Source organism: Accipiter gentilis, chromosome 10, assembly GCF_929443795.1.
Source record: "Accipiter gentilis chromosome 10, bAccGen1.1, whole genome shotgun sequence".
Taxonomy (NCBI): domain Eukaryota; kingdom Metazoa; phylum Chordata; class Aves; order Accipitriformes; family Accipitridae; genus Astur; species Astur gentilis.
This window is the reverse complement of record NC_064889.1, coordinates 36157448-37310880: the sequence shown is the minus strand read 5'-3', so window position 1 is coordinate 37310880 and position 1153433 is coordinate 36157448. Positions and strand designations below refer to the sequence as shown.

The 1153433-nt window shown below is 40.7% G+C and overlaps 30 protein-coding genes, 3 long non-coding RNA genes and 2 other non-coding genes across 116 annotated transcripts in view; 19 read left to right on the top strand and 16 right to left on the bottom strand.

Annotated features, from left to right (window-relative positions):
• The window catches only part of CACNG5 (calcium voltage-gated channel auxiliary subunit gamma 5), a 24344-nt gene extending 3142 nt beyond the window's left edge, over positions 1-21202 (top strand). Inside the window, exons 1-8 of one of the 5 annotated variants that reach the window (XM_049811670.1) lie at positions 1168-1178; positions 2330-2477; positions 7589-7896; positions 14482-14719; positions 15479-15565; positions 16330-16470; positions 17112-17257; positions 17675-21202. In XM_049811670.1, the coding sequence (XP_049667627.1) occupies positions 14512-14719; positions 15479-15565; positions 16330-16470; positions 17112-17257; positions 17675-17932 (840 nt within the window). In that variant the 5' untranslated portion in view covers positions 1168-1178; positions 2330-2477; positions 7589-7896; positions 14482-14511 and the 3' untranslated portion in view covers positions 17933-21202. Of the gene's footprint in view, positions 1-1167; positions 1179-2172; positions 2500-7588; positions 7897-14481; positions 14720-15478; positions 15566-16329; positions 16471-17111; positions 17258-17674 lie in introns of those variants that run through there. The other 4 variants (XM_049811672.1, XM_049811671.1, XM_049811669.1 and 1 more) reach the window with 4 other exon arrangements.
• A 31655-nt stretch (positions 21203-52857) lies between these two features.
• CACNG4 (calcium voltage-gated channel auxiliary subunit gamma 4) lies at positions 52858-97117 on the top strand. Its single transcript, XM_049811666.1, has 4 exons — positions 52858-53191; positions 86551-86634; positions 91802-91942; positions 92782-97117. The coding sequence occupies exons 1-4, from the start codon at positions 52969-52971 to the stop codon at positions 93318-93320; spliced, it is 987 nt and encodes a 328-aa protein (XP_049667623.1). The 5' UTR covers positions 52858-52968; the 3' UTR covers positions 93321-97117.
• Positions 97118-101595: 4478 nt separating this feature from the next.
• Positions 101596-111568, top strand: CACNG1 (calcium voltage-gated channel auxiliary subunit gamma 1). The gene is made up of 4 exons (XM_049811674.1): positions 101596-102036; positions 108080-108154; positions 110311-110448; positions 111200-111568. Exons 1-4 carry the CDS (start codon positions 101796-101798, stop codon positions 111424-111426), a joined length of 681 nt encoding a protein of 226 aa, XP_049667631.1. The 5' UTR covers positions 101596-101795; the 3' UTR covers positions 111427-111568.
• Positions 111569-118752: 7184 nt separating this feature from the next.
• On the bottom strand, positions 118753-210468 carry HELZ (helicase with zinc finger). 5 transcript variants are annotated; one of them, XM_049811601.1, is made up of 31 exons: positions 210426-210468; positions 193071-193297; positions 191234-191270; positions 187801-187925; positions 185220-185276; positions 184319-184367; positions 183856-183931; positions 180682-180880; positions 179481-179588; positions 178854-179151; positions 175227-175494; positions 170098-170431; positions 164683-164813; positions 162000-162179; positions 161363-161467; positions 154199-154377; positions 152500-152618; positions 150564-150709; positions 147887-148034; positions 144960-145143; positions 143770-143998; positions 139361-139565; positions 135246-135297; positions 134229-134422; positions 131571-131781; positions 131017-131093; positions 130291-130858; positions 129682-129922; positions 128003-128516; positions 124867-125119; positions 118753-121606 (listed from the first exon to the last, which is right to left on the bottom strand). In XM_049811601.1, exons 2-31 carry the CDS (start codon positions 193278-193280, stop codon positions 121275-121277), a joined length of 5829 nt encoding a protein of 1942 aa, XP_049667558.1. In that variant the 5' UTR covers positions 193281-193297; positions 210426-210468; the 3' UTR covers positions 118753-121274. The 5 variants fall into 5 exon arrangements, with proteins under 5 accessions (XP_049667558.1, XP_049667561.1, XP_049667559.1 ...); XM_049811604.1 differs by lacking the exon at positions 210426-210468 and adding an exon at positions 194720-194739; XM_049811602.1 differs by lacking the exon at positions 210426-210468 and adding an exon at positions 193456-193476.
• Positions 210469-217708: 7240 nt separating this feature from the next.
• On the bottom strand, positions 217709-227244 carry PSMD12 (proteasome 26S subunit, non-ATPase 12). 4 transcript variants are annotated; one of them, XR_007507416.1, is made up of 12 exons: positions 227057-227244; positions 225194-225253; positions 224816-224944; positions 223296-223403; positions 222227-222331; positions 221632-221781; positions 221328-221462; positions 220652-220764; positions 220089-220263; positions 219494-219571; positions 218616-218715; positions 218064-218153 (listed from the first exon to the last, which is right to left on the bottom strand). XR_007507416.1 is itself a non-coding variant. In XM_049811656.1 (11 exons), the coding sequence occupies exons 1-11, from the start codon at positions 227162-227164 to the stop codon at positions 217944-217946; spliced, it is 1371 nt and encodes a 456-aa protein (XP_049667613.1). In that variant the 5' UTR covers positions 227165-227244; the 3' UTR covers positions 217709-217943. The 4 variants fall into 4 exon arrangements, 3 of the variants coding, with proteins under 3 accessions (XP_049667613.1, XP_049667614.1, XP_049667615.1); XM_049811656.1 differs by lacking the exon at positions 218616-218715 and having other exon boundaries at positions 217709-218153; XM_049811657.1 differs by lacking the exon at positions 218064-218153 and having other exon boundaries at positions 218369-218715.
• A 544-nt stretch (positions 227245-227788) lies between these two features.
• PITPNC1 (phosphatidylinositol transfer protein cytoplasmic 1) lies at positions 227789-316868 on the top strand. Its single transcript, XM_049811677.1, has 11 exons — positions 227789-227899; positions 229053-229120; positions 270941-271089; positions 274737-274825; positions 275258-275265; positions 287055-287126; positions 299320-299415; positions 308601-308756; positions 309490-309553; positions 313665-313783; positions 316754-316868. Exons 2-11 carry the CDS (start codon positions 229067-229069, stop codon positions 316757-316759), a joined length of 813 nt encoding a protein of 270 aa, XP_049667634.1. The 5' UTR covers positions 227789-227899; positions 229053-229066; the 3' UTR covers positions 316760-316868.
• A 6068-nt stretch (positions 316869-322936) lies between these two features.
• Positions 322937-335871, top strand: NOL11 (nucleolar protein 11). 2 transcript variants are annotated; one of them, XM_049811639.1, is made up of 18 exons: positions 322937-323121; positions 324510-324623; positions 325505-325561; positions 326171-326316; positions 326582-326639; positions 327186-327324; positions 327724-327921; positions 328650-328726; positions 329450-329573; positions 330244-330347; positions 330615-330692; positions 331368-331552; positions 331811-331936; positions 332906-333127; positions 333634-333712; positions 334769-334861; positions 335171-335278; positions 335576-335871. In XM_049811639.1, exons 1-18 carry the CDS (start codon positions 322972-322974, stop codon positions 335687-335689), a joined length of 2172 nt encoding a protein of 723 aa, XP_049667596.1. In that variant the 5' UTR covers positions 322937-322971; the 3' UTR covers positions 335690-335871. The 2 variants fall into 2 exon arrangements, with proteins under 2 accessions (XP_049667596.1, XP_049667597.1); XM_049811640.1 differs by lacking the exon at positions 322937-323121 and adding an exon at positions 323390-323762.
• Positions 335872-340845: 4974 nt separating this feature from the next.
• BPTF (bromodomain PHD finger transcription factor) lies at positions 340846-398079 on the top strand. 15 transcript variants are annotated; one of them, XM_049811589.1, is made up of 32 exons: positions 340846-341804; positions 354147-354969; positions 362047-362270; positions 362994-363194; positions 363797-363910; positions 366634-366807; positions 366941-367146; positions 368363-368718; positions 369009-369140; positions 369682-369811; positions 370607-370742; positions 371964-372185; positions 372507-374907; positions 375139-375263; positions 375505-375633; positions 375924-376074; positions 376490-376613; positions 377993-378245; positions 378677-378838; positions 379829-379977; positions 380326-380449; positions 380977-381200; positions 382448-382670; positions 382904-383790; positions 384579-384661; positions 386375-386600; positions 387033-387391; positions 390755-390928; positions 391832-392024; positions 393038-393122; positions 395001-395187; positions 397174-398079. In XM_049811589.1, exons 1-32 carry the CDS (start codon positions 341165-341167, stop codon positions 397208-397210), a joined length of 9654 nt encoding a protein of 3217 aa, XP_049667546.1. In that variant the 5' UTR covers positions 340846-341164; the 3' UTR covers positions 397211-398079. The 15 variants fall into 15 exon arrangements, with proteins under 15 accessions (XP_049667546.1, XP_049667547.1, XP_049667555.1 ...); XM_049811590.1 differs by having other exon boundaries at positions 363722-363910; positions 376490-376532; XM_049811598.1 differs by having other exon boundaries at positions 363722-363910; positions 382904-383274.
• A 673-nt stretch (positions 398080-398752) lies between these two features.
• C10H17orf58 (chromosome 10 C17orf58 homolog) lies at positions 398753-409980 on the bottom strand. Of its 4 annotated transcripts, none has more exons than XM_049811663.1 (5): positions 409873-409980; positions 404994-405620; positions 404792-404872; positions 402985-403176; positions 398753-402391 (listed from the first exon to the last, which is right to left on the bottom strand). In XM_049811663.1, exons 2-5 carry the CDS (start codon positions 405196-405198, stop codon positions 402204-402206), a joined length of 666 nt encoding a protein of 221 aa, XP_049667620.1. In that variant the 5' UTR covers positions 405199-405620; positions 409873-409980; the 3' UTR covers positions 398753-402203. The 4 variants fall into 4 exon arrangements, with proteins under 4 accessions (XP_049667620.1, XP_049667617.1, XP_049667618.1 ...); XM_049811660.1 differs by lacking the exon at positions 409873-409980 and adding an exon at positions 407530-407766; XM_049811661.1 differs by lacking the exon at positions 409873-409980 and adding an exon at positions 407530-407766 and having other exon boundaries at positions 402985-403173.
• On the bottom strand, positions 409931-410003 carry TRNAR-CCG (transfer RNA arginine (anticodon CCG)). The gene has a single exon. It is a non-coding gene; the product is annotated as a tRNA-Arg (tRNA).
• A 324-nt stretch (positions 410004-410327) lies between these two features.
• KPNA2 (karyopherin subunit alpha 2) lies at positions 410328-418501 on the top strand. 2 transcript variants are annotated; one of them, XM_049811645.1, is made up of 11 exons: positions 410328-410897; positions 412886-413001; positions 413099-413236; positions 413650-413738; positions 414573-414841; positions 416056-416150; positions 416239-416502; positions 417130-417363; positions 417448-417630; positions 417738-417887; positions 418009-418501. In XM_049811645.1, the coding sequence occupies exons 1-11, from the start codon at positions 410846-410848 to the stop codon at positions 418099-418101; spliced, it is 1683 nt and encodes a 560-aa protein (XP_049667602.1). In that variant the 5' UTR covers positions 410328-410845; the 3' UTR covers positions 418102-418501. The 2 variants fall into 2 exon arrangements, with proteins under 2 accessions (XP_049667602.1, XP_049667603.1); XM_049811646.1 differs by lacking the exon at positions 410328-410897 and adding an exon at positions 412004-412078.
• A 15245-nt stretch (positions 418502-433746) lies between these two features.
• Positions 433747-500569, top strand: SMURF2 (SMAD specific E3 ubiquitin protein ligase 2). 2 transcript variants are annotated; one of them, XM_049811637.1, is made up of 19 exons: positions 433747-434260; positions 462831-462869; positions 464527-464635; positions 473050-473183; positions 474371-474436; positions 478270-478354; positions 479665-479748; positions 481114-481316; positions 481490-481574; positions 484324-484482; positions 488803-489013; positions 490553-490656; positions 492162-492276; positions 492735-492913; positions 493390-493527; positions 493762-493882; positions 495320-495521; positions 497379-497454; positions 497752-500569. In XM_049811637.1, the coding sequence occupies exons 1-19, from the start codon at positions 434209-434211 to the stop codon at positions 497849-497851; spliced, it is 2262 nt and encodes a 753-aa protein (XP_049667594.1). In that variant the 5' UTR covers positions 433747-434208; the 3' UTR covers positions 497852-500569. The 2 variants fall into 2 exon arrangements, with proteins under 2 accessions (XP_049667594.1, XP_049667595.1); XM_049811638.1 differs by lacking the exons at positions 433747-434260; positions 462831-462869; positions 464527-464635; positions 473050-473183 and adding an exon at positions 476782-476896 and having other exon boundaries at positions 474373-474436.
• Positions 500570-501548: 979 nt separating this feature from the next.
• CEP95 (centrosomal protein 95) lies at positions 501549-520911 on the bottom strand. The gene is made up of 22 exons (XM_049811623.1): positions 520776-520911; positions 519143-519271; positions 518060-518167; positions 517042-517152; positions 515644-515752; positions 515060-515169; positions 514183-514311; positions 513709-513923; positions 513224-513293; positions 512516-512562; positions 511189-511310; positions 510737-510866; positions 510442-510556; positions 509435-509613; positions 509056-509148; positions 508019-508169; positions 506706-506866; positions 506147-506221; positions 505478-505630; positions 504244-504390; positions 504074-504145; positions 501549-504002 (listed from the first exon to the last, which is right to left on the bottom strand). Exons 1-22 carry the CDS (start codon positions 520795-520797, stop codon positions 503826-503828), a joined length of 2625 nt encoding a protein of 874 aa, XP_049667580.1. The 5' UTR covers positions 520798-520911; the 3' UTR covers positions 501549-503825.
• Positions 520912-524535: 3624 nt separating this feature from the next.
• On the top strand, positions 524536-531698 carry DDX5 (DEAD-box helicase 5). Of its 2 annotated transcripts, none has more exons than XM_049811644.1 (13): positions 524536-524658; positions 526239-526404; positions 526552-526648; positions 526729-526862; positions 526985-527050; positions 527499-527640; positions 527719-527879; positions 528052-528224; positions 528424-528534; positions 528782-528843; positions 528923-528982; positions 530234-530458; positions 531025-531698. In XM_049811644.1, exons 1-13 carry the CDS (start codon positions 524651-524653, stop codon positions 531405-531407), a joined length of 1788 nt encoding a protein of 595 aa, XP_049667601.1. In that variant the 5' UTR covers positions 524536-524650; the 3' UTR covers positions 531408-531698. The 2 variants fall into 2 exon arrangements, with proteins under 2 accessions (XP_049667601.1, XP_049667600.1); XM_049811643.1 differs by having other exon boundaries at positions 524536-524682.
• A 248-nt stretch (positions 531699-531946) lies between these two features.
• On the top strand, positions 531947-543519 carry POLG2 (DNA polymerase gamma 2, accessory subunit). 2 transcript variants are annotated; one of them, XM_049811654.1, is made up of 9 exons: positions 531947-534987; positions 535428-535554; positions 535703-535808; positions 536196-536369; positions 537441-537581; positions 538441-538521; positions 539124-539224; positions 540146-540283; positions 542505-543519. In XM_049811654.1, the coding sequence occupies exons 1-9, from the start codon at positions 534438-534440 to the stop codon at positions 542542-542544; spliced, it is 1458 nt and encodes a 485-aa protein (XP_049667611.1). In that variant the 5' UTR covers positions 531947-534437; the 3' UTR covers positions 542545-543519. The 2 variants fall into 2 exon arrangements, with proteins under 2 accessions (XP_049667611.1, XP_049667612.1); XM_049811655.1 differs by lacking the exon at positions 542505-543519 and having other exon boundaries at positions 540146-540347.
• MILR1 (mast cell immunoglobulin like receptor 1) lies at positions 537594-546751 on the bottom strand. 2 transcript variants are annotated; one of them, XM_049811668.1, is made up of 9 exons: positions 546630-546751; positions 546496-546540; positions 545368-545655; positions 544749-545033; positions 544121-544234; positions 543576-543665; positions 542445-542507; positions 542027-542086; positions 537594-537975 (listed from the first exon to the last, which is right to left on the bottom strand). In XM_049811668.1, exons 1-8 carry the CDS (start codon positions 546661-546663, stop codon positions 542034-542036), a joined length of 972 nt encoding a protein of 323 aa, XP_049667625.1. In that variant the 5' UTR covers positions 546664-546751; the 3' UTR covers positions 537594-537975; positions 542027-542033. The 2 variants fall into 2 exon arrangements, with proteins under 2 accessions (XP_049667625.1, XP_049667624.1); XM_049811667.1 differs by lacking the exon at positions 537594-537975 and adding an exon at positions 540129-540215.
• A 1084-nt stretch (positions 546752-547835) lies between these two features.
• PECAM1 (platelet and endothelial cell adhesion molecule 1) lies at positions 547836-591639 on the top strand. Of its 13 annotated transcripts, none has more exons than XM_049811636.1 (17): positions 552763-554987; positions 556044-556178; positions 556763-556789; positions 558631-558924; positions 559883-560182; positions 560269-560568; positions 560954-561214; positions 562223-562507; positions 566087-566368; positions 566783-566890; positions 567767-567794; positions 568259-568329; positions 569616-569672; positions 572048-572116; positions 577789-577846; positions 585137-585159; positions 590082-591639. In XM_049811636.1, exons 4-15 carry the CDS (start codon positions 558696-558698, stop codon positions 577839-577841), a joined length of 2043 nt encoding a protein of 680 aa, XP_049667593.1. In that variant the 5' UTR covers positions 552763-554987; positions 556044-556178; positions 556763-556789; positions 558631-558695; the 3' UTR covers positions 577842-577846; positions 585137-585159; positions 590082-591639. The 13 variants fall into 13 exon arrangements, with proteins under 13 accessions (XP_049667581.1, XP_049667586.1, XP_049667582.1 ...); XM_049811635.1 differs by having other exon boundaries at positions 556023-556178; XM_049811624.1 differs by lacking the exons at positions 552763-554987; positions 556044-556178 and adding an exon at positions 547836-548094.
• Positions 591640-592530: 891 nt separating this feature from the next.
• Positions 592531-662174, top strand: TEX2 (testis expressed 2). Of its 15 annotated transcripts, XM_049811615.1 has the most exons (16): positions 606181-611759; positions 612099-613077; positions 613606-613867; positions 614430-614538; positions 615655-615810; positions 630510-632164; positions 639490-639690; positions 641260-641596; positions 642740-642987; positions 645473-645622; positions 647020-647119; positions 651867-651999; positions 656500-656622; positions 658669-658878; positions 659113-659233; positions 660099-662174. In XM_049811615.1, exons 6-16 carry the CDS (start codon positions 630536-630538, stop codon positions 660219-660221), a joined length of 3375 nt encoding a protein of 1124 aa, XP_049667572.1. In that variant the 5' UTR covers positions 606181-611759; positions 612099-613077; positions 613606-613867; positions 614430-614538; positions 615655-615810; positions 630510-630535; the 3' UTR covers positions 660222-662174. The 15 variants fall into 15 exon arrangements, 12 of the variants coding, with proteins under 12 accessions (XP_049667565.1, XP_049667576.1, XP_049667571.1 ...); XM_049811612.1 differs by lacking the exons at positions 614430-614538; positions 615655-615810 and adding an exon at positions 605844-605920 and having other exon boundaries at positions 610820-611759; XM_049811611.1 differs by lacking the exons at positions 614430-614538; positions 615655-615810 and having other exon boundaries at positions 606180-611759.
• LOC126043378 (uncharacterized) lies at positions 604695-605708 on the bottom strand. Its single transcript, XR_007507424.1, has 2 exons — positions 605358-605708; positions 604695-605204 (listed from the first exon to the last, which is right to left on the bottom strand). It is a non-coding gene; the product is annotated as an uncharacterized LOC126043378 (long non-coding RNA).
• Positions 662175-663272: 1098 nt separating the features above from the next.
• Positions 663273-663410, bottom strand: LOC126044163 (small nucleolar RNA SNORA50). The gene has a single exon (XR_007507598.1). It is a non-coding gene; the product is annotated as a small nucleolar RNA SNORA50 (small nucleolar RNA).
• A 973-nt stretch (positions 663411-664383) lies between these two features.
• Positions 664384-704191, top strand: ERN1 (endoplasmic reticulum to nucleus signaling 1). Of its 3 annotated transcripts, none has more exons than XM_049811620.1 (22): positions 664384-665998; positions 677337-677448; positions 688352-688385; positions 689398-689470; positions 690945-691017; positions 692128-692250; positions 693094-693195; positions 693740-694001; positions 694617-694695; positions 695471-695633; positions 696996-697114; positions 697456-697647; positions 698257-698512; positions 699290-699380; positions 699745-699934; positions 700486-700585; positions 701040-701239; positions 701488-701635; positions 702101-702228; positions 702832-702955; positions 703202-703269; positions 703494-704191. In XM_049811620.1, the coding sequence occupies exons 1-22, from the start codon at positions 665927-665929 to the stop codon at positions 703698-703700; spliced, it is 2916 nt and encodes a 971-aa protein (XP_049667577.1). In that variant the 5' UTR covers positions 664384-665926; the 3' UTR covers positions 703701-704191. The 3 variants fall into 3 exon arrangements, with proteins under 3 accessions (XP_049667577.1, XP_049667579.1, XP_049667578.1); XM_049811621.1 differs by lacking the exon at positions 664384-665998 and adding an exon at positions 676862-677151; XM_049811622.1 differs by lacking the exon at positions 702832-702955 and having other exon boundaries at positions 703494-703623.
• Positions 698531-723975, bottom strand: LOC126043376 (uncharacterized). Of its 7 annotated transcripts, none has more exons than XR_007507417.1 (6): positions 714714-723975; positions 707246-707452; positions 705445-706418; positions 700417-700637; positions 699619-699867; positions 698531-698561 (listed from the first exon to the last, which is right to left on the bottom strand). It is a non-coding gene; the product is annotated as an uncharacterized LOC126043376 (long non-coding RNA). The 7 variants fall into 7 exon arrangements; XR_007507420.1 differs by lacking the exon at positions 698531-698561 and having other exon boundaries at positions 699777-699867; positions 705445-705604; positions 706310-706418; XR_007507422.1 differs by lacking the exon at positions 698531-698561 and having other exon boundaries at positions 699777-699867; positions 714714-720422; positions 720964-723975.
• LOC126043354 (sterile alpha motif domain-containing protein 9-like) lies at positions 708230-714585 on the top strand. The gene is made up of 2 exons (XM_049811607.1): positions 708230-708274; positions 708831-714585. The coding sequence occupies exons 1-2, from the start codon at positions 708271-708273 to the stop codon at positions 713555-713557; spliced, it is 4731 nt and encodes a 1576-aa protein (XP_049667564.1). The 5' UTR covers positions 708230-708270; the 3' UTR covers positions 713558-714585.
• An 8-nt stretch (positions 723976-723983) lies between the features above and the next one.
• Positions 723984-740272, bottom strand: ZNF207 (zinc finger protein 207). Of its 8 annotated transcripts, XR_007507415.1 has the most exons (14): positions 740096-740272; positions 738377-738503; positions 737802-737940; positions 737041-737211; positions 736268-736343; positions 735729-735776; positions 733416-733486; positions 732137-732297; positions 731223-731315; positions 729778-730020; positions 728883-729045; positions 728507-728690; positions 728206-728285; positions 723984-724036 (listed from the first exon to the last, which is right to left on the bottom strand). XR_007507415.1 is itself a non-coding variant. In XM_049811647.1 (13 exons), the coding sequence occupies exons 1-12, from the start codon at positions 740134-740136 to the stop codon at positions 728530-728532; spliced, it is 1494 nt and encodes a 497-aa protein (XP_049667604.1). In that variant the 5' UTR covers positions 740137-740272; the 3' UTR covers positions 727941-728285; positions 728507-728529. The 8 variants fall into 8 exon arrangements, 7 of the variants coding, with proteins under 7 accessions (XP_049667604.1, XP_049667605.1, XP_049667607.1 ...); XM_049811647.1 differs by lacking the exon at positions 723984-724036 and having other exon boundaries at positions 727941-728285; XM_049811648.1 differs by lacking the exon at positions 723984-724036 and having other exon boundaries at positions 727941-728285; positions 737041-737208.
• A 122-nt stretch (positions 740273-740394) lies between these two features.
• Positions 740395-747846, top strand: C10H17orf75 (chromosome 10 C17orf75 homolog). The gene is made up of 10 exons (XM_049811659.1): positions 740395-741340; positions 741632-741712; positions 742357-742482; positions 742876-743019; positions 743220-743277; positions 743958-744077; positions 744742-744806; positions 744929-745065; positions 745614-745717; positions 746326-747846. The coding sequence occupies exons 1-10, from the start codon at positions 741207-741209 to the stop codon at positions 746533-746535; spliced, it is 1179 nt and encodes a 392-aa protein (XP_049667616.1). The 5' UTR covers positions 740395-741206; the 3' UTR covers positions 746536-747846.
• Positions 747847-751012: 3166 nt separating this feature from the next.
• Positions 751013-821149, bottom strand: RHBDL3 (rhomboid like 3). 2 transcript variants are annotated; one of them, XM_049811675.1, is made up of 10 exons: positions 821030-821149; positions 817432-817455; positions 797431-797514; positions 782679-782837; positions 768161-768385; positions 767288-767436; positions 762739-762851; positions 759938-760038; positions 756781-756841; positions 751013-756072 (listed from the first exon to the last, which is right to left on the bottom strand). In XM_049811675.1, exons 1-10 carry the CDS (start codon positions 821147-821149, stop codon positions 755801-755803), a joined length of 1308 nt encoding a protein of 435 aa, XP_049667632.1. In that variant the 3' UTR covers positions 751013-755800. The 2 variants fall into 2 exon arrangements, with proteins under 2 accessions (XP_049667632.1, XP_049667633.1); XM_049811676.1 differs by lacking the exon at positions 797431-797514.
• Positions 821150-828347: 7198 nt separating this feature from the next.
• On the bottom strand, positions 828348-856534 carry RHOT1 (ras homolog family member T1). Of its 5 annotated transcripts, XM_049812168.1 has the most exons (21): positions 856367-856534; positions 851945-852003; positions 849615-849696; positions 848345-848388; positions 847488-847541; positions 847071-847123; positions 846416-846524; positions 845751-845852; positions 844185-844283; positions 843648-843756; positions 842612-842732; positions 841795-841879; positions 841261-841406; positions 840564-840664; positions 840186-840316; positions 839752-839835; positions 838861-838980; positions 838319-838521; positions 836819-836941; positions 830975-831118; positions 828348-829491 (listed from the first exon to the last, which is right to left on the bottom strand). In XM_049812168.1, the coding sequence occupies exons 1-21, from the start codon at positions 856401-856403 to the stop codon at positions 829374-829376; spliced, it is 2124 nt and encodes a 707-aa protein (XP_049668125.1). In that variant the 5' UTR covers positions 856404-856534; the 3' UTR covers positions 828348-829373. The 5 variants fall into 5 exon arrangements, with proteins under 5 accessions (XP_049668125.1, XP_049668122.1, XP_049668121.1 ...); XM_049812165.1 differs by lacking the exon at positions 830975-831118 and having other exon boundaries at positions 838319-838518; positions 856367-856533; XM_049812164.1 differs by lacking the exon at positions 830975-831118 and having other exon boundaries at positions 856367-856532.
• A 1531-nt stretch (positions 856535-858065) lies between these two features.
• RNF135 (ring finger protein 135) lies at positions 858066-865805 on the bottom strand. The gene is made up of 6 exons (XM_049812580.1): positions 864209-865805; positions 863260-863346; positions 862520-862711; positions 861091-861250; positions 859677-859778; positions 858066-858809 (listed from the first exon to the last, which is right to left on the bottom strand). Exons 1-6 carry the CDS (start codon positions 864551-864553, stop codon positions 858274-858276), a joined length of 1422 nt encoding a protein of 473 aa, XP_049668537.1. The 5' UTR covers positions 864554-865805; the 3' UTR covers positions 858066-858273.
• A 59-nt stretch (positions 865806-865864) lies between these two features.
• On the bottom strand, positions 865865-874295 carry ADAP2 (ArfGAP with dual PH domains 2). The gene is made up of 10 exons (XM_049812581.1): positions 874041-874295; positions 872677-872807; positions 871899-871990; positions 871680-871765; positions 871222-871331; positions 870399-870545; positions 869587-869670; positions 869131-869193; positions 867776-867853; positions 865865-867174 (listed from the first exon to the last, which is right to left on the bottom strand). Exons 1-10 carry the CDS (start codon positions 874132-874134, stop codon positions 866956-866958), a joined length of 1104 nt encoding a protein of 367 aa, XP_049668538.1. The 5' UTR covers positions 874135-874295; the 3' UTR covers positions 865865-866955.
• Positions 874296-874335: 40 nt separating this feature from the next.
• On the top strand, positions 874336-891632 carry LOC126043854 (uncharacterized). Of its 2 annotated transcripts, XR_007507530.1 has the most exons (5): positions 874336-874935; positions 875968-876081; positions 876994-877062; positions 881420-881572; positions 891592-891632. It is a non-coding gene; the product is annotated as an uncharacterized LOC126043854 (long non-coding RNA). The 2 variants fall into 2 exon arrangements; XR_007507529.1 differs by lacking the exons at positions 881420-881572; positions 891592-891632 and having other exon boundaries at positions 876994-877078.
• On the bottom strand, positions 877336-895751 carry ATAD5 (ATPase family AAA domain containing 5). The gene is made up of 23 exons (XM_049812753.1): positions 895509-895751; positions 892751-894552; positions 892322-892409; positions 891563-891727; positions 890894-891032; positions 890328-890412; positions 889674-889855; positions 888689-888846; positions 888225-888378; positions 887688-887981; positions 887418-887514; positions 886475-886557; positions 886211-886356; positions 885939-886089; positions 885318-885488; positions 884185-884303; positions 883191-883284; positions 882893-882957; positions 881789-881969; positions 880856-881043; positions 879695-880560; positions 878385-878549; positions 877336-878197 (listed from the first exon to the last, which is right to left on the bottom strand). The coding sequence occupies exons 1-23, from the start codon at positions 895572-895574 to the stop codon at positions 878119-878121; spliced, it is 5538 nt and encodes a 1845-aa protein (XP_049668710.1). The 5' UTR covers positions 895575-895751; the 3' UTR covers positions 877336-878118.
• Positions 895752-896264: 513 nt separating this feature from the next.
• Positions 896265-912031, top strand: CRLF3 (cytokine receptor like factor 3). Its single transcript, XM_049811796.1, has 8 exons — positions 896265-896468; positions 899006-899213; positions 901077-901164; positions 901628-901805; positions 903305-903527; positions 904217-904349; positions 908464-908576; positions 908908-912031. The coding sequence occupies exons 1-8, from the start codon at positions 896340-896342 to the stop codon at positions 909159-909161; spliced, it is 1326 nt and encodes a 441-aa protein (XP_049667753.1). The 5' UTR covers positions 896265-896339; the 3' UTR covers positions 909162-912031.
• Positions 912032-913770: 1739 nt separating this feature from the next.
• On the bottom strand, positions 913771-947844 carry SUZ12 (SUZ12 polycomb repressive complex 2 subunit). Its single transcript, XM_049811769.1, has 16 exons — positions 947335-947844; positions 944377-944423; positions 944221-944285; positions 939400-939468; positions 936553-936602; positions 933647-933732; positions 931990-932221; positions 931090-931192; positions 928303-928408; positions 924140-924317; positions 919386-919477; positions 918791-918934; positions 917972-918129; positions 917310-917508; positions 916702-916781; positions 913771-916363 (listed from the first exon to the last, which is right to left on the bottom strand). Exons 1-16 carry the CDS (start codon positions 947687-947689, stop codon positions 916018-916020), a joined length of 2310 nt encoding a protein of 769 aa, XP_049667726.1. The 5' UTR covers positions 947690-947844; the 3' UTR covers positions 913771-916017.
• A 20072-nt stretch (positions 947845-967916) lies between these two features.
• On the top strand, positions 967917-980250 carry UTP6 (UTP6 small subunit processome component). Its single transcript, XM_049811790.1, has 19 exons — positions 967917-968059; positions 968172-968256; positions 968857-968898; positions 968989-969081; positions 969731-969778; positions 971561-971624; positions 972177-972295; positions 972892-972969; positions 973392-973473; positions 973711-973792; positions 974452-974633; positions 975479-975558; positions 976262-976339; positions 976511-976690; positions 977452-977532; positions 978331-978440; positions 978527-978593; positions 978879-978951; positions 980042-980250. Exons 1-19 carry the CDS (start codon positions 967968-967970, stop codon positions 980197-980199), a joined length of 1794 nt encoding a protein of 597 aa, XP_049667747.1. The 5' UTR covers positions 967917-967967; the 3' UTR covers positions 980200-980250.
• Positions 980251-981870: 1620 nt separating this feature from the next.
• Positions 981871-987547, top strand: COPRS (coordinator of PRMT5 and differentiation stimulator). The gene is made up of 4 exons (XM_049812627.1): positions 981871-982233; positions 983099-983186; positions 983762-984019; positions 986189-987547. Exons 1-4 carry the CDS (start codon positions 981871-981873, stop codon positions 986356-986358), a joined length of 879 nt encoding a protein of 292 aa, XP_049668584.1. The 3' UTR covers positions 986359-987547.
• Positions 987548-1153433: the final 165886 nt, after the last annotated feature.

Genomic DNA, 1153433 nt, shown 5'->3' with positions numbered 1-1153433 from the left:
AGGGAAAGGGTGAAAGGAGAGGGAGGAACAGGGAGAAGGGAAAGGAGAGGACCAGGGAAAAAGAGGGGGGAATAGAGGGGGAAAAGGGAAAGGGTGAAAGGAGAGGGAGGAACAGGGAGAAGGGAAAGGAGAGGACCGGGGGGAATAGAGGGGGAAAAGGGAAAGGGTGAAAGGAGAGGGAGGAACAGGGAGAAGGGAAAGGAGAGGACCAGGGAAAAAGAGGGGGGAATAGAGGGGGAAAAGGGAAAGGGTGAAAGGAGAGGGAGGAATGGGGAGAAGGGAAAGGAGAGGACCGGGGGGAATAGAGGGGGAAAAGGGAAAGGGTGAAAGGAGAGGGAGGAACAGGGAGAAGGGAAAGGAGAGGACCGGGGGGAATAGAGGGGGAAAAGGGAAAGGGTGAAAGGAGAGGGAGGAACAGGGAGAAGGGAAAGGAGAGGACCAGGGAAAAAGAGGGGGGAATAGAGGGGGGAAAAGGGAAAGGGTGAACGGAGAGGGAGGAACAGGGAGAAGGGAAAGGAGAGGACCGGGGAAAAAGAGGGGGGAATAGAGGGGGAAAAGGGAAAGGGTGAACGGAGAGGGAGGAACAGGGAGAAGGGAAAGGAGAGGACCAGGGAAAAAGAGGGGGGAATAGAGGGGAAAAAAGGGAAACGGTGAACGGAGAGGGAGGAACGGGGAGAAGGGAAAGGAGAGGACCAGGGAAAAAGAGGGGGGAATAGAGGGGGAAAAGGGAAAGGGTGAAAGGAGAGGGAGGAACAGGGAGAAGGGAAAGGAGAGGACCGGGGGGAATAGAGGGGGAAAAGGGAAAGGGTGAAAGGAGAGGGAGGAACAGGGAGAAGGGAAAGGAGAGGACCAGGGAAAAAGAGGGGGAAATAGAGGGAAAGCGAAGGAATAAAGGCAAAGGGTGAAAGGAGAGGGAGGAAGGGGACAGAGGGAAGGGGGGGAGGAAGGAGAGGTGGATGGAGGAAGAGGGAGGGAGGGAAGGGGGAGGGAAGAAGGCAAGGCTGCTTGAAGGGAGGGCTGGTTGAAGGGAGGGAGGCAAAGGGGGCACGGAGGGAGGGCGAGGTGGGCTGTCCCCGCCGGCGCCATGTGATGCCCCCTCCTCCCCGGGCTCTCCCGGCCCTCCCCGCAGCGGAGCGGAGCGGAGCGGAGCATCCCCGAGGCCGCCGGCTGCGGTGCCGGTGAGTACCGGGGGGGGGGGGGGGGGGGTAGTTTGGGAGGTGGGGTGGGGGGGGGGGTCCCCTTCCATGTCCGAGCCAGGTTGCCCCGGGGAGGGGGGAACGTAGTGGTGGAAGTGGTTTCGGGGGAGGAGGAGGGGGTGTCCCGAATTGGGTGTAAAAACCTGAAAGTTTAAATGGGGGGGGGGGGGGGGGGTGCGGAGCTTGAGGGCGTATATTTCTATATTTTTCTATATTTCCTTTGGAGTCAGAGCCGGCTGTGCCCTCGGTAGCTTCTCCCGGGGTGGGGGGGGGGGGGGGGGGGGGGCAGCGGGGGACGGACGGGCACCGGGGGGGGGGGACGGGGACAGAGACACCGGGAGGGGGACACGGGCACCGGGAGGGACACGGGCACCCTTGGGGGGACACACCGGCACCGGGGGGGGGGGGGGGGGGGGGAACCATCCCGGGAAGCAGCCGCCGCCCGGCCCCGGTAACGGAGCCCGGGTCCGCCGTGCCGAAGCGATTTTGTCCGGTCGCACCGTCCCTGCTCCACCGGGAACTGGGTTTTTTTTTTGGGGGGGGAACCCCGAGTGAAAGGCTCAGGTTGAGACTTTGCAGGTGGGGGAGCCGGTAAAACATCCCGGGGTTTGTTGTTCCCCCCAGGCTGCTGGGATACAGAGGGGATCTCTCGGGCACTGGGAGCATCCCTCTGTGCACCGGGGGTTTTGGGAAGGTTGGGTGGGAAAAGGCATTTTCGCAGGGAATAGAAAGTCCGCTGGAAGTCAGGGGCTGCTGATGTTTTTCAGGGTGTTTTTCACCCCTCGGAGAAGGGAGTGTGAATTCAAGTGAGGCTATGTGAGAAAAACCTGACGCGGTTGATAAGTGAAGGAAAGTAGAGCGGAAAAAAACCCCACCCAACAACAAAAAAAACCCACCCAAAAACTGGATCATGTGTTACCATATGAACAGGCGAATGGGGACATGGAGCCTGTCTTCACTTCTCCACACTCTACTTATTCATATCCTTTGAAAGGTGGTGAAACGTGAAATGTGGTATTTCAGCCGCCACGGCAGCGAGCAGAGAGGGTTTCTGACACACCGTTCCGCTGTTGATTAATTGCTTGGCATTTTGTAAAACTTCATCAGCCCCTGACGCGTGATGATTTTTGCAGCTTTTAGGGCTGGGTCTTCCAGACACGAAGCAGCTGAGGTTCCTCGGTGGTGTCCGGAGAGTGGGTCTGACCTGCAGCATCGCTGTCCCCGCCGTGTCCCAAACTTTCGCGGGGGGTGAAGACAACAGAGGAGGCCTCGCCGGAGGTGGTAGGTGGCCAACGTGGTGGAGGTGAGGCTTTGGGAAGGGCAGCGAGGGCAATTACGTTCGCTGAAAGAGGCACTACTTCAGCAGGAATGCTGAAAAGGAGTATTTCAGCTGAAAAAGAGTGTTTCAGCCAAGTTTCGTACAGTAGCAGCGGGTGCCGGTGGCGTGAGCCGGGCAGGCAGCTTTGCTGGAGGAGCCTTCCCACGTTTCCACCACTTTTGCCCTTTGGTTTCACAAGTGCCGTGCATTTGGGCTTCCTTCGGAGGCTCATCTGCTGCTGGATTTTTCAGGGCACTGGTTCAGTCTGTCGCATCGTGACCCACGGAAAAAGCCAAAGGGCAGGAACCTGGCTCTCAGCGCTCGTCCCGCTGCCATCGTGCCTTCCCCTTGGCCGCCCTGCGGCTGCTCCACGTGGCATCCAGGGGACAGAAATGCTTCTGTGCATATATTTCCCCAGTCCCTTGCTGTATTATTGTAGCTGTTGAATATATTCATTGAGCTGAATGAATCCCCACCTGGCAGCATCCGTACCGCAGCATTTGCAGCTTCGGCTTCATTTTATGGAGAGGGAAGGGAATATAAAATACAAAAGGGAAATAATGCACAAGCCTGCAGAGGCTTCAACGGTATCGGCAAGCTGTGAGCTGTGCAAGTGTATGGCTGGAGAGAGCGCCGGGAGCTTTTCATAAGTCAGCTGGGAAGATTTAAAGCCCTGGTTTTAAGGTGGCATTTTTAAACTAACTAGATGGTGGAGTCTAGGTCAAAAGTTATCTGGGAATCTTAATCTCACGGAAATTAAAGGGAACTGGGGTTCTAGGTGTGCTCTAGAAAGAGGATTTGGAATCAAATTCATACCAATTTTATCGCTGTATAGCCACAAACTTCTGACATTTATAGTAAAGTATTTACTGGGAAAATGGAATTTGTCAGAGGACGACACTGATGCATCATCAAACTTGGAAAACGGGCTGTTACAGAGGAGTGGGCTTTGTGTCTGGTCCCTTTGGAAGACGGGACTTGCAGCTTTTCCCTTATTATGAGGGAGGTATCGCTGCTCATCAGTGAAAAACGTCATTAGAGCGGTGCTCATGGCTGCCCTGAGAGGGGGATTATTTGAGCACCACAGCAGATGGCATCCACTGACCCAAGACAACTTGCGGCTAATTCATTTTCCCACTGGGTGCCCATCCAGCGCTGGTGGGTGACGTCCCCAGGGAGCAGAGGCTCAGGTCTACCGGGGCAGGACCTTGCTCACCCTTGAAGCCCTACAAGTGGGCAGCCCCACGGCCCCGGCTTCTTCTCAGGGGACATTAAACACTTGGTTACAATCGATGTGCCTTGTCTCTGCGGCAGCTCTGGCTGGGAATACCTCTGCTTGCTCGGAGAGGTGCGGTGGGTTATGTTTGGTAGATATGACCCAAGTGTGGGATTGCAGTGGGGTCCTGGGTGGGCGTCCATGTCCCCCCACCTTCTTCCAGCCCCCAGGACATCAGGGAGAGCAGAGCTGGGAGCGTGGTGGGTAGAAACCTCCCCTTTTGTGGCAGTCAGAAAGTCGGGTGTAGATGGGAAGAGAGTGTCTGTATGGGTTTGGTTACTAAAAATTCAGCAACGGAGGTTGATAACCTAACGTTAAGCCCAGGTGAGACTCACACAGGTATGTGATGGATTAGGAGGAGTTGAAGCTTCACCCAGTAGAGAATTAGTAAAACTGGGGGGTGGGAAGCCCAGAAACAGCAGCCATTGCTTAGACACATGCAGATAGGAGGAGTTTTCCAGTCTTCCCTTTCCCAGGGCAAAGTCACTCCCTGGGTGCCACATCCCAGGCAAAAGCTGAGCCATCTGTAAGAATTAGCACTTCAGGGACTGGGATACAACATATCACAGAAGAAAAATGTTTTAACTATTTGGGAAATACTTAACCGAGGTGATGCTCAAGTCAGACACTGCAGACTGTACCGAAGCCAGGTGAGAAGCACTGATGTGGGGACCCATGGCAGGTCCTGGCACAAGGTGGGACGGGAAATCCTGGAGCATCCTCCACCGGCTCTCACGGAGGGACGGACCACGAACATCCCGCCTGTCTCACAGCTGAAAGCGTGACTCGAAGCCCGTTGTCCGAGAGCCCTTCCCAGGACCACGGCAGGGTCTAGGTGAAGCCGTGGTGGGACTGGTGGCTTTCCCTTCGTCTTCTGCCGCCGTGCCTTTTACCCAAGTGAGGGTGGATTTTCTACAGGAACAGCTTTGCCTTTGGCATTGCCAAAACACCTGACCCAAGCTGGGGCTCTGCTTTCATTTCTTGCCATCCCCAGCTTCCCTCATGTCAGATTTCCCCTGGTTCCTGCTGCCATGGCAGCTCAGTGGTGGTGGCTTTTGCAGGGATGCTCAGAGCTGCACTGACTTTATATTCAATAGAAAACGGTCCTCTCCTGGGTGCTGCTGGGAGATCCTGGAAGCTGCAGACAGCCCGAAGCAACACAGCAAACCCAACCTAGAAAACTGAGTGATTTGGAAAGTGTTAAATCCTTCTGATGCTGGAGTTGCTGCTTGGGAAGCAGCACATCTCTCCTGAGGCCCAGAAAAGGTGAGCTACAGGCAGGAAAGAAATTGGGACAAAACTGCCCTTTTCTGTACAACGACTTAAGGAGGGTGGGGATGGCTGAAGAAGAAAGCAATGTCAGCATCATGTGTGTCAACTGTTCTACAGTTCTTACTGTAAAATAGCCTACAGACTGCATGGAGAAGAAAACATCAGGTCATTCTATGGGTGGTAGGAGAGGTGCTGCTGGGTGGGTGCCGCATGGTGATACAAAGGGACGATGTGAATAAGGAGAGGGGTGTAGGTAAAGACCAGCTGCACGCAGTCAGACCGAGTTTCACCTGGTAATGGGTGCTGGTCTGGGGGAAGGATGGAGAAAGAATGAGACCGAGCCTATTCCCTGCCCGTTCCCGCAGACTTTCCCAGGACATGGCTGCACTTCTCCGTGCTGAGCAGGGCAGGCAGCCGACGTCCTTCCGAGGCCACGCTGGGCTTGGTACCGACCTGCAGTCCTCTGACCGGGCCATGCTCCCTGTGCCTGTGTTCAGGCTGCTTCGTGCCCTGCATGGTTTTTCCTACCCTGCCCGCTAGGACATTTACAGTTAAATCCTGGAAATGGCAATAAATCTTGCTAAAATCAGGCCAGTAAAGGGTTTACTATCTCCAATGATGTGTAAATGCTGATTATGTACTTTAAGATCACATAACCTGACTATTAAACCCAACAAGCTACACAAAGCAAAGACTTTTCCCATGTGAAGATGGGACCAAACTTCTGCAGCTGCTCAGCGTCAGACCTGGAGAGCTTTTGCCCCAAGACCCCACCACCGGCATCTGAGGAGTTGTGTCCCAAACTGCTTGAGCAAAGCTGGATGGAGCAGCCCTTGTGTTTGGCAACTGGGTTTAATGGCAGCCACGAATGGCACTTGGGTTATTAAGATGTTTGCTTGAGGCGTGGACGATACAGCCCTTCTCCTCTTTCTTTATGCCATCGTTTCAGTACTCGGAAGTTTTGCTGTAAAGCTGCTTTCTAAGTGGGGAAAGGGGAATGCAATCTCCCGGCCAACAAGGCATCTGCTTCATGCTAGCAATCATGTTTAATCACGTCGAGGGGACAGGGGTCTCGGTGGTGGTGGCCGGCACATGCAGCCTGCCCAACGTGCCGCTTGGCTGTGGCCTTCAGAGACGCCAACGGCGCTCGGGGGATTTCTTCCTTTCTCTCATTTATCACACTGCAAGTGTTCCTAAAACCACTCCAGCTGCCAGCGCTGGCGAGAACAGCTGCAGCGGCAAGGAGCAGAGCTGCGGTGGGCACGGGTACCCAGGGCTTGCCTCTCTCCGCCACCGACACAGGGGAGGTGGAAGAGTTTTAATTAGCTCTTGATGCTATTTTTTACCTCCCAGCACTGCTTAATTTAGCTCAAGCTGTCATACACTGATCGTTAAGGGGAAAAAAAGGAAACGGGGGTGTTAGCCCCTCTCTGCTGAGCAGCCACATCTCCTGAAACCTGGGCTGCTAGCTGGGGCTTTTCTTAGACCTTCTGTAGCCATAAAAGTTTATTGCCCGGAGAAATTTCATGCGCTGGCATTCATAATACATGGCTCCTGCAGGGCTTGCGCTGCATTTGTAGGTTCTGTTCACACCCACTTCAGTTTAAACAACATAAATATCTTATGGAAAAGGCGCCTGAAATCTTCAATCATGCTGTGACCTGCCTTGCCGCTGGAAGGACACCGAGACCTTGAAAAGCTGTCATTATGCAAGGAAGAGGTTTATTCTCCTCTTTGTAATACACAAGGCCATTGCAGGACTTTGTGCCATCTTAAATGACATGGGGAAGTGAACAAGAACCAACTGTTAAAGATTTAATATTCCCTTAGACCAGCCCTGCCTTGGTCATGGTGTGAAGCGGATGCGGGCAGCTGAGCCAGCCGCTCTCCTCCAGCCATCGCATACACCTTGAGATTACGTTGCCTTCGCTTATCCCTGCTGCTGGGTCTGCTCAGGCTCCTTCTGCTCCAGCCAAGGTGAGCAGAGGGAAGGACTATGCCGAAGCCAGAAGAGGGTCACTGGATCGTCAGGTTACTGGAGTTTCTGTATTTAGGATATAAGGTACAGCCTGTAATGTACGGCACACAGAGGTTAATAGGCAAGCACCGCTCCGCGCAGCACACAGCAACGAGATTTCTGCAGATCTTATAGCAAAGTCGCCAGCTGGTTTGCTTTTCAGCACTAGATATTGCCCCTTTTATTCTGCTTTTGTAGCTCTTTGTAGGGTATTGAAACCAGCAGTTTGACTCGTGTCCCTGACTGCGAGCACTCTCGACGTGATGCAGGTAGGTGAATATTGTATGTCAGCTTTGATAGGCAGAGGGTGAGAGGACAGTGGGAAGGGCTCTGCGAAGGAAAGGGCTCAGCTATTGTTATTGTGATGGAAACTTTGTGTGTGTATATGTATAGTTTAGACCGGGAGAACTGGACTTGGGTGCATGGGCGATATTGCACGCTCAGAGCTTTAGCTCCTATTTCCCTCTTGAGAAATGCACTTCGTGTAACACTTTCCTACAAAACCACAGGGTAGGAGCTGCCGGCGAGTGGATGCGGAGCCGTGCCTGCCATCCGCCTGTCCCTGCGTCCCAGCCTCGTGCATCCCTCGTGTGAGTCGGTCGGAGGCGGAGAGCCGAGGCTGCGTCCTCTCCTACGGTCCAGGAGCTCTCCCAGCTCCTCCCAGAGCCGCCCAGCAGCCGAAGCATCCATCGAGGACCCTCCTCGCTGTGACACTTGCCTCGCGGTCGGTCTGCCAGAACGTGAGCTTCCCACCTTCACGGCCAACGTCGCAGGTTTTCCACTTCCCAAAGCGTTGCTTCAGCTGGGATTGAAAGAGGTAAGAGCCCTAAACACCAAGGAGAAAGGAGGCACACAGGCGGGATGTGCTCTAGAAGAGGTTGCGGGGGGGGAGGGATATTTGTGGATCCAGAAAGTCCATGTGAATGAGCACTAGCTGTACGCACGTGGGCTGTGCCAGAAGCCTGTGAGCCGGTACCAGGGAGGCTGTTCGGTCAATGATTTTATTTGTTGAAAGTTGCTGGCATCATCCAAAGCCATTAGTGTGAATGAGCTGGAGCGGAGCCATTGCCCCGGCGAGCACGGCGGCGCGGGCACGGCAGAGGCTGCCCGTTCGGGAAAGTGTCCGGTTAGAGGGCTGGGGAAATAAATCTCAGTTGCTGCTCCTTTGACCTTGTGTATATCATTTGATCTCCTTGTATTTGGTGCTGGAGCTGAAGGTGGGCTCAGTTAATCAGTGACAACCATCCTTGCAAACCTGACCCAGGCAAAAAGGGCAGGTTTTGAGCAGACCACAGCAAAAAGGCTGCTGTATGGTCATGAAGGAGAGGGAAGAGCAGCCGTGGGTCAGCCTTGGGGGTTCACTAAGCAGGCTGTGGGTTCAGCAGAAAAATACGGTACTTTCTATATAGCATTTCCTTCACTGTTGCACTGCCATGTAAGGATTTTTGATCAAGCTTGAAAAAATAACTTGGACAAGAAAGAAACACGGGAAGTGCTAGGGAAAAGGGGAATTTCTCAGAAAAATTATGGAAGTCGAGTTTACGAGAAAAAGCCCAACTCATAAAGTTAGTGGAAAGCATTACAGTCTGCGGCAGCCACACGTCATTTCTTCCGATTGTATTTCAGGTGTTCCTTGTGTCCGATGACAAACAAAAAATTAACAGGTTTATGATTGCTGTGGCTCAATCTAGGTTTAAATAACTCATAACCAGCCTTTTTTTTTTTTTTTTTCTTTTAAAAAACCCTCTCTGGAGAGCCTGTGAGCCCAGTGCACTCGATTGATTCAATGCTCCTGTTTCTATCCGGCTGTAATGGCAGTGCTGTGTGCGGGGCTGGGTGCGCAGCACCGCTGTTCGCAGCCGAGGGGAAGCTTTCAAGTCCAGTATTGATCCTTTTGAAGTTTATGGCTGCTTGTAGTCGCAGTTACTAGTGTTTGTTCAAACTGCCATGGGATGGACTGTTTCATTTCTTAATATCAGGCTAAAACTCCTCCACATCAACAAGATTTATTCCTGTACTTAATTTTTCCGATACATAATTTCTCCCTCAGAAATCGAGCTGACATTTCTATATGACACTAACGCAGCTCTGTAAAGCCGCCTTATATATTTCTGTCTTCCCATGTACCATGTGAGGTGGTGGGTGCCGGCAGCCCAGGACGGGTCTCCGGGGAGCCCTACGGACCAGCTCCGACACGCGTCCCCTTCGGCCATTTCCCTCTCAGCGTACCAGCCCAGGAGATAACTGCTTTTCTCTGCAGCCATCCCTGCTCTCCTTTAGCCATTGTATGGAAGCAGAGCAGTTTTGTGTTTCTCTCCTACCTGCAGCACACCTTTTCCAAGCTTCAGGAGGGGCTGTTGCTTCCCAAGCGGTAATTCCAAAACCAAAATTATATTTGCCAATCGCCCAGTTTTCCAGGTCAGGTTTGTGGAGCTGCTTCTCCTGGGTCCCCAGACGGAGCAGCGGGCACTGCCCGCACCACCTCCTCCTCTTCCTCTCCTCTGCTGAGCTGCTATGCCATTTTGTGACCGCCTTTCCCTTCCGTTGTGGTTATTAATGATCAAATCAGGCTTTTCTGGATTTGCCCACCAGGGAGACAGGGTGACGTTGTGCTGTCTGAAGGAGGGTGACGACGCGGCGGTGGCCTCATCCAGCTCCCTGGCAGGGTCCTGCCTGCCCAAGCACTGCTGGCTCTGAAAAGTTCAGTTCTGAAAGAGCCACTCTCCTTGACCTATTTATTTTTGCCCACGTCCGTGGCCTGCGTTGTGTCCTGAGGAAGAGATCGTGCTGTTTGAAGGCCCTTTATTTTTAGGCAGCCCGATTTTCTTGTCGTAGCTTAGTGGGAGCTGGTCCTTTCAGTTCAGCTCCATCACAGCTCACGCTCTGTGTTCGCCGGCTCTTACCCAGGTCCCCGATGTTCTTTGTACATCGATCGTTCGCTCAGTGGTTTCCTAACCCACCCACCCCCCCCCCTTCCACCGGGCTTCGTTCCTTCTCTTTTATGTTCTGCTCAGCCTCTCCCACTGCTCCAGGTCCATGGCTTAACCTCTGATTTCCCTCTGCCCTTGGCTTGCAGCCGGGACCAGGCTTTCACAACCGCAGAGGCAGGTCGCCAGGCTTGTCCTGGATCCCAGCACCCCTCCACAAACCAAACCTTCCCTCCCGTCTGCTCCAATAACCTTGGCAGTGCTTCCCCTCCTCACAAATGTCAGGAAATTGGAAATGATGCTCTAGCCACATAAAAAATCAATAGCTGCCTCCTTGGCCTGGCTTGGCCCTGTTCTTTCTACCTTTACTCAGGGCAGGAGGGAGCGTTGTTTTCCACTGAACTCGGAGCAGTGATTTATTGACAGGACCCACCCTGTGCGGGCAGTTGACCGGCAATATATTTATTTATCTCAGCCCATCCACGTAGCCCAGAGCAGTGGCTTGGGCTCGGTGTTAGGTCACGGAGGGGTGGGCTCAGAAATCTGGACCGGGGTAACATTTTCTTTTTGTGACCGTGGAGTAATAGGTAAGGACTTCAACTCACTCCTAGATGTGGGTGAACTGCATTAGGAACAATGCCAATATTCATTTCATTTTCCGAAGGGGTCAGTCCCGGCGAGGGCCATGTGCAATTCCCATCAGAAGCTATGGCTCCAAGACAAAAAGAAATTCATTATGAGGACTGCAGATTACATTGCAGACTGCCTTTATTATTCCCTGGCCTACTACCAGAAGGCACAGTGTGACTGAAGGAGCAGGAACAGTTCTAAGGTCCTATTTCTTGGAAATCTTTGGGGCTATATTCATTTAATCTAAAATACAGCTACTTTTGGAAACCAAACAGCATCACCTTTTCAGCTGTAGGAAGCATAACACAGTTGGTAAAGGTTACTGGGGACTAAATCCTTGCTAAAAATCAAGCCAGCTCCTGTTCATGTCCTTGAAAAATCTTTCTCTTGGGAGCCCTGCTAATTCTCCAGGCGCTGGACATAAGGGAAGGTTTGTTCCGAGCGGCTGCTCTGCACTATCACTGCCTCCTGTCCCCACCGCATTGGGCTCGATTTGATGTGCCAGCAAGGCAGCAATAGGGATCACTCTCTAATGCATCTGTGATTACATGGAAATTGAAGTGTGAGCGAGAAAAGAAATGAGGCAATTGAGAGGCGTGACTCTGATGCCCGACCCCTCTCCCTGCTGCCAGTGTCACCCCAATGACCAATATAAATGATGCCAAATGGGTATATTTTTCAGTGCCTGGAGTTGATAGGCAGCAAATCACAGGAAATACTTAGCTATTTCCCTCTGAATGGCTTTATCTGCACCTTCACATACTCCCTACTTTGATTTTTGGCTCCTTATTAACGAAAACCATGCAGGAAGGATGGCTGCTGATGATACACAAGCCAAGAATAGACTCCAGCTCCTTTTACCATTTTGGCACCAAAATGTCAAGAGGGATGAGACACCTTGTAGTAAACGCTGTTCATTTTGAGGCAGCCACTAGAAACTATGGCTCTGATTGAGTTAGGGAGAACTGATGAGCCAGAGGATCTGTGCTTTGCCTGGTCATATTGCTGGCTCAAATGGGATCTCTGAAGAGATGGGAAATGGCATACCCCCATCCAGTGAAGGGGTGAAGTGGTGTCCTAATCTCTACAGCTCTGCCAGTCTCTCCCCTTGACGGTAAGGTTGTCCTCAGGGTATCAAGGTGCAGGGTTACCTTTGCAGGACGTGCTTCTCTGCCCCGTAGCTACCAGTTTCTTCTTTAGCCGCTGCCTCCTAATTTCTCAGGAAAAAACAAATCTGAGCATCTCCTCCACGCATCCCGTTCCTCGCACCCCTGGCAGGGAGGTGTCCCTCCTGGTAACGCATCCTGCTTTTCCTGAGCTGAGGGAAACACTAAATAAGAACATTAGAAATGAGGCTTCTTAGCAAAGCCAAAGGTGGAAAGCTTGCAGCAGCGTGAGCTGGAGCATTTGCTTGGGCTGTCTGTAAGCGACAGCACTCCCCTTCCCGTAGGTCGGTACCTTCTGGGAAACGGCTCAGTGTGAACGTAGGAAGAGCCAAATCCTTAATTTCATATGGGAGAGAATTGTCAGAGCTGTTGCAGCGCTTGAGGGTGCAAGTACATCTGCTTCCTACCAAGATGTACTTGTCTGCTTTGGACTCGGGGTGGGATGCGATAATAAAAGTCTCTCTCTCCCTTTCTCTCTTTTGCTCAAGAATTTGCAACTCTTTCAGCAGCATTCCCTACTTTTCTCTCGTACTGCTGCCCAGAGCAGCAAGCTAAAGCTACAGACAGGCCTTGGGTGTTGCACCCATTCAGTAAATGCAGTTATTTGGACTCCACAGTAACTACAACTTTCCTTCACATGGATCTTGTATGAAACTCACTGCAAGATCAGCCCAGGACTGGGGATCTTGGTGCTTTGCATTTGTGCTATAGATGTGCCAGGGACGGGCCCTGCAAGAGCACAGAGCTCCTCGAGAGAGCCCGGCTCACAGCCGGTTCAGCGGCAAGAAATAGCTATCAGCATCGTCTGCTTGTATTAATCATGAGGGAGCTATGGCAGAACGTTATCTTTGGAGGCTTTCAAGTGTAAAAGTGCAAGCTATGAGGGCTTTTGGCATCTCTGAGAGTCACTGTAAGCGAGTAAGTATTAATATATTCTCATCAGAGGTGCAAGAAAAAAAGCCCTCTTCCAGTCCACTCGCCGGCCAGACATGTCAGAACAGCAACCCGTCATCTCCCGGCCCGGGCAGGAGCCGATTTAATCACTAAATCCCACCACCTTTGCCACAGTGATAACAGCAACAAGATTTCTCTTCCCCAAAGCCCGTTCCCCAACACGTGCCGTGATAGCAGACACCGGCTGTGAGCACGGGCACGATGGAGTTATTCCTGCATAGGTTCAAAAGCTGACGCCTGGGGAGATGTACGACATTCGTGCCCCTGGCTCTATTGTTTATCCGTCGTTATTTGGGGAATTGGTGTTTCAAATGAAATGTGTGCTGAGGAGGGCTCTGCCCTCCTTCCCAGGCGGTGGGACGTGGCGGGGGAACGCGGTGCTCTGCCCCCAGCCCTCTCCCGTTTGTTGTCCCTTGAAACTTCACGCGGCACGAACAAGCCTCGTGCGATTTTTAAGGGAGCCCAAGGAAGATGCATCCCGCTGCTACTGTGTTAAATTCGGTAGCTTTTGTTGTCTAGCTGGATTTACATTATTTTTTTTTCCTTATTGTTTGCAGTGCCGAACGACGCAAAATGTGCCTTAGAAAATGACATGACAGGGCACTTCTCTGTGATTCATACTGCCTTTATAAAAGCAGTCAATAGCGCTATCTGCCTCATTCCCACTCCCCAGAAGACCATCTCTCCTCCGTATCTTTTCCTTCTTGCTCTTATTCCTCTAATCTTTCATTTCAGTGGCCCTCCCCCCCCCCCCCCCCCATATTAATTGCACTTTTTCTCTGCTGCACCAAGAGCTCTGATTTCTGGTGATGTTTTATCAGTCTGCAGGGCACTGTGAGAACTGCTAAATTCCACAAATTAGCAAAAATAAAAGAAAAATAAATAAAAAAAAGAGTCCATCTATAAGCAGCATGGGGATGAGGGAAGTTTTTTTCGCCTCCTCCTTTAATGTTTGCCCAGGGCCTGACTGCAGCTCTTTGGCCCCATTTCCCTGCCTCCCCTGAAGCACAAGCTGAGTTTGGACCGGTTCAGTGTGTGCGTTCAGCCGACACCAGCACTGGCAGCTCCGATCCAGCAAGTGCAATAAAAAGCAAAAAAAAAAGGCAAGCTATTGCGTCGCGCTGCTCTGCTTCGAGGCATTTGATGGTGTCAGCGTGCGTAAACGTAGCATGGTTTTTGCAAAGTCGGGATCTTGATCCCCCAATGGGCAAATCTACCTTGGAAGAGGAAAAATGGCAATACTGGGGGGAGCGAGGTGGTGACTGGAGCTGCTCTGGGGCGGGTTTTGTTTCAGCAGCTGAAAGTATCTTTGACGATCCCTTAACACGGTGTCCGTGGAGCGTCAGGTAAGGCTCTGAGGATGGCAGACGCTGCGGTTCGGCTACATCCTCGGGGAGACGCGTGCCAGCTTTGGCTGGTCAGCAGGAATTCACCTGCAGCAAATAAAACGGGAGCCGATGAGCTGCTCCCGGCCAGCCCATCCCGCGCCGATCCCACCCCGGCCCCCGGCACATCCACGAGCCCCAGGCTGGCGCGGGGCAGCAGTCGGGTGGGATTTGGTTCAAAGTCTCCATCTGTCAGGGCCCGCTGTGATTGTTTTAATGGCTTGCTTATTTCAGCTCGACCTATATAAGCAATTAAGGGCAGAGGGCAAAGCTTTGACACATCCGTTCCCCCAAAAAGCTGTAGACGGCTCCGTGCTGACGGCTGCATCCCTTCTCCCAGCAGCCGTCCCCGTTCCAGCCTCGGTCCTTTATGCATTTGGGAATGAGCACCTGCGGCAGGAAGGCGCTGACCCTGCTCAGCAGCGTGTTCGCCGTCTGCGGCCTCGGCCTCTTGGGCATCTCCGTCAGCACCGACTACTGGCTCTACCTGGAGGAGGGCATCGTCCAGCCCCAAAACCAGACGGCGGAAATCAAACTGTCGCTGCATTCGGGGCTCTGGAGGGTCTGCTTTCTGGCAGGTACGGCCTCCCTCCCAAAAAAACGTCCCCCGCTAAGGTGACGTTTGCCGCGTGGCGGTGTCGGACCGTGGGAAAGGGCCAGGGAAAATAGGATTTTTAGATGCTCTGACTATCTTTGCTTCCAAACTTAGGCACAACCCGAGTAACGCCGTCACTCCGTGCCCAGCTTTAATAGTCAGATGGATAAATGTGCCTTTGCACGCAGACTTTGGGTGAGTTTGCTGCTGCTGTGCCAGTCCCTGCTGCTCCCCGTCCCGCTCCATCCCGGCACTGCGGCCACAGCGCCTTGGGCAGCAGCTCAAAACTTTCCTTTTTGTCTCTGCAACATTTAGATTCAGGTCAGCTGGACCGTTCCCTCCATCCGCGCCAAGTTTGATGAAGCAACTTGGCTGCAGGGACGGAGTTGAACAAAACCCAAGGGAATGGGAATCTCAAAGTGACCGATCTGAAATGTCACAAGGTTTAAACTTCCTTTCCAAAAAAATCAGGGGAGTGAGGAGCTCTGATACCACCCTGGGGTGACCTTAAACCCTCTGGCTTCAGGGTTCACGTTTTTGTGTACAAGGGAATTCTTTTGCACAAGGGAGATGGTAGTTAAGAGATGTCTTTCTTCAGCCCCAAACACTGACACCTAAGATGCAAGCAGCACTAAAAAGCAAGACTGGTTTTTATGCATGCACTGAAATAAATTTTAAAGCCACTCTCTCCCCCACCAGAAATAAACAAATATAGGTGTGATTTGGTCTCTGTTTGCTGCAGGTGAAGAGCGTGGCCGGTGCTTCACCATCGAATACGTCATGCCCATGAACATCCAGCTGACATCCGAATCCACAGTCAACGTCCTGAGTAAGTGATCCGGTGGGGTCTTACCCTTTGCTTCCTGCAAAGCACCAAAGGGTCACTAGGGATCCCCCAAGAAATCCTCCCTGTGTCCTTGCCGAAGAAGATCCTAGTTCGTCGACAGTGCTACCATGCAAGGATGCAACTACATGTTTACTCTGTGGATTACCCAATGTGGTCCTAAGTTTTTGGGGACATCCCTTTCTGATGGCAGGATGCTCACAGAGGCTCCACGCCATACAATTTCCTGTCACTGGCTATTCAGCGCTGATGCTTATGGAAGTATTTGGCTTTATAGCCTCCTCTCTGTAATTTGCAGCTGTATTCATGCTGTAGCAGTCAATTTTACACATTACATAGTGGGATGAATTAAGGATGGAGTGTCACAGCTCTCACGGTGAATACTGCAGTCATTTCTGATTTAATAAATTGAAGTGTCCAGCAAACAGTTTTGCAGCAAAGCTAAAGAAAAACACAGGTTCCGATGGTTTTTTCCTGTGTAAGACTTCACACAGAAGCCCTCAGAAATGCAAACATTAGTAGACGTTTCCACAGCCAGCCAGAGTCACCTCTTTACTCAGCTCATTAGCAAAGAGGGGAAGCCCTGCCAGGGGCTGGGGTGGGTTAACCACATTAACCAGGAGCTAGGAAGGGCACAACGTGGTCAGAGAGCAGCGGGGTTGGAGCCATCTCACCCAGCCGAGCCCATTTCTCACGCTGTGTGGGGAGGATTGACCTGTTCTCGCTTTCCTCTGCTCCTCTCCCACCAGAGATGATCCGCTCTGCCACCCCCTTCCCTCTGGTCAGCCTCTTCTTCATGTTCATCGGCTTCATCCTGAGCAACATCGGCCACATTCGGCCTCACAGGACCATCCTCGCCTTCGTCTCGGGGATATTCTTCATCCTGTCAGGTGAGTTTTCCTAGCCAGCTTTTCTCCTGAAAATCCTTGAGCCTGGAACACGTTTGCTTTCGTAGCTGCTGGCGCTCTCCTAACCCGCTGTGGTGGCTCCTCGTTGGAGTCATCACCCGCGGGGGCTCCTGGCTCGGCCCCGCAGCCTGCTCGGGCTTTGCAGGATGGAAAATCACCCGGTGCAAAACTTGTTTGTGGCAGTGGCAGGGAGATGCGGGGGAAAGCACCCACAACCCTTGCAGGAGCAGCTGCTGAGGGAGAGGATGCCACTCATGGCACATGGGTCACAGGAGAGATCCGAAACTTCAGACCGCTCGGTGGGGATGTTTCTACGTGAGACAAGTGAATGTTTTATTCATGGTGTTGTGCTAGTGTTAAACAAATAGCTGTGACAACTGAGCTTTGAAGCCAGCTCCTACCCTGTGCACATGGACTTGCTTGAGCAGGTAACGGTTTGACTGAAATGAGAGGAGTGCCCTGGGTTAGCTCTGAAGGAAAACTGCCTCTTTCCCCAATTATTTCAAGCACACTTCCACAGTTTTACGCTTTCACCCGCAAGTAAGGTCCTAAAGGAAGGCAGTTTTTCAGCAACTTCATCCCCGAAGCGTTTCCCACCATCTTTCTCCTTGGTTTCTCCCCAGGTCTGTCCCTGGTGGTGGGGCTGGTGCTCTACATATCCAGCATTAATGATGAGATGCTGAACAGGACCAAGGACTCGGAAACGTTCTTCAATTACAAATACGGATGGTCGTTTGCCTTCTCTGCCATCTCGTTCCTTCTCACGGAGGTACCCGGGAGCTCTCCCATCCCTGTAATGAGTGTATCCTGTTCTCGGGGCGGGTATCGAGGCTGTGAGCAAAAAGAGGACTCCGATGGGGTTTAAGGGTAGGCTATGAGGGCAGATGGGTAATATAAAGTATGGTGGGAGACATATACAGCAGGGACAGTCCCCGGGCCTGGAGCACTGATGGGGCATTTGATCGCCATTTGATGCCAAGCATGGATGCGGAGGAGGAGGAGATGCCACCTTATTTCCTGCAGGGACCCGGGGCACAGGGCAGTGAAATGACTGTCCTCGAGAGCCCTTGTGCATCGTCAGTAGAGCAAAAAAAAAAGGGATTTATACTTTTGTTCTGTTTCCTTGGTGGTGGATAAGGCAGCCATCAGCAGGGTGAGCGTCAGGCCGTGTCTCTCTCCCCTGCAGAGCGCCGGGGTGATGTCCGTTTACCTCTTCATGAAGCGATACACGGCCGAGGACATCTACCGACCTCACCCCGGCTTCTACCGGCCCCGTCTCAGCAACTGCTCCGACTACTCGGGGCAGTTCTTGCACCCGGACGTGTGGGCGCGGGGACGCAGCCCTTCGGATATCTCTAGTGAGGCGTCCCTGCAGATGAACAGTAACTACCCGGCTCTGCTGAAATGTCCCGACTACGACCAGATGTCCTCGTCCCCGTGCTGAGCCCCGCCGCCCCTGCGCCCGCTCCCGCCCAAGCGCCGACAGTCGCCGCGTCCTGGCTCCGTTTGTCTTTTTTTTTTTTTTTTTAGGCCACTCTTTCAGGGCAATTCTCTATTTATAGGAGCGTAAATATAACTGGGGAGATTGGTTATATAACCAATAATGTAACCTAGAGAATTGGGATATTTTCCTTTCTTTGGGTTTTTGGTTGGTTTTTTTATTATTATTATTCTTCCCTGCATAACTAGAAATCTCTCCAAAGTCCTCTTCTTTCGGCTCATCCCGCTGAGCAAACAGCAGTTCTGCCTGGGGGATAAATCCAGGGCTGGACTTGAGAGCAGAAAAAAGAAAATAGAGTAGAACTAAGGAAAAAAAAAAAAAAAGTGGGGCTTTTTTTGGTTTAGGTAGGCTGCAAAAGTTTGTGCATTTGCCTGTATCATTTAATTATAAATTTACTGGCCTAAGTGCCTGCAGGCATAAGGGATTTGTGTAAATTTCCAAGAAATAGCCATTATTAGAAAAATATAAATTTTGTCTTGATTCAATATTTACTGATCGATACATCTCATTGCTGGATATCACTTTTAACCAGGCTGTAACGGGAAATAGCCATCTTTCTCCTCTATACCTCAGCAGGCTTAGACACGAGCGGGTGGTTGTTTCTTTATGGCCACTTGCAAACTGTTGCTTAAATATTCCGCGTTAGACTGGAGGCATTAGAGCCCTGGGGTGTCTGGGCTGTTGGGGTGGCTCAGGCACCCGCCTTTCCTTGGCCATCCCATAGACTGGAAGTCTGAAGAGTGACTGGGAGAATTTCAGTGCAGAGTTGAGTGGGAAACTACCTAAAATCTTCCCATAGGAAACATTAGGGGCAGGACTTAGGGGAAACTATGGCCAGAAGTGCAAGTTACTTTGGTGAAAGGCAAGATCCCAAATCGGTGTAAAGTGATGTAGCTGAAATTAATGGCACTAGTCCACTGTAGCAAAGTAGTCGGTTTATATTTCATTTTGGCAAGAAAATGGTATTTTAGCTGCTTTTTGTGTGTGTGCATGAACCTTATTTGGAGGTTTTCAGTTTTAAAATTTCATATGATGCTTTGGCATTTTGGACTTAGAAGACTTGACAGCTGCCAGGGTGAGAGCATCACTCTGATTGAAAACGAAGGGCAGGGAGGAAAAAGCCGTGCTCCCTCGTGCACTCCTGTGCAAGCCGTGAGCTTGCCCCCTTGCAGGAGAAAGAGCTTTGTCCAAACTTCATTTCTTTTCTTGTTATTTTAAACCTCTCTGAAAATTTCCTTTCTGTAAAGCAAAACCTTCCAGGGATTCTTGGTATATTTGAGCTTGTTTTGTCTTACTGTAGTTGAAAGAAATAGAATATACGCACTTTTAACCTCATTTGTAGCATACCATGTAATGCAAGTTACACCTCTTTTTAATTATTTATTATTTATTTATCATGTATTATTTATAAACTACTCCAAAATAGGGTCCAAGTCCTGGTGCACCACTACTTGCGTCAGCTCTGATGCCCATCCTGTGGGCCCCCACTACAAGTGTGTACATCCAGCCAACTCTCAAACAGGATTATTTCCTCTCCAGTCTCTTCAGATAAGCAAGTAATGTATATCTAGTGTCACTGATTCCTAATTTGCTAAGTTTTAAAACCAGGGCATCTTTTTGTAGACACAGTAGTGTTTACCCTTAGTTTTTGTATTACCCTCAAGCGCCTATTTTCTCATTTTAAAACCCAGTTTGTAAGTGCTGTGTGACAGGTTCACTGCTGGGAAGGTTTAAGCATTAAAGCATAAACCAGCCCCACCATCCAGCGATAAAGCTTGCTGGCCTTTATCTGTTCACCCCAGCCAGATAAACCATCAGTTTTCTGCTGGGATCTCTATGTTCAGTGAGAATTACGCTCCAAGAAAACACTGGAGTTCACATATGATGATCTTGCATTTGCAGAGCCCAATCTAGTTTGCTGGGTTTGATGTTAGCGGTTTCTGGGGGCTCAGACACAATTGCCTTTGCATCCTCCCCTTGATGGGTCCTTTATAATTCTCAGCCCTTCTTGGAAGAGGAAACCTTCAGGATCACCAAAATCGCTGATGCTCAGAGGCGCGAGGGCTGTCCCACACAGCTACGTTCTCCCACGCTGGGGAGTCATTTAGTGCAGTTAATCCTGCGCAGCATCGTGAGACGTCCCTGTCCCCGAGTGGAATATTCCTTTGTACTGATTAAATACAGAATAATTCATTTTATAAATTAAAATGTCTGCCTGCATAAGCAGAAGAAATGGGGAATTAAAAAAAAAAATTCATACCTTCCTCAAGGCCCCAGAAGGTTTAGCAGAATCTAGGGGCAAATTAGGAAAGTAATTATTTCAATTCGTTAGAGAGATTCTCATCATGTGGCTGTATTTGTGAGCCCAGGAGTTCACACATTCACCCAGTCAGCACAAGCCCTTTGTAAGTAAGCGCAGAACTGCCGAAAGAAATCTGTCAAAATAAGTGTTTGCTGTCGGTTCAGTAAAAGCTGGTTTGGGGCAGGAAAATGTGGTGCTTGGTAAAACACGGGCAACAGTGGTTGTGCCGCTGGGTGGTGTTGCTGTCCCTCTAACAGTGCCCGGTGTGGCAGCAGCTCTCGGCATGGATGACTGTGGGCCTCTAAATGTAAATATCACACTTTCCTTGACTGGGGAGAAACTTCTCCAGAGTCTCTGAGGCACAGAAACATGAGCGTGGTGTGGGCGAGGTGGTGGGGTGAGCTGCGGAGCCACCCTGCGAGGTCCTTCTCCCCCCAAGCATCATCCTGCGGTTGACGTTCTCCACAGCGATAAATGCTCAGTAAATAAATGTAGTACCCTCTTAGGACACCTATTCATCGTTTAAACACCTCTCCTAGTCATCTGGCATGGTTTCCCCCCACCTTAGTCTCTGTTACACCACATCCCTCCCTCCTTGAGTAACACCGCCCAGTTGCCTCCTTTGGGCTCTCTCCCACCCCTGTCTCAGTGTTGGCGTCCCGCTGTGTTTTTTCTGTGTCTGTTGCTTGGACTGCAATAAATAAAAAGTGGAGCTTGAGGATAAACTAGCAATTAAATTAGAGGTTTAACCCCTATGAGGCTGAAGTCCCTAAATTTGCCCGATGGGATGAGTCAAGCTGCTCACAGGCCCGTAGGAAGCTAATTGCTCGTCTGATGCTTGGCAGAAAATTGTTTGCACTTAGAAGAAAAAAAAAAATAATCTCTTGTTTTGCATGAATGACTAATTGGTGTCAGACCCTTTATGCATGTGGCTGTGTCTGCTTGAACTATAGCGTTAGAGCAAATTACTGGGATTAAGGGTTAAATAAAAACCCGGCGCTGCCTGATCCGCGCACGGTTCGCCGCTCCCTGGTGCTGCTCAGGACTGCGGCGGGCTGAAGCTTTTTCTTTCCCTGCCATCAGCCTCCCACACGGCACATCCACCCATCCCACAGCCTGGGTGCCATATGGAGTTCACGGCACTGGGAGGAATGGATGGTAACTGAAGAAACTGCACGTGGGAGGCGAGTGAGCCCCCAGCCCGCTGGTTGGGAAGACGGATGCTCTGAGACTTTCGCAGGGAATTCCTTGGAGACACCCTCCCACTGTGTGTTTGGGGTTTTTTGAATTAAACAGCCCTTTTGTAAGCCCAGAGAGGTTTTTTCTTGCCTGTATGTCCTGGGACATGAAAGCATCTCCCCTCCCACCCCCAGGACATGCTGTCCTTGTTGCACCCTTACACCAAATCATTCCCATGGCCCCAGGTGTGATGGGGCCCTGGTGGTAACAGGTTCCATTTGCCTGTTAGTTAGAAATGTCCTGAAAACCCTTACTGAATCATGAGGTACAGATGCAAGAGGTTCATTAGAGACCAATCACGAGCAGTAATTAAGTAGCCAGGAATAATAAGGCTGTGCTGGGTCATGTCCTCCCTCAGTTGCTGCTGGAGCAGCCTGTGGCTTCAGAGCCGTTTCTTGCACAGTGGAAAAAAAAAAAATCTCTCTAGATATAAACCTACGTATAGGTATAGCTGAAATGCCCTGCAGTGCTGCTCACCTTGCATCTACGTTGCTAGTGGACACGAGGAGCCGCCGGGAAGGTTAAGGTGAGGCAGGAGCTCCCTCTGGGCAGTGACCCCCATCCCTCGTGGGATGCAGACCAAGAGCATGGCTGAGCTGGTTTGGCTGTTGGTGAAGCTGCTGCTGTGGCGAGGTAAGGTTTGGACAGGTGTTTTGGGGCAACCTGGTCCTGCTCTTGCGCAGGAGGATGGCATGGAGCTGCTGCTTGGTTGGGAGGGGGAAGAGTAAATCCCTACAGCTGGGGAAGCCTCAGATGAACCTTGCTGTTGCCTTCTCTGGACACAGGACTGAAGACCTGTGCCCCTTCATCAGGTTTGAGCAGACAAGACCCACAGGTATTTTATTAGGGTGGGTTTCAGCTACGTATCACTGTGGCAGGGTAAAGAGCTGACTCGGGCACGGTGTACGCAGTTTGGGGGTTTCTAGTACACGGTGCTCTGTTCGCAAGTCCTTGTGTTGCATTATTAATGCTATTTGTCAGGGTTGTGTATTCATTTTCCCAAATGTGAGTTAGCCCCATGGGCTATTCAAGGTGTGCTAAGAAATTAAATAGTCTTATTCTTCCCTGCTGATAGCTTGTTAGCTGTGCAGAACCAGCATGACTGTGGTGGGGATGCTGTGTGAACAGGAAAAATATTCACCCAAGTAAATACTCCTCCACTAATGAGAAGTAGCTGAGAGATATTTATTTTCTTCTTCTCCTTCCTTCTTTATAAGACTTATTTATTCACATCCAATTTTTTTCCCCGCTGCAAAAGATTGACATTCAAACCTAACGAGAAAAAACAGCCTTTTTCCCTCCTCGCTTTCCTCGTCCAGTCGTAGGGCTAACTGGTGGGGTCCCCTTCACCCTGCTGCAGCATCCCTTGCTGCAGGGGCCGGCTTGCTCCGCCAGCATTCCCTCCCCGAGAACCACATCGGCTCTTTTAATTTTTCTTTCTGCAAATTGGCTGCACCTCAGCTGTCCCGTACACATTAAAGCTGTGACTCCTGGGGCAGGGAGCTGGGTGTCCCCAGCACCCCGGCTGCTCAGTGGGTGCCACCCCACATGCCCCACCACGGCCGGGGTGCTCCGCTGACCTTTTCTCCTGCACCGCAGGGTTTCTGTCTGTCGCCATTGTGTAGATATCAAATCTCAACCTGTTCCCATGGATACAGTAGATTATAGAGAGGGAAGAGCTGCCTCTTTGCTTTATCTTCATGTAAGGTCTTCTATATCTTAGATTTTGGATTACGGTGACCTCGGCGGGCAGTGGTTATAATGGGTAGGCGATGGCTGCAGCGATTACCATGTGTATCCTTAATTGCAAACCAGCCCCCCAGATGTAACCCTTGAAAGGAAAGGAGAAGTGGCTCTGGGTGGCGTAGGACTGCCCGTTGCCTGGCCCTCCCTGCGGCTGCAAAACGTGTGATTAGCAAAATATGTGCCCAGGTCACATTGATTTCAGTGACAGGCACTGCAGGGCTGAGTGCACTCATAAGTTGTGCCCCCGTGTCCCCGTGGGTGATGCACGGAAGGGCCTTTAGCCAGTTACTCACGCTGGCTTGTGCCACGAATTATTCCAGTGAAAATAGAGATGGATGAAGAAGAGATGACGCTGTCAGCATTGCTGTCCTGTAGCCTGGTGCCCATCGCTGCAGCAGCTGCGGTCGGTGTGTAGCGTCACGGTGCCAACATCCTTCTTGTTTTCACACTATTTCGCCTTGGAGTCGCTGGCCAATTCAGTCTTCTAGTAAACTTTGTAGGGAAAACATTCTTTTTTATATATATTATTACAATTTGCAACACAGGAAAGCAGAATTTCAACCGCAAGATTAGCACCACTCTGCTGTGTTGCCAGACTCCTACCCCAAGGGCTGTATTTGAGGAATACATTGGCCCTAACTGGATGTTTTCAAGCCCTGAGCAGTTTGTACCGCGGTGTTCTGCAGGCTCTGTCCGGCATTCTTCATGAAAACATCTCGGAAATCCCCGAGCCTCACCCGTCTCTCCGTTTCCAGCGAAAGGAGAAGTATTCACACACAAACTGTGATTAATGCGCCTTGAAAATACGCAGCGCCAGCATTCAAGGTTATTCCCCAATAAGCCATCATTTTTGTCATCAGCTCCAGATAAATCTTCTGGCTGCGATGAGATGCAGCTGCTTTTAATCTTTAATGTTAGGGCAGTGTGAATTCATTTTTCTAAGGGGCAAACCACGTGTGACTGGGGTGCGGAGAAGGTGTTTGATGATTTGGGCCCATTCAGCTTCGCAGCTGCTAAAACTGAGGCTGATGCAGCTCCAAGGGCTGCGTGAGCCAGCGCGGTCGGGTTCTGTTTAAACTGCTCATTTTGGAGCAAAGTCCCTATTACCCCAACGAGTCCCAGCTACCATCCAGCACCTGTAAATCTGCATGTAGGCAAATCCCCAGACCTGAGCCTCAGCTCTCCGTTGCTAATCAACGAAGTGCGTAGGCACGTGTTGAAATCCCTTGGACTCCAGCAGGATCCATTCTCAGAGCCAAAATTAAGCCCGAGCGAAGCTCTGCTGAGCGAGAGCTGTCCTCGTGGGCATGTTTAAAAGCACCTGGTAGTTGGCTTCTGTGCTAGAGGAGCCGGAAGGCACAAAAGAGGAGATAGTAAAGAGACATGACCATAAATTCATTTTCCCTTAGTGATAACATCTTTAATGAGGTGCGTGTTCACGAAAATAGAACCCTGAGGTTCTTGCATCTGCCTGGCGTCTTGACACACGCCGGCTTCCCGCTGCAACTTCAGGGGGAAAATCTGCCGAGAAAGCTGAAAGGTGTTATTTAATTAATAACAGCTAATTTGAATAAGTACCGAAATGTCACTCAGCTCCTCTGGAGGTGAGCTCGGTGATTTCACCTCCATGGGAAAATGGGAGGTTTCTGAAGCCAGGGACACGACCAGTGTCACGCACACGAGCAAGGAGCAGCAGTGCCGTAAGTCTCAGCGTGCTGTCGTGTCAGCGCAGGTCAGATCCTGCTCGTTTCTTTACATTTAATAAGTAAATCTACGGTCTTTAGATTTCGCACAACTGTGTGGGCCTTAATGCTGGTTTAATCTGTCTCCAGCTCAGCTCATCAAAGGCTGCTGTAAGTGAGGGGATAAATGAGGCATCCCGTGGCACTTGCCAAGGCTGCATCATGCCCAGCCAACATCTTACATGGAAATAATACGGCTTTTAAAGCTGCCTTGCTTCAATACTAGACAAGTTCAAATATCTGAGTGAAAGCTCTTATTTACCCTTGAAAAGCAAATTGTGTTTTATTTTAGCAGGAATTACAGGGTCTGTTCCTTGAGAGAGCATCTCCAGTTCTTGCTGCGCTTAACGAACTTTGGAATGACCTGTGTTTGTCCAGGACAATAGGATTATATATTATTTAGTGTTGTTATTTATAATTTAGATAAACAGAGAAGGTCTCTCTAGCCATGGAGAACGCGTACATATAAAATCCCCTTCAAATTATTTATTTCCATATAAATTATGTACTGTCAAAACTGCTCCACTGATCTGAAGGTTAAAGGCTTCATCACAGAAATGTAGCAGCTCCCCGTCATTTCAATCAGAATGTGATTATTTACAGAAAAAAGCATCCTGGTGTTGTGGATTTCCTACTGATCTGCTTCAGCAGCTCTGCCTGACTTTGAACAGTTGAAATAAACGAAATAAATAAAAATACAAACCTATGATTGTTTTGTCTTCCCATGAAAAGTAGGTCATATCCCCAACTGAGCTGTATTTTATTCATGTAAATACATTTTTGCAATTAAAAATGCAACAAAAACTAGATTCATGTCAACAGAGCTGAGCCTAGTGAAACTGGGTTAGGGCTGATGCCTGGGCTTCCTTGGGCAAAGCCCTGCTGCCAGGCAGGCAGGTCCCTCGCTCCTCTGCCGTGGACCTGGGGCCCCAAACCACCAGTTTTGGAGCAGGAAAGTCAAGCAAATCAGGGGAGGAGTGAAATTGCTTAAAACTCTCCAGATTGAGCTCCGTATAGGAATAATTATGGCTGCTATTTTAAGAAGTTGTTTAATAATGATGACAGCCTGAGATTATAACACTGCCACCTCCGCACTCCTGGGGGCTTTTTCTTTTCTCCTCCCCTCCCCCCCCCCCCCCCCCCCAGCCCCCTATCAGCTCTGGTATATTTGTATTTTTCCAAGCCTGTGTTACTGATTATCATTCTCAAAAGGCTCCGGAGCAAGCTGGGAATCACTTTGCACGAGAGGAGAAGACGAGGCATTGAAGTGCAAGAACCGTTAGCCCCTCTCCTGGTATGTACCTAGAGGGGCTCTATGAGCGTGTTCAGGAGCAACATCCACATTTTCATTTGGTCCAGGAAAATATTTGGGAGCAAATCAGAGCTGCTTCCGATGGGACTGAGAGGTTGCCCTACAGGTACCATCCCATGCAGTGACCCACAGCGTGCGTGGGGCTGCAGCCTGTGGGAGAACACACCTCTGCAGTAAACTGTGGTTTGGCTGTCTCAGCTTCCCTATTTATAAAACAGAAATTGTATTATTGATTGACATGTTGGTACTTTGGGAAGTTTGGATGCAACATGTTGCCCTTAGTATGCATGCAGATAATTAATAATCCTTTTTCTGGAGGTTTAATGTTTCGTTTGCGCTGCATGGTGATTAGCACTGAGCTCCTCTTGGCAGGATGCTCCCTCCCCACTGCAGGGCTGTGTCTTACCACTGCAACAGAAATTGGAGCTGCTTATGGAAAGTACCATAAGAGGGATACCAGGGCTGTCTTGGGGACCTGCACCACCAGAAAAATGAGGAGCCTGAAACAGAGACAGAAGGCCAAAATGAGCTAGAAAGAATGGGGCTTTCTACCACATTTTCCTCTTTTTCTGGTGCTTCATTTGTAATAAGAGAAAAAAAGAAAAAATAGGGTTAGGTCCAGCTGGCCTTGTTTGAGAAGGAAAGTGGGAAGGTGATGCCCTGAAGCTCGAGAAGAGGGGTGTGCGAGGAGGGTTTCACAGCACCAAACTCAGCACCAAGGCTGGGCTCTGGCCAGCACCTCCTCTGCAGGTGTCAGCGGGTCATTAATGGAGGGGAAGGAACTATTCCTCTCTTTGACCAAGTCTGTTCTTGTTCTAGGTGATGCCATTGAGCTTTGTATATTGGGGTTTGTCTTGTTTGGTTATTTCTCTTTGATGTCGTGGGGATAGAATCATCCTTTCCACGCACAACGCCCTTTTGCAGCCAGCAAGGGACGGCCGTCTCTCCTGCTCCATGCTGGAGCTGTACGGGAAGCAGCAGGTTGGGAGGATTAAAATGCAATTTAAAGTACAGTAAAAACAGCTCTGTCAACCTGTCCCATTTGCTTGAGGGTCTTTGGTTTTTGTTTGGTTGGGTTTTTTTAAGATGTCAGGAAAGATGCTTGAAAATAAATTAGGTTTCATTTAGCTCAGAGTAACAATTAAAACTTGGAATGGTCAGTGCTTGTTTAGGTAAATCAATTAAAAGATTGGCACATAAATGATGTGTACCTTTGTCTTTCACCGTCCTAATCAGACCGGGAGACCTTCAGACTGGGATGCTCAAAGGTGAGGCCACTAATCCAACACGTGTTTCCACTGGCCAACCCTACAGCTGTCCTTCATGACCTTCTGGCTGGTCTCTAACCTGCGGTATTATGGGCTTCTCCCTGAGGAGGTTTTCTCCATCACCACCTCTTCCAGTCTATTTCATTTAAAGCAATTTCATTCTGCATCTCCAAATTCATCCCCAGGAGTTTGAAGGAGCAGGCACGTCTCTCTGCCCGCTGGTAGCGCTTGAAGGCATCTGCACGCCCCACCCCAGGGGCGATGGCTTTCCATCAGTGAGGTATCCCATGGGAAGGGTGCGAGCCTAATTCCGGGGAAGTAGAGGGGATTGAGAAACTTTTAGGAAGTACGGTCCCTATTTCATACTCCCTCAGTGATGGAGGTAACTTTTTTCACAATTTACAATGAAACTGGGACAAGGCACCAGCTATTTGAAACATCAGAAAGAAGATGGGGAGAACACGGGTCACAGCACAGAAGACATTGGACACAAGAGGACCCTTCAGTCCAGCAGGTGAAGACAGCGCTGGGCCAGAAGAAGCTGGAATAGGACAAAATCCAACCCCAAATTACAACTGTTAAAAAGAAGCTCCTTGTCTTGGCTTCAGCCCTGCTTCAGTGCCGGTGTTAAGGCTCCCGGGCTGCTCACCGTGTCGTGGGCACGCAGCGAGATGTTCGGCAGCAGACACGGGAAGAGCAGCAGCTTCTGCGGCATCCCAGCTGCAGCGCTCATCGCATCAAATATTCATGATCCAAATGGATGCAGAGAGCTCCCCCAGCCCTCGACCGCCTTGCCGGCAGGTCGCGCTCCTGACAGCCAGCATCACATCTGCACCGGCTGCTCATCGGGAAGGACTTGAGGGACCTTCACTCACAAGGCTGAGGGAAGCCCCACCGACTGAAATATTTAAGAGTAGGCAAGACAGTTCCCTAGTAACTACCCCAAAGAGACCAGTCCTGCCCTTGGCAGCTCTGTGTGGGCTTGCATCCGTAGCTGCAAGAGAGGAGCCTCCTAAAAGCAGCTCAACAGCTCCAAATGGCGATGGACAACGCCTGCTGAACCATTTCCAGTGCAGGTATGGGACAGGGCCGTGTGACAGCACCCAGCATCACGAAACTGCTACCGCCGGCGCCTCCCTCCCCTGACATCCTTAGGGATTTCTCGCTCCGGAGAGGTTCTGTGCAAGGAGCTGCAGTGAAAGCTGGGATAAAACCTGCTTCTCCTCCCGTTTCAGGGCCCAGGAGGGGATGGATAATTAAATAACAGCCACAAGAGAATCCCCAGCCCTTCTTTCTTCATGAAAGACACAAAGTTCATCATTCATTCCAAAGACAGAAAAGCTGAAAACCAGAAGATGTAAAACGTGGTTTTATGAACATTTTCTTTTTTTTTTTTTTTTTTTTCTTGTGAGTTAAAAATTTTGCAGAATAAACGCGTGGAGCAGTTTCCACCCTGAGCTCGTCATGGAGATGCTGAAATGCTCTGTTAGAGAGACTTTTTAACCTTCCCACACACATCCCCTTAGGAGAAAAGGGCTTTTGGGGGGCTCGGGGGGGCCAGTCCCCGTAGTAGCATCTCAGCCTCAGCCGCTTGTTTCGCAGCTCCCTCTCCTGCTCCTACGGCAGAACAGCAGGGCGAGAAGGTGGGGAGTCTATCCCAGAAATTGCTTTTTCCACCTCCAGTGATCCTGTAAATCCTCCTCAGAGACACTGAGCCCCACTGTTAATTTCTGGGAGCACAGGGTGTTGAAAAAGCAGCTGAAACTCCTTCTGGAGAGGTAGCGGTAGTGTTGTCCTCTAGAAATTATGCTTCTCCTGCAGAAAGTATTTTTTTTAAACAGTAAAAACAGAGTTCAGAGTCCTCCCTTGGATATAAATCCCATAGACTATGGGGATTTTGCCAGAGCAAAAATATTTTTAAAAAAAAAACCCAAAGACTGAGGTAAGCTTAGCTAAAAAATATATGTATGTAATACTGTTTAAGAGCAGAGAGGAATTAATACAACCCATTCGACACCAGGGAAACGTGCTGCCGCAGCGGCACATGAGTGTGCGGCTGGAGCAATTAATACAGGCAAAGAAGCGTAAAGTCACTCGGCCGGTGACACAAAGTGTTGCTCTGGGACCAAGCAGTGATGAAGAGGAACTAACACCATCACCATCTCCTTGCAGCGCACCCACTTTGATCCTGCGCTCTCACAGGCACGCTGCAATTTTTCACGGATGCTCTCGCTCTGATGTAAACCAGCCATGCTGCTGAATCAGCAGAAAACTGGGGCTGCTAGAGGGATGTGAAAAGATTTGGTAGGGAAACATGCTTTCACAAGCAGTGAAACAACCAGAGCCTGGTTTCTGATGGCCACGTGGGTGGATTTTCGGATGCCTGGTGGAGATGCATTCCCACAGCAATCCAGGAAGGGGCATTAGCATCCTCATCTTCTTTCATCCAGCTATTTGCAGTGACTATGTAGCATTCTGATGTTGTCCCAGTTTGCATCCTACATCAAACTGAAACAGCTCAAAGGTTCAAAAGGGATGGAGAGAGACTGACAGGTTAATAGCCATGCAAAGTTACGGATACGCAAACATGCACAGAGCCCGCATTGCGGACTGACCGCACAAACCACATTTTCTTAGGAAGGAACGGTTCAAAAAAAAAAAAAAAAAGCTGAAAGTTTTATGAACTCTTAGCAGACAGGGAAAATGCTGTGAATGGGAATACAATAAGAAAGAGCTTTATGGCCGAATTAAGGACCTCTAAAGTGCAGCTTGAGTAGTACCATGTTTGAGCAGACAAAGCCAAACAAGAGTGTGGAAAGAGTTTCGGAAAAAGGAAACAGAAAGCACAGAAGCAAAGGAGCCACTTAAACCAGCATGGAGAAGGTGGAGGGAATGGGGGCAGCACCCAGTCCTGTGCTGGCGGTGGCAGAAAAGAGGAATCGGGAACTTTCTGGAAAACAGAGGCAAAAACATAGCAGCAAATAACGAGGTAAAAGCTTTCCCGCAAGCCTGAGAACGCACCGCATGGGTGGTCTCAGAAATTCCAGCACGTCTTCCCCCCTCTCCTGCCCCACACACCACGGAGGGCATCTTGGAGCCGAATAATTGATTTTGTTCCGTATTTTCCACTCCGAGTACCGGGTCTGGCAGGAAACCCTGGATGACATGCTGACTGCAGGTGTCCGGCTCCAGTTGCCAGATGCTGTCACACGCGATTACTGAAGACTTCAGCGTACCTGGACTTTCTGTGCTGTAGAAATGCTGCTTTTATGACATTCAAGAAAAAGGTATCTCACTCTTACCTTTGCTTAGACATTGGGGATACTCAGTGTTTACACCGTTGGGTATGGGAAAGCAGAATAGGAGCAAATGTCCCAAAGGAGAAAGAAAGAGCCTGCCACAGGGAATATCCTGCCCTTCTCAGGGTCCATAGCTCCAGGACAGGAACTTTATCATATAGTAATGGAGCAGTTTTTATTCTGGCAAAAGAGATGTGTCGATAAACACCTCTTTGGTGCGATTTCTGGCAGCTGAACTTTGATTTGCGTGGCCTCTGCAACTACCTCGGGGATACAGCTACACGTAACACATGGATTTTTGCTGGTAAGAATTGAATGCTTCAGTATGGACAGAATTGACCCCTTAGTAAATGCTGCCCTAATAAAAGCTGCCTTGCCATCAGCCAGGCTGAACACTGGGCAGCTGAAGATGGGCTGCTCCTGCTTAAACGTGGACAGCCTGGGACAGGGGAGTGAAGGGAAACAACCCGACCAAGTTATCTGACAAAGGCTGGAGGAGGGGAGATGGGACAGAAAATGTCCATCGTGTACAAGAGCTGGGCGAGTGTATCCTCCCACATCCCACAGCGGCTCGCTGAGGAACAGTGTGGCAGGAGGAGGCAGCTCAAAAAATTCCTTATAAACTAAGGATGTGCCAGGACCAAGAATCCCTCCGAGTTTTCCTGTTATTATTTTGAAAAGAAAACAAATGAAAATGTTTTTTTATTATTAAGAGAGCCTATCGCAGGAAGCTGAAGACCTCCTCAATATCTGCTTGCATTATTAAAGGGAATGAATCATTAAATGCACCTTGAGATGCAGTCGCAGGTATCAGGACAAATCAATCCCCAGGAAAGAGAAGCATCAGCTGAGGGTTTTATTTGCAGCTCCTCTTCAGAGCAATTTCAAGGTATGCAGGCCCCTGCTGCAGGAGGGCACGTGGTTCCCTTAATATTAATAACCCCCACGCAGCGCTTGGCAGCACACAGATCTCGGGCGATGGGGAAAGCTGCTGTTTTCTGTACAGAAACCATCATCCACGGAGGAGACCAGGGCTGGGTTTGAGAGAAATGTAGCACACTCTCTTTGTAGTGGTGCTAAAGGAAAAAAAAAGAAAGAAAGAAAAAAAAAAAGCACCAACTCTCAGCAATAAGACACATTAGCATGACAGATGGCTTGCAGAAAAAGAAAAACTAGGGGTTTGAGATTTGTGCTGACTGCTCCACAGAAAGGAACTATTCCAATTAGCATTTGTACAGAGTAATTGAGGAGCACTGAGAGTATCAACCCAATTTGCCGCCATTGTCGAGCAGTCATTGTTCTTGATTATTTTTCTCAATTATCCCTTCAGTCACAAGTATGGGACAGAGAAAATGCCACTTTGGGTTTTGCCTTCGTGTGCCTGTATCCATTCTTCCCGCTCCCTTCCCGGGAGGACACACGAGCCGTGCCGAGCAGCGTTCTGGGCTGCGGCTCGCATCCCATCGGCAAAGGTAACGCAGCTTTCCTGGGTACCCCAGATTATTCCTGCCTGGTTAAGCAAGTCCATCACGAAGCAAACATTGTGATTCATCAATATGGCTAAAGGCAACCGAGTTTTTAGCCATGCGGCCATGTGCAGCTGTCATTTTGCATTGCTGTAACGCAGAACCAGCCTGGGCTTTCTCCGGAAGGAATTTCCTATCGCCATCAAACGTACCTGGGGGAAATGCCTCTCAGCACACGTGCTGGAAGCCACGGCCCTGGCAGCCATCATTTATCTGTCTCCTTCTGTTTGTAAATTAGCCCTGAAATGCAAATGCTTTTTCTGCTTACCATATTTACGTGCTGTGGCTGCACCCCAGGCTCGGGCACAAGGCATGCGGGAGCCAGAAACCAGCCCCTAACTGCAAAAATCCCTCCCGCTGATCCCTACCTACCAGACCTGCCCAAAGAAAAATGGGAAAATACTCTTCTATGGAATATTTCCATGGAAGTTATATCCTTTCAGGAACAGAAGGTGGCACACGAGTTTGCTTTGAGTGCCTGGCAGCGGTAGCTGTGATATTACTCAAAAGTTAAAAAGCATTTAATTTCTCGGTGCAGAGCGTGGTGGCGATGCCCACAGCCCGAGCCCAAGGCAGCAGCCCCGCAGCGAGTGAGGAGCTCTCGGGTTTACGGGCGCTTGGCACAGGGTCTCTATGGCAATGCTGGAAAGACGGCACCTTTCCCATGGATGTGCTAACCTTGAAAACAGGCCTGTTTGTTAAAGTCTGTGAATTTCTACGGTAAAAAAAAAAAAAAAAAAAAAGGTATTTGCTATTTGTTAGCTTTTAGTGTCCAAGCTACAGGCATAGCAAAGAACTGGGCAAATCAGGACATAATAAAACCTTTCAAGTTAAGGCATTTTTTTTCAGCGAGTGCTTTTTTTGTAAGGTGTTCATGTAGACAGCACCTACTGCACATCTGACAACAGATGATGGAACTCATCCTGACACGCTCCATGCAAGAGGCAGCACTCCAATGCAGGCAGAAGGAAAACACCTTTTTTCTTTTTTTTTCCCCAATGCATCTGCACAGGACAGTAATTTTTCCCAGTGCGGAAAAAGAGAAGACACCAAGATACCACTTCCCCGCAGACAGCTTTGCCCCACGGGCCGCTGCAGACTCTGCTGAAGCTGCAGCACCCACAGCGGCTGGTCTCATTCGCGAGAAAGGGCAAAGCGAAGGCAGCACCCGTGGGTGCTCAGCCTGCCGCGTCCTCCCGGCCCCGTTCAAAGCTCTGAGCTGGTCCGCGCTCGGGGCTGGCAGCCTCACCTCGCGTGGTCCCCTGAGTTCTTGCTTGCTGTAGGCAGCCGGGATTGCTTGCAGGCTCCGGTGGGATTTGGCCCCTTTAATTTGTGCTGAAGAGGTGAGAAGCCGTGGGGTTATAAAAGGTCTGCAGTGATTAGAGGGGTTTGTGCTCTGCCTGGGCAGAGCTGCTGCAGTCCTGCCTTGCTGGGTAGAGGAGGGCAATAGCTCAGGTAAGAGTCCTCCTCTTTGCTCTAGTGTTGCTCTTTTTCAACTGGAATTGCTCTCGTCTCCCTTTATCCTAAAATCTGATTTTTCTCAGGAGCCTCTGCAGGCATCCGCAGAGGTCTCCTGCTGTGCCCAGTGGTGCTGGAGAACCTGCTGGGGTTGCAGGCTGAGCCCTCCGCAGGAGAGCTTCTTGCTTAGGAAAAAAGAAAAAAAAAAAGTTAAACTGCGGTAGCAAACCCCATGTCTCGTGGTCTCAGCTGCTGTGAGGTCTGGGTTGTTTGGGCAGCTTTCTGTGCTGGACTGTGTCATGGGCCCAACGGGAGGGAAGAGGGTTTGTTGATGTGAAGGGCTTCAAGTGAAATGAAAGCTGCTGTTTGTTAGCTTTAAAAGCCATATTTTTGTGTTCCCGTCTTCACAAAAAAAGAAAAGCTCTCTGTATATGTATGTATGTATAGACCACGGGTGGTTGAAAATGAGAGATGTTGTCCCCTAAGCAGGAGCAGGGTGGGGGAGATGGGCCAGAGAAAATAATTATGGTTCTGGTGAGGAATACTTTGATTAAAAATATTAATGAGTTCCTCCAACTGTCAACCAGAGAATACTGTAATCGGGTGGTAAACTCCTGAGTGGACAAACCACACCGCTAATTCCTCCATCCATCTTCCACTGCAGCAAAGCTTCTGTTACAGTTGGGATTTTCAGCTTTCACCTAATCATCAGGCTGCAGCTTGACATTGCTTATCACCCATTAATACTAGCTTTAACAAGAAAAGATGGTAAAAAATTGATGTCCCAAGAAACTAATTCTCTAGCTTCAGAAAAGTCTCTTTATACTTTACATGTGGAGGGAGCTGCTGCTTTACCTCTGCTCTGTGGCAGGGCTAAACTGTCAGTCGTTCACCGAGAAATCAAATCTGGGGGCAAATCCAATTTCCAGGAATGTTTGGCTCCAGCTGCTGTCTCCCAGAACAGGGAATTTTGTGCTTCCAGGTAACGACGGAAAACTCTGGTTGTGCTTTCTCTCCATAGCAGGATACTTCTTTTCATTTGTTTATCTATGGCTTTTTCCAAATTCAGATGAAAGCCTTGAGCCTAGCATAGAGCTGGATCCTTTGAGATACCTGGTGGAGGTTTTTTGACCAAACCCCTTATTTCCTCAATGCCTGATCTTAATAACGAGCACTGACATTATGAACAAATAAAGATAAGTAACAAGCCTTCCATACCCAAGTTAGACTAATTATTGGTAGTTCAAAACTTTAAAATGAAAGATAACTGTATGTTTGGAAAATTGGTAGGCCATGCTCCATCTAGAGACAAAAAAGACAGCAGTAGGGGTGTATCTTCTACTTGGTTCCCCGCTAATATCCAATTTATAAGGAATATCTTTAGCTGGGAATTGTTTTCAACTGAGGTGCATGGGTACTGGCAAAATGAGCTGTATTGCATTAATGTTCTCTTAAAGATTCAAAAATGTTATGCAACAAAAAATTTGCCACTTCACACCACTTTATTAAAAGACTTTCTAATGTATACTTTAAAAAATAAAAAAAAGCCTGGATTGTGGAGTTTTCTTCTCGAGCTGTCTAGGCTTGCTATCAGGAACAGCTTCAAAGCCATTTTTCTTTTCATATGCTTGTCTGGTGTGTCTAACCGAGCATGATTACTTTTTCCTAAATGAATAGGTAATTTTGCCTTATAAATAAGCAGAACACCAGGATTTTTTGTCTTTGACGCTATTGGGCTGAATCTCAGGATGGCTTAGTGTAGTGTGTGCTCATTATTTAATGAAATTTGTTTTGTGGGTTTTTTTTCTTCTACCTGAATTTTTCTGGGTAATATATTTTTGCCATAACGCATTCGAACACATTGAAATATTAATGAGGCAAGCAATGGCCCATTTCGATTGAAGTTTGCCATAATATGCAAGTAATCCTTCACAGGTCTCTTTTAGTAACAATGATGATGGAAACATCTAATTTTCTCCCCAGCCAAGTATTCTGGTTGGGTTTCAGTGTGTGACAGTTGTTAGCTACACAGTGGCTGAACTCATTACAACAACTGCTGGGAAAAGGGCTCTTGCTGGCGCATGAGTTCTTGATGCAAAACTGCTTTTTTGGGCCACGTACTCGCTTTTGGCCAAATTTCCAAGGCCCTCATTAAATAGATTAGCTGCTAGAAAAACTAGACTGACTCATAAGATGGTGAAATGCTTTTATGGCCGTAATGATTTCTGGTCCAAAGCTTGAAGTTTTGCCACCCCAGCTTGGGCAGGTGTCTGAGCTTGTCCTGGGACCAGCAGGGAGCCGGGGGTTGGAAGGAAGATGAGATTTTGTCTTGACGTGCCGAAGGGGTGCTGGGGGGATGTGCTGACCCCCCTCATCTCACTATGCGTTGCCTGGTCCAGCTGCTGCCAGCTTGACGTTATTACTAGAAGGTCCTTGAAATGAAGTTGCCTTTGAGGAACTTGCCTTAAAGGGTCAAGATGGAAAAAATAGAGCTCAAAAGCTGCCCGTGGAGTTCGCCGTCACTGGTGGGATGGCTCCTCGCTGCAGTCGCCAGCTCAGAACCGAGGGCAAGTGTCTGAAAGGAGGATGACTGCGCTATGCAGAGCTCAGTCTCCTGGTTTTACAAGCGGTCGTGGCAGGACCTTTGCCAATGTCATGGCTTTCCTGGAGTCTCAAACCTGTCAAAGCTGCCTTCTAGGAAATGCAGCCTCCTTTGTGACCCCAGAGGAGAAAATAGGTTTTGAAGACATTAAGAGGCTCAGCGGCTTCAGAGCAAAGCTGTGAGAGCTTTGCATCACCTACAAACCCATTTTCCTTAGATCACTGACTTCTTTCAGGACTGTCAGGCTGTTTTGTGCTTAAGCTTTATTCAGACCTTGCAAGGAGAGATCCCTGGGCCTGGGTGTGTTGCTGTGAACTTGGAGCAAAAGCTGTTTGGGTTGGGATGGCGATGCACACGCGAAGCCCTTTTCTGAAGCCCGTGGGTTTGGTCTGCCAAGGGCTACGGTGAGGGGTGTCCCAGCCAGCGCTGGGTTATCCATTGGCACAATTGAATGAGAAGTAAATAAGATTGACTGTAGGCTGCGAATAAAGGTGCCAACAGCCTGAGCTGTTTGGGCTGCTTGAATGATATATCAGGCCAGAGTCCTTCTGCATTTTGTGCATGTTTTGGGAAGGCAGCAACCCCTCCAGGATCAAGGTGTGTGGCTGGGAGCGCTGCTCTTCTCTATGTAACCCCCAAGTCCTTTCCCCTGCTCTGTGCAGGGATGGAAAGCAAAAGGGAAGAAAAGCAAGGTATGGATATCCCTACTCCATCAGGGAAAAATGGTTCTGAAAATAAACAGCTTCCCCAGGAGACAGGAATACGTCCGAATCCTGGAAATATGTACGTCACTGTAGCAAGTGTAAGCCCTGTTGGGGAGAGCCAGGGACCTCTTCTAACTCCCAGCTCCGCTGCCGATTTGCCATGAAAACCTGAGCCTCAAGAAGGTACCCGGAGAGGCACGTTTACGGGAGAAATCCCAGAGCTGAGGGGTCTGCAGGAGGACTTGGAAACCTTATACTCTTAAACCAGAGATTAGCCGCCACCCGTTCTTCTTCCCAGAGCCACCAGTCTCTGGGTCAAGTGAGCTGCCATATTTCTTGCTTTTAATCTCTTTTGTTTTCCTTTTGTCACTGCTGGCTGGCTATTATGGAAGTTATCGTGGTCCTGCGGATGCGTGGGTTTGCAGAATTACCACAGGGATGAGCTGGCGAGTCACTAGCCTGTTTGAGCTGGTAGTTTGGCTCCAAACTTGTTGTCATTTCTTAAGCTGCTGTACGAGAGAGGGTCTCAATGTACTCATGGCAGAGATGGAAACATTCCACCTCCTTTCTCAGAATACCCGACACATGGACCTGGTTAAGGGATTTTTCTCTATTTTCTTGTACGAAGCCAGCTTTGTTTTTCTGCTGCTGGGCATGGGTCTTATTCTGGTCTCGTTTACACTGCTGTCAAGTGGAAGTAACCCCTCTGAAACCAGAATATAAAATGAAGCTCCTTGCCACGTTTACATATTCTACTCCTTACAGCATAATTTGTCCTAGTTTAAGTACTGAATGCCTTCGTAGGAATTTCATTATAAAGCGCAAGTTTTGTCAAGTGCATTCTGCTAGTTTTGCTGGAGGTTGCTAAGCATAGTCTATTTTTTCTGAATCCTTTGTACTGATAAGTATATTTGCCCATGCCACGCACACATAAAAAAAATACACCATGCGAGAAAATACAGCTTTGTGTCACGTTCCTGGAAAAAAAGACAGGTTGTTCGTGCAGGGGGAGAGCTTTCTGTACCAGGAAAACTATCTCCAGTGGATCTTTGGGATGCAAATATGGACAATGTGAGGGTAATTTGGAGGATCTCAGACTTCTTGCCCAATAGCACAGCAGTCAGTGCTGATAATTGATTTCAACCCACCTGTGAGATGAACACCTGCTGTGCAATATGGCCCTGCTAGGATTATTTCTCCCTGCATAGCTGGAGTAAAATCTCCATTGTTGACCACAAGATTGGGGGAATATTTGATAAAATCTGAACGACATCCTAGTGCAGTGTTAACAGTTCTGTTGCAATATGTTTTAAATACTTGCCTTGACACTTATGCATTTTTTGTGGATTTTAATGGGCTTCTTTCTTTCTAAGCAAATTTAATTCCACTACTAAATAATTCATTTGGCCTCCAACCTGACTTGTGCTAATTACTCATGTGCTGAATGGGTTTTAAATCTTGTTTGGAAACCCTATAGAGTTTATTGTCTTATTAAAAGTACCTAATGTTAGCATTTTTTTTTTATTATTATTATTTTTATTTCTTTTTTTCTTTTCTTTTTTTTTTTTTTTTTAAGACTGCAATTGGTCTCTGGTGAAACCAAACAGATAATGCAATAATTTTTCACTAAACTAATTATCAGAGCGGAAGATGCTAATGTGTTTTGCCAACTGTGTCTCGTGTCTCCTTGGTTAACGTGCAGCATGGTCACGGCTGTTCAGCAAGACTTTACATCTCTGGAAGCAGAAAACAGAGGCTGAATTAAGCTCACCCCTTGCTCGCACTCTTTTGCAGCCACGTTAACATGTTCAAGCTCTCGCCTCTGCCTGCACTTACAGTGTTAATCAAATGGTTTTTTTCTTCCACAGAGAACTTGCAGGGACATAATTTACCTGGATTCCTAAGGGTATTGGATTTCTGGGTTTCCTGCTTGCAAAGGTCCCAAGTACCCAATCTTCAAAAATTACACTTCTTCATCTGTGTTGGAAATTGAGGTACCCAAAGTCAATGACCACTTTTGAAAAAATTCATGAAATGTTTCTTCAAACATTGAAATAGGTCTCTGTGCACAAATACGTGTAATCCCAACCACATATATGTGCTGGGGCTGACACATATTACCAAGAATGACTTCTCATTTTCAATTAACTGCAGCATGCAACAAGAGTGGGCTTTAAAAAGTGACAAAACAAATTAAGAGTCTGCAGAAATCCTGCCCCTAGATGTGCAAAGCCTGCAAAAAGCCCTGAGTGCTGAGAAAAATGGCCTTTTTTTGGAAGAAAAAAAATTAAGAGTGAAAGAAGAAAAGTGAGGTTTCACCTTGAGCAAATGCAGCGTGTGCTTCTCTAGCTTTCCTCAGAGCAGGCTACATTTGAAAACAGAATTGCAGCTTTGGTAAGGACTGGGATTTGCCTGTCTGATTGCTGTTACTCCTCAAAACAAATAAACAAAACACAATTATTTTTGAATGTTACCCAGGCTAATGTGTAGAGCTGGCACTGGGGAGTAAAGAGTGGAGGACACCAGGCTAAAATCATTAATTGGTAATGGAGTTTGTATATTTGTCAACAAGACACTCAGCTTGGAGAGGTGAACAAAAAGAAAGCAAGCTGCAGAAAAACAAATGCATACCAAGCCCTGTCACCGATATTTATTTAGCAGCCTGTCACAAGCAGAAAATGTGGATCAAAGGTAGGAAAGTCAAGGAAGGAGCAGTTTCAGTCCAAGGCATCCGTTCTGCATTGCATCAGGGTTCACTTCTGGATCAGGGTACGTTCTGCCACATCGTGTTACATCAAGCGAGTTGTGAAATGATGGAGCCTAATGCAGAGTGAGTGTTGGGAATGGGAAGTAAAACAACAACCCGTTGTTTTCTTATTCATTACTCACCATGGGTTTGGGGGTTATCCAGGAACAGAGAAGCTGTTTTAAGCGAGGCGGGGAGTTAAGATTGCCAGACTGTGCTTGGTAAGAGAGCACTGCAAATTGCTTATGGGATTTGATGTTGTCCTATCCTGCCTCCAGAACAAATCACGCTGGTAGGGGTTTGGGGTTTTCCTTTTTTAATTGTTGGAAAAACCTTCACAAAAGAACCCTTCACTTGAAATTAAAAAAAAAAAAAAAGTAATTGTCTTTTTTTCTTCTTTCTACTTTCTCTTTCTTAGACTCAGATCATTTTACTGGGCTGCACCTTACCCTTACTCAGCTACAAATGTTGGTCCTGCCCTCGACCGTGAACACACAGGGTAAGGCTCATCGATTTTTGGTGATGGAGGTTGTGGTGTATCACTTCTCCGCTGGGGATGCTGCTGGAGAGCTGTACGTTTCCCCTTTGGCCGCCTGAGCAGAGGTGACTGCTGGCCCCAAAGGACCTGCAGAGGTAACTGCCCTCCGAGGCGTTTTCTGCCAAGCAATCTGAACGTGAAGCTTAACCAGATAGGGGGAAGAGATGGAAAAAGACGGTGGTGGGAACAACTGAGGGTGCAGAAAGAGACAAAATGCCAGTTGAGAAATAAGCATTGTTCAGCTATCAAAGAACAAAATGAACATGCAATTCAACTCATAATTTTCATGTCTTTGCATCAGAAAATAATTTGGGAGGGGAATTGTATTAAATTATTGGAGTTCCTTTCAAAAGTTTTAATGGCAAACGCTCCTCTTCCTTCTTAGCCAACCCCGTGCTAAGAAGATGAATGCTCAGTTAGAGAAATTGCAGCAAATAACGGAAACAACTGATTTATGATTTTTCTTTTTGTACTCTGTCAAACAAAACCAGTTTGTGTACTGAGCAGCTTAACTGAGCATTGTTCCTTAAATTTGGCTCATCTGCATCCACTGAAGATGACTGTGCAGGTCTGTGTCTGGCAGCAACGAGCTGGCTTGGTGACTTTCCGCTTCCATTTGCGGCGCTGATGGAAGCACCGGCCACCTCAGCCGCGGAAGCTGCGGTTATTAATCACGTCCTGCAGCTGCAGAGCGTGCCCCTCCTGGCCACGCTCGCATGCAGGAGACATCACCTCCAGGATTAATTGGTATTGATGAACTTGCTTAGCAACCCCACGCCAACAGGCACTGAGAGCTGGGGATGCACAGCCTCCCCTGTCCTTGGCCAAAAAAAACAACCCTGGGGCAGAGTAATCCCAAGGGACGAGAGGCAAATGAGGATGGGCTAGTGCGAGCTCCTCTGTGGCTACCGCTGTATGGCGATGGCAATGCAGCCTGCCTGGGTGTGCAGCAGTGGTGCCGTGTTTTAAGTTTGAACCCTCTTTACCCTCTGTCTAAGCCTCGACTGGCAGCTCTAATATCCAGCTGTTGGCTAAGCGGAGCCAACCCCTTTGGTTTCAAAAATGTTTCCTGCGTTTCATTAAACGGATGGCTTTGGATAGGAGTTGCCGCAGTAGTGTGATCTACATGCCGACAGTGCCCCTGGAGACTCAGGCTGGGGATAATCACATCCTTTTTATACTGCTAATAATTAACTATTAAAACAATTTACTAATGGATGTAGCGGCTTCTTTAAATTATGAGATACGGGCTTGATGCAAACATTAGCGAGTGCAAAGCCAGCCTGCATTATAGCCTGTTGAGGTCAGAATCTATTAGCCGTAATTCCTCTTAGCCTAAATTCTCTTCATGTATGGAGTTTTTCCTACAGAAATTATTCAAAAACCTTCAAAAGCAGAGCTGCATGTGCTGTATGTATGTGGCATATAGCAATGTATGGTCTTATTCACCAAATGGAGAAGATGGGGGTTTATATAAACTCTACCCAAAAATATAGTAGTATTACCAAACATAGTAAGTTTATCAGATATTTTAGCTAGAAACGGATGAACTTTGTATGCATGAATACACAAAATTATATTTACTGGCATGAATTGAATGGGTCTAATCAGAGCAATAGCTGTTGAATGGGTGTAACATCTATTAATCGAATATGGAAACTAGTGTTACCTGATTCTTTATTTTAATAGCTTTCCAGTATTTACACAACATAGCTGTCATAGAAAGTTTAATTAGATATCTGAGATCTCCTAGATCTTGTCAAATTAATTCCTGAACTCCTGAGGTTTCTGCAACAGTACTGTCCTAATTCTTCTTGTAGCATTTTCTTAAGAAGACTCTAATAACTAACAGTCATGTTTGACAAACTAAAGATAAGCTGATATTTCTCTTGAAGAGATGACAGTTCCATTTTTCAAAAGAGAAGGGAGGGTTGCTCATTGTTTTACTTCCTGCAGCAGCAAAATTTTCAGATGTGGAACTGGCAAAACAAAGAGTTACTTGCTGTAGGTAAAGGGTTTTTTCTTTGCATCCAGCCATTGCGCTTGGATGGAAAGGTCAGGTGTGTCAGAGACAGTTAAGGCTTTGAAGAAGACAGATGTGTGTACGCAGAAAGAACATAAAGGGGATAAGCAGAATAAGCAAAACTGGAAAGATCTGAGCTTTAAACTTCATTCTGCTATTGAAGTAATTTTTAGTGCTCTCCCCCACCGAGGAAAAAAAATCTTGGGGGGGGAACCTGAAAAAATGAAATATTAAATATATTTTTTGGGCTATCTCAGCTGCTGGAATTACAATAGTGAAAATTACTCCAAGCTTTTAGCAACTTCCCCTTTCTTTCTTTCTTCTTCAACCTCGTTTCTTCTCCAGCTCTGGGTTGGGATCGTGGGAACAATTGCTGGCTGTGCAACAAAAGTGGAGGGGGGGAAACGTACCCTGCAGGCTACAAGCCCAGAGAAGGGGGTGCGGGGATGCAGCCTGGACCTGGCTGTTCTCTTAGTCTCAGCAAGGCAGATTTCTATAGAATAACTGAGCTGGGTTTGCTTAGATGTTTAGTAATGAAAACCTGGGTTTAGCCTCCTGCCCATCCGAAGAGGGAGGGAGCCTCTACCATGCCCCTATACCATGTGGCACCAGGATCCTTTTGCAGGATGGCAAAAGCCTGGCATCCCCAGCCCTCTGTGTGCCCGGTATTTTCGTCTTATTTTAAAATATCGTTTGGGGACGATGGTGTTGGACCACTTGCTCTAGCCTATTACCGAAACCCACGAGGTCTATACGAGGTCTTGCTCCATTTAAGACCCTCTAATCAGGTGGGCATTACCTAGTGCTCTCCGGCATCTCGCGGCACCGTGGCTGCCATCCGGGAAACCCACGCACCTTCTCCCATCTCCATGAGGCTGTGAGTGTGCAAAGAACCGTAAATAAAACAGTATGGTTCGTCCAAACAAGGAGAAAATCCCCAACATATAATTAGTTTATTGCAAACGGGAATGGCTTCTGGCACTTTCTTTCACAAGGCTGCGGTCTGGGGTGTGTGTGGGTGTCTCGCATCAGCCGATACTCATTAAATAATCCTTTCCGCCCATGCTGCCCCGTTTGGTTTGTCTGCCTCGATGATGTTCCATGAGGGACTGATTTTGGAGATTGAAAAGCTTCTGCATCTTCTCATTACCCCTGCAATGTCCCCTCTGAGAGGGGATTTGAATTTCTGGTCCCTCACATGTAATCTTCGGTGTGCCATATTCACCACTTCTATTTATTTTCCATTTTAATGCTTGTAAGACTGGAATGGTCCTTTTTATAGAGGCATTACAGTTATGGGTAAAAAGTCAACATCTGCCAGCATTTTCAGTAGAGATGCTGTGGGGTGGTTTTTTTCCTTGCTACCTAGAAACCGTTGTATTAATAGAGACCTTATTGGAATGCTTTCCTGTGAAAAATGTAAAAAGGCAAAAACATTTTTGCTAGAATCGTTCCCTAATTATGCAAAAAAAAAAAAAAAAAAAAAAAAAAGGAACCTGAGGTGGGATAGGGTGGGGAAGGATCAGACATTCATATTTTGGATTTCCAAGTTCCATGTAAGAACACGTACAAATTTCAAGATAAGTAGGCATTTAATAAAATAAAATAAAAAAAAATAATAAACAAAAAAACCAACACTAAATCTCAGTTGAAAGCACGGTTTTCTTTCAAAAGAAAAAAAAATTCAACAGGACAGTTTTAATGAGCCTAATCATGAAGTTTGACAGTAGATGTTGACCTTTTAATGGGTCTCTGCTATGAGAAAAGGGGTTATTTACAACTAGAATAGCTGTTGTTATTCTTCATTCTACTAAGTAAATTGTAGTAGAATTACTCACATTATACCATTGTTGTGTGGAGCTCAGTGGAAAGTTAATTCCTTTCAGGTTTTTGAAACCTTATCCTCATTCTTTAACAGTTTCCTCATAGAGAGATTAAAAGAAAATAAAATCTAGTTGCATCAACGTACATGTGATGAACCTAAAACTTTCCTAGCCCTATATTTACTGGATACAGCACAAAATAACACATTACTTATTTGTTAATTGAATTGAATAATTTTTCAACTGAGTCTCATGAGAGGAAAATTTTTTCTCCATTAGCAGAGCTAAAAGCACATGGAAAACCTATAGGTGTGTTCCAGCCCTTCTTTGCGTAGATCACTCAGAAAATAGTGTCTTTTTAATAGCAGTGGCAGTAACTATCTAATAACCTGAATTAGGATGGCTCTAGCAATCGGCAAACGTTGTCTTTTTCTCCATGTTAAATATTTTGTCGAGGCTTTTCACAACTCTGGCTGCTGTAATTTCTCGTCTTTCTTTTTTTCAGAAAAAAAAAAGGTTCCGTTTTTCTTTTGAACTGATGAGACGCTCTCTTGGGCAAAACCTCCTGTCTCCTGACTGCTCTTCCACAGCCCTCGAGAACGGCGTTGGGCCAGCACAGCACCGACCCGGTACCGTGAGTGAGCTTTGGTGGGTACAGCCTGGCGTTGCCCTTGCACGTACCTGGGAAGGGAAAACTGAAACAGGAGCTCGGGGGCTCCAAGCCCGTGATTTTGCCCACTCCACCATGGGGATGGGTCTCTGCTGCTCCTCTGGTAACTCTCAGCTACTCTTGCGCTTCCCAAACTGATGACAAGTCGTCAGCCCTTGGGATAAGGGAAGCGTTTGGCACAGCCTCGGCACACCCCATCCATCACGGCAGGGATGCTGGTGGCACCGGTGCTGCCACCTTGGCATGAGAACCACTGAAGGACTGCAAAGTCCCAGCAGACTATCCAGAATTTTGCTAATCTCTTGCATATTCTTCTAATCGTCCTTCTGAGAAGAGTTTCTTGGTGGGTGAAAAGAGGAGGTTGTGTTGGCTTGTGATCTTATTCTTTCAAGGTGTTTCTGAATTCTTTTTTGACAAGTTCAAGTATAAGGGGGGGGGGGTTCTTTTGTATTGCTTTTGATTTGCAATAGATTGGCTGCTCTAGCAAAAGCCTTCCTACAAAATTTTCTGCATTTGCAGTTTACTGCTAAATGCCTATTTTAGCGCTATTTGCCCCCAAAAAATCCACACCACCATGGGAGAAGCATTTAAACATAACCTGCAGATGTTACCGGCTAGACGTACTTAATCACTGTGTTGAGTGTAGAAACTTCAGCTTAAATAGTACCAAGTTCAAACAATTTTATACACGGCATTAATAGGCTGTAAAGCATTACAGGTCCTACCAGCTTTTCCTCCAGAGCTTTCTGTTACATTGGCATCACCGTTGGGACTCTTTGGAAAAAGAAGGGGAGGAGAGGAAACCCTTGGGACCTTACACTGATTAAAGATACTATCTTTGTCCCAAGGAGTTTGTGGTTCGGCCATGGAGTAGGTGTTTGCTAAATAAGTAAGTGTGCTGTGACCTGGCCTTGAGCAGACAGGCAGCATTTGAGGTGTGAAGAGAGATAAAAATCAATAAATAGACCACTTACCATTTACTCAGCCCAAACAAAATACTTCATCGAGACGCTGGTGTAGCTTTAAAAAGTCATAGCACAAATTACGGTTCCAGTGCAATGTGTATGGCAAGGTTTTATGGCATTCTCCTGGCCATATTTACAGCTCATGTAAAACACTATGTCAGGGTGTTTTGTTATTACTGCTACTGCTTTTCTTCCTCTCCTTCTCACTGATGCTATCGCATAATAGCCTGTGGAAAGGGGTTCCTGCCAATCCATGTGCAGCTGCTAAATGAGGAAGAGGTGCACGGTCTCTTCTGGCATTTATTCCACCTCAATCAGCTTGTGAATCGGGAGTGGGTTTAAAGTTCTGCTCTTCTTCTTGGCAAGACTCCCCCTTTGGGTTCCCCTGTTTCTCACCTGCCATCTCCCCTCACTTGCTGGTCTCTCTATCTGAGAAACTAATTGCATTCAATGGGGAGAAGAGCAATGAAATGAGAAATCCTTGACAGAGACAGGCTTAAAACCTCTCGGTTTAGATAATCTCAGTCCAGTGGAGATAGGAGTCTCACAGTAAAGCTTTGATTATATCGAATATCCATCTCCCAAGCCTGAGTCTATGGAAAAAGAGCTCTTCAGACCCATAAGTGCTACAAACATCTGATCAAGAGCATGTTTTCGGTAACTTGTGCTCAGCACCAGAGACTGCAGTTCTAGCTATCGCAGCAAGCTGATCCAAAAGGATTTCCTGGTCTCTTCTGTAGGAAAAAAAAAAAGAACTGGAGCACCAGGAAGACCAGATAAGCCTCATTCTTCTGGATGCTTGTTCAATCACTGACCTCTCGGAAGTAATGTCTAGCTTTAATTTTACCTTCCAATTTCCTTTCTTAGTACACCGAGTATTTATAAAACTTTTTCAAGGGAGCTGCTGGGGTGTGCTCCTGGAAGACCATCTCTCTGGTGAATAATCGGCTGAAATTCTAATGAGAAAATCCTTTCACTGGGCAACAGCCTTCCTACTCAAATGCTGCATTATCAGCTCAAAATTATTCAGGCAGATCTGAGGAATTTACTTTAGGCAGCTTAGGAGATAAATTCAGTGCAGCAAGTTATTGTGATTGATTTAAGTATTTAAGACTTACCCTAAAAACCTGTTTCACTCAATCCACCTCCTAACACGTTCCCATTGAAGCCCTTCTTTTCAGGTTAAAATGCAATCTGAGTGCAGCAAGCAATTTCCCTCTCACTGGCCAGGGGTAATTCTCCTCCATCCTCTGGGTTGCGCGGGTGATGCAGTGTTTCAGAGGCAATAACCTCCCCGATAGATTGCTTCATTTTACACTTCATGTGACTTCAGCGAGCTTCGCCGTGCCTCTCTGCTTATGGCACCTTCTCCCTTAGGTGTGAGAAGGAACATTTGTTTGAAAGAGGATTTATAATTTTTTATTATTTTTTTTTTTAAAAAAAGGACATTAAAGAGCCTAATGTAGCTTTGTTTGTGGAGCGATTAGGAACCGGTGCTCCGGAGTCCTGGCAGTGATCAGCAGGATGCGCACACAAACCCGTGGGCTTGGAGAGAGCCCTCAGAAGTGCAATCCATCACGGTGACACCTGACTCCCTGTTTCATCTTTTCGTCTGTCTGAAGTTCGCGTATGGTTGTGTGGGGTAGCTGCGTGTGTGTTTGTGTGTATAGCATAAATAGCCTGTTGCTGGGCTGTTTACAGGTGCATAATTCTTTCTTAAAACTGCCTGGTAATGGGTGGAATGAGAAAACCTCACAGGCATTTTTATTCCCTTTCCCCGCCCCCTTCATAGTACCATATTCCCAAGGAGAATTTGTATTTCCTTCTGGACGCTGCTCCAAGAACAAATGCAGCTCACTGCGGTAGTGCCTTGGCTGGATGAACCCTCAGTCAGCACACCCATTTCTCCACCGTCAAAAAGATAGTGAGCTTTTTCACTGCACTCCTAGCAGGTCTCTTGTGCTAGAAAATTCCCATACTGTCTCATCAGGATACTCTCTAAATCCTTTGAAACGTGATGCAAAGTCAAGGTTCTAGTCCTATTAACCCCTTGTTCTTTCTCCTGCTCCCTTTCACACTTTAAACTCATGAGTAACCCCCACTCACAGTTTTAACTCATACTCCAGATAATCTTTCACGTGGCCTTTCCAGCTGCAACGAATTTCCCAGCTCTTAGGACATGGACAAGAGGTAGGACTTGAGAGATGAAATTGCATGACAGGTAACGGGCACAGTGAACTTTAGATCTGTGAGATGTGTGCAATATTAGTTCATTCTGTAGCTGAATGTGAACGCTATTGATATTTAATATCTTACCAGGAGGGATGAGTATTTGAAGGACAAGCATTCATAATTTGCTTTGACATTTGACATGATCAAGCAAGTAAAGGAATAATATTCCGTTTCTCCATTGTCAAAAAGATAATGAGTTTCATAACCATTGGTATTATGGGAAAAATACAGCCAATGTAGTGTAAAATGTGTGAGAGCTGCTATATATTCTTCTATAAATTGTGTATATCGCGTTCTTTTGATGGGCCTATTCAAACACAGCATGCCTACCTTTTTAATTTTCTGGTTTGCTGTGCAAGTCTCTAGCAAAAGAGACTTTTTTTTTTAAATGAAAAAAGTTTTCTTCAAATTATTTATAGAAAGAGCACTGCTGTCATCGAGTCTGTCTCATCATATCATTCTTAGGTATCAATTTCTAGGCTCAGATGACAAACCATAGCAGCTACTTTTCCAATAGCAGCATCTGGCTTCCTGGCAAACTTGAAATGCAGTTATCTGGAAAGCTTCAGAGTTGTTTCTGAGCACATTTTATTTATTAGAAAGCAGTTGTGTTGCTTTGCTTCCCATGACTAAGCCAAAGAATATTTAATATATTAAAAGGAATAATAGAATCGAGGCCAACCCGTTGTCCCTCAAGTGGCAAGAGAATGACAATATTTTTCCTTTAAGATGACCGTTTCTCAGCTCTGAAGGACAACCTGAAACTATTCATGCTGACCTCAGATGATCCTTTATAGGACTAAAAGAGAAACTCAGCCTTATAACTCCTCAAACAAAATTCAACTTCACCTTTTTCTAGACCCAACTCTCCGAAATGTGATGGTGACTCCTCTGCCAACCTTCTCTTGCTGGAGGAAGCAGACCCTCCACACAGAGTGGGGTCCTCGGAGGTGGAAGACGCTATGTCCTTGCAATATATGATGAATGATAATAGAAGGAATAGGTGAGGTGCTGTACCAGCCCTCAGAAGAAGTGAATTCAGCCTTTGTTTTGCCACAGAATTTATGATCTTGGCAAGTCATTTGGATCCAGCTCGGCAAAGGTCTCCTGATGCAGTTTGGTAGGTATCAAGCTAATCTGCAAGAGTTGATCTAAGGTATATGAAAAATATAGTTCAATGAACTACTTTAATATTACTCCTTCTTAAACATACCTGTGATGTGATACCTTCTGCCACGTCCCGTACTCTTGCAAGGTTCTTTGCTCAGGCTGGAGATCTTTGCACTTGTGAAGCTCTGCTGCTAATCTGGTGAGTGGAATCGAATCCCACCACTGCCCTGTGTATAAAAGGAGATTATCTGACACCGTACAAAATGTATGAAACATTTCTTCAGTTCTTCATATATAGCATAATCTGAAGGAAATAATTAAGGATTATTTTTTCCTAATATCAGCATTGAATTAGATAGGAAAGATATCAAGACCCACAGGAGATGACAACAGTCAATTATATAGATGTCCTTATAGCTTTAGGACGTTCCTAGATGCTAAAATTCATTCTCACATGCATAGAGCTAAAAGCTGAGAAAGTACAAGGGAGGATGAAATATCTGTTCCAGGCTTTGATGATGGTTAGACTGTATCTATGTTTAATTGAAGTGATTATTTTCATTCTGAGAAGGAGCTCTCTTGAGTTTTTCTTGAGCAATTTCCAAAAGTTTCTTTTAGTGAAATTCTAGTGTTATTTTTCTAGATGATAGATTTAAAAAAAAAAAAAAAAAAGCCTAATCTATTAAAGTCAATGTGTTTGACACTTAGCAGCAGAAGCGGTAATGTTAAATGGTGACATCTTGCAGTTTTCTTCTGATACCAGTGGTGCCTCTGGGGCAGGATTTTATTAGTGACAGCTCTCACTGAATTCAGTTAAAGCCAAAGTTTCATCTCCAAAGTAACTGTTACTCAGTTCAGAAATGAAATGATCAGGCACGGGATTTCATTTGAAGCTTTGAACAGCAACATCAAGGAATCAAAACAATTCTGTTTCGGGTTTCTGCTTCTCCAGTGTAAAAAATATTTCTGGGTTTGGACACTCGCCCTTGCACGGTGTTGTCTGGGGTGGGGGGCTAAATTACAGGCAGAAGCTGTGGGGCTTTCTCTTCTCCTTGCCGTGAGCTTCTGTCTCGGGTCTGAGCTTGGAACAATTGGGTCTTAATTCTGATTGAGGACAGAGGATGCTACTGCAGTGCAAAACACCCTGCCAAGGCTGCTTTACTGCTACATTCAATGGCAGTATTATAAGGCTGTATCATAAGCAAAGTCTGCAAATCAAAGGTTACGCGATGGGCAACCTTTACTACATACAGTGGGTCAGATAGCTTTCGCATTTAAGAAAAGACTACATGCCTTTTTGCTATTGAAGAGCGTAAGCACTTTTGCCTTCCTTCCGCCACAAATGGAGATTATTCAATGGTTGGATTTAATGAATTCAAAATCCTTAGAAAATCACTAGAGCCAGACATCAATGTAAAATACTCCACCAGCTTTCAGTAGTGGAATATAATATTAGCTCTCCCACAATCTACTTCATGCATTTCAAAAGAATAGAGAACATTTTTAAACTAAAGAAGATAGCTTGGGCAGAAAATGATTGTCTGCCTTGGATGCTTCTCTGTAACCCTTTAGGAGCCTGAGTTATTTCTTACAGGGCAGTAGAAACGGACACAGACGTTTTCTTTGCAAAAATGCGGGGGGGGGGGAGAAAGAGGAGCAAGAGATTTTTATTAATAAATACTGTTAATGTACTGTTACCTTGCACAAGCAAGAGGGCTACATGGGAGGGTTGCCCCAGGGCTGGTGGCTCTGAGCCCATGGAAGACCCTGCAGTTGGGTGTCCCCCTTTCTGCTGGCGAAGGCTGCTGAGAACCCACCAGACCAACCGCCATTCATCCCATTTCTTGTTGCACGTCTGGACTGGGAGCGCTTGAGGAGGATAATTCTCTGCCGAGTGGGAGCCCTGCCCCAGTTACGGCCCACCCAGCCCTTCCCCTGCTCCTCGCTGTGGAGAGCCAGCCATGAGCAGCTCTCTTAGGCAATACAGTAATACAAATAAATAATATTAATTAAGGCTCAGTAGGTTTAAAAAGCTATGGAAATAGCTTTTCTCCTGCTGTTTCAGTATCTCATTTTCCCACTCTGTCCAAACCCCCAAAGCCCAGAGGTACAAACATATATTTTAAATGAGAAGTTTGTTGAACCTCATTAAACTTAAATGCTCGATCCAGTTTTGCTGAACGAGGCTTGGCTTTGCTTTTGAGTTTACCTGACTTCATTCTTCCATCCCTAATGGAGACAGTCATTTAGAAGGTGATTTTGCAAAGGCACTGATAGACCTACAAACTACCGCTGAAAAGAAAAGCATAATTTACATGCTTAAACCCAGTATCTAACTTTGGAGCTCTTCTCTACTCGTAGGCTTCACGTCTGAGCAATTTGCCGAGGTCTCTGTGAAATAAAGACCAGCTTTTAATTTGTATTTGCTTTTTGCTTTCCCAGTTTTTATGAAAAGATACGAGCAGCTGAAAAGCATCTCTGCGTTGGTATGCTGAGCAGTGGAGTCACACAAGCACCTGCAGCCATCCACGCACTGCTCGGGAAGAGCGCTGTATTTCTCGAGGTTTGTAGCTCTTGTCCTCCCACTCCCTAATTCATATACATAAAACTGGTGTGCTGCCACGTTCCCTCCACACAAACGCATTAGCTGATCAGGAAGGCTTCCCATTCATCTGGCTTGTCACTTGGGTGAGGTGGAGGCAGGACCCACTTGTCAACTCGCGGCGATGAGAGTCAGGGCTGGAAGGCAGGATAACACGATAAAAAAAAAAACGGCGTAGCTATTTCTCCCCTTGGTTTTCCAAAGGAAAATATTTGCGGGTGCTGGATTCTCTCCATCCCCTTCCAAACGGGAGCAAACCAGCAACCCAAATACTTGCCTACAACCTCCTTGCGTAACTGGTGGCGGAGGGAGGCTGCAGGAGGACACCATGGCCAAACCCCCGCTTTTGCAGTAGCTCCCTGACGATGTGGGCACCCTCGTTGGGACCGCGACGCTTCGTCGCCACCGCGTTTGACACCGTCCCCACCGCGTTTGACACCGTTTCTCCCGCGATCCCCAGGGCGGCACAAAGGGCCGCGTGCGCGACCCAACCCCAAGCAACGAAGGCGACGGAGCTTCGCACCTGAGGGGCGGCCAACGCCTCCCCGAGCTCCAGGTGGATTTTAACCGGCCTTTGTCCATCTGCGACCTCCAAGGCCGCACTCCCACCCACCCCCTCACCCCTTCACCCCACACCCCACGAACAAACCGATGCTCCAGCCCCACGGGGAGGGGGACACGCTGTGGGCCGGGGGCTTTCACCCGGAGGACGGGCAGCACCACGTCGGGGGGGGGGGGGGAGCCCTGTGTGTGTGTGTGTCCCCTCCCTCCCCATCGCAGAACATGGCGGGGGGGGTCCGCGGCCGTCCAGCCCCTCCCTCCCCGGTGCGGCGGGGGCGCGGCTGGCGGTGGAGCCCGGCCCCGCGGTGGCGGCGGCGGCGAACGGCTCGCCCGCCCCCCCCCCCCCCCCCCCACCTTCCCGCCGCCGCCCCTTCCCCGTTCCCGCCGCCGCCTCCGCCCCCCCCTCCCCCCCTCTCCGTGACTGGGCTCCCTCCCGCGGGCGGCGGCGGCGGCGGCTGCCGGGCGGTGTCGTGCGGCCCCCCGCTCCCGTTGCGGGGGACTATGAAGCACCATGGTGTGGTGTGACCGTGGCGTCCAAATGCTTCTGACTACGGTAGGGGCTTTCGCCGCCTTCAGCCTCATGGCCATCGCCATCGGGACCGACTACTGGCTTTACTCCAGCGCTCACATCTGCAACGGGACCAACATCACGGCGGACGAAACGCAGGGGCCGCCGAGGAAGGCGAGGGGAGATCTCACCCATTCGGGGCTTTGGAGGATTTGCTGCCTCGAAGGTACCGGGAAGGGGGACGCCGAGAAGCGGAGGGGGAAGCAACTTCCCCCGGGGGGGACGGGGACGGGGACACACCGGGCTGCGCTCCCGGAGCCACCGGGTAGAGCCCGGGAGGGACCGGAGCCGCTGCCTCGGACACGGCCCGAGGAGGAGGAGGAGGAGGAGGAGGAGGATGGCGTTACCGTGGCAACCGGCATCTCCGAGATTGCCATGGGAACGGGGCGGTGGGATGCGGGGAGCTCGGCCCCGGGGGAGTTCTGCCCGAGGGGGTGACCTCGCTCCGTGGACACCCCCCTTCACCGCCCTCTTCCCCCAGGGCTTCAGGGTTTTGGGGAGGGTCCTGGCGGGGTTTGGGGCTGTTTTTGGGGGTGCATTTGAGCGCTGCAGGGCTTCGGGGCTGGGGATACCCACCCCACTCCCGGGGGGCTTTGGGGCTCAGCCACAGCTCTGGGGCAGGAGGGTGGAAACCCAAGTTATTCCCCGTCTACCCTCAGACAGAGCCACCGGGAACCCGGTTGAAGGTGGTGTCGGTAGCGTTCGAGTGCTTCAGCGTGGACTCGGGGTTACTTAATACAGCCCAAGGGTCGGGCTGAATGATATTAGCTGATCAAAACAGACGTGGTTTCGTGGCTGAGATGGGTAGCAGGACACCCCCGCTCCCCGCAGAGGCCAAACATGTGGTTCCCTCTCCGAAAATGGAGTTGTAGAGAAGGCGCGGCGGGTAACTGCCGGGACAAAGAAGCACATGGGTGTTTAGAGGATTTGGCACAGCAGATTGGAAAGCCCAGATGGGAAACAACATCTGTCAGCCGAGCGCACCGAGCTCCGACCGTGGGAAACCAGTACGTCCCCAGGAAAGGGCCACGCGCCGCGGGCAGGCGCTGGCAGCGGGGGCCGCGGTGGCTCTGAGCCCCCTCACCTGCTGGGTCCTTTCCCTCCAGCACGAACAGCTAAGAGAGCCTCCGTGATGCTGGATGGAAGGGAGAGCGGAGAGGGAAGCCGTTGACTTTTGCTGAGCTTCTTCGTGGCTCTTAGGGAGGGTGGGGGTACGCTGGAGTCTCTTCTTCCCACGGTAATGCACTTGGCATATCGGCTGCAGTGCACCTAGTTCCATCAGCACAACTTAGCACATGCGAACTTTACAAACCTGGTTTCCTGGTTTATTCTAACTGACAGACAGCTCAGCCCAGACGAGCCCAGCTCTAGTTCAGAGCCCAGCAGCTGTATTCGGAGGTTTTTTTCCTCCTCAGAAAAGGCTGTAGCATGGTAGAAGCACCTCATCCTCACGTCTGTTCTCACGTTCTCCTTTTGCTAACAATTTGACGCTACGGTGTAACATCATTTTTCTCTTAAAATACCAGACTTGCTACCGAGTAGTAGTATGCATACATAGAATAGCTGTAGGACAAGAAAATGGTTTTAGACAATAAAGAGAGAAAGAATTACCGAAATGTGAAGGTTTACAGGTAATAATAGTGCTTGGCTTTATGACTCCTAAAGGAAATCTAACTCTCGGTATGGGCTTTTATGACACCTGGCAAATGAGGGCTTGCATCTGAGAGCTCCTGAGTTTGCTTGAGAGAGGCTGAGCATCTCCCACTTGAACCGAATCTTGTGATCTTCGCCGAGCTTATTCTAGTGTCTTCAGTCCCCGTTTTCTGTGGAAAATAAGTTTGTTTGCATCTTGCGGAAGTTGCTGAGCTTGATCTGCTAGACGGGGCCTGTCGTCTCCGGGAGAAATCCCCGAGTTTCCCAAAGTCAGGATTTCGGTATGGTCTTCCAGGAATCTCATTCGTAGAAATGAAGTGCAGCTTTGATTGAAACTGGTGGAATTTTTGCCTTGATTTCAACTGGGCTTAAGTCAGAACTTATTAAAAAAAAAGAAAGTCGTCAGTGAAGTCATGAGAAATGGGCAGCATCGCAAACAGTGCCCGGTAATGCTGGCTGATCTCCGGTCTCATTGCATCACTGGGGCAGCGCCTTCCTGAGCACATTTTATTTGCGAGGCTATCTGTGGGAAAATTGCACCCAGCACTTGCGTGCAAGTGAACCTTGAGTCCTCATCAATTTAGGAGACAAAAAAGCATTTCATGGGACCCATCTATCCAACGGCAACTGAGCTGTTCTGCTCAAAATTCAAATGCTCGTAATCAAATTACAAAGTTAGAAATTTTAAAGTTGTCAAATATGTGCTAAGAATGGACAATTTGAGAGAGCTGTCATCTGTTCACAGATATGAGGAACAGAGACTACATTCTCTCCTACATTTTCAGTACGTTCTGTCTTTGTAAGATAAAATCTATAGATACATTAAAATATTCATGTTTTAAACCATATCATGGGACTTTGATTTCGACATGGAAAGGTTCCTTTGTTTCATAAAATAATAAAACTGTTTCTAGAAGCTGATTTAAAGCAACACCCCCTTGATTGTTTCAGAGCATCACTCCTTTGGAGTGGATGGGTCTTTTAGTAAAATCAACAAAACAGTTGCAACTCTGAGGAGACACACAGCAAGAAAATAATTTCAGTTCTAGATTTTTGTATGTGATTAAATAGTCTGGCTTCAAACCTATTTTTAAAACTCTTTTAGTGTTTTGGAGTAATACTTACAAAAACCTACTTAATTTATTTTAGTGGTCTTAAGCACCATTTCACTCTTACCTCAAAAAGACAAATCTAAGACACAAATGTGCAAAAGCTGAAAATACCTTAAACGGCCTCTCAAATTGCTTTTGACGTGAATAAAGCATTTCACGGAGTAAATTTCAGGTCAATTGAAATTTTCCATTAAAATGTTTCTCAGCTAGATCCATAAAGCACCCTGTATGCTGGATTTTAAACAATCACCTGTTCAGTGTCCCCAGTTCCAAGATTTCAAACAAAATTGTTGAAACAGAATGGAAAAGGATAACCTTCTAACCAAATTATTAGGTGTTCCTCAATGTTCTCCTGTTTTTCTTCTTTAAGACAACATTTTACAACAAATCAGCTTTGTAATGATAACGGGAGCCATACGGTTTAGGGATCCAGCATATTATCTTTGTTTGGAGCTGCAGTTTTCTTGGGGATGAAATCATGTTTCAGTACTAGGAGTCGATACTACTATGGAGCTTAGTCACTCAAGAAGTAGCATTAATGATACATCAGTCAAACTCCTGCCTGTATTAATCCCAATTTTGTTCTTTTAGCATGTTTGTCAAAGGTGGAGGTAGGAGGCTCATTGAGTGGATTTTAAATAATAGCAGTATTTCTGCGTGGATTTTTAAAACTTATATCCAAGGTAATTGCATTGGGTAGGAAACTGTTTAAAATAATTCTTGGTATGAACGTGCATGTAGCAGAAGTGGATGTGATTCGGCTGAGCCTCTGCAGTAAAATGGCCCAGGGGCTCCCTGGCAACGCTGGTTTTTGGTTTTCTGGGACCACAGCATCCACGGTAACTGCAGTTTTGTCAGCTAAAGGTAAATTGTCACTGGAGTAAGAAGTTTCTGATGAAGCCCCTGTGCAGCCGTCCACACCTGAGATCTGTACCCCAACCCACAAATTAATAATAAGAGCAAACCAGCCCCATGCCAAGTGGCTGCTCTTATGTCCCGTGTCCACACTCGAGCTCTGGTAGTTGTCACAAGCTCTGGGTGTCTGTCAAGATGGTGCAGAGCAGAGTCTTGCAAACACAGCAAATGCTGTGTGTCTTATGAATAATCATTTCGTGGTCAAGCCAACCTGAGACAGAGAGATTAAACCACCATCATTTTCCAGCAGCCCCCATTCCTGTGGTAAATGTGCAGCACAACTATGTAAACCTTGCACAGTTTTATTCTCAAGGAGGATCTGCTGTTAAAATATTTGCCTAGGAAGAAAAAAAAAAAGGGATTTTAAAAACACCACTTTATCCACTGAAACTGCTTATCTTGGTGAACAATCGTGCCGAACTTAATAGGACAGCTCACAATAGAGAGCTCTGCAGGCTCTGTGACATCAAGATGTGAAATCAAGTAATGTACTTGTAATTTAAATTTATTCAAGAGTATTTTATTAAACACTTCAGCATATGAATCTCTTAGAACCCATTGTGTCTACTGCTTTTAGTATTATTCCCTGTTTGCCATTTACTTTTCAAGTGGTGCAATTGGTTATTTAGTTCATGTGGAACCACGCGTCCTTCTTGACTGGGTGGTTGGAACATTTATAACTGGGAGGAAGGATCGAGTAAATCATTTATGACTTGAAATCTTGCACAAACGCACATTTGCACAATTATTTGCGAGTCTTCTGGCCTGGATGAATGCACACAAACATGGGAGCTGCAGCACGCGCATGCGCTGCTTCCATGGATACTCTTGAAAACAAAATAAAAATGCTTATACAAATGTTTGAGGCAAGCAAATAAAGGAAGGCTGCTATCCATCAATACTGCAAATTCACAGCTCATCCAAAAAGAATGAATATTCTTTAGTATTCTCAAAGCAAAGCTGTGAAGTCCTAGCACCACCAATGTTTGTAATAAACTAAATACAATGCAGACTTTCTATTCGAAAGCTGTTACCGAAGTTTTATTTGTCAAAGAGCAAATGTATCACTTTAATATCAGACATGACCTGCCTTGGAGGTTATATCCACAGGCATGTTAAGAGGTGGCTGATTTTCTCAGTCTTTACAGACATGTGAGCCTTTATTCCCACTGTGAAAGAAAGTAGCTGCAAATGGAGAATACACAAATGGGTGTTTCTGCCCTGAAAAGCTTATTCAGTGTATACTGTAGCCTGCTTCTAGGACAATTCATACATAGTTTGTACATGCATTATAGGTCCCGAAGAGTGAACTTTCATCCATGAATATTTCAAAACAAACGTAAACACATTAGAGAAGGACTTTGCTGTGATTCACCCCATGTTTTCATCCTTTCTTTCCATACATCCTACTCATACCATCTCCGTTTCCTTGGTAAAACACGTGCTGTTGAAAAAGTATCTGTGCTGCACTCATTACTTTTAAAAGCAGTTCTTAGAGCTCCAACGTCATTTTTGCAACAGTGTTTGAAGCAGTGCAGTTTTGCCAGCAATTGATGGAGTGATTTTTGACAGCCTTTTAATGTTAATTTTTTTCAAGAGCATTCCATTTGCTAGAGAGAGTTTCTGAATTTGGAACAATCTTTAGGGATGCAGAGTTTAATCTCTTTGAAATATTGTCCATAGTATAACATATTTTAAAGTACTGAGAAATTTTGTGCTGGAGGAACTGTCACCAGAAGATGGGTTAAGGCATTATCTATTCTCTTCCCAAATAAAAAAAGCACAGATCTCCTAAATGCACCTCTTTGAACATTTGTAACAGAGGGTCTCAAATGACCGTATTGATGTAACAAAACATCCATTCTTCCTGAGACGCTCTATGAAACAGGGATCTGAAGCTAATTGACTGAATATATGTCGCTTTAATGAATTAATTTGCTTTCTTGAACTCAATCTACTATATAGCCAGTAGGGAGCTATCAGGCTACAGGAAGGTTTTGGTTTTTTCTCTGTGGCTCTCAGCATGTCAGATATCCCAATGCAAAACTTAGAACCCAAAGACTTTCTGTGCATTAGCGATACTCCCCGAAGGCTGTAAACCAATGAAAGCACATTTGTAGTCCAGCTGTAAAGCTTCTTCATCTGTGCAAGATGTAGTGTGGATAATATTAGTCTTACTAGGTTTCAGAAATGTTATGTGAAGAGTCGAGGAGGCATTGGGCTATACAAATAGGATACCTGTGGCTGTGTTGCGCTGTAGTTACTTTTCTATTCTGCTTATAATTATACTGCACATTGTAGGTGGTTGACAGATGGCATTTGTGGTAGTATCTGTCAGAGCCATAGTAAGCCATTTTGGGGTTCGTGGGGAGACCTTTGCAATGTAATGTAATGTAGTCTTCGGGCTTCTTCCACCAGCCGGTATCTTTAACTGACGTGCAACCTTCCAGGCCAGGTTGGATGGGGCTTGGAGCAACCTGGTGTAGTGGAAGGTGTCCCTGCCCATGGCAGGGGGGTTGGAACGAGATGATCTTTCAGGTCCCTTCCAACCCAAACCATTCTATGATTCTCTGATTCTGCCATGGGCTTTTATTACTCTTTTACCTATTGGCAGGAACTTGTAGCTGTTGCACCTCATCAGGGCTTGCCCTGCCTTCTGGCCCCTCTACTAACCGTTACCGGTGTAAACTGGTAAAAGAGGCAAATATGACAATGTAGTTTTTTGTTCCTGTACAATTTCAAGACAGTAATTATTTCTCTGGTCTCTCCTGTCCCATCCGCTGGGTCACTCTGTGTTACTTCTGCCCAGGTGGTGCTGTCCTACCTGTAGCTTTGGTCAGAGTCTTGCCAGGCACAAAACACATGAACCTTCTTAAAAAGCTGGGGAAAAAGGAGAGTATATCTGACATCTCCATTTTGTAGCCTTGTGTATCTTTACAGAACCAGAGAAGAAAAGAAAAAATATTGGGAGGGGAGGCTAGTGCTTTCATCTCATTTTTAATTCTTTTGAGGAGGTAGGAGTACGTAGGTACTGAGTGCAGTTTGAAGTCTGTTATTAATACCTCTCAGCACCCAGATATTTACTTGGTGTCTGTGTGGTTTGAGTGCCAGAGCTGAGCAGTGATTTCTGCATCCCCAAACTGGAAATGGAGAGGGAAGAGGAGGATGGACGGGCTTGTGGGTCTGGGCTTTGCTAGGTTTCATGCCTGATTTGCGGCCAGTTACTTTACCTTCCTGCCCCTGACTAGGAGGGATAACTGTTCTCCCTTCCCACCCACTTTCCTCTCATACTAACAATAAAGGGAAAAAGAAGATGTGGAGAAACTGGGACACGGCGATAGGGCTGCCCAGCTCAGAGAAAGTGCATGAACACTACTTTAACTGGGTTTGAAGCATTTTGCTTGCAACTTATGTTTTATACATGCAGTATTTTGTGTTTAAGCATGTCTTCCTTGAGGGACAGGATTACGTCTGATTCTCCACCTACGTAAATTTAACTGCTTTCTAGGAAGGCGGTGGAATTATGCCAATATGAAGCCAATATAAGAGAAGGGATCATAGATCTGTCCCTTCAACTGGACCTTTTCCTGCTGGTCCTTCTTTTCCGAGCCAAGACTCATCTCGGGAAATAAATCTTACGATGGAACTGAAAAACTGGTCCTGCTTCCAAACATTACTTTGTGCTTATCTTCATTTTAGATTTCTGTTTACTGGTATTTATTATGTCGCAGACTTATGGTTCGGCATCCAAATTCTTACCAACAGATGGCAAGGCAGGATGCACAGGAGTAGTAAAATAAACAGGATAAATGCACAACTGCCCATATGTCTTGAGAGGCTGATACACATTTATGACTTCAGAACAAAAGGATGTTTTCAATAGACAGCTCCAGTGCTGTGCAGGGCTTCTCGCTATTTTCTGCCTTGTCCTGAAGTCTCTCACTTCTTCAGCATATTTTGATCAGTTAAATTACAATATATTTCATCCTCTCTCTTCTATTCCCAGATAGTTGTTTTCTTTGGTTATTTGTCTCCACTCCCGAAGTACATCAGTTCATTTTGCCTTCAAAATTTTACAGTGGGAGGTAGCTCTTTCCTGGTCTTTGGCTCATGTTTTTTCTTTCAGAGTGGTTGTTTTGGCTATTTTGAGGGACACACAGAGGTGCTGGGGACCACAGCAACATTTGAGATGGTGACTTTCGCTATATAGGGATTTATTATAATATTAATGGTAAGTGGCCTCTCTAATATCTCAAAATAGCAAGCCTCAGGGCGAGCTGCCTGCAGGATGGATAGCCCAGCCTAGACAGACTTTAGCTAGATTTCCCTTCAAATCTGGGGGCATTTTTGCCAGTTGTTGCATGTGTGTGTCAAATGCAGTGAAAGCATTGAAGCAGTTCTTGATTTAGCCTGGCAGATAGTCCAGCCCCTCTTTCTCCTCCTTCTTGTGGCATCCTGTTGTCTTAACATCTTTGTTCTCTTTCTTTTTTTGCCTTTCCTTGCTGAAATGTTATAACTTTCCTTCTGCTAAAAAGGTACCTTCTAAATTAGCTTTTCAATGACGGTGAGAGAGTCTTTCTTTAGGAAACTGGTAGATACTGCCCCCGGTAGAAATTTAGGATTTTTGATTTCTCTTCTCAACTCTCGAGCATCCCTGTGCCATCCTGCCAATGAAAAATGTATCATCATGTACTTGTCAAAAGGTATGAGGTTTGGGTTCTCTTTTCTCTACCTGTTTTACTTTGTTTCCCATGTGTTTATCCAGGCTCCTGCTTACTTTACAAACAGCACTGCAAGTTCTTCTTCAATAGAACTGAGTCATTTTTTTGTCAAATGTTGTATGTGAAGGAATGCCAGATTGTAAACATGCGGTCATGATATTGAGAGACAGATGAAGGAAGAGCGCATTATGGAATTACAGTATTTCCTGTGCAGATTGCCAGGCCCTGACGATACAAATTAACCTCTTTTATTGTTCTTTTTCAAGCATTCCACCTTTTAATTGCTGTTTTGGAATTGTGCCACTTAGTTACGCCCTTTGAATCCTTCCCACTTAGCCAGTCCTGCTAGCTCGATAATGCCAAATATTTCAAAGATACTCAGAAGCAACAAGCATCCCCTGTTCGAGTGGGAGAGGTACCCAGTTCAGTGAGGAATTACCACCCTTGTTTAGCTGCCAGGTTTTTTTTCAGATTTAGTTAATAACCATTTTTAAGTCACTGCCAATTCTCTACTGGAGGTTTTAGATCAGTTTTCTCCCATTTATTCATTTTAAATAATGCAATTTTGTGTAGAATATGGATGACTGAATTTTTTCTCCTGTCCAAATATATAGCATTCAATAATGTTAGGATTGTTATTGTGTCTTACTTGCATCCCAGAGGCACAGTTTATCTATTGTTGCTGCAAGGCATTAAAAAGGAACCATGACATGTTGCAATTATGACTTGAAATAGGATCTTGCCAGAGGTACGTTGCCTAAATATAATCAAATCTAAAATACAACTTATTGCTTATACCTATCTTAGAGCTGTGCATACCTATCTCATGGCTCACTGAGTATCAGTGACGGCTATTAGTGAGACACTGGATAATTTTGTTGTAAGAATTGCCATGCTGTTGGGGTTTTTTTAAAGCTCAGCCCCCAGCATTCAGCTGCCCGCAAGCAAATGAAATAGGAAACTCTTAACGCTGGAAGACCTTGAGACTATTTAGACTGAGTTTTCAAAGGTAGCTATATACGAAAGTTAGTAATATTCCTTTGTATATGACTCACTAATGGCAATAGTGGGCTTTAATCATCTTTGTCCAGCGGATCTTCTGAACTCAGGTAAACATAAGCAATGCTCCTTTACATACTTGCATACATTTTAATGCAAAATTGGCTAGAGTTGGTTTCTTTGTTTGTTTTTAGCAGGCTGATGAAACAGCAAGTTGCATTATGTCACATCACGTTTTTATCCACATGGATCATGAACAGGGTGGAAGCCTGAACTCTGAACTCTGTTACTTGAGCCAGTGGAGTAAATAGCCCAAAACAGATTGTTATTCTCTAGATATGCCTCTGCTGATGGTGGGTAGGTTCTTTGTTGGCAATTGTGAACCACCAAAACTTGAGGAACTTGGTTTCCAGTGCAGATTGCAGTGGGGAGAGCCCCAGACTCTTCATCTATTTCCTCCCAAATTTAACACCCCCTTGTTCCACTCCGCCACCTGACATACACCAGGCTGACAGCGGTTTATTCCGTATAGTTCAAGCTCGGCAACAATATTAACAATTTCAATTGGGTTTTATTAGGGGAATTACCGGAAAACATCAGTACCAAGCAGAGCTATCCTAGACATGATAAAATATCAATTAATAAATCAGGGAGCTAAGTAACAGTTTGGAAATAGCTTCTTAAAGCTAGAATTGCTAACCCCAAGCAGTTGGGTGCTTATCTTTATCCTCCTGCCGGCAGGCAACAGAGCATCAGTTATTTGCCATTACAGCAATTTTGGGTTCACCAGCGTGCTCTTTGCAGACAGACCAACCTCTTCCAGACAGACCGGTAGGATGCAGACGGCCCCAGTCCAAAAGCCCCTCTTACATTTATGCATGCACTGAACCCAAGCCAATAAACCTGGCAAGAGGCTGAGTTTCTTGGCTCAGGCTTCGCGCTGCTTGGATCTGCCCACGCTGCGTTTGGATCAGAGCTGGTCCACGTCCCCCCAGCTCTGCCCACTGCGAAAACACATTTTTGTCTGTCGACAAAAGATGCTCCGGGATGATGAGTAGTCTTTTCAAAGACCGTAGCTTACGAACTGTAACCGTATTTCCAGTGAAGCTTTGCCTTTGAAGCTTACATTGCATTGGGAGTCAGTTTTTTCAATTTCATTTTTTAAGTTACGTAGGTGTTTCCAAAAATATTTATCCAAGACTATGCCACTATCTGCTAATCATGAGATTAAACGTCCTGTGGTTCTCCTCAGTAGACTGAAGGTTTGCTTCAGACGTCGGTAGGCGTTTCTCCTTTGCCCTGCATGTTTTGCTGTACTCTTGTCCTTACCTTTAGCAGTGGCAAATGCAGATGGTTTTGGAGATGCTTTGGGATCCTTAAAGACGCAAGACCTGAAATAAAACACGTAGTATTTAGGAATAATGCTAGGGCTGTATTCACAGTATCACTATATTCATAATCACTAATTATAGCCGTTCGAACAATTCATTTGCAATGTCCCACTATGGTAGTACTTATTAAAATAGAATCCTCTTTATAGTTTGGTAGCAAATTAAGAAAGAAGGAAAATAGCTATCCCATTCCATCAGATGTGTTTGAAAGAGGTTTACCCTCATAACTTGCTTTCTAGGGATATTCTCCTTGTTTTTACTTGGACTCCCGGTCTGATTTTCAATGACTGACTTTTTGTATCTCTTGGTAGCCAATTCCCAGTGACCTTTTTCCTCTATTTTTTTTAATTTCTCTACATAAATGGCAGCGTTCTAGCTGGAGACAGCCTTTGGGCACAGCAGCAAAACCCCATAGAGAAGGAAAAAACAGGCCAGATATTTTCCACCTGAATTCTAAGTCTTATCCAGGGCTTTGGCCAAGCAAAGAGCCAACACGCTCGACTCTGCAGGATCAGAGGAGCGCTCACACGCAGAAGCTGGACGAAGGGCAAGTGGTTCAGGATCAGGGCCAGAGCCGGGCAGCCAGGACCTCGCCGTTGGCATCTCCAGGCGTCAGAGCTGGGTGCAGCTACTCCCACAGGTTATCCCTTTTCCTGGCGTGACTGGCTGCAAGTGGTTGCAGCTGGCCAGAATATGGGTACACAGTTCTTAATGCTGATTTGATAGCATTAATGTGCACCTGTTTTGGTGGCCAACTGGCACCGTGTTCAGCCTAAAATGTCTGTGTAAGCCCCGTATTAAAAGAGGCATAAGAATTAGCACGTATCAAACATGTCATTAGACACGTGCTTGGTAGACATAATGTAGGATAATGAATATGATCACAAGAATAAATTAATAACTGAAAATATTTCTTATATGTATGCACACTTAAAACAGGATAAGAACTAAGTGACACTTGTGTCACCAGTTTATAATTAAAATGCAGTGCTTGAATGAAAATGTAAGCTTCAATTAGCCAGCACGACCCTGCTTCCGGCTTTACTTCCCACTGAAAAGCAACGATAACAAGCTCACATTTATTATCAGAGTTTTTCCTGGAGCTGTGCGCTGAAACATGCTCACATCTGAGCCCTTTCACTGAAGACATTTTTTCGCTTCAGCAGTTTGGCATGCCATACAAAGGCTCTCTGATTTTTAGTGATGTTCACCTCCTCTTACATAAAAATGTTTTCTGTGCATATTATTTGGTTTTAGTTAAAGTCCAGGTGCACGGGTTGCTGAAGAACCAAAAGGATGGCTCATCACATAGCACAATGGGTAATTATTGCTGAGCTTCACTGTATTGCACAGACAAATCCTTTCTTGGAGCTCAGCATTGTAGCTGTGAGAGAGAGAAAATACCTACAATCCAGCCCAAAGTCCTATAAGGGTGAGAATAGATCCTCTGGTACAGGCTTTGCCCATTTAATTTTTAACTATCTCAAGGGACAGAGCTTCACAATTTTGTTTAGAGACGCTATTTTGCATTTTAATTTCACCAGTGGGAAGTTAATACATCTATAAATTATAAGGTCTCATGTGTTCCCATTTTCATCCCAGGAGTCTCGCTAGTTCGGCTTTTTGTAAAATGGTTAAATAATTCTCTGGGTTTGGCCCCCATTTAAGCCAAGATTTATCTTGACTTATGCATGATCCAGACAAAGTTTGGTGCTGCATTGCCTCAGAATTGAGCTTCTGCTTTCTGGAAGACAGGGCAGGGTCCTTGGCTAGGCAGCCGAGCTCCCTTTGTAGGCAGGCAGGAAGAAAATCCACTTCAAGTGCCTTGAAAGAGCCATTCTGGAAATGTGTGTGCTGGGTGGGCACCTGCTTGTGTCAACTTGCAGCAGGGTTAATGCTCCGCTACATCTTGCCTCCTGCCCATCTATGCAATTTGGGTACCTGGCTCAGTGCTCCACGAAAGGGGCAATGCCATCCACCTGAGATCCAGATCCTTGAGGTGCCTCTTGAGAGCTGCTGACAGCAATGGTGCCTTTCCCAGACACTAATCTTGCCAATGCCAGAAAAAAATAGGAACCTTTTAGTCTAGGACTTATTCAGCCTGCAGCGGTCTGTCATGAGGACATGCAGTAGATGCTCAGCTGGACATTTTTGCACCCTTCAAATTGGTCTATGTGCAGACAAGGCTACAGGAATGAGAGTCCAAAATAAGGTGGCTAGGGAATGCTCTTCTCAACCAGGGCTTAGGACAGCTGGTGAAAGGGATACGAACCCTAACCAGCCCCAAAATGTCAACATCGAGCAGTTGAGCCTCTGAAAGTGTAATTAAGGAATCTGTCCTCTCTGACGGAGAAGGAACCAAATGTCCACATGGATATCTTTTGCAATGCCCCCTCCAATATTTTAAGCAATTTCTACAGGCAGAATTCTTGTAACGTAGGCGTGGATGTCAAGCCAGGATATCTCAACTCAGAATAGATGTATGCTCTTAGCTTTGGGTCAGGCAGTGATGTGTGGTGTGGTTACAGCCCCCAGGGACTCTTCAAGTTGTAAAAACTACAAACCTTCTGGTTTTTCACTGGTGCTATTCACGTGGGACAGAGTGACCTCTCCAGAAAGCCTTTCCAACAGCAGCAGCAATCTCTCTCAACAGCGTTTAATAACTACCCATGGAGAAAATTACACTCTATTTAAAAGGCCAGAAAAATCATCTTCAGTTTAACTCTGCTGACTTTGGTAGAATTACACCAAAAATGAGTTTTGTCTGATATCCTTTCCCATACTAATGTTCAGTAGCTGGGCTGAAGAAGCCTTTCGAAGGCAGATTAAACAAGTCCGAATGGTGAAATATTCTTTTAATTTTCCTTTGCACACGTTATTTTAGGTGTAGCTTGGAACGCTGCCCTTACGAGAGGCATCCCTTTAAATATTTATACAGCATCAGTATGTAGCCACCTTCATACGTTTTTAATGATATGTTCCTTTTTAAATTAACCATTGGGTAACCCTGTTGTATAGCATTCCATATTTTGCACTGCTTTTATGCTACCCTTGGATTTTTATTTATTTATTTCGCTGTGGAACAATGAAGATGTCAAGGCAAGGCCCAGGGGCACTGTGGAAATCAAATTCTTGGAGCACCACTGCTGTTGCCATGGTGGACACGCACTCAATAGCACACTGTGCTGCTCTGCAAGCCAAGGGGATTAAAACCCCGGCTCCGCTGCTGGGCCATGTCAGTTCACTGCTGTTACAATGGAAGCTCTTCGTTTCTGTAATCGTAGTTCCCAGGATCGGGGGGGGGGGGGGCGGAAATATTGAAGCAAACCCGAGCAAAGAGGGGAAGGTGCTGTGAAGGGCCAGGAAAGGATATCTCCTTTCTGAGGTTCTCCCTGGGAACCACAGTTGTGTCTGGCAGGTTTCTGGCTTTTCCAGAGGCTTTTCTCTTTCGCCATCTCACTTTGTGTTAGTAAGATGCTACGGTACGCTGAGGTGAATAGGACAAAGCCTGACGCTGTTGACTGAGTCAAAGTTCTTTACTATTTCCTCAGCCCTGATTCAGGCTGGTGAGTAAAAGTGTTGGCACAAGCCATGGGTTTTTATAACGGTGGGATTTATGAGTCTTGTTTAATTATACCACATTATCATCGCAAAATGATTTCTGCAGAAGCTGCTCATGGCTTGTTTCCATTCTGGTTTCCCTCTCTCCAAGGGGACCGTAGGAGATGGCTGCACCATGAGATCACGGCCACATAACCAAAAGCTTAGCGAAGCCTCGGCAGATTGACACACAGCACATGCATCCCGGGTTTGGTAGGGAGACTGTTCCCCTGACAAAAAACAGAGACATCAGAGCTTGTCCTATGCCCTGTTATACTGAAAGCAAGAGCGAAATATTCCTGCACGCTGCTTTGCAAAGAAGAGTTGCACCCTTTAGAGCTGAAATCCAGCGTCTCCTTCTCTCGCCTGCTGAAGGAGCCGTATCCTGTACTTGTTTTGTAAGTAAGAGCTTCAGTTAAGTCAGTAGAGATTTTGTCTGAGGATAATGGGCTCGACAAAATACTGAAATGCCATTTCCCTGAGTTGCAGTGTATTGAGGAAAGAGATTGAGTCACAAGCAATCCCCTTCCAGCGACGGAGCTCAGTTCCTGCTGTACACATTGCTGAATCAGTCCGAGTAAGGATGTCACCCTGTCTTCTGCTGGCATATAAGATACTTCATAAAAAGCACAGGGGTATTTTCGTATCTTCCCTCTTATGAACTGAATCTGGTACGATTTGGCTCCAGCAGTGACTTGGTTTGCTTGGTTTTTAAATGTACTGGTAAAGGGACATTGTTTGCTCCAAACAAAAGCTGTCTGGGCTTGGCATTCCCGACGTGTGCCTCAGTAAAAGAAGCCAGGCAGCAGCCGAAGTACAATGAACTGCTCTCTTTCACCAAGGGAAAGGCAAGGTATGGCCAAGCTTAAATCGTGCCGTTATTTGAGGTTCTTCTTTGGGTTGCAGAGGCAATTTTTTCTTAGTGTTTGCTGCAAATATGTTTAAATTTGCTCTGTTTTGGAGGCAAGTAGTCAATGCATCTGAAGTGCATATGTTGACATATGTTTCTTTTCACATGCTGTCCTCCATTCGTTTCATGTAGCAGATGCTCAGTTTACCACTTTAAATGTATTCTTATTTACTAGAAATTATTTTAGAAAATAGCTGTTTGGAACTAAACATTTGCAACCCTTCTTCTGGGAGCTGCTTTTTGCAGCTGTCCTGTGTGGCTGCATGCAGATGTTGACAGGTTAATTTGCATTTGAAGAGCTGGATGCAGTGAGCTTAGCAAGGGTTTTTCTTCCCTGTCTCTGAAGGCAGTCACTTAAACGCTCCCTGCCAAATTTAGCCCTGATGCTACTCTTCTTAATTAACCAGAGCAACATCCAAGCTGAGTTTGGCCCATTGTTAGCTGCCCATTTATTCCAGGGTTGAATTAAGCCCCCTGACCGTGTAAAAGAAAGGCTCTTATTCTGAAAAATGATTGTACAAGAGTGAAATGCAAGGACAGTCCTAATCACAGCAAGGCAGTATGTACAAGCTTGTTTATCTGATTTCCACTATATCGTCCCATTGCCAGAAACTGCACATCCAAACCTTCCAGCTGAGGTTTCTGGTTTACCTGGCTGCTGCATACTACTGGAGTCAGAAATGTTTTAGTAAGAAGGAAATCCTGCTATCAAGAAAAATGTTCAGCTTGCACTGCTTGATCCCCCTTCCTGGAGAGTACTCTTTGTTGTTGTTGTTGTGTGGGGTTTTTTCCCCTTAAAATAAGATTGCATAAAGACTTTCAGCACAAAGACCCAAATTTAGACTTCAGTCCTCCCATTGATAAAGAAAAAGGCAGAAGTCTTGATCCACAACCATGCCGTCAGCCTCTAGAAACTATTGCTTCTGGTCTTTCATGTACATGATCCATCCACATTGCCTCAAAGCACGATTTAGCAGAGACCAAAAACTTTCATGCTGTAGCAGGGAGAAAAGCTAACATTCAAAGATCTGTAGCCCTGTCATGATCAAGGCCTGTGCACTTTGCTTCCTCTTCATTTTCTTTTCTTTCCTTTGGATGTTAAAAACTGTCAAGAGAAGCTACCTCCAGCAGGTATTAGAGCACCGTACTGAACCTGCAGAAACATAGGAAGGTGTAATTAAAGTTATCTCTTTTTTTTTTTTCCCCACCTTCATTTCACCACACTTCTGTGCTTCCCAGCCATGTCCCTGCTGTGACCTGCTGTAGGCTGGTGCTGGTCTCGCTTCTCTCCCATAATCTGGATTTCAGCAATTTTCCAGTTTCCTTGTGCTGGTCTAACACAAGTTACAGCTGCAGCTGAGTTTGCTGCACATCCCCCTGGTCAAGGCTGCCATGGGGACAGTTACCCACCTGAACTTTGGCAGTTTCGATGTCTACACGTAGGCATTATAATGACCACTAATAACACGTTGGACTCAGTCTGTGTTTTGGAGCATTCGTGGCAAAATTCTTACTGGTCACAGTCCAGTACAAACTAATTCATCACCCCAGCTGTGCATGGGCACGGTATGAAAGACCGCTGGCACAGTGCGCTTTCTTAAAGCGTTTCCTCCGGTCCATCATTTGCATCATGCATGAAGATTTTCTTGTAGATATCTTTTTTTCTATGTAAGAACTTAAGGGGAGGGGATAGGAATAGAGAACGTTGCTGTTACACAGGCATGATTCAGGTACCCATGGCGACATGAGATCACTCTGCATTGTCACCAACACAAGATTACCTTACACAAGAATAACTAAGAACTGAATTTTTGACCTTCAAGATTTTCTTATCTGTAAACATTGTAGCTGTATAGCAATGCAACCCACTTGTCAACAACAAGAAATAAAAGAAAAATAAAACTAATTTAAAACCCCACAGTGACAGTAGAATAAATTCATACATTTATCATTTCAGAGGTTCCCATCGCTCCTGCCTCTTTTCCTGGAAGGTTTAAATTATTAGATTTTTTTTTTTTTTTTACATCATGTTTACTCTCCTAAGAACAGAATACAATTTACAGAAGCTCATATGGATGAAAAAGCATTTTCCTTTTGCGCTGCTGCTCACACAGTAAACACCCACAAACCTGCACCTTCCAGCTTTCCAAAACCTTGGTTCATACTGTCAAATAAATTAATTCAATACTCAGAAATTTATTTTGAAATCCTTAAAAGAAAAAGGTTCAATACTTGAACTTTCACTAAAGAAATATCATGCGTCTCAGTGTTTGGTGCAAGACTTTATCTAGTCCAATTAAAGGGGCAGATTCTTCACAACACTTCCATGTGCAGCTGGTCCTGCCAGCACTAGAATGGGAGATATTTGCATGAGAAAAGAGCCTTAAAGTGAAGAAATGCAGGATGAGGACCTAAGCTTACCATAACAGCTGGAAACAACCTGGTAAAATGAAATTTGATAGCTGCTGCCGTAGATCCCCCAGGTTTTAAGCTTCTGAGGCAGAGGGTGATTTTTAAGCAGAATTTTAACTTGCAGGTACATGAATTATTTCTAGTGACTTGCTCAAAAATAGCAACTTGAGCCTGACTCGCCATGTACTTACACAGGGCTGGAGTGGGACCAGGCAGCCTGCCCATGCCTGGGAACACAAAACTTTCAGGTTTCACACCTGAACCAAATACCCGGCTTGGGTCTGGCGCTGCGGGCTGGGGACAACGCTCGTGGTGTCAGCGGGGAACAGCCAGAGTTTGGGGTCCAGACATCTCACTAAGGTCTGAGCCAACGAGGCAGAGCCGTAGTTTGTTGCCGACAGAGGCTAAAGGCAAAGTGCTGTCCCCCGAGAGCAGGGGAGCATCGTGCTGCGTGACTCAGAGGCACAGCTGAGTCACAGCCTCCCCTGGCTTCTCCTGTGATGGGAACGGGTTAGACACCGTATTCAAGATTGTGCTCAAAGTCACGATCCAAATCATTGTGTTCAGGCTCCTCATTTGCTTCACGGGGAGAAAGTACGCTGCACTTCTCGGAGAAGAAAAAGGAGTCCGTGGTGCGAGAAAAGCGGCTCCTGGGTTCCCACTCATGAGAGCCCTGTTAGAAAACAAAACAAAAAAATCCAACAAAAAACACCTTTAAAGCACATGGGGATGGCAATATCTCTGCTGGAGCCCCTCAGAAGCCAATGAAGGCACACCTGGCATAGCGAGTATTCGCTGGTTAGCAGGACACATCAGCTAAGATCACCTGAGGCATGTGGAGCTGCTGCAGAAAAGCACTGACATCTCATGAGGGTACGGCTCTCCTACTCGAGAGCAGTAGGAGCAGATCTGCAGAGGGGTTTAGGTGTTGTCATGCCTAAAAAGTAGAACCTCAGCCTACAAACCCCAGCACCCTGGATAAGGAATGACACCAAAGAGCGGAGCTCAGGAGTTGGACCCTAACAGTGAGCGGGCTGGCATCAGGCCTCAGCTTTACAAACCCATAGGGCTGGTGTTTCGGGCTGCGCTCATCCTGAGGATGGACATCACATTTATGAGTCCTCTGGCCAGAGTGACAGCAGAGCAGGCACGCATGGGTGCATCCCCCTCAGACGCTGGCGCTTCCCTTGCAGCACCGTTAGAGTTAAATGACAGAGCAGATCCTCACTCTCCAGTAGGTATTTGCTGGCACATAACCCGGTGAATCCAGTCTATGGAGCGTGAGTGATCTATAGTCACTAGGCAAACTTTCTCAAGAGCTTATTTAGGAGAGAAAGCCCTGATGCATCGGCAGCGCTGTGTGCAGGAGAGCTGCTGGAGCCAGTTGATATCTCGACACGACTGAGTATTTTTAGAGCCATCCTATGGTGCAGGATTTTTAACTTCCATTTCACAGCCCTTGAAGCCTGGCAAACTTTCATTAACATTTGATGCCTTGAAGTCATGCGAGGTCTGGGGGAAAAGGGAGGGGAAGGAGGAAAAAGAAATACACCTTTCTGGAGCATGGAGTTTGAAAAGTTGCTGTGAAGCTTAGAAAAAGCCTCCAATCCCTCCTTGTTGTACCAGGTGCTTTTAAAGTACCCAAACCATTCAGAGAGCATAGCTAGAATCCCAAACTATGGCTGTGTGGGAGACTCTTGCTTAATTAAAAGATAACTTAAGTTAACATGTTAAATACCTGGAGTCTCTCTGGCCCTTGGGGAGATGGAAGCACTTTTTAAACAGAGAGCTCCCCACCTTAGAAGGATTATGCCTCTCTTCGTCATCCATTATTACATCCATTATTAGGCAATTTTGCTAATATAGGGCTCTTTGATGCATAAATCCCCAAATTATTTGTAAGTCATCATGCTTCCATCCTAGAGAGGAGAACCTGGGACACGGAGCAGTTAAAGGATTTGCTCCCAATTCCCACTGCATGCACTGGCATTTCTGCACAGCACAAGGTAAGGCTTTTCTACCCAAATTCATACACGGTGAAAACACTGCTTCCCTGGCTACAAGGCAGACTTTCAACTGGAAAATAAACTGATAGAAACCTTATTCCCTCCCCCCCCCCCCCCCCCCCCCCCCCCCCCAAATACACACACACACAGAGTCTCTTTGCACACAACTGAGATTTTTCATAGGCTGAGGGAGTAGGAAGAAGAAACATATTTTTGTCTCTTTGGCAAAAATATATTGGCAGCATATCACTGAGTTGTAAAGATTGAGTAAGTACCAGAGCGTGGCCCCGTTATGAGAAGCTGGTTTTGGAAAGCTGCCCTTCGACTGCCTGCACCCGTCTGCCAGGAGCATTGCAGGGATGCTGCCCTGGGAGAGGGGCTCAGCATGTGGGACCCCAAACAGCCCGTACAGGCTTCTGTGGAGGAAGAGGAGTTTGTAATACCTGGAATTGAGGAGCTGTCAGCTCTGCATCACACCAGATGAAGTGTCTGAAGGGGAGAGGAGCTGTAAATCTCCCCCTGTGCATGGCACCGTTCCCGGGCAGTCGGAGCCGCTGCCTGCCTCCTGAGCTGCAGGCTTCTCGGGAGGTCTCGCCAAGGTGCTGACAAACTGGTCCTCTCCTGCTTTCAAAACTTGGGAGGAAATACAGTCCCCGAGATGCTGTTATACAAGGGCAGAGAGAAAGGTGGAGGACTGGCGAGGGAGGGCTGTGAGGGAGTCGATGGCACAAGGGCCGGTGCAGCCAGGCATGGGGGCACCTGCCTTTTGTCCAGTCTTGCCAGCAAAAGGAAATTTTCAGCTGTAAACCTTCCCAGATGCTTCCATGCTATCCTAGGACAGCAAAAAGCAATATGCATTTCTGGTTACAGTGGAAGATGTGCCTGATGCTGATAAGGGCTGGGATTATCAGATACATTATTTAAATCTAATTCTGACTTCCCAGATTGGATTGCCCAAAGCTACCACCACCATTATCCTTCCCCAGTGCAGGTAGAGACATTTCATAGTAAAATGCAATTCTGAAATACTGAAAGTAAACTCGGAAATCTCGACAATAAAATATTTATGCATCTGTGCTTTAGTGCATTGTAGTTTTGCATGATATGCTTTGCTTTTCAAGACTGACTAGATTAAGGCACTTCTGATTCATTAAACACATTTTCCCAAATGCTCTTTCTACAAATATTGTTGGGCCATTGTGCTTAGTTGTATTTATTAGCTGGTGTAACAAGGAAGTTACATCTTCCATAAACCTGAGAGGAACCCGCTTAAATATGTTGCTCTGAATCTCAGCAGAGAAGAAAACAGTTCTAATGAATTATTAAAGCTTAAAGAGGTCATGCTGCTTTTGCAGTCTCATTTTTATTTGTCGCTGCTTAGTTTGCATTAGGAAACAGAAAGTTTCAGGTGCGGGAGCCAAATGAAATCTCTACTGCATGTGTTCATTTAAACAGATCTGTTTGGTAGCTGTCTCCATTTTTATACATTAGGTCATTTGTTAACTGTAATAATTTAAATCAGTCCTGGGAATTAAAAGTTTCAGGCTCTTCATTTTCATCAGGCAGTGGCTTTGTGCATCCCCTCGCCTTCTGTCAGCAGTACGAGCACCGACTCTTCGGCCGGGCAGGGCTGTGGATGCAGGCAGAGCTGCTCGGGGAGGACCCAGGCCGCCATCTGGTCCCCGTCTCCACAGGCACCACCAATCTGCCAAGCTCCTGCTCTCCTCCTAGGCCCCCTCCTTGCCTCCGGCCACCCACCGCCCACCCTTCTCATCTTCTCCTCCTCCTCCTCAGCTCTCTCTCCCTCCCACTTTCTTCCAAGCCTCCTTTCCTCCTCCCCTGCCAACCACCTCCCGTTCCTCCCTGCTCTGCCCCAAATCGCTCCTTTTCCTCCTCCTTTTTTTTTTGTGCTGCTTTCTGCCTTCCTCCCCTGGACCCTTACTCTCCCAGAGCTGCTCATCATTTTCCTTCCCTTCTCAACGCTCCCCAGTGAGACCAGTCTGCCCGATCCCCTACACGAGGCTGGACACACCGTCCTGGCTGCCAAGGCACCCTCTGCCACCAAATGCCAGAGACACCCGACTCTGCCAGCACGTACCCTCCGTGAGGATACGGCACCTTGCGGGTTGCACATACTGTTGGGAATCAGGAATAACCAAGTCAGTAATAATTCTAATTCAAGCTAAAGTCCTTCATATTTCCTTTATATTTTCTTTCAGGATATATTACAGTTGCAAAATATTTTTGTTCCTTTCATTTTTTCACACCGAAACCTATTCTTTCTAACTAGCAGCTCTGTTGTTTGTTCCCAAGGTTAGACATTAGCCCTGAGTATTCAACTAGGCAACACGGTCTCTTGGATGCACCGCACTAATCTCTGCTAGTGGAGTGTCTTTTCCACTAATACATCATGCAGATGATTTGTGAAACCTTTGCCTTGCACATCCCAAATCCAGCCATTAGCAGGGTTTGGCAGTTACGCCCCTTTCTCCTAACCTTTAGATTCCCCGTTTTCATCTGCCTTGTTTCAGTCCCGCGTCACTGATTGTGCATGATCGATCTCTAGAGGTTTAGCTTCTATGTATAACTCAACAAGCTGGCATAGAAATGAGGAAGACATGCTCCACAATGAATGCAGATCCAACTCAAGGTCAATGCATTATGAAGACAGACATATTGCACGCATTCCCTTCAATTAAGATGATTTATGGAGTGAAATTTCCCTATTGCTTCTTCAATATCCAACTTTTTTTCTAAGTGTCATCATCTTATGATGAATCACCATGGACTGAAGAGACATGGAATCATTACAAGATTCCAGGAGTGTCCAAATATCCTGCATATTCCTAATCAGTTAACTAGTGAGCAGCTGTATCACTACTTTGCAGTCTCACTGTTTTTTCATTAAAAAAAAACTTTGTGGTGCATGAATAGGCCAAAAGAAGATTTGTAAAGAAAGAATTCAGTTCTAGATGTCAGGTTAGAGATGTTTCCTGGTATTAGAGCAGACAATGGTTCATTTTATGCAGAGAGGTAATTACGTGATGCCTTGTAAGCTTCTGCTACATCAAGAGATCTCACAAGGAGTATCAATAATATGAACCATTTTTCTATGGACTAGATCTGGAGGGTTTTTCCATTATGGAAGAAGACACCGGGTGCATCCTGTGCATGTTACCCCAAACATCCCCAAGGATTACCCAGGTCCTCATTCTGGAGAGTTGTTTCTTGGGCTTTAGACTGCTGGATGACAACTGCAAACCTTGCCTGTTATGAAATGCAGATGTTTTGGAAACCTGAAAAAATGGCATTTTAAGAAGGCCTAAAAGTAGAAATTAAGAATGAGAAGGCAATAGCTCAAGGCTGCACATGTATGAAAGTTGAAGTGGCAGAAGATACAGGAAACAAAACATCGCTCATTAAACTGGGTATGTTTCATCTAGTTCAAGAACAGTATTCATTCCCCAGATGTGACCATGACTATGCCTCAAATTGTAAACTCAGTAGGGAATTTGAAGAGACATGAATGTCCATTTCCTTAAATTTGCTCCCCAGGTAGTGACGAGCCATGATACAGGCTTTATAGACATGCTGTGATCGTAAGAGGTGAAACCATCAAGCCCTGGTTGATCACTATGTTAATGAGGGAGAACTGATGACTTACTGAAGTAAGGAAAACCAGATGGATAAAAACCAAACTATCCCTTAAGGGAAACTTGATTCCAATTGTGCCAACACAGGAAAAAAAGCACAGTTTGACAATGTGAAAATAAACACAATTTGTCATTTTGCAGCATATGAACACTTCATCAGACAAAATGACTCTCTGTTCTCAAAATTGCATCCGGTACAATTTGGCTTTTCAGCCCTCTCATAACAACTGATGGACTGGCAGCAATCTGCCTGAATGAGCAGTCTTTGTACCAGTGAATGTATGCCAGGGTCAAGAATATTGGGGAAAGAAAAGTGGATTTTGGTCCAAATCAAGATATACCTGAATCCTGGCTAGCATATAGGCCACCACAGCTTATTCCCACTGCTCTCTGAGGTGTTGGAGCGATGACGGCCACTGTGTAGTTACACAGGTTGTGAATAACAAGTTAGTCTCTGACCCATTATGCCACAAGCACTGCTGGTTACTAAAGTACCTCTTTAAATTAAGGCATTTTGGACCAGAACGTAAGTAAGTTCTGGAAACTCATTGGAGTACGACTTTCAGTTCAAAGCTCTGATGGGTGAAGATGCTCACCTAAGAAGCCAACACCAGCTCCTCAAGTGTTAGACCAATTTTAGCTAAGGTAGAAAAGCCAACTGCAGAACTCTAATGGAGGTTTCTATCCAAGCTCCAAATTCATTTAAAAAGGACGAGGATGATTGTATCAGCCACCCAGAAACAGCTTTGGCAAAATGGCAGCAGAGCAAAGTATGGAAATGAGTGGTGAGACAAACTTCTGGGCTGCCGGGATAAAGGACTGCGGCATGAGATGCAGGACGAGACGAGGTGTGAAGGCAGAACACAGCAAGTGTGGGCTGTGGTGGTAGATAGAAAAGCAGACACAGAAAAGTGAGTTAACAACCCCATGACAACTAGAAATGTTGACAGTCTCTTGGGACTGAGCCAGGCATGGGAACGCTTGCCGTGGCAGGGCTAACTTAGCTCTGACTTGAAAATGTTCCTCAAGCAGCATCGCCAACAGTGCCCCAAAAAAATCATGTCATACCCAGGTTGAGGAATTGCCCCTATTTCCCTGTGCAGACAATTTACAAGAAAACAAACTGAACATCAGGGCTGGAAGCATGTCAGTGTTTCTTCCTAGAAAACAGTCATTCCCTCAATAAGCTCCATAAAAAGGAGCAACAAAGAAGACTAAAACAAGCCACAGAAGCCCCCTGAAATTTCCCCCCACTTTGCCATCCAAGCAGCAGCACAAGAGGACACGGTTAATAAGGAGCAAACTGCAAATGGTAGTAAAAAGATCATCAGCAACGCACAGAGGGGCTACTGGGGATGCCTGAACAGTGGTGGTAGAATAACACAGCACGCTCTTTTATCTGCTGCTTGGCTAAGGAAAGGCAGCTGGAAAAGGGAGAGGAGCATTGCTGAATAACTTCAATCATGACTTCTGTGGCCAAAATGCTGATTTATGAGAGGAACACTCGAAGAAAATGGAAATTAAGTAGCTCAAAACAACATGTAACATACAATCAACTCTCTTACCTACTTTGCTACTGTCCTACATTTCCCTGATACTATTGGTATTCACTGTGGTAGCGCAAGGACACTTAGTACTTTTGGCAGCAGCTTTGTAATGACAGAAGAGAATTCAAAGGACAGCAGCCAGACACTGTGATGTGTTTTATTAGCTCCCAGATGTGCAGGTGAGGTGAATCTTCGGGAAATTAGTTTCGCTGCCATGGATTTTCTAACATCACTCAAGGTCTCAAATAGAATCTTATAATGGAACAAAAGGCTGTCATAGAATTTTTAAGTCATCTTTGGCAAAGCGTCTTTTCTTCATCTGTTCATTTCGTACACAGAAGTACAAATGCACAACATCTTTGATGATATTTGCCCAGCTGAAAACAGAAAGTTGGCTGCTGAGGCTGTATATACCCACGTGAATTATAACTGACTAAGCCTCTGTAGGCATTTCCCCGGATGCCTTTCTGGTGTAGGTGATGCAGAAGCTGGAGATGCTTTACCAGGCTGTACAAATTAGCATTCAGGTGTTACGCCCTGGATTGCCGCACGCCAAAATAATATTGCTCAAAGAGTAAAATTGTTCAAGCCAGAACTAGAAGTCACCACCCAACAGCAGATTTCTTCACCACCTAAGCAAGCTATGTCTTCTCCTGTGTGGCTAACTTCTTTGGGCAATGGTGAGCATCCACTGGTATCTGGAGGAGATCAGCTAAGCCACCACATCTGGGCCATGGGAAACTCAAGAGTGTTAGAAAAGAACAAGGTGGGTCATGACATGAAGGCCAAAATCCCCAAGCGGGAACCTCGCCGGTTGCTATTTGTGGCTGTGAAATTGGCACTCAGGACAGTGAAGATGGCTCTTCTGCAACGCGGAGCATGAGCTTCACTACAGTTTGAGACCACTGTAGAAAAAAGCAGTGCAAGGCACAGAGCAACACAACCTTCGTTCTGCAGGGATATGGTGAAAGGAGACGCTGTGATCCGCCTCCACTTCCAACAGAGAGGGCTTTGTAGAGGAGCACCAAGGAGAGGCTGCAGACAGCATAAGGCAATCAGGTCAGACACTGCCACAGTGCAGGCAAGTTGGGGAAAGCAAATTATAATATCCTAGAGTAAATACTTGAGAGTGGTGGTATAAAACAGTCTTTTCTCTCATAGAAAGTCTATGATAAATACAGGAGGGACCATTAACAGCTGTATGAAGGTAAGAGAAGAAGTGGAGTGAGGTTAATGGTGGGACTGACCATGTCAAATGACAAGATAAACTGAGACCTGTTCCTAGAGAAAACACGCTTTTACCAGACTTGAGGGGAACGGCGAGTGCTAAGAATAAAGGCCGGGGTGAGAGCGGAGCGCGATCCCCTGCCAACACCAGCTCATTTGCAAGTGCGTGGGCAGAAGCAGCTGCGAGCTGCTCCGGCGTGCATCTCCTCCCGCGCCGCTGCCGCCGGGGCGGTCTGAGCCCTCATGAGGTGTTAAACACACCAGGAAGGTGTTTTGCGTTTAAAAACGTTAAAGACGGAGCGAGACGGAGCGGGCAGCAAAAGCGACCGGTAGTTACGCACGTGGCGTTGAGGGGACTGATGAAAAGCTCTGAGCAGCGGAGGGTCTGTAGGCAGCGGAGGGGGACGACTGGAAAAGGGGGAAATTCATGTCACAGCAGAAGATAAGAAAATAAGAGACTTGAGAAGGAGTTTTGCTTTGCCCACCAGACAATTGAAAATAGATCAAAAGAAGAACCCAAAGGGTTTGTTAGAGCTGACAGCTCCTAAGGAAGAAAGTGGGGCAAATTTCATACATTTCAACATTTTAAAATAATTTTCTTTTTGCCCGGGAAGTAGAGGGGGAGCAAACAAAGGGAGAAGACCAGATTCTGATATCACTGTTACCGGATAAGACAGATTTGAGTCCACTGCACTGAAATCAGAATCTGGCCCTTAAGTAGGCAGCTCAGCTCCCCGCAATGAGAAACAAGTAAATTGAGTTACAGGATGAAAGAGAAAGAAGGAAAGGCCTTTTATCAGGAAAAATAAAAGATTATTGTTTCACTGTCTCAACACCTGTAGAGAAACACAGTTAAGATTCAGGATAAATTCCTTTTAAAGACTCAGCTGAGCTGAATTTTCTTTAGCCCAACTGTGACACATGCGGACAGCTAGTGCCGGTCAGCTGGTTTATGGTACCGTGCTAGCCCACAGTTGTGGGAATGGACTTCTAATCTTTTTAGGTCCTAAGCATCTTCCGAAAACAAGACCTACCCTGGCGAAAGTATGACAATAACCCCAGGTACTAGCAGTGCTCTTCATCAAATTCATCTTCAGGATGAAACAAAAATACAAACTGTCATATGGACAAATATTTCCCAGACTGGCAGGACTCAGGGGGTGTCAGACAGCATCTGTCTCAAAAACAACCTATGCTTTGAAGTTCCCAGCTTCACGAGGCTGTCACAACAGCCAAACTTTTCTCAAAGGCAGACACCCAATAAACGTGTATTTAACCTCCCGAGGCTTCTTTCTCTGCTGGCTCCACCTTCCATGGCGATGAAGGCAGCACTCCAGCAGCAATGTGGGGTAGCAAATTCACTTGGGGTGTGTTTTGCACATGACCTGCGTCAATATTTCATGATTTCTTTTATAATGGCAGCATTAAACATCCTCTGGCAGAGGCTCACAGGATCTGTGCTCATTCAAGTAGCTTAAGGACAGGCTTGTGAAACTCTCAGCAAACAGCTGGAGACAAATAATCGAACTCGGGACAATTTAACATAGAAAGTGCCAAGTTACAGGAAAATATCTAATGCTCTTCCTTGTGGCCTGAGTGGAGAGCTCAGGACCGTAATAGTCCGTGTTTGACCATCAGCACACCACAAAGTAAACAAAACCACAAAGCAGGTTTTGAAAGTAAAAGGAGGTGCGCCACCCATTCCTCTTTTCAAGGGTTATTTTAGGAGGAGAGGAATGAAGAGAAAAGAAAGTTAACTCGGCAGCTGCATGCACTGTTGTGTGTCAATCCAGTGAGACAGGGGAGTTGTACTGGTGGAAAATCAAAGAAATGAACGCAGTGCACAGATAGACTCTGTGCTATAAATCTTGCGGAGAGGAACATTTTTTGGCATGTCTGATCTCGTTTGCTCACTATTGCTCAAATCACGCAGCAAAGATTTTCAGAACTTGTCAGCAGAGAAATCTTCCTAAGGAAAAAAATATACAACTCTTTCTCTTCTCCCCTGGCAAAGTCCAGCGCTGACACACTCTCACTCACTATAAATAGAGACTGTCCACTGTTGTCCGAGGGAAGTGTAAAGCCATGCCATTAAGGAAACCCAGTCCCACACAGCATGCTCAAATGGACACTGTGTTCAGGCAACTTCTGTTACAACAGCCCCACTCTGCATGTCATGCTCTTCTTGTTGTCTGTGATGTTATCTGTCAGTCAGCCTTCTCTGTGCTGATATATTCAGAAAACTTGTCATTTAAACATTCAGATATTCAAGCGTTGCAGTAAATCAGGCTAACAGTTGGCTCCGGAACTGAAGCAGAGCATTTCGTCAGAGAGTAGATGCAACAAGCAGAACCATTGGGCCAAATTTCCCATGGTTCCTTACTAACTGCCTTATTTTTAATACATGGCCAGGTCCTTGCAACTTGTATTCCCTGTATCTGCAAGCACTTGCCTTCAAATGATCTTGAAAATCATTTCCTTCCACATCTTCAAGCCATCCCACAAGACCCACATTTACCCGAAAGAAATCAGCTGGTTAGTGGGATTTTCGGCTGGACAATTATGGGGGGTCTTTACCTGCCCGCAGGTAATTGCTGTAGCCACGCAACCACTTCTGCAGCTGACATTCATAGCACTCATTCCATCAGTATAACCCCCCTCAGGAGAAAACCCTGCTTAACTCTATTAATAGCGTGCACGTGTGCACACTAAGTATGTGTAGCTGCTCAAGAGCTACAAGAATGTGGCGTGTTGGCAGGGGAGAGTTTGATCCAAGGAGGTCACAATGTCTGGCGTCCCATGAGAAAACAAGAAAGACTTCTCAATCAAGTCCCAAAACCGATGTTTTACTGCAGTCTCCCCAACAAGGGCAGGCAAGAGGGCTGGAAGATGAAATAGTTAATTGAGCAATAGCTCTGCAGAAGCTGTTGATGGAGAAGGAGGCAGCAGCTTGACCCATCTATCCTCATGTGTCTCCCACTGCTATCAGATATCGCCTCCCGTAAGCTCGTGCTCAGAGCAAGGAGACGAAAATTGCTATTGACAGAAGTACCCCGCAGACAAGGTCCTCTGCTGCAAAGCTGCTAGCGTCTTGCATGGTGGAAACCTATTTTAAATGACAACAGAACACTAATGTTATGGAAAGATCTTGTTGTATATAGTTTTCAGGATTAGGGGAGGGAGAAAAGAAAAGTACAGCCTGCCTTGACAAATATTGTCAGACATTTAAGTGCTCTGTCTTCCAGTGCTGATTTGTGCAAACACTTCCAGGGCATCGGGGAATGTTGTCATTGATAAATACCAACCACAGCAAATGGTTGTTTCAAAGACATGGCTGATGGTATGGCCAACAGCAACGTGATCATGTAATACATGGCCACAAACAAAGTTAATAAGCAATTACATCCTATAGCATTAACTATCGCTCTCAGTCATCAAAAAAATAAAACCCTAGTGAACAATTCTGCAATGGGACAGGCAGGATTATTAAAGGATTATTTGAGAAAGAGCAAGGAGAAGGTAGTATGTCATCAGAATTTGGGATCACTACTTTGATTTACTGTTGAAAACTCTATGTACTTGGAGATCCGAAACCCCAAAACAAAGCTTAATCTTCATTTAGGCACTACAATTCCCTCCCTTATCACATTATCCGAGTACATCACACTCTAATTATAGTTATCTGAACAACACTTCGTGAGATTGGGAAGTACAACCTTGTCGGAGAAGCCCTTGAATACAAAGTAAAACCAAGTCAGAAACAATTTTTAGTTTTTAAATGCCAGCTAAGTACGCTGCAACCAGTGGAAAGAAAATGTTCTTACATCATCAGCAACACTTTAGAAAATTTGTCCTCTTCATTGTCATTAACCCAGTTCCTGAAGTCCTGGCTCAAAATTCAGAACAAAGTTATTATTATGAGGAAAATATATGCATTATAATATTTGTATTTCTAAAAGCATCATTTAAAACATATTGGTAATCATTCAAAGAAAGGATTAATACTTACAGCATCTCAGTGGGATACTATATCTTACTCTCAAGAGGTATCCAGAAGTGGTTCTCAATATTTTAGTATCTGTTAGGCAGTGATTGCAGTTTATTTATCCCTCTCTAGTGGGTACAGAAGTAGAAGTTAAATATTCCATCTTCCTCTCCAAAGTATATAAGGGACTGTATCCTCATGCTCAAGCAAAGAAAAAAAATGTCTCTTCCACATCGCATCCTGGTGTGGAAAACAGCCCATGTGTGCCTTACTGAGCGTGGACCAGTGGTGACATTTGTCTACACGTTTCTTCAAGGCAGTCTCTGTGAAGCCTTTGAGAAGAGCTTCAAGGAGTTCGGGTCCTGTGCAGATGCTGTAGAATAGTTGTTATCAAATTTAACTGAGGTGTTTCCTTTTCTGTCCCCTCTTCTGTTCCGTGGCTTTTATTCTTTTGCATTACTTTACATGCTAGGGCATGGAGCTGGGTATTTCACCAAATCTCAGGTTTGTTTTGTTTTTATTTTTTGTTTAAGTACAAGTCAGACTCTGCTGTTGTGCTTTGAAGGCTGACCACTGCTTCAGTAGCTTCGACCCAGCTAGTTTTCTTTTTTCCCAAATCTGAGTTTCTAAGTAAGGCCATCATTATGAAAAAAAGGTGTTGTTGCATTTCCTAGCAAGACTTTGTTTCTGACACTTTGTGGATTAAAAGAGCCCTCAATACCCTGTAGATAACCAGAGTTCTTGATAGCAACTTCAAGCCTCACTGAGAGTTTAATAAGCTGCTGCTGAGTTATATGACACCTGTTAAGTTTATGGAAAAAATTTATCCAGTCTGCTGCTGTTATTAGCTATCAAATACCATAGACACCAGAGAGGACCCTGAACCAATATCTATGACCTGAACTACAGCAAAAATATGGGGAAGAATATTTCAGGTTCCCAGGCTTTGCTACAGGTCCAAATTTCACAGTCACTGCTATTCTATAAAAAGTTAGCCACAATGACCAATCTCAGTATTACTAAAAACTGGAAGTAGAAAGGAACTCTCAGGCTCGTTCAGAATTTTCTGTTTGGGGCTAATTATGCTCTTTTTTCAGCTCTGCTAGACTTGCTAATACCCTTTCATGTGAAAGACTACAGATATAAGCACCAGGAACTGAAGGTCTCCAACTATAAAAGAGGAAAAGTCCAAACACTGCTAATACCAACCCACCCTGTCCTGCTGATGCATTTCAGTCCTGCGGTGGAAGGGATGGCTTCACGGCCTCCATGTAAGAGAAAGTTCTGCTGAGGGGCTCATTTCATTGAGAAGCTTAATAACATAAGGCCCGCGGCCAAAACCTTCCATCAATCCATCAGTGCTGCAAACACCAGAGGCTTAGGGAACATTTCAGTCTTGCAGACTTCTTGTCTTTTAACTGAGTTTCTGGAAGTGGGATATTTATTTGGGCTGTTGCCCACGTCCATGCTCTGTGAACATTCAAGTTCACAAAGCAGCCTTCGGTGGACAGAGCTGTCTCCTTCATGCATCTACATGTTTGCACAGAAGTTGTGGGAACTCAGTTACCTGTGATATTTCTACTTGTGTATCAGCTCTGGATAAATCCAACCAACTACCTTAAAAGTTATTGGAGAAGTACAGACAGACTGAGAGATGGCCCTACCTATACACACACAAGCACAGAGTCATTGAAAAGCCTCTTTCCATAGGAAATTAGGGTGAGAAGATTATTTAGACTTTTTCCTTAATGAATAGGAGACGATAAAAATCATACTCTGAATGTATTTCCTCTAAATTGGCACACCATAATGAAGAGACTTAAAGCAATGACCAGGCAGTCTCAGAGGCCCTGTTATGCTGGGAGTGATTTAGTTTCATTGCGTGAACTGCCATAAAAATAAGCACTGGGATCTTTAAAAATCTGAATTTTGGATTGCCTTGCTGGAGAGCCATCAGGAGCAACAAACCAGCTGATGGCAAACAGAGGGATGCACGGGCAAAGATGCTTGGCAGGAGCAGCCCCAGCTGACGTGCTCTCCTCCACCTGGCAGACAGGACAGGTGTGTCACTTCCAGATGTGACGTGAGCCACTTACTTCTTGTTCACAGCCTTTGAAGTGCTGTGCAGAGAAAGCCTGAGTCGTTACCGCAATTAGAGTAGATACATCATTTACTGGAAGAATTTAAATGCACTGTAGTAGCAAACCTGCAGTTGACACTCACAGGGTGCAATTGAAATCCTCCAGATTAGTAATTCTTTTGAGATCTTTGTAATCATCGGTAATAAGTAGTGAAATAAATCCACATTTATATCCTACAAACCGCAGCTGTGCTTCTGTTAAAGTAGTATTAACTGACGGTTTTTAAATCCTTCTGCCAGCTCGAGCTGTGAGCATCGAAACTCCTGTGCAGAGGATAACTCATCCTGGGTGATGTATGTTCCTGAGCTCGAAAGCGCTGGTTAATGAATAATGAAAGCACCAAGGCAGAATCACACCTCGGGGCTTTGCTCCTGCAGGAAGGTCTCTGGGGAGAGGTCCCTGTGCAACAGCGGTCTTGGCTACCCAACTGCGGCTAAGGCTGGATGTGGCTGTGGATAACCGCAATAGAAAATAATACAAAATACTAACGTAAAGCTTTACCCAGATGGACAAAGTGCTGAACCTCACCTTGTTCAGTCGAGCGAGCGGTTCATATGGCCAGCTCTGGCGTTGTTCTGTCAGGTATCAGGAGTGCACCCTCGCGTCCTGACTTACTGCGCAGGCTCCCGGTTAACTAAACAAATATGCCATTAAAAGCTGAGCCAACCTTGAGGGGGACATATGGGTTTAAATTACAGCAGGTAGAGATTTATGGACTTGTTTTCTGAGCCTAGAGAGTAACTGAAGAGACCTCAGACAGTTCGACATTTACCATCTCCAATAAGGGAAGCCAGCACTTCACTGGGGACGAGACAGGAGGGGTGATGGGCACTAGGCTGGCACTTGGTTTTGCTGTGAAGCCCCAGCCATGGAGCAGGGACCCAGAGTGACAGTCACTCTAGGAACAAAAAGAAGCTTTGCAAATTTGGTATGCTTGTAAGGTAAGCACGGCACTGATAAAGTAAAGCACAGAGAGATTAAAAAACTCAAGAGAATGATATGACTGGCAGACTGAAGAAAAGAGCCTGGGTATCCTGGCTCTCCCTTCCCTCAGCTAGGCTTCAGCCCAATCTGACCAAAATTCATGACCGTAGAGATGGTTTCCTAATGGCATAAAAAAAATCAGTGACCAACCCTACAGGAGATTAATGTACTTATGCAGCCTGGGAGGAAAAGGAAATAAAGCATAGCTGCAGAAGCGCGTTTACCTGGTTCTATTCCTTATGTGTTATGTTTGCTTTGTTTTCGTGTAGGAATCTACAAAGGACATTGCTTCCGAATCAACCACTTCCCTGAAGACAATGACTATGACCATGACAGCTCAGAATACCTTCTCCGTAAGTGAAAAGTAATACCTAATACACAGGATTAACAGACATAGCCAGAGAGACTTTCCTGGGTTTCTCTTCTGTAGAGTGCAGCCCAAGTCTTATCCATTGCAAAAGACTGGCCCAAACTGGTTGGCAGAGAGCACTGGTGACATATGTCCAGTTCATGCTGCAGCTGACACAACCATGACCCTTGGGGACCCCCATTTCAAGGGTTTCCTTCAGCCAGGGCAACACTCATGATTGCGGTAGTCATTCTCTAAACATTATATGGAACATTTTCAAATGAAAACTACAGCTATCATTCCCAGGTTGATGAGGATATTTTACAGAGGGAGTCTTTATCTGATTAGTGTATCAAACCAGGTTTAAGGAGTGGGTTCCAGCCCATTAGGAAGCTTTTCCTAATGCTTAAACCCAACCCTTGTGCAAGCCTCATCCTTTGCAGCTGCTGAGCCACCTCCCCCTGCAGTGAAATTACTGCATTGTAGAAAGGAAGCTGAAATTTCTGCAGCTAACAGCAAAATCTCAGCGTGAACATGGGCTGTGGCTTCCCTGCACGGACAGACAGCCATTGCTGCTCCGTGCTGGTGTGTAATCTGCCACAGAAGGAATTTCATCCACCAGCCTGGTGCTTGAAATAAGGCCAATCGTTTCATCTCCTCCGGATGACCATTCGCTCCACTGATAGGAAGTCTTGGAACCCGAGTGTGAAACTCCATGAATTCTGCAAAGTTTGAGTGAGATTTCCCCTTCCCCTGAGGACGTCTTGCCTAGTTAGTCCTTTTGAACAAAAGAGCTGACCAGCCAAGCTGAAAGCAGTGCCCTTTACCAGAGAAAGAAACTGCAGTTCACAAGGTGTTGGGAAAGCTTCAGGGAGCAATGAACGACACTGCTGGCTGATACACCCAGCAAGACAAAACACTCCTCCGTTACACTGCTATTAATTACCTGAAACACCACTTAGAGAACCACTCTGCCCTTCTGCTCACTTCTGGGAAACAACCTCTAGTTGCTAAGACAAGAAGAAAGAAAAAAAAAATCTCTGAAAAGTACGCTTTACCAGAAAACCCAGATTTTTTTTCATCTTTACTCTTGTCAATTCAGATCAGTCATAGCGCTTGGGTGACGTGATTTCAGCGCTCAGGCAAAGGCAGGCTAGCAGAGTGTGAGCACAGCTGCATTTATCTCTCATACAAAGCCTTGGAACTAATGTTAAATTAATGCCAAGTCAGCTTTAGGAAAGAAACATCATTAGTAAAAGGACTGTAAAGGGAAGAGGAATTAAGTAGCATCTTGATAAAAGCGTATTATGCCGCCTTTATTTGGAGAAAAGGGAGAACTGAGAAAAACAGTCTACAGCTCCGCAGTGAGACATGAGATGGTAAATTGTTTGTAAGTGTACTTGTGACGGGTGTTCCTAAAAGCTGTTTTCAACAGTGACTAAGTACAGACCTTAAAAACAAGTTGGTCCAACCCTTTACGTCTTCTGCAAAATCAGTCTTCGGCTGCTCCCCCCACAGAGGCGAGCTCATCCTCGCGTAGTCTGCACAGATAACAGGGCTCCTCTGCTTTAACTTTTATAAGAAAAACTGCAGCTCCACTTAAAATGCATACGGTTGATTTAGAGATTGCTGAAAGGTTATGTACCTAAATCCAGAAGAGATGAGCTCATACGTATATGTAATAGGGACCAAATCATTGTCTAAGACAGGAGGATATTTGCATCCTGTTTCAAAGGAGACACGAGACCTTCTGTCCCATTTTTGCCCTCTGTGCGACACCTTTGCAACCTGCTGTCTCCGTATCATTCACCAGGCTTTTTAGCCGTTTCTTGGCACAAGGTTCTCGGAGGGTCATTTTGGGGGTAACCCTTATTTTTCCTGCCTGGCTTAGACAAAGGCACCAACGCTGCGTGCATCTCGTGCTCCTGAAAGAGCAGCGTGAGGGGTCTCAGCCTGCTCCACAGTGACCAATCTATTATAGGCTTCAGATAAATGTAAACATTTTGGTGCTAGCAGAATCGAGCCCTCGTTCAAAACCCTATTGAAGTCAGTGAAAAAATGACTGACTCTAGGAGACTTTGGTCCAGGGTGTGGGCAGGGGCAGGAGTTTGGATTTTGCCCTTCGGCTTTCAGGCTTCTCCCTACAAAACCAAGCGAACGACCGCCACAGTGACAACTAACACGTGCAAAGGAGCGCAAACAAGACCCCTCCTATTGAACCTTCCCTGTGACAACACACGCCAATCTATCCGTCTCAATAAAATCCCCGTCACACGTCTCTGTAGAGCCCCTGCAAGCGGCAGAGGTATCGCTGTCGTGCACAGAAAGCCCATGCCGTCCCCAAGGCTGCCGCCCGCATCGCCCACGTGTGCTCCAGCTTTCCTCCCCTCCTGCATTTCTGCAGGCAGGCAGAAACGAAGCTTCTCCGATCCAGCATTTCACGAAGCGCGTGCACCTCTCCCTTTGCAGAAGAAGGGGGATTTCAGCCGTACTCATCCTCACCGCGCACGTGAGGCTCTGCTCTGCTGTGCCGCAAAAGCGCAGCCCTGAGGAGGGGGATTGGGGACCCCAGTTCAGAGGCATGTCTATACTTTCGTGCGCTTCTTCCCTGCATACTGTAGCATCTCCTTTTTAAAGCCGTGTGCTTGGCTCCTGCCTTTCGGAGGAGAATAAAAGCACGAGCGGAGCGCCGGGGCTCGCAGCCCCGTGGGGAGGAGGAGGACGGCGTGCTGCGGCGCTTCACCGAAGGAGGTGTCACAACGCATAGCGGTGCAGAACAGCCGATGCAAACAGACAGGACGGTAAACAAGAAAAAAAAAGAAAAAAAAAGCGGGGGAGAGAGCAAAAACCAGATTGCCTTAATGTTTTTTGATGTGCTGTCATTTTATTACCAGTATCAGGAGACATATGTAAATTCTACATGGTACCTGTGAGCTTCCTTTTAAATTTCAGAGCTAAAAGTACACATTGTAGGAAAAAATATACTGTAGAGTTTTACAGGAAGATAACACTGTGTGTTTTGTTTCTCTTCACATTGATTACCTACTATAGAAAAATTATCTCTGGAGATTATTGCTACAAGTAGAAAAACCCACCCCCCCTATATTTGGTGTTTCTGGCAAGTTCCTTCTGATGATATCACTGAAGCATTTTAGGATCGTTCTTTGATTTAACAGAAATCACAGTAAACAGCATGACCATAAAATAGAGGACACAACAACCTGAAAGGATGGGCCACAGTAGATTTTAAGTCCGTGTTGCCTTTTCCCAGGGCACTAACAGACAGACAGTGATTTGGGGTGCCCTCATGTCCAGCAGCACAGAGACTGACACGTTGCATCTTTTTCTAATAATTGACTAATAATTTTCTAAAAACTGACCCAAAAGTCGAAGCACTGTTACTTCATACCACACCCGTGGGGATACACCCAGGGCAACAGAACAGGCTCTCAGCACTCAGCCGGCTTTGATCAGAGACCTTACACCCTCGTGACTTGGATTTGCCAATTATTGCAAGACACTGTCTGAATAGTAATGCATCCGACTGAATTCGGTTTAGATCTGGTTAGAAAATGCCCCGTCTGTAAAGGACACGTGCAGCGACGTTGCCAGTTTTGGGAGAAGACGGACTTTTCTCGCCGTTGCAGATCAATACGGGCATAAGCTTCCCAGGCAGGGACTGTCTTTTTTGGTTTATGTTTGCACCATCCTAACGAGGGCTGGGCCCGTAGCTGGGGCTCCCGGGGGCTTTGCGGCGCACACAAAAGCAACGCCGTTATTAAATGCCCAGCCCCGTCCCTCTTGCAGTCAGCGGGAGTTTTGCCACCAGTTACCAGGGGAATCGTTAGGAAGCGATTCGCTAAATTGAGAACGCCACGGCCATCGAAAGTAAAATGAGAAAGCATCAGCTGTAACATCTGGCCGTTTCTCCTCGGGAAACGGGTGCCGCTCGCTGTGCGTGTCAGCCAGGAAGATGGCACCCGGGAGAGACCGCATCGCTAATGGCACCGCATCAGCAGATCGGGCCAGATGGTGGTTTTTTCTCCTCTCCTACTCAGCCCTGGGGGTGCCCGTGTCCTCCCAGTGTGCCGTGGGGTTTCCACCCCTCCGTGACAGCAGCCGCTGACCCCCACCCGCCTCGGGCATCCCCACGCCCCGGCACCCGCTCACCCTGCCGGGACTCCCCTCCGCGCCTTTGCCTTTCCGTGGTCCCCAGCTTTGGGGACCATTTGCTGTTTTCCACAGCAGTATTCAGCGCTTTGTCTCCCCTTCTTCTTCAAAAAAAAAATCCTCTCTGTATAACAGTAGACCTCGGATCCTCGCTCTGCCTTTCAGGAACGCCTACCAGCTTTTACCCCTTCGGTTTTTACAATACAGACATCTCTCTTCTTGTGCTTGTTTATTTTTTCTCAGCACTTTTGGTCCCTCACTGCTGCTTCCCTTTTGATTGCTGCTTAGTCTCGTAGTGACCCAACTTTGAAAGCTGGCTTGAAGTGGTGTTTTAATTTTTTTTTTCCCCAGGGATTTTATAGCCCACGCTGGTGAATGGACTGAAGTATACAGAATTTTAAATTACTCTACTTAGCTGTCAGGAAACTAAACACAAACATCTGAGAAACACTTGTTAAAATTTCTTCCTTAGAAATCTGAAGTGTTTCAATGACCTTAATATTCAGCAAAAGAAAAAGGGGGTATTAGCTCTGCTCGCTGGCAACGTGAATGCTGCAGACTTCAAGAGCTGTAATTTGCTCACCTTGCACATGTACCATGGAACAGATCCGTCTGCTCAAGCCATCCCTAAATGTTGTAGGGTTCACAGCCAGCTCATGAATTTTTCACTGCCGCTCCCTGCATGATGCTGGGTCTTACTGCCACTTACCTCATCCCTTGCCAGAAATGTTCTGTACGCGGTGGCATCAGCTAATGGCGATAACGCTGGACTTCCTAGGAGAAAGCTCAAAAGATTTAAGCTACTCAGTTGAGAGGGTCTGTGCCACGTTGGCCACCTACCCGTGGCCTTAGCTCCCAAAAACACACCCAGAAATGCAGAATCACTCATAATTCCAGCAAAAGCCAGGGGTTTTGAGACTTTGCGATCTCCACACTTGCACCCGAGGAGGCATCTGAAATCATTACTGTCTGTCTTGGTTTTCTACCTGTCTCCCCTCCAGGCATTGTCCGTGCCTCCAGTGTGTTCCCCATCCTAAGCACAATATTGCTGTTGCTGGGAGGACTCTGTGTTGGAGCAGGAAGGATTTACAACAGCAAAAACAATATTATTCTCAGCGCTGGGATTCTCTTTGTTGCGGCAGGTATGTTTTCCTTAAATTGAGTCCTTAAGAAGTGCTGCCTTTTTAAACTGAAGAGGACTGTGGAAAAGCTTGCTGGCAGTTCTCTCCCTGTACCCCTTTCGTGGATTGAGGGCACCAGCAACATCACACTAGGCAAATTTCTTAAGACAAAAATACGTTTTTGAAGCTCTACAATAAGTATATTCTAGAAAAGCTTTTAGTTTTCCTGAAAAAGGAAGCTAAAGTCAGTAACAAGCAGCTTTTACACTATTTAAAATGTATTAAATGTTAGATGAAGCAGGTGTCTCTTACATCGAGGGCCTTTTTCTTTTCTTTTATATGATGGCAGAAAAGATTCACCTATGATAGGTGAGCCCATTTTTCACACTAGAAACTTCTGAGAGAGTCAGCCACATTGTTAATAGCTTTCCCTGAAGCTTGGATTAAGCATGCTGCATTTAGATGAAAATTCAGCAAGGTGGAAGAGAACTTATCTTGATCAAGGTGAACAGACATAGCCCTGAGCTCAAAATGTATTTTTATTATTATTCTGAATGTTAGAGTCCCACTAACAATATTAGCGAGCTCCCATATGCTACTTCTTTCCCACCATGGCAATGAAGAAATGGCAACAAATCCTGCTGAATATTTTGGGATCCACGCGAGCATATGTGACCCAGATGTGGATCTATTCTTTGTTTTTCAAGAATAAATGAAATCTTGAGATAAATGAAAGGGTACATAAATGTAATAAAATTTCCCAGTTATAAACTTTGAACCACTCAGGTCCAGAAAGTAACGTGGCTTGAATTTTGTCTTCCCAGTCACATAACCACTGATTTATGTTTTTCTCTCTCTAGGACTAAGTAATATCATAGGGATCATTGTCTACATATCAAGCAATGCAGGTGACCCAAGTGACAAGCGAGATGAGGACAAAAAAAATCATTACAACTATGGTTGGTCCTTTTATTTTGGAGCCTTGTCTTTTATTGTGGCCGAAACCATAGGCGTTCTGGCTGTGAACATTTATATTGAGAAGAACAAAGAGCTGAGGTTTAAGACCAAGAGGGAATTCCTTAAGACTTCTTCCAGTTCTCCTTATGCCAGGATGCCAAGTTATAGGTACAGGAGGCGGAGGTCCAGATCCAGTTCTCGATCTACAGAGCCTTCTCCATCTAGAGACATTTCTCCAGTTGGCATGAAGATAGCAAGCACCATTCCCATGAACGAAATTTCCATGTACACTCTTTCCAGAGAGCCTTTGAAGGTTACGACGGCTGCCAGCTACAACGCAGACCAAGAAGCCAGTTTTCTGCAGGTTCACAACTTCCTTCAGAAGGAATTTAAGGAAGGACTCCATGTCAACATGGTCAACAGGAGAACAACGCCCGTTTGAAGTACCTTCCCTCCTCGCAATTTTTTGAAGAAATACTGAAACAGAATGGATATGTCATGAAAGAGAAGGAGTGATGTTAAAATACCCTCTCACCTCTTTAATTGTGACATGTGTTGAGATAGCAAGTGGAGATCCTCTGGACCAACCTAAAGATGATATTACATGCTCGTAGCTTTTTTTGAAGCTATTTGGAGTTTGTTTCTTTCAGTTCTTGGTGTCACAAGATGAAGGCAGTTCATGTTCCTGCACTTCTGTAGTGTGTACAAAGTCTTGGAGAAACTGCAAAGGACTTGCCACCAGTGTGTTTTACAGGATTACAGAAAAATTGTTGTACGACTTTTTTTTTTTTCTAATATTGACATCCCTTAATACAAACTTGCAAATATAATTTATAACCAAGCCCAAGGATGGATACGAACTACTCATCAAGTGAGCCACTTTCCTTTGACACAGCATAAGCTTTGCCTCTTTCAAAAAAAAAAAAAAAAAAAAAAGAAAAAAGAAAAAAAAAGAAAATATTTTTGAAGGCAACACTTTCTAAAACTGACCTGTGCTACTGAAACCGTAGAGCACCCACGTACTGAGCATTACAGACTCCCTGATGGGGTGGTAAGGGGGTGTCCCGTTTCTGAGTATAAGGCGTCCCTCGGGGCAATGCAGGTGGGGGAGAAGAGGGTGGGTGCATCTTGAAACACCTAGAAAGGGAAGAATTAAAGTAGGTGGGACTTGAGCATATTTGCGAATATCATTTCTTGCCTAACATTTAGAAAACTTGAATTCTCATTTTGACAAGCCCTAGTGCCTGATCCGGCAAGGTGCTGAGTGCTGTCTGTCAGGAGCCCCTATAGACTACTTAGAGCAAGAGCGAGAAGCAGAGCCGAGCCGGGGTGGCCCGCGCAGGCGAAGCCGCCGGTTCCCTGCGACTGCATTCCTGTTTTCCTTACTGCTTCACAAGTGCAACACTAACGCTACTGGAAACTAAGATATCTAAGCAATGTGCGTAAGAAAATGAGAAGCTAATACGTTTGGACTAGCAAAACTTCCTGCAGCGATGGGAACGGAGTGTTAACAGAGTGGATGACAACTTTGTATTTTTTAAAACAGAACAAAAATAATCACCATTTATGAGATATTTATTAAACTCTTTTTATTATGAATAAGTGCCGCATGGTGCAAGGTATAGTTGCTTTTAGATGGAAATGATGGTTTGACCTAATTTAATTTATTTTGTAATGATGAATCTACTTACGTGCAGAGAGCCCACAGAAAACTCTATGCATCACCTAAGGGGGGGAACTAATTTGTACCCTTTGCTTCTGTATGTTTCTAAAAAAGTCTGCTTTTTTTTTTTTTCCTTTTAAATTCCTGCTTTCATTTTTTACACTTAGGCTTGGAATCTCAAAGCTCGAGGGCCTGACTCAAAGGTAATTTAATTGAATAGTATTCATGTTGATTTTAGTGACCACTCGACCAAGCCATATGAGAATGCAGTACCCGATTCCCCCTGGATGAATTAGTTGCAGTGAGAGAGGAGCATCTAATTCCTGTAGATTCCTTTGAATATGTCTGTTGTCTTTGCCCATAAAATCTTGGCTACCAGAAGACTAGAGAAGTGGTGACAAGAAAAAAATCATGATTTAGAAAGCTTGGCTCACTGATGGTGGGAGATCTCAGCCAAATTGTTAAAACCACTTTAGTCTTAATTTATCCTGCGATGGCCGCAGCATCAGTGACTCTGCAATGTTTTGGATACGAGGCTTTCAGCTAGAGGAACCAAGTCCTCCAGGGAAATCCCGGAGGAACCGCCTTAACATCCCAAAAAGCAAGTGGAACCCCCTCTGCCCCCCCAGGTAAACCTTGCTTAAGCCTCTCTCCTTGCAAGAACCAAGACACAATTCTCAATTTTAAATGAAAGTCTTCCCCTAGTCGCTGTCAAGCTCTGCCTAGCCCTCAGCCTGGCAGAGCGACATCATTATTTTGGCAGAGGTGGGTTGGAGCCTTCATCCCTGCTTATTAAGAGTTTCCATTCAGGTTAAAACTCTGCTGGGATCCTTTTTCAAACCTCTGAACTCTGAGAGCTAAAGCAAATGGAGCAATGGGAACGATTTAAAAGTAGAAAATGTTGTGCTACTTTCTGTATCAACACACTATGGAGAAAAATGTTACACACGCTTTTTAAAAAAATTCAAACAGAGGCAGACAAGAAAACTTTTTTACCTACTTTTCGGCTAGGACAACAAAATAAGAGTTCTAAAATTATTAAAGTTCTTGATGAAAGGTTTTTTTTACAAGAATCTTTATGCTTTCAAACAATAAATTATTTCCTACTTTTTGAGACTTCGTAATATTAAAATACTTTGATTAGCTATGATAGAAGTAGAAGTTTGCAATGAAAAAAAAACCTTCTGTCTCATTAGTGTGTCATACTAAGTGCTAATTAATTTACATCTAATTATAGTCAATGTATTTTTCAAGTGCAATTTCCCAGAACTATTTGTTTCCCACTGTGTTAATAAACTAATAGTTAGAAATAAGTCCTCATCCGTGTTTACTGTAATTAAGAATAAAACCATTCCCGTTAAAACCAGGAGTTAGATATAGGCTGTTTTTCTAAACTCATGTCCATTGAGCTGGAAGCCGACAGTGTGAGGTTTGCTTCGTGCATTGGTTTTGTTCTTTTAATCCTCATTCTCCAGTCAAGGTGTTTAAAACCAACCATCTGATTCCAGCCAAAGCCCAAGGCTTTTCTACAGCCAGGGTCACACCTGCAGAGGCACGTGCAGTATTTTTACACCACGTCGGCAAAAAACATCTTGCCGAGCATTTCGGGATGCTTCTCTTTGCCAGAGCCTCCTCCCGCCGGAGCAGGGCTGGTTTCAGCAGCTCTGCGAGCACGATGCCCTGCTTCGGTTCGAGACGGAGCATCTGCTCTTTTTTTCCAGTAGGTACCTTTGAAAAATGGAGCTGGAGTACTCATGGGATGCTCATGGGACACAGGGTCTGGACAGGGAACAAAGGCACGGGGAGATAAGAGGGACCAGAGCTTTGACCTGTGGGAGAACGGGGGCTGCGATTTAGAACTCATGGTCTACGTCAAATCGCAGCGCAGTAATTTGTTCAACCAAAGCAAAAAAATGTTGTTTCATTTGACAATTCCAGTAAAAAACAAACCCCCAAAAATCAGTCTTTTCCTGTGGAAAACTTTGATTCTGGCAAAGCTGAAAAATTTGCAGCATTCCTACCCATGAACAGTGTCTTGCTCCATGGCTGATCTATCTTAACAGAATTAGATTGTGCCTGGACTTTGAAACCACTCACGATATTAAAAATAAATAAATAAATAAATAAATCTGTTCTTTCACATCTCTCTGGCTTCCCTGGACAGCATGAAACACAATCTAGCCTCCCATTTCTCAACAAGGCCTGCAGATATCATCATATCATTAACAATAATCAGTCTTTTGGTATTACCCTATAACATACTGTAACAGCAGGCCTAAAAAGAAATTGCTATTGGATCAGATTGAATTTTCCAAAAACCAAAGTTTCAGGTATATCATCAGCTCTCTCTTCCTAGTTTCTATACACAATAGGAGTAATAGGAGAAATCACTTCATATGCCCGTACATCTAACAATAACCTATTTTTATATTTCCTTTTCTTTCTGTATGGATCACATATCCACAAGGGCTAATATATCATGTCCCTTGAGGTTACAGTTCTGTCTGCAGTTCTAAAGTGTTATTTCCACTGTGCTTCAGTTCTACTGGTATAACCACAACCATGTATAATGTACTTAATCCTTACTTTTTAAATAAACCATTTTAAATGTATTCATTTTTGTGTGGAGAAAGGTATATAGATTTTTAACTTCCAAATTCTCAGAGCTGAGATTTCAGTGTTTATTTTTTTACATTTCTGCCTATTTTGATTGCAGCTGGGAATGTTACTGGAAGCCAATATAGCAGAGGAGAAAAAACTATTCTTGTGGTCTCACAGACCACAAAATCTCCAAGATAAGATATCTTCACAATATTTCCAGTCATTTGGGTTAAAAACTAAGAAAAACCTTCTGTTTTCCAGCTTAAACTTGGCCCTTATGAGACACACTGCTTTCAGTGCCTGGTTTAAGACTGGTATGGTGGCTAGAGGCACCACCATCACGAAAAATAAGCCAGTGTCTTCTGAAGTGCTAGCCCCGAGCATCTGCTTTGCCTCCACCTTCTGAGGTTTCACATGAATTCACTTCCGAGCATCCTCCTCTCCCTGATCCTGTCCATTTTGCCCGAAGAAAGCTCGACCCTGCGTGCTGAAGCTCCACGAAAGCCTTGTTCTGATCACCACCGTAAAATCCCGATGGCACGAGCGGTGCCGAACACAGGTTGGCAGCTCAGCAGCCTCTCGCCGCTCCCAGACACCCCGAACCACCTCTGTATCAGAGACAGTATTTTGTCTTCAAATACGTCTAACTTCACCTTCCCAGTTCCCAAGCCTCCAGATTGTCTTTAAAGATGAAGACTGCCTGTGTATCTCTATCTGCCTGCCTCTCCCCGTACGTACGATCAATTGGCATGTCTGGAGGGAGGCAGGGAATTCATCTTTTCAAATGCCTCCAACACCCAGTAGTGAAGCCATTTAAAGCTCAAGCCCAAAGCTGGTTGCCTTGAACTAAAATAAATAAGAGGCCCTTCGCCCATTGCCGAGCAAGTCTGCGGGTAACTAGTGACCCCACGAGCTGCGCCTGCCCCGCTGCCGACAGGGAGGTATTAAAAAGAGATGTTGTTTGAGGGGGAAGCAAAGACAGAGTCCTTAAGGCTTTGGAAAGTGGGAAAAGAGTCCAGTGAGGAGGATGTGGCATTTCCTTGGAATGAGAAAACTAACGAAACGGGAGGTGCCGAAAATAAAAGGGAATGAAGAGTGCTCTGCACCTGTCTGCAAAACGGCTCATCTTACAGCCGCCGCCTTCCTTCACCAGAGCTGAAGGGATCGCTTACCGAAACGGCACACCCGGCACGGCCGTCGGGTATTTTAAGAGAACGAAGCTGTGGCTCAGACGTGCGGGCAGCGGCGGGGATGGCCAGCCCTGCCTGCGCTCCATGGGGCTGCTGCCGTGAAAAAGCTGGGCTGTATCCAGCGGCGCGGTATCGCATCTCTTCCTTCATGCCCATGAGATTCTATGAAAAAAAATTTTTTAAAAAACAACCAAAACACGCACGCACGTTTTGCTCTTGCATTCAGTGATGGCAGGATTTCAGCCCCAGAATTAGGGAGCTTTTGGAGGGTACCATTGGCAGTACTCCCAGGTATCAGCTATGCAGAGCTGACCACAACCACAGTGGTCTTACCACACTGGGGGAATGCGGGCTCAGGAGATTGAATATTGCTCAGGAGCTCGAATATTGCTCAGGATCTCTCATTTGAAGAAAGCTGTTTGCTGAAGATGCATTTGAGCTGCGAGGAGACCAGGCGCAATCTCCTCTGCTCTGGGTTATTCTCACCTGGGAAGGGTCTTCTACAGAACATCGTTCTGCAAGAAGGGAACCACAGAACTTGGTTAATCTGGTTGTGGTAAATACTGAGGCTGGTCTGGAAGAAATACAGAAAAGTGCAAGTGCTGGGGAGCAGAGCCAAGCCAATGCCTCTGCTAGGGAAAAAATAATGCAATAGTTGGTCTTGAGACACCTCCTTCAGCATTTTCTCCAGTAGAGAAACATAATTGTGTCTCTTACTCACTGCTGCTAAAGCGCAACTAATTACAACCCTCCCTGCTTCCCAACAGGTCCTCATTAATAGTCTGTTTATATTTCATGTGATATCGATTTTTAAATATGAATACTTGCCAGCTGACACAGGGAGACTGCAGGAACCATTCCTAGAGGATTAGGTATCGTGGTCTTCTGGATGTGCGGAAATCTTTTGGGGTTTCCCTTAGTCCTTTGCTCCTCCAGAAACCAGTTTTGCTTTTGTCGTTTGGGTGCAGCTCATCGATGCCCACCAGCCCCCCCAGGGAGGGCAACTTCGCCTCCGCACTGAGACAGAAGTTCCCCGTTTGGGGACAGAGGCTCAGCCCATGGGCAGAGGAGCCTTTTGGCTCTTGCCACGGTGGTTGCAGGGGAAGCGGTGATCACCAAATACCTGCCGGCAGGCCCCAAAAACACACCGAGCCTGCTCTGGGAGGAGGAGGAGGCAGGAGCATCCTTGCGATGCGGCTACATCAGCTCATGTAGCAAAGCCACAGAGCCCATGGGGAGCAATAACCCCACAAAATAGTTTCTTTTCCCTTGGGATGGTGGCTCTAGGTCACTTTTTGGGGACTGGGGACAATGTTTCACCTCAGCTGCAGTAATTTGAGTTTTCAGTCTCCTGGCAAGCCGCTGCCGCGCACATTGAAGCTCATCGAAGCTCGTTCACGCTCCCAGCTCCGCTCTGCAGGGGAAGGGAGGGAAGGAAGAATTTTTCCCTTCTGATTTCACCTTAGTTGTTTCCTAGATGTTATTAGGAAACTCAAAACAAAACAAAACCCTGAGGAACTTAGCCAGATCAGAGGACCTAAATGAGAACAAAAAGCATGATTCTTGCCAGCCCTGGAAGAGACACAAACACCAACAAAAATACTAAGGGCTTCCCACCCCTGCGGTCCTCGTAGGTTGTAATTAGTCTAAAGCATGATCATTAGCCCTTGCTTCCTCAGCATGCAGAACCTTGCTTTGTGCCCGCATTTGCAAAGTCACATTCCCTTTCCTCCGCCCAACTTGCGGAGGACCTGTGGAGTTTGTAGCATCAAGGAAGCAAAGTCAGGATGCAGCTCCCAAGATCGACTGACATCTAGAGAAATTTAACAAGAGACTAGTTCAAAAGAAAAGGCATTACATCTTTAATGCATTCCTTTTCTGGTTTAAAGTCTGTTCCCTCCAGGTTTTTCCACTTTCACGAGAACTCTCGGTTCTGGTTTAAATGCAAATATTTCTCCCAGCCCCAACAGGGCACATCGCAGTCCTACACAAGGCTGCGAGCAGCTTCCTTCGGATGTGACCGTGGCCTCCGGTCCCTGCCTTGCCCCATTTCCCCAGTGCTCTTCCCAGTCGCCTTCCCCTCTCATTTTGTACCACGTACCTTCGCTCTTTCCCAGCGCTCCCACCTCCCCAGCAGGACCGGGGCTCCAGCTGCTGTACCAGGTTCAGATGTGTCACCCTGCTCCCCAGGGGTGTCTAAGCCAGCCCTGTCACACATCAGGCAGAGTAATGTTAACCCCTTTAAGTCATATTTCAATTACAGATATTTCGGATCAATATTTTTTAACTTATTCTTTATTTTCTCTCCCTTTCCCACACTCCCCTATCACCTTAACTCCTTGCTTCAGATTGTCCTCATTAATTTGAGCTGACACCTCTGCACCTTTATTTTGACATCAAATTGGGGTGTTCATAAAACAGGACTGGAGTAGCTTTGACATTATCTTGACGTGATAACATGATATTTGCAGCTTTCCACTGGCATTTTTTTAACCATTCTTTTGACATTCAGGTACTGTCATCCTCCTCAGTTTGACATCGCAATTGTAATGTCATCTCCATAGTGGCCTCTGCATTGACATTATCATCAAATTAGCTTTACGATCAGCTGAAATATCAAAGGGAAGGAGAGAGGCTGGCCCCAGCCCCAGCAATCTGGGTTCAGGGTGACAAAAGTCACTTCTGAAAGAAGGAAAGGATGTGCCGAGCGGGTGCTGGAGTTACTGTACGCATCGAGGCAAGCCTGGATGGTGGGAAAGCAAACGAGCACTCGAGAGGTTTTGCATTAGAAAAAACAGGCACGAGGCCAAAAAAAACCCAAAAACCAAAAAACCGCCCAACCCAAACCCCGACTACTCCGAATACTTCAGGTTAGTTGAAATAATTATATTAAAAATAAACAATAAAATAATTAAGCTTGCTCGTTTTACCACGGCGCTCAGTTCTGGAGGGACGTCCAGCTCTGCGCTCCTCGCAGAGGCTGCCGTAAGCTGAAGGCGTAGGCGTGCAGTTTGCGGGCTCCGGGGCTATTAAACTATTTAGGATCAGACTGAGCTCAGGCCCGGCGCTATTATAAACACAGATGTTTTTATAACCTCGCTGAAAAGTTAATCACCCTATTAATGCCTATTTCTGGGCATGCCGCGAGTCAAGAGATTACAGCCTTTGAACGGCGGCTGGAGCGACTCTGGGCGAGCGCCCGCTCGCTCGGCTCGTGGGAATCCAGAACAAACCGGGTGGGATGGGGCAGAAAGCTGAGCTCTGCCGGGCTCCGCTCTCGTTACGTGCATTAATAGCCTCCTCGCTACGCTACGGCTGACACAGCCCAGCAGCTGTCTGCGGCCGCCCCGCTCTCCCCGGGCGGCGCGGAGCTGACATTTGCCGACGTTCAGATGCGCCAGGATTTCGAGAGACCTCGCGAATCACCCGCCGCGCTCCGCCGGGAGCGCCGGTCTGGAGCGGGATGGATGAGAACAAACCCCTGAAGGTCCGGCTGACGTTCTCCGTGATCCTGGTTGGCGTCTCGCTCCTGTTTGCAGCCGTAGTGACTGACCACTGGGCCGTGCTGAGCCCCAAAGTGGAGGAATATAACGCCACCTGCGAAGCGGCTCATTTCGGGCTATGGCGACTCTGTACAAAGCGGATTTTTATGCGGGAGCAAGGTCCCAAAGAGAAGGGCTGTGGGCCGATAAGCCTGCCAGGAGGTAGGTGACCACCCACCGATGCACGGGAGAAAGCACCAGGGGGTCACGCCAGGCTTTGCTTAGGAGGTTGCAGGACGTGGCAGAAGGAAAAACAGGGTCCGCGCTCCCGTGGCACTTAATTTGGCGCGGGGCTGCATGGGGCTGTTTTCATGCTGGTCTGCAAACACGCCTCGTTGTCACCTCTCTTGCTGTAAGCGCGCGCTGTGCTGCCTTGCACGTCTGTTTGTGACCATATTGGAGTCTCCCGTGCAACAACGACGGTGGCAGGGAGAAGGGGAGGAGGATCGGACACGGTGGCAATCGCAGAGGGAAATTGGGATGGAGGAGGTTTGGCTGGCATCAGCCAAGGGTCCCCTCAGCACAGGGGCACGCTGACGGCAGCGGGCAAGAAAGAGGATTTATGGGTCCAGAATACATAGCTGGATCTGGAAATCCTAAAGATCCAGCTAGCTATGAAGGAACAGCCTGTTCACGGCTGGCATTAGGTTATCTCCAAGCTATTTCAGTAACAACCGTTTCTCAGGGCAGGGAGGAACAGGGACCTGCAGTATGCTTTGCCAACTTCCAAAAAAAAAAAAAAAAAAGTCATAAACTGAGTTTGAAGCAATTTCTCAACAACTTACTGAGCCTTCTCACCTCTCGGCAGAGGCTGCCTGGTCCCACACGCGTCTCCACCACGGTCTCCTCCGGTGCAATCGATAGGGAGGGCAACGGGGGAGCGGGCACGGCTGCTTTCCGGGAAGACCGTTACATTCCCATGGTAAAAGGAGCTCATTATGTTTTTGCTGATCGCAAAGTCAGCAACATTCGCGCCATATGCACTAATACACTCCCTCCGTGACTGAGCTCCGCTGCTTTTTTAGAAGGCTCATAGGGTACTGGATGCTTTCCAGAACAGAAATAACAGGATTGCCTTCACGTTAGGCTCGCTGCTTGAAATGAAATATATATGTTAACACATATTTGAAAATTTCCTGTGAAAAATCTTACTGCCTGGGCTTAGTGTATATTCCCTGTATTACCGCAATTCTTTATCGCTTTGGCCAAATTACATGTTCTGAAGAGAGGAGCTCAGCCTCAGCGTTTGGATCTGCCTCTAACCAAATTTGGGAGTGTGTCATCTGTACACTTAATGTCTCTCATGAAGGTACTTACGAGCCTAGAAATATATTCCTCGCTGTACGCTTTTCCTGGCACGCAGAGGAAAACTCCCACAAAATGAAAAACAATAGAAATTGGTGGATAAACACCCAAAATTGCACAACCGTGGGGTAAATATAAAACTCATAAATATCCAGCTGTCTGCAAAAAGCAGATTCGCAGGCGGGGCAGCATGAAAGCAGCTACTATCTTTGACAGACATCAGCATGTGCTTGCACAGGCATTGAATCACGTCCCAGCGTTGCTGTTCTGGCGGGGACAGCAAATAACTGGGTGGTGATGGAGGGGCTGAGCCATCCGCCCCTCCCCGGAGGTGGTTTTCCAGTTTTTAAAGATATTTGGGAATTTGGATGACATCCTGTGTCGGAACCAGCATCCGAGGTTTCAAAGGGTGAAATTTGCACCTGGGTTATAATATAAATATTTTAATCCCTATCTTACTGATGTGGGGAACACAGCGTGGGTTGCGGGGGGGAGAGCGCGGTCCCCACGGATCCGGGCTGCTGAACGATGCTGCGTCCACACGGCTCGCGTTAGATTGATTTCACACTTCTGGTAAGAGATGTCGGCAGGGAAACACCAGGGTTGTGAAACCTGCAGCAAGTCGAGAAAACGTGAATGAACAAACATGCAGTAAAAGAGCAGATGTGGGCTACTGGTTTTCCTGAAAATCATGAGACATAACCAGACATTACTGCCAGGACTGGAAAAGAAACGTAAGAATTTATCACTGCATTAATAACCATTTACCAGTCACTCCCTGAGGAGGAAATGGATGGCATGATTAACATTATTTATTAGGTTTTGAGCTCAGCACAGTGCAAAATGGGGAGGATGATTTGGCTCGCAGTCCACAAAGCAGGACTGTGATTTAGGCAGAGCTTTAAAATTTTACAGCGCTCTTCCGAGGATGTTGACAAATTGGAAAGGGCTCAGCATCCTGCTGTAAGAAATAAAAAGATCAGGGAAATGGCTGTTAAAACCAGGCAAATTCAGATTAATACTGAGATGTTTGTAGCTGTGGTCAGTGGGCACCGGGGCAGTTTACTACCGGCTGTAAACTGAATTCGCCTTCGCTGCCAGTAACTCCAGCGTAGGTGCTGCCCTACAAAGTGTGCTCTTGTGTGCCGGCACGCTGGGCAGCAGCAGCGGGGATGCTCTACAGCCTGCGCGTGCTGCCAGCGGGTTAAAGAGGTCCTTGTAAATATGGGAACCCGAGTTCAGGCCACCGGAGAGGAAAAGCACTCGAGCAAACGGGTTATCAGCAGGGCTGTCTCGTACAAGAGACTCACTCTGCAAGACCGGTATGAAATTAAATTGTTTGGAGACACCAAACATGGAGTTTTTGCCATCTCCAAAACTCCATGTGTGTGTCAAAGGTTCTTCCCTGGCTCACCGGCCAGCTCGGAGCCCAAGGTCTGGCCCCCTCCACCGCTCAGCCCTCACCTGCACGCCCCCTCTAATCTCAGCAGCAAGTCCTGCCTCCCAAACTTAACTCAAGCAGAATCCAGGGTTTTTTTCTAACCATCCAGCCTGCCACAAAACCCCACACGCTAGATTCAAGAGCAAGGTGGGCTCCAGCCCCTTCCCAGCCTGTCACCCCAATGCTCACGGGTGACAGCTGCCACCTCAAAACTCTGCAGGGCCCGAACCTCTCGTGCCCTTTCTTCTTCCCCCACGAGGTCTCCACCTTGCAGACCCCCAAGGTTCAACCGTAGTCCGATGGGATTGCGCTTCCGACGGGATCCAGCCCTGTGGCAGCGAGCGGCAGGAGAGGTTGGCTCTGCACGGATAGAGGAAAGATGAATTGGCCCGTTTGCCCCCGCAGAGCCGTCACCCAGGAATGGTGGGTTTGAAGGAAAGGGACCAGGAGGGCTGTAAGGATGGGTGACCTGGAAGGGGGAGGACACCGCGTGATAAACCACATTACATCCCTGAAGTTCACGCGAGCCGTAACGCACAAAGCCCCTGGACCGTTCCCATCAGCGCACTGAGGTGACCTCGTGGCAGAGAGATAATGCAATCAGGGGTGGAGAGAAACAAAGATTACCACACAGTTTTCATCCATTATAAAACCCATTTTAAATCCTATCCATTATGTAAATGTGGTGTGACACAAATGAGCTTTTCTCTTATTCATAATGGCACGAGAGAGGTATTGAAGTGCCTCAGTTCTCTTGAATAACAGGGACCCTTGTTGAAACAGATATTCCCAGCTCAGCAGAGCACTGAAGCATCTTTAAAACAATATATCATTTCACCAAAACCAATCTAGTTATATTTTTCAGCAATAAATGCATTTGCCAAAAACATCTCCCCTAGAGCTAACCCACTTCTGTGATAACCCCATTCATCATACCTTGGCAGAGCTTTGCTATAAGCCACAAGACACAGAGGCAGCACTTTTCCTGCAGACAAGTCCATCTCCAAAAGAAGATTTTGTGCGTTCCCCTTGTGATGAGCCTTCACGGACCGGAGGGTGGACCGAGCTGGTCTGGGTCACCTGCAATGGACACGAAGCTGTGCCGTGTCCCCCATCACACCACGTCCAGATGGCTTCACCTTGGGCTTTGTACAGTCAACATGCCTGGGGGACTGCTTTGAGTTCAGGCTTTTCAGAGAATTAATTAAAAGCCAAACCAAACAATCCAAAAGAAAGTGTCCCAGTTTCATCCCGTCTCCCTCCCCTTTAGCACAGGAGCCAAAGGATCTCCAAACTGGGATCACCAGACACGACGCTCAGCCTCGGCCACCACTCGCTTGCTGGCAGAGGCACACAACCTCCGATCTGGGGTTCAAAATCTGTTATTTCAGTCATAGAGGTCTGAGTTCAAATGTTTCCTCCAGTCGTTTGCAAGGATAATACAGAACAGGTCAGGAGATGCCAGAGCTGAACATTAGCCTAGTCTCCAGCAAGGAGAAGCTGCAGATGAAATAAAAGTCAGCTTATAAAATTAAGTAGATAAGATGGTCTCAAAGGAATCTTCGACTAACAGGCCCAAAAACGCTGCTTTACAATTGCCTATCTCCTGGGAGACGGGAAATAAATCCTCCTCAAATCAGTAACTCCAACATCTGCCATTTACATAACAGGAAAAAACCCCACAAGAACCAACAGGTAACACACAGTACGCCGGTCCCGTTTTGCCACTAGAAATTAATGCTGTAAATAACCACCGAAATGCACGATGTGCAGAAACCTGCAGTGCAGCCTGCATGGTCCTGCACCCAGGACCTGGCTCGGGCTTTTCCCCCGGGACCTGCGCTGGGGCAGCTTGTCCCAGCCTGGATGCTGGAGACGACCACAAAGTCCTCCCAGACTTTTCTCCCAGCATCTCCTGCAAACTGGTGCTAAAACTCCGTTACTTAATGGACGAGAGATGCTGGTGTTAACCACCGGCCCCTCGCTGCGGGCAGTGCCTGTATTTTGTGCAATCTTGGCGCGATTTCCCGGTCTGATGGGAGTCCAACCTGGGGTGCAGGAGGGGTGCTGGGCAGGCGCTGAGCGTGTCCTCTCCAGCCCGGTTCAGCAGAATAGCGCAATCAGAGCTGGCGCTGCTCGACGCGTCTCTGCGATTGCACCCTTCCAGCCAAATTCCTGGCGAGCAACTGTTCTCCCAGCTCCGCGCCCCTTCAAACCCTCAATTAAATCAGTTATAAATAGCGAGAACACCCTCCACCCTAACCCTGCTGCTGCCAAAGCTTCGAGTCAGCAGGTCCTCACCAGACCCTTCCCCATCCCGCTGAGATGCTGAGGCTGAAAGCCTCCTCTGGAGCTATTGAGAGCAACGACATCGTTTCGCTGGCTGACTCCCACTAGGCCGAGTACGAAACGATACCGTGGCCATCGAGAGACTCAGCTAAAACTTCCCTCCTCCCAGTATCCCCCTGCCCCACAATCTTGATCCCTGTTCACTTCATAGCCGCTCTATAAATACCCCACGTACCTGGCAGCGTGCTCACTTTAAGTCCAGATAGAGGAACTTCATAAAGTTCCTGCTATCTAGCTATGCTAGCTTATCAAATTAACTTAATCAACCGGTCTGATGGGAGTGAACTTCGGTAAAGCCAGGTTGTGTGAAAGCCTCTTTGCCCTTGATGCAAATGGCTTTGATCAGTCTTCCCTTCCCCGGACAACTGTTGGCGGCTTCTGATAGTTTTTGCCTTTTTTTTACCGACAGCCGAAAAAAAGGCCCTTAGCGTCCCTGTCGTAGTAAAACACCACGTGCTTTGCTCCGTTCCAGCAGCCTCATCTCTCGGACCCCCCCGTAGCGTGGTGACACCCCCTCCCCATGCAGCAAACATCCCCACGGCTGCTCCCCACCACCAGCCGCTGCCACACAGGGGTCTGCGAGCTGGGGGAGGGAAGAGCCAAGAGAAGGTGGATATGGACACTCCATCCTCCCTTTTTGGAGTCCAAGCTCGCCCCAGGAGCGGCGACCCTCCTACGGCCGATGCCGCTCCGGAGCGGGCTGGCGGTGGCGAGGGGAGGCGAGCCGAAATGCCAGCTCAGCCGCGGGCACGGTGGGTCTCGTCGCCAGGAGATAGAGCTACACGGAGAGGCAGAAACGTGTGATGGCCAAAGACAGAACGAGAGAAATGATCTGTAATTCGTATTTTTGGTAGATGAGCAATCAGCGCGCAAAGCTCTTGGAGGGAGCAGCCCGCAAAAGGTATCAGGGGGGCTTCAGCCTTGGCATGTTCGTGCCACTCGCCTGCTCCCGAATAAAACAGATCCAACTCCAATTTCTCGGTATTACCAAGGGTAAGGAACCTTAAAATCATTGCAAGTTTGATACATCAATAAAAAGCAAATTCAGTTTTACTACATTTTATCAGAAGTTTCCAAGCACACAAAATTAAATTTCCTTTTCTCTTTCAGAACACAACTGCTCCTACTTCAAGCACTTCACTCCAGGACAGAGCTCGGAGATATTTGAAGTAACCACCCAAAAAGGTAAGAATGATCCTGAAAAATATTTTCCTAACTGAGGCGCATACAAGATCTAAGGGAAAGGGGTTCCCAAAATGCGGGTTCAACCCTGATTCCACTTTAAGCAGTAGAGGCATTTCTATCGGATACAACCAGCTGGGAAAAATGTAAAAAAAAACCCCCATGCTCTGAACAAGGTCAAATGCCAACTTCCTGGGAAGAATAATTTTTATATACGATCACACTCATAAGTGTGATTTTACTTAAAGTTGTCCCACAAATATATAACAATGTCAATGCACATGAAAACTGCAAAAAGTCTTTTCAGCCTAAAAATTACTTTACAACATTGGCACTATCTGCGACACACTGAGCCTTTGCCATCAAAGGAAGAAGACATTAATAAAATCTAAATTAATAAATCCTACCCCAAGCAGAGTCTTGACCCTGAAAAGAAGTACAGAGACTCTGTGAAGACCATTAGGAATTTTACGCTTCATATTGATTTTATATGAAAGTCATGTAAAGAGCAGAATGATCAATGGAAGGAAGGAACAGAGATCCTACAAAGACACACACGGTCAGCGTTTACAAAGCATGGATTTTTGAAAACACTCTTTCACAGACAAATTCCATGTTTCTAAGAAGTCCCTGATAAAGCCAAATATTTTTAGCACTCATCTAATGTGCTCCCCTCTCTTTCTCATCCTCTTATTAAGGACAAATTCTTTTCTAGTTTGCCACACGACATATTTTGCTGTAGAGTAAGTGAACTGATGATTACATTACACATATTAAACAATCTGCTTTGCTTCCCGTGGAAATTATAATGGTGGAAAACCCTGCACACAAGTTTTCAAAAAGAGCAGTTTCCTAAGACAGAAAAGACTGGGAATTTTAAGTGGCTAGAAGAGCATATATCTGAACTACCTGCTTTTGCTCGTTTATACTATCAGATCCAGCCATCCGATCTTAAAAATGGACCCAATAATGCCTTAGCCATTTCAGAAAAAAAATCAGGAAGAATTTCTTTTCTTTGAAGCAAAAGAAAAAGCTTAAGCCCCAGCCAAAGACTTTACATTGAAACGAACTCTTTCAGGCAGTTCCAGCACATAGTAAAGGGAAACATTATTAAGGAAACATAATTAAGGAAATTATAATAAAACAGTGGTATGAAAAGCAATGAGAACAAAGACTGATCTGCTGTTCCCTTTCGCAGAAATAGCTACATTTTGATGGGAACTAATTAGTAACAGGCAAAAAAATTCTTCATGATTTTGCCTGGGAGATATTTTTTTTTAAATGGCTTGAAAGGCAAATATCATCAGGCACTATGATGTTCACGCATGGCTACATGTGTTAAATATTAAACTAATCTGAAAACGAATGCAATATGTAAATGAAGGCCTGAATTATTCAATTAGCAATTCTTCCCCTCCATTCAGGCACTGAAGTGTGCTTCAGCTGGGGGAAGTGTCCAGCACACATCTTAGCTGGCTTAGCAAAAACCAAGATATTTTATGGAGGGTTTAATCCTATGCCCTGAAGAAGCTGGGTTTTCACAGAGCTGGAAATCATTGTCTTAAACACAAAAAAAAAAAAAGAAAAAAAAGTACTATGCAAACACTTCACCTCTGGCCTCCTGCCTGCTTTGCCTGCTCAGATTTTGAGCCCTATGGAGCATACAGATGTCTTTCTGCATCGCTACAACATCGGCACCATGCACGGGGGCCTTGTCGGGGCTCTGCAACACAGACGTGGAATAAAAATAGCCTAGAGCGGTCCATTTACTCTGAGAGCTGAGTGTGGAGTGATGGAAGAAACGAGAGTGCGGAGCCCAGTAAGGCTTCAGCAATAACATCGATGCCGCAGAGCTAAAACCACTCCAGCCTAGAGCTTCATCCGACCAACAGAGGAGCCATTTGCTCTTTCTGTAAGCGTTCAGAAAGCGTTCCCTCCTCCTGCTCTGGTTTTATACCCTTCACGTTCAAAAGGTACACGGCCAATACTTGCTGCTGCTTTTATTTGAGGGAAATACTCAATTTACCAAAGCCACCTCTCCACAGCAGCGAGGAGGACACATATTTCTCGGGGTGACCTACTGCAAACTCACCTGACGGGAGCACGCTCAAAATTTGCATACGTTTGCATTTTTTTTGGTGTTTGTTTTGCTTTGGCAGAATACAGCATTTCAGCTGCAGCCATTGCCATCTTCAGCGTTGGCTTTGCAATCATCGGGACAATCTGCGTCCTCTTATCCTTCAGGAAGAAGATGGACTATCTGCTGAAGCCAGCGTCCATGTTCTACACCTTCGCAGGTAGGAGGCTCGGTGCTCACGTACTCGCACTCAATTCATGGGACAACGCAGAGAAATTTAGATAGAGCCTGGGAGGATGGAGACACTTCTAAAAATGCCCCGAAAGTGGAGTTTTCTTCCTAGCCACAGTCAGACTGCAAGTCCCTATGTGGCGCTCCAGCTGAAAATGTCCTGCTTAGCACGCATTACCCAGCAGCTTGTCTGTGTTTTCTCCAAATACCTTTAAAAGGGGCATTTCTACCATATTCCGTGCCAGCCCCAGTCTAAGCCAGGTATATACACTATTCTGTCTCATTTATTAAGACTCAAACCAAAGAAACAGCTGATCCATGCCCAAAACACACAGCTGTCTCCCAAAACCACGAAGACTGAATTTTTTACACGAGCTCGTAATACCTTGACATATCACAGTGACTGAAAGACAAGAGGTGCAAACTGTCACCTCAACAAAAAGCTTACTCAACCTTTGGAAAAGCTCCCTAGGGAATGCAATTATTCCTCCACCACTTTGAGTTTCCCATCCAAGCCTGCCTAAAAGATCACACTCAACAAGTCACCGGCTGACTTGGACGGTCTGCGGTACAGCAGAGCTCTAAGCAGCTGCGAGCGTTGGTTCCTTCACACCTCGAAGCCAGTGACTCACCTGTGAATCTCACTGCAATTCCTGTATGCAAAAAGACAGATGAGGTGGTTAATTAAGGATGAAAAACTGACAGGTGGTTATTCAACCCACTGCTCCTATCTCCTCCAGGTCTCTGCATCATCATTTCTGTTGAAGTCATGAGACAATCTGTGAAGAGGATGATTGACAGCAAGGAGACAGTCTGGATTGAGTACAGTTACTCCTGGTCCTTCGCCTGTGCCTGCGCCTCCTTCGTCCTGCTCTTCATCTGCGGCATCGCCCTCCTCCTGATCGCGCTGCCTCGCTTCCCCCAGAACCCCTGGGAGACCTGCATGGATGCAGAACCGGAGCACTGATGTTCCCAGCACCCATGAAAAAATCCAGAAAGCCTTCTGAAAAGATTTGTATTTTGTAAAATGTCTGGGTCTCACTATACAATGTGCACTCCATTAACAAAGTCATTACTGAACCGAGGCATGTTTAATTGTAATTATTGTTTTCTTCCCTCCCCCCCCCCCCCCCTTGTTGGTTTTTTTTAAGAAAGCAGAAAGAGCGTTCAGCACCAGCACGGGTCGTGGTTGAACGACACTGCTCTGTCGCAATTTGGGGATGCCCTGGGCTGATGTGTTTTCGGGAAAAATCTGCGTGTGAGACAGCTTGTGCCGCAAAGACAGCTCGCTTTAGGGAGATGATGTTGGGTGTAGATCCGCGAGGGGTATCGGGCTTTTACACCTCACTTGGTCAGAGAGAGACAGTGAGAAATTTTAGCTCTGTGGGAAGTCTGTTTCCCCATTCATGCCGTACTCCCCTTCCTCCCTAAGAAAGTTAGCTCACCACTCTGAACTAAGTTGGAGATCCTTATGCTATTCTATTAAACTGTTAAAATTTGGGGGGGTGGAAAGACCAATAAAAAAAAACCCCAATTTTGCCTAGCATCTGGATAAAAATTTCTCCTACAATTTTATACCGGGCAGTTCTATTCTTTTGAATTAAGCACGAAAAACCTGCAAGATATATTGTTTTTGTTCTGCTTAAACTTCGATGGCAAAGCCAAGAAGTACTGAACATTAAGAGCGATATTTTCCTTCAATAAAAAGCATAATCTTCCAGTACCATGATCTTCTGGAAAATTATTTTGATGGATGAATCACCTGGCCCATCAAATTCTGCTAGGTCCAGAATGAGAGTGTAATTCTGGATGGTATTTACTGTAGAGTTCTCATTTGTTCCTTGTGAATGGGCTTTTTAAGAATACCGCACTTTGCTCACTGCATACGTGTATATAAAACTACATTTCAGGAGAAAATCCTTCGTAGCTGCGAAGAAGAAAAGACAGACTAAAACACCCTGGAAAGTCAGCCCTGAAAATACTACAAAAGCACATCGCTGTTTATGCATGCTTGAAGAAATGTACACCCGAGGCATCGCCGATGGGGGATGCTGCGGAGGCTGGGCGCGTTGCAGAGTCCTCGCAGGGCTCTGCTGCGGCCGCCTGCAGCACTGGGGAGGGACTGGGGGTCCCCCAGTTCCATGGGCTCACCCAGTCCCTCCAGTCAAGCCCTTTGCACCATCACGGTCCCGCAGCACCAAGACATTAAGTGTCTTTTTTTTTTTTTTTTTTTTTTTTTTCTGTTCAGTTTGCAGATTCTGCTCAGCATTCCCCCCCCGCCCCCCCAAGTAGGAAAACGTATGTTTTACACTGCAGCTTTTTCACCCAATAATTTAAAAAGCAGGACAAAAGGAAACTGAAGTGTCCTTCCCTGCACGCTCAGCTGCCCACAATTCTAAAGAAAAACAGAATTTGGAATGGAAACTTTCTGATAAATTCGAAGAGGTCTGAAATATGACACGTTCAAGCATTTCAAGGAATTGCCCAGCAATTCTGTGCTGGTTCGAGGGGCTGCCCACGGCCCTGCTGTCAGCCAGACCCCGTCCGGGCACACCGAGCCCCAGCCGCCCCCAGTCAGACTCAGGCACGTCTTCATTTTCCCATCAGTAGAGCGGCAGTGAGAACAGAAGCCTTTTGTGAAGTTGCATTAATATTTTTTCAAGCTCTTTGAAGTTGAAAAGCACTACAAATAACACATATATTATGAAGTTTTGGGATAAAGCATTCATTGGTGCTCAGATCTGAGTATGAGCTTGGGAACTCTGCCTGTCTCTCATCGTGAGAGACAACTGCAAGTCTTCAAGTTGTCACTGAACCACTGTGAAATGCTAAATGGTTTCAAAATCTTATTTTTGGGTACAGAGCTGACATTCTTAATTTGCATTTTCATTGTTTGGGAAAACAGAGGCTAGTTTCTAGGGATCCTTTATAGGCGACAACAGAAAGGAAAGGAGCTGGTGTGACCCCTGCGGTGGCTGATCCCAGGTTGGAATATCCAAACATACGCAACGCAGATTAATCTAAGCAAAGCGGGCAGCAGGGACAAAGGCATTCCTAGCTCAGGCATCATCATCAAAATGACCTCACCTCGGACATGCAACGGGTTGAGGTAAGCGAGGTTTTGGGATGTGGGTCTAAGTTCATCACCCCACGCTTTTCTGAAGCACCATCCCTCTCTTGCAATGTTTCTTCTGGGACAAAGTAATTTCTAGGTGGCTTCTTATCCTGATGGGCCAATTTGTTGTTCAGCCAAGGAGCAGCTTACTCCCTTTCGCGATATTCAAGAGCAAAACGTACATATTTGAGATAAACAGATCCTGGAAGGTCTCACCCATCTCATGCGCGCTCCTGCTTGTGTCAGGGCTGAACGGCTTCGTCCAAGCCCCAGTGAGGGTGATGGAAAGATTCCCAGCGAGTGCAGGGGTTTGGCCTGGATCCAGAGGTTTTACAGCCTCTCTGGACTCACTTGACTCATGAGGCAGAGAAAACACAGAGCTCACAGCAGCGAGACCCTACATCCACAGACGGCAACTCGGGCAGCTGAGCTAGACGCCGCCTAAAGCTCTTAAAAGTCGCTGAGCTTTATTCTCTGTCTGCTCAAAGTTGAGGCTTTTTGATCATTCGCTACTTCATATGGTCCCTGGAAGACTGAGAAGCATGCGGATGACTTCATTTTCTTTTTCCAGGTATTAAGAAATGCTGATGAGGGACCCGTCCGTTAAATTGGTCATTGGTATTCACAGTGGGAAAGGCGCCGCTCCTACAGCAGGTTTGTTCTGCCATATCTAAATCTCTCTGCCAGGGAAGCGGCTAATGTTTTTTGAGAGAGTTAATGAAAGTAATTGGCCTCCATAAAGGAAAAGGAATATAATGTTGGGGCAGGGGGAAGCTGGAAGCAGTTTCAGTTTTCATTCTCTCAACTGAGCAAATAGCATGGAATGGCAACCAAAACTTCAGGAACGTAGCATGAAAATGTGAAAGAAATGTCCTCGCTGGCAGGGATTCACCAGAGAGAAACAGGGATGGGAACCCAGCTGCTACACAACCAACAGGAGCACACGCGGGTTTGGGACACGGCCAAGGAACCGAGTGGGAAACACGCACCAGAGAGAAGAAAAGGCAAATTAATTTGCAGAACAAGGAACTCCCACCAGCCACCATGAAATCCTGAGCGTTGGTCCTGCCACTGCCAGACCCATGGAGACCTTCGGTCAGGGATCCCTTGGGCCCATGACGTTTGGCACTCCACAAACCAACATCACTGCCCGTCCCCTCCTCACGGCACCCACACCGAGGTGCCCCGGGGCATTGGACATGAGAGGCTATTGCGAGATTTTGGTTGCTGAAGTCTGCCCACTGCACTGCAAAGCCCAAGTGTTAAATCACAGAGCCAATGCAACAGAAGACGCAAAGTTTTTTTTATGTTAAGCGTAAGATTTGCCGTTAGGCACAAGGCGCGGAGAGAATCTGCTTCCCTTATTTTTAAATGCTGTGTTGTGTGAATTTAATGTGCAGAAGAGGTGCCAGACTAACAACCCTGAAGAACAAAATGGCCTGTTTAGCAAGCAGCTAGCTGAGCTCTCCAAAGAGTTTATCTGCAAAGCGGTACCGCAGCAGTAACAACCCAGCCCCAGCCAGGCGGGGGACGAAGAGCTCGCCCCGAGCTCGCAGGTCAGCCGGGTTTACAGTACGCAAGGGAGCACAGACGGGCGCAGGCGGCGAGGGTTTCATTCAGAAATCTTGGTACAAACCCCTACTCTTCCCTTAGTCCATGCCTGACAAGGGCCAGCACGTTCACGATGCTCAGGTGTTTGACCACCTTGACATGTAGTTTACAAAGGCACAGGTATACTTAGTTCTTTTTTTATTTCCACTGATCCCTTTCCATTCTTGTCGCTTCCTTGTGGCCATCACCTCTTTTTTTCTCCTTGCTTTGACAGTTACGGAAATGATTTCCAGAAAGTCCCAAAGATCTGAGAATTTTTCTCCCCCTGCAGCGAGATCCTTGGCCCCGCTGCAGACGGGCACTTTCTCTCCTGGGCTCGATGGCTCTTGAGGAACATACCCGACACAAGAGGTCATCAACATCGAGAGGTGGCCGTTCGCAGCGCTACATCCCACCAGCCCCGGGGAGGACCTTGGAGATTAACACCGAGCCCTCGGGCTCCATCCAGTGTGCTAAAGTCAGACATTTGCATGCCAGGAACCTGACCGATGTGCAGAAACTGTTCATAGAATAAACCTCAGTTTAACCTTCATTTAAAATAAGCTTCCATTTTCCATAGCGGCACAATGCCCCTTTGAATGTTGTATTACTTTTAAATACTGGAGCATTAGGCTGCTCGGTACCATAAACTGCACACACAACAATAGGACCTGTTTTAAATGCACCCATTAAATTATTTCAATTATTTCCCCTTTCCATTATCACTAAGGGGCAGGAAAAGAGCATCACATCTTTGTTTTGACTGAAGTAGAAGAGGAGATCGTTCTTGCTTTGTCATACTTGATCGATGTTCTAGCTCCACTGAAGCTACTGAACATAAATTCAAGCCATACAGACATCACATACGCATCTAGACAGCGAGCTGCTTTTCTGCTTTCTACAAAGAAATGCTGAGAAGGGAATAAACTGATTTCTGGCCTACTTTCTTTTTAATAGAACCAGCAGCACAAGTCTGTTTTGGCAGGGCTGCACCCCAGGGCGCCGGTTCGGCTTTGTGCCGACTACCACTGGTCTCACGGAGAACACCGCAATGGCTTTACAGCTGGTCTCTCTCGCGAAAGTATTTGCCCTTCAGGAGGGAGCAAGTCTTACAGAAAATGGACTGACAACGTCTTCTAACTAGGCTTGGGTAATTCAGATCACAGAGCGTTTTCTGTAACTTATCAGAAGGATCTATTAAACCTTAATGAGGTAAAAACTTTTCAACATTTCTCAACTACAGCTGAAGTTGCCAAAACAACCCCCACGCTGAACTGACATTTCCATCGCATTTGCTGTAAATCCTTTTACTTGTTTTGAATGAAAGGAGAAAAAAAAATTAGAATTATTCAATTCTTGCTCCCTGACACAACTAACAAAAAGATACTGGCACAAGTATTGCTATGCCAACAGAAATAGCCCGTATTTCATGCCAAGGAATATGATGTGCGGATTTTTATAGGCATCATAGATCATCACCATCCATCTTGACAAGTTAATTGTCTGCAGTTTTTCTAGGAAAACAAAACTTAAAAAACTAACAAAACAAATTAAATTAGTTGAACGATGATATGGGTAGAGCATGAAGCATCAGGGGTTTGTTGCTCTGGAAATGTGTGGATTCCGATATGCTTGAGTTCACTCCAAAAAGAAAATTTAGAGTGGTCAAAGACACCGCTCTCAGTCCTGCTTATAGCAGCAATGTTACATACAAAGCAAAAGAACTGCTTACGGAGCATGATCTCTGCAAAAAAAAACCCAGCTGAACTTGACCAATCTGGGAACAAAACATTAATTAATCAAAGTAGGGAATAGTAGTACTCACAGGGTTTGTAAAGTCCATGGCAGTAATCACATACTGCTAAGGGTCAGTAATGCCATAGCTGAAGTCAACGGCGATATTCACGTACTGCTAAGGGTTGGTAATGCCATAGCCCATACAATTAAGTAAAACAGTACAAATGATACCAGTTGACGACTTCCAGAAGAAAATATGGATGCAAGGACTTTGGTTCTAACTAGCCAGCTTTTATGCATAAAAGCTATTTATTAGCTGTACTGTGGGAACACTTAAGGCTGCCATTTGAATAGCAGCTAAGCATTATAAAGTGTGAAGATTTATGCTACACAGAACGGAGAGGGGAACTGTCCCTACGACGTGCTCTTGGTTATGAGCAGCTTGACGCTGTGGACAGATCGGAGAACGCATCCCCAGGTGGATCCACCGCACTTAAGTGTCGTACCGAGAAGGGAGACCAGCACCCTTGCAGAAGAGCCTGTGGCAGCCGGAGAACTAACGAAGCGAGACGGGGACGGACCTCGAAAGCTCTGCCCGAGCCCCTGGTGCAGCGGAGCTCTTCTCTGAAACAGGGCGATGCCTGCAGGCAGGAAAGGCAGGAGCAAAGCCGGCACGCTGGGGACAAGCACGTTCATATCCCACGGCATAAAAAACTCTACCCAGGACACCAAAGGGAAGTACTACACCCTCAAAAGGTGTAAATGTTATTTAAGAATCCATCTCCAAGTTACCTCAGCACTCATGGAAGAGAGCGGCATCTCCTCCGGTGTCTTTTTCTGACTTAGTAAGGTCAAGTTTAAAGCTCGCAGTTTCCTAAGAATTCAGTCTTCAAATATTTATAAGGAGACCTACCGGCTGCATTCACTAAGAAACTTTTTAAAGGGTAGAAGGTCTATTTGAAATGCAAAAAAAAAGTTTAATTTTTTAGAGTCCAAATAATTTTTTAAAATCTTTCGCTCAATTCTTTATTAGTTCTTAACACCACACTGACAACCTCCCATGAGACATCCAGATTTTTCTCATGAAAAACTGGAATTAAAGAAAATAAAACCAGAACTTATTCTTAATATTCAATACAAGCTTCTAAATTTAGATCTGGATGACCTTGTCATTTAAATTTTCCACAAACAATGGTGGTTTATTCCTGGACAAGGAGCATGGGATTTGGCACCAATTGTATTTTTAAGTATAAAAAAGTCAAGGAGCCAAATACTCAATTGATGTATATGCCCAAGCCTCCGTTAGTTTCCTCTGAGTTGAGACACTTTATACAAACCAAACTCCTAATTTTGAATTTTCACTGTAACTGCAACAGCTCCACATTTACAAGGTGGCCCAAGCCAGTGCTGGAGCCATCTGTAAGGCATAATTTGATTTCAATAAGAGTTCGATTAAAGCCCTAGAAAAGTTTACAATACAGTTTGGGTTTCTGGTTTTTTTTAACATCTATGACTTCAATTAACATTGGATGATTTGCTCTAAAAACAAAAGATTCCGCTCAGGGCTATATAGAAGACATTCCAAAATAAATAATCTTTTGGAAAAAAATTAACTCTAAGAAATGTAACTGATTCATGCTGAACATTTCCAAAGCTGATAGTCAGCAGTTCTCTACCATACCATCCTCAGACTCCGGGGTGAGGGCACTTAGGAAAATTTATAACCAAAATCAGCGGGGATTTTCATAAAGTTACAGAAGCGAAATTGTAAGTCAGAGAGAAAATGCTCCTTTAACCATAATATTTTCAGTGTAAATAAAATGCCAGCGTAAAACAGAATAAATTGTGGTGAGATGTGACCATCTCCCCCTTAACTAATTGACAGATAGCAGTAAATTAACAAGTGATGTTTATTAGTTTAATATTCAAATATGGTGAACAGAATCAAAAGACTGCTCCATATAAATGAGTGATTTTGAAACCCCTGAAATTACAATGCCGACTCGGCGAAGTGAAGTGCATTTGAACCCTACCTCTCCTCTGTCATAGCCTCGCACATCTCATCAAGAACTCTTCACAGACTACAACATTCAGGCACACAGATTCTTCTTCTCTCAGAGCAGTGCCAGGCGCTCTGTGGAGGAGAACTGGCACAGTTCTGCTGAAATAAAAAGACTGAGGCTAACTTACACTGAGCACACGCCCGGCCCTTGCAAATGAATTTCCCATGGACCGATTTCTGCAGCCGTCCGCTCGGCAAAAAAACATTTAACAGTATTTTTGCTCGATTCAAGGTTGCAGAATTTGGCCTCTACTCATTTTTGGGTCCTCTTGATTTGATGCCATATGCTGAAGTGCTAAGCATAACTTGGCAGGGGCTTTCCCCTCCCCCAGCATCTTTTGTTTGGTATAGACATTAGGAAATAAATTAACGAGTTATGCATGCTTTTCTTTACAGCAAAAAGAAGGAAAAAGTTTTTCAGATAAGTTTCTGAATCATAAACCAGCAAAGATTTATAATAAAAAATTTATATGCAAACCTCTGCAGTGTACTGAGTTTAAATCAACCCCATTACATAAAGACCTCTGCCTTAAAACATGAAGTCAAATGCAAAAAAACCCTGATTGTAACCAGAGCAAAAATCTGATTGAATACAGCAGCAGCCACTGCTCATTAGTAAGGTGTCCCATGGACAGCTGTAAGAAGTCTGAAATCACCCCACACAGCTCTCAAATTTTAATTCTTGTATGTAATAAGCGGAAGAATACTGCGACTATACCCAGCTCAGTCCCTGTAAAATATTTAAAGTTATTTCAAGTGTAAAAGGAGGACTAGTTATCTGGAGGAACTACACAAACACCCTCTCTATCTCCCCAGCTGCAAAAGTATGAACAGTGTGCAAGACCAGAAACCTTTATGGACAAAGTTTATCTTCTGAGTTTTCATTCACACTTGTTTCTTTAATTTTTAAATAGCCCATAATTTCAAATTTTTTTTTTCCAGTTTGTATTCCTAAAGGGCCAGGTTTGTGGAGAACTTAGCAGAACTCATAGAGATAAATGACCTGGTAACCATCCTTATCCCCAAAAGATTTAGATTAATTTGGATACAGCTTTGACAAACATTAAATCTCTTCTTTAATGATGTTCCTCAAACAAAACAGTTAGCAAAATATCTGAATTTCCTTGTATAATGTCACATTTTAATGTAAACATCAAATAATGTACCAAAAGTTTTACCGGGGGGAAAAAAAAAAAAAATTAAAGCGGCACAATTCTTTATACCACTGGAGAAGGGGGGAGGAAAAAGCCAGATTACAAACATTTACACATGCATAGTGGAAAAAAAAATTAAACAAACAAACAAAAAAGTATTTTACTAAATTCACGCATTTTTTTTAAAATAGTTATTAAATCTACTAAGCACCAACATACCTAAAAATTTATTTTCAGCTTCATGATTCATTTAAAAAACCTATCAAATTAACTTTTCAAACAAGCTTATATTACTAGCTTGTCCAAAAATAAAATGTAGAGTTTTTTGTTTTTTTGTTTTTTGTGTTTTTTTGGGGGGTAGGGGAGGAGTTGTTTTTTTTGTTGTTTTGTTTTGTTTTTTTGGTTTTTTTTGTGGGTTTTTTAAATTGGTTTTTTTTTTTAAAGTATACCAATACTTTTTATCTGAATGTTTCCAAACAATGGCATAGGTGTCTGCAAAGAATGCCTTTACTTTACCCTACAGTGGATGGAAAATACAATACCACATCATACAGAATCTAAAACTATAAAAGTCTGAGAATGCAGCATCCCTTCACAAAAAAGCTGATAAAACTGAAAGTATTTAGAAGATGCTGCACCTTTATTAAAAAAAAAAAAAATTAAATGAATTTAAGCAGAAATAACATACATTTTTACATTAACTGGCCATTTCTGGTACAGAAACCCAGCATAGTATGCTAATGTTATTGAATAAATGTAAATGCTACTTACAATCTTCTTAAATACAATTTAGACAAACTTTTTTTTTTTCCTTTTTTTCTTTTTTCTTTTTTTTTTTTCCTTTTTTAAAGTTGTACAGGTAACCTCTCAGCTGCTAGTTTAATGCAACATATCATTAACATTACACAAATTAAAAAATAACATGTGTGTGTTTTCCTACAGAAAAGCTTCCAAAAAACCGACCCACATCAAAAAAATGCAAAATAATGGAATATAATTAAAAAAATTAGTTGCAAGTCTAGCAGCAAAGCAATTAAGTGAGGATATATTTACTAATATAAACAAAGGGAATATTTGCAACTACAGGTGAAGCCCCAACTATCTTAGATCTACTGACACAAATAAAAATTAAATTCTCTCTAAAAAAAATAATCTGATTATTTAAAATAGGAGTAAAAGCCATTGCTACCTGATGAACTACCTAGGCTAAGTTCCTGAAACAAAGACAAAGGGTCGCTATTCTTTTTTGTCTGCTCAGGAGGAGGTTTGGGCTTTGGCGGAGCCCGCAGAGCACTTGCGTAGGACATGACAGGCTTGCTCCCACCAGCGTTCTGCTGGCTGTTGCTGTTCGACTCGACGATCTGCTTGTTGGGCATGAGAGGTGGGAACTGGCCAAGATGTTGTAGCACGCTGTAGTTGAAGGAATTGGATAGCTGTATGTTCTCGGCCTTCAGGTGTTCCTCTGGGGGCTTGACCGTCTTCGGCGGAGCTGTGGAAGGAGTAACCAGAGTTTGTCTAAATGAACAGCTCTGACTTCGGAAATCTGTCTATAGTAACCTCACAGCAAGTCCTGAGGCGTACTGAAACTACTTCTCGTAACCTTCCCCCACCCAATTTTCTGTGTTTAGTCACTCTGGGTCCTAGGAAATTTCCTATTATTAAGTTATCTAGCTTCATTTCCAGCTACTGGATCTTGCATTATGCTTGTCAGCAATGCCAAGAACAGTGACGTTATTACACGCGTTCTCCGTGCGCGCATACCTACAGAGTTCGTAACACTGAACCTGCAATTCTGCACAGGCGGATTTAGCAGATGCACTGAAGGTAAGCTGCTTCAGAATGGGATATACTCTAATTTAAACACTTTATCCACTGAGACAGCACAAAGAGTATTTCATTCTTCTTGCTTTATAGCTTAATAGGCTAAAATTAAAATTTACAGCACCATATATAATTCATTCTCAAACAGCAATTCAGACTCTTGAATGCCAACCAACTAATCATTGATATTTTAGTCTGAATGCACTCCTGCTAATTGATATGTTCTTGCTCCACATTTAACAAGTCCTATAACTACCAGAAAAAAAGGTGCTTTAAACCATAGGTATAAAACCGCTTTCAAGTGAATTTCCTGAATCCTAAGGAGGTATCGTACTTTTGTCTGGAGAATTCTGCTGTTGTCTTACACAGCTAGAGAAACTCTACACCGAAATGCAGGTATAGGTTCCATCTGAAATAGGCGAGGAGTTAGGCAACAGATATATCCTGTAATTATTTCAATCTTTAAATGTATAATGTTATTTTTGAAGCGCACATACAAAAACGTACCATCAAATGAGTACAAAAGTAGAAAAACATAAAGTATAAAAACATAAAGTATATAGTTAAGTTTCTCACTGGAACGGTCACACACAGGCTTTTGGTTTTGATAAAGTACACTGGGGGCAGGGGTGGTGGTGGTGCAAAATCCAATTGGTAGAAGAATGAATATGGAAAGAACATAAGCAAAACAGTTTTGCTAGGGTTGTTACGATTGAAAAAAAAAAAAACCTAGAACACAAGCAAAAAAAGCCTCCCAAAAATAACTGTAGCATTCGAGAGAAGTAATGACAAGCAGGGCCAGAGGCGAAAGCAATGTGTGGTCGAGGTGTCTACCAGAAGAAAAAAATATGAAATAAACACCTTGAATAAGAACTTAAATAATTTTCCTTCTATCAACAGAAAAAGCAATGCAAATCAAGTCTTCGGATTGCAATTTTGGGAAGTGCCTGCGTATAACACCACCGAGCAATTCACAGCAGCTCTCCTTGCACTCCATAAATCCACGTTGATATAACCCAATACTTTGCCGCAGCCATTTCTGATGTACAGGAAATATAAGCCTTGAACGGTCTGGTGTCACGATTGCTCACTCTCAGGCAATGAATACAGGCACAGGACTAGTTCATAGCATCTCATTCTCATGGGTTTTTATTTCACGGATAAAAATCAATAGTAACCAGAAACACTGAAGATACTGGTCATTAACCCTTAGCACTATAAAACGCATTTGGGCTTTAAATATGATCATCATAGCCAGTGAGCTGTAAATGCAGAAAAGCACAGCAGCCATAAAAATGGAGATTTGTTTGCATGAACTATTAGATACAGGGCAATGTTGGGTATACATTTATTTACAAAACAGAAACCATGCTTAACTACAGTAAAAAATATTTCCATAGCAAATGCAGATACTAGTCTAAACTTGCCCCCTTCATTCACGATTTACTATTTGACAGCAAATGTATAGATATGGTCCTTTTTACATACATGCATTTCCTCTGAGGATTTTACTCACATGTTCTTAACCTCTGCATTAAAGAAATGTGGTATCAGCTGATCCCAACGTAATTTTGCCAGGGCTCCTGAGCTCCTATTAGATAACCACAGAGTCTAGAGAGCAACTTCAGAGATGAATGCCACTCTTGATGACACATAATATCATGCATTCAGCTCCTTGATTTTCAGTAAAAATATAAATAGATTGAAGGAGGTGCCCGGAACTTGAAGGTTTGAATTTAGCACAAAAGGTGCTGCCGTAAGTATGGTTTTGTAAAATAACATTTTCATGCTTTGTAAATGAAAATGCACATTAGGAACTTAACTCTTAAGTGCTGTCGGTGATATAAACTGCTTTGTTTCCATTCAGTCTACACTGCATGTTTCTACTTCACAATTACTATATATCAGGTTTATAAAATTTGTCCAAAAGCAATTAGATCTTTTAAGGGCAATAAAACCAGCTTATAAATATTTTTTCACATTATTAAATGTTTTTAATATTTGCACTGGAGGATTGTTCATATTTTTATTAATTTTTATTTTAATTATCCTTGGAGATCCTTAAAGCAAAATCATGGAGAAGAAACTGTACTATCCTGGTAATTTTGTTTTTCACAAACATTAAAATATGGAGAACAGAAGAATAGCTGTACTGCTCCAACACCCTACTTGCAGCTTTTTTTAATCACTGAAAAGTTAATTTAGTTTCTCTCTGCTAAATCAATCAGCAGAGAAATTGCTACTACCACCAGGGAAGCCAGGTTCCAGTGCGATTCTTCCACGGTGAGAGTTTAAACTTCATCATTACTTTGATGAAGTACCAGAATTTACTAGGAAATACACTGAGATTACTAATTCAGTTTATGTTGTTTCTCCCCCAGACAGTAATATCAACAAGAAATATCAAGGATTCTGAAAACAAATAATCTATCTTGCAAATAAACTCCACCAGTTACCTTAGCTCCTTTTAGCAAAAACTCAGTTGCACTTGAAACCACTGTAACAGAATATGTGGGTTTACTAGAACTTCTGTGAGAAGACTAAGCAGTGTTGCTTTTTGTAGACAAGGAATACTCAACAGTATTCTTCCTCGGACATCAGCAATGTAACCAAATGTTAACAAGGTAGCAAATGAAAACAGGATTATTCTAAGCAAACCTTTAACTACTAAAACAATGAATATTTCAAAAAAATCTTTGTTTAAATTAGTTTCAGGATTCAAAGAGACAGCAGAAAACATTTTGTGAAAATTAAAAAAAAAAAACAAAAAAACAAAACAAAACACCAAAACAAACAAGAAAACCAAAACAAACACAACCAACAACCAACCAACCCTTTCATTTAGACTTGCTCACTCCAGCCTAAATAGTCTACTTAACGGAGCAGACAGAGAAGCAGAGAAGAAGCAAACATCACGTTTGTACCCACCTAACAACTCCCGGGGTGGAACTGCTCTGTTGGCTCCATTGCATGGAATGTTTGGGTATGGGGCAGAGGAGGAGGAGTTTATCCACAACTCAGGTGATGAATAGTTGAAAGATGACTGGTTACTGTGGTCCTGAAGCTCTTTACACTGACCAAGACTGTCTTGAGGAGTGCTTAATTCTTCAGAACAAGCCTGGACTGAACTAGAGGAAATTCTTCTTTGGTACAACGGCCTGCCTGGTCCTCTTGGTTCATACTGTGGATAACAAAACAAAACAAAAAAGAGGCCTTTTGCTCCTTTTATTCAACTGCATGTATCAAATACCATTTTTCCATCCAATTTTTTTCCCCTGCAATGCCTTGCAAATAAAAAAAGAAGTCCCTTGCATTTAGAAAAAAAAAAATCTAATACATTTCAAATTATATGTTGTATATTGCAGTCACTGATAATGTATTTTAATCACACAAACCAGACGCAGAATTTTAAAGGAAGTGCAAGAAGTGTCAACTGAGATTCCTTAATTTTTCTCAACCTTTGCATCTCACACTCCTACGTGGGAGATGTATCACATAGTGAGGAGGAAGATACCCAGCACTTACAAATGAAGCAAAGGAAGCACAGAAACATACAAGAGCAAGAGAAAATGTTCAATTACAATGTAGAGAGGAAAAAAATGGCTTTCAGTTTCAAAGGACAAATAAGTGACTTGTATACCAGGATCTGGGGAAGCCTGATACGTTTGTATACTGGATTTTGTGTACATACACACAAAACAGGAGAAATAATGCAGAGAATTTTATCTGAAACCACAGAATTACTTGCTTCCAAAAACCCTGTATATCACGTACATGAAAATGGCAGGAGATCCACTAGTTAACCTGTTGGCTTGAAGAGTTCAGATTTAAGGACACTCTAAACTTTCTCAAGATTCAAAGTAAGTCTTTCATATTACAGTTTATTATTTTTTTTTTTAAATAAACACAGTGTTTGTTCTGTTCTGCACTGTATTAACAAGAGCACAAATAACAAAAAAGTCGTAGAAGTAAATCTATATCTGGTAAAGGGAAAAGTAAACATCCTAATGAAATGTCATAAAAAATTAGCTAAATGAACGTCAAAAAACTTGCTTGCAATGCCCCAATATTGTTATTATATCATCTACAAAATGTAGACAGAGGAAAAAAAGAGTGCATGAAAGAAAACTGTAATATCTCATTACAGCCACCACACTATTATAATATATCAATGGAACAGCACTTAGATATCCTGTCACTCTACTCTCTTGAGGATCTTCTTCAACAACAAAAACAACAAAATTCAGAAATTACTGCCTGAATCACAACCAAAAGTATATTTTTTATTGAGTTTAATGGGCAATTTTGGTAAGCAATCAGGAAGTTATCAAAGTAGTGGACACTTGCAAGTCGAGGACCAGACAGAATAACTTAAGCATTCCCTTTGATATGCAGTTCAAATCTGGTTTGACTAAACACATGCAAAAGCTTTCAAGTATCTAGTCAATGAACAGTTATAAATGGTGATTGAGAAAAAAGTTTAGTAAGGATACTAAAACTCATTACATCTCCCCTGATACCCACCTTATATGAGGGATCTCTGTTAAAAATACACCTAAAACTGCATATTTTTTTTTTGCATTCTTTGTGTATTCAGTCCTACCTACCAGCTGAATTAGCAGTCTTGGAAACTTTACAAGCAAGTCTCTGTCTTGTAACACTTTCACTGTATTTGGCACTTCTGTCACATATTTTGAAAGGAAGAAGAAATAAGAACTAAAATGAATTTCCACTAATTACATAAAGGCTCACTCTACTTGTCTTCAGATAGCTGGAGCTGTCACAAACTCTATAGGAATATTTATTAGTTTATTACTGCTGAAAAGCCATTGTTCCTATGTCCCGCTGCACTGACAGCATTAACTGTTGTCACAAAGTACTAGATTTTATACAAGGTGGTATGGCTTAATGGACCGAGACACAGAATTTCTAAATGTCTATAAAACCAAACCTTACTACAGCTCTAGCTGGGCCTGAGGACTCCATTAACCTCTCTGGATCCGTATAAGACAGAAACTTGTAAAATGCACTGGAATTCAATTTTAGTTATTTTGCTCAGGCACATAAACTAAATATTTTCCATTTTCAGAAGTCAAAAGACAATTAAATATGTATTATGTGGGATAGCGATGAGCAGGGATAGCCCCAAATCTTCTATAAAAACCTTGACAGAAATGTATCACAGAACAAGCCACTTAACTTTATGTACAAATATTGGATTACACACAGTCAGTGCAAGATTATCTGAGAATATTAATTCTGACATTCCTGGAATACAACCTGGCTCCAGCATACTCCATGTCTACATATCATACACTTCTTAGCAGTCCAGATTCCAACAGGGATTAAAAACTCCTGCTCAAAACATGACCTGTCCTAGCTATATGTTCTTGCATAGTCTGCATCCCATAACACAAACCCTTAAGAGTCCAGAATAAAAAAGATCGAGAGGGACAGAGCTGGCTCTGGTGTTGGCAGGGTTTGCGCTGGACCCAGATTCATGCAGCACAGCTGGATATCTCTGCACTGATTTCCAACAGTTTGAGCCCCAAAAAAACACAGCATGGCTTTACACAGAATCATCTCAGGCCAGCTGGGATTTATTAAATCAGGTTTTGTACCCTGTTGAAACAACTGTACTGCTCTGGTCTCAAGTTTGCACGAAAAGTAACTCAACCATATTCAGTTTAATACTGAGCCAACTGGCTGGCTTATTCAAGCTGACTTTCCAGAGAGTCATTTCATGAGTTTTCACCTGGGGTACGGTTAATTTGCACTCCAGATAAATGGCATACAGATAATAGAGCAATGATTGCAAGAAAACTCAGAGCAACATTCAAAAAGCCAAGACCTCCTGTTTAGTACAGAAAATGTTATACCTGCAGTGATGAGAACCATGAATACGCACAGGATGAACAGCGAAGATGTAGAGAAAATTTTTACCTCACAGAAATTCCCAGCGTGAGCTTTTAATACATGAGGTATTTTGCACTCATAACCACTTCAAAATAAAATTTGATATTAAAATGACATGACAGTTGCATATGCAGACAAAAATGCCTACCTCTTCTAAGCTGTGGAGCGAAGAAGCAGATACTGCTCGAGATGCGAGTGGATGAAATGGCTCCTGACCGACTGCATGCTGATGATTCTGTATTTGTATAAAAGGGTTTTGTTGCGACCTATGGGGCAATGGAGGTATACCATAATGAAAGCCCTGCCCCATAAGGTGATTCTGCTGTAGGTTAGCATAAGTCCACGATCCATCAGGTTGCAGGTATTTCAAGGGAGATGGGGTTATATGTTCAGATGGCATTGAGAAAGGGGGATTGTATATTTGGGGTAAATGCTGCTGAAATGCTGGGTTACTGGGTATTTCAATGTCTCTGTTGTTTTCAGTGAAGTTAGGGAAGTGACCGCTGTGGTTAGAGTTGCAGGAAGGAGAAGGGAGTGCTGGTGGGCTTCTGGGCTGAACTTGTCTGTATTGCAACAGTCTTGACTGAGGGGGTGGCATTTCAGCTAAGTCCCGACTTTCACTTTGATCACGGTGTGACAGTTCTCTGAGCAAATCCTGGAATCTGTATTGACAGAACAAATGTATCAAGAAAAAGAAAATATGTTTTGCTGAAATCCCACTCTTTCTGAGGTGGAGAAAGCTCAAAAGCACAAAACACTGAATTTAAATATACTCATCTTTGCGCTTACTGACCCTAACTTCAAAGGATATGACTGTGAGCAATCAGAAATTAGGCACAGGAGGATTAATTGGATGAAATACCTACCTGAATCATCTCAAAGTTTTAATAACTCTTGAGATTTCCTTTTCAGTCAGAAGAATAAATTTTTGTTATCTCTTAAGAGACAACTAAGGTAAGGATTTCCTGCTTTAGTATACAAAGTAAAAAACTTCACATAGTTAAAGAAAATTTTAACCCCTTAAAAGGCAAAAACCAGAACGATGGGAGATTCCCCTCACTTGCACAATATACTTCCAAATTTCTTCAAAAGGTCAAGAATATTCAATTCAGCACTTCACAGAGTCAGATAAGAGAGCATTTAGATGCTTTACCATGGCTATAACAAATCAGATGGAAAATAAAGCATAGTGGGAGATGACAGTAAACAGAGGCAATTTAAAAATCCAGCCTTTACAATATACATGATTAAAGCTGATGACCACTGGAACCATTTTTCTGTTTATGTTCAACAGCTTCCTTTCTTGCCCCCTAATGCTCCGTCTCAAATATAAGCTTTTTTTTTTTTTTTTTTTTTTTAATCTGCTTTTAAAAGCAAAGGCTTTTTGAAAAGGAAGAAAAATTTCGGTTTTATTGGGAGCAGTGTTTGGGGAGGGGTTGGTTTGTTTCTTTTCAAGCACATAAATCTGAGACTGCTAATTCAATTTGAAGAATTTACAACTTAAATAGGCCTTAACTACGCTCAGACACCTCTTTTATAAATACAAGGTTGTTACTCTCTACCCATTCCTTATTCCATAAATACAGCACTGAAAAGCTCCATAAAAGTATTTTTTCCACTACAGCTTTACTACCCAATATACTAACAGAATAAAGCATAACACATAATAAAAGCATAGTTGTAAGTCAGCCTGCTGACTATTTTAACCTTCATAGTAACAGCAGCAAAAAGCAATACCTTTAAGTGTCTTGCACTTGATCACAGTGTTACAGATAGGTGCCCACTGCTCAATTTTATACAAGCTCTGATGACTCAGTAAACAAATACCTTGAATATGTTGCCTCTGTTTCATCTTCTGTATTACTGGCAAGTTTCCAGTTTGCCCTAACTTGCTGCTGTTGATGCAATCCAATTGGTTGCTGAGGAAGATGTGGTAGATGAGGATGGTGATGGTGTTGATATGGAATAGTGCCTTGACTGAGATAGGCATTATGTTCATTCCATTGCTGTAACCTGGCTTGTTGTTGCTGCCTTATTGTTTCCAAAGCTACATTTCCATGCATACGATCTATAAAAATAGTTTTAAAAAAAAAATTTATCTAATGCCCCTTTTTAAAGATCTTTATGTCAGAAAAAAAAGAAAACTTTTTATACAGTATATTCCAGGGCCTATTAGATACTAACTGCATTGCAGTGTATAACCTGGTTATTTAAATCATATGGAAAATCATATAAACATGAATCTTCTAATAAAGTGCTGAATATTCAAACATGCCTCAAGCAGCAAATTATGCTCAATGACATTACTTATGGAAACTAACCCAACAATGACCCAGTTCAGAGCAATATGCCTGAAAAGGTAAATACCTCCTTCATTTTCACTTCAATGTAGTTATAATTGCACACTCTGAATTTAAATAAAGAAAAGTCACCTACCTAAAGTGTCCCCTAAGGGCATTCCTGATGGACTCTCTTCAATGAAGTTGTTCAAGTGGGTTGGCAGAACAGGGTTGTGCTGTGCAATAGGCCTCAAAGGATTACTGACTTCTTGTAACATAGGTGGGGGGTGTTGTTCTGAAATCACAGCATCTACAGCAGGAGAATGTGGTCGGTGGGGAATTGGATTATTAAAAAAAGATTGGCTGGGGCCTGCCTGGTAAGCAGGGGAAAGCTGCGAAGGTTGTGGAGGCTGCTGATTCAAGTGATTATGCTGCTGAACTACCTGGCTTTGCTGGGGTGGCATTTGGTTTTGTTGTTCAGGCAAATGATTTTGTTGTTGACTTAAAAGGTTTTGCTGCTGTTGCAGAGGATACGGCTGCCTTGGTATCTGTGACAGGTGCTGGAAGTGGCGATTGGGAACTGCATACTGTGAGTGGGGTGGGGTGAGATGTAGATTCAGCTGCCTGGGGTTAAGATTATCTTTGCGATGAAATTTAGCATTAGGATAGCCAACACCGGAACGTGACTCTGGGCTCCTATTCTGAGGATTTGCTTCTAACTCAACCTAGAAAAAGAGAATGAAAAACTTTGAAAATTCACATTAAAAAAAAACAAACAAAAAACATGTCAGTAATGAATAAATTCATTAAAAGAAAGAATATTAAAAAACAAACAAACAAGCAAGCAAAAACCACCCAAAAAACCCAAATATGACAAACCCACCTGCTTGGATTCCAGAGGTTTCTTCTCAGGTGTTCGAATTTTATTGATTTCAGGTCCAGCAGTGTTTTCACTTTTACCTAAAAACATTCAAGAAATTAATTAGTTTAAATGGAAAAAAAGATTATTTTGGTGTTGGTTTTTCTCCAGACAGAGGAAAATTTAGGCTTATTAGTATAGCATTTACAGCATCATAGCTGTTTAATATAATTTACCCAAATAACACTTTTCCTTTAATCTTTGCATGTTGTTCATTAATCATCACTAAGTAGTTCTTCCAACTTGCAAATAACATCAGCAGTAGCTACCAGTGGACTGCAGAACAGCAACAGACCAATTACACCCTCAACACCGCCCCCCCCCAGCTTTGAATCTCACACTATCTTAACTATTCTATTTGTAATGGCAAATCACAGGTTATTTCCCCAACTCTGTAGATCCTCAATGTCACTTAAAAGAGAGAAAGAAAGAAAAAAAAATCCTTTCCACAATACCCTATGTAAAGCACAAACTCCCTCAAAACAGCACTAACTTGCAATGTAATTTCAACAACTAACCATTTCGACTTTGTTCATGTTGCTCCTTCTCTTGATGCTGAAGCTGCTGCTGTTGTCCTACGCTAACTGGTGAATGATGTCCCAGGCCATAAGGTATAGGAGACCCACGCCCATGTGCCTGTAACAGGTTCATATTATATGCCATAGCTGCTTGATGAGTAATGATTCGAGGGTCAACTGCAAACCTACCCTGATACCCCGTCCATGGTACCTACATAATTTAAAGAAGAAAAAAAAAGAAAAAAAAAAAAAAGAAAAAAAAAGATGTAATCTGTTAAGGTAGATTGAAGGAAGTAAAGTAATGAGCACATTGATATTAGATCAGTAATAAGCAGTTTTCCATGCATCAGATGACCTGATAGACTAACACACAACTACAGGTGGTGCTGGAAAGGGAGACCAATAAGGGCTGGCCTAGCAGCGAGGGGAAACGAGCAAAGGTTTTGGAGGACTACCCTGGGCAAAAAATTTTGTATCAAAACCCATTCTTGTTTCAGTGGTTTCAAAATTCAGAGAGAAAAGACTGATGAACAAACTGTATTTTAATAAACTTGATATTAATCCCTTCTCTAAATAAACAGAAGTGGGTGAAGTTCAAGAAAATAAAAAGCCCTTTCTCCTGGTAGTTAAAAGAGACATTAGGCTATGTCTCAGGGGGGAAACAGAGAGAGAAGCCTCTAACCTGAGAAATTCTTTATGGTCCTCTCACCACCCAGTGTTGTAATCTTGTAACACAGAATGAGCGGGCATACCATACCTCTGCACCCACAAGACACTTAATGAAGTTAACAGGACTATTGGTAGAATCAAGGAACTATCCGTATGTTAAGAATGACAGGGCCACACCAAAGTGTCTATGCTATGTGACACGTGTATTGCAGATCATCTTCCTAAATATTTGAAGTAAAATCCACCTCCTGAAAGCATGTAAAAAAGTCAGGAATTTTTACAACATTTTAAATTTTATTCCTAAAAGGAATGCAAAGGAAGACAGCTCTGGATGAAATTAGTTCATTCTCACCCTGTAGGGAATTTATTAAAAGGAGGAACATGTATGAATAAGAGGAGAGTGCACGGAAAGTAATCATCAACACTCAGGCTGACAAAGCATCCTTTAGTGATGACAGCAGACAACCTCCTCATGTTTTTACCTTGGATACGGAAACTGCCTTAAACAAAGCAAAGACATCATTTTATCTTACATGAACATAAACACATTTTACTTCAGACCCTACTTGTTTAAAGTTTAACAACCTTCATGCAATTCTTTTTTTAAATTCTTATTTGCCCTTGAAACGTGCACTTTGAACTTTAGCTTTAGGCTACTACTGCATCTGTACAATCTCAGATCATCTCCAACAAGCTCCTTTTCAAAAGCAGCTGTCTCATTAGTACCTCACTCTTCCCACTTAATTATTTAAAAATCCATCCTCAGGGAAGGTGGGGTCAAAATACTTATTTTTAATATATTTCTTTTGATTGGAAATACAAAAAAATATATTAACCTTGGTACAATAAGACAGAACTTTTTAAATTACCTTGGTTTGATATTAATATAATGTGAGCGAGCATGACAAAGATAAAGCTGCTAGCCTTCCCATTGCATTTAATTTTTTCCATCAAATGCAGATTTCTAGTAAACTAGGAAAAAGGAAAATTCCTTGACCTAGCAAAGAAAACCAACCTATAGCTGCCAGCTGATCCAAGACATACAACTGAAACTAGAGTTCCTACAGCAAGTCCCCTATACAGCATCCATAATCTAAATTACCCTAGAGGACTCATAATTATGAAAAAACAATTAACTGTATGCCAACATTTAGCATTATGAATGGAATTAAACACATGTGCATGTACGGGTTCCATGTCCTTCCTACAGTCTTCAGAGGCTGCGTACAACTCATCAATATTACTCCACAACATCGCTTCTGCAGCCTTTGTTCTTTCCTCCCCATTTTCCTCCCAGAATATGTGACTGTGAAGGTTAGAAATAAAGCAGAGACTGCTTCTTTAATTTGCATAAGTTTTGGTGGGATAGATTTATTTGTAATGCAGAATTCCATACATAAATGTAGCCTAAAAGACCTGATTAGGGTTCTTCATTGTGTTTTCAAATGCCATTAAGGAAAGGGATTGGAGAGGCAACTGGTTCACTGTGAGGTTCTGGAAGGGGAAAACATCCCATTATGCTTATTTTTCTTATCACTTCACTTCAGACACCTTGCACTGCAGACATTGGAAGCTGGTAATTTAAACTGTATCAAGCTGATAAACAGAAACAAGCTTCATCTGAATCGCCTATGTCTCTCCAATGATTAAGAACTGAACTAGGCAACTAATTCAGATGCAGGTATCTCAAGTCAGATGAGATGGATTCCACTGGTATGCCTAAACCTAGAGCTGAGAAGAAAATACACCAAATTACGCAAACATGAAATTGCTTTTAGGCTGCCTGGAGTTATTTGTGGGAGCAATGCTTTTAAGTCCTCATTTTCTGGTGATGCTCTGCACGGCCACTCCTAAAGCCAGCTAAGCCCACATATTTGAAGTAAAGTGCCGAAAAAGCTTGCAAAATATTCACTAACTGATTTTCCCATTCATTCTTGTACACACAATAATTGGGGGCGGGGGAAGGGGGAACAGAAAATGAATTCTTACAGGCAAAGGCACAGACATGACCATATTTCCTCCATAGACAGCAGGTACATATAGAATACTTGTCCCAGTGTGTGGATCTATCCTTTGAACAGGACTTGGAGATTTCCCCAGATTGGGGTGAGGTCCCAGAGGAGGAGGGGGAGGAGTATATGCTCGGATAGGATTTCCGATTAGAACAGAAGGATTGGGCTGAACTGAAAAGAAAAAAAAAAAATACATACAAAAAAAGAAGATACATCCACAAAAAGAATATGAGGAAGACTATTTCTTTCTTTTTTCATCCTAATAGCGTCTATCTTTATAAAGCATGTGTGCAACTCTCTAATACCATAGGTCTGATACACCAAGAGAAAGCATTAATCAAATTCCTGTATCCCATTTCAAAAATCTGAAGAGGCAGAAAATACGAGTTGAGATACAGAAGAACAGGTAGCTTGTAACTGCATTAATGAAAGAATGTCCCAAACCAATTAAATATGCTGACAGTCAGAGTAGCTGTTAAACACTGCATCAAAAACTAGAATCATCCTCCTTTCTTTAGCAGGGAAGACAAGCTTTAAATTAATGCTTTTCAAATTAATAACAAAATTAAGCTATTGCATGCTACCTTGCAAAAGTATAATCAGTAATATCTGGATATATGACAGCACAATTTAAGTTCAAAGTACATCATAAAGCACGGGATGCAACATAATATCCTAACTCTCTTAGTGCAAATACACTGGTACAGTATTTTACATTATGACTTTCAAACACAGTCACTTTTAAGAGGCCAACAACTATGCTGCGTTAAGGCTCTAAAGTCAGTGCACAACACCTAAAAAGGGATAGTCTCGGAAATACCTTATGTCCACTTAACAGTCTACAATCCGTTTCCCAAATGCACACAAGTAGTAAATGGCTTTCAAATAGAGGAGAAATCAGATACTCAATTTATGTCAAATGACTATCAACTTCACTGAAGTCAAATCAGCGTGAGCTCAGAGGAATTCCTTCAGCAACAGCAGAGATACTTACCAATTCCATCAGGTGGGAAATGGTCATTCTGGCTGTGATGATGGACCTTGCCCTTTAAAGGGAAAAACAGTAATAGTAATGCTTTGCATTCTTACATAAACCAAAGCTTTTTATTTCGAGTGAACATTGTAATTAAATACAAAATAGAGCTGGAAAGAAGTTAGCCCAACATTTTGTTCTTACACATTCAACTGTCCAGTTCAACCACCTGACTATGAATTCATGAAGTTGGACATTAAACACCACTAATTCAATTAGCCAATGGGTCATTACCAGTCCCTCTGGGGATACTCTCTCCCAAGGCCTGTTTTCAGATGCAAGGAGAGTTAACAGCAAGCTACTTTTTTCTCACCATTTTATTTCCCACTGTCTCACTTCTTTTAGAAGCAGCACCCAGTACTAACGTAACCCTCAGTATTCGTCTTCCGTGGCAGCTCTTAGTGAAAGCATGATCCATTTTCTTCTCCAGGTTTCAGCTCAAGAACCCTGGAGACAAAGTAGCTGCCACCAGTTTTACTCAGCTGCTCACCCAGACTCATTAGACATTGCCTCCCTACCCCATCTCATGTATCTGCTTCTGGACTTTGACCCCTTAGTGACGGCTCCTCCAGAACTACAACACAGTAGAGTCAAGAACAAGAGTACTCTGGGGAAACTCTTTTTCCTTGGTGAATTGTACATTAGAAAAGAGGTTAACAGTACTGAGTTATCCCTCCTACATGCTCATGAGTTTACAGCATCAACCAATTAATTATTATTCATAAACTGCGAGCACATATTCAAATGCTGGTATGCTCTTAAATCTTTTGCAGGATAGGCATACCTTACTTAATCTGGCGGTAAGTACATTCACAAATTTAAAATAAATCTAAAAACCTTTTGATGCTGCAAAACTTTTCTTGCCCAGGAGATAAGTCTAGGCAGTTTTCCAGCAGCCTGAGCAAATTAGTCAGGGTACAAAGACAGGTTGTTTGACAATGCTGACCCATGCATAAACCACGTTGAAGAACTGGTCTCTGAATTTTCCTCTCATTTTAAAAATGAATTATTGAAAAATGAAATAATAATTGCTTTTCATTGCAGTACTTAAAAGAAATCTGAAGAAACCTGTTTATTCACTGAAGAGATCAAGATTCAATCTAAAAATGTAGAGTAGCTACACGCCTTAATCACTCATGGTTAGTACAAGGCATTTCTGTATCTGTTATGCTGTCAGTTAGCATCAAGCTGTATGTGCAGAAGTCTAACAAATCTCTGTTTTACCTAACATACTTGTATTTTATAGGTGCTATACTTTTTGAACTGAAATAGCAAATAATTACATAAATTCCTAAGAAGAGCTGTCCCGTTGAACAGGAGCTTCAGCACAAACAGTATTAGATTGGTAAATATAACTCACCTGGGGCCATTTGTAACTTGGGGAAGAGAGGTGCTGGCTTTGTCTTTTTCTTTTAATAGTTTTGATGGCTTAATGACTTTATAATAGTCTATCATTAACTTAACCATTATCATTTTTCAAAGATATCCACATCAAGGTTCATTTCCCTACCCATCTACAAAATACCTACCCATCTACACTTTAACTGATGGCAATTGAGGGCGCTGGAGCACAGATACACTGTGTCCTCTAAAAACTTGCTCCACCTTCAGACTATAAAAATCCACATTACATAAAGGCACTTAGAGGAAACTCAGACCAAGATTTGGGTGACTTCAGGCAGTTAACAGCCTTGTCACTCCTAGGATCCCCCTTTAGTTAACGGAGAGAAGGGAGTAGTCTCCAGAGACATATTCAGACCTGTGGCCCTCACTGACTGTATAAAATGTCTAGCACAACGATGCACCTCGATTAAGTGCCTGAATCCAGGCCGAAAAGCCGCAGCACAGGCAGCGAGCAGGAGGTAGGCAGTGTAAAAACTCAAAGCCTAATTTACTGTACGCTAACTACCCTGCGGGAAGGTCCAAGTTCTGAAAACTTTCCATTTCCACATCATCACCTTTAATAAAGGCTGTGCGCGTTCAACTCCGCTGCTCCTTCCGCGCTTCCACCATCCCCAGCCAAGCCACACAAAGGCAGGTGAAGGCAGATGCCCTCAGACAGGGCTGCCATGAAGCACAGCAGCCCACAGCCAGCCAGTTCCGTATTAGCTGTTTGCTTCTCAGAGAGACAGGACTGAAACTTTTTTTCTTCTTTGAAAAGTAAACAGCAAACAGGTTTTTAACGTCCTTACATAAATCCAAGGCAATTTTGCTGAGCAAGAAAGTGCCATTTTTAGAAAATCACTTTTCACCACATGTGAAAAACAAGCCCTGAATTGCATGGATCTCCACAAACTCACCACAAAACCCCGTATCAGAGGCTGTTCTCATTTTTCCACGACAAAATACACCAGCACTAGGTTTTTAATCTTTCATCTTTTTATGTTAAATATTGTACTCAGGAGTCTAAAATAAGCAAAACTAACCATCTGCTTTTAAAACTTGAGCAAAAGGAAATGTATCACTTATCACAGCCATTTTCTGTGTGTGTTTGAGAGTATTACCTGCTCGCTTTACTTCTGTTACTGCATATGCTAGCTGTCAATTGTATTCAGAGAGAAGAGATTTTATTATAATTATGATATAGGTGGTTAAAACACTTAAGATCTTAAGCTGAAAATACAGTGCTGGCAGTTTGAAAGTGTCTCTTCTGATTTCTACAGCATGAGTGCTCAGTTTACTAACAAACTGGAAGAAAAATAAACAGACTATTCACAAGAATCTCACCCCCCCCACAAATCCCCCTTCCTTTTTTTTTTAAAATGTACTATACCTGCATTTTCAAATACTTTTATTTCATTTTAGGAAACAAAAAATATTAATAGTGATGTTCTACTATTAAAGAAAACACATTCAAGGCTGAAGCACTCATGAAAAATAGAGTGCAGCAATGACTTTAAAGACAATAATTTCTTAATTTATGGGTTTCTGTAAGCCTAGTGTTTTGACACATGACTAGATGCTTTAGAAATCTGGTGTTTGTTTCAGAAAGTAATGCATCTTGAGGAAGAAACCAAATGTTCTCACTTACAAACTCTTTTTGGGAAGGACTGCCAAAGGGAAGGCTTTCCTTTTTGTAAAGTTAAATGAAATTTTTATGACAGGTTTTTTAAGTGATACACCCTGCAATAAAAATGCAAAGCTACGGAAAATACATACGTTTCTTCCTTCTTGTACAACAGAATTCATCACAAAGCTGACAACCTGCATTTTAGTTGCATCTCTAAACACAATTTAATTAAATTATAACTCAAATGATTTTGAAATAAACTACAGAGAACTATTAAAACAGAATTAGTTACTAATATTTCACCCCCCAAAAAAGCTCCAAAATTTAGTGTTAGTCTTTATCATCCTAAGGAAGCTATGTATTTTCATCACTTCTTTACCTGCTTTTATAAAAACAGCTGACAAAATTACCACTGAGTGGTAATTTCATCTCTCTGCCCTTTCGAGGCTAATGAAATCTGGTCTTCTGAAGGACATTTTCAGTGATCTAATCTAGGCAATATACTGTTCTACAACATATTTTTAATTAAATCAAACAATTATCTTACATAAGTCCCTGAATTTTAAATGTGATTTTTAGATCAAACCAAATCACTTTTGGCTATTATTTTGTTGTTTCCTTATACTCCTTGCCACTGTCTATATCAGCCTGTTGTTTCTCAGGGTACAGCCAGAGCACAAGCTGCTTGGGATAGGGATTGCCTCTTGTTCAGATGGTTTAATCTGGCTTATCTAAATACTGAGACCAAGATCCATGGTTGAAGTTCATCTAGCATCATTGCAACACAGTCAATGAACATGCCAGAGTGACCTAAGGAATACTTCGCAAGGAAACAAGGCTTGGACAACCCCAAGCTTTACTGCTAAATACTGTATTATAATACAAGTCTAGAGCTTTCACTTGAAAACGCTGAGGATCCTTCTGAAATTTGCATTCATATCTGATTGCATTGATGCAATTTTAAAACAAACAGCTTGTGCCATAAACCTTTTATATCATTTCTCAAAAGGCATTTCTACATTCACTTCCACTTTCTGGCAAAAATTCATCATCAGTAAAACATTACCTTTGGTGGTGACTGCTGTTGTTTGGTGGTATTCGCTGAATGTTGATGCCGAAGAGCTCGGGGGATAAATTCAGGAGCCAATGGGTTCAACACATAAGTTTTCTTTAACTCCAAAGCTTCCAACTGAGCTTTGATCTGTTCAAATGTGATACCGTGGAGACTTTCATTCTCATGACACAGGGCAATAAACCTTTCCCAAAATTTCCTACGGAAACAATTTTTAGAAACAATGAAAAGGAGTAAGACTCGATGGCTGTTGTTAAAATTAAAACAGATTTAATATAACTCTGTGGCATTTTTATTTTTTGTGTATGCTCATTTTACACACCAAGCCATCCACCCTGCAACCTGATCCACGCATCTGAACCCCACAGCATAATGCAAAGCTCCCCAGTCATTTAAAATGGCCGTATGGGTCTGTCCATGTATATCAGATCACAGCACTGGGTGTATATCACATATAGTATTAATATCATGGACAGGTCTAATTTGGAACTTTTTCCTAGAAAAACAAACATAGTGAACACAATGCTTAAAATTCTGGAAAGCATGTGATTTATGGCATTTATTAAAGCTCAAAGTGTCACAGGGATTATATAGATTCTCAGTCCCAGAAGATGCCAAACAGATTCTATGAATTTAGGCAGATCATTCAATTCCAGTGTCACAAATACCAAAGTTGAGATATATCCTCCAAACTACTGTTGTGAAACACTTTAGAGTCACATGAAGATTAACATGTCAGGAGTATGTAGAGGGCCTTTGAGAGCCTCTGGTGGAAGACAACACTATAAATTTTATTGAGTGTTAGGTACTTCTGTAACATATTGAAGAAATTTCAAGCCAGAAAGACAATTGTCAGATGACACATGACTTTCTCTATGAAAATTCAGTATCCAACTTTTTGGAGGGTGGAGAGGTTATTTAAGCCATGTAATAAACATTCTTACCTGTCTTCTGCCTTCTCAAGACATGTCTTTCTATTGCTTATAAAAAAAAAGCCTTTACATTTTTAATATCCACAGCGGGATCTATACAAAAATTTTACACTTATAATGATTATAGTTTTAACCTCAAAAAACCCCTCACTTTTTGGGCGAAGTTACTCAAGCTTAAAAGATATTTAAATAATGTCTGAAGGTGTCACTTTAAAAAGAAAAATCTGATTGAGCTATTCTCTTTCAAAAAAAAAAAATCAAAAGTAATGGAAGTTATTGAAAAAGAGTATTAAAAAGACAATGATCTTAAAGGTGTGCTTGACTATAACTCATTCTAGTTCACCCTTCAGTAATAAGGTCTGGCCTATAAGCAAGCATTGTTATTTCCCCAAAAGCTGTAAAAGGAGAGATTGCTGCACACTCATTTTAACAGCAGTGTCACCTTTTGCTGAGTAGCTGGCTTTGTGGAAAAGAATAAATGTCTTTCTTGCAAGAATACCGTAATGTTACCGATGTATTTAAGAATTCAAAATAGTTTTCCCTAAAAGCCCATATTTATAGAGGCAAGAAATGCTCTTTTAAAATTCAGGATGCAAGATGGCCCTTTTCCTGCATTTTGCTGTAAGCCAAATATATCTTGCAAGGTTTTAAGTGAGGATTAAAAAACCAAAACGAAATACTTCACTGGGATGCTTTAATGATGGAACTCCCTCTGATTAATCAATTCAGTCACCAAACCTACTGCCAAGTACCATAAATCCACTGAGACCCATCCACTTTTGCTTAAAATGCCCCAAGGAGTGTCTCTACACATGGAACACTTGTACTGGGGTGTAAGAACAGAGAATAAAATACTGCTGTCTCTGTCTCTTACAGTGTGCTGTGGAGTTTAAAGGGAGTGTCTGCCAAAACAGCCCTGTCTAGTCCGGTTGTAACACACAGAAATGTAATGATTACCCTGGGCATACTTCACAAAGCTCTCTACAACTATCATTACAGAGTCTTGACTCATTTTGACAGGTATTAGAATATTTATAAAATTCAAGTACTCTCTAAACTTTTTTGAGGTCTGTTTTTTCCTAACGAAATGTCACTTCTTTCAGACTTCTATACTCCTGTTGTACTAAAAAAGAACCATCTTTCTAGCAGCATGCCTGAGCCCCTCCAGCACTATTTTCAAAGAATGAATGTTCAATTATTCAGTGAAACAAGACAATGGTGTATTAAAGGGAAAGCTTGAGATAAATCTTAATAAAGCTCCAGTGCTCCTTGTTTCTTAATTATCTTTTTGTTTTATAAGTTTGAACAGCTATGCATATATAAACAGCTGCTAGTCTTCAAAAGGCAAACTCGATCCCTAACTGCCAAGACTGTAACTTATGTACCATGCTGATAGCCTATACTTTTATTTTAGTAAGGCTTTGCATGCCCTATTTCAGATATTTTGAAGGAGCTATACTTGGAGAAACTGCTGAGCCCCCACATTTGAAAACTGGGTCCCCTATAGGTATCTAATTTAAAACCTCAGCACGCAAGCTTAATGTGAAAATTCAAGATATTATCTTCTTCACCGGGATTTAGAGAGAATATGACACATGGTCATTCTGCAACAAAAGCTGTATTTATAGACACATGGTTAAAGAACCAGCAATGGTCCTAGGTGCTAACTAGCCTAACTAGGGATTAACTAACTCTCTGACTTAGGTAGCACTGCCCATCCTGAACCCCAACGTAGGGAAGAGAAACAAAATCTATCAACTAAGTGTAACTTCTGAACAAGCAGTTAAGAGGAATCTCAGTCAGCACAGCATGGCAACCTCTACAGCGAAGTCATATATCTCTGCAGCCCAAGCTGATGAACTAGAGACTGCACCAGCAGACTGTAACAGACACTCATCATTTGTGGATGGAGTGCTTGGGAGGCACAGAGCTCTTTCTCATCAGTTAGTTACATAAACAAGGTCATGTCTAAAAAAACCAAGCAGGTAATGGGAGAAGTAAAATAAAACCACAACCGTTATTTCTCTTTTAGTAAGATATTATTAGCAGTTTAAAGCAGATCACTGTATTAACGTACGGATACTACTGACGTGTCCCCAGCAGATAAGTGGTTAAATTCAGGTTATATTTCATAAATGCAGTAAACAAAGGTTTGGCTTCCATTTGGGTTGTTCAATTCTAATCTGTTAAAATCACATCCATTTTCAATACAGTAGAAGAATACTTCTCAGGAAAGTAGAATACAACATAGATATAACAACTGACTAATACATATTTTTAGCTTTATTTTAATAATGTAGTCGGTGCAGTGTTTCCTCTCTTCGAGAAATAAGCCTCAGGGTTTATCTCTTATCTCAACATTTCAGCTTTTCCATCGAAAAAGAACCTTTGAAGAACAAGAACTTGGTATCCTTAACATCAGTGTTTACATCTCTCGGCATTTTTCACATTTCTTCATTTAGGTCTATAAAAAGTAAATTCACTCAAATCTTAGCAAGATTTTTCCTAGTGTCATGAAGACATACAAAAACATAAATAATCATTTTCAAGTCTTCTACCTTCATATGACTGCCATAATATTCAACTTTAAAATACTACATTACATCACAATTTTTAACTCCAAATTATATATTACTTTTACTTATACATCAAATTGTAACAGGTATATAAAAAAAACAACTAGAAAATAAAATGAAGCATCTTAATTGTTACTGTCAAGTAAAAATTAGAGTAACTATAAATACATTAAAGGAAAGTTTATCAAAGACCCGATGGTAGATACCTCATGCTTCTTCTCTGTAGGCTGTTTTACATGGTGACACCATGACTTTGGATAAGAGGGTAAAACCAGAACAAAACAAAACAAGAAAAACAAACAAAAACCCCACCAAAACATAACAAACAAACAAAAAAAAAAACAACAAAAAAAGCCAGACTTGTCCACCTGTAAAGGATATTAGAATGCTCTGCCTCTCATCTGTAGTGGTTTTCTTTGCTATCATGGGGGGGGGGCGGGGGGAGAAGTCGCCACTCTTCCCTGTCAGCAAGACTTATTAATCGGGGAACAGAGCAGCCCTTGCACAACTGCATGCTTCCAGCTCCAGAGAAGACTTGGTAGTTGGCATCGCAGGTATCGCTGCGGCACAGACCGCGACTGCTCAGTCTACGGAGGGCTACAACTGCCTGCTCTGCCCGAGGGGTGAGCTTCAGCAGCACACTTTGGACAAGCCTGCAGGTTCAAGCCTCTGCAAGAGTTGGGAACACAACTGATGCTTTACCATCTTGCTGGTATTTCCATGGATATAACCGTGAAGAACTTCAATTTCATTATACAGTTATTTTAAGGGTTTTACTATATTGTGTCTTACTTGGCACCTAAAAGAACATCCATCATTTTACTAAATCCATTAGTTATAGATAAACACGTTTTCTAGTATCCTTAGCCCTGATGAAGGAACAAATATGAAGTACCTGCATCTTCCAATGGAACATAAAGCAATAGGATCGCCCACCACAGCTACCAGGGATTGTGCTCTTGTAATGGCAGTGTTGAGAAGTTTGTAATTAGACAGAAAACCGTAATCCAAGTCTTCTGTTGAATCCTCCAGTAACTGCTCTTTCCTTTTTATTGGTGTTTGCTTATGTTTGCACGTATGCCGTGTTCGTACTGTGCTGAGAAACAAAACTCTAAACTGTTTTCCTAAAATGAAACAAAAAACAAATATCTGAGATAATTGTAGCTATTTCTGCTCATTAACACAATCAGACCGCTGCACTTGCCAGCCAGATTTCACACCTCGATATTCTGAAGAACTGATAGCCACCTTTAACATGAAGAGCTTTATGCAAGAATAATAAGATTTAAAAATTTTAAAAGATGCACTATAAATAGCATATTCTATTACAAGAATATTTCCTCTTTAAAAAACTTATTTTTCATCTTGATATTAATCACTCCAGAACTTTCTGAAATGCTTATTACCTTTACAACGTTGCCAATCAGCTAATAACAAATCTTAGACTTATTTATTCTACCTTAAAAAAAAAGTTCTGGACATTCTTGTTTCATAATTTAAAATTTCTCAAATATACGAATATCTACCATGAAAAAACAGAACACACCACTCACTGTCACTCAGTTACTTTATTATCTTCCTTTGTTTGTTACTGACTAAAAGTGCAGCCTAGCAACAGGCTACACCTACACAAAGTTCTTGTTATCAGTGTGATTCCAGGAACAAATACCTAAATTTGTGGACCCCTTTTACAGTCTATTCCACAAATACAAAAATCAGTAAACATTTTGAGACTAAAGCCTTGTTACATTTTTAGTTAGAACTCTGTTTTTCCCCTTATGATAAAAATCCATCAGTTTTCACATTTTTCTCAATCAATCTATTTTTTAAGTAACCTTGAACTTAATTTTGAAAAAAAGATAAGTCTCACATCCATGAGTTTATTGCTTTTGTATTCAATGTTGGAATAACATCTCATCAGCATATTTGCCAGTTTCATTTTGATACATTGGTTTTTATGGGCTGTATCACAGTTCTCCTTTTGTTCTGATCGTTTTAAGATTATTTTTGTAAGTCTTACTTAACTTCACCAGTCACATTTTTCTCTTCCTTAGCATATCTTTGAGACGTATCACTATTACTTACCCTGAACATTTAGCACTCTTTCTACGCTGACATCAGACAGTCTTTTTTTCCGAAGTTCAGCCCGAATTCTGAACACTTGATCAGCATAAGGTGTTACAACACCTATACTGCCATCATCCAATTTGCCCCAGGCAACAGGCCATTTTCTTCTTAATTCTTCAACACGTTCTACTACTTCAAACACCTTAAAAGAAAGTCAGAATTCTTAAAAGCATGTTCCACTGAAGATCATTCTTTTGATATGGAAAGAAAATTTGAATTTTAAAACTCACAGTATTACGTAGCCTTACTGAACAAGCAGTAATACTACTGCATTCTATGGTGCTACTCTAAAATATCATGTATTAAAACAATATATTTACTATACAGTACCTTTTTTTAATCTTGAAATAAAAGTTTGCCCACAATAATGTCACCTTTAAAGTACAAGCTGGGAAATTATACTAATAGCTTTGATTTTCATGCTTACGTTCTTATGAAAATGTCAAGTGCAGTGGGACCTTTCTTATCATACTTTATCTAATTTCCATAAGTAAATACACTGCCTAAACATGGATTATTTCCTTTTTTATTCTGGATTTTATATATGTCATATTACAGTTTGATAACTCTAGAAAGAGAATATATATATCAGAGGACAATCACTTCCCATTCCAAAGACTACCATCAGGAGTTTCAGATTATTCATCAACTGCTAGTTCATCTGTATGAAATACTATTAAGTGTGCTACCTGAGAAGACTAATGAGTAATAAAAACTGAAAACCTCCTCCTGTGAGGAGACAGGCTCAAGGTAACCTTCTGCCAAAAAGCACGAGGCATAGCAGCTTCTGTTTCAACACACTGAATAGAGATACTGCACTATAGAAGGTATTTCTGAATAACTTTATGGAAGGTTTGTGGCTTTTTTTTTTTTTTTTTTTTTAAACATTTACATTCAATATGTCATTCAAGAAATGTCAATATGTTATTCAATAAATATTTATCCAGCTATTGAAGGCATGATAGTTGATGAATGCAGTTTTCCTATGGCATCACAAATGCAAGCTCAGCCTGTTAATGGAAGCTAGGCAGATAGTCTTTCCTACAAAAACCTCAGATATTCTTAATTTTCTTCCCTTCCCTGTTCATCCAGTTATCTTTTGCTGTGGGAAGGGGTGGTAAAAATAAATTCAATGGTCTTAGCTTTTATATTATCTCTTCTTCAAATTGGTAAGTGGGAATTCTAGGGACTTTTATGGACATTTCAGGAACACAAAAAGTGATATAAATCACAATGGGTATGTACAGTAGTATAAAGCATAGCAGTTCCCAGTTGCTAAAAATGTTGCTTCATGTTGACTTCTTACGATCTAAGATCTGATTAAATGACACACATTCTCATTTAAGGATGTATTTTTTAAAAGTGAATCTAAACTGGAACAGTTTATTGAAAAACTCAGGAAAGAAGCTTGTTCTACTGACAAAGGACATTAGAAGAAACTTTGATATCTATAAAAACTGTAGCACAACTATAATCATCCTTTGCAGGTATTGTGGCAAGCTTCTCTGAAAGCATATAGCTTCTGGATACGTATTTAGAATTAACACCAGGGAAATATTAGAATTAAGACCAAAAGGGGAGAGTGTATTTTCCAGATTAATACTTAATATAAACACCAATGAACTATAAGATGCCCCAATGCAAATGTCCATTAAGGGTCAAACAACAAAAGTCTCCCTCATCTGAATTTCAGTTTTTTGTGTTGGTGTTTAAGCAGCTGTTGTCCTTCATTTCTGCCTGTAGCTATTAATGACTCACAATTTTCAGACAGTTACTTGGCTACTGAAGATATTTTTAGGTTTTTTACAACTTTTTTTAAATGGCAAAGCAATCCAAGTAGATTAATGAAAGTAGTCAGGTGCCTTCAGTTTTTTGCAGTGATGTGTCCAGAAGTCATTGGAGCTTCTTATTTAAGTAGATATTCTAATACAACAAAGAATGCATAACACATGCAGCATAATAATAACAAAAAGGTTAAAAATTGTGCATCAGATGAACTGCTCCATGATCAGAAGGGGAAACATAGACAGGTCTGCAATGCTTCATAATAAACACTGCTGCTAAATTGCAACCTAACTTCAGTTAAAGTTACTCATAAGTTTAAAAAAATTAGTGATATTTCTTTGTTTTTCTTTAAATGTCGAGGACATTTCTTAAGACATCTTTTTGGTGGTGGGAAAAAAAAAAAAAAAGGGAGTTGGGTCAACCCTCCTCTAACTGGGAAAAGGTATGGTCCACTATGAAAACTATTATCAAGTCGGGGTGGGGTGGGGGTGTGAGTTTGTTTTTTATTTCGTTTTGTGGGTTTTGATATTTTTTTTTTTTTAACTCAAGGGAAGGAATGAGAATGAAAGTAGCTTTTGAAGAATACAAATAAATCTATGTGAAACAAACATATTGACAATAAGTTCTCTCCAAAAAAAAAAAAAAAAAAAAAAAATCTCATCTGCACATCATCAGTTAAGACACTGATCCTAAACATATTAAAGCAAACATGAAATGTTACTCCAGAGGACTCTTATCTGAGTGGGAACATTTCTACAACAGGCTAAGAAATCTAAGTTTTACTTCAAATTGCAGTTACTCTCCGTTGCTAAGATACATCCATCAGAATGTCACAAAAAATTATCAGGAAAGACATCCTAAAGAATGAGCCTGAGAGAACTATATGAAGCTTACAATTTGCAAAGAAAAAAAGAAGATAAATTAGTGGAAATGTTTACTACAATTGCAATGTTCACTACTTCATATTTAGCAAACTCCATGTTCCCCTCTCCTAGTAGAGGACAATTGATGTCTTCCACCTACACTGAACATAAACCAATAAATTTGGGGACAATGGAGCTTTAAGAAAACAATCAAGAATAAAGCCAAAGAAGAGTTACCTCTGCATTATTGTAAAAAGCTGTACTATTTTTTTCTTGCACATCTTCTCCACGTGCTGTGAAGAAAGTCAAAGGGTAGAAATCTTTGTGTGCTGGCTGCTTTCCACTTGCCATCAATTTGCCTTCATAGAAAAGTTCAGATGTATAACTGTAACAAGGCAAAACAGAATAAAATGTGGAGTCTACATATGAGCTCACTGATAAAATATGGAATCACAAAATAATTCATAAGGAAAACAGAACCATTGATTACTCTTGGGCATCTTCAAGTGATGTCTCTGAACTGATACTTCCATACTACAGATGGAGCAGAAGGCACTAAAAATATACTTTTTCAACACTTCTTCTACAAAGGCAGTATTTTCTTCTAATCTAAAGCTCGACAAAGTTACAAACATTCTCACTAATGTTTCACGCAGAAGTTCTGGTGGCTTGAAATTGGGCAAAAGGAATACTTTCTGTCTGGCATCGGTTATTCCCCGGGCTGGCTGGACAATGAGCCTGCTTACATGAGTTAAGAGCTGTTGAACTTGGAAGACAAATTTACTAAAGTTTTCATGCGTACTGAACATAATGCAGGCCAAGCGTTCAGCTTTCAAGCAAGCTTTTCCGCTGTGACTTCTACTCCAGACTAAGCTATGTTACTAGTCATCAGAAACACAACCAGAACATACTTCCTCTGCTGGCAGCAGCCATTATAGCAGCTAGCTGACTGAAAAAGAAATGAGGCAAGAACTACTTTCATGGTGAAAATAGGAGGGAAAAAGGCAAACTGAACGGAACAAGACCAAAAGCCAGCAAGATGAGACTGCAGATTACTATAAGTAGTACTGTAAGCACTGTATACTAGTGCATGGACAATAGAGCTAAACTAATGTACTGGCTTTCGTTAATTAGTGAATTCTGGTATAACGTAACTTTTGAATGCTCGGCCTCCAACCGTAATGTTCTTTGCATATAGCTCTGTGGATACAGTAACGTGAATGCAGCCTGACAAGAAGACAACAAAAGCAGGAGACTGAAGTCAGTGGGCCCACCAAGTTCTTCCAGGCTTCCAACTATTGTAGCTTAACATGTAAATAACTGGTCATGGAAAAGCTAAAGAAATTAGTCTTCTACCAAATCATCATCACACAACTGCAGCCCACTACTAACCAGAACTGGCTTACACTATACAATCCTGAAGAATATGGAACTCTTCTGTGGATTGAGTTACAGCAGTCCACTGCTATCAATAAGAAAATTAATTTCTTTTAATAATTAATTTCTTCTGCAAATTTATTCTTAGTAACAAGTTCTCATTAAACAATAAACCACCCTTTCTACAGGGACTGTTTTTTCCAATTACAGCTCCAAAGTCGGGCTGAACTAATGGCTTGTTCTTTCCTTAACTTCTTTTGGTCTCTTTGCTTCAGTGAGGTACGTATGATTAATGAGCCCACCATGAACCATCTTCCTACGCTTACTCTTGTCTTAAGTGCCATGGTCCCATTTGTCAGGGGAAATTCACGTTATAAAAAAAAAAAGTAGACCTGAGAGTCTCCTAAATGGACCACCGTCAGAGTATTTAGCAGGTTTCACTTCACACAGCAATAGGTTCTAGTGGAATTAGGCACACTGGACTGTCACTAGACAGCCGACTAGCCCCAGTGGTATTTCTGCAATCCTTACTTGTGTGTTCAACACAGTGGATCTTTCTAGGAACTCACTGTCTGAACTCCAACTGCTGAAGTGAATTTTCATGGTCTTTGAGACAAATTTCATGGAAGTGATCTCTAACCAAAAGCTGAAACGATCCCTTCCTTTTCAGATTCTCTCTCATTTCAAACTTATAATTTCAAGAAATGTGTAAGAAATTTAACATCACTCAGTCTATAATTACAAAGTTCATAAAATGAAGACAGATCAAGCTGTGTAACAAAGTATGTTACATTCTCACTTCAGATTCCCCAGAGCACTTAAATACTTCTGCTTTTGCTTTGAACACAGTGATAACCTAATTAGTATGACTGGATACCAACATAATATTCCTCAGTACATATTTGAGCCAGGATTTAAACTTTAGCATTTTTCCCCATGATTGCACTTATTCTTTCTAGCACAGCTCATGGATTAGCTCATTACACTAGCAGCCATTAGTTTATCATAGCATAAAAATGCAAACCCACTGATTAATGTGTCTTGAAAGAAGTAATAAAAGAAGACAACAGGAAAGAAACATGCCCAAAATTCGACCTATTTTTTTTCTGTTCATAGTTGTATATCCGTACATTCCTTACATCGCACATAGCTTACCTTTCCAAGATAATCCACCCCAGTAATTCTAAAATTCTGACAGACTTCAAAGAAACACAGATCCTATATAATATACTGCATAACTGTTAAAAAGGAAAAGGAAGCTCTTCTTTGGCTTAGTGTGCAAGTCTTGCAGCCAAAGCATCCCCACCTGAATGATGGGTCTGTAATACAACTAACTGAATCCCTGGCGTCTGCTCTAGGAGACGGAATTTCAACCTGGTAACAAAGAATGACTCTACTAATTAACTTTGAAACAACTAAGATTTCATTACAGAAACATGTAATGCTTCTCTCTTCATTCAGCTGTGCTTGGCTCAAGAGTTGTTTTGTTCACTCACACCAAAGAAACGCATGATACAGTGAAAAAGTTCACACCTACTTGATGATAGCTTCATGGGAGCGATAGTTCTCACACAGCAAGATCCTGCATGGAAATTCTGCAGGGTAGTGCTCATAGAGCCGATCAAGCAATGAAACATGAAGGTTTCTTTCCCTGGCAAATTCACTGTAGACAAAAGGACTGAGCTGTAATAGACACACACATACAAAGAAAATGTAACTAAATATGTGGACTTGAAATATCATGCTCCCAACATAGGTAATTTGCATCAAAACAAAAATGAAACCTCACTTTTACTGTACATTCATAGTTAGGAGACATATACCATGGCTATTCCACAGAAATGCCCATTCCTACTATAAAAGTGACAAAAGACCAGCATGCCCCTAAAGGAACAATAAAACATTCAATAACTATGTAAGGAGGAGAGAAGAACCCTTATATCTAAGTTTTTTCGTTGTGGCTTGCACAGATGAATAACTCAAAGCAGAGAGCTGTTTGACACACACACACAAAAAAAAAAAGTGTTTTCAATGACATTACACCATTACTCTGACAATCCCTTTACAGTTAAGTTACTACCACAAATAGTACAGATTAGAAAATATAGACATTTGTAACACAATTTTAAGAAGTTAAATAGAACGTCACTGGAAAAACTAAAACCCAAGCGGCCTAGTTACTGTTTTACTGTTACACTAAACTACTCATGGGCTTGTTTAACAATAAAAACACCATCTATTACAGCAAGAAAAACAGAACCAAAGATGATAAAAAAAGATTTTTGAAATAAAATTTTAGAATGTAGAAATTAAGTCAATCTGTTTTGTCATTCTGAATACATATGATTCAGATTCTGAGTTTCACTTCAGATAACTATTAGTTTTAGAAATTTAAATACTGGATACCTCATAGAGTTGCTTCTGTAAGAACCCGAGCTATAGAACAGCTCTTTACACACGTAGCCTGAGACACACAGGCCAAGTCAAGACTCTGGCCATCCAGCTGGGCTGATGCAATCTCGCCTGAAGTGGTAAGAATTCCAACCTCTTAAGAAGCACTTTTGAGATCTGTATTTAAAAAGCACTATCCCAGTCCTCGGGATTACTATTATTGTGACTCGAAATGGTATAGTAGTATTAAATCATAGGTGGCAACACCTATGTAATTACTACCTAAGTAACAGTTTATTACTATAAGCAATACTCTATTGATATTGTGAAATGTCAAGAGAATTAAAGGCAAATCTATAAAAACAAATGTATCTGGCCTAAATCAACAAAGCAAGTAAAGTTACTTTTCCAAGCATGCTTTCTCATGCCTACAGGTTACAAAATGACATGCACAATCAGCATTTTAAACTCTTCTAAACTCTTTAAAACAAGCAATTCCTAGGCACATAACATAAAGGCACTGGTTAGTTCCTGTTTCCTACTTCTAGCTTGTTCAAATCCTTACCAGACTGTGATGCTTCTAATTAAAAAAGTTGTCTAAATCATAATACACGTTCTCCGTATTCTTCAATTCTTTCAAAAATCAACAAGGAATACCAGTCATAAAAAGTAGGAGAAACTCCTACCCCGACTGTAGTAACTATCCCTATATCTTATGCAAATAACATCCCTTGAATTTTCCTTGGCTTCCCCATCTGTTGTATGACCAGTAAAATTTATGCATCTCCCTCTTTAAAATGAAATTTTACTTGCATATAGTTCAGTGGTTGAGCGGGCCCAAGTACGTTCTATCACACATTTCCTATGTAACCTTGAACAACTGACATGCTTTTTGCCTCAATTTCCTTATTGTAAAATGGAGACAACAGCACATTCTCACTTAGCAGAAATACTGTGAGTCTATGTTAGAGATTATGAGGTATTCACATACCACAGAAATTTGGAGCAGATAAATAACTTAAGTATATAAATACAAATATTACATATATGCATTTTACATTCAAAAATTTTATAGCTCTTACCTGCATATGGTCTCCAGCCAAGACAATTCTTGTGTTTTTATTAGCTAATGCTAGAGGCATAATAGTTTCGCACTCCATAGCTTGCGCAGCTTCATCTAACAGAATGTGTGTAAAAAACCCTGTAAAACAGAGATATCAGCAAATAAATGAAACTTGAAATATGATAAAATACACAGTGATAACAATGCAAGATATTGTACTGGAAGTTCTTTATTTTGATAGTAACCAAAACTAGAAAAAATTCAGTATGGCTTATACAAATTGACTTCTAGAATCTACTTAAAAATGAAACAATTTTCAAACCCATCAGATGACCAACAGCAGTCAACTGACTGCTAGTGACAATAGCAGCAGCCTACAGATCCACCTCCTCCTCCTGATACATACGAAGTTAAACAAGTGTTTTATCTGAGCTCTCCTTATACCAAGAGGAAATGTCTCTTGGCAGATCTCCCTCAGTAGGTTTCTCAAATTTGAAAATCTTTTCATCACCATGAGGCTTGAAGAGCTTTGAACAATGACAATGAGAAGGACTTCCTCATGTGCTTGAGTCCTATTAATTATTTTATATACTAAATTTCCCATTAAAATTGCACACATACCTGAGCACTTTGCTGGTTATGGGCTTTAAGGAATGTCGGGGAGAAAAAAGGAACAGAAGTTGAAGGAAAATTTAAATTCAATCTTATAACAATATTGGACCAAAAGGTTTGATGGGTGGGTGGGAATCTATGCACTGGATAACATGCACTTGAAAAAAAATGGGCCACAGTAGACTTTTATTTTATGAAATGTAAATTCAGGATAGGCATAGAAAAGAAGTGGTTTTATACGTTGATATATATTAAGGTTTAAAACAAAGTATTAGGGGACTTAGTCTAACATCCAATTAAGATTATACACATAAAAATGTAGCAATTTTATTTGGAAAACATGAATTTCATACAGCTGCACACACATTATTATGGCATGACTGTACGCAGCTCATTGCCAAACAAAGCAGTTACTTCCATCTAAAGACCTGAAAATATTTACCATAAATTCCATTTCACTATTGCAGTTTTCTCTATTGCAACAAATGCCTAAACATAGCCATAAAAAACCATAACAACTTCTGTAAAGAAATTCCACATTCTCCAAAAAGCAGGTGGATTTCATTAGGAGATCAAGAAAACAATAAACCCTAAGCAGCCTCTGCCCCCAAAAAATCAGTCTAATATATTTCAGTTTAGAAAACAACCCTAGAATTATCACGTTAACATAGCATGGGCTTGTATGTGTGGGAGTTGTTTGCAAAGCTAAATAATTCACAAAACAAGAAAAAAAGCTCTCTGTCTGTATTTATGCTTACATGCTCCACTGAATAATGACCTTAATGAGCATAAGATTCAAAGTCAGAATCTCAAACAGAATCTTCCCTCTTGGATCTCAGAAACACCAGATCATAGATAGTACTGCTTCTTTATTTATTTTTTTTTAAGTAATGAAAAAACAGAATAAGCAAAAGGTTAGTTTGAATGCCAGCAGTTCATAGCTTTGTAAGAAACATTTATTCATAAAAAAAGATAAGACCATTTTAAGATGATGATTGTTTACTATTTTATTTTTTAACAATTCAAAGAACTGGATAAGGAACTGACACTGGTAAGAGGAAGATAATTCTCAAGCATGGACACTTCTTGTTTAGAATCTGTCCTACCTGGTTCAAGATCCAGTTGACATAGATACTGTGATGTATTTAAAGTAACAACTACTACTCGTTGCTTAAGAATGTCTTCTTTCTGTGGCATCTGAAAGGTGGAATGTGTGCTTGAAATCAAACAGTACTGATGCACAACTGGGTGGACAGTCTTTACCCAGCGATTTCGGAAATATACCCTAGAAAAGAAAAAGGGGGCTTATTTTCTATACAGTTTGTACACAGTGAAAGCCTAATATTTCAAATGCTAATATCCTGTTTTCTGGTAAATAAATGTAATTTTCAGGAAGCAAAACATCACAACTATGCAGAATTACATGCCAAAATACGCTAAAATGTCTTGGATTTACCTTCCATTATTTGCTGCAGTGCAATACTACAGACGTGAACAGTTACCAAGGATTAATTCACATATGGAAATCTGCAAATTCTTCATATGTTTAAGTACTGCGACCTTCACATCAATGTCTAAGCCATTTTAAACTATCAGTAAAGTCATTTTAAAGAAATAGTTCCTCAGCTGAAATATAAATATAGCCCATAGTCTTGGAACTGATGGAGCTGCAGTGGTCTGCACATTTCTTCAACTGCAGCCATAGGATCTTTAAAAAAAAATTTTCAAAAGACATTAATAAAATCCTGTACTTCCTTTTACACATACTATGTGTCTTCTGAGTTCTAAGATCAGACAGGAAGTATATTCATCTTTTTATCATGCAGGGCCATAATTATGATACTGAATAAAAGAATTAGAAAACAGTGCCAAAAAGGATGGCTACAGTCTAAAAATATCAGGACGTTGTCAGCAAAGTACTGGACTTCAAATATCTTCCCATGACACGTAAGATAATTTTAATCACCATATCATGAGATCAGTGATGAATTTTTCTTAAAAAGTGACGAATTGTTACGGCCAGTCTAGCTAAATGGAAGAGGAACAGGGAAGACACAAAGACTATGCCCCCGAAAACAGTATAAATAACTCCACAGAGGTATATAGAAATATAACAAAGCACACCCGCTGAGGATCTGGATAAAGATGTCAAAGGGCTTCTCTATGGGGTGTTCCTCAAAAAATATAATCCATACCAAGTAAGAACTGTGAATCTGAAGTGGAACCTTTAAACTACAGGAAACTATTGTACAGATATTAATATTTAAAGTTATTTTCACTTATTTCCAAAGCAAATTAAGATGAAATGATTTAAACTAATTTCAGCTCTAAATATGGGACTTAATGCTGTGTGATTTAACTATTCATTATTTATTTTCTTCTGCACCCATGTTACAAATCCCAAACCATTAATAAAGCATTTGGAAGAGTGTAATTATGTACCTAAGTGCAAAACAAGATTGCACTGGCTGGACTTCGGATAGCACATGTCCACCCACATTTGAAAATTACAGCTCAGTTCCATATAACGTGAGAGAAACAATTATTAGGATTACAATAAATTTGGTTTGTGAAAATACAACGTCCATTTTGGACAATAAGCACAAAATGAAATGCAGAGAGGTGCAAAGGCACTGCAGTATTCCAAGTGGCTTTTAAATTTCACAACACAACCAACCAAAATTGACACTGTGACCACAGGTTACACCAGTTAAGACTGGGTTCAGTGCAGGAGCAAGCAACGTGCTCCTGAGTCATTCTCAGAACAAGAACCTTCTAATGTTACCCCAATATATTTATTTCTTATCAGCCATCAAACTGATAAGCTTTATTTGATAAACTGTTATTACATCAACGTAACAACACAAAGTCACGGCCTAATAGCTAGAACAAGGTAGTAGGAGCAAGATAATCCCTGCTCTATTTATCCCAGCCATTCAGTCAGATTTCATACGATTCAGTTTCTCAATCTTAACTGAGGGTAATACTTACCTACCATCTCACAGGAGTACTGTGAGGATTAATGAGTTTATTGTGAGTTTATGTTTGTAAAGCACTTTGAGATTCTTAGATGAAAGGTGCTATTGAAATGCAAAATATTATGGTTATTAGTCATTATTATACCATGCACTGTCTTCTATTACAAAAATTCAACTATGTGTGACTCACAGATTGGCTGACAGCATTTCAAACTGCATTGCTGCTTACCCATTAATTTCTTTTATTTTGATGTGAGATCAAAACGGTATCCCAGAGCTATTATTCACCACTGGCATAAAAGCACCTGACAGATGTGACTACTTCGAAAGGGTCGTGATATAAGTAAGCCACACTGAAGGAGGGACATCTTTCTCAGGTGCAATTTGGGCTAATAAAATCTCCTGTAATTTCATTATTAGGTTGAGGGTTTTTTTCTTAAAGTTGGAGGAACCCACGACAAAAATGGGTTTTACCAGCTTAACACAAATCATAACGTTTCACCCTGCAGCATACCCTTAACTTCTGATTAAACAAGCGACTAACCTTCTAATCTTAATACCTGCATAAGCAAAGTACCTGAATGCCAGCACAGTTGGGCAGTTACTAATCAAAATGTTCATCAGTACCTGCAACACATTCTGTTAGTGTGCAGCGACAGGTACAAAGATGAGCAAATCTGCACCTACAAAACCAAAACCAGCCATAGCTCACATGAAAGTGTATTTTCTCACATCATGTGCCTCACATCAAGACTTTAATTCTGGAGAAATTAAAACGTTGAAGACTAAGATCTACCCAAACCACAGGCAGTGAAATTACTAGCAAATACATAGAGAAGCACAACATTGAAATGGAAATCCCAGAAGATTATGGATTAGGGACTCTTATCTTCTGCAAACAAAAGCACCAAATATATCCACTGTACTTACTAATGCTGAGCTAACATGTACAGAATCTGCATTTTGCGTGAAAATTCATGCCACCTTTATTTCTAAATGTGGCATCTGGCTATCTACAACAAAAGCCTTCATTTCTGTGGACCTCTAGCCAATAAGCCAAAGAATGGAACTGTCAGCTAACCTATGTTTCCATCAATTTTCCAGCCATTCCGTCAAAAAAGAAATTTGCCTAAATATTTCTATTAAATGTTAGTCAAACTGTGTATTTCCTAATCTTTCATGTTTTGCTGCCATTGATAAAGTTCCATCAAAGTATCCATTTGTACAATAGGCTATTTGCAAAAGTAGTAAATTTCTATCTGTAATTAAGATTCACAATCATTTTCTTGCTCATGTTTCAGGCTGGGATAGCTCCTAAATCACTTAAAATACACTTTCTAAAAGTTAATAAAAGGGGACTCTAGAGCCAGAACCTCTGAGGGAGGCTAAACAGAGTTTCATTTGCACTCCTGTCCTACAAAAGTGACTTGTGCTCCTCATGACTCCTTACAACAGAGTGAATGGGGACTAAATTTAAGTTCTTCAAAACTTCTTTTCCCTGTTCTGAACTGGAAAACACTAACTCCTCCCAGTTTTTGATAAAAAGGCCAGGATTCTCCCTTGAGGCTGCGCTCCAAAGAACTCTTGGATAAACTCCAATCCCAGCTCCTCAGATTTTGTGCAGTTATTTCTCACCTGAAACCCCTCAAGCAAAAAGAACACAGAAGCTTAGAGGAAAAAGAATCCATCAGTCCTATTTCATGCCTCTGTTAAAAGACCATAAAAAAAACCCCAAACCCAAAACTAAGTAGTCCCGAGAAGCCTAAAGAAAACCTTAAAAGCACCTGATTTCCCTCTTCCATTTCTTCTGATCCACCTCCAAAGAAAGGCTCATTCTCACAAACAGGCATGTTCTTTGCGATGCAGAAAGCATGCGAAGAATCTTTCTTACAGCCTGAAAGTTAGCTTTTTTAATCAATCTTCCTTTGAGGATGGCATAAGATAGAAGCTAGAGTTTAAAAAAAAAAGGGGGGGGGGGAGGCGGGGGTTGGCTAAAGAGGCATTTATTTTACAAACTAACATTGGATAATATAAATTAATAACATTTTCAGTACAAGAACTTTACTCCAGGCAATTTGGAAAAAAGGGCAATGGTCCTTTAAAACCTGTCAGACTTTTGGTTTGGGTTGTTGTATGGTTTTCTTAATTCAAACTCTAGTTTGCTCTCAGTGATTGAATTTTTATAGTCTGGGTATCTCCTGAAACTAGCAGCCACATACTAACGCTATCTGGTTTCAGGCCACATGCAGTACTTACACATGTATGTTACAATCAAAATATTTTTTAAATGAACTGGAGAGGTTTCAGCTGAGATATATTAAGCAGAATCAACATATTTTCTGACATTGCTGAACTGATAGTCAGCAATAACATGTTTAGGAATAAATTTAAGATAAAAATATTAAAAATACAGATAAAAGCAGTAACAACCTCCTTCCTTTTCCCCTAGTATTACATACAAACCCAGCGTACGGATACAGCTAAATTTGAAAAATGCAAGTAAAATAATAGTAACAAACAGTAGATAACTCAACCACTGCATGCCCAGAAACATACACAGAAACTGCTGCTATCTGCTTCCTAGGTCTTGACTGGAGTTTTTAGGGGACGGTGATAATCTGAAGTATACAGCTACAGTGCCTGCACCTCAGCAGCCTACCTCCTGAATACTCGAGCAGTTGATGGAGAGAGACAAGCACATCCACGGAGTAAAAGGGTATACAAATTAGGAGCCAGTTACTACCTCTCACCGGCTAAAGGTGCCTGCTTCTCCGCACTTAAAACCAAGTGTCCTAGCACCTAACAGAAGCACCTAATCGAAGGCTCTTTCCTCCTAACTGTAGGTTAGGATTGGGGTTTTTTTTTCAGAAACACTTCTGCATTAGTTTACGTAAGTACAACAAAATTGTTTCAGTGTCGAGTTTCTTCGGTAAGAGTCAGGTTTTGGAATGTGCCTCTAATACAGCTGAATCATCTAATCAAACCCAGGGGCATTTTTTTTTCCTCAGTACAAATTTGTTTATGGGCATCAGGACTGTGAGAATTTGGCCTTCAGGCTTCATTGGTTATTTTATTTAGGTGCAGAACTTAGACTCAACATAAATTCTCAGTGTTCATTCTGACTTTGCATTTTCCAAAGGGCATAGAAAGTTATTTTGTTAGGAAAAAATATGAATTTATAACACGATATTTAAACAAAAAAACTCAAACTCTAGGCTTCAAACATTTATGTTGCATCATGGACAGGATAATTTATTTAGTGTACATTTTACCCACAGAAATTTACAGAAATGTTTACACAGTTCTCAGTACTCAATCAATGTTAAATAGTTAAGCTTTCCTTCTTTAAAAACAACATAAATATTATGGTGCTCCCCACTAAGCGATGGAAACATTTTTAGCAAGGATACTATTCAGCCAACTCCTCACTTGTAGAGTAAATAAGGAAAAAAAAATCTAAAGCAAACTCTTCAGCCATTTAGAAACACATCAAACTCTGCAAGTAGCACATCCAGCTTTGATAATTAACTGCTTCTACTCCACTTGATGTTTCCTTTAAACTATTGCAAGAGGCTCAGAGCGCACTGTTTAAACTAACACCAATGATTTTAATTTGGAAATATATCTTGACAAGAGTCAGTAAGAAAGGTAACAGGTCCATAACTAATTTTATGCTAGGACTCTCACATAGCTCTAGCTTTCGACTCAGATAAATTGACCCTTTAACGCCTGCCAGATCAGGTCAACACGTAGTTGGCTTTCAAACAACATATGCTTCTCAATTATATGTAATATATTTTTATTTGAAAACGTATATACTTGTGGATCCATAACTATATATACACAATTCCAGAGGTGCCTCCATTTTCTAAAACTTTTACTTTTTATAGCGCTATTGTGACTATTTCAACAATATCATACAATCTACAGCAGCACTTTCTGAAGGCTTCATAACAAATACTATGACAATTATACTTAAATTCAAACATTCAGTGACTTTTAAATTATGTGCTGTAATTTTCTCGGCAAATATGTATATATATTTTAACCGTAAGAAAAATACCACTTTTGTTTATGTATGTTTTTCATAAGTATTTCTGAGACTGGACTATATAGTTGAATGCAGCATGTGAAAGAAGGTAGCAAAAGCCCGGCAACCACAATAAAACTGTATTTAACTCCTTGCTCTGTTAAATCACACTTCAGTATTCCTGAAAGTGTCAATTACACAGATTTTTTCCCACTACATAATTAAGACACTATAATGTTTTTCATCACAAAGTGCTTTACAAATCACCTTAATACAATCTGTGTTAAAATACAACCAGATCAAAGGTAACTTTTCAAAAATAAGCTGCCTTCTTTTCCTTGGCCAGATCCTCAGTGTCTGTAAAATGTCACATGGCAACTAACGCCAGCAAACCTAAGAGAATTTACACCTGTTGTGAATCTACCCCTTTCACATAACTTCATTGGCTTTACTGACATTGTATAAAATAAAAGTCCAGAATGGCTTTTAATAACTAGCAAGTAAACATACAGAGTCATTTTCTTAATAATATAATAAGAACTCACACATTGGCATTCAGAAAATGATGCCCATAATTTAAAACATATATACCAAGCTAGCAGTATACAGTATATATTGTGATTATTGTGCAAAATATTCCCAGGAGCAGGTGTCTGCCCACGAATAAATCCTCCTTAACTACTTCTATGCAAGTTTACCCTCCTTGCTCAAAGTTTCCACCTCCTCTTCATTTTGTTCCTTAACTAATTTCCCCAAAATATCACGGTAAGTAGATTTAACCACATATACAATGACTTTAAACTGGCTTATCAGAAGAGGCCAAACTACTTTCACATTATTCTCTACATACGTAGCTCCTATGACATCAAAATTTTACTTCAAAAAGCCAGGTGGGTAGCCCCAGTTTCCAAATTATCATTGTAAGTGTGAGTAAAAAATTTCTGGAATTAAAATACAATTAAAGTCCATTTTATTTTATCATAGTAGCTTTTAGAGGAGCATATCAAAAGTTTGCTCATTAGGAAAGACACATTTATCAATAGAATAATAAAAGCTTAAAAAAGGATGTCTTTATTTTTATTTAACAAATGACCCAAAATTATGTTGACAAAGTTTCATGTTCCTTTTAGTCTATGTTTTTAAAAGCACTGCTGGTAACGCCAATATGCTTTTATGTTTTAAAAGTTCTTTAACCTTTTTTTATAGACACCTTTTCTTAAGAATAGTATTTTATAGATACATAATAAGCCTTAAAAAAATACCTGAGAGGTCTTGCCTGGGGATTGCCTGCTTCTACATATGGATGTAAATAATCCTTTATGTAGAGATCAGCAGCACTATTAGAATGGGTGCAAATGAGAATCCTGCTGGAATAAATGGTGCAAATAAAAAAGCAATGAAGAAACAGAAAACAATTCAAAGCAGTAGAATACAAAAAAAAGGAAACAGTGGCCATCTTCCTGCACATTTGTCTTAATGAAACTAGTCACTAACCTACCGTAGCTTGTATGATTCAGCCCTTTAACTCAAATCCTTCAGTTATGAAAAGATTTAAAGTTCAAACAGTTTTTCAATAATTATTTTGTGATTATTAATCTAGACTTGATTTTAAGTAAGGAACAGCTTTTATTATCTAGCATACTGCAAAATTTTCCAAGTCGAGCACATCACAGTCATTCTACATATTGTCAATTTTAATTAGTTTTGTTCTAAATGGAAAATACAGGCTAAGACTATAAAATTACTTTATCATTCAAAACAGTGACGGATGGCTTGGGTTTTGTTTGTTTTTAAGCTGGATGGAAATTCTATATTTCTACCTTTCACTTGAATTCAAGTAAAAAAATTACATCTTCTCTGCTATTCAAGTATTGCTCTATATTTAGTGCCCCATCTCACCTAGTATCCTGTTGTTGGAGTATGTGCTTGACTGCCTGAGCCAGAGTGAACGTTTTTCCTGTCCCATAGGGACCGATGATAAGAACAGGAGGCAGTTGTATTGAAAGTGGAGTAGTGATAGCCAGAACAGCCTCTTTCTGCTTAGCATTTAGTCGAGGGTCCAACTGCTCATCCCATTGTCTGTACAAAAGGAGGCAACAGAGTTTAAAAACAGAAGCTGTGACAATCCACTGTCAGTCAGAAATGAAATGAGCTAAGATTTCAAAAACTTTAAAGAAATTAAAGAGCCTATATGATACTGTATTGCTTGTATCATTCTGACGCACACTGAAACAAATCAACAAATCTAGCAAAACAATCACATGCTTTAAATCTCAAAAAAACTGTATTTGCAATAAATCAGTTGGTTTGGATTTTGTTGTGTTTTTGTTTTTTTTTTTTTCAAAAGGAATCTAACTATCTCTCAATTACATTATCTCACCTAACAATCGTTAACCTGCATAGTACACATTTTTGAAAAAGTATATGCTGCACCATCATCTGATAACAAAAGCAAGTAGACAATGATTTTCTACTATTACTATGCAAAATGTAACACTGGTTATGTTTCTTCCCTGCTGTATTTACATTGTCAACTTCAAAAGTCAACAGTTACAAAACCCCAAGGTTTGGTAAAAGTTATCTACTAAGAAATTAAAAAAAAATTAAAAAACTAATGGCTACCGATTAACTACAAACTCCCCCCCCCCCCTTTTTTTTGGTTTATTTTTTGTTTTTTTTTGTTTTGAGATCATTAAGGCACATACCTCTAATGGGAAAGCAGTCAAAAAAAAAAAAAAAAGGATTTTTGCTGTAACCAACTAGTGATACCAGCATTACGAGGAAGATGCTTTCAGAAAATTCCAATGAGCACAGGTTTTTTTTTAATATTCCCACTGACAGATTTAAAAGTAGACATGCACAGTAAAAAACACCTGTCACTGCTGCACATATGGCCATACTTTAGTAATGTGATCTGCTTTGGTACAAGCACTATGCTGCTTACAGACTGGGAAAGTTTCTATTCAGTAGTAGCTAGCAACAGGGAGTAACATCAAGAGGGAATTGACTGAATTCCTAACTTCTAAGGCAGCTATGAACAACAAGCTGGCAGGAGACTAAGAAATACTGGAAAGTAATAGGGACATAAAACAAAAATAGAAGAAAAACAGAGACTAAGACAGTTTTGAGTCAGTCAGAAGTACTGATTCTCAAGGCAGGGCAAACCAAGCCACCAGATGGAAAAAACATGCTTATTACACTGACTTAATCTGAACTACAACCATTATATATATATAATTTATGTATATAAAAAATAGAAAACATTATACAAATAAAATGTTATCAACTACAACCGATGTGTAAATTTCTGTAAATATAAATTTCTTGACAGAAAACAGAGAAGATGAATTTCTAGTTTACTTGACTTACCTTCTTTTTATTGAAATCACTGCTTACTTCCAAACTATTCTTAAACACTATTTCCTTGTAAGATTCACTCAAAACTTAACTAAGTCAGTGAACAGATTGTCCTTGACCTTCATCAGCTTTGTAGTATAACTCTATGCAAGACCTGTTCCCTCCTTTCTGGCCGTACTGTCAAAGCTTTGATGCACGCAGCAATCATCCTCGCCCAGAACACTGCTCCCACCCTTCTATCATTTCTGTTCTTCTGACACTTCCAAAGACAAGCTAAAATTTTTCCAGTAATCTTTGTCTTACATTATCTTGCTGTCTCAGCTTTCTGGCCAGATCACTTTCCTTTTAATCCTTGAGCTATCTGCTGATTTGTACTGCATCAAAATCGCACTCTTAATTCTCACCTTCAAGACACCACACATGCTGTACAGGCTATCAGTTCCACATACCTCTCATTTCCCTGGTTTCTAAGTACAGAAACCTCATGCCTCTTTTATCCTTCCCTATGCAGCAAGAATACTGACCATATTCCCTGAGCAACACAGCCCCCCATTTCTCTTCCGTAAGTTTCCTCTTCGAGACAAACTATTTTCACTGCATCACTGCATCAGCCTTAAGTTTCTTTAAAAGTATTTCTATGACATAGGGGCTTGTAATTTCATAAAGGAAACTCTAAGATATGTATACAAAGAATCTCAGGACTGCTTGCAAGTGCAATGCTGGTCCTTCCAAGACTCATTCCCACGCCTTTCTTAGTCATCCCCCTCAGTGATATGTCCAAACTTGGGCTCACTGCATCAAACTCAAAGAGTACTAATGGATCAATTCTTGCAAATAGGAGTCTGCATGCTTGAGATCCTGCACAGCAAAGTCCTTGTAACTGGTATTTACATTCCTATAAAGTATCATGCATGTTTTCAGTGAAGAACAGCAGAACAGGAAATAACAATAGCAGATTTGTTTTCTACAGCTACAATACAACTGCAATGCCTACAAAACTACAGCTCAACCGCAGGGAAAACCAATCAACAGATTCCAGTCCTCAGAGGATCACTTTTCTCGTTTTATTTAGAACAGTTTCACTCCCATCTCTGAACCATCTTCACCATTAATGAAGAGCAAGGCATGCTTCCTGTTCTAGGGCAGATTTCAGCCATCTGTTATGAGAAATTCAGTACTGCATTACCACACAATCTTTGATATTAAAGTGTTTGTATTTTTGTACCTGTTGGGACTCCAGGGTATGGTGGGAGTCATGCTGACATCTGGAAACAAAATACTGTTGTCCTTAATCCTGTCCAAGGCATAATGCATTTCACAGAGGGGTAAGCGATTTAACTGAAACTGAAGTTCAACCTGCAGTACAAAATGAATGAATAAACAAAGAGGTTAAACAAAAATGATTAATTTAGAAAACACTTCATAGGCTTTGCTCTATATGATACTTTTTTATCTTCCTGCAAACTACTGACTCTCAGAAGAAAGCAAACATCATTCAATCAAAAGATTTGCAATAAAATTCACTTGCTCCTTTTTTTTTGTTTTGTTTTGTTTTGAAGCAAAGACAAATACAGCATTTTCTCTAAGGTAATTTTTTTGTTTGACTTTTAAGATTAGATTCCACTGTAGTTTCAGAAAAAATTAAAGGGAAAATATTATTGGAATTATTTTTTAATACAAAAAATACTCCTGGAAAATATTATTGTCCTAATACATTGTTTTTACAAATATAAGCTTCCATCCCTTATTGTAAGGGCAACCTCAAAAAAGTGACAGGCGAGAAATTTTTACAGATCAACAGATGACATAAATCATATGTGTGACCAGCAGAGATAAACCCCAAACATAATTTATTTCCAGTCAAACATTCAGGAATAGTATAACTTGTCATTTATGTTCAATAATTAGGACTCTCCAAAAGTTAATTTCTAACTATTAGTTGCTTATCAATACATTAATTTTTTTGTTCTCTCAATTACTTATGTTTTAATGCTAGTAAATAAAAGATAATGCCAACAAAATTCTGGTACAAAGCCAGAAACAACATGCAGAGCACGTTAACATCCCTGATTTAGAACTGAACAATGGATAGTGAAATTAGTTTATACGTACATATACTAAAAGAGCAAAGAGAAAAATACATTCTGAATTTGAACACAGAATAAAAGCAGCTCCTGGGGAAACAATTCATAAAAACAGTTCACTCAGATTATCATTTACAAGTATTTAAATTTGAAAATATTAATCTCTCCAAAAACAAATTAATCTGATCAGAGCATTGTGCCAAAGAACTACATGTTAACAACTAACACAGCAGCCTTCATACAAAATTTGACACAGATTTGCACTAATATAGAACAGCATAAAACACCCAAAGCTGCTGAAGAACTCCAAGTGCCCAGCATACATTTTTAGTTTTTTTTCCAAAGCATTGCTATCTATCTCTAAATATTTATGTAATTACTGTGCTACAACTCTAATGAGCATTTGTGATTAAGTAAGAGTAAATAAGTGCCTTTCTGAGATTTACCATGAACTGTGAGCATGCTTACAAACAGCCAGCTAAATTACTGCAATCTGTCTAGAAAAGTACCCTTCATTTACCTGGAAAGCATACCAGAAATATTTAAAATTTCTATGATCATCTTTACTGATAGCTGTCACAACCACCTTACAGAAGCTGGTTCTGTACTACCAATTAACAGATGAGAAAGACAGAGAGTAAAGACGAGCTGAAGCTGGTACGTCAGCCCCATCACACCACTGAAGAGTCAGGGCAAACCTGCGGTCAAGCACCCCACGTCATCCCAGAGAAACACCACGGAGGAGACGGTCATTCTAAATCTACGCCCATGCCCAAAGCAAAAATCTCAGATCTATTAATCTTCTTCTCTAGCACTCATTGATTGTCTATTAGTCAGTCCGTTATTACTTAATCGCTAATCTCATGATAATTATTGCTACCAACCAGAAAGCTCAACAAACGCAAAGCAATAGAAGAATATATTTTTGTAATTATCTTTTCTGACAACTTATATAAAGACTTTAAAAAGTCCCTGTCAGCTAAAATAAGTTTTCCTTATATACTACAAACAAAACCCAATTTGTTGTATTAAAGATTCCTGTGGTTATCAAAATAAGACAGCAAACTTGGGGGGAAAAAAAGGGGGAAAAAAAAAGAGTAGAAAGCAGACAATCACTTCTCTAAACACAACAGGCCTCATTCAAAGCCATACAAACTTCTCTCATGAACCTTCTCCTATAACAGAGAATTCCTCCTGTGGAGGAATAATTCAGCCTTCTAGATTTAACTCCTTGTTGGACCTGACACTCCTTTATCTGCCTACGAAGTCACTTCCTACCACAGGGATCACACCTGTAAAAACTGTCTTGTGCACCAGTAATGTTTACTACTTGAAGATCATCTCCTTCAAAAGGATTTGCAAAACACAGCTCTTAGCATTTCCTTTCCTTTAGTATATTTAAATATTAAACTGTTCATATTATTATGTAGCATGTAAAATCAACACTAGCTCTGCTGTAAATAAACAATGTTTGCTTGTATCGGTGCAGAACGCAGCCATTAACTTCCAGTCTCTGGCAGATATAAAGACATTAAATATTCATCTTGACTATCACAATTTACAGCAAGATGTATAATCATAACTGAAGAAAAGGGCAGTTACAAATCTGTACAACGTTAAGCACGGAGTTCACTAAAGTGACTGTAACTGCTAGGAATTCTTTTTTTAAATAGGACACACGAACGTTTCAGAATTGGTTTTCCCCACTGTTCCGCCGTGTAGTTGATGCCTATCCATCACCTTAGTAAATACATCGGTCTTCAAAGCAGTGGTTTAGCACCTGTCAAGAATGACGGCACCGGCTCATCCTGCCCCAGGGAAACCTCAAGCTTCCTCCCAAAATTCTGTCCTACCCGTCTCTATCCAGTGCCGATTTGTCCGCCCAACCACATCCCGCAGATGTTTGGAAACAGACTTCTGCACAAATGGCAGTGGTCCCAACCTCACAGTTTGATCTATACAGGAAAAATATCTTTGCTCAGACAGACCCAAAGCTAACAAAAGACCACCCAATATAACAATGGTAATTCAGATGTAGAAAAACTGTGATGCTCATCTGAGTGACACTTTAATAGCCCCTTCTGGGAGTCCAAGCAATTAAATACCTCTTACCATCTACCTGCATTCACCACTTTCTTTAACAGCTTGTGATTTGTTTTGGTTTTAATTGCAGAGTACTGAATGAGGCCATCTGTGAAGGAGAGGCATGTAACCCGCTTTAATATCTATTCCACAATAAGAAAACAGTGGGAAAGGAAGTTAATCCATTGCCAGTTGCACAGAAGAGGACACAGAACAGAGTAACCACTCCAAAAATAAAACAGTCACATATTAGTTTGGTCACCAAAAAGAGCAGCGGCCAAGAGGGTTTAAAGCACCAGTTCACTCCATCCCCCCTTCATGAGTGGTGCACTTGATAAAAGCAGAACTGTGTATTTATTATAGTTTAGCCAGGACAACAGGCAAACAAGTGATGGGGAAGTTTGAGATGAATTATTAGAAGAGGAAAGGAAGCAAGCCACCTAACTTATCCAAAACCTACAGAAATAAAAGCAATTTTGTTAATGTTTAAGAATCACTTAGGGAATACTAACTCCACTGCAGACAACAGCAAAATTTCCAGCATCTTTAACAAAAATGCTATACATCCAAGTTATAATATACTCAGTTCTAACCTGAGGATCCCTTTCCAAATTTTCAGTCAATACTTAATCAGAAAAAATTTCATCACAATTAAAACTCATTAAAATATAGGTAACACTTTAAGGATTTGACCACCAGTTCACTGATATATGTATGAAGTACTGAATGATTTTAGAAATAACTTTAGGACCCAATTTTTAATGCAGAATAGATTTTCTGCCTCAGGCAAAGTTTTGTTAAGACACTCAAAGAAAAGTAAGCTAGTTACTGTAGACCCAGCTCATTTTGCATTCCAGTGGAGTTTCTGATAGAATCAATTAGTGAGTTTAATTATTGTTTTAAGAAAACAAACACAAAGCCAGGAGCCCAGAACAACATAAGTCTTCCCAGACCAATTATCCATGTTAAATTAAGACATTAGGATTCTTGCATATGTTTCCCCAAAACAAAATGAATGGGAGGAGATAATCGTTTGGTGAAAATGCATTCATTTCAAGCAATTCCAGTGACCTTAATTTGAGGTTATTTCTGTTTGGTAACAAGATCAATCACAAGGTCTACAGCAGACACACTGGGGATGGGTGAGGAGTTTAAGTATTTAACTTAGAGCTTTGTCTTCCCTTACATGCATTTACATCTAATGCACTATCTTGTTTGCAAACTACACAACATTAAAAAAAAAAAAGTATCCTCACCCATTTCACATTAACTGCAAGGGGTAAACAAAAGCTTGATCTTACTGCAAACTAAATTTTCTCTAGCAAAAGTGTTATAACTCCTCACTTTGTGACTGAATGCAGTGTCAGCAGAGTGAGAGTCATGGAGGCAAGTATTATCATTCTGAAACAGAGGATATATACAATAAAAAGTATTTATTCACCTTCCTCATGCCTCCATCTACCAACCCTCATCATCTTCATCAAGGAAATACTGTAAGTTGAAGACTTTTCCACTGAAGGACAATATTCCTTTTGTTCTGAAATGGGCACAGAAAGAGTACAAGGCCCATTCATAACCTCTACAGACCTTATTAAAAATTAATCGCACCTCAGGCCTTCGAACAAACAGTGGAATCCACAATGACACAAACAATGAGAAGATACAAAAATAATGAGAAGATACAAAATAAAGAGTCCAAGGTGCAAGTTATCAAAGACTGAGTTCTAGCTGGCTATGTCAAGAGCAGCAGAGATTTTTTATTTTATTTATTTTCTTAAGAGAAAAAACACAGGAATAGAAAACTCCCTACTTTTGACTTCATTAAGAAAAAGGTTCCCGAACTCTCTGTTGACAAACACCTATGATGCACAGAACAATGAAAGCCACATCAGAGAGACTAAGCCAGAGAAAAGTCCAGGCAGCAGCAGTAAGCAATATATTCAGTGATTTTAGAATGAGAGGAGAGGGTGAGTAGGTCTGGTGGAAGAAAGCCCATGAACTACCCACAAACACCTACCTGCAGGAAAATAAAAATAAGACAAAGCTTTCCTTTACAAGTCCATACAGAGAGAACTTTGTATTTAAACCAGAGACATAAAAACAACGTCCAAGACAACTTACAAATCACACTCTCAAAAGCGTAAGATATACCAGTAAAAATCTGCAAGTAATGCCTAATCATCTCAGAAGAATTTTGCCAGAAATGGAATTCATTAAATGTATTTTTACTCTGTAAATGTTCTAAAATATTATTTTCCAAATAATAAGACTTACATATACATACACACACACACACACACGAATATTTATGTATAAAAAGACTTCACCTATCCGAAATTCTCATCTGTGTTCTACTTTGTGTTTGATGACTAATAAAATTCCTTTTCATATCTTCAAGCAATTGTTTTGGGTGGAGCCAAAACAGACACAATCCAAACAGTTCCCATACCAAAACCACTTCCACTCTGACTTACCTGCATTTCACAATCTGCCCGAAGATTAAGTTCTTCGCAGCATTCCCTGGATACCCTCAAGAAGATATAATCCTTTGTTTTCTCCTCAATAGCTGCTTCATAAACCTTCTCTTTGGTTCCTTGGGTCTGTACTGACTTCTCTTTAGTGACAGGCAATAAATAAACAGCATTGACTTTGGTCATCACCAGCCGTCCAGCCAAAGTGTCTTCCGAAAGCGTTTCAGTGAGCTTAAAGCGGCCAAAAAGTTGTCCATTTTGGGCATACTTTGCACCTCCAGAAACACCAGTGAGCATGAAGCTTGCTACAATCTGCAATTGCACTTTTATGTTGAACCTAAGTAAGAAAGCATCAAGTCAGTGTAGAAAAATGCTCTCAGAGGCAGAAATTTCATGCAGACTGAAGATTCACTGCCTTACATTTTGAATTTATAACTTTTAAACATAAACAAGTATAGCCAAACTGGCCCTTCCTAAGTATGTAGATGTCAAATGGTTACACATTTTCTGTTTGATTATAGCCTATAAAACATATATTCAAAAGAATCAACATCTATGAAGCTTAAAAAAGAACCTGCACAAGAGAGAATCAAATACCAAGAGGGAATCAAATACTAGATTTTGTGAGACCAGAATAAATTTAGGGTGAACTAGAGTTGCTTTGCATGTCCCAAAGCAGTAAAAATTTCTATTTAAATAGTTTGTAAGCTTATATTAGGTATTCAAGGAGAGACGTGCAGGCAAAGAGCAGAGTAAGATTCCTATTTATTTCATGTATCTCTTCCAGGCTGGCTGCACACCAAGGATGGTAATCTATACCTTAAAAGGTAAATGGTATTATACCTACAATTCAGAGGGATTGATTAAAATGCCTCCAAAAAAAACAGAATGTAGGCATTAAAATAAGATAATTTTATTTGAAATGAAGGAATGGCATCACAGGCTCAGCCATTTAAACCATCTATCCACAGAATTCCTATTAGCAGCAAGTTCCTCCTGTAATCAGACTTAACAAATTCATTCTTCGTAGTTAGCATTTTCTACAAGTCACATGCATAACCTATTAGAGTGACTTATTAGCACACTTCATTGACCTCTCACCAATACATACTAATCTCCTCCTAGAGCATTTGGGGGTTTGTTTGGTTGGGTTTTTTTACCAGATTGCTTCAACCTGGTTTTAAAAAGAACAAAAGGGGAAAAAAGTTTGTCACACTAACAATATTCAGTTCTCATCAGCAACTTTTTCCTGAATTTGCAACAAATTACAGGAAAAAAAGTACAAACCAAAGGTATTCACAAATGAAATAAAATCTCTTGGAAAAAACCTCATTTTCTTACAATACTTTTTGTAGTCATACTGTTTTTATTTGATCTGTTCTTGTAATTTCTGTTTTATCCTAATGAACTGGTAATTTATCGTTTAAGCCCTGTAGTGTCAATAATCATAAACCCACAAGAATAAAATCCAACATTTTAGCTCACTTGGTAATTAAACCTCTACCAGACCAATAAAAAAATTTTTTTTCGTATCTGGCAAATCATGAGTCTTGCACAAAAACTACAAGTTTGCCCCCTTGTGGTAATAGTTTCTTCTTTACATAATATGGGTATTAAGTCAGATCCAAATTTCACACTCCTCCAGTCTCAAAAAGCAAGAGATGTCTTCTTACTGAATATGGATTTGTTCGGTTCATGGGTAACCACAAAGGTTACTGCACAAGCTACAATTAAAGCAATGACTCAAAAGCATGTACTTCAGGGAGCACACTAGAATTAAGTGTAATCCTTCCACACGTGCTAAAAACAAACAAATAAACAAAAAACCAAACCACAAAAAAAAAAAACCAACCAAGCTTTCTTCTATACAAGTGCTGCACTATTCCAAAGCACCTATCAGCAAGTTAGCAACTTCTAAAACAGCTCATATCTCGTTCAGATGATTGTTAAAATACTACATAAAACATTTAACACAGTAACCAAGAGCTCAACATTATTACTAAGATGCAGTCACTTGCTATTGTGAATTTATTTTCTTAAAACTTTCCTAAAGTTGAATCTCTATACTGCTGAACATGCATTAACTCATTCTCAAATTTGGATTTGTAAAAACAGGCTGGAAAACAGTATTATTGCCATTCTGAGACAAGGCACAAGTTGGTGTGTTTGTAAATGACTAAACTGAATCTGTTGAGCTGAAGGCAATCTGAAGTTTAGAGATTATCAAGCAATTTCCATTGAGTAAGCTGACACCTTCTGGCAAACTGTTAAACTACAAAATCCTCTGAGGATTAGATTTTAAAAAAATCAGAAGCTGCTTCTTTCATCCATTCCTCACCCCTGCTTTGCAGGTTTATACAAAATAAGCTTTTCAGTCAGGCTTATACAAATTGAACCAACAAAAACTTGCATCTCCTCCTAAGCACTGCAAAACCCCAGCCTAACTGCAGTGTTAATGAAACTAGTAAAAAAAAAAAAAAAATTCCTGTTCTTCATATTTAAAAACACAGAAATTAAAGAAAGACTTCATAAATCATTAATCCATCCAGTGCCAATGTAAACAATAAACTCCCAAAAAGCAAATAAACCTATTCTGAACAAAGCCCCATGTAACAATTTCTTAAAGGTATGTTCAGCACATTTCCTCTTAGATTTATACATGCAGAGTTCAGACAGGGTGTGCAGAGTGTGACACCTACCTATGAATTGATAAATGTAAGACACAGTAATGACAAACGCAGATTTATTTTCCATCAGAGCCAGTATGTTAAGTTTTCACAGCCTTGAGGATAAATCTGCTCTATAATTCTAGTAGCAGACAGTGTACTGCATGGAAGGAGCTATATGTCACCTCACACACTTTAATGTTCGTACAAGAAGACACACAGTAAGTTCTAGCCACTCTAACAATTGTATGCTAGTTTTCTTTTGAATGTCCAAGAGAGAAAGGAAGAGTTTAAAAACCATCAATGGATGTATGTAAGGCAAAACTTTACAAAACCAAACTAGCACATAGATCAGAACATTGTTTTGCTTTTACTTCTAGAATATGTTTGCATTTGGAAATTAGACAGCAGTGGCTCCTTTATTCTAATCTTTATTACTCTATTTTGTGATGTACTCATGTGGAGTCTTTTTTATAAATGCCTCTTGAAATATTAGAAAAACCATGACTTTTAAAAGTAAAGCTCTCTGAGACTATCTAGAATGAACTGCCTTATAACCAAGTTCAAGACTTTTTAAAGCCACTGCAATCTTCATCCAATACTTTTCAGTAGTTCCTCTCAGGTGATCCCACATGAAGTCTGAAACAGCGTTTTCTGAGAAAGTGAAAAATCATCAACATTCTTAAAACCCAACAACTGACTCCAATCTGAACTACAGACATGTTATTCCAGTCTTGTCATAAGAGACCATGTTGACAACCCTACTACTTTTACAATATACGTACACAAACCCATTAGAGAGCAGCAGCTCATCAACATTTCCACTCACAGCACCACTTCAGAGGTATTATAACCCACTTGCATTTGTATTTCTGGGCCCATTTCTAGGCTTGCAACCCTGAGACTTCACTAGAGAATACGAAGTGTGTGATCTTAGCCACAGAGGATCAGAAAAGTGTGCTAGTTCGAGCCTTGTTGCAATAAAGTGGGTCAGCTACAAGATCAAACGAATATTTCCGTCATCAACACTGTCAAAACAGGAGATTTCCAGAACATTACTAAATCTTACTTTTATTAAGCTACTAGATAGGAAAAGACAAGCAATAACTTATCGCTGCACCAAACTGTCCAAAGGGGAAGTGTTACACACAGGATACACTTACTATTCTTTCATTTCTACAGGCATGCTGCTCTTTGGTTTCCTGGGAGGCATGAGTGTAATTCTCAAGGTGAAAATTCACTCAGTAAAAATATTGTTTACTTATATATCATATTTCATAATGTTTACTTTAAGCCCACTTTTGTTTTAAAAAGTCTTCGAAAAGTCAGCCTGATTATAAATATGCATGATGGAGAGTATTTCTGTATGCTGAAAAGTGTTCAAGCATGATTCCTCCGTGTGTTAGATTCCAGCTCAAGAGCAGAGCACAGCAGTGATGAAAGATATGAAGAAAAACAGTTCAAATATACTGCCCTTCATTGAGAGACAAAAAAGAAATGAAACCATTTTTCTGCTTTAAAAGCATTAGAAATACCACTACTCAATAGCATTTTCTTCCTAAATTCTAGAGAGCTGATTCAGCTGAACTTCTGTAGCTCCAGGAGTGGTTAGTCTTATAAAGGCATTTCTGATTTGGAACTTAAGTAATTGATAGAACTAAACTTGCTACCAAATCAGGTTACGGGGAAGTTATACCTTTTTGACTTTCCATTCTGAGTAGTGCAACACTTTAAAACTCTTTCGTACCACACGAGTGCAGGCAAAATTTTTAACCACAAATACCAAACTACAGAAAAAAGGCCCCGTGAGAGTCTGTACATGGGAAGCTCACATCTTTTTCGTAACTCGGTATTTGTTCATGCAGCTAATCCAGTTTGGTAATATATACATAATACCTAAAGATAGAACAAAACAAACAATGTATACTATATGCCTTTTATTAGGAACTTTTATTCAGAAGCTGGGTTTCAGCCTATTTAGAGAATAAATATAGTAAAGTCAGCTGCCACATCATCATAAGACCAGAGTTTGATCCACCCACAAGTCAGTGTTTTATACAAAGATTTCATATATTACTTTGCTATAATCTACTTTCACCAAGGAACAAAAATGATCCTATTATTAATATCTTTTTGTATGGAGAGCCAAAAAACTATAAACAAAAATAATTATTATCCAGACATTAACAAAACATCGTACAACAACTGTTTAGTGCCTCCAACTGTAAGCAGAGACTGATACATACTATGTGTTTTAAATGAGTTATCAGTAAATTATATTTGTTAAGTGATAGTGACCTTTATCAAAAGTTACTATTTCCAGACTCATATTCAAATTCATTTCAAAGAAACAGGAAAACTTAGTATCTTAGACAAGCATGTAGGTTTAATAAAAAAGTTGCCATCCTTATTTTAATAGGACAGCAAGAAATACCTAAGAAATATTTTTACAAAGGTATCACTTACTTGCTAACTTCCTTATACTGTGCTATTTCCTCAATATAAAGGAGGTCATGTAGCCGTGACTGATAGTTGGTCTTGGTCAATGATTTGTCCAGGACAGATTGTGTAAATAGCTGGTCAGCAGACAGAGGGATTTGGTATCTGGTAAGAAGGCTCTTCTCCAATTCAGTAGTTTCATTAGGCTCAAATTCTACAATAGTCTTAGAAGTAGAATCCCAACGCTTAGCTGTGGTTAGTAGCTGTTGCCGTGCATGCATCAGGTATTCAAGATCTGGATGTAGATAAATTATAGGGAAAGGAAGTAAGTTCAAACTCCATACATGTTTGGTTTTATTAACAAACAAAAAAACAACAAAAAAACCAAACCCAAAACAAGACACGCAACACTCAACCCCCCCAAAATACAAAAAACCACCACCACTACTAAAAATAAACCCATTAGAGATAATGAACTACATGTAGGTAAGAGTGTCTTCTGCAGATGACAGCTTTAGTAAGTTCATTTCTAGTACTTACCATCCCTACTTTTCAGGCATACACAGAGAGCAAGCAGGCCCTCAAACAATATCAGAAAATAAAATATTCTATAGATAGCAAACAGAATTAATACAGACAAACAAGGAAAGCACTTATATTTTTATAATCACAAGTAACTTTGAAGGACCTGACATCGCAATATGCTTTCAAAGCCTAACTGCAACAACACCTCATTTCAAAAACATGAAGTAGTGAAGAATCTTACCGTATACACTATAAAACGTAGAACGTAATAAAAACAAATTCTTAAACTAGCTGGTAAGAAACCATTAAATATGCAACACCATGAAAGGCTTTAAAAAAAATTCTGCAGTACCGTAACAGGTGTATTCTGTAGACAGTTGCATTATATAGCTAAAGTTAGTTCAATAGGCAAAACTTTGGAAGTGTAACCTAACACTATATAAAGTTAGAAAATGAAAAAGAAATTAATTTTTCAGTATACCCTGATTTCAGGGACCACATAGCTTAAATGAGAAACAGAAGACCAAGCACTGTCTACAGCCATCCATTAACACCAGAAAACCACTATGACAACAGTGCATCAGTGAACAGAATTGCAGTTAACTGCAGTGCTGAAAGTATTTGGCATTTATAGTGAAGCTCTGGTATCTTAATGTATTATCTCCAAGTAAGATTTAAGAAGGGTATCCAGGGTATCACACCAACGCTGAAAAATGTGCAAAAAAGACATTTTCAAACTCACATTAAATACTTAATTAACATCATCTTCACTGTCTTTATTCTAAATAGAAGGAAAACAGCTTTTTCCTCCAGCAAAAGAAATGGCACAGGAACACAGCTTATCTTACTTGCTAATCTCATGTGTTCACTAAGAAGCCACATTTAAGTAGCTACCTCGAGCCGGAACCGTATTAGTAGCTACAGCTGCATGGCAAGAAAAAGTCCATGTTTGTGTGGTTTCTGGGTTTTAAATCATGTCGCCATAAATGAAGCTTTCTCTGGTACTAACCATACCACAGATCACAAAAGCTCAGTAATTATGCTGGGCTTGAGTCCTTGTTTGCTAGAAAGACAGCCATTTAATTCCCAGCACTGGAGAGGCTTCCACTGGAAGCCTGACATAAACGGTTCCCGGCACAGATTGCGCACATGGTGACCCTTTCTTAAAGAGCATTTTGTACATCCTCAGCGCGCAGAAAACTCTTCGTTCTCTTTTTCCATAGCAAATAATGATTTCAAAATGCATAATGGAAGCTCCTCCATTAAAATATTTTAATGTTGACCTTTCTTTCCTGCCTTAGATACCTAGACAGGACCCTGAATTACATGCAAATACCTCAAGCATCTTTCCGTTTGAAAAGCACTTCCATGAGATCCCAATTCATTTATACCAAAAGTAAAAGAAACAACAGGATTGGACACACATCCAACATAGTTATCCTCTTCACTTGCCTGCTTACACGCTTCTTGGATTACCTTAGCAAAAAGCCCCGGATATTGTACTTACATTTATCTGTAAAGCACCTAGCACTCTCTTAATTTGAAATAAGCATTAGTAACAACCTGCTTGAAGACTTCAGCATCCCTCCACACACAGACAAGCAATGTGTGAAAAGGAAGTATCAGTAACTAATGCTAGAGAGTACCATCTCAACTTCATCCATCACTTTCACGTGGACTTGAACTGGCTCTTCCTTGTATCGCTTTGGTTAGTAGTTAGTTTAAGCCAACAAGGACCCAAGACCACAGATCGATTTGACAGTAACTCTGACTTTGCCAACAAGTTATGGCTTGGTTCTCTTGATCTTAAACAGGTTTACAGTAAAAGGACACCTGTTCTCCACAAACTCAATGTCTTAAGAAGCCTGTCAGCTGTAATTATCCACATTGTTACATGGAGATCATATAATAGTTCCTGAAAAGACCATAGCCTTGCTTCTAAGCATAGTTTCTCGTTCACAATGCAATACTCTCTGCTTCAAGAGACATTACAACTTGTACAGTCTTCCTGCTCTTGGCTACAAGTACTTGGGTCATCTGGAAAGTTCACGATCTTTGGTATTTGCTATTTATGGTTTCTTTTTGTTAATGTTGCAAATGTTAACCTGTTATATGAAAATAAAGGCCAGGAACAGAAAACTGCTGTTTTCTTAGTTTCATCTTTTTTCCTTCTTTTTCCTTTTTCTTCCTCCTGCTGACAACCCAGTGCTACAATTCTGCTTCTTTGCTGTTTGTATCTCTCAAATTTTCCATAAAAAATTATTATACCCTATCCCACCCCCTTGCTTGCTGCGAAGTGAGTGACCTATATTTAGCTCTCTCAATCTTTTAATGAAAAATCAAAGAGCTTCCTTCTTTTCTGCACCTCTTCGAACATCTTTCAATTTGTTGACATCTTTCTGATAATGAGTTATATTTCAGGTTTGAACTGAGAGGCACAGACCAGATTCATAAACAGAATACAACCCTTACAGTAACATGTAGTTAATTTTTTTTTTTACTTGAACATGCACAAAAATAGTTACACTTTCTTTACATTTTCAAAATTAATGTCAACAGCAATGCATTGAGTTACAAGCCTATACTTTGCCTCTTGCCTTTGACAACCCTCCTCAGTTATTTCAAGGGGAGAAGAGAAAAAAATAACAAAAGAAACCCCACAAAACAGACAAACAAACCAACCACAAAAACAACCAACTTCTCAGATAGTCTGCTTTAATCAATGTATGAATTACCAGGTGTATTCTTAAACAGAAACACTTCACCTCTCTACTGACCTTTTCTATGTGCTTAACATTTTCATCAATACAAGAACTATTATAAAAACATAAAGATACTTTAACTTCCGGTGCTGCCTTCAGACACATCCCAAACTAGAAACTCACAACATTTTGGCAAGATTTAGGAGCCATATCCCAACACCAAGTAATAGTCGTACTCTAGTTATCTGCCTTCAGACCCTCTGAAGCTTTTGTCCCCTATTTATATTCATATATATGATGAACATAACATACAGTAAAAGACATTCATTAGCTGTAAATATAGATGCTGTTCTACCCAAAAATGTGAAAAGGAAAAGAGATGGCATAAAAGATTTCCACTATTAAAAAAAAATAATTAATACATTACCTTCAGTTGAAGCAGCATCAATCATTACTCGTTGCATGAGGACTGGTTCTAATCCAAAGTCAAACACAACAGTTTGGCGAAAAGTTCCAAAGATTTCTGTGTTAAAGGCTATACTGACTTTGTATATATAATGATCTATTCCGTTCTGGACCATCTTTCCTCCTATCCATTCCTGACAGTTTTCTGGAACTTCTTGTGATACCTGGGTAGTGCTGTCTCCAGCAGATATTGCAACTATACTAAAATGTGGACGATGGGCATCATAAAGCAATGCCACTCGATACAGCATTCTTGCAGGCTATAAAAAAAAAAAAAAAAAAAAACGCAAAGGTTGAAATGAGAGTATGTTGGAGAACTGAAATTATTTCAGAAATATCTTCATTTGCAATCAGATAATAAGAACTTATAAGAACTCTCAACTTCTCAGAGCAGGCACAAGTCCTGCCTACTTTCCAGAAATCTGGATACATAATTGCCAGAGCTGCTGGGAAAAGAGAGAGAGGAGGGATGGTGCTAGGAAGTTTCTCTATTTTAAGAACAATTATGCAATTGAAATCTTAATCGTAAAAGTTTATGGGCTGCATTCTAGTTATTACTGACTCACTTTCGAAAGATAAGTAGTCCTACCTTACAAGTGAGAGCAAATGTCCATGTCTGATGAGACTTTTTGGTGGTGACAGTTACCGATAGTTCAGGATTATGTTCTACTCTCACTCCTTCTACACATTCACTAAGCTAGATTAAAAGAAAAAGAAGGTAACATTAAACTTCTACAGGCAGTATCAAAATAAAAACATTCAGGAAAAGGTAGTATTTTTTAACAGAAAGTGGAAACAATGGTTTCCTAGATTGTGCACGATTGATGCAAGTCCTGCGCAGGAATTAATGAAAATATGTGCTAATTCAGAGAGACAAGCAAGCCAAATCTACTAGATCATACTGTGTAAGTGAAGAATATAACCATTTAAGGACGATTAACCACAGGACTTGATTTTCAAAAACCAATTTAATTGTAAATGTTTCAAGTAGAACATGACTTCATTTGGAAAGAAGGATCTGATACAACGAGGCCCAAAGACTGCGTTTCCAGAAGACCCCAGATCTCACTGACATCAATAAGACTACTAGAGACACCAGGAAACTAGAATCAGGCTTTCTGCTCATTAATGCGTTTTGCAGAAAGTCCACTCTTCCCAGATTTTAATCAACAATAGATGGACCGAAAACTCCTTAGGGTCAGTGGTAAGTCGAGCTGGTCGAATGCCGCAAAAACATTCTTTGGAATTCCAAAAAACAGCTGCTAAGTTTGATCATATCCATATCCCACACTTCAGTATTCAAACTTTTTTTGAACATTTGGGGGATTGGCTGTTCTTCATACAAGTGCCTGCAGCTGCAGGCAAAGAAAAGGAGCCATGCACAAACAAGAGTATTCTCCACTAAGTTGTGAAAGCTTCGCCATTTATTGTTCTCCAGTTTAAAAGTTCTGCCACCTAGTCAAGGAACAGGAACAATACCATGAGACCTGGCTGACCCATCCTGGACTGGGTATAGTAAATATGCAAAATTAACAAGCTGTGATTAACCCACAAGCTGTAATTCACAGACTCTACAGAACTCCTGAAAAGAACAAGTACATTTGCAGAAATCAGTCTACATCTCTGGTATCTTTGCAAGAAGACATAGGGCAGGATGGAAAGGGAAGCAAATTGGTTGGACAATTTCCTGGTAAGGAGTAATTCGACCAGCTCTGATAGTAAGGGCCAAAAACAGGCTCATCTGTTAGTTTTAAATATAAGCACATAGGAAAGTAGTATATTTTCCTTACCACTTTCTCAGGAGATAACGAATTCATCCATTTCTCAATCAAGGTTTCCATATAACTGCCCGAACATTGTTTGTTTTCCTTCTGCTGTTTTAATCTGATCAAGCGGGAAGCGTATCGTTTTTGCCATTCTGTTAGCTCTTCCTGGGAATGTGCTGAAGTACACTGTGCACCGTACCTGCAGATCCCTTGCTCTAAAAATCTACATAAAATAGGAAAAATTATTATGCCTTGAACTTTTTGCTCTCCAATTAAAAAAAGAAATTTATCAAAATTTTACTTTTAAAGCCAGAAGGACATTCTTTAAGTCTCTCTCACAGAACTAAAGGAGTTTAGTCCATGTGAACCGATTTGGAAATATATACACCTACACAGCATTTTATAAGAGAGGCAGCAGCCTCTCTTACTGCAAAGTCCAGAAAAGTATATCAAATTTCTTTGAAAACTAGGGGGACAGAAGTCTTCTTAAGAAATTTCCAGCTTCAAAAGAATCAAGTGTTTGTACAGCAACAACATAATGAGATCATGGATCACCCCTGAAATAACTATGCACTGTATTAATACGAATAAAACACTGTTAATCATAGGCAAAGGGAAGATACAGCATAATTTCCTCCAATAGTTACGTTATTAGCTGATAAATACTCATTCAGCAGTTTTTTCTGGAGCAACACTGACATCACATGGTCCTTTCTGCTAAATACACCTACACAGAAATCATCTCTCGAGGAAAAGGTTTAATCCTCCTCTTTGTAAATGGTGGTCCATCTAAAAGGATCTATTTTTGCAGAGGTTAAGGATTTGTTGAAGTAGGACATTTTTCATTTAATGGCATGTGCTGATGAATCAAAATTAATGATATTCCAAATGCGTGTACACAATTTAAGCTTTCTAGTTCTTAGAATTTACTGCAAGCCTGGGTAAATGCCTGTATAACTTGGGAACTATTTTTATAATTAAACTTTGTATTAACCTTATAAAACACAAGGCAGTAGCTGCACCTGCATCATTTTTCAAAACTGAAGCACTTAAAAAATAGATGACAAAATCAAGAATAAAATGGGGGGTGGGTAAGTTCTGAAGGTACTGAGAAAGTACTGGATACACAGAATAAACATCAGGACAGGAGGCTGGGTTTTTTGTTTGTTTTGCATAAGAATACTATAAAGAGTTGATGTAAGCATCACATTTACTATAAATAAAGCCAGACAGGCTGATCTCCGTCAGGATATTAAGTTTATAGAAACTCTGTAAACATAACTATATTTTAATTTCATGTGGATATCTATGTATATACTTATATTAAGAATCTCTTCCTACAGTGATGAGTTACTGTGAAAAAAAAAAAGGATGCACCAAGACTAAATTAATACAGCAAGTCAGGACTCCACATCATTGATGAACACAGCAGAAGGGGATCAGTGACTGAATAACCTTTCCATAGTAAATGTATTACGTAATGTAATGTGAATTAGAATGTGAACCTTGAGCTATGTGACAAAAACAAGTAACACCTGACTATGACATGAAAACCTCATAGCAAAAGTACCTGGATATCTAGACCACACTTGTATCAGCAGTTGTAATTTGATTTAGCATACACTTTTACTTTAAGAAAAGTTTAAGTATTTAAAGGTTTGAGTGCCCAAACTGTAAATAAAATAAGCATGATATATATCACAATGTTATTAAAGGCCTTCTCAAGCTATATTCCTTAATATAATTTAAACGAAAATATTTTTCTTGGCAGTCAATTTCAGTATTTTTATTGTAAATTTTCCAATTCACCATTGTATTAGAATGCTAAAGTACAATTAGGATTTTCATGGCACAAAGTAGATGGAGTGCAAGCATAAAAAATTGTTGACCTGTTCTTATTAGCTACATAGCAGATTTAAAATCAAGTGGTTTGCCTTTCCATTATTTAATAGGAAAGCATATTACTTTAAAATTTGTCATCATTATGCAAGTTTTCCAACTTCTCATTGTTCATACTTTTAACAGACAGTTTCTTTCTCATTTTTAGTTTAATACCTCCTGCAATTCCATAGCTTCATTATCTAGAATAAATATGCTGTACTCCTACTGCTTTATGGCATACAGGGGAAAAATAAACCACAGCTTCAAAAATTTGTATTCAGTACCTGTAACTGCCTCCTCATAAGGAACTAAAAATCTTTATTCCATGGTCAGAATGATACTGTTCATATGGATTTGCTGAGTAAGGCACATCCTTCTCATCGTAAGGGTTAACAGTGTGCATAAAGCTAATTACAGCTTTAGTGGAAAAATGTTTCAGAGCAATGGCTGGAAACATAGCATAGATGTTACTCAACAGAAAATCATCGTGAGCTAAAAACTGTAAATATCTGCTTTTTAAAAATTGCTGAATATGCACCAGATATGATAAAAGTCAACAAGAGTTGCCAAGATTTAGCATCTCTAGAAAATCATGCCAAAAGTAGCTCAAATTCCGCTATTAAGTCATGTCATTAAAAAAGCAGGTCAGATTCCTGCTCATGTTTTTTAAATAATTTATTTGCATCAGTTACATATATGGCAGAATGAAGTGCATAATGATGGTTCCTCCCCATATATATTAGTACAGGCAATATTGAGTAGACAACTGAAAAAGACAAGGAGGAGAAACTCCAATACAAGCCATTGGATCTTCAGCAAGGCAGTCCACCTCTGTGTATTTGAGCTTATGCAAAATGGAAATAATGAAATCCAGAGGGAAATTTTACAAATTTTTTTTATCCAAAGACAAAGCCCATCTATCAACAAAGCCCATTATATCTGAAGGCATGCACCCTTATCTGCTGTCAAAGCACACCTCACTGTGCTTCAGTTTGCTAACACTGTTGTCTGTGGGAACTTTTCACATTTCTGAAATTATACAAACTAGAAAACGTAAGGGAAAAAGACAGATGTTAACTTGTTGCTAGAAAAATGGTCCTCAAACCACTTTCTTACAATATGGAATCACTAGCTCCATTTTCATAAACTGAAGTGCTTCTGGATAAACTGGCCCTTCCAAAAATCTGTGAACAAATCAACTCCTGTTCTAAAAAGTACCTTAATTTTCCTGACCTCTTAATCATTCTATCAGCAGCTAAATAAAAGAGGAAACATTATGATCCCTTGGAGGATGTTGATATAAAGCAATGACTTTACCTTTTACATAGCGTATATTCTTCACTGCTTGTGACTCCCCTGGGTGGTGGGCGGAACTGCCAGCCATCCCGGGACCCTGCAGAGTAGTCAAAACTTAGGTCATGTTTCTAATTGCCAAGTATTTCTGAGTCAGATAGTAACTGTCCAGGGAACCATATCTCTAAACATCAACCCAAAGTGTATTTATACACAAGCAAAAATATCCACCAAAAATTTATTTAGAACAAAGGCCAGTTTCAAACAGTTTGTAGAATGGAGCAGGCTCTGATACAGCTCTTTGACCAATAAATAGAAACTTCTGTCTCCAAATTCAATGATGAGATAATTCTACTTCAGTCCCTGGGGCTCATCATAATAGCCAAGCCCCTTTTTTGCTTTTTGACTACTATGCAGTCCTGAGCATCCAGCAGAATCCAAGTCTTCTTGCTACAAAATGAAGTAGCTTTAGAATTGAGTTACATACCTTCTTCTAAATCTTCTACATGATATCCTGATGTTACTTTACCAGCTGCCTACAGTTATAAAAAAAACAAAAACAAAAACACAATTATAAAGGAACACAAAACAATTTCATCAACAAGAACTGCTTTGGCTTCTTTGCTGTCAAGACATGTTTTAGAGAAACCAATACAAAAATATTAATCAGAAGTCTGAAACCACTTCTAATGACAAACATGAACTTCACATTAACCTAACAACTGGACTGCAGCCGTTGATAAATGGAATTGACAGGAACAGTGAGTCCACTCATAGTTAGAAGAAAATTTTAGAGATTTTTACAAGACCAAATTCCACCCTATGATCATTTTATTGTAGACTGCAGTGAAGTTTTTAAAAGGCCAAAAGTCTAAACTCTTATCAAGATGTCTTTCAGCTTTAAAATCTACATGAAAAATAATGCCCAAATCAATGACAAACCATAAGGAAAATTAAAACAAAACAAACAAAAAAAGTGGCAATTTAATCAACAGATATGACAGATTAACCTCTAATACAAAAAAAGTGACTGAGAAGGCCTTATATTTGTTAACCAATTTCTTAAGTCATGTTTATTACTTCAGAATGATTTCCAACAGAGAAAAATACAGTAAATAAATAAATAAAACAGGTCTAAATGCTCTGAATTCTTTCTACTTGCTACTTCAGGAGAGTAGCATCTTTCTCTATTTTCTCATACGTCATGCAAGGTTGTGAACAAAGGCTCCTGAATAGGTAGGTGGTAAAGACTGAAAGACCAGTGGAAACAATAATGTTTGAACCAGTGTGTTCCTAGTGAGCCTGGATCTCCTGGGACACATGAAAACAAGCCTTTCAGCTGTTTCAGGTACTGCTTATTATTTTCCCAATAATACGTTCGTTATTACCTCTGTTTCAGCAAGAAGTGTTTTCAGTCGTGTCAGATCTTTAGTTACCATCCCGTTCTGGGGGGAGAAAGAATATTAATACATCAAACACATAAACCTTCACATGCATTAAACCACAGCAACTAAATTCATTTCCCCCCGCACCACCACCAAGGTGAAGGGCAAGAAGGAAAAATGACTTTGACTTATAATGCACAATTTAAAATGACATACTACATAACACTGAGCAAACATTACAGTGAAAAAGGGAATTCTACACCGGCCAAAACCAGCACTAGATTTACAGCAAGTATCAATACAGGACAATACACAAGAGCAGCATGTGCAGAGAACAACTTGGGGAAAAAAAATATATGAAGTTTAGCTGCTACTCAAGACAAATATCACCAGCTACAATACTTATTGATTGCTATCCTCCAGAACAGTACTCTACGTGCACAGTAGTCATGGGGACACTATAGCCCAATGGACAAGGACTCAGGAGATCTATGCTCTATTATCAGCTTGCCTACTGGCATGCTGGGTGACCTTAGGCAAGTCACTTCACCTCTCCATGCCTCAGCTTCCCATGTGCAAAATGGGGACAGTCATACCGACCGTCTTCACAGAGCACTTTGTGAGCTACTGATGAAAAGCACTATACAGGAGCCATATGCTATGGTTACTGAAACACTTCGGCTCTAAAGGAATTAATGTAATAAACTTTCATTGCTGTTGCAGTCATGGATTCATTTTTTCTTAAGGATCTAATTTACAGATTACTAATTTCTAGTGTCATAACTTTCTGCTCTGATGTAGACAATGTACTTTTTGGAGTTTTCACTAAAAAAAATATTAGCCATGCAACTAAAAATAACTGTATATTCAAGTACAACTGAAGTAAAAATCTTTCAAAATTGAACTTATCTGAAATATACAGCTAAGTATAACAATTTCACACTCATGTAAGTTGAAACTTTGGTTAAAGGAACCCAGACCTGTGGGTTTTATTTCAATAATCTCTTGCAGAAATTTAATTAAGTGCTACTACATTTGTTAGATTTCTCCACATTTTGACTACGCTACTGAGCAGCAGCAATTACTCTCTTTGCTGAAAACTTAACACACTCAAGAATTCTCACACTTAGGTTTTTTTCAAAATTATTTTTCACTTCAGAAGGCTGCAAATTGAACCTGTTGAGCTTAAACATATTAAGAGCGTAAAAATGTTACCAAGATTCATTTTCTTAAGTCACTGGGGAAGAAACTGGATGGATTCCAATTCTTCAATAAATTCATTCCAAAACTGTGTTTCATTTCTTCTCTCAGACAACAGCGTAAGTCAGTAAATCAGCCAATTTTAATATTTCTACCGAAAACAACTGTGTCTAACAACCTAAGGCTTGTATAAACCTCTCAAACTCTACTTTGAGACAACACTCCGGAATTATATATGAAGCTACCTTTATTTGCAAAACAATAGCTCAAAACAAGCGCACTCTATATTTCCTGCGATAAGGAGCTTTTGGCTATTTTACTAATTTTTCCTGAAGGCAAGCTTCCTTCAGCCTCAGCAGGAATTTTTCAATGAAACATTTTTTCATTAGAAAACACCAGCTAAACAAAGAAAAAAACCTCCTCTTTATGTAAAAATAGCCAATGGCAGGGCGGAAGGGAATTCAGGATATACACCAGACAGACAAACAGAACTCCCTCTTGAAAACAACCTACTGATTAAGTTAAGCACCAAGATATAGGAGACATGATCCAATTTCAAGGTAACAGATTCTCCTACAACAGTTTCTGATGTCACTTACACATTCCTCATGGTCTGACCAGAGCTGCTCTTGTCTGTGCTATGACCACATTTCTGGATTTAGCATCACCATCAGTTCATGGTGATGAACTGCATGCTATTTAATCTCAATTACAGAAATAAAAAGGACACTATGCTTTGCAGAGTTATATATGTCTCTCATTTTCCCCATATGAGTAGTCCCGTAAGACTCAGAAGTTACTTACATGTATGGGGTTAAAAGCATCTTTGCAAGTTTTGACAGTTCAAGGGTAAAATAGAAGCTTTGAACTCAAACCTTTATCTTTGCCTTGAAATGCAAAGCTTTTTTTTTTTTTTTTTTTTTTTTTTCCTGAAAAGCTTTTCATGCTGTCTTACAACTTATCATGGGCCAGTTATTTAGAAGTCCTATCAGTTATTTTTCTGCTTTAATGGCTAAACTTCCTGAAGTACATACAAAATGGTGTCAGGTACAACTTAAAAAAAGTAAGCAAAAGTTTGAGATTTACATTCTTCTAGTCAATGGCACAAATATGCAAATTCTTTTGCATTCCCTGAGGATTCAGAGCCAACAACAAAAAAAACTTTTCAAAATTGTAACAACTCTGAAACACTGGTAATGCAACAACCTAGGTATCCTGATGACATGCGTGCCCGTACACTTATCTTTTGTCTTTTTCATGCAAATCATTTTGGTTGCAACCTGCCAGTCAAACATATGGTCAAAAGTTTATTATTAAACACATTTTTTAAAAAGGAAATAGAAAAGTGCTTTTAAATTATGTAGATTGCAGCAAACCCACTTACCAGTGATTCACCCATCAGTGATTTGGAAAGAACATTAGACACAATTTGCAGCTTCCCTTTAAGATGCATGCAGCAAAGCACTGCACGGAAAGATCCATCTCCCTTGGCCAGCCCCTCTCCCAGCACTGCAACACAAATCAGCAATTATTGGCTTCATCACAGTATGCATTTAAATAAACTATATACAGTTTTCCTTCACCTTTAATGTGAAAATAAAGTCTGAAACTTGGGTTGAATCCATGGCTTCTTGGAAAGACAAGTCTTGGATGTAAAGGAAAAATTACTTGCTCCTGTCCAATATTAACTTGAAACTTGTCTCCCACCAGCTAAGAAATGCTGTACACGAGCTCAAAAAAGGTTGAAATGTTTACATGCTAAAATAGACAAAAATTAAATATAGGAAGGGTAAATTCAAATATCTGACACAGACACAAAGGACCTCCTCTTCACAGTAAGGGTAAGGGAAAAAAAAGCAACCAACAACCTCTCAGTAACACAAACATGCTCAGGAAGATCCATTCATGCTCACAAAAAGCATGCCCTGTCGTTTCCAAATATAGCTAACCTCCTCGTGGTCAATTCCTGCTACTTTAAAAGGGCTTTTATTCACTTATGCTGTAAAGTGCAGGGGTACAGGAACGATTGTTTGAGTACAGAAATTTACAGGCTCCATGTAACAGAAAACTTTCCTAATGCTTTCTAGCACTGGATCAGATAGCTAGCCACACAGACACTTTCATTGACACTTCCAATAGTGAAAGGATTTATTTCACGATATATACGTGCTTCAGACAAGCAGGAACAACACTTAATCATATAAATATTACCTGTCCAATAAACGAAATGCCAGAGACTAAAAAGCTAGTAAGCTTAGCATGTGAGTTGAAAAGAAGGCTGGACAGTTGTTTAAAATTACAGAATATAACATATATTACTGTTAGTGCAGGCAACATCAACATCTGTGTTGATACTGCTACTCATGCAGATGCAAACAGCTCCTGTTAGTGCTACAGGAATTTTACATTCACCACAGCTTCAGGATTACATTTTCGAATAATAAATCAAAAGTCCTCACTCAATAGACGTTCACATGGTTAACAGAAATTGCATGAAAGACTAAAGAAAAAAATACTCCCACAAAACATTTACATAAAAAACCCTAGACATTTCTTCATAATGAAATGGTAACTAAATCCTGCTTATAAAGTGCCTCAAGATTAGTCTGAATTCACTACTCTGATGATACTGACCACATTTCCAAAAATAGAGCTTACTTCCCAAATCAGAAGCAGCAGTGCCAGAAATAGCTTTAACATGTGTGACAGTTTGCTATTTTAACCTCAAAGATTAGATGTCCAATTATGATATTTCATATCATTAACTGCACAGTGTCACCAAGCTAAAACATACAGTTGCACGTAAAAAGTTACACCACATTAACTACTAACTTTTGGTAAAGATTTGTGGAATAATTTAACAGACTGTAAGTTATCATCATTCCTTGTAACAGCGTAAGCAGCGTACTACAAAGAACATGTATTACTCTAGCTATTCCAAACTGCACTTATCATTCAGGTTAAAATAAAACACTGTCACAGGTATGCAACATGTCAAGTCTTGTAAAAGGCAGAACAGCAGCTTGAATAAAACTTTGTCTATTAAATTGTGAGTATCAAGGAAGTGTGAGTATCAGGTAGTCCATACCACGGTTGTTTCTTCCCAAGGATATTTCAAACAAAACTAAAACTAAGACCTTTCAGGATCATAAATGCAGATACTCTAAACGGTCAGATACTGGGCTACAATTGATAACAGCACATCATGAGGAACCACAAACAAATACTTCATTCATATAGTCATAAAAATACAAGGGGTGTATACAAACATATATAGACACACACAAAATATTTTTATATACATACATAAATATGGCATCAATAAGTTCAAAAATGTCCTTAGTTTTAGATCTGGAGGAAATATTTGCAGAACATGCTGGCATGAATTAAGGAAATTAATATTAAACTGGACACTATTTCTTTGTTATTAATATACATTTGAAACCTGTTTTCTCTACTAAAAAAAAAAAAAAAAAAAGGTAGAGATCAGCGCTCCTATTCCACCCACTCCTATGCCCGTCCAGTGAGAGAAGAAAAATAGTTAACATGACAGTTCCTTTGAGATACTGGTAACTGACACATAAGCCAATACAAAGTTTCACAAATGAATGTCACCCATCTACGCCTATGACAAACCCATCAAATCTCATCAATGAGAACGATATTCATTAAACAGCATTCTCCCTCCTACCTCCTTTAACCATCATTCAGCTTTCCATATGTGTGTCTCTCGCTTTTATTTGCCATCATGAAAGACAACTGTGAGGTTAGTCAGAATATTACACCCTTCGCATATACCAACATTTAAAAGAAGCAGCTTTAAAAAAACATCCAGATTATTTAAGAATGTTCAGCCTTTTTAAAATTTGTTAAACTTTCATTTTACACCTACAGAAAGCAAGTTTACTTTTCTTAGTTATGTTTTGTGGACCTTTGCAAGCAGGCTGCAGAGCCCCACAAATTCCCCAGACTATGACTGGAGTATCTATGAAGACAAACACATGTAAAGAAAAAAACCAAAAAACACACAGAACCAGAAAGGAATGATTTAAAGATTATCATTGCTAGCACAGGAACGTCAGAATAGTTTATCACACAGTCTGTGTAAGAAAACTGTGGTTTGAAGAAACTTCCTTTAAAATTCAAGAGTAGTTAAGCAACTAAAAACCTGAAAGGTGGGATCTACCCACCTTTTCTTTCCAAATCTAACTGATAAGCTCTGTTCCAACGCTTAGCAAACTCAGTGAAGAGTTCTCAGTGAGTGCGCTCTACATGAATAACAGAACACTAGGAAGGATTGTTAATTCCTTTAAAAATACCCCGACTGAACAAGGCAGTGAAACATGAAAGGCTCAACTTCAATGTGACACATGCACATTTGGAAGCTTTATCAAATAGGAATAAATGTAAGTACATCATCTTGATTTTCTCTGAATCAAGTCCCAAAATGCAAACCAAAATATCCACCATATCCCTAGGAAGAAAGACGGAACAATCAGCTGTCTTTATCTTCACAAGAATCCTAACACTATCGATTCAACCTATACTTGTATACCAAAATATCTATTAGCCAAATAGCACCACTGTGCCAAAGATATGCATTTGAGTTCTGGTACTTGAATACAAGTTACAAAATAGTGAGATCTCTCAGGGGGGAGAAAAAAAAAAAAGTGGAAAAAGTATTATATAGCAGATACATTAATTTTAACTAGGAAAAAAAATGTTAGCAAACTAACAAATCTGGGCATCAGTTTTAAAAATTCAGACAACTGACTGCAATTTATAACACTATGTAATAAAAAAAGAAATAAGCATACCATGCCTACAGTCTTCATCTGCTTGCCCATACTTTTTCTGAAAGGTAAAACATGAAAAGTTTAAAAATAGCATTATTCCAGTTAGCATAAACAACTACATGCTTGAATTACGAGTTTCTTAAAGCTTTTTAGAATCCATTACCTCGTCTTTTCCTGGGTGGAACATGTAAAGAACATCAGTCACATGTCTAATATAATATAATTAATTCTTAGAATGCTGACTTTTTCTCAAATTCTCAGCAAATGAACATTTTAAAAGAGGAACATGAATGGGGAAAGGTATATGTTTTATATGTGTTTGTAGGTGGCTCACACCTAGGAAAAAATACAAAACCTCTAATATTTTTTTTTTTAAACTTGCACTAATATGGTGCTGTTGAAATCTGTGGTATGTATTTTATACTCTGTCTTACCAGTGCTGATTTTAAAAATTACTTGGTTTAGTAAAACAAGAAGGAAAATCTGGATTATTTTTTTTTACTTATAAGCCTTCAAGTATGTATATAATTGAAGTCTTTAATAGGAAGGTTTTGATTACAAGTATTTTTCCAAATCCCCTGAAGACTTACTGCAATAATTTCTCTATGATGAACATCCAGATAGGTGCCTCACAGGATTTTCAAAGGCATCCAGGTCAGAAACGTATTAAGTACTGCTAAGTGTCTATCTGCATATTGGCCTATGTAAATAATTTTGAGAAGTCAAGTCTGTAGTAACACAACTTCCATTAAACAAAAAAAAAAATCTTACTCTTCCCTGAGGAGCCATAAGATAGGTCACATCTTAATTTAAGAAGTTTCCCAATCCTTGTTTTGCACACTGAATGGTCCAATTCAGCTATCTGTTTAAAGAATGCTTAAAAATGCTCCATAATCAGATGGGCAAGATTTATCTTAAAGCTGCCGAGCAAAGTCTTACAACTTGGCCAAACTTTTTCCACATGGGATGAAACTGTTCATATCCAATACATTAAGATTTGAGATGGACAAGGCCCCTGTAAATCTGTAATAACATTTCTAAAACAGAAAGGTAAGGAAAATGGTAGGTGCATTAAGCAGATTGTAGATTTATTCTTAAGCACTGTAATGTCCATTCCTTTAAGAAACTGTAGGGCTCTGATGCTTTAAAGGAAGGACATGAATTTGGCAATGGGATCACCTATAATTTAGGGTTTTGCCTCTGTAAAGGTTTGTAAATGCAAGGCAAAAGACCCCAGTTTTCACATTTCCATTAAAAATTTGCCAGAGCCTAAAAGTTACATCTTTCACCAGATATGCTCTAGCCTAGCCATGGAAAACTAGTATATTATCAAGTATTAAAAGACTAATGTGAGGTCTATGCAAATGGAGCTAAATTAGGTAGGAACTGGCTAGCTGAATTCTGGCATTTCTTAACTTTGAGTGTTTAGATTTGCAACCTTAAATTTCATACTCTTTAAGGATAAGGTAATTTGGTATGTAATTCAGCATAACTAGTCAAGCATAACACCCTAAAACCTGATTTTTTGCCTTCCTAAAATATATTTTAACAAAAACCAATACACAAAAACCCACAAACGTTTTGGTTTGTTGTTTGGGGTTATTTTAAGTATTTTTCTTCATTCTTTTAGAGAACTGTGATTCAGACCCAGACTACTTAGAGGTCCCAATCCTGAAAAATAAACAGATCAGGGAAACCTGCAAGACAGAAGCCTCATATATGCTTTAGCAAGAGGGATTCTGTGGCAAACCAACATGCCAATCACAGCAAAACTCTCAATTTTATTTAAATCTTGAGGGTACAAGATATTTGATTGTTCTTTCCAGTTCACTAGATACTATTAAAGAGTCACACTCACAAGTTGTAAAAAGGAAGCAATTCTATACAGAAGAGTCTCGATTTTGATGCGGTCGATTTCTGCCTGGCATGCCTCCGGGAGGTGAGCTGGGGGGTACTGGCTGAGGGAAAGGAGAGCCTCTGTGCAATGCTTCACTGCCACTTCATAATCCTGCTGCTTAAGAGATTCACATGCTTGTTCACATGACTTCTCTGGTCTTCTGTCTGCCATGACTCAGGGACAGAATCCTAGAGTGGGGGCAGAGGGGATGATAAAATGTTGGTTAGCTGTATAATGGCAGGACAATTTGCCAACCAACTTCCATTCCCACCTCAAGGTGCTGTATCACATCCCCTCCGTTTTATGCCATTCGCATTTCCTATCCCAAGCTTTCTCACTAACCTACCTCTTCCCAGTCTTTTCTCCATCGCTCCCAGCTCTCGGTTTTGATCCTAATTCAAGAAAGTATTTAAGCCCATGACTGATTTTAAGAATAGAAGTAGTGGTTTCAAAATTTAAAGTCAGCATGGATTTAAGCACTTTGCTACATAGAGGCTTTTGGGTCTTCACTGGCAATGTGATCTTTGCTTTGGAAGCAATACAACTCATCCGCCAACTGCTCTTTCTCTGAGCCTGCAGCCGTTTACTCCAAGACACCTTCCTCTTCAAAGCACTTCTCACCTACGCTCAGGGGAAGGAGCCGCTCTCTCTGGCTGGCTGAAGCACAACAGGGATGCTCAAGGATGAATGAGAAAGAACAGGAGGTCAACAGGAAACCACTTGTCTCTTCCTTCAGTTGATTTATTTCCATTTAAGCCTGAGAAAGTCTAGATACCCCTGCCACACCAACACCTTTATGCAGAACTTGGGGGGGGGGGAGGTGTTGAAACAGTTTTTATCTGTATACAAGACAGACAACATTAACTGCCAATAAACTGAGACAAATGGTTATCCACAATCTAAAGCACCAATAGAAAAGCAAAGCACTTCTATAGTCCATGTCTACATTCTCCCTTCTTTGACATAATATTTAAATAGATGATACACATCCCTACAGATGTACTTTAAAGCTCACTTCACAAAGATGTGTTCTGGTAACTGAAAGAGGAAAAACCTGAGTTCTCATTTTCATTTTTAGCAAGCAGCATACTATCAGTATTTGTGATTATATATCGACTATTGTGATCGTCTCAACTATCTTTAGCCCACTTTCACTGCTAAAAACTTCCTTTGTACTTGGTATTTTTAAGTGTTTAAACAAACTAAGGTAAAGTAACTTCAAGAAGTTAATCAGAAGGTCTAATAAATGCATTTCCTTATATGAAAAATAATTCACTATCCCACTTTTCTCATAAACATATGTCTAAGCCAATATACAGTAGAAATGTAAACAAGACTTTTCATATATTATGTGACAGTGTTCTATCTCTTCCCTTCCATTCTTAAAATTTTATTTTCAGTATCAATACAGAAATATAAAGAAATATAGATTTTTCAAGACAATTTTGACTTAAACCACCTTTCCTTTTACACCATTTATATAAAAATTTCTTGTACAACAATGTATCTTCCCAAAAATGAAGGGACACAAGCATGGATATTTTGCAGTTATCCTGATACAAATCTGTGGCATATGCCTCTTTCTTAATAATGACCTTGCAAAATATTACCTCATTCATCCAGGTATTTCTTTTTCTGCTAGAAATGAGTTCTCATTTTCAATCAGAATAGGAACAAGCACGTAGGTTTTGCATTTCCATACCTAAGAGTAAATTCATTCATGAAGTAATTTTATTAACATTAAAGACACTCAGCTGGCTCACTTAAGCACATATTTTCAATTAGATAAGTGTTATGTATTCTTACGCTGTTCATGCACGGATCTCTTCTTGATACAACTAAAAATTACATTGATTTCCATTTCACTGACATTTTAGGCCACTGCGAATTTTACAAATCTAGGATGTGGTTCAATAGTAATACAATAGTTGATGTTTTTCTCACGTACATTCTGTTTTCCTCCTAAGGGACTGAAAGAGAGGATTTCATGAACTCTGCTGTACTTTTGATTTCCTCACTTCCTGGCTGACATGTAACCAAAATTCCTTTGACCAAAAGTCTGAGCAGAGCTTCTGTGTGTTTATTCCCGAAGAACTGATTATACACAGATCCCAGCATAACTGACCTGGCCACCATAACTGACAGGCATTTGAAAGCTATGTTATCCAGCCCTTCTCCAACATGGCACCATGTAAAAGAAAAACATGTTACTTATCAATTGTCTTATGCTGGCTGTTGTGAGAAATATTTAACTAGTCTGTTGGAGGAGAAGCTGTATTTTGGATGCCCAGACCTACTGTACTGCAAAGGCCACACAATTTCTCTGGTCAACTTAAAGACTTAGAGAGCACTTCAGAGGACATAACTGACCCTAAGCAAAAACCTGTGGATTAAGTTAAGTGGAGCCAAGAGAAGTCCAGACCAGGCTGTTTGGATAACTGGGCTAAACTGAGACACACTATCGGTATTTCAGAGTGTAATTAAAAAAACCTCTGAAGTCACAGTATATGGGGCACAGTGATAGATACAGAGCTGTGGCAGTGTAATTTAAAAAAAAAATAAAAATAGAAATCAAATCCTAACAAAGAAAAACAGTATATGGAAAATGATACACTCCGGCTCTCAGATTTCATTTCAATTCCATTTATATCTATGCATGCAGACACAAACATGCACATTTACTGGATATTTGCACCATCTACTTCAGACTCCAATCCAGGTGCTCTAAACTGTTCCTTGGAGACTCTTCCTGCTGACTCTTGAAAAACCCATGCTCCTAGTTGCAGTCCCCTCGGCTGTGCTTAAATTAGCAACTGAGACTAGATTATGTGAATGCGAATTACAACCATGTTTTCCTAAAATCTAGACTATTGTAGTACCTGACCTACCCATGTTTAAAATTATTTCAGAACAGTTAAAATATTAACAGCCAAGAAATGGAGACACTTGTCAAAGGAAATTTGAGTTTTATAAATGTTTATTTTCAAAAATTTCAAATGTAAAACTGGAATTTCTACATTCACTCCAAGAGTAGAAATTATTACAGATCAACACTGAAAGCTAAAGTGTCACAAGGTCTGTGACACTGGTCTATACTCCCAACTCTCTGCATAACTGAGCAAATTACTTATGTACTTCACTTATTCCAGCTGTAAAACTGAGATTAAAATACTAAGCATGAAACAGAACAAATGTCAGGATTATTCATTTTCTCAAACTGGCCTGGAAAACCACATGCCAGAAGAGTTCTAAATTCAAATCTGAGTAACAATTTATTTGAACAGCAAAGTTTAATTCAACTTCAAAATTTTGAAAAAACAGTAAACAGGCACATTCTCACTATCTAAAGTTAAACATTTAAAATAGGTGGACCTACCTTAGAAATACAGGCACAATGCCTTATCAACAGAGCCTTTATTATCAGTGGTCAATTCAAAGCACTTCTTAGCTTTGAATCATCTCACAACAGCACCGCTGCCTACAGAAAGGCTCCCAATTTATGCACTCAAGTAAAATATTTAAACCCAGCGCCTGTGAATTCCACTTGGTATGACAGTAAGCATCATGTTGACTAGAGCGCATACAGAAGTTTACACAACTCTTCTTCACTGGCTAATCCAGAAATCTAACCCTGGCATTATACTTTGTAACACCAAAAAACTCCTGCCTTTAAGCAAAAGAAAACTTACTGATCTTACATTTCTTTGAAGGCCAAAGAAATGTTGTTGTGCTCAGCTTAGTTTCCACAAAATATCATTTTAAAGATCTGGTTAGTTCCAACTAGTGTAACTTAAACCTTGGTGGTTTTTTCAACGAACTGTGAGGGATTTATTTTTTTTTTCCTCTACAACTAATGATTTTCAGGCTCAATATTCCTAACGAGTATTTCGCCTTCTTCCCAAAGGGATTTTGTAAACAAACATGAAAAGAGTAACTAAAATCTAACCTCCAAATAGTACTGTACATTTCCCCTCCAGAAGTGCAGAGGGGGCTGGGAAAGGCAGAAGGGACAGCTTGAGGAGGAAGAGCAATAAACAATGTGATGTACACAGTCATTTATTTTCAAGTAAACACTATGCCTGCTTGGTGCACAGGAGGCTTTTGAAGCCACAGTCTGATGAGTCCAACTTCAAACTAAAAATCAGCGTAGGAGGAGAGAACATCGTGAACTAAAAATTTAGTGTTTCACAGTGGTTTAACTCATGACTGTGCACTTTCATGCTTCACAGCTTACCGATGTATTTTATGGAATCAAAGAGTCCATACATTAAGATAATAATAAGTTAAAGCATGTGACAGTTTCTAAAAAATTTCAAACAGATGCTTTTTCAATTCACTGTAAAGCATCTAGCCAGATAACTCTCGCTGTACTTCATAAACAAACAGATTAGAGGGCACAATGCTGTTCCTATTAATGTTATTGGCAAAATTCCCAATGTCTGCCAAGACAGAAGGATCAGATCCAAGGTCTCGCATGCCAAGCTGACAAACAGTAGACAAGTCAGTAAATATTTGCATATTTTAACCAGACATTAACATCTCTTGTAAAGATTTATGCTAAAGCAATGATGTTCAACTTGCAGTCCTACAGTGAGACTGGTAGGAATTTACTGTCAATTGAATATACTTCAAGAGCCACATCCTGGGATTCACAAACTGAAGCAAATGAATGAGACCCATTGCCATGGGGAACATGCAGGGGAAGAGCCTCTCCAGCTGCCTCCCATTACAATCCATAACCCTTCAAACAGTTCTGCTGTGAGAAATAGGCACCCAAATATTCCTTGCCAAAGCTATTCAGCTGTGTCCTCCTGTTAACAGCCTACTGTATTGCAGGAAAGGAGAGAAGAAGGGTTTGCCATTGCATTGCCTATTGCGGTCAAGCTGGCACAGGCTCAGAGAAAGCAGGGCAGGAATTCAACTCATCCTGCCCCTCTCTAAGGAAAAGTGTGCGGTGACCACACTGTCTTTCCTAACCCTTTGTGATTTTTCAGGGCTTCTCACAAATTGGAAAAGCTGGCCACCAAACTGGACAGAAGTTTTAAACGTAATAAATTCAGGTAATACATCAAGAAAAGACAGCTGTTTTAGCATAACTTCCCAGCAATTTCTTTTAAGAGGCAAGAAGAGACCTACTAGATCTATTTTTGAGGCTGGTTGCTCTGCTGTCCTTCCCCAGTAACTTTTGAACTTCAAGTCAATTGGAACTGAATTTCACAGAAGTCTAAAGGGTCTTGAAGATGCTGCAAGTTTTATGAAAAATATGTAACAAGACAGATAACAGAATCAGACTTTTCAGGTCCACCCAGGGAAAGGATGTTATAATTCAGCCTCTTATTGATACCAAGACATCAGTTACCCATCAATTACTGCCATGTGCTGCCATTTACCCAAGAAGAGAGAGCGCTGTACCAAAATATCACTCACCAGTAGAAGAAAAACCTTATTTATCTTTCTTGCCCATAATGATAGAAGCCATAAACTGCATTCATTAACTGAACTGCTCAGGGATCCATCCGGTAGTTTCCAGGTTTCACTAAAGCAGTTTCCAAACTTCTCAAGACTATAGACATTATCAGTACACATCGCACAGCTTTTTGAAATTTGTTACTGAAAACTGAGATGTAAGCAATACATATATGAAGGCCTCAAAAATTTGTTGTTTCCATAATACAGAAGAGTAATATTTGGGAAGTTAGAAAGTTGCTACAGACACAATCCCTGTGACTGAAGAGTCCTCTAGTTCCCTCTCACTCAAAATTATCAGGAAAAGACTGACAAGATACTTTAATTTACATGGGTATGGAAAGATCTGGGCTCATTATTAATAATCTGTCTTAATTATAATACATTGAGTAAACTACACAATACAAATTTTAGCTACTATGAACATGCCAACATTATAGTTAAAAATGATGGGTCACTGAAATTCAACTATCAAGACTCTGCAAACAAACCACATTTGTCAGTCCGCATACTAAAATAGGGAATTAAAATACATTTTTCCACTGTTACATCATATTATACAGTTGCTCTGGCATCTGTAGTGATCCTATCCTGAGGCATGCTTGCATCTATAGATGTTATGTAATTGTTGTTGTAGTACTCCAAAATACCACTCAAGTACTTTTAGATTACTAAATTAAGATTAAACACCTATTTATTTTCCTTACCTATAGTGACAGAATAAACTTATCTTTGCCTTAAGACAAAAAAAGCATTTTATTCAAGCCTCCAGGAAGGAATAAAACACAGCTGCACTAAACACAGAAGCCACTTAGACACAGAAAAAAATGCACTTTCCTAGTGTCATGACATATATCATAAACAATCCCACACTCAGAAATCATTTAATAAAGTGAGAATAGATAATGATAGTGCACTATACCAATGTGAAAGACTTAACAGAACAGAGAGAAAAACTATGGTGCATCTTTCCTGTGCAAGGTGCAGAAAAGAATAATATAAAAGGTGCTTTGCGCTTTTTTATTTTAAGGAAAATATAACAGCAGAGATCTTATGCATTCATTTACTGCAATTATGGCTGAAGTCAGTAATATTAGTTATACACGGTGCTCAGAAATGTACTGCACACCTTACAGAACAAATACAAAAGTCTCCACCCTTGAGAGAGGACAATCTAATCAGTTTTCTGAAATAACTGAATTACTCTGGTTAATGTTGTACAACTCCAGGCAAAATGACCCTACTTTAAATTCCAAAAATGATGTTAAATCTGAAATGGAGCATACAGAATAAGGAAAGCTTATTTCAAGGTTTTATTATATAGCATAATAGCAGCAAGAACTTCTGCTACATGGCCTCTATGGAACATGATTTCATTGCTTGATTTCAGTCAGGAAGGGCAAAAACCAGGAATTAAAAGGTTCACGATGCCCCCTACCATTAGATACTTAGATTATCCTTCCATGTTGACAAACCAAAGACAGCACCATAAATTGGGAGGACAAGTGATCTCTGGCCACATAAATGGAGCCTTGAGTCTGATCCTGTAAACTTGATGTATAGAATAAACACATCCACATTTACTGAAAAAGGAACAAGTGCCTGTGGGTGGTTTACCATTCACAGAACAGTAGTAAGAAAAATATAGCAGCAATTGAAATTAAGAGCAAATGCCTTCCGCATCTGGACCCTCTGTTCTTTAAATCACTTTACATACATCACAGATAGTAACAAGTTAGATTTCATTGCATGTCAGTTATGATTTTAGTACAGACACTTTATTAAGCGATTATTAACACTTTATTACCTTTACTAATCCCTTATTTTCATTTTGGAAATAGCAGCAGAAAGAACAACCTATACAGCCAGCAGCAGCAACATTTACACATGCACAAACTGGCTATCCTTGGCTCAAAATCTGAAAATAACTCATGGCCTCAGCACTTGTAATGACCCCATCCACCACATAAGTATCCCTAGTATCTTCATTTCTTGACTTTAAAATGATCCTTTTTCCACACAGCTGTCTGAAAACATTACCTATCTTGATGAAACTAAGCAAAATACATGGCAAGTGAAAGCACAACATCTACTTGGCATGTACTCCCTTTGTCTGAAAGCCATCCGTAACTGACAGACACAAGATTCCTAGTTACACAAAGCAAATATATATACATACTGCATTCATTAAAATTACAGTACAAATACTACCACTTTGATACTCAAAGGTTGTGTAATGACAAAAGTATCTGTACAAGCTTATGTTGGCTCTCCTGTGCGTCTGCATTATGATATAGCCTTAACTGTATTAGTCACATACTACATTTTCCAAGGGCTACCTGGCAGAATGAGCAGGCACAAAGAGAGGCTGCCTGTTTAATGGACATCTAGTTAAATACTTCAGCATAGAGCCTAAGGCCTTATTTACTGCATGCTACTCAAATCGCATTCTCAGGACTGCATTTTAATGTTTTCATTAACTTTCAATAATGCTTACAAATACTGTGACCAAGCACTTCACAAGTATTAAGAAAATATCTTCACCCTTCTGACATAATTCCCATTTTACAAAGAATTAAGACATTAAAACACATTAAAGCCAAAAGTTTCTATAAACTTCTTACATTCTGATTAAGACAACTAAAAGTGATTTTTCCCCATTATGCTCTGCCCTGTACTATATAGCCATTTATATGATCAAAGCAGAACACCCAGTGTCTGCAGAGTGACTTATGAGTATTCAGCATTCCTCTACATCACAACATGGGAGCGTTCATTAGAAATAGAGAAATGAAGTGTAGGAAAGACAGGGCTTAAGTATGATTTGCCTTTTTTTTTTCTATTCGCTACTCCATTTCTGAACCACTTTCTAATTTATGCAAATAGTGAAACTGTATTCCAACAAACAACTGTATTAGCATTATAAAATAAATTATCTGTACCCGCACATTATAGCCTCCCTTCTACTTCTTTCTTTCCAACACTAATATTTTTCAATCTCAATCTCCTCGTTCAGGCACATTTATTCTACATATCCTGCGAAAAACTGCATTTTGCACCTTCTGTTTAAATCCAGTCACTGCTTCCTCTGCTGCATGAAAGCAGAGCTGGTAGGAAAGAGGAACTGGCTATCGGGAGTACAGAAGGGGAATTCTCTGTGCTCTCATTTTTGTCCAGATCATACCAGGAAGGAATGTAGAAGCCCTAGCCTTCAAATTGGACAGAAATCCTATTTAGCTCAGGCTGAAGTATATTCACTGCAGGGATGATCTTTTAGATTTGTACTAAATGTTGATTTGACCAATGCTGAGCAGATTTTCACAGGGTTGATAACAAGTATATCCTTGGCAGAAATGTCGTACTATACCACATCTGAACTTTTTACAAAGCAGAACTATAGGTCACTAGAATTCTTTTCTATTTTGTTCTGGACATAAGAATATTTTTTTTGCTCAATTTTTAGTAAAGACTGAATCATGTTGGCAGAACCCTCCACTCCTTCCACAGAACCCAAAAAGTCAGACTGCGATAGACACCTACCATGGGAAATTTCAACCCAAATAATTAAAATTTGGCAAGTAATAACGAACTGAAATGAGGAGTATGTCATAGTAAGCATCAGGTAACATAATAATAGGTGGTGTTTCTGCCCCACCTAAAGTTCTTTTGGCTCCTTCATAGAAAATCTTCACGTAAACAATCTTTCATAATAACTGGTTAACAGCAGCAGTTTGTATTCCATATACCTATATATTCTTACTGCTTTTTGAGAGCAGAGTTTCTCACTCTTATCCAAGATGAGGGCATTTTAATTGAAATATTGTCCCATGGTTACCATTTTATCCCCATAACAACATCACCAATTACTTACTTTAAAAAAAATGTATTAGAAAAGTAATTTAATCTTTGCTTCTCTTAATGAAATTTGCCAGAGAAAAACAAAGGGAAAAATCAGCACTGCACGACCAGCCAGCTCTCCGTGGAGCAGCACCAACCTACAAGTCTCAAACTCAAACACACTTTGCAAAGAATACAGCATTCATATTCCAAAAGCTGTTTTAAACCTCATAATCCACAACTTTATAAACTACTTGTAGCAGAACCTCCCTTTTAAACACTTGAATAACAGAACATGGCCATGTTTCTGAGTGCACATTTCTCACTATAGTGTTTAGTAATAATTTTGACCAAAAAAAGTGAACACCATTAATCTTAAGGACTTGCACAGTTATGCAATTACCAATATTCTTCTCCGCTGAGTCATAAGAAATGCCAAAAGTCCTTTTTGAGAGATGTCTGCTGTATGACATAGGTACATCTGTGTATGTGTGACTAAACATCTGTCACCTAATTTTCAAAATGCCAAGCAAGTACAAAACTGTGCTCCCAAGAAATGCAAAGCGGAGTTAAGGAAGACTCCCAAGCATAATTTCAACACAAAACACATATCAGAATGTTTACAAATGTATTTCATAAGTTTAAATGCAACACATATCACAAAGTTTTCCACATGCTCATTGAATTTGCCACTAACACAGCACTGTCTTCAGAGAGCACTTGACCACAGTTCATTTGCCAAAGTTCACCAATTTTATCAGACAGAATCAAAACTAGCAGTTCCTAACCTTCAGTCTTGTGTTCAATTCACAGCTTCCTCTAATACAGCTGTATTTGGATTTCAGCAATAAAAGTATTTTTAAAATGAAGAAATTATTTCCTCACAGCATATCCCCTTTTGGAAAACCCTGTGCAAACTCCAAAGCTCAGTGGGTTCAATCCAAGTTTTCTCTTAACAGGGATATCATAGAGATGCTGAAACAGTCTCTCCTCAAATGTCAAACTTTCATTTTCATAGAAGACCTTTCTCCACTCTTGACATGTCCCAGTATTGCAAAGCAGCACACCCCTATGACTAGGAGACCTATCTGAAGAACACAGCTTTGATCACCAGTGCAAATGCAGATGCTACAGGTATATATCACAAAAAAGCCCTACGTTCATTTTGTTTGACATGCAAAATATGAATCACTCTCTAAATCCATTCAAGAGGCAAAAAAATGTAAAAGTCTTCATGCTGAATATCAGTTATATTGCAGAGTTATAGTGAACAGTTCACAAATCGAACACAGAAATAAGCCAGAAAGTTGTGTCACAAAACAGGAAAAATCTTCTTTCAATATACCTCAGTCTTCATTGCAGCATTATAATGAACTTAAATTTATTATAGTAGCGAATAATACTGTGACTGAGTTTTTTCTTAAGCATTTATACAGTGCTTAGCACAAAAGGGTCCTACCATAACAGATTTAATAACACAATCATGCCACCCACAGATACTCCAAACACATCTTTCCCAAAACCATACCTATTATGTAACTGCATATGATATTTTTGTGTGCTGTTTTGAAAGTTCAAAGCAATAACTAACCTCCACCACTAAAAATTGCTATCTTTCTTGGAAATAACCTTTGAAATTCGTTTTTACGTGACTGTGCTTCAAATGGTTTGGCATAATATAGCCAAGCCTGATTTGGGTAGTTGTCTTCTAACTCTGTATTTTAATGATATTAACCCTTCTGTATCCGGATAATGCTTTTGTAACGTCTCTGTTTCCTCTCCTCAAATGCACAAACATGACACTACCAATAGGTTCAATTTTTAGACCCCTCCTGGGAATAGAATATGGATTCCCAAGTTCTCCTCACACAGCAAACCCTATGGGCAACAACATAACTTGTATCCAACACACCACAAGTTCCCAATGGCATTCACCCTACTCATTCCTTTTGAGATGAACATTAGAGATTCAGTCACGTATTTTAAACCCCACTCAAAGAACAGACATCAGCAGGAATGAGTAACGATCCTACTGTGGTTAATGGCATAATTCTGACAAAACTTCGGAAGAAGAAAAGCGGTGTCTAGCCCAGCCAAACAAATATAAACAAAACTACAGCCAAGTAGTATCAGTCAGTTCAAACGACAAAACAAATGTCCTGCACCATTCCAAACATGTGAGTGTCTTAAGATATGGCCAGAGTAGTTACCTCAAAACCATCAGCACAAACAACTATAATCAAAAACATCACTTCAATAAAATACACACAGCACTCGGCTACAACACTGTGTTAGCACATATTCAGAAGTATGCTAAAAAAAAGCATTCCCCTTAATGACCTCCCTTTGTAGACAATGAGAAAAACCCAACAAATTCTGGCTCCTGAGATGGCAGGGAAGCAGATGCAAGGCATCTATCATGGCTGGTCAACAGTATTTGGGAATCCCAGATAGCTGATGGGGAATTTAGTTGAGAGCAGCAAAAGAACATTACTTGAGAACAAAAGCACGCTGCCTGTCCCTGTCTCCCCCAAATTATCCCAGGATAAAATGAAGTTTTCATTTACAAAAATACAGATTATCTTACATTAAGTCAGAAGCTATATAAGGAAGAAGCATTATTTTATATGCAGCCAAAACCACTATGCTTTTCATTTGTGGCATTCTCCATTTACTATATCCACAAAGATTTGCTACTTTCTTGGTCTGCTGATCCACTAAATATTTTCCAGCAAATTAAACACTCTTGCCGCATTACTAACAACCAAGATTCTCAAAAACAGCTCTTGTTGTGTTACGTATTTTGCTTTTGCCATGGGGTCTGAAGGGCTCTGAAAGATCTTCTAAACAGACATAAGCAGTGCAATTTTTAGTGGTTTGATGAATCCAGTATTTTTGCTATATACAACTATGAAAAAAAAAAAACCCAAACCTGGTGAAATTCACAGACTGAAAGATCATTTCTAAGTAACACTTACCCTAACTACCATAAAATCAGCTCAGACAAATCCACACACTGCTCACATTTTTCTATCCTCCAATTCCTGCCACTCCAACATTCAAAATTTTGTACCTAACATAATTCTACTATTCTTTTTCTTCCAGTGTTTAGTCATTACAGCTCTGAGAATCATTAGCCTTCCTTCTGCTTACAAAACAGGAGAGATCATGAAATTTATTTCCTTAAACCGCATATAAGCCAAAGATTAAAAACATCTACCTCAGTCACATCATTCTTCATGCAAGTGGTACTTCCTGAGACTAACAGAAACAAATCGCACAACAGTTTACAGTAACATCTCCAAAACATCTCTTCACATAAAATCACTTAGAAAAACTCTTGCTACCAACGCAGCAGCACTGTATACCTACTGCTTCTTGGAAAAGCTCTATGGTTCAGTGTTGTTAATTCTAAATTACCTTCTTGCTAAAATACCAGTCTTTTAACATCTGACAGACTCAACGCCACTTAGAAAATTTGATAGTTTGTACTCATTCAGAAGTAGGATGGGGCCATAGTAACCACTCAAACTTTTCAGTCATGAAATGGAACCTCCCAGTATAGTAAAACTACATTTAAGAAGGAAAAAGATTGAAATCCTTGATTTCTTATCTGGCTTTCCTGTCCAAAGTTTGCAATTTGGTATTTTGGAGGACTCTGAGAAAAGACTGGATAAATAACCAGCACATTTCTATTAAATTTATGACAATTAATTTGCATTAAAAATTGTAGAGAAATATTTGGATATTATGTTGTAGCCACATTAAGTATCCTTTAACTCCAACTAGCAGTGCAATAGAAATGCAACAGAAAAACAAATACTCACCTATGGGTAATTACAATCCTCCTGCTTAAATTCCTAAGCACTTCTTTTCCTATAGTAATATTCACTTTTCTGTGTGTCTCAGACACCAGCAATTGCTTCTGGTTGAAGCCTCATGTTGCAAACATTTGTGTGAAGAGAAGACGAAAGCTCAGTAAGCAAGACTGGTTTTGAATAAGGAACTCGAGTTACATATCAACGCCATCCTAATAAAATCACCAGAAGCTGGCCTGTTTCTGTGGAGTGGTCTGACCCTGCAGACTCCTTATTTCACTATCTATAAAGTTTAGTTATTTCCTTCCTCCTCCTCCACAATAAATACTAGGAGAAAACAAGTGTTTACTTTCCCAGTCAAAATCTCCAGAAGACCAAGCATTCCTTCTTTTTTTTTTAATTCCATACCAATGCCGTGTGCAAACTTCTAAAAAAGCAGTCTCTTTTTCCATATTCTCTCTCTTTTCTTCCTTGCTGAAAAAAGCATGACAATTGCAGAAGTCTACCAAAGGCAGTAAGAAATCAAACATATCAAGTATGATGTCTTTAAATGTATGTCATTGATACATATAAACACAAGCGCTGACTACTGCCAAAGGCCACAGAAGAAATAGCAAGACAAACAAGAACAAAAATAGGAAGGTCTTGTTTGTTCTGATAATCTAACCCATAATACTTCCATTTAAAGGGTAAAAATACATATACCATGTAGTTATAATGGGATCTTGCCGTAGGACCTCAACAAAAGAGGTGAGAAACGATTAAACAGTTATAATACGCAAGCAGGGGAAGATCGGGAATACAAAATTTGCTATTTTCTCCCCCACAATGACCCACTAGCAACCTTGCACAAAGAGGAACACTGAGGATCTGCTTCCAGGAACAAGCCTTTAACAACGCTAGGAAAAATGTAAGGACAGGATTCACGTTTACTAGGATTCTTGGCCTACTGATCCCCAAGGCAGGGGGAATGCCAGCTGTCCAACTACTCTATCCCTAAGCTAGATCAGAATGACACCATCCTTCCTTCTTGTTCTCCAAGCCAGCTCCCACGGCTTTCCCTAGTTATTCAGGCTGTACACAGGGGACAGGATTTAAATGATTACAAAAGACTTTTCTAATTTAGATTTCACTCCTGCTACCAGACCTTTTAGGTACCACCAACCTCAGAAGGGAATGCCAGTGAGGTGAAAGATTCAAGGGCTTTAAACTAATAATCTGAATTGCTCCAGCAATTGCTTCTGCCATTACTAAAATCAAAACACCTAGAATAAAGTGCAGGAGCAAATGTAAGATGGTAGTAAACAACGAATAAAAAGAAAAAAACCCACGCTAAGTCAGAAAGAATATCCAACTATAATTGCAAAGGGGATTTTAGTAACAAAAATAATTGCCAACGACGGAGAAAATATTTCATCAGACTACTAAATTAACAGAGTTGGAAAACATTAGTAGTAATATTGCCTAGCTCTTACATAGTCCCTTTCATCCAAAGGCATCAAGACTCCTTACAAGTTGGTAAGATTCACTATTCGTATTTGAAATTCCTTCAAAAGGAAGCATAAACAGGTGAAGCGATTTGCATCAGGCTGTCCACATCTCTCGAGCACTAGGCCCGTACCCTATCCACTTGAAAATATTACCTTTTCAAACCTTCCAGACACTGTTACTTAGATTTTTTGAGATAGGAATTTCTCCATGAATCTAACCTTCAAGCAGAAGCCCTCTCCAAGCTACAACCCTTCTCCTACTAATATAGATCCCAAAGCCCAGGGCAACTTCTCTGAAACCAATGAGATTTCACAAAGGGAAAGGATCTTCCATGACAGATCAAGAAGCAAAACTGGGACAAATTACAGATTAAGATGCTGTTTCCACATCTCCCTTTAATTTTTAGTCTGCTGGGGAGAGACTAAAACAAGCCACCTACCCCCCCAACCCCTCCCCCCTCAAAAAAACCAAAAACCCAACCAAAAAAACCCAACAAAACCAGCTATTACAACCTTTCAAGTCCTAGAGCCATCACTTTAATAAGCCTCTTTCATAGAAAAATTCATCTGGCTCACTTAAAAAGGCACGGTGTCCATGTGAATTAAAGGAGGGGAAATACACACTGTACGTTTCAAAAGTCAAAAAAATTCACAGAGGTGAGGAGTGATAATAGAAATGTGATTTCAGCTAGGAAAAAGAAAAGTAATTTCTGCTTTCATAACAAATTACAAAGAGAACTCAATTTTATCAGTAATAACACATAAAATGTTCCTTCACTTGCCAATAAAGAAAAACTGTTCTGCTAATTAAAGTTCAACAAAAAAAGCTTAACTCAGCTTTCACCACTCACAGTTTCTGTGCTGTAAAAGCTAAGCCTACCAAAGTCTGATTGACCTAAGAGCGAATCCCTCGGTTTGCATCCCGAGGAGGGGGAGGGAAGGTGGTGGTCACTTGTACACTTTCCCCTCATCTAAGTTCCAACTGCATGTTCAAAATCAGCTCCTTGCTGCAAAGGACCAGCAAGCTGCCCAGCGTCCCCAGGCTATTCCAATCAAACAAGCTTTGCTATTGGAAAAAAAACAAAAAACCCAAAAAAACCCAAAAAACAAAACGCAGAGTTTTCATTCACAATCTGCTATGACTCAAAAGTACTGAAAGAATTGAATTTAGAACACACTATTTTAAAACCTCCTTGTTCTACCAATCAGTCTTGGAAAATAATGCAAACTTGCCAAGTATCATTTAATTGGAGGGGGGGGGGGGGGGGGAAGGGGGGGGCGGAGGAGGTGTTCTTAATTTTACAAAGGAATATGTCTTTTCTTCATATAAATGAAGGGGGGGAATATTTTATCCTTTGCCTTGTTTAAATTATACTATTTATTAAGAACAACAACATTAGAAGACCCCAACAATTCAAACCATGCCAACAAGACTAGCCATGATGCACTCAATCTGTCAATGGGGATATTCATTTTTAGGACCCTTTTGTGTCTTACAGCTGCATTCTTTTAGTTCTTCAATGAAAAGCAAAATATATTATGTTATTTTAAAACTTCACCTCAAGCTCGCTGTACCTCTGATAATGCAAAAATCCTATTACCTTGTGACCTCTTACTCAATTTGTCATTGACTGGAAAGCAACTTTGCAACTGTTTCTCTGCAGTTATTTCTTAATTTCCATCAATGATATGTTTAATCATGTTACTACAATCAACCAACAGTTTGACTAACACTGCATTGAAGCCAAACAACTTCACTCATTTGGAAATTTTAATAAAAGGACATGACCCACTCCAGGAGGGGTAATGTATATCCTTCCCCTACATGGGGATTTTCCCTAAACATATATACATGTATATATAAACGTATCTATGTGGTCTCTGTTGGGAGGACTGTATCGCAACCAGCAGTATAAACTCTCCTATTTTCAGTTTCACAACAGTTGCATCGTATAAAAGGCGATCTCAGGATCTGCGTTAGACCTCCCAACTTCTAGCCACTCGGCCCTGACAAAGCCTCCTGCAGAAGACAAAAAATAGAAGCTTATCTGCCATCCTTCAATTGCTCCGAGGGTTAATTTTACAACAGCTGGTAAATTATTCCAATTTATTTTACCGTCCTTCGACAAACCCTACCTAAACCTTTTTTTTTTTTTTTTTTTTTTTTTTACTTCTGTTTTATGATTGTTATTTCCTGGCTGCCCCTAGCCGTTCCCTCCCCCCCCCCGCCCGGTACAAAAACAAAGCTGACTCCCACCCCTCTCCCGTGTGTCGTCGTCCCCGTCCCCCCCCCCACCTCCCTCCCTGACGGAGCACCCCCGGAGCCAGGGGAAGCCGGGGCTGTGCAAGGCATCTCAGCTCTCCAGGCTGGCCCCTCCGCCTGCTCCCGCTGTGCCGGGCTCAGGGCCGCCCCGGTCCGCCCGCCGGCGGCTGCGGGCCCCCGGGAGAGCGCGGCAGCCCCCGGGGCTCCGGCCGAGCCTGCCCGTAAACAGCCCCCGAGCGGCTGCCGCTGCAGGCCCCTCCGCAGACACAGGGCCCTCTCCAGCCGGCACCGCTCAGCCTCCGGCCGGGCCGGCAGCCCTCGTTCGACCGCCGGGCCGGCTGCGGGGCACCGAAGGTTCCCCGAGGCCTCCCCGGAGCTCTCACCAGCCGGGCCCGGCCGCCCCCGGCCCCCGCGGGGGGCGAATGGGGAAGTCCTGACTTACCTGTCATTACTTTCTACGCCATCTTGGATCCACTTGTCAACGTCCCCACAAAGCATTGTGGGAAAGCCCTCCCCCGCCCTCCTCCCGGCCCGGCGGCCAGCGGGGGAAGGCGGAGGGCGGCGGGCCGCTCGGGACGGGACCGGCGACCGGGAACGGGACCCTCGGCCCCGTCCGCGACACGGCGGGATAAGGCGGCGGCTGACGGAGGGCAGCCCCACGCTCCGGCCCGCAGCTCTCCCCTCACGCAGCGGCGCGAAGCGGCACCGCCGCGCCGCTTGGGCTGGAAACCGGCAACCTCGGGTTATTTTTTAGGCTCTTTCTTTTCTGTTGGGTTTGGGTTTTGGTTGGGGTTTTTTTTTGGTTTTTTTTTTCCGTCCCCCTACCCCTTTTCTTGGGAATCGTGTCACTGCCTCTACGCACACGCAGCAAGCGCCAAGCCCGCCGCGGAGAGACGCGCTGCGCGGCCGCGGAACCGGCGCCGACCCCGTTCTCCTCAGGCAGGGTATGAGGTGCGCACACGCGTAGGGAGGGTCCCGCCCGGTAAGCTGCGAGACGAAGTCCACCTGTGCTGAAAGTGGGGGTTTTTTCTCTTTTTCTCGCGGTTATTCTACCGTTGCGGGAGGTTTTTTGGTGGTTTGTTGGGTTTTGGGGTTTTTTTTGTTGTTTTGTTGTTAAAGTTACTGCCCTTAAACTTGCAGAAACCCGGGTCTGTGCGCGAAGGCTGAGGCCAGGTGATGGAACAGCTCGCGTTGTACATCGTGCTTTAAAAGCCCATCTGCTTTTGCTGAAGGACTGTTGGTAATGCGTTTCTGGCTGCGCATGAATCCCAGAAACTGCTTTGCATAACAGTTTTATTTTCACGGAGTAATCTTCCCTGTTAGCTGTGTTTTCAAAATGTTTGGCAATCAATTCTTAATACCTATGCTGTTTTGCAAACTGGCTTTTTCAAGGCGTTACTGGCTCAGCTGCCATGGATGGGTGCCCCTTGCTCTCCATAGGCCATCGTGCTTTAGGGCAAAGTGGCCGAGAAATTGGGGGAAAGCAGCTTACTTTGGGATCTTAATAAAGTTTATCAACAAAACAGGATTTCGGTGGTTTTTAAAAACTTTTCCTTCTACTTTAATTAAAGTGAGATCCAGATCATTTTAGTATTGGATTTTCCTAAATACATTTATATTTAAATTTACAGTTAACGCCTCCTAACTCTTTGAAGAATAACCACCAGCCAAGTCTCTGATGCATTGCCACTGCAAGAAGATACTTGTGCCCAAGAATATTTTCAATATTCATCAGCAATGCATTTATAAAGAGAGAGCTCCTTGCAAAAATGTAAATGCAGAAGGAAATAAAGAAATCCTTTGCATTTGCAGCCCCAGACTTAAATCAGTCCACTTTTTAACTCAACTTTATAAATACGGTTGGGAGTATAGTTAACTGCTTCAGTGCCCTCCCAGAGGCCGTGCCAGAGGGGAGTGTCGTTGGTGCCAGCCTCAACCCAGGAGACGCCATTTCGGGAGGACAAAAACCCTCCTGTGGAGCCTGCCAAAGGCCATCTCTGCTGGTCCGCGGCTGCCCGCCTCGGACACCATCCCCAGTGAGGCTAAAGGGCGTGCTGGGACTCTTTTTAAGTGTTCTCCATGGGCACTGTGCAAGGAATGGGGCAGCTTTGGTGGATCAGATAAAGGTGAAACCGTGTTAAGAATCTAACTAACTTTGTGTCTTATTCAGTCCAGATCGCTTAAGTAGAATTAGTCTTTTTGTTTTGGAGGTTGATTGTGTTCAGTTCCTAGTGGGGTTCTGTATTACTGATAAATCTTTCTGTTACAAGATGCAAGGAAGGTTTCCTTTAAAATAAATGATCATTTTAAAAAAGCAGTGGAAAATAGAATGAGTTTTATATGTGTGTATGTATCTAAAAATATGCATGTATCCTCTAGAGTTTAGTTTGGGGCAAGACAGAAATTTGCTGGGTTTATTTTTCACATAAGCTGTCGTTAACTTTGGCGTCCATTTGTTCTGACAGTATTTCTTTATACTGTGCTAGGAAAAAAATTGTGTGGCTAGTGACCAAGTTATACAGGGTAGGATTTGTTCAGTGACCGACACCATTTTTATTGCTATCGGTCTCTGTTGTTCTAAAGTTCCTAGATTGAAGTACTGAAAGGCAAAGACTGCTGTAAAAAGATGGCAACTCTGCACTGTAGAAACAGTCCAGAAAGGAGCTGGGGAAAGACTATGGCAGCAGGGGAATCCCCCATCTCAAAAAAAGTGCTGTGTATATAACACAACATGGAGACTGTGCCTTTACACCCACTGCTTTTTATGATCTTACTTAAATTAAACCTCTTAGCCCCCATATGAAGTAGGTTTTACTCTGTTTTGTAGACTGGCTAATTGTATTGCAGAAACCCTCAGTGGACATGCCAGAGGCTACAGAGGGAGCCAGCAGCTTTGAGATGGGGTTGGCTGCCAAGCACTATTTTGTTCCAAGTACTGCCCCTGAGCCTGCAAGACTGGAGTAACTGTATTATTTCTATGTCGTGCTCCCTCCAAGCTCTTTTATCATCTTTACCAGACAGAAAGATGAAGACTGTTGGTCCAAAACAAATCTGGGCTCCAGCCACTCATTAACCTTGGAAATTCTGCTCAAAGTGCAAACTGTGCAGCAACTGGCTTAGAGGATGAGATTCTTAATCCAAAGGGCCTTAATGTAACTAAACTTCAGTTTCAGAGCCACTTCTATGGTAACAGCACAGAAGGCAGAGTATGCCACCAGCAACCGGTTATACACTACATGGGAAGAAAGAGACTTCTTGTGGCTTTTATTGACATGTTTCAATACAGTATTAAAGGATAATTTAAGGAAATAACCTTATAATATTAGCTGCTACTGTGGGAGGGACTCCACAAGATGTCTCTTCTTGTCTCCCTGATGTGTATTGCCCCAGTGGAAGCTGCAATTTTGGCTTCCAATCTCTGCTGTCAAACACGTCATTCCCAACTCTACAGGCAGAGTTGACAAGCCCAGTCTTCACTCAGCATTGGGCTAGGCACAGAAACAGATGCGTTACGTGCTGACTACTGGCTTGCATTTCCAGAATTGTCCAGACTTCCCAAGCTCCTGGAATCCCCACGTGCTATGCTCACTAATGGGATTTCATGACAAGATGAGAGCTCACAGCACTAGGCTTCTGGTGAGGAATGTGGGGTTTTGCACTGGTTGCAGCATACTCTCTGTCTTTTGCCCAAGGAGACCAAAAGCAGCTGGTCACATGGAGTCTGGGAGCAGAAGAAAAGCAACAGTATATGTTGCAAATATAAGAAATGCCAAAGGCACAATGGGGAGGGCATGAGATAGGAAGAAAAACAATTAATGTCTGCTCAGCATTATGAGACTTCACGGGACTCAGATCCTCAAAAGCCTAACAGTGATAGTTCCAGGGACTTGTTATAATGGTAAGATTAAAACAAAAAATAAAACAAAAAAAACCCTCCAACGAATGCAGCAATACCAAATTCAATTCCACTTCTACATTTTTTTAAGATTTCAAAACCTTTCAGATCCGAAAATTGCAATTTCCTGCTGGAAATTTAGAAAGCCCCATCTCCCAGGGACCATTACTGCAAGGAAGCCCTGTACAGAAGGCACTAACACATCCAGCCTCCCTACCCTTAAGTCAGGATTCTGTAAATGATGACTGTTCACAGGACTTCTCCCTATTCTGTGAAGCTAGGAGCCATGCCCAGGTCCTTGGAGAATCTAGGCTTCTTGCCAAAAAAGAGGAGTTTGAAAACCTGGGGCCACTCAGGGCTGCTAGGCTCCCTGCCACGAAGCTAAGATCTGAGCAGAGCCCTGAAAGGTGTGGCACAGATTCTGGAAGAGTTGGGAACTCTGAAACCCTCACTTGCTTCAGGGCTAATGGAGAGCTGGTAGCCAAAAAACCCTAGAGTCCTGGCTCGCCCATGAGCTGCACAATTGGAATCACAGCTATAGCTTGGTTTCTACATTACCAAAACAAAACTATTTTAATTATTTCAAACTTACACTGCTGCTTTTTTTATTTCTCAGACTTTTGCTTTCACAGGAAATTCAGAAAATCAATTTCCATTCTGTGATAAAGTTCACTCCTGTTTCTGGGAACTGGCATTTCTTGAATTCCAATACAGAAAACACTATTTTCTATCAGCTCCACTCATGACGTCTAACTTCAGAATACAGGAAAAACCATTACAATTAACATGTACAAGTAACAAGCACATAATACATTCAGCACCAAATTGCCTCCCCGACCCTGTAGCCTAACGTCCCAGCAGGCATTTTGAGCAGTTTTCACCTCTGAGAAACAAAACAGGAGTCCTTTCTCAATAGAAGTTCCAGACTGATTGCAGTAATAGCAGCAATGTTTTTATTGTCTTAGCACACTGGACCTTTATAATTTTTTTTAACTCCCTCAGAAGCAGCAATCATGGGGAAACTAACAGAAGTGCTTTACCCTCTGCCACAAACAAGTCAGTGGTAGACTTTAGGTTAGATAGCAGCAGTAATTCTTAGTCTTACTAAACAATAAAGCAAACTGTTTCTAGGCAGCCATTAATGTCTGATTATTAGGGTGAAGAGTAGCAAGTTTTGATTTTCCAGCATGAAAATTCCCCTGGAATTCCTCCAGAGTCCTCTAATGAATAGATGATCTCAACTTTAATCTTACTTCATAATTATCCAAGGATAACATTTCTTCAATGTGGACTCTTTAAACACATACAATTTCTAGAACAAGTAATATTCAAACTAATTCATTTTTCCTTTGATCCACAAAATGAGTGTTGAGAAGCAAACAGCAATAAGGGGATGTTGAGGGTACATTTGAGGAGGTAGGAACTACAAAGTTCAGATTAATGCGATGGTTTGATCCCACATTGTCAAGATCAAAGATCTTCAATCTCAGTGCATTTTTCTAAGAAGCCAGCATGCCTTTATATTGACCTTTAAATTGCTCATGGAGTTATATCTGACATATATCTGCATTCTTGAGATGAACTAACACCAAAAGTTTACAGCTTTTTTCTTAGCAACCTGAATGTGGCAACCTTCTCCAGAGAGACTCAAGATATACTCCTTTCATTTCCATTAATAGTAGTCTGCCAACACACACACACAAAAAAAAACCAACAAAAAAAGAAAACCAAAACCAACCGAAAATACAAAACTCCAGGCTAAATGAATACATTCTTTTCCACTTTTCCACTCACTCACTCAGGCTTACCATACAGCCTAATAACGCTACAATTTTGTTTTAAAACTCCTCTTTTAACTTTGTGATGTGTGGGGAGGGAAACGCTGAGGGATTCTTACTTCTGGCACCAAATACTAGGTGCACAACAGGTGTATCTCACTCTGAGGAGAGAGTTAAGTAGGGAGTTTGCCTTGGGCAGTATGTTGTCAAACCAAGATGAAGGTGTTGGAAGTGAACAAACTCAGTGAGGACAAAAATCTGTTTCAGACCAAAAGGCAAAAAGCTTGATCATTGTGGATCTTTGGTATGAATACAGACCACGAAAGTGAACCTTCATAATCCCTCTGAACTAAGTTTTAAGGAGATACCTGGACTGTTGAAAGGTAGGAGTGCTTCCATGTCCTTTCTAATGCTGACAGCAAAAGGTAGTTGTGAGGGGAGAGAAACCACCTCCTCTTCCTCTCTCCAACAAACTCATGCTCTAAATGCAATCAAAGGCAACAGAGGAGGATATAGATAGGCCAGAGAGGGAACATGATCCACAAGAACACCAGAAAGTAGGGCCAGGGAACCAGTGAACCATTCCACTCTAGGGTAAAAAGGAAAAGAGGGCTGGCTGGGGAAACAGGTCCAATATCTCTCATTTGATAGAAGTGTCAGAGAGTCCATAAGCTTCAATGCTTGGGGTTAAAGATTCCAGACCAGATTTGCAAATGGAAGAAAAAGGTTTATGAAAAGAACGGGGAGAGAGAGGCAAGTTCCCACTTGCCCTGATGACCCGTGTTGTCCTTCCCGATACCTCTTGCCTCAGCTTCCAGAAGATCGATTTTTTTCAATTGACAAGGTCAAAACTGAAGTTACCTTGTTCGTCATCCTAGCAGCAGCCAGTTTTGCTCATGCTAGCTACTACGGCTAGCCTCGCAAAGACCAGTACATCCCATTCTCAGATACGGTTGTGACAAGATTTTACACAACTCGTACAATTGGGATTATAATGCAATTTAGTAAGTTACATGGTAAGCGTTCTACGGGTTCTGAAGTCTGCTCCTCTTTCTCCCTTCCCTCACTGATAGTTCAGCTGCTTTTTTGTTGCCTAAATGCAGTGAGCCAGATTGGTATGGCTTGATAAAGTTACAAGCGTCTGAAATGACATTCCCAAGCTATGTCCAAAGTCTACATTTCAAATGCAAATCACTGCTTAGAAGCTTCCATCTTTTCCTGTCCGTTCACAGACCTCACTCACTCAAAATCACTGTCTAAAGTTTCCTGACTTACTGTGTATTCATATGATAATTACCTGTGCTAAGAGTGTTAGTTTGAATGAAGTTCAGTATGCTGTTAAAGAGATAGGATTTATATACATCTCAATACATCATTTACAATGATAGTGTCTACCCCACAAATTAGGAACAGAATAGTTAGTTATGGCTATCATTAAAAATCATTAAAAACCAGAGTAAGTTCAATAATATTCCATTGATTCTTACTATACTATTTGTGCTACTAGTTTACTCTCTTAAAAAAAAACAGAACAGGGACATGGGTAAAAGTCTACAGCTTCCCTCCATTACAAGTAGGTTAAAGCAAGTAATAGGATGTTATCTTCTCTGTATATAACACATTCAATTATGAGAAGCAGCAGCTTTGTAGGACTATCTTAGCTAACTGCATAATTGCTACTGCAGCCATCACAAACTGTAACGACAAAACAGTAAAAATTAGTGATTTGCACCAAGCAGAAAGGATTCAGGCAGATTTCTCAGTTCAGAATTAATTAATAAAGTCTATCTGTAGTCCCAAATCACAATAAATAGCATTATTCTTAAGCATGAACATCCAGAATTTTGTTCAAATAGTATCTTGACATAACATTACAATATTATCATTATAAATTACCTGAATGCATGCTATTGTAAAACCCTAGGATTTTATTATTTACAGTATATCCTCTCAATCACAGCCTCAAAAATAGCCCTGTAATGAAATAACCACAGAAAGATGTGTTAGACAGATAAAAGTATACATGGAAAAGAAGAAATCACAAGACTACTATTATACAGACAATACAGTTTTATTATGTTCTTTCACCAATTGTAGCAAAAACATTTAACAACTGAATGAATCATCAAGGGAACTTAATTGCCAACAGGAATTTCAGAATTATGTTCTAAAATTTAGACCAGGAAGGCTTGACAGGGAGAAAACAAACCATATACACACCATAATAATAGTCTCTATTATGAAGATTTAATGCCTTCTTTAAAAGCACTGAGATTATTGAGGCACCTTACTGCAGGTTATGTATCATCTCCTCTTTGGCAATGAGATGTGTGGTTTTGTTAACTAGGGCCATTAGTGAGTTGAGCTTGTGAGACCAGTCATTGAGTATGTTGTTTGGGTCCTTAGGCCTCTGAAAATTGATAATTCCTGCCAGCCTGTCTACTTTAGCAAAGATGGTCTTATTAACTACTAGGTTAGACAGGAACTCCTCCGATTCCTGTAAAGACAAACAGCACCAAGTCAAGAAAACAGCATTTTTATCTACAAAAACACCAGAATTCCTCCCAAACAGCATTAAAGCACAAGGAACAAGATTTTCTTTATACTTAACAGAAATACAGCTGTAAAATATTGTACTTACAAAAAAACCACACAATAATATTACACATGTTGGCACTGCAAGGTATTGGCATAATCTTTTTTTTTTTTCCCCCATTTGACCTATATTTGATTATCTTTCATGAAATTAGAAGTTTCTAATGTACTACACCAACACACTTTTACACTTTGGAGTACTTGGCTACAGAGATATCGAAACAAGCCGTCTGACAAGCAAGGCATAGGAAAATACGTGTGAATTACTGACCACTGTCAAAGAAGGTTTATTCCAAGTTTGTGGGCAAGAGCAGATTTAATTAAAAGACAGTAGGGTAAAGCTTTTCATTTGCACTTGACATACCAATATGCCATGATGTACGAATCTTTTTGGAAAGCTCTTGAAAACACAAAGGGTGATGACAGCAAGACTACTCCACCCCGTGTTCCCAAAGTACAACCATCTATAAACAGGGACATTTAAAGGTGAGAAACCCTGTACCTTCAGTCAGTTTTAATCACCCATTGACAAGAACTTTTTAACACTGAAACACAAGACAAGAAGTTCCAGCTTTTAAATAAGACCTTGAATATAAATGAATTTTATGAGCAGCTTTTGCCTTACAGGCACATGCATCATGAAATTGAGTTCTGCCTGGATTAAAAAACAGTTTTCTAACTCCCATAAAGGCATGAAAATACACTCAGGTCTTCATATTGACTAGTAAAGTGACAAACATTCAAATTAATACTATTACTCCCAATAGACTTTTACACCACTTCTCATAAAAAGAACCCTACGAACTAAAGTTCAGTTAATGCTCCCTGTATATCACTATAGCACACTTTGTTCTTTCTGTAAGAGCTGAAAAGCACTGGTAACACAAACAGGGAAATTAGACTAAGGATGAAGCCAGGAGAGCCGCAAGGATAATACAAAGACAGATATATACAGATACAATGATAGATACTATATCCATGAACATTCATAAACACACAAGTGTAAACCCTGAGAATTTTGTACCAAGCAGCATATTTCTACAATGCTACTTCTTTCTGCATTGTCTGTAAAACAATGCAATGATGATCTATGGCATCACTTACAGACCTTTTTAAGCTAAAAAGAGAAGTCAAATTAAAAGAAAATGTTACTCTGCTGCATACTTACATTATTGCCACAAACACATGCACACATACACTTCCACATTCTTTATACAGAAGGATAAGCAAAGCAACACTTACATCAACGGAGAGATCCAGGAGCTGTGCCATTCTCTTCATTGTAATTCTGGTATAATATTTAGCCATTATTCTAATATTCTGGAATAAAAGTGTTCAGAGTAGAGGGTTATGTTCAAAAAATAATTGAAGCAGGCTGCAAAAATATAAAAGTCAATGTTAAAAGCAAATTAGGAGCTGTAGTGCTCTAATGGCAGTCCAGCATAAGGTACGTGAGGGAGCTGTGAACACACAGTTCTTTTGCTTGTAAAAGGTATAAAAGTCTCTACATGACAAATTATTAAGTAATGAAATCAACTAATTATGAATTTAATATAAAGCACAACTTTCAAGTTTCTGCTCTATTGAAATGGGAATGCTAAATCTCACACTTTGAGTGCAACTTTTTTCTGGCAACTGTGCCAAATACCTATCTATAATAAAGATACACAAGCAAATACAATGTTGAAAATATAACACAATGGAAAAGGCAACTTATCTGATGCTTTATACTACATACTTCTTCTGTTTCTCTTTGTAACTAAAATATGGCAAGCAAAAAGCATTTTTAGTTGAGGCACTGAATATATAGCTAATGCTTAAAGACAGCCATACTTACATGTTCCACAACTCTATTCTTTAAATCTTTCCATCTCTTTTCACCTTCCTCTGTACAGCCAAAAACATCTGTTGCAGGACTGTCGAGGGATCCTTCTCTCAATTCTTTCCCATATTCTTCAACTAGGGCAGTCCATCGCATCAATTCCATGGTGGTAAATAGTTTTAGGAGGTCTCTAAATGGTTTAGTAAAGTTGATTTACAATCCTGTATTAATAAGGCTCATTTCATACTTAAATAGATCAAAGAAATAATGTTAAATGTTTTAATTTACCACTAATATTCATTGTTCTTCATGAATATACTCTGTAATACTTCACGCTATCGGGGGCAGCTCAAGTCAGACTGTGTTTCTAATAAATATCTTTCTCTTATAAAGAGACACTTATTTTAATGTAGAACTTGCACAATCATGAAAATTTTGCAGTATTTTTCATACAGCATTAAATTCTGAGAAGCTTACAGCAGACTGAGCATAAAGAGACTTCACTTGCACAGTTGATTTGAGAGAGAGACTTTTTTTTTTTTTTTACCTAAGAATTGTTTATTAGAAAGCATACTTACTTATACTTCGGGATTTCTTCTAACTTTTTGTCACTACTGATTCTGTGCACCAAATCAGATTGTTCGTTGTCGTAAGGTGAAAGAATAACATAAAGAACAACGCTCTTCAGTGCCTGTTTAAGAGGAAAGAGTGTGGTTTTCTCCCATAATTAAACAGAGGAATTGAAAACACTGCTCACAATGCTTAGAGTTTCACATGTAAAAGGCTTAAGCCCAATGTATTAAGAAGTTAAGGTGAAATTGATGTCATCTTGCAGAAATGAACCTTCATTCAAAGTGAAACATTTAAATTGATTCAGGTCAACTAAAATTCTAGTATTTAAAATAAATACATGAAAAAGAATCTTTTGAAATACATAATATCTGTTGTGCATACACAACAGTATCAATTAGACCACACTTGCACAGCTGTTTCTCATTTCCACACTTGTACAAAACAGACAAGACATTCTCAAGATTTCAAAGACAATATAATGATGATGTTAGTTATAAATATTCATTTGAAATCAACCTTATTATATCAGGTTTTAACTAACCAATTTGTTTATATAGCCATTAAAAAAAATTAAGAACAACAGACCGATGAGCTATTTAATCTGCTGTGAATTGATCTGGTAATGAAATGGCTACTTGCCACATGAAAATACAGACATTTTCTATGTAACTTTTTTTTTACCTGCTGCCACTTTTCACTTTCAGCCTGGATACATGGAGTATCATAAATGGCTCTGTAGTGCTTACAAATGGAGAGGTAGGAGCCTTCATGTTGATCCAGCTGGATCATTAAGTTGTAGTATTTCAACTTTAGTTTCTGAAACAGTATCAAACAGCAAATTAATACAGCTCCATGAATCATGTAAATGAAATACAACTCAATCCCAGAAAACAGAGGGATTCAAATACACTTGGACCTGAAGAGAGGCATGTCAGATTAAAATTGGGATGGGGTGGGGAGAAAGAGAAATTCTCCAATGACTTACTTCTGTGTTTTCTTCTTGAAAAAATTTTGTATTAATTTTTTTGCTGATAATTTGAGTCCGTATATAGTCTTTTACAGCTAGACAGAGTCTCATCTGCTCCAAGATAAATTCTACACGTTCTTTCTTTTCCATTGAACCATAGGTTTCCACCTAAAATGAAAAGGTAACTATTTAACACTGTCAAAGTCAAACCAAGTGAAGTCGTAACTACGCAAGAAGAGTGGGAGATTGTCAGGGGAGGAAAACAAAACAAAACAAAACAGAAAAACCAGCTGTTCCAGAGCAAGGGAAAATGGAGAAAAGGTCATTCCATTTTAAATCAGAGCCCCCACTTAGACTGGAAGAATCTACTAACACTAAACTCAGTGCGCTGCCTAGAGAATTGAGATCTGTTTTCCAAATAGGAAAAATTCTATGTAACCTAACCACGAGACTAACAAAAGCAGTTAAAACTGAATTACACTTCCCTAATAACAGTTAATCTAATTCCAGGCATTTCTGCAGATGTACCTGATTAAGTTTCTAAACAATAATCTAAGAGCAGTCAGAATTAATTTTTATTGCTGACGCAATTTTGAGTCACAAGGCATGTTACCTGCAATTCTTGCAGAATAGAGGCAGCCTCTTTCACTTCCCCATTCTGTTCTTTTATTGTTGCAAGTGTCTTTGTCAGGCGAGCACGTTCAATTTCCACATATATCTGAAATCAGAAGTAGTAGTTTAAAAATTGGAATTTTCTAAAGAAGAGTGCAAACTCTAAGACCACAACCCCACTAAGACATATATTTGATGTCTTCATATAACCAATTAATTCCTTGTGTATCCATACACTCTACTGACACTATCCACAATATACACAGATAAAATATGACGGATAGTTGACGCAGCAGAAGTATTTGGACCAAATTAATCTAAAAAAAATAACGTCTAAATTCATCTGCCATTCTTTAAGCAAACATAAAAGGATGCGCACTGTGAATGAAGTATTAGGTATTTTGTCTGCTAAAATATACCGAAACAGATATGAAGTTAAGACTTTAATGGTTAATTTGTACTAAGTACTACCATTTGCATTATTTCACTAACTCCTAACCAGCCATAAATCAACAATACTTGATTACTAACAATTTAGATTAACTTTGAACAGACAAAAGCTGTAACATTAATACAGATTTGCCTTAATCCAGAATTGTTTATTTTCTTAAAGCAAAAGGAATATTATGTAAGTAATTAACTTGATGTAATGCTTTGATATCACCTGCTGGTTACCCTAACTGTACGTAACACCTTGTAAGTGCAGGAGAAATTAAACTAAACTTGCCCATTTCTCTAACAATTTCAAATATGTAACATTTTAAAAAGCAAAAAATAAACGGCGTTCCAGAACTCTGAAATGTATTATTAATTATATTAATAATATATCCAAATATCTGCATAATGGAAATATGACCAGTGTTTCAGCAAATTATTCAAATATAAAATCTGGAAAATATTTGCAGTCTTTTGGAAAGAAATACACTACTTGGCTTCTCAGGTTAATTTAAAAATTACTTTTGCTTTTATTTGAACAAGATTAAAAAATAATGTTAAGAAGCTATGCTTTTAAAGAAGGTGAACATTTTTATTCTACCTTTTAGACACTCAGTCTTAAAACAAAATCTTACTTTTCCTTCTGTAACCATACGCAACGTGTCAATTAAGCGCAGTTTGACTGGTAAGTCTGTGATGTCTTCAACGTAAGTGCAGCACTGCTGGACCATTTTAGCAACTGCCTAGTACAATAACAGAAAAGAACAACATACTGTGTTTTCAGATTTCACAAATGCATTCAAACTATAACACTCAGAGAGAAGTACTAGATAGTTTCATATCATACTAAAGAGACTCATTTCAACAAAAAGCATGCAAGATAGATCTCATTACTTTGGTTCCTAAAAACATGTAAAATGATGCTACCAACTGATGCTAGAAGACAAATGTGATGCTGTCCTGTCATTTCTTTCATCTCAATTTTTCCCATGATATTCAAAATAGTTCATCCTATGTGGTTCTCTCTTGAAAAGTAGTACTCCTCTTTTACCAAATCTACACAACTCCCACACGGACTGACAAAACTTGCCTGTTTGCCCTAAGACCTGCATGGCTAAAGGGAAGGTACATCTTCTCTTAAGTGTATGCACTAGCCATTCTCTTTAGGACACCTGTAGATTTTTCACAAAGGACGCCTGTAGATTTTTCACAAAGGGAAGGAAGAGGGGTACTTATTTCTGACTGATGTTTTTCCATCTCTGCATATTCCCAAACAGGCACTAATATGCTAGCATCCTTCAGTGGCAAGCACAGGTATTGGAATATGTTCTTGTGGTAACAACACTGACAAAGCTGTTACAATTATTATTAAAATACCTACTTCTGGGAAAGAAAAAAAACCAAAACAAACAAAATGAAACTTCTAGAAACTTCTTCCTCAAGAAGAAAATTCAGCTGAAATGACCCAAGTCTTCAACCACAGTTTGTTCAAGTTAGAGAACTAAACTGTACTCTACTTGTATACAAACTCCTAAAGTTTCTGCACATTAAAAGGTAGCTAACCTTTTTCTTCCTAAAGCAATGATGCTTTTAAAATTACCTGTTGCTGACTTCTAATTAAGTCAAACTAAACACACAGTACAATATATGTTGTACCTTCTTAAATGCAAGTGCTTTCAGCTATCCTGATAGCCGATTTCTCACGGAACTGCATTCGAGTACCACAGTTTCAAAAGCAAGTATGTAAAGCATACACTTTATTCAATCACAATAAATTATAATAACTCTGTTTAATGTACACCTCATGTGAACATAAAAATTAAGAATACGTTTACAATACAGACTGCAGAAGAGTGTAAAGATGAACTACCGTCTAAAAGCACTGGTATGCACGAAAGCAGAAAAGTCACAGCTGTGTTGCCAGGAATGGCAAGCTGGACCACACAGAGCTCAGGCACAAGGTGAAGACAAATTCCAGACCTCAGTTTCATTACTGGCTTTCATATGTCTAGCAAAAAATGTCAACAGAAGCTATTTACAATATATTCAGCCAGGTGCTACAAAGCCAGGAAAGTCCCTACCCACAAGGGGGAATTAGATATATAATACAGCTCAAAACATAACTTCATTTTTTGTTTCAAAGGATTAAATTCACCTGTTTTAACTGACTTCTTCTCTTTGATAGGAGAATAATATTTTCATTAAGAGCATCCCAGTCTTTAGCTTCGTAACACATTTTCACTATAGCAACTAAGATACGGGATGTGGAGACCATGTCAGATGCCTGTAACAAACAAACACCTTATTAGTGATGGGATAAACAATCTGCAGACCTCTATCACTTGCACTTCTGTTATAGCAAGGGGGGAAAAAAAAAAAAAGATTATAACTAGCCCGTTGATTTTCTTTTTAAAGAAAAGAACAACAACAGAGAAAGACTGACACTCCAATTCCTTTCAGGACTTTAAGGCACCGGAACAAGGGGGGGTGTAGGACAACCCAGCATAAATGTTGGACACCATACGCTACTTACCGTTCGTGTTTGTTTTTCCAAGGAGAGAAGGTTTTCAATTACTTCCTGCAATCTTCCTTCCTAATGTGATAGGCAAAGAGTTATCACCATGAGTGAAGAACACAATTCAGTTTAAATTGAGAGTAGCTCTAATTGTCATGCAAGTAAAAACCATAAATGAGCCTGTACACTCATCTTTAAGGGTTTTTTTTCCCTAAAAAAAGAAATATATAGCACTAACTTTAAATATATGGTCCTACACACAGATTAAACTGGAAAAGTACTAGTTCCATTTTTGCCCAATACATGCTATAAGTTGTCTGTCTAGTGCAAGAAACCTAGCAAGTTTCAGACAGGTTTGGTTAGCTGAAATTCACCGAGCTAGATGGAAGACTGATCTTCCTAGCCAAAACAACACTTTAAGTGAGAACAGATATGCAATTAGATACCTTGGCCAAAAAAAATTTACTATTACTTTCATCCACATTCATCATATCTTAATTACAGCATATTTTAGAAAGCATAAACTACATGCTTTACAGCCTAAGCATGGAATTATAATAGTCCTGCTTTTGGGGTTTTGAGAATGATATTTGCCTTTGTTTAGAGGAGTTAAAGATACCACAACGTACTTTTAGTCCTAAATTGTAATTTCTAGCAAATATCTTGTAAAAAAAAATGTTAATGTGGGAGAATTTTTAACAGCCCATGGCAACTGTGAGGCTGCAAAAAAAAGGTTAGAAACTAGAAAATTAGTAACAAAAAAGAGAAAAAGAAATTTGTTTCTAAAACATACCTACCCTACCGAAATCTTTTTAAACGATATATAATGGTTTGTAAAGGATGTGCTTTTACTGCCACAAAAATTTACATGTTACGCAGCAACGAAACACGGTCATGGTGTCCATACCTACGCCGAGCTGTGCCCATGGGATAAAACACCCGTGCCTACTCTCCATACAGTACAGTCTTAGTGTAGAGATGCAATTTACTTATCTTAAGGCTACTGCCTTCAGAATTCTAGAATATGCTATATCGTACAACATGCCTATCGCAACGAGACACGTGGATCAAGCGGGGCATTTGCAGCATGTAAAGAATCAGATGCCATCCTACTGGGACAGAACGTAACAGCAAATCCAATCTGTCTGTTCTGAGGTCCGAGGTGCGTAAGAATCTCTACGCTACCGAACAAGTTCATAAAAGAAATCTTAAGATACACCATACGCATGGTTACCTCCACGATCGATCCCATCAGCAAGACCGTCTGCGGTCGCCTACGCTCGAGTGCACATACACTTTTGCTCGGCAGATGCCAGGCGCCCTATCAGCCTGCCGTGGCTCTGACCCTCCACTCCAGTCTCTCGGGGCACACACATAACCGAGTTAGAAGGAGCCAAAGCGCTGCCTGTCTAACCTGGCAGAAGATCAATTACACGGAGGCAGCTCTGGCACACAGCAGTCCTAGGATGAACAAGCACCTACGTGTCTGCCCAGCCGCGCTACCCTCGGAAAGCAGCAGCGGGCAAAAGCCATGTCCCTTCTGGTGAACTCGGGCCTTCCTATCCCCTTACCGGCGAGGCTGCACCCTGACATCTCCTCTCGCCCCCCTCCTGCCCACCATCCTTCTGCCCCCCCCCCTCCCCGTACACCGCCCATGAAATGGTGGAGCAGTCCCTACTTCCCCCCTTCCCCAACCCGGCACGGCAGGGCCCGAGCCCCGGCCCCCTCAGCACCGGATCGGGTGACAAGAGGCAGCTGCCCGTCGCGCCTCACGTCCCCGTCCCCCCGCCGCCACCGGGCCGCCTCCCCGAGCGCGGCCTAGCGCGCCCCACGCCATGACTCAGCCCATCCGCACCGCCGGCCTTTCCCCCTCCCCCTCACCTGCGCCAGCCGCTCGCACTCGGGCAGCCGCTGGTCCACAGTCGCGCTGTAATCCACCTCCATTTTCACGATACGGCCATCGGCCCGCTCCGCGCCGCCCTCCGCCATCTCCCCGGCTCCGCTCCGTTCCGCGTCCCCCCTCGAACACACACCGGAAGCCAGCCGGGCCCTGCGCGCAGGCACGGCCGGGGCAGCCCCGCGGAAGGCCCCCCCCGCCCCCTTGCCCCGCACTGCGCCAAACAGGCGCTTGCCGAAGCCACCTCAGCCCGCCTCAGGACCCGGGGCGGGGCGGGGCGGGGCGGGAGGGGAGGTGCCAGCTCTGAGGGGAGCGGCGGCCGCCGGCGCTTCTCGGCCTGCGGGCGTTCCCGGAGGCAGCTCCCGCCGCTTTGCCCCGGCCTGGCTCTCTCGGAGCCGTGTCCTGGGCTGAGGGAACCCCCCCACCGGCACCTAGGAAAGGGGAGGAAGGTGGTAGATGCGGGGCGGTGGCTTTTCATGGAGTCCAGTCACAGCCCTCGGCTTGCCCTGTGGCCTGCTGCCTCAGCCGGGGCGTGGGTTCTCAGCACAGTTGCCGCAGGCACGGTGTTGGTGGTGGCTTGTGTGTCAAAGAGCTTGAAACCTTGCTAGGGCCCTAGGGTGGTGGTGGGGGTGAGTCGGGAGGACTTTGGGTTTATGCTGTTTCCCCACATTCTGAGAGAATCGTGCCACGTTGACATGGCAGGCTGCACCGTGGTATGGCCTCGCTGGAGGACTCGGTGTGTGGTAGCTGGTGACTTCACCGTGGTGATCTCAGTGTATCTCGGGTTCCACCCTTGAGTCATTTAATCACCTGGCATTGCTGGAGAGGTGAGGAAAAGATGGGAGGCACAATGGTTTTTAAGAGCACAGAGATCCTGATCATAGCCAGTGTTGCACCGTGAACGTGTTTGATAAGGTGCTGTGACGCATTGATGCAACACTTGCCATTGTGGATTGCCATCATTTCCCATTCCAACACAATTTCATATGCTAGAGAAGTTTTATTCACTGGAGAAATTCAGAGACTCAATCACGTTGCAGGCAAACAACTCAGAAGGAAATAATGATCAGTGAATGCCCTATGTCTTTGGATGTTAAATATTTAAGACTCCCAGAAAATTACTGTGAAATTACATTGTGTTGTGTTACTTTAGGACTGTACCGCATACGTAACAACATGTTAATGTGTCAAAGTGGTATTTGAGATAACTATTTTAAATCTTTCACTTACAGAATTAAGACCTGAGTTGCTACATCTGCTACCCTGTTGTAAATATAGATTAATTCAGTTAAGTGAATTCAGAGCTATAATACTGTATTTTGCAATTGTGTCCAATATATGCTTTCCAATTAGCACAGAATAGACCGTGGACTTTGAGTCACTTTATGTTTGAACTCAAACTTGATTTTAAAAGTCCAGTAACAATTTATCCATTATCCTTAATAGTTTTTTAGTTATTAATTGACCTAAGTGTTGAAAATACATGCATGTATCAGAGAGTGTATGAGTTGTTCTTTCCTAACTCTAGCCATTTACAAATTTTTACAGAGCTTTGATTATTTATTTTGAATTGTAGAATCTCATTCTTTTATAATCTTGTCGTAATATTACAAGTATAATTTTACAGCCAGTGGATACGGAGTGATGGCTTTCAGGGAAGCTAAAAGTTGGATTGAACATATGCCCATACACAGTAATTTTGGTTCAGACAGTGAGTGAAACAGGAAGAAAATTAATGCATACCGCAACTGTTATCTTCCTTTACCTGCGTGGCTATGCTGGGAGATGAGGAGGCAGCTTTTGCCTCCAATGTAGATTTCTTGAATGGCTAAAACCCCCCTAAATTCTCATTCAAAAGCCCTTACTAAAATACCTAAAGACTTTTGCTGTCTCTTATTATGAAGCAACATTTTACTGACGCAAGTCCATCTGGAGTTAATGTTCAGCATGATTTAACATATGGGCTTTTTTTCCCTCCAGGTCAAAAATGAAAGATGAGTGGAAAATGCCTTATTTTTACAACTGATCATAGAAAGCGTGTTGCAGAGGTAAGAGTAATAGTTTCTGACAACGCACAGAAAAACAAAGAACCAAAACTGAGGCAGGCATGCTTGGCAGAAACTTCCTGGCTAGCTGAAGCTAGAAGTTTTCTTTCTCAGCATGTCCCTTAGAAAGCATTTGGTGAGCATGCTTTGTAGAAAGTCCCAGGACAGTAGTCATAGTAGGGAGTTGTAAAGGATATTGGTAGGGTCACTATTTTTTTTCCCTGTGTGTGTGTGGAGGCAGCACAAGACTGAGCTGTGCCTGTGGCCATAAGTATGGGGTGACTGAAGAATGTTTTGCTGTAGGTATGGGAAATAATTTTGGTTTCCATTTTGAGTAGCTTCTGGATTTGACACACTACTTTCTGCAGATCTGTGTGCTTTGTTAGTTTAAAGAGCTATAAGGTTTGGTTTATGTTGAAAGTACGTAACAGGTGATAAACTAGTTTAGGTCTTTCTCCTGTTTTTATTGAAATTGGTGTCTTTGCCTGTAATTGGGTAGCATCAAGGCTCTATGCAAAGAAGTTCAGGGTTTTTACACTGCTTTTCAGCAGAAATCCAGAGGTACTGTTCCTAATGAACGACACTCCTAGCAAATCACTTAAAACAGAAGTAGGCGGTTTAGATCTGAACTTGGATTACCTCTCATCTATAGGTAATATCACAGGTATTGCCTTGTTTTGGCTATTTTGCATAGGTTTCAGGAAAATATACTACCAACATGATGAATTATAGCTACAGTTTGGGCATTTATAAATGGCTATTGTCCATTTGACCTAGATTTGAGATAGAAGACTGATTAACCACATTGTTCATACCTCAGTTGAAAATCCAGACTGTTACCAGAGCTCCCAGATTCTCTGTTTCTTTGTGTAGGTGTTTGCACTTCACTGGAAAGCCAGGGTATGTGAAATATCATGCCATTATTGCAAAGGAATGGAAAAGTTATGTTGTTACCTCCACGAGATGGCACTGTGTCCTCTCTGGGCTAAAAACGAGACGCACAGCTTGAAATGTACATTCAGAAGCAATGAAAGGCAGAGGGTTTTTTGCTCTTTCTTGTTATGAAACACACATTTCATTGTAGTCCTAAATTCATCTTTAACTGTCCCAGATATGAAATTTCATCCCTTCTATTTTTGCAAATATTTTCTATTTAAATGCAGATGTATATTTTGCCATTATCTGTGCAGTGCCTTGTATTTTTTATCACTGTCACAGTGCTTCTCTGCGATACGTGCTTTATAGATGTTTAGAAGACAGGAGGAACAGCAATGTGAGCGTCTTATGATTTACCTGAGGTTGTGTCACAGTTTGGGGTTCTCAGCTGGTTTCAGAATTGGGTTCCTGTGCATACAAGTTGTAACTTAATAATGGGTAAATTTCTCTGAAAAACACAAAACCCGAGTGTATTAAAAAACGATTTAACTACCAAATTGCCTACTAAGTCGGAAAAAAAAAAAAAAAAAAAGCCCTCCTAAAACGGTTCTGGCTTTATTGTTCAGCTAGGAAGGAGGCACTTTTTCCCTGAACTTTCAGCGTGGCATTTCCAAGTAAATAGCTGATAGGAAAAAAGAGTTTTATTTGTGTTGCAAAATCTGCCGGCTGATAACGAAGGGCTGACCGAAAGGGAAATGGGTGAGGCCTGCACATCCTGTGTTCTGTCCCCCCCTGCACGCTGTCCTTTCTTCTGCAAGGAGGGACGGGCGCGGAGACCTGGGGCTGGCTCCCCGGCGGTCTCACGGCGGCTCTCTTCTCTTACACCGCGTTGTAAATGCTTTGCAAGGTGCGTTGCCACACGTAGGGCAATAAACTTGTCGTCGTCGTCCCAAAAAAAAAAAAAAAAATCGAAAAACTCTTCGCGGCAGAATTAATTTAAACCGCGATTTCTCCCGGGGCCCCCCTTTCCCGGGAGGCACCGCCCCTTCCACCCCGGGGTCCCGGGGCCGCCCGCGGTCCCGGCCACGCCGTTCTCTTAAACCCGCCTCCCCCCCGGCTCCCCGCCGTCGTCCCCCCCCCCTCCTTCCTGCCGCCCCGCTGATGTCAGCCGCGCCCCCGCCGGGGCCGCCGCCGCCGCAGCCGCTCCGCGCCCGCGGCTACAACGCGCCCGCGGCTGCGCCGGGGAAGCCGCGGCCGGCCGGATCGCCGCGCTAGCCCGCCCCGCAAGCGAGCACAGGCGGGAGCCGCGGCGGCCGCAGCCGCGTTGCGGTGGGGAGGTGGGAGCCGCGTTCGGCAGCCGGGGAAGGAAACGTTATAAAAAAAGCCTTTGTCTTGGAAATCAGCATCTCATCTTTCCTGCCGCCCGACGTGCTGCCGGCGGTGGTGGAAAGCCGCGGGTTTTTTCGGCTCATTTGTTCTTTTCGCCGCCCCAGGCATGTCTTGACATAGCCGCGAGAGACTGCCGTTTTCGTACACTTCCGACGGATGTCTTTGGCTGTAGCGATAGCGTTCGGGGTTTGAGACTTGGTAGCGTCTATCGGTGCGAGCGTGTGTGAAATTCCCATGATCGCGGTCTGAAGGAGGAAGAACTGGAAGAAAGGAGCAGTTGTGTTGGGTTTTTTCTTCTTGCTGGGTCAGCCTTCCCGGATGGTTGCATTACTCCCTTGTGGACACATTGTCAAGCGCGTACAGAGAAGGAGGCTTGAGTATTTTCTCCCGTGACTGGGTTTCGTCCTGATCATCGTGCAGAAACAAACACTTTTCTCCCAGTTTGCTGGTCCGCACTGAGGCAGCAGGAATATGCTCATGAAGGAGTACCGGATCTGTATGCCTTTGACAGTTGAAGAGGTAAGCTCCGCCACTGTTCGCGGTTAGGCTGTTACTTACCCAGGGTTTTGTCTTTCAAGGCGAGTTGAGGTTGTATTTGTTTTACTGAATATTTTTTCTTCGTGTAAGGAACTTAGTCGGAGGTGATTGGTTAGAGAGGAATGTTTTTATTGGAAAATGAGGGAATCCTGCGGGAACGAAGGTAACTTAAGTGTATCAAAAGCATTGTGTCGTCAAAGGATGGGTTATAAAGATTTTCCAGCCAGACTTGTAAGAAGAATCTTAGGCATATTTGCAAGGGAATGCTTTGTGCTGAAATCCTCTCTCCGTTGAAGCGTTTGTCCAAAACCCAGATTCTAAATATATCTTCACCTTTGCTTAAAATACCCTTGCAGATGAACATGGCCTGAAACTCGAGCACAGGTAGCGTAGGTAGGCGGTAATTTCTTAGTAAAACTTTCTTGTCATTTAAGGAAAGACTGAAAGTCAAGCCACTCTGGCGATGTTCTAAACTCGGTGTTAGGAGCATTATGTTTTTATTTGTCTGCAAACACCCTACCTGCTCAATGTTGTAAGTAAGATAGTAACACTTACATGTAACACACGTGCTGTATAGTTACTTGTGCATATAAATAGTGCTCGTCTATAGGTGCAATAGGTACCTACAGGCCCGATGGCACATGCAAACGAGGTGGTGGTTTCTGGTTTACAGTGTCTCTCTCGCACGTATTTTAAAAAAAAAAAGGTCGGTGGTGTTTTCTGTAGCCATTTACGCTCTAGAAGCGGCCGTTGCAGAGGGGGAGCGAGCCTGCCCTGGAACGCAGGCGCGGCTGAACCCGCAACCGCGCATCTTGCGCCGGGCCGGGCTCCCAAGTTTCTCCTCTCCTGCGGGCGCCGCCGGGGGGAGGCGGCCGCCAGGGGGCGCCCCGCCCGCTGCCCCGCGGGGCGGCCCGGGGTGGGGGGGGGCAGAGGCTGCGGTCTGAGGGCGCGGGGCGGGGCGGGGGGCGGGGCTACAGCGCGCCCCGCCCCACCCCGGGGCCCCTTCTGCGGCCGTGACCCACGGCGGGCGGTGGTCGTGGGGCGGTCACGTTCAAGTGCAGAATGTTCCCCTTGCCGACCCCTCTCCCCCACGGTCGTAACCGAATACGTCTACTTCACGAGTTAATTTGCGCGTTTCTTGTTTCAGTAACGTCCAGGTGAGTGATTTGCCGCACGATTTGTGCTTTGCAGTATGGGTAGAGGAGTCCTCACGTGTATGATAGAGTAGTCGTTTCAATGGTCTTTTTGTCTGTATCGTCAGATTTGGCAAATTAACAGTATTGTAAAAGTGAGCGTTGAAACTGCCCAAATACTTCAGGCTGCTCAGGAAATTCCTTCTTCTGGGAGCAGGACCTAAAACCACCACATACGCGTAGGTAAATAGGCATAGGTTTAATTCTAGCATTTTTCCAACCAAGTTATATAGTATGCTGAGATATTGGATGACATTGTTCTTTTAATACATAATTTGATTTGTTTATTGTATTATCCTAATGTAGACAACATTTTATCCAAGCCAGTTCCTGATGTCCTCAGACTACCACACTTAGTTCATAACAGTCCATTATGTCATCAGAAGGGAGCAGATCTAATTTATTTTGAAAAATTATTGTTAAACAAGATTTCCAGATAGAGAAAAGTTCAAAAACCTCTCAAAACAGGAATGGCTGATGCGTAGCAAGGCAGAAGACGACGTTGGAAGTATTTTGTTCTCTAGAATGTTAACAGAATTAGTCAGGATACTCATGCATCTTGTAATTTCTCTTATGTTGAATGATCCATTATTTAATCCAAGAGCTGCAGCTGAGATGCCTTAATGAGAGACCTAGAACATGTCTGATATTTAGCATGAATTTCATTATTAATTATAAAATGAACGAGGACAAAATCGTGAAATTAGCAGGTATCTTATTTTTATTACGCTGTTTATATACTAACAATGTCCTGCACTGTATTTCTCATTGTGGTCCACCTTTGTGATGTTTCCTACGGTCTATGAATGTGTTATCTTGTTTTACCTGTAGTTGCACATTAACTACCAATAATACACGATCTTTTTGGCATCTGTGTAGAATTAAGAAGGTGATGCGTTATGCAGTCATTAGAAGAACATCATGGGGCAATGCTCACCCTTGAAAAACCAAGAGCATTTTGGCTCCGAGAGGCCCAAACTGCCTTCTGCAAGGTGCTAAGTCACTCTGAAGTTGTGGGCTTTGACGGAAATGCAATTTCTCACAGGACTGGGACGTTGGGCCCTGATTTACGATGGCACTTAGGTACCTAACTTGCATTGACATTACTGGAGTTAATAAGCACCTCAGTATTTTTGAGGTTGTAGGTTTCAACAGCTATGTGAAAAATGCAGTTCTTTCTTACGCAGCTGCATGGCTTCCTTTTTTGTGCTGTTTTCCTTACTTAGACATTACAATGCTCTTTTTTTCCACTGTTTGAAAGTTCTGGCTTTTGGCCTGTGCACTTCATATGTACGTTCAAAATAATTTCATTGAGCAGTTTTCTTTTTTAGCTCTCACTTGCCAGTTATCCATACATAGAAGTCTCACAACGTGAATGAGAGAGAATTCCATCTTTAGTCTTTGGTGTTGTGTTGCCACCAAAACCAGAGTGGCTTCCCATGTTATTCCTGTGAAAAGAATCAGGCACAGGAGGCAAAACAGAGTGTTAACTGTGTCAGCCAAGCACCTGTACCCAGTCTTCTGTAGTCAGATTTTGTGTGTAATGTGAAAAAATGTGCATTAAAATGTGGCATAATGTCCAGTCAAGTAACTAGAAGTCATTACTTTGCACATAAATAAATACGCACACAGCAGTATGGCAATTAGTACTACACTGGCTGACTATTATGACCTAAACTTATCTCTAGAGAAGAGTAAAAAACTGATAGATGTCCCCATAACAGCAACACTATCTCCAGGTTTGAAGAATTTCTGGCATTGTCGTGGATAGCAGATTCGGCATGGCTGGTCTTCATTAGCTACTGCAGATGGAGTTCTTGAGGCATTCTTGCATTGATTCGCTTATTAGATAAGATACCCAAATATTTATGGCACGTTTGTTTGTATACCTGTCAACTTGGAGGCCAAATGCTTTCTTGCAAATAAAACATTTCCTAAGAAATGTTGATTGCTACAGACTTAATTTGTTCTTGTGCATTTTGAGCTAGGATACAGGAGTCAGAGGTGCATCTTTTTTTCTTGTCCGTAAGCACCAGGAAAGATGGGTTGTTCCAAGAGTGCTTGCTGATGTGCTGTGGCACTACGCTACAGTTCTTATTCAAGGCTGAGGCAAACTCATCAAGCTGAATTTTTAGTGACAGTTATTTAGGACTGTTACATATATATTGTTGCAAGCTGCCTGACCAGCTTTAAAATAATCTGAGGAAGGAAACATTATGTCAACTTGTAAGCAAAATAATAACAACTGCTGTAAGAACTTTGCAAGTTAGGTCAGAATGTAGCTGTTGGGTTGATGAAGCCAATACAATTGCCAATTAGAAGTCATTCTTTAATTAATTTGTGGTACTTTAGGGAGGCATGCATGCAAATTCAATCCTTTTGTTAACACCGACACCTTATAAATTGAAAAAGCCATTTCTTTTCATTAATACATAAAACAAGTAAAATCTGTTGCAGTAATTGCTTAGGATATGTCACCAATCTTCATCCCAGCTGCAATTAATAAATGAGCCTGCCTCTTGGTTATTTTTCCCCTTGCATTTTCATGTGTTAGTTCATTCTTACAGATAGTTTGTTACGTTATATGAGAGAATATTATAATGGGCTGCATTGTGTTTTTTTAAATATCATCAGTTAAAAACCACATTCCTATGCATGTGAAAAGAACACCAGGCAATTGGAAAGAGCGGAGACGCTAAAAAATCCTCAGGCTTGGGTCTCATTGCAAATCATAATTCCACAATTCTTCACAGGAAGGATTACATGGTTCTGTGCTTTTGAGATGCCTTTATCTGAAAACATAAAACAAATCTGGTAGGTTAGCATGTTACTAACTTTTATTTTGGAAGAGGCAAAGTATAGTGAAGTTTACGATTTATGTGGAAAGTAATTAGGGGAATAGGTGGAAAGACATTTTTCCTGGATCCTCTTGAAAATGGAGTTGTTATTGCTGTAAAATGCTAATAAAGATGTGAAGCTAGGTTGTATATATTTAAAAGCTGAACATCAAATAAAATACAGTAGTCATCCTAGGGTTTTTTCCCTGGAAACAGGGATGACCATGACCATTTCTATCAGTTCTGAACTGTATGTGTATGGCTAGTATCTAAAGTCCTAATAGGTCTTTCTTTCCTTTGTTCTTTATTTCAACCAAGGTTATCTCTGCTGAAGTTGGTGGAACTGCTCCTGTTCTAGGCTTTAAAAAAAAAGCTAAGTTTGGTCTGTGGGGAGCACTGCCTGCATGAGGTGTGTAGGAGCAGCTGTATTACCATGAATACAAACAAGCAGAGACCTGCAAAATGTCCATAAATGTAGATCATGTTTTTTCAACAAAAAGTCCTTTCAGCATTAACAAATTCTGGTTTTAGAGGTGTTGTGCTTGCTCCTTTGTAAAAGATATCCATTGTTTAACTCTTGTTTCAAACATTATGAATTCTCTGAGTGTGGATTATTTACATAAGATTATTTCAAGAACATATGGGTAAACAGTATTTGTATTCTCTGAATCTCATGTACGTTTCTTCTTTAGAAGATTTCATAGTCTACTGTTTTGTGTACAAAGGGTACTTGTTATAACATGTTTTATTCAGACAGATTTAAAGCTCAATGAAAGCATTTGAGAGAGTTTTTATGCCCTGAGAGTTAGCAGGTGTTATGATATTTAGACATAACTATATGCATGTAGAATAGAAAAGCCTTTAGTAGGGTATAAGGTGTAAAATACATTTTCTCTGAACTACAGTTATCTACTGCAGGACAAACTGCGTATACTCATCCTGCAGGTAATATAGATAGGTTAAATAATGGTCAGTTATGTATGCTTTTTTAATTTTCCAGCTATAACCACAGAATGTATTTTCAGGAATATGTAAATGTATGGAACATTTGAAAAAGTAGTATGTTGGCTGTAAGCAAGAGGACTATAAGCAAACTTAAGGTGAAGTCAGCTTTTCAAATTTAATTCAATTTAATTACTTGTAAATAAAATAATAGTTGGACCGTGTCATGACCATGACCTCTGAAGAAACAGTTTATCTGGCAGTTTTGAGCTGAGGTTGTCCAGCAAAACTGGAGGCTTATTGTGCAATTTTAATTTAAACTATCAACAGCTATAATGCATCTGTAGTCTTATACTTAATCCTTTACAAGATAGTAAAATGCTATGAGAAGTAAAGGACTTTTTACTCTAGTTAATCATTCTTTCTGGATATGCCTAATGAGAACATCACCAGCCTTACCTTCTTTTTGCAATTAATACTGTGGCGGCACCAATAGATTTGTCTGAGGAGTATTCAGAGTTAATCATCAATCTAGAAAAGCTCTTTACACTGTTATGAATATCTTTTTACCCTTCAAAAGAAATCATTGTGTAAGACTTTTGTTAGCAAACAGACCTGATCTGGTCTTTTGTGGGCGGTCACGTCTACTCACATCACAAGCCCCTCGCTACATACAGTGTGACCTTAAACTGACCTTAAAGCTTATGGACTAGGAAGCATCATTATAATGTTATAACAGATAAAATAGGTGAGAGAACAAACCAGAAGTTAACTTTTAGAACCAAATAAGAACAGCTATTTAATTTTCTTTTGATGCACAGTCTAGCTGTAAGAATGAACAGATGAAAGTGAGAGCTGTGTTTTACTGTGGGAAGAAAATAAATACCTTGCTTTAGCTTGACCTTCCTGTACTAGTTGTTGTCACCTAGAGAGCTATAAAAGCAAAGCAATGCAGATGTCAGATCTTTATTGAACTCCACAGTAAATAGAAGACCAAAAATATCCAATTTTCTCCTTTACTCCTGTTAGCACATTTCAATACAACTCTGTGAAAGAAACAAGACAACCTTTGTTCTTGAAGTTTCAGTGTAAATCATTAAAATAATCTTTCAGTGGAAAGGATTAGATATTACCCAGGGAACTCCAGACTTTGACATACACCTCTCTCCTCTCTTGCTCTATCTCTTCCTGTCCCCACTTGTTTTCTCCAAAGAGTATATATATACACATTTGATTTGAAGGCTTTGTTGGCAAAATATAGGGCCTAGTTTTGCATTTCCCATAAAAGTATATGCAGCTTGTCAGTGTTTTAGGACATTTTCTAGCTAAAACGCTCTGCAGAGCTTTGATGCTATCAAGAACTGCGCCAAGTGTGTTTGTCTTTGAAGCATGATGTAGGTTGGGAAACAAAAGAACGGGGAGAAAAAGACACAGAATGTCAACACTGGCTTTTAAAACTTAGTGCTTTCTGGTTTTTTATTTTTGGGGATGAACTTCAAGTTGCTGAGTGCATGAAGTTCTTGTAAGAGTTGATGTGAATGCTAAATGATCAGTACTTTTGAAATTGTGGCCACTTTTCTTTATGTACCTAATAACAAATGGCTGTATTAGCACCTTGAAGTCTGATAACTCTGACATGTCAAATATGTCTTCCCTTAGTCCAGTCTGTTTAATTTCCTCATCTGTCTAATTGTAAGTTTAGAAATAATATAATTATACCAATTTTTATGTGCTTTTTTTCTGACTGGACATGTTAAAAAATATTAGGTGATTTTTAGCCTTTGAAGTATATAAAGCCCTCCAGATTATAGGAAGACAAAGATTTCTGTAATAACTAGGAAAGGTTAAAAATTATATTTTCCTTCATGAGTATTCAGTTTAGTCTCATAGGCATTTGTGTTGTTAAAATCTATTAGAGATCATGTTCTTTTGTACAAAAGACTGCCTAGTCAGGTAATGGAAAACCCATAGTATGTAACAATGGTTCGTTCATTCATGATATTCTTCTTTGTGACTAGTGAGCTGACAAATATGTTCCCCAGTCTGTCTTTATAGAACTGAGTCAGTTGTGGATGCTGAAATACATGCGTGCTTTCCATCTTGAATGTCTAACCTAACACACAAGAAACCATTAAATATTGTTAAGGATGGAGGTAGATAATACACATGTGCAAACCATTGAAATATATTCAATAATTGTGGACGAGGGATAATTCTTTGTATCCTTGCTCATGGAAAAATTACTTGTCATGTAAAATTAATTTTTTTAAATACTTACAATTTTCCTTATATTTTATCCTCGTCTTCTTTGGTTCATAGAGCATGTCATAAGCAGCAGTATATTTTGTAAGACTTGATACCAAAATAAAGCAAATAGTGACGTTTCATGCAGATTTGCTATGATAGCCCTCCAGTGCAGCCTGAAGAACTTTGTGTAGGAATATTGCGCGCATATTTAAGTGAAATTACCAGTGTCTGCATGTGTCTAGAAAGCAAGGAGAAAGGTACTCCCCAGTATTATTGACTAGGTTTAAAAAACGGTGAAGAAAAAGTAATTAAGATTTCAAGTTGGGTTAAGAGATGGGTTTACGGTCTGTACGTGGGGGAAACTAGATTTGAACTTTACCTGTGTTTGTATGTAACACTTTTAGTCTAGCCTTAGTCTTGTTTATCTCCTTCTCAGTTCCTCATTTCTTCCCAATTTTGGTTATAAGTGGTCAGCCAATTTTGAACCCTTGGATATGTATTAAAATACTATTTTTAGTTTTATAAAGTATAATGCAGGGTGCTAAATTGTAGGAATGACATTTTAATGGCTTTTCTTGGAAAAAAAGAAAATGTATCTTCCATCTTTTTCCTGTTTGTGGTCAGAAAATGCTGAAGCAGTTTTGGATTCTATTAGTTCTGTACTTTTACGGTTCTAAAGCTGGTTTTACAGTGCACATTCCTAGCTTTTGCATATACTTAACTTGTGCACATACTTAATTTAAAGCACATCTAGTCACATGTCCTGAGTTACATGCATAAATGTTTGCAGACTGGGTTTAGTAAAAGACTTGTTCATATGCTCTCCAGAAAAATCATGGTCTCTATTTAGGGGTTTTTACTTGTCTGTTCTAAGATTAGTCTTGCCTAAGTAATTTAGGAATACTTAGGCTCTGTGGGAATTGTTTTCTGTGAGCATGCTGAGTATGCCTTATTTTCCATTGCATCACACTAAATGTCATATTAGGTTTAATGTGTTGCTCGATTAATGACTATGTTTAATTTTTTTCAGCAAAAATATTATTGCAATGCATGACAAAATAATTATGTGATAATGACACTCCAGTATAACACATACTGTTGCTCAATTGCTTGATTAACAATCAGTCACTGATGACAGTCAGAAACACAACTAATTATTGAATATATTTTCAGCTTTTTGCTCTCATTTTATATAAAAGTTATTAAAAAATGTAAAAATCATCTTTTGTGCTAGCGTCACCACATTACTTGAAATGTTACAAAAATCCTTAAGTCAACTGTGAACCAAAAAATTGTATTTATCAGAAAAATGAAGACGATGATTCTATTGATAAGTGTGACATTCTTAACACATGCCAAACTTGTATTTCTCCTGGTCATGCCTAGATTTTTTTCTTTTAGTAGTTTCACTTGTCGGGCCCATTGAATACACTGTTCCTGGTAAGTATAATCTTATCTTCTGAAAGACGCTTGACAAATTTATCCAGCTATTTATCTGATTTTGTCAGGTTTTCTTTGAAAGTACAAATTAGCTGACCTTTAAGTAATACTTTCATTGAAAGTGATTTGAAATAAGCCAAATGAAACATATGAAATGTATACATGATTGCAGTCTTAAGTAACCTTTCTGTTTCTTTTATCATGTAGACTTGATATAAAATTTATTTAAATCTTATTTCAGTGGATCAGCCCTTGTTTTGCTTCATTCTGTGTGAAAGGAAAATAATTCAGTGGAATTTAGACCATGGTAATACCAATGAGTTCTTCTGCTGATATCGGAGAGGCTGAGATTTCACCAAATATGTATGACAAAACACAGCATATTTTTAGAATAGAGATGTTGGGAATTTAAATTGCATTTTAGTTGCATGGTGCAAATCTAAAATAACTCCATTGACCTCAGTAGATTCATTCCAGATTTCTATCAATCTAATCAAAAGTAGACCTTAACCAGTGGCTATAAACGAAAAGAAAATGTAAATTTCTCAAATCTGTTGTTCTTATCAAGAAAGAAACCAAGCTGACGTCTCTAAATCTTTAGCATTCTTGCCTAACCTAAAAGACGTTTTCACATGGTTAGATTAAGGCCCCAGATTTGTGTCAAACCTATGATAATGTCTTTGAGCCTACGTAGAATTAAATGATTGCAGTCTTCACACTGCAAAACTTGGCAGTAACCTCCTCGCTCTCAATTTTCAGTCCTAGCTTTGTAGAAACTCTGATTCTCTTGTCTTTCTCCCATTTTTGAGTCCTTGGTCATACTCCCAAATAAGGAAGCCTGGCCAACCACAGCAGGCATCTGGCCAGCTGGCAAAAATCTGCTGCTCAGAACAACAGCCTGCTGCTCTTGCTGTGCCTCAGTCTTGCAGAGAATAAGGAACTACACAGCAGACTAAAACAATTGATAATTCAACTCCCCTCCGAGTACTAAGCTCAGGCTTGAATCTTCGTATTCCCTCAGTTACCATGGATCTCTGCACCCAGACTGGAGCTAAAGAGCACTGAGTTCCAAAATCTCTCAAATGTTTTAGAGGGTTGCTAAGTTTATTTGCATTTCCAAACTGTTTGCTACTCAGTTAAGCCCAAGTTTTTTGGTTTGTTATGCTTTTTTCCCTCCAACACCACCCACCGGACCCCCCGCCCCAGTTAATTCAGTATAAAAACATGTTTCCATATATTAAGGGGACTCTTACATGTTTGGGATCAGTTGAGGGATTTTTTCCCAATTAATTTCAATGGAGAATAAAGCCTACTATAGGGATTTTTTTTGTTAATTTATTTTCCACTGTTCTGCTATAGCTTATTTTCTCCACTATCTCTGCTTTTTTCATGTCTGAACCTGAACTCGCTCAGAGTCAAGTGATGCTGAACTTTTAAATCTATTCTGAGTGGGTTTGAGATGAGGCAAACAACATTTTAGTGGAAATGTTATGTCATAGTAACAAATGCCTGTGGATTAGTTAGTTTATTTCCAGGACCTCATGGGCTATACATTGCTATTTATAATTTAACTTTCTCAAACAGCCATGACTGTGTTTATGTTACCATGGTGTTACTTGCCATACTTGAGGCTGGATAGTAAATGGTATAATTGAAAATAGATACTCCCACTGAAATAAGTGTAACAGGTGGTTATGTTTTTATTTAATCATGCTGCAAGCATAATACAGGTTAAATGTGGATACCTCTAACCTTGCCTTTTCACTAAGACATTTTCAGACATGCCAGTTTGTCTTTAGTGGCCAGAACTAGAGTAAACAACATGAGTGATTTGTCTTGTGACAGTCCAAGGAATGTCAGTGGCAATCAATGAGTATCCTTCACTTCAGACTTCAGAAAGCAAATGTTCTTATGCGGGAGACAAAGAGATACTCTGACATGGGGGGGGGGGTGTCTATATCTCATCCTTCTTCTGGGGACCACAGTCTGGATAAAGCTCTAATTTCTTAAGAGCATTTGAGGAACAGTGATTGCTGTTCCCTTGTGATTTCCTCATATTAGCCCTTTTACCTCATGTCATCTCTTAATTTCCTTCAGTCATCCACCATAAGGAATTGCATATCTGTTTTGAGGTCTGCCCTATCTTAATATTATGTGGCTTAGTTTGACTTTAGCTTACGCCCACCTTCCTGGTGTTGGCAACACACGTTCAAACCATCCCCCTCTCACAACCATAAGAATAGCTTTTGGTTAAACTTTGTCAACTTTCATAGAATAAGTTAAATGTTATCTATATAATGTATGCAAAATATGTAATACATAAATCATATAATATAAAAATATATTTTATATGAATACTTATATATTTTTTTCATCCTTCAGAGTAAAAGGGCAGAAACATATGGATATTATCCTAAATTCTCCTAAATATTTAGGCAGGAAAATAAAAGGACTGTAGATTTTTCTCTCAGAAATATTCTAAAATGTAAAAATTAAAAAATTAAAAATAGCAGTATTGTTTCACACTCTCTACTTTCTGCAAAAAGTCACATGCCCACGAATATTAAGTAACCAAGTACGAACACTTCAGTCAGAATGCTATGGTTATTATCAAAGGCATTTGTAAAATACATTTTAATAGAACCATATGAAAGATACCCAATTGGTGCAATTGTATGAACAGTAAAGTGCAGAGTAGAGATTCTTGCATGAGTTCTGCATAGCAGTTTCCTGTTGAGGATTTTTGTACCTTTTTTTAAAAGTAGCTGTCAGGCTTCCATATTTACTGTGTTTTGTATCAACCAAAAGCTAATTGGGTCCTCCAATTTTTTCATATAGCTGTAAGATATAAAATGAATTTTCATCAGCAGATGTTGTGTGCATACATAGATTTTCCTCTTGCACTCAGCTCAAGGTTGTTCCTCAGTTTTCCTTTTGCGTTTTGCCCAGTGAATCCAATTTGCCCAATGAAAGCAAAGCCAAAAAAACCACCAATGGATCAGAAGGCGGTATGATTTGTCATATTTTGGTTTTAAGCTGGTTTACATTGGCTTGAAATGTTAATGTTATTTAAACTGGTATCACTTCCTGTGTACGCAAGACAGAGAGTCAGAGTTTACATCTTAGAGCTTTGCAAGGAGGTCCTCATAGCCTTTTACAAGCTTCTAGTAATTGCATTCCTTTCCACAGGTTGTTATACTTAACATCTTTGTAGGCCTTTTCCACATGTAAGAATTTTGGAAGTTAGACTTGCAAATTAACTGAGCTACTTTAGCTTTCTAGGCTTACCTTATAGGTAGCAGTTGGTTGACTTTATTGTTACAGAAAAGCTGAGGACATTCCCTAGGGCCACTAACAAACTTCCATGTAACGGTAGGTATGCAGTAAAGCATTAGTCTTTGAAGTATTCATGCATATTTAATGGTAAGGAAAGAAGAAAGAGAAAACTCAGCCTTGTAGCCAATCCAAACCTTTGACAAGAACAGTGAGTTAAGAAAAAAAAGCACTGAGTTTGCAAGATATTTTTGGTCAGATGAAATAAAAAAATTCACTACTGAAAGTGATTAATACAGATTAGTATTAATTAGTATTAGAGCACGTCTGTTAGGAACTGTGTCATGCATCCATGAATCCAAATGGAGGTCCACTTTCAAGCTTGGGTTTTTAACTGTCTTGCTGACTTATCCCTATTCATCTGGCCCTTCGCCTGGTCTTTTTGTAGATGTAGGACCTCTGCTTTCTTTTGGTGCTGGTACTGAGTCTCAAAGTCACAGAATCCTTGCCTAAACCTGTGGTGCCCTGGAGTTTCCTAAATCTCATCTAAAGTAGACTGTTGACCTGGGAAATAACTAACCAGCATTTCTACACCAGTGTAGCCCATGTGGGTACAACAGTAAGAGTCTCGAGTCAGAGCCCTGTTTTAGCAAAGTCTTAATCAGTTACAGACCAGATTTTGTCTTGATGTTTATGAAAGATTTCCCATTATGCTCTACCAGGCTTCATGTTGTTGAGGATATATCTGATTATTCTGTGCTTTTCTTAAACAGTTATCTATTAATATTCATTCTTAACAGTCACAATTCTCTGTGTGAAATTGTAGCGTGAATTTCTAATTTTTGTGTTAGTGTTGATAGCTGTTTCCTGATATTGCCTCCCTCCCAACCCAAGTATTCAGTTCTCTGGTATCTTGCTTCTTAACTCCAGGTTAGAAGGTGCAGTGCAAATGTGCCATGATTCTTGGTCTAAAACAACATTTTAACCCATTTTGTCAGCTAAAGGAAAATAAGTGAAAAGTAAGGGAACAAGGATGTATACAAATGACATTTTTCAGGAAAGGAATTTAATAAGTAATAAGGTTGTATACCAATAGACAGAATTCACTTGCTCCATGAGGTGACAGTTAAAAGCATTTTTCATTTTTTTTGCAACTGGAAATATAAGAAAGCTATGTAGGAAAAGAAATAGGCTTGCTGATTAATGAAAGCTTTGCCATTCTTTAAATATTTTGTCATGTAATCACTGACATTAAAATAATTACAGAGCTGGTGGGGTACATTTTTGCCTTTCTTATTTTGCAAACCCCTATTTTTCTTTTGCACTTCTGACACCTTCCAGTCGAGTTTCAGAGAAAAAGGACTTTCAGTCCGTTTCATCTACATAACAGTTCACCACCCAACTGATACATCTGTGTGCAAATTATTTGCATATGTCAGATTTAAACATACACAGTTTTGGAGGCACATTAAACTTTGCAAGGTGACATATAAAGTTAGCCTCAGTAATTCAGCTGAAGATTTGGTCCTTTGTGTCCTTTCTGTAGTTAGTGCATTGTATCTGCTTATGATATTCTAGAAAACAGGGAAAGAAAAATGGTATTATCAAAGTTTAAAAGATGTGGAACATCAGCAAATTTTTTTTACTGTTTCCCATACCTGCATATTGATACTAGTTTAAAATTATTTTTCTTAGGCTTCAAATATCAAATATTTCTTCATACTTTCCATTTATACTGATGAGATGAAAGGTTCAAAACTGATTGATTAAAGAGTTACTGGGTTCGTTCCTGCTAAATCTAGCAATTTTTTATAAACTCCAAAAATACATAAATTCTTCTGTGAATCATTTCTTGATGAAAACCATCTTTTAGTTTTTCCATCCAATGAAGTTGCTGAGGAGGTTCATGTTGGGGAGTTGCTGTCATGAAGATGCGAAGACTTGTGGGTGACATAAAGCCATTCTAACATACTAAGCGTGGGATCCTTTTCAGGCAGACTCTAAACAACTTCACAAATTAATCATTACCTTAAGGTAGGATGGCACTGTGGTGTGTATTGCATTTTCATAAGAATGAGAAATAACTAGCCCAAGATTGAAGGCTCATGTACTGTATTCCTAAGGTACTATGCACTGCTAATATGGGAGGTCTTTTTTCCTCTCAGTTGACCTCTTGAGATGTTTCTCTGTAATTTCACACTGTGAAGTCTTGTGTCCCTAGTAGTACATTCATGTGTTTTCATAAGTAGAAGCAGTAACAGTAGCTGCATGATGTGGACGAACTAGTGTTAAACTGGGGGCTGTTTGGTTCCTCTGTCTGTAGAAGATCATGGTGAAGCCTGAATTTTCATCCCTGCATTCTTCCATCTGTTGTGCGCTGAGGTGACCCTGGGGTGAATTTGGGCTAAAGAATTTTAAGCTGGTGTTCCAGGTGTTCTTTGCCACTGGGGTCGAGGAGATAGAGTTACTCAGCTTTTCACCTAATCAAGAGTTGCTCTTTAAGTGTTGCAGGCTGCAAGTGATCACTGTAACTCTGTATCTCCTCTGCTCTTGTGTTCTCTCCTTTTTTTTTTCTTTGTTCTCTCTATAATATGCCTCCCACTCCCTCTTTTAAATCCTTTTTGTAGGAGGTTAATTACGAAAATGTAGCTTTCTATCCTTGTTGGGTTCAAGTTATCGTTTGTTCTCTTTATATATTGTTCATTGGGGATTTTTTTAATAAGTTATGGATGAGTATGCTACCATCGTTAATGAGTATGTTGAACACTTCAAGACGTAGTGCAAATTTCTCTGGGACTTCACTGGTGTCCTCTCTCCAGTGATAAAAATTACATGTCTATTTTACTTTTAAACAATGATCCATCCATGTAAGGATGTTTCTTCTTATTTCATGGCTAATTTGTTTCTTTTAGAACATCTGGGGAGTGACCTTGGCCAAATGAGCTTTTGATATTGAATTGGACCATATCAGCTAGGTCTGCTTTGTCTGCATACCTGTTGACCCCTTCAGAGACAGGTTAAGACATTACTTTTTTCCACTAAAGCATGTTAACTTTCCCCTCTATATTTATGCATTCAAGCTGTGCTATTCACACTTTTTTTTTTTTTGCTTGAGTAATAGGAATCACCCTTATACGCTCTTTCTCAGTTTTCTGTTCAACACGTTGAATTGATAGCAAATGAAAAGCAAATTAATACAACTCCTCTCCTACTTGGTAAAAGTATAGAATTTTAATTTAATGCCAACACAATATATTGAATTAATTGTAAGTGCAAAGAGACAAAATTCCAATTGGAGTACTAGCTGATATTTTTTTAGCATGGCTATCTGCTTTACTGCGTTTAAGCAGAAAACTTTGGTGGGGGATTTTTCATGACTTTTTTTTAATACCTATTCATTGAAATAATTGGCCATTTGGGAACTACTTCTTAAAGAGAAAGGTAGCAATAATGCTAACAATTAGGATTTCAGGGGGTTTATTGAAATTTTGGCAAGCAATATTTGTTAGTGGTGTGCAACAGTATTTCCATATTATATTATAAGTTGTTTTGCCAAGTGCTGGTTGGCAGTATGTCATGTTCCTTAGTTTCCATTTAGAGCTAAGTACTCTTCTGATGGTTTTATCTCTGAAAGGAATTAATATTTGCTTTATTTTAGATACTAGCTCTTTTAGGATGCATATCATTTAAACTAATGGGATACTCTGTTATGAGGCATTATTCTTTTGTTTATCTGGGCTTTGTCATTGCCAGTAGCAAACACTGTTCTGCTGTTGTTTCATCACCACAGTCCTAGTTCATGCCCAATGCACACAGAACTGGCAGTCTTGAAAACAGAGATAAATTTCCACATCCATGTTTAATTTTGATTTGTTCTTACACTTTTGCTATAACCTCCTCTCACTGACTGTAAATCAGTAAGTGAAAAGCACGCCATGTACACTGTCTGCAGCCAAGCATTTGATATGGTTGTAATTAATTGACAGCATTCCTATAGAATGCTGATAAGCAAGATTAGTGCCCTTTTCAGGTCCACTTCTACTCACAGTCAAGTCACTGGGACTTTCCCTTCTTTTGCCTTAAGAATGCAACAATATGATCCTAAGAGAAAATTTATTGAATGAAGAGCTGTGTATGAAATAGAAGACAAATTTGGTACTGAACTGCACTCTGTAGAACTCCATTGGCTTTAAGTAGAGTGGAAGAAAATGTAGTAATTTATCTATCAGTGGGAAATAAGGATATGTCTGCAGGCTTGTGAATTTTGAATTAAAGATTTAACTCAACTGTGGTGTCTTCGGATTGTAATAATAAGGATATGTCTGCAGGCTTGTGAATTTTGAATTAAAGATTTAACTCAACTGTGGTGTCTTCGGATTGTAATAATACATTAAATCAGTTTGCAATATAATCAATGGACCAAGTTGATACTATATTAAAAATTATAATTAAGACAGGTAGTTTTGTAGTAAGAAGGTACTAAATTGAAAATAAATTTTCTAAGATGAGATCTAATGTAAAAAAGGAAGTAGTATTTCTGTGGACTACCAGCTACTGTCATGTAAAATCTTGTGGCCTTGGAAGACCAGATACATCACTGAAAAACTTTCTATGACTTATTTCCATCTTTCACACTTAGATAGGAGGTATATCAGTTGAGTGTAATGGTCAGAAAGAAGCAGGATCAGGGGAAAAAAAGCGCATAATCAAATGCTGATGGCAACAAAATAGCTGACCAGCATTTGAACAGAGCATAAGGTTTGCATTAAGAAGATATACTTTTAGGTTGTACATACTTAACGTTTTGTTCCTGGAATGCTGAAGAAATCCCTGTTGCTATTTTGTATAACACAATGCCAGAAAAAAAATCACACCTGGTTTCATGATTCAAGCAAGTGCTCTTTGTCTTTCTCTCCCACAGAGCTCTACAAGTAATTTTTGCATGTGACAATCACATTTATGTGTTCTTTAACTCTGTTCTATCAGAGGACCAAATTACGTTAGAAAATTTGAACTGTTTTCTAGGGACTTCTGATAAAATTGTGGAACAGATGATTTAATAAATGATATACAATATGGACAAAATGGCACAAGATGAAGCAAATGCTTGTCTGGTGAGTAGATTTCTAGGACAGATGAGCCTGGCTTGGTAAGCACTAATACATTTTTCTTTTCTGGCACTTGTTGCTTTATTGCCTCTCAATACTTTGCTGCCTCATCTTCTTTAGCAAGTGAGTTAACAGTAAAAAAAATTCTTCATGTGGACCTCTGTTCTGGAACTTGGGCAATCTCATTGTCTTCTGTTGATAAAAATCTTAAAACCTGTCCTCTTCAGGAGAAAACCTATTTTTCCTCATAAGAAAATTAAAGCATCCCATGACGGCAAATGCAGGAATCCTAGCAGTCTCAGTTATGCTCCACATTCAAACAGGAATGACATCAATAGCTGTTGAGACCTTTTTGTTTTACTGATAGTGCTCTTCAGTAGTGGCTGTAGTCCTGAAACTGATGGCCCATGGAAGCCTTCACTGTCAGTAATGGGGAAAATATGCAAATATAATAATCTTCTGAATCATCTTTTATAAGGCATTACTGCAGTCTGAGACAGAATTACAATCCACCAGAACATGCAAATCACGTTTCTGTGAGTGACAGAGTGAGGGTGTCCCTGTGTTTAAATAGGGCATTACTCAAAATAGTACTATTCCAGCTTTCCATGGGAAAGTACTTTCTGTTCAGTGAGATGTTTTCTTTCTCTACCTAGTCATCAAAACCACCATCAATCCCCTTTCCAGTGAGGCAAGCTTCTGTGGAATGTGACGTTTGTTATTTCCCTTACCTGATAAGAGCTGTATACCTACATTTGTACAGAATGTTAACATGTACTTTTTTTTTTCTTTTTAATGCTTGAAAAGGGGCTTGTTCAGGAGAATGTAGCCCCAAAAAATTGATTGCCTAGCTAGATGCAGGAAAGGTAAATTCAGTCTTTCTACTGTTTTTCAAGCACCTTAATGCAGAGAAGGAAATAGGAATGAGTCTGTTGGAGTCATGGAATAGAGTATATGGTTGCAAATAATTCAGAGTTAACTTCCCGCTAGTACTTCTGCATCTGTTGAAAAAAAGAGAACATTATTGTGCACAACTCTCAGATGAGGTTTCAGAATTTACATATTACAGAAATAGAATATGCTGTGCATATTGTAATCATGCTACCAATTTATTGAATGTTTTTGGTGGGATTAACAATGTAAAATTAAAATCTGTATAGGCTATAAACATATTATTCAACCAGCTACCCTCCTGGATCTTCAGGCTTGATCTTCTTTTCTCTGCATGGATGGAATTTGTACAGGCATCAAGAATTTCATACTAATATATAGAATTGACTGTCAAACAAGATCCAGTCAACAGAGGTGATAAAACTTTTCCCCCCTCAGTATTCAAAAGTGCAGTTGCATCACAGATATATCATTGCATATTTGGATATAAAAAAGAAGGTTTAAAATATTACAGAACACAGGAACTAATGCGTCATTTGACATTACTTCACATGGCTTCAGTTTGTCATGTTAAATAAAATGTTCTTATTCTTACTTTTTTTTTTTCCACTTTCTACGAGCTTAAATATTTAGGGTGAACCACCAATTCGGTTTGAAGTTCTAAGGGGGATGTGTTCATTGCAAGTATTAGTACCAGTGTATATGTCCTTATGAACATCAAATTAATAGTTTGAGTCATGGAGGTTGAAAGGAATTTAAATGCTGCTTTAATGAGGACAGACACTAACATCTTTTGATACCTTGTATCGAATTTAAGTAGTATGCCTATCTGATATACTATTATAGTGGTGCCCGCTAGTGCTTCCATAATTATGGGCCTGTCAGCATTTCCATTACAAACCCCTATATTACAGCTGAAAATATCACTCCAGGATGAAGTTTTGTACAAAGGCTTTCAGCCTTGAACGAAGAAGCTTTCAAAATTAATTTCGCTGCTTCTCCAATCTAAAAAATGAAGTTTTGCTCTTGCTTACTCTACCCTGTATTAATGTCTTGTTTTCAGAAAAAAACCCCCACAGGGTCAAAATACTGATGTTTGTTTCCTGTAGCATCAATATAACACATCCAAAAGATAAGAATTGAAAGCTGAATGCTTTTATTTTAACCACAAAAAAAAAGGGGGGGGGAGGGGAGCAGCACAAGCAGGAAAAAGTACATCTGCAAGCTGCCACTCTAAGTTCATACCCGCTTCATTTGCAACCTGTCTACAAAGATTTCAGTAGCCTATATTCTTTTTCATAGATTCCAAAAGAGCAGTGAAATTATAATTCTGGTTTTTATCAAAAGAGACGGGTTCAAAAATCATTATTTAGGGGTTCAAGGACAAGCACTTAGAATTAGGAGGTGCCAAAATTAACATTGCCTATGTAGTTTTGGTTTGCCTGCTTTTTGAATGTATTTTCCATAAAACTGGCTCCTGGAAAGGCTGGGTGGTGCTCAAGTGACCACCATTTTTTCATTATGTAATTTTTTGTCTTCATTTCCAGTAACTTATTACCCATCTCTGAAGTTGGAACCACTTTCTATCATGGTTTGAATGATGCTTATCAATAAAGAGTCTGAATGTTTTACTGAACATTAATCAATTTATTTTCATTACACTTTTGTAAATGAAAAGGTTTTCTAATTTTGCAGATAGCAAACATCTGTATTGAGACACAATAGTTGAAAATATTCACTTACTTTGAATATTTAACACTTGGAACCTGATTTTTCAGAGTGCAATTATATAGCCCATTTAAAACACGGTTCTCGTTGACTTTAGCTACTTTAGCTATCTGGTAAATATTTAGCATTTCTTTGAATCAGATCTCTTGTGTCAAGTGGGGTACCTAGATGATGAGGAACAAGGAGACAGCAATTGCTTGTGAAGAATTTGGGTTTAAGCGATTTGCCTTGTGTTACCTAGATTTCTTAATTTCTGTGAGTTCTCATCCTTATGCATCACAACTGGGTACTGTTGCGCTGGTGATGCCTAGAGGATATGCGCTGATGTGGATTCTTCAATTCATATGACCTTGAGCTGGCACGGTTTTCTTTCCCAGTATGTTTTTCAGCTCTTCAGCAAATGGAGCAGAAGCCCTATGTAAAATCACCTACAATACTACGCAACTGCCTCAAATAGGGAGAAAAAGTGGTACGTGACTATTTAATTGTTCCATACTGTTTATGTACACAAGTGCATTAATATCCAATAAGCCATCCATCACTTTTTCATAACTCTTGAGTGCCTGGCCTTACAAGCTTGATAAGGTTTCCTTAAGCATAGCTTTTGTTTGTAATTATTTGGGGGGCTTTTAAAACGTGGTGAGGAAAAAAAGCTTGACTATATGGCCTCATGTGGGCCACTGTCTGTATTATCATCAGTGGTGGAACCTTGAGATGTGCTGCACAGACTTCTGCACTTGAGATAATGGAGGGTAATGGATAAAATAATGATATAAAATGTACATGATGACATATGATAGAAGAGAATAAGCAATAGAAAAAAAAGTGTGATAACGTACAAGGAAAACATCCTATATATAGTAGGATCTGTGAGAGGCTTGAGAGTGTGCAGTAAGAATATAATACTTCAATAATTCTTCTGGAAAGCTCTAAAAGATTCTGTTGAGAATATGGAACTGTATTTGCAAAGGCTTAAATTTAAAGTTTTATATTTAGCCAAGGGGCTAAACAGGAGTAGATTGTCACGTGAATAGCGTAAGTATTTATGCAAAGACTACACGTCTGTTGAACTTCAAGTCCCTTGTCTAGCTCACTCTAGGCATGAGAGCCTTCCAAAGGAGAAAAAATTACAACATTTATTTCCGATACAATGAATCTTTTTTATTTAATAATTACTATTATTCTTACCAGCAACTGAAACGTTCCTGAGCCATTTCGATTGCGGCTTTCTAAGCCTAAAGTAGACACAGTAAAACATACATGCGATTAAAATTTAGCAGAGTTGTTACCAACAAGAGAACAATCTCTTCCATTAGAAGTTGTCAGCAAGCTTAATGATAGGTGATAGGTAATCTGTTACTTTCTTGTACTTCAGATATGTATCTCTTCAATGTAAGTGGTTCATTTTCATATTACTGATGGCATAAATTTTAAATACGATTCTGTTAACAGAAAAATACTGCTACTTATTTACACAATATACTGCCTATGTCAATGTTAAAATAAATAGTTGATAGTAACATAAACTTGTGTTTTACTTAACTGGCAATGACCTGCTACAGTATCAACATCATTGCTAGTGATATAAACAGTACAGCTGGTAAATACACAACATATTCACTAAACTGGCTTCATTGGAATTATTGTCAGAACAATATTTTGTTAAGTGAAACTGCCAGCTGCTTATGGTATTTTAGGCCAGATTCGTCAAGACAGTGGCCATCTTCAAGTCAAATACAGATCAGTAGAAGACAAGAATGGTTATTTGGTTTCAGTTATAAGCTCCTTTATCTTTTGTTCCAAAAAATAATAATAAAATAAAAGTTAGCAGAAGTTAAGAAGGAGCTAAGAGTATATGTACACTTCTGAGTGCAATACTGCAGTCAGTTATCTGCACCTGGATTACCTGCAAATGTTAGCCCGGGTGTTGGAAACAATCTAGCCATGGTAGCACAGGGCAATTCAGCCAAACAAATTAGCCCATGCTGAGCTTGCACTGTAGTAAATGGCTGTATTATTTTCTATTATTTTCATGTTGTTTCATAGATGAATTATTTGCTAGCACTTGAATCTCAGCTTCTTTCAGTATCGTCGTCGTATAACCTTCTAAAAACACACCTAATCTTCTATTTCAAGAAAATTTGAGGTTGTTCCACTGCTTTGAGCTTCTCAGTTAATAGCTGTTCATACGGATCTTTAAGCTGATGGTGTTCTCTGAGGGGCTAAGACGAATTTCTTCCTATGTTCTAGTGTATTTCTGAAAGGACAAAATATTACACTTTTTTCACGGGTTTGTATTCTTGCAGGGGCAATTGCAATTTTAGGAATTTCTACAAGGTTGTTGTGACGTCTAGAAAATTATTTTGAAGCCAATATCTGATGGTAACCTGAGAATTCATTTAATGGCACTTTTTTCTTTCTGATGTCATTGGAAGGAGAAATGTCAGTCAGATGGCTTTAATGAAACATTTGATCTATGGATGAGTGGAGAGGCCAGCATGTCTCTGCAAGTTTCCCTTTGGGATTGCGTGCATTTCTAGACTTCAGAAAGTGCATATTGTGTTCTGTTGTTGCCCTGGATGCATGTCTTCACAAAGATGAAATAGTAATACCACAGCGACATCTTCCAGTTAATCACGTGGCAAACATACTATAATGTAGAAAACTGTTTCACATCATTCTGACTTTACAAACGCCTTAGCTGCAAAGGTAAAAGCATCCATTTTGTAAAGATTGATAGTTTTGTGATATTTATATCACCAATAGATAGAAAAGGAAAGAAAATAATCTAAAAATGGAATAGCAAACAACAGTATTTCAGCCCTGTGTGATTATCTTTTAATAGTAAGTGGAAAACCAATACTAGTTTTATCTTCCTGATGTAATGAAATTACTGAATTATCCTTTCATTTCCACAGGTCAAAAAAAAAAAAAAAAAAAAAAGGAAATTTGATCCTTCATAGGCATTTTGTTCATATGGATGAATCTTAAGTCATTCTGTATGTCTTTGCAAGAGGGAAGTCATTTTTTGAATAGTTGGGGCCGTCAGGGCTTTGTGGCAGAGTAAAGGACTTAGAATAACAGTATAAATAGCAAGCCTCAAATTCAAACCTTCTGGCTATAGAAGAATATGTAGTGTCTCTGACTTATAGGAAAAATGTAAGGTCTTTTTTAAGAAAACAGCCTTACCAAATTAAGGCAGCATACAGAAAGCTTGGTTCTCCAGTTTGTGCGAGCTCTGGCACAGAAAATGAAGTGACCTTCAGGGAGTCAGCTGCAGTTAGTGGATTATGAACCCAGTCCTATTGTTAGTGCAGCTCAAGAAGTCTACGAAATTTTTTTTCAGGCCACCAAGAGGCCATCGGATCTATAACGCTGTGTAGTCATCCTTTTTCTCGCTATCATATTTTGTACATAAAAAAGAAGTTGAGGAATGTGGAAGACTGATATGAGAGCTGGATCTGCTAGATTTGTACCAGTTGGAGTGAACTGTGACACACATTTGCTATATGTGGGATTCTCTGTGTTTAAGGTAGTATACCTGGGTAATATAGGAAAAAACTAGCAAAGATGAATCCAAGGCTGAAACTCTGACTTCATTTCCTCTCTGTCACACTTTATAATTCAGGTGCTATAATACAAATCTGTTCTTTGTTCTCAGTAACTCAGGAAAAACTAGGCAATGGGAATCTTCTGAGTTGTAAAAAAGAGCTCTGACCCTTCACTAAATTAAATTGGATTAAATACACTGTTTGCCCTTTTGGAAGGCTTATTTGGTTGTCAGATCTAAGCTTTTGTATTCTATGTTGATGGTCATTATGTGTTTGTGAGTTAGAAATTATTGGAAGAATAAGAAAATAAAGCAATAATCAGTCATGCTTCCCAGACTCTGTAGTTTTAATATCACTAAGTGCCATGGGAAAATGACATGAAAACACTGTATTGTCATCCAGCAGCCTTGAATGCAGTCTTGCATCTTTCCTTTCCCTAAATGAACTTTGTTTTGCAACACTAAGTTGTCTTCTGTGTTTAGGCCTCACTTTATAAACATCTTAAATATTTTGAATAGTATTTTCTAATTTTGCAATTTAAAGAAACAAGTTGCAATCAAAAGTTTGTTTAGATTTTTTTTCCCCCCTTTTTGGCATTAAATATTATTTTTGAGACCACTGCATTATCTGTTCTATTTTATTGTAATACCTGGGGTGCTTTTCCCTTATAAAGTAACTTCATTTATGTGTCTTAGTTGTTTATTTGGTGTGAGTTGTTTGGACATCCAGGTTATATCAGGTAGCTATTGAGCTATTCAGTATCATGATAAGAGAATGGGCATGTGACAGGTTTAATACAGTCAGCTAGAGTATACACTTTTAGCATATAAACCCATAACTGCTTGTACACAGGCATGCATCCCACTATGCTAGATTTCTTCCCACATATTGCCCTACTTGTCACCATTTGTGCTCACAGCAAGACAACCATTTGGCTCCAACAGAAGTAACACTGCAAGCTTCCCACAGAGCCAAATTGATAGCTGGATCTCGGTGACAGTTGTGACCTGTTAAGACAGCAATTTCTCATTATCATCCTTTCAATCAAAAAGTAGAATTTTATGCATTAATTTATTTGTTTTTAACTAATTGTATGCAGCCTGGGTAGAAGAAAAGATTTGAGAAGTACTGTTTAGCCTGGTTGTCTGCGGTGGCAGGGACTGGCATTGATAATCCAAGACTGGGGAGAAGCATATCATATCAGATCAAGGAATATGCAGCTGAAGAATATGCCTACTCTGCTGTGACACTGTGTAGCTTTAATTTGTCTGTCTGAGGTGCTGTATAGCAGTTCAACCATGGCAGTGAGGAATTCAGAGTGCACTGCCTGCCCAGATAGTTATCTACTTCTCAGGAGAATTGTGCAGTCCACACCGAGCACAAGGGAAAACAACAACAAAAAAGAGAAATAGAGAATTTAGGTTTTAAAGTTGGATAATTAACCATTGTCATTCTTTATATGTATTCATTCTATACAATGAACGTGAGAGAGGAAAGAATGCAATATTATAAAGATTAACAAGTGGCAGGAAAGTGACGGTGTGGATCCTGCAGTAACAGTTTGCCATGAGCTCCCATTAAACCTATTCCTGAACTACCTAGCTAAAATATTCCTAGACAAGCTCCAAGCCCCAGGCCCTGTTTAAAATAACTTATTCCAGAGTTTTCCCTGTTTTGGGAACACCTACTAGGTAGTGCGATATCTCCTCCCTCCCTTCCCTCCCCAAAAGTTTTGAAATGTGGAAGAGAGATTTACATTAGAGCAGATCTGAGAAACAGTGCGCTAGAGCACTTAAGTTTGTTAGATAGGAAATTCTTCAACATGCATTTGCCTAGCCTTTGAGCTGTAGAATAAAGCACTGAGTAGTCACATTAAAGTTTAGCATTATCTGGTTAACAAAACTGATAGTTCATAATGTTTTTAGAATAAAAAAATATTTCATAAAAATGTTTCACTGTCATGTGTCTGTAGAAATAGTAGAAACCAGTAGTGAGATGCATTCATGTTTTAATCTTTTTTTTCCATCTTTTTCCTTAATTATACCATTTTGTGTTTTCTGAGGAATAATTTACAGCCACATAGCATATGTCAAATAATTCTATAAACTTGTCTGAGTTCTTTATTTTTATGAAAAGTAGTTAAGTTTATCAAACAAGCAGATGATGACCTAGAGGAAGGTCAAGCTATGTCAGCACGCAACAAGTTTGTGTTCTTGCTGTCTGTTCTTTCTGCATGCTACAAAAATTAAAAAACATATTAAACAAAGAGCTTTCATTGGGTTGCCATTGCTACAAGCAACCATTTCCTCTCTGTAAGTTTGAACCAATGACTTGTTGGGAGTTTGTCGTTTGGGTAGTAGAAGGCCACGGAGTAGCAGGAAAGGAAGCAATGATACCTTTTTAGCTCTATTTTTAGACTGGGTGTGTGTGTGTGTGTGTGTTAGCTTTCGTGTGCGTGTGGTTTTGTTCAGTTTTGGTGGTTTGTTTTTTTTAATTATTGAGGTCTACAGCAGAATGCTGAAGATTAATTCTCTGACTTTTGTACAAAACCAGCTTTTTCTAATGTGTATGCATTTAGAGTCTTTGAGCTGTATGTTTTCCATTTTAAATGTGTGTCTTTGATAGCAGATTACAGCCCAGAGTACTTGCATAAACTGTAATCTCGTGACTATCACAGAGCACTGTGCTGTGGTCTGAAGGAAGAAAGCCAGGTTCTCTATAAAGAGATCTTATCTATTTATACAGTTTGTTCTTATGGTTTTCAGCTTTATTCCCTGGTGCTACTGTACACCACGAACTCTTATACCCAAAGGATACGTTCCAAATGACGCAGCTGGCTCTATCTAATGAGGAAGTGGTTAACTTTGGAGTAGAAAGTGCAGAAAAGCTGTTTGTTCACTTACGTACAAAGCTCTCTGGAGTCAACAGGAGAGTCTTTCCATTGAACTTAACAGGATCTGTTCCAGCTGAAGTGGCCTTTTGGAAACTTCTCTGTAGCAGAAGGTTTGAACACCAAAGAAAATTCTTTGTGATAGAAAGATAGATACTCCCACTTACAAATATTGAGGAATTGTTTTATCTGTTACTTGTGGTATACAAGCTACTTCAGAAGAGTGCATAGTCCAGCACAGAACCAGGAGCTACTCATTCTTCTGCTGTCGCTGGTGATCATTACTGCTGTTGCTGGTATGCAGCAGAAGTAGGGCAGGAATATCTGTCCTAGAAGAGTTTTTTAGTTTTCTGGTATGTGGTCAATGCTTCATTTGTAACATTGGATTCTCTAACATGCTGCATATATTCACTGATAAATTGCCCGCTATGACTTACAGCTCCTGCGTAACAAGACTGTAGGTATCTGCAGAACACAGAGGTATTTATTTGCTGTATAAGCTCGAGAAATTATATCCCATTTAACCCGAGCATTATCACTTTAACTCTCTTAGCATGTGTAACTTCCTTAGAGGAAGGTAATTACCATACCGTGTATATGCTTATAATGATGTATTTTGACCATGTGAAGTTTTGAGGGATTATGGTTGGACCCTTACAAATGTTTGAGTTTTTAATGAAATTGTTGGTTTGCAGTCCCTCAGTTTACTGGATTCATCAGAATAGTTATGTTGTATTATTTATAACACATTATGGCAGACAGTATGCATTACTTTGATATCAGCTTTAAAATTTTCACTGGCATTTTGCAGATATAATTAAAAGTACATGTGAAAGAATATTGCATTTGAGATTTCAGTAGCAGGATTCTTAAAATTCACGCACTATAAAGATAGAATATATTGTAAATGGTTTTATTTCCGTAATCTTCCTAAGTACGATGAAACTGTGTAATTCTTCTGTATTGGCCAATATCTGCAGTTTTGTTGTAGTTTTCTGTGCCTCCCTCTGTACTGTTTCCAGGTTCTGTTCCAGAGGAGCTGCTGGTTGTGTTTGTAATGTTCTAGACTTGCCTTACTGGATTTGTTTGGGATCTGACACTGGTCGGTAAAAACAGATAAGCACTGGTAGAATGCTTAATGCTCTGATGCCATCTGTCAAAAACATCTGGAGACCATATAGCTTCACAGTTCTGGATTATGATAAAATTTAATTAAGCCTATAGAGTCCCTTGGCGGTAATTCTTTGCCTTCATCTTCCTCTTATTCTATATGTGGTATTGAAATAATGTCTAATCTGGAAGTTTTGGAGTCTGTCAGTCAGGGATGTGGTCTTTCCTGGAAATTTTGCTTAAACTTATGTGAGAGCTTCCATTCTCTCTTGTGCTGGAAAGCAGCAATTCTACTCATCTCTATACTGTAAAAGTACTTGCACCTTCAAGGTGGAAAAGTTTTAAATGAAAGGTTCTGTATTCTGTAATTAGTCTAGACAAAGACATTAGATGGCAGGCACATGTTGTCTGGAGCATCCTCACTTCTCCAGCATGTGTACTTTACATGTCATGGTTGCATTGTGTTCTGCACCAAACTTCAGGTTTCTTGCCCAAGGGTTTATTTGGCTGCAGTTTTGATTTTCCATAAGTTAATAGCAAGCAAACAGATTTCTACCCTAACTGTATTTACTGCATTTATTAAAGACCTCATGCATGTAGAAAAGTTATCATTGCAAAAGTTGTAAGTTGCTACGGTAGTGACTTATTTCAACATGGGGGGGTGGGGGGTGTCACTTGCAGATTTATAGAGTAGGTACTTAATTTGCATATGTTTGTTCTAATGAACTAAAATGGAAAAATTGTATCTCCTTTTGGTATTAGTTTTGAGATTTCAGTGTATCTTATAGATCTGGGACTGGGGAGGAAAGTATGTCTTCATTTCCTTCTTATATAATTCAAGTCTTACTCTCATGTACTTCCTTTCATTACGTGACTTTAGATAACCTTAATATCTTCATCACCCTAATCTCTAGCTTAGATGCAGAGATGCAGGAGTGACCTCAACTATTTGCAGACACAGAATTGTATCTAACATTTTTATCTTCAGGATGCAGGCATAAAACAAGTACAGTTTAAAAATCAAATTGAAGTCCGTTTTATTTTAGAAGATCAAAAAGTAAGATGAAATGAAATAATCCGGACTGTGACCATATTTTTTTTTCACTGGGAGTAACAAACAAAATTTCACTTTCTTTTGAATAAGATATCAGAAAGCAGGTTGGATTAGTCTTGTTGAGCTTGTAAATAGTAAGTACTAAATTCTGATACTCAGGGTTTTTTCATTTTAGATTGTGTATCCTAAGAAAGTTGTTCTTTTTTTTCATATTTATAAGTAGAATTCTATTGCCTAAAATGCATCATAAGGGACTTGCTTGCAAAAAAATGTAACAGCAGAATTATTCCCCTCTGTGATTCTGACAAAGTTTATGGAATCCTTTGTAGTCTTTTTGGTGCTTCTAAACTCAAAGTTTACAGGCAAATTTTTGTTGTTGTTGTTGTTCTGAAAGCATCAAATTCTCTGTACTTGGAAGTTGATGTTTTGGTATGAGAGAGATTTTTATAAGTCGCAAAAATGAGTAATTAATGAAGAAGAGTAATTACAGAAAAGAAGCCTGAGGGGAAAGAAGTTCTACTTAAACTTTAAGCAAATACCATTAGCTATGTAAAAAGAGAAAAATAATTTCTAAAAGCATGAATAGATGCACATGTGTTTGGTCCATTTATAATAAAGATAAACCTAACTCCCAAGTCCATTTCTGCACTCTATTGAATTTTGAAAGGGTCAAAGGATGTATGCAACTCTGAATACTCCCAGCTTAAACTGAGCTGAATCTAAATAAATAAATTTTTTAAAATCCTGCACTTCAGAGAAGTTAACCTTTATGTTCAAACTCAGCTTTGTGGCTCAAGCCCTTTGATGCATTTCATTGTCTGGCTGTCCCCAGCACTTCCTTTCTCTAACCAACAAAAAAGTGTTTAATATGCATGGCACACAAGTTTAGTTTCTCCTCTTTTTTTTCCCCCAAATGTTGTTTATTTTAATGAAAAAACACATAAGAGTTTTTACTGTCTGGTTTAATAAGGCAAGCTTCTCAATCACCGTCACTAATCCGTAGAGAATGTTACTTTTCACTGTGAACGAAACAGATTCGTGTGTCACCCTGTGTGTATGGTTAGTGCACGCTGCTGAAAAGAGATCAGTGACAGTGATCAAGAAGGAAGCCTACATTTTTCCATTCTGACTTTTCTTGGAATATCTGAAAGGGAAATAGTATTTTCCTGGAATATCAGGAAGAGTTTGTGTTATTAAAAAAACTTTAGTAACCTCTAAAAAAATTATGTTGAAGTTTTACTTCATTTTACTGCATTCTAAGTTAAAATTTTAAGAGATATCCTAAACAGCTCCTTAAGCTTCAGCCTTCAAATTAACTACGATCTTGTGAATGAACTGTGGTTAACAAACAAAATATGCTCTTGTATTGACTTAGAAAAAACATCAATAGTGTTTGATAGCTATCAAACCAGTTTTGCACTGTAGGGCAGAGTGAATTGTGCCTGAAAAGCAATAAGCTGCAATTAAGGCATGGCATATTTGTGGCTCAGTCAGAGGCAGATACTCATAAATAGGGAACAGTAGATGTAAAGAGTGTTTCTGTATGCATTACTGGCAGACTGGTTATAAGTGGTCAAGCGACATAGTAAGTCCCTTGTAACTGTGCTTTCTGGTTTTGTGAACAGAGGACATTTTAGTCTCCTGAAAATTTATATGCATCCTTTGTAGGAAATATATGTATCTTCATAAATGTAAATAATATAATATTATCAGTATTGTTGTAAAAAATACATAGTGTAAACAGTTGAAAAATTTAACCAGCTGACTCATGTAAAATATTGTTAATAAAAACTGATTCTTAAAAATTGTATGAGTTTGTACACTCAGGATAAACAGCTGGCTTTTTTCAATAGCACAGCTGGTGTACAAACATAAAATTACTACCATTTGAACAGGAGATGAGCTATATTTGGCAAAACATTTGCATGAAAGCTGAAGATTTTGCAACTTAATTTTCATTTATTTTAATTTTCATTGTACACCAAGCTGGACTTGCTCCTATTGATTTCAGTATCACTCATTTAGGTTGTAAGCCATTATGTGCCAGGATACTGTAAATTTAGAGTAGGCTGTGTTTCTTTAGCTGAAAATACTAGAGGAGGATACTGTCTGTCTGAACATCCAATGCATTGTTGCTGAACTGTCATTCACAGGAATTCAAACAGATAAAGTATCTTAGGGATGTAGTTTATTCCTTGAAAAGGCAAAGCAAACATGAAAGCAGTAAGAATTGCACTTCACAGCATGCAAAAGTCAACTGTTTCTGCTGCAACTGCTTGTTGGGCTACAAAAGCGTGTTCCCATGAATTTGGGCAATACTAAAGAAGACTGCTGATTCAAGGCAGCAGATGTGTAGCACACTGTGAATCACAGATGCATGCAGGAATTAATTGAAAGAAAAATGCCAAGCTCGACTCAAAACTTTAACTAGTCTGATTTTTTATATATTACCAGGGTGAGTAACATTTATACCACTAAATGACTTGTACGATTTTCTAGGGCCTCAAATCGCAACAGTGCATCATATTTGCATTCAAATTCTAAAGCCTTCTATAGACCTTGTTCATCTGGTTGGTTTTTTAAATGAAATTGCTTTAAACCATTCGTTGTATGCTAGTTCAGAAAGTACTATTGCATTCCTGACAGCTCATTCTGTGTTTTCCTGTCTTAGCTTTAATTTAGTCTAAGGATTACTAGACAGGCAAATTACTACACAGGCAAGGTCTGTTCCCTCATTTGTATTGTGGTGAAGCAATGGACATCCTGTAACAGGGACAGTATTTTGGCAGAATTTTAATCTTTACTATTCAATGGGTGTAGAAAGTTTTACACAGATTACTGTCCTGAGCAGTAATGGCATTAATCACATAAAATCACCTGTAGACAAAATAATACTTTGAAATATTTAACATTAATTCTCTTGCATCTATTATTTCTCCCACTGATTGTTAGTGAATACCATCTTGATTTCTCATATGGCTTCTCTTTCTTCTGTGCACATTTTTTCTCATTGCTGGGCTTTTCTGTGTTGCCTTACTCAATTCAGATGCTTCCTACAACTGATTTTCAAGACAGACTACGCTTCTAATATGTTTAAACCTAAAGACAAAATGACACTTGGAACTATGGCACTCACTTATCTGTGGCACCGCACTATTAATCTGTAATTAGATAAGGTCAGTTGTGTACATTTTTGGTGTTATTCCTTCTTGTAACAAGTCAATCCTTCTGTTGTTTCAGAAGGTTGATTGACCTTTTCTACAGGTAAAAAGAGATTTGCTTTTTAAGACAATAATTTAGACAGCTACCATTGCTTCTGGAGCTACTTTCTCATATTTGTGCCTCAAGGACAGCCAGTTTAAAATAACAGTTCATAAAAACTTCTTTGTGCTTAGGATGTTTCTACATGGCAAGCGGAATGCAGTGCAAAGGTGCCTAGTTTGTTCTAAACTTCTTAGCTTAGAAACTGTAAGTCAAATAATGTATTTGTGTAGACTCCACACTGCATGCAGCCATGCTAAAGGCGGCTTAATATCAATTAGGTGGTAGTCTGGGTATCTCTGTAAGGCACTACACCGGGCTATAAGAACATACCCTTTCTGCATTCTCTGTTTACTCTTCATGCTTTCCTTGCAGATTTTCCCAGCAGTCAAAAACCCCAGTACTCTTTTCACATGACCCTAGCCCACAATGTGGTTATTTTACCAGGAAAATAACTATTTTAGAAATATAAACTGCTACCTTCACACTGGTAATTTATGCTGCATAAGAGAGACTTCAAGTTCAAATTATCAATTAGTTTATTTTCTTCCTGCACTTGGCTATCTAGGCAAAGAGAATTATTATTTCGGTGGCAAAAGGTTTTCCAACTCCTCAATGATTACAAGTCTGACTAATTTCCCTCCATAGGAATGTCCTGCCTTAAAACCTTGAGGTGGTGGTTAAGGAGATATTCACTTCTATTGCTTGCAAAGTAGTAGCTCTGAAAGCCTGAAGTCCAACTGAAACAAAACCAAAACAATCAAAAACCTAATTCAGAAAGCAGGCCAAGTAGGAGCCCATACAAATCCACCAGTACATGAAACATCAAATACCAGCACATTGTGCATTCCTTTATGCTAGTTAAAACCAATCTAGGAATGTTAATAACAAGGAAAAGAAATCACCCTGTCAGGACCTGGAGCTTGTGTCATGCAAAAGATTTTCTAAATTATTCTTAATAGCTATGAATCATCATCTACACAGGTATGGTGATCGGAAGGCACAATCTTGGTACTCTATCAGCCAGTGTTGTAATTGCACACGTGCGAGGACCCTGCTTTAACCTCCAGATGAGCACAAGGATGCATTAGGCTTCACCCATTTCAGAAGGCAGACGGAATGACGTCTAATAACAATAATAGCATGAAGGATTTATAGTCACTAAGTGAGATAAGAGAAACCACTTCTGTTCTAAGTAATTACTGTTTAGACTTTTTAAAAAAATTACAAATGTGTCTTGTGGTAAAAACACTGAGCTAGAAATCACTAGATTGAGGCTGAATTCCCTGTTCTATCACAGACATCTCTTTTTAAGGTTGAGATACTGTTTCAATTAATCAGATATAAGGCTAATGTTTTCTTTGCCTGTCTTCAATACCAAACTGTAAACTTTTCATATTTGTGGCAATGCGGGGCTTAGGTCTTGATCGAGACCTGAAAACAATGCTTTCTAACATAAAAACAAAACACACAATAGGAAACTTCAGTGTAACCTCCTAAACAATGATGTTTACTCAAGCAAGTACATTTTCAAACAAGTTATTCCAGACATAAAATATCTCTGTAAAATTGCTGTTAAGAGATTGCTTGGAGTGACAGGTTATGCATGTCTGGACAAGTTACTTACCTGAGGATCACTGTGCTTGTCTCATGGTGGTACTTTGAGGAGTAATCAGAACCTGTTTTAAATAATTCTAAACATGGAAATTATTATACAAGTGCTGAATAATATTCCTATTAATTATTTTAGTAAAAAACTTGCCTGAAATGAAGTCTTGGAACACATTCACCAAGGAGCACATAAAGAGTCTTCCAAAGACTATGACTTGAAAATAAATCAGAAACATATTAGTCAGTTTTAAGATTGTTTTCTGTTAATGAGACGGCATTCTATAAATCGGAATTCCTTGATCAAATTGCTACTATTTTGCTATAATCAATGTCCTTGGATTCAGTGTAGCTAGATGAGGTTGATTCATTATATTTTCTTGCTAGAAGTAAATCTTTATGAAATTGAGGTCAATGACAGAACACCTATTGCTATCAATGGAGGCAGGATTTTGCCCTTTGTATCTGCCTCTGCAAAGGACCATATTTGTGCATAAGTACAGATCTGTTTCAGTTTAGTTGTTGCTGGTTTTCTTTTTTCCCTGTTTTACCTTTGCAGTTTTCTGAGGACAAGACTAGAAACCACTGGCATGTTTTAGCATGAATCACTGTGTGAAAAATACTTTCCATTGTCAAAATGCAGCATGCTGAACAATCATTACCTTTAATAGGTATAAAAGACATTAGACATCTTCTGGACTCCGGCTTCTAACTGCAGGGAGGGATCTCACTACTGATTTAGAACAATAAATTGCATAAATTGAAATGGCAGCACCGTCCCTGATGGTTTAGTCTAGTTATAGAAAAGTAAATGTAGACGAAAGGGTTCAACAATTCTTTTGAATATGAGAATTGCCATATAAGATGAAGCCAATGATAAATCTGTTACATCTTCTGTGAGCGTTCAGATAAGAACTTCAAGGAATGGTATAAAAATTCCAGTTTATGGATAGCTTTGGCATAATTTCTTCTTCGAGAGAATGTTACTTTTTACATTTCACATGAAGTTTGAGAGGTTGTGCTCTAAGACTAGCATTAGATCAAAAACTGAGGAATAGTCAGTCAAGCTGAAAAAAATTCAGACCTGTTTGTACAAGAAGGAGCTTCTGCTGAAGACAATGGGAGTTCTACAAATGAAAGATGTGTAAGGGCGGACCTCTTTTTTTTTTTTTTTTTTTTCTTTTTTTTCCTTCCCCCTCCCCCACCACCCCCTTTTCTTTTCTTTTCCTTCTATCTCAAAAACACAAAAAAAGTGATTCTGGTCTCACTTGTAACTTTAAACAAAATCAGATTGACCGTCATGCTGTTGCTAACATAAACCTTGCTTCTTGTATGACTAAACTCCCAATAGGCAAACACCATCTGCGTGTTGAAGGAAAAGAGAAGTCACCACTGAGACAATGTCTAACTCATTAGGAGTTGAGAAACATCAAGTCTACTACAAAAGCTACGTAGCGATATCCTTAGAAATGTCTAACTCCACATTCAGTGCATTTGTTTATTGAAGCTTTTCCTTTGATTTTAAAGAATTTTTCCCCAATTAAACTGAAGAGTTTTCAAAGAAAGAGCTTTTCTCCAGAACCAAATTCAGATCAGGTGCCACTGCGTGAAATTTTACTGACTGTCTTCCTTGAAACAGTATAAGGTCTTGGAAAACTGTTTTACAGCTAAGAACATGGAAATTCAGATTGTGATAGAGCAACATAAATAATAGTGGCTCATCAGTTTACCCTTGCAGGAATAATGAATATTGTTTACTGCTGTAAAATGGTTCTTAAGTGATACTTCTCCACAATGTTGATAGGAACTTAGAAAAAGCTGTAACTTTTTTTCCAGGCATTTAAATTTCAGCAAGTTTTAAAAGACACATCTTTGCTTTGGATTTTATTAATGTAAATTTTATTCATGTAAATGTTATGGAAGCCCCATCCCTGGAAGTGTTCAAGGCCAAGTTGGATGGGGCTTTGAGCGACCTGGTCTAGTGGTAGGTGTCCCTGCCCATGGCAGGAGCATTGGAACTAGATGATCTTTAAGGTCCCTTCTAACACAAACCATTCTATGATTCTAAATATAAACTTACACTTTTAAAAAAGTTATTTTATCTGAAATAAGAGTTGTGTACTCTCTGGTTTAGTAAAGTGCTGTAATTCTGGAAGTTAACTCTTTTTTCATCCTGCTCTAGAATGGTACTAAAATTTTATAAACTAGATAAAAACAAATGAACAGTGCACAAAGGAGCTAAGTTACCTTCTTTAAAGTACATGTGAAAGTACGTTTCTTTTGCAGAATACAGCTGCTTTCTAGCAGGACTGCACAGTCATTTTGATAGTTATGAAAGGTGGCTATTTCCAGTTGACTGGTGTCAGATCCATAGGTATGGAAAGTCATCATCTGCTACATCATAGCAGTAGGATTCCTACGGAAGAGCTGTCCAGCACCAATTATGGTGCCTTCTGTTTTCTTCAGCATCTCCCAAGTGAGAAGCACCACACTGAGCTGCCTTAGATACCTTCTGTGAGATCTTGGGTATAATTGGAGTGTGGGTGATTTTGAGTCTCATTGGAGACGTAGAACCTTTCTTGAAGCGCTAACTGTGCAACATCTGTAAAGCAGTTTCTACTTGACAACACCGATCATCATCTGAAGAGTGCAATGGGTATGCAGCGTAGCCACTCTTAACCGTGTACACAGATTGATTTACAGTCTTTGTGATGTGATATTTTGTTAGCGTTTTATGGTAGTACGGGTCCATGAAAGAACAAGTCTCTGTTAAAAAAACGTGTGGCGTTGATATAGGTGGATATCTCTGATTCATGATGCTGGAGCAAATGAATGCTTTAGTACAACCCTATTGTTAGTTGTCAGTGTGAACATACGTTCATTTTGATGTTTCTGAGCCAATATTTCCAGCAGAAACTGAGATGTCTGTATTTGACCATTAAAACTGAGAGCAAAATTGCAAAGGAGTACATGAAAGTAGGAAATCAAAGCATGCAGTTATATGTGCAATTATGAAACACTTTTCAGAGATGTCAATGGCAACTAAAAGCCATAACTTTATGGGATAACAAAAATCTCAATAGACATCTCCATAGAAATATTGGCTTTATGGCAAATTGTAATTCCTCTCCCCTCTGCTCGCCTAACCTTTTCGTGTTCCACAGGCTATAAATTACTGATCTCTTTCTTTCCATTAGAAGATAAGCACCTTATCACCTTTCCTCCTTTCTAACATCCTTATCACTCCACAGCCAGTAAGCATCTTTACTCTCAGGTGGTCTAATTGATACATATCTAATTAAAAGCAAAGCATTTTTTCACAACTTGCATTCAGCTTTGAAGTATGTTGCTTTGATTTCAGACCTGAAGAACAGCTTCATGTGCCTGAAAGTTCTTCTTTTTCCAACTGTACTAGCTGATCAAATAAAATATACTACCTCTGTCCACAAACTTTACCTTGCTTGTGTACCATTGCTTTCATTTATTGTTAGTGAAAAAGAGAAGACAATTGTTCATTGAACTAGTTAAAAGATATGTGTGAGCACTGCAGCCCTTCAGAGCCTTGAAGATTAGGACAAAATGTTCAAATATGGTGAGACAGAGAAAAACAGGATTCAGTAGAGACTAAGGTAGATGATTAGCAAGAAAAATAATTTTAGGACTTATCACTTAAACAGGGACGTTTTGTGTGACAGAGGTACCAGAGATGAGAAAGCTGAATACATAGTCTGGAGATAGTGCCAGCATCAGATTGTTTAAATAGCATTATTCTACTCATCATTTTAGTGAATGTCTTAGGAATATTTCTAGGTAGTGAGAGAGCAGATTCTCCGAAGTTATATAGGATATAAAGAAGACAAAATGATCTTTCTAATTAAAAAAAAAAAGAAACAAAAAAAACCCCAAACAAACAACCATCAATCCTTTCTTAGTTATGAGTAGAAAGGAGAGGAAGAAATATGTGCGTAATGCTGAAATTTCCAGGCAGTTCTAATTTGCATAGCTGGCACTTATGTAGAGATTTAATATTTTTCAAATGTTACAAGGGTCACACAATTAATTGACCTGACTCACATGATATTTGCTGGTTTTATGATAACTAAATAACTGTTTGTTTTTGTTTTGGGGTTGGTTGGTTTTTTTCCCCTAGTCCTCTTCTTTACTAGTTCCAAAAAGTTTTAAAAGTGGGTTATGTTCTTCACTGTGAGGAGATGTTTGAAGAAAAGTAAGGGGGGGGGGGAAATCCACTGAAATTACCTAATTAGATAGAGGAAAAGAATATAGATCCAAGTACATGATCCTTCCCCTGGAGCACCCTTTTGCCCCTAAAGAACCTTTTTATAAACTTGAGGCATTTTTTAGTACTTTCAAATTATCAGCTGAAAGGTGCTTTTTTGATGTAAATCATTTGATTCGCTGTTGTAGTGTGTGGCTGGCAAGGAAGGAGGAGGTGTCCATTCAGTGCTAGGAGAAAGGAAATCCCTGTCCTCTAAGCAAATGATCCTGCAAGACGCAAGTTCTAAATTTCTCACCTTGTGGCCTGCCTGCTGCAGGGCAATGAAAAGGGGTTATTTGGAATATAAGAACTTCTGTAGGGAGCCCTTCATGATCCTATTCCTTATCATTTTGTTTATTAAGACTCTCTTGTTGGTAGCTGTTAATAAGGTTTGTGATGGTTTGGGTGTTTTTTTTTCCCCAGCTAATTGCTCTTTTGATTTGGGCTTTTGGGGCTTTTAAAAGTATGTGATAGGATTGCTGTTTATAATATGTAATAACCACAAGAATCTCGTAGAGTTTTCTGAGGTCAGACTGTCACTATGCTTTTGTTTGCGTATGCTGAGCTAGTACTTGGCAGCTTGTGTAGTAGTAGCTCAGCCATTCTCTAAATTAACAAGTTGTTCTTTGTATTTGAAGTGATTGATGTGACTGAAGTGATTAGCATGTATATGCCTAAATATACTCCCGGGGAGAGAGGGATCCAAATGGCGAAAACTGGATAGGTCCAAAGACAGTTTGTTGTAAGAACCGTAGTACGTTTAAGAATGTGGAAAGGATTTAAATGAGAATAAAATCTCAGACCAGAGAATGCATGGAAAAGTACAATTTTACTCTAAAATCTTTGCTAATGAAGGTTCACGGATATACTTTTTGTTATATTTCTCTGGAGACAAAAGCCCTGGTGTAGATGCAAACATGCAGAGGAAAAAAAAATCAATTGCCAATACAACAATTTATTTTTCTGTGATAGCAGTGTTGGGTCAACCCTCCTGAGTTTTGACTTCCGAAGTAACTCAAGAGCCTATAGAAAAAGGATAAATTAAGTGCTTAAATTAATTTTAATAATATTACCAGATAACTCATCTCAAACTTCTTTTCTGAAGGACTTAAGAGTCTACATAGCTTTTTTTCTTAATAGCCGGTACCCCTATTTCTGCAAATCAGCGGTAGCTATCCTGAATCTTTTTGCAGGGCTTTGTTATTTGGCACATGTTGGCATGACAGGGGAATCCTGTCTCCCACAGAACTTTTAGAGTTCACCTGCTGGTTATAATACCCTTGCACGCCAGCACATGGAAGCAGTGGATTAATTGTTTATTTATTATTAACTTAAATATTTACAAATATAGTAAAAAAAGTAAAGGACTGACCTGATTCTTTACAAATATATACACATGGGTTTTGTTATTTTTTTCTACAAGTGACACCCTGGACTTAATAAGATAGCAGGAGGACCCTGACTCATAGATCTAAATGAAACTGCAAAATACTGTTCTTGCCCTTGAACTACCTTTTATTTGTACATACTGCTGTATCATTGTATGACATTGGCTTTTGCATACAAGTGTATTACATAAAGCTAATACATTGTTCTTGATTTTGCTTTGCAGTACAGAATTGGACAGCTGTACATGATAAGCAAGCATAGCCATGAGCAAAGTGACCGAGGTGAAGGTGTGGAAGTGGTGCAGAATGAACCCTATGAAGATCCAAACCATGGCAATGGTCAGCTAACAGAAAAACGCGTCTATCTCAACAGGCAAGCGCATAAAACTGTTTCTCTCACTATGGGCTGCAATAAAATTTTGAAGGAATACCCCTTCTAGGCAATAGCCTTTCTGTTTCAAGTAGAATATGTTCCCATGAATACATGTTGCTTCCTTGTAGCCGCAGGAAGGAGGAGGGTGGGATAGATTAGTGGCTTGAAATAAAGAGATTAGTTGTCATTTCTTCTAGAATATCTTTTCCAAGAGAAAGAATTATAACTTTAAGTTAAGGATGTACTGAAAATCAGAACTTTTCTCTTTTACCCTTAACTGATTGTCATTTTGTTTTCCAAAATTGGGGGAGGGAAGCCAAAAACTAAAAACCAGAAACAACAGATACCCCACCCCCCAAAAAAACCCCAAAACTCACAGATCAGAGATGGGGGTTTTATATATATATATGTTTGTGTCCTATGAAATATATTGCTCAATCTGTTCCCACTTTTACTACTGCTGATCTAATTGAGTATTACTGCTTTTCTGAAGCTCTTCTGTTCCCCTGGGCCTGCTTCGTTTTATTAAACTTATGCTCTGCAGCATTTCATAGTGGGAATAGAAACACTATAGCTATTACTTCTACATTGCAAGTTACTCTGCTGCAAACCTGACATATCTAGCCTTAACTCAGGCTAAATTGAATCACCAGTAATGTTGCACATGTCCACACACACACAAGTCCACTAATGTATATGTTGCCAACATTTAATATTATTATGATTGTAACTCTGTTCTCTTGCAGGCTAGATACAGGACTTGGGAAAAATCAATAAATGTATAGAGCTCCCAGAAGTTGTGGGGTTTTTAATGTTTCTGGATATTTCTTTCCTTTACGTTAAAAAGAGATAAGGCTTTAAGCACTGAAAAGCATATTCAGAATTACCACTTTAGGGTAATTCAGAATAATCACAAGGACTGTGTCCTACAAGGCACGTACAAGACATACTTAGGAAGCATGTAGCTTCTGGTAGTGCAGGCAATGGAACAAAGGATCTCTTACCCGAAGACAGGTACGAACATTGATCAAGAAGATCTGTGTGCCTACAACTTGGGAAGTTTACGTAAAACTGGTGGATGTTTGAAGTCAGGCTCATTGAGTTTAATGATAATTATGAATACTCCTTGATAATCATCATCAGATTTGCTATTTGAATCTGGTTTTGGTGTCACAATACTACCAGATATTTCAGTACTATTAAAGCTTTGTGGAAAGGATCAGCAGGTTTTCAGGCAACTATGGATGTTGCTGAGAGGCCAGGGTCTCTCTGGAAGTCTTCGTTCAAGGAGACATGCTGCCATACAAGATGATCTGAAAACTTCTCCTCTGCCTGCCTGCCTTGATGAACAGGACTCCTTACATCAGTACAGTTCTTTCCCCCATCTTTTCTTCTTCCAGGGTCCACCACCCTAATAAACTTGCTAGCTTTGCTTCACTTTATTTTGCTCTGGACTGATCTCTCCTGAAGAAATTTGAGTTTATATATTTCAGTGATAGTTTCTTGGAAAGATTTGTGCATTATTTTCATTTATCTTTTCTTGCCTGCTAATACTTTAATTCTTGCAGAGGGTCTTCTTGCTTAGCAATGGTTGCAGCTGGACTGCCTTTAAGAAAAACTTCCTCCCTGTGTGCTGAAAGACTGAACTTCATCCAGGGAAGGAAGAAATTAAAAAAAAAAAAGTGATCCACAGACACCTGTGCTGCCAAAAGAGAAATGCTGTACTTTCTTTCTCTGAGTGGACCCTTGGAATAATTAATGTGTGTTTAAGACTGTGACTTGCTGGCAACTCTGAGTATAAAGTATGTTTTGCTCATAAAATTATTGGCTTTGGAGATGTGCTGTACCAACGAAGATAGGTAGACAGGCAAATACCCTAAAACCAACAATAATAGCAACACCAAAAAGTGCAAAATGAGCAGCTGTATGTTAACAAAGATATTACTAGTAAAATTTTCTAGTGTCATTGTAAGCTTTAGTTACGTTCAGAATTGTTTACTGCCTCTTCTCTCCTGCTGGAGCATTGTTTTCAGAAGCTGAAATCTCATCCTCTGGTATTTATCATTTAATAGGCATCAGAGTAAAGTTTAGCAGTGGTAAGGGAGGGAGCAGAGAGATAGTCATAAAAAGACACTGACAGAGGCTGACAAAAGTTCTGATACAGTGAAGTCTATTATGCAGTATGTAAAATGAGGCTTAAAAGACTGTACACAAAAAGGTTTATGTAAAGAAAAGAATCTGGGTTTGAGCAATGTCATCAAAGAGCAAAAGTCAACGCACTTGACTTTGAATCTTTAGATAATGTACTAACATCTGCATTTTGCCTCTGGACAAATACAATGTTTATGTGTAGCTAGATCATGGTTAAATAAGCCTTAGTGATCCAAACTGTATTTTCCTCAGAAATTTGCTAATATGGAAAGGTAATTTACTTTCTGCACACATTTATCTAAACATAACTGTTTCAAACATTTACACTTGGGAAACTGATGTTTGAAAGCATCTACTTTAGTTCAGTAAAGATTCAGTCTTAGGCTGGGTGATCTGCTCGACATATTGCCAGACTAACACAATTTTAACTGAGTGTCTGAAGTAGAGTGATATCTGTGATCTCTGAAGGTCTGCCTTCCTTTGAGTGACTAGTACTGCATCTTTGTTACTGGCAGCTTCAGTGATTACAATTGATGTCATTAAGAAAGGGTCGAAAGATGAATTTTCACGACCTTGCCTTCTTTTTAAAAATGTATGTTTGTTCATCACTTCTTTGGTACCCTGGGTGACCAGAGCTCTGGAAATGAGAGACACGAAATCCATGGTAAAGAAAATGCTCCTTCTCCTCCATAGTATTATTTAATTACCCTTTAATGATCTTTCCATGTGCTGTATCCACATCTTTCATCTCTTATTCTACTGCTGTTGTACCACCACATTGGTAAGTTCTCTTGTCAGATTGAGGTCTGAGCTATGACATCGGTTCCATTAATTCTCTTCACTTTTGTGATTTACTTTTCCCATCAGCAAAATGGGACTAATACCACCTACCAGCCTCACAGAAGTGTTTTGAGTGATTTGTTAATTTTAATATAAAAGCTTCCTACTCAAGAGTTGGTGTTGGTAGTGTGGGAAAAACTGCGCACTAGGTGACTTGAATATAAGGGTTTGTGTGCCAGCAGAGAACACGGAGAAAGAAGAAACAGTCTCTAAGAAGAAATAATGGAATCAGGATCAAAGTGGACTGAAATCACATATTTACTTATGACCTCTTGTTAGAGAGTGCCTCCCTGTGGTTAAAGATACTGTGCAACAGTTACACCTTGTATGGTCTAACCTGCCGAGTTCATCCAAGACCAAAGGTTTGAGGCCATAAATTCTTGAAATCTGCAACCTCAATTTAAATCTTATCAGAGGTTATTGCACTGGCACCATATTGCTCACTTTGAGAGGGGAACAAACAGACTTGGTTTCATATATGCGTGTGGAGAAAGCTGAGACAGAATGCACAGTCATGAGCTGAGATGTGAAGTATAGGTATTGCTGTATCCTGTGAAACACATGTCAAATTATGAGCACATTTGGAAGTATCTTCTTTTCTACAATACTTATGAGTCAGAACATACTCTAATTTTATATTTTCTTTTTATTTTCAGCAAACTGCCTAGCTGGGCTAGAGCAGTTGTTCCCAAAATATTTTATGTTACAGAGAAGGCTTGGAATTATTATCCTTATACAATCACAGGTAAGGAATAAAGTAGATATTATTATTGATGTGTACTTTTTGGATAGGTTAGCTTATCTTCAGAAGCTCCAAGTTAAATATTGAGCCACAGATACCAAGTTTCTTTAACAACTCTTGTTGAACTGCATATATTTTTCCATCTTATGTTGACTGATATAAAGAAATAGAGATTATAGACTATGTATAGGTAAAAACTGGAGTGTTGTATCTATGTAATTTCTTCCTTGCAAAGAAAACATCAGGTGCTTAGATTCTGTGCTGACGTGTACCCTTTATTGTCCCATAGACTTCAGTCAAATATAAATCAGCAAATTTTTTGATTGTTAATGTATGTATACTGTAAGGATCTTGCATCATTGTTTTATTTCACATTTCTTTTTTTTTCTTTTCTCTCATCATTCTTTTTTTTACAAATGGACAATTGGAAATCAGAATACACAGTAAGTTTTTCTTCCTCTTTTTATTCTAAAGATAGAATAATTATGTGAAATATGGTAGTGGAATCCAAACTGATTCCATCTTAATATAACTAATACATAATGCATTCAATAGCAGAACTTTATTTTAGCTATTTGTTTAAGAAATTTAAGGTTAAATTTGAAGTATTTCTGTGGGGATCCTATAAATTATTTACCTTATTTTTTTATCACTTCAAAATAATTTCATCTATTTTTAGCCACTGACTATAACAAAGAGAAGCTTCTATAAAACAGGGCAAGGCTTTTAAGGTTCCAGTTATTACGTGGAGACATGAGAACATATTTTATTTTATTTATTGTTTTATTAACTTATAAAATGCTCATCTCTGGTATAGTATCTGGGAAACTGTACAATTTGTAGACAAAATTAAACATAATCTGGGCACAGTGCCCAGAAAAATCAACTATTCCCTCTAGCAGAGCTAAGGCAAAATATAGCATATAAATCATGAGAAAAATAGTTTTAAATGTGCTGGCCTCAATAATATACAGTAAGTTTTCAGCAGCCTTTGGAAGATGAGGAAGAGATGGTGAGGGTGTTCCAGGTGAAGGGGCCTTTGAGAAATTCCTGCCTTGATTTAGTTTGAACTTCTGACTGCAGATAAAGCATAATCCACTTGTTTTTCTTAACTCTGCAGTGCTCAAAATGTTTTTGCAGGTTTTTTTAAAACCAGTAAAGTGTACAGAGGGGAAAACTATTTTAATGTGGTAAATGTGAAAGAGAAAAACTAAAGGGTTTTAAGGGCTCAGCTCTGAAAGCTGGAGACTTAGAGTTGAAACTGTGATAACTAAGTTTAAAAATCCAAAGTACCAAACTGTGCTTTTCAATATGTACTGAAGATACTTGTTACATATTCTGCTTTGTTTCATGTTAAAATTCATTTGATTGTCAGAGGAAACCCAAATGTCCCATAACGGACAGTAGTAATGAGGGGACAGATTCTTAGCTATTTTTGTAGAAAGATAGCTTCAGTAGGGCCTATCACAGTTTACATTAATTAAGGGTTTACCCTTCGATAACAGGTTTAATCTTAGGCTGGGAAGATGACATGCTATGTTGCATCAATGTCTGTTACTTACACTCTGTTGTATATTTTTTCTTTAACTGAAAATCAGTTTGGATTTTTTAATGCAATTTTTTTTTTCTTTAACCAAAAGAGACAAGTAGGAATGATTAAAGGGGTGGTAGCAGACAGAAATACATGTCTGAATTTGAAATGCAATATATTATCTAAAACCAAACAGCAATGCTGTACTTGTAGAATTTGAATCAGGAGGTGATCTTTATCTAATCTGATGAGACAACACCTGCAACACATTTTGGTGAAGGTCTGTAGAAGGTATACAGCTACAGAGTTGTTCAAGAGCATCAGCAAAAAAGATTGCAGGGTTGAAGAGACTTGTAAAGAAAAAAATAAATTGGTCTACAAACATAGAAGGTAGGCAAAACAGTCACTTAGTGACGGTATAACTGCCTGTGGGATCTGGGGACTAGTTACTCACCATGGTGCAAGAAAACAGAACTAGAAATTTTGTGATGAGATTAAGGAGACTGTACTTCAGACAAAAATCTAAAATATGTTTTAGTGGAGCTCATAGACTCTTGATATTATATTCAAGGGAAATAGAGAAAGTGCCTTTGCTTCAAACTGTTGAATCTAGAATAAAAATGTTGAATATACCTCTGAGAATAATTCCTATCCCTGTCTGGAATATTCCTCTAAATTTTGATCTTGTATATTCATTAGAGAATTCTAAAAGAAAGAATAAACCCACAGACATTGCCCAAAATATGCAAGATAGCTTGGAAACCCTGTTCTTAAAAATGGTAAATTTCCTCCAAAGGGTCTCTGGGACATCCTAAGAATTAAATTCAGCCTCATTTCAAGGAAAACTGTTTCTAAAGGTAGGCCAATCATTGGATAAATAAAGCGTAATCTTATGAAGTCAAGTACATACTGCTATGTAGTTTGTTCACGCCTTGCTTAACCTCGTAAGTTCCACTCTAAATAAAGAGCAAGGATGTTAAAGGCTCAGTAGTGCTATTTCAGTGTTTGTTAGTGATTTGGAAGAGGACGTGAACAACAGACTGAATCTTGCTGATAGTCTTAAGGTTTTTCAGTTGTAAAATATGAAGGCTGTTGAGAATTTACATTCAAGCATATACACTAGCATTCAGAGATTCAATGCAGAATAATTTCATCAGTCTGGTTTTCCTGTGCAGTATTATGGATTTCACAAATATGTCCTTCTTAAGGACCTGAAATTAGGACATCTTCTAAGAAAAAAAGCTTGGCAGGCATTGAAAATAATTTCTAGAATATTGTTCTCTGCAATGGTGGTATAAAAAGCCAAGTGTGATTGGATGCATGAAAACAGGAATGGAAATTAGAGTGTCATGATGTTAGTACTCTATAATCTGGGTCCAGTTATGATGGCATCTGCTTTAAGGAATGGTATTTGTTACACAGCAAACCCCTAAATTTGACAGCAAACAGCAGGTCTGCTACCAAGTCTTGACAACTGTATTAATAATGTGTAAAGCAAACGACACACTTAAGATAATGAGCTTAACAGAACTATTGCAAAAGTGATGCTTTTGTAGTGTATAATATGTGAAATATTGTAATGTCAGGAGAGCATTTTAAAATCTACACTATGCTGTTTGTGGAGGAGGGCCTCATTAAAACTTCAATACAAAAGACTTCCTATCAGGAAGATGAGACGTGGGTAATGTCCCAAGAAATGCCGTATCAAAGCTTGAGCTAATCTTTGCAAGCTTCCTGCTGACATTGAGAGGGAGGAAGAAGTAAAATACTTTCGAAGCTGAAGCCAAAGGAAGTCATCCAGATTTGGGGGTACTATTTAGAGAATAAGATACTCTATAAAGTTCAAACCCTTGTTTTAGTGGCTGGGGCATTACTTAAGAACTGTATGAGAGAAAGTCTCTTAAACTTAGAACAGGAGTTGCTTTGGTTTTGATCTTGTAATTAGAAACCTGACAAGATTTTGTGCTAAAATAAATGTTTAATTTTTATTCATAAGTTCATTTAATATTGTGATTGGGTTGATGTTAAGCTCATAAATTTGGGATACTTTATTTGGGAGACAGCTGAACGGGAGCCTTATAGAAGTAACTCCTAGGATTTCTGCTCTATGACTGATTACAGGACTTGGGTACTGGTGAGTGCCTCCTGTCAAGCTACACATGCTATTGGGGAGTGGGTGTTGCTAGCTGCTGACTTTTAGAAAGAATTCCTTTGCTAGTGACAGGCTGAAGTCTTTTTCGCTTGGAGGATGGAAGAAAGATGCCTTGCAGCTCTCCACAAACCCTTATGTGCCAGCTTGTAACAGCATTTGCAAATATGTATCTTTAGTGTAAAATATTTATGCTATTCTTAGATATGTGGACAAGAACGAACTTTCAGGAGGCTTTCTTATTTTCTTTCTGAGGTTGTCCAGCTAGATTAGAAATAATTAACTAGAAAGCAAACCTGTTTTTACTGCAAACCAAACAAAAAAGGATTGCACAGAAGTAAGTTTCTTTACCTGCATTTGGATATTGTTAGACAATAAGCAGCACAGAGCAAATATCCATTTGACCTGTTCAAGTGACAGTTGAGATTCTGGACAAGAAGAGAGGAGCCTCAAGCAAACAAATAATCAAATCAGAAATGTATGGAGATTAAACTATGGTACAAAAAATTCATATGAACGAAGTACACTGGCAGTGAGCCTAATGAAGTTTAGCTATCAAGTTGGAGTACAAATAGGTTAGGAGAAATACAAACAGAATTTAAGCAAACTCTTCTGAGATTGAAGGTGCAGTTCAGTTGTTTACCAGAGATAATTTCAAATAGTTTTGCTGTCTGATCTGAACAGCTTCAGTGTTGTTAACAATACTTCAATTCTGGGGCAGAAATTTAAAAACAGCTGGATACATATTTTTTTTTAATGCATAATTTATGGCCAATTGTTAGTTTCACTATTATAACTATATAAAGCAAAATAAACACTAAAAATGGCATGTTTTACTCTCTGCAAGGAGGAAGAGAATTATTTCAACCTGCCAATGTCTTAAATTAACTTAGGAGTAGGATATAAATTCAAAATATTTATGAAAAACAGTTATGGAACAGAAAGCAGGAGACAACGATTCCTTTGATGATGGATCACAATGACACTAATTCTTCTACAGCAAATGTCTGAGGCAAATAAAATTATTTCATCTGGTATGTGTCAAGGCCCCAGAGTGATAGTTGCTAAATGTTCCATTATTGACCTGCTGGTTTCTGATTACTTCTGAGAACAGGCATGTTTTGTCCTTCACTTAGTCAGCTGCCAGTTTATCCATAAAGTAAATTATGTGGAAGGAATGTTTCTGTAATTGTTATTTTTATAAGGAGATGACTTGAGAAGGAAAAAAGTTGTTTCAGGTAAACATTGCAAGGAATCTGTAGAGGTTTTTTCCTGTGTTCTCTTTATCTGATTACTAGTGCTTGAAATGTGGATGTAACCTATCACAAGGTGCACAAACTTTTCTCCAGCTTGAGTATATGAAGAGTCCGCATCAAAAATGCAACAGAATCGGTGTTGCAGGATTAGGGCCTAATACAAGGTTACTGCCAAAATTCTTCCTGTCTCACCCCCTAACTTAGAAGATGGGCTAACTGGTGACTTTACTCTAGTAAAACACATATTTGGTTCCTTTAGAGATTCTAGCAAAAGGAAGGACCTCTATAGTATTTATAAGAAACAAATAATATATTTTTAGAAAGCTGCAAACCTGTGTTGTCATTTAATAGCTTAATCTCATTGAAACAGAGTAAATCAAACTGCGTGGGAGAATTCCTTTTTTCTACCACTAGCTTATTATAAAACAACCCAAACCCCACTCTGATTCATGGGACTGTCATTTTTACTTGCGCACACGGCTTCTCACTTGTGATCTTCCTCAATAAACGGGTTACTGTTCCCATGTATCAAAGAAGGAGATCCTAAGGGAAGGCAGAAACAGAGATAAGTGCTGAGTTTCATAGTGGTTGGAGGCAACTTGTTAGTCAAATGTTTCATCTTCAAGTTATTGTGTGTAATACAAACAAACTGTAGGGTTTTTTCTGAGCTTGTTTATGAAAATTTAACTCCCTTGCATATTTTCAAGCCTTTTTTTTTTTTTCCATTGTTCTTACTCTTTCTGCTCAAAGGCAATTTTTCTGCTCTTTGCCACCTTCCTGTGCTTATCTTGCTTTCCAAATTCTCCTCCCTTTCATTGAGTCACATCTTCCAAATTCTGACGTCGCCCTGCTCAGCCCTTGCCATCTATTCTCTTCCAGCTTTGTCATCCCGATTGATGCTAGCTTGTGTAGTAAGTAACCTGTATCACATAGTAGCTCTGTGTGCTCCCATGCAGTGCTTTCCAGAGTATTCTGAAGGTAGTCAGTAACATGGTGGCCATTTTCCAAAGAATTTTGAATATTCAATTAAAGAAACTCTTTTCTTTCTGTAAATAGCCGAAGGAAATACTCTAATTTAAAACATGCTGTAGAGACATCACTATATTATCTTCACATATCTTGTTGCATATAAACTGTAGAGACATCTTCCTATCCATACCCATGTGTGATTTTGATTTTTCTCCCTCATACAGGTCTCTCTGGTCTGTACCTCACTATTGTCCAGAGGCATTGGCAATCTCCCATGTTACATCCCTCCTCCTATTCCATCCATCCTTCTTATTTATAAATGCCCCCTGTTGTTCTAGGGCTGGTGTGTATGTGTCTGCCTGTCTTCCCTCCTTGCCCCTTGCTGTGCTGGGCATTCCCTCCTGCCTCAGTAAGTCTGGGCACCTTCCACTACCCCATAGTCCCCACTTCTCCTTTGCCTATTAAGGAGAAGTAGGGACTCCATTTGTCTTTTCTGGGTTTTTGATCTTCAATAAAGAAATGCTGCTGTTACCCACCGACTACCAAAACAGTGCCCAAAAATTTTGAGTTACAAGGATGTGGTATCTAGAAGTTACCCCATTAAAATCTAATTTTGCTTGGCCAGTCTCATCTCATTGCAGTTACTGTGTTCTTTACCTCTAGGCTCCATGGAGATTGCTCTGTAAAGGATCCAGTTCCACCTGTGGTGCCAAAATAATGCATACGTGACCATATTTAAAAAAAAAAAAAATCATCAGTCTGAAAAGTGGTGGGAGATCAGAGAGAACATTTACATGCAATGTCTGCCTCTCCAGGCTTTAATGTTAAGATTTAGGGGGATATGCCTCTGCTGCTTAAAAAAATGGGATTAATTTTTACTGTACAAAAATAACTCCCAGGGATTGTGGATGAATGTTCACAAGGAGCAGAAGTGAAGTGCAATGATGAGGTCTCTAGCAGTTCTTCAAACGTTCTGCAGAAAGAAACCAAATGGAAAATGAAACTAGCTAAAACGGTATTGATGAAATAGCACTCAGTCATACGAAGCGGGTTACAGAGGGTAAAAAAACCTTTCTCAGTTACCCTCTCTCCACCCTATTTACTGGCAACTATAGTAATTCCTGCAGCCACCTCAGGCGTAATTACTGTGGGAAGGTTATTTTTACAGTCCTCCCCATAAAACGATTGTAAAACACCATATGTGTTTGACTGTCTCTTTAAGAGTTTGGCAAGTGTTTTGGCATACTTAGGTTCTACTCTGTTCTTGTAAGTGTTGCTTATTGCTATAGCAACACTAATCAATCATCATGCTAAAAATAGGCCCTTCGTTTTTCAAGAGGTTATCTGTAGTGAATTGAAAATGCAACTGTGGTCTGTGTTTTCCGTATGCTGCTTTCATTTCACTTTATTTTAATCTGGAAATACCCATGCTTATGTGTGGTGATTACTATTACAGACTCTAGCTATTTCACTGGTTACTGTCTTGAGCCTTACACCTCTCCTGGTTCTTCCAAAAGGAGTGCCAAATATAGAAAGTTTTAAGAAAACATGCAAACAAAAAATCCAGAATATTCTCCTTATTTGTTTTTAAGTGTCACAGGTGTACTGGATTATAACGAATTTTTAAGGAGTTTATAACACATCTGGAGGTGTTATAAAAAATCTGGAGGTGACAATAGAAAACATGCCTCCTTTGAGAGCTTTACACAAAGAAACCTTATAATTGAAGACAGTAGGACTCTGAAGATTATGTCCTATTATGTAGAATTTAAGTGTAATTTCAAGTTAAAGATTCAATTGGCCACTATTTTTTTTTCAAAGAGGAACCTTGCAAACTGTAGAGATAGTGAGATGGAAAACTGAAAACTGCCCTGTACATTCCTGCATGTGCTCAGTGTATCGATCGGCTGCCAGGTTTGTGCTGGAAGAACACACACCCCCGGGGGAGGCAGAGCAGAAAGGGAGTGGTGCTTTGGAGGAAAAAAAAAATTAAAAAAAATTACTAAACGGTTTATTACCTACCATTCACTCCCAAGTTTGATTCTGACTGTTGCATAACACTTTTAATCCCCAGCTAAGTAAATAAGCAGCCACTTAAGGAGGGGAGAAAAACCCAACAACTTCTTGCATGATGAATAATAGTCTTTTGAATGATGCATAAACAGTTTTCTGGTTCTGCCAGAGCCCTCTGCCAATTAGTCAGAGTGCAGCTGATGAATCATGAGACACATTCTGTGAAATGTTCAGAAATTTGGACCCTGCTAAGTGTTTCTGGAAGCCAGTGAGACCCCCCCCATAGCTGCTAAAACAGTGGTTGTCCGTCAGTTGAGTTTCTGAGAGATGTATTTGCAATGGAGTACTTTTTGGTGAATTTTAGTTTTCATTTGGGGTAAATTCGTGTCACCATGTATAATCTCCAATTAGATTGTTATAGTCCTTGCCTTTATACTAAATACACAGGGAGGTTGACTTTTGATAGCTTTGTGCAAAATAAGACTTTCTGCTCTCTAATGAGGTGGCTCGAGGTAAATGGCACTTACAATTCTTTTATAATACTTTGAAGATCCTTAGTCTTTTCATAATGTTTCTTTATTGCAATACAAGATTAGAAGATCTCTTTTCTTTTTTTAATTAGAGTTTAGATTCTGGGTCACAGGAAACAACTAGATTCAAGCAGTGGCTTGCTGAAGTGCTACAGGCAGCCTAATGTAGCCTTAAGTTCAGTATATGAAACGGCTGCATTTTCAAAGTATCATGATCTGACTCATTGCTGGTAAACTCTAGACAGTGATTGAAAATGGTGGCTATTTTTTAATAGCAAGGCAAAAAGGAAATCTGGCATTTGGCTTTATTCAAAATTTCCTCTGAAACTGTAGCCATGCTTCAAATCAACAGCACAAAAGTTTTTTGTATTTTGCATTTTTGTCCTCCACTGTACCTGAAACTGTGACCTAAAGGCAACTATTTTGATAAAGAAAAATGGTTTTGAGTACTGAAAAATGTACTCCATCCAACAACTCCTGAATTTCTATAGTTAGATCATAAGTAAAGATACTTTAATTGGAACCAGGGATGAGGAACTGCTTTGGTAAGGGTGTTAGCTGTAAACGTGGAAGATGCTATACTGAAGTTCCTTCTGTCAATGGAGTTTTCAAACCTGACAATGGGACCATGAGAGCAGCACCAAGTCTTGTGGTGGATCTTGCTACCACTTAAAAGAGCTGAGAGAACTGCACTGCCCAGAGCTGTTAAAGTTGGCACAGTCAGAGCAGTTTCCATAGCCACTGAGGTTTCCAACAAACCACTAGTCTCGGACTGTATAACTTAAAAGTTTGCAAACTCACAAAGCTCGGACCTAGATACTTGGTCTGCTCAAGCATTATAGCCTTGATGACCCTTCTACTAGTGATGGATCATTGATGTAATACTGTTTTCTGTTTTTATCAATTACTGGATGTTATTTAAGGAGTGTTGATTTTGTGTAATTGTGTAGCAAAGCAAATTAAATTTTGGTTTTCAGATCAAGAGGGCAGATACTTAACACACACTAACATGTAAGTAAATCATGGCCTAGAGCAGCAACCCTGAAATATGCAGACACGATGCTAGTAAACTGTGTTTTCCTAACAACTGTTCTAAACAATTAGTATATCGTAGGTGGTATGGCATACATCTCTACTATTTTCAGTGAAAATGTTTCTAAAAGCTGTTGCTCAGACCTAAGCATTGGGTCCTCAGTAGTGCAGTACCAGTTACTGCAATTCAGTAAGCAGTACTAGTAACTACTGATAAAATATTAAATGAAAGTCTCCTCTCATATTCTCAAGGATGCTCTCCCACAGGATGCCCATATGCAGAGCTCTAGGTTGTTGTCAGCAAGAGCTCTGTACACCTGGACGGTGACCCCTGTAGATAGACATTTTTTTAAAATACAAGGCTGCTATGCACTAAATTTCTGATCTCAATAACCCATGTTTTTAGCACCCTAGCACCTATGTAGTTATTTTCCAGATGCTCAAAAAACTGTGCAGTAGATGTCTGTCATTAGGTTACACACTTTTTTTTTTAAAATCTGCTTTTCATAATCCACCTCCAGTGGTAATTTACTTTTCAACCCTCCATGTTCTCCTGCAAACACAAAAAACAACTAGAATGTTGGTTTATGCCATTTGAATATGAATCCTCTGAGTGACATCAAACGTTATTTTAGGACATGGTGGTATCCCTGTGTCTCCTGGGTCATTCCCTATTTTTTTGTAACATCACATCTACAACTTTCCTTACTCCAGGAATATTTGACTGAAGAATTCTTTTAATCAAGCCCTTTTATTCATTTCTTCTTCCAGATAACATAAAGGTAGTTCAAGGATGTTCATTCCAACTTTTGGTTAATTTTTAAGGTAAAAATTAGAACCTTATGGCAAACCTTGGCTTTTTTTTCCCCTTCCCAAGTTCTCTCCCTGTAGTGCCTACTGTTTGCCAAGGCTTTTGCGTGCAGATGCCTTTGGGTGTCTGTCAGAATAGGGGGAACATACTGAGATACACAGTGAAACCTCAATTGAGAGAATATCTGGATTTTTTTGGTGTTAATCTGTGTTACAAGATCCCCAGTTCTGACAGACTGATTATAAATATCGCATGTTTTCAGCTGGCACTTCCTGAGATGTATATATAGGAAATGTTTAATTGCCCATGAAATATAGGTAATAGGAGCTCGTAGACCTGTCATTGAACTTGCTCCATCCTGCACTTCACGTATTGCTAATTTTTTTTAATTTTATTTTATTTTTCCTCCCACATATTCACTCAATGAACAAGTTGCATAGCTGAGAGCTAGTCACAGTTTAGGTTGGATTGAAACTCGTAAATGTGCTACTCCACAGAAATCTTTAATAAAATGCAAAACATTTGTAAGATCTGAAGAGAAGCCTGTGTGGTCTGGGCATCTGCAGGAGCAACATGTAACATGGGAGTATTTCATTATGTTAGTGGCAAGACAGTTTGACCAGAAGCCTTCCATGGCACCAGAATCTTATTTTGGCAAACCTTTCTCACTCATTTTTTCAACAAGAATTGATTCTAGATGTGCTTGTTGAATACTAGATATCCTATGACCAGAAGACGATGGAACAATGACTTGTTGGGTGATATCCAAGGAATCAGGAATATATTTTCTGCAGTCTCAAAGGACCTGGCTTCACATTTCAATTTTGTTGCACTACAGTTGGCCCTCTAAATCACCTCTTTTCTTAGTCATCAGCCCCTCCCTTAGAAGAACTCTGAATTTGATCAAGTCCAAACTTGGACCAACAGCAATGTGAACACTGAGGCATCATAATGTCCTCATTGTATAATCTGTATGTACAGCACATTAGTCATCGTCTTTACAAAGACACTTTGCCATAGGGTATTAGTGATGCATCATACAAGGAACTGGCACTTCAGTTTCACTGGCAGTTAATGCAAGAAAAGACTTGATGACTAGTAGTAAAGATGCTGATCTAGTATCCTTCAGAGTTTGTTAGCTACTCTGTCTGCCTATCTGAAAAGCTGGTTTCAAAGAAAAACTGTAAAATGCTAAAGAAAGATATTTGAAATATTTTTTCAACTGGAATTATGTTGCCTGGTATTATAAATTCTAGTCTTGATAAGCAAACTAAATTAAGCAATCGACAGAAAAATAAATTTATTCCCATGTAAAATACAGAAATATTATCTTAAATAGAAAAATATTTGTGCATTCTTAATTTTATTGCATTATTATCTAAAGATTGATTTGGGTTTAGTATAAAAGAATTTCCACAGCAGCTCATAATCCATCTTATTTTCATTAATGGGAAATTATGCTAAAATTCATTTCTTACTGAAAATTAGAAAAAACCCTCACGCATCAAAGCGTTGTTGTCCATTTGGTTAGCACCTGCAGCTAGTGAAGTGTCCTTGACTTATTTTATATGGGGGATAGACTAATCTATGATGAGCAATATCTGGTTGCTCTCGAGAACTTAGTGAAGTGAATTTATAGTAAGACATTCAGGACATTGGTACTCTTACAAATAGCAAGCATGAAAACTATTGTATCTACCTATTCCAGAGTACTTAGAGTAATTTATTTATATCTTCATTATAATATTCAACTTTTAGCTAGAATCTCAACATCCCTTCAGAATCATAAAAACCTTTGCTATTATGTTCAGTGTACATTTACTTTTTTTCCTTAAAGTAATCTGAAGAAAACTAAGAAAGCTGATAAAAACAGGATGTACTGAATGTCAGCTGATGAAGCAAGGCATGATTTTCATGTCAAACGTTTTTCTTTTGTTGCAGTGTTCATTTTTGCCTAAATTCTCCATTCATATAGAGACAAAATACGAGGACAACAAAGGAAGCAATGACAGTGTAAGTATGATGGCTTTTGCAAAATTTGATCTAATCCATTTAATTAATCATAGTCTATGTCTGGGGGTTGTGGGTCTTTCAGTCTGGGAAAAAGGCCTAATCAGGCTTGTATCGTTGCACCTATGTGGGTGTCCTGTTCGTTAAGCAGCTTGTCAGCTTGCAGAGTTGTTACCTCTAAAGCACCATGAAATTAAAGATTCGTGTACATAACTTCCCTTCTGCATCTCACATTCTACTTGTTACTTCTCTAAACACAACATAATTTACATATGTGAATTTAGTCCTGATGAATATTTATGGAGAGTAGAAAGATTACTTTTTTTTTCCTTTTTTTTTGTGTAATTGTATTCTACTTTATTTGTTTCACATTATTCTTTATGAGTAAAGGGGGTTGAATTCAAAGGAGCTGTTAGGAAGAGCAAACAGGAAACTAAACAATGGTCAGAGATGAGAGATCCTGGTAAACAACTTCAAGGGAACAATGGCTGGACTATTGAGGTGATGCTTTTGGCAGTCACCAGAAGTTAAAAAGTTCTCAGAGTTAAGAGCTTAGAGATGAAAAGGATAATAATTAGCTATGCAAAGTCCTCTGTAGAGGAAGGGTGGGAGTGAGTAGCCAAGCAGCTGCTGATCGCTGATCGGGAGATGCTCAGGAATAGGAGGCAGGAGGTCAGTAGGACTTTGTTGCCCTGACAGGGAGCAAAGCAGTCATACAACTTGCGAGAAAAGAATAACGTTCAATAAAGCCAGGCAATGTAAAGATTCAACCCTTGGATTAATACACAAATAGATTTCCCCATACAGGCCACCAAAAAAGGACTCTGGTGGGCTGACCCTGGCTGGATGCCAGGTGCCCACCAAAGCTGCTCTATCGCTCTCCTCCTCCACTGGACCCGCGAGAGAAAATATAACAAAAGGCTCGTGGGTCAAAATAAGGACAGGGAGAGATCACTCAGCAATTACTGTCACAGGCAAAACAGACTTGACTTGGGGAAGTAGTTTCATTTTTTACCAATCAAATCAGAGTAGGCTAACAAGAAATAAAACCAAATCTTAAAACACCTTCTCCCCACCCCTCCCTTCTTCTTGGGCACAGCTTCATTCCTGAATTCTCTACCTCTTTGCCCCCAGCAGCACAGGGGATGGGGAATGGGGGTTGGGGTCACTTCGTCACACGTTCTCTCTGCTGCTCCTTCCTCCTCAGGGGGAGAACTCCTCACTCTTCCCTGCTCCAGCGTGGGGTCCCTCTCATGGGGACAGTCCTCCATGACCTTCTCCAATGTGAGTCCTTCCCACAGGCTGTGGTTCCTCACAAACTGCTCCAGCGTGGGTCCCTTCCCTGGGCTGCAGTCCTTCAGGCACAGACTGCTCCAGCGTGGGTCCCCTGCAGGGTCACCAGTCCTGCCAGAAAACCTGCTCCAGCGTGCGCTCCTCTCCCCACGGGTCCACAGGTCCTGCTAGGAGCCTGCTTCAACACAGGCTTCCCACGGGGTCACAGCCTCCTTTGGGCATCCCCCTGCTCCAGTGTGGGGTCCTCCCTGGGCTGCAGGTGGAGATCTGCTCCCCCGTGGACCTCCCTGGGCTGCAGGGGGACAGCCTGCCTCACCAGGGTCTTCCCCACGGGCTTCAGGGGAATCTCTGCTCCGGCACCTGGAGCATCTCCTCCTCCTCCTTCTGCACTGACCTGGGGGTCTGCGGGGTTGTTGCTCTCACATATTCTCATTTCTCTCTCCAGCTGCAGTTGCTGTTATGCAGGGATTTCCCTCCCCCCCTTCTTAAACCTGTTATCCCAGAGGCGCTGCCACCGTTGTTGTTGGGCTCGGCCTTGGCCAGTGGCGGGTCCCTCTTGGAGCCGGCTGGCATTGGCTCTGTCGGACATGGGGGAAGCTTCTAGCAGCTTCTCACAGCAGCCACCCCTGTAACCCCCCTGCTACCTAAACCTTGCCACGCAAACCCAATACATATATGTTTCATTTTGGTACACTTTAAACAGTCATTTGCTGCAGACTTATGGGAAGAAGTTTCTTATAGGTGTGAAATACAGGTTAAAATGTCTGGAAACTTGATCTGTAATACAGAGACCTAATGAAGGAGTGTTTAAACTCATTCTTGAGAAAGAAGGCAGTAAAGCAGATTTTTAAGGGGTCTGAGACACAAAGCCTTTCAGTTTCCAGGGGTGTCCCTCTAGCAGCCTTGTTAAGGTTGAAGTGTTCTGTTCTCCAGATGGGAGGTACATTTCTCTAACTGCCTTGAGCCTGAGTGTTAATAAAGCTGACAGCTGTTGCGCTGCTTATGGCAGAATAATTACATGTAAAAGAACAAGGTATAATTTTGAATAGTGCTTTTGGCATACAGACACTTTCCCAATGGGAACATGACAGAGATCATCTATTAGCCACCAGATACCAATAACTTTCAGTCACTGCTAGTCTAAGCCAGATCAGTGAGAGAGGAAAACAAAGAAGTGTATTACAATACCAACTATATGAACATTATGTAATTTATGCACTCTTTAATGTTCACCTCTGCTTTTTGGCAGCACTTTAATTCAGAGCAAGCCCACACCTTTGGTTTAGGGAAGGTGCAGACTAGTCTTCTGGTACATTATAATGTCAGCAGTGAGAAGACACGTTCTGTACTGATGCCTAACAGAGGAAAAACTGAAGCTATTTAATCAGTGAATTTTCAGTTTTTTCCTGTGTGTCAGCTTTGTGGCTAAAATACTATGAATCAAGCCCTGAATAGTACCCAACCAGTGAATTTAAGGTGAAAGTAACATAGGTAGAATACTCAGATAATGTAAATCAAAGAATCTCTACTCTGCTTGAATCCAGCTCTTCAAAAGTAATTTTTATCAGAGTGCCAGTGGGGTAATATTATATTACCTTCATATTGTGGTACCTGAGTCACAGACTAGGCAAGTATTTACCAAGATTAACAGATTTAATTGACTCTTACTGGAACTGAGGAGGAGAAAGAGAAGCTGAATTAGAGGGCTGCACTCCAATCCTAATTTCCATTATTTTGTAATTCTGAGAGCTATGCTATTGACTAGTGTGAACACAATAAACCAGTGGAAGATCTACAGTTTTTGCTGTTGATCCAGTGACATTGATCTGGTGACACAGATGTGGCGGGTACAGCACTGAAATGCTGGAAGGTTAGTAAATATGGAGAGACGTGATTGAGCTGGTGGAGAGATTTCTGTTAAACCAAACAACTTGGAATTGGGACTAAGAGTTGATCTTGTTCCTCTCACTCAATAGGTAGGCTTAAACCCTACTTAAGAAAATGTGATGTGTATTTCTTCTTCATATCAGACAAGTTTAGATTAAATTTCACTATGTTTGCTCAGTCAGAAAACAGCAGGAAACATAGCATCTATTTCTATAGATTTCCATAGATACACTGTATTTTTCTTCATTGCGACTGTCAAACTTGACTGATGAAGAAATAATTAATCCAAAAAATACTTCTGTAAATTTTGCAGTTTTAATACAAGATATACTGAATGAATATTAATATTACAGTAATGAGGGTAATAATACATGTCTGATTTTTAACTCAACCATTTCTAAATACATTTTTTTGAAATCATACAGGTTTTTTGAAATCTTTGAACCCTGATCTGTTCTTCATTTCCATGCTATCTAATAAAGTAGATATTGATTGTGAAAAGCAATAATTAGATATGAGCGTACTAAAGCTAATTCTATTGATGAGCGGAAGAAAGCAATATAAATGTTCTGGGGTTCCTGTTGTCATTTAGCAGGCTAGTATGTTATTAGAATTATTTTATTTATCATGTTACATTGTCTGGTAAAAGTCTACCTAATTACTGCAATATATCTTGATGCAAAAGTCCTCATTTTTTCCTCCCAGTTGTCATGATAGAAGAAACTAGTGAGAGATAATTATACCTGCTTTGGAACTTGATTTTTCTATGTCTTAGACTTTGTCAACATTTTAACCTATTTTAAAAGTGCTTAAAGCACTGTTGTTCTGATTTGTTTAAGTTTGCACTTGATTTGCAGAAAAAATAGAAACGTTGCCAGAAAGTACAATGGACAATAAACCCCTTTATTTAGATAAAACTTTGCATAGATGATAGTATTGCAGTACCATAAATCCATCTAGCTGTGATTTGTAGTGCTAAAGCGCAGCTGATTTTGCTGTATTGCATCTAGACGTTCGCATGGCAACTCTCTCCTTAGAAAAACAGAATCAGTGTTGGATGAGCATGTTAGTACATCAAATATTGTCACTGCTACCTTGCAGCTTTGTAGCTTCATTAGTAGTGTTAGAAACTAGACCACTGAGTCAGGCCATTCAGTGTTTCCTTTTACGGGTCTTTTAAGAAGTAAACTTGTTAGTTTAATGAGAAATTTTATTTTTATTTTTAGAAATTCCATTTTGTAATTTAAAATAAAAATTAGAATGTTTTATAAAATGTAAATGACACTGTAGGTGGTATCTGTAGAGTATGTGAAAAAACTGCTTCCCTGTTGCATCTTTAGCTGCTTATATAAGTCAAGGTTGCAGTGGGAACTGCTGGGAAGAGGGAAGTACAGGTGCCTACACCAGAGAGCTTCAGTGAGCACAGACAAGCTATAAAAGTGCATATTAATCACTCAGTGCACACTTTTTTTCCCCTAAGAAAAATTAGCAGTTAGGGAATTTGAATATAGATCCACAAAGTCTATGTTTTGAGTATTAAAACCACAAGTTAAATACAAGAAAATTCTTAAGGTTATCTAATTAATGAAATGGTCGGAAATCACAGGCAGAAGTGGTATAACTTATCACTTGTTTGTGAATAAATGATTAGTCTGTGGTTTTCATAAGCAGACTTTGTTAACCTCTTTTTTTATTTGGACAGATACTTTCTTTTAACAGTCTATTGATTGGTCAGTATTTATCTCGCATAAGGCTAATTTTATTCTAAATGATGTATTGCTCTCACTTTTCTCCAATCTCTGTTCTTACTCTTTCAGTGTACAGTACAGACACACATTTTGGGTTTTTTTATTTTAGTGGGAAATGTACCAACTTAGGCTTTCTGTTGATTACAGAGGATCCACCACATGGCTTTAGTAGATATTGTAATCAATGCACAGTGATCTTATGCATTGCAGGTCCGTGTCTATTCTTGCATGCCACAGTCTGGTCCTGGTGAAAACTTCTAAAAAGCAGTCTGTAGCTTAAGGTAGAGGAAAGGTAGAGTGAAGGCACTGTTCAAGCAAATCACTGAATTACAGAGACATTTCAATTTTCCTATTTGTTGCAGAAGAATCATTATGTTTGACTGGGTTTTGTTGGTTTGCTTTGTTTTGTTTTTTAGTCACAAAATTAATTTCTGCTTATACTTGGGCAGTGAATTTTTGCTGTCTGATAGTGCCTGGGGAAAGTAAAAAAAGTACAGCTTGTAAAAATGATCCAATAGTTGTCAATAATGGAAATTCACTGTATATAACAGTGCCTTGCTCTTTGTAGCATAACATTTTGCTCTGGAAAACTCAATGGCTGGATCTTGATTATTAAAGAATAACATGCAAGATCTTAAAATAACTTATTCTTTCTTTTTGTTAAAGGGCCATGATATATATTAGCAAGAATAACATTATTGTCAAGGGTAATGAAGGTGTGGAGTCAAGATTTCGAGGCAGAGTTGTATTTCAAGATTGCAAAGTATGGGTATCATTGGGCAAGTTTTTGTGAGTGTATGGCTCAGTAATGCTGCTAAAGTCATAAGAGCTACAACATTAATTCTTTGGCAATCAAGAGAAAAATATATTACCAACGTGTTTCTTGCCTTTTAGAGATAATATAGTGTTGAAAATGCATGTCTCAGAATGACCATTTGCCAAATGAAAACAAGAGGTAGTTCCGTATTCCATATAGTTATAAATTAACACCAGTATCATTTGACACATTAATAGCTTGAGCACACTAAAACCAGCCAGCTAATAGCAGATATTATTTGATATGCTACCTAAGTAAATTGCAGTGCCATCATTTAAAGTTAGAAAGTTCTTTCTTGACGGTGAGTTCCAATTCTGCAGCCCTACAAGTGATGCTTCGTCATGCTTTATCCTTAGTGTGTATTTCTGAAGTGTTGGTTGTGAAACATTTGACTAAAGTAAAATAAATTTTAGGTATGGCCAGCTAAGAAGAAAAGCCATTTCTAGTTTTGCTGGGTTTAGGGTGGTTTTTTTCCCCTTATTTTTGTCTCCTATTTTAGTAACATAGAACTAGGTTGTAACAAACTTCAATATAGCATATGTAAATTAAATTTAAATTTGCTATTTAAGGAAACAACCATGAAACACTGATTTCAGCTGAAATGGATTCAGCTGTGCCCTGGCTTAGCCTTACTGCACTACAGGATATTATCCTGTAAATTGTTTTAAGGATTGCTAGGCATCACTGCAAAACATGTCAAAATCAAAGTTAGGGTCACTTTTAGGGATTATTTTATTTGCACCTGGACTTTTTCTGCATGATGGTCTTGAGTATCTTTTTGTGTCCTGTATAATTTGCAATGAAAAATCTTGATTTTGTGATGCTTTCCCCCTCTAATAAGTCTCAAAATATACAGGCAAACAAGTGGAGAGTTTAGCCTAAAATTCCTTCTGTGTGAAGAGCGCTCTTTTTGTTGAACATAACTACAAACAGTATGTCCCAAGCACATATGGCTATCACAGAACATAAGATAAGGTCCATACTGACAGAGAGTGTGAACAAGTATTGTGGTTGTGCCTCTACTTTTTGATTTTTCTAAATGAGCTGCTGAAGTTAATTAGTAAATCTAGCACTTGAAATATATGTGACTTGAAAAAAAACTAATCCCAGTAAATATTATTGATAGTCTAGTATGGTCTTGGAAGTATAGCTACTTTGACATAATTACATAAAAATACATTTCTCTGTTCAGAAAGTACAAATCTAAATGAGATATTTTATAAGAGATGGAATAATAGAGGAGTCGTGACATGGAGATAAAAGGAGCAGGGAGCAGCGCTGCTGATAAATATGTAACTGCCTCTTCCACTCGGCAGCAGACAGTGATATTCCCATGCCGTTCAGTGAGCCAAATTTACTGCTCTCAGGGAGAGATTCAATCTTTTTCCAGAAAAGAATTGCTCCCAATTATGTGTGTCCACATAAATAATTTTAGCCAGTGAACAGGTTTGAAATTGGTCAATTCCTGTAATCTTCCCCCAAGTAAATCTCAGAAGTAAATTAATGGACCTTGGGGGTAACTGAGGTTGGAACGTGAGTTACTGAAACGTTATACACTGAATAAAACTCCATACATCAAGTTCTAAGTAGGTGTTCTTTTATCTTAGACCAAATTTTCCTTCAGAAAAATGAAAGTTAAAGTGAACCAGATGACACAGCCTGCTAAAGGATGCTGTAATAATAAATTGGATACTAGCCAGTAGTTCTGATGATGGCAATCTAAGGAGATTAAAATTTCAAGGTGGAGAGTAGGTTTTGTGCCAGAGTTTACCCTTTTTTAATAGGAGGGGGGGGAAAAAAAGGATCATTCTTGAAGTCCTTACTGCAATTATACCTCTAACTTTCACATACTCTGAAATCTAGATTTAAACCATCCTACAAATGCTGGATACGTATGTATTCTGCTCACAGAAAGTGCTTGTCATCATGTGAATTGCTAAATACCTGCAGGTTGCATAGCTAGACTACATTTCAGGGATGGGAGAAAAATCAGAGAAAAACCCCAAAACTTCAGTGAAATATCAATATTTGAATTAAAAAAGAAGCATATATGTTGCATATATGCATTTAAACTTGGGAGCTCTTCTAGCTGCATACTGTATTTCTTCCATTTTCTTGAAGCTCGATGACAATGAGTGATCAATATAATAGTGAGAAAGGCAGAGTTAAATTTAATTTCATTTCAAATTCTAATGTTTAAAGATATTTTTGTCATACCATTCATGTCATAGCCTGCCTATTCCACTAAGATGTCATCTTGTGATATCCAGCTACTGCAAAGTTAAGATTTAAGTTCATAGGGATGCCTGTTGGCTTTGTTGGCAGAGCAGGGAATGGGGAGGCAGAGAGGGAAGAACAATGCTTTCAGGCATAGATGTTAACTTAAAGAAGGATTTAATGGAAGAGGAAATTTGATTTATAGGAGAAATTCTCATCTCAATAAATTACATTTACGCATTGAACAACGTAGTCATTTTGGATTCAGTCTGTAGGTAGGCACAGGTGTCTGATTACTTAGCGTATGGAATATAATCATGTTTGCTACCATATTACCCGCCTGTAATTAATTTAGGAGTGCTTTGCTTTTTTGGGGAAAAAAAAAAAAAAAAATCTTTTAGCTCTTATCTGTTTCATTTCTCTGCCTTAGCTGCATTTCTCAGCAATGGCTGACTATCTGGAATCTAACATATCAAGTAAGGAAAACATAGTGATCTTGTCTCACCCAAAGCCTTACAAGGGATGGAAAAAATGGCTTTCAGAAAAAAACACACCCATTTCCAAACTTGTTTGTTTATAGTGTTGAATTTTCTTTATAGGTTGCCTTATCACTTTCATCTCTAACAACTTGTCTTTATTTCTAAGTTGACCTGTTATTTAACTGTTTCCACAGAAAATTTTATGTCCTGTATGTATTAGTGTTTAAAATACAAATTAGCTGCCTTCTGACCACAAACTCCTTGTATCTAGGCTGGTAAAAAAAACCCCAACATTTTGTAGTAAAGACAGAGACGGACAACTTTCCAGCTGGTAATCCCTTGAATACCTTTGCTCTTGATAGAAAAAAAACATCACAAGAGAGAATCATATATTATGAAACAAAGCCAGGCCAAACAAGCACAGATTTGACCCTCAGAGTCTTAGTAGTACAGATGAGTGAGGAGTTTGCCAGTGTGAATGTACTTAATGGATTCAGCAGAGTCTGGCTTTATACTATTTACATCTAAACCAAGTTAGCTGTGGTGATTTTCCATAAAAGTTAAATTTTGGATTACATACCTCTGAATGAGGTTGAAGCCAGCAACTTAGCCTGAAGATAGAAGAAAAAGAAGAATGGGAAAAGAGCTTGTAGAAAAAAGATATTAAATTTGTTGTTGGCTTACCATCATCTCATAACCTGACTTTCTGTTCTGGCTTTGGCTACAAGGCAAAGAGAAGTCACTAGCAAAGTATGTGCTAGGACATGTCATTGTAGGTCACGAGGAAAATGAAGGAAAGATTTTTAAATATAGCTGCACTTATATTTCTGCAGTATCCTGTGTGGTCTTTCTTTCCTGAGGTACAAGAATCATCTGCCAGGGTTTTTTTTGAAAATTTTCCCAAAAGAAACTATTGACAATTGTAAAGATGACCCAATTAAAACCTTTCTTCCACTTTTTGTCATTCTGTGGGTGAATTAGTCTAAATAATGATGAGGTTTCATTCCTCTTAGAAAGTGGAAATGTATGAATGTTTGTCTGTTGTAAAAAAAGCTGTCACCACCACCCCCCTCCCCCAAAAAAATCACAGCAAAAAAGGATGCTTCAGCCTTGAATGTCTTTGTTTTCTATTTGATCATGTATTTCAATCTCAATTAATTACTTGGCTTCCAAATGTAAAGCCTGTCCATTTCTTTCCAATATAATATTTAATATTCTGCCTTTCTACATCATCTTCTTAAGGATACAGATTGTTCTCACCATTCATTTTCTGCACATTTGCAAATACAGTTGCACAGATTGGGAGCCTTATGCTTCTTTTCGTGGCCTTTAATCTCTTCCTTTAAAACTTTTAAATTTCTCTAGTCTTTTTGATCACAAATGCAATAAACCCATCCTCCCTACAGGTTTTAAGACAATCCCAGATTATGTGGCTAGGAGAGGCAATAAGAGAATTAAAGCTAAGAAAGAAATCAGTCTTGTTCTCTAATGACTTCCTATTTTCTACTGCTGATAGAATGAGAAGATTAAATCTCTATCTGCAAATCTTGTGAGGACAATCTAAGAAGGGGAGAAGCATATATGATTAGACAACGACTCCTGCCAGCAAAGGGAAGCGAGAATGTCATTCAACAAACTTTTGGAATGGAGGAAATGGTCAGAGATAGCCTAAGCAGCAAATAAGGCATAGTTGAAATGGTTGAAAAATTCCTCCTGGTTTTGACAGATTGGCAAAGGCATCTGTCATCCCCACTTCTATCAAAGCGTTTTAAAGAGAGAAGAAGAATTTAAAACTATATTACTTAGAGGCACAATATGTGGATCAAGCCTGTGACGGAGCAGGGCGCATTTCTTCACATCAGAATTTGGGTAACAGTCCCATTTTAGGTCCTTGCAAATGTGCAGAGATATGCATGTGCTTAAATTTATTAGGCTTGTATTTAAACCTTGTACTGATTCAGAGCCTCAGCTGACCTGATAATGTCCATTTAAGAGAAATCTCCATTATTTTATTTAAAGCTCAGAGATTATGGTGAAATGCATATTGTTCCAGAAATAGTTCAACTGATTTCATCGAGGCCCTGCTCTGTATATCTGAATTTGTTTAGGAAAAAAGCAAGCGAGGAAGCTTATAAAAAGTGACCTATATTATATATAGAAAACATAACAGTTGTTTAAAAAAATGTACCCCAATTTGAAGAAAGAGCACAACAGGAAAAGGACCTCTCAGCTCAAATATTTTCAAATAATCAACATAGTTTTTTTCAAAACAAGGATTGGAGAAGGAAAATAAGTACACAAATAAAAACAGACTGGAGTTTCCCTTTGTTCTGTTCTTCTGCAGTTGCAGACATGTTAACATTTTATATCCAGTTCAGTAAGCATTCAGTGTTGTCTGTTTTATTCCAGTACTGTTAACTACCAAGACAAGTTAAAACTGTAGAGTCAAACTTCAGCTTTTCATTTATTTGAATTATGATTTCCTGAGCAATGTTCTCCTTATCAGCTGGTATACTTCTTCATTGTAGTCCCTTGCTCACTTTGAATGCTTTAAATGGGCAGCCACATTTCTTTCAGAAATAATAAAGTAGCAGTCTTGCTACTGAAGAGTTGCTGGCATTTTGTATTTTTAAATGTTCCTCTAGAATGAAATGAAATTAACAGAGCATTCACTACATTTATTTAAAAAGAAAAAAGGAAAGAAAACAAAAATATTTATGCTTTCTGGAAACCTTAGCTATAGAACATTGTGCCCCGAAGGAAAAAACACATTGTTAGCTTGTTATTGATCTTGACAGTGTAGGCACAACTTCCCTGAATTTTGTGGCACTAATTCATGATAGCCTTTTAACTAGTCACTATTTCCAAGTCCCAGAATCATGAGTACAAATTTATTGCAGACATAGCATAAGCCACATGGGCCACTAAGATGCCTAAATAATTAAATTATGGACACAGAAGTATACTACGCTGCAGATGCAAATGACCTGCATTTTCAAAATATACCCATCATTTGCCTTGCATAGAACAAAAGACTTGCTATTCAAAACCAGGTCCTAAAGGATTAAAATGAAAATAAGCTCTATGTGTGCACAGATGGATAGTGGAAGTTTCCAGCTTCCACTGAGGGCAGTTCAACCAAAATTTTGATTCTTGGTATAACAGCAACTTAGCCTGACTAGTTCATACAAAACACCTGCATTTCATTATTATCCCTAGACTGAAAGGGCTGGAAACACCCAAAGTCCAGAAAGTCAGGTTTTTTACATAGTGATGGAATCTAGTTCAAAGATTAGAGAACACAATAAAACCAATCCTAGTTATTGACTTTACTGTTTGTGACTGAAGTCTCCATTACAAAAAGTGCAAGGAAGAACAGCGGTGTGAGCAGTTAGTACTGAAAATGATGTGTCGTATTTAACAATCCACTGTCTCTTCATCTGACATAGTGGATTGTTCCCCAAAAAAGTCTGTGGCATAATTCATTCAAACTGTTGTTAATCTTGCTTAGGAATACCTTGCTCATATATGATTTTGAGAACACCCATTTTCTTCCTTTTGATGTCTGCAGTAGGCTAGAGAATGTGACTGTGTCCCTGCAAAAACTTCAGTATCTTACATCAGAAGCTGTTCAGGCGCAAGCCTGAGATACATTATGTTGGACGAGTTATTGAAAACACTTGTAACCATTATTCCAGGTGGATTTTGTAATGGTGTTGTTCTGTTACAGTGTTGAATTTCTTTGACTCTTGCAGATTTTTGACAAAGAAGCTAAAGATTTGGAGCGAGAAGTCTGCTTTATTGATATTGCCAGCGATGAAATTCCTGAGCGCTATTACAAAGAATCAGAGGTAAGAGACAACTTGATTGTGAAATGGTGAAGAAGGGAATGTAAAAGGCCGCAGGAAAGCCTTGATAGGAATCAAAAAGATCTTATTTTGGTACGAAATCATGCTGGTCGGTAGTATTTAAAAAGCTTTCGATTAGAGGGGAAGCATATAGCAACTTCTCTGTCTAGATTGTCTGACACTTTCTTTTGCAGATGATTCCTCCAACCTTTTGAATGCTTTTATACCCTCATCAGAACATATCCTGTACCAGACCTTTGATATTCAGCTGAATTCGTTCAAAGTAGAAAAGGACTTTTCTTTGAATCATGAAGCTCAGTTAAGTGTTTCCAGGTCTGAGCAGTTTTAAACATTACTGTTGTCCTTATTTGCATCCCTCCCCGTTAATAAGTCATGCAAAGTGCCTAAGCCCAGGCGAAGGACAGATAAGCTGCAGCGAGAGTAGGGTTGATGCACAGTTGCTCAGGGGCGACCATGACACAAGACCAAGAGGGACTGAAGTACTCTACATGCTGCAGTAAATCTGCCAAAAAACATCAATGGCAGGAGACACATTCACTCTCTTAAAATTCCCTTGGAAATTGCTCCCATGTATATTTGATAGTGCACATCTCTGAAGAGCATGTTTCTTTTAGGTCAATGCAATTCACTGTTTGGAAATCAGCAGCCACCATGCAAATGAAGATGAGGTCTCAATGTTTTAACCTCAGACTTGAAAAATGATGGTTCATAACAAGTAGCTAAAGAGGAACGATCAAATCTATGCTTGCATTTAATTTTGGAGATATGGTTTGCCTCTGGAGCCAAGTATATATTCATAGCTGGCAATGAGTATGGCAGCTGTTTGACTATACAAAACGAGACTACATAATCATTTTTAGGATAGAAAATGAAGACTTGCCAATGAATATATTTCTGTACTATAGGAGACGTGATTTTCAGACTAAAAAAGTCAGGTACTTGTTATCTTCCATTTATAGATCCTATTTCACATGTTATGTACGGATCATAAAACAAAATTGGGTATATAGTAGAATGAAAGGTAATTTTATTAGTTTCTTTAGATAATGAAATCCATCTGTTTCATACCAAAAATTACATAACACCTCATGAAACAGCTTATTGGTCCCATCATCTTATCTGAATTCCATGGTCTTCTGGTTCCATTTAGGAATGACTGCTGCTATTGAACGGGTCAGCATTTGACTGTGTTTTACAGAAATCACGTAAGATTTTTCATCTCAGTTTGTGCACTTCCAGTAATTGTAAACATGAAGGTAACATCTAGCTTTTCAGCTTTCCATACCATTTTTAATAGGCAACTATTAAGCATAATTTCCATATGATTAATTGTATGATATAGAAAACCAGGCTCATGTTATGTGAGAAGATAATCTCAGGGTCTTTGTGTTGTTATTTCAAAGACAAATCTAGAGACCTGATTCCAAGCAAAATGGAATTTTATATGGGTTTAAACAACAAAAACAGCCCAGCATCTGTTGTTTTTTCTGTACTGATGGATGATTTGTATGTTGGCTACCAAATTCTGTTTCAGAATTCATACGAAATAGAACACCTTAGCATTTAACTGTGCACGTACTGTAATTGACATTGAATAAATAATAGTCGAATTCACTATCTTCCAAAGTTTACAAACTATTGGGGTTTTATGCTACCATATGAACATGAAGCCAAATTCCCATTTCTGATGAGGCCTCTTACATAATTTAGGGACTATAAAAAGAGTTTAAATGTTTGTAACTGTAATTTCTGTCTGTTTTCAGTCGAACAGCATAAAAAAGTAACTATGTAAATGAGAAACGGTCTGTGTTTTCCAAATAACAGTTTCAGAGATAACTGAAAACCATTTACTGTAAGCTTTAGATAGGTATTTTAGTTACACTAATAACAACAACTTGGCTGCTTTTAGATCATGTAATCTGAATTGATACTAAGTTTAAAGATTAAAAGTGAAGTACAATCCTCAGGATTTAAGAATTAGATCCCATGGGATAAGTGTTCTGACTCCCGTCCAGAAAGTCCAATAAGAGTGATTTTTAACTTCAGGCATGTTAGTAATCTCTTCATTTCAATGGATCTTTCACATGCTTAAAATTAAGCAGGTTCTGTATCAGGGTCAGCATACTTAGCAGCTTCTAGAAATGATCTTTAAATTTCTTTTATATCCGGACAAAAGTGCATCCCTCTTCAATTAAAAATATACTTCAGTTTTTAACAGCAAATTTCATTATTTAGTTGTATTACTGTATATTAGAGAGGTAACTTAAATAACGTAAACCTTTTACACACTACTTCAACTGCTTGCTCTTTGTCAGTGCTTATGAGCCTGCTTGTAGATGGACGATTTCTGATATGATCAGACAGCACTAATTCCACAGTTGCTACTAAGCTAGTATTTCTCTTCTCCATTATTTTTAGCTTTAAAGTGCTCAGTTATCCTTCATAAACTGTTTGGGTCAATATCGTAAGTTTTTCAGAGCCCTCAGTATGAAAAGACCCTTTCTGCAATATGACTGCAACCTTTCTTTGAGTTAGTGCATCAGATAACTCACTGATTATAACAGAATGAACCACAGCAGCTTTAGTGTTGTTTTTCTTATTTATATAAACAGAAGATATGGTTGTGTATGTATCACAACAGTATCACCAATAGAGGTAATAATATTACAGTTGCCACAGGAGGGTTCAGGAGATATCCAAGGGACAAACAAGTGAAGCAACCGTTCTCTGCTTCCTAGCACCTATGATCTAAAAAATTATTTTTCAGTTGCCCTGACATGAATCTTATAAACAGATCTATATTCTTCCTTCCATTGTAACTCTACATAATAATGATTCACACATAAAAAGACAAAATGTATAAAACATCTTCATATGTATAATATTTGAATTGCATAGCTCATTTTGACTTGTGCTGGTACTGATGAGAGAGGAAAAGCATTCCATGAAAATGTCATGACAGTTGAAGGGAAAGTGATTGAATTCAACTTTGTGTATATCTGCTTTTTCTGTCCTTCTTAATATCAACTAAAATTGAAAAGTAAAAAATACAGTTAGCTGGAGGCTTATGGATAGCGGTTGTTACATTGAGGAATATTTTAAAGGAACCTCTGCCAGTAATACTAAGTGGTCTCTTGACCAGAATCATCCAAGTGATTTGAATTCCCTTAAGAATAGAGGGCTTATCTGTCAGTGTATGCACAAAAGGACTTAAATCACGGAGTAAACAGTGAATCAGAAGACAGTTGTTAGCTATTACAAACACATACACAGAGTCCAATTCTGTCTTCCATGGAGGTATACTGATTTCTGCTGTCAAAAGATTTGCCCTTGTAGAAGACTGGAGGAGGTATAACTGCAGCAATTCTGGGTATACCAAAGCAGATGACTTAAAATTAACTTAATGACCATCTACAAACTTCATTATGAAGTAGCCACCAGAATACTTAGCAGTGCTGCCACATCTTATATAAAGGGGGTTTTTTTTGTGGGTTTTTTTTTTACAAGCATGGCCCTAAAAATCTTTAAACCTGTAAGAAGTTTAAATGTGAGGTTCCAAATTGAGAAAGCTTGAATCTAGATCCAAGCTAACAGGTTTGCCTGTTATTCTGTAAGGACTCACATATGTTTCCAAATCTGAATGTACATGGTACATTGAATACAAATTTTTTACTTCTGTATAAAGAATGTACAAGCCTACAGGTAAGAGTAGTTGTACGTTCTGTAAAGTAATTTCCTTGTGACTTTACCGTCAATGAATATGTATCACCAGCCATCACATATTCCCAATATAGACGTATATATTTATCTGGATTGTAGAAAAGAATAAAACTGAGCTATGCTGAAGAGGGAGGGCCTCATGTGAATCATTCACTGAAATGAAACATTTACTGTAGATGTGAGCTACTGAGCAAAATGTTCTTTGTGAACATATTCAACTTCTCAAAATTTAACAGTATTTCATTTCCTGTTTATAACAAAGCAGTTTAGAGTTGGACAAATGGAATAAACTTTTAAGTTACCTCCAAACAGAAAGATTTCGTGCAGCTGCTGCAGTTTTCTTCTTCAATTGCTGGCTTCTTTCACTTTAACACAGCTGCACTGTAATAGGTCCAGCTTACTACTGTCCAGGTGCTTTCAGAATAACAAAAACTCTATCACGTTACAGAGCCAGAAAATTATGGTAGTTGAAATAATACAGCTGGCTCAGCCCCCCCAGTGAATGTGTGCAACATGTCAGTACAGTAGTCCAGTACAGGGCATAGCAAAAACAGATGAAAATTTCCTTTTCCTTACTAACTTCACTTGTGAGCTTACATAAAGGCTGGCTGGTTTATCATATTTTAACACCTCGGAACTGTCCCAATATTTACAATTCTTGCGTATTTAGCTGGCTTTTCCAGAAAATACATTTTAATGGAAATTCAAAGGGACAAAAAAAGATGTATTTTAAAAAATTACTCCACATAAATGTCTATAGTAGCATCTTTACATCAACAAATCTTTCCAGAGCCCTAGCTATATAAGCTCAAATCCAAAAACCTAGCAACTACAGCTGATGGTTAAATGCCAGATCACATATATTAAAACCATGAAGGATTGGTTCTGAAATTTAAGATCAAGCAAAATGGTCTTCAGCTTAAAGGGGGAAAAAAAATTGACTGCACTTCAAAAGCATGGTGGTGGAATATATTGCAATAGGAGTCTGAAAAAATGAATCCATGCGTTAAAAGGAAGGAAGGAAGAATCTGTTTCTGGGACATCTGAGTACCTTCCAGTAAAAGAATAGGATGCATGGCATAAGCACAATGCACTTTCACCTCTGGAGAGCATATTCAGCTTGGGGATCTTTTTCCATGCTAAAATGGCCATACAAGCAGCAAGTAATTTTTGAGACAGATTGGTGACAAGGCTAACAAGATGTTCCATGCAGGCTTCCAGCATACAAACAAAGGAGGTGTTGCCAGCTGCAGAATAGTATGGCATCTTCAAATCATGCCTGATACCACAGCAAAGCTAAGGGAAAGCATGTCCATTCAGATTTGGAAGTTTTCTGTAAACAATGAATTGATTTCATTATTTAAGTAAAAAAATAACATTTCAGAATTAAATATGAAAAGGCATTGCAACAACCCAGTGCTATATTATCAAGACGTTGGTGCTTGCTTCCTGGAAAGGGGGTTATAATTCCACATCTGATGCCCGTGACGTCTGCAATCCATGAGGAAGGTTAAGTAAATAAATGCTAAATAATGGAATCTCCAACAATAAGCATGTTGACCCAGGACCCGCCAGACCTGGCGTAAATGAGTAACACTGGGAGAATGCTACGTTAGAAACCATATCCATCACACTGTGGCTTTTATTTTATTTTATTTTTTACATTTTATTATCAAATAAGCCCAGCTCATGGGTAATGATGTTTATGCTATGTTAGCAGAAGTGCTATTTTTAAATCACTCTGCACCTGGCAGTAATGTATTGCAAATACAGGGTACGTTTTGCTCTTCTGTAGCAAAAGGATTTGCCAGATGGGCTTTCCTAATAAATTGTGTCTGATAAAAGGACGAGAAGGTTATTTAAACAAAAAGATTTTAGATATGCCATTACATTTTAAACAGATTGAGGATTTTGCCAGTAGATAAATTAAGGGGAAAATAGTGAATAGACACAGTATTCTTTGGATTATGGCTTCTCTAGAAAGGAAGGCATGGGTGGCTAAAATCAAAAATAAGGCACACACAAAATTAATGGTCTAAATAATAACCTAAAAATGGGGTCAGACCAAAGATCAGCTTGCCCCGTTTCTAGTCACTGACAGAAGCGTTTCAAACACATGAGCCACAATTCCTGCCTAGAGCAAGCTTCTTGACTCTAGCCTGGTGCCTCTGGTATGTTTTGCAAATTGCCATACCTTTCACAGGAGGAGTAAGGAACAGCCATGATCGGTACAGGCAGGTGCTCAGTGCTTCCTCCTGGGACCTGGAGAGATGCGAGCATGGCACATGAGTCTAATTTGTTCTATCTGACTAACCTAATCAGTGAGCTACAGCATGAAAGCCAGGAGGAGCAGCAGTGCTGAGTACCAATATTATTTCTACTTGCATTTAATAGAAAATTATCATCCCTGCTTAATTTTTTTTTTATTTTTTATTTTTTTTTCCAGAAGGACCTTATATGCCTAATTGCAGAAAGGATTCCAGGCTGTGAATCTTAATCTGGCAATTTGAAGCCATGAGTTAGGCACATAAAATAATTCTAGGCTGTAGGTTTCATGTCAAATTTCTCATTAATTTCAGTGGGCTTTGGATCAGTGCTGGTCACACCAGAGGTCATTCTGGCGTGGTGTGCTCCCTGTGGCTGTGGCCAATAGCAGACCTACAAAAGGTGTAAATATATGCAAAATACAGAGATAAACATAGAGATTCTTCCCCTAAATACTTCCTCTTATGAACCATAGCACAAGCAATTGCTGAGCCAGAATTTGTGTCTTTCTAAAATAGTCTAAGACCTTTTTAAACACCTACTTTTTTAGCATCCGGGTAAAAAGCCCAGTGATGTTAGTTTTACTTACGATAACAACTCACCTCTGTAAAACACTCATGCCGTTTGAATTAATGGCCAGAGATTAAACTGTCAAGTTCACTTTGCTTAATGTTGCTGTGTATCTTATATCCCACTACTCAGTTTACAAGCAATCTTTGAATTTTAGCTCACTTGAGCAAGCACTCAGTAAAATCTTTAACATCTTGATCTTTCATACAGCAGTCTGGAAATCTATTCTTCTGAATTCTTTCTGTTTCCTGGCTTCCATTCATCGGTCTACAGTTGTATAGTATCAATATGTTAATGTTTCCAGAAAGGCAGGAATCTCCATAAAAGCTATTAGGTATATAAGTTGCCCATACTGTCCATCATTGCCTGGCTCTTTGCTTGAAACTGTCCAGCCAATTTGTGACTAAACATCATGTCCTTCAAGAAAGATGCCATCTCTGGGCACCGTTAGAGGAATTTGCAGCTAAAAGTGATGTCACAGATGAATTGCATTGCAGGAGGTGGATTATTTGTGGGCCACCAATTTAAGAATTATTTCCACTGTGAATCTCCTTGCCTGTTGTGTTAACTTCACAAAAACAAAACAAAGCAAAACACTGCTTTCACAGCATCCAGAGGGTGCTTGCAGTTTGAACAAGACACAAGTTTTATGCATGACTGAGCAGTCATGCAGGGTAGCAGTTCATTATTTAATTTTTATTTATCAATTCTGAATTCTTGATACTGACTCAAATTCATTACATTAAATCCCTTTGGACTGCATTGAAGTTATTCCATTATAGATCTGGTTATCGCTGCAGAGATATAAAGTATACTCTCGGTATTATTAAAGTGCGTATCTGAAATGCTTAATCAAGACAATGGCTCCGTCACACTAGCACCTTATGTGTATGTAAGAAACAGAAAACTATTTTCCTTTTTAGAAATACTTATTTTACACTGGAATATTTTGGTAGAATATTTGAAATAATATTTTCTGTAATTATTTCCTTATTCATGGAACCATCTACTAGAATTTTACATCTTTCTGAATATTATGTCTTCATTCTTCCCGTTGTTGTTGTTGTAGAATTTTATATCTTTCTGAATATTATGTCTTTGTTGTTGCTGGTGGTATTATTATTATATTGATTGCTTCAGGCAATAATCAGTTATAAAACAACTCTTTCAACCAGAAAATATCTAGATCAATCTGAGGTCAAGCTTTACTGAGTGAGAAGATTTGCAACAGCATGTGACTATGAGTTGTGATACACAGTGGTATGTCGCTCTGATATATGATGACGCCGAATTGTTTTTTATGGTGATTTAACATTGAAACCTTATTATACTGAGAGCTTGAAGTTTCTATTTAGAAAAGAATATGTCAGCAATAAAAGCAATGACTTTCACAGGGAAGAAAGACTATCACCTCATTAGAGCTTTGTAAAGAAGCTTTAATGACAGAGCTTCAGTTTATGGATAAAATCAGAAGCCAAGTCAGGAGATAACCAAATATTAGAAAAAAGGAAACTGAATGATATATAAGCTCATACTGAATGAAAGAAAATGAAGATCAGAGTGGTCTTATCCATTTTTTCTTAGTCTTTCTCCTGATTGTCTTCCATTTAGTGCATAACTTAAGCACATAGTTAAATACATGTTTAACTGCTTTTATAACAAAGGATGGATTTAAAAGATCTTCCCAGATCTCAGCTTTGGGAAAGGCAATGCAGGTGAGTTATTCTTAAAGACAGATTTTAGAAGATCCACTATGAATCTACTGAAACGACATTGTTTTCAAGTTTTGAAAAGCACTGCTTAACTGTAAATTATTTCTATTTACAAGATGTAATTGGCAGGATTGGACATAAAGTGAAATGAAATTATACCAATATAGAAAATAACTCCTTGATAGATAAAACTGTAACTTGTACAGATAAAAGTAAACTTTAAAGATGAACTAATGTCCTTACTGTTTTTTTGGTCTTGCTGTTGTAATTTCAACACCAATTTATTTGATTTTCCAGTTCGTAGAAGAGACAGCGTCGAAATTAGTGTTTTGCTCATAACTCAGTTGTAATCAGAAATGGCTAAATTGGAGGAGTTTCATACCTAGCTGGCCACCTCAATATACAAGTTCACTTAAAATTGAAAATGGCTTTGTCAGGGTCACATCAGTGTTGATGTGTCAAAGCTGAAAGTGGACATGATTTCAGGAAGACAGGCATGGGTAGAAATTACTAGTAAGTCACACTGAGAGAGTATTGGTAAAGCAAGCTCTGAAGAAGCAACATTTTTTTTCCAAAGGCCATAAATAACACTTGGAGTGCATTGTATTGTAATGACTTGCAATAACATATTTTCCTGTAGCAGAAAATGTCCTAGATGATATGATTGTCAAAGCATCTCCAAGAATATGCTGCCATCGATTCACTGGCTGTGTTGGATAAAAGGCAGGATTCGATTTTAGTATATCCTAGTGCCTATTTAAGTCAAATTCATATTACTTTTTCATAAATGTTTATTAGCATGTTTGCATATTTTATGTCCTAACAAAACATTTACTTTAGCAAACTGATGAACAGGACTTCCTCTCCTGCGTTTCCCAGTATGTTTTCTTTGCTTTGCAGGATCCTAAATATTTCAAGTCACAGAAGACTGGGAGAGGCCAATTAAAAGAAGGCTGGAGAGAGACACATCAGCCAATTATGTGTTCCTACAAACTTGTGACTGTGAAATTTGAAGTCTGGGGACTTCAAACCAGAGTAGAGCAATTTGTACACAAGGTCAGTGAAACAGGAGCTGGTTGTTATCCTTCACATAAGCAGAACTTGAGTACTACCCAGCACAGGAATGTAACTTTGGCTGTGAAAAAGCTAGGGAGCTCCGCCGAATCTGCTTTCAGACCTCGAGCAGAGCCAAAGAGTTCACCTCTGGGTATAAAATTGACAAAGCCTGGAGCTGCTCAGGTCTAAGGTTGAGAAAAACTATCAGTAACGTTTTCCATACTGTGATAAATATATGAGCTAAAGTATTTACAAGTATACGTGAGTACCGTACGTGTAGCAATGGTGGGCAGAATTTCTTACAAATGGGTAGTGGAAAAGTTTTCCAATCAGACTACAAAAAAATAATTAATTAACAGCATAATAACCAAATGGTAATATTTTTCAGAGTATTGACCTTCCACATGTTTAAAAAAACTAACAATGAAAAAGAAGAGTTCTGGAACGTCTAATTGCCCAAAGATTAATGGATTTTGTACACATTCCCAAATGGCTTCCCATGCTACTCAAAGCCATGCCGATGCGATCCAGTGTTGGCAATAGATCCACTGCAAATGGGAGATTGGACTACAAGACCTTCAGAGCCAGTATATCTGTCTCTCTAGGGCATGTTTTTTCAGACACAAAACTGTCAGAACATTTTTCACTTTAAATCACATTGAAAGACAACAGTGTTACTTTTCTAGAACATTTTGTTGCTGCAGAGGTATTTAACCTTTCCCTTGTTTTGCAGGTGGTCAGAGATATACTATTGATTGGTCACCGGCAAGCTTTTGCCTGGGTTGATGAGTGGTACGGTAAGTATTCTCGAAATTTAGCCCATTTAAAAGGGCTTGTCATGGTTTAACCCCAGCTGGCCATTAAGCACCACACAGCTGTTCACTCAATCCCCCCGCCCGCCCCCGGGGGATGGGGGAGAGAATCAGGGAAAACAAACATAGAACTTATGGGTTGAGGTAAAGAGTTTAATAGGACAGAAAGGGAAGGTAATATACTAATACTACTAATAATAAAATATACAAAACAAGTGATGCACAGTACAATTGCTCTCCACCTGCTGACTGATGCCCAGCCAATCCCTGAACTGTGGTGCCCCCAGTGAACTCCTCCCAGTTTATATACTGGGCATGATGTAATATGGTATGGAATACCTCTTTGGCTCATTTGGGTCAGCTGTCCTGGCTGTGTCCCATCCCAGTTCCTCATGCACACCCAGCTTCTGCTGGCAGGGAAGTATAAGAAGCTGAAAAGTCCTTGACTTAGTATAAATGCTGCTTAGCAACAACTAAAACATTGGTGTGTTGTCAACATTATTCTCATCCTAAATCCAAAACACAGCACTATATCAGCTACTAAGAAGAAAATTAACTTTATTCCAGCCAAAACCACAAGACGCCTGATGCAAAGCTTAAGACAATTAACAACAGATTTCCATTTGCTTTCATGGATCATCAGGCCCTACTTATGTAGTTCCTGAAAGAGATGGAACTACGTTCAGTTTCTCTGGAACATACGGAGCTCATTTACAGCAGGTTCTTTGTAACAAGAGTAGGCTGTATTTTAGGCAGCCAGTAGGCAGCATACAGGGATCCTTTACATCCCATGCATCTCCGTATATATGCATAGGCAGATAGAAGCTGCCCCTGCCAAGAGTCATCTATATGGAGAACCACATGCAGGTTTGAATAAAGCTTCTTATCAAGACTGCATTAACATGCAGTCATTTCCATACTGGAAACTCCTAAGGCCTCTAATCCAACACAATTTCAGCTTTTTAGGAAAGTTTTAAACTGCTAATGTGGATTGCAATAAAGGAAAGATGGAGCTCTAATGTCCTTTCTGAAAAATGGATATAAACATAAAGTCTACTGGGTCTGATTCAACAGCAGCTGCAAACAAAAAAGCTGTTCTGAATCCATGAACCAGCTGTAGGAATGGGCACTTTCAACAGTAGAGAGTAATCTGAATATCAAAACAGCCAATTACATTTTATAAAATAAGCTCACAGGGTTTGTGCTTTTTACATGTATTTTTGGCAAGATGTATCCATAATCATAGATACTTGTAGAACAGTTTCTAGGACATTCCTGTAACATATAATAGGAATTTGGGTATATCTTTAGAATGTTTATTTAGACCCTCCTTAAGCTTCAGGAAACACCATTTTGGGAATTTCATGGATAAGAATGACACCTGTCTTTCATCAAAACTCAGAAACATTCTGCATTGCTTAGAAATAGTCAACTAGCCCAGCTGGTGCAAACACACACATCTTCAGTGACTTCATAGACCTGCATAATTTTACAGTAGAATATAAGAACAAACTCATTGTGCTGATTTTTTGAAAATACAGAAAAAATTGCCTTTGAAATCACAATGTTCTTATAAATTTAATATCACATGAAAATCTTGCGCTGTAATGATCATAAAAATACTGACATCTACTAAACCTATCTTCTATTTTCAGATAGCCATAAACTAGTAAGAGAATTTTGTATCCAGTGAGAAAGAGCTCTTAAGAGATATTTTTTTTTTCCATTGTTTTTACCTGAAATAGAGTGATCCGTTATTTTCCCTGTACGAAAGAAGTCAGGGAAACTGTTGACTTCAAATAAAGAAGCCTGATTTCATGTAAAAATTGAGCCCACAAATTTTCCCACATCTACCCAAAATATCTATTGAAGCGCGACATAAAGAAATGTTACAGGGAAGCAGAGATTCATCTGCAGTTTAGGAGAGTTATTGATAATGATAACAAGTGAGTAGTCATGAAGTTAAACATACAGAATAGGTTTAGCCCCAAATCATTTAAGCACAGATTTTCCCATCTTAACTCTGAATGCACCCTGGCAAAAATACTCTTTCCACAAATTAAATACTGTGATACACAATTATCTTGTGGATTTTTACTGTCACGGTGAGTCTTTTTACTAAATAATATAGTGTACTTTTAGAACTTAACTGTCAGGCTAAGTACAAAACCTAAGAAATCTGGACTTAAAATAGATATGAATAAAGGCTAAGTATATAGCAAGATTTACAAAAAAAAAAAGCAAGTGCAGAAAGTTAGTTTAGGTAACTGTGTGCTGTTGTCTGCAGCCCTTATACCACTGCGTTGTTCTGAAGTTGGTAAGACTTGCCTACTAGAAACTGAGTATTTTATTACCCAAAATGAGTGAGTTCCAATTTGTATACATCCAGTTCAATTTAATACATATGGTCTGTAAAAGTCTTGTGGTACTGCTCTTGACATGTTTATGTGTGTAGGCAGAGTTTTTCAAAAATACAGTTTTTGAAGTGTTTGTGTGCCTTCAATGTGTCTATTACCATCTTTTAAAATAAAAGTTTGAGAAGGACTTGGAGCTGATGCTAGTCAGCTAAACTGAATCAAATAATCAGTGTAATAAAATCAATTATTAAATGACATGTTATGTTGCGAATATTACTGACTGATTACTGTTACTGATACTGTAAGTATGAATGTGTCTTGTTAAATTTACTAAACTGTATTTAGCTTTAGTATTAAGAAAATCTATTTTCACAGTGTTACTTACTAATTAAGAGCATGTTCTCTGCTTGGCAAAGTGCATCCTTAGCATGTTATTGACATGGCTTATGAGCTTGTTTTTCATTCCAGATAACAGTAAAAGGAAAAGACTAAAAGAGTATGAGTTAGTAGTATTCCATGTTTCCTTTTGATCAAAATTTTAGACTGCATTTCATTTTCACTGATGAAGTATTACATTGTGCTACTAATATAATAGCTAAAGTTATATCTTTCCTTAAAAGCTGCCTCGTAAAATGCAGCAAGAGCCTCACATCACATAACAAGCAGTGGTGTGATACAGGAATTTGCAAATCCAAGTGGCACATAATAAACTTGAGAAAAATTACAGCCTCAAGAACAAAAACACAGTGTATGTTACCAAAAGGGGTACATGTTTGCAAGTATACTGTGCTAATAAAATGCTATTTAAGTTCTATGAGTAAAAAGTTGATGGCTATTTTCATGAAGCTCTGAAGTTATTAAACCGTTGTGAAGAACAGACCAGAAATCTGACAGCCTTCATGTTCAGTTACACCTTACTCTCAAGTAGATTTATTGAAAGCATGGGAATACTCAGAAGAGTAAGGTCACATGTCATTTAATTGGATTCTTTATGTTTTTATTAGAAGTGTGGTTTATGACATATCTTTTTAAAATCTGTAATAATTGCTTAGAGTTACATAGCAAGCACCTAACAGATTATGCACTAGCTTGACAACATCAGGCATGCCTAGGCAATGAACAATGATCGTATTGGTAGAATCAGCCTGATTTGTAGAATATTTCTAATTCTTGTAATTCATTAAATTGCTTGAGGCTTACAAAACTGAACGTGTTCACTATTAATTCACTTTACCAGTATAATTAAGTGTTCGTTTCTGGAATCTAAGCTGATGTGTGCTCTAACAGTAAGAATGTTTGCTGGTTATGAGATATACTATGCAAATATAACATTAAATCTTTTTGAAAGTGCCTGGAAAGGTAAGTAAGTATTTATAATATTTCTGTACCTATCCTTTATTCCAAAGGATCTTCTAAAATCTTTTTAGAAGATCTTGGCCTTTGCCAAGGCCTGCACTTCAATACTTTTTGCCTACCTTATGTTACACGGATACTCCTAAACAATTTCCACTCCTTCCTGTTCTCTGACTCCCTTTGACTTAACCTTCTTACACCTTCCTTGGCTGATATAACTACCTTTATGAGTCGGTTTTCATAAAGCTAGTTGCTCCATGCTTTTTTTAAAATCTTTTTTTGGCTTCTGCTAAAAGACTATGTGTTTCTAGAACCTTCTCCTTAAAAAAAACATAAAGTTTGCACTGAATCAATGGAAAATGCCAACAATTTTGAACTTTTTACAGATATGACTATGGATGATGTTCGAGAATACGAGAAAAATATGCATGAAAAAACCAACATTAAAGTTTGCAACCAACATTCATCTACTGTGGATGAAATAGAGAGCCATGCCAAAGCAAGAGTATGTTGATTTTTAAAACATATTGCCCATCCTCAGCTTATAGGCCTACACAGATCAAAGAAGAGCAACCAACTGATCTTGCTGACCAGTCAGTGGAATTTGGGGGAAGTTTTGCTTCAGTAGGAACAAAATCTTTCTCCATGAAGTGCAATCCTGCCTTTTGTTTGCACTGTAAACTGCCACTGATGTAAGGAAGGGCGGGGTCAGGCTCATATACAGCTCCCTGTCTTCCAGGAAAACACAATTCTTAAATTTCAGTTGGATGCATAAAGAGGAAGTTGAATCGGAGTTTTACTTTCTATGATTTGAATAGTTTAAAAATGCAGAACTTTCAGAGTGCTTCAGTCAAAAAGTCAGGAACATGGGGAGTGGAAAATTTCTATGGGATCGATAAAATTGTTTGCTTCACCAAGAAAAAAAAAAAAAGCTAATGAATTATTCACTCTTTTCACTCTAATTTTAATGTTGTCATTGATTAGCTACCAACAAGGTGAGTATATACTTTGGAAGTATATAACAGCAGTTTATGGAGAAGGGCAGATTTCTGTGTAGGTTCTTTGATTCAGATTCTGGAAATTTCATAAAGTATTAAAGTTTCTAATTTGGGTACCTCAAGTAGAAGCCTAAAATTAGAAATTACTACTATCTGCAAGTAGAAAAGATGCAGTGATATTTGCTTTTGAAGTGTTGTTATTATTCCTTTATTTCTACTAACTGCACTGTAGAACTCAGTGATGGTTTTACTAATGTGATGAGTGTGGGCCAAGGCCTGAAGGGTTTGAAGTCTTTCCTTTGTTCTTATTCAGTAAAAATTGTCACCAGCTTGAGAAGACGTTGTCCAAGTAATAACCAGGAAGGTAGTTCTTGTGTTTGTAATGCTGCAGCTCCACTGACGTCAAGGTTACTCCTTAGCTGAGCAGTAACTTGAGAATCAGTCTTGACTTTGGCTCTACAGTTTGGGATTTGGCTTTGAAAGAAGTCTGCCATCCTTAGTTCCCATGTGGAAAAATTGCCATTGAGGTCAGAACACAATTTGACATTAGTAGAAAAAAAATAGTGTGAGCCTTCTTAGCTCAGGGTAAGGACTGGTTTTACTTGAGTGTATATCAGAACAGAAGGGAATTTAAAGTGAGTATAAGCTAAAAAGCAGAAGCCAACTGAAGGGACAGTAAGTATTTCATGTCTGAATTTAAAATTAACAGTCTTGGAGGCTACCACTTAGCAAGACTTCAATCAGTCTTAAGTGGCTAGTAAACTGAGGAATCTTCCTGTCCTCTTTCACTTTCATTTATCCAAGACAACTTTTATTTCATGTTGTACAGAAGTCCTCAATCAAAAATAGCTGAAATGAATGCATGGGTTCCCTTTGATGTCAGGGTGCTTTTAAACCCTTTGAGTTCAGAAGCACTACACACACTCTTATAGGGTGTGAAAATGTAAAACAGCAGAACAGGTTCAAATCTGTCTCCAGCACAAGTAGGTACAGTTCCTCTGAGACCATCTGTTTATTTCCACTGCTTATCGCAGATTTGAAAACAGCTTAGTCCTCATTCCTAATAACTGGCAATGCAGGCTGAAAAGGTCCCTGGAATGTCGTCTGCAGGGAAGAAAAAAGGCAGCTGGCAACATGCATGCTTTTGTTTATTTAATATGATGTTGTAATACAACATAAAGCTTCTTCTACATAACGTTTGCAGCCAATGCTACAGATGCATGCAGCTGGGTAATATTAAAAAGTATCCATGGACTGAAAGTACAGGATTTTATCATACATATGGTAAGCACCATTGCCAGTCCTGTGTCTGAGACCCAAATGCGCAAGAATTTTAAATTGATTAAAATGCTAGTGTTTTTATTTCTCATTTTTTTGAGCTTTCAGAGCTCAAAGAATCTATAAAATGGTTTAATGAAATACTTCACATTTACAAACTTTTAACATGATGTTTAGCGAAAACCATAAAATTTATTTCATTTGGCTCAGTGGACTTCTTGCAAGCAATGTAGACTTGAAGCAGCAGGTTTCAGAATTGTCTTGCTGATTTTTTTGCTCAAATTACCAGTTTGTAGCAGATGTCATTCGTTTGGGATTTTATCGAAAAAGTTTTGCCCAGCTCAGCTCAGAGCACATCTATGCTGGGATCGCTCTGCCCTCTTGTGGGTTTCTACAGCACTGTGAGACATTTGTCACCTGCATGAGAAGACTTCCACTGCTTTCTGTGGACCCAATTTTCCCTTGCAAAGTGGCTTTAACCTCTTATGTCATTTTGCCTCTATTTTGCAGGGAGTTAAGCAGTGAATTTGTCAGTTGGCCGTAAATGTTTAAGTGCAGATTCTGGATGGAAAACTTGGAAGCATGTTGTGGCTTTATCGAGAGAGGGAATTCTTTAGGCTTTATTAGTAGAAAAGCAAAACGGCCTCAGTTATGTGCATGCAGGTGCAACTAGAAGTCAGTAGAAGCTGTGCATGGCAGGAGAGAGAATTTTTCGTCCCTTGGTAATTACAGTAGATGGACAAACCGATGACAACCCTTTACTCATTCATGCTCATAATCTAAATGAAAGAAAAAAAAAAACAAAATCCTATCAGTTTTCTCTTTTTTGAAGTTCTGAAACATTCTACTTGCTGACTGTGTATCTAAATGTATTCTTTAATTGCCTGTGAAATAGCTTGGGTTTTCCAGCAATTACAGAGGTAGCAATCTTTATTCAGTTCAGACCCAGGTAGATGAAGAATCATTAGCATGTGATTAATGTACTTTACTTCGTTTCCTTTACATTGGCCGCTTATTGTACTCCAATCAATGCCTTACAATAGGAAGGTATTCATGTGGAGAAGCACTTAATGATATGCATGATAAGCAATCATTCCCTGATTTAGAATGTGGATGGAAGTAGTTTAACTGAGTTAATGAAATGATGATTTGAAATTATTGTAACTTGCCTTTATCTTTCTTTCCTTCTTGTTGTGAAGACATGACAATGGATGAAGTCCGAGAGTTTGAACGAGCAACTCAGGAAGCTACCAACAAGAAGATTGGGGTTTTCCCACCTGCAATATCTATCTCTAACATTTCCATGCCTTCTTCAACCCGCAGTGCTCCATCTAGTGCTCCATCAACTCCTCTCTCCACAGATGCTCCTGAATTCCTAACAGTTCCCAAAGACCGGCCTCGGAAAAAGTCTGCTCCAGAAACTCTCACTCTTCCAGATCCAGCGAAAAAAACCCTTTAAATTAACCCAGCATGTTTCCTCCTGATAAGCCATGTCTACCACAGCAAGAGTGACGTAACTCAATTTCTACAAAGGTCATGGTGGTGTGTTGGTTGTTTTTTTGTTTCAAATAATCTTACTGGTGTGGAAAGGTTACTTCTTTCCTCAGACTTGATCCTTAAAACCTTCAGAGAAATGCATGCAAGAGAACGTAGTTTATATATTCCTAAAGTAGTGTCTCAAGCCATATGGTGCATCTTACTGACATACAATGAAACAGTCTGAGGGGAACCCTATAAAAGAAAATAGATCTTTCTGTAGCAGTATTCTACCTACAAATCCTCATCTAGGTCATAGCATTTATAATTAGGAGTAGGTATTTAGTAAAGCTGCCAAGGACTTCTGAGGCAAATTAGTGCCAACTATAATGCAGGGTTAACAGAAAAAAAAACCCTCCCATTTTCTTCTTTTATAGCCAATTTTAAAATCCTTCCTACTCTCAGGCTTCTCCTGTGTATTCATAAACCTTTGACCTGTAACTCATTGTACTTGAACACCAACAGCAATCACTCAGATTCACATTTTGCTTAATATGACTCAGGATTTGGGGCTTAGCTAGCAAACAAAACTTTTCAAACTTAAAATTTCACTGTATTGAAGCCCCAATTGTAATTAATTATACTGACTTTGAGGCCACTGAATTATTTCTATCTTGCACAGGATTTGTAAAAGAAACCACCTATTTCTTGTAGATAATGTATTTTAATAGCTCTCCCCTGTCCTTTTGTGATCTCTTAAGTCCATCTTGGTGTTCATCAATGGTGTTCCATGTGTAAGATTGAAAAAAAAGCAGCTAAATTGAGCCAGCTGAGAAGCAAAGCCAATGAATTCTGTCTTTTCCTCACTGGAAGAAGAGTGGTAGTTACACTCTAAGACCTTGAATGTAAAAGAAAGAAAATACAGGACTCCTTTTTCTTTCCTGCCTCGCATCTTTCCTAAACAGCACAATCTCCGCTAACAGAAAGCTGGTTCCAGGCTTTACCATCATCTAGGGAAGGGGTGAACAAAATCAGTCACTTTAAAAAGCAAATGAATCATGGGGCTGCTCAGTCCCGTGTAGGGTGACGTCAAGGAAACAGAAGTGCTCTTCCTGGTCTGCGTGTGAAATCACTCTTCAATCTCAGGAATTAAAATGTTAGAAAAGGATGCTTCCCAGTAGGGAAGTGTAGATTGTGGAAGGAGGAGAAAAATAATTGGCAGAAGTGGTCTCTTCTTTCTTTCCATTTCAAAATGCAAGCTCAGTGAGAAACTTTTCCCCCTGCCCCCCATTTGGGGTACTTTGTTCTCTTTCATCCAAAATGCTACTTCATGAATGCTGTCAGTATCTATCTCTGTTGGTAACTGTTGTAGACTTTAAATAAGCCACTGTTCAATTCCCCGTGAATGATAGCTGTTACCTGAATCATATGATCGAAGTGGGTGATACTTTGTACCAATGGTGACATGGTACATGGATTAAAAAAAAAAAAAAAAAAAAAAAAAAAAGAGTCCTTCAGAGCTGAACTATCATTGAATAATGAACAATCAGTTCAGGGATGGCCTTTTACCTGGATGGGACATCTGTGCCATCTTCTCAGCACAATGCTATGATTTGACTGGCTTAAATGCACTGAACTTCTCAATGGCTGTAGATCCAGTAGAAGTTACATTGAATGTGTGATATTTATAGGGTAGTTTTAGGAGCAGGAGAAGTAATTCCACTGCCAACCTGCACCGAAAACAAGTGTGTATTTGTTTGATAGTTAAAATCCTGTAGCTAGCAAAATCCGGGAGCTCTCTGTAGGTTAGCTGTGGTCTGACTTCACGCACTCTCCCACTTGCTGTCCATGTTTTGCTTTGCTTTTCTTCTCAGAGCTAGTAATTCTGTGTGATTAGTAAACTAATGGGTGATGATTGTTTTGTTTAAAAAGGAGCCGCTGTAATGATGCAAACAAAACTTTCCTACATTAGTTTATGATTTCAGCTTAAAAAGTGTGCAGATTATATATTCATGAATATAACTGGCCTAATCTTTTTACTACTATTATTTATTTAGTAGCAAGATTGGAACATTGGCAGAGAAGGGAAACCTTTGAAAACATAACATATTGTTTGGTTGTTTTTTCATTTCCAGAATTTGACCTATATGGAAATGGTTTAGGTCTGCTCCACCTGGAAGTCTATTTTTCAATTATTTTTTTTCTTTGTCAAAGAAAAATTTGCTCAGCTCTAGTCATAATGTCCTTGTGCTTACATGTTACTGTTTCTATATACATTTTGGCATCTGGGTTTGACACAGATTAATAGACCAAAGCAGCCATACCTTCACTCATATGTAAGCGATTGATTTCCAGTCCCATGTGGATACATTAATTAAGTAGGTTTGAGGATAACGCATGTATGAAAGTTATTAACATACCTGGATAGGACACATCTTAATAGCTGCATGACGGAGGTGTAGGAGAAAGACACTGATTATGCCACAGAAAAAATGACAGGCTGTTCAATGCTGTGTCTCCATCTGCACGTGCTGCTCCTGTAGCCCTTCCACCGAGCAGCGCTGTTCTCGAGGAGTCCCTCATTTGTTGACCCAACAGCCTGAATTCACTGTTGGCCACAACAAGGATCACGATCAGCCGCATCGCCTCCATGTTGCTTCCTAATGAAGGCAAATAAAAAGATCTGTTATGTTTCGTTGCTTTGGATAAGAAATACCCCAGGCTTTTCATTCCCTGCATAAGTACCCTCTGCTGTGTTCTGCTTTGCTTTCCCCACCTGTTTGGTCAAGGTGATCTTCAAATATCTTCTTCTGCTTTGCCTGGTTGGTTGGTTTTAAGGTAGGGTAACTTTTTCTAGAATATTCCCAGCAAACACTCAAACCCCCACAAAACTAAATGAAAAGGAAGGTCTGAATACTTCAGTATAACATCTTGAGGCAAAGGGGTTGTTATCATTACAGATTTTTTTCACAGGGCTTTCTGCTGTGTTTTCAAACATGTTTGTCAGGAGAAAGAGAGCATTTTGCAGGTGTTCGTCCCTTCTTTTGCAAAAATAAATGGCGTGACTATTTAGTGAGCGCATCTTCTGAGTATGGTGCGACGCTGCGAAGGTGAATAGACACAGTAGCCGTGTTCCTATTTTCTGCCACAGTGACTGAAGTATTGCAGGATACAGCTCTGCTAGGGCTTGACAAGGAATTTTCCATCAAGGAGAATACAGTTTAGGGCAAATAATGTGATTAGTTTGTCTGGGTTTCTATTAAAACCTCCCCCCCAGCTTTGCTTTTACTTTTATGTGTTTCATGTAGAACAATCATTACAAAATAACTGGCAATTCATTGCAGTCTTTAGAAGGGTAGGTCTCCTAAAAAATTAAAAAAGGGGTGTATCCATAAAGACTATGAGGAGCAGCACATTCCTGAAACAGATACTTAATGGGATTTCTTATGAATGTAATGGTTAATTTTGTAAATGACTGGATAAATCCTACGGAAAGAAACTATTTGACCTTATTCTTTGGCTTTTTTGATTATTCTGGAAGGTGATTTTGTGACATCTAATAGCCAATTTGCATTAATTGCTGCTGTAGAGATTTTGAAATGAAAATATTTGTTCCTTGAATTTTAGTTTGTAACAAGGCCGCTATATTTTGTTAAAACTGCTTTGAAGCTTGCTGCACTATAACTTAAAAATAATGTGCTATCATTTGAAATAAGACAAATGTATATGCTTTTTTATGAATTAGTGAGTGCAGTAAGAGAAAATTCATGATCTTGTCAATAGGAGCTTTTCTGTTTCCATTGTTTGGACTTGGTTTTATATGTGTAAGTTAAAATGGCTAAGTAAGTCTAACAATGTTTTGCTTTAAATGAACAGCATGGTCATTGAATTACAATCTCCTGTAGTTTTGTGGTGTCACTAAAACAGGTTTCATTGTTTTATTTCATTTCTGTGATAATTCCACGTGACTCTGAGTGTCCAGTAATTCATTTCTTTTATTTAGAGCAATGGATGGCTATCAAAGAAGGACCAAGTTTTGAAATGGAAATGTGCATGTTAAAGAATGCAAGGCTCAGCAGGAGAATTTGATTGTCATATTTCTCATTCATATCACTTAGTTTCTGATTTTTCCAAGTTATTTATTATTTTTAATATTGTAATTTCCCTTCCATTTTGTTGTAAATAAACTACCAACAATTATTCTTTACAATTGTGGCTGTTTTCTTTTACTAGATCTCCTCTAGCAAGGAACATACCCATTAGCCTTTCTACCTCCAGCTCTACAAGTCACTTCCTCAAAATTAAATCGCACAAAGAATTGGCTTTGCAAGGAAAATTTAAACCACTTACAACAACATCTACAAGGTTTTGTTGTGCCTCAGCTTTTTACAGAGTTTATCAGGGCAGGCGCCCCATCAGTCTGGTGTTAGCCCATTCATTTGTAAATGACCATTTGGTTAAGAAGGAAGTGTTTCAGTAGGGAATGTAAGTCTCTGTGCAGGGTTTGGCAGCCCAGCGTTGTAGTAAATAATACTGGAAAAGAGACCACTCAAAACCTCTCAGACTTGTCTACAAGTCATTTCATTTTACTCAACAGAAATTTCACAGGTACGATGATTCTTTAAGTGTTTTAAGTAGAGGCTTACTCCATAGAAATAAAGCTTCCTCTGCACCAGAAAACTGGTAGTCGCATATTCAGTATAGAAATGCTTCAAAACCGCGTAGAACAGGACACAAGGAACAAACATAGACCTAGAAAATATTTAAGGCAGAAACCACACAGCCCTGCCCGGCCTCGGGTCTGCGGTAACCACTTCTGGGTGGCTTCGGTAAGAGCCCCTTGGGGTCAGCGTGCTGGGGCCGTGCCCTGCGGACAGCCGGACCCCGGCCGAGGCCTTGCCGCCAAAGTGGTCGTGACTGTCCTCCGGGAGCTGGAATGACGGCTGGATTGTCCAGCAGGCAGATACGCCACTGGCAAGACCCTGAAATTCCAGTCCTGACAACACGTGCTTCCCAACAGCGGTCAACAGCTAGCCCAGTAACACGTCCAACGGTCGGACCGGGCCTGACCTCATCTCTTGGTGGTTTGGTTTGACTCGATGTTTTGTTACAGTTTGAGCTGGTGTTGCTAGGGCTTCATTAAAATTTGCACACAAATAAAACACTAACTCATGAAAATGCATCATAAATGGGTTAAAAACCTGGACCTGACCGTACCGCTACTAAAATTGTTGGAGTTGCGCTGCGCTCTTGCACGGGGAAAAAGTTCCACCCTTTATTCTTTATGAAAATGAGGCATCCCATAGGGCAGAAATACATTTTTAAAACCAGCCATGTTTTATTGTGTAGATGCAAAACGAGAAGCCTTTTGCCTAATTGTCCCGGTGCTAACCTGCACATAAATGACACCTCTTCAGAACACTGGTTGAGGCAACGATCCAATTAATACCATGCACGAAATGCACTGGGAACACCTGAACAGGGGAAATCCTAAATGCCGTTGACGGTCCCGCTTTGTAACGGTGCTCCGAAAAATCGATGGCTCTTCTTGGATTTTGTAGGGTTTAAAACGTTCGGAACGCATCGGATTTTTACGTCCTTTGCGAGTGCCAGCTGGCAAAGCCTCCCTACTCCCCCAGGAGGAAGAGGCAGGGCTGGCACAGTCCCGACCCGGCGGAGCACGACCGCACGATAGCGCCGCACCAAGTCGCGACGCCAAGTTTCCCGCTCGTAGGCGCCGCTCCCGGAAACTCCCGAACGGCCTCGGCCGTTTCCGCCACCCCGGCCGCGCCCGGAAATTCCCGAACGGCCTCGGCCTTTTCCGCCACTCCCCCTCCGCCGGCCGTGGACGGCGGCGCATGCGCGATGTGCCGCCCCGGCTGAGCGGCAGCGCCGTCTCGGGGCCCGTGCCAAGTCTCGCGAGAGGCGGGGGCTCGCGAAAATGGCGGCGCTGTGCGAGAGCTTCACGCTGTGCGGTTTGGGTCCCAGCGGCGGCGTCGGCCTCGGCGGCGGCCTCCTGGCGCTGGAGCCGGGCCCCGACCCCGACCACGTCCTGCTCACCGACCGCGGCAGGACGGCCACGCTCTTTAAGGTAACGGCCCGGCCCAGCCCCGGCCGCTCCTCCTCGGGAGGAGGCGTCGCTGCTGCCGCCGGGCAGCCTCGGCCTGTGGGAGAGTCCCCGGGCAGGGCCTCGGCGGCGGCGGCGGCACCTCAGGGCCGGTCTCCCGGCGGCTGGGCCCACCTGTCACCGGGCGCCCCACCCCCACCCCCCCGCCTCGCCCCGTCTTGTCCCGCCCGGCCGCAGGCCGCCATCCCTCGGCTGGAGGCGGGGCCGCCGGCGGGGGGAGCGGTGCTGGCTTCGGGGAGTGGGGGCCCAGTCCAGTCCTGCCCGGCCCAGTCCAGTCCTGCCCAGTTCAGTCCAGTCCTGCCTGGCCCAGTCCAGTCCTGCCCAGTCCAGCCCTGCTCACCTGCATTCCTCCGCTGTCCCCCGGCCCGTCCGCCAGCGGAGCGGGTGTCGGCTTCGGAGGTTGCTTGCATATTTCTCCTCTAGCTGATTTTCTCTCTCCGTTCCCCATTCCAAGACACACTTCCATGCCGAGGCTGCAGGGTACGCGACGTTTCCTTACGGTAGCCAGGGTGATGTGCGTTTTGTCCGGTTGTCAGTTGTTTGTCAGCTGCCTCACTGTTGGCTGGAGGATGAAAGATTTTAGTTTGCAGCACTTGGAGCTAAAAGTATGTTCTGGTGTCTTTTAATGTATGTATCTATTTTAGTAGACCGTGGTAAGAAACTTTAGGAAAATATTTTGGGTTTCTGTCTTTAATTGGCTTTCACATTCATGGGGCTAGGGATTGTATCTTAATGGATTCACAATACAGCCTCCTTTGGGTTGTTTAGCCCCGCTGCTGAGGTCGTACAAGAGAACATAAATGTGTTGGTAAATAAATACACCCACTTGTAGCCCTAGGCCGAGGAGAGGGGGTTGAGTACCCTCAGAGCAACCAGATGCAAATCATACATAAACATGAGTTTAGACAGTAAAATTAATTGCTCTTGGTCTCAATAACTTACACTAAAATAGGAAGAGAAAAAGTGTGGTTCCGTGCATGACTGTATTAGTGAGTAAAAGCAACTTACACTAGTGATTGAAAGTAATGTGTTCACTTTGGAAAAGCCGTGAATTATACCTGTGCTTTGTGGCATCAACCTATCTGACTATTACAGGTCAAAGTTATTTCTCGTGTCAAAAGAAATAATTTCTAATTAATGTAGAGCTCTTTCATGTTACTCTAAAATTTTTGGTATCAAAGTGAGAAACAGGAATGCTCAAGCGGAAGTTCTGAGTATAGCGGTTTCCATATTTTAATATTCTCATTCAAATCGGATGTGGCTACCTTGCATTTGCATTCTGTCATGAGAAAAATCCCAAAAGTGTACCATGCTATATTTTAATTACAGTGCCTTTGTTCTGACTCTTCTAGGTTTCAGATCAGAAGCCACTAGGTTGTTGGTCAGTTAAACATGGGCAGATTATCACGTGTCCAGTTGTATGCAACTTTGAAACTCATGAATATATAGCTGTTCATGATGACAAGGTGAGATCCTTTATCTTTTCTTAACGGGAAAAAAGGATATAGTGAGTCTTTTAAGTGAGTGTCGATAGGGAAGAAATCAGTGGTGCTACGTTTTTGGTTAAATGTAAATGTATGGAGCTCTCGCCACCCTCTCGAAGTTTAGGTTATCTCTGTTCTTTGAGAGGGCAGGGATGTGCAGTTCTATGGCTGCACAGTGTGTTCTTTTGTTAGCGACGTGAAGATCATCTGTGCTGAGCACCAGTTCTGCAGTAGCCTTTTGAAAACAGAAGCGTTCTCCGTGAAGAATGCCTCATGTATCATTCTCTAAGGATAAATTATTTCTTTTGTTGCAGACTGGTTGACATTTAGAACTGCATGATTATGGTACTGAAGTGGTTAAAATAGTTCATACCTGCATCCTTGTTTTTCTGCTTATGTTTTACAGTTAAACATTTCCTGTTTGTGTACTTGTAGTGTTTGCTCAGCATGTGCTGAACCTTTGGCTTTTTTTAATTGTTGCTCATGAAATATCTTTCCTGACCTTTCATTGTTCTCCTTGAAACATTCTCTTCCAGATCAGGTCATCTGTATGTTAATCTGCCTCCATCACTTCGATCTACTTTCATTGAGAATTCCTGCTATATCTTTTTCCTTAACCTTTCTCTTTCCTATCCTCCCTTTCCAATTCAAGAATTCTGAGCTTGGTTTGTGTTTCTGTCATCCCTGCTTCAGTTTCTTCCTATGCAAACTTCCTTGGGTCAGTTTCTGCTAAGGTTGCTCTGAATACTTTCTGTATGTTTTCCTCCCGTGTTTCAGTGACACTCAATTGCTAGTGTTTTGCATGCTGAAAAGTCTATATATTCTTGTTTTACTCTGCTTAAAAAATGATGCTTCTCTTAAAGGTTTTAAGAATATGGAAGAACAAAGATGTTAACTTGGACAAAGTATTTAAAGCAACGGTAAGTCTCTTGCATATGTTCACTTTTTGTTAACATTTTGAATGGTGGAGGGAAGAGTTGCTAATTTTCATAGTACTAGTAATATTATATTTTAGCTGACCATTGTCTTAACTTGCACTTCATGATGTTCTGGAATATTGCCAGAAATCCACTTGGACTGGGAGACTTGATCATCAAAGTATTATTCTTAAAATTATTTGTATCCCAAGTCTGGAGTTTCAGAGGACTTTCTTTAAAGATGGTGAATTACATTCAAATGTAGATTTTTCTGTTCTGCTGGTGGATGTGTTAAACAGCGCTTTGTGTTGTGCTGCATAGCAGTTGTTAAACTCCTTACCCTCAATTATGTTTTTTCTGATATGATTCAGAAGTGTGATGCTCATTGGGACGCTTTCCTGGCTTTTTTGTTGGTAGTGATCTGCGACATTCATAGCGTTTCACAAAATTGGCATCTACTAGACCTATGTTATTAGGAATCTTACAGGTTCATCTTTCTTCTGTTACTCGTTTATTGAAAGAACTAAAAAAAAAAAAAAAATCACTGATGAAACACTTCGCGGCTTTCAAGGTAGTGTACTGAAGAACATACAAAATTTTTTTTCCATATAGCTTTCAGCTGATGTATACAGAATACATTCACTACCCAATGGAGGGCCAGTGGTACTATTCAAAGGAGGTGGTGTTCGAACTTTAGATGTCCTTTTGGAAGCCCCACAACAAGAAATTGAAAACATTATCTCGGACGAAGTCATCAAGTACGTGACACAACTTTATGAAGTTTGCTTCTTGCTCAGAAGAATTGATGATGATGAAAGTTGTTCCCTTTTTTCAGGGAGTAAGAGAGAAATCTGAAGACGAGGATCTTGGGGTTGGGTGGGTTTTTCCAACACGTTGTTTTTAAAATCTTAAAATTATTTATACAGATATCCTAAAAATTAGAGGCTGCCTAAGGAATAGTGATATGACTTTAGGTGTAAGTCCTAGAATTTAGAAGACATTCATACAACTTTCTGATTTTAGGTGGAGTGAAGCTTTTATGGAAGGTCAACAACCTGTCTTAATTTTTACTACTGAGAAAGTGAGTCGAATACTTTTTTAAAAAACTTTCATAGCAGCAAATCTAAATGCTTTTTCTAAAATCCATCACCTATTTCATTGGATTTTAAGAGCTTGTAGTGAAGTCATTATCCTAATTTAATCAATATCCAATATATGTATTGTTTCTGATACAACAGTTAAATTGAAGTTGTGTTGCTTTCAGGGCTGAGGAGCCTGACTAAGATTAAATACAGTCGATGATTGTGTGACTCTTCTTTGACCTCAAATACTTGCTCATTGTGAAGAACTTATTAAATAGGATTTATGTTTTTTAAAAAAGAGAGTTATACATGAATCTGTCTTTATTTAAATGCTTCTCCTTGTGAATCCAACTGTTTCATCAAATTAGAATTTTCTTTACATGCTTGAGTCTGCAGACTTTTCTGAATTAGGCTGTATGTCTTATAGAAAACACAAATTCCTAATTTTGCTTAACATTCCAAGTTAAGCAGTACCAATATCTGAATTTCTGTTATCTCTTCTTTGTGTAAATTAAAGCAAAACTTTATTTTCTTTTTTGTTTTAGGATGGGGATTTTTTTGTCTACGTACAGAAACTTAAGATGAATAGTCTACACAAATATAAGCTTGAACAACAGGAATTATCTAAACCACTGAGTTTCACGGCCTATATAAAAAATCAAATAATCACACTTCTGTGTTTGTGTAAGTTAATTTTCTAATGGGATGTGATAATAAAGCAAAGAATTGTATGGAAGGACATGAAATGTTGACATTTATTAATTACTGTTTAACATTTTTTAGCTCTTTAAGCTTTCATAAAACAGCTAGTGGTAGAAGTTGTAATTAAATCTTCCTGATATTTTAATGGCTGCAAGGGCAGACAGTTCCTAAATGTTAACGACTTGTACCTTGCAGATCTCGTGCTAGCTATACCTTCATTTTGCTGCTTTGCATCATAACGTGTCCCTTAAATATCCTGTATTATTTCTTCTTTCAGCACTCGCTGGATTTTGTTCTCTTTGGATGTCCTCTTGCCATATCATATCAAATATTTTTTCCACAATAATAGATGATAAAAGCATCATCACTTTTCTTTGACAGATTCCAACGACTCTATGTACAAGGTTCTGATACCTCTGCAGCAAAATACTGAAGAGGAAGAGCAAATTTTGTCCAAGTCACTACTACTAAACCTTTCAGTATCTGGAAGTGTTCTGAAAGGCACTTCTTTCGTTGTTCTTGATAAAGACCACGTTGCAGTATTAGGAAGTCTAGCTGCATCTGGTGAAGAATCCAAAGGTAACTTGAAAAATCAGATTAAGATGTTGTAAGGTCTAAAATTTCCTTAGGTAAAGCACTAAGCAGGAAATAGTGCAAATAAAATGTTAGTTGACTCTTGAAACTAGTACGTAGTTGAGCTGTGCTGTTCAGAGCACTAGCCAAAAGATAACCTTTACCAGTGAACCACATGGTGTGTTGCAGGACTATACTCACTGTTGTGTTTCAGTATCTGGTTGCATGCTGTTTGTGAAACAAAGTTGAGAATATGCAGCGAGAGAACTCATGGATGGAGGGGAATTATAAGGAGGACTTGGACACTTGTAAAAGGACCGATGTGGGGAAACAGACCTAATGTCCGCTAAGAAATCAGTGTCTAAAATAAGTAAAATAAACGCTTCAGTCTCGTGCCTAAACTTCCCAAGTGTGGGATCACCAAAATTTAAGCCATTGATCATGGCATTTTATGACAAAATGTTCTTCCTGACTGGAAGCCACACTGGCTGCTGTCCCTCTTGCCACACCTTCTTGTTTAAAGCTCTTCACTGGAAAACTAACTCATCTTTAAGTATTTTTCTTGAGATCTAACCGGAAGGACTTAGTTCCTAATGTTGAATACATTACTGACTGAGCTATTTTGAAACAGTTGTTTCTATTTCCTCAACTGTTTTTAACTGAAAGTAGCAAAGGCAAATGTAGCATTTCTGTTGCTTTTTGGGTTCCTAATATCTGTCTCTTATTTTCCTTAGAGTGCCTAACAATATGGAATACAAAATTTCAGACGTTGCAAACTTCAAAGGAACTGCCTTTGGGAACCAGTGGACAAGTAAGTTCAATCTTTAATTTGTGGTCCACAAGCTTTGTGCATTTGGCATGATAGCAGTGAAGAGACTGGTGAGCTTTAGAGTTCTGATTCTGTCTGGAAGAGCAGTGAATGCCAGCTTCTGCAAAAAAGCTAATAGTGACCCATTGATGAGCTATCTTTGTCAGAATATTTAGCAGGACAATGGTGGCCTATGGCAATTTCTTTGATAATTCAGTACCTTTTCACTTCTGACGGTCTTGATTATTTGATGAGAATGAAATAGCTAATTAAACAGAAAACCCAGCCAGTATCTATTCTGTTGAGATGATTTGCAATTGATGGTCTAAATGATCTCTGCATCTCCCTAAATAGCATTTCAAGATGTTCACGTGTCAAATGATAAGTAAACTGACACCTAAGTAATAAATGCGCTAGTGAAATAGAACAGCTGACTGGTTTTGTCTTAAAATTGCACAAGAGGGAATGTAAAAAATAAAATTATCAAGTGGATTTAATGGCTCGGAGCAGCCACTGTACTTTAAGACATCCCTGGAAAATACTCAACGGAACACTTCTTATTTCATATTGTATTTAAAATCAACAGTTAATGAAGGTCTGCTAACAAGTGTAAAACCTACCAACTTCTAGTTGAATTTTGTAGTAAAGGTGTTAAACATCAGCTTGTGCAGGAACACACTTTCTCTGCTCACCTCCTCATTAATGATATGTTTTAATATTTTTTAGTTGTGGTGTTATGAGGAAAAATTTTTTTTTACTCATGGGAAAGTGTTAACAGTGATTATGTACAAGTGTGAAACGTCATCTTTGGCAGCTGCTGTGGGAAAGCTCAAGGACAGTCAAACCCCTGGTAAGAATTTTTATAATTACAGTGAAAAGATCTTGTAAAAGGAAAACTTCTGAAATTGTGTAAGAATTACTTTACTACAGTCCTATAAAATCAATTGAATCTAAACAGCTTGAAGTAACCTAACACCATATTCTGTTCCTAGCTGTTTAAATTTACTGTTGCTGAGAACAGCGAAGCACACAAATGTCTGAATTTATTGTGGCTTCACTTAGCCTGGGTTGTCATTCAAATACTGGTATTACTGAAAGTACTGGAATGCTAGCTATGAATACTGAAGATAAAATGAAGTGCTATATCCTATAAATTATTTTCAAAGAGTTTGTGATTAGATTGGGCAAATTCAAACCTTAGTTTGTAAACTTTAGTTTAAAATTGTGCTGTCATAGTCTCTTTAATTTAGCATTTCACTGGTAAAATGTTATTGCAAGTAATGCTCACCATAAATTGTGTAATAACTTATTTCTCTTCCTCCCAGAGTCTAAATGGAAAAAGAGTATGCAAAAGGAGTCCTAAAAATACCTGCTGCTGAGATAAAACTGGAATCTTTCTTAGCATAAAATGACTTGGATTATACTTTAGAAAATAACTATAAGTAGTTGATATAATATCCATACTTTAATAAATGTGCTTTAAGTGTTACCTTCATGAAGTTTCATTTTTGTGTTCATAGATGTGTCTTCATTTGTGAACTGGAATACCCTTGGAGATGAAGACCTCGTGGTTTCCTTTCAGTCACAGCAGTCTGTAGCTCTAAAATCTGAGTCCAAGATGACTGTAAGTTAGCATTAGGAGCATGTAAGGTTTTTGTTTTGTTTCTCTTGCATCTTCCCCATGCTGCTACTTTTACTTTTAGGTGTTGTAGCAGAAGGAAATTCCACTTTGTATTTGTCACTCATTGTTTCTAACACTGTTTCTGGCATTGGACTACCCAGTTACTAATTGTAATCTGTGCAGCAAGTTGTCACGTGAAGTTCCTAGTTATCTTGACTGAAACCCTTCAGTATATACCAGCTGAATAATAACTTTTGTTTTTGTTTATAGTTAAGATCAAAAAGGAACATGGTTGCTAAAGTACAGCCAGATACCTTATCAGTTGGGCAGCTCTTGCTAAATCTAAAAGTAAGTAAAACAAATAACCTAACGTAGTGTTTTAGACACTCCCAGAATATTCTATTTGTCTCTTAAGCTATTCATCTTTCCATGTCCTCTTGTACATATCAAGTTGACAAAGCTGCCTTAAACAGGTGAGTTGGAGGATTTTGTTATTATTGTGCTAGAACAGTAAATAAGGTGGGAGGATATTTCACCTGAACTCTGCTTTTTTAAGCTTTTTTAGGTTCTTATTTTATGGCTTTAATTTTGTTGAAGACATTTTGGATCTAGAAAGTAGGAATGCTAGGAATTCCACTGCAAATATAGCAATAAGCTGTTTAGTTCCTTTCTAGAACTTGCTGCAAGTGTTATGATGTTTCCCTTCCTGTTGCATCCCTTCCCGTGTGAAGTTTATCTGTGGCTGGACATCTTGATAATGTTACTGAAGTAACAAGCGAATAATCCCTAAGCAATTATTGAAAAATACTGCTTACCTCAGTTCAGAGTGAGTAATTACCCTCAACTGGTGCTCTCATGCTTGAGAGAGACTACCAAAATGCAGAGTGGTGAGGGGGTTTTTTGTAAATTTTTTTAGCTTGAATTCCAAAAATACATCTGTTCCTACTTGGTCTAATTAGTAATAGTACAGTTCTCAAACCTATGCCTTGTACTTCTGAGTTGCACAGTATTTGTTGTTTTCAGGATGCTTCTACAACTGCATTTGAAGATGAATTGAGACAATTGATGTCAAAAGCACAGATGCCAGATTTCCAAGCTACCATTGGATGTGTAATAACTGCTCTTATAAACAGATGTAAAACAAATCCAAAGTACTACCCTCGAAATTTCCTGCTACAGATAGTCCAAACCCGAGACTTGTCTTACAGGTGATGATTCTGCATTTTTTTTAATTATAAGGAATAGTCTTTAAAAGTTAAAAAAAAAAAGTAGAAATCCAGTTCTTTATAAAGCATTCTTGAATTATCAGAATTTACTGTCAAAGGTGCTTATGCTTATTTTCTGATGAAGTTCACACTTCCCAGATGGATTTTTGTGTAAAACAAGATTAATACTTCTGCATTAGTTGTCAATGTAGTTTTCAATGGGTATGAACTATGCAGCCTATTCTTTTCATATCCTTGCAGTTTATGTCCAGATTTAATGGCTGTTGCTTTGGAGAAAAAAGATGTGCATCTTTTACAAATCTGCTTACAACGGTTTCCAGATATTCCTGAAGAGATTACTTATGCTTGCTTGAAAGTATTTTTAAGGCAAGTTAGAATCACTCTTTTTTTTCTTTTTTTTTTCCTTCTTCACCAAACCAAGCCCATTAATGAAAAGCTGTGTGTTGTCAAGAATGGCTTTAATTTTATAGATGAGCAATTAATACTGTGCATTAAATTCTTAATTCTGACTACAGTGTTTGTTGCAATCTTGCAGACTGACAAACTTTTTACAAGATGTCTGTTGCATATGTTAATTCTAAAAACTATGTAAATAGTAATTAAATGAACAGGCCTTTTGGTAACACTGCCAGCTTGAATGGCATTCGCATCCTTCTACATATATTGTTACAACTATCTGTTTACTGTGCAACAGACTTAATTGGGAACATGCCTGGGGTAAGAACGCCCCTCCCCCCCCCCGCCCCCCCCCAAAAAAATATTCTTTTAAGTTCACGAGAAAGATGTTTCTCGTATTCCAAAAAGGATGAAATTTTAGGTAGGCACTGTAATCAAAAGACAAGACTGTTGTAACTGTTCCTCTAGGCTTTCAGAGCAAAAAGGATTTATTTTTTTTATTGGAAACATCTGATCTATTTAGTTTCATACCTTAGAATTGTCAAATACTTTATAAAATACTATTTCTAAATATTAGGTAAATCATAACTGTCTTATGGGTTGAAGCAGTCCCACTAATTTCAGAATACAATAACAGTCTTGAATGGGGTGTAACCTTTAAATCAGCCTATGACTGAAAGCCTGTGAATGTCTAATAATACAGTAGCTTACATTGCTGGAATAAAAGCAGTACATGTATTGTTCACGGTTAATAATTACAAAATATTAACTGTTCTGTCATGTCCTTTATTCATTCTGCAAGACTTTATATTTTAGTGTATGTTTTCACTTTTATAGTAAGTTTCAAAGAGTTCATAGTATGTACTACTGTTGGGTTGATGGAATTGTTGATTTTAAAGCTAATAAAAAGTCTTAAATGTCTGAAATTTTCTTCTACAGCATTAGCGAAGCCTATCTTCAAAGAATAGATATAAATCTAGAATCTGTAATTTGTTACATTGATATTGAATTCAACAATAAAGAAGTTAAGACTGAAATTGTAGAAAATGGTTTCAATGCGGAGCTGGAACAAGACATCTGGGATACTAAAATCACAAAGGAAACCCATCTGACGTCTGGTGGTGAATTCTGCCCTGTTGGACCACAGAAGGCAGCATTATTGTATCCTCTGTATGTTTTAATGAAGGAAAGTCAGTGCATTATATGTGATGTGAATTTTTATATTTAGTATTACTAAAAGACATATCTTCTGTTACTGTTGAAAATTTCTGAGAAGTTCCAATAAGAGACGTTCCTACTCAGTAAAAAAATTGTTTAGAATATAAATAGAAACAATTGACTTTTAGAAAGCATCTACACAAATTTTATTATTACAATATTGCAAAAGTTTAATGAAGCTTTGTCTATTCAAGAGAAAATAGCATCGCTGATTTTGATGTTTGCCTGTTGAAACACACTACATACTTGCAGTAAACAGAACTGTTCAAGCTGTGTTGTGATATTTCAGTTGCTGTATACATTTCATGATAGAAATAAGGGAGATTCAAAAAGCTGAAATAGGACCTCTCTCAAAGAACCTAGAGAAATATTTTAACTAGAATTCAATTCAGTTTGTAGAAACTGGTATTTTTTTCCTGCCATTTTATTTCCTTAATAGTACTGCACAGAAATGCTGTTCTCCATTCAGCTTACAGTGAAGCATTTCTTTTGCCTCATCTGAAAAACCTTCCAGCTCAGCAAGCTGTTGTAAGTATGTTAAAATCAATTAGAGCTTAAAAATCCTTATTATTTTGCAGGGAGGGAAAGGGAAGAGTTTTTCAATTGTATATCAGAAACTTGCAGACTAATCCATGAAAATGAAGTTAGGATGCCTAATAAGATTTAATGTTACTGAATGTCACGGTTTTTCCACGTACATACGGGACTTTTATTAATTTTTGTAGTCCTTGCTTATTTTCGAAAATGTAAATAAGAACCCTGTTTGTGACCCAGCCTACTTGGAAAATGTTCATATTTTGTTAGCAAGTATAGTACCTTTTCTTGATTTGGATGCTTTTTAAGAAAGGAATGAGACATGCTAGTTTAGTCAGTTGCATCAGAAACAGAAGTTTAGAAAATATGAGAAACAAACTGTACACTGTGTAAAATGCTAAATGTAATACAAATCAAACTCGACTATTAAATCTCAGATCCTCTCAGTTAAAAGAAAAAACAAACACACACTCCTCTGTCCCTCAAAACCTTTAATGTAACTTCAAGAACTGCATGTACCATAGTACCTAAGCATGCATGTGCTTTTCCAGTGATTCAAAAGACCCCACACATCAGAACAAAGCTGATCTTAGCACTGACCCATCTCCTTGATTTCATTCTTTGGAGAGAGAAAGAATATTTGACTCAGAACAAGATGATGTTGACCTGATTCTGACCATTAGCAATTTAGTGTTAGCTACTGAAAGTGAAACTGGGAAAAAAATTGTTAATGTTGATACAGTTTTTAGCAAAGTTCCTAGAAAAAGTCTGTGATTGAATTAAATTGCACTGACAAAAGCACTGGAACAATGGTTACCCCTGAATATAACTTTACACTGAATATTGCTGAGAATCTTCAAACACCTAGCTATAGATGGTGTAGGAGAACCATAAAACTTAATTTTAACGTAAAGTGTACAGGCATCTATGTTGCTTTAAAAAATACATTTTAAAAAAAAACCAAAACCCTTACAAGTATTGCTGTGTGCAGGACAAAACTGTCTTTTAAATTTTTGTCCTTTAAAAATATTCTGACTTCTCTATTTTTAGCTATTTCTCAGGTATCTATACTACCTGTATGTGAAATGCAGTGAAAAAATTAATACCACTCTTCCTGGAATACGCTCTCCAACTATAAATCAGGTGAGAAGTTAGTTCTAAGAGTTGTACTTGTTCGGTTTCTGTGGTGTGTAACTTAGTGAGTACTTGTGAATATCAAGAATCAACTGACATCTACATTCATTCTACAAAGTATTGTCTATTAATATAACCTGTATGAAGTCAAACGTGACACGACATTTTTTACAATCGGAAAATAAATATACTGCATTAAAATATGAAACTACACATTTTGCAATAGAAGTTAATGTTTCAGAGTTCAGCTTTTAAAGCAAAATCTGTGTCATTTGTGTATCATAAAATATAAGTGTGCTTTTCTTTTTTTGTCTTCAGATTATGGATTGGATGTGCCTATTACTTGATGCTCAGTTCACAGTTATGGTGATGCTACCAGATGCAAAAGAGTTGCTTTCAAACCTGCATAAGTTTGTGAGAGCCCAAGTAAGTTGCATCTTCTGGGATAATTATTTCATTTTAGTATGGATTTAGAATATGGGTGTTAATAAGGGGTGGGCAGACAACAAGAAATTATATAGTAAATCAAATAATGTCTGTTCTCTGTGTGCTCCTTCCTGAGCGTGAAATGGCAGTTGCCCCTCTTTCTCATTTTGATTTTAAAAGCTACTGTATTTGTTTGGTTTAAATATCTGAAACTGTGCAGAGCCACAGGTAGTTCCACAGTATGATAATAATTAAAATTTATTTTACTGTAAATATCTTGTGTTTTTTTCTTTTCAGGTACGGCTCTACTCCGAACTCAACAAGATTGAAGGAAGTTTGCGAGAATTACAAAGACTTAACCACCAGAAAGACTCTCAGACATATTCTATTGAAGTGCTGGAACTTATTTGAATTTGAAATGAATTATTAACACATTTATTTTTTATTGATTCCTTTTATGATAAGGATGTATTAGCACTCCATATTGGGGATGTGAAAAGTTGTTTTCTACATAGGAGGAGCACGGTTACTCTTGTAGCTACATGGGAGTTGTAAGTTTGAAACTTGTGAATTAAAAACTCTTTCTGACTGGATGAGAAGCTGGATGCTTGCTTATATTTCCAAGTATAATTTTGATACGTAATCATAAGAACAGCCCAAAATACCACATGACTCTTAGCAAAGAATTAGCAGGATATTTGCAGTAAGGCTTCAACAGATGTTTCATCAAATGAATTGACATTTTTATTCTATTTGCTGCTTTTTTTACTTAATAGTTGAAGTCTGATGAGAGTCTTCAGAGTTCTCTTATCTCCAGTCAGGTTATGAACTATAGATGAACTCATTTGAGTTTGCTGCTTTGATTTTTATATTTTTATGTTGCTTTTACTTTGTCCAAAGATGCCTTTGACATTACAGACCTGGCTTAAACAGGGAAGGTAGCTTAAGCGTAGGTGTGGGGTTGTTACCTAACTCACTGCTTTCTCTCTCCTATGTGTCATGGTATTGCAACTTGTTAGTGTACTCTTTCATGCTTTCTTTTGCAGTCCAACCAGGTCATCCTATGCTGCTTTTTTTTAAAAAAAAAAAAAAAAGAAGAGAAGGGAGGGGGTTGTGTGGCAGTTAGTAGTTAAATTCTTGCATGACAATCATCTAAAGCTGTTTTGATGCATCTCATATCTGACAAGACCTCCTGCACCCAGAAGCTGCCTACAGCTAGGGAGAAGGAAGAGGTATACAGCAGGAACTAGACTTCTTCCTCAAATGAAGAAGCAAAGTGCAGTTATTTAATAGGATGTCTTGTTACAATCTTTATCTCAGTGGTTGCCATCAGCTGAAGATGACCGTTTTCTCAAGCAGAGAGACTGCTCCTCTAGAGCATGCTCTCCTGCACAGACTTGCAGAATCGAGTTAGTGGATTTCAGCATAATTGGCTGTACTTCAAGACTGCTGCCTTAGGAATTCTTGAAGCTTTCTGTTGTTGAAAGGTTGCATCCAAGATAGTTTCTTCTTTTTAAATACTCATCTTTTGAAATCTTGCCTGTATACATTTGAAGCTTTGGGGGAAGGGGAGAAGAGCATAAAAATAATATTCAGGTAAAATTTAATGCTGTGGACTTTGGAGTGAGTTTGACGTGTTTAAGCTGACCATGCAACTGGTAACTGCCAGCACAGCTCAGAGTGAGAATGGTATCTTGCCTGTTAGGTTGGAGCAAAGAACTAATGTAGCTGAAAATAACTTCTCTTTTTGGATAGTGATTTTTCTCTGATAGTGCTGACTTAAGCATATATGTCAGTGGACACAGAGGGGACATCCAGTTTGATTTGGAGCAGAATGTTGGAAATCATTGTTTGAATAAAAGGCTTCTTAATCTTTGTCAGGTTAAACTTGCCTGAGAATAAACAACAGTATTATCTTCCTTTCTCTGGCTAGAGCTAGAATGCAAGATTATTATGGCTGAAGTGCTACATGCATAACTTACTGGACTTTGGCTGTATAACTTTGAAACAGCTGCAAGCAGTTAAAAGCCTTAAGACTCTTTTGGAAGTTGACATGTTCTAGTTGTATACACTGTTATCGCAGGTCAGTACCAAATGTATGTAAAAGTAAAGTTTAAAAAACAGTACAGTGGGCAGCTGAAGAATCATGGAGAGGGGTACTTAGTGGCACTGGCAGTAGTTGCTTTTAATTTTCTGGACAGGAAAACTTACCTCCAATTTGAAATAAGAACCTTTGTGCCTCCATCAGTGTCTGTTTTCTCCAAGGACATTTTTAAAGAGTGAACACCTCAAGTTAACCTCATCTATGCTGCTTGTTCTAAACAGCTTGAATTTCAGCATTTCAAAGTGTATCTTAGCTCTAGGTTTGTTTTGACTGTCCCTTTACAAAAAAAAAATTGACAAACTGAAGTTTTATGAAAGCAACACTTGTTGAAGGTATTACAGGTAAAAGCATCTATTGAATTGTACTTCTGATTAGGTGTTCACTTAAAACTAACTTGTTATAAGCTATCTCTGGGACTGAATATTCACCTAAATGAAAGGTTATCTGGGATAGGGGAAAATGGGACAGATAAGCATAATGGTAGATTTCATGAGGTGTAGTATAAAATGGATGGTTAGGGCCAGAGGCCTTCAGAGAGGACAGACTTAATACACGTTCAGAATAGTAAATAAGATGTTAAAAACTTATTTTTACTAATAATGTGATTGAATATTAATATAATTCAGCATATCAATATGTTGATATGCTTTGGTTTTCATTATACTAAATAAAATGGTAACACTGAATTACACCAGCAAAAGGCATGTATGCCCTTGCTTCCCTGACTGACTTAATTTAGTCTACATCTAAGCTCTAGTCTAACATTATTCAGCAACATCTTGGTGTCTTATAAATGTACATGTAACTGATTCTAGAGCTGAATACTTGAATTTAATGCCTAATACATGTTATGAAATAATTTGGAGGGAAGGACTGGACAAAAGCAGCTCAATAATTTAAGCAAGAGTGTATGCTCGCTTGTTATTAATGCCATCCAGCTGTAGGTTCTTGATTTCTTTCCCTTACCCTTGGAGAAAGCAACCCATCCAGACAACAGCTTGGAACAACTAGGCTATTCATCTTCTCCAAAGTGCCTTTTGAAAGGAGTCTTTCTCTCAGTCTGTCTTGAGTATGGAGGCAGTGTAGGGCCTCCTACCTAAAATTCCTTTTCCTGCTGTATTCAGTTCACTTACAAATACGCTCATTTAACTATACCAGCAGACTCAAAATAGGAGCTTCAGCTTCTTAATGGAGATAGGTTTTGTTCTTAGGAGTGGACATGGGTAGGTGAGTAGGTTAAGGGGTTATGGTTGGTTTCTCTGTACTGAGCTAAGCTGTGTGTTGGAAAGGACTAATTTATAGTCCTCACTCCTGAAAGTTAACATCCCTTTCTATGCATCCCTTTCTCCACCTATAAAATTAAAATTCTTCGTCCTATTCAGTAAGCACTTCCACATCAACAACTGATAAATCTTAAATAAGAGATGGGATTAAGAGACAAGGTATTCTGGTTCATTGTATTAAAAAGCAAATGATTATTAGTACCTTTGATCTACTACAGGTACACAAAATCCACAGTAGAGATATTAACACTCTCATAATGCTACAGGCTCTGTAGGTATCAGTGCAGAAGATAGACTAGGTCTCTCTGCTGGATTCTCAATGAATGTATAGATGGCAGAATTCACAAGTGTTTTGTCCAAGATCACAGAGGGAGGTAGTGAAATAACCCACCTCAAAGCATGTATCCCTATATTCATGTATTTAAAGAGTTACCATAATCCTTTGCAAACTTGTAAGAGGTTGCAACAATTAGCCTGACCTAAGCAATCTAAAGGTAACTTTGCAAGATTCAGAACACAAATTGAGTATGAAGGTGTAAATGGGGTTAGGCAATGTTGTCTACTACTGTTGCTGTGTCTGAATCATACTGTGTCTAGAACATGGCTCTGAGCCTGTGCAGCTGCACCACTGAATATAAAAGAGTGCAACTGAATATAAAAGAGATGCAGATAAAAAGCTGGATGTAAGAGTGCAAATTGGGCTAAACCCTGCTGCCTGGTGCCATTGTGACATTGTTGCATGCTTGACACTGCCGCAGGTTTGTGGGTTTAATGAGGTTCTCAGCCTGAGCAACAAGTTCACAAACAAAAGGCACTTCAAAAATTACTACAGAAGAATGCAAATTACACATTGGACATGTAACTGGCATGCTTATGGCATGACCAGTATTTCATCGTACCTCACAGAGAAGCATAAGCAAGGGCCTGAGAGAAAATGAAAACGCGAACGCACTTATTTGCTAACAATAAGACTTCAGACTCTCAGGGATCCCGTAGCTGTGTAGATTTAGCCATGGAAAGAGGACTGGTTGTAAGAAGCGCAAGACGTTTGCATGCCTTCGGCTGGCTTTCAGTTTGTACTGCTTTTGTTCAGGAAACTGATACCCTGAATTCAAGGGCTGGCATTAGAAACCCAACCGTGCAATTGCTTTCTGTAGATTTTTATCCCTTTGGGGACTTTGCAAACGGGAGAATGAGAGGAAATATAAAATAGGTGAAGCCTATCTCCCTTTCGTAGCGAACTGCAGCCACAGCAATTCAGAGAAAGTAGATGGACAAAAATGCAAAGGGCGGGGCCCTATGTGATCTCCTCAGTCGATTTGCTTTATCACGACCCTGGCTAAGTAACGGTGAGCTGTAAGAGGGTCTTAATTTCCGCATCGTGCGTGAAGATTTAAACCATGGCAAGAGATTAACATGGCAGTGGTCAAGAGGGCCTGCTTGGAGCTGGCGGCGGGCCGGGCGGCCGCTGCCTCAGGGCGGTGAAGGAGGGAAACCTCTCCTGAGGGGGTAGACCTGGTGGCTCTAGTTTTGGCGGGCGCTGCGGCGGGAGGGGAGAGCCTCGTAATGAGCCCCTGCCCGGGGCGGAGGGGAGGGGAGGGCAGAGCCGAGCCCGTCGCCTACCTGCGCTCACAGCTGTCCCCTGCAGGGGTGCGCGGCCGGCTGAGGCAGCCGTGGGACTCGGAGCTGAGGGGCGGCAGCCCGAGGGGCTCTGGGAGAGAGGACCGGTAACGGGCGTCGCTCTTCAGGTGTAGGGAGACGGTGAGGCCGAGGGGGACCCGGGGGCGGGGAGGTAGGGGGGAGGTTGGTGGTTGTGGCGCAGCTTCAGCCGCCGTCGGGGGAGCGCGGCGGGGCGCCCCGGGAGCGCCCGGCGCCGGGGCTGAGGGAGAGCCTCGTGGTGGGCAGCGGTGGCCGGGCAGCGCCTCGTGGCAGGTGGCGGTAAGAGCTGGAGTGGGCGTGAGGGGGGCAGACTGCGTGCCGGTGGAGGGGAGAGCGGCCAAGGGAGCGCGGAGGAAAGCGGCGGTGGGGCGGGCAGGGGCCGGGCAGCGCGGCGGGGAGCAGCCGGGGAGGAGGAGGAGGAGGAGGAGGAGGAGGAGGCGGGAGGGGTGGGGGGGGAAGCGCGGAGCCGCCCCAGCGCGCCGGCTCCAACATGGCTCTCGCGGCTGGCGGTGGCGGCGCCCCCTGGCGGCGGCAGGCGGGCGCGGCCGGTCACGTGAGGCGCTCGGGGCCTGCTGCCGCCGCCGCTTCCCCCAGTCAGAGCGGAGCGAGCCGAGGCAGAGACGAAGAAACAAGATGGCGGCCGGTGGCGATCCGGAGCGGGACGCCGGCAATTCGGATTGAGCCCTCGGCCCTCACAGCTCGGCGGCCCCCCCCCTCCCCGGCCCGGATCCCTCGCAGGGGGGGGAGCTTCCCCGTAGCCGCCTGTCCGGACTCCGAGCGCCCTCCCGAGCCTTCCTTCCCCCTCCCTTCCCCCCCCCCCCCCTCGGCCAGCGCCCAGAGATGCGGGGCCGGCGAGGCAGGCCGCCCAAGCAGCAGCAGCCGGCGGCGGCCACCGCTCAGGCGAGCTCCCCGGCTCCGCCCGCCCCGGCGGGCCCCATCGGGGGGCTGAGGTCCCGGCAGCGGGGCAGCAGCCGCGGCAGGTGGGCGACCTCGGCCCAGGCGGAGACGGCGGGGCCCAAGCAGAAGGGAGCCGGGGCTGCCCAGGCCTCTTCCCCCGCCACCGCCTCCCCCAGGGGGGGCAGCAAGAGGAAGGGAGGCAGCGGCAGCAGCAGCACCCCTGGTGGGGGAGGCAGCAGCGGTAAGGGTAGGGGCAGGGCTGGGGCTGGAGGAGCAGGGGGAGGAGGCGGAGGAGGCAGCTGCAACAGCCAAGGCAGGGCTGCCTCGTCCAGGAGGAGCATCAGCAAAGTGGTGTACGATGATCATGAGAGTGAAGAGGAGGAGGAGAGCATGGTGTCCGAGGAGGAAGAGGAGGGAGACCCCGAGGATAACCAGGACTCCGAGGAGGAAGAGGAGGAGGAGATAATGGAGGAGGAGGACGACGACGACTCTGACTACCCCGAAGAGATGGAGGATGAAGACGATGCCAGTTATTGCACTGAGAGCAGCTTCAGGAGCCACAGCACCTACAGCAGCACCCCAGGTAGAGAGTCAGTGGGATGAACTAAAACAAGTCGAGGGCACCCCACATGCTCCCTCTAGGTTTGCAAATACAGTCCGCACGCATTCTTCCTCCCATGCGTGTGTGTAAGGGATGCCTGCAAGCACTCACAGGGAGAGAGGGGTATGCAAATTAACGACTGGCAACCCCACGGATGCAGGGAACGTTAGAGATGCTTACAAACACATGCACTGAGAGGAGGGAGGGAGGGAGGGCAGTACAGGCTGTAACAAGGGGATGCTTTGCAAATATGCATGGAGATTCTGGTGACTGCAGAAATGCGTGATACACCAGAACGTGTTGCAAACAATGTCAAAAGTGTACGGAGCGTTCACTTAATATTTAAAAACAAGGGAAACGGGATGCATGCCTTGCAAAGAGGTCCTTTCAAATATATACAGGAAAGGATGGCTTGTGCTTGCAAATGTAACTTGATGTTGAAAGGAAGCACATGCAACTTGAACTGGCCTAAAAAAAAAAAAAAAAAAAAAAAAACCCATAAACACTGAAAATTTTCAGGCTCTTGAAATCAGAGATATAACTTGATCCAGCATTTACTGGCTTTAAAGACAAAACTAGCTTTCCAAGGAGGGAAATGAGGTGCATTGTTCAAAATGGAGATTGCATTGTTATAGTTTGGGGAAAAGTGCACAGGGCCTCATTGCAAGGGTGTAAACCTAGTTTTAGTTAAACACAAAGATTAAAAGGTGGAGGTTGAGTCAGAAGTCTTGGGTTTAAATACTGCATTTATCTTAAGATATGACAACCTTTAAAACTCATAGTGGGGTTAAAACTCGTTAAACATAATTGTGATTTTTTTTTTTTAACCTCTAGTGGCAAATTTGGGCTCAAATTTTTAAGGCCTGCACTTCTGTTTGTCCTTAATTAGTTCATTAACCATGTGGGTTTCAAGCTTCAAAAATTCTTTTATCTAAACTTAAGCACTTTGGATTTATTTGAATGCATTCCAGAAAGGAGTTCAAGCTTAGGATATTTTTTTTATTATTATCATTATTATTATTATTATTTTTGAGGTGTCTGAACCAGGAGAGTAGTTAAACTCAGGGATAACCTAGGAGTGTTTCTGAATTGGGCTACAGGGTAACAGACACTGCTGTTGTACAAGTATTTGACCAATTTGGAAAGGGGGAGGAACAGGTTGTTGATGTAAATGCATTGCATCTTAATTAAAAAACGAGTGTAGTTCTGAGTAGTTATCTGATGACTTTTAAAAAGGGGGAAGTACTGCCTACTAAATGTCATTTGTTTTTATTTTAGTGAGTTAATGGTATCAGCTCATTATGTGACTTCATAATAGTCCTTTAAAAAACTCTGTATGTCTGTCTATATATTTTTTAATCTATATCCATATGCTCAGGAACCTAAATGAATCAAAATAAGTACGCACATTACTAAATGAGATACGTTTTTTTTAAGGTGTTAGTTTACCTGTTGCAGGGATGTCCTGCAATCAAATGGAAATTTTTGAATATTTATTACTTTAAAGATTGAGGTCTGGCTTCACAGAAGACAAAAACTCTGAAGTACTCCCTTGACTTTTAACTCTTCATTTTCTGCTTAGTTGTGGTAACTTTAATTTTTATTACTGGGGGGAGGGGAGGGTGGCTTTTGTCAGGGAAAGAATATTTTTATGATTTTAATTGGCTAGGTCAGGAAAATATTTTTTAACATGAGCATCCAGGTTTAAAATTAATTCTACAGAGTATGGGTGTATTCAATTTTTGAAATGTACTTCAGTGTTTTGGCAAATAACAAGATACCTCTGTGTGCATTGTTGTGCAAGTGTAGACAGGTTTTACATGGTATTTAGGTGTATCAGAAACCATTTTGATAATTTGCATGTTTATTTCTCACTTGGTCAGGGTAACTTCAGTTAACTTTTTGAAGATAAGTTTAAGTGTAAGCATTTTCATCCTTATGTGCCTTTCTTTTTTTTTTTTTAATACTGAGTATTTGATAGTTAAACATCTGTGTTGTTATTTTGGCAATTTACTGGCAGTTGTCATTAGTTCAGTATTTGCCTAAAGGTCTCCCTCCCTCCTTCCCTCTCTCCCAGATAGGCTGTTGCCCTTTTGCAAAGAAAGTACAAACTTTTCATTCAATCAGCTCTGTCTGTCTTATTTCTGCTGAACAAATATCTACGTTGTGAGCACTGCTATGCAGTGGTGGCACTAATTGAAATCTTAGTCTTATCATAATCCAGGAAGAAATACTTGACATTACAACTGCATTAATAGGCAAGGAAAAGATTCACCTAACCTCAGTATCTCTTTATCTGACAGTAGCCAGTGCAGAGAAGAGTGTTAAGAATAGGGCAAGCATAGAGGGATGTGTCTCCAGAGTTCCTTCGTGGGCTCCAGTGCTCTTTGACTCAGGTGCATGCTGAGCCAGAATTGGTCTTTAGCTATGTTTAGGTACGGTGTTTTTTCTTTCATATATTTGTCTTCAAACTGACAAGTTGTAATATACAGAGACAAAGTTCCTGTGATTAACTGGAAGGCTTGAAGGAGTGTCTCCTCTATTGTTTTAAACTAGCCCCTGACAGAATCGTGCAGTGCCCGCTGGGTTTTTTCTACTAGAAGAGATGATGAACGATGTTTCTCTACTCACCTTCCCTCAGTCACGTGTAGCCTGAATCACTGCCACTTTCAGGATGTAGTCTTGGGGGCTGAAGAGTTTATTTTTTTGAGAGCAGGGTATTGAAAAAATGCAATCCCAGTCAAACTCTCCTACCAACCAAGATTTTACACATAAATCACATCCCACTTAAATGGGTGACAGACTTTTTACAGTTTTTTCAAACTTGCATTGAAGAACGAATTAAAAGATCACAATGCTATGTCTCTAGCCAAGAAAGGCTCGATTTTGTGCTTAGCAGGGAAGTTTACGATATATCTTGAACTTGAATGTAGGAGTAGTTTTTTACTATATTATTATTCAAGTATTTAAAGAAGCAAAATCTTAGGAATGGTAAAATGCCTTTGATGTAATGCTTAAAAATGGTACAGTGAAAACATTGTGTGAATGCATATGACGTTTATCATTGCTTTTTCTTCTGCTGGACAGACTTTTGGTAGAGGGATTTTGTGTGTGTGAGTAATGTCCCTTCTCTCTTGTCTGTTTGTATCCCCAGAAGGTAGATGTACTTGTAGGATAGGTATCCTTTATAACTTGTATCACTAAACATTTTTGCCATTACCTGTCCACTCCAAGTTCTACTTTAGGCTTGTCACAATTGCATTATAGATACCAAGTATATTCCATACGTTGCAGAATTTTAAAAGAAGGATTTAATCAAGATGCCTAGAAGTCCTTCATTTTTTTATATTTCTTGGTTTTTGTGAAAAACTTAGAAAACTAGCTTTAGGACAAGTTATACATCTAGATTCTGGCTGAGATAATCGTCAGTCTGTCTAACAAGCAAATGCACAACAGTAGAGTTGTGAGCCGAAAGATTTGTCTTAAAAGTACATTAATAAGATTTTTAGATGATTTTGCTAGTCTGCAAGCATTTACAGTGATTGACCATCACTTCTGTTAACCAGTTACTTCACCAGTGTGCTTTTATTTTCGGAGTGAAAGAATTTAGCTGGAAACAAGGTGCTGCATTTTGTGTCTGTAGAAATTTTATATCTTAACACGTTTTCATGCTCTTGAAGAACTGTTTAAGTGGAGATATCGAGATACGACAGTAAGATATGCAACCTCTTTTGTCTGTCATGTGAGAAGATTTACCAGCCTCCCAAACATCTTACCTAGGGTACCCTGTTCTCTAAATTATATCTGGCATGCTTTTATTTTACCATTTAGTTATCTGAACTTTGATTTCTACTCTAGAGGAACTATCACAAGTTCATCATGCCAGTCATCAAAAATGTAGGAGAGTCCTAGCAAAGAAATTGTGTAGAAGGCCAAACGAGTAAATCTGTGGCTGATTCTGTTGTATTGACATGCAAATTTGCCGTTTTTCTGCAGAGAGCGGTTTGTCACTTTAGTCGTCTGAAAAGCTCTGTGCAGCAAATACTGTACCGTTATCAAAGTATGTATGTTGTAAAAGGTACAATAATTTGATGTATTGCAGATGAGTTGATTGTGCAAACTTTTTTTGTAGGTCTGCAGTAAAATTCCATAGCCGACTACTGTATTGCATAGAACTAATGTTAGGTGAATAAATGTGGATTTTAGATTGGGGCTGGCTTTCAGGGCTCATGAACTTCTGAAATTAGTTACAACTTAGCCTGAGTGTGCCCCAAGTAAGAAGTCTGTCAGGATGTTCCTGAAAATCATTATGTTAGTACTATTTTTCTTTGCCTTCGTTCTAGGCACAAAAGGGTTGTGCCTGAGTACTTCTGAGAATGACAATGTGGGATCTTATTTGCTACTTGTCTTGCACTAGTTATCCAGATGTTAACATGATGCCTTAGAATATAGGGGGGTTGTATTCCTGGCTTCTACTGAGAGTGTACTGATGGCCCTAATGTTGAGAAATTAAATTCTTAATGTAAAATCAGTAGAGAATATTAGTTTGATTTAGAAGTGTACTACTGGCAGGTGTACAAATTGAAAAAATAAAAAGCCAAAAGTTGTAAAGTTTTAAAACAGTTTTTCAAGAACATAAAGACCTAGTTTTGTGCAATGCAAGGCAGTAGTCACACTTAACTTAGGAGCATGTTGAGAATTTCTGTGATATGAGTGCTCTCAGGAAGGTGGTCTCAAGATCTAGTCTAGTAACCGGTTATTTTTTCATTTGTGCTTCAACTTCCAAAGCTTTTGTGGTGCTTGGAATGTCTCATTTTTAATGTTGGGTTAGATTTTAAGTTTAATCTGGTTTGTCGTTGTTGGGGTGGGTTTTTTTTTGTTTTTCCAGGCAAAATAAATAAATTTAGGTTAGGTACGATTGTTGCAGAGCAATATTCAAATTGCAGCTTCACTTACAAGTAGTTACAAATGCATCTTAGTCTTCAGAAAATTTTTCTGGAAGAGATTATTTGACCTGTGAATATTAGAAACATGACGATTGTCATGTTGGCATTTTTTAAGGGGAAAAAAAGTGTTTTGTAAGTCAAAGCCTTTAATTTTGGCCCATCCCAAGAAAAATATTTGGATTTTTCTATTTTGGTACTGCTTTTCATAATATATTCTTATTTTATGTTAAACTGATTCATTTTACTGCTTTCTCTTCTTTGGTGTAAGCTGAGCAAATGCTCTCTCAAGAGGTTGACTTTTAATTAAGGAACCAGTTTGGATATTGCTGTGACAAAACATGTAGCTACATTCAGTTTATGCAGTCTCCTGTGGAGTAAAAAAAAAAAAAGGAAAAAAGAAATGAAAAAAAAACCAAAAAATGTTCTCATGCATTTTCATCAATGTTTTCAGTTTTCTCAGTGATATCTAACAAGAACTTGTGTGTTGCTGTACATTCTCATTTGATACTTGCCTGGTGCAAAGCAGTAATGTGGGACAAGCAAATGTCTGATTCTTGTATGTTTATTAAAACCAAACAAAAATAGGACAGTCTTATTGAATTTAGGAGGGTAGTCAAAGGCCAAAATTTCCAGGAGGAAGGAAAACATAGGAGACAGCTTGTTCTCTAAGGAGTACTCATACTTTCAGGACATCATATAACTGCCAATTGGTCTTTATGTTGAGAAGTTTCTGTAGTGATTCATGATGTGGAAAACAAAGCCAACCCAGTTCTATTTTACTGAAGATGGACTTTTATGTAAGAGTACTGTAGTTTGACTTGACTTGTGGAACTTGAAGCCAGAAATTAATCTCTTATGGAGGCAAATTTGAAGTCTTGTCACTTGCTGGGGTAAATTTTGTGAAGTGCGCCTGTGGGGTGTGTGTTTTATATTCCACCCCCACCCCCCCAACAGATCACTGATGTATCTGAAACTCGTTGGTCTGTCTTTTCTTTCCCCTATACTCTATCAAGTTTGTCTCCACCGCAACTGTGAACAGGAACTCTAAGCTGGAGTCTTAGTGCCCAAATGCTGAGAAATTATGAGGAAGGGAAAGTTTAGAGAAGAGAAATGAGACCAGTTGCAAGCTTTCTAATCAAGAAATGCTGGAACCAGTGTTTATTTTTTAGGTCATACCAGTGCAGCTACCATTCTCGCCCTGTTTAAACAAGACAGTGGTTCTGGCAGAGTATTAGTTATGTAGGACCTCCATCCACCAGTCCATTACTTGAAATATGTTTGGCTGAAAGGCTGTGTTTACTAGTGCTGTACATCTGGAGTCAAGGGATATGTAATAAGTGAGACAAGGCAAAACCGGATTTTTTTCATTTTTGTTAGGCTACATGGGCATGGTAATTAGAATACAACTAAAGCACAAAGAGCATGAAAGACTTATTTAGTCATAGTAGAACCTTTCTGTATTCTGGACATTGGTGTAAGTAGTTCATTTAGATACTCTGTTTTAAAATTGTCTACATAAACCAGAAGATATGTTAAAGATGGTTAAAGTATTTTTAAGTTCCATATCCTCTTGTGGTTAAGGTATCAATGTGACTTTCCCTTTTCTTCTTCATTTCTGTGAATGAAAATGGAGACAAGCTTTTTGGTTTTTTATACTCCATTTCTAAATTTTGAAAGGGTCAGCATTTGAACCAAATAGGTTGAATAGATGGAAATTTAAAGGAAAAAAAAAAAAAGCAAGGGTTTGGTTTTCTTAAGTGCTTCAGTAAATTCTGGTTTTGGGTGCTCAGCCTGTTACTTCAGTTCAGTAACTTCATTTTATTTCAAGTATCATTAGTGTGTTTTGCTTAAATATTTGTAATATAAATTATTTTAATAGATTATGGTAAGTGTAGACTATAATTATCAATATCTATAATTAAATGTGCTATGTGAATAAAATTGTTTACTCTTTAATCTTAATTACAGGCAGCTCTTCAACTAGAGAATTCAAAATAGGGAGAGGCAACCATTGCAGACTCCTTCATCACATTTGGAGACAACTAGTGAAGGAATGTGATTTAAAAGAAGTGTATGCTAGATAGAAGTATAATGCTGAGATACTCAAGATGATCTGGATCCTGTAAATAGTCCAATCGTGGCAGCAGAAGGCTATTGGCAGATCAATTTATCCTTCCAAATAAAGCTATGGAATTGAATGGCATAGAAGTGGACATTTTATCTCTTTGTACTGGGTCAAACTTGAAGGTGGAATTTGATTCAGGGATTTGGTTAATATGCAGAAACGATCTTAGAAGTATACAATTTCTGTGTAATAAAACTTAAGTCCATTTTGGGAAACTTCAGTATGAGTAAATTGACTTTCTTTAATTGAGAGTAGATACATCTAGATTCAATTTAAAGTCCAGTCAGGTGGTGATGGTGCTTAAATGAGAAGTAACTCCTGCTGGTACACCTGCTCTGGAATCCTCTTGATGTTTTTTGTTTGATACAAAGTAGTACATATTGCATTTTCTACTTAAAAAAAAAAAAGTGCTGCTACGAGAAGAGATTTCCACAAATGGGAAATTATTCAAATTATAAAAATGATTTATCCAAAGTTATTTGAACTATACCAAGATAAATTGAAAAATATTAATGGGAGTAGGTGATGTAGTAATACAAAGTTAAGGAAAGAGAGCAACAGTGTAATTGTGTTGACTGCTCAATGTAGTCATTGCACTGAATTTGTTACACTATTTCACTTTGTATATTATTTGAAATACATATTAATGTAGTCCACATATGTAGTGTCCCAAATCAAAATAACTTTGTTATTGTGTAATCATCAATTGTATAATCTACACAAGCTTGCACTTCTCTCTTAAATATTTAAATTGAGGTCATTAAATTGATTATTTTTTAATCAATTTAATTAACTTTCAGTTAACACATCTTCTCACAGATAGTACTGAAAATTCCCTGTGGAGGGCAAAATCCATGTCGAATGACAACAAATTAAAAAAAAAAAACAAACAACAAAACACAAACCAACAAACAAGTTGTCAAATCCCAGAATCTCTAAAATAATTAAAAGTAAAATAAAATAATTTGAACATACAAATGTTTGAAGAGACCAAAGTTGTTTGGTTTTGGGGTTTGGGTTTTTTTGTCTGCCAGTGAATGTCAAATTGAAGCATTGGACAATTTGTCTTGTAGAAAAGAGATTTTCCTTGAAAGTGAAGAGCTTGGCAAGTTGGATACTTCTATTGTAGGAAAACTTTTTTCAAAATTTGAGGGATTTTTTTGTGTATATGAAGAACAGTTGGGTAAACATGAACTGTGATCTTCAAAAACCTTCACAGAAGTTGAAACTGCTTGTAAGTAGTGTGAGCTGTATGGGTTGTCAGCACATTGCAGATAATTAGCAATGAAGAAATTCTTATTATGAGAATCGCAAATGAGCCTGGAGTCAAAACTGCCTTTCTTCAGCTGTCTGAGCTAGTGACAAGGGAGGGGATTATCTACTCAACCAGTAGAATACAAAAATTTCAACTCAAAGCAGAGACTATAGTACTTTGACATCATTATGTCGTATTCAATTGGCCTACACTTTTAATTTAAGTCCAACAGTTGTTTAGAATGCTTCAAGATTTATGGGCACCTTGGCAGAGAATGTCCATCTTTTTCACTGGAGATTAGACTGCTTGGTTTGGTTGGTTTGGTTTGGGGGGTGGGGGGTGGGGGGTGGGGGTGGTGGTGTTCAAAGTTATTTGGAGTGTTTCTTGAGATTGCAGTTGATGCATCAAACAGTAATACGTTTAAGCACAAATTGCTTGGAATTTCTGAATTTCCAAATCACACACTGTGATTCTCTTCTTGACTTCAAGTTCTGTTCAACCTGGGTACAGCAAATACCAACAACAAATTGAAAGTGAAATTGAAAAAAAAACCCAAACCAAACAAACGTAGAAAGATTTGACATACTATGCCACCAAGTCATTAAAAAAAAAATATGGCTGGGTACCACGTCTTTCTAAAATATTCTGCATCTTTGAATACTTCCCTTTTTTAAGGAATCTGGAAACCAGATTATATGCAGTGCAGAATTGTTCAAAGCAGTTTGGTGTCCTAAAAGAGAAACGATTTGAGCTCTTGAGATGTGGTGTGTGATTTACAGTATGAATTGGGAGTGTTGAGTGATATGATATAGTAAGTGCTGCATACCATGAGGCATAACACAAAGTAGTGGACAAATGAAGCATATATTTTATAATGCATATGGTTTTCCTTACTGTCTAAACTATTAGTTTTACAATTAGTTTTGAAATTTCTGTACTTCATACCAAAGCAAACATGAAAATATGTAAATTGATTTAAATAGAAATGAAGAGTGGTGTGAATAATGCAGTCACACGGTTACATTGTACTTGCCCCAAAGTACAATTCTTTATTATGGGATTGTGACATACTTTGTGTCCTGACACCATATTTATTCTAGACCTCTAATTGTACCAATGTGCTTCCTTTGTAAGAGGAAGTGTTAGGGAACATTTTTAACTTTTTCAGAAAATATTAGGAATGCCTTGTTTCAAGGTTCTTTTTTGCTTTGCCTGTTATTTTGATGTAACAAAAACACCAGCGTTTATCTCTAGTGAAAGAGACATCAACAAAAGTGGTATATAGGGAGTCTGTTTTTTTTCAATGAAGGTTAAAAGCAATGCACAGGACATTAGAATTTTGTTCTCAGAGTAGAAGATCTCAACAAATGAGAGGAAATAAGGAGTCTGCTTCTTTCAGCAGTGTTCCTTCATTCTAGTTTATCTTTGCCTGAAATTACTGCAGGGGGTTTGTCACTTCTGATTAATTTAGGTAAACCAGGGTTATCGTTCTTGCTGCTTTCTTTCTTGAAGGGCTGTTTCTTTTATGGCTTTACTGTGTGACAGACATGTTTTTCTGCTACAGTTGCAAACATGGAGAAGATTCATAGTTTATAGCTCTGCCAGCTTTTTGTGATATTTGGACTCTCTGAAGACCATTAGTGATTTCAGAATATCTGTTCTGCATTGTTGTTGTCTTGCATGACTGCCTACTAGGACTAGTCCTATGGTGTCCTGCAATACTGAAGGAAGCTTCAGGACCCTGAAGTAGTTTAATCTGTGAGTGCACACGTGTGTTTTTTGCTTTGGGGTCTTTTAATTGAACCAACTCTGGTTTATGCATGTATGATTTTGGATCATGATGGTAGAAAAGTTGGGTTTAATCTAGATATTTCTTGCTGTAAGAATGCTTGCTTTGTGCCTGGCTGTGAAACTCCTGTGTTTTTGTGTGTTTGCCATGATTAAACATTTTCCACTGATTTATGCAGGAGCATATTGGAAGACAGTCATACAAGCATTCTTTCATTTTCCACAGTCAGTACTCAAACTTAACTAAACTTGGAAATTTATTTTTATACGCAGATGATGTTGACCTATTACTTCTGTAATGGAAACATCTGGCAGTTCATATTCTATATTGTTTCAGAGTGTCTAATTTGTTGCATAAGATTTCATTCTTTAAAGTTTGAGAGGGAGAGATGTATCTGGTGTCATCTTGCCATACTAGCTCAGTGACTGATTTATTTTTCTTCTGGAATCATTTGGCAAACTGTCTATTATGCATCAAGATGTTTCTTAAAGGTAGCTTTTCTTTTAGGTAACTTTTTTTTTTTTCCTTATCAGTGCATTAAAGTTTTAATGATGGTGGTTTTGGATTCAGCAGGATCTGTCTTTGGGTATCTGCCTGCCTTAGCAGGACTTTCCCACCCCCATTAGACTTATATCCTATATTTATGGGAGTATTGGAGGGAGTAGGGCGACTTGAACAAATGCAACAAACAGAGAACCTTTTCCTCTTAATGGTAACATCCAAGATAACTGGAACTTTATCTCTTAATTTTCTTGAACCAGTTTGGGGGGGGGGGGGGGCTGTTATGCACAGAATTTGATCAAAAAAGTATTAATGTGAAATTTAAAATTCCAGGATACTGGTTGTGTCACTCTTTAGTCTCGGATCACACAATGCATAATATGTGTCACTTTTTATTAGAGTGTGCATATGAAATTGATGTTATGGACAGCTTCATTTTTCCTTTGGATTTTCTCTGTGAATAAATTGTATCCTGCCGACCACTTCTCTCTGTGTAGAATTGATAATTATGAAATTTAGTTGTTGACCAGAATCTTAATATGCTTTCCAGAGGACCTAAAAACGTTTTCATCTCAGTTCTTGGTTTTAAACCAAGATGATTGTTTTATGATTAGTTTATGAGATTGTCTAAACTTGATTAAGTTTGGGGGTTTTTTTAAAAAAAAGGAAGTAGGTTTAATGAATGCATCCTAATACTTTAACTGATGGCTGCAAAGTAGTTGCATTTAGCTGAATACTGTTTCGTTACTTCGATAGAAGATTGAAATATTTCGTCTGTCTAGTAGTGCCGTGTACAGGAATTCTCCTCTTCTGTTTTTCCTTCTGCTTGGCATCAAGGATAGTGGAATTAAAGGCAAGAAAGTTAGCATCTCACCTGAATTAGCATCCGAGACTGATTTAATTACGCTTAGTGTCTTTTCTTTTGGGTAGTGAAACAGGTCTTCAGATTAGCTTTTTGTATTTGTCTTTTTCTGTCCATAATTCTACCTCCTCCTCATTCTGTGGATCTCTCTTCTGTTTTTGAAGCACGGGCATGTTTTTTTTGTTTGCTTCTTTTGAAAAATTGGGAGTTCCTGAAACATTTTCATAAAACATCACATTTGTTTCTTGCTTGTAGGTATCCAGGAGAAATATTCTAGTTAGAAAGCAGTGGACAAAGTGATTTGGGTGCTCTTTTGCGATTTAATTTGCTTGAAATTCATGTCCCAAGACATCTGCTTGAAATAATCTTTCTTGTATACTATTCCTGGACAGGAGAATAGCTTGCAATATTTTAATACAAAATATCTGTCGTTTGAAGCTTGATGCTTCAAGTTTAAAGTTAAAATTCCAAGAAGGAATGATAAACTAGTCATGCTGAATAAAAATGGGGAAAATTTCTAAATTAATATTTTGGCTGAGGGAAATGTTTTTTTTAACTAATTTAAACAATTAAAATTCTAGATGTCATTTTAAAGATTGAGTAGATGTATATTATATGGAAAATGCAACTGCTGTGACTAAAGCAAAACTTCAGATATCTTGTGTATTTATTTTCATACTGTTAATTAAAGTATAAGATTATTAGCTGAATTACCACATTTATGTAACTGTGAAGATGTGAATCCTTAGTTTGCGATAGTTTAGAAAGTTTGATGCAGTCGATGATAGGTGTTTAAACATTTTGACCTGTGAATGGCAAAATTCTTATTGTTGTTTTTTATTCCAGGTAGGAGAAGACAAAGAGTGCATCGTCCTCGTTCTCCAATATTGGAAGAAAAAGATATACCACCCTTGGAGTTTCCTAAATCCTCAGAGGACTTAATGGTGCCTAGTGAGCATATAATGAATGTTATTGCCATCTATGAGGTACTAAGGAACTTTGGCACTGTTTTACGCCTCTCTCCTTTTCGTTTTGAGGACTTCTGTGCTGCTCTGGTAAGTCAAGAGCAGTGCACACTTATGGCTGAGATGCATATAGTGCTTTTAAAAGCAGTTTTACGTGAAGAAGACACTTCAAATACTACCTTTGGACCTGCTGACCTCAAAGATAGCGTTAATTCCACTTTGTATTTCATAGATGGAATGACGTGGCCAGAGGTTCTGCGGGTATATTGTGAGAGTGACAAGGAATACCATCATGTTCTTCCTTACCAAGAGACAGAGGACTATCCTTATGGACCAGTAGAGAATAAAATCAAAGTTCTGCAGTTCTTAGTGGATCAGTTTCTTACAACAAACATTGCACGTGAAGAGTTAATGTCAGAAGGTGTTATTCAGTATGATGATCATTGTAGGGTTTGTCACAAACTTGGGGATTTGCTTTGCTGTGAAACTTGTTCAGCTGTGTACCATTTGGAGTGCGTGAAACCACCTCTTGAAGAGGTACCAGAAGACGAATGGCAGTGTGAGGTCTGCGTAGCACATAAGGTGCCTGGAGTAACTGACTGTGTTGCTGAAATCCAAAAAAATAAACCATACATTCGACATGAACCTATTGGATATGACAGGCATAGACGGAAATATTGGTTCCTGAACAGAAGAATCATTATGTAAGTAAACTATTAATTTAGTATTTTCTGAACAATAATATTGCATTGAATGTGTTTCTAATATATTCTGTAAGTTATTGTTGCCATCTTAAAATGGTTTTTTTTTTCTTTAGATAAGACTGTTGCTTGCTGTTTTGTAAGTAGATTTCTAAAAACCCGTGTAATTAATCCATCGGTTTTCTCCAAAATAAATATTCTCATGATCTATATATAAAAAAGGGGAAGAAACCCAGTGCCTCCAGCTTAATGTGCCTAAAACACATGAATGTGAGGAAGAGAAAGGGAATTTTAATGAGAGCTCTCCCGTTTCTTGTAGAAGTTACTGATAGGTAGTTAAACTCTCTTGGTGATCACATGGTGTATAGGACACTAGTTTCAGTTACTATCACCTGCCTAGATAGTATTTGGCTGTTAGATACTGGTGCTGTTTTGATGGTCTGCCTTTGAAGCTAAGACTTTCAGAGGCACTTAAAGGTATTCACCATATCTATTAACTAAAAATGCAGAAACTCTTGTATGTGAACACTTCTATAGGTATAAACAAAGTCAAAATAGCAAGAAATGCCTGTCTTTGGGTGATCTACTTTGTATGTTTAACACAATTTCCTGTTACTGGTTGGTCTTGAGATACTAATGTCTCTCAAAACATTAAGAATAATCAAACCCTTGTTAGTGAGGGCATTGTGCCCTGTTTTTTACCTGAAAAATTGAATCTGAAATTACAAAAATACTTCTACGTTTTTCACAGGAAAATAGCTAAAGACTGTTTTTTCTTATAAAAGACTGTTCATGTGTAATTGTTCTCATAATGGAAGAGAAATATTATTTAAGTGAAATCAATGGTATTGTTAACTAAGGAAAAATAAAGAGATTTTACTAGATTTCTTGAAGTACAATTTTCCATTCAGTATTATGGAGAAAATAAGCCACATCTGGATACCTTAACAGAATTTCATACAAAACAGATTACAGTGAATGTTAAGATATTAGCCAGTGTCTTTAAAAGGCATTGTGAGGACTGTTGATGGTGTTACGACTTGCAAACAAGACACTTCTAAGGACTTGTTTTAGTCCTTTAAAATATAGTGCTCTTTCTCTAATGTTTTGTTAGCTGATGCATTAAGTATTATCGCTGCTCTGTTTCCTGTGTTCTTCTTTCACACTTGTAAAAAAAGAGTCCATGTTTGATTATTTTTAGTTTCTCCGGGTTATAAATGCCACAGTAGTGTCGAGTACTGTCAGGAGTTTAGTAGGCAAATTATTTGTTTCAGAAATCATAAACTAAGTTTTATGAATGTAAGCTTCGTATCTTAATTGGGATTTATTTGAAGAGAAAATACATCAATCAGTATTCCATTTCAAGTCAAAATAGATGAGAACTGTAAACAATACAGTAAAAGGAAAATTTTTACTGGATTTTCCATTTTACTGATTTTTTGATAGCGATTAAAACATTTCAAAACATAAATAGAAAAATATTTTTGTGTTTACAAAGACAAGAAGAAATGCAGTTCATCCATTAATTGTTTCCTGAGTTTCTTTTGTATTCTCATGCGGGTCATCTAGGTTGAAAGATCTTTTTCTGTGCTAGTCGCTATCCTTCCTGTTGCCATTAGACATCATGCCTCCTGCTAGTGTAAATGTACCTGTGCATGCTTCCAAAATGAGTTCTTTCTGAAGTATGTGGTTTGGATTAAAAGTTTTTCAAATCCTCCTGATGGAATTGGAAGAAAAAACAGATAGACAGTTTTTCTGGTAGATCTGCAGCAGCAGTACTCTTTAACAGTGCAGTGTGGGATGTACAGAACCAACCGATTCCACTAGACTTTTCATAGAACTTTGACATAATTAAACTTATGCATAACGTGCCTTAAAACTTTATGCTAATGCCACTTCATAAGGGGACAGAAGTATTTACTACATAACTAAATTCCAGGGAAATACAACTTTAATAATTCACATAGATATTAAACTCTGTACTTTAAGTTTTTAATGCCCTTTAGATTCAGTAAGCGTGCTGTCTTGCAAACCCAACCATTTTGCATATATATATATATATACACTGAACAAGATCAAACCACACCTGATGTCTCGGATAACTGAAGGATAAATTAAAGGATAACTGCCAAATGGTAAAACATGACATTCATGAAATGATATTAACATATCAACTTTATTGAGATGAATAGAGTGTGTTTACCAATGCCATGTGATCAAATATATCAGAGGAAACTAACAGATCTAAAAATAATCTGCACAAACACCAACTTGAAATCTTGCCCAGGGGGATTAGAGAACAGAAATCCTAAATACTTGCGGGTTTTTTGTTTTTCAAAGGAGTTTTTAGGACTTTTTACTTATTCTCCCCTCCCCTCTTACAAATGTTATAAATCAATACTACAATTGGTTTTACCATCTTCTAAAGGGTTTTGTAGACTTGTTGTTACTCACTGATACTTTTATTTCCATGGTCATCACTTGCTGAGGGTAATAAGCCTTGTTTAAGGCCATCATTGTGGTTTTGTTTCTCTCTTCCACCTCTTCTGTTTTACAAAGATGGAAAAGTGGTCTCCTCTCATACATTCCCATTAGCAAACATCAACAAGATTTAAAAAAAGGGGGGGGGCAAGAGAAAATTAATTTTGTTCTTGTTTTAAGCCATTAACAAATTTAGAATTATGTCTCTGGGTCAGTTGCATTTGTTTTGCTTGTGAAGGTTATTTGTGCAGGTTAACAAGTCAGGAAATATAGGACTTTGACTTGTATTCTCCTAGTAAACTGCTGATGAACTAAATGAGTTCTCTCTCTAGAAATATTGAAATGCTTTGAATTTGTCAAATGTATATGAAAGAAGATAATGAAACATTGACTTTCATGTTGATAGCAGAAATAAGTCACAAATTGCTATTCCTGAGTTGTATGTATCTTCCTCCATGGTCAAAAACAGTTTTAGCTTTTATTCTGCAAAATTTGTCACGCTTTTTATGTTCTTAGTGGGTCCTCCTCTATTTTCTACAATTTATTAAAAAGGTTTTGGATCTTCATTTGAATAGATTACTTTAATAAATTTACTGAATTCTTCAGTTTCTAATTGAATCAGCATGGAATTCAGGAAGGGATGTATCTACTTTGCTATTGCTTTACTTGAAAGTTTCTAGCATCTTCCATGCTGTCATTTTTATCAGTCTTAAAACTTTCCTCTAAAACCTGCTAGTGAACAGTTCCTGGCAGTGAAGGAGGGTGAAAGAGGTAGGGAATAGTCTTGTGATTCTTTCTTCCTTACTTGGCCTCACTTAGTGTATGTGACTCAACTGACTCCCCTGGAGACTTAAGTAGACGTCTCCAGCACCAAGCTGGCAAATCTGTCTGGCTTGTCAGAGAAAAACATTGGGAATTGGTCCTTGTGTAGACTTGCATCTTTCCATCTTCTTTTTGTGATAGCCTCTCTGATTTCTTCAAAGGGTAAAAGCAGTGTCCCTTTAGCCAATGCAAGATGATGTTCAGGGAAAGTCAGCTTAAACCTTTTAATTGTTAATTTAAATCTTAACTAACTTTGTCAAAGTGCATCGCATAGAATGCTTTCTGTGGTAGTTCTTTGACTGTTAGTGAGGCGGTAATAAGCACTCCAAGGCTTCCACCTCCATACACCTGAATCTTGAAAAGAAGTCTGACCAAATGTGAGTTTCGTGTAAGCATACATAACAGCAAGCTTGTGACATTTCATTTTTTGTCTGTGCTTTTGTCAAAATGCTAATTCCTGAACTTCTTTTACTAAGGTTTGTGATAGCCTTGAATTCAAGAGAAATTCTGTGCTCAAAACCCTATATAAATGAAGTAGAAGGGAAATCAAATACTCTTGTATAATCTCATTGTCCATTTCTAGATTATTATCTGAGCAGTTCTTTAATGGGTAGGACTCAAATTTGTTGTGGTTTAACCCCAGGCAGCAACTAAGCACCACGCAGCTGCTCAGTCACTTCTCCCCTACCCAATGGGATGGGGGAGAGAATCGGGGGGTGTGGGGTTGTGGGGAGTAAAACTCATGGGTTGAGATAAGAACAGTTTAATAGAACAGAAAGGAAGAAAATAATAATGATAATAATATGACAATAATACTAATAAAATAATTGAAATATACAAAGCAAGTGATGCACAATACAATTGCTCACCACTCACAGACTGATGCCCAGTTAGTTCCCAAGCAGCGATTCCCCCTGCAGGCCAACTCCCCTCAGTTTATATACTGGGCATGACATCACATGCTATGGAATATCCCTTTGGCCGGTTTGGGTCAGCTGTCCTGGCTGTGTCCCCTCCCAACTGCTTTTGTCCCTCCAGCCTTCTTGTTGGCTGGGCATGAGAAGCTGAAAAATCCTCGACTTTAGACTAAACATTACTTAGCAACAACTGAAAATGTCAGTGTGTTATCAACATTATTCTCATACTAATTCCAAAATATAACACTGTACCAGCTGCTAAAGGAAAATTAACTATCCCAGCTGAAAGCAGGACAGAATCATACATGGAAAGATTAATTAGCTCTAAGTGCCTTCTGCAGAATACTCTCTCTTTGCGGTCTAGTATCTTGATTCTTCAGTGTGCCTCTGGGTTTTACTGGCCTGTAACATAGCATACCTTTGCTGGTAATGAAGGCTTTTTCTTGAGTTATATAGGGAAATTGAAGATAACAGTTAATTGCTTTTCAGTCCAATGGAACCTTGTAACACTAGAATAGGAAGAGCTGATGGGAAAGGAAGAGACAGATGCTTCTTGGGATTTTAAGGTGACATACATACGCACCCTGGATGCATTAGCATAGCTGTAGCAGTCTCAGATTTGCTAAATGGGAGGAGACAGTGGAAAAAGAAGAAGACACTTGGATTATCACCATTGAAATTCAGGCAAGGTGTACAAGCCTCTATGCCTGAGCTGCTTGTCTGGCAAATGGGTACTAGCACAGCCTTACATCATGGAATGATGAGACTATATAAAGTGTTCGTATTGTTGCATATCTAGGTCACATAAGAAGATGTATAAATGGCATATCTATCTAGCAAATAATTGTGTAATGAGCTAGGGGTTCAAAATGAAAGGTTAAAGTTTCCTTTTTGGTGAGCTAAGAAATAATTAAAGTATAAACTTAGCAACAGCATTATATTCTGCGGTCGTGTTTGTAAGGAGCAGAGCAGCCTTACAATTGCTGCTCTGCCAGTATCCTGCTCTCACCACTTCCATTGGTCATTTGCCACGGAAAACTCAGAAGGCATACTTTTTCCTGTCCTTCTTAGTTAAGCGTTTTGTTTTGTCCTTTTCTTTCCTCTTGCTATATAAAGCTGTATTCTTGCATTCTCATCTCCCCTTCCATCTTAGTTTTTGGGTGTTTGCCTTTATCTTCCTTTTCTGTGCCTTTTGTTCACAAACAATAATAAAGGTGCTGCCATTCCTATTATTGTTAATAAATAACTTTCTTGGTTTAGAGGAAACATGGTTTAAATAATAATTTTTCTTTAACGTGGAAGTCTACAGGCATAGAATATTCCATAGAGTCAAATGATTGTCAGTGTTCAGCTGTTACTTTTTGATGTGTAGTATGTGGGCGGTCTTTCTGAGAAAACTTGTCAAACTTAACCATGCTAACCTGTTAAAACTAATGGAAAGTTACTGGTAGCCTAGAGGAGTAAATGGGTAAAGTAGAATTAGTTACTTTTCATGAGCAGAGGCCTTTATGAGAGAAATGATAGTATTTCTTTGCAATACGCCAGGTTTTATCATCAAAACCAAAAGTCTGTTTTGTAGCACTGGTTGTGACAAATTAGTAGTTGAATTTTGAGTAATGTTGCCATTATTAACTTCATAACACTTTAGTAGTATTCTGATTGAGTTGCAAATATTACAGTTGTTTCATAAATAGAGTGTGGAAAATAGTAGACAGATGATGATTGAGTTGCCTTGCGGTTTGACTTTCTGGATATCTGAGGCCAGTTTTTACCATCTTCAATGTGTAAGCCATGTGGAGGCAGCCCGTAGAGAGGAACACAAAACAAACCTTCCAAGGGTAGATCTTTCAAACTACAGTCAGCTTTTCATTCCTATTGACGACTTGCTTTAGGATTACTGGTGAGCCATAAGTCTGTAATGCTTTTACAGGTAGCACAAGTGTAGCAGTAGTTTAGCTCCTCTTCCACATGAAGGCCAGGCTGATAAATCGTTGTGTCACCCCATACGATGTTGACGGTATTGGGAGTGCTGGGGTGTGTTGCGGAAATGAGCGGTCCTGCCCACAGCCAGCCTGGATCTGGCTGCTGCTGCTGAACAGGACCTAACAAGCCAAGATGAAACCAAGCAGCCTTCTGCAGAACCACTTGAAGCGTCCTCCTTGTGCTCTCCAGCAGTCTGGGAGAGCCTGTTACCTGAGATGTTTATGGAGCTCACTTGTGTCTGGTGGCCCTGTTGAGATGCTTTTGACACTGTGGTCCTCCAGTAGTTTTATTTAGGCTCATGGTATCATGGAGTAGCCCAGATAAAAAAATATGGAAATCCCTTGCTATTTTAAAGGATCATACTATGATTTTTATGTCCCTTACTGGTGCTCTCACAGGTGAATGCCATAGAGATGCTAATGTAAAATATTTTATGAATGTCACATTCTATGGTTTGAATTTCCTAACTGCTATTTCCTGAATATGCAGTGAGAAACACTGCCCTTTATGGATTCTGGAGCCATGCCCTCTTTTGCAAATTGTTTGGGACTTAGTAGTAGATTACTGGTTACAGTAATAGTAAATGTAATGAAAATTAAACCTTGTTGCCAGATTGGACAAACCAGTTTTAAGGATACTCTTCAAAAGCTTTCCTGAGGAAGATGTCATGAGAACTTCTGAGGGGATGAAGAAAGGGAGGGAAATGAGAAGGGAGTATTTGGATACTAAACTGGGTGCATATGACTGTCCTCATGCGATTTGTTTGTTCACACTTGGGTATTGGCATTTAATAGTTCTCTGCAAAAACTAGGCTGATACCAATTTTTGTCATTTGCCCAGATATTTTAAAATTAACATTTTTGAAATACTCTTTCAGAGAGGAAGATTCAGAAAGTGAGAAGGATAAGAAAATCTGGTACTATAGCACAAAGATCCAGCTGGCAGAGTTAATTGAATGCCTAGACAAAGATTACTGGGAAGCTGACCTATGCAAAACTCTGGAAGAAATGCGTGAAGAAATTCATCGGCACATGGATGTGACAGAAGACCTTACTAATAAAGCAAGGGGCAACAACAAGTCTTTCCTTTCTGCAGCAAATGGTAAGAATATTTTGTTTAATGGGAATAGATGTTGCACTTTGAATCAAATACTTGTTTATTTTACTAAAAGAAGTTTATAGACGTTAATGGAGAAGCATCATGCAGGTACCAGCATGGCTATGTAATGCTGACTTCTTGTAGGACTATTTAACATGTATTCCAGGATGTCCTGAATGAGTCAGATTCTTGATATGCTTAGGGTGTGCCAGATTGTGATCATTCCAGATGTTGGAGTGGAGCTGTGTTGTCTCTCAAATGTTTCTTGACATACTGTCTTTTATACATGTATGTATATAACTCCTCATAAACAGTTAACAATCCAATGGGAGTTGGAGTGGCAAAAAATATTAGAGCTCCAATATTATGGAAAATGTGGAAGAATGCATGTCTCCTCTGCAATTTTCCAGCCATCTTAATTTATCTACCTTGGAGCAATAAATAGCAATATAAATCTGAAGGTTTGAACTTTGGTTTTAGGGCAGACGTGAAGATTAAATATTCAGGTTTAAAAATTTATTTAAGTCCTCACTATATAAATGCATAACTTGGAGAAATCAATAATTAAATCTTTGGAGTTGTTTCTGCTAAGTGGGGAAAAGCGGTGAGAAGTTGGAAGTTATCTTTTGTCTCATTGAACGGAAGTTGTATTTATGTTATTTCTGCTTAGTGTCTCTGTAGGCAGTGGTTTGTTCTTTACCGATGACAACATACTTTCTATTGTAGATGAAATTTTGGACATTATCAGAGCAAGAAAAGGAGAAACAGTGGAAGATAAAAATACAGCAGATGATGAAGGAGAAAAGGCCAAAAGTGACATTGATAATGACCAGGCAGATGCTGAAAGAGGCAAGGAAGAATCTGGAGACCAAGATAAAACTGAGGAAACACCCAATGAGCAAGATGCAGAAAAAGTGAAAACAGAAGGTAAAGCACAGTCAATTTCTTTAACAACTTCATTTAAGTAAAGTTAATCTTTAGTTAAGATCCTCCCATTTCTTTGTTAATGTGATTTTACTTTTTTTTTTTGTATGATTCTATAAGTTATTTTTTAAATAATAGGTGATATTTGTCAGTTCCTTTGTGGTTGTATATTTGTTGTTAAGTAGTTTCTCCAATTTTCCTAGTTTTCAAGTTAAATACCACTAGCTTGTAGACACCCTGGCTTGAGGTACAGGTGGCACTTACAGGTTATGATCAATGTGTTTGTAGTAAGCAATATTACAACATTTTTAACATTGTTTTCCTCATCAGAATTAAATAGTTTGTTCTTTGATTCTGAGACAATACTATCTCATAGCAAAAGAAAAAAAAGTGGGAAAAGCTCAATGTTTTTCAGCATTATCAAACAGACAAAGCAAGCTGCTGAAGTTGCTTTCTATGGACGATGCCAAATGACATCCTAAGACATACTAAAGAATATCCCTAAAGTTTTGTTGTGCATTTTACTATAGAGGCAACAGTCGTTGGGGATAAAAGTAACTCTGTGACATCAAGCACTGATGACAACAACACAAATCCTTCTGCAGGAGAGACTAGTTGCTCTGAAGGGAAGAACGCAATGGGGTGTCAGTCAGAAACCCTTGATAGCAACAACGTGGCAGAGAAGAAGGTGGCATCAGAGCTCCCTCAGGAACTCTCAGGTACAGAAGGCACTGTTACCAATGCCTCTGTAATTTGGGGAATCTGTTAAGTTTTTCTATCTGGTTTGTCCACTAAAACCATTCACAGCGTATATCACTCATGCTGTTTGCTTGCAGTGCCATCCTTTACTGCTACGTTGTCATTAACATTTCAAAGTTAATTTTCTTGCAACTAGTGCTTGAAATTTGTGCCCCTCCGTGACATTAGCATTTGTTTCCATGCCTTCCAAAGATGACTATGGCTAAGCTTTTTATGTTCTATTTTCTGTATATTTTATTTTTCCATAGTGATCCATAATGATTGTTAGCATCTTATCAAAGTTTATTTCAAATTCTAATTTGCAGCTGGCTTGTTTATTATTTTAACCTCTCATTTACTGTATAAATTACTAACAAACAAAGTATTTTCATTTATGTGAGTAAACCATTGCACTGAAATGTCAAGATTAAAATTGTCATGCTAGGAATTTTAAACAGATTTCAGAATTAAAAGCACAGAGGCTCTTGTATTTTAACGTGTTTTGTTCTGCCACCTCAGTGATTCAAAAATAGTAATATACACTAAGTAAAAAAAACAAACAAACAACAAAAAACAAATAACCAAGCTTCAGATTTAGGAATAAATGGTAGTTGATTAGGTGTAACATAAATTATCAGAGTACTATTTTAGAATGAAATTCTCTTACATTTAGAATTATATTCTATTGCAAGCTTTACTATATAACCAACTGTTATTCTAAACATCCGATTACTGTTAAAATCATCAGAATGTTACTTCCAGTTCTTAAAAATCTAAAAATATTCTAATCTGTGATGTAGCCATAATCAGTGTGTCATGTTTTTAAAAAGTGGTAGTAAACATTTTCTCTCCTACAGAGATAGTTCTCCATTCAGATACAGATTGCAGTTCTTGAAATTGAAAACGTCAGTGCATCCAAACCTTGTAATAAACTTTGTTAATAAGAAGAGAAAATGAAAGTTAAGATTAATCCATAATCTGGAAGCCTCATAATATACTTTTTAAAGACAGAATATATCCTAGTACATGGGACAAAAAGCATACTTTTTAGATATTTGACCAAATATTTTTGCCTGTTCTCATAATTTTTTATTTTATTTTAAAGTTAAAATAACTGTATAGAGGTTTAATGGAAAAGACACATATCCTATAACTTTGTTCCAGACATATTTATGGATTTGTATTTTATTCTAAAGATTCATTTATATATTTATCATTATTTCTTTATTATACTTTCACAGGTACTTTTCTCCTTCCAAAGCTTCTAGCTTATTTTTAAATTAGTGGGCTCTTTTTGTGTGTGTGTGTGGAGAGGGTTCTTCTTCAAGTCTAATTTACTGCATTCACAGTGATAACTTGCATTCCTATTATGAAATTTCAGTTTGAGACGCTCATTTCAGAGGGAGGGAGAGATACTGAACCAGTACCAGTGAGGCAGCTACTGCCAAAGAGGGGGAAAATAAGAGTAAAATGCAAAGCTAGGCAAGAATGTGTCTGTCACCATCCTTGTTAAATGCAATTTGGATATGAGTTTTTTATTAAGAACCTACTTTGGGTGCTTCCACTCTCCTACAAACAGCAGGCATGGCAAATGATTCCATTTTTCCCCTTAGTAAAAAGGGAAATGGATCAAACAGTGTTGGTCACCCACTTGGCAAAGCCAGAGATCAAGATGCATTCAGGTTAGGGATCTTCTAAGAATCCCAGAATATTTACCTAATCATCTTTCTTCTAGGAGTGAATGTTTCACAAAAAGGAGGTTTTGTTGTCACCTTTCTTTATCACAACAGAATCCCTGATGTTTTGGAAGAATTCTAGAAATAGAAAAATCTTGTATTTTTTTTTAAACAGCTAAGCCGTGTCTCTTGTACAAAATCAAGATGACGTTGTTTTGAGGGATGGTGGTTTGTTCTTACTGGGAAGCTGGAGTGATTTATTTCTAGGTAGCTGCAATTCACCGATGCTGTAGTCGAAAGATCGTACTCGTGCAGCATGCCTTAGCAACAGTGAGGTGGCAATAATGTCCACAGCTGTCAAGACAGACAGTGACAAGGACAACTGAGGACCAAGAACCCATTTATCTTACTGAGCTTGAAGCAACATGTAGACCCATCAGATTGTAAAAAAGAGGCTGATATTTTAAGTTTGCAGAGGAGGAGTTTAGATATAGAGTGGTGCCAGTTGAACTGAAGTTTGGGGAATTCCTCAGAATTAATGTGCTGAAGAAGAGACAGTCAAAGACTCAGTGGAAAACTGGAGGGGAACTGAAAGCTGTAAGCTTTGAGGAACAGCTAAAGCACAAGAAAAATCAAAAGAGATAAAATCATAGAAGCTGCAAGAAGACCAAATTTCATGAAATTTGCATTCTAAAAGCAAAACAAAGTCTCAGGAGAGGGTTCTCTGTGTGTACATCTATAGAAAAAAAAAAATTGTCTTGTATTTAAAATGTATTCATATTTCATCCAAGTATGAATTTCAGTCCTCTAGAGCTGTAAAAGTTGAAACTGCTTGAAATGGAACAAAAAATATTTTCGTGGATACAGTGCTCTGGAGGGAATTAATATTTTACGGATATTTCTTTCCAGTCCAGCAAAAGATGTTCATCTGACTTTTTTATCTTTTTTTGATGAGAAATTTAAAACTAGAAAAAATTGCATTGATCCAATTCAAAAGAAAAATTAAAAGTGAAGTTGTTCTTTTGTAGAAGAAACTGGTCAGATGATCCCTAGCAACAGTAGCAGTGCATCTGCTGCACCTCTACAGTCAGATGTTGAAAACAGCAACAGTAGTGAGTTGGGCTCTGGGCAGAATGACTCCATTAAGACGCCTGATGATGCTGAAAATGCAGAGAGGGGATCCCAGACTTCAGAGGACATAGGTAACAATAACAATAATAATAATAATAGTGTATCTAATTTTATGCATCTTTTCTTTTTACTTTATAACTCCCATACCTCAATAGAAAACTTCCAGTTTTAAGTTTGTTTTAAAAGCCTTTTTTTCCTGGGCAGGAGAGAAATCTAATGGTGAAAGAAGTGATTCTCCAGGCGCAGGGAAAGGCACGCCAGGTTCGACGCGAATGCTCACAAGATTACGAAATCCAGATAGCAAGTTGAGCCAGATGAAAAGCCAGCAGGTTGCTGCTGCAGCACATGAAGCAAATAAGTTATATAAAGAAGGCAGAGAGGTTTGTGCACATCTTGGAAAACTCAAAGAAGTACGAAAACTGTTTTAGAAAACTGATAATCTTTTTAAAAATAAAAAAGTGATTTTGGCAGACTGTGGAGGTACTTAAAAATGAAAATAGTGATAATAAATTAGCAAGTGGTGAAATTGTAATATCACAGGAACTTTTTTTCCTCCCTCTCCTTTGCTCTTGCTCTCTTAGTTGCTGTCTACAGAGGGGTATGACAGTGACCCAGTGCACCTCCATTCCTTTAACGTGCTGGTCATAAATGTTAGATAATTGTTCACTATATAGCCAGTAATAAGTTATATGCATTTTCTCCCACTTCTGTCTTCAAATCTCTCAGAACTGGTGTGTCAAAACTACAACTTTACAGTGGTTTGTGTTTGATTATTGTTTGAATTTCTAGCTAATAGCCACATTTCCAGTTCATAACAAACCTGTCTGGCAGAGTATGGTCATTTAAAGACAATCACTGCAAAATTGTAGTACTGCTTGATGCAGATGCAAATGAAATCTCTCCAAATGTCTGCCAGTTGGTATAAAATTTTTGTAGTTTTTTGTATGGCTGTAGGTTGTTTGTTGTTTTTTTGATGGTTTGGGGTTTTGGGTTGGTTGGTGGTTTGTTTTTTTTTTAAGTAGCCCAGCTTTTCCAGGAAGGAAGTGTTTGAATGTGAAGAGTTTGTTGCAGTTAGTTGTCTGCATGTTGTTTGGTGTGTTAATTTTATTTTTGTTAACTGGTTTTCCTTGTAAGTTAGCATTTAGCATATTTATTCACAAATGTCTCAAATTTGGAACTGTTATGAATAATTAGTGATCTTATCCTTGCCATGTTTTCAAAGTCAAAGATACTTGTTTGCTTAGCTACATGTATGAATTCTGTGATTTACCAAGGAGGAGTTTCACAGAAAGCTTACTTAAGTTCAGTGAAGCTGTTTTCCCAAAGCTGTCTCCCTCAGTAGGCATAATTCAGCAAAACGGGTTCCTGTTTGACTTCCTGAGGAGCCTGGATGGCAGGTTTTTTTAATGTTAAAGTTGATCTTTGGGAATATCCTAACTCTGTATACAGTAAGTGATTAAGTACATACGTTTAGTCTGTTGGATAAACAGTTATTTGCTTCTACAAATTGATGCAATGTATTTTCATTATTTTGTATATAGCCAGTTGAAGTCTAAATCATAAAATAAGTAAATAGAAATACTTGAAACTTAAGTAAATCTTTAAAATCGTTCTTTCTTTCGCAAGGTTCTGGTGGTCAACTCTCAAGGTGAAGTCTCCCGAATGAACACAAAGAAGGAAGTTGTGATGAAAGGAAATATCAACAATTATTTCAAATTAGGGCAAGAGGGGAAGTATCGTGTTTATCATAATCAGTATGCCACTAATTCATTCGCATTGAACAAGCACCAGCACAGGGAGGACCATGACAAGAGACGACATCTCTCTCATAAATTCTGTCTGACTCCTGCTGGAGAGTTCAAATGGAATGGGTCTGTACATGGGTCCAAAGTTCTTACCATATCCACTTTGAGGCTAACTATTATTCAGCTAGAAAACAATATCCCGGCATCATTCCTTCACCCTAACTGGGCTTCCCACAGGTAAATTAATAAATGAAAATATATGTTCTCTTGTTTTACTTGGATTTTTGCTAACTATTAATAAGCAGTGGTCTTTGGTTTTTCAAATCGGTGATTTTTCAAGCACCATGCTTCACTATATTAAAATATAAGATAACGTGTGTGTTTTCTGAGGGATGGGTAAAAGGATTGCACATTTGAGTAAAGTATTAAAATATAGGAGGTTTTATCCTACCATTAAATCTTGTTAACGTAGCATGCTATATTAGTGCATGTATATGTTTCAGGTTTTTATGCTTTTTCCAATTTAGGTCTAACTGGATTAAGGCTGTTCAGATGTGCAGCAAACCTAGAGAATTTGCACTAGCGCTGGCTATATTGGAATGTGCAATTAAACCAGTTGTCATGCTGCCAATCTGGCGGGAATCATTGGGGCACACTAGGTAAAAAAAAATGAAAATCTTTTTGAATATGAGAACTTTACTTTGTTTTACAATTACTAGATCCTCGAAGCCTATAAGAATTATGTTTAAATTTAGTCAGTCATTCAGCACTTGAAGTGGTTTTTTCTCAACCAGAAACACTAAAAATACATAACAAGATTTTTATAGTGTCGTTGCTTCTGCAAAGCAAGTTTGTTTTCTTTATCTGAGCCACAGTCTCAAAGTGATTAAACTTTGGGAGACTAGAAGAGCAAATTTCAACACACTTATTTCAGTGGAGTCTTGTCTCTCATTGTATCATAGAAGCAGAAATGAGATGTGTCTGATGTTCAACAGTTGCTGGCAGCTGTGTTTGTCTTACTGAAATAGCCGAGAAAAGTAGTGTTCCTGTTGCAAGTAATACAGATAACCTGATACTGGGCATTCCTCTTAGCTTCAGATACTTAAAATTATTCAAAGGGCTAGTATATGCTGTTGCCTGACTTTTTATATTTGCTCACAAGATCCTGTACTTAAATGCACTTAAATCTGTATGTATTAGATTACGCAGAATGACAGCAATAGAAAGAGAAGAAAAGGAGAAAGTGAAAAAAAAAGAGAGAAAACAGGAAGAAGAAGAAACAATGCAGCAAGCTACATGGGTGAAATATACATTTCCTGTCAAACATCAGGTAAGGTTTTCTTTTGTGTGAAGAACAAAAAAAATACAGAAATTGTTGATTTCTTACTATTCTTCTTTTTTTATTTTAAACTTAAAATTTTAATGTCATTGAGTTCCTTCCTGCCATTGGAGTAGGAACCATGTCCATGTATTCAAGCACATAATCTTGGTCTGAACTAAATTTGACATGTATTATGCTCTTAGTGACACTGCCTGAGTTGACAGATGTTTGTCTGCAAAATGCAGCCTTTCCTAATGGAAGGGTTCTAGATGGTTATTGGAATCTTGTCTGTATGTCTGTCCCTGTCCCTCTCCAGTGCTCCCCTCCCATCCCCACTCTCCCCCCACAAAAAACATCTAGCCTAGCTGCCTTTAATTTGGAAGGTTATCTAATATGATGGGAACTACTATAGAAACCTCTTTATATTCTCCTGCAGTAGATATTAAATACTTTTGTTGGAGTGGTTCTTTGCTCTAAATTTATTTGTTTTAACAAAGATACAGGTTGATTCAAAACTTGTATAATCTTCCAGCTTTTAGGTAAATAGATTCTCACTGTTACATGAAATAAATATGGGGTTTAGATGTTACCATGATAGAAGCAATTTAATTATGAGCAGATATATCTTTAATTTTAGATAGTGAGTTATTTCACAAATATACTTCAACTTGCTTGAAAAAGTCTGTAAATTAAAGATGATGTTTTGGGTTTTTTTAAAATAATCTTAGGGTTTAAAAGGAATGTATACATTAATAATGCAGCAAATAGCACCATTAAAACTACTATTTTAAAAATATTTAACAGGTTTGGAAGCAAAAAGGAGAGGAATATAGAGTGACGGGATATGGTGGCTGGAGCTGGATTAGTAAAACACATGTCCACAGGTTTATGCCCAAACTGCCTGGAAATACTAATGCAAATTACAGAAAGTTGCTGCCAAGTAAGTGTCTGTGTTGCTTACGGTTTTTTTAAGAACTAACATGCTGCTTTTTATTGCTTATTCAGTTAATTATTTGCATGTGATTATTTCTTATGTAGACTTTGATATAAATAGTGTTCCAAAGAAGCTTTTGTGGATATCTGCTAATCTTTGTCAATATAACCAGTTGTCATAGACATTTTAACTACATTAAATTGTTTCAATTATGAACATGTGTGTAATATTTGTACAGCTTGTATAGCCTTATGTAAATTAGAGGTAGATAAAAATTATGTAGATAAACAGAAGCAAAAATTAACATCTAAAATACTGGTGTGTATATATACACACACACACACACACACACACGATATTGACAGAATACTATTAATCAATTTTATTTGGGAGCAACAGTTTTATAAGGGAAAAGAAATTTATTTCTCCAGAAAGTTCAAAACACACCTTCTCCCTTATTTGTTCCAAAGATTTATATTTAAAACCAAAAATTTTGCACAGTTGACTTTTAGAATGCATCCTGAACTGTACAAGTCATATCTATAATCAATTTAATCTTGAGTTTTCTTTTAAAATTTAGAAAATGGTGGCCCACCGTTCATTACATATCAAAATGATTTATTTCCTCACATATTGATGTAATACTTTCTCTGTTGCTTTTAACTGGATCAAACACAAAATGGATGCTGCTGCTTTTGGTGTTGTCTATATGATTGTTAATTAGATTTATCTTGCCTTTTGTATTGCAATTAATAGCCATTACAGTGTTAAGCACAAAGTCATTTGAATACCAATGTCCATTCTAGATTAACTGTAGAAATGAAAATTATGAATAATTATATGTGAATTTTCAGAGTCTGAATTAATATGCTCTTAATAAGCTGGGTTTTCAGAAAGTGGTATTTAGTTTCCTGAAAAACAGGGGTTGGGGGGGTGGTGTTGGTTGGGTTTTGGTTTGTGTTTTTTTAAAAAAAGCTGAACAGGGACTCCTGAAAAAAAAACCCAAAGTAAATGAAACAGTTTTATCTCTGGTGGGCTTTTAGATTATTTTTTTTAATGCAGTATTGCACTAAGCTTAATCTATGACATTACCATTGTATACTTAATTCTATTTCTGACTTTCACTAATGTGTGAATGATTTGAGAGGTAAACTAACATACATTAAAATGTAGCAGAGTATAAAAGATATTCTGAATAATTGAAACCATTTAATTGATTGTTAATAGCAAAGAGCGAAGATGAAAAATGCAACTTGGATAAAAGAAAAGGTCCAGTTAAGGTAAAAATAGAGAAAGACAGAACAAAGGATTCTCATGATCTGCAAGCAAAAGACAAAACAGATGTTTCGGAAACCTTGGAGAAAGCACAAGTGAAAGAAGAAAAGTCACGTGAAGAAAAAGTAGAAGTTAATACAACTTCTGAAAAATTAGATTATGCAAAAGACAAAGGTAATATACATAAGTTATTTTAAAACTAGCTGTTCATTACAACATTGCATGCGTAAAAGCATAGGACCTCAGAAATAACTGTTGAAAAACTGTAACAGATACTGTCAAGACACTTAAAATGTCTCCGTTAAGTGATTGCTTATTGTCCCATGTAGTAGTGTCTGATGTTTTAGTTCCCTTTTTCTTGAAATCTATTAATATGCTAAAAGCTCCATTCATTTCTTAGTACTTAACGTAAGTATAGGTAAAATCACATGTAAAAACGTAGTTTGGCATTCACTGTTAAGGGAGCTTACTGATTCAGATTTTTATTCTTCACAGTGGAAAAAGAAATCGATGGTGAAAATGATAAAGTCATCAAAGAAGAACCTATGGATGTAGATGATGTGAAAATTGAATCCCCAAAAAAAGATGAAGATAGTCATTGTAAGCTGGATATAATCAATGTCAGTGAGGGATTTCATTTAAGGACTTGCTACAAAAGGAAAGTAAAATCATCAAAATTAGATGGACTACTTGAGAGGCGAATAAAACAGTTTACACTGGAAGAAAAACAACGTCTAGAAAGGATGAAACTGGAGGCTAGTGCTAAAACTGTAGGCATTCGATCTGTAAGTCCCCAGAAAAACATAGATGAGCTACAAATGAGAAAAGTAAAAGAAGGAAGCCAGTTTCATGTGTCTTCCCAAGATCAATCCTATATGTCAGATAAGACCCAAATCGAAGATGCAGAACAGAACTGCTTGCCCATCAACAAAACTGGTGAGCTAGATGAACCCTCTTTGCCTTTAACAAACAGGCTATCAAAAAGAGAAGGCCAGCAACTGGATGAAGACTCACCTCAATCCTCTGAAGGTGAAAGCTCCATTCAGAATGATAGTAAAGAAAACAACCCTGAACCTATGACTGCTGATAAGTGTCAAGGACAAGATGCTCTTGGAGAGTCTGAGAGTTCCTTTGTGGATGGCTTGAAACAAACAAATGCAGAAGGTAGAATCAAATGGGATGTTTCGGAAACAAGCGAAAAGCCTTTGAAACAAAAACTACCTAATACCAGAGTATCTCAGCGTGAACGTGAAAACTTAGAGCCAGTGGTAACTGAAAGCAGCTGTAGGAAAGATGCTCTGGCCATTCTTGAAAAAACAGATTCAGAAGGGAATTCTGAACAGCAGAGCAAAGATCCAGAAAACAATTGTATGATAAAAAGCCATATTGAACCAACATCCTCTCAAGAAAGTGAAATGGAGGAAGAAATTGCTCCAGGAAAGACTGAAAGTAAATCTGAAAACAAGATTATATTTCACCAAAAATCAGTTAGTAAAGATCTAGAACCATTTAAAACAGAGCTAATTTCTGAAAGAAACCTTGCAAGTCAAACTCTGGAACACATGGATGGAGCAGAAGTTGATGAGGATTTACTGAGCTCTAAACTAACTGAGGCTAACGGTCAAAAGAAAGGTCAGGAACTGAAAGTAGAGACAAGTACCATAAACAAGTATCTTGATCAGACAAATCGAAATAGTATTACTGACAAAAAGAATAATAAAGATGAAGAAGCTGAGACAGACTTAGAAAAATCAGCATTTCAAATGAATGGAAAAGACAATGACATCAAAGTATTATCAAATGATGACTGCTTAGGTAAAGATACCTGTGAAACTAAGGCAGGGGGTGATATTGAACCAAAAGTTAATAATATTAATAAATCTATTCCGGAACATGAAATAAAACCACTGACTTTTAAGGAATCTTCAGTAAAACCATTCATGAATGGTGACATCATGGTAGAGGACACAAAGGACAAAAATAATGTGGACCCTAAGTCACGTCTGGAGAGTTCACCTGAGTTTGAATCGGGAGAGGGTCTTCAGCCACCAGATGAAGTTCCCAAGCAGAAAACTGAAGAAAACCAGCTTCATCCTGAGAGATCTACCTTTGTTGGGACTGCTTCCGTGCCAACACATACTGTCTGTAAAGAAAATAACCTGACTAGTGAAACAGAATCTATGGAAACTGAAGCAATCGAGGATAAGAAAGTTGCTCCATCGCCTGTAACCTCATGTGAGGAATCTAGCCTGAGTAGTGACTTTGCTGATCAGAATGGTGTACAGACATATAAAATGGAAAATATTAATGGAGACAGTAAAATAAAAACTGTTATTACTGAAGTGACTACCACAACATCAACTGTGTCTACAGAATCCAAAACTGTGTTTAAAGTTGCAGAGACTGTAGCTTCTAACAATGAGAAAACAACAGTAGTATCATCTACAGAAAATTGTGCCATATCCACTGTAACGACCACCACTACTGTAACTAAGTTTACCACTCCAGCTACAGACAGTAACGTTGATGTCATTTCTGTACAAGAGCATAGTAAAACAGTGGTTACAACAACAGTAACTGATTCACTGACCACCCCAGAAGGCACACTGGTGACTTCCATGACTGTCAGCAAAGAATATTCTACAAAAGACAAAGTGAAGTTAATGAAATTTGCAAGACCCAAAAAAACTCGTTCTGGAACTGCCTTACCGTCTTATAGAAAATTTGTTACCAAAAGCAGTAAAAAAAGCATATTTGTTTTACCCAATGATGACTTAAAAAAGCTGGCCAGAAAAGGAGGGATCAGAGAAGTTCCCTATTTCAATTACAATGCAAAGCCTGCCTTGGATATCTGGCCATATCCATCCCCAAGGCCAACTTTTGGGATCACTTGGAGGTACATACTTCACATTTTTGAGGAGAAGTTAAGGATGTGGTAAAATTAATTGAATTTTAAAATACAAGTGATATACGTGTTTGTGCCTAAACATGCAAATTTTGCTATTTATTATTCAATAATTTTCTATATTGTTCATTAAAGGTAGAATGGAAAACCTTTGTCCCATTGGTTTGGTTAGGTATTTTAAATACATATTGATTTTAAAATATAATTAAACTCTGTTGTTAGGTACCGACTTCAAACGGTAAAATCACTGGCTGGAGTGAGCCTTATGTTGCGGTTATTGTGGGCATGTCTCAAATGGGATGATATGGCAGCAAAAGCTCCACCTGGGGGAGGAACTACACGTACAGGTATTATTTATTTACATTTCTGGGTTTCTTAAGGCAAAAGCTCTTGCTGTTAATTTTGAGTATTACACTCATTCCAAGCATTTCTGTAAAGGCTTGATGTTAGCTATGGCATTTGAATTTTTTTAGTCAACAGTTTGTAGTAGTTGCTGTTTCTTTACCTTGAGTATTTTGGGTTGATTGGAGATTTAGCTGCCTTTTTTTTTTTTCCTGTTATTAATGTATTGGGACTACTTCATTGTAGAAACATCTGAAACTGAAATTACAACAACAGAAATAATCAAGCGAAGAGATGTTGGTCCATATGGAATCCGGTCAGAGTACTGTATAAGAAAAATTATTTGTCCCATTGGTGTACCAGAGGCTCCGAAAGGTATGTTTGTTCATACATTTTTTTTCTGCTTCCCATAAGTTCCTACAGAAATTAAGGTAACTGGATCTTTGTTAATTCAGACCATCAAGGGAGCAAATATAGCTTGACATAAACTATTCATTCGCCTATTTGAAACAAGTAATGCATTTAACAAACTGACACGATTTATCTGAATCTGAAAGGCCTTCCTGTTTATAAAATGAGACTGAAAGAGGCACTAGATCTTGGTTTACACTTTAATTTTGTTTTATGATTGAGCTTAACATGTGTGTTTTGACTGTTCTCTAAAGAAACTCCAACACCCCAGAGGAAGGGACTGCGATCAAGTGCACTAAGGCCGAAAAGGCCAGAAACACCCAAGCAAACGGGCCCTGTTATAATTGAAAGTTGGGTAGCAGAGGAGGAATTGGAACTATGGGAGATCAGGGCATTTGCTGAAAGGTAAATGAACTCAAATGAGCTTTTAAAGAAAGCAGTTTCAGTGTGCGTGTCTGTGTTAAAAGTTCCCCCTAGAGAACACAAACTCGCTACAATCAATAAAAGCAGATCTGTGTTGCATTTTTACTGTGCCTTTTGATAATGATAATCAAGCTTAAAGTTGTAAAGCTAACCTATTTGCTGGTACCAAAACTAATTTATGCAGATCTTAAATATTTGTTAAAACTGGTATTATATTAATTTTTTCATGCTTATGAACTGATCACTGTTGTATGCTAAAAGGCTATTACTATGATGTACGATCTTCAGTCTTGACATTTGTTCTTATAAGCGCAATTAAACTGGATAAAATTAAATCCAGTTTGATGGTTGGATTTTACGTGGTAGTATAACTTACTTTTGGTTGTGTCTTTGGCAGGGTGGAGAAGGAAAAGGCACAGGCAGTTGAACAACAGGCTAAGGTTAGTGAACAGAAGAAGGCAGAGGAATTCAAGGCCCAATTGGAGGCTCAACTAAAACACCAACGATTGGCTGCCCAGCAGGTGGGGGAGCTATTGGTAGTCCCACCTGTCCGCAACTATGCACTGGTAGACCACATGCGTTAGAATATGAGAAACAAAGTTTATCCCTATCTTACACCATTTTTGAAACCGGGTTAAAGCAAAGATTTGTTTTCAATTGCCTTCCTCCCCCCCCCCACCCCCCCAGTTTATAACACTTTAAAAAGGTTTAGTTTGTTTCCATTTTAAAAGAAGGCTGAGAAGCACCAATCTCCAGGTAAGGTGAGCAGTGTTCTATGGTGTAATGGAAAGATGCCTTGGTATATAGCTGACTTGGGAATACAGCTGCATTTATCCTTCATGCTTCAATCCAATTGAATCTTTTGATTTTATTCTATCTTATGTTGGCTGAGTGAAGCCCATTGATAATTTTATGTAAATATGTACGTATAGATGTAAGTGTGCATGTATGTATAAATGTATGCAATTAAAATTAGGAAACCCAATGCCATGTTGGTATTTCACATACATTATTAATAATTGTGCTTTTTTTCCAAGTTACTCCTTTTTCATTTCATCTTTCCTGAAGAAAATACGTTACTAGTGAACAAGTGTTTCTGATTCGGGGGCATTACCACAATATAATGCTAACCAAATGCTGAAATTTAAATTAATAAATACAGAGGTAATTCCAGTAAGATAGGGATGAATGTTAGATTATTTGGAATTTTGAAAGAGCTTACTGATACTATCCCTTCACATAGTGGCCCTCTAAATTAAATGCACCTTCTTGACAGTTACAGGACAGAAGGTTGCTAGGTAAGGTAAGGGATTTTGAACTAATTTTTTTAAGCAGGCTGCAAACTGGATTTACAGTTAAAAGAATAATTTTTAAAATTACATTCTTAATGGTGAAGTAGAATGATACAGTCTCTTTATTTTTTTTTTCTGTAACTGACAGAATCTTGGTGCAGGCAGCTCTAAACTTAGGAATGCTAGTAGTAAACTCTGTGTTAATGATGATGTACCACTTACTGACACAGATGCAGGCTGTATGCATGTGATCAAAGCCAAAAATAGATGGATTTTTTCAAAGTTTTTTAACCTTTCAGATTAATCTGAGACTTATTAATAAGTCTCAGGTTAAATTAAAATGTGCAGTGAAATTAACATAAGCAGAGGATTTTAGAGATACTATAAAGGAAAATTTCTGTCTGTGTACTATGTGCAGAGTTGCAGTTCTTCGGGTCAAGGAGTCTCATGTTATAGGGTGTGCAAGCACCTTATTTTTCAATTCTTTACAACTTGAACTAAAATCCTACCAGAGTGTTTATTTTTCAATACTGGGAAGACAGCATTTATTTTACAAAATCTGAAAATGCTAATTATCCCTTCGTTCCATTTTTTTCTAAATTCTGTAGAAACGGCTGGAACAGCAGAAGCAAATACCTGCAGCAGGGGCGGCCCCCACAGTCACTACAGCCAGCAGCACTGCAACTACTGTCTCAACACCACAGAAAGTTGTGGTGGGCCCTTTAGCAGGCCCAGTCCCCACTGGAACCAAAGTAGTACTTACTACAAAAGTGGGTTCTCCAGCTACAGTAACATTCCAACAGAACAAGAATTTCCATCAGACTTTTGCTACTTGGGTTAAACAAGGCCAATCTTCAACAGGTAAGTAGCCATTTATCATGGAAAGAACATGTGCTGGAGTTCATCCTATATATGGAATCTATATCTTCTTCAGAATATATATAGCATTATTACGTTTCTTGTTATCTTTGCTCTTAACTTTCTTGCTAAGTCAGCAGGGCATTTCTGAGATAATACCTGTCTAATTTTTCTTTGTTCAGACTTGCTAGGTAGTCTTGTTTCTGACCTGTATCATTTGCTACTGACAGTTGTTGTACTAGTAATCATTGATAACGAAAGCATTCTATGCTGTAACGTACTGTTCCAAAAAAGAATCTTTACCAAAGAAAGCATGACGCATTCAAAAATTATTGTAAAAATAATCCTGTAGTTTGCTGTTTCATACTTGAAAATAGTCATTTCATTGACTAATTATTCTGCTCTAAAACTGACTGTTCTGTGTACCTCAATAGCCACTAGCACAGCTGCCACTTCAGCCACAACCATTGCCAGCACAGGGCAGACCTTCCAGATCTCAGGCAGTCCAGTAACGATGGCAGGGAAAGTGATAACTAAGCTGCCACTCCCTGCAAACAGCAAGATTGTTGCCGTCAATGTGCCATCAACTCAAGGAGGTAGGGGAAAGGGAACTGAATTAAGAAATGTATTCCAGCTTGCCGATTAATTCTCCATTGACACTATTTTCCCAGTGAAGTAAACTGTGACTTGAAGGGGGAAAAAATATTTTTTCTTTTTTATATATATATATATATCCAAGTTTCTAGAGCTTGTTCCCCCTGTATTGCATATTTGTGTCTGTAGGGGAAAAATGCAAGTTTTTTGCCTTTAGATTGTTCTGCATTTCATAGTACAAAATTAGAAGCTTTATTTTTAACAATGTGGAATGAAGCATGCTTTTTTGTTGTTGTTATCTAAATTATACATCAACAAAACAACTTTCTTCACAAAAGAATCTGCTGTTCTTGGTTAATGTCTACATCTGCTCTTCACTGATGAGCAGGAGTTTGGCTCCAAACTAAGATTAATGTTTTTATTTCTTGCCTCAAGAAGAGGACTTAATATTTTTGAGATTTCTGAATGTATATTGAACAGAAAAGCTCAATTCTCTGTCTCCATTATACTTAGTATCTGAGGAAATCATGAAGGCTACTAGTTGTGTATTAAAATTCGTTAGGTGACAAGAAAAGCATTACCCATTTTCTTCAGCGCTACAAGCTCGTAGGTGAAAGGTGTTCAAACTGGTCTCCTACATTTTAAATTAATCAGATTATAGCTTTTAATGGTTGTATAATACTAATTTGTGGCACCCTGTCAATGCAAGGACTTATTTGCAGTTACCATCAAATTGATCTTTGTGGAGATTCACTCTTTCCTTAATCTCTTCTAAAATACCTATTTCTTAACTTAAAATGTGGTTGGACTATCAACAAAGTATAATGCTGCTTCTTTTTACGATACAACAAAGGCTCCTCCAAGAAGTGTTGAAAGATTCAGAGGTGTTCTAGAAACCTGGAGACTGATTTCTAAATGCCACCCTGGAGTTGCGTTTACTTCTTTTGATGGCAATTATGTCATTAATGAATTCTCAATTTTTCTTTAATTAGGTGTTGTTCAAGTTCAGCAAAAGGTATTGGGTATCATTCCATCAACTACAGGTGCAAGTCAAACGTTTACTTCATTCCAGCCAAGGACAGCAACTGTAACCATTAGGCCAAATACCACAGGGACATTAGGAACAACCACCACTTCACAAGTAAGATGTTTTTCTGACTATTTACTGAAAAAAATATGGGTGCATATATTTTAAGTTATTGGCAGATACTAAAAGTTCTGTCTAGACACCTTTCAATGTTTTTAGCTCATCTCAGCAATAGTGTTTATGGATCCTTTATTCCAAGGAGGTACAACTTTCTCCAGTTGAAAAAATTAGTAGTTTAGAGCTTGGTAAGCCTTAGTGGTGTCGGCATAGATGCAAAAATATTGGATCTGCTTGTATCTTGTAATTTCTTACTATATTTAAAAATAAACAAACCAAGCTTCAGGGCATATCCTAGTGGCTTTTTTCACAAGTTACGTATGCTCTCCATTTTGGCGTATGTAGGTAGTGCAAGGGACACCACTTCGCCCTGGTATGACGGTAATACGGACACCACTTCAGCAGTCAACACTTGGAAAGACCATCATTCGAACACCTGTAGTGGTGCAACAAGGTATTCTTCCAGCCAGTAGGTTCATTTTAATATTTAAATTTCCAGTGTGAAATCCATGGTTTGTTTCTTCACAAATACTTTCTGTATCGTATGTCCCAATGCAAAAATACCTCATTTTGACTTCTATCAAGTGCCTTTTCTGGCTTTTGAATGTATCAGTTGCAGGCTTTGTCAGGGTTGTTCATCATTGACACTAGGAAGTCTAGTACTTATTTTAAGTCCATTCATTTGAAAACAAACAAAAAAGTTTAGAATAATTGTGCGTTGAGAAAACCTTTTTTTTTTTTTCTTGAAAGGCAAGCTAAGTGTTTGAAGTACTCTGCAAGTATGTGAACTGAATTAGAATAGAAAACATTTTGCAGACATTTTTCAGTCAACAACACAGACAAATGGTTCATAAAGAAAAATTATGTGCAAACTGCAGTGTTTGCTGCACTCGTCTTGATTATACAGTATTGCAGGTTGTTGTGACTTGAAGGTTTGCTGTGCTAATGGTTAAAATGTTGGAAACGTGTTTCTTATCACAAGTTCTTCTCTTGCAGGTCAGACACAGCAAGTGGTGACTCAAATAATCAGGGGTCAGCCTGTCTCAACAGCAGTTTCTAGTACCAGCACAGCTTCTTCCAGTGCTGGTCAGAAGACCGTCACAAGTCCTGGAACACCACCTCAGCAAATACAGCCACAAGCCACATCGCAGCCCCCTCGCCCTCAGCAGGGACAAGTGAAGCTTACTATGGCCCAACTCACGCAACTAACACAAGGACAGGTAAAATATTTTACAGCCTCTGGGCATGGAAATGTACTTATGATACATCTTATCAAGCCTTTGGATTTCAGCAGTGTAGTGTAACTGCTCATAAACTTATGTTTTGGCCTTCTTTTAGGATGAATGATAGCATAATTGCAGACTGAAAGAAGCTTAAATACTATATGAAAAGTTTTAAATATCACTTCCTGTTGTATTCCCCAGTAATATAACTAGCATCAGGAAAGTTCAGCAATATGGAAAAAAGTCTTCGCGTTAACAGCAGTAAGGGACACAGTTATTTTTTACAGCCTATTTTGTAGACCTTCAGAGCATAATGTTTGTTCCCCGTCTTTTGATTTTGTGTGAGGATTTAGTTTTCATTCATGTTATCCAGAGTCTCAGGAAAAATTACAGTATCTGGAACTGGAGGAAGAAAAAGTTCTTACAGCTTCTGCTCAGATCATGAAGGTCTGTTGGCAAAAAATAAGTTGAGTCCAGCATAGGGTAAAAATAGACGTCTGTGAGTTACCACAATATTCTTCAAATTATAAGTAATAGATATAGATGATTGTAATGTACAGGCTGCTTGTAGCCAGGTAAGATTTTTATATGTGGAACAAGAGTCAGAGTTCATTTCCACAAGAAAAGACTTGGAAGGATTTTTGTAGGGATCTTATTCTGTTCGATGGGTTCACAAAATGTGGAGTTATGCATCTAGGTGCTGGGACAATAGCCTAGCTTCTCCATCACTGAATTGAGAGTCATGTCATGAGCTGCCTAAGTGTCAGCTTAAGCTACAGAAATTCATAATACATTACAAACGGAACAGTCAGTCATGAAAGCTCACAGTTGGGTAGGATCTGATACGTGGTTAGGAAATATTTTCAGGGCAGAGAACTTTTACACAAATTGTTGGGATTCTTGAGAAAGTAATTAATAGCATGTCTAAAATTACCCATGCCCTGTATTGCTTGTAAATTCTAGGAACAAAGTTGTTTTATTTTAGCTGCTTTCCGGCTAGGGTTCTTGTCAATATTTAAATGAAAATACATGTAACTAACTCCAACTCAGTAATCTGTTGTTGATAGAATTGTGAAAGAGTATTTTAGTATTTCATGATCTCAAATGCTAGTTTTGGATTTTAGGAATATGGTATATGGTACAAGTATTGAATTCTGAAATCCGAACTCTAATTCTTCTGACTTTCAGTGAAGTCTGTCTAAGAATTATATCACTGATACATCAATATTAACTTTTTTTTTTAGGGTGGCAGTCAAGGATTAACTGTGGTAATTCAGGGACAAGGTCAAACTACTGGTCAATTACAATTAATCCCTCAGGGTGTCACTGTAATACCTGGTCCAGGACAACAGCTTATGCAAGCAGCTATGCCAAATGGTACAATTCAGAGATTTCTTTTCACCCCCCTACCAGCAGCTGCTACTACAGCTAGCACAACTACAACAACAGTTTCTACTTCAACCTCGGGTAAGTGTTGTTCTGTTCAGCAGAAAAAAAGCTTCAATTTCAGTTGCATGGGAGTTTTTATGCAGTTGGAGATGGTCTGTTATTACAGTATACTTGTTGGAAGAGTATTACAGACTTAGAAATCTCTTGAATTTCTGTGTAGAGCTTTACAGGAGTTCTAAAAGGTTCAAATTAGTAAGGCTCATAGACATGTCATTTGAAATGAATAGAATACTTGTTTTTATCCTTCACAGCTACAGGAGAACAGAAGCAAGCTCTACAGGCACAGCCAACATCATCGCTGCCGCCGATTCAGCCACAGCCTCAGAGCCAGCAGCAAGCCCAGCCTCAAGTGCAGAATCAGAGTACTCAGCCCGTGCCGCTGGCCCAGCCACAGGCACCGCAGTCAGCACTTCAGCCTGAAACTCAGACCCAGCCTGAATCTCAGACTCCGACATCTGTTGACTCTCCAGTCACACCTGAAGCACAATCGTCTAAATCTCCAGTTCAGTCTCCAGCACAGACCCAGGCTCAAGGGCAATCTCCAGTGCAAGTCCAGAGTCAGCCGCAGACTGCAATCCTTCCACAAGGCCAGTCCCAAGTCCAGCCTCAGCAACCAGCTCAGGTGCAGACTACAACCCAACAACAGATTCAGATGCAGCCCCATGCTCCCACACAAATTCAAGCTCAGCTGCAGCAATCACAACCTCAGGTTCAGACTTCGGTCTCAACCCTTCCAACTACTCAAAGTTTAAATCAGGTTCCTGTGCAATCCCCAACTCGTCCTCCACTGCAACTTCAGCAGCCTCCAACAAAAGTTATTACAGTGCCTCAGCTTCAGCAACAAGTCCAAGTTCTCTCTCAGCTTCAGTCACATGTTGTGGCTCAGATACAAGCCCAGCAAGGCAGTGTGCCCCAGCAGATCAAGCTTCAGTTACCTATTCAGATCCAACAAACTAGCCCAGTACAGGCTCACCAGATTCAGAATGTGGTAACAGTTCAAGCAGCTAGTGTTCAGGAGCAGCTGCAGAGAGTTCAGCAGCTCAGGGAGCAGCAACAGAAGAAAAAGCAGCAACAGATAGAAATTAAACGTGAGCACACCCTTCAGGCTTCTAATCAAAGTGACATTATCCAGAAACAGGTAAAGTTAACAGAAGGAAATTAAAATTTAATGATTGAAACAAAGCTCATTTTAAATGCCTGTTCTTGTTAACAATGTTAATACATTTGATAGGCAGTTAATTTGATTCTTTCAAAGTTAGTGTACGATTGCTTTTAGCAATTTAATTAAATATTCTAAGTTAATTCAGCACATCAAGTCAATTGTACCCTGTTTGCAGTCTTCTGGCACCTTGATTCAACTTCCTACTAGCTGCTGGGACAATATATCTTTATTCTCAGTTCAGGAAAGATAGGTTATAGATAGGAGAGCTGATGTTCAGAACACCTGTACAGTACTTTCATTGCCTGCTCTAGAAAACTGAGATTTCAAAGAGGTATCTGAAATGTAATGTTGTTGGATGGCTGCAGGGCTCAAAAAAAAAAAAAAAAAAAAAAAAAAAAAAAAAACAAACAAACAACCAAAACATATATATATATGTATATAATGGACTCTTGCCGTTTTTTAAAATAAAACAACCAGTCACTGAAGAAATACTGTCAATTTACATTTAGTCCCTAGTTTTAAACTCAACATAAGTAAAATATCCTACTCCGGGGTGGGGTGGTGGTGGTGTTAATTTTCAAATTTCAAATAATTGCTTTAAACAAGCATTGGCCCCCTGATAAAATCAGTTTTATTTTGTCACTTACTGAAATAACACTTTAATTTTTTCTTTAACTTAAGAAATGTCCTGGTTCTCCCAGTAATATTATCAAATACTGGCTGAAGTTTTCATATTTTATTTTGGATTCTGTATCATCCTACAGGTGGTTATGAAACAGAATGCTGTCATAGAACACTTGAAACAGAAGAAGACACTGACTCCAGCTGAGAGGGAAGAAAATCAGAGGTGAATGTGCATCATAGTGCATCTTTAGATGCGAAAGTTTTACATTTATAACATTTTTAATGGTGGTATAATAAAACACTGTTTTGTAAAAACCTGCTTAAAGAAATTTTGCTGTTCTAAAATTGGTTAAAGTAACACTCAAAAATAACTTTCATAATGATGTTCTTAACTTTAAGTAATTGAATCCTGTATATTCTCAATTTTATTTTGATTGTATGGTTTTTAAAGTGAAACGTATTGCATGTGTTTCGAGCTGGCCACAGTTTTTAAATTCAAGGTAAAAACCATCCTTAAAGGAGCACAGAATGGAGAATGAATGGTTCTGTTGAAAAAAAGCCTGGTTTTTGTTTTTCCTTTCTTGTGGCAGTTTATTTCCACTCTTGTCCACTATACATCCCACTCTACAGAAGCAACTAAAGAGTTGGAAGATAGTGCTGTTCAACAAACGAGATTTTATGTTTGAAGCGGCTAAACACAAATTGGGAGTGTTTGTCGTTTGTCTTAGGGTTATTTTGACTCCTTTTCACTCATGCAGTTGCTTCAATTGGATAATCACAAGTATGTGTGTGTTGTCAGATAGTATGAAAAAGAGTAATGTTTTTTATAAAATTTTGATCATCAACTCAGAGGACAAGCTTAGTTGATTACAACAGTATCACTAGGTACTACTCGCTTAGTGGTCACAGTTGGATAAAGAATAAGATGTCTTGTCATGTACTCTTCATTTAATGGTGTTAGCCAAATTGGTATTTAGACTGACAGAAGTCCAATTAAGAATTAAAAAAAATAGAGAGAGTGTTCTAACTAGCATCAAAATACAGGTGTGTATCAGAAGACAGTATGTCTGAGCCTGAGACTACAGAGTTAGCAGCAGCTACCTGGTCCCAGTCATTGCTATTTTGTTGTTTGCTTTCAGCTTGTATGTCAATGGGGGTTATTTTTCATGGTCACTCTGGCAACAAGAGCATTTAATTTTTTAGTGGGTTTGAAATAGAATGGGTTTGAATAGTGGGTTTGGAACAGAAAAGTAAATTCAGAAGAACCAAAATATTCATTTTCTAATGGAAATATCAAGCAAAATAAATGAAAATTGCAGAACAAGTGAGCAGGAAAAGAGATTTATAGTTGAGTGTACAACAAGCAGATGAAAAATTAATCCTGAGTTGTCATTAGTGAAGAAATTGGGAACTGTTTTATAGTGAATTCTCTATAACTGAAAAATATTGGTCAGTCCTTATGCCAAAACACAAAAACTTAGTAATGGTCACTGGAAGGTGGAAATGTATGTTTGAGAAGAAGTTACAGGCTTCCAACTTGCTTTTATCTTATATTGGAATAAACAAAATCCAGCCTCTTTCAAGCATGTTTGTGAAAACTGAATTGAGTGAAAATATCTCTCGTCGTACTGAAGCCTAAGCTTTGTTAGGAGTTTTTTAAGGGCAGGGGAGGAACGATTAGTACTCTCATCAGTTAAATGGAATTGGGACTGGCCCTCTTGAGCCTAACTAGGGACTTGATCTCTCCTAGTGGTGTTCTAGTAAATAAGTATGAGTGGGAGCAATGCATGTTACCAAATTTACCTTCTACATCTTAAGAAATGTAGTAATTTAGCTTGCAACTTGTAGAGACTGGAGAGCTAAACAATTCTGCATTCTCAGCTGGGGATAAATAGGCAGCTCAGCACAATGTACTTTTTCTTTATTTCTTCCCCAGAATGATTGTGTGCAACCAAGTGATGAAATATATTCTGGATAAAATAGACAAAGAAGAAAAACAGGCAGCTAAGAAACGAAAGCGAGAAGAGAGTGTGGAACAGAAGCGTAGTAAACAGAACGCTACTAAACTCTCAGCTCTGCTTTTCAAGCATAAAGAACAGCTGAAAGCTGAAATACTGAAAAAAAGAGCACTTCTGGACAAAGATCTACAAATTGAAGTGCAGGTATGGACAGTTATTCTCAAAGACTCGTTTGATTTTAAAGCTGGGGAGCACATTTCTTTGTTAATCTTTATCTCTTTGCTAAGTAAGATTTTAAGGAAACATACAGGAAGAAGTTCTGGTAGTGGATGCATGGATCTCTGCAAAGCTAGAGTATGTCCTTTTTATGCTTCTTGGTTTTCATCTGGACTGAAATTACCTTGTTTCCTGAAACAGCTTCTAATAAATTACAACTAGTGGGTCGTAGCAGTCCAAGAGTGTCATCACTAATGTTATGTGAATTGTAGGTTAAGCACATTAAAAAATCTGCATATTTAAATGGTTTTAATTATTTTATTTTGGTTAAGCATGGGATTTATGTCTAGACTTAAATCCTGTCCTGGAATAACCATATGAAGTGCCTCCCTCTCTGTTTATTCATTTAATATACTTCAGGAGGAGCTAAAGAAAGACTTGACTAAAATTAAGAAAGAAAAAGAAAAAGCCCAGGCAGCTGCAGCAGCAGCAGCAGCCGCAGCTGCTGCAGCCGCAGCTGCAGCCGCAGCACCACCACCACCACCGCCACCACTGCCACCACCACCACCACCACAGCAACATGCAGCCAGCGTCACCTCCTCCTCCTCCTCCACCACAGTCCCCATGCCAGTATCCTCCCAGAAGAGAAAGAGAGATGAGGAGAAAGATTCGTCAGCTTCCAAGTCCAAGAAAAAGAAAATGATTTCTACTACCTCAAAGGAAACGAAGAAGGACACAAAGCTTTACTGCATCTGTAAAACGCCTTATGATGAGTCTAAGTGAGTAGTAAATGCCATACCCTTTTACTGTGTATTCTTAGCTTTAGGTTTAGTATTTAGCTGTTAGTGCAAGGTAGTTCTAGAATTGGAGATAGCGTATCAGGTGTTATTGCAGTGATCACTAAGGTATAAAGAATAAAGTCTCTGTTTTCCACTAGCAGTTACAAAACTATTAACATACTTGATCTATACTATTAATGTACATGTTTTATATTTCTACTTGTTTGCATGTTTCCATTGTATGACCTTTCTGTCTCACATGCACATACTCTTTTTTCTTTTTTTTCCTCCGCTCTGTTATTCTTTCTTTTGCCGTTTTGCCTCTGCCTCAGAAGCAAGTGACAATTTGGTTTGAGCAATTTCTTGTGAACAAGTAGTTGATGTTCTTTAGAAATAGCTTTGGTACTGTCTTCCAGTAAATGACTTTTTTTTCTAAGTCAAGAGCCAGTAAAGAGGGTTCCAAGTTACTGGACTGCAGTTCACTTTGGACAATGTTTCAGGTAGAAATGGTTTCCATGTGTTGTAATTTACATCCCAGGGTTGATAAAAAATGAGTATGTAAGCATTTGACAAAGTGAAAACTGCAGTCCTCTATAGTTTGATTCTGACTGTCAATGCGGAAAAATATTTATGCTATGTACAAAGCTTGTGAAGAAATTTAGTAAGTGGTGGAGTGGAAGACTAGTGGATTGCAGGGGGATAGTGTTATGCATTCCTGCTTAAGCTAGAAGTGACTAACATCAGTAGTTAGTAATGGTTAACATCTGATAGCTGTGTAGAGATGTATGTAAAATAAATTTGACTTCATACCGATTCTAAGTGAGTATGTATCTGCTTAACCAGTGACAATACCAAAAAGTATTAATTGGTGCCATTTGGTGGTGGTTTAAATGCTGATAACAGAAAGAAACCATAGAGGTGGAGTAGTGCTTTCACTCCAGAAATGGTTCTTCATTTCAAATTCAGTGCCAGGACTAGAGGACCTCTTGAGGTTCCTTCTAGCCTTTTTTGGATTTTAATTTTTGGTTTTTTAATGAAGTTGAGGTCTTTGGGTTTTTTTCACCTTGGTTGTTCAGGAGCTCCGACCGTTACATCGGTGTGGGAAATTGGACCGCGCTCTGTGCTGCCATTACTGTAGAAATAGCAGACTTCTGACGCCCTGGTTGGTAATTCATTATTACTTCTAAGGGATGTCACCAGTCTCGCTTAAAGAACAAACGTTGTGTTAGGCTTTCTGTCATCCAGTACATTTAGGAGGATACCCTGTTCTTATTTTGTTGTAATGCTGAACAAAGGTCTGTGTATTACTGCTTCTGTTGTTAGTAAGTAATAGAACTGTCACAAAAATAAGATGAACAAATTCCATGAGCAAAAAGATTTGATTGTCAGACTAACTCTTTTTGTTGACTCTAGTGGGCATTTGATTAAGCTAATGAAAAATGTGGTCATAGAGTGAATTTTGGTGGTCTGAATCGAACTGTGCTTAAATGCACAGAATAAAACTTGAAGAAAATTAAATGTTAATAACTTAGTAGTATCCTTAGCAATATGATGCAGTTCTGCTGCTTTGCTTTTTGTGAATTTTAAATTTTATGTTCCTACAAATGATGACTGTACTGTTGAACTACATTATCCTTTCACTGTTTGGAAAGGGATTAGTGAAGTTTTAAAACAGTTTTCTGGTAAACTTTTTTTTTTTTCCACACACATATATATATAGGCATCAGATACTCCTCTTTGTGCTAGTGTCTCTTTTCTACTTCAGAAAAGATAGATGTGCTGCTTGAAAAGCTAATTTGTGGTATATTATGAATACCCTGTGCATTTTTTAGGATGTAGTGAATCCTCAAGAGTCATTCCGTGTTGTGTATTTTATTGCAAATCTTTTACGTTTAGTTCTCATTTGTGATACTCCAGGGTTATAGGCATTTGCTCGTTGTTTTCAGGGATGGTCAGTAAGGGTATCTTTCTAAGATTCCTACTTAGATTCCAAATTAATTGTTAAAGCATAATGTGACACCTGTTCCACATTGTAGTGGCAGGTTTAGCATCTATACCAGGACATAAATGTGCTTCCAGATAACCAGGATCAAACAGACACAGTCCCTCTTGGGAAGAGGACACAGGCCGAATAGTTGTTGACAGTTGTCAGAAGGAGCTATATCTATCCGTTCTTTATGGAAGGTTGGGTTGTGTGATTTTTTTATTTTATTTTATTTTATTTTATTTTTAGGATTTGCCTGACTGAAAATTAAGAGAAAAGGCAGGATCTGAGTATGTGGGACGTATGCAGAGGCCCAAGAAATTAGAGATGTTTGTTTTGTGGAACATGTGCTACTGTCCTGTTGCTAGCGTGTAGTGTCCAGTGGGTGGTGCGTGCAGACTGACAAACTAGGATGGCGGTAATTCATACAGCAGCACGTGGCAGGTGGTTGGTGGTCTCCAAAATCTAGGAAGGCCGAGGTTCTGAGTCAGCTTGCTTTTGCTTAGGCAGAGAGAATGGATGTGTAACTTCGCCCATCTGGTTGATCGTCACTAGTCATAGGTATGTTTTGAGATATCCATACACAAAATGTCAAACATCCTTGCATAATATTTTACAGTTTTGTCACATCATTCTGTGCAAGGTCCCATTCACATGATTCTGTACCTGGTTCCCTTCACTTCGTGTCATACCACATCTGGTTCCGTCACATAGTTGTGTCTGAGAGTAGACATTATTCTCTGAAGAATGGTCCACATTCCAATTTTGAGTAGTTTAATATCTGTTTTTCAGTGCGTGCCCACCCCCCCAAAAAAAATAATTAAAATTATGACAACCATGTCCTGACCCCATTTTCTTTCGTATCATGTTATACCAATATGTATTCCACACATGGCTGGTATGCATGTTCTTCGTAGTATACTTGTAACTCCTAGTTGGTGTTTGCGCTTTGCTTTTGTTTTTTAAATTAACTGAGACCTACATTTTCAAATCTTAAGGAAATATTTCAGTGGCTTTTGAGCTATGGTTTTGAAAATGTAAATCTTTTTCTTTGGCCTTGTCTTTTTGTGCCTTTTACAGTTTTTCACACATACATTGGAGACACATTTTTAGCCCAGTTTTGTCAAAGTCTGGTTATATATTGATGTGCATTTTAATGAACTGTCAATTTAAAATTGACCCAAGTGACCTTACTGACAGTATAGCTGCAGCATGAGATGTTAGTTTATAAGGATAGAATGCTAGGAAGCAGGGAAACTGAGACAGAAAATTGAAAAAAGTAGGCCAGCAAGAAAGTGCATCAGAGAGAAATGCAGGGAAAAGTGCCATGCCATTTGAAATGACAATTACATTGTCATTTTCATTGTGAATACTTTTAGGTTCTATATTGGCTGTGATCTTTGTACTAACTGGTATCATGGAGAATGTGTTGGCATCACAGAAAAGGAGGCTAAGAAAATGGATGTGTACATCTGTAATGATTGTAAACGGGCACAAGAGGGCAGCAGTGAGGAATTGTACTGTATCTGCAGAACACCTTATGATGAGTCACAGTGAGTTCTGATAAGAACCTCTTATTTAATGTTTAGGTAGCAAACTGCTCTGACTGTGGTTACCTGTTCCTTGCAAAGAAAAAAAGAAGTTATTCTGCATATGTTGTATTCATTCGTAATACAAATTGCTTTTCAGTAATTGTCTTCCTCTCCAAAATGTTTCTGTACAGTAAATGTTTAGGAAAAGTGAAGCTTTCAGGATGGACAAAATGTGTTGGGGTTTTGTTTGTTTGTTTGCTTTTAAAAACCAAAACCGTGTACTTTAAATTGGGTTTGATTTTTTTGGTTGGTTTTTTTTTTTTCTTCTTTTTTTAACAAGGGATGGTTAGAAAGATTAAAAGACAAATGTAGTATTTAGTGGAATTTTTTTGTGCTTTAGTCTGATCTGGATAGAAAGCATAATCCTGGTATGGGGGTATATGGTTGGTATCTTTTACTGTAAGGCTTTGTGTCATAGAATAACCCCTTCTGTATTCAACTACAAGACTGAAGCTTCCATATGAAAAATGTTTGTATGGAGTGAAACAAGATCCCTAGTTGTAGTCCAGCATGCACAAAATGTATCTTGAATTGCTCTGGAATACTGGTTGGGTGAGACTTCTGGCATTATACTGTTCCTTTCAACTCTAAAGCAGAGGAATGCTTTTTGAAGTATTGATTGCTTGAAAGTGCCTAGTATAAAATTTAGGAGCTAATTTTGAAATGGTCTGTAATGTAGTCTGTAAATACAAAAGCAGTTTGAATAGTGTAATTAGAATTTGTCAGTCTGAAATATCACGTTACACTGTTGTATTAAATCATGACAAGTATCTGCTTGTGTGCAGGGGATTGCAGGTTTATGTATTTAAATGTAACCTTTAAATTAAATAGATCAAGTCGCTAACACTTTTTTGGATCTTGCAGATTTTACATTGGCTGCGACCGATGTCAGAACTGGTATCATGGGCGCTGTGTTGGCATTTTACAAAGTGAGGCAGATCTCATTGATGAATATGTGTGTCCACAATGTCAGTCCACAGAAGATGCCATGACTGTACTCAGTCCACTAACTGATAAAGATTATGAAGGTTTAAGAAGAGTACTACGTTCCTTACAGGTGAGAATAAGGATTGCAGCAAAGTGGACTGCTTTTTTACTGTATGGGACATAACTAGTGGGTCTTGGAGTAGGTTTTGATTTCTCTTCCAGTTGTTTGAGACTTTTTTTAAAAGGAAATAGCAATGCTTTTTTCTTCGGGGGGGGGGGGGGGCGGAGAAATGCCACTTTGTCAGCTGCAAACTTGATAGGCATTATTGTGCCAAGGAATATTTACAGTAATTAGTATATCACTGCTTCTGAGCTAGTGAAACTAAACAATCTTTTCAATGGAAGGCTTTTAAAGGAAGCAGGTTTACTTAAAATAGCAAAAGGCAGAGTATTAGCCTAACTGAACAGGATGTAGAAGATGCAACGTTCTGTTCTCAGATTAGTTTTATGTGATTTCTGATCTACACTTCTGCTCTTCAGTCTCAGAGTTACTAATCTTAGTAGCGTTCTCACAGAAAATTGTTACCAGCATGTAAATGATGGCATCCTGACAAAAAGAACTACATCAGCCTGTTACAGTATATTTCTAGTTGATCTGTCACTCCCAAATATGCCTTTTCTGCTCTAACTGTAAGGAATTTTCAATAATTTTGGTAAAATAATTGCATGGTGACAGAAATCCTAAAAGATTAATACTTTGCATTGTTCTGCATTTTACAGACATTTATGAAAACAAATTAAAGTACTTGAAAGTGAAAACAGCAGCCCATTTCTGGGTGTGAAGTGCCAAGCACTCCGTAAATTCATTACATACCTTTCTATGCAGCCTGTTTAGCACAGTATCCTGTTGTGTCTGAATTTCACACTGTTTCCTGTTTTGAAGACCAACTACTCCATTGTTGACACTGAAGTTTAAAACTTCAGACAGTCATCAAATGAGAACCAGTTACCTTTTCATGTAACACTGCACTTTAAGGTCAACTCTAGGTCCAAGCAGATAAAAGTATAATGAAAATGTTTAGCTACTAAATAGTGCTAATTTAACTTAATTTTTTTTTTAATTATATCTTGTTTTCTTGGCAGGCTCACAAGATGGCATGGCCATTCCTAGAACCAGTAGACCCAAATGATGCGCCAGATTATTATGGTGTTATTAAAGAACCAATGGGTAAGTGTTTCTGAGCAATAGCATGAGTGAGTGGATTTGGATTTTTGAGTTTCAAATTAATTACCTCCTGACTATTTCCATGCAGGGATCTTAAAGATATGTTTTGCAGAATACACAGTTTGGGGAGTCAGGCAAACAGAGACAACGTGATTTCTCATTGATATGTGTAAAAGTTCATGAGGCTTAATATGTCTACTTCTAGGCTGACTCCTTAACCCTAAATACTGTCAGTCTAATGTATAAAATGTGAAATTCAGTGCAGCAGTAGGACAGAATTTCTGTTTTTAAATTATTTTATTTCAAGAGGACAATTTTGCTACATTTTGCTTTGCTTGGTTTTTTTCCCTGTCTTTCTGCATCAGTGCCTCCTACAAAGTGTGGGGTATGTACTCTAGAGTCTGAGGAGGAAGTGGTACTAACACGTTAAAGTGTGATGTGCAACTTCAGATGGAGTTTAAAATTATCTTCATCTGACTTGATATTATACTAAATTTTGTATTATATGTAATTTGTCTTTAAAGCTACATGAACAAGAATTGACTCAAATGTTATGTATGGGGGGGGAAAGTGGAAGAAGAGATGCCGCAGCTTTACATTGTTTTACTCTGATTTTATTAGACCTTACCAGTTAGCTAGGAATAAACTAGATAAAGATTTGAATGTGAGACCTCTTGGGAAAATCTACCTCCTGCCAGAAATGGTGTTGCTAAATGTTATTCCTTTCCTTCCAGTTATTGAACCAATACCTTTTCATATGTGTAAATGAGAGCTAGTGCATCATTTGAGCTTTACCACCTACTCCTTACTGATCCTAAAAATAGGAAAGTTAAATTTCATGTCTTGGCAAAAATTGTAGTATGTTGACTGAAAACAATATTTTGCTTAGAAATTTTGTCCTTGTCTGTTCTGAAGTTTTGGATTGTGCCATTATGAAAATGCTGAACAACTCCTATTCCATAATTGATGGGTTAAAGTTTAAAAGAAAAGCTCAAATAATAATAATAATAATATAATTAAGCATGTGATGATTGGATGAAATAAACAAAAGTGCATTTAGCTCTTTCTGACTTAACTAGCAGGAAAATACACTTGTAAGTATACAAGTAAATAAATGTAAAATACACTAGGTAATCCAGGCCCATTTATGTTTGTTTTCAAACATTCTGGCAATACCAGCATTTCAAAATAAGCACTTTAAAGGCATTTTCCAAGGGCAGGTCACTGTTTTTCTAGCTAAAAGTGCCACTATACATTTAGACAGCTATATTTGTAATTGCTCATTCCTCTCCCTCTTTTTATTTTACATTTGCATTAAAATAGGACAATTACAGCTTACTTCACCATTCGGTCTCATTAATGTGTCCAGTCAGTAAGAATGAGAGCACTAGCATTTTGCATGATCCTGCACTTGAAATCTCTTTCATCTGTGCCATGTGGTAGTGTGTATACGCCCATGCAAATTGATAATTCATTCAAAGTCAGTCATGAATTCTAATAAGTAATCAGAAGGTTTAGATAGCCATTACATGTACACATACAGCTCTTGGTCTCAGTGAGGGCTGTAAAGAAAATAAAGTACAAGAAGCTGAATCCATTGTCTGACACACACACACCCCCCACCCCGAATTTCTTCAGAAAAAGCAAAAGACCCACGTTTTCCAGGGTCACTTTGATATTTGCATTTTAATTTAGCTGCACACAACATATTCATGCATAAGTGTTTAATTCTGAAGGAGACCTACCGGTGTCACCACCTCACAACCAGCATTTCTGGAAAAGCAGCTAGCCTAGATAGGCTTCGTTTCCCGCAATCTGACAACGTGAACTTCTGTTGAGGATGAAAATGTCTCATTTTAATAATCTTTGGTTTCTTTAAAGACCTTGCCACCATGGAAGAAAGAATACTGAAACGTTACTACAAAAAGGTCACGGAGTTTGTGGCAGATATGACCAAAATTTTTGATAACTGTCGTTACTACAATCCAAGTGACTCCCCTTTTTACCAATGTGCAGAAGTTCTTGAATCATTCTTTGTACAGAAACTAAAAGGATTTAAGGCAAGCAGGTAAGCTAAAGTGTTCCTAATCATAGATGTTCTGTTGTCCCCTAAAATTTCCTTAATGCTTTTACAAGCTTACCTTGCATTCATACAGGGATTTGCCTCTCCATGCGCTTTCCTGGACAACTGCTTTTTTTTTAAAGGAGGGAAAAAAAAAAAATCTGTTCTATAATAACCAGCTGTCATTTTCTGTCAAAATGAAGGCTTAAATATTATTTTTTGGAGGTTACTTTCTAATGTTTGTTCAAAATGAGTTGTTAGGTGGAAATTTGGGCAGTATCATAAATGTAGAAAATTTGAATGGCACTTGAAGTCATTGCTGCAGAAAACTTAATGAGAATAATTTCTGATAAGGACAAATACTGTGTTCTGAGTTCTGATAATGTTCTACTGTGCAGTACATACTTTTCAGATGCTAAAAAGAGACAATCCTTCTGTGAAGCTGATAATCCAATGAAAGAAATTAAAATACTTTAGTTTTTCCTACTTCTCTCATCTTTTTATAACTTACCATATTTGAAATGGAGGGAAGAAGTAAGGTATAAAGTAGGATATGGAAAACTAAACACAACTGAAAATTTACTGTTTAAAAAAGAACATGCAACTCTACTGCAATTTTTTTTATTGCTTGCCTGTTCAATCTAATAGCACGTACATAGGAGTTGTATGGCACTAGTCAAATTATATATAATGTGGTATTTAGTACAGCTGTTCCTAAAACCAGCTTTCTGAAAACGCTGACAGAGTACACAGATTTCTCCTGCATCACTGCTGTATTCCAACATAAGCCAACTGTAACTGAGTTACAAATGTTGGATGCCTTTCAGCATTACTCAGAAATTGTATATGTATAGTAGTTAACTTTGTCCATCCAGCTGTAACAGTCAACACTGTAACAGACTGCTAGCCTAAGATATTAATGCAGAATTATAACCATTTGTAATTAACTAAATGGAAAGCTTCACTTTATATCCATTGTTGTGGAAGCTGTCTAATTTTCTGTACACGAATGGAGGATTGATAAGACGAGATGAGAGCAAACAAATTAGTCCAGCATTTTTCTTTCCAATTTAGTACTGTGTTAATGATTTTTATCAGGTAGTTTTTAACTCATGTTTCTGTCATCTTGCTTTAGCTGGTTATCCAGCATTCACTGTGCTTACACAATAATTTCATTGCTGCATCTTATTTGTTGTTGTTTTTCATTTATACCATCCATGTTCTTTCTTTTCTTGCAGATTGTGATATCTTTAGTCTGAACTTTTTAACTGGAATCAGACCTGGATGTTGGGGTCACTTTCTTTTATTGTACAATTCGATGACATTAAACTGCCCTAAAAATCCAGATCATTTGTCTAAAAAGTAAATGTTGTTGGGTTTTTGTTACCAGCAGTCATACTGGTAAACATAACTGTATTAACAAAAAAAAATTGTCCAATTCCACAAATACTGTATTGAGAAAAATGAAATATTCATCTTGGAAACCATGTATTTTATTGTTTTATTTTCAGTCACTAATAAAACTGTGAACGTCAAAGAGGAGTTTTGCTGAACTCTGATTAGCAAAAATGTGATTTTTAACATGCCTGTTCAGTTTTTTCTATTAAGTTAATCCAAAGACTTCTTGAATAAATTTAAGCAAAGTATACCTTATTATAAATATTCAAAATTTAAAAATGTCTGTTTTGCTTTCCTTTTGATGGACTACTATTATGTAAATATGAGAGCAAAACTGATTTCAGGCATTTTGGAATGTTCCAGTGACACACTGCATTTTACAAGTACTGAAATATTTGTATACTGTAGGAGAAAATGTGCTTAAAATTCAGAGAGAATTCTTTTAAGTGGTCTTTTTTCTGAGAGGGAAAAAATAAATGGAAGCAACATGGTGGTAATTCCCTCACTGTGATTTACCCTTGGCAACACCTTGCAGCAACTGTGTTCTCCAAAATGAAGGGTGCTTAATTCTTCACTTTCTTCTGTATTCTGCAGGTCCCATAACAACAAACTGCAGTCTACAGCTTCTTAGAGTTCAGCGTGTTAACCTAACACACGAGCAAGAATCTGGTTGTCTGAAAATTTTTAATTAAGAAGCCAGATGTTTTTAGTCAGGTTATCCTGACAAGACTTGATGTAAACTGCGTTTTTATTGGTCACAACAGTCAAATTATATTCTTGGCTTATTTTGTCCAAAGGACAAAGAAATAAAAATCAGCAGCACCACTTTCTTGTCAAGATCAAATTGTTGTACTATTGTGGCAGAAGCAGGAAAACTTTGTTTTGTTGAAGGAGAGAGAGAAAGAGAGCAAGAAAAAAGATACAGTAAATGGGGTCACGTTTAACTCCATGGAAATGCCACGTCTGTTCTTCAGTGAAGAAGCTGGTTTAAAGTCCACACAGAAAACTTTGACTGTATTTATTTATTGTTGCAAAAAAGACGCTTTTTTATTGCTGCCCTCATTTGTCAGCTAATTATTTTTTCTTATAAAATCCAGCCCCGGTTACATGTAATCCATTCTGTATCTTAACATGATTCCTGTAGGTAAAAGTACAAGAAGACCTCTAGATGTCTTTTCTTTCTATGAAAGGAGCTGCTATGTACACATGTGCACACACACAGAACTGGGAATCAACAATGAGTTTATCATTCATGGTAGATAAAAACAATTAAGCTTGCATAAAAGTTGGGCTAAGTGGTCATGGACTACAGACTCTGTTGCCTTGAATATAACAGTACAATTTGTCATTTACTCTGCACCAGACTGAAATGAGTAAAATCTATTTGAAGGTATCTTGTTTGTAAACATTTGTCAGATTCTAATTTTTTTCTTTTGTATTAAAATTCAAAATATGGATGTATATGAAACAAAATAAATGGAGATAATTGTTCTCCCCACAGATGTAGGTGTCTTTGAGTGTGCGCTAATATGTTTGTAACACTCTGGGGATCTGTTCAGAACAATAGATTTTTCAGGTAATAGGGGAGGGAAGTGGCCAGGGAGATCTGACTTCGTTTTGCTCCAAAGGTAGTGTTTACTACGTTTCATCCTTAAGCAGCTGTTATCCCTTTATAAAATTTCTACAGTGGTGCCAAAATTACTGTAACAGATAACGTGGTAGGAAGTATTTTGTGAAATGTCACCGCCCACTGCTGAATTAAGTGATGTTTTGCCAAGTACTCTAGGAATGTAAAGTACCGCGTGTAATGATATCTTTGAAAGGCATTCTGCACTGCTTCATTGTTTCCTGTGTGAGGAGTGCTACTACGAGGGATAAATCGAAGTCACAAGAAGATGCGAATTGCAGATGACAGTGCTGTTTCTTTCCGATCTATCACTTTCACATTGCGTATATAAATGACTTGCTCATATTACCTGTCTGTAGTTAATCAGCCATGGTTTGTATGCGGCTCTTCAACCATTTGACTAGCTTTTGCACTAATTCACAGTTAACTTCTGTTCTACAGTGATCCGGGGTTTACCCGATTGATGGATAAGCTCCTTTTGGGTTTAACCTCACACCTTGCTATGCAAGAACCTCTTCTGTTATTTTTCTTAAAAAGATGTTGCTACTGACCACACTTTCTTACACTTACAGGCTCAGGTGTACAGGTTCTTCTGGGGTAATTTTATCTAATAAAAACCCGTGGTTTTTTGTACATACAACTGTTGTCATTTAACCTATATGTGAAAATTAAAAATAATTGTTCAATGTGAAAACAATAATCCATTTATGCTTCTTAAAATTAAAGAAGAGTAGTTGCGTTTAGGTTATGTTGTCCTTTGACGTTTAAAAAAAAAAATGCTGCATATTGTATGCATTGTGTTTTTAATGCAACAAGGAAAAAAAATCTCAACTTTTAACAGCATTTGAACATATTCTGCATCTCATCAAAACTTCACAGTATTTCTGTACTATTTATTCATATATAAATATATATGACATGATTTAAAACTTTCCTACCTGTAGGCAATAGATTGCTATGTTTTTAACAAATTGTGGCAAACTGAAGAGTACTTTTTTGTACCTTATAGGACACATCATCCTAGACAAATAAAGTAACGTGTTTGACATTGATTTGGTGGTGTTTCTAATGAAACATTTGATAACGTTATCATATATAGGTCTTGGCATTACCAGATTATATACAACTGCCAGTTAATCAGGTTGATTAGGGAAATAATCTATACCTACAATTTGATTGCGCTGAGAGCGGTTTTTAGTGTTTTCAATTGCCATTGAGGTACTTTTCTCCATTTATTAGTGGTGATCTTTTATATTTAAATGGTGTTACTGCGAACACATCACTCATAATTAATACCCACCTTCCTTAAAAGCATGTGAAGTTCGTAAGACTTGTGATCTCTGTTCAGTCATCCTCCTCTTTGTGTTTTTATAAATTATTGCAATGTTTGTTTCAAAGTGATCATATATTGTAACACAGATTTTGATAATGTGCGCTGTACCAGCTCGATTTTCTTTTTGTCTCCTCAAACAAATTTGAAGTAATTATCCTTGGCCTAGATTTAGTTCCTGCAAAAGTTAGTGGGGATTTAAAGTAGAATAAAAACTTGGGCTTACCTAAAAGCCTCGCGTAAACCCCTGGAGAGACAGGAAGACAACAGTATTCCTGTACACCTGGATTTCTGTGTATTGGCTGCAGAATTTTCATGCTTATCCTGCTGGGGAAAGAATGATTTACTGTAATGTATCAAAATGACTGTGGCAGCTATTCCATGTAAGTGCCATCTTCTTTTCAGTGTGCTTAATGCTGTGAGGTTTTTGTAATAGTGAGTGCAAGACTGTGGAAATCCACTTGATCTAGGAATATTATTTTTTTCATCAGTACATTAGTTAGCATGTGATAACACTGGTAAAAAGTAAGAACGCTCATTAGGCTCCTGCTCCAGCTGTATTTCAGTTAAGCTGTGAAATACAGTGGCTTGTTGCTCAGCTGTTGTGATAACATTTTAAGGAGCGACCTCCCAAGCAAGAAAGAAGAGGTAGGAGGACTTTGTAATGCAAAAAGAGAACACAGAATAAATGGCTCTTCAGGCTTGCTTCTAGAGTAATAGCTGTATCAGAGAGTGGTGCAGATGTTGTCTGTCAGTTATTGGCATTTTACTCGGGCTTTGGATATCATTAGCACTGGTACACTATCATTTATCTCTTCCGAGAGACAATCAAAATGAGATATAGCTGTGGATGTTATTTTTGTACCCACACTTTGCCTGTCTTGGATTACGATAACGTCTTGGGGGCAGGGAAGGGCGCTTCATTGCTGTTCTGGGCAAATGGATGACCGTAGGATTTGCTGGTTAGTCCCTGGCCTTCAGTTGAAAATAGAAACAAAGAAACTTGAGATCCACATGCAACCCTTCCTCCTTCCTTCTCCTGTCCCTCCCAGTACACTCCAGTGCTTTGATTCACTGCCAGGAACAGTCATTCTGCCAAATCAAAAGCCCCCTCAAAGTCTCTCAGGAAAATTCCATCTATACGTGCTGCGCTCCATGCAAAATCTTTCACGTAACAAGTGAGACAGTATATTCTTTTAGATAGGCACAAGCTACAAATACATTTCTGTCCATTAGTAACAGCCTTTTGGGTCCCAAAATATATGATGTTTGCTCTTGGTATTTGGCTTCTTTTCTCTGTATCAAAAAATACTCCATACAGCGTGACATATCACCCATCCGCTACTCCATAGCTTTTCAGTGACACTAAATCCAGCTGCAGACATGTATGACGGGTAGAATTGTGTTAGAACTGCCTTTGCTTCAAAACAGAAAATGTTTATAGAAGCCACTGCTTCTTGTTTGACGTCACATCATATATATCACTGTATATAGATTTATTTTTTTTTAAGCTAGCTGGCACTCTCCCTTTTTTTTTTTTAATATAAATATAGATCTTAAAATCGCCAGTTGACTTGTCAAACAGGGAAATGCCTTTGTTTAATATCATTACATAAGCTTTTTGGATCTTCCAGAACGCAGGAGACAGTGAACCCAGAACCCCATGAACATTTTACTAGTTTCTTTTAAAGACTTACAATTTGTGAATACTGACTCTTGGAATAGCAAATATTAGGATCCCCTTTGCAGCAGTTTTCATAGCTTCTTGCATCCCACCACATTAAAGTTACTGAAAAATTGTATCTTTGATTCAAAAAGTAACTTTACTGATGTGCAAGTACAAACTTGGTAATATTTCTCCTGGGAAAATGACATTTAGTACACAGTTCTAGGACTGAACTTTTAAGGGACAGACAGGCATACAAAATGTGCATCCAATTGCGTGCTCATTTTGCATTCCTTGGCATGCACTTGCGCCGTTATTCGTAAGCCTGATTGGGCATTTGTGTTGTGCAGTTACTTGATTTGCTTTCAGTTGGTGTATTCAAATACTCAATTACGTAGCTATTTTGTATGCTTCATGTGAAAATCCAGCTCTGTTTGAAGACGGATGTAATTTTTAAAAGTCATATGGACATGTTTGAGGACACCAAAACAATACAAATGCTATGTAGTTTTGTTGGTTTCTTTTGAATAAAATGCATGTAATACTTTAGGTAGAATTGTGTGAAAACACAGTGGACATCCTCTATAGATAAAGCTATGGTATCATCTAACATTCATTCAAGGTTAAGGGTTTGAAAGTGCAGTTACTTCTTGTGGACCTAGAACAACATCTGCAGAATTTTACTTTACAATTACTACAGGTTATTAGGTGTACATTACAACAGGGGAGGCAATAATAACCTGTGGCTCTGAAAACAGCTGGAGCAAATTCATGACCATTTAACGTTCCCTAGACTGACTTTTGTGCTAGACTTCACAATATATCTGTACCTCGTCAAGACATTCAGTTAGCATTTGCTAAAGCGCAAAAGCAAGTGTCGTATCGCAACCACTTTCAGAGGTGAGGTGAACTACCGCCCGCTGTTGCTAAACCATAGCCAGGTTTATTCTGGTAGATGAATTCTGCTGCTGTCTGTATCCTAGACGGAGGTTACTGGAGCCTTATCTGCATTTACTGTGAGCTGCTTGCACTGTGCGATCCCTCTTCCTATTGAATCTCTTCACGTAGCTGCTGCTGCTTCTAAGCAAGCCATCCCCCGGCCTCAGGCGCCCTCGCAGGAACTGCAGCAGGTTTGCAGGGATCTGTCGTCTCTTGTGGTAGATCCGACCCATCACAATGTATCTGCTGCCTGCAAAATAAACGAGACTTCTGTGCTGTGAAGAAAGCGTGGATTCATTCGCTATACTCGCTCTACGGGCAACAGATTTGTGAACAGATGGGAAGTTGTACCCTGCAGAAATATATCCTGAATGTGTAGCTTAGTACAGCGGCACCCTGAGCTTCAGTGGGACTTGTGGGTTGTGCTCGCATGGAAATAACAACTTACTGCGTTGTATTGCAATTAGAAGCTTTATGGGGGAAATACTGGTGTTTGATAAACTTGCATTTAGAAGGGAAACTGGACTACTTACAAAGGCATCATCTTAAGCTCCTGTTTTGTGGGTTTTTTTCTCAAACCTGAAACCTCTTGCAATCATTTTGGAACTGGATAAAGTTAAGAAAGGACTATGCTGCTACCTGACTTCTTCACACAGTTGGTTCTCTTCTGAAAATTTGGAGAAACTGGGAGGGAAAAAGCCCTCCAGTTTAACAGTAAATAGGGTGGGTTTTTTCTTTTCAAAATACCACAACAATGCAGGATAAGCCTATTAAACTAGGGCAGACTAAAATTGCACTGCATGCAGGAGGAATAGTGGAATGGATTTAGCTGGAATTATTTACCAAGTTTAAAGTCTGGGCATGGTTTACTGCAGTTTAAAGTATCCAAAACTAGAACGTGAACTCGAAAGAAGAAGCCATCAGGAGTAATGTACAGGCGATTCATCTTGTATAATCCATCGCTGTTTACCAAAAGCGTAATCAAGTGGATTCCATTCCCCACTCTTTCCATGTTATAAACAATTCCATTCACTGCTGTTTTAAGGGAGGGGGGGAAAAAAAAAAGCAAGCATCAGATTACATATTTTGGTGGCAACTCAGGTTATACGTGAAGGCTCTCATTTAAAATGCTGTAAAGTAAGCATCAGCAGAAATTCTTTGGCTCAGTAGTGGGCAGCCTTGGAAGTAGGTTCCTTCAAATAATCATATTTGATGAGGTCATCACCTTAGTTTTTGCTGAGTTACTAACCTTCTTATGCTTTACAGGTCTGAGCTGTTTCTCAGTCAAGTTTATAAGATGTTGCAAAATAAAGTGATGGTTTTAGTACTGTTTTCCATCCCAATATAGAAGAAGTGGACATATTTACCTAACAAAGTAAAATTTTCAAATGTAAACCTTCACAATGAAGTACAAAGCTAACCTGCTAATGAAACACTTCAGCCTTTGAAAGAAAAGGCCCTTGTCCTACCAAGCAGCAATGGCACCAAGTAGGCAGTGTTGTACACTCAATCACTTCATACTGTCCACCCAGTTTCTGGTTTTAACAAGTGCTGAGCTGACTGCAGGAATCGGAAAACAACAAATGCGTTAGGCAGTTAAGGCAAATAAGACTTCTATAACTGGTGTGACACCTGCCTCACTGAGTGAGAACTTTGATTCATTCACTTATTCTTTAATCTGCGCTGTAAACGTGAAGAAACGAAAACCTCTCTGATCACTGCAACGGAACCTTGGCTGATCTGTTGCTCAGACTGTCTTTTTCCTACCCATCTCTTTCAATTTGAGAGATGAATGAGACCGCTATTTGTTACAGGCTGAAATAACAAAGGTCGGGTCACTATAAGGCCTGTGTTTGACAGGAATGCATGACAGTGATAAAAAATAAAGACTATAGCATTTGTAGAAAGCACTTCCTGACTTCTCCATTTAGAGAAACAGATGTCTTGTAACATGTTTATATTCTACAAATGGAAACATCTGTTACCACTAGGCATGTATTTTGCTTATCTCTTAAAATACTGTGAGAAAAAGTTGATATCTATTTTACAATTTCATAAGCGCAAGGCAAGATTTCAGTCAGAAAATGCGTGCTCTTAAACAGTCAGTACAAAAATGCCAGGCTATTTTCTACCATCTTTAGCTACATCAACTTGGACGCAAGGACTAAAGACATTGAGTCCTAAGGAACATCAAGGAGAGTCCTCTACAGAGAGAGGGTCACAGTTTTATTTTTGTTTGGTTCTCCATTTTATTTTCATTTGAAACTTTAGCCCCCCAAATCACAAACTCGCTCTAAATAGTAAGAGGTAAGTAACACAGCTACAATGTTTAATCTTAGAGTATCTAAACCAATTGGTCTTTTTGGTTCCATTGACCAGCAGCAAGAGCGCTCTCTTCTTCCGAGTGAAAAGTAGAGGAAACAAAAAAAGAGCAATATTAGCCCAAGGCAGGGAAAGGGTAATGTAAGACTTGGTACTGTTCGTTGTAGTACATTTATAAACAGCTGCGATGGGTTCTTTTAGTGTACTTGGTAATTACTTAACATACTCAGTGAAACGCTATCTTAAAAGCAGAAGTGAAATGTCAGTAATAGATGAAACAACAGCAGCCTGTGCTTTGTCTCTGTGGTTCATGGAGGACACAACTTACCGAATTCACTCGCACAGTAGGCCTCCACTTCGTCTCTCTCTTTCCTGCACTCGGTCAGACATGCCTTCTCCTTATCAGCATCTAGAACAGGCACATAGACTGAGGGACAGCAATGGGTCCTTTTGGGTATTTCATCCAAATTATGCCACCCAACCTTTGGAAAGCTCAGGGTATCCCTTGCCAGAGCAGCCTATCCCCTTACCTTTCTTCAGCGCACTGAAGTGGAACGGCACGCTGGATGACTGGCGGTTTGTGACCCAGGAGGGTTTGGTGATCTTTTTGAAGGGATCAGTATGTTTATAGGGGATTATCTTGCCTGGTCGGTTGAAGTGATCCAGAGTGTTAGGATCATCTGACTCCACTGCTCTAGAGTCTGGAAAAGGATGAGCGTCCACTAAGGATGTCATCTTTTGATAGGAAGATGCTGCGTGATGGAAGTGAGCTGACACGCTGTTGGCAGCCTCAGCCAGCCGCCTATCCGCATGCTTTCTGTTTGCGTGGTTGAAGTCGAAGGTGGCAGGAGAAGGCCCTTCAGTCGGGGTCTCCAGAGGCAGAGCCCCTCCATACTGCAAAAGACATTTCCTCAGCCCTGTGCTGTTTTCTAGAGAAGGTTTGGTGCGTTTCTTTTTGTCTGACAAGAGGGAGATGATTTCAGGAGGTTTTGGCCGCTGCAGGTCAGTGGGAGGCAGAAGCCAGTGTTCTGTGTGATTCTCTCTGGTGCTGCTGGTGCCCCAGGCTGGCGGTTTGACTTGGCCAGGTGCAGCGTCTGCTGAACTATAAGCATCTTTGCTGAGAGTCTGACTGGGTTTCTCAGCATAGGGCAGGGATCCTACGTACACACAAAAAAGGAGAGAGCGAATTAGCATTTTAATTTTTTTATTCCTTGAATAGGAAGTGCCTGGCAGATTTGCGGCTCTAGTCCGTTATTGAGGCCTTCAACAATAAGACAATGTAACTGATAAGTAGTTCAACAGATGAAATATAGTAGAGCTCCTCATTCTTCTCTACTCAGATATAGAAAGTCCAATACAGAGAACGCAGCTGTGTGAGCAAAACACAGGAGATTTGCATTTCTACTTTATTATTGTTGCAAATTAAAAACATGTATAAACAAACCCTCTTCTCAAAAGCCTGAATCTCTAGGGAGCATCTGAGGAAGCAAGGTTCACATTGCCATTTGGGATGCTTGTTTAAAAGACCATGACAACAGAACTATTTGGTTTTCCCATCCATAGGACGCCTCATTGACAATGTCATCTGGACTCTTCAGTGGCTTTGGGCTTTGAATGCTACTAAAAAGATCTTTATCCACAGTTTTGGGTCTCTGACTTTTACACTAGAGTTGTATAGTAGCAATACCATAGTCTGGTAGCTAGGCTATTGCTGCTGAGTAACAATTATTTCAAGGCTTTTCTTAAGTTGAGAGGACAAGGGTTGAGAAAGACAGGAAGTGTCTGGGAACCTAGTGAAAAATGGAAAGGCTTAATGACATTGTTCACGCAAGCTGGACAGTCACAGAGGCTTCATTTATACCTTCACCTTGATCACTTGGACCTCACAGATTAAAATGACCTTCCGTTTAGCCTGGGGAGAGAGAAATTTTCTTGCAGTTAATTTTCCTTTTACTTTAGTCCTTCACTGCATGCTTTTAGTTAGCCAGCACAGTTTTAAAACAGTTCACCCACACACAGCCGCCGTCTGGGTGTTCACTGTCTGTGGTTAGCATCGTGTAGGAGGCTGATCCTAACTCCTTATGTGAAAAGAGATATTTGACATACACAGATGAACAACGTCCTGGTTTATCTTCTATAACTGACTCAACTGCTGACCTTGCCACTTCTCCCCCTTCGCTCTCACCAGCTGCTGTCATGGGAAAGATTCCCTGATATTTGGGCTGGCCACACATAAAGTCAAAAGAATGTCCATGAAGAAAGGGGTGGAAGAAGTCCAAGCTAAAGAAAGCAATAGGCAAGAGTGTTTTGGAGATGGTTCAATATGAATCTGTGAACTCTGAACAGGTGTTTTGGACTTGGTTTTGTAAGTATACTTTTCTACCAGTTTATCATGCCTTCTCAGTTGTGGATCATAACAAGAAATAGTTCATTTTTCTCTGCTTAATCTGTTCAGGACCCTGAGGTTCATTCCCTATACCAAGATATTCCTGTCTAGCTCTTGCAACTTAAGAAATACAACTACAGCATAATCAGCTCCTGGACTTCTCTTTCCCAATGGAATAGATGTATATCTTATTTCTGTACCATCAATGAGGTACTCAAAAAAAAAAAAAAAATCTGTTTAGGACAGCTTGCTGCAGACATATGTGACAGCACAGAGCATGTTGAAATAAATTAGAATTCTGGAGTTTACAGGTGAGAGGAAGGAGACTAAAAGGTAAAAGTCACATACAAATAAAAAATCTCAGATGCAGAAGCAAGTCAAACTTCAATTGCTGAATGATGGCTAGCAGGATACATGACACCAGCTAGCTGCCTGCTTTTGGCAGGTGCTCTTAATTCTTTCAAATGCTGACAAATCAAATATTGCAATTTACACTCCCATCCCACAAACATGTTGAAATGTTTCTTTCCTGAACCCTTATATGATTACTGCTACCGTTTGCTGAAAAGACTACAGCTGAAGAGGGCTGCTCGGGCAAGAATTTGTAGTAATGTGTTTAGCCTCCCCTGATACCAAAGGCAAATATGCCCCAGCCCCGCTTTGAATGTTAACAGACTTACCGGCCACTGAGCTGGAAGGTGATCTAATGACAAAGCAGAAGAGCCAGAACACTTTGGTTGTCATTTTGAAGTAAAGTTTTTCCAGACTCAAAATGAACTGGAGTCTTTTATGCCCTTCCCCCGATTCATGCTAATGAGAGGCAGCCTTAGGGGAAACAGGAATCACTCACTGGACAACCCACTGGAGCAAGACCAAGCTGCTGCCGTCCCTGCTAGCCTCCCACTACCCCTGCTTAGGAGGAATGCATGGGGACACCCCCCTTCCCCATATACACACAAGTCTATGCTGCCTGCAGTCACCTGTGTTTCCGTGAATAACGTATGGATATACATTTTTAGCAACAGATTTTTATTTTGGGGGAAGGTCTTGCTTCCTATGGCATTTTGTAGAGAAAATCATACAGAACAAACATGGGTTTACTCTATATGGAGAACTACATTATAAAGTGCAATTGATAGATGCTGGAACATGCATCACCTCTGCAATTCAGTGTCTGTAAATGATGTGTGTTACAATGAAACATATTTAGGTATTTCTGGCCACCTCCAGTCATGCAGCTGGTAATCTCCTCTTTTAGTTTAAGGAACCTAAGGAACCCCTTCCAGTGATTCTTTTCAGACTGAAAAATGCAGTAGTTGCTGTCCAGTCCAAGGTAAAGCTCTGCTGACCCCAGATACAGCTTTATTTGTAAATCTGTATTTGCTAACATGAAGAACTCTGCAAATTTTCACGCGCAAAGCCCATCATGAATTAAGTAGGCTTATTTCTATGTTCCCAGTTGAAATGGGTGACCTTATTGCTAGACAAGATTTCCATTGTGGCAGTTTATCTCACTAGCCGCTACTGGATGTGTGAAAGTTAGTGAACTCATTCATGACTTTAAGGTGTGATGAACAACTTAAAAACCCCATAAAAGCACTATATCCCAGCTCCTGAAACCCACCCCCCAACAGAAAATCTACTCCTCAGTACTGCCCTTGTCATGCGGTCCAGCTATTGCCTAGTTCAAACACTGTTTGTTTTGTAGTGCCGTAATTAAGCAGTTTAATAGAATTCTTAAAAGCTCAGGGCTTTATCTCAAGCAGCTACGGGTGAAGATACAGAAAATTAGCCAGAATAGTATGCAAAATAAATGAAATTTTAACACACCTGTTACTCAGTGTGTTACGTTTCTGCTGCAGCATTTATTTATCTTTATTTTTCCTCTGTCATTTTAAACATTTTAATTCCAAAAGTATCCCAAGATAGCTACTACAGAAATAGGAATTTAAACTAAGGATGAGGCGAGCTCATATGTTCCTTTTGTACCTCATCTCCCGCTCAACCAGCGTGCGTACCCGCAGCAAGGGAGAGAAGTCGGGAGCGTGACAGGCTCGCGCTGTCGAGGGGTGTGCTGAGGATGGATGGATGGATGGATGGATGGATGCAGGCGTGAGTGTCCTGCAGACCTTCTGTGCTCCGGGGAGCTTTCTGTTTAAATTAGCTGGTAGCGTAACTCAACCTGTATTAATGTACGACTGTGTCCGCATTAATGAGTTTCTCCAGGCTCTTTACTTGGACAGGATCTTGATTAGAAGGCCAGTCGGAGCGTTTGGAGTATTTCTACCGTTCAAGAAGCTACAGGCATGCCAGCAGCAGCGGAGGGCGGGGGAGGGAAGCTTTCCCGGTCTGAGGAAAACAGGGACCGAGAGCGCAATAGCCACGTCCTAGCCCCAGAGACTGCAGACAGCTGCCCTGGCAGGAGTTACACCTACAGCCTCAGCGTCCCTCGCGTGTTTATTACCACAACGACTCTGGAGGACTCCACGGTGGGAGACCCAGAGACGCGATCCCCCGGCCGGGACACCTGGCGACGGCCCCCCGCTCCCCGGCCAGCCCGCCCTCACGGCCGCCCCGGGATCAGGCCCGCGGCTCCCGGAGGACAACTAACCGCCCGCCCGCCCGCTCCTGTGAGGCAGCCGGGGACACTCACCCGCCACACGGCTGCGTCTGCGGCGGCCAAGGCGACGCCCGCTCCGGCCGCCTCACGCCCTCCTGTCAGAGAGACGGGCCCCGGGGCTGAGGCGCAAGATCCCCGCGGGAAGGAGGGAGACGGAGGCGGCACCGGGCTCGGTGGCGCCTGGGAAGGGCCGTGGTGGCGGCGGGCAGGGCGGGCGCCCCGCTGACAGGGCGGCGGTTGCGGCGGGCCGCGGCTGAGGGAATTTGAGGCCGCGCCTGGGGCTCGTCCCGGCGGCAGAGCGGGTTGCTGGCTCCGTTTCGGCTCTTCCCCGGCGGCTGCGGCGGCGCGGCTAAAAGTGTTTTGGGGTGAGGGGAGCGGTGCGGGTACGGCGATAATAACGTACTGCGCTGCGGGAGATGGCGGGGCAGCCTTCGCGCTGGATCCACAAAACGACTGCGGTACGACCCAGATGGGACTCGAACCCACAATCCCCAGCTCCGGAGGCTGATGCCTTATCCATTAGGCCACTGGGTCACCCAGCAAAAGCTGCGAGCGCCGCGCAGTAAGAGCCCCGCCCGGCCGGCGCTGGCTCCGCCCCTAAGCGAGCTTGCACGTTCTCCCTGCTCGTGACCAGCAGGCCCCGCCCTCTCGTTCCTTGCCCCTCCCCTCCGGGGCTCCGCCCCCCCGCCCCACCCTCCTTGCCCACCATCGGGCCTGGCGCTGTCCTCCCCGACGGGCCTCGAGGCCCCGCCCTCCAACGTCACGCGAACCAGGGCTGCCCCTGCCTTCAGGGGGTGGGCTCGTGCTCTCAGCCCCCCCCCCCCCCCCTCCCGCCTCACGAGGGCGCGCGGCCTGTCGCGCGCGGCCGTCACCCTCCGTCCCTCAGGCGCGTCGCCGCCTCAGGCGATCGGCTTCCAGCCACAGCCACCCTTCTCCCCGGACCCTCGCCTTTAAACCCTTCCCCTCACGGGTCTCCCCACGTCTGGCTTCGCGCCGCCTTCCCGCCCTTGCCGCTGGCTCCTGAGCCGCGCTGTCGTTAGCTCCGCTGCCTCCCATCGGCTCCATGCGCGGCTTCCTTCCCTCACGGCCCTTGTTCCCTCTCCCCGTTACCTCAGCCCCAGCTTAGCCACTGTGGGGTCGTTCGCCCCCAGGCTGTCCAGCCTCCCTCCACCCCTCTGTGGCTTTCCCGTACTGATAGCAGCCCCTCAAGCCGTGACACCTCCCTCCCGCCCCATGGCACGTCCACCCCGTGTGTCGGCCTGCAGCACCTCGTCCGCGGCCACCTCGAGCTCTCCCTGCCCTGGAACACCCATCCGCGCGCTCTCCTTGTCTCCTTCGTCCAGGTTACGCTGCTCCAGACGGCGCGCTTCCCGGCAATGACCTGGCGGACTTCCTTCGCGCAGGCCCTCCGATCCTTCTGCATGCCAGGTGTTTTACCTCTATTTCTACTTCTGAGCTGCTCTTTTTCAGACTAGCCCCTTTCAGTATCTCTGTTTGTGAATGATGCGCTTTCTCTTCTCTTGACTTCTCCTGTTTAAATGTTCTTGTGATGTTTTTATTTTACAAAGCTCAGAACTGTAAGGCCCAAAAACCGCTATGTAAAACGTCACTGGTAGTTCCTCCTCTGCATACACCTTTGTCAACTACTGTGTGCATCTACAGATCAGTATAAATGGTTTAATGTAATGGTTTAACACACAGATGTCTCAATGTGCGTCTCTGACGCTTCTCTGCCCTGAATTGTACATTATACGTGTGGAAATGCCTGAATTGCTGGCAGAGTCATGCTTTTCCCCCCAGGTTTTATGGTTTGAATTACATCTCCTGTGAAACAGGGTCTCCTTTTATATTCCGTCCCTTGCAAATAGGCCAAACCCATCTGAAACGATCCCCAATCTGTCGATTTGCTGGACATGCCACAAAGGCAGGCATACTTTTTTTTGTCAATCGGTACGATTTAGTTTTGATCTGGCCAGGTTGCTGTTGGTGTTCTTTAAATTCCTGGGCACCACGTTTCTTGGGGACAATGCAGGGAGTCTCAGGAAAAGCCTGCGGTGGCCTGACGGTTACTGAGGTAGAAATTAGGCTGTATGTGAAGAAAAGGCATGTCACTGCCCCAAACCGCTCAGAGCCTGAAAAATCTCCCTTTTCTCACCCCATCGGGGGGTGCAAACCTCCGCCCGGCCATCCTACTCGCGTTCTCCGGCTGAGCCGGACCCCATGTGAAACTACAAATCCCGGCATGCCATGCGCCGTCTCCCGGCGAGGAGCCCCGCGGTCTTGCCTGTACTGTCCCTGCGCGTTGAATGCCGGGAGTTGTAGTCTCGAGGGGGGGGACTGGTATTTGAATACGTGACTCCCGGTCTGGTCTTCCGGGAGCACGGTGGAGATTCGTTTCCCCTTCCTCGCGAGACGAGCTGCGTTTCAAACCGGCCAATCGAAAGGTTGCTATGGCTCGAACTGGCCAATGGCAGGGCGAGGGCGCGGGAAATTTAAATCCCGCCTGGAGCGGCCGCTTGCAGTGGTGGTGTGCTCGCAGGTTGGGAGCGGCGCGGCGAAGGGAGGACGGCGGTGGTGTCAGCGGCTTGTGCGCGGATCCCGCGGCGGAGGTGGCCGGCTACGGGGGCGGGAAGGAAGGGAAGGGGAGCCTGTGGCAGCTGTCGAGCCGTGTATGGGGGAGCGGGGGTGCAGGCCGTACGTCGGGCTGTCAGAAGGGACTGGGCTCCGCTGGCGGTAGGGCAGGTCGGCAGTCCCTGGGGGGGGTGGGGGGGGGGGGTGTCTCCGGAGCCTTTCGGGCTTCCACGGTCACAGGCCACTGCATGGAATGGGGCGTCCCAGAGCAGGCTGTGTGTTGCGGCAGAGTTGTGGCCGAAATGAAGCCGGTCCTTATGCAGTGGGTCACCTCGGAGCTGACCAAGGTGCAGGGGCCTGCTTCCTTAGCAGCGTAGCTGCTACTACATGCCGCTGGCTGCATCGGTACAGCAACCACCCCCCCATCCCCCGGGAGGGGTGTTCCCTGTACAGGATCTCACTGTTCCCATCAAAAGGGGCCGGGGTGGGACTGGATGGGGGTGCCTGTGCAGTATAGGTATGTGACACAGTGAAAATAGTGTGTGCGCTGCCTATAGGAAGGAAAACCAATCTTCCTCCTAAAAACAATGACTCTGATGATGTTTGTGGCTGGAAGTGCCTTAAAACAGTGTATGCGTGTCTACTGCTTTTGTGTTAGTGCTAGAACTTACTGTGACGTCTAGGTGTTTAAAGAGGCAGCTGTTAAGATAGTAGTATCTCTGATCAAGTCAGAGGCTGTTATTGTATCCAATATGGACAAATGTCTCTCTTTCTCAAGTATTGATCCCAGTTTTTAAATTTAAGTCTTGTGGAGTAAACTTGCTGTTAATTTTCTCTGTTTTCAGGCTTGTTTTTATCTGTTTCTCTCAAAAATCTAATAAGCAAGATGTCTACTAACGAGAATGCCAATACAGCAGCAGCTCGACTAAACAGATTCAAGAACAAAGGAAAGGATACTACAGTGAGTATTTTGATGCAATTAGTACTTTAGCTAGCCATCATCTCTTTAAACATGAGTTGTAAAAGCCAAGAATTTACTATGAATGTATGTCCTCCAGGAAATGAGAAGGCGGCGTATTGAAGTCAATGTAGAGCTGAGGAAAGCTAAGAAAGATGACCAGATGCTTAAAAGAAGAAATGTTAGCACTTTACCAGATGATGCCACTTCTCCCCTTCAGGAAAATAGGAGCAATCAGGTAAGTAGATACTTTGAACAGGCATGCTCGGAGGTCTTGCAATATAAGCTTATGCAGCCACTCTGGTAGGAATCCCTTCTCATGTGGGGGACAGCACTACTGCGTATGCATTACCATCCTAAGTCTGTACTACCAACTCCAATGGACAACACTCAAAATGTAGTTTAGCCAGTTGTGTTTAAGCCTAGTATAAGAGTGGTATGAAGCACTTGATTAAAAAAAGCTTTCAGTAGTTCAGATAACTGTAGACAAAGCTGCAGCTGATGAGGTTTTGGAGTATCACGTAGTGGTACAATCCTTCAATAAAGGAAGTGGTTGTAAACTGGGGTCTGTTCATAGTATTGTAGAAGGCCTCTGTGGTCATGAAGACACATGCCTCTCTCAAAGCGTTCATGTAACTTTTTATTGTACAGGTTTCAGCACACTGGTCAGTTGAAGAAATAGTCAGAGGAGTTAATAGTAATAATATGGAGCTTCAGCTACAGGCTACTCAAGCTGCCAGGTAAGGACTTTAGAGGTAACCAATTCAGCTGTGCAAGCCAGGAACTAGACAAGGTAAAAGAACTGGCTTATGAGCTTAAGTGTCTGCTTATGGCAGCAGCTGTGGCTCTTACCAGACAGTATTTCAGCAAACACCTGAGTCAACCTTATATACAATGTTTAGGTACACTTTAACTGAGTCATAATTTCATTGAAACCATGTGGCTTTTGAATATTTGAAGTGCCTGAAAATTTTACTAGGAAGTAGTAATTCTTTCTAGTGGCTTTGAGGTGGCAAAATAAGCAGTAGTCCATCTTAGAGTTGTAGGAGTAATAATAGTAAACCCTTTTTTATAGCAAAATAAGATATCTTTAAACTGTTAATAACTGACTCCAATATTTGGGTGCAGTGATCTACCTTAGAATAATGTGAACAGTAGACAACTGGGGTTTGAAGTATGTGAAGTTTTGTTTCTCTTTCCAAATCTAAAATCTTTTTTGCAAGCTTGTGTGTTGCTGCAGTGCTGCTTCTGGCAGTCATTAACCTCTCTCTGCTGAGAAACCTCTAGCAATTCAGATGTATTATGACTCTTGCATGTCTGCTTTATTTCAGAGTCTGAACAGAATCTCTCATGTAGTAAAGACATGCCAAAACCAATATTAACAGAGGTTAAGGAAGCTAGTATTCAGCTTGTCTGTGTTTCTCCTTTGTGTTGTGTTGCGTTGCCTTATCTGAATGTTAAGGCAATGCTAAACCTCTTCTTTTTTTTAAATATGGATTTTTTTAGACTATTTAATCTGTTTGTTCAGATCTCTGCAAGCAAAAATAATGCTTTCTGTATGTCTTCCTCCTTAGGAAACTCCTCTCAAGAGAGAAGCAGCCCCCAATAGACAACATAATTCGGGCTGGCTTGATTCCAAAGTTTGTCTCCTTCTTGGGTAGAGCAGACTGTAGTCCTATTCAGTTTGAATCTGCCTGGGCGCTTACCAACATTGCTTCTGGCACATCGGAACAAACAAAGGCGGTAGTAGATGGAGGGGCTATTCCAGCCTTTATTTCGCTATTGGCCTCTCCCCATACTCACATTAGTGAACAGGCTGTGTGGGCATTAGGAAATATTGCAGGTATGTCACTATGCTAGACAACTCTATTTCAGACCTTATTTAAGATAGGAGGACATTACTACTTACATGTTATGCAGCATGCTGAGCTTCTTGGGAGTTCTGCCTTAATGGTTTTCAAGTAAAGACATGCTCTGCGATGTAGAGTATGTTACAGACAATTCTTTATCTTCAGACCTGGTATAAGATGCCTTATGCAATCCCTGGCAACCTGTGGGTTGGATTATGTGTATTGCTTCCATATTTCAGTTCAGTTTTGACAGAGCTATATAACCATGCTACAACATAGGGCTTTTTAACATATCTCACTTGATGTTTTTTGTGACTTATCAGTGAGCTCTGCTCTGTGTGTTGACTAGAAGGGGGAAGGGAGGAAGCAGAGGGCTCACATAATTGTGTATGTGATGGCCAATAATCCTTGCTTTGAAGCAAGGACTTACTGATGTGAAAGTACAATATACTGAAGTTTCTCATGCACCTTTCAGGATTATGTGATCTGCCAGTGTTGGATCCCATTCTTAAAAAAAAACCCAAAAAACAAAACAAAAACAAAAACAAACAAAAAAAAAAAACCAAAACAAACAAACAAAAAAATGCAAACCTGGTCAAAATTAATAATATAGTTAAATATTTAATTTGCTGTATTGTTTCCAACAGCTCTGCCTTAGAGAACAGTGAAAATTCAAAATACTGAGCTCAATAAAAGCCTTGTTTGATTGGAGTTTTCTTAAAGTTTGTCCTTAGAGTTTTTTAAACTCAGTTATAAGGTATTTGTACTTTGCAGTAGAAGAATTCCAACTTTGACATTCCGTCAGCATTATACTGTAAAACTCGGTCATGCAACCAATGATTATAATGCATTTGAAGTCCCATATTATGGGAAGAGCTCTGTTCTAGTGGTAGGGCTTAGATAGGTTTTCAAAGAAGCATGCAAGTCCCTGCTTAGTTATGAACCCTTAAGACAAGCTGTATAGAAAACATATGCTAAATTACCTCTTTTTTAACAGAAAAAAATTAAGCTCAGTGGCTTAATTAGAAAAACACATGCTTGTCATATGACTTAACCATGGCAGTAGTTCTTTTGTCCTGTTTTTTCTTCTTATTTTATCTAGCCCTTATTAAGCAGTAGAAGAATTCATCCTCTAACACATAATGATTCTGCATGCACATGTCCCTCTATTCTGGTCTTCACCTGGCTATTTTTCTTGTTTTCTCAGGGGATGGCTCTGCCTATAGAGATCTCGTTATTAAATTTGGTGCAATTGAGCCGCTGCTGAGTCTACTAGCTGTTCCTGATCTCTCTTCCCTGGCTGTAAGTGTGCAGTATGATTCAAGTTACAATTGCTAATAAGTGAGTAGAAGAGCTCAAGTATGCTAATCATTTATTTCAACTCTTGCAGTCTGGATATTTACGCAATGTTACTTGGACCCTGTCAAACCTGTGTCGTAATAAGAATCCTGCACCACCCATAGAAGCTATTGAGCAGATTCTTCCAACTCTTGTTCGCCTCTTGCACCATGATGATCATGAGGTGTTAGCAGACACATGCTGGGCACTTTCCTACCTAACAGATGGTTCAAATGACAGGATAGAAGTTGTAGTGAAAACTGGATTGGTGCCACAACTTGTGAAACTGCTGGGATGTAGTGAACTGCCAATAATGGTAAGCCATCAGGCATGCAGATTACTGTTGGTTGATTTGAGTTGTGAATAAAACTGCAGTTAGAATAGGGTCCCTTTAACTGAATGGTTCTTTCCATACCTAAATTGGATGCTTGTTCTAGGTTTTGTGTGGGTGAGACTTGAGCTTCTATCTTGCCTGGACACTGCCCCATGTGAGACATAGACTATTGCTGTTAATGACTATCAAGCTTCTTTACTTAATCATTGGGTTTAACGCGCAGGCCAGCACAACAGCCAACATCCTTTAAAGCTTGCCTTTAACTCTAAAGTACTGTTGCAAATCCAAATTCCAGGGACAGTGTTTAGAAGCAGGCTCTGTGCACGCTGTAGTTATAGTACAATAAAACTGCATTGGTACTTAAATGGTTTTCCTAAGCTCTGTCATGGGTAGTTGTTTGCAGATTGGCCTTGGAAAGTGTGCAGTCTTAGCATGCTTAATGTCTGCAAATGTAATGCTAATGAGGAGCTTAAAACTCACCAGTACATAGCATATCATGCTGTTAACTGGGAAGACTAGAGTGGAGGGACATCAAATATGGCTGTACTTGTTTAAACACAGATTAGATGATACCAGTTTTCCTAAGTACTATTTTCATATTTGTTTCAGACTCCTTCATTAAGAGCCATAGGAAACATTGTCACTGGTACTGATGAACAGACACAGATTGTTATTGACTCGGGAGCACTATCTGTTTTTCCAAGTCTCCTTTCACATCACAAGAACAACATTCAGAAAGAAGCAGCGTGGACTATGTCCAACATCACTGCTGGGCGTCAGGATCAGATTCAGCGAGTCATAGACCATGGTCTTGTGCCTTATCTCATTGGTATTCTGAGGAAGGTAAAGAAAAACTATTTACTATGTTGAGGCTTTTGCTGTTACTACTACTATATGTGTTCCAATATCCTGCTTTTACCTTCACAGGGGGATTTCAAATCTCAAAAAGAAGCTGTGTGGGCTGTGACTAACTACACAAGTGGTGGAACAATTGACCAGATCGTGTATCTTGTTCAGGCTGGTGTTGTTGAACCCCTACTGAATCTCCTCTCAGCTAAAGACAGCAAAACTGTGCTAGTTATCCTGGATGCTATTTCTAATATCTTCTTGGTATGTGGATGCAGTATATTCAATCATTGTCCATGTTATTGCTAGTGGTTCTCCAGCAGTTGGTGCTGGATCTCTTTCCTGAGGTTATTCCATGCTATCTGTTGCAGGCTGCTGAGAAGATTAATGAGACTGAAAAACTTTGCCTCATGATTGAGGAGTGTGGGGGTCTAGACAAAATTGAAGCTCTCCAGTCACATGAAAATGAACAAGTGTACAAAGCCTCATCCACCCTGATTGAGAAATATTTCTCAGCAGAAGTAAGTGGCTGCAGGATAACTTTTCCCCTGCTTATTTTCTATTCTAGCATTTTCTATTCTAGCACTGACTACTAGGTTAAAATGCTACTGCTCTTTCAAAACTCTTTTCTTTTTCTTCTAGGAGGAAGAAGACCAAAATGTTGTACCAGAATCTACTGCTGCCAGCTACACTTTCCAAATTCAGGGCAATACTCCAGATACTTTCAACTTCTAGATCTTGCGTATATTGCAACCACCTACAAGTCATTTGGCACACAAATGACTGCCACCTCTTTGTCTTAATAGTTCCTCTTGTTTTTACTGTGGTTTTTATGTGACCTGTAGCACTTTGTCTAACTGAAACATACTTGAACAGTTCACAACTGTACATATGTGAATTTCTAACTGTAAACTTCATTCTTTGACATACTTGTAAATACTTGTTCTCTTTCTGGCTCTTGCTGTCCCTGTCAGGGATAAGGATGTAAGCGGGCAATACCGGCTTCTCACAAAGCATGAGCCACTACTTTGCAAGCCTCTTCATAACCTATTTCATTCTACATAACCTATTGCTGTAATCAGTACACTGAGTATGCTTCCAAAGAGGATTTATATTTGATGGTCAATAAAGTGATATCAACACATCAAACTGAACTGTGTTAGTTGTTCTCCTAAGGTGACTGATGAGTACATTCAATCAAAAATGTGTAACGGCAAGAATGCAGGTCTAAATGAGAGATTCAATGCTGAAGATAGATGGTGGTTGTAAAACAGCTTAGTCACACCAAGCTCTGACTTCTGCATGTAGCTGCCTTCTGTTAGTGCAGAACAAATGAATTGCTGCTTGTCTCTAGACATCTCTTACAGAAATCTGATTTGTTCTACTCTGTTCCTAACTCGGCTAAACTATCTTCTGCCTTATGGAGAAATATTTGAAGACTGTATTAGCAGTACTTAACTGCAAGGAATAGTGTGGAGAAGGGGTAAGTTAACCAATTGTAAATATGTTCAGGTAGCCTTAGCATAGGAAATGCTTTGGAGCAGTTGTCTGCTTTAGAGTAAAAATGAAGGCCTCATCTTGGAATCGAGTGATTGTCCCTTTACTTCTAAAATCCTTACACTAACCTACTCTGTCTCTAAATATGGTTGTGTAGGGTGAGGATTTAGGTGAGGGGGAGGGTAGGGAGTGGAGAACTGTAGTCTGGTTTTCCAGCTTTCTGGAAAAACTTGATTGATTTCATTAACTAAAACAACCTAGGACTCCCTAACTATATTGACTCAGCTCTCTGAGCTTCTCTAGCTCTTCTGATGGTGCAGGAGATGTCAGTTTTTCATAGCTAGCTTTTTCATAAGCATGACTTATATCTGAAACATAGCATGGCACTTCAATTATTAATAAAAGGGGGGAGGGGAACCTAGTGGGTAGGCAATTCTCCCAGAGTTCCCATAGGCTGTTTCTGCCCCTTTTTTTTTTTTTTTGGGGGGGGGGAGGGTGAGAATAAAAACCCAAACAAATACAAAACAAATAAAACTCTTGTACTTTAAGTGAACCTGATAAAATAATTGGCCCTAGTCTGCTTGTGTGCTTTCAAGTTTATTTTAAAGTTTATATGCGTATGTAAGTGGATTGAGTGTAACTCTTTAATTTCGTCATTAAGAATACTTCCTCTTAAAAGGACATTCTTTCTAAGCCTAGGTTATGATTCTCATATACTGCTACTGAAGACTTCTTTAAATGAGTTATTGCTAGTGTTGGAAAACGTCACCCTCACTTCCATTATTGTGGTGCAAGTCTACTACTAGCTATTTCACACTTGCTTACAAAAATGGTACCCTCCCTAACTGGAAGCTGATGATCTACATGTGTACCCACATGACTTCCCTGTGCAAGCTACTAGCTTGGATCTTGGGTACTGCTGGATAGTGATAATGTTCAAAAGGTAGTGGATAACTTGTCTGCATATACATTCGTGTCTCTTCTTATGGTTAGCAGCAATAATGTTTCCTGCAGAGCAATCACTTGTGAACTCACCTACATAAACATACTTCTGCTGGGCTATTTAAGCTACTTGAGTTTTTTCATCCAGCTCAGAACACGATTGTGAGACACTTATATTGCTGTCACTGGTGTATCAACAAGGTTGCAGTTTTTACATGTCACAAAAGATATTGTCTTGCAAAAATCACACTATCCTGAGCTGATTAGTGATGACTTTATACTTTTGACTGCTACTTTAACTGCTTTTTCTTTACCCCAGAACAAAGCTGCAGCAAGTAATAAGCTTTACTATAGAGTTTTTAAAGCCTCTAATCAGACCAATGACTATTGTAACCCTATTGCATCTTCTGCCTGAGAAGTTGATGTCAGTGTTGCTAACCTTCTGCCTCTGTGCCTGTGCTGTCAAATGAAGGGTAAGACTGAACCGTGGTTGCGGCATGTTCCCAGCCCTGCCTGCCTTCTGTATTAATGGGAGAGACTGCAGGTGGCATCCAGCACCTGCAGAAGAAGCTGTAGACAGTGCCAGACTGAGGAGCAGAACACAAGTCTAACACCACAGACACTGCAACACCCTTGGGACCAGATTCTGGTATTATCTTAGTGGTACACATGTAAAGCAGAAAGAACCATCTGCCTTGTAATGCTGAAGCCTTTAATGTTCTGGGGTGAAAAACCAACCAAATAGGGCTTTTATGTATCTGCAGCAAAGCCTCATATGTCCTTTGCTTTGTTGTCAAACCTCCAACTTTGACCTAAAAGCATCAGTTAGAAAATAATGATTTTCTGTGTAACAGTCTGTAGGGAACTGAAAGAATTAATCTACATAAAAGCAGTTATGCTAAGTCAGCTTTAATAAGTTAAATCATTGCTTCCACATACTTTGTTTGTGGGTTTATAAGGGTAACGACACAATGACTGTGAAACATAATTTGGAATTCTTGAGTAATCTTCAGTTTTCTAACTCTGTAAAATATCTCATCTTCCTGTAGAGGGTGCTACAGGCAGCCTCACAGTCTCGTTTGCTTCTAGGAGGTTGATGTGGAGTTTCATCCAGCCTGGACCACTCAGGTATGATGTGCTTTATTTTCCTATTAAGAAAATACCGCGAGAAAATCCATTGGGGCGCCTCTTGTAATTACAGAAAACATCTCTGTGCTATTCCCGACTATTTAATTAGATTAAATACTGAATATAAGGTATAATCTTTTAAAAGTGGTATGTCAGGGTACTGTCACTTTAAAGCACAACTTGCTTTAATCGCTTTTTAGCATATATGTAGTTAATTTGACTTTTCTATCTCTGTAAAGGGGATGAGAATGCAGAACGCTTGTTGAATAGCGTTATTTCTACTTTTTTTTTACTGAAGTACTTCTTTCAGAATTATCCAATATATTGAGTTAGTAATAGAACACTGCAAATTCTTCTCTAGATGCCTGACAGCTCAGTGGCTTAATAATTAACTTTCTGGGGACCGACACTTTGTTTTTATCCAAGAAAAATGTGTTCAACCTATCCACCATTGAGCCTTGTTCTTGACAGCACCTATTTCCACAAGCAACAATCTACAGTGATTATGAGTAAGTGACTGGAGTGAGTCACTCCTTATTCTAAGAAAATGCAAACCATTTCTGAGGTTAGGATCGCAGTCACCCATTAGGCTGTGTCTTTACCTTAAAAAAAGTGGTAGAAGCAAAAAAGGTAGAGGAAAATTGTTATTGCTCCTGGTTCTTGGTTTGTTAGTTGGGTGGTTTGTTTTGGGTTTTTTTCTGTGTTGCCCAGCCAGATTTAAGAGCTAGCCTTCTTTATTTGGTAAATGCCTAATTCAGGACGAGGGCTGGAATAAATGTCTGGTCGCCTACCTACCAGTCTGCCAACTCTTCTGTGCTGAAAGCAACAATAACAGACCCCTGCTGACATCAACTGGCTTGGAATGCAGTTATTGCTAATGCTATTTTATCTGTGGAGTGATGGTAAGATTTCAGTCTAAGATCTCAGCAAACGTAACCACCACTGAAATTCTGATGCTAGCAGATGTTGCCTATGTGATTGCTTTCACTTGCTGTTTCCAAAGATGCTAGGCTCTGAAAGAAGAGCAGAAGCATTGCAGTCCTGTTGTTCAATAGCATGTCCGCTCACTTTCCACTGCAGGAAGAACAGTTTAAACTGTGGAAAAGTTAGAAATGGTAATATTAAGAGCAATCTATTCTTTATTTCCCTGTGATTTAGACTGAAATATTCTCTTAAGTGAAGCTGCTTCCTGCTACCCTATACGGAATGATTTAAATTGCACGGAACTACAGTGGTATATCAGCAAAAAGGAACAGCTCTAAATTTACAGGAAAAGGAATTCATTAGCCAACAATATTTCACAGATCTCTTCTGTTTCTAAATCCATTTTACAGCAGAGCAAACTGAGATACAAGGCAGTTATCCACAGATGTTCAAAAAGTAGCTGGTAGAATTAACCTGGAGCCTGGGAATCCTGATGTCCGTTCCTCTAGTTAACCCATGGCACTTCTGGTCACGATTATCCTTTTGCTTGAATACAGGATTATCCCAGGATTATTGAATCTCTTTTGTGACAAGGTATGACATAACATTTAATCACAGGTCTAAACTTTTGGAGTGTGTGTAATTTGGGGGAAGTACTGTTATTCAAAACAGAAGTAACTAATGAAGTTTAATTGTGACTGGTGATATCTGGCCTATAGAGGAAAATGTTGGCACTTTCACTTAAAACCTAATAGGAAACACATTAACCCTTTGGTCTGAGTTAAGAACTTAAGCTTGACTCGCCTTCAGGGTACTGTGTTAGGAGAGAAGTCTAAGAGAGAATTAGGTGACCCCTCCTAAGGTTGGGAGGAGTGTACCCAACCCAGATGTAAATTTCAGGCAAAAAGCTTTCACAAGAACATTCAAGCTACAAATGTGCAAAGTTGTTCATTGTGTTTGGAAAACACTTCTGTCTTATTGATCCACGGGCATGGCACTGATAGGGGTCAGACAGAAACTCAGCATGTCAACAGCTACGAAAGAATTGATTTGCTGTGAGTTTCGTAGCACTTCATATGGAATAAGGGTCACTGGATTCCAGTCCTGTTTCTGACTGCAGAGCACTGTCTGTCTCAGACTGGCTCCAGGAAATGGACGCTCTTCCGCAGAAGCCAGAAGATTTCGTGGAAGAGCCGTGGCCTGTTTCCAGGTTGCAGTTCACCCACTGCCCTAGGGAGCGTCATTAGCAGGAGGGAAGTGAAGTTGGGATTTAAAAGGATGAGGAGAGGAGAGAAAAATTAAAGCAGGGTGGAGAAAAATTCTGTTAATTCTTCTTAAGCAGAACTTGCTTGACCACATTAAAATGTTGTGCTAATCATTTAAATAAAACAATGGCCCAAATCCAGAAGTGATGTATAAATCATACATCAGAAAGGGAGTTTCAACTGACTGACATACTAAAAGCAAAATCAATGGCACTGATTTCACTGCAGAAGAGGTTGGATTACACCTATGAGCTCAACAAAAGAGGCGATATAATGAGGAAGCGTTCCACTTTATTTTGTATCTTTCTCAATTTGCATTGCAATGTGAAATGAAAATCATGAGGTCATTTTCCGAAGGTGTGATTTTTAGAGAGAGAGAGAGAGATAAAAATAGTGGAGATCTGCCTAATTTGTTTTCTGTAACAGATTGTTTTCTGTACAGGTTCACAGTGGTAAAATAGCTATAATACCAGGAGTATGTAATAATGCTCTGTGGGCATGTGGAAGATTGGATGTACAAAGTTATCAGAAAATCTTGAATAATCTCCAAGGCACATTTCTACCATCCAAATCACTTCATTTTTACCCACTATATGAAACAGATGTAAAAATAGCTCTTTCATCAGTGGATTGCTACACATATTTGGGCTGCAGAGGTTCAATTCTGTTCAAAGCAATACTGCGAAATCATTTGCAGAATGTTGCTGTTAATCAGAAGCAGCAATTTAATGTTACGTATCCATCTCTCCTCCCACCCCCAGCTCCCCTTCCCAATTCTGAGCAGGAAACGACACTTGGACAGAGCTCAGCATACTAACTTTCTGGATAGACTCTCTAGGAATGAGGAGGGACTTGAATTCTCTCCATATGTCATTTCCTTTCCCCTTAATGGCTAAAAAACCCCATTGCTGCAGTCCATATAACTTACAATAGAGAGAACATTACCAATATAGGAAAATAAAGGCAGGGGGATGGGACAGACAGGACATCCACATTCCATTTCTGAAGAACTGCTTTGCAAAATTTGACTTGAATTAAGCAGGAATCTTTCTTCTGTGTAGAAAGATTGTTTTATATAGTTCCTAAAATCGAAGCTATTACCCCATCTATACTTAAGTGTATATCAACACCTGCAGTCTGTGGCCAGGCATGGATTAGAAAAGGAAAACGTTAAGTAGAGGAGGAACAGTTACAACTGTCTGAGATTTAAATTAAGTCAGGAAGGGAAAAACAGAGGTGATTGAGGAAGACTGACAATGGAGATCTAATAATTTCTAATAAAACCGATTTTAATAGCAAATAATCCTAGAAATTAAGAAAAATTAGATTAGCCCACTCCTACAACCAGCTTTTGTCCAGACTACCTTTAAAAACTTTTCTGTTCATTATAACCAATAGCGTGTGCACTTAACACTGCTGCAAAATACAAAATTTCATCTGCTATATTGCACAGCGGATTTGCAGCTGTCAACAGAATTCAGTGTGCCATAGTTAGAAACAAAAAAAAAGAAACCTACAGGAGTAAGCATGACACACAAAAAAAACCCAAAACCATTTTGACTAAATGGAAAGCTTGGTTACTTGTAGCCAACCAACTGTGTATTAGACTCAAATTGGAACATAATGTATTTCTAGCAATATAATCCAAATGTTTGTTAAATTTGAATAACCAAACTGTGCAAGGCACTTTGCAGAACAAATGAGAGATGACATTTGCTCAAAAAAAAATCTGAATTTTGCAATCAGTGAATGAGTACATATGTATTTAGGGGCTAGAAGTATCTGCCTGTAGGATGATTACATCTGATTGCAGAAGCAAGACCTTGCATCTTTTATTATAGACATATTGCCCCTGAATTCTGCTGCTAAAAAGAAAAGAAAAAAACCACCTTTCCTCCAGTTCTATTTTTAAAAGATTTCAAGAGTGGAATAAAAGAATGATTCAAGACACATGGTGACAGATTTTGCTTTAGGTTACTTTTAGCACTTCACTAGACCCACTAACCTACTTAAATATCTGTGCTGTTCTTATCTGGCATGCAACCTTGCTTTATCATTTTTAGGATGAAATAGTTTTAGAGATAACTGTATCTTAAATCCTCTCAAACTGATTTCACAGTGGACTCGTGGGTGATTCTGTTAAAAGAAAGCACAGAAGAAGCTAGTACAGATTGTGGATGTGTTAGGTATGTCTGCAGTTCAGAAAGTGTTAGGAATCGGATAAAAAAAGAGGGATTGTTGTGTTTATTGAACCAACAAATGCTTTTGTGTCACGATTGATCTTATTTATAGATTTAGTTTTCATGTAGCATGTTTATAAATGTCTACAGACTTGTTAATGTAAGACAAAGCAGAATGCTTCCAAAGCTTGCTAGCCTGGGTTCTTTTCCGTAATTCACAAAACTGTGTGAATATACGTGGTATGCACATTTTAAGACAGCTCGTTCTGAATCTTGGTCATTGTTTCCCCATGCAGAAAACAACCTTGTGGGGTTAAGGCTTTGTTAGCTATTTTTGTCTTTGATCCTCACAGATTGAATTACCTGTAGCAGTACACAATATTGTTATAATTCGATAAATGTCCTGGAATTAATCTTGTCTCTTGAATGGAAATCTTTGGAAGCAACCTCTATAAGAGACATGGAAAATCTTCCACTTGCTTGAAGAAACACAGAAAATCAGAACTGAGGGCTGTTTCAACCAGTTTACACTGCCCCAAGATGCTTGCTGTCTCTGCCAAAATTAGGTAGAGGAGTGTGTTGCCAGCCTCATTGCCTATCTATATCAGTATTTGTCTCTAATAGCCACAGTCCCTGCAACAGATTGGAATGGGATAAATTCGTCCTCTTGAACACTTCATCTTAACCCCTGACGTGGAATTCTGTAAAGTTAGGAACATGAGGTTTTAATTCCTGAATATCTAGGTAAGTAACAATGGCCAATAAGAACTAGCTAATTATGCCAAAGTATTAAGGCTTATCAGATGATGTTCTAGGGCTTTTTGGGAGTCAGGAAAGCATCTCTGCTTTCCTTGGCTGCACGTATGGAAGGTGCATCATAGAACATTTTTTACTTCTTCCAAAGCATTAAATAGTGGCTGTGGCCCAAGCAGGATGTTAACTAGGCAGACCAAGAGACTGATTTAACATGGCAGCTACCTTCGAATGTATCACTGTTGATCAACAGTGTCTAAGGGGTGAATTTATAGCAGCAGGACTGAGTCAGCTTTTGGCATCACTGTCAGTGGCACCCTGCTTTCAGCATCAGCATAATTAAGACTCAGAGAGACTTACAATAGAGAAGATTTTACAGCTCATCTTTCGCAGACAACAGAATTGTTATTTCAAACTGATTCTGGGCCACAGAGGATAAGAAAGATTAGAGAAGGTTTGGTATTCCTTTAGTGGCTAAATAATATGGCTTGGTTGAAAACAGTGCTGTATGTCAACTCTCTTAAATGCTTGTTTGGGCTGACAGTCTTGCTAATAACACTTCATTTGTCTAAGCTGCATACCACTGGGACAAATATGCACCATCTCAATTTGAATCAGATAATATCCCGAGACAGATGTTGTACAGTAGTAAAGTTAAAATCTTGATACATATCACTCAGAGGAGACTGTTTTCTAACTGTCTTATTCTGTAAGGTCTTTTATGATCCTATTTATATCAGCCAAATAAATCTAAGGATGAGATTCTACAGTTGCTTCATTCACAAAGCAACATGAAAAAGTCCTGCAGAGCAGTTGCACGAGGGAACACGTGGCTCTTCAGGAAACCTTAGTAATTTCAGTTGGAATACTTAGCATGTAGCTCTCAAAGCGCTTGACAAAGCCAGTCATCCAAGAGTCCGGTAAATAAATTGTATTATCACCAGTATTTTATGGATAAATAAGTGGAAATCATGGAAGAATAAAGGAAATATTTTTCAGAAAAAGACCTTCTTTTTGGCCTAGGACTTTTGAAGGCCTAGTTTGTACTTTCAGTCAGCATTCCCTTCAATTTTGAATGTAAGACAAATCAGCGAAAATATCTTAGGCCTAAGATACTTCACTGTGCTTAAAGACTGAAGTTGGGATCTGCCCTTTGTGCTGGGCTGTTAAAAATGCTGTGCAAAGCCTGTCATTGGGTTATGGGTTGCGAGACTCCGTACATTGAACAGCAGAGAACAGTGTTGACTTCAGCTAGGCAAGAGGCCTGGGGCTGGAACATGGGTATAATCTCCAGTCTTTTACCCAAGCGCTAGGACATGGTTTCTCATGACAGAATTACCTCTTTTAGAAACTGAATTTTAGTCTCTGGCTAGTGATAAAATGCAATGCATCTATGTATTCTGTGTTCAATGCTTGTCTCTTTAAAATCTGCCTTTTTTCTTGTTATAAAGTTGCATTAGGATAGTGCTGTCCTGCAGGACACGATGAGGAAAAAACATGGCTAAAGAAGTGCATGGAATATCTGTGCATCAGTTACTAATCTGTTCTGGATGGATGGACTTAAAAGTTATCTTAGTGACTAACCACTGGAAAATCCTGTGATATGGGAGCTCATGCATTTTTTTGTAGCCACAGCTGCAGTCATTTCCCTTCAGAGACACATCATTTCCCCAAGACACATCCTGTCTCAGAGGGCTATGGTGTCTGCTGCTCCAAGCTTCTGTCCCCTTTTTCAGTAGCCAGCATATGGGTGGAGATTTCCTTCCTAGTTTCTTCTCCTGAAAAGCTTCATCTCAAGCTCCAGCTTGAGAAATGGATTGAATCTTGACCTCTTGCATAAACATTGTCTCTGCATGCCAAAGGGAGACTTAGTGAGAACCAGAGCCCCTGTCTAGACGTGTTTCTTCATCATGTAACTCTGATAGGTATGTCTTCCATTGCTGGGTTAACTCTCTGGGTAGTAACGGTGCCAGAGTTAAACCAGATATTTAAGCAGTGCATCTGAATACTTCAATGTAGTTTGTTCACTAGCGATGCAAACAATGCTGCAGTCTGATAATTTTCATAATGTGCAAAGGGAAATAAGGAATCTTGTACAAAATGAAACTATCTATTCCTGTTCTTTCTTCCTGAAGTGCAGAAGCACTTTATACATGACTTCAGTAGGGTTTGATCCTTTTGTGCAGAAGAGCGGCAGGGAAGATAACAGAAAGCGTCACGGAGGACAGAATTCTAGTCCGGAACAGGACAGAAATGTGATGTATCTGCAATGAATTTAGGAAGTACTTTTGCTACAGTAAGAAGTTATGCTTGGATTAGAGAAGGATTAGAAGAAAAACCTGGGCCAAAGCAGCAGACTAAGAGAATGATGCCTGTCGCAAGCAAAGATGTTGATGGAGCAGGGCAAGGCTGCTAATCTAGCCTAATGGCTAGATTTTACCGAGTAGTGTGTTGGGACATCAACGTAGATAAGGCCTACTCGTTATTAGGGACTGTATTAACACGATAAGAGGAAGTCTTTGCTTTGAAGACCCTTGCTTTCAATGGTGGAAATTGGCTTGGGAGAGACAGTACATGCTAGTGAAAAGTACATCGCAGGCGAACAAACTAAGGTGTCTTTAAAATGATGCTTTGCAAAGTGATAAATAGGAATGCTTTGAAAGGGAACGAGTTAATGAGGTAAATTAAGAGTTAGGGAACACTGGGGGTATAAATATTCATCATTTTCCATAATTTTTTTTTTTTTTATTTAGCTTTATTTTGGTCAACATTAACAAAGCTTTGCCAAAAAAAAAAAAAAAAAGAAAGAAATATATTGATGTGATAAGAAAGAGAAGAGACTTTTGTGAATATTTCATATTTCTTACTTTTCAGATGAAATTGGACCTGATAAGTTTAAATCTTAATGGGGTAGCCTAGCTACATACTGCTGTAATACTTTTCTTCTCAGAACTACACCATTAGGTGGCAAAAATAGGCATTTAGCATTAACAGTTGCACGTACAAGGGAAATACATCATAGAGAAAAAGGAAATGGAGGTGTCATTCTCTTCTGAACAACCCTGTCTTTAACTGCATGGTCTCTAGGGGTGGTGTCTGTAATTCAACCACGACAGGCTCTGGGAAATTTATTAAATGACGACCAGTAGAAAGAAATACAATCTAGATAATTTTAAATATCTTTATTTTTTTTTTAATTGTCTCAGGAAAATAGTTTTAACCTTTCAATTTACTCACAAAAGCTTAATAATAGTGGCAGAACTCTCTTGCTTTCTTGATATCATCACAGAAGCTGGGGAAGAATGTGATATAACACCAGCCAGCTCTCATTACTGCTGAAAGAATGTGGTGTGATTAAACCTCTACACCGAAAGAAATGGAATGTAATTCTTAAATGTTGATTTGCTTTCAACACATACCACATGCTGAGGAATGAGTTTCCAGTGTACTCTTCCGTTTCTAAAGATGGAGAGGACCTCACTTCCAAAAAACTAACTACAACCGTCCTCTTCTGAAAATGAACACTATTTGGTTAAAGATGTTTGTTCACGTTTCCCAGTGTCCAAAACCACTAAATCCTTGGAGAAATATCTATGAATGCAAAGCCTTCTTCTTCCTATTGGGAAATTGAAGAAATGAAAGCCCTTTTTTTGTGCAGCCATAGAACAAAGGAAGTTTTTGTATTTCTAAATACTTCTTCAAAAATGTCACTAATATGATACCAACTATTAAATTATTTTGTCCTTATAGACTCCTCTACAACCCTGTCGGTGTCCTAGAGATGCCTGAGCTTACCCCTTTTCTATACATTTCATCCAACCCTTGAGACTGTGCCTCAGTTGCTAACTTCTGGCTGAAGACGACTGGATGGGACTCCCTCCCGAGTCCAGCAGGGAGGCTGCCATCCAAAAGTGAGCTCCGGTGTGATGCAGGGCACTCCCTTCCCTCTGGATCTGAGCTAGCTACCTCATCTTGAAAGGATTTGTTGCTCAATGATATCAGCCTAGAGTGGAACACGGATCACTTGTCAGCAGTTAGTGATGATATTTGCTTGCTTATCTCGCAAGATCAGCACCGTAAAGCATGAAACCTCTTTTCGCCCTTGAAATGGAACTGCATAGACAAAATTTACTGTAAACTGTTGGCTTCTAAAACCTAAAGCAGGATCAGCAAGATATCTGTTCCATCAATCTGAGAATATTTTGAGAACTTGGGGGATAGCACTGGCACCAGAAATTCAGGCACATGACATTTTGTGTGGAATTCTTTTGTTGGAAAATTAGCACTTTTCAATCATTGGGTACTGTCAGTATCTTTGTCTCCTACATTCGCTGCTGTTCTTGGTGCTTTGCAAGACTGCCTGACCTCTGCTCGTTGCAGATCTTGCACAGATCCCTCACGGAGCTGCTTGTCTTAAATTCTCCTTGTCAATTCTACTCAGTGGGCCCCCCGCCGGGGGTCTGCAGGCGTGGGGAAGGCGGCCGGGGTGAACTTCAGGCGCTGGGGCACCTTCTGCTCTTCCTCCGCACCCCAACTTTTTTTGTTGTGTTTTTTTTTTTTTTTTTTAATTTTTTGTTGGTCCCCTTCGTCTTCTCAGTGAAAACTCGAAAGAAACTGTCACAGTCTTTGTTTTGATCTCTTTGTTTATTGGGTTTTTTTGTTGCTTTGGGTTTTGGTTTTTTTTTTTAATCCAACTTCCTCAGTTAAGATTGTACACAGTTCGTCTGGTAAAGCGCCTTTACGCTGCCCTCTTTCAGAAGACCACTTGACCTCTAATATTATTTTAAAATATCATAAAAACTGTTCACCTGCGTGCTGGGAAGGAAAATAAGTTGGTTTTGAATACTTAAAAGTATGTTCTTTTCCGTATAAGAACCCAGGTAAACAGGTTTAGAGGAAAAACCTTGGAAGTTCTGCTAGAGCTTTCTTAAAAAAAAATACAGGAGTCTTTGAAGAAAAGAGCTAGTTCAAAGTACTGTATAAGTCCAGAATTGGGAGATACAATGGGAGAGAAACATGTGTAGGACATCCAAGGTGCAGTCACTGTAATGCTTATACAAAGCCAGAAGGGAAGAAGCGAGTGGTTTGCATCTGGTGTGTTTGTCTAGCCAAGTGCAACCTGATCTAGTTCGTTTCTACCTACGTTAGTCAAGAGAGGACATAGTCCTGACCTAAATGGGACATGTACCATGCCTGCAGGTGCTAATGAGCGCTAAACCCCCCCTTCTCTCACCCTATTAAATACATCCCTACTGCATAGGACTTTCCTGTGTGTCACAGATGCATTTTGGATGTATTGGTAAAAAGGCTCAAGTCATGTAGGTTATTTAAAAGTAAACACACACAATCAAATATTGCACATATTTTAAAAAAAAATGCACGACAGTAGCAGCAATCTTGCAGCCCATGTGTTTTATAGTGACCCAAATGCATGAACTGTCAATTAATGCTCTAACACTTGCAATATATCACAGTATTTTCACTGAAAGGTGAGCAGCCTGTCCAAAAATCTTAGAAAAAATGCATAGTTCAGCAAGTTGATTTCTGAAAAGCAGTATGAAACTAATTATACTTCATGACCTTTAAAATACACCTTTAATGAAAGCGTTAAAATGTTCATATACCTACTGAGCAATGAAATACTATATTTAATCCCAGTAGTTGTGGTTTTTTTTAAATATTGGCATTGCAATTAATGCCTGACACGCTAGTTATCCATTGGAAAGAGATCACGTAGCAAGAGTACTATGTTTAACATAACATTAAATACTTTTGTCAAATTATATCGGAATTATTGAATGCTAGGTCCAGACTGTGCTGCAAGACCCCAGAAACAAATAATCATCACATTAGGAAAAATCTAGAATAACCTAGAAATATGTTAAGTATGTGAAAAGTGGCTTTATATTTTGTTTTTCTATTCAGTTCAGCAGTGGCCAGATAATGTTGCAATATTTGCAAACCATCAGCCATTTGCTTTTTATAGTTGGTTTTAGAAAAGGATAATGACCTGGCTGTGTGAATTTGCAACAGATTGAGACTTTAATAGTATGACCTTCAATTATGGAGACTGATTTTTCTTCTTCCTTTTTTTTTTTTTTTTTTTTTAATGCAGGAATCAGGACACCTGGAATGTCTTTGAGGTGTGAATTTACATAACTATTATAAAGTAACTTTTAAACTGTTTCAGTGCAGCATATAAGCCATAAAACCAGCAGATATATTGTGTCTGTGTTTTGTAGTAAGTGAAGTTTAGACTTTGCTTGTTTCAAATTCTCTTTGCTTGAAATAGCGGCTAAGCAATGAATCAGCACTTTCTCTTGTGCTCTGCCTATGCTGTAAAGAAAGGTTTGTTTCTAACGTTTGCTTGCTTTGTGTTAAACAGGCAATTGCATGGCCAACAGACAGAGTCCTGTGCGAGGAAGGGATCCCAGGACTCCACTGCTCCCGGGTGAAGTGACACTGGAACAGCAGTGCCACCACAGCAGAAACCATGGAAAATTTCCACCTGGAAGAACCTGGTGCTCAAGACACACTTTGGGAGGAAGGAGATGTGAGTCCGCATGTACCCGCTGTGGGGAGGGGTCTCATTTTAAGGGAGGAAAGCTTTGAGAACCACTTCCAATGCTTTCAGTGGGAAAAAATCAGTTCCTCGCCCCAGATTTGATCTAATGAGGCCTAAGCTCTGAGCTTAGTCAAGACGGGACCGCTCCAGACACGCTTACAGCTCAGTTCTGTGTACGTAACTTCAGACAGTAAACCTCCTAGGCTGTGTAGATAAACTCTGTGAAGCACAGGTCGTCTTTTCATCCCACGTTCGGATCCTGATCCATAGGCTGGATCGTAATCTATGACTACCCGTGTGATAATACTTTACAGGTTGCCTCAGCAGGAAGAAGCCAGTGCAATGACAGGACTGAATGAGCACAGACTGTTACTAAGGTTGTTAGTAAGAATAGGTGTGTGGTTTATTAGCTCAGTCTTCTAAGGTAAACTTTACTGTGGCCATCTTCGTAGCTTTTCTGGGAGCTATTCCCACCCTTCAGAGGCCCCTTTGACCCTGCAGAAATCCGCCCGGGACTCCGCTGCAGCGTGGAGCTCCCCTGGCTCAAAGCGTGCTGCAGTGCTGGGAAAAGTCTGGAAAGAGTCACCTTTTCTCCGGGATGGGAGTTAAATTAGGCCACACAGCGTGGATGCAAGCCTTTTTTTTATTTTTATTTTTTTTAAATTGAGAACGGCAGCTCACAGAACCGGGCTGCCGATTTCCACAAAGCGCGGCTAGTAAGTGAATCGGTCCAAAGTTTTCCACGGCCGGTCTGTCACCCCCTACCCACGTAAAACGCCGCCCCGGACCAGCAGCACTCCTCGAGTGACCACCCCACGGCTCTGAATTCTCACCCCTACGGCCTTTTCCCATTTGTACCGTTAATTCTCCTGTCCCAACCACCCCCCCACCTTCACTGCCACCTTCCTCCCCGTCTCCCCCCTCCTCTCCCTCCCAGCCATGGCAATCCACCCCCGTTGTTCCCGTCCCACCCTCCCCTTTCCCTCAGCTCTCCCGGGGAGGACCCCAAGCCTCGACGCCACCTGACGCGGTTCCCCCTTCGGCATCCCCGGGCAGACCCCGAGGCGGGGCGGCCTCCCCCCCTGCCCGCCAAGGGGAGGGCGGGCGGGCGGGCAGGCAGGCGGCCTCCCCCAGGGGGGGCAGGCCGAGCCGAGCCGGGGGAGGGGAGACGAGACGAGGCGAGGCGGCTGTCTGTCCGTCCGTCCGTCCGTCCAGCCCGCCGTGCAACCTCCGTCCCCGGCTTTGTTGTAGCTCGCCGCCCCGGACTGCGGGCCGAGGCGGGGGCGGGGAAGCTGAGGGAAGGGAAGCGGGGAAGGCGGCCGCGTCTCCTCCTCCTCCGCCTCTTCCTCGGCCCCGGCCCCGCTCATGGCGACGCTGGGCACATCCGGGCTTCTCCTCCTCCTCCTCCTCCTCCTCCTCCTCCGGCGGCCGCCGCCGCTGCCCTGAGCGCCCGGCCCGACTCCATTAGCGCCTCCTCCTCCTCCCCCCCTTCTCCTCCTTCTCCTCCTCCTCCTCCTCCCCCGTCTCCCTTCCCGGACCCAGAGGCAGGGGGAGCCCCGGGCAAGGCAGCGCCGAGCCCGCCGAGGACATGTCCAACCAAGGGGCCCGGCGGAACGGGCCCGTCAAGCTGCGACTGACAGGTGAGGCTGAGCGGGCAGGCTCCGACCGGGCCTGCCACCCACCCACCCGCCCACTCACCTCACCCGGCCGGCGGGGGTGTTCGGGCCGCCGTGTCGGGCAAGGAGGGGAAGGGAAGAGCAGCGGGGGCTCGGCGAGCGGCGAAGCCCGGCCTCCCGTGGGGGGAGCGGGGGTGAGGAGAGCCCAGCTGTGGAGAGGCGGGAGCCGGGCTCCCTCCATGTGTCTTTGAGGTTGAACCTGGGGCCGGAGGAGTCCCTCAGGCCTCGGGGGTGGTGGGGGTCGCTCGGGGGCGGTGAGCTCTTCCCTGCCCCGCCGCGGGGTCCGTGCCTCCGGAACAACATGTCTTTACGGGCTCCGGGGCGGGGGTGCCGCCCGCCCTCACCGCCCGGCCCCGGCCCCGGGCCCGGCCCCGGGCCCGGGCCCGGGCTCCCCCCGCAGCCCGCCGGGGGTCTGCAGGCGTGGGGGAGGCGGCCGGGGTGAACTTCAGGCGCTGGGGCACCGTCTGCTCTTCCTCCGCACCCCAACTTTTTTTGTTGTTTTTTTTTGTTTTTTTGTTTTTTTTTTAATTTTTTGTTGGTCCCCTTCGTCTTCTCAGTGAAAACTCGAAAGAAACTGTCACAGTCTTTGTTTTGATCTCTTTGTTTATTGGGGTTTTTTTGTTGCTTTGGGTCTTTGGGTTTTTTTTTAATCCAACTTCCTCAGTTAAAATTGTACACGGTTCGTCTGGTAAAGCGCCTTTACGCTGCCCTCTTTCAGAAGACCACTTGACCTCTAATATTATTTTAAAATATCATAAAAACTGTTCACCTGCGTGCTGGGAAGGAAAATAAGTTGGTTTTGAATACTTAAAAGTATGTTCTTTTCCGTATAAGAACCCAGGTAAACAGGTTTAGAGGAAAAACCTTGGAAGTTCTGCTAGAGCTTTCTTAAAAAAAAATACAGGAGTCTTTGAAGAAAAGAGCTAGTTCAAAGTACTGTTTAAGTCCCCCCGCAGACAAATGATATTTTGTGTTCTAAAGTGTCAGTGCATGAAGGTAAGCGATTAGAAAATAACAGATAACACTGTGAATACTCTTCTCTGCATATAGAGTATTGAACCAGCTTGCAAAACAAACGTTTTTAAAAATACTAAAAGAGTCGATATATTTACTTTAGGTGCATGAGAAGTATTTCCAGTTTAATGCCTATTAAAGAGGTGTTTTCATACTTATTTTTCAAAGTATGCTATTTTTACAGGGAAAGTAAAATGTATCTGGTTATGTTTTACTTTGGAAATACTTGGACTAAATTTGTAATCTAGTTTTCATGGAGATTTGTGAGTGTCTATATATTACACTCAGAAATAAAACTCTTAAAATAAGCATAGCTGGGACTGATGCATAAAACAGTGCTGCCTTGTTTTTACAGAGTGTTTTGTAGCTTTCTCTTCAGGTTATTGCTTTATGATGCAGCACTTTAATACTTTTTTCCCGAGCAGTGAGTGCTCAGACTTGCTTATCTTTGAAACATTAAAAATGGTCTGTAGCCTTATGTAAAAGCACGGAAAGTACTGTTTAGGGAGTTGTCTCTTTCACCTTTGGATTTTGTGTTCCAATTTGTTCATATTTATTTTATTTTCATTAAGGTTTAAGCATATAATGAAACTGTGTCTGTGACAATACAAGTATGTTATGGGGAGTGTGATTGTGAGCAAGAAATAGACAGTAGCTTTACATACAGAGTTTTAGTTGAGCGGTCAGTCCCCAAAAGAAGCAGGTACAATCTTAAGGAACATTTCTGAGGTTTTTTTTGTCATCATATATTTTAGGAAGGGAATATGCAGAGCATGGGACGCTGGCAAAATTGTCTTTCTAGGGACTCTTCCAAGGTTAGCAGCTCTTGCAGTTGCTGAGTACCAGTTCTGTTACTTGGAAGTTTATATGAAACATTGGCCTATTTCTTGAGTTAAAAAGGCTTGGAGTATTTTATGCTTTAGCTAATTGTGAGTTGTTTCACATAAGGTCATTTGTTGTAAGGAAGCTTTACATGTTTAAGAAAAATACTGAATTTTATTAATTCAGCTGACATGTTGTCAGTTCTTGCCTAGGAATAGTTTTAAGTGTTCTGCGTGGTTTTGATTACCCTTTTTGATTGGAAAAGCAGTTTGAGGGCTCTTGAATTCTAAAACTGTTTGGAATTAAAAGAATCTGTATATCCAGTGTTTTTAAAAGTTTATTCTTCAACTGACAAATGCTATTTAATCTTAATTTTCTTTGGCTGTATGAAACTAGCAGTCTTCTGTTTTGGCTTGAATATTTATAGGATTAATTCTGCAATCATGGTATAATAGTTATCTTTTCTGTTCATTATCTCTAAATTAGATGGTATAGATTAAAAAATGAATTTCAAGAACTGGATTCAATTAGCAGTTTTTCAGGACATAAACATTAAAGGTTTAGATGGAAAACATTGTTTTGACTGACTGGATAAATGACAGGGTAATGTTTGATGTGAGTCCAAGAACTGATCTGGAGCTAGTGCCCAACTTCTCAGTCCATCTTGAGGAGCCAAATAAAATATTTAACCTAGGTCTCATTTTGCAAAAAAGGTTGATTCTTTGTTGGGACCTTAAGAAAGTTCTGAGAAATGTTTGGCATACCTTTACACTAAGTGTTTAACAGTTTATTTAGGTCTGGGTTCCATAACAGAGAAAAACCACAGCGGTGGCATACTTCTAGTAAGTTTTTATTTAGTTTGCAGTGCATCTGTGTTATACGTTTCTTATAAAAGGTTATTCTTTTGCTCCTAGGTTTAGTTGTCTTGTAAATATCACTTGAATCTTTAGTGATACATATGTTAATGCATTTTGCACAACCTTGAGCTAGTAAATTGGTGGATAATTGTTAAAACCCAAATATTATGTCTTCTGATGATATTTCACTTCTAGTATGAGGCGCACGTGCTTGTTTCTGATTAAAATATAGGCAAGGTAATTTGTTAGCTAAAGTCTAGCATTGCACTAGTCTTCTCCAAAACTTATCTTAGCAGCTTGTAATAACATTATCCCAGGAATTCCTAATATAAGGAAAGTCCCTTCAACTGTGACATTTGTACCACCATTTTATCTAGTCCTATCCTGAGTACATCCGAGTTGCACAAAAGCTGCAAGTGCAGTCATCCCCCTTCCGTTCTTACTGTGATTTTTCTCAGTGTTGTGTTGAATTTGTGGATTTGTAAAGATACTATACTCTCAGGCAGAATGCACTCTTCTTTCTTCCACCCTCCATGTTGAATTGCGTTAATCTTATATTCTTCAGAAAACTGAGAAATGACTGTTGCTTTCAGTTGCTTAGTAAATAATTTATGTCCTAATCTGTGAATTATATGACATTAAAATAGTTACATTTGACTGCTTTCACTTACAATATCAATGACAGTTATCTGAATGAAGTCCATAGGGCTGTTTTTATCAAGTAGAAAGACGTATTTTAAAATCAGTTTGAAGTCTGAAGAACTACATGGGCACTAGAATATATTGAGTTGTATAAAGGTGAGCACATGAATCTATTTAGTTCATGTGTTAGAGCTAGCGTTTGTGTCGGAATAGTTAACAAGTAAAGATACTTTGATAGCCACAATGCACAGTTACAGTGTGTTGTAAAAAGTGGTAATAAATATCCCGTGGATAAAACTGGAATGAGCTGGAAGAGTGGTGTTGGTAAAGAATCAGAGGTAGGCCTGAAGAGTTGTTAGATCTGGTTTTCTTCCTCCTTACTACTGTAAGGTTTTAGGTTTCCTGGCAGAAGTTGCTAATTAGGGAAATAAAAGCACTGGATCTTGTGTTGTAGAAAATAGCATCTCATCTTCTGTCCTACTATCTCTTTTGTTGATTTTACTGACTATTCATTCCTTACAGTGCAAAGATGGTACTGAACTATAAGGTTATAGTGTTGAAGGAAGAAGGTGTTAGGGTTTTTTTTATCAGTTCCTAGAAACTCTTGTGATGTTAATACTATTTCTCAAGAAAGATATGTATTATTTAGAAAAAGCCAGAATATTCTTGAGTTTTGCAAAACAGTGTGGAATCTCCAAACCTGTTTTTTGCAGGGGATAAATCTAACAGTTAATATAATCGAAAACAGTGGTTAACCAAAATTCTGAATTCTCATTAGTGTTGTTGGAAGCGGGACTGAAGTTTATGGATAGTAGGGCTGCATTGTAGGAACAGCATTACTGATTGATAAAGTAGCTACCTATATTTTTAAGTAGCAAGGATATGGCTTCATAGTTGACTTAAATCGTACTTTTAGGTCAGTTTAAAATCTGAGTGCTGTTTCTTTTTACTCTTTGTAGTCCCTGGCTTCACTTTTCTGGGCCTTCCCTTCTGTTGAATCCAGCAACTGTGTAGCTATTTGATGAGCTCAAAGCTAATCCTACCAAGAAAAAAATGGGGGTTTTGCATTGAAGGAGAGGGATGCACATGAGAAGCCGAAAAGAGGGCAGGACTGCCTCCTTTACCAGGAACCTATAGTTAGATAGGCTTTGGTCAACAATAAAACAATGGGGTTCCTTCATGTAAGGTGTATTTGACTTAATGACACATGACTTACAAAAACCTAGTACTTAAGAAATTAGAATCAATAAATTACATAGTAGGTGGATTAAACTGGTGCCGTCTTAACAAAGTCAATAGGCATGTGTCTAATCAGATTGTATAGGGATTGATGGATGCTTGGCCCTCAATATTTTCATCAAAGTATGAAGTGTGTGTGTATATATGCTCTTTATATATACAGTACATAGTTATAGATATTTATGTACATATAAATCAGTTGTGGATCACAGGGACACCAAAGAATTGCAATAAACAACTGAGCAGCTGTATGGAGCAGTCTCAACTGCTTGTTTCAACAGGATCAGCTTGTATGACAAAGTTTTATTCGTCTGGGTATAAAATTAGGTATCAGTGTTCAAGGATATGTAATGGGGTATTGTGGCAAGGAAAAAGATCAAAAAGGGTTTGGGGGAGGAAATCATAGTAGGAAAACAGTTCTACAGGAGCATCTTTGGTTGTAGAATCAGGAAAGCATCGAGTAGAAGGGAGTACAGGATTTACGTGTGTAGGTAACATGGGACATAGGCAGGAGACGTATGGAAAATCTGCAGTCAGTCCTAATGTTAATGTTTAAAATAATAAAGCTTTTGGGGAAAAAATAAAAGCAAAACCCTGGGGGTGGAAAAATAGCGAGTAATTTTTAGAATGTACTTTTTCAGTTACGTTTAAAGAGTTTAAGCTGTCCCATAATGTCTGTCTGCAAGGCTGAACTTGGCTAAGTAACTCAGCCAGTGGTGATAAATTATTTTCTTTTTTTCTTTTTTATTTGTTAATCACACTGAAAATCTGATCAGGCCCCAGATGAAGACATTTTGTCTTCTTTATGTTCCTAAGGTGAATGGGTTGATCCCTAAAAGAAGACAGCTTTTAATGTTTTGTTCTGTTTTATCTCATGGCCTTTGAAGTGTGTCCTTGCTTTGCCATCTTACTTAAAATGGCATGTCACTATTGGGCCAGACCTTGCGAGTGTTTAAAAACGTGGATGATTTCTTTGGGTGTCTTCCCTCGTCTCATTGCAATAATGAGATGACCTAACTTCTGACTTGGCTTAATGGCATGAGTACATTACTACGCAGGCTATTACGTGCATGCTTGAATATGTAAAATGTAAATACTCATGACACGTGCAATGTCTGAGATCATTCCAGTGACTTCTGAGGGGCTGGTAGGGATTAATCTCAATAATATTAGACAATGCATGTAAAAGTAGCTACTGTGCATGTCTGCTATTAGCAAAGCACATTTCCTATTTGGGTAGGAGGATCAAAATCTTGAGGGACATTTGACAGTAGCATATTCAAGGAAGCAAACTGTTGACTTTTTCTTGCTACTTAAACTTTAAATACTTTCAATGAAAGCATAGATAAGAATGCTTGTAACTTTAAAGAAATCTTCATCTGTAGATAACAAAGCTCAGGACAAAATTGGCTAAGCATTATCATCTGAGTTTAAGTGGGGAGACTGATACGGAATGGAGAGTAGACATGCTCAAGATCATAAAAAGGATAAACCATGTAAAGCTGGGATTTAGAGCCACTACCTTTTGACTTTCTGCCCATGAACATTGTTGCTCTTGAGTTTAAATCCACAGTAAACATGGTTCTGTTTTGGGCCTTCTGCGACTATGCATTTGGGATGATTTGGGTTCAGTTCTCTCTTACATGCTGTGTTTGTGATGCAGCACCATCAGCTGTGTTTTAGCATCCTGCAGATTCTTGGCAATTACTTTTTTTCCTACTTCAAAATACTTTTTTTGCTGTTGCTTAGGCAAATTAGACTAGGAGGACTGATATCCCCAAAAGTGAGTAAAAAGTATTGCTTAGATAAAGTGTTATTTACATTTTCAAAATTCTGAAAGTGAAAGAAAAAGTAGCGGTATGTGAGTTTATGTGGCTGTATCCTGTTGTTAATTTTCTGGAATGACTCTTGGCCAGTACATATTTAACACAATTTAACCAGGGTTGTTTTCGTGCAGAAAGGGAGAGTCACTCCAAGCATGGCTTTGGTATTGTCAGTGTAAACTGGTTCAATGCATCCTTTCTATAATGAATTCATTTAAGTTGTTTCAAATATGCAGTGCATGTACAGACTATGTAATTTACAGGTCACAGTAAAAATATGTACCCAGATTCTACTATTCATGCTTAAATTAGCATGTGTGATGCCATCTTGCCACAAACATTAGAGTGACAATGCCATAGTAAGGCTTTCCAACCCGCAGCGCTGTTTTTTGGGATGCACACATCCCTCTGCTCCATCCCATGCTGTCAGATGGGGTGGGCTGAGGAATATATCCAATTTAAAAGCAACCTCTTCCTCTGGTCCCCCTTTTTAACTGGGCATAGAGGAGGACTGTTGTGGGTTGTCGTGTGTGTGTGTGTGTGTGTGTGAGGGTGATGGTTTAAAGTCAGCCAGGTGTTTGCAGAACAGCATGCTCTTGGTGGGATTGGGGGCGTATCTTGGCTGATCCCATTAAATAGTTTTAAACAAGAGACATATACTAATTTTCATTCCGCCTTGACCCAGATTTTAATATTAGTGTTAATCGAGTGTTATCAAGTTAAATGGAGTCATGACTAATATATCTGTAATGATACTTCTTTTTAACATACCTATTTGATTCAGAATTTATATATAGATGCATACATAAATTCAATTATAGATGCAGTTGTGCTTAGTCAAAGGTGGGAATCTGTATCAGTAATACTAGAGGCATTCTCTGAAAACTTGAGCCAACTTGGTGATTTCTTTGTAATACAAATAAAGACTAGGCTGTGTGCTTCTAAAACTGCACATGGTAAGACATCTGCTTTGTGCATATCATAGGACATGAAGAATGTGGACAGAGTATACTCAAAGTTTGCTGGTTTATTTTAGTAAAAGGTAGCCTACTACCTTTTGCAATTATTTTTCATGGAAAACATTTAAATGTATTAAAATGGATCCTCTTATTCTTGGTGGAAGAAGGAAGATCTTATCTCCATTAGAGTATTTATAAACATGGCTGGTTAAAAAAAAAGAATCCTTAAATGTGCAAAGGAACTAAACATGTCCAGATAAAATGCATACAATTACATTCATGCTTAACTGTCTGGGATTAGAAATTCATAGCATTAATTGTGCCAAGCATTTAGGTGTCCTTATGACAAATAATTCTTCAATTTAACTTTCAACAGAAAATTTTCACCTTATGTTGTTCTGAAATGATTAATTTATGACGTGTATAATTATTTATTTTCAGAGAAAAAGCTCTCACCCACTATTTTCCCTGATGGATTTATTAAAATAACAGTTTATAGCTCTGTATAGAAGACTATATGCAGGACTAAATGAGTAGTAGCATTGTGCCTAGGTGTAGTTAATATTAAGATATCCTCCTCTTTGTTTAGCAGCAAAATAAGTACTTCTGTCTTAATTTATAAAAGGTGATACCAGATGTGATAGAAGAAACTTTATAAAGCTGGAGCTGCTGTAGGCAGGTGTTGTCATTTGGAGGCAGAAGGGGTCATTTGTAAAGGTGAAACAGAACAGAGTGGGGCAAAAGTGATCAAGAGCCAGCCAGAGGAGCTGAGCTGACACAGGAACATGAAGACACTATAAGTGTACCAGGTTTTGTGTCACCTTATAGTGGAAGCAGAGAACAAATTTGTGTTCCTGTACTTGGGCTAAAACATACAGAAGTCTCTCCTGTGTTTCATGCTGCTGATTGCAATATTGCTCTTAGCCAAGTAATAATGATTGCATTTTCAATGCGAAGATCTGAAGATACCAAGTGTTTCTCTTCCTCATGCTAATATTAATACATGTATTTTAAGAGACACAAAATACATGTGTTGCTAAGTACTCCATTTAAATGGACATGAAGGACCTGGTCCTCCTGTATGCTGGAGAGCGTTTGCTCAGCATTACTCATTATGAAATTAAAAATGATTGGCTTTTTTAAGCTTGGGTTCACAGTGTATGACACATTAATTGACCAAACTTTAAAGAAGGGTATAATGCATGTCAAAGTGGAAATTTTCTGGGTCTTTTATTTAGAGGATTCTAGTAGAAAGTTCAAAAAAATGTTTTATACTGCTATTGCAGAAGCTTCTTTGTAATTGAAGCCTGTGAACAGCCGTGAAAATTTTAAGTGCCATCTTTTATAATTTCAGATGGGTCGTATATGTGGTATTTCTAAATGTCTAACTAGCAATTCTGGGTGTTTGGTAAAGCACAAGGTGTTGGTGAACAGAATCTTCAAATGTATATATCACACATTATTATAATAAGCTGATCAAGTGTGGATGCGTGGAATGGGGAAAAATTCCTGTTGAAGTCTGTTCAAGCTAATTAATGCCGCTGCACAGGGGAAATGCCCCTGTGTTCTTACAGAAGCAAATGTTATCTGTAAATTCAAGATGCTGTGCAATAATTCCAGTTTGTCTTAAATGGCTAGATATGTGCTTTTTGTCAAAAAGTGAAAGGGTTTGTATTTTTGTTATTGTACTAATGCAGGAGTGGCCAAGATTTATCCTGAAGTTGTGATGTCATGTAATGTTGTCCCTTTTGTGAACATCTTTCATGTTTGGGATTTCTACTTAAGAACTGGGTCAAAAGGTGATTTAAAATGTTGTTTTCTGCTTTTTTTCTGCAACAGGAAAAGAGAAGGCCTTTAAGAAAAAAGTGACTTACAGTAATTTTCAGTAGTACATGCGTCGTGCCTGGCTTGTCATAAAATAAAGTATTTGTGTAGTGTTCTCTCCCTTCCTTAAGCAGTTCCCACAGTTCATGATGTTCTCTCAATACGTGTTTTACGCAGACGGGGTAAAAGCAGGTTAAAATTTATGTAGGCCCTTCGACAAGGATAGACAATAAAGTTTTTGGTTCCCCTTCCTAATGGCAAGTGGTTATTCTGCCTGAGCAGGTACTATATATTTATATTTATCTATGTCTCGCTTGTGTGGCCAAGAGATCATGAAGAAATTTCTGTTCACTTGTGAAATCTGAATGTGGCATTGTGAATATGTGCCTTGGATTTCCTCATTACAATATTTATCATTTTTCCTGAAAGTTTCTTTCCTCTGGTGAATTGTTCATCCTGTAGAATAAGTCAGCTATTTCCTGTGTATCAGCATAATGTAACTTAATCTACACTGGGTAGTACTTTGGACCCATTCAAAAGCTTTTTATTTTTTTATAAGTTTATTGAAATTTAGAAACATCACTCTCCACATTTAAATAGTTCTTCCTAGTGTGGTCCAAGAGTAGAGATGCACTTGTTCTGCACCCACCCTGTGTCACTGTGATGGAGTAGCAGTAAATGAAAAGAAAAATTGTCCCTGGTCAACCCGATCCTTCTGAATGTTGACATTCGCACTTCAGCAGCATGATGAGTAGGAGCACTGTTTCCTGCAGTTGCTTCTACCTCACGTAATTTGAATACAATTTTGATTTGCTTTGTCTAAACATCTTTGCTTTTTATTTGCTGTCGGTGGAATTTATAACTGTAGTTGAACTTGCAGTACCAGGTTGGAGCTTGTAATGCCAACTATAGTTAGCACTTCCCATTATAAGACTGTCTTTTCAGTTGCTGTGAAGCAGCCTGCTAACACTGAATTTTTTTATGCTGAGTAGCTAAATTGGGCTGAATTTATTTGGGGAAGATTCTGTTAAAATTAAACCAAATTCAAGAATGAGATTAAAAGTATGTTGCACATCTTCTAAAAATCCTTTGTTCTTGTGAATCCTTTATTCTTGGGCAGGAACACTATCAAACAGGGACGTGGTAATAGGCAGATGTCTCTGTATTGGCCAAGTAAGAATTAGTGCACGGTTTAACAAATGGCTGGGGACAGGAGTTGATCTCATCTTGTTAATGCTAAACTCGGCGGTGCGCTCCCAGTGTGAAGAGAGGCATTAACTAAAATGCGGAGGGTTCAAAAGTTGGATGAGGGTGGAGGAGAAGGGAGTGACCTGGAACAAGGAACTGTCCGGGACAAATGGGCGGGTGGTAGGGACCGATTTTTGGCAGGACAAGGCGCTGGGGATCTTTTGGTGCCCAGACTCTAGTGTTGCAGCAATGAACATGACACAGGGTCACAGGGGCAGCCTGGATTCTCCTGTTTCCAAACTTTTTAACACTTGGCTTTGTAAGCAGGGAATGCTGTTGCTGCACGTGCTATGTTATTGTTAGGGATTCGAGTGTGTTGCTTGGAAGAAGTTGTCATCTACAGCAGAGGTGCTTTATAAGAACTTAACATGTGTAACAAATGCAAAGAATGTAAGCGCTTACAGTTGGATAGAGGACAGAAGTTTGAAAACAAACAGGAAAAAACACCCACCCCAAAATTTCTCCCATCTGTTCCTTTGCTCCACACGTTCATTACCTTGATCCTATATAGAAGAAATAGGGAATTAAGAGCTGGCTTCTAAGTGGCCATGATTCAGAACATAATTCTAAGAAAGGCTTGCAGATAAGATCAGGATTACTCCTTACACGTAAAACAAAAGGAATTCTTCAGCTCTTAGCAAACTGGAGAATTTATTATTTTTTTAATTCTCGATAATTAAGAAATGGTATGTCTTTGTCACTTCATTAATGCTACTATTTTCTTGCTTTAAAAGCAAGGACTTTCCGTTAAGTAATATGTGATAATAATTGAATTATATAGTTTTTGATGTTTCCTTGGCTAATTTAAATGCCATCTATTCACAAAGGTTTTGGAGTTACAATTAATATTTTTTTCAGATAAGTGTTATTTGCTATTGATGAGTTAGTCGCATGGAAGATTTGACCTTTTTTAGTCAGAGTCAATACAAATACATTGAATATCAAATGGATGGAGAAGGCTATGGCAGTCATCATTTGTGTACTCTGATGGATCTTGGATTGTATGTAAAGATTTCTCTGTAGAAGAGGGGAGTCTAATTTTACACAGTTTGTCACCACTGGAGAGGAACAGTTTACTGTGTTAGTGGATTGATATAATATACTGTGCTTTATTTATATTGAGTTGCCTGTGCTGTGAAAAACTTTGATCTTCATTCTGTTTATTAAACACACACACATGAGTCTGCAAAAGAGTTTAAACAGTGAAGAAACAAATCAGAAACTACATTTAGTGGGCAGGTGTATCTCCAGCAAGAGAAAGGTATGATGTTCTATTTGAAGTTTCTTTTAGAGGCCTATTCAGAAAATGGCTATCGATAGACAAAGTGAGGAGAAGTTGTAAGAGTGCTGAGAGATGTATGATTTTTTTTTTTAGTCAACTAAAAATAACTGACCTGATACAATGTGAAACTGCAAGGTTTCATTGTAAGTAAACTTAACACTTAATATTGTGTAACCATGAGGAAAAGTGAGCTTTTTAAACTGTTTTCATATTTGTACGGTGTTACTTGTTGATGTTTAACAGTGCTTCTCTTTTCCCCCCAATGTTTGATACAACACCAAAACAAAGTCTGCTCCTATGAAGATGTCTTTTCCCAAAAGGTGCTCATTTTCACACCTTCTTGAGCTTTGGGCAATTATAAAGCTATTAAATACTTGACTTTATTTATTTATTTTTTTCAGCTGATCGCCCTTTTCATTATTTAAGGTCTGTGAAAGCCCTGACTACTTCCAGGGAGTTATTCAGGAGTCCCTGTGATGTTACTGTCCTGAACTTTCCAAAGCTAGTGGTCTGCTTCTTTTTCAGATATATGCTACGTGCGTCACCTTAGGCTGAAATAAATACCTGTTTATCAGCTTAATAGTGACTTGTCAGAGTTTGAGAGGTGAGATGTATCTTTGTTGTTTTAAGACTATCAACTTAAATAGCTGAAGGTGAGAGAACAATTTCCATCAGATACGGTGTTAACCGTACGGTGTATTTCATGGAATTACCTTTTTCATGGAATTACCTTTTTCTAACAAGACTTTTTTGCATTTGCACACATACACATGTGTGGTTTGTTTGGTTTTTTTTGAAGGGCATGCTTTCTTCATTGTATTTGGCTGTTTTTTTAACTTTTTAATGAAAGTATTTACAATATAGTTATTTTTGTTATAGTGAACTGTTTTATTGTTTCAGAAGTGAATGAATCATATATTCTGGGTTATTTTTTCCTGGCAAATATTTTTCTTTAATGATTGCTCAGGGCTAGCTTAAATTGTACCAATGAATAATACTTGAAATACAGTATCTGATTCATCATTTCAAATGCTACAATGAAAAACCTTGTGAAAACATATATATAGGTCTTTTTCCTTTTAGCTGTGAGAACAATGCCTTTACAGGGGACTAGACTGGCTATGTAGCTGTTGTAGGGCAATGAAATAATACTGCTTCTCAATTCTGTTATTTGCTCTGACTGCATCTCAATTTCCTAAAATCCCAAGATCTTGTTCTGTTTCCCAGGTTCCTTTCCTCTGTCCCACCTGGAAGAACAGGTACTGGCTCTGCAGCGGAGGTTGCAGCAGGCAGTTCCAGATTTGTGGCCCCTTTGCAAGGGCAGGGTGGTTGCCGTAGATGCGCAGTTACTGGGGTGGGGATGTTCTGCAAATCCCCAAAGAGTTGCTTCGGAGATAGGTGTGCCCTGTATGTAACTGCATCATAGCAATCATGTCACGTAGGTTTGCTGTATCACTATCAACTGCTCTAAATTATTTTTTCCCTGCACCGAATAATTTCTTGTGTTTCGCATCCTCTTATTTTAGGAACTTCCTACAACTTTTCTCATTCATACCATGTGTTAGCAATGCTGTGTGCAGTCCACCCTCTAGATTCTAGAAGTAATCTGTGCTACCTGTAGCATAAACAATCTCCAGTTCTTTCCTATGTGGAGTTCGTGCTCTTGATTTCTTATTTATTTTACTATTTTTTTTCCTGTCTGAAACCAGCGAAGACATCAGCCTGTTTTGAATGTTGTATGGATATTGTCATGAAGACAGACGCTAGCAGGGATCCTCAGCTAGCCTACAAGTGGGCAAATACAGTTAAATTTAGTTTTGCCAACAAATGTAGCAGAAGATGACCATAGGGTAGTGTGGAACCAGCTGACAGTAAATGGCCTTTGCATATTGAATCATGGTGTCTGACTGGTCTTCCAAGTCAGTCCCAGGCAGAAGAGTCCAGGTGCGCTTCCTCGACTGCTCAGCATGAATTAACAAAGTCAGATTTGAACACTAGAGATGAGTGAGCAGCTCTACAGCCCCCGAAAATGGAAGAGACGGATGTAAATACTCTGTATTTTTTGTTAGCGGAGTGGATGCATTCTCATCTTTCTGTTTATTATCCAGAGTTTTAAAAAATTTGGAAGACTAAAAGTATCAAAAGAGTATCTAATGGGTGGGTATGTGTTTCTGTGAACACAGTGAGCTTTTTAAAGTACAGTAGGAATTCTGGGCAGTGTATAAAACCTGAAAAGAGTGAGTCTACTTTTTTGCATCCGTATAACTGATTTATGTAATCTGGAATGTAAAGACTTAAGTTCTGTTAGATTTTGTTTAGGAGTGAAAATGTCATACGCAAATTGTTTTTGCATATGTTTCCCAGATTCTCTGTAGGTAGGTTTAAAAAAAAACAAAACAAAACCCCAAAACACCACATATTTTCTCTGTTGCCCCTACCCTTTTAAGCTGCTGTCCAGACAAATATTTATAAACAGAAAGTAATGCAGTTTCTTTTGCATGCACAAAGCCCTGGGGAAAACAAGGAAATGTTTTAGTGTGTGTGTGTGAGGCGTTTAATACTTTGTTTTGCTCTGATTTATCTTTCAAAGAGCTGTGGAGGCCTGCCTAAAAAACTAGAATGCACTCCCTGTGAGCTTATATTACCTTTGTTTAAAATAGTCAAACCTCTACTGCTGAAACTCAGGAATTCATGGACAGAATGACTAGAACAGCAAATATGACTTTAAAAAAATGTGGTTATTGGATAAACTGGTATGAGCCCAGCTGCTGTGGATAAATTGATTTTGCTGTTGCTTTAAATCTATGATGTGTTGGTATTTTGGCAGAGTAAGAAAAACAAGGATATTAGAAAGTAATTTACTGCACTGGGATTAGTAAAGAGTGTTCTGTTTCTATGACTGGGGCAGAACAGGATGGTTTAGATGTGTCTGATAAACAGGACGAGGTCTAGTCTGACAGCTGGCAACAATAGCTTTTGCTCAAAGTCAGGTGTACTAAATTAGCAAATCTATTACAAGGATACAGGAGAAATCTCACAGAAGACAGCCTTGTAGGCAGAAGTGTTGCCAAATGGGAAATGATTCATCGTCTCTGAATGGGATGAGCACTGAGCAGAAGCAGTTTAAACCTCAGACTGCTTTGGCTCATAAACCACCAAATATGCGATTAACACTTTATCTTCTCCAATCCTGTGTTTTTTATTGTCTCCTGAGCAGCAGTCTATATTTAGGATCAAAATCTATGTGACTCACTTGTTTGTTCTAATTTCTCTTTTGTATGTTTGAATGTGTTTAGGTACTTTTTTGACTTTTAGTTAAATAACAAAATGTTTGCATGCATCCTAAAAGCATTCCCATCTTGTGACCCTTTGGCAATATCACCTTTTAGCGAGGACTGTTATGTGTCTGGAGTGCAAGCATGAAATGAGTGACGCTGGCAGAACTTGGTGAACTGATTTAGTATAGTTTATTTGCTTATATTTAGTGAAAATACATGATTAGCTGGAGATGTGGTTTGATGTAGTGTTCCAGTTCCAAGGCGATCACTGCATTTTGATTTTTAGTATTTTAAAAGCTTGTATTTATTTAACATTGACAATGCCATTCAGAGTCTACAATGCACAAAGATAAACAGGAAATATGTTTGTGAATTCTTAAATTTAGTTAATAATCAATGCAGAAAGGAGGTACAGTTTACAAAGCTAGTGGAAGGAATGCAAAAAGGGGAAAAGGCGTGTGCCCTCTTTGTTCCTTCGTTGTTCATGTAGCTGATCAGAGTTTTAGCATGTCTCTGGTCTTGTTTTAATACAAATTGTCGTATTGGCTTGAAGATACATAGATTATAGAGAAACTAAAGGAATTAGGTCATTGCAAGGTGTTCTGTGTTAAATAATTGAGATGTAAGAAGATAGTTGTGAGAGGAAAAATTATATTATTTGGTAAGTTAATATGTTGTTTAGCAAATAATTGTATTTGGGGGGGCCTGGAATAGCACTCAGTTAGCAATAGAGATATCCAGGGAGCCGTGTGCCTAGGAAACAAATGTAAAGGTTCCTCTGGAAAACTGGGCTGCTTTTACCTTGCACTGCAACCATGTAAGAAATAGTAGAAACCAGGAGAAGTGATACTTTGTATAACGCTTTGTGAGTGGAACTGAAAGAGTGAAAAGCACCAGAGTAAACAAGGGCTTTCCATTTCTGTGTCCCCTCAAAATCCCATCGTGTCCACTCAGCCTCGTAACTGGTGTTTGAGATCGATGGAAATACTTGCATGCTCATTACGTTTGAAAGCCATTCTGCCTTTGTAAACGACTAGCAATAAAATATCCTCTAACTTCTTGGAAATACCTTCTTGGACTTTTATGCATTTGCTATACTGCTAGGAGTATTGATTCACAGTGTTACACTTTTTACATTAATATAATCAGCTTAATACGCCTCTTTTCAGTCTCACCTGCTTCCCATTATCTTTCTTAGTCTTCACTCTCTACTGCTTATTATCTTCTACCATGTGCTCCTCTTTCTCCAGAAAAGTTCTTGTCTTTTCACCACTTGAACATTGCATCTTCCCAAAAGATTTCTGAAGTTGTAGTTTAAATTGCATGGTAAGCTTTTTGGGGCAAGATTCTTTATTTTCACCTATTGGCGAGCTATTTAATCTGAATCTCTTGGTGTTCTGTTTCTTTAAAATCCCTTTTATCTTATTTCTTACAGTAGTATATAAATTGTACTGATTTGACTAATTTAATCAACTTGTCTAAAAACAAAGCAAAACAAGAAAAACATGGCTTTAACATAAGTTGCTTTACTTTTGTTGAAATAAATAGGATTGCTCATCCAATTAGCTCATCTCTGTTTAACAGCACCAGCTTCTTAAACTGTTTGGATTTGTACTGTAGAACACATCTGTTTACACAGAGAAACTAAACTGAATCTGTTCATATTAAAGGACTGCAATAATTTAAGTAAATCAGTTTATAAATTGTGTAGTCTATTGATATAATTAGTTCCTGGAGATGAGGCTTCATGGTTATCTGAGGGGGGAAAAAGGCTGGACTGAAGTACATAAGAATTTTAATAACATATGAATGGTGATGTCTTGGTTTTCTGTATGTACTTTCTTTAAGCAGCTGGCATTTTCCCCACTTACATGGTATTGCATTTCTGCAGGTAAAGACAGAATTATGTAATCAGAGGCATAAGTTTAGTAACCAGGTAAAGGTGTGTATATAGGCCACACATCTTTCTGCTGACCCTTTTTTTTTTGGTAGAAGCCAAACTGTCAAGTTCTAGAGAGAGAGGCAGTTTCCAGAGTTGAACGCATTCCACTAAAACCAATTTCCCCCCCCCAAAAGTAAATATAGGGACTTTGTGCTTAAATATCTCAACTGCATTAAGGGAGGAAGAGGCAGGAGATAGAGGGAGAGATCTATCAGGGAGATAGATCAGAATCCATGTCTGAAGTTGTGGATATTGATGATAATGCAGAAGGATGTAAAGAGTGCATCACTCATCTGTATTCCCCCATATAATATGATTTCAGTACATCAGGTGTAGTAGTAAAACAAAACTGTGCTGAAGTAGGAGTTTAAATTAAGGGCGGATGCTTACTTAGTTTTTTTTGCTAGTGATAGTATCAAAATCATGATAGTCATGAACTCTTTAACATTAAGGTTATTTTATTAGGGAATTATTTTTTAAAAATTACTCAGATATTTCAAGTTATATATTTGAAATGCCAGAATTGACTTTTTTTTTCCCCCTAACGAAAGTTGTCACCTTAGCTGCTGTTGTGTTTTAGGAATTGTTTCTTATAAAGCAGCTGACAGTCCTTTTGTTAGTGTTGGTAAAACTAATATTTACAGTATTTTGCTGAAGAGTGGCATGAGAATTATTCATGAAGGGTAAATGATGTGCATGCTTTTGGTGTGTCTTTTTTTTTTTTTTTTTTTTTTTGGTGTGGTTCTTTTCCTTTCACCTCTTCCCAGAAAAGCCCCAGCAGTAGCAGTGTCCCCCAGGATCATGTCTGTAGTGGAGACAGAATTTTGAGACTTCCTGTTTAAATCAAGTGTGTGACTGTGTCCGGACAGAGATGGCAGTGGTCCTGCAGTCTGGAAAGCTGCTGGTATCTACAATTCCTGATACCCAGGAGTCTGGGTTAGTTGCAGGTGCCTCTTGTCTGAAGCCCCTTTTAAAATTCACGTCATTTTTGTCTGGTTGGTAATTAGATCATGAATTTCTTTTGTTGTTGCTTCTACTAGAGAACATTCAGACGGTGGAGAGTTCTACTGCAGTGAAACAAATCCGAGGGCTCTGCTTCTGGTTAGCATTTTTTTTCCCCCAGCACATTTTCAGAGGTGTACGAAATACATCAGATGGAACAGAGCTATAATTTGTTTCTTGTGTTAGCTACCCTTGCCCCCCCGTCCCCATCCCCTGCCCCGTTCCTATCAAAACAAGTTGAGAAATACATGGGTAAATTTCCATGTTACCTTTTTTATTTACCCATCCTTCAGAGGAAGAATCCTGTGCTCTCAAGTATTTTGCAAGTTGATAATTTTGGACTAATCACTTCTCTCTAACTGGGTGTTGGTTAAAAAGTAGCTGCTGGGATTTCAAACAACTCTTTAAGGATTGAGGTAAGATTTTAGAACAGTGATTCATAAGAGTATCCCCTTTTCCTTGCCTGAGCTCTTATATACTATTTTATTTCTGTATTTCTAGGATGAGTTAATACTTGTAATAGAGTTTACTTCACTCACACTTGCATATAATAACCACCTCTGCAGGTTTGAGATTAGTTAACCTTGCTAATGTTACTTTAAATTTTTTTTTAAATGGGTGTTATGTTTTTAGTACTGCAGGATGATAAAATAATAAAAAAATAGAAAGGATCATACAGCAAAGCTGGTGAGTTCATTTATCTTTAATGGATTTCTGTTTCCCACCCTGATTTTGTTTACTGGAATACAATTTTAATGCTTACTACAAATGTGAGAAGCAGAACAGATAAGTTTGAAATTGGTCTGAATATTGATCTTTGACTGCTGACTTTTTTTTTTAGTATTCTAATAGCTGCTAAATTAAAGCTATGCTGTTTCCTCCCTCCCTCCCCACCCCAAGTGACCAGCATAGTATTCAGTCTTTGTAAGCTGTGTATTTATGACGACTTCATGGTACAGTAGTGGTTTTTCAGATGTTGAAAAATGGACGAGGTTTGAGGCTTAGGCCATTTTGGAGTAGGGTGGAGAAGTGAAGTGGAATTTCTAGTGTATGAAGGTTATGCATTAGAAACATCCTGGCTGGTCTGAGAGGCTCCATCCACACTAAACCAGGAAATGCAAATATTCGCAATAGCCTTTGTTTTCTTAAAGTTTCCCACGTGTTATTTCTGCTGCTTTTTTACTGTTTGAGACTGTGACTGAAGCCCTAGTTTACACAGATCCCTGATTGGTATGGTTTAATACTGTATCATTCAGATTTAATTTGCATATTTGGTATATAGCTAAAAAAAGGGCAAAACAAAAACAACTTAAGGTTTTGCATCTACATATTCCATTTCACTGGTTCAAACGTGGATCTCCATAAAAGAGACTTGTAAAACTTCATGGTAAGATTTGAAATACTTGGGGAGGGTTGCTACCTTCATTGCAAAAGTGGCAGCATAATTTCTTTCCTTTACCTCCTGACAGGCGTATCAAATAAACTGGACACATGAATAGAGTTGGTGACGTGTGTGGCAGTAAGCCCATCGCTGAATGAATCTAGGAAATGTGAATGCATTAGTTGCTTGAAGGAAGAATTCAATGGTGTGGGGAGTTTTGTGTTTTGTTTTACTTTTGGCTTGGAGTGGAATAAGGGAGGAGAAGTGGAAAGGGAAGCCTTTTGTTTACAGTAGAACAATACTGTGAAGTAGACATCATGATGTTAAAACAGGAGTCTAAACATGGCAAATCTAGGCAGACTCCATCTGGCCATGTCCACAAGTCATTTAGACATCCCCGGCACAGACTGCAGGAGTCTTGAGTCGCTGTCGTGTCATCTTCCCCTTATGGGACTTCAAAATAACCTTGGAGACTCTGTCCCAGAATTTTATTATTGCATGAGATGAATGATTTATTGGCTTAACTGTTTATATTCAGTGATGCAATGCCTCTTTATTAACATTTCTTCTGTGATAAATGCATGATGTTTTAATATTGAATTGTAATCTCCATGAGTTATATTACATGCAAGTAATATGGGTCTAGAATTCTAAATCCAGTCAAAGCACCACCTACTCTTATAGACAGAATTTAATACAGTGAATCTGCGGGAAAGAAAAATGTAGTGTTACTAAGTTAGTTTCTGGCATATTTTGCAGTGATTTAAAGTATATTGCGTTATTAGGACATTTTTCACTTCTGGGTAGTCCATACTGCTGTTTGGTGCTTGAATGCAGGTTATTGTTTAGTCCCAGAGGAATAATTGTGATTTGTTGAGACAGATTTCCAACTGACAATGCTTATAAGCAGGTGCATGTGATTGTTTGAAATGGGTTTCATTTTACACGCAGTATATTAAGGATTTAGCATCTGGCTTGTGTTGAAGTTGAACTTGCAGAAATGTGTTCATGGGACAACTTAGAATTTTTACAATTATTAAAGGAAATTCTGGTTACAGGTGCTTTTCTAGACTAAGGTTATCCTAACACGTATTTTAGGAATTTATTTTAAAGCTGTCTACCTTGTGTTTGGCTATCAGCCTAGCAATAATGCTTTTAAATGTCACTTAGAACAAGTGTTGAATTTTTTTTTTTCAACCTGGCAGGTTAGTATTTAATAGCACTTTAAAAATTCATTAGTACTTCTGAATCATTCTAACGCATATTCCTAGTAAAACAGTTAGAATTGATACATGATTCTAAATTTGCATTAACTTTAAACTAGGTTTATAATTCTGAAAGAGAACTGGAAATTAGTTTCCTACCAGTATGAACTGTAAGTGTACATGGTAAGATAGCTGTGCTTGTTGAAGAAGTTACCATCCCTTCCAAGTTGTCCTGGCTCCCATAGCTCTGAGGGCAGAAGGGATCACGTTATGCCTTTCCTAATTCACATCAGAAAAAGGTATCTAGATGAAACAGCTAGTGATGGTGGTTTGAGGTTTACCTGGCTGCTCCAGAAGACAGTGCTTACACTGCAGCTCTTTCCTGCTGCAGAACCATGGATCTAGGCAATGGTGGAGAGTGTTTACATTTAATCTAATCCGGCAGAGTATGTCTGAAATCAGCATCAATTTGTCCAGTGTCCTTGGGTGAACTGGGCTTCCCTGTGCATGTCATATGGCACCTTTGTCTCTGCGTGTGCTGCCTCTATACTGGCCCCAGAAGAGGGTGGTGGTTGGGTTTTTAATTTGGGTAGCACTGAATTTCAGATAAAGTATTGGGGAAAATAATTAAACCTTTTTAAGAAAGGTATGCCGGCCTCTGTGTTTGTACATGTTTGGTACTAACTAGTTTAGAGCTCGTTAGATTATTCTAAATTTCTAGTGCTTTGTGAGACTCAGAGCAGCTGTCAGTACATAAAATAGAGCAGACTCGGAGCAGTTGTGTGTATACTTGTAAGAGAAATGCTTTTTTCAGTGTTTTAATTCTGTGCTTCTGAGTGTGCTTTGGGAAATAGAAAATAAAACTCCATCTGAATGTTTAAGGTTGCGATTGTGTCTCCGAAAACCTGAAGGGTGTTAGCTGGTTATTTTGGTATCCTGATGGCAAAATCTGCTTTTTTAACTTTTTTTTTTTTTTTTAATTTTAGTGAAATAGATGTCTCGAAGTGCAAAACAGAGACAGGAGGAAAAATGAGCTGTTTGCATTAAAATGAAAATATTGGGGGGTGGGGTGTATTTTGTTTTTAGAGCTGAAAAACTCCTGAGTATGGAGTGCACTTTTCCAGTGCAACTGCAAGTTGCCATCAGGAAGGTAGTCTGGCTAATCCTTCCTCATTTGCAGCCATGTGCTTCTGCCGCTTCCTTTGCATTATATCTACGGGTGGTGTGACTGCAGGATAAGTCAACGCAGCTCTTGGAGCCAATGGCAAACTAATCCATCTCCCCAGAAGGTTAGTTTTCTGTTAAGCCAGTTCAGCTTCTTGATCTACCTTGCATCCATATGATTGCTAGACCTGATATGAGAGAGGAACAGCTGCAGGCCTCTTTATTGTTAGGTGCAACGTGAAACCCTCCAGCTCCTGTTGATCAGCAATCATGGTTAGAATAATGGTCAGCTGCAGCATTCTTATCCATTTCATGTTTCAATACCTTCTTTACTCAAAACCCCTGCGCACCTGTAAAACTTGTATTTGTTAGGTTTGCCTATCTTTGTGTGTCCCTCCTTGACAATAATCAATTGCAATCTTCTAAAATGCATGAATTTAATTAACTGAAAGTAAATTCTTAGTTTATGATCATGTTCTGTCACTTTGTTCATCTGCAGAAAAAACACCTTTCAACAGAAATGAAAATTGAAAGGAAATGAAAGTGAAAAAAAAATCATGAGATTAATTGTAAACCCAAATTTAATGTGAGTAGTTGGGATAAACAATTTTATTTCAAAACCTTAATTGAGGAAGCTGTTACCTCAACAGCTGTATTTGCAAATCTGTATGGCGTTACTTACAGCTCTTTGTTTGATGAATAGTTGAAGACCTCCTGTTTTATATCTCCCCATGTGGGAATTTAGGCAGGTCCAAGGAGGGAATGCAGGCAGAAAAATTTCAGTTTCTCGGTAGCGTGCCAACAATGGAAGAAAACAGTAGGAATTTGTTAGAAACGTTTAAAGTATTGAGCTATCCTGCTGGAACCTGTGCACGGTGTGCTGTTTGCCTGTCGTTGTTCTAAAATAAATAAGTAAATTTATGAAGGGTTTTATACAACATGGAGAAAAGTACGTCGTGTCAGCCATAGGTTCAAACACCCCAAGCAATTTCTGGGTCCCAGGGGCAGCCATCCGAAGGCGAGGAGGGGCCTGTGTGTGCGTTCATTTGTCTCCCTCCCTCTCCCTCCCCCAAGCAGGCTCATTCCAATCAGCAGTGTAATAGGAATGCAACCACAGTCTGGAGGAGGAAGGGGAATTTTTGGCAAGGAGAGGCAGAGCAGTTGGGAGCTTTATTCAGATTAAAGCATAGACGACCATTCATTATCAGTACAACACACATTAGCAACAGCATAGCATTGTGTTTCTACAGCTGGGACTTATTTTAGTGATTGTATTGCGCTGCGTATTACATGCAAACAACTGGGATCTGATCACAAAAAGCAATGCTAATGGCTTTCATTAAAAGATGGTGTTTCTGTAGGGGGAGGAAAGCCTTGTCTTCAAAATGAACTATTGTGGTAAAAATTGATAGGCAGCCTGTCCTTCTCCTCGCTATCCCATGTGTTATGTATGTCCTGGAACAAGCACTTTTTCTGGAGAAAACCCTTGGGGAAAATAAAAAAAAAACCCGACAGGAATTATAATGTTAGAACTGTTGGTTGGATTCAGAAGGCTGAACTAGTTTTTCTATGGTGATGACACGTGAAAAGCCAGAAGATTAGTAAACATAATCTTAGCTTTGGACCCAGTCCTTTTCTTCCCCCTATAAACTCGGGGCTGTCTGTTGACACAGTATGGGTTGGTTATGGGTGTCTGACATGAGATGGGAGGGCGTTTTCTTACTAAGTCACATAATGAGTTTTAATTTTGTCCATTATGTGCTTCTGCTTCTTCAGCTGGTGTGCTTGCTTCCATGGACATTTATGATTACTTTTTATTTTCTTACTTGTCTTCCTGTATGTTTCACTGATAGTATCAGTGAAATTTTTTTACTTAAGATAGCGTAAGCAATATTATTTTTTAATATAGAAATTTTAAACCCACTATATTTCTGTTGTGATTGTCTACAACAGTAGCCCTGAGGTGCTTGTACCTCGTGTTGCTGGGTTCAAACACACTTAAACCTTGTAATTTGTATTACATCAAGAGACACATTATAACAGATGAGAGCGTACAAACATACAGGTAGCATAACACTAAAATGTACCTATGAGTACGAAGGAATGTGGTGAACAAATTGTCTATAAGCAGTTTGATATAAGTTGGAAATACCTGTGAGGGTTGAATACAAGATCACTACACTTAAATGTCCAAGTTCCTTAAATTCAGATAACATTTTCTTTCTTAACGTTGCCTTCCTCAATGCTCATCCTAGGTTTGTCATCCAGCCATTGAAGGTGAATAGGATCATTGAAGACTCTTAGATCATCTCTAAGATATGGTGATTCTGTGAAATCTCATACCTCTTTATGAGTTTTTGCTTGACTTCATTGCAAGCTTCCTACAATGGCACTCTCCACTTCATGTTGTTCTTCCCTTTCAGTATGGAGACCTTGTGTTATAGATATGCTTACTATTCAGAAATAAACATACTTTAAAATACTTATATCAAATAGTGGTAATGTGTAATATAGGGTACCTTCCATAACAACAGATTGATGTCCTAAAAAGTTTGATTTTTCTGTAAAAGTGATTCCAAAGTAAAAAGCAGTCATAACAAGAGTTCTTCAGTAGCTAGCAAAAAGAGCAAGAGGAATTCAGAAAATGAGATAAATATTTATCTTTCTATAAAATTCACATTTTCAATAATCGTAGTTCCTTTCAATTTTTTTGTGGGTTCAAACAATTATTTCATCCCCCTCTATAATAGCATGTAAATTTTAATAGCTAACACATAAATTAGATTGCAGGAGTTTGGGGATGTTAAATATTTTGCATTTACTTGCAATAGTTAAATTCTTTTTCAGTAAACCATTCATTGTCAGTCACTGGAGTAACAAATCAGAAAAAGGAAATTGGCAAACATGATTCACTTAATTCCTATTTTTGAGTATTTGAGAACTATGTGTAGTAAAGCAGTCATGGAAGAAGACTAGGTAGCTTATAATATTATGCTGTTTTCAGGTGTCTGTGAACTGACCTGAGTAGCATATGTTAGAATGAGATCATAAGGCGTGATAAAAAGATATTTAATGAACGTATAGTATATAAAACTTATGTGCATGTTTGTCTTGGCACGTATATATTGTTCCTTCATATTGGAATATTAATGTTCTCTTTTCTGTAGACTACCCAGGAAGTCTGTAATAAATACAAAACATAGCTATCCACTGACTCATTGATACTTTGTAATAAATATTTTATCTACATATGTGTACTAGAAGCCATTAATGTCTTTTGATGATGCACTTATGGTACAATGCTCCACCCCCCTTTTTTTTCCCCCAAACTAATGTCAGTATATACAGGCATTGGTTTGTATTCTAGTTTCTGGAAACCTTCGGTGCAAATTTTAAATAGCTTAACTTTTTTTTGTTTAAAAATAATTCTAATGAAAAGTGTTTTAAACAAAGAACGTAGAAATAAAAAATAACCTTTTCAGTGTCCTTGTGCCTTTAGAGGATCTATTAATGGTGCAGCTCCACAGATCTGATAACGATGTGGGTTTGGGTCCAGAACCATCAGCATTCGAACTTGGCTTTGCTAAAGAAAACAAATCTTGCTATGGTTCTTTCTGGTTTTTGAATCTTTAGCTCAAATTTGACATAGGATAGAGGCCTCAAAGATAATTAAGCGCCATGAGTTTTATGCGGATTGTTGCCTGGATAAAGAGGAGACCCTAGCAGTGACCTGAAATGAGAGGAAAAAGCTGCAGCGAGAGATCCCATGTTGCTGGACCACTGGAGAGTCTGCGTGGGAGAGTGTCTGTCTAAATGCCTTACCGGTGGGAAAAGCCTCAGCTATAGCTTTCAGTCAACCATAAAACATAAATCCATAGGAAACCAAACTTCCTTAGTTTTATTCTCAAGGAACTACTAATCAGTTGGTTATCAGAATATTCAGAATAGGTTTTAATACAGTGTTGAAACTGTTAGAAAAGTGGAGCATAAACTCCGGTACTTTTCCCACCAGTGGGAAAAGTTTTGTCCAAAAAAAGTCTTGAGGTAGATTAGAGCTCTGTGCATGGCAGACGGTTGTTTCACGTAGAATTGAGCTGATGCTCCTGGGACCTGTGCTTTTTCACCTAGAAACACCTGGCAGAGAGGGTGTTGTTAATGGAAGATTTCTCAGCATCTCTCCTGTTTTGTTAACCTGACAAAGCCAGAGTGGGTTGACATGTGACTTTCCTTAAATGTGGTTGCTAGAGAGGGAAATCTTGAGCCAAAAATATTAGTTTGTTCACTCATGGCTAATTGTTGGGGAAACGCTTATTAGTCTGTATGTTGTGCATGTGCCCAATCTTATAAAAATGAGACTCTGGTTAAATTGCACTGGCAGGCTTGCTTAATATTTTGAAAAGAAGTGTTTATAATTAGTTAACCTTGCAACTTCTCTCTCAAAAGACCAGTCAAACATCTTATTTTGGACATTATACAATTTCAGGAACATACTGTATGGCTCACTGTGCTATAGATGAATTTTTACTGAACTGTTGGATTTAAAGCCTTCAGCTTCACTTGACGCTTCCCGTTTCTTGTAATGGGTGAAATCTGTGCAAATAAATATATCCTTTGAGATATTTTTAAAAAGTGGCCATCCATATAAGCATCTATTTTACTTGAAGTTTTTCACCACTAGATGAAAGGTGGCAGATGAGCAGTAACCTGTTTCAGTTCTCGGGTGAGTGGTGTCTGTTGACAACTCAGGCTGAGGACGTTCTTGGTGTAATAAAATCTTAAGGAACTGCAGAAGCATTTTTCTAAGTTTGTCTTATCCGTTCCTTTAAATGTCTTTTTAGTTGTTATCAGTTGTATGGATAGAGTAGACTTTAAATTGCTGGGCACATGGAAGCCTTTAGTAGCTGTGGGTTTTTATTACACCATCCTGAGGACTTTATTTGAATGTTTCGTGCAGCAGACGGTGATGTGACAATCTGTTTCCTATACGTGCTTGAACTCCATGTATCAGAAATAACTAAAATGTTTGGTTCTCTATTAGTTTTTTACTACTGTCGTCTGCTTACAGTGGAATTATTGGGTGAAAATCCCTTAAACAGAGTTCTGCTTTAGGATTACTATTATGTCTTTGAATGGAGACAAACAATTTTTTTTTTTACCTTTATCATCTTTCTAAAAAAACCCCAAACTAATAACCACCTGGAACCAGGCAATTTTTTTTCAGGTTAACAGTATTGTTATTAGCACCCCTCTGCATCAAATATGCTGAAACTTCCCTGGGAGCTTATATATACCTTTCCTGTGGTATATGTCAGTGTGCAGGGATTGTTTTATGACTACCTATAGTCATTAATAGGTGTCCCCTTCTGTTTTATGGAGGACCAAAACTCATTAGACCCAAGTAGAGTTTTAGCTACATTTTACAGTGCTGAATTCCTGTGGAAGGCAGTTTCACGGAAATCATCCATCTTCATGAACATAAAAATTGGGAAAACATTAATTCCATTGATTTAGAATAATATGTAACTTTGACTGTGCTAGCATACAGAACTATTCAGGATGGTGCTTTTCTGCCATGACCATGGAAATCTCCATAAGAGTGCTCGTGGACTACCTCAGTTTACTTTTATTTGAAAGTATTTTTATGTAAAAGAAATTGGAGAATCAGTAGCCCTGCAGGATCAGTTTGAGAATATTCTATGGGGGAAAGCATGACATGACCAATTTTGTTTGGTTTTAGGTGGTGGCTGTGGGATGTGATTATTGGATGCACTTTTCTGTCTTTGCATTTCCTGATAGTAATAAATACTGGCGATCTCATAGAAAAAACATCCAAGGGAATCGTACACTGAGGAGTCTTCTGCAGCATTGGTTCCAACCAAATACCTCTTCCCCACCCCCACTTTTATTTTTTGCACTAGCTGTGGGAATTCACACATTCACTTAATACCCAAAAATCCTTTTGGGTTATCAGTAAATATTTTAATGTTTCACAGGGGAGTCTAGTATTTCCTGCTTACTAAACCTGTGATAATAGATAAGCCTATGTCATTGAACAGTGGTGCATTTTGTGAGAAGTCTTCTGTGTGTACCTTGGCATCTTTATATGAAATTTGTCCCCTTTGACCTTTTATTTATTTATTTATTTAAATCTACTCTGTTCTCCGATGAGATTGTCAACTAAAAATACCAAGGGAAAAACAAACGCAACTGTTCCTCCCTTTTAATTTAAACAAGAAAGCCTGAAACAATTATCAGCTTCTACAAATAAAACATATCTTTGGAGCCATCAAAACTGGCATTAGAAGTTGGTCTAGTCCACCCAAATGTTTCTCAGGTAAAATCTTTTATTTAGTTACCCCACAGGATAATAGAAAAGCCTGGACTGCCTGCCTAATGCACTATTTTTTACGGTCAAGGAAGCTTTTGCTGGTCTGTGGAACTGAGCATAAGACCCTGTTTGTGTAACAGCACTAATTTTACTGGCGCAATTGTTTGTGCCACTGTATGGTGACCTACTTAGAAATGGTGCAGTTCCCTCAGTAGGTAAACACAGAGTTGGCAAAACCATTGAGGAAAAAAAAAAAATTTGCACGTGAAACTATTGCCTGAGGAAAACACTACCATATCACTTCCACTATAACCTACCTAAAGGTAAATTGCCAAAGGTTGACAATTCTGGCTCAGCTTTCAGGAATTATTTTACATGACAATATAAATGATGTAGGAGCACAATTCATTTATGTTAATTCATTTTATTTTGAGCAGGATTTTCTGGAATGCTGGACAGGTAAAGTAACTTTTTAAAAGGTTGGGAATCAGTAACTTAATTTTCTATTTCTGTTTTTCTTACAGTACTGTGTGCAAAAAACTTGGTGAAAAAGGATTTTTTCCGTAAGTAGCTGTTAAAGTTTTATTTGTTTATAGATGGGATAAATATTTTGCAGGTGCTGTACATCAGTGTTTGCACATGATTGTTGTATTAAGATATTTGCATTAAGGGGGCTGGGGGCTTTGATGTTTTCACACCATTTTATTTCAGGGCTTCTAATTTTTTCCTAGGTGACACTTGTCACACATAATAATAATTAAAACACTGACACACTCTGTTTCTGATGGGAGTGGGAAACAAATTTACTCTCTCGGACAAATTACATGTTTTTCAATTAGTGCCACATATTTATTAAAATGTTTTTCATATAAGAACTTTTTGTCCAGCAGACAGATGTACATCTTAATTATTAATAATCCTGTCATAATACTCACCTACTCTGAAATTATATTTTAATGAATTTTAATAATGTTTTGAAAGAAGTGCTAAGAGGTGGATGAAGGAGACAGAAAGGAATGTTATTGGCTGTGTAGGCATGCACACACAGATCACCTGCCTGCCGCCTCCCACGTGGGAGTAGGAAGAATTTGAAAGATCAGACCTGAACTTTGGGAGGAACTTGAAGAAGGGATGATAGAGAATTTTATTGTAATTTGTGATACTTCTAAAACTTGCTTTATATCTGATTTCTGTATTGATTGCAAGTTTTCAGGTGTTTAACAGTTTAATAATGCCCCAAAAAACCCCTCAAGACTTGAAATCTGTGATGCACTTCTGTACTGAAGCGCAACTCTCACAAGGTCCTGTTCCTCCCCTTCCTCGCGCGCTTTGCCTTTATCCCCACATGCTTGTCTGACACTTGTCTTGAGCCGCTCTGCTGCTTGACTCGTGAGTCACCCGAGCAAGTGGAACTGGTACAAAACTTGAGCTACAGAAAATGTGAATAATGTTTCACCACCTTAGTTCCTTCAGCTGACTCACTGGGGACTCAGATGAGGGGAGGAATTAGTATGAGGGGAAAAAGGGATAGGACTGCATGACTAGGGGCATTAGTGGCGGGACCATCCCTTTTGGTGTCAGTTAATAGGTTGGTTAGAATAGCAGTTGCAGTAGAGCTAATTGTAGGCTGCTCTGGTCCTGCTTCTTTCCCGTCCGCAGCTGTGTAGCCCAGCATGGTCTTTGTAATGATTTTTATTGATCAGCTGAGCCTACGTTGAGTGTTTTTGAGGTACTAAGCTAGCCAGAAAGTGAAGTAGAAAGCTAGCAGAAGACAAAGTGAAGTTGAAAAGCGAGAATAATCTGCTATAGGTGGTTTCCTGTAGTACCAATAACAACCAAAATCATTATTATAATGAATCTTAAAAATAGGAAGAATGTTAATCTGTTTTCTCTGCCTTTTGCTGAATTCTTTGTATACCAAGAATTTACTCAGTATTAAGAAGTTTTCAGAATTAGGAAGATTAAGGTGTTCAGATTTTTTTCTCCCCAACATGTTTGACTTGCGTAACTTTTTATTGATCTGTATCAGTGAAATAAATTGTTATTTCTGTGCTTTGTATGTCACGTTATTCCCATTTGTTAAATATGGCTCTCATTTAGGATTAAAAGGCAACTTCAAATAAAATATTTAAAGTAAAAAAAAAAAAAAAAAAAGGCAATGATATGGGACTTTAAAGCATCCTGATCCATTTGCTAGCTTTCTTCTTTTCTTCCTCTTAGGACTTCCTGATCCATTTGCTAAGGTTGTGGTTGACGGATCGGGCCAATGCCATTCTACAGATACTGTGAAGAATACACTTGATCCAAAATGGAATCAGCATTATGACCTGTAGGTGGTAACAGTGATAACCAAAGGTTTGAAGTGAAATCCTCTAAAGTACACAGACATTGTCAGATGTTCATAATATTGTCCTGTTTACAGCTTGGAAAATATCCCAGAGTTTATTAGTTTGAGTGAAAAATACATGTGTCAAAATACCACTTTCTCATTTCCCTCAAAATCTAAACACTACACTTGGTTTTCTAGTGATGATGTCTGCAACATGCTTTATATGTACTATAGCATTATTTTATTGTAATATTTTCATGTTAACACTTCTGTAAAATGTAGCAAAAACTTGACCATATTTCCCTCAAACCGCTCTTCTTTTCACACTGTTTTTGTCTGTTGCAGTGCTACTGTGTCCTTTCTCCTGTAAGCGTCTTGTTCAGTTTTCTTTCCTTTATGTCATTTTCTGTCCCAAATGTTCTTCTCACTATAAATTGTTCTGTTGTTATCATCACTTGAGCATCTTACAGTGCTTTTGAGCAATATATTCACTATGGCATGTATATGTAATGTTTCTCCTGTCTTTCTAAAGCATAGAATGTTCTGTATAACATAAGTCATTAAAGCTTTTATTTTTTATGTAGGTTTCTTTGTGCATGCTTTATTTTCCCTGTCTTTTATCCTTCTATTCTTTATCTTTTTCCTTGGGATGGAAGATGAGGAAGAGAAGTGAACAGTTTTGCCTCATTGTATTCTTCTTTCTTTCTAAGGCATTGTTCCGATCTCTAACTTTTTTTCCCTGTGGCTCCATTTCCTATCTATATTATTACAAATTGCTTGAGCATATTTATGTTGGCTTTGGACATCACCAAACATAGAGCAAATCAAGTGTTAGTAACAGAGAATTTCTTGTGTCCCCTTTTCCCAGTGAAGAAAAGCAGCTTGATAGGTCTCTCAGCAGAATGTGGAAGGCCTGGTTTAAAGTGATGTCTTCACCTACTCATTATTTGAATATCCAAGACTAAATATGTGAAGTCATTGTTCATTATGTTTTAGTGTGGTATACAAAACATTTTTATTACTGCTTAACAAAATATCATTGGCAGTTTAGTGAAATAATAGCACTTTCCCTGAGGAAAGCTATATCCTTATAGTTTTATTCCAACTCAGTCCAAGCTTAGATTCTGCATGTGAGACTAATTCATATTCATTAGAAAAATGGATATAAAACAAGTTTAAGTTCATGTAGAAGGAATGGCTCTTCTTCATATTTGAAGAATTCTAAGTTAATTTGATTTCTTAATTTTAATAAAACAGTCAAAATGTTGATTCATCTAGAATGCAGATTTCGGACCTCTTGCCCTTCTGTGTCCTCTTCAAGGTTCACCATCCATCTAGCTCGAACACTTTTTTTTTTTTCCCCCACCAGCAGTTAATACTCAGCACAGTGTCCTAATCAGATTGCACTGATACTGCAGCTTGCTGCCACCAAAAATGGAAAGCCCCCTTTCTCTCCTGCTTCAACCCCTTTCCCAATTTACTGCATGTATTCATGCTGCTTCTCTTGCCCTGGCTCCATCTGGCTTCTGGGTAAATGGATTCAATTCACTTAACCCACAGGCAGGTAGCTGGTAGGGGAAAAAAAATTGCATGTAATTCCTTGCTGATTGAGTTGCATTGGGTCAGTAATGGTGTGACTGCATTAGCGTGTTAGCTTGCATCAGGAGTGAGCTTTTGTAGGGAGTCTCTTGATCATCCCCGCTTGCTGTGTTGCGGTTTCCTTCGTGAAATGGTCTTAGCGTACATGAACCCCACTGCATTGGATGAAGCTGAACCACAAGGTGCATCCCCCGAGTACCACCGATGCTCTCCTGCTGCTGACAGGAACTGAAGTTGACAGACAAGAGCTAAAGTAAAATTCCTGAAATGTGAGCACAGACTTTTATTTAGTTAGGTGATTCCATTAATGAGCATTAATGCATTGCTTTACAGGGATAAAAGGAGAGTAAGGTGGAAAGTGCTGCCAGCATGACTGAGTGTAAAGCCTTCCTGTAATCTTTGTGCAGGTTAGGGAAGGGATACTTTTGAAGAAGGAATGGTAGTCCATCATTGGCAGTTGTCTGCTACTAAATTCTGTGTTGCAAATGTCAGCGGTTCCCTGCGTCTTCCCCGATATCTGCCAGTGTCCTTGTGTTTGAAGTGCTGTGGTGACAATGCAAGTAAGTAGTTGACAGGAGTGGTTCTTAAGGGATGCCAAGTGGTTCGTGGGCTAATGACTTGGAGACTTGGTTGCCTTCTGGAGAACAGAAGGAGCAGAGGACATGGGAAATGAGGGAGGATGTTAATATGGAACGAGAGTAGTGGAAAAAAATAGTAAAATCTTTAGAAGAAATTCCTTTCTGGTTCTAATTTTGAAGGAAGGGTGAAGAGAAAGTATTTTGACGTTGTTCTATGGAACAAGTCATGGTTGTATCTGGATACTGTACCTGTACTTGTCTTAGCTTTGAAGCAAGGCTGTGATTGCAGTCCACAACATATAAAAAGCAGAGAGAGAAATGGGGTTTCTGGCAGAATGTTTTGTGCAGGCAGATTTTGGGGCATCTCTTGTTGGATTGTCCCAAGGAATTTAGACCTGCATGAAATACTTTTTTTGTGTATGTGGGTTTTTTGGTTTTGGTTTGTTTTGTTGTTTGGTTTTTTTTCTTTTTTGGGAAGAAGATCCCTAAAAAACCTAGATTTTGTTTAGTTAGGATATTATTTTCAATACAATTACTTGTCCTGTAGGGAAAACTACTTTTTTTATTCTGGTAGTTGAATTCCCTGATGACAGAAGTATACACAGCATTCCTAATTCAAAGTAAAATTTCGCTTTATGTCAGGCCTTGTAAATTGAAAATAATCCTTTCCCTGTCAAAATTTTCTTCATAATCATTTAACCCCTTTTATTGTCTTGCCTGTTATTCCTTACTCTACAGAAATTTACTTCCATTTATAAACATCACTCACCTAGTCTTCATTTCCTATTTAAAATAGCAGCAAAAGATCAGATCTCTTTGATACGACAACTTACTGCTTGGCTTTTATCTTAAGGTAACTTTTTACTGTAATATACCTGGTGTCAGGTCTCAGCTTTTCTGCTGCACCAGATATTAAGATACTAACTTTTACTTTTTGAAAAAAAAACCAAACAAACAACAACAAAAAAAAAAACCCAGAAAAATAATAGGAATAGTAACTACCCTACTGCTAAGCACCTGATGGCAAACCTCATAGATTACAGAACTTAATCTGTCTACTCACCCTTTGAAAATAGTAGGGTTTTTAAACTTTCTAATGTTTACCCTAACAACACACCATTGCATGGGAACACTAGTCTCTGCCTTATGACGCTTCCACTGTTACAGGAAATGCTTTGCACACCAAGGATAACAGATGGAGTCTCAGTGGCAGCTTGCCTGCTCCTGCCACCACACAGTGTAGGAAATCAACCAGAGGAAGGTGCCATTATATAGAATTTTATAAAAGAAAAAAATCCTGCTTTTTTTTCCTAGCGTGAAGGTTTCTGTTGGTTTTTAAATAACTGTAATAGGCTTATGTGCAGTAAAACTGTCTCTTGGCTGTGTTAGGCTGATTGAAGTGTCCCCAGCCTGGAATTTGTATAGCAGGTTAACACTGCTGCTAATTAACAGTCTCGTGTATCATGTGATGGCATATGCAAATAGCACAGTAAGATGGATCTGTTGTGATATATTTATGCAATACTGTCTGAATTAAGTTGCTAATTCCAAGGGAATTTTGTGGCTTGCTAACCTGATTCAGCATAATAGATACTCTGTTGTATAAGATTTTTTTTTTTAAAAGACTTTTGCAGCGTTACAAAGAACAAAAAAGGTTTTGCTTTTGCCTTACATGGTTCTTAATTCAGATATTTGCGTGAAAGGAAGCAGTTGAATTAGTTAGTTGCTTAGATTCTTCAGCCTAGATGGGGGGGGGGGGGGGGGGGGGGGAAATCTGGGAGGCTTTCCAGAAAGAAATTGCCGAATAGTTGCTGTCTGGATGCAGTTTAATGTCAGTAAAATACCATGCTTGCCCTGGATGTGTTCCCCTTCCTTATTTTCAGTCTTGTTTGTGTTTTCCCTATTGTTCAGGCCTTTCCTCAAAGCTTTGAATAACCAGACTTAACACATTTACAGACTTTCTTGCATTCAAAGCATTTAAACACCACCTAAACCAGCAGTTCTGAAACTTAACAAATCCCCTTTTTCTCTTCCTTCCCCTTTCTTCCATTCTGTGATAGCATAGATCTCTCCTACAGCCTTCCCACTCTCACCTGTGCCTACTCCAGCCCTCCTCAGCAGCCTCTGCCCTTAACGCATAGCAAGTCCTATGGTCTATTTATTTCTAAAAGATATTGGTACCATGATCTCCACCAAAACCTAGTCGTGGTCCCATCTTCACTCCGTGCCCTTCAAATGTGCACCTCTAGGCATTAGCATGGACTTGTTGCTCTCCTTTGTTATACCTCTCAAATGTAACGTCACCCAACTTCTGCAACTCCTCCTCTTCCCAAAATCTCCTCATTGCAGGTTCTAGTGCTGTTTGGTGCCTTCACGTTCTCAAGCCCCTGCGCTGCCCTGGTAGAATCGCCTTTCTCCTCCAACCCTCCAACTCCACTTTGCCTAGTTATTGCTAATGATCCTGGATTTTTCTGGGGAACGAAGGCAACAGCTCTGCTTAGTGCTGGTTTAGACAATCCCATCCTAGACTAGACTCCTAGACAGCTCCTTGCAACAGCTTTGCCTTCTTGACATGGTTGTTTAGACCAGTTTGATGAAGCTGATGCCCTTTTGCATTTTAGAGTGAAAGCATTTCTGGGTCACCTTTGGCCCATATCAGCAGATCTGGCCATTCCAGCTCAAGCCCATCAGGCGTACAAGTCTTTGCTGAACTTCTTAGGTGGGTCTGTTAGGAACACCTGGAGTAGAAGCCCACCTTGCTTGCTGTTTGCTTGGTGCAGCTGCTTTTACAGTGTCTTGTAGGCTCAGCTCAACGTTGGGCTGGGTAGGAGAAAGGAGCAGGCAGTCAGTGCCACGTGTCTGTGCTGTGTTCCTGTCTAAGCCACGGCCTCTGGGTGCTTCTCTTCTGACCATCCCAGAGGTTCAAACACCCTGCAGTTGCTACCAGAGATGACAGCAATGTCAGTGAAGGAAGAGAGGAGAGGAAAAAATCAGGATGATATTTTTCATTATGTCTCTTCACACCCTGTTCTCCCCCAGTTTGAAAACAGTGGATATTTCAAAGCATAACACTACCATTATATTAGAAAAATTTCAGAAACGGGAAAGTGGAGAAACAAAGTAAGTAAATTTTCCAGGTCATAAAAAGAGTCTATGTGACAGCATGGATTAGAAATAGGGAATTCCTGGCTTCCAAGCCTGGGTTCATACCTCTTGATGTTGCATTTTTCTCTTTCTGGAGGGAGTACATCTGGCTTGTGATCAGGAAGAGGTGTGTTTTTTTCAGGATTTTTTTTTTTCCACTTTCTTCATTCTGCTTTTCTCTACCAAGCTGAACTCTTCAGGGAAAATGTATATAATTCCATGGGGATGAAAAGTCACTCGATACCAAACCTTCCTGAGTGGTATATTGGCTCAGAAGGAAATACCACCTTGGCAAAGATAATTTTATTTAGACAAAGTAACAATTGTCTCTGTGTTTTAAAATTTCATTAAAATATTTTGGAGGTTTCCAGTATGGCATATTCTTGATTTTTTGTTTAGCAGTGGAAGTGCTAAGAGTAGGCATTTTTCTTAAAATTTCCAAACACACAATAATTACGCAGAGCCCTAATTTCACAGATTCAGGAAATATGGGAGTTAACAAAATGTATATGGAAATTGAATTTCCAGGTTTCCACTTCGTTAATACTAATCCTGTTATCTCTGTTGAAGTACTGAAGCTGTGAAATAGATATTACTGATAGGGTAGAGTAAAAAAAAAAAAAAAACCAAAAAAACCACCAAAAAACAAACAACCAAAAAACAAAAACTCCAAGAGCTTTTAATTATGAGGAGGAAGAGAGAGGCATCCAACAAAATGGTGTTTTCGTCGTTTTTGTTTCTGGGTGTTTTTGGTGTGTTGTTTTGGGGTTTTTTAAATTTACTCATTTTATTTTTTTGAACATTCTTTTTTAATAACAAAATAAAATTCCTAGCTCAGGCTTTTATGTTGTAACTTTATTGCCAGATGATGTAAAACAAATGTAACTTATCCACCAAATGAATTGGAAATGTCAGCTTGTCCTACCGTCACTTTCTAAATGCAACCATGTATTTTCATGCCTCAAATTATGCAGAAATATAGATGAAACATCTTGCTGTAAAGACAACTAGCAGTTACTGAACTATTTCTTTTCTTCCTTTGGAAAAAAAAACAAAGGACATTTTTATTTGGAAAATGCAGCTTGTCTTGCTTACTTCCTTTAAATGTGTGAATCAGCCAGGTTTTCTCGTGCAAAAATCAGAGTAGGTTACAGTAGTAATATAGAAGTTCTCACCTGTTTGGTATGGATGGCTTACTGTCTGCATCTCAACCAGGAGAACCTCACCCTGAAATGTTACAGTAATTCTTGGAAAGTGTGTTGTATGTTCAGCTGTTCTACATATTATTCAAACTGTTCTGTTATGAAATTGTGTTTAACCATATACCTTTGACTCTTTTAAAGCAACAAGGAAAACTGGAAAATTCAAGACAGGTCATGATAAGTCTTTATTTTTAAGTGCACCTAACTTGTTTTCATAAGAATTTATTTTAAGTACATGAAACATTGTAGACTGCAAATGTGCACGTGAATACCCATCTTCATCTCTCGTTTCTTTATGCAAAATTGGCATTGTCAAGGTTGTAAGGCCAAAAACCTGACCTATATTATGCAATCAGTTTACTATTCAAAAAACTTTGGGGTTTTTTTGTGTGAAGTTCGTGTTTTGTTTGTTTGTTTTAAATGTGCACTGGTTATTTTAAGCCATGCTCATGGGTATGTGCCTACAATTAGGCTTTTCTGTCTTCTACTTCTTGGGTCAGTCCCTGTCTGCAGGTGGGAAAAAGAAGTTGTCAAAGTTCTGCTTTTTGGAAAAGGAAAAATGGGAGAAGTGTTAATTGAGAACTTACCTGGTCACAGCTACAATTTTAAGCCATGACAGTTAGTTCAATTGTTTGGTTTGCCAACCTTGACAGTATCATTTCTATCTTTATGAAAATATTAAGATGTATTAAAGCCGATGAAGTCTCAGTCAATGGGGGAGATGTATTGGTTGAGTTTGTTTGATCAGTTTTCCTTCAAAAACAAACAAAAAAGCAGTTGGAACTAAATTGCAGAAGGCCAGAATTTGTGGTCTGGGAAGGGAGAACTACCAGCAGTTCTTGGGATCTAAGCCATAGTTACAAATTCATTTTCTTCAACTTGAAATAACTGTAATAATTCAGTATTGGCAATAGCTGATTTGTCTTAGGCGTTTTGAAATTGTCCTCCTAAAGTTTTGAAAACAAAAACTAGCTCACAAAGTAATTACTTCTGAAGAACAAAGCTTCAAACAAAAAAGCAAAACCAGAATAGCCTACAGTGTCCATGTTTCCCCAAGTCAGTGAAATGCAGATCTAGGTTTTGCAAACCATTTCCACGGTAATGCTGCAAGGAGGCAGTCCACATGTGAGCAGGGGACAGGAGGGGAATGTGGCACATCTCAGCTAAAATACTGTATGATCCGTTTATAACGGGTCATATTCGTAACATGTAATTTATGTTATAAACAGGGACTTTCTGAAGCTTTCTTAGTAGTAAATCAGCTTCCCTAAGATCTGTTAACTGCAGATGAGTAACTAGGTTTTCCTTATATTTTCCCTGAGTGCTCAGAAGAGCTCTAAATGAGGGTGACTTGCATTGCCGGTGGTTGGAAGAGTAGCCTGAAAAGCAGCGGCAGATGAAGTGCTGCAAAAGGATGCTAAACTGATAGTTTCTGTTCTGGCGTTTGAACCGCTCTGCCTGCTAGCGCTGCTCACAAACACATGCTGCCACGAGCATTGCCATTCTTTTTGGTTAGGCTGAGCATAGGCATGAATCTAAGCATGTTTGTAGTTGCTCGAAGAGATGTGGTCACCGGGCCAGCCCGCAGCCTGGTCATGTTACTGTTTTAAACTGATTTTAGTAGACTTTGGATTTACGTGAATGCCTTTGTCCAGAATCAGGATTTTAGATTAGTTTGTATTCAAGTAAACTCCTTCATAAGACATGCTTTCATTAAAGTATAATGTGTACGTTTTATCTGAAGATGACTTACTCTCTCTTGCCAATACAGTATGTGTTAAATTTTTAATGTAATGGTTGATAATCTTTTTTTTCCCCAAGGTGATTTTTGGAGCATCTTCAAAGTATTCAGTAAGTGCCATTCACAGTACTGTTTTTCCACATTTTTCAGATATATTGGGAAGTCGGATTCAATAACAATCAGTGTGTGGAATCACAAGAAAATTCATAAAAAGCAGGGAGCCGGTTTTCTGGGTTGTGTGAGACTTCTTTCAAATGCAATCAACCGCCTTAAAGACACTGGTTGTAAGTAAGCTAAGGACTAGAGTTTCTTCTCGTTCAGACCAAACTTTCGTGCACAGACTTTTGAAGAGTGACACTTAATTGCGTTTTTGTTGTTTTTTTATAAAGCTTGTATATTCTAATTGTTTTGGTAGTTTGTAATGCTGTTTTGTGGCTGAGGATAGCACAAGTAGGTTAGAGAATGTAACTTACCTTTGGCTTTTCAACTCCTTTGGTCCGTTACCATAGACAGTGGTAACTTTAGTGCCGCAGTCTGGTTGTGGATTGTCAAGACTGAACTTACTGTGTTGGAATTCCAAAGGAAGACAGATTCTAATTACATTCAAGTTATCTTTTTATTACCTTTAAAAATGCAAGTCTTAAGGGCTAAACAAAAGGGTAAATCTATCCTTTGTAGTTTCAAAATGAATGGGCCTTCAAAATTAATTAGTAAATTTTGTCGTAAGATATTAAGTGCTTCAAGCACTTTGTATTTACTTTTTCAGAAGTTAATTAACATGTAAGATGCTGTTTTCCCATTATCCTAATGGGTGCCATTTACTTTTGAACAAAATTTGGCACACTGTGATGGAAAACTAGTGCTTGGCTCTACAGATAATTTAAAAAAAAATAAAAAATAAATTTGACATTTTCATAGAGAAGCGCTGTGATTTTGCCTTCAATAACAGGTTCCTTGGTGATAAAGGCATAACTAGGTTCTCATTTTAAAATATATATCACTAGATCAGTGCTTCAGTGCATTGTGCTTTGCTCAGTTTATGAAGTTCTACCTATTTAGTGCGGAACATGTGAACTGACGCTGCAGGTTAGCTCAGTGCTGTAGTAATGTGAGTGTTGATCTGGAAGCACGTTATGACAGTGGCTGGTCCTCACAAGGGAAGAGAGTTCAAAATACTTCTTACAATCACTTTGGACATCCAATCTAGGATAATGTTATTTCCTATTCATCAAAAGAGCTTTGTGAAGTAGGAAAAAATGTTAAAGCAAAAGCACTCTAGTCTTGTTTTCTGATTTAGAATTACAAAAAAAGAAGTCTTGGCTGAAGATTTTTAGTTTTGTTTCCCTTCCCCAATCTTTTGAAGTCGTAACTATCTTACACTAGGCTGAATTTGTTCTGATGGTACTTCAGTGTGGCTTTCAAAGGCAGCAAAATATTGTATGACTTAATGGTTTGTGTCCTTGTTTTGTAGATCAGAGATTGGATTTGTGCAAGCTTGGGCCAAATGACAATGATACTGTTAGAGGACAGATAGTAGGTAAGTAAGGGGTTTGTTGTTTTAGTTCTCTTGGAGCTTCGTAGTAGCTATAGAAATACCCTTCCTAGATGTCAGTTTTCTGTACTGATCCCCCCCCCCCCCCCAAATTCATTGTCTAGTGCCAGAGCCATTTGGACCTCAAGCTACAATTGTGTATGTAGAGAATTAAAAACAAAGAACAAAACAAAACTAGCCCCAAAACCCCAAAACAAAACCCTCCAAATATTATTTTAAGTGTTGGGACAGATAAGACCATAGATAATACAAAATTTATTTAGGAAGTTTTTAAGTTTTTAATTTCACTCCAAAGATTAGTGACAGTTAGAGCCTGAACTCCCTGTGAAAAACTGACTACAAATTTCTTGGCTGTTGAGAGTTCCAGCAAAGCTGTGCTTCCTGTAGGTTTTGCGAAAGGGTAAAACATCTTGCTGCAACAGGAGTGAATTGCTGTCTGGGATGACTTGTTCAATTCAATTTGTGTTTTCACGGGTTATTAACAAGTCTGTCACCAATCTCAGTAACTGTGCTTTGTCATTCTGCTAACTCATAAACCTTAAATAACTTAAGAATTAAAAAGAAGCTGGCAAATTGAAAAACAAGTATCCACAACCAACTTCATAAACACTCTCTTTTTGGTGCATTTTAAGTTGTTTCAGAAGGCAGCATTTCTAGTAGGTCACTTAAGAAGTCAAAAAAAAGTTGGCCACGATCAGGAGGTCTTTATTTTTATGGCAAGATGTTAATGAGAATATTTGGACGGGGGGAAAGAAAAGTGAATTTGCATGCTCAGTTTTATGTTCAATTCCTAGTTCAAATAATATCAAAGCAGCGTTCTTGTTTTTTCAGCCAGGGAAAAGTATTGAAATATCAGTCAGCAAATAAGGGCTTCAGTGCATTTGTTTGCTTTCCTCAAAGTGCTCTGTTGAATAATAGCTGTGACTTTACCTCTTTATGTTGCTTTAACCATCTGTCTAGCATCTGATCTGCGAGTGTTTGCACAGTATTAAGATAAGAGTGAGGTGGCACAGGAGAGTCAAATGATGGTCGAAATGTGGAATTCTAAGTGCATTGCTGACACTTCAGACCATTCTTGAATATTAAATTTTCCATGTGAGCTTGCACAGAGGAGTAGAGGTCGTTTTTCTAGGGTGTGTTATGCTGCCAGCTTGGTTTGGTTTTTGGTTTTGCTCCAGTATACTTGTTCCTTGATCATCCATGCTGTATGCATGCAATTTTGTTTGTGGGGTTTCTTTTAAGAGGAGACTTAAGCTCAGCTGATGGGAGAGCTTGTTCAGGGTCTGCTCAGAGCAGCAGAGATCTGCTCTGCCCACAGCAGTCCTTCAGGCGTGACACTAGTAGGGACTGTACCCTCACACCATGACATGCTCTCATGCTGCCCTCCAGAGTATGCAACATGCATCCTTGTCATCATGACTTGGAATGCTAGCATTAATTAAACAAGAAAAAAAAAAAAACAACACCCAAAGGTGAGACCAAGAAAGGTCTCAAGGCTATTGGGATGCCAGATGGGAAGCCTGGGACAAATACCATGCAGTGTGGACATGGCAAATACACTTCAGAGATAACTAGTTGTCAGAGATAACTAGTCAGCAGTGTGGGCATAAACTAGACTGACCACTTGGGCTTGACCTGGATGTGATCATGGAAAGTGGTATAGTCAAAGCAGCATTAGCTCTTTTGGCGTGCTGCTGGGGCTCTCTGTAATTAGCAGGAGCTGCTGGATCGTGCATTGAACCTAGAAAAAACACAGCTTGTCAGGTTACAGAGGAGACTGAGAACAAATCTGTATGTTCTGCTTTCTGCAGTTATCATCAGAAAGGTCATGTTTTCTCAGTCATGGCTGTGTTTTAATTTAATGCATCCTTGGTAAGATTCCAGAGACTTCTGTCTTTTTGTATTTAAATTGTCGTTATTAATCTCCTTACATTTTAATCTTTCTTCAGTAATGCAATTTTGTTGAATGGGTGAATGAGCCTAAGTACAACTAGATGATTCCGCTGCAGTAGTTACATGGTGGAGAAATCTTGATTTAAAGTAAGAAGACAGAATTTATAAATATACTCTCAGTCCTTTTAATGATAAACTGGCTTAAATTAAGAGGCTATGCAAGATTGGAAAACAATATTAAAATGTAATTGATACCTTCAGCAGGTGATAACCTTACAAATCAAGTACCCAGTGGGTATGCCTTTATAATTTGGGACAGGGAGCAAGGGGATCTTTATCTTAAATACCGGCGGTTGTCTTCAAAGGGGGGGGAAGAAAAGGGGACGCTTGTGAGTAGTGGATGCAAAGGGCACCTGAACTGTGTCTTAATCTTGCAGCTCTCTTCTGTGCCACCATTTTATTTCTGATGTGGCGGTGCAGTAAAAATGAGTCCTTACTCATTACAAAATGAAGCCGTGCACAAATTTTGGTCCTCACGTAGGCAAAGAGGAGGTAATTGCCTTTGTTTAGTTTCATTTTTGTCTGTGTGTATTGCTTGCCAAACCTTGCCTACATGCAACAATGTGAACTTGTAATGTGTGGATTTGTTGCAGAATAAATATATTATCTAAGATTTGTTTTGGTTTAAACTAAATTTAAGGTGTCTTTTGCTCTAAGAAGTTGTTTTGTAACATCAGTGTTCATGGAAGACTAGGAGTCAGTATTGATTAGGAATAAAGCAAGCAGATACTGCAGGGCTCCCTGAGTTAGTCTGTTGAAGGCCCCAGTTCTTAAGTTTCAAAATATGTTGTTGTTGTTGTTGAAGATTTGGATTCTCTGGCAAAAACTGCCAGTACTACTACATCTTTTTTTAACTCTGTGATCTTGACATAAGTTTGGTTGTGTCTAGGTTAAGGTCTGTAAGTTTACTTCACTGCATACATAAATAGGACTTGAAGACTGTTGTCCAGAGGTACAGTAGTGCCACCTCAAGAAATATGTGCCACAGCACGTATTTAGCTTTTTAAGCAATCATTTTATTGTTAAACACAAAACAAAACATCAAAAAAAACCCCCAACCCCACAGGAACACAAGTGTCATAAATTATCAGGTTGGACATTTGCAAATTATGATACCGGGAACAAAAGCTGCCTAAAAAATCTTTGGTTTCATAATTGTAGTACAAAAGCTTCAGGCGTAAATATCCATTACAATGAAACATGTAAAAAAATAAAAAAGTAACCCAGTTTTGCTGAGGGCGCTAGGGTCTTCTCAGGGTGCTGAGTGCTGCTTTGTGTGAGAGCTGCATTTGACTTCTTACCACTGGTGTTTGAAAGTAGCCAACAAACCAAACGCGTAGTGCTTCTAGCAGTTAAATTTTGCCTAGTTTTGTGTGTGTGCGCGTGTGTATATGTGTGTGAATCCCAAGTGCACACAAAATACATAAGAAGGAGCAAAATCATACAGGAATTTCTTTCTTTAGCTCTTTCTATTAGCAGTTCTCCAGTTAGCCGTGCAAGTGTGGCACTAGCACTGTCCTGTTTGCTGTCCCAGCCGTGCGTGAGGTTAGTCACCCTGCTGCCGCCAGACGAGTGTCACAGTCCGTCCATCTCGTACTGAGAAAAGTTAATGACAGCTTCAGTTAACTTCTTTTTCTGCCTTAACTTGCATTCATATTCTTTAAGCTAACTTCTTTGAAGTAAGATGTAGAGAATTACATGTGTGAAAATATATACTGTTTCTGTGTAACTCTGATTTGTGGGAAGGAAAAAATACCCAGAACATGGTTCAGCTTAGTACTCCAAGTTGTACCATTTCTCTTTCAAATATAACTAATTTGGATGCAGATGTCATATCTTTAATAATGCTTTTATTATCTTAATAGTAAGTCTTCAGTCCAGAGACCGAATAGGCACAGGAGGACAAGTTGTGGATTGCAGTCGGTTATTTGATAATGATTTACCAGATGGGTAAGCCAGCATCACTGTGACGTAAATACAAATACAGCTCGTACCACAGACTTTTGCAGTAATGGAAGTCAGTGTTCAAATAGGTTAATTTATTTTTATTCTCGCACTTAGAGTTCCACAGTTTTGAATTTAGGAGCAGGAGATAAGTCAGCTAGGATACACAGAACAGTTAAGAGTTTGACCCTTGTCTTGTCTCTTCTTGGAAAACGGGAGGTGGCATATATGAGTAAATGCATTCAAAAATATACTTGTCTAAGGAAACATATGTCTTTCAAATTACAGAACTGATAAACTAATATAATGTTAACTCACAGCCAGCAAACTGACTTCATCCATACAGTAGTTTTGTAGCAAGGTAGTGAACACACAGGCCTGGCTGCCTTCTACAGCGCTGTGCAGAGGTATACACTACTAAAAAATGGATCACTTTTTCTTCCATGTAAATCATAGTGAAGAAAACATGATTGGAAAAGGTAATGGAGCCTGAGTTCTTGCTGTATTTACCTGCCAAAGGCTGGGTTTAGGATTTTGATTTGTCCCTGTGAGAGTTAATGACATCATTAACACCTAAACCAGTTTTGCGAATACAGAAAAATGCTCTGTTTTAGGTTCTGGTGCTGTCATCAACTTTTTCAGAGCAAACACAGACCTTCTGAATGTGATTCTTGGCAGGTAAAGACAGGAGAAACTGATTTTTCAGATGATGAATTTTGAAATGTAAATTATCATCTAAGTCCTAAACAGCATTCTTTTGTTAATTTGTAGTCTGGAGAAGTCAAAAAACTTTTCTGAAAAATGCTTTTAAATTTTCACTTCAAAATGTTCCTTGTATAAATACTGCTTACTTAATTGTGTAACTGCAAAGCTAGCTGTATAGCCTTGTGTATTTTGGAGTGCAAAAGTAATAATAATTAAAAAGTCATGTTATTCGAAGGTGACTTTTTAATGAAAGCAAGTAGTACATGAAGATACTATGAAAGCACTTATTAGAATCAGTGGTCAAAAGAAGTTAAATGCATTATTAAACATTTCAAGAAATTTCTTTATATGGCTGTTTGGATTTAACTAGACTTCAAATAGTTATCGAACATGAAGGTGTGATACTGTTAATGATATGCCTGGTTCCAAGGGAAGAATATGTAAAATCAATTCTGAGTTGAACTTTCAGTTGTTTCCTGTTACCTTGTTCAGCTAACATGATTCATAATAGTTTAAGTCTTCCTGAGTTGGAATTTATGTTGGAAACATTTTGTGCCCTGGTTTCCTGGAAATACCACTCATGGCCTTATCTCTCAATGTCTGAATTCTAGGTGGGAGGAGCGGAGGACTGCTTCTGGAAGGATCCAGTATTTAAATCATATTACACGAACAACTCAGTGGGAGCGACCAACACGGTATGAAATTATTTAGGAGACTGCATATGATGAGGTTTGCTTGCTGACCAGGAGCACTGAGCACAAGCGATTCTAAATGGCCCTAGTGGGTATTTGGCATTCCTCCTAGTCACTCCAGAAACGCTGTATGCTTTTCTTCTCTAACATCCTACTTCTTCAGTCTGCCTAATATTTAACCCGGAAGAATCACTTTGTTTTCTTGTAGAGCTGCTGTGGTAGAACTCTATAAATACAGACATTACAATGTGCAGACACCATAAGGGATGAAGGAAAGAGAACCTGAATAGCTGACAGACATTGTTTATGTACATGCTATGACTATGGAATCCAGAACTTTTAAAGCTGATTGTTACAGAGCATGTTTTGAAATCATGACAATCACCTTTTCTAATAACCATAGATGTGTGTTGCGAAGCTGTTCCTCAAACCAGTTTTGCTGTTACCAGAATTGTAGACAGTGTCATTGCATATTTTTCAGACTTTTCTGCAGACCGTTTGTGCCTGCGGACTGTCTCTTCCATCCTCAATAAATATTATTCCAGTCTCTGTATGGATATATTTGAATTAAAATAATCTGTACTGTTAACGCTGCCAGCTCTGATATATATTTGCAGTTTTCAAGTGAATGAAGGTACTGAACAGCTTTTTAATTTACCTATCTGTATTTTTCCTGGTCTGTTAAAACACCTATTCTAAGCTTTAGACGCATTTACAGTAGAAAAACAGATGCAAAATATACAGTTTGTTTCGTGATTTCCTGTGTCCTTATCAAGCCCGCTTTAACCCATTTTAAATCCTTTTGAAAGCAGCATTGAGATATGAAACCGCGTAATTCAATGTTTCCTCTTGCAGTCAAGCTCTCAAGAGCAACTGTTTTTTATCTTGCTTAGCCCTTTTTCACCATCCTCGCTTAATAACCTTCCTTAAAAATTAGAAGGAATAACAAGGCCTGATCACTTCCTCAGCCCTATGAAGGCAAGGCGAGAAAGTTTGGGTAGTATGCTGCTCATTTAAAAAATAGTAATAATAAAAAAAATAATTATTTTACTCTCCGCACTCTGGCTTTTTTAAGGCGGGAACTGCTCATGTGATCATTTGATATGATCTTGATCCGGCAGCATCATATACGAAGTGTCAGGTCAGACCCTAATATAAGTGAGGAGGTTTACTAATTACTCTGGGATGAACCAGTGGGAGCAAATAGAAGCTTTCTGCCTGTCATCGAGTTATCCTGCTCGACAAATCAACTGCTCAGTTCTGCCGTCCACAAAGATTTCCTGAGAGCCCTCAGATGAAGCTTCCATAAAGTGTGTTGTGCAGTCCCGTGTCCAGTCAGCAATGCGATTCTCACCTTTTTCCCCACAGGCCAGCATCTGAATACTCCAGTCCAGGCAGACCGCTGAGCTGTTTTGTGGACGAGAACACTCCAATTACAGGAACGAACGGTGCGACCTGTGGGCAGTCGTCAGATCCCCGCCTGGCGGAGAGGAGAGTCAGGTCACAGAGGCACAGAAATTACATGAGCAGGACACACTTGCACACTCCTCCTGATTTACCTGAAGGATATGGTATGAAAAGTAAAATTTTTTAATTGTAGGTCTCCCAAGAGACTGGGAAAATGGGTTGTGTCTTCTCCTCATATGTAAGATCCTTTTGGTTCCTTAGTTTGGGGAAATCAGTCTGTGAATTTTTGTATTGCATTTTTTGTTCTTATAGGTATTAATTTATTTTGATTTCACAGAGCAAAGGACGACTCAGCAAGGTCAGGTCTATTTTCTGCATACTCAGACTGGTGTAAGCACATGGCATGATCCAAGAGTACCTAGGTAAGAAATGATGGAAGTATCCTTAAAGTGTCAGATCAAAATAGTTTAAGCAGTACTCTCCTCAGAGTTTTCTCTAGTATTATATTTCTGACTCTTGGCCCCCAATATATAATTTTAACAAGTCATTCATCAAAGTAAATTAGCCTTTCTTCCTCAGTTCTTCAAGTTGTTATTTTAATGCAAGGATGGAAAATCAAGAAATAAATTACAGTGCTGTTTTCAAAACAGGTATAGTTAACTGATTATAGATCTTGCATGTGAATTATAGCCAAGTCCAGGTTTTAATACTCTGCAAAATAATGAAACAAAAAGTAGGATCTGAGCACTTGCAAAAATTTCAGTTTATTGAGATACTTCAGTAAAAACTGGGTTGGTTTTGGTTTTTAATTCAGGCTTTCGAATTTAACAAGACCTGAGAAATTGGCAGCGTATATTTATGAAGAACAGACTTGGTGACAAATAGGCTAGACAAATGTGATCATTTTTGGTGGAGGAGCAGACGAAGGGGAGAACCTGGAAAATCTAGTGGATGACCTTTGTATGTTTAGACACACTGTTTGCAGTGAAATACAGTCTCATAATTGAATTAGCTTAAATTTACTTGTCTGTGAGAATTAATTGTCTTATGGTCAGACTACCGAACGTAATTTACTCAAGGAATGGGAAACTTGGTACATTTTGAAGAAACTAATTGGAGGCACCGGGTCATAAAAAGCCTAGGAGCTGAAATGGCGAGTTATGCTTGAAGTGCCAGGATGCTGGGGGTTTTTAAAAAAAGGAAGAAAAAAGGAGGTTTTTTTACATTTGAGTATGGTAGCAAGCATCTAAAAATGCACAAACTCTTTTACAGCAGGTTTCCTGTTACAGAGCAGAAATGAATTTTATTTTTTTTTTTAATGCTCTAACATGGATATTCCTAGACCAATCATACATGCTTTCAAGCATCTCATTAGCAACATTTAAATGGGAAAAAATCTGGGGGAGAGGGGCAAACGGGTAGAGAAGCTGAGAGAGACTGACCTGTGACGAAAATACTCAAACCGCTATTTCTGTTGCAGCTATCTCAACACGTAAGAGAAAATAAATCCGAAGTGTCCTTTTAGTTTAGTGTCCTTATTTACACAATACACCTGTGTACACGATTATACACGTGATTATTTCTGATGTGTTTGAAAGGAAGGAACGATAACAGAAAGTAGTTAGTGTCTGACTGTTCTTTAAAAAAAACCCAAGAAATCCTGTTGAAAATTATTACCTCCTAAAGTCTGTGGATGGTGTTGTAAAATAGTGTGTGTGATTTGAAATTAGCAGCCAGTGTTGGCATTTATGAGAACTGTAGCAACTTTGTCAGTTGCTGCTGGTGTTCATTCCCATGGAAATGGATATCCCAGGAAGGATAAAGCACCTCATGGCTGTAACTTCATTGTATTTTCGAATGATTCTTTTGTTTTTATTACTGCTTTTGTGTTACAAGAATATGCTTTGCTTTGATGTGTTATCTGCAGACTTGAGGGTGCAATACAGCTGGTAGTTGTGCTTTAGGAAGTCTGTGACTTGCGTATTATAAAAGACTAGAAACTAGACTTCTCTAAAAAAAATTATATTGAGATCTTATTTAGTTTGCAATGTAATACTTCTGTATGAAATACAAGTTAGAACTGCTCTTAGGTGTGGCACCAGAAACTGCGTGAGTGTCTCTGAGAACAAAATTTGGCTGTTTGCATGATGATAGAGTTTATGTCATTTCTAAGGAACATTGTATTTTTATGCTAATATACCACAGTCATTTAGTAAATAAAGATAAGCCTTACAGTTCAGCAGCAGTGTGTATATGGGTCATATCAGCAGAAGTTCAATCCCAGAGCCTTCTATTTCCATTAGTGGCTTCTCAGCCTTTTGAGTCCCTGCAGACGGCATCTTTTTAGCCATTCTGTCCCTCGGCTCTTTCCTCACCTCAACTCACATGATACTGGGAGATCTGAAGACTTACACCTTTAAAAAGAGCTGCACTTCACAGTGTGAGGTATCTGAGGTGTGAATTACATACATGAAAAATCAGCAAGCGTACATTTTTGACGACTAGTATTTGTTTTCAGTGAACCTCTGGAATGAATCCGCATCTTCCTCATTTCAGCAGAATTTTCTTGAGACCCATTAAGCTATCTCTGCGTTGGTCAGGGCAGAGCTGAGTCATTGTTCATATAGTATTTTATTTGAAATATTTTGTTAAAAGAGTTTGCTTCCCACTAGCACTTGGGGTTTTGGGGCAAAACCACCTGTGCTATACACACATATCCCATGTGTAATTCTTCATGGAAAGTATAACTCTTCAGAAATATAGTTTTGTTTTGTAGGAGTTTTTAAAGTGTGATTCAGAGTTCCTTACATGACTAATGTTGTTTTAAAAATGCTTTCTGTTAGAACTGCTGTAGAACTGCAATTCCATTTTGGCAAATATGGCAATGGTCTTTATTTTTGTTTTAAGCCTGTATTAATGTAACATTTGAAGTTAGTTTGTAAAAATGAAGGTTATTTGATAAGAAACTTTTTCCCCGCAGCATGTGTTCTGGGGTGTGTGTTTTTTCTTTGGTGGGCTTGCACCTTGGGAGTAGAGATTCCAGCTGAACAGATCAAGTTTCTGAAACAATACATTTTCTCAGACTTCATGGAATTGTTCTGTTACATTTACGCTTGTTTGGCTTAGAGGCCAAATGCTGAGGTATTTTTCATTTTATATTTGTTTTCACAGGGATCTTAGCAACATCAATTGTGAAGAGCTTGGTCCACTGCCTCCTGGATGGGAGATCCGAAATACAGCAACAGGCAGAGTTTATTTTGTTGACCATAACAACAGGACAACGCAGTTTACAGATCCACGGCTATCTGCTAACTTGCATTTAGTCTTAAAGTAAGTCTAGAGTCTCCGGCACATGTTGAGTGTAATAGAGGAAAGAAAGTGACTCTTGAAGGGTGCTAGATTTTATATCAAGATGTGTTCTGCCATTCAGTAGTTTTTAAAGTATAGTAGTGGTGTTCTTTAACACACTACTGAGTTACTCTGTTACATAGCAAAGAAGACAGGTTTGATTGTTCTGGGGGAAAAAAAAAATCTCTAGCAGTATTTAGGCAGGAATGTGGCAATTGTGATGCCAAGAGTTGGGGGCAGCAGTTGGGGCAGCAAGTGCTATCCGGTGGAAAAGATTGGCCCGTAGAATTTTTTCTAACAGCAAGAGAGACACTTTCTTTCCTTTTATTTATACTTCGTACTACTTTCAATTATGGAGAATTTGTTTTCAACCATGAGGTTGCATTCAATAGCCAGCGGTATGAAATACTGATGAGTTAGGTGAGGGTGCATAAGTGTTCAACTGTTCTCCTGGAATAAAGGAGAAATAATTCAGCACCTACCTTCAGTTTTAGAGTAAGACTAGTTGAGATGTTCTCAAAATGAGACACCAGTAATTTAACTCAGATTTTTTTACAAAAAAAGAATAAAATAAAATAGGAACTGTATTTTTTCTGCCTTATCACATTTTCATATAGCACTTTTAGAAAGAGAAGGGGAAACTCAAAAGAACTCTGGCTTTTTTTTTTTTTATTCCCTAGGCAGTTATTTCACACTGGGGGATTTTCTACTAAAAATGGAAACCAAAAAGCAAACAAATTATTCCCCCGGTCCCCCCCCCCCCTCCCCCCCCAAGCTGTTTGGGAGTTTGTATTGTTTCTCCTACTAACACCTTTTAATACTCTTGGGAAACACCGGTAAAGTATTGAGTAGGTGCTAAGTGGAAGCAACAATGAAGAGTTGGTTAGATAGAAAGCCATGCAGCCCTGGGCAAGGAGTAAGTAGGAGGAATAGTCCTTTTAAGGAAGTGAAGCATTGGGAAGAAGAGCTGAAGAAAAGAATAATGGGAACAAACCCTGCAAAGACAAAACCAAGGAATGGAAAGAATATCCAGGAGGTCAACATATCTTTTGTGTAATACATAAAAGCTGGCTAGCCTTTGTCTGCCCAATATACATTTGAACTTAACACCCCAAGAGGGTGAAGAGCCTAATTATTGACAAATATGTATTTTGTTTAGAGAAATCATTGGTTATGTACATGTATATTACAGAATTTCAGTAAGCTCCCATCATCCAGACAATTTTGAATCTTTTTTTTTTAAATTTAAAATAAATCAGTACTAATTCTAGCTGAATTTAGATTGGTAGTTTCAAATGAACATGATCTTGAAAAAAACTTGCCAGTGGGGGAACATGTTTGTGTTTGAAACACAGAAAAGTTCGTTCAATTAATTCAGATGTAGATACTTTACCTGCAGAAAAACTTGACCCTCTTAGCTACAGCAGCGCAATTCTTAAACTGTAGAAAATTCAATTAACTGGACTATATTTGAAAAACTGTCCTTCACAGGTAGGTTTATTTTTAAATGGCAGTAGGGTCATAGTGGCTAGTTCTACATGTATTGTGGAGGACAAATGCATAGCTAGCTTTGTTACCTGGAAAATCCAATTTGACTTTCAAGTTCCAGAATCACAGAACTATTTTGCATTTCTTTAAGTTTAAAGTACTGCTACAGTGTGCTTAAGTTTTTCATTTGTACATCTGTCTTTCATTAGGGAAGGATTTCAGAAATTCAACCGACAGTGTCATCAGCAAAGTCTGCTGCCTGATAAATCTTCTCTGGTGTTTAGTCTTTTATTGCACCAAACAGGATATGTGAAAGCTTCTTCCCATCCCCTTAAGCCCACCTCCTTATTTGTTCTTTTTTAAAAAAAAACAAAAGCAAACACCCACCCCCCAAAAAAAAAAATCCAAAAAACCCAACCTAGTTTGCCTTAGGCCTGTCATTTTGTAAATTATCTGACAAATAAGTTTAGTATTTGGGTGGGATGGGTGTGATAGTGTTTTAGGTTCAAAGGCATAATAAAAGTTTAGTCTCAGTGATACTGACTTTTCTATTGAGCTGAGTAAAGCAGTTTGTTCTTCCAGTGATGACATTATAAGTTATAAAAATAATCAAACTTGTTACCCAGTTCTGTTTTAAAGTATTGGCCAAGAGTTTGTGATAGGTTTTGATAGTTATGGCACCTGAAAAGTACTTAGCTATATCCTTAAAGCACTGTACAGAATCAAGCCTAGTCATTCAGCTGTGAAAACAAACTAAGAAATTAAATTTAATTACTTTAAGCACTGCAGATTGTTTAGCTAATACTGCACTGATTATTTTTAGTCTAATATGGAGGATGACATTTTATTTTTCTCCTCCTAGTACTGCCCTATTTTAGATTGGTTTAATTTGATGCATAGATCTTAAGTTCATGCTCATTTCCGAGATTACATTTTCTTTAAGACTGACATTGACTAGCTTTGTTTTTAGGGGACTGTGTCTTTTTTACTCTTAAAGGTAGTATATACTAAAGTGAGCATACATTCATAATTACAACCTTCTCTGGTAGGCATGTACAAGGAGTTATTTTTTCAGATGCTCATCCTTATGGGATTAGAAAGTTCAGAAGATAGAACAAAGATTTTGCTTTAATTTGTATATCAAGGTGTCCTGGTTTAAGTGAGATTCGTATTTAAAATTAATAACAGGTGAAAAGAAATTACCATGCACATAGCACAAATGACAGAGCCATATTCTGGAACCACATTGAGTGTGTGTCTCTAAACTATTGTTGTGACTTGGTTTCTCAGGAATGACTTAAAATAACTGTAGTTTATTGTAAGACTAATGTGATCAGCTTGAGAATAAAGTTAAGGTAGCCTTATTTAAAAAAACAACAAACCAATGAAAAAACAGAAGCAAACAACAAAACACAGTGAAACAAACAAAAATCGATTAAGCTAATGTCTGAATTTCTGCATCCTAGGGCATAGTAACAAAGTAGGATTTCTGTGCATTATTCACTCCTTAGAGCCCAGGAGTAAAGAGATATTACTATTAATATTAAGCTTTGAGTTATTGCTGAAGTGATCTAAAATGTGTGCCATTGCAGGGGTTTCTAAATGTTAGGCTTGTAAGACTACTGATAAAGATTTCCTGGTCACCTGGTGTTGGTTTCCTTTAAGGGTCGGTTGTGCAAAATTGCTTGAAATAGAAGGTTTGCAAATAACAGAATAGCTGTCAGAACCACAAGGCAAACTGGGAACACCCCCACTCCTTTTTTTAATTGCTAATTTTGAGTGTTCCTGTGGTAAAAGCCTGCTGGAGGTGAATTTGGTTGGCCAGGAGAGCCTTCTAGTAGACCTCGTTTCAAAACGGACAACAGGTTGAAATTTTAAAATATATTAAAACTGTGTTTGGTTCCATGTAATATTTTTTGGTCTTTGATGTTGAAAAAACCCCAATTTATTAACATTCCACTGGAAAACATTCTGAATTGTAACCTTTCTTATTTATCCATTAAATTTAGGGTATTCTCATGTGTTCCACACAGAGATATTCTTTTCATGGTTTAGGTAAAACACAGCTTTTATCCTGTGTTGTTTGGAAATGCCATACTAAAAAGCTATAAAAATATCCACTTATGACACAAGAGAGAACATCTCTGCAACACGATTCATTTACTTTTCCTGGTAAGAAGTTAGGTTTACAAAATCTCTTAGAATTGCTAGTAAAAATACTTATTTATCTGTGCCAATTAGTTACATGTGAACTCCCACATTCCTGTGGTCCAGACTAGGCCAGGTACAAGGGACAAGGTCCTTGCCAAGCTGCCAGTACAAACATCTTTTTGTAAGCTTACTCTTTTTCAGACAAGCCATTTAAAACAGACTATGGTATTGACTGTAGATTAGAGGCATAGCGTTTGGCAGATCCCTGAATTTTAAAATGGAGGAAGGCAAAACATGCAAAGGAAATAGGGAAATGGTATCTGAGAAATTCAGTGTCAGCAGCTTAGCAGTAAAATTGTACGGATAATACCTTATTATATAGTGCTATAACCTTTTACATACTTTGTAGAGTAGTACTAATAGAAATAACAAACCCTAAAAACAACTGATAGTTGCCAAGAAAGACAGAAGCGTATGTCTTCAGTCAGGATAAAATCTCTGAATTTATTTTTCACTGGACCCGAACATTTTTACTGTAATCGCGCTAATAATCATAGTAAATTGAAAGTAGCTTAGTTACAAAGACTTAACCTTTAAGAAAAGTCTCAAGAAAACAGGGGATGTATGACTTGAATATCTGCAAACAGCTGTGTTTGTTTCTAGCCGCCAGAATCAACTTAAAGATCAGCAACACCAGCAGCAGCAGCAGGTAGTGTCCCTGTGTCAGCTTCCAGATGAGGCAGAGTGTCTGACTGTGCCAAGGTACAAGCGAGACCTAGTGCAGAAACTCAAGATCCTGAGGCAAGAGCTGTCACAGCAGCAACCTCAAGCTGGCCATTGTCGTATTGAGGTCTCCAGGGAAGAGATTTTTGAGGTAATTTGAGAATTTGACCCATTTCTTAACATTGAGGGAAGGGGAGGAGGGTTGTTCACAACTGTCTAAAGAAGTCATTCAGTTAGATTAAATCTTGAAGTCTGGAGTTAAAGCTGGAATTTTACCGGTGGCAAATGGGAAGAGGAAGTATTTCAAGGGGATGTTAAGAACAGTTGGGTACTTAAAGTAGATGTATTTACCCTGTAGTGAAAAAGAAAAATGAGGAAAGCATTCCCTGTGGCTGGAGATGTACAGACTGTGGCAGGGACTGAGGAAGGAGTCCAAGCACTTCATGTATTTGGAGATACTGTCTCGCTTCTTCCTTGAATATTAATGTCTGTTACAGAGGGAATGTTACAAATTGAAAACCAGACAATTACTAGTGATCTTTGATCTATTGTAACTTAAGTAAAATTACTGTTGAACAGCATTCATCTTTGGAGTTTGGATTACTGAGCATTTATCTGAATTCTGGTTGATGGGGGGTGGGGGTGGGGGGTGTCCTTCTTTTTTTTTTTTTCTTCCCAGAATCAGACCAATTTTATGAGTTGTCTAGGCTTCTGAATGACCAGAGATGCCCACAGTGGGATATCTGCGTTTTATTTTGTGACATTAAACACAGTTATAATTCATTGGCTTTTTCTGGAGAACAGTCTGTCTTCTTGAGAACTTTATCACCCATCCCGGCCATCCGCGTTGCATTTTTACCCTACCCACAAACTTGATAGCCCCACTGTGTTGTCACAGTTTTTCCCAACAAAGAAAAATTTGTGTCGGTCTTCCCTTTGGAGACAGTCATATCGGGTCATAATCAGCTAAAGAAAGAGAGGAAAGGCTGCTGTACAGAAGTGAAAATTACTATGTTCTTGTTGTGAAAACTAAGTTGAGTATGTTGGGTCCCAGGCACACCCACCTTTTCTGTTCTGCAAAGCCAAAGCTCAGAGCACCCATACTGGACATAAATAACTAGAAAATTTGGTTTTAATTCCTTTTTTTACATTAGCATTTGTTTTGCCTCTTTCAGCTTTCTTTTTGCGTTTTCTTGGTGAAGTCTTACCAATATAGGAATAGTTCTGTAGATTTACTGGGATGGCATTGATGCTTCTGTTCTTGAGATGCTTCTTGAAGGTTTGCACATGTGTTATCCCCAGAGTAGAAGCTCCACTGTTGGCTTTTCAGACTACAAAAATTGTGAGCCTTTACGCAAAACAAAAGGAGTTTACTGACACAAATTTTAATTTTTTATAAGTTACGTGAGAATGAGAAAGAGAATGTTCCGATCACTGTACACCTCTGGCACTTTAACAGAAGGTGGTGGTTCTCACATATCTGTTTTATTTGACAAATGTTATCATATTTGTAGAAAACTAAGTAACAGTCTGTGATTTGAGAAACTGGTTAGTATCTAGGAAAATAGTATCCCCTTTAATAGTATCTCCTTCGGACTTGGAGTCTGAGACTTCCTTCATTTCTAATAAACAGTTGTAGCTTCTTGTCTGTAAATAGCAGTTAATAAAATAAAGTGTTATGTGTTTACAGGAGTCCTACAGGCAAGTGATGAAGATGAGGCCAAAAGACCTGTGGAAACGATTAATGATAAAATTTCGTGGTGAGGAAGGCCTTGATTATGGAGGTGTTGCCAGGTAAACAGTCGGTCTTCTGTTTCTTCCCCCGCACCCCAGACATACCAACTACACTTGTGCTTTGAATCCTAAGCCAGCCTAGTATCAACTCTGTTTCTTTTTACATTATTCTTATTTAAATTTATTTCTGTAACACATTGTAAGTCAGAAGAATATGTATTTTCAGATAGTCTTTTAAAGGAAAAACTGCATCAAAATAACCCTCATTTATTGGAAATAAATCAAAATACATGTTACAGATCACATCAGACATCTATCATATATGTGAGACAGGCTTTTGGTATCTGTTGAAATTACCATATTTTTCTTTGGTTAGTAAAGCTTGCGTATCTGAGAATTTATACCACTAAATACTTGGCTTTGTGGCAGAACTTTCATCAAATATAAGCTTTATTGCAAATTGTCACTACTGTTTGAAGCAAAATGTTAAAAACTAGCAGTTAGTATGCAACTTAAGCCTGTCAATAGTCTGAGCTTATTTTTTTCTTGCTTATAAAAAGTGGCATTTATTGATTGTATGAAGATGTTATTCACGTTTTAATACAGGGTTAGGAATTTTATTGGCCAATTGCACAGATGCTGGTTTACTTCACTGATAATATTCTCCACCTCTGGCATGTGGATCTACTCTCTCTGAGTGTGACTCATTTAGGAGTATTCATGGTTTGCATTGAATTGCATTTTTTTACCATTAGTATTCATTTCAAAGTACAGACAATGCTCCCAAACATCCCTTCTGCATCTGTAGTTGGTGTGTGGCAAGTAACCGCTGGAACCTACGTTGCATATGTCTTCATGACAAATGGCCAGTGGAGTTTTCACAAAATCCATTCCTAAATATTTTAACATGCTAATTAGCCATAACTATTAAAACAGTCTTGTTGAATCAACTACTATTAATTGTTTGATGATGTTAATAGCGTTTAAAATAAAGAAGTTACAGATGCTATTGTGCACTATTTTTCAAAGTATCTGCGTGGGTTTTGTTTTTAGTCTGTATGCCATGGAGCCTTTGCTGTCTTCCATACATGAATACGGGAAGACCAAACTAGGAAGTGTTACAGTTTTTACAATTCTTAGACCATTATTTACTGATTTGTGAACATGTGATTAAAACTTTAACTAAATATATACATTACCTGTAGACGGTTTATATTAAAAGGCTCAAATTGAACATATCGGTAGTATAGTCAATAGAATACGTAGTGTCTTGTCCTTAGCGTGTAATGGATGATGGAGAATCATAGTCAGAAACTCTCTTGGAAATAAGTAACCTGGAGAAAAATCTTGGAAGGCTGGGAAATATATCAGCTGTCAGGTGCTGTGCAGTTATTGAGCCAGTAAAAATAATTCTGGTTTCAGCCTTATCTAAGCGTGTTCAGAGATAACTTCCTTCACATTTATGTTTAACAGTAGGATTAAAAAAATCATACTCTTTTGAAAAGATTCTCAGTGTTGGAATGCATTTGTCTAAAGTACACAAAAAATTATTTTATTTTCTTCAGGGAGTGGCTCTACCTATTGTCACATGAAATGTTGAATCCATATTATGGTCTCTTCCAATATTCCCGAGATGATATCTATACACTGCAAATCAACCCAGACTCTGCAGTCAACCCGGTATGACTGGTAACATGAGTTCTGTAAAATATAATTTTGTGATTAAAAAATAAATACATATGGAGTGTGTTCTAGACTTAGGAACCTAATTCTCACATTAGTGTTGCTAGAGACTGAATTTGTGCAATAATATGATAATTTCTTTTTAGTACTGATCAAAGAAACTTCTCAAATATGTTCTTAATTTTCTGTAAGATGTCGAATTTATGTTTCCTTTGGGAGAAATTAAGTTTATTTTGATTCTTAGTAGTAAGACTTCTGGATTGGAAGCAATACACTCAATTTGCTGTGTATAAAAACAAACAAAACAGAAAGCTCTGGATAGGGTTTTGGTTTTTGGGTTTGGTGTTGTGGGTTTCTTTTTATTTTATTTGTATTGAAATATTATTTCATATTCAGCAGATATGACCTGGAGGTCTTCATTAGCTGAATGGCTTGGTCTCTTCTTTCTATTCTAGGAACACTTATCATATTTCCATTTTGTTGGACGGATAATGGGGATGGCTGTGTTTCACGGACACTATATTGATGGGGGCTTCACGTTGCCTTTCTATAAGCAGTTGCTAGGGAAGCCAATTACTTTGGATGATATGGAATTGGTTGACCCTGATCTGCATAACAGCTTAGTCTGGATACTGTATGTATTGTGTATCATATTTCACAACGTTAGAATTCTGTCTCGGTTAATACATGATAATGTTCCTAAATCCAGTTGAAAAGAAATGAAGTGTATTTTGATCTGCTCGGGCAGATTTAAGAAACTTCTTTCTTGTACAGTTCAGCTTCTTTAAGGCTTAACATGCTCAAGGTATTCAAATTTGGGGGTCAGGGAGGGGAGATAAATGATTACTGAACTCTAAAGTGCTCGGTTCATAAATTTTAATGTATTTTGCCTATTTTTAACAGTAACATGTTTTTAAAATAGAACATTGAAACTTTGATAATGGTTTTAAAATATAACATAGTAAAAATGTATGTTCACCTTTTGCTTCCAAGCAGTAATTTGAAATGCTGTTGAAAAACTAAATTGTGATGTCTGTCAGATATATTATGGCTGTAATATGTTTGCAGAATATGTTTTTGCTGAGTCACTTGCTTATTTCCTTCCACCAGTGAGAATGATATCACAGGAGTCTTGGACCATACGTTTTGTGTAGAACACAATGCATATGGGGAAATTATTCAACATGAACTGAAACCCAACGGCAAAAGCATCCCCGTGACAGAGGAAAACAAAAAGGAGTATGTCAGGTACATGAATACCTTTTCCAAAGTTTTTTATATTTCCTGTGGTGGGGAGGAACTTTTACTTATTCGATGTAATTGACAGTGTTATGTTGTTGGTTTTTTTCTAAGGGTAGTAGTGCAGTGGTGGTGTTGTGTGTATTCCTGTCAGTAAGGCCTTTTTTTTTTTTGGCTGGATAAATTGCAGTTTTATTGTATTTGAATACATCTTTCACAAAACCAATTTGCACTTGCTTGCAGACTTTATGTAAACTGGCGATTTTTACGAGGAATTGAAGCTCAGTTTCTGGCTCTACAGAAGGGATTTAATGAAGTAATCCCACAACATCTGCTGAAGACATTTGATGAGAAAGAGTTAGAGGTCAGTCCACTAATGTTATGTTATGTCGTCAAGTGTAACAATAAAAGCCTGAGGCATTCTTCTGAGACTGAGTAACGTGCGAAGTTGTATCCCCGGTGCTTTAGGGGTTTGCAGGTGCACTATAGCAAGAAATACAGTTAGTATGAGAGGTTACCAGGTCACGCAGTCACTGAGACTGCGTGTACCTTCCACTGAGAGCTACGAGAGGGTTTTTCCAGGCAACATTTCATAGCAACTGCAGAAGTGGTAGGAAAGGAGAACCTCTCCTATACCTGAAAACCCAGCTGAACCTACTGAGAAGTATCTGCAGTGACCTCAGATTGTTTCAGAGAGTTACTCCAGCAGAGGTGGTGGTGCATATTTCTCATGGTACAGTTTCACAATATTAATTCAGTGCTGCCAGGAAAATAGGCTGTCACTCCCTTCCACCTCCCACCGCTTGCTCCCAGCCCTTCCAGTGCGCTGCACTGACTTTGGTGTCAGGCAGCTATGTGGTTTTGCAGAGCTGAGTTATGCCAGACTAAATTGGCCTTGTAAATACAGTGTAAGGAAAGGTGCTGTCTGGCGCTGTCACTGACAAATGTGCTACAAAATGTCAAGATTGGCATCCAAACAATATCCTCTCAAGGCAAATCCCATAGATCCCAAGCTTGTTTTAAAACTGAAATCTAATATACAGTCTGTTAGCTGTGGAGCTGAGGTTTTTGCCATATAAAATGGCCACAAGGTAAATTATTCTGTTCACTGTACTAGAATGTCAGTGATTGCTTTTCTTTTATCCTGAATATTCTCACTCAGAAGCAGTGAGACAGCCATCCTGTTAACCTAGAATCATTTTGTGGATGCAGAATAAGAAAGGGGAAGATCCAGTATTCTTACTCACTAGAAAATGTCTTCGTAATGATATTCCCGTTGAGCTTAAACTGATCCATTGTGAATCTCTATTTTAGAAGCCCTGAAAGTTCTTCATCAGGAGAGAAGTCTGATTTGTATTAATGTGTTGTATGACAAGAACAAGATTACTTTTGAGGGTCCAGAGTTGGACCGGCCAAACCACACCCTCAGCTACGCTCTGGAAAGAAATAGAGTTCAAATGTGAATTGTGCATGCACTTTCACACATGGGTAGAATCTGTGCTTCTGGTATTTAGTTGACAGGTCAAGACACTTTTGTATGAGCTTATGGAATGGCTGATTTTTATTTGTTTTTAATTTGAATTGAGGTAATTTGAAAAATGGATTGTGTACAAAGGTAAGATTTTTTTTTTTTTAAAAAAGTTACACTTCTGCAGTGCTTAAGATTAGTGCGAGGTTATAATTTGCCTTTGGTATAAAATCTGTCATTTTTTCAAATTCAGTTATTCATCATTTGGTTAGCTGCCAAACAATTTTTATGTTTACTAATGATGAAATATTTGATTATATTTTAAATTTACAGCTCATCATTTGTGGACTGGGAAAAATCGACGTTAATGACTGGAAGGCAAATACGAGGTTAAAACACTGTACCCCAGACAGCAACATCGTGAAATGGTTCTGGAAAGCTGTGGAGTTTTTTGATGAAGAGAGGAGAGCGCGACTTCTCCAGTTTGTGACTGGCTCATCCAGAGTGCCTCTGCAGGGCTTCAAGGCATTACAAGGTAAGTTTCTCCAGAAGTAACTGCAAATGCCTGTGCTTGGAGGAAGCAATAGGACACATCACAGAAACATTAGCTGAAAATGAGGCTGGTTGGCTGCAATGTGACTTTTTAAGTGTGATTTTTAATGGTCTGATGAATAACAATCACAAATAGTCTTTTGTGTGTGTTTATTACCTTGGTATTCAGCTGTAAATGGCTCTTTTGTTTCAGTTATGCGCTTCCTTCTCTGGCAAGAAGTTCTGATCAGTGGAGATCTTAGTGGCGTTCTCCTCCTGGTTTTCCTAGAAGCCTGTTCTTTAATATTAATCTTTTACAAGCCCTCATCACCTGTACAGCTCCGGGACCAGAAAACACCAACACGCAGTGTTCTTGCAATTCTGGCAGCAGAGGCACATCGTAACGCTTGACTACTCTTACTGTAAGAGTGACATAATCACAGGCAGCACAGGCATCAGAAACGATCACCTTAATTACCGACATGTCTTCTGAACTTCAGTTGAAGCTCTGGGTCTCTGTTGTAGCAGCTCTGGCTGCAACCCATGCTGCTTTGTGAACACAGTAGTTATTCTATTTTGCCCTCTCACAAGATGAGAGAAATCTGCCCAGGGGAAACACTGACCATAAGCCATTTTAACAGGTAGAAGACTCTAGCAGAGCACAAATGCTATGATAACAGCTGCTATGTACAAAAGCCAGTTGCTGTAGAAATTTCTTCTATCTGATAATGAAGGGAAAATGAAGAAGCCCTCATTTTTTTTTTTCCTCTGTTCTTGAGCTGTAAAGTATTCAGGAGCTTTAGAAGCTCAGGAATATTGAGGGGTTTTTAAGGCTCTAGTTACCTCAAGCCAAGTATGGTACTTTTAAGTGATAAGCATTTAAATAATATTGCAAAGGGTGGAGGGACTTGTTTAGGCAAACTGTGTAACTGTTAACTACCTCAGAACAGTTACAAGTAATATTAACCTTACTATTGATCTGCATACTGTTACTGTAATGGACTGAGCTGTCTGGAGGATGGTAATGAAAGTAATGCCACTTTAACGTCATCTGCACTGCAAGTTTTAGTATGACTATAGTAGTAAAACAAGTATTTCTGTGAGCAAATGAAGCGTGCTTTCCTACAGATTTGAACATGAAGGTTGTCATGTTTTAGACCGAGTTGTACTACTAACACAGCACAACAAGCTCACATTCTTATTTAACAGCAGAGTCCCCATGAGAAAGAGTGACCCTGTGGATTATATTCTTTAATGTCTCTCAACTCAGGCAAGAATTCCAGTTTTGCTAAGGTTAGGGCATTTATAACCTCTTCTGTATGTATACTAAGTCTAAAAGACTGCTGTGCTGCAGTCTTTTTTCTTTAGCAGAGAGATTAAGGGGATCTCTATATAGTCAGATTAATTTAATAAAATTTTAAGAAGTCAGTATTGTGACTCCTCTATTGAATTTGAATGGAATTGGCCACTACTTAAGACCTGTTACAAAATGAGGACAGATACAGCTGCCTAAGTTTTGTTCCCCAGGAATGGTGAGAGAACTTAAATTCAAAACTGTTAGAATTATATCGTACATTGTGTAAAACGGGCGTTTTATTCTTCCTTATCAATGCTTTGTTCTTGTTTATCTCTCAGTGGTTTAAATAGCTGCATGGTTATCGTGTGTGGGTGGAGGGGAGGAATCTGTCTGATAGGTGCTGTTTGTTCTAATTTTTTTCCTGCCTGTTTATGATTTCAGCTTTCCTTGTGCATAGCTTCTCTTTTTTTATGGTTTTAGTTACATTTTTTGTTATTGCAGTGCAACAAAGACATTTCATATTATGCAGTACAGTAGTAGTAGAGATCTTTTCTGGATTTTCAGGTGCTGCAGGCCCACGACTATTTACAATACACCAGATTGATGCCAGCACTAACAATTTGCCGAAAGCTCATACCTGGTAAGACTTTTTCGGGTCTCTGTTGTGATATATAGAATAAGACCAATTTGCTGTCTCTGTATTTTGAGCAGTCTTCCCTCCCCCCGCCCCCTTTTCTGACATAACAAATGCTATCTATTACAGAGTCATAAAGGTGTGAAAACTAGAGATTGCTTTTATTTATATGAAGTTCTGTTGGCCTTGTTAAGTATTGCTTTGTCATCGTTTCAAGTACATTAAATGAAGTGTAAGAGAACTTTGCTAGGTGATGCCTGACATTCCAGACAGCTGAAACTTTTCTGCCTTCTGTCCACACAGCTTTAACCGAATAGACATTCCTCCTTACGAAAGCTATGACAAGCTATACGAGAAGCTGCTAACTGCCATTGAAGAAACATGTGGGTTTGCTGTGGAATGACCCTTCACAGACTTACCTGAGACTCTATTTATACTCCTGTCAGCCAGAAAGCCCTTCCCTCAGCCAAGACTCAAGAGATGCTTGAAATACAGGAAACTTTCCCTTTTCTACACTAGGACACTGGGAGGGAAAGGACAACTTTGGAATTTTTTTTATTTTAATTTTTTTTTTAATTTCAAGAAAATAGGTTCTGTGGTTCCTGCCATAGGATCATTCAGCTGCTATTAAAAACTAATATCTTGAACATACAGAATGCTGACTTTTCCTACATTTCAACAGTTAAGCAGTATTCTATACTTAAAGACTACTATATTTTTGTAAAAGGTAATCTATTATATTTGCCTACCTGATTTCTATTCTCAGATACCAAGACACAACTTCAGCAGTCGGTACAAGTCACGTTTCAGCCTGTTTTAAATGTATGATACTGAACAGCATCTATACCTGCTATTTTTGAAAAAAATATTTTGGATTATTCTAACTTCGCATAAAATTGGCTGAAAGAATCATTAATCTTTTTAATTAAAGCCACTTACATGTTAACTGCATTTTCTTATAGTAAAAACATTATATTCTGCAATGTAAATTCAACGAAAATGTTACCACAGGGGGCTTTTTTATATTTTTCAAGCATGAATTACAAATACAATGTTTTGGGGTCCTATTTATATCACTTGTCAGATTCCTTAAACAAAATTTCTAGTGTGAGTGACACATACTGTATTTGGTACAGTACTTGTGTTAACATGTGGAATAGACCTTTTTTAATGAACAGTAGAAGTTTTGATTTTTTTTAAAACAGCATTTTTCTAACAAGTCTGTCAAGAGTATTTTTTGTTGCTTTTGACTTTAAATTTAAACACTGCATTTTTCAACTTTTTAAGCATGCTGATGAGGTGATATTTGACAGCAGAAGCCTGTCAGCAGTTCGTTTCAGAACCCATCCTGTCCAGTCAACCAAAGTTTGTTTGAATGCAGCCAAATCACATTATATATTTCTTGATGCTAAAGATTTATCAGGTAAAACATGTTGTAATCTTTGTCTAGCTGCTCGTGACATGTGGGTTTAAGTTACAACTAAGGAAAAATGGTGTATTAAGTGAAATATGTGTAATGTGCTTTGAAAATGAGGTTTTACAAGCACATAATTTATTGATTGTAGGGATGGAAGTAAGTATATATATGAATTATAACATGGGTTGATCTCTTCAAAGGGGAATAAAATGCACTACCAGTAGAGGGAACTGAACTTTGAAGTTAGTTTGGAAATTTTCAGTTAAGATTTGTATGATCTGCTCGTGGTGTGTAGATAAATCAGTCTGCTTAAGAGATGGTGGCATTCTCCTCTCAGCGGTGAAAATATTTGGAGTAAGTAGTGTGTTTTTCCAATCAGTGTTGTGTTTTTTTAACTTAGGTTACAGTTAATCATCAAATCTGCACTATTTTTACACTGCCAATGAGAAGAAAGTCAAGGGTATTGAAAATGCTAAAAGAATGGGATGTAAAGAGCTGTTCCATTTTTGCAGTGTAAGTCACACAGTGAACTAGCTAATTTTCTGTCTGTTCTATGGAGCTTGAACTTAATTTTGTTCTGCCAAATCTGACTGCCACAGTGAGTAAACTACTACTGGATGTTGTGTATTAGAATAGTGGGCAATGGACTACTTTTGTAGAATTGTGGTAAGAATCTGGTGAGCCAAATCCACATGTTCATTTGATTATTATTTTTTTTTGTACAGCTGTTGCTGGAAGGTTTTTTCTAAGAGACTTACTTCCCATTCTGAGCTGGCTGCAGAGATGAGGCTACTTAGGGATGTAAACATAAAGCCAAGAAACTTACTTTGACAGCCAGGTTTGAAATATATCAGACCCTTTTTCTTCTTCGTTTCAAGGGACTGTTGCACTCGTGTAAAATGGCTGGTACCTTTGCGTCTACAGTTGGGATCCCTAATTCACGGCTTTCAGTAATACTGTTACCAGAGAAGCTACCACTACATCTGTCCAGGTTGCTTGGGAGAGCAAAGTAGGAAGTAGGTTGTTGCCCAGTGTGTTTTGTACTCAGTACTGCTGCCTGTGGTTGGGACCACTGCTTTAGACACTCCCAAAGACCTCTTCTCACCCCCTGCAAGTTTTGAGGTATGATGTGAATTACTCTTTCCAGAGACTTTACAGAGACAGGTTCTTCTGACCACTGTTCACAGGATAGATGCTCCAGTGCTGTATAAGTGGGGGTTTTTTTGGGGTTGTGGGGGTTTTTTTGTTTTTTTTGGTTTTTCTCCCTGTTCTTGCTCAGGCTATGGCTGCAGCCTCCCTGGTCATGAAACGTGAAAAATGTAAAATCCAGTTTGATCCAGCTTTTGGGAGAAGTCAGGACTCTGTTAGGTGATTAAAGGGGGGGACACATGCTGCTGTTCCCTTTGCACCAGACAGCTCACCTCAGCTCTAAAGACCGTCTCTGTAGTGTCTCCTCACCACATCATCTATGCCCACCTCCCAGGAACCTTCTCCCTGTCAGCCTGCTTCGGCTGGTAAATTTATTGAACGCATAGTTATGGCCACCCGTATGTCATAAAAGCATTTTTGAGGAGGGAGGATATGAGCTCTGCAAAATATAGACTCTAGATCAGCTGATAAATACCATTCATTTTCACAGCAGCCTTAGCAGTACATCTGTTTGTTCTACCAAACATTTTGGTATAGCATAGAGAATTTTTTTTTTTAACTGCCACAGATAAATATTGTAAATTTAATATATTACAGGCAAAACTAGACAGATCTACATTTGTCTTTCCATAGCTGACAGATGAGGATGAATATACCAAGTATTTTGAGTGCCTTTCTACCTTCATAATGACTGAGCTTTAACTCAAGCACCTCATCACCTAGTCAGATGTTTATCTGAAAATGTTAAAAGGGTTGATTCCTTTGCAAAATCTTGTTTCAAGATCATGTCAGCTACTTTCCCCTCAAAAAGGTGCTAAGCCTAATATTGCATTTTAACCTTGGACTTTCACCCCATGATTAATGTGAATATTTATTTCAATGTGTCCCTCTTACTGGGTTTTACTTTATCCAGTCTTTAGTTGTTTTAGAGAGATGTCACATCATGGTTTTATGCTGTTGCTTTTCATTATGAATGTTTAATTATGAACAGTGACTTTTGTAGATTTCAAATATACAGTACACAGTTGAGTTTCAGAGGATTTAATTTCTCGGTGTAAAGAGTTTTGTAATGGTGCTTTGTACAGTATGTATTCTAATATTTTTTTTTGCACATAGTTTCAGTTTCCCTAAACTGATTTATTTGTACCAAATTTTTGTGTTGTACTAAAGTCCAGAGCACACAAGCCGTTTTTAAATTCTTGTTCTACAACACTACATCTGTATTGAACTTCTGGTGCGTTTAAACTGGCTGCATTGATGGAAGTAAAAGCTTTGCTTCTATATCATAAGTATGCATCATACAGCTTAATGTAGCATGCTACAATTGCTTCAGATTTTAAACAGCACCATATAGTTAACAGGTGCCATTTGTTGTACTTTTACACTATGTAGTAGGTTTCTGGCTCTACCACATCCTCAGAGCTTTGTCTGTAGTTGTAATTAGTTTATACAAGTGTAATTACTGCTCCACAAACTGACAGTTCTTAGTTTATCATTTCCATTGTATTTATTACAGAGTGTTTTAGCATTGGTATCATTGTATTTTCACCCAGCTGTTACATGAGCTTTAACAAAAAAAAAAATCTGTATAAAATGGTTTTTAAGTACTTAATGTATGTACCCATGCAGAAGTTGAGCAATAAATTGTATGCTGTTTGCACTGTCACAGCATCAATGGTTTTAAAAGTTTTAAGTTTTTCTTAATTAAATATTTAAAGTGCAACAATATAAATTCTAAGTAACTTTGTTTCAGGAGAAAATACTTAAAACTTGTTGTCTTTCTACATGCTGTTACCTACAGTAAAGATTGTGCTAAATGTTCTAGTCAAATGAAAAAGGTCTTACTTTTGGCTTTCATGTAATAGTGTGCACATGTCTTGGCAAGGACTTTATCTCAGCATTGGTGAACAGATGTCTTCTCTCAAAATTCAGCAAAGCTAAACCATTTTCCTTAAAGGAAGAAAAAAGGTAAATAAATTTGGTAAATACTTGTTAAATTTGGTCAAGTTAACTGGTAAATATTGCCCCTTAGATAAAGGCTTCAAATTAGCCAGGCTTATAGCAACTCCCTAGAAATGGTTATTCAGAAAATCAGGGTATGGGGATCTGTTTTTGTGGAGGCTTTCTGTTGTGTGTTTTTGGGGTTTGGGTTTTGTTTGGTTTTTTTAAGTGAGGTATATCATGCTCTAACTGCTAGCTGTTTTGTTTAAAGGGGGGGCTGGGGGCTCTTTTTCCTGCTTTGTTCTTTTTTCTTTTTCTTCCCACTGCATGAGTCCTAATTCATTGAGTGTGTTGTCTCTTATAGAATTGACACCAGCTCATGGTAAGTTTTAAATATTGTATATACAGTGCAATTAATTCCAGTATTTTTATATCACTTCTCACACACGCAGTTTTCAGCAAGAACTCTTCTAGTAGAGCCTGTTTAGAATTACACTTTAGTTCATCCTCATTGGCAAGATAAACAATTTAAAAATTGCAATTTTGTCAGGCAGAGGGGAATATATCAGTAATGGGCTTCACTAATTATCAGCTTCATTTTGTGTAGTCTGTTCTCCGTTAAAGTATTCATTCCTCTATGTCTGCATCTCATAGGGCCTGTAATGCAGGGCTGCTGAAATGTGAATGTTCTACTAAACAACACAGTCCTTATAGTACGTGATGATTCTACAAAGGTAGGTGTAGTACCTACTGTCAGCTCCTACTCTGCCTCGAAGCAGACCTTACACCCTGAAGTAAAGTAGAAGCTGAGTGTTGAAATTTTTAATCACTACTTATTCTAGCTTCACGCTGGCAGAACTAGAACTAATCTGCTTTTCCCTAAGTAAACCTAAACAGGGTACTAACTGCAAGTACCCTTGCAAAACTTTTGTCCAAATAATCTGCTTCTAAGAGCAAACATGGTTGTTATTGCCTGTCCATTTGTATATAGCATTGCTATGACTCCCTTTTGAAACAGATCAATAGAAACAAACCTTTGCTTGTTTACATGTGGTCTTCATGTAGTTTTGAAAACCCTGTGTGAAATCCAACAATTGCAATACCTACAGCAACCTGCAGACCATACACCAATTAGTATACCCCTGTTGAAAATACTTAGCAATGCTGTCCAGAGGTCCTTCCCAGGTTTCAGTTCTTGCAGAAGCTTATATTTTACTGCTTTAAAAGAATGTTGTTTTCTATTTCAGACTACTTTTTCCAATACAGTTGTAGCATAGGAAGTAGTACTTCATATGCTTTGCCATTAACACATCAGCAACACCAAAACACTAACCATAGTATGCACACATAGCATGCCCTTGCTTAAGAATATTTAAATTACTGATTTTTGTCAGGTTTATTACAGGCATTCTCAAACTTGTCCTTCCACAGGAAACTTGAACCTCTGATGTTCTTTTAAAGATGATCTTGTTCTTTGTGAGCTTCCAATCCAGTAATTTCTGGCTAATGGTGTTAGTGTGGCTTTTCAACTTCAGCAACAAAGCAGAACTAGCACAGGTGTACAGTACAGGAGGCTTAGCATTCAACTGTTCACTACACTAACTTCACTACAGCACACCGACTTCATCCCAGTTCTTCATCCCACATCTCAGCTTTGCTAATAATGGAGAAAGTAGTTCATACACTTTATTGGTGATCATAAAAGTGCTGTGGAGATCCCAGCTAGCCACAGCTACACCTCTGACATGTCAAAACAACAGATCAGGTATTTTAGAGAAAGACAGCCACACACCATCTTCCTGATACAGCAGCTCTCAAAGATTCTCATCGTCTTAGCCAGAGAGAACTGCACTGATTGTTATCATAAGTCTTACAAGAAATGGCTTTTGCTGTACTGAAAGGAAGCCATCTGAAGTCTAGATTTCAGTCTGTCTGCTTCTAGTTCTTGAAAAAAGGTGTCATCATCACTTAGCATTATTGCTGCTTGCAGTTGCTGTATTTCCTTTTCCATCCTTGACCTTAATTCTCTTTTTGTTTTCTGTAGCATCTAAAGAAAATACAGACATTAGCACAGTATGTAAAAAGAAAAGACATTTACACAAAATTAACAATACTTACTTGTGTTTGTGCTTTCTCTCTGGTTTGGATTTCTTGGCGTTCTTGAGATAAAGCTTCTGCTAGCATGGAAAACTAAGCATAACATGTATATGAGTTGAATCAATTAAAGAAAGGAAAGACTTCTAGTGTAAAAAAAATATTAGCTGTCTTTAATGGAGATTAAGCCTTACCTGATCTTTGTAATAGTTCTCCATAGACTCCAGCTCATTTTGATGCACTCTCCTTTGCTCAGCGTGCTTCTCTTGAGCATATGCTCTCAGGTCCTTCAGTCTTTGCTTCTGAATTTCTAAGCCTTCTTCAAATAATTTTTTAAATATCTGCCAGCAATTAAAAAAGCAAACCTAAAACTTTCCCAGAAGCTTTTAAGTACACATTTACATTTTTCAGCTGCTTTATCTCCTGACAGAATGGTGATCACATAAAGATAGGTCATTGCCCATGAAAAAGTACACAGTGTTGTATCTAGTAACAGTGCTACAGATACAGCTGAGCTGTATTTGTTTTATTCATTTAGCTGAAATTCTGATAGATAAAATAAATGTTTTATGTCAGTTCAGTGATATGACTAAGAAAGGGGCAAGAACAGCAAATCTATGTTATATTTTTTAAATCACTTCAGGCAACCTGGCAATGCAAGCCAGGGTCTTTGAACACTGTGATTTACAGCCCACCCTGTGTTCTGTTGTTTAACTTCAGGACCTTCATCCAGATTTCCAATAGCAGGAAATCCAGCCTGTACTCAGGCTTTCCATTTGTACAAAAGAACACTTACCAGCTACAGTGCAGCTTGAGGCAGACAGTTCTCAAATCACTAGTAGTGGATTACATACTAAACTTATAATCTTTTGTTTTAAAAGGTGAAAATTGTGTATCTGCTCTTGCAAAGTGTAATAACTCTACTTGCTTCTCTTAGCTGATGTCCAGCCCTAATTAGAGATCATATCTGTCAAAAAGCCCACTTTAACTGAATAACAAAGCTGTCTTTTTGATCAGTTTCCTTAACTGAAGATTTAGATTGTTTTCTTTGGATAGTAACTATAGGAACAACTTCTTAATCCTACTGTTTCTGAAAACTCATTTCCCCAATTTCTCATGTTACCAGCCCTGTTTTTCCATACTGTTACTTCACCCTTTCTCTCCTTCTCTTAACCCCATAAAGCATCCTTTCTTGTTTTACAGTGGTTTGCCCTAAACTGTATCAGTGTTTCCAGAGAAGGAACCTTGTCATCTGTGGCCTTGACCACTTTTGACCAACCATTTAGTCCTGGCTCCTAAGCTCTGTTCACTTAACTTGCTGTCTGGCTACTTGCACCATTATTTGAACTACCAGACTATGGGTCCTCAGCACTAGGGTCCAAACAAAAAAGAATTCCACACTTGCAGAGAAAGACATCTTGTCCTTACCCTTTCTTCCCGTGTCCTAGCCCGCATCATCTTGGCACGCAGCTGAACCCGGTAATCTTCGTAATATTTCCTGGCTCGAGCAACTTGCTGGCGTTTCTCTCTCACTTTATTCTGAGCCCATTTCTGTCGGCAGATACGTTGCTTAAATTCTTGCTAAATGGAGAACAGTAGCTGTAAGACCACCAAGCTTCCAATAGATATTGCTGCAGTCAAAACTTTGTTAATCATTGCTAAATAAACAGGGTTCTTTACTACGGACCTTCTCCCTACCCCAATTTTACACTGCATTTATGGTTTAAAGCTTTAGTCACCACTGATTTAGTGAAGTGGTACCATCAAGAGCACTATATAATTAAGGAGTCAGCATTTCCATGGTAGCTGGTGTTTTTACCAGCAACACCAGGAGCCTAAAGTTTCACCTCCTTGCACATGCTTAAAATTTGTTTGCACTTTTAAAGCAACAGTGCAGTGTAATAATAATATTCCATTCCCATGAGCTCAGTAGCCACACAGCAAACAGATTACGTGGCATTAGAGACCACAGCTACTCAAGAGGCATAAAATTGTTATAAGATAAAAAGCCACCTTCATGGACCAGGGAATATGCATTCTAACTAGCTCAACATGAAATTTTTATATTACATATCAAATGGCCTTCAAAGAACATACCAGTCTCTTGTTATGGTCTTGATCTTTTTTAATAATTGCAACAAGCAGCTCATGCTTCTTCAGAGCTTCTTGAACCTGGAGATTTAGAAAAAGCTAATTACTTCCATCATTCTGCAGGACAGGCACTTGTGGGTAGGAGTATTAACCATTGCTCCTCTGCTATGTTTTGGTTTTTACATTGAGAGTTCCCAACTTTTGTATCTTGTGGCTAACTTTTAGTTTAAAAGACTGTTCAGAATTAGTACTTGAAACTACAAAATGCTTTTTAAAAAGTAATAGCAATCCTAGACAGTACTAGATAAAGTACTATAAAAAACCAAACATATTCAAGTAGCTGATAAAAAGTTGAACCCACATGTCTAGATATGTACATTCCTATTTAACCAAGCTCAGGTATACATCCTTTCATATTGTGCTTTGGGTGTGCATGTACCCTATCTATGCTACATATAAAGAGTTAGGATGATTTTATTGTGCAGTAAAAACTGATGACTGCTAACTGTTCTGTCAGAGGTATTATCCCTGCTGACACTTAGAAGGTAAGAATAAGAATGCTTACTTCGTTTTGGAGTTTTGGTCTAGTTCTGCCAGAAGCTGCCTTAAGTTGTTCAGTATGTGCAAGCTGCTGCTGCCACATTTTATTCATAGTATGGTGGGAAATATGTAGGTGGGGAAACTCTTCCAGTAGCTGAAATAGGAGGTCATCGTCTCTTACTTTCACTACAAGGTAAAGACAGATGTAAGCAATAAATTCCTGGAGAATACATTTAGTGGTAAATTCTTCCAGACAGTGTCAGCCTAAGTTATGAAATATTTTAGATTAAACACTATATAAAAGTACCATGCTGCTGTTATGATGTCAAGCTAAACCCAGCAGAACTGTCAGTACAGCAGCAGAGAAAGTAATCCCAAGTTTTTGTTGTTTTTATTTGGTTTTTTTCTGTTGAAGAACTGCTTTTATAGTTACTTCCCTCCCACCACCACATCCAATTAAGACAGGTATCCCCTTCTTTCTTCAAATGGTTCTGACCATCATTAATCAGTGATTTCTTTGTCTCTCATTGGTTGCAGCAACTTAAATAATGCTAATACAGCAGTAGTAATGACAGATCCAGGTCAAGTAAACAGGTGTAAAATAAACTGATTTGCAACCAGCTCATTCCCATTACATCTTTGATCTTTCTGGCAGGAAAAGATGATGGGGAAACAAAACAAATGGGTATTAACCAAATACATGCCCTTTAAACACAGAAAAAAATAAGGCACTGTACCTGAGCAACATTCAGGTATGTAGGGGATTATACCATGATCTTATATATAAGCATGCACAATGCTGTTTACCAAAACTGAGCCTCTGATTTGCATGTTGGCTGTTCTTGGAGCAACACTTGCTCAGCAAAACCAGTGGCAGCATTAACACCACCAGGGCAGGGTCTTGAAAGGAAAGTTATAGCAATTGACAGATTCTGCTCTAATACTTGTACATGGCTCAGCACCAGTCTGCTCAAGCCAAAGGCCCAATTTTAAATCTGATACATGCTCACAAAAAAAGAAAAGAAAAAAAAAAGACAACTGAGCTCACACTATAGTAGAGCAAGGATAGGAGCAGCAGTAATGGAAACAAGCCTTGAAAATAATCCAAGGGATTTTAAGGAGGTAGCAAATGGGTCACAGTTTTGATCATGCATTAGTGGTTTACATTTACTTAAAGCATTATCTTCCCTAACAAAAATCCAGACATATAGAGGTCATAAGAAGGGAAAATGCTACAGCTGACTGGTATATGTTGGACTGATGCCTTTATTCTTGGAGTTCAACACATGCTTTCAAAAGATGCCAGTTTTCCACCAAGTATAGTTTTGCAGTTCTTACTTGGAGCTGCTTTCTTTGGCTTTGCAGTCCCTCGTTTTGGAATCCACTGGCTGTATTTGGGATTCCGAGGTGTGGTTTTTCTAGAATAAACTTTCACTGGCTGAGGCATTTTTGGAGGTTCTTTAAAGATGTTTTCTTTGTATTCTTGTTCCTTAGGAGCAGATGTAAAACAGATGGAGAACAGGTATGAGAAGGGAAAGACTGATAGATCACATAGTTTGGGTATCAGAACTTAAATGTCTTTGAAACATTAGAATGAGGATTTGGACGTATTGAATTGGATTCTCCAGAAGGCCAGATTTTACCAAATGCAGGTCAGGGTTCAAATAAAGGTTAAATCTCACTATTGCATAACATCAGCTCTTCTGCAGCACTTAACACTACTGCAGCAGCCTATGGACTGCTTCTACAAAGGTTGTGAAAAGGGCCAATGCAGCCTACAGTGGTATGTCAGAGCTTTTCAGCTTAGGCTCTTTGCTGTTCCAGTAGTATGTAAAAGTAGCAAAAACCGCTTTGCCATATTCATAACATTAAAGAATCATCCTTGCACAAACCCAAATTTTGAAGTAGCTAAAAAGACTATGACAATATTAAGCAGATTGCCTACAGTGTACAGGGGCTCCAACCTTATTAACCTAGCTGTTCAGGATGTGTGTGTGTGAAGTGCCATCTGTGGAGAAGTTTAGGACAGTCTATGGAAGCTATCTACTTGCTCACTTAGCTTTAATTCTGTAAATCTGAGTGTCTTGAAGTTACCACTTCATGTGAAAAGCATGATGGTTAAGTTACTCATAAGAACAGGTCATTATTAGAAGTGTTAAAATGTCTAAAACAACTTGTCCCTTGCTTCTACCTATCACAGGAAAAGCTGTCCTTCCGTTTACTAGTTTAATAATATACAGTGCTGTAACTATGACACTGGAAGTCAAGGAGGTTTTGTACCCAAAAGACATATCCAGGGTCTGGACAGATCATCTAGACTAATTTCAAACAAAAAACCAAAACACAACCAACAGTCACCATAGTGCATCACATACCATTTCCTTGATGACTTCTCTGAGCTTGGAAAGTCTGAGCCTTTCCCTAGCTTCATAAATTCTTAGTTCATCTTCATAAGCTTTAGCAACCATCTAGAAAGTAAAAATAAGAGGAGTTTTCAGTGAAAATAATAAGTCCATATGACCACCTCATTAACTTGTTCAGTGTATAGGGCAAAGTAGCTTCTTCTACTTTAAACTTTTTTTTTTTTTTTCAAAATTTGGGGTTTAAGTCTTGTTCCCCAGCAGTCTACAGATATAACAGTACAAAATTACTGAAGTAGGCCAGATCCCCCCCATTAAGTAAGAGCATTCAATTTTAATGCTTTTAGTATAACTGTTGGTAAAAAATGACCCATAGGTCTAGCCTAGAAATTACCTTTGCTTTTTTTGTTCTTTCATCCCTTTCTTTTTGCAGCTGGCTGCGTATTTTCCTTATTTGGCCTGTTCCATTACTGCAAAGTTTATCTTCCAACTCAGAAAAGAGTTGATGCTGAGATGAGGGTGAGGGTGGAGAAAGGGATCGTGGCCTGCTTGGGTACCTTAGATGTGGTATGTCTGCAAGGAAAGGCGATTCATTGAGTATCTAACCTGAAACAAAACAACCCCTCCAGCCAAACAAAAGGAAAAAAGCCCCCAAAATCACATACAGCATAGGAGTCAAAAAGTTCAGTGCCAATTAAGTCATAAAAAGCTAAAGCCTTTGCCTTCAGATTTATCCCTACCCCAAATCACAAATTTCAGGGCTTATATAATAGTAAAGGTGCCAGGAGATATTCAAGATAGGAAGGGAAAAAGCAGCGAAGACAACTGACGGTAGCTCAAGGGGAGAGACTGTCTACATGCCAGGGTCACAAACAGCTCCATCTTGCAATATAATGTTGTGCATGTGGATTAGATCAAGATACATGATAGCTTTATAGCCTACTGTACACATAGGGTGGTTATTTAATCATAGTGCCACCAACACACACACACTGTACAATATGATTGTAAGATGCCCAGATGTACATGCTTGTGTTCAGCACAGAAGAATCTGCAGTGAAGTGTATTGTGAATAGACCCTCATTTCAGAATCACAGTCCTATCAATGAGCTTGCATTCTGTCCCTCCCCCCACTTTCTGTACATTTTTTACTGCAGCTGTGTTTGCCTTGTATTTTTAGTAAAGTTTTACTATAGCTATTTAAGTGTTAAAAGGGAACTTAATTGTAATTATTACTGTTGCTCAGGTTTGGATCCAAGACAAAATATAAGTGAACCAACAATACAAAACGTAATAACTAACTAGGAGTGGTTCAGTGTACTCAGCTTTACATGAGAAGTTGTTGGGGTTTTTTTTATATTCCTTTCCATCCTAACACTTAAGTCACATAAGAATTGTTACCTCGTTCAGCTTTCCTTCGGTGATAATCCATGACACTGTCGCTGTGCTGAGACAGGTTGTCTTCATCTGTCAACTCTTCTTCTCCAGTGTGCCCACGCAAAGCTCTCTTTAACATCTATTGGATAGATTTTTTGAGGGGTCAGGTTCAGTAGTTCATGCAAAATTTAGAACTGTCTGAAGTCAGGTGTTAGTTGCAGATTTCCTTTTCATCAATATTAATTTATATTCTGGTTCTCTCTGCTATCATTACTAAGGCTAGTATGCTCAGATACAACAAAGAATAGATTTCACTTACTGAATCTAGTTCATTTAACCTGTGAGAGAGTTTTTCTGACACTTTATGAAGCTCTTGCTCAGATAGCTTTTCCTTGGTTGTTCTGGGGGAAAGAGACTCTTGAAGTGAATCGGGGGTGGAATTTTCATATCTGCTAAAACAGAAAACAGATTTAATTTCTATTCTAAAAACTTGAAGGTAAGCATTACCTCATATAATTCCAGTTCACTTTTTGCATGAGTGCATTTTTATAGGATTAAGTAGAAGCTGAATGTGTAAATGCCTATATATGCATTTTCTTAAATATAGTTATGTCAGGAGAAACAGGAATTATTTCTGTTAAAATTAATCTTTCACTGTCATACAGCTGAGGAAGAAGAGATCTTGGGGGGGCAGGGAGGAGCAAGGGGTCACCTGGGTGTCCATGTATATAGAAGTGCTAGCTTGGCTCAGTACCAAAAAAATGAACTTGCCTTTTCTTTCTAGGCAAATATCTAGATTCAGGTCTTGGAGTCCGTGTTACTTGTTCAGCATGTAGTGAGAGTTTTTGATGTAAAGAGGAAGCAGATGTAGAAGTCCCATATACCCAAGGAACCTAGGAAAATTAGTAAATTAAGATTTTTTTAAGATCATCACAGCAAAGCTCAAATACCACAGATCATGTGAGTAGAGAGATCCTACAACAGCTTTTATAGGAGAAGCATCTCAAACCCTATTATTATATATATAAAAGTAGTTATATGTCCAGATCCCTGACTGAAGATAAGTGTGCTTTAGAGAATTAGATGTATAAAGAAGTATAGAAGGTCAGTTCAAGAATCATCTACAGCTAAACCACTGAATCAGAAGAACAAGGTCTAGGTTAAGTTATACGAGTATCCCTACATACTACCTCATTAGCCTGGGACTAATGCCAAGTAATGCAAGTAAGCTGAACCTCACTGAGTATAGACTAAGCTGCAATTCACAGCAAACTAAAAAAACCCACTTACGTCTTCATGCCATTTAGTTACACTGGTTTAGTACTGCCTGGTAACTTATCTGTTCAAACTGGAGTAATTTGGGGTTGGCATGCATATACTTGCAAACACACCAGTGGAAAAATGAGTTTTAAACAGCAACAATGTTTTAAACAGACAATGTAGCAGTAAAGGCTGTTGAAACTATTGGAACAAATGAAGTCTGTGAGTACCTCTTGTGGTTGCAGAAGGCAAAATAAGTGTTTTCCAGAGCAAGGAACTTCCTACACAGGCATGTTTCTACAAGCACAGAATGGCATCTGCTGATCAATTTGTGGGTTTTGCATTATTCAGTTTTTGAAAAGCAAAGGACAGTGCAAGGAAATAAAATGAAAGAATACAGCCAGGCAGTTTAGTGATCTTTAGAAAAGGAACAAAATCTGAATTTTATTGGTATGAACAACCCCAGAAAAAATAAAATTCTTACTAATTTAGAATACTGATACACTTCAGAGAAAGGATGTCACTGTACTCTTGTGTTTTATACATCTTTGATTAAACCCAGGATAACTAGTAACTGGTTGGTTGTGATAAAAAAGAACTCTACAGGTACTGGCACATACTTCTTGGAGCAAACACCTCCAGAAAGAACTGATGTGACCCACAAACTGTACATAGTCATAATCTAGCAACATTGCATCACTGATTGTATATTGAAGAAAGCAAACCAAAAGCAGGTTTGAAAAAAGCCCAGAAGTTCCATAGGATATCGGGAGAATTAAGCAAAAATCCAAAAATATTGACTGAACTTCAACAAATAAGGTAAATATGCAGCATCTACCTTTGCCACATTGTCCTCAGCATCATTTGATACCACCTTGTCTCCCACTGCAGAAGCAGATGACAGATAAATGTTAGTTGATAGCATAGACTGCACTGTGCCTACTAATGTGGAGAACAAGTAACAAAAGATGTGATCCATGGCCTTTGCATCCAAATTATTCAAAGAGAACAGAATGACAAGCCAACTATGGTTACACAGTTGAGAAATTACCAAAATGAATGTCACAAGTTTTACATGTTCAGTGTCATGGGAATGCTATGGAAACTAGAAAGGTAACCAGTGTTTCCCAGGCAACAGAAAAATAAGCACTGAAAACTAGCTTCTAAACCTTTTCTACAATAGCAGTTAATGGCTTTTTCCTACAGTTGAAACTGGCTTGTTTGGTCCATGTTTCTCTGCTCAGAATAAGCTCAGGCATGGGAGTTATCTGCTAGAACAGACTTCTGTAGTATAGGCACATCTTAACTGGAATCACCAAGAAAGGAGTTGAACTGGGGACACAGATTATTTTTGTCCAGCAGAGTGAACAGCTTAAGAGTAACCTATTTTTGTTTCTCTATAAAATAGAGATAGAAATATGAACTTGCGGCTGAATAAAAAAATGCAGTAGTAGTTTCAAAACCATGTTTCTTGTAGTGCCAATAAAAATAAATGCAACATTTGACACTTAAGAGTTACCCTATAGGAAGCAAAATTCTCTCTCACCAGGGATTTTCCTTGATAGAGGAAGACTATCAGAAACATCTTCAGTTTTTTGTGTAAGTGACTTTTCAAGCTGAAATGAAAAGCAACGTGTTTTCTATAAATTCGCAGGAGAGTGACAGGAGGGTCATACATTAGGATTGTCTGCATATGGAAAATCATTGCTGATTTTGTAGATAAAATATACTATAATTATCTTGTTTACTATATTGTAAACTGTGTGGTTACATTGATTATGGAGATGTGTATGTATAAGATAAACACATCCCTCAAATTAACTTCCTCTGTGGACACTCAGTGAAGAATGAATCCACAATCAAAAACTCTTTGAACTGAAGATAAAATCCAACACATTCAGAAGCATTCTTCAGAGACCAACTACTCCCATTCTGTAAGTATACTAGAAGGTTTTAAAATGAGAGCAGTACTGATTACTTAAAAATACATATATATATATATATATCCTCAAACAACAGGTTTTTACTTACAGTAGGAATTTTCATTCCTTGACTGTTAGCCAAAGCTGCTGACTGGCTGTCTGAGCTGTGATAATCTCTCCATCCAGGATAATGAGGTCTGGCTTCCAAAGGTTGAAATGGTGGTAGCAAAGGAATAGCTTGCTGTATAGGCTCCCCAAGTTTTCTAGCACTGGCACTTAAACTCTCTTTTTGAGGTTCAGTAGTATGAACAGACTCCATTGATCCTTAAGAGACAAATACGAAGAACTTGAAGTTTAAGTGTTATCTGTGAAAGCAGAATGGTAGTTTTGTATATTGTCCATACATATTAAATAGAAGTATCTAAATATCTAAAATATAAAATTTCTGAAAAGGATTTATTTATTTCAAAATATAGCTAAAGTGTTTCTATCCATGACTAAGTTTCTCCTCTATACTACCTTAGTACCCTACACCCATTACTCAAAATCAGGTAGATTAGCTGTCAGAAGAATGAATACTCACCATCTTTCTTTTCCTTTACAATGGCCCTTTCAGTTTCAGAGAACTCTCTAGGTAATGTTGCCTCTGAGTTTTTAGATTCTTCCACTCCCTTGTCCTTTTCTGCTGGTAACAACTCATGCAACTGGTATTCTAGAAGTGGTATTTGAAAAAGATTAAATTAAGAAGTATAAAGCATCTTGCTATGAACTCTTTAGATGAACAATTTTCATGTTTGGTATGTTAATAACTTGGTATTAGCAATCCATACTATGATCAAAATAGGTCTGTTAAATTCCTACTTGTAATACTATTAAATAAAAAAATCATAATTCACAATATTTCTTTATGCCTCTACTTGGAGAGATTAGTCACCTCTAAGAATAGGAATATTTTTATAGGAAAATAGGAATGACTCCATTTAAGTAGTCTACACATTATTTGTTCCAGAACCACCCATTATGTTTTTAAGTGGCACACGCTCCTAACAAGTCCTCTTTAAGAATGAACTTACTAGTCTCTTTACAGTCTTAAATAATACATTTTATACTGCATTAATGAAATAAATTAAAGGCTTCATAAATCTTTTATTCGATTGAACAAAATAAAATGCCTTTGTAGGGAGAACTGAATTAGAAGTGGAACAACAAACCTTTATCCAGATAATGTAGCTCAGGAGTCATGAAAAATAAGGTCTGGAATACTTTAAGAAAGCTACATTTTAACTTCAGCAAGATTAACTACAGGTACATTTACTTATTGTGGTTTGGGTTTTTTTGTAAAATAAAAATTCAAAACAAAGTATTTGTCTGAAGGAAATAACTTTTAAAAAAAGAAATAAAAAGCCTAGAAATGCTACTACAGAGTAGTCTTAGATTATTTTTTTTTCACCCAAGCTCACCTTCCTCTCTCTTGGAAAATGAATGAGCAGTATCTCCAAGTCTAATTAACTCACTGGTAGATTCTGATCCATCTACGTCACCAGATGGAACAAAAAATTCTGACTGGGACCTAAGAGGAACATAAAGCCATAAAGTATTTACTCTAAAAGTCTTTGCCGCTTCAGTCCACAAGATGGAGCTGCAGAAGAGTGGCAACTCTACTACAGGTAGCTGGCTATTGCAGCATAGGATGTAAGAGACCAGCTTCTACAAAACAAGCCAATATATAAATCATGAAAACAAATCAAATGCAGTTTAACTAAAATACAATCATTTAAAAACGAGACAAAGTTTTCAACTTGTTTCATTCCACATGTAAACTTAAAACAAAATGCCATCAGCGCTCTTCAAGAGCAAAAAAGTTCTGGATCTAATTTTAGCCCTCTTGCTGCCCAACTAAAGGAGAAAGTTACCTCACATTCCATTTGACATATGTAATCAGTACATTTCCTACTTGCATACTATTAAAACCCTACTAGTTTCTCTACAGATACACAAAAGGTAGTCAATCACTGTCAATGCAAATATTCAGTATTGTTCTTACCCTTCAACTGATGAGGATATTGAAGGTTGTGTAAGTTGACCAGCATTGCTTTCCAGCTGCTCTTGAGACGTAATTTGAATTTCATTATTGGATAGCACATTTGCCTCATCTGTTAATAATTAAGGGGCAATTATTTTCAGGAAAACTACCTATTAACTAACAGGTATTATTGCCAATATCATCAAAATGGTTTAAGTGTAATAAAACATTATAATCATATCTAAAATGATGACATGCAATGCCCCCCCTTGGGGGGTAGGGGGCAACTTTTATGGTAAGTTTTGAAAAGCAATACAACTATCATATACCCTATTGTTTCAATTATAAATAACCCGTTTCTTCTTCCTCAAAATAATTAAATCCTGTACTTACAACTAGGAAATTGGAGCCACTAACACCTATTGGGTAGCAGCACTGGCAGTCTGAGAGAAGGGAAAAGAACAAGTACAGGCACCGAAAATTGCTACTGCCTTCTTTCTGCCATTCACACTGAAATAGGACGGGAGGCAACTGTCTCAGCCACCAACTGCTCTCCGCTTTACTCACAGGGTGCAACAGCCAGTGATGACAGTTCTTATCAGCTCTAAGATAGGAAGACCAGTACTCAGTCTGCAGTTACAGTAATGCCTCTGAAGAGCTGAGCAGCTTCTCTTCCCCTGTTTAGCATTTTCCTCAAAATGGCCTCTGCCATGGATCTGCTCCCAAGACCCACTTCACAGGAAAGATTAAGTCATCCCCCTATTTGTCTCCTGGTAAAGCAATGTATGCTCACTGTTCCAATTAAAGTCAACATTCCCCTCCCTGAATCCTAACCATAAATCATTTGACTAACAAGTTGAAAAGCAGCATACTAACAGAGGATGAATTGTCTGGAGTAGGCTTCTGCCACAAGAATGAAGCAGAAAGATTATGTTGTCCAATTGTTGCCTTTCAACCAGTTTTGGGAAAAATAAATTATCTATTTTTAGTAATTATTGTTTATGAAAATAAGGAATGTAAATACTCAGTTTAGCCACTGAGATTTCTTCCCCCCATGGTCAGTTTCAGTCTTTCTACTCTTTTGCATTGTCAAAGCTATAAATAAGACAAAACACCAAAAAAAACCTTTGCTACACTGGAAACACCTTGGATATCCCAAAACAAGGCCTCACAAAGCTTGTATCTTCTAGTGGATTCATTCCCTATAGCTGCTAGTGAGGAGAACAGCAAAGAAACAGTGTTTACTTATTATGGGAGCTCTATTCCATCCATGAACACCGAGAACTATGGTCATGAGAACCTAACAAAGCCCTCAGCGAGCTAACTTGATAGCAGACAAACAGAAAAAGTAAGCTGTTCGTAATATAATATAGTAGTAGCAGAACTTAATACCTTAAAATAGGACATCTGTCTACTCACCTCCATTCTGAGAAGATTCACTGGCTTCTTCTGTAAGATACTCTAACAAACCATCAAATATTTCAAGGAGGTTTCTGATAGATTCCCTTTCTCCTTTCACGATGTTCTCACCTGAAGAGAAGGTACTGCTACATATTAATTAGTCCTTGGCAGAAGAAAAATTCTCAAAAGCAGGACTTTTATGGACAAGAGTGCTTGGAAATTTTTGTGAAGGTGTCAGCTCAGAAGACAACTGGTCACTTATTTATGGCTATGTACATAAGCTTAAGGCATCCTAAAAGTTTCCTGAAGTTGCATATTTTCAATTCTAATAATTGAAAGTTTATTGATGCTAAACCTGCTTACACACAAAAAAAAAATCAAGGATATTTTCAGGGATAGTTGGTATTTAATCTTTTCTTATACATACTAGCTACAGCATGAACCAAGTCTGTGGACTGGCAGGCAGGATTACAAATACCAGCCATACAGTACAGGTACCAAATTAGAAAGAGATATTTCATATCAAGCAAGCAGTTTTCATTCTTTGCAGGCTGTTATGCGAGACTGTACATATGAATACTCAATGAAAGCTATTATCTGTGTACAAAGGACAGACACAACATGGTTCAAGTCTTCACTCACTGACTTTAAAACTCAATAACAAGTTTGAAATTCAAGGCTCATGTTTTAAAACCCAGTCTCCAAGCTTGACCTGTATAAAAAAAAAACATGAGCCAGTAACAGACTTCAGGAAACACTTTAGCAGACAAGTGAAGCATGATTGATTGCTAACTTTAACATTTCTTACAGGTCTCTATCATACAAGATGGCTCTTATTTGTTCTCTGCGTGCTCTTTAAATTTATAAGCTGATGTCAGAGGCAAGGGTTTAGTGTTTTGATGACATTCACTACAGGAAAAAGACCTTTCATCCAAGTATGAAAGTATGCTTTATAACATATGGTTCTTATAAAGTGTTTAAATTAAACCACACAGATATTCAGCTGGTGTTTGTCTACATTAAAATGAGTACTCACCAGTGATGTGCGACAAGCTGACCTGCAAATAGTCCAATGCCAGGGAATCTATTACCGCTTGTACATTATGTGCATCATCCTCTTGGCTTCTAGGAGTAGCTATGAAATCTATTTAAAACAAATACTAGATTTTAGCTATTTAAATGGATAGCTTATTGCAATGTTTTGACTAAAGTACTTGAACTTTCACTTACAAGTTAGTATTTTTTTCCAATACCTTGTGTACTCGGTGAAACACACAAATATCATATAGTTGTATGAAATCTTTCATAAATATTGAGTACAAACTTAGAATACCCACTGGAAGCTGTGAGGATTTTATCAGCTGAAGTATTAAACTCAAGAACAGAGACTGAAGTACTTTAATTCCCTCACACACATCTAGTTCAGATCATCAAGGTGCAATTGCAGTTTGTCTTTAGATCACTGCTTCCCCTGTCAGTGACCAGCTGGACTGCAATGCATTCTACTTAATTGGGAGCAACATTATTTTTAGTTCTGGGCTTATATTTAACAGGACTTCTACCACCAATAGCTGCCAGTTACCTCTTGCAGTTACCTTCTGCAAGTAGGAGTCTTGACACTTCCGAAATGCAACAGTTTACCATAAAGCAAACAAATACATAATTGCATAGCCCTTGCTTATTATTGTCACTGAAGTAAAATGAAGTTGGGTTAAACCAGAGTTAAATCACAGCTTAGCTCTTGACAGACTATAAGTATTAAGCATTTTGCGAAAACAGGCTTCAGTATTGCCACTGTTTTAAGAGAAATGAGCCAATTCACACCCTTCAAAGGTACTGTGCCTATGTATGGCTTTCAAGACCTAGTTTACAATAGATAAAGTTTTGCTGTAGCTATAGTAGTGAACTCCCCTCATAGCTGCCATTCATAGCAGTCAAAAAAAAAATTGGCCAATATTATTTAAATCTTCTTAAAGAATTACAATCTTATGTTTGTCTTTGGAAGGATACAAATACATTAAAACCCTCTACATCTGCAATAAGTTTTGCAAACTTGAATTTGTTCATTACAAAATATAGAGCTAAAAAAAATAAGCAGGTTTAGAAATTACATTCTCACCTGGTACTTTTTCTCCTAAGATTGACTCATAAAGACAAACAAACACATCAGCACCACATTCAGAGAGATGCTTTATGTGCTGGTTTATGTGACAGCTCCTTAAAAGATCATTGGCAACATCAACCCAATCTGTTAGGAAGTAAAACATATTAATGTCAGAACTGAAAGACACAGAAACAAAGACATGGTTAGTTACAGTGCAACATGAAGCCTGTTTAAGTGTCTTTGACTCCACCATATGTGGTCAATCCCAGTCATGCTATCCCAATCATCGAAAACACTGAACATGTTGTATGCTTTCTGCTCCATGCCTTGTTTACTTCAGATGGAAACACGGACAGAGACTAAGAAATGATACACACCAGTATCTTGTTCAAGTACACAGTCACAGCACAACTGGACTTGAGAGCTGAAGGGTACTAAAGTGTCACAAGCTGGGGAGATGACTTTTTCTTCCACATAATAGAAAGCAAATTTCATCTGGCTGCATAACCAGGAATTCCAAACCTTGAAGGACTTGACAAAATAAGCTTTGATACATCTTTTGTAAAAAATCAGAAATTATGTATACTTTTTTGAAAAACATGAGCTTCTCTCTTACAAACCCAGTTTCCCTAATACTCTTAGGCAATGACAACACTGCTAATATAAGTCCTTTTGAAAGCTAACTTCAAGGACTACTTTTATTAGTTTGCTGTTTAGGGATTACAATACAGAGTTGGTCCCACCAACTTCATGCTATGTTGGGTACAGAGAGATGTGTGCATAAACAGCCCTATTTTCTGAAAACTTCGAATCCTGAATTCAAAGTGCTTTGAAGTATACATATCCTCTACCATCATCTTTGTCACCCAACTCAAACATCAACTTGAAAGGAACAAAAAAAAAAGTCTTCATGTCTGTTAGTCTGTAATCTCTTAAGGTCAGATCTTCCCCCTCCACGTTACTTTTGCAAACAAAACAGTATTTTAACAAGTATTATCAAGAACTTCAAATTACTAGAGAAGGGATAAGTCATCTTTGGAAGGAAAAAAAGTATATAATTACTACAATAAAATTAATTAGTACAATTTTTACTCTTCTGTACACAGGGAATGTTACTTTTCCATTGCTCCATAGTCTTCACTCAGTTCCAGAAATCACTTTACCCTAACATTTTAATAGTCTCAGGTGCATGAAAGGTTAAAGCAGCATCTCCTACATTTCAGACTGATATGTCTTAGAAACTTCAGTTACTGTTCCTCTCCAGCTGTATCAATGTAGGAGCATCACGGAGAAGGAAAGAAGGTTAACATAGAGAGCTTAAAAAGCCACCACACAAGAAAAGGACACCTTTAAGGAGAAGCATGTCTGAGTAAAGTGGACAGTGTTAGCGATACGAGCAGGAGGAGGAAGACAAGGTAGAGGGGAAAGAACAGGCAGCTTGCCACCTTGCTTCCCCCTCCCCTTCAGGCCACGAAGGCTGGCTGCTGCTGCTGCTGCTCCTCCGAGACCCAGACCCGCACCCGCCCCACCGCAAGGCCCCGCAGGGCGGCGGGGACGCCCCGCTATCTAGTCCCAGCGGCGAAGGCAGCGAATTCGGGAGGGAAAGAGGCGCCCGATGATCTCCTCAGGAGCCCCCGGCCGCCCCTACCTCTCTCCTCAGCGCTGCCCATGGCACGGCGCCTCGCGCCCCAACGGACGGCAGGCACAGCCCCGCCCCCAGGGAATTTAAATAGACCCTCTCGGCTTTCTCCGCGCTGACTGGGCAGGCTACGCCGGAAGGGGCGTGCCTGTGCCGCGGAAAGGCCCCGCCCCCGCCCCCCGGGTGTTGTTTTCTTCAAGCAGCTGCCGGCGTTACTGTTGTGGGCTGTGGAGGGGACGGTCGTCATGGAAACGGGAGGGGGGGGGGGGCGGCCTGTGCCTCAAAGCCACGCCGCAGCGCAGGTCACGTGGCTCTCCCCTCCCCCACTTCCTGGTGCAGGCACCGCGCCTCTGTCACGTGACGGGCGCCCCCTCGCCGCGCCGTTAAGGTCCCCGCCGGCCTCCCGCGGGGTCGGCGTCTTCCCGCGCCCACGACCGCGGTTGCTGTGCGCTGAGTTCCCCCGGGCACGGACCGGGGTCTGGCCGGGGAAAGCGTTTCGGTTGCTGAGGGCGGCTGGCGGTGTAAAATGGCGGCGCGATAAACGCCGGGCCCGTAAGGCGGCGGTGGGGGTTTGCCCCGGGTGGTTCCGCCTTCGTCACCCTTTGAGGGAGACGGTTGTTGGCGTTTTCACAAGCAAAACGAGGTGGGGAGAGGGCTGGTCTCCGGCGGGGGAAGGTTCTAGCACTTGACCTTGCAGGCCCGGCGTGGGGGTGTTTGTTTCCATTAACGGGGTTGTTCTACGGACGGAGAGCGGGGGATGCGGGTTTGCTTGGGGACGTGGGGTAACGTGACAGCTTCTGTGCGTGGTACAGGAACGTTAGAGCCTTTATTAGAAGTAAGATTTTGTAAGGTTTTGTCTAGTGAAACTTCCTGTGCTAGCTGCTAGCATACAGGTTTTTGGAGACAGTGGATGGTGAAAGCGTATTACATCTTCCTTACTGAGCAGCGGTATTCCGTGCTCCTTAGGAATTCCGGAATTTCTGTGTTGCATTAAGTCACACAGAATTAGAAATAATGGTGCCCCTTAGCCTTAAACTCCTGGAGCATGACAGAAGCAGCAGAGATCCCAGTTACAAGTAAGAACAATGACTGGCAGCAAGTAAACATCAGTGATAATGTTAGCTCTAACAGTCTATGGCCATAACTTGTAGATATTTAATCCAAATGCACGTACTGCTTTAATAAAAGAGCTTTTGTGCATATAAGCAAATCCATATCAGTATTACCAAAGTTAATACTAGAACATGGATTTCAGTTTGATACATAGCCAGCTCTGCAAAGCTGCATTGATTTGCTTCGCATACATTGCCTCAAAGTAAGAAGAGAGCACAGGAAGATCAATGATGTTTAACTTACAGGGGTAGAACACAAAAATGAGGAAGTTTTTTTTCAGAGGAAATCAAAAGGAGTTATGTGCAGACTAAACACGTGCAGGCGAGACCAGGATGAGTTTTTTGTTTAGTCTTTTCAATTCTTTAAAACCTTAGCAAGGTTAAACAGCACAGTAACAGGAACCACGAAGTTACAGACAAACAAAAAACCCAAAATAAGCTGCGTTAAGCTAAATGTAATAGGCAAGAAGAAGAAAAGATCAACAATTTGCTATTTTCACAGCCCTTACAAAAACCTTTTTCAGACCACCAGAAGCAGGAAGCCTATAGGGTCAGTAGATATAGGGCATTAAAAGGAGTATTTGGGAAGAAAAACCTTTAACAAGCTACATTAAATCAGTAACCCCATACTGAAAAAAAATGGGGAGGCTCCTCTATTAGAAATTTGCAGAGATAGTATTAATGAATGTACTCAAATTGAAGTGCTACTAAAAGAACAAATTAATGCTAAGAAAAAGTGATATTAATACTAAGAAAAAGTGATTGATCAGGAAGGTATTCCAGATTTCGGGGGGGAATACCTGTGGCTATTCATAAACAAAGATAAGCCTAACTTAAGTGTTACTTTTGAGGAAGAGATCATGGAAACATGTAGTACTATTACTTGAAAACCTTGCTCCATTCTTGGCAACAATCAAAAACAAAGAAAAAAAAATCATTAGGAAATAATGCACAACAGATCAAAAACATCTTTATGCCTTCACTATGTAAATCTGTATGGGGCCCAGATCTTGAATACTGGGTGCATTTCTTGCCAATAAAGAGAAAATGGCAAGGATAATCGGAAGTGTGGAATTGCTTTTAAAGGCGAAAGAATTAGATAGACTGCAACTTTGGTTTACAAAGGAGGTGACTTAGACGATATTAATGTCCACAAAGTGTATAAAGAAATAGAAAATTATAACTCACCATTTTTAGTAACTCATTTTGTTTTGTGCCCCTTGTTCTTACCAGGCAACGTGTTGAAAATTAAAGTAAGTATTTTTCTGGTAGTGTACAATTAAACTGTAAAACACATTGTCATGGTATCTTAGAAGCTAAGAGCATAAATAGAACAAAAATGGGAAGAAATGGCCATCAAATACAGTTAAGTTATTTTTGTCTCAGAAAAGCCTTAAAGCATGGATTGCTAGAAGGTGGGAGGATATAAACTGAGAGTGTTGTTATGGCACTTCTTCCTTATGTTGTTTTCATTTGCATTTGCCACTGCTTGAAACAGGTGGTCTGCAATATGGCTGCTTATATTTACGCTTCAAGCTCCACCTTTTCTTTTGTGTGCTTAAAGCCTCAGGTAGCAAGACATTCTTGTTATTCCTCAGGCTAGCAAAGCTGGGCAGGTAAGCACCACAGTACCCACTTCAGGTATTTGATGTTTATTATACATGTACTTTCTAAACAGCCCTGTCCTTCAGTGCACTGGTGCACTTGTGACCTTTGAATTGCTTTACTAGCCCTGTTGTGGAATTTGAAAAGATAAAAATAGTTAACTGTTTCCAATTCCAAGTATTTAATATTTACAAAAGGCAATGGGTAAGAGTCTAAAATCACTAGTCAAAGTAGCATTTAATAATCTGCTATTACAATTGTGTCCAACCTGTTGTCACGATGAGGATCTGCACATCTAACTCTTTAGCCTCTCAAAAATCCCAGGTGGCCATGCAGCTGAATCTACCATTCCTTCAAGTATCAGTTATTAGTTAAAATGTGGCAACTCCACTTGAGCCTAGGTTTTCTCTGTGGGAGCACTTGCGGGAGGCTTTCCACCAACAGTTCACGCCCCTCTTAAGCATCTGTGAGGCTTTGAGCTTGGGGAACTTGACTGTGGGCCCCAGCCAGGACCAAACTGAAGCACGCTGCCTCGCCGCTGCTCCTGCGCGCCAGCCAGGAGCCGAGCGGCTCTCTGGGCGGACAAACCGGGAGGCCGAAAGGCATCAGGCCGCCATTTAGCAAACGCTGTGAGGGGAGAAATCCCCGTTCCTGTCAGGCCAAGGGCGATTCGCGGCCCACGGGCGCGCGGAGGGAGAGGCCTCAGCCAGGCGACGAGTCGGCGCCATTAGGCCGCGGCCCGCCGCCCGCTCTGCGCAGGCGCAGCCGCTCGCGCCTTTCCTTGCTTGGGGGTGGGGGAAAGCACGAGCCCCTCCGGGCGGGGCGCTGCGGGCAGTGACGGCAGTGGAGGCCACGCCTCTAAGGAGGAGGGGAACTTCCGGCCGCGAGCGCAGAAGCCGGTCAGTCGGCCGAGCCGCGGTCCCGCCCACAGGGGAAGGGGGCGGGGATTCCGGCCAGTTCGGGCCGCTTACATAACAGAAGGGGCGGGTTCTGCGCCTGCGTCACCAGCCGGTTCCCAGCATCCCCCGCGGCCCCCCTATATAACCGGCATCCGGGCAGCGAGGCGCTCTACATTCGGTGGCCCCCACCAACGGCGTCGGATCCTGTCCTACCTTTCGACACCCGTTTTAAGTGACCGGGATCGTCTCGCCCACCGCCACCATCACCATGCCCGGGTATTCCAGCGACAGGGATAGAGGGTGAGTCCGGGGGCCCGGCCGGCGCTAGCCGCCGCCAGCGTCCGGACTCTTAGACCGACTGTGGGGCTCTAGTGGTTGTTGGCGGTTGTTGGTTTTTTTTTTGGTTTGTTTTTTTTTTTTAAGCCGTTTAAAATGGCGGCGAGTCGCGGGCGTTGGGCCCCGGAGCCCTTCTCCTCAGCTCTTGCTTTCTGGAGGTCTCCGGAGCTTCGCGAGGAGAGGCCGGGGGAGGGGAACTGGCTTGAGGAGCTCTTGGCGATGGCGGCCGTTGTGCGTGGGTGGCTGCACGGTCTGGGACGGGGCTGGGTCCATCCGCCTCAGCGCAGCCCCCGCTTGCGTGTGGCCGCTTAGGAGGGGCGCGGGTGGGTTTTTTGTGGTGGGGAAAAGGGACTCGCCCCCCACCCCCGCTCCGGGGAGGTACCCCTGAGTACGGATGGTCCACGCAGAGCTCGATTCTTTCCCCCCCCCCCCCCCCCAGTGGGGGTGGGCTAGGGAGCGGCGGGCTGGCTGGAGGTTTGTGGGTCAGTGGGTTGGCCGGGCGCTTCGTCGATGCCGAAGGCTCGGGGAGCTCTCGGTAGGGCGGTTCCCTTTTCTTCCCTTCCCCCTCACAAGGGACGGCGGCTCTGGCTGTTGCTGGCAGAAGCCGGCCGGCTCCCGCTTTGTGTTGTGTAAGCGGATGTTAATGGCCGGCCCCGCCATGCGGTGACTGAGGGGAAATCAAAATGCCGGCTGCTGCTGCTGCCTTTGTTCCTCCTCCTCCTCCTCCCCCCGCCCAGCTCAGACTCTAAAATGGCAGCGGCTGGAAAATGTGGCGTAGACAGAAATGAGAGACAAAGGAAACAGCGCTGGCAGGAAGCAGCGGCCACTCTGGGAGCGCTGTGTTGGGCTGGGAAGGATCGCTCCCAGCGCCTTGCCCGGGCAAAATTGGTGAGGAATCGGGGCGGGGGAGGGAGCCCCAGGCTCGGATCCAGTTTAGCGGTCCTCGGCGCAGGGTTTAGCGTTGCTTCGAGCTGCGCCTCGGGGCTGCCAGGAGAGGCTTCGAGATGAGACTTTTCTGAATGCAGGGGCCGAAGCTAAAACGCTAATGTAAAATGCACTGCCTCATAAAAAAAAATCGTTATTGAGAGAAGTCTTATGTTTTGAGATACAAGAAAGCGGTTTATGGGAAAGTTATCCCAAGGTTTTGTAACTGCCCCTGCCCACTTTCTGCAGGCTGACACACAATGGGAGTGTCACTTGGGTGGGAAACCATTTTGAGCATGGGGTAATACAAAGGTGTTAATGTCCTTACTTTGCCGTTGTTGTAACTTGCTTATAGGCCTAACAGTTTCATTTTAAGAAAACTGCAAAGATATGTTACCTTAGCTTCTCAATGTGAATTGTAGCTAGGCAGATCGTGGCATCTGCAACTTATGTTTTTTGAAGTTTCGGTATCCTGTAGGTGGGGTTTATAAATCTGAATTGTAAAGTTACAGATAGATACTGCAGAGATAGCGGTTAAGCTGTATAAGAGGACCAAAATGTTCCCTTGGATTCTATGTTATGATCATCTTCTCCAGGTTTGGAGCCCCCCGTTTCGGAGGAAGTAGAGGTGGACCTCTTTCTGGAAAGAAATTTGGAAATCCTGGGGAAAAACTTACAAAAAAGAAATGGAATTTAGATGAGCTGCCCAAATTTGAGAAGAACTTCTATCAAGAACATCCTGATGTAGTGAGACGTACTGTGGTATGTACCCTAACTCCTGCAAAAGTAAACAAATAAGTGCAAACATGCTGAAGGTCATGGGGCCCAACAGGTTTGCATGGGGTAACTTAAAAGATAACTTTGCTATCAAACCTTATTTCTAATAATGGGGCTTTTTTTGTCTTGCAGCAAGAAGTTGAACAGTACAGATCAAGCAAAGAAGTCACAGTTAGGGGCCATAACTGTCCAAAACCAATTATAAACTTCTATGAAGCTAACTTTCCTGGTAAGTGAAGACTAGCTTATTGGTTGCTCTTCTAGGCTTGATTAAGACAAAGTCTAATAAGCTTCAATTTTCTCTTCAAGCAAACGTTATGGAAGTAATTCAGAGGCAGAACTTCACTGAACCAACTGCTATTCAAGCACAAGGATGGCCTGTTGCATTGAGTGGATTGGATATGGTTGGAGTGGCGCAGACTGGATCAGGGAAAACACTGTCTGTAAGTTTTGATTGTAGCCTGGAATACTGCTGGATTTCAGCAGTGAAAGTATGGCCTGGCATAATGCAGGCTGAACACTTCTGGGAAGAGATTGTAATGAAACTTTTCTTTCTTCTAAACAGTACTTGTTGCCTGCTATTGTGCATATAAATCACCAGCCATTCCTGGAGCGAGGAGATGGACCTATTGTGAGTATTCCTAAATGAAAGGGGATCTTAATTTCTAGAGAATGTGATTATTTTTTTACAGTCCCAATTGTCCATGCTCATAAGAGTCCATAGCTGTATTGTGTTTCTCTGTATGGCTAAAGTGGTTCCATGTTTTGGTAGTATCCCAAGAACATCCTACAAGCTCTGGTTGGATTGTCCTTAAAATTGTGTAGAACAGGGCTACATGTCCCGTTTTGGAAATTGCTGTCCCCTGGAAGCTAGTGACTTTCAGATATCTTACCACGTAGGTCAGTGTTTGGTGGTAACTGAGATACTAGGTAACTTGGTTTGCTGGTTCGGGCTACTTAAATCCACTTTAGTCATTCTGACACTGAAGGAATATATGACAACCTTCCCACTTAAGACTAGTTTCAGACTAGAAGCTTCAAATAGGTATTGAACTAAATGCTGGGCATCTTCTTTCCAGTGTCTTGTGCTGGCACCAACTCGTGAACTGGCTCAACAAGTGCAGCAGGTAGCTGCTGAATATAGCAGAGCATGCCGTTTGAAGTCTACATGTATTTATGGAGGTGCTCCAAAAGGACCACAGATTCGTGACTTAGAAAGAGGTATGGATTAGCCTTGATGCATCTCTGTATGAGGCAATGTGAAAACTACTTAAGCTGACTTTACTACTTGGTTTTTAGGTGTGGAAATCTGCATTGCAACACCTGGAAGACTTATAGACTTCTTGGAAGCTGGGAAGACCAATCTCAGGAGGTGTACTTACCTTGTCCTTGATGAAGCTGACAGGATGCTTGACATGGGATTTGAACCTCAGATCAGAAAAATTGTGGATCAGATAAGAGTGAGTATAAATGGTTCATGCATTTATCACTATTGCAGAAACAAATGCCACTATGCTCATTAAAGCATGGGCAGAGCAATTAACTTTCAGGCTTGCCTGGGGAGACTTTTTTTGATTGGGCATTTGGCTTGACTGTCTATTGATCTTGTACTGACCTAGTCTCCTTCTCCAGCCTGACAGGCAAACTCTGATGTGGAGTGCCACATGGCCAAAGGAAGTAAGGCAGCTGGCTGAAGACTTTTTGAAAGAATATGTACACATCAACATTGGTGCATTAGAACTAAGTGCAAATCACAACATTCTTCAGATTGTGGATGTGTGTCATGATGTAGAGAAAGATGACAAGTAAGTAGTCAGTGGCGGTGAAGCATTCAAGTTGTCTTTTAATGGTTAGTTTTAGCTTATAAACTGTGGAATGAATTTGTCTTGATGGATTTTAGACACCAGTCTAAGACCGCTAAAAAAATTAAAAAAATCAGGCTGTTAAAACTGAAGTTGTATAGTACAAATCAATCCCAGCTCTAACCATCATCTCTTTTAATAGGCTTATTCGTTTGATGGAAGAAATAATGAGTGAGAAGGAAAATAAAACAATTGTTTTTGTGGAAACCAAAAGACGGTGTGATGATCTTACCAGGAAAATGAGGAGAGATGGGTGAGTCTGATAGCTTGAACTTCACTGAGCTACCTTAATAGTATGAGCATGCTCTTGATTCTTCATGAGTGACCACTTTAACTATGGTATCAAAACTGTCAAATACAGTGACACCAGGTGTCAGTTAAAATGCTAAAACTAACTCTAGAAGCCCTTTGGAATTTGCCAGTAGTGCCAGTTGCCCTATCTTTGACTAATGAAGCCACTCAAAGAATGGTCTGAGGTCAATCAAGTTCTGTACTTTCAGGTGGCCAGCAATGGGTATTCATGGTGATAAAAGTCAGCAGGAGCGTGACTGGGTTCTAAATGGTGAGTATTTTGGCAATTTCTGCAAGCATATGATCTGTGTTAACTTAATGAAGAAACTGATGAGTTGCTTGTGTTACAGAATTCAAACATGGAAAAGCACCAATCCTGATTGCTACAGATGTTGCATCCAGAGGTCTAGGTTAGTACAACTCGTAATGCCAGTTGCCCAAAGCTATTTAAAGAAAGTCTATTGCTTTCTTTAACCTCTGCATTTTTCTAAGTTTTCTTCACATAAAGGTGCAGTCTTTGTGGCAAGGCCTAGGCATGACAATCGGAGGACTCGAGGGGGATGGAGGACTAGTGGAAATGATCGGCTGGCTGCTTCCAGTCAAATAGAGAGGTGAAAGCTGAGAGCATTGTGTGCCAGTAATCTTCAAAAGGCAAAGATCATCCTTTAAACTACTACCCCATAAACTGTTCTCTCATGAAATAAGCAGTTTCATTCACAGTTCACTTTGCCCTGGTATTTCTCTTCTCTCCATGCTTTGCATGATTTGCCATGGTGCAGTACTGTTAGTTTTGTGCATACTGTCTGCTGTGATCTGTGGGTCTTTGAATTTCAGTGAGTTTGCTGAAATGTCGAAGAAAATAATTACAAACTTCAATGTTCAATGAAATTTTTTTCAACCATGAAATGGAGAGAGCAGCTTTAAAATGTACTAAGCCTTGTACAAATTGGTGAGTACTGGCACATGAAATCTGAGAAAAAGTCCACCTCTCACTTTAGCAAGTGGGGCAGGAAAGCAATGGCTTTTCAAATGCCTTTGAAAGTCGAAGTTCCTCCACCTATACATAGTCGTCATGTCGAGACCTGCCAGAGAGAGACACATTCTCAAGTGAACCCTGGCTTCTTGGAAGCGCTTGCCTAGACGAGACACAGTGCATAAAAACAACTTGGTGACTTTGGGGGGACAGGTATGTTTTTCTTGCAGCTGCGGTTCAAAGGTCTTGGCAAGACGAGCAGTGTGGCCCCTTTTTTTTTGAGCTTCTAATGAGTGTGTATGTGAAGGACCTTGTATGTTTTTACTCTAAGGTCCTCAAATGAGCACATGAAGAGGCTGCTGTGAGCTTTAGTGGCCCTACTGCAAGAAGCATTCAGATGTCACTTGATGATTTGTAAAGGGGACTCTTGAGTTGGGAATGACAAGCAAATGCATACTCCTTTATGGTAAGGTTTTGGATCACAGGGTGGGTGATGAGACGGGAACAGACGGAGTGTGCATAACTTTCTCTTCCACAATACTCATGCAGAAATGGATGATTCTAACACTGTTCTTTGCAGCCATTATTTCCGTTAAAAGTACTATTGTCTAATGTTTATCTTCGATTTGGCTGTTGTGGTGTGCAAAACTTTGTACCTTGCTTTTTGCCACACTGCAACACTTTACAGATGTGGAAGATGTGAAATTTGTCATCAATTATGACTACCCTAACTCCTCAGAGGACTATATCCACCGAATTGGACGAACTGCCCGCAGTACCAAAACAGGCACAGCATACACATTCTTTACTCCTAACAATATTAAGCAAGTAAATGACCTCATCTCTGTGCTTCGGGAGGCTAATCAAGCCATCAACCCCAAATTGCTTCAGTTGATTGAAGACAGAGGTTCAGGTAAGTACTGTTCTTGACCACAGTGCATAGCTTTCCTCTTGGAACAAAATGGAAACTCAAATTCCACCCCCAACCTCGCTCCAAAATGGATGTGGAAGGTGGTTTAGCTACCAGTTACGGTGACCTGAAAAGGTATTTATTAACACCAATACCAAAAAACAACACCCCCCTCCCCACTCATGCTGTGGTGCACCTATGGTTACTGCTGGCCAAAGATGCGCTTCTGCTTGCTCTGAAATAAAACACTTCAGGGCTCAGGTTTGTGGCTGTCTCATATGACTATGAAAGATGGATGTAAGTGTCCTATTGGCAAGATAAAAGTGACTTTCTCCCTTGATGCCACCACTTGTATTCCAGGGGAGAGTATATGACTCTTCTCATGGGTCAGACACAGCTTTCTGTATCTAACTAGAGTCCGGTTAGCAACTGGAAAACTTTTATAGTAGGTTTGCCTTGCTGGGGCACAGAAGGAAGGATTTTCCTCCTACTAGCTGAACTCATTTGGTGGTATGTAAAAATGCAGCCTTTATGATACATATATAACTATGTCTTGTCTTTTTTAATAGGTCGTTCCCGAGGTGATCGACGTGACAGATATTCTGCGGGCAAAAGGGGTGGATTTAGTAGTTTTAGAGAGAGGGAGAACTTTGAGAGAAACTATGGTGCACTAGGAAAGAGAGACTTTGGAGCAAAAACTCAAAATGGGGCCTACAGTGCCCAAAGTTTCAGTAATGGAACTCCTTTTGGAAATGGCTTTGCAGCTGCAGGCATGCAAGCTGGCTTCAGGGCTGGTAACCCTGCAGGAGCTTACCAGAATGGCTATGATCAGCAGTATGGAAGTAATATTGCAAATATGCACAATGGCATGAACCAACAGCAGTATGCATATCCTGCCACTGGTGCTGCTCCTATGATAGGTTACCCAATGCCGACAAGTTATTCTCAATAACTTAGTGTATTTAAATGTCTCAGTTTTTCATAATTGCTCTTTATATTGTGTGTTATCAAAACAGGATAGTTATTTAAGAAATGGGAAATGCAGAAATGACTGCAGTGCAGCAGTAATTATGGTGCACTTTTTCGCTATTTAAGTTGAATATTTCTCTACATTCCTGAAACAATTTTTAGTTTTTTGTACTAGAAAATGCAGACAGTGTTTTCAAAGTAAATGTACAGTGATTTGAAATACAGTAACAGAAGGCAGTGCATGGCCTTCCAATAAAGATATTTGAAGACCGAATTTTCTTTCAGATGGCAATTTTCTCAACATGTGCACAACTTTACATTAATGGAATGTCAAATGTTTTTATATTAAATTCTAGAAAGGTTTCTCAACTGTGTCTGATTAAACATTTAAGCTTATACAAAAACCAGCCTTGCCTTGATTGGGCTAGATTGCTTAGCATGGCAGGCTCTGCTTTGATGGGGAAGAAAACTAAAGCTGGCTTCTAAGTAACTGTTGGAAACAGTACTCTTCCTTGTCTCACTAGTGTAGGGCCAGTTTTTGGAAAAGATCCGCTGGAGTAATGGTGTAGCTGAAGTCTTGCTAACCAAAACTCTGCAGTGGTGTTGCTAGTGAGCTGCTACAAGTGTAGGAAGCTTTTGCAGCACTGAAACTGTTGCCTTCACAGGAGCATATGTGCAGACTAGGCTTGAGTGTAATGTATTTACAGCTGTCAGGCCTTGTGAGTTAGCATGCAGGCTTACTATGAGCTTCAGAGAAATGGGAAGATCTTAGTATTAAAACTTCAAATTATACTTAAACTGGTATTGAGCAGTGATTTCTTTATGGAAGTGGGGGGAGGGAAGTGGGCTGTTGATCCGTGAATGTACTTCATGGATTTTTTACAAGACTTGTAGCACATGCAAATGTCTCTGTAATCTGCTGAGCAAAGCAACTCCTTGATGAGGACTGTAGCTGGAGTAATACTTGATCCTGGGGTTAAAGTACTTAATGCTTTCAAGTATGGTATATTAAAATTCCAGTTAATACTGACTTTTCAGTTCCTTCCTCTCACTTGTTTATCAGTAACAATGATTAGTTTCAGGTTTAACTGCTTAACTACTCCTGCTTAATATATTCAAGGTTGAATCTGCAAGAATCAAGGCAAGATTCTGTCTAGGTTATTTTTAACCCAAGTCAGACTATTTCTTTTACACTTTCGATCTTCCTGCTAGTCCATGCTTAGCTCTTGGTGATTGTTTTCCCCAGGCTCAGCTTATGATGTTCTTAACAGCAGCCTAATCTGTCTTTTAATTATGTATTTCTGCCTTTTCTGTGGAGTTCTATCACTTGACAGTACTTTTGTGATCATTTGCTGTTGCTATGAGAACTTCGGCTGGAATCCTGAAATACTACTGCACTTGAGTCTAAAACTGCAGTTGGCAATGTGGGAAGGAGTCTCTTTAATCAGCTTTGCAACATTCCCCTTGCCCAGTGCCATCAGTGTTGAAGACAAGGAAGTAGATGATTATTTATCTTTGAAATATGACATGTTAATTGCTGAGTTTCTAGTTCAGTTGCCTGAAACAAAATGCATGGAAAGCCTGTTTCTCTCTTAAAAACTTTTTCTACATATACCTTTTTTAGTATAACTTCTAGCTTGTGAATTAAAATTAACAGGCTGTGGTCTTTAACAGTAATACAAACAACAAATAGTCTCTTTCTCCCTTTAGATGGGAGATAAGTACCAACCACATTGGTTGAAGTGAAACCCAGATGGGTGTTTGCAAGTTATATTGGTTGGGAGTGTGCTTTGGAAACTTCTATCAGGAAATTGTGGGAAGAGATGCACCTTGTGACTCTTCAGTACAGGTTTTTCAAGGTTGTAAATTCTTAGTGCACTTTAAGTGTAATTATGTGACCAAGTCTGCTACCTTCAGAAGATGAAGTAACTTTAAGCCTCAAAATTTCTGTTTTCCTTCTAGAGGTGCAATGTGTGTTACTGCACATAAAAAGATGCAAAAAGAGCTTTACTAACTGGCTTTGAGAATGTTATCAGACCTACTCTGGTAGAAGTGAGTTTATGGCAAATCTGCCTGAGAAAGTTGTACCTAGTAGTACTTATTAACCTAGGAGCAGCAACTCCTCCAGCTGGCCCAGGTGCCTACTAAGGTCGTGTCTTTTCAGTTCTCCGTCGGTCCTGGTCTGGGGGTCGGATTTGTGCAATAAAGAACCACTGGTGAGATTAATCTAACTCATGGGGACTTCACATACATTAATTTTACGTGGCAGCCAGCTCGCAGAATGGTTCCTCTTCTCTTAAGCTCCACCTTCTGGCACTGGTACAAAACCGTGATGAAGCACGTATGGAAATTTCCACTGCTCTGCTGTCGGGCTCCTCTCCCAGCTGCGAACTTGAGCAGGGTGGGGGAGCAGAGGTGCCTCGGCCCGCCCTCTCAGCGAAGGTACCGCAGTGACGTGTTAACTCGAACTCTTGCTTTCTGGTTGGAAAGCTTTTATGTTGCTTCAGATCATCCAGAGCGATGTGGAGCTGCTCTGATGAGATCTGTACGGGCTTTCCCCACAGAAATCCTTCCCTGGCTAGCTCTAGTGTGTTCCTAATGACAGAAAAGGGTAGGGTCCTCCTCACAGCCTCGTCCGAGGTAGCTCCGGGCTGCCGTGTCCGGGAGGGGAAGGCCAGACGCTACCTCCTGACGCGTGCAGCCTCAGCCGCGGGAAGGCCGGAATCCCGGCTTGCCGTGGCTGGTCTGAAGGGCACGGAACACCGGCGGCCGCCGGTCCCACCCCGGGCCGCAGGCGAGCGGCCACCCCTGAGGAGAAAGAAAGGGCGGGGGGTGGGGGAGGCAGCGCCAGGCCGCGGCGTGCCAGCGCGCATGCGCGGCCACCGTCTTCCCGCTCGCACTTGGCAGGCCGCGCGCCAGCCCCGCGTCCTGCGCGCGCGGGGCGTGGCGCATGCGCAGTGCGCCACCGCTTCCCCTCCCGCCATGAGGGAGGAGGTGAGGTGAGGCGAGGAAGATGGCGCTGGGCTGCCGCCAAGGGGGTCGGTGGTGTGGCCGCGCTCCCCTGGGGCGGTCCGTGCTGAGGCGGCGGCCGCCCGCCGTGAGGGTCGCGGAGGAGGTGAAAGCCGGATCCCCGGCGCGGCCCTACGCTGGGGCGGCCGGCGGCGGTGATGAGGCGGCGAGCGGGGAGGAGCTGCTGGAGGTGTGCTGGCGCCGGCACTTCCTACGGGGCGGCGCGGAGTCGCGGCCGGCGCTGGCCTGGCGCGCCTACCTCAGCGGCTGTCACCCGGGCTTCGGGCCGCTGGGCGTGGCGCTGCGGGGAAACCTGGCGGCCCAGTGGTGGGACTCGGCGCTGGTTTTCCGGGAGCAGGTGTTCGCCGTGGATGCCCCGCTCCACGGCCCGCCCGCCGCCGGTTCTCCGCGGGCAGGGCAGGGTCTCCGGCTGCTGCATTCGGAGACGCTGCGCGAAGCCCTCCGGCGCAGGGGCTGTAGCCAGGAGCCGGGCGGACCGTCTCTGGAAGAAGTGCTAGGGAGCGCGGGGACGCTTCGTGAGAGCCTGCTGCCTGGTAGGTGCCTCGTCCGTCAGCGCAGGGGTGAGGCTGTTCTCCGGGGAGATCTGGACAGCCTGCTCGTGTTTTTCTTGCGGGGAGCGAAGCAGCAGCACTTCGGGGAACTTTCCAGTTGCGTTAGCGCGCTGGGAAGGTTTCATCTGCGTGCTGTGAGTTTGTGTCCTTTTCAGGGACCTGAGCGGCGTGAACGCCGAAGTGCGCATCGGATGCTTTCCGTTGTAACTGGGGGAAAGGCACATTAAAATCACAGTTGCTAAAGTACCCGGAGGAATCGGGCTACAGACTGCTGAGCTAATCTCTGCAACACATTAACGATAGTGGGACTCCACATATAAACAGTACGGGTATCATATGTGCTACATTCACTCTGGGTAGAATTAAAAAAAAATAACGTTTTTTCCTGCGGCTACTAAAATCAGCTGTTTGTCTTTCAACAGGTGCCTTGGCACAATATGTTAGCTGCATAGAATTGGTGAACAAAAGACTGCCTTGTGGCCTTGCTCAAATTGGAGTGTGCTTTCACTCTATTCCAGAAAGTGAACAACACAACAAAAGCCTTACAAGGTAGAGCAATAGAGAGATTACTCCTTTTCCATATTTAAGCCAACTGTTTGCACTTGTTTCACTTTTGGATTATTTTTGAATACTGTCTTTTGCTTTTTCCCTGTTATTTTTAAAGGAGTTAACTTGCTGACCTTGCTATTGTTTAAAGAATAGGCGAAAGGACAACGTCTTTGCTTGCATGGTTTAGTTCTCCCAGAACTGCAGGACAGTGGCTCGACTACTGGTTACGCCAGAGGCTCCAATGGTGGAGAAAGGTAACGGCAGTGTAGCCTTGGGAAATCTTGGCCTGCTCCTTTATATCTTAGAGAGAGGGGGGATTAGATACCCTGGTCAGTCTTATGATGTTATATTGCTAGCCTATTCTTGTCACAGAAATACATATATTTCTTGTGAGACACCAAAATACTACTTCAGTTTATGACAAACCTGTTAAGTAGTTTATAACGTGACTTGCAGAAGGGCAAATGCTTTGTCTTTGTACGTTATTTGAGATCAAAATGCTGTAAAACAACAGAGAGATTTGGGCTGTAATTTATAAAAATCTTTTGCTGAAAATGACAGACCAGCTTGCCTTACAGACTTATTTTTTGTAGTTAATACAGCACATACAGTAGTGATCATCTCATATCTTTTATTTTCAGTTTGCAGTAGGCCCATATAACTTCAGCAGCAGTGATTTTCAGGATGAAGAAGGAAGAAAAGGATTTAATTTACATTACAGATTTCCTTGGGGGACAGAAACAATAGAAACATTGAAGAACCTTGGTGATACTGAACTGTTACAGATGTATCCAGGGGATAGCTCAAAATTACTTGTAAGGTTTACTGTATTAAAAATCTTTTCTGATAAAGATGATAACGTGTGAGAGAAATGGTTTCTTTGCTGGTCCACTTGCTTAGCATGTGACTGTCTTCTTATTCTCTTGTTGTAAAAGCATTACAATTGATACTCTGCAGTCAGACCTTTGTTTTCAAAAGCAGATAAAATCACATTTTGGAGTTCTTTTGCAAGGAGTTAATTCTTTGAAAATAGAAATGAGCTATGTTGACAAGACAGCTGTTTCAGCTGCATAGCCTTTACCCGTATCTGTGAGTAGATGTCAAGACAAAGTCAAGTCTGTGTTTTGCAGTGTTAAGTTCGCATCAAAAAGAACCTGTAAATGTTTTTTCTTTCTGTAGCTTGTCCAATTCCATATATGTAGAAGTTCATGTGGATTAATGGATTATAAACACTGCAAATGGCTTTATAGAAGTTGCCGCACTCAGAAGGGGGAATGGGCTAGAGGGAAACCTTTCCACTGAATATATTGGAGAGGGACAAACTTCTAGTGAATGGCAATGTTTGAAAAGTCAGGCTGAACAGATAAAAGGAGCGTAACTTGGTATTTTACTAGCAAATTGAAAATTTGTCCTCCTCATGACAGTCCTGTCTGTCTTTCCTGGTTTTGCAGCCTATTTGTATACAGAAGGCAGAAGACTGTAATGTAACCTACAAAACTGTGGGTTACGTAGTTGTTTTGGGTTTGCGTGGTGGGCTTTTTGGTGGGGACGGATCCCTGTGGTCTCTTGGAAGTCATCTAGAAATCTCTGAAAGAAAATGCAGAGTTTCAAGTATATTGGCCATAGGTTTAAATTTACGATCAGAGGGGCAGGAGAAGAAAATAATCCCATCCTGCTCTGATCTTCTGCTTTCCCCAGTGTTACAATCTTACCTAGTTACTCTTACGCTTTTAAGATTGCTGGTAACTTTTAAAAATATATGTCTGCTTGTATTTTAAATGTAATAAGGGTGCTTGACCTCAATGCCTCATTATACTTTTAAAGTAAACAAAAGGCTTTTGGGGACAGTCTTTGAGGTACACCTTTGTGGGTTTTTTCCTCTTCAGGGCCGAGATGGAAGGAAGAATGTTATTCCTCATGTTCTGTCTGTGAGTGGAAATCTGGACCGAGGAGTATTAGCATATCTCTTTGATTCTCTACAGCTAGCTGAGAACCCATTAACAAAAAAGAAAAATTCACAGAGAAAGGTAACTTTCTATAGAAAGTGTAAGGAAGGATGGATGATGGAAGGCAGGGATAGGTCAAAGTACAAAGCCCACAGACAATGCGGTAAATTCAAGCATGGAAATACCTGCCTTTTCCACATGGCTATCTTCCGTTCCCTTCCCCAAGAGGTTCAGACAGAACGCCTCTCACTGGTAGCAATAGGCTGGCCCCATGGGACTGCCTCTGCAGTCCTTTTCACTCACATAAGCAATTCTTCTCTCATTCTGAGGTCACCTTTCCTGTTTTACCTTCTTTCTCTCTGATGAGTAGGTGGGCTTTTGCCATGCAAGTGATGAAGTTGTCAAGAGGAACTGGAATGTAGCTGCTGTGCATGGGAAAGAGGAGTTTGCCTCTTCTGGCAGCATTTGAAGGTTGCTGAGAAGAGTAGAAAAAGTGGGTCGTGGGTGGTAGTGGGGCATTTCCCCAAGGACCATCATTATTCCTACTTTTACCCTGCTTTTCTAGAGTTAGAGTACTAGCCTTCAGTGAGCACTTGTTAGTCAAACAGTTGTTTGGTCTTTAAGACCAGGCAGTAGACTGGATGGCAACTGTCTGCTGGGCAGTCTCTGATCACTCTGGCTTCAATAAAGATGATGGAGCTCTGCTAACAAAACTTCATCTCTTTTCTGGGCCAAAATGGAGTAATTTCTGCCGTGCTAATCTAGCTGGCATGTGTGCTAGTTATACAAAATACAGCTTTTAATTCAGGATTGTGCTATGAGAAATTTCTTGCATGTTTAGAACCTTAATGTCAGTGAAAAAAATTAATATTTCCTAGTTCTGTTTAGAATTTCACACCAAATGCATTTAGTAATCTGTTGCTTTTTGTAAAATTATTAGGTACTTAAGCTTCATCCTTGCTTAGCACCTCTTAAAGTGGCCTTGGATGTAGGAAAAGGTCCAACAACAGAGCTGAGACAGGTAGGTTGTAAGAAAGTGTTTTAATTTTGAGCACTGACTCTCCATGTAACCTTCTGTTACAATTCAGACAGTGTTTATGTTGGGGAGAATCATGCTGCTACTTTGATTCTCAGAGATTCATGGTTGTACATATTTCACAGTGCTGCTGTGCAGCTTGTGAGTTGTAGCCAAAGGAGACCACTGCAGACAGTGGGTAGTAGATGCCTGCCTTGCATTAACATGCTGCTTTCAGTACTGTTAGAGTTGATAACTTGTTCCATGCAAAATTAGGGAAAATAAATAATACAAGCCCTCTCAGCTTCTGGATCTTTCAGAATCATCTTAACGCATGGGTCACATCTTTAGAAGGATTTTTAAAAAGTTTTTAAGTCAGTCATTAAGCTGGTCCCCACAGAAGGGGGGAAACTTACATTGGCATGTTTTTAAATATAAATGGAGATTTAATTGCCAGGCTGATTTCTACTTTGAGATTATTTCAGCCAGAAAATTAACACCAGCTAGGAATGCTAATACCACACATGCTAGAATTTTAGTGGTTTCATTGTATAGGATTTCAAGCCCTCGAAGACTGTCTTTTAACATTTGTTTTTAAATAAACACAGGTTTGTCAAGGATTGTTCAATGAACTGTCAGAAAACGGAATTTCCGTATGGCCGGGTTATCTTGAAACCGTGCAAGTATCTATGGAACAGCTTTATACAAAGTAAGGAGAAACAGTGTTTTGTAAATTAAACTATGAAGGTGAAAGATGACTTTCTGTGGACTAGCGAAAATATGCCTGTTTTCAGTAAGAAGTCATCGAGTGCAGTAACCACATGACTGAAGGCATGTATCCCAAACTATAAACTTGGATTCAGTTAGCTTTATTACAAAGAGCAATTTCAGATAGTTCATTTTTAAAATTAAGTGAAGTATAAGCCTTTCACATGTTATCGTTGTTTCTCTGGAACTGTAAAATGCCTTTTAGAGACTCTCCTATTGAAAATACATTTCATAAGATGAGTCATAAGCTTGTAGAACTCTTTCCCAACCCTCACCCCCCATTTTTGCATCTGGACTGGTTCTGTTTCATTCTTGAGTACTATTTCAAATAGCACACTGTGTCTGGTCTTGAACTTAAAAGTTCCTCCAAGTCTGGAACCATTTACCTTTAGTGTATGTAATGGAATTATTTGTGCAGATAAAAACTGCTATTCCAGTTGAGGGCTTCATATATGATATGTTGATCAGGAGTGAATTTTGAGCATATCGCTGCTCATGTCAGCAGATCTTGAGCATAGTGATGAGTATTTTTTCCCCGAGAGAAAATAAATATGACTATTTGTTCTGTGCAGTAGTCTTCAAAGTGAGGCTGGCTATTAAATAACAGAAGAAAGATATATTTCGCTTCTACAAAAATACTCTTGTAATAGGTCAGCAAATAACATTCTTATGTACTAAAGTAACTAAATAAAGAAATTTAATCAGGAAAGCCAGGAATGGCAACAAGAAAACTGGTGTCTTCACACTGGACTTAGTGCAGTATAGCAAAAATAAGTATTTACAGTTTATGGTCATTTGTACATAACTTATCTGAGTTTTTTGTACACCAAAAGCAGTAACAGGTGTGCTCTTTTCTTTGTAGGTACGATGAGATGAGTGTTCTCTTCATGGTCTTGATAACTGATGCCACTCTAGAGAATGGAGTGGTCCAGCTGAGAAGCAGAGACACCACCATGAAGGAAATGATGCACATATCTAGGCTGAAAGACTTTTTAACTAAGTATGTAACATCAGCCAAAAATGTGTAAACTTAAATTAATTGAATAAAAGGAATTTCTTATACATCTGTGCCTGAACTTGCTTCTACGGTGTCATGGACTCAGTGGTTTCTCTGCAAATGGTTCTGCTAAAACTTGGTGGTGCATGTGTTTTCTGTCAAATCTAGACCTTCTAGGTCTTCCAGGTTACCTTGAAAAGAGGGAAGAGACAAACTTGTCCCTTGTTAGCAGGGCTAACTGTATTCTTTTTCATGTCTTCAGTTTTACTATCTAATTTAAAATACTCCATGCTAGCCTAAAAATTCATCTTTCATCTGTGTATTGCTGACACAATTATGGTCTCTGCTGGAAAATGGTATTTTATATAAAAGACTTCAAAATCTTAAATTTTTAATAACATCCGTATTTTTGTACTGTTTATAGGAATGTATGTTAATCACATGGCCTTAGTTCTTCAACATTTAAGCTACTTCATCTTGCACTTGATAAACATAAAAACCAGAAATACGTTATCAAGAGTAACAGATGAAATAGAAATAAATTGTGGTTTTTGACAAGCATTTTTGTGGACGAAAAATGGTTGTACATAGAAAATGGTAGAAAAAGGCTAATGTGTGACCATATTTATGCTTTACCCAAGTGTTGTAGTCAGAATCAGATACAGGAGTTTGCATTGATGTGAAATTGATTCTGGTCTTCTGTAGACTTACTATGCATGTACAGCTTGTTAAGTCACTGTATTAAAGTGCTTTAAAGTGTATGCAACAAGGCATGCAGCCACAGATAGTCATCAGTGTCATGAAACACAAGAACTTGCCTTAAAAATGTCTTCTGTTAACATGGTGCTTATTTAACTATGTACAGGTTATTTGTAACAATATTAATTGCTGCATAGTGTAATGCTAGATATAATGCAAGGTTAGCATAGTGTGACTGCATGACTTCCTGAACTCGTGGAATTCTACATAAGCGGGCTATGGAATGACGTTAAAAGAACCCAGAAACATCTAAGAAACGGCCTGTAGCAGGATGGAGAACTTGTTTTGGAGTTAACTGTCCCAAGAATTAATTTTAGCATCCTATCCCTACTCTGAGAGTTGAAGTAATGTTGAACTGAGAAATAGCCATCCTTGCTGCTAGGTAACAGCAGATAGCAGGTACAGAGGCCAAATATGGATCCTCTAGTGTGTGCCTAAGAGGACAACACAGTTGGGATATTTTTTTTTTTAATGCTTGACTAAAGCCTTTTGATTATCTTATGTTTGCATACAATCCAGTTTTTACTTCAGGAGAGTTGTTAAATGTACAGGAACTTGGGTCTGGGTGAAAGCTTTACATCATTTATTCCTTTCTGTTTATTAATCAGATGCATATAATGCCAGACTTTATATTGTGTCCTGTAGGATCTTACCTGACAGTGATTGCATTGTTTTGTTTCATTTTGGTTTTTATGGTGCTATTTGGGGAATAAGCTGCTGTTTGTCTAATGGGATTCCTATTGGAGTCTTTGTTAATTACAGGTTTTATCTGTTCTGCTTTTTCTTTTGAATTGAAGTCTTTAGAGATTATGACTTGGGAGTTTTGCTTGCTAGTAAAGAATGAGCTATATTGTCTGTCCACAAAATAATTAGGCCAGGAAACTACTATCTAAACATCATCTCTGTGCAGATTTGGTGGTATTTAAGACATCTGAGGATGGAAAGTTTCTTTAAAAATATGTGATTAAGTTAATCATGAGATCTTACCTTGTACTCAGTGTCTGATGAAGAGCTTTGAATAGACTGTAGCACGTGCCGCCTTCTCTGCTAAAAGGCAGAATAACATAATTCACAATTACTTTTTTTGGTACAGAGGCACAACAGAAGAATTAATATACCATCAGCAACTTGGTCACTAATAACATCTCCTGCGGGGTTTCATAATGAGGCCGTTGAATTTTTGGATCATAGGATGGTGATAGGCTTTTTACTTGTTTGTTTTTTTTTCTGTGCTTTTTTCCCCTCAAAATTTAAGACTTAAAGTTATATTAATTTCTCTGTAATAAGCAAGCACTTTCGGTATGTAACTGCTACTATCTAAACCCTGCCTCCCCCCATAGCAAAATCCCCTCAAAACATATTTGTGCACATCAGATGTTCCAATATTATAGCTTGATGTTTTCACCTTTTTCATCTTCTCTTCTAATAACAGAAAAGTTGACATACTCTTCTTCTCGTTTAACAGGCTCTGTATTAAAGATGATGAACAGCAGTTAACTCAATGACAAGAGACTGACCAGATGGGGTTTTTGGTTTGTTTTTTTTTAATAATCTTGAAACAAAGCAGCGAGATTCCATATTGAATATATGCTTTCTATAGCATTCATGGGCCTTATCAGATATTGTCACTGTCCTTGCAGGCTATGTGGGTAGAGTGCTGATTGATATCTGGCATGAGCAGCTGCACAGAGCACTAAGCTAACACAGCAGAGCAGCCAGGATTCTACCTGCCTGCTACATAAACAGGAAGGCAGATTTGTTCAGAGATAATTACTCCCCTTTTGATATTTAGAAACAGGAAACATAATACCTTTACTGTTGGTTTGTTTTGGAGGTTTCTTTTTTGCTTGAAAATACTGACATTCATGTATAAGGCAAATTACAAGACAATAGCATCTTGGCTTTCATGTGATGTCTTCATTATTGTGCATTTTCTGCAACTGAAGTTGTACAATGTCTTAGGTCAGTTGCTTTGCTCATCATTTCAGTTTGAACTGACTTTGAGACTTGTCAAAGTTAAGAAACATGGAATAAAGAACTCCTCTGTACTGAACAATCTTGAACAGATGCAGGAGCTACATAAGTTTTATTGTCCTACAGTGTGCATATAGCCAACTTTTGTCTCTTAGTAAATGGGCATGGCATCTCTGATCTACTTAACTGTCTTTTAATTTTGTTTTCCTTTGTAATGGCTACTTCAATCCTCACCATGAGTTACCAAATGCAATTCTTCATTTTACTTCTGTTTAGAGTAGATTTTTTTATAGGACTTCAATTAATTTAACTGGTTGCAGTGTTGGCTGCGTGGCTGACAGGTAGTGCCAAATATGGAACCTGAGGGACTTCAAATAATGCCTCTGCCAGGCACAGTCAGTAGTAGTAGTAGCTCACTGAGTGAGAGTAAGTGTCCCCTTCTGCTGCTTTTGCAGTACCTGAAGAAATTTGCACATAATAGCTACAAATAGTATAATAGCATTCTTCAACTAAACTCCCACAAGTAAGTTTCATCACTGCGTGGGGAGTAACATGAACTTACCAATCTCTGTGTATATGACATAGTCTTCAGGCTCTTCTGCATTCGTTGTTGAAGTAAAGCCAGTTGAGGACCTAGTAGACTTAAATTTTTCTGCAAATTGTAAAAGAAGAATAAACATATGCCTGTATACATATATCAGTTTTTCTTAGAGGGAAATAAACAGCTCCATGATATTTTTTGAATTCTTGGAGATCTCATAAAATGTTATTTTCATGGTAAAAATTACTCCTTAACCAAGGGTATTTTTAACAGAATTTCCTTTCTTTACGAAGAACTGTAAGGTCCAATTCCTTCCAACATATATGTGTATTAAATTAGATGTTGCTTGCTTCCCCCATCGCAGACCTGCCATCTAAAACATAGCTCTGAGGTTTTGCTTTGTCAGTGTCTTGTTAAGTTGCCTGTGCTGGTTAAGAGGACAGTTGACAACATCCTAAAATACCAAGTGCTTAACTCTACTCATCAATACCCTTTAGTGTGTAAATATTATGTTACAACATAAATGAGCACCTCTGGAAAATGAAACAGACATTCAAATAACTCACTTGCTTTATATGAAGGAATTATGAAAAATTGAATTGCCAGAGCAAATCCTATTATGAATAGCAGCAAGATCAGCACAAGAGAAATGATCAAAGGTTGAGAATGGCCTCTCTCTTCTGCCAAAAAGAAGAAAAAAAAGGTGTTTATGCAATGAAATGTTGTTTCATGAATATTTTTTGTAAATTAAAAACAAGGCTTTGCATTTCTTTCAGCTTTTGGATTAACTGTGGTTAATGTAACTACTCAGGAGAGTCCCAAGTGCACACTGCCACAGAAGAAGGAAGGGAGCTTGCTGGTGCCAGTAGATTCTCTTTCATAGGGCCAGAGAGAAAAATGGAACCAGACTCTCCCCAGGGTGGAGCAAGGTGGACCCAGGGGTGTCTTGCAAAAGTCAATCTTTTACAGTCATTCTTCATGGTCACTTGAACTTCTACTACTGCCTAGGCTGCATGGAATTCTATCTTTTTCCATTAATTTAAAAAAATTATTTTTTTATTGTAAAAAATTATATTTTTAACATTAAATTGCATGAACAAAATTTCTGGCTAAAAAACTTGCATTGTTACAACATTCTGAATTTTGTGTGGTCCCTGTTTATCGACAGTGGTAAAATGTTTCACACATGCATACCTGCTAATGTAAAGTTGAAACTGTTGCTGTATTTTGTATTATTGCGAAAGCTATTTTCAGCTCTGCATTTATAGGTTCCAAAGTCACTAGAGGAATTAATAAATAGAAAAATCACAGCTGCTTCCCTCTTCTGCATCTTCACTGGGGGAGAAATGCTTTGTCTTCCTTTGAAGAACACGTATGTGATAGGAAGAGAGCCATTTTCCGAGAGACAAGACAGGGTCACATTCTGGCCTTCCTTTGCTTGAGAGGTGGGTGAGCTCAGCACTGGTTTGGAAATTGGCTCTGTAAAAAGAAGACTGAAAAGACTGCATCACTGAGTACAGGACAAGCTTCAAAGCAAGACCCGGAGTTAAGCGTCAACATTGGCAAATGAGACGGGCATCAAGGATGGAGGGCTCAGTGAGCTGGATCAGAATAGCACTGCCAACTCCTAAGGAAATAATAGCCTTTTGCAGTAAAGTTCAGTTCCGTGATCAAGGCAGGCACACAATGCAATCCAAAACATTACCTGCTGCAAACAATAACCCTGACTCCTGCTGCTGCAGATACATTGCATTGGACACGGATATGTGTCCCTGAAATAAAATGTGCTGAGAAGGTATACAGCAAGACATACCTTTAAGGGTGAAGTTGAGACTTTTGCTGTATTTTCCGCCACTGGAGATGTTATTCTCGGCTTTGCATTTGTATTCACCCACATCACTGGCAGAGTTGATAGTCAAGTTAAACAAACCGGGGGTCAAGTCTAGCCTATTTAAAGTGGATATCTTCTGATTGTGTTTAAACAATGTGTATCTGACAGGTGGAGTTCCAGAGTCTGAGTGGCAGGAGAGGCTCACGTTCTGGTTCATCACTACATTCAAAGTCCCCTGAACAGGTATGAGCATGGGATTGGACAGCATCTCTGGAAAGAAGAAAATTCTGAGTGAATTCACTGCACCTATCATCCAAGAAACTCTCAGATTTTTCCCAAAATATGTTGAGGACCAGGTTATACTTATTTCTGTAGAAATAGGGGCTTACACTTTTTTTCTGTCTCCAGTAGTGGGCAACACAACTTTATATTTTTCAAAATCAGTATGCAGCTTGAAACACTTGATGAAAAATGCATGTCTTCGTACAAAAGAGAGCATATACATACAAAGTCAACAGATATATCCAGATGAACTAAGAAAAAAACTTTTGAACTATAGCAGCAATGAAAATAATAGAAGTATAAAATAAAAATATCATGGGACATTAATTGTAGGAGAAAGTAACCTTATATGCTAGTTGAGAGGTAGTATGTGAATCTGAAAGTAAAAATGGGGTTTTATTTGTGGCTGTAAACAGGCAGAATTAACCTTGTGTAAGTAGATTGAACTTTTGAATAGTAGTAGCAGGAGCCTTGATGGTCTATCAAATTAGTTTGCTTTTGTGATATTTTACAAATAAATTTGTAATAAAAACTTGTAAGGTCTTTTCATAGAAAATGGTAATAAACTAGTCATGACTAAGACAAGTTATGACACTTCTAGAAGAGAAAAAGTTTTAACAACTTAAAGCAATTTTGACTGTACATACATGTCAGCAAAGAGATAGTTAACTTTGTATAGCAACTTGTAAACTGCCTCACTGCACAGACAGGGGTGACAGATTTAATTTTACATGAAGGTTTTGGACATTTTTAAATCCCTCCCCCATTCTTTTTTGTAAACAGTTTATTTCAGCACATATCCCAAAATCAAAAAAAAAGAGAACCTACCTTTGCCATTTGCAGTAGTTTTCTGAATCTTCTGAGACATTTGAACTAAGAGAAGAAAAGAAAGCTTTCAGACAAGAAAAAATGGTTCTTGTTTAGAAGATTTGTAATATGTAAGAAGTATGTCCTTGGCTTACGGTAGGAAAACAGCAGAACTGTGAGAAAAAACATTTTCTTGATACTGTGCAAGACGGCTGGTGGAGTTACATTAATGAGATCTTTGAGGAGTGGCTCTACGGGTTGAGGAAGTCCTAGTGCTGATCTTCACTGATGTTTATGTAAAGACTTTTGTCATATTCCACTTATATTTAGCCTATGGCAGACAGAGCAGTGAGCAGCAGCAAAAGCTGTGGAGTGATGAACAGCAGTTCGGGATACAGTTGAATATTCCATAGAGTTGTTCTAAGAGGTACCTGGCCAAATCAGCAGTTTTCCATGTGAGAGAGCTGTGTGGTAGAACCATGCTGCCATGCAGTATACAAGACTGTATATAATTTTTCTAGCACTGTTCTTATAAGGGAATGAGTTCACTGATTCATATCAAACAGTCACACAGTTGCTAGAGATAATGCAAGTGATTGTATGGCTGAGACTAAGGTAGTATGTGGTAGTGGTTTTTTTAGCAGCAATGTAATTTAAAAAAAAAATTGTCAAAAAAAAAAGCATCATATCTATAGAAGTGTTAAGATGCTAATATTTATAGCTAGCCAGCTTGTTAGGGAAATACTTCGGTCAAACTTTAAATACTAAGCTGTGAGGAAATGAGATCTTGTACTAGAAGGTACAAATCTCATCACAAACTTGAGTTCAACACCACTGCAGAAAAAAATTTGATGACTAATTTGATTATCTAATCAGTAATACAAAGGTACATGATTACAGTAAGTAGATGTTCTTTATTTGCCATCCTCTGGGCAAAGTAAATGTAATCTTTAGCTATATATGGGCATTGCCGCCCGAAGAACCCTAGGCCCTGTTGTGTGTGAAGAAGTAACTACTTCTACAGAAAGAGAATGCCTTAAAAGTTTTGTGGTAATCCTTGCCTTATTTCTTATTTCTTTGTCTCCAGTTTCTGAAGGTAACAAGAAGAGGACCTACAGAGTCTGTCCGCTCCTCTGTAATACAAAAATCCCTCTGAAAGCCTGGTGTGTTGCAGCATGGTAGTTTCCTCACAGAATTTTGTGTGCAACTTCCTTCCTCGTTTTTTTTCCCCTCTAATTTGTTTTAAGACAACGTCCACCCTGCCCTCACAAATGTTTCTTATGTGGAAGTGCTGACAGCTAACCACAAGAGTGGACTTTTTTTTTTTGCAGCTGGCAGGAAGCGTCTTTAAAAATGCAGCTGTCACGAGAAGAACTGGGAGCGCTCGTGGGCTTTTCTGTTGTGGGACCCTGGTCTCTGTCAGAAAAACCACAAAAAAAAGCCCTTAAGACGGTCGCAGCCGGGTGATGGAGGCGGAGAGGTGTCCCGAAAGCCGCGAAGGAGCCCGCTGCCTCGCCCTCCTGTCAGGAGGAGGACGCGGCGGCGGCCGGCGGGAGCCCGTTCAGGGCTGTGGCGCGAAGCGATTTGGCGGTACTCTGCCTCTCCCTGTGCTTGCGGGAGGTGAGGAGAGCTGGGCCGCCCTCCTTTCCCCTGAGGCGAGGAAGGCTGGGCCGTCCTCCTTTCCCCTGAGGCGCAGGCAGGGCGGCTGAGCCCGGCCCGGTGGGTGAAGGCGGGAGGGTCTGCGGGCAGCCGGCCGCCTCAAACACCGCCGGCGGCGGCCTGTGGAGAGTACGCGGAGCCGTTAAGCCGCCCCCGGTCTCTCACTCCTCCCGCTCTGTAAAGCCACTGAGGGGCTGGCTGATGTTGCTCACGGGGAAGCGAACGTTTTTCTTTTTGCGAGAAGCCGATTCATTTTGGGTGTGGGTGATGGTGAATAGTTATTGCGAGCTGTGAATTTATCTGCGCCTTTTAAAAAAAGAACAGTTTGCCTGCCACCAGGATCTCTTGTGTACAGCAGCTCTAAATGGCATGCGTGCAGAGGCTGGCTTGGTTCCCTCAGGATGCATGGCCTGGGTATCTAGGGAAGAACAAGTGCTTGTTCAAAGCGCTGGTCTCTATCTAGGAAGTGAGGAGAGCTCTTCCAGAAGAGCTTGTGCTTTTTTTGGCTGGTTTGGACTCTGCCAAGCAACCCTGAGCTTCTCTCTTCCCTTGGGTGGAGGTCGTGTAGTTCAGTGCATCTGTGTCCTCAGTGTTTGTTTTGGGTTTGGTTTTGTTTGTTTTGTTTTCCTTGAAATTGGAGTTTAGGGTCTGAAATAGGAGGGAATATGTTTTCTTTGACACGTCCCATCCATCTCAATTATATGTGTATGATTATGAGGAAGAAGTGCATTTCATTTAACTGTCCAATACTTGGGCCTAGCTGTTTCATCTGCTGAAATATCTGTTCAACTTTTATAACTGCTTTGCAGAGCATTGATAGAGACACTTCCTATGTAAAAAGATTTTTAAACCGTTGCGATAGGATTTGGTAGCTGAGGCTTACTGACAAAGCTTGTATGAAATCCAGACTGAAATTGCTAGGTCACCACTAGGGGAGTAATAATGTGTACTGATTAGAAAATGAGACTTCAGATGAAGTTCATAATGTAAATGATTAAGTTAGGTTGATATAAAGAAGCTTCTAGAAAAAATTACTTGACTACTCAGTCCTATAGGGCAAGGAAGAGCTGGATATACTGGAATTTTGTTAAAGTATAATCTAACAGACTGTGTGTACTCATGGGAGCTGTGCATGCCAATAATGCATTATTATTCTCAAGCACTGCTCTTGAAATAATGCTTTTAATTTCTGCTGGTTTATGTGGATATAATTGTGATGAGTATTCAACAGATCTGAAGGTGGATAGCATCTTTATGGCAGCTTTGTAAAAGGCTTTAAGGCAGTATTTTTCTACAACGTGCGCTGGAAGTGTCCCAAAATTAAGAGAATGAGCTTCATTAAATCCTGTAGTATTACTCTGAGACAAAATGTTACTGTTTTATTTTGCCCTTCAGCAAGGAGAACAGCATCCATATTGTCCATATGGCATCCAGTTGGCCATATTGTCAATATGAAACAGAGAAAAAAAGACAAAATTAGCCCTTGGCATTACATTTCTGTGAGGTTTTGAATATTGACTTTAACTTCGAATGCTAACTAGCTCATTAGTCTCTTAAAGAGTGTCCTGGATAGTAGTAAATGTTTACTTCCATGTTGACTGTTTTTCTGGCAGAGTTGGCCATTGACTTTGGAATAATATGATGTTGATTTAGTCAGCATGTATATGTAGAGTGTTTACAGCATCAGTAAGATATTGTGCAAGCTTGGAGTTCCCTTTTTATTAGATTTACAAATTTCCTGCCTGGAGTTAATGTCGTTGTACATGTAAGAAGAAATGAATAAATTTAGCAAAGAGTAATAAACAGAAATGACCCAGGCAAAACAAGTTAAGCCTGAAAGGGAGATGATTGTGCTGTGACAATATTCTGCTTCAAGCAAGCAGGTGGACAAGAATAAAAGCCAAACTGAGCTTTCACTCACAAGGTCAATTCTTTGACTTGAGAATGAGAACAGTGTGAGATAGCATTCTGTAGTAAGGCTGTGAAGGCTTCACACTGTATCTGTCCTATCATAAGCTTCCAGGGAAATTTGCATGTTTCAGCAGAATTACTGAAGTTTTTCCCCGTCCCAGTTTCTCATCCTGAGAGGTCCTCCATTCTGGAAGAGCATCTGCTACAGTAGAAGTCTGCAGAAGGTTTGCTAGAAATCACCATACACTGACAGTTATGTCTGGTGATGAATTAAATTAAACAGTTCTGTTTTGTCTGCAAAAGGGTTTTACTGGTATAGCTAGATCGTCACAGAATACCAAATTTTACACTCCTACTCAAAATGGCTGTGGTGGCAAGTCTGCTGTTTATTTTAACTACTTGGTCTTTAACTACTACTAGAGGACACGTAAGAGTAGAAGAGGAAAGGATCTTTTCTATATGCATAGTTAAGATATCTTTAAATTTCTTGCAGTGATCCTCAGGTTCTGGTGAGAATTGTAATGTAGTGAATGGTTTTCAATGAACTGCAATTTGCAAGGAACATGTCAGCAGGTGAAAGGAACTTTTGTGTACCCAGTTTGATTAATCTAGCAGCTCCCAAATACCCCAAAGATGAAATATGTTAAAATGATATGTCCTCCTTCTGACTCCTCTCTCCCTCCCCCCCCCCAAAAAAAAAGGAAAAAGAAAGAAAAAAACTTTTCATGAGTCACCGAAAAACGGAGTTAGTAATGCATTTCTCTTGGGATAAATTCTGACATCACTGTGTGAAAAGTGTTCCAGACGAATGTGTTCAGGATTTGCTATAAGAATACTATAGGTTGAAAAATATAGAGTACTTAGTCAGCCTTCTTTACAAACTCATAGAGGTAATTTTAACTTTTTTTCTGCTTCTTAACCTCTGATAAAAAAGAAGGTCTTTTTTTTTTTACTTTGAATACTTAACATACTGAATGAAAAAAGTGTTGAGAAAAACCATACACCTGTCAGGACTATGTTTGGTTTTCAGCCCTTTCCAAACTTCTGTTCATGTATCCAAACTCTGAGGGGTATCTGCATCCTAACCAGAAGTTATATGAGTAGCAGCAATGGCTGTTTGTGGACACCTGCTGCAGATCAGGAAGCAGATAAATTCTTCCTCTTGGTTTGTATAAAGTCTGCTGAAAGATCTGTCAACTTGGATCAGCTTGTAGAGTGATTACCAACTGAATTTTACTTACGAAACTGATGTGGTATAATCCTTGGAGAATCACCAAGCAATAAAAAAAACATGGGATTGTACAGAGAAGGAAAAATGTTTCCAGAATTAGTTCCCTCTCCAGCCAGAAGGTTGTGACCTTTTCTCTGGCACTGTCCATACTCTATGATGAATATTATTGCAGAGCTTGAGGCTGTTTTTCTGCTGCATCCAGAAATACTGGACGTTAAGCAAAACAAGTGCAAATTCTGGTATGTTGACAGATAAGCACACTGTGTGATAGTGACACAGCCTGTGATGTCTGTAACTAAACTAAGGAACTTGTTAACCCCGTAGAAGACAGCAGTTAAAAATGTCCTCAAGGTGTAGAATCAGTCACCTATGCACACTACTGGAACAGAGAAAGTTTGAGAGGTGGTATCAGAGACCATTATCATAATGTAAACCAACAAACAGATTTCACACCTCTGAAAGAAGGAATCTCTCTCCTTTTGTCTGAATGAATTTCTAAGGTACATGGAAGTGTGTGCTACATGAAATACAAGTCAAGATTTCCAATTCTTAGTTTTCTTTTCAATGTTGCACCATATTGGCAAGGAAGTGTAAAGCCAAATAGTAATAATTAGCTCCTGTTGTATTCAAAAGAAAAAAATTCAGTGTGAAAGCCTCAGTGATATTCTCTCGTTATCAGCTTCCTAACCAGGAACTTTTCGAGATCTGATTTATATTGCCATTTGGAGGAGGTGTGGGATATCAGTAATCATAGGTTTGATCGCGAAAGAGAGAAGTGAGGGAACTAGACTGTGCTTCGCTGTAGTGGTCATCTCCCAGTAGAGGGTGCCATTGTTAAATGCAATTTATTCCGAGAAGCACAAACTTCCGGCAATCTGGAGTTTCTGTAGATTGTAGAACTTCTAGACTTCCGAAAAAAAAAAAAAAAATAATGTTCATTTCTTTAATGTTCTTTGCAAATAGTCAAATCCAGGGATAAAATTGTTTTTTTATTCTTCTCTAGAGAGGTATAAAGAGACCCTTTTAAAGTAAAGACAAATGATGCAAATGCCCCACATTCAAGAGAAGACAATATACCCCAAATGTATATGTAGAAAAAACTCAGTTCGTTAACGGTTCACCAGGGATTTGTCTAAACTTGTGAAAACAGCAAAGTTTGTTATAATTCTGTTATCTATGAGTGTACTGAAACAGGAAATGATAATTAAGCAAAATAGTTCACAGTCGTAAGGAACCAGAATGATTAAATGATTATATGCATCAGAGATTGGGGGATTAGAAATCAGAACTGCTTTTCTATTTTTGATTTAGTTACTGGAAAGCTTGTGTTGACTTAAGTATAGATGGACACAGATCTCTGGATTTTTATAAATTTTTATATAAAATGTAGACAATCCCAAACATTTGTAGATACACTTCTATAGCAATTAACTGTTTTTAAAATCAGTGAATTTATACAAGAAATTATGTGGAGCCTCCATTATCAGGGGCAAGATTTGATGACCCCAGAATATTGTGTTAAGATAAATAATTTGTTAGTAAATCAGTGAGACAGAACTTGAAGGCAACACATGTAGACACTTATCTTTTCTGAAGAAAGTGAAACTCCCATCAGGAGTGGGCATTTGAGACCAGGAGACAAAGTTTAGGGGCCCCAGAAGATTTGCTGGGATCAGCGTCTGGTCTGTGAGGAAGTAAGATGTCAGTCCTAAAGACTGGCACTGCGGTGTGCTCTTTACTGTCATGCTAGCCAGATGGAGAGCAAATGAAAACAGCTGAAATGTGGTGTGAACTCTTGAGTTTCCTTTCCTGTCATAAGGGACTGGCTGAAAACATTGTAATTGCGGAGGGAAAAATTTAAAAATCTTATTCAGCATTTTGCCCTTGGTTAGGAAAACAGGCTTTGCCTCTGATTTTAGGCAAAGCTCTGTTCAGATGACAGAGCTGATGGTTGTTAGGAAATGTCATATGTAAACAAGTAGCAGGGGACCCAGCCAGCAGAAACAGGGATCTTGAATTCCCAGATAAGCACAGCTTTAATGTTTAAGGATCCGATTCATTGGGCAGCAGATTAAATGTAATGATTCCCGTAGCTTTCAAAGGGCATTGCATCAGATATTATAATGACTATTCTGTCTGGTTCAGGTGTGTTGCAATTTTGAGGTCAATCCTACTTTTCCCGCAAATGTAAGAGGGACAGAATAGAGTTCTTTATATGATGTATATTAGAATAACTTTGTCTGATCTTACGTATTAATACATAATTATTACGTAAAACATTATCTTGAGAGATTACAATAAGAAGCCTGTTAGGGAAATATGCAGTTATATTACTGACACAGGTACTTTTAAGTTTAAATTCTATAAGTCAATCTGATTTCTGGTTTAACAATGGAAGATGGTCTCAAGCTATTCTTTTGCATTTGAAATGCTTTTCTCCCAATTTTCATGATAGTTTGGCTTAAATTCCTGCAGTTGAATTTACTTCTTGGATTTTGGTCAATATCAGTTAGATTTTCATCTCCGGGGCAATGTTGACGGCTTATCAAGAATATGACAGTCTAATCAGCCTGTGAGATCTTATGGAACATACTTCACTTGGGAGTGACATCTCGCAACAGCCTCAGGTTTTGGCACCATTAAACCTTACTCCTGACCTCGTTCATCCTAAAAGCTGGCTTTTCCTCCTCCATGTGAAACTAGCCTGGTTCTGAACTCAACCTTCTGAACTCACTCTGAAGGATATTGGCCCACATTCACTTTCTCCTTTCCTTGCTATGGCTAAGAGGAGAGCCTTTGCCCCCCGTGGGAAAGACTGGTGTGGTTTTGCTGAGCTTTGTAGGTCCCGCTGAATTCTTTTATGGGGAAAGGGGGAAGGGGGAAATCTCCTTCCTTCCTATTTTTTATTATCAATAGCAAAAGTTGATCTACCTTTGTTCTCCACCTGCCATGTGTCCTCCTCCTCTTTTCCTTTACCTGGCTCTGGAGACCATTGTTGGCAACTAGCCAAACCATCAGTCTTTTGTTGGTGGTGTATTTCAAACAGACTGGATTAAGCAGAACAAATGCTATTGCTAGTCAACCAGCTTACTTCTTAGTCATTAATTGACATGACTATTGTGCCATTCTGTACTCCCTCCCTGCAAAACAGCTAGATAGATGCTTGTTCATATTGCCGATACATTGTTAAACAGAAGAGTGTTTCCCTCCTGTTTCCTTTTGCAAAATACCATGCTTATGTGTGTAATACAAGCATTAAAGTACATTTATGTCTTTAAACTATTGTTTTGGGGAAAAAAAAATACAGTTTTCATTGACCCCAGGAGAAAAAAAAAGGGGGTTTCATATAAACAGTGAAGCTTATGAGAATTGTATGTCTCATTTATAGGCTTTTGTGAATGTATTTAGTATTGTTTTAAGCAGTGTTTTAACAAGCCTGGAAAATGTCGCTGGAAGTAAAGGAAAGCATTGACTCTGTCTACAAAGGAAAGAACCTAAGGGATTAAGAGTTGAGCACTTGATTTTCAAGAATAACTAAATCACTGCTTAGGGAGTTGTGGGACCCACAACTTGAGAAACACTTTTTGAAGGGCCTGATTTCAACTCACTTTATCAAGCCTATAGACTGACTTAAGGCTCAAGTGGAATGACTTAAGTCTGACTTAAAAGTGGACTGATAAACCAAGAAAGGAATACCGTGAACAACTGAAAGGTACTGAACATTGAATTCCTAAAAGTTACAGTGTAAATTTTTTCTGGAAAAATGAAATTGGTGCTTAAATCTGCCACTTCTGCATTATCAGTTTATTTAAGTTTAAAAGCACATTCATACAAAAAAATGAAAATAAGACAAGTAGAAGAGGAGAGATGGGGACAGGACAGTATCTCTGTAGTCCTCTTGCTTTCCTTGTTCTGCCCATCTCTGCCATCCTCTCCTCATTTGAATATCAAGAAACTGGTCATGGTAATGAGATTATGGATAATGATTGCATTTTACAGTCTTCACAGCTAGTCTCCTTCAGAACTATTCCATCTAATCAAAGCTGATGGCTACTGATTTGCTTGCGTTTAGGCTTTCGTTAGGCTTTTTACTTTCTTTAGGCTTTCTACTTTCTTTAGGCTTTCATCCATAATCAGAAAACCCCCTCCATTTCATTAAAGGAAGTTGAGTAACTCAAGTGTTCTGAATTTTACATCGGTTCCTTACTGTATCTCAGGGACATTTATTATACCAGTGGAAATTGAGGGCAAAATGCTGAAGTAGAATGTTTTGCAACTTTTCTTCCTCCTCTGATCACATTTACTCAATTTCTGCTTTCAGTGTTTTGGATGCAGAATTAATCATCCCTGATTTCAGGTTGGCTGTCATACTGTCAGGCTACTTATACCATTGCAAAAAAATTAAACAATGCAGAAGAGGTCAGCAGATCTCTCAGGGATGCCTGAATTCAAGCAGTGTCAAGCTACTAGCAGATTTAACTCTTGCTTCAGTGTATTTCAGATTGTGCCAGTGCTGCTTCAGATTTATCCTGAGAAATGAAACTCCAGACTGTTCTTTTCTTATGGGGCTTAAGTTTTATGATTGCGTATGTTGTGGACTGTCCTAACTTCAAAAAATAAAATCTTGTGCAGTTCCATGTTTTTGATATATGATAGTAGTATGAGAGATCTGCCTGTCAATATTCTAGTCTAACACAACAGTAGCTATGCTTTCTGAGATAATTTGGATTTATTGTGCGCCCTACAGTAAAGCTGTTCTTTGCCACAGCAAAGATGAGAGACCTAGAAATGGAGGTAAAAGGGAAGAATGAGTAATTCTGTATGTGTATTCTCTGAAAGAGTTCTCCATGTCAGGATGAAGGGAAATATTTGCTCAAGGATCTGCTGAGGTCAAATAACGAAGGTAATTTTTGTTTGTAAATGGTTAATCGTGACTTAAAAATACCCGTATTGACAGGAACTGCAGGATAAATGTCATTGGAACTTCTTGTTTTTTTAATACACCTTAAGAAATTAAACAAAGCAAATGCATTTGGTGGCGCCCTCAGGAAAAGTCCAGTCACTTCCTGAACAGTAATCTGCCTGTGAGCAGCAGATAGATTCTCATTGTTTGCCATTTCCAGTTTCCAGTAATGGGAACGATTACTTGATCTAGCCAGCTTCTGTTGAAGAACTGGGAAAACTTACAAATTTTAATGGCAAAATTTTATCTGTTTCCATAAAACAACAGCAGAATTTTGTACCTGGCGGCATCACCTCTGATGATGAATATTGTTTTATTTTTGAATTAAGTGTCTGTTCTTCAGGAACGAGATGTATCTTGCTCTTCTGGTGTTTTTCTTGCAGTGTAAGTTTGATAACTAAACATCTGGGTGGGTACATGTGTTTCTGGTTTTTTTGGGGGTTGTTGGGGATTTTTACTGTTTCCCGTTACTGTCTGTCAATCTGTAAGCTTTGAAAATAACATTTCTTTTAATTTTTTTCCAGGTTCAGAACTTTACACTCAGGAGAGAGGTAGGTAATGAAAGGGTTTTTTCACATACAAATTTAAAATAAGTAATTTAACTAATTCCTCAGCTGTTGGTGTGCATCCATAACAGAGTTTATCTGGATTTGCTGTACTATAGCTCAGTATGAAATTCGGCCGTGTAAAAAAAAAAAGTATTACTTGGTAGTGTTTCTTGGTGTAGTGTTTAAATGAAAGATGTGCTTCTCATGCTTTAATAAATGTTTTGGTGAAATCTTTCCTAGAGTAATTTGCTTTACTGAGGCATACAAGAGAAGAGATGGGAGAGCAAATTGAATTACCAGCATTTTGTTGTAGTCTTTAAAAAAACCTTCTCATGCCCACAAGCAAGGAGGTGGGATAAAATTATAGAATATAAGTTAAGGGCACTGTCTCTTGCTCTTTTCTTGCAAAAGAAAAGGTCATGTCTGATCAGAGTACAGAATTTGCGTTCTGAAAGCAGTGCGTTTACTTTTTACGTTATCTTGCTGACTTCCAGCACATACACTCTGCATACTTCTTTTTTTTCCATCACTAGGGAGAAATGTTTCCTTCTTGTTGTCATACAGTTTATTCACATGCAAAAAGGTTTACAATTTTTGCATTGGATTTATGCCCAAAACTCTCTCTGGCAAGGACAATTTATAAACAGCTGGCAAATGTACATGGCAATGGACTTCTTTAGATGCAGGGAAGTTTTCCCGTTCTAGTGGCAAATTTCTAATACAAATTCTGTCCAAAATGGACATAACCAAAAGCTGTAAGTTCTAATGGAAGGGAAAGTGAGTGTACTCATAAATCTTTCTCTATACTTGTTCATCTAGCTGTGTGAATAAAAATATGTATTATACCAGCATTCTAATAATTGCAGAATTTTAAGCTACAAATTATTTATCATTGCTGTGGTTATAAACATAGAAGCACTATATATATATTAATGCTATTATAAAATCTATTTCTTAAAGTGCTTATCAATTTTTAATTTTTTTTAAATAGATGTATTGTATTCAGTATATTTTTTCAGGGTCTAAACATATTAAGTTCTGAATTAATTGAAAGCATTGCGTCTGCATATGATTCTGTGTTTGAATTAATCAGGGTATGATTGCTAAGAAGTCTTGAGAGTATGATTGCTGGACTGCCAACAGTGTAGTTAGGCATGTACATGTTTGCTTGCAGAACTTGAACCCAAATATCTTCTGTTACGCTCTAGTTATCCTAAACTAGAGATTTAAGATTATCCCAAGCTTGTGAGTTACACGTTTAAAGTGGAATTTGCAAATGACATAACTCTAGCCTTAATTTCAGATAAAAAATACTGGGGTAATTCCAGGGATTTCTGCTAATTGGGGATGAATTGGCTTGGGGTTTAATACAACTCTAAGCAGGGATTTACTGTCATTTGTCAGTTTATTCAGACAAAATTTTGTTCACCTCTCAGATCTCCTGCCAATTACAGTTGAAGACAACAAGCCAGGAGAAATAAAGAAAACCAAGAAGTAGCTGCAAACCTGTTCCAGTGTCCTCTCTGTCTTCTAGGGAATTTAGTAGATTTGGCCATGAGCATGGGCAAATCAATGATTCTTTCAGTCCCTCAAGGCAAAGACTGAGCAGATGGGCAGTGTGTGCTGTGACAATCAGTAGTTGCCTCTATTATATCTGTGCCATGGAAGCTAAAGCTGCTACCACTGTCAATATCTGTGAGATCTGACCACAAAAATTATAACACTTGATACTAGGGTACAATGAATTAATTTTTGTGATTAAAATATAGCAGCTTGAAATAACAGTATTATGTTGGACTAATTGAAAATAAATATAACTCCTTTTTTAATTTTTTTCTGTCAAGTTTTTACTTTCAACACAGTTGAAATCAAGGTTCAACCATCTGTCAAAGTAAAGAATGGAGCTCCTATGTCAATTGTCTGTCGTGCTGATATTAGCAAAAGTACCAATTTCCAGCTGAAGCATAATTTTACAATTTTTAAGGATGGCAAGCTTGTGTTCATGACTGTATCAAACAAAGGAGATGCACAGTATGAAATACCTATGGCTAGATCTTCAGATACAGGAGAGTATGAATGTACTGTGGAAGCAGGTGGAAAGACAAAATCTAGTAACTCCTTACACGTTTGGGTAACAGGTGAGTATTCCTTCAAACATGGCAGTTTTCTAAGATACAAAAAGAGAACAACCTTTCAGGGGAAGTAATGATAGTCAGTGCTAAATAGGATATCTTGCAAAGTGTTTTTTATCCATAGACATCACAGTACTTCACAAGAGTTTAGTACTAAATCCTCATGTTAAGGCACAGAAATGAAATCATGATCCCAAGGCTATATGGCAGAGCAGTGCTAGTCAGGAATGCATTCTGTGCCTCCTTCCCCTCTGTCCTGAGCCTCTGTTCTCTAGACTAGAGAAAGTATTATTTGTGAAAGCTTGTGCCTATAGATCATAAATGTGATGGGGGTTGGGTAGATTACTAGAAAAGCTGGAAATAATGTATAGAGATTCTCATCTTGTGACAGCCGTTGCCAAAGCTAGTATCAATTGTGGACTGCTTTTGTAGACAATGTTATATCAGTCTTCTTTCATCTCTTAGGAGACCAGGGGCCACCTCCATCTATACCCTTTCTAGCCATGTGTTCTTGACTGCAAGTGACATTTTTCCCCTTGGAAAAGCAACTTGGAAAGAATTCTTTCAGCATTAAATAGTTACAGGGTTGTGTAGGGCCTGTAATTTTTCTTCAGAGGCCTGCACCTTTAGGTACGGAAGTTGGGATGACATTTAGTTTCTTTGCTTGCTCATTTCTGAGTAGCAATAGGAAACCCTGAAGACTAAGTGGTCTTACCTTCAAAACAGCAAGTTTCATGCTTCACACATTGCATCAAGATTGTATTGCCCTCTCGGGGGACATTTTGTTCTTCTGAAGTTGCCTTGGCATGCACCCACATATCAAAGGAACTGTCTTCAAAAGCTCAGTTCTTGCAAATTATTTGCATCTGTTCATTAGCATGAATCACTACCATGGTTATCAGATATATTGTTTATTTCAGGATTATGCAATGTTCTAGTTCTTTTTTTTGTTTTCTGTTCTAAGGAATGACCAAGCCAATCCTGACTGCTGAGAAAAAAGAAGTTTTAGAGGGTGAAGTTGTGAAATTGCGTTGTGAGCTGCCAGAAGAAGTACCTCCTTTATATTTTGTTTTCCGGAAGACAAAGATGAATTCAACGCCCAAAGAAAAATTTGTATTTGAACCATACAAAAATTTTTCTGTAGTGGAATTTTCTGTGGAAGAGGGAGATAATATTTTACAATTTGATTGCTTTGGTAAGAGAAACGTAAAACTCGAATTTGAAAGCTCAGAATACAGCAACAAAACACTTGTTACAGTCAGGGGTAAGTTGCTTAGATTTTCTTTTTGCATTTCTTTGCTTGCTATAATTAAAAAGTTGGGTCCTGAGTTTATATGTATTCTTTTGCAGAACCATTTATAAAGCCCACTCTGAAAGCCAAGCCCTCAAGTAATATTACAGAAGGAGACAGAATACAGTTTGAATGCTCAACTGTGGTAGCCCGAATGCATGACATTGAAATCATACTCCAGAAAAACAGAACAATACTGAACAGTACTGTGTACAAGTATGTAGACGAGTACAGTGTACGAGATGAGAAACTTTTGAAATACTCGGCAGTAGCTACTCTAGAGGACAGTGGTGAATACCTGTGTAAGGTGGAGCAAGGGAGAACATCTAAAACCACCAAACTGAATGTCGTTGTGTCAGGTAACACCTCTGTGCATATTAGATTTTACTCAGTGGGCTAATATTTAAATTTGGTAGAACTCAAGATCCAAGTGTAACCTCCAGATCCAAGTGTAAATTTTCCCTAAGTTAAAGGCTATTTAGATTTAGATTTCGGTTTCTGATTTTTTCCTGCCAATACTTTCCAACTAAAATAATACTTTAAAATAACACATATGAGAAGTGGTTTCAAGTGATTGCTAAGTTTCTGTTTTCCCCCAAAATGTTATTATATTAAAACCACATGATTGTTTTTTTCCCTGATTGTAAACTTTCAGTATGCCCTTCATTCTGTATACTTTGAGATGGGTAGTCATGCCCTTTTAGGCTGAATTTGAATGAATTTGTTCTCTTTTTTATCTTGCAGAGTTATTCCCCAAGCCAATATTGGCTGCTTCAATGAGTAAGCTGGATGAAAATAAAGAATTAACTTTGAGTTGCAGCATTAGTGGTTTTCGGAAAGCTAACTTCTCTATATTACGGAAAAATTCAAATGGAGACATCTGGTTGAAAAATTCTAGAAACTTAACAATGCGAGTTAATGTGAATGATACTGGATCCTACGTCTGTAAAGCTGAAGTAAAAGGAATAGTCAAGGAGAGCAGACCTGTAAGGATAAATGTGTATGGTGAGTTGATACAGAGGTTTAGAACCCAAAGGTGGTGGTGGGAAATCAAAACCATAAGCTTATAAGCAAGCACATCTGTTTACAGAATCAGTTTCTAGTCCATGAACTAGCAGGTTGTCTATTAGTTCTTAAAATATTAGTTGCTGTGAGATGTGCTTGTCATCTTTAGCTGTAGAGTATTTGGCCTACCGTGATCTAATCAAGTCAGACTTTCCCAGGGCTGGCCCTAGGAGAAGGGATTTAGCATGTCTTCCTTCTATTCCCTTGATTCTGCTAGGTGCCAAATAAACTCTCATTCATTACCATTTTTAGGAACTGGGAATGTTCTGCAAACCTTTCACTCATCAGTTTGATCTGAATCTCTGTCAGTGTCTGCCTTGAATCCCCCCCCCCGCCCCCTCGATGCTCTAGGCAGAAAACCATGGGAGCCAGAGGTCATCTGGATAGCTCTACTCCAGAAAAGCCAAGTTTTTTGCTATCAGTACAACCCCTTCATCAGCACACTAATTATAAACACCCTAGTTTCCTTCCCTCTCATGGAACAAGCACAGTCAGTTCTCAAGTCTGTAAAAGGGGATTAACTGGGTTGTGACTCACTGTGCTGCAGAAACAGAGGTTCCCAAGTAGGCGCTGCAGGATCCATCTCAGGTAATACATGCAATGGTAGTTGCTTATGTTTTTGCTTTACAGACTTACTCCTTGGGTCAGAGCTAGTTCTGGAGTTTGGATGATCTGCAGCTATGTCACTGGTCCTTTTTTTGTTTTCCTTTACATTCTCCTTGTATGCTATTTTATTCTAAGTCACATATGTTCTATTATCTATGGTTTTGTTTTGTTCAAGTCACCCCCTGCTTCCATTCTATCAATGAGGAAGATCTTCCCAATATAGGATATGTGTGCAAAGTAGCTAAATATTGTATATTTACATGTTATCTATAAAATAATATTGTATCTTTCAGCTTTATACAGTGTAATTTGCAACAATTTTTTTCTTTTATTCCCTTTTAGCTCCAGTCTCCAAGCCAACTCTTTCCGTTGTCAGTGGTTTACCGGAAGTGGTGTTAGGGAAGCCTCTACGGTTAATCTGTCGCTCAGTGATGGGAACGCCACCAATAACATTCACATTCTACAAAGGAAATAATGAAGTTAAGAAAGTAGTCATTAATGACACATATGCTATGTTCTTGGATGAAAATATTAGACCAAATGACAAAAGAGGATACAAATGTGATGCTAGAAATAATCACTCCAGTGGTATGAAAACTAGCAATATTCTAAACGTCACAGTAATAGGTAAGTCTGTTTAATTCTTCTTCTTGTCTAATGTCATATTTTTATTTTTGAAACTATAGTAGCAAATGATGGACTAAGCAAATTGGACGTGAAACATTTACAAATTTTTGCTCTCTTGAATTAAAAATAGTTGGAGATCTGTATCACAGACTATCTGTCACTAAAGTAAAAATCCTGATAGTAATTCCAATCAAGTTAACTACAATTGAGTTTATTTTAATGTTAAAACCAGATCTGACTTGAAATCTTATAGAAGCTTTTTTAGTAAAATTAATGATTAAAAATTTCAGGGCCAGATCCATTTGCTTCATGTTTGATTTTCATAGGACTGGATTAAATATATACATTAGGAGTTAGCCTATGATTTTATTCACTAAAATAATCAAGCTAGCTAGATTCTTGGTAAAAGACGTAAACTCACGCTTTTAATAATCCCTCTAAATACCTCTGTTATTAGTTGCAGTTTTCAGAGGTGCTGAGCATACGTTCAACACCAGAAACTGCAGTTGCTAAATAGCTCTGAAAGTCAGCTATTATTACGCCTTATTAGCAACTAGCTGTTACTGTATATGAGCAAAGCCTTTGATCTACAAATAAGTGTGAAACAGAAAGGGAGAATTCCTCTGCCCACGAGGGAAGTTGGTAGTTGAAGCTTTAAAAAGAAGATGAATTGGAAGTCCGCAGAAGAAAGCATGATGTCTGAAACACGCTGGGAATCTTAGCAGTACTCCAAGAAGGGGAATGCAAGTGCAAAAGCTTTGGTTTGCAAATGTGCTATTGGCAGATATGAAGAGAAACCAAAGCAAATAATAATTCTGTAGTAGGCCACGTAAGACCAGTGTCAGGACTGATAACTCTTAAAACACGTGGATGTGGTTTTCCCTGTGATTACATATGTAAGGGAGCGTCTTGTTTTGGTAGGTTTTCTTAACCAGAATACCATGTTTCTATACATTTGTTTGGTGCACTTAGAGCAGATGGTAGTGAGGTTTCACATGACAGTTCTTGGTTTAGATCCCAGTGCTTCAAACGTTTGGCTCAAGAAAATCCTATCACTGATTTTGGTATATTCTGTCCCCATCACAAGTGGTTCCCTGTGTGCCCAAAGAACTTACTTGTTAACAATACGTTTTTCTGTAGGCCTTAAGGAAGTTTCTTGGCTACCCTGTAGCCAAGATATGGATTGTACCTTGAATTTAATTTGAAAATCTAAGATAAATAATTGTAGAGAACAGAGTAGCTGTTTGAGGAGGTATACTTCCACACTAGATGAAGGTCTCTAAGAGTTGCAGGCTTCACGTTGACAGATAATGTCTTGTTGGGGTTCATCTTTAATAGTGAATGAGGTAAGCAGAAATAATTTCCACTTACACAAGTGGAAATAAAGCATTGATTGTGACTGCTGCTCCTGGAGGACCTGAGAATATTCTTAATCTACAGAAGGAACCAAGGTATTGACCTTTTATTAAAGGAAATAATAATTTGCCTGTAACATCTTCAAAATGTTTGTCTGCTCAGTAGTGTCGCCTCTACCTTACTTGGTTCAGAGTTGGTCAGTTTCATCAGTCTGATGTTGTCAAAAAGTTTGACTATTTTGGTAGTGGTCTGGCAATATGTGGTGAAAGATAAGTAGAGCTGTGTATCCTATGCATGTTGTTGGCACCTATGTCGATGTCATTTGACCAGATAGTAACTGCATACAGCTAGTGGGAAAAAATAGAGTTCTTTCAGACTGTAAGGGAACTGATGATGGTGGATCCACTTGTAGAGCCATTTTAACCCATATCCTTGGCTCCTTGCTACTTTTCTTGAATGTATCAGCAGTATTTTAGGTTTATGTAACCTGGTTACAGCAAAGTAGTACAGGACCAGAGCAGAAGTCTATTCTTGACCTATTGAAAATACCAAGGAGTTTTCAGTTTTGTGTCCCGTCTTGAACCCAAATTGTGTTGGTTTTAATAAGATAAACTTGTGGTTAAGATGCTGGTTTCTCTCTGAGTTTTGACATTGAGTTGTATACGACTAGAACAGATGCATCCAGCATTGTTGCATTTCTTCTGAGTCAGTTGGATTATTGCACAGTTGAAGGACATGCTTTCCACTCTCTGACCCCCCAAACAGGTATTTGAATACAGTATTTGCATTTGCCTAGACTGTAGAAGTAGGACTGCACATTAAATTCATCAGTTCCACCAGGATATGCTTTGGTAACACTTAGAGAGAAGCTGAATGATAAAACTCTGAAGAGATTTATCCAGTGAGATTTAAAGTCAAGGTAATTTGAAATAACAAGTAACAAATAAACAAATACAAAGCATAATCTTAGTCCATTAACAAGTGGGTATTTCTTTGCTGGAACTAGTGTATCCCAGCTGTTAGAGCAGTGGTTCAGGATATATTGTAACACTGTTTGGCAGTTCTGAATAGAAAGTTAGGTTTTGGAGCCTGGTGAGCCAACCTTCTGTAGTCCACCACTCCCGAGGTGGTGGTTTCAAATTCTGTGTATTCTGTCCTTCCTGCCTGTACCAGATCTGAAAAAAGGTTTTACAGAGCAGTTCTCTTTATCATGAGGTCAGCTGTAGTAACCCAGTCTTTTATTGAAATCTGCTTCCTGCTTCCTATCTAATACAAATACTGCTTTCGTGACTAGCATCTTTTCATATCAGATTTGGTTTCCTCCTGCTTTTGTACCAGTGTTGCCTTAATGACTCCTCCTTTACATCTGCCTTGTGTTATCCATGACCCTGCCCCAAACACATTTATAATATTTCCAGAGAAATTTTGTTTAGGGATTTTAGCAAAACAGATGCTTCATATCCCAAACATTTTGTGAAGCTACTAACATTTTACATGGCTTACATCACAGAATGTACGTACATTTTTTCCCCATGTAATTATAAGTGCTGATGCTCACCTGCTCCTATGCTAGCTCTGTATATGCCAATATACTTAATTTGTAAAAGAGCAAACTTAAAAACTGTATTTTGGCTATGTATATTCTTACAACTTGTTCAAATGAAAACTAACTTCTCACACTGTGTTTGCTATATTCTGTAACCATTAGAATTTTGGACTTGCTTATACCTTTGAAGAACTTGATCCATTATCTGCTGATATTCACGATTGTATGTTACAAGAAAGATATAATACAGTTAGCATAAAATAGCATAACTCTAACATAACATAACTATGAAAGCATAGCTACATAAATTGAACTATAATTATTTACACTATCAAACTGCTGAGTGTATTATTTCTGAAAATTAATTAATTCATAGGTTGGGGCCTGAGGGGCATCCAAAGGAGTTTAAGAAAAGAGGCTGACTGACTTCTGTGGAACGGATATAGTTTCCTTCTATGTCTGCTTTGTTTCTTCATAGTGCCCTCTCTATTTCTGGGTGTATGAAAATATTTATTAGAGGATGCTGTCTGCCAGAGACTGTTCAGAAAGATTAATACTGTGCATTCAGTCTCTGTTTAACCAAGCATTAAAGAAAGTATTTCTACAATACAGTATTTTATCATCAAAGTTATTTCTAATAGTGCTAATATTTGTTTTCTTTGTGCCTTCGTCTGTAGTACCAATCAGGAATGCCAGCTTGGGCAGTATTCCATATGGAGAAGTGGAGGATGGCAGTGAGACTGCCTTTCTCTGCTCTGTGAAAGAAGGATCTTGGCCAATCCACTTCAGGATTTTTAGAAAAACTGATCGTGATGTCCTACTATTTGAAAAAAGTGAAAATGCAGACAGAGTTATGTGGCGAAAGGAAGCAATGAACAGGCAGGACACGGGGACGTATTACTGCATGGCTTCTAATCGAGCTAATGTGGATGTGAAAAGCCATCCAATAACCATCAGTGGTAAGCTAACTTTTATGATAAGCTGCATATTATGTCATCATGACAGGTGTGGTCATGTGATCTGTGATGTTACTAAGTATAACTCCCTTACTTGTTTTTGTTCCACCATTGTCAGAATTTAAATAGAGAGATCATTTATAAACAGAGATTGTCCAACTTGCATAGAATAGTTTAAGGGATGCTGAAAAGTCAAAGGAGCCAGATGCAAGCTAAAAGCAATCCATTGTTGTACTGAGTTTTGGTCACAAAGGAGAGGCTCACTAGTGAACTTTGCATGCAAGTCTCCTTAAAGTTCTTCCCCAGTGTGTAGAGAAGGCCAGTTTGTAGTAAAATGAAAGGTCAGGAACTGCAGAAGTTGGTAATGATGACCTGTCACTGTACATACTCTCTTAAACATGTCTTTCTTATTTCTAGTCATCTTAGCGGCTTGGCAGAAAGGAATCATTGCTGCATTTGTCCTAATACCTATCGCAGGAGCAGCAGCTCTCACTTTATGGTGGTTTTTGTGTAAGAAGAAAAAGGGTAATGAATGGTTCCCTTCTATTTGTTTGGTGACAAACATATTACAGTTAAACTTGCATTTGTTTCAGGAGAAAAGGCTTGTGGGGGTGAGGCTTCAGGAGATGACTAAATACAATTTAAAAAAACTAAAAAACTACTTAAAAATGCTGGGTGGCCCAAATTAATCTGCAAGCATGCTGAACCTTTCCAAGTATATTGGGCAGAATGGGAACATCTAACTAATGGTGCTGGGGAAGGCACTAGTGAAGCAAAGGTTATTTGAGATAGGCCAGAATTGCTCTGTCCTGATGCAGTCCTAGGTCTGGAATTCAGTCCTGTGCAATGTAGAGGCAGACAGGGCCTGAGGATTTTTTTGATCCCTTATAGAGCTATGATAATTTGATTTGGGGTCCCAAATCAGGTGTAACTGTGGTACTTCTCTAGTCGTCATGAAACAAATTTAAGATTATTAGTTTGTGGGGTTGGTTTTTTTCCTCCCCACACTGTAATACAGTTTCACTTAGGGTTTTGTCTTTTATCATTAAGGTATTCTTTCAGATCTTGGTGTTTCAGAAAATAAGTAACTATCGTGTGTCCTGTGTTGTCCAGTACATTGCAAAATATTTGGGAAAATTTGGAGTATCTGGTTGTCCCAGACTGCTTAAATTGGCCAGGCTAAAGTCTGGGATTTGGGATCTTAGTTTGTCTGTGAAAGAGACATTTAAGGGACCTGGGTGATAAACAGGATGTAAGACACGAGGTAATTAATTTTGTGATAGCCAAGAGAAATTATTCTGACTTGGGTAGATAATCACTATATTTTTGGTTTGATTTTTACTTTTAAATTTGTTTACTTGTGCAATCTATTAATAGATGCTTTTATTTTTCTCTGTCAAGCTAAAGGACCATCCATGGAGATGTCTGGGTAAGACGGCTTGCTTTATGGTAATGGTGAAGTATTTCTGTTTAAAGGGCTGGAGGCCTTTCACCTTATGAATATAGTTTATTATGGCACACACCTGCAGACAATAGATGGTTGTACTTCATCCACCACCTGCTAACACAACAACAGGATGAGGAAATACTCTAAAAATAGAAAAAAAAGGCCACGTAAGAGAAATACAAGAATGTCAGGCCTGCATTTGAATGCATTTAGAAATGGAATTAAATATACAGAGGTCTTAAAGAAGACCAATGCAAGAGGGAACATTTTTTACCTTAAAGTTTGTTTGTGCTTCTCTTAAAGACAAAGGCAAAATTTTCATTAGCTTCAGTAGTTAAGAATGTGTGGTAGTCAGCATAGACAATGACTGATCTTTGCATATCATCATGTTGTTTATACTGACTGGTTTTGGATAATTGCATCAACTTTTATTGGTTGCTTTTCAGTTCTGCCTTGGCTACAAACTTGACAAGTGAAAAACTGACAAGACAGCATAATGATGGAGATTACTATACAGGTAGGATATTTTGCTGTAAGACTATTAGTGCGTTGCCTTAATTAAACATTTATTTAAAGTTTTGGACTTGCATGGTTATTGTTTGGAAAGGACCCAGTGTTTTGAGAATACAGAGGAATACCAATAACATTCTCCGAAGTATCTTCTATCATTTCGCTTTGCACAGTTTTTTATGAGCACGTCTGATACAAAGATTGGTTTATGTCTGCTCAGATGCTTCTACCAGGCAGTCAGTTAACAATGTTACAGATGGAGAAATCAGGGTAAAAGAAAATTGCTTTCTGTTTTTGACAGTTTTGACACAGCTGCACAAAAATTATTTCAGAGTGGAAATTTGAGTTGTGGCACATGGTCCTGTCATGTGGCCACAGTAGAGCAATGTTAACTTGCCATGACTGGGCACCTTTCATTCCAGGATCTCAATGCACTTTACAAAGATAGGTGGACATGTTGCTTAGAGCACCTGATAGAAACAAAGTTACCCTTGGGTGTTTCTTAGCTGATCCTTTAAAAAGCCACATTCTTCCTACCTATGTTATATGAATGTTCTAGGGGTGAATCTAAAAGTACGTGTTGGTTTTGGCTGGGATAGGGTTAATTTTCTTCATAGTAGCTAGTATGGGACTATGTTTTGGATTTGTGCTGGAAACAGTTTTGATAATTCAGGGATGTTTTAGTTATTGCTGAGCAGTGCTTACACAGAGCCAAGGCCTTTTCTGCTTCTCATCCCACCCCACCAGCGAGCAGGCTGGGGGTGCACAAAAAGCTGGGAGGGGACACAGCTGGGACAGCTGACCCCAATTGACCCAAGGGATATTCCATACAATATGACATCATGCTCAGCAATAAAAAACTGGGGGAAGAAGAAGGAAGGGGGGGATGTTTGGAGTTACAGCGTTTTGTCTTCCCAAGTAACTGTTATGCATGATGGACCTCTCCTTTCCTGGAGATGGCTGAACACCTGCCTGCTGATGGGAAGTGGTGAATGAATTCCTTGTTTTGCTTTGCTTGCATGCGCAGCTTTTGCTTTACCTATTAACTGTCTTTATCTCAACCCACGAGTTTTCTCACTTTACTCTTCTGATTCTCTCCCCCATCCTGATCCGGGGGGAGTGAGCAAGTGGCTGTGTGGTGTTTAGTTGCAAGCTGGGGTTAAACCATGACAAAATAGAATTTCTCATATGTAAAAAACCATAATGACAATAGGAATTGCAGCTGTGTATCTGATTTATTTAATTGGCTATAATAAATATTTTGTCAGCCTAACTTTTGCTTTAATATTTTAGGATCGAGTTACATTGAAGATAGTGAAAATCACATGAAATCAACAGATGAGAGTAACGGTAATTTCATACTTAAACAATAGATTTTAAAATCATTTTATGATTGAAAGTTGTGATGTTTTCTAATGGTAGCAATCAGGATTTGATAGGTCCTGTCCTTTCTTTTTTTCTCTTTCATAGTGGGGAAGACTCCTTTGCTGAGCTTATTTCTTCTTCCATACATGCAAAATGACAATGATAGTACCCATTTACCAACTGCGTTATGAAGTGTAATTAGTTGTGCTGGATTCCAGGCCAGCTAATGATATGGTATAATAGTACAACTTAAACTCAAAATTTTAAGTTCTATACAACAAATAATCAGAAATATATATATATATAAATCTTTTCTACTGCTTCTTTTACTTCTCTGTCCTTTCTTCATTTCTGCAGATCTTGAAATATTTAAGCATTAAACCTAAAAACAATATTCTATGACATCTGAATAAAATAACCTGCCAAATACCATGTGGGCTATATATATGTATTCATTGAAATGTGTCATCAAGTATTGCATCATCTAGCACATTGTATTCTTCATGACTGGTGTTTTTAAGATATTTAGTCAAAGAATAGTACTTAAATATGTGGGTATTGCCATCTGAAAGCATACTTTGTCCCATATATTTTTGTTTTATATTGATGTGAAATTATTTTCATGGGTTAAATGCAATTTCTGATGGCTTACGGTACATTTTGACTTGGTTGTCTATTGGACCATGAGTTGAAAGATAGTTAGAAAGGCATCTAGTGTAGCTAAAGATCAAAGTTAAGCTAAAATTAATCCAGAGCATGGAACTAAACTCCTGCATAAGCCTCTATGCAACATAGGTGGCAGGAATTTCTAATCGATAATGCTTTGATGCAATTCTGAGTGTGCAGGGTAGCATTGTAGCACAGAACTAAGAGACAAGTGCTGCACCAAGTTAATTTCACAGGAAAACTTGGAAACAACCTTTGGAAACTCTATCTCAATGACTTCTCCCCCTGCCCCCACAATTGTATCCTACCTGTTTCAGATGAAATGGGCTTTGGTCTAATGATCTGCATGTGTGCCAGAAATAAACGGGTTCAATCCTTACCTACTGTGGATTGGGCAGCTCCATTAAAACCAACCAGGCTATTGCAGATCTCTCCACCAGATGTGAAAAACAAGTCTATTATTCACATACCTCTGAAAATAACAGCATCTATTCTGCATTTGTGTGGCAATAGCTTTTACTTCAGCAAGTAAAAGGAAGGAGCTTATAGTCGGTGCATGGAAGTTATTCTATTGTGGCCTGAATAAGCCAAATTAGAACTAGAGAAATGTTCTCATGCAAAACAAACATACAGACAGCAGAAACATAGGAACATAAGGCTGTATGGATCATTCAGAATCACTGCTATTGTAGGAAGCATGTCATATAAACTCTGTTATTAACTAATATGCCACCTTAAGCACCGTTTTTGTTTTGTTCTGCTTTTTTTTCCTTCTCTCACCAATGCTATTGGAAGGCTGCTCCAAAACTTTGCTGTTCTAATCATTAGATCTTTCTCTAATTTCTGTTCTAAAAAACCCACAAGCAGTTGTGCAGGATTCCAGTCTGACTGTTTTGGTTCCTTCCAACTTCTACAAAAATCTAGTAGAAACTATCTCCACCATAAGGAAAAGACAGAGTAGAAAGCAACAGCTGTTTCCTATGTCTGTTGTATCTAGGTAGCTAATACTTGTCAGCCAGTAGTCTTAGTAAATCAGGTGTCTAATCATTGTCAGGTTTTCTGATGGCATTGTGGCAGAGAAGCATTCTGAGGAGGAAGATGGGTTGCCGTTGTAGATGTTCTATGGAGAGCCTGAATGGAAACATAAGAGAAAAGTGCTGAAATTGTTTATTGGCAAAGCAGAAATTGAGAGTATGAGAGGTGATGAGGGAGGCCATGAAAGACTTAGAGAAGGCTTTAAATGTGAGGAAAGTGGAGAATGGGAAATGTCCTGCCATAGCAGCCATAGAAAAGGAGGAAAAAATAATGGTAGGGAGAGAAATAGAAGAGAGAGGAGCTGGAGCAGGATTATGGGAGAATCTCAGATAATACACCGCTCTGTTTGTGTTGGGCCACTTTTTGAAGGTATTAAATTGAAAATAAGAGTTTTAGGCACAATTTGCACATCCCACGGTTTCAGAAATCTGACTTGAGTTGGTTTACTGCCTTTTAGATTGGGATGATCATTAGGAATGGGTTGGCCTTACAACTCTTAGCAGAGTCACTCACATCTCCCATAAATAGGGCCTGATCCTGCACCTATCCAAGTCAACAAGGACTTGTCCCTTAATTTCAGTGGCAGCAGGATCAGGCCCACAGCTCAAATGAAGCATGCAGTCCTACAAAGAAACATCTTCTTGATATTTTTGGGGCAGGACCTGACCTTGAGAGTGCTGAGGTGGAGTACACTGAAGTTGAAGTATCAACGCTTGATCCTCACAGAGGTAATAAACTGTCTGGCCTCTATGGTTTTGTTTTGGAAGCAACTCTGGGCATGTTGCCACTCCATTACACTCGTCTGATACTGGCACCTGTGAATGTAAGAGCAGGTTGTGTTTTGTGTACATGACAGTTTCATGCCAGTAGTGGTCCTTAATCTAGATGATACTGTGGTAACCGTGCTGTTGTTCATTGCAGTCCTTCTTCCCCTGGGATCCTCTCATGCACTTGCCCTTCCCATCCACATGAGGTCTGTGCAGAGCTGGGCTCACAGCTGGAGCTGTGTCTCTGAGCAGAAGGCAGCCTGCTGCGAATCTTCGTGTTATAGAGTCCAAATTCAGTGACAGCCGTTTGACGTTAGCCACAGGGTAGGATAGTAGACAGAACAGAAAGCAGTGGAATTTCCTCCTTTATAAAGGAGCTGGTTGAAGGGTCAAAGCTGTAATTCACTTGTGATAGAGAAGGAAAAGAGACCAGCATAGATATAGTCTCTCAGTCTGGAGAGGCCTGGAGACCATCCTGGATTTTGTGGCACATTAAACAGAGAAATGAGAATACTGATGCCCAGCTAACTTTGGTCTCCTACCTGTAGTTCTATGGTAACAGTAATCAGACCTCATAGCATGAAGCTAAGCTACATGTCTCTGCAATCTTGAAGGAGAAATATCCACTGAAATTTATTCTCAACATCCAAATGCACACTTCAATCATTCTGTGTCATCTGGAGAACTGTGATATCATTATGCCCTTGCGTTGAAAGCTGTTAAATCTTTCAGAAATTTTCAAAAAGTTTCAAGTAGCTAAGAGTGAATAAAACCCATGAGAGATGTTTATGCTATGCTCTAGCCTCTTTGCTTTAGCTGAATGATAAGCAGACTGAGGAAGAAATGGATCAATTTGCTTTTTCCTGGTAGGAAGGACCACGCACATATTTCAGAGACCAAAGACACGATTGTTTAGTTAGTAATACAGATGTTTGGGCAAAAGTGCTCACTCTTCAAGCTTGGGAGCAAAGCTGGAACAGCCAGTCCTCCTATTCTTTCTCTGTTTTTGCTTGCTGGTATCATTCATCACAGAGTTTTCCCTGTGTTCTAAGCATGCTATTTATCCACGTCTGCTAAATTTTGCACTGAGATACCATAGTTGTACTCTTTTTCAGAATAGGGCTAATACTTAATTGTTCCAACTGTTTCAGAGCGTGTACTACACAATACAATGATGTAAAATGTTAAAGATATGCTAGTACATGATTATTTAATTTAAAAGCCCTATTAAATGCAAGATCAGCATCTCTAAAAATAGCTTTTTCATCCCATTCCTGATACATAACACTATTCCAGTATACCTGTCATGGTTTAATGCCAGCCAGTAACTAAGCACCACACAGCTGCCCGCTCACTGCGCCCAGATCAGGATGGGGGAAAGAATTGGAAGAGTAAAAGTGAGAAAACTCATGGGTTGAGATACAGTTAGTTTAATAGGTAAAGCAAAAGCCACACGTGCAAGCACAGCAAAATAAGGAATTCATTCACCACTTCCCATCAGCAGGCAGGTGTTCAGCCATCTCCAGGAAAGGAAGGCTCCATCACACTTAACAGTTACTTGGGAAGACAAAACGCCATAACTCCAAATGTCCCTCCACTTCCTTCTTCTTCCCCCAGCTTTATATGCTGAGCATGACATCATATGGTCTGGAATATCCCTTGGGTCAGTTGGGGTCAGCTGTCCTGGCTGTGTCCCCTCCCAACTCCTTGTGCCCTCCCAGCCTCCCTGCTGGTGAGGTGGGATGAGAAGCAGAAAAGGCCTTGGCTCTGTGTAAGCACTGCTCAGCAATAACTAAAATATCCCTGAATTATCAACTGTTTCCAAATCCAAAACATAGCCCCATACCAGCTACTGTGAAGGAAATTAATTCTGTCCCAGCCAAAACCAGCACAATACCAGACTGAGTAATAACATAGTATCCATGCTATGTAGACTGAACCCCATTAAACTGCAAACTGTAAAATAATGTTTAAAAGATAGTATTTAAATTAGATCAGATTATTTTAACTGAATGCTGTCTCGTGTTACAGGCCTATTTATGACATACAGAATATTAATTGATTCTATAAGACTGAAATGTGCCTCCAGCATATTGAGATATGATAGCTCCCTAATTTGTTTCTCTTGTTGCACCCAGGGCACAAGTGATGCTTAGCAAATGCATGCTTTGGTTATGTAAATGGCAACTGCACTACAAGTATTTAATGCGTTAATCTCTTAGAGCATCTTGAGGATGCTGCTTACATGGAAGGAGTTATGTGAAACGAAGTTGCAAGATTAATTCTTTCAGCTCTGCACTTCCTATTGCAATGAGAACAGGATGATATTTATTCTTGGGAAAAGAGAAGCAAAGCCAAGTTTCTTTATATACACTTGTAATAATCATGTACACCCACAAAAATAATTCAGCCATAGGAATGCCACCCATACTTCTGCCACGCTGATGTTATTGTACACGTATTGTTTCAAAACATAATATTCTTTCATGTCTGTCTGTGGGTTATGACCAGTCCTTCTTAGGAAACAGACCTTTCAGATTATCACCTAGCTCCAAATCCCTATCGCACCTCTTTTGATTCCACCTATTTTCTGAATGAAGGCAAAGTATATCATGCTTAGCTTTTCCCTGGGCATGCATATCTCATCCAGCAGGCTGTACATAGAGTCTGATTCCTTCTGCCTTCTGAGGAATTCCAGATTTCTTTGATTTCTCACAACTAACTTCAAATTAATTTATCTTCCCAAACATTTGTTCCTCCTGCCACTGTTGTCAATGTCAATACTAATGTTTTTCTCAGGAACAGGAGAATTATATTCTGTGTATTGTGAAAGACTACTGCAAATAATGTTGCAGTATCTAAGCTATAACAGTAGCCTTTATGTCACTTGGGAATCAGGAATAATTGAATCCCACCTCAAAACAAGTTTACATACTTGTAGAAGGATGTACATCTTGTCTTTGACCTGTTTTTCCAGCCATGTCTGCGCTACCTGTATAATGGCAAATAGGCTACTCTATCGAGACCTTCATATGTGCTATGCTTCAGTATGAGGAGCAAAAACCAGTGTTACTGGTAGTGAGTGGTAAGCTTGCTTGAAACAAAGTTTCACTGCTTTATTTTAAACTTACATGTGGGAATAACTTGATGCCTACTTTTTGAAGTAGGGGTGAAGAGGCTAGACAAATATGAGGTAGAGCTAGGGCTACACAGTCCAGCTCTTATTTGGGGTAGTCATAGTGAAATGTTAATTTGATATTTAAAGAGGTGGTAATTCTAGAGACTAGTTACATTGAATACTTACAGAGATCATGTGTGAAAAAAAATATAGTGCTTATCTTTTCTAAAGCTTAGTGGTGCAAAAAGGCAGCAAAATTATTTAGACTCTTTATTGTTAATCGGAGCAAAACCAAAGGCTAGTGCTAAAGTAAGATCAGGAATTATCCCTAAGGTGAGAAGAGAGAAACTGCTAACCATGGCTGAGTAAGAACATGCCCCTTCTTTTACTTTTATAGCTGGTTAGTTATCTGCAGGGTGGCAACATTATAAAGTTAGTGGGAACAAAATGTCAAATCATCCAAGTAATTTCTCCTGGCACATTTTTTCAGTGCTGAGACAACTTCTGGATGATTAACAAAGAAAATAACATGGGCAGTGGCATTATATCACAATTTAATGAAATGAGTCTGAAAAAAAAAAAAGCTAGCTAAGGAAATGCCTCTCACCAAGTCTTTCCACAGAGTCAACAGGAGTAGATTTAAGACTGTAATCTGCTAAAAATAAGTGTTCCAAATGAAATGAGCTACCTCTCATTAAAATTCTGAGAAGATTACTTCTTACTTCACTGGAAATTGAATTGATCATTTAAGTAATAGTTCATAACCATATGAAATGCGCTTCAAGATCTTCAGACTATTTTGCAAAGAAAGTTCATGCCAAAACTGCAAGTTTGAAAGCTGTGACTAGGCACTCAGTGAAGTGTAACTCCTACTGTCGTTGAAATTAATAGCAGTTTTGCAATTCAATTCTGATGTCTTAGCTCCCAACATTTAAAGGTTGCTTAACAGAATTAAAAAGAGTGAAATTAGCTTTGGGAAATTAGAATGTGGTACCAGAGACACCTAGGTGCTTCAGAGAGATGCAGAACAGTAACAGTCCTGACTCTGAGTCTGGCTGCAAATCAATATGTCTGAATTCTTTAAATTTTTTTTTTTTATAGCTAAAGTACAGGACTCTGTATCCAGAAACATGAATTTTCTTTCCAGTTTCTTGCAGAGGAAACAACCTTTTTTTTTTTTTTTTTTTTTTTTTTTTTTTTTAACATTTAACTAGAAAAAATCTAACTTCTTGGTTTACTGAAGATCCACAGCAATTGGAGGTGATATTAATAGAATTCTGAGGTTTTCCAAGAGAGTCAGTTTAAATGAAATGAATGAATGTTTCTAAAACGCTTTGAGATTCTTGAACAACAAGCTCCTAGACCCTGCCTGCATAGGCCTTTATACCAAATGAAGAAAGTGGTTTTAAATGCAGAGAGTTTTAGAGCACTTTGCTTTACTGTGGTTGCCTAGGGATTCTTAATCTACAACCCTGCAACAAATCTAGGAAATTGTTCTAATCTCCTACTAGCCAGAGCTGTGTTTACACTGACCACAGAGAAACTGAGTTCTTGCTATTTTCAGGCCTTTAGACGAGGCTCTGCTCCTTCCCTAGTGGGCTAAGTGCCTGTAGTTTGGCATCAAACTGTGGATAGGTTTTCACAGATGTCAGATAGCAGAAAAAGAAAGAGCTTTTTGCTTTCCATCTCATACAAGAGCAGAGGTTTACAGGGGCTTATTTGTAAACCTAAGGGTCCAAAAAGTATGTGTCCAAGACTAACATTGCATTTGTATCTCAGCTGTGTCCTTGGAGGCACCAATCTTCTCTGTCTGCTTTTTCTCCTTATTTTCTATCTTTCCACAAGCCTTCTTAGCCTTCACTCCTGCTATGTCCACCTGATCTCAGTGCACTAATGGAAGAGTCCACCATGCTGAGTAACTGAGACACCTTTCCAGGTAGCACCTAAATAGAAACTGTGTAGTGTGAAATCTGCAAATATTCTTCTGAGACATTTCACAAAGAACAACAAATTAGATTATTTTTGTGACCATAAGTTTTAACCAGGCTAATTGCCAAAAGGGGGTGTATTTAGTCTTCCAAATGATAGATCTCCTCAGGTCCCTAAATGCTTAGAACAAATTGAAGAAGCTCTTCAAAGTGATCCAGAGAAACTCTTCTCTAGTGGTAGATGTCTCTGTAAAATTAAAGCAGTATCAATTTAAGCTGAGGAGATTGTTAGAATGTTAAAGTCAAATTTAGAAAGGGAAGCCTATTTTCATCATCATTTTTATATAGGGGGAGACACATGACCCTCTCAGAACCTTACAGTCTGGGTTTGGGGGAGGGGGTGTAGTTGCTTTTGGATACAGAATCCACAGGCTCATTGCTGCTTATGTAACTACTTCCTCTGAAAGTAAAACAGTGTGTTCTGTTTGTTTAAGGAGCTTTTCATAAGGCAAACAGAAAAAGAAAAAAAAGAAAAAAAAAAAAAAAAAAAAGAAAAGAAATTGATTCTGTGCCAATACATTTTCCAGCTCCTGAACAGAAGGGGACTGAAACAGTTTATAGTGAAATCAGAAAAAGCTAATGATGGTAAGTAAGCTAGTGAAAAATTAAACACATAAAGGAAACATTTGTATAGAGATTAGGGATAAATTTGTTACTGAAAAGTTTAGAAGATAAATGCTATTAAAACAAGATCCAAGTCACATAGGAACATACCGAAGGGCAGCTACGAAATCACAGGTGTTGATAAATTGTGTAACACCTTCATGGTTTCTCTTAAACCAATGATATTTAATGCAGTGAGATTAATATTTGTAGCATCTACTTCATCAGCCCATTTGCACTGTATCTGCTAAGTAGTTTGGCCATACATCTGGATTTGAATCTGGAGCTGAACATGCTCTGTTGGGGATTAGGATGCTATGTTGTGTTACCTCAAACTGCTCGTGAACAACACTTTTCCTCTCAGTTGAACATGTTTGCCATGTGTTATAAAATATTACACTGGTTTTGGATATAACCCCAGCAAATATCTATAAAGTCTCCAACAACAAACTCTAAAAACCTTTAAAGCAATATGATCACTTCAGTAGGGTGGGTTGTTTGTTTTAAGCACCATCAAAAAATTGTCTCATATTGTACATGCCAGCCACTCTACCCTTCCATCTCCTGTAACACAGACTTTTGTATGTGGGCATTAGCAGCTTACTGGCAATTACTGTCTATAAACATTCTGGCAGTAATGAGTTCAGAGACAGTAGGTTAAAAGCATTTCTTCATAGTTTGTCAAAGACTAAATCAGAAAGGATTTTCTTTCCTTCTTTGTATTAGGAAGTCTAGATTTGTAAATATTAGGGCTGTAAACTGTTCAGGTTTTGCCCCTATCCATATTACCAGCTGGGTTTGTTGTGTGCCATTTTTAATTTTTGATCGTTCTGTTTTAATTTGCTATTTTTCTATTTTATAAGGGGTTTCCCACCTGCTCTGACACAGTGTTCTGTTTCTAGGGAATCTTTCATGTAAGGTCTCCAAGTACTTTAGAAAACATTGCTTAATTTTCCCTTGTAAGGAATTGCCTTATAAGGCAATTTTTATCTCCATTTTACAGCTGAATAAACAGAGAGATTAGGTCATTTGTATAAGGCAATGTGTTTACAGAGTAACAACACTGGGAACAGAATTTCAGAATCCTGACTCCTGGCTTGGTGCTGAGCCTGTATGTTGTACTCATTTTTCATAGCCTTGCAGTGAAAAGCAGAATATGCTTTATACTAAAGAACGGTGCTAGGCACTTCATGTAGGATCACCTGGCAGCATGATGAGAAAAAACCAGCTCACTTCAGGGCTGAACCCAAAGGCCGCTAATGTTCTGAAACGTTTTCCAGTGTGTGTGAATTGGACCTGTAACAAGCTGCAGAAGCTGACTGTATAACCCCTTGCTTGCTTTCTGCCAAGGTGTGAAGCTGATTATTACACCTTTCACCATTTTTGACATAATGAAAAGTGTTGTATACTAGAAGGATGTTTTGTGAGCTGTAGTGTAAACTCAAGGTTGGTACAGCAGAGCTATAATTCAAAGCACTTATAACACTGTACTTGCCATAAAGTGGGATCTGCAATAAAATGAGATATGATTGAAAGACTGAGCTGAATTAGCCAGATGATATGCAAACACCCCTTAATCTTGCAGTCCACCTGCTCTTTTATGCGTAACATTCTACAGTTTCAGTTATTCTTGGAAACATAGTAACAGTTTATTGTTTTAATCACGTCTGTTTTTCCTGACTGATACACAGGAAAAGTGTTTCAAATAGATAAGCAGTGCATCACATAGCCATGCAGTTGCTTTGGATAGCTACATTACAGTCTATTTAAGTGTAACATTTACTTTTATTTTTGACAGACTGTGTGATTGCAAGGTGGCAAAGTCTAAATGCAGTGGAGGATCCCTAGGAAATAGATGTACCTTCTTAAGTACTTTAATACATGTTAGTATGTTAAAGGCCAATTGTGAAAGATATTGAACATTACTAGTGGGTGCAGAAGCTGGTTTACCACTATGATCTTCACTACATTTAAATATTCTTTGAGGTCTCTGAGCAAATGCCCTAGAGTACAATCTACTTCAGGAAGTTAATGGTTCAGACAAACGTGTCCTCTGGAGAAATTACATTAATTTGGGAATTGGTGTCAGCTACACAGTTTGAGAGATTTAACACCTAAGATCTATGTAAAGTTTTATTATTATTTGTTTGTAGGTAACTATTGTGGTTTGGATTTGTTTAATTAGAATTAATTGAGTGCTTCATAAGCAATTTTGTCTTTTCAAGGAGTTGTCTTTCAGACATTATGCATTCCAGAAATTGTGTCCACTAGAGAGGAAGCTGAAGAGCTGTCAGTAGTTGTTATGTCTAATGCAATTCTTTGTGACTGAGCTAAAATATTTTTCCTCTTCATTTTTCTGATGGCTCTACTGCTGTCCCCAGTAAGGCAGAAGCCATGTCAGTAACCAACTTCTCTTGTATTTTGAGTTCTACAGATATTGCTTGTCCTTATCCAAAGTCATGAATCCATAGTGCAGATAATGCTCTGACCTTTCCCAAGATCCAGGCCTTTGGCAGTGTGCTGAGCATCTGCCATTATTGCTTTTCTTTTTGTTTTCCTGGTATTGGCTATGTTATCTCCTGTTGCTATCATTTTAGTGTCTCCATCGCACTATGGTAAGACTTCCCATCATATCTATCTGCTGTGCTACTTTTATTCTGAGTACCAGGCCTAAAGAGGTGTTACATTAAAGATAGACAGAAACAAACTGTCAAATGCACATTTCAAATCCCAGAAGACCTGCATGTGGTTAACTACAGTTAACCTGTTAACAGTAGGAAAAGCAGGTCATTTGTGAAATTCAAGTCTAGTCAGGTGTATTTTGACTGAAAGTCAGATAATAGTACTGTAGATAGAGAATGTCAGTCTCTTTAGTTGGATGCTAGATTTCCTCTGATACAACGAGAGATTTAAGGAGGATGCAGATCACTCGCATTGTCTCTGGAAGCAACTCAAGGAGATGAAGTTCTCCTTGCATTGTTATTGAAAGGTTAGTTTAATTCAGAGAAAGAAGATTTAGTGTTCAGGAATTTCACCGAGGTATTGATTTTAAACCTTTTCTAGAGAAATAGGCTGTTACTTTAGTATTTTACATAAAATACTTAAACCTTCAAGCCTCAGCTTTAAATCAAACCTTACATCCAAATGGCAATTTGGGGAATGGTCACAATTAATACCAGTCAGGTCAGTAACACCTTTGTCTAAAAGTCCTTCACACCTATCAGGATGAACCAGTTCCCTTAAAATACTGCTTTCTCTGGTTCCTCTATGAAAAGGCCAAAGTATATTGGGAGTCAGGAATATCCAGTCATGTCCCAGAGCTGTTGCTTTTTGTTCAGAAAGAACTGAGACAGTCCAAGACTCAAGGAAACCAGGCAATTGTCTAAATCAACAGGCTGCCAAGAATGATAAAATACCTGTGGCCCTGCTGCCTACTTTGCATGTGCTGGAGTCCCAACAGGCTAGCCTGGCAGCTGATGCTCTTCCTGAGGGAGTGGTCAGGATGTGTCAGATACTAAGTTCAGCTGGGTGGGTGGAGGCTTTTTTAGATGTATGATTTACTTCCATCACACCTTCTATCCTCCCAAGAGGCAGTAGGGGCAGAAAGTCCAAGCATCTCCATACTGGTTCTTTATCTCAGCTCCACCCCTTCCCTCAACACTGGGGTAGCACAGTTGCATTCATACTGCTGAGAAGACTAGAGCCAACCCCAGCTCACAGATTTCCTTATGTTTTACAGGGGACTTCTTGTGGAAGACAATGTATTAGTACATTCTTGCTCCTTAGTGAACTCTGCCTTTGCTTGTATCAGATCCAAAGCTCACAGAAGCCAGTGATAGGCTTTGCACTGATCTTGATGTGTGCTGCATTGAACTCACAGTGGCTCATTGCAAGATAGCTATTCCTAATTTCTTATTAGGAAAATGGAAATCTAGTGAACAAAATGCAGAACCAGCCTTTATGCTGCTAAGTCTGGAAAAATGAATTGGTGACTTGGAAAAAACTGCAGTAGTGAGACAGAAAATTCTAAGAATCCTATTGCAACCAACAATGTACTATGGAAAAATAAATACATCCCAGTGGAAAGAGGCATGAGAAATCCCCATTGCATTCAGTGGTTTGGAACAAACTGTTAGAAATCAGTTCTAGCAATCAGGAAATCTGCTCAAATACTTTCCTGCTACTGAGCCTCAGGCTTAACACCTCTGTACTTAGCCAGAATTTCCCACTGAATGCCTTTTCCAGCATAGAGAAAACTCACAGGGTCTGAGGATTCAGTATGTTATTCAGAACTCAGGCTTCATGAGCACATGCTAGTTGCATGCAGTCTGAAATCATGCAAATAACTTTTCCCTTCTCCAAAACAGGAACTCTTTGGATCTTTAGGTTTCAAGACATGTTCTAGACCAAAGCCTGGATCTGAGAGACATTGATTCCAGAGCCAAATGCTTACAATAGCTGCAGCCAAAACTGAGTCAAAGCCAGATGGTTTCAGTAAGACACAAATATGCAGGGAGCTTCTGACCTTGCTTGAACCTAAAATGCAAAGCTGAATTGCATGCATGCCCCTGTGGAAGATCTATTCCCAAGCTGCCTGCCAAGATTCTCTGTTAGAAGCTACTGCTCCAATAAAAGGCTTGGCAGAATGTAGTATGTGTCTGCAGTTCAGCATCTTCAGTTGATAATCTAGCATCTTAGCTTTCACCAGTGTTGGAGATGGGTTTGAGATGGATTATGAATTGCAACTGTTTAGGCATACATTCTCTTATCCATAACCTCTAGCAAGGAGAAAGGGCAAAGCAGGTGGGGATGACAGTGTCTTAAATTTCTGCCATTAATATATTCCTTTGTAAAAATGTGTTCTTTGAATTTAAACCCCTACCAACTAAAAGCAATAGCAAGAGTTTAAATCCATCAGAAATCCATAAAAACATCTACCTTTATTACACTTGGGAATCTCTTAGAAATCATCAGCACCAGACCTTCAGCTCTGATTCCTTTCATGAAATACACAGCTTCTTGTTTGCCCTGCTATGGAAGATTAACCAATTTTTCTGTATATGACTAGAATCCAGCGTATCTCATTTCCCTGTTTTTTGTTAGTAAGGGAAGGCCAGACATCATTTGAAAATCTCTCTGTTCTCTTTCATCACAGTAAAATCAGTGTGTTTCAAGTAAAAAAACACTTCATATTTTTAACAGGAATGAAATAAAAAGGTTGTGAAAAGATTGATGTAGCAAAAGAATCAGCAAAAGCACCATATCATTGTGCTTTCATTAGAGGCTATATGCTGGCTTACCTGATTGGTAACTTTTAGAAATCATATAGCCTTCCAGCAGCACTTTCAAAGGACACAGATTTGACCTTCTCCTGGTAGAGATATGATACTTAGCTAAAAAGCCACCTTATTTTGAATCTGGGTGACAGATAACAAGGAGGCGGGGTATCTGTTATTGTGACCTAGTAACTTTGGGGTAGCAAACATCCCGTTGTTTGAAGTCTGGAATTTACACAAAATTTCTCATTTCCTCCTTCCTGTAAGCACAATACATTGTGACAGAGAACTAAACTACAGCTCGTTAATACCTCACTTCATAAAACTTATGTATAATTTTGTCCAATTAAGTCAAGCTTTGATGTAGCACTGGGTCACCAGTGTCTTTGTTCACTTCTGTCAGCTTTCAGAACACAGAAAGCTTTTACGCGTTTCCCATGTAACTTTCTATTTTGTTTCTTATCAAACTGGCTAAACGTATAGGGATCAATCTTGCAAAACATTGAGATCAATTATATACTGGAATTAAGTTTATGCACTGGTATAAGGTGCTGCAGTCATGTCAGTTTTTAATCCTTTTCCTAGGCTAAAAGTTCTGGGTAGAACTGTATTGGAGAAAACTCAGAGTGTAGAGTGCCACCAATATTCATGTAGTCTCTCTGTATTTCAGAAATTGCAGCCCGGTAGTATATTGTATTCATGCTGCTGCTTTCAGTGAAACAGAATCACGATCCTAATGTAATAAAAATGTGGATGGTAGAAAGTGTACCAGTTTAACTACATTACAAATATACATGGATGTTATCACAAAGGAGAGAGAAAAAGAAACTTTAGCATTGTTATCTGTGGAGTTAGATTCACCTGTGTTTAGTTTCCTCATTACTTCTGCTGGCTGGCAAGGGATTTTCTAAAAGACCTTTATTAAGGTCTATTTATGGTAGTAGTACTTTTCATAATATCCTTTATCTGATGATTTCAGACAACTTTTCAAAATTTACATAAGTGTTCTGCCTATGGGAGGATTGATGTTATTATTTGTGATTTAAAAAATACATACTTAGAAAAAACATAGATTCAGATACTATCCCATGTTTATAGAAAAAATACTGGCAAGATTACCCCAGACCCCTAGTCCAAACCTTCTGCTTTGAGCATTAGATTAATTTCCTTGACACAACCTCTCTCCACTGAATTTGATACACCTTCCCAGAAAATACACTTCAAGATTCAGCATTTACTTTTGTCACGTGTGAAATATCTTAACAGACCATTCAAAAGAGCACTTTTAACGAGACTTGAAGTACTCTTCTAAAAGCAGAGTTACTTTCTTCATGTCTCTAGATTGCTTTACTTTCAGAGGGTAAAGAAATATTTATGTTTTAGTATTTGAAGGTATTCTGTGAAACTTCTGAATAGCTAAATCCACTTTTTTTTTAAAAAAGGCTAAGATCTAATCTTAAAGCTCACTGATCCTACATGAGAGCCTGCTGGCTCTCAGGCTTTCATTGGGAACAAGCATCTTTTTCTTAATAAAATTTCAGGTGTCTTTGCAGGATCTTATTTGGCTCTGAAAATTGTATCCTATACCGGATTTCTGCAGTACGTTATATTCCTGGCAAGGAATTGGAAAGAGGAAGTAAAATGCTCATGAGAACTTGCCTCTAAAAAGGAAGACTCTTTTTTGTCCAGTAACAGCTTGTGCTCTTAGTAGAGACTTCTGCTCTAAACCGTAATCCAGGTTAAAGGAAAACTGTCAAACATGTACTATTCAACATGGTCTTTGAAATGTCTGGTCCCACCCAGTTAAGCTAGTGCTTGGATACTTCTTAGGACCAGAGCTTGAACCTTAGTTGTAGGTAGCAATTTTACATCATTGCAAGGTGAAAAAAAAAACACCAAAACTAAATGAAACATAAAAGTCTGTTTTCTGGAACATAGAACTGATCGCTCTGCAATGTGCCATTTCATAATTTATACATTATATTTTATTTTGCAGATTCTGTGGAAAACAGGCATTCTGTAAGTATACATTTTATGCAAGCAGTTAAATATAGGGAAATTGGATTGACATTATTTTGTATCTAGTGAGATAGTGTTCAAGTGTTGCTATGTTTTAATTGTTTACTTGTGTTCAGGACCTTTACTGGATAGCTAGGGGGCAATCCCTTCGTATACATTCTTACTAATCAGGCTTTCAGTACTACATTTATAGAATGGTCAGCTTTAAAAGTCCATGGAACTGGTAGTGTTGGTACAGGAGGTAGATGACAAGTAATGATCTTCTAAGAATTTGTGTTGAACACCGGCACAGCTTTGGATACGTGCCTCAAGTATTCATACTGACAGAATGGCACAAGGTTGGCAATGGTTGCTGCTTGCTTCAGGTTCCTGATGGACCTGAGGCACTCAAGATTTGCATATGAAAACCTGCTAAACTGGTTAATCCCCTGTATCACTGGGGACAGAGCTGTTGTTCCAGTCCCATCTGTAAAATCTATAGGGTGTTTAGTGCCACTGAATCTCTGCAGGGTGTGCCTGCTCACATGCACACACGTACATTCTGTGATTGGAATATCCAGAGAAGTGAGGTCCTTCCTAAGATGTGAAATGAAGAGTTAAACTACGGAGGAATAGTGGATCAGCTGGACTTGCAGAAGTCACTGTCTGTGACTGTTTCCTTCTGGGTTCATTTTCATCCACTGGTATAGCAAGTGGGATGACTCTAAGGGCTGGTGGTGAAAACTGAGGCCTTGTAAGAGATTTTAAAAGCGAGCAATTTTTTACTTCAGAGTACCTAGCTATGTCACAGTTATGCTGTTCTAACTGAGAGGTTGGAATAGTACCATCCATATATGGAGGATCTCATCTAAACAATTAGGAGTTTTGTGAAGGTTCTGTAGGTGGTGAACAGCTTTATAGGACTAAGAAGCCAGTGAAAAAATACAGATTTAAAAAAAAAAAAAAGTCTTGAATGAGCTGTTACTCTGCTCTGAAGAGGTCTAAGAGGCAGGGAACTTACATTTCAGGAGTACTTGTATGAATGTTAGATAAGCTACCTCATCCATCCTCAAACCATGCAGACCAGGTGTATTTTCTGCCATCCACTTTGTGACTTTGGAACTTGTAATTAAAAAGAAAGAGAGAGAAAGACTCATAAATAAGAATCACAATAGCACAGTCTACGACAGCTTATGGCATCCATTTGAGTTTTGAAAGGCTCCATCAGTGCTCACATCCCCATGGGATAAAAAGCAGCCCATTGTATTATTTACAGACACTGGCAGTGCACTGAAGGTCATAGATTGTGTTACAATAAACAGACATATATTAACAGGCCAGTAGGGTTTATAGTATCATTGTCTCTCTTAGTTTAAAGGTTTGTTTTTATTCTTTGCTCTCAATTTTCTAAAAATAAATTGAGCTGAACCCTCCTCTGGGTTATACCAGGCATTCCTTGGAGAGTCACGCAGAAGAAAGTTTGTCCCTGTCCAACACAAAAGGAAAAATGGTCAAGAGTGGCTGTGATAGACATCTGATGTAAGCTCAGGGAGGAGTTTTTGTCAATTTTTTTTCCACTACATAATTTATAATGGACATTGGATGAAAGACTAAAGTTTTATGAAGACTTTTTTGTTTTCTTTTCCTGTGGCCAGAAGTAAGTAGAAAATCTCTCCATGGAAGTATAATGAGGCTGCTTCAGTGAAAATACACTAACTAACCCATGTAAATCACTTTAATCATAACTAATTAGGCTATTAAAGCTTGCTAAACCAGACAATCTATGAAGAAATGTTAGATTCAAGAGAGAAGAATGTCATCTGAGGGCAGTGTTTTCTGCGTTGTGTGTACAAACTCCTGTTAACAGTAGGAGAGTAATAAAACTAGTTACTCTGTAAAACTAATCCCATTTTCAGAAACACCCCAAAGACAAGTCAGCTTTGTAATACTTGCACATCTTACTTGAGTTTTCCTAGAAGTAGCCTTACACAGTTCATGTCTGTGACGTTGTCCCCTCTTTAGATACTGTTCATGTACTTAACATAGTAACTATTTAGTAACTATTCCTTTTTTTGAATTATTAGTGCTTTAAAGGACATAGCAAAAAAACAGATCCCCATATTCTGCTTCTTAAATTCCCACTTCTATTCCCAATAAAGCCTGGGACAAAAAGCAGCACCATCCCTCTTTTGAACTCTCCACATGAGTGACCTGAAGTTGGACTGGACAGATAAATTCCTTTATAGATTTTCCATCCCCCCTATTTGCCTCTCAGGACTTTTCAGGCAACATAGATGAGTACAGAAGAGGTAGGGAGCTACTAAGGTGCTTTCTATCATTATTTTCTTGCAACTGTTTTTTTCTGTAGCTCATTTTCACACAATGTTTAACTGAGTTTTCATCCAAAAGAGGGGTTGTTGATCCTACTCATGGAAAGGAAAATGCTCCTTACAAAGTGATCGAGTGGCTTAAACTTCCTCCCCAGCTGTTCTGCTTCTTCATAGCCAAATGAAGTATTTGGCTCAGAGGTGAAGTTGCTTTCCATCTGCTACTCCCTTAATTTGTAAGTGAAAGGAGGCTTCAGGAGCTAGGCTGGTCAACTGGCATCTTAATCACACGAAATGCCAGATGGATTACTTAGCTATAGTGACCTGTAAAAAAAAACTTGTAGAATTTGACTCTATTTAGGAAGTAATAGGTATTCCAGAAGTGTGGGACAAAGGGCACCAACCACAGCAGAGAGAGTAGTGTTTTGCTAAGAGCTATGTTTTGAGAGACAGGAGGACACACAACCTTTTTGTTTCAGTAATGATGGTGGAGATTTGACATCAGATCCTGCTGTCCTTTTCACTCTCTGAATTCAAATAACAGTGTCGGTTCCACTCCTCAGATAAACTCTTAACTTATTCAGTTCCGCATTGATATTCCAGAAGTCACAGGCAAAACAGTACTGCACTGTGGCAAAGAAACATGAAGCAAATCATTTTAATGGGTGCTAGCGTTGTTCTTGTGCATTTGCCCCTACATGGTTTCTGACAGAATAGATATAAACCAGCATGGAAGTTTAGGAACTTTGCTTCATCTTCAACTGAGACACCATTATAAAATTGAGCTCAGGGCTTTAGTAAACACTGTGTACTGACAGTAAGTGTTGTGTTACACAGAGGTATTGAAAGTGTCTGTATTATGTCAAGAAAGGTGGTGTGTTAGAAAAACAATCAGTTAAAGTTTGAATTATTTGAATCATATAAAGGCCCAATTGCAGTACAGGTTCTGACTGATTTGCAGTCCAGAGTACCTTGAACCTGAATGTCTTGGACTTCTAGGTCATTTAGAAATGAACCTAAAGTTTTGGGTTGGGGGTTGCTTCCCTCTTTCTCCTCTGTTTCAGAAATTTGTATCTTAAATGCCATCCATAGGAAGTATTTGCAAAAGAAATGAATTACTTAGAGAGGAAATGGGAGGAGGTTTCCTTCCTGAAATCAGAGCTGGCAATCTTTCTAAGTTATTTAATGGTCCCAGTTTCTGAAAACATATTGAAGGAAATATCTTAACAATGAGATAGCCACTTCGCCAAATACTAATTGGTATTGTGTCAAATTTACCTCAGCGGTACATTCTGACTTCATACCTCCTCCTCCCCTATTACCTCTGAGATGTGTGTGTGTGTGTGTATTTGTTTGTTTGATTCTGTCCTAGGACTGGCAGCTTCAGTCAGGACATAGTGTACATTTGGCTGCCTATTTGTTCAACCTCAGAATGTACCCTCTGAGACAGAAACCTGTACAATTTAAATCTATTCAGAGAAATTTTGGGGTTTTTTTCAGCAACTTTCTTGTCTTACTCAAGTGATCCCAAAAGTATTTTGTAAATTCTCAGCGGTAAAGGAATTACTTCACATTACCAGCACAACATAGCCAGCTCCGAAGGGGGACCTGGCATGTGTTTAACTGTGCACAGTAACATGGCACAATAGTTTCAGACAGGAAATGAAGATGAAGGATGTGTCCATTTAAAATTGTGGGGGGATTTCAGGCAGTCAGGATATGAAAACCAAGGTGATACTCTGAAATAAACAGTGAATTATAAACCAGGAATTCCTGCCTCTGACTCATGGGGCAAATCCTTTGGGGGTAAGTCCGCAAAAGGAATTAGGCGCCTCAGTGCTGACAGACTAAACTATTAGGTTAGAGGCCACCACGTACTCTTAGCAGATATTTGTTGGAGGAAGACTTGCTTTGGCAACTGATGTCAGGAAAGACTTGACAGTTGTGAATCCTCAGAGGACAGAATTATTTCTGTCATATAATGTAAAGACAATGAAGTTTGGCATCTCTCTTTGCCCTTTCTCATTGGCTAGCATAGAGGAGGACTCTATCTGCACGCTGCCTTTTGTGGTTCTCAGTGCCAGGTTTCTATGTCCCTGAAGATAACCTATTCAAAGAAGCAGACTCTTGTAGAAACATGGTGTCTAAAAATTGAATGCTGCGTTGCTCATTGTTGAGATACCCAAGTGCTTCTTAGGAAAAGGTTTTCATAGTTGTGGGACTGAAGATGGGGGCCTAATTGTGGCAGCTGAGCATCTACTAGTAAATAACAGATCTGATTTTCAGATTTCATTGAGTGCCAGCAGTTCCCTTAAGAATCCAACTTTTATCAGTAAGCGCCCAGTTGCAGATGTTGGTGATTAGCAGCATTGCAGTCTAGCCTGTAATTGTTAACCTAAATCTCCGGCTGTCTTACTTCCTTTTTTATCTGATAAAGGTAATAGTAATATCTCCGCGGGGAACTGTGAGTATTTATTAGCTCATTGTACAGTGCTCTAAGGAATATGTTACTATATTTAAAGTTTTTGTATTGATCAAAAAGGACAGGAGAGGGCACGGGGACATTTATACCCATAACCTATTTTTTTTTTTCTTTTTTGGTCTTGTTGCCAACAGAGAGTACAAGGGCATCCTGATGCTACTTAGAACAGTCATCTCAAAGATCAGCTGGGAGAAGAAAAGAAGCCAAGATGGAAGATGTTGCAAATGTTTCAAAAGCTCTGCAGCACTTATTTATGAGTTTGCCAGGCTTTTCTTTTCAAAGTTTATTTCCTTAGGGGGAACAATAGAGATGTTCCTAAAGTATTTAATGGAAAAAATTACAAATAAAAATTCTCATAGGAAAGTGGCTCTAGAAACCAGACCTAGGTTCTCATCTCTAATTTCTCCTGCTAATGCAATTTTGCCTTTCTAGCCTCCGTCATGCTCTGAGGAAATAAAAGGGGAAGCTACATCTGAGGAAGTACATTTCTACAGTGCAGTAACTACTGTGATGCCAGTAGGATGTAGAAATGTCTAAGCTTGCTTTAAACAACTAGCTAACTTGGTTATCAATAACACTCTACTGTGGCAGAACAGAGCTCAGCACAGCTTGGCCAGCCATGAATGTACTTTGACGTGATCTTTCAGCTTGTGCTGAGCTCCCTGTGCTGCAGCAGCTGGACTGCTACCAGTCTTGGAGCCAGCTAATTTATAGCTCACTTGGATGCTGCACTGCAATGAGGGCCTAACGGAAGAGCGAGCTCTGGGCTCTCTAAAAACTTGAATAACTGTTCAGAGATTCAGTACTTTACCAAGTGCTTCTATCAGTAGAGGCACAAATATTCTCTATTCTTTGCTAAATTGCTTTTCCCCTTTAAAAGTTCTGATGCTTGTTGGTTAGTTTGGTGTGGTGGTTCTTCAAGGAATGATTGCCCATCACAGTTATTTTGGATGATGCAAAATACAGGTCTTGAGTGGGTGGATATACTGCACCAAAGTCAGTGGGTTAGTACCTGAAAATCCTGTTACGTATAATCCTTACTCCTTTGATTTTAGGAGAGATCTGAAGTCGTACTTGTGTCCAGTTTGTCCAGTATGGAACTCCATAGCTATCCATTTTCTCTATAGTATGATAAACCACTAACATGGATCCTGTTTGGACCTGGATCTAATCTTTGCAGCCCGCATTTCTCTCAGTTGCATTAGTTTAAAAAAAGAACACAAAACAAAACAGAAAAAGTACTGTCCCCAACCCCTTAACCAGCTGGTCTTTGACACTGCAATTACTCTCCTTTTCTTACTGCAGATTAATTACTACAAGATGTGGGCCACAGGTAAGAAGGTTCTCATTTTAATTAGAAAATAGTGAAAGAGAGGACATGGATTTGTATATACATATATAGTTACTGCTTTCAGCATTACATCAAAGGTGCAAAACCAGCAAGAAATACAAAAGGGTTTTATATTCTCATTCCAAATGTTTAAATTTTCAAGCTCCAGTTACTGGCCAATATCTCTAATTTATTGTTCCCTATGCAAATGTTGTTTGTATCATAAGCCTTTCACAAATGACTGACTTCATAGCACTCTTCTGTTGACAAATGTTCTTTCTAGCATCCCATGAGGGTCCATACAAATGCATTAGTATAAGGAATGTGAAAAGGTATTTTAATAAAGAAAACTCTGAATTGAACTTTGCACTGGATCTTGCATGTTCATATTAGTAACCACTTGCAAATGAATGCCTGTAAAATTTTTTATTAGCAATTAAGCCATATAGATACATTGTATAAATTGACATATGGAAGATGTCATCTCTGCAACAAGTGATTCCAGGCACTTAGATCTGGTGTCATGAACCAGTTTAGCAGCAGTTAAATGCACTAAATTGGTTTAAGATCTGAGCACGGGAGTGCTAGCATCCACATAACTCCTTTGCTAAGTCACAAAGGTGAAAGTTCCTCCACAAACCTTTCCACAGTCCCTGGCACAGCTCAGGAAAGCACTGGTTTCTGGGAAGTTTTAGAATGTCCCTGGGCATGATGGAGCAGCAGTGGGACAATCCATTCATCTATTTCAGCTTGTCTCTTGGCGGGAATAATCCTAAACTATTTAGTCTGTAATAAAAGCTGTTTGCCCTACTGAAGCATATCTGACCTATCCACTTCTTAGAGTGCTGTGCACTGCTTTGAGCACTTCTGTTTTGTCTTACAGATATACCAAAAATATTTTAAAATATGGGACATTAGATCAACAGACATCACCAGTGAAGACAAGGTAAATGGGCCCATGAAGTAAACAGCTACACAAGGAGTTCAAATGTCCCGTTATGAGTATGTCTTCTGGATGCCAAACAAGCGTCACTGTCCCATTGGAAACATTTGGGAAATAAGTCTTGAATATGTTACTGAAACAGATTAAAGCTCAGATCAGAGCTCAAACAATATGTTATTGAAAAAACAACCAAAAAACATTTCAGATTTCTACGTTGTCACCAAGTTGAGCTCAGCAAATATAAAATGAGGTGTGTTGCTAAATATTTACTTTTTGAGAAGACAAAAAGGATGGAACATCCTCAGGCCCTTTGTAGCATGCCTTGTCTGAGTAGTTCCACTGACAGCACCATGTCCCGCTTGCACTAAGCATGTTCAGAAAGAGGCTTGCCCACCCCACTGCCTTGCTTGGTTAACTTTGTAATATTTTTATTATTGCAGAGCAGAGTCTTTAGGGATGAGATACAGAAATGCTCTAAATCAACAGACTCTTCTTCCTTGCCACTGTTAATTTTTTTCATTTCCAGCAAACTAGCAGCTGCTTATTTTCTTGGCTAATGTAAGTATATCTCTGCGTGCCCTTTCGTGGAAAAATCAATGATGATGTGCTGTCCGGTTCGTGCTGGGAGCTACCTGCTGACGGGCCCACGGGGCGCGCAGTGTAGCCGTCTGTCTGTTACTCCTGCTCCTTTGGTGTCACCTGTGCCCAGGGCGAGAGGGACCCTGCCCCGGCGCCCTGCGGACCCCCCTCTCCCCCGCTCCCACGGTCCTGCTCCTGCTCGGTCCAGCGGCACCCGGCAGCCTCCGGCGTTGATCCGGTGCTGACCCCTGGTGGCAAGCGACCTGCAGGGCGACAGGGGTGGCGACGGGTCCCTCCCGCCTCCGGGCTGGTCCCTGCTTGGGACGGGGCAGGCAGCGCAGCCCGCGGTGCCCGAGGGCAGCCTGGGTCAGGCTGGAGGGAGTTCAGGCGCTGGAAGCGTGCGGGGAGGGCTGCAGGTGGTTTCTGGGCCAGGTTCTAACCTTTTTTACGTCTACACGCCTAGAGTAAACTGAGCCTTATGACTTTTATTCCTGCAGCGGTACGATCTCTTCATCTGGACCTCTGCCACTCTTAAAGAACAGTTTTCAAAATGCAGTGTAAACCTACCAGCTGTGACTTCTTTCTCTCTCGCATAGGTTAGTGAATTGTTTGTAAATGCTGGGGCACTACTTCTGCGCAGAGTAAATATCCTGTTCATCGGTGGGTGGATAAACCCCAAAGTGTATTTATTTGTCTGGGATGTTATGTGCTTGTTCTAACTGCTTCTGTGCAAGCTTGCTTCAGTTCAAGTTCTTAATGTTGCAATTCACCACTAAGCTGTCTTGCATCATAAGCCCCCAACTTTTGGGGTAGGGGAAGTAATGCTGTCAGACTGGCTACAGCCATTCTGTTGTGAGGGAGACCACAGGTACAGGGAAAAGCAATAAAGTTTGGGAAAAGCAGAGGTATCAAATGAACACCCCCTCACCCCCCGATTAAACTATAAATCAAATTGGAAGCAATAAAGTATCAGTACAGATAGAAAATGCTAGCACATTTTGTTATTTAGAATTTTAAGGCCTTTCTGAATAGACTGGTGAAAGCAGAATAAACATCACTTTTACTGTTATTTGGGACGTAATAAGCAAGTTGTCATGTCTAAAGAATCACGAAGAATGGGGCTTATTGTCTTCATGCTTTGAAATGCTCCACCCTAAATCACAGGTGCTCCCACTGAAAAAAGCTTAGACAGTCTAGCAATCACGAGAACGTGGCTTGCATGGGAAGCTTCAATTAAATGTGAGCATTTATATTTATACAGGTAATTGGTTTTCTCACCAGCCACATACATGCTGAGTGTGAAGTCTGAGAAAATTCTCACCATTGCAGGAAATAATCACTGTAGTTAAGTTTAAAGTTTAATAGCAAAAGAAATCACAGTTTCCTCGGGGAGGGAGTCACCTGCAAAGTCTGATGACAGACAAACAGAATAACAGCATGAAACTGAAATGAAAGATTTAGCACAAATCAGCAAAGGTCTAGGCAGCCAGTGCAAAGGCACCTGGAATATGCCCCGATCACCCTGGGATCTGCAGAAGTGTTGAACTGTGTGTGAAGCTGTAAAAATGTAGACATTTACCTCACATGGTACCCTGGATTTGACCATATTCCCAAAGTTAAGAGGAATTCAGATCCAAAAGGTATTGTTTGAGAAGTAATTCCACAAATAACTATTACTTATGGTAAAGATTCTGGCTCTGAAATTAATAGATTAGTAACATATTTCTGTGTAATCTTGAATGTATAAGAGTGCTAGATGAAATCAGGGCCTGCTTTTGGGCAATGAAAATGCAACATTTTTTTCACTGAACAAAAACCAAAGGTGACCACTGTGACAGTTCACTGTTCTCTGGTTATTGCCTTGATTTTTCTGTAGTTGTCTTTTTGTTTTAATGTTTTACCTGAGAAATAAAAGGAGTTATGAATGAAGGGTTATTACATTGAAGAAAGGAAGTGAAAAGAAGATGAAAGAAAAGACAGGGGGGGAGTGAGCAGTGCTGGGGGAGAGAACTCCTCCAGACTGTGGAAAATTTGGGAAAAAACAACCCATCAGTCCAGTCACCTTAATGGCTCCACACTTCATGGTGTTGGCGATGCTCTGGGGAATGTGCTGTGGCAGAATCAGTGCTGTGGAGGTGGCTTGTCCCAAACATTCATGTGTTTATAGTAGTCCTGTGACCACTAGGTGAAGTAGAAAATATACCTGTTAATAAAAAGCACTTTTGCAGGTAACAACACCATTGATCCAAGAAGACAATAGGTTCATTTCAACTGCTGCTGTCAGTGTGTTGGTCCTGTACAGGGACATGTAATCATGAGGCACTGAGGAGCCTGTCTGATATACAGCTGCTCTAACAGACTATGATATTGACACTGGGAGTGTGTCTTCAAAAGAAAACATCATATTACACTGTTATTTAGCTGGCATAATCCAAGTGCTGTTCAGTGCTTGCAGAGGAACTAACTGCTCAAATAGCCTGTTTCCACAAAGCACTTATCAACACTTGCATAAGGAGACCTTGACTTTAAATCTTCTGCACTGGCTTTTTGTTTATTCATTTTTTAACTGCATGCAGAGCCAAGTCTCCACTGCAACTGACACAGTTTCACTTTGTAAATCAATGAGACAGTGCTACAGGGGCAGAAAAGTCTCGCCTGTGAACTTCATATTGTTCAGAGCTGCCAAACTGATGTCCCTTACTGACTGCTGTCTTCTTGGAACTAATCTGTGCCAAATTTTCTGAACTCCCCTGTGGCTCTCACCACCCACCCAGGCTCTTCCCTAGTGGGACCTTCTGGGGGAGTTCAGGCAGTAAGTTGTGGAAATGTGTCCTCTCCCAAGTGCAATCACTGCTTTCCAGCCCCAGCTTTTCCTTAGGGAACTCTCTGCTTTGTTTGGGGATAAGTGCTTCCAAGGCAATGAAAATGAGAGCTGCTGGTCTGTCCTCAGGAGTGGAGGGAACAGAGAGGTTGACATCAATGGGACAAAGATGAGGGTTTTGTCTTAAGCAGGCTGGGTCATAGTATTACTGGAAGGGGTGAACTTGGCATCCCTGCTTGATAATAGGCTGTGAGAGTCTAATGGAAGAAAAAATTGTCAAGTCTATTAAGATGTGGTCAGAGTGTAAGTCAATTAATGAACATTACAGCCATGCAGGTTATTAAATTAACATGAGATTGTCAATAGGAAATACAGATTGCTTTTGAATAATTTTAAATTATTTAAGGCACAGTAATAATGAAAATCTCACAAAGTCTCCATAATGCAAAACTTAGTTTTGATTTTATTACTGAGTTGTTTTTTATATTTTTTGTTTCAATTTCATGATCGTTAAAGGAACAGGAGCTTTAAAGGGCAAGACATTCTTATTTAGGAATGCCAAAAGCTGCAAAAGCTATTAGGAGACAAAAGCTCAGAGGTGGCTGGAGATGGGCTGTGATTCTGCAGTGTGATCCATGGCAGAGCTGAAATCAGGTAAAGCCAAGTGTGTCTAAATGCAGTCCTTGCATGCAAAATTACAGGTTGAATTTTCTAGCCACTGATTGTGTCCATATCAGCCAGTCAGGTGATCAGGGCTAGATGGTCTGTATTGCTTCAATTTGGTCATTACTTCTCACAAGCAAGTTGGACCTGCTGGGTCTGATACTCCTATAACTCTCACCACATGTGGCCACTGCCACTTGAACTGTGGCCTCCAGATAAGAATTTAGCATTTTGCACTTCCCTGGCCTCCTGGAAATGCCTGCATATAGACAAAGAGAACAGGAGTGAACTACCTCCCTGGCTGCAATTTCCAGACAAATTGGGTGAACAGAGCTCAGTCCTGACTCAGGGTATTCCTCAGGGCTGGAAGACCAAATCTAAATGTACTTATGGCATGCGTTGGCACTCTTGAAAAACTGGTTCCACCTGTGGGTGCTGAGCCTGCAACAGCCTCTAGACAATCTGTCCTCCCTGGCTGGAAGTCAGAGACCTTAAGGGAGCAGAGACAGGAAATATGCAGACTTATGAGGAGAGATTCATGTTCCTCCCAGGGACCTCAGGGACTAGTTGATCTCTACAGAAGGATGGTATGTTCAGCATGACTGAAAGTATTAGCTGGCTCAGCCCTGAAAACTCAGAACATTGTGTACGCTGCTTAAATCCAGTTTAGTCATTGCTGGAGGGAGGCAAGGCTGCCCCATTAGAAAACAACCCTGACACACACCTGTGCTTTGTCAAACAAAAAACACTGAAAGGGCTTTCTTTAACTATGTTTATTTCCTTTTCCTTTCTTTTTCTGTCTTGTCTTTTTTTTTTTTTTTTTTTTTTTTTTTGTTCTGAAGCTGATCTTTTCCCACTGACTTGATTGATTTCTTTCTGACTGTTCCAGGATGAATCACACAGTCCTACAAGTCTATCTGTATACCAACCAAATGGGACTGTGGAAAGCGGAGCTGACTAATGTGCCCTACAAGGAGACAATGATAATTGATGCTTTCTAATTACAAGTTTCCTGCATTATGGTCTAGTTTTTCAGCTTATAATCATTAACAGTATAATAGAGACTTAAGTAAATTACTGCCTCTTCCTCTTTTGTAGCATATTAGGTCAGATTTTCATGTTTAACGGGTTATTATCTCTGACACACTAGTGCACTAACTGGCTGACAAAGGTCACATCTGTGTTTTCTTCATTGCATACAAACATGGATAGGGCTATGTGCTCACACGAACAGATTCTCCTAATTCCTGTGTCTTCTGGAGTCACATCCACCAGGGCAAAATCACTAGTTTGACTTGGTAGCTGCTTTACACCTACTTTGTACTTATGTCAGTGAAAGACAAGGTTGAGGGCAAAGAAGTGTCAGCAGTCATCATGTCCACAGCACATGTCCCCTGCTCTGCACTTCATAAGTCATAGCAATCATGCTTCATGCACCCCTGACTTTTAAAGCTCTGTGCCATTGCAGTCCAAGGGATGAAGTTGTTGCCTTTCCATGAGGAAATGAATGGAGCTTTTATTCCCCGTCTTTGACCAAAGCACTTAGATGGTTTTAGGCCCAGCAGATTGTTTCTAATAGCAGGCAAAATTGATCACCCAGGTACTTTGATGCAGCCCTTCTATTTAGAAAGAAAGTATAAAATTCTGTGTCCTTGAAAAGAGGAGGAATCAGACAATAGGAGACACTTTCTCTGCATGCAATTTCAATCCTTTCAGCCAGCACTTTATCCAGAAGCACTCCACCAGCTTTTTTCTCAAGGTCGTTCTTGTAGAGTTTATCTGGTTCTGCCTGGTTTTGAGAGAAGGCTGCCCCTGCCAGACCATAGAGGAGCACACAGTGGCTCCAAGCACTGCCCTCCTCCCTGCATCTTCAAAGCCCAACATTTTTCAGTTGGGAGAAACCTTGAATGCATTAGCTTCTCCTCCAGGTTTGCCCTTTTGCCTTCTTTCTTAGGGTGACTGCTCCTGTTTCAGCTGCCTGCTTCCGTACCAGAGTTTGTTTGTTTCTCATACAAAAGAATATCCAATGAAAGGCAGCGTCAAACCCATTGGGGTCATAAGTTTTTGCCTGAACCTTGTGTCTGGATGTCATTAAGGTTAGATACTCAGCATGTGTCTTTGTGCTGATTGCACATTTACTGTCAGTGATGAGGAACAGGAATATGTGATGGAACTGGGGTGAGATGAGATTCTCACTGCCCAGGTGACGTTTTTACCATATGCTCCACTTATCACTAGAGAGAAATACCCTGTTGACCAATAAGCACTATGCATTGCTAATACTGGGTTGAATTTCTCTGCATTCCTTGCCCTATTCATCATATTTAACCTTGGATTTATTTGTAGAGAACTGCACAGAAAGTCCTGTTTTAAGAAAGGAAGAAACAGAAAGAAAGCCTGGACACCGTGTGTTTTCTTGCAATATTGTCCTGGACAGTTTCCAATCTGTTAATGAATGAATACCGACATCTAAACCATCCCCAGGGGAGGTTCAAGATCCATCTGAGTTCAGTAAGAGGTTCCTAAATAGCTGTAACAAGCCCATACTTCAAAAGAAATACATTTTGCTATTTTTAAAATGTGAGTTTTGGAAGGCTTTGAATATCAAGATTAATTCTCTGCCTAAATGCAGTAGAAGGCAGCACTGACTGGTGAGTCTCACTCAAATCTGGAAGGTTTTAATATTGCTTGGAATCTGGATTTGATCTAAAAGCTTAAGGTATGACTGTGTTTAGTTTACTTTTTTTCCCAGAGCAGACTGTGCATGTACTTATCAGACTCCTTAGTATATCTTGCTGGACAAATGTGAAAAATATATTACATTATCTATCAGCACTCGAAATTTTGACTCCAGGATTCTGGTTGGATAGATTACTGAGCAATGTTTAATTAAAAGATTTAATGATACTCTGAACAAGACATGACTCACTCTTGAACAACAGGGAACAGCTCCTATATATTAAAAAACCCCAACCTCATATGGAGCCAGATGTTGCCCTGCACAGTGTGATGCTATTTGCAGGACGTAGCAATATAAGATGGCTGTGGAAGCTGAGCAGAAGGGTCAGGGCACCTGGGCAGGTTTCGAGACTGGATTATGCACCAAGGTCACTCAAATTGCAAAGTGAAGCTGAATGGAATATTCTCGGTGCCTTGCATTAGACATCTACCTTGGATGTCAGAGCTAAGAGGCTACTCTGCTCTCTAGTACAGTCACTGAGAGTCCTGTTCAGAACTGCCCTTTGGAGGTGTCTGTCCCTTTTCATTGCCTGTAACAGGTAGTCTAAGGAGCACAGATTCCTTATTTAGCCACCTGAATGATTAGCACAGTGAGATGTTATTTAATATGTCTCTATGCTGAGGCCTTCATCCTAAAGTGCCGTACAGTTAATATTATTGGACAGAAGGAGAATGTGAAGTCCAGAACAAGAATTCAGTTGTGGAGGCACTGAGAACATTTGGCTTTGGAGGCTGGGTCCAAATCTGTTAGAGAAATGGGCCAGGACGGTGCTGTCACTGGTGTTTGGTTGGTTGTAGGGAGAGAAGGGAAGGACTGAATCTTGGCTGTGATTATTTCATGTGAATGGACAAGTACTGAATGCTCTGTCAGAGGCAGTTCTTTAACATGGGAAAATATCGGTCCTGTGTTTGCTTTCAAAGCTGTGCTCGTTTGTTCGGGGGTGTAACTGCACCTTCATGTTCTCACTGTTTAAGCCCAGCCTCCTCAGCAAAGCTTAGTGTCTAACTTGCCCCATTTAAAAGACGACCTTGCCCCTGTTTTATTCCAAGATGCTGGACTGACTGGCACAGACGTTTCAATTCATTCTATGATATGTGGATATGGGCCACAATGATGCTACTGCTCAGTTAAAGGTTACTAATTACTGTTGCAGAGATTAGAGTTCCTGACACCTTGGCAAAGTTCATGTAAAGGTTCTAGCAACATTCAGGTTTGAAATTACACTGTCTAGATCTGCACAACGGCCTAAATTATATCAGCCTTTTGAAAACAATGCATGTTGTTTACACCTTCAGAACATGGGAAATACCCGGACCAGGTGTCCATCTACACCAGTTCTCCATCTCAGCTGGAGAAACCAAAGTCTCTTCAGTGTTTTATCCCTCTTTTGTGATTAAGAATTCACTTCATGCTGCAATTTCTGATTCCGTTTTACCACGTATACATTCAGCTCTGGATCAGATGTTAATGCTCTCAGAACAAAAACATCTGAGCAAGATGTCACTATTTTTATGATAGTGTTGATGTTTTGACCTCACGCCAGCATGATCCAGGAACAATTCCCATTAAGTCTATTGATGTGAGTCTTTCCTCAAAGGGGACACTCAGGAAACCTTACCTGAATTATTTTCAAAGTAGATTAGTTAAATTCTATTAAACCCTATGCAGATACTCATATTCAGAATTAAGTGGCATTAATCTGATTTGGTGCACTTCACTCTGAAACTGAAGAAAGCTAAATTAAATGAAGGCCACTTTAATTCTGAATAACAGCACTCACGCAGGACTCCAGTGTAACTTCACTAACCATTTTCAAGTCGTACTTGTCATTAATTCAGCTTAATTTTTCTGACTTCCCCTGTGAAGACAAGGGACAATAAAATCACCATCGATGACTTGACCATATGTTTTGCTTTGTCCTGTCCCCCCCCCAAACCATTATGGACCTAGCTCTTCCTCAATATTGGACAGCTGGTTTGGAGTACTGGATCTGAAGGTTGTTGTTCATTTCTAGTCTATAGTCAATGCTTTTTTCCCTTTACTAACCATTTAAATGTGTAGAACCTTAGCATCTGTCCAGGCAAGAGCAAAAGGGTACTGCTGGCTGGTGTTAATGATCCTGTGGTAGAGCTGTGCATGTGGAAAAGTTGCAGTGTATGTATGTGTCTGGTTTAGATATGTAGCTTCAGCTGTTCTGTATCAGGAGTACTAAATTTACTTGTAGATTTAAAATAGGTGAATGATTTGGCAGCTGAAAGGTCAGGACACAGACTGTTTATTTTGTGCTTTGCTTTTACTGATTAATAGAAAATTGTCTGTAGCACCTGATATTATTGTCAAGGACTTCTGGTGTAATGCCTGTGCAGGCAAAACGTAGAATAGTGCCATTGTATCCCCCATACCTTCCCCCACCTTTGTATTTTGTCACATTGCACTCTGAAGTACTCCAGCACTCAGCCAGCATATATTCTAACTCACAAAGGTCTCTGCGGAGGGAGGGGTATTGACTTCTCCATCATGTGCAGATCAAATTTCAGGCTTTTAGAGTTTTGTGCATTTGCCAGGTACACTGAAATACAGATACCAGCTCTTGCAACCTTCATGTGACTTTGGCAGTATGCACGTGGCTATTCTGCATGACACATGGACTCACCTCTTCCCCAGAGATGGATGGCATCACTGTTATAGGTATGCACCAGTCATTTTCCCTGTCTGGATTCAGTGTCAAGGGGGAGATCAGCCTCTGTGAGAAGCATCGGGAAGGTTTTGCAGGCCTGAGAGAAACCAGTGCAAATTCACAGCATTCAAACTGTTTGACCTAGGCTGCATTGCAAAGCACCTTCCCTGGGAACAGGTCTGCCTCTGGGTGTCACCTTGGCAGCACGGTTCCAGCTCTGCATGCCTTGCTGACTTTATTTTAGCCTGTTCTGTGAATCCACTTGACCTCCAGGCAGCCATGAGAGAGGCCTACGCTGTTGGCCTTCTACCGATACATCAGCCCACAGTTGCAGGGAAATACATGGAACTTAAAAACTCCTCTAGCTCTGGAAATGTATCTTCTCTGAGTGTGTGCAAGGACTTGATGTGAGGAGTAGTATAGAGCTGTTTCTCCACAGGTACTCGGCAATCTAGAAACCTTTAATAAATTAAAAAAAAAGTGGGGGGGAGATAAGGAAAGAGGAAGATAACAAGGACAAATGAGGAGGAGAGGATCTATCCTCAGCAAAGCTTTAAAAATGAAGCAGCAATACAAAAAACCCTCACAGAATAATGCACTTTAGCACAGGAAGCAACAAGAGTTCAGAGCTTCTGCAGGCCCCACAGGGATTTTAGAAGCAGCGTTGGAGCTAGGCTCGGAGAGCTGGCTGGGGAGGTTCTCCAGGGAGGGTATGACCTGGCTGTGCTCCTTTGTGCCAGGGAGAAGCCGTGCACCAGCACTGCTGCTCAGGGACTGGGATCAGTGGGTGAGAAGTGGTGGGTTGGAGGCCAAGATGGGCAAATTTGCAACTTGCAGAATTCAGGTCCAAAGACAACAGTGAAGCCATTGGGCAGGGAAAGAATTGGGAGGTGCTGAGGACACTATCGTTTCAGTGTTTGACATGCAGAAGATAGGCACACAAGCAGAAATTGATAGGCACACAAGCACCGTGGAAGGAGTGTGGCATTCAGGAAGCTCATACTCTCCTCCATACTCATAGTCAGAACCAGCTGAAGCCCACTGGGAAGCCTTAGCCTTGCAAGTGCTTGTTGGGTTGCTGTACACATTGAGTGGGCGGGGGGGGCTTGTTTGTTTTTTCCGTGCTAAGCCTCTTTCCATTGCGTTTAATATTGTACAGATAACAAACAAACAAAATAACACTAAAGCTGTTCTCACACATACACACAAACCCATGTATGCCAAGATTCACGCATTCAGGCACAGCTGCTGCCTCATTCCTTTTAAAGCTTCTCAGCAGAAAATTGCAAGCAGGCCTATCCTGCAGTTCTCGGGTCTTCCCCAGGAGATCTGATGGCAATGAGTGATTTGTGAAAACCATGTGGAAACCCAAATCTCATGTTCTTTTCTCAAAAAAGTACAAGATCTAAACTGTCCTGAGCTGTGAAATTCTGATGGGGGCATTACAGAGAAATGAACTGAGCCTCACCGTAGCTCTGGGAGAGAAATATTACTTCTTATTTTACAGCCTGTTCAAGCACTGCTTTCAAAAGGCATTTAAATGTCTCCCTCACATATTCCAAAAGATTAATTTTTTTCAAAAGCAGCTCCTGACTATAGATACCTATTTCTAGAACCTGCAGGCCTATCGTTTCTCAGAATGACTGTATATTTATACATAGGATACTGAAATATTAAAAGTAAACAAGCATTACTTTATTCTCTTGTCTTTTTGCAGGATGGGTAGAAGATAAATTATCCGACAAAAGGATTTAGTCTTACAGCACTGAGTAATTAAAAAATTCAGAGATTCTTCCTTTTTCCCTCTTCCATCTGACTGGGACTTGCTTTTAGAAGAGGATTCCCAAGAGGCCATATACACCACGAAGCTCAGAGGCAGGTAACCTGGTCAGACACAGCTCATGCTTAGTTTTTCCCAGTGGCTGGCTCCAGCCTTTGCTCAGCATGTATCACTGTATGGAAGAAGCCTCTGCTGAGCACCTAACTTCAGGAGCAAATATATTTCTCTTGATGTCAGGCCTTTTAGGCCATATGTTGCCTAAGTTAGGTGCAAACAGAGGGCAGAAAAAGCTTCAGAAATTCTAGTCAATTGTTTATAGTTTAACACAGCTAAAACCAACCCGTCAGTCACAGTTTCAGCCATAGTCTCTGTTCCTGTGTGGAAAACCTGTTGCTAAGAAAACAACCATTATCTTACCTTCAGACTTTGGAAACATTAACATCAGCTTTGTATAATGATTCAAAGGTCTGCCTATATACAATGACAGCTATGAAAATAAACCTATCCTAGATGATTGAATACACTATACAATATATATACAATATATATAAAATATAATGTTGTCTTTTTAATTAAAAAAAGACTGCAGAATAAACAAAGGTGATGCAGTGATGCTCACACAATGCAGTCTTTTGTTGGGTTCCTTCAATTCAGGGAGACTTAAGACTGCTGAGTTTACTGCTCAGACATCCAATGTCTTGAAGGATCTGGCCCTCCATTTGGTGAGCTCAGGCCTTTCCTCACTGAAGCAGATTTTGGTGGGTGCTGACCATTCTCGGTACCTGTGGTTTTAGAGTTACCTGCAGGAATCTTGTTTTTAAAAATAGCTACTAAGAGCCCTGAAGAACTCAAAGATGCCTGGTGATAATTCACTTCCACGAGCACCGAATTGTCCCTGAAAAGTAGAGAGAAGCAGGATGACTGCTACCTGCACCTACTTTTGAACTACACCGCAAAACCTACTACCTACCATATATAGAACGCCTAGTGCAACAGGACCCCAAACCTTGGCTGAGCTATAGCTGTAAGTAAGATAGTAAACTATTTGAAAATTAATATTGTATATTTAACTCTTTGCATTAGCTAGTTCGGAGCGATTTTAATTCTGCTCACATATCCCACCAAATGTTGGCTAGTAAATAAATTAACTTTTGCCTCATCACCTCATAAAGTATCATAAATTTGAACAACATTATGAAATAGAGTCGGAAAGATCTCGTAGGATTCTTCATGTTTTAATTCAAACTGGAATTGTTAAAGTAAATGGAAGTGAAAAGAATTGACACAGCCAAATTAATCCACAGGGTAGCTAAAGAAACCTGGGTAGCTAAGGCTAACATCAATCTGACCCAGTGTAGATGTCGTAATCTCATTATTAGCCGTCTTACGAAGCACGAGCAATTAAGTGAAGGGTCAAAGCAGTGGTAAAGCTGTCATTTATTGCATGAGACCATTATTGGGAGAACAACCTTTTGACAGGGAGAATTTTTTTTCCTCAGTCTGCCTCAAATTGGGAAATAAGAAGGGTAAATAAAATGACCTGTGACATGGTACGTTTCCTAGGACAACTGCCTAGCTGTTTGGGCAACAGGTAATTTCTGGCCATTTGTATGACGTCTCGATGCCAAACCGCCTTATTTTGTCTGCTTGCATACACATCTCCCGCCGGCAGCAGCTCCGTCTACGGAACGCTTTGGTCAGAGATGACAGCAGTAAACATTTGCCTGCAAAACCCACACATACGGGTTATAAGACAAACCCCAAGCAAACGCAGCGTTTCCTGGAACCGGCTGCCGATAAACGCGGTCAAGGCAGAAACGAGGCATTGGGTGGTTTAACGCCAACACCGGCGGCAGAGGACGGCCTCACGAACCCACCCTCGTTTCCACCGGGGACACTTGTTATTCATGGACGTCTTCCAAGCGACCGGGAGAGGATGTAATTCCACAGTCCCCGTGCTGCCCATTTACTATTTCCTCGAGCGGTTCCTCGGTCTGGGGAGGCGTTTCCTCGCGTCACCTCTTACCGCCCGCCTGAAACTTTGGCACCGGGCTGCCCGCCCGAGGGAAACGGCCGATTCCTCCCTCTCGGGGCGACCCGGCCGCTCCCTCCCGGGCCGCTGCAGCCCCAAGCAGCCGCCCCGTGTCCGCCCCCCCGTCCCCCGTCCCCTCACGCCCGCCGCTCCCCTCGCCCTGCCAGGCCGCGGGCCCTCCTCACGCCGCCCGCGGTGGGCCCCGCTCCCCTCCCCGCCCCTCCGGCCGGCGCTGCGGCGGCTCCGGCAGAGCCCGGCCCACCGCGGGGCCCGGATTGGCGGCGCCGGGCAGCCCCGCCGCCTCTCCTCCTTCTCCTCCCCCGCCCTGCTGCCGCCCGGCGCGGCGCTGGTGGCGCGGGCCGGGGGACGCCGGGGCCGCGCCGGGCAGTGCCATGAGCCGCGGGTAAGGTAAGCGAGGCAGGGCGGGCCCCGCCGCGCCGACTCGGCCCGCTCGGGGGCCAGCGCCCGCGTTCCTCGCCGCCAAGCCGCCGGGGAGGGAAGCGCTGCTGCCGCCGCCGCCGCCGCAGCAGCAGCAGCAGCAGCGCCCGGCGTGAGGCGCGGGGGAGCCCGCCGGTCTGCGCGGGGGAAGGAAGAAGGGGCGTCCGGCGGCGGAGGGAGGCGGAGGCGGGCCGGGCCTAGGGCGGTGGCTCCCGGGGCGCCCCGAGGGGCGGCCGGGGGCTGATGGCGGCCGTGAGGGGCCGGCGGGCGCCGGTGGGGGTGTCCGGCCCGCGGGGAGCCCGGCGGGGCTCGGGGAGGGGGGTCCTGGGGCTGCGGGGCGGCTGGCTGGGGGGTGAGCCGTGCCTGGGCCGGGGCGGCCGGGTCAGACGGCCGGGGCTGGATGCGGGATTTATTTTTACTGTCGGGCAGGGTTCGGCGGGATGGAGTTACTTGCCCCTTCCATCAGTGTAACTGAGAGAAAGGTTTGGCTGAGGTGGGGTATGCAGTTTGGCAGGAGCACTGCTGAAGTAGAAGCGATAGCTTAAAAACCAGCGGCAGAGGGAAACGGCGGTAACGTTTATTCTTGCTGGAACTGGGGGGAGGATTTCCAGTTGCCTTTTAGTATCGAAGGCGAGAGGTTTTTCTGTCTCCTAAAATTGTTTCCTTCTCTGTTGTCCTAGGTGTCGGCTCTTTAGTTTCTGCTGCTTTTTTAATTCTCAGTGTCATTTGTATTTTACCTCTCTGTTGCAGTTCGGTGTCTAAATCTGTTTACCGTGTCTTTTCAGCATGTGCTAAAGTTCCTTCTAAACGTCTGTGCTCAACTTCTTGATGATTTGTGTCTGTCTGCAAATGTCTTAAGGAACTCCTGTCCATAATTTAGGGGAGTTAAGTATACAGCTGAGTTTAATTTAAACTTTTATATGTAACTTTCATATTGTGACTGTAAGATAAATTAGTGTAAGTCTTCAGTGCTGTTAAGATGCTTTGTCATACTCCTCTGTCTTCACACAACTCCTCTTTCAAGATGATCTTGCCTGCATAACTCAGGAAGAACAAGGCAGGCTCACAGTCTCAGGGGCGTATTTTTTTACAAGAAGATGTAGCTTTTTTTTTTTCCTTTGAATTTTAAAATAACTTCACGTTCCTAAACTCTGAATAAAATTCGGGCAGCGTGAGTATCCTGTTTCAATTTTCTCTGAATTGAAAATGTGCTAAATTAGAGGTAAAAGCACTTAAGTTAAGCAAACATAAGTAATGTTTCTGATGTTAGAATTGACTTTTAAAGACTCTAACATCATGCTCTTTTGTGATATGTGAGAGGTGATTGTCCTGATTGACTTCAAAGCTGATCCAACAAGCTGCTCTGTTGTGGGTGGCATATTATTAACACTCCAACTAGGTGCTGAGGTTTGAGGTAGCATTTCTAAGGCAGGGCAGGGTAAGGCACTTTCTCTTGAGCAAAAGACCAAGAAGGTAATTCTGTGCTCAAAGATGTCTTGTACTGGACTCTCCTGGGGTATGGTATCCCCTGTGAATTGTATTGGTAAGCTGAGTACTTCTTCCGTACTACTTCTTTGCTTTTGGTCCATGTAAAGAACTTTAAGTGACCTATATTGCTTTTATTTCAGAAAAGAAAATTAGTTAATGAAATCCAAAGTGAAAACTCAAAGAAGGACACAGCCCAATAAAGTACATACGTTAATTGCCTACTTCTTTTTGCATGAAAACAACACTTAGTAGTTTCAGATGTTAATAGCAAATGCTTAGTTGTTGGCAACTGAAGAACTTGTCAGACAACTGCATTGCAAAGTAAAGAATGTGGAGCAGGAAACCTAGGCAGAATGTATAATGGCAGTAATTTCCCTGTTGTGGTAGATGTGTAAACAAAGTAATGGGAGGTAGGGAAACTTATCTAGTAAACAAAAGGTTAATGTAACTGAAATAAACTTAAAATCATGTAGCTAGAGGACTGAAGATGCTTTGTTGTATTCAAACAGCTTCTTAGTTGATAGATTTGGAGATTGTGCTGCTCTAATCCCACCTTTCTGTGTGAACTCAATCTCTTGTACCGTGTCTGAAAGGCCACCAACCTTACATTGTCTGAGTGTGCAGGTGACCAGTCACAAGCACGGCAGTGGACATATGTAAGGGTATGTTTCATGTGCTGTTGTGCTCCTGTCCCGTTCTCTGTGCGATATCAAGGACTGAGCTTTAGCCTATTACGGCCCATGACATAAGTAAATTGTGGTGCTGAGCGTGCAGAGTGTAGCTGATAGCTGCCCAGGAGTGAAAGAAAAATAAAGGCTTTTTATTAGGATAAATTGTAGGTTTCAAAAGAAGGAAGTGGAGGGTAAGTAAATTCTGGTCTTAAACACAGTCTTGGAGCTTGGAATAGTCCCTCAAATCTCTGGACTTTTATTCTTTTCCTTTGGTAAGCTAGAAATTGTGGTGTCAGGTGTCCACAGTAAGTAGTAATGTTAATTCAGTGTGCTCTAAAACACTTACCCTTGAATAAAGGCATCATGTTCTAGAAGCCCTTACTGCCCTAAATGAAACAATCAGATAGCAATGTATGTTGGAAAATAAGAGCGTAATGTAGGCTTAGAGATTAGAGAAATAAAGATAAAAGTTAATACTGTGAGCCTTTATGAGTCTGTACTTGGTATTAGAAGAGATGTAATGTATTCAGAGTAGAAATCAACTCTGGAAGTGCGTAAGGATGCCACATGTGCCCAATAAAGGGGATGAACAATGACTTTTCTTACTCTAGGTAATGTAAAGTGGACACTAGAAAGGGTGAGTTGTGATTTCAAGGGAAGGATGGTAGAAGAGTGAAAGACTGAGAGAACAATACCATGTGTCAGGACTGCTGAAGAATGCAGCACTTAAAGGGCAACGAGGGAGTTAAGTAAGGCAGTGTTGGCTTTGTGCCTGCTAGATAGCGAGGCACCTGTTCAAAGAAAAGCCTCCATACAAAGTTGTATAAACTTTGGTATACTGTCTCACATTGATGGCCCAAGATCTCTGATGGTCAGAACCAAACTTGCAATGCTGCATGCAACTGACCCTATTCCTGGTGTCCTCTCCTTGATGTAAGGCTACAAGTTGACCGTGTTTTGAGCAAGAGGTTGGAGCAGAGGAGCTCCAGAGGTCTCTTTCAAGATAGATTATGTTGTGATTCTACAATACCTAGAGGAGAAATGACAAGCATAAAAGTAACTCCCAAGCTACTTGTAGGGCAATACCGTTGTCAGATTTCAAAATTCCAATAAACAAATAAGTTGTTTATTGTATTTGAAACTTTCACTTATTGTTGCTGGGGAAGACAACTTATACTGGCATGTGACATCTAGGAACTCTTCATTTTCCAAGGTGCTGTACAATGATTGGAAAAAATGCTCTTTTCTCTAAAGAGTTTATGTTTCAGGAGACAACAGATGATTAAATGAAGGAAACAGTGAAACCATATGAACAGGCAATGATTTCAGTGCATTAATAATACAATTATTAAGCTTTTTTAAGGCATCATGACAAAGGAGAGACTTAGAATTTGATGGAGAGCAGTTTAGTGTCTTTATTGATTTTTATTAGACTTGGTTCCTGCAGTCTAGTTCTCTTCTCCACTACTTTTTGTGAGCAGAAAAAACTTTTCTTCCAAGTGCCTTTTTGATTATTAGTGTTTTTCAGCTATTTTAACCTCTTCCGGACTTTTACAAAGCTAAGTTGGCGTGAAGGCTTGCTCCCGCTGAGTAGTCTCTTCTTTCTTGCCCTGTGACAGTATCTGCAGCTCTTATGGCTATAGCTCATAGCTTTGTGCAGCTCACCAAAGTTTTGTTAGGTTAAGAAAACACAGTTTGCAGTTTCATATGAAAATGACCACATTTACAACATGATGTAATGCAAAAGAAGTCTTCATATGAAAAAAGCAGTACTTACGTGAACTAATTCTGTTGAAGTATGTTGTTCGTAAGGTAGCGTTAGCTTTCATTATGTATGTGTGAGGCCTTGACGTAGGTGTTTGTGTCTGTAGGTATCTACTCAAGCATCCCGTCTGTGGATTTACAGAAACCATGTTAATCAGCTTTTCAAGAGGAGTATCTATTCTTTAATGAAAGGTCTTGTACGGGCTTTTAGTTTTGATTTTTAGCAGTGAAGTGTGAAGACAGAAAATGTTGCGTGTTCTGTGTACCAGATGTGTGCTTTCTGGTATACCATACTGTTAAAACAGGATATTTAATTACCTTAGTTCCATCTTCATCTCCCTTTTGTTTTATGATGGAGATTTGTCAGTTAATATGCCATGTACGAGTCCTTTAATGCTGGTGTTTAGGAGCATGAATTGCTCAGTGTGGTGGGAGAAAGGACTACAGCAAGCAGAGTGGTGCATCTTGATAGTTCTCAAACCATCCTGATGTGAAGGCATGGACAGCTTGTGCTATTTCTTCCTAGTGGAAGGCTGGATCCATGTTCTGAGAAGTAAGCGAACAACTGTATATGCTGTGGAATTAAGCATTAGTGTTGAGAGAAGGAAAGGATATGAAGGAGAGGAGGAAAAATGAGATTGCTCAATTAGGTTAGGCAGGAATATTTTTTTTATTATTATTTTTTAAAGAGTTCGTCTGGAGAACCCTTCTGAGACTCAACTGGTGGGAAACAATGCACAAACTCCAGGCCTGCGAGGCTTCTCCATGCTTGGGATCTTTTCATTGACGTCTCTTGCTGTCTCAGATAGGCTATTTTCTGTCTGGATGTTGTATTTTTGAGAAATTGATGAAATTTGTGACACAGAGACAGTTGTCTAAGTATTTTCTATCGTTGCTTCGCTAATTCTAAGTGTTTTCTATTTTGCTTTGTGTCTCTATTGCACAGGTCTGTAGGGGAGGCAGCATCTTCATTAGGCTTACTGGAAAAGGACATGGAATACAGAAACGAGCTTGTATTTGCAAAATCTTTTTCTTAGTGCAGGCTGGAATGGAAACTGCAAATTTGAAGATATGTGCAATCTGGGAATAATTTTTCTAAATTCAGCTAAGTAACACAATCGTAGATAGCTTGAGGAAAAGCAGTATTTAACTTTTAGGGAGCAAAGGCAAAACTGCAAAGTACAGTGTTCGTCGGTCCCTCAGAAATCTCTAGTGTAAGAGCAAGATGTAAGGCCTTCAGAGGCACTGCAGTAAATAGTGAAAGCTTTAGGATGATCCGTTAGTATTCCCCATTCTGTGTTTATTCCTTCAGTGCACTGATGCATATTGTTATGGTATGTGTAAAGCTGTTGTTGATTGCTGATGTAAAAATAAAACTGTACCACTCGTTTCGTTATTGTAGAGGATTGTGGTAAATGGTTCAGATCCACAAAGTAAAGGGTTTGGGTGTGGTTTGTTTTTTTTTTTTTGTGCTACAAGTGATTGAATTCAGCTGCTTTTCTGGATGTGTGGGACAGAATCCCAATTATTGTGTCCTAAAAATATATGACCCGCTGTTCTTGTCAGAATTGTGAATTATCTGTTCTTGGACAGGTTAACTTTTTAAAGCTTCTTTTAACATGGCAAGCCCAGCAGTTTGAAGGCAGAAAGTTAATAATTATTGGTCAAGATCCCATTTCCAACCTGAAGCAACAAACTATGAAGACTGCATTGGCTAGGAACGCTTAACTTCACCCAACAGCCTTAGCCTCTGTGTGCCTGTTCACTCAGGAGCATTGTGAGGACTGAAATTTAACCACCTGGAGAGTTAGCACTGAAGTATCATCTTCTCGAGACGAACTGGAAGTAAAGGGAATTGCGTGGATTTGGGCCAAGCTTTGCATAGTGTACGTCCAAAAGTACCTATTTACTTGACAAATGAAATTTTAAATCTTTTAAGGTGATATTTAGGTTCTTTCACAGAAGTCCTTTACTGGAGTAATTTTGCAGTGGAGGCTGCCATATGCTAACTTAGTTTCATGAGTTTTGAGTATGCTTACAGAGCAAAATCCCCTCTCTTTGGCAAGCATAGTAACAATACGTGCAATGTAGTGTAAGGCTTCCAATCAGACCAGTTCTGTCATGCAGTATTTGCCTGTGGTGTTGTTCCTGTGCTATCTGCCTTCTCTGTAGTTTCTTGCTGTGGAGCAAGGCAGTTACAGTAATGAATTCTTTTGGATCCCCAGGGCTACCGAGGTATCCCTTTTAAGACCTGATTAACAGATGCATCACCATTTCCTTTAACGGAGTCCTTGATGACCAGTATCTCTGGAAAATAAAAAGCAAGTGCCTTAAGTTGAAATTGCTCAATTAAGGCACCTGAGAAGAGTTGCTTAAAAACGTCCTGTGATAGCCAACGCCAGTCCTGCCCCCGTTGGAAATCCTGGGAGAGAGGAAGCAGAGGAGCAAGTTTAGACAACAGAGTAGGTTAGAGTGGCTGAAATATCTGCAGTGTGCCGTAGTCCCTCTAAGTTTTGCAGGTGTCTTTTCTTCCTGCTTCACCCCCTGCGAGGAGAGGAATTCTAAGGTGTCGGGTTATTTACCAGTCGTCTTTATTCTCTGGGTACTCAGAACTATTATCTCTGATGAAGCTGATTGTTAGTGTCTTTGGAGAGACATGAGAATATAATGGTAAAAAAGGGTTTATTCTCTGATCTTGCCTGTCTTGCCTTCCTGCTCCTCAAAATTTCTAGCTCTCTGTTCGTTATCTTTCTCTTCTATTTAACTCTCTCCTTTCTGAACAGCAAGGTGTGTTATTCTGCTGTGCGCAGTCCAAATCAATACGTAGCACAGCAGTTAAGTTAGTGTTCTAAAAGGCGAGATGACTGATAGGCAAAGGATAACAGAAGATCAATAAAACACAGTAAACAGTGGTGTTTGCCCATAAAGGCCAGAAGGGTAGCGCAAATGAATCGTTGTATGAACTGGGCTTTAATATTCATTACCTAGTGTCTCTGTGGTTTATAAACTGTTATGCTCTCTGACCCCACTGGTGTTGGATGACAGCAACATTGCAGAAGAATGTCCCTTAGTGCTGGTGAACATATTGCATGTCCTGGACCACCAGTCCTGTCAGTGCAGGATTGTTATCCTGAAGCTGTGAGAAGATGGGATGGTCAAACTTAAAAAGAGGATTTCTTAAAAAAAGCATATTCAGGAATTGAGGTACTCTTCTAAAGGATCTCTTTTGAGTCTGAAAAATTGCTATATTGGGTTTTGGTAGCTTATGCAGAGGACTGAGAGCTGTAAGACTCTAGATTTTACTCTGGATTTCAAGTGTTTTGATTAAATTATACTTCAGTTGTAAAATAGGACTGCAAAAATATGAGCACAAACCAAGCTGCTGTATCCTTTGATACTGGGAGTTTCAAAGCAGATGACAGAGCACTGAAACGTAGATGCAAGCTGTCATGAGCTGCAATGAAGTTCTGATCTGAAATTAAATAGAAAGGTGCAAAAATAATTTTGTTTCACTGGAAGTCAGGATTAAGACTGAGGAAATAAAAATGTCTGTTTTATGAGCCCAGACAGACTCAAAGAATAAGGCTTCTTTGAGAGGAAGGGTAATAGTCATGCTCACACACTTGTGATTGTGGTAGCTTGATAGGGAAATATTGCTTAACATGTGATACTAAAAGCAGACAGTGAGAGTTGTCATCTTAAGTTTGGTGTTCTCTGTCTCTTGGCTTCTAGTTGCAGTATGTTGTATTACCTTCTCTTCTGACACTTCTGAGTATCAAGAACCCGCCTGTGTGGGGCTCTGCCATGTTTCAGGGAGCATCCTCTAGCTGAGGCTGGGAACGATAATCTCACAACCGAGTCACAGAATTCCCATAGCATTCCCATACCCCTGCTCCCTGTCCACCGGTCACCTCCCACCTCTTGTTCCTGTCTCCCTGTGCCGAAGTGGCCAATGCAAGGTGAAGATTTCTGCTCTGGATGCCTTCCAAGCTGGGTATTTCCATTTTGCTTGCTTAATATGTATCTGTCATTTCTGTTGCCCAGAGGGGCTTCGCTTTCTTTCCTAATACTCTTGTGTAATGTTTCGGGTTGAACGCATAAATAAATGTATTTTGGTGGTAAATGAAACTGATCCTTAAGTTTTTTCTTGTTTGTAGCTGCTGTGAAGTTTGATAAGGCTTATCTTTGTAAGACCTTCTCAGTAGCAGTTCTTTTTGTCTAATCACTTTCACACTTCTTCCTTTTCAACTTGACTTGAAGTATTAAACAAATGAATTGGGAGAAGGGGAAAGAACTAAGGGGAAGATAATCCTAAATGTCTGTCAACTGAAAAATGTGCTAGTTCATAAAGGCTTTGCCAGGTCTTTAATAAACCTTCTGAGTAAACGTGTGACAACTTCACAGAAGTATTTTGAGGGGGGGAATAAAATTGCTACTATTCTATTTATATGTTATTTTAGTGAATAACAAGAGACGTGGATGGAGAAAGGACCAGCTGTGCACACAAACTGTCTCCTGTTTTGTAATTCCCGTTATCATTCCCTTTATGACAACAGGTCAAGTTTTCCAAGATTCCTTAAAACTGCCTAGAGGTTACAGGCAAGCTGAAGATCTGTGCCTAACAGTTGTAGAAAACTCTGAGTGTCTGAAAAGATCAGTTTAGAGGTGTGTTGTATTTAAGAGCATAAATATTTGGTTGTGTGGATCTCCATTTCTTTTGTCATGCAGCTTTGAGATGTGGTTTGATAGTTGTTTTAGAGTATTGAACAGATTTTATGAACCTTTGCTTTTCTGATGAGTTGGGTCAACTTTTCAGTTTCATTTTTATTGGCCAGGTTTTAGAAATTCTGGCTAGTTATTTATTATTCTATCAAGCTAAACTTCACGATTAAAATGATAAAAATGAGTAAATTGCTGTGCTGTACCATGAGTGTTGCTTTAGTACTTTACTTCGTCAGGATGTGTTTTTAAAAACCTGCTTCTTGCATCCAGATGCCCTAAGCACTATATTTACCAATAAAAACTGCTGTGGGTTGACTGTCCTGCAAATTTCTTTCTCTCTCTCAGCAATTAAAAGCCTCGCTTAAACAGCCACACCCCTGGTGTATGGTGATGTATGAGGAAGTGAGTATGTATGTACTCATAAACTTATTAACAGCGTGTGTAATTCAGAGCTTGTATAGCTGCTTGACTCTATTTGATAAACAAATGCATGGTGGATTTATTAAGCATGTATGCAAGAATACTGCCGTATGCCTAAAATTAGTACTGCCTGCATAATACTGTAATTGAACAAGGCAGGATATGGCTCAAAGACACTTACTTCCCTTTGCCCTTTTGAATCCATCTGGTGGCTTTTGCTGTTCTTTTATCTCTCAGCAAATCAAGACCTTAAAATTGGTGACCTAAAATTCATTTCCTTGAAGCTACTTTAATGACACTTTCTGTGCATGTGCGTGCACAAAATGTAACCCACATACAGTGGAGTGCATTCGTTCTTGCCTATTCTATCAAGTAGTTAAGACTATAGACGTTATTTCTGTCTGCAATATTAGAAACTTTTACAGTGCAGAAAGGTATTTGCTGGACAAACATAACACTGATAATACCTGGTTATCGAATAGCAAATATCATAGGATGCGAAAGGGAGGATTTTAGCCCTTTTTACAAGGAAATAACTGCAAAGGAGACTGACAGTACAGAGCTTGCATGAATACTACTTGGATTTAAAGTGGAACTGGGGTTCTTCTGAAAAATTAATTAAAAAAACCTTTTTTTAAGGTCTTCATATTGTGCTGTGAATTCAGCAGGCAGCTGGGGAATTGGAGTATGTATTGCCACAAGACACCCACCTTCTGACCCTTTCATTTGTCGGATTGTCGGATTAAATTCCTGGAGACAACTACGTTGATTAACATTTGCAAAAGTGAGATCTGTGTGCGTGTTTTATAGCTCCATATGTAAATTTAGTATGTGCATCTCTGAAATAAAGAGGCCTGTAGGAATGGTTTCATTTACAGATGTTGTCCCATCATACTAGTCTACCTGAGGTCTACTTTCCACTAAGATAAGGACCTATGTCTGTGTCTGCATGCTATATGAGTGAATTATACCATATAGGAGCAAATAATTTCTTTCTGAGCTGAGAGAGAATGAATAATGGCTGTCTGTGTTGATTCCTGCATTATTGATCTCTAGAAACTACTTTTCACCAGAGGCAGTGAGAACACTTTTCAAGGAGTGCTGAAAAGTTCAGAAAACTGTTAACTAACTTAAACCTTTTAGAGAGGTGTGGTTTTTTTTTTTTTTCTCTCTTCGTTTTTTTTCTTTTTTCTTTTACATTTCTGGCCTGATTCACATAGTGAAAGACCATGTTGGGGTAGATCCATGCTGGTAAAAAAAGGAGGGAGAGCATTGTTAGTGTTCATCCCAATCTTATTTCGGTTGCTTTTTTTGGAGAGGATTCACATGACAAATTACCTTTCTAGGTGTGTTAACCCCCCCCACGTTTTGAGAGAGAAAAACAGAGTAGGAAGGATCTACTCATATGCTTGTTGCTTAGGGGTGTGAACAAAAGGGCTTTAAGGTGCATAAGTACCTCACTTTGTCATCACAGTACACTGATTTTCTTTTTCCTTATGAGAAATACGGTGTCTTGATATCTACTTTTATGTAAAATGATCCTGTTAATTCAGATTGCTAGCGAGGTTCGTTTTCTTTCATGTATCTACCTGCCATAGTTTCTTAGCAATTAGGATTAAAAAAATATGTTGTGGGAGGTGCTCATCATTTTCTGACTCAGTTCATTTCAGTAAGAGTCAAGCCTGTAAAGCAGCTGTTAAGGTCAGGCAATCTGTAATTGACCTATCATATATTGCAATTAAAGTGTATCACAGCTTTTAGAAATAGGAGCTACCTCAAGCCCTCTTGGGGAAAAAATAATAAAAAAATCCAAACAACAAAACCAAACCACCAAAAAGCTTTCATATATTAAACTGATCCATTAACTATTGCTCTGTTCTGTGTCTAATGCAAGAAATGGAGGGGAATGCAAATCAAGCTAGTGGCTTTGATTTCAGTAGCCTGTTTTTAGCAGGGACCTCTTTCATGTTTTGGATAACAAAGTCGTGAAGATTCTTGCCAACCTGTCAATAAAGTTACACTTTGAAATGTTTAGAGTTGTAAATACTGTGTGAAAAATAAAAAACCACATATTTAAATGAGAACACAGAGGTGTATGCTTTTGCAAAATACTTCTACTTCTTTTGCCTTAATACTTTTGTGGATTTTGTAAAATATTTGAATGTACTGTAATAGAATGACTAGGAATTTTATGGTTGCTTCAGCCCTGTGCACTTGAGTGGGTTTTTTTTGTGTCTGTCTCTCTCATAGTCCAGTATTTTTAATCATAAAATGCTTAAACCACTCTTTAATGCAAGAGTTGATCTTTGAGAGACTATACTGAAATGTATATGACAGTTGCAAGGCTCTAGAAGATTTTTGACAAGCTGTAAAAACCCCGAGACCCCTTTTGTCTTGATAGTTAGTTGGGAAGCTGGGAAAGTCTGCATTGTCTGTCCTAAGTTTTTTTTAATTGGGACTCAGATAATATCTTTGCTCATGGAGGTTGACAGTGTTTCTGTGTTGTGTGTTTGGTTTTGTGTTTTTTTTTTAATAAGCAAAAACTTTGTCTTTAGCATAGGAAAAACTCAGATTGTTAGGGGCCATCTAGATTCCATTTCAGTCTTGGGAAAATTTCAGTATCTTGGATGTTCTCCTGTCCTCGTCACTCTGCACTGCATCCTCCAGTTGGAAAGCTACAACGCTGCCGAACTTTCGCATTTTAGTTTCTAGGTATTTGAATTGAACATAAATCTGAATGAAATGAGATGAATGTTGCCTTAAGCAGAGAGAGATGTCTGGTACTTGCCAATTCTGAGTTTGACATTTTGTTTTCCTGCTATTCTTAGGACAAGGTTTCTTCAGAGTTGGCTTTACATTTTGTTAACCTTCTATGGATCCTTCTATGAATTATAAGTTAAAGGAATTTAAAGCGTAGAAGCTATTATTAGTAGTTTATGATCTCTGCACACTTGTTGCTAGAATAAGATGGGTTATGTGATTCTTCAGCTGCTTTAACTTGGTTCTTAGTCTTTGCTATCGCTGTTTTAAGTTGTTAGTAATTCTGTGTGATCTTATTTGTTCAAAGTGCTGTGTGAACACTACTCTTCAGTGAGGTAAGCTAAAGCAAAATTTTTCTCACCCTCCTACTAATACTGAAACTCAAAATAACATAATTACCTGCTCAGGGCTTTCAGAGAGGTCTGGAAATCTAGTCCATAAGCCATTCTCTTCCAAAATCAGATCACGAAGAGCTTTTTTGTTTGTGTGGTGCTGATTTATGTTTCTTGCCTTTGCAGTTTCCAGGTAGCATGAAGTGCTGGTAATACCTTTCTCCATAAATTTTTCATGGAATCCAATGATAGGCAAGACTACTCAATGAATGGCATACAGGTATTGGCAAGATTGCCTCTCTAAGTGCTAGGAACAATTGTTTAAAAAAAGCCTTGGAGAACAGACTAACTTTTGGGTTGAATTACTTTTGAATTACTTTTGACCCACCACTTCTCAAACTCAATTGCAACTCTGAAAAGACTTGCATGTTATGAAGTCCTATTTATTGACCTTTTCTTAAGCGTTTCTGTCCTTTGGACCCTCTGGGGATTATGCTTGCAAAAACATCTGAGAAATCCTGTTCTGTTCTATCTGGAATGCGTTTTCTGCATTTATCAAAGACACTTTTTGCTTTTCTTAGGTAGATGAGATGGAAGGAAGTAAGCAAATATAATCAACGTGCTCTCTAACAGTGGTTCCCTATGTCAATAGTTGTAACTTGCTATGTATCTTCAGGTACCTTAGGCTAATTAATTGTCATGTGTTAAGTACAACTACCTTTCTAATTAGGTATGAATACTTTTTTATTTGTATTAAATGCAGATATAGCACTCCTCCTTCCCATAGACAATTTAAACGTTCTGAAAGTAGCCTTGCTTTGATTAGTTGTTCTTGTTTTGTTTTGTTGCCAACTGCCTGGGGATCCAAAAGTTGGAAAAGTACCACCAGAGCTGGGGGATGAGAAAGATCAGAAACCAGATAATCCTTGGATAATTGACTGCATTTTGCCTGGGGCATGCCAAGGTCCTAGGTACCTGAAGTCATCTACATTTCTATAAGGAGTTCTGCATTTCTTGCACTTCTCACAGGGTCTAGTGTGGTTGCAAAGGCAACAGCACTGACCTGGCTATATTAGAAGAGCTGGAGATAATGTGCTGCTGCTTCTGGCTGAACTTACCTTGGTAAAAACCCAACAGATGTCAGTGTAAGTGAGTAACTTTGTGTAGACAACAATGTAGGAAGTTTCTTTTAGCTGAAACCTACTGACCTATCCATTCCCAATATGCGTGCAAAGGCACGTTCACAAATGTGTGACAATGCAGGATGGCAAAAAGTCCTGCTGATGCTTGTATGAAGTTGTGAGGACTTTGCTGGCAGAGAAGAGGGCTCATCGAGTAAGTGCAGTGTTGCAAAGATACTCCCCTTGTCTGAGTTGGTCTGTGAGAGGTTGAGTGGAAAGATTCCCCATTGCTGTGCCTTTTTTCTGCTCTGCCATTGTGACTTTCTGGAATATGTGGCATCACTGGTTCATATGGTTCTGTAGCTGTTTGTTTGGTGGTTTGTTGTTGTTGTTGTTTTTGTTTTGTTTTGTTTGTTTTGGCTTGGGTTTTTTTGAAGTTACTGCCTTGCTGCTTAGGGATGTGTGCTTTGTCCAAACCGAAATACTTTTAAGTATTAAATGCTTTAGTCCTTTTTCGTTAAACCAGCCTTCTCTAATTTTGAAAACATCTCTGAGAAATCAAGAAACCATGACTGTGTACTATGTTTTGTCCTGTCAGGTAAAAAAGCCTTAAAGCACCTTGCATGCTAATCCTCTGCAAAACATGAAATTAGAATGAAGGTTGTACATATGAAATACAAGATTTGATGAATCGTTGAAAATCCACTGGGAAAAAAAAAAAGTTAGATACCTCTGGGGTATGGTTCGTAAATCTGTAGATTCCATTCCTTTTTTTTAATGACCTTTCATAACTACATTCTACATGGGGACCTAGAGTTTGAGTTATTAATTGGTGCTGCTCATCTGTGTATCCGTGTTTAGCTTCATGTGGACAAGCATATTTATTTTTAGTATCTTTTCTGCTGTTTTCATATGAAGGTGTATAATGGTTGTTTTAACTTCTCAGCTGCTGTGAATATTGACTGAAATTTTTGTTAGTGAAATGAACGTGAATGTAAAAAAGTCCTTTAATGCTCACTTGTTACCTGTAGGCAGTTTTGCTTATTGATGTGCATTTGAATTGTTGGGAAAAATGAGCCTGTAATACAATTCTGATAAGCCCTTTTTAATTTAGGATTCAAGGCAGCTTATTTTACTTCATTTTGGAAACATGCTTTTCTGTAAGTCACTCAGTCAAAATTTCACCCAAAGATTTTATAGTGACCTTTAATTTAATCAGTGATGCGGACAGCATTTTCAACTGTGGACTAATCTGCAGAGGTTTTGGATAATCTTTCGTCAGATTAATGGGAAGTTGATTTTTTTTTTTTTTCTTTCCACTGAGATAAGAGGGAGAGAGTTACAGTGAGGCATAGTTTTATATTCTACCTCACCATTTACCCTCTCAATAGGACGTAATTTATGTGTAAGCTTTTGATGTTTTATTTCTGTAATAATAAAACATTTTCTGTCAAGATGCAGAACTTCTGCAGCACCAGCAAATTCCGATTTAGTCTCTCCTCCCTTTTAAAAGAGAACAAACGCAGCAGTTATATATTTATTGCTCAGGATTGCTAATGGACCAGTGTTTTTTTTTTACTTCCCTTTGGCTTATCAGGGTCACTCTGAAGAGAGTGCTTCAGCCAGATAGTATAGCAGTTTTAGAAGAGAAGAGTAGAAAAAGCTGGCTTTAGACTGTGACAAAAGTTTGCCTCTGAGTATGCTCTGGTTTTAATGTATTTACTTCTAAATCCCTTACTGCAGGAGTTTCAGATATAGGTCAGTAAACCTTTGTTTTTCTGGGGCATTTCTCTTCTCACTCATGACCAAATTAGTTTTTGGGGTAATTTTGATGCCAGCAACTAGTTACCTGGAAAAATAGGTATTTGAATGTGCTTTTTAAAGTCGGCAATATATGATACAGGAAATGGCTAAATCTCAAAAATCTGTGATGGAGGGGGAGAGGGAGGATTTGATTGTGTTTTTTTTTTTTTATTATTATTTTGTTTTGTTCTGTTGTGGGAATTAGGGAACTACTAAAAGGTCCCTTAGAACTGTTTAATGTTGAGTGTTTTGGAAGGAAAAGATGCTACTTGTTGCTTGCAATTATGAATGATAAAGAAACAAGAATAAAGTAGTTCATAGGAGAACAACACATGAATGGAGAAAGTATAATGCGCTAGCATTTTCATTTGTTCTCATTGTGCCAACTGGGAGTGAATGTTCTTTAGTGAAATTACACTCTGGTGCAGTCTGAATCTACTGCAAAGAGCAGAGGAGTATGTTATTGAAAGTGTGTGAGTAATCTGAAAAAAAAATAAAAAAATCATACTTTGAGTTGACTCAAATGGTAAAAGCAGCTTTTTGCTATTACAACAGTTCTGTTCACAATGCTTTCCTAACATGTATAATACTCAGTATTGAGGAGCTTCACCAGTAGTATTGCAGTTGGTTGAGAAACAAATGTTAGTCGAGGTTGTGTTGAAATTGAGCTCTTGAAGAGCTGCACATCAAGAACAAGTTTCCGGGCTTGACTTGGGGCTAACATTACCAATACTCACTCCATACCTCTTCCAGCATCTCCTTTGAATTTCAGAGAAGCAGTTCTGTTGCAAAATAAAATCTGACCTATAGCGATTGAGCAGTGCTACGCTGATACGATGGCAAGGCAGCAACCTCTCTCCAGGCATGTCATCAGATTTGCTGAACTGCAGAAGTCCTTCTTGCCTCAGTGCTGACAGGCTTCAGCTCCCAGCTCTGGCAGCTTGGAAGCGCTGTGCTAACTACCGCAGGCGTGTTTTGCTAGCTAGTTTTCTGTCTCGCACTTAGCAGATTTGCTGCTGCTCTGTTTTTAATCTAGTGCTGATGCTTGTTGCTTCGCTGGAGTCCTTTTGGGAGCATGCCTTCCTTCTGAAGTCCAGCAGAGCACAGGCATTGTTTTGTGAACAATGTTCTGTGAACAGGCCAGAGGGATGAGGAGCCTGTCCTGCAACTGCGATTCATTCTCTTTGCGGAAAGCTCCTTGCGATTCTATATGTTCTTGTTTTTAAAAGAATGTATGTCACAATATGTAGCAAAGTGACGTGACTCTTCTCTACCCACTGTTTATTGTTCTTCTGTGAGTTATTGCATGTTTTGTTTTATGCTTTAACTTTTATTTTTTTCTCTTAGGGGAAATGTTCAGTTTCTTATAAGTATCACTTCATTTCAGTATTCAGAAAAGCATTAAATAGGAAGAAGTTAGATTTTTCTGAGTTTCTGGACAACCTTTAACTGCTTAGTTTGTGTTTGTAAAAATTAAACTGTAGTGCAGCTTTATGAAGTTTTTGGTGTAAGTGATGTGTCATGGAAGGAGAATAGGAAAGAAAATTAATCTTTTATTGGCGAAGGCAGAGAAACTAATGTGATAGCTGACTTTTCTGAGGTTTTTTTGGGGAAAATGTTAATATAGAATAGACTTGCTTAGCTAACATTAAACAATTTTAATTTGCTTCTTTTTGAAGCATCGTAAATGCAAGCTTGTATTAAGGACCTTATTAGCAGTGCCTGTCTTAAAAAAAAATTCCAGTAATTTTGAAGACTCCTTATTTGCCATAGCAATTTTCTTAGGCCTTTCTGTCCTAGACTTAAGTAAACAACCCTTCTTATTTGTCTCTTTGATAGGTTTATAGTTTTCATTGAAAGTATCATCTCATTGACAGTACTTCAAAATCTTGCTTAGGATTTTTCATTTAAGTATCCCTAAGCGTACTTAAATGCTGGTTGTTTAACTTGGATTATTCTTGCCTTATAAGCATTTGCACAAAAATATAATCTTTTTTTTTTTTTTTAAAATGAGCCTCAGAGAACTCTTGATGGGAGGTATTTTAGCTGTTAACCAGCTTAGTTGTGATAACCTGGTTCACCTCTGTTAGAGGTATGTGCTGTGGGAGGTGTGTGTATATACTATAGTCCATAGTGGGTGGCATCATCTATTTTGGCTGTAATCCTAGTTTTGACTTCTGTTGAACACATTGAACTACATTTTTTTTTAATAGTACTTGATATAAATTTTTTCATTTCTGTGCTTAGATTTAAAAGAGGTTTTATTGGGGTTTTGTTCCTCTTTCCTCCCCCTCTGTATCTCAAATCCAGTTGTGTGAACTTCAAAGGTGAAGCAAAACTTCCTGTTGGAAAGTGAGCTTTAAAGTATTATCTTCAGGCTGGGTAACTAGATCTCTGACACAAAGATTTCATGGGGCTCTTGTGTGATGGTAATTACCAAGACTTTCTATGTAGTTCATTTAAAAGTAATGACTAGTAGATGTAAAAGGAATAATAGATGTTCACCATGGAATATATTAACTCATGGAGATGCCAGGGGAATTTAATTTGTCATAATTAGAAATTTGAATGGGGATAGGAAAAGATGTTGAAATTTGTATTTTGTATCCTTTTTTTATCTTTTATGGTATAAATCTGCTGGTTGAGGTGAAATTTGTGACAAATAATGTCCCAGTAGCTGTGGTCTCTGCTTCAGTGAGGTCGTTCTGGGCTAAATGGGAATTGGCTTTCTAGACTACTTCTGTGGCGAAGTAGTGGTAGTGTATTATTTGGGATGTAAACTTCCAGTGATTTAAAACATTGCTTAAATAGAGACTGTAACTGATAAGGATCACTAATACCACACTTTGTTTTGAGGGACCTGAAACGAACGAAGGCTTCTAGCTCTTAACAGGACGAATTTTGTCTGGTGCTCTGAGAGCTCTGTTATTTATGCTAAATAACTGTAAAGAATAGCAACAGTCATCTTGTATCTCTCAGTGTTGGAAGGAAGATACTGGCTGAGTCTCTAATAAATCAAGTGGAGTCTCTAATTTCTGAGAACAAATATGAATTTCAGATCCCATTGGCTTGTGCATGTATTCCCAAGCAGGGAAACATTTGGCATACTTACAGCCTGGTTTGGGAACAGTGGCTTAATGCGTTAGGGTGCTCCTGTCTATGTTAATACAAGATCTTCTGTAGCTCTTCTGTCACACCACATAGATTTTGCAATGATAGTCTAAAACAAATACACTACTTCTCCTTCCTACCAAATGGAGGATAGATTTAGAATATGAATCATATATCTGTCTTCAGTCCAGCACTTGGAAATGACTATCAAGTAACCCAAAATAATAAAAAGAGCCCCACCAGTCCTAAAGAACAACTGCTTTTTTCCCAGTCTAGGTGATGGCAGTTTGCCAAAGCAGGAGGTGCCTGTTGAAAGAGTGATGGCACAGAAGGATTATTGGGGAAAGCAGAGATGTAAGTAGTTAGAAACATCTTTCCCTTTGAACAGTGATGGCAGTCTGCATGAAGTCAAATTGTGGCATTATCGATAATCAAATTAGTGGCTTCCTGAATAGCATTTAGGGCTTGTTCTTCTGACGCAACTGACGGGTACAGGGGAAAGTATTACAATGCTTTTTAATAACCCGTAAGGCTTTTTCTTTACTTAGCAGGAAAGGAATTTCTGTTTTGTGGAAAACACTTTTTTTTTGTCTGTGTTTAGTAGCAACGAGCAGGGAAAATACTGAAACAAGTTTTGAACCTTGCTGCAGATTTTTATGAAAGCTGTTTTACTAATACAGCATACCCTTTCCCCCTTCTGTAGATGTTGCATTAAGTAATAGCAATGTGATTGGAATAGCTGGCTGTTGCAATATGTGTGAATTTAGTTACCCAATCTGTCTTGTTTCTCCAACTGAATGATTATGAAAAACATTGAATTGCTCTACTGAATATCTCTTAATTAGTAGATGTGGCTAAACTGAACTGTGTATGGGTGGATAAAATAAGCGTGGTGTATGCAACTTTGACCTGTTCTTTTAAGTTAGTTTCTAGTTTGCTGCTTTGTGTATTGGTTGAATCACTTTCTGAATCCTTAATGTGAAAATAATTGCTTTGCTTTATCTATGAAGTTCTTAATATAGTTGTCCAAAACAGGCACTGCAGTGCGGTGTGTGTTTTCTCAGTGCTGTGAAATAGGTGGTGTTTGGAGCTAGGCTGAAGAAGGCTGGGGTGTGTGTTTGTCCACTGCCGGGAAAAGAAGACAGTTTGCCAGTTCTGGAGAAGGCAGCTGATGCTGTTGGGCAAAAGGACAGATTGCTTGGGAGCTGGGCTACTTCTATAAACACTCCCAATTAGTCATTCCTGGTGTCGGTAAGAACACATGTTACTGTAGTGACACTTACAAAAGGTATCATGGCCTGCCTTGACCCAGCGCTGCCCAACACCTGGTCTCTCCCTGGGCGTCCCTGTTCGTCAGCAGGTGCATCACAGCGTGGTGGAGACGTGTTGTCATCTGCGTAAAAACACATCCCCAGCTCCTGCGCTCTGCTGTCTCGCCGCTCGGTAGGGAAGGGCTGGGCGAGGAATATTTTCTACTCCCAGGCAGCATGCGTGCACTGTTCGCCTGGCTTGCTGTTTCCTGTTGTTGTTGTTCTTTAAGAGCAATGCCTCTAGGTAAGGATTATAAACTGCTGTTATGTGGGTGATGGGGGTGCAGTGCCTTAACATAAGAAGTGGAAGTGGCAGTAGTTAGTTGGCAGTGCTCTCATTCCACCCTGAAAAAGCACCCAGAGTTCAAACCTTTGGGAGAAAGGAATTATTTTCCAAGCAGCCTTCTTTCCTTCCAGTTAAAAGTTTATGTTTTGAATAATTTGAAGCCTGAGGATCTAAGTTTATTATTCAGGCTGGCCTGCCACATGAAGAAAACTGATACCTTACATCTTCAGGATCAACAACAACAACAACAAAATAAAGAGGCAGCCAGACAAGGTTGTGACAATGTGGCTTTCAAAAGGAGGATCAAAGAAAACCTATGTTTCTGCAAGTATAGATGTAATCTGCAAACAGTCGGTTTGGAGTTGTGCCCCTTCAAATGAGGTGGCCAGGAATGCCAGGTTTTCAAACAGCTGGGAGAGGAGTTGAAGAGTAGGAAAAAGGGGAGGCAATGAGTGAGCAAAACGTAGCTGGAAATGGGTAAGAAGTGAATCTGTTAGAATGATTTAAGGGGTAAAAACGTATGGTTCAAGAACCTGATGAAATATCTTTGTTATCAAAACTGAACACCTAGTGGAAGAGCTGTCAGTAGTGGTAGCAGAGGAAGAAGTCAGGGATGTTATTGTTGTATTTGTTATGGAAAAGCTTCTCAACATCTACTTTGGAAAAAAATCTGCAAATCCTTCACAATAGGAAAGAGAAATTATGCTCAGGAATGGATGGGAAACGTGGGCCTGCCCAGAGCAGGGGAAAATCTCCCCTATCCTGTGTTGGGGGGAGAAATAGCTCTCAGTAGGATATCTGATGTGTTGAAACGGGTTAGAGTTGTTAAAAGCTTGGAATAATGTAGAGAGAGTGCTACTGTTGTAATCCCAATTGATATTCAGAATGCTTGTAATGAAATATCTGCTGTGGGCCAAAACACATGTGCTGTCTTAGGTAAATAGCATTACAATATTTCTCCTGTGTTGTACACTTTTTTTAAGGTACCAGTTGTTTGAAAATTTGATAGAAGATACAGCTTTGAACAGCTGTGCTTGGGAAAATCATGAACTGCTTATAGCAGAACCAGCCTATAAACAGGATTGATTCAGAAAGTTCCAGCAAGATCAAAGAAGACTAAAAATTATTATTTGCCAAAATAGAAATGGTTGTTCCTGGAAACCAGTCCCCTCAACTGAAATGTCACTTGGGCCAGACGTTGAGGGCATTGGATACTACAGAGTTATCTTGTATGTCACGGGCTGACGATGCCAAAGTGCAAGCAGTTGGATTATGTCAATGTTCTGCTGCTGCCCTGTTGATAGTGCTAATTTAAGAATGTGCTTTTATAAGACATAATTCATGGTATAGTAACATGTTTAAGGGTAGGCAAATATTGGCTAATCAAGAATTTCCTTCCTTTCTATTTAACTCATTAATCATGATGTTAAAAAGAAGTTGCTCGTTCAGTAAGCAGTAAAATCATTTTTCAGTTCATTTGGTGTGTGCAAGTAAACTTCATCTGTTTCAGGTAATTAGCACTGCATTAGCACAACATGGCAACTGGTGTTTAAACACAAGGTAATTAACTGTACAGTGTAAACATAGTGTGCTAAAGAGCTAATCGAAACCATGAATTTCTTGCTGATCAAAAATAACACACTAGAAATGTTATTTGGGGGTGGGAAGAGTAGTTAATTTTTTTTCTCCTGTGTTGCTAGATTATTGATACACGGTTAGTGCTGAGTGGGCAGAAGAGAAAGGGTCAGACATTTTAAGCTGATGCCAACAGCATTGTGTGCAAGTGCAGCTCTTGTGTGGGTTTTTTTGTTGTTTTTTTTCTTTTTTTTTTTTTTTTTTTTTTCCTTCCTTAGTGTATAGTGTTGTAATGGCTCAATGACCTGGAAGAGGTATAGGGTTTTTTGTACTTTCAAATTTTAGTTTGGTAGTCTTGCAATTTCACAACTGGCGCAAAATGTTAGAGATATGTGTTAGCTGATGGACTAGCACTAGGGAAATGGAAGTAGGGTTGGATACGTGTCTTGTCCAGTAGTATTTTTTTTCCCTCTCCAAAATGAATTCAGGTGCATTTGTCTAAAATAATTGGGAAATTTGCAGTCTGAACTACATGAACTGGAACTATGTCCATAGGAAGCATGGATTCTATATGATGCAGTTCCCAAGTGTGCTAATCCAACAGGGAGACGAAAGACCAAGTTTCTTACCAACTGTAACATTCACCAAGCTATATACACATGTGACTGATAAATGCATATCTAAACTTCTGAATAACTGAGAGTTCTTACTATTGGGGTAAATAACTACTTGACCCACAGATTTGGCAGGAAAGGTTACAATCTGCTGAGTCCTAAGTGGGCTGGAGATTACACCTCCATCACTGAAAGCAAGTTCTCCATTTAATACTTAGACTTTGATATGTGAGATGGATTTTGGGGAGGACAAAAGAAAACAGTTCCATGATAAAAGCTGAAGCCAGAACCTAATCTTGAGGCAGAATTTTGATTCTTAAGCAGTTTGTCAGAAAAATGGTTAGATATCGAGTGAAAGCGTCACCAGGTTCTGAAAGCTTCTTTTGGTTCTTTGAACCCAAACTGGCTCCCTGATGTATACAGCAGAACTGGGACTGAAAACTGAAATTAAAATTTCTGGAGGCTTTGCATGAAGCAGGATGGAGTCCAGCTCCTTCTGTACGATCTGATTGGCAAGCACACGAATGCTAGAAGAAGCAAGGAATAAACTAGTCAACAATTTAGGAGCCATAAAATGGACAGTTATAGTGAGTAGGAAGTTGTGGACAGATATTCACTTCTGTTCCAACATTACTGGGTAAGCTGGATAGCAGAGATCTGCTATTGTAAAGTGTTTAACCCAGTTGACTTTACTGACAGGTTAAAAAATGTTTACATGAACAGCTCCATTAGCAAGTGTAAAGGGCTGCAGCCTTTAGTAGGAAGATGATGGCAAACAGGTGGCACTGGCTTGCTGGATAGTACAATCTGATATCACAACTGTTTGTGAAGTGCACATTTCTTCACCACCATATAATCATTCTTCTGAACTGCTCTTTAAACGTCAGCAAAGGCCTCTCATTAATTCAGCTTGACAGTTTGATTACAGCATTTTAACAGCTTCTGAAAAATAATTCAGTTACCGAAGTGGTAAACTTGCTGCCGTGACAATGAAGATGAAGTGCTGCCTCACGGCCAGGAAGGCAGAGCTAATCTTGTAATTCCTGATCCATCTTTGTGTACGGTCACCAGTGCCTTGGTTTAAATGTGTGGTATTTCTCCTCCATGTAAATATATGCTAAGTCCACTTTCATGGGTCAATAAAATGCTTGAAATAACATGTAGATATAATTGATGTGAAAGGCGCGTATGTGAGTGTATCTATCGCATAAGCAGCTTATGTGCACTGATGTGATCAGAGATCAGTATTTTCAAAAAGTGCTATTGCTTTATCAGTGAGAAGAACAGTTGCCTCTGCTGAAGTGTAAACATTCTTACAGTAAAGCTGCTAGCAATAATAAATTCTCTGGGTATATATGTTATCTGAGATAGATCTCAAACGTGCTGTATCTGCAGAAGTCTGACTTGTGCTTTTTTGACAAGTTAGTTTGATACTGTCCATTATTGAAGGGTTTGAAGCTACTTCATCTTGCTGTAATGGGGTTCTGCTAAAATACATTTGTAAAGGGTGTCTAGTCCTGAATTCAGGAGGATAACTTTCAAAATTAAGTTCTGTCCAATTTGGCTTTGTTTTGCTTGCAATTATTGGACTATTGTGTATCCTGATCATTTTTCCATAGCTTGCAAAATCTGGAAAGACAAAGACTACATAGAATCATAGAATCATTTAGGTTGGAAAAGACCCTTAAGGTCATTGAATCCAACCATAAACCATGATAACACACGTGATAAAATACAATTTAAAACTCTACTTCCTATAGACCAGTTCAAATAAGTATACAAGGGAAGTTGCTGTCCCACACATGAAGACTTTTACGTATTTCTGACCTTGCTTTGACTTTCAAATTTGCTTTACTTAGAGGAGATAGAAAGCATTAATTACTGTATGTGGAAGGAACTCAGAGTTGGGAGTGAAGAATTTCAGTGTGCTGGCGTGGGATGGGGCTTCTGGAACTCAGAAGTGCATCTAGTGGGGAAAATAGGAAGGTGGCGCATCAGAGATGAACTATAATTTCAGAACATTTGAAGGTAATTTTAACAGCATGGCACTTCTTAATATTGCCATTTTGTGCTATGTGCTATATTAACTAGCAAACAGTACTAGATCTGTAATTTTGAACATAAATATCTTCTGCTTGTTGTTTTTTATGTGGTTTTTTTTTTTTTTTTTTTTTTCCTACCTCAAATTGTGTCAGACTCTACCTTCAGGATCATCTGAGAGGGTCTGGTAATGCTCTCTGTTCCTATCCATGATTGCCAAGTGTCCTAAGCATGTTTTTCTCCTTGTCTGTCTTTGAATCTGTTCTTACATTCAATGATACTAAGAATGAGGTAGTTAAGCAGGTGTGAAGGGGATATTCACTAAAATATAGATGTGTTTTTTGCAATGAAAGAAATCTACAGTCATTTTCTTTAGCAACAGTCCATGATTTGACTAGACAGCTTTAAATCCAGTGAGATGAAGAATGTCCAGTGTGTTTAAATTTTTAACCTGTCTCTTGTGTTTGGCTTAACGCTTGAAAATAAGGATGTTTAGAGGGGGGAAAAAATGCATTTAACATAGTATTAAATTTTCTTCACAGACTCTGACACATCTCTGGGACCTGCAATGACAAGTCAGAACAGTAGCCATGCAGAGAAAACTGGTGACATGTCCTCAAAGCAGTCAGCACCAAAAGTGCAGGTCCAACGATCTGTCTCCAGAGAAACCATCACTATTCATTTCTCTGCATTTGGGAAGGAGGAAGAAGAGGAGGAAGAGGAGTTTAAGGAATTTTTTGATGAGGAACTAGATGACCAAAGCATTGTAACAGCACTTGAAGCCAAGGAAGACCTCTGCTTTGAGCATACCGGCCATGATTTTTCTGGTCCAGCTACCTCGCTTAACGTGGCCAACTCTGCATCGCTACTCTCCTCATCACCTGCAGTTCTGCCAACTGCAGAGACTGTAAAGCTGTTGGATTCTCCTTCCACATCCCAAGTATTCAGTGCAGTGCCACTAGTCCTGTCTCCATCATCACACTCCTGTCATACAGTTAGCTTATCAGGTGCACCACCACCTGTGGAACAGAAATCCAGCCTGTCTTCTTCCCCATCCTCATCCCCTTCCAGATCAGTTGTGTGCTCTAGTGGATCATCCACAGTTTCTAGTTCAAAACCTTTTAAGGGTTTAGTCAAGTCCCTTTCAACAGATGTGGAACCAAAAGAACCCACCCCACCGATGCGACATAGACAGTTAATGAAAACCTTAGTGAAATCTCTGTCTACAGACACTTCTAAACAAGAATCTGAAGCTGTGTCTTACAGGCCACCTGACTCAAAACTGAACTTGCATCTGTTCAAACAGTTCACTCAGCCTCGAGCTACAGGTGGTGATTCTAAAACTGCCCCCTCATCTCCATTAACATCTCCCTCTGACACTCGTTCCTTTTTTAAAGTACCTGAAATGGAGGCTAAAATTGAAGATACTAAAAGACGCCTTTCTGAAGTAATCTACGAGCCTTTTCAGCTGCTCAGTAAAATAATGGGTGATGAAAGTAGTAGCCACAGGCCCAAAGCCTTATCTTCAAGTGCTTCAGAACTCTCAAACCTTTCCAGTTTGAATGGCCATTTGGAAAGCAATAACAACTACAGCATTAAGGAAGAAGAATGTGATTCTGAAGGGGACTTCTATGGAAGTGACTCTAACCTGAATAAGAACGATCAGTCAAAAGTGGCTGAGGAACATGCAAAAGAGACAGAGACCAAAAGCTCTCAGTCTGCAAGCACAAAGGACGTGAGTTTGAAAACTTCACTTGTACTTGAAAAATGTTCATTGTCTGCGCTAGCAAGCAGAGAGGATGAGGAGTTTTGTGAACTGTATTCGGAAGACTTTTCCTTGCTAGAGGATGAAAGCAAACCTGATAAACCTACCGAAACTTTGCTCAATCCAGAGATGACTGAGGAAGACGGTACTATGCTCAGTAGTGAAGATGAAAATAATCCATATGTGCAAGAGCCTAAAATACCAGTGAAAACTTTATACTTCTTAACACTGTTGGTCTATGCTTACTTTATTATCCCTCTCCCTGGCTACTTAAGTGGACTCTTATTTGGAATGGCCGTTGGATTTATGATGGCTGTCTGTGTGATTTGGCTTCTTACTCCACGTACTCCTGAATATCTCAAATTGCATAGAAGTATGACAAAGCAATGGAATACAGGAGCTCTAGACATCAAAGAACCTGAAATATTGAAGGTGAGGTCACGGCACTTTGTGTGTGTGTCTGTGTGCATTATTTTGGGTAGAAGTAGTAAACTAGATTTATTCTGAAGGTGTAAATGAGCTGAATTATCCCCATTTGTAAATAGAGTATTGTTTTAGGGTAAGGCGGCTTTGGCAGGGGCACAAATGGTTTAGTACCCAAGAATATGTAAGACTTCAGTGTCCTTAAGGATTAGTAGAAAACCAGAATTGCTTCAAAAGTAAAAGGGCAAATAGTTTTGCTGATGGATTTGAAATGATCCAGCTGAACTACTGAGAGCAAGTAGTGTCAGAGTTCAGCGTGTAAAATAGCATTTGTGCTTGAAGCTGCATCTTGTGAGATATATTTTGTTTCTGGGGTATTTTACTGTCCAGGCAGTAATTTGGCTGTCTTGTCTGTTAAGTCTAAGCAGATTCAAAAGTGTTGTGTTCAAGTAAAGCATAGATAGTTGGAGAGCATATGGATTCTCCTTAAACATAAGCTAATTAGAATGGGAGACGGAATGAGTGATGAAAGGGACATACTCGTAGGTTATGATGTCTGTGGTTCTGTGTGCTGCTATCTTGAATATTGTACTGTATAATACGGATTACAGTTCAGTAAAACGTGTGCCTGAGAACTGGGTTTAAATCAAGCTCTTAGAAGATTTATCCTTCCTCATCTTTGCCCTTCTCCATCTCCACTTCTTGTTCGGATACTGCAAGTTGCTGTCGGTTCATATGCCTGGCACATTGCTGTCTGTCCAATTGTGATCCGTACAACCACTCAGTTACTTCAGTGGCTTTGTGCTTCTTCCTTGTCCCTATCCTGCCTCTCCTAATCTCCATCTGTGATGAATTAAAATAATATTTTCCCAATTCTTAACAATAAAGCATCTAGTAGTTTCTGATGTGCAACAGAAGCATTTCAGAATGATAGTGGTACAACCTGCACTTGATATCACTTGCTTATCAGAGTATTTGTGAATGCTTTCTTGTATTTGTCTAAATATTAAATCCATCCTGAACTTTCTGAAGGTGCATCTCCAGTTGTATAACAACACAAAGGTTGTATGAATTTAAATTCATGCAGTATTGGTTATATGCTGTAGCATCTATAGTGTATTGATAGCTAATCTCATCTATCTTCAGGTAACTGAAAAGTTAGAGAAATGGGGTATAAAAGCCAACTTTTGCTGGATACAGGCAGCGATTGCATGCCCAGCCCTGATGCTACCTTGGTGTTCCCTGTTTTTCTTGAATGTTATGAGTTGTGGTCTTGATTTGCTGTTGTGAATGCAGACTGAACAATCCTGTCTACCCAAATGATTTACCTGCTGCTTACATGTACAAATGTTGACAAACTTTAAATTCTGTCCTTGTTAAGTGGGTGCTGAGACCCTTCATATAAATTTGGCTTGATACTTGAAAGCTGGTAAAGATCCTGACACTTGTTGTTGGCTGGTGTGAAGATGGCTCTTTGAGGTGTTAGGTGTTGTTCAGGAACCTTTAAACTATATTTTAATCCTTTTATCCAGGAGATACATTTTATGAGAATGGCTGTAGGCAAGAAATGAACTGTGCAGAGAAGTCTGTATGAATGTACATTGTTTTGTATGACCTGATAAGTATTTCTTGCACTCATTAACACACAAAGTAATTGTCCTTATTAGGGCTTTTTAATGCTTCAGGAGTTTAAAAACCAGCTCAGTGCCCATATTTTAGTGGAACATTATATAATGTGATTTAGAAGATTGCATGTTATTATTCCCCCCTCATACAAGTATTTTCTGTTTGCCTCTGTCAAAATGAGCACTGTACAGTTTAGGTCCTCTGAAAAAAAAAGATAAATATTTAATCTGTAACAAAACTCACGTGAATATAGTAAAATCAAACTTGATGTTCTTGCATAAAGATGTTCTCTTCAGGACTTGTTGGTCTTATATTCTGGCTTGGACTGCTTTCATGTTATTGTGATAAAGGCTATGAGTAAGATCCCTTTATGGGGCTCTAGGAGTTGGGATTCTGCCAAACTGCTGTCAAGCTATTTTTGTACAAGTATGTGTGCATTCTCCCCCATGTAAATATTGTCCGAGAAGTTTGCATTTCCCTGGTTTCACAAACTAGTGGAAAATTCCCCATAGCAATTGCCGAAATACCTGAACCTTAATATTGTCTCTCCCCAAATTGTTCCTTTGCAATGTGAAAAAATAAAATACTGTTGTGCTTGTTGGTGTGTGCTTCTGTAGATTTCTGTACTTATTTCACTCAAATGTCTTTGGTATTGAAGGGAGAACACTCCCCCCTCGCCTCCCCCCCCCAAATGCACACAACCCCCCCTGCATCTTCAGTGTATGATTTCTTATCTTCTTATTCACTTAGTCTTCAGTTCTCTAGCTTACTTTTCCTTTTTTTCTCTGCCCGCATTTTTTTTTCTTCATTAGTGTATTAGTCTTTTCTAACTTCCTTATTGACTTTCTCAAGTGTGCATTCCCTTGTGTTGTGCTGGCTGATACAAAAGGTTTTAAGTAACAACTAAAATGGAAATGATGAATTTACTTTTTCCATTAGAAAGAACTTTCATGAGAAGACTGTTGGCAGTGCCTGCTAGAGAAATGAAGCTTTTTGAGTCACAGCTGTACAGAAAGAGGAGGTTTTTTACCAGCATGCTGTTCCTGAATATCACCCAAGGGGTTTCATGTTTGATAGTGGCCTCTGGCAGACAAATGTGTTTCCCAGTTAAGGTGGTGGTTACTTCTGCCCACTTTAGACTTTTTTTGTGTCTTTAGATTCCCTGTTAATAAAAGCTCAAAAAACTGCACTACAATTTTCCTCATTTATCAAGCAGAACACTATTGAATTATTATAAAATAGTGGTAATGAGAGGGATACTAATACAATTAGTGTGATTTGAGTGATCAGCAGTCTTTCAAGAATTTCAGTGCTGGAGCATTTGATTATATCATTTAATGATAATGGATATTAATCAATCTGTTAATATCACTAAGAAACTCTGGGGACAGTCTTAATCCAGACTTGGGCTTGTATTATGAAGTTGACTCATTGATTCTTTTACTTACATATTTGAAAATATCATAGAAGTAATGATTTTTATTTAACTTGCAGACCTGCTCTGTGCCCCCAGCCCTCAGGGTCCTTCGTAAGGATCTTTTGCAGTTCCAGGTGGAACCAGGGTGGGCCTTTTAAAGCTGTTTTATGCAAATGCTTGTGTTCCATAGACAGGTGTGTTCCCTGTAGGGCCGGTATAGTTGATAGCACTGTGACGTGCTGCACTCTGAAAGCCGGTTCAGTCTCTGCCGTCTGACAAACAGGCCAAATCCTGCTGGTGCATGTATGGGTTTTTGAATAGTAACTGTGACCCTTGCTATAAAAGTCATGCTGCCCAGTATTCTAACCGGATACTTTTTCAGGTTAGTTACCAGTCTGGTGGTGAGGCACTTTCTCCTAATTTCAGCTGTGAATTCAGAGCCACTGCTGACCTTTGTAAATGGAGATCACAGGATCAGTGTAAATGGCAAGCAGCTGCAGAGTAGCATATGACTATGGTCATTGTCCTCCCTGAATTACTAAATTTCTTATTTTAACAACTTCGCTAGTACAAAAAAGACCCATCATACAGTCACTCCTCTCCTACACAAGGAAACCCATTGTTGTTTCTGTAGTTGGGAAAATTTGTCTGTTGCTAGCACGTTATGGTAACACAACTTCTCTGTTCAGATGCATTGCAAAACGGTTTCCGTAGGCTGTGAATCTTTTGTTCCAATTTCTTTTTGCAAAGAAAGGGGTGGAGGTATTTCTGCTAAAATTGTCCTTAAAATGCAGGAACTTTGGAATGAATTTCTGCTAAAATTGTCCTTAAAATGCAGGAACTTTGGAATGAATTTGGGGGTTTCTTGGATAACCTTCTCAAAAATGGTTTTTATGCTAGATGAAACAATTTACAAAAATGAAAATCGCTGAAGTGAGAAGGCAGATGGTGTTGTTTCCCCTTTAACAGTTAGTTTTATGGGGGGGGGGGAAATTCCTGCAGCTGGCACACACTTCCAGATTCACTAACAGAGTAAGGAATCATCATTTGGTGAAGTACTAACATTTCACTCTCAGCCATGCAATGTTTCTCTGTGTTACAAAGTAACTTGAAAGTTGAGTGCAAAAAGGAAACAGTGCATCCTTAGAAATTGGGAAACTGAAAATTTACTTACAAGGAGGGTTTGTAGTAATGCAATATCTCTCTCAGCCTGACTGTTGGCTAGTTGCTGTCTTAAAATAAAACCCCACATATTTGAAGTTGAACTTCTGTATCTTTTGGTTTTTGGGCTATGCCTCAAATATACATGAAGCAGCCAATCTCTTCCCTGTGTAGAAATTGCTATGTAGGCTGCTGTTTTAGGTGGTAAATCTGTTGTTCTAGATTTTGAATGCTCAGTACCTTAGGCAGCCGAAAATCATCGTTAAAAGTCTTGGACAGGTTCTTCAGTCGCTTATATCCTGATGGTTGTGCTATGGGAAGCAGCGTTTGCACTTCAGTTGGGTTTGTTACATAGACTGAGCAAGGGAGGCGGCAGTACAGGGTTTGAGAATTGTGTGTTTGGCAGATTATAGAGCTAATCCGTTTGTTTGAAGTGGAAAGCCTGGGCGCATGGTAGGGAATCAGTAAAGCAGGTGGGACTTTCCAAGGCTCCTGAATGCTGAAAGAGAAGCGGGAATATACAAACTGAGGAAGCAGAGATTCTGTTTTGTTTATTTTTGGCCTTTAAATTCAGTGTGTCTTGCTGCTGCTGGGAAGAAGGTGGCAATCTTCAAAAGGGCCTTGCCTCTGCTGTTTAGTTGTGTAGATTAAGGAAATCTTCTGGCAGAAAGGCTGGTACTGGCACTGTTACAGAAGAAATGTGATAGGAAAGTTGCTGGTCTAGTGGATGACATATGGATGAATTCAGACCCCTGTTCGCTGGGCTTGGTTAAGTCACTTAACCTGGGCTGGTCCTCGCATGTTTTTATCACAGCTGTGACTGTGGCATCTCGGTATGTGCTGTAGGGATGAAATTAAACATGACTCTAAGAGTGTTGGATAACAGTTGTATAGCTGCTGAGAAGGTATAGCAAAGTTTGTGCATCTGATGCGTGTCCCAAGGTATTCATGTCTCAACTCTCAGCTTTTCATCTTTGGATCTATGTTCATGGATTTTTACTTTGTACTATGGTACCTATGTGTATTTGTTATGAGAATTATGTGTAAATCACGCCTTGTTTTCATTGCTACATGCCCTCTGCTCAGCTCAAGTGCTGGCATCAGAAAACTCCAGCCGGTTCCATCTCCAGCAGGATGTTAAGGAAACTTCAAGTATACTCTGACCTTCCTTCTTGGGTACCAGACGTACCTGGAGGTTTCCAACCCTCCTACTGAAAATAGAAGTATAGCTTATTACAGTTATAGAAAGGGTTTGTGTGGCCAAGTTTCATATACAGATCCACTTTCCAAGTATCCCTTTCTCTTTGTGCCAGCTTCTGTCGTCTTTGGCTGAACTGCCTTGCAGAAGGCAGCAGTAAACTTTGGAGGCAGCAAATTTTTGTCTGTACATTTGCCCGGCTGCAGGCTCCAGACTTCAGTGTCTGAGCTAGAAATAGCTTGGAGATCTGATCCAGGGGGCAGGTGGGAGTCTCTCCAGAGATCTGTGGGCCATATGGGATATTCCAGTTCCGCACAGAGTGAATGGCTCACGGTGGCTTTAGGCAACTCACGTGATGTCCTTGTGCTTCAGTAAGTCCAGCTGGAGTTCCTGCCTGAAAATTAATTGCTGTCTGCTCAAAGATGTCTTGGCTTAATTTCTAGGAAGGAAATGGGATGTGCTCAAACATACATCAACCCTGCTGCGCAGAGCCTTGATGGTTTATAAAAAACTCTTCCTCATGCATTGTATTTCCTATATGGTAGTTGTATATAACCCTGTGTAAGCAAAAACACCCAAACACAAAGATTCTTCAGAGAGCATGTGTTGGTATAGGTATTTCTGTTAATAAAAGAGGTAGTCTGCTTTAGAGCTGAGCCTAGATGAATGACTTAATCTTTCCTGAACATAAAAGAAATGCTAATTTATCTAGGTTTTTCAGGGTTTATAGTGAAAATGGAGCTAGACGTTAGAGTAAGCAAAACATAGATATCACTGTTACTATGGCACCTAAGAAAGTGTGTGCTGTCTACTTTGAGAAATTATATGGCACTTAAGTAAATGAGCATTAAAATAAATTTTACATTTCTATGTGTGGGTGGAAACTTCTTCAGTAAGTTAAAATGTTGCAGTAATTTTGGGGATGTTTTGCATAAGGTAATTACAACTTTTCTGTTTTGAAGAGTGCTAGGGATGCTCCTTCAGCTCTCCCTTCTTCCCAGCAGTGGATGCTCTCCCCGCTACTACTCACCTAGGTATTTGTAAAGATGCCAGTTTACTTTATGCTCTAGGGTATGGCTGTTTAAGTCTATCTCCTTCACTTTCTGTTCACATTAATGAATGTTGAGTATATTTTGACGTGCAGGTAGAAGTAATTATCAAAATATGTTGTATGGCAAGTTAAGAGAAGGAAAACTTGTCCTCCTTGAATGAGTATTCTGGCTTGTCTTCTGCCCCATTTATTATCTCGCATTTTCTGTAATCAGATGTTAGAGGAGTAACATCACCCCCATAGTTAGAGTCAACACTTACAGGCTTGTTACAGCAGGGCTGGTTTGTTTGTTTTCTGTTTTTTTCACTGCACAGAAATGAATGAAATTTAATCCACATGTATGACTCCTGTGTTTGTAACTGGGAAGTTACACAACATGTTAAATGATCTTAAACGGTGATGGTGCATTAAAACAAACTCCATTGTGGTCTTCCACTCAGTGCTTAATTGTTGGTGATTAAAATGTCAGTGCTGTCCATAAGCAGACTGTTTGTCTTGCCTTGACTGTTGGTGATTAAAATGTCCATACTTGCTCTAAGCAGACAGGCTGCTCTGCAGCATGCCCTTACTGCCTGCCTTGTGGCTTTTCCCAGCAAGCCTCTGCCTGCAGATCTCAGTGTTTCACAAAGGTGAGGTGAGAGAGCTACATATACAAAATAATTTAGTCAGAAAAAACAAATTACGTGCTTGGGATACAGTCCTCATCTCATGCTGTTAGTTTGGTGCTATCTTATTTAGGGCATTTACTGCTTTGTTGTATTTGTGCCATAAGTGAAATAACTTTGGCAAAAGCTTGGATAATTATTTAAAACTTTTATGTATGTGCTGTACTTGGCTTTCCAGCAGTTTAAAAGTCTGTTAACAAGCGTTTTCTTTGCTAGGGATGGATGAATGAGATTTATAATTATGATCCAGAAACATACCATGCTACATTGACTCACTCTGTTTATGTGCGACTTGAAGGAAGCACCTTGCGACTTTCAAAACCCAATAAAAATATTTCTAGAAGGGCTGTGTACAATGAGCCAAAGCCTGAAGTCACGTATGTCAGCCAGAAAATTTATGAACTTACAGAAAGCAAGGTGAGTGTGCCATACTTACATCTGATTTTAACAAAGAATACTTTGAAACTTTTTTTAAAAAATGTTTCTACTTGTCTAGTTTCATGTTCTGTCCTTATGTAAACAAAACTGTTATTGTGACTAACTTGCAAAAGATTGTGCTGAGGAGGAAGATTGAGCAGGTTTTAGAAAAAATTACATATTTACACAGTAAGGGAAAAGCATGATTTTCCTCTGTCAGTTCAGAGCAGAAGTTAACACATGGGAGTTTGGAGAATGATTCCCCATGCATTAGATTACAGCGTGACTGTTCTGAAGCTTACACCAAAATGCATAATCTTTGGTGGTTGTCTCTATCCCAAAGCAGGTGGCTGGAACAGACATGACTCGCTGTTGGTACCCACTGTCTAGGGAAAGAGATAGGGATTTTTGCAGTTGGAAGGGTGCGTTAAGAATAACACTGGGACAGTTTTCCTACATGTTATTTGCCTCCCTCAAATCTATGAAGAGTTGCCACGTGAGGTTGATTCTATTGGCATTGTATTAAGTAATACATCAATACCTCATTATTAAAATAAAAGAATGGATTTTCTTAATGTGCTGCATCAACAGAGGGCCTTGGCAGTACAGATGTGGGAGGAAACTATGCTTCAGTTGTCTGTGGAAGTTAGAGGGAGAGAGGGACAGTGAGGAAAACCTCCCTTCGTTTCCCCAAGTCAGTATGGGAAAGGTTCTTGGTGTCAGCTCTGCTTTCCATTAAAGGAAGATGGTGAAAAAGATAAAGCAAAACTTAGATTCCCACCTGTTGCAGATTTGTTTTCCCATAATGAAGACAAGCAAAGCTATCGCATGCTACAAGAGCACTTGACTCACAGTTGTTCCCCATTGTATCTTAGAAAAATTTCCAGTACTTCCCCCCCCCGCCCCCCCGTAACCCAGCCCCAGTTGGTTACAAAAGTGCCAAGTGCCTTGACTGTAATAAGCGAATGATGGCTATTCTCCAAGGTATTTACCCACAGGTTTTGGAGAACACTGGTTAAGTTCAGCCGCTAGATAAGAATTTTAAACCTTGTCACTTATCTCATCGCTTGCATTGACTCAACTTTCTCTGAATATACTGAATTTAGAATATAATTATCTGCACATCAATTCTATAGCTTGCTTCTTACATGCTTGATGTGACTATTGCCAACTTCAAGCACTCAATTTCATGAGGTGGGTCTGAAAAGTTGAGTTTAAAACTCAGTTAGGATTCTTATCTACCCCATGGTCACAGAAATAAGGCTCTTGTTTTTTTCTATTTTTTCTGCATATGTCTGAGAATAAGGTCTTCTAAATGAAAACTGAGTTTCTAATCCATGTGATTGTATAAGTCTAAGCTACTTCAGTGGTCTTTGTTTTAATTCCAAAGCTATGGCTCACCAGAGACATAGTGATAGCATGGACTGGACATCAACCAGCTATAAGTTAAGAATCAGTTAAACCCAGCAGATAAAATGTAGGATCTGTATCTTTTGCATTCCTGTGTTCTTTATGTGAGTATAGAAAGGCAGAAGATACAATTGAAAAATAATTTCATTTATCATTCAGATTTCCCTGGTTCCTAAGAGTCTGGCACGAAAACGGATTTGGAATAAGAAGTACCCTATCTGCATTGAACTCGCTAGACAGGATGACTTTATGGCTAAGGCCCAGACTGAAAAAGAGAACGCAGAGGAAAAGTTATCTGCTGAAAAAGTGGACTTGAACAACGAAGAATCCAAGAAACCTCAGGATGGAGCGAAGTATACTAGCCAAAAGGATCAAGTGCTTTATCTCTTTGGAAGGACAGGTAGGGAGAAGGAGGAGTGGTTCAGAAGGTTCCTTCTTGCATCCAAGCTGAAGTCTGAAGCGAAGAAGCCATCCGGTTTATGTGGGAGCAAGCCAGGTATTCAAATTTTGTGTTCTAGTAAAAGTGTCTATTAAAAGAAACAAACCAAAGTTATGTTTTCAAAGTGGTAGTTATAGCAACTGTGGAGCCATAGTGATCTTTACAGACAAATAATACTAAAGACACTATTCTGCTCCTTATCTTGGCCTCTCATTCCCACCTTCCCACCCTGCCTTTTCCTCTCTTGCCTGTATACTTGGCTATATGCCCTCAACTATTCTTACTATTTTTAGACTGTTTTATGTGAATACAGTGTTTTTCAGTGACTGTAACAACTCCTGTAATTTTTGTAAGGATGAATTGTTCAATCTTTTTTTTTCTCTGCCGTGTTAGAACTGATGTCCACATTTGCAGTATTAGACCTAGTCCTCTTATTACCCATTCTTCATTCTCCATCCTTCCTTTTGCTCCAGTTTCCTGTAAACAATAAAGAGCTTTCTCATGGGTTAATGTCACAAGAAAACACATTTTTCTGTTTAGATAAAAAGTCCTGTGCTAATATATTTATCTGAACCAACGAACATGTTAGTCTACAGTGTTGAACAAATGTTTGAAATATTAATTTAAACCATCCTCTGATATAATTTAAAATCTGAATGACTCATGCTTTTCTGTCTTTATTCTCTGAGAAGCTTTTTAAAAATTGGTCAACATCATTATTTCTGGCACATAACTTCTTAAAATGCAAATGCAAAATTAATGGCTAATTAAAATTCTAATAGTTACACGCTTTTGACAGTCCTTTTAATTATAACAGTCTATAATTAAAAAAAAAAAAAAAAAAAAAGGTATAGGTACATTTTAATCATCTGACTTTTATTTTAGGCATTCCCCAGCAGGGCTGTTGGGAACTCTGCCATATGTTGTACATATGTGAGTGTCCATATTTAAATATGCTATTGATCAGCTGAGTATTCCAGTCACACATACTGCTGAGTGCTGAATCATACTAAATATTGACTAATTTGGGTTTAGGACTACCTAAGCACACAGTGGTGGAATTTACTTTTACCTTTCAAAAGGAGAAGGCACTGCTCTGAACGGTCTTTTTTCAGAATAAATTAAATCTGCAAGCTAATTTTGTTCCTTTAAGTGTTTGATTAGTGGTCTGTTAAACAGATATTATTCCTTTTGATTTAGGGATCTTGCCAACACACAGTAGAACCGATAGTCAATCTGGAGTTCTCACACACAGCCGAAGCAGCAGCAAGGGAAGTGCAGAAGAAATTGCATCCCAGCCGAAGCACAAGGATCTGGCTGGCAATGTGCGGCAGAAAATGCTTCTGGACTACAATATTTATATGGCAAAGTGTGTTCCACATGAAAAGAAAAGCCCTTCAGGTAGTCCAGTCCTCAGTGCAGATAGCAGCCCTACAGCTGTGAAAAAGGTAATACATCTTTTGGGAGAAAAGTATCAGAGGTGGTGATACATTTTATCTTGTCAACTACTACTTTAAAAATTAGTTGTGTAGAAAGAAAAATTAATTACTTTAACTACAGGTTGGCCCTAAACTTTTTATGAAGTCAGTGTGGGTTTTCAGGCTTGCCAGTTCCCTGTTGTCCACAGTTTCTTCTTAATGTGACATAAAAGTTTTTCATTGATTTAGTTTGATTTCTTATTTCACAAGAACGTCTGTGTTTTTTCTGGCTTTTGCAGTGTCTTGTACCTAAAAGATTGTACAGCTGAAGGCAATATGTCTGTACATTTTCTTCATTAAGAATGCACGGGTGTGTCCCAAAAGAACTTATGCTTAAGATTAAATCAAACAAGGAAAAAAACCCAAACCAAACCCTCCACAAACCTCATTTCCCAATAGCAGTAAAAAGTTACTTTTTTCTGTGTATATTCTAAAGTAGATTGAGGAAAAGCATATTTTTGAGGTTCTGGCTTGTTGAAACAATTTAAGTGGAATTTTTAGTACTTGGTAGTAAAATTGATCTTAATTTTCTGCTCTTGGTAGGGAGCTAAAGGCCTTCTATGATTCCTGAGTGCATCTGAGCACCTGATTGGGACAGAACTGTCATATAACACAAGTATTAGTTGTACACTGTTCATAGAAGTTTTTCAGTGCAGATACTACACTATAAATTCTGTTTTCAGCCCTACATTTGGCTTCACTCATGCACTCTGGACCACATGAAGCAGTGCTTTTTGTCTTGGACCTGGGAACTGTTTTTCTGTTGCATCTTTCAGAAAGTGCTTAACCTCTTCAGTTGTTCTCCTCAAGAATGATGTTTTGGCCCTGTTGCCATGAATAGGGTTAGGAATTTGCCTTTAGTATGTATCTGATAGCCCTCTGGCTGTGGCTTTGACAACAGTGGGACAGTTTTTACTGCAGTATACCTGCTGCTTGGGTTGATTGAGGGACAGAAATGGTATTGGGTCTCATATAGACTACAGCTTGATTTGGACAGTCTTGCTCAAAAAGGCTTAAGGTATGGATGGATGGATGGATTGTATGATTTCAATTCTTAAATATCTTTTAAAGCAACACAAAATGGCTGATGTGTTAGTATTGCGTAGTACATGGCAGTGTAATAGTGAACAATGTCTATAGCTCTGTCTAATCCTTTGGCCTTTTGGGCTGCATTTGAATCACTCTTAATAAACAAGAACCTTAATATTAAGTACGACACTCCTAATAAATGGATCCTTGACGTTAAGTGTGATCACCGTTCATTGAAAAGACGTAATTCATGTCATGCATCTTTGTTGCCGGACTTTCATACAATGTCCAGAAAGCAGTAGGAGGCCATGTTATAGCATACAAATAAACAGATCTTGTGTTCCCCCAGGAAAAAAAAAGATATTCTAGCTCCCAACAACCCCTGAAGCAGTGGTGAATTCACTGCTGCATCTGGCACGTGTCAGAAATCATTCTATAAATAGATGAACGCTGCTGGCAGGAAACTTGCGTCACAGCAGAAGCTACTAACCCAGCGATTCTGCCTGCGTGAGGCTGTAGCTACTGGGAGCAGTCCTTGCCAAGAAATGATGTTCAGAACTGTAGCATCTACCTGACTGCTCTTAGAAAGCACTGCTTTTCTGCTGGCTTCAGGATTTCTGCCTGTAATAATAATGAAAGGTGGTGAATTCTCCTTTCATTGCAAGCAGTTGAGAGACACTCAATATGTTGTCTTTCCTTCATGGAAAACTCCTGGTTTTAATGAAATGCATGGAAGCATGTACACACCGAAAAGTATTCCAGCTGCCTTTGCTTTTGTGTCTGTAGTCAGTGATGCAACACCCGAACATGTAATATCTCTCAGTGTTTTGAGATGGTGCTCAAGTAAATAAAGACATAATCCTCTTGGACTGTAAACAAAACCTTTAATGCAGCAGAAGGAATAATACAGTTCCTGAAGCCTATATACAGACATTGGAAGGGAGAGTGTGCTTCCCAGTACTGTGTTTGTTTATCATCTATTTGTGATGTTTCTGAACTGGATTTAAGGATGTAAGATTGGGTCTTGCTTTCCAATTTTTTTATAAAACAAAGGAAGAGTAGAGTAGCGGTTCTTCTAGATCCTGTTAGGAAGAGAGAGTGTCTCTACTACAGACTCAGTTATAAGGCTGGCCATTTTGGGCCTGTCTGCTTTTTCTGCCAGAGGTTAAATTACATACAACTTTATCATTTCATTGCCAGAGGTCAATCTATATCTATGTGGTCTCATTTACTCTGTTGCACGTCAGGATGATGACAAGCAAGCTCGTGTCAGGCCAGCTGATGTGGTTGTAAAGCTGCTATCTGTGCCGAGCATTTAGTGTTCTTAGCTAACCTGGGCTATGACACTGAACTTTCCAGTGTAAATGAGGCCTTTTCTGACCTTTGTAGAATTTAGAGAGCTGACTAATCTGCTGGGTGTTTTCAGTTACCAGATGCCCATGTGGAAGCTGAAGAAGAAGAGCAGGAGGCCTGGGTGAATGCTTTGCTTGGAAGAATATTTTGGGATTTTTTAGGAGAAAAGTATTGGTCTGATCTAGTGTCAAAGAAGATCCAAATGAAACTTAGCAAAATAAAGGTAACTAATCTGGAAACTTGCATGACACATTCCTTATGGAGGAAAACAAACACATAGTCTTTGAGTTTTAAAACAGTAGAAGAAACACTTATTTCACACCTACATGTAAAAGACAAATAAATGTGATACAGAGTTCCAATTCAGCTTTGCTATCCGTTTCACAGTAGTATCTCAACATGTTAACTTTGCTGCTTCAGTTTCAAATTAACTACAGCTGGATTAACTATTTGTGAAGTTTTTATGTAAAAAGTAGAAGTATTATTGTATATACTTCAGGGATAAATAGAACTGATTATAAATTATGAAATCTGCTTTGGGAAACAGTAGAATGCCTTTAAGGTGGAGGAGATCAGGGAACTGCAATTCTAATCTATTCCTATTAACTTCAGAGGTCAGTGGGAGTAATAGTCAGGGAAAGAGCTGTCTGTGGGGTGATAGGGATATAATTGTGCATCAACTGCATAAGCTCAAAGGGTGAAGGGAGGAGTGGTGCTTTTGAATGACTTCTGGGTCTTCCCTTTGCATTCTGTAACTCTTCTGAACAGCAGCAGTTAATCACAGGCCTGTTTAGCTCCTGATGTTTGGGGAGGAGTTTGCCTGTTCCTAAAGGCAAAGGAAGATGTAGTTTTCCTGACAAAAGCTCTGAATTTTAGCTGCCAGCACCAGCTGTGAGATAGTGTTTTGAGATAGTGATTTGGGAAATAAGCAGTAACCTAATTCTGCCCTGGCTGTTTCCACAATTGTGACAGCAGGGTACCCAAGCATCACATTGAAAACAGTTTAAGTGGAAAGACTGGGAATGGGGGCTGGATGTGTTTTTGATAGATTAAAGCACTGTCTGTTCACACGAGATGGAATTTCTATCAATAAGAAATACTTACAGTAAATGGAGATACCCAAATCATTGTGATTCTGTGCCTCTGTTATGCTAAAATGATGATACAGATTTAAAAGCTATTGTGCTATGAAAGAATTTGCCAAAGATAAAAATAGCTGAGACGTTGATATAACTGCAACTATAAAATATGTGACTGAATTTAAAATCGAAAGAAGTCTTTGATTTTTATTCACAGTAAAATAGGATTTATACTTCATTCTGGAGCTTTTTACATGCTTTGACTAAAAAGCATGCTTGAGGATTAAGGTCAGCATCTGAACTTCAGCATAGTTTTAAAAACATTCCAAGTTCAGATGCTGAATCTCTCCCTAAAATATTATTTTGAAATTGATAACTGCAAAATCCTAGACTTGGAAGAAATTTGTGTAATTGTATTTGTGTTCTTTCACTGGTGGCTTTTCAGCTCAATCCATTCCTTAAGTTTAATGACCTTTCTTCTCTGAGGAAGTGATGTTTAGTTCCATAACATGGATTTGATTTTTATGTTCTGTTTTTTTAGCTGCCGTACTTCATGAATGAGCTAACTCTAACTGAGCTTGACATGGGGATAGCAGTGCCGAAGATCCTTCAAGCCTTCAAACCTTCTGTTGATCACAGAGGTAAAACACATGCTGCTGCTTCTGGTTTTGATGGGTTCATTCCTTTGTACCTGTGGAGAACAGAATTTTGATCTGTTTATCTTGTGGGTGTTTTAATCAGAGGAAGGTACACTTAGTAAGAGCTTATTCTGAGGAGGTACTGAGTGGTCTCATCTCCAATAGTAGTAGCATCAGGCTTGGTATAAACATAGTTCTGTAGGTATGGAAATATGATCATGGCTTTCCATTGGAAATAATTACTGAACTAAACTAAGATTTGCATGCAACAGAGATGCGGACCTGTATCTGATACTCTGTTATGGACTACAGAGAGCAATGTACATCTCCTCAGGACAGATATGGTTCTGTACCATAGCAGAAAACAGATTTGGCTCTCTTCAGGAGAAGTTGCCCTGTTCTGAATACAGTGATTCAGAAAATACAATTGTAAGAACTCCTAAAACAAGAATATAGTGTTGCTTTGAAAAGAAACTTCAAAATACAGCATCATTTTATGTCCTTAATATTAAACGTGGATTTTTTTTTTTTTTTTTTTAAGGTGAGTGACTTTCATACTGCTGCTTTATGAATCAGAAGTGGGTTTTGTTTTTTTTTTTTCTTTTCTGTTCTTTCTGGCTTGCATATGGTTGCAGGCGTATATTTGAGGGGATACTCTTGTCGCTTAAGTAGTTTCACAAAAAGGCAAACTGGGGTTAATGTTTTTTAGCTTCAAAAGCGTTCTACATGCTGAGGAGAGGTAGATGCCATCTTTCTTTTAAGACATGTGATCAGAGCAGTTTTTAATTTAAAATTGTTTCTGAGTTTATTAAGTGTTCCTTAACTTGTCTCCTCTCACTCCATTCACTCCTTTAGTTACCATATTGTTACACTGGGCTGGAGAAGTGAAAGAGAATTATTTAATGGGAAGTTTCTAATTGGACTAAAGGGAAATATTTCCTTGGAGGACCTGTTGTGGTGCAGCTACAGATTGCATGGCGAACAACTTATTTTTGTTTTAAACTCCTCTTTCAACTCTTAGATGAAGATACCAAAACCATTTCTAGATGGTGCTGAAACCAATAAACTGGTAGTGAGATGGTAGGAATTTAATGAATTTACAATACTTGTTAAGAGTGTCAAAAGCCTCTGGAGAGGCTCTAAATTACAGGCCAGTAATGAGCCTAACTTCAGCAAGTCTCAGGAGCATATTTAGAACAATAACAACAAATATGGACAGAGCAAAGTTTGAACAGATAACTAGCTGAAAATCATAACAGGCTCAATCTTCACTAGCTCTCCTATGCACAGTGTTTCTAAGTGAGGAACAGACTGTCGTGTTTATGTAGTATCTTCCCAGAGCATGAGGGTATTGAACACACAACAGGTATATAGTACCATGTCCTTTCTTACAGCGCTGGTTGGAGGAGAATGCAGTGCGGAACTCCGGGGTTTGAGGGGGATTTCTCTTCACTGAGGTGGTTTGTCTCTTAAAGATCTTAGTTCCACTAACTGTTCTTAAAGGTCAAGCAACAGTGGTTCCCCAGGATGGTAAATTTGTGATAGAATTCAGCTGTGCACAGTATTAGATAACGAGCAAGTTTCTGCTTAGAAGCAATTTAGGCTTCATCGTTGCTTGTATTATATAGTTTGGACATGGTCTTTTTAAGTTTTGTTTAACTGTAGTTTTGATGTAAGACTCATTTGTCTGCCAGTCTTACTACAGTGCTCTTCTCTAACTCAGATGAACAGTTATCATCAGACCTTTGTAAGAATACCAGATGCATGAAATTCAGGAGGAAATAAATAAACTTTATCACTAATATTAAAAATGTTGTGCCACTCAAATCGCTGACTAAAAGCATGAGAAGGTTAGTAAGCTTTAACCTTTCCCTCATAAAAGTATGAACAGAACATACTTTGGGGAATTATTAAAATTCTCTTGGACATACGTAACATGTTAACTAATGCTGCCTGTTGTAACCAAATGCTATTGTTTGCCCTTATCTCACTTGAGACTTGCAGCTCTTTGGGGAAAAGCCTTATCTATAAAACACTGGGTACTTTGCTCTCAACTTCTTGAAAGTATGTTTTCCACTGAGCTTTTTAAACAAAGCATGTTTGAAAAGAGCAAATTGTTTTGTTGTCATGAGGAACAAAACCTGTCTTTTAAAAGAAATAAAAATTGAATAGATGGAATAAGCTCATGTGCACTCAGTATTCGGGGAACTAAAACATATTGCTGCTCCTTGTTGCATGCTTGCTGCATGGGATAGTGGGTTCTCCACAGTATTTATGACATCCTCTGGTGTTCACAGTAGCAAAGTGGATTCACCATTGGTAGAAATTTTATTTTGAGTTACAGAAAACAAAGTGAAAACTTTTTAAAATCATGAACTATATGATGCTTGCCAGGTGGTTTTGTGGTTTCTTTTTAAACGAACTTACGCTTTGGGGTTCTTGTCAGAGTGTTTCTCTTTGCCTAGATTTAAACATTTTTAAAAATTACTTTCTCTGTTCTCATAACTTTAGTTGTAACCAAAGACTGTAGTTCTAAGTCATGAGATAGGATTTAGGAGACTGCTGAATACTTGGCTTCAATTAATTGCCCACAACAGCAGTGAGAACAACCAACTCCTTCAGTTTCTTGTTCAGTTAAATTGTGGCAAGCAAACATTTATGGTAGATTTTTGTAGTCCTTGTAACTTCTTTCATATTGTCGAATGACATGTGAACTCTTAATACCTGAGTTTTTAAGAGCTTGCAGTGAATAATTACTGAAATAACTTGTTTTGCTATTGTACTTAAAAGGACATAAATAAATAAATAAGGGGATGATAGTTGGAAATGCTTGTTTTCATAAGGATAAATGTATTTGTTGACCTATGAATAAACCACATAGAAGAAAAAAAAAAAAATCTAAAATTTCAGGCCAGTATCCAGAATGAACACTTTTAAGAATTTTTTCTTAAAGTGTTTGAAACAATCAGTCATTTGAGGTGGCCTTTTGTGAGACTTTAAAATGCAGTTACTAGTTGTGATGTTCTTTGTTTCATCCATACTTTTTTTTACCAGTGCTTGATTATGAAGAAAATATTTTTTTATTATATGGCTTCTCTAAGTAACTATAAATTTGTTAACAGCCAATGTTAGGAAAAAATTAATCCTGTTAATACAGTCCTATTTGGGTGACAGCATATGCTACAGTATTTACTGTACTTCTGTCAAGGCTAGGGAACCAGATAGCCTGGATAAACTGTACCATCTGCCCAATTCTTTACCCCCTCATGCTCCCCTACCTCCCCTTTTCCCTCTGGAAAATGCGTATGAATGTTTTCTGGCCAGGAATTTTCCCTCTCAGTAATGGCATCCTTTGCTTAATTTGATCTACTGTTAAAACAACATTGATATTTGAAGCATGCTGACTCATTGGTTATCCAAAAGGTCTGTTTAGCTGTTTTCTTGTTTCTGGTGATCTTACTGCTACTTCATTACTGTAAAGAGGAAGGATCTATATAATCTGTATAAGCTTGTGTTTGAGTTCTTCTGTTTTGTTTTAGAATGGCATTAGAAAACCTATATGATGGAAAAGAATAATTTGGGTTGGTAAAGAAGCAGCTTGCCTTCAGTACTGCTTCCAGCATGTAATCTCATAGTGTACCAATGACCTGGTCTTTGAGAATTTCTGTTAATATAAATGGGTGGGATTTAGGATAATGCCATTCTTCTGACATATTTTTTGCAGAAAAGAAAACAGTTGTTCTTTAACTGAAAAACCGTGTCTTTTCTAGATCAATCAAACCCAAAGAGTAGTTACCATTAATTGCTTCCAAGTAAGTAAATTAAAAGTAGAATGCATTAGTAGTTGATGTGCCACATACTATTAGGGAGGGCATATTGTGTGCAGCTGCAATGTCTGGAAAAGGAAGATGCATAATCTATGCTTAGTGGCATCTGATTTCTAATCTCTGGATCACAAATACCCTACAGCTTTTTTTTTAATTGATGGGACTGCAGGGTGTCACTTAAGAGGCAGGACCTAATCTTGCAATTATTCCCAAGACAATTCTTTTTTGTGATTGCGATAAGCAAATAATCTGCCCAGACAATAGGATTTAACTTAATACTACACGTCTAGAATTGTTCTAAGTAATGACCCTGTTTGCTGTGAGTCATAAGAAGAATGCCTATAGCTGAGCTACTGAGCAAACCTTTTCATACTTCTTTGATACACCATTGTCGAAAGCAAGAGACTGCCGGTTGTGATGTATGACAAGCAATATTGCTCTGGGATTTCAAGTTTTTTCTTCATTTGGACAGTGTAAGTAATATAGAGGAGTGTCCCCATTACTGTTTGGCTTGGAGTAGTACTGTAAATAGTTTTGAAGTGAATCCCTGATTGTATTCTATTATTTTCTTTATCTTGATTCAGATCTCTTAAGCAGTTTAGGTGTGCATAAATCACACTTTTTTTTTTTTTTTTTCTTTTTTGATCATTAGCTGTACTCACTGATCTATCTTTCAGCATGGCTTTGATTTATATCTGAACATTCAACTTTGTTCCATGAGCTTAATGTGAAGAGAAAACTTGCTTTGATAAGCTTTTAATTATTTGTGAATTAATGACATAATTGGTTAATGAAAAATTAGGTTTTCTCTTTGGAAAAAGTGTGTTGTACAGACTTTTTTAAACAAGTTTTGGCTTGACATTAAAATAAGATGATTGTGACTGTTCTTAAAGTGACTTTGTTGTTGTTGTTTTTAATTTTAGGACTTTGGATTGATTTGGAAATGTCCTACAATGGATCTTTTCTAATGACCCTAGAGACCAAGATGAACTTGACCAAACTTGGTAAAGAGCCACTTGGTGAAGCACTTAAAGTTGGAGAGATTGGCAGAGAAGGGTAAGGTATTACAATGGTAGAATCAAGCAAGAGCTTTCATAGTGAAAAAGTGAAATTTTCCTTGCATATATGCAGCGCTGGCTCTGCAGTAGTTTGAAAGGAGTTGGCGTGGTTGCATACACGTGTGTGTAACACTCAGCCTTTCTGTGCAACTTTACTGTTTGATTACACCATTGATAATTGTCTTAATGAAAGGCTTTTGTAGTACAATAATTTTTTATGTCTATTTTAGTAGGATTTTAAAATGTTCTCTGACCAAAATTTAGTTTTGTCTTATGCTTGATTTGGGGTCTTAGCCAGTAAGACTTGAATATTGGAGGTACACATATGCAGATATGGAGATAAGACACATGTAACATGCTACTACAGCATGGTACAGCTACAGTTGTAAACCATATAATGGTAAACACCTGTGGAAGGTAAATAGGCTGTAATTGTTATGTAAAAACTTTTTCAGTAGCTTTATTGCATCATGGGAATAATCACAGCCCTACTTTAGTCTCCTATTTTGCTCATATCCTGCTTCTATTTACCTGCTATGTCTAAGTGAAATGCCTTGTAGATGGATTAATTAGAAAACACGCATACTGTAACTTACCTAACTTATATTTGTGCTTTTCCCTCTCATTTTTATGATGTTTAAATTTCATCAATCTGTCCATTAATATTAACCTAGTGAGTGACACCTGTCAAATAGCCATCCTGTCAGCTGCGGAGTGTTGATTCTCTTTGTGCTGTATTCTCTTTGTACTTAAGAAATCTGCAGTCCTTGAACAGTAGGTGTTCTCTGATTTAGTGTACAACCACTGCCAACAAATCAAGAAAATATCTCTATATCTGGCCATTTGTTTAGATATGAATAAAATGTTCTGGTCTTTCAGAGGCCATTTGTTTAGATATGAATAAAATGTTCTGGTCTTTCAGAATTAAGGTACTAGATGCTTTGTATACTCATGTTGTAGCTCTGACCATTTATTCTGAGATATCTTGAAGTAATACTTACAGCAGCACTATATTACAGTGCAGTCATGACAAGAAAATAGATGTGAAAAAACTAATGGCTGCATGATCTCATACACTGGTAGAAATTCAGAGAATTTAAAATCAACCTAGATTCTCGTTGTCACTGCTTGAAATAAATATTTCTGAATTTACATCAGTATAATTGGTAGGTGTGATTTTTTTGGAAAATCCCTTTAATCTTGTCCATGCAAAAAATGGGGGATAGAGAAGGCATGTCTATACAAATTGGAATTCTTGTTTTCTCCCCCATCTCTTCAGGATTTTCTTTGCATATTTTTGTATCAGTCTAGACTGTGCAAGAATGGCCTCAGAAATAATTGGTGAACACATTGATTTCATATTTAAAAATCAGCTTGATTCTAGCTGAGCAGTAGGCCCCCAGCAACACAAATGTAAATGTCTGTAGCTAAGCAACCAAATACTTGAAGGTATAACCATTAACTGTATTGCTTCCTGCACACGGCTGTAATGTTTTAAATGCTCAGGGCCAGGTACCATGCCAGCTTTACGTCAAGAGCAGTCTAATGTATTCTAGTTGGAATGAGGGTTTTTTTGGTTGCTTCGTTGTTGGTTTTTTCCTTAAATACAATGGTGTTATAAACAAACGAACAAATTAAAGACTCTGAGAAGTATAGAACAGTTTGATTCTCATCTATGCTTTCCATTGTGTTGTGTTAATTTTACTGGCTTTTTAAATTATCAGTTGACAATTGCTGTGCCAAATCAAACCATTCTGCATGCACTTGCATCCACAATCGTATTGTCTGTAAGTGATGCATGTTGGTTGCTTTGCTCATTTCTGTCCCTCAAGAGCCTAGAAGAAACTGCCTCTTAAGACGCAGTAACCACAAACTCATGTAAGAAAAGCATCTACTCATGCGGAAAGAGGAGGGTGGGGGAAAGAGTGCTGAGTTTTAACTGTCCTTGGATATTGTGGGTGTAAAGCAAGACAAGTTGTTCAACGTTGCAGTCCATTCTGTCATTGCTGCTGCACTACTGTTTGAAATGAAGTGTGCTTGCTGTTATACAGTTTGATAATGCCGTCTTGGATGCACTCTCAGGAAAATGCAGCTCTCAAAAAGGGTGGAAAAGTATTTAATTGCCAATTTTATAAAATTAATACAGTAGCAGGTTCTATCATACCAGAGATTAGGCAAATGCAGGCAGGCTAACCCCAAATTACCGCAGTTTCTTACCCCATCAGTCCTTTTTGCTATGTTGTACCATGTAAAACCAAACCGATAAATGGCAATTCATAAAATATTGTGCAGTCTGCTCAGGAACAGTACTGTAGCTCCAAAGTGTTTTTCTGCCAATGTTTGTGTCATATAAATGGTCCATTGTATGCAGAGATCCCCTGAAATCTCACTCAAGCTTATTTATTGTTGCTTTGTTTAATGCGAGGAAATCTTGTGGTCTTAGCCAGTTGGTGCAGACGTGTGGAAGCACTTCAGAGGGCCCCGTTACCTAGGCAAATAAAACACCTTATTGCAACAAGCTGACACCTTTGAGAGCCTTGAAAATGCACTGTGCATGCTTTGGACTGGGTGGTATGACGCGCACAGGAAAGCAAAGTGAGGTCACCCCCAGGTAGAAAATGTGTAGTTTGAATCTGACCTAAAAACGTGAGCTTCTCTCTGAGAAACAGCTCCAGCATTGCTATTTGGGCCAGTGACATGAACCATCCGCCACCCCCTAGGTCCTCAGGGAGGTGGTTTGGTTTGGTGTGCTGTTTCACTCTTCTGCAGGTACAAAATGCATCTCTGGGTAAGAAGAGGTTTACGATTCTGATTCCGTAGCTCGGGTAGCAAATTCTTCAGTGTAGAGAGGTCATGGGATTACTGCTCCAGTTCTTAAATAGGTGGTTGGGAAGGAGTGCTGTGTGCTGTGAGCTGTGCTTGAAATGTCCTTTTACATTAGGACTTGATGCAGCAACTAACCGTTTGTTCTATGTACAGAATAGCGGACTAGCCTCAGTCCATGCCCTGTGTGAGTTATTAAATGCTTCAAATAAATTTCCAAGAACACACACACAAAAGAAAGAAAATGCAGCTATAAACTGTATTCTGAACAAGCTGTAGAATATTATAGTCCTGGGTATAGTCCCTAGGGACAAAACCATGTGCTTTTGAAGCCTGTGTTGTGTAACTATTTCAAGCTCTTGCATTCGGTAGAGATCTGTTAATACTGAAGTGTATTCACGGTATCCTTCCGTAATTTTAATCCGTTTAAAAGATTTGAATTTTTTTCTGTGATTGTGTACATGAATTCTTCCATAGTTGGAAGTCTAGGAATTAGTTACTACTGTGTGATATTTTGTACCTTAAGAGCCACACTTGTTTGATTTTATTACTTTACTTTTTTCCCCTCTTCTCCCCGTGACATTCTTTGCCTTATTCTGTCTTGGACTCTCTTCAGAAAAAACAAAACCTTAAATCCTGTAAACATCACTCACTGTGTCAGACGAGCTTAAAAATTCACAAGCCCAAAGGTCAGTTTCCCTACAAATACAATAGGGAAAGGAATGTTTCCAGTAAAGATACTGAAGGGAGATTATAGCCTAAATTTGTTTAAGACGAAAGCATCTCTGCAAAACATCTAAGAAATATTACTTGCCAGGGTTATGTTAGACTACTTCTGTTAATAAAATTGCCTTTTTTCTACATGAAATTGGTAAGTGATGACACGCACTGTAGCGACAGTAAGGTGAATTGCTGGTTTGAGACAGCTTTGCTCTGCCAGCGTGAGCGTTGTGCGTTTCCGTTTGGAGGTAGGTGACAAAGATCAATTCTCTTCTGCTTTGCACGTTTTACCGTAGCTGGAGATATGTCTACGTTGCAAAAATTGCGTGTGTGTGTGTAGACAAAATGGAATTTATTGACTTGGGTTAAAAGTGCTGTGAAGATAAGGTATATATGTTGTAAAGATAAGGTATATATGTTAGCACCAGAGTTAACATCTCTGAGGGATTCTGGGATTCAGTTAGTAGACGATGCCATCTGAAGTTGGAGTCCTGTCTTTGCTTTTAGTACAAGACAGAATCACATGTTTTCCCCTTTCAATTTAAAAGCATGTCTTTGTCATAGTCTTAAAAACAAAACAAAAAAACCCCTGTCCAGCCTACATACTGCTCAACTTCCATGGAAAGCCACGAGTAGCAACAAGAGATGCTTTCAAATGTTATTTTGAATAATCTCCACATGTGATTTGAATATGTAGAATAGCCATTCCCCTGCCATCCTCTTTTATGCAGGATTATATTCTACTGGAGAAGACAAAATTTCTGTTTTGAAGGTGGTTCTGACAGACTGGCTTCAGAGTGGTTTCAGTTTTGTTCTTTTAGATGAAGTTTATAAAAAAAGAGGAGGGGACATTTCAGAGTCTCCAAGAGAAACACCTGTAATGTCAGCCAAAGCTGTACATGATGAATAGCTATTTAAGAATATTACATTTGACCTGGAAATTGCATTGTTTCAGTTTCAGGCCAAGGGCGTATTGTCTTGCAGACAGCGATGAGGAATCTTCCAGCGCTGGGTCTTCGGAAGAGGATGATGCTCCTGAATTGGCAGGAGAGAAGCAGGTGACTCCAGGAGCAGAAGGGTGAGCTGTCTACATAGTGTTTGTTAATCCTTTCTTCCCCGCCATGTTTCCAGACTTAGTATAACTGATATCTCAGTCCAGTCCTATAATGCTTATTGTCACACAGAGTCAGAGTGTGAGTGTATCTAAGCAATTAAGCAAACACAACTCACCCATTTCTAGAGCAAAGAGCGGCAATCAAGCCATGTACTACAAATCGGAAGGAAGCTGCTCTGCTGAGTGTTTTGCCATGCAGGGAGCATTGTTCACCATACAGCACTTCTGCAGAGTGACCTGTACAGTGCTCTACTTGACACCTCCGAATTTCTTCACTATTAAATTACAGAGAGAGCCAAGTGTTTGGGCCAGAGAACCTATGGGGACCTTCTGCAGCATGTCTTGCCAAGAGCAGCAGAGCCAAGAATGTGATTTTGTGTGTGGACTTGAAACACTCTGTATACAGTATTGTGCCCATACTGATCCTGCTGATCCCTTATTTCCAGTGTGTTCTTTTCTTTAAGAAAACAACTGTTATTCGAGCCTAGCTTTTTTCCTCAGGGTTTTGTGTTTTGTTTTTCTCTTTCTTTTTTTTTTTTTTTTTTTTTTACCCTCCTTCCTTGAAGGGCTTTGGGTGTCTGGGCTATGCAATACTGCCCTCTAATGCTGTGCAAGAATTTTAAAGAAAATTTCCTATCCATTTTGCCACGTCATTCCCTGTTTTGGCTGCGGTCTGATTTTTTTTTTTTTTTTTTTTTTCTTTTTACACCTAATTGAAATGATGCCATGCAGTGAGAAAGCTGTAGTAACACTGAAATGTCTCAGACAATCGCAGTGTTTCCTATGTCTGAATATATCTCACTGATTTTACAGTGAATATACCAAAAGGCTCCATGACATATTCAAAATGTTCAAGGGAGTTTCCTTTGAATTTTACCTTAAAACCTTTGGAAAACTCTGTGATGAATTGTTGGAATTATTTAAATGGATGCATTTCATATCTTTAAAAAAATACATAGATCATATGAAGAACTCATACAGACAAAGAGGGAGAACAAAGAAGTTTTAAGTAAAATAGTGAAAGAATTTCCTTGCACCTTTCAAAAATCTGCATCACTATAGAAACTGGTGAAAAGGTTACTACTTTATGTGGGTAAAGTTACAGCTAGTGTAAAATCCAAAAGTTGAAATTAATTCACCCTTTTTTTATATCCACTGAGGAGTTTCTTGTCTTATCTCATGCTAAGGAAAAAGTTCTGTAAAAGGCTGGATAAACAGGAATTTTTGGCAGGATAGGGAAATGTTATTTCCTTAGTAAGGCTATCTCTACTACATAACACAAAGAGCCACAATTAGGTATAATATAGTGTTTGAAAATATCAAACATGCTATTCTTAGAGTGTCTGTAATGGGATAGGTGTGAGAAAAGACATATTCAGTACTTAAAGCATCTATTTTAAAAGCTAGGATGCCATCTGACACTATTGCCAGGAAAAGTAGCCTCTTTTTGCAGGCACAGTTAACTGTTTTTGGAATATCATTCCACCCACTGCCAAAATCGCTTTCCTATTCTTTTTACCACCTTTATACTTGTTGTAAATGCTACAATACCTTAAAATGAAAACCTTTTTGTTCGATGCAGACGCTGTTAAATAGATTAGATGTGATGGTTGGGCCTTCTATGCTGATATTTGCATATGTCTTGGTGCATCTGTGTCTTGACAATTTTGTTAGAACAGTAATAGACAGGTTGTCACTTCTCATGCCAGCTTGCTGGCATAAATGATATAAGTGTACTTGCATTTTGAAAAAAATGTTGCATTTCCAATGCCATCTGGGAAGAAGAAGTCTTCAGACTGGATGGAATTTCTGCCAGACACTTGTAGCTGACAGAGTACAGCTGCTGTGTGCAGGCTCTGGTAGGTGCTGCTTGGACATGTAAATATGTATCTGTTTAGAATTTTTATATCAAAAACTCTAATGATTTAATAGGAAATCTGTGGGTGTTTTAGCAAACAGTAGGTTTATGAAAATTACCTTGATGTACTTTTTTCTATTCTTTCTCTAAAGGTATGTCGGAGGACATCGGACAAGTAAGATCATGAGAATTGTGGATAAAATTACTAAGTCAAAATACTTTCAGAAAGCAACAGAGACTGAGTTTATTAAGAAGAAAATTGAAGAGGTCTCCAATACTCCATTGCTGCTAACAGTTGAAGTACAAGAGTGCAGAGGAACACTAGTAATTAACATTCCACCTCCACCTACTGACAGAATATGGTAAGAGGAACTTACTGCAGAACTGGGCAATGTTTCAGGTGTATGCTACCTAAAGGATTGCAACTAAGAAAAAAAGGTAAAGTGTAGCTGAAGTGGGTTCTCGAAGAGGTGCAATAGAAACTAGTTGTAAATGAAGTAGGAACTGCTATTAAGAGAACATTGACAGTTAAAACATTTAAGTGTATGCTTCGTTGGAGTGTTTATAATAAAACCTGTTCTGTGTACTCTTGTAAGGTATGGCTTTCGAAGACCTCCCTACCTGGAGTTAAAAGCTCGGCCAAAACTTGGTGAGAGAGAAGTGACTCTGGTTCATGTAACTGACTGGATAGAGAGGAAACTAGAACAAGAGTTTCAGGTGTGTTTCCTTTACATTTTCATGTAATTAATGATCGTTTTGGTCTATTGGAAGGGTGAGATTTTTAATTTTTGCGTGTACCCTATTTCATTCAAGACTAGTCAGTATCCTCCACTGCTGTTCAGTGGATGGACTTCTGGGATGGTCTCAAGACCATGTGTAGACATGGATGGAAATCTGTTTTAGCACTTGTCAGAATGGTTTTTAGAGCCAAAAATGCTATTTCTTTGAAATAGGTACCATGTCAGAATTTGTAGTACTTAAATAAAAACATGATCTTAGGTGTTCTTAGGTGATAGAGAGCCAAACTGTTACCTAAAATTAAGAACAGATGAGGCAGTAAGGTGCCTGTCCTATTATTACTTAAGATAAAATAATTTAAAAAAATCACACTGACTGCAGTGCAAAATAGGAAGCAACCTCCAAATTTACAAACACCTCCAAATTTACAAACACTTGTAGGACAGGAAAATAGTTTACTGACCAGATTCATTCCGGATCCCAACCTGTACAATCAACCAGAAATCAAACCCACTTATTTCATTAAAAGTACAGTTTGAAAGTATATGGGTAAGAGCTGAGAAAGCAGTAGAGTTAAGAAAAGGTGGTATGTTTCCTGTAGAGCTATTTGTTTAATGGAAGGTGTGGAGATCTTAATGTTCCTGAGCTTCATCTACAACTGTAACACAAATAAATGGCTTGATTCAATGGATACTGTAGGGCTCCAGTATGGGCATTGACTCAAATAATGCTGAATTCAAGAACCTTTTATCTGGAAATTTGTTGATTTTAACTAAACAAAACAGAAAACTAAGGTTTCAAGTGGCATGTGAAACGTAACTTTAATTGTATCTTTTTTTCACAGAAAATCTTTGTCATGCCAAACATGGATGATGTTTATATTCCTTTAATGCACTCAGCCATGGATCCCCGCTCCTCTACATGCCCTCCTAAAGATCTGGTCACAGAGGCCCCTGATCAACCATGACATGTGAAGACTCTTGCAGTTTACAGTATTATAAAAGTTATTCACATGGTTTTATAGACTGTGCCGTAGTTCTCATCCTTAACTTGTGCCACTTCACCCCCTTCCCCCCCCCACCCCCCCCAAGGACTGCCTATAACCATACCTTTGTGCTCACTTGCCTGGTTATTGTTCCTGTGTACTTCAGCTACATGAAGTTTCATTCCATTAAGCAGCTGATTATTTTTGTACTGGTTGCCATCAGGATTTTAACTCCAAGGCTAAGATGACCTGTTCTTTGGGGGAGGGAGGAGGAACTTAACTGTAATAGATCAAGGAGCTAGTTGACACACCTTTTGTTCAGCTTATGTTCTCATGCTATGTTAACGTGCATTAAAGCATTGAAAGGTTGTTTTGGCAGCAAAGGAACTGCGTGCCAAATGGAAAAAAAATCCTAAATAAGGAATGAATTTATAAAACTGGAAGAGTATTTTTCTTTCTCAGGCAGTTGGAGGTGTAGAATGAACTGTTTTCTGTTCTTTCACTTCTGCAGTCAATAGCTTGTGTCAAGCAATCGAAATATGAAATGCTTTCAGGATAAAAGAATGTAAATTGGATGTATAGGTAATATTGTGATTCAATGTGGTATATACATATTACTTTTTTTCATACAGAACTTGTGCTTTTTTTGGGAAGCAAGTAGCCATAAAACACACGCAACTATCGGTGAAGGTGGGACTGTCAGATTTTTGTAAATGAGGAGAAAAACATTGGTAAAGCCATGAGACCAAACCATAGCAAGCCGCCTTATAGTGAGGTACAATCACCTTGGTTCATGATTAATTCTGAATGTTTATAGAAACATGAGCACACACATAAAACCTTGATACTGCACACGACCAGAAGTACCTAGTTACCCTACTGTGTATAGAGCCTCTTGCTACAAGGAAACACACCAAGTTTTTTCTTATAGGAGAGTTTGTTGCTGTGAGTCTCTTCCATTGCACCGTGTTTACATGCAAAGCATGGGACCAAACTCTCCTGTTACAGCTGTGCAACTCCAGGCATCAAATTGCTCGATGTTTGTGACAACAGCTGTGACGGAAAGATTTTGTCCCCCATGCATTGTTTTTTTTGGACTTTGTGGAATAGGAATTCAAGCATTGCAGTTATTCAAGCTGATCGTGATGTAATTAAAGACTGTTTCTGCTAATTAATGGCCAAAACTAAGGGGGGAGGGGGAACTGCCTTTTATTTCTATCTGGTATGATTCAAGACTAAATGAATGCAGTAAATTCAATATTTGAACACTACATATCCACTATTTAACACATGTAATATTTTTCTGATACTCAGTGTTGCCAAGTGTTCATGGATGTCAGAAAATGTTTTAGTTTACAAAGAAGGTGAGTTTTGGCTCTCCTTTTATAACATGATTTGATTTTTTTTTAGAAGTAATTTTTTAAGAACTTTTTTGTATGTTGTGTTGTCACATTTGATGTAAATCAAAATTTCCATGTGTAACTTGATGATTTACCATCTCTAAATGAAGCTATTATATTGAAGGTTTTTTAAACAGCACCTTGCCTGAAACATAAAAGAAAACTAGCATTTAATATATTTAAAATTAATTATATATTTGAACACCTATTTTGGTTACCTTTAATTGAAATATTAGTAGGTTATATTTGTTACCTGAACTCCTCCTTGACCATTCCAGGCTGTGTATATTCTGGGGTTTGCTGATTATGTAGGCATTATTTGCCTTTCATGAAGTCTGCATGTCTTGTACGCAGGTCTTTTATATGATTTAATTTCTATGTGCAATAACTGAAGTCCAAGGACTAGATGCACTAATGTGTAAAACAGATTTAGACTTATTACACAAGGTTGTCATATTGCACTTCATAAACTGTGGGTAACTACAATCTGCTTGCTTTGTTTTATTAAATAAATTTACCCCATGTCAAACGATTACTCAGTTAAAATGTATTTCTCCAGTGCTTAGGCACTATCTATCTTCTGCAAGTTGTTTCAAAAACTTCCTTAGAAAGGCAACTTGCCAAGACAACATAGTGTACTATGTGCTTTTCAGGTTTCTGGTTTTTTGTTTTTTTTTTTAATATACCTGGTGTTGTACTTGGTGGTTTTGGCATGCTGATTTTAAGGTTAACCAATGCTGGGACTGTTCTAGATCTAAAGGAAAAGCTTAAATTAGGTAATTTTACTGTAGTGAAGAGAAACCAAATTTTTATTGCAGCAGTTAGCATTTGCATGAAGAACAGGCTTTAAAAACATGTTATTTTTTCACTTTACACCTGTGAAAACCTTGAAATGATTACCAGGAATTACAGAACAGAGGGTGCATGTGCTACTTTCTGTAATGGGTCTCTGAGCATAAATAAGCATCTTTCATGGTCCTCCTGGACTTAGCTACTACTCTTGCGTGTCCAATCCTGTCACCAGTGGGGGTATAGATGTAACTTTTCTGTACACAGAAAACAGTGCATAACTCCAGCATATCTGCCTGCAGAACAGCATGAGCACAGACAAACTGTAACGATTGAGGCCCCTTAAATGGCTGCAGCCTAGATCACTGGAGTCAAATTCCCATCAAGTTCTCTTTTGCTGTGTGTGTAAAGGACCCCTAACACTGGATGATTTTCTCCTGCCTAATCACTAGCTCACCTTCAGCCAGGTGCTTTACTCCTGCTACAACCAGGCAGGAATCCCAGGACGTGTTACTTGTTTACAAACTGAACCCTGAACTACTTCAGGAAAAAACCTACCGCAGTGGTCTAGGTTGGGTTAAAGTCATGCCAAATCAACCAATACAGCACGAGTTAACACCCGGATCCCCCTTTCACCCGGGTTATCACCCTCTCCCATTTTAACACCCCACTACCAGAGCCGTGGGCTCCCATCCCGGCAAGGCCTGCCGTGTATCAGGGCTCACCCCGGCCTCCTCCCCGCCCGCCTCCGGCGCCATTTTGTGCGGTGGCAGCAGCCGCCCGCAGCCCCGCGCTGGGGAGGGGAGGGGAGGGCAGGGGATGGCATGGCGGGCTCGCCGAGACGATCTGTCACTCGCTTTTAAAAGGACCGCCCGGGTCGGGGCCGAGCAGCCCCAGTTATGAACAAGCGTTTCGCTCTAGCACTGCAGCTTGGCCAGCGGCACCGCGGGCAGGGCACCCCGCCGGGTCAAAGGCAGTGCGGGGAAGGGGCGGACACGCACGACAAGAACCAGCCGGACACGTTCGCGGGGTCCACACAGCTTTATTTGTCAAGCGGCTCCACGCCGCCGGGTCTTCAACACGGGCTCTGCAAAGACACGGAGGGAAGAGAGGAGGTTACAGACGCGGTGCGCTACAGCCGCCCCGCGGGGCGGGCGGCAGCCTGGCCGCTCAGTAGTAGTTTTGCTTCATGCAGGTCAGCAGTCTAACACGTGTCAAGAGACATCAGCGCGGCCCTGCCTAGCCCGCCCGTCCACCCGGCACCAGCTCTCACCTCCGCCCGCCGCCCTGACGAAAAGGCTGAACTTCCTCCCGAGCTCCCTTTTATAGAGCGGCCGCAGCCCCGCCCCCCCATTCTCGTCTCGCCCAATAGGATTCGGACGTGCACGTGCTGGTCCGGGTGCGCCTGCGCGCGAGGGTGGGCCGCCCACCGCGGCGGCGGAGGAGGAGGGAAGCGCTGAGGTGGCGGCGGGCCGGAGGAGGTAAGGCTCTGAGAGAGCCTGGTTAACCCGCGCTCCCCCGGCGCGTTGGGGGAGCTTTATTCGCCTTTTCAGAAACCATAGCGCTCTCCTCTTTCGTAGTTTGCTCTAGCACTTTGTTGCTGTTAAGAAAACAGGGCTTAGTATTAAAAATGTAAAAGCTTAGGCCCCGCTCGGACCTCAGAGTTGCCTGCCTCACGGGCGGTCCCTCGGTTTCTGAGGAGAGGCGCTAGGGGAGCGGGAGGGTGCGCGGTAACGCTCGTCTTCCCGGCCCGGGTGGCCTCCTGCCGCCTCAGCCCTTTTTTTTGACGTTTTTCCTACCTCCTGCGAGTCCGTTTGGAGGGACTTGCGTTAAATAACTACACTTCGGCAGGGGCATACGCAGTGCTTGCGCAACTGGAAAAACTCCTCCCGTCACGTAGCATGGCATGAAATTCAGCTTAAAGCCGATAAAATCGTACGTAAAGAGGTAATGATACCTATTAGCTCGCCAGCCGCTTTTCAGACTGGAGGGCGGGACGGCAGCTCAACCCGAGCGGTTCTCTCCCGGGGAAGATGGAGGCTGGTGGGAAGGGAGATGCTGCCATCCTGTGGTACCTGCGGTGCCCGAAGCCGGGAGCTGACCGGAGGCAGCAGGGCAAAAGCAACACCCTGCTGTATGCTCAGGGGAGGCCCTAGTTCTTGCACAACATCGCCTGTGCCTTTCACACAGGCACAACTGCCCGCATTAACTGTCCTTGTGTACGGTTACGAGGACTTTCTGTACGTGTGGTAGAGGTCTAGATGTGTTCCTTGTGCGTGTTGTTGCCATGCACGCACAATGCAGTGTGTTAGATGGTCTGCTTGTTCTCAAATAGCGTGAATGATTAAAATCCAAGACAACCATAAAGAAACCTGTCTGTCAGTACCAGAGAACCGAAATCTCGGTGTGGTTTGTAGCTCCAGGATGTTTTTATTTATGCAAGCTTGGAGGTTGGATCATAATGATGCCTCCTGCCCATATAATCAAGGGCATGCTTTTTAAAAGAAGGAGCTGCCAGAGCTGATCTGCTAAGTGCATATTGCACGCTTAGTACTCGGTGTGCTCTGCAGCTCCGTGAATGGTATCAGTATTAAAAAGCAAACAATATGTAGCAAGGACAAAGTGGCTTTGTTACATAAATAGGCGCCTGAAAGCTAGGCCTTTGCTAAGCAGTGTAAATTTACTCTCTTCTTTTTAAAGCTTCTTCAGTTAGATTCAGTATTTTTTGCGTGCGTGTGTGTGTTTATCTGTTCAGAGGAGCGTGGACCTGGTTTTTGGTTCAAAGAAGCATGTTCTTTGTTATTGCGTTTATTTAAGGCATTGCAAGGCACACCAGGGTCAACAGTGACTTTGTCAACACAGGAGCTATGCCAAATAAATTTGGCCTGATATGCTCTGAGAGCCTAAAATCAATAGAGAAATTGTACCGGGCAGGATGGTGCTGGAGGAGGCAGGCTCTTCCTTAAGCCCGAATCTACCCAGAAGGTATTAAAAAAAAACCCCAAAACCAAAAACAACAAACCGGCACCAGCCAGCTAGCTGTCATTGCACCCCGCGGTTTGAAATATGACTCTTGGCCGAGCCCCCCCCCCCCCCCCCCCCCCAACCAGGCTGCCGTTTTGTCGGGGCTTAGCACAAACGGGGCGGCTCCGGCAGTAGAACGAAGCCACGGGGCGTCGCTGGCCGCGTCCGTCCTCCCCTCCCCCCTTCCCCGGCCCTCCTTGCGCCGCGGGGCAGCCCCAAAACGACGGCTGGCGGGAGGTGTCCCGGGCGGTCCCCGGCAGCGCTTCCCACCCGCGGCGGCGGTCCGCTCCGTACCTGTGCGCGGCCGGGGCCGCCCGCGGTTGACGTCGGTGGCCCGGAACGGGCAGCTCCGCCCCGCCCGGGGAGCGCCGGACACGCTGCGCCGGCCCGGCTGCCAGCGAAGGCGGGACGGGGGGGGGGGGCGGTGTGTGTGAGCCGGCCGGGCCCCCGTGGAAGCCCCCGCGGGTGGCAGCCATGGAGCCGCTCCGCCGCCTCCTTCTCCTCAGCCTGGGAGCGCTGATGGTGCTGCTGTCGCCGAGGCCCGGGGTAAGCGAGGCGCGGCCCGGGTAAAGCCTGCCCGCTGGGCCTGGGGTGGGGAGTGGCGGGGCGGGTGAGGGGGTGGGAGGCGGCGGGGAGGGCAGGGACAGCGATGGTGCCCCCCGGCCGGCCGCGGCGGGGAAGGGTGGGCACGGCTCGCCCGGGGTGCGGGGGCGTCCGAGCCGGTGAGGGCCAGGGGAGGCCTCGCCCCGTGCAGGCCGGGCCCCCCGCCCGCGGAGAGGGGAGCCGGGCGCACGGACGCAGCGGTGGGCTCCTGTCGGGGCTTTGCCGAAAGTTTGCCGTAGGTGCCCGTAGCCCGCCGCGTCGGCGGTGTTTGCGAAGCCGACGTGCTGTCCGTTTTAGTGTCGTTAATGCCGTGTGCCCGTCTGTACGCGCAGGGGTGAGGGGCTGCAGTGTTACCAGCCTGGTCCGGCTGAACAGCTGCGTACCTGCTTCTGTGCCGTACGTTGTTGCATGTAACGCCGTACCTGAACATGCAGCATATATAATAATCCTTGAAATATATAAAAAAACCCACCAGTTAATTTCCCATGAAGTTACTGATGAAAGTAGGACAAAGAAACTTTTGGAAGCTGAAACTATGTAGGTGGATAGAGGAACAAGTGAGACATGCCAGAAGATCTTTGCTCTGTCCCTTCATAACCTTTTAAGTGGGGGGACTTGCTTTCTTTCTGAAAAACAAACAAACAAACAAAACCCACCAAAACCAACAACTTTGCATATATGTTGATACCCAAATAAAAATGACTAGCTGCATGCCCTGTATACTGTCTTACAGCATTTCCATCATTCTGTTTCCAGAGCGAAGATAGCAATGTGCGTGCACTAAATGTACATATGGTTGATTGGTATCCAAAAGAGACTGCATTTCTAAATTCAAAGGTGAAAGACAAGGTGCACAAGCCACTGCCCTACAAAACCTCTTAGGAAATAACCAGGTTGGTTATAAGGTATTGTGTAGAGCAATAAAAGCACAGGGAATAATGAAAGTGGTGCAAAGCAGATGGAATACTGAGCAGATTGTACGGAGGTAATAATTTTAAACAGTGTACTTTAAAATGGGTGCTCTCTGCTGTGTGTGTACTAGATGGAAAACTGAGTCTTCAAAAATTCAGTTCTGAAGGGTGCTTTCCTTTGTAAATTCTCAGGATCAGGAGACAGTGAAAAGGCCAGCTGGCATTTACTGTTCCCATTATACTGAAGTGTAGCAGAGAAAAGTTTTAGGTTATGTTCTTTGATGGATTGTTCATTGTTACTTGAAAATGCTGGTGTAATATATAGGGTTATAGTTCAGGTTAAGCAAAGATGAAGGCTTTGTTTTTTGCCTGGGATATAATAGTTCCACTCCCCTTCTTTAAAAGTAAACACATTTAGTACTGAAGCTGCGTAACGTACATGGGGTTGTTACTTCATTAGGAAACTGGAAAAAATTAAATGCAGGCTGTCAACAAAAATTACTTTAAAATCTTTATTTTGGAGTGCTAATGTCTTTGTCTTAGCCTGGACTATAAGGTTGGACTGAGATCTCTTCGGGGTCCTGACAGGTTGGGGTTCAGATTTTGCAAGGAAAACATTGATGTGCAACTCATGAAGTTTTAAAAATAGTACTCAATAAGAATACTAAGAAGTACTTTATATACTAAAAATACTTTTCAAATCAACAGATTATTACTAAATTTTGTATAATTTTTCTTGCACAGTCACAACCCCTAGACTTGAGCCCCGGTAGAATTCAGCCGCGTTTTTGTCTAGATTTCTCTTTCTTCTTGGTCTCCCTGCCCTGCCATCTTACGTCAGATCAGTATCTGATCTCTGGTTCTGTATTTCTCTGTTTCTTTTCTTGGCTCTTACCCTAGTCTTATTGCTCTGCCAGCTGTAGTCCTCACTGTGACTTCCAAGTTGAAATCTGTTCCGTGCTTCAGTTCCTTTTCAGAACTAGTTTTAATTTCTGTGAACTCAGTCCCAGTCATCTCACCTGTGATTAACCCATTTAACTGGGAAGTCTTATTTCAAACTAATGTCACTTGAGTAACAAATTCCCATGAAAAAGACTGGCATACAATTCTTGGTATGGAGGTAATGTGAAAAATATGAGATTGCCTAAAGATTTCGCAGATTGTGTTTTCTATAGATTTCTTCTAAGAGTACTGGTGATGATCTGCTGCTCTGTATTTTCTTTGTCTGATAAATGTACTCTTTGTTACTTTAGATCCCAACTTTAATATTGTTTTCCTACAATTTATGTGTTCATACAAGGGCTTCCTTTCCTGTCTTTTTTTGTAAGATGAAATGCTGTCTCTTGTTATTTAGGTGACACAGTGTGTGTGTGTGTAGCTTTGAATTGCCCTAGCGTGATGTAAGGGGAACACATTATAAAAGGCTGACATCTCAGATACAGCAATGAGAAATGCAACAGAGCTGTCAATAAATAAGCAGGCACTGTAAATATTATACAGTAATGATTTACAGCTCTCTAGTTTGAAAAAAAACCCTTGGTTTTGTGAGCCATGGACTTTGCAAACTGTGCTTGTTTCTCTCTTAACATGGAGTCAGTGCAACTCAAAAATAACAACCTCTGGGATTAAACTGGAATTTAGAACATTGGTCTGTTCCCTCCTGCTGCCTGTGGGACTGGTTTCAGTGCACTGTTACACGGTGTGTGTGGGCAACACATGCGGGCTGCACCTGATGTGGGAAAACCCCAGCCTTAGCCAGATGTCTCTTCTTCTAATGTGTTCTTTATCACAGCGTGAGGTGTTTGGCCATTTAACTGATGGGCATGAAAACCTATGTGAGACAGAAGAAGGACGTCTTCAATCACTATGTTAACTAAAATTTATGTGTTTTATTTGAGTTGCGGATCTCCTTGGTCGCTCAAAAAAATAGTCTGTTTGGGTTTAGTTTTTTTTTGGGGGGGGACTGCAAACTTGTCTTGCAGATCTGAAATTACAGACAGCTCTGTCCTGGAGTGTAAATTCATGTGTTTGTAACTCTGTCCTTCTACTCATTTTGGTTGCTGGTGTTCTTGTGAATATTGAAATAAGTTTTGGTTTTACAGAGAGAATCAAGTCTGAAAACTTAGCTGGGGTTTTATGGTGTAGAGCACTGCTCAGACTTCAGTCAAGTCAGAGGACAGTGGGAGTGGACCTCCCGTAGTTTTCAATTTTTCCTATTGCAGTACAAATGGGCATATGAATGAAAAGTCGCTGGAAGTGGGTTATAGTGTTCATAAGAAATAGCTAACAAAGACATCTTGAAATTGAGTTTAAGATTAAAAGATCTGTAGATTTGATTTCACTTTCTAAAGAAGAATTTATTTTTTGTCAGCTCTCTTTCATATATTAACTTCATTATTAGTTACACTGAAAAACTCCCCCCAGTAGTTTACTGAAGTTTACAGAGTTTCTTCATGGCATGGTTTTATTATGCATAGTGAGTTTTAGCCTCTAGCCTGGCAGTGTAATTAGAGGATAGCTGTCAAAACCAGGGTAATAAATCATAGGATATCTGTGATGAATACACCAAGTGCTTGCAGTATGCGCTAATGTCTAAAAATATTTTGCTTTGCATCCTTATTGGTTTACCGGTTGCGGTTCCAGTAGCGTAAGTTATGATATAGGCCTTTTCTTATTGTGAGGAAAGTGCCTGGTGATGTTAATGCTGAAGTTGTTTTTTAATAGTTTTTTTAGTAAAATGCAAATGTACAGCCTGATGTATATTAAGATAATTATGGAGTGAGGAATACAGATTTTTTTTTTTATTATTATTATTTTTTTTTCCTTGAGTGATTATATATCTTGTCAACTTTTTTGCTTGGCAAGCCAGGTATTACCAAAGAAATTATGAGGATGTAAATTATAGTTTGCAAACCATCCATCCTTTATCATCCATCAGACCTTACAAATTAAGTTTGATGCATATGTGTTCCTACTTAAGACTTAGAAAAGAGGAAATTATTACCTGGTAACACACGGCACTGTGATTTGTTTACTACTGAGCACTCAATTATTTCTATGAAATCAGTAACACTTCTCAGAGGCAGCAACATACCATCAGCCATCCAGTGTCACTATGAAGTGTTTTCCTGGTCTTTATTCATACTTGAACTTCTTGTGGTACCACCCCCACAGCAAAACATATTTCTAGGTTACAGAATGATAACCTCAAGGACCTGAGTGGCCTGGTTTTCTTTCTATTTGCTGTTTCCACTGCCTTCAGTGGGATTTGTGCATACTTGGCGACCTGCATTTCAAAAGTACTGTTTTTAATCAGATAAATTAAGGGAAGAAATTATTCCTGTGTGGATCTGTTTTCTTCTAACACAATGAAACAAAATAGGGCATTGCTCTGCTAACCCTTAAAAAAATTTGAAATCTTGCGGTGAAGATAATATCATCTTTGACACTGAACTGTACCATAGTCATATACAAACACATCAGAACTTGTTCTACAGCTTTCACTGACCTTCATTTGACTCCATGGGTCCTTCAGAATTGTTTTGAGTTGTTTTGTTACATTGATTTCTAAAACATTTTTATGTAAAGATGTGGTAGATCTAGACTGAGGGGAAGATTCTTATGTGAGGGTTAACTAGTATTTATAAAGTGCGTTTCTATTTCTGTTTATAAAATGCTATTTCTATTAGATAGTATATTTCTATTGTAGCTTAAACCCACTATTTTCTATTTAGTCCCAAATTTTAGACTGTTACGGATTATTAGCAGTCAGCACTTTAGAGCATTTGTCAAAGTTGAGCTCAATGAGAGCTTGAAAATTTCTGTTTTGAAGTAGATTATTAAAAAATTAATTCTAAAGCACTCCCCAAGTAATTTGAAAATATTGTAAATCCTTCATTTAACATCACTGTTGATGCAGAAGATTATTATGAGTACAGACTGTCAAGGCAGTAGAAGCTCTCACTGAATTTCAAAGAGGGTAGTTGTTAAAACAGATGTTATTGCAGTTTCAGATAAAATAAAAAAGACTCAAACCAGGTTTTCCTTCTCATTTTCTCTGTTCACTAAATTAAGTTCTTTCTGCTTAGCTGTTTCATGTCCTGACATATTTTTCTTATATTAAATTGTTGTATCTCCTCAGAATTAAAATTGTAGTATGAAATAAAAATCTATTTCGAGGATTTGCATTGCATCACAACAGTTTAGACCCCACCCCTGCAGGGAGGACAATATCTGTGTATACCACTATTTATGAAGAGGCTATCTCAGGACTGAGATTATTATGTTTTTTGTGGTTCTTAGATACTTCACACAAAAATAAAAACAAGTTTGGCTTGTGCATACAGATTTTCATGATTTTCATAGCTTTTCATAACAGTGCTAATTCCAGGCTTTAATTAATCCATTAATCAGTTAATTATAAAGCTTTGTGTTCAAAAGAAAGTCTATTGAGTATTTGCAACCTTGATACTGCAGTCTCTACCCACTGATAAAAGTCACTAATAAAAAACAATTTCTCTTTTCTGAGTTTGGGTGAAACACGGGTAATTTATTTAAATAATTTAAATTCATTTTTTATGTCTATTGTTTTATGTAATTTAAAAGAATAAAACCTTGTTTCCATATTATTATACTAACACCCTAGCCTTTTCTCCAAGTGACAACTGTAGATCTTGGTCAAAATAAATTAGCAATATTACATTGCAAAGTCTATGGACTCATCTTGTTTTGTTTTGTTCTGGTTTTTTTTAAGTTTAGGTCATAAGCTTCAGCAGTGTCAGTGTATTACTCAGCTGGTTAATCTCAACTGCATGGTATCATATGCTTTGAAAAGTGTGAGTCAGTGGAAGATTTTTTAATATACGGTATATTATGTATTTTATCTGTGTGCAAATACAACTTTAGAAGTAAAGGAAGAACTAATGAAATTTGCCCTATATTCAGTCTTTCACCCAAAGATGATGGTATCTTTGACCCACAGGGTTGCAATGACCACATCAATGCAACTTTAATGGCTGAATATAAGCCCTTCAAAAGCAGTAAAACTTAAACACAGACTTATGAGGGAGGTGAAGGAAATAATTAGGAAAAAAGTGGTATTGAGACAAAGCCAGTTAGACTGGAGGGCATGAGCTTAGTAGGAGCAGCGATGCTGCCCAACTGTATTTTGAACGGAAAAGATGCATGCATGTAGTAGAATCTTTGTCAGTGAAATCTGTGTGCCTCTGTGCTGATTTCACTCCCAGTGAAACTCCTTGGGCAGTGAGCAGAACTGGGTCCAGAGCCCTCTGAAGAGAAGCTGATTTCTCTGGCTCGATAGACCTAACAGCCTCTTTCAGAGTACTGTTCCCTTCTGTTCCCCTGATGCTTGCAAATGCGATGAGCACTTGTCCTCTCGGGAAGAGTTCACATCTCCCTGTTAATCACAAAGTGGTGGTAGGCACCATAAGAATGGTTGGTGGCAGTAGCACATTTTCCCCCAAACCAAGCATACTACACTGAAAAGCTTAAAAAAAGTTACTGTAATTTCAAGATCTTAGTCATATCTGAGAAGTTTCTAGGTCGTTCTGCCTGTGGGCAACATTCAGGTGTTCATCTGGTTTTCACCAGAAGCTGATGTGAGTAGCTTCTTCAGCTTTGGTTTTCTTTCTTTATCGTTTGGCTTGCAAGTGATCAGGTGCATAGTTGTGTGGAAAAGTTTTCATACTCCTGTGACTGCAGAATGTGCAGAGGAACTCTTTGTACATTAGTACTTTCTATTTGGTCCCAAGTCCTAGCAACCTTCTAAAACGTCAGTAGTTTGGAAGACAATATTGGTTACTGATGTATTGATGAGAGTTTCAGAGCTCACATTTGATTCCATAATTTCTGTTGCCTCAATGCCACAAATAGATATTCAAATGTTAAATATGAAAATGTTAAATCTACAGATCTACAACCAGTAGTGTACCATATACTATATAGGGCTGATATTTGATACTCAACCATAATCATGGTGGTTATTTTACAGGCACTTTTTTTGTGAAGATGATACACGCTTTATTCACTTCTCAATAAGAAGACAGGAAGAGAACATGCTTTGTGGAGAATATACTGATTCTGTAAGATAAGAGGATAAAAGATAAGAAAAACTTGTGAAGAGAGTAAAAAGTAGCCTAGAAAAACAATCTTAGTCTGTATACGTGGAAGATGTCCTGGATTTGCTATATGTTGTATTTTATTTGCAACTAATCTTCAACACTAGTCATTACATTCTGGGTGTCAAATTCCCACCTGCAATTTAAAGGAACTTCAATAATTTTCACTTCCTGCCTTTAACAGTTGTATGTTCTTGCTCAACTTACTGTGTTTCACTCTAGGTGAAGTTTCACTGTATTTGTTAACTAAAATGATCAGTTTGGGTAGTGGATGTTTTTGGTGTATCTTTTTTTGATAGAAGAGCAAACAGAGTCATTCCAGTCTTTTAAATTAAATATTTTTGTTCGTGGAGCAGTTTTAGGGTAGATAGGTCTTCATGAAGAAACAGGTATTTCTTGTGTTCCCTGTGGTGTACAGTGTACAGGATTTATACTGTATAACATGTTGTATTGAAATACTGTCTAAAATTATTTTCTGCCTTACCTATGTATCTGTTGGAAGAATTAAATTCTCTGGAATGGGGATTTTCTGTGAGTGCAGCTGCAGCGAAAAATACACATTTGTTTGGTATGAGAAAGCTGAAATGTGCTTGTCAAAGGTCTGAGTAGAAAACAGTTTGTAAGGAGTTGTTCAAATTTTGCAGTTCATTGTGATTTCTTCTTTGAACTCACACAGATATGTAGTATGCACTTTAAATGGCTACCTGCTGTTTGATGTTGGGCAACATCTGACAGTTGAGAATGATGGTTAATTAAATGCAGTTAACTTGACAGGCACAGTTTGTTTGGGCAGTTAGTTGAAATTCAGAGCTGGAATATTCATTCAGTGTCTTTGGTTCATAATTTTTATTTTGTTTTGTTTCTATTTTGTAAGCCCAGAGCCCTGCAGACAGCTTTATGCAACTGAGGCTTTCAAGTTATTTCATTTATTACAAAGCTATCTAAAACAAAAGCCTGGAAATATATAAATTGTGTGTGTGTGCATTAAGAATATATTGGCTTGAAAGTAAACTGGCTTTCAACGTTTTTGTGTGTAGGAGGAAGAAACTCCTCACCTATCCTGAATCACTGTTACCCAGAATTGTTTGGGGCGGAGGGTTGGTAAAATGCATTGAGATCTTCAAGTGAAAATTAATACGAGTGCAAAATGTTGCTGCACAAAGGTTAATTAGGAATACATTTTGACCACTGTCCGTTGCTTCTTGTTTTCATCACAACATTGTTTCTAGTAAATTTTGACATTTTTGCCCTTTCTTAATAGCTTGAAACCAGAGTGATTAGTAATGACTGCATGAACATCTCTGAGCTAGTATGTCGCTACGCATATACATAAGTTTTTGAGGATGACTACTGTCAGTTAGGTCTCAAGATCTAACCCCTATACAAAATGAATATCAGAAGTCACCCAAAGAAGAAGTAACTCTATGGGGAAAATGTTCTATGACATGGAGGATTTCCTAACGGTTGTTCCTACTGCTGATACCCTATTGAATTGAGATGTCTTTTTTGTGCTTAAATAGCTTATACATGGTGAGATCAGTTCAGTCTGCAAGTCTTCTAGCTTTTCCAAGCTCAAAAGCAGTTTGGCCTGCAAAGGGAAAGAAACTTGTTCAAATGCAGCTTTTTTCAGCCTCCTGGTATTCCTTGAACTGGTGTCTTTTTGGGGCCACATCACAGCCCACTCACAAAATATTCATAGATCCACATTTGCACCACTGTCATTCATTGCCTCACACCAGTGATAAGAGTGAGGGAATTTGTCAGTCTGATGCAAGACAACAGTGCCGAGTTAGTGCCCCACTTGCTCGTTAGTGTCCCAGGTTAGGAAGATTAGTTACTATAATTCTTAGATTATTACAGTGTTGTAAGGGGAGCAGTTCTTTGTTTGCAAAGAAGCGTTTCTTTTCCGTAAAAGCAGTTATAAAGATACCTAGAATGCAACCCCAAGCTTCCCTTCTTGTTTGTTCAAGTATAGTTTTCTGCAGGCAGCTAGGCAATGAAGGCTTTAAAAAGTAAATCTTCTCAGGGAGACAAATTGAGCCTCACAATTAGATGGCTTTCAGCTCCAAATGGATGTGATAATGGATTGTGTCCCATTCTGGTTGCAGAATCAGTGGATCTGGCTTGTTAAATGCTTATTTAAGGAAGATGGGAAGACTGGACTAGGTGATTATAAGTCAACTACACCATCCTAAGTTGTTTTGGGAGTTCATGTACAAAAAGACCTAAAGGACAAAATTTTCATTAATTGCTTTGGTACAGTGGCTACAAGAGTTTGGTTTAACAAAAGTAATAATACAAAAGAATGAGAACTCCTAACTCTACAATACAGCTTCTCTTTGCTCTTACATAGAAATCAGGTCATTAGGCTAGAAAGATACTCTAAGTTCAGTTCTGATTAGTAACATCTCGAGCTGCATATTTTATAGGCCAGCATGAGAGGAACTGTTATTCAGTGTCCCTGTTTGAAATAACATTGCAAAGTTTGATTCCAGATGCAGCTGTAAATATTTTATTTAAGTGCAGATGTCTCTGCAGCCAGCATAACTTAACTACGTTAGAAAATGAAAATTGTATTTATGTGTTAAGATAGATCTCCTTTTTTCTGGTCTTCCAGCAGTTATTTCTGATCTGTGGTTTGTGTATTGTTGATTTGTACTTTCATTTTTTCTGCACTGGGTATTTTACAATTGTCTGCTTCAGCTGTTTTCATTATGACTGGAAAGAAGCATGTGTAATACTTGTAGGTGCGACCTGAAAGTTGGCTAGTTATTACTTTATTACATTATCCTTTTAGTTTTATGCTTTACTTGAAAGTCTAACACTTTAGTTGTGTTGCATTAAAAATGTATAGTTTTCCAAAGAAAGTTACTCCTATATACATGCATTTTAATTTGGCAGTTGTGTATTTTGCTTGACAGTAATTCTAACATGACTGATAATGGCTTTTTACAATTTAAGTTATCGAAGACATTATTAAGTATTAAAATGCATACACTTTCATTTCATGAACTATGGTAGGTTAAGAATTATATTTAACTGTGAAACTTCCTAAACGTGGCAGGTGGCACGCAGATGAGCAATGCAGATACAGTCTACAAATGACAAGTTACTTGCACGTAAACTTGAGACTTGGTAAATGGAAATGGGTTGGTCTTGGCATGTATGGGATCATCTTTAGGCAGGAATAGAAGAGTAGACGTTAAATTAACATGGTTTTTCTACTTTGTGCCATGAATCACCTTGGACTTAGCCTCCCTTTTCCCATGATAACTACATAGTTCTGAATCCTCAATGGTTGTATGATGCCCTTTTAATAAAATTGCATGCTCTGCAATAGCCAGACTCAAAAGCTGCTTGTGCTATAGGAATGACAGCAGGCATCTAACAGCTCTACACACATATACATAAATATGGAGTGGCATGTCCCCAGTGTCAGAATGATTAGAATGCCAAATTGAGGTTTGAATCCTGCAGCTAACTGCTTTCTAGGAGATGTCTGTGAATGTGTTAATACATTTGGACTTTCTTAAACAGTGTTATTTATTATCTACTGCACAAATACAGTATTGGAAGACATGAGGTATAAAACCATAATGAAGAGGCTTAATAATATGGATCTCCTCCAGCCTTTAAGCTGCATCTATCCTAAATATTTTGCCCTTGCTCTGAGACAGCCTACATGCTTGCAGCTCCATCCTGTCTCTCAGCTGCAGTAGGCCCAGTAGAATATTGATCACCTTTCAGTTTTATTTATCCATATTCTACCCAGCCAATGTCTTTTAATCTCTAGGGGACTAAACCTCAGCAAAAGTATATTCTATTTACTTGGTAGTAGCATGGTTTTGACATTAACACTTAGGTTCTCTGAGCTGCTTTGAAGTTTCTTACTCTAGCTAACTTAGCACATAGTCTTTGTATCAATTCTTTCCTAGATCAGCCCTATCTCCGGTTTCTCCGAACTCTAATACAAGACGACTTTGATATAAAATTGAAAATGGAGGTTGAGTTAAAGCATCCCAGTTTGTCTCTAGGGGAACTTAGCACAGTAAGCAGTTCCATAATGTTGACAGAAAAAAAAAAAAAAAAAGTCACTGAATTCAAAGGGACAAGAAAGTTGTCCAGTCTGTGCAATTAAAAAGAAGCGATGTTCTAGAAAATGTACTCTATGACAGTTAAGAGTAAACTCTGTAGTAAATAATTACATTCCACATATGGGTTTTTCTTTTCCAGAATACCAGCTCAGTAACTGTTCCAGAAACACTGCTGTTTGTTTCAACCCTTGATGGAAGTTTGCATGCTGTCAGCAAGAGGACGGGAGCAATCAAGTGGACTTTAAAAGAAGGTGAGCAGGAGGTATCCTGATGCTCTCTACTCAGTAACAGTAATAACAGTCATATCAATTGATAATTCAGACTGTTGTAGGGCCTGGTAAATACTTTCTTTTCCTTCTTCATTTTGCTGTTGCTCCAGAATTAAGCTACAGTGTTTCTGGACTCGTGTTCATATTTTCACTTGCAGATCTTTTCCAGGTTTATGGGGGGTTTTTTTGACAGAACTTGTTTAACTTGATAATTTGTTTAACTGTAGTGGTATAATTGGTAGGTATCATGTTTTATGGGAATGAGTACAATATAAGCAGGCATAGAACAGAATGGAAGTCAAATGAGAGTGTCAGCTGGTGGAACTGGTGGCAAAGCGCTTGCATGATTCTGTCTCTGGAATACCCTACATTCACTGGTGCAGTGGATATCGAGCAAACCTCGGGTCTTTTTTTCTGTAATAGATGTTTAGGAACAGCACGTTTTTTTACATAAAAGAACTGCATTTGTGTAAAGAAATTTAACATTGCTCAGTGACTGGAAGTGATTTTGCAATTTTAATTACTGAGCAAATATAGGTCATTCTGCCTTCATGAAAGATTCAGTGTTTAATACAAATTTGTTTTAGTGGAACTCCAGTTACGTATGGTAGAAGTGATAGTAGCGCACTCTGTTCACTTCTGGAAATAAATTAGAAAGCAGGTCAAATGGAAAGGAGTCACAGTGATTGCATCATTCTGTCCTCTATTTTTAAACCTGATGTCAGTTTAGTAGGTGAGCTGAAATGGTAGGAAATGGATTGTATGTATCTGATGTTTGCAGTACAAACCAGTTGTTCTTATTTGTGAAGCCATTCATATTTGAATGCAAATCTACCAGACAAAAAGTTAACTTCATAAATGAGCAAAGAATGCTTTTGTAGCTCCTCTTGGAGTAAAAAGGGGTAAGCAAGTATTTTCTTGAAGGATCTTGGTTAATAGGTGTGATTACATTTTCTTCCCTGTCTCCTCTTTAAATTTAGACCCCCTCTTTTCCCTGAACAGGCATGAATGAAAAAAAGTTATCAGCCTCCTCCTTTATTGTTGCTATAGGCTACTGCAGTATTAACAGAAGCTTATTGCTTTTTGCTTGTCATTCAGCTGACATGAACATACACTACATAGTCATGTCCTAGAAGGGTATCATAACTGGCATTTGTTTGCAGCCAGACTTAGTAAGTGGCAAGAGGTTTTTTGAGGAAGAAGTGAACACACTTTGGTAACGAAAAGGGTCTTTGTCACGGTGTATTGCTCAAGCAACTTGCCTTGTTTAAAAGAAAAAAAATGTTGCAAAACTGTTGCTGGTACGGTAGAACTGCCAGACTGGATAATCTAGTTTTATAGGACTTTTTTTTTTCCTCTTTGTTGCTAACTGTGTATTATTCTGCATCTTATGTACATGAGGTATGTTCACTTGCTTTTTGTAAAGCACTTATTGCCCATAGTTTAATTCTGTGTAATAGAACAACACACAATAGTCAATGAAAAAAAATATGAATGGTAGTTATTGTTACAAGATGCTTCATGAGTTAACTTAGTTAAGTGTACATGGAACAAGGGCCTATACATATAAATTGGCAAATTAGTTTATAATTGGAGAGGTTTTATTTATTTTTGCAAAACTGTATTTGTTGGTGGCCACCCTGTGGGTGGGAAGCCCAACAAAGGTGCGACAGTGTTGGAAACTAATAGCTCAGGAAAGTCTGTGCCATCTTGCTGTGCTAAATCTCTGGAGAGATTTAATAGTGCAGAATTCAGTATTAATATTAGTGTATAAACACAGTTGTTGGGTGCACTCTCTCTGTCAACAATATGCTTGTATTGTTATAGAGAACTACCCAGTGGGAAGTTGCATGCATTGCAAGCAGTGTTCTTGCAGGTGCTGTTTTACCCTGATTATCAGACAGTGAACCATGTGTTGTAGTTCATGTACTTTGAGAAGTTGTGGAGGTCACCTGAAGTGCTGCAGTGGCGTTCATCAGGAAGAGAATGTTTTTTTACTGCACTTAAGCAGCAAGGTATTTAACAAAGGGCAATTCATGCACATTTTAGTTTTGCTGGGGAAAAAAACAAGGCAGTGTTCATTATCAGGCAATACTTAAACAAACATGAAAATCTTGCCATGTGTGGTTTGTTTCAATTTAGCACGGAAGCTTATCTTGGGTATGCAGAGTAAATGAGCCAGTGGTTATCACCACAATAATGTTTGGGTTTCTTGCCTTCATGTAGTGCTGGCAAGAAAGGCAGTCTGAATACTTGTGCTCCCCATAAAGCAGGCCAAAAAGTGGGTCTGTTAGTCACAGGACTCTCCAGTAGTTCAGAAATAAAACTGCGTTCCCTGCAGTTACATGCAGTGAGATTGTGGACTGACTTGTTGAGGGTGCTTAATACCTTCATTTACTGTTGGCTTCTATGGGTCCTACTGTCAGGCAGCTCAAGATTTTTCAGTGGCCAGGTGACTGATGCTGCTCATTCCCTGGGCCTTGGAAATCTGGAATATGGTTGGAAAGTTTATAGAAAGAACCCACACTCCTCTTCCCCCCCCCAAATTTCTGAGAGGCACCTTTGCTCCTGCTGCAGCCCCATCAACACACGTTGTATTGAAAGGCACTCATTTGAAAGGGTATTGAAAGGGTGTGGCACACATTTAAGATCAGAGACTAAATAAGGCTCTTAGGGCTGTCTCTGATCAGTAAAGGGAGCTGTCAGTTCTAAGTGACAGTGTGATAGGCTGTCATGTTTTCTGCGCTTGCCACTAGCAAGATACTTAATGAGCATCCTCAGTAAGATTACTTGGGATGAAATATCTTCCCCAAAATTGCTGGAAATGAAACTTCTGTCATTGCCTATAGATCTCTGAAAGGTACAGGGGTGCAGCACTTTAGGTTTGCTTTTAGGTAAGAAAGTAGACTGTGATAGAGTTGGTGATGAGAAACCTGTTGGCAAGGCAGAAATCTGGAGAATGCTTTTCTCCTTAATGTCAGATTTTATATTCATGATCTGAATTCAGTGTGAGCTTTAAGAATGTGATTTTAAGAATGTGACTGTCCTGCTCCCTCACATGTTTGTAAAAATCATCCTGTATGTCTTTGTTAACTGAAGAGCTTAGGTTAATGATCAGAATATTGAACTTCGAGATGTTAAGAATGTAGTGTTTCAAACTGTACTCTTGGACAGAGTATTTCTCTGTTCCGATTGTCACTTCTGTGTGTCCTTCTGTACTGTTCAAAGCGATCTCTTTTTCATTCACTAGCACCTTAAAAGCTTTTATCCTAAGAACTAATTCAAAGTAATTTGCCAGAAGAACATATAATATATACAGATTTGGGTCTAGATTTAGAGCCAGCAGAAATTTTGTTACAATCTGCAGTTCTCTGTAGCAATCAAAAAAACGATGGCCCACAATCAATTTAAAAGGTTTTGATTTCTGATATCTTACTCATAACCTATGGACTTCAGTCATCTAGGCATGGTAAGACAAAGATAAAAAGACTGTATCTATTAATGGTATGTAATATGTAGATTTTTAAAGGGAAAATCTGAAATCTGTAGGTCCTGCTTTTAAAACAGTTGTTATTCTCGGGCAAGAAGAAATATCCTTGTGCATAGCTGTAAATTAATAACAATTATCAAACCAAAACAATTGTAGAACAGTACTCTTTTCAGCAAATTCCAGAGGATAGTTTGTTAGAATCTCTAACCTCATTTACTGCAATTGCGACAGCAGGCGAGGGCGACGTGATTTTAAATTGGCCCGTTAGCCCAAATCTTATGGTGGTGCCTCGGGTCAGGAAACCGTTTTTTCCAGCTCATTCCAGTGGGGCAGCGACTTACTCATTTGCTGTTTCGGAATCTCCCACTTCTTCTTTTCAGTCATTGGTTTTGTCTGTTCTACGAAAGGGGACATTACAGTGATGAAAATATGCAACCCTTGTGCATTAAATCTTGTGCATTAAAAAAGACTTGGTTTTTGGTCAAAGGGCAAATTTTATCTTATCATGTGTTTGTGAATGGCCTGGTTTCAGCTGGGATAGAGTTAATTGTCTTCCTAGTAGCTGGTATAGTTTTGGATTCAGTATGAGAATAATGTTGATAACACGCTGATGTTTTCAGTTGTTGCTACGTAGTGTTTATACTAAGTCAAGGATTTTTCAGCTCCTTACGCCCAGCCAGCAAGAAGGCTGGAGGGGCACAAGAATTTGGGAGGGGACATGGCCGAGACAGCTGACCCCAACTGGCCAAAGAGATATTCCATACCATGTGACGTATATAAACTGGAGGGAGTGGGGCTGTGAGGGATTGCTGCTCAGGAGCTAACTGGGTATCGGTCTGCGAGGTGGTGAGCAATTGCATTGTGCATCTCATGTATTTTCCAATCCTTTTATTATTATTGTTGTCATTATTATTATTATTAGTTTCTTCCTTTCTGTTCTATTAAACTGTTCTTATCTCAACCCACAAGTTTTACTTTTTTTTTTTTTTTTCCCAATTCTGTCCCCTATCCCACTGGGTGGCAGGGAGGGAGTGAACGGCTCCGTGGTGCTTAGTTACTGGCTGAGGTTAAACCACGACAGTGAAATATGGAGAAAAGTCAAATGCATTATATTTAGCATTATGGTTATAGTTTCAAAAGTTGTATATATGGCTTTTTTCCATATATGTATGCAAAATGTGGGTTAGAATTGTTTCAGAATAATCTGAAACGTGTCGTATACTTCTGCCCGCTCACAAGCAAATGATACAGGCACAAATATTTTCTGGCTGTGATGCAACCAAAACTGTATTGGGACATCTGCCTGCTGCCAGGTCAAAATGTTAATTTCAGTGAAGTGTAACTGAGCCCAATAATTTACTAAATTACTGGTCAGTCATTATGTTAACAGGTTTCTAATAACTGCTGTACTTGTGAATAAACAGAATTCTAGAATAAATCTTTATAATCTAGGATCAATGTCCTTTTAAATTTTTTTTGGACACAGTTATTTTAGAAATCTTTTTATTAACTTGTAAAAATGAAAGCTTTTTGGTTCTTGGAGGATAACATTTTTTAAGTCCTGCAATTACAAGGAGAGGTATCAGCAGTCATTTTAATGGCATTTCTATTCTGCTGATGCCCTTGAACTCCCTGTTCTTGTGGGCATTAATATGCTTTACTGAATTAATTTAATGAAAAGTATCAGTGGCAATAATTTTACCAATAGTGTGTGCATGTGCTTGTTTACACACAGGTGTGTATTACCAGATCAGAAAGCTAAAGCTAGTGTGTATTGAATTGTAGGATTTTAATATAGGTATCATTAACATACTCTGCCTTAGTAGAGGCTGCAGGAAAAACAAATTGGAAACCCATGGAAATATCTATAGAAAACTCCATCTTCCCTCCAGTAGTGGAGATATTTACAGGATGGTGTCCTGCTTCCTAACTCACCCCCCTACCATAATCCATAGTTATTTTGACATCTGTTTTCTTAGTCTAGAAAGTGGAAAGCTTTTGGACAGGATATCATACCAAAAGCTTTATGTAGGACATTGCAAGAAGTTGGCTTTTCCTCTGCTACAGGGAATGGAAGCTTAAGGGAGAGGCAGATGTATTTTTTTATCAGTTTTATCACATTTTCTCTGTAAAGTTTTTGCTCCAATACAGAATACTTACTGCTTTGTTCAGTGGTTATTATCACCATTGTTGGTATTGGAACAGATCGGGCCTATTAGAATAACTCATCTAATTACAGGGAACTGCAGTACAGGGAAATTTTGAAAGCAGGATTACGTGATTACAGTCTCAGCATGTTAACACTTGAGTGCTGAGCTGTTGAAGAGAAGATAAGGCCTCAGTTCTCTGACTTTTGCAAGAACTTTTTCTGTTTGACCCATTGTGGAGCAAAAGGTGACTTCAGTTATAAGATGACTCATTCTTTTACTAGTCTGTATTCAAGCATATGAAAACTATTGTAAGACCTGACAACAATAAATTAAACTCAAGATTCTCTTTTTATCTCAGAGTTCTTATTTCAAAGCAAACTTTGAAATAAAGTTGGAATATGTCCCAAACCACATGAAAGTGAATGTGAAGAGTTTATTGTCTGTCTCCAAAGTATCTTTGCAGAGCTACAACCTTAGTTCAAAATCGTGAAAGTGTTAAGAAAATGAGAAAATTTACATCACCCCAGTAGCAAAAAATGTAGAGAAATGTCTCTCCAGAGCCTGTCTTGCCAGATGGATGGTGGTAGCAGTGAAAGGAGAATTCCTTCCACTTCAGAAGATAAACTACTCCATCAGTTTGCGTTCACTCATTGTGAATAGTCTTGTGCATGGAAATTAATCAGATATTGATACTAAATGCTTTCTAACTGTTCATATGCAACACTTAAATGTTGCAGGAAGCCATCGGAATCAGTGTTTTGGTTCATGTGCCAGTAAGTACTAAAAAAAATTCCTGCCGCTTTGTAATAACAACTTAATCTGTTCCATCTACCTTTTTTATCATTGTTAGTAAATCAAATTTCAGTTACTGAGAAAACAAGTAAAAGCACGTTTTTTTCACTTCTGATAAAGCACTGTTGTTCTTGATTTTGGAGACATGATTGTAAAGAAAAGTTTAAGGCCTTTCTCATGAGCCTGATGATTCTGCACAGCATACACTGAAGAGCTTGGAACTTGTCATAAGGCTTTCATTCATGTCTTGTGATATGCAAGAGTCCTTCAGAAAAACTGCAGAAGTTGAAGAGACATTCATGGGATTTCTGGCATCATTTATTGAAGCGTAGGATACATTTGTTGATGAAATTGTTATAAGTGACATTTTTCCAACAGCTTTCAGAAATATAAGCTTGGGGGTAAAAGCTTAATGCAAGTAAATATTGCACATATACATACATATGTTCTTTCACTATTATGGTGCTACATGGTTGATGTAATCATGCAACACTTCTCAGACCTTTTTGGACAGTTGGAGCAGAGTGGAGCACTTTTTTTTTTTAAAGTAGTTTGTCCAGTCTTAGAAAATTAAGTGAAATCAAGTTATGAGTCCAAAAATGCTGTACTGTATTATTATTATTGTTATTATTCACAGTATTTTGGGGGCAGAGAGGGAGCTATAGGAAAGCACTACTAACCAGACTCTCCTGCAAATGTCATGGACAAACCAGGATCAGTTGCTAGAAAATTTCAAAAGGTAGATTTCTGTAATTGTTCAGGTTTTCCTGAGCATTCTTTGAAAACAAACCTGAAATACTAATATGTTTGAGGAAATTGCATTCTGTCCTGTTCTACTGTAGAGTGTGTGTTATGTCAGTAACAGTGCAGTTAGAAAATTTGGAACTTGAGTCAGATAGTGCTAGTTTTATACTGTAATTTCATATAACAACTTCACACCTCCATTTAATTTGGAGAATAAGCAGTCCTTTTGTTGAATTTAAAACTTTCTGAAGATAATTTGGGCAAGAAACTATTTCCTAGGCTGACTAGGAAGTGATTTTTAAAAATATCTGCATTAACATACTTAAACAATGTATACGCAGTCAGTTATAACTTCAAAAACAAGTTGTGCAGCTTTGTTATCACTAATGATCATTTGAGGACGAGATGTTTGTAGATAGGACAAAGTTGCTTAAGCACTGTTGGTGAAGATTGCTGTTATCTAGCAATGGTGATCGTTACCACAGGCAACTTTATTTTTTACGTAAGTGCAACACTCACTCTGTAATCAGTTCATCAAGAGACTTGCAAAGTTTGTTTGGTTTTTCCCTTTAGCAATGTTTGTAGCATTTGCATTAAATCTTACTTTGGCTGAGGCAGGTGCCATTTTCTGCTGATTTATGATGTTGTTTCTTTCACAAAACTGTGAGAGTTTCCCTTTCCACGAAGCATTTATGATTATAAAAACTCTAGCCTGTGTTTTTTAATGTCTCTTAGCTGATTTCACCTAGACTTATGGATACGTTGAGTATATAAACTTGATGTCTGTTTGCTTTAAGTAGTTCAACCTAGCAGTTCAACTCCAGAGTTGAACCACTTTATATAATGGTCAGTTAATGCTTTTTTCTTGCTTGCTTTTCTTCAATAATGGAGAGATGGTGCCGTAAGTCACCATGTGTTGCATTTGGTACTGTAAAGCTCATGGAATGCTTGAAGCAAACACTGAGAAATAATTGGCATATAATCAACTGTAGAGTTTGGAGCAGGGGGGTCCCTCCCAACATATCCTGAAACCAGTTTCTTCACACAAGGGATAGAAATGAATTGCTTGATGTAGTTCATGGAATAAAGGTCTGACTAAGCAGTGTTGTCTATAGAGACAAATAGACAATGATGAATCATTAACTCCTTTGTTTGAATGTTAATTATCCTTAGGGCCTTTTGATGTATACTTGGGTTCTCAATAAATTAAATAGAGTTTATGATATAATGTTGAGCTCTACACTTATATAGCATTCCCATCTTACATCAATGAACAGTAGTAATGGTGATAATTCATAATTAAGAGAAAAGTTGCTCAAGATGGGTACTCTTGGTCTCCGTCTTCTATGACTACATGTCAGTGCCTAGGACTGTTAAGAGTACCAGCTAAATTATCTCAGAATTTTTGCTGTCCTATGTATGAGGCTCTGAGTGTAAGCTAATGTGGCCAGGCTGTGTCTGTGCCATCCAGTGAGTTTCCTCCTAGAGCCGGCACACAGCTCTGCAAGGTCCCTGCACTAGAGGAAACTTGTTGTGATTTGGAGGGAGACTCTGTTTGACACTGTTCTTGCCGATGCAGGAGATGCCAGTGCGGTGGTCAGTAACCGTCTGATGAGGGAAATAGGTAAAGCATGAAACTTGACAAGTCTGCTTGCTGAGCAGTGAGTTTGCTAGGCATAGTATCCTTCAGTGCTTCAGTAGAGCAGTGTTCCCTCTCTGGTTAATTGGATTGTTCCCAGAAGCTTAAAATGCTTTTGAGTAGTTTGTTCTGGCAGCTTTGAGGATGTATCTGGAACATTTTTTAGGCTTAAGGTGTGTGTGGGGGTAATACATATATATGTATAGTTATGTTTTGATCAAAGCTGCTCTGATAAGTGTTTACTATTGTAAAAATAAATCAATGAAGGTAAAAATAGCTTTACTGTTATTCCTTGTATTGTGCTTTTTTCTGTCCCTGATATTATATGTGTATCTTTTGGTGACTAGTGTTTTCAGCTGCATTGTGGCTAGAGATCTGTTTGGGTGGGGGTTTCTTATGTTTTTTTTAATCTGTTACATAAAATGAAGGGACATCCTCCTAGGCTGTTAACATCAAACCCAGCAGTGTGATGCAATTTACTGCAGAGTAGTAGAGACTTTATCAGACCCACGTAATGAACCCTGAATTTCTTGTTCTTGTCTTGCTTAGCTCTGCAAATATCACAGTACACTCAAGCTGTTCAGAATCTGTGCCAGTTGCCCAAAGGCTCTTAAAACATCATTGTTTTTGTTCTTATTTCCTTCCTTCATGATGTTTGCATGGAGGCAGAACAGTTGAAAAAAGTGTTTCTTTGCTTGGTCATCTTCCATCTTCTTATTCAGGCTTATTCTATTGTAATGGTTTGATTTCCCCTGTGGAAGGGAAGATACCTTGCATCCCTCTTGATTTATGAGGTACTTTCCGCCAATATACCCATAAATAAGCACACACGTTTGTCTTGGAAATTGTAGAGTATGTCTTACAAATCTGGGAACTTTTGTGGTTTTGGCATCACGGTTGAAAATCCCACGATTCAGGATTTTTTTGAGGCCCCGGTAATTTTGAGGTCACATTACCTTACATTAAAATCAAATTATCATTCTTAATTTACCTTTCAATATGTAAGGATTTAGATTTAGCATTGTCAGGTTTTATTTCATAACTTATTTTTGTTGGTGCAGGCTGAGCTGTGATTCTGATCACTCAAAATACCAGCTACTATGAGATTGTTTCCAAACCTTTTGGGTTTTTTATGTAATGTGGATTCTTGGATAAATTTTAGTGGGGAAATTATTTAAGTGAAAAAAAATCAGGTTTTATGTAATTTTGAATAGCCTTTGTCAGACTTCTGTTTTTCTTTTCAGTGACATGCTGATCACAGAGGTTTTGTCTTGGAGTAGGAAGTGGAACTAAGTTTTTTCTGACTTGTGTTGGAGACTTGCTCTTAAGTCATTGGCAGTCTTCCGGCTCATTTGAGTTAGGTGCAGCACTAGGCTTTCAGTTTGTATGTTGCATCTTAAATTAAATATTGAGTTAGCTAGAAAGCATATGCTTACCTGCCTGATACACAAGGTACCTGAGACACAAAGTAGTGAATGTTCACAAAATACAGATTAAAAACTATCAAGACAGTACTTTATCCCTGTTCTCACAGTGTCTGCAAACTTATATTAGCTGTAGCTTGTTTTTAAGTAAAATTGTTTGTTGAAGCCTGCACGGTGAAAGCAGTTGCTGCAAGTTATGGTGAGCTGCCTCCTGGGCAGCCAGTGCCCAGCGATCATGCACACATATTGGAATCAAGAGGTTTTTTTAACATGTTACAGGCAGTTTTAACAGACTCTATATGCTCTGTCCAAGTGAGAAATAAGGAGAAAACTCAAGATACAGTACAGTACTGTTATGTTCTCTGAGTCTCCTCCCAGGGCTGGCTGGGAAGTAATGTGGATAAAACTGAGCCTTAACTTCAGAAGGTTTAAAACTTCTCAAGTGCTTTGTATTTTCCCACTTTATAAACCTTGTTTCACAACCAAACGGGAGGTTGTTGAGGCTGCTGAGATGGCCACTTTCAAACTCCGTGCATCAGCCTTTCAAAAAGGAGCAAGTTGTTGAGGCCTGACTTAATACTGTATCTAGTGAGTTCAAGGAATTGAATCGCCAGTGTTATGACCTTTTCTTTTTCCGTTTATGCAGATCCTGTACTCCAGGTGCCAATACATGTGGAAGAGTAAGTCCGTTTCCTTTATCTCATTTACTGCTTGTTCGATTTTCACTGACATCTTGAAATTTGATTTAATTTGAATGAAAATGATCTATGTTCTAGAAAAATGGCATGCCTTGTGTTGAGTCAATTTAAGGTGGTTTGGAGAGCAGATACAGAAAGGATATAATTAGCTACATATAATTCTCTTATTTGTAGCGCTAAGAAGAAACATCCTATCTGTAGACTGTTCTCTCAAGCCCTTGCTCAGGTTCAGAGATCAAGTGTGCTAACTGTGCCACAATCTTAATTGAGCAGCTTTGAAAATAACAGAAACAGCTAGGGAGTGATCTCTGGGTTTTGTACTTATTCTCTTCAAATAGAAGGCTAAAAATAGTGAAGCATAGGAAACTGCAACCACCACTACCAGAATCTTCAAATGAAACCCTCAAGCTGTTACTTTAGAGCAGTTCCTCCAGCATAGCAATCTCTCATTAAACTAGAAAATTTGGGGCTTTATGTCTCTGAAGTCAGTACTAACATCCTTTCTTTTTTGTGGTTTGTTTTTGATGTTGGGGTTTGGGATTTTTTTTTTTTTTTTTTTTTTTTTTTTTTTGTAGTTTGGGTGGTGGGGTTGCCTTTACCTCTCAAATTTACGTAGTTCTGGCAAGTCTTTTATTGTTCCTTGCCTTCCTTATGCTGTTTTTTGGTTTTTTTTTTTTTGTTATTTGTTTTTAATTCTGTGGCATTTTAAAACCATATAGATCTTGTTTAAAAGCTTTCACCCAAGTGATTGCCTGCCACATTTGGATCTTTGAATTTTCAAATTTATTAGTAATCTGAATTAGTTCTGAAACTTCTTTATATTTTTTTTATTTTCACAGTTAATAAATTAAACTTTAAAAAAGGATAATACAAAGTAAAAAATTTAATGTCAGATGAACTTCCCTGTAAAGCCAGTACTGACCATAGTTGCTTTCCTGTTCTCTGAGAAGTACAGTACATTTTTTATAATTTATAATTGCTGCTTAAATCCTAGGCCAGCATTTCTTCCAGACCCAAATGATGGCAGTTTGTATACACTTGGTGGCAAGAACAGTGAAGGCTTGACTGTAAGTATATTTTTTAAATTCTCTTCTCTGATAATTTTTAGAAAAGTGGTATAATTAGACTGACACAAAGGATAAGTCCCCAAGGGAACTTTCTGCTTTCTTGACAGTACTGTAAAGTTTTGCAGGCTTTTGTACTGTTTAATGGAAGTGTACAAGTTTCTTGGAAAAGCTTGATCAGACTAGCCAAAAACCAGCGTATGTTTTGTCCACTTGGACTATTTTTCTGTAATTTGGTAAAATAATGATGATGACAAATAAAATGTATGTGGTATTATCCAAATACTGAATAGTCTCTGTATGATTTGATGGGAAAGGTATACCCAGAATAATACAAATCAGATATGTCCCTTTCACCCAAATACTTAATTTTTTAAAACTATCTGCCAAAAGGCAGGATTAATACATGTTCTGTGCTGACACCTTTAGAAGATGTCTTTCTAAGATTTAGTAAGCAGACAAAAATGCTGAACCTTTTCAAAATAGTCACCAATCCATGCAACCCACAGATACTAGCTAATGTTTGACTTTTATTTTTAAACTTTGTGGTGATATTCTGATAAATGTTTGGCTTCCCACAAGTTTCTTTTCTCTGGCAGCTGCTATGATTTCCCTTAAGAACTTTAATATTGTTAAATATTTTAGTATTCACTCACCACTCCCCCACCCCCCAGTACAGCCAGCTCATAACTTGCAAAATGATTCTTGGTTCTTTTCCTGGGTGAATCCAGGAAGCAGCAATCTATTTGAATCTATTCCTTTATTCTGTTAATCTGTTGAAGTAATGTAATTTCTGTTTAGAATCACTATTATAATAAAAGTTTTAAGCAAGAGTGGAGTAATTTTAGCATGTTTCAGTAAACTTAGCAAAGGCCTGATCTTTATTGTTGGTGCAGCTTGTCTGTTACTCTTGTGACCTCATCCCAATAAAAGTCTCTTAAAATTTAGTAAGGATTGTCACCCATTCTGTAAGTGCAATACAGGCTTGGCAGTATCTCAAGAACTCTTCAGCTGGAGATTCTTGCTTCACCCTCTCAACAGTTTCATTTGTATGAAGATACCTGGCCTTTACAAATGTTACTGTACAGTCCTATGGAGAAGCATTTTATACTCATTATAGGAGAGGTAATTAAACCACAGTATGTTGAAGCCGACAGTTTATAAGTTGTGATGGTAGACCTTAAAACCACAGTCTTGGCCTCCAAACATCTCAGCTGCAAGTAGTTCTTCCATGCTACATGCATTTCTCCTATTGTAAACTCACCAAGACAGACTTCTCTCTGTTCTGGGTTTGCAGAGCAGGGCCTTGACCTGAAATTTTGAGTTCTCAGGCACTGCAATAATATAAACAAACAACAAAACCCTGTCATTTGAGATTTCTGAAGTTTTCTGACCACCCTTTTCTGTGAATAAATGCGAAGACTATCACACCAATGTGAATAAGCTTTTATTGTGGTTTGTTTTTTTTTTCCCCTAGAAACTTCCATTTACTATCCCAGAGCTGGTGCAGGCATCTCCCTGCCGCAGTTCAGATGGGATCCTGTACATGGGTGAGCTCAATATTTATCTTTGAGATTGTAAGATTTTCAGCAACTACAAAATGTAGAGACTTCCAGACAGACTGCATGGACATAAGATTTATTTTGGGTATTAATTATGGGTTTTCATGAACCTTTCTGATGACAGAAAACTCTGATTAATATAGAATTAAATTCCTGTTTGAAGATTAAAAACCAACTACTTTTCCTGAAGGAGAAAATAGCTTTTCTAAGCAGTGAATAGCTTGTATGGTTTTTTTGTTTTCTTGAGATGCCATCTTTCAACAAAATGTGACTTCTGCTTAAAATCTTACGCTTGTAAATGTCATTGACTGCCTGATAATTATAATTAAATTAGAAATCCCATTGCAACATGGTTAGACATCCTCTATTACCTGAGATACAGTCAGTTCATTTATACTACAAATAATAATGAATTTGTGCCTCACTGTCCTGACTCATTCTAATTGCAGATGGATTTGGGAGGAGAAGGGGAGAAGGAAGGACAGTTATTACTTATCACAACAGTAGAATGGGTGAAGGATCAGGATGAGCTTAGTATTGTTTTTTTAATCTCCTGAAGGGCCAATACCTACTTCTAGTTTTCCACTTTGTGTCTCTCCAGTAAAGGAGTGAAAAATGTTTATTTGAAGCTTCTAAACAGAATGCATATGTGTTAGTGTCAAAGAAATACTTAAGGTCATGGCTCATGTAGTCTTCAATGGGATGTTAGGATTACAATCCTTAATCAATTTGAAATGTGCAGACCCTCATAATTTTTTTCTACCTACTGTCCTTCAACATTAGCACTTCAGTCTCTTCTCTGCTAGCTCACAGGATCTTCTACACTCAGAATTATTAGATTTTTATCAGTGTGAAAAAATAATGCAGCCAATAGTACTTACCATTTAAATATCGTATTAAGTTTTTCTTGTCAATATTTGGGATTGGCCAGCAGTGCTAAATGATGAAACTAAGCCTGACTATAAGAAATTGTTTTATTAAAAATGCTTTATTCACGCTAAGTTCATGAGCCTACTATAGAAAAAAGAAGACTGAAAAGCTTCATGGAAGTGCAGTTTTTCCAACTGAATGGTAATTTGGGTTAAATTATGATTTCAGGTAAAAAGCAGGATATTTGGTACGTGATTGACCTCATGACTGGGGAGAAACAGCAAACCTTGACTTCCTCATTTGCAGAAAGTCTTTGCCCATCAACATCCCTCCTGTATCTTGGGAGAACAGGTCATATGCTTTTTTTTCTGTAGCTTAGAAGAAAATTTCTTGGTTTTGTTGTTGTTTTTCAAGTTTAGGCTCGTAACAAATGACCTTGTGATCAGTTCAGCTTTGCAAGTTTATTTCTTAGAAAAACTTCTGTAAATTATGATTTTAGACTGTACACAGAAAAATTACTAACTCTTTATAGCAGCAGAAAGATACTGGGTTTTTTTTAAACTTTGGCAGTAGACATGGTCCATTATTATTCTTGCTGACTGTGTGGCATTTATATTCTATTTAACAGTGCATTCCAGTAGCAGCTGTGAACCCAAGTTTGCTCTGTAACATACAGCTTCTATAAAAACTGTTTAAAGAAAATGGAGATATAGCATATCCACTGAAATTACAGATGCAGTAGTCTAAACTGTTAAAATTAGACCAACACAATATAGGTGTTAACTAGTAAAAAGGAGTAAGTGTTACAGACTTGTTCGTAAACGTCTATATTAATGTGTTCTTTAAGTGCGATAGTTCAGTTACATGGTATGCTGAATTTTAGAATGCAGGGTTTGGAAACTTGTAAGTAAAACAAAGTACATTAGAAGCTGTGTGATAAAAGCAAAATGCTGGCACCATGGGCAGTAACTGTCTGCAGAGCTTGTTTTGAGATTCCTGTGGATCAGTATATGAGTGGATTGGGTAATATCTTTAACAGCTGTGAAATGTTTATTTATCAGGAGTGTTGGGAAAATGAAATGCAGAGAGCAGTAAGTGTGTGTGGGATGTTTTGAAGAGTATCTCAGCTTTGAGATGATTGATTCTATTCTCTCATAGGTTTTTTTGCTTCACAGACTGTATATTTTTTAACAGAGTACACGATCACAATGTATGACACCAAGAAGAAGGAGCTGCGATGGAATGCCACCTATTTTGATTATGCAGCTACTCTGCCTGATGAAGACATAAAATACAGTAAGAATTTAATTGCTCTCTTTTTTTTGTTGGTGTGTCCGTCCCGTGTCCCCCCCCCCCAGTATTGGCCATAGGTTTTGCATACAGGCAAAAATATTCTGATTTTTTAAAAAAATAATTAATAGGTCAAGCTGTCTGTCTGATTTTTGTGCAGCTGATATGCGTCTGCCAGTTTTTATCCTTTACATGCCATAATATCTATCTGTTAGGTAGTAATAATATCTGTTAGGTAGTTTCAGGTAAACTGAATCTAAGAAGGTATGGTCTTAAAGATAAGACTCTTTAAAATTCAGTGAAAAATGGCAGGAGAGGAAGCAAACCTTAACAGTGGTGTACACTCAGAAAAAGCTACTGCAATGCTACTGCATTGCAACTGAACTTTATCTACCTAATTCTGACAACCGATTCGTTGATCAGCTGTTCTTTTGCAATGTAAGGTATAATGGACTCCACAGTCAACATAAGGCGTAAACTGTTAATATGTATTATTAAAATTGCATGTCTGCAACACAGACATAATCTCCTATATATTTGTATGTTGTAGAAATGTCCCACTTTGTGTCTAATGGAGATGGACTGGTGGTGACCGTAGACAGTGAGTCTGGGGACGTACTGTGGATTCAGAATTACGCTTCTCCTGTGGTAGCTTTTTACATCTGGCAACGTGAAGGATTACGGAAAGTTATGCACACTAACGTGGGGATAGAAACTCTGCGATACTTGACATTCATGTCTGGGGAGGTTGGACACATTACCAAGTGGAAATATCCTTTCCCAAAGGAAACAGAGACCAAGAGCAAACTGACGTGAGCATGAATATTCCTGTTTTCACTGTCTATTTGATAGAGCTTTGTCATTAAAACCTTATTTATATACATTCAGTTAAGGACTGTTCTACAAGTTTCAAGATGGTGAAACGAATATGTAAAAGCAGCTCTGGTTCTCCAGCCATTATTTTGTATTTGATCTTTTACTGTCTAAAGGCAGAGACCAAAAAAACCACCTATCATAACTTTAGGAAATGTATATTCATAACTTTTATCAGCTGTTCTGTGTTAATGGTTTTTTATAATGTGGAATTGAATTGTTTTTTTGTAATGTGAAGCCTTTCACATTATAAAAAAGGTTCATAGCATTTTGGTAAATACCAGTTATTGAATAATGCAGAAATAGGATGTGAGTTATGTCAAATGAGTAATTGTGATGTGAATAATCAACTAATAATGCTTTCATAATTAAAAAGAATGGCTTCAACAGCAGTACTTAAAACAATTTTACAGATCCAGGCTTTTCAAGATTTAAATATTGATGATTTGAGAAACTCATGCATTAGTTCTGCAGGATTATGTTGCCAAGGTTAGCTAAGATGCTAAAACATCCGTTTGCCTACTTCTTTCTAACACTTAACTGTTTTTTTCCAGACCAACTCTATATGTAGGGAAATACTCCACAAGTTTGTATGCATCACCATCAATGGTACATGAAGGAGTAACTGTTGTGGTAAGTTGGGAGCTGCAAGAGTTGAATGACGCCTGCTGAAAACTGCCTTTTTAGAGAATTAGTACTGTCCTGGGTTTAAAAAAAAAAAGTTGAAGTGGAAACATACATAAAAATAAATAAAAAGACAACTTTGCTATAGTAAAGTGGCAAAGGGATCCGATTAAAGTAGAAAATAAAACACTGAGGGCTGTACGTCTACAGAAATTTGGTTTTAAATTGCAGATTGTTATCAAGAAATCCATAGCAAATTAAATATTTAATGAAACAATTAACAGTAAGCCTTAGAATGCATGACTATATTTCAGGAATCATTTCAAATGCTGCAAAGAAGTAACTGTAGCTCGTCAGGAATTGTGCCAGGCGAGATTAGCAGGAGTAGACCAGAGGTTGCTACATGGTATTGTTGGTGCATTGTGGTTAATACTAAAATTGCTGGTTTGTTCATCAAAGTAACTCCCCGTAGACAGGAAACTGCATCATATTTTGTATTGCTCACGCTGTGGCTTTCCAGGTACAAAATAAAGATTCTGTTTAACTTTTCTAAAAAAAGAGAGAGTAATCTCATCTCCTAGGCAACATGTAACTTAGAAGGTCTAATGTCCAAGGTTGTTGAAGCAGTCGCTGAGGGCATGGCAGTGTTTACTTACGGTGACTTTGCTGCCAGTCATTTTTGCTTGCCCACCAATTCTGACCTCCATTTTTTTATTTAGTTGCCTGTTTAGATATTACAGGGACACAGTGCTTCCGTAATTGTAACAATCATCTCTCTCTCTAGCCCCGCGGCAGTGCCATACCCTTACTAGAGGGTCCAAAAACAGAAGGAGTCACAATTGAAGACAATGGCGAGTGTGTTATCACACCCAGTACGGATGTAAAGTTTTCAGGCAGACTGAAAGAAAAGAACAAACTCCACTATTGGAACGACTGGCTTTTAATAGGTACCCGAGGTCCCTTGCTTGGCCCTGGTCTGCCACTTGTGCAGGACTGCATTGCCATCTGGCGGACGATTCTAATCCTAACCTCAGAGCTGTTTGTCAGCTGCTTGTATATCAGTCGCAATGACTGCCTCAACTCAGGCAGTAATTACTGAATTCTAGTAATCGTTTCTAATTCGTCTTCATTTGCATGTGAATTAATGTCTTTACATATACAACTGCATACTGTTTTCTCCAAGACTTCTGCTTTATTCAATGTATAGGATGGAGAGTGCTTAGCTCAATATGTGGAAAGTTGTTTATTGTTTATTTGCCTCCTCCTTCAGTGATGGGTATAGGTAATTTATATTTACTGTAAATAATGTATTCTGGTTCCTTTGGATTTCTTTATTGTGCATAATGTTACTTTAATTCTCATCATATGGATCAGATATCCATGCTTTCCTCACTTTACAAATGGAAGATTAAGGCACAGAGGCTGAAGATAATATTAATAAAGTGTCAGCCTGTCCTGTGTGCCCCAAATCCCAAAATTTTGGAATTGATTTTCAGGGCATTTACAGTTTTGCTTCAAAAATGAAGACCTGTCTGAAGTTCAGTTTTAAGTGATGAAAGTTTATAATTAAGCGATACATGCCACAGGATCTCTGTGGCAGGCACAGGGTGTAACTTTCAGCTTCCTTAACTGCCACCTTTCTCTTCCTGTGATCCCTTTCTTTGTTGATACTGTCCTGCTCTTGCAGTATGTCAGGCAGCTCCCTTTAAACAGTTTGTATTCCTCTGCAACCCTCTGCACTGAATCACCCGTGCCCTCAGTCTTTCCCCTCCTTTTTCTTTCCTGCTCTATACGTAAGCAGGAATCTTCCTCTGTCCACTCCAGCTGCAAAAGCTGGGAGCACAGTAGCGTATCCCTCTTCTCGCTCACTTGGCTAGCATGAGCCAAAGGAATGTGAAGAGCAATTGTAGCTGAGGGCTGGATCGATTCTTGCTGCTTTCTTGTGCAGTGCGATCCATTCCCTTCAGAACCATTTCATATTTAGAATGCGATCTTTGCCTCAAGGCCACATCACAAAGCAAAACTATCTTGAGAGTGAGCCAGCTGGGAGGCTTAATGCATGTTTCTCTCATAGTCAGGAGCCAAATCCACAGCCAGTGCACAGAGTTCTTGAGGACTGATCACTATACCTGTGACTGCTTGGGAAGGACAGAGGGAGAAAAAGTTTTAATTTGAGCTTTTGTTCTGTGATGTTCTCAAGCCTTTTGTAAATTGACTTTATATATGCTCTTCAGCAAAGATGCTGAAATCAAGGATACCTTTCCTAAAAAGGGACAACTTTTTATTTCAACAAATGTTTTTATTTAAAGGGCACCATGAAACACCATTATCTGCCCCTACAAAGATCCTGGAGAAATTCCCAAGCAACTTACCTAAGAGGCCTGAAAATGTGATTCCGGCTGACTCTGATAAAGCCACTATTGAAGAGGTTTGTGATGAGAACAATCATCTTGCTGGATGATAGGAGAATATAAAGGAGTAGAAGTTGGGGAAGGACTCAGAAGGAAAGCTACATAGAATTACTTCACATTTTTTGTGTCAGATTTTCATGTACTTAGCATGTAGAATCACTGGTATGATGATGTGTTGTTCCTTATTTCAAAATCAGGGCTTTCAGCTGCTTGCTTTTTTTTTTTTCCCACATGCAAAACTTTCTTTGACTTTGGTAGGGTTAGAAATTATTAAAAATTATTTAGCAGAAAGGCTAGCGTACAAATGCTCCATTACTCATGAAGATATTGAGCTAACAGAGCTTTCCTTGCCTCTTAGGTTATTGACATTGTTGAAGGTTCCTCAACAGAAGTGCCTCCTGCTGTTCCAAAGGATATTGAGGAGAAACCTACTCGGCCTATCCATCGGCCAGAGGCTCCGGTGGACTCCATGTTGAAAGACATGGCCACGATCATTCTCAGCACTTTCCTGCTTGTGGGCTGGGTGGCTTTTATCATCACTTATCCAATGGTAATGCCGACTTAGCTTGATGTGCTTTTGAGTTTCGGGAGAGTCAGTAACATTTTACAGCCCAAGAAATGATAGGAATTAGAAAGCTATGCACTACAGCATTTTTCCCCCCTCCTCGCAGATGTGTGGTGGGTAGCAGAGGTTACAAATTTGACATAACAGTGATTTCTCTGGTCGTATGTGCCAACTCTGGAGACTTTCAATCCCACCAGTTCTGGTTTTTGTATGTGTTACTCTTTTCACGGACATGGCCTTAACACCATTGGCTTCACTCCTCTCTTCCTCACCTGAACCACTGTCAGGTTTTCCAGGTTTTGGATCAAAGCCGTTATCCTTCTGTGGTTTAAAGACACCTAGTCAACCTAGTAACAGTTAGCTTTTGCCATATTAACCAACCAGTGTGATTTCTCAGCTTTGCAATGGAAGTTCAGAATGAAATGGAAAGAGTGTGAGTGAAAGTTACCCCACCTACTTGGCTGACAGTGTCACAGCAAAAGAGTTTTCCTCTCACCTTTTGGATGTAGCTACCCCACTAGCTATAGAGTTCCTTTTTGTGATGCGACTGTAAAAACTTCGCTCCACTTACGGAACTGAGGTCCTTTCTCACAGAGTGTCCATCAGCAGCAACAGAGGCAGCATCAGTTGGAAGAGAAGATACAGCTCTTGCAGCAACAGACGCTGCCCTTTCGTGCTCCCAGCGATCTACCCCCAGAAGCAGATTTCTTGGACACCTCCTATGCACGGACAGAGAGCTCAGCCACCAGCACACCAAATATGTCCCCCAGAGCCTCAAACCATTCTGTGTATTCCAGCATCTCCACATCTGATGTTGGGAGCTGCCTCTCCACTGAGCAAGAAGAAGGAGGTAAAGTTGATCCAGTGTCTTTTATTGTGAGTCTTTGTATTTCCCCTGTCTGAATGATGGTACAGCACAACAATTAAAATACTTATCAATGATACTTCATAGATCAAAAGCTGAAAAGGACCATCATTCTCATTTAGTCTGACCATTTATTCAGGTGTGCCTGCCCTAACTTTGAGCAGAATTATTTGCTTTAGAAAAACATACAGTTCATAACTGCCATCTGAGGGATTATGTTGTCCATGGCGGTATATTCTTCTAACCTGTAGCCATTCTAGGGAGAGGTTCATTTAAATAAAAATATGTATTATTACAATTAATTGGAATCAAGAAATGAGGATTATGCAGTGTGGCCTGCCTTCCTGCCTGATCTTCTTGTCCCTTCAAAGGCTATTCAGGGGAATTGCTAGTAAACCGACTTCCGTAACTGTCAGTCAGCATTTCTTAAATTGAACAAGACGTCTTTAAAACTTTCTACAAAGAGTTTGTCTCCTGAGAACCATTTGTCTCTTCTACCGTCTTGAGACATGATCTTTCCAGACTTATGTCAGGTGTTGTGTACAGAATGTGTTTGACTCCACATGTTGGATCATTTGGTCACCAGAGAGTATGTGCCTGCTCAGCATGAGTACCAAAATGGAGATGTTTATTTGTTTTGATCATCTGTGGTGTTAAATATGAGCAGAGAGACTTTTACATACTGGCCTAGAAGGATGTGCAGTTGTATAAGACTGACTTGACTCATCCTAAACTAGTCCTTGTTTCTTGTTTTTTGTACAGACGAAGATGCAAACAGAGTGATGGTTGGCAAGATTTCATTCAACCCAAAAGATGTACTGGGACACGGAGCTGAAGGGACAATTGTTTACAGGTAGAATATGTGTATTCAGCATTAAATAGACAAATTAATATCCTATTTGCATTAGGTCCTTTCTCTCTTTTTTTTTTTTTTAAATACCACACCCCCACCCCACCTCCCCACCCCCCATATCTAATGTGAACAGAAACAAAACTTTTGAAAAAGTATTTTGCATGCGTCTGGAATATTTTCATGCAGTGTTTCTTCACTAGCAAAAACTACTTCCCATAGAAATGTTTAATGACCAAACCTGTTTCCAGCATAAATGCTCTAATATTTATGCCTCCATAAAACGTCCTCCGTTGTCACTTGCTTTGTACATGCTTTGTCTAGAAAGAGCGTAAAAGGTTGATGTGGCTTTCCTTCCTGGCTGTAGGGGGACATTTGATAACCGTGATGTTGCAGTTAAAAGAATTCTTCCGGAGTGCTTCAGCTTTGCAGACCGTGAAGTACAGTTGCTGCGAGAGTCAGATGAGCATCCTAATGTGATCCGCTATTTCTGCACAGAGAAGGACCGGCAGTTTCAGTACATAGCCATCGAGTTGTGTGCTGCCACTTTACAGGAGGTGATGGGTCACTTGCAAACCTACAGAATTTGTGAAGGTCTTCTCCCTGGAAGGCCTTCAGTTTCCTTTAGCTTAAGTTGCTGAAATGCCTGCAGCAGGAGATGTTGTTACTCCCACCATCGTAGGAATGTGTAATTGTCACGGACCCAACAGGGGTGTTTTCAGACCTTTAGAAAGACATCCCTAACCCTGTACTGATTTAAGGACAGAAGCTGTTGTCCTTTGATTTTCCTTCTTCTGAAGGACTGACTCCCTTCTAGTCATCATCCTACTCCTACCATCCAGACTTCAAAGACCCTCTACTCTTGTTTCTGGAGCACAGTGCTGTATAGAATTCTAGCTCTGAATGACATTTTAAAGATCATTACCTTCAGCCCCAAAAAAAAAAAAAAAGACTCTTTTACACGTGTTACCAACTAGCATTAGACTGCAATTTACCCAGCCTAACCTTTTTTTAGGGGGGCTGAAGGGGGTGTACTTACTGTCTATGTAGGTGCTAATGATAAGCAATGTTGTGGCTGAATCTTCTGTTTCTCTGTTGTCATTTACAGTATGTTGAGCAGAAGGCCTTCAGTCACCATGGCTTACAACCCATCACTCTCCTGCAACAGACAACATCTGGTCTTGCCTACCTGCACTCCCTTAGTATTGGTAAGAATGCCTCTCGTTTCAGTATTGGATGGAGAGTGGTATATTTTCTTCACTATAAAAAAAACACAAGAGAAACAGGTCTGGTGCCAGGAGCTTGCTTATTCAATCCCAGAAGAGAGAGTCATAGAAGCTGCATCTAGTGCTGGCAGCAGTAGTGTCTGTCCTTGGACACCGGCCTTGTCCCTGTAACATTCTGCTGTAGTGGAGTAATAAAGCTAGTCATTACGGTTTATTCAGAGCACTGCATTTTTTGGATAGAAGTCGTATGAAACATGATGACTAGTGGTGATGGAATAAAAAAGTGATGAGCCTCTACCAAAGACAAGTTTGAGGTTAGGACTTTGGTTTAACAAATGGTGGTTCAGCCTTGTGAAAGGTTTACAATGTAAATACGTTAAAAATTTACTAATATTGTTGGGATTGCCTGGAGTGGATAAATGGGTGTTTATAACAGTCCACAGGGACCTGAAGCCCCATAACATCCTCATCTCGATGCCCAACGCCCATGGGAAAGTCAAAGCTATGATTTCAGACTTCGGCCTGTGCAAGAAGCTGGCAGTGGGCAGGCACAGCTTTAGCCGTCGGTCAGGCGTGCCAGGCACTGAAGGGTGGATTGCCCCAGAGATGCTGAGTGAAGATTGCAAAGAGAACCCTGTAAGTCTTCATCTCTCCGTCAGGCTCCCCTGGGAGAAGGCAGCGCAACCAACAGGTGGCACACGGTTGCAGTCAGACTTGAAGATACGCAGTACTTGATGCCTGGGCATTCATGCTGGCTTGCAGCTGACTATGTGATTCTGAAAAGTTTTCTGCTCTTAGATGCAAAATAACCACTCTGTGATGATCAAAGTCTTCTTGGGGGGGGGGGGAATGTGTTATTGCTATTAAAGGTTGTTTATTTGCAGACGTATACCGTGGACATCTTTTCAGCTGGCTGTGTCTTTTATTATGTGGTATCTGAAGGCAGCCATCCCTTTGGCAAATCTCTACAGCGGCAAGCCAACATTCTGCTGGGTGCATACAGCCTGGAGTCTTTAAATGCAGGGAGGCATGGTAAGAAAAGCACGGTAAACATAAAGCACTACAGCGTTTAGTGAACTTTCCATGGGTGTTAAAATGCCAACAGAAATGACAGAACTATGACTCACAGTGATTCCCAACCTGGCAGTGGTAAAAGCTGTACTCCTGACATCATACTCCTGAAGTAAAGCTCCTAAAGTTCTTAGGTACCCAAAGCACCTCTGGAGTACACAATTTGGAACCCTGCAAGCATGACTGGAGTTATTTCATGCATTTAAAGAGGAGTAGGAAAGAGCTGAGCTTTGATCTTCACGATCAGCCTGATTCAACACTACTGACTTTCTGGTGGTTGCCCAGCATGTCTGTGAAGGCAGTACTTGAGCTACTGGGGCTAGCAGTCAGGATGGTGTTGGGAGAAGTAGAGAACATAATGATTTTCTAAAGAACAAAATATTAAATTTCCCTGCAGCCTAAGAATTATCACCCTTTTCCTTGCAGAAGACATAGTTGCTCGTGATCTAATAGAGCAAATGATAAACATGGACCCTCAGAAACGTCCGTCTGCCAGCTGCGTGCTAAAACACCCATTCTTTTGGAGTTTAGAAAAACAGCTCCAGTTTTTTCAGGTTTGTGTTGACCTTTTCTATTCTTGCAGTTCTAAGGACTCCTGTAGATGCTCAAATCTTGAATCAGTCTCTCCTAGCATTGTTGATGTTTGAGGTGATAGAATCCACAACCTTACTGTGAGGAATGAAGAAGCAAAGTTGTAATACCTAGGTGGTATCTCTGAAGAAACTGGCTTAGTCTTACAGAAGGTGTTTTATAGTGGGGGTAGAACGTGATGTTATCAACTTAAATTGGAGTGAGGAAGCTATGGCATAGGTAGCTATGAGAGCAATGCCGGAGAACATGTTGCCAGGCAGGTTTTCGAGAACAGGGTAGCCCACTGTAGTGAATATGCACATTTAATTCTGATGTGGGGTGGGAACTGGCCGAGGACCTGAGAGCCTCATCATCTACTGCTTTGGCAGATGGTGAAACAACTCATCACTTCAGAAACTTCTATATCCCAGGCCCAAGCATAATCCATTTATTGCACTTTGTCATGGAGTAGATAGTAGAAGTAGAATCATAACTGTTAGCAGTTGTAATTGACTAGAAGCAGCAATTTTAAATTGTTGGGAAAAGCTTGGAAATAAAACTAGCAATAACCTGAATGTCTCTTCCAGGATGTCAGTGATCGGATAGAGAAAGAATCTTTAGATGGTCCGATAGTCAAGCAATTAGAAAGAGGAGGAAGAGAGGTGGTGAAAATGGACTGGAGAGAGCACATCACTGTCCCTCTTCAGACAGGTAACAGATGGTATTTTATCAGAGTAGAAAGGAGTTACATGCTCTTATTCCCAGGAAAGTAAGGATAACACTGTCTCAGTTTTTTTGGCACATGACCTTTACTTGTCAGCAAAGTATTTCTTCAAATTAAAGTACACGTTTATATATTGAAACACACCTATAAGGATACGTGACTGTAGGCATGCATACCTTACTTTTGAGGCCAGCATCAAAATACAGAAAGAAACCTTGTAATTTCTTTTGCAGATCTTCGAAAATTCAGATCCTATAAAGGAGGCTCAGTACGGGATCTTCTAAGGGCCATGCGAAATAAGGTAAAAGACTTCTTTCCCTAAGCAACACACATGCTATGGTTCTGCCTCCTTCTGCTGGTTGTTGCCAGTCTAGGTCTATCTTACCTCATTTTAGGTATTGAGCTGCTTTATCATAGACTAATAGGAGGCTACTTTCCATGCAAAAGACAGCTGTATTTAGAAGAGGATCCTTGAACACATACCCTCTGACTAAGCTTTTCCCCTATTCTTTTTTTCCTTTATAGAAGCACCATTACAGAGAACTGCCTCCCGAAGTGCAGGAGACCCTGGGCTCCATCCCAGATGATTTTGTATGTTACTTTACAGCTCGTTTCCCTCACCTGCTCCTACATACCTACAATGCTATGCATATCTGCTGCCAAGAAAGACTGTTCCAGCATTACTATTATCAGGACTCTGCAGAGCTGAGCCTTGCAGGAGACACTGTTTGAGAGGAGAGGGATGGAGCTTTCTTCTCTGGGACCAACATTCCAAGCACAGGGCTGTGAAACAGGCCTACCTTTAGCAGGGAAAAGTGGGATCAAAGAGTTGAATTCTCTCTTTGAAGAAACCAAGCTTCCAAAAAGTGCCTTGTACCTCTGCCTGCACTGGATCAGGAGATGGTAGGAGCCCAAGGAGAGAGTGGTAACTTCAGAAAAGCAATGAACCCTGGTGATGGAGTTATTCCACAGCAGTTTTCAAGACAGTGAGAATGGAGAGCAAAAGCTGGTTGCGTCCGTCACCCAACATCCCTGTACTGTACGTGGTTTTATAACTGATGTGTTTTACTACAAAGAATCAAAATACAGTGATTCAAATCATGTAATTACTAGGGACAGGGATCTGCAAAAGGAGCCTTTTAGTTGTAGCAAATCATCAGAACCTGCCATTGCACTACTGCTATGTTATGCATTAGGCACACCACAGTGATTGTAAAGAGAATAATTTATGATTATCCAAACAACAGTAAAGAGTACAATTTCTGTTTAATCAGTACTACCCTGGAAAACTAGTCCCTCATACATGAGCAGATAGAATGAAGTTCTAAAAAACTACTGACTTGAAAAATCAGTTTAAGGTTTACCTACTTTGAAAATAAGCCTCATTGTTTAAATATCAACCAGTATTCACAGAAGAGCTTGAACAGTCCTTGACTTAAATCACAGTATGAGAACAGAGCTACACAAGTAACTTCAGAAAAACACACTGATGTCAGCTGTGAGCTCCTCGTGAGAGGCTGATCATTTATCTACTGCAAGTGTTCCTTACTTTCTTATAAAGAAGAGTTGCCAGTTGCAGAGCCAGAGGTAAGATGAATCCTGGGGAAAAAGGAGCTAAATCGAAAACGAGATGTACAGAACAGTGAAATTATAGGCAGTGTTTTTAATGGGTGCGATAAAGCTGTAAAGGAACCCCATTTTCTGTTTGTATGGGTTGCTAATTACATCCAAGTGAGCCTATGTTTTTAAAGATGCAGTATTTCTTTTCATTGACCCTAAAGCTGTGAGAAAGCATTAAGTGTGTGGGAAGCATGAAGAAATGCTGAATTCTAATATAAGTGGGTTGTTCTTTTACAATATATTTATTTAACATATTTATATTTATTTAATTTTTACTACAAAGTGGTATCAAATCCAAGTGGTACAAGTATAAAACATGCCAAATCATTCTTAATCAGTTTTGTGTTTGTATTAAATTATATTATAACAACTGGAAGAGGAAAGTGATACTGCATCTTTCAATGGAATTCATTAAAGGAGAAATTACAAAGTGGGAGTTTGTATGACTGTGCCATTGTGTCTTAAATTATTGATAGTGATGTGTATGATTGGGTACATAGAGCTACTTTTCCGGAGCTACTTTACAGGAAGTTTTTTCTCCTAGTTTTACCATGTACGAGAGCAATTTACCTAAGATGCCAACTGTGCAAGTTACACGTTTCTAAAGCTTGAAAAAAAATAACAGTAGTTTTACCTAAGAAGATTCAAAGCCTATTTCATATTTTTGTACTTCTCATGTAAAGCTCTTTTGTAAGTCTCCTAAATAAAGACTTGTACTCAGATGAAAAGAAACCCGCAATTTTCAGTGACAACGTGTGCCTGGGAGAATAATCTGGACTGCTACCCCATGCGGACTAACACACACAGCTTTCAGAACTAAGGCTGGGGACAGGAGCCAGGGACGAGGGTAACATACCTGCAGCTGCACTGCGCCTGCAGCACCCACATCCCGCCTCCCCGGAAACGGGTCACACGCCTGGTAATTTTGAGCAGGGGCCCACTCGGAACTACTGGCTTCCTGCTAGTCAAAGATACGACTCAGATGCAGGAAACACACACACAGTGTCTCTCTCTCTCTGAGGCAGGTGAAAAGAGAAGATAAAATAGCTGGAATACATGCTGCAAAAATTTTTACTGCTGTGCAGTACAGATAACCCCGTAAACACATTTTTTCATGTGAAACTAAGTTTGATAAATGGTCACGTGGTTTACAGAACAAAAAAAACTTGTAAGACAGCTTTGCTGGAGCATGGAAGGCTGAGAGCATACCTCACAGTGCAAGTTTCCCCGCACCCATCCTGTGCCCCAGCGTTACAGAGGGCTGATGAGCCGCTGTGTTTCATGACCCTGCCAGCCTCTCTTCACCCCTAGTTACTTTTGGTGAGCTGGCCTGGCCTGAGGAGGCAACTGATGTAGAGGGCAGTAAGGGGGTGGGGTGGGGGGCAGAGCTGCCTAATTAAAATAATACCCCAGCACCCTGGACACAGCCCCCGGCCCGGGTGTGCTGTGAACACAAGGGGTTCGCCCCGTGCCACTCGGCTGGATTGCAAAAGCAGCAGCACCCAGCAAAACAGCGGTGCCGAGAAGAGGGTGGAGACTGGGTGGGGCATCCACAACCTTGGTCTAAAGCAGTTCCCCTTTTTATTGCCGCCATTAGCAAGACCCTTAAAGGCAGCCACAGGAGCACTGCAAAAGCACCTCCAGGGCTCAGGCTCCCACCCGTCCCGCTGAAGCGGCGGGCTGGCAGAGCCTAACAGGTTGGAGCGCCTGCCCTCCCTCACCTCCTTCGGAAACGCTCTCCTCGCAGGCAGGCTCCGGCAGTGCAGCGCTGGGGACAGCTCCGTTATCTGCGGGCTCTGCAAGGTAAGCCCTCCCCACGCCATGGTGGTCCTGCATTGGGGGGGGGGGGGGGGGAAGGTTACTCTCCACCCGGAGGGTTACTTTACTGCTACTGTGGGCCACAGACACCTCTGCCCCCACATCCCTTCCCTGCCCACCCATGCTGCCAGTAGCACCCAGCTCCCCCCCCAACCCCTCGCCCCGGAGTGCGCGCAGGCTGCGGGGACCAAAAATCCGCTGCCACTCGCCCCCCGCTCTTAAAAACGGGTGGGAGCAGGGGTTCGCGGGCCCCCTCCAGCACAAGGCTCTGCGTCCCACCGATGTGCTTCCCCAGCACTGCCCACCCGTTGCCGCACCTTAGTTTCTATTCTCTGTTAAGTTTCGTTTTCTTGTGAAATGGCGCCTGACATCAGCTGTCAGAGCAGGCCGTGTTGGAAAATGGGCGGGCAGCTCACCACAAGCCAAGTCACTGTACAAGCACAGCCCCAGGAGGGTGTGCGGTAGCCAAAGGCACTGGAAGGCCACTATTTCAGGGACATTTAGCCCCGTTTCTCAGGGGAGGCTGCACCAGGTGTCAGTGGGAATCAGTCTCCAACCATTTTCAGAACTGGCCTGTTTACACTTAGCCCAGAGGGATCCACTTCGACCTATGGCACATCAGAGCAGTGCCGTAACGGGTACCCCTTAAGAGCTGCTCGCTTAAACCAGAGCTACTGGGCATGCTGGTGCCTCAGACAGCCCAGCCCACAAGCTTTCTAAAAAGCTGACCAGGGTGCTTAAATGGTAAATATGCACTCGCTCCACATAGTTTTTTCTACCGTCTCCATGTCTCCTAGACCCAGTTATCTTCCCAAAACGTCACCTTCTGTTGAACTCACCTCTTGCCAAGCCGTGGTGCTGGGGAGTGAGCGCTCATCGCCTTCCCTCAGTTACAACCTGTGCACTTTCAGCCGTTGCACGGAGTTTGCGCAGAGCCCCACAGCTGGCTATGCTGGTAACTGCTCCTTTTACACTTCAATTCAGAGGCTGTGTCGGTGTTGTATCACCAGGAGCTGCAGGGATGGAGCTGGCCTGGCTACAGCCACCTGCTGAACCAGCACAGAGTTGAGCCTTCACACTGCAGTAAGAGAAACATCACCACCACCACCACCGTGCACCTTTCACTGTGACCCTTGTTGGCTAGTCCGTAGCTCATAGATGGTTACTGTTGACTACGTGAATCTATCAAACGCTTCTGGTGTTAACGCTGAGCGGACTTATTTAACATGCTTCCTCCTGCAGTAGAGAATCGGCTATCCCTGCTGCAGTCCATCTCTGTACCCCTGTAAATGGAGCCTGAGCAAGGCAGAGGATGTCACCAATCAGGCCAGGACACCCCACTAAAAAGAAAAGGAAAAAAGAGGGAGAGAGTACCCACACCAAAAAAAAAAAAAAAAAAGAGGGAGGAAAAAAGGGAGTGTGAGGGAGCCAGAGTCAGGGGAAAGGAGAGTGAGTGAGAAAAAGACAGCAATTAAAAGCCAGAGATACTATACAACCTAGGGGATACAGTAGTCTTGGGCTTTCTTTCTTCCAGTATCTAACAGAAGTAGCTGTTAGATAGGCACAGCTGTCAGCACACGCTTCACCAGGAAAACGCCATCTCCTTCACTCCCATGTATGTCAGAAGCAAGAACAGCTACCTTCACACAGTACAGGTGTACAGAAGCAGTGTAGCTGCCAAGACCAGGCTTTTAGAGGTACAGAAACTACCTCGGACCAAAGAGGTGGGGAGGAGGTTGGGAAAACAGAACAAATAAGTCAGCTTTAACTAACACGGGTATGTTAACTGCAAATTTGAAGACAGTCATTTTTTCTTGCTGTAGGGTTTTGTTCGTTAACAGCAGGATTTTCCTCATCAAAGGCAATGGGTAAGTGTGGCTTTCAGAAAATTCATCCTTTATATGTAGTAATTTGCTTTTTAGTATCTGCATTTTAAGGGTTCATCTCCAGTGGGGAACTAATCGGTATTCTTATCATCATCTTATGGTCTGTATTGATGCTATCTTCATTTAGCAGAAAATAAACAGACTCAAGTGGGTAAATGATCTACCGAAACCTCTCTAGTTTAGAGAATTCAGCCCCGTCAGTTCCAATAACCTTATCACATCATTCCCTTACAAAAAAACATTTTGGGTTATTTCCATAACTCCCTTTGAGGATCGTTTCCAATCCTCACTCATGGTTTCCTGCTTCACCAATTTATGTCTTGCATCATTGCTTAGGACTCCTTTTGATCAAGGTTAAAGACGCTTTTCATCATCAGAACTGACATATTTGAGAAGTTAAGACTGTCTCTCACTGTGACTGGTAGAAAGAAAATAATTGAACATTCTACGTGGCCAGTTTTGCAAGGATTATAATGCCTTGTCAAGCATGCTGACATGTTTTTAGTTTGTACTACTAACATACAATTTCAACTTCTAGATTACAGAACATTACCTGTGAATAAATGGGATGAGAATGATGTCCAATGTTGGCTAGAATCTATTGGAATCAAGAAAGAGTATGTAGAAAAACTGTATGTGGAAGAAGTGACAGGTCCAGCGCTAATGGAACTGGATGACTCTTTCCTCAAAGGCATAGGTATGAAGGGAGGTCAAATCCACATGTTAATCCGCAAGAGAAACGAACTTCTGCAGCTACAACAAAAGGCACAGCAAGCCAAGCATTCCAGCAGCAAAAGGTCTGACGGAGCTGACATGCAAACAGATCCAGTAAGACCCAGAAATGCCCCCACTCAGGAAACTTCAAGTGGAGACAGCTGTGGCCCTGTAGATAAACCTAGTGGAGACAACAGAGCTTCTACTTCTGGCAAGAGGCACAGGAGAAGTAGCAACTCCCAACGTAAAAGTACTGATGATGTTTTAGAGCTCTGCAACTGTCGACCATTTAGAAGTCAGAATACTGATTTCAAATATGTGAAAGACAGAGTTCTTGCTCCAGAATCAGGAGTCAGTGGTTTAATCACTCCCTGCCATGAATACAAATCTTTTGCCACTGCTGCCGAACTGAACAGAAATCAACTGCAATCAAAATTTGCCTGCGAAGTGATACGATTTGCTTCAGCCTGCATGAACATTCGAACAAATGGCACCATACATTTTGGTATCATGGACAGCATTGAGGATAGGGGTTGGAAACACGGCCAGATCGTTGGCATAAAGGTTAAAGAGCGAGAATACTACGTTGATGCATTAGATTACATAGAAAAATGTTTTTGTGAAAGTGTACAAGAAATTGCAAGGAAGTGTATTCACCCACCTGTTTTTGTTGAAGTGATTTCAAAAGACTCTCAGGAACAAAGATTTGTGGTGGAGGTTGACATTGAACCAACATCCAGTTTAGTAAAGAACAGATTTTTTGAAGTGTATTTGCCCAAATACAATGAAGGCAGCCAGAAGGTGACCCTGACAAAAGATCGAGCTCTCTATCAGAGAGTAGGAGCAAAGTCTGAACCTATAAAGCACAACAACCTAGCTACTTTTTTTCAGGGTTTACAAGACAGGGATGCTCAAAGAGAAAAAGCTGAGCTCTCCAGCACAGAAGTACATACAGAAATATCTCAAAATTTAGGAAGGAAGTTATCAATTCTACTAAATGATGGCAAAAGCTATATGGATGATTCCCTACGGTACATCCTTGTCACAAACAGATGTGAAAAGAATGATCTGAAATATATCAACTTTTTAATGCACTTGAACATTTTCTGCGTCTTTGACTTTGATGAAGATTCTAATGTGTCAGGGCTGTACAGCAAGTACAAAGAACATCATGCAACAAGGTCTTATTTTTTACAGGATTTTTCCAATGAAAGTAAGACTGGCAACCCTTCCCCTCAGAAACATTTATGCCTGTTTGATCAGACCAGCTGGATATTCTGCAATGGGCGCAGTGACTTCCTCGGGGATGAAAAACCTTGTGATGAAAATACATGGATTAGAACGAAAAAAAAATACCTTAAGAAAGCAATTACTCGTATCTGTGACGAAATCCTGCCGAAGCGGTCTTTCATTGTGCTTTTCCTATTGCTGTCACCAGTGCAGAAACCACTTGTGGACACTTTTCAGGAATTCTATACAGAGATGAATGGCACGGAGTACATCGTTTGCATTGCAGAGTCCAGAGAAAATTATGGGAAGTGGGCTAATCTAGCTCAGGCATCCTGCAGCATTGAGACACTAGAACAATGCAGTATTGTGGGTATGAAACTGAGTCACGTAGATACCACCATTCAAACAATGCTGCCTTCTACAGCACAACCCAGACATCTGCCAGTTTCCACTAGAGGACTATGTACACTTCCCTCACTGGAAGAAGAGAAACTGTTTTCCCTAGAAATCCTTTGTATTGACCAATGTGATGATATCAAATTAGATCTTTTGACTGAAAAAGAAATACAAGAAGTAGAACAAAATTTTTACCGAGGAAGAAAAATAATCTGGGAAAACTTCTGGCTTGCTGATAAAAGACGCTGCGGGGAAATCATTGAACGCGAAGCATGTAAGGATGCCAGCAAACTCCTAGATGACATTTTACGAGGCAGTGGACTCAACTATTCTGTGGCTAAACTAAAGATATTTCACCATCCTGGAAGTGGTGGAAGCACAATAGCACGACAAGTTCTGTGGAAAAGAAGAAAGGACTTAAGATGTGCTGTTATCAAAACCTCATATTCACCTGCAACTGTCTGTGAGCATGCACTTGCATTTAGAGATTATGAAGAAAAAGAAATCAGTCACTGTCTTCCTGTGCTCCTCCTAATTGAGGATTATGACGAAGATTATTTAGAAGAACTAAGGAATGAGTTAATGGATGCTGTAGCAACTAGGAAAATTAATTCCCCCAGACCTTACTTCATCCTCATGTGCTGCAGACGATCGAATGACCCTGAAAGGCTTTGCAAGGCTTCTCCACTGGACACAGTTGCTGTCACTCACAAGCTGACGGACTCAGAGAAAAGTCTGTTCAGAACTAAACTTGAAAAACTGAAGCAGAAAGATGTCAAGCCAGAATTCATACTTACGTTTGTCCTGATGTGTGAGGAGTTCAACGAAACATATGTGAGAGACTTTGTAGGGCACATATTGCAAGACATAGACCGTTCTTCTCGTGATACATGCTTGATGCGTTATGTGGCTTTGCTTAATTTTTATGTACCTAATTCCTATGTTTCATTGTCACACTGTGAGGCTTTCCTGGGACTGGGGGTATATACAGAAATGAAATCAAGAGCTTATGATTTCAAAAGTCACTTAAGTGAACAAGCAAGAATGATTTTTATTGAGCTAAGGGAAAGTACCACCTATATTTCATCTGTTCGGATAATTCACTGTCTGGTTGCAAAAGAAATCCTGCATCAGCTTTCAGGGAATGAACCTCAAAGTCAACTTGCAATGACTCTTCTTCAAGAAAAGACACTCTTTGAGAACAGATTTGGACGAGAGGAATTCATAAAGTTCATCAGAGATCTGTTTATTCGACGTGATAAAAGAAGCAGGGGTGACAATACTGACACTCTTTTCTCCCCATTCATTGAGCACGTCTGTAAAGCTGAAGACTGTGAAAAAGCTATAGCTGTTTTAAAAGCTGCATATGAACTCCTTGGAAGAGATCCTTTTTTTGCCCAGCAGCTTGCCAGACTACATTACAACAATGAAAAATTTGAAGATGCAGAACATTGGGCAGGGGTTGCAAAATCTCATTTGCCGAATGATTCTTACATTTTGGATACAGAAGGTCAAGTCTACAGGAAATGGTTTAGTTTCACTGTGGACAAAATGACACAGGAAGACACTCCTGAAAGGATCATTCAGAAGATAGAGATCGCTCTTAAAGCTATGAAATGCTTCAGGGCTGCACAACAGGCTGCAAAAGCAGAACGTGACAGTATGAACAATGCTGGCTATTTTGGAGAAGTAGAAGTAGGATGTCGTCTTCTTAGATTTTTGTCCACAGTCAACGTATTTCGCAGAAGTCCAGAGGGGGAATATTCTGAGCTTGTGAAATACCTGATCACAGATTACATTCCTAAAGACGTTGAAAAAACATGGGGAAGGCTTCACTCCCGCTTAAAAGGCTTACGTCAGAACCTGTACAATGCTCTGGAATGGATTTCAGAAGACCTAAGTTATTTCCAAACAGATAAACACCATGAGAAGGAAGAGGAAGATGAAAAAGATGAAAAGGAAGAACAAATTTATAATCCCAGAAAATGGCTCAAAAGACAGTCTGAGGTATATGCCAAGTTCTTCATTTCAACATCACTTATTGAGGACAGCAATGGTGGCCCTGAGAGCCAGCTGATTAGACGCATGAATATTTATAAGAGTGGTGGAGGTAGTGTCACTAATATCCTGTCATTCTTAACAGATAAGAAAGAGAATAGGTCAGCTGAAAAGCTAGAAAAAATCCTCGGTTTCTATACAGAGAACCCACTAAGGGACAGGCTGGAGGACAACGATCTGATCAATTACATTTTGTGCCACATCACATTAGCATGCTTAGCACCAGGATCAGCCAAACTTCTTCCACTGCAAACTCTTCGTGAGCTCAGTGTAAGATTCTTTAAAGGAAGAAGACCATTTCCGGCAAGTGCCCATTTTTTGCTCACCTTGCTGTACTGGCCAGATGAGGCATTAGACAAAGAGCCTAATCCAGATAAAGACGAAATTCTAATCTCAGCCAAAGAGCCTAATCTAGATAAAGATGAAATTCTAATCTCAGCCCTTCAAACCCTGAAGCGTTTATATGACATCAAGATGAAAGATGTTCCTACCAGAAAGAAAAGAATCTACACCCACTTTTTTCTGGGAAAGGGTTATGGCTTAGGTAAGATTGTGCACAAAACTAAAATTGATAAATTAATCAGTGGGTCCTTGGATGAGAGAAGAATGAAGTGGCTACATGGAACTGTGTGGAATATTGCCAGGATTCGTGACATTCTCAAAAGAGTTTCTGGATGGACCAAGGACAGAAATTTATTTATACGTGGTCACATGAAGGAGTTTCCTATCTTGCCACTCCACCGTGATTCAGTGCCCCCTGGAAATGAAAATGTGACCTTTTATTTAGGCTTTTCATTTAATGGTCTTGTTGCTTTCAATATTGAGGTTGAAACTAATCCAACCATCAGCAGACCACAAGGTATTTAATACATTAACAGTACCTACAGTGCTGTCAGAAGATACAGCACTGAAAAGGTCTGTTGTCACATTTAAAACAAACAGTGGCTGGACATCAGGTACCAAGATAACCACACTTAACTATCACAATAATGACCAAATATCTAAAAACATTTGAAACCTACTAGTAAAATATACCTTGAAACAGAAGACTTTGATAGTTTTGGAGTCACCAAAAGCAAGATTTCAAACTTAAGACAGCAATAAATGCAGTATTTGCTTGGGGACTGGGGCAGGGGTGAGACAAGAGGCCCACTATTTCTCCTCGCCCCCAGTATATGGAGAACTGAGCTTTGGAATAAACAGGTATGGCAGGGATCCCTTTCTTCTCAGCTCACAGATTAGGATTTTACTTTAATTTCTGGGTAGTCCTGATCAGTAACAGAATTTGTCCATTGCACCCGTATGTTTTTTCTTCTTCCTGAATCAGCAACAAAAAGTTTAACTGAACTTACAACACGTATACTACACCGGCTTTAACATATTTGCTCACATGTACCATGTATGAAATACACCTACCCATCACCTGCAAGCCAATATCCAGTACAGAAGCACAGAGGGCAAGTAACCAATTTTTAAACTGACTTTACAAACATCAGGATTGATAAAAAGCAGGCCTCAAATTTTACATCACTCTTACATTGCTTCTCCATGTAAATATTACAAACTATACTAGATATATCTGTATGTGGGGAAGGGTGCAGAGACATGTGAGCAGTTAGATACTGGCAACATAAAACTGTTTCTAAAAACTGTTATGATTTCATAGTCCAAACAATTCCTGCACTTGGAAAAATGTTTTTGCAGCATTATCCAAGAAATGTCCACACAGTACATGACTCAAATTTGTCTACTGCATATATCCACGCTTGAAAACATTCCTTGTCTAGCCTGATTTACTAATTTGAAAAACGCAAAGGGGTTTGTTGTCAGCACTGTGTCTGCAACCATCGTGTCACATTAAGCTTCTAATAATAAAACTGCCTGTTATTCTTGGAGTTTCATGTTGTTTGATAACAATATTGTCTCTAAAATTCCCAGAAAACCTGTCATATAGCTTAAGCTTTAATCTAATAAACAATCTTTAGGAAGAATTACCATTTCTACACAAGCTTAATTACCCTACCTGAAGATGTAGTTCTAACAGTAGCAAGGTATGATTTGCTTTTCCAACTTGGAGCCAAGATCTGGGCACAGCCAAAAACCGTAAAAGGAATTGCAAGCCACTGTGAATTCAAAACAAACAAGATGAAACCATAGATTACACATCTAGTCCAAGCCTTCACCTTCTGGCCTCAGGAAGCAGAAACAAAGCTTCTGACTGCTGGCTAGGGAATACTTGTCTCCTTCCCTTGCCTTCAACCTTCGAGAACAGCAAAGCAAACTCTTGAAGGGCTGTACTTTCTGCTTGCGAAATCCAGGCTGGCAGATTTCACCAGGGTTAAACTAATACTTAAGGGTTAAGATTAACCTCAAGAGGTTAAGCACATCAAAGGCAGCTTTCCCCAAGATGAGCTAGGAAGGTGCACTGCAGGAGCAAACCATGACAGCATCCGAACTGCTAGGAGTGAAAGCTGGAGTGTTACAGAAAGTCCCCTCTGTCCCCCACCCTTGATGCAGGGGGCAAGGCAGAGTGTGTGTTTGAAAAGTTAACCGGGCAAAGGCAGCTTTCTTAAGTCTAGTATGGGGCATAACGATGGCTTTAACCTAAAGCAGAAATAGAACATGCAAACTTACTGAGAAGCACAGGAGTTAAAAAAAAAAAAAAAAAAAAAAAGCATTAACTGCCTAACAGTTCATAGAACCTGCTCAAATGCTGTGGTAAAAGCATAGCTTTTGTTTTAAAAAAGAAACTGTTATCACAATGAAAAAATTAAAGCCAGACAACTTGGTCAAGAAAGTCTGTCTTGTAACTTGTTTCCTTTCTGCCTGCACACACGACTTGATGCTGTAGCTAACTATCCTTTGCCCCGTAGCCCACACCACTGCACACTCCCCAGTCTTTCCTTTGAGGCCTCTAAGGTCTTGCTTTTCAAAGATACCCATTTCTACCTCTTAGAAACTAAAGGCTTAGGCACAAACTCTTTACCTCATCAGGGTATTATAAACACAATCCTCGCCCTACACCCTGCAGAAAAAACAAGATTTAGAGAAAAAGCATAAACCTACAGACAGGCACGCAGGGTCCCATATTGCAAAACAAGATGTTGAGGCTCACAGGGCAGGAAGCACACACCTATCCTTTTTTCCCCTCATTTCCCCAAGAGTCTGACTGATAAATCAAACTTGGGAATGCTTTAACTGGCCAGGCAACATGCAAAACCCCTTACTCTAGCCAGCTTTTTGGACAATGACGTTTTTCAAATGCCCCCTCAGATTTCTCTAGAGCCAAAAAGCATAAACTCCAGTAAAGATCTCATGCAAAATAGCAGTCTTCCCTACCTAGTGTTAAGCTCCTCCTCATTACACATACCCAATTCAAAATGCCAGGAATTGTTCCAGGTAGTGTAGCATTAAAACCATGGATTTATCTTCCTTTTACCACCTCTTAGAAATGAGTAAACAGTGTTAGCTAAATGAGACCAACCAACCTAGCAAAGTAATCCATTCTCATCCTGTAGACAGGAGTTGCAAGGACACACATCTTCAAAGCTACCTGATCTCTCCAGTGTTTTGTTCTAAAAGGGTTTAGAAAAGACCACTTAACAACATGCCCTCTCCACCAGGTTTTATGAAAATGCCATTAGATACTTTCCTCCATATTCCCCCCCTTTCCAACTTAAACAGTCACATTTTTTGTATAGTCAGTTCAGCAAAAGGACAACAGATCAGAAGCAAAAGGAAGCTACAGGTTAAGAAGTCAGGTTTCATTTGCTTGTCTTCAGGTATAAAAAAAACTTTAAGATAAAGCTCCCATGAATGAGTTTTTGCAGTTTGTACTAGCTCTCTGATTGTCTATAAAGTTATTCAAACTGTAAAATGAGTGAAGGCAGATTTTATACTTACACACACTTGGGAACAGCTAACATGGGTTGCAATAATAATTTAAATAGGTCCTCAAGAGACGAAAAAAATACACAGAAACAGTGGTTCATTTCTGTTTAATCGGAGACGGTTACAAAGCGGTAGACACACATTACAGATGTGTATATGTGCAATGATTCATTCCTGAAGCATACAGTTCATAGAAGGTTCCCAATGGATGCAAATGACGTTAGCTCCATTATGTTCTTTGAATCTTCTTTGGAAACTGAATGCTATAAAATTAAGCTAGTTACTGTTACTATTATTTGCATGCATTAAAGTGATGCACATACTTACCAGTCTCTCACTTTCTCGAATTAAATTCAACAGCAGTATTTTGCCACCTGTCTTTTGAAAAACATCAATGATCCCATCCCTTACGCAGTACTTGCACAAAAGCAGTATCAAGTTACAGAAAAAACCTTCATGACACACTAACTTCTGTGGCTGTACAGCTACTGAGAGGGGACATAATTCAATCATGTGCTTTAAGGTACTTCAAGAAGATAATAAAACCAGTCTGTAGTCTGGGTTCACTGCACAGTGACCAGATTCCCTGAAGGGGTGAGTCAGAGTCATTAAGCAGAAGTCTAAAGGAAATAGTGTGAACTGACTCACTATTCCATATATACCATATCAGAACTGGGAAGGAAGACTTCTGAACCACATTAGACTGGACAGGTGCTGCAACAGTGTATCAGAAGTTGAGCTAGAACTTAAGACTGCTCACCTGGTTATGAAAGCTCAGATTCCTAGTACTGTTTTGGTCCCGTCTCAAAAGAAAATAAACTTAATTCTACCAAAAAGTTCTGCAATTAATTGCCATAAAAGGTTTCACAAAGCGATGACATTCTACCAGAGTTCATATTAGGATCTACCCCGGACAAATATACTTTTTGTTGATAAGACAATAGAGAACACGACTACCCTTTAGTTATCCCCACTGATTGCCGAGCTGATATAAAGTAGTGCAGGTCAGCATCCAACCACTGTCAAAACTGAGACTTCACAAAGTAATTCAGCAGCCAAAAGCAATCAGTTACTCATTCCGACTTATTACTGAGCATTGCATTAAGTATCAACTAGGGTCAACCACAGAAGTTAAAAGAAAGATGCACACATTCTGTTAACAGGATAATGGCCTCACAGCAAGGTATCCCTATTATTCATGCACATTTGCCATCAAGATTTATGAAATACAGGCAAAGATAAGTTATAAGTTTTATTATACAACTTTCCTGTTTTTCTTCTTCTAGGGAGAAACACCTGTGCAACATTACTCAAAAATTTGCATGTAGCTAATTTTGCAGACAAAGCAGTTTAGTGTGAGTGACTGAGAACTAATGTAGAGAAGATGCCACGAGATGGGCTTCAAATGCGACTATTCTAAAACCTGGGAAGGTACAATCCCCTTGAAACTTTTTTATGTTAGTATGATGAATTCTGCAGTGTTGCATAAGATTTCAAAATTCTAAAATAAGCAATACTGCTGGAAGCATCAAGTCACTCATGGAACTACTCTAGACCATTCAAATGAGCTGGCAAAACTAAAGGGTCCGTTCAGCTACCACACTAGTATGATCTTTCCAATACCTAGTTTCTATATAATTATCCACCAATGATTTCAAAAGCCCCTCAAATTCACTGTGTGATAACATGCCCTTGAGAAGTGAATTAAAGCACTGAGTTTTACAGCTCATCCAACTGTGAAACTATGCTATGTGCTACAGCACAGAAAGTTTCATCTCCCATGCCAACATGTAGAGAGGAGGCACACAAAGCTTAAATAACAATAAACATATGCAGCTATTCTGGAGAAGGTTGCATCTTTTATCCAATTACAAAGAATCTCTCCTATTTTCTTTTAAGGTGTAAAACGTTCTATAAAATAAAAATAAAATGCTAAAATGTCCAGGAATACGGAATAGGGCAGAAGAAAAAAGAATAGAGGCAGAGCAGTAACTCTGGAGCAAGATAAAACAGCTGGGCAAAGCCACATTTGTAGGTAGCCTCTGAAGTGCTGAAATGGGCTAACAAAAAAAAAAAAAACCAAGAAGAACAAAGCTCCTGGCTTACAGGCCTAACAAAGTAAAAATCTGTTGGCAAGAGACAGTAATTAGCAACAGCTAAAGAAAATTGAAAGAAAGGTTACATTACTGCTATGGATTCTTACAGAATTGCTTATTCCCCAATACAACAAATACAGTATCCTATCATCGGTTCACTGATAAAACAGCCTCTTTTAGAATAGGCATGTTACTGATGAAGTGACTTCAACTTTATATCTTCAAACTTTTCAGTAACACCAATGGCTATTTGTTAAGGTTCTGAATTAAGTTTTCCTTAAAAGTGCTTGCAGATATTACCTACCCGCAAGGTTAGTTAAAACCATTACAGATCTTACAAAAAAAATCTAGACGTTCACTCACTACTGAAAACAGTAGTAGATAACAGATACATTCACATTTCAGAGACCAAAATTCCCCTCATGTATTTAAGTGGTATCATTTGAACAAATTATTTCAAATAGGAACATCAGGTACTTACAGATTAAACTAACCTGTACTGGCAGTGCTGTGGAATTTTTCTTCTCTACCAGTAAGTAGCAAATGCTGAAATTCTGCTGCTAGTTAACAGAAACACAAATTGTATTAAACCAAGGAGTTTAACCCATAATTTAGTTTTTCATTAAAAAAGCTGCCAAACTTCAATTACTGCAATTTGTTGCTTAAGAAAAGCATATGAAGTAAAGGCAACTATAAAACTACTTTCAATTTGCCCTTACTTTTCTGATATTTTTCATACATAAGCCAGAAGTTTAACAAGGTAATCCTGTTGCCTACCACAAACAAAGGAAATTACAATACTTACATAGCCAGGTTCCTTCATTAAACAGTCTCATTAAGTGTGTTTTCTTATTCTAGACTTTACAAATGAAAGACCAAAATGTGTTTTCTTCCACTAAAGTTTATGGGAAAGAAGCTAAAGAATTCAGTGCAAGTAACATATATGCAAGTAACTCGACAAAAAAAAGAGAAAGAAAAAGCGCTCTGCATGACATCTTCATCTCAAAGCATTACATAATTTCCTAAGTTGGGAGACAGTGAAATAGCTTCCTTTGGTTGTACGGCATTAACTGGTAATTCAAAATTGCTGTTAGCAAAAACCATTTATACATATCGGCTACTAAGGGCAGCAGAAGTTGAAATTCTACACAGACACCCTTTCTGCATAGCACGTGGGAACATGGTTAAGATTTAGAAAAAAATTAAGAAATAAAATTTGAGATGTCAGAAGCTTGAATCTGGTATAAAGCAGTTAGCTAACAGAGATATATGCTTTAACCGCTAATGAGAATTTTTAAGGAAGCTTCCAAGCTCTCAAAGTTCTGTGTTTGTTTTTAGTTAAGGTGATACTGGCATTAAAATTCTACTATTTTCTCAAAACTTTTAAACTTCTTTAAATCCCTGAGAAAGAAAAACCTTAAGATAAGTTCAAGACAATATTTGTGGAGAAGTTAAATTCATTGTCATTAAAACAGCTATTGTTCCTACTGCAAGAAAGCCAGTAAGAACAAAACAAGTTACTGTAAACTTGTTCAGAAGGTGCAAGCGCCTCACTATTCAAAAAAGTGATCAGGTGTATAAATACCAACCCTCATTGACAGTTCACACCATGGACAGTCAATACCAACTCGTCAGGATTCTAAGAACAAACGACTGAGGATAACATCCTGGATCCTGTGGTTCAAGACAGGATATGGCTGTCTGCAAAAGCAGCAAGCTGAAGTGCCTGGCTCCCTCAAATAGACCTTCGCAAGACAAAAGTAAAAATGCATTCACTCTACAACAGAATCTACAAATACTGTACTTGAACTATTTTCTTCTAGTAGAGTCTTAATGAGAATCTGCGCTCTGACAATCAAAAGACTGCATAAAGCTGCTGTTTACACTGTTGTAAGAAAACTCTCACATTCAGAACTTCAAAAAGAACATTATGTATATTACACTTCAGAATCACTTCAATTCTCTTGATCCCTTCAACAGCCGCCTCAAAACTTTTCTTACTCTGAACTAGTATCTACCTACCCCAATTTATTAAAGGAAAATATGGTAGTCACTGATAGCTGCATTTTTATAGAACCCAGTCACTACCATTATTTCACTGGTCTGATCATTTTGATTCGAAGTAGACACACTTTAAAAAAAACTTCTTCTTTTAAAAATTCTTCTGGAGGTAGCCTATTCCTCAGAGTATTTTAGGGCTACAATCTTTATTAGGCAAGGCACAGAACACATTAGGAGCTCACCACACAATTCTAAGCAAGCCAAAACTTCATGCGTGGTACGTACTTTATTTGCCACATCTCCCATTCACTTCTCTTGTTAAAAACAGTGGGTGCAAATTCACCCAATTTAGCAGAATATCAGTAATTCTTGCCCTTTAAAAAAACAAAAGAGTCATGTACCTCTACTCAAGCTTAAAAAAGAAGCAAACTCCCCAAGACCTACTTCCATTAATACCTATAAAAGTCAAGTCAATAAAATACTATCATCGTTAGAAAAGAAATTCCACAAACAGTGAGATGTACAACTTTGTGATACACAGACTGCTGCAATACTGAGAGCTGCGATACTGGAGTATCAGTAAAAACACTGTACTATCCCTCAAAATAAAGCGATATCATTTACAATGTACTTTTTTTTTTTTAACTATCCCCCTTAGATCCACACAAGAGGCAGGGAGAAAAACGTCACTAACAATTTCATAAAAAGAGCAAAATATGAACCATTTGCACGAGATGAGAATTTTACAAGTTGTTTTAAAGAGATGACAGGCCAGCTGGTCTAACAGCCAAGGAGATACTCCCAGCAAAAAGCATAGAGCCATTATGGCATCCTCGTGACTAGAAAGACAGCAGCACTTGCACACGTATCTTTAAGTACAAAACACAAAGCAAAAGAAAAACGCGCATCACTACTTGCTGCAAATCTAAGGACAAACTTTAGTCTGTGCTAACAGATCAGAGTAACACAAATGTAATCTGCTAAAGCCACCAACTCCCAAGAAGGGAACAAAAAAGACCTGTCCTGTCCAGTCCTTTAGAGACTTACAGAAAGGACAGGAATGTAAAGGATGGAAGTGAAGGATGTGTGAACTACCCACCAGAAATTACAAGCAGTATTTGCAGCATATCAGGAAAACCCAGAGTCAACCCCCCCTTTAATTCATACAATAATACTCCATGGCATTGTCTTAATGTCAAATGCATCTTTCAGAAGTAGATAGTATGAAATTAATCTTCTTGGAATTGCCTAAAAGCAGCTTCAAGGAAAAAAAAAAATCTATAGCAATGCAGTGCTGAGAAATGCTATGTTTTGCTCACAAAATATGCCAAAACACAAAGAAATGGTTCATTTGCTCCGAAGTATTAGTATACAGAGCTTAAACAATGACAGTGAAAACAGAAACTGCATTTTGGAGACATTTTTTCCATGAACATGCCAAACCTAGTTATCATCAACAAAACCAGATCAAAGCAATTTCTCCAAATTCAAAAACTTTTAGCTCTCACTAGGGTATCAATTTATAAGATACAACCCAAGTGTGGATCTAAGTAGGGCACTCCATTGGACACAAACCAGCATACGTATCTGAATATTAGCTTTGTGTGCTTGATGACAAGCTGAACATGAGTAGCTGGATAAAAACTACCTCCTGCTGCATCAGTCTTAAATGGAAACTGATAATATGAGTTCAGTATCAGGCATTTGAAATTCACCTACTTTTCATTTTTAGTCTCCAAGAGATTCAGATACTTAAAGCAAGAAGTACAAGCCATACTGCATATTATTTTTGGTTAAATAGTTTCCTTAGACATTCTAGGGAAATAAGAACTAAGCCAAATGTTCCTACAGACTAAATACATGAAACAAATACTAGTTGCAGTAGTGTATCTTGAAGTGTTGTTCTCATCTTCACTGTTATCTAGGGTAGCATGATAATGAGAATTAGAAAAGCAACGCCATGCTCAGTAATCATTTTTTAAACAGTTAACAGAGGACATGTCTAGTCCGACTGGAAAACAGACGATTCAGGGGGGCCTTCTACAGGAAAAATGCAAAGGGCAGAGTACAAACAAAGAAGAGTACAACAGGAATGGGAAATCCACTCATAACTAAGTTAAGAATTACAACTCTATCCTTTAATTAAAATAACTGGAAATCACAGTGGGGGTCATTATTTAGCAAAATCTCAAAGAAATGAAACACAATCTATGCTCAGCAAAAACCACAAACAAATTCTAATAAGATCTCAAAAGTTTAAAGTAGTTATAAAACCTGACTCCAACATTTGTTAATTTTCTATGTCACTGCTGATAGGCTGCAAGACCTCCTTGGACAAAACCTGTTCTTCTGAAGCTGAAGTTGTCTTTAAGCAACCTCAAGCATTCAAAGCCAATATATCTGCAACAGAGTGAGCAGCAACACTAAAGCTCATTTTTCTTCACAAAAGGTTGAATATTTTGTTGGTCACTGTGTGAAAGAAGGAACTTCACATAAAAGCATATATCTAAGCAAATTTTGAATATGCAACAGAATTCCACAAGGTTTCAAAAAAGCGCTATGTCTTTCAGTACTGTTGCAATAGACAAAATATTGTGAAGTTTGGTGTATTTGCGACATTGATGAGAAGGTCTTCCCTGAAACTGACAAACTGAAAAACCTGCAGCTTTCTTATTCTTCTTTTCCACTTTACCAACTTGAATCTCTATTTCTTCACAGGGCTCTACATTAATATTTGTTGTGGTGCAGCTCACATATGCAGCAGTATTAGCACCTTAACTTCCTCCAAAGAAACTGTATTCTATAATTTAGCCTACACAATTTTGTGACTATAAACGTCACTTACTAGTTAAAACCTAAGTATTTTAAGCTCTTCAGTAGCTATATCTCCCCAGAAGAGGAAACATTAGTAGTTGATATTAACATGCCACTAGTTTAGAGACTACACAAAGTCACATTACCAAAACCAAAACCAAATACAGCACAAATGCAATGCAGGGGAAGAGGGGGAGGGGGCAGTGTGGCTGAAGGACTACCTCAGCAGCTTTGAAGGAAACGCGTTCCATTAAGAGAAAAGGTACCCGAACATCTTAAAACATGTTCCCTCCCCCTAAGACTCTTAAAAACACGATAATAAAAAGATAAATATTAATATAGAGCCCATCTACCAAAAGAGAATAAAAAACCTAAATTAAAATAAATTTAGGGGCCTTCACCAAACTTGCTGCAAGTTTGGGGACATAAATATCCAACAGCCATAAAGCTGTGAAAGCCCCCAGAATGAATAAAATAAATCCCACTTGCCTCAGACTGAACAGGGCAACACTGAGACTCTGCCTCAGCCTGTCCTATGGCAGGGCTATAGGAAGAAGAAAAATTTAAATTTTAGAAAAAACATGACCCAATTAAGTGAAAGACATGCATTCAAAGTTAACAAAATTCCAGTGATCAAGCAAACAAAAGAAAATTACTACTATAGCACCTATTTTGTTAGGCCCGAACAAAACTTCTTACAGTTGGTAGCTATTTCTGAATTGGACAGTTAGTTTTGCTTTGTATCTTGATCAATGGAACGTAAGTCAGTTGTCTTGGGGCATTTTTCCCATAACTGATAGTATTTACTGTACTAGTTCACAAAAAGTAGAGTTAAAGATTCCATCAGCCACTGAAAATGTTCACCCTCACCTTAGTACTTATGTAGAAGCTAGACCAGTACAATTATTAAGACATTTACTATTAAGTGTCATTAGTTACCATTTTAAATTGCAGCCCCAGCTCATGGACTGGTATATCAGTCTCAATTTAACTGAAGAATCATAATGCCCTTCTTGCTGTTTATAAAACTGAAGTAATCTTGATATTTTATTGTTTATCTTGTATGCAGAACTCTTTGGTTCCTACAAAAATAACTGCAGGTTATGTATTCCATTCAATTTTAAGAAAGTAAGTTAGACAGGTCTCTTAAGTACTGTTCAAGAGCTCCATACACTAAAATAATTGCAGAAACCATAGAAGGCAGATGCAGCCGATATGTTTCTAGAAGCTTGTTTATATTCTCCCATGCATGCACAGAGCGAGGAAGTGTTATCCACTGAAATTATTAGATATACATCCCAGCCTCAAATTTATTATCAGCACCTAAAAAAAAAAAATAATCTCATCTGTGGAAGAAAAAAAAATTTTAAACCCCCAGAAGTACCAGGAGAAGAAATTTTTAGTTTACATAAGCCAGCTAATTTCAAGACTTTATTTAAAGCAACCTTTGCCAAAGGCAGATATTTTAAAGGCAGTACGAAACAGTCATATCAAGACTTCTGAAAAACTAGCCCAGGCTTTTCCAAGGTTCTTTCATGCCAATCTCATCCCTTTTGCTCTAAAAATCAGCAGATATAAGATCAGCCTCTCATAATGATATTGAGAGGCCATGCATAAAATAACTTAGAATCTCTTAAGCAAGTCTTAGATGCTATAAATTCTAAGTATTTTGCTAAACATTTTCCCACCTGTGTCTGAACATTTTCTTGTAGTCTGTTTTTTTGCATTACATTCCAATTTAAAGATTGATCAAAATCCACTTGGAAGTTTTAATTTTACTACAAAATCTGCCATATAATTTAGGCAACAACTGAAATACAAAGCTTCTGCCTACGTAATTATATCACTAGAGTCCTGCAACAGATACAAAAGAGATATGCTCTTCTGTAACCATAAAGACATCTGCAATCTCCTTCCAGGGAGAGATTAACTAAAGCAAAAAAATTGTCTGCATGGCTGCATTACATTAGGGATTTTGCTGGCAAAACTATGGTAGTTAAACTTTGTACTGTAAACCAAGCCTTAGTCTTTATACAAGCAATTACTACATTCAAAGTAATTTTCCTCTTTTTGGGAAAATGCACCATAAATCCAACTCTCTGAACATTAAGAAGCAGTATCCAAAGAAATGAAGGAGGGGACCAACAGACAACATATGCACTGAAATACCCGCCTGTTTACAGAAGAGTACACACAAGAGACACAAGATAGCCACATCACAGCTCTTACAGCACAGAAATGACAGGAGCAGGAAAATAAGTATCCACATGAGAAATCATGGAAAAATTGTTCACCTGTTGGTTGAAGCTTATTAGAGTACCATATGAATAATATGTGGCAGTACTTAGTTGAGGGATTATCATACATTACTACTAAGGAAAGTTCAATCTTAAAATGCATCCAAGCTGTAAGTCTACGTAGTATTAGCTACAAAATGGTACCATTATCAGAACAATGAGACATTCACTGTTTAAAAGAGGGAAACTTAATTAATACAACTTGCAGAATATGCTGAGTTAACAGTACATGCAGTAAGGTTTTCAAGTATTTATCCCAGGAAAAGTAGGGGTCTGAAAACAACATACCAGTGAAAGACACCGAAGGGAGAAGGTATTTGCTTTACTAGGGGCAGGAGGGCAAAGCATCCTTACAGCAACAATATGATCTTCAGAAAAAGCAAGAAGTTCTATAGTTTTAAAAGCAGAAGTTAAGATCAATTTATACTGTATGAATTTTATGTGTAGTATTACAAAAAGGATGAATGTAAGACACTGTAAAAATTCCTCCAGTGTTTTGTCATTATCCTTATTAGATAAAGAAAAACAGAAGAAAAACACAGTATAAAAGCATTGCCTAAGCAAAACAGTTTTATCTGTTAGACTTATGTATAAAGCAAGATGAAGAGCTAACAAAAGATCTGACGTCAAGGCCCACTCAGCACATCTGCAAGCCAAATACTGCACATCTGACAGGTGATCAGTAGATACCAGTGATCAGAGAAAACTGCTTCTCAACAGAGGCTTGGAGTTATGGTCTTAAAACTGCTAAATACTTCAGAAAAAGTGCCTGACAATTCTTAATGGTTAAACTAAGGCCATTCAGCTACAATTAGAGTGTACTGGATGCTCTGGTGCTTTTATGAGCCATTCCATGACCCCGTGTTTGAACCTCAGATACAATGTAGTCCACAAATACAGTACGGCTAAAATACTATTAAGAGACAGTACAGAATAAAGCCACATGAAGTACTTAAGTGCAGCTAAAAAACCCCAAGACTTTCAAGAAAAAGAGCCAAAATGCTCAGTATTATAATTAAGTGAAAAAAACCTCCACCATCTACAAAAACATGTATGGAACACAAACTGATAACAAAAATGCTGATAATCTTTCTAACCTACCCTAAAAGAAGGTATCTCAATAAATTAAATTGCATAGATAAAGCTTGAGGCTGGAACATGTATTTAAAGTTGACCTGCAAATGAAAAATTCACCACTCCTTTTTTCCCCTGTTGTGGAAAGGCAAGAGAAGCTCTCACTTCCCTCCAAAAAGTTTCCCTCTACATTTTCATTCTTATCAGAAATATAGCACACTACACAGTGATGTCAGACATTCAGAGAATTACAACCTTGACAGTAATTTATCACTCTACTCTTATAAACAGGTAAATGGCTAACTCATATGGGGAAGGCCTCTGATGACTGTAATTAGAAGACCTGATAAAAAGGTCTCTTACTATAGACACTTCCACTAAACGGCTCAAGAAACTCAGCCAACATCTGATCATAGCACAAAATGGATGGTTCATCTTTTAGGCTCTGCTGAGATCTGAAATTCTGAACATTTAAAGTAAAAATACAGCATATAACATACTACTCTTGCCCCTCTTCTCTCTTTTATACACTGAGAAGGTCAAGCTACTTTTTCTCTTTTGCAGGTCAACTTCAATACAACATCAACTGGAAGTCACTCACCCATGTGACATGCACCTAAGCTTCTAGAAATCTTCATCTAAAAGGCTCCTGAAATTCATATGCATTTGCAAATTAAAGAGTCAGTCAAAGAATGAACTAACAGGACACATCTGGCACCAGGATGCATCTTAGAGCAATCACTTTTACATCCTACAAGTGCCAGGACTAGAAATCATTTAAAATTTATTGAGGACAAGAAAGCACAAATAAAGAAACATATGCATTAAGAAAAGTTACAAGCAAGAATTAAGATGTGCCTCCTGCAGCCTCATTTTTGAGGAGTCAGTTAATAAGTGTACAGGTCTTTGTCTACTCAGACGTGCAGCTAAGTATTGACTTAATTTTAGAACAAGGAATTCAGATTTTATCAAAACAGCACCAATAACCGTGTTCATTACACCAATAGCTACCATGGCATGCATCTGTACAAACCTTTCAGGCAGTTGTCCACAGCTGGTCATGAATAAAAAGGCATATAAATTTTTCTCTTCTTTTATTACAATGAAGTTTATAACAGTACAGAAAAGTCACACGACCTTAGTGGGTCAGTTTACTTAAACCCTGAAACAGGAGGAACTCTAAATACATTAAATATTGTTACAAGTTCAGACTTAAATGTACAAGTAGTTGGGAACAGTTACAGCCCTCACCAAACTATGTTGGGGACATGAAGTCCAACAGCACTTGAAGTGCTGTGAAGGCATCATTTCACAAATAGCAACATAATGTTACAGAACTTGCCTTTAAGGTGGTATGTTCATGTAATTCCAGCGCCTTCACAATTTAACGAACCATATTTACTATACTTCACTTCTAAAAACCTAGATGAAACATGAAAAAGAAGCCATACAGTATAAATTGCAACATCAGGAAAAGTTCCTGTTATTATTCCAAATAATTTTTCCCGTGTAAAATAAGAATGTCCAATAGCTCCTTGCATGTGGGAAGATACTTATTTTTTTTAAAGTCACAATGAAGCCTTAATTGACGGAAGCTCGGCTATATTAACAGCACAAGATGAGAAAAGGTTTAATCTCCAAACCTATTAGAGCGTGTGTAGTAGCATCAGTAGCGGCCACCTTGCGACATTACAGGAGGTCTCATTCCCATTGGAGGTCGAGGAGGTCCACTTTGGTAAGGGGGCACCATCGGAGGTCCCTGACCGTATGGAGGCATGGCTCCAGGAAGATATCCTGGCATGCCCTGGTGATGAGCACCATACTGACCTATAAATAGAACATTTAAGATGCAAAGAATTTTTTATTTATTTTTTTTTAAATAATGGGCAGAAGTTGCATTTTGTGAAAAGCTTCACACATGCACTTCCCCCCACTAGTATATGCCACTTCAAGTTTTAAAAAAGTTTATAGCAAAGACAAATTTTTTGAAGAAAAGAAAGCTAGGAAACTTATGATTACCATGAGGTGGCATGGGAGGTCTCATTCCTTGTTGTTGTGGAGGAATTCCTGGCTGTGGTGGCATCATACCTCCAATTGGTCCAACTGGTGGATTACCCAAGGAAGCTTGTCCTGGTCGAGGAAGATTACGCTGATATTTAGGCAACTGCGCCCTCCTCTCTTCCTAAAACCAGGAACAGACAACCATAACACATTGTAAGACTAAAACTCACCAAAAGCAGAGTAAATAAAAGTGTAACAAAATAGATTACAGGGACTGAACTATTTCAACTACCTTCCAAGTTCAAAGACTGCTACTAGTAACGTTACAGAGTAGCATTTGGATTTTTTTCCCCTTCCTTCAAAGTTACTGTATAAATACTGGCCAATCTAGCATTTTGCATGCAACACAAATTCTCTTCCTCCCTCAGCTGAAGAAAGCCTCTTCCTCATAACAAGTTGAGACAAAAGAGCCAAACACAAATCTAAATATCCAAACTGAAATTAAGGTTCATTTGTTTTATCCATAAATTCTGTGTTTCTGACTGCTGTAGCAGCACCAAGACCACTTCAAACTGTTAATTCTTTTGTCCTACACTCATCAGCTGTATCTATTTAACTTCAAGGTTAAGTAACATCCAGAAAAAGTCCAAATTATATTTTGGGTTGAGTAATTTCCTATCACCAACAAAAATAAGGCTTAGATCTGCAGCAGGATCATTGCAATATGCCAGTCATCACTCTGCAACTGAGGAAGTCTTCTCAATGAAAGGTTCTGTTACATTAATTCTGCAGTTTGCACTCTCACCTTTATTAAAATATGCATAACGCAGAGCACAGAAGAAATTCTATTTAATCAGCCATTATCAGCACAAATTGCATTTTTCAGTAAGACAATGAAAATATTTTAACTTACCAGTGATATATCCTCATCTGGATGGATCAACTTACTGGTTGCACTGGTTGTTGTGAGTGTAGCAGGCTTACTTGTTATAGATGTAGCTGGTTTAGCTGCAGTACTGTTTGTCGTGCTAGTGGTTGAGGCTGTAGACTGTGTGTAAGCAGGGAATGTAGGTTTTGGGGGTTCTGTTGTTGTTGCAGGTGTAGAATTCAAAGGTTTGAAATCAGTACCAACTGGACCTGGAACAGCTGCTGCAGCCTGTGAAACACAGAGATAGATCAATATTTATTTCTCAAAGCATAATAAAACTTAAATGATGTCTGTTAAGACCTCTGAAACCTTCCAGTGAGACACATAATTAAAACAAGCTTGACAAAAGTAAAGTTCAGCCTTATCGCATACTAGAGCAACTGAAAACAAGACAAAATAAAACCCAGTATATACACATATATACACACACACACACTGGAAAGTCTAAAATTTGCAGGTCAAAAGCCACAACTAGAAAAAAGGAACAAGAACAAAAAAAAAACCTATCAAGATTTATATCTCAAATACTGAGTTTGGTAAATGTCTAAATCTTTCCTGAATCGCTGTTTTATTAAAAGCCTGTAAGTATAAATTCATTGTTCTCTTGCTAAATTATTAGCATACTTTAGCAACCATTAGTTTAGAGTACAGCTCAAAGTGTTAGTATTCATTAAAATTAGATATTTAAGAAATGTTTTAATTAAATACTTTAAAAAGCTCTATTGTGTCAGGGGTTTTCTTTTAAGCGTTCTCTCTACAAAAATACTGCAATATTTTCACAAAGTACGGTCTCTCTATCGATCTTTAATCTCCCTTGTTAATGAAGAATCAACTGAAGGCAGATACGAGGTCCACTACAGATTCCAGCATCTCATCTTTCCTACTTTTTTCTCAAATTAACTGTTAAGACAAGAAAAATTTGCTTTACCAGGTTTTCTCTGAAGATGCAGCAATATCCAAAGCAAGCTTTAGTTATGAGAGAATGCTTTTGTTTCTAGTCACTGCACATTTACAATTATCTGAACTTTCCAAACAAAAAGTATTTCCATTTTTTGCACATAATGCAAATTAAAAAGTTCCCTACATTATGATGTACCATATTAAACAACATAAACTAAAAAGCCTTCACCATGCATCAAGCTAACCACTGCCCACTAAAATGCATTTAACTGCTTTCATGCTTTTTTAACCCTTTAGAACCAGGATGTAACATTTCATTCTTTCACACTAAGAAAAATTGGGCACTTTAACATGCTTATTTCTAGTAAGATGCAACTCGCAATCAAGGACTCTGCAGTTTTACCAGCTAAACATAATCAGGAATATAACAGAAATTATCTGAAGATGTTTAGTCAATTTTAGATTTTACAGAACGGTCCAAAGGGTTAAGTTGCAAAGCAATTGGTTTTTAACTGTGACTTCCTGCGTACTTGTGCTGTGCTAGGAAACAGAGCGTTAGAAGATGCTGACAGACTTTCTGAATTGGAGGAAGCTGCACTTGAGCTTGTGACAGGTGTCCCCATCTGTAGCATAAAAGAAAGGAAACAGTGAAAAGTCTCCAAACAAATGGGTGGAAAGTATCCAGATGAAAGGATTTCTTATGCTAAGTCTTTTCTTATGAAAGGACTGTGTTTTTGTAAACGAGTATCTTCCCTGCAGAAGTCCAAAATGCAAATAGTACACTACAAAGGTTTCTGCAACATACTTGAAAGCAAGTAAAAACTTCAGGACTTATACACAAGTGCAATCAAAGGGTAGAGGTCACAAGCCATGATCAATTCCCCACTTCCCTCCCCAAAACATTTAAACAGTTTTTTACTACCTTAACTTACTCATAAACTTTTTAAAGTAAAAACCCACCTAATTCAGGCAGTGTTTAACCAGTTTAACAAGACTATAGAATAAATTAGTCCATCTATGGGTAAAGAGCCCATTATGAAAAGAATAGGAAAGAACAAGTCATGTCAAGATTTATACTTTGGAAATTTTAGGTAAAGTTCTATGCAATCAGATTCCTGTAGCTGACTAGCACATCCCTTCACCCACCCAAAGCACCCTTATTAACGACAAACTAAAGGGATTAAAGAAAGAAGCGTTTTGCCTACTCCTTTCTTCCCCACGTGCTTACAGAACTTCTGTCTGGTTTCATGGCTGTTGTAAGACAAACAAAAGAATCTTTTAAAATTCATTCAAGCACTACACTGAATTAAACTTAGGAATCAACACAAGCAAGAAACTTAAACAGTCATTTCTTGGGCCTCCTCAATAAGGAAGAATAGACACTGTTGACACAGCGGCAGTTTGAAGAATGCAACAGTAGATTCCAAGCTATGAGACACCTTACCTGCCCCGCACTTGGGAAGAGTGGTTTAGTAACTGGAGGCTGGGGGGTAGGTGCCGATGCAGCAGGAGCTGGAGGTCTGTTAAGAATGCCCGGTGCTGTAACAGGCTGTGCTTGTGTCATTGGAGGCATCCCAGGACGAGGCCCAACAGGCGGCGGCATACCTACAAACCAAAGAACCAGTAAAAAATTAGGCTGAAGAAGTAAGAATACTCCTTTAGAGGATTCTGTTCACAGTGTTCCTTAGAACAAACTCTCCCACAATGAAGGTGTATTTTTAAGACAATAGTAAAATAAAACATGACAAAGGGTAATGTCAGCAGCCACCAATAAATGTCCCTGCATAGGCAGTAACCTCAAACACTTCAGAGCAATACTGAACTAAGTTGTGTTTTCTACTAGAGCTTAAATGATGTTTATGCTCTCAATAAATCAATGCAATTAATGCAGTAACTGTTTCCAACACACTGCACCTATCCTGCCAAGCACATGGATAAGACTGTTACAAAATCCAAAAGATGCAGCCATTATGAATGGTATCAGAACTTTAATCAAAACACAGATCAGCTTTGCTATGGGTCTTTAGCACAGTGGAACAGTGCCACAAGGCTACTTTTTGGAGCGTACCATCACAATACATGCACTTTGTATGTGCAGGGCACTAGGAGAGGTTCAGAGATGAGAAGTTAACAGCTCAGGTGGGTTCCATCATATTACTGTGCAGCAGAACTAGGCTGTAACTGTCCTAGTGGCTTGCTTCCTCCTCCAGTGAGAAATACGGGCAAACCACCAAATCTCAAGCCATCAAAGCATAGCTGCTGGTCAGGTGGGACACTCTCAGAACTTAAAGGCTGCTTAAGAACTGCACAAGAGAAATGTCTCCTCTAGCTATGGTAAGAGACCAAAATTACAGTTAGTTTCTTCACACAGCAGATTCATTACTTGGGTATTTCTCATTTCCCACAACATTTTCAATCATTACCATTTTCCAGGTGCAGCCACAGACATTAAAAAAAGGGATGAAGAGAGACTAGGCAACACAAAAGCCAGAGAAAGTACAACAGGAAAAGAAAACTATATTCTATTTTTTACCTTCAAAGTGGTACCAAACACAAATAATTATTTATAATCAAAAGCACAAGACTGGCTTCTGTGGCAATAAATCCACACCAAGGTGGTGGCATAAGTCTGTATAGTCTTTATATAAATTCTAAATCTCAGTGGAAATAAATAAATGTAGTTTAGCTCACAACATAGTATGAGTTTGACAATCCTGACCTACCTGGTGGCATACCAGGCATAAGAGGTGGTATTCCTGGCCCAGGAGGCATCATTCCACCCATCGGCATCATCCTATTAAATGGAAAATGAGCACTGGTATGAACACTCATGATAAACTGTTAAGATAATTGGCACATACCTGTATATGATAAAAAATTATGGTAAATAATTTCAAGAAGCTCTCAACAGAGGCAATTCAAAACCAGCTGACTCCATAGTCAGAAATGTTTTTCCACAAGAAAAAAAAACAAAACAAAACAACCCCAGCACACACCACACCAAGAAACACCCCCCCAAGACTTTTTATTTGAACTTTAATTCCTCAAACTTTCACTTGTTCTATTATCAGATTTCCAGAACTGGTGTCTCTCTTGAAACCTATTTCAGACTACTAGTTTCAGCAGAGTGTTCAAAGAACCCGCTCTCAGTACACTCAAGAAAATCTGAAAGTAGGAAAACCAGCTAACTCCAATCACACTAAAATCACTGTACATCTGCTATTACTCCTTTCTGACACTACAAGTCTCTTTCTGGTTATAGCACCCTCACATTATTTTAACATTCTCCTTCCTCTAGTGAATGGCAGACAACCCAAATCTGTAGAACTAGCCACAAAATACTGATAAAAACAGAGCAGAGACCACAGGGTAAGAGAGCTTCTGGAGTTTCAATTACAGTAAATATTCCCTACACTAAAGGATAGAAAAGTGGGATTTAAAAAGAAATTTTTTAAATTAGCAGTCCTTACTATGGCATATTTTTCCTTCATATTAAAAACAGGTTTGTTCCCCCCTCCCCCCCCTTGCTACTGATACCTGGAGAAAAAAATTGGTCTGCATTTCCCTAACAGAAAGGTGGCATCTAAATGACTCCTTTTATCCTTATCTACTAAACCACACTACAAATTAATACATGTTCCCCATCTAAACCATACATACAACCCTTAATAAAGGCAAATTCCTCCTGCACAGGGCTGCAACTTAATAAAAATAAGCTATCTACAACACTAAGTGCTTTTACACTGAGAAGCTATAGATAAATATGTTACAACTCTTTTACAGGGAACAAACCCAAGTGTAGCTTAAGTTTGCTTAAATTTTTCCAGACACTTGAAGCTGGATTAGGGAAACAGAATAAAGGAATGGTTATTACTTTAGTTAGTATGATAAGTAGATACGTAGCAGCCAAGTGCATACCAAAACCCCACTAAGAAGTAGTTTCTATTTCTATGACAAAGTCAAGACACCTTCACCATTGCTGTTTCAAAATCAAAACAAATCATCATAAATGGGCAAGCATTCATTCTGTACAGCAAACTGCTACCCAGTCTTGTTTTTATTCTCAACTTGTCTACCACTGCTACAAAAGGAACAACCAATGCAGAAGCAGTAGTGACTGGGAACATAGTACCATCGCCCCTTTTTTAGGTTAATGGTTGGAGAAGGCAAAGTCAGTCTTGCCACCCATTTTGACAACTATCTGTTAGACTCCCAAAAAAAGTGCTGGCTGACCACTGCCTGCTGCCACCAGAAAGATGACTTTCAGAGAAACTGCAGGGATAGTGCTAGAACTAGTGTCACACTAAAACCAAAGTTGCTTCCTAGGACCTAATTCTTCTTTGCTCATTTTTAAACAAAATTATCATCAGGTTAAGTAAGCAAAATTTTAGACCAAACTAGAGAAAAGCATAACGTAATACCATACCACCCTCCCCTTAAATTTCACAGAAAAGCGCAGTGAATTTTTGGCAAATTAATTTGTCTTTCACTAGATGACATTACATTCACCTGAAGTTAACAAAGTGTTTAAGGAGGACTAAGCACCAGCAAGCCTGATAAAATTCTGTTCAGTTTGCACCCAGAAAAAAGCTACATTCATGTTGAGCATCCACAAGATGTTCCACTATGACATGGTTTTTAAATTCAAAGACTGTTAAAACAACATTTATGTCTCAGAAGAGAACAATCTTTCACCTCAGTGAACTTTAAAACTTAGAAGCGAAGTTCCTGCAGTATGTCCTACAGGGCTAAGGATTGAGCACATGGAGCTGTACCCTGATTCAATAGAGGCTGTAAGTCCCCAAGGGTCTATTTTGTTATTTTATAGAATGCATTTCTCATAACATACAGTTTTGTAATATTCATTTAGATAAAGTATAGAAACTTCAGATATTATATAATAACAAAACCTAACATTTTCCACAAATTCGTAGGCAGTACTTGAGGTTTTCAGTAAGACAATTTCAAGCTTATCAAAAACATGACATAAAATGGCATAATGAATGTACCTAGAATTACATTAATGAGATGCTTACATGTTTCCACCACAAAATGACTGCATGTATTTTCTCTGTTGATGTAATCTGTGAAAATTTATGACAAAATCAAAAATCTAACTGTGATTGTCCAAACACATTGTGATAGGGTATGGTGTCAAACCCAAACAAACAAAAACCAACATCTTACTTTTGCCCAACATACAAGAAAAATTTAAACTATTCAGCATTTTTTTCCTGTTAGGTTGATGACTGATAACCAGATGCACAACATATGTACAATACACAAAGGAACAGTGGTTCACAGAAGGCTCTAAACCAACACAACAGAACTTTAAATTACTATACTACTAGTCAATGAAGTTAGAAGAAAGGCAACATACTTTATACATAAACTCACAGTTTGGCCATATTTTTAATGTTGGTTTACAGCCATCCAGTTATTTGGTTAGTCTCAGTATTAAGGTTACAGAGTTCACAGGTCCCTATGTACATTTTTCTCATTAGCTTTACTTTTTCTGTGACAGTTTAAAATGCACAGTATGAACATGTAATATTAAGTCTTTCTTGCTACTCACCCAGGCGGCATTCCAGGCATAACTGGAGGCATTCCAGGCATCATAGGTGGAACACCTGCCATTAATGGTGGTATACCTTAAAAGAAAAAAAAATTTTAAGCAACTCCAACAACATACAGTCACTAACAAATCTCAACTAATAAATTTAGAATGGATAAATGCTTAACGGGTAGCTCTAAAAGACTGTTTTTTTGAAATAACACTGCTTACAAACAACACAATATAAAATATTATCTGCAAGTCTGACTTAGAATCATTGTTCTCATTCCTGCAAGTCTGTGTAAATTTTCTTATTAATCTCCAAAGTTCATGACTTATCATTACAGAAAATATAATGAGAAGAGACCAGTTTTCGCTCACTGTCATTGATCAAAATTCTTTACTCAATATATTTGTGGCCTGTGTATGAACTGCCTGTTCTATGTTAGCAGTCTATAGATATATGGCAGCCTTTCTGCCGTTTCCAAAATCTTGTTACAAGATACCACAAACAAGTACCATTGGTAGACTTATGTTTAAAGTACTAATCTGTCTTACTACCATATTCCTTCAATCTAGCTGCAAGCATTAGGTATCTTAATCTACTTCACAAAGGAAGATGTGTATGCACACACAGAATGAGGGAAGAAAATTAAGAAACTGCTTATGTGCACCTTGAAACTATTTTGTGACCTCTAACACCCAGCATTAGAAAGGGCAATTATTCCAGCATACAAGCAGCAATTTGTGTTTCTACTCAGCTATTCAGTAACTATCTTAAAACATCATCTCACCTGGAGGCATTCCTGGTGCACCCGGCACAGGAGGCAAACCTGGTTGTGCCATTGGGGGAATGTACCCCTGCTGTGGCTGAACTTGCTGGGGTTGAAATGAAGTTGAAGCTGCAGATTCATCATCTTCATACTCATCAGAATCATCCTGTTGTTTCTTTTTCTGGCTCTCTGCTAAAGAGTACAATGTATATGGTCAGACTGAAGACAAATTATATTCTGTAAAATTCGTTTTATCTGGGGTATTCTAGCTGGAATGAAAATAATAAAATTCAAATTTTATCAGCATGTTCAAAAATTCATCGAAGCACAAAGACAAACTAAGTGAGCCTATCTATACACATAAATAATAAAGGGAAGGAACGTGACTCACACTGTAATGACCCTCAACATAAATGGGTCAGTCTCACACTGTCCAGAATAAGCCAAAGCAGTTCAAACAAAGGTGTACTTAAACAGCAAAGAAATCTAAATATTTGGGCATCACAATTGTATCACCCCTGGCCTTTCCTCCCCTTACCCTCAAAAATAAAATCACCATCCCCATATTAATTAGGTAATTGTTACAGCTGCACTGGCATGCAGCTACTTCTGAAAGGGAAAAGAAAAATATCTCTCAACTGGCAAACGTCTAGAGTTGCAGTTAAAGAATGCATTAAACCCAACCCTTACTCTTCTGAGAAGCGAATCCTGTATCACACAGTTTAGTATCAGTAAGAAACAGACTCAGAAAATAACAGATAACTAGCTAGAATACACTTTACCCTGAGTTTTTTGTTCAAGTAACCTCCTTCGTTCCTCCATATCTTTTTCTGGAATGCCCTCCATGCCATAGATTTCCAGTTCAATGTCTGTTCTTCCGGGAATAGCATTTGGAACAGCATCTATTGTTTCTTTATGTACCTAAAGAAAAAAAATTTAAAAATCCTCCTGACCACAGTTCAGGTTAGAGTCTCTGTGTTCTTCAGCCAGTTTCAAGATGTTCCTTTGAACATCTTTAATGGGAAGAATCTCTCTGGCCAAGCACTTTATAGACATGTGCTTCCTAATCACTGTTAACTACTATTAGCTTCTACAACCAGTTTATATAAATTTGCCTTCTGAACACCAAGACAATATAGTTCCTACACCCCAAAAGTGATGGCAGAGATCTCTACTGCATACTCTCCATACAACTGCTGACACAGCAGAACTCCTGTTCTGGAAACAGACCATTGCTGTCTTTCTTATCAGTTTTTAAGACTCTGGAAGCCCCAAACCTACCACCTTTTTAAGTTCACTATTAATTCCAATTTTAGATACTGCTAAGAAAAGCTTATGTAAGCCTAAAACTTCTTACCTGCATGCAGTGTATAGCTAAACCAGGTCCTGTATACAGTTTCTTATGACATATATGGCATTTAAAGTGCTTTGCTTTTTGATGCTGTATAAGGATTTTTTCATCATCAAAATCCCTGTTACAATACCTATTGAAGACTGTCAAGGAAATATTTAATCCCAAAAGTGACCTTCTATATAATATAAGCTAATGAGCATCATTGTAATTTTTCCTAAAGCAAAAAAAGGAAAAAGCATAGGAAGCATCTCTGAGCATTCAAAGGATGACAAATAATTCATGGATGTCTGAAACCAAACCTCCCCCTCACACCATGCAGCACTTCCCTTCAGATAGGTACAAAACCGGCAAGACGTGTCCAGGCAATCAGAATCATCATTTGATTCTTTGACACATGCTTTTCAAGTCCTAGTTATTTCTAAGTGGACTCACTGCTTCTCTGCACACATGTATATTAAAATAAAGTTGCTAAAGCATTAACGGAGAAATACACTTGAAATCCACAAAAGGGCAGTTATGCTAACTACTTCAAAGTGCCTATTTTATAAAAGAGAACAAAGGTTTTAGTTAAAAATTCCTTTCCTTTTCAGTTATCCAGCTACCAATTCTTATGGCAACATATAACTCGCTGCAGTCATTAAAGAATTCTCGGTTTTTAAACAGAAAGATTTTAAGCAAAGAACCTTCTGGACAACTATGTGACAGAAGAGGCAAACTGTATTTCCTGTCTGCAGGTCAGCATTAATATTTCAGCAAATGCTCCACACATATCTTCTTAAGTAAGACAAATACACATTTGTTATTTATTAGCTGTTCCTAGTTAACACAATATGTCCCTCACTTCCACCAAAACTTTAAATATATTAGTATCTCAAACAGAAGCACTGATGCCTTCCAACATAAAATGGTAACAGATCTCGGAGCAGGTTATAAATTCCTTTATTAAACAAATTTAAATTGGCCAGAAACGTTTTAGAGAAAGAAACGGTAAATCTATAATCACCCCCCAACAAAAAGCAGATTATGAAGGACTGAAGGAGTGATCAAAGAAAAATCCACCAGTACTTCCGGCTCCTGAGAAATTATGTGACTTTGATGCAGCAATTACAAATTTGAAAGTAACTCCTTCCCCCCACAAAAAAAAGTTTTCAAAAAGCCTCTTTTAACCACATCTGCCCCACTTCTTCTTGAATAACTTTATTTATCAGAGGCAGGGGTTTCTCCCGTTAACATCCTTCCCCCTGGGGGATAAAGACGGCTCTCCATTTTCCTCACGTCCCCGGCAATCCCACCGGGCCTGGCCACAAGAGCGCCAGGGACAGCCGGCCGCAGAAGCTGCCGCCTGCCCTGGCTTCACAGATCGGACGTGAGGCCGAGGCCTCAAGCGAGGGAAGAGGGATCGGGCGGACTAGGCCGCGCGGGAGGAGAAGGCGGGGGGGGGGGAGGGGGGGAGGAAGCAGAGGAAGGGCACGGACCAGGCCCCATCCCAGCACTAAGGAGCACAGAAATGGAACACGACCAAGCACGGAACCAAACCGTAACAAGGGTGGAGAGAAGAAAAGAACCCCGTGCCCGGAGAGCGAGGAGCCAGGCGGCGAATGGGACAGGACGGGACGCGACGGGACAGACACCCGACCGGGCCGGGCCGGGCCGGGCCGGGCCGCTCCGCTCCCCTCCCCCACCCAGCTCCCCACACCCGCCTCATCCCACACAGAAGGATACCAGCACCAAGGCTTCAGCTGCTTCTTCTTCTTACGGCCCATAGCGGAGGCACCTCCGACCTACACAGAAAGGAGACAGCCGAGCTCTTCTCTCCCGAGCCGCAACGCCCACACCAGCCTCTCCACGGAGGCGAGCGAGGCAGACACAAAATGGCCGCCACCGTCCCTCCTGGCGCCACCGCCTCGGAGCTCCCAGCCTGCACCGCGGCGCGGCGGGAAGGGGGGGGTACCCACGTGACGGGGCTCCCGGCCCTCCCCACCGCCTCTTGGGCTCTCCCATGGTGCCTCTCGGGGGCGCCAGGCCGCCATTTTGTTTGAGTCGCTGCTGCGGGGGTTGTGAGCGGGCTGAGGCGCTTGGTTGTGTTTCTCGTTTTCGCGTTTAACGTCAGGGAGAAGATGTTTTCCCCCCTACTAAATCGCACTGGGCGAGAAGCCGTTATCTCTTAAACAGGCCACTCCGCACGGCGTTTTGGTGGTGGTTACCCGTGTCAGGTGTAGCTGGCTCTTGACGGGGAGGTCTTGGGGTGTGGGGGAGCGCTGCCCTTCGAGAACGCTATAAAACTGACAGCGACGTGCTGAGCCTTCACCCCCCTCAGAGCTTCCCGTGCCTGCCCGGGGACTGGTCCCTCCGTTACATCCCACCAGGTGTTGTTTCTGTGTTAGTATCCCCGCGGGTCCCCGGCTCCCAGAGCTGCCCGCTGCCTGCAGTGGCCGTGCCGCAGGCTGGGGTCGAGAGCCGGCTCCCCGGCCCGCAGGGCTTGCCTGTTAGTTACGAGGCTGTGCTGTTTTAACAGGGAAAAAAAAAAAGTGTTTCGGAAGCGGAGTAGGCACTTTAAAAACCGGCGGCACGGTCCGCTACGGCTCTAGGTCGGCTCTGCTGCACCTCAGCCACCCCGCAACGAGCCCTCACCCGACTCGCCCTCCTTCCCGCTCCGGGGCCAGGCGGTGCCTGCCCGCGGGCTTGCGTACACCCACCCGGGGCGGGCGGAGAAGCTTTAGCGCAGCCCCCCGCGGTACGCCCGCCCTCCCGCCGGCCTTCTCTGCCTCTGGGGCGGGGAGCGGCGAACGCAGGACGCGGAGCGGGCGGGTCCGCGGCGGCGGGTTGGGGCGGGATGTTGCCGGCGCTGCCGGACGGCGATGAGCGGGAGCTGGAGAGCAGCGAGGAGGGCGGCGGTGCGGGTGAGGAGCGGCGGCCGGAGCGGCACGGCAGCACCTACCACAGCCTCTACGGTTACCGGAGCTGCAGGTGAGGGGGCCGCTCGCCGCCGCCGAGGCCTGCCGGGGCCTGGCGAGGCCGGTCCGCGCTGGAGAGGCCGTTCCCAGGCCTTGTCAGTTCCCAGTTGCTTGAATTCGCTTTATTTCCACCCCCGCCCCCCCCCCCCCCGCCTCTCCCCGAAGAGCTCTTTTTCCTCCCATAATGTCCCGATTCCCTGCTCCTGCGTTAAAACCCTCAGGCCATACCTTTCCCTGCTGCAGTGTCTTTTCCCTGCTCTGTGTGTTAAAGCTGTAAAATCAATCATAACGGCTTGATTTTCAGATCCTCACAGCAGGGAGCAGACAGTGGGAATGGCAGTCCCAGCAGTGCGGCGGCAGAGACACCCTCCAGCGAAGACTTCAGGTAAAGCAATCTGCAGAACAGTATAATCGTCCGTAACACCCCATTTTGAAGTCTTTGCTCTATTACTGTTAGGTGAATAGTAAGCAAGTACATTGGAGTCCCTTCAAAGCAGAAACCTCTGTGAGCACATACTGAAGCCCCCTGGTGCTTTTTCTGAAATACCATGGGAATGGACACAACTACAGAGCTCAAATAATGTATTAAATATAAGCTATCATCTTTGAGTTTGAACTGCCTCTTCCTTGCTATTAGACTTTTCTGTATTGACTTAGGTCTTCATGTAGACAACAGATAATTAAAATTTATTAAACAATTTTAAATGGACATCTTACCTTCCCCCAAGCTCTGTAATGGAGTTGTTGCTCTGTATTACAACTAGGAAAATATAAGAACAAAGAGGGGCAGTGACTTTTTAGTAGCTGGCGAGCAGTTCAGCGTCAGCTGACACCACAACTCCAGACTTCTGGTCTAGTGGGCAAACCACTGAATGCATTTCTGATGGGCCAGAAGTCACAGGGCAAGTTAGCTGTCAGCCAGAGAGAGATCACAGTGGTCCCCCTTCTAGAAACAGGTGGTTCTGCCCTTGTTCAGAGAAACAAAACAATAATGTTTGCTTTTTGCTAACAATATCTTGTTTTTTAAAGCCTCTCCTTGCTGGACACTAACTTACCAGCTGAAGCGGAGACTGAATTGCGCAGTTTTATCATTAAGCGTCTTACTAAAGGAGCCTTGTTTGAAGGAATGGGGAATGTAGCATCAGTGGGGCTGAGGTAAATTTTAACAATTATTTGTGAATGAGAAACTGTAAGAAACATTGGCAGCATTGCATATCTTGCCATCTGCTGCTGCACATAGGTTTAATCCCAATTCCGTGTTCTCAGTCTATTGCTACTGTTAATAATTGCTTTATGCAATACCACTTCCCTCTTCTCCTAGGTAGCTTTGAGAAAAATATTGTAGTAAATAATTTTAACGTTTGAATATTTAAAAAATACTACATGTGTTTATGACTATTTCCTTTGAAACTACTCTGATCGCACCACAGGGGAAAAAAAAAGAAGCGCTAGTGGGTGAAAATTCTTTACAGAAATCATGTATTTCTGCTTTTTGCACTTACTTATTGTGATGTATCTGTAACAAGACAATTCTTTTTTTCTGCATAGCATACCAGAATATAGAGTTGGTTGTTATTACTGTCGTTTCCAACAAGAAAATCTTCCAGAAATGGCAACAGTGGAATCGGACACCAACAATGCTCCAGAATACGTTGTTTGTTTCTTAGGTGGCTCAGAGAAAGGTCTGGAACTATATCCTTACCTTTAACTTTCTTTATCTGTGTGGAGAGGTACATGATGTAAAAATTGTGTTCTCATTTTGTCCGTTTCCTACTGGAAATCAGCTTGTTTGTGCACATCTTCCAATAACAGAAAATGTCAATAACAGCCATATATTGAAAGGGAAACATGCAGGTCTTAAGTGATGCATCTTATTTTCCTTAAGAAGATACTTTCAGACTTGAGCTGGACAGATACATTCAAAGTCTGAAGATAAACCTTGATTTGGAGGTAAGGCCCAACTTTTTTTTTTTAAGTGGTGAAAATTACTATTGACACAAATTAATTACTAAGACGATCTGGAAGGTTTAGTCTGTAGAGACAAATTAGGTGTTTTAAGTACTAGTATGAAACACTAAGAGAGATAACTTGATTCACTGTAGTGACAATGAATGTCTGCAGTGCGATCAACCATAGACAACTCAAAAGGAAAAAAAAGGGGGGGGGACACACACACTTTTTTGTGCCAGTTATAAATATGTTAAAGGTTACTTGCCGTTAGATTCAGAGAGAAGAATGACTAATAAAAGGTAATGGTCTACAAGAAAGTTATCAATCTCCACCAGGACTCTTACCACTTCTGAATGTTAAGGAAGGATTTTTAGTGTTTTTCTTGTTACAATTTTTCTAATGGAAACTATGCATTTTAAGTCTCTTTCTCATCCCGTGTGCTGTTGCATGCATAGTCTTTGTTCAGTATGTAACATAATATTACAGTTCTGTCTCTTGAAATGTGAAGCCCTTCATTGCTCATAAAGTGTGGCTTTAAATGTCAAACTTAGTTTACTGTGGTTTGAAACTAAGAAGGCTCTGACATCCAAATATCTTGGGTTGAATAGATTATTAAGAGGCTTCTATTTGTGTCGGAATCTAATTTGTAGTTAAAGTTTTAATGTTTCAACTTGTTACAGCAAAAAACCTTGGAGACTTACGTTAACCCCTACTTCAGAAGCTGGTTTGAGAATGCCATATGCCCTATTCAGAGAGTAGTACAGCTCTTCCAGGAGAAACTCGCCTTTTTGTTACATGCTGTAAGTGTATTTCAAAGTGAATAACTGAAAAAGGTTCAGAAGGAATCTCAGTGACTCCAACGTGTTTAAAATGTTTCTTGCATTTGCTTTCCCAGCCAGGAATAAATGAGGAACAACTTTTTTTTTCTCCCCCCTCTCTCTCTCTTTTTTTTTTTTAAAAATAAATTCAGGGCAAATACTTTTTCCCTGCTTTATTACTAAGGAAGCACATAGCAATTTCTTCTATCAGTTTTTATAGTTAACTCATTTTAAATTACATAGCAGTGTCCAGGTAGAAATTAGAATGAAAAATAAGAAACAGCACGAGAAAGCTGTCCCTTCTATAATTCCTCTGAACCAAAAGGGATGTTATATTGTGTATGTGCCTCATGTAATTCACTGGAAACAGAAAAGAAATTAATCCTAGCCCTAGTCCCTGAGCTTGAGGAGGCTTTGGATGGCGTAGCTAATAGAGTATAACTGCTGTATTTCTTCTGAATGCAAAATCAGCTGCAATGACTATAATGGGGAGTAGTCCCTTAGCTTCTACTCTTCCTGTGAAAAGAACAATTTTTCAAGTACCGCATTATGTATATATTACTAGTGACTGCAGTATAGCAACAGAAGTAATATCAAAGTTGCATCTAGCTTTTTTCTTTTTTTGTGTGTGTGTGTTTGTTTTAAGGCTTTGAGTTATACTCCTGTGGAAGTAAAAAACGCAGATGAAAGAACAGAAAAAGACATTAGCAGGTAAAGATACTTTGAGACCAAGGAACCTGTGAATAACTTGGCTTTTGTGTATGACAGCCTCCTGTTCTTGCTGTTCGGGAATTGTAAAGAAGCAAGCAGTTCACAAGAGCTTTTTGTGTCAGGTTTCTGGCAGCTGCCAGCCTCCAAGGACTCGTTCAGGAAGGCACAATGACCTCCTTGTGTATTGCCATGACTGAGGAACAGCACAAGTCAATGATTATAGACTGTAGTGGACCTCAGCCTCAGTTGCATAATGCAGGTGAGATTACAGCTGTGAATACTTCATGTTACTTACTTGTATCCCTCAGCTGCTGAGAGTTGTGGACATTAGAGGTAGTTGAGAATATTCAGAAGGTCATAGGTTCATGTCCAGTTTGGATTCTGGCTGTAAACTAGAACACCTGTTTTCCTATGAGGTAGCGGAGTAGTTTGTTTTACCATATGCACTGGAACTCTGGTTTGAAAATGGTTGATAATAAAATCCATGGTGCATTTAGTTTGTGGACCATGAAACTATGACTCATACGCTTCAGGGAAGCTGCAAAACTTTTTTTTCCTGTTGTATTCTTGACAAATGTTGTGAAAAGGGATTCAACATTTAGGACAGAATTGCCTGTAATAACTCTAGCTATGTTTGCTTTTCTTCTCCACATGTATTGTTTTTTTCTTAAGACTTATTTCCTGGCCCAGGTATACTATTATCAGGTGTTGTTGAGAGTGATTAAACCAGGTGAATGCAGCTATATAGTTATGTTGAGCTCGTTTACTTTTTCTCATCTCTTCTCTGTGTTCCTGAACATGTAACAGGAAGCAACAGATTCTGTGAGGACTGGATGCATGCTTTTGTGAATGGTGCTGAAGGTGGAAATCCATTTCTCTTCCGGCAGATTTTGGAAAACTTTAAATTGAAGGTACCTGTTCATATATGTTAAAGACTTGGAGAAGACATCAGGGTTACTGAGGGAGCAAATACTCTTTTTGCAGCAGAGAAAACTTTTAGGTTATTTATGATGCCTATATGTCATTAACTGATTTAACTCTGAAGTTTAAGCTGGGGACTGGCTTACTGTAGCTGACAAGAACAGAATGTAAAGTAGTGTGAAAGATTCTTCAGTGAGTACTCCAAAGGCATTTTCTTGTATTTAAAATAAACCCCACTTTTTTTTCTTTTTTTCTTAAAATACTGTTAATTTGAGCTGTGCACACACAATGTCATGTAATTGGTAACATGGATCAGTAGTTAACACTTCTTAGGTGATCTGTCGTAATACACGAGGGGAACTCTTGATACAAGTTTGGACATGATCAAGTTGTGGTATCCACAGATTTTGCATCATTACAGTAACAGTGGCAATATGCATCAAAGACAGTACTCAATCCTTACGTTACTCTTGAATAGTAATATAAAATTCCTATGGGAAATGCTTTTGCTTCTCCTGCTATTCTTTCACTTTTCCACACAATAATGTTTTCTTTCCATGTAGAAGGATAAGAAAATGCTCTGTCACTCTTTTCCCAGGCTATACAAGACATTAACAACCTGAAGAGGTTTATCCGCCAGGCTGAAATGAACCACTACGCCTTGTTCAAGTGTTACATGTTTCTAAAGAACTGTGGCAGTGGAGACATCCTTTTGAAGATTGTTAAAGTAGAACATGCAGAAATGCCAGAAGCCAGAAATGTAGTGACCGTCCTTGAGGAATTCATGAGAGAAACATCAGTAGCTTAAAATTATCTTAATTATTCTGTACTCATTTGAGGGTATTGTATAAATCATTAATTTCTTCTGTGCAGCTTAGTTTCAGTATTGCAGGATTTTTAATTTATATTTAAAAGGATTGTCTAAGTCAAACCTAAGTTGCAGTTTCATCTGCCTTTTCTCTTTTTTAGAGAAAGCAGTATGAGCTTTTTTTAATGTGTAAATATCGGATCAGACAAACTCCTGCATAGTTTTCAGTGCTTACCAGATTCTCCAAATTACTTGCTCCTTTTCTGAGGAAATCATGACATTTGGTTTTTACAGTCATTGCACCAAAAAAACCCCCAAAACCAAACAAATCCCTTACCTGGCAAGCATTTCAGTGTTTTAAATATTTTAAATATCTTTAAAATGATCATGTCTAATCATTAAGATCTGGTTACTTTTGTTTTAATACATAAAGAAGCACAAACATCTGCATAAGTCAGAGTAAATGAATTAATCATATTTGTTTATGTTTATATAAGAGAACATTGGTAACAAGTCTGTAGCTAGTTTCCACATTCTGCTTTCAAAGTGGCAGTTTGTTCTACTGTTACTAGATAAACAAGTTGTTAATTGGTATGAAACAGAACTGCCTCAAGATTGAACAGAGTTTTAGGAATCAGTTTATATGTGCTTGTTATGTATGCATACATACATACCGGACAGACATGTTAAATTCCCGGGCTCTCTGATGAATTCCCTTCTTAATTAGTTTGTGTTGTGATCAAGACCTTCTTTGTGTGTTCTTAGTACCTGTTTTGCATAACTGTAAATAATGGTATGTTTTTCAACCATGGAGAATTAAACCTGAAAATTTTACAGATTAAATATTAACTTTAAATTAATAGAAACTTCTTCAGAAATTGAAGTAAACTTAGTTCCCAAGTTAATTATTCAGACTTTTTAAAACATTTCATTGTATTTCAGCAATGAATTCTTACCCACACCATAGGACATTTAGACAGCAGAATAATTGAAGAAAATCTTTGGCTACAGCTGGAATCAAAACTCATGAGCCCTCTGAGTGACCACATTATAAACAAGGACTAGCTCTGCAAACCCAATACCAGCAAAACTCCCTGTTGCTTTCCTTTGCAGCAGAGGGTCTTGTTTGAACACTTGACCCAGGGCATTTGAACAACTCTTCCTGAAACAGTAACAGTCTTACTAATGCAGTTGAGTTGGACTGTTCTGCCAGTGCTGTATACTGTGATGATAAAAGTTGAATGCTTTCCTGTAACACCAGTGTGTTGAACCTATAATAAGGTTTACAGTAAAACACATTTGAATCCTTAATAGTGTGCTTACATTAAATTACAAGTTAGTGTTGTCCTTGATGTCTCCTGTTTAAAACCCTTTATTCACAGTGCAGAGGAGCTGCTAGTGTAATGTGCAGGAGTGTGCAAGTGTCATACTGACAGCTGAGGTGACATGTAATGTACATGGGCAGGTCAGAGAAGAAAATAAAAGTAGTTTGAAAGAAAACAAACTCCTTATTCTCTCATTTGCAGGAGCTCTGAGAGGTCACAATGTTTTCCTTCAGAATATTTTATTCGTGAGTGAGTAAAGCAGCACCTCTTAATAAAACACGTCACTCGTGGTTGCTCTTGTACATTTTTGACTAAGTTTAGTATTTTGCCTGATCAGGAGGCCAAAAAAAAAAAAAAGAAGTGGAATGTGAATTAACAGGTAGCTGTGATCTGGTAGGAGCGTAAGAAATCATTGCAGTAGTCCTGTCCTGTTCCTTTTGCCTGCAGCTGGGTGGAGATGTTGGGCTGGAGACTCATAGGCCCAGGTGTTCTGTGTGCTGGCCTCAATATTTACAAAGAGTAGGTCAGGCCCAGGCACAGCAGTGCGGGTGGTGATAGACCTTTCCTGAGATGTGCCCACAATTGCTTTGCCCAGCCTGCATCCCTGGAAGTTTTCGAGAATAAAATGGCTTAAGTGGTATGAAGTGCCTCATAACCTGGATTACCCTATTATCCCATGACCTGTACTATGCTCATTCAAGTAGTTTTGTTTGCTAGGTAAATTACCATACATCACTCCTAAAAATCCAGATATTTTTAACCTTAACTGTAAAACCTTGCTTAGTCTTGTTGGGCCTGTCTTCTCCAAGGTAATGCATTGTTCAGTATCAGTCCCACTGAATTTGTACTCTGTTACATGTGGACATCTTCAGTCATAGCTTTCTCTATTGCAAGTTCCTTTTCCTGAATTTTCCCTGCACTAAAGGTGGCTTACATGAAAAACATAACTTCTTGCTTTCTGCAGCCTTTGTTTTAACTTCATCTTGCTTCTGCCAGCTTTGCAGTGCCTTTGCCATTCAGTTTCCTAACTACTAAACTCAAGATGCTCAGAAGTACACACACACACATACACACTGAAATACACCCTGTTAGTTCATGAATTTACAGGTTTTACTGGCATCTTTCCATTATAAATTCTATTTTAAAAAACAAAACTAAAGAAAATTAAACAAAAGCATAATAAATAATGCAGAAGCAGCTGGTTCGGCTGCATGAATGCCTGGAGAGTATTACACGCTTAACTTCCGCCAGCAATCAGCTATTCAAAGCTCAGGATGAAGAGCACAAAAGGTCAGAAGATGCTGAGATGTGCACTTAATCTGCAAACCTGGAAGATTTTTACTGTGGTTTTAAGGGTCTGATTTAAAACCCTTTTGGGAAAAAAAACCACAACCAAAAAAACAAACCAACCAATACAACAAACAAATAAACAAACAAACAAACACCACCACCACCACCCCCAACCTCCAAACACAAAATCCCCTAGGCCTATGTTAAGAATGCAAGTTTAGATTTAACTGCTACAGACTTCTTGCAGTTTGAAAGGTAAGGGTTTGGCTTGTTTTTTTGGGCTTCTCCCCTCTTTACCCCCAAGAGAAGTATCATATAAACCAATTAGTATTTCTCTTTCCAACACTTATGAGCAATGCTTACTATATGGAATATGATTGGAGCAATGGGAATAAAATGCTAATCAGTTTTATGAGTTTGTGTGATCAAAGCTGAGTAGCAAGGCTTCCAGCTTTTGGCTCCTTCTCTGTGACAGATACACTGGAACTGGCAATATTTCTGTCCTTCAGTTTGCTTTTCTAAAATTATTTTAGCCAACAAGAAAAATGTATAGTGCTAGCAGACAGTATCACTTCCTGTATTAACTGACAAAAACCAACAAACCCCACCTTACCTTCTTGCTGAAAGTCATCAACTAATGAATGAAGAGATTTATGTGTCTCAGAAAGCTCACTTAAGTGCAGAAAACCAACAGCAAGAGCTGAGTCCCACATACGGTAGCAGTGATCTGCCTCCTCTTAGGAGTAACAAATCTGACAGGAACTGGTGCTAGTTACATCTTCATTTCTTTAAGTTATGCTTTAACCCAATGTTTCCCAACAAAACCACAAAATATTTTTCAAAATTTGCCTTCCCCTTCCACATTGGTGGAAGGATTTTAATTTTAGTTATCTCAAAACAACTAAATGAGTTGGGGGTTTGCTGCAGAACTTCCTGGATATGTTGTTCCTGCTATTGATTCAAGAGACAAGAATGTGTTGGCTCTAAGATTTTAAGACATTCAGTAGAGAATGTTGTTAAAAATGAACAACCCTCCACCCCAGTAAAAAAATTTTAAACAGTCTAATGTACTTGGTCATCAACTTCCACACAGTTCTGAGGTCACTGCTGCACTAAAGTGTCAGTTGTCAAATGGTGGGACAAGGCCTGAATTTCAATACAAGTCCCAAGGCAGTTCTGCATCCTTGTTATATCTCAGAGAGTAATAAAGCAGCAGTTCACTCTCTTCTTTATCTTTTAGGCAGACACTTTTAGAGAGGCATAAAAATGACTTATCAATGTCATTGTTAAAAGATTACATTGCAGAGCTCTACATTAATTGCTCTTTTGTTAAGTACTGTGTTAACTGTAGTCAAACTTACAAAACTGAAAGGGGGTTTTGGGGGGGGGTTTTGGCATGTGATATAGAACAGCTCAATTTTATTTAAAAAAAAAAAAAGAAAACAGAAATAGAAAACAAAAAAAAAGCCAACAAAAAAAATTTAATGGATTCTGTGCTCAAATAATATTGTTACAACAAAAATATACAGAATGTACACAATACAAAAATATTTGGAAACATACCATAGCATCTTACCTTGCAAATATCATTTTGTTTTACTAGCCCTTAACGGGAAAGTATCATTTGTTCAATATTTTAAGGCAGAAAATTACATTGTTTAGTGCTTTGTGTTTAACACTTGGATGTGTTGTTAGCATTAGTAGTGTAAGCAAAAGAAAAGCTGCATAAATCTAGCTTTATTTGCAAACCAAACAGACACTGTGGGGGAGTCAGGAGACAGTCAGTGACTAACGTATCTATTAAGCTCACTGGAGATTAAGGTACTTTTGCTACTTAAATCAGACCTAGGGAATATTTGTGCTCTGTGTTGTAAAGTACTCTGAAACATAGATTTTCTGTACTACTACTGGCATTTCAGAAATACCGCATTAGAAAACTTTATCCAATTAAAAGCCAATGATTAATGGTGACATTAAAAATACATTTACCTTTAAACATGCTTGATTTTGGTCTTATGTGTGATTCTTTCTGTATAGAGCTACAAAATGCACTGTTTTCCTTTATAAACAGCTCTCAGCATCAGTGATTGCAGAAGGAATTTTTGAGTCATATCACAGAGCACTGTGGAGCAGCCACTACTATAAAAGAGACAGAACAGCAGCAATATTCAGAGGCTAAAACCCCAGAGGTGCTGGCCTTTGTTCTCTAGATCTCAGTTTGCCTCCAGAGGCTGCTGGTGTTGAACTGTATCCATATTCTCTGGTTCCACTTCAGGTAAAGCCAGTGGATGGGGTTTCCAAAGCAATTGAGCTGAGCTTGAGTCTATGTAAACAGAGAGACTTTGAGCTCTTTACTCACTGAAGTATGTGTGAAAGTCCTACCCACGATCCTGTGAGACTAAATATTGGCACAAAACAGTAGCTGTCTTGTGAGGTCAGCAGATAGCTGTTATTTTAGTACCAGCTCTAAATGTGTCAGACTCCATCCTTCATACCCCAGTTCAAATTGATCTAATCTGATTTAAAACATATGGGCAGTACGATCCATCAGAAGGAGCGAGGTCTTGGGACACAGAATCCCTGAGCTTTATTTCTAGTCCAGCAACCTCAGACAACAATAATTTCTCTGGCCTCCCCCTTCCCCTTTGATAAAATACTTCCTACTGCTAAAGGAGCAAGTAGTGAAGAATCACAGTATGCCACATAAGTGCTAAGATTCCTCATCGACTGATGGGGAAAAAGTGATATGAACTGTTGTCTTAAGAACTCAGCAAAAGTGAATTCATCAGCATTTTTACAGCTCCTCTACACCTCACTCAGAGATTGGTCCTGGTAACCTCCTCTCCCATCACTCTGTTACAACCCTCCCACTCCTCCTTCCTATAGTACTGATGTGTGCAAAATTAATCTCTACCTGTCTCCACGCATCTAGGAATAAAAGGTGCAATCTGCAAGCCCCATGGACTTTAATCTACCTGGTTCTCCTCCTCCTTCTTCCTCCCCATGGCTGTCTGAGCCACTTCTTGCGTCTCTCCTCTGGGATGAGGGATAAGCAAGAGGCTCGGGGCCGGATCCCATCCATGCTGTCACCATGCTGCTGGCAGGTGTCCCTGAAGGGGCTTTACAATCAGCCCGGTCTGCATGACTACTCCCTACACCTATCCTCACTGGACTGGTGCTGCAATATACTTACTAAATAGGAAGTCCAGGACACAAACGGCTTTTTTTGTTCCAGGTGGTGTGTCCTCACTCAAGGACACAAGCATAAAATAACTTCCTCTCATGTGCACTGTTCAAATTTGTAAAATCCTGGCAGCAGCTGAAATAAAACCAAAACAAATCACCAAAACCAGTCCCTCGGTGGACAGCTCCTTCAGGAACATGTTGCTGACTGTGACAAGTAAGAACCACAACTGAGCAGGATGGAGAATATTATATCTCCAACATAAGCCAGCAGCTTCAAGGACATCTGGAGGTAAAAGAAAAGCCTGGTTGCTATTAGCTCTCTGGTGCTGCAGCACTGTGGCACTCCTGGATGCATTAGAAAATAACATAACTAGATTTCCTGATACTCTGTAAAAACATAACAAGTTTTCACAGTGTAATTTTAATGATTAAAAAAAAATAAAATTATAAAAGCTTAAGCACTTTGAGCTGCTCCTGACTCCATGAGCTGATAGATTCTTACCAGACAACAGGCTCTGTGTACAACCTGCTCTATGTATGGGGAGAGATTTCAGCTCTGATGAGCAGGAATATGAGAAGGTTTCATTTCTTCACCCACAATAAATCTAGTACTGCTTTAAAGTCTGGCCTTTCTGATCCCCAGGGTTGCTTGTAGACTTGCTCAAGTGACAGGTTATGGGGACACACACAGAATGAAGTCAGAAAGATGAACAACAGTTTAAAAGAACAAGTCATAAGCTCAACCTCAGAGCTGTTTTCAACCAGTTTATGTAAACTATGTTCATCTATACATAAAGGACCAAAGAAGGGTGCCTGGATTATTCTGCTCAGCTCCCTCCTACTCCTGAGCAGAGGCAAAGATATGTTAGCCAGGGTCAGGCTGATGAAGAAAGTGGTGGCTCTTGAACTTGTAGCTTGCTGTTTCACCCCAGAGCACATCACTGGCAGGCACAGAAACCTTTCCTGAGGAGAAACTGATGGGCATTAAGTAGCTTTCAGTTGAGAAACCAAAAATAGAAGTCAATCAGTGCATATTGTACTCTTGTAAATTATAGGCAAAACAATCTGGGTTTTGTTGTGATTGAAATTTTTAAACAAAATTTTCAAAGTTTTCCTAAAATTTCCAAAACTCCCATTTCTGCTCACCTCTGTTTTAAAGGCATCTGTAATCAGAAAGGCTTAGCGATAAGTGAGGAAAGGAATGTCCTCCTTACGTGTTAACCAGGCTTCTGTCAGTATTCTCCTAGCTCCCCGCTCTCCTGCTTGCCTGCTGATTCCCAGGGAGATGATCTCCACTGCTACGAAACTCACTGTGTCAGCACCTGAAACGATGCATGTAAACTCTCATGACTGCTTTGATCTAGACCAAAATTGCAGAGGTAAAATGGCATGGGGAACCAATCCCCTTTTCCAAAATGACCAGAGCTCTGACCCTTAACCCTTCCTTTCGTTCCTTGATCTGAGGGCCCATGAGCAATGTACTAGCCGTACAGAACAACAAAGGCGCAGCTGCCCTCAGAGATCCCATTCCTGTGCACAAAGGTGGCAAAAATTGTTTCTTTTGCAGGTAAGGCTTATTCCAGGCTGTAGAAACACTTATTTTCTCCCCTCTCCCTTTCCCTGAGGCAACAGGATTTTTACTAGTGCATACTGTGGGAGCAGAACTTCACCCTTCCAGTCCAGAGAGATTTTTCCCATAAGAGGCAAAGAAGGGGGCAGCTGATAAGCACTCGTGAATGTCCCCTCTAGAATGACAGACTCCTACCAGTTTGTGGTATCATCTGGCAGCACCAATTACACAGCTGAGACAATAAAGCCCACGATACAGAGACATTTTGCTACAGAGCAAACCCGACTGCTGCAGTGCCCATTAGGTGTGCTGCGGAAGGCTCTGGTGGCTGGTGCGTGGGCGCCAGTATGCAGCTAGGAAAAATGAAGAAAGGAGCTAGTCTAGAGAGACTCCTATGGCTGCTTTATCCAGACCATCAAACTAGGGGGGTAAAGGGGTGAGAAAAGGAGGGCATCCACATTCCTGGACTGTAGTTTGGCAGCTCTCTAAAGTGAGAAGCAAAATAACAAAAGCACCTTACAGAGAAGTGTACCTATAAGCACTGCTTGTGCCACGGATGTTCCAGTCTGGTCTTCAGGTCCGTGCAGGCAACTGTATGGACTGTGCTGCAGAGCAGTTACAGATAGCCAAAACCTGGGCTTGACTAATGTTAAAGAAAAAGGCATCATTGCAACTAACTGTTTCTTGCAGCCCCCAAAACATCCATTGCCTCAGGAAAAGGCATCCTCAAAATTTAGCAGTCACTTTAAAAACAGTTTTATCTGTTTCACAATGATCACTGTAACACAGTAACATCCTTTCCATTTCAGTGGGAAACCAGTGCTACACACAACCTGATTTAACTCCACTGACTTCAGTGGACAGATTTGGCCCCAGATGGACTGTATGTCTATAAAGACTAGATAGTTCCTGCCCTGCACTGCTATAGGTGATTCTCTCCTGCTTTTCTAATAAGAACCTGCTGGAAGAGTTGAGATCCTTGCTAGGAGCTCACTGCAGGCCAGGTGTTAGATCTATGTGGCCAGAAATAAAGTGAGAAAAAAACAGCACTTGATTGTCAGCTGATAACAACACTATTGAACATTTGCCCTCCTTTTCTCCATCCTTCAAAAAAGAAACCCCAAGCCACACCCTCTAGCCACAGCAGGCGGGGGGGGGGGGTGGGTGGGTGGAATTTAAAATCAAGTGAAACATGCACAGTAAAAGTCACCTCTGGTTGGGTGTCCACAACACTCTAAGAGTTCCTAAGGTTTATAGTGCAATTTCATTTGACCTGTAGTTGAAGACCAGTCTCCATCACTTTGGGTGATCAAGTTCTGCTGATTCCTTTGAAAGGTGCATAAGACAGGTTTCACCATAGGCTAAAATATGTTAGGAACCATTCAAGTAATTAGACAGTGGCACTGGTATGGCTGAACAGTCAGATGTGTCCATAGAAACCAAACCCAAGCTGCCTTGTGAGTACCATGCGAGTCTCTAATTAGTAAATGTCTGCTCTTTTTCCCTTTTAGTGTTCAGTAACATTGAGGAGATTCATTCAACAACTGGCCATAATTCCAGCACTGACCTGGAAAATACAAATATCTCATACAAAATATTGATGTGTGCTAACAAACCAAGTGATAAGTGCCCAGGTACGAGCTGCCCAACGGGAGCCCTGGCAGTTGGAGAAACTGCAGGGTCCAGGCCAGCCAGTATTACAGTACCTGCTAGATTTGTGAACAAACTGATCAGCCCATTCTTTTGTGAGATCTTTAAGCATCTCCTCCAGCACACACTTGTGTTCAAAAGAATCATCCTCCCCTAAGTTAAATATAAAAATAGATGCTCCATCTTCATTCATGTAGCATAGCTGACAGATGACTTCCACTCTCAAGTTTTTTGTCCCATGTTTTCAAGGAGGGGGAGGTAGCTTTAGATCCAACAGGCTGTAGGCAAAAATGTTCCAGAAGATGGCAAACAAGACAAAAATGACATAAATAGAAAGGAAGATCCACCATAAAGTCTGGTCTTGGAGTCTCTGTTCATAGTTCCTCAGGATGATGACACCAAGGGTGATTCCAACCATCACCCCTCCCAGATGAGCCATGAAGCTGGGGTGTGGGCATGGTGGGTAAGCAGAGGGGTGGAATCGCAGCCACACGGCTCTTCCAAATTCAAAGCTCACTGGAACAAAGAAGGAAAAAGAAATTAATTGTCTAGGTCTATCCATTCTTAAGTCCACCTTGTAGGCAGTGCTGCATCCCTGAAGAGATGGGGAGGGAGAAACTGCCTTGTATGGGAAGCATAAGGAAGCTGGAAAGCTATGGGTTGCGGTGCATAGACATGAGGGGTCCCCAGTGGTTGGTAAGTGGTCTGGGTTCATGGGAGTGTAGATAGGTGAGGGAATATTTGCGTTTCAAAATTTATACCAAAATCATAAAAGAAATTAATTGGACTTGGAAGACAATTGTCTCTGACAAATACACAGCTTAGTTGCTCTTATCATGCCACCCTAGGGATATGGCTGGAAGATAATTCATTAATGTGTGTATAATGCTGTTGCCATCCCAGATAGGAAGTGCTCTAGGAAACCTAAGTATTATCATTGCAAAAGCATTGCTTGCTTGCTAATTCAAAGACATTTAAGTCCCAGATCTTCACAAATGCCACTAGCTACAGATGTTGGCTAACAAATAATCCTCATTTACAAATGTTTGTGTTGAAAGCCAAAATCTGCATTTGAGAGCGATGTGGCTTCTGCTGCTAGATGATCCAGCTGCAAGTTCCTACCAAAACTGCTGCAAAGTCAAAACTCTCTGAATCACCATGAACTGTTATGACAAGGGCAAACAAAACAGGAATGCTTGGTGCCAAGTATTGCATGATACTTACTACAGATCAAGGCAACAGCCATGCGCAGCAGTTTGAATTGGCACTTCATTCCTGACCAGTTCTGGAAAAGAGAGAAGGAAAACAAAGTGATGGTGCTTGCAGACCTGGAGGGATTTTACACTCAGATCTACGCTGGAAGAACACCAAGGACAACCAATCCTTGAAACAAACCCCTTTCATTGCCTTAGCCACCTGGACTTTCCACGCACAACACCAAACACAGATCTGTCAATCTCAGAGACAACACCAAAAAGGATATACTGCAGTCATGTCCAAGTTATGGACAGTCCATAACTTCTTTGCCTGGCAGTCTTCCGGGCTTTCTTTGCCTGAAATCCAGCTGGTGTGGCATGGTCCTTGGCTGGCCTTTGCCATTCTCTGTTCTTCAGACTGGCTAATTTTTAACATGTTAGTGTGATGTTTCACCTTAAATTCCAACTTCTGAAAATATTTGAATTTACCTACCCTGCAAAACCCTGTTGTATTAGGACACATCAAATAAAATTATGTTAAGTAGTACCTAGCATTCAACATAAGCATCATTCTGGTTAACATCACACAGCTCATCATGATTCACTTGGAGTCCCAACACTGTCACCTGTTAGGCAATTTCTCGGTGCATTCAAGCCCTACTGTGCTTTTCCAGTGCTACTGCCTGTACCTCATGCTCCCTGAAATTCTGCAACCTAGACCTTCAGCAGAGAACACACAAATAATAAAGACCTCAGTAAAAGTATACCAAGGAAACAGTGCCAAGAAAGCCTGGATTTGGCCTCCGCTGTCTTCAGGCTTGGTCATTAATCAATATAGCGGAATAAGAATCTCCAAATGATAGTCAGAAACCCTGGGAGAAATGTTTAAAATCCTCCTTTTCCACTTGCACAGAATTTCCAAGCAGAAAAAGAGATCGTGTTCTGGGGAACTCAGATGTATGACAACACTATTATTATTATTAAGTGACTAAATGAAATTTTGCCTGTTGAAAGCAGTATGAGATACCAAGCGAGCCAGGTTTCTTGAGAAAAACTCCCTGTTCATCACACTGAAGGAATAAAAAAAAAGTTTTTAAACTCTTCAGCCTAAGTTTCATGGCACTCGGTGACTTTTCAGCCTGCTGAAGAAATATTCTGCAATACATATAACTTATATTCAAGTTTTATTTGCAATCTGTCTGCAAATCACTTCTGTGACTGCAAAAATGCAATCTCTACAAAATAAGTAACTCATTTTGTCTCTCCACAGAGACACCTAACCCAGGCAGAAGGCTCTGAACTCATGCTGATTAATACTGTGCTGCCTCCTTCAGTTTTCATTTCCATGTAGCTGTTTTGAATTCCTCCCCTTACTCTTTTCCTTAGGGTGACATGCTTTATTGCTTCCCCCATTGGTTATTTTATGTATTTAATTCCAGGAATATTTATTTTTACAAGCAGGAATGTTTTCATTTCCTTTGGTTACCAGGAGGCACAAGGGAACAGAAGATTCAAGAGATCCTCCCTGCAACAGTCCCTCCTCTTCCCAGCACGCTCAAAGCACCTGTCCAAGACTGTGTTTTACCAACAAATGGCCAACATGTCTTTCAGCATGCGGGAGCATCACATCTAGATACTAAGTGAGCAGAGACACAGAAGAGGGGGCAAGAAAAGCAAAAAAACTCCACCAGAATGGGAAAGGCTGTAAAAGTAATTTCAGACGAGAAGAGACGCAGCAGATAATGGAGAAATGTAGATGCTAAGGTAGCAATTGCTAAATAGATTTGGAGGAGGCCAACGAGTAGTGAAATGACAGGCCACTTTGCAATGTTTTAAGAAGTCTGGGAAGGTAACTGGTGAAGACTCTCCACACACCTCTGGCAGAGCCTCTTCCTCTAAAGCAACCCAAATTTCCTCAAATGTCCCCCTCTGAATCTCAGTGTGAAAAAACCCTGAGTCTGCATTACCACCCTGTGAGACAGAGGAAAGTCCCTCCTGCTTTTGCTGGCCCAGTGGCAGGGAACACAAATCATACTGAAAATAACTGTATATAAGGAGAAATTTCCCCAGTAGAAACCTTGTGGTATAGGGGGAGCCCCTCTACTACACTCCCTATCTCTCTGCAAGCCACTCAACTGTCCTAATTTGGACAACAGCCCCCAGCTCATTCATGCTCCAAAAAACTTGAAGACAGCAAAGGAGACCTATTCTGCTCAGGAAATCACTCTCTCTCCCTGCTCCCAGCTGCTACAAAGGCTGCCTGGAGCAGCACTGTTGTGGGCTGCAGCTGGAGCCTGTGGACTTCGCTGCACACAAGCATTAAACACAAGGTTTTCTTTTAGGCTTGACACAAGTACCACCACACACACACATGTTTTCCAGCACCCATATAACAGACCTTCTGTCTCTACTGCAGCCAACCCACATTATCTTCCTACTCAGAGCCAGGGGAGGACACATTACCATCATTTTTATGGTTATTCTGCTCTGACATTGCTGGTACAGGACAGACATGTACCACCACACATGAATCCGCTCTCAGCCAAGCCATTTTGCCCAGTGGTCAGCTTAGGAGTCACACATACAGATATGCTGAGCTTTGCCACCACCTAGCTGAGGACATTGGATGAGCTCCTGTTTCCAGGTCTTAGAGGAAAGACGATGCTGGTACTTACTGACCTTTGTAAAGCATTTCATTAAGTGAAACGGCAAAAAGATGCATCACTAGTATGCCCAGGGTTCAGCTTCAGTCTGGGTTTTACAAATGGAGATCAGGGATATTCTGCACACAAATCCACCAAATACTAAATTTACTTAGGTACCCACTAACATTACATGGCACATTGCAGACAGAAACAGGTCTGCAACTTCTGCAGAGCCAGGCAGCTCCTTCTTTTCCAAATATTTGTCAGCCGTTGCAAGGAGAGCTGATAGCCTGGAGTACACTGATAAGTCTTGGATTACCAGCATCTTTGGCTTCTCCTGGCAAGCTGCCAGTCATCAGGGTACTAAGCCACCAGCTGCAGTGTAATATTTCCATTCCAGGACCATACCACTGAGACAAGACTCTTAACTGGGGCAAGCTCTGACTGACCAACAGCTGGGTCAGGCCCTATTTCCGATCCCTTTGGGCCACCAGACCTGGCTCACTTCCAAAGAGGTTAGATGGTCATTCTGGTACTCACCATGACTATATTGGCCAAGTGAGCTGAGACAAGAGCATACACGCCTCCAGAGGAGCCCACCACAGGTGCAGTCATATCAGCTACTGACACTGCCAGGGACCCTGGGAGAAAGAACAAGGGTTTGTGACAATTGCCAGCCAAATAAACACACTCTCTCCTAACCTACTTCCCTGCTACTGCCTGTTTTGTGCTAATTGCTGCAGGTCAGTAATAAACTGACAAAGAGAAGGGGGGGCGGGGAATCAATTGACTTGTGAAGCTAACTCAGTCCTGTAGAACTACCAAGACAGTGACTGATTGATTCTTCTGCACCTACTTTAAAAGAAGCCAAGCAAGGCAGCAATGTACCTTCAAACCTGCAAAAAGGCACTTACACCCTGATTAAAATAACAAGGAAGCAGGAGACAGACAAATGTCTGTGTCTTGTTCCTCACCTGAAGATAAAATAGAAGTAGCTCCTATACTGGCAAGACAAATATTTGCACAGTGAGAAGGAACTGAGGACTTGTAACTTAGCACAGGCCTCTGATCAAAGCACAGCCTGTTACTTATAAAACGTCAGAATAAAACCAGCTAAAAATAACCTGGATGGAGGCAGTAAACACAAGCGAGCAAAATGACAGGTCAATCACATAAAGGCACCACTAATAACAATACATCCAAACATAGACACTGCATCTCCTTATCTCAATTGGAGGCTTGGATCTGCTCAAAGCTCCTTTCATTGCAAACTTTAAGAGTAATTTAAGAGACAGAGAGACAAAGGCAGACTTGGCCTCACAAGGCAGAGATAATGAAGATCTTTGTGATGAGCAGGAATGGGAAAAAGACACAATGGCAAATCTTGAGAGAGTCCTCGGTAGTACAGAATCTAACAAACTTTTTTGCTAATTGCTTAGCTGATTCTGGGTCAAGAAAGTGCTGAGGTTCCAGCAGGCAACTCTGCTGATAGCTCTCTCCTTCGCTGTATGGCCCTGAGACTTCTCAGCTTTTAACACTGGCATTAAGGAAAAAGTTAATGAGAAGTTAAGAAAGGAGTAAATGAGAACTTGCAGTTAAGTCCTCAGACACTGCACTGAGCTTCTTGATCTCAGCCTCAACAAGCCTTCTTAGTAAAGCCAGACAAATGAAAAAAACCCCATAGAAGTAGGGAGTGGCCATTGTGGCCCATGTCTATATTTTACTGTTTATTCCCTTTTAGGAGCTATGTTATCTTTATATTACCAGATCCTCAGCATAAGAATGCCTCTTTCTGTCTCTCCTGGCACATGGCAAAGAATAAAGCATGTTTAATAATTGGCTAACATCTCAAATGGGAAGGGGTATCATGGGATGCTTTTCTGTGTCAGACTGTCCAGTCACATTTGTAGTTCCATCCCACACTAAGAAGGGAAATTTTCCCTTTCCATTTGGCACTTTCTTCCACAATTTATATGTCATAAGGTGTGAAAAGCAAGTCTACAAGGATGTGGCAGCTTGTCTGAGAAAAAAAAGTGGGATCATCTGTGTAGCAGAAATGAACCAATAATGCTAGGTGGGCTATTGAGCCTCACTCAGGCACTGGCTTCAAGCCTCCAGAACTCTGGGCATTCAGCCCAGCCCAACGCCCAAGTAAAACCTGCCTCTGGCCCTGCAGACCGTGCCAACAAGGCCATGGCCACAGGAATCTGAGAGGCAGATGGCAACTCGTAATGCTCAGCTGGGCTCAATTGCAGCAGATTCAATGATCACTTGCTTCACTTACCTGGCACAGATGCACGATGTGTATTTACACATATATAAATGAAGCCCCAGGGTTTGGTAGATGGATCTATGTAGGAAAGCTTATGTTGGGAAAGTTGCAGGTTGGGGACCACTTCAGTGCTTATTGAAATAATGGGCAAGGGACAGTGGAGCTGGTCTGCAAACTCCATCCTCCTCATTAAATATCGTGGTGTTTGTACCATGCCTAGTCCTGTGTCCTAGTCCAATTATGCTTTCCACAGTCTCTCTGCTGGAATGCAGTATTTATTGGTACCCAATGCAGCCCACTTTACAAAGGCTTTATCTGTTCATTATGGAAAAAATAAAATTATGTAGCTGGAAAAAAAAAATCCCCATAAATCTTGAACTAAGGCAGTCAACCACTGTCTGAGTTCCACTGTGAAGCCCTTGGTTGTTCTCACACTTTCCCCCTGTTTTAATTAGATCTTGATCTATTGTCAGCTAACTTCCATCACCTCCGAACTGCTGGAAAGCCAAACATAAATAAAAGCAATACAGCACAAACTAAAAATCAATTAAACCCCATGGCTTCATGATGAAATTAATTTCCAGATTCCTGTGCACTGCTCACAACCTACAACCAAATACTTCTTGCTTACTCAGGCTATAGAAAGCAGACAGCACAGGACAAATGGAGGAAGAACTGGCACAGGACCTGGAAAAAAAAAAAAAGACTCTTCACGCAGGGATACCTGTGATGCCACCTTTCTTCTAAGCCTCTATGGGACATGAGGAAAGGAACAGCATGACTGCCACATTCAGGAAGACCATCTAAAGCAAGGCTATTTTAAAGTAACAGGTTGTTGGTGCTTTTTCTAGCAGGTCTCCTAAAGACAGAGCCTATGGCTATTTAGAAACAGATGTCAAGTTGTAGCATATTTCTCACTTCTACCCTCCAGAATAATTTCAACACATAGAAGATCAGTGACTGCTCTTCTCCTATATCCAAATGTCACAAAACATTTCTACTACACAAAAGTCAGCACAGACCATTTTCAGATGCTTCTCCATCTGGGGCATCCAGAGGTATCACCTACCTGCCACAACTCCAGCAATGTACACAAAACTGATCCTCGCAGCTCCATGCACCATTTCCAGGGGAATCCCAACCAAGAGCTGAAGGACAACATTGAGTCCAAGGTGCTCTATCCTGCGGCAAGGAGAAACAACAGTTGTCCTCTTTTCTAAGTCTGTGTCTCCCTTCTCTACACTTGAGACAGAGATATCTTGGAAAGGAAATCAAATAGCACCTGCTTCATGAAAGTAGATTGTAACACTGGGAAAAACAATGGTTCCTGAAAAAAATCAGATGCATCAGAACGATGCTTCTTCCCTCCTTGCTGCTCATTATCTTTTTCACATCCACCCAGGTCCTTTCAGCCAAAGACCTCACAGCATGTTTGGTTCTTAGTGAGTTTTTTTTTTATTTTTTATCTTTGTTTTGTTTGGGTTTTGGGGGTTTTTTGTGTTTTTTTTTTGTTTGTTTTGTCTTGTTTGTTTGAAGAAGTTAAATGACTTGTCCAAAAAAGCAGCAAGATGGCAGCAGAGCCTGGAACAGAAGCCAGAAATTTGACCTCCTCCTCTCTTCTCCCCTCCTAATGATACAGCCTTTCTCTGCACATATTACACTGCCATGATGGGCAGCAGATATTAAGTCAAGAGCAAGGTAAGCCAAGCAGTGCTAAGACAGTTGCTGTTTCCTTGTGACACATAATGCTTTACTGTTAGTGCTATCTGACCCTCACCCTTTTCTGCTGTGCCTGATCATGGTCAGAATGGGAAGCAGAGGGCATTTTTATCTGTGGTTAGGTGCCCAGTGAGACACAAAGCGTATGAGCTCCCTGTTCACCTACCATTGTTCCCATTACAGTCAATAGCAAAACTCCTGCTGAACACAATGGGAAAAGCTGGGCTTAGACTAGTATTGTAGAAAACCCCACTGTGCACATCATGCAGGACCACTTGCAGCCTAGAGGCAGAGTGTGACAGCTAACATGGGCGCATTTGGTAAAGACTCCGGTGCAGCAGTTTTTTCCTGTGCTGAATCAATAGTTTCAAAGCAAGTTCTTTGTTGCTTTAATCAATAGTACTTAACAAAACTGTCTTGCTACTTTTCAAAGCTCTATACAAATATTTACCCTTGCCTTTGCCATCTGCAGGATCTTTCAGTGAGGTAACAACAGCACCAGGCCCCTGAACAGGGTCCTTCTCAACACTGTGCTAGTGTCTGAGATTTACCCTGGGCTCATAGGGCTGCAACCTTGCTGAACGGCCACATCCTGCTGGACCCAGGGGTATACTTTGTTCTGTATGAAGAGTGCCTGAGTCTGCTTACAAAGCAGGTGGACCTAAATGACACAGTGGTACCCTTAATGTAGAAGGCTAACATCTTTGGGGGGAAAGAGTGCAAAGTAGCTAATGTATTGGAAATCTACATCCTATTTTATACAAGAAAAGGATTGCTCAGAGACAGCCACTAGCAATCTTTGGTTTAAGTTATGTGCATTTTCACTGTTTTGGTCTTTCTTCATGTTACCATAGCAATCTGCCATATACATCAGCAAAAAACGCTGATGGTGAGATGCAGTAATTACAGAACAGTCTCATAAATGAGAATTTAAAGTTGGACTGGAAAAAACTGCTACAAATTATACTGCCGGAAACAGTCCTTTCCAGATATCTTAATAGGTTTGTTTCCACTGAGTTTCTCTCCAAGGATAAATTTCTCTTCTGCACAAAACATTCAGCACTGCAATTTGTCATCATGGGAAACTGCTGCATGTAACTGAGTTTTTTTATTACCTTGCTCAAGACTTTTGAAGCCACTGGGCATAGGCATATTCTGGCATTCATTCTGATCCTGCATGTTCACAGAAGTTAGGAACTACATTAGGAACAACCAGCAAAGGTCAAACTGAGATCACAGAAAAGTCAAAGCATCCAAGTGCCCTTTTACAGAGGGGAGGAAAGAAGCTTTGGCTGGCACAGAGTCAACGTCATGAGCTGGCACCTGACATTTTCACACAAAGCACTGGGTCTTATTTTTCAAAGGAAGCTTTTGTTAGAGCTCGGCAAAGTTTATCCTAGACTCTAAAATGACTGCTCTGATTCACAGCTGTTCTTAAAAGACTTTCCAGGAGCAATCCCATTCACTTCTCCTCCCCATCATGCTAGCAGCTTTGAAGGCTCCACAGTCAATAAGCACCCATAAAATATAATTACCCTTTGCCAGTGCTGAATGCGTCATTCTTGAAATGACAATTTCATTGATTTATTAAAGACTTTCTCCTTCCCTGGGACCAAACAAATGGGACTGAGCATCAATGCAAGTCATTAGTTATGGCAGTGTTACAAATGCGTGGGCCCCAGATAATCAACGTCTGCTTTCCATGAAAGCAGAAGGGCAGAATTTACAACTTTGCCTGCCTTTTCAGCCCTTGACAAAGCTCCCTCCATCAGGACCAACACACAACCCGTGCATTTTTGGCATCTTTCTAGAGGCACAGCCAGCGAAGCCTTAGCAACTGCTGTCTTCTTGGACATCTTCCGGCTGTCACTTGCTCTTCAAAAAAACAGACCGACTGCACTAAATTAAGGAGCAGTCCACATTACCATTTTAAAGTCTCAGCTGGAAGCAGGATAACAATAGACCCCATGGCATTGTGTTAGCCTCTCATTTGAAAATGAGAGGAGAATGATGGGCTTCCACTAACAAACGTTATTACCTTTCCAAGATTTATCTGTTCTCCTGATATGAAAGGAGCTTAACACACCGGTTAGCAATAAATGAACATTTAGCCTAACTCCAGATACTGCAGATAAATCATGGGGTTTATTGTTCCAGCAGGACTCTCCATTGTTTTGAAGGCTACATAGCTAAAGAACTTGAAATCCATCACAAAAACAATGAGTCTCCTGCACACCACCTTCCCCACTGTTCACCTCTGAGCCAGCTAGAGATGTGAAAAAACCTAAGCTATTTTTCAGCCAGTAAGTGTGAAGAACGCCAGGGCACTGCTGCTACAGGGAAGGGTGACCTTGCACAAGGTAGGAAAGCATGCCACAGGTAATAGAGGAAGACATCTGAATGCTGCAAAAATTGTCCTTGTGCAGGTGCTTCTCTTTAAATGTATCCCAAAGCAACCTGCAGTTACATATGTGATATAGTAAAGCCAGATACAAATTAGCTAAGTTAAAATCAAGTTTTACAACTTTTACAAGCCCAGTTTTCCCCACGTCCTCAGTGATGGAAATTTCCAACTCTCATTTTACACCACCAGCCTCACGTCTAAGCCCAATAGTCTCCACTTGCAGACTGAAACCTATATACAATGGACTTTTTGGAGAGATTTAGGATCCAGAGTACAGATGTTGCCATATTAAGAAGTTTTATCTATAAATTTTTTCCTACTGTCCCCTTGGGTGGAGTTTGTTCTGTCCTATGATTTTTATCCAGAGATCTGGGGCAAATCTTGTGCTCAAGGGCAATTACACACCAAGGCAGTTATTCCATGGCAGAGAAGAGACATCAGCATGTCTTCCATCAGAGACATAGAAAAAGGAAAAGATCAGCTTGATCTTTCTGGCCTTTCATAGGAGAACACTGACTGATGGGAATATAGGCTTTCTATTTAAGAACAAAGGGTCTTTATCCAGTTTCAAACTATAAACTACTGCTAAAAAGCCCATTGCTGTAATTTTTCAATGACAGAATTAAAGAAAATTGCAATTATCTGCCAGGAATGTGTGAAGATAATGATCTGAGAAACTACTCAGAGGGGGTAGAGTGTTTTGTACAGGGATGAACTTTCCTGTGACACTCATCACCATGGCATCACAAACATCACACAATTAAGTCTCTTTTAATCTTGGGAGGACTAGCACAGTTGAGAAGCACAGAGTTAGAATCCCCACAGCTTGTATTCTCTTCCCAAGTCTGCTACAATACCTCCCATGGAATGAAGGAGGATTCATTTTACTGTGCACCTTCATTTTGCATTTTGTGTTAGATGGACCATTCTCTGTCCATCTGGCCAGTTGAGACTGTCAGGTCTTCAGGAACACTGGTGTTTGTAAAGTGTGTACAAAATGGGAATTCAGTCTCGACTCAGGCTTCTAGGCATTATCTCAGTCCCTACAGAAGAGACAATGCTACTAAGTGATGACATACCATAGGCACAGGGACTTTAATTGACTTTTCCAAACTCAGCTATGAAGTCTAGCAAGAATACACCATGTAGTTTTTAAATACTTGCACAGCTCCTCTAGAGGGACACTGGGCTTCGATCTGGTGAGTTTTAGGAAGCACACACTGGAAAGTGTGCAATAAGAGGAAGATGCGGTCCCAACACTGCTGGGGAGAAGAGCAGCATCTGTTAAGTTCCTTATGTTGCCTCCTCCCTTCAGACAGCTGCGAAGGTTTGCCCCTCATTGCCCAACACTCCACAACAGCTTCAGACTTTTATATGCAATTTAGAAGTGATTTTTTAAATTTTATTTCAGAGCCAATTCTGTCACTTCCACCTCCTCCCTCTCTCTCTGGGAAACCTGAACTGTGGAGAATCTCTGCGGTTTCTAAGTACTCACCCTGCATGCATGAATATGTAGGTTAGGTACCTCCAAGCCTGAGCACGGAGCTGAGGATGGTAAAGTAATGCGTTCTTCAGGTATAAGGGATGGCTGACTTGCAGCACAAATCTGTCTAATACCACTCCGTTGTAAAGAAAAAAGGCAACCTAGAAGAGCAGGGAGATTCCTTGGTTAGCAAATGCCTTCTCTCACTGAAAAGCAATTTGTAGCTCAAAATCATGGAGAAAAAAGTCGAACGTACAATAAATTTTCTCCCATTTGAGAGCTTCACAAAGCGTGAAAGTTCCCTCTTTTAAGGAACCTGCAACACATTGGTATAACTCCATATGTGTCCTTCTGTAACACACCAGCCACTGAGTCAGAGGAACTCAGCACCCTACTGATCAGTGCCATATTATATCCTTCTCTGCGCTTATTTGAGTGCATTACTCAGCAACTGTGCAAAGATCTCATTTGGGCAACAGATGAGCAGGTCAGAATATTTAACCCCGTTTCTCTTCCCTCCTTTTTCTCTCCATTCACAGAACAGAGATAACTGTAGGGAATTTTTCTTCTAATTCCATTATTTGAATTACCAGTTTCCCTAGAACTGTCCAGATTTTCACTCCTCAAAAAGTTTTGCTACAGTTTCCCAAATTCTGTAGTTTCATATACAAATTATTTCAGTGACTAATAACCACGCTTGGAGACAGATAGGATCACAGTCTCCACTTACACACACATACAGGTAAGCCAAAATGGCTATCAATGAGCTTCATGCTTGTCCTTGTCTGGGTCTAAATGAGTCCCACTCTAGCCCTTGTTCACGTCCCAGCAAAGCCTTTGGCAGTGTGGGGTGGGTTCCCAGAGAGAGGGCATTAAGGTACTTGCCTCTACAATAGTGATGGTAATCATGAACCAAGGTGGAGGGCAGCAGGTATAGCTGTCATAGTACCATTTGCGGTCTATCTCTCGTGGCAGGGTTTCATATGCAACATGCCGGATCAGCCTCTGTGAAAGGCTCAGCCCCGTTTCCTCCAGCAGTGCCTTGCTGCACAGCCTCCTGTTCCCCTGAAGGATGGCTTGGCGGAAACTATTCGACCTTTTGTTGCTCATCTGGGTAAAAAGAAAAGGAAGAAACCATGAAGACAAAGCAAGGTCTGGCACAACCATCCGGGGAGATTAGTGCCAGTTTGTCAGCACCAGATCCAGGCAGGCAGGAGAACACCACCAGGCTGGAGCTTTAGGAACCAAGTCTCAGGATGATCACAGGATGGCCTACATGGGGTGCAAGGAAAACCAGTACCAGGGTCTGCTCTTACAACGCCAATAAATGAGGTGAGGGCAGAACACTCTGCAAGGCAGAGCAGAGACTGCTGATGCACCTCGCTGAGCTCTCTGGCCCATTCTCCAGCCTTCCATCTAACTGCCTTCACCACCAGTTATCACGATACACATTCCTGTGTCCTCTTTCCCTTGGCTTCCCCTGCTCTGTCACACTTCCCTGCACTTGCCATCTCTGGGGGCAGAAAATTTCTTGGATGTAGCAGCAGGTACACTCACAGCATCTAACCCTTGTGTTCCGGTCCTTGGAATTGGCAGGAATTAGCTCTGGGCAAAGAAAATTATCTCTGTGTAAACCAAAACTGCATGAGCAACAAAACCAACAAACTAAACTGGTGTACAGGCTGTCTTAGTGCTGTAAACTTGCAAGAGGAAAGGATTTCTTCTTTTAAAACAGTTATTTTCAGAGGGGACAGGTTTTGAGATGGTGCAGGCTTTGGAGAATACAGCTAATTTGTATATGCATTATCACCTTACATGCATAGAATTAGCTGTCTATCTTTTTGAGCATACGTTTTCCCAATTTAGATGCATAATTAAAGCAATTGCATTTGCAAATTAGGCAGATGGAATTTTATTCCTAGCCTGCTTGGGGGGGAGGTGGGGGGTAGAAAACAAACCCCCCAAACCCACCCCCAAAACAGCCAGGTCTGAAAGACCTTGCTCCAAGATTTGGATACTTGCTAATTAGCCCTGATGTCAAACCAACCTGCTGCATTAGAGTCACTGCCTGTACTGGCTGAATCTTTGGTAGGAAGGCTAACTATGCATAAAGACCACTGTAAGGGGACCTTTTACATAAAAGGCAACAAAGAAAATGTGACAGCCTGTTCCTTCTTCTGAAAGAACTGCTAAATGATCTCAGAAACCACCAGCATCTTCAGTCTCCCAGAACCAAGTAAGAGATGACATTTAGCAGCGCTGGCTTCCAGTTGTCCTAGATCACACTGGTTTCAGCTAATATCCCAAAGACAGCAAAGCCCAGAGCTTGTGCTTTCAGTGCCCAGGCAGCTGGGTAATTGTTCCAAGCTGGACCAAGCTGCTTAAAACACAGTAATCACTGCAGGGAGCCACCTCCTGTTAATCACTGGAGGAAGGCAAAGGGGCCATCTGAGGTGATGGCACTGCAACTCACTCTCCCAGCAGCTGCCCATCCCTCCTTAGCCTTCTGTTTGCAGCCTGTCCCTCCAACGCAGAAATTCTCCAACATGAGCAAAATTGACAGGCAATTGATCTATTTCAAGCTTTTTAAAACTGGGGGAAAATTCACTGTTGTTCTTTTTGAGTTGTTTTAGTGAGAAAAAGGTTTACCCAAAAAACTCTGTCTCCTTTCTTGGTATTTCTGCTTTGCTCTCTCTTTTCTTCACTCATTCATAAAACACTTGTAACACTTCTGGCAAAAGAAGCAGAGAAGGCAAAGAAGAAAAAAAACATCTGTCCACAAAAATCTTTCTTCCAGTCTTCTCAAGTCTATCATCCAAAAGCTCTTATCTAAAACTAAGGAAGATCAGGGGAAAAAAATTGTTGGTGACCTGTTGCATTAAGAAAGCCCGCTCATATTGAAAGACAATATTTTCACAGAGAAACATCCACCAGGTGTAAGGTTTTCCTTAGCATTTGTGAGACACTTTTTGGTAGGCGACAGATGTACCTCTGTTTCAAAAGGTACCTTTAGCCACCTAATGACCTCACTGTGTTCACAGAAGAAAGCTTTGCTCCAGGTTAGTTCAGAGAAGCCTGTCGGAGACGTACTTTGCATGCTCCCTTGCAGAGTTCATTCTGTTATCTCTGGCTTTGCTCCTCTTGTGGACAAGAATAAATTCAGAATGAAACTAAATTTGCCTGCTACAGACAAAAATACCAAACAGTTGACTGAAGCTGCTGATATACTTATTCTAATTACAGTGATATGTGTGATTTTCCTGCCTACCACAGAACAGTCAGTGCTTTTCCCTGCTGCAGCTCTTCAGTGGAAAATATAATCGTTTCCAGAGTCAACCGAAGAAAATCATCATTGCAGTGCAGCATCAGGAAGTGCTGACCACCCTCAGCAGATGATCACCTCATTGCTGCAAAGTCTGGTGAGAGAGATAGGCAGGAAACTCCAAAGGCTGCCAACATTCATGTCCGTGCCAGGCTTGTAACAGAAATTTCTTTACATTTATTCAGCAGAGGATCCTAACGCAGGCACCACTGAACCTGCCTGTTATTGCTAAGCATGCCAAACAGGGACTGGCTCGGTTCAATCACCTGAATTCAGCACAGCCTCATCAGTCCAGTGTCCTGCTCTGCATTACTGCTAATGCTGCCCAAAGAGCCCAAATAACAGCCAGGGCAGTGCAAATTCATCAGCATGATGTTGCTGAAGGTGTTCCTCAACATACTAAAACCGAAACAGAATGGAAAGGTCTTCTTAGTTTTGTTAAGAGCAGGACATTGCAGGATCACTGTGGAAGTCACACCTCAGATGAACAAAGCCTCTGGCTCTCGTGGGGAGGTGGTAAGCTGGACCTCACAACACTAAGTGACTTGCCCAAGGCCATACACTAGAGTTAGAAGAATCCAAGTTGCACAGCTTCTCTGATCACTAGACTGCACTGCTTTCAAGCCCTTCTGTTCAGCAGAAAGCTCTGCCTTCCTCCTCCAAGAGAGGAAAATAAACCACAAGACTTTCCACACCCCACATAGAAGCTAAAATGGAAGCTCACGACAATATGATTTCCTCCAAGGAATGACGAAAGACAGTTGTAGCTTTATTCTCTCAACTACCTGTTCTCACACCCCGTTATTTTTACAAGGTGTTCCATATTGGTTATTTCTGGCCACATCTGGATGATAAAATGCCAAGAGTTATTTAAACTGGTAATCATAGGAAAGCAGTAAATGTTGATATTACAAGAGCAAGGGAAGTCCTTCGGCGAAATGCTGATAGCTCTCTGCGGAGCACACGTGACTGCTGGAAAAAAAGACCTTGTATGCCTCAACACACACAACAAGATTATTTCTATACAGTATGAGGCATTGCCCATTGGTAGCCTCTCTGAACAACAGGTATGAATGTATCACATCAACTGCACTTTTAAGTAGCAAGCACAGCCTCTTCCTCGTAGTTGATTTTTGGTAGACCTCCCCAGATACTGTGAGATAGGCACAGAAAAACATAAGGCTAACTCAGATATGAGGTCATGGGATCAAAGCGTTCAGAGACAGAAAATACCTTTGAAGTCAACTTCTTAGGTGGCTAGAATCCTGTCCCTGGATAGAGGGTTTACTGGGTTTTCAAATTCATCAGCTCTTAGCAAAGAGGCAACAAGAAAACTGCCTGCAAATTAAATGCAGCAGGTCACGAACTGCTGCAGTCTTGCAGAGCATATGGATATATCCAGCACCAGGTGTATTCTTCCCAGATTATGATACACCAGCAGACTCGTTAGAAGGAATGTGACTGGCAAGGAGCAAGATACTCCCTGCATCCACCAACAACAGTAGCTGCTGTGTCAGTGGGGGCCAGATCTCAATTTACCCAGAAAATTAAAATCCACTAAGATGTGGATGACTGAGCACCTGTTAAATTTAGGCCTCTCAGTAAGAAGACGTGCTGCTGGTCCCCAGCTGCAATCATTGCCCATCACACCAAGGAGGAAATGATCTCCAAAGAGGCAGCACAGCTAACTGCCAAGGCTCAAGCAAACACAACAGCTCTGGGCCTACTCACATAACCCCACAGGCCTTTGGATCACACTGTTAATCTCAAGATAGGAGGTGATGGGCATAAGGAGAGACAGAGGATTAAGTCGCTACTGCTGCTCTCATCAACTGTTGACAAGAAGACTATTTTGTTCCAAAGTCAGTCTGTTCCTCAGACTGACTTTGGAAGACTCAGATCTTCCCAGAGAGTCTCGCATATGGTCACAATTTGCTGACGTGATTTTGGAATTATATAACATTGGTATTTATGAGCCAAGTATTTAATCATCAGCTGAAAGAACACTGGGCCCATTGTTGGCCTGCACATTATTAGGGCTCCGGAAGCTCAGGGCAGCCCATCCCACTTCTCTTCATGCAATTGATCTGGGAATTCTTTAATGAGCGTGATATTAAAGCTGCAGGCAGATGGGTACAGCAAACAGTAGGTGAAGAGTGAAGGTAGCAGTGGGGAACAACACATTCCCTTAGTCCTTCATGCCTGCAGAAAGTTATTATGCAGAGAGAAAGAAATTTCCCTTGCAAAACAGCCAAGCTGACATGACTGGTAACCATGCACTGCCACCTCTGCCCTTTGGTATTACCATACCAAAACAAAACAAGGCTTAGTGCTACAGCTCTGCTCAAAGGATGGGTTTGATACATCTGCCAGAAAAGAAAATTTTTTCCTACTTAGATCTGAACCTGTCTTCAACACTGAAAATGTCAAGATTTAGGATAAGAGTCCTTACCGTCTAGCGTGGGACAGTGCCAGACTTTGGTAAAGTCCAAAGTCCTGCTTTTGTTCAGCACACGTGCCAATCTAGAACTAGTCTCAGATAATCTGCAGCCTGCAATGGAAACTGTCCATTCCCACCAGCAGATCAATTTCTCTGTGTTTCTTGGCTATCTCTACTATTGTTGCTGCCTCAGATAATCAATAGCCAAGTCATGTAGCATTTCCCTATCTCCAGTTTCATGGCTTGTATGGGGCACAGTACCCTTTTTATGGTTTTTATTCAGCCTCATTCAGGAGTTTTTGGAAAACATGGATTTCTGCCCATTACATATTGGCATCTTTGAGGCTGGTCTATGGCTATTTTTAAACACATAAAACACTGACAGGCAATGCATTCAGCTCTCCAGCTCTGATCCTCCAAGACACAGAACACTAAATCAGAAGTTAGCACAAGCTTTTTAAAAGCTTCTGTCAGCTCCAGTTTTATAACCCACTTTACTTACAAATGCAGCCTCTTCAATCAATTTTGCTTTCAAGATTCACATTTATTTCCTTCCCTCACTCCGCACTTCCACAAAACGCTAATGTGGGTAAAGACGGCTTCTCCCAAAATGCATAGCTCAGCATCAAGTTCATCTGTCACAGATGTTCACATCCTCTAAGCCAACCTGGTAGCACTTTTCCAAACAGTATCAAATGGAAAAAAAGCAAATACCAACATCCTGATTTGCTCTGGAGATTCAAGAAAAATTAGAGGCAGGAGAGACCAAATAAATTATCCTGGTCATTGCAGGGGTATTCCCTGCTCAAGGTTTTGTCTGGACTCCTATTAAATGTGTCAGGCATTTCCATTAGAAAAGGTAAACCACATTCAGATTTCAAGGTTAATTGCAAGAACACTGCTTGCAGGACAAGACTAACCTTGTTCAAATAACATTGTGTCAAAACACAGCAAGTTTGAAACTTCAAACCCCCCTAACACCTGTTCCATTTTTCATTGGTACTGGGAAGGATTCTGCAACTGAAATGAATCCAGATTTAATTTTCTGAAGCAAAATTAAAAAAAAAAAATCTTTATAACATTTCCCACTCACGCATGTATTTTAGATACATACACGATTAAAACAACCATTTAAGTTGACATCGTGGTTCTCAAGTTTCAACTGTACGTGATTGAAAACAGCTGAGGAATCATGGTTAAGAATGGAAATTTCTGTGCTAAGTTCCACTTTAATTGGCATAATGATTATTTGGCAGACTAGTTCACTTGGAAGAAACTTCTCTCTTCTGCTGCTACAAGTAACCAGTATCTAATGGACTCAGATCAATGTACAAGCTGAACACACTCCAAAAGCAGCATCTCAGTTATTAAATTTTAAGATACTCACCTTGCCCTCTGATGGCTTTTTTCCCCCTCAGGAGATGCACGTGGCTCTTGGAACATCAAAAATCACCAGTTTTCTCCAAAATGGGAAGCAAAACAACATGAAGGCAGTGTGAGGCACATTTGTCAGGAGGGGTATCCAGCTCCTGGAAATGCTCCCTGGAGTAAGAACTTTGCACCTCAATAAGGGCTTTAATACACTGAGAGGTAAGAGATATATAAGGACACAATCACATGACTGCTCTCATCTGTCTCTTGAGAAAACCTCCTCCTTACTCATAATAGCATAATATTAGATCAAATACTGAAGTAAGAGATTTTCAAACCTTTTTTAATTAAATATTTATTATTATACCTCTGAATAAAAGCCAGGAAGAGAGCTCAGGAATCCTATACTTTCAGCCAAGACAGTGAATCAAGGACAGAGGGAGCACTTAAAGGGCTGTCCCATTGGAAGCTGAAGGACATCCCAGAGGACTCCAGATGGGAGTCCTCTTGATGTTTGGGAGAGGATCTGCCCTGGTTCAACAGTGCAGCTAATTGGAAGCACAGAGGGGAAGGAATGGAGCTATAAAACTTGCAGCTTTGCCTGCAACAAACCTTTCCAGATTAGTAACAGTGAGAACAAAATGACAAACACCGGACAAAAACACTAGAACTGAGGTACTGGGTTATTCTGCAATAGCCTTTTAAGCTTAAAACACTCACTAGTAAGTGAACAAGGATTTAGCAGGAAAAGGAGATATTCATTTGGGCAAACTTTTGTCCTGCCTGGGGATTCCCCTGAGAATTGGAGATTTAGGCTTTATTGCTTTTCTTCCCAGTGACTCAGGTAATAAAGAATTATATACAGTTCCTGCAAAGCCTTGTTCACCTAAGCATTCTATGCAGGGTGTCAGCTGGTTCAGTAAAGGACAGGCAAAGACACTGGAAGTGGAATTTATAGCTACTTTATGACTGTGCTATGAAGTACTTCTAAGTACCATCAAAAAAACCCTCAAGCAAACCATGGTTTAAAGGACCTCTCACCTCTCACCTCCCCACCTCCTCCCCACCCCCCCAAGAATACAGTATGTAACTTCTTAAAATCTCAGCTCCACAAAGATAATAGAGCCCTCCTGGTGCTGTCACATAGACACTCACAAAGTCAAAAGATAAAATTCAATGTTTTCTCTTTAAAAAAAGTTATCTCTTTTCCTAGCTACAGCTCTTCATTCATTGTTTCCCCTCATTTCAGTTCAAGCCAGGGTGGATGAAGTATCCCAAATAGAAGTGTAAAAGTGTTACCATTGCAAGCACTGAAACAGTAAAGGCAAGAGTTACTCACCTTTGAAAGCTGAAAGCATGGCCATGAAAAAGTCTATGGGTACACGCAGTGTCCCCACAAGGGAGAGAACCAAGCCTTGCTTTTATCACTGAAGTGGCTAATAAGAACAAATGGCTTCCAGCCACACATTAGTGAAAAATATCTTAATAAAAATATAAGCAGCTACTTTTGAAGCCTTGGAAAGCAATGGAAAAGCAGGCTGGAGTTAGAGCAAGAGGTAATAAGGAACTAAGGGAACAGCAGGATGGGTTCAGCACCTTGCAGAACTGGTCCTTCTGACATGGCTGGCTATTGCCTACTAAATCCATGCCCAGCTGGAAATATGTCCCACCTCTGCTCTGTTAAGATAAAACAACACGTTGTGAGTTTGGAGAGAAGTCCTTTCACAGACCCAAACAACGTGAACTTTTCATTTGGTGACTACTGATAGGGAGGGCATGCTGCTATCTCCAAGATGTCTGCAAAAGGAAAACTTGTAAGTCAGAGAAGGTGCTCTAATGCCCCCTTTCAGTGGCATAAGCGGCCAGCAGAAGGTCTGCAGAACAACTGCAAAACGCATATGACTCTGGGGGAAAAAAAAAAAAGAAAAAAAAAAAAGAAAAAAACTCTCCCAGGTGGAAGAGCTTTGCAGCCTCCAAGACAATATGTATTTTAGTGGTTACCAGTGTACGTGCTGTGCCTTTCACAAAGCAAAAGGAAAAGCACTGTGGAGTCCAGAGAAAAAGCTGCCACCCCCCTGTGGAACATGGCTGCTAATTCCTAGTTGCATAGGTCAGTTTAAAATCTCATTAAACTCCATTGGCTCTTTAAAGAAAAAAGAGCAAAAAAATCTCACCCTCCACTTCCTATTACAGTTGATAGGCTGAAACAGCCTCAAGAGACCCCCATTTAATGACACCATCAATGGCATTTTAGAGGTTTTATCCTTACCAAATTTCAAATAAGTTGTCTAGAAGAGAAAGTTCCTAACACAACTTCATTAAATCGAAGCATGCTAATTCCACACCCATAGGGCTTCAATTCAGGGCTGTGCAAAGGCATTAGCTTGTTCTAAGTACATGTTTAAGTTTAATCGTCCTTATATTGAGTGCATCTTTAAGTATCTTTCTATACTGCATTACAAACTCTTACAAGTCTACAAAAGCATTAAAACTAGAGTGTGAAGTCATTATTTTGCTGTATTTTTTCTTAAGGATAAGCCACACAACAAGTTTCTATAGACTGATGAAACTAGTCAGTGCAAGTCAAAGCCTCCATTGAACCAGCTCATTTCCCACTGAACAACATTCCAGGACCCACTTCGGACTCGCTGTTTTTGTTTGTGGATTGTAATAAAATCCCAGAGTATTTTACCCCTTCAGCCAGTCCTGCTCTCTCTTCAAATGCCTACATAGATCACCCTGCCCAGGACAGAAAAGCTAGCATCTAAACCTTTGTACTTCTACAGTATCCAATAGTATAGACAGACCATAAGACTCCGGGTAGTCACTTCATCTCCTTTACTTCCCATATTTTATCTTGTTTTTATGACTCCAGCAATATTTTGATATAATAACTGCCCCTTTGAACATCCAGCTCAACAACACATAGCACAAGACAGCCTTCCACTAACAGCTAATCATGTTCCAGCCTCTTCCATGAAGTAAGAAACTACTGTAAAGATATGTTCCTCTCACCTTCTCTCATGGCCAATAGACCTGTGTATCTGTCACTCATGAGGAGGAAGAGCAGAGGCTGCAGATTTCTTAGCCTGTATCTGCAGTTTTATTTCTTTACTTGAAGAGGCAGGGTTTGCAGTTTGGCAGCACACTGAGCAAGCCAGAGAGGAAATCACAAAAACTAAAGGAAATCTTTCTCTGAAGGGTAAAGTGTGCTGGCACCAGCAAAGTTTGGATTTGGGTGACCTGATTATTGTTATACAGTGCTTAAAAAAAATGCACGTTGCTCACTGAAAATGAGGTAGAATTAGCTTGTGCCTAGAAGCCAGCAAGGCCAGGGAAAGCAAGGTGGGTGTTAATTCTTGATATGAAAAACAAAGGATGTGCATTTATTTAGCTAATATATTTTGCTCACTACTGAGATGCTACATCAGCTTGCAGTTACTACAAAGATACAGCTAAACATTTCTGTTGGAAGCAGCAGTGTTTTGTTTTTCCCAAGTCACATGAAGTCTGTCTCAGAGCTTACTAATTCCTCCCAAACATGCTGAAATACCATTGCCTTCAGGGAATGGCATTTGTCCTCAGCTCTTGTAGACCCAACACAGGTCCCCAAGCAAATGCTCATCAGAGAGCTGGTTCCCCAGCACCTGGCTCTTCTTCCTCTGGAGAACTGCCATTGACTTTGCCAAAACTGTGAACCCCAAAAGAGATGTAACTCTTACCTCCTTCCATCTGCTGGAGAAACAGACCCATGAGGCACAGAGACATGAGGCTTCCAAAAATTTCACAGTGAGTCTTTGGAGAGCCAGGAACAAAACTTTGGTCCACCTGACTTCCAGTCCTGCCCTTTGATTATGAGATCCGTAGCAGGGACAGAGAGACCTTCAGTGTGTACTAGGGGCTCGCCCCAGGGTAGCGCCAGTGTTGGAATGGGCGACAGCCACATTCCCTTCCCCCCTCAAGTCCTCCTGCCCCATGCCAGCAGGTCCAATCTGGACCACACTGAATGCATTGAGGTCAGCTTTTACAACACATTTGGTTCAGAGGTGATCTGTAGAGTTGCACTGGCAGAGAAATCTCTTGGGCTGCAGAATGGATCTTGCTTTAGTCTCAGTATAAGCTGTGATTTACTCTTCTAGCAAAAGCTGCTTTAATAAACACAACATTCTGTGAAACTTTTCCTTGCCCAGAGTAAGGCTAGGAGTTACTTACCCAATTTTCACAACAACAGAATATAAGCTACCAACACAGCCTGAACTGGCTCCATATTGCCCCTCCGTCAAGCAGAGTAAGGTCTCAGAAGCTCCATTGTACACCTTTGATTCTGCTCACGTGTCTGAAGAGGAACACATCAAGAGGGTGAAGAGGTGGTAAAGCCACGACCCAGCCTGTCCGAAGCAACAATCCACATTCCCAGGCAGAGAAGACAACGAACGTTTAGCCAGAGAATGAGACCGAGTCTCTCCAGGGCCTCGCTGCTCTGCCCTTTAGCTCTGTTACGGTTCACAGGATATAATGTGAAGTAGTCCAGGACTGCCAGCAGCAACTTCTGTTCAGCAAGGATCCTGGCAAATAACATCTCAACTATAATTACCTCCTGACTTGTCTCCTCTCTCAAAGTAGCAAAGTTAGTTAAACAGCTTTGCTCATTATTTCCTCCTGTGGCCTATGCTGTTCATAGCCAGAATTTCCACTGTGCATTTTCAGCATCTCTCTTCACAATGCAGAAAAGCAACCAGACAACAGAAATGCACAAGACATCTCCACTTGTACAGGAAACACTTTTGTTATTCTGCACTGTCTCAGACACAGGATAAGAAATCCCATCTGAAACTGCTTTCTGCCATTCCTGTACGCCCCAGTGTAGAAACAGAAGTGGCTATGATTGCAGCATTGTGTTTTACAACTATATTAGATGAATCGCAGGGGTACAGAGGAGAAATAATTCCCAATGAGTTGCCTATCTGATTTTTTTTCAGCCCTTTGTTTGCAGATGACACCAGGAGTCTTCAGCTTCCCTGAATTCACTCATTACTGAAATGACTTACTAAGTGATTTCTAGGGTCTATTCTCATCCTGTAAAATTTTCAATTTCAGAAATTTAAGCTGCTTTGCTGAGTTGAGAACAGGCATACATGTTGTGGGAGTATATCTGGGTCTCCTTATTAAGGTGAGATGTCCTGGAATTAAATTTTTGGTACATCTAGAAGTTCACAACACACTTTGGACATCAGGAGATAACACAGCATTGCTCAATAGCAGTCCTTTAGTTGGGGATCACAGTGTCTGAAAGAGCAGGCAAAAGTCTTGGTGCTCATGATGTTGGAGCATACAGCTGCAAGCATTTTTTATTGCCCTCTCTGGGACATGCAGTACCTTGGAGGAAACAATGTGTTAACACTGTTGCTTTGTGAGGTTTATGGTCTGTAGTGACTTCTGAAAATAATAATTCCATAGAGTTACAGGTGCTTCTGTGATCACTAATAGCATCTCTCGGCATCAGACTCTCTAGTAAGTAGCCAAGCACCCTGTAGAATAAGCATCACATTCTGTCACACTTCCAGGGAATCCAGCAAAGATCAAGGGTTCTACAAGGCTGAAAAAAGGGAAGACCCTCCCTGCTTGATTTTTATCAACATTAGCAAAGCTGAGGGAAAAAACAGAGAGGATATCATATCCCAGGAGCTGACCATTGAGACAGTTCTCTTGGTGCCCAGTGGTCAAACCTTACTTTCTGCTGGATTCTGTGAGACAGTGCATGTTTGTACTGGCTTTGGCTGGGATAGAGTTAGTTTTTTTCATAGTAGCTTGAGCAGGCAGCTCATCGGCTCCTTCCATCCCATGCTTGGAAAGAAACCAAAAGAGCTGCTTGTGAGACACACACACAGAGGAATCTCCTTCCTTCCACACCTCTGCTTTGACAACTGCACTGTAATGCATCTCTGATACCCAGCCCCAGTCCTCCCCTCAAGCCCCCTCCAGTGGCCAGAGCTTTATTAATGCAATTTTACTTCTTGCTCAGAGTTTCAGTACCTCGGACACATTTGGTAGGCCATGAGATTCTCGTGTCAGAGCACTTGTTCATGAATATTGATGGAGAAAAGGAAAACCACATGCACAGAGCCATGCTTGTAAAACCTTTGTGGATCTAGTAAAAGGTTAGCCTTTCCCTTCCCCACATCCAGTACTATCGTTTTGGGGAGCAGATCAATTCTTGCTAAGCTACAGAAACAGACAAATTAACCTGAGCAAAAAGCAGAGATGGCTGATGATCATCAAGCACAAGCATGTACTTAAACATCACCACACATAGTTTCCGGGATTGACAGCTATGAAGTGAAGGAAATCACTCATTTCACAGTGACTCTGTGTCAACTGTGCTGTTTCTTTCCATCAGGAAGTTCACAAGGCAGGTTTCGGAGCAGGAAACTAGGGAAAAGAGGAGGAGCCCTAAAAAGTTTGGATGTTAGAAATCTAACAATCTTGTTAGAAATCTAATCAATAGCAACTAGAGGAGTGAGAAGAGAGATGCCATTTGTAAGTAGTTTAATGTTCTGGCATTTGCATTGCCTATTGATTAGAAAGTGCAAAAAACGCAGATGAGGATAGAGAGACTGATGACAGAAAAACCAATGGCTTCTTTACAGGAGTCATTCAATAGTAGCAAAGGAAATTTGCCATTTTGCAGAAATTACATCAGGTGGGCGTGAGCTGGCACGGTCTCCTATTCCCCAGAGGAGGAGGATGTCCAAGCCTTTCACCTCCCACCTGCCTCTCATTAGCTTGTGCTGCTCTGGAGCTCAGTGGAGCAAGGAGAGACAAAAAAGCCCAGTTCTATTCCTGAGCCCCTTGCCAACGTATTGGCTGGCCCTAGGCCATCATTTCTTTAAAAGAAATTAGATGATACCTCTTCCTGCTACCTAAGTGTTGTGCAGCTCAATTAGTGAATGCTTGCTTGCATGGTTCTTTGAATATACCAAACTGTAGAACAAGCAGCTGTTACTATAAATACACCACCGATCACAGAGTACCATTGACCACACTGTTTATTAAGCTGGAGCTGAGGAAAACCTCACACTCACTGTGATCTGTTTAATAGTTGCTTCATTTATTTTACTGTGTACCTAAATACATGCAAGGGGCTAACAAGACGGCTTGATTAGATACAGTAGATCTATGTCATTGCATCACAATAATTTCACCTTCACACTGCCCACAGCCTGACCAGGTTGTGACCTGGATCCTTGACAACTATGCCCTGTTATCATACTTTTCTGATTAATGTGAAGACCGGACATACAGAAGACACTTTCTTTCTCAAACGAGAACACATGCATGAGTGACCATGACAAATGGAGGGATCAAATCCCCATGTTGACTGAAGGAACACAGAGATGCAAATTATTATACTCTGCATTGAGAACACATCCAGCTTTCCAGCAAAACCTTAGATATGTCACTGACTTCTGTTGCTCATTGACTTTGTCACCCAGGTTTCTCTTACTACTGTACTAAATCTTCTGGGACTCAGGTGGGGAATGACAGACCAAGAACAGGGCAAAGCCCCTGGAATGGCCACTGTTCAAGATACCCATCTTGCAAACAACATTTCTAGGCCATCCTGGGCATGTAACAACACATGTCTACATCTGTGTTGGCTCACCAAACTGCCTTGATGAGAAACAGAGAGATCCCTTCACTAATTGACTCATTAGTAAAGACAGAGAGGCATCCAGATCATGACTCACACAGTCTGAGACATCTCACCTGGGATAAAATGAACATGACCTAGAAACACTTTATCCCTGTTGCTGTTGATGCCTACAGCAGTGCAATATGACTCCACCCAGCAAGTCAACACGGTGTTATATTTTGCCTGGGAGTGGTGAAATCTCTAGATAAAATAGGAGACATTCAGACTGACAGACCTCTGCTTCCAAACAAATGGCTCCTTACAACAGCTACCAATTGATATTGAGAGCAAAAGCCTCAAAACTAGCCGCAGCCACTGCTTCATGCTCCTCTTACAACAGCTCCCTCAGTTTCTTCCCATGCAAACTTGTTTCCCTGGAAAAATCAGCAGCAACTTGACTCTGGGCTTGAGAGTTCAGTCACCACTGAATACTTGGGCAAGCCCATGCAGAGTGTGATGCAGGGACACAGCAAACACTGGTGTTGATAGAGGGAGGGAGGGAAAGGGACTGTCCCTCAACAGCCAATGTTTTAAGCAGAGCCAAGGACTCAAAGGCCCTGCCAGCCAGAGCACTCACCAGGTTGACGAAGTCCTGGTAGCAGATCCTCCCCTCAGAGTTGCTGTCTGCCAGGGCCAGCAGGACCTCCAGCTTGTGGGGGTCCAGCTCCGAGCCGTGTCTCTGGAGAAGGGAGCGAAACTTCTCAGTGCTGATGTAGCCGGTGTTGTCAGGATCAAACTGGGATAGGAGGGGAAAGTGCTACAATTAACCATTCCACGTTACACACAACTTTGCCAATGCATTCATCACCTGCAGCAGGCCCACTGGGACCCCAGGGGCTGCTCTAGGCTTTGGTGGTGCATTGCCCTGCAATCACCCCATCTCCAGCTTCCTTTCACTGCCCAGGGACTGCAAAGCACCCTGCTGCGGAGTCGTGAACCCAAGCATCATCATCCACACCATCACCCTGTCTCCACCTAAGCTTCAGCTAAGGCAGCTCCCTTCACCTTCCTTCCCTCTGCATCATCATTTCTCTTGGCTATTTTTTATATCCCTCTTTATCTGGACTATCAAGCAAACAAGAGATGCAGTCTGTCAGATAAAACATACTGAAAACAGTTTTACTCCTGTATTTCCCAACACAGTTGCACCATGGGAATATGCCATCCCTCCTCAAGCCCTTTCTGTGCTCAGTATTTCTGACAGTCACTTTTTCAGATCACCTCTACAGATGCCTTCAAAATGGTAAGTGATTTCACTGCTGAAGAGCTCTCTCCTTTAAGATGGATTGGGAAGAAAGACTTTGGACAGGGAGCAAAGCAGATGAACGTTATGTCAAACTAAAAGTGACAAGGCAGCCACATGCTATTTTCAGAACATAAACTAGACTCATTAGAAGGAAAGTCCCAGGTGAGACTTGCAGTGAATCCCACTCTGACCAAAAATATTACTGTTTTCCCTCAGACTAAGTGGTTAACCTCCTAAAAATGCCAATGACCAAAAAAGAGACAGCTTTGCAAGGCTGTTCAAACTTACGACTGCTTCCAGCGACTAGCCCACGCTGAGCTCCCCAGGGCACTCTGCAAGGGGCTGCCAGCTCACAGGCGGGCACACCCCCAGCCCCGACAAAGCCAGTGTTGGCACCACGCCGAGCATGTTTCTTTTGTGCTTTGAAAACTAGTGGATGCAAGCTGCCAGACCAGCCCGCACTAGCTGTGGTGCAGTCTGATCTCTGCCAGCTCTCTGTTGCTGGGAGATTTGCCTTTGATTTCCCAAACTTGGCTGCAAGGACCCTGGTGCTCACTGGCCTCCTTTTGTAGATAATGATATCAAGCTTGTTGGCTGGATTGAATGGCTGTCAGGGGGCAGGGTGGTCAGGAGGGAGTCTTTTCATGGAAACATTTGGGACATAAAAGGCCTTGGCAGAGCCAAAAAGGTCCTGACAATCCTCGCTCTTTCCTAACGGAGAACAAAAGCTGAACAGGCGCCGGGCCTTCAATCAGACGCGGCGGAGTAAAGGCTGCCTTGGCAAGGGAGGAGGTGAGAAGGGGAATGTGGCACATGATGCAGCCTGCCAGCGGCAGGGTTGGCACTGCTCTGCAGCGAGCAGAGCAGCTATAAAATAGACCGGCCTCAGGCACGGGCAGCTTGTTTAGAGGACACAGTGCCCACGTGCGAGGATCTGGCTCCATCTCCTTCCGGCAGGAGCACCTTTGTCCAGCTGCTCCTGGGGACTTCTGCTATCACTGGCTGCTTTATGAGGAGGAGCTGTCTAATCTGAGGAGGGGAGATCACAGCCAGTTGTTGGAGCAGAGCGGGTCTGCGATTTTGACAAAGCAGCAGCCCCCTCTGTGAGGAAGCTGCTGGGGCAAGTGGATTACACAAAACAAGACAAACCAAGTGACCTGTGGACAGTCAGAGCTGGGCGCTCTCCCCCGCCCTCTGCCAAGGGTTGTTCTGTCCTTGCAAGGTGGCCTGGATGTACCTTCCTGACAGCTGGCACTCAGAGCCAAAGGTGGATTTCATCAGCTGTTTACTGTTAAACAAGGGCTTAATATTAATCCCTGGAGAAGTTTAGCTCCCCTACTCCAGCCCACTCTGATGCTTTGAGTTAACAGATCAAATTCTAAAACCAACCACAAAATCGGGGCTTCTGCACTCTGGCTCAGCTCTGATGCTTTTTGGCTCTTGCTGGGACTCCCAAGCCAGCCTAATTTTCCAATGCCCAATCCCAGAGGCACAGATACGCAGGAAATAAAGTATTATTAGCATAATACCTGAGATGACCTTTCTCAAGGGGAATTTGCAGAAGCTGGGGGATGAGTCATTCAGTGAATAGATCTAACACCTGCAATCCCATAGCTACTGCTGTGTTCATCCTTGTTTCCTGAAAACATTTGACCTAACCAACATCTTACTTAACTGCACCACTTTAACTGTATCTTGACATTTAAGATGTCAGAACCTAGCTTGTCTAGGACAAAACCATTTGTTTCCTGAAAGCTTAAATGCCTCCCTACTTTTGAGGGCCAGGGTCAGTGACTGAAGTGTGGGACTCTCCCCATGCTGTGTGCTCATTGTTTGACTTTGTAGGAAAGACCAATGGCCACAGCCATGGGGAACATGGCTATTCCTTCAAAGGGCAGAAGAGATACAGAGCTGAAGCATACAGGCTCCTGAAGCACAAAAGAGCTGCTCAGATCACAAACAACTTTTCCCAGACTTTTTTCTGCTTTAATGCATTCCAAAAAGAAACATTTTGTAACCAAGAACAAAAACTACAAAACCACTTCAGAGCTTCAAACCAGCCCACAAGGACACACTAATGACTCCAGACTCACTAGCGCTAAAGCAGATACAATCCTGTCACTCAAGATGGTACTGTCTATAGCTGTTACTGGCTGCTGGCTTCCCGAATGGACAGGCAGCTGAAGCCTGTCTGGTGGCTACAAATGAGCCTCTGCTCCAAAGATGCTTCTTTCTCACACCAATAGGTACCAGCATTCCTCCTTCAGCTCACTGTCTTGCTGCTTGTCCCACCAAAATCAAAGCAGTGGCAAAAGGTAGCTAGTATTTTCAGTACTGTAAATGTGCTAGGGAAGCTCTTCTCTTCTTTCACATTACTATGTATAATTTTCTTTTTGGCACTAAGTTAATGATACTAACTAGAAATAGGTTTGAATTAAAACAGTGGGTCTGAACAGCATGAAAGAGTAAGAGGTGAACAATGAACAACTGGCATCTGAACTAAAAAACCCTGCCTCAGAGCAGGACTAGACCACTGCTTCCACAACCTGGAGCAGAATGTTTTTCTGTAAACCCCAGCTGTAAGGGAGTTCTCTTATTTATGTTTAAACATTTTTTTCAGCATATAAAAATCTGTCACTACAGCACTCAGAATCCACCTCAACACTTCAAACTACCTCAACCCTTGTTTCTGATATCACAGCTAGCCACAAAAATCAAGGGGTTGAGCTGGTCCTGCAGAACATGTGTCCCTACACACGGCAAAAACAACATGTGATAGCACAGTCAAAACACTTGGGTCCATCAATTATAAAAGAGGCAACTGACCTTTGCTACACGCTTCATGTATTTATCCATGATGATCTTGTTAAGGGCTAGTTGTCCCACAAACCCAGTCATGCACCTTTGTCTCACCGAGAGGACAGACGATGACTGGCAGCCAGCAGCATGGCTGCGCTGAGCCCCAGGTTCAGCCCCACAGGGACACAGCTCCCCAGGCAAAGCCTCTCAGCAGCTAAGTCAGCACAGTGGCTTCCTTCAGCGTAGTTCCTTCTGCCTCTGCCCATCTACTTGGGCAAACAAGCGCAACACAACGGGTGCAGGGATGAGGAAGGCCATTTGCCCCCCCTCACCCCCCCAAACAATAGGACACTAACGGCAATTTCATGCAAGGTTTCCTCCGCATTTCAATGACAATCACCCTTAACTCCCTTGATCCTCAACCAGGCTCTTAAGCAAAAATGTAAATATGTTAATGACCGTAGCAGCCATCTGACTCAGGATCTTAATTCCCTGGCCCAAAACAAGCTATTTTTTGCTATTTCTTCCTTATTTTAGAGCAGACATGCCATAAACTGAAGGCCCCACAGCAAAACTACAAGACAAATGTAAGGGGAGGGGGCCCTGCAAACTCTGATGGAAATAGGAAATACGGTTGAGAAAAGAAAACAAAATCTCAAATTGTTCCTCCTCTTTAATTAAAGACACATCAGCCACGGCTCAGTGAGCAAGTAGGGTGGAGGCTGGTGCTGCAGACAGACAATGGGCATCTTGGGAAAACTCAGACATTTCACATAGCGCAGCCAGCTGCTCCCCTCCCTCATGGCAAACAGCCCTCTGGGGCATCAGAGCAGCTGGAGAGTCAACAGCTGAACTGGGCACAACATGAGGATCCTTGGCTGGCTTTAGGATTGCAGATCTGTTGCAGGAACCGAGAATTTGCTACGACCCGTGGTTTCCTCATCAAGAGGCTTTGTCTTGGCAACACCCAAGCCATAAGTTGTCTTTGCAATGGGCAAGACTCCAAGCAACTTCATCTCATTAGGAAGTTGGCTTTGAGTAGGATCAGTCCCTTCAAATCTGAATCATTCTATGGTCCAGCGGTATCTTCATTTCTGGGAGACACTGGCCTGGCAGTCAGGCCTCCTGGCACTGGCACCAGTTCTTCTCCAGACTAGGAGGCAGATTCTGGAAATAAGTCGCCCTCAGCTTTATCTTCCCCTCCTGTTACATGGAAATGACAACTCCTGTGTTATTTCCTACCAGAAAGGAGCTACCAATAGTAGGCCTGCTTCTTGTTCCCATTAGGCCCTTTCCCACTGGAAAGAGGGAGTCGATCACATGCAAAATCTGTTCATCTCCAAGGGTTTCAGAAACCACTCTAAATTTGCTGGATTTGAACTCAGACCATTAGATGGCATAGTCTCTGCAATCTAGGGACGCTAACAAGCTCTGGAAACAACCAGACCATCTCCAGCCTCAAGGGCCATGCTGTAGTTAAATCAAGCATCTCCAAGTCAATACATGAAATTGACAGACTCCAAGTTGAAGCTGTGAAAAGACATTTAAGACAGGCATTGAAATTCTCCTCAAGATAGTCACACATTTTACCAGTCCCCACTCTCTACCTTTGCATAACCTTTAGGGTCATGCTGTGAGTTGGTGAGAGGGATTTTTTTGTTTGTTTAAAAAAAAAAAACATTAAAAACCCCAACAACAACGTAGCATTTGCTCCTTTGATGAAGATTAAAGGAATGACAAGGCAGAAGATGAAAGTCTGCCTTATAATCCAAATGAGAGGGCAAAAAGCAGGGGCTGTTTTAACAGGAGTTTCATCACTGCCTGGTGGTGACAATCTTCCCAGCAGGTTAATGATTCTGCTCTCTCTTCCAATAGTGGGAGGTGCACATGAGAGGAGAAACCCTGATCCAGAAGAGAGGAAGACCAGTCAAAGGTAAGTGTATATCACTCCACTTTGAAATCCAGCCTCTCACCATTAAAACTCACATAATCTCAGTTGCCTGAACACGTGTGGTAAAACATTAGTGCTGGCTCCAGTGACGCACACTCTCTTCCCCTGTAAATAATGAATTTACCCACTACTGCCCAGACAATATAAAGTGATTAAGGGCTGTCCAGCAGTACTTTTAGTGCATGTTTGATTGCTTTGACCCGAGGTGAACCCGAGGGCTGGAAACATCAGCCAGCTCTCAAAAACCAGATTGCATTTAAGCACAGAGGATATACCCTCACTAACTCACCGAGCAGGGTCCCAAGACAGACCCAGTCCCTGGAAAGCCGCAGTGAGAGAGCACAGAGCTTCCCAGCTCAGCATTCACCTAGGCAGGGAGGCATTTGCAGAGCAGATGGTCCATCACCTGGATTTGGGTAAGTATCTCTTTGCATGCAGCACATGGCAAACTGGAGATGGAGGGAGCTGGTATAAGATTCCCTTTTCCTTGAAGGGCAGAGTAGCCTGAAGGACCAGGTTCATTAGCTGGCTGGCCAACCTGTAGAGGCGTTTCTGCTCTAATTTATTTTTCCTACTATCTTAGGCGCAAAGACAAGAAAAGGACCTACATTACTACCATCTGTTGTTACCTTCTGCAAAAGCACTTAATCTAAACAGATACTGGAAGTACAGATTGAACATGAATGGGAGAATAAAAGGATTCAGGCGTGCACTGCTGCTCAGTTAGGCAGATAGGAAAGAGGGCTTTGGGACCAGGTTTGATTCTTGGTATTGCCAAGATTTCTGGAGTGAGCCCAGGTGCCTCTTATAGTGCCTTGACTTCCCCATCTACATGGCACAAGCAACACACCTGTGCCTCCGTGATCTAGCACAGTGAGGGCTGTGGAGCACTTACAGAGCATGACTGGATGATGGCTGCAATGGCAAAGAGCAATTAGCAAGCCACAAGGCCAAGCAGCACAGGAAGAATATGAAGAGAGCTAGCCTTCTGCCAAAGTTTCAGACATAGAAACATACCAAGCTTTCCAAAGCCGAGGACAGCTGGACACCACATTGAACTCCTTGACTCCACAGATGTTCAGACCCCTGGTCCAAGCAAATCCTGCATTTGGAGACCCCTGGAATTTCTGACCCACAGCTTGCTGGGGAAGTCTATCATGCTCAGCCAGGTACCAAATCCATGTTTCTGTTTCCATATACATTTTTTATGCAACTCCCTCCCCTGTCCTTCCTCTGCCTGTGGGTTTCTTGCTGCAAGTCCTTGCTAAGACAGTAAATGAGGATAGAGCTGAGCAGCACTCACCGAACCTGTTGAGCTAGCATTCAGCCCTCTGCTGTCTCAACGACCCACCACTCTGAGCCATCCCACTGCCTCTCTCCAGATCAGCCTTCTGGCAGAACACTCACAGGAATCAGCCTCCAGTCTCAGCTGGGGAATTACACACAGTGTTCAAGCCACCCAGAACTAAATTATTCAAAATATGCCACTGTGCTGGCTTTGAAACCAAAGCCGCTCCCCAGAAAGAAGCCAGGGTAAATAGAAGCTCTATTATCAGCAGCACTGACAAGGAAGGAGATGAAGCACTGAAAGTGAGGGAGATAATTACATGATTAACGAGACAGCATGGATGGCAGGAGATGCCCTCCATTATGCCACAAGGCTTAATGCAAAGAGACATGTTTATAGACTGAGACTTCTCCAGCTCTGCTTCTTCCTGTTTTATTATTTATGTAAGTGCATTAAGACTAATGGAAAGAAGCTGAGGCACTCTAAAAAGTAGTGGAGATTTTTTTAGGTAGAAATAAAATTTTTAATCTTGATCCAGCACTGGGCACCTTGCATATTTTGCTGGACAGATGTCCTCAGCTGCAGCAACAGGCTGGGCAGGTTACAGCCCAGACTGGTGAGTCATGTATCTTGCATCACCAGCCCAGTTCTGGTGCTGACTATCTGTGCATTTCTGAGATTGTGGACAAGATGAAGCCTACAAGAGATCACCTAGTGACTACTACGACCAAACCCACCCTAACAGTTAAAATCTTTTCTTAAATCCTTAGGCAGGAGGTTTAACGCTCAAGATACGCTTGTCAGCACTGGCCCATACATTATTATATGTACAAATGCCCAATCTCTTGCTCTCCCTTTTGAATTCCTCTGGTTTTTAGGGCTCCACAATCTCCTGAGGCAATGAGTTCCACAGTCTAATTAAAATTAAACCTACTTTTCATCTGGATGGTATAAGGCATTAAATATCAAAAGCTGAAAAGAGCAATATCTATACTACTATGACACATGATATTCTCATTTACCACCACATAATTATTGTTTATCTCTTTTTAGTCATGTCTTATTGGAGGATCTCAAAATCTTGTATCACTATTAATCACAACTCTCAGGGCTTCTACGTCATGAAGGGACATAATGCATAAGCCATTTCATTCCGAGCTGAAATGCAATACACTCTGGGTGGGATGCTGCATTTATCTGGACTACATAACTCAACAGAAGGCATAGCATGCACAGTCAACATCACAGCTGGGAGACAGACAGGCTCTAATCACTATTGCTATGAGGAAAATAAAAAAAACAAACAACAAAAACCAAAACACAACAGTCAGAATAGCTGTTCAGCTGGGGCTGTATTTCAGGCCAAGTTCCTGCAGTCAGATCCCTGCTTACCCCCAGGTTAAATAAATGTATGCAAGCATTTCTGTAAAATTCACTGCTATCAACAATGTCACCTGTCACAGCAGTGTCTCTGCTGGTACAGGTGAGGCAGATGAGTCTCCTCATTCAAAACAGGGTTTTGGTCTGATATTATCTGGAAAAAGTAGCATAGGTGGTACCAGTGCAAAAGAATCTGCAGTAGTTGAAATGTTTATGTTCTGTATATGGACAAAAGCCCAATGAATTATTTCTATTATATGATGATGACACACTTTCTGTCCCAGCAGTAACTCTGGAGAACATTACAGAGCAGCTGCCAAAGTTAGAAAGTTTTGAATCAGCAGGTCAAGGTAACTTTCATCCAAAAGATTTTTAAAAGCCAGTCCTAATACTGATTTTCTGCAAGTCTGGGAACACTGGAGGAACATCAAGATCTGCTTTTTACCTTTCTTCCAGCTTTGCATCAGCAACCTTCCAACCACAGCTCCCAAACTCCTGTCCAAACATGGCAACAGGCACCCACAGCGCTCCCAAAACTGCAGGGCTGTGACAAGAATTTAATGGGACAAAGCAGGTCTGTTGGCCTAATAGCAATCCACAGCAAATGAACAGATGACTGATACTGAGCAATGCGTAATGGAAGGAGAACTGGTCTAATATCAGTCAGAATAGGCTACAGAAAACAGATTATATTCAGCTGCTATTATCTGGATGGGAATACAAACTTGGTGCAGATCATAGGACAGGATTGCTGGTATAACTGATTTCTGCAGGGCATGTGACATCACCAGACAACTCTGTGTTTGAGGACTTACTGTGACACAGACTCAGGCTGTCACACATTCAACATGCTAAAGTCTGCCTATTTGACAGGTCTCAAAAATAAAACTAAGCTAGAGAGCTACCATCACATGGAGATGCCACTAATGGGGACCCATCAGAATTTGTTCTTGCCCCTACAGAATTATCATTAGTGACTTTCTCCAAATTGTAAGATAAGTCTGCATCATGCTCACAGATGAGCTAAAGCAGCAAGTTACTGAGCACGAGCTGGGTCTTTTGGTAAAGCTGGGTGCTTGCAAACAATACATATTACAGTAAAAACAAATGGAAAACCATATGGCCAGGAGCCAAGAACGTCAGCCAACTTACAGGATGAGGAATGCCATCTTCAGAAGCAGCTACTCTGGGGAAAAAAAAAAGCCTCGTTTGTTACACTGAGATCTCTCACTGCCTTCAAAAAACAAAACATGACCTGCAGGTTTGTAAATGAGGTGACATTACCTCTGCATTTGGCACTTTGTTACTGGTATAGTCTGACTGGCTCCACTGACAGGCTCAATTCATTAGCTTATGAAAGGGAAGGTTAAGCAATGACTTGATCACTGTCCAGAAGAACCACAAAGGGAACAGAAATTTGGCAGTAGAGGATTCTCCACTGTGACAAAGGTATAATCACATCTAGGGCCTAGAGGTCAAAGCTGGGCAGCTTTAGATTATAATAAGTTGATTATTTTTACTAATAACAAGTGAAATGTCTCACTAACTTCACCAGAAGTTTTACAATTGAATTGCAAGTTTTCCTAGGAGATGAGGTATGGCCGAGGTCAAGCAGAAGACCACTCAGAAAATCTTCTGGCCTTCATTATGAGAGAGTAGATGATCCCAACAGTTCCCTTCTGACCTGACTGCAAGTTATTAGGGCTCAGAAAAACTTAAGCCAAACAGATGCATTTAAAGCCCCAACTAAAAACTGCCGTAACACACATATAACCAGAATGACCCACCTATACTGGAATTCAACCCACACTTCTGGTTAGAACAACAACCACAGAGCAAAACGCCTACTAAACAGACTGGGAAACATATTTAACTCATACTGATTTTACATCTGGCTTTGTTCAGTCATGGGGACTAGAAGCTACCAAAGAAACTCCTCTGTTTTCCAAACTAAACTGGAGCAGAAGATGTCAGCCTTGTGAAGAGGCAGAGGTTACCACATGATTCCCTGCAATGCCTTGTAGGTACTTGGCGTTACACTGCAACAACTTAACTATCTCAAAAGTACTCCAGGCAGGCTGGTTCCAAATGGCGCCCAGAGCTGGAAGTATTATTACTCTAACCTCTGTCATTTAAACACTTGAGAACAAGCAGTCCTGGCTTGCATCTTTCCAGGGTGATCACAGTGGTTACAACTGCAGTAAGGAGCCAGACTGCTGGAAGCTGTGGTGGTTCACATTGTTTCTTAGGCAATATATCCAAATCAGTCCTGGATGACACCCAGACTGCAGGTTCCCTCCATGAAGGACTGCAAGGGTAAGGTCTGCAGTGTTTGCACTTTCCCAGTGTCTGCTATGTCAAATATACTTTGGTTTAAGGGTAGAACAGTTTTGTCCAAGTGCCAAAGCTGCACAACCACAAGTGAGAGAAATTAAGCTGCATATTTGGCTTCTTATACGCCTTATATCTTATTACTGGATACGAGGGACAAATACAAATGCAAAGCACAGTGTTTCTAGAATTCTCTTTGCCACAGTTTTCAAACAGACACAAAACGTGTCTGAAGTTTTAAAGCAAATCATGACTTAAATGACTTAAGACTCCACAACAGGAATGCAACTAACTTCATAGGAAGAAGTGCTGTCCATGCAGGTTCCCTGCCCAAGCCTTACAGCTGGAGCAGAGCAGTTCTCCCTGCAGGTGACAAAATGCAGGGCTGGCCTTGGGCTAGCTGTGCCCTGCAAGGTGTAACATCTCTGTGGGGTCCTAACATGGTGAATAGGGAACCCCTTTTACACATTCACCAGCCTGACAACAAACTATACAACAGCATGGTTTGAAATCCCTCTTTTAGACAGTTATCAGGGGAAAAGCTCTTTCTCATGGCATTGACAAGTCCTCACAGAGCCTGGCCCTGCTTGAGCCATATCAGGGGCTCCTTATTGCCTCGGGAGACAGCAGCGGATACTCCCTTCACAGCCTCCCACACAACAGAGCGCTCGCCCTGTCAGTCAAGCCTGCACTCACTCACAGAGCCCCTCTCCTTGCCTGCCTCTACCTCTTTTCTGCCTCCTTTACTGAACTAATCAGATTTCTCATGTGTACAGGGCTCACACATGCTTTAAGGAGCACCTGCTTCCTCTGACAAGCCTGTGCACTCTTCCCAAGCTCTAATATTCCCCTTTTACTTGAACAGACTGGCTTGAATGCCGTTTAACCATTCAAAGCTGAAGCCCCCCATGGGCACCCACAGGCAAGCAGACCTCCCACTTAGTTCTCCTGCCACACTGCAGCAGAGACCTGCTCCTTCAGTGGGATGGGGTGATGTCTGCACACTGCCAGCATCGGTGTGAGCTGTAGGGTACCAGGTGCACAGCAGGCTGGGGGATCTTTGGCAGAGGCCTGAGGTCCATATTTACCGTGTCTGCATCACAAGCACAGGTTTGTGACTGCATTGAGACTTAGAAACAACAAGCCCTGGCTACTGCAATTCACAAGCTATTTCCTGAGTAACACTTAAAACACACATTCAAGTGCAGAGATGGCTTTCCAAAACTGATACAACCCCAACGTAGATGATTAGAAGAAGGAAGCAGAGAAGGCACAGGCAACAACCATAATTAGAGAGCCAGCATAATTAAGAGAATGCATGTTATGCTCCTCAGGAATGAGGAAATCAAAACCACCTCCCAAGGAGTTACCTGAGAGTTGCAACCACTGCAAACAAAGGGGAAACAAGCCAGGAGGGAGAGACAGAAGGACCAGACTGAAAAGGAAGGTTAGGAAATGGCAATACTCTTCCTACTCATGCATCATGCTGCATCTCTGGGAAGCAGGAAGAGAGGGGGGTGGGTGGGAAATAATCTTCTCACCTGCAGGGTAACTAGAGAGACAAATCCACCCAAAACAATCCCACCAGGCTTCTACTGGGGATTAATTAGCCCATCAAGTGGGGCCAACTTCTAGCAGAGCATCCTCACAGACCATGCTGCAGACTGCTGTGCTTCGGATGGTCACAGAGAAGGGAGTGCAAAGACACAAAAGAAGGACTACGGAAGGGGCAGGAGGAGAGGGCAGCCCATACTGGCCGAGAGGAAGCCCAGATGAATGGAGAAAGGCAAGTAGGGAGGTGAATGAGCAAGAGATGATGAATGGTAGGGAGGGCATGGAAGTTTTACACAGGGCAGAGGGCAAAGTCAGACCTGAATGAGGAAGACTGAAAGGTGCCGCTTGAATGGAAAGGGAAAGAGGGGAGGAGAAATGAGGCAGAGACCGAGCTGAGCAGCACAAAGTGAAATACTGCAGGCAGAATAGCTTCCCACATGGACTTGACAAGGCCTTAGAGAGAGACGCAAGTAACACAGCATGAACTTTAATCCTGGACCAGAAAAGCTGCCTGGAGCAGACAGTGTTACCGTCATCTGTCCCTGTATAATCCCTCCACCATCAGGCACCTTCTTTGCTCCCAGTCAACAAATTCTCATGAACCCAGAGCAACTCAAACAGCAGCCACCAAAGGCAGACGGCCCCCATCAAAGAGAATTGTAGCAAAACTGAGCCAGTGACATGGAAACAGCTGATAGGGTAAAGCACCAAGATAATTACAAGCAGCAGCCCAAGAGATGCAAGTGTAACACTACCCTAAAAGTGAGACAAGATGCAGTTCATATGTATGACATTGAAACATTGTTTATCATCAGTGTTATTTGCAGGGCTTTCCTCCACTTTTAAAGTCAGGATAAATTTTTTCAAAACAAAATTTTTCCAAGCAAAACCTTGGAGATTTCAGTCATGCCAAGACTTTCCTGTGAATTTGCCTTAGCTTTGAACATTGATAGTTTAGAAGAAGTTCCCTCAGATTCTACAAGGCCAAAACACTGGACGTTACCATTTTCAAAATGTTTCATTAGAAAATTACCATTTATGTTTGTTCAGAGTGCCCAGATGGTTTGGCTCAAGTCAAACTAAATATTTTGCTCAAAGATAAACAAAAAGCATTTTTCCCAATCTTTTGGATAATTGCAATCAAAACTCTACATACCACTATTCACTCACCTATGCCCTTTTCATAGCTGGGGAAAATAAAGCATTTAGAAAGGCCACATCTTATTACTTGAACCTCACTGGCAGAGCTGAAAACTGGATACACTCCCACCCCTTTTGGTTGTGCAGATTTAGATAGGCCAAGGTATCTGTTATCCTCCTAGGTCTATCAGTCACCCCCTACATGATCCTGTGACGAATCTAATTTTCCCAACTGCAAAGCAAAAGATACAGTGACTCACCCTAAAAGGGATAGCGTAAGGCCTTAAATCATAGCCCTTTACTTCATGCTCAGAAAATATTTATATTTATCAGGAACAACCATTTAAAAGCTAATTCAGTGTCTGGAGCTCATGTTTTGCTCGTTCATAGACTCCACTGTCACACAAGCTGAAATGAGAGGTCATAGAAACCCAGTAGAAGGTAGGACACAGCCCTCAAAAACAAACACAATGGAAAGGAAAACAAATTTAAATCTAAGACTTGACCCTACTTTGCCTTTTCAACACATCGGGGCAGTCAAACATACAAACTGGCTTTTAAAGTGTTGCTAGAGGAACCATGAGGGGCCCATTTGTGCCTCAACTTGAGACTCTGGTTGTGCCCCTTTCTTTTTTGATGTTTCTTGCACCAAGTAAATATAACAGTATCAATGCAGTTAATTTCAGGCAAAAAATGTGAGCGTCCTGGAGTCAGAGCACAAGCAGCAACTCATCCAAGAAAAGACATGAGGGTTTCTCACACACACACCCCCCCGCTAAAGAAATAGCAAAGGAGTTCCTGAGAAAATCAATGCTGGATCATCAATCCCTCTCAGAGAGGTCCAAAAATATAGGACAGAAGCTTGGGATCGGGCCATTAGCAAGCAGGTCTCTATCACAGAGTGCATTTTGAAACGATAATTTGTGCTCTCTATGATTCACAGTGGTACCACTGCCATTGGCTCAGTAGACAAGAGTTCCACTTTACGAACTGGGAACAAAAGGCAGAAAGGCAAAGTAATTCACCCAAGAACACAAGAGGCTTTAAAATACTACTATGGTTGAGATGAGCTGCCTGCGCTCCAGCCACCTCCATGAAGCACTCCTATGTTGCCACCTAATAACTGAAGTAGTAAAAATTGAAAATTGCCAAATACTAGAGGGGAGATTTTTAAGGAGGGGTTAAGAGTAAAGGTCAAAGCACTCCCAGGAAGTACACTAAGCTTGGTGATATCCACAAGCAAAAAGGAAAGATGTCAAAATGCAAGAGTCTTTCCTGGAAGCAGCAGGGAGATGAAGAGGTAGATGTGCATTTGCGCAGGCATTTGCACACACACAGCAGTGGCAGAGGGACTGTAAGGGTCTCCAGAAAGGCTGCTCTGCCAAAACTGACGAGCTTGAACATTGTAACTTGACAGGCCAGTTGAGCCTATGAAGAACCATTACTGCAAATAGACGAGTGTCTTGCTTTTCCATCTGCCAGCCTGGGCACGGGCAGATCATGTTACATATGGCACTGGGGGAAGGGAAAGAGAATATGAATAAGTCTCAATTCAGTGAAAGGAGCGTGAGCTGTGCAGCTGCTGCAGTGTGAGCAAGCCCTAACAGCACTAGCTATTGCTTTGGGTCAAGAGATCATACCATTCCAGCCTGCTTCCTCACTTGGGCTTCATCCCAGCTGCTTTCCTCTCCCTTTAGTGCCTGCCTGCAGGAACAGCTAGCTCTCTGGAAGAAATCCAAATAGAAGGAAGAGAGGTTACATGTGCCTGAGGGAAGTGACAACACAAGGCAGGTCACTGCTTAGTCTAAAAGCATTCAAGCAGGGTCAACACCTACTAAAAATAAATACATAAATACACACACACACACACACACACACTAAACAGGAGAAGGATTTACTCAGATGGGACAGCCAGGAGCTCAGGCATGCTTGGGGTTCCTTGAATCTGCATCTCTGGGAAACTGGCAGCTACCACAACTGAATCAGGCAGAGTTGTGCTGCCAGTGGCTGGGAGCTGACAAGTCATCCTCCTTCCAGAAGGGCTGCCATAGCACCCGTGCTGTTAGGGACCAAAACTGTCACCCCATCCCACACCCAGCCTGGGAACTCTAGTTCATTTCTGCTCCCCAAATATAAGTGTCCCATATCAGACGGTCAAGGCAAAGCCACTACCACAGGCTAGTCAATCTTCTTATGCAAATGAACTCAGGGTAATTGGGACAGTTACAATGAGTCCCTGACAATGTTTGCCTTTGTGCACACCACTGGTAAATATAAAGCTGCTTTCTAAGAACGGAGAGTGAGGGGAGAGCCGCACTGAGGCACAGCATCTCAGCTTCTCAGAGGGATGATAAGGAAGTAAGCACTGTTTAAATGCAAGGATGCTCTCAGAAGTGTGGAGCTGATAGGCAAGAAAGGAGGCAGATGCTGCAAATAAGTCACTGGATGGAAGTCTCAAATATATTCAGGGAAGCATAGCCACTGTGGCAGGTCCATGGAGCTGTCCCCCCCACATTACAACCTTCATTCCACAGACAGAAAACTTCCAAAGTATTCACCCAGCTAAGGACCTTGGCCCACACACAGGATTCAGACAACCAAGAGGAACTCCCACCAGAGCCAAGACTGGACATAGCACAAACACCCCACCCAGAGCAATTGCTGACAGTCTCCAGGCTGCAAACACACAGTGACTGGCTCTGGCACAGTCACTGTTGCACTAACGGCTTTGCTTCTTGGTTACCTCAGCATGCTTCAGCCCCATGAATCTCATATATATGCTCTACTTTTGTTGTAGCCCTCCAGGGCCCATGCAGCAGCCATGGAAGAAACCTAAACAAAAAGCAATCGCCCCCTGAAATCCTGTCATGCAAACAAGACTCTTCCCACCCATCGCCACAAGGACTGAATGGAGAGGGACTGAACACCCCCCGCCCACCCCTGCCTGGTGGTCTTTTTGTCTCGTGACCTTCCCCACACAAACACAACCCCACAACAATCAGGCAGGCAACATAATGCGCCAGCGCCGGCTTTCCCAGCCCTTCAAGGCAAGCTGGGGAGGGAAGCGGGGGGAGCTGGGGAGAGCTGAAAGGATCTGGGGATGAAGAACAGATAGGATGGGCAAGGAAATACCAAGCAGTGTTTTAATTTCTACTTGTACAGCCCCACGAGCCAGGATAAAAAAGAAACCAAAAAAAATTTACCTCAAATGGCTTAAAGGGACATGGGAATACCAGCTAGTGGGATTTTCATACCACACCACCCCCCCAAAAAAAAACCAAACCTGAAAAAAACAACAATGCTTCTAAACCCTGTGAAGATCTTTTAATACTAACACCAAGAAGCCCACAAAATTGAGCCCTTTGGTGTGAACTCTGTTGGTTTTACTTGGCTATCTTTAAGATTTAAAGTCTGAGATGGATTAGATATAAAGGTTTGCCTTCAGACTGGAAGACTTTTTTTCAACAGCTGTAGTTATAGACAGCATCAACACACATGGAAACCCTCCCTGGTATGACAGCTTCAAAACACAGAGTTTTTCCCAGTCTGTCCTAATTATGGAAAAAGAGAGTCATCACCTGTGCTACTGACAGCAAGGAGTAAATGTGCCTCCAGGCCCCAGATTGTCCTTCCAAGGTAACAGATACCCTTTGGTTACTGCAGGACACATATTTGGGAAAGAGCATCAAGGGTCTCCAAGGACTTGTTAGGAACAGATCAGCAGACCAACAAGGTAAGGGGAAAACCTTCTGAATCTTCTGAAATACCGAGGGATTCTCCCCTGCTCCCCGTGCACATACAGGAAAAAATACAGACTCCACAGGAAAACAAACCAAATAAAGCAAAAAGAAATATCATCTCTCAGGGCCTGGATTCAGTGAGCTTAGCAGGGCCTTCAGCTACACTTCAGGGCACTGGAAATATATACTAAGTACCCTTACAAGGAAAGGAGGCTGTACTTTCGCCAAAAGCTAAGATCTGTGTCCCATGAAATCCTGGCAGCTGAGGCTGTAACAGAAAGCAAAGCTACAGGAAAGCACTTGTGTGATTTACAGACACATTAGCCACCTAGGGAGCGTGATACAGTATGAAATGACATCTCAACTCCTACTGCCAGCACCCCCCACAATACTGTTATCGTTATCCACATACTTGATTAAAGCACTGCAATCGCACAGTGGAAACCACCTGATGAGCTGGGTAGGAAACCACCTCCATGGGATGATGAAGCTGATATCAAGAGGCAGAAAGTCTTGACAAAGGCCTCTCCTGAACCCAGCATGCAGTGCACAGGGCCACATCTGGCCAGCTGGCCGCAGTGAGGGGGCATGGAGCTGCAACTGACTCTTGCCTATGTCCTGACATAAACTGGAGTAACTGGAAGAGCAGCAGCACTGAGCACGCACACAACTGGCAAACTTCCCACAGCAAGGATACTGTCTCCTGTCAATCCACTCCAGCCTTAATCCTCTGTGGAAAGATCCCATCACCACTGTGCTAAGAGGCAATCTTTCAAGCCAGATGCTAACAATTAATGATAGTGAAGATGAGGAGGAAGGGACAGGTGGAGAACAGACATAACCAGGCTCTGCTCAGCATACTGAGTGACTTGGAGGAGCTGGACAGGAGATACACTGAGAGATTTTCAGCCTTGCTCAGCCCTGCAGTAAAGTACTACACATAAGCATGCATGGGACAGCATTGCACTCCCAGAGACAGATGTAAGCCAGTGAGCCAGTCTTGTTGCTTGTTCTTCACAAGAAAGGAAGTAGCTGTGACCCAGCTGTGAAGCTGCTTTGGACTCTGCAGTATTTCTGTCCTGTGTAGGACAGCCACAAACCTGCTGCTGGTTTGAGGATTTGCACCCTGAATCTGGATATTTCCCCAGCATGCAGGGGAAACTAGAGTTTTGACTCAGCTCATTCCATGGACAAAGATTTCGGCAGAATCCTTCTTGAGAAATGAGATTACCCAGGCAATAGCAGGACCTTCAGCACAGTTACTATGTAAGCTAGCACAATAACTGTGTTAACTGGAAGCTGGCCATCAGCCTCTTCACATACCAAGGGAGGGAACATGGCTAGAAAGTAAGCCAGTCCAACTCTCATGGCCGTCACACTCTTCTCTTAGCATTTCTATGCTAGAAAACCTCACTGCATAGATAAATGTTTGTTGTAGCAAGTAGGGAAGTACAAACAGACTGGGTTGCTTGGCTGAGATTAATTCCTGTCCTATTGCATAAAATAATTAATTTTACTTTACATTAGTCTTTATTATGGCAATGAAAATTATATGACCATTTTAATTGACCAATGTTGCTTGCTCCAGTTCTCACCTCTACAGAGTTTGGAGGCGGCTAACGTAAAAATTATTTCAGAAACTGCCAGCTGGTGCCACCAGAAGAAGCAGGTCCTGGTGAACAGCTTCTCCATTCACTCTCCTCTTCCCAGGCCTTGTGGACCTGGTCTCAGACAAGCTGAAGTGAGAATCCTTCCTACAGCAAGGAAATGAGACAGTCTAGATAACTTTGATCTGTGGTGGGGAGCTGATGGGGAAGGGGGAAATTTCCTGAGGTCTTTTTCAGACCTACACATCTTACCATTCCTTCACCCTTGAGCCACATAAGCTGTCTGCTGTGTACAGAGCTGTGTGCTGCAGCAGAGCCCAAGCAAAGCAGGCCAGAGCTCTCTGACAAGGAGCTGGTGGTTAGTGACCTGGCCGAAGCATCCACAGTGCAGTACTGCCTTCTGCAGCCCCAAAGAGTGATCAGACTCCCAAGAACCCCGGCCACTGACTATTTGAGAGACCAAGCCTCCAGAAGAAAAGCAGCTGGGTTTTGCCTGCATACTTGCTTGATGTCCTTCAAACAATCACAGCAGCTTTTTTACAAGTTGAAAGACGGGCTTATGCCAACCTGTAGCAGACTGCAAATCCCTGCAATCACAACTAGCTAGCTTCAGAGGCAAGACATCATAACCAAGCACCCCTACTTGCCTCTAGATTTTTTTTTCAAACACCATAGTGTGGCGAAGAAGTGCCATGAAGGTGCCACTCATGCCCCCAGCTACCTCAAACTGGTACTAGAATCCTTGTTCTATTCCTGCTGCCCACCCAGCAAATCTGGTTCTTTCCATCACCTTCTCAGAAACATACCAAACCATGGTCATTTCCTCAGGCTGCAAAATGGAGACACTGTTCAGACTAACCCTGGTATACATTCCTATGAGAACAGATCAGAGATGCATGCAGTACCCACAGAGCTGTACATTATTACAGTAATGATAGTCTTTCCACAGCCAAACTCTGCTGCGTTGAAATCACCAGCATTTAGAGAGGCTGTGGCCAAGGAATACGCTAGCAAAGAATTTTTTCCCTGACATGAAAGCTGCTGGCTGTTAGCAAGGCTTGGATCCAGCACTTCACCTTAGAAAAAATTAAAATAAACCATAGAAGCCTTAGGGAAAAAGATCACTTGAGCCTGGATATTCCTTTCTCCTTGGCACAACTTTTTGGTGCGTATCACAACATTCTCCCTGTATATTTGTTACTGCCCCTTCAGCCCAGGCTTGCATAAGTGATGAAGAGCTGAAGTATTTGTCTCGCAGTGATAAAGGAAAAAGCAAGAAGTGCCAATGTTTTCAGAATGCAGCCTCTCAATATCTGAGGGATCATCACAACCTCATGTGCTCGAAAAATGAAATTTATCACACGAATGTTCTACCATGGAAGGGGTGCACATTATATGAGCTTTAATAAAATCCTCAGCAAAAGAAACTGAATATTTCTATGTCTGCATGCTCAAAGAAACACTGTAAAATTAAAATTAGGGGAAGTCCTTACCCTTCTGAAATCAGTAATGAAATTAGCATGGGGCCCAAAGGAAGCAAATGAGGCCCCTTCATAGGGGCCAGGATTTCATCTTGTGTTTAAAACCCCACAGTGGCAGATCTGTACTTATTTTAATGACCCACCAAATCCTTTTAGTCCTCTACATCCCTCCATGAAAGCCTAATAATGAAAAATTATCTACTAAAACTTGGCTTTTTCTGAAAAATACTATCTGAACAGATCTCCAAAGACAGATATTTCTGTGGACACAGTGATTTTGGACTGCAATGCTTTGTTTTCAGATATCACTGCATTTCATATTTTCACAGCTTTCTTGGAATAACATTTGATACAGAAAAAATATAAGTGATACTCACAGACAAAAGAATAGCCAACCGTCTGAAACCACAGGGCCTCTCCATTTGTATTGCTTTTGTAACAAATATAGCCTGAGCCACAGAATTCCAAGTAAGAGATCCTCAGGCGACTTAAAAATTCAAGCAAACCATTGCCATGCAACATTAAATGCATTCATTTTTATAAGCATCAAATTCCCCCTATTAATGGATCAGTCATACTCTGCAGCTACCAATTTACATATCCAGCCTGCAAGCTGCTGAGGGGCCAGTGGACACAAAATACATGAATACATTAAATCGGAAAAAGGAAACTAACGTCCATCGTAATTCAACCTAATGATTGCATTTTCTTTACATGCAGCAGCACAGACCATGCCTGACAACAACACACCCCATAAAGGCACTCCAGATGCAATGAAGTACTGAAGTCTCTAGTCAGAGACTGTAACTGTGATGCACACAGTGTTCACAAATGAATTACATTCAAGCCCCGTGCAAAGAGGGAATTCCTTGGAATTACATTTTCACCAAGTCACTAAACCCCATGCTATTTTACATGGACTAAATTCAAAGGCCTGATCGGCACTATGGAAGACAGTTTATCTGAACATACATTAAAACCCTGGAACAATTTCTCAGCCCTTTTGCCAAGCCAGGCAGCATTACCAGCTTTAATGTAACAGTACTTTTGATCTTGTAACAGCTAGATTGGTGCCGGTACAACTATTATTCCTCCTGGAACAGAGCCGTGTGCTGATATCACACCTACAATTCACTCTTTTTGTGCACAGCTGTCTAGAAACAGACGTAAGAGAGAGCTTCTCAGCAGCATGTACCCCTTCTATCGTCTCAGGGAAGTGAATGACCCTCCCCAGTGCCCAACCCAGGACCAGTTACAGCTGTGGCAAAGAGAAAGGCTTCTATTTTAAGCTTGTTGAAGAGGTAACTGGGTCCTGCTGGCAGAAGGAGGGACATTAGGTAGTCTCCTGTAAACTGGTTCTCCTTTTTCTCAACTGGGCACCACGAAGGCTGACAGCAGCTTGAGGAATGAGGGGCAATCCCATGATCAAATGGATTCCGTTCCTTTTTTAGGACTGTAGCAGCCTGTCCCCCACTGTAACAGGATATGATCACCGATCTCCTTATTCCCTGTTCCTACCTGTGAAACTAAATGAAGTGATACTGGAGAATGAGCTTTGAAGTCCTTGAAGAGGAAGGGCTATTGCAGTGCTGAATAAGGCAAATTCCCTACAACCCACAGCCACTGCAGTGATACAAGCAAAAACCCTAAGGTGCAGAAGAATCAGGCCCTGAAGGAAACTAAAAAGCTCAGAGAAAAGATGAAAGATACTGAACATGGAAAGTTAATACTGCTTTGAAAATTTACTGAGCAGAAATCCTTCCCAAAAGTGACAGAACTGCAGTTAGCAATGAGGGACTCTTGGTCTGGCATCCAGGCTGTTAGGTGAGACCCACACCTCCCAAGAGGTTCAATTGCAGGGCTTACTCAGACCCATCTCACAGGCATCAGCTACAGCAATTTTTCAGAACGTAATGGCAGGAGCTGTTAGTTGAGCAGTGGGGAAGAAGTACCACTTGTTTATTCACAGGTCTTGCTACTCTAACTTGTTGCTTGCATCAGATGTCACAGTGATAAGTACCTGTTCAAGAAAAAAACAGGAACCGTAGTGAAACCACCCCCCTGCAGCTAATCCAATTAAGACACAGGATAAAGTTGTAGAGGTTAATCAGATCTGAGCCACTGGGTCTCTCTCTGCTGCTGCTTAGTGACATATCTGGTGAGCAACACCAGTGAGACGAAGGCCAGGCAGAAACACCAATGATCTAGCTAGCCCCAGGAGACAAGTGCTGCTCCCCTGCTGCATCAGGCAGAAAAGAGAGGAGCATACTGCAGGGCAGTACTGAGGGTATTCTGCTGGACTCAGAGCTTGGCTGTCCCATTAAGCCTTATCAGGTGCCAGGATGCTGTTACCCATTGCCTGTGTTAGACAGTCCTTACAGCAAAGACCAAGGCTACGTCTGCAGGGTGCTGCCAGGTTAGTAACTAGGACGGAAATTTACTCAGCAAGGAAAAATTCTGCCCATACAATTACAGGGAGCTTTTCTTACCTTGTGTTTCATTAGCTGCAATTCTGTGCTTACCAAGGCTGCAGCAGGGCAGGTGAGGGCTGTCCCAGCTCAAGGGGCCACCAGCACAGAGACCACTTGGACTGTCACGATTAGCCCCTTCAGCAGTGGGAGCCAGAAGAAAGCTGAGCCGGGGATTGCACTGAAGCAGTTCCACCAGTGCTGGGGGGACAGGGTTCAGCACTGACTAGGGAACACTGCTCCTGTCACACCCAAGTCATCCAGCCTACCGCCTACCCTTAAGTGCTGACCTAAAGCTACCTTGCAAAACCGGGCATGCTACTTTCCCCAACTCAAGCTTTCCTGTACCACCAGATCTGTTCTGCCTCCCTCCCTCCTCCTCCCTTTAGGGCAAAAAGAAGCCAGAGGTCTCAGCCCTTACTGCTTAGACAAGCATCTGCACTTTCGTGGTAATGACTTGCTATCCCCATCATTACACCCCTGGGTACAGGACAGTCAGCACAGAAGGATGGACCTGCCCTGGAAGGTGACTTCCCCTTTGACCCATCAGACTGGGCTTGGGCACAGAACAGCACAGTGTGGAGAGGAAGAAACTTTTTCTATACCCATTTCTTCTGGGCAGGGAGAACACTTGGACCAGAAATTAATCTTCTCTTCTGGACAATACATGCCAGCCTTTCAAGAAGACAGATGGAGCAGTGACTCCAGTGGGATGATGGAACTGTTGTGACAGCAAGAAGATGATGCAAGGTGTGTAAGCACCATTCTGCTAGTGATGCCCATCTCTTTGGTTGTCAGAAATACTGTTTCAGAGAAATAATTCCTAAACCAGTGACTATTGTTCCCCCTGCTGGAGGGGAACTGGGTCTCTTGATATCACTCTACCACACTTGACTTTCCTAGACTCCTCTGTTAAATTGTTCCTCCTTCTCAGTAAATTCTTTAATACAAGGACAGTGATTGCCACTGTTTTTCAGTTTCTCAAAGGAACTAAGATCCATAGCCCAAAAATCAGAACTTTTGCCCTTCCTGTAGGAAGTTTTATCCTTCCTTTAAAGACAAGGAGTTTTATAGCAATCAGCCATGAAACTTGTCAGGAGAAAAACCACATTTTATAGTCTGGACTTGAAACACAGAACATTTCAGATTAAAAATAGCTCCCTTTTTCACTGTCTGCCAGATCTGGGAGGGAGGTGAAAATCCACAGGGACTTGATTTGATGCGTGAAAAAGTAGAATTCTATAGCAGTGAGTACGCACACACATGTATTTTAGATCAAATAATAGCTCTGCAATAATACTTAGCTTAGCAGAGAAAACCAAAGCTTGAGATAGACCCATGCTAGTTCGTACTCTGGTGCTGAGTACCATGACAATTCAAGCACATCCATCAGAAAGAGTGGGGGGAAACTTCAAAATAAATAAATAATTTTTTAAAAAATCTCATCACATCACAGTTTTCCTGCCTTTAAGATAGTGTCTCTTTCAAATTCCAAATACTGCTCCTATATCAGCAATCATGACAAGTATCTTGCCAAGGTATGAGACGCTCTATCTGCATGACCCAGGTCACACAGACCTGGCCACCACACAATCTTCCCCCCACAACAGGTAGCTCCATCCAGATCAGGCTCCCTCATTCCACAGCCATGTAGCGGGGCAGCAAAGGGACCTGGTACAATATTCAACCTTCCTGCCCTCCCTTCTCAACAGGGGCAGAGAAGAGGCCATGCACTGCCTGCAGCTTTCTGGGAAACCATAGCTCAAGCCTGTGCAGCTCAAACATAGCAAACAACTGCACAGCTTACTCCAGAGCACCCTATGTTCTGCAAAAGGGCCAGCTCTGCTCTTTGGAGTGATGAGTTACCATCAGAAAAGAACAGCAAAGCGGCATCATGTGGCTCTACACAAAGCTCTTGCCACCAGCTAAATTGATAGACCCTAGCAAAGGAGAACAGGAATCAGCAGGCACAGCTTTGACTCTAACAATACAGGCAGTTAAACATGCAGTATTAAGGGCTACTGAGTAATGCAGGAGTGATGGGACAGAAGCAGGGTTACCTTAGTAATCTGATTAAGCGGGAAGAACAGTCAGTCACTCCCTTCGTCCAAATCGGTGTAGGATGACAGAGGCTGGGCCATCTATAAGATGTTGGTAAGTGCTTTGTCATTGGCAAGGAACACAATACCAGGGCACTCAGAAACATCCCTTCTCTGATGTCACCATCACAACTGGCACACACAGAGCATCCTCATCACGGGAGGCAGGTCCTGAGCAGGGCTGACTGCTTGCTAACATCAGAAAAATACCTTGGTGTTCCCTCTGGGAAAGAGCTCATTCAGCTATACCTCAGGAGGAACGCTGAGCAGAGAATGACCTCAGAAAGACTACGGCACTCACACTGCAGAGAGCATCTTTCCTTGAATGAACTGCTTCGGCTCAGGTTGGGCGTGTGTAATTCAGGCTGTTAGACACTACAAGAAAACATCTAATGCAGCTTTGTGTCAAACCTCCACCCACACGTCAGCTACATAATTAATAAGGATGAAAGAGAACATTATCCCAAGCTGGTATTCAGACCCTCAGTGATCAGTAGAGCCTGTTATATTCTGTTTGGCCTTAGAAGTCAGCAAAAGGAACATACTTCACACATCGTACTACATGCTTGGTCATTAAATACAGGCTTATAAGCCCATAAAGTCACTGTTGCTTGCAAGTATGGAGTAATTTTTTGCATGAACTAGTTTGTTTTGCAGTGGGCCCAAAAGTTAATTAGTTTTTACAGTTTTATTACTCCACATGGTCAAATAACAGCCTGGAGCTTCCAGTCAGCTGGAACCACATAAGGTCCAGAAAATTCTCACTGTGCTTTTCAGGACTGTTTACTAGGGCCATAAATCAGCAGCTGGCAAATGACTTTCTGCCCCAGCTCTTCTCGGCCACTAGTACCAATCCTAAAAGATCCCATAAATCAATGCAGCAACAGCAGCTCTCAGCTCATGGGCCACAGAGGGAATAAGGCTGGAAGGTACTGTTTCAGACATATATGACAATTCTTTGGGAGACATTTTGGCTATCACCACCCTGGGAGAAGTCACCCAACACACCTGTCTTGTTGAAGGGAAATGTGCAGCATTTATACCCCAGCCAGCTTCAGCTCTCACATACAACTATGAAGCTATGCTGCTGCTCTACCACAAAAGCTGTTTCCTGTCGCACCTGACAGGGAGATAAACCGGCCATACACCCATTTGTAAAAAGACATGGATTTGGCCTCTCCAAATGCTATAGAAGGCAATGAATGCAGGCAGGAGGCACCCATCAGGTGAAGAGCACACAAGCAAGCCAGCACACTACAGCCTCTGGGATACAGACTGACTGAAAAGCATTGCAACAGCAAAAACCTCTGGCGGGGGGGCCCAACACTGGAGAATCCTCTAAAAAAGCCAACATACACTCTAGTTCATAGAGCTCTAGAGGAGACAACAGCAGAATATTTAACATGCTAAAGGCACAAGAGCCATCCTGCACATATACACATATGCACAAGACATCCCCAAACAGTTCCCAGGGCTGGCAAGTTTTAGTGTGATAAAGCAAACATGCAGCTCAATAAAGATTCTTCAGACACTTAATTTAGGTCGGAAGTAAGTTATTCCTCCAGCCATGGTCTCCAGGCACAGCTCAGTGACCAAAGACAGCAGCAGCAGGACCATCTCCCATGCTCTTCACAGGAGTCACCCCAAAGGGGCTGCCTAAATGCACAAATCAATGCAAAATAAACATTTCTCCAAAACCCAAATACTATTGTCAGCGGACACATAAAGGAAAAATGTTTGTGCCTTCCCCGCTGACAGGGAGGAGAACAACCCAGAGACAAATCCAGTGATAACAACACCGTGCAAAAGCAACTCTTCTATGAGCAACCAAGAGGGAGTAGCTGAGGCAAGAGGCAGCAGTTCAAATGGAAGAAGGAACCACATTAAACACTTTCATTTTCCTCCCCAGTGCAAACAACAAGGCTAAAAAGCAACATCCTTCCATGGAGGCCACTGCCTGCAGTGAGGAAAGATGCTTAAGGCCCACTTCCCATTATTTCTCAGTGGGAGGGTAAGTAAACGTGGAAGAGTGGCAGGAAGCCAGCAGAGGGAAACGAGCATCTGGCTCTGTTTCAGAGCCAAGGGGCAGAACTGAAAACCCACTTTGCTCTCCAAATCCCTTAGGGCACACACCGTTCTGGTACCAGCCCCAGCAAAATATACAGTTGATGTTAGACATATAATGGGTCCAGGACAATTGTCACACTTGTGCTTCAAGTGCTTTGCTAGACCAAGTCAGAGCACACAGGATCAAGTCCTCCACCAGTTTTTGTGAAACTTTCCATTTTTCACCTTTTAAAATATCGATCATTTCTCTGCTGAGAGGTAAGCTTGGCTATGTCTTGCTGGCTGTAGGCTGTCATCAACAAGCACTTCCACTACAATCGTACATCACAAACAAGTACGCTACACAAAGCAGGGTCTCCATCATCACTAGTACCTAATCGTGAAGGATCACAGAGGCAAAGAGATGCTTCCTCAGGGAACACTGCCCTGAAGAAGTACATGAGACCAGAGGTTTGATGATAGTCACAAACGGCTTTGCCTTCAGCAACCTCATTTATTTTTTCCTTATGCAACCCAGGAAACTCCAGAGTATATGCTACTTACAGAGTACGTCAAGTATCAAAGAACATGAAGAACAGTTCCTAGGGGTAAGATTGATCTTGCTTGTTTAACATTAGTTTCACACATCGTTACTCTTCTCACTAGCAACACAGGGTCACTGCAGACAGCTGCTCCTAAGCAACAGGAACATATACTAAGAATACATACATCCACTGTGTCTTGCTAGTGCTGGGGTTTTAGGGGTTTTAGTTTTAAAGTTGAAGGAATTCAAGGTCCAAATGAGACTTGGTATAATCACAAACATTCAGGACTTTCACTACACATTTCACCAAAACACATTGTCTCTGGTGATAGAATATCCCCAGCATCATCATTAGCAGCTGAATCAGGGGGGATGCCACCACTCAGGAGACTGGGAGAGGAGAGGGAAAGAAGTAACTGTCCCAAGTGCTACAGCCTGAACAGGCAAACAGTGCAAGGTTTGACTCACATAAAAATCCAGAGCATTCAGAGATCAGCTTTCCTCAGCACCCTGTACATACAATGGTGCAGGAAAACAGGTCATCATCTGAACCCCATCAACTTTGTCTCGTGGAGTGTTGGTACCAAGCTGCTTTCAGACCAACACATTGTACAACGCCTAGTGAGGAGGCAGAAAGAGATCACGGCTTCCTTGGCTGCTGTCAAACTCAAACACGCCCACTGCTGCATTTAATTTGCAAATGTGCCCCAGTACATTTGCACTGACTGCAAATACCGGAAGGCAACGGGAACATCATACTTCCTATCGCAGAAGAGAAACACTTGCTTTCCAGGTCTGGTAAAGAGTAACTTTAAAAGCCCTGTAAGTGTTACAGGCATAAGTCATGATGGTCATGATGGTGTAGCAAAGCACTTCCAAACTGTTTCCACTCGCTAAGCAGCTGGTTTATTCCTTTGGAGACAGGATGATCTCTTCCCCTTCTCTGTCATAACAGAGCACACAGCCACAGAGCACAATGCACCAGCTGATTTGCAGAACAGCATCAATCCACTCTGTTTACGGCTTTTTTTCCCCCTTTCTTTTTAAACATGTAGGCTTAAATGTTTTTATTGCTTCAGTGATTTTCTATGTGCAAGACAGGATTTGAGAACAATGCATTAGCAAGGATCTATGTGCCTAAAAACCATCCTGGTCATTCAGCTGAAATGGCAGAGCATACGCTACCAAAGCCTCCCACTGCAGCTGGGATCAGGAGGCAGCAGAGAGATACAACGCTCTCAATGCAGCTTGCCATCCCTCTTGGACGCTGCACTCTAACGTGCAGGTTTCCAGGCAGATCAGACATGGAAGGTACACAAATGTGTAATGAGTAGGAAGCCTCCTGAGGCTTTTACAAATCTAGAGACATCAAGCTGCCAATAACTCACGAGCTGTGTAAGACTGACTCAGCCTCCATGTGCTTTTCGGTGTGTGTTATGACTCCTTGCAACATTTCAGGAGATGCCTACTTCTACCAGCACAAGCTTAATATTGCTGTGTTTGCTACACTGCTGATGTCTAGTTCATATGGATGGCTTCCACTCCCAACTTTCTGCACTAGGCAAAGCCAACAGTCTGTGCATAGGCTGGTGGGATTGGACAGAGGAATAACCAAATAGCCGGGGAAAGGGGAAATGGGATAGCGGACCACAAATCATTCATGCTGCAGGGAAGGTGTAAATACAGACAATCCCAGAGACCCGCATCCAGCTTAAGGGTTGGCTGGTGTTCAGTGTACAGAGGTATTAGAAGATTAAGGAAGAACTTGGGGAATTTCTGCTGTTCATCCTGCAAGAGGCGGGAAGATCGTTAATGACCTCCATGTAGCTTTTTCATGCTGAGCCATCACTCCAGGGTATCGTGGCTAAAAGCCAAATCTGGGTATAAGCCTTGAAGTGCTGGGAGATTGCCATCCACTGTAACAACACTGGGGACAGACACAGGCTAATCCAGGCATGGTAAAAGACAAGACATTACCCTGCGGAGGGAATAGTCTCTCAGACATCTATTTTCTGCTCAATGCCTCAGTTTCCCTCTTTGACTGAAGGAAGGATAAATTCCCCTCCCCTCTTTCCCAGGGGCTGCTGTATTCAATAGAACCTCTGGCAGAAGGCAGTGAGGGGTTGATAATCCAGACAGCAACAGCAAACCAATCTCCTTCAGCAAAACCAGATCCTCTCTTACCAGGCCATTCTTCCCTTCAAGTCTGTCCACAGGGCAATGAATTTGAAGGGACTCTTTTTTTTTTTCCCCAACTCCATAACCCAAAGTGGAGGAGTCAAAGGGTTAATGCTGCATGACAAAGGTCAGCCCAGTTTGGGGGGGGGAGGAGAAAGGGAAGCATTGTGGCCACAGACAGCAGCTCCCTGCGACCAAAACGCCACTTGAGAAATGTAAAGTGATGGCGCTGCTCAGAAAAAAAGGCCCGAGAGCCCTGCCTAAATCCCAGGGCTTTATCGCTCACAAAAGCCCAGCCCCTTGAGTGATTAATCGTGTGCTCCATGGCTGGGCGCCTCAAAGAGCAGCAGATGACACATGCCCAGCTGCTATCGCCGCCCCTCCTCAAGGTAGCGGGGCAGAGGCAGGTGCACTCCCAGTGCCCTCCGCTCGAGACTAATCTATTCTCCCTCCTTGTCCTCTGCCTTTCATCTACTCCAGCAGCCCACGCTGAAAACTGTAAATGAGATTAGACTTTGAGGCGTGGGGCAGATGCAGAACCCCCTCTGTGCATTGCCGAGAGACCCTTGTAGCTTTTAAAGTGTCTTTCCCCTTTACAATGCACAGATTGGTGGAGGGGGGAGAAGGGGGCAAATTTTTTGTCAGGCTCACAGAAGCATCTAATATAGCAGACAAGGCAGACCCTGGTTTTAGGGCCTGGTTGCTAATCTGTCATCACCATGGACAGTATTCCCACCAGTAGCTCTAATTCTCCAGTTCACGTTAGGAGATGAAGTACAAGTCCCTAATTCCAGTTCCTATAAACTCCTCTTTGCAGCACCACTCCACTTAAATGCGGACATATGTCCTGACGAACACTACTCTAAAAAGGCAGTGACAGTCCAAAATTTAGGCAAGGGCTTAAAGGTTGCATACAACCCTGTGTTCAACCCCCCTGTCTGTACTGCTGCTCTCACTGCCATCATTCCTTGTTCCTCGTCTTGCAGTTTCTGTTCCTCCTGCTCCCAGTGACCCACAAAAACCAGCGGTAAGACACACGCAATTTGTCAGAGAAAGTGGTAAAATCTCCAGGCATAAACCACTGCCCAGAGCTCAGAGACACCTGCCTGGTGAGGTTTTCCAGCCACAGTCGGCAGGGGTTAGCCAGCAACGATAGTCAGGGAAACTTTTCAAAGTGAAGTAGGATGTTTAGCTCAACAGTGCCCCAGTAAACAAACTGGAATTTCTTTTACACTGTGGGAAATAGCTCGTTCTGCCTGTGTTAAAGGCTATCCAGAGAAAAGGGACACAGTTAACATAAAAGACCACTGAGTACAAAATAATTCCCTTTCTCGGTTACCGCCAACCATGATAATAGCTGGCCTGATTTTATGGATTGCTTTGCAATTTCAGCCATGCAGGAACCAGCCCTGGATTTAAGAAGCTGCAAAGTCAGCATATTTTCAAGCATATTTTAATGCTTTATGAGCATGGCAGAGCAGGTTCAGCTGCACCCACTGCTGGTAGTGTCAGCAACTGAACTCTTCCTGGTAAGTGCACCTCTGGTCCAGGATATCTCTTCAGGCTTGTTTCTGAGCTCAAGTTTTCCATTAGCTGCCTACACAGACTGGGTAACTTGGCATCTCTCTGCATTCCCCATAAACTCTGTTCATCTGTTGCCATCACACCCACGTACAAGTCTCAGGAAGAAATCCAGGATTTCTAAAGCAGCTGCAACAAAAAGACAGCCTGGATTGACAAGCAATAGGATCAAGGTGCTGAGCCAGTGAGGAGGGTCTTTTGGGAGAGTTTTGTGTATGTCTATTTAAAACAAGCTTGTTGCCATGACTACAAACCAGGGTACAGGTGAGAAGAAGTGAGAACTCCGAGATGAGGGCTGATAATGTTAATTCACACTTGAAATCTCAGCAGCCGTAGGGATGGGGAAACAGAAAAGATGATACAAGCTCTTGGTATCTAACAAGGCTAAAAGCCACCTTCAGAAGGCAGGTCTGTCCTAATAATGAACACTGTCCTCCTAGATAGACCCTTTCAGTCAGCGCAGCCAAGGGCTGGATAATACCGATTAGCTACAGTCATCTCTAAAGCAGGGGCACTGGGGACATGGAGGCAAAGAAGGGCACCGAGGCCCTGGAAAGGACATGGCAAAGCATGAACAGCCCCTCAGGAGACTCATCTGCAGACTCACTCTCTAGCCATCAGACAACTTGGCTTCAACAAGGACAGTGAGACATTTATGTCTGCATGCAAGGCAATTAACAAGGGATCTTATTAGCACAGAGAAGTGTGAAACTGTCAGGACCTGCTCCTGGGATTGTCACATTTTTAACTTTACCAGAAGATTAACAAAAAAATGGGGTTTTGGTCAGTGAAGAACAAATGAAGAAAACCTCAAGTGATTGCAGAGGGATGGAGAGAGGCAATGCCTTGCTTTGCTCAGAGCTTGGATTCCACACAGAGATGGCATGGAGAGCTCAGCGACAGTGCAGTCTCTGCAGAAGGCAGCAGATGCGGAGCTAATGTGTGTGTGGGGGTGGAGGGTGTTTATGAGCACAATAAATAAATGTATGAATCCCTATAAAAGTTCCCATATAAAAGTGACTTAGAGCTGCCCAAGGGCCATGGCCTTGTAATAAAAAACACATCTCGTAAGCACAGTATGAAGTAGCAGCTGTATTGTAACTGCCTGGCTGCAGCACTGAAAAGCTATGAGTGTGCCTGCTCCCAAACTCTTGGGTGAAGTGCTGACCCCACAAAATGTAGGAGGAATTTTGGTACCTGCTTCAGTGTAGCCAGGATTTTGCCCTGGAAGGGGCTTCTCTGAACCTCAAAGCCTAGGAAGCAGTTCTGGATCTGCCTTTTTGCCAAATTTGAGTTCTTTTACTCCTTAAAAAGAAGCAATCTGCAAGTGGCTGGAGATACTGGCTTGAGTCACTGACAGTTCCCAGTGTAACAGATTAGAGCTGGATCAAAACAAATAAAAAATTCCCCCAGAAAGCATTGTCAGTCACTCCTCTCCCCAAAAATAAACAAGCAAAAAGCACGGCCTTATGGCTGAGCAGCAATTTTCATCAAGAAGTTTTGAATTTTTAATTTAAGGTGTTGGGGGGGAGTCATAAAAAAAACCAAACCCTTTAATTTTGTATGTCTAAATAGAAACCTGCTTTTTTGTCAGTAAACCTAAATAAATTTTTTTAAAAAAAAATCTGCCCACAAGAAAAAAAAAAAGCATTAATAATAATTTCTTCCCCCCTCAAAGGCAAGGGGGGGGGGGGGGAGTGCTGACCCCTCCCTTTCATTGTTTGCTGTCATACTCCATCACCCCAGACACATGAGACTTGCAGACTCCCAGCCTGTGAATTTCCAGCTGCTCTAACACTTTCTCCAGAGCCCTTCTCCTGCTCTGCTGCTCTCCTGGTAGGTGGTGAACGCAGAGGCGCACGTGTCTCAGCTGAGACGGTGGGTATTAAACTTCAGTCCCAGCCCATGAGTCACAAAAGCACAGGGCACATGAATCCTCGGCCACCCATTTCCACTCCAAGTACCCATCAGGCCAGGTCATATCTCCCAGGGAGGGCTGCAACTGTTCCAAGTTTCAACACACAGGCTTTCTTTAGTTATTAAGACTATCCTCGTGTTTCATGTGGATGCCAACCAGAGCTAAACAAAACGTGACCGTCTCCTGCCAGCATAGAGCTGCTGGGAGTAGCAACCTTGTTCCGTAACAAACAGCATCTTGCAATTCACTGCAGGGCTAATTGCATTGTATTGCTGATATAACGCTCAAGGAAGACGTCAGCTCCTTCGCTTTGCCCACAGGCAACAAGGACGTTATTGATTTATTCAGGACTTACGACTAGTTGTCACAGGTTGCATTCTCTTTGATAATAAAGCCTTACAGGCAAGGCTCAAATTTCAGCTGCAGCCTTAATTGAAATATAGCTAATTATTGAAGGTCTGTCTTTACAGCCCATTCCCTTGATACTGGGGTAATGTTCTGTAAATCTAACAGTCAAACTCTCCCCTCCCTTAGAAAGAAAAAAAGATGGAAAAAAACCCCTATCTACTATTCAAGCAAGTCCAGTGGGAAATTACAGATTCCTCTCTTTGAGCCCGAGGTAGCTTCCAGCCAAGAGCCCCATCCCACAAGTGTTCAGTGACTTCAAAGGATGCTTGTAGAATCAGACTCCAAATTAAGGCCAACGTTTGAGACAGGGGAGAATTCAAAGTGGCTGAAACATTCAGCCCAGACCACAAGCAATTTATCTTGCATCCACCTTTTGAGTGGCAGCATACCCTATGAGCCCCAGCAAATTCAAATACACTACACAATTTAGGTGTGATCAACAATTATAGTAATCTAATTCCCAACTGCCAGCTTGCTTGACTGTATGACAACAAATGTACTGCAGTCCAGACACGTGGGTTAGCAGTCGGTCACAGCTAACTGGGTATGAATGAGCACTCATCAGAACAGGCAGTCCAGTTATTAGCTGAATGATAACAGGACCCCCAGGGTACCAAGGACATCCTTTCCCGGAGACTGCACCACAGCTTTTGGCTTTGCAGTTCAGCCAGACACAGAAGCAAGATTATCGCCTCATAAAGCAGGGACAAAATCCCATCCAAACTTTAGTATTGCCAGGACGATGCCAGCATCAGAGTGAGCTCCCTTACAGAAGGTGACATTTACACGCACACACAACAGCACAAAAGTTTATGATATCAAGAGAGCGCTGCAGTTTAAAAGCAAGTCAACCCTAGAAAAATCCTTCAGTTTATAGCTGCTTCACATTTCAACCTGGCAGATGGAAGGAATACCACAAAGCAAACATGTCAGTTAAAGCAGCTAAAAGCATAATTTACAAACTGGAATCCACAACCCAAATTCTCAGCAGCAGTAACTCAGAGCTTTACAGAGCTGCGCTGATTTCAGCCAGCTACAGATCTGACCCACAAGGCATTTACCTGATAAAATCATAGTCTTTGGTACAGAAGCAGATACTTTGCTAATTCTGTGACAGTTTAAAGAAGCAGGTCCTCCCCTGGAGGATGTAACCCCGCAGAAGTTAGTTTAGCAGCTGGGGAGCCATTTCAAAAAATACAGTGCTGGTTTTACAGGTCATAGTTTGCCTGCCTCAAAGAGTAGAAGATCCTTTAATCCACAGAGCAAGGACAGCACAACTGGCAGCAAACAGAGCACCTGCTGCAGCACCTCGGCTCAGCCTCTGTGCTAGCAGGGATGGCCAGGCTGGGCCTGCTTCTGTCCCTGGCTACTCTGAAGAGGAATTGAGAGAAAGGCCCAAAGCAGTAGTGATAATTATGACTTGCACACCAGCATCGTGGGAACTGGGAGCATGGAGCACATTATTCCTAGGCTGTATTTTAAATGCAGGGAAAATCTAGTACAGAGGAAATTAACTGGAGGTTAGACGATTTGCTCACAAGACAGAGACAATATATCAGTTGTTCACATACCTGATCAAATAGGGCTTTCCAGTGCTGAGAGGCAATGCATAAGGGAGGAAAAAAGAAAAAGAAGGTATAAGAGCAACGACACTAATATGCAGTAAACTGTAGAAGTATATTCTAACAAAGAAATAACCAAATGATTTAGTGCCATTTCCAACATCCTTCTTCATCCCAGAATCACCTACCCTTCCGGGGGAGGAGGCAAGGGGAAGCTACCAACCACAGGGAGGACAGTTTTCATTTACAAATCCAAATTAGGATGAACTCAGAACATTCATGTGTTAATTCTGTTTTTTCCCGCTTTGTCTTCTTGCAGGCAAGCAAGGAATAAAAGGCTTTTTTACTCACAGGGATCAAGAAAGCTTGGTGTATACTGAGGGGAGGGAGGAATTAGCAATGGTTTTTCAGATCACTTTCTGAGATCCTGTGGCCCAACACTGACCCATAGACTGCCTTGCAGGTTGTCAGAGGCTTGTCTGCTACCTGCTCCTAAATCTGGCAGGGACTTGCTCCAAGGTCTTCGATAACCCATCAGTTCTTTGAGCCTCACACGTCCGCATCTGAAAAACGGGTAATTCCTCTCACGCAAGGTGGGAGGGTGGAAGGCTGGAGGGAGCCCATTACAGGGATTTACCCCACAACTTTCATTCTAGAAGATCTGCCTTAAAAGCTCTGTATAGGAGGAAGCTCCACTTCAATACTGATGACCATGTGAACACTCCACAAGTCCTTGTCACTTTGGAACAGAAAAAACAAGCTGGTGACTGCCTCTGATTTATGCTTCATAGAAAGACTGACGTCAAGGCACCTCCCTGACCCTGGCTTGCTGCCTCACTGTCCCACAGAACAGAGGAAATTCCTAATAAATTGTTTAAGGCACTCTCTCATCTCTCCTGGATTTGGGGGGCCAGCTGAGAAGAGAACAACTTCCATGGGGCAACAGTGGGGTAACCACCGGCTTGGGATCCCCAGAAAAAACCTTGCACATTTCCAGCTCTCCTATCTGAAGCGCTGTTCAGCACAACACTGTTTCTGCTTCATTCACCTTCCCAGAAAAGCAAAATGAGTAAAATAACAAACATCAGACTCATAGAAGCAAATGTCCTCACTGTGCTATATGCAAAGCAGAGCTCTGGTGAGAGTCTTAACTAGTCCTGGAAGAACATTTCCTTTCACATGGTAGGCAGATCTAAAGCAGAATTGACTGGAGAGACAGTGGGATATCAGGCCACTGAATTCCATTTAATCAGTTAAGTTGTTGGCTCCCCTCCTCTCCATGCCTCTATCCATTTATAAACTCCCATTTATCATCATAAATCAGCCTGGCACTTTAAACAGAACGTTTTGGGACTGCCTGAATCCTGGCTTTGTGGAACGCTGCTCTGAGAGCTGTAATGACATCACAGCTGAGCTGTTATACACTGTCAAGGCTGTGACAGCCAAACCTCCACTACGTAATATTTTTGTGGTTAATAACACATAAAGAACTGACCTTGTGTCAGTTCTTGCTGTCCAAGCCAGACAGCTTACATCAAGCTCTCAAATGTAATAATAACAACAGAAAATCAAACCCCAGTTAGGTCTCAGGGGGGGCCATGGTCCTAGCACAGAGCAGTTTGAATTTTCAGAGATGATGCTCTGCAGCCTGCTTGTTTCAGCAGGAAATCTTGGCTGAGGAGGAGGAGGGCATTTACACCACTTCCTGCCTTTCCGACTTGCAGATGATATACGATACCTCAGGCTTCTGTCACATAATCTATTGCCAGGTCTCAGCAGCTTCCCATAACCAATGCAACTGCAGGCTCTAGCTCCGTTTTGTTGATTGCAGAAAACAAGGTACCAGAGTCAAGTAACAATGCAGATCCCAGCATAAGTAACAGCAAGACACTGCGAGCTGGATCAGACCCAAGCTGTCCTACCTCAAGGTCAAGCAGCAAGTCAGTAGCGGAACTAGGATGAGAATCTAGATTTCACCAAGGAAAGCTCATGGTCCGTCTCCTATCTCAAGAGCCCAATCCTGCCAGGCACTCAGCACTTCAGCGTGCCTTGGGCTCCTGGCAGGAGTGAACTGCTAATGGCTGCATTCGTGTAGAGGCTAGAGTAACTCCAAGGGGCCCATGTGTAACACAATAGAAAATCTTTCTTGTAGACCATCCAGACAAGCACAAAATTTGTCAGGGAGGAAAAGGTCACAGTCTGAGGTAAGCAAGCACCGGGATTTGGCAACCTGGACTGTGAAAGCTCCTGGAAAGCCACCCTTTCCGAGTGAAAGCTACACATGGCCCTCATGGGTGAGGCATGCTCCTCTTAGGACTGGCTGGCAGTCTTGTAGCAGAGGTCAAACTGCATCACACGGTTCCTCCTGACTGTACAGTGCTCAGGAATACAGCCTGGGGAATGCAGCTCTACCAGGCAACTGCACTTCCTCTGCTACCCTCTGGGAGGAAAATCCAACAGCAACCGACTTCGAGGTGATTCAGAAGGGCTGGGGGACGAGGAGCAGACACTGCCCCTAAACAGCCCTAGACGGGCTCCTCCAGCAGTGTCATAAAAGTAGAGGGGAAAGGCGATGTGCCACTGCTGGAGGCTTAGTTCACAAGTGTCCCTTTCACATCGGTGCAAGACCTGAGACAAAGCCCACTTCAGAGAGACGTTTATATCGCTGCTTCATGCCTCCACAGGCAGGAACAGACCCTGTGCTTACCTCTGCAGACTGAGCAGACACTTTGCACAGTCCTCATCCCAGCAGAGTTTGCTGGGAAGGAGGACTGCGAGCAGCCCTGGGATGCACCAGGCATGCAGGATTTGCTCACGTTCACTCCTTCCCAGGACAGGTGCACAGCGAGCTCCTGCCTCCGGGACCGGTAGATGCAGAACTACCGCCACAGCTCTGCAGGCTTTGCTGCTCAGCCTGGCAGGAGCAGATTCGAAGCACGCAGGACCACTTGGTGTCCTTCTAGGCTGGATGAGCAGAGGCTGAGACCCGGTGCCAAGTTATCCCACCCTCAGGTGCAATCACAGCTCAGAGGGTGGAGAGGAGCTATCAGCCCTGCCGAGCCGAGCCGGGGAAAAAAACTTCCTCGGCTGTTTGTTGCTCGGGGGCTGGAAGAGATATCTGTCACGCTCCGAGTGGCTGGGACTCTGGAGAAGCTCTCTGTCCCCGGGAAGCCCCTCAAGCCAAGGCGTCAGCCCCTTTTCAGCCTCCAGAGACGCCTCTGTGCGCAGCCCCGCTGCCCCTGCCCGCCCGGCTTGCAGCTCGCCGTGAGCCAGCATCTCCCCGGCGGCGCGGCTGCGGGCACGGACACCGAGCGGACCGGCAGCCTGTCCGGGCCGCTGCCGCCGGGGCTTTCCGGGCTGGGGCTGGGAGGAGAAGGGAACTGCGGCCCCAGGGACGGAGACAGCCCGGCGGCTGCCGGAGCCCGCAGACACCCGGCGGCGAGGGGCGCGCAAGGCGGGTGGGGGGGGGACACGGCGGGTTTCCCTCGCCCCAGAGGGTCATCAGCCCCATTCCTCCCCCCATCCCGGACTTCATCTATAAATAGCTTGAGCCGATTAACCCGGCCCCGGGGGAAAGGAGGGAAGACACCGAGCAAAGGAAACTTACATCCTCTGCGGCCATAGGTAGGACATCCTCGGAGTCCAGCACCTCGATTTCTTCCGCCTCTGAGCTGGCAGCCACAGCAGGGGAAGAGCTGGCGTGAGGCTCCGGCAGCCTGTCTCCCATGCTTGGAAACGGTCCCCCTCCAGCCCCCGCCCCCCCCCCCCCTCCTTCCCCTCCCTTCTCCTCAGATCCTTAAAGAAATTAAACCTAGCTGCTGCTGCTTGGCAAACTTTCAAGCGCAGCCGAGCCTGCCTTCATGACTCCCGCAGCCGGGAGGGGAGGAAATCCTCCATCCAGGGAACATCCAATTAGCGCGGGCAGCGCTAGCGGGCGGCATCCCGGCCCACCGGCTCCGGACGGGGCAGGTGACCCCTCCCCGCGCCGGCTCGGACAGCTCGCCTCCTCCCGCTGCCCGCCCCTGCCTGCGGCCGGGCGGTGTCCCCAGCCCCCCAGCCCGGGGCACTGGCCGTGCGCCTCCCCCGAGCCATGCCGGCCCGGGGGCGGGACGGCCTGGCCTTCCCGGCGCGGGGGAGCTGCGGGTCTCTCGGGAAGGGGTGGTGGTGGTGGTGGTGGTCTCGGAGGCAGAGCCCGGAGCTGCAGCACGTCCGAGGGATGCGGGCTGAGCGGCGACGAGGGGAGACGCGGGTCACCCGCGGCCGGGGGAAGGCGGCGTGGCCCGCCCGGGCACCGCCTTTCCCCCCCCCTCCCGGGGAGCGAACCGCGGAGGTTCGGCAGCGGGCAAGCCCCTGCGGCAGGGCCCGGCAGGTCTCAGCCCTTTCTTGCCGCCCTCTTCCCCTCCGAGCCCGCTCTCGGGTGCCTGCCACGGAGGTCGTGACGCTCTTGGGTCTCGCTGAGCGAGTGCGGGCAGGTGGCAAGAGGTGGCGGGTCATTTGGGGTTTCTGAAGCTAACTTCTGTGTCCCCCGAGAGTCTCACGGTTAGGGGCTGGTATGGGGGGTTAAGTTTTTTACCACAATTATTTGTTCCTCTATGTCAAGATGGGTATCTTAACCATCTGGAGCCTGGATTAGGAAGTTGAGGAATGCCTTGACTGAAGGCAAAAATCCAGCAGTTTTAGCTTCTTCCAATCAAGTACAGAAATAGCAGGTTGGACAAGGGGGAAGGGCAAGCCGAGCCGGGCTGATCCACATGGTGCCAGTGCCTCTGCTTTCTGCTGCACCGACAGCCAAAGCTAGAGAGAGCCTAGAGTCAGAGCAGAGACGGTCCAGCACCGCAGGCTGCGTTTTCTTGATGCAAGAGCTCCAATACCAGATCAGACACACCTTAGCCACAAGGACAGAACCATGCTAGAAGTCCCTCTTTTTTCTACAAATTTGTTTAAAAAATGAACAACAAAGAAAAGAAAAAAAAAAAAAATCCAGATAGAGTATCTCTGGAACAACAATGGGATCTTCCATCTAGCAGTAGCAGAGCATACAGCAGAGATTGTCTCTCCCATGAACTCCATACTGCGTATTACTTTTGATCTGGATCAGATTTGTCCCACACAGTGACAAAAAACCACACAGGCCAGTGCTCTTAGCCACTGGGTCCTAGCTTCTTAGTTACTAAAAGATTTTTCTGCAGGAAAAAGGGAACAGTGCCAAGTTCTTTCCATATGCCCACATGAGCTACACCTACCTACAGCCTCCAGGGAACAGCAGGTTTCCACATCTCAGCATCCTGCATGGCTGGCACTAATTTAAGGTCAGGGCCAAGGGCTAAAATATCATCCCACACAGCTCAGCAAGGTCAAGTAAAGGGAATGATCCCCTCTGTCACCTGATCTGATTCCTTGGAAAGAACAACAGGAGAACTCAGTCCTGCAAATGACCCATATATAGAGAACAAATGAGTTAAGATGATAACCTTATCCTGTAGTACTGCCCAGCTGCCCCATCCTGAACAAACATTAGAAAGGAATCTGTTACCTTCAAGGACTGCTAAGGTAAAAAACTTCCCTCTGTTCATGGTTCTGAGCCCAGCTGATCACAGTCCTAGCCAAAAGATACTTTTAAAAGAAATGTCCCTTACAGTATTTTGAAGATTTTTAACTAAACTTTTAAAGTAGGTGCAAGAAGTAAACCCAGGACACTTGGATCTGAAGAGCAGAACTTTTCTACCTTGGCATTCAGGTGGGAAAAGGACAACAGAATAAAAGCTCTTCAGGAGTCTCCAGTGCAACAGATGAACAAAAGGGCTTCTCTCCCCTTAATGACCAAAACTGTCATCATTGGTTAAACAGAGCAGACCTTCTGCAGGTTTAAAGGTGATTCCTGCAGCACAGCATCCACTTCTTGCTTGTCTAGAGCCTGCCCAGCCTGCTCTCCCAAAGCATAAGAACAGGCTACCAAATACAGCACTTTTGAGAAGCACTAACCCACTTTACTCATAGAACACCACTCCTGCCAAAACATTCCAGGCACTAAACAGCTATTATAAAAACAATCTCTTTTTGATTAAAAAACTAAACCTCATCAAAACTTCAAAACAGATGGATAAGCAAAAATATGCTATGCCAACAGAAAGAAACAGCAGTCATTTAAAGATGTCTGTAGGGAGGAGGGAAGCGAGTTTTTAAAGTAAAGAGAGAATAAATGAGCTGAATTTCAGGGGTAACAAGTTCCACACAGTTGGGGACTGCCATGTCAAGAGCTCTGTATCGCCTCTGATTCCAGATGCTAGTGGGAAAATGCTAACCATGAAGTCTAACATAAATGCAATAAACAACAGGGAGAACCCCCAAAACCTTACCTTAACACCAAACTCCCACTAAACTGGAAAACTGCTGCAAAACTACAAGTTCATTTTTCTCCTCTAAGGAATGTTTTTCAGTAGTGGTAATGATACTTTTTTTCAGGGAAATATCTCTGCACATTGCACATATGAGCTAGTGCTGTGCTATAATTGTCACAGAAAGGAAATTAACAGCATTCTAATGAGGAGTTTTGTTACAGACAAATTATCATCTTCCAAGTCTGTGAGAGCCTCTTAATTTAGACTGCCATTTCTCCCCACTGCATACCGTGGTGACTCTACCTTGGAAAACAGCAATTGCTAGAGAAACTAGGGAACTGTGGGCAACTACTGAGCAGATGCAGACAGAACACAGAAGGGCTTCAGAAGAAACTTAGAACTTGAGATAATAAACCCCAATCCATTTTCACATTCAGTCATGTAGGCAACCTTTTATATTCCTAATACTGCAAACAAAATGTAGATATATGTCCTTCCTGCATTGGAAATGGCTAAAATGGTCAGCTCATGAATATGCAATAAAGAGCCCCCAAAGCAGGGACCCAGCCAACATCTGTTAGCTAAGCCTCCAGGAGCAAATTAAAACAGCTTGTTCATGGGTCCTTTTTCCCCCCAATGCAGCCCCAAAGGGTTTTTACAAAACTGCCCGGCCCTCACAACTGGAACTAAATGGAGCAACCTACCCAGTTTGATTACTGTACTGGAGCTCAGCCAGCTGGCCAGCCCTGGAAGGCAACTTCTGAAGCAAAATGCAGTATTTTGGATCAGAAGCCAAAAACACTGCACCCAAACACAAGCCTAGTAAGAAGTTAGAGAGCACATACAAAGTTGGGACTGGATCAGACCAGTCAGATTAACCCCTTCAGACTCATGAAAATGGCAAAAAATCTTTAAGGACCACAGATGGGGTCAATCAAAAAGTCCCATAAGATTGGTGTTTAAACCAATGTGTCCAAAAGGTAACAGTGGCAAAGGGCTCTTTCAGTATAAATGATACTCCTTGTGACTAGGACAATACAAGTTCACCTTTTAGGATGAGTATGAATTAGACTATATGTGTTGCCTTTTGGCTTCTCCCTGATTCACGGATACCTTCCCTCCTGAAGAGAAGGAATAGAGGGAAAAAATAAGGCCCAATCTCTTCTCTGATTTCTAACTAGTGTTGAAAGACTATCCTCCTGACCCTCCCTATTCCCCATGTCATACTTAGAACTTTTTCAAGTACAGCACTGAAAAAGTAGACTCTAGTCTTTCTACCTGCAGCTCTCTTCTCCCCCAGTAGCTGTTATTGGTTGCAGCCAGTTCTAATTGTCTTTTTGGTTATAGCTGGGGAAATAATTCAATCTGCCATTAATCCTTTTTTGCGGGGTTGTCTTAAGTGAGCTCTCCTGTCAGGTGAGCCCTACAGTATGTAAGATGTGTCTCTGCTCCTTTTTAACTGTCACCTGATGGAGTCACAGCACACATTGGTAGGTTCATTCCAAATTAAAGGAATTGTTTCAAATGGAGACCAATTAGTAACTCAAGGTTAATTTCCAACGTAAAATCAAGTCATGCTTACAATTAATCCTGAACTGACAAGCTTTCAGACAGGAGGTCAAAGCTGAGGGGTGAAGGATGTGTCTCCAAGGAAGATGAATCTAGATCTTTGTCCTCTCTTTATACCACAGCCAGGCGATTCAAGCATCAGACTGAACAGGAAGAGGAGATGGAGTCTGCCTTGGGAAAATGCAATGAAAAAAGTTGTTAGGAAACTGACAGGATCAGAGGAAAGACAAGAAATCCCTGTTAAGAGATCACGAGTGAGCAGAGTTGACTGGGCTGCACCAGCCAGCACTCAACAGCAACAGCTCAACTTTTTGGACTTCCTTCTTTATGTGCTCTCCCAGTGGAATAGGTTTCCCCTCACAGTGACTATAATCCTCACAAGACCCAGGAGATCTTGGCCAGTGATACAGTGAACATCGTAGCTCTTACCTAGGCAGCACAGCTACCCAGTTTTTCACTGAGCACACCAGCCTCCAGCCCAAAGGGAGCCGCAGAGAGAACTTGAGCTCTCTCCCCAGCTTTCAGTCTGAGCAGACTTCTCTCCCTAAACCAACGGAGAAGGCCTGGTTTTATAAAAGCACGTAGCGATCTAGTCCGTTCTTCACCTGCAGGCTGGCAGCCCCAGGAGGCCTCGCCGTGAGGAAGGGCAGAGCCTCACCTCGGGGCGGGGCGTTTCTCTCCCCCGCGCCACGACCCGCCGCAGCGCTGGCCGGCATTTTTCCTCAGGGACGGCCCAGGGAACCCACCGCGGCTCTCCCGGCACCGACCTGAGCCGACCCGTCGGGGCCGTTCCACACAGCGACGCCGGTGCCCAGCCGCCCCCCGCTCCGCTCCGGCGCCGGGAGCGGGCGGAGCCGCTGCCCTGTCAGCTCGGCGGCAGCGCGCCCCCTGCCGGCAGCTCGCGCCGGGTCCCTCAGGCCAGAGGCGGGAACGGCAGGCCCGCCTTGCCGGCCAGGGCCGCTTCCCTATTTCCATAGAAACGCGCCTCTGCCGAGGCTCGCTGGGTAACGAGCACAAAGCACGTTTCATTAACACGGAAATATTCACCCGTGAACACCTTTTTCCCTCAAGTGGAAGCAAGCTTACAACCCTAACGGCAGCCCTTTTCCAGAAAAGTGGCAATTCAGGTAGGCAAGCCCCAAAAAGCACTCGCTGCCTGGCTGATGGGCGAAAGGTCCGGACCAGCACACCGGAGCCAGCGTTTCCTTCTGCACGCCCAGCGCATGGACCCACGTCCGCACCAGCCTCCCCCACAGAAAAATACAGCAACGGGCTCAATACGAGAGATTTGCAAATGACACAATAAAACACAAGCCACTCGTTGGAACGGCAGTTACAACGCTCTAGTACTTGGCACGGATGATGAGCTGTGTCATTAATACAATACTCAAAAGGTTTCTGTGAGACAGTACTTGCAGAAGGTGACTGGGAATCCCAAACGTAAATCCAGACCGTGGTATCAGATATTTAGAAGTGTTTTGGAGCCAACAGCCACTGACTGGTTTACAACAGCAGACCCTCCCCAGAACTCCAACCTCGGAGACAGGCCAGGCAGTGCTGCAGAGCCATCAGTCTCTCAAAATGCACTTTAGCATCAGTACATTGGCAGTCTGAGATACATTTCTGAGAAATGAAGTCCTGAAATACCCCTTCAGAAGTGCATTGAGGGGGGAGAGTGGTGGGAGTAATCAGCAGCATTAAGATCTACTAAATTGGAATTTCCCATTAGGAAAACAAAAAAGTCTCAAGGCATGTAAATATCTAGCCTTCCCTGCTTGCTTTGATGGTAAAACATCAATAGGCCCCAATGAGCAGGCCTGCAGATTAAGTTACACTATCACGGTGGTCTTCCTTCTTATTTTCTATCACAATGTGGTCCCCCTCTACTGAGGCAGGCATGTTGTACCTAAACAAAAGAAAAAAAACAACCACAAAACAACTGATCTGTCAGCTCTGGAGAACACACCATGCACTTTTCAGCTTTCCTGTGCCATTGCTGCATGGTACCACAAGCTCATGAGAAGTACTGTAAAAATTCAGGGACAAGGTAAAACATGCACTTGCTCACGTCATCAGTTCAAAAGCTCTACATAACACTGACGCATTTATTTTCTGCATCATGGATGTCAGAAGACATCTCACAGAAAACGAGTGAGAAATACTGTTCAACTACCCGACAAACCCTCCACAAGCACTAGCCACAATCACATTCAATAACTGGCACTTGTGAGACCGTACTGAACTACATCCAGTTTCAGGCTTCCCAGTACAAGACAGACATTGACATACTGGAGTGAGTCCACTAGCAGAAGGCCACTGAAATGGGTACAGAGCTGGAACAGGAAATGGAGAGGCTGAAAGAACAGGTCTTAAGAGAAGGTTAATGTGGGGAAAATCTAATTTCTGTGGTCTCCAGTTACCTAGTGGGAGGAGGATATAGAGGTCTCTAAAGATCACTTTCCCAGGGAAAATGATAAGATTTTATATAAAAGCATACACACCACCCCAGAAAAATGTTAGCCCTCTTTTCCTCAAAAACCTTTTAGAAAATGAATAATTTTCCAGATAGAGTGCATCAGTTTACAGATTGAGAGCTTTCTAATCTTCTGTTGATAAAACTTTCTCATTCAGCTCCTCTTGCCTCACTTTTCTGGAAGGTCAGTGTAATAGACAGGCATTAGCTTTCCCAAACAACCCACTGAAGTACTTTTTCTTCTCCCACTCTAGTTTGTCCTTGACAGTAAACAAAAAGTTCATAGTTGACTATGCACTTGTGTTTCTGCTTTAAAATATCATAGAAGTCACTTTTGTCTTCTGATAAAAATCAGAAATAAACCTCTAATGGAGTCATAAGACAAATCAAAAGAAACTACATAGCCAAGACATTTAAGCTCCAACAACTGAAGGCATCGACAGTATTCTCTCAGATAAAGGACAAGGTTTTATAAGGATCACCTTTCAGGGCAGTGTAAAAAGTGGGGCAGGGGGGGAATAGAGAAAAACACAAACACAGTACACAGTTATTTTATTGAAATACTTGAAAAGGCCAGCAATGGAAAAATAGGTTCATCATGAGGAATTAATGTTTGATTTACTTGATCATAAAAAAGCTGTGTCTATAGGTAATTCTAGCCAGTTACAGAATGCACTGTGATCCATGCAACTAATATACTACAGTAGAATAGGCACTGTGTACTATTTTAGTTTTATCTTATACACAGCTTTCAACAGGTATGATCAACAGATGTGAGAAATTAAACAGCAACACTTTTTGAATTATAAACATTTATAATATACAAATTTGCTCATCTGATTCATAAGGGTTATAAAACACAACATAGTGGAAAATGAAAAACACGAATTACACACAGCATATGAAGTTGATCTGGCAGTTTTTGAAGTTTACGTTTTTCCTTTTAAGAGAAAAATCAGATGTCACTGGTCATGTAACATACAAAATCATAGACCAGGACAACAACAGTGATTTTTTTTCTTGAAATACATACTTGGGGAAATTTGTTCATCAGGTAAAAAGAATAGGTAAGAATGAAAATCACAAGTTTTGCCTGGTATAGCTTATAGTCCAAAAAGATGAAGTCACTTCAGATGAATGTGAAATAAATAAGCAACCCTTGAGGAAGTATGATCCTTGAGTTAAACCTACTCTACTGAAAATGAATTTCAACTATATACTAGTATGTCACCATGGTGAAGCATCTAAGAACAGTATTTTGAATAGCTTTTTGGGAAGCAATGTCTTAGTGCTTTAATATGTACAGATTATTTACAACAAATTCCCTTTTGGCCTCACAAGTTAAGCCATTTTAGCTGGCTGTTAAGATGCAATTCTTTTTTCCACGCATTATGCAATACTGTAGTAAGAGCTATAATTTAAAATAAACTTATGCATGAATTACAAATTATTAATAAAGTAACTCTGCATATATAAATATTTCTAGCAGAATTTAAAGCATTCAGAATGTACATAAAAGTTTTTTTGTTTGTTTGTTTTATTTGGTAGGGCCAGATGTGCTTCTTCTCAGATCATCGTTGCTTTAGTAATGCTTTGTACATAGCAAATCCCAAAACTGCAAAGACAGTAGCACCAAAACTTGCTCGGAGCCAAAATGTAGAGCTCTTCAGGTCCGCTTGTGTCACATGCCTAAAATTCAATACACATACAAAACCAGGTTAATTCCATGACAGGAGTATCAGACAACTTGTGCCAAACTACTCTGCTTTTGGAAATTCATCACTACACTTGTCACAGGCAAGCAGCTTACCATTCAGCCTTACGAGTACTTATATGGTCATTTCACTTTTTTTTTTTAAAAAGCTTGGGATTTGATCTGCAGCTCTGATCACATTAGTACATCTCACTCAAGTCAGAGAGCTCACAGAGCTGAAGAGAAATGCAGGAGCAGATCATTAGTCATGAAAGTGGGGAGGGCAGTGTGTCGTCTTTGAGAGTACCAGCAAGCATTCATAAAAAGAAAACAAAAATAGCTAGCAAATAATTAATAATCCATAGTGAGAACTCTGTCCAGCAAAATCCTTTTTTTTTAAATGTTGAGTTTGCATATTTCTGCTTTTCCATGAAAAAACTTTCCAGTTCTGTTGAATATCTACTTACACTTCTCTCCCAAAAGAGTTTACTGACAAGTAGCAAGTAATATTTTTCCAAAAGCTAGAATCAAAAGGACCATTTGTAAATCCCTTTCTTCCCAGTACAGTCACAAGAACAGCAATAGAAACAATCATCCAATACCAAGCTGAAAGCTAAGAGAAAGTGCTTAGTGAAACAAGCAGTGACAATGGCATCAACAGAAGACAAGATGTAACAACAGTATGAAGTGACTGTATGACATAAAAAGCCACATCTTGCATGACAGTAGAGACAGCCAATGACCCAACTCTCCCAAATATTGCAAGAAGTCTGTGAGCATGCTCAGTTAAACATGGCTAGCCATCCTCAAAAGTAGTCTCAAGTATGACAGCTTACCATAAAGCAGGAGCTACCATTTCAAACAAGTTATGACAAATGCCATAATTCAAAGCACAAGAAGTTCCTGAACAATAGTAAAGGGTTTTTTTGTTTGTTTGCTTGTTTTTGTTTAAGATAGAACTTGCAACAGAACTTCACTAGCCTATGTATTTTAGCCTGTATTAATCATCATGGGTTACTCAGCGAAAGCTGCAGGAGTATTAAGTACAAGGAGCATACACGGTGCACAAGAGAGTTCATATAGCGTAAACTGCAGAGCTACAGCATACAAGCTGTTTAATAAAGCAGGAATTGTTACTTGCTATCAAAATATACAAAACCAGTTTAGGATATTCTTTAGTAGACATTTGCAGGAGTAATATAAGCCATATAATCAGTGTACTGTCATACCACATGCTGACAAACAGGCTCTTTGGTGCACAAACAGCAGAACACAGCTGATCTCTAAAAAAAATCCTAATCCTGTTTTAAAAATATCTCGCTGGGTTATGGAACAGATCAAATTCATGAATTCCTGCAAGCATTAGTTCTTCTACAGCTAGTTTTGACAAACTTTCTGCAAACTAGATGTCAAGTGGTTTGCTGAGGGGAAGAAAGGGAAAAGGCAATGGCAAGGTCACCTTAGTTTGGCTGTTGTTACCTGTCTTCAAGTAAACGTGGACCAAGAGATGACTCCATGAAGATGGAATCTTCTACAAAGTTGACGGCGTGCACCTGCTGCATAATACTGCTCTCCTCGTCTGCTAACAGCATGGCCCCCAACTCATCTATGTAGGGTCTTAACCTTATTACACACATGCACAGTTTGCAGTTCATAGCATGGCTCAACAACAGCATCTCAAATATGCTCAAATAACAAAGCCCAGAGAATTTATGATTTTTAGCCATCTAGCCCTGATTCTTGTGCAGTTGTTAAAAACTTAGTGCTTGGGGAAAAAACAGAAATAAATGGAGTTTGTACTTTTGATGAGCTAAGTACTATATATGATTTTATGTGGCTAAATGCCATTGCTTTAAGGACAAAAGAAAACTGCTTAAACAACTGAATCTCTTCCCACTCCATCCCCAAAGCCTCAACTTCCATGTGTCCACAGCATACTGCAATACTCTGCACCACATGCACGAGCTACAGTACCTGTGCCAAACACACTGGAATGAGTCCAACACTCATCAGACCTAAAACTGACAAGATCTCATTACTGTTGATAATTCAATTAAAGACTGAATTTTATCACTACACGTGGTGTGTTTTTTTAGTAAAAGACTATACAAACCCTTGTCTTCAGATCTGTAAATTATAAAACTTATCTGTGTATATAAAATAAATCACTTCTATGTAACACGACTTTAATAGATTATGTGACAAGCTCTGTTGGATAAGTATTAGTGTCACTAACAATTCTCAAGTTTAATATGGTTAATTCAAATACCCAACTATTTGTATAATTTAAAAACCACCCCTTTAAATGTGCAAATCACTGTTAAAATTGCAAATTAATGCTTTTGCATTGCCCCATAAAGCACTGTCTCTCACATCTAGATTTTCTGATTCCTATCTATAATTTGCCTTGTTTTGACTTCTGCACGTGTCCATATTTAGTGGTATGCAAGAAAGTTGCTGAGCATCCTTTAAAAAACAATTAAAATATTCTCATTCATGATAAAATCCTCTTTTTATGTCTAAAGGGAGAGTAAATTGACTCTGATCCCTTTTCTAAGCCTAATAGTAACAGACTTTTTCATTTAAATAAAGGAACTAAATTAAGGCAGGGATTTGTCTTATAACCTCAAGGAAATCAACTGACTTCAGTAAGAAGTGATTAGGGCCCTCCGAACATCTCGGCCCAAAAATCCAAACTCCAAAAATACTTACTGAAATTCAGAACACTATGGATGTCTAATTGCTTTACATCTTTGAAAAAAAATTCCAATTTTTCATCCCTTAAATGTTCCTTATGCTGTCATAAATTCCATTTTTACAACTTTAATCCCTAATATTGTTTAGCTGCCATTAATGGGAAAAAAACCGAAAGAAATCTGTCTGAAATAATAAAAAAGGATCAACGTTTGTTTCCAGCATAGGTTCTTTGACATGAGGGTAGATATAATGCAGAAAAACTTTTCTCAATACATACTGAAAAATTCTACCTCTTCAATAAATAATGTTCAAATTTTATTTCAGTGTAGTTGTGTTTATGAAACCAGTTTTTTCAGTGGTAGAAATTATTACTGCCTTGCTAGTAAGACAGTAACTCTGAATTAGAAAAATTATTCTCTCCAAGGGCAAAACATATACATGTGCACATATACACACACAGTCGTAGTTAGGACTCCATAAATGAAGTTGTATTTGAAACTCTTGCTTATTAGTAATTATAACTAGCTTTCAAACTTCCCAAATAGATTGGTGTGTGTATTTAATCATACAATTAGTTCCATGTATGTAAGAAAGTCTAGAAATTTTGCCTTTGGCATAAAATTCAGATTTTAATGCACGTTTTGGGAAAAAAAGAGATTTTTATTCAACCTACTCTTAATAGTGAGCCACATAACTTGTCACTTGTTGAATAAGACCTTTGAAATCTGTACAGTCTTACTTTTAAGAGGCTTTAACAACTTACAAGAAGTTTGCAACATTCGCTTATCAAGAGGTTAACTGAGCATGCCTGTCATGGTTACACACAGAAAATTGCCGAGTTATGGGCCAATACTGACACTTTTCCCCATGTCAGCAGCAGAAGAATCCCAAGCCTGGGAAGGTTTAACATTAACTATAGAAGTTCAAAAACATTCCTGCATTAACTACAAAAGCATTTTAAAAGCACAGAGGTGAGGCCAACCGCCTTGTCGCATGGCTACTCACACCAAAATTATAAGCAAGTTAATGCAGCCAGCAAGCAGCAGCAGCCTGCTCTGACAGACAATAGGTTCTAACAATAAAATATAAGCAACTGAATTCCAAAACCATTGCATAACATGCGCAAGCTGCTGCAGCTTCCCTTCAGGCACGTATTTTCCTAGGATGCAAACCAACTCCAGAAGTTAGAATTTTCCCTCATACATTAGTCATCTAAAATGTAAAAAGCTTCAAGTGCATCTTATTATCTACAAATCCTAAAAATAATGTAAAATGCCAATTCAATATATTCTATCTGGAAAGAAATCAGGAGACACAGCCTTGTAAATTTCTACTCAGTATGGGGCATTAAACAGTTTAGAGAAGGAGGAAAATAAGTAAGTAAAATATTGTTATACTGTCCTAATTTGGGGGACACCTAAGTATAGAGATAGATTTCTGCAATTAGATTTAATGGCAATATACTATAGTTTTGAAAAATAATCTGCATATACTGCACAGTGAAAAACAAATCCTGGGTTATACTCTTAAAACTTTCCCATTATTACAGAAAAATGAAACTATTGTCTTAACTTTAATTTCACAGAAGGAAGGTTTTCATAGAAAAAAAAATAATCTTACAAATAATTCCTGGAACAACCATGTTTTATATGCAGGTAGAACTTCACTTCTTTTCCACAGTATTTAAAAACTTTAGAAGGAAGAAAAACATGATCTGAGAAGTCTCCCTCACTGAACAACACAATTCTCATGCATTAGAATTATTTTATTTTTAAATTAATTTAACTGACAGAAAAATGCCACTACTGTACAAGCAAAAGGCAACAAGTGAATGATTTAAAACCAAGAAAGCAGAAAAACACACTTAAAATTGATGCTCTGTTGTTAAAAAAAAAAGCAAGCTAAAAATCCAAGCTTGTCATTAAAGAAAGGGTTAGAAGGACATAAGCAGAAACCTTGCTTTTAAAAACAGGTAAAACAATGTAGTAAAAAGAGATTAAGTGCCAGCCAGACAAATACAAATGAACACCTAAAGGAAAGAGCAAATTAAAAATATAAAAATACTACAGGATAGTAAGAAGTCTCATACATGCATGTATAGTGCTTTGAATGCAGTGCCTTCTTCCTCAAAGAACCAATAAAACATGATCCTGGGTAGTTCAAACCAACAATCCCATTCCTACACAATAAACATCTCCAAACTGAACTTCCACATTTGTTGAACTTGCCTTTCTGATAGTCTACAAACCCTCGGCAGAGTCTCTGAAGTTTGTCCGCAGAAGCGAAACTGAAGGTGGGCATGAATAGGTTTTTCAGTTGCATAGAGGCAATGTTCTTCCTTTCATTACTACGGTAGGAATGTTCAAATGTGGTATTTTATTTTGCCTTGGTAACAGTGTTTAAGCATTACTTAGCAACAAATAATACAGGAAGGGGTCCAATGTGAAAAATTTCAGTTTACCTACTTCCACCATCTAAATCTTCAGAATAGGAAAGGATCAGGAGAATAAAGTACTCTTGAGAAACTTCCTTTACCCATCAGTTATCTAAACTTTTGCCCAACTATCTGACCTAATGGTAAGCCTTTGTAAAGGCAAAATAAGAAGTTACATAAACTAACGACATCAGAAAATCCTTCTTGATTCAAATGCTTTCTCTAGTTTAATCACAAGTCATTAGATTAAGAATGCATCCAAGGAGCTAACATTTTTAAACAAGAAAACCATCTCCACCCTCCTAAGTCTACAATTAGGAGCTATTCCCTCTTGTTTACAGGTATCTCAGCTCTACTATATATGCAGTTATGTAGTAGTCCATGTACTGAATGCTGAATAAACTGTGGAAATGTGCTCGGTAAGGAAACACCTCTGACGAGCTAACTAGGAAGAGAATTGGTGAGATGAAGTGAGCATGCTGGAAACCTGCCACAAAACCCTTGTGACTAACTGAATGACTACAGACAAAATGATTCTAGCAAATAATTTTTCCTTTCTGTAGGGTCAGTGGAAAAGTCTATGAGGAATTCTCCTTACCTTGAATTACAGACTTTTTTAGGTAGCAGTAGATTCCTATGTTTATTCCACACTGTCTAGTGACAAGGTGTGGAACAACAGTATCCCGAGACTTCTCATAAAAAGACTGCAATACCTCAAGCCCTTGACAGTATTTCAGAGGAATGAAATGCAATGTCTAACGCAGGACTCAAAAAACCCTACAGACCCATACAAAAGAGAAACAAGCCACAACAGCTAACATAGCAACCCAAAACCATTCCAACAAAATGAGGATGCATTATAGAGGTGATTTCAGCCTGAATAATAAAGAATTGGGATTTTCTAGTAGTGTCTGCTGAATGAAGTTTTAGAGAGACAATATGCTAAGAGATTGCTGTTTCAAGGGATTTTTTGTCTAAGGGGTGACTGCTGTAGAAGAGTTGCAGCTTGAACAATCTCACTCATATTTACAGTCTTGTCCTAAGCTCATGAGTTTATCACCCTTCTCTGAACTCTCACTCTGTTGTTAACACTTTTGCCTTGTATTAAAGTGGTATTTCACAAAGATGCTCAATACTGTAGGTGGGTGTTATCAGTAGGCCTCCTATGTGTGCGTAACTTACATTTAAAGGATACAGCCACTCTTGTTTGGAGCAGCTACATCTGAAAACAGTAAACTAAGTAGTAACATACATGGACAAGCAGCATGTCAAGATATTCTAACCATGGCCTTCAAATAAACACATTTATCATAGTTGCCTCCAAGAATCACATTTATCATATACACCTCCAAGAAGGCTATAAAGGATAGAACCACTACACTGCAAAAATTGTTCGGTTTGAACTCCCATTTACTGGGGTGAGGTGACAAGTGCTGAGGTGTTAGTAAATCATGTGTGTCAAAAACTGCCTGCAATACACATAAGACAAGGTATAGCACTGTTTTCAATGCTGAAAACCAGTTATCTCTCTTTACCAGTTGCTTTTTCCAAAGTGTTTGCAAGTGTTTAACCATTTACCACTTCTTACATGTTGCATTTTCTTCAGAGAGGAATTGGATGTTAAAAACTCTAAGATTTTTTACACAAAACACCCACTCTGTGCAAACCAGGCATAACACACACACACAGAAATTCTATGAATTCCCAACTATCAAACAACTAGCAAAGATAAACATACAATATGTTATACGATGCTGCTATAGTCAAGCTGTGCCTTTATGAAAATATTTGTGTAACTGGTATCTATGAGGCACTGCCTCTAATCAATACTAAACAAACCTATAATGTCTCAAGTGAGACACATTACACAGATTTATAGACACTACTTAATGTCCATTATCAGTTCCCTAAAAACACAGTCCTAATTTCTCCACAGCATTTTTGCAATCACTAAGTGCCTGAATCAACTACCAAATTGGTGATGTTTCAGAGAAATCACTGGACTAAGCTCAAAAGACCAGAAGTACTTTCAAGTTAAACAAAGTTCAACAATTTTATGACAAATACAAAAGTAAGTATCTGCCTATTTAGTGGATATGGAGTGAAAAATCTGCAGTATATAAGGTTACCAATTGCTTTTTCAAAAAAAACTTTAAAAGCACACCTGGTACCTAGTAAATAAAGTTAAGGACCTGTTAAGAACTGCAGTGAAGAGTTTGTTCTTTACAGATTGCAGCAAGTCTGAGTTGAGGAAGTTCTGACAGATGCAAAATGTACACCTGTTGCAGGCGCACATACAGCGTAACCGGGCATGGCTGCGAAAACACACAGAAGGACAGGAGTTGAAATCTTGCTCATAAAATCAGGTGCACATTAGGACTGTGCCACAACCAAGAGAGATTTAGGAATAAAAGGTACATTTGAATGAGTAAGGAGAGGAGAAAAAAAATACACTGGGGAAGCAAGGGTACAACTACAGCTGTGCAGAATTTTAAGGTTAGATGTTCTACGTCTTAGACATTTTGGCATTACCACCATACACAGATCTTAATAGCAAAGCACAAACATGAATGAAAACGTTTGCTGAATTTATTTAAGTTTGTAAGGAAAGCTTCTAAAGGCTTCTGAGTATGTCTGCACAGCAATAGATAACACCCCTTTTTCAAAGGAAAGTAAGCCACATTTTCTACCAGTTTGAATGCACACTTTACAAAGTGACAGTTACCCCTACCTTTCCCACCCTAACAAACACACATGCTTGAAAACTAAGGAAGAAGCAGGAATATTGATATGACAAGACATTTGGTCAGTGCTACACTTTAGTGGTTTCCCCGTATTCCAGCGCTACAAAATAAATACAGGAGAACAAAACAAAACAAAAACTTTACAAATCTAATTCAATAAATTCAGTTTCAAATATTAAAAAATAAATCCTATTATTTTGGGTGAAAGTGACATTAGTTCTATTTAATTTAAAGCAAATGTCAGCTGTCATACTAGACTCCATCTGCTGTAATATTTATGTAGTTCAACACCATATTAAAAGCTCCACCCACCAAAAAAAGAGATGCAAAGTGAGCTTAGCAACAGTGAGGTGTGTAGTGAAGAAGAACGTGAGCTTAAGTATCTTCTATCTGAAGACCAAAAGGTGTTTATACAGCAATTCTATTAAAAAAATAAGATCTATTAGATAAATGAACTGAAGCACTTCGTAGTAAACACCCTGAAAATAAAAAAAGGCTTCAAGTAGTGCATTGGGGGAACTGTTGTTCACTAAAGAGTGTCATTACTTGTAATCAACTATCAAGTTGAGCTATTAACAAGGATTAAAGCACAGCTTATTCACAAGTCTCTCAAAAATACCAAGATATGAATATTGACATATTGAGTTATGCATCCACAGTAAGGACAGAACAGAACCCTACATATTCATTGGAATTTGCAAGACAAACTGGATGAAGTAGTGTACTCTTTAAAAAATACCTTAGCAACAATAGCTGACACTGATTTATACGTTGGATACATACCAACTTTCTCAATTTGAAATAATTTGAAGATTCTACTCAAGTCACTTCCATCTCTCTGTTGCTATATCTCAGTGAGGCAGTTCCATCCTTGTGACTAACAATGACATGCAGTGGTATTGCGAGTGACCCATGCAATATGAAAAATATAACGGTTCAAGTACTTACGGATACATTGCCATAGTTGTCAGTTTAACAAAGATATCCTTACTCGGCACATCAACCGTATTACAAGTAAAGGCTTGAGGTGGAGGCATTTTGTGTTTTTTGCAGAATTCAGCAGGAGAAATACTATATTCTTGTCTAACTTCATGCAAGTCAGACTTTGCAGCTACCACTAAGCATGGTATTCTGCTATCCATGAAGTGCTGCTGCAAATTTAAAGAAAAAAGTGAAAGAAACACTATATGGTAAATTCACCCCAGAACAGCCCAAGCTGAACTGTTTGCAGCAACATTAAGATACATTCAGTAGACTGAAGTGAGGCATTTCTAGAAACAGAATATTTTATATAGACAAGTAAGTAGACATTAGTTTGTGTGAGTAACAAAACTGCATTTTTAATGCATCAGCCATATATAACCAGCACTCATAAATAAAATGTCTTTTAAACAGTAGAACTTATGTACAGGACCGGTAACTGACACTGAATATTTTGTCACTGAGAAGATACACAAATGTAAAGATTTGTGTATATAAATTATACAAACCTTAAAAATCCTGGCACAGTACTCAAAAGACTTCGGGTTACTGACATCATATACCAGGCAGACGGCATCACATATGGTCTCAGCGTCAGTTAAAAATTCAGAATCACTGACATCATGTAGCTGGGAAAAGAAGACAGTTGGAGAAGGAGAAAAGCTTTGTCATTATGCAGTTAAAGGAGTTTTATAACTTACTTTTTTTCTCACAATTTTTATGGCTCATTTTTATGTATCCTTAGAACTAATGGACTGACTATAGGCAGAATTAACAAAAAAGAAATAGTAGGAATTTACCATACAGCCAAGGCATGTGAGCTGTTAACATCACATCTGCAGGCAATCACAACCTCAGCATAAAAAGTTACATTTACTTTAACACAAAGTCTCAGATAACCATAGGAACTGCCATTCATCCTACAGAGGAAAACCACAGAGCAGAGGACTAGATCTTGGAAAACAAAGAAAGAATCATATTATCATAAAGGAAAACTACAGTGGAACAAGCTTTAAAAAAAGTATTTCACCCACTGAAGATTAACTTTAGCCGTCCTAATCACCCTATGTGACAGATTCTTCTCTACTGAATAGGCAGATTGCTTGCTGATAATTTATCATATGTTATAATGTGATGCCCTTCAGCATTAACATAATGGACTGAGTTCTGTACAATTTAGGTCAAGGTTTCAATAATAACAGGTCCTGAACAGGCTTAGTTTAAAGTATTAACAACATGTAAACCCAGAAGTTATTTGAGCCAGAAAAGGAGTGGGGGGAAAATCCACATTTACAAAGACAACACAATTAAAACAGAAATTTGTTTGCAGAAGGCTCTGAATAATTCACGGAATTTTAAGATTAACCAGTCATATGCAAACAATAATGAGGCGACCTTACCAGCAAGTATTTTTCCTGTCCATATACATAGACTGTATTAATGGCATAGTAAGATTTGTGTTCTGCACGTATTTGCCTCTGTCTCTGAAAATGCAGAATTTCATGTTAGACCACAGCAACTTGCCCCTTTAAGTTAGATTTGAACTGCTGTTTTACTCCATTTATTAATGAATGAAATTACAGTAATCTGTGCTTCATTTTGCAAGTAACTTCATAGCTATAAACCACAATGTACAAGTAATTATTGCATGCAATAGCCATTTATCTATTTGCTAAAAATAAATAAATAAATACCACACCACCAGCCCCCCCTCCTCAGTAATTCTATATTCCCTCCTAGAACTCTCCAAACTCAGTAATAATCAGCAAAGCTCTAAGAATAATTGATTTTGCTGTTTGACTTTAACTCAAAAGCATATATAGGTGATTCTTACTATTAGATTTCTTCCAAGAAGAGCCTGAAGAACTCCACTTTTCCCACAGCCTTTCATTCCAACAACATTGCATCGGAAAACATTTCTCTGAGTCTGTTTTTTCTGAAGGTCTATCTTTTTATCTCTTGTTACTTTTGAAAAAACACAAATATTTTTCACAGGATGTACATGCATGTATGTATGTGAAAATATGAAATAATTGTCCACTTACATTAAAATGCACACAAAACAATAAAGAATATTAAATCAAATGATTGAATTGAGCAGAAAGTAAAGAAGAATATAAGTGAAAAAAGACCATTTGTTTAAGCAATTTACTCTTGAGCAGATTTCTAAATTTTAATTTCTAAGTTGCACCAAAATTATTTTTTTTATTACCTGTAATTGCTGATGCTTGAGATTCTTGTTCTGCAAGTATTGAATAGCCTAAATAACCCAGGTACTCCAGGCAACGCTGTACATCTAAGTATGTGGTTAGTCTAGCAGAGGGGACAAAAAGAGGTTTTTAAATTGTTAGCATCTGTGATACCACTTCTCTACAGTACTGATACAATCTTTTCCTCCTATCTCCAAACTGACATCATAGAAGTATTCCTGGCACTACTGAAGGGCAAAGCACTGTGAAGGTAAATGGTGACAACTTTACCAGTCTTAATAGCCAGCAAAACACTATGAAGGCAGTACTTGCTGAGGCTTATCAGCCTACACTGTATTTTTTTTTCCTCAGCAAATAATGTTTTCCTCATTTTCTGTATTTTCAACAGGAAAAATACCTCATTATTGAACATCATTATTCAAACTGGCTCTAAAGAGTAGAACAACAGAAATAAATATTTTGACAACATTCAGGGAGATTTCCACAGCTTGAAGAGACACTAAATACTGGCCAAATCCTGAACAGGTTATAACAACTGTCTCAAGATTAGGCCACTTGATGGGTGTAAAAATGTGACTGCTTGGGTCAATTTTCAACTATTAAACTTCTACTCTTTCTACTAGATTTTCAAGAAGAATCTACAAATGCATTATCATACATTTTAGTAGTTGAGAACTTTGGGTAAAGTATCACACTTACGTCCACTGAGAAAGAAACCCTTGATATGTAATCCACCCCCTTTCATTTGTACAAACAGTGTTGTTAACATCAGGTCCCCATGGCATATAAGGGAAGACTTTGAACAGATCTTTCAATTCATCAGGAGACAAAGCACAATCTCTATCCTGAAAACAAGCATACAATATCAGACATAAACCACTTAATTCATGTCTATTCTAAACTGGTATTTTCTTGCTGTATGCTTGCAAGATTCAAGAAACTGGCTATAAGAAACCGAGCTGCTTTCTTTTTAATCATTGTTCTTTTCTTGTTTTTAAATAAGACTAAATATATGAGCTAGTTAAAAAAAATTTGGTAGTACAACTATAACTGCCAACTCTCCTTGCAGACAGAAATATAAATAGCAGGCTAGTTTTGACTGCATAGCTTAAGCCAGAGCCAGTTTGTGAATGAAATGACACAATGACAAAAATATACTTTTTGCTAGCAAAACTGCTAACAAACTAAGGCTCTTCAGCATAAGGACACACACACACACACTCAAAAGCTTACCAAATCATGTTTATCAAAAATACTTTGAAGAAACAAGTATGCATGATGATTTAATTCTGTTGTGCAGTCTGGAGGAATTTTTAGCCTGTTTATTGAAAACAAATACACGAAGTGTTAAGTGTGTTTATGAAATAGAGAATATTAAAACTCAAAATACAGACTTTTTGAATTACAACATTTGGTATTTGACCTCTGCATTTAGTTTTAATAATTTATCTTTAAAGGGATCAAAGCACATACTTTTTATTAGGAGCATCTTTATATTACATGATATATATATATATGTGTGTATATATATAGTAATGAGGTTTTTGTTTGGTTGGGTTTTGTGTTTGGTTTTTTTTTGTTTGTTTGTTTTTTAAATGGAAAATTACGCAGTTACATTTTTTTAGAAGAAGCCACAGAGTTAGTCGGTCTCTTAACTTTTTAATTTGGAGATTTTCAAAGGATCTCAAGTGCTATGAAAATACTGACAAGCCTTTTCTAATTTGCTGCCACATACAATAAGCAACTGCTCAGATTCACGTTCCAGTTTTTTATGAACAGTCTCTTTTGCCATCTTTCTTATAAAGAGAGATAGCAGTACATGATTTGGCACAAGAGACAGGAGTTCTTCCTTTGTAATTTTCAGTCACATAAAGATTTTGGCTGGTAGGTCATAAAGATTTTGGCTGGTAGGTCATAAAGTAAGGGAGATACTTGATGTAACAACGTGTTAAATAAACACACTACAATAACCCTTTCCTCCTGCCAAAGCAGGAAGCAGCATAAATTAAATGCATTGAAGTTAAAGAAAGCTAAAATAAGTGATACGTACGGAGGAAACAAGTACTCTGGTGTAAGCTCTAAGTCATCGTCATATCCAAATCGACGCAAAACAGTCCAAGTTGTTTCATGCCTTCCTCGCTGAATGAAAAGTGTGTGTAGAAAAAGAAAACCTAAAAATCAAATGATGAAATCTTAAGGCTCTGAAGTGCTTTATCTGCTACAAGTATTTTTAATAGAATCAGACTGAAAACAAAAAAAGCTTGAAATACACATTCAGATTTTAAAGCTCCTGGGTGACATTACAGCATTATCTACACAGACTGAAGGTTCAAAAATCATGTTATTTGTCAAAGTATCCCTCAAAGAACTGTTTCCTTAAAACAACCCACTTGTTTCTTCTGGTTTTGTTTGCTTCTTTCAGTACTAGTATTTTAGAGGAACTTATCTGTATGATAAAATGGTAAGCCTTAGCAAGAAGCCTGGAGAATAGTCTCACAGAAGACTGCCTTTAGTTTTCCTGTACCAAAATAACTGGGTAGGATTTTTATTTAGCACTTTCCAGGGCTTAATGAACACTGAGATGTCACTGTTTAGTAAGGCTATGCCTTAAAATTCCCACTCTTTACAATTTCTCACACATCCTGTTATACACCTAAGCTCCACAAGCAAAGCAGTTACAGTGATGCTCAGAAAGAAAACGTTTTTTCTCCTTTCACTTTTGCCATATGCTCTGAGCAAATCTGTACAACATAGCTGTTAAAATGTTGACAGACACCACACCTTGCTGACAAGTGTTGCAGACAGTGAGCTTAGGGACAAGATACAGATTTATCTAGGAGACAATCTCTTTTGAATCAGTACACTTATTTGGATTCCAAGCTCTGTAACAACAAGACAGACCTTACTTTATTCGCCCCATTATTCCCCATTTTAATAATCCTTTGATATCATACTGCCACCACACCCAGCTCTTATAGTCTAAAAGAATCAAGATAGAGATCATATTCCAAAAGACTAGCTTTTTTATGTAAGAATGATTAACAACTGTATAAAGATACATCTTTTAAGAGTTAAATTGGGCTTACCTTTTAACGTTAATCCATTATCCGCAACTCCATCACTTAAGTTTTTCCTGACTACATTCTTTACATCTTCCAAAGCTTGAGGTGCAAGTGGTGTATTAAAACAAATTCTCTAACAAAAAAAAAAACAAAAAGAGAATGTTAGGACCACTGGCTACTAAGCTGGACAAACAGCATGTCCTGTATGAAATGCAGCCTTAATGTTCTGATAAGCTAGTAAAGGACAATCCAATTTCTTACTGGAAATAAAGGTGTATAAACTTTATTTCTAAATAGAAGCATTGGGGCTTGTACACTTGAATAGTGTTTTTTTTTATTTTGCTCTTGAACTAAAACTTGAACAATGGTTAAAAATAAAATCAATACCACTTCCGTTTTTACAAATCCACTCTTTTATGCTGCACATGATACTTTTAGTATTTAGAGCTGGTTCTCTTAGAATTCACCTTACTACTGTTCCTTCAAAAATAAATCACTTTGTTTTCTAGAATTACATAGTTCAACTATTAAGCATGGTGAAAAGATAAGCAAAAGAGTTACCTGAAAGAAGTTAAGCTCTGCATCATTGAGAGTACCATCATTATCCTGGTCAGAAATTCTAAAAATGCGAGTGAGTGCTTTAATACAGGCAGGTTTCATCTAAGGAATAGAAGAAAGTTCAGTATCTTTCTAGGCTTGAATATAAAAAGATTACACTGAATGACATCAGGCAGCTCAATCAGATTAAAACAAATACTAGCCTTCATTTTACGTTTTTAGAATAGAGACATTCATACACACATATACAAAAATAAAAAGCAAGAGGAAACAAAATCCTGATCTAGAAAATTTATATCCATGATTTTAAAGCAATTATTCCACATTAAATATCTTTCTATTCAATTATTAGAAGAACCTCAAGCTCTTCACAAGCTGAAGGTGGCACTACGTAGTTATTTAAAAAAAAAAAAAAAATCAATTCTCTAAATTCAGTCTTATTGCTACAGAAAACTCTAAAAAAACCAACTGAATGTTTTCCCCCCCTCACCAAACATTTGGGGGTTGGGGGAGAAACAAGGCCTTGCAATCCCAGTGCCTTGCAAAAATAAACAGCTCTAGAACTACAGTCAACTCTTTCTAAGCAAGCACACTATCTCTATTCACCATTTCAACTATGACTTCAGAAGGCTTCAAACATCAAATATTGAAAATCTTCACAGGGCTCATTCATCTACCAGGCAAAGCATTGATCTTATGGACTATCTCTATGACAAAAGAATTGCTAGGATACCTTCCGAGTGAAGGAAAACACACACTGGTAATTCTCTCCCAACAACTACAGTGATGATGGACTCTTCTCTTCATAGAGGTCACACAGATTGCATAGAGATTGGTTTTGGAAAACCAAAAAGATTTCAGCACAACAATTTTATCACAACATTACTAACTCATAAAGATGATTCTGATGGAAGAAATCAAAACAGGGTTATTCTCTGGTTCTCTACTTAACAAAATATTTACGATTAAAGCAACTCTCCTACTGCCCAATACTACACAAGGGTTACGTTTAAAGATCTTATTTGTATTTGCCCATGAAATTAATGTTTTTTAAAAAAATATACTCCTGTTCTAATATGGTCAGCTAACTACCTGTGATACTTAAAAACCAGCCACACCACTTGTTTCTTATCCCTTTTGCCAAAGTCTCACAAGATGCTCAAAACATTCTTTTCCTTAAACCAGGCCAAGTCTGGAGTACTTTCCCTGAAATAGAGTTACTGTGAAATGTATATCTAAAGGAGAACTGAATTGAACACATGATTTTGTTCACGTTACATTTGGCTTAAAGCCATTACCAAAGCTTCTCATTTTACTTAGCAGTTCACATGGGCAACAAAAAACTGTCTTCACTGCTTTGAATGAAAAGGAAAGACAGATCGGATTAATACAACACAAAACAATCACCATGGTTCTGGAATATAATGCTTGACATTTGGGGGTAGGGTGGTGGTAACAGAACACACTATGAAATGCAAAATCCACTGAAGAGGAAAGAACAGGGAAGTGATTAACTCCCCCCCCCCCCCCCCCCCATATTATTTGTTCTTAGAATCTACTTATAAATACCTCTTTCTCCTCTGGGCAATAAAGAGGACCTGTAGGATGTAGAACAGCTTTCTGCGCGTAATAAAATAGCTCAGATATATTCTTCAAGTTTTTGGCTGAACACTGAAAGAGAAATCCTTATATGGATTAGCTAGTTTCTTGACTATTTGGTGATTTCTTCTGAAATTTAAGCAAGCATCAAACTTTTAATGATCTAGCCCCCTCTTGTGGGTACAGTGCTGTTCTGGAAAAAAGACACCTAGCCCCTGTACCTGTTCAGTAATAAAGGAGGTCTCACTACAATTTGCTGTCATACCAAGAACAGAGAAATCAAAAAGTTGTATCTACTTGGGGGGAGGGGGGGGCTAACCCACACATATGAATTCAATTTTTAATATTTTGCAGACATCTGTCTGACTTAAATTTAAAACACTTGCTAAAAGGCAAGGATGTGAGGTAGCTCTAAATGTTAGAAGAACTTGACAGTAACATTTGATTATACAACAGTGTAATCTTCTCTAAGGAAAAATAACATATAAACTCACCATGATAATTACTTATATTTGAAATATTTTATTTTGAACAACAACAATAAAAAATCACCTTGTCTATTAAAAAGTTGCCACACATGCTCGGCAAGAATGTATTTTTTGTTACTCATTCTAACTTCAGAAAGTCTTGCATACCTCTACACAAGTTTCTATCTCTGTATATTGATTCATAATGGGAAGGATAGTTTCCATACTGCTATATTCCACTAGATCAGACTTGTTTCCAACTAATATAAGAGGCAGCCTGAAAACAAAAAAAGGTTAAGAGCTTTAAAGACACAGGGATAAAAAGATCTATCTTAACTTAGCATTCTACCTCCCACCAGAAGCCATTATATTATCTTCATGATGTAACTAAATATCACTGGCAGCCTATAGGCAAAACTAAACAATAGCAGTTTTAAGTAAATTGTTTTGATACACACTTAGATAGAAATGTATTTCTTGTTGATACTACAAAAACCACAGTTAAACACAAAAGTTACTAATCATATTATAATTATACAAAACCAGCATCAGTGGAAAAGCTATACAGACCATGTAGCCAAAACTAGTTATACCATAACAAATATAAACACACCTGGTAAAAGCTGCCCATGAAATTCAAAATAAATAGCATTGCTGGCATATGTAACAGACCTACATACTTTAAATCTCTTGTTGCTTGGACTTCTTATATAAACTTTAAGTTTAGAATTTGATTTTCTTAAACAATTAACATCCTCAACACTGGCCATTGACACCCATCGATGTGCAGCCTAATTCACACTTCTCATCTTTACTTATGCACCTGCTATCTTTGTCTGTCCTTTCATTGATGAGAGGAATCCATCGACTTGTTACCTAAAGTGGGTTTAAAAACAAACATGAAAAATACATTTTCAAATTTAATGTAACTGAACTGTGCACAAGTTCCACTATAACTGCTACTGCTTCTTTCCCAAGAAGGCACATATTTACCCACAAAGGAGGAAACAAATGAAAACTGGAGTTGATTAATGAGCAACTTTCAAAGATGACTGAAATGACTGAAAACTCAGATGTTGAAATGGACCAGAAGCAATAATACATCTGTACATTCTCTTAACAACTTGAGCTCAAACACCATCTTATGCATTTTAAACGTCTTGCCATTTTCAGCTTGCCAACAAGTAACAGTGCACAAGTAACATTTCAAGCAATAACTGGATAAAATGGGTTACCATACCTTATCAATAGAATTCTTGTTGTTAACAGCATATACTATACAAATCACATTTGCCTAAAATGAAAAGAAAAGAAAGGCATGGAATTCCACTGTTTAGAGTCTCTAGAGCAACACAGACAATTAAGAACCACATGCAACAACATCAGAGTAAGAACAGTTCCACCATTGGTCAAAAACTGTGTCCCTGACTTAAGCTATCAGTAGTCTGAATGACAGCTTAATCTACATAATTGATATGTTGAGAAGTGCCAAAAAAGCATGTCCTGCAGTGTGACGTTCACAGTTTATGCCTGCAGAGACCTATGTAACCAAGAAATCTAAACTAAAGAATCATAATTTGCAGCCTCCACTCAAGTACCAAACTAAAAGACAGAAATGGAACACAACACCATGACAGACTGTACAGAAAATGTGTAAAGGTGCTCAGAAAGAACTGAAAATAGGAAACAGAAGGAAATATGAAATTGCCAAGAAACCCCTGCTATTCATAAATGCAATAGTACAACATGACAGAAAGAACCAAAATGGATCTTTCCAGGGTAGCGTTATTTCTCAGTCCCTTGGCCACTGATTAAAAGATATGTCCTAAAAGATTAAAAGTGATGTCCTTTCACTTGGAAGGACAAAGCTTAAGCTCAATTCACCAACACAGTGGCAGTACCTACTTTTCTTAAATAGAGGAAGGTTTACTATAGCACAGGGCACAAAACAAAACAAAATTAAATGCCAAGCAGTAAAAAGCAAGAGAAGTTTTTTTTCTTCAATTTAAACTGAAGCCCATCTCCTGCAGAGAATTTAAAAGGACAGATTTCTCCAAAGGCAGAACTGTTTTCTAGTAAACACTAAAATATACTTACCTGTGATATTTCATGATAAAGCTGCTCATCACTTTGCTCTGCTTCTGCAGTCAACAGAATAAGCCATCCATTAATACTAAACATTTTTGCAAACAAAACTGAAAAAGTTAGGAAACTGAACCTAGGGTACTTCACGAGGCTCATAAGACAGCCTTGTGAAATCTCTTGTTATTTAAACATTTTTTTATAAAGTGCACTAGAGTGCTTCTACTGTAACAATGATGAAATTGATCCATTAACTCACAAGACAGAAATGGTCTGCTGCACACAAATTTTTTAGCAGCTATTTTAAAAAGGAAGAATTACATTTGTAGACAGATTCTCTCTGGAATAAGTCAGAGGTTGCATCCCTCTGCATTTATCAACAGACCTTTCCTGGGGCAGTAAGTAGCAACGTTGTTCTATAATGTAAACTTTTACAACAGAATATGGCATGTGTTACTTTTATTGCAGTGTCATTTTTTTTTTTTTCAGTGAGACCAAGCTTCTGTTAACCGAATCTATGAAACATTTCATCCAACAGAAAGAAAAATTCACTCCACATAAATTTAAGCGCAAGTCCAACAAACCCCCCCCCCCCCATTATTTCTTTGTTTCAAACAGCTAAACATACCAAATGTATTTCCTCAGCAGTGGTGGGAGTGAGAAGACAGGAAGGTATCTGCTAGCATGGCCTAATTCTTGGCTTCCTTTATAAATGGCAGAAAGATTTTTCTAGCTGTGCAACAGTTCCATATATTTATGATAGCACATGAGCCTTGATACTAAGCCTATTTATCTATTCAGTAAAGTCAAGGAGATTAGAATATATCAAAAAAAGAAAAATACAAAATCTGAAACTAACACAAAAGGATAAGGTGTCCCAACTTAGAAATTCAGAAAGGCATAGAATATAAGGTATGTAAAGTCTCCTGCATCTTAGTAAATTCTTCACCGAAAGAAAGAAAAATAGTTTTGAATTCCATGGAAGTTCCCACTTTTGTTTCAACCTGTAAATATGTCTGTCACACAAAGAACAATAACTTCACCGGAATATTGCTACAGCTATCTTTCATGGAAGTACCTACAGCCATTAATGTTAGGCTTTGAATTAGTAGGACCAGCCACCATCACCTGATTTCGTTTCATCCGATGGGTTTCTATTTTAATCTAGTGTTTTCCTACATGCAGCTTTGGTCCATACCTGTATGACTATTAAAGAGGCTATTGAATTAGATAAACAATTCCATACCAAATCAGTCAAACCATAATGGTATTATGTAGTCTTTACCTGAATAATCCACTATGTGGGTTGGCACTCTTTCAGGGGTGACATCAGCTGGAATGGTGATTTCTTCAGCTCGTGGTGGAACCTTGGGTTGTAAAGAAACAGCAAGAAGAATCCTTTAAAGATAATCTAGAAAATCCAGATGGTCAAAAAGAGTTGTATACTGTAGTACACCTGCCAATTAGCTTTAAATAAAAAAAACTTATTAGTAGTTCAAGTACTTTTGGGGTTTTTTTTTTGCAATGTACTGAAAGTCACTGCTACTTTCTCATTCTTTATTAGTCTACTTACTGAATAAGGAACTTCCTGCATGCTTTGCAATAAAGCAATATTGTTAAGGGATTCAATGAATGCTTTTATAAAATTCAAATCCACTATATCCAACCACCTATACAGAACTACTACAACAGTGAAAACTATAAACAAAACTTGAATTGCAATTTACTTTAAACAAAAATGTCATATAAATAAAAGTTATAAAATTTCAGGGGTTATCAGATTCAGCCAATTACTTCAAAGGGCTACAAATTCTTTAGCAGGAGAATAACATCAGAGTTAGCATGCCATTAGTGACAAATTAAATACTGTTAAATCTATGTTTAAACTTTTTCATTTTTGCACAAGATATCCTGATCCTACTCCCACTGAACACAGTATAAGAACTATCCCTGCAAACAGTGCATGAGTTGTTAAAAAAAGTAATAAAATATTCAAGATACGGCAAACAAGCGTGACAGACAAAATACAAGTCTCAATTTTTACACAATCATAACCTGACAACTTCCTTGCTTCTGACAGAGTGCTAAACATTAAGTTCAGAAAAACCTGCAAAGCAAAACATGATACTAATAGAAGGTGTGTTCTGGAAAATGCTGTAAACTAGCTATGATTGCTGGCCCTTTTTTCCAGAGACCACTAATCCATATTCAGGAAGAATCAACTTAAACCTAATTTTAATGAAAACTTCATGCACAGCTATTTATTGGCTTTTATCTGCTGACACTGAACTTTCATGATACTTTTGTTTTCTTTTAATAAAAAAAAGAAAAAAAAAAAGCCAGTCACCAGAAGAATGGCTCTTTGTAAAGCTTCAGGCTCTACCTTACATCTTCATCAAGAATGATTACAGATAATACCCAGTATATTAAACACTATTTCAAAGTCTGTGAAATGTCTGTTACACACACCCGTATAGCTCTGATCTGCATGACTGGCCTGCAGGAATTGTATGTGTCTCTTTCAGCAGTTTATATAGGATGCAGGGATTTTTTTAAGTTATTTCTGTAATTTCAGGCAGATTTTGTGTAATATATAAATGATGCTTTTTCTCTCAACATGAATTTAGAGAAATATTCTAGATTATACTGCAGGAAGAAGCTGAGAAGTGAATAGAGGCCTACGATTCATGAAATACATCAACAAACAACCTGCCAAAGGAATGGGTCCCTGAGCAGTTTAAGAACAAACAGAAACTGGAGCTCATTTTTACCTGCAAGGTTGGGAACTAAATTCAATTATGTTAACAATCTAATCTTGACTCATGAACTGCGGTAACTTACTGATTTGCATTAAACACAGCGCAGTGTAGATTCAAAGAGCAGCACATTATGTCTATTTTAAGACTTGTGATCAGAAGAAATAAACATTCATGTTTATGTGTAAAAAGCTTAACTATTTGCAGCAACTGCAGTTCTTTTTACTGTATAAAGAGAACTATGTGCTGCTTTTTTTAAAGGAATAAAATGTAGAAGTAGCTTTACTTTTATTCTGGAAGAAAGCGGTAAGTGTTTTCGGTGTTTTTTTACTTCAAAAGAGTCAGTAAAACACTCTTAAAAAATAGAAGTAAAGGCAATGCCTTGCTTAGTTACAAAAAATGGCTAAGTATAAGCTATACAATGTGACTTTTAAATTCCTCATCCGTTTTGCAATCTATTTGCTCTTTAAACACAACACTCGAAAAAAAAATTGAGTGTCTTGCCTCTTTCAGCACTCTTCTATTTATGAGTCTCTAATGTTTAAATCTGCTGCCAGTTATGACCAGCTTCAACTGCTTAAAAAACCTAACATTCCTCAGATATCAAAGAATTAGTTTAATTAATCATGTGAAAAACAAGAAAGGAACTTGGATAAAATTTAAATTCCTAATCTTCACACAGAGAGATATTTAAACCAATCTACATCGCTCTTCCAGGAGTCATTAATGCAGTTTTAGGCTTTATTTTTTTTCTAAATAGGAAACATTATTTTAAAGCAGAGCCTATTAACTTAATCTTTGAAAAAAATTATACAACAGGATAGAAATAAAACTTAGAAAACCAATAAGGATGCTCTACCTCTTCTGGAAATTCTTCACTGACAAGAGACATAATTAGTGACGTCTTCCCAACTCTGGCTGCAAAAGTATTAAAAACAGAGATTAGATAATGTGGTTTTGTTACACTCAATAGTTGCATCCCATCTTAAAACTGGAGGTATTTTAAAAACATTTTCCAACTGACCATGTTAAAAGCTTTTTATCTGTTGTTTAAACATAGTATGTATGCATAACAGCAGTTCTCTCGTAATTCTTTTATTGTAAAACCTTAGGATCCATTTTACACTTCTGTATTTCATCCAGAAGGGAATCAAATACTGTTCTGTCTCACACAAAAGAATTAGCAGGTTTTAACCTTAATATAGAACACTTAAGCAAACAAACAACAAAAATTCAAACCAAACTGGAAATGCTTTAATACACCTTAATAAATAGAAACAAACAAAGCACACAGAAAGGAATTTAGAAATTAACTATTTTTATAGTATTCTTGATGCGATGGCTGCACTTCAGTCCTAAACTACCAAGGACAAGAGCTGGACAAGACGACATGGCTCTATTATCAATGGACAGAATATCCACAAACTAGTTTGACTACTTTGCAAGTGCAAGAGCATAATCTCCTTGATACAAGTGAGCTACCCCCAACAAAAAGTGAAAAACAACGAAACGACCAACCCTTCTAAAGTCACAGTTTTCTTAACCCAAAAAGAAGAATATAATCTCTGCTTCAATATCCAACTCTATTCAACCAAATACATGACTCAGGTTTACCTGCAAAGTTCAGACTTCCGATACCACAGTTTGATTTCTTGGTTTTGAGAATCTTTAATGTGACCACTTAAAATTAAGAGTTGGTAAGTTTTCTCAGGGTTCCCCTCTCTCTAAAAACCTTCATCTGTCAACTTCCTGTTCCTTTGAAAGCCTTGAAAGACTATTACTGCTTTATTTGTTTGTGAGACTTTTCTTAAAAACCAAATATTCAGACTCAAATATTATCAGGAACTGTATATTTCTGACAGCCCTCAATTCAAGCAAAAACCTATTTCATCCTGGATGTATAGCATCTTCGCTAGCATGCATGTTTTATCAACCAGGACATTGCTCGCAATCAGTCAGAGCCTGTATCACTGCTCCTACTGAAAACAATATATAATGTTACCAACTGACAGAAGTGGTTTTGTTGAGATCACTGCATTTACACTTATCTATTTAATTGTAGGTAATTCTGACTATGGGAGGAAGAAGAGATGAAATTGTACAACTGATTGGTTTTGTGCAGAAAATGGTATTACTAAACTGATGGTCTAGTCAAAGTACATTCAACTTATCCAAGTCTATTTTTGGTATGGTAGCAAAGGGCCTTCTGACATCCAGAAATAAAAGCTTCCCTTCATCACGGTAAGTTAAAGAGTATTATCCTGGTATCCTAGTTTAGGTTGGAATAAAGTTAATTTTCTTCTTAGTAGCTGGTATAGCGCTGTGTTTTGGATTTATGATGAGAATAATGTCGATAACACACCAATGTTTTAGTTGTTGCTAAGCAGCGTTTATACTAAGTCAAGGACTTTTCAGCTTCTCATACTTCCCTGCCAGCAGAAGCTGGGAGTGCACGAGGAACTGGGATGGGACACAGCCAGGACAGCTGACCCAAATGAGCCAAAGGGGTATTCCATACCGTATTACATCATTCCCAGTATATAAACTGGGGGGAGTTCACTGGGGGCACCACAGTTCAGGGATTGGCTGGGCATCAGTCAGCAGGTGGAGAGCAATTGTACTGTGCATCACTTATTTTATAAATTCTATTAGTAGTAGTAGTATTTTCCCTTCCTTTTTCTGTCCTATTAAACTGTATGTCAATACAGGAGTTTTACTTTTTTCCCCCTGATTCTCTCCCCCATCCCACTGCAGGGGGTCAGGGGGGAGCGGGGAGTGAGCAAGCAGTTGTGTGGTACGTAGTTGCTGGCTGGGGTTAAACCCCAACACCTGGGGACGAAGACTTTTATTTTTCTTAGGGAGAACAGTTGTAAATTCTTCCCCAGTGGTATTAGCTGGAGAGCAGTAAGATGCAGGTTTCTTAATGGCTGTGTTTTCTTAGTGGTTGTGTTTTCATCAAAGATAGTCATACGAGCTAAAACCATAATTTACATTGCCAGGTGTCCTCCTGCATAAATGATGTCTTAAGTTTCATCCTGACAGAATTAAAAGAACTTTAAAAGCTCTCCTATTTCCATAGATAAATACCTTCCTGATAGGCAAATAAAGATATTGGGTAATTACTGAAAATAGTGCAGTGTATTTTGCATCTGACTAAGTCAGCTTTCATTTGAAACAGTGACAAAACATGTTGGCTTTGCAGATATAGAAACTCATTTCATTAATTTTATATGACTGAAACCAGAAGATTATGGACTACCATTTAGTAAAGATGTTCTGTGTTTATAAGCCTCTGACACACTTCCAAGTGTTTCAGAGTTGGTTTTTTATGAAAATCTGTAAGTTCAAGTGTAGAGTTTTCATTTATTTTGCTTGAATCTAGGTCAAACATTTGCCTTTCCAATTCTGTTCATAGTCTTAAAAATAACAGCCTAAACAATATCAGCTGACTAGGATGAAGAAAACAGCACAGCACTTTGTGATAACCAACTCTTCTTTTTCCTCCTATATAAGTATTTTCGGTCATGCTGCATAAAATAACATGCTGAACATATTCTGAAAATTATTGGTTATTAAAAATTTATGTTTGCACTGTGGATACCAGCACTAAAACAACCTTAAACCTAAAGTGCAGACCGCTGGGGATGAAAGGCTGTGTTTTGGAACAGGCTTACAACAAAAGGTCTTCATATGATATTTCAGAGTCTGAACCTGATGGTCCACTGTTATCATTTAGCAAGTATTAGTCTCGACTAACTTGTGGTTTCAGACTAATACATAAAGACATGTATACAAAACAGTACTAGCAGTATAACTGACAAGTTTTACTGATTTGTAAAACAAATTTCTCTCTTCTGTTTGTTACAATTCCAGCTGAAATACAATATAAAGATGCTCACGATCTCTGATGTGTGCCATGTACTATAGGTTGCTATATTTAAGAGACCTGTATCTTTGAAATTTTCAGTTGAACACACTGCAAACCTAACTGCCAAATCAAAGCACCTGTTATACCTGTACTTAAACTGCTGTACACAGCCAGTTCAGAACACACCATTACCAAAGAAACCAAGGTAAATCAGGCACACATTCTGAAGAGAAATTCAACTGCGTATTCAAATGCACAAATACATTTCCAAATAAACTGAGTCTTGTAAAACTAGCCAAATACAAGCTTAATGATTTAACTCTTTCTGCATAGTACCATCTCCCTGAAGATTCCTCTCTAAAGAAGTCATACAGGATCTTTCTAGTCTGTATAGACAGAGCCAACCTGCACTATAAAAGAACTGCATAAACTGTACCATAAATATAGATGAGGTACTCAACTCTCAGGAAAGCTTTGTTAGTAGTACTACATTCTTAGTATAATTAAGTAATTTTACTAATAACACTTGGTAATTACTCTGTATTCTTTTCTTGTGAGGAACTTAAGCGCACTTTTACAAACTAACAAAACAGAACCTCCTTGCTGCTACTTACATCAGTAAGAAGCTGTATCTTTGAAAGCCTAGCCACTTATTTGGGTACCTAAGTGTGAACTTAAGGACATAATTTTAGAAACACATGAAAAAGCACAGACCCATTGTAACTTTTGCATGCATGTAAGTATGTGCAGTTTAGTCAAGGTCATACAGTAAGTTAATGGCAGAAGCAGGGATCTGGACTCCCTGGCCCTGTCCTAGCAACAGATCCGCAACACCCGACTGATAACCGCCTGGAGCACATCTGGCCACTAAGCTCCACACTCAGTAAATACGAAAGATTTAAGTTTGGTTTCCACAAAAGACAAAAAAAAAAAAAAAAAGAAGTTCAAACGGGACGTGACCAAATACAGGGCAAGAATTTCACCCCTGTTTCACCTCCAGGGACTCCCAAGAAGCACGCCAACTCCGCAAACCGACTTGCACGCTGCCAGCTCGGTATCCACCGAAGGGACGGGAGATGCCGACAGCTCCCGGCCGAGCGCACCCACAGCCTCCCGGGCCCACCGGCGCGTCCTTCCCGCTGCTGTGAGCAAGCACGGAGCGGTCACGGAGCACCGACCCCGACCTCTGCCACCCACGCAGGGCCGGGGCTCCCCTCCTCGCCCGGACGACCTGGGCCGGGCTCACCGCCCCTCGGCGAAGGAATCCGGGCAGGGATGAGGGACACCCCCACCCCCCCCGGGCTCCGCAGCACCAGGGCGATCTGACAGCCGGCGGCATGGCGACAGCAGCTCTCCCTCACCCCAGCGGCCCCCGCCCTGCCCCGGGGCCGGCCCGGCCCTTCCCGCACTCACGTTCTCCCACCAGCAGGATCCTCACGTCCTTCTTCATGGCCCCGCTCCCTGGCCCCGACGCGGGGCGCCTCACATCGGGCTCGGCGGGAGAAGCGGAGCCGCTGCGGCCTGGGATCCCCTCACGCCGCGAGCCCCCCCCCCCCCCTTTACCCCGCACCGCCTCCTCCCCGCCGCGAAGCGGGCGGCGTACGGCGGCTCGCGAAGGACAGACTTGGGGAGCGGCGGCCTGCGCGCCTGCGTGCGGCTGCGCGGGGCGCTCGAGGCCGCGCGCCGCCCTGAGGCGATTTGCGCGGCCGCCCCTCTCAGAACCCAGCGCCGGGTTAACGGGTCCCTGCCCCGCTCTGAGGGGGAGCGCTGCTCCGGGCTGCCCCGGGACGATGACTCGGTTTTCTGCCGTTAAGGAGCCACGATGCAGATTTCACGTACTGTAATGAAACGGTGCTGGCTGCAGTGGTGCGCCTGACAACACATCAGAAGCGAGACAACGCACTCGCCTTTCCATTGTGTGGTAATTTATGATCCAAACCGTAACAAAGCATATGTGGAAAGTTAGAGGTGCCCTGGGAGTTCATCACGCTGTTGCTGGTCTTCTCCAGATGGACCAGGAAAGGACACCTCAGTCCTGACAAGAGGCAGCGGTGTTAGCTACACGCTACGCTGTTGGCAACGCTGGGAGAGCACTAACCCCCAGACTTGTAGAAGCTGATACACATACCTCTGGGATCTTACAAATGTGCATTTAGTCCAGAGTGCTTTCAGAGTGTTCAGTGACAGCAAAGGAGAGTAACCTTGAAGATTACCAGCAGTTCTGTCCATGACTTTAAAAGCCATGGAGCTCCATTTGGCTAAATGAGCTGTTTGAATCCCACATGCTTTATTCACATTAAACTTATTATTTTGGTCATTCTGGAATGCCACTGTCTTCCTGAAAAAGCTTTTGCTTCTTGGGAACTCTGTTTTCAGTTTGCCTGCATGAAAGTGGTCCTCTCAGAAATTCAGCTGTCAGTAGGTTTTGCAGGATCTCAGCTCTGGCCCCGTCACCCCTCACAGGCAACAGGGACCTTCCTACAGCTAGAAAGATGCGACAAACAAGGGCCAAAACATTGCCTGTATGCTGGCAAGGAAACTTGTAGAACCTCTTGTTCCCTCAGGCAAGAAAAGATGGTCCTCTCCATGACACATTGCCTGTTCACTGGCTCTTTAAAAGAGCAATAAAGTGACCGCATGATTTATTAGCTGGTACAAACACATTTCAAAACATCCTCTTCCAAAACCATCCCTGTGGTCACACGACCACCAGGAGTGACAAACCCTTTGACCTAGACAAGACTAAAACAAGATATGGTGCCAGTGAGATGATGTTCTTCTGGGACACCTCCCTGAAGTGTCAGGTCCTCAAATACAAAGCCTATTTCCTGTAGTTTAGTACCTACTCTAAAGAGAAAGGTTTTCATGCATGAGATCAGTAACATGCTTGCCCTCTGAGCGTTCCTTACTCAATCAGATATTTCTAAAGAAAGCTCACTTGACAGAATGTAATGACATCATCTGTTCTCCTGTAATTTTTTGGATCAATGTAGGAAAATGAGGTCCATGAGAAAGGCTTATACCCAACCTCAGAGCTTCCTTGGTGCATTCCTTCCTAGGGATATCCTGGGAGTATTTAAAGCTGCTTAAGAAATCTACCTCACTCCCACACTGAAGGTTACCACCTTTAGCATACACTGGAATTGCTTTAATGAAGAATGGCTAGATCAGAGCACAGCATGAAGAAAAGCAGAGCAGACAAAGATTTCCACGAAAGCCTGGGTAGCTATATACTCCTTGGTAAATTCCTGTGCTAAACACTGAAGCTTGTATAGAAGTTCTGCAGTCATAGGCAAAATTGTCACTTTTCTGAACAGGCTTTATCTCCTGTTTGTATGATTTATAGTTAAAGATCCATTTCTTTCTAGACTATATAGCCAGAAAGCAGGGTAAAGAGGATTTGAGGTATTGATTTCAAAAGTATGCAAAAGCATTGCTTTGTCAGTGATAGAGTAAAATGACACAGTCTTCTTTTGTAGCTCCAGAAGAACTCCAACCTTCAATGGTTTATCCTTGTGTAACAATGTCTCTTGATCCTTATGCCATGCTGACAGCTGCTTTTTGGAACCTAGCCATTCTACACACCAGGAATGCTCTGTTCTTCCTAATTTGTCCCTTTTACCAATTGTTCCATAAGCAACTCCAACAGCCCATCCATCACTGTCCTTGGTAATTACTTCCCAGTAGTGGCACCCAGTAGAGAAGCTCTGCGAACACATCACTTGGCTGATGCAGAATCTGTTGGGCAATGGTTCATAATCAGTTGGGTAGCTGGAAACCATTACTTTCCTGTTCTGGGCTGTGATTGCTAAGCGCTTATATACTCTTGTGAGATCAAAAGTCACATCATCTGCCCCTAGAAGAGAGAAAGGAAAATATTCTCATCTGCAGGCAACAAGAAGGCAGAACACCTCAGTATTTACTTGCATCCTAACTAACAGTGGATGTGCATCCCTACTCAAGAGCAGAAATGAAAACCAGTGATCATACAATAAACCTTAATCAAAGTTCAATCCTGTGAATCAGCAAGAATCCTCAACTAAACACTAACAACTGTATCCTGAGTGTACTGAAACGTTTAATGGGCACAATTGTGTAAACATCCGTAACAGACTCATGCACTCCAGTGGGAAGGTGAAGGTACTTGGCACCCTACAGCATGGATCTTATTCCTAACCACAATGTTCGTAAAAAATTACCCTTTTGCCAATAATAAATGGGATGCTTACCTTAATAAAACTTACACAGTCATCTGCTCACTGGGACATGTTCTTGCATATTTTATCAGCAAAAACATTTGTTTTGTGTTTTAAGCTACAGCTGTAGTACTGTGTGTTGACTGTAAAAATATTTCTGTAAAAACGATGCAGAATTCAGACAACAAATGGAGTCATTATGGCTTAACACAGTAAAGATCAGTAAGGTGCAGCAACTGCCCATACACCAACTTAGACCCTGCAGGCAGCACAAGCTACAACACAGCTTATATACCTACATGAAACAGGTTTCTTATCCTTTTTATCTTGCATATGCAGTCAGGTATAGTATTGTATTATGCTGCAGTAACAGATTAATTCATGGTAACTTCATTGTGTTTCTATGCTTCAGGTAAAGAGCCAGATCTCCTGCTGATATTTGTAAGTACAGTTTTCTTCAGCAAATCCACAGTCTCATAGTCACTTGAATATTGTTATTGAAGAGTCATGCTGGCTTGCATACTTACACTGAGAAAACTGGCTTGAAATCATTGGTTCTGGATTTTTAGCTGCAGACTCTGGAGGTAATGAGCAGACACTTGTCTCCTGATGCAAGTCTGGAGGTTGCACTAAATAAGAAAAAAATCAAAGTGTTAAGGCACTTCTTCAAAATGTAAATAGGAAGTATTTATGCTTCTAAAGGAAGCTAGTAGTTAAAGCACAAAACAGAGTTGCTTTTTTGATTGTATAAATTATCAAAGGATGTGTAGGCAAACATTTTTATCCAAAAATGTATGCCACTGCCCTAAGTGTGGTCAGAATGAAGCAGTCAGAAAAGTTGGATGGGTAAAGCAGTTGGATCTTTCTATGCAGATAAACCAGTTTCTGTCATAAAAGTGTTCATGGTGTTCTCTGTTTTTTTCCGAGTATCATGTGTTTCTTGTGTTACTCGCACATGCATTTCAAAAGCACAAAGTAATTTTTACGCTAATTGCTGACCAAAAAGCCTGACATTCAGCCCTACAGCCCTAAGGGCTCTTTCTAATTTTCTATGATATTGTAGAACATATTTACAAGACTCATTTGCAGACACTTCCTGATGTGGTTACATAATACACTGCCTTCATCATGAAAGACATCCTTAGAAGTTCTTGCCCCACACCTCTGCCCACTGATTCCTTGGTTTTGCTAGTAAAAATGATTGTGGAGCAAAGCTGTAAACTCAATTGCTGAAATGATCAAGATAAGAAAAACCCTGAGATAAAAATATGATTAAGTATCTGGGGGGTTTGAGAACCAGTGGTTGAAAAAGGCAGGTAGTATTGGAAAGGGTGGGAAGGGGAGGATTGCCCCTCAGTGGCAGTGAGGCTTTAGGTGGGTCTTAAATCACTCTCAAAAACACTCAGTCATCTTTCCACAGCAGACAGACAGTGCTAGGAGGAGGAGAACTCCATAGCAAAGGCCATACCAGATCTAAAGCTTTGCTTTGATGCAGCTTTTGGTGGGAGGGAATTTTCTGTCTGTTCTTAGCAAAGACTTTCCTGTTATATTACTCTATATTTAGAAAAAAATATTTAAATGGATTATATTTCATTCTCCATTACTGGCCTGCATGTCAGTCAGTTCTTTTCTTTTGGGCTCCCATGAAAAAAGTATAAAGTAATCATATTGTCTCCCAAACTGCATGGAGGTTTATAACAATCACACACATGCACACCTGTTTTCTCTGAAGTGTTTGGTTTCCAAAGTTACAGACCTACCTGTTTGTAAGAATGGTTCTTTCATACAGATCTTTACTGTGGGGTCAAAGTAGTGCTAAATTACAGCAGTCCAACCCCCCAACCCCCCCCATGTAAGAGACTGAGTTGAAGGGGGTCACACGCAGGACCCTGCTAGATACAGTCCCTCTAAAAAAGAGATTTCAAAAAAAGGAAAACTCACCTGGTGGGAACTTCCAAGAATATTTCTCCAAAATTAAAATTTCCATCTTTCTCTTAAGATCTTCTACAGCACTTTTGACAACATTAAGCTTCTCATCAAGTGTAATTTGATTCCTTGTTGAAGGTAAGCCTTTGTAACTATGTCTCTCAGGTAAGTCACTCTAATAATGACATGAAAGAATGAAGGGCAAGATGTAAACAATAGCAGTTATTTCATCTAGCATATCAGATGATTTTATAAAGCCAGAGTGGCAAAATAGCAGTGATCTCTCTAAAATCTTATTCTCTGCATTGAGAGCTTCCTTTGTAGGATAGTTGTCTGAGAGAACTAATCTGAAATCTTACAGAAAACATGAAAGGATAGTTCATTCTTAATTAAAAAAAATAAAATAATTTGTTTTCCCCAAGAAAACTAAGAATGGGACTGGTTTTTAATATATATTACAATTTCCTTAAGTATACACATGTATACACAAACTTTCTCTTTTTAAACTTTCTTCTTGTTCTAGAACGCAAACCAAAAGTTTTACAATGTATTAATATAGGATTTAGCATAAAATACTCACAAAAGGGTAAGCATCATTTGCCTAAATTTAGAAATTGTAGAAATCTACATCTGAGCTTGTTCTCTTAGTCTGCCTTTATAGTCTGTGGAAAGAAACAGGCCTTTTGAAGCCTTGATTAATCTCGTTTGCAGGTAGGCATCTCAAGTAGGCCAGATGACTCATGCTCTAAAAGTACCCGTTTCTCTTCATTGCCTGTAACGGGACTCTGGATCAGATATAAATACATGGTTACACAAGGTGAATTCCTATGTAGGCCCCTATGCCTTGGCCCTGGAAGTCTACTTTTGCCTCCTGGCATCGTCACACCCAGTGAGCCCCACTCCAAATTCCTGCTAGCTAATTTGCATCATCGGAATTGTTGTTTTCAAAATCACAATGGGCCCTACAGAACTGAAAGTGCTTTAACTGCCTCTTTTGAGAGCCCTTGACATATTTTCCCCAAGAAAGTTGTTAGAAAGTACTTAATAACTTTGTCAGTTCTTTAACTTGCATATATATGTATGTGTGTATATACATATTCTGGAAAATAAAAAGATAATAAAGGATCTTATCTTAACCTTAGATTTGACTCAGGACCAGATTTAAGCAATGCAGTCCCCACTTCACTCCAGCTCACCAACGTCCTTGGAACGAATCTAGCTCTGAATTGCATCCACAGCCTATGCCTTTTCTAACCCTTTTCCCCTTTGAATTTCTCACTCCAAATTTTCCCTGGTAACAGCGCTATGTCTGTGGATTGGTATCATTGTCTCTAGTAAGAATAGTGCAGTGGGGACCTGGAAGTGCTCTGTACGTGTTCAGCTATCCAAGACAGTTAGCTTACGAGTTTCTTCTCATATTATGCCACTTCATTTCATCACTTACTGTTTGGGCTTGGATGTCTGTGAGCTTGTCCACTTCAACACAGAGCTGGTGAATAGTCTCTTCAATTTTCTGTTGAGCTGCTTTTTGCTCTTGTTCAATAAACGTCAGTGTGTTTCTCTCCTGTCTTTCAACATATTCCTTCATGCAACAGAAATCTTTAGTAATCTGGCTTTTGATCTGAGATGTATATTCCTGAAAGGCAGAAACCATGGAGCTCATTGTGTTGTTAGAAAAGATGTGTGGAATTTGAGAATCTATTGCCCTATCTAATGTGCTCTTTGACTGACCCCTGCAGACCAGAAACAGCTACCTTTATTGAAAGGAGTAAAATATATTTGATGTTTGACAATATATCCTGCATTACCTGCAATGACATTTTGGGCATGTTAAAGTTCTTGACTATTTTATCTTTGCTTGACAACTAACAAAGATCGATATTCCCTCTTTATGATTTGTATTTTGCATCTAAGAGTAGCAGAAACATTCAGGCTACTGCTGGGTTAGACAGAAAAAGGCAACAATGCACAACTCCAGCAGCCTTTGTGCCAGCCAAGACAGGAGTTAGTACAGCTGGTGCCATAGTTCATTCTCATCAATAAAAACAGAGCTGTGACAGCAAAAGAAGGAAACAAAAGGGCAGATTCCTGCTCTGGAGTGGAAGGCTACACTGGAGTCAATCACATCTCCAGGTGGCAGCGGAAACAGAAGATAACTGTAGGTAATGAATGTACAATGTGTACCTTTGTTTTACTGAGATCTTTCCTCAAGAGATGGATGGTCTCTATAGTCATTTCTAGTTGCTTGCAGATGTCCCATATCTCGTCCTCCTTTAAAGTAACACATTGGACCATTTATTTATATAACCCTCAAAGAAAGCATGACTAGGTTAAGCAGCAGGATAATAAAAATCCCTACATCACTGACATTACTTAAGCACTGGACTGGTTGAGAAGGGGTCTGGAAGACAATTCTGAGTGGGAATAGTCAGAATGAAGCCAACATGCAACAGTCATCAATTACGTGTTCAAACATAATTGTGAGCTTCAGCTCTTTGGTCGACCACAGAGACTGAAGAAGACTTTTTGGGTACATATGTGCTAAAATAATGAAGGTCAACAGATTTTTCTCATATCCTCCAAGTGTGGGAGTTTTAAGCAGAGATCTAGATAATGAACCAGTCCCATTTTGTGCCATTCAGCTGGGTGGAGCTGTAGCACTGTATAATAATGTCATGTGTCCTTTCAGGAGTCTCCAATGCTATGTTGGTGAAATAAATAACACTCCGCACAAAGAACGCTTATTACTATCGCACATCAGCTGAATGTGTACAGCTATCAGTTCTTCTAATTCGGCTATGCAGTCCTCAATGTATCAGACACCACCGGTGAACCCCAAACACTGCTTAGCTAAACCTATCTGCTCAACGTACACGATATTGTCATGACGACGCTAATATTAGCATGGGAAATGCAAAGTATCCGGGGGGGGGGGAGGGGGTGGAAGCGAAGAGAAAGATAAAGTTCACTCAATCCTAGCCACGTCCCCACGTTCGTTGGTGACCCTGATGAAGTATTTAGAATTGTGGCCAGAGTTGTCCCGGGAGAGGGATGCCGCGGGGGGGAGCCCCGGGCTGTCCCGGGAGAGGTGGGGTGCCGCGGGGGGGGAGCCCCGCGCTGCCTCCGGCCGTACCTGCTTCCCAGGTCGCCCCGCCGAGCTCCGGTCGTTGCAGGCAACAGCTCCGGAGGGTTTCGGTTCATCCCGTGTTTCCAGCCCTTCTTCCTTCACCTCCTGCAGGATTAAGCTCACCAAAGCGGCCAGTTCCCGGTTGGGCCGCAGGTCCTTCAGCTCGAAGCCTTCCCGGCAGAGCGGGCAGCCGGCGCGCTGCCTCCCCTTGCAGTACTCGACGATGCAGAGCCGGCAGAAGCTGTGGCTGCAGCCCGTGAGCCGCACGGGCTCCGTGAAGTACTGCAGGCAGCAAGCGCAGCTCAGGTCCACGGCTCCCAGGAGCCGCTCCAGGTCCACCGCGGCAGCCATGGCCCGACCCGGCCGCGGGGCGGAGCGGAGCGGCCGGCGGAGTTTCGTTTTCCCCGGGCGCCTCCTCCCGAGAGGCTCCTGCCGTGTGCCGGAAAGCGAGGAGAGCGCCGGGACGGGCGAAGACGGGGAGCCGAACGGCTCTCCTCCGATATACTTGCTCCCGTGAGACCGCTGCGCTGTACCGGGATGGGGCCGGCTACCCGGCTGTGCCCCACCGCCGAGCCTGCGACCCGGTGCTCCCCGGGGGCGGCTCAGCCGGGGAGCTCCCCACGCCAGCCAGAACGCCCAGTGCTGGCCCAGCTCCTCCTCTGCTGGCGACTTGGATCCGAGGATTTGGGTTGGCTGCAGAAATTAACTGTGACACGGAGCTCTCCATGACCTGGTCTTGACTTCTGGTGACTCTCCGAAAAAGTTGCTGTTGTCTGCGTGATTTGATTTTCACAGGGAATTTCCCGGTTTTGTAACAAGTCGTATCAGAATTGCTGACAGGGCTGGTGCGCTGACCCATCCGGGAGAGCAAGCAACACAGCACAGGGCAGCTTGCAGAGCCCCATCCGTGTGAAGTCTAGGCAACTGGATGAACTGAGCTCCTCTGAGGTCATCCTGGGTTACTCATTTCATCTCAAAATAACAATTAAAATATGTCAAACCGAGCGAAGACTGACACTGTTCCTCGTACAAGTCAGAAGGTGCTTTGCTATTGATTTCAAGGGCTGCAGGATTAGGTTGTTAAAAAGATTTGCTAAACCAGCATGTGAGCTAGAATGAATCGGGTTGTGTGGGGAGAGTGGGAACACAGGGAAGTTCATGGGAGCATATCAACAAGCAAAATTGCTGGAGATTGCTCAGAGTTGGACAGTGATGAGGTGGCCGAGACAGGCAGAATGATGATCCAACTCAAACAATTCTTCTGCACTATTGGTGGGGGGGAGAGGGGGGTTAATCTCACTAATCCCTGCAAGTATTGGTACTTCCTCATTTCTGCAGAAGAGGAGAGCTATTCTGGGTATCTCAGACTGGCTGGCAATTGTCAGCAAAAGGTGGAAGCCTCACTAGAAACTTGGTCTGCAAGACTTCCTCTTGATTTGCAAACTAAGGCTGTCTGAAAAGAAGAATAAAATATCTGAATGACCGGCTGCTTGGTCGAACCAAATCTCAGACTTTGTTTTGAGGCAAGAAAATACTCAGTGCGCTGTATCAGCCAATGCAAATCTTCATCAGTTCCTGCACAGAATGGATGTAAGTGGTACCGGACAAAGAGGCACTCACCCTCCACTTTCAGCGCTGGTCCTCTTTCATTGCATGTCTTCAAGCAAGTCACTGAAGAGAACACTTTTAAGAGAACACTAGTTTCTGCCTTTCAATGCTCAGACTAACCAAGCTCATTAAGCTTTAGCTGTTTTTCAGGAGGTGAGACAGATCAGCGTATATTTACCCTGTACTCATGATGTGTTTGCTGGGGCACTATGTGGGGTTGCTTAGGGAAAATTTGGTCTTCACATGGTGGATTTGCCACTCAAAAAAGTCCAACAGCAGAGATTATTGAAAGCTAGGAGCTAGAAGTATTCATCATTAGAGTGATTCCATTACAATATCTTCCACAATTCAAACCTGACTTTTATTTTTTACTGTGCCAGAAATGTAACACTGTGAAAGACATTAAACCTGCTCTGTTGAAGACAACCATGTCCCTATCTGGACAGGAGCTGCCGCCAGGTGGAATGTAGCTGCCTGACTCTGCTCCTGACTGAGAAGGACATCCAGTGACTCCAGCATGAATTGGTATCTTAGATCTATCCAACAGGACACCCTGCATCTTCCTGATAGGAGATGGTATCTTCACCTCTCGGCCACTGTCCCTATGTACTCATGTAATAGATGACCCAATTCACAGGAAGGATACATGCCGCTGGCTGGATTGTCAGGTACATCGTTCAGGATGTACAGGAGTCCTTCTGACATCAGACCAAGGCAAGAAAAGGAGGAGCTGATATAACAGCACCTGCAGGAGTCCTCAAGGAAATGCATGCCAGCCCTTCTGAGGTCAGACTTTCCTCCATGGACTTTTGGTGGTTTTTTTTCCTGTAAGACAACACTGGATGATTCATGCCCATGTCAGACTAGGAAGGCCTCTTCTGCTCAAAAGCAGAGGAGGGCAGGAAGAGAGAAGGCACTTCAAGCAAGGTTCTGGAGAGGCACAGATAATTTCCAATTATCTGCACTCCCTCTTACTCATTTCTCTGTTGCCAGCCTTCCTGTGCTTGTGGCTGTTGAAGGAAGAAGCCCTTTGTACTAGAGTCACTGCAGGGACTTGAGCACCATCCTTGCCAACAAGAAAGAGGCCACAGAGCAATGCTGAACAGAGCCCAAGAAGTGCAGTTCACCAGAACTCAGTGCTAGTCTTAACCAGTCAAAGGCTGGGCAATGACTCCATTTAAGGCATCTATCCACTCCCTCTGCTCCTTATCGTTCTCACATATAAAAACAAACTCTCTCATTGGTGTGATCACAGTGATCGCTGGTTTCCTCTTCTTCGCCCGGACTCCCTGCGGCAAGCCAGCTTGTACTTCATATCCCTCATCTGTCCTTCCAATAAAAACCTGGCCCTGTGCAAATGCATCCTAGAAAGGAAGCAGAAGACACCCATTAGCCAGTAGACTGTGCAGCTCCTGCAGACACTGTTCTATCCTTTGACATGGAACAGGAACTGGGGATGCAGGAAGGGGACACTGGGTGACAGGCAGCAGGAAACACACCAGAGTTTTTTTTACAGTCATGGGCATTCTCAGAAGGAGGTAGGGACCCACCGTTACAGAGCTGGTTGGTGGGTGTTCAGAAGGAGCAAGGAAGGATATCCTTGTGGCTACAGCAGTGCTAGGAAGTAGGACATGGGGGCTGTCAAGCCTCTGTTATCGGTATATTGCTCATCTTGCCTAAGGTTACAGGCACAATGGCAATAGGGCTGGGAGAGAGTGGGCATAAATGCTACAGGTAGTAGCAGCTACTTTTAAAAGACTTAGATCTTCCTCACAGCCACTGTAAAGGCCAGAGTTCCCAAACAGCTCAGCTTCAAAAAGATCCACTGACAAGGGAGATGACTTCTTGAGACTGACCCTGCTTCAGTCTTGGGCAGCCACTAGAAGAGCTGGATGAGAACAGACCCTTCCTCCCCACCCAACCTCATGAAGGGGCTTGTGGAATAGCAAAGAACACTCCTCTTACCAGTGGATTTTTAAAGTACATCAGCTTCCTTTCTTGAGAATCCAGGCAGAACCAGCGCACCTTAAAGGCCTCCTTCTGCTGCAAGGAGATGGTAGAAGTTTTTTTAAAGACCAAGTCTCAAAGGGGAGCTCGGGCTATTCAAGGCAGAACCCTGGACTGTTTAAATGACTCAGAGCTTGAGTTCAGTTTCATTCATCCCTGTAACTGGTAACGGGTGAGTTACCACTGTGTGCAGCCCTCAGCTCCCTTCTCCCTGGGTTCACACTAGAAATTTGCATTCAATGGCAATTCTTTGGGTAAGGCAGGGAAGTTTGGTTCTACCAGTGATCAAATTATCAGGATTAAGAAAGTTGCAGCAAATGGATTCATTGAAAGCACTGCAGAGAATGATCCCTAGGCCAGCGGTGATAATGAGGAAAGCATGCAGTCAATTTCAACATCTTGGTTTGGGGGGGTTGTCCCTAGCATTAGGGGATGCATAATGGTAGCTTTTTTTAAAAGTGCTAATTTCATCAACTACACTCATCTGACCATTCCCTGAGCTATTCATTGCTCCATGCTGAACTGAAGCATCCTCTTCTAGGGCTCACTTCAGCTTGAGCAGAATTTAGGCTTCAGGAGAAAACCACACAATCTTTCATGCTTGTAGCTGTGAGTATTCTCTGTGCAAGTACCTGCAGGAAGATGTATTGGGACACTAGCACTGAGCTGGACCAAAACTCCAGCATATTCAGTATCAGCATTACACCACTGAACTTTTTAATGGGACTTTGGCTCATAGTTCACTCAGAGGAGAGCAAGGCAAGAAGTGGCAATGCTCAAACAAGACCTCAGATCTTTATCTCCTTCTTCAGCAGTGCCTGAAATCTCCCTCTCCTCTCTCAAGGAGTAGTGGCCCAAATACTTCCCCGCTAAAAACCAAACCAAACCACAGGCTTCACTGTGGAGAATTTGCTCCATCATACTTTACTGCTATAAGCAGATGTGACTTATGTGCTACTGACTTTAAGAGAAACAGGGAAGTAGGGGAGTCAGCATGTGATGTTCTGTTCTAGCAGGAGCTGTAGTTAGCAGATACAGAAATCCATTTAGTGTTGCATAACAGAACTTTGCATGTCTACTGCCAGCTAATCCATCTTGCTTACTCTTCAAGGAGGATTCTTCTTCCCAGTCTTATTTTCCACACAAAATAAAACTTGATCCCAAAGAATATGACAGGCTTGAATGGAATGTTTTTTATCAACCCAGGAAGCAGGTAGTCAGTCAACAAATTGTTTACTAGTAAACATCACAGAATTATCAAATATTCTCCATCTGGAATAATCCTGTTTGTGTACTGCCAGGTATGCACTTACTTTTGGTCCTGTTTTCTCCATATATCCTTCTTTGACATAATTTCTTGTGATCCTGGGTATAACCTACGAGAACACAAAACAAACAAACAAATAAAAGTCTGTCTCATTCAAGCTTGCTTTTCCGTTCTGTTTCTGTCAAGGCTAATCACCATCAATTTTGGCTTTTGGGGTTTGAGTTTCTTTGCTGCTCAGTAAAGGGAAGTCTGAAATAAGAAGGAACATAAGATTTTTGAAAGATTACACCTTTTAAGGACCACATGGAGACTTTCAGGCTTTAAATGCTGACTACATTTTTTGCATGTTATCCAGTATGGCCTTTCCTTCTACCTCTTCTGTCCATTCCCAAGACCCATACGCTGCTGTTTGAGCACCTCACTCTGGCAGAAGAAGTGAGAAAATGTTTTCCTATGCTATGTTTGCATAGACTGTTTCAAGCCCGCCCTATTCAGTTCTCACCTCAGGCTCAGGGACAGTTGGGAAGGTTGTTCTGAGATAATAGTAACGTGCTGCCCGAATGGCATTGAACCACTCAACGATCTCCTAAGGAAAACAGCAAATAAAAACATAAAAATAAGAACAACAAGGAGGAGTAAAAGTGCTGCCTCTTCAAAATGCCTTTCTCCTTCCTTGAGACCTCTTTGCAAAGATGTACTTTTTCCCCCAACGGGCAGAGACAGTCAGTGACTTGTCCCAGACACCTGGAAAACACCGAGCCTTCAAAATAATTCTAAACTGCCCCTCCAGGGAGGTCCCAGACATTCTCAGCATGGACAGACACCCTTCTATGTACACTGGCTTTTTCAGTTGATTCCGTTATGGATTGTTTAAAAACCTTTGTACCTGGAAACACATGAGAACTATGGCAAAGGAAGAAACAGAAATCTAACAAAACCCGTGGACATACTTCTTGAAATTATCATTGTTTGCTTGTAAATAATGCAGAACAATATTTTCTACACATGTCAAGAAGGCTTCAAAGAATATAACCACAGAATTGTATAAAACCATTAGACAGTTACCTTACAGAGATTTATATACATGCCCCACTGAAGCCTTAAGACTGTTCAGGGTATGAAGTTGAACATATGCCCCAACAGAACAGGAGCAATATTTTATAGTTATTAGCATGAAATTCTGTGACTTTCTATATTCTACAAGTCATAGTAACTTCAAATAAAACTAGATCCTGCAGAAACAGGGTATCTCTTCCAAAATATAGATCCAACAACTGAGAATCTTGCTTATTCCAAAATCTCCACGGTATTCACCTTTCCACTGTCGTGATAGACAAAAAGGTTCCTTGTTTGACCATCTGTGTTGTATGTGATCTGCAGCCCATGAGCGTGTTGGATTTTCTCTGTCTGGAACATTGCATTCAGATTCTCAATGCTGATAATGGCTTTTGGACCTCTGGACTGTGAAATGAAAAGCATCACTGTATTAAAGTCCTCTCAGGGAGGGTGATGGAGGACAGATTAGCTGTATGAGAACTAGACCCCTACTGAAGAGAAAGCAGGCATCCCAAAATATCTGAATATTAGATATACTTGAAATATAAAGCCTTAATTACATGCTACATAAAATGACTTACAAAGAGTGACTCCCCTTCCTTGACAAATGCTAGGTTGCAATTTGAGAGGGATGTGTCTGAATTGCAAGGGATGGGTTCTATCTCCAGCCTCATAGCTGGAGAACAATTAGCTACACTCTCCCACAGAAGGGAGACATGTTGAGGATGATGGTGCAGCAGTTGATGAGAGAATATTTTGGTAACAGAAGAGGTAACAGCTGCTAGCAGATCTCTTCTTCATCTTGCTATTCAACTGCCAGTATCCATTTCCTTTGTTCACTAAGCAAAAGGAGGCTGCAGGGTTAAGATAAGGGATGAGGAAAAGGACTAAATCCAAAAGGGCAATTGACTAAGATACCACATATGTTAATGGGGAAACATCTGGGCTGCTCCAAACATAGGCTGGCCTGGCTGCAAAACTAGACACAAAGCTATTTATGCTGGGTTTTGCTGGTGAAGAGCAAGGTCTGAGGATGGAGGTTGACCAGCTATGTACGGCCAGCTCTGGCTGAGGAACTCACTTCTTTGGTGTAGTACTTCATCACCCCTTCCCTTGCTGATAGGAGAAATCGCCTCTTCTGGAACTGTCTGCTTTCCCGCCCACGCTTCCAGAGGAATCCTTCACGGCTACCTGCAGATCAGACCAAGATAAGTGTCAGAGAAGGGCAGCACAATAGCAGGACTATTTATCTACATCGTGATGTGGCACAGAGTTTCAACTCTCTTCTCTGTCTGAGAATTTTCACCTCATATGAAACAATCAGTGGAGAACTAGAGAACTGTAAGATCTGAATACACCCTTGCACGTGTCTAGGTGCCTTTTCTTAGGAGCTTCTTCTCAAAAGTTAGACTCAAAGCAAGGACTGCACATCCAACAGTTCAAATATGACAAGCCTTAAAGATCTTCAAAGTTGCAAACATAACACTGTGCTGTTGGCCTTAAGGCTAACACCTTTTCCCTGACAATCCTAACTTTTACCTGCAGAACAAGGATCTTGGCAGACTCGGGTGGCAACAAATTCCTCACGCTCATATTTAGCTCTAATCCATTGCTCTCTTAAAACCCTGAAAGAGGAAAACATGGATAAAGCTGATCTGCCTCTACTCTATTTTCACCAACCAACCAAAGAGACCTGTAGAGGGAAGCAGTAGTTCGACAGCTGTAAAGGCCTGCAGCAGTGAATACACGATAACTTACAAGCAATCACAGGACTGAGGGATGTAATAGTAGGGAGGGACTTTCGCCTCATATTTAGCTTTGGCACAGAGATTCCCATGCTTCTTCATAAACTGAAACACCAAGGAAGTTACAGTTAGGTATGCAACTACAAAGTTGATACTGTGTCATGAACATAACATGAAACTTGTATCAAAGGGAGCACTGCACTTCTTGCTCAGTCTCACCATAACTCTTAGTGCATCTCTACGTATGTTTGTAAATCCCCTTTGGCACTATAATTTGCACTTTTTAGGTGGCGGAGCCTTTTTCAGTATCTACAGTTCTGAATCAGATGGGAAGGAATACAAGATGGTGGTTGTTGATTAAAAGAACAAAAGAAAATAAGGAGGCAAGGTATTTACAATCTCCCTATACCTTCATCTCCTCCTAGACATTAACTGTGATTATATTATTAACACAATTCAATTGAAAGATGAGAAGCTGAACCAATATTTAAGAAGGGTATGTTGATTACCGAATAGAATATATTATCTGGAAAAATCTTGGGCTTCTGAACCACAACAAAGAGTTAGTGTGCTATAAAAAAAAAATATACTGTGGGCTGTTAGAAACATAATTACCTATCAGTGTAATTTGATTGAGTAGATCATAAAAAAACCCCTAAAGTTACCCATGGAGTTAACTTAGCCCTGTGTGGCTTTGTTCCTCTGTCCATGGTGGACAACACAAGAATTATAAGGTAGGCTATAATGAAATGTGGAGAAAAGCAAGTGAATTACTGCTTTTTCCTCTGTACCTCTATAAGATCATTCTCCCAGAAGTCAAGCCGAAGGGATTTGACCCTGCTGATTTGAGGAAGATTGCGATGGATTCCAGAGCAATTCAAACAAATGAATATTCCAAGTTTGTAAGAAGCCCACTCTGGATCTAGATACAAACACAAAGAATGAACTAATACATGGGAAAAGGCACAGCCACTAGCAAGGGCAAAAAACCACATTTGACGCACAGCCCAGGCTTCACACATAATATATTAGATCCCCACCCTGTTGTTCATGGCTGTCACTTCACTGTGTTCAGAGGAACAACAACACCTGCTTTCCACAACAAAATACGTGGCTCCTGCATTCACTGACTATTTGTTTAAAAATTAATGTGACTGTGCAGGCAGCTAAGTGGTGATGTAAAAGCTCAGCTAATTATTATTTCTGCATGAAAAGCTGCTATTACTGAATTAACAATGGAAGGGTGTTGCGGACAGTGAGCACTACTGAGAGTACAACGGCGTACAACCACCCAGAGCAAGGACTCCTGTCCACTGCCCATGAAAGCTCCTGCTTTTGCCTGCTGCTGCATTCCCTGAAGCAGCCTCGATGAGCCTATGCTTAGAGGCATTCTGAGAGCTCTGGCAAGACCATTTCCTTAGATCGCCACTTTCACCATGCCGCCCTCCGCTTCTCCCTTATCACATCACACAGAAGCTACTCGTCATCTTCTTCCAGCTGCTGTAGGCTACCGACTGACTGCTCGCCTTGGTGAGGGTGACCCCCACCTCAAACGAGCGCAGGGTGCCAGCCCGGTGCCGGCTTGCCAGCGGGCTCCGAAGTGCCTTTCTCCGCGCCTACCCCAGTGCAGAGACTTTCCCCCCAGAGCTAGAAAACCACCCCACGCGCTCTCCTCCTCCAACTTCGTGCACTGTCAAAAATAACTCTGGGGAAGCTGCTAGTGCGCTGCAGCCACTTCCTGTCCCACGCTATCCTCTCCTCAACCCGTGGGGCTTCCACTACCACCCCTGGCCCTGCCCGGCTGAGGAGAGCCCTGTCCTGACTGCCTGGAGCCCCGCGGGGACCACCTGAACGTCTGCCTCCCAGAGCGGGACCGCAGGGCGCTGCCCGCCCTGGGAAAACACCTGCTCCCGCCTCCTGCCTCTGTGGTACACTAAGTGGAAAGTGACGCCGGGCCCCGCTTCCAGGAACGGGCTGAACAGAGACCGGCACGCCGGGAGGCTGACCGGGGGTGGACGGACGCCCGGTCGGCGGCACAGCCCGAGGGGCCCGGCCGGCCCCTCGCTCGCCCCTATTTTCCTGTCAGAAACGCGCCGGGCGGGCCCGGGGGGGGTGGGGGCGCGAAGGGAGCCGCTGCCGGGCGGAGCCCCCTTACCTGGCTCCCCGCAGTCGGCGCAGCGGCCGTTCCCGGTGCCGGCAGCCCTCTGCAGCTCCAGCAGCAGCGTCTTGTTGCGGTCGCGGTCCATCATCGCCGCTCGGTGCCCGGCGCGGCGCGGAGCTCAGCGGGAGGCTCAACTCCGGGAGGAAAATGAGGAACTGGAGAGCAGCCCCAGCGCCGCGGGGAGTCCCGTTCTCTTCCCGCGCCCCCGGGCGGGCGCGGCTGGGCCGCCCCTCAGGCCGCCTCCTGGCGGCGGCTCTCCCGGCGGGGCGGCCCCGGCCCCGCGGCAAGGTCCGCGGCGGCGCCGGGCGGGGCCAGCCCGGTGAGAGCCCGCCCGTCCCTCTCCGCGATAGTGCGAGTGAGGCGAGTCGGCAGCGGCCGGTACGAGGCGATTTCTTTGCCCAGCGCTGAGTCAAGGCGAGGGTAGGGGTTGGGAGTTTCTGCTCTGGAAAGTCATTGCTAAAGGTCCTGCTTGCAGGAGGAGGGCTCATCCACGCACCTAACAGGTTTGCCTCAACTCCACCTCAGGTTCGTCTCTAAAATAATAATAATAAGAAAGCCTGCTACGTACCGGAACGGTCTCTGTTCACCAGACGTCGATCAAAGCATTGGTATCGCAGAGAGCAGGCGAGTTAACGCTCTCCTCAGCAGAGCTCTGCCACCCTGCAAGCGCTCAACACGGTATCGGAGAAGGAGCTGTGCGACACCAAAGTGGCACAAGAAAAAAGCCTGTCAGCATAGTTCATCAGAGGGAAAATGGAGCACTTCAGGATCTGCAAGTCCTAATGAAAACGTCCCTCTTTCAGGAGAAAGCCAATGCCAAAAGGTCCATGACTTCATATTCAGTTTATCTAAGAAAAGAAAAAGACGAAAGAGAAAAATTTAAGATGAGGTAAAGATTTTCAAGAACGTTAATGAAATCAGATAGATTAAGAGTATTCAAGTATTTTCCATTTTACGAGTTTCAGGTTAAACTTAATTTGCATAGTTAACTTGCATTACTATAGTGGACTACTACAGGCGATTCTTCTTCAGTAAAGTTCATGTATAATCTTGTAAAAACACCGTAGATACTTTACAGATGATGAAATACTATACTAGAGATGTATTATCAGTTGAAAGTACTGACACATTTTTTCCATCTTTTTAGGCACTAAATAGCGTTGTACCTTTTATTTTATTTTTTAATATTGTGAAGTCATGAAATAAACAGCAGAATATCTGAAAAGTTGAGTTGTTCAACTATCTACATAAAATCTCTTTTCAGCACTTACCCTGTTGTCATTACAAATCCTGTAAAATAAAAAAAGAGAATCTGTACATTTGCAAAATTGATATTCAAGACAACATATAAACGCACCACCCAAAAAACCTGGGATTGGTCAGTAGCCCCATGATTTTTTTCTTCATGTCATACTCAGATGGTTGAGCTTCAGTGCCTTTCTGCAACTTGCAAGGGACACGTCCTTCCCAGCCCTCATGTCAAGATACATCTTGCCCTGTTTCAAGGCTTTTACAAAGCCTGAGATAGTCTTGCTTGTAAAGAGATCCTTCCATCCTCCTGCTTCTACTCTGCATTAGTATTAATACAGCATATGCTTGCAACAACATACCTAAAGCTTAACTGCTTTTTTCTATATTACTCGTGGGATCGTAGAATAATGTCACTTTCATTTACATTCTAGAAAACAATATTGGAATGACAGTAAAAAGAAAGAAAAGCTTGAAACTTGGCTAAGATTTCAACAAGAGTATCATGTTTCTTGTTTTTTGGTTTTAAATTAGTGTACACCTAGTAATAACTACTGCTTAAATAGGATGTAGAGTCACTGTGAAACTTGAGGGTTTTTTTCTACTTCTGGTTTCACTGAATTCTTTTGTTTAGGTAGATTGCAGCATGAGTTTTGTCTTTTTTCCTTTCCAGGTATCTTCAGTCATCCCCAGGGTACCTGAAGCTGATTTTTACATTTTGGAAGAAACTGCTCCAAAGAGAAGCTTGTTTTTTCTTACGTAATACTTTCACACTGTGGAAGCAATGGTGAGTGCCCTACTACATAAGGCACACAAACTAGCTTGATGGGCAGTATAAAGTACCAAGCAAGGCCCAAACTATTGCAGGAAAACATTCTGAATCAAAGGTAGGCGACTTCTGCAGTACTGGAATGGATCTTGTGAAGCATTTCCATTTAAGCCGAGTTAATCAAAACCAGCCCCAGATCTCTTTCTCAAGACCAGCTGATCCCTCATGGAAACTTGCTTTCTTCTAGCATAAAAGAGATGTTTATACTTGCTACATAAAATGCAACATTGCTAGTTTATCAGAGTTCAAATAAATCATCACAGGTAGATAGACTAACTTTCATTGAAACTAGCTTGAGTTGTTTTTATGTGGTTAATTGCACACAAGTATCAAGAAATGAAATACTTGAATTCCACCTGACATTTTGGACTCCTTTTGGACACCATCGCCTGGAGTTTCTATAAAAAAAAAAAATAATTCTTAAGGCAGTTATTAGAACCAAAGAGTTGACTTCAAAGGGAAGTTAAGTTGTCTCCCATTGCTTTCTACTTCATGTCTTTTAAATTACCCATGAATTTCCTAAAATAATAATACTTTATAGGGCCTGTTTCCAATTTATGTAGGTCCCCACTGTAACCTAGTTAGATTGAGATTGCCTTTATAAAGCAGTGAACAGATATACTTTTACTTTTTTATTTTTAAAAGTTTTAAATTTTTATGTATTTATTTTTACAAAAATATACAGGAGTTGCTTAGACCATTGATACAATAGAACCCATTAAGATTTTAACAGCCACCGCTTTATTTCATTCTTATTTGATAATTCTGGGCTACAGAAAGAGTAAGCTATAAAGATTATTATCTACAATGCGGAAGCTTAAAATAATTTACTGTTTTCATAAATATTTCTCATTCCTGAACATCTTTTAGACATGAAAAATATAAGATGAGAACAGACTGTACTAGAAAATGGCCTTCCTCATTATTACAGACATTGAGGTAAGTGGAATACCACTGCATGGCACCAATCTGACTCAGTTTGAGGAAGAAAAACAGTCCAACTGCAATATAAAAGGTGGAAGAGTACATGGTTGAAATATTTCCAGTTAGAAAACCCTTAAACATCATCTTTATGGACTGAAAACATTAAGTTTTAGGAGTCTTACTTTTCATACAACAGAAATATTCAGAATTGTAGCAAAGTCTTACAAATTTATTGTCATATAAAACCAGATTCAATCACAAATAATCAGGCTGAAGTCTTGTCAAATACAAAATGAAGTATAAAAATAGAACACAATATACAAGACTAGAAGTAGTTAAATATTACTGAAACTGAAGTAACACTGGAATAATTATTATTTACAAAATCTTGCCTAATCTCTGAGACCATTTTGAGCTACAGTAATCATTTCTCTACCTTTTTAGGAGATTAACATGCAGATTTGACAGCTGTAAATAATGAAATGAAATGACTGTATACAAATATATGTACATTGAGGCATAGTGCTTTATAAAGACTTTGTTACCCAATCATTATTGTGAAGAGTTGTTCATAGTCATTTACACTTTAGAAGACTTGTCCATTCTCTCCCTGCCCCCTCCAACCCCGAGTTATTCAACACTTAACTGGAACTTCAGAAAGAAACAAGCTTATTTTAAGAAAAGTGTCTCCTCAGAAAAAAGCATCTTTGCTGTGGAAGTTGTGACAGTTGGTCATTACAAAAAGACTTCTTGCTATGTGATACACAAATTACAGAGAAAGATAGTATGAAGTAGTCCCCATTGATTAGTCTGTGCATTTAATATTATAAATGCACTTATTGGACAAGCACCAAACCCACCCACATTTCAGTTGTGGAGAGCAGTATCATGACAATAGATATATACATTATTTTAAATACTTATAGAAATTTAATATACAAATGGCTCTGAATATACAATAAAATAATGTGGTTAAAAAAAGAATTAAAAAAAAAATAATAAAAAAAAAAAAAATCAAACTATGGTGAGAATACCACCATCAGGCACAAAGTATTTCTGGTGTTAGCAATTTTAAGGGAAGTCCAAAGACAGACCATTTATCATTTGTCTGGGTATTTCAAGATGAATCCCTTCAAGATAATGCAAGAACCTATAAAAAGAAAAGTAGAAGTGACTATAAGGGGACAAAGTTATTTCCAAATAAGAGGTAACACTTTTATTATTTGGAGAGGCAAACGTTCACCTTTGTCTAGAATTATTTGACAAAGTATTTTATTAAAGTTTGTAACTACCTTGTATATTGAAATGTAGCAAGATTTAAGAAAACCAAAACATACCTTCTTTTAGTCTTCCCTTGCTCTTTAAGCTTCTCAGACCTACAGATACTGCGAAGAGTGGGGAGGTATTCAAGTATGCTGGCTTGCTTATTACCCAGGTTTAAAGGACTTCTGGAAAATACAGTTCTGATGGCTGCCAGCCTCTTCTGTGCTTTTTTGTGAATGCTAAAATGGAGAATGAAACTTTATTGTTTCTTGTTCAAGAATGTGCAGTCCCTATTTTGTTCCTTTATGATCAAATCCACTGGTTTAAAAATCTTTTAAACATACTTATGTCCAAAACTGTGTCCCAATGGATTAGATGCCTGCAACTTCTGATTGTGTGTTGCCTACACAGCACCCCACAGCTGCACTCAGACCAAAACATGAGGGACCGTAGTTTGTTTGGCCAATGCTCTTAGCTTAACTATGGAGTCTAACCTGGGGAGGTCTTCACAATCTAGTTTTGTATGTGAGGTTTAGTACATCCATCAGATAACGTAACCAAAAGCATCTGTGGTCTTCAAAAATAAAAAGCGTCATGTGATTGGTATTTGCCAGAATGTAAATATCAGAGCCAACATATAACTCATGATATATTGGCCAAACTTGGTCACAGGTTAGATGGTTAGATCCATTTTGACATTGCTCCTCTGGGTACTGACTTACAGAAATAAGAGTCTAACCCATTTACCTATTCAGACACTTGCTTAGGTTTCATTCACCTATTATGCCCATTTCAGGTGTGATGACTTATTTATGTTTAAAAACAATCTTCCATATCCACACTTGCTAGCAGCAATGTATTCTTTGATCTTTTATAATATATTAAGGTTATTCTTCACTAGCATAAGTTACTACAAAAAAATTGCAAGAACTTTGCTCTGAATTTTGTTAGGTCTTCATCAACCAACACCTATGCATTTAAAACAGGCTCAATACAACCAGGCACTGGATGAAAAATTTGCATGTCTAGTACTTGCAGAATCCATTTCAGTCCATCTGTCTCTCTTGATTAGGTTTTTGTTATTCTTTTGGTGGGGGTGGTGGAATTTGTCTGTTCATTTTTAAAGTAAATAGACTAGATTAAGGCTACCATTCCTGAACAACATTATAGTCAGGCTATTCAAACACTTTTGCAGATTGCCAAGCAGTTAATTTAAGCTTATATAAGCAAAGTGAACAACGTATTCCAGCATTTTGAGACATACTGATGTCACTGATATTGGTATGATTGTGTATTCATAGTATCTGAAACAGTCCTACACCCTGTGAAATTCTTCTTTTGACAAAAAACTGCATTACATTCCAGAAATATTAGCAAGTCTTACCTTGAATCAGCTGACTGATTAAAGGATACATAATTTCTTGTGTTTGAAATATGCAAAGTAAGTCCCTCCAGCTGATCACTTTCAGGTGTTTTACTGGTATTTAAAGAAGATTCCAAGTTTTGTGAAATATTAACAAAACATTTGTTAAAACTGAGTGCTTCAATAGCTGCCTTTATTTCACTACAGCTCTGGGAACTCCACCAATCAGTATTTTCTATACTGAATTCATCACAAAGACCATTTTTGATTTTGCCATTTGTCCAATTAAATCCTTCATCTTTAGAAAACTCCAGGGGTTCCTTGGTGTTAGTGTTTACACAGCAATCCAAGAAAGACATGTTCTCCACAAACTCAGTCAGTGAATTCAGACACTGAGAAACAAGAGCAGACCTTTTCTCCTTTGCTGAGGTTTTAGTTTTAATTTCTTTTTCTTCTTTATTCATCAACAATTTTGATTCCTCTTTATTCACTTCAGCACGTGACGTAGGACTATCCGATGGCATAGTTATGAATTCAGCTGAATAGTTGAGTCCAGTATCAAATAAGTCACTATCATCCAATGTATCAAGCCTTTTCTGATTCTTTGTCTTTTTAGACCTTTTTCCAGAGCTACTTCTTCCAGAGCTACTTTTTCCAGAGCTACTTTTTCCAGAGCAGTAACTGTTAGTAGATCTGTTTTTCGAAGAAACTATGGTAGTCCTTTCAAGTATAGAGTTAGAGGCTTCAGAGCCAAGGTCTGAAAGAACTTGCACTGGTAAGGGAAGAATAAGTTCAAGATTACTGTATATAAAATCCACTTTCTTCATCTGGAATTCTGTGAGAAGCTGCATCAATTTATTCCATTTCTCTGTGGTTGTGATTTTGTGCTGTAAAATAATAATAATGAAAAATTTATTAATACATTAAAAACCATTTTTATTTTTAAAAAAATAATTACAGAAAATTGCATACTCCTGGCTTTGTGTTTATGAGGCAAGGGACTGTTTGGCTTGCAGGAGACTGCCCCAGTTCAGATTTTGCTTAATAACGACAGAACCCCCTAATTTCTACAACAAACCTTTTCAAAGAGATTTGCTTCTAAGAAGATGCTATTTATAGTGACTATTACACTCAATTATCTAGCAATCATTCAAAGTATTAGCTAGTCAACTACAAAAATACCTTAAGAAATGTAAACAAATCTTCTGAAGGCAACAGGATATTCTTAAGGCCAAGCAATGTCTCTACACAGCCTGTATCACATTTTGGAAGCTCCTGAAGACATGCATCAACTTGACAAAAATCAGTCTTGGAATCAGTAGACTTTTCAGAATTAATTACGTGATCTGCTTTATTTGTCTCATCTCCTCCTGCACAAAGATAACATGCTTTACTTGAAAAGAAACAATTGCATCATGAAATTGATTTTTCCCCTCTTTACCTCAATTCCTTTTATAAAGGATACTGCTCCACTGCAGTTCTGAAGGAATATAATAACTGAAATAAGTCATCCCCATGCCCATTCATCATCCCCATTTCATTTCTTTGAGTGTTAGCCATCTGCCCGCCCTCCTGTCTCTGCATGTAATCATTTGAAATAGTCTGTTCTTCCTTTCATGCCCTGCTAGTCTCTGTCGCTTGCTCACACACCCACACCTGTTGAGGATACTCTTCCTGTATCCTTTGGGACCAAGTTCTTACCCTTGCTGCCTGCTTGCTAGCTGTCCAATTTATCTCCTTTTTCAGTTCTGCTTCTTCTAGGTGAATTACCTACAACTCAGCTAAATGGATAAAGAACTGCAAACTCCGAGTTGAAGGGAAACTACTGCTGGCTCCCTGCTCTGCCCAATATTGCTACTCAGAAGAGGAAAGGGAGATAATTACATCCCATAATGGCAGGTAATAAACAGGTGCAATAAAAATCAAACTTTTAGTTCCCTATGTATATATACAAGGCTTTGAAGTAGCCAGAAAAAAACCCCAAAACCCTACCCAAATGTTTAGGAGTCTTACAGAAAGTTACCATCTATTCATACGTGTCTAAGGATGGTTTGATTTAATCAAATACATGTTAAGATAGAGAATTTTTTTAAAAACAAAATTAAATCAACCTACCATAATGTGCCAAACATTTGTCTTTCAAGCATCCACCTCCACTTCTAATCCAAAATTGTAAGTACAGAACACTTTGTCTGATATCACAGTTATTTGTAGTTAGCAGAGCAGCTAAGTCTTTTACATCTGTTCGTAGATTCTCAGCCAAACACAGCACTTGAAGATAGCTAGCAGCATTTATCTAAACAAAAGTTAGACAAAGACCACTGAAAACAGCTCTTACCACTCAGACTCAATATGTCACACAGAAATTATTCTATTTATGCTTGCAATAAGTTTTTCCTTTTAATCTAGTTTATTAGATTACAGCTATGTTAACACCTCTGTAGAAAAGCAGAATAGCGTACCAAATCCAAACAGCCCACATCAAAGAATTAAGTTAAATTTAGAAAATCAACTAATTAAAAACAAACAACACACACATATTCTGCTTACGTTCCTGAAACCACATACACCTTGTTTCTCATCACCAGTGAGCAGGTCTTAGTGAACTATATTAATTTTAAAGGTTGGGGTTTTTTTTTTTATTTCTTTCAACTCTGCAACTGTCTGGTAGCCCAAAAGATTTTCAATTTCGCATAAAAAAAAATTCCCATTCTTGAGTTGGTTCCTTCTGTTTCTCATTTATTTAGGTTTTTCATATAACACATAGCTACAAATAAAACTATTTGCTATACAGAATACTAGTGCTTACATTAAAGGAATAATGCATAATATTTGTAGAGTAGTTCCTATACTTTTTAATGAATGAACCACTACAGGCATAGTCAGCCTTCAGATCAAAGCTATTAGATATATCATTTATGAAGTTATTTACTACATCCTAAAAACTAAATTAAGTTATGAAGTGATGTTCTTATTGTAATTCTCTCATATACTAAATGGTTCAGAAAATACATCTTCCAGGCTAGTAATAAAAATTCTACATATAAAGATAAATACATCCTACACATCCTTGCATAAAACTCCAAAAACCAGTCTTCTGATGAAACAGATATATTACATCAGATAAATATAAATCTACACCAACATTTAAATTTCAAACTTAAATTATCTGACAATTACTTGCTTCGGACATATCTGCATTTCTAAACACAGACTTACCAAGGAAGGGGTTCTAAAATTGATCTCTTCAAAATAGCCATCAAACATTAAGCTGAATGTTGGATCTATATAAAGAGATATCAGCAAACTGTCACGACATTATGTTCAAAACTAATTATTTTCTTTACCCATTAAAGCAGCCAGTATCTTTATTCAAATACTAAAATACTCACTTCATAGTCTCCACACATTTAATTTTACATTTAGGAGCTGTATTCAACCATCACCATTTAAGCCATCTTATTGAAAGAGGCTCTTCTGTCTGTAAAGCCTAATTTCCATAACAAACACTACTTACCATTGGTAGTAAGAATTACAGGTCTTTTTGCAGTTGCCATGAATGTCTTTACTGCACTTAGAAATCCTGCATCTTCATCAAATATTATATCTACCTATAGAAGACAAATGAAGTGCAAAATATCAATAGCTTTAACAATAGCTACAGGCTGTGAATGCAGTCACACTGATAACGACCAAGTAAGACTTAACATTAATACAGATTTCTTGAACGTGCATGGGCAATGACAGTATGCATGCTTCAGGTAAAGTTCACTTGTTAGCACACGACACTTTGATCACCATCTTCCATGCTGAAGCTTACAAAATCACAGACTGGTTGAGGTTGGAAGGGACCTCTGGACGTCACCTTGTCCAACCTCCCTGCTCAAACTGGGTCACACAGAGCAGGTTGGTCAGGACCACGTCCAGATGGGTTTTGACGTTTGTTTTTTCTTTTTAATAGAATTGCACCAGTGATCTGTAGGATCAACCCACATTTGGCAACATTGCTGTACCTCCTTTATTTACTTGAAATAACATTCTTGGCTGCAATTTTGTATTTTTAGTTTAAGACTCAAAGACATTTTTGGGCAAGAGGTTACAGAAAAGAAGAATTTAGTGTGGGCTTAGATATTGTAATTACTGGGGTGTTAATGGCGACTTTTAAAGTGTCTCAGTGCATGTAGGTAGAGTAAAATTATAAACCAATACTTTTGACATAATCAAAGGAATTAAATTAGCAGAATCCTGCAAACTTTTCCAACAGTGAACAACTGTTGATAGATGATAATTTATTTATCTTTTAAAATAACTTTGTAAAATAGTGATCCATGGTTAAAGAAGTACTCATGAGGATGAAATCAGTAAACACTGAATTAATTTTTAAGAAGCTGATAATCCTCGCATTTGAGTCTACCTAGAAGTCTCAAGGAGGAAGAGAAAAAAAAGTTAAATTCTTTAAACATAATGAAAGGACATATTGCTCACATCAGTATATTTCACATGAATTTTACCTCTTCAAAAAGAATGAGAGATGTTGCACTTTTTCTATTGTGTTCTCCTCCTTCTACTTCTTTGTTTATTGGCTTCATTTGAGCATCTTTCTTTTCTTCACATGAATCCTGAGTATTTCCTGCAGATGGGCAAAGAATTGAGCAAGAAATATGGGAGGACTGAAAACATTTAATAGGCATTCTAGACACTGGTTTCAAAACCACTCCATGTACAAACTGCTTAAGAAAATTTACACTGACACAAAAACTTAGAAATGTGACCTACAACCTTTTCTGATGCATCTTGTTTAAAAGAAAAGTGCAACAAATTTGCTGGGAATTCAACTGTGTTTGGTGAAGGGCTGACTATTTGTAAAATTAATTCTGCACATAACCTGTTTGTGACCTATGATGTCTTGGGGGCATGCAGTAGATATAAGCCCTTCAAGACAGTGCAATATGACAAGGACTGGACTCGATTGGCCTAATTCTATCCAGCACTTTGCTCATGCATTCCCCTCTACTGTTTATGCAAAAATACTGGTTGTCCAAATATATTATTTCCTTTTTTAAAAATCTGTCTTTAAGGCTTCCAGATCCCATGAAACATTTGAAAATGTACCTTCCAATGTTAAGAGACTCAAAGATATCAGTGTGCCCTTCTATGTATTAAAATCCACAGTAAGTAATCAAACATTTATTGGCTTTACAGGACCTCTTAATTCTGTGGCAGTCATTTTGAGATAGATAGATAGATATACACACCACCTAGCACAATGACCATTCCACACCAATCTGAAACAGGCACTGATACAGCATAAAGGGGTTTTTCTAGAGACAGTTTTCAATTTATCTTCTCTTACCTAAATGCTTGGGGGGGGGGGGGGGGGGGGGAGGGAACCCAAACCCAAACAACTAAGGAAAGCCTACTGAAATTCAGATTGTCTGTACCCTAGTTAACTCTCCTGTAATACAGAATAATGACAACTTCCTATATAGTTAAGTGTACCTGAGATGCATTACATTATTCTTGCTGGCAGTTAGAGCATAGTAAGTGTGCTCTACTCTTTTCTCCACACAGCTCCACATATATAGTATTACAGTATAGCTTTTCCATCTTCAGAGGTAAATAATTATTAAATAGTGATACCCACCTTTGTTTTTTTCTTGAGATGTTACTCCTCCATCGTTACCTTTACGTTTGGAAGAAATTTTGAAATAGTTTGCAAGTGTTTTAGGGGGTAAGCTTCGTTTTAATCCTGCTCCTTTTGGTGACAGTGGAGGTTTTCTTGGTGAAACAACTTTCTTTGGAGAATACATTTTTTCTGCAAAATATATTTTATGTTAAACTTAAGCCGGAAATGTAATCTCAGACTGACATTTCTCAGGCAAATTTAGAGCAAATCTCAGTTTTGTATCTAGTACAGGACAGGTTTACTGTGCTGATTTCTCCTTGTTTTACTTTTCTCCTGTTATAGGGAATGCATCCTGTTCAGCTTTCTATACAAGTGCTATAGCACTTACTCCACCAGTACAGAAATAACTTAAGATAATCAAGAGTCAGTCAGCTTGATAAAGTCATGATTTAATTTGGTATGTAGTTGCGTTAACCAACAGAGCATTTCTTGTTATTATGGCCAGATAAGCTGAAATTTGCTACCTTTTTTAAACAGCTGATGTCTAAAAATTGTTTGGGGAACTCAGTTCCTACAACAAAACAAACAAAACGAAAACCCCAACCGAACAAAAAACCCAGATATAACCAGGAAACTTACTTGGTGACTTGGCACTGCTACAGCTGTTAAAAAAGCAAGGCTTATGTGCATTAATGCCTTTTTTGTCCACCTGATGAGACTGAGTAGCTTCTTTTAGTTGAGACAGTATCTGTCTACCATTACGCTGACAAGAGGCATTAACTTCAAATATCTGCAATGGTATTTAATTTATATATTAAAAAAATATATATTTAGACATCCTGTATTACAAGTGCTTTCATATCACTAGTTACAAATAAGAAAAATAGCACCAAGGAAAGGACTCCACAAACCTTAAAACCAAGCTCCTGAGCACAAGCATATACTGCAGCAGTTTTCCCCACTCCTGGTGGGCCAGTTATCAGAACTGTATTGCAAAGACTAGTCTCTTCCTCAACATCAGATTTATTCTCTTTAAAGTCAAGGCTGTCCAAAGAATCTGTAGAATTATTTAAAAGAAAAGGAAGGAATGTTCAAACCATTATCAATTCATGTCATTTTTACACCAACTTGAACCAACAAGAAGCTATATATATTATTTCCAATTCTAGCAGCACCTTGATGCTCTTTGTCCTCCTTTTCCCCTTTCTGATTTCTTTTTTCTTCCCAATCAGCTCTTTTTTTCCATTCTTTTAACCAACTATAAAAGGAAAGAACAGAACAATAAAAATTACTACTGAATAAAGTGAACCGAATTCAGATGGAACAGAACATAAAACTAGGGGACATCAGCCACTTGATAAGTTTCTGAAAGGGGTAACAAGTCCTTTCAGATAAAAAAAAAAAAAAGAACAAAATTGTTCAGAGTTTGTTTGATCCTTTTGTAAAAAAGGATTCCTTCTTCATTCTCTGTTCTATTAGCTGATTGGTATAAAACCAAGGCAATTAGTGAACCACATAAACTGTGGAAAATGCTTTATCATTTGATGGATCTTTAAATTCTGCATAAGAGCCACAACAATAACTTAAACTCACACAGCAAATGTAACTAAAAGCACAATATATTGTATGGACTTGAGCACTGAATTACTGTCAAAAGTGGAGGCAGTGCATGAAGATGACGATCAGGCATGCTTGTAGGGAAGTATGGACAAGGACTGGTAAGTTGCTATCTCTCATTCATAGTGTGTAAGCTTAAATAACCTGACAAAAATAATTTTTACTCAAATGGTAACAGCATTAATTACTTAAGTATTTCATTCTATCCCACAGCCTAATGTAGCATTTCACGTGTGTTTTTGTTTTGTACTACGTCATACAAGCTACTGAGGTATTACCATAGAAGAAACTATGACCAAAAGATCTTTCTTTTGAAAAGACCAACTGACAATTTGTTTCTGCAACTTTTTGGAAGTAAACCAAAACAAAGGCCACAAACATACACCCTGTAAATCTTATTCAAGCATAGTGTGAAATAACTGACTTCACCTCTTTGAGCATAATCAAGTAACAGGATGTTTTGAATTATTTTAAGAATGGATCCACGCTCTCACTTCTGACCTGTGTAGCCTTTCAATTTCTTTCTTGTTCCCCACAAGTTCACTGGAATCTTGAGGCTGATATTTTTCTGTCCAGAGCATGTCTTCCTTTTCAACACCTACAGAAGAAAATACCCATTTTTAAATAGTTCTTCATGCAAGAGAGTTGATCAAGTCTAATAGAATATTAAGACTAGATATGATTTTTGCATCGCAGTGGAAAGTTGAAATACATCATATATACATTCCCTCAGTGCAAAGAGAATTAAAGTCGGTCAGGAAATGCAGTTACCTGAAAGTGCATTTGGCTCTGATAAATATTCAGTGTCTCCTGTCATAACATCTGGTTTCTGGGTCTTGTTTTTTCCCAAATGCGTTGCTTGTCCTGTTTCTGCTTGTTTTTCTCCAGATATGTGAGAAATAAGGTTCCTGGAAACTCTGGATTTTATTTCCATCTCTGTACCTTCAATTCGTTTTCTTCTTTTTGATTTGTGGTCTTCTGTTTCTTTCCTTTTCCTCTTAGTTTCCTTCCAATTGTCAGAATGTTTCTGATTTACCTCAGAATTTGCAGTACCATCTCTGCTTTCTAAGAGAGGAGGGGAAAAAAAAAAATTACATCCTTTTAAAATTTCAAGCTATGTCCATTACAACCGTACGTTTGTTTAAGCCATATTTGAAGATTTTGGTCAAAATGACCTAAAATGTGAGGACCAATTTATTTCCACCAACAGTATTCCTTCACTGAAACATTTCTGGAAATTCCAAGTTGCCTTTTTATGGCAGAGAGAGTGTGAGTGTGTATTTATTTTTCTCTATGTGGATTACTAACCTTGTATACTGTTTTCAAAACCCAACCATTCTGTTTGCTTTTTCAGAAACTTGTAGAAGTATTTTCTCACAGGAAATTGAGAATTAGAAGACATGATCTCATCTAGTAAATTTTTCCTGAATGTATCAGGAAAAACTGGTCGGTGGCCAGAAAGCTGTAACACACACAGAAAAAAATTATTACTTGAAAATATTACACAGAATAACAATGACAGTTTTGCATAATTTAAATTGGTAGCTGTCTTGTTAAACCCATAGATTGATAGAAAGCCTTGAGAACTGTCTAATGTTACGATGCAGAATGGCTAATTCACATACAAGAAAAAAAATAAAAATAATTCAGGTCCGACACAGATTCAAACTACAGCATTTTTTAAAACAATGGAAGTCCTAGCAAGTAACAAAACAATTTCAATTTTCTTTTCATTTTTCTTGTAATATAAGCCCCCATTTTAAAGTACTAACCACAGGCGCAGAACATTTTCCAGTTAGTTTTGAATTCACAGTGGAAAATTCACCAAGTGAGAGAGTGATTTTTGTGACATTAGTGACTTCAGTATTCAGTTTCCTTAGCTTAGTTAGTAGAGGACACGATGGTGATTTCAATTTCCACAGTGGATAACCTACAAAAGAACCCCCACAAAAAAACCAAACAACAAGAGGAAACTTTTGTTAACAAAACAGAGATACAGCCGGAGACAAAACCATCCCACAGTAAAGAAGAAGAAACACTCTTTTAACTACAACTTTATCATGTCAAAGCCAAGCTTATTTAACTTACACTGCATCAACTTTTTATCTTTATTAATTCCACCTCCACAAGCAGAACAAATTTGCACATTTTTGCATACAGCACTTCTCCAGTAAGTTGCTCCTGGGCTCTGCTCGCTCTAAATAACAATCTCTGCCCTCACCGGCTCTCTGTAGGACAGATGCTCACCAAGGATTTTGTTTGATTATTGGTTGGTTTGCAAATATAAACTCTGTTAAGTGCTATTCTACCTTCTGCTTTTCTGTCATTCCCTTTTCGTAAGAACATTGTAGCACATTCCTTCACTTAGTGGAAAGAAATGGGCTGTTCTTTTTTCTTTTGAGAAATATTTTGCCTTTGTCAGAAGGAAAAGGTTTCTGCCCCAATCAGTCCAACATGATCTTTATTCTCCAAATTGAAACTTGAAAGACTAATTTTTTTGACTAAATATTAAGAATTTTGCATCCCCACCCATAAATGTATCTGTTACTTTAGCATCAATTTAATTTGTAAACTGTGTATTCAAAAAACATCTCACTGGAAGCTTGTAAGTTTTGTTTTCTTACTGTGACACAAAACAAGAGGAAACTATCAATTATTCCAGTCATAAAAGTAAGTTCTGCTGTTCAAATTTCTTTTCTGCACAGATTTACTAGAAATTATTATATACATTTACAGAATGGCTGAACAAAAGCTTACAGTCATCCTTCTGCTGTACATGGACAACAGTCTTAAAACATGAACTTGCAATAGAGTATGCTTCCATTGCTGCTGCTTTCTTTGCAATCTGTTTTTTCAGTGACTCTGGCAATCCACTCATCAAGAATTCACGTTTTGCTCTGAACTGATCATCATCTTGAGAATTTTCAGATGCATCTTGACTTTATGAAAATAGACATGAACAACAACAAAAAAATCATTAGAACTACCAACTATATAAGGCTTACAACAGAATTTAATATTCACTTCTACACACGAGTTAAAAACAGTCTGGAAGAACTGCTAAAATTAATTTAAATGTAGAAAGTTCACATTTAATTTTAAATTCTGTGTTAGAGATTTGAATTAAAAATAATCCTCTTTGGTTTTGTATTTTTATATGCAGTTTAGGATTTCTTTTTAATCAGTCATCAACTACATTTTCAACAGTCTAAAATGGCTCAACAGTGGTTGAAGAAACAACTGGCAAAAAAAGCCCCCAAATTTTGCAAGCAGATTAACATATTGATCAGTATAAAAACCATGGGCATTTATATCACATTTTGATAAGTGTATTTAAATTTGTAAAATGAAAGTTAAAGTAACCTTGAAATGTATTTTGGTTCTTAAGCAACTGCAATCTTGAAAACTGACCTGCTTTCATCAAAAATCACAATTGGTTCACCTGCAGAGTTCTGAGCATTTCTGCCTAAGAAGGAAGGTGGATATCCCAGTTTTCCTTTAAGAAGAAAAAAAAATAATGATTAGATTAGCACTGATATAGCATTCTAACCTTACTTCTCTGCTTACTATTTATATGTTCCATTTAATAACATTAGGGAATCTCCTTTTCTTAAGGGAAAGCTGAGTATTTTACCAAAATTCATTATAGTTTTATTTCTAGTTATTTCATCATTATAGACATTATTCTCTGTAACATTAAAAAAAAACCACCTTAAATTAGAACACAACAAAACATGGTGTACAATTGGCTGTTATTCAAACAAACAGTTTTCCCCGAATGAAGAAAAATCAAAGCAGCACGTGTAAATAACCTCTGCACTATTAACTCATGTCATAAAAATAAAAGGTATATATTGGAATATTATATAAAAACATCAGAAGGAAAGATGAATGTACTGCAAAGACAGTTTTATAAAATAGTTATAATAGTCAATAACTGTAATAAATATTAAACATGTCCAGTAAAACCCAATTACCGTTTGAGTTCTTCGCAGCCTTCGAGTTTCTAGACTTTTTCCCCAAAACATCATTTAAGCTCCGAAGATTCTTTTGCTTCACATTCTGCACTGTAGCAGTGGTATTAGTCAGGCTTGAATCTAAAATTACTACCGATTCCTAGAAAGCAAGCAAATAAAATAAGAAAGGAAACAACAACTTTTCCTCCTTTATTAACAATACAATTTAGTGATCAGTACTGAGAAAACCGAAGAAACTGCTAGAGAGCTTAGAAGTTAGCAAATATAATTTGAAGATTATACAATACTTCTATTACTGTTTACACAGAAAAAGTATATAGAATAAGATCTCCAATATATAAACAACAGCCAGAATTACTCTCATTTAAATTTAAATGTCTAAAATATACACATTTGAAACAGACAGATACCTTGACTGTCCATTAGGAAAGAGAAAGAGTCATTTCTAAAGTGTGACCATCCAGTGCATGTTATAGATCTGCATTAGGATCAGCTTTCCAGGCTATGCCTGGCAGTTACTTTACTATTTGACATTGACTATACCACTGCATAGATACCTACCTTATTTGATTCTTTAAAAGAAACGTTTGCGATGTAAGAAACATTTTTGTTGCTTAAATGAATCACAAAAACATCAAAATAATCCCCCCCCCAAGTATACAGGCTTACTTCATTTTCTTGTAATTTTTTCTTTTCAGCAAGAGCTTGCTGTCGAGATGAGCGCCTCACAGGAGTTGGTAAGTCTTCATTAACCTTTGATCTATTATGCCGTATAGCCTTTGCTTTTTCAATCAGCTGTTTCGCTTTGGATATATTTTTAGAAGTAGAGCTTATCTGTTAACAAAGTACAAAAGAACCAAAATACCTGGCAATTAACAGCAATATATTCGGTAAGTATTTCACATATTAATATAATTTTTCACATTCATAAAAGCATATGATTTTTATAAAATTTTACTTGTATCAAAAAGAAAATGAAAGCTTGGGAAAGAGGAGCAAACCAAGATGATATAAATACTTTTCAAAAGGGAGTGAGAGCCCTAGAAGGGGATCCTCCAATTTGTCCACAGAACAAATGAAATATGGGCAGTGACGTTCTTAAGCCCAAGCTATTCTGCTGTGCCCAAACACTAGGTCCCATCCTGAGAACCTGCAGAATACGAGCACACTATTTTATTGGATTTTTATGTTATGTTATGAAAAGCAGATTTACACTAATAAAACATATTTTAAAATCTAAGGTACAGTAACCATACTAGAAACTATCTCAAATGCTATCATAAATCACAGCAATAGTATCTTTCCATAGGGCACGTGAGAACTGTCTTACTGTATTACATTAGACTGTTACACAATACTGAATATTAACACAATTATAAGCATATAGTAAATGACAAATACTGAAACATAAACTGTTACATAGATTACCTTTATATTTTTGGAGTTAAACTCTTCATTTTTCATCATTCCAGCTTTATTTGATTTTGTAGTCACACTGATACGTGTAAACCTCATTCTAATTAGGGAAAAAAGTATTATGAAATTATTACTTTATGATAAAGGGAAATGTTACTCTCAATCTCATTTTCAAAAGCTTTTAAAAATACAGTGTTGCAAACAGTAGCAACCCTCCTAATTGGTGGTTGTTTGGGGTTTTTTTTGGTTGTTTGGGGTTTTTTTAAATGTCTTTAGTGCAAGCACATTTATAGAGTCAACTTTGGTTCTTCTGTATTATTACCCACCATGATCAGTATTCATGCAGCTTTGGTATGCATTCCAATCGAATTATGTCTTACTCTTAAAATACTTGGAAGAAATCAAACTGCAAAAAGGTAGAATATACTCTAAAATGTTTACCTTATTGGGCTGTTTCCATCAAAGGGCATGGTAATCACCTCAGCTTTATACACGCTACTTTTCTTCAAGGATCGTTTGCTTACTTTTGGTGTAGATGTCTGTAAAGGACAGCTACTTAATTCATCTTCAGAGAAGGCATTTCTAATCCTGTTTTTTTCGGGTGTAACGTTTTCTGATGTTTTGATTTTCTTCTGCCTTAAACTCCTCCTTAACTCATTCACTTTTGGACTTGATGAAATCCTTACATCTAAGGTGTTTTCCTTAGTAAGGACATTAGCTCCCGAGTCCTCATCTTCATTATAATTGCTAGTATTCGGGACATTCTCTTCCTTAGTTTCTGAAGCTTTCCTCCTTCTGTTTCCTTTTTTCTGAAACTTTTTAGGTCTTTTGGTTTTAGTTCTCTTGCTTTCAGGACCAGAACGTGTATATTTCTCCACATAATCTTCTGGTACTCCACTTCCTAATCCTTTATTTGAAGCAATGTCATCTTCAGGTCTTTCTTTTTCTTTTGAAGACTTTCCAATGTCTTGCTTTTGTTTTCCAGGACCCTTTTTAACTCCACTTTTTATTACATGTGATGTTGGTTGTCTAAACGCCTTCATAAACTGATGCCTTTCTTCCAGAGTACATTTTGGCTTCAAAGAATCTGACCCTGCAGTCTCTAGTACAGCTAACTCCAATTCTTCTTCCTCAATAACTACATTAGATTTTCTTTTCTGAGTAACCTGTTCAGTTTGTTCATTGTCCAAGAGGGGTGGGCTACTTTCTTTTTCCCCTACACATCCCTTCTGCTTCAAAAAAATGGAAGCTATTTTCTTAGAGCCTTTTTGATCCTTACGTAATGGAGCTAATTTGGGGGGAATGGAATGAACTTGGGCAAGGACAGTTACTGTTCTAAGTGGTAGCTGTTGAGATTCCTCACACTTTTCTGGGTCACTAATACTGTCACTTTTGTCAGTTTCATTTGCTGTAGCAGAATTGTCCATTGTTGGCTTTGTGTCTTCTTCAACATGATCTACATTATCTTCTTCCTGACTCTTCAAGAAGTCCTCAAATGACACTGTTATTATACTATTATTTACCTGTGATGTTGTATCATCCGTATGAACTGCAAAACTGGAATCACTAATAGTAGCATCACACTCTGCTATTGTAGGAGATACCATCTTTTTCTTATCTTCAGTTTCCTTTTTACACTTTTCATTCAGCTCCTTTTCAGCTGAAAAACTTTCAGACAAATCCATATCTACTTTGTGCTTCCTTTTCCTTGATTTTCTTATCCTATTTTTTATTCCATTTATTTCAGAACCAACTTTCTTTGCATTTTTTCTGTAGACGACAGCATCTGAGAAGTTCTCGCTTTGCACATCACCTTCTGCTGATTGTCTTGCACATTTTTCGTCAACTAAAGTACAAGTAGCAATAAAATTGTTACTGTGTTGTTTCAGTCCTGTTGTTTCTCTGCTGTCATCATGACTAATTTCTGTTTCATGCTCATTCTCAGATCCTTTAATCTCTCTCAGCTTATTATTTAAATTAGCTTTCTTCCCTTTCCTCTTCCGCTTTAAGAGTGGTTTAAAAGGTGATTTACAGTCTTTGTCATCAGCATCCAATGGTGTTTTATTTTCTCCAGCTACAACTGGTAACGTAGCTTTCTCAGTTACAGATGTCTTTTTAAAATAATCCAATATATTGTTGGGTTTCGGTGGTGACAACACTTTGTCCACTGGTTTTGCTAATGGTGAAAAGTATCTTGTGATTGTTTTTACAGAAGTATCCTCCTCTCGCCGTTTCTTGCATGGCTATAAAGAAGTTCAACATTAATCACAGTTTTCAAAAACTTAAGATGACTTAGTATGGTAATATAACGAAGTACAGTATCTGCAGTATATATTAGTGACACTAGTACTTTTTCAGAGGATAAAAAACTCACGCCAATGCACCAAGACTGTGTGCACATCAACTTTATGTTTTCAAAAGCCATCTAAGCTTGAAATAAAGATTCAGCCATTTCAAATAAATAAAAATCCTGTTCTGAAACTTTGAGACCGCCAAAACGGAAAGTGACCACAAGGTCTTTGGAACAGCTGTGCAGACATTTCGTAACACTAGAGTTAAGAAGGTCTACTTCTTCAGTTCAGATGATCTCTACCTATTGGTTACCTTGAGATGTTCGCCTGAGCATTTGTAGAGCGCTTAACAGAAAATTCCTACATCACTTAGAGATATACAATCCTACCGTAAACATCTAAAATGTCTTAAGAAGAAAGCATACCTTTAAAGATACTTGAGAAAACGAATACAAGAGAATTCATATCATAATCCGAACCGTAAAAGAGAATTTATTCGCACGACCCCGAGAAAGACGGCTCACAAAGACTTTCATAACTCTCCTAGTTTATTGAAAACCGAACTCTTCCGAAATCGCATCCTCCGAGACGGAGAACACTTTTTCCCAAAGCTACCGGGGACTCCGCTGAGGTGCCCCTTCAAGAAGGCGTTTCATGACAGCTTTGGGCCGCGGGCTGCGAGCGAGGGCGCGGAGCCGGGCACCGGGCACCGGGCACGGCAGCCGCCCCGCAGCGCCCAGGCGGCGTTTCCCGTCGTCCCCCCCACACGCCCCAGACGCTCTGTGTCAAGCGCCGACGATAAAGGGTCGCCGTCCGCCCAGGCCGCCCCGCCAACACCGCCGCCAGCCCCCCCGCCTCATCTCCGCCCTCACGGCGCGGCCCCCCCCGGCCCGCCTCCGCGTCCCCACCTGAGCGTCGCCGTCTTTCCCGGGGAGGGAGGCGGCCGCCGCGGCCACGGCGACCCTGCCCACCATGCCCCGGACGCTGGCGGGGAGCGGAGCCCTCAGCCGCGGGGGGAGGCTCGCCCTATCGCCATGGAGCGGGCCCGCCCGATGGCCGCCGCCGCCGCCGCCGCCGCCGCCTGACAGGAGCGGGAGGCAGGCGGGCAGAAAAGCGCGCGCGGGACAAGATTCGGACCTCCGCGCGGAAGGGGGCGGAGCCACGGCGCCCCCACGTGACCCGCCGGCGGCTGCCAACGGCCGTCCGCTCTCTACCCTCACGTGACGCGGGCCCCGCAGCCGGTCAGCCCGCCCCTTCACCGCAAGCCCGGTCACGTGCCGGGGGAGCCACGCCCGACACCACCCCCCAACCCCCCCCCTTCCCCGCTTCGCTTCGGCCGCTGTCAGTCGGGTTTTCGCGCCGCGGTGCGGAGGAGGGCGGGGCGCGCGACGTCACGCGGGGGGGGGGGAGGAGGAGGCACGGGACGCTCAGAGGGGGACAAAATTGGCGGGACCGGCGCGCGCGGAGGCGGTTCGGGGGCTCTCTGGCAGCACGAGCCCTTCCCGCCGCCGCCACCCTCCGCGCGCGGCCGCTCTCAACTGCCGGTGTCTCCTGCTCCGCCCCCTCCCCGCCCCGGGGGCCGGCTCCCCGCCGCGCTTCCCTGCTCCGCCCCCCCCGGGGCACGGTGCCCGGATGTGGGGCCTTTCCGGGGGCGAGTCCTGCCCGCTGCCGCTACCACCGCCGCCGCCGCCACCGCCGCTGCCCCGCCCCGCCGGGTGCCTCGCCGCCGCGGCTGCTCCATGGAGGCCGACGGCGAGGCCGAGGCTCGGCTCCTCTTGCAGGAGGCTCGGGAGAGCATCGAGGCGGCGCGGAGCTACCGGCGGGAGCTGGAGCAGCGGCTGCGGGGGCTGCACCAGGCGCGGAAGCAGGTGCGGGGGAAGCGGGACGGGGTTGCCCGGGCTGTGAGGGGTGGCGGCGGTGCCCGGTCCTGCTTTTCTCCCCCGAAGCCGTGTTTTTGTGTGGAAACCACCTCAGGAGGGTGCGGGCGGCAGCCTGTTAGAGCTTGGCTGGGGGAGGTGAGGGGAAGGGAGGGGGAATCCCGCAGGACCGGGGGTGGGCGAGGGCTGCGGTGACCCCGGTGGTCCCGCACACGCTGCGGGGAAAGGTGCGCCTTGCCTTGGAGGACTTGGGAACGGGTGGAGGTGGGAAGTACCGGGAAGGGAAGGGAGTGCGAGCTGAAGTCCGTTACGGAACGGAGCCTGGTTTTCTGGGACGATAGGGAGGTTTCCTAGGCAAAAATAAAAGAAGTCTAAAGGAACTACGTTTTCAAAAGCGGTTGGGATGCTAAGTCTTATTTTATAGGGACCGTCACGCTTGTTTTCTGCCCCTCACATCTAAAAAATAGCTGCCTAGACGAGTTATGCTCCGGTTTGGTTGCTCTCCCGAAGTCTGCTGTCCCCATGCATCAAACTCGGTGGGTCACGTACTCTGTGGGTCGCGTCTAAGTGTTGCCAACATTCCAGGTTAGCTGGTTTTTCTGCAGCTGTGCACTGGCGCCAGGGGAGAGTTTTCACTGGGACTAGTAACCCACCCACTCCACGCTGATGATGTGTGATAAGATAGGCAACTGCGGGCAGGGAGATTGCGGAGAGCCAGGATAGGACTGGCTTCTCTAAGACATCCTCTAAGTGTTTTAGTTTTTGCAGACTAGAGCCAATGCCTTACAATCTCTGATTCAATTCTGCAAGGGGTAAATAAAAAAAAAAAAGAAAAGAAAACAAAACTCAGAAAATGTTTCTGTGGTGACCTGATAATGTTCCTGCAGCAGATTCCATTAGCATAGAAATCTGCTATAAATCTGCTAGGTTAGTGTCCTGCTACTGAGTGAATGTGGGCGATCACTATACGTTAAATTAGTCATCTTCTAAACCGCAAGCTGCTTAAGAAAATGAGTTTTTCATGACCGTCTTTAATCCAAACCTTGTCATCTCAGACTGTTGCCTGATAACTCGAAATGCATTGAGAGGGAGCGAGTTTGCCTTTCTGCAGTGACTGTCAGTGCTTAGTTAGCTTACCTTTCTTTCCTTGTCCTCCCTGGGGGAACTTCTTGGCTTGTGTGCATGTTTCTGTTTTCTCTCTTCCCATCTTCAGGACCACGTGTTGTTTTGTCCACAAAGAATCAGCCACACAACACATGTCCAAGAATTCCTTGTGTCCAGAAGTGCTGAATGTCTTGGATTAGGGCTTCAGATAGCGGAAGCTTTATTATTTGGGGACGGTTGGGCCAATGTGATAGGAGAAGCGCTTTAGAACACCTTCATTGCATCCTTTTCTTTTGGACCAATGGGACACGATTTTCAACAGTCTTCATGCAGCTCTTTATGTTCAGGGACTTGCATTTCCTCTTCTGTGTAGCTAGTAGTATCTGTAATTCTGGGGCTGACTTGTTGAATTTGTATCTGCATGTAATGGAGGTAGTGGGTTTAGAGAAGTGACTGTTCTGTCTTCCTCCGCCCCACCCCTTCATGAAGCTAAATGCTTCCTTTTTTTTTCTCAAGCTTTAAAATAACAGGAGAAGGGAAACCGAGCTGTGTGGCAGCTGCAGACGTTCATGAATATTACTTGAAGAGGAAATTTATTTTACCTAACCAGAGAACTTCCTGTGTTGGTTGTCTATACTTCTAAAGATCTAGAAATTACGTGTAAGGCCGTATGCATGTTGCAGCATTTCCTTGGGCATGTGACTTAGAAAAGTTTTTCATAGGGAGATGTTTACTTCTGACTTTTGCATCTTTAGCTCAGGGGTGTTCAAATGTGTTTTCTTCCCTAAAAGTCAGATTCAGCAAGTTTGCAAACATTTTAATAAGCACTTGTAGAACCTTCTGTGGTCTAGTTCTTCCAGAATCAAAACAGACTTGCTGTTCACCCTGTCCCGTAACCCTGGAGCACAGACAAATCGAAGGTGGCTAATTAAAAAAAAAAAAAAAAAAAAAAGAAAGCAGCTCTGCAAGGACTTTAAAAATCCAGTGATGTCATAGGGCCTGGAAAAGTGCTCCTAGATAGTCTTCTAAAAGCCTGATATCTTTTTCTTTCCAATGAGGATTACCAGAGTGGTTTTTGAACAGGATCACAGCAGTTTTGGGGGGCGGTGGGGAGAAGATCTACAGAGCATTTGGATTTTCTGACAAGAAAAATTCCTTGATTGAAGTACACATAAGCCAATCTGTATTTTGCTTAGTTAATATACTCTTCCCCTTGTCCAGACTAGTTTCTTTGCCTCCTGCCCTGCTGTATGTGTACTAAAAATGACAACACTAGTTTGTGAACTGCCAGTGGTCCTTCTTTCAAAGTTGATTTCATGCACCGCTTTTCTCCAGCAGATGCAGATGAGGTAGTTCAAAAAAATAAAAGATGTGCGTGGCCTTTGCCTTTATCCTGAATCCTTCTCTCTGTTACCTGAGTTTAGATCAGAGAAAGTGCAACATTGACCAGAGATGTACTTGAGCAGCATTTTAATGATTTGAAAGGGACCCTAAAGAAGCTGTTGGATGAGCGACTGATGTCACTGCTGCAGGAAGTGGATGCTATAGAACAAGACAGTATCAAACCCTTGGATGAATGCCAGAAGCTAATAGAGCATGGAGTCAGTACAGCTGATGATCTGCTCCGGGAAGGTAAGGCAGGACCTGATACTAAGTCTTGGCTCTACCTTCTAGTGTGTCTTCTCTTGAAGACTGTTATGATGAGCATATTTGGCTCACTTTGGACTTCTGTCAAACCAAATGTTAAGGTTAAAGTTGGGTAGATGTAGTGAAGAGCCGATCAATATTATCTCCTACAAATCCATATTTAAATATTTCGCTCCAGTCCCGGGGTGTGCATATGTCAGTGTAGCCTCTCTACAAGGGCAGGAAGTACCTACTTGGGAAACGTCTCACTGCAGAGGTGTCCTGCATCTCTCCATGCTTGAAAGAGGATTATGTCAGGCTGCTTTGAAATAAAACACATCTTGGGTACCATAATAACAAAATATCTCTGTTGGCTGAAGGAAGTTATTTGTGTCTCAGTGGAATAGCAGCTGAAGTAAACAGATTATCTTTCCTGCTAAGTGTGATTATGTTGACTGTTGATGGGGGACAGTGGAAGAATGAAATGGCCACTGCATGAGAAAAATTTCTCCAAAAAGTCTGAGGATGAGGCAGACAAAAATGGACTTGTGGAGTATTACCGTAAGGGCCAGTTTGTACCCTACTGATGCTAAGTACCTAGCCAGAAAGGAACATCACTCTTGTGTGCTTTCCCCACACTGAAGAACCTACTGGGAGCATGTCTGAGCCATGAGTATGCTGGCAGTTTCCTTGCATTGTTCTCGTGTCGCAACTTTAACTTTCTTTCAACATGATCTCAGTTTTGTGAACTAAAGTGCATCGAGCAGTCTCTCATGAGTAGGAAATCTACCAGCTTCCACTCAGACGTGAGCTTTGCACTTAAAGAGCGTGCTGGCTTGATAGCTTTCTGCCTCCTGCTCACAGGAGTAGTGACAATATTTAAGAATTAATTTGTTGTGGGGTGTTTGGGGTTTTTGTTTGTTGGTTTTTTTTTTTTAGCACCACAACCTCTGGGACAGCCGGTAGTCGCCTTGGTTTTACTTTGTCTCAAGTTACTGAATCACAGGGTGGTGGCAAAGATTGCCTGTGTTTACATGAGTTTCTATCAGATCTCATGAGAACCTGACTAGCCGTGCGCCTCCTATTCTGCGGGTCACCATTCCCTCTGTAGCAGTACAAGCATTGCTAAGTCGCGTTGTCAAAATGAGCAGCTGTTGCATCTGAGTCAGAAAGGAGTTAAGCTCCATGGTTATTAAATCTCCTGCTGCCAATTATGACGTATGCTTTTCTTTAGAGATTTGTAATGTTTGTAATCCTCCATTTGGAAAAGGACTGAGCTTGCTTATGTTGTAAATTACCATAGAGTCATCAGATAGGAGAATGGAGCGTACGTCTCTGTAAGCTGAAGTGTGGGATGCTACTTTATATGGGAAGCTTATGAAAAGATTTCTATTTATCTCCACACTTTAATGCATGGATTATTTCCTTCATTATGACAATAGTTACCATTTAGATTGTAGCAAACAGCACAATGGTTGAAATTATTTTTTGCTTTTAAGCTCCTGCTTTTTTGTTTTCTGCTCAGTGAAGGTCCTTTGTTTTTTTTCTTCCTTTAAAGCAGGTGGAGGAAGGGATTAATAATCCTAATTTCTGGCATCTGACCCCAGTTCTGCTACTGTCTGAGACCTGAGGCAAATTATTACATCTGTTATGGGTGTGTCTACAGGAAGCTTTGAGAGCTTCAAAAGTTGCTAGATAGGCTTTATATTGTTAACTGTAATTGTATTTTCTAGCTAAGTGTCTAGCAAAAGTGCTGAGAATGCTTCATGTTTAATTGGTTGTTCATGTCAGAACTAGTTATTCTTTGAAGCAAAGAATGTCTTTATTGGACGTTTTCTCATTAGGAATATTTTTACCATTTGATTCCAGGAGAGAGTGCAGTCCATGGAGATGTGGGACAACAGAATGAGAAACTTTGCAGCTTTACAAAAAAAGCTTTACATATTCAGCTAGATAGGTAAGATACTGACACACTGAGGTGATCTGAGGCAGCAGCACATGTGCTCTTCTTGTATAGGGGATCTTTTCTCCTCTGAAACAAAAGCCTTCCACTCCACTGCATTAAAAGATTCATTTGAGGTGTTACTGTCACTTGTTTCGTAGGCTTTCTTTGGGGCTAGCAGTCACAGGATGGAGTAGTTTTCAACCTCCATATGGTCTGTAGAAATATAGGCTGTTTATTTATGAACGATGAAACCCACTCCTTGTGGAACAGCCTGTATTTCAGAGTATTTACTGAGAAACAGACAGTCTGGTTAGGGCTGAAACACAATGTTTTCTGAGTCTTTTAAGTTTGAAATGCACATGCCAATTTCTGCAGCTGTTCTCTTTTTGCATATCTGCACAGATTCATGTGTATGGACAAAATATGAATTTGTAGAAGCTGGCCCCTTTCATTACAGCAAACTTTCCTTTCTCAGCTTACCAGAAGTGCCCTCCTTGGTTGACGTGCCTTGTTTATCTGCCCAATTGGATGACTGCCTTCTTACTATATTGAAAAATCAAATATTCAAACATGGAACTGTGGCATCTCGACCACCTGTACAGCTAGAGGAATTCATTGAGAAGCCTGGAGGTATTTTAGTCCGATGGTGTAAGGTAGGTAAAATATCCTGGGTGAAGATCATTCAGATTTCAGTTTCGTTGAAAGAAACTGAAAAAGCCACTTTCATTCTGGATTCTCTACTGCCTTCAAAGGAATAGTCCACTCCAGTGTGCAGTTAGAAACTTTAGAAGAGATTTTTATGATAATGGCCTAATTTAAAGGCAAGGTAATCTAGTGATGTTGTGGTTGGCACTAGGGTTTGTGTCTGCCTGGCAGTGACACTTGTGTGTTAGACTCTTGCTGTTGGACTCTACCTGCTCCCATCTGCAGGTAGAAAGGGCCGACCTGCTGATGCACCTCTGCCTCACAGTCACCTTCCCTGTGTGAGGGAAAGTTGGGAGGGGCAGCTGAAAACATTGCTACCCCTGCTTCCCATGTTTAAGCAAGTGCCAGGTGCCGGGAAAGCAGGAAACAACTCCTTCAAATACTCTTCCCTCTAAACAAATTACTAGAGTGTAATCTGTCTGTGATACTGTTGTACAAACAAGGCCAAGAAATCCTGGTGTGCGTGTTTCTGACAGAGGTGATTTGCACGTAGCCAATTGTGCTGTGGAAGTGAGTGGTTTGTTTGTGTGGCCCTAACAGCCAGCCACTCTCAGATGGAACTTCGTTGCTGGGCTGATGCTTTTGTTCCCTTTGAAGATGCTTTAGCAGACCCAGGATGAGGCTGAACCTGTTCGGTTATGCTTTTACACCTAAACATGTTGGTGTTCTTAGGGAGATGCAGTGGATAGAAAGAAAAAATATTTTAATATTGGCATTAGCTAGTCAAGTAGCCTTTTTCTTCAGTACACAAAAACTATTTTTAAGTAAATCACTGCTGTGATCTGGTGAGGTTTAGTTGTTGGACAGCTCTACTGTGCTCCTTGGCAGCATTAAACAAACTTGTTTTTCTAGCAACAGCCAGCCATTGGTCAGCCACCCTTACCTTGTCAAGGATGTGGACTCAGGTTACAAAACCACAGGCACTACTGTCACATGTGGTCTGATTTTCTGTGCTATAGAGGAGGTCCCTGAATTTGGTCATGCTTGGGGCATAGTGGAACTTTTGTGGGGAAAAAAAAATTTGAAAATCTCTTTCGACTTAGAGATTATCAAAGAGTTGGAAATCATTCCCTGGAACAGTTTATGAAGAATAATAGTGAGTTTCCCCTGCTGTTAAAAACTGGCACTGAATTTCTTTGGCAAATTTGTCTTCAGCTTTTGGCTGAAGGATCTTGTTATATCTCTGCTAGATTGAAAAGTTGCCTGTTAAATGTTTCTTCTCCTGTAGATACTTTTAAACTGTAATCAAATCATTCTTATACTTTTTGTATTAGTTGGTTCAGACACTGATTTTATTTTCTATAAGGTATGCTTTCTGCTCTTTAATACCTTGCGACTCAGAATTGCCTTTGATGACAGCCTGCAGCACTATCCTAATGTGTGCCACTTCAGGGGCAAAAGAAAAAAAAGAGGGGGTCCTTTATTAATGCAATAAATGTTTCTCTAGGTGGATGATGACTTCATACCACAAGATTACCGACTGCAATATCGTAAGAGTACTGCCAGTCACTTTGAAGATGTATATGTCGGCTCGGAGACAGAGTTCATAGTGCTGCATATTGATCCTAATGTTGATTACCAGTTCAGAGTCTGTGCCCGCGGAGATGGACGGCAAGAGTGGAGTCCATGGAGTGTTCCTCAGATCGGCCGTACCACGCTAGTTCCCCATGGTACTGTTTTGCTGCTGTTCATCTTCATCTTAAGCCTGTGTCATCAGCGCAGCACTCCTGAAGGTCTATAGCTGAATGACTTATGGAGCTGCTTTTTGTATGATGGTGGGGCGTCCTTAGCTATGATGTATGTGTGTAATGTATGATGAACTATCCTTTCATCCTACAATTTATTCTTTGCTTCCTAGTGTGAGGGACAGTTAGTGAACCTTTCCAGCAGGTAGCTCACTGCTTCGCCTTGGAAAGCATCAATGAGCTGGAAGGGAAGCATTTTTTTTCCTTCTCTTTCAACCCTACCTAAGCATTTTTTTATGACCTACAGTCTCGTAACAAGCTCTTAACTTGGAGAGAGTAAAACCTAAGTTTTCTCTTCACTTGCAAATTTTTAAGGGCAGTGGGTAATGAAGGTTTTCCTTTGCCTACAATATGACTTTGCAGGGATTGCAGCAGAGTGAACTTCTGGTGAATTCTGTGAGCTGGGAAATATTTTTTGTAATTGCAAATTATTTGAAAAAGAAATCTCCATCAGAAGGCAGCAAAACTAGCCTCTGTTCTTAATATACCTTAAGCTTCATATGAGGTAAACTGAGCAGACATTGTGACTGATTTGGTTTTGCACAGACAGTAGGTGGTCAAGTTGAGGTTCACACTTTTCATGCCTTTTTTTTTTTTCTTTCTTTTATTTTAAGAATGGACAGCTGGTTTGGAGGGTTACAGCTTGAGCAGTCGAAGAAACATAGCGCTTCGAAATGATTCTCAGTCATGTGGTGTGCTCTACTCCAAAGCTCCTACTTATTTCTGTGGGCAAACATTAACATTCAGGCAAGTACTTTCTGGGTAGCTGTTGTCTGGTGCATCTCCTGTGAGCCAAGCTTCCTTCTCTAGTCAGTTACATCTCAATTGTATGTAAATCTGAGTCATGGTGCATATTTGAGTTTTACATCAGCTCAGCCCCAGTCAAGGTAGTGTGTCTGGGTAAAGTCTGAACGTCCTTCTCTTCACTTCTACTTCCTGGCTCTTTAGGAAAACACCTGATGTTTTTGTAGGACCTGCACCTATCTAAAAGAGACGAGCGAACTCCTGAAGGAGGATAAATACAGCTCGTGCTGAGCAAATCTGTGGAATGTTGAACTTCCTGCAGTTTTTTAGCAGCTGTTACTGGCTGGTCAGAAGTTAGTGGAGGCTTGCCATTGATTCTTTTTAACCTTGGGTCAGTGGGTGCTTTTATTCCCAGAGTATCCACAAGCTTTGCAGGATTTGGTCATGAAAACATTATATATGCTGTTGGGACAGGTAAGGATGACAGTCTGGCGCTGATGTCTTAAACATCTGCGATAACTAGTGCTGATCAGACTATTGCTTGAAACTGGCATTAGAAAATACTGAGTGGAGAAGGGATCTTGTGGAATTCAAGCTTTCCATTTGACACAGAATGTGATTAAAAACCTTGGCAGCTTTGCTGCCTGTAGTCCTATCCCTGAGATGATGTTGTTTAACAGGGTATGAGGAATGTCCTTGTGGATATGTCAGTTGTAATTACAGACCTCAGAGACTCTGAAGCTTTATTCCATCTTTCCCTGGTTAAATAAAACTACTTGCTCTACAGTAGGCAGCCCCCCAAAGGCAGTTTAAGGGGGTCGTTCATTATATTTTTATAACTTACTCCATGGTGTTTCATTTCTCCCTTCCTGATAACTAATCTTAACTTTAGATGGTTGTAGTATGAGGATGTATTCGGTTGCCCCGTCTGAGATGGAATAAAAAGATCTAAAGCTTTCATTTGAAATCTGTTGCTAGATTTAACTTCTCTTGGCTCAGAAATGCCTGTGAAATTAAAGGCAGAACTTTGAGGTTTCCCTTCATTCTCTTTCAGACCAATGCCTTTTATCTTTTTTTATTGGTAGCACATGAAAATCTTTTGCTTTACATTTTGGTAATGTGGACTCCTCTCCAAGAGGAGATTGTTTCAGGATAGCAGAGCACTAATAAGCACATGTCCACAAGAACTATAATGACACAAATCTTAAGATTAAAGACGTCAAAAATCGGTTGTGTTCCTCTTGGAAGGTCCAAGAGTAGCTTCCTGTTTGAAAGTGTGTGAGATTTTCCTGAGCAGGGAGATGTAGTACTTGGCGCTTGGCTTTCTCCATCTGTTGAAACAAAAGTGTATTCACAAGGGGATAAGTGGCTTGCAGAACAAACCAAATAAGCAAGGTTCATGTTACAGGTATTTGTGAAGCAGCTTTGTATTCTTTTTGTGTGTTCAGGCCTCATCAGTGGGAAGTGAAGCTGCAATAAATGCAATGCTTTTTATTTGCTTTTTAAGGATAGACTGCTTCAATTATCCTCTGAGGTGAAGCATTTGGACAAGTTGTAGGAAAACATCATTGCTTTAAGCCAAGACTCATCCTGTTCCTTTGCAGCCTTCAGGGAGCTGCCCTTAGGAAAAGGAACATTTCTCCACTGACCTGCTCTGCAGCTGTCCTTCTTTAAAGCTTTTGCTTGCAGTGGGGAGCCACCCAGTCAGTCTGGCCAATCTGGCAATTTGGGATCATCCAGCAGGTGCCATATGAAGATCACGCTGACTTTGTCAGGAACCCACAACTCTACTGACAGCTAATATAAAGGAAGCACATGTGATCACCCGCAGATTCCCTTGCCTGTGGTCTGAGGCAAATGGAAACTGGTGGTGGTTGAAGTGGTGCAGTGTCTGTGTGCTACAGTGATAGAGACAAGGTTGTGCTCTGCAGCATTGGAAGTGGTGAGAAGGGATTTGAAAAGTGTCCCACTGAGCATTGTTCTTACCACGTATTCTGTAGGCTTTTTAAAATTTTAAGTCCCAGGGATCACAGAGGCTAGAGAATAACTTTGCTAACATGATAGGAAAAATTAGCCTAGTAAAGCGAAGCTTAGGAGATTGTGCAGTGATGCTCTGTACTGTACAAGGGCTCTTTGTCTTGGGCTGGTTATCAATTGCTGAAAAATCAAAACCTACTAAGGGAAGGGATGGTGATCTATACCAGATCCTGGCCCTCTTCCCTATGTGTGTGAGAGGAGGAAAGCTACTGCAGAATTACAGGTTGGCCATTTTCTTAGGCACTCGGATTGTGCTTCCTCTTTATGGTGTAAGGAAGGTTTGGCTCTTTCCTACTTCGTGTTAGCAGCCAGCCCAGTCTGTGCTCTCGGAGTGAGGGCAGCGGTGTGGGGATGGTAGCCCTGATGCTGGAAAGCCTGGGTGTGATGAATACAGAAGTGCATGATGAAAAACATGGCCTGAGCCTGGATTCCGTGAGAGAGCTGAATCTAAAATGTTCAGCTGGTCCTAGACTGTCTCCTGTGTAAACGCTCCCCTCTCTGGGTGTACTCTTGCTCCTCAGTATGTGCTGTCCTCTTTATTTCTTTGATGCTTTTTTCTTCCTACTGCTGCTGGTCCAGGGTACCTTGACAGTGCTTTGCAAAAGGGGTCTATAATAAATGAGTAAGTGTGAATTACAGATTGACATGATAAAATTTCTACTTTTGAATGGGTTTATAATTATCCATTTTTGGTCATTCTTGTGCCTGTACAAATGCTTATTTCCAACTCAAGAAAGGCTCCCTTAACTAGGGATGACATGAATTAATGTTACCTAAGCACAAAGGCTTTACCTCTCAAGTTTACTGATAAATAGCTGTTTATAAAACCTCACCAGTAACTCAGGCAGAGTTTAAAATCTAAAGTGGAGTAGCAAAATGGATTTGAAATCTCGTTTAAAGTTGTTTTGGGAAAACATTGCGGATCATTTCCAAATTAGAAGTTTCTTGGATATTTAAATTTTTTCTTTGCTTTACAGTACAAGGCTTTTGCTATCTTAGTGATGTTCCCAGGGGACTAAAAAACCTCATGGAGTGCAAAAGTAAAACATGGTTCCAATTTTATCTTCCCTGTTTTGTCTTGAAAGAGTTAACCCATGGTGTGCCAGTCCACTGCCCAGTTTATTCCAGTTCTTAAAAGCTTCTGCTGAAGTTTTTCTGTTGTTTGGCAACAACCATGTATCAGTGCTGCTCTTTCTCTCGGGCTGTAAGGAAAATAAATGCTGTTTTACTTTCTAGAAAAGTTTCCCAAGTTACTCAGGCTCTCTCTAAAGTATGATTGCACCTTTGAGAGATGGCAGTATGAGAGAAAGGACTCAAATACAGAAGAGCCCTTCAGTGTACAAGCTGTGCAGGCCTTGCTCAGCTGCCAGGGCCCAAAGGGAACTGTGTCCCAGGTCATTTGCACAACTTGTTTGCTTTTTCTTTGGAGATTCTTTATCAGGACCAAAATCCTAAATGCAGCTGAACAGAAGCCAGACTTGTAAATGGTCTTCTGGGCGTTGTGTGTTAATACACATTTGCACAAAGCTAATTTATGAAAAAAACCCAAAACAACCCACACACACCCTCAAACCCGACAACCCTTCACCACCAAAACACATCAACCTTCTGCCCCCACCCCTTCACAGCAGAACATAGCAGGGTTCAAAAACCCCCTTTTAGTCATGCTTTTTAAATACTTGCTGAAACTACAGCCATCTTGCCATAATACAAGATATTGACCAGTAATCTGGTATAGATGATTGTAGTTTTGCACATATTGGTTAAGACAACTGGAAATAATTTCAAAAGACTCTAAGCTGTGACAGTGGGTAAGTTTATTAAATAGCAATGAAAGCTTGCAGGAAGCAGATTCGTATTTTGTACAGATTAATAGAGAACGCACTGCTCAGTGGAGCTGTTGGGAAAGGTGGTAGGACTTCTGGTCATTCAACAGGGATCTCCCCAAAAGGTTGTATGAATTCGTTGAAAGCCCTGGAGCACAGTACAGAGGTCTGGTATGACAGGGTATTACTGTCTGAATTTCATTGTATGTTTTGATTTAAAGCTTCAGGGTTTGACTTAACTTTTTGCCTGGTAGAATTGAAACTGTGGGACAGCCAGACAGACGAGACAGCCTCGGAGTGTGTGTGGAGCAGCAGAACGGCTATGATTCTTTGCAGCGGGATAAAGCTGTGTGCATTAGCACAAATGGTGAGTCTGAATCATGTAATTGAAGTGTGTGAATTTTTTTTTTTTCCTTTCTCAAAACCCATAGCCCCTGGTTCTTTATATCACTGGGTTACATATGAGCAACTTCATCCATGTTTTACGTACATACTACTTGTGCAGTTAAAATCTTTGGTGAGAGTATGGGTCTCCTTTTCCTGCTTGCAGTTAGTGCAGCCTGTTTGATGTGACAAAAAGGAATGTGGCAGGGTTACTTTCCATTTCTATTTGCCTGCAAAAAAATAGGGAGAGATAGTGTTGCACATTAGTACATACAGGAACTGAGAAATGATATTTGGTATTTTGACTGTTTCAGGGGCAGTATTTGTAAATGGAAAAGAGATGACAAACCAACTGCCTGCTGTTACTTCTGGATCAACTGTGACGTTTGACATGGAAGTTGTGCAGTTAGGGCCTTCCAGCAACGAGGGAGGGAACTTCAAGCTTCGAGTAACCATTAGCTCTAACAACAGAGAAGTGGTCTTTGACTGGGTACTTGATCAATGCTGTGTCTCTTTGTATTTTGGATGTTCATTTTCATACCCAGGCTGGAAAGTTTTGGTGTTTTAGCAGTGAGTGAAGGGATTTTTGTTCTTGCTATAAAGTGTAATGTTAAAACCTGGGTTTCCAGCTGTTTGACATCAACAATCTGTTAACAAAAACCTGTCTTTATACTACTTGAACTCCACTATATTGTACTTCCTGCTGGAATCATTTAAAAATTATTGTGAAACATTGGATTTGTTACTCTGGAAAAAGTTAGAAACAGGCATTTGCATCAGCAAATTAACTTAAGCAGTCCATAAGCCCTTTCCCTTTTTTCCTCCAGACTTGATTTTTGTCAGTATTTCATTGTACTCTAGTCTCAGGGTACGTGTATTGTGTAGAATTAACTTTGCTTAATGCTGCTGCTCTGTGAAATAAGCCTGTAAACATTTAGGGGGGTGGTAATGGACCAAAGTTTTATTTATACCACTCAAAAAGAACGAAGTATTTAGAGCAGTGATATCCTGCTATGCTTCCTTGTACACAATGCTGCCTTAATAGTATGAATGGATAGTGGGTTCTGCATGCAACAGCCATTTCTTCCATGCACGGTACTGTTCATTCCTCCAGAGCAAGGATGTCTGAGCCATAACATCTGTTTAAATATGTAGCCAGTCTGTTAATGTCTCACTTAAGTGCCTTATTTTGAGATATTTCTTGAACTGTTTTCTGTGTTGTCACTTGGAATATATTTTTCTAGAGTAGTTGCATGGTGATGCTTACATCAACTTAATGCAGATGCTTGCCTCAAACTAGACCAATACCTAGAGTACAACAGTTATCCTTATCTGCTCTGTCTTCCCTAGTTATATTTACTGTGTAGCCTATGTCAGAGCAAGTCTTAGCAATTTAGTATTTAGGCATGACATGCAGATTGGCAGCCATGATTCCTCAACAGAGCTCTTCTAAGACTTAGAGACAACCTTCTTTCTATTGTCCAACAACAGAGACAAGGGAGGTGCTGTTCTGATGTGCAGGATTCCTGGAAATCCCACTAGCTACCTGGGAACACCTTGCATTCATGTGCAATAGCACAGGATTATGGTCTGAGGACTAGGGACAGACTAGGCTGCCCAAGCAAGCTGGGACTGCTGCTGGAGATCCACCATGGGAGGTAATGGAGATGGGCTTCAGGCAGACCCTGCTGGCAGAGCTTTAACCCGTGGCAGTCAAAATGTAGCAGATGTTGGTAATTTAACTGTCTCCTCCATGTAATAGGATGGGAAAAGAAAATATGAATTAATTGACTTTGAATGCAGAAGTTACATAGAGTTACCACTATTTTCCCTAAGGAGCAACTAAGATTTATAATGAGCTTATCAAAGCGAACCTATTCCTGGTCAAAAAGACTGCAATACTACTGGACTTAAATATTTTGAAGTAATGCTCATTGAGGGCCTTCTTACCTCAAATTCAATTAAACATATTTTGGCATGTTAGAATAGCAATATTTTTATAAAGCCTAGACAATCATTCTGCCCTTTTTCCTGCAGTGTCAACATGCTACATTAGCCCTCTATGCTAGCATTAAAAGCTTAATTCACATTGGATTATTATCCCCCATACTTAACATTATCAGTACAAAAAGATTAATCGTCTATGCCTGCATTTTTTTCCCCAGGCATCTGTAGTAGGGGTACAAGAATTTCAGAAAAGGCAAATGGCTGTTGGTATTTACAACATTTATAAGAAAAAAAATTGTGAGTAGATTCAGATGGATGCAAAGAATTTGCATATAGCAGAGGTAGGTTGGAATTTACTGTAAGAGCTGAAGTGAGGAAGACTGGACACCTGCAGGTAAGATTATCCACTGTTAGCAACAAAAAGCCTGCAGTATTGTCAGTTTTTCAAGCTTAACTATTTCACTGTTAGGGAGTAAGAAAATACTAGCTTATCCTGTACTTTCAGTGTTCCCTTGAATTATCCTGTGAAGAGTATTTTCAATACTTCTAAAATACGGTTCTTTTCCTGTAGCCAGGAAGGTTCAGTAGATTATCAAACAGTATCTGTCCTGTTTAGAGAGAGTCAGGCTGGCACTCTAGCTCGCAGCCAGCTTAAATCTTGCTCCATTTAGTAGTGCTGGTAATGTCACTTAGATACTTCAGGTACTAATTGTAACTTAGTATTTTTACCATATGGAAACTAAAATTGTGAGTATCTACACTTCTGAGGTACCAACAGCTCAGGTACCTTTTCATCTGCTTTTGGAGGGGCTAGTCAGACTATTGATTCTGCAGGATATTTACTTGCATGTTAGAAAATGAAGCTTAAGCCTTGAATTCAGGTACTTCCAGAGACGGTAATGCCTTGTCAGTTTGTTCAGAATACACATACAAAGCAGCTTAAGATGACTGTGAAGGGCCACTGGAGGCCCCTACTGTGCCCCTTGAGAGCTGAGGATGGCAAGAGAAGAAAGTTTTTCTGACTTTAGTCTTTAGCTGTAAGTTCAACAAGGGCAGCTTGCCAATCGTGGGTTGGGTATGGTTGGGTTTTTTGTCATTTTTTTAAACTTAGCATAAGCCTAGCTGTCCAAATTGCAAATTAGGTACTGTTCAACCACCTCTTGGAGCTGCATCTGAGACCTGGGAGGGGTAAAGAGTCTCAGGGCAAGAGACCCAAGTAAGAAAAGTATGCAAAGAAGCAGAAGAGGCTTGAATTAAAAAGGTTGAAATTCTGTTCTTCCACAGCAGAGTTCAGCTAGATAGAAAACTTGACACTTCCTTTACAATTTTTCACCTCTAGCTCTTGGAGCCTTGCAAGCAAGAGAGTATTAAATGCTTATGAAATCCAATCCTGGAAGTTGTTTTCTTAAGCTAGTGCATTCACTTACCTCAACTAAGACTTATGTGTCAAGTGAAATTTGAATTTTTTTAAAATAAAGTTTTATCCCTCAACCATGTATGGTCTAGTAAATTATTTATTGGGGCATAAAGCTAGAGCATCACTGCATTCTAACAAGAAAATAAGAAAATGCATTCAGTAGTGCTGCAGCCATCTTTAGAGCTTCTCCCCCTTGTTTTTTTCCTTATCTTTTATCCCTCAGAAGCCCTCAATTTTTTTTTCCAGGTTTCTCACTTGTGCACTTACCTTTATTTCCAGATGAAGTTTAGATCTTAGCTGAAATCTCTTGCAGAAATAATTTTTCCTCCTTTTTTGAAAATTAGTTACAGCATCTGTAAACTACTTTCCTCAATACTCCACAGCTAATTTTTCTGGTTTATAGTTCCCATCTCCTTACTGCTGCATTAAATGGTGCAACTCTTACACAATAGTAGTTTTTGGCCACCATTACTGAGCAAGAAGCAGAGGTATTTAATCCCCTTCAAATAAAGTCCATGCTGAACTAACACACAGCTTTACTAAAGGAAAAATAACTTGTGAAACCAGAAATCAGGCTGCCAACATGGTAGCTTTCTCTCATAAATACACCATTCATATGAAGAACTTTCTCCAGGGTAAGATGCCAAGTATTTCTCCTAAAGAGAGCATCTTCAGTCTCAAATCAAGCAACTTAAGAACAGCAGGTATCAGAGTCATGGAAGGCAGACTTACCTACTTCATTCAAAGTTCTTGTGTTCTCAGTTGTGAAACGATGCAGTTTTATAACCAGGATCTGGTCCAACAGGAACACCTTCATTCAAGCACCGGTCGATGATGGCACCAAACTGTTCTGTGAATTAAGAAATACTTAACTTTGAACAATATTGTCAAAATTGTCCTCACAGAATGGCTCCTGCATTCGCAAAAGTAAAGTCAAATTGCTGCTTTGGGGTGGGTTGTATGGTTTGGGGGTTTTGTTTTGGTGATTAGTAAAGGAATCTGAGCAGTTCAGATTATTTGCAACTGCTTCATTCCAGGCAGTCCATCTTTACCCCACCCCCCCAAAATTCAAGGACTATATTCAAGACACACTCAAAGCAACATACACATAAGGTTAACAAATCCATCTAACAATTTTGAATATAGTATTTAATGCACTGAATTAAGTATTCAAGTCATGTTAGGTTCCAACCTGGGGTTCACAGTCCTGTTAAGATAATCACCAAATATAAAACATCATTAAAATCTGCCATGAACATACTAAAGGCTAGATTAGAAGAACCTTGCCAATTTTAGAGATGAAAGCATACCCAACAACTGCAGTCTGAAGTCCAGTTTACAGAATTTATCTGTGATATCCTGTATTTCAGTATCTGAATTATTTCTAACATGGAAAAAGGTTTTCAGTGTCTGCTATTCAGCAGTCACTATTTGGCCAAGCAGTGCAATTCCTTACTCATTTTGTTCTGTAGTACCTGGAATATTCATCTTCTACAGTCCCAGAGAAGCACTGTTTTCAACTGATACTGATTTAAATTTTGCTCTAAATAAACTGTCTTGTAAAATCTGTTTGAAACATTAACCACTTGCATGTAAAAAGCCACACAAGTCCTATTTTTATAACTGACACAAGTGATATGTTTCATTTTCAGTTATATAAATTACAGTTCTGAACAGTAATACACAACTTAAACAGATGTATCTCAGGAACTCAGTTCTACCCCCAAGACAGGAGAATAGAAGTTTTTATAATCCAGCTAAAAACCTGGTAATTTATGGATACACATTAAATATAACAAAAAGACTGGACAGAAACTTCGCTACCTTTGTAACAACCTGGCAAAGGAAGAACACGTATCCAAATTTTAAGAGACATGCAGAAGAGAAAGTTTATACAAGATGTTGCTTGTGGCCTTTCTGCATGCACACAAAATGACCGGACAACCATCATGGCAGATTTTATATTACTGAACTTTATGTACAAAAGCCGATTTCAAATAAAACATTTAATGTAAAAACAATGGTTCATTTAAACAACTGAACTTGTTTTGGTTTTTTGTTTGGGGTTTTGTTTTGTTTTTACATCTACTGTACCATTCAAATTCTTAACCAGCTTACATGGTATCTTCAAAATCTATCAAAGGTACATATAGAAAAGGCATCTTTATAAATAGAAAACAAAGGGATTTTTTCAGCTTTTATTATAAATTGACATGACATACAAAGTTTACTGGACAGAAGTAATTTCATTACTATTTTTGGGGGGATCACCAACTTTTTGTGCAAACAATGCTAGCCTTCTTTTAAGCATTAAGAGCATAACTGCTTAAGAAATGACATAAGCAATAATTCTAGAACTACATCTCCCCTAAAATAATCTATTTTTTTACATATGTGCACAGCTTTAGCAAATTAAAGCCAGAGAGAAATGCTTGATGTACTATCCAGAGGCATAATTAGAGTTTGCTAAAACTCAGAGAGCTGGCAATTTCAAGAAGTTTGTAATGAAAGCTGCAGTTTCCCTCTTTCCTATTTTGTACACAAAATCAGTGACTAAGAACTTAATACTGGATGACAAATCACATCCACACCATTAGTTAAATAGTCTCACAGTTAAACACATCTTAAGGACCATCAAAATCAGTATTTACATTTTATAAATTTCTGAAGACACCATTAGAAAGCTTATATACCCCTTAAACAAATAGGGAACTGCATCTCATGGTGATGGAATGAAAATAAAAAATTAAAAATACCTGTATTTACAGCAGCATTGTTCCTTTATAAATAAAGAATATGAAAAATGCAATATTTTAAGGATAATAAAAAATTGAGGTGATGTCACTCAACCACAGTGCTTGCTGGAATAAACCCTTCGGTGCTGATACTGTACCAGTAGTGAAACCACTTTCCATTGGAAAAAATCTGTAAACGTATGCATAAAATGTGTTAACAGCAGTGCAAAACTGCTCAAATATAGTTTAGTCAGCATCTTAGTATCTGTATTGAATACAATACATCACAGAGTACTTGCATAAGAAGTGCAACACATTTTCTGGTCCAATTTTACAGTGCATTTTTCCCTCAAGAGTGGCATCTCAAAAGCCAAAGCTAAACCTATGGCCTGGACTTGCAGTCTGTACTCAGGCAAAACAGCAGGCATAAACTTCAAAAGAAGTTAATCGACGTAATGCCTACATACTGACTATAGACTCTCGGCTTTAGCATGGCACACTATGATGCGGAACCCCAGTAAAAAGGGTTTACATCAAATAGTTGTGTAGCTGTGTAAATGTGTAATAAAAATATAAAGGAGCTAATGTTCAAGTTTAAAATGGTACACTGGGTGATCAATACATCAGAATTATCCACGAAAACCAAACTGCTGGTAACCTCAAAAAGCCAAGGTGGTACTTCACTGTGTCTGTAACATGAAAAGCCAAGATCTTTCCAAACAGGCACAAGACAAAGGAAGTGCTAAGTTCGCCAACTTTGATAATTTTAGTGTAAAAAAAAATAATTAATTTGTAATTTATGATCAATTGATAAATGATTTCAAATACAAGGATCAAGGTTAAACTTTAAAAGTGTGACGTTATTTTCACAAAAAGCTAACTGGAGAGTTTCTAAATAAGAAAAGCAGAACCTGTATCCCAGTCCCCTTTCCCCAATGTTTCACAACTTCATGGTAGGAAAAACAGCCAGATACAGATGCAAAAATCTTAATATAAAAACGGTTTTACATATACTTAAATTATGTAAATTCCATAAAGTTCTTAAGACACTAATTACTAAAATTACAAAAAGATTTTCATATTGCTCTTCATGCTCAAACTCTTAGAATATTGTCATTACATCACTAAAACCAATATACATGTAGTACTTGCATAATTAACTCAATAGAAACCCTGTTAAAACAATATCCTTGTTGAAATCATTTATTTCCATCCACCAGTGCCTGTTTGGAATCTGTATTTTTGTGTGTAATTCTTTATAGAGCTCATGCACCCTAGAATGTCACTTCAATGCTTGTCCGTTGAATGGCAATTGACTTTTGACTTCAGAGCTTTTGTTTCTTGCTCTGTTTTGTGACACCTGAGATGCTATCCATTTCTGAAATTCTCTCTCTCATATTATTTTCACTATATCCATTTGTTGTCCCACTTTGTTCCTCAGATGATTCCTCATCTGTTGGGGAGGCCGATTCTCCTTTCTCCAACTTCTGCTGCATCTCTCGGAGCCTGGCAACAGCTTTGTCTATTGACATTATGCTGATGAGGTTAAAGTCATGCATGCTGACCAAATGTAGCATAAAGTTTCGACACAAGTTCTTCTTAATTATTTTTTGTCCGTAATTTTCAACAAACAGCATACAGGCATGATTCATTTGATTGTCAGCAATAAACCTGTCAAATTAGAAAGCCATCATTATGCAAGTAGAACATTTTTTTTAAAAAAAGATACATTGATAAACCATGTTGTAGGGTAACTGCATAGACCATCCATTACATAGTCTCAACATCTGCAATGTTTTTTCTTTTCAAAGCCGTAGGGCTACTAGGCACAAGAACATTTTTTAAAAACTTAAAACAGTCAAAAGCTTGTTACCAAATTATCCTTTAATGATCCTTTCCTAAACAACTGAGCTAACTGAATTTTAAGTACTTAGTGAATTGCAATGTAAAATGGTCAACCAAATCTATACCGTAATTTATTTGTATCAAAACTAAGCATAGTAACATACCCGTGCTTCATAACATGAAGATTCCATAATTTCATCACTTCTTTCTCTCCTTCGTTAACATCAGAAAATTCTTCAATTTGCTGGAGAAATGAAGGATTGGGAGAAAGGATAGGAAAAGAAACAAACACACCCATTAGAACTGCACATCTGCTGACAAGTAGTGAAAGCACACCTAAAATTCAACTTATGCCACCTATACATCACAGAAATAACTACTGATGAAAGTTCAGGCACTGCAGTCAAACGTCATATCATGTAGAGACCTGTGATGATAAATTACTTCCGTATTATAGACACACCCCACTGTGTACTCCTGTGATACCAGCATCTCCTCTTTGAAGGAGAAAACCAGCCACAAACAATGAAAACTTGTTAGGACACATGTGGACAAAGCTAGCTTTGCAACTAAGGACATACTTGAAAATACAAACTTTGATTCCACGAATTTCTATCATTATTGGCTCAGCATCACAAAATTTTCTACTTACTCTTAAAGTAAATGCATCATTTTCACAATATATGCCCTGTTTGTTGCCTACAACAACTGCAGACCATCTTTTAAAAACCACAATGCATATAAAATAGTTTTGTATAAATGGAATAATTACAGTAATGGTTTTCTCCCGTAGCCATTCAGGGTCCTTTTCATCTTCACTGTCTACTTCCATTTCTTGTGGACGGAGAGGTAAACATGTGTCACTGTGGAAATACAGCCGATTGTGCCCACTGCTGTATGTTCGCTGCTGTTCTACTTCTCCATCTTCAGATTCAAGAAATTCTGACATACTTGCTTTCGTACGCTTTGGCCTAGCAGAAGGAAAAAAAAGTAACTGCTTTCAACTATCATATCAAATATGCAAATTCTAAGAACTGTAACTGATTAATACAAATTATTCTTCCAAGCTCTAGCTTGTAAAAATGTTGTGGGGGAGGAATCGCCAGTAGTGAAATAAACCCCATTAAAAACCCAACACACCCCACTCCAACCCACACTCCACCTTTTGGGGAAGAAAAGTTGTTGGATAAGGCAGTTAAAAAGTTACATCATTATGAATAAATACCTCAGTTGAAAAGATGTAGAAAAATCACAGGTGAAGTTATCATCATTCAATAACATTTTATTTAGTCATAAACCACTTTACTTCAATGATAGTGAAATTTAACACTGTTTATGTGCACCTACAGATTTACAGATCCCTAGGTTTCACAAATCCAGTCCATATGCTGTTACTACACAAATACAGATAGACCTTGTTTTCCATCTCCCTACCTGCAAACAAGTATGTGTGTGATAGGAGTTCTTTTGACTGGTCCATTGCGACTGAAGGCAAATCCAGGTTGACGATGGATATCCTGGGGATTTCCTGCATAGGAGCCATCATAACACTCATTGATAGACACATCTATCCTAGCACCTTTTGGATGATACTGAAAGACATAATTGCAAATATACTTAGCAAACAGTAATGACAATACATCAGGAGGTTTAAACAAGTAACCTTTTTGATTCTGAGTACCTTAAATATCATCCCATCAATAACCTGACATAGATCTAGTCTCCTTTTACAACACCAAATAATTTTTAACCTCTAGAAACAAATTATACTAAAGCTTCCTTGCTTTGTACCATTTTACTGTTTTATATAAAACCACTCAGAATAGAACTGCTTATAAAATTAAGGAAAATATCAGCAAAAGATTGCTAACAAGCACCATGGAAATTAGAACATTTCTAAATTTCCTGAAGCTTCAAGAGACTTCCAACCAAATGTAGATTACATTGCTTTCTACATCTACAGTTTTCTACATGAAAAGAATACATTAATGCAAAAGCAGCAGCTATAGTCAGAATTCATCCTTCAGTGATCATCATTAAATATATGTATTTAAAAAAAAATATCAAACCGACAAGATTTCCCCCCCCCCCCGTAACATGCAAACATTCACATAACATTCAAAGGAAGCTGCATTTAACTTGTAGATACAGTCCTACAACTTAACAGGCTAGGAACAGAATCACTGCATGTGTAATACCCGTGACAGACTGTACAGTGTTTCGTAGTGCTAAATCACGAAAAAGATTACTTACAACATAATTAAAGATAAATCTGCTGTGACAAAGTTTAAGATGTTTGAGTAAACTATACAGTTTCCGACAGTTCAGTGTGCACCATGGGCAATGCAAGTCATCTCGGGCTTCAGTCTGCTGTCTTGTGTTGTTGTTATAAAGGAACTGATGCAAACAAAGGAATAGGTAGTATTAGCATCAAATGCATTTCATTCATTAACTTCCCAACCCCCAAAACAAAGTTGGACATAATTTCAGGAGACCTCTACAGTAATAGTAAGTTCTTGGGAACACTACATCAGCTCAGTGTACTGAAACACTGGTATTTCAAGAATTTTCTCCCCCTAGGAGACCACCTGTCCCCCTCCAGATGTTCCAAAAGACAAAGGACATCTCTTGTTAGACATCAGACGTGCCCCCAGGAAGATTAGTTTTCTAAAATACTTCCTGTAAGAAATATGTGGAATGGCTCTTAATGTGTGAATCTGAGACCCCTTAAGGCAATCTACTAAAAAGGCAAATGGAAATTTCCACCCAACTGAAACGAGAAGTGAACATTTTAATTGCATGCAATATTTAGAGTCTAGTTTTACCCTTCAATGCTTATTTTCAATACCTGGTAAAATATTCGCAACTTTTGTCGAGGTTCATTTAAAACATCTCTCTCTTTTCTTGTTTGAAGGTCTGTCGGCAAGGATTCTTTCACAGCTGAAAAATACACATATAGACACACATTTCTTTGGTGAAGAGGGGGGGGGGGAAAAAAAGGCACTGTTTCTTACCCAAGTATGGAAGTTCTGAGAAGGGCACACTGCTGTTGTAGGAAATGGGCTACTCTAGTGTACTTTGACATTAAGTAGCTCATATCAGCAACAATGAAGTTTTGATACTCGGCTTTCTTCACAAATCTACAGAAAAACCCACCACTTTTAAACACCAGATCTATCTCCAGTTTTAGAGAACCCTTCAGAGAACTTAAAAACGGTCAGGTAAAAAGCAACATTTTTCTTACTCCATTTAAACAAACTGAGAATTCTTTAGGTATAGCTAAAAGCAAGGATGGCTGCGAAATAAAAAAGAAACACTGGTTTCAGAGGGCTGCATTGCAAATACATTGCTTAAATTCAATTTCAGAAGTTTCCCAAGTCACACAACTGACAACAGTATGAAATGCAAGTAAGACAAAAATATTTAATTGAAACTTTAACCCTTAACTCTTATCCCTCAAACACTTATTGAGTGTGTAACTGCACTGCTCAGTTGCCTTTGAGCCTCTTCCATACATTTTAATCTCAGTAAGATTATTTGATTCCATACAATTAACAAGAAACCCCACGTATCTAAGCAGGTTTATACATCTACTCTCAGGAGAAACCAAGTAATGACACCTACTTGCTTCTGGAGAGTGAAAAGGATGGCAAAACAAGTCTCAGCTCCACTGACATAAGATCTTTTAGAAGATGCACTTATTTAATATTTTGGAGAACAAGGGAAATGTCACCCTCTTTCTGTATGAAGAAGAGAGGAGGCCTGACACTTCAGCCTGCACCACGTCAGAGAAATTAGAATTCCATGGCTCAGTTACTTTGCGCACTTTGTAATTACAGCAAAGCTTAAGCTGCCACATTTAGAAAGTCTTTGATGCCTTTATTCCACTGGTCTGCCTTGGGAAACATGCCAAGGTAAAATGACAACACCAAATTCATATACACTTGGGAAAGATGCACTGGATCTTTTTCTTTTACTATCAGAACCTCTGATAGAAGTTTCCTACTATTTTCACTCTCCTTTTTTCTTGGTATTCAGAGACTGAAAACAGCACAACCATCATAAATACCCTACAAAGTTGTGCATTGCACTACGACATATTCCTGTATTAAGGGTCTGCTATACTATTTTGGAAGGTAGCTCTTTGTTGTAACTTTACCAATTTACTGGAATACTTAGCTTCTCTGATGCAAGAAAAAATGGGTTCCATCAGTACACTAGCAATGCAGCTTTGCCACATCCCTATTGCCTCTATATTTATTATGTAGTAAACTAGTACACACCTTCCAGAGTTAGTCAACATACCATCATTTCTTTTGCAAGTCTGAGCATAAAACCGGCTTAAATTACAATATAGGTCTCCAAGGAACTGTAAGATACAAGGAGGCCTGGTATGAGGAAGTAAAGAGAAAGCAGAACAACTTTTCCAGCAAAAGTTCAACTACTACTCTGCTTCTGTTGCCTTTCTTCTGTTGGAAATTGTATCAATTTTGTGTGTGTTAAGTGTCAGCCATTCATCCTGATTTAAAAAACCTATTTGTCTGCAATCCCTAGCTAAGGCAAAATATTCAAATCAGAAAACAGGAATCAGTCTTATTTAAATATTCTTGTACTCCTTACAAACACAAAGATGTCTGTAGGCTGGCTGAGAATGTCAGGGATCATTCTAGACAGTGGCTTCCGCACAGGTAGGGGTAAAATTTTTCTTGCTTTAACTTTTGTATTACTACACACTAAAGCTCTAAAAGCAGTGGAAAGAATTGCCACTCTTAGAAAGTCTCACCAGAGATAGCCATTGTTGACCCATCAAGTTTCCCAACATATACTACAATACAACTACACAAAAGGCACATTTGGAAAAGCAGTATTTTTTTTTCATAATAATCATTCCCTTGCTATCATACCACAGCTCCAAAACCTCAGTTACATATCCAACACAAAATCAGACTGAAATACTGTTTTGCACAAATTCTGCAATGCACTACCATAGATGAACCCCAAAACTCCAAGCAAGACAACTCTTTACAAACATTGCCTGGCTACATACCCCAGAGACTAAGTCTAGAGACAGAACTACTACGCTCCAGATAATTACTTCTATAACAGGGACCTAGAAGTTTCCTTCATCACCCAGTCCCCATCTAGTTACAAGCTTGGAAATACTGGTAACTCTGAAGTGAATCAGGTGCCAGTGAAGAGTCTAGGTATGTTGATAGGTGTTTAAACAACAGGACCAGCCTGTTGCCTTCTGCACAATTTAAGTTTTCCAGCTGTCCTTGGGCCTTACCTGCCAACACAACATTCCAGGCCAAAGTTGCAAACAACTGTGAGGGAGACAAAAGAAAGATAGTATCTAGGCCAGCCCCCACTACCACTAAGTAATCAAAGGGGAGTTTCAGATTAAACATGACGCTGAGACAGGAAACCACTATTAAAAAAAGAAAAAGTACACAATGGTCAAAGGTGTCTTTTCTATCTAGCGTCAAAAAGTATTTTAGTAGTGGCTTTTTTGAGATAAGCTCTGGGACAGCAAGGAAGAAACGTTTTCTAAAAACTACTAACAAAATTGCAATTAAGCAACTGAACTAACCACAAATTTTAAAATTTTAAGACTACATTAGGCTTAATTTCTTGATATAATTATAATCAAATAGCATGCTACCTGCTGTACAGCTGCATCACTTTGTGAAGTTTTCAGTTAACGGGACTGAAGTATACAACCAGTTACCCCCACCCCAGCAGCTATCCCAGTATTTTGCAAGAAGACCTAAAAAACTCTTGAAGAAGAAAAAAGATCGTTTTTTTTTTTCATATCTAAATATGTATCTTAATACTACAATCTTCTGCAAAACATCTCACAGCAAGCATGTGTCTGTTAATGTTTTTACGTCATGCAGGAATTAAAAAAAGTGTGCTATCGCACATTCTTTGAAAATTATTAAGGGTCAAACCTTCTAAGTCCATTGAAATTTTCAAGGTAAGACCCAGCACTGATATAGATTAGCTAACCTTATGTAAAACGGAAATATTCCTGGAAGACCTTCGATAAAGAAACTGATCTGGAACACATACCTGTTGTTTTGGTTTTTTTTTTTAACATATACCTACAGAAATATCAAAGGACTTTTTTTCTAAAATAGCGCTTGAAGTCACCTACATAAATTTAGGATAAATATTTATATTCAGGAGCTTCACAAGACAAGCTTTTTTGTAGAAGCAACAGCAGAATGGGCAGTTTCTAGGCATTTCAATAGCTCTGGAACGAACGTTTTCAAATAGGCAATGGGATACATTAAGGTAACAAAACCTGTAATTTTAGATTTGCAGTGAATATTAGCAGACAACATTAATGTTTTTGACATTATGTAATCTCAGAGTAGTGATCAGATTACAATGGTAATTACATTTTCAATGACACCACAGAAGTGCCACTACTACATTAAATACAAACCAAGCAGAGAAGATAACTGTATGCTACTTAACCTTGCTTCATGGAAACATTTTTAAGTAACCCAATTTTAAATAGTTTACCCAGTACTGCTTTTAATGTGATATATATTTAAAGTTCAAAGCTGATTACGAAGTTTGACAATATGTAAACTCTTCTGCAAAGAATGTATGGGAACTATCTTGCAGAAGGGTAACAAAACCAGTTACATCTTAGACCACTGAAAAATTCTGAACTTAAAAAGCATTTAGTTTTAAATTACAAGGCTCTTAACGTTAATTGATAACTAAGGAGAAACTAGTTCAATAATACATACAGATTAATTTACATATAACAAATACAGACTTACCTTACATTGTAGTAATAGTTTCTTGCTCTTACCCACACAGAACTATTTTTGGACAGTACTAACTGTAAGCCCGCATTCTATCTAGACAACCTCAGACTGTCCAAAATGAATAAAAGTAGAAAAAAAACCCTTTAGGCCCAAACATAAATCTTTGTTAACTTGTGTGAATATGCAGAAAATGCAGCTAAAGAATAATAATAAAAAAAAGGTATATTGTGCTTCCATCATGGGACCATGCCTAGACATCAAACTACGTATCAAGGAGATTAGTGCTAGTTCATAAACCTTCTTAAAGAACCTGAGTTACCTTTACACCACAAACATGCAATGTAATATACAATATTTTAGACAGTTTCAGTCATATTTCACAGTAACAGCTACATTTTTCCAAGAGCTAAATGTATCATCTGATAGACAAATTTTAAAACTATTTTCACTGGAAAGCATAAAAAAGGAACTTAACACTATAAATCCAAATACTTATAAAACAGTAATTGAGTAGAGCAATACAGACAACCCTAGAAGTCCTATTCACAGATTTCTCCCCTGGTTTATTTCACATCAGGATTTATGCACATTGTATATAATCACTTCAATATTGTCATTATATCAAAGACTCCATCATTGTTAGCTTTTAAATGCACCTTAAAAAACGTATAAAATATGGGCTATAACAAAGCCCATTCATTATTGCTTTTTCACATTTAAGATTACCTGAAGCAGTTGCACCAATGAGTCAGGAACCCCAAAGCACAGAAGTGCTAAGGAGATAATTATTCAGCAGCAAAAACCAAAGTTTGCTTACCTATAGTCTGAGTAGGTTTAACAGAATTGGGCTTGTTTTCTTGAGGGAGGCTTTCAGAGTTTCGTGTTGCAAGAGGCTTAGCTATAGGAGCTGTAGACTTATCATTTGTGTCTCCTGTCCAACGAAGAGTGAACTGAAGTGTAGGTCCCTGAGAAAATGTTTCAAATGGAGGCAGTCTCTGGGGAGAGGAAATAAAAAAATAAAACAGCAGAATTAGTGTCTTCCCATATACAAAAACAATAATGAGAAAACATTCACAGAATGGGAACAGATACAATTTTTTAATCACCTGAAGTCCTTGTGTTTTCAACATAAGCATACACATTTAGAAATACTAAAAAAAAGCTGAAGAGGACGACTATGCAGTTTCCTGCACACTACTGAGCAACCACTTCATGCACATCCTGATCTTTGTAAAATACTAAACAGTAAACAGCACGGGCTCTGACTAGAAAGCAAACAACACTTACCCACCAGCCTGCTGCCAATGTACTTCTCTTTCTACTCAAACCTACTTCTAATTCTGCAGTCCAGTATTGTATATTAATACACAAGCTTTAAAACTGTACCACTGTCTGCTGTAAAAATGCTATTGTAATATTCTCCTGTAGATATGTTCTTATATTCCACTTACTTATCAAGTTAATAGTAATAAAGATAGAGAAGAGACCTGAGTCCAAACTATTATCAAGTATCATACCTTAAATTTGTCAATAAGATTACAGAATTCTATCTTAAAAGCTCTTTATTATATTTAGGCCTCATTAGTTTAGAGAAATGCTATTGCGAAAACAGAAAGCCAATGACTATGTGCTTATCAGATCTGGGTGACTTTTCTTCTCTTTGGGGTAGCACCTCCAGCATGAAAAGCCTCTCTCATGTTCTCCCAACAACAGAAAGCAACCACATCCCTGTTTCAGTTTAATAAAGTTACAGCAATTTATATATATCTTTTTTTTAGCACATTTACACGCAGATCTCCTCCTGTGATCTTCCTAAAAGCTGTTTCTAATTTTTTCAATTTTAATTTCTTGAACACAGTTTAACAGAATCAGAAGCGGTAAAGGCTGAATAGGATTATAGAGCTTATAACTATATTTTTACTATATACTTTGGATCTCTGCTTTTTTCATAATTATATAATCATGTTGATACACAACTACTTTGCAACCATCTAGAATTTTCATATTCTTCTCCTCAGTCACTTACAACTGATACTCTCCCAGGACACAGAAGCATGTTGCTATGTAAGTGCATACAGTCACCTGCATTCACTGTATCACCAAGTGTTGATTCACCTTAGTCAACAATTTCCCTCTGCACACCACCTTCTCCTACACTGACACACCCTCCTCCTTTCATCACTAAATTTCAAGAGCATTCTCTTAAGGTATGTGTGTAAGATCACACCTACGAAAGCTTTGGGTTCCTCTTTCTTTCCCCAAAATATTCTCTTCTGCAGTTTATTCCTTTTGATTTGTCCAACTTGAATTAATTATAATAACAAACATTTCAACACAGCACAGAGTAAACAGTTTAGGAGGTTCCTGGAGTGTGTGGAAGATAACTTCCTGAAACAGCTGGTAGGTGAGCCAACCAGGGGAGGAGCCTTGCTAGATCTACTGTTTACAAACAGGGAAGGAAGCTGTTTTGCGCTTAGTGACCATGAAATGATAGAATTCTCAATTCTTGGTGAGGAAAGGAAGGGGGTTAGCAAAACCACTACTATGGACTTCAGGGGGGCAAATTTTGGCCTCTTCAAGGCACTGGTTGAGAGCATCCCTTGGGAGACAGTCCTGAAGGGCAAAGGGGTCCAGGAGGGATGGACATTCTCTGAGAAGGAAATCTTAATCGCTCAGGACCAGGCTATTCCCATGTGCTGCAAGTTGAACTGCCGAGGAAAACGACCAGCCTGGCTGAACAGAGAGCTCTTCCTAGGAGTCAAGAAAAAAAGGAGAGTTTATCATCTCTGGAAGAAAGGGCAAGCAACTCAGGAGGAGTACAGGGATCTTATTAGGTCATACAGAGAGGAAATTAGAAAGGCAAAAGCTCAGCTAGAACTCAATCTGGCCACTGTCGTAAGGGACAATAAAAAGTGTTTTTACAAATATGTTAATAGTAAAAAGAATCCCAAGGAGAATATCTATCCTTTAATGGACAGACAATAGAAGGGAACATTGCCACCAGAGAGAAGGAAAAGGCTGAGGTGCTTAATGCCTTCTTTGCCTCAGGTTTTTATAGGGAGACCAGTCATCCTCAGGGTACTCTGCCTCCTGAGCTGGACAGCGAGGATGAAGAGCAGAATATACCCCCCTTAATCTAGGGGGGAAATAGTTAGTGACCTACTACACCATCTGGACACTCACAAATCTATGGGACCAGATGGGATCCATCCAAGAGTACTGAGGGAACTGACAGAGGTGCTTGCCAAGCCAATCCCCATCATCTATCACCGATTCTGGTCAACGGGGGAGGTCTCAGAGGACTGAAGGCTTGCCAATGTGACGCCCATTTACAAGAAGGGTTGGAGGGAGGATCCGGGGAACTACAGGCCTGTCAGCCTGACCGTGGTACCAGGGAAGATTATGGAACAGTTTGTCTTGAGAGCGCTCACATGGCAAGTCCAGTCAGCATGGGTTTACGAAAGGCAGGTCCTGCTTGACCAACCTGATCTCCTTCTATGACCAGGTGACCCGCCTAGTGGATGAGGGAAAGGCTGTGGATGTTGTCTACCTTGACTTCAGCAAGGCCTTTGACACTGTCTCTCATGGCATACTCCTTGAGAAGCTGGCGTCTCATGGCTTGGACAAGCGTACTCTTCACTGGGTGAAAAAACAGCTGGATGGATGGCCCAGAGGGTTGTGGTGAATGGGGTTAAATCCAGTTGGCAGCGGGTCACTAGTGGTGTTCCCCAGGGCTTGGTGTTGGGCCTGGTTCTGTTTAATATCTTTATCAGTGATTTGGACAAGGGGATTGAGTGCACCCGCAGCAAGTTTGCAGACGACACCAAGTTGGGAGGCAGGGTCAATCTGCTCGAGGGTAGGAAGGCTCTACAGAGAGATCTGGACAGGCTGGATCGATGGGCTGAAGCCAATTGTATGAAGTTCAACAAGGCCAAGTGCCGGGTCCTGCACTTCGGTCACAGCAACCCCATGCGGTGCTACAGGCTTGGGGAAGAGTGGCTGGAAAGCTGCCCAGCAGAGAAAGACCTGGGGGTGCTGGCTGACAGCCAGCTGAATATGAGCCAGCAGTGTGCCTAGGTGGCCAAGTTGGCCAACGGTAGCCTGGCCTGTATCAAAAATAGTGTGGACAGCAGGAGCAGGGAGGTGATTGTTCTTCTGTACTCAGCACTGGTGAGGCCACACCTCAAGTCCTGCGTTCAGTTTTGGGCCCCTCACTACAGGAAAGACATTTAGTTGCTGGAATGTGTCCAGAGAAGGGCAACCAAGTTGGTGATGGGCCTGGAACATAAATCTTTTGAGGAGCGGCTGAGGGAGCTGGAGCTGTTTAGTCCAGAAAAAAGGAAGCTGAGGGGAGACCTTATCACTCTCTACAATTTGCTGAAAGGGGGTTGTAGTGAGGTGGGTGCTGGTCTCTTCTGTCAGGTGGCTGAAGAGAGGACAAGAGCAAATGGCCTCAAGTTGCGGCAAGGGAGGTTTAGGTTGGCTATTAGGAAAAATTTCTTCACTGAGAGGATTGTCAGACATTGGAATAGGCTGCCCAGGGAAGTGGTTGAGTCACCATCCCTGGAGGTATTCAAGAAGTCTGTAGACAAGGTACTCCAGAACATGGTTTAGTGGGCATGGATGATGGTTGGACTCGATGATATTGAAGGTCTTTTCCAACCTGAATGATTCTATGATTCTATTTAATTTGCCTGATTTTATAAAACAAATTCAAAAGTCATTGAAGGAGACAGCTGCCACACCTACATAGTAGTTAACATCTGCTTGTATTAATGATCTAGTATAGCCAAAGCTTTCCTAAACTGAGAGCTAAATCAGAATTTATGTCCATACATCCTGAAAGAGAAGTACTATTTCCTGTTCAAATTAATCCATTTTCAGAGAAACAGCCACTGACTGCACTTCAAATTGTGTTCCACCTTAATCTAGACCATTTTAACTGATGACGGGTCTTTCAGCCACTAAAACAATCCATACCTTCCCATCAAGTATTGTTTCCCATGTTGCTCTTTTCTTGCTAATGGGACACTCTTCCATTTCCTGCATGGCCACTTCGTATTCCCCATCCAAAAGTTGCAAGCGCCTGTCAAGACAAAGTATGTGTTATGAGTAAAGCAGCTCATTTTTATTGTTTGCATATTAAAATGTAGAATATATTTCATAGTAACTAAGTTTCCATGAAACTAAAGGCAGATTTTCAGGCAAATTTATTTGGCAACTAAGTGTGAATCTTAGGTAAACACCATCCATAATGAAAACGCTGCCTAATGCCAAACATTAAAGCAAAAGCCTCCATCCAAGTGATTCCAAGAGATGTAGGAAAGCTATTGTTAATACAAAATTAATACTATGATGGGAATCTTCCTGTGAAGAAACAAAAACCAAACAGAACGATACCCCCTCCCAATCATCTCTTATTTATTCCTGCTTTATTAATAACTAGTCTGTTCTAGCAAACCAATATAACCTCTAATCAGGCCTCCAAAACTAAAGAATCCTATCTTCATATCAGAACCACGTCAGATGTCACCTTAAGAGGACTTCAACATAGTAAGTATAAATTATGACGTTCTCAAAAAAGCAAAGAAAAAAATTGCTTTACGTGGACTAGAATGGGCAATTCAAATATGTTAAATAACATTCTACATTTTCACTTTCCTCCCTATCCCACTCTGCTTCCTCCTATGTAGCAGTCTGTTCAGTGAAGCTTAAGAAATTCTGATTTCTACTGGAATGGCTTTATTTTGTTGCCACTTGCTGAACAGCACAGGAGAAGCAAAAAAGAAGCAGCAGTGAATCAAAGCTATAGTCACAGGAAAATGTTTCATGGATACATGTGTTTCAAAGATATCAACACAGATCAGGAAGTAATATCAATTTACAATAAAAACCTCACTTTCCTGAGATTTTGCATTTTTTGTTTTGAGACATTACTTTCTGAAGCAATGGCACTGAATTCCTGACAACAGATAAAAAGCTGCAGAAGCATCAATCAAAATAAATGAGTTGTTGCTAAATAGATAAATTCCATGTGAATGTATGCAAAGTTACACAGTTTGAACTTGGGAATTATGTCTTGCAGAAAAAGGCTGTTTCTGTTTCTAGACCCTTCAGGATTCTACAGTGAGATATTAGAACAGGTAAACTATAGCCTATCTTTTTCTTTTACATGTGAACTATATTGCAGCAGAAGTATCCCAGCAGAATAAAGTTATAAACACACCAAGTAAGCCATCAGATACCTTTTTTTCTATTTGACAGCATCTTGCAAACCACCAACTCCTTCAGCAGTTACTCTATTTAGAACAGCAAGAGCTTCAAAAGGTAAAAAAATCCCAACATATAGATAGAGAAGATAATGGCCTTAGGACAATACTTTTCCTAGATCTGCATGATACATATATAATCTTTTCCGAGGCCTGGAATCTGGGTAGAATAACTTATTTTCCAATTTCTCCATCAAACAGAAGACTAACTTCAAGAAGTTGACATAAATGAATAGCTTATACTTTACAAAAATCCACAAATAATTAATAACTTATATTTTGAAGATGGCTTTCCACATAAAGTAGAATTATAAATATTTTTTTAAAAATACAAATTGTTATGCATTATTTGGTTCTGCTGCAAATCAGTGTCACTTATACAGCAGCACAACTGAAAATGTCCTAGCTTATGTATCATGACTACAAAACCACCTAAGGGTTCATACCGTGTTTAGCATATTAAAGTTATCCAGTGGAATTAAGTAATAGAAAAAAGAACAAAATATTGTCAAGACTAAGAAGATAACAGATTCAAGAAAGACATTTCTTTAAAAAACCTATTCGAAATATAAGACTTCTAAAACTGTATTTGGATAAACAACCATTTTGCCAGAATCACTTGGAGCTATGTTTTAAGCAGCTTTTTCTTGAAGCTATATTTATATTTTTTCTAATAAAGCAATTCTCTAAATACCTACCTCCACCTGGGATCTATATTTGCCATGGATAAAACTCTTATTTTCATATACTGTATTTTGGCTGTTGCTGGTATCATTGGTATTATCTTCTGCAGGACAAACAACTACAATGTTCACTTACTGGTAAATGGTATGCTACTTATCTTCTGAACTATCTGGATTACTCTAAGCTATAGCTACATGTGAGTTCACCCCACTCTACCTTCTTTAAAATATATTAAGCAGCATCAAGATAACAAATATTAAAATATTTCATCACACTTAAACTACACAACACAGTAAGCCTATTATGATTTTAACTACTTGTTAGATTTCACTGTAGTAATGGAGAACTAATGTCTTCTTTAGGTGCTAGCAGAAAAAGATCTGTGACTGTATCAGCAAGAGCCTGGGCATGGAGAAAATTATGCCACTAAATAAAATGTAAGCAGTAAGCATATTTCAGAGACTGTTTGTTTTACTTTTTAATTATGCTGCCACTGATCTTTAACAGAACCACAGAAATTACATCTGTCAAAACACTGACAAGGAACAGACAAACTGATGCAGATTAACCAGGACAATACTCAAGTTCATGGAAAGGTATTATTTACAATTGTCACTGAACAGGTCTCAGTATAAAATGTGCATTATGAAACCTGTAGACTTTTTTTTTTAAAGACAACAAGCCTAAGATCTTATTGTAAATACCAACTAAAAACGCAGCCAAGAACAGCCAACACTGAAAATAAAGAACAGATTTAATATTAAACAAATTCCTAACAATTAACAGAAACAATATTTATTTTAAATAATATTACCTGTTTTTATCAAATACAGTCATTTGTGCTACAAATGTCTTTTCCCCATCTTCACGATTTGAAGAGTTTCTTTTTCTTCTAGCTGGGAGCTCCTCATTGACATCTGTACATAAGAAATACAGTATTCAGTTATTATATAAGCACAAATTCAAGAGAACAAACAGCTTCTATGCAATTGTAAAATATAACTGGCTGTTGATTGTCAGATATGTCATACAATAGAAAAGGACACAGTATTTAATGAACAGCTCAACAGCAAGAGCACTTAGCTTAATAGCAATCATATTTTAGATATGTTCACATATATTCACAGTTTAGTCATATTACTCCCCCAGCATAAAGAATCTGGGATTTGATCATCTTCCTCTTGTAGCTATAAAATAGTGAGAAAGAAAGTTTTTCATTCTACATGCACTCTCCAAGGCTGTAACATTTGTGATGTAACAAATCATGTCTTGATAAGTTTAAGAAAATAGCTTTTTAAAAGTTTGTCATTAAGGTATTTTCTTTATTGGCTAGTCATTTAGTTTTGTTGAGAAACCATGATTAGACCTACAGCTGAGTAGTATTTACTCCGGTGTGGCTGGAGGTTTAATGATAGTCACAGCAACCACAGGGCTCTCTTATATTATTCACACTCAAACAGTGTTGCCTCACACCTTCACCATCACACATTAGTAAAAATTGGTGTTAAATTTACACAAAAGTAGAAGGACACTTTCTAGCTACCAACTGTATTTTAGACCCACCTTGAAAAAGACTGAAAACAAATGAAAACCAATTCAGTCACTCATCTATTACTGGCCCTTTTCAGAGTATGACCTATGCTGTACATCAAGACAACTGTGTATGCGTCTACAGGATAAACCTTGTAAAGACATATTTAAAGACTGAAGTTACCAATGTTTTCATTAGTTTCACCATTGATCAGTCCATTAAACTCTCTTCTTCCTGGGCGAGTTACTCTGAATAACAATGAGTAAGACTTCACCATATGGCTGTTGCTTGGTTCAAACTCATTGCTGGAAACTGCAAGTGATGGGAAGTTGCCTGGTTTTATTTGGCTGAGGTCTGGGTTTAAAGGCACCTGCTTTTTACCTGTAGGAACCTGTCTTATCGGACAACTGACATCCTGTAGGAAAACAAGAAAGCTAACGTTTAGGTTTTTAGAATACAAAGTAAAGACATTTAAGTGTTAAAATTTATATCATTTATGAATTGTACCTGTCCTGCCATCTTTTTGAAAATATGATGTAAATAAAAAAATCTGGAATAACAATCCCAGGTTTTAAACGTAAAAACCAGATATTCGAAAGTGTAAATAAAACTGGCATTTTATAACCACTTCTGGCAGCAGCCATCTTTCTCTAAGTGATTAAATTAACACTAACATGAGGCACTCAGAAAGATTGTAGAACAGTCATTAATAGTAATTTAATTCTGTTTACCTAAAGAAATTAAATGTTTTGGTTATATATATATTTCAAGGGCTTCCTATCTTCTCCTTCCAATATTACAAAGTGCACTTTGCGCTATCTGGGAGATAAAGAACCACTTACCTAGGATTTATTATATTCAGTATCTCTCAAATAGATCATTGAACACTGTGTAGTATTGGAAAAACAAGGCAAGATGGCCTAAGCATGAAACTTGCAGCAAAACATTTCAAATAACCATCAGCACCTCCTGCTTTTTACAATATTTATCCATACTATACCAAGTAACAAAATTGGCTACAACAATATTAACTCTTAAAAACACGTCAAAACAGTTTAACATTCTTAGGCAATATACACAAAGTTCTGACTGCAAATCTTTCCCTTTTTGGTTAAAAATTACAGCATGCATTACTGAGCCTCCCATATTCCCATAGCTGTGAAGATAATTTGCCAACTGGTGTGAAACAAACATAGCTAAAACAACAAGCAAATTCAAAGAGGCTTAAAAAAAAAGGGAGATTAAAATTGTTTATGATTCACAGTAGCTAAAATCTACAGTAATTGAGATGATCAATGTAAAAAACATAGCTACAGAAAAAGCAAGGAAAGAGACAAGACCTGGCAGATAACTGGGGAATTCAAAACAATTACAACTTGTTCCTTTTTATTTCTAAACTCTAAAAGGCATAGACTATTTTATGATTTTGTGATTGCCTGGTTTACTTAAGCCTCTAGACATCACAACAGAATTAATAGTTTAATGATGTGATACAAAAAAAATTGAAGTAAAAATAGAGGTGACTGAAATTCACGAGTGAATCTGACTCACAAGCAAGCTAAATTCAATGAAGAAAGCTGAATGTTTTTTTAAAATTTCCAGTTATTTCTCACAAAGCAGAGCAAAATCCATATATATATATTTGCTTCTTAAGAATTCCTTACCCAGTCAACAGAAACCAACTTGAACAGCTTAGTTCTTAAATTTAAAGACTAAATTAATCTCAACAGAAGCATCATTTCACCATTACCGTGTTGCATGGTAATGTTAATTAGATGTTCCAGAATCAGGTAAACATTTTGCTTTAATATATATTAATAGTTTGTCAAATAATTTTTACCTTTCGTTTCTTGTGGCAAACTTTCACAAGCAGTACTTCCAGGGTTACAGAATTTTGTTCATTCTCCGAGTTTTGTGATGGCTTATCTAAACAGAAAAATATTTTAAGTTCTGAAAAAGTGAAGATTTATTTAATGGTGTAAATCCACCTGTAATTACTTTTTAACCATAGGTACCTTCAGACACAAAGACCCGTAGTCAAATTCTAAGTTTCAATTCTCCCCAAACTTACTGCAAATTCCCACTTGAGAATATATCCTACCCTATCCTATCCTATTCTAATACTAGCAGATTAAAAAGCACAATTGATCTCCAATGTTTAAAAGAGTAAGCTTGCTACATCTGGCATTGCCAAAACCATTTTACAGCAGAGAAAAACAATAGAGGTAGGTTTAAGGAAAGTCAGAACACACTAATAACAGATGAGTCAAATTATTTCCTATAATTTTTTTCTGTACAGCTTGCAAACCTAGAATTTGGTTTGCATCAAAACTTAAGATTCAGATGCTTTTGGATACGAAAACAAAACAAAAGGAAAAAAACCCAACCACCTTTAAAGATTATTCAAGGTTAAGTATATGCACAATAGCTGTTAAAGAACTCTTGGAAGAACCTGAAAAAAAATAATCTTAGAAAGTAAGACTTGGCTTCACAGTCTCTGCACTATAAATTTCCTAGAGCCTAGAATCTTCAAAACAGCTACTACCAGCAGTATGATCAGCAATGCCAATTAAGAATGCCTTACAAAATAAATTTCACTATATAGTAAGTGAACCTTTCATCATGTGAATTCATGTTTATCTGGAAATGTGCCCTCATATAGAAAAAGAAAAGAAAGATAAATCCTGATTATGTATCTGGTTAAAAACAGTTTGTGGAAGAAATTCTGAAAAACAATGATCAGCCAAAACTGAGTGAATCTATAAGAAGTTATTTCTGCTCTTTTAAAATCTTACAAATATCATTATGGGCTTAAGTTAAAAAGCACAATGGCTTCACCTTTGTCCATGTCACAAAGAATCTGACATTTAATTAAATACTTTGTTATGCTCATCAGATATAAAGAGCAAAGCATAGTAAAGACAACATAACCCATGTCTCCTCACTTGCTTTCCTCCTGATAGCATATCCACATTGAACAAGCTTAATGTGTTTCAGTCTAGAGTGTTCTCGTAATTCATCTACAGACACAAGCACTTTTATGAAACAAAAGATTTATTTTTTTTTTACTGTAAACTTGAGAATTTAGAAATCTTCTTAGCAAATACAGCAACTCAGGGGAGGGAGGAGAACCCAACCAAAACTCCACCACCCTCTCAGTTTCAAGAGTTTCTAACATAATTTATATCCAGACAGAGAAGCATATTTATTGTGCCAGGTTCATTAATTTAAATATTTTCTATATTTAATATTCACTATAGCATATATCACTTATGTTAGTGATATCCTTTTCCATGGTATAAATGACCATCATGCTTTCACTGTATGTAGTACCTGCTTGAAGTTAAAGGTTTTTATAGTTACCAGTAGAGTTGCGTAGTCTAAACATTCAAAAACACACAGAAAGTCAAATATATTAACATCTTTAATATCTACTACAGCTCATATCTGTGTAAGACCAGACCGTAATAGAAAAGCAAGGTCTGCCAGCAAAATCTATGGAACCACTATCCTATCCACTAGGTATTTTAAGTTCCATATGTGAGGTTTACTACTATGTACTGTCCCAGAAGGAATAGATTTAAGTTACATATTTGAATTTAAGACACATCTGCATACCCTTTCCTCCACCTTTATTATCTATTCTTATCACCACCTGCCCCAAAACTCCTTATCTTTTGTGGTTTCCCAGCATAAATACCAAAAGCAACATACAACATTAAGTTCCTCAGAGCAGAAACAAGATGAATGCTATCCACTGAGACCAGCAGTATTTTGAAGTTCCAGAAGCAGAGTGTTCCTAATCTACAGATTTGAAGAACTTTCTCAAAATAATATTACAGTTTAATAAAGAAGCAATTCTGAAATCTAGACATTTGCAACTTTAACTTTCAAACATCTTACTGAATAGATCTGGTTAAGTACAAGATACTTTAAGAGAAACTAACTTCCAGAAAAAAGTACAAAACCTGTTACATGAATTTTATTAGCTTTTACATCCAAAGATTAAGATGCCATTCAGAATATTTTTAACTGAAAAATTAGAAACACCGCTTTATTTTAATAGATAAACAGCTAGGTCTTTTTTCCCGGGAAGTAAAAAACCAGTTAATTTACCCATGCCCATAGAGCACAAAGCATGTCACTTCTGCTTTCGTTAAAGGAACAGAACCCTTCGTGCTGGTCTGGGAAATCCAATATCCTGATTTTGAGAGGTAAAGCCTTATGTGTATAAAAGACACAATAGAATGACTGCAAATCACTAATACATGATTTCTGTTGCTTTTATAATCGCTGACATGGCCTTTGCCTGATTTCTAGGCTCTACCTGATAAAATTTATTCTCACGCTTCTATTTTAAATTAAAAAAAACACTGAATCTTCCAACTATTTGAAGGCTGAGGGTTTTTTTTAAAGCTACTTCAAATACACCAAAGACACACTCCCATAAAATCACTTCAGGAGTTCCTCAAGGTCTGTTTCAGTTTAAATGGATGATGCCTTGAAGTATTTCTCAAAGTCACTGTTTTGACTAAAACCCCAGAAGGCTTATCTGCTTAACGTTACAATTATGCTAAGTGTTATTGAAAGTGTTGGAACTAATGGGACAGTCTGAACTTAAACAAGTTAAAATCTTCATCCAAACAGCAGAGATTCAAAATATTCCAGTATTCCCCTCAAAGATCTATACCAATTTCAAAGGTGCTATACAAATTAACAGTATAATGAATGAATTAGCAAACATACCATTTTTATGGAAGAACCCAGTAAACGTAAGTTGCAAATGAGCAGACAAGCTAAACAGAAAAAAGAAAGGAAATGTTAGAACAAGTGAGTATTTTCTTCTCACAGCAGCCACTCCACTCTATTCACTGATGTTCAGGACAGGCCTACACAAGAGGCAGAACTTGTAATGAAGCGGTCCATCTTTCTGCCTGGATACAGCAGTTGCAATTGAGGCAAAGTTGTAGACCAGTTTCCTCTTTACAGACTGATTCTCTCTATGTATTCTGTGACTTGATACGTTAAAAAAGCCAACGAAGCAGAGGTTTAAACACTACAGTAGAAGGGCATTGTCTGAGGACATGAGATCTTGCCTTCACAGGCAGGCAAACACATTTCCTAGACATTCATCAGCAAGACACAAGTTTTGGTGGATATTTTCTAGAACTTCAGCCTAAACCATATACTTGGAATAGATTTTTATTTTTTAAAAAAACCACAATTATTTTAAGTTTGGTAACCAGAGTCTTTACAATGGGAAAGCTACAGCCTTAGAAATAAAGATTATCAGTCACATCAAGTCCCTATCATCCATAACATATGCAATCAAAATAATAATTGCATCTATTTTGTTTCACCATGCTGCAACTCATAGCCTGGACTATTCTGCTGACCATAGACCCATATTATTTCCAATTGTTATATTCAGAACACACTTCGGCTTAAAGCAAGTATTCAAGAACCTTGATTAAAATGGGTCTCAAAACCATGTAGTATTTCTAAAGTACATAGTATTGAACAAAATATCATCTGTTACACTAGAACACCAGATACAATTTTGAGCACCTTCACTGACTTCTCAGGAAGATACAACCTGACATTCAACATCTATTTTTAAACACAAACATTCCCAAGAGCACCAAGATGATTAGTCAAAGTGCCCAACAGCTTGAGCATTCAAAAGACTGCATCTATGCCAACTTGCATCATGCATCCATGTTACTTTTCCAGACCAAGCCTAGACTAAAGTATGTTTTCTAATAGTTTTGAAAGCACAAAACCCACACAAATCAATAATCTATTTGGTTTCAACATGGTCCTTATCCTTAAAAGGGAATATATACCTAGCAAGTATCCACAATATATGGAGCAAAAGATAATTAAGAAAAATAATATACAGTAAATCTATAAAACCTCTTAGAATACAAATTTTACAAATTTGTTTCAGACTAAATTCTATCTAGCACGGTTGCCTCAGAGGTAATCTAATTATTTGCAAACACTATGGAAAAAGAACAGCTGGTTAAAAACCAAGGAAAAAAATATCTCAACAGGTCTTCACACATTCCAGCAACATAGGTTAGTCTTTAAAATGTCTGGTTTTGTTTTAAAATTTCCAGAATGCTTTGCATTTCATCATCTATTCAGTATGTTAAATAGAAGTATATTGGCAAATTATCTACACTCTTTCTACCAAAAAAAGAACACAAAGCCAACCTGCAGGACTAAAATGGATCTCTGACTGAATTGTATAGATTAGAACAACATTATTCTCTAAGTCTTACAATGGATTGCTTCATTTCCATCATACATATTTTCACAAAAAGCTTAGGTGTTTAATTCATACAGAAAGAATACAATTTTTAACAAATTGTTATGGTCATCATCTATCACACTCAAGCATCACGAACACATTGTATGCCACATCACTTCTTAGTGAATAAGCTTTTCATACCATTTTATTTTAGCACTAGGAAATGCATCAAGAAACAACAAACCAGTCATATTTGCTATGCCTTCTCTTTGCCATCATTACAAAGACAGGCTAAGATGAAAATGAACTGAAATACATCATTCCCAAGTTTCACATCTCTGCTGAACTTTGACTTTTGCCAAGTACAATGTCAAATTCAGCGAGAGTTCAGTATTTGTTTCTGAAGCACAGTAGTGAGACCTGGTAAAATATGAGTTGTAACCAACATTTAAGTCTGTTACATAATTTAAAGTAAACTCTTGTGGAAAACAGAAAATTAACATGACAAAACCAATAGGTACACCAGTATAAAGGTAATTACTATTTCACAATTAGAATTCAGAGTAAGCCGCCCCCAAATGACAATTTCATAGGGGATTAATACTGGAAATTATCTATTTGTTAAAGAGGGAACACTGTTATTCAGATAGAACTATGCAAAAGTTCAACATGAGATACATGTGGGGTCAGACCACAAGAAAAATCTCACAAAGTGCAATACTTCTCACAAGAAAATTAGAAGGGAAAACTGTAAGCTTTACAGCCTTTAATGAAAACATTTTATAAGTAGTTACCCTATTATGGCTTGAGATGGGTAAGATCTTTTAAATACTGTTAGAATTTTCAGGGTTTTTTTTGTTTTGGTTTGGGTTTTTTTGTTGTGGTTGTTTGGGTTTTTTTTATGTAACTATGAACATAAGGTTAAAAATAGCAAGTATACAACCACATAAACACCAAATAATATAACTTCATGGTATTTTCCCAAATCTGCCTTTTTTTTTTTTTATTCCAGCACACACAGATTAGTTACTGACATAACTGACAATCTTAAAAAAAAATTAAGGCAAATACCTATTTGAGGCTTCTATACACATTTGAAGAAACAGCACAACGAATACTGAAAATTTATCCTGATACTGCTTTTCTCCAAGTTTTTAAGTAACCACCACACATACACACATTTTAAGATTCTGAAAGCACCATTTCAAACACTAAGTACCTTGCTTCTAATAATTACTCTTCATCACTTTCATTTTATCAATCAAAAAGACTTTTGATTTAGCACATGCATGTGTTCATTTGTACATACACACACAAATATATATGCAGGACAGTACCTGTGAGATTCTTGTTCTCCCTTCATTTTCTCTACTTTTGATAGCATGTCATCTACTTTGAATGTTTTCCTATGAAGAAAAAGCAGAAAAAATAGTTTCGCATAGCCACTATTCCCATAACATATAACAAGAAAATTTATTCAGTCTAAATTTTGACCTGGTTTTCAATCTTAAACTGTCTATGTATATAAATTTAGCCTTCTGTTCAGAAAGCACCCTTTTTATACCTTTTTAGGGATACAACTGTAATACTGCTTCTCAAGCAGTATCACAATAATACAAAGAATTAAAACCAGACCTTTCAGAAGTAATCCTACTGCTCATTAGAAGTGTCATTTAACAGCACCATATGCAAACCTTGCAATGAACATGTCTAACCACATTTCAGCTTTGGTCAAAGAAAATTGTCCCATTTTAGTGACACATATCTACTAGGAATTTATGTCTCAGCTCTTCAGTCATTACTATTGTAATCTTGATAATAGTAATGAAAAACACTTAAAACCTTATCTGACAAAACAGTTAAAAATCCAATTATAAAAACCCCCCTTCCTTCTCCACAAATTTATATTAAATGGACACAATACAAAGAACAAAAAATTCTGAAGCTGCTTCTATCTAGAGTATGCTCACAGGAAATGGGATGACGACGACAACCAATGACAACAATGTCATAGAAAATAATCACTTCAAATCATTTCTCTCCGTAATTCTGACATCAGTCTGTTCATGCTCATATGTTCAGCCTGTTCTACCATACATACAATTAAATGTTCACTGATAAATAAAGTTTCCTCATGAACAGAAGTTATTCAATAGTTTCCAGAATAGCCTTTCAATTTTTCTTTAAAGGAAAATTAGTTCTTGGACCTAGATGCCAACAAAACTGCACTACACTAATGACAAAGCAAGAACTGTGAGGGCATCCTTCCTTTACATTTGTAACTTAGAAAAATGAACTAAGAAGAATATAAGCTGTTGCCAAATACTGGATTTCTTGGCGGGGGGAGAACAACAACATGCTCTGGGGAAGTAATGCATCTGAATGATTTAGTTACAAATCACATGGTGGCTAAATGGTAGCACTGGACAAGAAACACTACACAAGTACAGGGCTGCAGTCAGATAACAAGGAGAAAAATAATCATGATTTGTGTAGCAAACAGTCACTGATTCAAAGCTCTATTCAGACTAAGGTCCACACAAATGACAGATTCAAGGACTACATGAAAATGTGGGATTATCAAAATGAAAGTTAAAATGCTCAGCTTTAAAGCAAGAGATGTTAAGAACAGAGGAATTTGTTGAAAGTTTCAGATTCTAAGGTAAAAAAGTCTCTGCACACACTCTGCCCAAACTCGTCAAAATCAGCCATGGTTCTGCAGAAGAGCAAGTAGTACACTTATCTTTAGGCTTTCTTCAGACTAAAGAATTGCTTACAACAGCTCTAGATCAAAGTTATGTCATAATCGCAATATGAGCCAGAAACCAGCTAAGAGACAAACATGTTTCAGGATTGGGGGAAAGTTTAACAATCTTTCATAAAATACACTAATATCTGACACAGCTTGCATTTAATATTTGTGAGCATTATTGATCCAAAAAGAACATTGACACAACCTTTCCTAATTTCAAACTCAGACTAGTCACAAGAAGAGTCCTCCTAAAAAAATCTTTCAGAAAAACTAAAAATAGCAATCAAAAAACCCATTAAATCAAAATTATTGCCTTGGAAGTTAACTTGTAAAAACATAAAAAAATTACAGAAACTCCTTTAAACCAAATTACTATTTTTATGTTACTATGTTCCCATGCATAACAGACAAAATTAAGTTTTTGTAATAACCATTCCCAACACCCAGGATTTTCAAGACAGCATTTACTTGCGCTACAAGTATGCGCATCTTGCGCATTCCTTTCTCCACCCACTCTTATTCTAGTCAAGCACAGTAATAATTAACAAAGTATTAGGAGTCACATCACACCATGCCATTACTCTGCCAATAAATAAAAAAATTATTCCTTTATCCAAATACTGTGTGGGAAGCAACTTTTAATAACAGTTAGTAACTTCTTTCCAACACCATCATTTGGTCTAATAATATAGTAACCTGAAGACAGACCCACAGGCGGAAAGCCCATTTCAGTTCTCCATCAAGTATCACTTGACCAAAGCATATTACCTCTCCAATGATAAAGAGCAACTTCAATACTTTTGTAGCCCAAGTTGACACATACCCATTAACTTATTCCCTATCACCATTTCTCTATACTCAAAGCATTCTGGTCTTTATAAACACTTTCTAAGTATTAAACATATGGACCAACAACAATGGATAATTTGTTGGTAAAAATGCAGTTTTACTTCCCTACCTCCAAGTGATATATTTATCTGGCATTTTTCTCAGACTACTGCAGAGCTAGAGATAAAAGATGTGGAGCTATAACTACTATTGTGATAGGTAAGTTCTATAAAGTTTGGACATAACTTCTTTATATATGATACTATTTACTGAAATGGCAATCAAAACAATGATCAGCAATTTAAAAATGGCAGAATTAAGAAGTTCTATGGGAATAAATAAATATACATGTACAGTCACAGTCCACGTAAGCAGACAAACAATGATGCAGTTCTGAAAGATACTTCTTTGCAAAGAGAACTCTACTAACATTTTCACTGAAGCTAGGTACGAAATTTTTTCCTAGTATAGGCCTCAGGAAGATCTTCTACTCTAGTTCAGATATTCTTCCTCTTTTAAAGCTGCTTTTTCACCAGAATAACAGGATCGCATACCTTAAGCATTTCTTTTGAATGAAGAATGGCAATTAAGGTCTCATGCACATTTGAAAACATTTACCAGCACAGATCAGCAAACAACTATCCTGCTAACCTCTGGCAGTTCAGTTGAGACTGTTCTGCCACTACATCTAAGTAGTCCAAACTACCTTTAAACTACAACTTTTGTGGTTTTAACTAGGCTGAAAGAGAAGGACCACAGTACACATAGACCATGGAAAGGTGGGAGGGGGGAACCCGGGGAGAACACCACACTTCTTTGCAATTATTTTCTGTTTTTTTCACCTCAACTAAGATAGCTCACTTCTGTTGCGTTATTGCGTTTTTATAAAGAAAACATACTGAAATGTTTTACTTAATCCTCCTAGACCTAATTACCAGAATAATTTCAATAAGTCAGCATTGTCAGAAAACTAGTGAGTGAAATGGCTATTAATCTGCCTGTTACTAGAACACCAACTAACCAAAATCACAGCTCTAAAACAAAGCATTAAGGGAACTAGTAAAAATCAGTATGTTTCAAAGAGAAACTAAGCGTTACTTGTGCAGTTGAATTTGAACTGGAATTTGGAACAGTGGACAACACAATGTACATGCAAAGTACCACTTCTTGTTTCCCAGCAACTACAACAGATATCCAAAGAGATTCAGGTAAAAACATATGAATTCAATCAAATATAAGTTATAAGCAAGAATCTCCTGTTGCACAGTTCTAGTTAAAAAAAAAATAAATTAAAAAACCAAAACACCCTGAACATTATTTCTTAAAAATTTGGCATTGCTCTGGTTTAAAATAAGCCATCAATTCACATTGGTAACTTCTGTAAAAAAAAAGTAAGCAGCAACTTATAGTTTAAAAAAAATATCTGATCTGTATCTGTCCTAAGTACCTGAAGTTGTACATTATGGATTCAGTTTTAAGAAAAAGTTATATTGTCGCATTAAAGGTAATGGCAAGAACATTAAACAATATCAAAGAGATCCAAGAATATCAAGTATAGCTTCTTTAATTTAAATAAAAATGTGCAAATTATATTGCTCAACAAATCATTCAAATACTACCTTCCTTAGATACAAATATAGTTTAAATTAGATTTGCCTGCATAATCTGATTTTATTGCTATTCCTTATGCGTTCATGATTAAGTATTTCACTTCCACAGCAACTGTTTCCAAGAGATAAGATCTTTAGTGTTAAAATATTTTAAAATAAGTGTTCAGCTACAAAAAAATCCAAAGTGTAACAAATGATCTTCAGTGAGGGGGGAAATAACTGAAAGGATTCGGCTAATAAATAATGTGCACTGCACTCTTCACTCTGCAATATTTATATATTTTAAAGTCTATTGACATGCAGCTGTAACACCTCACATGACAGGAATGACTATTTTGCAATGTCAAAACTGGAGCCCATTTCTCAGATGTATCCAGTTCAAAGCAACCTTTTTGAAGTGTTTGCTGGATTTTTTGTAAAATCCTATAAACTGACCTCCTTCATTTTTCAGCTTTTAAAATAATTACAGAAATAATTACTGGATCTTTCCAAGACTAATCAACAAAACCAAAAGTTTTGTTTAGTTTTTTTTGTGTGCTTTTCTTTCTTAAATAAGCAGTTAGGTTACAGTTTAAAATCAAATGTTTCATACCATTATGATCAAGCAATATTGATTACAAGAGTTCAGATGTTACACAGTTTTGTTTGGTTTTTTAAGACGTTCTCCCTCAAAACAGAAAACAAACATGGGAGAATTAGTTAGGCTTCTGCAGATAATTATCCACATTCGAGTACTCCCAGTTTCAACAGAAGCCACAAGCATAAAGTCACACGCACCCTTAACGTAGCAGAGAAGCTCTTGGGTCTCAGAAATCAACTGTAATGTGATTTATGCATTTTTTAATTCTTCAAAAAGAAAAGGTCATGTTTCACACACATGGTAAATAGAGGAGGTTACCCTCCACTATTTTTCAGACTTCTGATACTTTGTTAACTTTTTAGGATTACTTTTCAAAAAACGATTTTACCTTTTGATATTTGTTCGGGAGTTTCTGTGGGACATGTAAGTGAGAGTCCTGTGCAAAAATATTGGCTGCAGGGGAAGGAAAAAAAAAAAAGGTTATGGTTTAATTAAAATTTCCTGCAAGTCCAAAGTAAAGGAGTGATAAAGACCAATTACTCACTGCTATTAGATTCCGGGTACGTAGAAATCTGTATATCTGTGTCGGTTCTAAGAAAAAAGAAACACATTATCCAATATAGCTTATACCTCCAGAAAGACAGTCTTATAATGATAAAAAAATATCTAATTTAGCACGTTGATTTTTTTTAACAATTATCACAAAAGTCATCATTTAAGCAAAGCATCACAATGTCCAAATAACTCCATGTTAACAAGTCAAAAGTTACTCCATCTACTGTATAACACAAAGCAACTTCTTGTTTAAACTACCATAAATCAGTAGTCACAACTCAACTATGACTGCTCTTGCTTTCCACAAAATGTTTCTTACAGGCTTTATGTCATGAAAGGCCAGAAAAAATATCTCACCATATTACAATCTATTGTCAAATAGGTAAATTTTGTTCACGAAGTTAATGAATATGATAGCAAAATAGTATACTAAATTTACATAGTCGGTCAATTTGGTATCTGATTGTTTTATTCTTCTAGAAAGTACCAAGGTCACTTGCACAAGGTACCAAAACAAGAATAGGGACTGTGAATTGACTAGGACAGATAACAGATCATTCTAAGCTAGGAAATCTATTTCCGAAACCTTTTACATTCAGAGGATCAGAAAAACGTTGATTCTGGTAAAGCAACTACTGTTTCAAAGTGCAAAAAGAGGGAGGATAACACAGCCATATGCAATACTGACATGAAAGGGTAGCATCATTTGAAATAGGTGTAGTAACCAAAGTTCAAAAGATCAAGACCTGCCCTGCCTACAGAAAAGAGGACCTTCAGTTTAGTTTTAACCAATTCAGTTAAATCAGGACAAAAAAGGTTTTTGTCTGGATCAGGTTATATCTAACAAGAATTCCAATCTAAGCTGAAATACACCTTTTTAAAACTGAAATAGAAGCCAGCTTCACTAGGTAACATCAGCAAGAAACTTGGAAATTACTTGATGAAACACATTAAATGGAGAGAAAAAGACAGAGAACGGAGAATGCTTTGGTGCCCACGCTAAGGATGCTAACACTGCCTCCATTTCCCACATGAGGAAAACAAACAACTATCTCTTTTTTTAAGAAATATGAAACTTTATTTTCGTATGACTGCAAAACATTTATTTCAAGTAGCTGGAAACCTTATTGTAATTTATGGAATTCTGCGATTAGAACTAAAAAGAGGACAGCTTTTTATATCCTTTATCCCTTTTTAAAAATACGATTCAGCTTTATTTCTACACTTACGAATGTCAGACCCCAAAGAATCTACTTGTAGAGACACATATTATTATTAGAGATGAAAATCTTAAAATGATCCCAGTATTTCCTTTCAGAAGCCTGGTGAAAACCAGTAAAATTCCGCTTAATGCAAATTATCATAGTAAAAATCCGTATTTTCAAACCAAGATAAAAGACAGAAAAGAAAGAAATTAAGAAACACGCACTTTGCTAGAAAGTGAAAATACAGAGCAGTCACAACTTTTAAAGAAACAACACGGGTTTTTTAGTCTCCAAAAAAAACCATGACAGAATTATAATTTAGAAACATGTGAAAACATTAAATTACATTCACAAGGATGTAATTTAATTAAGACAGTGATTTGCTGCTTCAACTTTACTTTCCCCAAGTAGGAAAATTCTAAAACACACTTTTGAACCTGCAGACAGACACATGTTTCACAAGCCCATGTTACTCAGCAAAAGCTTAAAATAAACCTTTATCTTTTTCTAGCATATGACCTTGAAAAGGGACAAAAACATTCAGGAAGAATGTGATTCGATACTACACGCATTAGGATTTTTTAAATCCAGTATTTAGTTATTGCAGTTTTCCCGTAATATTCACGCTACAAAGTTAACACGCTGTACGTGAGACATTTGCACTGTAACTTACTCTTGATCACTACCTGCACTGCTCTATGCTTCTCTTGTCTGACAGACTGAGGCATGGGCAAGACAGTTTTTCCCCCACCTCAGACAGAGACTAGGCAAACCTCTTAAAACTCATTTGCCACTTGACCTATTTGCCGCACAGTATTTATTGAACATATAGCTTTGTTAACAGGGCTAAGCTTCAAAGGACCCCGCATTATTAAGGATCTGAGACACCACCAAAAAGTCCAACGCTTTCTCAAACACTGTCACTGTCTATAGCAAGTGAGTGCGACCAGTGACAGCACCGATCCCAGAACCGGATCATGTATTTAGCAAGGCAGTAAAAATTTCTTTCAAATCCTAGCAATTGCACAGAAATCTTTTCTGGACAACCTAAGCTTGTTGCTACACCGTGCTTTTGAATCAGATTTCCATAAACAACTTTCTGCTGCATCCAAGGGGATTCTCCTCCTATCTGGAAGCGCCACAGGGTGATGCGTGGGTCGCAAAGGTCAATTTCCAATAGGAAATCTCAACTAAGGGACAATTATTGCCAGACAAAGAAAAACCAAGTACAGTGAAGTCTTAATCACATCCTGCCCCTGAAAGGGGCTCGAAAGGCAGTCGCCAAAGAGGGAAGAGCCTCCTCCTTCCCAACTCCCCAGTGCCTCCAAGGGCTGCTAGAGGAGGGAAGGGAACCAGCCACCCCGAAAGCCTGACGGGAACTGGGACTGAGAAACCAAGTTCATCGGCTGGGCGCAGACACACACACCCCCGCCCTCCACCCACCGGGCCCCGGCCCTGGGCGCCTCTCGCCACCCTGCCCGCACCCCGGCCCCGGACCCCGCGCTTCCGCCCGAGACCCGCCGGGCCCCCGCTCCTCCGGGGGAGCCCCCTTCCTCCCCCCAGCCCCGCTCCCCTTCGCCCTCCTCGCCGGTCCCGGCTCCCTCCCTCCCCCGACCATGTTTACCCCCGGAAGCCCCTACTCTCCACAGCCCTCCCCTCCTCCTCCTCCCGCCCTTTCTGCGGCGGCCCCGGCCGGTCCCGCCGGCTCGGGCCCCCACTTCCTCCCCCGGCCCGGTACTCACTCTCGAAGGCCTGAAGAAAGAGCTCGTGGTCGGCCTGGATCTGCTCCATCTTCGGCTTCTTCACGGGGGGCAGCGCCGCCGCCGCTGCCGCCGCCGCCGAGGAGGCCGAGGAACCGCCCGAGTAACCGCTTCCTCCGCCGCCGCCGCCGCCGCCTGCGGCACCACCGGATTTGCCGCCGGGAGCCGCCGCCGCCGCCGCGGCGGAGCCCCCGAAACCCCCGCCGCCGCCGCCGCCGCCACCGCCTCCTCCTCCGCCGCCGCCGCCGCCGCCGCCGCCTCCTCCTCCTCCTCCGGCGGCGCCGCCAGCGGAGCCCGAGCTGGGCCCCGCACCTCCACCGTGCTTCTGAGGAGCCATGGGCCTGGCCCCCGAGAGGGCCCCGGCAGGACGGAGACCGAGCGGGGAGGGAGGGGGCGGCTGGGGCGGGTGGGGTGAGGAGGGGGGAGGGGAAGCGCCGAGCTCCAACTCCTCTAAGTCTCCTCCGCTCCGCTCTCCTCAGCGCTACGAACCAGCCGAACCCGACGACCACGACGCGCCCGCCTCCCCCACTCGCCCATTGGCTCCGAAGATGGCGCCGCACCGCCCCATTGGCCGGCGCGGGGCCCGCCCCCGCGTGACGCACGGATGGTTCTGGAAGAGTTTGGTTGGTCGGTGCGCTTCGCCGCTTGGCGCTTCTCCCCTCCCCCTCCTTTGAACTGAATTCGCGGGAAAGGGCCGCTCGCCCTCCGGCGCGGGGCATGCTGGGTAGAGCGGGCCGCCTCCGCCGGCCGCCTCTGCCTGCCGCCGCGGGGCCGCCCCTCGCCGCCCCCCGCTGCCCCCCGCTCCTGCCCTCGCACCCCTCCGCCGCCGCTCTGCCCGCCCCCGCCGGGCTGCCCGGAGCTCCGGGCTTTCCGTGTCCCTTCCCCGCGGCTGTGCCCCGCGCCACGTCCCGGTGCCTCCGCGGCCGCGCAGGTAGCTGGTGCCTCTCTCTCGCCTGAGGGAAGCCGCCCCCCCTGCGCGGAGGCGCCGCTGAGGGGGCCGCTCCGCTGCCCGCAGGAGCTGGGGCTCGATCGCGGAAAGGGCCAAATGAGTCGAAAGAGAAGCTTGGGTGTAAATCGGTGTCGGGTTTGTGGTTAAAATGGTTATACCGGGTCGGACGTGAGGTCCTGCTGGCATCCCGTAGCTTTAACCTTAACTAACCATGAGGTTTCCTTAGAGGACAGCACGAGAAATCGCCCATAGGTGCAGGGGGACTTGAAGTCTGAGGTAAAATGTTTCTCTCCGCTTTTATTCCCGCCTTCCTCTGCTTAACGAGGGCCCACGGAGTCCTCGGGGAAATAAAAGTTGTGCCGCTGTCGCTACCTCCAGGGTCTTGACAGTTGCCCGCCTGTGGCTGAGCACGCGTTCAGGATCAGGCCTTCAGGGCAGGTTCTCAGACTATTTCACATACATGATAAAACGTAATAAAGTCCAACTGTGCAATGGGAAAATTCAGCACTGGCTTTATTTGATCAAGTCCTTATCAGTGGTGCGGCAAACTCAGTACATAAAAGGCTTTGACAGCCATCCTGTTCTATTTGCTTTCTTTGCAAAACTTTTCAAGAGTAATTGTATAAGGTAGGGTAAAAATAGTCTATGTGTGAAATACAGCCTTGAATTTTGATACCAGATACACCTGTGGTGCTGGCACTATACAGTCTTGGTTTATCTTTTAATTCCTAGTGTTAAGGAAAATTAACTTAATGGTAAATATTGAGAGGAAAACTGTATATCAAAGTCAGACATGCTGTAAATGTGCCTTACATTATCAACAGAGCAGGATTCTAAAGCGATGTCTCAATTGTCTGTTATTAACCTTACTATGTTTTAAGAAAATGTATGTATATACAGCCCACACACATTCAGAGAAATGTCTTTAATGGCTACTGTTTCTCCCCAGTTTGGTTTTGGTTTGCGTTGGGTTTTTTTGTTTGTTTGGTTTTTTTTCTTACAGTTCCTTGATATTTATTCTTACTTAATATCTGCAATGTTAATTTTATTTTTCAATTACTTCCCCTCTTTTTGCTTTTTCTGCTGCACCATTTACATTTCATGTTTGGAAATATATTTTCTTCCCTTATGCTTTCTTTTTTTCAATTACTCTTCTTTCTTTCCTTCCGTTTTTATCAGACATTGATGTTTTACATGCAGACTTTTCTGTAATTTGTTTCAACCTTTATTTTCATACATTTTTAGAATTCCATCTTTGTCACCATTTTACCTACATTCTATTTTTCTTCCCTCCAAACAAAAAGTGATATTTCTAAAATATTCTGTTACACATTTTATCCTGCTTATCATAATTGTCTCTGCTCAGTATTCCAGTTTCTTGATCTTTTATTTCCCACTCAAGTTTCTTTAGAGCCACTCACTTGTTGCTGAATATGTCTTTAATTACTTACTGGCAGCAGCAATGTTTGATGCACTGTACATTTCTGAGGACCTTACATGTAGCTTCTTTGCTCTTAATACCAGGGGAATTCCTAGTGAGCCTTCTGATGCATTGGGTATTTGCCAGTCTTCTGAACTTGTAGTATAGATAGCAACAGTATGCCAAATGAAGAGCATCTTTAGGTCATCAGAGGTTGAACTTGAGGTCAGTGATACCCTGTGCCAACTGACAGAAGGTAACAAATATTGCAGTATGTGTGAGAAAGGCTCTTAAATGTTGTATAGCTGCAATTTTGTCGTTGGAAGTTGTTTATTGCCTAAAATCTATTCCTGTTTCCTCCCTACTATTTACAAGCCTCTGCTGCTTCTGGTGGCTGATCCTTCTAAATTTCAAAACCAGGAGGAGGAGCCAGAGGGCAACTTTCCAAGCAGGAATAAGAAAGATAATTAGACAATTAATCTCTGGCACTGGAGTCAGATCTGCTCGTGAACAGAGGAACTAAGGATGGGTCTCTAGCCTTGAGTGGGACAGGAGTGCGCAACACAAAATGTGTGCACACGAGCCCTCTGGAAGGATAGGACTGACTGCGAAATAGTAGAGCTTTAATAGCTTGAGCATGTTTTCCTTAGTTGGTAGAGAGATTCCTCATTTTCTAAGTTGTTTAGATCTGCTGCCCTGGGTTGTTCGTACGTGCTTAAAGGGCGTAGAGTACTGTTGTGGTACGTTAAATTGAAAGAGCCTCAACAACTCTGAAATGTTGTATTTGGGGCTTCATAGTATGGATGGCTAGAAAGAGCGCAGGGCATAAAATAGCAAGTAACTTTTGTTTCTTTAGCACAGTTAGAAGCAAGAAAATAAATATTCCTTTTTAGAAAGATGGAAATCATTATGGTTTCTTCAGAAGAAATGAGCCGTGGCATGAGACTGTTGTGTCCTTGACCTGCCTGGTAATACAGACCCCTATAGATTTTACAGATACAGTTATTAAAAAATAAATAAGTAAAAAAAATATTCTTGTATAATATACACCAGGTAACACACAGAGGTTGGCCATATTTAGCAAATTACAGGGTATCTGCAAAGCTGGTGAAAATGTGTTTTCTAGTAAAGTGGTCCAAAAAAGACAAGCAGTGAAATAGTGTAGCTTACTGAAATTGATACCAACTCATAAAATTAAAAAAGTAAACAATAATGACAAGTAGTGTATTGTTTTGCTAATAAATATAGAAAATACCCTAACATAATGCAAAAAAAAGGGCAATTTAATAAGTTCAATATGATAAATGGAAGAAACAATATATTTGCAAACCAGGGTTGCTGTTGGAACAAACCCCTGGTAGTGAAAGCAGAAGTAGTTGGCAGAGGTGCCTTTATGATATGTCAGATTTTGTGTCTTGAGATAGCCAATCCATTCATGTTTTCATGTACTGTTAGTGGGATTTGCATTTGATATCCAAAAGATTAGATTTGTTTCCTGCAGATTGAAAGCATATGCTATTTCTAAATCTCTTTTTCCTCAGGCTTTTTGCAGCCTGTACGTACCCGGCATTCCTGTCATCTTGAAAGGCTAAACTGCAGCGATTTTTACCTCTTTGGATATGTATGAAAAAGTGCATGCATATTTTATACCCTCTGTGAATTTTCTTTCTTTGTTTCATAGTTACATGCTTTTCTTGGTTGCCTGCAGTACTCCTATAGCCATGCTACTTTCCAGCTTGCAGTCCTCCAAATTACTGTATCTCAGCACAGGAAGATTTACATAGTGAATCCATTTTTAAAGGGGAAATAAGTACCTGTATACTTGGAGCTCAGTCTAAATGAAAGTTCTGTCAGTATAATTACACTGTTTTCCTCACATATTTAAACATGGGTCTATCTATATAGATTGGTAGTAACTAACTAAATACTACTGCAGATCTAGCTTATCTTCTGAGAACTTAATTTTAAATATAACTTTGGAACAAAAGAGTAATGCTTACTAGCTGAATATAAACTTTTGGTCAATCGTTTTAAAAAATTGCTTACAGATTCAGACCATCATGAAAGCCAGTGTCAGTATTTATTAGGGAGTGCTGTTATATCACATTGGTAAGGAACTGAAGTTTGCTATTCAGGGTGTTGCTGAGAATAACAAATCCACAGCGAGTGTTCTGGGAAGCTGCATTTCTTTATTTTGGCCTCGAGCTAATGAGCACATTCAGTGGGATTCAAGGGCATCCAGCATGGAAGAGACCTTACACACTCCACTTTTGTGGTTACACCCAAACTTTACTCCTTTCTGTTTTCATGCTTCCAGGTTTTCCATCCCACTCTATGTCCAGCCCACCAAACCCCAGTTTTCCATGAGAGAAGTAAGGATGCACAAATGCTGTAGAACCGCGACAAACAAAAATAGTTAATGCATAGATGAGAAGGTACGGGTCCCACAGCTGTATCGCTGTACTCCAAATACAGATTCATTTCAGTGGCATCCCTTTCTTTCACTTACACAAATACCCTTCACTAGATGCTGAGTTAATTTCATCTGCAATAGTTTTTAAGTCATTTTTCAGTTCATGTTCTTAATTTTCGGCCTGGTTCGATGTCGATCAGCAGTAACAGGCCATGGAAATTTTTAGATAAGCTACTCTTCCCTGTCTACTTGGAAAGCAAAAGCAACTCCTGCTTTGTGTTTTCTCAGTCTCTTGTAAACAGAGGCTACATAATATTGCAACTGGAGAAAGGGAGTCGCTACAGCTTTCTGGGTAACAGCGTGAGAGCAGGTAGGCAGAGTACTGGGTATATTTAGGATGGGAGGATCATATTGCCGTTGGGGTGGTAGCTCAGTTTCAGTTTGCTTTTCTGCACGTTAATGTCTAGCGCTGTCCTGGTTTTATAAGCAGAAAACTTAAGAGAAAAAGAACTTTAAGGGAAAACTGTACTGAAGCATGGCAAAGGGAAGAGCTAAGATCTTACCTAGCAATCCAAGTATTCTGATGTATAGCTATGAATGCAGTATGCGTGGAAGATTGACAGACCAGCCACTTGTGATTCTCATTCATGTGTTTGGCTAGGGACTGCTTTTGTACAGAGCTGTTGTATTCCAGGAGCACAGTAGTCTCAAGGAACTTGGCCCTCAGGGAATCTTAATGCACCCATAATGCACAGCTTTCAGTGAGCAGGTTGCTTACGTGTCTTGAGTTATTGTAGAGTGAAAAGTGAATGCACGGTATGTTTTGGACCAGAGACACCTATCTTCTGCATTCATGTGGTGAACAATAAGTGATAATTATTAGTCATTATTGCTTAGTAGAAATGTGTGCTGAGGAGTTGTTTCTTGGAGTTCTCTTAGTGATGTTTTAATGCATTTTTCATGACTCTTCTACAGTGAAATTTATTTACTGATTTTCAGTTAATGATTTATTTTTGCTTGGTTGCTTTTTAGCAGTAGTGTTTGTCTTCGGTGTTTAGATAGTGGACTAAAAATACCAGAATTGTTTCAAAAGCATTATGAAAAGCCTAGGCCAAATATATTAATTTGCTCTAGAAAGGTAGGACATCTCTTAAGATGATTTAACTGTAAGCCCAGAAATGTATTAACAGTAAAAGCATTCATTACAGAAAAATACATCTCATACAGTGAACTGAAAAAAAAAAGGTTTCTAATGTAAAAACAGTAAGTTGAGTATAACATCCACTTAAAGACAAAGTCTAAAAGAATGACTGAATCAAAATTGAAAGGAAGTGTCTGCTGAAAGAAAACAAGCTAGTGTTATTCACCTTTGTTAAAACCTGAATAAATGCCATGTATCACCAAAGTCTCCATAAGTAGGAAACGGACTCATGGAGTCTCTGTGCAGAAGGACTGTTGTTGCTCTGTTGAGCTCACACAGCACGCAAAGTAGACTTAGCTGGCTTACTCGTTGGTCTGTGCTCTTCATTGTGAATGTCTTCGTCGAATTTGTAATTGTTCGAAAAATTGAAGGTACTTGAGGTGAGCTGTATAAAAGTTCTCATCCCTTTTGTCCTCAGAGAAACTGTGGATCTTTGTTACATGCTCCCTTTTTAAACTTGAGCTTGAGGAAAGAAAATTGTAGGCTTGTAATAGTTTAATCCAGAGTTGTTTGCCTTTTTTACAGAAAACCTGTAGACCTCCTGTATATGATAAATTCACAAAAAACACCCACGCTACAATATGTTTAATGTATGACTCCAAACAAAATACACAGGAAAAAACCCAGGCCAATTCTTGAAGTTTAAATGCTTAATACATGGAAATGGAATAGGAATCATGCTAGTTCATCCTGTAATTTTAGAGATCCAGCATGTGTAGCACTTACTGCAAAACTATAAAAAAATAATTCTAAGTGAACTTTCAGGAATTGTGTTCTCTCAGTTAAGTCCCAGAAGCTGTGAAAGATACGGCAACAGAAAAACTTTTAATGCAAACTTAAAGATTAAATTCAGAAATACAGAGATCAAAGAGAAACTGCTGGGAAGATGTGAGAATTAAGTCAGTTACAGATGTAAATATGTTTCTCACCAAAAGGTCTGTTGACAGTGCAAGAATGAAAGCTTCTATCAATCAAAAGGAAAAATATAGGAGGATCAAAGTATATGTCAATAGATAGTAAAATGAAACCTCAAATTAATTAGTTAACATTAATTTCAGCTTTAAGTAAGGGATAAGTTTTACCAGGGATCAATTCTTTCTTTTGTGGCTAAACCAAGTACAGGTTCATAAGAGAATTTTGAATTTTATCATCAGCAACTACTTAAATGATAAGATCAGGGCAGAAACTGTTTTCCCAATGTTTTGCAGTTAGCACAGGTATGCAAAATTCACACACAGGAAAGCTTATCTAAGTATTTCATACGAAAGGTAACATGTTATCTGTGGTTTTATATGCTAGAGGTTGCTTCAGAAGGCTTTTACAAGAGTTTATCTTGTTTTTGGAATGCTGCTTGGGATATATGAATCTGCACACTATAATCTGAATTATCCATACTCCAGAAGTAGTTTTACTGGTTGTTGGCATGACTGTGGTCAAAGTACTTTTACCATGCTAAGCACATCTTCACAGAAGGAGGGGAGAAACATAGGAGAAGGCAAATTGTGACCCATCCTAATCCCACTTTTTGGAAGGAGAAATAAATCTGTATCTGGCATAATTTATGCTCTTTGGCATGGCAGTTTAATTGATGCTGGTACTGACATCTTTGCGTTTAAAAGATACGAGGCTTTGCTCTGAGGAAGTTCTATCTTTACCTGCCTTGTTACTTATGATATCGCTAGGTCACCCAAGGCCATGCCGTGATTTCCCCAACTCTTCAAACCTAGATAGGTTAGTGAGGTAAAATAAAATTAGCATGACTCTGCTCTACATAGCTCTGGCAACAATCCTATGTACAAATGCACATGCAAGAAATAATATTAAATTAAAGGTAATTAAACAATGCATTTCATGGTGTTGACAATTTGGGAGTATGTAGGAGATGACTGATGTAGTTTTAAATTGTTGAAATGTGACTGGCATTCCACTGGATTATGAATTGTCAACTAGAATATGACCGACTAGTTGTAACTGCCCTGCTGCATTTAGACACACTGTCAACTACTTGCTAACCAGCCAAATGACAAAATCAAATTAAAAGGCATACTTATAGCCACTACTGTACAAGCCCCTGGAGACCCTGAATAAACAGATGGATCTTGTACTGAGTACCAGATGTGAATTGGCCAGGAAACAATTCCAGAGGCATCATTCCCCTTCACTGAAAATTCCCTGTGTATAGATGTTCAGATCCTGAGGCAACTGAGAAGAAACAGAATGCCTCAAAATGAGTAGGAGGAAAAATCTGATTCATAAAAATTGAAGTTCAGGGCCAATGCAGAGAAGAAAGTAAAAGTCTTGCCTTTTTTTAAGAGACTATATGTAAGGGTAAATTGTCAGATAATAGTTCTGTTAAGGCATTGAATGAGAATTTTTTTTAACCCATAATAGTTGAAGAATAGCTAAGTGAGTGAATTAAATTCTGGTAAGCATTCAGATCTAATGCTGCACGGTGAGGCTCAACAAGCTGCAAGAGTAAAGCAATGCATTGACAAAGACAAGCATTTGTCTATCAGAATGGAAAAAATAACATTTCTGTAGGAGGGGTACATGTACCGGTATTAATGTAGGTATGGAGCAGTCCAACTGACCGATTGCAAAGTCTTAAATATAAATCTTTGGAGGCTCAGGGTGGAACTGCAGTGATGAAACCACTGTTTATGCAGATTGACTGCTGGTTTTGGCAGAGGCGAAACCAAATTGTCGTTTAATTTGTTTTAATTACAAAACTAGGGAATTTAATACAGTCTGAAGTTTGGGTTAGTCTGTTTTGGAGAGCAAATTCCAAGCTGCTTTATTGACAGATGTGTTCATATATTTTTAAACCAAAGCCCCACATGCTCAGTAAATGCTTTGAGGGCTTTGTTAAAAATGTGTCCCTAAGGATGAACCACTGGCTCAGCTGAAGTCAGTGGAGGTTTCCCAATTATTTTCATGAGGTCAAAACATCACTCTCATTGTTTAAAAGGCATCTTCATATAGTATAAGTCAACTGTAAAATACTGTACATCTAGTGGCATTTTCTAAAAAGCTGTAATTGTTTATGCACTCAGGTAGTAAAATAGCAGAAGTAGATAGGATAAATCTAAATAAATTTATAATTTAAATATTTGCCTTACGCACATTAACCATCATGCATTTTAATATAGACAAGACTTAAAGCAAAAACAGTTATTATTCCCAATTCACAATACATCCATTGCTTGCTGACTATAAGGTCTAAATATTAAGTTGTGACAGCTTGCCAGAACTTCTTCTGCAAGAACCTACTAATGGAGTTTTTCTAAAGAGGCTTCGTAAAAGAAGCAGCAGCAGCAAACTGAGTGACCCTACAGGTGCAAGCTGCAGCAGTTGTCTCTCCAGTCTTCCCAATAAGATTTGTTGAAACTCTGTATCGCAACGTCTTTATTGGTAATGGATCCGTCCCTTAATTTGGACTGAAGCATTTGGAATGTCAGCTTCCAAAACAAGGCACATGGGAGGCATTTAAAGTAGATTTTTTGAAAGGAAAATGAACAAAGAGCATGTCAGGTTCCATTTTGATTTGCATGACAAATCCAGCATGCAGTGTTCTGGTGGGTCGGGCTGGGCTTGCCTGCCACTCACTGCATTTGTCACTTTGGTTTGAACACTTTTGACAGTCCGTTATGTTAATTGTTCTAAGGATTGTTTTGCTGGGGGGAGAAAAGGAAAGGCATTTTTATTTTAGTACTTTTTTCATTTGCAGGAAAGGAGGGATATCTCAGGGAACAGAAAATGTTTTCAATTGGTTTGTGATCTATTTTATCTGTAAATAATCCTGTGAGGTCATCAACAAGTTCAGTATTTTAAATATTGTTACTCACTCTGTTCATATGTTTTTGAGTGGGAAATACTAGACTCCTAAACTAGAAACTTGGGGAGTCTATTGTTTTGGTGCACACCATTCTTTCTTCCTTTGAGTCCCATGGTGATGGGCCCTGCAGAGTGGTTTGTGCTATGCCTGTATGCTTCTATTGGATGATATTGTGGTGCTTTCACAAGTGCTAACAAGGAATTTAATGCCCTAAGAGGCATTGCTGGACATACATTGTTATCAGCATGTGGATAGTATGTGAATAACTCTCACATGTGTCAAAGACCTGTTGGTAGATATGTGCATGTGACTGAATTCTCTTGGAGGCACAGTTCAAGGTGGAGGTTGCTGTTGCCCCTTAGAGTACTCACACTTCTCTATCATCTACATCAAAACAGTCATGGATTGTTTGGTGGTGGATTTTAAGTTTCAAAGTTCCTAACTGACTGCAGGTGGCAGAACACTATAGTTGATCACAAAATGGTATTTTCAGACTGATAGAATGATCAACTGTAAGGTTTCAGGAGAAGACTCTTGTTTATGTTTGTGTCTCTCTTTCGCAGTTACTGCTGTTTTTCAGCCAAAGGAAGGTTTAGTGTTTAAAGAATGAGCAGAGCAAGAAGATAAAAGTAGAATTTCCCAGAAGTTTCCAGGTAATGACTGGCATCTACCTTTTAAGCTTTGAACTCCTACACTGCATGTAGTGTTCTCATTTACATGTGGTGATCTAAGTGCACCGTGACAGATAAGCTCTAAATATAGAATGCTTTTATAGTATAAAATCATGCAATCAGATGCAGAAATATAAAAATAAATGAAGTTAAACAATCAAGTGTAGTAATTCTAATCACATTCTTGCTTAGTGATTCAGTACGCTAATGCTACTTTTCATGCCCGGTGTAGTCCTCCTTAAGTACTATTTTAGTAAAGTCTGTGGACTTACTCAAGAATCAGTTTGAGCTGGTGAGTCTCAAAAAAAAATTCAAACCCAATATAATTAATGTGTTCCTGATGATCATGAATAACACACACCACCACATTGAGAAGGATTACCTGTTGTTCTGCTTTACTGAAAGCTGAACTCAGTGGGAGGTGAACTTGCTGAAATTTAGGTCCCGAGAGATCGAAGGCTTTGGCTCACAAGCGGGAATGGCTGTCGCACCTTCCCGTCGCCACAATCTAGAAGCGACGCATCACCAGGGACTCGCCCTGGGGAGAAATGGACTGACACAGATACTGTGGATCAAGCGATTTCTCCGTTTAATTGCTACGTAACACTTGGTTATATACCATAGCCATGTGCAAGCCATCTACTGATTGGTTAGCATGTGCTGTTCACACGCCTAAAGCAGTAGTTCGATTGGATAAGGCCTTCTGATCACGCGAATGGTCCCTCCTGTCTTTGTCTTGCCTGGTGTCCTGCTTTCAGTCACGTAGGCCCATCTTGCTCAGCTTCTTGTGCATATTTCATCCAACTTTGTAGCAACAGTTAGCCTTCGCTGCGTCCTTGTGGCCTGCTGCTTGCAGGTGCCTCTGGCTCAGATTGAACAGCCCTATTGTGTCTCTAGTTCACTATGTGTCTATTCTTCTAATTATCCCACAATTCCCCCTCCCTAAGCACAATTGAGTTGGACTTCATCTACAACAGGTGAGTACAATACGTAGGCTTGCATAGTTTGCTTAACTATTCTATCTAGCATATTTTTCAAAAGCACTAGAGCACAGGGAATGATCATACAGATAACAGCCAAAACACACAGGCCCCCAACTATGGAAATACCCCATTTTTTTCAACCAGCCAAACCAATCCCCAGGAACATCTGGAAGACCTACTACCTTTACGGCATCTTGGAGTTGTCGAATGATCTCGGCTTGTTGTCTGATGGTTCTCAGCGTGTCGGTGTTGTCTTTAAAGTCTAAACAACAAAATTCTGGAAAAACAGTGTTGTTCTGCTTACACCCTACATCAAATTGGGCTAGCAAGAAATCTATGGGTGGAATTAATACCTGTAATTGATTCATAGTCGCTTCTTGAAGATTTGCTAATTCATCAATGGCTCGAGCAGTGGCATTTCCTTGTTTTAGAATCAGGCAGGCTAAAGCTTGTATGTTCATTCTGTTTACCCAAGATCCTACCGGAGTAAGTGATGAAATCGTCAAATATAGAAAATCGGTGGGTAGACGAACCGTGGGATTACAGGAACCATCCAACTTTGCCATCTGTACGTTTCTCCTCTCTTGATGTGTCACGTTGACCAAGTCCTTTTCTGTGGGTGCCCAGGCTTTCAGTCGCCCGATGGAACACAGTCTTCCTCGCAGTCCTGGGGGTATCACTTTATACGCTGTCAAGCCGCAGAGAAGTACCAAGTTATACGGTAGTTCTAGAGGTGTCAAGGCTGTCCCTTTGATCTGATTTAGAAAGATGCCACTGCCGATCCCAACAAGGCCACTAGATGTTCTAGTGAAGGTTGCTGTGATGGTAAAGTCTGATAGTAAAACATCTTCACTGGGCATAGCCGAGTGTTCTCTGCTCTCCTCTCCTACCAGCCAGACCCATGGTACTGTTTTATTCTTCTTAAAGGTTCCGCCCAGCTGCCAAGGTTGCAGCGTGAGTCCCGGGCGTGGTTTTGCTGCTTCCAACAACTTGATGGTGCAGTTCACCCCTCTGGTGCCCTTCATAGCACCGTGTGTTTCCAGTGAGGAATAAGCTTTTATTTTTGGTTGCATGGTATTCAGCCAAAGACCATCGGAGATTACTTTGCCAAATGTATTCACAAAGTCCGTGTCCATTGGATCATAATAGCTTGTCGTCAAATTCACACGTGGCAGCGTAAAATTGATCTTCCCAGTCTGAGGGGTCCGGACGTGCTGTTTGCTGTTTAGATTCTTTGTCAATGCACAGAGTTCATCCTGCGGTAACCATATTCCATAGACACATATACTGATCGGGTCTGAGAGGGACATCATTTGGATGCACATCGGTCCTCCCATCTCGTCCTGCATCCATTGCCAAAAATTCCGACTGTTTGTCTCCGACAGGCATTGCATCATCATAACGATCTGCAACAACACGCAGATATCTTAGTCCTTATTGGTTCCTTGTACATCCGGATGGATCCATTTGGCTGGTACCCATCTGGGTCCACTGTCTGTCTGGACACAGGCGTATCCTTGCCTCCACTGTAAAATGGGTACTGGTCCTTGCCACTCCATTGTGACTGGATCTCGGTACCGAACTGGCGCTCCTAGCGCGCAGTCAGACAACGACGTAGCAGAAAAATGTCGTTGTGATGCTGAGATGGGTCTGAATTACCCCGTGGCATATGATTTAGTACCACGCAGGCCTTGGATAACAGTTCATTTTGGTAGCTTACAGGTACCTTCTCCCCCTCCCTAAGACGATCTAACTGCGTCTTTAGGGTTTGATGGGCTTGCTCTACTATTGCTTGACCTGTGGAATTGTAGGGTATTCTGGTTGTATGTGTGATGCCCCATTTGTTCAGAAATTCGCGAACTCAAGAACTGACATAGTTGGGGCCATTATCTGTTTTGAGGGACTCCCAGGACACTGATGGCTTGACAAATATGTCGTATGGTGGCCGTTGCATTACTCTTAGTTTCGGCAGTGGGACAGATATAACTGCTACAGGTGTCTACGGTGACATGTAAATACTTCCGGGGTTTAAAAGGTTCATAGATAGTAATGTCTTGTTGCCAAATTTGATTTGGTTGTAGACCTCGGGGGTTGATTCCCCATGTCCAGGAGTTAGTTTGACGACAGTGTGGACAGGAAGCAACCACTGCTCGAGCATCAGACAAGGGTAGCCGAAATTGCTTTGCTAGTGCCCTTGCTCCTTGATGAAAAAATTCATGAGAAAGTTTGGCTTGTTGTAAAATGGGAATACCTACTGATTGAATGAGGGTTCCTGCTGCTTTGTCTGCATGAGCATTTCCCTCCGTTAAGGCACCCGGTATCTGTGTGTGACTATTAATGTGTGCAAAAAATACAAGGCTTTGTCTTTTTTCTAAAACTGACAAGAGTTCCCGAGCAGGCCCAGTCCCTCCTGGCAAACTTTGTTTACATCGTTGTGTTAATCTATATACATACTCGCTGTCTGTGACAATGTTTAAGGGGGTGGTAGGCCAGATAGTTAGAGCGGTTAATACTGCATGTAGTTCTAAAATTTGAACCGATCCTTGACTTTTCCAAGTTCTGGTATGCCATCGGTTGTCAGAAAACCAGGCCATAGCTGCCTGTTGGGTCGCTCCAGAGGCATCAGTGAATACTGTGAGGCCTTGGAGGGGTTTTTCTGAAATGGGTGTTTGTGGTCTAAAGGTTGACGATAAAAGGCTTTTAATGAGAGGGTCACCCCTAGCTGGGATAATTTGTCCCATAAAATCTGCTAAGGATGCTTGCAAATACATATCAAACATTATTAATTGTTCAAAATTACGGGGACTGACAGATGTCAAAATAAATTTAGGATCTCTCCCAGAGAACTGCTGCATTCGCCATCGTCCTCGAGAGATCGCATCTGCTAATGCCACTAAAAATTGTGGTGCGGCTTGTTTTGGATAACTGGTATATAGCCACAACAGAGGGCATACCCGTGAACTGACAAATTGATATATGAGTCCGTTTGCTCCTTTTCGTTGCATGGTTATATGTAATTCTAGTGGGACTTCTGGCGTATAACGGTTGAGACTTCTGTGAGCTAGTTTAGTAGCTATTTGCTGTAACACAGCCTTTTGTGTGCTTGTCAATGTTCGAGGAGCTGCGGCATCTGGGGTTCCTGCTAAATCTGCTAACAAGGGTTGTAATTCTGTGTGTGTAATAGGAATAAACTGTCTTAACCATTGCAGATTACCAACCAGCACTTGTAGGTCGTGTAGGGTGGATAGCTGATGTTCAATTTGCAGTTTTTGTGGCTGGACTGCCCGCCTCTGAATGAGTGTACCCAAATATTTCACTGGAGCAGTTTTCTGTACTTTTTCAGGTGCTATTTCTAGACCGTGTTCTTTAAGAACTTGAATCAGATGTTCTAAGGTTGTGTTAATGTCTCCCTCCCCACATAGCAAAATATCATTCATATAATGGTACAGGACCCAATTCTGATGTCTATCTCAAAACTGACACAACGTCCGAGAAACAAACCACTGACACAGAGTTGGGGAATTTTTCATCCCCTGTGGTAACACCGTCCAATGATAGCGTTGTACTGGTTCTTGATTGTTGATCGTCGGGATCGTCATCGCGAATCTGGGTTGATCATCTGGATGGAGTGGAATAGAAAAGAAACAGTCTTTTATGTCAATTACCGCGACTGGCCAGTCTTGGGGTAACATGGACGGCCAAGGCAGGCCTGGTTGTAAAGGTCCCATGTCCTCTAGAACAGCATTGACTGCCCTAAGGTCATGCAAAAGACGCCAGGCACCTGACTTCTTTTGGATGACAATTCCATGGACTGGTGGTCGGGACTAAATGCCCTTTTTCTACTTCGTGCTGTACTAATAGCCATAGCTGAAACAATTTCTCTTGAGGAAGGGGCCACTGGTCAACCTACACCGGCTGCTGGGTCTTCCAATTCATGGCTATGGCTGGTGGGTGCTGGCCAGCGGCCCCTACAAAAAATGCAGATTAGTGTTTAACTGTGGGTTAGAAACTATGCGAAGCGATAGGCCCTGCATACCGTCTCTCCCTAATAGGGTGTTGTGGTTTCAGCCCGGCCGGTAACAAAGGACCACGCAGCCGCTCGCTCACTCCTCCGCCCCCCTCCGGTGGGATGGGGAGGAGACGGAGGAGAGAAAAAGAAAAAGAAACTGGAACCTCAAGGGTTGAGATAAAGGCAGTTTACTGGGACAAACACAAAAAGATTACAACAACAACAACGGCACTAATGAAAAAGTATACAAAAAGAGTGATGCACAGTGCAACTGCTCACCACCCGGGACCCGACGCTCCGTCACTTCCCCCACCGAAAACAGAGACCACCCCCTGGCCCGATCCCCATTTATATACTGAGCATGATGGCACATGGTATGGAATAGCTCCTTGGCTAGTCCAGGTCAGCTGCCCTGGCTATGCCCCCACCTCCCAGGTTCCTGTAAAAATTAACTCTATCCCAGCTGAACCCAGGACACAGGGGTAAAAGAAGTCCTTTTAAAATGAAAGGTTTGATGACTGTCGATTGACTCTCTCCTTTTATCTGGATCTGAATTGGCAAGAGGCTTTTTTGGGTACCACGACTTCCACTGACCCCTGTTACTGAGATGCCGGTCTCTTCCAAAGGCCATGTTACTGGCCAGACTTCTTGTGGGATTACTGTGACATTGGCCCCAGAGTCTAAAAGGGCTCTAATTTGACATACGGTCTGTCCCCATTGCTCGCATACTGGCTGCAATATACAGTCAAGGGTAGGTCATCTCGACATATCTAATACCAAATGGGCCATAGGAGTATCTTCAGGAATATACATTGGTATTTCAGTGAGGGGAACTATAGTAGCTTGTATTGTGTCATTTGTTTCAGTGTATATGTCCGGAATAATATTGACTCCCCATTTGTGAGCCCCATCGCCCACCAAGATTCCACCCACACTCCTTCCCGATCCTCCTCCCTTCAATGTTACCATTGTTGGTCGCTCTACCCACACCCCTGTAATAGTTTTTAAAGCCCGTCGGTGGTCATCTTCCAGGGCAGGGGTTCGTCCTTTCGTTGTCCAATCGTCAGTGACTCTCGGCACTCCACTGGATACACTTGGTGGGACGGATTGTTCCCCGGCAGTCCCGCTCGCCCTGTGCTGGGACTGCCCCTGTAGTTTCCCAGTTGTTCCCCGTTCCGTGGTGTACGACACTGTCTCACTAGATGTCCTACTTTCCCACAGCGAAAACAGCTCCTCTTCTGTTCTAAACTTAAAGTCCTTCCCTGATTAGCTCTGGACGCTGAAGGACACTGGCTTCTGACATGGCCACTTCCCCCGCAGCCAAAACAAGAAATGCTTTTTCCTGGGCCGTTCGTTCGATTGCGCAATACAGCTGCAACCGCTGCAACCACAGGTGTCGCTGCGGTTTGAGACTCTGCTTCTAATACTCATTTAATCATATCTGCTACTGAGGCTTTTGCTGGTAACTGCATTAAAATTTGCTTTGTTTGGTCATTTGCCTGAGTGCGAGCTAGCTCCTTTGCAAGAACTGGCTTAACCTCGTCCGGTATATCCGCCACCTCAGCTGCCTTTTGCAAACGTTCTAAAAAATCCTGATATGGTTCATTAACTCTCTGAATAACCTTTGTATATGGCACTCTTTTCTTTTCAAACTTCCCGACCTTTGCAAACGCACTCCCGGCACAAGTTGAAGAAGCCACTATCACCCGACCTCGCAATCCAGCCTGAGTCTGAGGGGCCGCATGCTGTCCGTTCCCTACTAACTGCTCCAGAGTAACTCCTGCCAAATTGTGTCCTGGAGTGAGAGCATCTAACACAACTGCTTCTGCCTCCTCTTTAAATGCCTGCTCCCAAAGGCACATCAAAGGTGCCATGAGTGCTGCACGCGTCAACTGTCTCGAGTCAAATAGTAACAACGGCTGAGCATAAATTACATCTAGCAGAGCTCACGTCCTTGAGCCATTCAATCCATCATCTCTGCAACTTATCTGCCATTCTTTCATCAACTTATAGTCTAATGGTTGCCATCTCGGTCCATCGGGAGTAATTAACAACGGACACACTAACGCTCCCCCTTCATCTGAAGGTTTGAAATCAACACCCTCTAAGATACAATTCTTTGCTATTAATTTCCAATCCGTAAACACTGGAGGCTGTGCTGCACGATCTACAACACCTTGAGCATGCTGCACTGTCTGTTCAATATTTGCTGCTAGATTTTTGAACTTCGCCAAAACCTCCGCCACCTCTGTGACCTGATTCTGTCCCGGTTTCGACACGACCTCCTCATCCGAGTCTGGCAACGTAAGTGTGTCCGCTTGTAACTTCCCTCTAACGCGACTTTCTTTTTCATTCAGATCTACCTCCATCAAAGACATCGGCGGTGCACTAGGACCTGTGACCGTGCCACTCTCCGGCGGGGGGGCCGCCGCTGCCGCCTGTGCCGGTGCCGCCGCTTTCTGTGGAGGAGCCGCCACCGGCGGGACACGATCAGGCGCGTCTTCCGCCTCATACGAAAACAACCCTGGCGGGGGAAGGGGTGGATATCCAAAAGGAAGATCCCCCACTTGGCCGCGCGAAATTGGAAACGCCAATGCATCCGAAATACCCTCCGCTTTTTCCAGCCTCTCCCCCTGCTCCTTCGACACTTCCTCTGACACCTTCTGTTCACTTTCATTTTCCTTATCAGCTTGTAAATCTACTGAATTGACCTCTTCCTCTCTTAACGCCACTGTAACCGCCATCCAAACCGCCTTCGCCTCACTTCCTTTCTTCAACACTGTTAACACTGAACCCAGAGCCGCGAGCTTACCTGCAGCTCCCTTCTTTCCACTCAGACACTCTTCCACTAACTCCTCACGCGCAGCCTGCAGCCGTGACGCATCAAATAACTCTCCCGGCTTAACTACGAAGCCCCGTTGCATCATCCATTGGATGAGGTTGGTGACTGGAGCCCTATGCACTCCACAGTTCACCTCCCTGCCTACCGCCTTTAATACCTGAATAATCGATCCGATGGATGCCATCGTCACGGCAGGGTCGCCCCGCGGGCAATCTTCTATCTGGCTGGCCAGCCAAAACACCACGCGCACTCCGCGCACCACGCGCACTCAGCACTGCGATCACGTTGGGGTGACCACTTCTCGCACCTTCCCGTCGCGACAATCTAGGAGAAGTGATGCATCACCAGGGACTCGCCCTGGGGAGAAATGGACTGACACAGATACTGTGGATCGAGCGATTTCTCCGTTTAATTGCTACGTAACACTTGGTTATATACCATAGCCACGCGCAAGCAATCTACTGATTGGTTAGCATGTGCTGTTCACACGCCTAAAGCAGTAGTTCGATTGGATAAGGCCTTCTGATCACGCGAATGGTCCCTCCTGTCTTTGTCTTGCCTGGTGTCCTGCTTTCAGTCACGTAGGCCCATCTTGCTCAGCTTCTTGTGCATATTTCATCCAACTTTGTAGCAACAGTTAGCCTTCGCTGCGTCCTTGTGGCCTGCTGCTTGCAGGTGCCTCTGGCTCAGGTTGAACAGCCCTATTGTGTCTCTAGTTCACTATGTGTCTATTCTTCTAATTATCCCACAAATGGCTTGCGCTGGGATGGCTGTGCCGATCCCCCTCCTGCCCCTCCAGCTGTCCTTGCTGCGGGAAGTTCTTCCTTCCCCTGCAGGGATGGCTCGACCGCTCTGAGGCAGCAGCTGGATTTTGCCAATTCTGTTGTGAATATTGTGAGTATATGAAGGTGAATTGATAGCACTGCAGTACGCAGAGCGATAGCCTGTGGCGGTTCAGTGTAGGACAGGGAGGACAGCCTCCATCAGGAGCTGCTGTTGTCCTTGCGAGGTGGGCGAGTGGTCCCTTTGCGTGAGACAGCTGTGATTCAGCTACCAAGCGCTGAACTCAGTAGTCTGTAGTTCTTGGTCTTGTGACTGGATGGTGCCTCTCCATTTCCTAGTAGCTTTTCTGTTTGATCACTTCTTGGAAAATAGTGTTACTATTTCCTGTCAGAGTGAAAAGTTGCTAAACCTCTCCCACTAAGAATTCATTTGGGTTTTTTTAATTGGTGCCCAATATTGAGAAGAAGCACCATGAATCCAAGTGATAGCAGGTGAAAAAAATTACCACTGCTCTTGATAGTTCTTGTGAAGTGTTTTGTCTTATGTGCGTTTTCAACAGAAGTCAGTTGCTCAGGTTCTCGCTCTCTACTCTGCAACGCTTTTTAAGCTGTTCTACTATAATTTATGGGAGATTATAATCCCATAATAACAGGGCAAGATCACCCACATCTTTTTTGGGCTCTTATATATGAAAAATGCCATGCCAGAAGTCCTCTTGCCCTTAGTCCACTGCCTCTTCCCCCTGTGCTTTTTCAGAGAACCAGCTCCTGCCTTTTCCTCCGGGAGGGAGTAATCATCACAACTGCGTGAGCGGGTTTGAAGGTGTGGTTCCGTCTCTTACGGGCTGAGTGATGGCAGTGACAACTCAAAGCGTAAGCAGAGGATACCGCTGTGGACATCGTATTTAAAGCGACTCTCTCAAAAAAATGATCTCCCATCTCCGTTCTTCTGATTTCCTGGGACTTCCCTCATTTAAGAAACAGAAATTTAGCATCACCTGGTTTTGTTGTTCATTTTCTCAGAAGAAGGGTGCCGTGTGAGAGGGGAGGAGCCCTTTATCCCGGGAGGAATCCCACCAGCAGGCCATGTGCTTGCAGCGGTTCTGGGCCGACGCACCGTCACCCAGGCCTGGCTGGGGGCCACGCATTGTCTTTGGGTGCAGAAGATGCCGCCTAGGAGCGCCCGGCGTTTTTGCGGTTCTTGAAACGTTAAAGCTCGTCGCTCTTCCCTGCCCTCCAGACGCCCTCACCCGCAGGACTCTTCCCTCCCCACAGCCATTCTATTCGGACCCGGTTCCCGCTTTGAGCAGTCACCGGGGCCCTCGTACTTCGTCTCACCGCCTCCCGGGGCCGCCTTGCCGCGGTTTTGGCGGTTACCGCCCAGGTACGCGGTACGGCCGGCAGGGGGCGGCAGAGCGGCGCGGCGCCGCGCCGGAAGGCCGACGGAGCAGCAGGAACGGTCTGAGCCGCCCCCCCCCCCCCCCCGGGAGACCCCTGGGCCGCCGCCGCCATGGCGGAGCGCATCGAGCAGCGGCTGGAGGACCGCGTCCCGGAGCTGGAGCAGCTCGAGCGGGTCGGGCTGTTCACGCGAAAGGAGATCAGGTGAGGCGGGCGGAGGGCCGCGGCGGCGGCGGGACGTGGTGCCCGGCGAGGGACCGCGAACGCGGGCGGCGCGGCCAGTTTTGCTCCGCTGGCTGATTTCCCCTCCCCGCAGGGCCGTGCTGAGGAAGGCGTCGGCTCTGGAGTACAAAATACAGCGGAGAACCCTTCGGAAGGAGGATTTTATTAATTATATTCAGGTAGGCTTTATTGATTAGCAGAGCGTGGTTACGCGATTTTGTCGTGACCCGCGTGGAAGACAGGCTGCCTCTTGAGGCCTCTCCTCAGCTGGTCCCTGGTGCTCACTTGTAAGTGGTTTATCGGCACGCACTCGTTATTAAGACAGCAGAGCATGAAGCATAGCCAGGAGTTAGTTGGTGCTCGGTCTGGGATGAGAGAGGCTTCATCTTCGTGACTGTTTCCTATAGTTTCTTGTCTCTCCAGGGGTGCAGATGCCCCAGCTCCCTGATGTGCTGTGCGAATTGTAGTTAAGTGTAATACATTTTTTGTGGTGTTAGAAGTTTAGCTTGTGCGTTACGATTCTAGGCATATGGGGTCCTAACAACTCAAGTCTGAAATACCAATGCAATACAAATGTGCAATACAAATATTCAAGCTGAATTTCGATCAGCCTTAGAAATGCAGTGAGCTGGCCAAAAAACTGTTGTTTGCGTTTTCCTGGATGTAATTTTTATTGTCCGCTTGATTAGCTGTAAAAAACTTGATCTGTATTTTTTTTTTGCCTTATTGTTAAGTGTCTCCTCATTTGCTTTGAAATGTTTTTTTTCTCCCCATTCTAGTATGAAATTAATCTGCTGGAACTGATAAAGAAAAGAAGAGCAGTAAGTTTGTCAGTTATTTAGAGTGCAAAATACTTCATGCCAAATTTTCTATTGCAATAAAATTAATACTTTTTTTTTTTTTCCTCCTAGCGCATTGGATATTCGTTTAAGAAGGATGAAATTGAGAACTCTATTCTGCATAGAGTCCATAGCCTTTTCAACCGGGCTATAGGGAAATGGAAAGTAGGTTTGTTTATTTGTACTGATAGATTGAAAAAATGCCCTTTTGGTATGTAAAATTATCTAGATATCATTGCCACCAGATATTTGCAATAATACAGAAGAATGTAGTAGAAAAACTAAGTGGACATATGGTCTTACAGTTAGCAGTAGCCTAGAAGTAGGTCATTCATACCAGATAGATGTTTTTTTACACAAACAATATTTTGTCCTTTCTGAGTTATTAGTCCTCAACTGTCTAGAGCCATGTATTGCAATGTGAGTTTGGTCTATCTGCAAGGACTAGAAACAGAATGAAAAGAACTTTTAGCTGCTTTAGGAAAAGATTGCCTTGATAAATCTAATGGTAAAACCTAAATAAGGTGCCTCAGAAACCATTACAGTGAGCTCTCTATTGAGTTCAGTGTAACATAGATTTGATTGAAGAAGCTGCGAGGGTGTATCTTGAGATGGGAGGGTTGGTTTTCTTTGGATGTTTTGCAGAAATTTGGAGATCGGGTCAGGGGCAGAAAGGGAAATTGAGATTCAAAATTCCTTCTCTGTGCATACCAAGTCATCGTACCAAGGGCGTATTGTCTGCTTGTCAATGTGCAAGTGGTTTTATGCTTGCCTTATCATAAGGTTGATCCTCTCCCACTTGCATTTCCAACAGGAAGATGTCCAACTTTGGCTTTCACATGTTGCATTTTGCAAACAGTGGGTGAGTTTTCAAAATGCTAATCTTATTTGAGATGCTGGATTGGTGTTTAATCGGGTATCTGGTACTCGAATTACAAGACGGGGTACTGCCACATGCTGTAATAATGAAATTATTTTAATAGTAGTATTGGAGCTGCCTGGGCTTTTCACTGATGTATGTAAGTGTAGAATTTGACTCAGAATGAATTATCGTGAAATTTGATGCTTGCAGGTGGCAAAGGTGCAGCTGCTTGCATTGAATCTAGAGTACCATCTGGTTTTGGAGAATCATAATATTGGTTATACTTTCTCTGGAATGAGTGGATCACCTGTCTGTGAATTGTGATTTCGTTCCAAACATTTCTTACAGTGGCTATGCTGAAAAGTATAATTCTGGCAATTCTCTACTTTGTAAACTTACCTGTGCAAGTCTTCACATTTGTGGTATGCTGACCCTGGCTGGACGCCAGGTGGCCACCAAAGCCGCTCTATCACTCCCCCTCCTCAACTGGACAGGGGAGAGAAAATATATCAAAAGGCTCGGAGGTCAAGATAAGGACAGGGAGAGATCACTCAACCAATTACCGTTATGGGCAAAACAGACTCAGTTTAGGGAAGACTCAGTTAATTAACTTAATTAATTGCCAGTCAAACCAGAGCAGGGCAATGAGAAATAAAACCAAATCTTAAAACACCTTCCCCCTATCCCCCCCTTCTTCCCGGGCACAGTTTCACTCCCAATTTTCTCTCCCTCCTCCCCCCAGCGGCGCAGGGGGCCCAGGAATGGGGGTTATGATCAGTTTATCACACGTTGTCTCTGCCACTCCATCCTCTTCAGGGGCAGGACTCCTCACACTCTTCCCCTGCTCCAGTTTGGGGTCCCTCCCAGGGGAGACAGTCCTCCACGAACTTCAACGTGGGTCTTTCCCACGGTCTGCAGTTCTTCACGAACAGCTCCAGCATGGGCCCCTTCCACGGCGTCCAGTCCTTCAGGGTCACACTGCTCCAGCTTGGGTCCCCCGTGGGGTCACAAGTCCTGCCAGCAAACCTGCTCCAGCGTGGGCTTCCCATGGGGTCACAGCCTCCTTTGGGCATACACCTGCTCTGGTATGGGGTCCTCTCCGGGCTGCAGGTGGATATCTGCTCCGCCATGGACCTCCATGGGCTGCAGGGGAGTCTGCTCCAGTGCCTGGAGCACCTCATCCCCTTCCTCCTTCACAGACCTTAGGGTTTGCAGGGTTGTTTCTCTTAAATGTTCTCACTCCTCTGGCTGCAGTTTCTGTGCTGCAGCAACTTTTTTTCCCTTCTTAAATATGTTATCACAGAAGCGCTACCACTGTCGCTGATGGGCTCAGCCTTGGCCACCGGTGGGTCCATCTTGGAGCTTCTCCCAGAAGCCGCCCCTGTAACCCACCTGTTACCAAAATGTTGCCACGCAAACCCAATACAACATGATTATTATTATTAGTCATTGTCCTTCCTGTACTGAAGAAAGTGACCTTGTAGTAGTAATGCAAGTGGCCAAGGAAAAATGCAGCCTTTACCTCAAAAGCGGTCAGTTTTGTGATACAGGCAACATTAGTGTTAGCTAGGTTTTATTTAACTATGCTAATCTAGTCTGGTAACATTTGAAAGTGGCCAATATTGAACAAATACGAGAAACTTCCAATTGAAGATGAAGTAGCAGAAAAGTGTCTTTTCCAGTACAATTGCATTACAACTTGTAACCTTTCATAATGAAACTTTGGTGCTGGTGGTTCAGTTTGGTGCTAGAGGGGATAAACCAAACCTTCTTCTTTTACAGAATGCAAAACATCAGCTTAGTAAGGTGTTTTCTTCCATGTTGGCCATTCATCCAAATAAACCAGGTAAATAAAACAATGGCGAGTGCTGCATAAATGACTTGGTATAGATTGTATAGTGTTAGTTTAAGTTCTTATAGATCTCAGTTCAAGTGACTGGGGTAAAAGTTCCTACTCGCTTTTCTTTGTCTTGTTGCTACTTCAGAGAGAAGGGCTCTGACAGGGATTGTACTGAGCAATCAAAAGGTGATATGAAGTTGGTGTCCCCATGGTCTGAATGACCATTTCCCAGGTAGACTGGGGGCTAGGTAAATGTTTCAGAGGTGGGAAATTTTGAATACTCATGGCTGCTTTTTGGCTTTTGAAGACATTCTGCGTCATTGGATCTGTAGCTATACCAGATTAAACTTCCTGGATCTGCTTAGCTTTTAGTCCTTTGAACTTGGTTTTGCATGGGAGATAATTAGTCTTATTCCATTGCTGAGCTCATGGTGATGTTGGGGTGGGTACATTGAACAAAAGCAACCTGTGCATCCTGGAGAGTAGCTTCAAAAGGGGTTCTCATGACCAGCTACTTGCTTTGACTTAAAATGAATTTATTTGTATCATCTGTTGCAGCACTGTGGATTATGGCAGCAAAATGGGAAATGGAGACACAGCTCTCGTCAGAAAGTGCTAGGCACTTGTTCCTTCGTGCTTTGCGCTTCCATCCAGAGTGCCCAAAACTTTATCAAGAAGTGAGTTCCTGGTTTTCTTCTATGACCAATTACTTGATCAGTCAGGGCAAATCAGTCCAGCATATTTCTCAGATCAGTCTGAGAAAACTGGAAAAAACTTGTTTCTCCATCAGTGGGGAAATGTTGTCAAAAAGATCTAAAAAAGAAGAAAGTACTATTTACTGGTAGCATTTATCAATTGTTTAGCAAATCCTGTATTTATCTATGCAGAGTGAGGATTTTAAACTGTTTTATAGATAAATGTGTCAGAATTCCCTTTTAAAGCACTGTAAGCTCAGCTAGGACATAGTTCTGTGGATTAGATCTGGCATCCCTAGCCTTTGCTAGGGAACATGGTTTTCTTTGAAGGCAAGTTAAGGTTTAAAGAATGACTAGAAAGTCGTAGTTTCTACATGTGGGAAATCTCTGAGTGAATATGTAGGGCAGATAGCTATATGCACAAACCTTTAAAAACCAAGGCTCTTGGACATATGTGGGGTGTTGGCAAAGTTCTGATTTGTAGCTCCTCAGATAGCTTGTTTAGCGCATTTGTGGTCTTAGATGTTTTATGATTTATCCCCGCCCCCACAATAATTTGATTTTATTCTTTCCTGCAGTATTTTAGAATGGAGCTGATGCATGCTGAAAAACAGAGGAAGGAAAAGAAAGAATTTGAACAAGCAAAGATGGACTTGGTAGGTCAGCTAAACTTACTTGAGAGATATTGTCTGCTTGCAAATCACACATTTGAATGCATAGTTTCAAGAGATCTGTATTAATTGTTTGTTTGAGAAGAGCTTAGAGAAAGTTTTTGTTGACGTTCTGTTCCTGCATTAAGCTTTTCAAGTGTTGGCTGATGTTCAGCTCAAATACTTCATATGTTGACTTTTCTATACATTTGTAAAGTCTTTTGTTACATCCCTCAGTTTGAAAGCTAATAGTAATTTCTGTAAAGGAATAGTTAAACTTATTATCTCTTCTTTATAGTTGACTTGTGCAAATTAGATAGCTTTAGATGAAGAAAAAAACAATTTCTTCTGATTTTTATTCTATGTTAGCAAAAATGGTAGCTGAGAAAAGAACGATTTTTTCAACGATGTTATGCTTGATATTGCAGGGGGAATTCAATTATTCTGAAGAGATTCTCAATGGGGAAATGGCTCGCATAATCTACAGGGATGCTGCTCAGAAAATTAAAGGTGATTGAATGTTTCTTGTACTCAGTAGGAAAGTTGTCGCCTTTAACTCAGCTCTGTAGTAGGTAATACAGATAGATTATCATACAGGTGAAACACTGAAATTTATAGAAAAGGGTATCTATCTAGAAACTTCAATGTTATCTGTGTCTTGACAAAAGCTTGCAAAGGTATAGAAATGCTAAGTGTGCAATGGTTGTAATACTCCACTTGATGGCTTTTATTTCTCTTGAAATGTAGGTGTTGAATTCCATCTGGCTGTGCTTTCTATTGCAAAGCTCTTTGATTTTACCCAGGATTTGCAAAAAGAAATTCTTGAAAGGTGAGGTGTGGTTTTGTTCTGGGTTTTTTTTTTATTGTTTTTTTTTGTTGTTGTTGTTGGGTTTGCTTTGGTTTTTTTTTTTTAATAAACACATTTTCATAACTTCTCTAATTTATAGTGGGTTGACAGGTTAACAACTAAAGGCTATTCCTCTAGGCAAATAGAATGTTAAGGCCTATGGGAAATGCTTTAAGAAAAACAAAATGTGAGGCAAGTATGCTTTTTAGAAAAGTATATTTGTATCTAACTTCAGAAAAGGCTTTGAGAAGCTGCTAAGAAAAAAGTAGATAAAATAGAGTTGTCACTGAATAATTACTATGTTTCTGTAAACTTACTGCAGGAACTGTTGATTTTCCTTGTGTACTTTGTGGTTCTTTTGCATCTTTAGTTTCCCCAGTTGTTCCTTTCTCAAAAGATCTTTCTCACATGCTGCCTGTCTAGTTCATGCTATTATTGGAGAATATCCATACTAAAAAACCCACCTCAAAATAGACTGACTACTGTTCTGTCTTTCTCTTGTGGAAAGGTAAAATGTTTTTTCTCTGGCATTTGATTACTTAGAAATTAAGTATGTCTCCATACCAGTATAACAACACTTCTAAACATACTTGCGAAAGAAGAATGGCAGTTGAGGGGTATTACAGACATGGTGTGCTTAGTTTGCAGACCAAGTATGCTGATGATCCTCTTACATGGGACTACATGGCCCGTCGTGAGCTGGACCTGGGGTCCCTGCAGTCCACAGAACACACCACAAAACAGATGAAAGTATCTGAAATGACCCAGAGAGAGGAACGGTGCTGTGCAGTCTTTGAAGAGGCTGTGAGAGCAGTGCCAACAGGTGAAAAGTTCTGCCTGCATTTTAATGTTTTTTCCTGGTAGTTCAGCATACTGTATACTGTGAAAGTTTTGAAGTAGGTGTTGGCAAGCTCTACCATACCTAAGAGAAGGCAAGCAGTTTTTAGATGCTACCTTTTTGAGATCTATTTTATGTGTTACTTGGGTTATTTTCCAATGCATTTATGCTCTCGAAGGAGCTGCTTAACTGAAAGTGCTTTTTGTTGCTTGTTTGCCTTTAGTAATGTGACTTAACCAATGAGGAGAGTAGAAGCCCACAGATGAATAGAGGTTTGGAAGTTGTAAATAGAGAAAATTTCCTAAACAAAGGAAACCTGTAGAACTCAAGTATATTGCTGGTTAGCTGTGAGTAAGCAATGTTTTTGAATTGCCGGTGCAGTGGATATCCAACTTCAACATCTGGCATTGTCCTTGTTCTCAAAGAAGGCTCTCAAGGGGACTATCTGTGGAGTGGACTCAAATTTGCTGCTTATATAGGCTTGCAAGACAAGGATTTTCTTGACTGCCTGTGAGTGACCTCACTCTTGCAGGCCTAGTGAAAACTACAGGCAAAGGGTGCACTGAACATCAATTGTGACAGCATGTGCTGAAGCCTCAACTGAACTAAACTTAATGCTCTTTAGAAAGAGTTACTGGTTGCAGCTTACACTGAGAAACTGTTTTTAAATGTTAGTATTATAAATGTAGGGCCTCTTTTATAATACAACATTTTAAAACAAAGTTGGCATTAATACATAGTTCTTGGATTCTCTATATTCCTCAAAGACAAATGCTTGTGCTTACTCTTGTGATTATATAAAGTGTGATATTATGCCTTTGATTCTACAGGGGACATGTGGAAATGCTACATCACTTTTTGCTTGGAGAGATATAACAGGAAAACCAACAGTGAAGAATTAAAGCAAAAGGTAAAAAGCTTATTAGGAAGTCATAGTAACAAATCATCCCTATTTTTACTGACTTCTGTAATCTGTCAGACAAGGACAAAATATATTTTGACATTTTATCAGAAATACTTACCAGCAGCCATCGTTAAAAATTGTTTAGTCTCCATCTGAGGGGATTGCTTTTACTGTCAGGCTCACATGTGGCCTGCCTGAACATGAATAACTTGGGCATAAAACAGTCTTGTCAGTAAAGTACAGTGACCTCTTTGGATGGAAGTTAAGAGTGCGAACTTGCTAGTCTTCACTGACAGTCCTACAAACCTGTGCTTGTTCAAAGAAAAGAATGAGTTAAAATGACTCTTGCAAATAAGTCTGAGTAAAATTTGGTGCTGGCACATGGGCACCTTAATTTATGCATCTATGCTTGGGTGTGGCTCAGTGAATTAAATAATCATCCTGTGCAGTTTGGTTCCCTTTTAATACAGTAAAAGAACATTGCTATGTTGTTATTTTGCTCCTTAAGGAAGAAGTGTAATTCAAATGCTCAGATTTTCCCTTTACTGTGGATTGTATGCAGGTACCTAAAGCGTTAGATATGTAACTGTTACTGAATTTCAGTGACATGTTTGATACACTAATCCACTGGGCTTCTTGTAATGCTGGGATCTGGTATATGCAGGAATAATGCTCACTTCCTGTACTTTTTCTTCTCCGTTGGTTCTAGAGGCTGGAGAGGATGTTGGGTGTGTTCAACAAAGCCCATGAATGCAGTTTGCTGCCAGAAGCTCTCTATAAGCAGTGGGTAAGCGTTGACACAGAAAGATAGATTGTGAGACTGTCCTGCATTGCTTGTGTGCCTATCTTTACCATTTTGAGTAGATAGAAAGGTGGGCAATATTTTGATCAAGGTGTTGCTTTTTAACAAGGTACTACACATTTCTTGTGGTGATTAGCTGTATCTGCTGGGTTTTAGCTTCAACTATTACTGGAGTTCAACCTCTTTGAGAAGGCTACGGAGGTGGCAGAAGCTGCAACTAGGCGCTTCAGCATGTCAGTGGAAACGTGGCAGATGAGGCTGCAGGTGCTGATCCAACTGAAGAGTGACAATGTGACCCACTGTTTTGAAGAAGCCATTAAGCACATGAAATCTAAGGTCTGTGCTGGTTTTATGGAATTGCATGCATTAGTCTTGGGTCGGAAACCTCTAAAGTTTATTTGAGTGTTTTTCTCTCTCTCTCTCTCTTTTTTTTTTTTTTTTTTTTTTTTTTTTTTTTTTACTTTACAAGGCATTCAAAGTCCTGGACCATTTTTGAGGTCAAAAATAAGAACATGACATTTCACATGCACATTACATTCAGGAGCATTAGGGAAGGAATTTCATATTCACAGTTTTAAAGTTTGAATGCTCACAGGTGTAATTTTGCATACTCTTCCAGCAGTCAGCTGGTATTCTTTGTGCCTTACTTGAAAAATGTGTTTCTTTTTCTTCACTGTCCTGATATATTGTTTGCATGTGTGGTATTTCAAACCTTGAATTAGCTTTGTGCTCTCTTACTGTTGCATTTCAAGCCCTGGGCACAAGGAGTGAGGAGAGGAAACAAGGTGATTTGTTTGTTTCCTGCTTGTTGTTCTTGGAAGTTACCTTTGTACTGCAGTGTTTGGTGATGCAGAAGAACTTGTCTCTCCTCCATGGCAACATGTCTTGCACTGTCCAGCTAAGTAGTATTTGTCCTGTAATGAGAAAGGGAGCAAGAAGTGATTTCAGTGTGCAGTCCAAAGTTGTCTTTCTAAGAGCTATGTCTAAAGGATGTTTTTTAAGGCAGCTGTAATACAGAACCTGGTTGGATGTGTTGCTGTTTCTGTAAATGGGGGTCACTGCATTTCAATCATTTGATTTACCTGCTTACATTGTAGGGCACTTTGCCATTATGGACCCTCTGGGTGGAATGGAGTGAAGGCACAAATAGCAAAGAAGACACAGAAGCTCTTTACCAGGTGCTTAGCTAATAGAAATCTACTTTTGATGACAGTGTGTAAATAAACGGGAATGACATGTGTGGATGGAATGTGTAACAAATGTTGTAAAATTGTGTATGTTATAAAAAATCAGTTACACATAGGCTCATAAATAGAAATGTCATCCCCATGCTTCTAAGACATCTTGATCTTTGTAAGCACAACCGTTGATGGACATTTACTTTTCTTTTACTTCGTGGTCTAGAATTTTTGCTGTATTTTCAGAAGTCTATCTGAACATGGAAAAGAGAATTTTCCAATCTGTGTGAAAACATCAACCTTGCTACAGAAAACTCAAGAGCAAAACTGGGGCTCTAATCTCACTGTAAATTCCCTAAATACCTTGGGGCAAAACATTTCCTCTTTGCCTGGCAGGTTAGATTGTTCCCTCCCACCATTTACAACATAAAACACGTATTTCAGGTGGAAGCTTAAATTCAGTTGTTTGCAGAGCATTGTGAAACCCTCTGCATGAAGGATGTTGGGGAAATGCCAATTGCCAGCTGTATGGAATATTGGAGGAGACATGTATTTTAGGTTACAACTAATATTTTAATTTGAAAAATATTGGATTTGTTACCTAATGGTGTTTTTCAGGCATCTTTTGGGATGCTTTTGTCCAGTACTTTGTCTCACTTAAGAGATCTGCTTTATGTCAGATGCCTAATTAGGGAGAAGGTACTATTTTGGTTTCTTCTCCCTTGTTACCTTTTAATTGTAGCTTATGTGGTTATTTTGCTTTGTTTTTTGTTTTTTCCCTCTCCTTTAAACTTGCAGAAATCCTTACATGCCACAACTCCTGCTGAATCTGTGACTATGAAAGAAATGTATCTTGACTGGACGTACAGAAATGGTGGTTATAAGAAAGTTAAAAGAGTCTTTACCAGGTGACAAATAAAACCTTCAAACCTGATTGTTCTAGGGCATATGTTAAAAGTCTTGAAGTCTAAAGTTACTTATGTTTTTACTTCAGCCTGTGTGAAAATCGTCCATTTTCACTTGATTTCTTCAGGAAGATGATCCAAATAGAAAAGGAGCAAGTAAGTTGTTGAATATCCAATTAGTGCCTTGTATTTGTAAAAATCTAACTTTGGATTTAAATAGGAAACAGGGCTTACGAGTAGTGTCATTAGTTTGTGATCAGTTCATATCTGTCTTCTAAAGTTGATTCATAGTATGTAATACAAAACCAAGTTCCATGGTAACTAATCTTTGGCAGTGTGCGTGTGTAATTACCATGACTCTTGTTCTTTGTAAGAATCTAATCAAGCTGCAGATTCACTTCTGTAGAAAATAAATGGCCTTTTAATACCTTCCTTTGTTAGGAATCCTGCAAAATGCTTCATCTGAGAGAATACTATGAACGTGCCTTGAGAGAGTTTGGTTCAACAGATTCTGGTAAAGGGATTTTATTTATTTATTCATTCATTCAGTGCTGCCTCTTTTATTTCCATCCATTTCAAAAGGTAGCTGTTTGTTCTTCCCTTGTGATTGCTGTCGTGCAGAGTGGAGCTTATTTCTTCTGTGCCATTAAGTGCATGACACTCTGCAGCAACCCTTCACTTTCAGTCCAGGGTCGTTGTTCGCAGTGGGATGGCTTCAGCAGAACTACTAGCAAATAAGATTTTGACACTGGCTGGCATAAGAGATGTGTATCACCTTTAATTTGGATTTGTGAACAGTATGGATGTTGTGATTTAACCCCAGCAAGCAACTAAGCACCATGCAGCCGCTTGCTCATTTCCCCCTCACCCAGTGGGAGAGAATTGGGGAAAAAAAAGTAAAACTTGTGGGTTGAGATAAGAACAGTTTAATAGGACAGAAGGGAACAAAAACAAGTGATGCACAATGCAATTACCCACCACTTGCCAACCGATGCCCAGTTAGTTCCTGAGCAGTGATCCACCCCCCAGGCCAACTCCCCCCAGTTTATATACTGGGCTTGACATCACATGGTATGGAATATCCCTGTGGCCAGTTGGGGTCAGCTGTCCTGGCTGTGTCCCCTCCCAACTTCTGGTGCCCCTCCAGCCTTCTTGCTGGCTGGGCATGAGAAGCTGAAAAATCCTTCACTTAGTATAAACATTACTTAGCAACAACTGAAAACATCAGTGTGTTATCAATGTTACTCTCATAGTGAACCCAAAACAACACTGTACCAGCTACTAGAAAGAAAATTAACTCTATACCAGCCAAAACCAGGACAATGGAGCTATGTTTTTATAATCAAGATTTCTGCGGTGTTCCTTTTAAGAAAGTAAACAGCTCAATTACTGCTGCATTATTTCTTCAGACATCACTGTTCCAGCTGGGAATAGAAGCCAGGGTTTTGGTACTCAAGGGGCAGGGATTTGTAGTTTCACAAAGTAAATCTCATTGTGTTAACATCAAGGACACTTAAAAAAGAGAGTTTCTAGATGAGGTTTGGTATGTATGTTAGGTAATATCCAATGAAAATCTAACCAGAACTTCTATTTTTCTTTTAAAGATCTCTGGCTGGATTATATCAAAGAGGAGCTAAATCATCCCCAAGGTAAACCAGAAAACTGTGGGAGCATTCACTGGCGAGCTATGAAGATGTTGCAGGGAGACCTGGTGGAAGACTTTGTTTCAAAATACACGTTATTGCAAACTGGACATTTATGAAAAACTATAGTTAAATAGTTAAAACATGACTGCATAATTTTTTTTTAACTTCTTTGTTATTTGAATTTGTTGTTTGAATTTGTTATTTGAATTATGTTCCTGGATCCTATTAAAGTGTACCTTCTTTACATTCTTGCATATGTGAAAAAAAAAAAATATTCATCTGCCCCATGACAGTTGTTTCTAGTGTTTCTTCTGCTGGTGGCAAGTTCAAGTGCACAGTTAGAGGAGAAAGCAAAGACATCTGAGGGTGTTCTTCATTGAGACTTCTGAGAGCAAACTCTTCCTTCTGCCTAAGCATTCAGATGGAATAGTCATAATGCATCATCAGCTTTTACACTCTGGGAAGCTCGCATTACAGCACATAAATGCAAAAAAAAAACCCCAAAACATGGAAACTACACGTGGGAGATCTTCATATCTTACTAAGTTGAATAATGAAAAGTGGAACACTAGTGAAACAATCTGTAAAATTATGGTATTTATTGTTTTGTAGCCTTGAAGTCATCTGTAATCCTGTTTTCAAAAACAACCTCTGCAACCACCTTGCATCAGTGTTTGCATCCTAAGCTGTAATTCTGAGAGTGACTATGAAATATAGAGGGGAGGTGAAATCCGTTACAAATGTCACTGATGGGACAGTGATCTACACTTCAACTTTTTGTCGACAGTGCCTGAAAAACGGGTAACAGTTTTTTGAGACAGTGCTGTCCTTGGCTGTTGGCAGAGCTGCATTTTCCTTTGTCAAACCTATTAAATCAGCATGAATGCTATCCTCAGACCAATAGAGGATACCTAGGGAAAGTACATGAATGTGTAGCAATAGTTCCTTTATCTAATTTCCCAGTTACTGAATGGCGATGTAATACAGAGCAATACTTCTTTAACATTTTTCACACAAGTAGAAACTGCAGCTCCTCCCAAGCAACAAATTCCAGTAACTTTTGACTAGCTGGAAACAGGGTTTGGAGCAACAACCAGTTAAGATTGCTCCTTCTGTGGCAGCTGAAGCACATTCTGCTTTGTCATTATGTTAGTCCCTCCCCTGAATCGCTCTTGCTTCTTTGGTTGCACAACAAAAAAGCTTTTAAGTGCAAAGTTTGGGTTTGGGGGATTTTTGTTTGTGGTTTTGGTTTGTATTGTGTTTTTTTTTAAGTCCAGCAAAGCTGATAACTCCACCGTTTCTGAAAGCAGGCCCTTTTTCTTCACTTGTTCGGCTTCCTTGCAGAACTTTGCCAATCACTTCACTACCTGCAGCACCTTTGAGTGATAAAACCCATTTACTAAAAGCACATTTAGCCGACACCTGTTTGTGGAGCACTTACCAGATCCGTTCAGTACAGGTGTTTCCCATCTCTTAATGCTTTCTCTGAGCACGCTGCAAGCACGAGGCCTGAAGGAGATGGTTATCTTTTGCCAAGATTAAAAAGCCACAGAGCCTGAAGAGGTATTGATACTTTATTTACAACTTTATGACCGTAAAGGTGTTTTCTTACAGCTCTTACATCTGTATTTCTCTGCCTTTTTTCTCCAGTTGCTCTAATGGCTTGTTTCTGCCCTCAAAGACTGCTTCCCTCTCTCACTGGGCCCAATTCCCGGTAGCAACGAAACAAACCACGCATTATGCGTTCACAAAGTAGAGGTAGCGGTGGTCTCTGCGGGCGGGGAGGGATGTGGAAGCGCGGGAAGCCGCCGCTCGCCCCGCGGCCCCTCGTTCCCAGCCTCTTTCACGGCCGGTGTGGCACCGAGCTGCTCGGTCAGCCGCTGCCGGGCACAGCCATTACTTTCACCGGGTTCGGCCGCGGCCGCCCTTCCTCGGAGACCGCCCGCCTGACGGTGCCCGTGGCCGCTGGCTGCCTCGGGCGCAGGCGCTGCTGCTGCCGGCGCTGCGGAGACGAGCGGTCTCCGGCAGGGCGGGAAGGCGGGCGGGGACGGACAGACGGACGTCTCTTCACGGCGGCGCCTCCCCCGGACCCTCCCTCAACGCCGGCCGGTAGAGGCACGGCGCGGTCGGGGGCACCGCCGCCTCGGCAGGTGTGGTGGGCTCCTGCGGGGCGGGAAGCGGGGGTCGGGCAGGCTCGCTTCCCCCGCACGGCCCTGGCGGGCGGCGGAGGCGTGAGGGGCCCGCCGCTGCGGGTTTGCCCGAAGTATGAGGCGCTCTGCCCTCGTTCGCCGGCGGCGAGCCCTGCCAGGCCCCTCCCGGCAGCAGGCCCGGCCTCAGGCGTGCCGGGGTCGGGCTCTGTGAGGACTTGGGAGCCCGGCTTCCCGCACCCACCGCCCTGGGCCGGGGCTGTCCTTCAGCGAGATGTACCTTTGTTGTCGTGGAAGTAGCAGAGAGAACCCGCCTTTCCTTTCTTCTCCCTTTGGGGACCATCAAGCCAGTTGAGGTTGTTGCCCTCTGCACCTCAGCGGCCCAGCTGCCATCTTTCTCCAGCTCCTCAGGGTCTGGCCCTCTGTCTCCTTGGCACATCGGCTCCCCCAGGGTAGCTGGATCGTAGCCTTTGGTGCTTGTGCTCGTTCCACGCCTTGTATCTTCGTTACCTCTGCAGCTTTCAGAGACTGCTGCTCTTCCCAAACAGGTGCATTTTGAGTCAGTTTTGGGATCTGTTCCCAAAACACAGGGTGGCAGCAGGATTATAGCTGTGAGTGAGGAGACAGGCTGTTCTGTGTTGGCTGCCACCTGGGCTGACTGATGGCAGCAGCAGGATGAGCCATCCCTCAGCACATTTGCTTGCTGAAGTGAAAGCCTGTCTGGTTTAAAACCTCTGATTCATCAAGGGAACAAACAAACCGGTCAGGCTCAAGGGCTCAGAAACACTCAACTGCAGTAGAAGTTGTGTGAGCCTCATTGGAGAAATCAATGAAAGGTGCTACTGGGTTCTTTGAAACTGTCTTGTAGGTGATGGCTGCTGCCATTGAGTCCACAAGCTTTGAGGAGGAACAGCTTCCTAATAAGAGAGAAACTATGACCTGGAAACCCAGGAAAGGTAAGCCTAAAATATTAGAGCAAAACAAAGCAGACAGTGAGTAATGAAACTTACGCTCTGCTTGAGGAAATAGACTTAAAACTCTTTGGTGATGTATGGGCAATGTCTCTTCAGTTACTGCACTGAATTATTTCCATGTGGATATTTGTGTATGCCTAGATGCAAGAGTAATTAATCAATACTACAAAAAAAAATCCTTTTCCTTTTTTTTTTTTTAACTAGAGTGTTGGTTTTTCAACATACCTATTTTTTATAAATACCAACAGGTGAATGTGGTGAAACAAGACTGCTGGGTCCTATGCCCTAGTTTAAAGAGTTATTTTCCAACAAGAGTCTGTGGAAAATCCTGACTTGGGCTAGTGTTGTGATGCAAGCCTATGTCCAATGTTCCCAAGCATCTGAAACCTGAAACAACACTGTAGCGATACTACTTATGTAAGGAATTGCATGTATTATAATTAGATTAGTAGTCATGAAGTGCATTCATACACCTGGCTGAATTATTGCATACTAACCATTTAATTGTTCCTCTTTAATTCCTAAATATGTCTGTTGGCTCTTTCTGTTGTTTTTAGAATGTTTGCGGAAGAATATTCCAAATGTTCTTGATGGTGAGTCTGAAGAAAGTGAATTCTCTGACACCTCTCACAATGAAAACGATGTCAGTGGTTCTCCTGTTGACTGTGTTGATATATGTCCTGACCTGGAGGACTTGGGTGGTGAAGTCTGCAGTATGCCTGAGACTGTAACTTTTCCAGAGCAGCAAACTGTTTCTGTGTACGAGGTGGAGGACTGGGATAAAGAATTGGAGGACTCTGAATGTAATCCTTACGGTGAGTACAAATTTATTTGTGTTTCATTTGAGTTTTGGTTAGTATGTGATTTGAGGTAGGTGCTTTGCAGGAAAATGTGCTTAAATAACTCTATGTTCTATTTTGGGAAGCAATATTTTTTCTTGTCATTGACCTCATAGATTTGTAATGCATAATTTTGTTGTCAAATAAAGGATTTAAAGGCAGCGTTGTGAAGTTCACATGGAACTCTTGCTTGAGCAATTTAATTCTTAGGAAGTGAAATGGTAAGGAGAAGAATTGTATGCGTGTATCAAGTTTCTCTGGAGAAGCTAGGTCTCAGTAATGTATCTTTGTTATTCTGAAGCAGAAAAGAAAGGTACATGGAGTGCAGGAGTGTAACTTTTTTTGTGTAAAAGGGTTTTTTCCTTTCCTCCAAGAAAATTCATCCAGACTGTACGCCATAATGTCCCTCTACAGCATGGAGTTCTTTGGAGGGGAGCAGTACAAGTAGTCAGTCTCTGAGTATGGTTTTTTGTTGCTTTTGCTGTAGTGTTTTTTTTGTTTGGGTTTGTTGTTGTTTTGGGGGCTTTTTTTGTGGTAGGTTTTTTGTTTGGTGTTTTTTTTGAAGCTTGGTCCTCTTAACTAGTTGTGCATGTCATCAGTCCCATGGACATAAGTGGCAATGGATAGGAGCAGTTTCATCCACATATTTAGAGTTGTATTAATCCTCCAATTTGTAAACTGTTTTACAGTGACTTGTGCATTGAACTGAGAGTCTCAGTCTTCCATTTGCTAAGCTGTATGTTAGGACAGAACAAGTGGATGGAGTTTAGTGAGCAGTGGCTGATAACCTGCTGTGTCTTTGTGGTCACAGAATAGTACCATTTCCATTTTTTTCTCATTAATGCGTATCTTTGGTAATTAATACAAACACTCCTTTCTTTGCTTAGGAAATATCAATTCTCTGTTTATTTTAATTCCATAAATGGCTGCTGTACTCCAGTTCTATTGTTTGATAACAGAGGGAAGTGGGAAAGTTTTTGCAGCCTTCCTATAAAATCATTCTGACTGTAAAATGGAAATACAGTAGTGGTTTTTCACACTGGGTAATCTGAGAAAAAGACCATTTCCCTCTTTGCCATTCTGGGTTTTCCTTTTCATCTCTCATCTACTCAAATTTATGGAATGTTTTGAATATTTTTTTTTTTTTTTACTGGAACTGTCACAAGTTCCCTTCCTTTCTTTAACTAACTCATCCGTACCTGTAGCCTATGCTCTTCAAATCCTCACAAATTAAGGAAGTTGTAATTATGGGGTTGTCGTGGTTTAACCCCAGCCAGCAACTAAGCATCGTGCAGCCGCTCACTCACTCCCCGCCCCCCCCCCCCCCCCCCATCCAGTGGGATGGGGGAGAAAATTGGGAAGGTGCTTGTGAAGGATACTGAGTACAAGTGTCTGAGTTGTTAACTGCTGCAAATAAAAAATGTGCTCGGTCATTCATTTTATGACTTTTTAAAAACTTATAAAAAAAGCTTGTTTTGATGGTTTGTTTGGCAGTGCTACTGGAAGGCTGACACATGGATATACTGTGTTGGGTCCTCCGCTGCCCCATGCTCTGGACTTTTCATTTGCTCAGTCCTTTCAGTGTCTGTTGGCTAGAAATCTTTTGCTTCTGTTAAAGGACTTTGCCCTACTTTTGTGCTAGGTTGGTTAAATAACAGGCTTATTAGGCTTAATTCTAGCCTAGTGGAAATGTTGTTCAGAGCTAGCTTTTACAGGACCCCACCCTAGCATTCTGTCCAGTGACCCAGTTCTTAAAGGGTTTGGAGGGCTTCTAATTGGGATGTGGTTATGGAGACAGCAGGAAGGGGGAGGGGAAATAAAAGTAGTGGCTTCATGAGTTTTTTATGCGTGGAGAAAACGTAGCAGACCTGCATGCATTTTACGAGCTGGTGTCAGATGTTCTGAATCCAAATATATCATTGAGCTTTTTGGAAAACTGTTTTGTCTCTGTGGCAAGAACCTTCCTTAAAATGAAGACATTGCCAAATTCAGCTTTGTTTGCAGGCCTAATTCATGACTGCTGACAGATTCAATTGAAATAGTTAACTGGAAGACGCTGTAGACCTGCAAAATAATCTGCTACACTGTGCCACTAGTTTTCTAAGTATTTCCCATGGTTTAAATCTTTTCTTTGATCTTCTTTAGATGCTGGTGATCTCCACTGTGGAAGCTTTCAGGAAAATAATCTTTTGGCCTCATACTCATGGCGAGAGGATTCATTTTACAACCCAGGCTGTCACCATGCAGCTTGCCTTGCTTTTACGCCACCAGTTAGAATGACTGAGGCTGGCCAGTTTGATGATGCTGATGAATGAGGTTGACCCTGGTCTCAGAACTAAGTTTGGCTTCCGAGTTGGATTATGTTCTTCACCGATTGAGTCATGTCAAGTCCTTTGGCTTGCTTGCAGAGTTCTGCGTAAGGCCAGAAATGCTACACCACCTCTGAAGTTTTGCTTAGACTGCTTCTGAGCTGTTTATAAATTGACCACACTTGACCTCTGGAAACAAGAGTGCAGGTGCTAGCTGTAAGGAGTCAATGCATTTCTGGACTTTTTGTTTGTATTATATAGATCTGTGTTGATGCTACTGATTGCTTGAGAGGAAGTATTTAATTTCTAAACTTCAACTTGTTTGCCAAGCTTTGCCAGTTTTGACATGCTGATCCCTGTGTGTCTATGTAACTTGCAGTTTTCTTTCCTTTTCATTTGATGCTGTCAAATTGGTTTGGATAGCTTTAAAAACTCTTCCTCCTTCCAGCTTCTCTGTTGTATTTCTGTGTTGCAGTTTGTGATTCTATATCTGATACTGGTGTTTAACCAAATTAGCCATGACAAATACAGAACAAGTTGTTTTGGTTTTATGTATTTTAGTATAAATGAATTACATACACGTGATACACATATTGGAAATACACATGTGAACATAGAGTAGGGCCTGCTGCATCCAATAGGAATGTTGGGTGCTTAAGACAGCCTCCCAACAAAGATTTCTCCATATCAGACCTTCTTGTATATGGGCATATTATCCTTCAGTCTCACAGTTGTCTTTAAAACATTCTCGTGCAACATCAGACATGTAATGATGAGGAAAATATCTATGCTTATATAGTATCCTGCAGTATGTAATCTCTGTGTCCTCCGAACAGTAGTAGATTAAGGTTCCTGATACTGCTGATATGTTTGTTTTGTTGTTGTTTTTTGTGTTGTGGCAAATGAGGAGATGGGAACATAAAATAGCTCCATAAAGTCTCTAAGAGAATAGCTGGAACTAGAACCATATCCTTCTTGCCTTTGCTTTGCAGTTAAAGGAAGCATTCTTAAATGAAGTATGTAAGTGGATTGAATGGCTCGTCACTTGAGTAACAATAATCTTCAACTAATACTCATGTTTCATTAATAACTTATCTCTCAAGAACTTTTTGATGGCTTTGTATTTTGACACTGACTGATACTGGAGCACAGTACCTGTGTTTGTCTACTCTCAGGCGAGGAGTTGACATTTACCATTGGAAGACTTTTTTTTTTTAATTATCAAATATATGAGACTGAAATAATTAACGCATTAGTTTGGAAGGAGGAAGTGCATGACACAGTGACTGAAATAATTAAAGCATTAGTTTCGAAGGAGGAAGTGCACAACAGTGATATTTGCTTCATCTTTCCCTAAAGAACAGAAGAGGACAAGAGCTTAGAAGAGTCTTTTCTTCTGGTACCTTGCAGTTCCTTGTTACGTCTTAGTACCTAGCTGATCAAAGTAAAAAGTGGAAGCCTGGTGTTCAGGTGGCAAGAAAGAGGGCCTCTTCTTTTATTGCTGTATGATGGAGTGATCTAGGCATTAGTATTTCCATCAAAACTTACTTTGACATGCCTCCAGAACATGTAGAGCAGAAAGCACAGTCTAACGGATTCTTCTTTGCCTGCACGGTAAGAAAGCCCTAGCTATGCTCTTTAAGGCATTGGGCGTGTTTTTTTGTTTTGTGGACTGCTGTGTATCAGAGAGAGAGTGCAGCTCTTTGAGTCCTGCGTTAGTTACAACATGCACATGACTCTCTGGAATAGATGTGAGAATTTACAATGCCCAGTTTATCAGGTTTGGATATATAGTGGCTTCTTTCTCTAACTGAGAAAACAGGAATGAAACTGAGCATGACTATAACTGACTCATCAACTAAAGTAAAATTGTTGAATGCAATATTAATAAATGTAAATTGAGTACAGATTGCTGTTGAAGAAAAATTCCTGTGAAAAAGCACGGATTATTTTGTGAGCCTATTTTATCACTTCCCAGGCTTCAGCTGTAGATGTCAATGCTCGACGCTACCCTGCAGAGGGCAGCAAAAAGTTGTCTACCCTGCTTAGTGTATTTTCATTTGGCACTAACTTTAATCAGCGTCAGATCCCTGGGCTGGATTTCTAATGTTGATAGTAATTTAGATCTCTGTTCTGCATAGCCCTGTTGTTCCCCAGTGAGACTGATTCATGGCCCTGATTAGTTTCTCAGGTTTTTTTATTTCACTCTGAAGTTATACTTACTGGACTGAAAAATTTCTCCCATGGCTGAGAAAAGAACATCACTTGACTTCAGGCTTAATATATTTTTATTTTTTTTTTTTACTATGCTTGTGGGAGATGTCCCATCGTATTTAATAAAGATGAAACTACCAGAATTCTGTGGAAGCAAACCTGCCTTCTTTAGAATTGTTTTAAAAGGATAACCAAAAAGTCTTTGTAACATTGATTACGTTGATTTTCTTCCTGTATGGTTCCAAAATTCCATCAGTCCCAAAGTCTTCAAGCCATTTTCTGTGCACTCCATAAATCAAATTTGTTTTTTCGGCCTGTAGCTTTAATCACAATCAGCCTTATCTATCTGGGCTGTCTTGTTATTTGAGGAGAAATTGTCTTGAATGGCTGCCTTGCTGAGTTGTTTGTATTTTAAATTATTGTAAACTTAAAAGACTTGTTTTCAGTTTCCATTTTAGGTTAAAACTGACACCACTCCCACCAGCTTTGGAAAAAATAGTATGAAGATTTTACAGCAGAGATGCACTGTGCTCTCTAGGGATATGTTGGCAAATGTAACTTTGTTCGTCTTGGCCCTGCTTGTTAGGGAAGGGGCTTAATGTAAAGCTTGATCTGAATACTCTCAAACTTCAGTGGGATTAAAAAACCAGATGCAGACTCCTCAGAAAACATCTCCCTGAAAGGATTTGAAACCAAGCTCACGGATTCCAGTGTTTCTGCACTACAGAGTGTTTCAAATTCCATTGTGAATCTTGCACTGAGCCTGTTTTGTGTTGACATAAGCATGTCATTCTAGGCAAGAATACATTGCAATTAAAAACAACACAAGGTAACACATGAGCCAACAATTCAAGCCAAGAGTGTCAACCCTTCAGCCTGCTCAAACTATTGGAGGGAAGAGAGTCCCATTTCAGGACCAAGATCGTAAATATTTCACACGTAAAAGAAACACACTGGCAGTACATAAATCAGTTGGAAAACTTACCAGAAGTGTCAAAGATTTCTCAGGTAAATGCACATACATCTCTAAGAAGATTTCCCCCTTCTATACCTACAGTGTAAGATACCATTCGAAGGACATAAGACTACTGCAGGTAAATATGCTTTGTGGGTTTGTATTGTGAGGGAGGCTTAGTAGTGTGGCATAATACGGTGACTCAGAAGGAGGCCCGGCTGCCCTTGCTTTTCTTCTCATTTCCTTATTTTACAGGTAGAGATAATAATACCAGCCTGTTTGTAAAGTACTTCAAATTCTCTGAGCAAGAATTTTTGTCTAAATAGTGAGGTGTTAAAAAACCCAAACAAAACAGAGTTTTGCGTTTCCTTTGAACAGGCCAGCAAAGAAATGAAAACTTGTTTTGGGTGCATCTGTTGTTTCCTTTGAGACCTACAGGGAATGACTTGCAAGAGGAAATAATTGAAGGAAATTTGTTCATATTTCCTGTTGGTAAGGTACAACATTTAATTCATACATCAGATTGACATAGTGGTTTCTTGCTCTTATATAACCACAAAATCCAGCCCATTTTAGTGCCTTTTAAAGACACTACTGCTTGACTTGTTTTGTCCCATCTTTTAACTAGTGTGCTTTTGGTCTTAAGCTGAGAAAATGCCTAGGCTGTTGAGGGGACTATGTGAATAATTTCACAGACTAAAGGAAAAATGCTGATGGCAGCAGCTCATCCTGACCATCTGCTGCTTCCAAGGACACCAGTGTAAATCCCATTGTAACAAAGGTCATTTTGTGAAGCTAGTGGGTAAGTCTCTGTAGGCACAGGGAAGGAACTTGTGCTACTTGCCCTCTGTGGTTCTGTAGACGAAGGCTTGAGTATTAGAGGATAAAATTGTGGTGGAGTTGTTAGTCCTGGGAGTACCAGCTGCTCATAGCATAGCTTCCTAGCTTGGCAGAAGAAACTGTAACCTACTAAAAAAAGCTGCAAGGCACACAACCCTAATAATTGGTTTTAGTGATGGAAACAGCTTCCTTCAAGCATTTGGAATAGATCCTCAGCTGGTATAAACTGTTGCAGCTCATTATCCATGCAGAAGCTCTGTCCCTCTATATCCCCCTATGCAATGCCTGTGTTATCTCTGAGCTAAAGCTCACGTTTAGTGTTTCCTTATTGCTATGGATTTTAGTTCTTAATATAATGGCCTTTCTCTACATTCATTGTAACTCTATTGACCTTCACACAGTAAAAAGCATCAGTGGGGCTCACTGTCTATATTTGTTTCTTTGCAGGTTGTTTTGTTTGGGTTTTTTCCCACATTGAGGATCTCTTATTTCAGGACATGTAGCAGAAATCAGCCTAGGAAAGTTAACTTCTTATAATTCAGCAAGTCTTAGTTCTCTGGCCTGAATTATTTTAATCAAACTTTTTCTGATCTGACTGCAACTTCTGCATTTAGACCTGGAAAATCTTTTCATTGTGTGATGCAGGAATTTAAGACTGTGTTGTATACATAAGTTGTGTGTATTTGTTTATGACCCTGAGGTCTTTAGTTTATTGCTTTACTTCCCTCAAAGGGAAATACCAGTTAATTATGCTCAGTCCTTTTTGAGCTATTGGTCCTTATTAAAATTTACATTGAGCAACACGTTTTCTGAGAGACTTAGAGTACCAGTGAATGCCAAGTTCTCATTGTGCTGCTTTGCAATTTTAATCAGTGTAGGTATTGTGGACTCTTGTTCCGACATTAAACAAGTTATTTAGTGTTTCTATCTCTACCTCAGGAGCTATGCCAGAACTTTCACATTCTCACTGAGGAGCTCCTTCAGTTACTTAACACATACTAGAAAATATTTTGTCATTTTTTAAATTGTTTGATCACAGATAAAATAGTATCATTTAATCTGTAGTCTTTGTCCAGACACCATACAGGTGGTGAATAAATGTGCAACATTATAATATAGCACTAGTTGGCTGGAAATTGTGTAACTCTGTCTACTGTGTTACACCCTCAAATGCTTCTGGGGAAGTAAATAGGTGTGACAGTGTGATTAAATAGGACCTATACTCCATAGCAGGGTGCAACCTCCTTTTATGTAACTGGAGTTCCAGATAGTAAGGAAAAGTGTTTTATCTGAGCGGGTCTTCACAGAGTTGGTGACAGTATGTGGTAGAATTGGAATAGCAAGGTCAGAGGAGCAGCTGATACTTCCAACAGAAGCATGGGCAACAAATCAAAATAACATATTAGGGGTTGTCTTAGTAACTTTTAGAGGGAGTGGTGATAAACTGGAACCTTGTTCAGCACTCAATGTGAATTAATTTCTAGCCTGGATAGGCAGCCACTGAAAGCCAATGCCATCTGAAGCCAATTCATATTGAGGTATTTGGCACGAATGAATACTGAGCTGGTGGTGTCTTCAGGTGGATTCTCTGCAAGGAATTGGTGACTAAACTGCATAGCTCCAAAAGCACCCTTTTTGTCAGGAGAGAAGCATGTTACGTGTTTGGTCAGGATTTGATATACCCTCAAGTGGACAATATTAGAAAACCTAGGAACCACACCTGCTCCAAAATAGCATCTTTTGTGAAAATAAAATATCCATAGAGGAGGATAACTAGGAACGTCTAGATTTTATGCTGTGCAGGGCTGTTAGATTCTTGTGCTTGAATCCAGAGAGATTTCTGTGGCTCCAGTTGCTGTATTTACTGCATTTTACCAAAATATACTGGGTCTCGTATAAAAAAAACATTGCTGTTCAGAACCCCTCTTAAAACTCCCCTAGGGAAATGGGGAAGGGTGTAGAGGGGAAATTAATATAGCTGCTATTTTAAACTTTTAATGGGTACATGTCATAGATAGGGATCGCTTTGGTCATGTGGCCTAACCCTCTGTCCTCCAGGATGCAGCCAAGGAATTCTTGTGGCAGAAGAAATGCTTCTTCCGTATTGGTTTAACATCTTGTAAGATCTTACTTCACAGACAAAATAAAGCTATAAATACATAATTAGGTATAAACACATGAGATGGTGTACAAAATCGTACCTGGAATGTTCATCTCCTGGAACAAGCCCTTGTCCCTATGTGCAAGCCTGAGGAAGTCCATGTGGGGGAACAGGTCTGGTACAGGAATCTCAGCTGCTGCATTCTCCTTAGTACCCAAGAACATGTAAGAGAAGTTTGCAAATTTTGTTTCAGCTGCGGTTAGCTCATTATATCACGAACTGAAGCAGGACAAATGGTAATCTGAAATGAATGCACAAAGGTGGAGCCTGTAAATAGCCACAGTGCTAATTCAGAAGCCATTATCATTTTCTTGTCTGCTGTCAGTACTGGATTTGCTAGAATACTGGACCCCCCTTGTTCTCAGTGTTATGTTTATCAGTGCCTTCGGTTCCATATTCTTCAAACAGGCCACTATTTTCCAGGTCTGAAACATCTTTTGCCTTCTGTTTTGTTTAGTTCTAGCTTCTCTGCATCATTCATACTGGATTTGTTTGATTGGGCCTCTAACTCTGCAGCTTGTAGTTTGCCAGAAGTCTGGTCTTTTCAGTGGGATTGGTCAGACATGATAGATAAAACCACTTAGATAAATGTTTCTCAGGCAGACACTGCCTGTCTACTAGATAAGAACTACATTTAGTTCTATTATCTGCATCTGTGTTAGTAGGTAGACTAGATTTAATTTGGCCTTTTGGAGAAAAGTGGGCAAACTGTTCTTCAGACAGATTTGGGATTTGGTCTAAGGACAGGCTTTCTTATGTGGTCTATAAAGTGCATTGTAGCCCTATAGGAATACTTTGTGTGTCTGGTTCCTGCCTGCAATTTTGAATGCTAACTTTAATGATCATGCTTCTAATTATGTACAGAGATAAATTCTCAGATGAAAGAAGGGGGGATTTCATCATTTGTCCCATTAACTGCAGCAGGGTTTCTGTTGTGCAAAGGAGTGATTGTCTAGAACTGGCACCTAACACTGACAGTGAGGGGAAGCCCTTCTCAGATACACTGGCTGCACAAGGCAGCTTCCATCCCTCCACAGCATATAACTCTGATTAAAGGATGTATCGACCTCTTAAATCAGCCATGTCTTTGTCACTTACAGGTTATGTTACTGTCATTTACTTTTAATTAGGTTCCATCTGAAAAAGGGGGGTAAATGTGGACATTTTGCCAGCAGGTAGCAGCGTGGCTGTTCTGTATTACAGGACTGGGGAAACTGGTAACACCCAGCCTTTGTGATTCTGACTGCCTGTAAACAAAAGGGCTAAATTCAGTGTCCTGCTAATGGACTTAACTGTTCCATAATTGAGACTCCAGGTACTTGGGAAACAACCTCTTCCTATATATCTTTTCAAGTCTGGCTTAGTTATTCCCATTCAGCTTACTTTGGTATTGGACATTGCTAAGGCTTTAATGCTAGCTTCCACCACAATTCACTCCTCAAGGCTTGGCAATAGGATTTTTCTGGTTTCAGGGCTTATCTCTATGGTTTTTATTTCACTTTCTGCTTGAATTTTCCATTTTGGAAGGATTCTTTAACCTTTTTGTCTTTTTTTTACCTAGTGGCTGCTGCTGCCTGGGATTAAATTTAGGTTTTGTTTCTACCTGTAGTATTAAGACCCAGCAATGAGTGCTAGCTAAAGAAAAGTAAGTTCTCTATTATGGCAGTGTCCACCTTGTGTAATGACTTGAGGAATGTATCAACAGTGAGTATGGGAGGGGGCTGAAATGAGGTAAATACGGGAGAACACAGAGAGAGCCTGCAGTAACTGTGCTCATTTTTACAACTGGAGCATGCTTCAAGTTTGACTTGATTAATTCCTCTTTAACTGAAGCCTCATCTAACTGAGGTGAGAGAGCTTTCCCTTCTCTAGTTTGGAGTGTCCTGTATCCTTTTTTGCTGTATTTGCTATGTTACCTTAGACATGACACTGATGTGAGAGGGATATTTATTTTTAGCACTTCTTCCCATGATTAATCCATGCAGGTTCTGTTTGACCGTTCAATGCTATTTTAATGATGTAGGCAACAGCTGTTTTCTCCATGTCTTATCAAATATCCTCCATGTTCTAATAATAACAAAGAAGTTTCTTTATTCTTGGCTATTCCAAATTTCCACCCAAGGGATCTCATTGCATCTCTTCATGGGGACTGCAATCTAGGAATAGGTATTTGTGGCTAGATAGAAAGATTCTTTGCTTTAAAAAAATAAGTATGATTGAGGCTTTAGCATTCATTTAATCTTGATCCTATCATTACATCTAGGATGACATTTAGGGCTAATTTTTTTTAAACAGCTCGGTAGTTTTAACTATCATCTTGTTTTGGTAAAATAACAAGTATACCAACATGCTTTGCCACCCAATGCTGTAGGGATGATTTAATTAGACTGATTTTTGTTTTCATTAACACTTCCATTGACTGTGTTTTAATGCTTGCTATTTACAGATTCTAATTTTGGGGGGTGGTTTCTACATATTTTCTCTCATCCTTTTTGTTGCCTGTTTACTATCACAAAACTGATGCTGTAGTGATTGTCTAATTTTACAGGAGGCCTCTCTCTGATATTATGTGGTAAAATATCGTATCTGCACCACTGTTAAATGGTATCTTTTTTTTTTTTTTTCCTGTTGAGCAACACTGCATGCCGTTTAACTTGTCCTTCAAGTGGTCCATAGAGGCCATACTGACTGAGAGCATGTGACATAAGTGTGTACCAGACCTCTCATCTCCATGGTCCCACCCAGAAGCAGGGTAGCATGAACTAGGACTCTGCTAGCAAACTAGTACTCTAGGACAAAAATCCTATGAATCATGATAGTGTTGGCATACCTTGATAGACCAGAACTGTGATAATATGATATATCCCAAATTCTTTCTGATTTCATATTTTCACTGTTGATAGTTTTGACTGTGGATTTTTAAGTTATTACACACTTAAGATCTGATAGAGATGTGTTTTTTAGTGGAGAGTCTGTCATGCTTAAGTGTTGTCATAATTATTGTGAGAAAGTTCTGGATTTGTGAAATAGTTGCTTGTTTTCAAGCTTTTTACAGTCTGCAGTATACAACAGGGGAATGCAGTTTATTCTTAGGCATGGAAACTTATTCTACTACCGAAGTGCTTAATCAAATTCACTAGTATATTTCACTAGTAAATAGCATGTTTTTTCTTGCTTAGCAGCCTTATCTTCAGCAGTGAATTTCAGAAAGCCTTTTGCAGGTGGATTTCATTCTGATATAACATTCTACCGTAGCTCAGGGTCAGCTTTATTCATTAATCTTCTATCCATACAAGTACATACTTTTAAAATAACTTGGATATTGAACATGATTTAGAAGATAAAGTATTTCAGCTACTCTTAACAACTTATGAGTTAGTCACCACAGAACATTGCCTGTTCTGTCTTCAAAAAAAAGAACATTTGCAAACACTTCACTTGGTTCAAAAAAAAAAAAAAAAAAGTTGTCAAGGACAATAACAGCAGAAGTAGAAACCACTTAGCAAATTTTCTTTGTCAAGGCTGATATGAAAATTGTATTTGGAAGGTAGCTATGTTGTAAAGCGCTTCAGAGGCCACTGCTAGTAGACACGAATAGCTTCATATATTGAAAAGCATGGATCCACTGGGAAAAAAAAAAAAAAGGCTTGAATGCTAGTCTGTGATTTGCCAAATGAAATATCTATTAAAATTTATAATGAAAATTACAATGTTGCTGTGGTTACCAAAGCTTCCTTAGTTCCAGGACTGCAGCGCATTTCAATTCAAAGAAGAATCCCTTTTTTTCCCATTCTTTCAATATAATCAAATAGAACTTTCGAAAGGGCTTTTAATTTGCATGCATTAGTTGGTGGAACTTGTTGCCATGAGGAATCGGAAAAGCCAGAAATATAGCTGTTCCCAAAACATTTGCTTCTATTTCACAATATCTTTGAATTAAATCTCATTAAATCGTATTCTTCAGTTCTGTACTGTAGGGCAGAGGTGACCATCCCTTGGCTGGGAGGACAAGTGCAACTCTCAGCAACCCACTGAATGTGGGTAAAGCTCTGACATGCTACTGTGTGTTTCTTGTGTGTGTTTCTAAGAGAATGTGTAGTTGCACATTTGTGTTTATATGAGTGGCTTATGCCCACTTGTTCTTGAAGCTGGTCTTGCACTTCTGAGTATTTCTGCTGTAAAGTACGCCGTGACTAGTAAATGAAAAGGTTAAGGAGGAATGACTGTTATGGTCAAGATATGCCATTATTGTTTCATTAGGGCTCATTTCCTCTGAAGCTGCAGGTGCTGCCACCATTGTCATCATGGCTGATTGCTGCGGAATGTTCCGAGTCCATTGGAAAATATTACCTGTTACTTGTAACGTGAAGGGATGGACATAAACTCCATGGTGAGATCCTGTTAGAGAATTCCTATGCAGCTTTCCTCACTGAGCTCGATAAATGATAATGTTAGCAAGATTATAAAAATAATACAGAGTGAAGCAGAGGAAATAAAACCAAAGGATTTTGCTCTGTCATCCTGGCATCTGGCCTGCACCAACAGCACATCTGCCCAGCAAAGGTTGAAGATTAAGTGCTTCGGACACTGCTTACTTTTGTCAGGGATTGTTCCCTTTATACTGAGCACAAAAGAAAGCGTGTTTAAGCATTTTCCATAGTGTCCTCTAGGGCTATTATGCAAAGATGAATCTCTTCTTGTGGCCTTACATTATCTGCATATTATCACACCTTTTTTATCCAGTGTAGAGCTTCTGCTTATGGTTTAAAACTATTTTTAACATGTACATTTGTGTCGGTGTAAATAACTAATGGAGGGAAATTATTTGCTGAATTAAGTCTGTTTGCTTTAGAGCTGCAAAGCTTTGACCTTCAGGAAAGCAATCTGACAGGATACAGGAAAGCATTCAGTTGGTAGTTGTGAGTGTGCCCATCTGGCCAAGCCGTGGCATTCCTGGTGATGTGATTCTGTATTCCCTTCCTCACCGTCCTGTCTGATCTGGGCTAGGCTGGTCCAGCTGGAGAGGTGTGCAATTATGCCATTCAGCCTGCTGCATCCACAGAGGAGGAGGATGTAGGTCTGTAATGTACCACTCATGGCCAGATTCAGCATTGATTTGTGTGGGCTCTAGGAACGCCTGAAGGCTTCCTTAAGTGCAGATGAAAAACAAGTGATGAAGTAATATTGACTGTGACTTTTGTTGCAGCTTGGATATGTATATAAAATCTCCTACCCCTTATATGAAACTACTTGTTTATTTCAGATTAAATATATAGGTGGTTACTATACCAACTTTCCTGAGGTTCATGAAGAGTTGAATGGAAGATGTTTCTTTTAAGCCTTTGATGTCCTTAGGTCCATCTGCTCTAGGAGACTTTATCCACTTTGCATGCTCCTAAATTGGAGTAAGAAAAATCCATATAATTTTGTACACAGAGAAGAAAGGAATTAAAATTTGAAATTGCCACAGTATCCATATCCTCTTTTTCATATTAAATAAACAGGGAACCTGTTATTTAAATCCTACAGACAGTTTTGAAAATAGCTGAAAGCCCTCACAGATCTGCAGCATGCAATCAAGACAGTTCTTTGTGAAAACAAAGTGATTCTTGAATGCACCTTTACAAGTACATACTTGGGTACATCCAGGGCAGATTTCTGAAAAAGTTTGTTCACCAATACCAGTGTGTTTCAAAGTTCAATTTTCTGGCACTTTTTTGAATCTGCTGCCTGAATCCATTCTGAGGATTGGAAATGTCATGTGGTTTGAATAAATAAAAACACCAAATTGCCTGGGGTGCATCTGTGCCCCCTTGCTGTGCAGGCTGGCTGTTTCTCTGCCATCAGCCTGACAATTTCAATCAAGTTTTTAATGGACTCCTGGGGCTTTCCTAGTTTCTGTTCAAGCAGAGTCTGGCACCAGTCTTCCTAAGTGCATAGCAATGAAAAGCTTTATTTTAGCTTCTGATTGTACAGAAATTTAGTGACAGGTAGGAAAGAAATAAACTAGTCAGATGAGTGCTAAAATAGCAGGAAAAGGCTATCTTTAGAAAAAGTTCATAACCTGCATTTTGTTTTGTCAAATTAGGAAGTGCAAAGTATAGAGCAACCATAGACCAGACTTCTCTGTAATCTTTTCCAGATTTTGACAGATTGACAGTTTTTAATTAAGAGTGTTTTGTTTAATTCCTTTTGCCTTTATACCTGAGAGTGTTCACAGGCCTATGCAGGTTTTGACTGCAATCCTGTGGGGTTTTTTTTGAAATACAATTCTTGGTCATTAAAAAAAAATTGAAGTAAATATGAAGGCTTTTAATTTTCATTCCTGTTCAGGAAGTTTCCAAATCACCTCTTATGCTTACATAAGTTATTCTCAACAGTTTCTTGTATTTCAATACCTTATTATAAAGGAAGAGTGTACCATAAAACCATAACAGTTGCCACTTTGCAATAATTATGGGCTAATGATCTCTCCTAAGTAAAAGAAGCCATTGTGATTGCTTCTCAATGTTAGGTTTTTAACAGCAGCTGTTGTAACAACTGGTACAGGTTGAAGTACTGTGATCTATATGGAATAGATGTTGGGGTTTTATAACAAAAAAGGTATTCAGTATCTTTCTCTGTATCCTTCAAGGAGTTATGCATATTATTCCTCCATACAGTAGGTGGAGGCAAAGACCTAATGAATTTTATAATGTCTCCTCAGACTGATTTTATTAGCTATGCTAGGTCTCTCCTGATTTTTTTGGTATTATGAAATTCCTTTATAAAAACAACAAATACCAAACTATTTTGTTCCAAAGGCTGTTAATTTATGTTAATTTATGTTTACATTAAGTACCATAATTCTTTCTCTGGCTACTATTGATAAATTGGTTCTTTCATATAAAAGGTCTGATTGGGAGATTGAGGAGATATCTGTGAAACCTTCTGTGCAAGTTCAGATGTGTCTTAGGCCCAAAAATTCAGAGGTCAAAGCACGCCCAGGATTGACTTCAAGTTTGAACGTATCTAGAAATTCCCAGTGGTGTAGGAGTTGGATCTCTGTGCAGACGGGAAGATTGAGGTGTGGTCTGCTTCTGTTTATAAAGTGAATTTGTGTGTGTACGTATGTTTATGTAATCCTGTGTCTGTTTACAGGTAGATGTTTGTGTGCTTACAGCATGTTTGGCGGCACACAGAATATGGCGTTGGCATCCTGCCTCTGCCTAAATTTAACTGAAATCTTACAATGTAATTTGGAGTAGTGAGAACAAATGGGGTATAACCTGTAAAGTGGAAGGAATGGTTTTGTTAGCTTTTTAGAAGGAAAATGAAGCTTGCAAGTTTCTCAGATCCATTGGTTGACTGTTTCAAGTAAGAAAGTTTTTGTTTTAATCTTCTCCTTAATATCATTTACACTGGGATGCTAGATGCTTCTTTGATAGAGGAAGTCTCTCTCTGCCACATGCATCATACCACATGTACTGAAGTTGATTGAAATAGTCATGCCAGAGATGGATTTCCAGATGTATAACAGTAGAGGGTATGTTTCTCCTCTTCTGTTTGATGCAAAGCAGGTTGTCTTAGGAGAGAAGGCTTTGTCACATCTGTCCCTCATGCTTAGTTAAGGTTGCAATTTGACGTTAACCTGTGATTTCAGCAGAACATGGAAGGATTGCCTCATTCATTCATGTCAGACCAGTCCATTGAAAGTTTGTGCTTCTTAAGAAATGGACAGTTTAGCTAGTGAGGTATGTTTGTGACAGCATAGGTGCAAGAATGCAAAGCGGAGTTTAACCTAGAGAGGAGGAAGTGGAGAAGAGGCCGTATGTCAGGGTAGATCAGATGACCTGAACTCAGAAGCCATTTAAGCAAACCCTTTAAGAAGGGATTTCTTGCTGCTTCAAAGCTTGAGAAGGATTGCTATCAAATGCCCTCTGTTCTTCCTCCACCTGTGAGGGGAGAACGTTTGCCTTCTTAAAAGGGGTACTTGGGATTAAGTTTAAAGCAGGAGAATGAGTTGTTTTCTGTTCGGTTTCTCATTATGCCACATAGCTTTGTGTGTATGGAACATATCTTTTCATTTCTCTGGACTTGCTTCACTGGAATCCTGACAAAATCTCCATCTCATGCAGAAGAGTTGTGTGTGACCTGATTTTTTTTACTTGTGGGCAGTATATGCTCTAGAAGGTCAAAATGCATGTTGTTGTTAAATACAGCTCAAATGAAGAGGCAACAAGCAGAGCGGTTTTCCAAAATTAAGACAACACAGGCTTTGGGGGTAACTGATAAAGATGTGAAAAGTCAAAGCCTGCCACAGTATCATGTGTGTTGTGGTGAAGTGGGTGTTTTGCAGGGCATCTGTTTGAATAAATCAAAATATCCTCCAGTAAACATTAGTGGGAAGCTGAGAATGACGTACAAGTGGGTGTATGTATGGATCTTGCCACTAGTGATGCAGAGAGCTTGTCTTTCCAGTGCTGTTCAAGTAGTGGCGAAGGGGAATATTGGATTAGAAAGTCTGAACATCTTAACTTTGCTTTAACTCTCAAGGACAGAAGCAGCATTCAGCTCTTCAAATGCAACTTGGTATTCTCCAATTTTGACCTACTGAGCTAATCACAAGGATTGATCAGAAACCCTGACTTGGAGAATAAATGATGGTAGTGAGTGAACATGCAGTCAAACAGTGTTACTGCTTGGTACAAGGATGACTTTTATTGGTCTCGCTTCAAGTTATGGTTCATCAGGGTTTCTTGTATATTTTTTTACTTTAAGAGTGTAATTTAATTTAAAACGTCAAGATCTGTGTAATAAACTGAGTTAGATCATTAACAGACATAAACTATTATATTCCTGAGGCTTGTGGCACTATTTGCTGTAAATCCAGCACAGTGTGTCTGGAACTAGGAATGTAGCCAGAGCTGAGAGCTCTGGAGGAACCGTGCTTTTGATGTATCCTTCTGAACTTTGCTAGATTGAGGAAATAAGATTTTGAAGAGCCCACAGCTAAAGGGGGATGGTTAAACTGATGGCCCGTTCTCTGGCTGTATTTACCTGCATTTACTCTTTGACCACCAGGTGCTAACTGAAAGATGTGCTCTCTAAATGAGCTTGTGTAAAAGTGCCCACATTCTGTGCTCTTCTGGGCTGTGGCAGTACAGAGGATTTTACATGAAGCAGGGATGTTTGTAGTTTTTGGATTGAACATGTGAGACCACAGCTTCCTCCCTTCCTTTGTGTACTGCATCCATTTGCAGAGGCTTCCTTTCTGTTTTTCCTTGGCTCTCAAGGAGAGTATATGGGGTCTATATCATATCTTTGCCTGGAACTGTCATCTGGCACTCCAAAGAGAACTTGTGAATGTTTGCACTGTGTTATACACCAGGGAAGTTGGGGGAGAGGTGGGTTTGGCAAGATGTGAATCTGATCATAGGCTAAGTGGACTTGGCAGAATCCCTGTGGGTTCAGGTGCTCGCAGTCCCTCTGAATGACTGCCAGGGCAGTCAGAGCATTGTCTGGGGAAAAAAAAAAATCTCTTGAACAGGTGAATTTTTAAAGGGGTGCCCAACTGTATTTTGGACAAATGTGGCCTCTAATCCATTGGTTTGTTTAATTTACTTGAGAGAATAAGCTGCTTTTTGCATATTCTGTCATTCTGCCTCATCTTTGTGCAAATTCAGTGCTTGGCCTCTTTGCTGAGACCCTGTGCAAAGGTGTAAATCTGGGGGGTTTGAATGCCTATGCACTGGAAAACAGACATTCACAAATTATTTAGCTGAATGTACGACTTTCAGTACGTATGGCTTTCCAGTTCAAGCTGATGACCTGCAAAGACACTGTCTCAGAAGTTATCGATGGCTGGAGCCATTCACTTTCTTTTGTCTTGTGTGCTGGTCATTGCACGTGGAGGAGCACTAGTACATCACTGCTCGTAAGGGTCTTAACTAAACTCAGTGAAGAAACCTTTAGCAATACACTGTTTAAAATATATAAAGTAAAAACAATTAATTTCTCCCTCCGCTTCCAATTGTAATAATACAAAATAAGAACTTCTTAAGTTCTGTGTTGGGATTTTTTTTGTCTGTTCCTTATAGATGAAGATAACTTTTATAGTAGTTTTTCTGGAATGAAGAACGTAATGGAAACTATGCTTTTTGCATGTACTTATTCATGCTTCTAAAATTAATTGCTTGAGTCTTAACGGAAATTGCAACTAAGTAGTAAAAAACCAGTAGATGTAATGAAATAACATTTGTAGAATTTCAATGGCATTCTTTTCTATGTTGTTAAATATTTCATATAAAAATGTAGAAGTGGATCAATATACATGCCATCCAATTTATTGTTTTTCTGTATATGTATTTCTCTTATGTTCCTCTATAAATGCATGTATGTAACTTATACATTGTGTTATTCATATTCTATATATCAATAGCAAGCATGATTGATGAGGAAGAAAAAACCCAGCAAGTTAGTATACTTGGGTATCTTCTCACTTGTTTAAAAATGCCCTTGGAAATGGAAGGATAATGAATGGTGTCCTGTCATTTAGTTTCATTTTTAAGGATGGCACGTGGATAATATCTGGTAGGCTTAAAAAATGAAGCTGCCGTAGCCACAAACTTTAAGCGCTAATGGTTAGGGCAGAGAGATACGAACAGTTGCTAAACACAGAGCTAAGACACTGGGATGGACAGAGCTTTTCATTCCAGCATACAGTTAAATGTTTTTGTTGGCTTTGCTGTTTCTGTTGGCTTACATTTAAAGGAGGCAGACTACTCTGTGAAAGGAAGAATGAAGTGTCAAAAGTGGCTGGAGGGAGACTTCTTTGAAAGTTACTGAATTTGTGAGCCAGTAAGTAAGTGGGCAAATGTAGTGTTAACTTAGAAGGAAGTAAATTTCATTTGTGTGTGTTATTTTGTTCACAAAGGGCCAAATCCTGAGAGATAATAAGGATTAACTGTTTTTTGATAAAATGTTCTTCTGTAGATTCAACTTTGAGTTGTCTTGGGTTTTCCTCTCCAGATATGCTTAAGATTTGGCTCTGTCTTTGACAACTCTAGTTTTGCTCAAATTATTTATCAAACTGCTTTGTAATGTCTGACTCAAATGCACGTAACATTTGCCTAAAAAATGTGTTTTGGTAATGAAAGACTTTGCTTGAGGTCTCTGCTATTAAATCTTTGCTGAGGGGCAGGGAGAGGCTGTGAGTTTTTTGGCGAAGTTAATAAAATGTGTGGATTAGTGAAGTGCTGATTAGTGAGCTTCTATTGTAGACAGAAACATTCCTGCCTTAGCTGAAACCCAGATGGAAAGCTGCCCGCCTCAGATTGCGGAAAATGGTTTATGTTGCTGGTTTGCTGTAGTATGTTGCTGAGGCTGCAGCAAAGTGAATCTTACTGATGTCTTGAAGTGTAATTAACTCTGTTGTTCGATGTAAATATTTGAATACTGCTCATTCAGTCTCTACAGGGGCCCGTTTAAAACAATTTTTGCCAAAAAGCTCAAAGGCCAGTAGGAATGTGTGTGCATTAATAAACTTCTCTTTGTCCTGGACTTGATCCAGAGCTTATAGAGGGCAAATGGGAAGATCTCATCCTATCTGATGTATTTACAGTAGAGCTCAGAGTGCTTGATCAAGGCTTCATTGTGCTGTCATTATGCCCAGGGTTTAGTTTAGATACGAAACAAGAGTGCAGGATGTGGACACAACAGGCAAAAGGATCAAGGGTACTGGAAGGGCTGAGGGAGAAAAAATGAATAGGGTTCATCACAAAAAGAGTGGGCTATGTTATCCTCATATGTTACATAAAAATGATGGCTTTTTTTAAGGTGTAGTGCTTCCATTTTTGTTCCCAAGCATCAGCTTAAATGCTCAGAAATAATCAAAACAAAACTCTTAGGGAAATGAAGTTATATTTTGTTGCAGTCATCATCTTTTGGAGGGGTAAAAAAATGTGCTTTCTACCAAAAGTTTTTTATGGTTTTTTTTTTTTTTAAAAGAAAATCCTCATTTCAGAGATCTGAAATATTTCTTTCAGAAATAGAATGTGCTTCCTTTAGGAAATGTCAAATTGCTTCCAAGGCATTTCATGTTATATTCTCTGGGACTGGGCTCCCTAGTATACCTGTTTTCATACTGTCTCCCATTTCCGAAGACTGTGGTCCTCCCTGCTTAAGAAAGTAAAACTGTGGCAGGGTAAGAATGCAGCCATTCAGTAACAGATTGCCAGCTTTCATGGGCCCAGGCTACAACTCCCATAAGATACACTGGCAGCGTTTCCAAATGAAAATATCTCTTCTGCCAAAGGGGATTTTTTTGTTGGCATTTTGAATTTTCACTAGAAATGCCTTTCTATTTATCTCTGGTGAACACTGCTTCTAAGCAGCTCTCTTCAGTTTCCTGCAGCAGTGAAGATGAGCAGGATTCTGTACTAATTGCACAACAGGGAAGCAGCACAGCCCAGACAGTGCTGGAACTGAGAATCAGATTTTCATTATATTTCTGGCTTGCTCTAGTAATGTTCTTGGTAATTCAGTTTAGCCTATGTTAATTTTTACCCCACTGTAAAATATTCTATAATAATGACTCTTATCTCCTATGGAAGTTATCCATTTTATTATTTTCTGTGAAAGTACCTTGAGATCCTTGGATCCTAAACCACTGATTATTCCTGTTAATGGTATTATTCAACTTGGTCTTCAGATCACTGGCAAAGCTGCAGGCAAAGGTAAGCAGCATACTGGAGATGCTTGTGTGTAGCTTTAAAACTGCTTATGAATTAACTTTTTGTTTCCTAAAGATGTGTGCTCTGTATCTGCAATGAAAATAAATACTGAGATCAATGAGGAACATTGGTGTGATGGTAACTCAGTAGCATGGCATTTGCTATAGCTTCTGAGTTGCTAGCTTTCTCTGAAGTAGAGATCCATAGGAAAGACGCACCTTCGACCTGGCTGCTGTAGTCTCTGTGAATAATATTCATTGTGGAGATGTGATCTTTGCCTTTCTTCTTTGCCCCAACAGAAGTCAAAGGAGCAGGACAGGCTAGGGGGAGCTGGCAGTAGCTGCAGTAAAGCAGCAGTGCAGCTTTACTCCCTCTTCAGAAATTTACTGTTTAGATGTTAAGTCAGTGCTGCATCTTCCTGGGATTTTGGTCAGTGGCTCTGAGTTGGTGACATCTGGGTGGTATCCACATGGAAATGCCCCATTCAAAACACTAAAAAAAAAAAAAAAAAAAAAAGTCAGAAATGGAAAAAGTGGGTGTGGAGGAGAGTTGTTTGGGGTATTTTGTAATTTCTGGGGGTTTTAGGTCACGTAAATAAAAGTTCACTCTAAAGAACTACAGTCTAAAAAGACAAGGTGGACAAGAGGTGGGAAACAGTATGTCTTACTCTTACTGATTGGCAACTAAAGCACAGAGATGGGAATAACTTTCTCAGTGACGCACGGAGTGGGGATAACTGAGTTCAATTCCAAGTCATTCATCCCAGCACAGTAGTGTCTTTCCTCTCTAACCTTGACTAAAACAAACCTTACCTTTAAAGCCTTTTTTTCTTCCCTAATAGAGGGTTAAATGGGGAGAGAGGAAGAAAAGTGTGTTAGAGAGAATTTGTATTATCTGTGGTTTACTCTGTAGGGATAGAGTCCCAAGCTGTTCTGTTCTGCATCAGATCATCATAGAGAAATAGCTAACTTGGCTGGAGGAAATAAATAGTTATATGTGTTTGAGTAGTTACTGTATCATGCCCGTGGGGAGCTTTGTGAAAGCAGAGTCTGAGTGATTACACCAATCTTTGTGGAAAATCCCAGGATTAGGGTGATCTCCTTAACAATGTGCCACTGCCCATCCAAATGTGTGCACGACTGAAGATGCAAGGATACATCTCTTCAGTTTGCATATACATTATCTGTGGGTGTAAACCTTTGGCAGCTTGTCAAATAACTGCTGTTGACATAAACCATTGCTGTGTGTCAGCAGCAAAGAGAACGGGAGAGATCATCTCACTTTTAGTACTTTGTGTCATGTCAAGAAAAGCAGGAATTGCCCATCCCATAAGGGAAGGAGGTGGCGGAAGGAAGCTCTCTTGGTGGTTGTTTGGTGCGCTAGCAAACATGTCTTTCATCTCATTCCAAGGTGTCACTGGATGCCAGGTAGGCAATATGCTCTGGAGTTGCATAACAATACACCCCAAGTCATTAGTGATTTATTTTTTGAAGCTCTGCTCCTTCACTCATAACACCTCTGGTATGAGATAACTTGCTGCCAGAACTTTGAGGACGGAATTATTGAAGACTCACAAACTGAGGCCTTAAACATACAGCTGGGGTGGTGCATGCGAATCTTGGATTGTCTGGTCAGCCTTGCAGTGTCTCTAGGAGACATACCAGTCAAAGCACTAAATCTTGTTGGTTGCTCTCTACTACTACTTTGGTGACAGTGAGTTATCTGTTTCCAGTTGAATGAAAAGAGTTTTGCTAAGCTGGCTTGGTTTAAGTCTGGTTTAGAAAGTTGCTGAGCACATGGGTATTGCCAGGTGGTGTTCTCGAAAGCCCTTTGGGTCATTGTCTGATGCTGACTTTTGAAGTTTTGACCATGGTGAATTGGTCTTCTCAGTAGATCGTTACCTGTGTTATGCTAGAGCCTAGGAACTGACAAGGATTCAGCGCTGTCAGTGCTATAGAAATGTAAGTATTAAGGAGCTGACCTATCCTAAACAGACAAGACTGATTTAGTCTAGGAGAAAAGGATGTTGCGTGCAAGCACAGTGAATGATACAAGTGTTGGAAACAGTGATTTAGTGGCACTATTTTGTTTTATAACTGTGTGATGTTTTGGGAAGTGAGCAGCTAAGCGGAGCAATGGTGGAGGAGAGGAGGGAAGGACGAGTGCTGCTCAGGCAGTGTGGGCAAGACAAAAGACAGTCAAAGGGGAGAAGTATCTGGAGGATAATCTACTGTGGCCAATCCACAGTGGACAAAGAATTGTAAATCCTGCTCTGATGATATCAAAATCCACCCACTTAGCTCTTTGTCAAAGGTCATTTGTGGCATTTTTGGCAGAAGGGACAAGATAAAACTTCATGGGGTTTTTTTTTGGGTTTTTTTTTTGTTTTTTTTTTCCCCTAACCCATTTGAGTTTCAGGGGGAAGCTGGATGTACTGCAGAGGAGGTCTTCTGACCTGGGATGGAGGGGAAAGTCCCAGCACCGCAGCTCTCCATCTGGGCTTTGTTGAGTGGAGTAATAGAGATGCACTCTCCTCTTTTTGTCTTGTTACCACAGTGTCACTGAGTTGCTCTGAGTACTTAAAAATCTCTCTCCATGATGCTTTCCCTTCTCAATCTGTTCTGTGTTTCAGCTGTAAGATTCATTTGTGGCAGAGGCTGTCAGAATATAGCATAGTAGACTCTGGATACAGATCGTGCCTTTTGGGGAACCTGTAATGTAAATATCTCTCTCTAGGGGAACAATGCAAGCTAAACTCCACTGAGAATCTGGCTTGGACCTAGTTCATTTTTTCTCTGTCGTACTAATTTTTCACTAGATGCAAAGCATTACAATAACATTTTAAGGGACTGACTAGGAAAGGTTGCTTTTCATACTAAATTATCTCATAACTTTTTCGAGTTCATGCATAAATTCAGCATCAGACTGAAGATAACTGCTTTTTTCCGCATTGTAACTTTTTCAGGACAGTATGTGCAAAAAGAAGGATTAATGCTTTCAGAGATACTATGAAGGATCATCATGTGAGGGTTTTTAAGGTTATACTGACTTCTGAGAATGCAACTTCTGGATTAAGAATAAGGATCTCTGAAGTAGGAGTTTTCTATAAGAGTGACTCATGAAGCTTTTTGGAGATGTTTATCGTTGTAGTAAGTGAGTCTTTACTGCATACTCTGCCTCTGATCTGTGTGGCTCCACATTGTGAATAAGTATTTGTTCTGAGATCCCTCTGACAACTTTACCAAATTAACATATGTGCATACCTAACGAATATTTAAAAAAAAAAAAAAAAAAGGCACAAACCCCACACTATTGTAGCTTGCAGTCTTTTGGACTGTTTTATGGGACCAATGTAGATTACATGGCTACTTGCCTTTTTCTTCCTGCTTTTGCTAGTAGAAACTGGACTGTTAGACTGTGATCTTAGCCCGTTGCTTCTTGTGGTGCACCCTACAGGATTGCCTCCAGACAACAAAACGCCCTGATTTTATTTTTATCAAACAGAAATGGCTGCACTTTCAAACTTTCTTAGAAGGTATCAGCAGCTGACTGAAGAGGAGGTGGGAACTGGAGGACTGGAAATATTATAACAGTAAAAATTGATTCTCCAGGAAATATAGAAAGGTCAGTTGGAGGAAGGGAGAAACCCTTAGGAAAAATTGTCTGTAAGAGCCTTCAATTTCTTCTGACTTTGACAAGATGTCTCGTCCTGGTAACTGAAACGGTCAATATATTTGGAGTGTTTTAATGGAGTTGTTGGAAATCCTATTTAGAATGAAAAATACAGTTTGGGGCAAACCACTGTATTTCACACCTGAAGTATTTCTACCCATTACTACTTTGGGGCGATTCTGTTGAATACAGAACCCAGTCATAATTTGTTTCCAATTGTCAAGAGATTCTGTGAAACACAGCTGTCTTCCTCTGACCATGGCCTACCACACACACAACAGTTTTTCATTGAATTAAGGAAACTGAGAATGCGTATGAGGAAAATCAGTGCTCAGAGTCCCAAGGCAACAAAGTTCTGGAAAACTGGGAATGAAAAATTAGAAAATACATTACTAAGCACCTTATTGTTACCTAATAATGGCAGTGAGTTCACAGCAGCGAGATAGATTCTTCTGTGTGTTATTCTGTGTACTATCCTTTTTCAGTTTCCCACAAGAGTGTCCTTGTGTGCAACTTCGGTTGTTTTGTGGTTAGTACTCGGAGCGGATTCCTACAAAAGCACATTACCCATGACAGAGGGGGATAATTGGCTTTTGTTCTTTTTATTTTTACTTAATGTAAATAATTTGATGTGGGTTTTTTTGTGATGCAGAACTGTATCAGTAAATTAACCTGTGTCTAATAACTGGACCACCATGAGAATGCGGACTGCAAAGTGTCAGTTGTATGGATGTTTAGGTATTGACTGCAAAAAGGTTAAATCTGCCTTGAGTACCTTAGAATATTGTAATTTTTATGTGTTTATTGTGTAGGTTTCAGTCTTGGTTTACTAGTTTTTCTCTGCACGCATATTGCAAATGAAATATGAAAAAAAACAGGCATGTTGCAAATGAAACAAATGTTTCATTCTCAGAAATGTACATTGGACTGTTCTGAAAAATTACTTTCTAGCCAGAGCATAAGAACTATGATTATTCCCAGATCAGATGGATTCAAGCCTTTCTTGAGCAGGTGTGGCTTGAATCACTGGCGACAAATACTTCTCTAACACAAATAGGTAATCTGTCCTTTTTGTAAACACAAAGAAAGGGAGAGAGACAGGGGAACAATCAAAATTTTCTTAGAATGCCAGCGTTAAGATCTTTGGAGGTCTCTAAGCAAAAAGGACTGGGTTGATGAATAGATGGGAGACATGCTAAAAACATAAAAATGATGCTGTTGGTGAATGTGTGGGTGTTTTCTTCTTACCTTGAGAGCTGAACTACTGCCCCTCCTAACACTGTCCCTGTTAGTAAAAGTAAAATCATTACTGATCAGAATGTAAACAGGAACAGCTCATTTGCCTGAGTTAGACGCCTCTGCAAATTTATGATGGCTCCTCTTGGGATCCCTGCTGTGTCAATCAACTATCGGTGTAGGCCATTTCAGTGCCATGTCTTATGCTAATATTACTTCACAAACGTGGCTTTGGTTTCAACTGGTAGTAAATTAATTTTTCTTCTCTAAACTACTTTGTTCTGAGATTATGTGCTTTTTTTTTTTAAAGTAAGGTCTCCAAAGAGTCCTTTTTTCGTTCGTTTGTTTGCTTTAGTAGCAGTAGATGCAAAATCCTAGTGCCAAAGCAAATAAACAAAAAAAAGGCACTGTCCAGGGATATGACTTCAGCAGGCATAAATTTTTAGAAGTCATTGTGGCACTATCACATTTTAGCTGAAAAATCTGTTCTTTTTCAAGTTACGATCTAAGCAGGCACCCTGAATACTTGGCAAGAAATAATTGGCTATTCTTCATTGCTGAAAATTATCACAGTACTCCCTGGGAACTGCATGAACCTTTTGCATATCTATTCAAATATCTCTGAGAGAGAAGCTGTTAACTGTAGTTTGTCAGAGGGTTATGGGTTTTGGAGCTCCTGTATGGATCCTGCTTTAGGATAGAAATGCATCACAACTTTTAGCATGTTTATCATACTCTGCTGGTTAGGGAACTGTAGACTAAGAACTGAGGCACAGGGAAACCAGATAATCTTCCTGAATTTTATTTTATGTCTCATTTCAGAACACTCACACTAAAGCAGAGATCGACTAAAAATATTTTGCATATTAGGACAGAAGAGTCCATCTGCCTTTCTTCCAACACAGCCCTCAAGCTATTGCTCTTGGCCCTCTCCTCATCTTGTACATTCTCATCTTTCAAAACTTGCAAAATGCAAGTGTTTACCTGGTGCTTTGAGCTCCACATGTTCCTCCTGAATATTGATGCAAATTAGTTAGGGTTTTTTATATTATTATTTTCTGTCAGCTTCCTGTGTCTTACATCAGTTATCAGCTTTAGGGAAGAGAGAAATCACAAGATGTCTGTAGGTAATCTGGCTGGGAGGTGCTACGTGATTGAGGAAGGCAGCTTCTCACAAAGCAGGGGCTGTGGAGTGTGGCCAAGGTCACTTCTTAATGCGGTATATATAAGAGCGAATTTCTCCATACCAGGTGGCTGCACGACCATCAGGTTGACACTGAAGTAACTAGCCAGAACTCAGCAATGCTGGGGGAGGGCCTCGAGCACTGCGGCATGCCGGTTGCGTATTGATCAATTCTCTGTACTTCTTGAGTCTTATTCTAATCTTTCTTTCTTTTCTATTTTTATCTCTGTTATGTGACCTGCAAACATTTGGAATTGATACACTCATGCAGTCTTTTGGGAGAACCTTTGCTGTGACTGAAACTTGGGGATTTATTCATTGACGTGAAAGGAGAAATAACAATAGACTTGTTCAAAGAGTAGTGCAGTGGGAGGGGGGCAGCAGTGCTGTTCAGACAAATATCGCCACTTCATCCCTGTGTTGCCTGATATGGGGTGACACGGAGCCTGACATTACCTTAATCCATCAACAGCTGTAGTCTTGGACACAGTGGCTCACTTTTTGACTGTGGAAATCTGTCCGTTTTCTGCCCAGTCCGTCCAATTTCTCCTCTTTTCTTAAAACAAAATAGCACAAAGGACGTTGGTGAGTACGTGCAGCTGCATAGGTGGGGTCTGCGCTACCATGCCACTTTGTGAAGAGCTCAGTGAAAAGCTGTTCGGTATTGAGTGTTGCTTTTCTATGTGCTAATAAAATAGGGTATTCGGGACTCTCTGCAACTTGCAGTGGGATTTGATTCTGAATTACCTGGAAGACTGGCTGTACCACCCCAGCAGTCTAACAGGATATTAAAGTAAACTTAAATTTAATGTATTTTTAAGTTCCTTTGCTCAGCTAAATGATGAAAAGGGGCTGCTTTGTATAAAAAAGGGATATGGCCTTTTGAATTTTCAGCTCTTACAAAGTTGCAATTTTTCCTTTTCTCATGAAATTGCATTTTCTGAATCTGCATGAAAAATGGCAGAGAAGCTGCACACAGATCAGCTTGTGCTGGCAAACTATTTTTTCTTTAAAATGACATTCTCTAGCCTACTTCTGCAAGGGTGTGAATCTTTTTTCAATCATACTGGTCTGACAGCAGCTTCATCAGAGTTAAGTCTTAATCTATGTTTTTGGCTGGTGAAAACTTGCTCCTTGCTTTGATTAAAGAAGTGTTGCCGTTTTCTCTTTGACATGCACTTACTGTCACGTCAAGAAGAGTGGAAAAACACTGATGCCTCTGCCCTGCAGTTAAGGCTCATTGTCATGCTCTGCAGTTAAGATTCACCCATTCATAAGCAAGAAACCTGGGGAGGCTGCAGAGCCTCACATGCTTCTTTCTGCAGTTTTGCTTGTGCTTGAGCACGCTCCTGACTCAACTGTTGGTGCACGTTTGTTGTAGAGCTGCTGACCTCTGAGCAGAGGGTAAGTCAGCTGAAAGAGTTCATGTCACAGCCTTAACTTGTTCTTGTTTACAACGAGGCCTGTATTACCATATAGCTGGTAATCTTAGCCATGGCCAGCTGAGATGGTGCTGTTCTCAAATGTAAGTATAGCCACAGATGGATCTTAACCTAACCTCTGAGATGAAAGTTTTCGTTCTGTATTTTCTACCCATAGTTTCAGTACCTTAGGAGATGCTTTGGAGAGATTTCTGAGGAATATTTAGGATGACCAGGTACCTGACGTTCCTGTCTTCAATCTAAGTCCTTCTTTACATAGTGCAAATGGATACTCTGCATCTTCTCAATGAGATGAAACATTAATTTTAAATGACTTGTCACCTTTAAAGAACTCATGTTGCAAGTTATCCCTCTATTCAGGCTAAACTCCAGCTTTTTACTTCTACCTATTTTTAAATTATTTTACAGTTATAACTATGTATTGATGACCCTCATATCCTGTTGTAAACTGCTGTGAAACTCCCTTTCATAGGAGGCTGCAATTCAACCTTTTTCAGGTACTGCATAGTTTTATAAAATGCTTTGGGTTGGTGCAGCTGTGTAAACTAGGATTTTTGCCTCTGCATCTTAACAGAGTTTCTTTATTTATTGCTAATTCTGGACACATAACATAAATATACTATTGCTTTTAGCGAGATGTGGACTGTGGATTTCAGATTGACATAGGTTTCTCTCCTGACCCCTCAAGGTTCTCTAGTTTTGTAAACAACTCAATTTCAGTCTGAACTTCACTGTAAAATGAAAATAAATGAAACCAGTTTCCCACCTGGTTTTGTTTATGATGTTTGTTGAAATTCCCAGGAGGTTGTACATAGCTGGTCAGAAATACACTATCAGGTGGTCCAGTCTTGTCCATTAAGATCAATTTTTTTTCTTCTTTTTTTTCCCTTTGGGGTCATGGGGGAAGGGGAAGCTGAGAGAGAGAGAGAGAGAGAGAGAGATTTACTGCAACTGGCAGGGAGGAGATTTACTTCTCTTCCATGACAGCTCACATTTTCCTCTACGTTCTTCCAAGACTGTGTTCAAAGTTCTTCTATTTTGGACTAATCAAGATTTGGTAGCTAGAGAAAAGCTTACCCATCATGTAAGATGCCAAACGCTTTCAAATTCATTGATCTCAGTGGAACATGAGGGAGCTCAGCCATCAGCACTAGCATTTCAGTTCTTAAACATTTTCAGGCTTTAAAATGGGCTATTAATCTTGGCTCTGGCAAAGCATCCAAGGACGTCAGCAGTGTGTGATATGTCCCATAAAGTGCAACTTCTAGGAATCCTTTTTTTTATGTTTAGAGCATGTCAAGGCTCATGTTCTGTTTGCATTTAGTCTAATGACATCTCAGAATGTGTTATTTAGAGCACATTTCAAAAAAAGATTTTGTTAGCATACAGCCAGTGTCTGGGCTAATGTGATTACCTTAAATCAAAATACAGCTGGACTCTCAGATGTATAGGAGTTCAATGCTTTTTGTAGGGAATGTTTGTTCTGAAATAAACTTTATAGCTTATACCATAACTTCATCTGTTTTCATACAAAAACTTGCAATCCTTGTCAGTCTACCTGAATTAAAAAAAGTATCAGTACTTTTAGGTGAGAAAACGGCAGGGACCCAGTGTCCTTTGGTCTTGTCTAGCAAACCTAAACAACAACAGAGCTTATGGATCCTGGGCGATACATGACCCTATAATAACAAAGGGATGTGACATGAAGTGTGCACGGGGAGGTTGTTTTTCAAAGCAGCAGACTGCACTTTCAAATTTCTAAGGGTTTCAACTATGTGATAACAATGAGAATTGTACTTTTTAGTTCACTGCACGTTCCCAGTCCACGTGAAGAAAATTTGGCTGGTGTCATGATGTGCTGCTTTGTAAGAAGCGTAGTTGCTCTGCAAGTACTTATCTTCAGGCTTGTGCCAAGGATTAACCCATGGGTTAAGGCCAAAGGGTCCTGGTCTGTTGCCCATTCAAGTCAGCAGAGAGACTTGCATCGACTTCAGCAGTTCCTGGATCAGACCTGAGAATCATGATCTGAATGCAGCTCTTAGTCTGTCTTGGGTTTTCAGTGTGACCTGGAGGAATATCACTTTCCTCTTACTTCATTTGATTTTGGGCAAAGCTGTTACTCTTCTCTGTGCCTCACCAAGAAAAGGTGGCTTAAAAAATCATTAGTATTTCAAAAGCACTCATTCCAGAGAGGGGGGCTGTAGAAGCAGAGCGGTAAATCCTGCTCTATTGGAGCTGTCCAAATATTATTGCTTGTATTGAAAGAAAGCTCTTAAATGAAGGCTGGTGTTCAGAAGCCAGTACAGCCTGAGAGTCATCACAACATCACTGATCTGCTAGAAACGTGAAGCTTGTCAGTTGACTTAGTGTGCTTTCATACAAACACAAGTGATGAACTTCAAGCCTCTAATTTAACTATTCGTGTCTCTGGAGGAACGTATTTTGTCTCTGTTTTATGGATATTCTCATCCCTCTTTTTAAATGGTGCTGCGTTTCATTCAAGGTAGGTCTAGAGTACATAACTCCGGAAAGTATTTTTTAGATTTAAAAATAGATGTCATAGCCTAGTCCCTGTAGAAGTCCCCATTTACCACTCATTCTGTCACAGTGAAAATGCAGTTTATCTTTCCTGCAGATATATAAAGCTATATATGTATATATAAAATTGGGAGCAATTAAAGCTTTCATTGACTTGATTTAGAAACTGTTAAAGACAGATTTCTTTTCACCAGCTCCTACTGGTCTTTGGTTCAAGCCCTTCCTTGGTTAAGTATTTTTCAAGGTAATGTTGTTCTATAGGAAGATCTTACATTTGTTGCAACATGGATTTTTATTTCAGCTTTTCAGCTGCAGATTCAAAGCAGAAATTAATAGAAAAATACAGCAGGGTGATGTGAATTTGTTACTACAAAATATTTGTATCTTTTCATCTGAAGTCTGCACGCAGCCATATATCCTCCATAGAATGAAAGCAAAATAGAAAGCTTTAGGCTTTTTTGGCAAATTTTGGAATAATTTACTTCTAGTCACATTTTGGCACTTCAGGCTTGGAGCAGCTGCATTTCTAGCAGCTCCCACTGGTTAAGCCTCTTAAAATTTTTTTTTTTTTTTTTTACTACTTTCAAAATAAATGTTAAATGGTCCAATCTTGTTCTGCTCTTAATGAATTGGACCTACCTGTAAGACATTATTCTAGAAAAGAGATGGCTCTTTAGAGCAGCTTCATGTTAGTGTGCTTGTTATGTAGGGAAGGGGAAAAGAACCTCCTTCCCTTTGAAATCCTCCAGACTTAGCTCTACAATTCTTCCTTGTGGCCAAATGCATTTTGTGTCTCATCTGCTCCCTGCTGCAAATCAGGGCTCTAAAGATCTCATGATCTTTGGAGGAGGAGGAAGGTCTTGTGAGCCCATGTTATTTACTCGGGACCATTACCCCACAAAATGAGATCACTGCATGCCAGAAACAGTCTGTGGGCAAGCACTCTTCAGTTCTGCAATTGACTCAAAGGTTCCCAAAACACCTTTTGGTTACTTGATTGCCATTAAGCCAGCTGGGCGTACTCACGGGCATCCTAACTGAAATGCTCTGGCATTCCTCTTAGGCTTTCGCAACACCAAATCGTCCTAGAAAGCTGTTCAAGAGGGTCAGAATTGTTTAACAAAACAAAACCACCCAAAAAAACAAACACCACAAAACAAGAAAACCCCAAACCCAACACTGCCAGTGAGATCTCAAATGACATAAATATTTGGTGACCTGAATATGTAAAGACCAGTGTCTCTCACATGCTTGCATACACAGGACAGGCTGCAGTATGGAGTGCTGCATTTAGCCAGATGTTTGACCTGTGGTGCGTGCATGGAAACATTTGAGCGTGCAAGTTATCATTTTGCACTGGGACCACTTAAACTTGAAATTTCCAATGACAAATTGAAGAATACTTCTTTTTAAGTGGCAGCATAGTAATGGGAGTTAGGATTTATAAGCCCTGCCAAATTCAATAAACTTGTGTTACAGCCTTTTAAAATTGTTATATCGAACGCTGCTTATAAAGAGCCATCTTCATTCTATTGTTTCATAATTTATTCAGTGTTTTCTTAACTGGCCCATCAGCAGAACAGTAAAAATGCCACTGAGTAAACTTTGTTTAATGGTAACCAATTTTTGTCTATGTTACAATAATGTCTGTGGGAAGAAACAATTACCTTGTGATTTGCTGTCAAAGCGGTAAGTGCATTTTCTTTCCAGTTCATTTAGAAGGGACATCACTTTCAAGCTTTCCCTTGTTCTCTTTGTGGGGTTGTTTCCTCTTCTGCACATTTGTATTTCCTGCTATGCACACTAGAAAGTACTGGTTCAGTCCTGAATCCAGGATTCATAAATAGAGCCTCTGCTGTCCTCTGTGCAGTGTTGGTCTTCAGTGATGCGTTATCAGAGCAGCTCAGACTCATTGCTCGGATGTTTACTGAAACCCTCCGAAACAGAGCAAACCTTCTAGTGTCAGCTATTAATGCTATTTTTCTACTGGGTTTGCTGTATGAACCAACATTGATTGGTGTTTGTTTTGTTACATTTCCATCTGCAGTTGCAGCACAGAGACTCTCAAAGATATGATCTGTTTTCTTTTCATACCTGTCCAAAGTGTTAGGGCTGGAAGCGTTTGTGACTTTTTGGCCACTGCATGTTGCAAGCATTTATCATGGTTATTATAATAATGTAAGAAGGCAGTTAAAAATGTTAATTGTAGCCTGAAACTTCTGAAGTGCCTTGCAGTTCTTCCTTTTAGTGAGTGATGGTCAGTCCCTGGTATGTTTGCTAGGATGAGAGCATTCAGAGGGACCCTCAGAATCACTAGTGAAGTATGAAAAATCATCTTTCCTCAAAGAGGAGAGGATCCACATTTCACTGCCCAGCAGCACATACAGAGACTGTTTGCAGGAAGATGCTGAAGATTCAAATACACTAACAGAAAATAGTTCTCAGAGTTGTTTGGTGGGGGTCAGGGTTTTGGGCAGCATCTTTGTGTGCCACCGAGCTGTGGGTATCTGTAAGCAACATAGAGCCTCTTGATTTGTATCACCTAATCCAAGATGTGCTTCCTATACTGTTTGCAGAGCTTTCATCCTCAGAAATGCCTCCCAAACTCAATGCCCCTATTGTACACTGAAAGGATGAAAAGCTAAATTGACCCCAGGGATTCAAGGTGTTTCCAATCTGAAGATTAGGCTGCTAAACAACCCTAGGTTATGAATAGCCTAAAACCTTTCCTTTGGGCTCTGCGAGAAGGGTTGAGGCATAATCAGAGTAGTCAGCTCCATATATCACATTACTCTTCTTGGATGCCAGAATTCTGTTACAGAAAACATATTTGGAATTCATAAATTGTTCTGCGCTCTTCTCCAGCATGCTGGCCATTAACCACTGCAGGAATTAAACAGCTACCATTAGGTAGGCAGCATCATGTTTATAACAAATTGCTTCCCTTATAGCCCACCTGCTGCTTTCAGTAATTTGAAAGCACAGTAAGTTAGATCTCGAAAGTTGTATTTTGGAAGATGATGGGGTTTTAAATAAAAGGTTTCAAATTACCAGGCCTCAAATAGCTACCTAGAGAGGCAGTGTCTAGCATCTGGACTGTTACTGAATTACTGTAAGTCTCTTAATCAGCAAGGGAGCCCCTAAACTGAATGGCTGGTGGGAGTGAAACCTGACACTAAATGGACAGCAATGTAAGAAAGCTTTGTAAGCAACTCCCAGAGGAGTAGGATGAATAAGTACATCTTTAGGGAAAGAAAACCAAAGTTGCCTTTTAGGATAGAAAAGCACATTCCCTGCAATGTGTTTCCTCTTGTTTTTGTTTTTTTGGTGGGTTTGTTTTCCTCATGCGGTTTTCTAATGCCTCCAGACCAGATCTTTTGGTGCTATAAATTGATGTAGCTCCTTTGGTTTCAATAGGGTTATGTTGATTTACTCCAGCTGAGGATCTGCTGTGTGAGTCTATTCTCATACTGCTGGAGTTAGCAAGTTCAAGCCCACATTTTGAGTACTTCATGCATGCACAAGAAATTAATCATAGCAATGATGTGTGCAAAGTATGTGTGAACGTTTTTCCACAGGCAGTTCTCAAAATCCCTGCCTCTGCTATCTCCATTTAATGTTGACCTTGTCTCTTCTCTCAGGTTTTACACTGGCGTAAGTCCATTGACTTTAATAGGTTTGCTCCTGGTTAACACCTGTCTGTAAAAGTAGTGTTAAATCATGCCTGTAACGTTAAATCTTTTGTGTCCATGCAAAGCATCATATTCCCAAGGCTCCCGGTTTCGGAGTTATTATCCCCCTCTATTTAATGTAGTAATGAGTGATGAACTGTATAGCTCCCATCCAACACCTACTGAAGAACAACATTTGACAGTGACTTCTGTGGATATTGGCTCAAGCTCAGATTTCTTCAGGAGTGGTTTAGCATCGCCTATTGCTAACTTCATCTGTCTCTGCGTTGTCTTGTCCATTGGCTGAGACCTGGTGGGCTTGGAGGGAAGAGGGGCTTGCTTAAACATTAGTACTTTTTTACGATTTCCTGAGCCATCATGCTGACAGGTCAGAGAGTGTATCTAACAGTTGATACAAGGCAAAACAAGATGCCAACCATCCCTCTTTGCCTGAAGTTAGTAGTGACCACCTGAGCAGCATCAGAAACCTGAGGAGAACCTGACTGGTGTGCATTTCAGGGCTAGGATTATCAAACAGGTCCCAGAGCACTGCACCTCTGTGTCAGTGCAAACTGGCGCTTCGTTCCCTCCACCCTTTCCTATTTCTCTTTAATTCCCAGCATAGTAGATCATAGCTCTGATCTGCTTCTCCAAAACAGAGGCAGAGGTGTGATGTGAGCAACTTTCCATTCATTCCCACTGAGCATAATGTAGGTGGTTTCTCTCTGGTATTCAGCGCTGCAGGTGCTTTCCTACTATAGAGTTGTTGTATTTCAGGAGGTGGTAGGGCAAAGCCCACCTGTCGTCGCTTGAATTTCATGCATTCTTTTGCCCTCTCCTCAGTGCTCTGTTCTTGAAGCTACTGAGCAAGAATGTGCTTAGCGTGGAGACAGCCTCTCTGTGCAGCCATGTGCTCGCTGGAGCATGCAGGATCACAGATCTAGATATACAGCAGATCACCTTCTCAACAACTGTTCCCCCAAACTAAAGGTCCAAATCATGTTGGAAGATAAACTTTGAGATGGTCTCAGTTGTGAAGGCACGATAGGGAAGGGACCAATGAAATAACCATTAAGCAGATGTGTTGAAGAAAGGCAAAGAGCCTTTGGCAGCATGGTGGGGATTGGCCCTTCAAGGGGAACGTGTGAGCAAAGGAGGTCTCTTCCTCCACCTGTCCTTGCATGGCATAGGGGAAACCTTCAGGAAGACTGAAGCTTCTTTTCTGTGCTGTATTTCACTTCTGCTTTCTGTGTAGCGAAGCTTGGGAGGGGTTACCTCACCTCATTTAACAGCCCTGGCTTCAGGAGGTGCTAATGCTTGGGCAGCTTCCTTTTGACTTTCAAGTAGAAGAGAAATCTGTGTTCAGATAAAATGCACGAGGAACCTTACAGCCTGGCAGGTGGAGAGTCCCAAAGAGAAAAACTGGAGCTGCCAAATAAATGTTTGCCTTCCTTGAAGTGCTCCACAATGGAGTAGTTGTTTCAGTTCTGATACCTGAGGTATTTTAAACTGACATGGCTTAATTTAAACCTTCCTGCTATATGCACATTTTGCATGTTTGCACGGATTAGCAATGCACGCAGCTGCATGTTTGCACACATAAGTACTTTGCCCAGCTGTTTAGGCCTCCACGCTGCCAGCTATATTGATTTATTTAATTCTTCTATTGGCTGCTGAATCATGTGTGCCAAATACAGAACTTGGATCTGCTTTATGAAAATAATATAAACAAATGTAACTACCCTGTAAAAAGGACATTCTTATCTTTTTGCTAGAGGAAGATTCATGCTCTGTATTTGTGCACTGGTCTGCATGGTGTCTTTCATTTTATTTTCTTGTTCGAGTTGGAACTGATGGACCTGATAATTTGAATAAACAAGTTAACATTTTACTCCATATGGTGTAAAAAGCATAAAGTCTTTGTAAGTCAAAATGGATATGAGGTGTTATTTTTAAGTACGAGAAGCAGAAGTGCACTTATGGTTTGATTCAAAGTCCTCTCCATCAGTGACAGGAATAACATGAGCTGATATCACTGTGGTTACTGAGAACTGCATTTAGTCTATGATTTCTTTAAAATAGCAACACGTGCACCTAGTGAAGAATTAAAATAGAAATACTTCAGCTACATTAGACATTATTTGAAGATTTATGTATGCAACGACTGGTCGTTCAATCTCTGTGCAAACAAATCTCAGTAACTTCTTTCCTAATAGAGCAAAGTTAAATTACTTTTTTGGCAATCCTAATCATTATGTGTCATCTTAATTGGGGAAGTTCTGTACTTGCCCTTTCCTTTTACTAAAGCCCTTATGATTATGCTTAAGAACCCTAATACCCTTGTGTAAGTAGTCTTTTCTTCCTCTCCCGGGTAAATACTCTTCCTGCCATCTCATTGCCACCTCAATCATCTGTTCTTGGAATTTCCTAATCCTAGCTATGGGACTGCAGCTGCAGTTTATAGAGTTCAAATTAATTCTCTTTTGCAGATCTCTCCTAAGAACCGAGTTGTGTGTTTTGTTCCTCCAGCTTGTCCGACATCTATTTAAAAAGACAAGAGTTTTGCTTCCTCTAACCAGAGCTGTTTGAAACTGTGTAAGGGGATATTTGGTACTGACGTTACAGACTTCTTAATATTATGTAAAAATGTGCTTGTGTCATATGTCTAACGTGTGAGCGGCTCTGCCCTCCCGTGGATAGAAGGAGAACTCAGCTGCACACCCAGTGCCGCAGATCAGTTGGAAATGTTGTTTTCAGTCAAGAGTCTGGTTTATGGGGCAGGAGAATCTGAATCCTGGTGTTCTCTGGTGTTAAACGCTTCTTCACTGTAGCATGAAGCATCAAGACAACCTTGTGGTTTGCTAGAGCAGTTTCCTTTCTTGAATCTTGGTCCTATTTTCATTTCCTTTTTTTTTTTTTTTTTTTTTTTTCCCCCATCCTTCCCCATCTCCTCAGAAGCTGTGCCTGCTCACACCAAGTCAGCCTTACCTTCTGTAAAGCAGGTTCTCAGAGCCAGGGCCACACTCGCTGGGATACTTAATGCTCTTTGAAAAAGGTGATGTTGCAACATGTGGATGTGCGTCACTGTTTAGGTGCACTGAATTTGAAGTGATATGTACTAGTGTATCAAAGCATACTAGTTTATGGTCACCGCATATTAATATGATTTACTTTCAATTCTAATTAGCCACTTAACCAAGGCATTTTAATCTGTGTCCATCTGTGCTTGCTTTTCCTGTGATTAGTAGTACTTTATTTCTTTACTTCTCCTCTCCCATACTTTATGACTTTTTGGGAGGTGCCAAGCAAAGTTTGAATAAATCTTTTATTTCCCTGGGAGGAAAACCATCGTTAAAAATAGTGTTAGATGATGTTCTAGCCCAGGTGAGCCACACCATCCAACTATACTGGAGCTGCTGCTGATGTCCAGCGGGCGAGGAGAGGAGGGGAGGATTCATCGGGGAGGGATGTACAGTTTTTTCCATCATCCTGCCAAGCTTCCTCCAAAAGAGCCAAGATTGCTGACATGAGCAGAAGCTTGACCTGCAGGCAGCAGTGCCAAGTAATGCCGGCAATGTGTTTTACACAAGGGTGTGCTAACCTCGGCATTTTTCCCGAGCTACATCATTCCCACAAAAGCAACTCTCTCCCCTCTCAAACATAGACCGCAGTAGAGAGCTTGGTTTGCAAGCTCTGATTTGATCAAACACGCCCAGCAGAAGACAAAATGGAATTGCAGCTTTGCAACTTTAAAACGTGTCCATTTCCTTTCAAGCCACATAAATCAAAAATGGTAGACTCTTCCTGCTCAGAGGTGCTCAAGTTGCATGTGATAAATTTTGCATGGCAGGAAGAACACGCTGTGTCAGTGTGTCATTAGATTTGATAATTCACAGATCAGACTCAACAAAAATATTTATTGCCTGGATTTACCTGTCATGAAATTGCCTTAAAATATGCGTGGAAAAAATATCAAGTAAGGCAAAAAAATTAAAAAAAATAAAAAAAGGAAAATGCATTAATGGATTAACAGAATAAAAAGTCCTTTGGAGTTGGTATTTTATAACATTTATTTATGTAGGTAAATTCAGTTGCTTTTAAATGAGTTTATACATAAATCAATGAACTATATAACTTAATCCAGAAGGATGTTCTCAGGAATTCCTCCTTGTGGCAGTGGAAATGAATGACTCGGAGGAGGAGGCTGTTAATATTTGCAGTGTCCCTTCTCATTATGCTGGTGGCTTTTTGTGGGGCTGTATCAAAATAGAGAGTTTAACAGTGAATATATTTTTGAAATTGTTAACATTTTGTAATGTAAAAAGACTGTGAATAAAAGATTCTACAATAATTAGGATAGAAATTGAGAGAGTCATGAATTCTAATCATAAGAATTCTTTTTAGTGGCTTTTTTTTAAAATTGGTTATTCATATTGTTATTCATATGTAATTAAGAAAGATCCTATTGTAGAAGCAACTGCCATAACTTTATTCAGGATTTTTCAAAAGATCCATTTATTTTCAGTCTTAAATTCAGCTCATAAGGTGAGATATATTAGACATGCCATACACTGGAAATTACGCAACACTATTAATTTGATCACTTGAGTACATATAAAAATGTATGTAAGGCTTAGGTAATATCAACAGTACTCTTTTATCTCCAAGGCACTCATCTCAAGAACACTTTCTGTATTTTATTAAGTGCCTGTGTGAAGCGGAGCTGAACCCCTTTCTAAACACAAGCCTTATGCCAAGTACCCCGTTGGCATGGAGAACCTGAGTTTGGTTTCTTATCCTGTGGCACATCTCTTGCGTGACTGTAGGTGAGTCGCTTCATCTTTCTGTGCCTCACATCTGTAACATGGGGTAAAGACATTTCATTTTTTTAGCTGTGTGGTGAGAAGAAGCTAAGAAAACTGGAGAGCCACAGGTGCAGTGATGAGTAATTTAAAGTATTTTGGCAGAGTGGTGAGCTAGAGCTTTTCTCGAGACTCATCCTGGAGGCCACTTTTATTCAACCAGTACAGTAATGTGCTGGTGGAGGTTAATATATATCCTGACTCAGCATCCTGAGCCATGTGGAGAGGTTTGGGTTTTTTTATTTTTTTATTTATTTTTTTATTAATTCAGTGCTCAAACAAGCAACCAAAGAAATCTGCTGGGATTCAACTCCCCTCCATATTTTTTCTACTGAAACAAACAAATCCCTAAAGTGCTTCATTTTAGCAAAGTTCCTTTTTTAAATTTTGCCTAGAAAAATAATTAGCTATTTTTTTAAACATGTCATTTCTAAGCAAAATGTTGACAACTTTCAAGAATTCAGTGAAGCAAATACTTTTTATAGTGTTCATCAGGTATTGTGCAATCGTTTGGGTTTTTTCTACCTTCTGATCTAGACTCTAGAAGCCAACCATTACATGTGCCTCAGTGGAGGGAACAGACTCATCTTGGCAGGAAAGTGGAGGGCGTATTGAGTATACACATCAGGGAAGTTCAGTCCAAATCAAAGCTAGAAAGAGATTCTTCCACAAATGACTGGATTGCACCTGAAATGGGTGGTTGCTGCACTCTCATTCCTAGTCTGGCCTAACTGGAAAATGGCAGGTTACAAAAAACAAAACCCTGAAAATGTACTCCTCTTGTCTCCTCCGTTGCTCTCTCCCTTCCTGTATGGCCTCTGCATTATTTTCTGTGGTGGCTTCTCTTCTGTTTGCAGTTAAGATTAATCTGCAGAGTAGTGTGATATATCAAGCTCTCCTTTCCTCTTTATTATTAATTTAATTGAATCATTAGGTTGATTTCAAGAGAAACTGGATGGGTATGAAATACTAGTGTCTCTACTATTTTTTTTTTTTTTTTTTAAATGATGGTGCTGCATTAAATCAATGTGTAGAGTCCTACAGTATCAGTGGAATGATTAATACAAACTTACCATTTTTGATGAACACACTAAATACTAGATTAATATATGGGAAAGGGCTAGAAGTGTCCATGTGTAAAGGAACAAAGGAGTCTACAGGAAGGTTTGCTCCTCACCTGGCAGATGCTCACAGGACCCTAAAAACCCAGAGGCCTGGCAGGAGACAGAGGTGACACTTAAAATTGAAACTTGAAGAGGACTGCATCTCTCACAGATCCCATCTCTCCTGGCATAGCAGTGCAGAGGTGCGTGGTGCCAGTTGTGTTTGTCACTGCTCTGCTTCCTTGGGGAGCCACGGGGCAGTGCCAGACTGGCACAAGACCATCTTGCCCAGTTGCTCCAACCTCTGTTTGTGGAACTGCACATGCTGTATCTTGATAGGAAGCCTGGAGGATGCTCGTGATTCTCCACCGCACGGCAGAGTGCTTTGAGGTATTCCAAAGTAACCTGCTGCAGGCTGTCAGATGCTTTTCTTGATCTGTGTGATAATGACAATGATGATTTATTTTCCATTCAGTTATGTCTCTTATGGTAAATCTGGTGAATAACTATAATCTTATTTCCCCTTCAACCTTTTCCTTTGTTCTGTTCAGGATGGAAACAGGCGACCGAGGGACTGCTAAAAGGCACAAGTTGCCTGAGGCACTTTTGCTGGTATTTTTTCCCATCAAGCCATTTTCTTACTGTTCTGGAGGCTTTTCCTAGGCATCTTCTTGGCCGAAGGGTTTAACTGTGTCACTCGTGCCAGGCTTTTAGCATTTAAACATCTAGTATTTAAATTAAGGGTCGTCTTACTCTCTCAGCTTCTCTCCCCGTTTTCCACTATTTTGTTTGCAACAGCAGTAAACAATTCCAAAAGAAATGCTGAGCCAAATTCCTTGCTGATATAAAACAGAGTTGGGAAACTTTATAATGGCAAAGATCTGCATCACTTGATCTTACCTGTCTGTGTAGAAACCACAGACTTTTCAGAAAGTGAACTGGGAAATGAGGCCCAGGAGAGGCTGATGAGTTGCTAATGTCACACATGAAGTTGGTAGTATAGTAAGGAATAAAACTTATTGCATATGTTTGTCCTCTCCAGCTTCCTGCGATGCTTACAAGATGGTAATTGAACTCTGCATTTTCTTTAGCTAAGGCAAGTTTCAAACACCTTTCTAGGTAGAGGAGTGCCTCACAGGGCTGCAGCAGAGATTGTTTTCCCCGTTTTATGCAGACTCAAGAAGTGAAGGGCTTGATCTGTCCTTTCTCGCTTCAGATTTTATTCCTAAATGCAGGTGACTGATGGGTAGCGAGACTGAAAGCAGAACCCAGGGACTCACTGACGTGGTGCAGAGGAGCAGAGTGTATCCTCGCTATGCATTTGTCATTAGCCTGGCTGCAAATCTGCAGAGACTGCAGCGTAGAAGAGTGCTTCCCTGTAAGCTCACAGTCCTTCAGCCCTGGCAATCCAGGATCTTGTTCTTGCCAGTACCCTGCCTGGAGAAGCTCTCCAGAGCAGGATAGGGAACTGGGAGAACAGGGTTGCCAACAACCAGGACTTGTATTCTCAAAACTTGTAGGTGGAGTGTTTGCACATCTCCTCTGCATCCGTTCTGATTGAATTGTAGGTTGTTTGGGTGCTTCTCCTGTATGTCTCATTCTGCTAAAGTCAGTCCCCATGTTGTTTTCCAGAAGGCACTGCAGAATGTAGTCTACAGGTATGCATTACTTGCTTTTCCTGTTTGCTGGTTTTTGTCCCTCCTCCCTTCTTCCATCCATGGTCAGCTATTTACAAAGTATTATTCATTAGAAACTTGAGCATCTCCATCCTGAAGAAAAAAAAAAAAAGGCTTCTAGTGAGCCAAAACTTACTCATCCTATCCTGTTTTTCTGCCTTCTAAGAAAAATGTATATGGTCTAATCGTAATTCCCCAGTGACCCATAAGCTGGGTCTAGCTATGGTAATCAGAGCCTCATACTGGAGGCTGGCTGTCAGAGATGGTTGTTAGAACAATTGATGCAGCAGACATCTGTCTCAGCTGAACTCTGCTTGTACCTTTTGGAAGAAAGTGAGCATTCATTTGTATACATAACATGGGAACAGGACAGAATCCACTATTCCTTTGCCATCTTTCTTTAACGAGCTATCATGATATTTCATTAAAATAACATGCACGCTTTGAACTGTCACATCTCTGCACAAGGTGCTACTTTAGTAGCTGGAGGAAAAATTGCTTCATTGCACAGGATGCAATACTTCTGCAATTCATTGGTCTGTGGCTGAGTGGCATGCAGGGATAAATTAGTGAGGGACCAAAATAATTTTTGCTTGTATAATTAGGGCTGCTTAAAATTTAAATATATAAAAAACCCTGTCCCCTCATCTTTTAGAGAGATATTTTTATGATGCTTTTGGAAACAATTCATACTTCTAACTCTTCCACAAAGATTATATTTCTGACACTACAGAATTTCCAATAAATATCAAGCTCTTGAGTCAAACACGTAGAGGCCATCATGAGGTTGAAAAGCACACAAACAAACTATTGTTAAAATTTGCTGATGCTGCTGGCATTGCCAAGGGGGCATCTTGTTGTTCTTTGCTCATATGATTTAAAGTAATGAGAAAATTCAGAATGAGACAAATTAGGAGGCAGATCCTATGAAAGGACCAAGCCTTCCCCACTGCCGCTGAGCAGTATTCAGACATGTACACAATGGAGCCTGTCGCCAGATGGGCAAATGCATTCTAAATACTTGATATCAGTAGTAAGGGAGTATAAGGATGATATCAGAGGAGCTGAGAGAGGGAAAGAAAAAAAGGTAGTTTTGAAAAGAGGCCCACGGTTTTATTTATGATTTAAATATTAAAGTCCCAATCGTATAAGCACAAATTTTCTCAATAAATTATCACTACATTCAGCTCACTCATACGACAGTGAATTGGAAAGTGCATCATCCTGTGCAGCCAGGTAATTTTTTCCTCCTCCAAATATATTACACTGTTTAAATGAGGCTATATTTTTGTGAACAATGTGTATATCAATATAAAATGAATCACACTCACACATTCTTCTCAGGCCTTTATTTAACACCTCCTTTGCTCAGCTTTTGAAATATAAGAATGTATCCTTGCCTATTCTTAGTGGAAAGTCTGGTATACAAAGAGTCTGTTGTACCTTATCAATAAAATAGTTCAAGCATCTGTCTAAAGCCTTCAGTATATCAGAAAATCAAGTGTATGAAGCATCAGATTTCCCTTTTTTGAAGACAATTGAACTCTATTCTGTAATAAAAACAGAAGGATGAAAAAATTCTGGTAGAAACAAGTTATGCTGGTTCCACTTCTACGTGGAGGTACACCAAACTACCATTGCTCCTATTGTGTGCGTGAATGACCTGTTATAAATATTGTATGAATACAGTAGCCGATGTGCACTCAAAGGCGACCAACTGGAGCTGCCACCAAATGTTCTGGGGACTGGAATGCGTTGGGTGCCCCTTGGCCTTGGTGCGATTCTTTGCAGTGGGTGGAGTTCGCAGGACCTCACAGCAAGGTGGAAACATGTACGGGGGTAGGTCTGGAGACTGGAGGGGCTGCTGTGATTTTGGAGTGGAAAGGTTGGAGTTCGCCTCCTCGGGCATTTGGAGCGGGCAGATGGCCATGTACTTCTTCCTGTCTAATCCATCTGTGAAGGGATGCATGTGTTGGCATGAAAGTGTTAAATTGATTTTTTCAGTAGTAAAGTAATAGCGTTCTCTCCTTGGAGTTTGTTCCAGTAACACAAACGTAACATTATTCTCTGCCCTTTAATTAATGCAGTGCGTTGCCATTCAGCATCCTGCTGGCACAGCCTCAGTGAGCGGCATTACTGTGCGCTCCCTTGTTGCCTTCATTGCCAGGGCATCTGAGCACATCAAACCCAAGAAGTTCCAGCATATGTCTGCAGCATTGGGAAGTGGGTTTTTTCCATGTTTTCACTTAGGGGAAAGTAGGGCATGGACATGATGAGAAATTTTCTGGGTCACTCACAACTGCTCTGTGGTACGCTCAGGAGCTGGGCCAGTGTTTAATCTTTGTGCCTGAGCTTTAAAATGGACATTTATCCCACAGACTGGGCTACCCTGTGTGCACTGCCCATGGAGCTGAATTAATCTCTTTATGAAGCAGTTGTCTTTGAATTTGTTTCAGGGACTTTACTGCTTTTTCTTTAAATCTAGGGCTGCTTATGTCCTACTGAGATGTTTTGTGTACTTGAAAATATATTGAATCTGAAGTTGCGTGCATGGCTCACATACCTATTCGACTCCTTTTCCTTGTTTGTCTTTTCAGTGTTGTATTTTTCCAGTCTGACTGATTTCAGTCCCCTGTTCCTATCATAACACACATGGTGTGAGTACTGGATAGAGCAACCTGACTATTTCAAGCTTCAGTCTGGTTTCCTTTTTTTGTCCTTTTAAACCATGGTATTGGAGATTGGTAGCTATGGTAACTCCCTTATCTGAGTTGAGAAATAAATACTAAAAATTGCTTTTTTTACTATTTATATATAAAAATGCAGAAGCAAATAAAACCTGCAGTATATGACTCACTTCATATTTTAAAGTCTCCACTACTTCTGTTAAATGTGGAACCAAATAATTTGAGAAAATTAAAACAAACTTGGCTCCTTTTCAAGGGATTCCACTGGCAATGTGCACAGGAGGGCTTTGGCTGTATTGAGCTCCTGTTGGTTTAGGTACCCCAAAGAAGCGAGAGTGACTCCCCAGAGAGTCTCAGCTGGAGTGTGGGCTGGACGTGAGTGATGGAGGCACTCCAAAAGGAGCCAGATCTGGCAGAAGGCTTAGACTGAACTTTGCTCATTTTCACATCTTTGTTAATCAGGTTTCATCCCACAAATGGGCCTGTGTTTTCCATACCTTTGTATCAGCTCTTTGTTTTACAATAGGCTCAGAAGCGCACCTGCTCTCTGTTAATTTAATGTAAACCTTTCCAAGATGGAATTGCTGCAGGTCTAAAAATCTTTAATTACTGCACCTTGATATCTTGAGACTAGTGCATAATTCAGTGATTCCTTGTAAAGCAAATCAATGTTTTGATTTCACTTCCACATAAAAGAACCTGCAAATTACTTCCAAAAATTTTTTCTTTACAGTCATTATACATGATATACAGCTGCAAAAATGTCTCCAGTTTTTGCTGCCTGAGTGCCATTGATGTATTTTAAAGACAATGTGCCGTCAATTCCTCATATTGCCACATACTCTGAAGACCACTGGGATCAGCTACTGGGAAAGTGACTCATACAGTCTCAAGGAACATCTCATCTAAGATCTTCATTTATTTTCCAGTAAATGGGCTCCAACTGTTGCTAAACTTGTCTGCCTTTTGTAAATGATGATCTTTCTAACACATCTTTCAGGCTAATTCAGTCTTCCTTTTTCCACCTACCTAGCTAGGGTGATAGAAGGTTTTGCTGGGAGAGGTAATACCTTTTATTGGACCAACTGATATAATTGCTGGAAAAAGACATAGAAGTTTTTGGGCACTACCACATTTGTCTGTGCCTCACTATTGGATGAGTGGGTTCTTTTAATTCATTAATATCAGCTTCCATGAGAAAAATGGAAAGCAGGGGTTTCCACTGATGACATTTGAATGGCTGGAGTTGGTAATACTGTGTTTTAAATTCAGATAATATGCCGTTTCACTTTACAGGTGTGATTTTGTTTCTCTTCTTGGATTGGATGAATGTAACTCTTAGGATTTCAGTGAAAATGCTTTTGCATGTGAATCCTTTGAGTATATGCCAACATATGATTAAAATGCTCTTGTTTACAACCTTCCTACTTACAACCTTATTTGCTACAACAGTCACATAGAGCAAATACAAAAAGAACCATGTGGACTCAGTATGAAGGAAAATATTTTAAAATGTTTCTATTCACAGAAATATTTGTTTTGGAGTAGCTCTATTTCAGTCTCACTTCTATTTTCTCTACATGATAATGTGTGCATTTATTTTCCAATAGGGCTCCTCCATGTGCTGTTCCATTGCTCACTGTCTCTCCTTCTATGTCTCTGATTCACTAATAAACTATTTTTGGTTCTTCTTTTCCTCTGCCTGAATTTCAGCTCTTGCTAACTTGTTGCAGCTTTGTCCTCTCCCTGCAGTGTGTGTTAGTGAGCAGTGACTTCTGGCTTGATTTTTTAATTTTCCCTTTTAATAGTTCACATTGTTTTGAATGGCAGAGCGGCTCTGAAGCTCACTCTGTGGCCATCCCTGTTCTGACAGGCAGCGCTCCAAATTAGGGACTCTGGCATCCAATTGTGACAATTTCTAGGCATGATGTTGAAGGATAAATTAGGAGCATCTGTTACTCCAGAAATGGGCTGCCCATATATAGTCTGAACTGATTAGCCAAAGGGGGTTTAAGAACTTGTGGAATTGCCTGGGAATTGAAAGGAAAGGCAGGCAGCAGTGTCCACATATATGTGTGTTTGCATTTACAAACGCGCACACCTTTGCAAATATGCAAATTTAATCATAAGGTATTTTAAGTTTTTTTGCTTATTGTGTGTATAAAGGGAGAACTGAGCCACAGAAAAGTAACTGTTGGCTTTTGTATCATTTCAGTAATTATCTGCTGTTTAAAAAAGGATAGGTTTCTGTATGACAGTATTAAGGACTTTACAGCAAACGGGGATTTGATTCTCAGAGCAGTGTTGTGAGATCCATTTCACAGGCTGAGGCGCAGTCCAGTTGAATGGGCTGCTCCAGACACTGCATTCGTGTGGCGGCAGAGCTCAGGAGCACAACTCAACCACTGTCCCAGAGCCCAGGCGCTTGCTGTCCAGTTTGCTCTGTCTGTACGTGACGCTGGCCTCTGAAAACTTTCACTTCAGCTTGAGGTGCTGCTATTTTATTTGAGCTTCTTCCTTCGGGAAGAGGGGAGCTTCTGTTTCCCTGCGGAGATTTCTGATGCGGGTGAGAGCTCAGATGAGCTGCGGAAGGCTCAGCACTGCTCGCGGCAGTTTTAAGTGTGTTAGAAACTGTGCAGAGAGAGGAAAATTTGCTGTCACTCTGTAGAAGCTTCTTTGGCAGTTCTGGAAAAATCCTTCCTCTTCCTGAGCAGCATCTCAAGTCCATTTTCCCAGGGCAGAAGTGTAAAGATGGAAATTCTTGTTTAAATCTCACACATTTCTTATGAGTACCTTATCCCTGATATGTGCTATTTCATGCCCTTATGTGGAATCTGCTTGTCACTGATGCTGATGGATGCAGGATAAAGTGCACTTTCCTTTGGCTGTGCCAAGTGGATATGCTCAGCGTGCTCAGCTAGAAAAGCTAACGGCGGATTCTGTGCAGAGCCAGGATTGTCTGAGGGAGAGTTTTTCTTTCTTAAAAGTACCTGTTTAAAGGGTGCGCGTGCAGCTGCCTTGATGTGCTAGTGGCCAGCAATATAAAGTGACGTGGATGTGCTGAGCCCATTCCTCCTGTCTACTTCAGATTTTTAAATCCAGAGTGATTGTTTAAATTATCTCTATTGTAAATTGAAGTACAAATTTTTAGTTTCCCGATTCAATGCCTCGGCACTTGGGTCTGACGTCAGGCTCCACAGGTTTTAGTTGTAGCAGCTAATCCTTGCTACTGAATAACTGGTGACTTCACATAGCAAATATGTTACAAGATCTGAGGTCAGTAGATGGGAATGAAGAGGCAGAAAGAAGGTTTGTCACGTCTCAATACTTGCCATAACAAGCCAAGTAGCAAGAGCCAAATTTGAGCAACCGTTACAAATAATGTACCTTAGCGCTCAGTTTGTTGTGAGAGTTACTGGTGTCGAAGTTCACAGTAAAATACTTCTAGGGAGTAGATGGACATGGCAATTAGGCTAGTAGATGTTGCCTTTCGATTTCTAGATTTAAATAATTAGTAGGTGTTCATTTACTTCTACAGTCTTCTCGTACTGGATGAAAACACAGGCACAGTGCAGCAAATCACCACACTTGGGCTATTTCTTCCCTTTAAATAATAATTTTCCTGTTTGCCAGCAGCACTGCTGTTTACAGCCTGAAGATTGCAGACAGATGGGTTCATCCGGTGTGAATTTCCAGGCAGTATTCAACCTTTACCTTATTTTGAAGTGGCATGGGAAAAATAATTCCTGTTTCTGTGTGCTGGTTTTCATGTATGCAGTTGCAAGTGCTGGGTGCCAAGAATGCAAAGGATCCAAACCTACAGTAACTAACTAGGTCACTCTTGAAATGTTGTCACATGTTCAGGGTTTTGCTTTTTTTCCTTTGGTGAGGCTGCAGAAAGTAAGGGCTGAGCAAGAGGCAGAAAAACAAAAGTTCATCTATATATTCTCTCTCTCCAGCTCTTCCTCATCCTCAGCAGTGTCTAGAAAATGGTAGAACCCAAAGTGGGGTTTGTCAAGGATGAGCTGACAAGAAGCTTCCAGTTGTGAACTAGTCCTTTTTAACGAGCAGGTAATTGAACTGGGAAGCAGTAAGAAAGGCCAGACTCTAAATCCTAATTAATCATTCATAGTGTCTACATGAGAACTAGTCAGATGCTTTTGGCTTGCATTTTGTAGTTAAGAGTTTCTAGGTTTCAGCTGCTAATGCTTCAACAAGCTTATGCAAAATTGCTAAGGTTTAAGTTAGAGGTATCTGCCTGTATGGTTCCTTAGTTGTAAGCTCTGACTGTACTTAGAAACATGTTATGAACATCCGCCTGCCTGCTTCCTTATTCAGTCTTTCTAGTTGTACAAAACCCTTGTGTGCTTTCATGGGCTGGCAGTTCCAGTGAGTTAATGGATGGAGGAGTCACTTGTGCAGGGCTCTGATAGATGCTGCAGGGTATCACTCTGATAACGCTGTTGGGGAAACCAAGGCACGTCCAGGCCCTGCTTTACAGCCATCATCTCATTGTAAATGCTTCTCTGCCAATGGTTTAGGCTAAAAGGCTCCGACAGATGTGTGGTAGGAGCTTAAAATACAATAAATGAACCTTATTGGCATGGAGTTGAGATTGAGGGAGATCGGGGCTGGTGTAGCAGGGAAGGTCTGTACTGCTTACCTATCGTGTTCTGAAACTACCACAGTTTTATTCCAATGTGTAAGGCAAGGAGATTCCAGGAGCTGAGCCATGAGTATCTCAGGTGGCCTTGTCATGGCAACATCTGTCAGAGGTCAAAGTCATTGGTGAGAGGCACTGTTGTCATCACTGCAAGATTCTCTGCAACTGCATCTTCAGAGCTCATGTCCAGAGTCATGACCTGCTGTTATACAGGCACAGCAGGTCTTCCTGTGGCTCTCTGACTGAGCAGAGCAACCTTGAAATTCTGCAATGAATGAAAAGATGGTGTACTGGGGCTTCGTCACTGTTCTCAGCTATCGCTTTGGAGAAAAACCAGATTTTTGAAATGGATTTCAGCTTGGTCCATTCCAACCCCAATCAATCACATTTAATTATCTGCCCGGGGCACAGGGTATCCGTCAAACTCTGATAAATTCAATGAACATGCAGATTGTATCATCTTTTGTCATCAGTACCGTCTGTTCTTGGCATTCATGCTATGGGGCTAGACTGTAGATAAGTTGATTAGCAGATATGCTGATCAGTCATGAAAATTCATTTCCAAAATTAATTTGGATTTGGAATGAATATGGTTTTCTTTCTACCTCAGGCAAACGGAGCCTGAATTCTTGATTACACATAATTATTTATACTCATATTTAGGTCATTTTATATACCCCCAAGGTGGTGTAAACTGGTATGTGTTTAAATATGAGGTTAGATCTGAAATGTTTAAGCATTTCACTCACTTGTTGGGTACTTGGAGTAGGAGGCAGAATGGGAGTTGTCTGTCTTTTTAATTGTCTTTATGTATAAGCTGATTTAGAAGTCCTCTGCTACTTTATTTTCTCTTTGGAGGTCTGACTTTGTCTTAATCAGAAATAGCCCAACTGGTTCTCTCAAGCTTTTCCTAGAAAGTGCAGTTTTCAGTAGTTGTGGTTAAGGAACATATTCTGAGGGGTGCCTGCTCTCCCGATTTTGAATTTAATGGGAACTCTGCCTCTTATTTCCCCAAAGACAGATGTTGTCCTACACTTGAAATCCCAGTACATCAGACTGCCTTGTGTCTCAGCTTGTGTTGCTGGGAATATCCCCCTTCCATCTTTGCTTCAGTATGTCACAGGGAGGCATCTCTCTCTTCTCCAGTTGTACTGTTATGTTGAAGGTAATAAGGGTCCTTTTGCTATGGGCTTTCAAAAATCCTTGCAACACCAGTCACTTGGCATTCAAGGGAAATTTTTGCAATGTTTAGGAATGTCAGATTGTAGCATGTGCCAATGTACTCAGCCAAAATTGTTGCCTGGTGTTTCCACAACAAAATGGCCTGCTCAGGATTCAGTGACTGCCATCATAATACCTTGGGACTACCAATGGCTCAGTGTTCCTTCAAGTCTCGTTTTTTCCGTGTAAACCCAGACAGGCCTTGGTTTCACTGTGCTAAAACCAGGCTGGTACTGTGACTTTCTCTCCGTTACTGAAATTTAAGGAAGAACAGTGTATTAAACTACATCTTGAAAAAAAAAAACAAACAAAAATCCCCAAGCTTTCTACCTAGCCCAAATATGCAAGGTTTTACATAATATGCGAGAGATTTTTATTCTAGTGTTTGTCTGGGAGCCTCTCTTCCAGAAAATCCTGTTGGAGATTTTTTAAATCTGTCTCCAGCTGTCATTCATACTGAGCAGCAGCAGGGGCTGGACTTTCCTTCCAGTCTGTAAGTGCATTTATTGTAGAGCCAGTAAGTGTTCAAGGACGTATTGGCAACCTGGAAACAGGCTGGGGTCCTGGACTTGATAGTAGGCCTACTACAGGTTGACCCAGTGGCTATCTCTGACTATTTGCTTCGGTTCACCCTACCTTATGGTCAGTCTCTGCCTATTCGTGTATGTGATTCTCAAAGCACTCAAGCTCCAGTGCTGCGTTTTAAGTCTATGGGGAGTAGTGAAACTTGTTTGGGTGCAGTGGAGGCTGAAGGATATGGCTGTGTGGTGCATACAGGCGATAAGGACCTATTCTCCAAAATTTTGTATTCTTCTTTCCTTTTTAACAGATTAGTGTTTATTTGATCTTCCCTTGGGTGTGCGTTGTCCTCTTTTAATTGCAGTTTTTTGAGTATTCAGACACCTTTGCTTAGCTCCTAAGTTTTGCTAATAAGTTCCTGATGTATGCCAAGATAATGAAGATGATTAATGAAATTGTTACACTCCCAGATTCTTGTTCTAACTTGCTGTCTTTAACTGGTTTCAAACTTGGATTCATCTGCGCTGTTACCCGCAACACAGCCCTTATGTTTTAGCTGCAGAAGCAGGAAAATGGGAACATGCTTTGCTGTCTTCAGAGATTGTCATGCAAGAATCCCACTGGAAAGTTAAACATAGTGAGCGGGCTGGTGGCAAGTGGCTGGTGATTCAGTCATGAGTTTTACTGAATCCCACAGGGAGGTGACACAGGTACTAGTAGCTCACTTTCACGCTTGGCAAAAGGCCTGTTCCTTCTATGCCAGACTGCAATTATCCCACATGCCATAAAACAGGACTGGCAAAGATGGTGAAAGAATACGTACTAGTACAAAGTGGTTCAAGGGGAGTTAATAGATCTCATAATCTCTGTTAAACTGCTTGTTTTTCGAAGTACTTTTCCTCTAAGACTAAAATACAGCAGTTAAGCTCATTAAAAACACTTTGTTATAAACATTCACCATTTTTCATTTCCTTTGCAAACAGCACTGATCTGATAAGTCTGTTTCCTTTTGCAGAGCTGTGAATATTTCTTTGTAGAAGAAAGTTTGCTCTGATAAAGCAGGTTTAGTAAAGTGTGAGCATGTGATTCTCTTCCCTTTAACAAGTATTTCTCTTCTCACTGATGTTTTCTTTTCCAAAGATCTGCCCTGCACAGGGAATTTCAGACTTGGAAAGAAAAGAGATCTTCACAATGCCTTATGGAGGCATTTGATATAATACCCACTACGTGCCTTGAAAAGCAATAAATAGTGCTGGGACATTGGTCAGATAATATACTAGGAAACACATCCAGTTTGCTTCAACTAGATTTAATAAAAAGGTATGTCAGTATAAAGCAGATTTATCTTTTTCTGGAAATTTGTATGGATTGCAATGAGGTTTTAAAATACTGCCTGTGTTAGAGATGGCTGTATTTTCTTCTTGGGATCCTTATTCAGGAATGGTCTGAAATAGACTGTGATGGTAGAGCTGGGAATCACCAGAGTTTCACTCCTGCGTTGCTGTTCTGAGCTGTATTTGCATTCTTTTATGCTTGTGTAGGTCCTTCTTTAAGAAGAGCAAAAGACATAGTGAGGAGGAAGGGGCACTCAGCAGTCAGTCTAGCTGTGGGACTGGTAGTGTCCAACTGCTGACAGCTCTGGGAGATTGTTGGTGTATGTAGCTGTAACACAGAATAATGTCTGTACCTCAGCCCACCCAGCCTTGCGGCTTTATGCAGCATGGAGGCAGTTGCTGAATCTTTTCCTTGCTGTCTTTGTGCCTTAGCTGATGCTTCTAGAAGAGTCCAAGTGCACTGGAAGTACAAATCTTAAAGCTCATGTCTCACTGTAAAGCTTGACATATTCTAGCTCCGTACAAACTTTTCTTCTGTATTATTCAGTGACCCCACTTGTTACCTGCTTTGTACCAGACCTGGAGAAGAGTGCGGGCACTCACACTGAAAGAGATTTATGTTTCATTCAAGCCTGTAGCTCCCAAGTGTGCAGAGATTCATTTGCCAGCAAGGATGTGTTGCACCACTGCCTGATCCAGAGCTGTTCTGAGGTCAAACACACCTTTAAAAACATCTCGTGTATGAATGATAAAACTAAAACATGATTAGTTTCTTAAACCAAGAGCAGAACTAACCTTTTCTGGAACAAAACCCATACACTGTAGAGCTAAATGTTACTTTTATTTTTAACTCTGGAATGTTAGGAGTTTGTGATTGAAAATGGAATACCCTCATCATGGTTCATGGGCACATCGTGCGCATGCACATCGTCTTTCTACAAACAAATCACTTGTTATCATAAGGAGACAATTCAACAGCTACAGCCAAGACATCTGTCACGAAGTAGCTCTGAAGAGAAGTACAAATTCATGATGTTGATCCGAAGTGTGAAAAACCTGTGTTCAGTTCCCTGCTATTCCACAGGTGTCTTCTGTGACTTCTGGCAAGTCAGTTAATCTCTTGATGCCTCCCTTTAGGATCTGTAAAATTGCTATGAAAGTATTTCCCACCTTACAGCAATATTGTGAGGATCAACGTGTCTAGAGTGTATTGCACCACAAAGTAGCGATTAGATGCTGCAGTAATTGGGGTCAGGCAAGCACTTAAGGCTGCAGAAACACAGAGGAGCTCCCCATGTGCGTGGTCTGAATTTTGCTATTTCGTCTTGAGAAGGAATAGGACTGTGAGCTCTCTCCCATCTGTGTGCAGTAGGTTGAACCTCTGTCTCTAGGACATATTATTTCTCAACCGCTGAGTCTGTGCACTAAGTCTACATGTAACAGGGCATCCTCTTGCCTAATTGCAAAGCTCTGCTTAAAAAATTATCAAGACAGAAGGCTGCTAAATTATCCTGTTGATTTTCTTGCAACATCCTTTTCTTCCGTGTTTCATCTGGAAACTCACTGACACTCAAATCTAAGAATTAATGCCAGTGATTTGTGAACCATTTAGTCATGTAAAGATTATCCATGTCTGTAAAACTAGCCGGCAATTCATTAGCTGGGCCAAATATATTTAATGATACTTCATGTAACTGATGACAACACATCCTACCCTAATTATGTGAATTTTTTTATTTTGATTTTTTTTCCTAGCTAACATTGCTCTTTGTCCAAAATATGTTGTTACTAGCTCACAGTAGTATTGGCTAGGTTCCCCTGAAAACCTCCCGTGGGGGTAGAGAGGACAAAAGGAGAAAGCTGTTTTTTGAAAAACATGGGGGGTGGCTGTTCAGTGGCTCTCCACACAGCTCATGTTTATGTTAAGTACTATGAGCAGAAAGAAATTCTGTTGAAAGCCTATAAATTCAGGCATTCCCAGGTGTTCGGGTACCTTATCTTCCCTTGAGGATTTAACCACAGACTGTGGATGGTCTCCTTAAATGCAAACTCTGATAGGTTAAATTTTAGCACTAACAGCGAGGATTTCAACACATGAAGAAATGTTCACTACCTATGGATTTTGCTTAAGAAATTAAAAAGCTTTCATGCTTCTTGGAGAAATGTAAAGTTTATTGCTTTTGTGGCCAGAGTATATTCAGACTGGGGAAGGGGTCCCTGATTTTGAGCTGACAGAGAGGTGTAAATGAAATCTGAATCCAAAAGATTTCCAGTAAAATCCATTGGCTAATCCTGTCCTTTAGGGCTGGGTAGGTTGGGTCCATCTGGTGAGGTTAGTGACTTCCCAAGTGCAGCTCCTGCCTGCATTAGAAGAAATGTGTCTCTAGTTCTGCTAGGTTTCAGCTAGGAAAGAGGATCGGGTTGAAAGTAAAGCAGGAGGCTCAGTAAACCTTGTTTGGCAAATTCTGCTTAGAGCACGTGCTGGATCTCTCCAAATGCTCCTGCATAAACCTATTGACTAATTGCCTTCTGCAGCCATATATAGTCTCTTTTTACCTCTGAATCTAATAATGTATTTATTTTCTTTCTCAGTAACATCTTAGGGATTTAAGAGGCCAAGACCCATTTTCAGAAGAGATTCTTCAGGCTAGATTCAGCCAGTATGTACTCCCTGTCCCTACTATTTGATGTTGGTTGGATGTGACCTAGAGAGATGCCTTATGCGTAGCAATCACTAGGCATCCATTTTTTTAAAGTAAAATGTAGACTGTCCAGGCCTTTGGAACATAATTTCGATCGGCTTTCACTGAGATGTGTCCTTCTAAGAACTTAGGCTACCTTTAGAAATGGGACTCCGAAGTGAGTTATTTTCAGTGATGTGCCAGCATTACAACTCTGTGTGATACACCTGTTTGAACGCATTCCAAATGCTCAGGTTGACTGTGACCCTGGTTGATTGGCCATGGGCAAATGCCAAATGTATTTTTGTTGGTTTTGAGCACAAGTAGTCTCCAGTGAGTGATCAGCCTCTCATTGTGCTAGACAGTGAATATGGAACCAAATGAAGAAATATGTCCTGTCTTGGTGCAAATGACCGGAGAGCTCAGGAATGCAGAGGAGAAGGGGCGGGGGGGTTCAAGTTAATGGCAAGACTGTTACAGTTATGAGAGGATCATGGCTAGGACTGATACATAATAGTGATACTGTTTATGCCCACATTTGCTGTTTTCTAGGTAGTAAGAAGGACTTCTGCCATCCCTCCATGGTAATTTCCTGAATGTCTAATAAAATGCTAAAAGGACTGAATTTGTAGCTTTTGCCAGTTACATCAGGAAATAATTGGTTCTAGTAAATAATAAATAATTCTGCATTTGTGAGTTTGGTTGCCAGCCAGGTAGACACATGCTTCCTCTTGCCTTACAGCCAATCCTGCACTCGCCTTGTTCCTGAAAGGGCTTGGATCACCAATGCACTGCTGCATGTTTTCAGGAATAGCCTTCCCTTTCAGGCTGTGTCAGGGTCTCCCAGGCAGAGCGCTCTGGCTGGCCCCTTTCTTTGCATCTAACTGCATGTAAGTGCAAAGAGCTGATCCAAAACATCTTGAAGCCAGCCTTTGCCCTGCTCTTGCAAATGTTTAAATTGTTCTGTTTGAATGCTGAAAAAATTATCATACTGTTTCAAGGGCGCCTAGTCTTTGCTTTCTGTCCCCTGTGGCAGCCAGCTCCAGCTCAGACTTTAGAAGTTTCCTTACTCCAGGGCAAGATTCAACAGCGTTAGAGATTTTTGACCCTGTGTCCAAAGCCAGGAAACTGTAGTTGAGCCAAAACCATTGGCATCACTGCTGAGAGTTAATAAATACATTCATTCCTGTAGTACATTTTTATTGGCATGAGCGAGGCTTAATACATACCACCTTGTTTTCTCTGTGCCTGAACAAGGAAAGTTGTGCAAGTTGGACTTACCAGTGATTAAGAGACCTAAGCAAGTTGGGCTGATAAGATCATAGATTTTATGACCACTGTGTGTCATTATATCATCTTATCTGAGCTCCTGTGTAGCACAGGCTGTAGAGCTTCCTCCTTTATCCTTCTTAAGCCAATACATTTTGTTAGAGTGAGACTTTTCTCTAGAGACTACCAGTCATAGTCTCTTGATTTGAGTTCTTGCGGGCATGCTGCAGAATCACAAGCAGCTGGCCTGTATCAGAGCTTCTAGACATCATCTATTCCTGGTTCCAGATGTGGTGTTTCTGATACTTCTGTAAAAGCCATGCAGAAGTAAAGAAGTTAAAAATACCTACGAATCATCCTGAAGCCAGTCCCTCGGGGTACACTCCTTGCACATGGAGTGCCTCCTTCCAAGAGCGCTTCTCCAGCCCCACATCTCCTCAGCCATCTCTCCCTCCACATCTCCACTGCTTGTAGCTGCTGCTCTTTCTCAAATGTATCTGAGCTGGGGTACTGGGGGGCTTTTCTGATGGACTGATGCTTTGAGGCATTTTGGGTGTTTCCACCAGTTTCACAGCTGGCTGGGCACTGGCTGTGACCGGCACCTGGCAGAGGCAGCACTGTAGCCCCAGCTACCAACACCGGCATGCATGCTCAACGCAGCACTCGGGGTGAGTTAATGGGGTTCTCATGCACAAACCGATTGGGGCTCGTGCATGGAATATTTTGGTCCTCAAGCATGAATTTCTTGTACATTCATGCATGTACTGATTGGGTGCTCATGCATAAAATACATCCCTCAAGCGTAAGTTATTTGGGTGCTCATGCATGCAGCATTTGAGTGCTCAAGCATGACCTAATAGGGCATTCAAGCATATACCGATGAGGCACTCGTGTCCAAACTAATTGGGTGTTCATGCATGTACCAGTTGGGCACCCATGCATAAACTAATCATGTGCTCATGCATGAATTAATTGTGCAATTATGAATAAATTAATTGGCTGCTCATGCACAGGCTGATTAGGCACTCGTGTGTACTAATTGGGCGCTCATGCATTAATTTATTGGGCGCTCATGCGTGAACTACTGGAGCATTCCTCCATAAACTAATTGGGTGTGCATGGGTGAAGTAATCTGGCACTCATGTGTGACCTGATGGGATGCTCGTGTGTATTGTTTTGGCACTCATGCATGAATTAATTGGGTGCTTTTGTGTAAATACCATAAACCCTGCAATTTATGCCCGATACTCCCATTCCTGTGCCTTCCAAAACCTTTAGCACTTTGGGTGGTTTGGAATCGAGTTTGAATTGTGCAATTTAGGCCTAGAGCTGAGTGGGGCAGTAATTAGAAACAGATGGCACAAAAGAGGAGCTCCTTCTCTTGCAGAGATTAATGACCATCAGTTATATATTCTGTGCCATCCTAGAACATCCTCCTGGCTCACATAGTTGCTGTTCCTGTCCTTGCCCTTTGTAAACACCAAATTCCCTTTGTCTGCTCCAGATCGTTCTGCTGTTCTCCCCAAGGCTCTTTGTTTCCTTCATAGCCTGTAGTTTTAGAGCTCGTGTTCATCGCTTTCTTTACAGAGAGCAACTTTAGTAAGTAAGCTAAACTGTACCTGTTTGTTTCCTCGTGTCCTTGGATCTTTTTCAGGTAGTGGCTGTGCCTCTGTGCTGGCTGAAAATTGCTTCTTTTAATCATGAGACTGACGTTCAGTTGGTGAGGCCTCATCCCCTGAACCAATACTGATTGATAAAGGGTATCAGCACCCTTGAGACAAGTCAATCCAGCACTTCTTTTTAGAGTGAAGCATCTGTCAACAACAAAAAATTGGTGGTAGAATTAGATGATCTCCTTACCAGTGGTCTACCTTAAGACCACTGCCACAGCTAGGAGGAAATTAAAATACTGCTTGCAATACAAGTTATCACAGTAAATATGTACTGAATATGTCATGTAAGTACACATATGCGAAACACATGACTATGGCTCAGGCTGCCATCACCAGATGGCACTGTTACATTCACGCCCATTCTTCCATCCTTTGTGATGTTGCTGTAGGGTGGGATGCTCTTTTGGGAGAGCTAGCAAACAGCAAAAGAGTTGCTGTTCCCTTGATTTCTCTAAGCAAATTCAGTTCATGTGATAGAGAGCTCCCTGGAGAATGGGCAGTTGTGCTTGAGTTTTTTTGCAGGCTCTTTGTGATCTTCAAAGACTTAAGAATTGTAATGTAACCAAAATCAAGTTATACAAAAAAAACAACCAACCAACCCACCCCCTCCTCAGACGTGATGGCACCGCTTTCTTGTCTAAAGAGAAACTGATATGTGGATTAGAGGGTGTGAAGGGGAGCTGGTTTGTCCACGTAACTCATACAGGTGTGTGTACATGCAGGTTGGTTACCTGCACAACCACAAAACTATATTTCTGGTGCTGAACACAAGTTTTTATTTCTGATTTCCAGGAACTATAATTCAGATTTTGCAAGCATACGCGTATGCAATTCCTGCTGAAGTCAGTAGGTAGGGTTTTGTGTAGAAAATGTTGAAGAAATCAGCTCTGTGGGTGGCATACATCCAAATTCATGTTTTACTGGTCTTAAACAAGCAGCACTGTCCTGTTGGTCGCTATTACATATTTCCAAGTGGCTGATATTGTGGTTTTGAGGTTTCAGGCAGGAGCCTGATTGGAAATAGGGCACAAATAGGATACAACAGCTGTCTGCGGCCTCTTGTCCTGAGCTCGTATGGGGCAATTTCAGCAGTCCAGACCTTTAGAGCCTTTACAGCAACATGAAGAAGGATGTAATAGACCAGCTCCATCCAGGACCTTCGACTCCACAACGGTGGGATGTTTCAAACAGGCTCACTGCTGCCTTTTGGAAGTAGATAAGAAGACAGCAACTGCAGTCGAACTCTGTGCAGCCACTGGGAGAGCCCTGGCACTGGCCCCGGAGCCCTGTTTAGCTTCCTGGGGCTAGTGGGGGGCTTGATACACTGCTGGCTGTGAGGGGCAAACTGCAAGGAGAACTTGGCGGCCTTGGTTGGCACAAGGATGGAGCCTCTGCTGCCCCATGTCTGAGATCTTCCCCTCCCTTCGGTTGCTCGTTCTTGCCAGCTACTTTAGGAAAGCCAGCATCCGTGTGTGCCTGGCCTCTTTTAGCAGCAGTATGTTCTTCTGCCAGATTCAAGTGACATGTAATCATGGCCTCTTAGTCTGTGGGATTCTCCTTGTAAAAATAAAAAGCCTTGATTGTGTCCAAGGCAGAGCCTCATTACAGTTCATCTTTTGGATGGGTGCTGCACTGCAAGTGTCAGTACATGACTCGTGTACAATGAAGCACATATGTAGAAAAGTGTTAGGGTAAAGCTTTCTTTTTTTTGTTGTTGTTTTTTTTGTTAAAGGGAATTGTTGGGGTCCTTCCAGGCTTCTGCAGTGACTAATTGTGAAAGTTCAGGCAAATGTGTTGTCTCCCTTAGTTTATGCAGGTATAAAACGAACACGCAAACACATATTTATCTGATGAACAAACTCCCGCTGGAGCAGGACCCCGGCTTCTGTTTCTGACTCTGCCATTGATCACTGCAACTTCGTAACATTTTGGACCTCAGTTTATGTATTGGTAAAAGGGAGATAAAAATATTAACTCCCTAGCAGGTGCATTTGGAATTAATAACTAGTTGTAAAGCACTTTAGACTCATCAGTATGACACAGGTTATCCTGGAAAGTGGTGTGATTCATTCTGGTCCTCTGATGCATTCCCCTAAAACCTGGTCTGGATGGTGCACTGGGGAAGGGACTGCTGATGGAGCTACAGCCTGAAGGTGGGCAGATGGCTTTGCTTTGCCTCCTGCGTCAGAGGGTGCTACCTGCTTCTCCTGCAGCTGCGTCACACGCTGTGTCGGACCAGACCCTTCAATCATTTCTGGCATTGTATGGTGGGGCAAAATCCAGCTCAGCCAGGTCTGAGCTCAGCTGTAGCCCCTAGTTTTTACCCCAGTACAAATGCTAAAATAATTCCCTGCCCTGCATCAGAGGGCATCTGTGCACTCTGCAGGGCTGGAGCCTCAGTGTCTACCACATTGCTGCCAGCTAACTGGAGAGGTAGTTGAGTAAGAAAATCAAGTGTTATTTTCATTTGGTAAACGGAAAACATGGAGCAGCCCTTCCCACGTTTGTTGCTCCCTGTTCAGATTATTCATTTCCACACCATTAAAATGCGAATGTAATTCCTGCCCTTTAAACTAATTCATGTAAAAACTTTTTCTCCAACCACTGTGTAGTCTCTTAATGAAAGCTGGGACTGAGTAAGCCAAGGATGGAAATTAAAGCATTACCGAAGTGCTCCACTCAGTGCTGCATTCCTGAGGTGTCTTATCTGATCCTGTGCAATTGCCACAGGCCTTTCGGGGCCAGATTCTGCTCCGCTCTGCGCTGAGCTTAGGCAGCAGCTGCCTGAGCAGAGGTGGCAGTTTTCACCAGCGTAAGGCTGGCGCAAGTACGGAGAGAGTCGGACCCGCTGCCTCCTTCCTGGCAGGAATGAACTGCACCACTTGAAGAGCAACCTTAATTGCTGCTGAATCAGTTAGGCCATCTTTAATCAAATCCTCCTCTCCCCAGCTTTGACATGTGATTTTTATCTTTTTCCCTGTCAACAGTGTTTAGTTATATTAATGGCTTTCCTGGCATGAGCCAACATGGTTTTTAATCTATTTGATTTTGGTAATTCTTTCTCTTACACTAGGAATAACCCCATCATATTTGCAAACCAGAACTACCCCAGTTTTGCCCCAAGTTTGCACAGTGAAAAGAACGAGTTATCCACGCAGGCACCTGTCCGTTGTTTCTTCACAGCTGGCCTGCTGTCGGGGGCTGCCACTAAGTCTTGGCTGACTTACAGCAGCGTGAACCCTGAAAGCCTTGTCCGGGGGACCTGCTGGCTGTCCCTGAGATGATGTTTCATGGCCAGAGAGAAATCAAAAGGGCAAGAACTAGCCCCAGTTCCTTCTTCACTGCTGAGCAGAGGGACAGTGATCGTCCTTACTCAGAGCGAAGTGTGAAGTTACAAGCTAGCCCAGAGTAAGTTATTACTCAGCACAAAAAAACCTATGATAATGTGTCCATCTGCATTTATAGATAGGAATTTAACATGAAGATAAACCAATTAAAATAACTGAGTTGCCCCAGGCTGCTTCAGGAGTGACAGTGATGCTGTGTGGGAGCAGACGCTCCCAGGACACTTAAGCACGAGTGAGAGGAGACAACAGAAACCAGGAGTGAAAAAAGACACTTTATGCAGCTGATCCTACTGCTGATGCAGGGCTGTTTTGCACCATGTACTTTCTTGTGCTTTATTGAGTTTAATTTTAAGCATCTCAGTTGATGGGGCTTCTATGGTTTCCCTCGGGAACTCGTTCCTTAGCCTACCCTAAATTTCCCTTCATCTTTATCTTAGATCTTCCCTTTTTAAAGCACACTAATGAAGTGAAATACTCCTTTCCCTTTTCTCTGTGTTTCTTATGATATTAAAATATATTCTTCCACACCTGGGTTGGCAGGGAGGGATTTAAATTCATTCTGCAGCCATCCTGGAGCACTGAAGAAATGCGTAACTCTATGGGAAAGGATTGGTAATAAACCCCCTGCAACTGCAGCCAGTTGTAGATTCAGATACGGGCTTGCTTTTATAGGTCTCATCTTTGCTGTTTCGTTTCCTCTCATCTTTCAGTGTTTCAGTGTATCCTGTGTCACCATAGAATAACAGTAGGAAAATACATATTCTCCAGAATTTTCAAATATCACAAGAGCATTCAGAGCAGAGGAGTTTTCTGCCAGGACTGTGTGTCGTTAGAGCAGAGGCAGATAGGATTTCATAACCGACCAGCACAGGGAACCTCCAGAAATGGGGCTTAGAAAACAACATGCCAGTGGGTATTAACCTCTTCTAATCAACATCTGCTTCACTGTTAGCTGTTAAGTTTATTTTACTAGAACTGCACAGAAAAAGGGAAGGTTTTTTCTGATCTTCTAGGCTACACTAAAAAAATTGAAAAAAGAAATCACTGCAATTGACTGAAAACAAAGTATTTTTTTCTCTGACAACTTAATAAATAAATGACAACATATTTTGTTTACAAGCTTGTTGATCTTTTAATTTTTTTTTAAATAAAAGTGAACTAAATATTGACTTGGATATTTTGAACTGAAATATTGGAATGGTTTCATTTTTCTGGATTTTCTTTTCATATACTTTCTCCCACTCTTGAAATGCTTTATACAAGCATTTGTTGAAAAGTTATGTATAATATTTCAGAATGGCCTGACCAGATTGCAAAGAAAAAGCCACATTTTTTTTTTGTCCATCTCTGATTTTAATAAAAATTAAAATTGAGGCTCTTATTTGCATAGAGATAAAAGACCCAAGGGAATGTTGGTTTTAACATTGCATTTATACATTTTTCTTTCAAATGTCTCGGAGTGGAAGGGAAACAATGCAGGGAATAAAAGAGAACAAAGGCTCGATGCAGAAACGAGCATGATGACAGTGCAGTAAGGCAGTTTATGACCAAAATTGTTCAAACAGCTGGAGATTGTATTACACTGTTTATCATGTTTAAATCCGTGTCAAAATGACATATATTGTGGAAGTTTTTGTGTGAGATTGTGAACTAGGTATTATGTGAAAAGTCAAACATATGTTATAATATTCTTCTGGGAACAAGAAATCTAACTGAGACTAAAGGGAAGGGTGAGTTCAGTAAAGAAGTCATCTTCTCTTGAGACAGAGGTGACAGTGTGGGCTGCATACAAAATAGTTGTGTGGTTTGCAGAACTCCATGAATCATATAATTTATTTGACTTTTTCCCCCACTTTTCATCTCTTTGCAGAATATCTTTGGGTTTGAGGTCTTTTTTCCCTTATTTTGTAATTTATTTTTTTTTCTAATTTTGGGGCGGGGGGGGAATCAGTTCCTTCCCTGTTACATTTTTTTTCAGCCTGTGACAATCCAGAGTGAGCGTACCTGTGGCTGGCTGCCTGGGAGTCACATGTGTCGTTTCTGTTTTCCCTAACTCAGAAAGACTTATTCTAGTCATCACATTTTGCTTGTGAACACTTCTAAAATTTGCAAGTCAGCACAAGACTGGGGCACGGCAGAGAGCTCCCCTGGCCTACTGGACAGATTGAATTTCACCCACTAAATATGTTTCAAACTGCGAGAATTCAAGCAGCTCACAATTTCTATGGTCATTTGTGCTAATAAAGTTTGACAGGCTGAATGTTAATGGAAAGTAAACAGGAGAAGGGGTGCTAACAAGGTCATAATGAAGCTCACATTTAAATTGAATTGAAATGAATATATGAACACTCATGAGAAACAGTTTGTCTTTCTCCTCTAGGCTGTAGTGCAGCATGTGGTAGTAATGGGCAGTTTGTGAGTGGCAGATAAAAAGGAAGCTATAGCTATTCTGCAAGGACAAATTATAGCTAGTTTAGTAAAGAAAACTGAAGCTAGAAATGAGGGAAGCGGGGTAAAATGCTCCTTTTCAAGAACCTACCAGTCACAGCAGCTTATTCTTGCCCTCTCATTGCTGTGACTCCCAGCTAACCACACTTACGTTGCCAGTGTAATTCCTATTGATTTCAATGGCACAAGCCTGCAGGGAAGCGCTGATCTGGGATCAAATTTTGCCAGATGTGAACATTCTACAGTCCTCTTAAATCCGATTTTGAACTCAGGACTGCTTCACTTCTTGCAGGAAGGGGCTCAGCCCAGATCAGGCTGGCTAGCAGATCCTTTAAAGAAGTCTTTTGCTGCTGCCATGGTGAATCTTTTAATTTATTCTATTTTAAATAATGGCTGAATACAGACAAATGAGTTACTTGCATTCTCTCTCGCGCGTGCATACAACGAATATGTCATAGCCGAGGAATTGGGCTGACTTATCCAAAGCTGTTGGCTCTTTCTTTCCAGGCGTGCTTTCCTAATTCCAGATGGATAAGAAAACAGTGGTGTGCAAGGAACCATCCCCCTCCTTCCCCTCCTCCCAACTTTGGCATAGTTGTGTTTATTGCCTGTGACTGAGGGAGTTTCAATATCCTTGCAAAGTTCTGTCTGAGGAAACCCGGCGAACAGAGCATTATTGGTGCAAAACCCTCTGTAACCATCAGATGCTTTTCCATGACTCAAAAACATTTCAGGCTCTTTTGTAATAAATGTAAATGGCAAACCAGAGGTCAGGGATGGTCTCAAGGGCAAAGGCTTGTGTCTAATCTTTATTTTCTCTTTATGAGTTGCTGTAACAACTTTGAAGGTATGAAAGAAATCAGCAGAAATGTGAGACAAGGCAATCTTATTAGGAAACTGGTACATAGCTTCTCAGACTCGTTCTTTGACCTCCTTTGAAACAACCATGAGGCCAGGATCCTCAGATGGTGCAAAAGCATAAATGTAGCTGCGGATTTACTTTAGCAGGGATTTAGTGTTTCTGTTCAATGATAGCTTTCCCCCTCCCACCAGAAGATGCTTGCAGCAGAAGTTTTTAGCCGTTCTAATCTTGATTTTAATATAATGGTTCTCTTTACATATTTTTCAAATGACTGTAGAGATGACAAACTGCTTGAACTTAGCGTTTCTGGATGTCTTCAGGAAATGGGGCCAATTTATAAGATAAAGGCTTTGGTCTTGCAGTGATCTTTAAAGCTGATCCTCCGAAGTCTCCTTAGGAATCTGCATAGATGGGGGCAATTTGGGGTTGGACTCTTGGTTGGCATTACGTTCTTACTTTTACAAAAACAGGGTTTTCACCATTTAAGGATCTCTTGGTACTGTTTGCAAGAGGGGCGATAAGAGTGCCAGTTTATTAGTCTGAATGCTCAAGTTTTTAAAATAATTTGCATATTTCGCTAATGCCCTTATGCGCTAATGCTAATGCATGACTTTTTGGCTTGACAACCAAAAAGCGAAAGGAAAGAAACCAACCCTGAATTCCTTTTGTGTCCAACAAGATGTTCCATTTACCACTTCATCCCACATGAAATGTTTCATTTTTGGGCTGTTGCATTTGAGGCAGGGGAAGCAAGATTTGCAAAGCTGCCCAAGGCGGAGGAAATGCTGGCATTTGCTCTGTACTGTGAGTAACTGGGTAAGAGGCTCAGATCCAATCTGGGAGCCTCAGGTTTGATCCCCTTCTGTTTAAAAGATGTTCTAACCTCCTCCTACCAGATTGGAAGCCCCTTCAAAGTGGGGGACTTGCTTAGGCTCTCCCCAGTACTACATTTTGTGTAATGCACTGTGACATAAAGAAAAGGGACTTTGGAGTCTTGTGTAATGGCCAGCCAAGGATGAATGGTGTCCTCAGTCCCCTCCACTGGCCAAAACTGGGCAGCAGACTCATCCTGCGGCCAGATATTGTTTCCCAGCAAACAAAACATTTCCCAGCAAGTTTTCTATGTACCAGAAAGATTTCATCCATTTCTGCATGCTTGCTGCAGTTGATGCTAAGTTTCCCAAACCATCCCATGCTGTTCAACCACATTAAATATTGTGCTGAAGCTAATTAAGCTGACAGTTTGGGAATGTTTTTATTAACTTTGCTAGCTGAATTTCCTCCCCCCCTGGCTTTTCTAAGTAACTTTCAAAAACTTATTCAGAGCATTTTTCTTTATCGTGTTCACATTGGTGTTAGCCTGTAGGTTGACACTAGACTTATTGCCTATATTAGTATAAAGGAAGAGTGGACATCTAAATGCTTAATCAAGTTTAATCTAGAGGGATATGACTGATAGGCCTTTAGAATGCTTCCTTAAGGATGGGAAAATTGAGTATCTGACACATTTAATTCTCCTTTAGCTGAATATCCATGCAGCAGGCATTTCTGACAGTGCTGCAGGGTTCCCTCCCTGCTGCAGGGTGTCAGGAGGGCTGGGGCAGGTCCTGCGCTCCTCCGCAGTCCCTACAAAACACCAAAGCAGAAGAGCCCTGGTGCGTGGGGCAGCATGCAGAGCAAACTTGCAGCGCAAACTTGCAGCCAGGGCCAGTTTTTTGGCATGATGGGTTCTGAGTTGGAATTTTTATTTTTAGGGTTATTCATATTTTACATGTAAAAACTCATTTGAGGAAAAAATGCACTCCTGTCAGGCTTTAGCCTGCAGGTCTGAGAATTGAATGCTCAGAATAAATCCTGACCCGTTCCATAAACACATCTTGGGGACCTTTACCTCCCTTCAGGCTGGTTCCTATGCTGGGAAGAATAATCACTGCAGGCCTTAAATCTGATGAAATTCTTCCGTTGTTTCTGTGTGAGGAAGTGGTTGAAGTGGCAGAATCTGGTCAGTCTGTAAAAGCTGTTTCAGTCATTGAGGAAGGGCCAATCTTCGTGAAATCACTGAGAACTTTTTCCTTTGGGATGATAAATGGTCAAGTCCTTGAAAAAATATCCCGTACTTTAAAAAGAGTCCTCTGAGCATCAGAGCGAATACAGGTGAGGGCACAGTGCCGCGTGTGCTGCGAGCCTCCTGTGAGAGCAAAAAGGAGACGAACACATTGGGGGACTGGTGAGGGATGGGAAGGGGATCTAAATATGGTGTAGTAAGTTCATTTATTTTCTTGTCCCCCCAGACATATTAAGTACTGGCACCTATAGCTGACAGATAAACAAACTGTGCTCTCTCTTAGAAAATACGTGAACAGAGTTGCTCATTGTCAGTCTTGCAGGCAAAAAAATAATAAACACAGATGTATATTGGAGAGGGGTGGAAATGCTCTGAATTCTCCCAGCTGAAATCCAGGCTTTGAGAGGAGCCAGAGAAGGGACTCTCCCTGGATGTCATCAGTAGCGGCAGCGCGTGGGCTGTGCTCCTCTTATTTAAGGACTTGAGAAAGTTAGGAGGAGGACCTGGCATGCTCCTTACTTCATTCATAGGTTTTCCTGTCCCCTAAATGGTACCAATTTTTTTTCCTCCCTACTCTGATCCCTCTTGGGCTTGATCCCTCTTGGGCTGCAGTAGCAGAGAGGATGTTGGTGGCGTGAGCCGCCAGCTCTGTTTTTCTACCTTTTGTTCTGGTATAACTTTGAATCTGAGCAGGGAGCTGGTCTGTGAGCTTCACTGCTTTGAGGCTATGTGGCTGTTAAAGAAAAATATTGGATATAAATTTAGATTTTGTTAAGCCTTTATATGAAATAATGATTTTGTAAATGACAAGTGTACTAATTATGAATTACTTCATTAAGCAGTCATTTTAAGAGAATTCAAAACACCATTCAAATATGTCTAGTAAAGTATGACCTAATTATCAAACGCTGCTGTGTTGTACCCGTCACTGGGCTATGTTAGGATTTTTCAAGTTAAACTGTTAACTTGAGCTGTTAACTGTGTATGCTCCATAGACAGTTCATGGTGCCACATCGTAGTAACTGTGAAGGATCAGTTCTGCCCAGCCTAATAGGAAGGGGAGAGAGGCTAGATTTGTTTCTGTCTCACAGTGAGGTGTGTCTAGGAGGGCCAACATGTGCCTTGGCAAAAGCAGGGCAGCTGGCTCTGCTGCTCTTCTGAGCACGGCCTCGATCTCCGGCGCCCGCTTGCCGTGGCTGTGCCGGACTCTGCGCCTTCAACCAGGCTTTTGCCAGCGTCCTGCAGCTCAAATCTACTTACCCATTCCTCCTCTAATGACATAATTAGCTTTCCACCTACTGCACTATGCCAGCAAAGCTGAGTTATCTCGTTATTGATTTTAATTGGTGTTGTGCTAATACTTGGAGGTCTTTGTCACAAGTTAGATCCTATTTTTTTAACTTTTTTTGCCTGAAATAGGGGGGCAGCCGTGTGAGAAGGGCCATAAACACCTAGAAAATTATTTTGCTTCAAGCACATTTTTCTAGCTTGTTGTCTGTAAAATCCCAAATGGCAGAGATGTGTTTTGTTTGATCTGTTTGTTTGCAGTGAAAGAATCTTGTCTTGGCTGTGTTCTGATAAATCTAAAACCTCCAGAAAAAGAAAACGTCTATAATTAAAAAAAAAAAATCGAATGTGCACAGTAACTCCTTGATAGTTCTCATCAGGGAATTTCCACCTGTATTTTGAGATCCAAAATAAAATTCCCTGCACACTGGTATTTTTCATTTTATGTCAATGTCCTGAAGTTCCCAACAGTTTCGCTATCCCCATGTGCTAGATGCTGTATAAACAGTAGGGAAAGATTCAGCCCAAGCAAGTTTACAATCTAAATGGAAAACAAACTGGGATTAAGCAAAACTTGGGAGAAGTTAAGGAGTCCCATTTGTGAGTGATTTTTTTTGGTGAGGTTTCCAAAGCCCCACGTCTAGTTATAATTGTAGTAATGATTAATTTTATTATTGTTTATCCTACAAAAATTATAGGATTAGTTCTCAGGATCTTATCATGAGTGCTGCATTAATTAGCGTTATTTGGAAAGTCCCAGCACCTAGAGTTAAGATGTTGCTTAAGACGCAGCTTTCATATAAAAAAACCCAGAAGTTTGTCTTTGTGGTTTCCAAAGGAGCTTGAAAACACAACCGAGATGTTCAAAAAACTCCCAGTTTGTGATTTTAAGAAGTCTGATTCATGACTTTTTAAACGTCTAGTGTTAGAAATATTGGTAAAATGCTCATGAGATAAATCCAGCCTAACATGAGGCTCATGAATTCTTGTTGCGTAATAGGATTTTCATTGTTCTGCGTTAATTTTGTACAGAGTTGTGCAGAAATGGGAGTCTCCCATTTCAAACCTGTACAAAAGCGAAGTGCCAGCAAACAAAGCAGTATTTCATTTGGTTTCTCGAAGCCTTGCTGCCTTGCTTTTTAGAGGAGGAGGGACGTCTTGGAGGCATACGCGTTGAGTTCGGAATCTGCCGAGTACCGAGCCTGAGATCTGGGGAGCTTCTGAACATCGAGAGCCGATATCGGAGGGTCAGATTCTGCTGGTCCTGCTGCTCCCGTATGGCTCATCCAGTGCTCGGCAGCCGGGTACGTCCCTGAGGGAGGTTCTGACCCCTGGTCTGGGCAGGAAGCTGGCAGACGGCTCGCTGCAAGGTGTTGAGGGGAAAATAGATTAGTCTGAGACAGAGCGAGTCTCAGAGCTGTCACGGTGCTTTAAAAAATAAAGCTTGAGGTAAACAAAGCAACACGCCTGTTTCCACGCAGTCTGTGGGATCGCTGCCACCAGCCTTTCCGCTGGGCTCAGGAATTCCACCTATTTCCTACCCCAGCTCCTCTCTGCCTCCCAGTGTTGACCAAGACTCCCCACGTGGCCAGGCCCATGGCGAGCATTAGCTTCTGCCAGGGAAACTGAGGCACCAGAAGAGAAAGGGCTTGGCCTGGCACCGGGCTCTGTCCCACAGCAAGGTGGTGGCGGGCTGGGGACTCGGATACGGCTTGCAGTTTCTTGCCTTAATGCCTGATCGTGATGCCTTGGTTTCTCCACTATTAGTACCATATGTTTTGTATTTCCAATCTTTATATTTCAAATTCGTTAAGCACCAGATCACTTAATAGTTCTCCTGAGATAACTGGATGGGTTTTGTCTTTTTTTTGTTGCTGCTGCTGCTGCTAAGACGGTGCCCTAGGCAGGGCTCTGCTGGCTGAGGAATGGGAAACAGCCACAGCTGCAAAAGACTGAGAAAGTTTAGCAAATACATGACAAAGGAAAGGAAAGGAAAATGCCAAAGCTACAGGGGAGCACAGGTGTGATCACATCACTGCTTAGTTAGAGACTTCCAAGCATGATCATTTCCAACAGAAATCTTTTTTACTTTACTTTTTAAATGAATAAATAATTGGCACCCCTGATGTTGAGCACCCGTGTGACTGGCAGCAGGACTGTCGGGCTGCTGCCCTGCCTGCCCCTCTTGGAGTTATTGCAAGGAAATGAGGATTTTCTGCCCGCTGCTCTGATTTTGCAATTCTTTTATTAATTGGATTTGACTCAAGTCAGATGAAATTGAAGCTGGCCTGCCAGTCATCTCCCCTTTAAGCTCTCCAGACAAGGCATACATGATACGTATCTAATTTTTTTGCTCGTTTCTTGTTAAAAGGATGGATTTCACCCTGTGTGGCGCACCACGGTGAATAAAAAACAATCCTCAAACCTAAGCCCTCCCTCCGAGCTTTCTGATTTTGTCCCCTGTAGCCAGCCTTTACCTGTTGCAGGAGAACATGCCAGCCACAGCTCAGTTCCTCGGATGGAGGAGAAGCAATTTCTGCCAGAAGAACTATAAAAATAGCATCCTCTTTAATCCCTGGCTCTGATTTCCACCATGAGTGACCGCTAGCCATGAAAATACCAGTAAACTTTATTGGCAGTAAAAAATGATGTATATTATTTGAAAACCAAAAAAAGGCAAGAAAAAAATGTTATGGGACCATTAAAAGGTCCATGAGGAATCCTCATTTCATGTTAGCTTTGGGAGTTTCAGCTGCTCTGATATGAATACTGTCTTACTGATTGCCTTGCATGACTTTTTATAGAAGATGAAGCAATTGCTTCTAGAAAAGTTATTCCTAGAGTCTCTTAAAATATTGTCATTTGGGTGACAGCAGCAACTCATTAATAATTTTTGCCTTAAAATGGTCATATTAATTTGGTGCTCCTATTAAAACAATAGGACTTTTCTTGCAGGATTTAAGCACTTAATTATTAATTGCAGGTGTTCCATAGTTAGCTAAGGTTATGTTTAAAGATAAATGTTATGTCTTTAAGACCACCACTGTAAATTGGATTGGCTTGAGAACTTGAGAAAAATTGATAGAGATTTTAAAGGGGAGGGGGTCCATTTGCTGTCCAAACCTCTTTCTCCTTCATTCCTTCCCCCTTGTTTCCTAAGTGGTTTTTAGAATTTTGAAAGCATAACACAGACAAAATTAGACTTTTTTTCTTTGGGAAAGGTTTTCATTGAGAAATGGTCTTTTACCTAAAACAAAACAAAAAAAATCACTAAAATACATTTTTCTTCAAAACTGGATGTTTTCTATTTTTTTACTGTAGTTTAATTTTTCATTTTAAATGCTATCAAAGTCTATAGATATTTTCCCGTTATAGAGAAATATAATTAACATTTTTACATAATATATAAATTTAAAAAGGAGCAAAGAAAAACTGAAAAATCCACCCATTTCATACACTGGACAAGTTTGACAATTTTTGATTAAATAGTCTTAGGCTTTTGCCCGTCCTGATTGTAATACATCCTGAGGCAGAAAAGGAAAAGTCAGAACATAAAATATGTATTAGAGCTCTTCTTGTTTTGTTAGCGTAGCTGCAAAATATCTACAATACTTCTAAATTCTTCTTTTTAATTAGTTCATATAGAGGCATGGTTACTATGAAAAGAAATGAATTGAGCTCACGCCCGCTTTATTTACGTAGCCAGATTCTTTCTTTGGTCTTGAAACTTTGCTCCGATCATGTGTCACCTGTCCATGTAACCAGATAGGTAACTTAATACTTCATATTATGCTATGATGAATCATAAGATGATTCAAAGATCTATTTTGTTAGTACACACTGTTTAAAAGAGGGAAGGAGCAAAAGCTCAATTTTATGTGTGTTTTCCACTCACTACCAATTGATGGGAATTACACTTACTTCCATTTGACTCTCTCTTTTAGTATTGACTTGAGACACATGTGGGAGATTTTGATCTTCAGTGTTGCACCCACTGATGTGGCAGTGGTTTACGTGGGGCATCTCTCATTAATTTCAGTGGAGCTCAGATGAGAATTGAACGATTCCTTTGACTTTCTCCATCCTGGGGGCAAAGCGGGGGTGGTGGGAGGTGGTTAGAGTTTGCAGGTGGGCCACCCACCCCATGTTGGGAGCTTTGTCGGAGAACAGAATTGCCATCCTCATCCTGAATACCTCTATTTTGTAGCAGCCCGCATCAATTTTCCTTTGAAATTCCTGTGTGATCACTTTGTCTGATGTGAAGACAACTGTCTAGACATCTATTTTTAAAAAAAAAAAAAAAAGTCTCTCTATCCTGCAGTCTGAGAGAGGCCAGAGCACAAGTAAATACAGGGCATATGAGATTGATTTGAAACCAATAACTGGGAAGGTAAGTACTCGCACTCGACTCTGAAAGAGCTGAAGCTCTGTTGCAGAGTCCTACACGGCTTTTAGATCTCACTCCTACTTACCTGCTCACTATTGATGGGACCAGAGTATTCCATTTCTCCAAGAGTCTTAATGGATTTGTTTTTTATAAACAGGCAGCAGTTTCTGGGAGGGGTGCAAATTTTTGTTGGTTTTATTTTGTTTTGTTCTTATATGAAAATGTCATCTTAGCATCCTACTATTCATTGCAATCAGCTTAAGGAAGAAAGGCAGAGCATGTACTGAGTTGGCTGTTCGCCTGATTATTTACAATGTGCCTGTAATAGGTGCAGTGCTTAGTGTTTTCCCCCAAAAGTTTATTCTTTTTTCTTCTATCTTCACATTCCTTCTGCTGTCCTAGAGGGCAATAATACTAACTTTCATATCCATGTGTGCAAGAGCTTGTTCTGTCCCCTGGAACTTGTTAGTGTACAGCAGAATTTCCCGTGTTTCTCTCATGCAACCCTTCAATGATGAGAGTTTATCCTTCTAGGTCTCCATCTTCTCTGAAATATTCTCCAGCTCAGCAATGGGAAGTAGCTTACAGGCAGCTTTTCCCTCTTGTTTTGGACTGAATCAAGAAAGCCCCAACCTACTGGTCTGACAGAATATTAAGAGAACAGTAAAAAGTGCAATGCACGGCAGCAAATGAGACTTGCCCCCTCAGCTTCCACACCCTTCCTGTAGCTTCATCAACCTCGACATTGGGACCTACCAATTTTATAAGGTTTCCATAGTACAGGAGGCGTTACATCAGGGCAAACGAAGAACTCCACAGATTGGAGACTCAGACATATCAACTGAATGCAATTCAGCGTTGCACGTGTGGCTGTTCGAGCAGCATCACCCATGTGCTGCCTGCTGAACTCCCGCAGGAGGTGATGTTTTCTCACCTTGGTCCCAGTCCCTCCGGGAGCATCTGCCGTGCTCTGCCGTGGGGCTGGGTGGCCCAGCAGAACTGGGGCTGCCTCACTGCTTCTGTGAGCACAGTACGAATTTAGTGGGCCTTGCTAAAATTGCCTAGGGGCATCAGAAAAAAAAAAATAATTAGTTGAATTCCTTTGCGTTGATAGACGGCACAAACATTACCATTCAGAGCTCCGCTGTTTTCTGGCTTCGTTGCACCACTCACACCAGGGCAATGACTTGCACTGCGTTTAGCTGAATTACAGTGGCGGCCAACTTCCCCCTCCAAAATGAAGCTTTTTTGTGCTAGAAACTACTGTGCTGATATGTTCTGAGGGAGTCTTTCCTTGCTGCAAAGAAGTGGAAGTCTAAAGAGGGCTGGGGCAGGGGAGAGGTGATGGTCTATCTGTGTTATAGGTAGGTACTGCGCAGGGGGTAAGTAGCTCGCCCAAGCTCACGTGGGAAACCTGTGGCAATATTGGGAAATTAACCCAGATCTCACAAATGTCCTGCTGGTGCAATCCCAAACCACCCTTCCTCTTCATTAGAGTTTAGATTCCCTAGTTTCCTGCAGTCCCCTTAAATAAGTTTCAATAGGAGACTTTACGCCTCGAGGAGGGGATGAGGCATTGTGTAGGTATTTCAGCATGAAAATATTTTGTTCTTCATTATTTCACTGAAAACTCACTAATTCTGCAAATGGATGCTTTTTTTAAAAAAACTGAACTTTGAATAAACATGTTATTGAGTAATTTAGATAGCTAAGAGAAAGCCTGTTGACCTTTCTGACTATGATAGTTGTTTAGAATTGAGTAACTCCTTATGAAAATATCCACTGATGACTTATTAACCCTTTTGAGGAGCAGTTTTTGGAATTTTTCCATTTGGCTTCAATAGGTCTTGGATTGAGACCATGATAGTATGCTTTCCAACTGAAGTGGTTTCAGCCTTTTTAAAAACAGCCTACACTAGCAAAAGCATTTTTCACATCAAACACGTAGTCAGAAGAGTGAAATGAGTGTTTTATCTATTGCTTTGCCTGGTTCCTCAAGGCAGCAGCTTTGAGAAAAATGAGTAAGATGGAATCAGAGTTTAGATTAACATAAAACATTTTTGCTGGAATTGCAGGTATTTTTAAGATACTACAGGAAAAATAATATATATATATATATATATATATATATAAAAAAGGTTGGAATGAATAATTGTTTCCATTAAAGGGACTTTGGTTCTTCTATTAGGTAATTCTAAGCTCCTTTCCCATTAATGGTAATTTGCCAGAAAAGAAAGGTACATTACATAAATATTTCAAAGTAACCTGGGCAGCAATTTGAAGATATTAAGCTTTCAACTTGACAGCCCCAAGCACCTTGATTCATCTTAACATCCAGTAAGATCTTAAATGCAAACAAACACTTTACTTGAACAGGACTGACTTCAGAACCAAAATGAGCTTCGTTCTACAGGACTGAACGAATATTAGGGACCAGTCCACGTTTCCTCAAGAACATTAATTATCTCAACTGGAAGAAGAGCATGTAGGGATGGACACATGAAGTAAACCAGAGTCATTTTTCTAAACAGATCCTGGATCCACAGTCTGCAGACAGGCAAACCTGTATTTCATCTGCGCTAATCTCAGAACAGCACTGTTTGGATTTGATTCTGCTTCCCCAGGAGCTGGTGCAGCAGCAGGACTGCGCTGTGCGAGAGGAAGGGTAACACCACAGATGTACAAGAAGCAGCTGAAATAGGTGTCACAAGTCATCAGGGCAAAGAGCGGCTTCTCTATGGCCTGAGCCAAAGCCTGCAAAAAGGGAATGGAAGCCTTTTTGGTGACTCCATTGGCCTTTGGATAAGCAGTGGTGGGCTGGATATGCTGAAGGACTTGACACCCATAACCAGGGGATGGTTACTGAAGAGAGTTCACTAGTGGCTGCTAGGAACCAAACTTCCTTTAAAAACAGGGCTTGCAGTGTTCATGATGCCACTTCTCCTGGAGAAAGTACAGGATGGAAACTTCTGTGAGCCAGGGTTTTGTTGGTTAGAAAAAACTTGTAACTATGCAATTCAGTTATTAATACATTTTAGCTCTAGACTATGCTAAAGTAATCTGTAGCAGATGAGTGAAGTCGGAGGAGCTGTGGTCAGCCATTGGAGAAAGGCAAGCAGTCCGGGAGAAACAAACCTGGCAATACAGCTCGTTCTGGGTTTACCCGAGCTGAGGGACAGTTTGCTGCTCATTTCCTCTCCTCCCCATCCCTCAGCACTTCCTCTTGATGCAACTTCTTAGAAATGAAAAGCAAATTAAAGATGCAACTCTGGGTTTAACAGATGCCGATCAGCAAGTCCCTCCCACTCCTGGCACCTTTCTTCTTTTCTTCCTGCCTTTCCTCCTGTCTGTGCCCCAGGTATACACTTAAAGTTAGCAGCCCAGCCTTAGACTTCCTACTTTTATTTTAAAGCTCCCAGTTACAAGAGGGTTCTGTCTTAGTTCCTCTGAAGTGTTGAATTTCTCTCTGTCTGTAGTGTGTGTGTGTGGGGGGGTGTGTTTAGTTTTGGGGTTTTTTGTTTGGTTTGGGGGTTTTGTTCTTTTGTTTTTAATGGTAAAAAAAGAAGTGACTTCTTTCAATTCTCTGTCAAGTGTGAGCCTGCTGGAGGACAGGCACAGCATTCCCAGTCACACTAAGGCTCATTTGCCAGTCTCCTCTAGAAAGTAGGTTACAGCCAAGAATACAGGGATTTGATTCCTAGCTGGGTATATTGGATAGAAACTGGCATGAAGAAATATCGTAGTGTGCATCTTGTATCTTGTAATTAGTTTGGAGCCTCCTTTTGAACACCTATTTGACATGTATGTCCTTAGAGGATTCATAAAACAGGGGCTGCAGTGATTTGTGGTCATTAAAGATTATTCTAATCGTTGCAGTAATCCCTGGGACCAATATATACACTCTGTATAAACAAATACCAAGAGACTGTCTCTGTCTTTAAGAACTTACAATCTAAATAGAGAAAAAAGGCAAACAAAGGATTATCATCACCAGGGTTGGGTGGAGCTAAGAACAAAACCCAAATCTCCCGCATTGCCTTTGCAACATGTCCCTTCTTGTTCACTCAGATCATCTTGATTCCCCCCCCCACCTCCAAGTAACAGGGATTTCATGCCAGAGGTCTGGCATGATTCCAGGTTGGATAACTGGGTATGTTTACACTGTGCATTGGAGGAGGGTTTCCTGAGCGATCAGAGGTTACAGCCAGTAAGTCCAGAGGGCACAAACCAGCACTGCTCAGGCCTCCTAACTCATGCCCAGGAGTCGTCTGGCTGCCCTTGCTTTGCAACCACGCTGTTACAAGAGCACCGTAGCTGCTTCCAGGCTGTGTTTGACTCGCCTCTGGCCAGCATGATGCAGTGATTGCAGCACACCACGTAGGTGCTTTTATGTCGTGCTTCCTACTTACCAGGCTATGGGGAAGACTGTGCTTTAGGCTGTAGGTACCCACCAGTGTAAGACTTGCCCTGTGTTTCCTGGAGCAGTTTCACATCCTCTGTTTCCTAGGCTAAACTATAAGATGATGATGTTATGTCTTGTTCTGCTTCAACTCAGAAGTGACTGCAGTCACTGGTGGGCATAGTGAGCCTTTGCAGAGGCCGGGTAACGCTTTGAGTGTGTATGAATCAATGGGGTTTGGGAGTTATAAAATACTAAGTGTACGCTGTTACATTGTGGTGTGATTATTCCTGAAACACACAACCTTCTCCAGCCCATCGTTATGGGGAAAAAGGGCTATAGCAAGCCATCCCCTTTCCAAGGCATACCACTGCCACGGGACTGATGCTGGTGTCTCTTACACCAAGCAAAGGCTTGAGCATCCCTTGCTGAGTCAGTCAATCATGTCTGCTCAGCTCCAGCACGGCTGTTCAAAGGGAGTGCATACAGCAAAGCTCTCGCAGAGAGCATGGGAGGTGGGCGGACAGGGGAGTTTGCCTTGTAAGCAAAGGCTCTGAGGGACACAGGAGAAAAGTCTGTATTTCTTGCATCCCTCAATGCTGTGGTAGAGCTAGACCTACCCTAGTCATCAATCAGTCTTTTAAATCTGTCTTCTGTAGGACAGGTGCAAGAGTTGATAAGTACCCAATTTGGTGATGTTGAGCTCACTGGTTAGTGTTTGTAAAATGTTGTAGGAAGGCTAGGTGGTACTCTTGAGCTGGATTTTGCCAATGCTTACCCAAGAGGAAAAGTGCTGTGGAAATCAGTAGAGACACTTGCTCTTTCAAGCCAGGTACTCTTCTGCATGCTGGGAGGTGGCAGAAGGCACTCTGTTGGTCCTCAGGCCGCAGTCCAGATTCAATTAGGAAAACGCTTAAGCACATGGTTAATTAGAGGCATGGGCTTTTTAGTCTTATTACCTTTCAGTATTTGTGCATTTGCTTTGCTGAGTGGGGACAAACTGAAGTGCATGGTCTGCTGACCCCAGAGCTGGGCAAGCAGGTCCTTAATTCATGATGTCTTCTCTGGATAAGGCATAACTGCATTTGATGAAAGGGTTTTCTGTCTCAGGCTGAGCATCTTGTGCCATCAGTACAACCAGCATTTTTACACTGTCACTCAAGGAAGCTGCAGGAGGAGCGAGTGCCGATGTGCACGCTAACAACCTGCGTCGTCTGTTACTGGCTACTGCAAAGGACAAAAACGCCTCTAACCCTTGTACAGCTGAGCCCCATACACAGTGGTTTTCCTCTAGGACCTTTCACACCACAGAAACTGAAGTGTTCACAGTCCTCAGTCATTCTTTTTAAAAGTAAGTTTAGTCTGTAAACAGTCAAAACCAGTTTAGTTTATAAATTTTACTGATCAATAAGTGGTTGGAGGGCAACTGACTGCTTATAGCTAGGACATTTGGGCTGGAGAGCGTCTACTGATGATGAGATTCTGCCACACACATCTTGCACCTGTAAATGTTCATAACAGCTGATAAACATGTATAAACCCTCTATTAGCTGTTTATTAGATATCTTTTATTAAAGATATGACCCTCAGCTGTACTGAGGAGCGAAGGAGGTTGGCAGGTGAGGGGTGAGATTTTGACAGTCCATTTCAGAAGAACTTGGGGCCAGTGAAGCACAGCACCAGCCAGTCCAACTCTGGAAAGCAGAATTGTGGCACTGAGCAATTGTCCTGGGCTGTTAAAGCCCCACTAGCGCGGCCTACAAGGCCTGAGCCTCTGTCCTGTATGGTCTTCTCCTTCAGCATGTGGATGGATTGGACTGTGTAGCTATTTCTGAGATCTCTGTGCCCTCCTCTCTCACTCAGTGTAAACAGTCTTTGGTTTGTAGCAGCCAGATTTTTGAAGGGTATATAGCCATTTAGGATAAAAATAGGAACCACTCTAAATCTTTAGATGCCAACGCAGCCCTACAATCTGGCCCTAGATTACTGTTGAAAATGGGATTCAAACTTCTATCTCCTTAAAGTGTCCTTAAAAGGTTTACTCCTGGACAAGTTTATGCTCAAATTTAGAAAGTTTGCCATTCATCGTTCATTTGACCATACTAGGTATTTCACCAAGAAGGAATTAATGTAGGGAACAATGGGAGATGATTTTGAGGAGAAACGGCAAATGACACTGTTCAGAGGACAAACTTCTGTGACGTTGAACTGTGAAATTCTAGGAAGATGCTGTTTGTCACAGAGAAACAGGATGTTATAAAAATGAAAAGATATAGCTGAGCTATACATTTTGCTTTTAATTCTCTTGGCTCGGGAAGTTTGGGAGCTTTCTTTCCAGATATTGAAGCTGTGTATATTATGCATGTGGCACAGTATTAAGCTCATATGGTCCCTGTTGTAGCTGTTCCCAGACACCGCTGTACTGCTGTGGCATCGTGTGTACGGTCCCACAGATATGTCAGTCTAATGTCCTGTGAAAAGCATCACAGATTATTGATAATAGGATTAAGGTATCTGAGCACTTAATTCTGCATTCATGTGTTTTCACATTGTTCCTAAATAGAAGAAAATTTCAGTGTAAGAAAGAGTATACTTGAAAGACTGAACTTCTCAACCCAGCATCAAGAGGGATAAACTGTATTTAAACAATATGTTTAAATAAAGTCTGAATTGATACTGATTCATTCCAGATGAGACTTTGGGATCTGTAAGATGTGTGGGCTTGCTGTACGATGCGCTAAACTTTTTATCAGAAATAGTCACCCTCTGTACTAGAACAGGTATCTGCAAGACTTTCACACATGATCACGATCACAGCAAACAGTGATGTGCCTGGCCCTGGCTCCTTATCAGCTTCAGTGACCTGGGGTGTCGGCTTGGAAACAATTCCTCTTGCTGGTGTGTTGGTGCCGAGATCAATGAGTCAGCATCGCGGGGCACCTTCCCAGATCTGATACAGCATTTTGCAAGTCATATAACCATTCTTTGCCTCAGTTTCTCTCTCTGGGAGATGAGGATACCAGTTTCTCACTGACTATTAGGATGAGAAATGCTGTACAGATGCAATGTTACATTCCTTTTTACTCATTAGGCTATCCAGTACTTCCTTTTTGTTGCTCATTTCAGCATACAGTTTTGTAAATCTCCGTGCTTCAGAGCCTTGTATCAGTGCATTTTTTCAGTTTATGTTCACTGCATGATACTACTATTTAACGGTCTTCCTTAAAAGACCTGGCAGGAGGACAAGCGTGTTCCTTTTCTCCTTGGCTCCCCAGTATACTTCAAAATACCCAGCACAAGAAAGCTCTTAAGTATACGCTTAAGGCCTTTGTTATTCAGGGTGACATGTAAACACAGTATAATTTTAAGCATGTTTCTGAGTGCTTTTTTGAATAGAGATGTCTTCCAAAATGGGAACAATACTTCTGTACAGGCTACTGAGCAAAGCTTCATTTCTTTGGTCACTGGGAGTAAGGACATGATCTGGTTTGAACTGCTGGCTCAACTAATTGAGTTGGTAGAATTACTTACCAGTAACAGCCTGTTAGAAGGGATGCAGAGAGCTCCCCGAGCCCTGGATCTCAATTTACTTGAACAGTAGTTTCTCTTTAGCTGTTACTTGGCTGCGAAGCTGAAGCTCTCACTTGGGCATCACCACAGAGCATGGCATTGGTAGGTCACTGCGCTGGGGTACACACGGTCTGAGCAGCTGCAAATGCTTCACGAGATCTTCTGCATCTTTATCTCTCTAATCCCTTTTCTCTTGTTTTGCTCCATGGTGTCATACAAAAGAGCTATATGTATACATGTGTGTTTATATATATATATGCGCACATACACATCAGATTCTGTTCTGTCTTCATGCTCAGGGTTGCCAAGCAAAACTTCAGAGTAAGAGCTGACCAGCTGCACAGTGAGGCTTTCACAGCAAAGGAAACCAAAGCTGTCTCCAATTGTGAGAGTGTTTAATTGCTTTCTGCACAGTTCACTGATTTCAAGGCCCATAGAGACCCCTGTGATTCTTTTGCCTGAACACCTGCATATTACAGCCTGTGGCATTTCATCTAGTGTTTTCTGCATTACAGCCATTAACATGTGGATGAACCAGAACATATCTCTGAGAACAACATCTAGTCTCAGTTTAAGCTTCTTTTATCAAAAAGGACTTCATAGAGTTAGAAGGAAATGAATTTATCATATTCCAGATATGCACAGGACCCTTGGAGTACTTCAGCTTGGAAGACTTCAGGTGAGGGACAAGATATCACGTCCCACAGCATGCATATACAATTGTTAATTACTGTGATGAGCTTCTGCATTATTTCATGTCTCAATAATTTTTGATTCAGTTTGTAGTCACTGAGCTTTTTAATGCCTCTTTCTGCTTGACTGAGGTAGCAGATTAAGACAGCATGTAGCTTGTTCCATTTTGGGCCCCTTGATGGTAAAGCCTTCCCGCATCATTCCAGCCAGGAGATGACCAGTTCAGGTCATGGGATGTAGAGCTACCTATGGCTTTTTGCATGTGCATGGGGTGGAGGGTGTTCCTTTTCAGTCCTGTTGTAAAACTTCCAGGCAGTATCCATGTAGACTTCTTTCCTGGTTCTTTCAGATCAGGTTTTGGCATCATTCCCCAAAAGATTATTTGCTGTCTGCATCAGCTGAGAAACTTTTTTATAAAATCTTGGCTGTCCTTGCTGTTGACTAAAGTCCAGGATTGTTGTTGTCTGCTCATGACCATTGTTTCTACAATGAGGATCTCAGGTAATGCTGGTATTAATGTGGGCTTTCATTTGACTACTTTTCCAAGTTTTTGCAAGCAAGACATTTCTTTCTTGCCCCCCCCCCCCTTTTTCCCCTTTTTTTTTTTAATGTAAGGATTCGTATTCTTGCAATACTCATGTAAAAGTTCTAGTAACTTCCACCATCTCAGGTTCCCTCCATAGGTTTCCACAGTTTGGTCATCTTTTCTGGCAATGTGCTCTTTTCTAAAGAACCAAACCCAACTTTTCCTGGCAGCTGCATTTTGCAGTTGTATTTCATTGCATTTTCTGCACCTTTTACAGTTTTTTCTGTATGTGTCTCAGCCCTAAATCAGGAGCCTAGGTAAATTATAAAAAAAAATACCTGTCCTGATTCTTGCTTCCATTTTGTCCTAGTTGCTTGCATTGGCAAGACCAGGTCTTGAGCCTGCCAAGTGCTGAGTGCTCTGGCTGGAGTCTGCGTGACCTGTGCATGTTCAGAGCTGTGCGAGGCATTCAAGGCCCAATCCCGAGAAGCTTACTGAAGTCAATGGAAAGACTCGCATTGATTTTGTTGAGCGCTGGATCAACATTTAATCTTTGGCAAACACGTTACTGCCAAACATTTTAAGAAATTTAAATTAAAAAAAAGAGAGGTATGGCAACTGGAGCCCCTCAAACGGACAAAAGGTCGGTAGACATACATGTGTGTGTGTCTGTGGGAATGTCAGTGTTGTCTTTTGTATTCATCATGTGTCATGTGTGGTGGGTAAGAAGAATTAACAACAAGCAGGAGCTCAGTTTTAGCAAGATAGGTGTGTGCACTATGAGCACTTGATGTGATACGTGAGTTAGGAAATGTGAAAATCCTGAAACTATTGTGAACAGCAAAGCCCTCATTTGACTGGGAGGCCGGAGCTTGGGGGACTACGGACTCAAGGAGCCCCAGGGCGGACAGAGTCCACCTGCTGCGGGTGTACTGGTGGCAGCACAAGTTTCTGAAGGCAGAAGAGGGAGAAGAACAGAGTCCATCTGGTACCAGAGGTCCCCAATCAAGTTGTCTAACTTAAGTGACCTTTCATGGTAGCTGGAACAGGAGATCCATATCCTATATTTTTGTCTGTATGTGTTTACAAAAACACTGATTCCCATTTGTGATTGTGAACTCATCCCTGTGCTTTCCTGGAATACATTTATTTTCTGCTGTGTTTGTGTCTGCTGTAAGAAAGACCTTGGCTTAGTTTGACAAGCAAAAGAGTCATTACTTCTCCAGAAATACGAGACCTTTCAGGGTACCACAACCTCTGGCAGTGTTGCAAATGCCAGGATTTATATTGTGTTTCCCAACAAACTGAAGGGCCATGGAAGGAGATAGAAAAGTTTGCAAGGGGCAAATGGTTGAGAGGCAGCTCACAAACTTAAGAAAAAACCTGTGTTTTGACAAAGAGAAGAACCAGCTCAGTGTATTCCCTTCTAGGGTACTATTAGGGCAAATCTTGAAACTTTGGTACCTCTGAGGTAAGTGCTTTTTGGGAGATAACAGCCTTGCATGCCCATCTTGCAGAGGACCAGTTTGAGCCCAAGTAGCTGCAATATAAAGGCCTTGTGAAATCTCTGTTTTCCTGCTTTCCTTTGCAAGCTAAGCAAACTGCCACGCCTCTGGATGTTGCAAATAGTGCATGGACCTGTACTGAATATGTAATATTATTCTGATCCTTTGATCTTGCAGCATGCTGCAAACTCCAAGCCTCAACAAGCCCTGCTGAAGCAAGGCAAATGCTCATATTCCTACATTTGCAGGTTTGGAAACTGAGGCACAGAGGTTTGCCTGCCCTGTGGCTGCACAGCAGTCAATGGCAAGCTGAGGAACTCCAGCGACCTTGTGCATGGGGCCAGGATTTCGGAGTAAATCCTTTGGCTCCCAGTAATGAAACCTTTTCACTTTGCTGCCCCCGTCCCTGTAATTGGAATTTAATGGTGTCCTCCCTACCTCTCTTGCCCCTTCCTTTTCTTCCATTTTAGAGCAATAGGTGTTGTGAAGCAGATGTGTTACAGCTTCTAATCTACTAGCAGCTGTGGAGTGTGGGGTGGGATGCTTGTGGTGCTCCCCTCCTTTTTCCTTCCTGCTGCACACCATAGCCACCCTCCTTGGCAGGTGCTTGGTTCTTGGTTCATTTTTCTGAAGCAAACAGGGAATTCCTCACAACCAAACAGAGCACGCATGTGAAACCTGGATAAACTCCCAATTTCTGGAGTGCTGTCCTCCCCTCGAGCTCATGTCATGCCAGCGTGGCTGCACCCGTGGGCTGGGTGGTGGGAGCACTGCAGTACTGTACTTTGGGCCAGGACAGGGATAAGGCATTTCTTGGGTGGTTGAAGGAGAATTTGTCGCATATCTGTTCTGGTGTGATACTGTATTTTGGTATGCTGTGACTGCGTGTGTAACATGACCCAGCAGGGGAACCTGAAAGCAGAGCTGTGCTAAAAAAGACTGCTCCTCCTGCATGTGTATTTGTAGCAGTTGCTAGCATGAAGCAGGTTTATGCGTGCACCATCGGCAGTGGGTGCAGAAAGCTTTGACAGGATTAGCACATGATTTTTGTAGCCCTCAGGAAATACGAGCAAAGGCTGGTAGGGATTTTGCCCTCCCTGTGCAGAGGGTCTCTTGCGCCAAGGGTCTTCTGGCAAAACTCGTCACAGTTGTGCCTTTGTGAAGGTATAAGGGAAGGCTGGTAATGGTGTTTGCTGCTGTTGATGCTGCTGCCTTGGCAGCGGCATCGTCTGGGTGATGTGCCAGCAGCGCCTGGGTTTATGTTGTCATATCAGACATTACTGCCAGATGCCCCCACTCATCTCCTGTGCTTGTGTGGCACCTTTACCACATGCTCCGAGCACTGCATTGTCCCTTAGAAGTGTAGAAAGATTGGTCTTCCAAAATTTAAGCCGGGGCCCTTCCAGAGGCTGGAGTTTTTTTCTTTTTTATTTCTTTATTTTTTTTCCCTGGGGACAATACCGATCATGGGACAGAACTGCAGTGTGTCACTCAGCCCCATGACTAGGCAATGATGCTGGTAGGTTGGCAGGAGTCACTGAGGAGTTTCAGAGCCCTGTCTGTGAAATTAAGATATTCACCAGATGATTTTCATACGGCTGGATGCGAAGGTTTTGCTGAATCTATGTAATATTGACCAGGTTGATTTTTAATATAATGACAATGGCAGCTTTGATCTGAACATTAATGTATATTCACTGCACAGCTTGGAAATCCTACTTCAGAAGATGTGACAGAAGAACTTTGATATTATTAGATATGAATCTATAGATTACAGGGCTGTAACTACAGGAACTATAAATGCTGAAGACATTTAAAGGAGGAAACAAAGGACTCGGTAGTTAACTACTGCTTTTGCTGGGACAGGAGGGGAAGAGCATAGCATGCAATGGGAAGCATCTCCATTTGAGTGAAACCTGAACTACATAGCTTAGTATAGGGAAGAGTATGTAGAAAATATATTTTAAGATATTCTCTCTCTTCTTTACCCTCTTGACCTCAAATCAGGCAACCGCATTCTGTTTAGCAGAAACAGAGTTTGGTTTAGATTGGGAAAGAGCTTGAATTTTTGGAGGTGGCCTCATAGTTTGGTTCTGTGCTTTTATTACGATAGATTTAAGAAACCACTTGAAGTTCCATATAGACATTTATGATAAAAAGGCCTGCCTCATTGCATGATCTACTCAAAAATGCACTTTCATCCTAAGTTCATAATTGTACAGATTCCAAGCAAAGGGTAAAAAAGATAGATAGGCTCTGTAAATATGCTGCACATTTTTGAAGACAGGACCAAGCAATTCCCTATTGAATGTAAGTAACAGAAATGATTTTCTCTCATAAAGGCACCATGAGGTAGGAGAAGAGTTTTGACTGCAGAAGAGCCCATTGAATGTGGAATGCAGGAGCGGGAGGAGGTGGGATGGCAGATGGTGCTTCAGCAACTGGTGGGAAAGGTGCATAAGGGCAGAGAAACAATAGAAGATAAATGGAAATTTTCTAAAATCTCTTGTAATGGTTTCTTCTTCAAAGCACTCAACCCACAAACCAGCTTTAAACACAGTCCAATTTGCCAAAATTAAATTAAAATAGGATTTTGAAGAAATGGAGACATTTAAGTTGGCTGATGCCTTTTAAACCAGGAAGCTGAGCACATGGAGAAGGTCCGTGCAGCAGGTTCATAGACTGGGTATGTCTAGAGAACTGTTCTGGCGTCAAGAAATTACAATCTACCTTTATGAATTGTGATGGAAGCAGTTGCGTGTGCATAGACCCTGTAAGGGAGGCGTGTTCTCTGAGGTGGTGCAGGTGCCAAGGAGGAAGGTTTACTGGTGAGCTTATGCAGAGGAGCTTGGCGTGGCACGTACTTTGTATGCCAAGATTTTAACGTTGCATGTCTGGGAGAGCTCCATACGCTGTCGGCACCTGCAGTGGCTGGTCCTCACTTACATCTTCAGACTTCCATAGAGCTTGAGGTTTGGCCATGGAACTCACTGACACTCAAGCTAATGCTCAGGCAGTGTCTCGATACAAGATGACTACTCAGTTAGTGACACAGCTGAGTATGGGAGGGGTCTGTTCCACTGATGCCTGAAACTGGGGACAGTGGAAGAGGCCTGCAGAGAAACTGAGGGAGTTAGGAGTAAACCTCAGAGTAAAACTTGTCGACCTTGGATCTTACTTTCAAACAATTTTGTAATCTCAATTTTGCTTAAGAGCTGGCAGCACTGAGAGAGAGAAAAGCTATAATCGCCCATACCTGGGAGGAGAAGGTGGTTACAACTGAGAAACAGGCACCTTCTGAGAGCAATTCATCTGATCTATCTTAGACGGCTGTCTTAGGATAAGCTGAATCACATTCTGGAGGTTCCCATTTCTCCTCATCAACTGCAAAGGGAGCACAGCTCCAGCCATGACCAGCTCAAATGGAAATGTCTGACTTCTGGATGCCTTGAGTTAGAGCAGAAATATCTCACCCTTAGCTGAGCAAGTAGTTGAAAAGAGATGAGTGGCTGCTGTTGCATTTCTGGGAAATGTGAGATATTATATGACCTGTTAATTTATTCCAGAGTTTCCCTTTATGCTTTAACAATACTGTTCAGTATTCAATTCAAGTCATAACACTTAATGGCTTGTGGTCAGCTAGGCTTATCCTGCATTTCTGTGCCAGCTTAAAAAATAAACAAAGCTGTGTCTACTGAATGGCACAATTAGAAGGATTTATCCTGCTCCTACCCCAAAACCTGTACCAGAACATACAAATACTATTTCACTTCAATTCAGAGAAGATGGGAAAGTCCTTTACATCCTGCTGTAGGAGATTGCGAGAGTTGAACAGTTTGTTTAGATGAGAACATCACTCTTTAGGGGACCCGAACACTGGGCACAGCTTCAAATTAACACTACTTTCACTTCAAAAATGTCTAGTGACCTCAGATAAGATCGGAGATGCAATGTGTTAGGGGCTGCACAGTTACTTAGGACTTGTTTCCACCAAGTTTAATAACATGAGTCTTGTCCTCACTCAAAGTACCACTCCTACAGAAAAGCTCTGAGTTTGGAGGGTCCTTTTAATAGGGGCTAGCTATCCTACATAGGAGCAATGAGGCATCATCATGTATGAGCCACCCCTCTGTCAGTTCCCTGTACGGCTCACTGGAGAAGAGTTAACTCCACTGCAGAGTTAACTCCGTGCTGCAAATAATCACCCTAGTAAAAGATAATCCCCGTCCTGAAGAATTTACAACCAAAACCCCCACACAAGGTATGGCAGGAGGCACAGAGACAAAAAAGAGGTACAGCAACTCTTACAAAAGCACATTGGTTGCACAGCTGGGAACAGTATTTAATACCCAGCTGGTGAAAAAATAAAACAAACCACCCCCAGAAACCCAACAACTTGCTGAAGATGCTCCATATCTCAGGCAATGGGAACAAAACTCAAGCCTCTTCAGCCTAAATGCTGGTGCTAGTGTACAGCTCTGTACTGCTGTGACTGAAGCAGGATGGTGCTGATCACCATTTTCTTGCACCATTGGGATATTTGGGAGGAAGAGTGTATTTGGTGTTTAGGGACTTCTGTTTGCGGTTGGCAGATGGCAGGGCTCATGCTGCACACGGCGGATCTGATTCATCCATAATCCATTTTGTTAGTTTTCCTTGTGCGAGGAATTCTGCACTTTAAAAGAATTCATACTGTACACTGATGGGAGTGAACACAGGTACGTTACTGTGAGAGGGCCCACTTGTGCATCTTTTCTCTTTAACAGGCTTCAGCAGATCTGAGAATGAAATAGCTGCTGCCTTTGCCCTCAAGGGTGACTGTGGGACCTGACTCCACGTTGATTAAAGATGTGCAAAAGTTTGGGGGCTGCCAGAGCTGGCACTGGGGCTGAGCTCAGCCCAGGATACAAATCCAGGTGAAAAGTGGAGTCAGCGGTCTGTGCAGACCGCTAGGCAGTCCTGCCTACTCTGTGTAATATACGCTCTTCAAAATAGGTAATGTCATTGCACTGGGATATCAAAGCCGCCTTCTATAGCTGGACTTGATGTCATGGATGTGTCTTCTTGTAGTTGCTACATTTCTTTGAGCTGGCTTAGGGAAGGGTTTTACATTTGCGTTCTGGAGCAATTGCCTCACATTTGTATTTCAGCTGACTATTTCTAGGAGGCAGCAGGCAAACTGCATTGAGACTGAAACCTTTCTTTGTCTGGACACTGTCTGCTACAAATTCACATTCATATGTGTAATCCCAGAAACTTTGACTGGAAGACTGGAGCTCACTGGAGTAGGAACTTCCAGGATTAGACCCTAAAAATATATGTTGTTATACCAAATAATACATATTATGGCTTAAAATAGCATAGTTATAAAGCAGTGGCTAGCATCCAAAGCTTGACATCCATATTTCTGTTGCCAGGATATTTTCCCACTAAAAGTGAATTAAAAACATAAAAATCAATGTCTATTTAGACTGTTCATTATTATTGCTTGGTTAAGTATAAACAATTTGTCAACACATAACAGACACTTGGAGAGGATATTTCCTTCCAATAACACAAATCTGAAATTCCTCTGGCTGTTTCCTAACCTGGCACTCGCAACCTTGGATCCAACTGCACAACTCAGAAGTTTTGAAACTAGCCTTCTGAGCTGGTCTTTGGGTAAAGTTTCTCAGCAGTATATAATTATTCCCATTATACCTGTCGTCAATGATTCATTGACCGCTGAGGCATACATATGAGCTATTTTTCTCTTTATGACTTTTCGGGGGGATGATTCACCGGTTATAAGTGTACATTATCATATGACTAAAGAAGAAAAAAAGACAAATGGAGTGAAGTGCCACTGAGATTTTCCATATTAAAAGAAAAAAGAGTTTGGTCAATAAAATAGCGATGCTTCTCCCATGTAAGGCCAGCAAACATCTGTAAAGCTTCAAAACAGCCAGAATCCATACAGCTTTACTTTGGTTTTACACTTCTACAATTCAATACGCTGAAATCAGTGGAGTAAAACAAAGTAAATACAGCTGGGAAAAGACAGGGTTATATTAGCTTTTCTTCTGAATGGCTTGACCGTTCTCTGCTCAGATGTTGGTCCTTCCTTGTTACTCACTAACCCAGAATCACGGATGCCAGGGGAGAGTTCTTTCCCAGCTGTGCAGCAGGGAGAGCAGGATGGGTCATTCAGCATAGCCGTGGTGGCAGGGATGCTCACAGCACATATGTTCTGCTGGGTTTGGCTACAGGAGAGGGGAGAGATCCTGGTCATTGTCTCCAGTTGAATGACATCACTCCTGGGAAACAGTGGGGCAGCTCTTGGAAATAAAATAATCGGTGTCAGTGGCTGGTTAAAACCCCAAGCAGTCACAGGACTACCTTGACTTCAGTAGCTTTGAGTGAGTTTTGTAACCCACAGGTCGACATGAAGATGGGTAGCAGTACCATTTAAGGTGCTGACTGAAAGATGAAAGAAACTCTTCCACTGCAAAATCTGGTCAGCAGAGTGAGATGGTCTGTTGAGCAACAAGAAAAATAGATTTATGTGTCACTGTTAGCTTCTGTGAACAAGCCAAACTGCTCTGGCACAAACCACATTATATTTATTCACAAAAAATGTGGAATTAATTGCTATCATCCACATATTTTAATGGGAACATATTTTATTTTTTGGTTACAATAGTCGTGAGCCTCAGTCATTGTGAGGAGCAGGACTGCCCTGCCGTGTGAAGGGCCTGATGGGAAATGGTGGTGGGTCCGGTGGGGCAGGCAGGGAGTGCCATGAAAATGTCCATCCCACGGCAGCCTTTGAATTAAGGGAGTTCAGTTCCATCCTTGTGGAAGTCACATTTACATCCTAATACAAAGGTCTAATTACATTAGCTTGTTACCAAGAAAATAGCATCCCAGACGTTTTACTTACTTCACTGGCTGTTACATTCGGTTGATTTTCCTCTTCTCTGGCTTTTCTTCTAAAACCAAAGGAGGTGAATTCTCACCTCTCCTCCTCTTTGTCTGTGTCTCTCTTCATGGCTGACCTGACCCATCTTGAAACTGAACCACGGGCTTCCTTTGTCATAGATGCAAATTTTTCTACCTCGATCACCCGGGCTCTTGCCAAACGTTGTCCTGTAGCCATCTGAGGCTTTGTAGTCTTCTCCTTCCCCTCCCATGCTGGGGCCCAAACTGCAGTTTGCACCAGGGCACTCTTCTCTTGTCAGAGCCACCAAAACATCCTCCTCCTCTGCCTTTGCTTGTACTTGACTTTCCTCTTTGCTTGGACCACAAAAAAAGCCTGCTCTGCTGTGGGCTGCTTTGGGACAGAACAACACTCATTTAGCATAGAAATTATGAGTACCGATTCCTTCAGCCTGTGGTTGAAGAGCCAGGAAGGAGAAAAGGGGCATGAGAAGGAATGAATACTGACTGAATTTGGGAAGGAGATACTGAGTTGAGGCAGGAGAGAGCGCTTGGTTCCTCGGTTTGGAAGATACTTCCTCCAGGTTAGCAATAGACATTTCTGCTCTCACCTGAACTGGGACTTTGGATTTTTACGGTGTTTGTCCACACCGTTTGTACACCACCAGCGTGAATTGTAGTTAACACTAGACAGACTGTCCCCGTGGTAATTAACTACTGGAGATGTCGAGCTGGGCTCAACGTGCCATATCCACATATGCTATACTGCCTGCTGTAGACCTGCCAGTTTATGTTGATACGTAGCCTATAGTCAGCAGCAGCACTAAACTCTTCCCTATTTCCATATTCTTACTGTACATTTTAGGACACAATTTACCTGTGCTTTGCACTTTTCACAGTTTTGCTGTATCTGGGTTATCTGCTCACTTCATTTCCCTGGTTAATGAAGAATTAACTCTGTCCTCACAGTGCTTTCATACATGTGCAGAAGAAAGCGATTTTTATCTACAGAGATCACAGATACATGAATTATGCGAGAGGTGAGCAGGTCATTCTGATGCAATTCCACGGAAACAAGAAATTACATTTATAAGCACGGTTGAGTAAGGTAATTTGGAGCACAGCTGGCCAGTAGCAAGGACTTTCTACTCTCTAATCATTGCCATGGACCCACAGGCTGGAGGAAAGCCCAAGTTGAAAGGGTCACTCACAGGCCAATAAAAGAATATCTATTGGCTGGGAACACCAGACTCAACAGTTTCAAAAACATGGTTTTTTTCATCTTGTTGAAACACAAGATTACACTTAGTCATCACTTATATGATTGGGCTTTTATGATCTCATAAGTACAAACCTTTTCCTTTCTTCCTCCTCCCCCTCTTTTTTTTTTTTTTCTTTCCATATTTCCTGAAGAACCATTTATTAAACATGTTTTCTTCCTGGCTGGGGATTACTACTCAGTTTTCTGTGGTCAATATCCAATGCCTAGAGAGTTCTCAGGGTAGGGTTGGAGAGATCTTAGTCAATGCAGCAGGAAAGAAGTCATGACTATTCCCTTGCATTAAATAGGTGGGTCAGATTTCCAGCTGGTTTAAATTATTCTGGCCCATAGATCTGTTCAGATGGTGTTTGCAGCTTCTTTTGGAGACTTGGAGGAGTAAATCTGTGCTAACAGAGATGCTGAGAAAAGTGTTCAGTACTTGTGAAGACATGTTCACGTTGCCAGAGCAGTCTCTTGGTCATGTCTCTGGGTCGGCTCTGTTGGAAAGGATGGTGCTACAGTGCCTTGTCTGTTCAAGTGAGTGCTGCATGAAAGTTTATGAAAAATCTGGATTTATCTGTCTGTGCTTTCCAATCCTTTTTCACCATCTCCTAGAGCTTTGACTCTTGCCTACAGTACCACTAAGCTTTCTTGGTACTGCAGCAATTCACTGAGTCTGGGTAAAGCTGTCCTACATATCTAAATTGCTGCCTTTGTTTCTGGAGGATTTCCATTAGTTTATTGCAGTGATGCACTTTTCCTCATCCCTTTCCAGGTAGAAACTCTGTCAGCTTCTCTCTACTTCCCTGGTGAAATACTGCTACACAAGTCACTGCTTCACCCTCTCACCCCAAACTCATTATTTCAACCTATCTTCATTATATAATGTTATTATTACATTTACTATAGCATCTGGAAAGCTTGAAATGCAGACACACAGAACAGAGTAAAACAATTTGTTCTGCCCCAGTGATCTTCTTGGTTGCTAGCGACTGCATTAGCAACCTCCAGCTCCATTTACTCACCAATTAAACCAAATCCTTGTCATTTAATAGCACTATATAAACACTTGCTTGGAATAAGTTTTGCTCTCTGATGTCATACTGTGTTGTACAACTTTAACTGATACAGCTAAAATGCAGCCAAGCTTTGAATGATTTTTCTTGTGACATGTGCTGTGCTAGGATATTCAAATTGCTGTTGTATAATGATGACTAATTCCTCAACTAAAGTCCATCAGTAAAATCTCAGCTTTGTATCTTACTCTTTTGAAGTACAAAATATCATTATTTCATCTCCATAATATTGTTTGTCTTTTGTCTCTGCTCAGTCCTACTGCACAATTATTTACCAGCATCTGTAGTATCATTTTTTGTGTATACTTATCAAGAACTGAGTCTTAAGTATTGCAATTGAACTTGAGCTGTCAGCCTATGGTTTACCTGGTGAATATGTCCTTGGCACAATGCTAGTACAACTTCTTGAGGAAGAAGTTTTTTGTGATTTCTGGTGGGGAAAGTTCTGTCTTTTAGGATCTCCCTGCTCTCAGGCTCCATGAACTTCTAACTAATTCCTGTTTAGTCTCAGGTACTGCTGTCTCTTGAAGAAATTGTAATCTGAAGGGATATATTTTGGACAGGAGCAGAGGCCAGCAGGTAGTTCATGGGGCACTCCTGGAATTATTCAAGAGAGGCACCTGAAGACACAGGTGAAAGCACATGTCGCTAGCCTCAGCACCATGCATTGCTTTGTTCCTCTAGTCCTCGGTGTGCATGCTTGGTTGTGCCCTTGTCTCGGCCAACAAGTTAGAGGTTGGACATTCCTGGACAGGGGAATAGGCTGTGCCTTCGTCGTGTTGTACAAGGATGTCCTGACTACGTCCCTTCCCTTGTTCAGCCAGAGTCATGGGCCTGCGATCTTAGCTAGAACAATCCCTGCACGGGGGTTATTCCTATGGTGAACTGGTGGGGAGGGGCAGAGCTTGATTCTGCCCTCCTTCAGCCGTTGAGCAGGGAAGGGTAGGAAGGGGCGAAGGTGGCCAGCAGCTGGCTCAGAGGCGCAGCGGTTGTCTGCCTGCTGTGGTTTACACCTATTTACACTCAGTGAAGAGCCTAAGTAAGTAGCTGCAATGGTCATTCTTTCATGAAGCTATTCTGAGTGCACCCTCGAACCAGTTTTAAAAGTTAGCAGTGTGACAGCTTCATGGATCGCAGAAGTGGAAAGGACCACAGAGGATGTATTGATGTTAGCCAGCACTTCTCCCCAAAGGGGGAACCATGCACACGTCAAATGAGACCACTGCAGCAAGGAATGTGTCCCCTCCCCTCCTGGCATAACTACACCTGGTTATACCTATGACTTGGAGCAAGGAAAACCATTGCACTTACAAGAATGCCACTGTATTCCTGAGGCATTTTCTAGGTTTGGTTTCTCTTCTGGCATTCTTCCTTAGGCATGAGTTTAGCCTTTTGTTTCAGGTCAGCTCAGAAGCAAACTGGATTCTCTATTTTCAGCTTGTACTTTGGCTGGAGTAAGCCTTTTATTTGGTTTTGGCTTTTCTTGGCTTTTCATGAGACAGACTGTCTTTATATTTGCTTTTCTCATTTATAATTCAGTGTACTGCAGTGCTGCTTCACCTCTGTCTAGTGTTGTACAAACCTTTTGTTGTCATCGTCTCTCTGGCCTGTCCTGTGCTCTGTGATGTTCATGTACAAGATGCTCATTAGAGAGGTACATTAGAAAAGCTGAACTGCACCTCTGAAGTTGTGTATTCAATCAGTCTTTTTGCACTTTGCACCACAACAGGTGAATCCGTTAGGCTGCTTTGTTTCATTTCACTGGGATTAATTATAGAGTGAGAAGGTACATTTTATGGCAGTGAAGTGGAAGAGCAAAATCTTTGCTTCTAAACTCCCCAGTCTCACGGTCTGCAGGGAGAGGTCCATCAGGAGAGACGGTGCCTCATCTAACTTTTTTGTGTGTATCAATTAAAACTTTTAAACTGGGGTCTGAAACTTTGAGGGTTATTTGGTAAACAGAACCTGTACTGAAAGAAAACCCTAGGCTATAACAGACCCTGCTTAACAAGACTGGTACCTCAGATTCCTCCTAGAAAGGATAGTTCATCTCATTAAAGCCATAGCTTGAACAGTGTCAGAAAGTATACAGCCTGGGCAGGAAAGTCAGTAAAAGGAGGGTATGCTTAATAAGTTATTACTAATATCTGATGTATAGAAAAGAGCTAAAGCGTTGTAGCTGTTTCACCAAAGCAGATCACACCTGAATGATGTGGAAATAGCAGATGCTTTTGGATTCCAGTGTCACCACTGACTACCAGACAGTGTAACATGGACCACGTAATTAGTACCGGTATGAAACAATAGGGTTCAGATTAGAGAAGATGATGAGGGTCATAGGGATGGGTTAACAATATCCAAGAGTGTAATTTAGGAAATAAACCAGAGAAATTGATAAAGCAAACTTCAGAAGCATATGGCAACGGTTACAGTGCCTGCAGAAACCATCACGAAGTCCAGTTGCTGTGATGTATGTGCTTGTGAACAGGACCTTGTTCAGTGCTGCCTTACTCTTCTTGTCCCTCAATCCCTTAATCTTTTAATGCTTCTATTCTTCACCTGCAAAGCGAGGCTCCAGTATCACCTTTAGGAGGATGTGGATTGTCTTAAATTATGAATGTCTGTAAAGCACTTTGAAATCTTTGGATGGCTCTTGTTTCAGCAGTACAGGGTATTATCTACACTATCATTGCCGTGTTTGTTCAGGAAGTGTATGATGGTTTTTATTTGCAGCTGTGGTCCCAGCTGAACACTGCAGTTGGATGCTGGGGGATAGGTGTTCCATTAAAGCTGCACATGGAGAGCTTGGCTGCCTCTAAATATGAGAGCTGCAGGAGTAATGAGGAAGAAGGCTGCAGGACAGAGATAGATAAATGCTAGCTGCAGCTTTTTCTTTATTCTTCCCTTTTTTTGTCATGAATCTGGCCAACTAGAAATAAGAATTTATGCCTGTATCTATTAGAGAAGCATGGCTGGAATGTAAGATTTATTGGCACCAATATGAAGGAGCAATTTCAGAAAGAGCTCTGGAAATAAATTCATGTGTTGGGGTTTAACTTACTCTGAACTCTTCCTCTACAAGAACTAATGAGCAGAACTGTGCCAATTAATCATTAACCTTTGCCCTTCTGTGCTACCTTTAGCAAAGATTCTTAAACCCTCTTTAAGGTTGGCACTTGGTGACAATACAACTGTGAGGTGGGAATTTTAATACTCTGTTTACAGCTGGACTGGAGAAATGGAGTGATTAATTCCAAGCCTCACAAAGTCAATGAGAGCTTCAGTAAGACCCAGGCATGAGTGATGACTCTGGTCTACCCATAAGGCTAGGGCTGAGTTCCTACAAAACGCAGTGCTGTGGAAAGGAGGAGTTGAGGGATTCCAGGAGAGCACAGACTGATGCTCAGGAGTGAAGCAGGGAATATCAGCATGTTTCACTATCAGAGAACCTAAATGTAGCTCCCTGTGCAGTGGAAGCAGACAAGAACAGTACGCTGTGGTGAGCCTGCAGGAGTTTCCATATTACACGGGGCAGATTGTGTGTTGGCCTCCGTGAAAGCTTCCTGTACTGGATGAAGACCAGAGCTCAGGTGCTCTGTTGATGGTCCGGGAGTACCACACGGACAATGCCTTTGCGGTAGCGTCTGCATTGTGGAATCATCCGCTGGGATCAGATGCAACCGTGCTGTGTATGGGAAGGGGCCGAGCAGTCTCATCACATGTCTGGATTTTACCCAGCTGGGACCATCCTTGAGCGTGAATAGTGAAGGCAGGGTCTGCAAACACCCTTCTTCCCATGCTTTGCTAACACCAATTCTGTGAATAGCCTTAGGGACCAGGTTGTCAAGACAGGATGGTGGAGGGAAAACCATCCAAAATGAGGGGGAGGAGCAGCAGAAAGTAGCATGGTGTTCATAGGCAACTGCACATGTGTTGTGCTGCAAATTCCCATTCCAATGTGTGGATTGAGCTTTCTGATCACGTTATCAAAATCTGATCTGTAGTGATGAGCAATGATTTAACAGGATTGTGAATGGAGGTGATTTTCCACCTCCTTTGCTAATCCTCCAGATTTAGCAAAAAGCCCAGCAAATGATGTCCAAAGTTTCTTGCTCCCCACAGAGCTGAGTTGCAGCCAGCAGGGCTCAATTCTATGTGTGTGAGGAGCCTTCGAGACTGGATCCCTTCTTTCCTCAAACCTTCAGGATGCCCAGGAAGTCACAACTTGGAAGTCATTACGAATGGATCATTAGATAAACCATGTTTATGTGTGAGATAGTCAACTTGGCACTGACTCCTAATTCATACACAGCTGAGGCTTAACACAGCTCCAAGAGATCAGTGTGTAATGATGCTTTTCCACTTCGTTCCAAGGAATGTTTCTTCTGCCCCTCCTGTTCCCCTGCTTCTTTTAGCTCTGGTTAACTGCAATGGAGAAAGTTCACTCGCAGAGCTTATTCTGCTTTCTTGCACTTTTGCGATTGGTTGCCCAAGGAAAGGCAACTCGGTCTGGTTTTCAAAGCATTTTTGTAGGACTGAACTGAGTATAAAGCTTAATGGGATACGTACAGTATTACACAGAATGAAGCTCTAGTGCTGTGCGCTGCAGATTTACAATTATTTTAATTTAACCCAAATGAAAATATTATGAGCCAAGTTATTTTGCAGACATCTTTTCTGGATGGTTATTTGACTCCTTACACTTCATATGGAAGATTTAAGTTGAGGTTTGGCCGCTATATTCATGTGTCCAAATGTATTTTGGGGTTTGGTTTTTCAAAGCAGGCCTCCTCAGCTTTTGCAGGTGCAGTTTTTGTCCTTGCAACTAACTTTGCCTTCAAAGTGACATTTGGAGAGGGTTAAGTGGGACTCACCGCAGCATGCAGAACGCATGACACAGTGGGCACCCAGAAACATGGGGTGGGTTTAAAACACCCCTGCAAGTCTGTTTTCAGGGATGGGAAGAATCGGGCCAGCTGTGTTCTCTGGCTGAAGGCTTCAGTATCAGGTGTTGTGGATACTTCCCTTGCTTTACTCTGAAGCAGGGAGTGTGCCGACAGGGGCCTGACCTGTAAGATGGAAACCTGCCTCTGCAATGCCTCAGCCTTGGCAGCCGGGGACCCCGAGGCTGGTAGTGTGAAAGGCTGCCTTGGTCTCACAGGGTACTCTGGGCAAGAAAGGCTGTTAATGCAAAGCACTTTTTTGTCATTCATGGAAAGAAATAGTTACTGCTTGGTCCCCCCCTGAGTGCCTTTGTGGGAGCTAACTGAAATGACCTCTGGAAAGCAAATCCTGAGGCTGTTCAGTGCAGATGACATGAAGAAAGGGCCATCGTGTCCTTGGTAGCGCTGCACCGGCATTCAGCTACTGCATGGGGTGGCTATAAAGTCAGTTGTGATCCTGGGCTCATGTTACAAGGATGTTTTCTAAGATACTGGAGAGGAAGAAATTCCCAGTAGAGATTCTGTGTATTTGATTTGTATTTGGTGTTTGTCGAGCCTCATGTGGAAAGTCTGGAGGATTGTTTTAACTGCCACTTCTGCAAAGAGGGAACGTTTCTAGTAGACAAATGGGAGACACTTGTCCTCCCTTCCATTCTGATGTTAACTGGGAGTTTGGAGCAAGTTGCTAAGGATTCAGCCAGGCACATTCTTGCTTGGCACATTCTTGCTTGGAAATGCCTCGTTTTCTGTCCCACTCACGTGAGTGCTCAGGATTAGCACCGGAGACTAAAAGATCTAGAGAGGCCACCACCCCAGTGCACTGAGGCTTGGAGCTGGACTGGCCAGGATCTAAATCCTACTTACCTGAAGGGGACCCTGAAGTAGGGACCTTAGCACAACAGTGATGGAGCTGTGGCTGGCCTCGTATGGGTCAAAGCTGTATGGCTGCTATGTCAGGGCAGTGGGAGAGGAGAGAACCCGGGACGGACAGAGAAATTATAATTTTTTTAGGTAATTTCCAAAACTGTTATTGCTTCTAGCCGCTCATGCCTTGCTCCCCTCCATCGCAGATCTCCCGAGGCCTGGGATGCCAACAGCCTGACCCATATCACTCCTGTTCCTGCCACAACAGAGGGGTCCAGTGGTTCTGATGGGAATGGGAACTCAGGAGCACTGTGTGGCCATCAGCTCCCAGGAGCCACCCTTAACCCTTTTTAAATGCCTCACCTTAATGGAGGAGTCTCTTGGTCAACTGCAACAGCATTTAAATGGTGTTTAACAGGCTCAGCTGCTAAAGCCCCTCCCAGAAATGTTCTCTCTTCCTATTTTAAATTCCAGCATCCTTTTGTGGAAATTAACAACGACATGGAGATGGTCTAATGGCATAGAGCTTTGGTTGAGCTAGAATCACATTTCCTTAACCTCTTATTAAGTCTATCATAAAGGCATATGTATTTTTTTGAGGTCACGTTGTCAGCATGATGTGCTTGGCTTCATGTCCTATGGAAGTGCTTAAAAGATGCTAACACACACTGAAATGAAGGAAAGAATGAAGATGATATGAAGCCCAAGAATTTTAAGTCTGTTAAAAGTGTAACTATAAAACCTTGGTTGCTGAACCATCTGCTTTTAATCTTCCTATTGCTATGCAGTCTTCTGGGGACTTGGGCTTGGCAACAGATTTCCAAATCACTAAATTAATCTTGTCAGCTTCAGGAAGCACCAGAAAACCCTTGGGAGGTAGATTCTGCACTCAGTTACACCTGTGTGAACTCACCACACTCAGCTAGCACAGTGACACTATGTTTTCTCTATAGAACCATGCAATCAAATATCTAGACACATGGATCTGCAAAATGAAATCTAGCTGGATTACTTGTCTAAAGCCTCTTATGGATAAATGGCACTGGAATATTCAAAACAATCTGCATTATCATCAGGCAGTCTCAAATATCCATGTGGATATTCCATAAAAATGCTTAGCAACATTGCAATGGCAAGTCTTTTACAGCAATTTTATTTTTAGATTGAACCATTCATTTATGTGCAGATGAGACGTCCTCACTGCAGCCCCGTTCTGTCAGCAAGGGCTTTCAATATGTACGTGGCCTGATCAAAACAGGCATAGCACAGATCTTAAGCACTGCCTCTGTCTCTAAAAAAAAAAACCAAAGTTAAACCTGCTTCAAGTTCTTTATACTTGGATGGCAAGCAGAGCTGGAAGCTGGGTTTAGACACCTGTTAGGTTCAGGAAATAACCATGTAGAAACTATAATTTTTTAATGTGCATGTCTAACAGCATGACAAGTGCTCAACAAATAATGCAATGGAGACGGCTGTTGCTGCTGGAGGCTTTGCTGGTATTTCACTGTACCAAAAGGTGCCACTTCTGCATTTCTGGCCTTCTCATTTAAAGGCTACAGCTCAGTGGATCCCACCGAGCAGTGTGAAGAAGTGGTGGTGAAGGTCCGAGGAGCCCTCGTGCCCAAGCTGGGTCGAGGGCAGCAGCGGGAACTCCCGGCCCTGTGGCTTCGCAGCTGCCTCTGCCCCCGAGGAGCCGCCTGGCAGCTCCGGCAACAGCTGAAGGACTTTATTAAAAAGCTGCATTTTCTGAAGCCCCGCTCTGCATCTGTGCTTTGTTTTGCTGCAGAGCGTCTTTGTGGAACGTTTTCAGGCTCCACGTGTCTCATTAGATGTAAAAGACCTGCACATCTCTCTCGTGGTGGGAATCTCCTGACGCTTGCTGAAAAAGCCGCTCCTGTGGGGCTGGGTCCCTCTGGAGCTTTGCCCTGCAGTAGCTGCAGTGGAGCCCTGGCAGCACAAAGGGGGAAGCAGAATTTCCACGTTGTTTTTCTTTTTTAATTCTCAGGGAAAAGCCTTTAGAAAAATCCTGTCAGTCTCAGTTGTGGAATCTGACGTACAGCCTAAAAATAGCATTTCGGTGAGAGCTGAGAGCGTCTACAATGAATTGACTGGAGGAACAGAAGTTGGCAGATCCCCATTGCTCAACATTTCCAAAACTAATTTTCCACATCAAGTCTCCTCTTCCTTTTCCCTGTGCTGTTTAAACGGGAATGTAAAAAGAAACTGTTAAGGAAACCCACATATGTAATTGTTAGGGGAGGAAGAAAGTTTTGTGGCTGAGAAACAGGAGAAGAGCCAGATGATCCTGTTACTTCTCCTGCCACAGACTTACGTGACCTTGGCAAGCTGACATTTCCCAGATCATTGACTAACATTGGCTGTTCATTCCTTGGACACTCAGAGTGGGACAGTTCGGGTGGGTGTTTTCAGAAGTGTTGAGCAGCCAGATTTCCACTAGGTTGCTCAAAATAAGAAGATATATATTTCAACTCTGCTCCTGAGCTTTCCATTCTTTCTATCTGAGGTGGTGAAAGTGACCTCCTCTGAGAAGGGAGCGATGGTAGCTGGGACTGCAGTCGGGTGCTGGCCATGGAGCTGTGATCTTTCATACCAGCCAAGCATCTGTCCTTGTCCCAGATTTCCTCATCTGCAGGATATTCAATCCTGAAGAGTCAACAGTGAGTTCCTGTATTAAAAAACCCCTGTGCCCAGAGGAGTGGGGGAATAATAAGGCTCCTGGACTCTACAGTCCCCCCATTATACTCCTATTCCTCAAGAGAGTTATATTTCTCAAGTGCAATTTGCTGTCCAGTGTTTGTGTCTAATTTCTGTGTGGGTAGATGGAGTCTGGTGCGGGACAATGAGGGATCTCTGCTAGCTAAAGACAAGCAATGAAGCCACTGTTCCCTAGGAGGGAAAAGAAGAGGTTGTTTGTATCCTGCACCTTCCCAAATTACGAGGGAAGACTTTGAAGTACAAAAATAGTTGCCGTATTATACACATATTGTAGGATGTTTACCGCTGGAGACTAGTGCCTAAACAATGAATTTCCAAGCCACTCCAAATGTGATCCAGCTTTATTCTAAACAGTCATGAAAAAAATCCTGATTACAACAAATGAAACTCTGCGATTTGTTTTCTTTTCACAGTTGGAGATTCTGTACACACAGAGAAGTTGCTTGGGGTCTGAAAGTGTTTATCCTGCCAAAAATAAATGTTCTAAAAATGATCCCTTAGCATTCTCTGCATCTCTGCATATTTATTTACCATGAAGAATCTGCTTACAGAGCTTATACTGTATTTTTTTTTACATTTCAACTTTAGTGAAAAAAAAAATAAGCATGCTTCTTTACCAACACCCATTTCTACTCAAAGTCATAAAACTGTTTTGTAACTATTTTTGTGTGGGCTGTGGTTAATCTCCAGACAAGTTTATTTAGCAACCAAAGGTGATACTAAGAGCCAGATTTTCAAAGCAGCCTTCTAAATACAGCATGATGTTTGGAATGGCTTCTGTTTGTACGTGCGAAAGCTTGTAAATTTGCAGGTTTTCATGAATACAGATGGGTTTGTATCCAGTATTAGTAAATTTAGAAATAATAATATTAGGCTGTTGAACAAAATTCACATTACAAGAGCAGTGTGTGTATCAGAACAGCCTTTTTCCAGGAAGCTGCAGGAGGAGGAGATTGCTGGGGGAGACTTCAAATTCTGGATGTTCTCAGCCCCACCCATGATTTCTCCTCCCCTGCGATGCTGTTTTATTTGTGGATTTGCATCTTTACAGAGAATCTTTGCTGTTGTATTTGCATATTTTCAGAATTAATGAATTGAGCCTCCTGTGAAGTTTTATCGCCACTTTAAAGAAAGGGAAACTGGGAAAGAGAAGGGACTTACCTGAGGTCACGTAAGATGTCTGGGGAGCTTTGGAAGATGTACAGCTCTTCTTCCTTGGGAGATGCCAGCTTTTAACCTGTGACCATCTTAGCTCCATCTGGCTGTGCCATCTTCGGAAGAGTGCAGCGGGCTATTGACCCTATTGCTCGGGGCTTAATGATGGTCTCTTGGGCAAGTTTCTGCAATTCTTCCACTCCGTCTCTCCATATGTTAAAAGTTTGTCCGTCTGTTCCCTTTCAGACCTGTAGAAACCACTTAATGAATTGCTAATGTGCAGTGGGAGGAAAAAGCCTCTAGAAGCCTTGCAACTGCAAGATCACAAAGTACTTAGAAAAGCAGAAGCACGGTCTCCCCTTCGGCAAGGGGCTTGGAAACCTGGCTGTCTGCCTAAGGCTTATTTGGTGTTGGAAATCCTTTCCCATCTAACTCAGCTGAGCAGGAGGAGTGGAGGACAGGAGCTTCCTTACCAGGGGCAGAGGAGCACCTTGCTGGTACTGCGCCCTGGAAGCCAGAGACACGAACAGCCCGGCCACTCGCTTCTGCTGTGGGGGCAGATTATGATCTCTTAGCGTGGGCTAGCATCTGCACTCAGCTGACTAGTTTGCGTGCTGGAGTGCCCGCTCAGTCAGTGCGAGATGGTTTTGCCGTGAAGTGTACTACTCTTGCTTAATCTTTGGAAAGAACCTCTGTGAGTCCTCTGTGGAAGTAGATTATAGACACACGAATCAGCTCTTACGGGGTTACACATTACTGCAGGTACCAGCAACTCCTTGCTGGTGCCCTGTGTGCAGGCTCTTACCCCTCTATCTCTGCGGACTAGGCTACCCTGAGTTGCGTTAGAGGTACTGTGGGGTCACACCATGCATTTAGCATTTATTTTGGTGCCAGTAACCTGCTCGTGGAGCTGAGGAGCACTCACACCACCCACGTGTGAGATGGGGTTGTCCGCCGAGGAGTCCCTGCGACTGGGTAGCACATGTGCTTCCCTGGGCAGCGGGAGCTTTCTGCCTATGCTGAGTTCTGCAGAGGCTTATCACTGGAGCTGCTACTGTGAATTTTTCTTAAAGTAATTTTTAAGTTTGTTGGATAACTTTCAATCCACTTTCCGTAAAGCTCTAAGAACTCTTCTCTCATCTCTCTCCTGATTGCAGAAGAATATAGATTGTGTGCCTTAGTAAGAGAGAGTGATGGGGATATTTCTTCGCTTGCCAGCTTGGTGCAAGGCCATGGGATTTCAGAAACCATCCAAACTGCTGCTGCCACAGCCAGGATACATGGAGAAGAACCTGATTTCCCCTCTGTCTGGTCTGTACAGATGCTGCCATTCAGAGGGATGCGAATCAGAGTGTTTTGTGCCGCTGGCTATATCATCTGTCGTTAGTTACCATATTTCATTGTGATGCCCTAGGCTGCTCCAGCATTACCTTGTGTGTTACAGTGGAGGGCACAAGGACAGTGAGAGGCAACTAGGGGGACAGACGGGGGAGGAATATTGCTTTTGCAGTGGGGGTCATATGAACAGGTTTGCTGAAGGCAGCTTGAGAGCTCGGTACCAGTGGTTGAGAAGAGCAGATTGTCTGAAGCAGCACTGCAGAGACTGTGCTGCTTCAAATGGTGCTTAAAATGTGCATGAGAAGTGAGCACCAGCAATGTTAGAATAAAAAAATAGATAGCAACGCTCCCAAAATTGCAGCTAGGCTGTCCTGCTGTGGCTTGTCTGCCTTGCAGCAGCCAGAGCCTCTTAACCCCTTTTCAGGTAAAAGCACTATTGGTGTCAGTCAGTGAGGAGCTGTTGGGAGGATGGAGGCACTGTGGCCCTGAGCAGGGCTTTGCACAGGCCTGACTTTGCACAGCCAGGGATGTCCCACGCTATGTGGTGACAATACCCGTAGTTCCTACTACCAGTGTGTGCCCAAGCGCGTTGTGGACACAGGTGCTCAGCGGTGTTGCATTTTGCCTTTCTGAGTGCTCCAGCTCATTCGTACACCTCTGAGGACACCATAACTCATGCCACAATGAGCTTTAAGGACACTTTGAATTACTCAGAAAGGGCTTGGCATCTTCCCAGCCCAGCGGGTTCATCTCTATTGCTGTGACTCTCTACCATGAAGACAAGGGTCTCCCTTTACAGACAGAACACGTGCAGGGTGATCTGGTTAGTACCAGATAAATACATGATTTTATTTTTGTAGCTTTTCCATCTCAGTATGTGTATATTATTAAGCCAGTGTCATTCCACCCACTGTTCAATATAGAGGACATGATGATCAACCGTAAAGGTGAGGAAAAGCTCTCTGTGCTTGCAGTGAATAGCAGTCTAGCAGCTAAACCCTTTACTGCGCCGTTGTCGGATGTCCCTGTCCCCATGGAAGGATGTAGTGCAGTAAAGTACTTTTGTTATCATGACACTGACTGAGTGGAGCACATCTAAATAGAAGTCACTTGTCACTTACCATGACTGACAGTTGCTATGTCATAGCTCGCGCAGATACCTGATATTGGGGTGTTTAGCAATTCTTCTGACCCACTTGTTTTCCAGGCTCTCTGGAGGCCACCTGTCCATGTGTTACACGCTGGTTGGCATGAGCTGTGACTCCGTTAAGGGTGCCCTCGTCTGTTGTCACTGTAACTTGTCTTCTGACAGCTTGTGTTTGAGTCTGGTGACACGGTGGAAGTGGTCTCTCATGCAACAGCCATTTCACCTCCTAAAGCAGGGATGTTTGTTGCAGTTTGGATGCCATTACAGTTCCATGACCTCAGGAGACAGCTCTGCATTCACACTGCCAGGCTGGGAATAGTTGGCATTGGGCAAAAATTGCTATTGTGTCAAGGATTTGGCCTGGCTCCCTACATGATGGGAAATAGGCGCAGAGCCCAGGCAGCATAATGCAGTTGGTTTCTTGCTGATTTTTACCTGCCAAATCTGGAGCAGAATAAGCAGTTATGGCTGATGTCATTCTTTTTTAGGTTCTTATTTATTTTTACAGGCATCCGACTAGCTAGATTAGTGAGCTCTAAACTCATCCTACATAACTCTATGCAAATACCTAACATGACTCTTTTAACATTTCACGTTCAGGGAGTAAAGTACATCCTGACCTGCTTGCCTTATAAAATGCCTGTGGTCTAATTGAAGAGCTCATAACTTTTTTAAAGAACTAGTTGAGATTTTTCTGTTTCCACTGGAAAGCAGCTTTTTCTGGCTTTTTTCACCGTTCAGCGAAAATGAACAACACAAGTGTATCCAAAACTTGGGTTTAATGTGGTCCTGGCACCGCCAAGTACTAGGTTCAGTAATGAAGGCAGGGCAAACTAATCCACATCCCATTTTGTAATAAAAGAAGGATTTCCCACTGCTGGAAATACAATAAATTGCCCACATATCAATATACTTCTGACCTCACGTGCATCCTGTGCAACATCTTGCCATTTCTTAGGATAAGAAATATTCTGTGCTCCAGCCACAAAAGTCAAATTCAACAGCAGTTATTCCCTTCCTCAACCTGCAGCCCTCGCAGTGAAACACAGCTTTCTTCCCTTCGTCCTCAGAAGCAGAGCTCAGCTGTGCCCTCCTCCAGCACAGCTGAACAGTGCTTAAACTCTGACAAGTAAAAAGGCTGGTTATTTTGGCCTGGAAAGCTCTGTTTCAAGGCAAGGCTGCCTGTATGGGACTGTTTCCCCGTTGGCCCCCTGCCTTCCAACTAAAACAGCAGCGCGGGGCTTGCATGCTCCTTTGGGTTGCAGTGGCACTGGGGTGGCAGGCAGAGCTGAACGAGATCGATCGGTGCCTTTGGTCCTCAGTTTTGTAGCCCTAGAGCCCAAATCCTGAAAGGAGATCCTTGAAGAGAGACCTCTGAGCTCATGCAGATCAGTTTGCAGGACTGAGCCTCGAGAACCACAGTAATTAGTAACAACTTGGCAAGACTGTCCTGGATTTCAATAGGAGTTTTGCACTAGAGCGGGATGAGAATACAGCATTAAAATAAGGCAGACAGTTCACAGCAGGCTGAGGAGAGAGGCCAAGATCAACAGGATAAAACTCTCCTTTTACAAAAACTGCCCTAAACCTTTTTGTCCACACACAGGGCCTTAATTCAAGGCTTGTTGAAGTCAATGGGGAAAAAAACCTCATTAATTTCAATGGGTTTGAATCAGTTTGAACCCCAGTTCTGGCCAGAGGACAAGTATTTATAAGCTGGCCGTGGATGAATTTAAGCTGGAAACTGGAGGACAGTCTCCAAGTACAGAACAGAATGGTTCTGGAGCCACCTTCAGCAAAAGGGGAGGTGGCAGAAATGTCTTAATAATTGTAAGATGGGGCTTGATTGAGCTAAAAAGGAGACTATGTAATGCGGTGGGTGGGTGATAGTAGAGAAGAGGTCTCCGGTCCCGTCCCACCCAGCAGCCCCGCACTAGCCAGGCAGCGGGGCACTGGCCCGTCACATTCCTTCCTTTCCTGTAACTGCTGTGCAGAAACCCCTATTTTAGGCAACTGCTATTTTATGCTTCCAGCATAGCTTCATTTCAAGGAGATGATATATGTCCAAATTATTGAGTATTGGGGGATATTTTGTGACAAATCCTACTGACAGGTTTCACACAAACACCACGCTGTCTGGTATTTCATCTAATACAGCTTTCTTGTTATCGTACTGACGACATATGATTTCCAGTCATGCTACTCTTTTTGTTACAGAACACGTGCTTAAAATATCTTTTTCTTAAGCCCCTTGTGTTTTAGCTGAGCTCTCATTCCCTCCCCAACACATGCTCTTATGAGTTCCTGAAAGCCACAGTGACATGAATTTCTAGTGGTTGAACTTCGATGTTTGGTAGTTCTCAGATTCTGTGACTGTGCCTTGTAAATGGCTTTGATGTGGTTGGGCTGGCATCCTCACTGCTTTCCCAGATTGTCAGCTTCTTCCTCAAAGCTTCTGCTTCTTTGTTGTGTTTTACTTTGCTTTTTAAAGTAGGGGTATGTCTAGGTGCTACCATGAAGCTGGATGAGGTTTCGCTGTGGGCTCTGCAGAGCGCCACGGCATGCTGGATTGGCAAACCCTCAGCCTCCATACCTGCAAAGAAGGATGCTCAGTTCTGGCATCTGAAGTGGGCACAGTTTACAGCCAGTGTACTATTTGTAAGCATCTAAAGTATAGAAAATCTATTTCCTAAGTGTTAGTGCAGTTAGTAGGAAACACATAACTAGATATTTTAAGGAGATGCGTATTGTTGGATGCTATCGTGAGGCTGTAACTGTTCTCTGCTCAGTTTCCTGCCGCTGTGTAGTGCTGTCACTGGCTAGCTAGTGTACAAAGTGTAGTATTAGGCCTTTAATTAAAATTATATCAAATAAAATATATGTGATTCAAGTAGCATCCAGTCCTTACTACTGAAATTAATCAGACTCTAAATTTAATCCTACTTTCTTGGCTATTGAAGTTAGCCCACTTTAATGGAAGAATGATAAATTGCTTGCTGTAAACATGCTGTTGTACTGAACATAGTTTTGATCCAGTTTTGATTTCTCTTAAAATCCCTTACAAAACAAAATTGCTTTGTACTGCCAGATATTTAACTTATTGTCTTTTATCTGACATTGCAAAATATAACTAGTGAATTTCCAGTATCTCGCTCCTTGCAAAAAATAACCCAAATTTAAGACAGCGATAGCTTTTCACAGATAGTTAGTAGTATTTGTGGGGAAAAAAACCCCAAACCAAACCATAGGTCAAAAAAACCCACTTGTCCTCGGTAGATGTAAAGTAGAAAATTATTGCAAAGTTAAAAACAAATTATGTTATTTTTTGCTTGTCTTTTCTTAATTCAGAGTGGAGTATTGCTAGCAGTTAATGAACTTTTAAAACAAGATAGTTAAAATAAAAGTTCTGACACGGAATTTAGCAAAATCAATAACCCTGCTAAAAATGCTGTTAATTTGTGTGAATAAGATTTTGATGCTAAAAAAAAAACTTATCTCACCTGATTTAATCATCCCTTACGTCAGATTGAGAGCCATGTTGTGATCAAAGACACACCAGCATAAACCTGGAAGAGTCAAAGCCAGTAGAGTTACGCTGGGTTTGCACCAATGTAAATCTGAGCAGAATCAGGCCCCCCCCTTTTTTTCCCAAAAACAAAACAAAAACGTGAGTGCTCTGAAGCACGTTCATGATACAGATTTGTTTTTCTTAACAACTGTGAAACGAACTGGCTTAGAGCTTGTGCCAAATTTGGCTGAACTCCTGCCAAGTCTAGTGTGCTGATTTGTATGGCAACATTGGCAACCGAAGCGAAGGTTTACGTTGACTGCTACGTTACACATTTATACAAGACCGGGGAAGCGGTTCCAATTACCTCCTGTTCTGCTGTGTGACCACAGCCAGTCTGAGGGAACAGTCATCTTTTAATGAGCTCGTAATGAAACGCTTGGGCTGAGATTTAAAAGCCATTTATGGGGCATACGGTGTATTACGGCCTTTTATCAACGCTACTGTGAGCACGACATGTCAGAGACCATTTTGGTGGTGGGAATTAAGCTATTTGTTTTATGGATAAGTATAGTCACAGCTATTTCCTGCACATTCCAGGGATAGAGAAGTTGCCTTGCCAATTCGCTCTTGACATATTTACAGACGGAGAAGCCACCTTTGGACTAGTTTTTGCAAACATCATGTTCCATTATGAAAATGTTCCCAAGGCTGAGGGTGAAGAGTCTGGCTCAGAATATCTCCAGCCCCAGACAGTGTGGGCCAGTGTCTGATCTCAGCCGCGCTGGGGAACGTCTGAAGTAATTCCATTAACTTTTCGGCATGCATTCTGGACAAGCAGTGGAGTAGCTGAGGTTAGAGCCTGACCTTCAGTAGGTCCAAAGTGGACTAGATCGCTGAATTTTTGTTTTCTCTATTTTCTAAGCAGGAAATAGCCCCACCAAATCCTTTTATGGACTCTGCTTTCTCAACAGTGAGAGTCTGGAAACTGTAAGGACATCCACTAGTATCCAAATTCCACAATTAATGATGCATTCCCAAAGTGGAGGGGAATTGCTGCGGCTGCCAACAAGAGCTGGCGATTCTGCATGTCAAAAGCACTATTGCAGAGCAGGCAATCTCCGAAGGCAGCTCCAGCACCACTGAGGCCATGAATAATGAACAAAATGAATGCTCAGTTCTGGTATCAGCCAAGCTTTTCAGTCCATTCTTAAATCCTGGGACTAAAGCTCATGCCCATGTGATGTACTGAGCAGAGCTGGCCTGCTGAGCTTAGGCTTCATTTAGGTAAAATCATGCTTAGCAAAAAAGTAAACAAATGAAAATTGGGCAGTGAGTTATGTTTTGATAGGGTCCTGGAAGGTGATGGGAAAATTCCCACTGCCCTTCGGTGAGCCTTAAATGAGGCTATCATTACTGCGTGGGCCTGTGTCTGGTAGAACAGATGAGAAGGCAAATAACTTCTCTGGGAAAATGGTTACACTGGTACCACAGTCCAGCCACTTCAGTGCTTTAAAGGAGTTTTTTTTCAGTTTGTTACCAAAAGGTGTTTGCATTTGAGCCAAGACGGTGTCTCTGCTAAATGCCACTCCAGAGTAAAATTTTTATGACCAAGTTCTAATCTCCTGGAAAAAGGCAGTGTAAGAGAGGTGCTAAACTCCTCACATGGGCCTAAATACAGACCACATTGCTTTACTGAAAAAGGAGATGGCTAGTTTTTATTAAACATAGTCATGAGTAGGCAGTGCAGATGTTACAACAATGTGGTGTTTAGGTTGCATTTTGCAACAGGTAGATTCCCTGGCACTGGAGCTTGACAGCCTGGTTTGCAAAATTGCTAAGGTGTATTCTGCTTGCTCTTACATGTCCGCTGCCATTGTTGAAAAAATTCTAAGTATCACTACAGCAGCAGCTGGCCCGTTGTCTTTGTTTTCTGTATGCGTATCATCAGGTATGAGTGCCTGTTCTCTAGTGGCAAGCCTTCATGATAAACCTGGTTAGCAGCAAATAAGATACAGTAAAACGGTGGAACTCTAGAATAATAGAAAATATGGCTGAGAGCGAGCCTGGCAGGTCGTTTAGTCTGTGTGTCTGCCTGGTGTGCTGGGCAGAGTGCTGCCTGCAGCAGGCTGGCCTGGCAGGAAGGACTGCTGCTGAACTCCCGAGAGAGCTTGCTGCCGACTGACCAGCAGCAGAATGCACCAGCTGGAGGGTTATTTTTTGTGTTTTGACAGGTAGGTGACGTCTGTAGTCTTCCAGTTAACCCCGTTTGTGATAAGCTTTGCTAAAACACATCTACTACTGAAATCTTTGAACGTTTCCCACTGGGATCGTGACAAGCAAAATGGGTCCGGAATGAGATTATCCTGGAAAAGGAAGGGTTTTAAAGCAGAACTCAGCCAAAGCCCATGGAAACAGTGGACTTTGTTGTGGTTTGGATGAAGCCTTCTCACAGGATAACACTGGCAAGTACGTCCTCAGTGTGCGAGGGCTAGGTGCCTTCTGCGGGTTTTGTTGTCTTCCATCGGTTGTGGTCACGGATGGCATTCTGGAGCGTCTTTTATCCTCACTGGAAACGCACAAACAATACAGGTACTGCTCAGAGGCAGAGGAGCTGCTTGCTGGGTCCTTGTGCTGGGAGAGAGCCTGCCTGGCTCCCCAGGAGGACTGGGCAGCAGCAGCGCAAATGCAGTGCAAGTGCAGATGCAGCGCAAAAAATGAGCGCAGCCCAACCTGCCCTGTCAAACGGTGTCTTGCCTGCAGCCCTCAGACACTACTTTGAAACCAAAAAGAAATGGGACATCACCAGCCATGGGAATGGCTTGTGGTGTAGGTGGTGAGAACTGGTTTCCTTCTAACACCGAGTGCCAGGCGGGAGCATTGCGTTCCCACAGGTCTGAGATATAGGAACAAATCTGGAACAAACGGACTTTATTTTTTAAGGGCTGAATGTGTCAGCCCACTATGAGGAGATTTTTAGTAATAGATATCTGGATCCCAATGGGTCTGTGCTGTTGCCTGATGGAGCAAAATATTTGAAATGCAGCAAAATGCATAATGACTGGATAGGAAACACGAGAGCAGATCCATGGCATCTTGTGATTTCAATAAATGGCAATCTGTGTATCATCATGTAAGAGCAGTGCACAGGGATTCCTCAGAGATCTTGAGCCTCTCGTTGCTACAGCTTATGGGTGACTTTCTTAAACACTGCAGTATCATCTTGCTGGCTTCTTGAAGTTGTTAAGTATTGATTGTATTTCTGTGCAAGTGTGTTAAATACATAAAAAGCAGCAAGGCTGGAGATGTGACTCAGGTCATGAGTCAAAGAAACAGTGGGATTTTTAATTAAATCTGCTCATTTTCTTTAAGGCTGACAATACATCTGAGAATTTGACATTTATTTATGAATGCATTCCAGATTTGCACACTGCATATCAAAACCCAGGACAAGCCTAAGGAAGGGTGGGGTAGTGAGCTTAAATACTGTATCTGACTTGCCCTCCTGCCTGCAAGTGAAATTCTTTCCATCTGAGTCCTCCTGATGTGGTGCTGGGTGAAACGGAGCCCTTGGCAGAAGATTGTCTTGTCCCTACTCCTGCCCTGAGTCAACTGAGAAGGTTTACTTTGTTTTCATCCACTTCTGCCTCCCCTCTGGCATCCCGTCTGCCTCCAAGGGTGGTGCCTCCCATCTCCTGTTCTCACCAGGGTGGGGAACTTGTCATCTTGCCTGCCTGCTTTTTCTTTCCACTTGCGCTGTTGGAACAGGCCCCTGGGATTAAACAGGACTACTCTCCTTCCCATGTGGCTATCTTCGCCACCCAGACCCACAGTGTGTCCTGACCCAACTCCTTTACTTCCCAAATGTATCCCTGTGATGTTCTCGGGGAACAGAAGGGTGAGGAGGCAGTCCCTGCTCACAGCCCTGCTGGGGCTCCCGCTCCCCAGGCTCGGTGTGCTGCATCGGGTAGGTAGAACAGTTGCATCTCAGGGCAAAGCATCTAGCTGAGGTGTTGCTGATGCATAAGCAGAAAGCAGGGAATGACTCTCTTCTCCCCAGGGCTGCACTGACTCCGAGAGCTAACAGGAGCGGCAAGCCGTAAACGCATCCACGTGGTTACTGAAGTGAGAGGCTTTGGGTCTGAATTCACGTGGTGATCAGGTCTAGTGAGTAAGTAGGCAGTGTTTAAAGATGGCAATTGCTTTGATGGCCTTATCTGCTCTTTGAAGCCAAGGAGCCGCTCCCTGCCCCATACACACGTGATAAGCTCCATCAGATTCTGCATATCTTCTCTGCAAAAATAAGGGGCTGAGTTGACTCAGCTGGGACTGGAGCCTGTGACTCTGAGTGTGGGTGTGCTGTGTTTTTCCCACATGCATGCCGAGTGGCTAGCGTTGGCTTGGAGTGGTAGGGCTGGCATCTGCGTGAGGGCCTGCAGCACACACAGGCTGGGCCTTGCTGATTTAAATGCCAGAAGAGGCGGCATCCCCGCCTCCTGGCTGCTCCTACCCCTCCCTGGCAGTGCAAAAACTGATGCCGGGTCCTCAGTGATCTCCATTCAGACCCAAAGGTGGTCAGTAACTCAGCAGGATGTTTCTTCAGGATGGCTTCAGGTATCGTACGTGGCTTTCAGGAGCCCACCGCTGTGGTAGGGCTTTGCCCTCGAACTGTGGGGTCGCCAGAACCGGCTCGGGGTAACTCAGCATTGAGCCATTGCTCGTGGGGTTCCTGTGGGTGGTACGCGGGGAAGAGATACAGAGCTGGGCTGCAGTTAGGCAGCCAGAAACATCAGGAGCAATAAAGCAGAGCAAAATTATTTACAAAGCAACTGAATATTTTTCCTCCCTCCCCCTCACATTTTTTAACAAGCTGCTTTTACCACTAAGAATTTCATCCTAGAGAAAATTGGCAAATGTCTGAGAGGCAGACGTACACCTCCACTGCATTGTTTAATAACAATGTACTAGAAGTCCTAATAGCAGTAGATAGCTTTTTCTGACCCAAAGAATGTACATTCCACCTTGAGGCAAAAAAAAAAAAAAGAGAGAGAGGAGAGAAAGAGAGAGGGGAAAAAAAGGGTTTGTGTTCATAAATACTGATTTGAAGCCAAAGGATTTCATGTCAAAAGTCTCTCAGATCCCTACAGTAATTGCAAGTAACACATAGAAGATCTGAGCTCAAATAGCTCCAAGTGTTGAAATTCAACCCATTTCGGGTCAAGAAGCCAGTGGGGAAATGCTGTCTTTGTCAAAAGACAGTTGAAGCTAGTTTAGAGCAGATAGAAAAAATGACTTGAAGCTACAAAACGAAGTTGTCAGAAGCGCGTTTCACTTATCAGGCTAAAATGCAATTAGGGCCTGATTCAGCTCTTATAAAAAATGCTGGAGGCGCTTCCATCGATTTCCGTGGGTGCTGAGTCACCAGCAGCTGCTGAGTCACCAGTGCCGAGTGCCAGTCAGGACTGTCAGAGCCCTAGTTTGAAGGCAGCTCTGATTCAGCTGGGAATATAAGCTTATTTTTATGTACAATATGATACTGGTTTGTATCGTTACCTTGCCTGAAGTGGCACTGTGCATAACAGAATCGCGTGACAACTGGTGACTTGAATGTTTCTTAAAAATACATCCTGAAATGACAACTGCTTTTTGTCCCTAAAATATGTAGGAATTTTACAATGTTTCCTCCTTGGCTTCCTCTCCCACTTTTCTGCGGCAAAAATGGGAACAGAAAGTAAAGGGAAAAAAGTGGCTTCTTAAGAACTAGAAGTGAACTTATTGCCAGTTGCTTTTTAACAGTGTATAATCAGGAAATTTCAGGAACCTGAAAATGGTAATCTTTTACACCTAATAAAAAGAAAAGAATTGTGCATAGGAAAGACATCCCAACTAGTCCCTAGAGAATATGAGAAAATTGTCAGGGCAGTCCAGAGAGGAGGAAGAGATGATTTTGGTTCACTACGTGGAGACTCATTTGATGTGAAACTTCTCAAGAGGGCAGGGGCAGCCAGGAGAAGACCTCACTTTCAGCCCTGCAGGAGCACAGTAAACTAGGATGTGAATCTCTCCTCTGTGCTGGCACGATTCAAAACAACGGCAGGATGTGCCAAACGCTTGTTCTGGAGTGGCTGGATGCCCTGGAAGGGCTGTTTCTGAGTCCATCAACAGCAGTTGCTGCCTCTGGAGAAGCTAATGCAGGTGGCATCAAAATAACCAGGGGCCTGAAATGTCCCCGTATGGTACCTGCAGTGGCCATTCCCGAGTGGGCAAAGGGTTGTGAAACATTAAGAGTTCAGAATCATTTTGGCCAGGGTTAGGTGATAGCACAGGGCAAACAGCAGTGTGAAGCGATGTCTCAAGTTTTGCTTGTTTTAATGAATTAAAGTTCCTGACTCTTCCATAAGTCAGGGTTTTACCGTGTTTCCTCCTTATCCCTGTCAAAGCTTTCGGGGTATCTTTCAGCCGGTTGCTGGCCGAGGTGCCTCGAGGAGGGTGAAGGTGGGTTCCCAGAGGTGGAGGGTGCCGGGAGAGCTCTCAGAGCCTCCTTCCCTCTTCCCTTGAGCTGCGCTGCCTCCCCCGTGGCTGCTCTCTGAAGCTCTGGGGGAGCTAGGGGGGCTTCCCTGACGGTCCTCATCTCCTGCGCGAACAGCACAGGGTACAAGCTGGTGATTCGTCCCCGCCGAGCTCAGACAGCAGCTAAAGCAGGCGGCCTCTGCCCCAGCCAGGTACCAGAGTCAGAAAGAGCGTATTTCTCTACCTCTCAGGAAATGCACAAAGTTCACAGCGCTGCTAAGGCCTTGCCTTTACCTGTTGAGCTTCACCAGACAGGAGCCAGAGATCTCGTGGTGGGGCGGGTTAGGGACAGGCTCACAGTCACTTCCAGTCTCTGGTCGGAAGCTCCTAACCGCAGGGCTTCTCCGGAGGACCAGCCTCTGCGTGGTCGGTCATAGAGGAAGTGCCAAGCAAAACAAATAGTAGTTGAGGTTAAAAAGCTCAAAGTGTGTTAGTATCACAAAGCCCAATCTCTGCATCTGCTTCTGCCGTTCCAAAATCATGAGAGAAAGCAGCAAGTATCAGGAGGTCATGGACATAAAAGTAGGGACCCGGCTGACGCAATGCCACATCTGGTGCAGGAGCTGTTACCCAAGCGCCAGCGCCAAGGGGCCACGCTTTTCTTTCCCTCGTGTTTGTGCTGCTCCAAAGTTGCTCAACAGCCTACTGACAATCAAAGAATTTTAATAGTAAAACCAATGGACCAGGACCTGGAGTAGCCTGTGACGCCCTAATATCGGGTGTTGATACTAGATGGATGGTGGCACGTGCCGTGAGTCACGCAGCCTTGGGTTCTTACAGCAGACGTGAGAAGAGTCTCTGCTCGGAGACCTCGCTGCCCGCAGTAAGACGTGGTGTGACGTACGCAGGCAGGAGGAAGTGGAAAGTAAGCACGCAATCGCAAGATCAAGCAATTACTTGGGCTGACAATAAGCTCAGTTTGAATTGCAAAAATGCGTCTGATCTTCACTTACAAGGGCATGAATTACACATGGCAGGGCTGGCCGGCAAGGGACTGGCTCCCAGACGGCAGGCTGGGGCCGAGCTGTAAATTCTGTCTCATTTGAAGAGATAAAAGGGGGCAGAAAAACATGTTTACTGTCTCTGCTCTCATACTTATGGGTACTTGACAGTATTTTTAGATGCTGTGGTACTTGTAGGTGTAAATGACAGGTTTTACATGAAATGCATGAAGTTTGGAGCCTTATCCAAATGACGACATCAGCCCAGGTGCAAACTGTCAGTGCCGTGCACAACTGGGAGCATGGAGCAGTTGGTAATAGCAGATTTTGATCTATAACTCCTCAATTTGTCCGTTTCCACCTGTAGCACTTCTGCAGCTCATCCCTGGCATGCCCCAGGTTCTGGTATTCACAAGTACGTACACTGATCTCACCTGGAAATCGCACCTTAACATCTGATGTGTTTTATCTGCATTCAGCTGATGCCTATCTTGTAATAAAATTTCCCATGGCTTATCAGCACTTGACAATTAGATGCTTAACATCCCACTTAATGCAAAACAGATTACATCCTGGGAATTAACAAAACAATAAAATGCCTTAAGGGATAATGGAAGATTTTATACAGACGTGTATATGTTTTTATATATATATATGTTTGTACATACACACACACGCATACATAGTTGTGAAATCTGGAGATGCTGATCGCCTTTCACTGCTTGATCGGTTTTCATGGCTCATCCCTGTGCCTGTTCTATATTTCTGCGACCTTTTTTTTGGTAGAAATTGCGTTGCCTGCGGGAAGTGCCGCATGTTGACCTTCTCGAGGTGTGATGAGAGGCCGGGGGCTGGTGGGGGGGTCCCCAACCCGGGGGTCCCCAGCCTGGGGGTCGAGCTTTCCCCGCCGTGCCCAGCCGGCAACTTTGCTCCCTCTTGTGGCAAACCGGAGGGAGCCCCAGTTTGGTCTGGTCCCGAGCAGGGGGTGGCTTATCCCACTCGGCAAGTGTCCGTGGAAGTGGTCAGTGAGGGAGGACGCAGGAGAGGGCTGGCCGCAGGGCTGTGCAGTGGCACGGCCAACCCCACTCACTTTTGGGAATCCCTCCCCAGGTCAGGAGTGTGGGTCCGGTCCCATACGCTGATCGTCGGCCAGCCGCGGCAGGGCCTCTGCCCTCGGCGTTTAAATATAGCCAGTCGTCTCGAGCTTTATTGTGGAGCGTGATCGTTTTAACCCTAGTTCTTGCGTGTTGCTGAGGTTGGAACTGTCAGGAATAGCTGCGTGGCTGGAGAAAGCCGGGGAGTCGTCTCCTTCCCGCTGCCAGGATCCCCACGGAGCAGAGCATTTTGCCTGCGTCTTCCAGTCCTGCTGCCGGCGTTCTCGTCACTTGGACTTCCAGAGGAGGCACGCGGTCCAGCTTTGTGGGCTTGCAGGACCTGACCCCCGGGACTTACAAAATTAGAGGAGGGGATGAAAGGACTAAAGGGTCATAGCAGTTAGTGAAGATTAAAAAGAAAAATTACTCAGAAATAAGTCTTTAAAAATATCAGGAGAGAAGAAGTTGTTCAGTTCATTGGTAAAGTGCCTGCCTGTGGAGGGCTAAGCTGCCCAGCGGCTGCCAGCTGGAGTGAGAGCTGGGGGCCTGCTCCGTGCCTTCATCTGCTTGTGGATGCCCTGGACACCCTCACGGGGAATGGGGCCAAATCCTGGGCTCAGTGATTCAAGTGCAATCTCCATGACTCCATGTCTCTGGGTGACCTGCACGGGCCCATCCTGGCCCGCCTGCACCCTGCAGGGTGCTGTGCCCGCCCCAGCGCACAAGGGCTGGAGCAGAGGCTTACGCTTCCCGTGAGGAACACCTGGGATGCCGCGTCTGTGTGTTGTTTGGTAAATGCTGATCTTTTGGCTGCCTGCCCTCAAAGAAGAAAAAATTTCTGTTGCAGTCTGGTCATCCTTCCAATAACTGACCAAATGCAATAGTTCAGATCCTAACACACAGAGTGTTTATTCATTTAACTGGTGATTTGTGTTACAGTGGTGCTCTGCAGAGCCCAGTGGCGACAGCAGCCCTGTGATACAGTGCACCACACACGCAGAGAAAAACCCATTCGTGCCCTAAAGCATGTAAATAAATGCCAGGCATAGCACTGTTACCTCTTTTCTGAAATATGAGAGTATCTCTGTATGATAGAGCTTTACAAGGGTCAATACCATTAACCCCATTTTACAGAGGGGGAAACTGAGGAATCAAGCTTTTATCCATGATCATCCAGCAGGCCAGAAATAAAAGCCAAGTCCTGTGAGTCCCAACCCTGCTCATCAGGTCCCAGTGCCACATCTCAGATCAGTAACTTGTCCTGTCCTCTCTCCTCCACCACGGATGAACCTCTGTCAAGTCACTGAGTCTCCACCAACATTCCCAAGACTGTCAGAGGATGCAGGCTGGGCGATCGATGGCTTGGGAAGAGGTGAGGAGCCCAGACCCACGCCTGGCTTTACCTCGACGAGCCACAAGCACTGCTGGCACAAGGCAGCCTCCCACACGCTCCATGCTGCTGGAGAAAGCTCAAGTCCTGGTGTGCTCCAGTTTCGTGCTGCGTTTCATTTGCGGTTTTTAAAGCAGTAACTGACTCTTAAAGCCAAACAAATGCCTGGCATTTGGCTATGCCTGTGTTTTCCTGTGGCCAGGCTGACCTTTATGAACACTAGAGTCACAACTATGACAGGCAGCTCACTTGAGCTCTCCCTTCTGGGAGCTGGGGAGGTTTTGTAATTGCTGGAAGAGCCAAAAAGTCTTTCCTCAGACCCTGATTTTCCCTTAGCAACCAACTTTCCTCCTTGATTTCTCTTCTCTTCACCTTTCCCTTCCATGTAACACACAGCTGATACTTGTTCTTGAAACAATCCTTTTATTGATGCAGATGCAATCAGCAAAAATGCCGAGCAGTTGCAGAGTTCAGCCCAACTCTACGAAATCACTCATAAATGTGCTTAACTTCACTAAAGCTGTTCTTGTGCTCAGTCTTAAGCATGTGCTTAAGTCTTTTGCAAGACCTTGCCCTCTCGCAGCCACAACTGGGTCACGCTGATTACCCGAGTAATGGCAGGATGAGGAAGAGGCTCTTGGTGGGATCTCTGTGAAAGCATTTTTCTGAGCCTATGGTCAGTGGTCTGCACTCTGATGGCAGATGAGTGCAATTTGTGGTTGTACAATGAAGGAATAGAGCATGAAATCCCCTGTTAAGGTCCTCTTAGATATGTCTGTAAAACGCTGAGTAGCAAGTAAAGTGCCCGTGGCATGGCTGCTGTGTGTTGTGCTGTCCTCATCGCTCGCAGTTACTTGTCTGTCTCTCGTTGGCTGTTTTCTCTAACTTGTTCTGAGCCTTACTAAGTTTCCATCTTGCTCAAATGTTCAAAAAAAACCCAAACAACCTACCCCTCCCCAACCCAAAGCTAGCGTCATAAAGTCATGAGATAGGTTTTAAAACCTAAGTCTTTAATTGGGATTTGCGGTCTCTGCTTTGGGGTGTGCTGGAGATACTTACACTTTGCCTTGAAACCACGAGCGCTAGACGTCATGTTCTTTTGCAGTGGATACAGGATGTTCACCTAATGGCTTGACTTGAGGGATGAAAATAGAATTATGTACTCTATTATTGCTATGTAGTAAAGTCCTACAGAAACTGTGGTTAAGGTCTGATTTGCTAAATGACTGAGAAGCACATAGATACCGTAAGACATGTTTTAAAACTGTGAATTGACATATACCGCTCACTTCAGTTGCGTATTCTTTGTGGCATGGCTGTTCATTGCTGTGTCCTGTACAGCACCTAGCACTCTGTGGTGTGGTTCTCAGCCCCCGCTGAAGGCAAATAATGATAATTAGTCCTAATAGCTGCTTTGTTTCATACCTCTTCTAGCTAGCCAAGACATCACAAGGAGATGTCACCAAAGCAAATAATTACCATAATGCCAAATGGCTTAGCACAATTTCAATACATAGCACAAGGGCTTGCCTGTATGATCCATGACAGAATTGCTGAGGTTCTGTAGCTTTGCCTGCCCAATATTATATATTTCCGTTCCCAGCTTACGAGCTGCACTGGTTCTGAGTCTCACTTGTGCTAAGGGCTCTGACATACAGGCGAGTTACCGCAGTGTAACAAGCTCCTGCATGTCATGTTCTTCACCACAATTGCATTGTTCATGCTCTTACCCCAGTAAAGGCAATGCGGCTATCCCCTTTTTTGTGGAAGGGGAAAACTATTTTGGCTTACTTTGTATTTGCCAAGGGGCGAGAGCAAGTACAAAGATAGTTATTACAGAATAGCTGATACCTGTTAACTTGAGCTATTATTCTTGTTCCTAAAGTTACTTTATATGTTGGGGTCATGCTCATCATTTAAGATATGACCTTGGTACTAAGCAGGCAAATGCTTTCATGGATCTCCTCATTACCTTCAAACCATAAGGAACTGTCTCCATTGGATGAGTGTAATAGATGCGCCTGGGGCTGTTCAAGCTAGGGCAAGATATCACAGGCAGAAAAGAATCAACATAGGAATATTAACAATACATTATTTTGCTGGTGCAGTTTTCCCATATGATTACAAGTGATGAGTGCTCCGTGGGAGTAAGGAAAAAAAGATCGGGCCCATACTGATAGGCCGTACTCAGTTGTTCAGAGTCATACACCATTCTTTACTGTTAATTCATTTGTTTGCTCTTATGCCGCTGTATTCTATCCTGAAGGCTAACCACATATCATATATATTTAAAAGAACAGTAGCGTATAACTGGTATAGATCTTAGGGTTTCTTTCCCAAAACATTATGATATTCCTGCTGAGAATATGAAGATAAAGACTTTAATCCTTGGGAACAAAAGGGTGTGAGTAATTCCATTTCATTGCATGACCTGGAATCTCCACCCATATAAATACATCAAAGAGTAGCTATGATTTCACTCTTTGACACCCATGGGTTGAGGTTCTCACCCTGGGAAGCAAACAGCTCCTGTGGTTGGGCTGGACAGTGCCCATGAGGCTGGGTAACATGGATGTTTTCAGCGTTCTTTGATCTTCCTACTGGACCAAAATTATTCACATCTCCCCAGTGTTGCTGAAAACTTATCCAAGCACTCAAGGCACTTATTTTCAAATGTATGTGTATTTTGGGCCAAGTCCATGAATCCTGACTCATGACTGACTCAGCCCTTACTTAAGCAAAACTCCACTTGATTTCATTACAAATGGAGGCAGGACTTTATGATTTACCCCCCTGCCAATGGGAGCTGGCTGCAACAGCTCAGCGCCGGCTCTCGGAGCCGATGCCCTTCTCCAGCTCCCAGCAGACTGCCGCTGCACTGAAGTCCTCTGCACCTCCCTGAATCTTGCGTGACAGTGATGCTGTCTACTAGGCAAAAAGACCCATCCTGCTTGACTGCACTGCTCAAGCCACCATGCGGGTGACGGAGAACCACGCTGGCCCAGTGCTTTGTGGACTAATAGGTCTCAGAGCTAATCCTACCAACCAGCTGTAGGAAATTCTGTGACCCACACTAATCAGGAGATGAGACTAGATGGTCATGATAACCTGACCATCTGGCTGAAAACTGTTGCACTGCAGATTGGCTGTAACTCATCAGAGTATTTTAATTTTGTTATAAATTATTTTCAGACACGTTCAGCTCACCATTATGTGTTGGAGGCCAGGATAGTTCAGGTAAGGAAAGAAACTAGATAATACAAGTACTGGGAACAGTAGCACAAAATACCCAGGCAAGTCTGTATGACCCAAGTCTAGCTGGTGTTAATAGACTCTGCTGGATCTGAGCTACTTGCTGTGCCACGCTTCCCAGCACTCCTGGCTCCGGGCAAGGGTAGTGCCTTGGTGCGGCGCTGGACCTGACCTGGCTCCCTGCGCTCCTGACTGCAGGAGTCAGCTCAGGTCTCACCAGCCTTATTAGCTCTGGCTCAGCGCCGGCAATTCCTATTCAGGCTGGCTCCACGCAACGTGCCTGGATGTCTGCGCCGTTCATATCCCGGCATGGGAGTGGTGTCCCGGTGTCAGGAATGTGGGACGGAGACGCTCCGGCTGCCTGCTGAGAGCAGCACGGTCACATTCAAAGGAAGAGGCTCTGCTGCAGCAAGCTGTCCTGCCTGGATGCAGCCCAAGTGTCTCTGTCCTGGCATGGCTAATCCAGAAGCCACCCAAGGGAGACTGAGAGTGAGAAAATAGTAATAAACTGTCTTGAAGTGTCCCCGCTGTCCAGCACCCCCAGAGAGCCTATTAAAACCCAACTATTTTCTGCTTGGCAAGTGTGACTAGCCAATATGTGGATAAAGCGACCAAAAAACTTTAATGGAAATGTTATTTATTTATGTGTCATTTAAGATAATGCCATTGTGTTTTGCATGGCTGCACCTTGACAAATGGCCTGATTGGGTTTATTCCTAACTACAGCTAGAAATAACAGAGCTGCCGTGCGTATTCGTATAGTTTGTGTTACTTAGATTTTTGGCCTCGTCAGAAGAGGAAGCATTTGCAGGATCGGGCTCAGCCTATTGGCCTGACAGATGTTGCTGCACCCTTTGTTGCCCTTAACCATTTCTTTCATCAAAGTAAACAGGTTTGATCTCCAGTTTAAGTAACTTACTCTTCTGTCTTTTGTAATGCTGCATTAACAGGCTTTGAAGAGATACATTTTCTGCCAACATAAACACTTTCTTGAATGTAACAGAAATGAGTCCTTGCTTGCATTAGTTTGCTGTGAACATTATGAAGGCTATAAAATAATCATAAGTAGATGTCCTCGTCTGAATCTCCTTTAGACTACTCCAAAGGCTTCCACAATAATGACTAAATGAGGGTCTGCTCTCAGCAGGCAGGTTTTTCTCTTTTTTTCCTTTTTTTTTCTTTTTTTTCTCTGTCTTGTTCGAAAAGAGGAGAACTGGAAGCTGCCTGGCCCAGTGATGTTCCCTGTCCCTCCGTCTCCCCACCCCACCCCAGACTTCCTGGGAGGACACATGAAGAGTGACTGTGCACAACTCTGTGTTCTGCACAGCACTTTGCCTCTGTAGTATTTGGAAAGGAGTTTTGCATCTCTTAGATATCCTAGAGGGGTCAGCGAATTGCACAAACGGGTTTAGTCCTTTGTCCCTGGCTACCTCTGAGTAAAGTCACAGCTCTCACTTTTACTGCCACAGTACCTGCTTTGCTGTAGAGACTTGAGATCTAAAATGAGTCAAAAATTATTGACTCCACGGGTGTTGGGTCAGCCCTTTGTTTTCTTCAAGGCCATCTAAGGCCCGGCAGCAAATATATTCAAATATAGAAAACTCTCTGAAGAAATGCTGTAAATATCTTGTCCTCAGCACATTCACATCAAATATGATTTTGGCTCTGTAGTTGTGAAAAGATACAGAAATTAGTAGAGTCACCAAGATCTAAGTCAAGACTAAGGAAAGCTGGTGAGTAAGGAAATTCTTCAATGTTAGCTCTTTTGTTTTCACATTCTTATGACTTGAATTCAAATCTGCCCCACACTGAAGAGCCTGGAAACAAGATCTTCAGGTCTTTCCTAGTTGTAATGAGAAACACACCCAGACAGAGTACATGAGGAGAATTAAAGGACGGAGATTTGCAAAACCTCTTAAAACAGCAAGCTTCTTAATTTTCCTTCAGAATTCAAAGGAGCCGTCAGCCAAAAATATTTAAGGACTGAAGCAGCTAAGCCCCAGCAGAGTGCATGGCTGGCTTGGTTTGCTCAGGCTTATCTGAATTTTGTCCTGTAAAAGCGTGAATTATTGACTCTCCCCTTTTCTCTGCTTTACAGTCCTCAGGTACCTGGAGGGCATCCCAGAAAAACAGGAGGTTGAGCCAGCCCTCTCAAACGCTGGTGTTTTCTAAGTGCTTTCCGAATCTGACCAGCTAAGCCCAAGTTTGAATATTTAAAGGTCTTCAAAATTCCCACGTAACACCCCCGACCCCAAAAGAAAAACCAGCTAAGCAGCAGCGCTCCCCTGTAAACGTAGACCGTGGCCGGGGAGCGGCAGCCATCGCCTCGGCGGTGCTGGGAGCCAGAAGCTGCTGCAAAGACACACTATTATTCCAGCCTAGTGGTTTCCAGAAGCTGGGCTTTTATTGCTGAGGGTGAAATTCGTACTGTGCGTGGAGAGAACCAACAAGGCTGACAGTGTAGTGGGACTGAATAATGCAGAGGCCTTCGCTAGTCTTGTTGCATAGGAATGATTCCCACATCCTTCAGGCAAAGCAGAGTGAATCAGTTTTGAAGAGCCTCTGCAGCAGTACTGCAGCAAATTAGAAAAAACATTGCAAAGTGTAAAAGACTTCCGGTCAGATGCTTTTTTTTGGTTGGTCATCCGGCTATTTCCATGCCTGAAATTGTGTATTTGTTCTCGCAGCTCTTGGAGTTAAGGTGCAGCGCTTTCTGGGGGGAGTACCCTGGGCTTTTGCCCGCTTGGACCTGCTGCCCCGGCAGCCCCCTCCCTTCCCATCAGCCGCAGCATCTCCGCTTGCTCCGGCAGGATCCGGCCAGGCTGTGCTGTGCCCGCCAATCCTCCCTTCTGCCCATCCAGGGCCCTGGGGGCTGCCGCAAAGCTGAGTTTTGCGGCGTGCTGGACTTGCTGTGCTTTTCACGGGGTCATTTGCTCTGCAGCCCTGCACCGTTTGCTTCTTTGTGCAGGACAGGGTTTAACACTCTCCCTTGTAAAACCTTGAATTAAAAAGCAGTGTCTTAGAAAGCTTAGATGGGATTAAGAAGCACAAACCTCTTACACACAGAGCTAATACTAAGTAAGCTTTTCTAAATTACCAATACGTGATGTATTAAGATGAGAGCGCTCCTATCGCTCTCCATCTTAGCTGGGCTGTTTCAAGGGATATAATGGGAGTTGAGTTTATTGACTTCCACCAGGACTTGGGTGTTTAATGCCGCCTTGGTCTTCCAATGTTCCAGCCATAATTTCTAAAAACATTTGCTACCTTCCCAGGCCAAAACCAGAACTGGTATGGACAGGTGTAGTTTCATTTCCTTCAGCAGATCTGTGCCAAACTACGGTGATTGCACATCTGGAGGCAGCCTTTGTTGGCAGGTAAAAGTGGAGAACCTTGGCTAATTCTAGCCCTGTCACTGACCTACTATGGGACTTCATCTGCAGCTCTGCTATCCCCTCAACACTATCTAGATATTTGGAAGACAAGACCTCTGGATAAGGATTCCTTTATTATTCTTTTATGCAGAAGTTCATCTAAGGGGTTACAGTCATGCACCACTTAAATAATTGACCCATAGTATCACTTGCATTGCACAATTCAATGTGTGAAAAGCTTTCCTGTCCCATGCAGAGGCAACCTGGAGATGAGGGGAAAATGCTTCTGTCTTCAGTTTCCTTGACTGCCTTGCCCTCTCCTACATACTCCCATTTGGAAGATATTTATTAGGTGGAGAAAGGTACATTAAAATACAGATCTCGGGTATCTGCAGCTGCATTGCTCTGCGAAACAGCACCTTCTTTTCCTGCACATGCAGGGTTCTCATTACATCTTTAAAGAATCACAACAAAGAAAAGGAGCTGACACAATGAATTTTGATCTGGAAAATGAAATCTGACATAACCAGTAGTTACATTTTTCTTATTCCCTGGTAGTTTGCCTAAAGGCAGCTTTTAAATAATTCCTGCTTTTCACCTCCTGAGAAATAATCTATTTGCTTTTGAATTAATTAGGCAGCATCATAAAAAACCTCTAGAGACTTTGAAAGCTGCTGATCTAACTTTTAAAAATATATAGTGGGCCTGATCCTTAGGACAGCCAGTGGGAATTCTGCTCTTAACTTTGATGGGAACAGCAGCAGGCATTTTGTGTGTGATGCTACTGAAAAAATAGGGTTCCCATAAAGAGTAATGGATGTTGCTTTTTCTGTCTGCTTTACTGGCATCTGTTTCTATAATATCTTGAGTCTCGCAGTATTGAGAGAGTACGTCCTGTCTTATTTCATCTTCCTTTGGACAGTCAGTGCTAGTATTTCCATTGTTTGCTGCCTTGACGAGCAGATGTGTGCAGGATAGTTAAGTGCTCTCTCTCCACTTGTAATGTCCAGTGCGTGACTGATATGCAGGAGCTGGGCAGTTGTGCAAGGCCAGGGAAATCAGTGGAGCTCTTAAGGGCATAAAAGATCATTTCAAGTTTGTCTTTGACATGCCAGCTATGCTGGCACTGTTTAACTTAAATTAGCATCAACATACTAAAGTAATTTTTTAACAATAACTTAGTTTTCTGTTAATCTGAAATTAATTTTGGTCTCATTGATATGAATTTTTTTTGACTGAAAAAAAACCCAAACGGACTTCCATTGACCAAACTGAAAATGTCTGTACCAGTCTGTTTACAGGGTGATGTAAAAACTTTTATTTGACACGGTATAAGAAATGGATAGAAGAAACAGATAAGTTTCTAGGCTTCAAAGTTTTTCATGAAGTTGGGCTTTATGGCCTGGATGGTGTCTCTCTGTTCTATGTTTCTTTGTTCTTACATTCCTGACTTTGCCTGTTGCCAGTGGCAATATCACCAATACAAGTCAGGACAAGGATTAGATCAAAAGATGCATGAGGAACCAAAGATGGCTCTGAGTGAGATTTGGAGCTCAGATTAGGAGATCTAAACACCTGTATGTCTTTCAGGTGTAGGTTTGTGTACTGCTGGCATTATGCTGAGGGGTTTGCTCACATAGCTCAAGGAGTATTTGTGGTCAGCATGACATCTGGTAAACTTGTCTCATGGAACTGTACTGCTCTTCTGAGTGACACAGCCTAGAAACGCATGAATTTGCAGTATGGACCGGAGAAGACAGACTTGTTTCAGGGATCACTGTTTCAAAGCTCTTTGTTATGCAGGATTTTCTGCTAGCTTTTTGAAATGTCAAAATAATGCCCTTACTAAGATTTCTGTTGTTTAAAACTTGAAACCAAAGTCTTTCCTGAACAGATACGCTGGACCTGTTCCTCTCCTCTTTCTGTTACCTGACTTCTGAGTGCAGCTATGACTCTCCCTGTCCCTTCCCCAGGTCAGCACCCAGGCTTGGCTTCACCCAGCTGCTGGGCTGCGCTGACAGTACTGCTGTGGGAAATAAAACCAGGGAAGAATTTATCACAAGAAAGCCCAGATTGTGAACGAAAACAGGGAGGTAGATCCAACTTTATAATTATCAGTCTGATTATCCCCAGCTCTCCCTTGCAAAGTAGGAGATTTGGTGCCTTTTCTGTAAAGATGTTGGGCATTTGGAAGGTTCCTGGAGAGTCCAGCAGTTTGGGAGGTGTGGGCTCAGGAGCCAACTCCAAAACCAAGTCAGCTCATCTCCAGTAAGATCAATATGGAAAGGAATGAAAAGCCCTAGGCCAGAGAGCTGTTATCTGGCATGTTCTTTTTTTCAGCTGATGTCAGAGATTTTACCTGTGGTTTGGGTTTTTTTTCCAGATCTGCTCGTATACATTTTATACACTGGAGCTTTGCAGAGCACAAATAACTTTCTGAGATGGAGAAGTCAGTTACTTGTGATCCAGGCATCAGCTCGGTCTTTCATGTCAGTCTGCCCTGGGAGGTTTTAAAAGTCAGTGTGTTCTCCCTGGTCTGTATCAAGCCTGAATTTCTAGTCAGGAAAAAAAACGTTGTTGTGGGCAAAGTCCAAAGAGTTACAGCTTTATTTACAGTTTAGTTACCACCTACAGCAACGTAGCTCATCACTAGCAGTGCCTTGAGCATGTTTCCACTTTGTAACTTAGTGAGGCTGTTTACAGTGTTGTCAAGAAAAGAAATAAAGCACCAAGGTGGACCTACGGCCCCAGTAAAATCAATGGCAAAACTCCCATGGACTTCAGTGGACCAGCATTTCATTTAGTACTGTACTTGAGGAGCACCTATTTTATTGTCACCTTGATGTCTGCTTGTTTAGCCGCTTTTCTCAAAGCATATTCAGTCTGTGCGCACCCTCATGGGCCCTGGCAGTCCCCGAGGTACCTTTTCTGTGCTGATAAATTGCAGGTTGTTTTTTCTGTCATATCCATCGCTTGCTTTTCTGTCTCCTGATCACTACTCTTTCTTTCTGGCTCTTGGAAATTATTTTGCTTCCTTTTCTATAGTAGCTCTAGATCTGAATTCATGTAACATAGGGAAGAGAAAGCAGAAAGGATGTTTATGGACTTTCCCATGGCTACAAAAGAGGATCAAGAGTTGAATTCATGGGTTGGGTCAGTAGGCCAGGACTCATGTTGGGCTAGCACGTCAGTGAGAATTCCCTAGATTAACAAATCATCCAGTTAGCAGAAGAAATGGATGCAGCCTTCTGTTCCCTCCCCACAGCCTGCTTTGCCCTCCACCCAGTTAAGTTGTGAAATTCTGGGCAGATTGTATGTACATACACACACCAAACCTACTATGTAAAGATACACATATACGCATAAGTAAACACCCTGCACAAGCATGCACTTCACATGGTATACAGGTTTGGTAATATTATTTCCAGCAATTAATCTCCCTGTTTCTGAGTTTGTATGGATTCCTGTCTAATCTCCAGAAAGATAATTTCTTTCTATATCCTGAGTGCCAGTGATATGCAAAGGCCAAACTGCGCTGCACAGTGCCCTTTGGGAAGAGACTCCTGCTTAAAAGCCTTCCAGATCTTGGCTGTCACAGAGGACTATATTTGGAAGGATGGGAAAGCAACACGAGAGGCACATGGAGCAAAAGCTGTGAGCATCAGCAGTTTACTACAAGTAAACAGTTTCACTTCTCTAGCTGTTGTGTTCATCAGTCTTGTAAACAGAATCTGACTACAGTAAGCTGTAGGCCTAAACCTATAGTCTTCCTTTGCGGTTTGAATTATAAACTGCCAACACTCATGTCAGGCATTCTGTTTCATCCCTCTATGATCTACCATTGCAATGTTTAAGCCCACCATTGCAATATTAATTCCACCATTGCAATGTTTAACTTGCCCCTGCAGAATCCTTTGTTTGCTGGAAGCAAAAAATCACTAACCTCGCTTCCTACTCTTGCAGGGATTTACAAAAGGACTTAGTTAACTGTCTGGGACCAGATAGCACTCCAAATCACTCCAAAACTGTCCTCTGCATTTTGGAGAATGGGATATTACGGACCATTTTTTTATCCTGGTCATCAAGAGGCAGAGAGTGCTGGCAGCTGTTTCTGCTGTCCTGTTTAGAAGAGAGCAGTGTGATCTGGAAACTGATGGTGCAGTCTTGTCTGATAGCATCTGCTTTCCCTGAATAATTGTGGACATTCCCACCTCTCCACTCATCCCTCCAAGCACCTTGGAGTCATAAATCGCAATGCTAGAGCAAATGGAGTCATGCTTAGGGAATGATCTCCCCGTTCAAGGTGAATCCTGATACCTGACGTATGAGAAGACCAGGCACATGCTAAAAATTCCTTGCTAATTTGGGTTGCTAGTTCATCAAAAACATCCTCCCAAACACGCACAGGATGTATTAAGTTATGGTATAGTAAGCGATCAGCTTGTCATACTGACATTTCTGCTCCTTGCCAGAAAGTCCTGGACTTCATTATCTCTCTCAAGAAATAAGATCTGTTAGTATCACCCTGCAATAAATTTGTGTAACTGGAAACCTCTCCGCAGGCATACAAACATATGAGGACAACTGAGCATTGCTGTTCTCTGAAGACTGATGTATAAATATATACTGGACCGACTAACAACATCTCTTTTCTGTTACGAGTTCAATGAAGTCTTAGCCTCCAGATCTCTATTTCGCTGTTTGAGCCTTGGTCCAGTAGCACTTTGGCATAGGCACATAGCATGTTATGAGGTGGGGCTTAGCTTCTGGGGCTATCAAATGGGGGGATTTAATTCCATGTAAGTTACTTTATGGTGTTACCTTGCCACTTATCGTTCTACTTGGAAAAGCTCAGAAATGCCTCCCGTCCTGCTGCAGCAGGGGAGGTTGGCAGGGGTGGCCCCGGCGGTGTCAGGACACAGCCCCCGTGCATGCTGTCACCTTGGTGACTTACAGACCAGAAGGAAGGAGTACTTATAAATGAAACTTCCTCTGTGTGGTCATCCTGTTGGTAATGTAGTAGATGGCCAGAAAATCTGGAATCTCCAAGCCATTGTCCCTGTACATGATCTCTGACCGCTTCTGTTAATCGATCTCTGCTTCAGTTTCCTTATCTGAGAGTTGAGAGCACTTCCCCCTCTTTGGGGACCTGTAAAGAAGAGGTCTAGGTTAAGTATCATTTTGCTGCTGCTCAAAATTAAAAAAAAAAAAGTCATTATCATGTCTAAGACAACTTAACAGAAAGCCTGTTTTCCTTTAGAAAGACCTGAAATAAAACTTTTAACCTTTTATTCTAGTTTTTAAAAGCACTGTCCATTTTACCAGCTATTATCAAGGTGGTGATTGAATGGTTTTAATTAATGAAAATCCGGTTTTCAATAAACAAAAGATTTCCATTATATGTGAAATGAAATTTGCCCTTTTGTAGTAAGGAGATGTTGAGACAGCTGTTTAAAAAAGTAGTGGCAGAAGCACAGAGGACTACCTTTTGCCCTGTCAGTGTAGTATTTGAACCAAGAGAGGAAAACTGAGTATAGGCTGGAGCAGGCACAGCAATTACAAAGGCAGCAGTTTCCCAGCGCATATTATTTTTATTATTATTATTATTATTATTAAGAATCACTGGAGCCAGTAGATACAGGTGATGGTAAAACCCTTCATGCTCTTTAAATCATCCCCTCAAGTTCTTGAGGGCTGGGAGTGCCTTGTGTCTGTGTTTGTGGAGGCCAGAGCAGCACAGTAGCTCTGAGTCCACCACTGTAGCTTCGGTACGGTGTCAACAGAAATGAAAAGCAATGTTATGCCATGCGGTGTATGGCTGGAAGCCATTTTAGTAGGGCTAGAGAGGAGCATCCAGGCTGATCTCCGGCTGATATTATCATGGGCCAATGATTTCTTGCAGATGATGAAACTAGTAGTAATGACTTTCATGGTGTAATAATTTTCCATATTAGCTTTCAAATGCAATGCAGTGGGTAATAGCTTACCAGGCACTCCTTGACTTCCTTATGAGGCTAATTTTTGGGATACTTTCTCAATTTCAACATTTCTTACTGTTATTCTTAAGGAATATCGGTATAAATAGTCTACTGTGTTTTGCAGAGATCATGCCAGTCTATATTCTGTTTTATCTGGTTTCGTACCAAGGCATTAGCCCACATGATTGTCTCTCAGTTGCAATCTTGGCTCATTAAGGTGATAATTTGATAAAGCAGGTTGTTGTCTTTACCTTGGGGGATCTCTTCTGGGTTGATGTATTGATACTGCGGACAGACCTGTCAATATGCTCCTCTTTGTTCTCAGCAAGTGCTGCGGCACGTCCCGCACTGTGATTTATGGGCCCCCACCTTGCGCAGCCTGCCAGCCCCAGCACGGTGCGTGCGCTTGGCAGAGGCATCCAGGGTGTGTCTTGGGAAAAAGCTGGGGCTGGGGCACGGGGAGAAGACTGGGCGAAGTTTCTGAGGAGACCTTCTGTGGCTGCATCTCTGCACGATTCCTCTTAGGTGCTGATAGGACCTCAGGGAGGAGTTTATTCAGCTCAGAGGGAAAGCCTGTTTCTTCAGCTGCTGCAAAGGGTTGAGGAGGTCACAGGGGTCCATGAGGATGTCCCGGATAATTTTCCCTCAGGGAGAAGTCAAGACAACACACAGAGAGTGGAGAGGGGTTATTTCACCCCAGCAGCAGGGTAGGGGCTAGGCTGGCACCAACCTGCTGCTTCGAGGCTCAGTTTGTCACTCAGGTGGCTTGAAGGGACCCAAGGGGTGGAAACAGCTTCATCCCAGCAGGATGGTTGTGTCCCCTGCAGGGACAAAGCAGGTGTCAGAGACATGCCAAAGTGAGCAGATGGCGATGGTAAAGCTGAGTCCTGTGCACGTGGTGGTGATGCAAAGTGAGGCTCTTTTGGGAGCACCTGCACGGCAGGTCTCTGCAGGGAAGCTCCTGTCCCATCATGTTCTCTTGCCTGTTTGAGAAACCTGCATATCATCCTGCTCAGCACCGAGAACAGTTGTTTCCACACAGGGCTGGCTTGGAGATTAATGAGTGGCATACAATGTATGTTATATATTACCGATAAAAGTATTTTTGGAGACAGAGTTCTGATAAAGAGCTATTTCTGGGGAGAGGAACAGACATTTGGCGTTATCACAGTGTACCAGAGAAGGTATGGAGCCTGGCCACCTGTGGGAAAAGGCAGAAATACACCAAAGCAGCCTCTTCCCTTTCCTCGTACAGAAACGTGGTGCCAAAACATTGCCTGTTCCTCCCTGATGATAAAAGGACAAGTTAAATAATTAATAATAATCTGAGTCTCAGTGTGACTACTAAATAATTTTCAGTTAGACATTATGTAAATTTGAAGTAATTTTTTTACTGGTCATGCATAATAAAATAACTATGGTGATTAATTTTTCACCCTCAGAGTTTAATTAAGATCATTCAGGAGGTTTGGGCTGATACACCATGCTATAAATCACAGTCCACACCACTGAAAAATAACTGCCTACCTTTTAGATTAGATAACGATATTTTGGGGGTGGAAATCTTGCTGACAGATAGTCACCCAAGTTGTCCTAATCAGGAGGGCCATTTGGTCTTCTGAGCACTGAAATGATATACACTGGTTATTAATATATGCAATTCAATGTGTGCTTTTCTGGGTTTAATTTTAGGGATGGACTCATTCCATCATCTATATTCCTGCATAACTCATTGTAGAATAAATAGAGCGTTGTTCTATGTTAGCCTAATCGGCTTTATAAGCCAATGCAACTAAACTGTCCAAAGGGATAAAGTGGATAGTATCAAGTCACATTTCATTCCAGAAAAATGTGTGCAGGTGTGGCGTTTTGCAGGAACAGCCACTCTGCTTTGAATGCACAGCCTTAGTTTCATCACTTCTCAGGCTTAGACAAGCCTGTGTTTCCCAGTCTCAGCAGAAGCGCTGCAAGATACATAGGGCAATGTTGATTATGGTTATTATAATTGCAGCCTGTGCAGAGATGTCAGAGCTCCTCCAAAATGTCCTGAGTCCAACACCAAGGAGCTGCTTTCTAGTACATATGCAGTTTTCATTGTGTGGAGCAAAATGAGCAGCATGCTGATATCCTGGGAAAAAATTACTGGGAAACTGTCCCCTATATGGCAGCTCCTGGGATGCATAGTTTACTTTCTGGTTTCTCTGGGTGTCTTCCATGTGACTGGGCTGTGCGCACCTACAGCTTTGCCCCACAAGTTGGTGCAAGTCTGCAGGATGTGTCAGTACACAGGATGGACCCTGACTCATGGGGAAAGCATGTATGGAAAACTGTTGCCATGCTCCTACAAATGCTTGTTTTTCTTTTCTGTGTGGTGGTGGTGGTTTTGGGGTTTTTTTTCCATTTTAAATAAATCAGGACTTTAGCAATAAAAGCTAATGCTGAAAGGAAGTGGTGCAGGTGAGCCCTGTAGAATTTCACGCTGTATTTATGAACAGAAACTCTTTTCAGGAGAGTCAACTGGGTTTGAAAAAAATAAGGTGGAGGATAGTTCCTCTGATGCCCAGAAGGTAAAGCATAAAACGGCCATCGTGCTAAATCTTCACTGCTATACTTGTTATTCCAGAGTTACAAAATAACAAGAAGATACTACTCTGGAGTACCTATTCCTAAATCCTACTGTTTTATTCCAGAATGAAGGGTATCTCTGTTCTAATTCACTTATACTCTGAGGAGCAATTCAGTAATAACTATTGTGCTTTAAATTCACACCCTGTATTACTCCTAATAAACTGTCAAGGATAGGCAAATTCTAACTTTCCTTTTAGTTTCATTGCTGTAAATCCAGAATAACCCTGTTGAAATAAGCCAGTAGTTTTCAGTCATACCTATGAAATGTGTCATTTCAAAGGAATGACTCTGGATTTTACCACACAAATCTGGCCCACAGTGTGTGAAAAGAGACAGTCTGCGTTAATCACACCAAACCACTCCCTCAGCTGAAGCGTCTTCAGCAGCACCGCAGTAATGCAACAGGCAGCAATTCTCACTGCGGCGTCAGGAAGAACAGAACATCAAGGGAATAATTAACATCTAATTTAGCAGTTAGACCAGGATCTAGGTGGGTTCCTGCATTAAGTAATTGCTTCCAGAGGTGGGCAAAACTGGGGCTGCTCGCTCTGCTCTGCTCCAGGAGGCCAGGCACCAATCTCCCTCCAGCTCCTCTGCAGCGGGGGGAAAGCAGTTCCATTAATGGTGCTTTTGAGGGTTGTATCGGTGAACATCACAAGGAGCCTGTCTCTTCTTTTGACATTAAAGGAAATTCAGGGATATAAGCACACCCTTACACTCGGGCATCTTGCTTAAATGTAGGCAGTGTAAATGGCTTCAGGCACATCTTATAATTTTCCTTGAAGCTGAGGATCTCAGTATAATCCTCCTTAAAAATCTGTCAAAAGCTTGTGGTTTGTGTTGGAGAAAATGGCCAACTTGTAGACAGGTCTCTTCTGGAGAAATGTGCTTTGCTCTGCCATATTCTTGGTGACTAATTTCTACATTCTGGAAGTTTGGCTATCAATGCAATGTATCAATGGAGTGCCAGGACCTTCCCTGCCAAGCGGTCATCTTCAGTGCTCCCATCGCCAGCCATCACCTCACGGCGACACAACAAGATCTCATGAGGTGTTCAGGATTTTACATCCCCACGCTGTAACTGCAGACTTAAAGCTGGTTGAGATGGTTGAACCATAGGAAGAATAAATTCTGCATCCTTCTGTTTGGAAAAGGTCTATGATGAAGCTCCATAATCTTTCCTGCTCCCAAAGACAGGGACAGGAGGGGGCTCGAGCTCCCTGCCCTGCTGGCGGGTGCCTTCGTAGCCACCTCCTGTCCGTAGGTCCCCCTCGTGCTTCTCTTCACGACTCAGACCCCGACAGCTTTGGCTTTCCCTGGCATTTGGCTCCTCCCCAAGGAGAATGCGTATCTTCAACACTTCTCCTTTTTTAAATCCTAGATGCAGATTCTGGCTTCGATAATTTATTGCTGCTTGAAACGTCTTTTTGATTTCTGCAGCCTCTTGCTGCGCATCCTCTTCCCGCGGCACGGCAGGTGAAGGACCTCAGCCGGCCAGGAGGATGGAGGCAGCGAGTTCTCGCTGGCTGCACAGCCTCCACTGCCCGCTTGCAGGCAGCTGCTTCTGAGATTTTAACTTCTGTCACTGACTTTCCAGTCCCTTTGTTCAGCCTTTTAAATTTGCATTTATTGTTTTAGCCTGTCTGCAAGTATATTTGGGTTTTTTCCAGAAAAGCCTTTGCTTGCTCAATTAGCAAGAGAGCTCTTTGTGGAGAGTGCCGTAGCTCTATTTCTACCATGGCTAAGTGCTTCTGAAGCATTTGGCTCCTCCCCAGAGAGGATTCACCCCTGCCATCCTCACACTGGGTATTGCTGGACGTCTTACTGCATGTATTGCTATGTGGTGCCTTGCAGAAAAGGAGCTTTTGTGACCCAGGAGTTTAAATGTGTTGCTGTGGGTCAGGCCAATCCATGCTGTGCCAAGCTACGATTTTAGCTGTAAGTTTTTGCTCCTTGCCCTATTGGGTCAATACTGTGTTTTCCCCACACATGGGCTCTTTCACCATCCAGATTTTTTTATTTGCTTTTGTCTTACTTAATGGTTTTGCCGCTTTGTTTAGAGCAGAGGTTATGAGGATACAAGTCGAACCTCTCACATGTTGGGAGAGAAAGGCAAGTGCTGGCTGGTGTAATGCTGGAAATACCTTTGGAGGTTTGTGTCCCACCCACCCCGATCAGATCTGAGCCCTGGCCTGAGATACGGGCCCTCGGCTGGGACCTGGACGTGGCCTCCGCGGCACAGGAGGAGTTTGTAGAAACAAGCCTTGATCTGGAAGGCACCTCCCCGTCTGTTCCCAGGGCAGATCCAGAGGCTGTCCCCAGCCTGCCCTGCAGCCGTCTCCAGCCCCAGCCACCGCAGCACAGGCTCCCGCGGAGGGCTGCCCTCCTGCTGCCGGGGGACCCGGTGGGAAACCTTGCAGAAGAGGCTACAGAAGCCGCTGCCATTACATCTGCATTCAGTCTTTGCCCAGATACAGGATGAAGAATTTCTCCTCTCAGGGGCTTTGCAGCACTTTGTGTTGCTATTTTCCCTGTTTTCACAGTCCGTTTTAATTCTGGGTTTGCCCTTACAAGCTGGGGGCTAAAGCCTCGTGGAAAACCGTTTACAGTGCTGCTTACAAAATCTTCATAGAGTTCAGGGGCTATTTCAGCAAGACATTCCTGAACAGTTCTTTGCTTCGTATTGGCCCCAGACTATACCCTTATACACTCTGTATGCTACGGCATGAGAGCTCGACTATGCCAGGGGACCTGCTGCCTTCTCGATGTCTTTAGCCACCACGTACGAATGAATGTCATGACTTCATGAGTGCTCCATGAGCGCAGGTAAATATTAGGATGGTTTCTGGAGCCTTGCAGCTTGGCTGACCTGCTTGGGCCTGAAAGCTGGGCAGAGCTTGCTTTGTTTTTTCAGGACAGAAATCATTCTTGCCTAGGACACTCACTGTTTGAGGATGTGGCATTAGGATCACTTTCACGAGACCCATCTCTCTCAAGATCCTGTGATCTGCTTTGAAGACCCTGCCCTGTGTGGGTGGGAAGGCTCGTGAGCTTGCCGCTGGCACAGGGGTGACACTTGCCCTTGCTGGAACTGGGTAGTTGTTGGAGCTGGTTATTTGCTTTGTGTGATTGATCACATCTGTGTGGCACATAACGCTGCCTTGCGAAACGGCCCTTTTATGTGTCAAACTGACTCACAATGTGACCTGATGTAGATGTAAGGGGATATTTAAGGAACAACTGAAATTCACAGAGAACCATGCTACTTTATTTTTTTTTTCTCCTGGTGCAAAAGGCCTTTGTCAGCTGAAGGGAACAGGGCACAGTGCCTTGCGGGACCAATAGGGTCCCTTGTGATGGCTGCGGACATGAGACCTGCGCCGTTAGCTGCTGAAATGCTCCAACCCGCTGCCTCTGTCTCACCAAGGTGAACCAGTCCAGCTCACACTGGTGTAATTTGACAAAGAGGGTGAGAGACAGGCCTGATTTTCCCTGCTTTGCTGCACCCCGCTGTGTGATCTCAGGGAGGTCAGTGTGAGCCACACCACATCGGCACTGAGGCCCCGAATTTGCGGGTGAATGTGCATCCTTCAAACTCCAGGTGATTTGTCAGTAGGAATTGGGCATCGAAAATGGATCCTGCCTTTCTTTCCCCATCTGCTTTTTGCTGGTTAGCTTGCACATAAGGTTTGCCTTTTACCTTATGAACAGCACCTAGCACAAACTGAGATCTTCGCAATCCCACTGGGGTCTTTAAGCACTTGCTTAGTGTTAATGCTGGGACTGTGGAACAGAGAAAACCAACCGCCTGGCTGGCTCATGGCCTGCTACAATTACAGAGATGGAGTTACTGGGAGGGTGGGCTTTATCCCATCAACACCTTCCTATCACTGCCGAAGCGATGCTACCCTTACATGTCAACACTGAAAGCATATCTCTGCTGCACGCAGTCCATCTACTGGCAACGAATGCTGCAGTGAAAGATGCCCTTTAATTAATGTACTTCGTAACGAGTCATCTGAAAATGGATCTGTGCTTGGAGCCAGGCGCTCCTGCATGTGCTGTAGGGCTGCTTGCGTGAGGAAGGGCTCCTCGTGTGCACCATTTGCACAACTAGGTCTTGAGCATTTGACACTGGATGGTAAAACTGGTTTCCAGATGCCCAACCTTCGATAGCGTATTGGATGCTTTGATGAAGACACCGCTGCCTCGCACACCGTGTCTGAGCAGAAATGTGCTGCAGAGTGACATGGGCTGTGCTTCGGTGTGATGTGACACACTTTTGCGTGAGGCATCTGGCTGGGTACATGTATGATAGGCACGTGCTGGTGTGTGGGTGCTGTGACAGACATGCCAGGCTACGTGAAGCCTGCACCCCTGGCTGCATCCCTGCGCACAGCAGGAAAACCAACGGGAGCAAACTTAAGTGGAAAGGATAGAGAGGCCTGAAATTAGTTCAAAGTTGGCCCTTTTGTCTGGATTAGAATAAACGTACAGTCCTGCCTTCCCTTCTCCCTGCAGAAAGCCCTCCCATGATCCCAGCACTGAAGGGTGCAAGGACTGCAGGTTTGGGTCTCCCCATCCCTTTCCTTTGCATTGGCCCTGACAGTGACAAGAGGGTGAGATGGTCCAGAGTGCATTTCCTATCCCTAGATAATCACGAAAGACAGAAGAGATAAATGATCTTGTGCTCAAATCTTGGTGTTAAAATGAATTACCAAATGTCTCGGAAAACTGAAAACAACCTTGCCTGGAGTGGTGAGCAACGCGCCCTGCTCTGTAGGGGATTTAGTGTTTCTCTTAGCGCCTGTGAAAACTGGCTCCATGCAGCTCAGGCAGAGCCAAGGCAAGGTACTTGGCAGCCAGGTTTGTTAGTGCGTTGCCTTTGAGTCCTGCCTGAGGTTGGGCTGAAGAAGACAGATGATCCATCATTTAACGCTTGCTTGTCTGGCCCTGTTGACTACAATGAAATACTTTTGTTTTACGAGGGAAGCCCGAGCATTTCATACGCAGGCCTGCCCTGTGAACTTTCAGGATTTGGGCAAAGATGGTGGATGGGAGTCCAGCCCAGCCCAGCCCTTCACAAGCTGCCGTCCCTGCAGGAGCCGTTGCAGTGCCGTTGCAGAGGGTATGTTGCGTCTTTCTACCCTTTAACAAACACAGTAACTAAGAAGCCTCCTGTGGAGTTGTGGTAACTCCATGTGACTTTTGTATACAAAACCGCAACGGTACAAAATCCCCTTGCGCAGCTCCGATCCCTCGGTGAGTCCCAGCCACGCACCGTGGCTTAGTCGAGCACTCGCTGACATCAGGCCCTCGCCTTTCCTTTGAGCAAGTGCATGGATGTCTTTGTCCATGAGAGCTGAACCAGCGCGTGGATCTATCTGCACAGTGAGACTTGCCACTGGGCACTGGAAGCACCACAAGAGCAGTGAGAACAGCAACTTTCAGAGTAAGGGTTGTGCGGAAAAACTGGGGGCAAGCAGTGCCTGTTTTGCATTCATCAGTGATGCCTTTTCTTCAGTGTTTCCTGGGGAAAAAAAAAAAAAAAAACAAATCCAAAACTCTGCTGAAGGAAATTATATTTTAGGTTGAAGCAAATGCTTCGTATTATCTTGAAATACTCTTTCCAGCCTGAGGATGCAGCTTGGTTTGGTAGCAGAAAGCCTGACAAATAGTAAGCTGAAAAGTTGGAATTTTTAAAGGGAGGCAGAGACAAGCAACTGCTGCACTTGTTCAGGGCAGTCTTAGGTCCTGCTTATTTCTCTGAACATCTCAGCAGTGAGGGTTAATAGGGATGAGGATGTGTCAGCCCTATGCCAGGTAGTGGATTTCAGCCTGCAGCAGCACTGGCTTTTGTGATTTTGCCACAAATTTTGTTACAGTTGTTTTTCAAAGCTCTGGTTCCTCATATCCTGTAATTATGTGAGAGTTTCAGCATTCTTTAAAGCTGAAGGTAAATTGTCAACTTTTGTGATTGTACAGAATAGCTTGAAAACAACCAAAATATTTTAAAAGGAAGAAGGGCAAATAGAGGAAACCCAAAATTACTTTTCTTTGAAATCTCAAGATTTGTAAGGCAAACTCGTGATTTTGCGGCCTAGGACAGGGCTGCTAAGTGCTTGGTGTTGGCAATGCTGTGTTTATTTTCCGTGCTTGGATTTCTGCATGGCTTCATACACGTTATGAAAAATGCAGTATTTTATGTTATTTTTTAAAAGGAAGCAGATCGCTTTGTTGGATGATCTCCAAACCAGACTGTAACATACAATAAAAATTCTATAGCGCACTGTAACAGACTACAAAAGGCTAAGATGTCACTTTACCAGCACAAAAGCCAGGCACGTTAGGGAGAAAGAGAATTATAAGGTATATCACTTTTATTTATAGCCAAAAGAGAAAGAAAAAAATATACACTATGTGTGTATACTGCATATTGAAATTACAGAACAAAATTTAATTAGATCTTTATAAATAAAATCCACATATGCTGATTTATGATATATTTATTTCTCAGCCTTTGAAATGATGGCTGCCTTCACTTTGAAAACCAGTCATTTGCAGACATCAGGTCTGTAATTCACAAACTGGCACAACCAGAAGTTTGTGGATTTGAGTCTGGCAAATGCCAGTCCCAGCATATCTGTTTCAGAGGCACATGCTGGGATTCCCAGTGAAGGAGGCAGGGGAAGCATGCTGCAAAAGGCATCTATAACTTTTTTTTTTTTTCCAAATGTGTAATTATAAAGATTAGGTAGCTTGTTTTGTTCATTAAAAACCAACACTAATGTAATACATAATTATAACCAAAGAGAAAATGTGTGATCTTTGTAGGCTCTATCTAAATGTCCCCTGCCCTGGAGGGAATACTTCATGCTGTATTTGCAAAAAATATGTGATTAGTACCCAAGTCATGAGTGAGAACTAAAAGCAACTGTAACACAGGTCTTTCTCATGTGAGACAGAGAGAGTTCAGGACTGGATCAAGACCTGGTTAAACGTGCATATGAAAGGTTAGATTAAGATGCCTTTACTCACACTAATGAAGTGTCAGTTTTCCTGAATCACATTGCTATGCCATGGACTTCCACTTCTGTGCCCCAGTACTGAGAGCAACTTAGACACCTGGTTTCCCCTCCACCTCTGAGCAGGTTTGGAGGCTGGTGCCTAAATGACTCCTGAGAACAGGAATTCAGGCGTGATTTCTTGATGTGGTTTGAGCCACATTATAGTTTGCTGCTGCTGGAAGAGGGAGATCCTGTTCTTCCATCTGCCTCCCAGCTTCTGGCCATGTATTCCTGCTAGTCGAGCTCTGTCATTCAAACCAGTGGATGGGCCACAGGGTCTGATGTGAAGTCCTCAGCTTCTGCACGGACACCTTGGCTGCTGGACACAGTATGGCACACGCTTTCCCGAGTACCACTTCTTCCTTTTTGCACAGTCCCAGAGTTGCTTCCAGCTGCCACACAGAGGGAATAAATACGTAAGAACTCACCACCAGCTAACCAGGAGTGTTACCTGGAAGGTGTTGATCAAAGCTCTGGAGGAAGATGGTGGCTCAGGGTGAACCTGAGTGTCAGGCTTTCCTTTCACCCCTCTAAAACTGCAGCAACTTCAAAAGAACGTGTCTGTTCCAGTTGTAGAAATAGGAGCTCAATCGGAGCCAAAACAAGAGCTACTAGTTTTTAGCCACTTGTAACTGAAGGTAAAATTGGATTTTAAACTTCAAAGTAGAATCCATAAAGGACTAAGGTACATGGCAGGACTCTCGCTGGAGGGCGTGTTCTACTGCTGACCGAAAGGAGCCCGCAACAACTGATTTTGACTTCAAAGAATGAAATTCATGGTTGTAACTACTTTAGCCTCTGCTACAGGGGATGTAAAAGGCTGCGATGGGTCAGTAGTTCAGTTTTACCTCCAATCCTGAAGACAGGTTTATTTCATCTCTTGTGGAGATTGGTTTGTGTCTTTTACTATGGAGCCTTCACGTCATGGGGCCCAGCTTTCCTCTCTGAGGAAATAGGTAGAGGTTGAATGAGGCAGCTCTCCCAAAGTGGGACTGTCACTAGATGATGGCTCTGTCTCCGTGATATTGAAAACAGACATCAAGACACTTTTCACTAACACATTCCATCAATGCTAGAGACTTGTCATACAGGGAGCAAACACCGAGTGAAGCAAAGGAAGCATTTACAATTTGCTGCCATGAAAGGAGACAAGATAAATCAATAGGAACTAAATTAGCACAGCCAGCGGCCCTCACACCTACTTTGGAAACTCTATTAAAATCCATGGCCTAGAATTTGCAGGAGGGATTATATGCGTGAAGGGTGAGTCAAGATTTTAGTGAGCTAATGTAAGTGACACCCACTTCTCAAACTGCCTGAAAACACTTACTGCCAGAATGCGCTGCCAAAGACAAGAGTTCTAGTAAGTATTTGCTGGCTGTCATTGGCCTCAGATAAATACGTTGGAGGGGAGTAGTGGAGGAGTCAATCAAATGATAACACTGAGTAAAGCTCAGTTGCATAATACAGCAAGAAGTCAAATTTAACCAGAGCTGAACATATGTCTGAGTACCGGGGGCATAGTTAGACGTGTGATGGCCCAATCAGAATCCAAAGAGAGTCATATTTGAGAACACACAGGAACAACATCTGACAAATACCTCGTGTGATTGAGTTGGTTGTGTTATTGTGCTGCTCTTGGGTGACCTTTTTAATTCAACTGAAATGATATCTGTCCTAGGCGTTTGCAGAACTTTGTAGATTTATGACAGCATTCCACTGACACACTGAGGTACAAGAAGACCTGCTAAAAGTCAAGTTGATGTAATTAGTCTTGCAGAAATCTGTTTATTGGCCCAGTGAATGTGGCATTTGCAAGAAACATCCAGTCTGTGTGTTCTGTGCAGTTGATCCGCACATGCAGGGTAATCGCAGACACTGGGATTATTGTAAAAGCACAGAGCAGGCTCAAACTCCAGGGCTACCTGTGTGCTTGTAGAGTTGATCCCTGTGTATGTGACAAATCAAGGATTGCCAGAAGTTCAGCAATTGCTACTCCCAACCTGGCTGCTGGGTATCAAGGAATCCTAGGCAAACGCATAAAGTCCTCTACTTCTGCCAGGCACAATTTGTACGATAAAAAAAGAAGTATCCAGGAAAACCTGAACACATGGCAGCTCTGTGCAAAGAAAATATCACTGTCAGCACACTCAGTCCTGGCTCCCAGACTCTTACTGTTTCACAGCACCTTCAGCAGAATTTCCTTTGATTCTGGTACTGACAGTCACATGCTGGTAAAGCCCTCTGGACTTGCAGGGGAAGAAGAGCTGGATCAGGGCTGGCTGCACAGCAGTGGATTTTTCAGCTCTGCTCCTTTCCAGAGCTTCCCAAGGAAATCGGTACATGCAGGCCCTGGGTCTATGCTATGAAGAGGGTAGAAACCTCAGAGTCACTTACCCAGTGCCTGCCAGAGGAACTGCAGGGATAAACTAGTCTGGTCCTGCACCAGTTTGGCAGTGTTTTGCAGAAGAACACAGGCTTCATGCAAGAGCAGAAAGGCACCACTCAATAGTTACAAGACAACTTAAAGTTGTCAAAGTAGTTACAGAACAGGGGGTTCTGCCAGTCTTGGTTGTATTCTTCAGCTTCATTTACATTTCTGAAGTGTATTGAGCCCTTCACCTGGGAGATGCTATAGAAACACAAGGCATTAACAGCATGGAATATACAATAAAAACTAAACAATGTAAACCACATGCAATATAAGCGGGAAGAGAACTCTGTGCATGCTCTCTGCAATTGCCTGGGTCTTAAGCATGCATTAAATTGCAGCAACTAAAGGCTATGCAGTATGGATCATAAACTTGAATTCCACTGGAAAACTGTGAGGGCAGAGATCTGACCAATGTTATAAAATATGAGAAGTGATTTTAGGAGCCTCTGTTTTGATGAGAGGGATTTCGGAATTGCTTTTCAAAGGTCGGCTGCACAGCATTTTCAGAATATCAGGCGCCAGGATTGCTCTTCTCTTTTGTAAACCCCCTGATGTTTCTTGTGCATTGGCACTGCACCTCGCTGGGGGAGACTTTGTTTCACAATGGGATATTTGGGCACTGTGGTAATGGGAAATAGGAAAAACTCAGAAGGACTTTCATGCTGAATCACAGCTTGTCTTCTGCATAGCAGAAGGGAGGATTCCAGATCTTTTCTTCTGTTTTTTACCTTTAAGAGATTTATGGCAAACATCTTTTAAAAAGATCACAGGGAGAGAAATGTCCATCCTCCCTATCTTTTCTGTCTTTTCCTGCAACAACTGGGAGATAATTCACTCGTAAGTGGTCAGGTTAGCTGTGCTGGCTTCGATGTTGTGTGCATGCTGGAAATGAGCTATGGCTGGCAGTGCCACCTGGGTACTTGGGCACCACCTTAATGTACCATGTGCCACCCATGTAGACCTTGGATTTGCAGAGCAAGAACTAAAACCTGAAAGATGGGCTTGTAAAGTTTCTTTAGTGGATTGCTGGTGGGAAAGCTTGTCATTGCCCAGTGCTTATCCATGGGGCAGCTGTTGTAACCAGACGGTTCTGATGTACAAAGTCCCTCGGATCCATTTTGGGGGACCTTGGGGCTGCATGGGAGGTGAAGATGAGGAGGGCTGCTCAGGCAAAGGCTTTATGGTTGTGCGTAAAAATGTTTGTTAGATGTGTTTAATGTGGAGCAGATTCTTTTCTGCCCTGTGCTGTTTGGTGAGGCCAGAAGAGCCTGTGGTCCTGGCGCTCTGCCTTGGATGAGTGGAAAGGACCTGGCGGGGCTTCACTCAATGGGTCAGGGTCCTGCAGGCCTGGACCTTCTTGCTACTCCAGCACACTTCTGCATCACATCTGGTTCAGCGATAGTGCCTGAAGGCCCTGAGCCCGGCCTTGGGGAGCGCAGGGGCAGGTGTCTGTGGGCTCGAGGGCAGGAGGGTGGCAGGGAGCTCCACTGGCTGTGCCAGCGTGGGAAGCTCCATCACGCTCAGCCTCCGCCTGCACCTCTCATGTGCTGAGCATAGCCCAGAGATGGACAAGGACTTTAATGTGTGTTTAAAGAAATGCACGTGGTGTCCTTTCATGCTGGGAAAGGTGGTCTTTCATTTCATGGGAAAGGTGGTCCGAGGAACGTCAGCCTCGTGCCTTGTTTCATCCAGGACACAAACCATCAAAAAGGGACGGGACTTCATTAGGGCTAGAAAACACTTAGGAAATTCCGGATTCCCAGGGATATTTGCAGACTTTTCAAATGGATCCAGCATAGACTTACAGGAATCCAGCCAGAAATGAGCTGAGAAGGGACAGCGAGGCAGATCTCGCAGAGCTCCTGTCCCTGCAGGCTGCTCTGCCCACGCGCCTGCAGCGTGCGGAAGCACAAGCGCTGCTCTGTCCTGCCGCGTCTGGGCTGCTGCGCTTCGGACATGGCACAGCTCCAGCGCTCAGAGCTTCTCCTTGGCATTTGAGCTAGGTCATTTCTGCAGCTCCCCTGCATCCTCAGTTGTTATTAATGGCACACCTGGTGCCAAATAGGATCTTTTCCATTCTTAATCTGTGATTAACAAGGTTGTTAAAGTCATTCTCAGCTCTGCTGAAACCAAACAGAATTTTATATGACATACTGGGCAAAGGCTCTGTTTGAAGTAGGCTTTAATCTTAGTTCTAGGATAAAATCATATGTAAACAGTCACATTTTATCAGCTCAGCTACAAAGTAATTTATTTGTTAGTCTAATTTTAGAAACTTGTAGGTAATTCAGTATTATTTGGAAGAGGTTATATAGGACTGAGCAGATCTAATTTTCCACTGGTAGAGCGAGTAGTCCCCTGATCCCACAAAAGGCCCTTGCCTATTACAGATAGCTTCACTGATTTTAGAAAAGCTATTCCAAATGTGTGAAAAAGCAGAGTGACTAGATGTTGGCTTTGCAAGGGCCTGCCATTGTAATTTTTTGGCAGTGTTGTTAGACATTGCAGTGCATTTTTTGTAAGTGCTAGTGTTGCATCTATTTTTACTGCGTTGTGCAATTAGACTTTTAGGACAGAGCTATAACTATTGAACATTTTGCTGGAAGTTACTGTATCCCAGTGGAAGAGATAAGCCGTGTCTAGCCTAGCCTTGGAACTGGCAGAGGATGTAACTGTGGTATCCCAGTCTCTGTGGCAGAGTTTTAGTGCCATTGCTGTCAGCTCCTTCATGCAGTTAGACTCTATAATTTTTATCAGCCTTATTTAATTCATGGGCATTCAAAGGTGGGGAGTGATCGTTGCGAACATAAATGCTAGATTAGATTAGCCTTTGCTATAGGACTTGATTTTTCCTATTGGAAAAATTATTCTACGCTGGAAATCTGAAAGATGTTCCCATGTGAAATCTGATGTGCAGGATGTGAAACTATTTCCCTTTGCACGAAGGCATTTCAAGATCATTTCTGAGTGAACATGGATATAGTTTTATTGCTGCTTGGCGCTAACAGCTTGTCCTGGTTTCAGCTGGGATAGACACGACACAGCTGAAGTAGGTTACAGGAGAAAAGGGGCTGAAAGTTGATAGGCAGTGATCTTACGTAAAATTGAACCCTGTCCAGGAATATTTTACAAATTGAGACTCTCCTCTCCTTACAGCACCTGGGATTTCCAGGTGATTTTGATGGGAGTAGGGGACTCTCAACAGCCTCCTGTGAAGGAGTATGACTCTATTTCCTATTCCTGCTTCTAGCTAGACTTTGTAGAGTCTACTTCCAAATGGCCTGACTGTGCATGTCTTAACTCCTATTTAATAGGCGAGCCTTATTGTGTCATGGGGGAATTTCACCCATAAGTGCCGATCTTTTGTTTTTCTATTGGGAAATTCAGGCTGAATAAATGCCAAAGAAAGCTTAAAATTTTCCCCTGATTTTCTGCCCAGTGGCTTGCATGCTTGAGTACTGGTCATACCCAGATCAGTATTAACTCACACTGGTAACTGAAATTCCCCCTTAAGGGATCAAAGTTGTGCCATCATCTAAAGTAGGAATCCCTTAATTTGGGTAAAATTGATCTAATCTAGGACTCTACAACATTTATAGCAGCTGGCCTGAGTTCTTGGCCATACACATCCCAGTCCTTTACAGAGGCAATGTTTACAGAAAACATTTTCCCCCTTTTTTTGCAGTTCAACTAGCTAAAGACATTTCCTTATCTGCCTGACTTGCATGTCTGTATTTGGGGAGGATTTGAGTTTAAAACACTTTAAAGAATTCTCTGAAATCGTAACCTGCAGGGCTCTCACTTGGTTCACGTGGTTGGGAAATCTGGATACCAGGGCAGGAAAGACCAATATGAAAAGAATAATGTGACTCAATTGACTGTGAAATTCTTCTAGGAACAGGTGTAATTGTGATCGTAAACATTTGTGAGATATTTTACTATCGGCTTTAATCCCTGCAGAGGGGAATATTTAGGAGTAGGAGAATAAATGTGAGAGTAACTTCAAAGGCTGAGTTAAAAGATCACGAACACGAACCTCAGGTCCGGCCAACGAGCAGCTGAGCGTAGAGGAGTCTGTGGCTTTCTTTGATCCATCGTTTTCCTCCAGGTCGGTGTATCTGTGACTCCAAGAGACCCTAATGGGGGTCCTTAGGGTGGTGGGTCACCCCCCAGTCCTCTCCAGCATGACCTTGCATTTTTCCGTTAGTCCCATTTCTTTAATGGGGTAACACAAACTGTGTAACGAATTGATCACAAACCTCAGGAGGGGAAAAATGAAGAGCAAATTTTTTCAGCTGTGGCACTGCCTCTGCTAGAGAAAGTGGCACTGGGTTGGAGTAGCTCTTTGTGGAGGGAGGCACTAAGAAAATAGGTGAAAAAGGTCATATTTCCTGATGCCTTGCGGAGGGCAGAAAGCTTTCCTTTAATGAATGCACAGGAAATGTAGAAGCAGGCGAGGGTCTGAGAACTGTGTAAGGAAGTTTGATACGGGTTGAAAGTCCTTCCTGTGCTTAGGGCCAGTGTCAGAAGCAAAATGCCATTTACGTTCCACTGGAGCTCAGGTTTGCACAGTTCCTTGCAAAGGCCTCTTTGCCGGGTGAATTTTTCCCACTGCTGTTAAGGAAACACAACTCATTGGTGATTTCAAAGAGGGAAAATGAGAAGCTATAAAGACAAACATGTAGGAAGTGCTATAGAGTGATAAGGAAGCCAAGATGGTAAATCAAAGCCTAAGGAGGAAGGATACGAAGGGGCACGCAAGTATAAATCTTTCTAAACCGAACAAGGAGCTGGTGGGGCCTTTAGAGGGATGTGAATGGAGAGTCAGTGGTTGGAGCTGCTGAGAAGCTGAATGAATTCCTTGACTTGATAAGCAAGGGCGAGCAGCTAAAGGTCACATACTGTAAGGAGGACAGGGAAACACAGTGGTTTTCTATGTGGGGAGAGAGAGAAGGCATATTATTTAAAAGTTTTATGTGTGTAACCCAAGCAGACAGTTGGGAAATTAAAACTATTAAAATTGACAAGTCACCAATTTTAGATCAACTGCAACCTACAATTCCTGGACTTGGTTTCTGGCCTTAGTGGTTGAGAGGTCCCTGGGAGAGCAGTGGTGGCTGAGGAAGGAGACACAGAAAAGCATTGTCTTCTTATTTGAAAAAAAAAAAAAAAAAGGAATGTAACAACAATTAAAAAAATAAATTAGGCAAGTTGTAGAGAAAATAAAGTAGATATTACTAAAAGGCAAGCAGCAGGCAACGTTTGAGAGCCATTTGGTAGACAGTGAAGTGGCCCTCAATACCCAGCGGTCTCACGTTTCGGAAATCTGCACTTTAAATAGGCTGAATGTGCATTAAAAGTGCTCTGTGCTTGACAGCACCAGCTACCACAAAGGTCTGGTTTTGGAGAGAGTTTGAGGTGTTGCTACAATACAAACCGTATCACAGAGTAATGCAGTGCCTGGGGCTGCCCAGGTCACTGAGAGCAACTTGCACACCAACGTCTTCCCGATTCCCCAGTTCCAATGAAAATGGCAAAACATTCCAGTCTTAACGTTGTGATTTTTTAAAGCGCCCTGTGAGTTTAAGTGCCAATAACCTACAGTGTCTTACATCCACTCTGTGCTACTTGTCGCCAGCCTTAGCAGTGGCAGATGACAAGCTTGGCCAAACTGGTGCTTCCAGCTGCCCTGATCTCTTGGGGCTAATGCTCCCGCTGCTCTGATATATGGGGTGTAGTCAGGATGTAGCTCTGTGCTCAGATGTCTTCGTTATGGTCAGAACCATTGCACCATGGATTTGATTGAATTACAGGGTCTGAGCCTTCACACAGACACATTTTCTCCCACATCCAGTGTAAGCAGTGAGATCTCATCCTGTAGATGCTGTGCTGACAGCAGAGGACCTTTGTCAGGTTATTTTAGCTAAGCCAGTGTTTTCCAACCTTATTTTTAATTTATGGAGCTCTAAACATTTGATACTGCAGGTCTGAACCCTTTTACAGCAAACCTAAGCCTATTTACTATCTCTTTCCTCATGTAAATTCTTAGGAGCTTTTCACAGACCTATAGAAAGAGTCTGTCTGCCCAAAGGGACCATGGATCAAACCCCCTGGTTTAATGAAGCTGTTGCTGCTCAGAGCCTTTTATTTTCATAAGCTGTGTGAAGATGGAGAGAAGCAAAGAGAGAAGGATGCAGTACCACAAGCTCTTCTCACCTTCAAGAAATTAGGAATACTCTTTATTTAGAGGAGAATTTCAATAGAGTTCCCAAGACTCATGTCCCACTAAAGAGCCAAGGCACCAGGCTCCTCTTGTGAGGTGTCAAGTTACCCAGGAGACAGACTGAGCAACTGAGAAATGTTGCAAGTTTTTGGAAAAGAGATTTATATATAAATGTGTTACGGGAAAAAATACCTCTGCTCATACACATGGTAATTCTTCTGTCTTACTTTGTTTGCCATCTTTCTTTCTTTATTGTTTTCAAAGATTTAAAGGAATTTAATTAAAAAGGCAGTTTAACTACCCTCTTCTTTCCAGATAACAAACACTAAAATAAAATGAAGTGAAATATTGGAGAGCCTGCTTTATACCCCTTTTAAAACTAAACACAAAAGCCAAATGAGATCATAGGGTTTATCGGGCAAGATATTTCCAGAAAAGATGAGGAAGTGCTCCAGCCACTGTACAAAGAATGGCTGAACCTTCATCTGGCAAGCCACGGTCAGTTCTCATCATCCATCTTTGGGAGGGATAAATCCAAAGTGGAACTCAGAAGGTGACTGGGGCAACGGGTGACACTTACATAGGAGTAACCAAGGGAGTGCGGGACGTTCAGCGTAGCAGAGCTGAAGTGAGAACACTGCTTTCTGTAGATGCAACAGAAGGAAGAATATTATACAAATGAAGGGAAATCTTTGGTCGACAGAATGATTATAAACTATCATGGAATGTACTTAAGCTGGGAACGAGGAGGGCTCTGGGCCTCAGAGCAACCAGGTTCTGCAAGACCTTGCATCAGGACAGCGGGGCCAGGGTCCCATTGCATAACCCATATAAAAAAGGGATTGCACATGAACCTGTGAAAGTGGAGTCTGGCTACAGTGATCGATCATCTCCAGTCCTGTCTGCTCCCAGAATAACATTAATTTCTTCCATTAGCCTGGTATTCCATAGGCAACTGTCTACCTGTGATCTTCCAGAGAGCCAAAAGTAGGCTTTACTATTTAGGTTTTAGCTCAGCTATAATGCATCACTTAGAAAAGATGCTGCTGTGTTACGATGCATTCAGTAACATGGCAACATCCAGGGTATATATTGGACTGCACTCTGCTTTGTTACCTTCCACATCAGCAGGTAAGTTGTCAGCGTGGCCCGAGACCTGCTGGTGGTGGCGTGCGGTGCTGAGAGTCTGTCTTGGTTGGTTTTTTTTTTCTTTTGCAAACCTGGTGCCACTGCATTCCTTACCAGCACCCGGTACACCGGTATTGATGCGTCTCTGCGGGAATGAGCAGACACTGCTTTGCTCCTGACTGTGTGTATCCATGCTCTCTGCCTTTCTGCCGTTTCCCTCTGTGGAAGGTTTCAGCTGCTTGGGCTCCTCTCCTCGAACCATGGCTCCCGCTGCCCCTGCACTCCCTTCCCTTTCTAAAATGCGTTTTGAGGCTTCAGCTGTAGTAATCTGGGTCTGCATAGCTGGGGGTGCAAACACCACGATCCCTAAGGGGGGAACCCTGGCCCTACACCCTGTGATGAAGTTCTCTCTTAAGGCTGGCTTGAAGATGGGATCTAGGAGCTGCCACGCAGCATGCTCCATGGCAGTAGTGACAGGGTGACAAAACAGCAAGGTGGCCGTTGCCTCCGATAGAGATCTTAGCCTGGCTTTTCTCCTGGTGGCTGTCGTAGCAATAATCGTGTGTCTGCAGCTTTCTCCAGGGTATGCTGCCATGCCTTCTTCTTGCAGCAGTTGCATACCTGCCTCTCGGAGCTCTCCCATCGCTGGCGGCGGACACTTAGAGCACCTCCTGGGCTTGCGGTAGCTGCAGTTCATCCCACTTATTACAAATAGCTGCAGGGGGAGTCTGGAAATGGGGATGCAGGAAGGGAAAGGACTCGCAGGGCTGCTTTTATCCTGCCATTCGCTCCGCTCGTCGGTACCGAGAGCTGTCAAGTGTGGCGGAGCGAGGCTTTGCCGAGCGCAGGTGCTGCCTGGCGCGCAGGGTCTCTCCGCCGGTCCCTCCCTGGGCAGGAGGCAGAGAGCAGAGCCGAGACAGAGCAGCACCCGGGTGTCAGATGTCTGTCTTAGCCTCTGACCAGCAAGAAGGTCTCCATCTAAATCAACAAGAGCTCTCTGGACTTCGAACCATGGTGGGTGGATATTTTTAGAAGCCAATCAATCAGTGGTGACTGTTCAAGTTCAGACAAGTCAAACACAGCCTGCAAAGTTACACAGAAGCACTGTGTGTCGTGGAAAGGTTGGTGAGCCTGCTTATTTGGCAAGCTGTGCCAAATCCACGAGCTACCAGACCTGAGTTCTTTTTAGAGAGATAGCTATAAGAAGTAGAAGTGTAAACAGACTGTGGATTGTAAAATACACACTTTTTTAATTGAAGCAATACATTACAGTTTGAGCTTCCACAGAAACCTTCTTTCAAGGTGCTAAAAGTGTTTTCCAAACTTGAACACAACCCTAGGTTGAGGGGTTTTCGTCTTGGCCTTTTTTGCAGGTGAGGAAATTGAGGCACAGAAGTGTTTAGGGGCTACCAATGTATCACAGAGTCTCCGAAGAACCCAGCTTGTCTCCGGGGAAGTGCTGCACTGCAACAGTGCTGGAAGAAGAAAACAAACACCTGTGCCCTGGCATTCCCCTTCGCAGTCTGATTAGCTAAAATAGCAGCCATGAGATTAGGTCAGCCTCAGGGCTTGGAATGGCAGTGGCAGAAGAGTGGCTTTTTGGTGGTTCTTCTACAAGGTAGCAGCATCTGAAGCCCTTGTAGATCCTTCCTCAAAGAACGTGAGCTGGAGTTTGCTTAGCACTGAGCACGGAGAAAAGCTGATTCTTGCATGAATCTCCAGGTGCTATTCTAGTATGTAAGGATGAAATAAAATAATAATAATGAATCATCTCACTCCATGAAAAATGCTGGCACAGCCTGGACTCAGACTGAACCTCTAAAACCACACACCAACAAGTCAGTAGCCACATTAGAAAATCTTGGTGTTCTGATTTCCAGAACCTCAGTTTATCTAGCTTGAAAATGGGCCTGATGTTTTCCGTTGTTGTTAACCGTCAAGAAAAGAACCTGTGGCTCCTGCCTTGTCTGCTTCTCTGCTGCTTCTTGTCCTTCCCTCCGTCGCTGCAAGGCATCTGCTCCAGAGCTCCTCACCGGAGCCTTTGCACAGCTGCACAAAATGTAGTGCACGATCTGATTCTCAAATTGGGCTTAACTCATATGTTCAATGCCAGCTGGAGGGGCCTGCTGAGTTTTTGCTGATGCATCAGAAACATATTTTTAGGAAGGTTTCTCTATAATTATTACATTATAGCTACTGCCGGATTGCTCAGAGTATAGTAAACAATTGCTATACTTGTTAGAGGTCATGAATACAGAAAAACACTCCTCTGTGTGAGGTCTGTTGTTAAATAATAACTTGTCGCTTCGTGGCGTAGGGGGAATGAATGCCCTCGAAGGGACGTGCTGACATTGTTCAAGCCAGTGATCCAGTTCCTGTAATTTACACCACTTTATCTTAAAGCTGCTTCTCTGAACAGGAACAATGGTTGCAGCGAGGGACAGCTGTCACCCCGCTGCAGCTCCCGTCGTCTTACATCTTGATCCTCTCGCTGTTTTCTCCGTTACCCATTTTGCGGTACCACTTAGGTACCCCCATTGCCAGAGCTGTAGGTCTCAGGCTGCTGGACAGGTGAGTGAGGAAAGCTGTCAGTGTAACAACTGTGCAGGGTCTGGCTCCAGACAGGAGAAGTGAGTGGGAAGAGAAGGTGATCAGGCACACTGAGATTATTAATGAGTAATTTCATGATCAGCGGGTCTAATGAAGAGCGTTCACCCTTGTGGCGTCTCTGCTGTCTGATGTGGAGGGAGCACTCACTGCTGCCTTTTCCTCGGGGGATACTAATGGTGTCTGTATCCTCCATCTGTCATCTCCAGTACACCTCTGGGAGCTTCAGAGCTTTGAGAAATCCTCTTCTCTGTCTTGTTGAAATTGTCTGACATGTTCAAGAACTACTTTCCACCCCCCGCCCCATGATCACACGTAAAGCTTTGTTTCCTTAGGAAATCCAGGCTTTACAATAATCACCTTGCCACTTGCCCAGATGTAGCCTGCAGTTGTGGTTTTCATGGTGCAGAAGAAATGCAAGGATACAGCTGTGGCTCAAATCAGTTAACAAAATGGGCAAATTAATGATCACAGGGCCCCAGGAGTCCTATCTCAAGGCCAAAGCAGACTCCAAGAAATCTCACTGAGCTGCAAAAGCTGGGGTAGAGCAGTGAGCACCGGCCTGGGCAGGTGACGGGCGTGTAGATTCCGATATCTCTCAATCTCTCCCTGTGGTGGTGGGGGATCTGCCCCTTACTATATGGTCAAAAGAAAATGATGTCTTGGCAAGTGTAAGAATTCGGTCTGGAAGGAGCTCAGCAGGGATGTGTAGATGTTGACTGCAGCATTTCAAAGTCTATCTAGAACCACTAGCTGGAGGGAGAAAGGGGATGACATCTTCCACATTGCTGCATTCAACAACTCACCGGCTCTGGTGGTCTTTGGTGGACACCACTAAAAGCATGGCCAGGCTGCATGTGGTTGGCCAAAGACAGTCAAAACTGTGCTTTAACTGTTGTCTGACTTCGGTGGGGAGACATCCCTCGGGCTCCTCAGCGGACCTGGCAGCAAGGCCCTTGGGCATTACCTCCCAGAGCCCTGGGATGAACCCAGATGGTTTAAGACTGCGCAGCTGATGGGTGGGCTGTTACAGCGCACGATTGTTTAGGGTGTGACTAGTTGCAAGTTGAGGAAAGGCGCTTCTGTGAAATGGGCCTCAAGGTTTGCAAAGGACTGCAGAGATGGAGGACCATCTTTTCCAGAAGAAACCCTGAGAAAGCAGTGGAAGAGCTGATATGCATCTAATGAACCATAGCAGCATACGAAGATGTGTTGCTGAGGTGAATTAGAATTTGAAGGTGACCGATTACATTCAACATCTGTGACAATCCAGACAATACTTGCAGCCTGGGAGGCTGACACAAGTCCCAGCCGCTGCCACTGGAGTGGCGGAGCCTCCATTGCTGGTGTGCGCTCCCTGTGCATAGCTCAGCATCCTTCTCTGCAGCTGCAGGGATTCGTGGGGCTGGTGGCAGACGGCATATGATCCGCAAACCTGGAGAGGAAGAACACTTCAGGTGCACAGTGGAGCACAGACTTCTCTTTAATGATGGTTTATGTAGATTGGAGGGAGATACAGCTGAAGATGGACACTTGTTGCCTCTGGGGAGATTGCACCGAAGCAAAACTCTGACAGAGCCTTCAGTTTTAGGAGCTCGGTACTTCTGAATTGTCAGCTTACATCAGAGTTAAATATCTTGCCCCTACTTCTGACCTCAGCAGCCACCCTGGCATTGGGGGAAGGAGCCAACCTCAAATACAGATCTGACACTTCCCAGACGCGCGGTGACCACCGGGCCCTCCACCCCTCCACACAGCACTGTAACACTCTCCGTATTCATGCAGAAGAGGATGATTGAAGGAGGGAATGGCAGTCTCCATACTCAGCCCCCTTGCTTTTTTTGGTTTGCATTGCATGCTCCATGTTGTTTTAATGTAGTTCCTAGTATTTAATGCGTTTTTATTGCTTTCTCTAATAACACCGACTGAGCACTAAGAGCCAAATTAAACAAGCCATGCCAATAAGCCAAACATTTCACTTCAACCAGCAAAACGGATGCCTCTTACCCCTATTCAAGCTTAGATATGTAAATCAAGGACCTTACTGCTCATCGGGGAAAACGAAGCAAATGGCTGCTGTGGCACAGGTAGGGCAGAGCTGGGGCAGTGTCCCTGGTGTGGGTGCAGAGGCTGCTGTGTGCCCCCTCCCCGCACGTGCTGGTCTTAGCACCCTGGGTCTCGAGGTGGAAGTCAGACAAGGCGAAAAGCTGGTTGTTCTCAAGGTTGTAATGTGGCATCTTGTCTCATGGGCTTTATCAAGCTGGGTCTTGTTTTTTTGCAGCTGTAAGCACCTCTAAACCCCTTTGACTTCAGTGGAAGCTGGAGTTCATGTTCTGCATTGCTGAAAGCCTTTCCATGCCATTAAAAAACAACCCCAAACCTCCTCCCCTGGTGCTGATCAGTGGTGTGGTGTTGACGTAAGTGTACTGGAGTTTCACTTACAGCAGCTGGGTAGCTGGCACTTTTATAGGGCTTTTTTTTAATTCTCTCTGTATTTTGCACAATATTCCTGAAGATTTTTTCTCTGTTTGCTTTTCCCCAACAAGCCCCAGCCTTCATCGCTGTCCTCTTAGCACTGTTTCCTGTTGTTCTCTGTGATCTCCCTTGTTCCATCTTTCTTCTCTTCTCTGGTTTCCTCCCTTTCATTTTAGCCCTTTTTTGTTCAGACTGGCTCAGCCCATCCTCCCAAAGGGGAAGCGTATCTGTTTCATTCCCCTGTCTCCGTTTCCCTCCCAGCCCCACAGCTGTTCCTTCTCTTTCCCGTTCCTACAGGCCCCTCTCCTGCTCACAGCACCATGCACTGCCTTCTCTTTTTCCTCTCCACGTCCAGCCCCTTTCCTCCATCACTGGAGGTCAACAACAGAGAAAACAGAAAATGAACCAGGAGGGGGATGTTACAGCCGAGAATGATTGTGCCTGTGAGATGCCAAGTATTGTCTCACCAGCATTAGTCTGGACTGCTTTCATCTGGCTGGGTGAATTGCACCCACCAGCTCAAGCACTGACATACAGTTTTCGATGTTTCATGCCACACAATCTGTCATTACACCCGAGAAATTTTAGCCTTTCGCTCTGCCCAAGCTTGAAAGCCATAAGCTCTGCAGCAGGGTGGGAATGTGCACTTCGTTTCTAACTTCCTTTTTTCCCCCCATGTGCTGCACTTTACCAGCTAAGCACCAGGCATCTGTAGCTGCAGATCTCTGTGCTTTGGCCCATGTAATTATGTGTTTTCTAGTTATGTTCACTCAAAAGTAATCATGGAGCTACAATCTCAGCTGGGACAGAAAATAATCTAACAAGTTGGCTCGTGTGTGATTACAGAAGACACATTCTGCCACTAATGTGTTCTGCCACCGTTTCGCCCTCCTAAGTGGAACACGCTGGGGGAACAAATGAACACTGAGCGTGGCTCGTCTGCATTACAGGACTGTCTATTCGCCTGAGGCAAATTAAACATATAGCTTAAAGGTGCGAAGAGCTTTTCACTCTAGAGGGAATTGGGCTGCATTTGGGCTGCACTGTGTGCATCTGCCTCAAAAACTATCTGACCGCTGCCTCGGGCATCTTTTTACAGATTTAGGGAATGATCAAATCTGGAAGGCGAACCTGCACGGGCTGATCCGTCAGCAAGTAAGCAAAACCCAAATACAGTCCGCAGCCACCCTGGGTGCAGCCCAGGCACTGGACCAAGACCCCAGAGCTGCTGTTTCGCTCACTCCTCGGCTGTGATTGCATCTCCTACCCCTTCCCCCTCACCTCTCCCTGTAATCCTTGACTCAGGCTTTGCCTTCCTCAGCAACAAAGAAAATGTCATCAAAAACCTCCTTACACTGATGCAGCGGGAGGCTGCGATAGATACAGTCACGGCTGGGGAATGAGCGCAGAGCAGTGCCGAGCTGTCTGTGCCATCATTGTTCTCCGCTGCAAACTGGAAGCAACTGAGAGAAGGACGACGCAGTCGGTCCTTCTGTAACGGCCCCCCCGGGACCCGAACGAACCTTTGGTGTTGCAGGGTACGCACAATAGTCGAGACTGGCAATTTGTGGCGTGAAGGTAACGACAAAACCCCTCATCTGAATTTCCTCTCAATATCTAGTACTTTCTTAGGGATTACTTGACAGTGATTGACATTTAAACTGTGTTTTAAAAAAAAACAAGTAAAGAAATGAAAGAGGGGAATATGTGAACTTCCAGGGCAAAAGCAGGGTGTGCTGAAAGAGAAAACAATGCGGTGATTGCCCCCAGGTCAGTCTTGGTAAGTCTGACCCTCATGGGGATAGTTAAACAACTTCTTAAAGGGCTCTTCTTGTTCGGGTTTGTTGCAGTGAACTCAGAGCGTGTTTCCTTTGCGAGCAACGATCCGCTCTCACAAGTTCCCTCTCTCCGGACTTGATTCAGAGCAGCCGTCTGGCAGCTCGGCTTGTAGCAAACACCACAGGTGATGACTTTGAAATGACCGGCGGCATTTTTAGGGGACATAGGTACATATGGAAGTGAGATGAAGAAAAACTCGAAGAATACTATCAGCTTGCATTACCCTTTGCTAATGTAGATGATTGAATTAAAAAAAAGTTGAGTTACGCCATGCAAACAGTCCATTTCTGAATATATCATAACGGCCCTCTGGCAAGCTCCATAGCCCATAAAAATGCCCACTCTGCTTATAGTATTTAATTGTTTTAGCTTTTGATAAATCATCTGTTACAGCCTGTTGAACATTTTAAAGCGTTTCTTGCTAATGGATTTTCACAATGTGGTTTTAGGGATGTTGTTATTAATAAATGTAACTGCAGTGAATAGTAATTTGATAAAGATGAAAGAGGCATTTATGCATTCCACTTCTCTTTCAGCTGTTGCTAGGAATTTTCACTCCTTCAGAATATATTGAATTTAATCTTGATTTCTTTTTGTTAAAACTGGGCTATTATATTCTGATTTTATAAAGAGAATATTAGTGGAGTTGGACCAGTTGTGAAGTCCCCTGTGGTGGTGAACACCCAGTTCTTCTCAGCATATCAGAGAGGTTTCCTTGCTGTGAGAGAAAACAAGACTGGCCCAAGTATCCCATATAGAGCTAGTGGAAAAGTGTAAAGGCAGTCTGGGATTGGGATAGGTTGTTGGGGTTTTTTTAAAGATGATTAATGGATCTTAATATTGATGGAAACATGAAAAGAAAAAAATTTGTTCATGCTAGATAGTCAGTTTTTGCTAATGGGCTGTTCTCCGTTATGTTATCATTGCAATGACTGAAGTACTTCGTTGTGTGTAAATTAATTAGGGACTTGCATTTCAGTCCTCAACAGTGTGTGATTGGCTCCAGTGAAACAGGAAATGTAGAATGTCTAAAGGCTGGTATCTACCACAAAAATGGCTCTGTAAACACTTGTGGCACATAATAATGGGAAGTACTGTGAGTTATGTTGGGACTGCATCATAAAATTATCATAGAGCTAAACAAGGGCAATTGTGAGGAGGAATGTTAGCAGAAAAAATGGAAAACATGCGCTTTTCTAAGAAGAGAGCTTTGCTTTATTAGGATTTGATCCATGCAGAGAGTGACGTCTTTAGCACAGGAGACAGGTATTAATCACGGGAAAGAATTTGTTTGCACAACTAGCAGAAAGCTAGTTCTCTTGACAAATTAAAAAAAATAATAAAATGTTCTTTTTCTGGATTGAGCTTCTAGTTAAAGATGCATCACATCCACATGCAGAAACAGAAAGGACCAAAAAGCAGTGTGAAGCTGGAGAGGGCTGAGAGGTAAGGGATCTGCTCCTGCCTCTCTCGGTTGCCTGCTGTGTGACGTTGTACAGCTACTTCTCTTTTCTGTGGCTCTTCTTACCTCCCACCCTCTGTGTATTTTCTTTGTTAGCTCCTTTCAAGTGCAGACAATTTCTCATACCTTGTGTTAGTACTGCATGTAACTTCTCCAGATGCTATGGTAATACCATCAAGACTAATAGCTAGTCTGCCACCCAGTTCATTCTCTCAACTTATTCTTCTGCCATGCTGCACATCCTTGTGAATAGGCAGCTAAGAGAATTATATATAAAGCAGTAATATGGATCTGCCTCTGATCTTAAGTATAAATCAGGGGTAACTTTAATGAAATTCAGCAGGAATAAAATGGTGTTTGTTATAGAGGAACTGAGACATTCTGTACAAAATACACAAATGGTACTTACAATAAAGTTTATAATTCAAGACAAGAAAATGGTGTGACATCTTGGCTGCTTGCACCTTGCACTAGCATTCTCCCTTGGGATGACTGTATTACATTATAATAATTCAGTTTTTCTGGACTACTTTCCTTGCATACTAGGCTATAAATAATAATTATTGGTATTGCAAGGAAGCTGTGGGTTCCTGAACAACCATGACTGAATTCTTAATTTGTCAGTTACTGATACAATGCATCTGTTTTTCTAATTATTTTAATGATGTTTTATATGCAAAGGAAAGAATACAAAATTACTTAAATTTTTTTTCTTTCTAGATTCATAGGCTAATTGGAGGACAGCCTACCTGTGGCTGTCTATGTGTTTGTAAATCCTGGGTCTGGACTAATGTGATATTCAGGGGTAAGCGTTTTGTTTATACGGTTTAGCAATGTAAGACCCTAGCCCCTAGCTACTCTGCAGACAATACCAATATGTTACCAGCATCCCATGGGACACATCTTATTACTGGAGGAAGATTCTCAGCAATGAAAATGCAGTTTTATCCTTCTCAAAGTGCCCCTTGCCAAAGTCAGCCAAGCATCCAGAAGCACTTACTCTATTATGAGTGATGCATCATTAATATTCTGCTAACTTGCTAAGCGTGCAAGGCAGACACAGTCTTCCCTGAGGTTTCAATTTCTATCATGTCCAAGCGTTCCTACCCCCATTTCTTTTGGCCCAGCCATGCCCTCATGGACATCCAGGACCTGACAGCTCTAATTTCACAGAAGTCAATCGACCTAAACATAAGGTATTGATGTAGGAGGGAGGTGAACCAGGCCTGTGGCCAGAGTCCCATTGATTTCAGTGAACAGGGCTGCAGTCACTGTCGCATAGGTCTTGAGAGCAGGGTGCTTTAATAAATTTGTTCTCAGGTGCCCAACTCGGTCACTGTGCTATAGGAAGGGAGCACAGCTACCTAATGTGGGGTGCTGAATGCTAACGGGTGGCCCAAAACATAACTGTTGCCAAAGTGAGCTTATTTTCTCTTGCAGATCCAGTCCAAAGAGCTCCTGATGCAGTCCTGCTCTCCTCCTCTGCCTCTCCCACAAGGAATGCAGGTCTTGACCACACACACTGTCGATACAGGATCTCTGCCTTGAACTTGGTGCCTTGGACTTCAGTTTGTGAGCCCTTAGATGACCCTTCTGCTGCTGCATCAGGCCGCACACAGTCACAAGTCTCTGCTGGGAGGTGACAGGCACAGAGCTGGCACTGGATCTGTGAATACTTCTCTGCAAAGTCAAACAGGTGAGCGTAATTCACCGGTAGCCTAAGTGCTTTTGTTTGGCTTAGCACTAGCCTTGAGCTGGGCAGAAGTGTGCGTACAGCTGGCACTGGTCTCAGGAGGCCGGGATCACCTGCAGCCCCTCCTAAGCTCTTTCACACAGCATAAGAAACCTTGTCCTGAAGTGCTGGCTCTCCAGTAGCCAAAAGGGCTGTGGAGTCAGTGCAGAAGAGGCACGAAAGGGTGTCTTTCTGATTTGGTATCGTTGATAGGCAATGTCTGGGATCGCCAAAGAGTTAGACCGACCACAAACTGAGTATGATATTGTGGAACATCGGTGTCTCACGCCCCTGAGCAATCCCAGCTGGAAAGGCTTTCCAGGACAAATGGAAACGTGGCCTCTCGACTTACTATGATTACAAAAAAGCCTCAGGCATCGAGGCTGTGGCCTATTTGACGAGTTGCTATGTGCTTCTGAGGATGCTCTGCTGCCTTTTCTCTAGAAAGCAAAAGCAGTTTTGTGCCCAACAGGCTATAGATTTTTCTCTTTTTTTTTTGTTGGTCTCCTCCACTGCCTTCCCCTGCAGAGGGGGAGCAAAGGGGTGGTGCAGCCTGTGGGTTTTAACTGGACACCATCCCTTTAATGTGGAGTTGCGTTTTTCTTTCAAGGCCAAAAATAAATGCTAGTGAAGGAATAAACAGACGTGAAAAGAAGGCTCGGACACTTGGAAGACAAGACTGCTTTGTGTTTCCCAAAGCAAAGAGCCTGTTCACAAGGAGGTTACTCTTTTAGAAAAACACATGAGTCCTGTGACACTGCCAAGGTCATTAGGTGCCCAGCAGAGCAGTGGGCATTCACGGCAGACACACTTTGGGAGAGGGGCACATTTTTCTCCCACTCCAAAGTATTTTCAAGTATATTAATGGAGAGGAGAGAAATTTGCTTTGCTCTGCCATTTCATCTCTTTCTACAGGGTTTGAACATGCACCAGTTTGCCAGTGGAAGATAGCTTCCATCTATCTAGGATGGCAACATGGCCTCAGTGCTGTGGTGGTGTCACTGTCACGCTGTTTTGGGAAGCGAGGGCCGTGCTGCTGACGTTCTGCAGCTGAGGAAGCAGGTAAAGCAAGGACACATGTCCTGGGCAGGACCCCAGAGCTGTTCTCAAGGGATTGGGGAAAATCAGTGAGTGGGTAGGTAGCCCACTGCTGAGGTTCAAACCCCACTTTCAATACAGATGCCCTAAGTGACAGAAAGGCCTGGATTTTTAAAGGGGCTTAGGTGACTAGTACATTTTTGCAAAGTGTTTTGAGGGCAGGCCTCCTCTTTTCTGATGTTGGCCCTGTACAGCCAGTCTCAGCTGGACCTTTGCTGCCTGTCTCGGCTGCGTGTCTGGGATAGGTCGATCTGCAGTCTGGATGAGCTTTGCTTTCTCCAAGAACTAGACAGAATTCAGAGCAAATAGCTTGGCATAGACACCTAGTTTTCGAGTGAGCAAGGTTAGACTGCTGCAGCGATCTCAGTGGAGTTAAGGAAGCTTTGTACTTCACCTTAGGTGCTTAACTAATTCCTCGTACGATGCAGTATATTCTGAAATGTGATCTTTAGGCTCTTTATGTCTCCAGTTGTCCGTAAAATGAAAATGCTAATTAATACTGAGAAGCGTTATGGTGATACAGAGTCTCACACACACAGAAAGGCAAGTGCAATTCTTTTACTATCTCTACAGCACCAAGCTGTGAGTCATCCAGAGCCTCTAAAGACTCTGCTTAAGAAACAGGAGCTTTTATATGTACCTCATTAGGGCTGAATCTCCGGCACTGTCTGTAGTCACACACCAAACATATTCATCTCAAAAAGGGCAAATGTTGAGAAATTAAGGGAACTAATTAGTAGGATCAACTGCACTGATGAGCTGAGGAGTTGAATGGGATGGCAACTGGATTCCAAAACTAGCTGGAACATGCAGGAGGACGAACCCTGAAGGGAAACGCTCCAAAACCAGTGGGATAAATAACCAGCCCCAAACACATGGGGGGAGTTAACTGAGAGCGGGCAAGGAATGGGCAGAAGGTCTGATCAGCAAGAGGGTGTTCAGTTCCCATGCAGCCAGGGATTGAAATCAGACGGCCGGAGGGGAGCCGCTGCAGGGAACGACCACCCACTTTGCTCTTTGCTGGAGCCCATCACTGCTGCCACAGAGCTGACGAAGCAGCTTACGCAGCAGGTCCTGAACAGCCGTCGTGCCAGTGACGTGTTCAGTCCAGCAGTTCTGGACCTGCTTTATGAGCTATTCTGTCATCTTTGCCACAAGGGCGGCATCAGAGAAGAGTTGTGGGGCAGAAGACTGGAGGCAGTATTTGCCTCAGTCATCTGATTTTAATTTGCTGAGGTCAGGAAGTGTAGGGGTAGAATGAGAAATGTCAAAAGTAAAGTTGTGAATTAGACTTTGAAAAGGAAATTAAACAGATGGCAGAAGGTTTCAGCTAGATAAATACAAAAGAGAAAAAGAGAAGAAATGTGGTCATTATGTAGTGAGAACGGGGTTCAGATTAGACCAGTCTACATATGGTCTAAAAAGGAATTAAAAACACTTTGCCTACAATTTCAGTAGAGATGATCATAATGAACAGCAGGGCAAAGACAGGATTTCTAGTAGGAACATACATAAGGGAATGAAAATTATCATATGTAAGACGGAAGGAAAAGCTTAAAGAATTCAGTGTGCTCAGATCAAGGTGCACTGGCAGATTTCCATCCCAGGATTTGGAAAGAACTGGCACATTAAAGGAGCTCAGCTTAACCTCATATTTCTCTTTGATGACTGATTTTTTTTTTTTCCTAGACAAATGCAATACAGGTGATTTACTCTATCCAGACTTGAGTCAAGAATCTGATATTATACCACATGGGAAATTACTAGTTGAAGTTGAGTGGGGGTTAGCGTGGATGGCAAATGCAGAACTGCTAAAGCAAATGACAAGGAGCTCTGTGGAAAGGAGAAATGCCGGACAGAGGCAGTTAACTCCTCAAGGGTCAGTCTTGAGCCAGTCTTACTTGTTTCGTTAATGACTCTGGCACAGCACCAGGAATGTAGTAAAGAAATTTGCTGAGGACACAGGCTTTGTTAATACAGAGGAGGATCAGAACATCAATCAGCAAGAACTGAATGACGGAATTTGTCCAAGATAGAATAGACAAAGTATAAAGACATGCAGTTAGAAATTAATAACTAGAATATTGCATTACTCACTTGAGAATGACAAAAGCAGGGTGGTGGAAAAAACATATAGAGAATTACTTGCTCCAAGGGATAACTGTGAGCCACCGATCTGATACGGAAAGGCAAACACAATCCTAGAAGTTACAGGTTCACTCATGTTCAAGGAAGATTAGCAGGTACAGAGAAGGGCACAGGATGATCAGAGGGTTTAGAACAAGAGGAGACTAGAAGAGCTTCATTTGTTTAGTTTCTCAAAACAAAGACTAGAGGAGATAGGATTGTTTTCAGTAAATACATCTGATAGGTAAAGATCAGAGAAAAAAGAGAATTGTTTAAACTAAATCACGATGCTGGCACAGGAACAAATGATATTAAGGCTGGAAGTTTAAAAATGAAGTGCTGGAATAGCCTGCCAAAAAGTGCAATATGATGTAATTGACTGTAATAGTGGGAGACTGGATCAGTAATCCAGAGCCTTGTGTTCCTAGATAACTTCTTTACGGGTAGGGAATCAGCCATGGCGATGGTTATATGCAGAGAATTGAGAAGAATGGCCTAGACTAAGACCACAAATGTGTTCCCAGTGATGAAACAGTGCAGTAAATGACTGAGACTCACATTACCCCTGCCAAGTACTGATCTCTTTCTTACTAAGACAGCTACAAAAATCATGTGCTGTGAAGTGCGAGTTGTATTATAGAAACAGTGCCACTAAAACATTTTACTGTGGGTTTGAGCTCCTGCTTTTTACCCCCAAATGTCACCATCTTTCTCCTCCCAAGCCTGAGTCTACGTGGTTGAAACTACGTCTTCAGGAACTGTTGCTGCCTTGCCTCCATGCAACCTCCCTGGCTTTCACCTGGGAGCTGGAAGCAGGCAACGCGCTCAGCTCCCAGCCCTTCCCTCTTCTGACGTCTCATCAGTCAAAATGCCTGTCCAAGGGATAATGCTTGCAGATAAAACGTGCGGCAGACAGAATTTTGGCAAAGTGGGCACTGGCCTCTAGCAAGCACTTCTTTAATGAAAATTGTAGACAGAAACATGACACAGTAATGTTCCTGTGGTGGCAGGAGTTCCGTAGACCTTGGGGCACTGAACTGGGTGATCCCATGGGTCCTTTGGGAATGCTGGGAGCAACAGCCAGTGCCCCCAGCCAGGGCCAGGGGCTCACAGCACTGCTCTGCTCTTGGCACAGGCCAAGAGCCCGGGGCTAGGAGCCCTGTGCTGCTTGCGGGGGGCGCGAGAAAATGTAACTGGCCAGTCGTCAGGTTTGGAAATGGGGGGGAAAAAGGAAGCTGATACTGAAGCTTTTATTTCAAACAGCTAAAGTGAGGTCCTTCCCTCCTCCCCTTATGGGAACTGGAAAACTCAGCTCTTTAATGGTACAAGCTCATCTCAGCCTTGCCTATAAATAGATAAATGAGATTCCTCCTGTCCCAGTGAGTAATTCTGACATCCTCCGGTTGCCTTGCAGAGAGCTGAGTCACAGACACTCTGCACTCCAGTCCCTGCATTACTTACATGGTCTCAAAGGAAATTTTAACACATCCAATGAATCATCAGGGATTGGATCATGTTTAAAGTTATTCCATTGGCATTTCCCTTCTATTGTAGCAAGTCTGCCAACACCTAAAACTTCAGCTAATCTGGACTCAAACTGCATGGAGGAAATAGCATGTTGACATATACAGCTACTAATAAAAATAATAAAAAAAGGTCCTTTTAAATCTGCATCAATAAACAAGTGACCCTCAGTGGATTCCTTTAGCACTTTGGACCTGCTAATTTTGTCAGACTGCTTCCTTGTTTTGTAGCTGCTTACTTAAAGGCACTCAAAGTTTGAAATGTTTTAATATTCAGTCATTAGGCCCCTAATTTAATCTCCTGCAGGTTTCCTGCCAAAATATTATTTGCATTGAGATGAAGCTCGCAGCCCCATGCTCATTCTCTCACAGAGACACACACATTCCTGCTCTTACCCATGATAAAAATAAAATGCCTGCAAAGCAGAGACAAAACCAGAGCAGTGTTAAGTACAGAACACAGGGCAGTAATATGCTCCTGTAAAGGCATTGAGCTCCAGCCTGAAGCATTTTCACTTGTTACCTTGCCTTCTCCCAGGTGGTACAGTGTGGTCTGATCAGCTTAGAAGCAACACAGCATTTGAAATCAGAGTATGTCTCTCTTTCTCTCCCCCCTCAGAAAACATCTGGAAGAGTGGAAAATTCTCCAGCAGAATTTGGGAGCTGTGAAACAAATATAAAAATATTTCTCTCTGTTGGTTTTCTGGCTTGCCTTTCATATCTTAGAACTGGTTGGGATATTTCACTCATTATTACCAGACTCTCAGTTTCAATGAGTGAGAAATGCTACCATTAGCTGGTTTGCTGCTGTGGTTTAGTACTCTTAGACCTAAAACCTGGTTTGTTCTTTTGATAACCCTAGGAAATCTGTGTCTTATTTAAATAACATTTTTCTAGTACCTTTTCATCAAGCAATTCTCTGCCTGTGCATAGATTGTTAACAAGCGTTTGTTCAACACATTCCAGCATGAGCTGCAGTCGCTCCATGAGATACTGTGTCTTCTGCTCATTGGGTTATTTATCAGCCCAGCACAGCTTTGGTTGCCAGTTTTCTGCCAGCTGTTAACTATACAGCAGTATTGGGAAAAAATCAGTTCTGGCTCTGCCAGTGGAATTGGATATAATTCAGCTACCTGTTGACAAATGATGATTTGTTTAACAGCATAAACTATAATATTTTTATAGCTGACAGTTTTCACCCTCCTCTGCAGCTGGAAAAACCTTAGGAATTCCCAGAAGTTCCTCACTTGTGTCCTTTTCAAGTTTTCTTATAGTAGTGCCTTATATACTCTTGTCTCTGTGTAGGAAAAGACTTCCTTAATGTGCAAATCAGTGGTGTCAGCATGATGCTGGAATAGGGTAGCTGCATTAATTGGTGCCACTCAGCTTCTTGATCGGCCTCCTTCCTGCAGCAGAAAACCCCACTGGCCGGTCAGGCCATAGAGATGCTCAAGGACAAGTCAGAGGCCTGAAAACAAGCCAGTGTTTCTGTAAAGCATTAATCACCCTATGCAGGGCCAGGGAGTGGGAACGGGGAGAGGATGCACTCTCTCTCTCTCTCAGCACGCACATGTTTTCTATCTAAGCTTTGTTTCAGCTGGATCTTTCCCACTAACCCATCCTACTTTACCACCTTGTACTCATTTATTGCGAGGCTGTTTAGCAGCACAAATCAATTAAGTACTGCAGAAACCCACTGAGACAGACAGAGGTTCCTATCTCTGGTTCAGCCAGGGTGGGAGGCACGCAGAGCTTAAGCCTGTACTTTTTGCCACACAGCGAGCGAGGGTGGAACGTGAAGCAGCCCCCAGCTCACCTCCTGCCTGGGTTTCAGCCTCCCCCAGCAACTTCAGCGTGGCTCTGCCATGGCGAGCTCTCCCCGCTCACAGCTGCTGCTGGTGCTTTGAGGGCCCTTGGAGCTTCTTTGGCATCAAATAATCAGGCGGCCGGAGAGCGCCAGCCTTGCTGCAGTGCGCCGGTGGCCCGCCTTACCCTGCTGAGACTGGCCAGAGGGGCATCGCTAATGTGGGTTATTTCTCCAGGGCCCAGCTCAACCGGTCCTGAGCTGCCCGGCTGTGTGCTGTAACAGGGCCAGGGTAGAGTCAGGGCCTCTGAGCTCACCTACATGCATCCTGCAGGATTCTCCGTTAAGAGATTGCCTGCTCCTGCTGAGGAAAGTCACTACGGAGCGGTACAAGGTAGCCACTGGCCGGAGGGACAGGCAGGGGTTTAGGAAACAGCACAGTCACAAAGTGTGAACGAGAACAGAGTCAGAAAAACTGAGCGGCTTTAAAAGAATTGTTTGGCTGGTCTTGTTCCAACTGCAGCACCAGGCTTAGCATCAAGTGCGAGAGCTCACTGTGACGTCCTCAGGCTGCCTGCCCTGCGGGTAGGCTGGCTGCGGGGATACACCACTGCTCTCTGGTTCAGGTTGGCTTAGAGCTACTTATATACATCACAAACTTCAGAAACAGGAGCCAGTAATTCAAGCCACATGACATAGTTGATCCACAACATAAAGGAAAATAGACCCTAAACAACCAATTCCTGCTTGTGCCTTTAAAACGTGCTCGGCCAAACTGTACTTCATGAGTGTCTCTCAGGAGGACCAGATTCTGTAGGACATGTCCTCAGCTCACAGAAAGAGACTATTAATCATTAGTGTGCCTTGGTCCCTGGCTATTTTAATCACTGTTGAAATACACATGCAGTTCCCACTCCTAAAAATGGTATTTGACTTCAATGCACATGATTTCCTTTGGCTTCTTTCTCCAATTAAGAGCAAGCTGTAACTACTTGGAAGTCCACGCACTAGAATCCGTAGATTTGCTTCTCATCTGTCATGGAGCGAAAAACTTGGTACTACGTGTAGCATAAGAAAGATCCATGCCACCAGAAATAAATATCAGAATATATTGTAACTGGTAGCGTGGTATGAATGTGTAACGGCTGCTATGCCTACAGGCTGGTGGCCAAAACCTGTCCTACGTAATGCAGCGCTGGAAATGCCACTGGACCCTACTGTATCATTAGTCCTTTTCTGTTCCACTTTATTAGGTAATGATTAAAAATTCTTCTTGTATATGCTGGCACTAATTAGGGGATGTCAGTCTGCTGTGGGAGAAGTGAATGAATCATCAGAAGTGGATGAACTAGGAGTATATTTGTAAACTCTGAGCTGTAGAAACCAGTAAGTCTTTCTTTAATTTTTCCTTTAAAAATGCTGAACAAAAGTCACAGGAAGTTTAAGGAGAAAACAAATTGCTCATCCACAGATTCAGGAGCGCAGTGAAGCCTTGTACTTCTCAGCTTCTCTCATGAGGCAGAGGAGCAGCCTGTGGAGTCTGGGGGTGTGCAGAGGAAACCTCATTGCCTTCCCTTAATTGCAGACTAATAAATAAATGCATCATGCCCATCTCCATGGGCTTACTGGTACCCTAATTTACAAACTGGATTGCTACAACTCTGAATTTCTCTGTTTACATTCTTTGTCTATGAACATGCTGCTGTTGAGCTTGAAGAACCACCCTGAGTTTACATACAGAGAGAATTAAGTGAAGTTTACAGGAATATGAATTAAAAAAAATATAGTGAAAGTTTTGCAGGTACACTAGTCATCAAGGATCCCTTCAGTGTTTGTCACACTATGTCAGGTCATGGGCACCATGACAAATAGTCAAGAGGACTACTGACAGTTATGAGGGATTTAACTCATTACATCTGACAGCATTATTTACCCAGAATACCACAATCTTTTTTCTTGTATCCTTAGTAGTCAGGAAAGAGCATTT

What these genes read in the sequence shown, in the direction of transcription:
- CACNG4 (XM_049811666.1), top strand. Translation starts at nt 52,969, where the DNA reads ATGGTGTGGTGTGACCGTGGCGTCCAAATGCTTCTGACTACGGTAGGG. An exon ending in CAGCTCAGAATACCTTCTCC is followed by an intron (nt 86,635 to 91,801) that starts GTAAGTGAAAAG and finishes TCTCCCCTCCAG; the next exon opens with GCATTGTCCGTGCCTCCAGT. An exon ending in GATTCTCTTTGTTGCGGCAG is followed by an intron (nt 91,943 to 92,781) that starts GTATGTTTTCCT and finishes TTCTCTCTCTAG; the next exon opens with GACTAAGTAATATCATAGGG.
- CACNG1 (XM_049811674.1), top strand. Translation starts at nt 101,796, where the DNA reads ATGGATGAGAACAAACCCCTGAAGGTCCGGCTGACGTTCTCCGTGATC. An exon ending in TGAAGTAACCACCCAAAAAG is followed by an intron (nt 108,155 to 110,310) that starts GTAAGAATGATC and finishes TTGCTTTGGCAG; the next exon opens with AATACAGCATTTCAGCTGCA. An exon ending in CATGTTCTACACCTTCGCAG is followed by an intron (nt 110,449 to 111,199) that starts GTAGGAGGCTCG and finishes TATCTCCTCCAG; the next exon opens with GTCTCTGCATCATCATTTCT.
- HELZ (XM_049811601.1), bottom strand. Translation starts at nt 193,280, where the DNA reads ATGGCAGACAGAAGACCAGAGAAGTCATGTGAACAAGCATGTGAATCT. An exon ending in ATACCCTGGAGTCCCAACAG is followed by an intron (nt 162,180 to 164,682) that starts GTACAAAAATAC and finishes CCTTTTGTACAG; the next exon opens with ACAATGGGATGAGCAGTTGG. An exon ending in CGCTCCACAGCTTAGAAGAG is followed by an intron (nt 125,120 to 128,002) that starts GTAGGCATTTTT and finishes TGTTATCCACAG; the next exon opens with TATGAACCAAGAGGACCAGG.
- PSMD12 (XM_049811656.1), bottom strand. Translation starts at nt 227,164, where the DNA reads ATGGCGGAGGGCGGCGCGGAGCGGGCCGATGGCCGTATCGTGAAAATG. An exon ending in AAAGTGAAAAGTGGCAGCAG is followed by an intron (nt 220,765 to 221,327) that starts GTAAAAAAAAAG and finishes CCTCTTAAACAG; the next exon opens with GCACTGAAGAGCGTTGTTCT. An exon ending in TCCTGGATCTCTCCGTTGAT is followed by an intron (nt 218,154 to 219,493) that starts GTAAGTGTTGCT and finishes TTGTCTTTACAG; the next exon opens with GAATCGGAGGAGTTCCTGTC.
- PITPNC1 (XM_049811677.1), top strand. Translation starts at nt 229,067, where the DNA reads ATGAGTGGAAAATGCCTTATTTTTACAACTGATCATAGAAAGCGTGTT. An exon ending in AAACGCGTCTATCTCAACAG is followed by an intron (nt 271,090 to 274,736) that starts GCAAGCGCATAA and finishes TTTTATTTTCAG; the next exon opens with CAAACTGCCTAGCTGGGCTA. An exon ending in GCTATTACAAAGAATCAGAG is followed by an intron (nt 299,416 to 308,600) that starts GTAAGAGACAAC and finishes TTTGCTTTGCAG; the next exon opens with GATCCTAAATATTTCAAGTC.
- NOL11 (XM_049811639.1), top strand. Translation starts at nt 322,972, where the DNA reads ATGGCGGCGCTGTGCGAGAGCTTCACGCTGTGCGGTTTGGGTCCCAGC. An exon ending in ATCTCGGACGAAGTCATCAA is followed by an intron (nt 326,317 to 326,581) that starts GTACGTGACACA and finishes TTCTGATTTTAG; the next exon opens with GTGGAGTGAAGCTTTTATGG. An exon ending in AATCTGAGTCCAAGATGACT is followed by an intron (nt 330,348 to 330,614) that starts GTAAGTTAGCAT and finishes TTTTGTTTATAG; the next exon opens with TTAAGATCAAAAAGGAACAT.
- BPTF (XM_049811585.1), top strand. Translation starts at nt 341,165, where the DNA reads ATGCGGGGCCGGCGAGGCAGGCCGCCCAAGCAGCAGCAGCCGGCGGCG. An exon ending in CACCTACAGCAGCACCCCAG is followed by an intron (nt 341,805 to 354,146) that starts GTAGAGAGTCAG and finishes TTTTTATTCCAG; the next exon opens with GTAGGAGAAGACAAAGAGTG. An exon ending in AGATTATGCAAAAGACAAAG is followed by an intron (nt 372,186 to 372,506) that starts GTAATATACATA and finishes TATTCTTCACAG; the next exon opens with TGGAAAAAGAAATCGATGGT.
- C10H17orf58 (XM_049811660.1), bottom strand. Translation starts at nt 407,593, where the DNA reads ATGACAACCAAAGTGTTCTGGCTCTTCTGCTTTGTCATTAGATCACCT. An exon ending in CTACTGTGCGAGTGAATTCG is followed by an intron (nt 403,177 to 404,791) that starts GTAAGTTGTGTC and finishes CCCTTAAAACAG; the next exon opens with CAGTGAATGGAATTGTTTAT. An exon ending in ATGCCCAGACTTTAAACTTG is followed by an intron (nt 402,392 to 402,984) that starts GTAAATAATTCC and finishes TTTATTTTGCAG; the next exon opens with GCAGCAGATACATTGTGATG.
- KPNA2 (XM_049811645.1), top strand. Translation starts at nt 410,846, where the DNA reads ATGACCTGGCGGACTTCCTTCGCGCAGGCCCTCCGATCCTTCTGCATG. An exon ending in CAGGCTACTCAAGCTGCCAG is followed by an intron (nt 413,739 to 414,572) that starts GTAAGGACTTTA and finishes CTTCCTCCTTAG; the next exon opens with GAAACTCCTCTCAAGAGAGA. An exon ending in CTGATCTCTCTTCCCTGGCT is followed by an intron (nt 416,151 to 416,238) that starts GTAAGTGTGCAG and finishes CAACTCTTGCAG; the next exon opens with TCTGGATATTTACGCAATGT.
- SMURF2 (XM_049811637.1), top strand. Translation starts at nt 434,209, where the DNA reads ATGTCCAACCAAGGGGCCCGGCGGAACGGGCCCGTCAAGCTGCGACTG. An exon ending in TGATTTACCTGAAGGATATG is followed by an intron (nt 481,317 to 481,489) that starts GTATGAAAAGTA and finishes TTGATTTCACAG; the next exon opens with AGCAAAGGACGACTCAGCAA. An exon ending in CAGACTCTGCAGTCAACCCG is followed by an intron (nt 492,277 to 492,734) that starts GTATGACTGGTA and finishes TTTCTATTCTAG; the next exon opens with GAACACTTATCATATTTCCA.
- CEP95 (XM_049811623.1), bottom strand. Translation starts at nt 520,797, where the DNA reads ATGGGCAGCGCTGAGGAGAGAG. An exon ending in AAGGAATGAAAATTCCTACT is followed by an intron (nt 513,294 to 513,708) that starts GTAAGTAAAAAC and finishes TTTTCATTTCAG; the next exon opens with CTTGAAAAGTCACTTACACA. An exon ending in TATTTGCCTAGAAAGAAAAG is followed by an intron (nt 510,867 to 511,188) that starts GCAAGTTCATTT and finishes CTGTTTTAGCAG; the next exon opens with ATATGAAAATTCCACCCCCG.
- DDX5 (XM_049811643.1), top strand. Translation starts at nt 524,651, where the DNA reads ATGCCCGGGTATTCCAGCGACAGGGATAGAGG. An exon ending in AGGAAAATGAGGAGAGATGG is followed by an intron (nt 528,535 to 528,781) that starts GTGAGTCTGATA and finishes CTGTACTTTCAG; the next exon opens with GTGGCCAGCAATGGGTATTC. An exon ending in TGTTGCATCCAGAGGTCTAG is followed by an intron (nt 528,983 to 530,233) that starts GTTAGTACAACT and finishes AACACTTTACAG; the next exon opens with ATGTGGAAGATGTGAAATTT.
- POLG2 (XM_049811654.1), top strand. Translation starts at nt 534,438, where the DNA reads ATGGCGCTGGGCTGCCGCCAAGGGGGTCGGTGGTGTGGCCGCGCTCCC. An exon ending in CACAACAAAAGCCTTACAAG is followed by an intron (nt 535,555 to 535,702) that starts GTAGAGCAATAG and finishes TATTGTTTAAAG; the next exon opens with AATAGGCGAAAGGACAACGT. An exon ending in GGGATAGCTCAAAATTACTT is followed by an intron (nt 536,370 to 537,440) that starts GTAAGGTTTACT and finishes TTTCCTCTTCAG; the next exon opens with GGCCGAGATGGAAGGAAGAA.
- MILR1 (XM_049811668.1), bottom strand. Translation starts at nt 546,663, where the DNA reads ATGTTTTTTCTCACAGTTCTGCTGTTTTCCTACC. An exon ending in AATTCCTTCATATAAAGCAA is followed by an intron (nt 543,666 to 544,120) that starts GTGAGTTATTTG and finishes TACAATTTGCAG; the next exon opens with AAAAATTTAAGTCTACTAGG. An exon ending in TAGAAGAGAAGATGAAAAAG is followed by an intron (nt 542,087 to 542,444) that starts GTGAAAACATCA and finishes TCTGCCTTTTAG; the next exon opens with CAGAGAAGGCGGCACGTGCT.
- PECAM1 (XM_049811625.1), top strand. Translation starts at nt 547,941, where the DNA reads ATGGAGGCGGAGAGGTGTCCCGAAAGCCGCGAAGGAGCCCGCTGCCTC. An exon ending in CTTACACGTTTGGGTAACAG is followed by an intron (nt 558,925 to 559,882) that starts GTGAGTATTCCT and finishes TTCTGTTCTAAG; the next exon opens with GAATGACCAAGCCAATCCTG. An exon ending in ATCAACAGATGAGAGTAACG is followed by an intron (nt 569,673 to 572,047) that starts GTAATTTCATAC and finishes TTTTTGGGGCAG; the next exon opens with GACCTGACCTTGAGAGTGCT.
- TEX2 (XM_049811608.1), top strand. Translation starts at nt 593,350, where the DNA reads ATGCAGTGTAAACCTACCAGCTGTGACTTCTTTCTCTCTCGCATAG. An exon ending in AAGAACCTGAAATATTGAAG is followed by an intron (nt 632,165 to 639,489) that starts GTGAGGTCACGG and finishes TTTCTTTGCTAG; the next exon opens with GGATGGATGAATGAGATTTA. An exon ending in ACCTTCTGTTGATCACAGAG is followed by an intron (nt 647,120 to 651,866) that starts GTAAAACACATG and finishes TTTTAATTTTAG; the next exon opens with GACTTTGGATTGATTTGGAA.
- ERN1 (XM_049811620.1), top strand. Translation starts at nt 665,927, where the DNA reads ATGGAGCCGCTCCGCCGCCTCCTTCTCCTCAGCCTGGGAGCGCTGATG. An exon ending in GAGACCAAGAGCAAACTGAC is followed by an intron (nt 694,002 to 694,616) that starts GTGAGCATGAAT and finishes GTTTTTTTCCAG; the next exon opens with ACCAACTCTATATGTAGGGA. An exon ending in ATAAAGCCACTATTGAAGAG is followed by an intron (nt 697,115 to 697,455) that starts GTTTGTGATGAG and finishes CTTGCCTCTTAG; the next exon opens with GTTATTGACATTGTTGAAGG.
- ZNF207 (XM_049811647.1), bottom strand. Translation starts at nt 740,136, where the DNA reads ATGGGCCGTAAGAAGAAGAAGCAGCTGAAGCCTTGGTGCTG. An exon ending in ATGCCTGGAATGCCGCCTGG is followed by an intron (nt 735,777 to 736,267) that starts GTGAGTAGCAAG and finishes AAATTTTCACAG; the next exon opens with ATTACATCAACAGAGAAAAT. An exon ending in TGTTTCCTAGCACAGCACAA is followed by an intron (nt 730,021 to 731,222) that starts GTACGCAGGAAG and finishes TGTGTTTCACAG; the next exon opens with GCTGCAGCAGCTGTTCCAGG.
- C10H17orf75 (XM_049811659.1), top strand. Translation starts at nt 741,207, where the DNA reads ATGTTGCCGGCGCTGCCGGACGGCGATGAGCGGGAGCTGGAGAGCAGC. An exon ending in CCCTCCAGCGAAGACTTCAG is followed by an intron (nt 741,713 to 742,356) that starts GTAAAGCAATCT and finishes TGTTTTTTAAAG; the next exon opens with CCTCTCCTTGCTGGACACTA. An exon ending in TCAGAGAAAGGTCTGGAACT is followed by an intron (nt 743,020 to 743,219) that starts ATATCCTTACCT and finishes TTAAGAAGATAC; the next exon opens with TTTCAGACTTGAGCTGGACA.
- RHBDL3 (XM_049811675.1), bottom strand. Translation starts at nt 821,149, where the DNA reads ATGGGAGACAGGCTGCCGGAGCCTCACGCCAGCTCTTCCCCTGCTGTG. An exon ending in TACCTATGGCCGCAGAGGAT is followed by an intron (nt 817,456 to 821,029) that starts GTAAGTTTCCTT and finishes ATTGCCTCTCAG; the next exon opens with CACTGGAAAGCCCTATTTGA. An exon ending in TTACCATCACTATTGTAGAG is followed by an intron (nt 767,437 to 768,160) that starts GCAAGTACCTTA and finishes CTGCTCTTCTAG; the next exon opens with GTTGCCTTTTTTCTTTACAA.
- RHOT1 (XM_049812168.1), bottom strand. Translation starts at nt 856,403, where the DNA reads ATGAAGAAGGACGTGAGGATCCTGCTGGTGGGAGAAC. An exon ending in CCACATAGTGGATTATTCAG is followed by an intron (nt 848,389 to 849,614) that starts GTAAAGACTACA and finishes TGTTGACTGCAG; the next exon opens with AAGCAGAGCAAAGTGATGAG. An exon ending in AGGACAGACAAAGATAGCAG is followed by an intron (nt 846,525 to 847,070) that starts GTGCATAAGTAA and finishes TTTTGTTTTCAG; the next exon opens with GCTGCCTCTTATATTAGTTG.
- RNF135 (XM_049812580.1), bottom strand. Translation starts at nt 864,553, where the DNA reads ATGGCTGCCGCGGTGGACCTGGAGCGGCTCCTGGGAGCCGTGGACCTG. An exon ending in AAGATCTCAGTAAAACAAAG is followed by an intron (nt 862,712 to 863,259) that starts GTACACATTGTA and finishes TCTGCCTTTCAG; the next exon opens with GAATATACATCTCAGATCAA. An exon ending in CAGACATCCAAGCCCAAACA is followed by an intron (nt 861,251 to 862,519) that starts GTAAGTGATGAA and finishes TGTCATTATTAG; the next exon opens with AGTGACTTACCTGAGAGACA.
- ADAP2 (XM_049812581.1), bottom strand. Translation starts at nt 874,134, where the DNA reads ATGATGGACCGCGACCGCAACAAGACGCTGCTGCTGGAGCTGCAGAGG. An exon ending in CAACTGTCCCTGAGCCTGAG is followed by an intron (nt 869,194 to 869,586) that starts GTGAGAACTGAA and finishes GTGTTCTCGTAG; the next exon opens with GTTATACCCAGGATCACAAG. An exon ending in TGTACTTTAAAAATCCACTG is followed by an intron (nt 867,175 to 867,775) that starts GTAAGAGGAGTG and finishes CTTCCTTTCTAG; the next exon opens with GATGCATTTGCACAGGGCCA.
- ATAD5 (XM_049812753.1), bottom strand. Translation starts at nt 895,574, where the DNA reads ATGGTGGGCAGGGTCGCCGTGGCCGCGGCGGCCGCCTCCCTCCCCGGG. An exon ending in ATTTTAGAACCCCTTCCTTG is followed by an intron (nt 881,970 to 882,892) that starts GTAAGTCTGTGT and finishes ACTTTTGTTTAG; the next exon opens with ATAAATGCTGCTAGCTATCT. An exon ending in CAAGGGAAGACTAAAAGAAG is followed by an intron (nt 878,198 to 878,384) that starts GTATGTTTTGGT and finishes TTCTTTTTATAG; the next exon opens with GTTCTTGCATTATCTTGAAG.
- CRLF3 (XM_049811796.1), top strand. Translation starts at nt 896,340, where the DNA reads ATGGAGGCCGACGGCGAGGCCGAGGCTCGGCTCCTCTTGCAGGAGGCT. An exon ending in TGATGATCTGCTCCGGGAAG is followed by an intron (nt 899,214 to 901,076) that starts GTAAGGCAGGAC and finishes ATTTGATTCCAG; the next exon opens with GAGAGAGTGCAGTCCATGGA. An exon ending in TTTTAGTCCGATGGTGTAAG is followed by an intron (nt 901,806 to 903,304) that starts GTAGGTAAAATA and finishes ATGTTTCTCTAG; the next exon opens with GTGGATGATGACTTCATACC.
- SUZ12 (XM_049811769.1), bottom strand. Translation starts at nt 947,689, where the DNA reads ATGGCTCCTCAGAAGCACGGTGGAGGTGCGGGGCCCAGCTCGGGCTCC. An exon ending in TCCCGAACAAATATCAAAAG is followed by an intron (nt 939,469 to 944,220) that starts GTAAAATCGTTT and finishes TTTTCTTCATAG; the next exon opens with GAAAACATTCAAAGTAGATG. An exon ending in ACACACATACTTGTTTGCAG is followed by an intron (nt 917,509 to 917,971) that starts GTAGGGAGATGG and finishes TCCTTCTGCTAG; the next exon opens with GCCAAAGCGTACGAAAGCAA.
- UTP6 (XM_049811790.1), top strand. Translation starts at nt 967,968, where the DNA reads ATGGCGGAGCGCATCGAGCAGCGGCTGGAGGACCGCGTCCCGGAGCTG. An exon ending in CATTCATCCAAATAAACCAG is followed by an intron (nt 971,625 to 972,176) that starts GTAAATAAAACA and finishes CATCTGTTGCAG; the next exon opens with CACTGTGGATTATGGCAGCA. An exon ending in ACACAGAAGCTCTTTACCAG is followed by an intron (nt 977,533 to 978,330) that starts GTGCTTAGCTAA and finishes TTAAACTTGCAG; the next exon opens with AAATCCTTACATGCCACAAC.
- COPRS (XM_049812627.1), top strand. Translation starts at nt 981,871, where the DNA reads ATGTGGAAGCGCGGGAAGCCGCCGCTCGCCCCGCGGCCCCTCGTTCCC. An exon ending in GGGCACCGCCGCCTCGGCAG is followed by an intron (nt 982,234 to 983,098) that starts GTGTGGTGGGCT and finishes ACTGTCTTGTAG; the next exon opens with GTGATGGCTGCTGCCATTGA. An exon ending in GACCTGGAAACCCAGGAAAG is followed by an intron (nt 983,187 to 983,761) that starts GTAAGCCTAAAA and finishes TGTTGTTTTTAG; the next exon opens with AATGTTTGCGGAAGAATATT.